At 35.8% G+C, this 1,153,433-nt stretch overlaps 7 protein-coding genes, 2 long non-coding RNA genes, 1 other non-coding gene and 1 pseudogene across 26 annotated transcripts; 4 read left to right on the top strand and 7 right to left on the bottom strand.

Moving 5' to 3' along the window:
- The first annotated feature begins 91,136 nt into the window (after positions 1-91,136).
- On the top strand, positions 91,137-97,500 carry LOC120891654 (uncharacterized). The gene is made up of 4 exons (XR_013430242.1): positions 91,137-91,415; positions 93,263-93,365; positions 94,970-95,071; positions 97,181-97,500. It is a non-coding gene; the product is annotated as an uncharacterized LOC120891654 (long non-coding RNA).
- A 57,112-nt stretch (positions 97,501-154,612) lies between these two features.
- On the top strand, positions 154,613-325,836 carry Ptprz1 (protein tyrosine phosphatase receptor type Z1). 6 transcript variants are annotated; one of them, XM_040291602.2, is made up of 30 exons: positions 154,627-155,033; positions 210,048-210,113; positions 241,508-241,687; positions 243,701-243,852; positions 246,809-246,904; positions 247,370-247,436; positions 255,769-255,926; positions 256,110-256,260; positions 266,811-266,995; positions 268,341-268,467; positions 275,347-275,393; positions 280,661-284,252; positions 288,866-289,010; positions 297,809-297,900; positions 300,728-300,813; positions 303,654-303,674; positions 303,855-303,951; positions 305,999-306,081; positions 307,273-307,407; positions 308,342-308,476; positions 310,438-310,601; positions 312,184-312,319; positions 313,683-313,829; positions 315,816-315,909; positions 316,244-316,317; positions 317,949-318,077; positions 318,891-319,037; positions 322,662-322,804; positions 323,523-323,658; positions 324,885-325,836. In XM_040291602.2, the coding sequence occupies exons 1-30, from the start codon at positions 154,976-154,978 to the stop codon at positions 325,023-325,025; spliced, it is 6,984 nt and encodes a 2,327-aa protein (XP_040147536.2). In that variant the 5' UTR covers positions 154,627-154,975; the 3' UTR covers positions 325,026-325,836. The 6 variants fall into 6 exon arrangements, with proteins under 6 accessions (XP_077896433.1, XP_040147538.2, XP_040147536.2 ...); XM_005333947.4 differs by having other exon boundaries at positions 154,637-155,033; positions 280,661-281,660; XM_040291603.2 differs by lacking the exon at positions 154,627-155,033 and adding an exon at positions 155,040-155,209.
- A 6,009-nt stretch (positions 325,837-331,845) lies between these two features.
- Aass (aminoadipate-semialdehyde synthase) lies at positions 331,846-387,829 on the bottom strand. 4 transcript variants are annotated; one of them, XM_005333945.5, is made up of 24 exons: positions 387,672-387,829; positions 378,761-378,985; positions 377,174-377,350; positions 374,700-374,784; positions 371,497-371,564; positions 371,240-371,386; positions 370,248-370,326; positions 370,003-370,130; positions 366,566-366,714; positions 364,230-364,352; positions 363,747-363,858; positions 355,956-356,015; positions 355,564-355,631; positions 352,207-352,328; positions 351,919-352,045; positions 349,241-349,351; positions 349,035-349,143; positions 348,098-348,238; positions 342,560-342,727; positions 338,878-338,973; positions 337,204-337,319; positions 336,469-336,557; positions 335,760-335,936; positions 331,846-334,335 (listed from the first exon to the last, which is right to left on the bottom strand). In XM_005333945.5, exons 2-24 carry the CDS (start codon positions 378,968-378,970, stop codon positions 334,217-334,219), a joined length of 2,781 nt encoding a protein of 926 aa, XP_005334002.1. In that variant the 5' UTR covers positions 378,971-378,985; positions 387,672-387,829; the 3' UTR covers positions 331,846-334,216. The 4 variants fall into 4 exon arrangements, with proteins under 4 accessions (XP_005334002.1, XP_040147539.1, XP_040147541.1 ...); XM_040291605.2 differs by having other exon boundaries at positions 378,761-379,061; positions 387,672-387,820; XM_040291607.2 differs by having other exon boundaries at positions 378,761-379,064; positions 387,672-387,814.
- Positions 387,830-492,334: 104,505 nt separating this feature from the next.
- Positions 492,335-501,922, bottom strand: Fezf1 (FEZ family zinc finger 1). Its single transcript, XM_005333943.4, has 5 exons — positions 500,843-501,922; positions 494,527-495,400; positions 494,163-494,297; positions 493,798-493,930; positions 492,335-493,372 (listed from the first exon to the last, which is right to left on the bottom strand). Exons 2-5 carry the CDS (start codon positions 495,325-495,327, stop codon positions 493,014-493,016), a joined length of 1,428 nt encoding a protein of 475 aa, XP_005334000.2. The 5' UTR covers positions 495,328-495,400; positions 500,843-501,922; the 3' UTR covers positions 492,335-493,013.
- On the top strand, positions 495,706-503,087 carry LOC120891869 (uncharacterized). The gene is made up of 2 exons (XR_013435261.1): positions 495,706-497,064; positions 500,263-503,087. It is a non-coding gene; the product is annotated as an uncharacterized LOC120891869 (long non-coding RNA).
- A 7,374-nt stretch (positions 503,088-510,461) lies between these two features.
- Positions 510,462-1,005,219, bottom strand: Cadps2 (calcium dependent secretion activator 2). Of its 9 annotated transcripts, XM_078040296.1 has the most exons (30): positions 1,004,486-1,005,217; positions 881,363-881,476; positions 820,824-821,156; positions 800,543-800,623; positions 793,302-793,538; positions 787,819-787,940; positions 745,466-745,577; positions 721,740-721,879; positions 683,579-683,645; positions 665,259-665,367; positions 663,702-663,902; positions 651,919-652,055; positions 649,561-649,748; positions 629,688-629,789; positions 623,694-623,757; positions 620,422-620,545; positions 618,168-618,188; positions 598,547-598,650; positions 588,435-588,591; positions 576,391-576,532; positions 576,147-576,266; positions 571,365-571,520; positions 569,814-569,961; positions 569,185-569,199; positions 563,154-563,228; positions 548,442-548,525; positions 548,301-548,333; positions 535,768-535,875; positions 516,727-516,831; positions 510,462-511,443 (listed from the first exon to the last, which is right to left on the bottom strand). In XM_078040296.1, exons 1-30 carry the CDS (start codon positions 1,004,822-1,004,824, stop codon positions 511,270-511,272), a joined length of 3,912 nt encoding a protein of 1,303 aa, XP_077896422.1. In that variant the 5' UTR covers positions 1,004,825-1,005,217; the 3' UTR covers positions 510,462-511,269. The 9 variants fall into 9 exon arrangements, with proteins under 9 accessions (XP_077896422.1, XP_077896426.1, XP_077896424.1 ...); XM_078040300.1 differs by lacking the exon at positions 516,727-516,831 and having other exon boundaries at positions 1,004,486-1,005,219; XM_078040298.1 differs by lacking the exon at positions 569,185-569,199.
- Positions 838,809-839,939, bottom strand: Rnf133 (ring finger protein 133). The gene has a single exon (XM_005333940.3). It carries the CDS (start codon positions 839,937-839,939, stop codon positions 838,809-838,811), a length of 1,131 nt encoding a protein of 376 aa, XP_005333997.1.
- On the bottom strand, positions 842,497-843,408 carry Rnf148 (ring finger protein 148). The gene has a single exon (XM_005333941.3). It carries the CDS (start codon positions 843,406-843,408, stop codon positions 842,497-842,499), a length of 912 nt encoding a protein of 303 aa, XP_005333998.1.
- Positions 1,005,220-1,066,672: 61,453 nt separating the features above from the next.
- LOC120892093 (small nucleolar RNA SNORD116) lies at positions 1,066,673-1,066,774 on the bottom strand (annotated as a pseudogene).
- Positions 1,066,775-1,104,747: 37,973 nt separating this feature from the next.
- On the bottom strand, positions 1,104,748-1,105,653 carry Tas2r16 (taste 2 receptor member 16). The gene has a single exon (XM_005333958.1). It carries the CDS (start codon positions 1,105,651-1,105,653, stop codon positions 1,104,748-1,104,750), a length of 906 nt encoding a protein of 301 aa, XP_005334015.1.
- Positions 1,105,654-1,106,827: 1,174 nt separating this feature from the next.
- Positions 1,106,828-1,106,900, top strand: Trnaa-ugc (transfer RNA alanine (anticodon UGC)). Its single transcript has one exon. It is a non-coding gene; the product is annotated as a tRNA-Ala (tRNA).
- Positions 1,106,901-1,153,433: the final 46,533 nt, after the last annotated feature.

The following is a 1,153,433-nucleotide window of genomic DNA, read 5'->3' as shown; positions in this document are numbered from 1 at the left end:
GTTTCAAGTGAGTTATGAACTCCCATTTTTACCCCAAATACAGATAGCAGAATCACATCGGTTACACATCCACATTTTTACATAATGCCATACTAGTAACTGTTGTATTCTGCTACCTTTCCTATCCTCTACTATACCCCCTCCCCTCCCCTCCCATCTTCTCTTTCTATCCCATCTACTGTAATTCATTTCTCTCCTTGTTTATTTTCCAATTCCCCTCACAACCTCTTATATGTAATTTTGTATAACAATGAGGGTCTCTCTCCATTTCCATGCAATTCCCCTTTTCTCTCCCTTTCCCTCCCACCTCATGTCTCTGTTTAATGTTAATCTTTTCTTCCTGCTCTTCCTCCCTGCTCTATTCTTAGTTGCTCTCATTATATCAAAGAAGACATTTGGTATTTGTTTTTTAGGGATTGGCTAGCTTCACTAAGCATAATCTGCTCTAGTGCCATCCATTTCCCTGCAAATTCCATGATTTTGTCATTTTTTAGTGCTGCGTAATAATCCATGGTGTATAGATGCCACATTTTTTTAATCCATTCATCCATTGAAGGGCATCTGGGTTGTTTCCACAGTCTAGCTATTGTGAATTGTGCTGCTGTGAACATCGAGGTGGCAGTATCCCTGTAGTACGCTCTTTTAAGGTCTTCAGGGAATAGTCCCAGAAGGGCAATAGCTGGGTCGAATGGTGATTCCATTCCCAGGTTTCCCAGGAATCTCCATACTGCTTTCCAAATTGGCCGAACCAATTTGCAGTCCCACCAGCAATGTACAAGAGTACCCTTTTCCCCACATCCTAGCCAGCACTTGTTGTTGTTTGACTTCATAATGGCTGCTATTCTTACTGGAGTGAGATGGTATCTTAGGGTGGTTTTGATTTGCATTTCTCTGACTGCTAGAGATGGTGAGCATTTTTTCATGTACTTGTTGATTGATTGTATGTCCTCCTCTGTGAAGTGTTTGTTCATATCCTTGTCCCATTTGTTGATTGGGTTATTTGTTGTCTTATTGTTTAATTTTTTGAGTTCTTTGTATACTCTGGTTATTAGGGCTCTATCTGAAGTGTGAGGAGTAAAGATTTGTTCCCAGGATGTAGGCTCCCGATTTACCTCTCATATTGTTTCTCTTGCTGTGAAAAAACTTATTTAAAGGATAATAGTTTTATAATAAGATTCTATGATAACTTAGAAGTCGTTGTGCTTTCCCTGTTATGTTTTGTTTATACATTTCTCACATTAAGAAAATGTCTCATTTCAATAAAGTCTCTTCGCTGCATGAATGATCACATAGTGGACTCAGAGAGAATGGAATACCAGTAGAAGTGCTGGACTTCAACCAGAGGTTGCGCCTTGACCCAGGGAATAGAGAACACTTAGAGTTTGCATGAATGGGTGCATGACTGGAAGGGAAGAGTTTTCAGAAAGTGGAACAGAAGAAGGGATAACATTGGTAATGGCATGTTGTCGGTCCTTCTATTTCAGAGTATTTGTGTTTGGGAAATGTTTATATACATACACATACATAAGTATATGATGTATATGTATATATATACATATGAATAAAATATTTTAGCAATTATAGAGCTGTATTTACAAATCTGGCAATATCCACTCCCATTATATCATGGTCTATCTGTTCTTTAGGCTGTTTATTTTATGCTTAATTTGTTAGTTTACATTATGTTTAATCCATAACTTCTAATTTCAGATTTTACTAGGTGGAAATGCTATTATAGTCAGAACTCTGAAAAAAAATTAGTGTTACTTAGACAAAGGGAAGGTATTTTATTATATAGGCAGCTGCTTCCACACCACTGTTTCCTAAACTATGGAAAGAAAAGCCCAAATTTGGGTAAACAGTTAGCTCTCTCCTCATATTTATGAGGTCTTAGCTTTCCATAGTTGTGTTTGAACTCCACTGTATTTACTACTGTGGCACAATCCCTGTATTGAGCATAAGTATGTGTTAAAGTACTGTGAAAAACAGAAGAGAATATTCAAGAATCTTAAGACTTTATTCGTCTTTTACAAAACATGCTTCAACATAAATAACCTTTGCAACTTTATATTTTTATTTTTCTACCATATATTCTTAAATTAGACACAATAGTTTAGCAACCAAACTCTGAGTTCTAAGATTAATTACTCTCTTATGATGTTTTTCATCTCAGCTAGAAGAGAATGTGTGTTTCTAACTCATTAACATTTTCTGGTCATTAGCATTTCCCATTAAACTTCCCCAATAGATTAAGTCTCCACTGATTTCAATGTAGTTGCCTGTGGATACCACACAGAATGACCACAGAGAAAATATATAGAATCTGAATTATTCTTCAGAGACCCTAATTAGGTTCCCCCATTCATAGAAATAGATCTTTCATCAGTAACAGCACAATGCAATTAGGGCTGGTCTCTTGTAACTGGCCATGTGTGCAGTCAGCTGATACTAATGTTTCTTTGGGAAATACTCGAATAAACAGTGTCCCATCGTTTTCATGTGAGAATTTGTTCTCATAAGAATTGCCTTTCATTTCAATGTTTAGGGTTGAAATTTAATCCCATGGCTTTACATTTCATTCCAATTTTCCTTTTTTTCTTAAGTTAAAATTTTACTTTGGGTCTCCCTGAAGCATATTTTATATACTTATTAAACACTTCCTGACAGACCACCTATAACACTTTAGGAAAGGTTATTCCACAGAAATAACATGAATAGCAACAATAGTACTGGCATTCCATTTGGCACTTATAAAAACAGCCTTTCATCATTTTCATTTAATATTTATAACAACTTTGTGAAGCTCAGGGAATGATTGTCAACAGAAACACAACTGGTCGATAGAAGAACTGATTTTATGTTCAAGTCGTATACTCCCCAAATTAAGTAGATTTTCTGCTACATCCTGATGCCCATATAAGTTTTTTTCATAATACATGAACCTAAAATAATTTGAGAGTAGTTAAAGTGAGTTATTGATAGGAAATGCATAGAAAAACTTTAACAAAAATGTAAACCTGTATTAAAAATAAGATTTGACATGTTATAAAGGGTGGAGATGATAGATGCATGGTTGGAAAAGATAGAAAAAGAGCTATTCAAGAACAGGTATCAGGAAGATCTTTGAAAAGAGATCAGGAGGAAAGAAATACATGGGGTATAGGCGTCAGAGGGCCAGAAGGCAGTAAGAAAAGAAGCTGCTTCCATTAAAATCCATTAAAGAAGGCTCAAGTCTGCAGAGCTTTGAAAGTCCAACAGATAATTTAGACTTCCTAACCAGGTAGTAACAAATCAATATGAGCTCTCAAGACATAAGTATTAGGGCAAAGTGATTTAAAGACAGAGGTACCTGGCTGTGGATATTGTATTTGCTTGAAAATGAAAAGGCCAAAGTCAGATAGTCTCTTATTTCCAGGTTGAGATGTGAAGAGGATTTAAATGCTTTAGCAATGCTCTGAAAGAAAAGAGAGGCCAGGGCTCAGGACTGTGTTGGACATAAGCTGTAAAAGAGAACGAACGGTCAAAGATAGAGCTGCAAAATTTTAGCCAAGGAGACTGAAGAATGAGAGACTGAAGGGCTAACTTGTTTTCAAAAATAATGTTGAGATAATCTAGGTCTGATTAAAAATAAATAACTTCTAACTGACACATACTGTTATCATTTGGTTATGGAATATCCCTCAAAGGCTGTTGTGTTAAAGGCCTGATTCCTTATGTAGCAATGTTCAGAGGTAGAGATTTGGGGCAGTGAGTGGATCATGGGGGCTCTGACCTCACCAATGGATTAATCAAGTGGTGGAAACTGTGGGAGATGGAGCCAAGTTGGAGAAGTGCAGGTCACCAGGGAAAGGCATAACTTGTTCCTGGCCCCTGGCTCTCTGGCCACTTTTTGCCGTCTACCATGAGATGAGCAGCCTCAAGTCCAAAGCGATGGAGCCAACCAACCGCAAACTGAGACCATTAAAACCATGAGCCAAAATAAATCTTCTCTCCATTAAATTGTTTTTCTCAGGCTTTTTGAGGAAAAGCTGACTAATGTATATACTAACTTTATGTGGTGTATTATTTCTAATGTAAGTAATTATCTATCAACTGACTTAATTTAACCAACTTTTACAAACAATTTTTATTTCTTAATACTAGCAACTGTGAAGAGCTTGTGTGTTTATTAGGTATCTATTCAATTTATGGAACTGTTTAATCCCTCAAGATTAAGATTCATTTTTGGTCCTCCCAGAAGTGCTTAAAAATAGGTAAAATACTAAGTGTCTTCATAAAACAAGCTTGTAGGTTTCTAATATTTTGAAGCTATTAATTCTGACCTTTAGGAAATGCTTTCTAATTTATACGCAAAGCAGCACTTTGGTCGTTAGGCTTTAAAGTAGACAAGTTTAAGATGTTGTCCCTCAAAACGGTTGGGTTCTCAGAATTAAATCGAGACAAACAATTTTAGAGATCATATTGCAGCCTCCCAATTTGTAGTCCGGAAACCAAAACTCAAAAATTTACACAAAGCATAGATATCAGGGATTGGAAGTCAAATTTAGTGACTATGGATTCAGTGTTCTAAAATCTTCTACATGGGCTATTATTAGAAATAGGTGTGCTATATAGGAATGATTTTTTAATGATTTTGACCTCTTACCTCATAAATATTTCCAATGAAGTGGGTACTATTATGCCACCTCCATTTTTAGAGAGAAACAAATAAGACATGTAAAGTTGTCAGAACTCATCCAGATAAAGTTTAAATAACTCACTTGAGATCACCTGCCAGACAGGATGAAGTTGGGATTTGAGCCCAGGAAATTCAGTACTGAAATCTGTACTGCTCTGCTGACACCCAAAGTCCTCACCCCAGTTCCTAAGTACTCTCTGTGCCACCTTCGACACAGAGAATACTGACCATAGGGAAATGAATAGTTTCCTGCCCGCCAAGAGTGATCTTCAGTGTTTTGCAAGATATTCTTGGACTATTAAAAACCAGAGACAGTCTTACAAACTCCAGCCAGTGTCATGGGTGATGGGGCATTTGACATGGAAAGACAATTGAAAGAAAATCTCATTCTTATCCTATTGTACCTGGGACTCAAGACAGAGTGAACACCAGGGAGGACAGCCTAGGCTTTAGAGGGATGAAAAGCCAGCAGCACTCCAGCAGATAGTGAAGTGCTAACAAAGAGGCAAGAGTTTTAGTAATGAAGGAGGTGACAGCAGCATCAAACCCTGCAAGGATTCAGATGAGAGGAGAGTCGAAAGTGGTTATTGGATTCGTGAATTAGAAGATCCACTGCGAGTTCTGAGAGTGGAACCCAGAATGTGGAGAGCCCAACAAATAAACATTAAAATGTAAATGTATGCTGCTCCACATCAGGCTTATAAATATGTACAAAACTAGGTTATATTTGAGAAAATTCAGTTTTTCAATATTGTGGCACACTGGGAGTATTTTTCTAGATTTTAAGAATCATTTTATTTAATAAACTGCTACTGTTTAATAAGCATGGAACAGATATCAAAGTGTGTAAAAGGTAAGTGGTGAAAAGCTTTCTTTCCTTCCGTATGTGCCGACTGTCCCTGTCTCTTTCCTGTGTGTAACTACCCTCACTAGTTTCTTATCTTTTCAGCAATTATTTTTTAAACAAAGAAAACACATGCACTACTATGCATGCTGGGAGAGCATTCTTCTGCTCTGGACTTGACCTTTTTACCCCATTAATGTCATCTTGAAGATCTTTCCTCATTAACACAGAAGTTTTCTCTTACAAAATGTTCAAATAATATTCAATTAGGAATATAATATTATTAATTTTACTAGCTCTGTACAGATAAATAATAGGTTGTCTACAAATGCTTCCTGTTACAAAGCTGCAGAGCTTTATATGTACATCCTTGTACATCTTCATTTGCACATATGCAATTACTCTCAGAAGTGGGATTGCTGGATTACAAATTATTGCAATGCTATCGTATACAGCCAAGGTTCCCCTCTTTGATATTGTACCCATCTGCCATCCTATGAGTCATATGTGTAAGGACCTGTTTCCTATATCCTTACCAATGCAGTGTTACCAAATTTTGAAACTTAGTTTTCAAAGCTGACAGGTAAACTGCATCTCGATATGTTTTTTAGTCTATTTCTGAGTGAAAAACATCTTTTTATATGTTCAAGAGCCATTTGTGGTTCATTTCCTATTTAATTAACATCTGTCTCTACAATCTTTGTTTTTCCTCTAGGTGGTTATTATTTTTCTTACTAATTAACAGAAACCCTTCCTATATGTGGGAACTTGGCCCATTGCTAATGAAATTAGTTAAAAGGATTTGTGCCCAGTTTGTTATTTCTTTTGATTTTGCCTCTGGTGTTTTCATGATATAGGATTTGCTATTGCATGTTTTACAGAGATGACCTTATTAGGCAACAAATAAATTCTTTTTTTAATGGTGTTTCTGTCTTTTAAAAAAATTTGCATTACAATCCTTAATACACCTTTATACCACAATTTATCATATCTCTGATTGTATATAAGGCATGTTGACACCAAATTCACATCTTCATACATGTATTTTGTATAATGATGAGAGTATCCTTTCAACATCCATGCTTACAGAATTATTCTTATAGTTTCAGAGGTCACTTACCATTTGAAGTTATAAAATACTCTTTTTTTTAAAGAGAGAGAGAAGGAGGGAAGGAGGGAGGGAGGGAGGGAGGGAGAGAGAGAGAGAGAGAGAGAGAGAGAGAGAACTTCTTTTGTAGATGGACACAACACAATGCCTTTATTTTTATGTGGTGCTGAGAATCGAACCTGGGTCGCACCCATGCTAGGCAAGTGCTCTACCGCTGAGCCATAATCCCAGTCCCTATAAGATACTCTTTTATGACTTTTTTTTAGTATTGAAATTTTTTTACATCAATGTTTTTTCCATTAGAAATTATCTTAGTGTGTAATATCAGATATGGACCCCATTTTGTTTATTTGGTTGTTATCCAATATCATTGATTTTGATAGTGCATGTTTCTCCCACTTACTTGAGACATCTCTTTATCTTATACAAACACACACACACCCACAAACACCAACACTCGTTTTTCCATTACTGAAATTTTTATTTTCGTCTATTGGTCTTATGTAAGTTTGTGTTTAATGCAGTGTTGTTTTAATGACAAGTCTTTATAGTATGCTTTAATATCTATCAGGACTTTGTTTCCTCATTGTTCTTCTCCCACAGAAGGTTCTATTGACCATTCTTATTTATTTTATTTTAATTTTTTAAAAAATTTTTGGGGGTGGGTACCAGGAATTGAATCTAGGGGCACTCGACCCAGCCCTATTTTGTATTTTATTTAGAGACAAGGTTTCACTGAGTTGCTCAGCACCTCACTTTTACTGAGGTTTGCTTTGAACTCAGGATTCTCCTGCCTCTGCCTTCAGAGCCTTTGGGATTATAGGTATGTACCACCACATCTGGTTCTTATTTAATTAGATATGAATTTTATTATCCTCTTATCCAGTTGTATAATAGTTATTTATTCATCATGTTGCATCAACACATTTTCATTAATAAAATTTAAGATAGTTTAATTAACTAAAATTTCTAAAGGCTGAGCTGTCTTATCTAAAAACATAGACTTCATAGTGCTCCAAATTTTTATTTTAATTATAACTTTATAGTTATACATAGGAGTTGGATTCATTCGGACAAACTCATACACGCACGGAAATCAATTTCAGCTCATGATTCTCCTCCTTTTCCCTCCTGCTTTTCCTTCTTGTCCTTTCTCCTCTCTTCTATTCTCCTTCCTCTGCTCTACTAGACTTCTTTTCCCTCATCTATTAATTTATATTTGATTGAGTTTTTATGATATCCTATTCTTCCCTCCTCATTTCATTTCCACATATGAGAGAAAATATTTGACCTTTGAGTTTCTGAGTTTGGCTAACTTCACTTAGTATAATATTCTCCATTTCCGTCTATTTAAAAAATGTGGCATTTATACACCATGGAATATTATGCAGCACTCAAAAATGACAAAATCATGGAATTTGCAGGGAAATGGATGGCACTGGAGCAGATTATGCTTAGTGAAGCTAGCCAATCTCTAAAAAACAAATACCAAATGTCTTCTTTGATATAACGAGAGTAACTATGAACAGAGCAGGGAGGAAGAGCAGGAAGAAAAGATTAACATTAAACAGAGACATGAGATGGGAGGGAAAGGGAGAGAAAAGGGAAATTGCATGGAAATGAAGGGAGACCCTCATTGCTATACAAAATTACATATAAGAGGTTGTGAGGGGGAATGGGAAAATAAACAAGGAGAGAAATGAATTACAGTAGATGGGGTAGAGAGAGAAGATGGGAGGGAAGGGGAGGGGGGATAGTAGGGGATAGGAAAGGTAGCAGAATACAACAATTACTAATAGGGCATTATGTAAAATTGTGGATGTGTAACTGATGTGATTCTGCAATCTGCATTTGGGGTAAAATTGGGAGTTCATAACCCACTTCAATCTAATGTATGAAATATGATATGTCAAGAGCTTTGTAATGTTGTGAACAACCAATTTAAAAAAAAGAGCAAATACCATAATTTTGTTCACTTTTATGGCTGAGTAGAACTCTGCTGTATAGTATATACCACAATTTCCTAATCCATTCGTCTACTGACAGGCATCTGGGTTGATTCCATAATTGAGCTATTGTGAACTGTGCTGCTATAAACATTGATGTGGCTGTGTCACTGTAAAAGTATGCCAATTTTAAATCTTTTGGATAAATACCAAGGAATGGGATGCCTGTTTCATACGGTGGTTCCATCTCTAGTTTTTGGAGGAATAACTAGTTTGGCTTCCCAGAGTGATTGTATCAGTCTGCAGCCCCACCAACCATATACAAGTGTAGCTTTCTCCCCACAACCTTACCAGCATTTATTGTTGTTTGTATTCCTGATTCCAATGGCAATAAGATGACATCTTAGTGAAGTCTTGATTTGCATTTCCCTGATTGCTAGAGATGTTGAACATTTTTTTCCTATATTTGTTGAGCATTTGTGTTTCTCCTTTTGAGAAGTTTCCATTTAGTTCACTGCCCATTTATTGATTGGGTTATTTGAATTTCTTTTTGCTGTTGTTGTTTTTGAGTTCTTTGTGTATTTTGGATATTAATTCCGCATCAGAAGAGTCAGTAGCTGAGATTTTTCTCCCATTCTTCATACTCTTAATCATTTCCCTTGCTGTGCAGAAGCTTTATGGTTTAATGGCCTCTCACTTACTGATTCTTGGTTTTATTTCTCGCACTTTTGGGGTCTCATTAAGGAAGTCTGTGCCAGCACCCATATGATGGAGTGTTGACCCTATGTTTTCTCCTAGCAGTTGTAAAGTTTATGGTCTATTTCTTAAATCTTTGATCCATTTTGGTTTGAGTTTTGTGCAGGGTGAAAGGTAGGGGTCTAGACTCATTTTTCTACATATTGCCATTCAATTTTCTCAGCACTACTTATTTAAAAGGCTATCTTTTCTCCAAGATATATTTTTTGACACCTTTGTCAAACATCGATGGCTTTAAGTATGTGGGTTTTCCCCTGTGTCTTCTAGTCTGTTTCATTGATCTTCATGTTTATTTTGATGCCAGTACCATGCTGTTTTTGTTACTATAGCTCTGTAGTGTAGCTTCAGATCAGGTATTATGATGCCTCCTGCTTTAATTTGCTTGCTTATTATTGCTTTGTCTTTTCTAGTTCTCAAGTTTTTACTGCTACCTTACAACAATATTTTAAATTTTTCTTAAGAGTTTTGTATCTTATTATAATGATTCCCAAGAATTTTCTTATTAGTTTTTATTGTAATGCATTTTTTTTCTTTTATTATATATGCTTTCTGACTGGCTCTCTATATGAAAATCAATGAGAGATTAAATATTAATTTTATGAACTATGATTTAGTGAATTGTCTTAATTTTGTTGCATTTTCAGTTGACTCTCTTGATTTCTCTAATATGCAATGATATCATCAATAAATTGTCCTAGTAGTATGCTTTCTCTAAGTTTTATCCTTCTGATGTCTTTTTTGTTCTTGTTCTAATTAGTTATACATGGAAGTAGAATGCATTTTGACACATGGTACACAAATGGAGCACAACTTTTCATTCCTATGGCTGTACATGGTGCAGAGTCCACACTGGTAGTGTAATCACACATGTATAAAGGGTAATAATGTCTGTCTTATTCTACCATCCTTTCTATCTCCACAGCCTCTCCCCTCCCCTCCCTCCCCTCTGCCCAATCCAAAGTTCCTTCATTCTTCCCTACACCACTCCCCCATTATGGATCAGCATCCGCTTATCAGACAGATATTTGGTCTTTGGTTTTTTGGGTTTGTTTGATTTAGCTTAGCATGATATTCTCCAGCTCCACCCATTTACCTGCAAATGCCACAATTTCATTCTTCTTTAAGGCTGAAAAACTGATGTCTTTTTACTTTTTGTAATTATATTGACCAGTATTTTTTTAATAATTATAATGATCAAAACAAGTGACAAGCCACACAATAATTTAAATGGGAAATTTAATATAAAGAATTATATGAATTCTGATAAGAGAGAACTATAAAGACATAAAAGAAAACTCTAAAAAGTAACTTGATATTGTGGCAAATATTCATGGAAGGGCAGACTTAGAAGGAATGTCTCCCCAACTCAACCAGACCCCTTTGGAGATGTGTAGTTGGAGACCCCTGGGTGGAGAACAAGTCCAGAGTTGATCCATAGCCCTTTGGAAAAGAAGGAAACATCTTTCCAGGATGCAGAGGGTTTGAGATCATCAGGTATGAGTGGGAACACAGTCAGGAAACAGTTCTCAGGTGTTAAGTGATCTGAGGCTCATGAGTAATTCCACCTAGGGAGTATACCACAGAGACAAGGCCTAAGGTGGTGTTTCTACAGTGGTAGGGCTGGGGAAGGAGGTCAGCTGGTATCAGCTGCCACGGTGAGTCTTCCACTTGGGGTTGTTTGGGAAAGAACAGCACACAAAGTTTTCCCTAGACTCGGGGAATTTCAAGGGCTTTTTGTGTACAAACAAAAAAGCCCCTTTCCTTCTGCAGTGCTTAGCTTCATATTCATAGTAATTGAGAAATGGTTTGGAAGTGCTGTACATTATTACAAAGCAAATACTGAAGAGTCAATTTGAACTGAGAGGCAATAAGTAACTGACTAGAATCTTCGATTACTTCCTGCTTTTAATGAAAACATGTCTACTATTTCTCCAATAATCTCAATACTTACTCTGTGTGTGTGTGTGTGTGTGTGTGTGTGTGTGTGTGTGTGAGAGAGAGAGAGAGAGAGAGAGAGAGAGAGAGAGAGAGAGAGAGAGAGAGAGATATGCTGGGAATTAAACCCAGTGCCTTGAGCATGCTGGGCAAGCACTCTACCCCTGAACTATATCCTTAGCCAATACTTGCTTTTGAGCTGAGGTGGATATATTTTATAATTTTAAGGATGTTACCATTTTATTGAGGCTTTTATTTTTTTTAATCATGAATAAATTTTGATTTTGTTAGCTCCTTTTATATAATTTGTGGAAACGATCATATGATTTTTTCTTATTAGTATGTTTAATTATTGCAGTACGTCTCTTGTTTTTAATACACTGTTGTATTCTTAGAATTAACTCCACCTAAAAAGGGATATTTTTAGATATGCTATTCAATTTTGTGGGGGTGGGGGTGGGGGGTACCAGGGACTGAACTCAGGGGTGCTTAACCACTGAACCACATCCCCAGCCCTTTGTTTTTGCTTTTTGTTGTTTATTTTGAGACGGGGTCTCACTGAGCTGATGAGAGCCTCACTAAATTGCTGAGGCTGGGCTTGGAACCCTTAACGCCTCTCGTTAAGCCTCCTAAACCACTGAGATTGCAGGCCTCTGCCACAGTGCCCAGCCTATTGAATTCTTTTAGTATTTTAACTTGAATTATTGCATTATCCCATAGATCTTTTCCTTTGTGTGTAATATTGGTTGAGTTTTTGTTTTTGTTTTTGATCTGACTTAGGAAAGTTTGGAAAACTTTGGAAAACTAAAATTCTTGCTCCTTTTTCTCTTCTTTCTTGCTCCCCTTTTAGTTGTTTTCTTGAGTATTTACAGTGATTTAACTATTATTTTAAAATACTCTGCTATTTCAGTTTGTGAAATTATCTCTTTTTAAGGACTAGGAAGAATTTTCCTCTTAAAAATTTTACGCCTCATATTTTTGAATAGTGTTCTTGGATAACTTCCTTTGTTTAACAAATGGAAATATCTCTTATATTTTCCTACCTATTTATGAGTCAATTTTAGATACTTTATTTTCCTAGAAAAATCTTCACTTTAAAACTCATTTTCATAGTAATAAGAAAAGTTCTTTTAACAAAAAGATTCTTTAAATTTTCTTTATCTCTAGTTATTTTTCTATTATTTCTAATTTTTTATACATTCTACTTTCTATATTTTCTTACTTGTAGGTAGTGGTTTGGTCAAATTTTAATGACTTTCTTAATTCTTACTTCTTTTTCTCTTCTTTCTTGCTCCCTTCTTGGTTGTTTTCCTGAGTATTTATAATGACTTAACTATTATTTTAAATATTCTGCTATTTCAGTTTGTGATTTCTTGTTTTGTGTTGTATTTTTAAAACTATTTATATTATTCTTGAACCTGGTGGATAGAAAATAAATGACAAATTGTATTTTTAATTGTTTCACAAAAAAAACAAATTGGCATGTTATCTTAAGGTTAAATCCATTCATCAGCATACTTACAAATATTTATGTCTAGAATTATAAAAGTTTGAAATGTCTTTAACAAATTTAAAATAATTATACAGAAACGTTTTCATGTATTTGTCTCTTCCAAAGATCCAAATGTACATAAACATAACTCATATATATTATGTTCATTATGACATTGAATCAGCCATTCATCATAACCAGAAGTCCCATAAGTTTTAAACACATAAAAAAAGACCAAGGTGAAGCCATTTTAATCTACTTAAATATGTTTGATAAACTATGACTTATGAATCTTGGATAATCAAGAAAGTGCTCTATGAACAACTCTTCACAATTTGAACACAAGAAAGCTCTTCAAGGGAAGTATCAGAGGTCCCTATAGCATCAAACTTTAATTCTAGTTTTTTAAGTTGACTCTTGGTGTCCACATCTTTTAAAGCACTAATATTCTCCATATCAACAGTGAACATCATTGCCTTAGGAATCAGAATAGGCAGCTTAGTCTAACACAAAATATATCTGTACTATCTGTATGGGCAAATGTGCATTTCCCCCCTGAACTTTTGATCTCTTCTGTAATTTCCTTTAGTATCCAATTTTGTGTTATCTATGTTAATGTCCAGCAACCTCAAAGACAAGATCCATCTTGATGCCAAATGTGACCACCTTGAAGCTTTTTTTCCCTAAGGGGTAGGCATTTTTTTGGTTTTGATTTTATGTTTAAGATCTAATTTTAGTACTCTGATATTGTATAATTACTACTTTTTGGAAATTATTATTGCTGTTTTATTGATGGTAAGTATTCCTTGGGCATTTGAATATAGGACATGATCGTTACTTTAAAAATAATGTTTAATATTTACCAATTAACTATATTTTTACGTATTCATACATGCATACATACTTACTATTTTTTTGTTTGTGTGCTTAACTGACCTGTTATGAACAAAGAGTGGTAAATTTGTTTCCTGTTAATAATATGTTTCTATTTCTCCCTGGAACAAAACAAAACAAAACAAAAAAAGCAAAATTTAAAACAGATGAAGGATACTTCAGGAAAAGAAAAGTGTTGACACAAAGCAAATAAAAAAGTATAACAAAAATTTTTCTCTGAATTAAAAAAAACAAGCAAATATCAACAAAATGTGATGAAGTAATTTCTTCTATGAAGGAAAATATAACAGCAAAACAAAATTGCAAAACTAAGGGAACACAATGAGAGAGTAGAAAGAGAGAGATGAAATTGTATTGGCTAAACTGAGGTAAAAATAGGAAAAATAAAATCAACAATGAAATTTTTTAAAAAGGTGTATATTGACAAATTGACACTAAAAACAGTATAAAACATAGAAATGTAAAAAGTAAATAAAATTAACAAAGATTAAAGAAAAGATTTAAAAAGATAAAAATGATGCAACATACATAAAGTTGGAGTTCTTGAAAAAATATGACTTACAGAATAAATATTTAGAGTTATAATTCAAGAAAATTCTCTTGAAATTAAAATATTGACAATTTTTTGAGACTGGAGAAAAGATATATATTTCATAATCATATGCCTGGAAAAATTAATCTAGAAAATATAATAGGTTATTGTTGATTGCATTTTTTTTGATTGTTGCCTTCTAACTGGAGTGAGATTAAATCTTAGAGTACTTTTGATTTGCATTTCTCTAATTGCTAGAGTTGAATTTTTTTCATATATTTGTTTATCAGTTGTATTTCTTCTTCTGTGAAGTGTCTATTTAGGTCCTGAGCCCTTTTATTGATTGTGTTATTTATTTATTTATTTATTTTTGGTGTTATGTTTTTTCAGTTCTTCATATATCCTGGAGATTAATGCTGTATCTGAGGTATATATGGTAAATTTACTCCCATTCTGTAGGCTCCCACATCACGTTATTTATTGATTGTTTCCTTTGCGGTGAAGAAGTTTTGTAGTTTGATTCCATCCCATTTATTGATTCTTGACTTTACTTCTTATGCTTTAGGAGTCCTGTCAAGGAAGTCAGTTCCTACAACATGGTGGAGATTTAGGCCTACTTTTTCTTCTATTAGGCACAGGCCAAATGCTTTCTTTGATATTCGGATGTCAATTCCAGTAAATGGGTTGGGGGAAGAATAGAGGTAGTTTGAATTGGACAGAGGGGAGTGAATGGAGGGAAGGTTTATGGGGGTAGGAATGATAGTAGAATTAATTGGACATTATTACGCTAGGTGCATATAAATTTACATGACCTGTGTAACTCCACATCAGGTACAATCCAGAAGAATGAGAAGTTATATTCCATTTATGTGTGATGTGTCAAAATGCAATCTATTGTCATGCATAACTAATTAGAACAAATTTAAAGTTTTTTAAAAAGAAAATATACTAGATATTAAAAATATAGGAAAGTTACTTTGCACAGTAAGGCAAAAAGATCACATTACTTAAAAAAGTGATCAAATTTGGCTTCCTCAACCTTCATATCACATTATATATCAGAAGGCAATGACTTTTCCTGAAAAGAAAAAAAAAAAAATGTGAGGCAAAGAATTTTTTTATCTGGCCAAATTCAATTCCAGGAATAAAGTCTAAAGACAGGTTTGTAAAAATGCAAGAAACCAGAAAATATTATCCCCATGAGTCCTTCTTGGGGCAACTGCTAGAGAGTAAATTTAATTGTCATGCCCACTGAATACATTTAACAATATAACTAAGCCTGAGTAAAAGGAGGGTATATAGTGACACACCAGTGTAAATATTACTCTAGAAGTTAGAAATATGACTGAAAGAAGGATGGAGACAGACTGCATATACCAATTGTCTCATATCTAATCACTGGAAGTCAAAAGATATTCAATACTGATAGAGTAATAGAAATAAATCCATCTGCACCTTGGACAACTTTTAATAGGCTAAATCCACTTATTGTAAGAAAACTCATTTCAGATTCCATCACAAAGCAAAACACAGCATAGTATGCACTGAATAACACTAGAAATATTCCAGTATGTGAATATTTATCTATGTGAATAAAAACCAAGGTAACGTAGTACACAGCCTTCATATATGTGAGATATGAGACACTGTATGTAGGGAAGGCAAAAAGATCACACTACCTGAAACAATAATTGAAAATAAAAAGGATGACCAAGGCTGTGTTTTACAAGTACATAACCAGGAGTCATGATCTTAATATCATCAAGATTGAATGCAGGACAAAAAGCACTAGATGAGTGAAGATATATGTGCTATAATGTTGAAGCATGCAGTTCAAAATGCAAAGAAAGCTGTGATGGATATCTACCAAACAATAGGACATCATCATTTGTCAAAAAAAACTCTTCCATAAGTAATCACAGAGATAAACTTCTTTATGCCCATGTAATTTTCTTGTAGATCTCCCTGCTTCTCTGAATGTAACTCCCCATGAAGGATTTCTGACTTCAGACTGCTCATTTCATTTCTCTCCCTTGTTTCCCTAAAGGGCACAGATTTTTGTCTAGTACTTTATGCTCATCACCTTCAGGAAATGCATTCCTTCTGGGAATTTCCGAAATTTGCAGTTACTGAAGTCTCTCCTTAGCTTCACTTTTTCATACTTAGTTTATACATTCAATTGGAAACTCTAAGATGTTCTTTAAACTATTTTGCAGTTTGTTTTCTAGTTTCACTAAGAAAGGCACTTCTTGGGGTTGGGGATGTGGCTCAAGAGATAGTGCGCTCGCCTGGCATGCGTACGGCCCAGGGGTTCCAGCCTCAGCACCACATACAAACAAAGATGTTGTGTCCTTCGAGAACTAAAAAATAAATATTAAAAAAATTCTCTCTCTCTCTCTCTCTCTCTCTCTCTCTCTCTCTCTCTCTCTCCCTCTCCCTCACTCTCTCTTAAAAAAAACAGAAAGAAAGGAACCTCTTCTTTAGTCTTCAACTCTACTGTATATTTCAGAGAGAAAGAATGTTTATACAGTCATGCTTGTCTTACAAGTCTTTCTCTCATGTATCCATCCCAATCGATAAAGGAAAATTATAGCATTAAAACATGTCTTCTCTTTTCCACTCTGAGTTATATGATTTCAGAATTGTGAAGAGCAATAAAAATGATCAAGAAAGTGTCCATTCATAGTTTCACATCACTGTTCTTGTTAATAATCGGGATAACGGTTTTCTTCTTTTTTATGGTTCCTGCTACAGTTGCACAAAGGGCACAAAAGCAAACTTCATTTCCTTTCACTTCCTGTGCTACTTTCAAGATCTTGGGTCCTTCCACTCTTATGTTCCTGAAGACTCTTTAAGGTTCTTTTTTTCTAGCTGTCACCAGTAGAACCATATTGAAACTGTGATTAGCAGTTTCAACGATTTGGCTATTTATCATTATAACCTAAACTTCTGAATTTATTCTTTAAAATGATGTAGGTTCTGATCCTCGAATCTGTTTGAAATTGGCTCTCATTCCTATTTCATTCAGGCAGGCAGGAACAGCTGAGGCACCTCTACTGACATCTCTAAGTTTGAATTGCCGGGTGGTGGAAGCCAAGTTATCCTTAGATATCTGGAACACATTTTCTCTTTGGATTTCTGACACAGCAGAGGACTGTTGACATTCAGGGCACAGTGCCTGCCGGACTTATCTAATCACATAGCCATACCCCTAGGAAGCCATCCAATACAGGTCTTTTTAAAGTCACAGTTTTATAACTAGTGGATGTCTTTAAATACTGATCCATGAAGCAGGCAAAGAAAACATTTCAAGTGAGCAAATAGAAAAATCCCCAAAATAGGGCTGTGTCTGTGGGGACATTTAAATATAACACATAGAAAAAAGCAGTAAGTACAAAAATGTCACAGTGTGGTTTCATAAGTTTTCATTTTAACGTTATTGGGCTTATAATTTTTTATTCTGATCTTATTTTAATAAAACATAAAAGCACAGCTATTATTCAATATTTGTCCAAACCTGGGAGTCTGTTTTATATAATTCCATCTTTGACTCTTGGAGCATTTTACAGAAAGAAAAGGAGAAGATAATACTTTGCTGTATTTATTCACATACATCATTCACTGCCAGATCTTAGCATCAGAAAACTTTATGTTCTCCCCCACACCCTCATCAGCACAGTCCTCTAGGTCATGGAATAGAGCTAGAAATGTGTCCATCTGGAATATATATTTCAAAACACCATGTCCATTTAATTAAATTTATTCACTATATATTCGGAGTTTGGGTCTTTATTTCATCATTTTCAAAACTCAATTGGATCAGAATGCTCTGGGTCATCCTCACTGCTGCTCTCTTTCCCTCTAGTGACATCACTCTGTTTTTTATGTGCATCACTTACTCACTCATCTGTCTCTCCTCTCTACCGTGCCAGTCCTCCTTCAGCATTGCCAGCTTATCCCAAAACACCTTTTCAAGGGAGCATTGTTTAATTTGTATACACAGTAGGCATATCATTTTTCCATCCTGGGGAATGCATCAATCAACTATTAGCAGTGTAATGTTTGGGCACTTGTTTAATTTTGACTTGTTTAAGAAGCTTTCCTTTGCCAGTCTGTTGTAAACAACAGCAGCTGATTTAGGCTGATAAAGCAGAGCTCTATTGAAATGATGTTGAGAGCTCACAGAACTGTTATCTTCACTGTTCTGACATCAAATTCCATGGGAGATACTTATCTTTTTTTTAAGAAGAATAACTGCTTCTCATGGTGTGTCTGAGGACCAGAAATATAGCATGATGCTAGTTTAAAACATTGCTTCAGAGCCAGACCCTGAGTTTGAATCTTGGATCTACCATGTGTTAGCCATGTGACCTTACCTGTGCCGCTATTTCTCTGTGTAAAAACTAAGAATAGTAGAAGAATCCATTTCATTGAGTTAAGATGAGGACTGAGTGAATTGGTATAGGCAAATCACACAGAATTTTTCCTTGCACATGGCAAAGGTTCTATAATTATTATTTCTCAACACTCTAAGTTTTCCAATCCTTGAAAGTTAGATTCTTTTGAAACAGTAGCCAACCATAGAATAGTTTTTCATTTTCAGTAACTCTAAGAATAACATGAAAGAATAAAACTAATGTGTAAATTGTGAAAACAAAAACTATTTCAAATAAAGGTGTCAAACTTCTTAATAAAATATATTAAGTCCTGTAAATATAAGTAGCTAAGGGAAATGTAAATAAAAGGACATCTTTTGTTTCATAATTATTTTATACTTCAGTGCAATTGATGTTTCTCTTGCTGTTTAAATTCTATTTTAGGCTTTATAGGGTACGGTTTGCACTAAATAAAATCTCTTCTATGTATGTGGGCTTTTGGGTCTAGAATCATATTGTTCTTATATCTAATTACCGTAAAACCAAATCAAAATTTCAGGTTGGATAAAAACAAATGTTTTCTTCTTTAATAAACTAGAAAGATAATGTGAATTAAGATATTAAAATGTCTCAGAAAGTATAATTAGCAACTTCATTGTCTTCTAATTTGTTATTTTTAATCTACAGCTCTGAATATGTTGTGTGATTATCTTCCTTATCCTTAAAATGCTACAATTTCTAGGGGAAGATAGTTGCCTTGTAGAATTTACTAGCAATCATGCATGGTATTTTTTGAACAGAATCAAATGTGTGTCATCCAATTGAAGTGGTGAAGGAAGGTGGGCAAGCTGAATGTAATTATCAAAGTTGGCGTGTTCCCAGCATCCTGTAGATGGCAGCCAGATGCTCTTGTGAATGATGAAGTTTCTAAGTCTGTTCCTAGATGAATTGCATGCCTTTGGCCTTGCCAAGTCATGCAATTATTTTCTCCTTTTCACCGTCCAAACTTGTAAAGATTACTCAGGCTTTTAAAAACGAAATTAGAGCATCTAGCGGTAGGTCATATCAAGGGTGTTAGAGCAATCTGACAGTGACATCTGTCACTCCACTTATGCCAGGTTTGATTCCAGGGATTTGACTGGCTGAAACAAGTCCAGTGATTCCCTCACTGGCCTATATTTGTCATTCTGCCATAGGCATTGGCTGCATCTTCAGGATGTCAGTCAAGTCAAAGAGAAATATTCCCAGATAGAGGAGGACGACACTGTGGTCCAAGCCATAAAATTAGCTGAACATTCCTACTAGGACCTCACAACAAAATTTTAAAGTTCATATGAAAATACCAATTTCAGTTCAAATTTCTGTTTATAAAAATGAAATGCATATTTAAAAATATATTTAAAATGTGATGGAGTTGTTTAGTCGAAAATAATAGATTCAAGGAATCTGCTTGTTGTGAGGTCTTCCATGTGCTGTATTCTAGGAAAATGTTATTTATTTAGTCCCTCATTCAACAAAAATTTACTGATCATTTCATGTGGAGCAAATGGTATTTTTAAAAGTCCAGAGAGGAGAGAGAACATGGCAGTTTTAAATGGGAATAGATGTCATTATGGCCAGATCACATAGGGATTAAGAATAAAAAGAAATTCAAGGTCATAAACAAGGACAGGGTGATCATTCTCCATTTTCTGATATTCTTTTGGCTCCACAATGTAGACAGCATACAAGAGAGGAAGGGTCAGAGAAGATATAAGGAGAACTACTAAGAGGTTATTGCAGAAATCGTGACAAGAAGTGGTGCCTTGATATCAGATAGTGGAAATGAGAAGTGAAAGTGGAAATGAGAAGTGAAATGATATAAGATATGTTTAGGAAGAAAAATGGGATTTTTGAGAAAAGTAGATATGACCATGTTAGAGAAGAAACAGGAATGCCTAGGTCTCTGAATACATAACAGGGTAAAAGGAGATTCTGTTTATTGAAACTGGGAATCCAGATGGAAGATCAAGGGAGATAAGAATTCAACTCATGCATGCCAAATTCAAAAAAGATGTGGGATATCTAATAGAAATATCCAGTAGGGAGCTGTAAATATAAGTAGAAGATCAGGAAGAAAGACAGCAAAGGTCTTCACTGGAACCTAAAATGAACTCACAGAGCTATTTTTGAATAAGTAAATGAAAAACATTCCAAAAAAGTACTCAACAGAGAAAAGTGTTGAGGTAAGTTTGGATAAAAATAATGAGGTGAATATCATAGTGAAAAGTTAGTTCTGCTTAGAGTATGTTGTCTATTTTTAGACCATCCATCAACCAAGCTCTTACAGGTTTTACATTAAAAGTGTAATAGGTATAAAGGATAGCCTCAACAAAAGCTCCATGGTGTCTTGAGATCAGAGCATGAGCAGCTTTGGTACCTGTTGAATAGATTGTGCTGAGAAATGGCAACCTTCTTGAGAAATTGCAGGCTTCAAGAGACAGAGATTTAGTCCCTGAGACATCAGGCATTAGCAGGTTTTGGCTCCCATATCCATAGGCACAGTAAAAGAGAGGTCTTTAAGAAAGCAACAGGGGTAACAGAGCCTAGGAAGATGTGGATGACCTTGACTGGAACCATCAGCAGGAAAACAGCAGGTACTATAGGGTCACCATGAGATGTGGCTGGTGGAGGACACGTGAAATCAGGACCAGTAGAATTAACTTAAAAAGTGAGTTGGCTTGCCCTTGAATGTGGTGGGGACAAAGCCAGAGACATTCTCTTTTGTGACTATTTTGTGACATTATTGTTAAGATTAGTCCGGATTAACCTGGGTGAGGGGAATCTATTTCTTGCATATTTGTTATGCACATTGAAAAAAAAATCATGTTTTTAATTTCTTTTTAAAGGTGATTTATTTCTTATATTTCTACTTTAAAAACCTAAAGTAAATGACTTTTTAAACAACATAGAGCCTAGTTCATTCTTCTCCAGTCAGTGATTTTAAATGTAAAAATAGTTTCTCTGCTTCTCTTTTAGAATCAAATGTAACAAATCTTGTTAATAATGATCATGCCATTATTTTTTAAATCAGAGATAATATTCAACTGAACCAAGTCTCCCCACCATAAGTGGAAAGTGGAAGATTTGCTTGCCTAATTTAGATTTTAATTTCACCTCACCATGAATTCATCTTCACACCTAAACTGTGTTTTGTCAAATTAATTAATTAGGGCAATTGCTTCTGGTCTCATGTGCCGAACATTCTATGTGATTGGAGAAGTACTATCAAATAATGTTTTAAATTTGATAAGTAGCAATAGTCGGTGATACAACTTGCAAAGGGAAATAAGAAGCTCTTAACTTTGAGTTACAATACTAAAATCTCAAATTGTATGGGGTTATTATTATGCTTTACCGCCAGGTTTTGAATTGAGGCTCTCTGCTATGTTGCCAGCAAGTTACTTTAACCTCTTTGAGCTTTAGATCTCTCATGGGTAAAATGAATTCAGTGTGTATAATACTTGGAAAATGTTAAATCAATGTGCTTTTATTCCTCTCTGTAAATCATGTTCCCTACCTGCCATCTCCAGGAAAAAATAAAAAAGAGGTGATGACACTACAGAAAGTTTCTTAGATACAATAGTGGAAAACCTTTTCTGGATCTAGAGTAGGAGAAGGAGGGACAGAGAAAAGGGAGTGAGAAAAGTGTCAGTGGGTGAACCAAATTTGAGCCCCACCACCACCCCCCAGGTTTCAAACATGAAGGGTGCATGGAAAAGTGGTTCATAGTTTTTAACAGGAGGGCTGAGGAGGATATGGGGAAAGACTTCAACCCAACTTGCTTGTAAGACTTTAGAAGGAACTTTAAAAATAATGGAAAATGGCTTTGTAGAAAACCAAAATGGAACAGGAACATTAAAATAAAAATGGTGGCTGGAGGCGGAGATGCCTGAAATGAATGTCCTGATAGGGAATTTCAGCCAAGCCACATGGAGATCTACAATACAGCTTGAGGCAGGTTGGGCTGAAGCAGCAGAGGTGGTCAAACAACGTGGGAGCTGTGCCAATGTTTCACAGCCTTGAACTCCAACATCAGAGCCTGTGGTACCCTAAAGTGCAACGTCACTGGCTGCTCATTGATATGAGGCCCCATCCTCATCACAAGAAGCCACATAAAGCATACTTCCTTCTTTACCTACAGGGCATCTGGGAAAGGAAGAGGTAGGAAAAAAATATGAAAAGTGATAGGTGTTCACCTTCTATAAAGAGGAATGGTCATATACAGGAAAAAAAATGGTATTTCTTTATTCTTATCTATTTACTTATTTATATTTACAGATAAAATTATGTGTGTTTTCCCTGTATCAGGTGATGTTTTCAATATACTGTGCAAAAATACTATACTATCTCACTCATATGCGGAATCCACCAAAGCTGATCTCTAGTGAATGGTGGTTCCCAGGGGCTGAGGGAGTTGGGGGCTGGGGTTTAGGATACGGTCAACAATTTCCATTAATAGGAATAATACATTCAAGAGATCTCTTGTATAGTAGAGTGGCTATAATTAATAATATATTGTATTTTTGAAAAATGCTGAGAATATAAAATGACCTCACCACAAAAATGATAAAATATGTTGGGTAATAAATTCCTAAGTGGTATCTATTCCCTCACCCTACTGTACAATAGCTTGAGGCCCATGAGGAAGTTCGAATAATCTATAAAACATTAAAATATATATATAAATTCTATTATGTATAACATAATATGTATAACATGTATATTATCTGCATGGCATGCATTAAATGTATATATTTTCAACTATAATTATAAATTTTTTTAAAGATGTAAAGAAGCATAATCAGAGCCCAGACAATATTTCAAATTTGTTAAATGCCTAATAAAAAGCATTTACTAAGTGCCCTGAGAAGACCCCAGAGCAGAACAGTCTAATTTCTGGAACTGTGGTTTCTTTTTAGAATGTTGGTTGGAAAGGGTAACAAATCTATACCTGTAAATCCTGCTTCCTTGTTGGCATTATTTTTGTAGTTTAATGTCTTTAACTTCCACCATTAAAAAAAGGATTTTCTTTCACATCTAATTAAATATTTGTTGAGTTATTGAGTAACATGCCTCTCTGCTAGGCATGGAGACACAGAGGCGGCCAAGGCACAGAGATATATATGGTCCCTGTCTTTGATGGATTTGTAATGTTGTAGCAAGAGATATTTAACCCAATTTCACCATCAGAGCAAATTAATGCCTCTGGCTTGACTGGCAGGTCAAAGGTGTATTAGTGGAGGAAAAAAGCTATAAGAAAGGAAGGAAAGTGGTGAGTCAAGGGTGGAAGTGGCAATACACTGCTCACAATTATTCCAACCATTATGGAGGGACATTTTGTACCTTGTACCATCAATGCTCATGCTTGACCTAGTTCTGAAAGGGAATTTAATGGGGACAACTATGAATGACAACAGCATGGCTCACCACCTTTTCAAGAGTTGTCAGTCTGTTCTAGGAAGGTTTGCTTTGCAGGTGAAATCAAATTCAGAGGTTTTGCTGCTTCAATTCTGGTTCCTAAAATCTGTTACTTGTTTGTGTATTTTGTTCCAGTAACATAAAAATTAATAGTACAGACTAGTGGGTTACACTGTGATATTCACACACATGCATTTGTGCATTGCTCATGTCCATCCTCCATTCTACCCTCTCTATCTCTTCCAGTCTCCAGTAGTCCTCTTTTACCTTTAGGTCATCTTTTATGAGTTTCCACATAAGAATGAAAACATGTGGTCATTGTCTTTCAGTGTCTGACTTATTTTACTTAATGTGATGTTCCATCTCTTTTCCTGAAAATTACAGGATTTAACTCTTCTTTATGCCTTAATAATATTTCATTATGTATACAGACCATATTTTCTGTATTCATTCATCTAGGTTGATCCATATCTTGGCTATGGAAACCAGTGACATAATAAACATGGATATGCAGGTCTCTTTTATATGCTGACTTTATTTCCTTTGGAAATATACTCAGGAGTGATGAAGCTGGATCAAATGGTAGTTCTAGTTTTAGTTTTCTGAGGAAGCTCCATATTGTCTTCTATACTGGCTGTACTAATTTATATTTGCACCAACCATGGATGAGAGTTTCTTTATTTCCAAATCTTTGCCAACTGTGGGAGACCACCCTCTGCATGTGACTGAGTTAACTCCCTGGCTGGGCAATGTGGCCTCAGGCACCCATGCTGCTAGATTGCCTCACTCTTTCCAGTGACTGTGTCTTCCTGCCCAGGCTTATCTTGCTACCGTCCCATGGGTGAAGCTATGCTCATCTGTTCCTTTGTAATATAACCCCTTGCCCTGTTTAGGATAGAATCTTCCATGGAAGTGCCTTGTGTGTGTCCCTTTCTCTTACTGTGCCCTTGAGTGTGGCCTACCCAGATGTCAGTTAACCTCCTGACAGTGGACATCATGACTCGTTGCCTCATTTGAATAGCTTCTCCTCAATAAAAGGGGTCTCCTGCGTACTCTTAAGGTTATAGGAGCCATCACAGCCACCCCAAAGAAAAAGGTATTTGTGTCTCTTGTGTGGTTATTTTGCAAAGCCCAGTTAGCCCAGTTTACCAGAGTGACCCCTGAGCCTTTTAGTCATGAACAGAAACCCGGTAGCCAACATTTCTTTTTATTATTAATTTGTTCTTTTTATATATACATGACAAAGAGTGTATTTTGACATAATATACATACATATATACCTTATTCTAATTAGGATCCCAATCTTGTAGTTTTACATGATGTGGAGTTACCCTAATAGTGTATTCATACATGATAATGGAAAAGTTATGTCGAATACTTTCTAATGTCTTTCCTTTTCCCATCAGCACTCCCTTCCCTTCATTTTTCTTTGTCTAATCCAATGAACCTCTATGTTTCCCTTCCATCACCTTATTGTGTGTTAGCATCCATGTATCAGAGAAAACATCCAGCTGCTGATTTTTTGGAATTTGCTTATTTTACTTGGCATGATATTCTTCAGTTCTATCCATTTACCAGCAAATGCTATAATTTCCTATTCTTTGTGGCTGAGTAATATTCCATTATGTATATACCACATTTTCTTCATCCATTCATCTGTTGAGGGGCATTCTTTATCCATTCATCTGTTTGGTTCTATAGCTTAGCTATTATGAATTGAGCTGCTATGAACATTAATGTGGCTGGTAGTACTGTATGCTGATTTTAAGTTTCTTGGGCATATTCCAAGAAATGGGATAACTAGATCAAATGGTGGTTCCATTCCAAGTTTTCTGAGAAATCTCTGTACTGTTTTCCATAATTGTTGCACCAATTTGTAGTCTCACCAGCAATGTATGATGGATCTTTTTCCTTATATCCTCACCAACATTTATCAATACTTGTATTCTTGATATTTGCCATTCTGACTGGAGTAAGATGAAACCTCAATATAGTTTTAATTTGCATTTCTCTCATTGCTAGAGAAGTTGAACTTGTTTATTTATTTATCTTTTATTTTTTTTAAAGACACCCACAGAGAGAGAGAGAGAGAGAGAGAGAGAGAGAGAGAAAGAGAGAGAGAGAGAGAGAATTTTTTGATATTTATTTTTTTGTTTTCGGCGGACACAACATCTTCGTTTGCATGTGGTGCTGAGGATCGAACCCGGGCCTCATGCATTACAGGCGAGCAAGCTACGGCTTGAGCCACATCCCCAGCCCTATCTGTTAATTTTAATTTTTTATTTGTTTTAATTAGTTACACATGACAGTGCAATGATCTTGACATATCATACATTTGAATCAGATGGGGTGGACTATATATATATACCATTTGTATTTCTTCTGAGGATTGCCTGTTCAATTCTTTTGCTCACTTATTGATTGAGTTTTTTAGTTTTTTTGGTGTTACATTTTTTTGAATTCATTATATATCTGGAGATTAATGGTCTATCTGAAGTTTAGGTGGCAAAGATTTTGTTCCCTTTGCTATAAAGAAGCTTTTTAGTTTGATACTGTTTCAGTAATCATTTTCACCATTGTGACTAAAGCCCCAGCCAGAACAACTGTAGAGGAGGAAAGGTTTATTTAGAAGCTCACAGTTTTGAAGGTCTCAATCCATAGACAGCAGGTTCCATTTCTCAGGACTCAAGGCAAGGCAGAACATCATGGAGGAGAAGTGTGGCAGAGGGTAATACCTCACATGATGATTAGAAAGCAGAGAGAGAGGTCTCCACTTGCCAGATACAAATATATATCCCAAATCCATACTCCTAATCCCCACCTCCTCCAACCACACTTAACCACTTCCTTTATCACTCAGTTAGACCCTATCAGGGGATTAATTCACTGACTGGGTTAAGACTCTCACAACCCAATCATTTATCCTCTGAATCTTCTTGCATTTTCTCACACATGAGTTTTAGGGGGACACCTCACATCCAAAACATAACATTCCATCCTTGGTCTCCAAAAGCTCACAATCATCTCAGAAAGCAAAATACATTTTGTCCATTTCCAAAAGTCCCCATAGTCTCAATGGTTCCAAGATTGCTCAAAATTTAAGTCCAAAGTCTTCTCTGAGGCTCAAGGCAAGCCCTAATTGTTAGCTCCTATAAAATTAAAAGCAATTTACAAGTATCCAATATGTAAAGGTATGGAGTGAACATTTTCATTCACAAAAATAGGGGCATAGAAATAAGGGATGAGACCAAAGAAAGATGGAAAGCAAACTGGGCAAATGTTCCTATAGTTCTGTGTTCAGCATCTGGAGCACAAGGCATGATGTCCTCTCTAAGGGGCTATGTAGCTCTGCCCCTGTGGACTTGTTGGTTGCAGCCCAAGTGGCCTTTCTGTTGGCTTCTCTCTGCTCAATTCCTGCAGCTTTCCTAGAATAATGCCTCACATTTCTGGCATTTCTTAATCTCCGAGGTCTTCACTGCAGCTTTGGCTTCCTCCTTAAATCTTCACACCTTGCCTTTTCAGACTGTTCCCACAGGGATTTCAACCCTGCTGCACCTTGCCTGGCTTCCAAGGCCTTCCTTTGAAATCTTCCCGAACTTCAGCGTCCTGCATTCCTGAAGAACCAGCACCACATGGTTGACACCAAGGTCTGCTGCCATGTTGAGCAGTAGCCAAGCCTCCAGGGACCATGGCTACAGCAACCTCTGAGTATCTGGGTACCTGAGCACATTGAAAAACCTTCCTAGACCCCCTTGCACAAGCAAGATTCCCGACTGGTCTTTTCTCAAGAGAATTTTCACTTTTATTCCCTTGAACTTGATGTAGGTATGGTCTTGCCAGCTCCTGAGATGCCTTCAAGCCATATTTCTCATTGTCTCTGGACAAAATCTTTAGCATTTCTTTAGTGGCAGTAATGTCTTTAACAACTGCAACTTCCTTAGCCCCAGTAGTATTCTTGCCTTTCAATTTCAAGTTTTTCAAATCTTTCTGCTATGCTTTCTGCTCCTATCACAATAAAATTGACTTAAAGCTTCCAGCAATACCCATGTTATTTTCTGAATGCTATGCTGCCTAGGCATTTCTTCCACAAGATTAAGAAGTTCATTGCTTTTGAAATCAGTCTCACAGAGTCTCAGGACATAGGCAAGATGCATAAAATTTGTCAGCAAGAACGTAACATGAATGGCTACTAATCCAATTGCCAACAGTGTCCTTCTTTTCCTCTAAACCCTCTTGAGCCCTCTTTTCACTGTCCATGGTCCTATTGGCATTCTGGTCTTCTGAGCTCCCACCAGAATCAGCCATCAAGCTCTGCTTACAGAACTCTAAAGCGTTTCCAGCTTATACTGCTAAACATCTCAAAATTCCTCCAAACAGTACCAAAAAGCTGCAAAAGCCTTGGAACCACATGGTCAGGCTAGTCAAAGCAATGGCCCCATTCTCAGTACCAATTTCTGTATCAATCAGCTTTTTCACCACTGTGACTAAAGACTCAACCAGAACAACTGTAGAGAAGAAAACCCTTATTTATGGGATTATGGTTTCAGAGGTCTCAATCCATAGACAGCAAAGTCCATCCCTCTGGACTTAAGGTAAAGCTGAATATCATGGTAGAAGATTGTGGCAGAGAGAAGCAGCTCAAATGACAACCAGAAAGCAGAGAGAAAGGTCTTGACTTGCCATATGACAAAATTATCATATCATTTCTGTTTATTGTGAAAACATTGAAGGCATCATAGCAGGAAATATTTGGTTTAATGCTTTAGATTGTTTGCCTTGGTTGTTGTTATTATTTTTCTCCTCTAAACTGTGAGGTACTGGAAACTTTCAGGGACACTATAAGTCCAAAAGGTAGAAACTCTACTGCCTCCAATCCTTACTGTCAGATGGATACACACGCAAACAATATGAAAAAGCAAGGGAACAAATCACCCCAAACAAACCAAAATATTTCAGTAATAGAATGCATTTATACCAGAGTGGAAAAAATGTCAAAGAAGTAGTTTAGAATGTTCATGGTTAAACTGATCTTCAATGTACAGGAAAATTTAAGGAGTAAAATCAGAGAGAAAATGAAAGATAACTTCAATAAAGAGAGAGATTCTGAAAAAAATCAAGCAGAAATCCTTAAAATGAAGCACTCAATAAACCAAATTAAAAATTCATTGGAAAGAATTACTAGAAGACTAGACCCCTTGGAAGCATTTTTTACTTTTAGTTTTATTAGTTTGTGTTTCATAATAGCTATTCTAACTGAAGTTAGATTAAATCTCTGTATAGTTTTTTATTTGTATCGCTGATAGATAAAGATGTTGAACATCTCTCTATAAATTTATTGTCCATTTGTACTTCTTCTTTCAAGAACTCTCTATTCAGATAATTTGTCCATTTTTTCAATTGGATTATTTGTTTGCCTTAACGTTTTTTAATTCTCTTTATATTCTGGGTATTAAATCTCTGTTAGATGAGTAACTGACAAATACTTTTGTCCATTCTACAGGTTGTCTCTTCATGCTGTTTACTGTTTTCTTTGTTCTACAGACGGTTTTTAATTTGATGGAATCCCATTTGTCAATTCTTGCTTTTGTTTCCTGAGCTATGGAGTTCTATCCAGGAAATCATTGCCTGTGCCAATATCTTGAAGTGTTTTCCTCAAATGTTATTGTTGTTTGTTTTGTTTTGTAGTTTCAAATTTCAGGTATTACACTAAGGTCTTTGATATGTTTTGAGTTGATTTTTGTACAGGTTGAGAAATAGGGATTCAGTTTCAATCTTCTACTTTTGGACATACAGTTTCTCCAGGAGTATTTGCAGTATTTTCTCCAATGTGTGTTTTTGGCTCTCATAGAAGACCTCCTAAACCACCAATTTTAAATTGAAGTACTTTCACCTTCTCTCTACATCACTCTGAGCTTCCCATCCCATTGCATTCTCAGTGGATTTATGTCCCCCAGGGTTCAAACTGTCTCACAAAGCAGAAGCTTCAGAGCCAGTGCAGAGAACAGTCTGCTGTCTCTATTTTCAGAAAAATAAAAATGCAAGAACTTTGGATTCTCAGAGCAGTAAGTGCCAACACAAGGGCCTTCAAGATGGCTTCTTGTAAGTACTCTGGGAAATGAAGAAAACTTCTCCACCTCCATCTCACTGCACAGATACCAGGGCTTTTGTTTTTTAAGACCATATGTTTGCAAGGTCTGGAATCTTGCTTTTATAGAGTCTATCTGGGATCTTGCACTAAGAGTCTCTCTCTTTGTTTATACCCCTACTAGGGTGTCTGTCACTCTCCTACCAAGCAGCCCAGAGCACTTGATGTTGGAGTGCTTTTTTTCTCTTTGTTTTTCTAATATCCCAAATATCTGAGCTTTACATGGGAACTGACTCCACATTGGAAATCCCATACTCTCCTATGATCAGCTATACCATATTGTTTTGGTTCTATATCATAGTGAAGCAGACAAGTGCTTGGTACCATCTTGAATCCTCTCCTGCGATGCTAGTTTTTAACTTCATAATTAAATACAATTTTTAATTTATTATGTCAATTTTTTTGTACTTCATAGCATTTTTCTCATGCATTTAATTACTTGGGTGCAACAGGAGAGAGTATGGCTTTGTCTATAGTGCAACAAAACTCATTCATAGGGGCTGTTTTTAATGCTTTGGAGTATTTCACACACTAACATTGCAAACCATATGTTACTTAGAGATAATGTGACAAGGAATCATTTTTAATTTAATGATTACAAAAAGCAAGCATTAGATATCCTAATTCCACAAATCATCTGTAGTGAAATTTCATGAAATTAATTCAAAATTCATGAAAGAATTGCTGAGTTTTAAGGCTCAAGCAAAATGTGGGGAGAGTGGTAATCTTTGAATCACACTTTGAGTGAAAGAATCAGTCAAGATAGTCTCCACAAATAAACACAAGATGCTGAGTAGGTGAAGGTGGTCTTTTAAATTGCATATTGTTCAGAACCCACTTGAATCAAAGTGTGAAATATGATATGTCAAGAACTATGTAATGTTTTGAACAACCAACAATAAAAATTAAAGAAAAAAAAATGAATGGACAAAATTTCCATGTTTACAGAAGGCTTTATATTGTCAAGATGGCAGTTCTCAAATTAATCTATAAATTCCAGTGCAATATCTATTAAAACCTCAAGGGGATGGGGGTATAGTTCAGTGGTAGACCATTTGCCTTCCATGTGTGAAGTCCTGGGTTTGATCCCCAGCACTGTAATAAACAAATATACAAAAAACTCAGAAAAGACTTTCTGTAGAAACTGACAAGCTGATCATAAAGTTTACATGGGAAATCAAAGTACCTAGAAAAGTCAAAATCATTTTGAAAAAGAACAAAGTTGAAAGCCTTCAGCTTTATGATTTAAAGCCAGAGTAATCAATATTACACAATTATGAACAGTCATATAGATCAATGAAAACAGAAATGAGAGTCAAAAAATAACCCTTATACTTAGGGTCAACTGACTTTTTAAAAAAATATTCTTTTAGTTGTAGTTGGACACAATACCTTTATTTTATGTGGTGCTGAGGATTGAACCCAGCATCTTGCATGTGCTAGGTGAGTGCTCTACCGCTGAGCCACAACCCCAATCTCTGGTCAACTGATTTTGACAAAGGTACCAAAGCAATTCAATGGAAAGTATAATCTTCACAACAAATGGAAATTCACACATAAAAAGATTAGAGAGCTTCCTTATACCATAAACAAAAAATAATTAAAAATAAATCATATATCTACAAAAAAAATAAATTGCATATTGTCCAGGTGCTTGAAAAGCATTCCATATCAGTGGAGTCATGAAGGGCTTCAGCTAAGAAGCTCATAGCTCAATGACAGAAAAACTCAGGAAAAGCATTTTAAGGCCAAGTTTTATATAAACAACAGCACAATGTAACAGTAATAATTCAATGCCAGTGGTCACCTAAACAGTGTTATGAATTTCTAATCCTAGCAAACAACGTGCTATTCTCAAGCCAAACTTTCTTATATGAACGTGTTGATCCTCTATTTGAAATTTCTCTTCATTCTGCCTGAAACACCTTCACTTCCTCTTGCCCCATGAAGAAAGCATCTATTCATCCTTGAATTTTGTCTGACGTATCTCCTCTCAGTAAGAGTCCTCCTGCCTTTCCTTATTCTGTTCTCCATTGGCAACTTCTAACAAATTCCACTAAAGTACTTGTATTCCAGTTGTTTGATGGCAAGTCTAACGTAAACTGTGAACAGCTGAACAACAGAGATCATGCTTTTTGTTTTTGTAACTGTAATGCCTAGGAAAATGGCACAGAGTAAAGGCTCAATAATATTTATTGAAATTATTTTTAAGATACTGAGAGGGTCAAATCAAGTCACTAGGTATCAAGTATAAGGAGAGCTGTATATTTGTGTTCTTCCTGTCCTTTCTCTTCTGGTTAGGTGCATAACCACCGCTGAGGAGACTCCACACCATAGGTAACATTCCAGGCAGTATTAATACTAGGTGCAAGCTAATCAGAGGATAAGAAGCAAAAAAGCACCCTATGAAAAGACCACCACATGCAAAGGTAATATAAAGCACAGAGCAGGAAACAGACCCTGCATTTCACTATAGGAATTTAGGCTTGATTGTGAGCACTGAAGGGCATTGAAAAGTTGAGTAGACTTGAACTTATCTTAAAAATAAAACAATAGAGAGAGCATCTGGTTAGCAAGAAACATGGTCTCATCTTTCTAAGAAGAATTGACCTTGAATAAATTATAGGAAGACTAACCCAGAGATGATTATCAGTGAACTTTGCCCAGCATGAGAATGTTTTATTTTGCTTATCCAATGTTTAAAGTAGGGTAAAATTAAAATTCAGAGGATTTTTTATAAAAATCTAGAGTTCTGAAACCTCTTTAAAAACTTGGAAATTTGGTGTTGCTTTGTCCACATGGCAACATCCTTGAGGAAGCAGTAGAGTGGAACAGTGGATCCTGTGGGGGCTGGGAGCAATCTGCTCCTGGGTGAAACCAGCTGTCTCCATGCATAGAACACTTCCTAAAATAACAAGACACACTCAATGGCACTGAAATAATAACAAATGCCACTTTAGGTACAGAAATATAGTTGTGAGCCATTTAAAATTTATTTAAAAATATTTTTAAAGTATCTTTTTAAATTTTTTATGTTTCATAAAATGATTTAATTAAAATATGTATCATATATACATATACCCACAAATATATATATATATATATATATATGGGAAATATATATAACACGAAACATGTAAGTAGTAAAAGTCCCCATTTTACTAGTTATGCATATTTCATGACTTTTTAAAGACTTTTCATTTACATTCATTTTAAATTTAAGAGAGTTTTATGGGTAAATATACTTTTACAGACACCTGGTAGTCTCTATACCTGTGGTAAAACTAACTTTTTATTTTATAAATTCTTAAACTTAGTACTAAATTCATACTAAAAGAAAGCTGCGGATTACTAAATGTATGCTTTAATTCCAGTGCGAAACAGCAAGTAAAAATTCTAGTCTTCTTGTCTCTTTCATGCAAGTTGTTTTTTAGATAGCTCTGGTTTAACCATCAGGCCCCAAATGTTTCCCTAAAGACATTATCAATCTCACCCTCTATTTATTTATTTATTTATTGGTATTGGGGATTGAACCCAGAGACACTTTACCAAAGCACCCTATCCCAGCCCTTTTTACTTTTTATTTTGAGACAGGGTCTCTCTAACTTGCTTAGGATCTTGCTACATGCCTGAGGTTGGCCTCAAACCTGCAATCCTCTACCTCAGCCTCCTCAATCACTGGAATTACAAGCATGTGCCACTGTGCCAGGCTCTCTATCCCTTTCTCCTTACCAAATTATTTCAAAGGTACCCATGGAAAATGAAATTCTCTTTGGAGGCAAAGGAGTGCACTTCCTCACATGATCTCTTGCCTACAACTACAAAACCATCCCACATATGAGCTAATGTCATGCTGTAACTTAGACTTGACTTATTCCTCTTATTGATTCCTAGCATCACTCCTAAGCACACATCCCCAAATGAAAGGGAGTGGGCATAAAAACGTCTACTGACATCTTAGAGAAAGTTTTCATGTAAATACAAGGAACTACTCATAAGTTATCAGACCTGCAATAACTTACACTTTTCAATAGAAAATAATATGAAGGACAGGCATGGTGGCACATGCCTGTAATCCCAGCGGCTCAGGAGGCTGAGGCAGAAGAATCTTGAGTTCAAATCCAGCCTCAGCAAAAGCGAGGTAGTAAGCAACTCAGTGAGACCCCGTTTCTAAATAAAATACAAAAATAGGACTGCGGATATGACTCAGTGGTCAAGTGCCTCTGAGTTCAATCCCCAGAACCAAAAAAAAAAGAAAAAGAAAAGAAGAAAGTAAGAAAGAAAGAAAGAAAGAAAGAAAGAAAGAAAGAAAGAAAGAAAGAAAGAAAGAAAGGAAGAAAGGAAGAAAGAAAGAAAGAAAGGAAGGAAGAAAGGAAGAAAAAGAAAGAAAGAAAGAAAGAAAGAAGGAAAGAAAGAAAGAAAGAAAGAAAGAAAGAAAGAAAGAAAGAAAGAAAGAAAGAATATAAAGTACAACACAACCCCAAAAGCTTGTGAGCTGCTTGAGTACCTGGTGACATCAATTACAGATATAAGGGTTTAACCTAGGTATTTGGCACCAATAGGGTGTTTGATCTTTCATTTACTGTTTATTCTGAATTTGACTTGTATTTAGTTAAAATATAAGTTTTGAGACTCTCTGCTTACTGTGAATTCTAATAGTATCAATGACAAACCTGAAGGGAGGAATAACCTCCCCCACCTGATGCCCTCCCCACTATCTACTGGAAAGCCAGCAGCATGCCCTATCCACTTCCTAAATTTGAAGCCTATACACTTCAGTTCCTTCTTGACTTCCAGATAGATCCTCATGTAAATTATGGCTTTGATCATTAAAAGTCATTATAATGGAATACACCTGTCAGACCAGCAAGGTTAAATGAGTGCATGGTGGAGCCAGGCTGTTTGATTTCACTACCAGCTCCATCTCTTAGTACCTGTCTAAACTTGGCAGATTGACTTAACTACTTTATGACGGTTTCCTCTTTTATAAAAGGAAAAGAGTGACATTTTTTAGCTCCTAGGATTGAGAAGGATGAATCAGACACTGTCATTAAAGGTCTTAGAACATACAAAGCTAAGTGTATATGTACTTGTGTGCTGGTTCTTCAAGAAAATGCAAGCATTCACAGCTTGGGATGAGTGCTCAGCACACAATGTGCATTCACTTAATATTTGTTAAAGGAACATCTGTTCTTTATCTGTAGTTTCTGTAGATTCAGAAAGTCATGTAAATAATGTTTATTACATGCTAAACACCATTTTAAACATTGTACAAATACACATTCATTTAATTGTGAAAAACAACCCTATGATGAAGGCAATAATATTATTCCATTTTGCAGAGGAGGAAACTGAAGCACAAATAGTATAAGTAATTTGCCTGCAACAGCTTTGCTCTTAAATGAGAATAAGACCCAGACATAATAGCTCCAGACTGCACTAAGCAGAACTTCTCAAATTCAGTGTGCATAAGAGGCTCCCAGACAGCTAGAGTAAAAGCATGGTCTAGAGCACAACCTTTGCTTCTTGCATATTGGCAGTAAACTTGGGTTCCCAGGAATCCATATTTCTATCAGTATCCAGGGGATTATGAAATGGGGCCCTTACCCTATACTTTGAAAAAACATTAGACTAAGATAATAATAAAACACTCATCTGATTAACTGATCACTACATAAAATAATGGCATGCTTAAGTCAAACTTTAGACCAACATAATACTTAAATGATAAAGTTGAGCCCCAAATAATATTTTTTCCCATGTTGGAATTATGCCTGGGTTTTGATACACCTCTAGATGAAATGAGAGATCATAAAAAATGTGCTATAGTCAAATGATGAATTGGCAGCAGAATACAAAAACTGAAATGCTTGGCCAAAAGGCGACATAACCTATACATGTGCAGAAAGAAAACCAATAAGACCATAACAGATGCCATTTGAAGTTTTGCCATTTCTTCATTGTGAAAAAATCAAACCTTTCATTTAGTCTTATTTAGAAACCAGATGAAATTCTCTGTGTCCATTCTACATATTTAAATGGAAAAATGTAGAATATACTTGTAGAGAAAGAACCACATAATCAGGCTTTATTCTGGCAGTAAGAAAAAAAATACATGCCATCTCTTTGATTTCAAAATGCTCATTTTTATGCATTTAATGTTCCCAAACTGCCAACAAGTTTTACAATCAGTATATTCATTAAATGGAGTGGTATTTTTTGCTCTCCATCCAAAATGCTGTCTTAGGATCAAAGAAATACAGTAATTTACTTTTGAATCAGTTTTTAGGTGGCACAGATTATAACAAATATACAGCATAATTTTAAGTTATAATCAAAAGAAAATGGTTTGTAACTACTAAATGTTTTTTTAAAGCCAAGCAATATGGCAGGATTTTTTTAACATATGGATCAAGATTCACATTTTAAAGTATAGAGTAGCTGGTTTAAAATGAGTTCATTCACCACAATTTAAACTTCTTAGTGGTGAACATTTGTAAACTCTGAATAGTCTGTTTAACAGACACTCTCCCTCCAACCCCCCACACCTCTCCCATAAGCTACATAGTTAATTCTCCTTAGGATATGCTTACCAGAGAAAATAAAAGAAGTGGGTAGATACACTTTTTATTTTCACTTTTTAAAATGTTTTTATATGTTAGATGAATATCAATATGGAATAACTTCAAATAATGAATGATAAGAAAGAAAAGGAAGGAATCATAAGGGCAATATGATTATATTATTATATATATCCAAATATAGCCCCAAAACTCAATACTGATTCATTGGACTAAGAACTTTATTAAAAATTGCTGTCAATGAATGCATTCTTTTTTTATTGGTTGCTCAAAAAATTACAATGCTCTTGACATATCATATTTCATACATTTGATTCAAGTGGGTTATGAACTCCCATTTTTACCACATATACAGATTGTGGGATCACATTGGTTACACATCCACATTTATACATATTGTCATACTAGTGTCTGTTGTAATGAATGCATTCTTAAAGCTTGTATTTAAATTGAGTTATATTTAATTCGTGGGGACTGAATATAAGACTATAATTTATAATTAAATGATATTTAGAGGGCAAAAAAATTATAAAAATGGATAAGAAAATTATTGGCACCTGAAACATGGACAGAAAGAATCAAATGTATGGAGTATGAGGGGATGAATAGAAATTGCATTTGTAATATCACAAAATATTTATGCCAATCTTTCATATTGATTAGAAGAATAATTATCACCTTAAAGTAGTACATGGTTCCACAAGAGATGACTATGATAACTCATTCTGTCAGAAATAAAGTTGCTATGTGAAAAAAAAGTTAATGAAGTGTTCATGTATCCTTTTTTGTATAGTTGTACATACTGATGGGATTTATTGTTACATATTCATATATGCACACAATAAAACAATGTAACTTGGCCAATATCACTCTCCAGCCCTTCCCCCTCCCTCTCCAGCCCTTTCCCCTCCTTCCCCTCCTCCTTTCCTTGTTCCCTTTCCTTTACTGATCTCTCTTTGATTTTTAGAAGATACACCCCACCTTTCTTTTTCTTTCTCCTATCTTCTGCTTATGAGAGAAAACACACAACCCTTAACCTTATGAGTTTGATTTATTTCACTTAACCTGGTGGTCTCTAGTTCCATCCATTTTCCTGAAAATGCCATAATTTTATTTTTCTTTATGGCTGAACTAAATTCCATTGTATATATATACCATAGTTTCTTTATCAATTCATCCATTGATGGACATCTAATTGGGTTCTATTGTGTATTGTGTTTCTATAACCATGGGTACGCATGTATCCCTGCAGTAAGATGACTTTAATTCTTCAGGCTAAATATTAAGAAGTGGTATAGCTGGGTCAGATGGTGGTTCTATGCCCATTCTTTTGAGAAGCCTCCCTTATTTATTACTTTATTCAAAAATATTTCTGGGGGATGGAGTCCACTTGTTTCAGTTCTGTGTGATCAGTGATAATACAAGGTTGGTAAAGTTCTGTAAGAGTTGAACAAAAAGTAACTTTTCAAGGCTGAAAGGAAGATGGTGTCATGAGGAACCAGGTAAACTAGGTGAAGGTACATCAGGTGCATGGACCAGAAAGGGAGAACAAGAGTGGCACACTTGTGAAACTACAGCTTTTCAATATGGCTTGAACTCAGACAGTGAGCAGGGCTGAAACACCTTAAAAAACGAAGCTGAAAAGCTAAGCAGTAGAAGCATCCTTGATTTTGCACCTCTTGAGTACCACTGAAAATTTTCCTGCAATGATATAATATACATTTTGAAGCATCTCACTGGCTCAATTTAAATTATAAAGAAAGCTGTCACTTTTAGTTTCTCTAGGAAATTATGAACTTTGGTTAATATTTTTAATTTTGTTATTAATATATAATTCCAGATATCTCTGGTTAGCCCCCAAAGAACTGAAATTATTACCAAAACCCAGATGTATCTAGAGCAAGCATAATGTTGATGAAGATGAAAGAGCATATTAAGACAAACCAAGCTACAAAAAAAAAAAAAACTAAAACAATAAAAGATTTGTCTTTTTTTAAACCATGGTTCTTTCTAGAAACAAAAAAAAAAGAACACAGTATCACAATGCATTTTGAAAATGAAGTCAAGTTATCAAGTAGGCTAAAGCTTCTAAAGAGAACAACATATTTCAAAGGATAAGCAAATAATCAGTATGATAGAATAAAACTGATTTCACAGAATATTTTAAATACATAATCTTCAAAAGTAGGTTACTTAAAGCTCTGGGATTTAACAAAACTATTTATCCTTCTTTTCTAATTAATTTTCAATGCTATTTCCTCTAATTTTTTTCACCCTTTTATCTCTTTCAGGATGTCTTGTTCATTAACACTGTGGGGTACTCTGTCGACTCCTTTTGAGAGGAAACAAAAAAGGACGCTTAGGGCTAGAGTACTGAGGAAGAGGGAAGATTTCTACTTGCAGGACAGGAAAAAGATCTTGGGAATCATTTTGTGCTGTTTTGGGATGCCCCAGATCCTTCCCTGTGATGCACTGGTTGATTCATAGGAAGCTGTTGGGTGTGATCCCTGCTCTCTGACAGAAAGGAAACTGAGTCAGGATGCCAAGTGAGGATTTAGTGTCAGGGCTCCAAGCCAAAGATGGCAATGTCAGATTACCTTTGTTATCTGAAGACTCTCCTGCCTTTTATTCTCTACTTTTTTTTCAAATTCATTCTAGAACCAATATGAGCATCTTATTACTCACTTACTAATTCAACTCCTATGTATTGATTCCTAGGCAAGTCACTATCCTGAATGCAATTCCTCTTTCTCCTAAAATTGCAATCCTAATATGACAAAGAATTTATGCCAATCTTTCATATTGATTAGAAGAATAATCACCCCTTTAAAGTGTGGTACATGGTGCCATAAGAGATGACTATGATAAGCCATTCTGTCAGAAATGAAGTTGCCATGTGAATATAAATAGATAAAATCTATATTAAAAAAACAGTTATGCCAAGTCGCTGGGTCCCAAGAACCATCAGACTTCACCTTAATGTTTATCTCTAAAGAGGAATTTTCTAAAAGGGAGGATCTTAGCTATGAAAACAGAAGAAGAAGACTTCCAAAGACAATGGTTGGCAGTGCCCACCCACACTCTATGGAAGTGGGACATGAGATAACCTGTCAGGTCTGCATGAGAAAATAGTCCCCTTGGCAGGTGTATACCTGTAATGGAGACCCATCCGCCCCACAGAACCTAATGGCATAAAACATATGTCATAACTAAGCTCCACCCATCAGTTTTAACTCTTTTTTCAGCTGGAACTTATCATTTCACACTGGGAGAAATTACAAGGGTCAAATTAATGCTAATATCAGGTTGCTTGGCAGTTCTGTTTTTCATTGTGAATTAATTACTTTTCTGGTCTATAAAATATATAATTTGTTCCTTAATTAACATTAATGGGTGTCCCCATACATAACCCATTCCATGACACTGGTCTCTGGACACAGTGAATTCAATAAGATAAATATTACCTGGTGTGATAGAGTACTGGGCATCTCTTGTGCTATCTTAATTCTATTACTAACTTTGCTTTTAAAACACCATTTAAAGAGAGGTATGTTCCATATTAATTTCAGTGCTATTCATAAAAGCTAAGATATGGAATCATCCCAGATGCCCATCAACAGATAAATCAATATATGTAAAATAGAAGAGTATGAAACTTAAAAAAGAATGAATCCTGTCACTCACAACAAAATTGATATCTGGAAGACATCGTGTTAAATGATGTATTAAAAAGCCAGACACAGAAAGACAAGTATCAGATGATCTTTCTTGTATGTGGAAATTAAAAATATATATATATTGACCTGAAAGAAGAGGGATTACTAGGGACTAGAGGGGGAGGTGTGAAGGAGGCATGAGAGGAGAAAAATGGATGGAATGATAATGCATAATGTATTCCTGTGTGGAAATATCACAGTGTAGCCCAGTAATTCATATAATTAATGTGTTAATAATAATAATGATAAAAGAAAGGGAAAAACGACAGATGCATCAAGGTATATGCCCGGTTCTCTTTCCCATTTGGCTAGTGGGACAGTGGGAACAACAGCAGATTAATTTACTGAGTGCAGTGGGGCAGGTACTGAGGGACATAAAGGAGCTGACTTCTCAGGATCAGTTCTATATTTGAAATATTTTAAAATAATAATTGGCTCTATGTGCAACTCCTCTTCAAAGTTATTATTAATTATTATTCTGTTTAAGTAAAAACCTGAGAGAAGATTTTAATGACTAAGAGGAAATGAGCATCTTGAAGGAACCAGGGGGCTAGAAGCTAAATTATCAGAATTACCTTAGATTAGGTAGAGGAGAGTGATGGGAGGGGTGAGGACGGAATGTGGGGATAGGAAAGATAGTAGAATTATTTCTGTATGTATATATGTGACTATACGACCAATAAGATTCTGCAACATGTACACTCAGAAAAATGAGAAATTATATCCCATCTATGTATGATATATCAAAGTGCATAAATGCATTCTACTATCATGTATAACTAATTAAAACAAATAAAAATTTGAAAAAGAAAATAACATGCAAAAAACTATACTATAATATTACAACCAGGATATTGCTATCATCTATCCACTTTTTAACTTGTAATTATTTGTATTTATGTCCCTGTTTATTTAGTTCTATGCAAATTTATCACATGTGAAGTTTCATTTATCCACTGACAATAGAGAACTATACTATCACAAGAATCCTTCCTGCTACCCTTTGTAACCATGTCCAATTTCTTATCTGCCTCATTGTCTAACTCCTGGAACCCACAAATGTGTCCCCTACATCTATTTTTTTTTCATTCTAAGAATTTTATATAAATAATCATACAGTATGTAATCTTTTAAGATTGGCTTTTTTCATGCAGCAAAATTCCTAGAGTATTCATTCACATATTGCATGAACAAATAATCCATTTTATGGCTGAGTAGTATTTTCTGGCATGACTGTATTGTAGTTCATTTAACCATTAATCTATTGAAGAATACCAGCAATGTATGTGTTTCCAATTTCTCTCTATTCTTTCCAGCATTTGGTACCGCTACTATTTTTTTTTCAGTCATTCTGATAGGCATGAAATGATATCTCATTGTGGCTGTGATTTGAATTTCCCTCATGGCTAATGATGTTAAAATCTTTTCATGTGTTGTTTGCCATCTGTATATCCTCTTTGATGAAATGTCTATGCATCTCTTTTTTCCATTTTCTAATTGGATTGTTTAGCCTTAATATTTCTTTATATGTTCTAGATATGAGTCCTTTGTCAGATACATGGGTTGCTAATATTTTCTTTCAGTCTGCAGCTTGGCTTTTCATCATCTTAATAGGTCCTTACATAGAGCAAAACTTTTTTTTAGTTTTGATGAACTCCAATTTAATGGATTTTTCCCTTTTATGGGTCTTGCTTTTGATACCAAACTTAAGAACACTTTGTTGGGCCCTAGATCATGAAAATTTTCTCCTATGTTTTATTTTCTTAAAACTTGGATAGTTTCATGCTTTATATTTAAGTTTGTGATCCATTTTGAGTTATTTTTGCATAAGGTGGGCAGTGGCAGTCAAAGTTTACTTTATTTTTTTTTTTTTTTTGCCTATGAATGTCAATTGTTCCCACTCTATTTGTTGAAAAGGTTACCTTCCTCCACTGAATTACTTTTACACCTTTGTCAAACATCAGTTGAGTTTGGACTGGGGTTGTAGCTCAGTGGTAGAGGGCTTGCTTCACACATGTGAAGCACTGGGTTTGATCCTCAGCACCACATAAAAATAAATACATAAACATTAAATTAAAAAAAAAGTTTTAAGCAATGTACATAAATTGACTTTATGTACACCCTAAAGATGAGGGCTGAGTTAGCAAATGTTTTAAGTATATATTCTAATCAGATAAACATGCCTTAAGGATGCTTTGTTAATACCTGAAAAACTCAAATTAGATTCCCCAGTTGACTTCTATAAATTTTAACACTCAATATCTGTCTTTATTAATTGCACAAAACATGTTATAAATCATTTTTAATTGGTAAGACAAATGGTACCTAAAATCTGTGAATTTGGTTGGAAATATTGTATGTGTATCTCCACCCTTGTTTAGGCTACATAAATCCCTGGGATTAAGAGTTTCAATTGACTGCTGAGTACCATCACTTCAGTATATGGCAGATCTTGCTCAAAGATTCTACCTAAATACTGATGAACAGGTTAACTGAATCTGGCTACTAGAATGGTTCAGCTCACATCTGTCTTGAATAAACATTTCACAAAAATTCCTGAATGTGCATGCAAAGACAGGGAACTGGAAATTTCTGAGAGGGGAAAGAATAGCACAGTTAACGATTTGGGGTCTTCTTGTTCATAATGGTTTGAATTATAGCAGAGTTTTTCTGACTTGCTTCGATTCCTTCTGCCTGTGAGGGTATGGAATAGGAGACCTTTAGTGTTAGTTTGCCTCTGTGATCTCACATTTGTGATTGGATAAACTGGTTTAGGTCAGTTCGTAATACTAGGGTCACAAATAATAATGTTCCTGTTTCTATTTTTTTTTTTGTGTGTGTGTGTGTGGAACCACATGTGTTCTTTAATTACTGAGAAGACATAAATTAATGAACAGGCAGCATTATAGGTAAAATGAATTATAATAATGTATTTTTTGTTAAGATACAGAAATTGAATAAAATATTAACTGCTAGAAAGTTCTTTCTTCTCTCTTTTTTAGTTATTGCTCAGACTCTTTTCAGGAGTCACTATTTTCAAGGAATGACAACAAAATGCTGAAAGCACACTGGCTTTGTGTTGCTAGGAAACCAACTCAAAAGATCTCCTTGCTGGTATTTCCATCTCAGCCTTCAGAACTTATTTCTCAATTTCTTTTCCCAAGAGCTTTCCCTCTCACTTTGGAGTGCCAGCTTTGTGGAGGGCATTGAGCATAGGGAGGGGGAGTTGAGCCCTATTTTTTTCTTTCCAGGAGGCTCTACATCCCTTTTATTGACAGACCTCAATTCTCCTCCCATGAAACACAGCTGGGTGCTCACTTGCTGGTTACTCAGTTTCTTCTTTCAGTGAACCCAAGAACTAGGCACTACCTCAGGAGAAGGAATTCATCATTTAGTATATTCACCCACTCATTTCAAGAAACAGTAAGAATGAAGCTTTTAGCTGAAGTCCCAGGGTACCACTTGCATTTTCATTTTCTATGTTTACTTACATTGGGTAAAACCTGCTCTCAGGAGAAGGGTCCTAGGACAGATTTCTAGGAAATGTTGGTCCTCTTTCAAACAATGATATTTTTAACCTACATTTTTTATTTCCAACCATAATAAAGACATTGCAAAACAGGAGGAGATTTTTTAGGGATTACTCGGTCGGGTAAAGACAGAGAAAAGAGGAAAAATAAGCGGGAATGGAAGTGAACAGGAAGCTTTGAGGAAGACAGTATCTGAACAATGTCCCATCTCTTTTCCCTCCAATGTCTAAAAGGTCCATATGTTGTGAACTACCCTGGAAGCCACCATGTATACCTGCTATAAAAAGTTTCTAGTTTTGATTAAGCTTATTTTTCAACACCAAGCTGCATGTACAGTACTTTATGTTTTTACATTTATCAGTACTTTGTCTGTGTTTGACATCATGAATTGATTAGTCCTTGTATTAATTCTCTAAGGGATGCCCTAACTAAGTACCACAAACGTGGTCAGCTTAAGAAATCCTGATTTATTCTTTCACAGTTCTAAAGGGTAGAGGCTTTAAATCACATTGTCAATACCAGGAAGGGATCTTTCCTTGCATCTCCCATCCTCAAGGTAGGTCCAGGAATTCTTTGATTTATGGCACCATGACTCCAAAGTTTTCTTCCATCATCATATAGGATTCTCCCTGTGTGCAAAAGTTTCTCTGTCTCTTCTCATAAGAATACTGGTTGTATTGGATTAGGACCCACCCTTATAACTTCATCTTAACTTGACTATATTTGCCAATGCCCTATTGCCAGATAATGTCACATGCGATAGTACTGGGGGTTAGTACTTGAAAATACATTTTTAGGGAATATGGTCCAACCAATAACAGTCTTCCAGACACAGACTTTAAAAAGTAAAAATTGAGATCCAGGATTGCAAAGTGTAATTTATTGGGGACTTACTTACATGACAGAAGCATGGTCCTCAGTGGCAACAAGACTAGTGGACCTCTAAGATTCAGGTCAGAAGAAGGGGCTTGTAAAATGGCCAGGACAAATGTGACCTCACCCAAGTTGGAATGTACCTGCTTTACCTTGAGCTAATATCAAAAACATCATGCATAATCCTTGTGCTCACAGTGTTAAAGTCCTAAATAGAAAGCTCCACATGGCTCATTAATGATTTTGTTTATTTATAGTATGCTATAAAATCTTGCAGAAAAAAACCCACCAGAGTTTGCCAGAAATAATTATAGCAGTTATGACAACATGGCTACAGTCATGTCAAACTGAATTCCTACAACAACCTATGATACTAATTGCAATATACAGCACTTATGACAACTTTATTACTTCTACTATTATTTTTCTCTTAAGGATTTATACATCTTATATTTCATTTGATTCCTACAACAAACCTATTAACCCTGTCATAAATGAGGAAGGCTAGTATGGTCACTTCTCCTGTGTTTTCTAATTAATGTTGTAAGATCCCAGCCTCTTCATTATCAGACATTTTACTTTTCAGAGTTGTGTTTTCCGCTTGAATTATCAAATGGCATACAGTTGATGAAGTTGAAGGAAGGGATATGTTCAGCTTTTACATCAATTGGAAGGAAAATAGAGACCTCGATCAAGGTGCTTTTACTTTTTACTGGCACATGGTATCACTCTTGAAAACTCCTCCTAATTTAGTGATGGTGGCCCATCCCAGGACATTGTCTTTGTAGACAGAAGATCCCTTTCTCTTAGACTGAGTTAGCCCAGAGAATCCCCAACTGAGCCCCCAAATTTGCAGCTCTTAACTCTCAATTTTAGCTGGCCTCAGGTAAGATCATCACCCTCAGGTTACCACCCAGCCTCAGGAAAGCTGGTGAGGCCAAAAAAACATCCACCAAGAATTTCTCCCTTGTCCCCTCCATAGGTATTCATACCAATGGCATTCAAGTGACCAGAGGTCTTTTAAAACACATCATATACTCTGTTCCATCTTCACAGGTCACTTTGTCCCCAAGGTTAAGATTGTTTAAACTTGTCTACTGCTATAAATACAAGGAGGAGTTCAGAGAGTATGTTATAAAGGAGCCTGGAAATCTAGACTTGCAATACCAAGAGGGAGGCTGAGTCCTCAACTGTACTCCTCCTCCCAGGCTGGTGTTGACAGGGTGACTGTGCCTCCTTGATGCTCAAAGCCATATCCTAAGGCCATCACTAGCCTTGTGAACATTGTGTCAAAATTGGTTCAGCAACCCTCCAATTTTAGAAACCTAAATTTCATTTTTATTTCCCAAAGAGATCTCTCTTTTCAAATATTTCAGTTTTTCCATTTTAAATCCTGAAGAACTACTCTCCTCTCCTTTCTAGATAAAGCCCATTTTCTGCAACTATGGGCATAAAGGGTCTTATTACAACTCAAGATTGTAGAAAAAAGAACCAATTGTTCTACCCCAGCCCTTCTCAGCACAACTATTTTCAGTGACACAGTTGCCCTCTGGTCTGTGTTCCAATGGGGTGAGTACGGCTTCTCTCAGTAACTCAGTAACTTCCTTTCTAAAGGAAAGTATGGCTTTCTCATACCTTCATTTAGAAAAAGAGGACAGAATGTTAATCTTTAGCAGCATCCTGTGTTATAAAGATAATAATAGTACCTATGTGGCAGGCTGCCTAAGACAATTTGTTCATCACAACTGTTAGGTTGAGAAATAAGATAGGTTGTCTATGTATCTCTTCCCCCACAACCTTATCACTATGCAACTGAAAGCAAGTCTTATGCTGTATCTTAACCCTCATAAACATTTATTTGCAAGCAGACACCAACCAACCAACAAACAAAAACAGTCATATAGCTTATTCCGTAAGCTCTGTGAGGTCTTGATTGTTTGTCTTTTCAGGAACTCTGAGAAAATCTGGCAAAGTCCCATCAATGAACAAAATACAACACTGTTCTGACTGTATTATGAGGCCAACTTTTGGTTGGGCATTGCTGGCTTCCATTAAGTAGAAGACAAGACAGGAAGCTGTTTTCACACATAAGGCTCACTTTGAGGCTGAAAGTTACCCTATTAGTTGGTTCACTACACATATACTGTTCATGCTTGTGGTCTTTTAACCATTTGTTGAACTGCACTCATTTTCATAATGAATAGTTATTTAACACCATTAGTAAGAAGACCTCTAAAGCATATTTACATAGCACTTTTTTACTTGCTTCCCTTAACCATCTCTGTGGCATGTACTCATTATAACAGTCCTTCAGATGCTAATTAATCACAAACAAATGTGTGTTTTTCACTAGACTACATCAAATAAAAATGAACTTCCCTTGTGTATGGATGAAAGTTAATTTTCACACATATCCTCATTTTAAATTGAAGTAGTTTAAAGAAAATTAAGAGTAATGAAAAACCTCATATCTACAATACACCTTTTAGCAGGACTTTGTTCTTCATAAAAGTTTTCACATGCATGATTTCATTTGAATTTCACAGAAATTGGGATAGAAATGATCATCTCCATTTTTCAGATAAGAAAACTGAAGTTGGAAGGATGAAGAACTTCTGCTGGAAAATATCAGTGTGGATTCAAACCCTCTTTTTAATTTCATCTCCAATTTTATCTTCATCAGGTTTAACGCTTAGAGTGAGTCCATGAACCAGAAGCAACAATAACAGCAGCTTTAATATTGTCCAGAATGTATCATACCAAGACCTGCCTCATAAATTAGGAATCAAAACTTCATGAGTTGATTGCTCAGTCAAGTTTGAGATATACTGGATTAAAGCAGGGATTACTGCTTGTTTTTAAAATAAAGTTTTATTGGAACATAGCCATGTATACATTTTCTACAGCTGTTTAAGTTCTATGAAAGCTGAGTTACTAGTTGTAGCTGAGACTCTGTGGCCCAGAAATCATAAAGAATTTAGTATCTGTGTTTGTGGGAAAGTTTATTGACAACTGGCCCAGAGCAGTGCTTCTCAGCCTGTGTCAAAGAGCCAGTGTTTTCTGTGTTTTTAATTTCTAATCCATCATGAAATAATACTTTTATTTAAATACAATAGAAATTAATTATTATAAAAGACATAAAATACAAGCACTGATTTTGGAAAATATTAGCTTTAGCAGATATTAAATTACTCTGTCCAATTGCTAATAAAGATTGCCCATAATTGCTCTCAATTTCCATAGCTACTGTGGACAAATAACATTTGCAAATCAGTACTGGCCTGTGGATGGCAACTGAGCAGCTCTAGGTTGAGAAGCACAGCTGAGAGTTTGCATGTTTCATAGCTGTTCTCCTAGCCTGGCTATTGATAGCTCCTTTAGTCACCTAAGAATGAAACCTAAGAATTACCAATATTTCCACAGTGTAGGATACCATTATGCTTTGGGGACTTATTTCTCTTAAGAAGTTCAGCTGATGTTCTATTTACCACTGCCTCGTTACAGCTTCTGCTTTCCACCTGCCTTGTTATTTTAGAAATGTATGCAGCCACCGCTGCTACTCTGCATTAAGTGGTGCTTGCTAGCTTACTCCAGAGTGTTCAATGTTAAATATAGCATCAGTAGTCACACTGCTGAAGTGGGAGCACCTCAAAAGATATCACTCTGCATCCAGGGAGAACTCAGTAAATTCTGTCATCTAATTGACATGCAAAGCAAATGTTAGACTTCAGGAAAAAAAAATACAAGGAATACTTTTCCCCTAGAAAAAATTACCTGCAGTCTGGGAAAATGAAAAGCCTCCAACTCCCATTTATTAGCTGGTCTCATGTTGCTAGGTGACAAGCTTTCAATAGCTCTTGGCCTGTATCTGTAGCCAGCCTGTTGGAAGTCAGGTTTGTCTCTTAAGTCCCTGTGAGTTCTCAACTCTGATTCCTTCTGTCTTCTCAGCCTTCTGCTCAGTTGTGGTTTGGAGACCCTTCCCATTTCTGGGACCCTGGAAAGATCCCTACCCTACAACTCAATAGATGTGACATATTTCCTTCAGGAATCACAGGTGGGAAAAAATACTCAACTTGACATTGCCTCTGTGAGAAACCCTGCAGACAAGCAGGCTGCACCACAGGCTGACCTAGTACGTTTATATGGGGCTACAGAAATCTTTAAGGTGTGCGTGAAACAGATTGGAAGTATACGTAGGAGGGGGATAGAAAGCACACTGGGTCACACAGTGACACCCGCTGCCAGCACACACTGTTCTCCATCTTTTACCCCTTAAGGGCTGTGTAAAATTTTCTGTCATTTTAGAGAACAAGCTCTTTTAAACCAGGAAGTGACATTTTTGCATTATCTGTGCTGCACGCACCACCAAGCAGGTATATAAATAAAAGTTAGATATTAATAAACATCACTTTCTAAGCGATAAAAGAATAGAATACGACCAGCTGCCAAGTAAAGTTGTCAACATTGTAGTCAGTGAATCTTCACCACATAATATGTTCCATTCATCAACACACATAGGAATGAGAAAAAGGCCCAGGTCCTTTCTTTAGCACATGACAGATTCAAGTACAAATTGGCCACAATGAGAACACCAGAGGAGACGAGGAACTGAAACCACACAGTCTTCCTGATGAAGGTGAAGTTGGAAACAAGATGAAGACACTGAAACAACCATGAATCAAATCCTGACAGTCGTTAAATTGCAAAGTAAGTAAAGCCACTGTCACTTTAAAACAAGGAATTAGGGCTCAATTAAGTGTCTTGTCCAAGCCTGGAAGTTTTTTCATTTATTTTTACTTCGTGTGCAGTACTGGGGCCTAATACAAGGCCTTACACATGCTAGGCAAGTGCTTTGCCACTGACCCACACCCCCAGCCTCGCCTGGGAATTTTTAAATGGCAGAAGCAAGACTTGAATGTCAATCTGTTTGGATACACTCAATTCCTACTCATTACAGAACTCTATCAGGGCCCCCTTGGTGGCGAATTCTAATGCTTGGGCAATTGTAGGGTCTTAAAAATATAGCTTGAGTTAAGAAACAAACAATAAAACTTTCTCAAGACATTATTATCTGAGACCAGGATGCAGAGCAAACACAGTGATCCAAGAATTCTCGATTGGTCTTTTAATGGCAATTGGAAGGTTGGAGGCGGCAGGGGAGAAAATGGGAGTGAAGCCACCAACAGAAAATCGGAACTTTCTTTTGCTAAGGAGAGGGGCCTGCTAGGAAACTAAAGCAGCACGAAGCTCCCCTTCAAACCCTGATTCTTGTAATCAAGTCAAAAAATTTCCAGACATGTTGCTTGAAATAACAGGCATGAGTTTACTAGAAGGAATAGGAAAGGGGAAAGGGGGACATTCTAAAGGGAGAGACGACCAACTGACAGCAGGATGACCTCAGAGTTTCAGGTCCCCACAGCCATGACAAATCTAGGTCCCTTTAGCCCATGCTGAGTAGTTCAATTTGGATTCTCAACCATAAAATCTGTAATAATTAAAAAGAATTATCCTTATCTTTCTAAATTCTAGGATCTGGTCTGTGTGTCACAAAAGTTTGCCCTACCTCTATGTAGCTTGTACTTCTCTTATCAGAATTATTTTGTGTCTGCATTTCTCCTGCAGGTAATAGGTAGTTTGCTGAAGAATGGGACATATCTGTCCACTTAAGCCAGGCAGAGCTCCAAGTAAATTGCTTCTTTGGAAAGAAGTATGTCAGCATCCTGGGCCTGGTTTATTTGTAGCTTTGTATAACCTGTTTTTCAGGGTCTCATCTGGCACTTAAAATGTTAAGTATGCTAAAACAATGGCTTGTGAGAATAGATTCAGCCCATAGTGTCATCTTGTTAGGTTGTACTTGCTCGTCAAAGGGTGAACATTTTGAACTAAATTATTCAATGAGAACTTAGTATTCATTCATTGCTACTGAATACTAATGAGAGAATGCAAACAAAGTCTATCATATTTTATTAAGACAGAAGAGAGAGCTACTGACAAGAGTCACTGCCAAATGTCTTTCCAAGGTTATAAGCATTAAAATGTTTTGATTCACCAAGTGAACTATGAACTATCAATTAAGTGCAGTAATCACAACAGAATTTATGTGCGTGACTTTAGTGTGTCTAGAATGGACTTATGTGGGAGATAGGTAGAGGATGAATTTGGGAGTTGAAAGCATTTATCCAAACAGGAAAATCACCTGTCACCAAAAGAACTTAAACTTAGTGGAAGAAATGACAGACAATCAAGCCATCCAACAAAGCAATAAAGGATGGTTTCTGAGGAATGCCATGATATTGATTATCCCTTGTCCCCTGGAATCTCATCCTTCTTTTATATTGCTTCCTTCCTATAAGTAATTAACTTTTCAAAATCAGTGCATTGAATAAAGCTTTCCTTCAGTCCTGGGGTACTATTCACCTGCCACCATGTGCCCCTCATTCCTCATACAGTGTTTCCCTCAGGATCTTTAGACCATCCAACCTTGTCACCTCCCTCATTGTTCTACCTAACTGCAGCCTCTGGAACTACCATTTACGGCAGGTCACAAAACCCAAAGAAAACTTTCCACTCCTAATTTGTCAACATCTCAACAGCTTTGCACCATTTGTTACAGAATTCCATTTCTTTTCTCTGCTTCCTTTCCTCATTACCAGTCTTTTGGCATCTCCTTCCTGCCACTTTTGCTGGCCTCTCCCTCCCTATTGCATTGTCGACTGTTGGCATTTGTGACAGGCTTCCCCCTTTTTGTTTATCCTTTCTGCCTCTCACTCATCATTCATGGGATTTAAATTACTACCCACCCCATATGACTTCTGTTTACATGCCAATTGTTCCCAAATCTGTGTCTGTAGTCCATGCCCATCCTGTGAATTCCAGGCGTAAAGACATCTACCTAATCATCACCTCTACTTATGTCTCACGGGTACCTCAAATATAACATATCCAAAGATGAATTTATAGTCCTTTTCTTGCCTTTTCCTACAAATGAAAATGAAAAACAAAACAACCCAAACTTATATAAGGCAGCAAAAGGAGTGCTCAGAAGGAAATTTATAACTGAAAATTTAAAAAGAAGAAAGATCACAAAGCAAAAATTGTATACGATAAGGAATCAGAAGAAGTGTCAAATTAATGCAAACATAGTCCAAAGAATAAAAAAATAAATATTGGAGCTAAGAAAAATGAAATTAAGAACAATTGGATATCCATATGTAAAAACCAAATGAAACTGTGTGCCTACTTAGCACCATATTAAAAAATTAAATGAAAATGCATCAATGATCTAAATATATGGACCAATACTATAAAACATACAGAAGACAATGGAGGGATGACTATGACTTTGGATGTAACAATGGATTCTTAGATAGGCAATAAATGTTGCTTTTGCAACTACAACTAAAAAAAAAATCAATTGGACTTTATCAAAATTAAAAACATTTGTGCATCAAAGGATATTAGCAAGAAATTAAAAGGACAATCTACCAAATGGAAGAAAATATTTTTACACAATATATCCAATAAGGGTCTAATGTTCAGAATATTTTGAAAACTTAACAACTCAACAAGAAAAAGATGAACATCTCAACTAAAAAATGATAAAGGACTTCAGACATTTCTCCAAAGATACAAAAGGACCAATAAACACATTCATCATTCATCATTCACTAAAGGCAAATCAAAACTACAATGAGGTTATTATTTCACATGTATTAGGATGGCTAAAAGAAAAAAACAAAAGGAAAATATCAGGTGTTGAGAACAGTGTAGAGAGATGTTAACCTTCGTTTTAGGAATGTGAACTGGTGCAGCAGCTATAAAACACTGGCAGTTCCTCAAAGGGTTAAGCATAAAACTACTATATAACCCAGCAATCCTACTTTTAATTATATACCCACCAGAATTGAATTGAAAAAAGGAGCTCAAACAAGTACTTATATGCACATATTGATGGAAACACTATTTACAACAATCCAAAAATGATAAGTCAGATTTTCATCAACAGATGAATGCTTCATCAAATAGTGAAATGTGTGTGTATTTATTTATTAATAAATAAATAGAGAGAGAGACAATGATAAATATATATTCACATAAACTGTGATAAACACACACACACACACACACACACACACACACACACACACATATACCATTTAACCATGCAAAGGAATGAAGTACTAATGGATACTACAACATAAATGAACTTGAAAAACATTATTATTAGTGGAAGAAGATAGGAAAAAAAGAATATATACTGTATGGTTCTGTTTATATGAAATATCCTGAATAGGTAAATCCTTAAAAAAAAAAGACAAATTATGATTGCCAGGGGCTAGGAGCAGAGCAATGGAAAGGGACTGTGAATGGATATGAGTATTCACTGGGTTAATGAAAATATTTTGGAAATAGGGATAGGTAATTGTACAACTTTCTGAATGTATTAAAGCCATTGAATGTAAGTTTAAAATGTCTAATTTTATGTTATATAAATTTTAACTCAATTTTTTAAAAAAAATTCAGGGTAAATGGAACCAAAAATTGACAAGGAACATCTCCCTTCTTTTCCAAACACCTATTAAAATTACAGACAGTATTATGCCTAAATATGATGATAAAATTTATAATTTTTCATCATCTTGAAATCAATGCATAATTAAAGAAACCAATTTAAATATTTAACTGGATATATATATGTATATATATATATATATTAGATAAAATGGCTCTGTACAAAATTATATTTCTCATAATCTACAGAACTAAGGCTTTTTTTTTTAGATGTACTTTAAATTAAGATCATAGAAAGTCTACTATTTTAAGTTTCTTGGCATGCAATATATCCTCCATTTAAGTTTAGGTTTCTTAGAACACTGAAGAAAAAGTAATTTTTCTTTTTGCTTTCCTTTTCCTAGGTTGAAAAGACAAATTAAATAAAATGATTCAAGGAAAACAAATGTAATGGCTCATAAACTTTGAACATATCCCACTTCTAATAAGAGTTATTAAACTATTTACAATAAGAATATATTTCATTATGAAAAACAAAGCAGGTATATGTTTGATGTCTTGTTTGGACAGTTTTAGATGGAAATATCTATAATGAATTTTGGGTTTTTTTAAAATCACCAATTTCAGTAAGTTCTCTAAGGATGAACTGATATCAGATGTAATAGAAACATTAGAATGGCATTCCTGCAACCCTTTGGAGTAGAGCTGTCTAAACACGTGCAGTCTTGTACTGTTCTATTTTCAGTGAAATATATTATTTATAATTCAAATTATTTAAACCACAAAATTGTGAGGTAGACAGTAACAATGTGTACAGTTAAAATGGGATGAATCAAAGACTGAATCCTCACATCTTATTTTATTCTGAACTCCCTAAGCAGACCCTGAAAAGAACTGAGTGCAATAAATTGAATTATGAGTGTAGGAAGGTAGTTAGAGGTTGGGGAGTTTGGGGTTTTTTTTTTTTTCAATCACTAATTTCGGTAAGTTCTCTAAGGATGAACTGATATCAGAAGTAATAGAACCATTAGAATGGCATTCCTGCAACCCTTTGGAGCAGAGCTGTCTGTTGGGGAGAGTAAGACAGGAAAATGGACCCAGTCACTACAGGGTATCAGAATGAGGAGTTCATCAGTCCAGGCAACTGAAGTTAAACCTGTCTGAGAACCCTCGGAGGGATGGAAGCACACATCTCCCAGTTTTTCCATTGGGGACTGAGGAATCTAGGATACTCATTGACCAGCTCCCCACCATTCCCATTCTTATTAATTGAGGAAGAGACCCAACTCCCTCCCAGGTTTTCTTTCTGAACCTGTGGGAACTGAGCATGCTTCTGGCAACTGGAGAGCACACTCAAGCAGGGATGCACCAGCTGCATTGTGGAGCAGAGCTGTCTAAACAGGTCGGCCAAAGGGATCTGTTGCAGGCTGGCCTCCGCAGGAAGCAGACTGACATGGAGCGTAACTGTGCAAGGTGTTAACTGATGAGTGGGCTGTGGATGGGAAGAGAAGGAAGATGCTCTGAGCAGAGAATAAAGCCAAGCTTCCAAGACACATAGCATTTCACTTAGAAGAGTAAAAAAATCTATCACAGGATAGTCCTAAAGGAATTTGGCCAAATGGCTGATTTTCCATCCTTTCATTAATAATAAGTTGCAGTCTGTGTGCGTGTTGCTATTTTATCAAGTGTGTTCAAATTATAAACATAAAATACTAAAATGCAGATCAATTTATAACATATTTTCCTAAATTACCAGTGATTGACTTGATTTTAAGCTTATAAAAGTAAAATGATGAACCTTTAAATGCAATTTATATCCCCCAAACATAAAATTAATGGTATATGTTCTCCACTACCCACCTCTACCAGTACTTTCCCAAATTGAGTGATCATGGAATAAACAGGCAGCACACATTTACACAGATTTACAAACTCGTGGGGTGATGTAAAAGCTAATCTGCTCAAGATGCATTCAGTATGCTAGTCTCTACTGCAGATACAGTTTACTCCGGAAACTCAGTAAATTGAGCAAGGTACATTTTAAAAAAATTCAATAGTCCACAAACCAGTCACAAAACACTGATATAATGAAATTTTCAGCAAGGATATTCATACTTACAGTTTAGAAAACTGGGCTAGTTAGGATATCTTTGTTTCCTTTTAATCCATTGTTAATTTTAGCCTAAATAAAGGCAGCTCAAAACTCAACTTTATTTTTCTTACTTGGATCTTTCAAATAATATCAGGGACCAATGAACCCAATGACCAAGAGGGGAAATAAACAAACCAAAAATGAGCATACAAATGAGCTTTTTTTAAAAGTCCTACTAAAGTTTTTTTCCACTTTTGTTTAGATTCCTTATGCCCCAAACTGGAAATGGGAATATGTGCAAATAATTTTATTTAGATTTAAAGACTTATTTAGATTCAGTAGTATTGTATATAATAAGTAATTTGGTGACATTCTCAAAAAAATGTTATTTTTACAGACAGAAACTCTCCTCTGAAATTTTGTCATTATGTTTATTTATTCCTCTTTTCCTTACCATTTTTTTACAGATAATGAGCAATTAACTGTAAGCTCCAAACCAAATTCCTATTCTGAATATAGTCTAAAGTATTCTTTTTAACTCATTGTTAATAATAACATTCATGTGATAGCTAAAAGCATTCATAGACATTATCTTTTGATCCACCCAACAATTCTGTGAAAAGTAGGAGAATAATCATTATAAATCTTACTTTAAAAACATAGATGGCTAACGTTCAGCAAGTTCAAAAGATGTTTTTATAGTAATACAAACAGCAAATGGAGTAGGTAGAACTGAAAACTGTTTCCTGGCTTTAAATTATATTCTCTCCAAATCTATCACTTCAGCTTTCTAATTAAAATTACTATTCAGTATAGTTCATATCAAAAACACCATCAAATTCAAGTTCAAAACAACCAGTGAATAACAGTTTGCCTATTAGTATATAGCAAGGTAGAAAGCAAACATAAAAGCATTTATAACCTAGAGAGTATCCTTGAGTCCATTCTCGAATTTCATAGCCAAGTAAGAATGAGTTGTTTTGGAGATGAGAAAGAAGTAAATGCCCATCTCTCTCTCTCTCTCTCTCTCTCTCTCTCTCTCTCTCTCTCTCTCTCTCTCTTTGGTAAGTTAAGTACAATGCAGTAACTTCACTGAAAGTAAGTACTAACAAGGTTTTCTAGTAGCAGAGGTTTGCACCCTGCTGTGAAAAGTAATTTTCTTTTCAAATATTATTTCACATCATATTTTGTGGTGCTCAGATTTTATGTATTTTAAGGGAAGTTACAAATTATTACAGTTTCACATAATTTTTTATTCTCCTTATTTTCTTTATGTCTATTTTCAAGTCAAGAAGGGTTTAAAAGGAAAACTAAAGAAAATAAAGACGACCTTTAATACAAAATTTATTTTAAAATGCAATATGTTAACCCTACTCATTTAAACTAGACTCCTCTCTTAACTTAGCATCCAGGAGCTACAGGAAAGAGACTATCAGGCAGAAAGGAGCCTTAAGGTGTACCAGGCAAAGTGAAAGGTCCAGAGCACTTCATTCACTCTGACAGGAATCCGTATCCAGCAACAACCTTTATTCCACCCAGAACTAGCCTCAGAACCAGCATGTCTTCTGGACCCACAAAAGTCCAAGAAAGGGAAAAATCCCTGGTTTGAACATTGCACATTGACCATGCTTTCCTGCACACCTTCTGTATTTCTAGTAAAGTTTTCAAAAGCACAGAAAAATCAGGACTTTTTTCTTTGTCTCAAATTCCAATATAATAATTTCTTTTGAAAGAAAGCAGGACATGTTCTGCTCAGCTTAATTTCTTAGCACCAGGAACACAGTCAGTCAGTATATAACAAATATTTGCTGAATATCTACTCTGTCAAAAGAGAAAAGTGAACTTTGTGTCTCCAGAAAGAGCAAAATCTTCTTAGTGTAAATTTGGTTGGAGTTGTAGATTGCAGGTTTGGGGAAGCATCTGTCAAAATAAATTAATAAATTTCCATATTTTCATAACTGATGTTCAGAACATTTTAGTGAACATTACAGGGTGTCATGGAGTAACAATCCAAAAATTAGAAATTTCTGATTGTATTAGAAGTCAAAGGTTCAGAAAGAACAAAGAAATCTAGTATGAAGGAATGAAGAAGAGAGAGAGAGAAGACAGAAGACAAAGAGAAGTTAAAAATCAAGAGCTACAATTGAAAATACATAAGAATAATGATCATAAAGCAGAAACTTAAAATGGCATGACTTACTTTAGGAATTAAGCCAATTTTCAAACTTGGTTTTTGATCTACAGTATAGGGTGCATTTATGGGTGGACTTCCATCCATTCATTCTCATAGCTGCAACATTACTAATCTGTGGATGACTCCTGAATCACCAAAGTCCAACCACTCCCCTGAATAACAGACCCAGGCTTTCCATTCTTCTTTAGACATATTCATCAGGAAATCCCACACACTTTTTACACTCAACATAGTTAACCAAACCCTGCACTACACCTTCATGGTCATTTCTTAGTTGTGGCATTATTATTATTTCAGGTATGTAAGGTTACAGCCACAGTCATTTTTGTCTCTTTCTCTGTGTTCTTTACATCTCATTCGTTATGAAGTCCTACTTCCACCTGTACAGAATTTTCATTAGCTGCCCCTACCTCTGCAGCCCATAGCTGCTGTGAGCATGTTGGTCCTTTTCCATTGGGACACAGTCAGTCTTCAGGTAGGTCACAAAACCTTCACGCACTTAGACCCTTCCAGCTCCATGCTTTCAATGTCAAACACTTAATATCTATTTCCTGAACATACCCTGCACATCTACATATAAGTGTCTTTGCTTTCCTAGTTCCTTGTGCATAAAATGTTCCTCATGAATAAAAATTCTCCTGATGTGCAAAAATTTTCCCTATTCTAATGATATAATGCCTGCTTCCTCTTCTCTCTTGACTGTTTTGATCTTTTGCTCTTAAAGTATTTCTCACTGTTATTTTATTGTAGTTGTTTATTAGTACACCTATTTCTACCATTAAATAATAAGCGGCTTAAGAAAAGTAATGATATTTTTTTATATTTAAATCTCCCAAAGAGTCTTGGAAAATTACTGACTGATAGCAGGCATGCTTTTGCATTGGTAGCCCTCAACACCAAAATGATTAAAACTGAAGACAATTGGAAACGTAGTTTCTAATTGAAAGTAGATTATATATGCCTAAAGCAAAATGTTCTAACACTGATTAGAATAATTCTAAAAATAGAATGATTTGCACTAACATTTATTTTTAGTCTTAAATACATAAAATCTTTTAAACAAAGGATGTGCAATGTCATGTAAAAGCCACCTGGTTTCAATAATCATAATGACTGGTATTTATAGAGAGCTTACCATGTACTCTGCACATGCATTAAATTATTTGATCTTGAAAACCACCCCATTTAGCAACTAAGGAAACTAAGATGTGCAGAATTAATAACTTTTCCAATGTTCTAAAGATAGTAAGAGCAGCATAGGCTCTGAGTAATAAAAAAAAGAGTAATAAATATATCATGGTGGGGGAAGATCACATCAGATTTTATAGATTTTCTTTCCACTGAATATATTAAAGGAACTAATGTTATTGCGGTAAGAAACTTACTACCGATTTCCATTATCAATTTTCTCAATAGATTCCTGCCTTCCTAAAAGTAATAACTTCTGAGACCCAAGCTACACTAAGTATGTATGTAAGGAATACCACTGCACAGACCATTTCAAAGTAAAATTAATTTTGAAAAAAAAAAATATATATATATATATATTTTAGGATAATATGGTTGCTTAAGGAAATGTTTGATCCTCAGAATAATTTCCCACTCTTAGATAAATTTCCTGGAGGTCAAAACTTCAAGGTGTTGTGGCATTTATTTGCATTTCTACTACTACTCCAGAGTAGTACTATTTTTGAGATAAAATTATTCTAAGGATTTAAACAAAATGAGAATATTATTAAGTGCTTCCTTATCTCATGTAGCACTAGCCCACATATAATCCTACCTAAGTGGTATATTTGACTCAAGGCAAAAAGCCTTGGCAGAACATTAGACCTGACATTTGTCTAAGAAGCTCCAAAGAGCATCATATCCTCCTCAGGTGATGGTAAAGGTACAAAGTACGTCCAAGGTTTTCAGCCAAGGGGACCAGAAAGAAAAGTTGATGACTTTACCCAGTCCTGAAATACTATAGCTTCATCATAATCTGATATGCAAACCCTGAGAAAGAAGAGAAAGGGCTGGAACTACATCTACCTGCCCAAGACTGATCCTGGTATAATGACTCTCACTAAGCTGATCATATTCCAGAAACATGATTCAGTTAAACAGAAGGTCAGATGGAGTCACAGTATCACCATGTCCAGATCTTGATTTTTTCTGGGCTTTCCACTTTTCATAAGACCCATTTTTTTTTTCAATTTTTTATTTTATTTTTGTTAGGTCAGTTTGAGGTAGCTAAGGAACAAAGCATCAGGCAACAATCCATCGGGCACCAACAGACAAGCAGTGATAACCACCTGTCAATCAGTGGGGTCTCCTGACAGATCCTGGAAGGACATGGAGCTCAGCAAGATCCTGCAACTAACCCCAGGAGGACAAGAGATCCTAAAAGCCTCCCTTTCCTGTCCCAAGCCCTCCTTTCCTACCCTAAGTCTGATAAAATTACAATGTGGCTGAGCGTGGGTGCGACAACCCTCTATTGGACTGGAGGGAGAGAATCTCAATGAAGCCTGGTTCAGCAGCTTTTAATCTGCCTCCTTTGGGTCATCAGTGCCTGATCTTACAATTTTATTTTTATTTTTAGTTGTAGATGGACACAATACCTTTGTTTTATTTTATTATTTACTTATTTATATGGTGCTGAGATTTGAACCCAGTGCCTTAAGTATGGACAAGTGCTATCAGAAAGTGCTCTACCACTGAGCCACAATCCCATCCCTCATAAGTCCCATTCTTTTGTTTCATTCCTCTTGATTCCACTAAAACAGCTCCTTGGTTGAAAGGAGGGCATTTTTTCCCAGATTTACATGGCTAAAAACTACCAAAATATAATAATTAGAAGCACTTGCACAGCCTTTGCTTTGAATCTTTATTGTCTGTCTTAGAAAGAGTTGGCAGGTCAACTTAACCTGGAGGCCTCCCTTGGTGCACAGCAATCTGAGCAGGAGAAATACACTTGCACACTTGCACACTTCTAACATTTGTACACTGTGCCATCATTTATCAAGTTATCTCACATATACTTAGCTTTAGCCTACTCTCTGAAAAAGGATACAGCATCATCATAACTTTATTTTAAAGAGAAAGAAAAATCCAGACTTAAGATATTATTCCTTACATCTCATACAGGTGGAAGGAAGATATAGGACAACCTGTTCTGCTTACCCAAGAAATAAATTTCTATGTTCTTTCAAATAAAAATAAACAAAAAGAAATTATTAGTGTGTGTGATCTAGACAGAACAGTTCAAGAAGTTGCCTGAGCATCAGGACCAAAAATAAGTGGAGGAAAGAGGTTAACAGCCAAGCTTGAGTGGCAAGACAGAATCTTCTCAGTGAAAACCATAGGAGGAGCTGATAGTTTAATAGATGGGTGCTACTGATGGCAATCTACTGATGTTTTCAGTTTCTTCTCCTACATCTTTCCTTTATGTTAAGGCTAATGAGCTTTCTTATCACTGAAAGATCTAGTTTCTAAAAGAAGACAACTGAATCCCTGACTCGACATGACAGAGCTTCTCCAAGGTCTGAGACTATGAAAGGGAAGAAAGGCTAGTTTAGGAATGGTTATAAAGGTCCAGTAAAATTGGGGGTCAAAAAAGGAATGAAAATATGTTGAGTCTGAAAAATCCTGACCATGGTAATAATCTGGGCCAAATAAAGAATATATCATGAGAATTTAGATTAGAATTTATATCAGTGGTGTAACTTAAACACAAAATTCTTCCCAGACTTGAGTCTTTGAAGTAGATCTCTGTATAGAGTGAGTTCTGTTCAAACTCCAGATTCTTGTCTCACAACACCGCAGGGCTTTGGTGAGAGTAACCGTGGTAAAGGGTTGAAGTGGAGAAGTGGTAAGTCACAATGAGTAGAACGGAGAGAACTCCCAGGGTAGTTCCCAGTGGCCATCAAATTTAATTGGAGCACATTTGAGACCTATGCATAAATAGAGAATTAATGGCGCTGAACCAGTCTGGTTAATAACCCTAACTGCCTTATATTTAGTAAAGATTGGTAGCACACATGGAGATACTACAATTGAACCATTCAATATACAATATGGTAGAAGAGGTATCATTGGAGGAATACCAGTAAGAAAGACCTTGATATCAAGGAAGTAGTCCTCAGTAGGGAAGCCCCACACACCCCTAGGATCCTGGTGTGATACGTGAGGACTTGGAAATTGAGATGAAATATAATCTCAGCAGAAAACTTGAGAAGGCCTAATTGCTTCCAAAGAATTATGGTATTTGCATCTTCTGAGAACTGGTCCCAGGAAAAATGAAGTCAGATGTTTGACAATTTCTGACTTCTAGCTCCACATCCAGGTCCCTCTCTTGGTGACCTTATACTTAATGACATGTGTAGCCTGAAAAGAGGACTAGAGAAAAGGGGTGCTTTGAATTCCTCAAATGATGGTGTTATTTACAATCTTACTAGGAAGAAGATGTTAGCATTAATTAAAACCTTGTGATTATTTTTCAAATGGCAATAACTAGTGGTCATAAGTGTCATGGTTTGGATCTATGGACTACATGATAAGTATCCACAATTTAATTATTGTTTCTTCATTAATTCATCAACCATATGGATCTTTAAAATGCTCCAGTCTGATGATGGCATCTCATGTCACCCTCAATGAAGAAGAAAATCCTTTTTTTTTCTCTCACGTTCTCACAGTCAGTTAGTAGAATCAACTTATCAACTTTAGTGCAAGATACCAAACTTCATACAACAAAATGTAGCAAGAAAGAACAGGGAAAAAAATGGCAAGTTTTAAAAAATTACTATTTTGGTGAAATCTCATCCCCTCCCATGGGTGTTACTATCTTGTGTCCTTTATCAGGAACTATTTAGGTGTTCACAGCAATATGTTGCAGAGTCGTCTTTAGTTTGCCCATCTCACCCCACACCTGTAAGGCCAGTTGTGGACATGTGTATAGTGTGTGGCTGTATATGATCATGCATATCACAGGTGACAGGACAATTATTTAAAATTACTAATGCTTCCACCTCTCCTAAAGACAGTAGTACTTAAGGACAAAGTTTGTTGAGTTTGGTGATGAGTATGAAATGAAATTTAAGAAAACCAAAAGAATGCCAAATTTTACTTCCTGTGTAAAGCTACATGTTAGGAGAAGAAATGTGAAAGGGAGGCTTAGGAAAGGAAAAAGATGGAGTGGATGTGGTTAGAGAAACACAGAAGTGGGTTAACATGACTAGCATTAGAGTAGAATTCTGAAGAAAAACAAGAGTTTTGGAAATTCCCCTTGGAGATCATGCCTTTACCCTAAGTCACTTATCAAATATTTCTTCCTACATTCAACACTCTCTCATTAATCAATGGGAAATAAGTACCAAAACCCTCAGTGCTTGCCAGAAATCAGGGATGGTACTGAACCTTAAAGGCACTATATACATACATATCTGTCATCAAGTTTAGCTTATAAATTAGGCACAGTAGGAGATTAACAACAATAATTTTTCATAGATTTCAGCAACTTCTGCAACTGATTTTTTTCTTTCCCTATACAGTTGAGAACTTCCACTATTTATCTTAAAGGAATCACTTTATGGCTTCTCTTTGGCATGCCCAAGTTTCTGACATCACTACTGTTTTCCTTTGGGGCCTTTATTAAGTAAAATAAGAGTTACTTGCCGATAAGCATTCTCATACCCTAACAGTTAATCTGGTAACTGAGATGACTATTAAAGGACTAGTGGTTGAGTTGCATTTACAGAGTAGATAACCTGGACAAAAGGGTGATTCATATCCTGGGCAGGGTAGAATGAAATGACTTGAGATTTCTTTACACCACTCAGAATAGCACACACTTGAAAACTTTGAATTGTTTTAAATTTCTGGAGTTTCCACTTAATTTCTTTATATCATGTTTGACAATAGATACCTGAAACCATGGGAAGTGAAATCATGGATAAGGGAGCATTACTGAATACAGAACTCTCCCTATGATGAGTTCCAACTAATGAGCCTTTAGGACCTGTGTTTAAGAAAAACTAACACAGACATAGATACACATCTTTGACTAAAAGGAGAATGGGAATAGGAGGTGTTAATATTTATTGAATCTTTACTATGTGCACTCTGCCAGATTGTAAGCAGGTCTTTGAGTTAAATAGTGTAAACTCTATTATGAAAATGAGAAACTGAAATAAATGAAATTTAACTAGTATACCCAACAATATATCACTAGTAAGTGTGGGAGGTAGAATTTGAATCCAGGTCTATCTGATTCCAAACTGATGTTATTAAGCACAACATTACACTATTTTTGCTAAACTGTATTGTATAAGTTGTGACTTCCTGTCTTTGAGTCTCTTACTCTGCTTACCTGAATTATACAAATTTCTGGCAAAATTAGAATTCTTATTCATTTGGATTTTGGCTAATTTTCCTTAGGGTGGGGTGAAGGGAAATCTTTGTATTTTATCAGAAGCTGAAAATAAATTATTTGTTTAATTTATATTATTTAGAGACTCTGTTCATGCTATCTCCCCTAAGACATTCAAAAGTATATGACAAACTGTAATATTTAGTCTTTCAATAGCATATAGATAGACATATATCTAAGTTTAGAGCAATTAAGAATTTCAGTATCTAAATGCCTAGTTCTATATGCTTGAAATAAAAATAATAATAACAAAATAACTCTTTGAAATCAAGGCTTCTGAAATAATGAAGGTTAAAACTAAGTAAATCACTGCAATGTGAGAATGGCAAAATTAATTCCATTAGGGAGTTCTAGTTCTAAAATCATAAAATCAACCTCTAATGCTCTGGGAATATGACAGAAAAAGTAATAGATTCTATATCCACAATTGAATCATCTTGCCATGTCAGTGGATTAAAGTGAAGGAGATTCATCTGCTTTTATTATAAATGTCAATCATTAAAATTATTACTAGCTTTACTATATCTAACCATTTTCACTTTCCTCCTATTTCAATGGTTTTCAAAATATTAAATCCCAGTATTTGCCTCCAGATACTCTGAAGGTCTGGCATGGAGCCTGATACCCATTTAAACTAAAAAGCTGATCTGAATCTCATATAGATTATTTCTTCCTTATATTTAGGGAGATCAGCCTCATATAATTTATTAGAATTGTTTTACTTATTTTTTTGTTTTGTGAATAAAAAAATGTTTCTATTCACAAAAAATTCAACATATATTTTGTGATCATCTGCTTGAATTGCAGAAAAATTCAACAATATAGAAAAATGAAAGAAAAGGAAAATGTGTCATTTATTGATAATCTCTGTTAACTCCTTGGTAAATCTACTTCTGGGATTTTCATTTATATGTGATATGACTTTGTATATTCTCATTTTACATTGCATTCTGTATTCTACCACTTGTATATTTATTAATGTTGCTTCCAGTTTTATATCAGCTGCTAAATTTTTTAAAAGTCTTCTATTTTTGCTTTTTAAATTGATGATTTCCACTGATTTGTTTCAAATTTATTTATAACATAATTATTTAAATAGAAGGCATTTTTCTGGTTTGGATATATTGTGTCCCCCAAAGACCTGGTTGAAGGTTTTGTCCCCAGTGCTGCTATGTTCAGAGGTGGGAATTTGGAGAAGTAATGTGATCATGAGGGCTCTGACCTCATTAATGATTAATCCATTGAAGTATTCATAACTGAATGAATTATTGGAAAATGACACAAACTGTAGGAGGTGCTACACAACTGAAAGTAATTGGTCCTTGGGCCTATAATCCCTGGTGACTATACCTTGTCCCCACCCTCTGCCTCTCCCTCTGCTTCCCAGCTATCATAAAGTGAGAAGCTTTTCTTTGTCACACCCTTCTGCCATGATGTTCTGCCTTGCTTCAGGCTCAAAGCGATGAAATCAGTAGACCATGGTCCATAAACTCTGAAATCATGAGCCAAATCTTCTCACCTTATTTTTTTTTTCTCCTCAGGTTTTTGTCACAGTGAAAAAAAAAAAAAAGCTGACTAGCACAAGCATATTATTCAGTTATTGGAAACAATTCTCTATACTTATCCCTTAATTTGTTTGCTAATTGTGTTATGTACATCAGTAGATTTAAACATCTTCTTTTCAACATTTCCTCTGAATGTTTTTAAATCATTGAAAAATTTATGCTAAAATATCCTATTATGATTATGGATTTGTCTCTTTCTCCTTATATCTTTCTTTATGGCTTCTATATTTTGAGGCTACTGCATTTAGGTGCATAATTTTAAATTGTGATATAGAAGCAAAATAAAACTTCAATCATTATTTGGGTCTCTTTGTCTCTGACAATGTTTTCCATTTTCCATTCTATTTCACTTGATATAGAGATAAATAAATCAACTTTATTTGGATTAGGGAGTACAAAGTATATTTAACCCATTTCTGTAATATCAATCCTTACTTTCTATGTGTCTCTTTCAAGTAACATCATAAGCTAGAGCCATATAAAATTCTTATGGCCAAAAATATGATCAACCAAGAGTAATATCATACTTCAACCTGATATTTATATTTTTTTCTATCTAAAAGATAATGTTTGTCTTTTCAGTGAGGTATCCAGTCATGGTGTCCATCATGTGGTTTTAAATTCAACTTAATTTACATGTTTCATTGGTCATACCCTTTCTATTTTATTTTCTCACCTTTGCTTCATTATTTAAATGAATTTTAAATTTTCAAAGTTTCTTATCTCTCTTTTTAGAAGTTATTTACACAATGCCCATTCTTTTAATTCATATTCTACAATTAATATATGTATTTAAAACATTAAATTTATTGCTAATCAGTTCTTTTACCTTACTCTTGAACATATTTTTTACACTTTCCTCTCAACTTATTGTTATTTTGACATATTTTAGACCTTTCAGAATATAATTATTTTATGTATATTTAATATCTATTTGTAGATACACCACCTTACTTACCATGTCTATTGTTTTCTTTTTCTTACATTTTTTAAAATTTCCATCTACAATGATTAACCTAAGTAAGTTTTTTAAGATCTTTTCTTGAAGTGATATATTTTGTCTCCATTTTTTAAGGTCTGAAACATAGAATTGGAAATTATTTTCTTTTAGCACTTTGACTCCACTGTCTTCTGGCTTTATTGGGAACAATACTGGAAATTGGTTCTTGCAATTCCTTACTATCTTTTTTAATGTTTCATACTTTTCAAAGTTTTTTAAAATTTTCTTTTAGTCCTCTTTGTAGATAGCAGGGGGGGATATGTGCTTGTTATTTAGAAAACCATTGCTGAAAATAGTAATCTGGAACGTTAACTTCATTTGCTACTTATATACCATTTGAAAACTTACATGGAAATTATGTATTATTAACAAACCTACCAAATTATAAATTACTTATAGTATGCTTTTTAGCAGCTGAATTCTACTATGTATTACATAGATATTTTGATATATTTATTAATCTATTTATTTGGTAATTTTCTCTTAAAAACAACAATTATAGAATATCTTATTGGTTAATCTCTTAGTACATGGACTCAGAATAAATTCTAGAGTTTAATTTGCTACACTAAATAATGTATAACATTTTAAGACTTTTGGTATAATTGTCCAGTTCCTTTAATTCTATATTTCCCAAAGTGTGTACATATTTCCCAACACTTTCTACAACATTGAATTTTATAAGGGTGCTATACTGTGAGGTTTTTGTAATTTTAGCAATTTTGATCTTTCACAGGAAAGAAAAATATATTCTGGAAAAAATAAATTTTTTAAAGAGTAGATACATACACAAGAGATTGTGCTTTAGGCATTGTTAATTAAAATCCTTGAATCTTCTTTCTTGTCTTTTTCAAAATTATACTTTGAAGTGCTTTTACACAAAAGAACTCAGTATCTTGCTCACACTATCTCGTTCCTTGTATCATTTCTTTTCTCATCACTAGAGCCTTTCACGAGGGCCCTCAACACATCACATTTCCTGCACCTACATACATAGTTGGGGAAAATACAATTCATCTTTCAAGAGAATGCTCTTGTACTCTTCTCTGTATGGATGACAAGAGAAGGAGAGATGATAACTGGCAAAACTAATATGCTCTATCCTAGATAGAAGAAAGAAAGGCTGGGAATTACTTCTCTTCAAAACGTGTGTGTGTGCACATACATACACACACTTGCACTTTTGCCTGGCCACATATGTAAAATGAGAAATTCCTCATCAATATCAAGGTTTTTCAAGATCCTAAACTTTAATGAATGTTTTAAGCAAAAAGCAATGTATAATAAATATGTATATATTCAAAAAATATATTGTATATATACACATATATATTCAAAATGGAATATTATTATTCATTTTATACAGAGGTGCTTTACATATTTTCTTCAAGTAAGAATTTCTCTTGGTATAAATACAATGTCATTCTGGATAGAAAACACATTTATGCATGATTTTAGAAACATTCATAATAATAAATTCAAATTGCAACTCCAAGAGGTTCACTTTTAAACCTACTTCTCATACAGCTGCATGGTATACTTGACTTATATAAATGGAGCCATAAAAGTTCCTGTGGCTAAAGGATTAACTTCCCTTCTGAAACTTATAAATTTTCAAACAGGGAAATTTCATCACACATTTGAAGGTAAATGAATATGGATGAATATAGATTGAATACAGAACACATATTTGAATACAGACCCACAGATGACAGTGGTTTTGATTTATATTTAAAGTTTTACCACAGAGGCTCAGTAATAATAATAATAAGTATTATTACTATTATTATTATTATCATTATTATTTCAGATCTTGCTGTATCACTGAGCTCATCAAGTAGGGATCCCTAGGTGGCTATGTAGAAACTGCCCTTCCTGTATATTTGCAAGGCAAAGCTGGATCGTAGATGAAATATCGGATAGAAAACAGGGCATCCTTCTCTGCAGTGTTAACTCTAAAGCATTATTTTAATGAGTTAATGACAATGATTGTACTTAGGTCAACATCTTTTCAAAGAAATAAGTATTTATTTATACCAGATATTGAAATTGTTCAGTAATATTAAAACTAATATTTTCTTTTCATCCCTAGAAAATGGACTATACATAGATTTTTTTTAAATATTTTTAAATTTTTTTAAATATTTTTTAAAGTGTAAATTTTCTCATTAAGACAAATTCTTAGAATTACTAATTCATAGCATTTATCTATTCTGCAATTCTATCACCTCTTCCTCAAGAGAAAAAAAAAGTGCTCTTTTGGCATTTTCATTATTTGTGTTTTATTCTTAGTCATAGAATTTATTTAGTTCTTACTGGCATTGACAACTAAACTCCTAAGTCACAAAAATCATGATTCTATCTTCTTCATTTCACTATCTAGCCACACACCTAGCACAGTACTTTCCACACTCTAGAAGTTTAACACATTTTGAAGTAAAATTTATTTAAAGATTAATTTAAATTTTTCCTTTTGAAATTTACTTTTGAATATTTAAAGTTTGTGAGACTCAACATAATTACTGTATTTTATTATTGATTGGCATTTTAAGAACATTCAACACTTAATTGTTATGTATTTATATTCTTTTTCCTTTCTTTTGTTCATATACAAAAGTAGCTTTGTGAAAATTTCATTTCTGAAGTTTGTATTGTTAAATTTAATTCCTAGAAGGTTTGAATTAGATACTTAAGGTGAAGTCAATGTTACAGCAAGAAAACCAAATGAAGGAAACTAGAATGATCTAGTTATTTTTTCTCCAGTCTGATTTTCCTGGTTCTACATGAAGAATATTTTCATGGCTGCAAGATATTTCTCATATATCAGATTGAGATTTAGTTAGCTTGTATTTACATAAAACTTAATGGTAAGAAGAACTTAGTACCCAGAATAAATTGCTGTTGAATGTAAGCTATGTCATACCTTTATGCTCCCTTCAATCTCATGTCAATTCCATGAAGTAGTCATGTATACACCACTCTGCAAGTTCATGTATTCCACATCTCAGACTTTAATCCAAGTTATCTTATTCTAAAATTTCTCTCTCTCTCTCTCTCTCTCTCTCTCTCTCTCTCTCTCTCTCTCTCTCTCTCTCTCTCCCTCTCTAGTACATTGCAATACATGGACTTTATAAAATATTATGTTGAAATCACATTTTTACCTTAACCTATTTGTAGTATGGTGTTTTAGAGGTTGCATTTGTCATTCATTACAGTCAGTTATGACAGGAAACACATGGCACATTCTAACAAGTTATTGAGATGAGTTTGAAAGAAAAGTGTACAGGGATGAGAACAGGGTGAAGAGAAGCCAGCAGGCGGTAACTATGGATTCTGCCAGCTAGCCACAGTGGGTGGGGAGCAATTGTCATCCCTTGCCTGAAGAGCAACAGCGAAAGGGAGTGATTTGGTGCTTTTAGCACTACTGCAAGTCAAGTCAAGAGAGTTCCTTTGAACTTGGGTTAACCTGACCAAAAGCAAAGATTACATTCAACTTCTCCCTAGGTGACAGAATTGGGGATCTACCTTCCGTGTTCCAATGATATAAAAACACACACACAATTGGAGAAAGACAGTAAGTAGAAAGGAGGCTTTATTAAACCTGTCTGCACTCCTATATTTATTTACCCAGGTGTAAACTGCTTTTGGTATCCATGCTTAAGTTGTCTGACTAATATCATGAATCAGAAGATCCCAGCAACTAGGTAATGTGAGATGTGCCCAGAGTCAAAACCTGAGTGGTACTCTCTAAAACTTCATACTCACATTCCAGGAAGAGTCAGCTTTGGAATGCAGGTGTGAACATCAGCCCTTTGTCATATTTCTCTTCTCAGACGATAGTGTGGAAGGCAAAAGGTAAACATAAAATGGGAAGGAACAGAATTTTAAAAAGGAACGAAATTAAACTATACCCCATTTGATTCAAATGTATGAATTGTCAAGATCATTGTACTGTCATGTGTAACTAATAAAAAAATTTAAAAAAATAAAATAAAATGTCCAAGACCTCTGGGGAAAAAAAAAAAGAACAGGACCCACACACTTATCTCCCCAGTGCCAACTCCTTAGACTACCAGGCAGGCACAAGATACAAAAATAAGAAAGGTGATGACTTGAATTGATAACTGAATAATAATAAAATAAAATAATAATAATAAAATAACTGAATTTATGTCATTCTAGAATGGAATTGGAATGCAAAGGTATGGAAACAACCTAAGATAATCTTAAGAAGACTGAAAAAGAGCAATGTCACAGAGCAGGATTGAAACTGAGAATACATAAAATCATTTCATTCTTTTATCCCACCAGGATGAAACTATTTAATAAACCAGTTATTTATGTGAACATTGATCACCATCATATACACGTTAGACAATGCTGCCACAAAGAGTTAACTGCAAATATTTTCCAGCCTTGTTAACCTTACATTAGTGAAAAACTTGAGTAAGAAAATGGTTGGATAATCATTATTTTAGTAGAAACCCATGTTTTACCATATAGTGCAAAAATGTATGTCAATGCAATTCACTATTTGACATCAAATAAATATGACTCTTTCTTTAAAAAAAACACAGAATTCTATTTTTGTTTTACCTCCTTTGTAAATATCAATGTCACAGAGCCAGGAATATGTCTCAATTTTCTCCCATCTTCAACATTAGACTTTCTTTCATATCTCGCCCCTATATTTTGAGTGAGCTTGGAAACAAGAATTTTTTTTCAGTCTTCCTCACCATTAAAATATATATATATATTTTGTATATATATATATATATATATATATATATATATATATCTCAATACCTTTGCATTGAAAGCACTGGAAATGAACAGAATATATATATATATATATATATATATATATATATATATATATATATAAATACCTTTGCATTGAAAGCACTGGAAATGAACAGAATATATATAAAACACTGGAAATGAACAGAATATAGATATATATATATATATATATATCTATATTCTGTTCATTTCCAGTGTTTTCAATACTAAGCTAGAGAACAGAACATTTCCTTCCAGTTCTGTATCAATAGACCAGCAAGCAAAAAACTCTTCTCTAAAAAATACTGTTGTCACACAAGTGTAAATGTATAACTTTGCCCTCCATTTGGGAGTTGGATTGGACTGTTTATCTTCAGCATCATTTTTTTTCATTGCATTGATTTCTGTGGCCACATTGAAAAGATCAAGTCTGTGTATCATTATATAGCCCCCTTATATTAAGAACTGTATTCATCTTTTTGATAACATTAATAGTGTCTACCCTATTTTTTCAGAAAGAAATATAAAAAAAATAGTTTTAAAAAGAAAGAAAATAATTTCTTCTCCCTTTGTTCCCTCAGATGAGTGAATGGTCCCTCTGTACTTTCACATTCCCAGCGTGGATTTCAGTTTTCTTGATTTCTTGACTGTGGCTGACCAAGTTGGTCACTGTTTCCCTGAGTTCTTCCTTCTCCTAAAACATGATATTCTCATTTCCTCAGCTACAGTTCCACTCTTTCCCGTCTCCTCCCCTCTTCTTGACCCAACCAAAGCTTACTTTAGATTTTGTTCTCCCTTTTTTATATTTTCTATTCTTACCATCCTCACTCTTTCAGCTACCTATACTTACACTGGTAATTGCCAAAATTACCACTTGTCTTAGCTTTTCATCCTTTCTCATCGCTTATGTCAGGGGGTATGTCCCTTTGTGTTTAGTGACAGCTGTGATGTAAGCAAGTCTTAAACCCAGCCAAATGCCCTAGTACTTAAATGCACACCCTCAGTCTGCTGTGTTCATTCTGTCCACCTATGCTGCACCTGTCCCATCAGCCCAACCACATACACTTGAACCTTCTTCATCTCCTTGAAAACCTCCCCAGAGCTGGCCAATCCCCAGCTATAGGTGAAGTCCCTATTCTCTGAACTGTCATTTTATCATGCACCCATCTTGCAAGGTTGTCTTCTTCAAACTCTGCTTTCATCAGGTCACTCTCTTAGAAACACTTTCTCTTTCCTGTGTCATCTAAACTCCTGGGCCTGGCATGGAAGGCCCTTCATCAGCAGGGTCCACAATCCCCATATTTTCTTACCAAATATCTCATTATTCTTCAGTATACCCTTGCTCTACCCAAATCAAGGAAAACTTTCCATCCCACATGTACCTTAATCATCCCCTTTATGTGTTGTTTTTTTTCCCTCCACAACCTTAAATTCTCTCCTTTGTCTTTTACACTGGCCTATGATAATCACTGGCCATGCTTCTTACTTCTATCTTTGGCCCTATAATGACTGCAAGGCTATCTATCCTGAGACAGCAAAATTTCTTCTACTTCTCATATAAACTGTTTTTGGATTTTCCTTGAGTATCTCATGCTTAGCAGTCATTAAAGGTAATTTCTATATATTGCTGGCAATCCCATATCATTAATCAAATAAATTGTGAACCTAGATGTAAATAAACTATGCATAACCTTAGAAGAATAAATGACCTCTTAAATTGCTCAGTTTATCCATGAATTCAACAAACACTCATTGAGCCTCTATCACATGACTGGTGTACTATGCCAGCAACTGAAAATAAAAAAGATATTTTAAAACCCTCCTCAAATAAAAATATGTTCAGTAGTTTGAAAGGCTGCTCTTAAAAATTATTTCCTCATCTCTAAACTGGCACCATCATTTTTTTTGAATCTTGACTATCATTGAGTCATTTGAATATCAACTTTTTATATCTAGGAAGTCTTATCTGGGTAGTTAAAAGAATCTCATTGATCAAGCATTTATTGAGTACCTACTATGTGCTGAGTAAATGAAGGAATGAGCTCCATAATGGGGGAATTTTTTAATCATACCACATCTTACTTTAGTGTATCCTCTGTCAGAGGAAATACATTTTATTTTATTTAAAATGTTGACAAAGCACTTATGGATATGGAATGCTTGCTTTTAGAACTAAAAATCACTCTGCTTAGTTGGTAATGTTGTACTTAGTTAAAATTCCAAGCACCATCCATATAATAACAGAGATCTAAATATCAACTGTTTCACCCTCAAAGGCAAAAAACCTTACCCACTTTCTACCTCAAAATCATAACACTCTCTAGAAATAAGTAAGTGTGGTTTTCTTAACTTCTAAAAGAAAAAAAAAACAAAACAAGAATGCAGTACTTGTTTGATACAGTTGAGCTGCTTACATAATTAAAATTCCAACTAAATATCATGGAAAGAAACCCTTTGGGTATAAAACATGTTCTTAAAAATGAAAATATTGCCATTCCTCGGTGTATCTTATTACAAATTAATTATTCTGGTAAGTTTCTGAACTCATTTCTTTGTAGTTTCTTGGTTCAAGTCTGTTGGTTTTCCTGACCTTAATTTCTTCATCTAATTTGCCATGTGGTCTCTCAGCAGCAATAAATGTGGAGAGCCAGTCATCTACGGACTCCCTGTCCACCCCACAGACTTAAGTCATACATTCAAGTGTTTTGGCCAGAAACGTCCCAGCTGCTGCCTATTAATATCACATTTCTCTTCTATAATACATGTATAATGGACAAATTCTTTTCATCTCTCAATAGCTATGTATTAATACTCCCTAGAGTGCTTATACTCCTTTAGAAGTTTTCTCCTATCTAGTCTTGCTTACTAATATGCCTCTGGACTCTTTTGAGTTTGTTATCATGTGATCTTTGTCTTTATTAAACAAGTTAATATTTAGGATGCAATGCATGGTGTCACGGAGCTATCAAATGTATGCCTATACATAGCTGTCACTGTTCCCTCTTATGCCTCATTGTACAAAAGAGCATAACAGCTGTGCAGCCCACATTTCACAGTTTCCCAGATTCTCCCTGTGTGTTTCAGACAAGCATCAATGTGTTTTATCTCTGTTCCACCTATTTTCTCGAGGTTCTCCATGTCCTTCATCAGCATGGCATGTAGGGCCACATCCCCACCAGGTGAGGCAAACTAAGGAAGCCAAAATATTGGAGATGTCCTCCTACTCCCAGAAACCTCTCTGGCAAAGCATCATGATTAGTAGAACATGTGTTGAAGCCAAAAAGAAGTATTTTCAAAAGATATTTTAGTAAGAAGAGACAAAATAAAATTTCCTATATCATCTGTCTAGGGAACTACACAGCATCATTTCTAATCCCCTGTTTCACACCCAGACACCTTGCCTTTCTCTAGTATCTACAATTTTACAGATTTCAGATCATAAAGAAATTCCCATTGATCAAGCATTTATTGAGTACCTACTACTAGTCCACTTATGTTTACGCTTCAATGGGAGGTCTTGAGTCCACTGGGTACCACAAACAGTAATTCTAGGCTACTATTGGAGATTATCTCATGGGGATAATGAAATATATTTTACTCTGTTGTGTCACATCAGATTTGGGGGAAAATACTTGGGACAGTCCCTGACACTAGAAGTTTGGCTCCTGTTTGTACTTCTGAAAGTATTTGGCAATTCAATTTAAACCATTTTACTGAAGCTCATGGAGAAATCTCTGGGTATTTGGTTGTGGTTTACTTAGAGGGTTTTTGAGCTGCTTATTCTTTTAAGAAAAATTTGGTTTGCTTCAATTTTAATAATTCTAAAGCATTTTTTAAAAAAATCATCTTTCTTTGTCAGAGACTAAGCTATAATGTTTGTAGCACTGTTAAGGAAACTGTTCATTAATTTCAAAAAAATGTATCTTATATAAACAAATTGCTATCCATTTGGCATAAAAACTTTGGAAAACTATTCATCTTTCCAAGAGAACAATGTCCACATTGAATAAACCACCTATAGCATAAAACTTGTGGATAGCAGTATACGTAATATAATTTTTTTACTCATTAAACAATTTCCTTAGCACTGTTGCAAACTTGGCCTTTCAAAAAGACACGTGGATTTTAAAAATTTGTTTTAGAGTTGTTAAAATTGAGGCAAACTAAAATCTTACTTAACAGAAAAACTAGCTCAACTACTCTTTAAATAAACTATAACCATAATATCCAGAGGTTTTTCAAACAACTTTGGTAGACTGGTCAAAAGTGAAAGGTTGATATAGTATAGTGTACATAGAACACAAATAGCTACTACCTTCTAAACATAGGTTGTTATAGAATAATTGAGGATATTTTCTGTTGAGAGCCACAGCCAAAGGGGCCCCAGCAAACTTCCTACTCATTTCTGCTTCTTTAGCTTCTTCTTGAGCCCTCCTTTTCCTTTTTTAAATTTGGATTCATCAGGACTTAGTGCTGCAGAAAGGCATATGTGTCCAAAAAATGTACATAAGCCCAAGGTACTTTGGAAAGATATTCTAACAGGACAATGGAAAGGTCCTGACCCAGTAATTGTCTGGAATCGGGGGTCTGTTTGTGTGTTTCCACAGGAAGAACAGCAGCCAATTTGGATTCCAGAGAGATTAACCAAGGTTCTGACCCAGAACAGCAGCCGATTTGGATTTCAGAGAGATTAACCAAGGTTCTGACCCAGTGATTGTCTGGAGTCGGGGGCCTGTTTGTGTGTTTCCACAGGGAGAACAGCAGCTGATTTGGATTCCGGAGAGATTAACTAAAATCCTGACCCAGTGATTGTCTGGAGTCGGGGGTCTGTTTTTGTGTTTCCACAGGGAGAACAGCAGCCGATTTGGATTCCAGAGAGATTAACTAAAGCGATTTCTACAGACCAAAAAGAAGATGATTTAGCTCAAATCCATAATAGCTGATATCCAAAACTCCAATTTGGCTATCCTTACATCTGCAACAGAACCAGGATGCTTTTTTCAATATCTATTTTATTATTGCCCTTTCCCATATCATGAAGTTCTATTTTATTTTTTTGAGCTCATACAGACCTAGGTTAATGTTTTGCTGATCAGTTCTATTTTTTTTTGACTATAGAGTTTTTAAACATTGCAATAGAGATTTTACCTGTAAAAAGTTATAAGGCCTTTACTATTATGTTATGTGTTGTATGTATTATATTATGTGTGCACACTTGTGTTTTGTGTTATATGTTTGAATGTACGTATGTCCAATGTACGTATTTCCATATATCATATATGATGAGCGCTCATGAAAAGATGGATCCAAATATTTTTTTTTTATTCACGTGATTTAAATGGTTTAATTTAAATTGGGTAAATAACTGTTAAGAATTGTTTTAATATGTAAACAAAAAAGGAGGTTAACAGATCTGTTTATTTACTCTCACCTTTCGTTTTCATTATATTTAATAATTCTCTTCACTATAATGTAAATTGTTAAGAAAATTGTTTTCTTTTAGTGCCTTCTGAAATGTTACCTAATTTTTTCTTTAGCCATTATTGCCAGAATTTCTATCTTCATCCCAGTGCCGATGAAGATAATATAAATTGTTAAGAAAATTGTTTTCTTTTAGTGTCTTCTGGAATGTTACCTAATTTTTTCTTTAGTCATTATTGCCAGAATTCCTATCTTCATCCCTGTGCCGGTGAAGACAAAGAAAAAACTAATCTACAGTTTCTGCAATAGCCATCACTGAACTGCTTACAGAACTTGCACTGAACTGCTTACAGAACTATGTGTCACTTGTATGCATTGTGAACTATCTGTTGGTGCAGCGACTTGTGGTAGTGTTGGGGTATTTTTGCTGATGATATCATCGGTGGTACAATTTTCCCAAAAGGAGCCGTCAATTGACTTGGTATATCTTCCTCCCTTCTGCTTGTCATGATCATTCAGCTAAAATTTGGGGGTCAACAGAGGTGAGGCAAAGAACCTCACACCCCCCCCCCCCCGAGACCTCTCCACAGGTGTGGCTGTATACTGGACCGGTAGTCAATGACGGGTAAGATCCAATTACAATGGTACCAACCTAAGACAGGAGGCTGACGCCCTGAGGTCAGCTCATCCGAAGACGGGTAAGGACCATATGTATTGGACAACCTAAGGCAGGCGCGGTCCCTAAGCCACATGCTTGTTGTTTAAACAGAGAGGGGGAGATGTTGAGAGCCACAGCCAAAGGGGCCCCAGCAAACTTCCAGCTGCCAGCAAGCTTCAGACTGCCCCAGCAACATCTAGCTGATTGGCTCCTCTGCGGTGATGTTCATTGGGCTGTTTCCCTGCCCTTCAGACTGCCAGCTGATGATTGGCTCACAGCGGCCCCAGCAACATCTAGCTGATTGGCTCCTCCACGGAGCTGCTCATTGGGTGACTTCTTTGGCTCTGCCCACGCAACCCAGCCAATCGGCCTCAAGAGAGGAGGATTGTGGGAGGTTGAGAGGCTGGTGTGGGGGAGAGAGGCTTGTGGAAGCCGGTGGTGGCAGTTGGGCTCTGAGGGTTTTTCCCTGGAGCTGTTTTGTTTGGCGTTTGTAGTTCTAAAAATAAAGTTAGTTTCTTTTTGACAAGTGGCTCCTGATTTGTGCCAAGCCAGACTTCGGCAATTTTCCATGTGAATAATTTTAGGATTCCACATTATTTGTACATAGCTATAGAAGACATGGTAATAAATCTACTGTTTGAGAAAATATCTGAGTGGTTTTCCTTTTGGAAGTCAACTCTTCCTTAGATCTTATCTTCCAAGTGTGACTCAATGACTGACAGAAAGGGATCCCTCACTATTTTCAGATCCATTAAGTAGGTCACTAAGTCTTATTAACATTTTCCATTCTTAAACCAAAAAATTACCCTGTTTGAAAAGCTTTCTAATGTGTTAGGGTCTGTAAACAAGTCAGGATGGCACCTGGCATTTTGCCAGAGGGAGTGGTTTGTGAAGTACTGCCAGCAAGCCATTAAGTGTGGAGATTCCTTATTGGTTGACTGCTGTATGGAGTTTATGTTAATTAAGATAAGCTGTGTGGAATGTATATATACCCCTCGTGTCCTACAATAAACAGCTCCCACTCCTGCTGTATCAATGTACACAAGTTGCTGGTCACCCCCCGGTTATTTTGCTGCAGCCGGACTGTGGCACTAATGGTCTTCATGCAGCATTCTGCCAAGAAACTCAGCTGCTGTACATTGCTTGTAAAGTCCTACCAGACACATCCCTTCAGATAGTTGAGGTTCTGGAAACTTTTTGGTAGACTTATATGCTAGTAATGCTTATAGCATTTATGAATTACAGCTTTTACTTACTGATGTTCTGTTTTCACTCTAATTCTATATTACTATTAATTTGCCTTATGATTATCATTTTTTGTAGCCTGCTTGGGGTTTCTCCCCTATATGTATTGATGACAGTTATTTCATAAGTATATAAAATGGCTCAACATTGATAATCATTAGAAAAGTCCAAATAAAAGTCATTATGGGATCACATACATCAATCAATATGGTTAAAACTAAAATGAAAGGTAATACCAAGAATTGACTTGAATATAGAACAACTAGAAATTGAATATATTGCTGGTAGGAGTATAAAATGGAACAATGATTTTGGAGACATTTTGGTCAGTGTTTGCAACACTTACTGCACCAGAGATGAGCACTTGTGTCCACCAAAATATAAACACAGAACTTCATAGAAGCTTTATTCACAATATCCCCAAATTGGGATCAGTTCAAATGTCCATTACCAAAAGAAAGGATAAACAAATTGTGCTAAATTCATATAGAAATATGTATCAGGAAATGCAATATAAAAGAAATACCATATTTATTTTATACAGCAGTGAAATAGTACAAACTATTGTTGAAAAAACTAACTAGGATGAACCTCACAGATATGTTGTGTGAAAGATGTTAAACACAAAACACTATATACTATGTGACTCCATTTGTATAAAGTTCAAAAACAGGTAAAACAAATCTATTTTGATAAGGAACATAATAATGATTATCTCTATGGAGTTGTCCAATTGTTGGAGGCCTGGGAAAACTGTCATAATGTACTAAAAATAGCCTTTATTTTGATCTGAACAGAGAATACCTGAAGTGTGTGCATGTGCGTGTGTGTGTGTGTGTGTGTGTGTGTGTGAATTCATTGCATTTAAGATGTGTGCATTTTACTGTTTATAACATATAGTTTGATTTTAAAAAAAAAACAAGAAGTGGAAAAAAATTGACTGCTGTGAAATTTGAAAAATCAGTGTTTTAGAGCATATGATCCTTAGGAGCTGCATTCTAGTTTCTTATTATTTGAAGTGAGAAGTGAGTCCAATACTAGCACTATTGACACCACCTGAGGGTGTGTTAGAAATTGGAATTTTCAGCACTCCATAAATAATGGATGCAATTGCATTTTAACAAAATTCCTAGATGCTTCATATGCACTTTAAGGCTTGAGAATCTTATTTAGCTAAATTCTATGATTCCTATACAATTGCAACTAATCTTTCAGAACTCATTTCTTATTTCATCTTCTCTGGGAAGATCTGGTCACCTCTCAAACTGGATAGAGATTTATTCTGTTTACTACAGCATCTATCAGAGCACTCTCCATGCTGCAAAAACTCTTCATTGCTGAGCTGTTTTTCTTCATGGAGTATAAACCAATTGAAGGTAGAAACCAAATTTTACTTGATTTGTGTTCACATTGTAGAACATTATCAGTGTACATGATAGTTGTTAAATAAATTAGTGACTTAAGAATAAAAAAAACAGAAAAAATCACTATAGTTATCAAAACATGCCTTTAAGGAATACAGGTAAATAAATGCAACATGTTCAGATGAAAATTAAAAATATATTATAATTGAACTCAGAAGTCACCAGCCTCTTCCCTCCCCCAAACTTTTGCAAATTGTCTAATTTTAAATATAATACACAAAGAGAAAAATTTGTAGCATATCTTATAAATAAATCCCAAGAAAAGGATATTCCTAATGTGGCCTTTATATTATATTTGGCTTTACAGATTTCACACATTCTTACCAGATGTAATGAGGACTTTATGTTTTTTAAGTATGCTTTTGTTCAGTTTTAAGTATGAAGTGAGTTACTAGAGATCCTAATTTAGAAATTCTTGTACAACTGAAAGATGGGCACAAGTCACAAGGGTCAACAATTTTGGGGGCTCAAAACTAAACTTTTTCAAATAATGGCTCTCCAATAATAAAGTTATTTGCATCTTTAACTTTTTTTAGAAAAGAGTTTCCTAGATTAGTAAATTCATGTTGATAAAAATAGTAAAGTCATGTTAATGAAGACAGCCAAATAATAAAGTGATGTTTATGTAGACCATAAGCCCTGTGGGCGGAGATGGGCTTAGCGTTACTCCTGTTATTATTCATGTAGTTACTCATCAGGCTGGTTTGCCAGGAGGTTCATTAATACCTGGGGATATAATCAATATAAATTTTCATTACTATTTGAGTTGTCATAATAATGTATCAAGTTCCCAAAGATGATCACTTTAACCTCCATGAGTGTTACATTTTCCTCTTTTTTTTTGTTAGATCATTTAATGATATGGTTGTTCAACATCTGACATACATAGCATTCCTATGTACACAGGAATCTCAGTATCTTGTACATCCACAAAAAATTAATTATAAAAATAACTAGAGTTAAATAGTAGAAAGATCAACAGAGATAAGGGAGCAGAGAATTGGGGAAGGGGAGGTACTGCGACTGAATTAGAACAAAATATATTCCATGCTATTATAATTATGTCAAAACATATTCTACTGTCATGTAGAATCAATAAAAAGAATTCAAAATTATCTCTAGAACTCAAAATACTAGAGATCACGCATCTGAACACTGCAACCCAAATCCTAAGAGAAGAACTATGATTTGAGGTTTTAGCTCACTCCTCAACCAAGAGAAACAAAGTAGACTAATAAAGTAGACACCATCCCCAAACACAAAGCCTCACACTGTTAGGAGCCAAATTGGAAATCTTATGTTGTTTTTTTCTTCCCAAATATTTTTTAAGTAATATTAAAGATACTGAAGATGTCTTCAGGAACATAGGCTTAATATTCCACCTGAAAAGGAACATATACTCCTACTCAAAAGGCCAATATTATAACTAAAAGAACTTAATTCTGAACAAGCACCTGTCCAATTTCATGAACTTGTCAAGTGGCACTCTCTTGGTGGCTCTTTTGGTAGTAAGTGAACCACACCATGGGCAATTCTCTGATTTCCAGAAACATCTTAAGGTGAACTTTTGCCAAAAGGGCAAACTGATGGGCCAAAATGGCCCCTGGGTGATGCAGAGAATATCCTGAAGATAGGAATCAAGTTACCAAAAATAGAAAGTGTCTACAGTTTACCAGTAGAAATCATTGCCTTTTGCACACAAATCAAATACCAGTGACTGGGAGTGAGTCAGTGGTCCAGTTTTGGCCACTCTTGAGCTAGAGAAAGTAAAATAGTGTTATTTTTCAGTACCACTTTTCAAAGAATGTTCCAGTGCCATGTGAAGTTAGTAGTATGGAAATCTGTAAGATGAACTAAGGCAAAGGAAAAGTAGCATATTTAGATGGAAGGCCCATTGTTGAGAGCCACAGCCAAAGGAGCCCCAGCAAACTTCCAACTGCCAGCAAACTTCCAGCTGCCGGCTGATGATGGGCTCACAGCGGCCCCAGCAACATCTAGCTGATTGGCTCCTCCATGGAGCTGCTCATTGGGCTATTTCCCTGCCCTTTCAGACCACGGAGCTGCTCATTGGGGGACTTCTTTGGCTCCGCCCATGCAACCCAGCCAATCAGCCTCAAGAGCAGGAGGATTGTGGGAGGCCGTGAGGGGGGTGTGGGTGAGAGGCTTGTGGAAGCCGGTGGTGGCAGTTGGGCTCTGAGGGTTTTTTTTCCTGAGGAGCTGTTTTGCTTGGCGTTTGTAGTTCTAAAAATAAAGTTAGTTTCTTTTGACAAGTGGCTCCTGAATTGTGCCCAGCCATACTGCGGCAGCCCATGAAAGTCACTTAACTTCCAAATTTGTACCTTCTGTATCTTATTCTGGCTTCTGAGTTCTATTTTTGTGTAAGCTCAGTTTCAAAAGCCATCTTAATGAAAGATCCCCACCTGTTATTTCCATGGAGACAGGAACTTCCTTTTCTAAGTACAATAAGTACAAGGTGATATAAAGTTTTAGATCTCTTGCAATCTGAACTATTGTATTGTTTCTTTTTTTTTTTCTTTTTGTTTGTTTTGTTTTGATTTGTTCTTGGTTTTTTTTTTTTTTTTTTTTTACTTTTTGGTCATGCCTTTAGGTTTTTAAAAAATCTGCCTAGGTATCAGGTAAATATAATTATTCAGGAAACCAACAAAATGTATTATGAAAGAGAGAGCTAAATTCATACCTGTTTCAGGCATTACTCGTGAATTAAGAAGATATCTAAATTTTTAAGAACCTGTCTCCAAAGTCGATGGGCTCATCCTTCCTTTGCTTGCAGGGATGGATTAGATCCCCTTCATTTTCCATGACAAAGCTTTGGGATAGCTTCCAAAATTTCTTTGTTTAACTGTGAAATAAGTCTGCCTTTACTGTCCAATGTCATCCATCTAGTGTTTTCCATCTCACAATTCTACCAAGAGAGGAACCAATGGCTAATGCATATGGATCTAGAACCTCTGAATTATACATTCTTATGACAATTCTAAATTTCTATGTAAATTTTTCTGTCCTATATGGACTGTAGAAAGCCTTTGATAATTGTTCTAAAATCAAAGGGATACAAGGACTTAAAACCAACATCAAGGGTTTTTCCCATTCTGTGAAATATTTAAGAAGTAATTGAATTTAAGGGGAGATGTTTTTTGGTGGACTAAGAAAGAGGAGAGCAAATCAGAGGGAGAAGAAGCATGAGGGGGAAGCTGAAATGCTTAGGGTAGGGGAAGAAAAGTAGTAGGACAAAGGCCTTGAGATAAGAGTTGTGATTTTAAAAGAAATAAAAGAGATAGTTTCAAGTTATTCACAGTTCTCTTTAACTTTGGGAAATTAGTTTCTTATAAAAGGAATTGAAATTTTTATTGAGTGATTACCAATCAAACATATAAACAATGAGATTATTTTGACAATGGGATATTTTGACTTTTGTTCCCTTCATGTTCTAAAATGCCTATATAAAATGCCATATAATATTTTTCTTTACATATATATGTAGACCATTTGTATGACTTCTTTGGAGAATCTATTCCAGTCCGTTGCCACTTTTTAATTAGGGTTTCTTGGAGTTTTTGCTTGTTTGTTTGCTATTCTTTGTTGGAGGATTTCCTCATACATTGGATATTTATTAGCTGTGCTAGTAATACTTGCATATGGTTTGCAATTACTTTTTTCAATTCCGTGGGTTGCCTTTTCAATTTGGGTTGTTTCATTTGCTGTGCAGAAGCTTTTTAGTTTTATGCAATTCTGTTTTCGTAATTTTGTTTTGTATTTTTCATTATTGGTGTCACATTCAAGAAATTTTCACCACAACCAATACGGCAAAGTTTCATCCATAGGTTTCCTCTAGAAGTTTTGTAGTCCTAAGACTTAGATTTAAGCTGTTTATATATTTTGATTAGAGTTATGTAGAGTGTACAAAATAAGGTCAAATTCATTATTTTTTGTATGGTATATCCAGTTTTCCTAATCTCATTTAAGAGACCTTCTCCATTGTGTGTTTTTGACATAATTGTCAAAGATAAGTTGACCCTAGAAGCATGGGTTTATTTCTGGACTCTGTTCTGTTCCATTGGTCTGTATGTCTATTAACAATACTGTATTATATATTTAAAGTTTTGTTAATAGGGTACATGTCAGGTGAAATATTCTTACCACAATTAAAAAATGCCAACTTCATAAGATCACCATAGAATTTAAAATGCAGTAAGAATACAATTCCTGGCATTTGTTATTTCTGCAATATTATCTGGATCTTAAAAATATCCTCAAAGTAGATTCTGGAGTTCTGAATTATGCTTGGTGAAATTATGCCATTTATGAAGGCAATTACCTGACTTTTGGTAATAACATAAATGTATGTAACAAGCAGGAGTCTGACTGAGAAAGGTACAGAGTGAAATTTAGACAAACACTAAAAATGTGGGAATAATCAGCTGTAAATAATGCTTGTGCATTTTGTGTCTTACGGACTAAACCTGAGAGCCAGACATCTTCAAGCCCAAATCTGACAAATTTAAAGTTTCTAGGAGGTGGAATGGTTTAGAAGAGACTTCACCCAGAGCCAGACAAAACAAGACTAAGGAAATTTCCCATGGGGTTTTGATAAGGTTTCTTTCACCCAAAGAACATTTTGTCCAAAGGAATCTAGCTTATATACAAACCTGAATTTCTCAGTCTGCAAAGCTACTTGAAGAACAGACTTATGAGACCCCTACCTGTCCTTTCTCTCATCACCTTTAGATTAACTGACATACACCAAGAAATGACAAGAACAGAGACAAATTGAGGGTTATTCATAAGGCAGATTGCCAGAAAGAATAAAATTTTCCACATTTTTTGATTATCAAATCATTCCTTAAAATGTTTTATTATCCCTACAAGACAAAATAAAATCAAAATTTGAGGTGCCAAAGAAAAGGAAATAGGAGGTCCCAGTGCAAGACTCCCTAACTGAAAGTTCAAGGTGATTCAGAGGAGTGTACTTCTACATGGAGGATTTGGGATTGCAGCAGTATGTGGTCTTCATCAGATCTCAATCAGGTGCCAAGATTAAAAAGACTGGCACATCACAAATATCACAAAAATACCTTGCTGATAAAACATAGCTGAGTTTATTCCTTGGAAGGCATACTAGTCTTTTTTTTTTTATTCCTATAACAAAATACTTGAGGTAGGCTAACTTTATAAAGAAAACAGCTCACAGTTCTAGAGATATGAGGGCATAGTGTTCAGCTCTGGTGAGGACCTTCTTGTCTGTATGGCATCAGGGAAAGAGTGCACATGTGAGGAAAAGAACGTATTGCCAAATAAGAAGTCTGAGAGGTTGGAGTCCAACAATCCTTTCAAGAGCATGCTCCCAATAACATAAGGATGTCTTACTAGACCCCCACTTCTTAAAGGCCCCACCATCTCTCCACCATCACCAAACCAAGGACTGACTCTCCAACACATTGATTTGGGGGGAGACAATTTAAATCTGTATCTAAACCATAGCACAAAGAAACGAGAATGACTTCTAGTATCCCTATAATATGAGGGAAATGATGGGAGATTTATGTGATTTTAAAATAGGGTTTAAGATAATCTTTGAATGCAGAATATCTGATGGGGACTGGGTAAGAATCATGATCATGATATAGTGTTGGAGATGTGGCTCAGTGACAGAGCACTTGCCTAGCATGTCCAAGATCCTAGGTTCAATCCCTAGCACCACAAAAAAAAAAAAAATAGAATTAGGATAGAATAGATTAAATTTGGTGGAGACTGCAAGGTGAGGTTTTCTAAAAAATGGTTTTAAAGAGTCTTAAAGAACATGTTGAACACTCTAACATTCATTAAAAATTAGTTTCAATCTGGAATTAATAAAACATAAGGCTAAAATTAAAATATTTTTGAATATAAAAATATTTCTCTAGGAATTTGTGAGCAAACAATAAAGTTATTTGCAACTTCTATCATTCTAGGAAAGAGTGTTCTGAAAAAATAAAGTCACATTGATAAACGTGATAGAATAGTAAAATTATGTTAGTGAGGATTATTAGTCAGACTTCCATTGTTGTGGAATATATATACCTGACACACACAACTTAAAATCAGGGAAAGTTTACTTCACTTATGATGTCAGAGGCTTTGGTCCATGATCACATTGCTTCTGCACCCATGATGAGGCAGCACCAGGGCAGGGAGCACATGTTGAAGCAAAGTGGCTCAACTCATGGTGGACAGGAGACAAAGGAGTGTGAGATTAAGAAAGACAGAGGCCGGGACATACTTTTTAATTACACACCACTGGTTACCTACTCCTCCAACCAGGCCCTGCCTCCTAAAATTTCTCCTACTTCACCTCACAAAATGTACCAGATGGGGACCTAGCCTTCAACACAGGAGGCTTTGAGGGACACTTTAGATCCAAACTGTAACATGCATAAGACTGACTAATAAAGCTGTGCTAATTTAGAGGGCAAGTTGTGTGGAAACAGGAGCTTTCAGTTCTCACTTTGTCCTCTTCCTATAGAAGACACTGTTTTCTAGAGTCTCCAAGACCTTTTAAGAAGGTGAGGGCATCTAATTCATCAGTAACTGATGGGTGTTCACAAGACCCCACGGAGATGATCATCTCTTGTTGATGACTCTATAACTGCCACTTAATTGGTTACCCTCCTTTCACTCTTGTTTTTTTTCCAGGTGACTCTCCAGATAGTAGCTAGAATGAGACTTTGAAAATGCAAATCTAAACACTTAAATGTCTTCCCATCTCTGCTACATAAAAAAGCCAAATACTTACTAAAGCCTACCAAACCAATTGGAACCATCCTTGAACCAAGTCTGAAAGATGTGCTGAGAGGGTTCTGTCTTGACCTCCCCTGAGTTGCACTACCAGTCTCCCACCCGCCATCCACCACAACATGGAAAGTCTGAAGACTGTAGTCAAGGAACCCACACAACTAGATCCACAGCCCACTTAGGGAAAATGTTGTGTTCTCCAAGGACCCAGCTGTCTGAAATGTTGTTTCTAGGGCCATAATCTTCCCCCCACCATTTGATTTGTCATTATCTATAGGGGTAGGTCTCACTATAGATGTACATATTCTACAGCCATGAGATAAGCCAGGGCCAGCTATTTGCAGGGATGCGAATGGAACTTGATTGTGGTAATCTGGGATGTCCACATATCTGTATAATCTACTAAACTATAGAGTGGAGCCAGAGGTGGAAAGATAAGGAAACAGACCAAGGTCCAAGGGCCAACTGAGAAGCAAAAAGCCTAGATTATTTTTTCCCCTAAATTGTGTTATGGGGGTAAGTATTATAATTTAGAGCTGTTTTATCCCAGCTTCTGCATCACTATTGTCTTCCATAGTTCATCCATTTTTTCGCTCTCTTTCATAACAAAAACACCCTTAAGCCAAGTCCCAACTTGCTTCAAGAGTGCAGAAAGATCTTTTATGTGCTGTAGTACATTGAGTACTGAGGTATGTGTCTTTAGGATTTATTTTCCAACTCCAGATAAGTTTAGACTTGTGTCAAGGATTCCAAAGTAGAAATCGCCCTTGTTTTACTGCAACAATTGGCACATTGATTGTATCTCATCTGAACTGTGACTCATCAGACACTGAAAAACAGAAACAGTTGCTCAGGAATTCTGGGCAAATAATTCAAAGGACTCATCCTTACCCATCACGATTTCTGTCCCAAAGTACAACAACAAAGTGTCAGCCTAATGCCTGTGGGAATGACTTCCCTGGGTCAGGAAAGTTTCAGGATGAATCTAATGCATTGATCTTTCAAAATGTTAATTTCTGTTCCAATTTCTTCTGAATATACAGAAGTCCATTTTGCAAAATGAATAATCCATTCTATGACTAAAAATTATAAAACACAGCTTTTCTCCTTTCTTCACCTTAACCAGTCAGTTCCAGAAGAGCAGACACCATATCTATCTTGTTATCTTGTACATTTGCACTCAATAAATAAATAGTCCTTTCTTGAAAGAACAAAAATAAGAATGAACAAAAGACTTTCCCGGAAGTACTCAGTTAATAACAAAAAGTAAATGATACTTAAAATATGGCAAAACTATTTTTACTGGTATCTGCAGTCAGTAGCCATGAATCGAGAAAGTTCAATAGGGTACCTGCTGCTAGGTTTCTGTATGCTTAAGCAGCCCTGGCTTGTCATTTAAATTCCACTGTGGCTCTTTCTGTAAGCCATGGAGCCTCTGAAATGAGAATCCTAAAACGAGTGTACACATAAGCCAACTAAGGTCTCCTAACGTTTCCTAACTGTAAAAAGATAACATTTTCTTGTGGAGGAGGGTTATAGCACTCTCTTATTCCGCATTGTAACTGATTTCTGAATGGCTAGTTTCAGACAGCTTTGGACTATAAATATTTTATATACACATATTAAAATAAACATACCTGAAATTACTCTTGGAAACTTCAACACTATCCAGAGTACTGGAGCTTCTGGTGCCTTCCGTTGTTAATCCCCATTGACCTTGCTCAGCATTTCCTCAAAGTGTGATCTTTGTAGGACAAATCCAAGCAGATGAATAAAAGGAATCCTTTAGAAAATTACTATGTACTTCAGTATATTATTAGTGTTCTGAGAAGGCCAGCCATTAAGTTTCATTTCCTTAAGACCTGCACTTCCTACCCAAATTTATTTCATCTAAAATTTTCTTTTAAATAAAGCATGCATAAACCTATCTTAGAACACTCTGAAGGAAATGGTATCATAGATTGCTCTATCCAATTCCATGTCTTCAAATTCTATCCTGTTAAAACTCAAAAGACAAAGAGGTCACATTTTTGATGTTTTTTAAAAAGTGCTTCCCTCTGGAGATTAGATCTATTTTATGTGTTCCAAATGTTTGCCATGTATTTTAGAAATCTTAAACCATGTCCCTGTGGCCCAACTGGGTATCTTATAGTGCCCTAGCTGTATTGTTCAATGAATGTTGAATACCTGGAGACACACTGTGAGATTATAGTTTAATGTAATCCCAAACACACTAAAACACCATCAAATGAAGGACAAGAATTCCTGAGAATTTCCCAGGAAACCCAGGGAAATGCAAATAAGCTTCACTTCCTCCTCAAGACAAAGGAAAATGTGCATGCCCAACCAAAGTGTGTTTGGAGCTCAAGGAAAATGTAGAGGAGGCCTTGGGTTGTCCATGTGAAGGCAGCCAATGAGCTGCCTTTATTATTAACTGCTTACCAGAGAATGAATCCGTATTTCAGCATCCTCAGGAAAATCACTATATAAACCAGTTTATGATTTTCTTTCTCTGATCTTCATTGCAGCTGGTGATTGCTAAAAACGATGATCTCAGAGGCGGCTGTCCCTGCCAGAGAGCTTGCACACAGAGAGATGCCTTTGTCAAGGCGGCCATAGAAACCTGCATAAAATTGGCCTTCTTTCCTTAATAGAACCACATGAACAAAGATGAGTTTGTTGCTGACTCAGAGCTGAAAGCTTTGTTTTGTAAAGCTCTCTGAATGTATTGCACTCTGCCAGAGAAGGGCTCCTTCTTAAAAAAAAAAAAAAAAAAAAAAAAAAGAGGAAGAACAGTAATCGGAAATCAGACAACAAAACAAAGAGCACACCCTTCGGGTGAATATTTGTGAGTAAAGTGGCCTGAAACTTTTTTTTTTTTTTTTCCTGGTGAATACTGGTCACATTTCACAAGCTGAATAAAAATGAAAGAAAGGAAAAGGAACTTTAATTAATGGGATGTCTTTTGATTTGCAGAGCAAAACTGCCACAGCAGATGTACCAGCAAAGAGGATTAGATTGTCCCCTCTATGAGGCACTGAAATTTCCTTTTTTCCCCTGTAGTAACCCCATTGAAGAGAGGCTGTCTTTAGTGTCTAAGATTCAGCACTGCAAAGAAACTGTTGTACTTGGGCACAATGGGCCATTCTCACAAGACCAGACAGAAGATGTGAGGGGAGAACTAATATCCCTTTAAATCTGGGCAAGACCGTCTGTTTCAGTCTTACTATTTTTAAAAAACTAAATTAAAAGAGAAATTTGTGATACATTCAAAGTTGATAAAATATGCATCAAAGTGAACCTTAAAACATTCATGAATAACGTTTTGTCATTTTGAAAATTCAAATTGAATCAAGAAGGAATCTCAACTAATTTCCCTTTGTTTTAATTTAATCTGCCCAGGGTGTTTGTTTGGTTTTGGAGGGGGAGCGTTGTTTAGTTTTTTGATCCATGTTTTTGATTATTGTTGAGATCTTCATCTAAACATAGGCCTGCTTCTATTTCAAGGGATTGACTGCCAGAATGTTAACTTCTGTTCCATCAACAAACCCAAAATGGTAGATGAATCACCCTGGGTTAGTAAATGCTTGTGTTTAGGGTTGGGAGGAAACACAGCATCCCGACTGTCCTTGGTAGGGTTGTGGAAGGAGAAAGAGAATTGAAGAAGTGTGTTTGTTGTTAATGTCTAGTTCCAGGTCATTTTGTATTACAGCAGTTCTGGGAAAAAAAGCACGAAGGGCAGAATGCTGCTCAGCTGGGGGCTGATTCCAGGGAAAATGGCTGTGGTTCTCTGTGTAGTTCAGGCTGTGGAAAACCATGAATGCTGGCACCGCCACAGGCTCGCTCATTCAAGGGAAGAGTGAGGTCAACATGCTGCGGAAGTGAAAGAAATAATCCTCTCTCCTCACTCCTCCCACTGCAGCTTCTTGGTGAGGAGTTGCAAATCTGCTCCCAGAAAGGGAAAAGTGTTCATGCAAATGATTTTCCTCTGCATTCAGCTAACTCTGGGGTCAATGTACCACCTATTTCGCTGCTGTGAAGCTTTGTCTTCCGACAACAAATAAAGATGTCGTTCACATACACGCGCATGCGTGTGCGTGAACATCCACATCTCTTGCAGCGTACACACACATGTGCGCACAGACACACACACACACACACACACACACAAATGAGCTTAAGCTTTCTCCCATAATAATAGCCAAATTGCATTTATTAACAGTTATCAATCCTTAAGACAAAAGCAATACTAAAATGTGAAAAATATCTTTCACATTATCGTCCTGTAAGTGATTTTTTAAAGTAACATCTATTTTGTGAGTGCAAGTGGAGACTACATGAAGAGTCCTTTAAGGGTGACCTTACCCACATCCCCACTCTTCCAAATCTCCAAGACATTGGCCAGCCTCCCCTTCTGATAGTGAAGTGTTCTCCGGGTGCCATTGTCACATCCAAGGTAAGTGTGCAGTGTTTCCTTGGTTTTCTTTTTTCTTCATATAGACCAATGTTGTCATCAAAAGGGAGCAGCGTCCCTTCAAGCCAAGTCTAGTCATGGTTATTAGACACATTTTTATATAAATCACACATTTTTATATAAATTCTGTCTGTAGAAAGCTTGCAATCCACTTGCAAATGAAGACAGGTAGAGGGCTTGCACATATAACAGACCAAGAAACAGCACTCTGGGATGTCATCAAAAAAAAATGTCTATATGTCTATACCAACTATTTTTTTTTTATTATTATTACTTTTAGTTGAGATGGACACAATATCATTATTTATTTGTTTGTTTATTTATTTTCTTGTCATGTGACACACTATGTTTTATTCCCAAGCTATGGGGGACATCTTCTTTATACTTTCCTTTCCATACTTTCAGTTGGACAAATTAGTACTTACTTCGAAACTACTGAGTGTACTGTGGAATATGCTTTGGGGGGAAATAGAGTCTTGAAAATAAAAATCCTGTCTGTAGAAAGCTTGCAATCCACTTGCAAATGAAGAAAATATACACCCAGGGAAAAATGAAAGGACTGTTTTAACAGAAGTTCAGAAAATAAGCAATGGAAGGCAAAAGAATGAGTGTTGTGATCAGACACAGGGACAGTGGAATAGAGGTCAAGGAAAACTGTCTATGGATAGGAAACATTTGAGATTGAAAAAAGGAGTAAGACATTAGATAAGGAGTGATGCACAAAGGAAGGTGTGGTAGGCAAAGGCCAACCTTCCGACACCACAAGGTACCATGTAACACCTTTTTGGGGGATTACAGATTCTCAACAGGATGATAGTGGAAGCTTATACTTTCACTTTTCTGTATCCCAGGAAAAATGAGCCTCTCACTGTCTCATACCACCCATGATGAAGACTGTCTTATTGATGGTCTCCTTTTCCTTCATTTCCTGTGTTTGCAAGGAGTTTTGGTAGATGAACCTGTTCAGAAATTTTGGCAAGGCAGCATAAAGATAAGTTGAATAGTCAAGCGTATCAGGTGGTCCATCATCAATAGGGTACAGTTGTTGAAGAACTGGACACAGTGGTTAAAATCATGCTCACTTCTTCTCAGGCGCACCATCCTTCTGTCACCTTTCTCAAGTGGGTATTAGGAAAGTCCATGTTTTCCACAATTCATTTCTCTCCAGTTTCCACATACCTGTGCCTTGAAAGCCCTCTACACACAAAACCTTCAACAGATGCTTCTTTCCTTTGACCTTCTGAACTTTTTAAGATTCAGCTGCAAATGACATGTTCTCCATGGTGTCTATCTCAAACCACAGGATTCTCGAAGTGTCTTTTCAAATTTATCTACTTTTCAAGTGTCTAAGGGCTCATTCTACTTCAAGAAAACTGTAATTACCCGTAAGTATACATACTGTCTTGTAGGTATGGTTTATGAAAGAAACAGAGCCCAAATCTTGGTAGATCCATACTCAAGGAAAAACTAAGATCAAAAAGTGACCAAAAAATATATGTTTGTATGAGTTAAGGTGAATGCATATATGTACACTCATATATTCTACTTAAAAGTGAACTTTGTTGGACAATCTTCCATCAGTGCTGCTCTTATGAGCTAATGAGTTTCTGTTGTATCTGCATTACAGTACTCGTTATGATGAGGAGCTATTGATTATTCCTCTGACTCTCTACCTGAGGGAAAGGACTATCTTATACCTTTTGTACCACCAATTCTCCACAAAATAACTAAAAACATCTTATTTCATCATTGTTTCTTAAATAAATATCCCAGTTGATTTTGATACCAGTTGACAAGTAGATAATATCAACACTATGCTCATTTTATAGGTAAGGAAACCCAGAATCATTAGAGGTTGAATAATTTGCCCAGATACAAGAGCTTTAGATGAGAAGAACCTATGTTAGCTGCATTGAAGAGCAAATGATATCGGTAAGTGTAATGAAAGGAGCTTGATGTGCTGATTTTCCAGAAGAAGCTGTATCTTGTTTCTCATAAGAAATGAGATGCCATGTAGTGGCCTATATAGAATTATTTTTTCCTCTTCTAATTACTCTGGGTGATTAGAACAGAAAGAATAAACTACACCTGCTCTTAAAGTTTATCAGATGTGTAGTGTCCTCCATACCCAAGACTTCTCTGATATTAATCATGTACATGTTAGGGTGAATAGTTTTCGAATTAGAAATGATAAGGCAAAAACCACCTCCGACTTCCTTTCAAGAGTTCTTGGGACTTCCAGGGCAATGTCTTTGGTTCTCTTTACAACTACATAGAATGCAAAGATCTTAAAGACCTTTTCCAGTCTGTTTTAGAAAATAATCACTTGCTCTAGCTGTTATTGTTCTCTAATTGTAAGGAGAGCAACTATTTTTTAGCACTTTCTACAATTCAAGTACTCTTCACACAATGCCTTATTTAAGTCTCATAATAAATAAATTGCCACTTTTCATTCACCTGTCAGATACTTGTGCTCTCCTGATTGAACAGAGATGGGATGAATTATTGATCAGTTAATCAGCCCCTGCTAATGTGTCTGTCAGCTAATTTGTAACCCTAGTGGTTAGGGAAAAAAACTTCTTTATTTATTTAGAAGATATGTATATCTAGAAGGTATCTATGACAAGAATTTCAGATCAAATAAATATGAATAAAATTTGTATTCAGACTAGCCTTTTGAGGGCCATCAAATTAGGAAAAATAGCTAACCCATCTGTCTCCATATAGAAACAATGCTGCTGAAAATATGCTCCAATGGTAGAGTGTTTCAGTAACCCTGGTAATGACATGTGAATACCCTGCCGATAGACTCTCCATGACTCATCAGGAAATGCCATTTGGACAATTTTAGTTTAGGAAAGCAGCCAGTCTCCAACCAAACTCTTGCACACTATTTTCTGTGTTAACAGAGGTAGAACTGAATTTAGAAAACATTTGCCTCTAAATATTATGTAACTGGATATAACAGCTCTTTATAAGTGGTGGTGGAAACCTCAATGACTAGGAGCAGCTGTAAAGGTGACACAGAAACTCAAGCAACCTCCCTTTCAAGTCTCCTCTGGCCCCATTTATAGCAAGAGGAAGAGGGAGAATCATTCAAATAAATGTTACATCTTCTGCCACAAAGTTGTAGTGGAGAATCAGTCCTAGAAATATGTTTGAGGAAGAAGCACAACTCATAGAAGATTTAAAAGCACTGAATTTTCAAGTCATTTTTTGATTTGTAGAATCAGAAACTTTTTAGGAGTTGACTTGAGTTGCATGGATAGACCAGAAATAACACAGAGTAATAATAAAAATTTTAAAAGAAACAGAAGGTAGACTTAAGGATTTAGAGTAATTGAGGTGCAGGTATGAATATTTCAATGAAACTCACCTGGGTGCATTAAAATAGGTTAGCAATCTTAACATGGAGTTTATATATATTATTATGTTAATTAATATCCATGAATATTACATTATAATTATCATGTAATAAAATCATTATATAATTATGTTATGTATTATAAAATTATATATTACATACTTTTTTATAGGTGTACTACACCTGGGATAACGGGACAAAAGGATTAAAGATGGTGGCCCAGGGAGTCCTCAAAGAGATGACCTGCTGACAAAGTCTGGAATAAAGCAAGAGAGTGAGTTTTCTTGAGCACCGCCCCCCTCCTCCCCTCTCACCAAAGCAGGGCCTCTTTCACATCAATGCAGCTACAGCGGGAAGTTACTGGAGGAACTGGAGTAAAATGCAGAATCAAGGGATGATGGTCACAGTAACAAAGCCAAAAAACAGTAGATGTTGGCGTGTGGTAGCCCTTCCCCAAGCCATCTCAGTCTGCCTTTCTCCCTGCATTCAGACATAGCCAAGGCTTGCATCCAGGTGTGTTTTTGTTTCATTCCAATCCATGACATCCTGTTTTGCAAATGCTTTCCCTAAAAGCTGATCTCTGTTATACATAAGTCGTTGTTCACCACTTCCACGATTAAGAGCTCCTGAGTAGGAGAAAGAGGGTGCCATTTTTTTTTTTCCTGTCTGTGGATTTAGGTAGACTGTCCGGACTTCAGTGCACCTGTCATATCTGCCTAAGGCTGGTTCCAATTAGAATCTGTCTTATGGAACCAAGCAAAAGTTAGTTAATGCTGTTGCTATTTTCCCATTTTGTGGCTCAGCAATTATTCATATGATGCTAAGCCCTTGAATGAGTATCCTCCCAAGCACTGCTCTGAGGTCATGGTATTTATGTTCAGAGATACTTTTTCCAAGATGTAACCTCTTAATTTGAAAGACATTGTATACTCTATTAGGAAGTACTGTTTTACTAGAATAAAAGGTAAGAGTCTCTTCTTATATGGAGGAAATTATTATTAAGAATAAATAGACTATTTTTTTTCTGAAACTGAAATGTTCAGAATAGTATTCAGGGTGGATTTAGGTGAATGGACAGTGAATGATTTATCAGTTCATTACCTCAAAGTTTAGCAAAAAAAATCTCAAAGGAAGAACCTATATTTATTTCTGTAGATGTTCAAGGTTCAAATAAGTCTAAAATATACTGGTCTGATTTTCTGCAGTTTTCAAAGGTTTACCAAAGCTGGGTGCAGATTTGTATTACCTCTTTATAAATGCACATCCTTATAAGATGTAAACTCTGATACTGACCCCTCATAGAACACATTTACCTCCTGCTCATTCAGTAATAGTGAGCATATCTATGATTCATTATAGTGCCTTTATTACTATAGCATGATGCATACTGTTGCAAGCCTTGTTGAGGCATAATTGACAAATAAAAATTACATATGTGTGTGGTACACATCATGATGTTTTGATGTACGGAAACATTGTGAACACTATAATCAAGTTAATTAACATATTCATCACCTAACGTAGTTATCATATCTCTTTGTGTGGTAAGAATATTTAAGATCTACTTTCTTAGATGCAGTGGTGCTCATCTATAATCTAGCAACTCAGAAGGCTGAAGCAGGAGAATAATAAGTTCAAGACCAGCTTGGACAACCTACCAAGACCCAGTCTTAAAAATTAAAATTAAAATAAATGGTTGGGTATGTATCTCAGTGCTAGAGTGCCTCTGGGTTTAACCTCCAGGACAATAATAATAATAATATATATTATTTTTTTCTTAGCAACTTTCAAGCATATAATAGATTATTATTAATCATAGTTAGCATGCTGTGCAATAAATTTCCAGGCTTGCACACTTTTTAACTGACACTTTGACCAATATTGCCCATTCCCTCTTCAGTTCTATAAGTTTGACTATTTTTAATTCCATGTATAAGTAAGATCATGCAGATTTGTCCTTCTGTGTCTGGCTTACTCCACTTAACATAATTTTCTCTGGATCACTTATTTTGCCACAAATAAGAAGCCCTTCTTTTTGAAGGCTGAGGAGGATTTCATTGCATACGTATAGCATATTTTATATATACATTTATCTGTTGATCAGTTGATTTCATATCATGTTTCTTATGACTAATATAGACAGCAAGTCAACATTTTGATTTCATTTCCTTTGTACATGCTACAATCTGAACATGTCCCCCAAGATGCATATGCTGAAACGTGACTGCTAATGTGGCAGAATTCATTGATGGGAACTTTAAGTGGGATTTCAGGACGGCAGAGAGAGCCCTCCCAAGTAGATTAATGTCCTTAGAAGAGAGCAAATGAGCCTCCTTCAGCTTCTTTTTAGCCTTTCTGCCTTCTGCCTTCTGCCTTCTTCTAGGTGAGGACACAATATTTTCCCTTCTTCCATGTGGAAATACAGCAAGAATACTCCCACAAGACATTAAGTACCACTGCCTTGATATTGGACTTCTCAAATTCCAGAACTGTGAGAAATAAATTTCTATCATTCATAAATTACTCAGGCTATGGTATTTTGTTATTCAGCATTAACAGGCTAAGACAGCTACAGACCCAGTATTAGGCTACCTGAATTATATGGTATCTGTGTTTAAATTTTTTGAGAAATCTCCATGTTTTATTCAATAATGGCTGCATTCATTCACACCAACGATATAGGAGAGTTCCTCTTTTCTGTATCCTCACAAATACTTGTAATATCTTGATTTTTTTCATAATAGCCATTCTAATAAGCATTAGATGTTGACCTTTGTTTACATATATTATAATCATTGACCATTTGTATGTCTTCTTTTTGGAAACATTTAATCAAGTCTTTTGTCCATTTTTTAAAAAGATTATTTGTTCTCTTGCTGTTGAATTCCTTATTTATTTTGGATATTAACCACTTATCAAATGTGTGCCTTATAGATATTTTCTTCTATCAGATAGGTTATCTCTTTATTGATGTTTTCTTTGCATGCACTAAATTTGATGGAATCCAATTTGTCTATTTTTTCTTTTGTTTCCTCTGTTTTGGGGGTCATATACCAAAAAAACCTCATTGCCTAACAAATGTCAAAATACTTTTCTCCTATTTTTTCTAATATTTTACCAATTACAGATCTATGTTGAAGTCTTCAATCATTTTGAGTTGAATTTTTGTATGCAGTGTGAGAGAAGGTCTGATTCATTTTTTTTTCTGCATGTGGATATTCAGTTTTCCTCCTACTACTACTAATTGCAGAGACTATCCTTTTCTCAATGTGTGTTCTTAACAACTTTGTTGAAGATTAATTTCCCATAAATGCATGGACTATTTCTGGGCTCTTTATTCTGTTACATTGGTCTATATGTGTTTCATGGCAGTGCTAGATGTTTTGATTTCTATAACATTGTGGTATATTTTGAAATCAATGCTATTTCTCCAGCTCTGTTCATTTGCTCAAAATTGCTGTAGCTACTTGAAGATTCTTTGTGGTTCTATCTGAATTTTAGGATTTTTTCTACTTTTGTGAAAAATATCATTGGGATTTTAAAAAGGATTGCACTAAATTTGAAGATCATTTTTAGTGATACTAATTCTTCTAATCTGTGATATTGTTGGATGGGAGAAAGTGAGAAGATAATGAAGAGACTAAATCAGAAAATATCCTAGAAATGTAATATGGAACTTGAAAACTGACCTGTTGAAAGAAGTGAACATTTCCTGATGGTGGAAAAGACAGAGGAAATTTTATTATTTGAAAAAGCTTGTGGAAGAAGGGTTTCACATAATACTAAGGCTTTCTACTACTGTGTCCTGTGATATAACTCCCCTTCTTGCTGGCCTATACCTTCAAGTAAAGTATGCCAACATTCACAGAATGAAGTTCGTGGTGTGTGTTGGAATGTAGGCACTTATAGAGTGTTGAACATTTAAAAGTTAAAACACATACTGGAACATTCAGCATTTAAAAGTAAAGACACATACAAGATCTGGAATAGAGACTCAAATCATGTATTGAGTGGAAATGTGACCCCAGAGCTAAAGGGTAAAGGAGAATAGTAGGTGTTGTGAATTGTTGCCAGAGATATTGACATTGTTATCTCTGACATGCAATAGACTTTGTAGCTAATTTTTATGTAAGTCTTAAAGGACAAAATGACTTCTAGACAATAAAAGAACTCCCCATACCAAGTGTGAGCCATCTGTGTTAGAAAAATATTTGGACTGTTTTGTGACAATGATTCAATGCCTTGCTTAAGAATACTGTAATTAAACATTCAGCATTTGACTAAATGTCTTTTTTTAACCAGAGGCTGAAATATTTTTTAAAGTAAAAAATTTCACATAATCCACGTATATACAATATATAAAAGTAGAATCTTCATATTTGGAGTAGAAGTAGAGGGACTGAAACCTTCTCTAACCTCTACTATCACCCCCAAGAAAGCACACAAGGCACCTTCTCAGATCCTCAGATTCTCTGCAACATAGTCTAAAAATCACTGTTTTAGTCACTGATTTCTGGTGTATCATTTATAGGCTATAGTCATCTGGAGTAGTTGGCATCATTTTGAATTGCAGCTGAGAATGTGTTGCAAAACCACTCATCTTTCTCCATGCTTCCAACATTTGAGTCTAATGACCAAGAAACCATATGTAGAGAAAAAGGTGTTATCAAAATTTAAACATGAAACAGCATATGACAAGTTCCCTAAGTCTTCACTGTAAGGATTGCCATTTTTTAATTCTGCAAAGTGCTCTAGTCAGAGGTCAAGTACTTTCCTCTTCATTCAGTAACACACAGCCTCTGAAAGTAAAACTTAGCGTTTATCAAGACCCCTAACTCATTGGAGAATACTTTCTAGATCACTGACCCAAAAATGTGTTCTGAGCTTGTGACCTACTCACCTTAGCAATTTTTCCATGACTTCTTAGAATTATAATGTTAAGGTTAGGTGTTATTCTTCTATGCACTCCTCCTGAGAATCCCAAAAGCTATGGAAGATGCACATCTCTCCATTTGGACTATCCTTCCCCTTAAAAACATCTTATCTGTATAAAAGCCTTTATATCTGACATTAATAGATATTAGCAAGGCATCATCACAATTTTTTTATATCCCTCTCTCACCACACACAAAACTCACATTCAGCTTTGATATTCTTCTACTTATGCCATTCGCTATCCAAAGGAAACTTCTGTCACGGTATTTTATTTTTGTATTTTGCTTGCACTTTGACCTCTACACAAATCATCAAAGTAGCATCTGTGTGTGTGTGTGTGTGTGTTTTGTGTTGAGGACAAGAAAACAACATAACCCTTATTTTATTTGCCACTTTTTCCTAGGGTATTAATTGAAAAGTTGTACAAACTGAATTTTCAAAAATTGTCATAAATTAAACATACCACATTTTGTCAGATAAACTCTAAACTCCTTAAAGGTACAAATCATGGCTTGCATTTGTTTGGAATTTCTGAGAATAACCCTTTATAGTACTTTTAGAATTGAATTAAATCAAGGTAGAGGATTAACCCATGAGTAGTTCCTACACTGGTCTTGTAAGAGTGCTTGCATAATCAGTGAGTCTAGTTTTGATGTTTGGCTTACTGTATGGTCTTACAATTGAATAACTAAAATGACATACAGAAAGATACCACTGCTTACATACTTTTACATTTATTTGTGGGCTAGTGGTTAAAGAGAATAAATTGGGGACCTTTGGAGAGAACATTTAGAATGCACCTAGGAAAAGAGTCGCAAATCTCAGTGTCTGAAGTGAGTTTTCTTGATAAGGATTGGCAATCTCTTGTTGATTTTGTCTCAAAAATAATTGCCCCTGTTTTACATGACTATCTGAAACCAAATTCTTTGCAATTATGTCAAACTGATATTGAAATATATTTCCTTTAAAAATGAAAATGCATATAATCCTTAGCCCACATACTGGAAAACAACAATTTTTATGATTGTTTCCTTTTGTGTTTATAAGTGTGATAAATGTTATAATTGTTATTGATGTCACAGAATGGATATTTTCCAGATGAATAATTTTTAGTAGTATGTTTCAGCAACAACTAAAAAGAAATAAATGTACCAAAGTAGCCTTTCAGCAGAGGCAAAGAGGCAGGAAAATGAAAGAAGTGTTTTGATTGAGGACCTCTTTTTCTTAACACGCCTCAAGCAGAAATAACCAAGCAGAAATAAGGTCATCACTAAAAAGGAAAATATATTGCAGTAATTCTAATAAAGTATTTTATCTGTTGATACACTATGACATCCACCACCAATGTCCTTTTTTTCTTTCTCAATCTCTTTCCTTTTCATCCCTCTCTTACACAAAATGTTTTCAGCTGGGTGAAGCCTCATGCTCTGGACACAAAATTCAAGGTAATATACTTCAACAGCAATTTAAAGAAATGATGGATATATTTATTAATCAATTGTAAAACCTGACTCCTGTTTATAAAAAATTGGGACAAAATGTCATATCTTAAAACATAATTATAGTTTGGAATGATAAAATTTTCCTTAAGATCTACAAAATTAAAGCATATTTATGTTTTTATGTCTTCTGGTCTGTAATTTGTATTTAATCACTTTCTATCTACAACTAAAGTTTGTGGTGATCTTAATCATTTCACACTACACTATAATTTCCTGTGTTCTGAGTACTTATTTGGAAATGTTCACTGTCATTAATATTAGGGTACATTGTAAGATCATTATAAAGTCCTAAGTATAGTAGTGCTAAACCTTCCTTTTGTGTTAATAATGTATAAACAAGCAGCTAACAAAGCAAAATGATAATTTTAGAAAACAAAGGAAAGAAATAGCAAGAAAAAGTAAGTTGCCAAAACTCACTGATTAGTTCTTAAATACACTAATCCAAAATGCTATTTGAAGTCTGGTTAACATGTGATTTCTGAATATTTTGACATTTATTTATTTATTTCACTAGGGATTGAATCCAGGGATGGTTAACTACTGAGTCACATCCCCAGCTCGTTTTATATATATATATTTAAATAGATACAGGATCTCACTGAATTACTTAGAGCTGCACTAAATTGCTGAAGCTGGCTTTGAACTCATGATCCTCCTGCCTCAGCCTCCTGAGCCACTGGGATTACAGGTGTGCACCACCATGCCCAGAAGCCATTTATTTTTTGAACTAAAAAATTTGAATCTTTTAAAAAGGAGTGGCAATTTCAATAAATTGATTGTTTTTGTTGGCATTTTTATTAATTAGGCCTGTATTCTACTACTTATTGTAGGAACCTGACCAACTTACTCAAACTGGTATGCATCAATTTTCTCATTTAGAAAATGTGGCCAATATGAATTGCCCAACCCAGATCACAGCCTCATATAAAGTACTGTACTGTATGTGTATATCCTATAAATATTTTATTTAAAACAATCATTTGAAGAAAATGAGACTAAAATGCACCAATCTCCAAATCTGTGAATAGGTTAGCCTAGTGTTAACATGTTACAAAGTCAGGAATTGCAAAACCTAGATATGAAATTGTACAGTACACAACTAGATTTGCAGTGAGTTAAGTGACATCTGTGATATTAAACAGAACCAAAAAAATTGTTTGTTGTTAGCAACCTTACCTGTGTGAGAAGGAGCACCATGGAGACAGTTCTATCAATATTCACCTTATAAGTTAACCAAGCACTGTCTCTTTGCACAAAGTAGCTATGGATTCTTCATCACTCATTTATGTAAATGCATATAAACATTTATATTTTAAATGTTAAATTTGGCTATGTTGAATATGGTTATCACTACTAATTTCTCTGCATCTCTCCTTGATGTATTAATGTTGTTGTTATTAAAAGATTTTCTATAAGGAAGAGAAACATTATTTCACGTTTAAAAGTGAAAAAACATGCAAAAGCTAATGCCCACCAGGATTTTATATATTGATTGCTGTGCAGTGATTGTTGCCTAGCAACACAGTGACCCTTCTCTTAGAGAAAGGGAAAATTGTATATCTGCATTTATATGTTAAATGTTTTTATATGAATACATTTAATAAACTACATTATAGTTTCTAAGCACAAAATACCTCTTAATACTGGTATTAGCAGTGCAGAATTTGATTTAGTAATATTTTATAAAAAGACTTTGGAGGAAATAATACATTAAAAGTTTCTAAAAAACAAAAATTTTTTGCAAAAAAAAAGATAAGAAACTTAAAATATAAAAATCGACACATGATCTTCATTTTAACTGTCAATCAGAACCTTAATAGGACTTGCTTTAAAGCTGTAAAGTGATTTTGGTAGTATGGCCGTTTTTACAATGTGAATTCTGCCTATGCAAGAACATGGGAGATTTTTCCATCTTCTAAAGACTTCTTCAATTTTTTTCTCTAAAGTTCTGTAGTTTTCATTGTAGAGGTTTTTTTTTTTCCATCTCTTTTGTTAGATTGATTCTCAATTACATTTTGAGGCTATTGTGAATGGTATTGTTTTCTTAGTTTCTCCTTCAGATGAGGTTCTTCATAGAAATAAAAGAAGCAGTCATGAAATTCATTTGAAAAAATAAGAGGCCCAGAATAGCCAAATAATTCCTCAGCAAGAAAGGTGAAGAAGGAGGCATCACAGTACCAGACCTTAAATTATACTACAGAACTATAGTAACAAAAACAGCATAGTATTGGCACAAAAACAGACATGAAGACTAATGTACAGAATAGAAGACACAGAGGCAAATACACATAAATTCAATTATCTCATACTAGAAAAAGGCACCATAAACATATATTGGAGAAAAGATCATCTCTTCAACAAGTGGTCCTGAGAAAACCAGAAATCCATATGTAACAAAATGAAATCAGACCTCTATCTCTTATCCTGCACAAAACTCAACTAAAAGTGGGTCAAGGACCTAGGCATTAGACCAGAGACCCTGAGACTACTAGAAGAAAAAGTAGGCCCACCTCTCCATCCTGTCAACTTAGGAACCAAATTCCTCAAAAAAACAAAAACAAAACAAAACAAAAAAACCTTCTAAAGAACAAAAGTAAAATCAAGAGTCAATGCATGGTTTGTGGCTCTGTGGTGGAAGGTTTGCATTGCACACATGAGGCACTAGGTGCAATCCTCAGCATAAGATAAATACAAATAAATTAAAAAATAAAGGTATTGCATCTACTACAACTAAAACAAAAATGTATTTTAAAAAGAAATCAATGAATGGGATGGTATCAAACTAAAAATCTTCTTCCCAGCAAAGGAAACAGGAACATGAAGAGAGAGAGCCTACAGAATGGGAGAAAATCTTTGCCACCTACAACGCAGAAAGAACATAAATCCTCAAGATATATAAAGAACTCAAGAAACTTAACACCAAAAAAAAAAGAAAGAAAGAAAAATAAGAAAGATCCACTCAATAAATGGGCAAAAGAACTTAAGAACACTTTACAGAAGAAATGTGATCCGTCAACAAATAAACAAATATATGAAAAAATGTTCAACATCGCTAGCAATTAGAGAAATGAAAATTAAAACTACACTGAGATTTCATCCCACTCTAGTTAGAATGGCAATTATCAAGAATACAAGTAAAAATAAATGTTTGTGAATATGTGGAAGGAAAAGTACACTCATACATTGCTGACGGAACCACAATTTGGTGCAACCACTCTGGAAAGCAGTATGGAGATTCCTCATAAAACTTAGAATGGAACCACCATTTGACCCAGCTATCCCACTCCTCAGTATATATGCAAAGTGCTTAAAAACAACATACTAAATTGATGTGGCCACATCAATGTTTATAGCAGCTCAATTTACAATAGCTAAGCTATGGATCTATTATAGGTGCCCTTCAACAGAGGAATGGATGAAGAAAATGTGGTACATATACACAATAGAATATTAGCCATAAAGGTGATGAAATGATGGCATTTTCTGGTAAATGGATGGAACTGAAGACTATCAGGCTAGGCAAAATAAGCCAATCCAAAAAAACCAAAGGCTGAATGATCTCTCTGATATGCAGATGCTGACTCATCATAATAGGCAGCAGAGGTGGGGAGAAGGAAAGTTCAACAGATTTAACAAGACTGAGTTGGGGGAAGGAAAGGGGAATGGAAGGGGAAAGATAGTAGAATAAATTGGACATAACTTTCCTATGTTCATTTATGAGTATACAAACACTGTTAACTCCATATCATATACAATCACAAAAATGGGAAGTTATATACTTCATGTATATATGATATGTCAAAACACATTCTACTGTCATGTGTAACTAAAAATAACAAATTTAAAAAATTGAAGAAAAACTACTTAGAAAAAACAGAGAGAGATAAAATTAAATTCAGTGACTAAGATATTTAGGAATGTTAAGGTCTGGGCTTTATTCTAAATAGCAGAAAAATGATGCAAGCTTTCTTTTCCAGTGAGAATATATCACACAAGCATCGTGTGTCAGAACAAAAGATCATTTGGAACCATAAATATTTGCCCCAAATAGTATGTCATTCTTGATGTCTCAGAAGATACTGTAGCTTATTTTAAGTACCTAAACATCTCATTATAAACAACAGTTCATATGGCACAATGTAAGAAAGGTTATCTTTATCTTAGTTTTCTCACTTTTCCAATTCTGAATTAAAGAGCTTATAACTACAGGCAATATTTGAATCACAGTTTATTTTTCACTATTTGCTTCTGAGGTAGTTGTTTCAAATCATGAATTCATTTTCTCTTTACAAAAAGTAACTTGCTTCCTTCCAAATGGAGTAAGAGGGAAAAGATTTATCCTCCCACCTGAAAGAACAAAAACTGATCATATAAAGGAAGCAATGGTTTTGCAAGATACTAATTTCACAGATATCCCTCAGAGATGAGAAACAATGAGGAAAGCTTTGTGAGTGATATGGGAGAATATGCAGACTGTAGTATCAAGAGAAACCAGGGGGAGACTGGCAGCGTCCCGAGTTCAAAAGATGAAGCTGAGATTCTGGGGCAGTAAAAGACTTGAGAAAGTCTGCCATCCAAGGGGAAGGTTCCAACATAGAAAACATAAAGAGATCATTGCAGCCTCTGAAGATCTGTATAAATTTCCATATTCACCTCTGTGCCACTTAGTAAATGCATTGAAGGGAATTACAGGAGGCTTGGGAAGAACCACCCAATGATTAAAAAGAATGCTGTGTGTTGCTAACACAATAATGCCTGTTCCTAACAACCAAACTGAAAAGACTCCAGAATTGATGGACATTGGTAGAGTATGCACTAGCGTTTTTTAATCTCACTAACAAAGAATTATTAGTGCAAGACTTAGCATTGCTCTAGACCTTAACAAATCTAATAAGTTAACACCTTAAAGAATTGAACTTTTTTCTTAAGAAACTTAATTACATCCTGAAAAAAGCTCAAAGATATTTATGAAAATGCAAATGTGTACAACATCCCCCCCCCAAAAAAAATTCACAATGCCTGGCATCTAATACACAATAACTAGTATTCAAAGAAGCAAAAAGAATATTACTCATAAAAATAAAATAAATCAATTGAGGAGAACAAACCCAGAACTTACACATAACTTAAAATCATCAAATAAGAACTCCAAAACTCCAAAATATTTGTATTCAAAAAGTTATTTAAAGAGCTGGAAAGATATAAAAGAGTCCATAGTCAAACTCCTAGAGGTAAAAGTACACTAGGAAAAAAATATGTGGCAAAAGAAAATAGCAGTATACTTGAAGATATGACAATAAAACAGTGAACCACCATAGAGAGGATCCAGGAAAAAGTGAATGAAACATTATTGAGCTATGGACAAATTTAAGCAACCAAAGGAATAATAATTGAATTTACTACAAGAAAAGAGAGAAATGATAGGACTGAAAAAAATTTAAAGAAATAGCAGAAAATATTCCAAATTAGAGGAAATTTATAATCCCATAGATTGAATAACCTAATGAGCCTGAAGTATGAAGGGAACTATATACCTGAGCAAGAGACACATGAAACCACCAAGGCGTGTTGTAATTAAATGGTTCCAAACCTGTGAGAAACAGACTATCTTAAAAACAGCCAGAGAAGAAAGTGACACATTAGGTACAAGGAACCAAGATAAGGATAACAGTAGTTTCTTATGAGAAACAGAAATAATACAAGGGAAACGTAATGGAGCAACATTTTTTATCACAATGAAAGGAAAACAAAGTAGAAAATATCCTTCAAAAATAAGAACAAATTTCAAATGAAAATGATGAAAGAACTTATCACATAGCACGCCTGCACTACAAGACATGTTAGAAAGACCTTAACAGATCAAGTGATACAAGAGTGAAGCCTGATCACAAGAGATATTATCTGAAAAAAGTGTGACAACAAAACACCATTGTTTTAACCAGCTTTTCATTATTGTAACCAAAATACCTGATAAGAAAAATCTAGAGAAAGAAAAGCTTATTTTGGCTCATGGTTTCAGAGGTTCTGTTCATGGTTAGCCAAATCCATAGCTCTGGGCCCAAGTGAGGCAGCACAATATGGTGGAAGGACCTGGCAGTGGAAGGTAGCTCAGGACATAGCAACCTGGAAGCAGAGAGAAAGCTCCAGTCACTAGAGACAAAATATAAACCACAAAAGCACACCCCCTGGAACCTATTTTCTCCAGTCACATCCTTTTTCTCTACAACTACTACCCAAGTAATCCACATCAGTGGATTAATCCACTGATTAGGTTATAGCTCTCATAATCTAATCATTCACCTGTGAGAATTCTTGCATTGTCTCACATACAAGCTTTGGGGGGAAAACTCCTATCTAAACCATGAACTATGAAGCCTCTACAATGGAGATGGGAGAGGCTTCATTTTCTGGCTGATAACCTTCAACTAGGAAAAGATGATTCAACCTTCTGCATGGGAGGAATTTAAGGATTTCAATTGCCAAAAGGAAAATGGCTTCCAGTTGATGGGTCTGTATGTTATCCCGTATCTCTCTTCTCTCCAGCCTTTCATAAACATGGAGTGCCTTCTGAATGAGAGATATTTTGGCAAGTTCTAGGAGTACAATGACAAACATAGCATCCCTTGAAAAAATTGAGTTCTAAACAGAGGCAAGCAGATATAATGTCATGTCTGGGAAATAAACACTTGTTAATGCAATGATTTAAAATAAAATTACATATAAGAGGATGTGAGGGGAAAGGGGAAAAAAACAAGAGAGAGAAATGAATTACAGTAGATGGGGTAGAGAGAGAAGATGGGAGGGGAGGGGAGGGGGGGATAGGAAGGGGATAGGAAAAGCAGCAGAATACAACAGACATTAGTATGGCAGTATGTATAAACGTGGATGTGTAACCAATGTGATCCTACAATCTGTACATGTGGTAAAAATGGGAGTTCATAACCCACTTGAATCAAATTATGAAATATGATATGTCAAGAGCATTGTAATGTTTTGATCAACCAATAAAATAAAATAAAATATCACAAGATATAACTACACTGAAAGAAAGAATAAAGCAGACTAGTGATTACATGGGGATTGAGCTGGGGGAGCAGGAAGAGAGGGATTACTAGTGAACATTAGGAAAATATGGGAGGTGATATATTCATTGCCTTGATTCTTGTGAAGATATATATATATACACACACACACACACACACACACACACACACACACACATCAGAGCTTATTGAAGTATGTATCTTAAATATGTAAATTTTATTGCATGCCAATTAAACCTCATTAAAATCTTTAAAAATATATTGCAGGTCACAATATGGACATATAGAAGAGGATGGTTCTTTTTTCTTATAGAAGTCAAGATGTGGGCTGGGAATGTGGCTCAAGCAGTTGTGTGCTCACCTGGCATGCACAGGGCACTAGGTTCGATCATCAGCACCACATAAAAAATAAAAAAATAAAGATGTTGTGGTCACCAAAAACTAAAAAATAAATATTAAAAAGTTCTCTCTCCTCTCTCTTTCTAAAAAGAAAAAAAAAGAAGATGAGATGTGTAGAGAAGACTCTTAAAAACATGCTATCAAACAAAATCACAACTGTCAATTTCAAAAGATCCTCACAGGAAACAGAGGGTTCATTAAAATTGTGTAATTTGAGAAGAGATTAATAGAAGAATGACATTCAAGGATTTGTGAAAGATAAGGAAAACTATGAAAGATAGTTTAGTAGCCCTTGGCTAGTTGTTCAGGAAATGCTCACTACATCTAGACAAAAAGTGGAAAGAGGAAGGGGCTCATGAAATCTGGGAAGGAGATGCCCTGCAAAAAGGGACCCCTGAACAGAACTTGAGATCTTAAAGCAAATGTCCAACCTGCAGGGATCTTCCAGATCAAGAAAAATCCTAACTGTACTCTCCTTTCTCCCTCCCATCCCATACTATTAGCCAAATTAATTTCTTTCTACAAGCTCAGTTTTCTCAAGATAAAGAATAGTAATAATGTTTACTACATGGAGTTTCTGTTGCAGCATCCATTCCAACAGCTCCTCAGCACCAAAGCAGCATGGAAAATGAATCCAGAAAAACAAAGAATGCTTTGTCAGATTCACTCTCTACCACATCTTTAAGGAATGGAGGAACTGATAATTTCCAGTCAGAGGGAAAACAAGGCCTTATATGGTGCATAAAAATTTATGAAATAATCATTGTTTTCCAGAGGAAAAAAAATTAACTTTGTGATAGTTGTTTTTAATTTTTGCATTCTTTGATCTTGAAACAGGAAGAAGAAAGCAGACTATAATAGAAATACACTGTATATTATCTATTTGTTTTTCTGGATTCATTTTTCATGCTGCTTTGATGTTTAGGGTGGTCCAATTTGTCTCACCACCTGTTTTTGTCTAGCTTACTAGCTGTATTAATCATTTTTTCCCCCTAACACTGTGAATTAAAGACCTCACACTAACAATGTAGAGAAGAAAAAGTTTATTTGGGAGTTCATGGTTTTACAGGTCTCGGTCTATAAGTGGCTGACTCCATTGCTCTGGGCCAGAGGTGAGGCAGAATATCATGGTGGAAGGACATTGAGGAGGAAAACAGTTCAAGACGTGCAAACAAGAAATCATAGAGAACTCTGTTCACCAGGGACAAAATATAAACCTCAAAGGCACATCCCCCAAAACCTACCTCCTTCAGCCATATCCTACCTGCCTACAGTTATCACTCAGTTAATCCATAGTGGTGTATTAATACACTGATTAGGTTAAGTCTCTCAAAACCCAATAATTTCACCTGTGAAAATACTGAATTGTCTCACAGGAGCTATTTGGAGACATCTCATATCTAAATCATAACATTCTGCCCCTACCTCCCAAAAAACTCGTGCCCATTTAATAAGTTTATGAATTCCCACAGTCCATTTTCAGGAGTTCCCATAGTCTTAACAGTTCCAGCATTGCCCAAAAATCTTAGTCCAAAGTTTCATCTGAAACTCAAGGCAAACTCTCAGTGTGATCCCTTGTAAAAATTAGAAGAATGTTCCATATATCTAATATGTAGTAGCACAAAGTAAATTCTCATTCCACAAGGGAGAAAGAGGGGCATAGAAAGAAAAAATGGGACCAAAGCAAGACTGAAATCCAGCTCGGAAAACAAATTCTGTAGCTCCATGTCCTTCTACTGGAGCACATGGCATTGTAAGTGTATCTCTGAAGGACTTGTGTAGTTCCACCTCTATGGCCTTGCTAATTGCACGCCACATGGCCACTTGGCTTATCTGCTTGATTTCTACAGCTTTTCTTGGTGTACCCTCCTAGTTACTGGCATCTCTTAATCTCAGGGGTTTCCACTGCGGCTTTAGCTTCCTTCTCACATCTACCTTTCAGGGACTACTGAACCTCTGGGCTTTGCCTGGCCTCCCTTTGAAATCTTAGTGGAAACCTCCAAGACCCCTTAACTTCACATCCTACTACCGTGTAGAACCAGCACACCATGTGGTTGATGCCAAGGCCTGCCACCATCTCAAGCATCTCCTGGGACCATAGGTAAAAAGTAACCTGGTGGCTGAGAATGGTGAAAAAACTTCCTGTACTCCTCCTCACTGTGCAAACAGGATGCATGGTCTCTTCTCAAAGGAATTTTTATTTTCACACTCTTTTTTTTTTTGGCAGGGGGGTGGTTTACTGGGGATCAAATTCAGAGCCACATCCCCAGCCCTATTTTATATTTTATTTATAGAGATTGAGTTGCTTAGTTCCCTGCTTTTGCTGAAGCTGGCTTTGAATTTGTGGTCCTCCTGCCTCAACCTCCCAAGCCACTGGGATTACAGGCATGTGCCACTGCACCTGGCTTATTTTTTTACTCTTAAGATTGAAATGGGTATTGGATTTCCAATTCCTGAGGTACCCTTAAGCCATCTTTCCTATTGTTTCTGGGCAAAGTACTTAACATTTCTTTATTGATTGTAATCTAACCATCACACCTTCCTTAGCCCCACTTTTACTCACACTTTTATGGGTAACTGCAAGTTTTTCAAATCTTTCCACTTTGCTTTTTGTTCTTGATTATCACAGTAAACTTGACTGAAAACTGCCAGTAATAGCCTTACCACCACCTGAATGCTATACTGCCTTGAAATTTCCTTCACCAGTTTAATTGGTTCACCATCTTTAAATTCAACCTCACAGAAAGTCTCAGAACATGAGCAGAAAGTAAACAACTTCTCAGACAGAATTAACACAAATGGCTTCTAGTGCAATTCCCAATTCTGTTCTCCTTCTTTGAAACCTTATTCGCCTAGTCTTTACTGTCCACAGTCCTACTGGCATTCTGGTCTTTTGAGCTTCCAGCAGAACTGCCCGTTAACCACCACTTACAACATTCTAAAGCATTTCCAAGCCTACATCTCTAAACTTTTCAAAATTTCTTCTCTCCAAAACCAGCTGCAAATCCAAAGGGTTCTGAATCACATGGTCAGGTTAGTCACAGAGACGACCTCATTTCTCTGTGACAAATTCTACAATTTCTATTTTAGCCAGCTTTTCTTTGCTGTCACCAAAAGACCCAACAATTTTTCCTGGAGAGGGAAAAGTTTATTTTGACTCATGGTTTCAGAGGCCTCAGTCCATAGACAGATGATTGTTCTGGATCCAAGGTGAGGCAGAATATCCTGGCCAAAAAAAAAACCTACAGAAGAAAGAAATTTAGGACATGGCAACAAGGAATCAGACAGAGCTTCACTCACTAAGGATAAAATATAAGCCCCAAAGGCATGCCTCCAGTGAACTATCTCCTCTAGTCATACTCTACCTTCCTACAGGTAGGTTAAGGCTGTCATAACCCAATCATTTAAACTCTGAAAATTTTTCATTGTCTAACTCGTGTATTATGGCGGGGAGATCATATTTAAACCATAACACCAGGTAATAATTTTTAAGTGGTTAGGAAAAAATATCAAAATAATAATGAAATCTTAGTAAAAGCCTCCAAGACCCCTTAACTTCAGCATCCTATAATCCTGCAGAACTAGCACACTGTATGGTTGATACCAAGGTCTACCACCTTCTAAAACAGTGTCCAAGCCTCCTGGAACCACAGGTAATTAGCATAGACCTTCCCAGTTCCTCAAATAATTAATAAAGTGACTACTATATGATCCGGTAGTCCTATTTCTGTATATATACACAAAAAGCAAATGAAATCAGTATATCAAAGAAATATTTACACTTCCATTAATCACAATACCCAAGACATGCAAATAATAGTGTCTGTCCATCAATGGATGAATGGACAAAGAAAACGTGGTATGTTTGTATATGGGCACACATACACACACTCACAGAGAAATATTATTCATCTCCCAAAAGGAGCACATTTTACCATTTGCTGCAACATGGATTAACCAGAAAGACATTATTCTAATTGAAATGTCAAACACAAAAAGACATATACTGTATGATCTCATTTCCATGTGAAATCTGAAACTATTGAACTCAGGGTAGAAGAGACTTGGAAGTAGGAAACAAGGGGAAATGTTGGTCAAATGTTGTAAAATTTTTGTTATAAAATGAGTAAGCTCTGGAGAGCTATTGTACAGCACAGTGACCATAGTTACTAATACTGTATTGAATACCTTAAATTTAGATTTTAAGTATTCTTATCTCAAAAAATGGTAACCAACATTTTCAAATTTAAGCCAATAAATTTCTATTTGGCTTTACCTATCTGAATGGGCCTTTCAGTTCTTATAATCCTAAGTGTTCTAATGACATCATGGTATGAACATTCAGCAAGGCTAGATTTCACATTAAGCTGAATATCAAGAATGCAGATGGGCTCTATCACCAGCCTCACATACCCCAGAGTCAGAGTTGAACTACAATCAAGTAGATGTTCTCTTTTAGGACTGAGTCAGAAATTTTGAGTTGACTCTAGAGTGCATGCCTCTAGTACCTGTCTTGTGAGTAGAGACCTGGAGGAAAGAAATATCCTTAGGTAAGAAAGATATCAGAGGAAAAACTCAAAGATTAGGAAAAATAATCTGACACCAGCTTTTTTTTTTTTAAAAAAAGAAGTAGTTGAAATAACTGAAATGTCAAGTCTAGAGAAGAGATTTCTGAATAGAGAGAAAAGTAGCTGCATCTAATACAATGTAAGTGCTTGCCTCACATTTGTGAATGATCAGTAATTAAATAAATGGCATCTCCCTAACTAGATTATAAACTTCTTATGAAAGGAAATTATACTTTCCTCCATCCCTTCAGAGCCTATTACCATGCTTTGCATAGATTCAAGTCTCAGTAAACTTTTAATGGTTGATAATATTTCATTCATAGTCCCACCATAGTTCTAGATACAGACATAGCAGCAGTAACTAGGATCTGGGAAACAAGTGAAGAACCCTCTCCCATCTACTATTCTGGCTCACCCTTGTTTTCCCAGACTGTTCTGGAATTAGACAACTTTTATACCTTCTAATCTCCAATGATTCTCACCTTCAGCCCATTTGACCTATCCACTGTTGCTTGTGTTAGCATTCCCCATACTTCTTGCATTGCACTACACTGAGATTTTAAACTTACAAATTCCAATTTCTAAGCTAATCATTCATCCTTGACTCTAAACTAGCATGATTAAATTCATTATCTTATCATCTAAATCTGTTCATTGTTTCATTTTACGTACTTTCAGCTACATACTATCACTAACCTGCTAACCAGTGTTTAAAACCTTCAAGTCATCACTCTCCCCAATTCCAATGCTTACTTAACAAAAGAATTTTATTTTTCCCTTTACATCATTTCTCTTATTTGAACTATTTTCTCCATTCATACCTCCATCATCATACTTTGTATTCTTTTTATCTATTCTTTACATTTTAATTTTTCATACCGATCCCAGATTAGTCTTTCTAATGCCTCTGCCTAATTATGTTACTTATTGGTCAAAAAGCCTGCTGAACTCCTATAGAACCAATTAAATCTAAACCTTCTTGTTTTTGACACAAAGGTTTTAACAAGTCGATCCCAATTTATTTTTACCAACATGATTTCCAACAACTGCCATATAGTAGCCCTCTACTTCTTCTATCCACTGGATCCTATACTTTTAGTCCCTCAATTTTTCCATTGTTCATGTAGCTTCAAGCCTTAGCTCAACAATCCCCTCTTGTTTTGCAGTCTGCTCTGACTTCGTCTCCTATGAATCAGATAGTAAATTTCTCCCCCACCAAACTTCATCAGTTTCTTTCTCTTGAGTTACTCTTACTACTCCCAAATATTTTGATCAGAAGGGAAAAATATGAATGATTTTGTTATTAAAGCATGTAATGTAATGAGACCTTACATTATATATCCTGTGTTGGCTCTTCATTCATTGATTATAAAACATTGAATACCTAATATGTTATTAGGGATGGGGATAATAATCAAGATGGATTTGTAATCCTCAGGGATTAATTATGCATATAAAAGTATATTGATAAAGTGATGGGAGGGGAGGGTAAGGGAGGATAGGAAGGGCAGCAGAATAAAATAGACATTATTATTTCTGTACATATATTCGTGACTGCATGACCAATGTGATTCTGCAACCTGTACACTCAGAAAAATGAGAAATTATACCCCATCTGATTCAAATGTATGATATGTCAAGATCGTTGTACTGTCATGTGTAACTAAAACAAATAAAAAAGGAAATGATTTTAAAAAGTATATTGATAAACAAATAACTAGCAAGTAATTTATTAATTAAAATTGTGATAAGTACTAAAAATGTATAAACTTCTATATGGTTTATAGATGGTAGACATATAAGGTAATCTTATTTTATTTTTGAAAATATTCTCTGTTAGGGTCTGTAAACAAGTCAGGATGGCACCTGACATTTTGCCAGAGGGAGTGGTTTGTGAAGTAACTCCAGCGAGCCATTAAGCGTGGAGATTCCTTATTGGTTGACTGCTGTATCTAGTTTATGTATCTAGTTTATTAAGATAAGCTGTGTGGAATGTATATATACCCCTCCTGTCCTACAATAAACGGCTCCCACTCCTGCTGTATCAATCTACACAAGTTCCTCATCACCCCCCGGTTATTTTGCTGCAGCCGGACTGCGGCATATCTGGTCAGTTTTTAAAATATTTGGTTACTTAGGAGAAACTATTTTCCTTGATTTATAGCATGATCCAGCTATTATGAGTAGAGATGATGATACCTGAGGTACAAAGTCAGAAACTAAATTTCTCTTCCTGAACTACCATAACTAACTAGTTGAGCTCAATCCTAAGAAGTATTGTCTTTTTCTTCCTTTTATTTTATTCTAAAGAAACTATTTTTTTTTGCAGTACCAATTATGAAGAGCCATCAACTGTGACCAGCAATTTCCAGCAAAATAAGAAGAGCAAAAACATAAAAAGGTAAGTAATTCATTACTACAGCCTGCTGCCAGCCATAAGGGGAAAAGCCCTTTCTGACATAAAGCTAGCAGGCACAATAGCACATTATTCCCAAAGGGGTTATGACTTGAGATTTCTGAATGGGCTTACCACCCAACCTACTATGCATGCACAGGCATGTAGACAGAAATTGAGACTGTTTCTAGTCTTCCCATATTCATCAAAAAACAAAATTAAATTCTCATTTTTGTTCTCTCTCATAGAACTGAAAGTTTAAATTGCAAGAGTATAACATTCTTTTCTTCTTTCTTAAATAGGAGTTCTCTTTTTCAATTGCAAGGTGCCATATATGTTTTGGCATCTATGATTATCAGCCAATGATGAATGAGAATTATAAATTACAGGCCATTAATGGTCATAGAAGTGGAAACAAGAAAGCCACCATCAAATGGGCTGGGGCTCTATCTCAGTGGTAAAGTGTTTGCCTAGCACATGTGAGGCCCAGGGTTCAATCCCAGCAACACATAAGAATAAATAAATAGAATAAGTGTGTTGTGAAAAAAAAATCTTCTAAAAATAATAAAAGAAAGCCACCAACAAGCCACTTTTATAATGTGGTATGTGGATGGAAAAAGGACCACAAGGACAGGCAGCATGCCAGTCAGAGACGGCCCCACTGGGAATGAGATCACCCAGCAGAATAATCTTTACAGAAGTTATTAGGAGGAACTAGTTTTTCTATGGTCTTGAACTGAAAGGAAAATGTAGTCAACTAACAAGAGCCATGGTTGTTGTGTCCCATAATTAAGTGTTGTTTACACATCCTTGAGGACTAACTATGAAGGACACATAAGGCATATAAGACATTTTCCACAGTGAGACATGAGCGTTGCCCCTGTGACAGTGGTAAAAAGAGGAGCGCAAAAATAAAATGTACTTCCCCCTGTATTTGTCCCTTTTTCATAGGGAAAAGAAGCATTATCGTGGCAAGCATATTGGAGTCATTGTTCAAGAACAGTTCTTCTGCACATAAGGGTTACCTCTGTGAAGCTGCCAAGGTCGGTGCCCTGGTCGGTTATCTGCCAAGGAAGTGCCAGTGGTGGAATCTGGGCTGTGGCACGCATGGAGGCAGGCTTTGCTCTCCCACCCTCCTTCTGAATCACCGTTCTTTGCTCCTTTGTACCAGAGTTGTCACTCTTCCCACTGTGCCCTCCCTTCTCCTTGGTGGGATCTCTTTCCTTACATATGAGCTGAATGTTCTGTTGTTTGCTAGGAAGCCAGGCCTGCTGAATGCTGATTTCATGGAAGTCACACAGAGAGGCAAACAGTAATTTTCCAAGTAGTCGACATAAAAAGTGACCTTGCAAAGCATAAAGTGCTCAACTTGGCCCATGATGTATTTGTGCTTGAAAGGGGTGGGGGTATATATTATACACACTGTATAGATACAGTTGATGTAGCAATAGCTATATAAATTAAGATATATACATATATGTGTGTGCATGTATGTATGCACTTATGCATATATACCTTAAACACACATATATAATATACTGTATATACACAAAAGCATATAAACATAAATCTTTCCCTTATACATATATACCTTAAACACACATATATAATATACTGTATATACACAAAAGCATATAAACATAGATCTTTCCCTTAACATACATATATATGCATGTAAGTATGTTTTTGTTTCCATTATTTTGGTGAGTAAATACTTTCTTTTTTTTATCTCATAGCTTATTTTTTGTCCCTTTGAAAGAACCTCAGAAAAAGTGCAACTGCAAATTATTTGTTCCATTTATTTAATCTCTTTTGTAGTCTGTTCAGACTACCTGATATCCACCCTCCAGGGTCTGATACAATGTAAAGGTGTATTTAAATTCTGTTATTTTGACATACAAGGTAAAAGGGACTATTCAAAAGAAGCAGGTCAGCTTGCATTCAAAGATATTCTTTTTGTGAACAGATACCCTTATAGTCATTTGGATATTTTATTACATTCTGTACATTCTACAGGCTTCTAAAGTAAAAAAAAAAAAGACATATGTCATATCTAACTGTGACCCTTTTGGCATCCATTCAAGCTATTTTTATGTTGCGGATTTACAGGAATTAAAGGGGGATTAGGTAATTGCTCAGAGTAAGCTATTTCTTTTTACTCTAAACAGCTCCATAAGGTGAACTGTCACTTACTTGTAGGTCATTTATCATTATATGTACATGACTTGATAAATGCTCAGGGTAGGCATTGTTTGATGCTAATGATTTTTTTTTTTTTTTGCAGAGGGAAGGATTTCAGGATTATATTATGAATAATGTGATAGTCATAGATACAATTATTCAAAATCTCAGAAAACACGGATTGCTCAAAAGGAAAAGTATCCTTTTATGAATTAGTCATCTATATTATAATAACATGTGAGCTATGTCTAATTTTTCTTTCCCTAATGACACATATCTTCTTACTAATGAAGAACCAAAATAAAACCACCAAAATTGCTTTATTTAACCTGTAATAGGCTTCCATACTTTGACAGTTCAAAAAATCAGAGTGAGTTAACTTCACAAAATAGACAAGCCTATTTGTTGAAAAACTCAATAACCAGCTGGCAATAAATTTCAAATTGTGACCAGCGTAAGTATTAAGAAATGAAATATCTATGTTAGTAATATGATTACACTGTAGACATTTTTCATATGTTGTTACTCATTTTCTTCCTACTGCTTTTGCTAATGAAACTAGTAGAAGTCATCAACATTTCAAATCTGATAGGAAGTCAGATAGCTCAGAATCTGTAATGGGAAATAAAGGCTCAGTGTATGTCCGTCTGCTCTGCTCAGCCCAGAAATACAAACAACTAAGGGCCATTTGGCACTCTGTCAGCAATCTTGGCAGGGATTTGAAAGATCGAATGGAGATGAATTCTTAATGACTTCCTAACATTTAGGAGGGGGTTCTTTCCAGGAGGAGATTGAGACACAAGAATTATTATTACAGAATAAAGAATTTGAGTACTCTGAGACTTCTCCCTGACAGAATGGAACTATAGGAAGTCAATTCTCAGCAAGACACGAGATTCTGTCATTAGACTTAAAGAAAAGCAAAGGAGTTCCTAATAGGAATTCTTCAGAATAAATTTAACACATCACTTTTCTTTCAACAAAGAGCATTCTTGTTGGTCATCTTCTGAGACGCCTAATATTTAAAGACAGCTGTGCTGTTTTCCTGAGTCTTCTCTGGTCAAGGATAAAATGTCCCTTTATGATCAATTTCAGTTGGAAATTACATTAATATTTGATGATATTTGCTCGTGTAAGTTTATTGGTCTCTCTGTGGTAACATTTTAAGAGGTGAAATATCACTTGCTAGATGAACTATCCTTTGCCTAGTTTTGTCTACTTTGGAAAGATTTTTTTTTTAAATAAGTCATCACCAATAATGAGTTCTTGGATTAGACTAACTTTCCCTGTGTGACCACATTGTTCTTTAAACTAAATAAGTAATATTCTTTATTTCCATTAAAATCCCCAAGCGAGATTGCTCCAGTGAGCTCTCTGGTTGCTTCTTCCAGATTTAGCTGCAGCCATCTATATCTGCACTGTCAAATATGGAAAGCACTAGCCACAGGAGGCCATTTAACACCTCAAATATGACCATTCTGAGATATAAATATAAAATACACACTGAACTTAGAGGATGCAATGTGAAAAAAAGAATGCAAAGAGCTCAATAAGATTTTCATATTTTGCATGTTAAATAGTAATGTTTTAGGACATGTTGTATAAAGCAAAATGTATTATTAATATTCATTTCACCTTTTTAATTTCATTTTTTAAATAATGTAAACTACTAGACAATTTGTCATATATGTAGCTCATATTATGTATCTATTAGATAGTGCCATTCTATAGCAAGCAGTCAATACAGCTAAAAATCTGAGCAATCACAGGGCATACCCAGCCCAGTTGGTATGTTTTATGTAGTCAATAGAGTATCTTTCACATGGGAGAGTATGAGAGGACCATGTTGGGCAGGGTTGCTTAACATCTGAAAGACAGCCCTCAATATTGGCAATATTGCCACAATCACAAGAAAAGAGTTCCACTTGTCCCTCTAATTATCACTATATGATACTGGCACCAATTCATTGAAGATTTTAGAGTAGGAAAAAAAAATTCTCTTTCCATTAAGACTGATTTTGATTAATGACTACATTTTATTTACACATATATATTGACCAATTGTCAATTTATGCTCAGTTCTACAAGATATATATAGTGATTGTAAGCTAACATCTTTCTCCATTTCTTTAATTTACATCACAATCCATAGATAAGTACTCTTATAGTCATTTTACAGGTGAGAAAACTGAGCTCAGACATGGTAAATTATTAGCCCCTCTTCACAGAGCCTGTGACAAAGGAAGGTTTATTTGACTCCAAAGTAGTTTTTTCATCATGTAACTGCAGTGTCTTTTAGTGCATAAATTATGTACACCAAAGACAGATGGCACATACATTCTAAATTTGCAAAACATTTCATCTGCCTGGTGAAAGGTGTGAACAAGAAGAGAAGGACATGATTAGTCACCCTTCAATATAAAAATGTAGAATTGTACTTCATGTGCCCTTTTCCCTAAACATAGAACAAGAACCCTGATGGAAATAAGTCGCTCAGATAAACAGTTTTTAAAACAGAATAACAAGCTTATGAACCAAAAGAATACAATGCTATTTAAAACCCAGAAATGTATATATTCATATCAATTTAAAAATTTGTCTTTCCCAACTATTCTCAAGGAAAGTTTGTATTTTTGCCTATGGACGTCTAAAATGTTTATATTTGACCCACAAAGTCTGAAGTGTAAATTTCATATGCTTGCCTTCTTATATGCCCTTAATGCTTCTTATTTTTCCCTTGAGAATTCCTACTAAAATTGACTTTAAAATGCATAAATTTTTCCTTTCAGCCATGGAGTCCATCTGTTATGTGCAAAGTCAGAGGCAATAAACTGGTAGGGACTATTTAGATGATTTGCATAATTTGCTCTTTTGAACAAACATACCTGTATTATAAAATAACAGGTGGTCAGCTCAGGACACAAAAAAATAATAACATGTTCTACACCAAATTAATAGATTTCATTTTAGGCACTGCAACAAGTCTGCCAAGCCTACTAATTAATTCCTTAATGTTAGAAAAAAAATGAGCTTATTTTGTAAAGAGTATATTAAATGTGCTTTTAAAATAAACAAAATTAAAATGGACATATATTCTAAAAATATTCATATTAATCTAAATTGAAGAGTAAGTTCTGTTTGGATTATAAAGTACTTTCAATAGTTTCATATATCTTATCTTCATTCTCTATCAATTCCATCCTTTCCAATTAAATTTTATGTGATTTCAATCACAAGCCATGTCTTCTTTATTAATAATTATAAAATATCTCTATGAGAAATAACATCTATACGAGAATTAAAACAGGAAGAGCTTTAAAAGACTTTCTACAAATATTTGAATGAATGCACACATGAAAATGACTGAAATGAATGACATAAAAATGAAGAAAATCAATGTAAATTCAACATATGGAAAAAAAGCTTAAATTAGGTTAAATAATTTTTAACTAGAAAAAGTGTTGGGGGGGGGCCGGGGATGTGGCTCAAGCGATAGTGCAGGTAGTGCAGCTCCCCTGGCATGCGCTGGGTTCGATCCTCAGCACCTCATACAAATAAATTAAGATGCTTTGTCCACCGAAAACTAAAAAATAAATATTAAATCTCTCTCTCTCTCTCTCTCTCTCTCTCTCTCTCTCTCTCTCTCTCTCTCTCTCTCTCTCCAAAAAAAAAAAAAGTGTTGGGGATGTAGCTAAGTAGCTAAGCAGTTAAGTACCTCTGTGTTCAATCCCAGGGGAGGAGAAGGAAGAGTGAAGGAGAAGGAGGAGGAAGAGGAGGAGGAGGAGAAGAAGAACAGAAGAAGGGGGAGGAGGAAGAGTAAGAGGAAGGAGAAGAGAGAGAAGGAAGAGGAGGAGGAAGAGGAGGAGGAAGAGGAGGAGAAAGAGGAAGAGAAAGAAGAAGGGGAGGAAAAAGTAAGAGGGAGGAGGAGGAGGAGCAAGAGGAGGGGGGAAGGAGAGGAGGAGGAGGAGGAGGAGGAGGAAGAGAAAAGGAGATGATTTTATTTTGACTTGCAGTTTGGGAGATTTGAGTCAATGGTCAGGCAGACTCACTGGTTTTGGGACCTGGGGCAAGGCAGCATATAATGGTGGGGAGTGCATACTTGAGCAAGCCATTCACCTTATAGCAGTCAGGAAGCAAAGAGAGAGTTCCACAATCCCCTTTACTGGCATGTTCCCAATGACTTCACTTCCTTCCAGTGGGCCCCACCTCCTAAAAGTCCCACTACCTCCCACTAGTGCTGTGGGTGAGTGCAAATTCTTTATTACGTGAGCCTTTGGGGATCACTTATCTAAACTATAAAACAAGACTTTGGTCTTACTGATTAAGGATCCATTTTCTCATGGCAGGGAAGAGAGTTGGCAAAAATCTTTTTATCTGTGATATGAATTGCAAATGTTGTTTTCTATTTCATTCTGTCTCTCTCTCTCTCTCTCTCTCTCTTCTTGGCTAATAGTCTTCTTTGGCATGGGAAAAAAGTATTCTTTCCTTGTATAGATATTTTTATTATGTGTTATATATAGGAAGGTAATTTTCAGTCCTCAATTATTTAATTTTTTTTCCAGGATCTTTTAGACAATGCTACTAGTTTTATTTTCTTAAATATTTAAATATCCATCCACTTGAAATTTACCCTAGTGTAAGATATAGACTCAAATCTTCTATTTTTCTTTAGATAGTTTTCCAAATGTCACAACACCTATTAAACAATAATTCGTCTCTTCAATTTACCATTTGAGATGTCATATGCATTAAATATTAAGTTTCCATTTCAAATTGGGTTTATTTGTAAACTTTTCCATTTTGTTCCCTTGATCTCTGCCAATTCATGCATTAGTACTGTGGATTTTAAATTATTGCAACTTCTCAGTGTTTTGGTATCTACTAAGATTAATTCTCCTTTCGTTGATTTTTTAAAATTACCTGGATATGTTTTCTTGGTTATGTTCCCATATAAAATTTAGAATTAGCTTGTATAACCTCAAAAAGTATGCTATTGGTACTTTTCATTGGCACTTTATTATTGAGATTATTAACACAGAGAGGATTTAAATCTTTATGGATGAGCTTTTTGTAGTTTAGAACTGTATCACATTTCTGTTTATGCAAATATTCTAGTCTTTCTAGTTTTATGTGTCTCTGGAGAATTTTTATAATTATCTTCTTACATAAATTATGCACATGTCAATTTAAATATCTTCCTAGTTATCTTTTTAGCTGTCATGGAAAATCTCTATTTTTACTTTGTTTGTCATTGACTAGATTTTCTTTACCAATCATTTCATTTTTAATAAAACAGTTAATCTTTTTATGTAGGTTTATGACCTATGAAATAATAAAAATGAAGTTATTTTATTTTAATAGATGAATTAAAATAATTTATTTATCAATATGATAGCTCTAAATGGTTTTAGTTGTTATATTATTGATATTATTTTCTGTTTAACTATCTTTATATTTTTATTCTTTTTGGTTTTGTAGCAGGAATTGAACCCAGGACACTTAAAATACTGAGCCACATCCCCAAACCCTTCTTTATATTTTATTTAGAAACATTGTCTCACTGATTTGCTTAGGGCCTTGCTAAATTGCTGAAGCTGGCTTTGAACTTGTAATCTTTCTACCTCAGCCTCTTGCAACACTACACCCAGCTGTTTACATATCTTTAAAAGATAATTCACAGTTTTTGTTTTTGGTATATTTTTCTTTTGAAAATTGAAAAATAATGCATTTTGTACTACTGGATATCTTTATAACTTTTTGTATTAAATTTATTTCATTTCTTTCTGAATAATATATTTCCAAATTCCTTTTGAAAAAAATGGATATACTTTATTCACACCCCACTCCATCTGATTTTAGTTAATTCTAATATCTCTATACCCTTTTTTAGCTTTTGCATTTGTGCTGATATATTTATTTTACTTAATTTTACAGATGTATCTTTTTGTCATCAGTTCCCATAACAAAGTAAAATCATGCATAATGGCACCTCCCATCTTTTTTTCTCCTTTACCTCCTGGGTTTTTGTTATTACCCTCCCCACCTCCTACTTTGTCATTCGGTTATGTTGTAGTTGTCAACACAGCCTGTCCATTGAAATCACCCAGGAAAATTTGAAAATTACCACTAGTTACATCCCAGCACAAAACTTTTAAAGAAAGATATGTGACCATGGCTTGGAGGGCACTGTTGTGACCTACAAGCTCCACAGGTGTTTGCACTAGTATGAGCCAAGCTTGAGAACCACTGAGTCCCATGATTTTTATGTGACTATTTTCATTTGTTCTGAAAATTCATATTCCATCATCTGATGTCTACTTCTTTCCAAAAACAAAAAAGTAAATGCTTCAGTAAGTTGTATAGTTGTGCTTTCTAAAATGTTTTGTATATTTTATGGTGAAAATTTGACTTATTTCCTAGTGTTTCAACACAACATTTTTTGGTGAGGGGTTTCCTTTTGTGACACCGCCCCCCACCTAATCTCCTTCATTTCTTTTTTTTTTTAATCTCATATTAAATCTTATTCTTGCTCATTTTACTCCAGTTTTTAAGGAGATGGGGTTTTAGCAGGAAAGAGAATTTCATTGAGACCAGGCTTCATGGACAAACAAACTGTATAGTACCTAAATTTATTTGTGCAAAAGGGTTCTATGATTGGTTTAGTGCCTGGTGTCTCCATTTTAAAATTTTTAATAAATTTTTTAAAAAGACCCCACATTTTCATTTTGCACCATTCCATGACAATATGTAGTAAATCTAGCATTGATGGAAAGCAAGGGGAACTGTAAGCCTTCAGAAATTTTTCTTCTAACCTAAATGAACATGAGCAATGTAAGATTTTAATAAAATTTTATTTCTTACTGTAGCTGAAGACACATACTTTCCTAGAAATGTTGCTTCTTCAAGGTGTGGTTCCTGGTTCAGACTTGCCTCATTTAATTCCTGGAAGGAAATCAGATCAAAGGAATGTCAGAAAAAGTTTGTGTATTGCATTTCAGTTGCTGCACACAAGGTATTTAGGACAAACATATCCTTCACTGTTTTTCAAGATTGGAAAATGAGAGGTATGTGTTTCCTACCTGTGTTAACTGTACTGCTTTGCCAATCCTCTCACTACTTTGGGGGCTTATGAGATTCTTTCTGCTTAATTAAAAAAGAAAAAAACCCTAATGTTATGATTTAGATATGAGGTGTTCCCCAAAAGCTCAAGTATGAAACAATGCAAGGATTTTCAGAGGTGAAATTATCAGGTTATGATAAATGTAATCTAATTGGTGAATTAATCCACTGATCTGGATTAACTGGAAATAACTATAGGCAGGTAGGGTATGACTGGAGGAAATAGGTCACTGGGGAGGGGTACCATTGGTTTTTATATTTTGCCCCTGGTGAGCAGAGCACTTTCTGCTTGCCATTGCCATGCCTTTCTACCCTGATGTTCTGCCTCTCTTTGGACCCAGAGTTATGGAGTCAGCTGACCATGGACTGAACCTCTGAAACTTTGGGGCAAAATGAACTTCTCCTCTTCATTGTTCTTGTCAGTTATATTGGTCATAGCACACAAAACTTAAACAACTGGCATTTGCAATTTTAGTTTTTATTGCCCTTGCATTTTTTTTTTGAATGGCTTAGAGGGGAAAGAAAAGAGGAACTCTGAATTTACAAGGCCATCTTTAAAAACCTATTCAATTTTCTGTGTCACTGTGTCTTGTGTATATCTCTTGTAGGCAATATAAAACTCAACAATTTCTATCTTTTAATTCTATGTGGACCAAGGGAAGGTTACTCCACCTACATTGATTGGGAATACTAGTTAATTTATTTCCTATCTTCTTGTCTTCTAGTGTAATACTTTTGATTGCAGTTTTATTCTTTTCTGAAGAGAGAATATTATAAATTCTATTTTTGTTAGCAATGAAATCTCTAAAAATATCATGCATATTTAATTTAACAAGGACAAAGCTAATCAATACTTACCTTTTTTTAAACATATACTTAATATATAGGACTTTCAAAACTGTAGCACAATTACTGTCTAAGATAATTGTTGTCCAGTAAGCAAGTTTTTCTAATTGTTTACTAACCTTAACAATCGGAAATAATTACTTGATGCTAACTTTCATTTTTCAACTTTATTGTTTATCATTCCTATTCGAATCTCAAACTATTTTTTTTCAGTCTGAGAGACAGTTTTTTCTTTTTGTAGTATTTCATTTTAAGAATGTGTACTTATAATAAACTCTGCTTTTGTTTGTTTAAAAAAGTCTACCCCAGTTTTGAGAGAGAATTTGCTTAACTAAACAATTCTAGGTTGTTAGTTCTTTTCTCTAAATTATATTGACATTATTATATTATGGCTTTTACTGCTGCGTTTGAGAGATCTGTTGTGAATCTAACTGAAATTGCATTGGTGATAAGCTTTCTTTCCTCTCAGTTGTTTTTAATGTCTTCTCTTTATTTTCAAAGTTTTGCAGTTTGTTAAACAAATCTAGAGTCAAATTCATTTTTATTTATCTTTATTGGATTTGAGATGCTCTCTAAATCTGAAAAAGTATATCTCTCCTCAATTCTTAGAAATTCTCAGCCATTTGCTGTTCAAATATTATTTCTTCTCATTCTTGCATTTCTATTCTTCCAAAACTCAGATTTCATGCATACACCCTTTACTTATTATAATTTCTGTATGTTCTGTTTTGTGCTGGGGAAATCAGCTCATGTCCTTAAGCATGGTAAGCAGACATTCTAGCACTGAGCTACACCCCAGTCCTTCTATTTTCCTTCTCTCTGTGTCTCCTTGCTGAAATTTAAATAATCTTTTTAAAATCTGTTTTACCATTCAGTTTTACTAATTATCCATATATTTACTTGTGAATGTTCTGGTTTATTTTTCGGGTTTTCTTGATTATTTTAAATATTATCATGTGCTTATTGTTGTGATTTTATGTTTTATAATTTTTAATTTACAAGATATTTCATAGTTCATTTCTGATCATTAGACTATCTGGGTCATTGAGTGTCTAATTTTGCTATATGTGTTTTCTACTGACTCTTGTTTCGGTACATATTTTCTTCTTGTGGGATGACATTTGAATTTTTAGATTAGTTTTTCTTTTGTCCTGCACCTAAGAAAAAAATATTGAATGCAGATCATAGTGAATTATTTCAATGTAAATCTGTTTTAAACTATATATTTATGTAGTTATGGGTTAAGAAAAGTATATTTTCCATTTCTTTCTATGTTATTTTCTTAGTAATTTCCCTATATTTATTTTCCAGTTTACTAATTCTTTTTTAACTGTTTAATCTGTTCTCTAAGTCATCTTATTTTAAATTAAATAACTGTTATTTCTCATTTATAAGAGTTCATTGACTATATTTCAAATATTTCTGTCCTGTTCTCACACTGTGCAGATCTTTTCATACTACACATTTTGTTTCTATACTGTTATTATTTATTTATGTTTCTAGAGATTAAACCTAGGGGCACTTTACCACCGACTACACCCCCCAATACTTTTTATTTTGAGACAGGGTCTCACTAAGTTGCTGAGGCTAGCCTTGAACTTGCAATCCTTCTGCCTCAACCTCCCAAGTCACTGGGATTACAGGTATGTGCCACCATGCTCAGCTTTCTATAATCATTTCTTTATTTCATTTTTAAAAATATTCACAACTTTTATGTATATATATAAATCCACAAATAAAAAGATTCCCCTGAAATGTTGCTGTATTTTTCAGTGTGGTGAATTCTACCCTGTGATTATTTAAGAAATCACGGGGAAAAAAGAATTTGATAGTAATTGAAGAGACGTCTCTTCTATTAGATATAGAAATGTTTTAATTATTTAGAGCTTCAACAAGAGTTAGAGAAGCCAACTAAATTACTTTAAAATTCTTTCATCAGTCAGATAATACCAAAAAATTTTTATCTGCCTTTCTTGGTCTGTTCCTCATTGTAAGACAGATATTTAATGTTTTATTAACCAAACTGAATATTATGTGGTAAGTAGTAATTCATGCTTGAATACAGTCTACCTTTGTTCCAGTGTTTCTAATACTTATTGTGTCAGTGTAAACTGCTTCAGATTCTAAGTACAGCCCTTAGTTATTCTTGTAGATAGGATTTTTTTTGCTATATGCATGACTTTACCTGTTGTTGCAAATATAGAAAATGTTTCTTCACCCAAGTGAAGAAATTTGCCTGAAATTTAAAAAATTACATCTACCTGGTCCAAGGAATTTGGATCATTTTTTATTATGGAATCTGAACGCTTTCTGCAGCAGGTCTATTTTGTTTTCTAGATGCTTGAGGCTCTTGAATTGTTTGTTCATTACATGTTATGGCTTTTCCTTCACTGCTGGGATAGTTGAATGGCCTCTATTAAATTTTTATTAGTATCCCTGGTAATTGAATATTGGGCTGTGTTACACATACTGCCTTATTGATGTCAGCTATTTTTAAATCCATGTCACCATTTTAATCTCCAATTCCCATTAATTCTGTCAACAAATGATAATCTCTTTTTATCTTTCTCAGAATTGTTTTAGGCAATCAGTGACATTGCCTCCCAGCAAGAGCAGGTGAAGTTTGAATTCCTGCATCCATTAATTCTAAACTTCCATTTGAGTCAATGCTGAAGGCTTGCATTGTCCAAAAGTGCAATATTTTATTCACTTGTGGTTATTTAAATAAATTTAAAAATCAGTAAATTAAGTGAAAAAATTTCAGTTTTTATGATATGCTAATCACATTTGGAGTGCTCAAGAGCAATGTGTGGCAGGTGTCTTTACTGTATAGAAAAATGCAGACATGGAACATTTTTACCACCACAGAGAGATCTATTGGGTAGGACTGCTTTTTACAATGACCAACTTTATTCAAGGTCCTCATCTATACTTCTCACAGAGAAAGTTAAGTATTGAAGAACGCTATATAATATTTTATCTGCCAGAGCACCATATCCAGGGTTTCTTCTATTTATACAAAGGACTTAAATGATTTCCTGTGTCATGTAAGTAAGAAACTCATAGGGCAATATAAAATAGTTATAGCTTAACCCATTCATCCCATATATCCCATTATATAAAATCAGAGATTATAGTGAATTATAATAAATTAAATGTGGTCATACAAAGTGGCGTTGGTTGTCCTCTTTAAAATAGAGCTGATGTATGAAAAGTCTGAAAGATATCAATCTTACTATATTCTAAGTGAAATTATATCTCAATCATCATACATTTTGTAGTAATTAAAAATATTACTTATGAAGTGCTTTTTAAAAGTAGAATTGAATGGTTATTTCATATCAAATAATGTCTAGATTTTTCTCATGTTCTGTTCAGCACCAAATATGATATTGTTATCTCTAGATATTTTGACATTCAAATTAAAACTAATAGTCTTTCCAAAGCCATTATATGACTACATTACACAATCTTTCATAAAGTAGAAAATAAGCCTAAGTGATCTACTTGGTACCATTGTTTCTTTTACCAATTACCACGTTGCCTAGATCTTTTTTGGGGGGTAGAACTTCACTGAATTTAGGCATTGTGGCAGGAATTCTGCTGCAATACAGCTTTTATAGACACTTCAGTGTTCTAGCATTTTTAATGTTTCAGCACCCATCAAGTTTAAGGTATGAAATTATTCTTTGCATGTATATTGTGCTAGCACATGCTCCATCAATCTTTCCTAATTGTATTGCCCCAACAATGATCATTCCAAAAACCGTCTCTCATTGAGAGGTCTACAGGAGCTCCATTGTTTGCTAGGACCTCAGGTTCATTAACACTGCAAAAAATTACAAAGGGAGCATGTATCTTAGAACTAATCCCTTTGAAAGAATTGCTTTAATTGAAAGGTCTGTTATTCACTTGTAACCATTTATCAGAAAAACCTCTATGAGAGTATGTGGGAATTCTACCTGCTGCTATAGTTTTCAATCTATTGTCAACTATCAAAGGTCTGAGCAGAGAGTGTGAAGATATTGTTTCCCTGATCACCATGACCTTCACTGCAGTGTCTTTTTTTAAACTTTTTAATTTATATATGTTTACTTATTTGAATTGCTTAAGTATTATTTTTCTAATCAGAAATAACAATAAAGCAAAACAAGCCAGACACACAAAGACAAATATCACGTTTTTCCTCATATTTGGAAACTGAAAAACCAAAGATGACCTGAAAGTAGAAGAGGTATTATTAGGGTCTGGAAAAGGAATTATGGGGAGAAGAAAGAAGGGAGATAAGAGTGGGGAGAAAGGAGAAGAGCAGGGGACAAGATCAATGTGACTGAAAATCATTGATTTGTACAGCTAATACATGATAATATTTATAATAACAAGAAATCACAATCAATATTTTTAAACCTTTTAAAATTTTTTTTATATATGACAGAGGAATGCATTACAATTCATGTTATATATATAGAGCACAATTTTTTATATCTCTGGTTGTATACAAAGTATATTCACATCAATTCGTGTCTTTTTACATGTACTTTGGATAATGATGTCCATCACTTACCACCATCATTTCTACCGCCATACTCCTCCCTTCCTCTCCCATCCCTCTGCCCTATCTAGAGTTCATCTATTCATCCTATGGTCTCCCACCCTACCCCACTATGAATCAGCCTTCTTATATCAGAGAAAACATTTGGCATTTGATTTTTGGGGATTGGCTAATTTCACTTAGCACTATCTTCTCCAACTTCATCCATTTATCTGCAAATGCATAATTTTATTCTCTTTTATTGCTGAATAATATTCATTGTGTATGTATGCCACATTTTTTTTATCCATTCATCTACTGAAGTGCATCTAGGGTGGTTCTACAGTTTAGCTATTGTGCTGCTATAAACATTGATGTGACTGTGTCCCTGTAGCATGCTATTTTTAAGTCCTTTGGGACTTAAAGACCAAGGACAGGGATAGCTGGGTCAAATGGTGGTTTCATTTCCAGTTTTTCAAGGAATCTCCATACTGCTTTCCATATTGGCTACACCAATTTGCAGTTCCACCAGCAAATGAGTGTACCTTTTCCCCCACATCCTTGCCAATGCATATTAATGTTTGTATGCATAAAAACTGTTATTCTGACTGGAGTGAGATGAAATCTTAGAGTAGTTTTGATTTGCATTCCTCTAATTTCTAGAGATGATGAACTTTTTTATATATTTGTTGATTGACTGTATATCATCTTCTGAGAAGCGTCTGTTCAGTTCCTTGGCCCACTTATTGATTGGTTAATTGAGCCATCCACAAAGCTGGTCAGTTGCCCTTAGCTTTTTTGGATTGACTCTAGATTTGTGAATCGTAATTTCCAAGATTACAAAATGATTACATTACAATTTCTTCTAATTCTTTTATGAGATCATTTGTTGCCTTCAGATATTAGTTAGTAGAGAACTAAATTTCTTAGGCCAGATAACCAGCCATTTTTACTAATACCATTTTGCTAAATAATCACTTTTTTAAACCACAAATGAGGAATGCCATTTTCATCATATGGTGAATTCCCATATATACTTAGGCTATTTCTGGACTTCTAATTCTGTTCTATTCGAATGTCTATCTAATCTTATGTGAGTACCAAAATTTTTAATTACCATAGCTTTATAGTACATAATGGTGGAGCTAATTACTATTTATTGTTCTTTCTCATACTTTATTTGATTATTCATAAATCTTAACTTTTTCCATATGACTACTAAAATTCAGCCTGTTTAGATTTTAAAATAGTCCTGTTATTTTATTGGTGTCATAATAATTTATGATCATCTGGGAAAATATGACACCTTTACAATATTGTTTTTCATTTATCCCCAGTGTCTGCCTTTCCACTAATTAAGTTGGCAATCAAAGACTTGTCAACCTCATGTAAAGCATAGAGACTTCCAGGAGAAACAACATCGAGCCAGGAACCACATTGTTAAGCTCTTTCAGATGTAGGTGGGAAGAAGTGACTAGATGTCACCATAGGAATGTCTATGAAAATGTGTATGACTTCTGGATAAGAATGCTTAAGACACTGTTGTATCTTCCTCCTGGTTTTTCTTTTATTTTCATCTAATGAAAGAAGAGTAAAATCTCTTATTATCTGTAAGATAGAAGATTCATAAGACAAAAGGAGCTTCCAACTATGGGTACATTTATAGAAGATCTCCTAACTCGGAATGCCACATAAGTCTATGTGAGAGGGATATTAACTTTGGATTAAGCCACTGAAGCTGTGGTTCCATGTGCTATAGATGCTTTCAGTAGCTTAATCTATCAGGAGAGACTGATCACACAGAGATAGAGGGAAAAGAGAAGAGAAGTAAAGCAATAACTGCAATATTTTATAATCAGATGGTAGAGGAAGAAAGTCTAAAAAAAATGTGGATTAACATTTCCAAAAAAATACAAGTGAAACCAAGAAAATGCAATATTACTGTAATCAAAGGAAAAAAAGAATTTCAAAAAAAGAGGGAATAATTAACTGTGCAAAAGTTAATAGTGTACAAGGAAGAATAATATGTCATTTGTTCATGCTAGCAACATGGACAACATTGGTAGTTTTAACAAAATCCAACAATGAGGAAAACAGATGAAGTGTGAATATGTGAGAAAAGTGGTGAAGAAAAACAAAGGTTTGAAAGATGTATCATTCAAGAATTTTCTTTAATTATTTTAAGCTTTGGGAAAATATTATCTCAGACTTGAAGAAAAAATTTTAATGTTGAAGGAAAAATATGAAAATAAGGAAGAGATGAAATAAGGGCCAGGTACTAACTGACAGGGTGAGGACCTAAAGCAAGAAACATAATCCAGGTGAACCTGGAGGTATTAATCTTTGATAGGACAGAGCAATGCATTTCTTTCACTAAAAGCAGAAAGATGGAAGGCCATGGGTGCAACCAGAATGGCACTGGAGAATATGGTGGAAGAGAAGAAAGTGGAGGCAACTCTAGTGACTTTCTCTGAACATCTCCCCACCCTGTGAATTAAGAGTATGAGGGTGGAAACTGGATCAGATTTTTAAGGGCAGTGGAAATGGAATGGCATAGTTGTAATGGATAGTGAAAGAAGCTGGCTTGAAAAATGAGATCAGGTTCCTGGCACAAGTAGAATACATTTGAGTTTAATGATTATAAATTTATGGTGAAACCAATTTACCCTGCCTTGGATTTCTCTTGTAGTATTCTGTCACATAAAGACATAAATAAATGAGATAATTGGTTCATCTTGATTTGGAGTTTTGCCAGACAAGCAGAAGTGAAGTGAGAATATTGGCGATAGGAAACTTAAGAGGATGGATCGCGGAAACAAAGAGCATAGGGAAGGAAGAAAGACAGGAATCTGACTGGAAGAAGTAATGGGGATAAATGAACTGGAAATAACAACAGTGTTGAAGCAAAGTCCTAATGCAATGAGTTTAAGAAGTTGGTAATATCAACTGTGATGAAAGAGTGAGTTGCTTAAAGTAGTGCTTTGTGAGGTGAAGTAAACTTAGAGAACAAAAGTTTTATAATCTAAACGGGGTGTATAATGGAGTAGGAAGGAAGTGAAAATCATCAGGGAAGAGGAAGTGTTGTAGTTGAAGTAGGAATGGTTCTCACACTCATGGAGTCAGACAATGCCCAGGGCTATGTTAAGGAAAATGCAAAATACTTTGAGAGACTGTGAGATAGTTTGGGGGATGCCTTGCCATAGCTTTAGTCATTGGAATGCCTGGTACTTGTGTGTCTCCAGGTATATTGTGTTTAATGTTGTATCTCCAGAATCTAGCACAGTTCCTGGCTCCTATCAAGGGCATAGTGAATGTTTTCAAAGGAATAAGCGAGTACATTAATAAATGAAGGAGGTTGTGGCAGCCACCCTATTCGAGAATCCACAGTAAGCTTTGCTCCTGGTATTCACATCCATGTGTAGTGTCTTCTCACATTGAACCCAGGTTTGTCTGTGGAACAAAAAGACTACAGTAAGTGAAGGTGAGACAATGCTAAGGACAGTTTTAAAAAATCCTATAGCACCATCTTGGATCCCTTGCACTAGGGGAAATCATATCATGAGTGGCAAGTGGTGAGAGATTGAAGGCTCCTACAAATGGCCATGTGAATGAACTTGGAAGCAAAACCTTCAGCCTTACTTAGACCTTCAAAGTTTAGAGCTCTGATCAATGTCTTTACTGCATTTTGTAAAAGACCCTGAGCCAACATCGCACAGCAAAGGCATGTCTGGATTCTAATCCTCAGAAACTCTAGGAGATAATAATGTTGGTTACTTTAGGTGACAAATTTGTGCTAATTTGTCATGCAGCAATAGATACCTAATAAAGATTGTAAGTTATTTTTTTTTTACTTAACATTTCAGAACTTGTTCTCTTTGCCATTTATTCCTAAATAATAAACAATGTGTCCTCTTTTCACTCTACATCATAGTAATTTTAAGACTCTGGCATTTCTACTTCAGTAATAAAAATATTGTATGCATGTGAATTTTGTGTTCAAAGGTATATCACTATGGCAAATTATGTTAACTGTAGCATAATCACATCTTTTCTCATTTTATGGAAATATTGTGTAAGTTGATTTGGGAGTCATAAAGAATTATTAAATTATAGAAATTGCCCCATCCACATGGAATTTTTGCCATATTTGGCATGTTCTTCAGTTTTTGTTTAAAAAAAAAAAGCAAGTCAGTATAATAATAAGTCGTAATTAACACAAGCCAGAAAAGACACTGTCAGCATGGATTGTGCTTCATTTTATTAATCTCATGTTTAATTCTATGTAATTAAAGACTTGATAATAACAAATCCAAAAATAAATTGGCAATTTAACTTTACAAAGAATAAATTCTTGCTGTAATGCAATTTCTGCTTAAATCATACATTATATTTGGTCATCACATTGCTTAAAAAGCAAACCTTATATGATAAAATTATTATTCTAAGTGATATTTAAAACTTTATTGTATTTTTCAGAAAACAAAATTAAATGCATTTAAGGAAGTGCCTGTTATTTTTCAAACAGAATATGAATGCCTCTTTTCAACAGATATTCCAGATGAAAAAATTTAGAATAAAATTTTAATGATCTAAATTAAGACTTACTTCATTGTGTTGAGAATTTCCCAAATCAGTGTTAACAAAATAATAGCTTCTTTATAGAAACATAATCTTACCGTATGGTAGTTTTCACCATTATCTGCATAAAGTATAGTGACATGGCAACCAAACCTGACGTATCACTATTGTTCTCTCTACACATACAAAGGAAGTTTGAGTTTCCCTGGTATAATGCTTAAGGGCAGTCTGTATTAAAACTATGGACCTATCCTATTCTATGAGATTTAATAAATACTGCAAGATTATTCCATAATTTTTGCCAAATTTCTGACATTCGTGCAAAAACAGTAGATAATCATGTTCATTTTATATACCTCTAACATATTCCTAATTATCAAGGATTTATACTTATTTTGTGTAGTATACCCTATATTGTAGTAATATATTGTAACCTAATTTGCATTTGCTTTAAATAATTTCTATATGATGTTCAATTCTTTGGTTAGACTTGACTCATAAGAGAGATTACTTTAAAGCATGATTAGCATTGTGAAATTTGTTTTAAAATCAACACACATATTAACTTTTTTTTGTTCACCTGCAATGTGAGCCTAACTCATTGTCCTTTGTAATTCACCTATCCTGAATGTTCACTCAAAAAAATTAGCACATCAGACAGGATAATAAAAAATCCATAATTCCTAATCAAAAATCTCATTCCATAATGAATAGAAAATATTATGATAATGTTATAGGTGATAATACATAAGGTCTTGATTACTCATGTGTGTGCATATTTATAGTTAATGATTCCAAATTTGAATGCTATATTTCTAGAGAATAAAAATCTTTTGAATGTGTGCATATATATAATGTTTCAAAAAGTGTTCAACTGCTTGATATCAATTAATATTCATGAAAGAGACCCCGAGGGTGAGATATCACACTTCTTGGTATATACATTCTCATTTTCATGGTGCATAGTACTATGCATAAAGCAAGTAATAAATATTTTTACTGGAGTTGACAATGGCTAAGTGAACATTCCTTTCTTAATTGGCTAGTTTTTTATTTGGTACTAGGCCTTTGGTGTTAACTCAATTTAGGATACACTATGATTCGATGTATTTATGTTTCCAATGCTAAATACTACTTTAGATATATTTGCTATGCCAAGAAATCTCATGGAGACATAATTCAAGTTAAAAATCTAGTCTTAAAGCAATAAAAATATTTTAATGGATTTAAAATCCTTGGGAATATAAAAATACTATTTACCTAGATTATGGGATTTGGCTGTTTATTTGAGAAGCTTTCAATCTCCAGATGTCCTTGATTGAGAAATAAGGTCCTGGGCTCAAACAGAGGAGAGGAGTCAGCTCATCTTACCAAGTGATCTGCCATTTTATTGTGCTCCTGGTCTCTGAAGAGTAACACGGTCCCTTGCTTCATTCTTTCCTCTGCTCTCACTCATGAACTCATCCCTATTAATTTTAATTGTTGTACTGAATATTTCTAAGGAAAGTTGGCAATACTTAATGATTGAAAAAAAGGGGGAAATTTCAAAATTTACATAATTCTAGAAAGGCCATACCTTCAGTAACATTATCTTCCTTTCTTAGAGGTTACATTAAAACCAGATTGAAATTCCATTTTCCATTTTAATCTACATAGAGGTGTTCCAAACTTAGACTATCTGTCCTGTCCCTTGTCTTGATTGGCTTCATCTCATAAAGAGAAATCTTCCTAGCCTTTAGGTCTGTGGAAGAAATTAGGACAAAAATAAGTGTTCCCTAAGATGGTTTACATTTCTACTAGTTTGCATATTCATCCATTTATCCCTCCTCCGAACAGATGGGGCCTTCTTTAGGTATCTCTTCATAATAAAATCCTATAAAAAATGAGCATACTTATCAATTTATACTTTTGTTTTGGTTGGTTTCTTCTTAAGTTATTCTAAGGAGAAAATTCAAAGATTGCCTTATTCATCTAGACCTCCACTGCAACCTTATTTATAATAGTAAAAATTGAAGCAATCAATTAGAAATTCTCAATAGGGAAGTGTTTATAAATTTATGACAGTCATTCAGTGGAATATCTTGCAAATATCCTGTTTGTTATGAACACTACATAGTAAAGTATAAAGGCCTATTTTTGTCTAAGATAAAAAGGAATAAGTGAATTTTTAAAAAAATTGAAGTGAATTTAAAAAGAAAATAAAATAGAATATTAAATTGTATTCTTACCATGATAGCAACTCTGCAAAATTATGAAAATGGTGATAAAAGGGAATACAATAATATATATATCACATGAGTGATATTTTGTTTTGTAGATTGGTGTTTAAATTGTTTATATTATTGCTTTGGGAATTTTAAAAAATAAAACATTGTTTTTTACAATAAAAAATGAACAGAAAGAAGGAAAAGTGTGTACTTTCCCCAGTTTAGTTTTGGGTTAAAATGGAAATTGCCCTTAATTGGTTGCAGTGATAGTTAAATCAGACACTCTCCTAAACCAGGACAATTAAGTTACACTGAGAAGTGGGTGGTGACTGCCCTGTACCAGTCTATCACAAATCCAAACCTGACAGGGATTTTTAAAATTAGGCTATAAGTAGATGCCACAATTCACAAAACTCTGCATCCTTCATGCAATAACAAATGTTTAAACATACCCCCCCCACACACACACACTAACACATACAATGTTGCTGTGTGGATATACAGACTAAAGACAGAAGAAAATGCACCAAAAATAAAACAATGTTTATTGCCAAATAATCTTTTCTAATTTTCTGTACATGCTTTATTCTGTAAAGAGCAAAATATTGTTCTTAATATATTTTAAATATAATAGACTAGAATACTGAATCGGTAAGGTTCATTTACAGAGAACAGAACCTACTGTATTTAGTTTTGTTTGGGGGAAAAGGAGAGACTGTTTGGCCATATATTCCATTTGAACATAGTCACTATTCTTTCTATGAAAATGCTTGACAAATTAAAATTGTATGAACTTTAAAATATTCTCTAGAATTTTCTCCTGGCCAAATATATATGTGTACACACACACACACACACACACACACACACACACACACGCACGCATATGTTGTCCTGGAATCTCTATGGTGTCTTACTCTCATTACTGAAGGAACATTTTTCTTCCTTGGGTAAGGAAAGTAGCTACTGTTCATTGACAACATGCTATATCAGGCACTTTATCAGATGACCCTGTAGGGTAGCCCAACCCACCATTTTCCTATGTAAAACAGTAAGCAGTCATACCATTTGCAACTCCATAGGGCTTCAACATTTGCAAATGATATTCCCAAACATTATCTCATTTAACACTTGAAAGACTCCTATAAAATAAATATTACTATTCTCATTTTACCAAGGATTAGATAAACTGCTCAAGTTCACAGAAAGCAAGTAACAGAGCCTGTGTTTTTATGAGTCTCTATGTCTCAAAGCCCACCTACAGCTTTAACTTCAACATTCCTGGCTATCAAACTCAAAGAAAAACCATTAATTTTTTGACACTGCTCAGCCAGAGTTCAATCTTCTTTTAATAGGAAAAAGAGTGGCTCAATTCCAGGCAAAACCAGTACTGGCTTCCATTATGATTATTTTTTTTCCTTGATTGATTGCCTACAATATTTAGGCATCATCACCTGAAATATTTTTTAAATAATTTTTTAGTTGTAGATGGACACAATATCTTTACTTTTTATTTATTTATTTTTATGTGGTGCTGAGGATTGAACCCAGTGCCTCACACATACAAGGTAGGCACTCTACAGCTGAGCTACAACCCCATCCCATCAACCCAAATATTGAAGCTTCACCTTGCTAAGTTAGAACCCTAGTATAAATGATCCATCTATGGCAGTACAGGACAGCAATTTTATTTCATTTGATGTTGTTGTGATTTTATTAGCTTCCACAAATTATAGTTACATCCAATGGTTTTTTTTGCAGTAAAATGATATTATAAAATACTGATAATAGGCCCACACAAGATATGTAAGGCAAAGTAACTTCTACCATCATATTTACAGTCAAGTTTGTAAGCCAAGAAGTGGTGATAAAAATTAGCTCTAAGAATTGGGTATAGAAGTGATGGAATTATCTTCTGGATAATCTTACTACTGAGGAAAATCTAACAGTATCATCCAGTCAGGAAAGAAAAGGTAGGAGAATTGAGAGAAAAAAAAAAAGGAGACCCTTATGTGCAAAAATTAATAGAGCAACAAGTCTATTTTCCATCATGGAAAAAATATACTTGTATTTGAATTTACTTCAAAAAATAATAATGATAAGGAGTAAAAATGGTTATTGCTAGAAATAGATGCAGTCCCAAGGCAAATTCTTTAAATAGAATCAGAGAGCATTAGAAAAGGAAATGATATTACAGAACTGTAAATTGTTGATTATATTGCCATTTAACCTTGTCCACTGAGAATTTATAATGTGCTCACGTGTGTGTGTGTGTTCAAGGGATTAGAACTAGTATTGAAATTGTTTTAAATTATTAAATATTAAAATGATTAGAAAAATGGAAGTGTATAAACATCTGTGAGCTATTGTGTTGATGGTCTTACACAAGCTTTGTTTTTTTTCCTTAAGTGCTAATTTAATGCTTCCATTATTTATTACACAAAAGCATGTAGTATGAAATATACTTGATGTATATACATTTGAAATGATATTCATCCTGCAGTTTGAATAATTAACATTTGAAGACTTGCATAAGCTCCTGAGGGTAAAAGAAAAGAAGCATCTATACTCTTATGTTTGAGTACAAGGTCATCAAAACTTAAAAGGCAGAAGTGAAAAAGATAAAACAACTATCATCAACCACATGGTTACTCAAAACAACTTTATAATTTAATGTGGAGAAAAAAAGTCTTTTCTTTAAATAATAAATAATAGAATGTTGGATAAAATTGTCCCATTATCTAGGAACTTAGGTGAAGTCTGATGTCAAAAATTAAATGCTTCTTTCTAAAGAATCACCTCCAATCAAAATTGGACCCTTTTGACATTTTCCAGAAAATTGTAGAATCAATTCTGAGACCACCAATTGAGGACAGGTGGACAGTGCTCAGTTCTCTAGATAGTGAAGTGTTTGTGCTGAGAGTTTTCCTTATGGGTGCCACGTCTTTCTTTTCCAAAGCAAAGTAAGTAGTGTGGAGAGAACAAGTGAATCATTCATGAAGACATGTGGCTAAAGATATAAAATATGAGAAACTGAATACATAAATGCTTTTCTACCCCTTATAGAGGCCCAACTGAACAATAGTTAATAGGTGTTTTTAAAGAAATGACACCACAAAGAAAAAATAAGAGAAAATTCATTACAAAAGTGGACAGATGAAGAAAAATCAGAATTTGAAAATCAGGATAATGTTAAATGACTTGCCAATCTTGAGAGAATTGAATCCTAAAGTGGCAGTGGTGAAAGCCAGTAAGCAACCCAATTTTCACCATAAATCCCTGAAAATACTCTAGTAATAAGTAACTCCAGGTGTTCTGGAGAAAGAAAGCTATTTAAAGCAAAAGATTATTTCTAGAACAAACAACTCAATTTTAAAATGTCCTGAAGACTTGAATAGACATTTATCCATTGAAGACCTACAAATGGCCAATAGGTAGATGAAAAAAAAAAAACTTAGTAATTCTCAGGAAAATGAAAATCAAAACCACAAAGAGATATCACCTAAGATCTGTCAGAACAGCTGTAAAAAGAGCAAAATTAAGAGGCATATGTTGGAGAGAATGTGGAGAAAAGTAATCCTTAAACATTGTGGGTGAGAGGGCAAAACGGTGTAATCACTATGAAAAACAGTATGGAGGCTCCTAAAAAATTTAGAAATAGTCCTTTAACATGGTTCAGCCATCCCATATCTGGGTATCTATCCCAAAGAATTGAAATCAGAATCTCCATAAGCTTTTTGCTCTCCCATGTTCACTGCAGCATTAGTCACAATAGTCAAGATGGAAAAACAAAGCAAAACAAAACAAAAACCCAAACAAACAAACAAACAAACAAAAAAACCCGAAATGTCCCTTGACAGATAAATGGATTTTAAAAATGTGGTGGGGCTGGGGATATAACCTAGTGGTAAAGCACATGCCCATCAAGACCCAGGGTTCAATCCCCAGAATAGGAAGGAAGGAAGGAAGGAAGGAAGGAAGGAAGGAAGGAAGGAAGGAAGGAAGGAAGGAAGGAGGGAGGGAGGGAGGGAGGGAGGGAGGGAGGGAGGGAGGAGGGAGGGAGGGAGGGAAAGATATACTTATAATCAAACAATATAAAATGCTTTTACCACAGTAAATTAAAATTAATAGACAACATATGTGCTCAAAGTTTGCTTAAGAAAAAACTAGAATACTAGATATTCTCCCTTACTTTACACATTCAAAGTACCACCTATTCCTCAACCTGGTTGAGATGTAAGGTTATAGACTCCTGGTGGGGTTGGGGTGGGGGGTGATAAAACAAATGGTAAAAATGCAGAGTTGATTGAATAAGAATAAGATGCTATCTTTAAAGAACATTTAGAGAACAGAAAGCTATCATGAAAATAAAATTAAAGGTAAGATAGACAGTACATTCAATAGATATGTTGCAAGAGTTAGGGAGAAACTAGGAAACAAAGAAAAAAAAAGAGATCACACAAAAGAAAAACTAGACAACCAGCCTTGGAAACCGACTATGCAAATAATAAGAATGCAGAGGGATGGAAAGAATAAAAACATACTGATTGAAGGACCTGAATGACAGAGAAGGAGACTGGGATAGCTTTGAAAGTTTCATCAGCTTCATGGACAGCTAGAATAAAACAGCAATGACTTTAAATTTCTGAGCAGAAATTATTTTCAATTTAGAATTCAACATCTGGCCCAAATTCATTCAAGACAAGGGCAGAGATATTTTAATAAAGGACTCAGAAAAATCAAGGTGTCAGTTGATCTCCCTTCCCTTCCAAAGGCTTTAGGAAATGATTTGTTTCTTTGCCTTTTTCTGATTTCAGGAGCCACCCATATTTCCTGGATGGTGACACTATTATTCCATGTTCAAAACTAGCAATAGCTGGTTAACTCTTCTTCCTATCATATCAACCTGACTCACTCTTCTACCTCCCTCTATGTCTCTTACTGGCCCTGTGATGAGCTGAACCATTCAGATAATCCGGGATAACCTACCTAATTTAAGGTCATTTGATTAGTACCCTTAATTTTCTCTACAACCTTAGCCTTTGTGTGTACCACAACATATTTATGCGTTTGAGAGATTAGGATGAGAAATCTTTGGGAGGGCATTTTTACAAATAAGATAATTAGGTTTGGAATGGGCAACTCAAAAGGTAGCTGGACTTCGCCAATCTTGTTAGAAGTTCACCCAGGAGAGAGGTCACCTGGCCCTAAGGCCAACCAGACACAGGGTCTCTGAAGTACACCAAGGGCTGTAAGTTTTCAGTGGGGAAGGTAGAGAAACTTGGAATCATGCACATAAGAAAACTTTATAATGGAGAGACTCTAAGGCATGCACATATTCACCCAACCCTCAAGAATTAGACTTTTGTTGCCTCCAAAAGGCACAACAGCCAAGCTGTGATAGTCAGAGAAGGGGCAAGCATCACCATGTGTATGATGATATCATCACACAGGAAAGTGAGGAGGTAATTACCACCTTCCTCTGAGCTGTCCCAAGCACGGGGGAGTCAGGGCTCTTAGGAGATTTAGAAAATACTGTTAGAATATTCCACAACCAAGACACTTGTATCCATCCTCAGAAGGGCTAGAGGAGAGGAGAAAGGCTATAATACATTTGGTATTGAATTTATAGACTTGATTGGATTAAAGTTTAATACATGAAGATGTCTGAAAAATGTGTTGACTCTGGTCAAAATACACAATGAATGAAAACAGGAGTATATAGCCTTTTGAGGAAACTTGTACTATATACCTCCAGGAGTGCATATTCTTCAATGACTTGTGATAAGTATATAAACATCTGGGATGCCAATTCAGTTTGTAATCTAACCTAGATTATGTTAGCTCTAAACACAAACAAAAGGAGCATAGTGACCCTCAGCTAAATTGCAGAACCATGTTCTTTCCTTGGACTTTATCTGCACTTGTTCTTGTTTCCAAAATAGTTATTTTCAAAACTATATTTTGACTGTAGAAAGAAGGAAATGTGGTTTTAGTTAAAAGTGATAGAATTGCTTGTTGTTTGTTTTTCATTTTTAAACAGTGGTACAATGACTAGTGCTGTTATGAATAAGAGCAGAGGAGAGCACATGTCTTGATGAACTTAAAGTATATAAATACATTCAATAGTTTTCTTTTCACAAATGAAGAAAGTAAGAAAGAATCAGAGCAAGGATTTAAATTTGTAACATATGCTATTTGCTTTGCTATTGTTTTTGATTCCTTCCTTTACCCTTATTCATCCACCTCTTCAACCTCCCACAGACGCCTTCAGGAGTGGAGCAACATCTTAAAGACTGATGGTGGATGTGGGTTAACATTTTGTGATCTGTTTCAGATCTGACAATGAAGATTGTACATATTTTTTCTGAAAGACATTAGAATAAATTTTAACTCTCTAAACCTAAGATAGCAAAACAATCATCAAACCATTGTGCAATCATAAAATAGTGTCTTCTATTGATTTCAGATTTCTTCATGTTATTTTACTTTGTACTGTCATATTCTACACATACACACACACACACACACACACACACACACACACACACACACACACCCCATACCACCCTACCCTGCCTGTAGGGGACACTTCTATGATGGTTATATTGTTTCTCACCAAAAAGTCAATTGTTGGAAAAAAAAGGTGATGTATGTTATATCTGTGTGGAGATATTTAGGTTCATAGTGCAAGACTAACCAGCACTGTCTCTACCTAAAATTGTGAAAATTCAAGTTGAGATACCCCAAAATCAAAGCATCCAGGATTGTTGACCAACCACATTCAAGGCAGTTACCTTAGAAAGTCAGTCACTTAGAGTCACTAAAATCTTCAAGTAAACAAGAAATAATTTAAGTCCAGTTTTCCTTGTTACTGCAATGCAAGCTAGCCCATCCTAACTGATGTATTCATTTTTCCTTTTTTTGTTATTTTAATTTGCCCTCATTCTGAGGCCTTCCTTCACATTATTTAAAGATAGAAGTCTGACTGATTTTCAAATTTCAATTTTCCAAATACACCTTGATGCAAGACATATAGGCATAAATGCTTCAAAGAACAAATTTCACTGGAATATAAAGCTAGCAGGAAACTTGTCAATTTTGTTTGAACTGCAGGTGCTCACTAAGTAGAGTGGTAAGTACTGAATACTGTTGCTTGGAAAAGATGAATTCCTATGGCTGATTAAATTCAAGATGTGTTTATGGAAATATGTTACACTATAGGATGAAAGAAAGTTTCATTTCCAAATGCCACCACCACAGTTTCTTGGCCCTCAGTAACATTCAACTCTCAGAGCCTTAGGAAATAGCTACAGAATGGGAAAACAATAGATCTCATTGGTGGGATTTGAGAGTGATTGACGTTAACAAGCATAGAGTTGGTAGATAATTAAATGATAAATATTACAATTATTATATGCTATTTTCCTGATAAGGTTTTGGAAACTAACTAGATGCTGAAAGCTGCAAAAAAGTATCCAAAAGTCCTAATACTGCCATTGAGTTCTTCATTTTGAGCACCTTGGTAAGGGAACCCAACTACATGGCTGTGAGGGAGCAGAGACCTATTACCACTCAGGTAGCTTGCCTGCCTTCAGACACTTAGAAGTTCATCTATAAAGTCTTACCAGTATTGTCTATGCAACTTTTAAAATTCTGTATGAAGATACATTATGTGTTTTTAAAGCTGCTCTCTTCGTCTTTTGCCACATCTGTGCCTGATGGCTTATGTAAGTTCCATAGCCTAGTCTGGAAAACAGAGTTTCAAATGAAGTACTAACTAAGTTAAAAGACAATTAAAACATTCCCTAACTTTTAAGGTCTCTGTGGACAGAGACTACATTTTCCCTCAGTGGGTACACAATGTCTGGCCCAAACAAGGGCTGGAAAAAAATGTCACTAGAAAGACTGAGCTGCAAGAATGAGTGGCATTAGGCTGGAAACTGAGGGGGGGGTCATGGAGTTGAATGCCCTGCCTGTAAAGCTACATGGAACATTCTGTGATGGCTGATGCCGTGTTTTATATTTTCCTTTCTGCAATGTGATTACCTCACAGTCTTTTAAAGTCTTTGGTGAATTTTATAATCATTACAGTCTAAGTATATGGTGACTTCCTGAAGCAACACAGGAAGGAACTCAGGGAGCCCATTTGAATTTTATTTATTTATTTTTTAATCTTTATTTTTCAGTTTTCGGTGGACACAACATCTTTGCTTGTATGTGGTGCTGAGGATTGAACTCGGGCCGCACGCATGCCAGGCCAGCGTGCTGCTGCTTGAATATTAAAGGAAGGAGTGGGTCTCATGAAGCTTATACCCTGAAAGGAACTGGGCTTCATGTGTCAATTATTTTGCTCACTCTGGGCCCCTAGAGTCAACCGTGAGACCACTTTGGAGACACCCTGTACCTTGCAACCTTTCCCTGGGGAAACCATATCTCTGCTGCTCAACTCTCCTATATTGATTTCCTAAATTCATTCATTGATTACATTTTAAAATATCTTTACTTGGGTAACTGAATATAAACACAAACTAGAAATCCTTCTTAGGGTCATAATAATCTTTTTTGGGGGGGAGGGGCGGGCAAACAGCACATTTGAATTTTGGGGATGGTGATTATTTCTCACATTACACACTGTTTTTGTAAGTGATATTTGACATCAAGTCAGCTTTGTAAAATGTACTGTGTTTTAGGAGGAAAAAAAGTAGACACAAGTTTTAACCATACAAGGCACTTGTTCTGAGTCTGGCAAGGAATTACTTGGTGTTGAATCTCCTAAGTGTCCTCAAGGAGAGACAGTGTAGTTAATAGTTATGTGGGAACTGGTTCACCATTTTCTGGGTTTACACCCAAGTCTGTCACTTACAATATATGTGACATTATTCTGCCTATTCTTCTGTGAGACTGGGAAGATGGTAATGGGAACAACTTCAAAGGTTTATTAGTAGGATTAAACAATTAAATGCAATGCCTTAAGAACAACATGTGATGCTTGGGGAAAATAGCAGGTAACAATTATTGAGGTTTGGCAAAATCTCTGAAATAGAAATGTTTCTCAGCTCTAGAAATTTAAAACAACTGAAGGTCAAATACAGTTACTGAAAACTTCAAGGAAAGTTTGAAGTCTTCAAGTCTTGCTGGTCCTCTGCATGAATGAAATCATGGGAGGAAAAATTAATTGTGAAGAAAAGAGTATAAAATCACAAAAGGCCAAGAATATACTGGAGGTGTTCTAGGATGCTTCCTGGCCCAAGCTGTCAGTTGATGAAACTGCAAACACAGAAACCACCAAATAAGCTCCAAGTCAAGGCAAATGGGTCATGAGCTAAGATTGTTATTAAAAAAAACTTGCTTGTTAAAGGAAAAGGATGACTCCATAGTTTTAGGATCTAAGCCTCTAGGAACTGGCAGAAGCATCAAAGATGTTAACCAGAACTTTGCTATTAGTAGGCAAGAGAAGTATCTGGTGTATTGTTTTGATAGCTGAACTTCTTCTGTGTATTAGTTCATATATTTGAATATGTGCTAAGCAATGAAATTAGGCCAGATCCATCAATTAAGTAAAGAAATGTAAGAAATACTGTAGAAATTAAGAATACTTTGTAGGATTTGGTGACTGACTTGTTGGGAAGGATGGGGAAAGATGTTCCAAGGAGATTTCAGGTTTTATGGATTAAAGAAAGCATCAGTTTGGGAGGAATTGTGAGATTTTAGTTTTGAGTACAATGCTTAATCACTGAGCCACAAACCCAGTCCATTTTTTTTTCTTTTTTCTTTTGAGACAGAGTCTTGCTAAGTTGCTTAGGGCCTTGCTAAATTGTTAAGGCTGGCTTTGAATTGGCCATCCTTCTGCCTCAGTCTACTGAGTCACTGGGGTTACAAGGTGTGCCACGGAGTCAGACAACAGGAAGTTTTAATGGAAAAAGATTGAGATAGTTAGATGAGAAAGATAAATAGAGAGTAAGAGATTTGGATAACTGATGAAACATGGGCTGCAAAACAGGGAATTCAGATCAAGGTTAGAAGAATTAACATATAACAAAAAAAATCTCATCATCAAGGGTTGGGAGAAAACAGAAGTTCTTTCATAAGTAGAGGGAAGCAATTTGTTCTGAGTTCCTAAATCAAATATTTTGGATAACTATAAAGGTGAATATAATGGTTTTCAATGTTTCCTAATAATCAAATAAGCAATGTGGTCAAAATATAATGGATCATCTACTAGGGTGCTTGTGAATTATTTTGGACTAGAGATAGGCAAAAAAATTATTTATTATGTTTATGTTTGTACTTTTGAAATAGAGCTCATTTCAATGATTCAATCCAATGCTGACACTCTTGATTTGCAAAACTTGTTTTATACATTTTCTGTTTTAAATATTCTGGACATTTTTTTTAAAGTCCCAGACAACAGGCAGATATTGATTTTTAAATTAAGCTCAGAGGAAGAGCATGATTCTTCCATCACGTCCCATGAGAAAGATGGTTTTGGGATAAAGAGAAAAAAAGCAGATGTGTAGATGTTGAAGTAATGATCACTGGCTTATGACCAACACTGTACACAAGAGGCATAACCTCCCCCCCTCCAGTAACACCATTCTCTTAGAACAGTTAGTTACCTTAGTACAACCAGCAATGAACACATCACTGCCTTATAGGCTCCTCAAATTAAAGCTCCCATTACAGGACCCAATTAAGGCTTTCTGCATATACTTTTGAATCTTCTGATACAACTACTCATGCAGGTTCCTGGGTAAAACGCATTAGAAATTTATTTTAGAAAGATTACTCTGAATTTGCACATCTATAAAGCATAAAGACTAATGGCATGATACATTAGTAAGAAGGCAGGTGCAATGTGCTAGAGGGGCAGTGCTTGAAAAGAGAGAATGGAAGATGGAAGAAAGGGAGTGATATCTGAGAACAGACATTTTCAAAATCATGAGCAAATTTTCTAAGGAAACAACATGGATCTAGCATGGATAACCCAAAATGTCTCCTAAGAATCAATAAGTTCTTGCATTAGTGATCATAAATCAGCCTCTTATGCAATATTTTAGGATCAACAAAAACTTATTTGGTAAGATCAAGATATCATCAAAGGGGCTTGGGATGTGGCTCAAGCGGTAGCGCACTCGCCTGGCATGCATGCATCCCGGGTTCGATCCTCAGCACCACATACAAACAAAGATGTTGTGTCTGCCGAAAACTAAAAAATAAATATTAAAAAAATTCTCTCTCTCTCTCTCTCTCTCTTAAAAAAAATCACCAAAGGAAAATTGCCTGTAGAGTAGTTGATGAAGTTAGATAGTTCAACAACTTTTCAAAGAAGGACTTTGTAGTTTGTAGATATAGATAAAGATAAAAATATGGGGATATATTTTTTCATATATATGAAAAAAAGCAAACAGAGAATAACAAAGGCAAACTGTTAACAATAGGAGACTATGAACAAAGAATATACAGAAATTCTCTGTACTATTCCTATAAAATTTCAGTTATTAATTATTTCAAAATGAAAAGTTAAAAAAAATCAAAATTGGAACAAAATCCAATTAAAAGAGTGGGCAAAGATCTGAACAGACACCTCACCAAAGAAAATATACAGATGACAAATAAACATATAAGAATATGCTCAGTTTCATGTCATTAACAAATTAAAAACTAAAACAATGATGAGATTTCATTGCATACCTATTAGAATGGTCCAAATCTAAAACACTGACAGTATCAAATGCTGATGAGGTTGTAGAGCAACAGGAACTTTAATTCATTGCTAGTGAGAATGCAGGGTGGTACAGTCATTTAGAAGCCAGTTTGGCAGAAATTCTCATCCATTTTATTTATGCAAATGAGTTGAAAATTGATGTCCACATGAAAACCCAAATACCGATTTTATAGCCACTTTATTCATAATTACTAAAATTAGAATCGATCAAGATGTCTTTCAGGAAGGAAATGGACAAACAAACTATGGTATCTCTAGACAATGGGATACTATGTGGTGATAAAAAGAAATGAGCTATCAAGCCATGAAATGATATAACAAATTTTAACTGCATGTTACTAACAGAAAGAAGGCCAATTTTAGGAGAGTAGTATCATGTTCAACTATATGATATTTTGAAAAAGGTAAAGGTATGAAACCAGTAAAAAGATCAGTGTTTTCCCAAAGCTAGTGGGGAGGGAGAGATGAACAGGTAAAGCACAGGGGATTTTCAAGACAGTGAAATTATTTTATGATACTATGATACTGGATGTGTATCCTCATACTTTTTTCCAAATCCATACCATTATACTATACCAAGAGTAAATCTGAATGTAAAATATGAATTTGGAGTAAAAAAATGTGTTCATGTATGTTCCTCAATTATACCAAATATACCACTCTGATATGGGAAGTTCTGAGAGTCAAATGGGACCAATGATTATTAACATAGTATAGGAGTCTCATAGTATAAGGGAAGTTGATAATGGGGGAAGCTGTGACCCTCTTCCAGCAGGGAGGACAAGAATGCTCTATACTTTACATTCAGTTTTGCTGTGAACTTAAAATTTCCAAAAATAATATAGTCTACTGAAAAACTTCAAAATCATTTTAGAATATGTTAATCAAATAAAAAGTTTAGTTCAAGAGTCTTAAAAAGACTCTTTTAAATAACATGTTAAATGGAGAAGTCCAGAAGAAAATGAAAAATTTCAAATTAGGATAACTTCATAACACATCAAATACGTAAGAGACCTGCTATAAACAGAATGTTTGTGTCCCCTCCCCACCCAAATTCATATATTGAAACCTGATCTCCAATGAAGTAGTTTTGGAGGTGGGAGCTATGGGAGGTAATTAGGTCAGGAGGACAGATTCTTAATGAATGGAAGTAGTGTCCTTATGACTTAGGTCACAGAGAGCTGCCTTATCTTTCCACCATGTGAGATAACATGAGGAAGACATCCATTTATAAACCAGAAATCGTGTCCTCACCAGACTCCTTCATCTTGGACTTCTAGCCTTCAGAACTGTGAGAATAGATTTCTGTAGATCATAAGGCAGCCTACCTAGACAACACCAAGGATCTTTGTTATGATGAAATGCTTTATTTTTAAGAGAGAAAAACTAAAAATTAAGTAACATTCATCCACAGATATTTTTCAGGTTATGGTTATTTTTTTCTAACTACATTTTAAGTTTGAATACACAAAGGAAGATCATTCTATTGATACTCAGAGGAAAAATTATCCTGACTCTCATACTATACCAAATATCCTGACATGGAAAAAAGTATTCCGATCTTCCTGTGCTCTCTAATAAAATTTCTCACTGAATTATGTAGTTTGAATATAATAAGTTTAAATTATCTTATAGTGAATCATGACAAGATACTAAAAGGTTAAGTATGTACCATGCTGTAGTTTTCCTCTCAAACATAATTACTCCTCTTTCAGATGGACTCAGGGTGCCACATTCTTCTCAACTCTGGAGATTTCAATGAGTCCCTCTGACCTGTTTTATGCCTGACACTGAAAAGGACAGTTAGGAATAAAGATGCAAAGCTCAGGGAGGTATGAATGAATTCCTTCTTAGTTGAAAAATACCTAGTAGGACAAATCCAAAGGAAATATTTGAATATTTCACTAAATACAAAAATTACTCTGTAGTCTTTTCCAAGAGTTTACACAAGAATTCTAAGTAGATGCCATTGTGTCAATCAGATGTGAATAAATTTGTAAGGTGCAAAATACAAGCTAAATCATACCTCACCATCTAATGTATGCATTGTCCTGTAAAAAATGAGATCTAGTTCTGACATACACCTTATAATAGCAAAAACTATTTTTTTTACTGCTAAGGAAATAACTATATTAAACTATAAATATTTAATTCAAATTAGTGACTTTTGCGCAAATGTGTATTTTTAGTAACCATTAAGATTATGTCAATGTTTTTTGAAAAATTTTATTGATGCATTATAATTATATATAATAGTGTTGTTTATTATGCTATATTCATACATGCACATAGCATAAATGAATGTTTTTCAGTAACAATAGGTAAAAAGAAGCAATTTCTTAGAGTCCTAAGAGTCAAATGGGACCAATGATTATTATCATAATATAAGAGGCTCAGATATTTTTCTTCCTCTTTAATTCCACATTTTATTCAGTCAGTATATAGCACTACCATTGACTTTAAGAGTCAGAGTAAACATGTGCATCTACCTCTAATCATGTTAGAGATGCTTTGAAAATAATTTGTGGAGTAAGGAAACGTATGAGAATATACAGACATTTAATAATCACAAATGACCAACTCTAATATCAGACATTTCACAGATAAACTATGTAGAATTGCCAGATTAAGCAAATAAAATAAAAATAGAATAGCCACTTAAATTTGAATTTCAGTAAACAATGGATTTTATTTAAATATAAGCATGTCCCAATTATTGCATGGGAGTACACCAAATATTGTTTTGCACTAAACAGTTTTCACTATAGTAAAACTTTTCCATTAAATTTAGTACTACATAGTGCACTAAAAATTATTTTTTCTTTAAAATTATTCATTGTTTATTTAAATTTAACTGAATATTTTCTATTTGATGTACCAATTCTATGCAAAGACCTTTTGTAGTAGTAATGTTCTTTCCTTCTATTACACTGTGTGTCCCTTTATGGTTGAGATAGTGTAATTCATACCTAAGCTATTCATGATACATAATGGACACACAACAGAAATGTGTTGGATGAACAAATGAATCTAAACAAATTTTAAAGAACCTCAAATCCATTCTATCTATGAAAATTTTGAGTTGTGAAATTTTTGTCAAATCCTCAGTTATACGTTATTTACTTCCAGAAATATTCCTTACCTTTGTGCATCTGATAGAATCACTTCTCTTTTTGCTTTAACTTTTCATTATTAAATGGCAGGTTATATACATCCTGAGAACAATAATACTCCTGAGTTTTGGTTTTTGCATGAGTTTACAAAATGCTCCAGGATGGTATATAGATGAGAAGCAAATGAATTTAATTCACCAAAGTAAGTTACTGCTGACTTACTCCCTCCCTCCCTCCCTCCCCCCCTCTATATACACATACACATATTCAAACTGTAGATGAAGGCATGTGGTTTTGCAAGTTTATACTTCTACTCACAGAGCTAATGTAAACTGATTGGGTAACACATCTCAGAAATGACCATGGCCTCAATAAAATTGTGAAATGTGAGATTAGGTACCTTTTTGATATTCCCTCCCTTCTTATGACTCTTGTTTTCCCACAGCTGGGCTGTTTCAGTGACCTATTTTCCAAGGACCTCAACCTCCCACAGCACTGTCAGGATTATCAGAACCACATCAACTGGTCCTCCAGGTCAGTTTTCCATCACTGTCACTGACTCTCATGACTACTACTTCAAGGTGACATTTGTGCTCTCCCAGGTGTATGATGATAATCTTAACTCTGAGAACCAAATTAGCAGAGACCATAGACCTCTTTACTAAGGAATCTTTTAACAGTGCCTTTGTTTGATGATCTAACTCTAAAGATTGACTAGTAATGTGACTTACTGCCTAAATGAGAGAGAAGGAATGGGTTTTTATTATTGCTAAATCATTCTCATAAGCTAGTGGAGAAGCCTCTAGATAATTGGGACCTGAAAAATCATACATTCCCCTGAGCAAACAGCTTCTTCTGAAGAGTTGAAGTTCTTTATAAAGTTTCTTTCATATTTCCATAGTATTATCACCCTATTGAAGCAACTTAGTAGTTCAGGTATAGGCTGCTCTACTAGGAAATCGGTGTTTGCCATTATATGAACCCTTTTGATCTGATCAAATTGAATTCATACTGTTTTGAAAATAATGTATGACCTCTGCTTCTTTCACTTTTGTCCCCATCCCCTATGACATCAATTTGTTCTGCTAGTCCTTTTTTTTTATATCTTCCCTGACTACTCCAGTCCACATTCAATAAACACTTTCTCTGAACTCAGTGATTTTATATGCAAACTTCTTGTTACCCCTGCAAAAATTGCTCAAAAATTTCTTCCTCTGTGGAAACTCGTCTGAGCAACCATCAATTTCCATTATATTTCTTGTAAAAGTTGTAGCATTTCCATTTCTATTCATCAGAAGAATAAGATTGAGAGTCAAGTTCTTGTTATTCACATGTGTTCCTGAACACACACTATAGATAGTTTCAAAATCTGTTATCACACTACTATAGTCAATTCCTGAAGCAATAGCAAGCTACATCATTACCTCTGCACATTTAGTCAAGTGTTCAGAGGCTGTGGGAATTCCTAAGAACTTGTAGTAGCGGCTGAAATACACTTGAAACCTAATTTTGTATGCAATAAGTATTCTTTCAACTTTGTAAAGCTGGAACACCATATTTTTGAGATGAGAACAGAACACTGGAGTACACACTATGCAGATACCTACATCAAACTGTTATGAAGAATACAAAGAATATTTCCAGAACTTGGTTTTCTGTGCCTTACATCAGACTCTTAAAGGGTTCTAAAATAGGTGTCTTATAAGTTGAAAATATACTAATAACTGAAGGGTATCAATAGGTGAAAATCTTACGAATTTTCAGTATTGATGTTCTTGGAGGATACCAACAGTTGTCTTATCATTATTCCTTTGGGCATGCAAGGTCATTCCACAAACACCTACTGACTTCTTTTCCCACTCTGCAGGAACTGTGGTTATCATACTAAAGGCAAACTCCCTAACATCCAGGCGCTTGCAGTCTACTTACAAACACAAACACCACCATAGAAACAAGCACATCTAGGGTGGCATTTCCAGCTCTGAGGCAGCAGAAGCAGTATTATATTTCTTTTGTATACTCTTCAATCAAGCAATTAAAAATCTTCCCTTACGCACCCGTGCAAGAAGGCACAGGGTCGTTCTGTCCAGCAAGACCACTACAGTGTTGAAACTTCCCCCAGCAGCTGTGCACAGCAGGACAGTTTGATTGGGGTCTAGGGAAAGGGCAGTCAGACTGGTCACAATCAGGGCTGGAGATTATTTGTAGTTAACGGCCCTGGAGGCAATGGGGTCTGGAACTACTTTAGCTATTTAGAAAATGGAAAAGGGGAGGAGAACCCAGTTTACCCCACCACTTTCTGATTGGGCCCACTTAGCATCTGCAGAGAGGACAACAATAAAATTAAAAATATTCCCAGGGGTGAAGCCCAAAGGTCAACCTCTGGCTGTGCGGGACAATGGGGGTCTGGCCTCCTCTTCTCTTCCAAAGGGATGAAGGAGTCTTAATGAAGAGACGTTTTCTCCGCCAAGATTCTAAACCCCAGCAGGTTCCACTAACTCCAGGGCAGCGAAACCACCGGCAGCAGACAGGGGGAGGGGCATCGGTATGTGAATCGCTACCCTGGGATCCAGACCTTGAGCCACAGCCGCGCCCCTCCGCCCCCCGCGCGCGACCGGGGTCCGCCGCACGCTCCCTCCGCGGTCCTGAGCCCCCGCCCCCGCCGGGCGCCGCGGCGCGCACAGCCGGCCCGAGCGCGCACCCGCACTCAGGAGCTGCTGCGCTCGGAGCGCTCAGACCTTGGCCGCAGCAGCCGGCGACGGAGGCAAACTCCCGCCCGCCAGCCCTCCCGGCGACATGCGCCTCGGCTAGCGGCTCGCTGGTCCCCCGCGCCACCACGCGTCTTTTTTTTTTTTTTTCCTCTCTGGATTCTCTTTCTTTTTCTCTCCCGCACACACGCACACACAGTCTCACACCAGTCTATACACTGGAGGATAAAAAAAAAAACCCAAAAAACATTGCCTTCGTGCCCCCTCCCTCTCCACCCCCAGCAGCAGAGAAACCGCGCGCTGAGGGGCGCCGGACCGTCTGGAAATGCTAATCCTCAAGCGCTTCCTCGCTTGCATTCAGCTCCTCTGTGTTTGCCGCCTTGGTGAGTGATCAAGACCGCGGTGGGGATTCATCTCCGGGCCCGGTGGGACGCGGTTGGGGGGATTTCAGAGTATTTCCTACTAGCTGCCGCCGCCATCGAGAGCAAGCAGAGAACAGGGACCATCACCTCGGATCCCGCGATGTTGGCGGTGGCAGGACGGATGTCAGCTGCGTGGGGTACGCGCCCTCTCCCCAGCTCCTGCCTCCCCACCTTCCCTTTGCCCACGGGGATGCGTGCTCAGGACCCTGGAAAAGAGGTTGCGTTGTTAGGGCCCCTGTCCCCGCCGCTCTCTTCCCTCTTTTGCAAAGTGTGGAAATAGCCTTTTAGATACACAGAAGAAGACAAATAAGTGAGCAGGAATACAACTGCGCCCAGGGGGCTGCGTACTGTGTGTTGCGTTTTGCCGTTCATTTTTATGCCACGGGTATTATGGACTTAAATGGAAGACACACGTGTCTGTCGTGCATTTCACACACACCTGAAAGGTAGTACTAACAGAACAAGCACCGACCTGACTGTTCAGTGTTTTTCAGTACTTTCAATTTAGTCACATTCAAGTCTGGGCAGCCACTTAAAAAAAAAGTTTCAATCAAAATATCAGCTTTCTGCCCTGCTGCCAATGTCAGAGGAGAGCTGCAGGTTGATGGATTTGTTCATGGATTCGACTTTTTTCCCACTGCCTTCCACTGCCATTGCTTTCCGAAAAAGCCAGTTTGAATGTTTGCTTGGGAAGCAGAATTCGATTTTACTGTCATTTTGCAGAAGAATTGTAAGATTGGATTTTTTTGCATGTTATTAATGTTCCCCTCCCTTTCGTGAGGCTATTTAGACAAGATGGAATGTAACATATGGTTTGAAGGCATTAACCTGAAAATTGCAAAATGTGCCTTGGTTTGTGGGTACACATTTAACCCCTTTTAGTCAGATAATCCCACTTTTTAAATTTCAGATTGTTCATAATAAAGAAGATATTAAACCTGCATTTCCATCGATTGAAACTGCTGCTCTTGGCACAGTGGCCTTTACAAACAGAAATTATTTTCAAGTTCTACCTAATGAGAAATGCTTTGCAAATATGATGATGACTGCCCAAACCCCACTATATTCACTGACATGATTTAAATTCCAAAAGCTTTATCAAAGTGCTCAGGGGTGATGTTATGCACACGGTTGACATATAAGATTTGCAGAGGATTCTTTGTTCCTGGTGATGCTAAAACCTTACAGTTGATTCTGGAGAGGGGAAGACGTTTTTAAAAAGTGCTGTGATCATTGAATACACACCTGTTGAATTTACATTCCTGCATTTCTGTTATGGATCTATTTTAACAAGAGAGCCAGATCCTCTTGAAACTTGAATTATTATTTAAATAAATCTCACAGTATTAAGGAAAGAAACGAGAACATTGCTTTGTACCTCACCAAAACAATAGGCTAAGAGTATATTGTGAATTTTTAAAAATTTGAGATAAAATTCACATCAATTTATCTTTTTAAAGCGTACAGTTCAGTGGTGTTTAATATATCCAGTTAGACAACTACCATTAACATCTAATTCTAGAGCATTTTATCACTTCCAAAAGAAACACCATGCTCATTAGCCATCATTTTCTGTTCCTTCTGACTCCAGCTCTTGCCAATCACCAATCTACTTCCTGTAGATTTTCCTACTAGACATTTCATATAAAAAGAATCATGCAAATGTGGCCTTTTCTATCCTGCTTCATCCACTTAGCATAATGTTTTCAAAATCCATTCATGGTATAGCATTTATTAGTCCTTCATTCTTCTTTATGCCTGAGTAATATTCCATTAGGTGAATATACCATATTTGCAAAGTATTTTTTTTCTCAGCAAAGCATTATTGTAGAGTGTTTTAATCATATAGACTTTGGTTTATTAGACATTTATCTTAGATCTTTGATGATATAAAATTTAAGGGTAAAGAATTCAATTCACTGTTTAAGATATTCATCTCAAACTTATGTAATGACATTGAACATAAGCTTCTATTAGAACTCAAAATGTGTTTTCTTTTTCTTTCTTTCTTTCTTTCTTTCTTTCTTTCTTTCTTTCCTACCTTCTTTCTTTCTTTCTTTCTTTCCTACCTTCTTTCTTTCTTTCTTTCTTTCTCTTTTAGACTAGAAGATGACTACTTTTGTATTCTTCACCACTTTAACAATGTTAGTTTTTTACACCATTGCCCGCAGACCTAGAGGCACTGGCAATCTAGATTGGATGAATATCTTGATCTTGGGGTACAGTGTTTCAGAAATGAAGTACATTATCTACAAATACAGTATCCATTTCAATTATTTTCCCTCAACACCTACTTTTGTGTTTTTATATGTATTTATTCTTCATCTTCATTGTCCATAGAGTCATCTAGCCTGGCACTTGTAATGGGTGCTCACTCAAAGTCTGAGGACTGTTAAGTGTTTGCTGGGCAGAGTGTTAGCTCTGATACAGTTTGAGCTTTAATCTGCCATTCTTATTATCCAGGAAGGAGCTGTAGGTGTTCCTTGTTGGCAATTAAGAATACCTGAGTGGCCAAGACAGCATCACTTTCTGTGTCCCAAGTATCCTGATGGTTTGAACTGGGCAGGTCATTGGCATTGCTTCTTTCAAAAGTGTCCCAAGTGTCCTGATGGTTTGAACTGGGCAGGTCGTTGGCATTGCTTCTTTCACACAACTCTCCAGGCAGACAAGTTATTGTTTGAGTGGATGACTGCAACAGATCTTTTCCTGACCCACTGAACAGGTGTATCTTATGGGAAAATCTGCAGTGGCTTTCCTGTAAGGAAGCTTAACTGTGAGTCATAGAGGAGAGCTAGGTGTTTTGACAGCTTTTAAGGAATCATTTCTTTCCATCAATGAGAACTCAGTATCTTTGACTTACGTAACTTATAGTACAACAAGGTACATCAAATTGAGATTTTAAAGAATTGTTATTAAATGTGTAATGAATCAGATCTCAGTATTTTAGTCATGCCTTACTGCTGTGGGAGCCACACCAAATACAAATTGTCTCTAATACTTCTGCAAGATTTAATTCCTTCATTTAGCCTTGGTATGGAGTCAGTGGAATTCAACATACTGTGACTCTCAGCTTGGTCAATTTTCCTCCCAAATTACCCCAAATATAAAGTGAATTTTCTCACCACCACCCCCAATAACGAGTCCCATTTAATTGTTTTTGATTATGACAGCAGCAATTTTCTTTATTTCATTTCTTCCTCCTTTAAGTTTGCCAGGATGAATCATTTCATCGATGAATTCACTTCTGTTCTCATATCTGGCTAGAGCTTAGGAATCTCACTTAAAATTTTATGTTGTGGGAATTTTGCTTCTGGCAAAAACTTTTTTTTTTTTTTTTTTTTTTGCTTCTGCAAGTATGAGCTGCATTTCCCCCAATACCCTTACTCCAAAAAGATGAATTATGTTTAACCTGAGAGTTTTGCTTGGTTCCCCTTTTCCAGCTCCTCAGACCAGAGCGTGGAAACAGAGCCCTCTCAGTCAGATGAAGAAAATGGGCTTGTGCTTTATTTCCTATGACCGTCTACTCCAGTATTTTTCTGGTGCAGTCCCAGTACTGAACGTTTTCTATCCATTTTGTCATCCATCATCCCCAAAGAGTACTTTGTGACAGGTGTTTTGAACTTGAGGAAACAGGCACAGAGAAGTGAAATGACTTACTTAACATCACACAGCTTGTGTCAATCTGAATATTCCTTCTGACCCCAGAACCTGAGGTGTTTTCTATTTTCACCTCCAGATCAGTTTTCTGTTAGGAATTTAGAAACTTGCTTACATAGGAGGTGATGCTGCTTTTCTTCACAGTCTGGATTGCTTTATTATGGAGCCCCTATGTGACTTTTCCCATATGAGTCCCATTTATTTATTTATTTTTCCTTTTTAAAAATTCAAGGCATAATTTCCCTTTTGTTCAGTGTATCAGCTGAAGGTCTTACAAATGCATATGTTCTTGTAAGAACCCCCACAGTCCAGACATGAACCAGTCCCATGGGTGCTACTTTACTCACCCGTGGCCTGTTTACTAAATGCTGACATCTGCCAAGCATCATGCAGCTAGGCACTAATAATTTAGCGGTGCTTGAACATACAGACTGCTGGTATTTGTGATGCCTGCAATCCAGCTAATCCGATTCAGTCCCCAAATTGAAGCTCTTCTTTAAATCTCACTTAAAATACTTTCTCAGTTCACAACTACTTGAAACTAACCATCTCTTCCAAGTATCTCTCAATGTGTTAAAAGTGTTAACTCTCAAATATTTTTAAATGCTTCCCACTCCATCAAGAGTGCCACTGGTAAAAGAGCCAATTTAAATCATATATATATATATATATATATATATATATATATATATATATATATATTTCGATTGTGCTTTAATTTTAAATGTCTTATTGGAAGTAATCCCTCAAAGGAACTTTAGGTTACAGAAGGAAACCAATTTCTGTCTCATAATCTTTCAGAGATATGTATAGTATGTCATAGTAGACATTAAGGGAAAAATTATTTTATTCTATTATACAATCCTTAAATGCTTCCCTTTTAAAACGATGCTCTCCAGTGTCATAGCCACTAGGTATGTGTGGCTGTTTAATTTAAAACCTACTAAAATAAAACCACACACTTCTTGTATCACCCCAGCCACACGTTCAGTACTCAGTAGGCCATGGATCTACGGTGGGTGCTACAAGAAGCAGGGCTAATATAGAGCATTTCCCTTGAACAGTGCTGTCTGCGGACAACAGCAGCAGCAGCAGCAGCAAGTGCTGGAGATATAGCTCAGTTGGTAGAGTGCTTGCCTTGAACAAAAAAGGCCCTGGGTTCAATCCCCAGGAAGAACAAAATGGTAACAAAAAAGAGCAAAACAGTAACAACAAAAAAAACTGACAAAGCAATGAAGGAGAGCACTCATGAGAAAACACAACTGGAAAAAAATTCTAAAGTCATTAAAATTATTTGAAACACTGTAGCAAGGTTATTTCTGTTTTATGTAGTCTCAGCCATAGAGACATTATGGTGGCCATTGATTAAGCAGCAATAGGTGAAGAAAGTTTAAGGGCCACTTGTATCCTTTATAGGCTGTGGTTCAACAGTTGGTGGTTGGGAGTGAGTCATTTTCCAGAGCACATTTTCCAAATTTGTTCTAGCACCCACTATATTGTTTTGCAATTCGTCTATATCTTCCCCTATCCCCTGACCAGCTCCATGAGGATGAAAACTGTATTTCATTCTTAGCTTTTTGGACCTAGAACCTGAGTAGGTGCTTAATAAATTCTTAAGGCGTAAAGTCTTAGAAAGATTGTACCATGAAGTTTCTTACACAGCATTAGCTTTTGGTTGTTGAGATTGACCAATTTCCATTTTTCTTTCTTTCTTTCTTTTGATATTGATCCCAATTTAAGAGTTTGGTTAGCATTTACTTTGACCTGTTTCTAATAATGCCACCTGAGGCACCAGTACTTCACTTTCATAGATTCTCTCAGAAATACATATAAACACTACCTGGATCCAGACACTACCTGTGCATAAAAAAACCAAAGCTCCCATGACTGATACTGCAGGTGTAGTGCCAGGAGCAATCTTGAGAGAGCATTGAACTCTAGATGAGTTGTCATCAGTGCTTCTTGGTCATGTCCCAGGGTGTCAGGGCATCAAGTCACTGTGTCCGCTTCTGTGCTGGAATAGTTTCGAGAATATGCTCAACAAAGACTCACTGAATTGCCAGCACTATTGAATATGAAGACATTGGAGTGGGAATTTGGACTGTCTAGAAAACTTTATTGTTATCTTTTAAGTCAAGTTCTTAGTGCTTTTTCAAATATAATGAAAACAAATAGCCAAGGGAGGAGAGGGAAATGGGAATGAAGGGTGGTCAGTAATGAGAAATGAAACATCTTGAACCGAACAAGACAGTATTGTCTGTCCAAGGCCATGTGATTGGATAAGTCCTCTCTAGTCAAGATGGCCCAAGACAGTTCTGAAACCAGGCAAATGCTGGAGAGTGTAGTTACATCATGTGGATGTAACTGCTGTTTTGGAGTTTGAATATCGTTTTATCTTAGGGATGATGGACAGCACCTACCTTAGCCCTGCACAGAGTGGATGTTCAGCATATATTTGAATGAGCTGAATTCAGTGGAATGGAGGCTGGGATGAGTTTGTCTCACAGGTGACAAAAGAAGGAGAAAGGAAAAATGCTCTTTTGTTAGGATCTTTGCTTGATTTTATTCTCATCAACCAATCTACCTTCCTTCCTTTTTATTTTTGTTGTTTTTCTGTTTCCTCTTCCTGTTTATCTTTACTTCCATTGAGCATAAATTTAAGCTATTTAAATAGTCTCAGGTTTCCTCAGCATCTTGATAAAGAATTTGACAGAGAGGAGATGAATGCTATTTGCTATCATTATAATAAAAGTACTTTTAATACATTAGTATAATTTGGAGGGCTTTGTAGTTAATATAATTTTTAAAATATTGGTTAACAGATGTTTCTCCAAAAAATCCAATGGGCTAAAATAGGCTGGTTGTCTTTTATTTTTTCTTTCTTTCTTCCTTCTGATATTTGCCCACAGGTATTAAAATAAACTCAATTATTCAGGTCCTGGTTGTTGTGAAATTTTAGGTTTTATTTAATAAGTATGAGTCAATTTATATCCACATTATAAAGAGAAATTTTTTAAAAGTTTCCTTGGAAATGTATTTCTTATATATTTAGGAAAAATAACATTAATTAATAAGGAAGAAGGATTTTTCTGTTAAAAATTTTCTGTTAAAATGACTAGGCTATAGGTTTCTTTCCATTCTTGGAGAGTCATTCTGTCCTTCTCTCTACCTTCCTTTTTAGCACTTTCTTCATACTTTTCTACTCTTTTAGCTATCACCACTGCAACTGCTTATTTCTTGAATCCTAAAGCTCTAATGTAAGTATTTACCTAAAGATGGGTCTTGAACTGTACTTGCACTTTTCTCAAAACCGATTAACTCAGCACCAATGAAAATGGTGCTTTTTTTGACATGATGTCTTTTAAGAGATTGTGATCACAACTAGAGTCCTGAATACATGCTCAGAAAATGCTGAGCAGATAGAAGGAACTTGCTAGCTTTTCTCATGGCTTTCAATCATATTGTTATCTGATTATAAATTATTTCTATAATGAAATCTTTACCTATCTGCATCCTGACACATTTTCTTGAATAGTCTATCTAAGTGTGTTAGCTGCCACCCAGGTGTGGATATCGTGAACATGTGGGATGCTGCATCATGTTTGTTTCAGCTCACAAAAAGGACGATGGCCATTGACTTAGGTCAGGAGTTCTAAGTCCTGGCTGCATTTGGGGCTTATCTGGTGTTATGGACTGAGTGGGTGCTTCTTTTCAAAAATCCATCTATTGAACTCCTAACTGCCAATTTGGTGATTTTGTGGGGGTGAACAGGTCTTCAGGATGGAGCTGTCATGAATAAGATTAGTGCTTTTAAAAGAAGAAAAAACCAGAGCTCTGTCTTTCTACCTCGTAAGGACATGGGCACGAAGGAAACCATCTGCAAATCAGGAGGAGGGCCCTCACCAAAAATCAAATCTGCTATCCTTTGGGTCTTGAACTTTCCAGCCTTTAGAACTGTGATAAACAAGTCCATTGTTCCAGCCAGCCAGTCTATGGTGTTTTGTTATAGCACCCTGAATGAACTAATGCCCTTGAGTAACTTCTAAAACATACCAATGCCCAGGCATCAAATCAAGATTTTTTTTTATAATTTGTGGGTCCTGAGCCCAGACATGGATATTTTCTTAAAATTTCCCAAGTGGTTACAGTATACAACCGGGGTTTAAAACCACAAATCTAGGCCAACCTCATGATACTATAAATCTTAGTTCATTTTTCTTAAGGTAGAGATATTGGCAAGTTTTATAACAAAGCCAGTGCCACAGGACAAAGGCCTTGGAAAACTTCCCATCCCTGTCTTTATAAGGCAGTTTCAGTTTCTGAGTAACCCTAGAAGGAGGAGTATGGACTACAGTAGTTGACCTTATAGTCTTTGCAAGCCAGACTTCAGGAGGCCAGACAGTCTGGGAGCTGGTCCAGAGACTCAAGTGTATCAGCAGGTGGGAGGACAGGTGAAGCAGCCTTGGAGATGAGCTTTCAAGTGTCATTTATCAGGACACAGGCTCATCAATATCTTTCATTTTGTCAATAATACATATTCGTGCTATTCCATTTTTTTCTTTCATGCAAAATTTGTCAGAATTATTTCTTATTTCCTATAAGAAATTTCTACTTCCTATAGGAAATAGAATCAAAATTTATCTATGTATTTTTTTTTCATTTAAGCAATTTTTTTTCTGTGTTGTTTCTCAAATAAAAGTTTCATTATTTATCATGTCTAGGCCATTTGTATTATTATATAGAGCTTTGAAAAGCACTAATAACTTGATTTCAAAGATAACAATGAAGTTTTCTCGGTGGTCCAAATATTCACTCTCATATTTTCATATTCAATAGAGATGGTGTAAGAGCAAAGTATTTCAGTGAATCTTTGTTGAACATTTCATGGCAACTATTCCCCAAGGGAGACTATTTCTCCACTTGTCTAGTAAATCTTTACAAGATGGAAAAATCCACACAAAAGTAGTTCTCAAAGAATTTGCAGGGTGTGAGAGTATGAGTTGTGTGGGCTTATATTTAGTCTTAAATTCAACTTTGGACAGATTTCTAGGAGGTGGTGGGTTGGGGCTTAGACCCTGCAAGGTAGATGGGTAAGGCCTCAGGGTCTTTATGGAACAAAGAACACCAGGGGCAAAAAGAACTGGATACAAGAAAGCATGGAATAAGAGGCAGAATGTGGTGCTTGGATGGGAGGGTACAATTAATTAGAAGGGTGTGTTGGAGCCACAGTCTTAAAGAATAGGTAAGGTTTCCAATGACTGATTGAAGAGTTTAGAATTTGACATTTCTTCATTACTCAGTGGAAAACAATTGAAGTGTTCTGAGCAGTGAAATGACTTTAGAGATGTCTTTATGTTAGGAGGAGAATGCAGGTATCCTAGGGCAGAGTGGATTGAATCAGAGGGAGAGAAAAGGAATCAGGGTGGTTGGCTGAAAGGCTGTTAGCTCATGGCACTCACAGTGGAAACTTGATAGATTGTTTGGAGTATGATATGTCCTCTTTATATACTACCTTTATGTCCAAGCACTTTCAAATACACTATCTCACTTGATACAAATATAGTTGGTGTAATTGATGAGACCTGATACCATTCTCTGAAGAATGAGACTAGACTAATCATCAAGGAAGTGTCTTTCCTTGTCAGATGAAAACTGTAGCAGGGAACATGGAGTCCAAACACCCATGAAGGAAGAGTAGAGGCAGCAACTATGTACAGTTCTATAGAAGCTGGTAATTTGGAGGAGAGAAGAGAAGAAGGAGAAGTACAGGTTGATGGTTTATTGTCTGCTTATTTCTGAAATGGTAGAATTCTCAATTTTTTAAGAATTAAATAATTCCTCTAATTCACTCAGTATCTTGAGTAGCAATAAGAGGGAATGATGTTCCTCAAAATGATTTATTATAGTAGAAACCACAGTCACAACTAAACTAAAATAAATTTTATTTTATGTTTTGTTTTGTTGGATTTGAACATACTCTTAATATCAGGACAGGATTGTCATGTGCCCATCTCACAACTGTTTGTTTCATTCACCTTTAAAGCCCTGGGTTTGTACTTCCTATAATGAACACATGTGCTGTTGTGGCATTTCAGCCAGCAGTCTGCCAATATAGATCCTCTCTTAAAAAACCATGTGTTCAGGTTGCTTAAAGCTGTCCTGTCCATACCTCATGAACTACAATTTTTGTAAATGACTTACAACTTGTATTTTATATAAAAATCAGTGCAATGGAAAATAATCCATAGACTAGACTTATTAGATTTAAAAAATTACTTTAAAAACTTTTCTATTAATTTATGAAAAATACTATGATATTTTGTCAACTACTGTTTATCTCTTAAGATAGATATATTAAGGACACATGAAAAGTGAATTAATGAATCTAATGGTACAAAACAAAATAGCAACCTTTGAAGACAGAAATGTCAGCACATTTTCCTTATTTAATGAAAAAAATATATTGTGTGATAAAGAGTTGGATGTAAGACCTTTGTCTAATTAAATGTATGGCTGACTGGGTTATTCTTTAGAAAGATTTGATTGCAGCGAAGTTTCATCTGATGGTTTTCAGAGTGGAGTAATGACATATAATGTTTAGGCATATAAACCCATTTATGTAAATATGTTATAAAAATTTATATATGTATATATGTATAAATAAGGATATATATATGCGCATGTTCATGTGAATTTGTATGATAAAAATGTATTTTTTCTGCAGCTTAAAACTGATATTGCTTTATAGGGAACATTAAAAGATTAAATTCTTTGTAAAAATTATTAAGTTTAATTGCAGCACATTCCTGGAAATTTTGAGTCAGATGTTCCTGCCTTTTACATAAATAAGGGTCAGAAAGAATACCTGCTTCTTCCTGTGACTTGAACAGTGTGTTGTCTCTGTCCAAAGGAGTTGGGTCCAGTTTAGGCCAATAAGACTCAGTTCAGCAGATGTTCATCGAGTAGCTACTGTGTGTGTAACAAGGTATATAGATTTTAAGAAATACTTTTTGTCTTTGAGGAGTTAATGTGGTTACAGATATAAAATATGCCCTGGTGGAAGCATACCAGAATAGAGAATAACATAATGAATACTAGAGTGTTTGGATCCAATTTTAAGTCTGTGGAAAGTCAGAAAAAGGAGACTCAAAATAAAGACATGAATTCATTTTTAAAAAGCTCCTTTTGGTATATGAGTAGCACTTCTTCCTTTTGAACATGAACATTTGCTGTTTCATTTAATTGATACAGGCCTTTTTATATCCCTCCCACCTTGTGCTATATTCAAAAACAAAAACAAAACATAAGCCTACATTACTTATTTCAGATTATTTACTTAAGAAACTTGAATGCAGAATTTGATTCGGTTTTGCATCTGTGTTCTGAAATGCTTTTTAGTTCTCAATATCTCACCCTATTACATTTAAAATAATTGTACAACTAGAAAAACCTATAAGCAACACATGCATGTTAAAACACTCATGAATTTTCTGTTCAACACCAGCTGCTAGGAAAATGTCACATAATGCCTGCAATGAAGCCTGTCCCAACTTGAGGCTTAATTTTTGAAGGTGGCAGCTGCTATTTTGTGATAAAGGTAAATTTTGGTGATAAAATTTCAAAGACTGATTTAGTATGCACATGATTCTTGGCTACAATGAAGAATTATGAACATAGATGGCAATACTATCTGCAGGATAGATTCCTGTGAAGAAGAGTAAAGAGTGAAATCGTTTTTAATTAGCCAAGAGTGGCTAGGGCACTTTGCCCTTAAGTTCTTTAACATACAGCACAGTCTGGGTACCATCCTGCCCACAAGAAAATATCCAGTGATGCCTCTGTCGTGCCTTTGATTCCAACTTATTCTTAACTTTTCATTATTTTTTAAAAACTATTCAGTATTCTTGGCAGAAGAAACCAAGAAAATACAAGATGCTTCTATATTCCCCAATAAATTCTTTAAAATTTCATAGCAACCTCTCTACCCATGGTAAAATGCCTATTAAAAAAAAAATTCTTTCAGTTCCCTATTGGAAGGAACTTTACAAGACATCCTCTTTTTCTTCTTTTTCCTTCACGGTTTTAAATTAGAATCCTACAACATCTGTCAATTTGAGGGGGAAAAAAACTTCTCATTTTTACAAATATGACAAGTGATTAAGTTGTATTAGACTCCATGGCATTCAGACAAGTGAATATAAAATATTCAGCCAGATAGTGTCTCTGCAATGATAATGGCATATAAACCTTTCTCCACAGGGTAGATTGGGTCTTCTGATGGTAAAGTACACCTCTATGCAGCAAGTTTTCACTTATAAATTGAAGAATGCTGGCTTTTTAGTGGGATTTTGTTTTTGTTTTTGTTTTTTTTAACTATAACACACAGCCTGCTGGAGATTTGTTTGGGTGATTGCGCTGCTAGAGAAAACTCACTGAAAATAGGTCATCAAGAAAAGATTAATATGGGCTTTTTGTGCGGAAGTAATTACACTTGATTATTGCATTCTGTTGCAATATAATATGCTGGACCATGCGGTTTCAATGAGAAAATATTAATATGTGCACTTCTAACCCTACTTAAGATTTTTCAACTAGAGTTTAAGTTCCCACTGATTAACCCTCATGGGTTCTTTAATAACAAAGGATGAGCAGCATTTTTGAATGTTATATGTGTTCTTTTTTTATTCACCTGAAAATTTCAGATACACATATTAGTTGATCAAAACACAGCTGAGAAGATCCACCGTATTAAATACCACACACACACACTTGGCCATGAAAACAGCAACAAACTTGTCTGCTATTAACCTAAGAAATCCTTACCAGCCTGCTGTACACAGTTCAGTAGACATCTTGTGGACATTAGTTGACATAAATTATTGCTTTTCCAAGGGCAATGTTAAAAGGCTTTGCCAGTTTAGAGCAATGGATATTGAAATACTTAAAGGGACTTATGTTCTAGGAGAAGAACTTTCCTTTAACATAGAACATTTTTCTAATTCTCAGAAATTCTTCTGCCACAGACTTCAGTAATGAAATATAATAGAGGTATGTAACGGTTTTCAACCATGGGGATATTTGAGGAAATAATGGATTGGATTTTGTGTTTATACTAATCATCATTGGGGAGGACCCATGGGCTCATGTGACTTTTGATATCATGTAAGTTCCCTTATTAGGTGATGAAAGGTGCTTCAAAACCTGATCTTGGGCTATCAAGCTTTCCTTGAACCTCCACACATGTGCTCCTTCACTCTGACTCCAAGTTTTCATACTTCTCTGGTGGATTGTCTTCCTTCCTCTGTGACACCTTCTCTTACACATCGCCACTCCTAGGTCCATTCCCACCCCACTCAGGATGGCAATACCAGTGCTACATTGCTGTTGTTTCCAAGGCTTGCTCTTTCTTGAGGAAGTCTGAGCTCAAGATACTCAACCACTGAGCTATAAAGACTTGAGCACCTAGTAGGTGCTCAGGAAATCCTTGTGTCATAAATGAGTGAAATTCTTTCCAAAGTAATCTCTTAAAAATCAGGAAATATAATAGGATCTCTCCAGTCAAATGTTAAGTGGTGCTACCACCTCGGCTCATTCAGCACACTAAGCAGACATTGAGCACAGTAAGAAACTTGGGATCACATTTGCACATTTGCAGCATTTGGAATTAGAATTCAATTCACCCTCAAATTTGCTCAATCCCTCTTATTTTTAAAAAGGTAAAGTTAAAAGTAGGTCAATCAAATCACATTCTCATTTTACCGGGTCCAAGAGTCTATATAGATTTTGGACTGAATTGGCACACAATCATGGACAACTTCCTCGGGGCTTTTACTCTTGGCATTCAAAGTTTTAAGAAAGAAAATTAAGTGATTGGAATAGAGTACAATAGTGAATGCAGAAGAAGGGAAGAAAGATGACTGTGGCCAGAAACACGAGAGAAAGGGAACTATAAGTTTCTTTATTCTACGTAGCGGTGGGAGAATCTACTTTTTGGCCTGCACAGCGGATGCACCATTTCTTCGGGTAAGTTTGCCCTATGTTTCCTGTCAAGCCAGGGTTTTAGTGAAACAAAACGATACCGGATCCCTCTCGCTAACACCTCTTCATCCCTCCAACACCCCAGCCAGTGCCAGCCAAGAGCATTTCTCTCAGTTCCTTTTATCCCTTTTTACCAAGAACAAGATCGGAGATATGTGAGATCCTGTCCGATTCAAGCTTGGAGAAAGCACCGTGTATTTCACAGCCACGGGTTACCTGATGCTGTCAGTAGCTGAATTGTCAGCATTTTATTGTGGATCTGATGCTTTAACAGTTTCGAGCAGCATAAGAGATTTGCAGAGGGAAAGTTATTTTCCTTAAAACAGAGAGCCCGTGTTCTTGATACTTCTAAGTCTTAAAACATGTGAGAATATAGCAGAGTTATGTTCTGCCCTACTTGGAAGGCTATGAGAAATGTTCTAAAACCAAACATTTTGTGTCAAGAAGCTGTTTCTCCTCTTTGGGCTGCTGACATTGTTTACAGTTAAGCAGGAGAGTCCTTAGAGACATGAGAAACACTAAGAGATCATGAAAAAAAAAAAAAAAAACAGATGGCTAAAAGTAAAAGTCTGTCAAGATGGGGCAAATGTCTAAATGAAAACTATAGATGTAAGTGTTCGGTCCAGTAAAGACAGCGTGGGTTGAAATGAGGCTAATAGAAATTATTTATAGACTTCTGCAAACAACAGGAGTCTGTGAACAATAAGAACAACAATAAGAAAATGAAATTCAGAAAAACAGAAACTTTTTGTTTCCTGATTACAATGGGACAAATCAGCCACTAAAATACACAATCACACTAAAAAAATAGTATTTTTTAACTTACTGTGAAGTGGACTAATATTGGATTATCAGTGGTTTTAGAAATTATTTTGAAATGTTCGTTTTAAACTGCCCAGAACAAAATGTAATCATCATGATTTAAGAAAAATAAGAGCAAATAATATATCATAGGAAAATAATTATAGTACTCAGATGCTTCATTAAGGAACATTGAAAAACAGACTTGACATACTGATGCTTGACAGAATATTAATTAGGTGATTAGGAGTTTAAAAGCTGTTATTTTACTATACAATAGCTAGAAGTAGCATCATTTGATCTAATGAGGAGCTGGCAAAGAGCTATGTAAGTAGGATCGAGGTTCCTGTGGGACTTAATTTGGGAAAATTGTTTCAAGACACAATTATACAAGAAATGAATTGAAGTTTTAAAATTATGAGCAGAGAGAGAAATTGGGTAGATTTAACATTAATTTTTAAGGGAGAGATATTTTCATGCTGCTTTTAAAACACTTTAATTTTTAAAAATTATTTAAAATGAGATGTGAGCCAAGCATTAAGTATAAGGAAGCTTTCAAAAAATACCTTTGTAGTTTTGGTCCTTTGGAGGCAATATTAGTCATAAAATTATGTGTAGTCTCTGTTTCTTGAAAAATTTACTATGGCTTCAGAAGTATTTGATAATAAATTATCCTCTATGCAAAAGCAGAGGGGGGCAATAAAATATTAGAGAATGTAGACTAAGGTGCTATGAATTTCTTTAGAGGCACTGTCTGTCATCCTGAAGCAAGACTGTGTGACTACTCACACCTGTCCGTCACATCTTAGCCATAGCATTATTCTTTTATTTTTTTGTTTGCATTATATCCATGCATAATTAAACCACTGATGTTTTTTTCAAATTAATAACTTAACATACAATAATGCAAATGCATCAGAAAATGTGGAGAAAATGTAAGTGCTCCTTAACATTTGTTTCTGTCATTAAAAAAACAAAACAAACAAACAAAAATACCCCACAAATTTTCTCTTCTCCATTTCTATTCTTCCATTTACCACTAAACTTTTGAAAGGAGTTTTCCATATTCAGTCTCCATTTGCTGCCCTCTACTTGCTCCCGAACCCTGTATCAACAGGATTCTGCTCCCACTACTCCAAAAAAAAAAACTGCCCTTATCAATTTTGCCAGTGCCCTCAAGAATTCTATATGCCATGGTCATGTTCTTGGTACTCATTTTATTGACCTACAGACAGCTTTTGACAGTTACCACTTTGTTGTTTGGGGACACTTTGTTCCCTTGACTTCCAGAACACCACACTTGCCTGGTTTTGCCTGGTTTTCCTGCTGTTTCACAGCCACCTGCTTCACTGGCTCTGTCGCTTGTACTGGTTGCTTCTCATCAACTTCCCAAACACTGGAGTCCCCTACACTCCTGCCTTGGGCTGTCTATAGCATGGATCTTAAATGTCCTTTAGAAGTCTGTATGTTAAAGGTGTGGTACCCCGCCCCTGTGATGCTATTGGGAGGTGGTAGAACTTCTAAGAGACATAATGGGAAGAAGTTAGGTCATTGGAGGCATGTCCTCAAAGAGAATATTGGGACTCCAGCCCCTTCCTCTTCCTCTTCTTCCCTTTTGCCTCCTAGTCATCATGAGGTCACATGCTGGATGCCATGAAGTACTGCTTTGCCACAGGCCAAAAACAATAGGACCAACCAACCATTGACTGTATCCTCCAAAATTGGGAGCCAAAATTAACCATTCCTCTTTACAAATTGATCATCTCAGATATTTTTTCCAGTAATGGAAAGTTGGCCAACATAGGCTGCTTCTATTTTCTGTGCAACAGAACTTACATGGCTATCTCATCATCCTATTCTCAACATTAGCAACTCTGAAATTTGTATCTCTAGGCCAGAATTCTTATCTGAACTTCAAAGTCATGTATTCAACTGCCCCTTTAGACACTTGATGCACTTTAACTTGATCTCCTGACCATCTTCCCACCCCAGCCCCTAACATCTGTCTTCTTCATCTCAAAACATGGAAACTTGATTCAATGGCTAAGATGAAGACCTTGGAGCTACCTTTAATTCTTCCCTCTCTCATCTCCCTGTGTTGAAACTGTCTGCAAACCTTAGTGTATCTCCTGGGCCATCTTTTGCTCTCCAGGTCTCCATTACCTCTCACTTGCGTTATGGCACCAGCTTCCCAACCAGTCTCCCTGCTTTGCTTCACAAAGAAACCAAGGTGATTTTGTTCAGATGTAAGTCAGATCATGTCATTCCAGTTTCCTTTTTCAACCAGAGTAAAAACCACCATCTCTATAGCTGAGACACCTCAGGGCCTTTGTTTTTCTGTTCCTTTTGCTTGAAATGCCTTTCTTTTATCTTTTAATTTATTTTTTATATTTGGTACTGCGGATTGAGTTGAACTAAGGGTGTTTAACTGAGCCACATCCCCAGTTCTTTTTATATTTTATTTTAAGACAGGGGCTTGTTAGGTTTCTTAGGGCTTCACTAAGTTGTTGAGGCTGGCTTTGAACTTGTGATCCTCCTGCCTCAGCCTCCCAAGCCGCTGGGATTCCAGCCACGTGCCACGACACCTGGCTCTTTTATCATTCTTTATGACTCACTTCCTTATCTCTGGGATTTTGCTCATTCTCATATTTTCATGGAAGACTCCCTAATTCCCCATAGTGCAAGTGTACTCCCCTAGATGCTCGTTCTGCAGCTCTTATTTCCCTCCTTAACTTGTATATGTTTTCCAAATTATTTTATTCTCTACTTTCCCTGTTAGAACATTAACCCTGTGTTCACAATATAGTGTCAATCCCCATCATGGAGGGCCTGGTACACAGTAGGTGCTCAGTAAGTATTCATTAAATGAATACATTTAAATAGCCTTCCAAGTATTCAAAATCTGAAATGCTCCAAAATCTAAAACTTTTTAAGCACCTACATGTCTGGCCATAATGGAAAATTCCACATCTTGAAACTTTTTGATCATAGGTTGTTAAAAATATTCTATGAAATTGTCTTTAGGCTATGTACATAAGATGTAAAAAAAAAAAAAAGAAAAGAAAAACTTTTTTCTTTTTCAGTTTGATTTTGGGTGAATCTTGATTTTGGTTGATATAACTGTTTCTTTGTGTAGTTACATTGTTATACATAATTCAAGCTTTTTCTTATAACTGTATTAAATGACCCTGAAAACCTCATTTTCAGTCCATTTTTAGCTTTATCTCAAATCTTCCTCTGTTTTTCAACCTCTTCATCTTACTTTATATCTGTGCATCCTCATTGTTTTACATACTGTTTTTTTGCATAAAGCAAAATGATTGTTTATTCTTCGTGTTTAACTTTTCTTTAACCATATTTTCAATTCTCCTAGACATTAAAAAATACACTGCTTCAATGTTTTTTTTTTTCTAGTTGTCAAGAGGGAAATTGCTTCTTCTTTTTTGAATCCTACTTCACAGCAAACCCAAAGTGCATTATCTGCCACCAGCAGCCTTCTTCCCACCCCCACCAATCAGCTTCCTCCAATGTCTCTGTCACAGTAACTTGATATTGAAAATACAGATTTTATTTTTTTTGAAAGACAGTTCTTAAATTACTTTTTACTTTTTCTGTGAACATACATGCAGCTGCCAACCTTATAAAATGTGTTTGGCTCGATCCTGATTGAATCACTCCTTGAAGTGATTGTTTAAAGGATACTTAGATAACCTATTTTCCATATTAAACATATATGTCATAGCTTTCTTCTCATATGAAAGGCCCCTTTATGCACATAAAATTATCTGCTTACAACCTGTTTTTTTCCAATAAATAGAAAGACCTACATGACCTCTGCTTTCTCATATTATGCCTTTTAGTGTTTAGTAAAGAATAGAAAGTTCCACCTCAAGGTTACTTTTTTTATGTCAGAGCTAGCATATTTAATGGTTGCAGAAGGAAGTCAGGATTGTCTCTTCAAAATTCAGTGCCTATCTATAAAAGGAAGAGACAGAATTCTGACCAGTTAAGACATTATAATGCATACAATATATCAAATTTCTCTCCATAGTCAAAATAATTAAATAATAATTAACTGTATTAAAAGCTATGTATTTGAAAAATGATTATTTTCACAAATATTTAATTTGGTTTTCCTAATTCCCTAAAAAGAAAAGCCATTCTGCCTGATATATTTAAAGTTCTGCAAGCATTTTGTGTATGAATGTTACATGGAGACTCTTAATACTCTAAACTCTCTGATAAAGCAGTTATGATTTACTCCAAAATAAATATCATAGTAATATATATCATAGAAGTTTAAGACTTTTTAAAAATGTGATAGCTGTTATATATAACATTTTCTGGTTTGTACTGGTTTTCTTATTCTTTTGGAAATTATTTTTCATGATTATAATCAGGGAAGCTGTTCAGAAATTGCATAAACTTCACCCATAAACCAAGAAAGATTAGTATTTTTAACAATTTAGTTTACCTTCTTCCTGACATTGTCTAATTACACACACACACACACATACACACACACACATTTTCTATTGTACACACACAGAGGGAAGGAAAGAGGCAGGGAGAAAGCAACTACTTTAAACAAAGATTGAACCATACAAATTGTTGGGTGATCTGCCTTTTGAATTTAAAATATAGTGAAAATTTTATCATGCCATAGACACCATCATTTTTATTTGCTGTATTAGTTAAAATATAGTTTCATTACATGTCAAAGAAACTGCAAATGTCTGTATTGTTCCTACAAGAATCAGTTTCTTCAATGTTTCCTTATCAGTCCAGATTGACGGGCCATTTTCCTACAGTGTCCACAGTGGAGATAGTTTACACACTACTGTGTAGAAATCTGCAGCCTTTCAATCTTGTTCCACTGTCCCTTGGGTCGTATCCTCTCCTGCACATCCTGAATGGTCCACAGCTATGTTGATATTCCATCAAGTGGAAGGGGAAATGGGGACCTGGCAGGGCCTGCACACTCACTTTAAATGTACAATGTAGAATAAAGGTTCAGTGTAGAAGTTGCACTCTTCACCACCCACGCAACTAAGACTGGGATGCTTAGTGTTGACTCTGGATGGCCAGCTGCTTCACTAAACATTTTGTTTCTGTGCAATTAGGGGAGAATGGTAAATCAAGGGAGCAATTGACAATCCTTGTCCAAATTGTATTCTATTAAACTGGTTCTGATCACTTTTTGTTGTTATTTACAAAGCATCGATGAACACCTCTGTACTTCCTGATTACTTTGCTTGTAACCGTAACTTCCTAATGATCTACAATATTTCCTGGGTATTTATCAAGTACCAGATAGTATGCTAATTATTTTATATATATATTCTCAACTGAACGTAAGGATGTTATTAGGCAGCAGCTCAATATCCTCTTTCAGGGATATGACTTAGGATATAAAGACTTAAAAGGGGTTAAAGGAGAAGATGTTAAATAACTTGATCATGATCACAGGGCTGGTAAGTGGGTGATGGACCTGAGACTCTAACTTCAAGTCAAGTCTTTGACTCTTACTGTCTAATCATTTTTGAAACTAAATTATTTTAAAAAATGTTCAACTAAAAGCCTCTGTGTATCTCTAAGACTATTGATACAGATTGTCAAAACATACTTTGGAAAACAGGTACCAGTTAATGCATATGTCAGAGGTGTACAGAAAAGTTCCTTTGCCAAACCCTATCTGACATTAGATACTTCATAGACCAAAAGAATATAAAACCTGTTATTGTTTTAGTTTACTTTTGTTTGAATAATAATATGGTTAAACAACATTTTTATTAGTTTTTGTTTGCATGTCTCTTGCAGATTGCCTTTTGTCCAAACGTTTAGTCTGTTACCCACTGAGTTGTCATTCTGCTATTTCTTATAGAATTAAAAGAACTCTTTATCTTAAGGATATATATTTCAGATCTCTCTCCACCATTACCTTGGATTTTGTTATACTTTTATCAGATTTAGAGGGGCATCTTATGTTTAATTGTTTTTGTCTTATGTTATAACTTCTAAATATTTTGTGATTTATTATTCTGAAAGCAGAGAGACCTCAAAAGTGAAATACACCCTAGAGCTCCTGTTAACTCTTAATTGAGGGTATTACCCTAATTTTTAAAATGATAATCCTTCCCCTAGAGTGTGAAGGACAAAGTAAAATATGCTCTTGGAAGGTTTTATTTACATAAATTGTTATCTTTTGTTTAAAAATCTTGCTATTTTTAGGTCCAAATGTTTTTTTAAAAGGTATGTTTTTTATTTTTCTTCTAAAACAGAAAATATACCCCTGGTTTTAGGGTCTATAAAAGTTGGCAGGGGCCTAATAAAAGCCTGGTTGTGACCTTCATGTGAAAAGTAAATCAGTTTGTTCTGTCTCTCCTATCTTCCCTCTACCCTGCCCTCTCATCAGGTAATGTGGGTTTGGGATGATCAAATTACATTTTTTGAATACAGATACTTGAACTCTACTCCTTTAAGAAAATGTGGATACTTAGGAAGTTGACAGTGGATTGATGCCTAACTAGTATTCCAGTAGACCACTTATTCCAAAAATAACAATGCTTTTTTTAAAAAAAATATGCTTATTGCAATGTACATAAGACAATACTTTTAAAGGAAATGTGAATTACAAGAGAGGGTAGATATTTTGTACATCACATGTTGTAAAAGCCTAGGGTATAAGATGTCTTAATATAACCATTGCTACATTTTTACGAATGGTTGTTATACATTATTAATCTCATAAAGATCTTTTTGTCTTAATAGATCATTGGAGAGTCTTTAGGGTGACTCAGATTGGCCTATGAGGAAAAGCTGTAGAAGGCATTGGCAATTACACGCCAAACTGTTGAAGAAAATAATTTTTTATAAAATTCAAAAGAGGGTTCTTCAGATACCCAAACAAAACTCAAAGAAAAGGGAGTTTGTCTTAGCCTCTTTACCCCCTGTTATGGTTTAGATATTAGGTGTCCCCCAAAACTCATGTGTGAGATAATGCATGAAAGCTTAGAGGTGAAATGATTGGGTCATGAGATCCTGACAGATAGGGATTAACTGGGTGGTCACTGTAGGCAGGTATCCTGTGGCTGAAGGAGGTGGGTCATTGGGGGCATGCCTTTGGAGTATTCTTTTGTCCCTAAAGTGTGGTGCTTTCTCCCCACCCAACCCCTGCTCCCACTTCTCTTTTCTTCCTCATGCCATGTTCTGAGCAGCTTTCCATCACATCCTTCCACCATGATATTCTGCCTCTCCTTGTGCCCAGAACAATGAAGTGAGCTGCCTATGGATTGAGACCTCTGAAACCATGAGCCTCAGAATAAACTTGTCCTCCTCTAATTGTTCTTGTCAGGACTTTTGGTGATAATGGTGAGAAAGCCTACTAAAACACCCTCTCTGATGTATCCTCTCCCACCCTCCCCAGGTAATAACACTTCAGGTTGCCTTCGGAAGGCCAATATCCTCGCTTTCTGCACCTTATCTAGTTCTTTGTTTTGGCCAAATGTTCTAGGCATAATCATTGGTCATGTGCCGACCTTTTTCTCCCAAACAAATCTCCATTTCTTTATTTTGATTTTGCAGTGCAGATGTCCTTACTGATTATCAGATCAATGTAATTCATGCTATGCTCAATGATCAGTAGTTAATTAAAGGACATACATACATTTTAAAAGAACACATTGTCATCAATGATTCTATAATTATTTAAAGTATAAAGTAGATACTTTAAATTATTAAAACACATAATATGAAATCTACCTTCTTAAAATTTTAATTGTGTAATACAGTATTACACAATTAAACACATTGCTATTCAGGATATATCTAGAAAATTTTCATCTTGCATCTGAAACTCTGCACTCATTGATTAACAATGTCCCATTCTCCCCTCCCCATTCTAAGAATTTGACTACTTTAGATACTGAATCATTTTTCACTATTGTCAAGAGCTGGAAGCAATGTAAATATCCATCAGTGGATGAATGAAAATGTAGTATATGCATATAATTGAATTTTTTAACCCTTAAAAAGAGGGAATTCATATCATATGCTGAAACATAGCTGAAGCTTAAGAACATTCTGCTCAATGAAATGAAATCAATTACAGAAGGCAAATACTACATGAATGCACTGATTGCACTGATTGTTAAGAGCTTGGGGCAACAGGCTTTCCAGAGTGAAATGTTTTCCATAGTTGATTTCAATCTGTTTTTTTTCCTCCATTAGTAATTCGCTTTAATCTCTAGGTTGGCTGTGGATTTATTTAATAATCAACTTTTCTTCAATAAAGAGAAAGACCAACTTAGTTAATATCGTTGCTAATAATAATCTCTTGAGACATTCATAGCAACAGATGCTTCTTATTTGTTGTATTTTCATGTAATCTTTATAGCTCTTATTGTCTTTCATGTTTTTGAAAATATCTTTTTAGTTGTAGATGGACACAATACCTCTATTTTTATGTGGTGCTGAGGATCGAACCCAGTGCCTCACATGTGCCAGGCACATGCTGTACCACTGAGCCACAACCCCAGCCCCTTGTCTTTCTTATTAATGTTCATCTTTTGGCTTCTGTACAGTCTGCTTCCTTCCAGAAACAGAGCCAGGATTTGAACCCACATTTGCTCATTTCAAAACCTTTGCCTTTAACCCCTCTACCCTTCAGAGATAATGGGCTTGACTCAAAATGGTAGTAGGAGTAAGGGTTGAAATAGGTTTGGCATAAGTTCATCTTTGCATACACATTTTTAAGAACTACTTTCTATAGAAAAAAAATGTAATGATTTCTTCAAAGGCCAGAATCTTACTTTCCACATGGACACTTTTGGTTTAGGCTTCCTGCTGCTGTAGTGCTTTCAGGGCTGTGGGCATTTGTCCTTGTTCTTCTCCATCCCTTTATCCACTCCTCTTCCCTCAGAGCTTTGGCACGCATTTCTGTTTGGTGGGTTTTAGTCTGCCCTCTCTGTCACTGTCCATCTTCATGCCCAGGATTCCTAGGTATGGTCTTCCTGCCTATCTTACATTATCTTACTCTTAACAAAGCAGCATACAATCAGTCTGCTTGCTGTTTTCTGGACAGAAGAGTAAGTGACCAAGAAACATAAAGTGATGGTGTTGGCCAGAAATACAGAGAAACATCATGACATAGAAGTCAGGCTTTTCCATTCATGACTTCATTATTCATTCAGTCATTCAACTAGAGTTGTTAGCACCCATTATTTTCCCTAAAGCCTTTTGATACTGTAAAGGTAAATTTCACAGAAATTGTAAAAAGAACTTTTTTTCTAGGGGGGAAAAATAACAATCTGCTAAACATAGGATATAGCACTTTGATGGCACATTTAAATGCTATAATGGCAGGAAAAGATGCCATATAAAGAAGTACAACCCTCAGCAGAACAATGAACCACAGAAGCACTAAGACACATCCAGGAATATGTGCATCTTGCATGGATCTGATGCTGCTGCTTGCTGATTTCCTTCAGAGATGTCTTTCAACCATGGAAGAATCTGATGTTTACTCATACTCTATGCATGGTGGTCCATATGAAAGAATTCAAAAGAAGCAGGACACATGTTTACCCAATCCAAAAATAACATCATTGCTCACATTTCAGATGCTCTCTCTGCTGTGAAAAGGAATTTCTTGGAAACTGCTGTTTGGGAGTAGATATCAAGTAAATATAACACATATAAACTCGGTTATATTCAAATTGTATTTTGTAGATCATGAGAAGCTGAAGTGTGCTGTCAAACTTTACTATTTTTTCTTTTATAAAAATAGTGGGGTTTTTTTCTTGCTATCAGAGTGCTAAGTTCATTTACATTACTACACTTCCCTGGGTAGGTGAGAGAATCCTCTTGAATGTGTTTCATTAGAGAAAACTGAGAAGTCTGCCCAAGAAGTGCTGCTGAATTCTTTTCTTTACAAATCTACATAAGATGGATGCTACCTTAACACCAAGTATGTCTTATTACACAGAGAAGTCTTTTCTGTTCTTGCTTATAATTTGTCAAAAAGTCCAGGAGAGATTTTAGTAGCTGGTTGAACTTTAAGGGAAAAAAAATAATAATTCAGATCATATATGTAAGAAATGAAGGAGGACATGGAACAAAATAGCTAATGGTGGAATCCATGAAGGAGTGGCCTGAGATGACACACAGAAAGAGCTCAGCAGGCCTCATCTAACATTCCTTTTATTCACTATCATAAAGCCTCAGACTATTGCTATCATTGAAATTCTTCCAGAAGAAACTATGCCACCACTACTTTCCTCCTCGCTTCCCCCATCAGCTTATTTTAATATTCAGTTCCCAGGATAGCAAAAATCTCTCATCTTCAAACACCTGTCAGCACTAATGGCTTTCATTGAAACAATAGTGATGACAGTATATCTTATTTCTTCCTCCTCTTTGCAATTCCTACTAGGCTTGAGGTCATGGCCCATTCACGTAAACCATATTTATTTCCTTATATTTAATATTTTTTTAGTTGTTGATAGACCCTTATTTTATTTATTTGTTTATATGCGATGCTGAGAGTTGGACCCAGTGTGTCACACAAGATAGGCAAGCATTTCACACTAAGCCACAATCTCAGCCCGTGACTACATTTATTTTCAATCACAACTCACACTATTTTTACTCCTAATGCTTGCAGATCTATTCAAATATTATTTATGGATCTCTCAGATATATATTTCATATCTTTCTTGCTGTATTACATTTGTAATATTTGACATGTAACACTGAAATATGGAAGATAAATTCTGCTGCCTATATAAGTTCACATCTTGTTTTTTGTTATCAGAAGTTTTTTGTTATCCTAAAAGTTTAGATTTCATTAGAATGGAATAATAATTAAGGGATCTCCTCCCCACAGCCCACACCCACACACTCACTCCCTCCTTCCTGAGGTCCTGAGAAATCTTCAATTCTGGAGCTCTTGGGAGTCAGAGCTGAGCATAGAGAGAGTGAGGAGCTGTAAACAGATCCTTGTCTTAGTTTGGGGAAATCTGACTGGTGCTCTACAGCTCTGTGCAAGCCAGCCAGCACTGTGGAGCAGCTCTCCACTGGAGCTTGCAGATCCTCAGACAGTATTACATGGAAGACATGGGTTAAAGGTGCTTTTATGGACTCTTGGAGATCAAGTTTGAGGCTTGGAACAAAAGAGTTTCTCAAGTACAGGCAAACTCTGGAAATACCATCTGTGTCTCAGGAACTAGTTCTATAGTGTGACCTCAGTGTTCTCCATGGGTAAACATTACGTGTGTGTGTTGCTCTTGGGACAGATCAAGATCTATTTTCTGAAGAAAGCCCTAGACTGTAAATAGGTACTCACCTGGTGGGAGTCTGAGCAGAGGTTAGATGATCATTCACTGAGTCAGACCAGAACACATGAACAGGCATTGAAACCTGAGAGACAGGTGTCAAGAACTCATATTTATTTTTCAGAGTGCAGAGGTCAAGTTTGGGAGCTGGAAGGAAGTAAGAAACATGAGCGGGGTGAAGGTAAATAGAAATTGTGCACTGAAACTAGATCCAAAGACAGAGTCATAAGCATACACAAAGGTCAGAGCCCTGGCAACTGAAGAAATCAATACAACCCAGGCAAGGCTTCTCACCCCTCACAGCAGAATGCTGACTACTTCTTGTCTCTGATGCCTTTCTCTTTCCCAAAAGGGCTGTTCCCCCTTTTGTGAAATCACCTTGTTTTGATGTACTTTCTTTCATTGATTTGCCTGGATCCCACCAATTGCCTGGATCCCACTGTGTGGTAATTGCTTATACATTTCTCTGTGAAGTCCTCAGTGCCAGACACAAGCTCACCACATGATACGAACGATGCTTCTTGAGAGTCCCTGTGTCTGTAGGGAAAACCAACAAACAGCTTTCATATACTGGTTCATTCTGAGACATAGATCAGATAAATCACACTGTCCTAATCCATTTAGATGCCTCTCCTGGCCTGGCTTTAAATCTTTACCTTGGTAGAAGAAGGGCAGAGGACTAAAAGGACCTGCCAGGAGGCAGAAGATGTCTTTAGGTATTTTTATAGGCAATATGGTCAGTTTTTGGGATACCAAAAACTGACAATGAAATTCCTGCATTCAAACTCCAATAATAAGTTTGATACCACCATTCTTTCTTGTACATGACTCATGTGCCAATCATTGCTCAGTATTTTCCATTTATCTTATAATTTGACTGAAACAATATATTTTTAAGATGTACTATGTGTGTTTTGCAATGGGTATGAGACATAGGGAGGTCAGAGAGCTTGCCCAATGAGAAGTGAGGTGTTCAGTGGAAGAGCTTGGATTGAAGGGTCTGAGAGCCAAGGAAAGGTCTATGTATGTTTCCCATTCTCTGTGTCTGTGAGCATGGAGGCCTTTAGGTTCTGAGTGTCTTGTTTCTTGAGAATGAAAACTAGTAACAAAGAGAAAATATGCTTTAAGAAATCTCCATAATTCAGGGAAAACTGTGCCAGTAATATCACCTTCATATCCACTACCTATGCAGATTGAGGAAAAAAAATAGGAAAGAGGCAATTTTATGTAAACTTAGAAGCAATGTAATAAAAGTTACATTTAGGTAAATATCATGGCAGAAAAGATGTATTTTGTTAAAATTGCTAGTAGTTGAGAAAACAAAACAATGTGACCTTAAAATCTTTCCTATATATGTGTTTCAGTATATGAAATATATGATCTGTTCACTTTAAAAAATAGTTCAGCAAATATTATAGAATTATATGGTTGCCAAAAAATGTCTTGACTAGTATATTCTAAAATTTTATGAAGGAAATACTGCACAAGTCAAATAGGAATTTAATTACAATTAATCTCTTGATATTTTCGTTCAGGTGAGTATTCTTAGAATATATCCAATACTTGGCATTTCAAATGCTGTTTATTGAAATGATCTTTCTAGGAGTCATTCTTAGGAAAGTGCATATATCATGGCAAGAAAAGTTCCTTTGACCCAGTAATTTGTTATCCTTAATTTCCTTTAACCTTTTATAACTCAGTGTCGTGAAGAAAGTTTAATTTATTTAGTTCATTTATCAATGATGTACATGCCCACAATGAGGCAAATACCTTACAATACCACTTTCTGTATTTCATAGCCACGCAGTTTTATGTTGATAAATTGACTGGTTTTCATTTTTAACGTGACAAAAAGGTCAGAGGTGGCAGCTATCTCACACAAATTTCTCTTGGAATGCTCTATGCATGTGTACCTTATAGAGCATTTATGTGTCTTGCACTGGGTTGACAACTGGGAATACAGAGGCAAACAAGACCTTCCAGTCCTTTGCCCTCATGGGATACTGGTGTTGTACTTGGTAGGAGTGCAGTGCCAGTTATAATAGCATCACTTAATTAAGGTTGAGCAGCTGTTTCTTTGTGATTAAGTATCATATATCATATTGTATGGTGATTTTTAAGATGAACTTATCAAATTAGAAAAAAAAATGCATATTCTTTTTTTCTGGTAGCCACGAGTTTGCTAAGAATTCTCTAGTGAGCTCTTACCAATTGCAATATCATTTATTTACTTAAAAAGCTGTTGTCATGTTCATTATTTGAACAGTGGAAAAAAAATGGTAAGTAGTACAGCTATTATGGAAAACCATATGGAGGTTCCCCAAAAATGAAAAAATAGAACTACCATAAAATATAACAATCCCATTTACTGAGCATTTATCCAAAGGAAATGAAATCAGCATGTCAGAGACACATCTGCACTCCCAGTTTCATTGTAGCACTGTTCATAGTACCAGGAAATGTAAATAACCTATGTGTCTATCAGCTAATGAATGAGTAAAGAAATGTGGTACACATGCACAGTGGGAATACTAGTCAGCATAGAAATAAAATCCCATAATTTGCAACAACATGGATAGAACTCGAGGTCATTATGTTAGGTTAAATAAGCCAGGTACAGAAAGACAAGTATTACATAATCTTATTCATATGTGAAATCTTGAAAAATAAAATGATCTTATGGAAGTTGAGAGTAGAATGGTAGTTACCAGAGACTGCAGAGTGTTGGAGGAACGAAGGGATAGGAAAAGGTCGATCAGTAGATACTTAGTTACAGCCAGATAGCAATAAAAATTTCTCGGTGCTGTCATGTTGTAGCGTGACTATAGATGACAACAGAGTGCTGTGTATATTAGAATGTTAGAAGAAAGAATTTTCAGTGTTTTCACCAAATGATACATTTTGGGGAAGAAAATATGTTTAAGGTGATTAAAACATTACACAATGTATACATGTATCAAAATATCACCTGGCTCTTCATTACTATGTGTGATCTTTGTGTTTTTATGCATCAGTCAAACTTGCTGTTGTTTTTTTGTTCATTTTGGGGGATGTCGCCCCCTGTAGGTGGGGTCCCAAGGCTGAATCTCTTAGGGATGTGATTGCATTCTTTGGACCAGCCCATGAGGGTCACAGTACATAGATCCCTGATGTGGGAGCCCTGGTCCCAGCTATGTTCCATCCTTCTCCATCTTCATCACCAGCGATGAACACCATAGTCTCTTCCTGCAGGAGTGTTATCGACTGTAAGCCCGCCTCTCAAGTGGGACACCCAGAAAATGATACAACTACCTTTTTCTCTCTGTGTCTCTTTTCTCTTCTGAAAGAACTGGAGATCAGCATGCCCTCTTGCTAATAAGCACACGTACAACCAGAAGAGGATATCATTTGGAGATTTATAAGTGAAGGCTTTAAGACATCCTCATTTAACAGAATAATACAGGGAAAGTAATTTATAATTAAAGGAGGTCTTACTCTGTGATTTGAGACTTTTTTCCTTTTTTCTTCAAGATTTCTTCTTAAAATCTGGACACCACATTTTTCTGGGCTTTAAAGACTGTAACAATCATGTATATCATATCACTTTCAGCAAATCCTTGAATTTAGTTTCTTCTGCTTCTTTCACTCCTTCCTTCGTTCTTTCTATGATATTTAGGGAATATTCGCCATGTGCTGTCTTTCTTCATGAACTGTTTCAGATTCTTAGATGATGGTAGTTAAAATTTTGAGTTCTAAATTTTGATTTTTTTTAAATTTTAACACAATAAGTAAACTCAGCATTTGGCAACATTCTCCTGAAGCAGGAAATGTAATTTAATTCCTCAATAATAAAATTTTAATAGATCTTATAGTCAGAAGATACATAGTTGCTTTTGTCCAGTAGCATTTGAAAGGATAGCGTCTAGAATTTCTAGAATTTTAATAACTTTAATTTCTAGAATTTATATTTGGTTTCTAAAAATAACGAGAAATTGATGCTGAGTAGGAAAAAAAAAAAAAACCTTGGCACAGTATTGTTTTAACAAATGCCAGCACTGTTTTGTCAATTACCTAAAAAAAATAATGACATTGAATAATCTGCAATATTTCAGTTTTTATAGAGATCTAAGAATTATGGCTGCATTCTTAGCTTGACTTTGATAGATTCAAAAGTAATTTTCATTTTTGCTCTCTATGCAGGTTATTTGGTTAAAGATCTTTTAAGTGAACTATAATTATGTAGATTTTATGTCTGCCTTTAAAATACTTCATGCTCTTTCACTGAATGGAGCCTTAGGATGTGCTTTTCATGTTGATTTAATCAAAGGAACTATGGATAATTTAATTGTGTAACCAGATATAGAGGAAGACCTTTTTCTCTTACCTTTGAATTACTGATAATGGTCCTTGGGTGAAACAAAGTGCCTAAGAGTTCCATGTTCCATGGAAAACCACCAATAAAAATGATATTACTTAGAAGCAGTATTTTACCCAGGACTTATCAAGAGAACAACTCCTGCAAAAGCCAGTTCTTACTACAGCATCCCTTATTGCACTCCCAAGCCTTTATGAGGAAGCACACCAGGGACCACTGCTGGCTATGATGCTTATGGAGAAGGGTGCTTCTCCCCACTTCCTGACTTCAGCCTACATCAGATTAATGCAGAAATGGTGTTGGGGCATAAGAATTGTTCAGAAATATCTGAAATTTCTGTAAGAAGTAGAAATTGACATATGTAACATGACTCAAATAGGAGATTTTCCTTAAAGTTAATCTGTAGTCAATGCAATCAATGACCTCTGTTTCTCATCTTTATACAAGTGCACCCATAAAATGGTGGCCAGCTGGGTTTTAAAAATAAAAAGGAGATTGGCAGGAGGATGGCAAGTTCAGGCCAGCCTCAGCAACTTAGCAAGGTCCTAAGCAATATGGTCCTGTCTCTAAATTAAAAAGAAAATATTAAAAGGGTCTAGGGTGTGGCTCAGTAGTAAAGCACCCCTGGGTTCAATTCCCAGTACCCTAGTACCAAAAGAAAACAAAAAGGAAATAAAAGGATCTGTGAAATGAATTTACATTTAGATTTGCTTTGAATATATACTGCCTCAACTGTATGGTTGTGCTACAAGAAACCCAAAAGCATTTCTGCTATAGAACACCTAATCATGTAACCTACTGCCTCTCTCTTTCACTCTTTGCTCTGTAACCTTGATTTGCCCCTTTCCTAGATTTTTTTGGCATAATTTACAAAAGACGCTGATTATAGTCAGTTTGAGGAGGCTTCTTTCCATTTCAGTTGCTTCCACTATACAAAAGGCTTTTAAAGGACTTTGACCAACCGCATGAGACTTTGCTTCTCAGAAGTGTGGCTGCCTGCACAGATGGTAATACTCTAATCCTCCCTGTAATGTTTCAGTGGTACTTTTTTCTAAGAAACAGGAGAACTCAATTCTATTCATGAATCTCTGATCTTAGAACTTAGCCTGGAGATAACAATTTAAAAAGGGCTCCATTTAAAGGAAACAATTATTCCAAAAGGACAAGGTCTATGGTTGACTAAAGACTACATTAGGGATGCAAAAGTATGTTAGGAATGTTTCCTGCCTTGTAAACCTTTGGATTCAAAATATAAATATCATATTTAGGGGAGCATGTAGGTGAGTATTAATTGCTTTCTGACATCCAACCTGGTTATTTTATTTTTATGTTCAAGTGGGTTTTTATATAAAAGTGTATGGTTGTCTTCTGATGAACTGGAAGCTTAACAAGAGAAATTTTATGAAATATTATCCATTTCTTCAACTGTACCAGATGTGGCTCAGTATTTCAGTAGGCTTCTGTACTTCAAATTAAGTTCCACTGTTCGTAAAGAATCATAATTAAGTTAAGGATTGTTGTTGTTTGTTAAATGCCTACTGATTCATTATTGAGTTTTTTTTAAATGAGGTTTATTTGAAGGTGATCCAGATGGTGGTTCCCCTCAGCTTCAGGGAGAGGCCTTGGATGGGGAAAAGGAAGGGCTGTAGGCTCTGACCACGTGTATGTCAAAGCATATTAAAGACATTCATTGGCTCTGTGCCATTTGGAGAGTGGTTTGCTTGAATTTTGTCTCCTGTATATCAGTGAAGAGTGAATTCTCAAGTTTCACTCATACTAGTTTTTAAAAATGAAGTTTATGATCCATGCTTTTGGAAGATAAGCTTGCATTGTATTCAGTGTTCGTATGGATTATGTTACTGCATTTTTAGATGAAAATTTGTTATAACAGAAAAATTTTACAGAGAGATTTACCCCCCCCCCCAAAAAAAATGTTTCTTGGTTTTAATTCTTTAGTGCAGATAATGGAATGGAAAACTTACGTCTCTTTTTGTGTGAATGTTTTATCTAAACATCTAAATATCTTATTATTCCAATAAACAGTATTCACAGGGTTCAGTTTATTGATAATTAGTAATATAACTGAAATACATAGTAAAGGAAGAGTAAGTTACATAATAAGATAAATGATTTTTACTTACAAATATCATATTAATAAAAAACTGTGGTTATATTATGTTACCATTATTAAATGTGTAATGACAATTCTAAAAAAGGGTTTTAAATTGATTGGCAGATTTTTAAAAATCCTTGTTAGCATTAATGAGGAATTATACACCATAATGAACAACTTGAATATGTTCATAACGAATTAATTGTGAAAAATAATGCTAAGTCATTTATTTTGCCTTATACCTGGATGAACTTTAAGAGCAAATATTTAACATATATTTTTATATGTAAAATCACAGGCTTCAAACTGCTATATTCGTACATTCCTATATACTGGATACTTGTTAATTATTCCTTGATGGGCCAGGAACCATGCATTAAAGTGTTATCTCAGCATCTGTCCAAATTTTCATATGGTTTAATTTAATTATAGGATTAGAATAATGCTTTAAATGATTAGAAAATAACCTTGGTTTATTTGTAGTTTATTTAAAAATTTTGTAGTTTATTTAATAAAATCTGAGGAAAAGCCCCAGTTCAAAGTTTCTCAAAATTATTTATATATTTATCATATTTTAGCAATCTAATTTATCTCATGTATGTATATTATATTTTAAGTTTATAAATTTTACAAATAAAATGAATAAATTTCGTGTATAAAAGTAATAAACACTAATTAAAATAAAACACTAATCAAAAAATTAAGGCATATTTTCTTCTCAAATGCGTATTTTCTTTTCAAATGATATTCTCAATTCTTCAGATAATTTTTAAGGTATTATTTTTCAAATGAAAATAAAACTAACTCACCATTTGATAACTCCACTCTCTTGGTTCAAACTGATTATTCCCAAATATATCTGTTCCATTGCAAAGTTTTAATCTGGTTTTGATATTCAGTCTTTGTGTTAGAAAAGGAAGAAGTTAAATAGTTGAAGAGAGAAGTGATCCAAAACTGGATACAGTAATGAATGCCTGTAATCTCAGTGGTTTATGAGGTTGAGGCAGGAAGATCATGAGTTCAAACCCAGCCTCAGCACTTTATCAAGGCCCTAAAGCAATTTAGTGAGACCCTAAAGCAATTTAGTTAGACTGTCTCAAAATAAAAAAATTTAAAGGGCTGGGGATGTGGTACAGTGGTTAAGTGATCCTGGGTTCAATTCCTGGTACCAAAGATGGGGAGGGAGAACCAAAGCTTTTGATCTTAGACATGTCAAGTGTGACAACTGTTCCCAAGTAAGTACAGAGGACTTCATGTTTTATATTTAAAATGGCTCACCATTTGCCTATAAAATAATTTCCAGTGCCTTCTTTTCAAGATTTTTGGGGAGGGTGAAGTCGTGATGGTTAGGTAGAAATGATCTGACCACATAGTCACAGTCTTGTTCAGCCACCTATTGCCAGCTACATTCCTGCCTGGTTCCACCACCACTGTGGTAGCTGAATGTGTGCCTTGTAAATATCAGATCTTATCATGTGTGTGGTCTGACCCACTGGATAAGAATATAAACCACATGTCCATCATCTGTACTTGTTAATTTTTATTTATTTATTTATCTCTTCCTTTTCAGAATGCTCTTGTATCCAGCATTGAGTTCCTTTTTGTCTTTAGTGTCTGTGTCAGATTCACTTTTTGCTCAGCTTTCCTGGCATGGCTTCAGATATTAGTACTTGCAGTCTTGTAGCTCCTGTCCTCTGAAATGTCATTTATTTGTTTATTTCTGCACCTCCTAAAAACAAGAAACTTGAATGAATTGAGATTTTAAAATGGGTAATTGAATAACCATTTAGAACCTAAAAATGTTCCTGGTAAGCACATTTCTGGCAAGAAGAGCATCACGTATGGCACTAGTAATGTTGCTACTCATGTTTTTCAAACAAATGTGAGATAATCTTGGATGAGGATTGAGAAAATGCACATATAAAACAAATTAGTTTGGAGCATGGAAAAAATCCATACTGTGGATTTCTCATGGAATATTCATTGATGCCTGAAGATTTATTTTATAGAAACTCACTTAAGATTGGCAGGATATTCAGCAGACATGTTTAGTCTCTATTATTGTGATACTTCATATCATGTCTTGGGATTCATGGGTAGCAGAGGGTAGGGGCTGTAGGAGGGGAATTAACTGAAAGTCAAGTGTCAGATTCTAGGACTTCGGTTCCATTCTTGCATGTTGGTCACAGAATGCCAAAAGCATATGCACAACAGATGTGGATATTTGGAACTTCACCATGAAAAAATGTATCTTATGTTGCAATCATGCTGTAATGAAGCCCATCATTCGACAAATCCCACTCAGTTTCACCCCAAACCAAATACATTCATTCTATATTTTGCTGCAATACTATTAATAAGAAAAGTCAGTCAAGGATGACAAGATATTTCGCCCAAGTTTCCAGAATGAAAGTTATCAAAGCAACCAAATAAATAGCACCAATTTAAAAAGGAACTCAGAAGAAAATTGAGACAATTCAGGAAGTGGACTGAAATTTCATAAAAGCTCTAAGTAACATATTTAGGGAGAAAAGTGAAGAATTTACCATAATAAGCACAATATATTTTTAAAATGGCATAAAAATAACAAGAAAGAGCACTTAGAAAGTTCTATTTTTTAAAATATATTTTTAGTTGTTGATAGACCTTTATTTTATTTATGCATATGTGGTGCTGAGAATCGAACCCAGTGCCTCACACTTGCCAGGCTAGTGTGCTATCACTGAGCCCCATCCCCAGCCCACAGAAAGTTTTATTTTTAAATAATGAAGAAATGATTGTTGAAATAAACTGAAAACATCTATTAAGTAGAAAATATTCCTGAAAGTATAAATGAAATCCAAAATGTAGACAATAAGAGTGAGAAGATAACTAAAAGTTGATGATCAATCATGAAACTTCAATATCCATCTAACACAGTTAAGAAAAAGGGAAAAAATAAACAAAGATAAGAAAATTACCAAAGAAATATCAGGTAGAGTTGGGGAAGGGGAGACAGGGAGAGGCTGGTAACCTGTACATACTACCTTAGGTGGGGTAGGTTCTATTGCACAGAAATGTGACTCCAATATATAATAATGTATTTTATATTCTAAAGTTGACAGAGAGAGGGTTTGAATGTTCTTACAGAAAGAAATGATGGATGTATGAGGTGATGGACATGCTAATTATCCTGATTTGATCATTACACAATGTACACAGGTAAGGAGACATCACAGTGTACCTCATAAATATCTTTAGTTATGTGTCAATTAAAAACAATTTAATGATGTCCTTCAGTGGTGGAGCACTTGCCTGGCATGTGTGAGGTACTGGGTTCAATCCTCAACACCACATAAAAATAGATAAAGTAAAGATAGTTTGTCCATCTACAACTTTAAAGATATTTAAAATAAAATAAAATAAAACTTAAATAATTTTAAATAATTATTTATAAAGAAATGCCAAGAAAATATCCCATTACTGGAAAACATGAGCCTCTAAATTAGAAAGCACAAACAGACCCAATATAGTCAGTGATAAAAGATTCAATCCAAAAGTATATCATTATGAAAATTCAGTATAGTAGCATCAGAGAGATGATTCTGAATATTTAAAGAGAAAAAGGAAACAGGCTCAATGTACAAAGGGCTGAAAATAAGGAAAGCATTCAATCCCTTAACATCAATACTCAAATTTAAGGGATGATGGAGCAATGCATACCTTGAAAATTTTGAGGACAAAATTATTTTCAAGTTAGAATTTTAAAGACAGAACAAGAGAATGCAAAACATTTGTCTTGTGCATTTTTTTTTTCTCAAAAGCTGTTGGAGGATGTGCTCCAGGGTCCACCTAAAATAGGGAAATAAACCAATAAAGGGGATTCATGGGATTCAGGAAGCCAGAGTTGCAACCACTGAAACTTCAGTCAGAATGAAGGGAAACTGCATATCCTAGGGAGGCAGGAGGCTGCATTGCCACCAGTCCAGACAGGAATAGGAGCATTTGAAGGTGGGGATTGTGACATTGACTGCAAAATCAGACAATACTGAGATCTGGATGCATTTCAGAATTTACAGATGATTTACAGATTTGAGGATAGTAGCAATTGGCAATGACAAAATCAATCCAATAAAAAAGCACTGATTAATTACAAGAAAAACAAAACGTTGATTAGAAAAGAATATAATACTTTTCTCAGTGATCATGAATAATAATAATAATGTTGAATGTTTCTAAAATATGATATCTCTACTGGTAGTTTGAAGAGGAAAGAAAGATATTATTCAAGTTAGAAGGTAAATGCATATTAAAAAGATAATATCTAAAATTCGTAACTCAATGAATCAATGTAAAATTGTTATGTGAATGCAGTCTTCTCTTTTTCAACCTCGTGTCCTGGAATCTCATTGCCCTCTCTCTGCTTCTGCCATTCTTGCTTCATTGCTTTTCTTCCCATACCAGGCATGACCTTGTCTGAGAGCTTTGCACCAGTGCCTGGACTGCTCTTCTCTCAGGTGTCTTCCAGTTACCCACTGGTCCTTTTTGAGTCTTAGAATGCCATCTATTCAGCAAGGCCTCCTGCGACCCCCGTGTGTAAAGTGGTACTCGCTGGATGGTCTGCTATAAAGCTTTTCTTCACAGCCTTCTCACCCTCTTACATGGCATGTGATGATATCTTTCTTGCTGAGTCTCTTTTCTCCTTTACCCCAAGATGAGCTATGCAAGGACAGAATGTTTGTCATTTGTTGGTTGGGTTTTCAACAGTGTGTCCTGAGGTTCTACATATGTAAAATGTGTAGATAGAAAACATCATTTTAATGAACTACTCAGTGTTTCAGTAAGCTGTTCAATAGTAAGCAGACAGTAAAAACTGTTGGAATGAATCAATTAAATGAAGGAAGGAATAAAGAAAGGAAGAGAATAAAAAATGGAGGTGTGGGTAAAGCAAAGCATACTGTTAGAAGGTATTTGCTTTGTCTCATCAAATATATGATGGTTTTAGTAAGAGTAGAGGCAAGATAAATGGAGAGACGTGAATGGGTTTGAAACAGGTTTTGAGCATAGACCTGACATAATGGTGAGAAAATATGATTATGTCTAAAAGCAATTTTTCATTAATTTTGTGAGCTAAAAATAAGGAATACTCAAATTCTGATGTATGTTGGAAGTGAATAGTACTCATAGCCATGAAGAAATGGAATTAAAAATATTTAAATTTCAGTTAAATTCATAGATGTTTGAATTTTTTAAAGGAAATAAAAAATGATATGACTAAGCTAACCACAATAAAAAAGTGGCAGAGCACTTGCCTAGCATGCCTGAGGCACTGGGTTGGATTCTTAGCACCACATAAAAATAAACAAATAAAATAAAGGCATTGTGTCCATCTACAACTACAAAATTTTTTTTTAAAAACAATAAAATATTTTTCAAACAAATTTATCATTTAGCTTGACTGTAGGTTGCAAAATGAGGATTTGTGTGTGTGTTTTAGAATTTAAAAGCTCATGTCTAACATTAATGAAAGGTTTGCTGTTGTGCTCATGCATTAATCTTTTTTTCAATTAAAAGAACATTTCATTCCATTCTTGTTGATAACAGTTTTATGGAAGTACAGTTCATTAACATGAATAAAGTTTTTATTTAAAAAGGGCATTACATTAATTAATTACTTTTTAATTAACAGATAAGTTGTATATTTTTATTATGAATAGTATGTTTTGAAGTGTTTCTTCATATATTTATCATTTTTGTATTGCATAGTTATGACTGGGTTTAAGCTTTTGGGTTAAAAATTCTATCTTTTCAAGTTGGGGGTGTGGCTCAGTGGTAAAACATTTGCCTAGTGTGTGTGAGGCACTAGGTTTAATTCTCAGCACTACATATAAATAAATAAATAAAGGTCCATTGAGGACTAAAAAAATGTAAAATTCCATATTTCACTCTGATTATATTTGAAAATGTTCATGATAGATTGATCTCATTGTATTGTAATTGGCCAGTTCAATAAAAATATTTTTTTCTTGCCCCAGGAGTAGTAATAGCTAATAAATAGACACTGTGGCTTTCTTTCATATTAACACATATGTTCTATACCAAATACATCTAACAACACTTCATTCATAAATTCTGATGCCCATCTTTAGCAGATAGGCACAGCAGCCTTCTAACTCAATATCTCTGACTCTTCTTTTCCTTGTCCTTTCATTTTCCTTTCCTTTTCTGAATCCTAGATGGGTGGCAGGGGTGGTAAAATGGTATGGTTGTGAAAGACCAAACTTTCCAAGATCTTTCCCCCTGCTGAAGACTACTGAGAGAGAGATTCAGAAGGAAGGGGAAAAGCTACAGAGGAAACCATTCTTTTGTCAGTTAGTCTGCAATGTAAACTCAACTCTACTCGAACAATCGTGGCTCTCATTCATATGCATCCTATAAGAAAAAGAATTATGTATTAAGAGATGCTTGATTTTTATGCTTATATATGAATATTTTTCATTTTATGAGCAATTTAGTATTTCAAAAAACTATCTGTTATTGTATGTACCTAGACCACTCTAAATAAGGTCCCTTCCAACACTTATTTCAGTGGCAAATCTGCCCAGGAAGAACGTAAAGAGGAAGAATTAATTAAAGTTCTGTTCATAAGCTACTAATCAAGAAACAGAGTTATTCTGAAGAGGGAAGTGGAAATTACTTTTGAAATAAAAAATCATGATGAAGTATATTCCAAAAGTATGAAAACAAATTCCTTTTTATCTGACAGGGTTAATGTATAATTGAAGATTTTAATAACTGAACAGAAGGAAGTATTAGATAAAGTCAAGAAAGCCTAGGAAATCCTGGAGGCAGTTTGAAGTTAATTTCATATATTGTTAACTGCAACTACTTTATATGAAAAAATGAAAAATCTGCACTTCATTATGAATACCATGTCCCTATCCACTGCTCCTTGATAGCAGCCAAGTATGGGAGACACTGAATGATGTTTACTAAGTCGACAATGTGTTTAGCAGGGCTTTACACTCATTCTGTATTCAGTCATCATTTTTATTCATTCTTATGTTAGATATTTATTGAATTCGTACTCTGTGCCTATTGAGATTGAAGGGTGTTTTAATGAGCTTTCTCATTGCTGTAACCAATACACCAACAAGAATAACTTAAGGATTAAAAGTTTAGTTGGGCTCCCAGTTTCAGAAGTCGCAGTCTATAGATGGTTGACTCCATTGCTGTGGAACAGGTGAGGCACCATATCATGGGGGAAGGGCCCAGTGGAATAAAGCTACTCCCCTCATGGTAGCAGACAGCAGATGAATGGAGGGAGGAAGTGAGAGAGAGTGGTGAAGGAGGTAGGGCCATAGGAAGAACACTCCTTCCAGGACTCACCTCCTCCAGCCACATCCACCTTCCTATAGTTATACTCAGTCCATTCAGACTAGGATGGACTGATTAGGTTACAGCTCTCACAGTCCAATCATTTTACCTCTGAATATTCCTGTATTAACAAGAGCTTTTGGAGGACAAATGAAATCCAAAACAAAACAAGTAGCTCATTGGCTTCTAAGCTCTTAAAGTGATCTCCAGACAGAAGGGAGACAGGCATACATACACAGAAGGAGGATGGCTTTTGCCACTGGAGGAGGGTATGGAAGTGCGTGTGCCTAGTGCGCATTTGGTTGAGGAAGGGAGAGGAAGGATGGTTTTAGAGTAGCAGGACTTGTGTGTGTTATAGGAGCCAAAGAGAAAAATCAGGGAATAGAGAAAAGTTGAAGAAATCCTAGAGTAGAGACGAGGATAGGAAAGAGTGGGGACACTTTCCTCTATGAGACACAATGAGAAAGAGGTCTGTCAGGGAATATAGAAGTTAGTTAAAGGGTGGAGAGGTGGGAACTTGCAATATATCCTTCGTAAATGCTTCCATTTTCTTGGTGATAACAAAATATTGAGTCAGTTCCTACCCCCATAAGAGGAGAGATTAAATGTAGTCACTACTCTGTAGAGAAACAGAGAGGATTAAATGGATTACAAGTGGCAGGAAATATGTCCCTGATAATGTAAATCCGAAATTCAGTGAATTTCTTCAGTGGATACTTTTTTTCCACTTAACATAATATTATTTATTTATTTAACATAATATTATTTTTAAAATTTATTTCTTACATACATGGCAATAGTGGAATGCAAAAACAAATGCCAAATGTTTTTTCTGATATAAGGTGGGTGACTCAAAGTGGGGTACGGAGGGAGAGCATGGGAGGAAGATTACCTCTAGAGAATGAATATTTTTTGAGCACCGACAGTGTGCCTGGTTAAGTGTCAAGTATATAGTGGGAAACAAGACAGAATGTTGATGCTCAAGGGATTCATAGTCTAGCACACTAAAGGAATAATTAAAACATTAAAATATGACTCAGTTGTAACTGTGAGAAAGACTGTGTATATCAAGAGAGTGTTATTAAGTTACCATGTGAAGGATGAGAAGGACTTGAGGTGGGGAGGGGTGTGAGGAGGCAGAGAAAGGAGGAAATAGAGATATCAGGTGTATAAACGGCTAAGCAAGGTCCCTGAGACAGGAAGGAGCTGGAGGGTGGCAAGGCCATGGTGTCCCTGATGGATTACACATATGGCTAATATCCTTTGTCCAGCTCTTGTGTGCTACCCAAGGCACTGCAAAAATTATCATTTTCTTACTGCACCATGATATGAACTAATTTGAGAAGGCCTTCATTAGAAGAACTGACCCAAGGAAGTTTTCCTCTTTAACACCAGCAAGGTGCATGGAAGAGATGAGACATCTGGATATTTTGATTGATTTGGCACCTCTCCTGTGTTTACAGCTTTTGAATTGATTGGTTTATTTAGCAATACATATTTTTTTAAAAAATGATGTTACATTTATCCTGTGCTAATTAAATAAATATTGTAAATTGTCACTGAGATGCCAGTAAAATGAAAGCTTCTCTTGGGATTGCTTATCAAGAGATTTGAACAATTCCCTTACCTTACACAATAGGGTATGGGAAGAATTTTCCATCATTTATTTTTCATGAATGTGTTTTTACTGCAATGGAATAAGAGTAAATGAAATTTCAGATTATTGAATATTTGACCAAAATTATTCTCAATTTATTTGCACAGACGGATTAAATAAATAGTTCAGTAAATCATAACGTTCTGGCAAAAATATTGTAGTTTAATTGTTGGGAAAAATAAGAACCGTTACCTGGAATTATCCAGCAGTCTATATTCAGGGTTGTGTGTGTGTGTGTATGTGTGTGTGTGCACGCGTGTCGTGCACACTAGGGATTGAATTTAGGGGCATTCAACCACTGAGTCACATCCCTAGCCCTATTTTTTTTTTTTTTTTGTATTTTATTTAGATAAAGGGTCTCACTGAGTTGCTTAGCACCTCACCATTACTGGTGTTGGCTTTGAACTTGTGATCCTCCTGTCTCAGCCTCTGGAGCCACTGGGATTTACAGGAGTGCACTACTGCACCCAGCTATATTCAGTTTTTAATCTGGTACTTTCTTTTTTGCCTCTTTATAAAGTGTGTACACAAGAGAAGCAAAAACCTGGTATTGCCTCTCTCACCTCTGTGAAATTGTGTGTTTACCACTGCCTTAAATGATTGGTTTATGGATGCTTGTTTGTTTTTTTCAGGATTTTTTTAAGCATTACTTTTTTGTTTGTGTGGAAACAATTATTAAACACACTATTAATTTCTGGTTGTAATCTGCTTCACAAAGGTATGTTGTCTAAAGTCCCAAGTAAGCATCATGCACAGAAAGGATACCAATGCTCTTTATTTTTGTCCCCAAATATAAACCTCTGGAGATGTGGTGAGAGAGAAAGGCATCCAAGTGTGTGTCCATGGCAATCTGCTGCCTGTGTGCAGGAAGTTGCAGCGGCATTAAGCCATGAAAAAGATCAATTGTTTTTGTGAAAAATCCCCAAGACATGCCTTGAATTCAGAGACTCAAGTTCATTAAAATCATAAACCATCTATTAATCTCTCTCTTTTAATTTTTATTTATTTATTTTGTTAAAATGTCTTTGGTGGTCAGTGGTATTTTAAAGAATATATTGTAAAATTTTTGATTAAAATAAGAGCATAATGGGATTGTTGAAGACCATAAAATAAAATCCTCAATGCTGTTTTCTTCCTGAAGAGTTTTTTCTACATACTTGCCTAACCTCTCTTACCTAGAACTGAACATGATGTGAGATCAGTGACTTTCATTACTTTACTCACTCATGTGCTGTGCACCATGCTGGTTTTACATATAACAGCTTTTCCAGGGTTTTGTTATTATGACCCAAACTACTGTTCAGTTTCCCATTTGATGTACTGGGCATCATGGGCATCATCATATGAAAGACTAATAAAATTACATTAGTTCTTGTTGGTTGTGTTGAAGAGATGGCAATCATCTTTCTTCCTGATAAGCAAGGCCCACTTAAACATGACAGTGTACTGGGCACACACTCCTTCAGATGACAAGGGAGCTCTGTGAGAGATGGGAAGGCTGTGTCAGGGCAACACCACTGGTTTCCTGACATGGACCACCATCCCAAACCACTAGACACCCTCTGATTCAGAGGATCAAAGCATCCTCTGGAAACTGTATCACCTAGAGATGTTCAGGGAGAAATAAAGGCACGCTCTCAAAAAGTCTGGCAGGGGTCTGCCTGGGAAATGCCAAACTACTAATGCTTCTTGGTCTGAAACTAGAGAAATTTTTGAGTGTTTAATCTTTATAAGAAATATTACTTTCATTTTATGTTGTATGAATCAAGACATTCTAGGTGGAGGTACATACATACCAATTAGAATGAAAGGGGTTGAGACTTTCTGTAAGCTATTTCTGAGGTTTGAAAAAAGGTAGCTTGAAATAATTTGTATTTTGGTAGCCAATATTTTCTTAGTTTGCCAATGAACTTGAATGACATGTTAAAGAACTTCAAGTATGATGCTGCTAGTTCATGACCTTCTTGAGCACAAAATGCATATTAATGAGATTTTATTTTGAAGGTTATATCAATTTATCTTTGGCTAGACATACAGTAGATTATCAATTAAACATTATTCATCAAAATTATTTGCCATTAGTGATATTAATGTCAGAAGTATAAAAACTTCAGAAATGTATGCTCACTTAGATGTTTAAAAATATATGGAAGGAAATATGTTTTATTTTAATATCTTGTGGCTTAATAGTATATCATACACAAATTTCAAGGCTTGAATCTTTGCTAAAAGCACTTTATGTTTTAGACTTAGAAACATTGACTTGCTCATAGAGCTAGCCCTCCTGAGGTGCAAAAATGCTACCCCATGCTCTTCTGGAAGATGCTCTTCTTTAACCATTGCCATTATCACATTAAACACTGCAGGAGTATGTTAATTATCTTGAGGTGTCCCAGTGGCCCAGTAACTTCAAGGCAAAATGCCAGTGATGTCCTGGTTGCAATCCCAGCCAAAACACTGCATTAACTTGTTGGGTCTCTTGACATCCTCACAAATTAAATGGTAAACCTGGAGAGAAAACACATTTGTTCCAACTGAGTTAACTATTTCAAAATAAATAATATCCAACCCCTGGCCAACCATTTGCAATTGTGTATAAAATATAACTAATGAAATGTATTCTCCAAGGCTATTAATTATGTACTGAACAAGAAGGCTTTATAAATATTGATCCTCAAAGTGCAAAAAACCTTTGTTATCCAAGCAACCTAGTGAACAACTTTGAGCATCTGCCACTGCAGAGAGCATTCAAGTTTTAGCCAAAACTTGCAACAGTGGGCCACTAACTCAGTGCTGTCATCAGTCAGGATAGATAACCAATCACAAGACTTGAAGATAAGAGTTGTGATTGGTGGTTGAATCCAATCATCTCTTCCTAAGGCCGACTTTGGTGGTTCACAGAATGAGGATCTTGGAGAAACCACACTCCAGGCATAACGCATTTATCTTAGAGAGAGAGAGAGAGAGAGAGAGAGAGAGAGAGAACAAGAGGGATGCTGGGAAGAGTCCAGCATGGGATGGAGAGTTTAAGTGTCAAGCAGAGGAAAGTGAAGCAAATGAAATGATTCTGCCGGCCTTATACACTATCAGTAGGATTTGAGCCGTTTCTACTCACTCCAAATAAACCTTACAATGGATAAAAATGAGATGATGAGTAATAATTATCACCTGTTAATCTATTGGCAAGGAAACACTTAAATCTACCAAGAAAGCTGATGTAATCTTTTTAAAATGTGCAGTTATGAAAAATTCAGTGACTATATAATGTAGTCAGGAGCTTGCTGACCAATTGAAAGTCAACTAATGAGTGATGTTATCAAGGCATTTAATTTCTTAAAATTGCTATTGGGGAAAATGGTTGAAATCAAAGAACTTCTTCAAAACGTAAATACTACAAACTTTGAAATAAATAATAATCTTCTGTTCTTTTCCAAAACAAGGAAAGTGTTAATGTTGTGAAAATTTTTTAAATGTGTTCATTTTAAAAATGCAATGAGGCAGCTGGATAAGAGTAATTCCTCTAAATTTAATTATAAATTTAAATAGTTTATTTTCAGTGTTCATGTCATTCTTGAGGGAAAAACAATTCAGCATTTGATTACTATAAGGATTCATATTTTCCATGCGGGTTGAGTGTTCGTACTTATCTTGATGACTAAGGAGTACTTCAGGCTGAGAACCAGATAAAAACAGTAAACAAGTGAATAATTTTGTGAGTGAGCAAGCATATACTATGCAGAGTGTATATATGTTGAAATTTTTTGATTTTGTATCATTATTGAAAATTTTAAAACAATGTATTCCTAAAAAGTATTTGAGAAATGATATGCATTGATATAAGTGCATTTTTCTAAAAAGCTTAAAATGGTTGCATAATGCTCTTTCTCTTATTACTGTATTGTTGTAAGTAAACAGGAGCTATATACCCCTACTTCACATTTGTAGAAACATAAGTTTCTACACGGATGAAGTGAAAAGAGGCACAAAATATTTGCATGTATTTAATAATTAAAATTAGGCAGATTTATCAGGCTCACCCTGATTTCTTTTTGAAATATTGCCCTGCTTAATTAGGCTTATTCAGCAATAAACAGTGTGTGGTGTTTCAATTTGTAAAAGATATTAACAAGCCAAAAAAATCTTAAAACTCTGTTGGAAAAAAAATATGTTTACTATTAAAGAATCCTTCCTGTGAATAAAGTTTCTTTTTCTAGTCTAATAAAAATAATCTAAATGGAATTCAAATCATATCAAAACGAATTCTCGATCAATAGGCTGAAAAAGGGTCCATAAAATATGCCTTGCCCAGACATCACTACATAACGAATCAGTCAACATACTGGCAGCAATTTTAACATATGGTCCACACCTATTTCAGAATAGGCTGCTAATACATAAAGCTGCCAGATTTTCCTGCTTAAAGTATTGACACTTATGTTTAATTTGTCTATGCAGGAGTGTTGATTTAGAAATAAGGCACCAAGGAAAATAGGGTGTTTCAAGGTTTACCCACAAATAGAGGACCCAGTTAATCTGAGCATCATGACCATTAAGATGACCTGAAAAATTGCAACATCACTTATTTTGCTATTGCACTTGTTTTTAATTATCTGTAGCCAAAGTACTTACATGCCTACCATGTGTTTGTGATTTCCTAAGCCTAACATCAAAATGCTGTTAATGTTACATCTATGCTGCAATTTCTTGTAAGGACAAGCTTTAATTGTGGTAATTGGGATCAAACCCAGGGCTTCCCTAATGTTAAGAAAGTGCACCACCACCAAGCTACATTCCAAGGCTCCAAAATATAATTGTAAATGTAGAGGCTTCATGTTTATTTCTTATTATGAACATTAACTAATTATTTAAATTTCTCCTATTTTTGTGCATCAACATATTTTCCAGTTGTTCACCTTATACTTTCAGTGCTCTAAATATCTTGAAACATAATCCTATGTCTTTGCCTCAGTTAACTTTTTAAAATCTATTCCTAATGTGTCAAAGAATATTAAACATTTTAAGGATGTTGGTAACTCTGGCCAACTGACTTCCCAGAAACTTTATACTAGTTATTTTTCCCATCTGTTTGTCAGAGAACATCTCGAGATTTTTTGAGCATCGTTGTATACTGTTTAAAATAATAATAAACATTGACAACCTATTAACTAGAAAAATGTCATCTCAAGTTTTATTTTACTTTGATACTCAAAGTCTAACAGTTCTTTGTAGATTTATTAATTATATTAGCATTTAAAAAAACTATGTTTAGAAAATACATAGTTATATTTGTTTAATGTATTTTAGAAGTCAGCAATAGCAGCATGTATAATTTGCATTTCATTAAACATTTCATATATAAGCTTTAAATGTTATGTAATCAAACTTTGAATATTTCTTTATATCTTTCCTGCATGCATAGAAAGTCAGTCTCCAGCGGCTGGGGCTGTAGCTCAGTGGCAGAGTTTCATCCTTAGCACCACATAAAAAATAAATAAACAAATAAATAAATAGACAAATAAAATAAAGGCATAGTTTCCATCTACAACTAAAAAAAAATAGAGTCATTCTCTATCTTATGATAAATTAAATAAATAATAATGTATTTTATAGCTTTTGTCCATTGGTTTTTAAAACACTATTAATCCACTTGTAATTTATTTTGATGTATGTACAAAGAAAGTGTGATTTGAATTCCTTTTCCAAATAGCAAGTGTTCCTTGTATATTGAACTTTCATTCTTGCCTCACGTTTGTGATATTTGCTTTATCATAGATTAAGCTTGCATCTACACTAAGTTCAATTTTAATGTGTTCTTTTTTTTCTTGATCTGCCTATTTATCATTTTAAAGATATTGGCTAACCAAGCACATATTATTTAACTTTTCCTAAATTTTTTATTTCTTTGCATTTATATTTGCATATAAACTTTAGAAAATTTTTTTTCAAATAAAAACATCACAGTGAGATTTGATCTATTTATTAATCTAGAAAGAGTTAATAGTTTCCCCAAATTCAATGTCCCTATTGAGGAATGTGGTAGGTCTCTTCATTTATTCACATTTTCTTTTATATTTATAATAAGTCTATCTTTTACTTATGCACTTTCTCTGTGTTTTATGCCATTCATGGTAAATCTGAGTGGAATTCCATTGTATCCTCTAATTGCTTACATCAGGGTGCCAATTGTCCAGAACATCCTGAGTGATCCCAATCATAGAATGGCACAGCAGATGTTCTTGCTCAACACCAGATCTTAGTGCAAACACATGGGCATAAGACTTCACACCAGCAATCTTATTTATGTTGCTAGATGATAATATACTGTTGTTATACAGATAATTAATAGCGTAGAATAATATTTAACACAAATATGATAACACATTGCCTTTGTAACTTAATAATTCCATGTTTTCTGACCACACTTATGCCTTTTCTTATACAGATTTGTTTTCTCTTCCCACTTGTAATATTGTTTTTAGCTCCTTCTTGCTTAAATTTTTTTTACACGTTATTTCCATGTTTGTTCCTATTATCACTATGTCATCAAAAATTTGGTTTTTCTCTTGTGGTCAAACAAATTCACTATTATGGATGTAGAATTACGGGGCTATAATGATAGCTCTGTGTGATAATAGGAATTCTGGCTGTCTTAGTGCTTTTCTGGTGTTGTGTAAGACTTTTGACAGGGAAAAAGTGCAAATTCCTGAAGACTTTATTTATTCATGAAGTTCAAGGAAGGCTAGCTGAATGGAAATTGTCATTACTCATATTACTTAATTCCAGGAAATAAATTTTCCAAAATTAAATCAACTGTTTAATCCCAGTATCCAAAATGTAGAGAATGCTTTAAGTGAACTCTTATGATTCTGTAAAACTATATTCATTAATTTGAAAAGATCAGTGATTTATTATTTTGTATAAAATGCACATTACCAAATGAATGGCGTAATTTAATTAATTAAAATTTACCAAATATGCTTATAACATTTATGAAAGCATACATATGCAAAATTATAAGCAATAGTTATCTATAGGAGATAGAATTATAAATGAGTTTTTAAATTATTTTTGCTTACCAGTATTTTTAAATTTGATTTCTTAGCAGGCATAAATTACAATTGGGTAATAAAGATAAAAGTTAACATTTATTTAACAGAAAAGAAAAACCTCAACTTTAGAAACATGGATAAATTATATTAGGTTAAAAACACATGCCTAATACAGAAAAAAACATATTAGCTACTTTCCAAGACAAGCCTGTGATTTGATCTTTCATTGAAGTGTTTGAATGGATTTGGTAAACATATGGCCAACATACAGATCCTCTCTAGGAAAGCATCCATAGCCATTGTCTAAAGAACAACAAAATTTAATTGCTCACCTCTGAACTCTTCCTTAGTCCTATGAGACAGGTATTTAATTGGATGTCTTACTGCTGAAGTAGCATATGGAAGAAATGGCTCCCTTTGTACTTTTACATTATCCTTTGTGTTCAATCTTTCCATCTCCTTTGATAATTTTACCATTGGGTTTTTTCATATCATGTCTCAAGCCTTTACTTTTTCATCTTTTTAATCTTATCCCTAAATAGGTTAATTGGACTCAAAACTTATATTTTTTCAGAATACTACAGATCAATGTGCCCCCTATTTGGCATTAAGTTGAAGCCTTTTCAGAGATGAGAAAACTAGTGGAATTCTTTCTAATGCTCGAAAGCAGCTGAAATTGGAGAACATATGGTCTAAGGGGGGAAATGACGTGTATATTTTGAAAAGCAGACTGTTTTTAGGGACTTGGATTACATCTGAAGTGATTAACAGTGAGAATAATCTTTGAACTATTGCTATTTCCTAAAGAAGCCATAGTGACTGAGTTACCACAATTAACTGCATCATAATTCACAAATGTCTTTGCATAGATACTGGAAGTTAACATTCCAGATGGGTAAGGACTGACTATTTGATAACTTAATTTGACTGAAAGTCAACTTTAACATTGAATGATGAAAATATCCACAGAGAAAAATCTACTATATATATTGCAAACTCTACTTATAGCTGAATTTAATTTTTTTGGAAGTTGCCTTATTTAGCTAGTAGACTTTTGGTCTGTATCACTTGGATGAGAAACTCAGGTTTTTTATTAATTGATTTTATTTATTTAATACACAATAGTGGAATGATTACAATTCTTATTACACATATAGAGCACAATTTTTCATATCTTTGTGTATAAAGTATGTTCATGCCAATTCATGTCTTTATACATGCACTTTGTAATTTTTTTGCATTACAATTCTTATTACACATGTATATCACAATTTTTCATATCTCTGTTTGTATGTAAAGTAGGTTGACACCCAATTTGTGCCTTCATATATGTACTTTGGATAATGATGTCCATCAGGTTTCTTGTCAGAGGGAGAAAGTTCCAACAAGACATCTGAACACATGAATGACTCCAATAGCCAGACAATGTGTTCAGAGGTGTGCTTTCATCCAAAACTGTTTCTCTTCTTGAAGGAACTCCTATTTCTGATTTTACTTTAGTTTTTTTCTACTAGAGAGGGTACTTATTTTATTTCCATTGATATTTAAGACTGCTGTCACTGTCAACTTTCATTTTACTACAACCACATCAGTCTTATGTATATCTGATGTCAAATTATTTAGCAGATGATAATTGCTCTGCGGACATTGGACTATCTTCAGAGATTTCCAGCCCCTTCAGGCTTTCAAAAATCACCCTCCTTTCTTTACAAACACACACTTAACTCCTTTCAGTTCATCTAAAATATTTATCTTATTATTCCTACTCTTCTTTGATATTTTCCTTCAGAATAAACTCAAACGTATGAAATATATTCAATACCTTTAAGTCAACTTAGTAAACTGCCTCCTCAATTTTTAAAAGAAATCCAGATAAAAAGAGAGTAGTATGAAAATTAAAATAATGAAGATTCTATGACCTTGTATCACAGTGAACTGTCACCAAGAAAAAGTTTTTAGTGACATATGCAGACCCTACACAAGAGCTCAGCTGACCCTTCTAACCTTGGGATCCACCCTGTGCCAGTCTGGGTGCTCAGCCCTTCTCTATCTGGGACATTCAGTCCCTCTTGCTCTCCCTTGACAGTCTCACCCAGGGCTTCAAAGGTCCATCTCTAACTTTTCCCATTCTTCAACACTTTTCCAGATTTCTGAATATCCTTAGTGATTTATCTAAAGAACATGAGAGAACATAGGAAGAATTATATAGTATGGACAAGTCCACTTCAAGAAATTCGTAATCCCAGACGTCAGGTGTAAATTTGTAGTTATAGTCTCCCTGAAATGTCTTTTTCAAGACTACTCTGTGCCTTCTCCCTTTCATATTTCAAGCATTTTATAATATCAGAATGTGTACATGGCTGTGTGCCTGTGTGTTTTGTCATAATACTGCAGTTAAAATTTGTAGTAAGATACAAATGATAAATTGTTGAGCAACACATAGCAAAGACTTTCTTTAGGGTGAGGGGACCCTCAGAAGCAATTTTGTACTTCAAAAATTTATAATGATACCTTAACAAATGAACACCCTCATTCTTATTTGGAAGGAGGTAATTTTGAAACTTGAAAAAATGCTAATTCTTAGCAATTAACACTTTCATTTCCTTTAAATGAGTGTAAAGAAAAATAAAGAAATATGTATGTGTTCATACATGTTAGTGCATGAACTATTTGCTTTTGTATAGATGCTGAAGGTCAATGCAAGTTGCAGTGGTTTGGAACAGGAACGTTTAAGGTTACCTAAATTAATATAACCAAAGTTCTCACAATTTTGTTTTTTTTAGCAAGTTCAAAATTCACTTCATGAATAATATTTTTTCCCAGACAAATTTTAGAGTAGGCTTTAAAAGTATTCATTAATGTACACATTCTTGTATGTTATGTGTTCAATCCCATCCTGAAATTTCTTTTCTACTTTTGTCACTGTGAGACAGACGAAAATAAAAATGGCAAGTACTTTTAATGGAAAGAAAAAAAAAAGTCTAAAAACTCAAGAAACTAAAATCCACAGAAACAGGAAAAAGTCATTCTATATATATATATATAAATTTTCATTTTCGTGGATTTAAAAATGTGTAAACACTTAGATAGATTCTATGTTATACAGGGTTTACTGGTTTTCAAAGTATATAATGCAACAAAAAAAAAGTGAAGTAGCTTCTTTTTTTCTTGTTCATTGGAGCTATCACATCTCATCTATCAGACCTCTAAGTAGAATTTTTAAAGTGGGGTACTCTCTCACGCCCAAGGACTATGTAATTAGCATATGAATGTGTAACGGATTGTTTGAAGTAACAATTAAGGGAACAATGCATAAAGGAACTGAAGAGAGCTACCAACACCTGGGAATCTTGTATTGAAAAAGCTTCCCTAATGTAAGTAATTAGAAACCAAGGACAAATGCTCATTGTGCAGCAATAAAGGCCTGCAAGGAAAGCTAGGAACTGGAACTGGCTGATATTTTCCTATCATCCTTTAGAATGAATCATTAAAGTAAGAGCTTACTGTTGTATTTATTTCAGTCAAATAATTGTTAAATGTAAGTTCTGTGTGGCATCCAATCTTCTGAAGCCATCAAATGCATTTAAATGATAAAAATACTTGTATCATTAAAATGTTTACATTTGAGAGGTATAAAAGATGGTAACAAATATTTTCTCTGTAGTTAATGCAGTTTTAGAGGAAAGTTCCAGTAGGTTGCCAGGTCCAATCAAGTATGCATTCAGTTCCCTGTAATTTACTGCCTAGATAATTTCTGTTAGTGAATCTCTGGCTTGTACTGTTTTTATTTTGTTTCTCTCTAAAGCAAACATGCCACAGGGGTTCTTACTAGGGAAAGCACTGTAGGAGAGTGACTAATAGCTGAGCAGTGTGAGAGTCCTCACTACTGTGGGGAGGGATCCTTGGAGCAGGGGATCAGAGCTAGGCATTGTAGTTTCCATTTTTATCAGTTGCTACCTTACTTCGGCATAATTACCTTATCTCTTAAATAAAATTCATTTTTTTCTAAACTGTTACAGTCTGAACCAAATTATCCCTAAAGACTCATTCTAACTTTTAGTCATATATATTCCTTTATCAAGGGGAAAAAAAAAACCCACTTGTTCCCAGAAGTTAATACCACTTTAAGAGACATTTATATATGAAAAATAAATTCTGAGCTCAATATTCCATCTTTTAAATAGAGACAAATATATGTATGACTATTCATAGCAGTCTTATTAATAATAGCCCACAGTAGAAACAACCCAGGCAACTACTGATTAATGAAAGGGTAAATAAAATATGGTATATCCATAGTCAAAACAAAAGTTGCACCAGGAAAATTTGAGCAGGCAAGGGCAACTTTATTCAAGACTATTGCAGTAGTGAGGAGAAGCCAGAACCCACTGTGAGCTCAACTCATGTGAAGCAGAGTGGCTAAGGATTTTCAAGACTGGGGATAAGCTAGTGGAAAAGTACCGCAGACAGGTCATCTAGGAGAAGTCATAGGCCATCTGTGTTTTGTAATTAACTTTATCCAAAGGAAAAATAAACATGTTTTTTCAACTTGGAGCAAGGTTCCTCACTGAAATTAGGCTCCTCTTCTCTTACTGAAACTAGGAGGCAAGGATGATATCTTCCAGGATTACATTTCAGAGACATGGCGCCTGCATCCTTAAGAAATAAATTTCAGGGGCTATAAAATGGTTGGTTGCCTATTAAAAATATCTACATTTCAACAAGCTAGAGAAAGAATTTACATTTACAACATTTATAAGGCAAAAGCTCTGGAAAGAGAGATTAGGAGCCTAGAATCAGGAAAAAGCCTATCTAAGGTTGATCAAGCTGAGAGGAACTTAACTTTCTTATTCACCTTACAATGGGATATTCTTGAGCAGTAAAAAGGAATGAAGGAAAAGGAATTGGTGCAAGTTATGACATGGATAAGCTTCAAACACTGTGCAGTGTGAACAAAACTATTCACAAAAGGCTATATATTATAAGATTCCATTTAAATGTCCAGAATACTCAAATCTGTGCAAACAAGGCAGATGAGTGTTTGCCTCAGGCCAGGTATGGTGTGGGGCCAGGTGAGGTGGCAGCTAAAAGGTAGAGTTTTTTGAGGGGTGATGAAGATGTCCTAAATTTATGGTTGCCGACTCTGTAAATATACTAAAAGCCATTAAATCGTACACTTTAATGGGTGAGAAGTGTGGTATATAAACTGTATTTCAATAAAATTATTGTTACAAGGACCCCTGTGTTGAAGTATGTGACACAGCCAGTAGAGTATTTGCCTAGGTATATGGGTGAACAAAAAAGTTTAAATGAAAATAAAACTTTTATTTCTCCAAGGTTGGTTTTGGCTTTTAATAATCAGCATATTCTGACTGAATTTCTAACAGTTGCCCTTCCTTTTGGCTTTTATAAAATGGGTTTTAAAGTTTGTTATTATTATTATTATTATTATTATTATTATACAAGTTGTGGTAATCAGAGAGTATATAACATGGAAGAAAGAAAAATAATTTTTGAAAAGTCCCTTATGATATTTGCACCCCATAAGTAATTGGGAACTGTCAATAAGGAAAAAAAATAACCATTCAGAGTGAATAAGAAATAATTTCTTTCCCCAACTAAAAGAAAAAATCAATACAATGTGTGTGTGCCTGTGTATAAATGTTTGTATTCAAATGAAATCTATATGACAGCCCCAGTTTATGAAGGAGTATCTTCCACAAGTTACTTAATAAACTTTTTGTAGCTTTTTCTACAGAAACAGTTCTGTCATCATTGGTTAGGTTGCACACAGAACCCATACTTTATCCACAGTATAGTTGAAATAGAGTCCTAATGTTAGTACAGTCTGGGATTAAGGGGTCTTTTGGGGGGCGTGTATGAATGGCTCCAAGAAAAATTTTGAATTAAGCAGTGAGACTTTGGCTTCCACCGGGTTTTCCCTCCTTTACTCCTTCTGCCAAGTTCTAGACCTGGAGCCTGTCTCTGTGGGTTTTGAAGTGTCCCCTGACCTTGTGATACACTAAGCTTCCACTGCCTTACTCTTTCAGGCATGTCTTTTCCTCCAGGGAAAAGTTCACTTACAATATCTAATATAACCTTTCTCTCAGCCAACACACACACATTTAAATCCCAATTTTCTCAAGACATCTGATTTCATTTTACATTAAAAGGGAAACAAATTTGAAACCATGATAACTTCTGGGGCTCTTAGAAACATTTGCAGATAAAACTTGGATTGGAAACCCAAAAGTATCTTTGTCAACAGAAATTTGGATGTTAAACTTAAGGGATGGTGAGAAAAATTCGCAGATATAACAAGCTGTCCTTTCTGACGTGGTCTCTTAGGGATCATACTCCTAAGTTATTCCTTATTTGCACAGAATATTTTATTGTGTCTGCCCAAACTTTAGCATTCCTTAAATGCTCAGTAGCTACCAGAACAGGGGCAATGATATCTGTAATGGTGGTGGTTTGGATTTAAAGGAGACACTGGAAAAAAAAATAATCATAAATGAAGCCATTTATTGCAAAATGATTTGGGTATCTTGTATTTTTTAATTTGAGGGCATGTATTTTTTTCTGCACATTGATCACTTGATTTTTCTTGATTGTAGATTGGACTTATGGATATTACAGACAACAGAGAAAACTTGTTGAGGAGATTGGCTGGTCCTATACAGGTAAACACATTATTTAAAATGAGATTCAGTAGGATCTCATAGTTTTATATCTGTTTTTATGTATAAAACATTTCTTTCTATCTGTCTCTCTGTCTCTGGTACTAAAGATTAAACCCAGGGTGCTCTACCACTGAACTACATTCCCATCCCTTTGTATTTTTTTTTTTTTTTTTGAGACAAGAAGTTCACTAAGTTGCAAAGGCAGGTCTTGAATTTGCTATCCTGCCTCAGCCTCCTGAGTTGCTGGGATTATAGGCAAGTACCACTGTGCCTGGTTTAAAAAGAAATTATATGCTTTAGCTCAACATATCAGTTTAGCTTAGCTACCCAATATTCCAGTTAATTAATAAAATGACTCAAATATGAAATGATTGCTGGTGGTATTTCCCTAAGCACACTTGGTAGTGTAGAATGTACTGGTATCAGAGAGAACTAAATTCCAGGCCCTCTGGCTACATCTCTTTGGAAGTATCCATAACCCACCTGAGGCTCAGTTGTTTTCTTCTGTGCAATGGAAAGCTATTTGTTCTGAGTATTAAAAGATAAATGAAGTGTAAAACACTTGGCACCAAACCTCCTTTTAAATGGAAAGCTATCAATAATGTTAGCTGCTTTTGTTATGATCAGGTTAGTGACTGTTTTACTCATTTAACAAATGTGGATGAGACTCTGACTGTCACAAAGAGCTTCCTTCTGAATTACTGGGGCTGAGTTTATTGAAGTCAGAGTCTAAAATGATTTTGTCAGTTCACCAGACTTGAATTAGAACATCATGAAGTTGGCTACATATGGTTATGGACAGAAGCCATGATCCAAAACCTTGGGAAGAGGAGAAGCCCTGGGCATGATAGAAAGGACATCAGTGGAATCTGGATGAACCAAAATATATTTAGTGACCCCCTGCCTTAGGATAGTGCTGAGCATTAGAGTTGGGTATTCATTGGAAATAAGAGTAGTTTGATAAAATAGATTCAAATTAGAAGGGCTTTACCACGAATCTGTCCAATTTGGACAGTATTTCATAGATGAAGCACAGTAGCATGATGACTTTTGTAGATAGGCATGCATTTTCTTTCTTTCTTTTTTTAATTCTTACTTTAAAGGCAGTAATTATTCATTGTAGAAAATTTAGAAAATATGTTCAAGCATAACAGCAAATATAAATATCACTTCCTTCAGGTTTATCCTCTTAAATAATTATAGATCTCTCTAGGAAGTTTCTATTATCTTAAGTTTATCATTTTATACATAAGGTTATGCACCCAATTTATTCTTGAAATTGTTTTTGAGTAATTCTTCATGTTAGTGATGACTCCTACTGATCAAGATACTTAATGTCTGCCTAATATCCGATTGAATGCATGCTTTATTATTTAACCACACAGCCTGGTTTATTTTTATTAACAAACTTCCTAGTTTTAGAGGTAGAACTAAAATCAGGTTTTCTCCAACCAATGAACCTATAAACAAAGAACCATTATATTTATCAGGAATATATGCTTAAAATAAAAATCAAGCTTTAATGTACCCTCTATTATCACTAAACCAAGAATCATAATATGGAGGAAGCATATCGTAGGGAGAGAAAGTCACATTTCTCAAAACTTTCAAATGTGATGGTGGATGTATGTTGACTAATAGAATTATGGTAGTGGTGTTTCCCAACAGCTTGAGGTCCTAGAACAGCTGGCTGTGCCTCATCCAGTCAGGAGAGATAGCAGTTTCACCAGGGATTTCAGTAGATGCAATGGAAGCGGTACATACCACTGTACAGTATCTTATTATGTGAAGACTCAACCACAGAGATCCTCCTTTGGATGGGCTGAGTATAGACATGGCATCTGTAAGTTGGCCAGGCTTTCTCAAATGGTTCTGGGCATACATAGTACTTTAGAATAAAGTTGCACCATCCTGCTCTTTTGGTCCTTTCAGAAACAATCTACTTACCACAAGGAGTAACTAAAAGTCGCATTTGCTCTGGGGAGGCGGATGAAAGGTCTCATAAGAAAATGTTTCATAGTTGGAGTGAGGGTAAAATCCTACCATTTTTTTAAAAATCATCATATATTAATGTCTCCCATTGGTTTGGAAATTACTCCTAGAATACTTGAGGATCCTAGGAAGAGACTAATGAGGAGGATATTTTACAACTGTTTAGCTCCAACTAAGTGTGACTTCCTTATTTTGTCTGAATTTCTAAAGTATCAAAAAGAAAATAAATAAAATCCTTTATCCAAATAAGTGTATCTATCTCAAGAAATCACTCCAAAGCCAAATGTATAGTGTATGAATTATTTACTATAAAATTTATTATTTCTTTTCATTTTTAATATAAACATTTAATGTTAGATAGTATTTTCAGTATTTGTGCTTATTATTCCACCTAGAAAATGAAAAACTATGTGGACTGTAAAAAAATTTCAAGACAAATAGTTTTAGGATTTTTAAATGTAATTAATTTTGTGAATGGCTCAAGTGCATTGATCTTGACCACATTTAGTCCTAGTTTCATTTGTAATGTCTTATCTTGGTGAGCTAAATATTTGTGTTACTTATTGCATTGTGTTATTATTTAAATTTATTTGATTAGCTACAAAAGAACTTGAGTATTTGTACATAGAGACTTCTGTTAATAAGAATTCTAAGTACATCATAACATCTTTTTGGAAGCAAGCTCATCATGCTACCACATGTCATTTTAAAATATTATGTGATGCATTAAGCATTATTTAAATGGAATCATTTCAGCTAAGTTTGCTTATGGAAGATTACACAATTATAATATGTGAAGTAACAATACAAATCCCTACTAGACGTGGTGAAATAGAGGGTGGAAAAGTATTAGTCGTTTAATTGTGCTTTTTATGTAGATTAAAACAACTTTTCTATTCAGGATGTATGCTGTAATTATGCCAAGAAATGACAGGGTTGGTCAACAGAGACGACCATCCCATTTTTAAAGTTCTTAAGGGAGGATAAGGCAGGCTTATTGTTGGTATGAACTAGAGTGAACTGTAAATCTGGAAAGGTCAGTACTCAAGTTTGACTCTTTTCATAATAACTTCATTCCTTTAAGGGGTTTCAGAAAGCAAATTTTATTCGTATTAATTTTCTACAACAATGCCTAAACAAATACAGTTCAGTTGGGGGAAAAACCTATGTATTTTTTCTTTTTAAAAAAATATCACAAACACATGCTCAAGATTATCATGGAAGATGTTAAAATCTTCTTTTTCCTTGACTTGTTAGATCTTTGATTAGAACCTCAAACAATAATAAAAACATCAGAAATGGATGTACTTTGCTCCATGCTTAGAAGCAATCCCTATTGAAATATAATCTTTATTTCCTGGAGTTATAAAATATGACATTGTTTCATTTTTTACCATTCTTTAAAGCAAATTGTAGTTTAAAATTTTATATTGATGGATTCTCAAGTGTTATAACATCTAAGCACCTTTTAGGTTTTAGTTGAAGAGTTCCATTGGGTATAACAAATTGTGTCTGCCCTGGCCACATATGACTCACCATTGCAATTGGCTGGAAGCCCTAGAATGAGGAGGCGTAAATATCAAACAGATTATTTCCCCAAATAAAATATCCTGTCTAAACAATCTTTCTATCTTGATAATGACTAGAAGATGCTACTCATGGAAAATGAATAATATAAGATTCTATAGAGTGTGATTTAGTGTTTGGCTGGCTTCCTTTCTCTCTCTCTTTCCTTTTTTTTTTTTTTTTTTTTTTTTTTTTGGATACAGTTAGTTCAATGTTTTTCTTCTCTTGACCTAGGATAAACTAGATCAAACTTAACTAAAAGAAAATTTGAATCCACTTAGAATAATGGCTGCTTTCTGGCATGCCCACCCCTTTCTTTACTTCTAGGATCTGCAATATCCTTTAAACATATTGCATTTTCTTCTTCAGTTCACTACTCTGTATATTAAACAGATTGTTCATTTTTCATTTCCAACTTGGGAGTAAAATAAAATCAAGCTCTAGAATGCTACTTATAGAATTATCCCATTTCTATTTAAATTTTGGTATTTTTATGGGCATAGAGGAAAGGCCTGGTAAGATATACACCAGCCTGTTGGGCAGGGCTAACCCTGCAAGTGAGGCTGTAGAAGTCTCTGAGAATATAGGGACAGGATCCTCACTTCATGCTGTGAACTGTTTATTTGGGGCAATTTTTTTTGACAAATTTGTTGATTAAGAATATTTTTATCTTATCTGGATTAGTTTTAGTTAAGAAAGGCAAGGTAGTTAGATAAGATCTATGGCTTCATGTCTTTACCTGTCAGGATAGGCTCTCTGCTTGGCTGAGTTCTTAGAGGACATCACAGACATCTAATCAGAGCATGGTGGCACTCAGGGTCCAGCTTCATGGTCATCATTGACCTGCAGACAGATCAGCCTGCTGATGGCTTGGCATTTCACTTTTCTCATCTGTAAAAACTTTTGAATTATGCTCTGCTTATTTGTGTATGAGTCAGATACATGCTTGCCATTGTTGCGGGAGAGTTCTTTGAGCAAGGGCTGATGTACAGATTCAAGTGAATAGTATTTTTCAGTGTCTTAATTTGAGCCCCAACAGATTGAACAAGCCTGGACACATCTAACAGTCTGTCAAGAGTTTCTAAAAGGAGTCGATCCACTCGAATGCTTATTATGGACAGGTATCTCCTATCACCTGCATGCTTTTAAAAGTTTACCTAAGATTTCTATTTTTTTTTTAATATTTCTATTCTTGGCTGACTTTTCCTATGTTAACTATGATGACTGTGTATTCCTTATTGTAGAAGCTGAATAGGGTTTAATAAATGATCAAAAGTCACTACTTGCTTAACTTACATTCTTGAAAACAAATCAGAGATATCAAGTGCTCTTAACTTCTAAAAATGGTAAAGAATTAAGTATAAGTATGCTTGATTTAGCCATTGCACAATGTATAAATAGTTTAGAACAACTTGATGTATAACACACACAGACAAACACACACACACTCACACACACACGTGTTTATTTGTTGATTAATATATTTAGGAATTTTTGTTTGCAACCATCACTTACAGAATATGATGTATGCCAAACTAGATTTCCTATAACCTGTGAATGGCTTTTGTAGCTTCTACATGTGTATTTCCCATATTTCAAAGCATCTCTAGAACATAAGACTTGTTGCGACACTCTTGTTTTTTTTCATAAATTATGTGTAGTTCTCCTTTTACAAAACTCCGAAAGTCTGTTCTTGAAAATAAGTTGTATTTATGCATGTAGTGCCTTCATATATCCTCCTGAGAAGATTTTTAGGTTCAAACTTCATCAGAATGAGAACTAGCTGATGGCACTTTCTTAATGACATTATATACTTGTGAATGAAGGAAAATTTATAAAGTGTTGAGATCATTAGTTGGATCATTACTCATTGGATGTATAGCATGAGGTAGACACTGTGCTAGACTCTGGGGTACAGTGATGAAAGGAAATAACCTCAAACTTGTAAACATTAATGATAACAAAATGTGATCTTCAGAGTGTGTGATATGTGCATTGTGGTAGATTGTGGTGACTTGAGGTTCAGGACCGCTGAATAACTTCTGGGTTTCTGTGAAGTTCCCCTGAGAAATGGAATTTAAAATGAGCTACAATATAAATGGTGTTAAGTCAACACAGTTGAAGATTTCCGGGGCAAACAAAGCAGCCATGCTGAGACGTGTAGGTGAAACACAAACAGCTGGGCTCCAGCATCTGCAGTGTTCTTCCTGCCTTTGCACGGAAAATCTGAACATGACAAGACAAGCTCCTTGGGGCCCCATGAATTCTTTCTGGTATCCTCATCCTAGCTAAAATTCTAGATAATACCATTTTTTTGATTGGCAGTGACTTAAACTTTTAGTTATTAACATTTGTATTTAAGGGATGTTTAGCATGATCTTACATGAACATTTTGAACAATAAACTAAAGAATAAGATCTAGTCAAAGAGTCTCAAACATAGGGGAATGGCAGTTTTTACTTACCCCCAAAGGGGGAGGATTTTATGTTGATAGGGCTAGTGGATGTTGCCGCACAAATTTAGGGAGTTCACCATGAGATAGGGATTACTGACAGGGACGTATTGTCATGAAGCTGGTTTAGTAGGAGTTATTTTGCTAGTTTGGTAAGAATAAATACAGGCTGTAGAGTCAGAAAGTCTAACTGCTTGGCTTCAAACCCGGGCTCCACCTTAGGCGTCACCTCTTTTGTCTCAGGTTTCCGGATCTGTAAAAAGAAATCATAATAGTTCTTACCTCAAAGGCTGCTGCCAAGATTCAATGAGTCAGTGTTTGCAAAGCACTTAGGATAGTGCCTGGTTCATATAAAGTGCTAAATGATGCTATTAGTTAACGCAAAGTAAGTCTTCTGCACTTTGAGGATTTATACCAGGTTCTTTCTAAAGTACAGATGGGCTATATGAGCCTTCATTCAAATCTCTCCAGTTGCTCCCTACCACTTACAGAATAAAAATATCAGACTCTTCAGTACGGCCTATAGTGTTGGTAATGATCTCTTTCTGTGTCAGCCTGGGGGTGTGGCTCAGTGGTAGAGGGCTTGCTTAGCATGCATCAGGCCCTGCGTTAAATCCCCAGCACTGCAAAATAAATAAATACATAAATAAAATGGTTAAGGAGGAGGAGGACAAGGATGAGGACAACAACTCTGTTATTTGGTCTTTATTATTTGGTCTTTCCTGAAGACCAAACCTATTCACTTCTTTTGCATGAATCTTCTTGTCCCTCAAGCTGAAGAAGAGCCCTTGCCTTAATGTCCTGTTCCTGTGTACTCATCTTTATTGCAACCCAGGATGTGCCTGGTTCCACAGTTTATTCCTCTTCCCTTTCTCAGAGTGTGGCCCTTTCCCAGAGTGTTTCTGGACTCAACAAGGTGTGTGCATGAATGAACAAAGCTGCAAAGCAGATTGTGTTCTTGTTTTATAAATAAAGAAGCAGAGAAATTAAGTCACTTGCCCAATCACAAAGTGAGCAGAGGATTAGAAATTGGGCATGGGTCTTGACTCTCAGGTCTCTATCCTGAAAATTGTATGACTGTATCTGCTACTTTTGTCTCAGTGAAGGGGGGGGGGACAACAAAAAGCATAAAGTTGTTAGGCTTTGAATTCTTGTTTGAATATTTTTTAAAATGCTGACTTCAAAGCCATTGTGTATAATATAGTCTCTTTTTACTTTATCATTATTTTTTGGCTTTGCAAGGGAGGTGGTGTGCTGGAGACTGAACCCAGGGGCACACTCCTACTGAGCCACATCCCCAACCTTTTGTATTTTTGAGAGAGGGTCTTGCTAAGTTGCCCAGGCTGGCCTTGAACTTGGCCATCTTTCTGTATCAACCTCCCAAGAAACTGGGATCATAGGCATGCACCACCACCCTGAGTTTCCATGTTTGTGGCTGGTGGTAGTAGTTGGGTTTAGGACCAAACCCAAGGGTGGTTTACCACTGAGCCACATCTGCAGCCTTTATTTATTTATTTATTTATTTTTTGGAAACAGGGTCCAAGTTGCTTAGGGTCTGGTTAAGTTGCTGGGTCTGGCTTCAAATTTGTGATCTTCCTACCTTAGACTTTAGAGTTACTGGGATTACAGGCATGTGCCACTGTGCCCAGTTTCAATGTATATTTTTAAGGAATGTGTTAAGAACAATCATTTCTGGAAAGTGGGAATGTGGCTCTGTGTTTTATTTTCACCTTTTTCCTTGCAGTATTTTCTAATTTTTTGTTTGTTTGTTTTTATTTTGTTTTGTCTTAACCCCCCCCCCCCCAAATGCTTTATAACTGAGTTTGGGAAAAGAAAACTTAAATGTCTAGTTAACATAATATAAACTTAACTAAATTAGTTCTGACTCTGGGGGCAATTTAAGAATTTGTATTTCATCATAGAAAGTCTTCTGCAAGTCTCATGGCTCCCCAGCCTGTACTGCTTTATGTAGCTGAGAATTCTGTGTCTGGTCCTATTTCTGCTTTACTGTACCAGGTGAATGACTTTAATGATCAATGAAGTTGGAAATGCTCTATTAATCATGTATGTCCTTAAGGAGTAGGTAATAAATTTTCATTAGTATAGGAATAGATAATATTCTTTTAGAGAAATGGCCATATTATTATACATTTGCATTTTACTCAGACTTGATCTAGCCAGGATTCCACCGAGGGCACTTAAAGTATCACACAACTTGATTTTCTTCTCTGCTGTGGTGCAATATTCTCACTTTGCATTAGTTTCACAATCCAGGATCATTACCCTAGCTCAGTGAGAATCAATTTTTCATAGTTGATTGTCTGAATCAGTGGCAGCTCAGTTACATTTTCTACATCATTTACCAGAAAGTATAGATTTTAAAGAAGTCAGAGCAATTATGCAGGTAACCCATAGCCAGGATTTGCTCTCAAAACATGCCCCTGAAAGTCAAAACCTTCTGCAAATTGGACAGGTTCTTCAAAAGAGTCCCCATTCAGGTTCACCATTTTCTACATGAGTGTCCATTGATAGAGCCCATTCTCTTTTACAAAGAGACGAGTTCATCTACAGAGACCAATGCCTGTTGTGCCCTTTTTAGGAGAATAAGTTCATCTTTAATTTCTGTGAAACAGTGAAGAAAGCTAGTTTGGGACCTGTTTATGAGATTTCAGAGCATGTTTAGTTCTATTATTTTAATTGTGATACTTTGCCCCCAAAGTATGCATATTTAGGTAAATTATAAAAGCTCTCCAGTTCTTTTCACTAATGGTGATTGCTGTTCATGCTTGAGCACAAGAGAGAAAGCTTGATTTAAAATCTACGTCCTGTTGATGTGTTTTTATGCCACCAACATTTTTTAAAGTAAATTGAGTAGAAAATTAAGTTCTGGCATATGATGCAAATTCCTCTAATGTATCTGGCCTTCGTTTAATCATTTGAGTTATCACTGCAAGATGTTTATATAGATTAGATACCACAGAGATCTAAGGAACTATATTTATTTGATCCTAATTAATATTTGGCCTTAAATAGATAATCACACCACTTTCCAATTTCCTAATATTAAGCAATTAAACAGCTAGCATCTGTTGGCCAGATAAATATTAAACTTTGCCAAGTAGCTATATGCAAGCTTTCACCATATGTGGACTCTGTTAGAATAGATTACAAGATATTTTAAAATCCATGTATTTTAGGATTGTAAAAGTTATCACTGAAAAATTATTTATTATCTGCTTATAGTGTTAAAATTTATGCTAAAGTATTAGATAGTTGTATAGTGCATATTTGCCCATAATATATGAAGACACATCAAGTCAATAGTTTTGTGTCTATCTCTATTAAAGCATTTTGTATTTACATATTAGAGTTTCCATTTTCTTGATTAGAATATTCCTAAACTTTTACAGTTTCTTTGTCTTTTCAAATTGAAATCTCAAATAAGCAATTATAATGTTAAGGAAAGAAGGAAACATTAAATATAGATAGTGCACAATCTAGACCAATAGTTCCCAAATTTCAGAAATCATCAGAATTACCTAAAGGGATTACTGAAAAGAAAAGATTACCTGTCCTGAATTCCAGGAGTTTTGATTCAGCAGTATGAGATGGAGATTGCAAATTTAATATCTAAGAAGTCCTCAGCTGATCTTTATGCTTCAATCTCAGGAGCCTCATATTTCTGTATCTCAAATCTAGATCAATCATAGCTTATGCAGCATTCATTTGAAAAATGAATGAGTGATAGAGAACAAATGAGGAAACATATGCATGCATGTATTTATACATATGAAAGCACTTTAGTTCACCCAGTGAGCTAAAGTGACATAAAATAGAGTGTATTGCTTTTATATAATATGTAATAACATGTGAAATGTTTTTCTCAGAGCCTTTTATCTGTTACTAACAGCCTTTTATCTGTTTATTAAGAGATCAGGTAAGTTTTTGAACAGTTGTTAATGAACTTGCATTAATTTTTCCCATTTGGATGGAGCTTCTTTGCCAATGTAGGGAAGTTCCTGGCCGAGGTGGATCCAGTAGGAGTCTCTCATTAGTGAGTCTGCCTGCAACCTCTTCACCCTGTATCGACGTATTTATCCTAACAATTTCCAAGGAAAGTTCTTTTTCATAAGCATTTAAAAAAGTCATTTTTATTTCCTTGGCTCCAAAAGATCCTGAGTCCTGATAATATTGAGTTTTTTTTCCATTCCTGTATTCCTTTGTTGTTTTTATTAAGTCTCTAAACCTCATTAAAATAGGTCTCATAAACTGTGTTTTATTAATATTCTTCTCCTAATACATTTGGCTTTTGGTAATGTAATTTAGTGGTTCCTTTTAAATTTTTTAAATGGAATTGAAGTATTTCTGGATTTTTAGTTTTGGTAAGTGTTGTTATTCATTCTTTTTTTGCAATAGCTGTTTGAAGTTCAGTAACTCATGTAATCATCACTTTTCAAGTCAATAATGTCAACTTTAGAAGACAAATGATTTCATTGCTACACATACAAATTACATTTTCCATCATTGGGCAGCATTTTTCTCAGAAATTAGTCTCTAAGCCTGGGGGTGGGTATACTTGAAAATATTGATAATGGTCCATAAAAAGTTATTTGTCATGTTCACTACTTTAGCAGAAGACTTGTTTGAAAATCTTGCAGTGGATATTAGAGCCTGAATTTGTTGAGAATTTTATTCTTTTTTTTTTTTATTCATTGAACACATCTTAATTGATACTCCTATCTGCTAGCACAAAAAGGAAAGAGAGGAAAGAGAACAGGAGAAATGGGAAAGGAGGGGACCTCATAGAGCTCTAATTCTAAAATATCTGGGGGAAAAGGAAATGATTCATGGTGACTTGTTAAGCTCTTTTGCATAGAGGTTTCATCCTATTTATAATTGTTGAGTACACTCATTTTAGACTACTCTTCTCTGGAGATATTCTAAAATTGTCGACATTAAAGTCATTACCATAAGTAAATGAACAACTATAAAAATTCTAAGGCCAAGAGGCTGGGGCTGTAACTCAGTGGTAGAGCACTTGCCTTGCACATGTGAGGCACTGAGTTTAATCCTCAGCACCATAAAATAATAAATAAAGATATCGTGTTCCTCTACAACTACAAATATATATTTAAAAAGATTCTAAATCCAAGCTGAGCATAGTGGCACAAGCCTGTAATCCTGGAGGCTGAGGAGGCAAAGGCAAGAGGATCACTAGTTCAAATCCAGCCTCAGCAAATGCAAGGCTCTAAGCAACTCAGTGAGATTCTGTCTTTAAATAAAAATACAAAATAGGCTGGGGATATGGCTCAGTGGTCAAGTGCCCCTGAGTTCTAAGGCCAACCATTTTCTCATTTTAAGTAAATTGATACATTTCAAAATTGAAAATTTTGTAAATATTTTTTTTGATAGTGGGGTTTGAATCCAAGGCCACTCTACTACTGAGTTGCACCTTCAACCCTTTTGTTGTTTATTTTGAGACATGGCCTCACTAAATTGCTGAACTCTAACTTGGAATCTTCTTGCCTTATCCTCCCAGGTTGCTAGGATTACAGGCATGTTCCTCACTATAAATTCATTAAAAAAAAAAAAAAAAAACTTCTTTGGACTCCATTTTTCCCATTGGTTTAGGAGAATTCACAGGATACCCCCAGGTTATTTGAAAAGCCCTAATTGAGTCATGCCTAGTAATGACTTGATCCTTGTGGGGAACTCCTAAAAACTACTGAACTCATCTGAGTTCTCCTACTATTTGCAATCAACCAAACCTACTCCCACATGTTTTATACCTTTTCCCATCGACACCCTCGAGGCAGCAAGGCAAGCATAATGTCTTAATCCTTGTCCAGTGCAGGCAGAGGATTTGTGTCTCTTTCCTTAGCCAGGAGATATCTCTTGCAGTTTAAAGACTTTTAAAGTCTTTTCTCCACCACCCTGGGAAGAATATTAGCATTTGTGACAGGAAATTTTTCTCAAAAGTTTGTAAGAAGCAGATTGTTATTTTGGTGAAATAATTATCATGAAGTACAGCCACAGACCCTCAGAGAATGATTCAGAAGGCACTGTGCCCTAATGATGACATCTCCTTTACTCACAGAAAGTTCTGCACCCCACCCACCCTTATGTACTATTAGATGTTGGTCTGGTTGCTAGTGACAGAGAAGCCTGAGAAATACTCATGTTCTAATCTCACATGAGTAGGGAAAAGTTAAGCCTCCTGGAATTGAAATGAGAATTTTCCTTTTAACTAGAGATAGGGGAGGAGAACCTAGTGATATTCTATAAAGATGTAGGAAACCATTCAACTAGGTAGAGCCACTGATTGGCCATAGCAAGGATCTCAGCACCTTCCCAGATGTTCCTATATGTAGTGATAGCCCCAGACAAGAAAACTTTTTCTGGACCACAAGAGTACCCCAGCAGAAATGATGAGATAGATTATAAGTCTGAGAGGAATTTCAAAGACTCATGGAAACCTGGAAGATAGGAACTATTTATCCTTGCACTAATATTAAAAACAAGTGTCATGGTCTTTATTCCATTTCATGGAAAAGAGACAGCTGATGACAATGAAAAGGTCCCATAGTGCACCAATAAATGACTGTAGTAATGAATTATATCCTATTAAATAAATTAAGAAACTTGAGTTCAAACCAATATAAATCAAGAATTTAAAATGTTGAGCTTGATGAGAATTGAGATAGTGACAAGTTTCAAAGTACCTCCCCACAAAATACTGAGACTGAATATTTGTCAGCCTGTGCATCTTAAATATAAGGATATTGTCCTATATAACCACAATATTCTCATCAAATTAGAGAAATTAACATAGATATATTAGTGCTTTCAAGCCTTGAATGCTTTGTTCAGATATTGGCAACATGTCTCAATAATATCCATTCTAATTTCCAAGGGAAAAAGAATAACAGTACAGCAGAAAATCATGATATCGTCTATCATGATGATCAAAGTGAATACCTATGGAAATGGTCCACATAGAAAGCCTATGCCACTAAATGAGGCACAGAGATAAAAAAAAAATGGCATCATTTTTGTGTCATTCCTAATAAAAATGCAGAACCTGAATCTAATAACAAGGAGACATCAGACAAACTCAAACTGAGGAGCATCCTATAAAATAACTGTAGACTTCAAAAGTGTCAACAGCATGAAGTGAAGAAAAGATAGGAACTGTTCCAGATTGAAAGATACTGAAGAGAAATGACAGTTAAAGGCAACCAGTTACTAAATGCAATCTTTTTGCCATAAAGGATATTATTGAGACATGTTGGCAATATCTGAACAAAGCATAAGACTTGAAAGCACTAATATATCTATGTTAATTTCCCTAATTTTATGAAGGTATTGTGGTTATATAGGACAATGTCCTTGTATTTAGTATGCGCAGTCTGACAAATATTTAGTATCAGTGAGATATTGGCACCATCCTTTCCAATTGTTCAATAAAATAAGTTTTCATTCTGTATTTGATCCTTTTCTGTAAGTTTAAAATTGTTTCAAAATAAAAGGTATAGAATAAGCAATTAATAGGACTTACCTTTTTAAAAAGGATAAGTTGAGGATGGCAAAAATCAGAGCTTCTCAACAGTTGCTCCATGGTCACCTGTGTTGATCTGTCATATTGACAGTGCAAGTGGATTTTAATTGCTTAATAAAAAAATGAGAAAGATAATATCACAGAACTCATGAATATGCACTCATCAAAGCAGGATTCAGATGACGCTAGTTTTAATTATTGAATTACTCTGGTGTTAATTGAAAAACAAGATAATTCAATTAGTAATTATACACATTCTACATTATTTGGATTAGAAAGTAATACATGTGTCTCAGAAAAATATCATTTAATTTGTGCTTCCTTTTATTTACATTTGCAGTTCTGATGAAGGTAAGTAGAAATGAGAGGTTGCAAGAAGGATTTGTGTGGTCACTCTGTAACATTTTGATCCTTATCCTCTGTTAGAATTTTTTTTGTGAAGCAAAATCCAGTCTGAATTAAATAGATGTCATGGTAATACTATCATTTTGGATTCTAACCATGAGTTTCCTTTTAATGTGCATGCTGAATTTTTCTAATACGACAAACTGGGGCACATGAAATGCAGTTTTATGCTCCATTGAGCTGAATTCTGTATAGCTATTGAGAAATGTTTGGAGAGCTGTAGTAGATATGTCCATTTTAGTGACCATGTTTCCTCTCATATTTGTGAAATATATTTTGATGTATGTTTCTGTTATTCTGAAAATGTGCATTCATTTGTCTGCCTGCTTCAGAGAACACTCCTGAGAACTAGGAGGAAGGATAAATAAATGTTAATAACAATGAGAACAGTAATTATAGATGGCACTCAGCTTGTTCATTCAGTACTAGTCCTTGTATCTGCAGCAGCTGAAAGGACGAATAAGGTGCCTGCTTTGATTCCACTTACATCCTGTGAGGGAGAGAAATACAAAAGCAAAAAAGCAAGTGGATAATTGCAGAACATGTTAATTGCCACAAAAAGAATAAACATAATGATGCGAGGCTATGGCGTAGTCGAGGTGAAGAAAGCCTTTCCAAAAGGGAGACATCTCACCTGAGATGTGAGAAAGAGAAAAGGAGTGAGCTGGTGAAAAGAGGGGTGGATATTTCACCTAAGAACCTGATGAGTTGCCAAGACTCTGAGATGGATCAAGGGTGGTGTGTTTGAGAAGAGAAAGGGTGGCATATGTCAAGCTATGAATGGCTTGCCCTATAGCTTTCCTCCTGTAGGCTGTAATGTATCAAGGTTAACTTTCCTATTTTGATGATGGCATTGTGATTTTGTAGAAAAATATCTTTGTATTTAAAAGCACAGGCTGATGTACTTGGTATCCTTGAGGTTGGTCCTAATACGATCTGTATGTTTAAGGTGGTAATAATTGATAAACAGAGAGGTACAGAGACTTTCCTAAGATTGTTCAGTTTGTAAGTTCTGAGAATAGGGTTTCCACCCAGGGAGTCTGAATTCAGAACCCACACTTTCAGCATAATACTGTGCTACTTCCCAAAGAGAGTACTATAAAAATATGAGTTATTTTTATTATAAAGTTACAGGCATCTTTTATGGCCTAGAAAACTCATCTGTATATCTCCCTGTTTCCTTCTGTTCCCAGCTCTGGGTGTCAAACTTTACCAAGAGTATAGACAAATTGGGGACTACTTGAAAAGAAGCCCACTTTTGGTGGGTCTTCATGCACAAGGAGTAGCCATGACTCCATCATTAAGATTAGTCTCAGGGGCTGGGGATGTGGCTCAAGTGGTAGCGCGCTCACCTGGCATATGTGCAGCCCGGGTTCGATCCTCAGCACCCCATACAAACAAAGATGTTGTGTCCGCCGAAAAACTAAATAATAAATGTTTAAAAATTCTCTCTCTCTCAAAAAAAAAAAAAAAAGATTAGTCTCAGGACATTACAGTGTCTGCACTTATATACATTTATTTTCATGTGGAAAAATAAATATTTTTGTGTGGTCCCAAGGAGTTATGATTTAGAGAGAAATGCAAAGGCTACAAGGAACTTACTTTGGTAGAGGAAATAACTAACGTCAGAAAATCCAAAATTAGAATAAGGTATGCTTAGGGAGATAAAAGGAACCTGACATCAAAGTTGTTTCAACAGGGACAGAAAAACCTGTTACTAAGCATGCGGTATAGAAAGGTCAAGCGATGATGGGAAATAGAACCAGCATGCTTTTTTTCCCAGTCCTGAGATTCTATTATGGATAAGCTAGATTCAGAAACCAGGAAAATCAGAATTAAACTTATTTGATTTGATAGAAAATGGACCAGAACTCAAATGTGAGACATAGATGTAGAGGCAAAGAAAGATCCCCCAAAAATCTCAAACAGGTGTCTTGCAATTAAACCTCTACACCCTATTGGTTTCTCTACTCAATCAAGGGGGCTGGTGAGCTGATGAAGGTAAGGTGCAGTAGTGGCTCTTTCCTACCTCAGGAACATGTACTAAACTTTCTACATTCAACATCTTTTCAAAATCAATCCTGAATAGCCAGGCCTGGTGGCCCACAGCTGTAACCCCAGGTACTTGAGAGGCTGAGGTGGGAGGGTCACTTGATTCCAGGAGTTCCACACTAACCTGGGCAACATAGCAAAATCTGGTCTCAAAAAAAAACCCATCCTGATACCCCAGGGAATTAATGATATGCTTATGTCTTTACTATAACTATCTGTAATTCTGTTGCATTAGTTTATTTATATGCCTTCTTCTTCTACACCCTAGATACAACAAGAGAAACTTGTGATGACTTTTATAGACCCAGAAATTATTTTAAAAAAATAGTAACTGAGACAAATAGCAGACCCCTGAGGATCCAGAGAATAGAATCAGATATTCTAATAAAATCGAATTTAGAAATACACCACATTTTTCATTTACATATCAAGGCCCTAGACATGAACTCCTGGAACATGGTTTCAGAATAATAGTTCATAAAGTATAGTTTGGGTTTAGAAGATTAAGGATCCAAATGAATCAGTACAAGGCATTGTGAATTATGATTGAATTGGATTTTAGATCCAGCAGGTTTCTTCCATTTTGTTTTCTAGAGTTTTGCCCAAACAGTAAATTAATTGAAAATAAATGTTTTATGCTAAGCCGGTTTTCCAATTTCTGTAGAGATATATCCTAGGGTCAACTTCTTTGAAACTCTCAAAATTTTAGTTAGATGTCTTAAAAGATAGCAGTGTATTTTTGGCGTTGAACTAGTTACAACCTCACGCTATCTAGCATCACACCATTGAAGAAAATAATTTTTGTTTGTAATACTTTTGTATATTACTAGTTTAACTTCTAAACATTTTATTTTAAGCAGTAAATTTAAAAAATGATATACTTGAGTAATTTTCCTCACAGGACTCAGTTTTGAACACCTTTTTAGCAGGTCCACACAAGCCAAGATACATTTGCATCTATGCAAGTGTTTCTTTTTTTATAATTTCTTCTCAGTGACTCTTAATATTTCAATTTTAAGTCTTTCTGTTCTTTGGCCTTTTTGTTTTGGTTTCTGTTTGTTTGTTTGTTTGTTTACTTTTGTATAGTCTTAAAAATTAGAGACACATTCTAGTTTAATGGACTATTGCAATAAATCTTTTGCAAAATAAATTGATTAGAAGCTTGTTTTATTTCATTTCTAAATTGCCATGTATGAGAAATACTTATATTAAAATACTTGTAAATGTCATCATTCAGAAATAACAGAAAAAAAGTGAAAAGGCCGGTATTTAGGCTTGTTTTGCTTGTAGGAGTTTCCTGACTGAAACTAATTGAGAAATAAGAAGAGATTTAGGAACATAGAAAGAATAGAAACATAGCAATAGACAAGATGTTTAATATCACATTTTAAAAACTAACTCAACTCATGATGTTAACTTTAAGTTTTTAAAAGCTAAATTACAAATTTACTATTTTTAAATAGAAGTATAGTTTAGTTATCACTTAAACATTTCTTTATTTTCTTGTTGCAGGTCTTTAATTTGTGTAGTAATTTTTTTATACTTCATGGGTTCCTTTAGCTTCCATTGCATGGTTTGTTACAAATTTCTCATGAGGAAATAAATTCTTAGTCATGATTTCTTCAAATGATATAAGCATCTGTTTATAGAACTTTTACTTGCTTTTAAAGGACCACAGTATAGTAGCCAGAGTGGGAGAAGACAGAAACAGCTCTTTATTTCTTTGGCAGTTTTTTTTTCCAATTCTTGCCTTTTCTATTATTATTTAAGAAGTATTTTATTCTGTCATAAAGAATCCATATGATTCTTGTTCTCACATGTATTGTTACTCAGCAATATGCACGTTTAAGGGGGATCAGTCATCACTCTATTATTATTTTTTTGACACATAAAAATTATACATATTAGCCAGGTGTGGTGGCACACACCTATAATCCCAGCAGCTGGGGAGACTGAGGCAGGAAAATCACATGTTCAAAGCCAGTTTCAGCAAAACTAAGATGCTAAGCAACTCAGTGAGACCCTGTCTCTAAATAAAATACAAAAGAAGGCTTGGGATGTGTCTCAGTGGCCAAGTGCCCCTGAGTTCAATCCCCGGTACCAGGAAAAAAATTGTACGTATTTATAGGATATTGTGTATTCATGTTCTGATGCATTTATACATTGTACAATATTTAAATTAGGGTGAACATATTTGTCTTCTCAAGCATTAGTCATAACTTTGTGGTGAAAACATTGAAAATTCTTTTTTTATGTTCTTTTAATACACGGCACATAACTAATATCTATAGTCACACTACTGTGCAAAAACCACCAGAACTTTTTTCTCCTATCTAGCTAAATATTGTCATTTGTAACAATATGAATGGATGTGTAAGAAATCCTGCTAATAGGAAGACAAGTACCACATAACCTTACCCATGTGGAATCTGAAAAAATGGATCTTATAGGAGTTGACAGCAGAATGGTGGCACTACTGTCCTCAGTCACCTATACCAGAGTCCACCAAGGTGTTTTTTCAAAGTGATTTTCACCACCTCTTCCTTCTCAAGGTTAGTTGACTCCCAGACCTGATTTTTTCCCCCATATTTTTCTCAGTCTACCTCTTCCTGTCTTATTCATCTGTGCTCTAGTTTAGATTCTTACTATTCTTCATGTAACCTATTCCTAATTGATTTACCTGCCCTCAGTTTTGTCTACCTTGACCTGTGTAACCATAGTTACCACCATAAAACTTAAATATGACCAGGAAACCTGCAATTTTAAATATCTTAAATACTGGAGAATTTTTCAAAGTCCTTGTCCTGGTATCCAGAAGGAACAATCTGCCCGTTTATCTCTATGCCTCTCACCTTGTTGCATTTTATTCCTGAGAGTGTAGATTGGATTTTCTGTCATTCTCTCCAAATATCCATGCCTTCTGTCTTCTGTGCCGGTGATTTTCTCTCTTCTTGAATACCTTTCCCCCTGAATTTCTTCCTTTCCTTCAGTTAGATACTTATCCATCATTTAAGACTTATTCCACGTATCTTGTTATCCAGAAAACCTTATTTGTTTTTTTGCCTTATTTGGATTGCATACTTTATAGTTACTGGCTCAATATGCATATTGCTATTATACTTACTATGTCATATTATAATTAAGAGTCTTTTGTCTTTACTAAAACTTGAGTTCCTATATATTGGACATTTTACCTTTGGATATTTTTAAATAAGATATATACTCTGTCTCACACTAGGCACTCCATAAATATTTGTTGAATGAGTAAATACATATATCAAGGCTGCATGCAGAAGCATTTGAACAGAACCTGTAGATAATACAAAATAATAGAATATCTGGTAGAGGCAATGGATTTATTGCTGCCATAATGGATTCACAGATTTTTCTTTGGTCCTTGTTTGTGACTCATAACACATATCTAGGAGGTCTTATATGAGAGAGAATTGTGTGATAAGTGTTTACAGAAGGGAGTAACCTGTGGCTCTAAGAATTAAGCAGAAGCTTTGGTCTTTTAGGCAACAAGCTCTTTAACTAAACCAATGAAGCCAGGCTGCAGGCAGGTTTCACAGAGGTCCTGTAATGAATGGAAGGATACCAAATTATAGCTGTGTCTCCAATTTCAACCTTAACTCTCTGGCTCTCCTGTAAAGGTAGGAGACAGAGTCATGCCCCACTTGGATGAGTATGCAAACAGTAAGCCTGGAGTGCAGACATGACAGTGTTGTCACTGTCAGAGACCTGCATTGTCACCTACTATGCTGCTTCCTTGCTCTGTGAACTTGGCTTATCAGTGGTTGGAAAAGGGGGGAAGCTGATGACTCTAGGGCAGGTTTCAAAACTATTCTACAAGAAGAATCAGTATTTCTCCAACCAAAGAGTAATTTCCAGGACCATGTCTTGGTTCTGTATTTGACATCTCTTTGGTAATCACCAGACTGTGGTAACAAAGAAATCTTTCCTGTTCTTTCTTATCTGTCTATATAGTTTACCTGCATTTTATTGAGGGAAGTTACCTAATAGAAAGTGCTACAGAAAAAAAAAATCCTACAGTGAATCAGCCTACATTGCCTTCTATCTAAATCCTAAATATTAAAACTGTGGACTCATTTAGACAGAACCAGGCAAATATAAAGTTCATAACGTGAATCATACAGTTCCTAATCTCTGGGCCTTCTCAGAATTGAATTGGCTTGCCAGTGGGGATGAGAGAAACAGGAGCTCTCTGTGGTTCCTGGAGCTTGTTCAATTTCATCTGTGATTTTCCCAGTATTGATTAAATACTTGAGATCAGGCTACAGGCAACAGAAACACTGCTGTCAGGATAGGACTTCATCACTCTCATTCTCTTGTTTCATAATTTAAAAGGAAAGATGACAAAAGAAGCCATGGTTGTAATTATTGAATAGTTTTCTAAAAATTTACCTTTTTCTCCATACCAGACATTCAAAGGGTGGCAGCCGGGGAGTTGGGGGGTGGTGGACTTCAACACCCTCTTGCCAGAAACCTCCAGTTCAGTGACCTTTTGTACTCCCACCAACCCAACCTCCTGACCTCTGCTTAGGACTGCAACTACCTGCCCTCTCTGTTTATCTCCAAGGACAGTTGACCTCTCTGAACACTTTTTAAATTAATAAATCAAAAATACACACTTTTGAGTGAAGCCTGTACCAGGTCATGATCTCTCCACATCACCAGAGACCTCAACAATTTCCATCAGTCCTAAAGGTTCACCTTTACATTCTTTGTTATTTTCTCTTTACTATTTTTTTCACCTGCCTCTCTTTCACAGTGACTGAAAAAAATAAAGAAAGAAATGGTTGAAAAAATTTTGCACCATCTGACAGCCCATCTACCTAAATTAACTCATTTAGTATGCAGAATACAAAAAGTAGAGATTATTATTCCTGTTATAACAGGGAGCTGAGTCTTAGGGGAGTGACGCTGGAGCTAGGCCTCAACTGACATCAGCTCAGCTCCCAAGCTTCTTCCTTCCGTGAGATGTGATTTTGCCTGAAACAGAAACCCAGGGGCATGAACCATCAGATTTCTCATTCTCATTTTCTAAATGTAGCTTGAGCCATATGAATCCATATTTCCATGACTTCCCTGTGTTTCTTTTCCTCTCTAGGATAATAATCTTCTATCCATGTATTTGGAGACTTCATCATTGACCTTTCATAATCTCAAATTCCGTCTTGTTTTAACACTTCTCTCCATACACTCCAACACATATTCATGGTTCCTGTGTTTTAAAGGAAATCGTATTCCTTATAGTTGCATCTGACTCTCATTTTCTTATTAATGCTGTAGTATGTTAAAGAATACCAGATAGCATGCAGTTTTCTCTTGATATATTTCATTTATGCACCTCTAAAAATTAAAAAAAAAACAGCAAAAAAGATAGTGCTACTACCTCTATGCTGATAATCCCCTGTCTTTACCTGTAATCCAGACCTCTCAATGGCTCCCACACCCATACTTTGAATGCCAAGTGAACATCCATGTAGGTTTCAAAGTCCAGAGATCCAAAACTATATTCAAAACATTTCTTTCTGTCCATGCTTCCTACCAGTGTGATTCGTACCATGATACACCCATGGATGCTCTGTTAGGCTTTAGAAAGTTGTCAATTGTCCTTCTTCCTTCCTCAGTCCCAAAGAAGACTCTTCCTAAATGTTCCTAATTCCTTTATGATGGTATTCTATTTTTTTGTCTTCAGTTCGTTGTACCCACATAATTTCTTGTCATTACAAAATTTTTTATTGTAGGATTTGTTTTATTTTATGATAAAGGTGATGGATTCATTATGAGCCATTAGGAGCCTCATCATATTTGTTCGGCTTATTGATTTTATTAATACTACAGAGGGTCAGTTTTTGATTACTAATCTCTTAAATAATTGCATTTTACTCTGGTAATGCCCTTAGATCTTTTTCCCTCTTGTGTTTTTGTTTTTCTCCCTGTGTTCTTTAACAAACAAATCTATTGCAGTACAGAGCAGTATTTTTTTCTGTTTTGTAGGTTTTTGTTTGTCTGAAATATGTTCAACTTGAAAAAGTCCTAGAATTTTAAACAGGAACGTTAGGAAAAGCTTTTGGTCTGTTTCTTTCCTTATTTGTGCCAAACACAAAGATTTTCTTAAATGTCATCATGTTCTAGGAACATTTATGGTGGAACTTTCCTAAATACATGGATAACTACCTTTTCTGACAAACCCCCTGTCGATTGGATCTTTCAACTAAGCGCATGAAGATTTTTTATTCTACTGATGGGAGTTTTGCATTAGAACAGATAATACAGGTGAATGCTGTTCTTGATTATATGGGCTCACATCTATATTTGCTTTTGATCTGCCTTTGGTGTAGCTCTAATAGCTATTATCAGCATTTAACACTGCTTGCTGGTTCTATCTCCCGAAGCCTCTCTCTGGCCTAAAACACAGACAGGTACTCTGGGCTGTGCATTCCTGTTTTCAACATGGGAAATTATCTTAGACCTCCTCCTTTCTTTGCTGCATTCACTTTGTGTCAGGCATTTACTAGTGTGATAGATAATTACTTCAAGTTTGTTATTCAGTAATTTTAGATTGTAGTTTCTTGTGAGAAATCCCCTTTCTCAAGCAGCTAAACTCCTGCATATGAAAAAGTTTTCTTGTGTCCATCATCCTTCCATCTTTCTGGAGCTCTAAATTCTGTGCTGTATTTTCATTGAAAATAAAACTGACTTTGATTTATGGGTGTTGATTTTGCATCCTGCTACTTTGCTGAATTTATTACTAGTTCTAGAAGTTTTCTGATGGAATTTTTGGGGTCTTCTAGGTATAGAATCATATTGTTGGCAAATAATGCTAATTTGACTTCTTCTTTTCTTATGTGTATCCCTTTAATTTCTTTCATCTGTCTAATTGCTTTGGCCAGTGTTTCAAGAACTATGTTAAATAGAAGTGATGAAAGAGGGCATCCCTATCTTGTTCCAATTTTTAGAGGGAATGCCTTCAATTTTTCTCCATTTAGTATGATGTTGGCCTGGGGCTTAGCATAGATAGCCTTTATGATGTTGAGATATGTTCCTGTTGTTCCTAGATTTTCTAGGGTTTTGAACATGGAGGGATGCTAGATTTTGTTGAATGTTTTTCTGCATCTATTGAGGTGATCATATGGTTCTTATCCTTAAGTATATTGATGCGATGAATTATATTTATTGATTTCCTTATGTTGAACCAACCTTGCATCCCTGGAATGAATCCCACTTGATCATGCTGTACTATCTTTTGATATGTTTTTGTATTAAATTTGCCAGAATTTTATTAAGAAATTTTACATCTATGTTCACTAGCGATATTGGTCTGAAGTTTTCTGTTTTTGATGTGTCTTTGCCTGGTTTTGGAATCAGGATGATATTGGCCTCATAGAATGAGTTTGGAAGTGTGCCCTCATTCTTAGATTTCTGGAAATAAATTGAAGAGTATTGGTATTCTTTAAAAGTCTTATAGAACTTAGTTGTGTATCCATTTAGTCCTCAGCTTGTATAGGTTGGTAGGCTTCTGATGGTGTCTTCTATTTCGTCACTTGAAATTGATCAGTTTAAATTGTGTATATCTTCCTGATTCAATTTGGAAAAATCATATGACTCTAAAAATTTGTGGATGCCTTCAATATTTTCTATTTTATTGGAGTACAAATTTTCAAAATAATTTGGAATTATCTTCTGTATTTCTGTGGTATCTGTTGTGATATTTCCTTTTATCACATATGTTAGTAATTTGAGCTTTCTCTCTCATTCTCTTCATTAGCAAGGCTAAGGGCCTGTCAATTTTATTTATTTTTTCAAAGAACCAACTTTTTGTTTTGTCAGTTTTTTTCAGTTGTTTCTTTTGTTTCGCTTTCATTGATTTCAGCTTTGATTTTAATTATTTCCTGTCTCCTACTGCTTTTGGTGTAGATTTGTTCTTCTTTTTCTAGGGCTTTGAGATGTAATGTTAAGTCATTTATTTGTTGACTTTTTCTTCTTTTAAGGAATGAACTCCATGTAATAACTTTCCTCTTAGAACTGCCTTCATAATGTCCCAGAGATTTTAATATGTTGTATCTGTGTTCTCATTCACCTCTTAAAATTCTTAATCTCCTCCTTGATGTCTTCTGCACTACATTGTTCATTCAGTAGCATATTATTTAGTCTCCAGGTGTTGGAGTAGCCTTTATTTTTTATTTTATCATTTATTTCTAATTTCATTTCATTATGATCTGATAAGGCATTTCTGTATATCAATGACAAATTCTCTGAAAGGGAAACAAGGAAAACTACCCCATTTATAATAGCATCAAAAAATATATGGGAATCAACTTAACGAAAGAAGTGAAAGACATCTACAATGAAAACTACGGAACACTAAAGAAAGAAATTGAAGAAGACCTTAGAAGATGGAAAGATCTACCTTGCTCTTAGATAGGCAGAATTAATATCATCAAATGACCATGCTACCTAAAGCACTAAATAGATTTAATGCAATTCTGATTAAAATCCCAGTGGCATTCCTCATAGAAATAGAAAAAGCAATCATGAAATTCATCTGGAAAAATAAGAGACCCAAAATAGCTAAAGCTATCCTTAGCAGGAAGAGTGAAGCAGGTGGCATTGCTATATCAGACCTTAAACTATACTACAGAGCAATGGTAACAAAAATAGCATGGTGTTGGCACCAAAATAGACTTGTAGACCAACTGTACAGAATAAAGGACACAGAGAATAACCCACATAATTACAGTTATCTTATATTAGACAAAGGTGCCAAAAATGTATATTGGAGAAAAGATGGCCTCTTCAACAAATGGTGCTGGAAATATTGGAAATCCATATGCAACAAAATGAAATTAAACCCCTATCTTTTACAATGCACAAAACTCAACTCAAAGTGGATCAAGGACTTAGGAATTAAACTAGATAACCTCAAATAGAAGAAAAATATAGGCCCTAATCTCCATCAAGTCAGATTAGGCCCCAACTTCCTTAATAAGACTCCTATAGTGCAAGAATTAAAATCAAGGATAAATAAATAGAATAGATTCAAACTAAAAAGTCTCTTCTCAGCAAAAGAAACAATCAGTGAGATGAACAGAGAACTTGCATCTTGGGAGCAAATTTTTACCCCTCACACATCAGGTAGAGCACTAATTTTTAGGGTATATAAAAACCTCAAAAAGCTAAACACCAAAAATAAATAAATAACCCAATCAATAAATGGGCCAAGGAACTGAACAGACACTTCTCAGAAGAAGATATACAATCAATCAATAAATATATTAAAAAATTTAACATCTCAAGCAATTTAAGAAATGCAAACCAAAACTACTCTAAGATTTCATCTCTCTCAGAAATTGCAGCTATTAAAAAATACAAAAAACAGTAAGTGTTGGTGAGGATGTGGGGGAAAAGGCACACTTATAAAATGCTGGTGAAACTGCAAACTGGTGCAGCCAATGGAAAGCAGTATGGAGATTTCTTGGAAAATTGGGAGTCGAACCACCATTTGACCCAGCTATCCCTCTCCTCAGTCTATATCCAAAGGATTTTAAAACAGCATATTACAGCCACATCAATGTTTATAGCAGCACAATTCAAAATAGCTAAACTGTGAAGCCAACCTAGATACCCTTCAGTAGATGAATGATAAAGAAAATGTGGTCTATACTTAACCTTCTGAGTCTTGGCCAAACATGTGTGGTTTCTGTCCTGCCTGTTATGGCAAGTTCTGAATAAATACCTTTTGTTTTTAATATATATATATATATATATATATATATATATATATAATGAAAATGTGGTATATATACACAATGGAATGTTATTCAGCATTGAAAGAGAATAAAATCATGGCATTTGCAGGTAAATGGATGGAGTTGGAGAATATAATGCTAAGTGAAATTAGCCAATCCCCCCAAACCAAATGCTGAATGATTTCTCTGATTTAAGGATGCTGATTCATGATATGCTTCGGGTAGGGTGGGGGATGGATGGCAGGATTAAATGAACTCTAGATAGGGCAACTGGGAAAAGGGGAGGGCAAAAAAATCAATATTTGAAGGGAGGGGGCAGAGGGGTAGGAAAGACGGTGGAATGCAATGGTCATCATTACCCAAGTACATGTACGCAAACACGAAGGATGTCACTCTACTTTGTGTACAACCAGAGAAATGAAAAATTGTGCTCTATTTGTGTAATATGAATTGTAATGCATTCTGTTGTCATATATAACAAATTAAAAATTTAAAAAAGAACACTGATTTCGTTTTTATATTTGCATACACCAAAATTTGGATCAAAGTGACTCATTACTGATAGCTTTATACTGTTTAAATGACTTTGTAATTTTGGCTATTTGGTGTATTTGTTAGCATATAGAAAGCTAGTCCACAGTGATTTATAAGGTGATGCTTTACAGAGTGAAGTTTATACAAGTCAAGAATAGATACTACAAATATTAATAGGTCTTTACATCAATATTACAGCTAAATTTTCCTCTTCAGAATGTTTATGAAACTGTGAAGATATAATCATTTTCTTACATCAAAACCTTACTACACACAAAAGTAATTAAGATTAAGAGCTATCTGAGTTTTTTTTTAAATACTGTCTTGTTCTTTAAAGAACAATTTGAAGTCCACAAATTCAAATCTTGTTAAATAATAGCAATTTGTGGTAACCTTGCAAAGAAATCAATATTTGAATCTGTTTTGTATTTTTGAGTTTTCAGTGAATCTCTGTCTTAGGTAATAACTAATATTACCTTATGTAATATTATTTTATTCATTTATCTGATATTTAAAGACAAGACTAAATAAGAAAGTAGAGAAAAGAAGGTAGGGGAAGAATAGTTTTTTTCTTTCTTTCATTTGTTATTATTTACTTTTTTCTTCAAATATTCAAAAACATGTATTGCTATATTATTTTAATCATTTTTCTTTATTTTACTCTTTAGTTTTCCTCACTTCATATTTTTGTGTTCGTAACTGGTGGGGAAATGTTTGCCCACCCAAAATGTTTTGTAAAATGTGTTCTGTTTAGAAAGCTAATTGGTTAATATATGTATCACATGAATTGATGGTTGGGTAACTTTATAGATATCTTCTCAAAGCTTTTATTCATTCAGCAAATGTTTATTTAATCCCTAGGTGCTGGGCTCTAAAAATGGTGCTAAAATTATAAGAATAAGAGACAGACATATTGTAGTTCAAATAGACACAAGGATGTATAAATACATAACAACGAGTCCCACTATTATGTGTACTTATAAAAAATTTTTTAAACAAATATAAGCATGGGGATGCTGAAAAAAAAAAAGCACAAGACAAGTCGAGATGTCCATGAAAAGGATCATTCATTATGCAGCCTTTCCTTCCTACCAACCTGTCTGACCAGGCAGCTCTGAGCCCCTTCCTCTGCCAAAGCCTCCATAGTTCCCACTGGTCTGTGCAGGTCCGTTTGGTCCTCATTTCGTCTTTCTGTAGAATCCCTTGGCATCCACTCCATTCTCTAGACTCCGCTGGCCTGCTCACTGCTCTCTGAGCACTGCCTGAAATTTTCTGCCCCCCTAATTTTACTCAGCTCATCACTCAGCAGGACATATTCCATGATCCCCTCTCTCTGTAAAAATTCCATCCATTAAGGCCTGCCTTAGTGTACTTTTGCTGTCCTTGTTTACTTTCCTTCATTATAGCTACTCCTGTGGCAATTGTGTATTTACTTAGTGTACCTCTCCCTTCTTGGATGTAATAAACAATCAAGCAAATGAACTTACTACAGAGTCTGGAATTGCTTTGCATTCCACTTGGAATAAAGGGTGCATAGTATGCAAATATTGAATACTTTCATTTTATGCACAAAGTTTATTTCACAAACGTTTAATTTCTGTGATATGCCAAACTCAGTTTGGCAGCAGCGTGTAGATGAAGTAGACAAGTTTATGGACAAAATACAGACTGTTGAATGCTTCAATAGACTAATTAGCACAGGAAATTTATAGGAATGGTACTAATCCAGGTGCATCCATGAATGAATAAGGAAATGGATGAATATGTAAATGAATAATTTATCTTAGTTCTCTAGAGCTCCCATTTAGTTCTCTGCAGTCCTCAGTAGAGATATATCACCCTGATCATCTGCCGACACTCATCAGTGTCCTAATTCTTTCTTCACAACATTCCCTAATAAAAAAAAAATGTACTTAGGTACAGTTTAATTCTAACAAAATTTCTACACTGGCTGTCTCAGATGCATAATCCTAAGCCTTAACTACTACATGCACTAAAGTCTCTAATTGTTCCATGAAAAATATTAATTTGAGAATTTATAAAATGATTCTTAAAAGTAAGATTAGTCTACTATTTCAATATTTTAAGACATATAAAATGTATATAATGCTTCTGTTACCTATGTTTTATTTCTGTGTGAAATTTTGGCACTCTATTAGCTAACTTCCATTGGTTTTCTACTCCTAGTGATTTTTTTAAACAATGTGCTTTTTAGAGTCTTTTGCATGAAGAAACTCTCAGGTTTTTATTTTTTCAAGACTTCTGTTTATTGGTCTTTCCAACAACAACAACAACAACAAAAAAAAACCTCTTTACTCCAGCTTTTTTCATTTTGCCTTTCAATCTCAAAACTTAAGGAAGCACAATGAACCTACACTATTCCAAGAATGGTGATCTAGAATTTTCTTGCCCTTAAAACACTATTAAGTTACTCACAGCCATTGTGCTATAAGATGTCAGATAACATGGAGTACAGAATTCAGATCTTCCTTGATATCCATCATCAAAAGAATGGTAGAAACTACTCAATTGCTACATAATAGTCAAATGAAACCTACATTTGACTTTTAATTTGTTTCCTTAATTGGCCATGTGGGTTTGTTTTTCTTTTTACTATTTCATATTTAATCTCTGTGACTAAGAAGATCACCATTTCTTGTTTGTTTGATTCAACAAGTGTTTATTGAACAACTACCTTGTATCAGTCTTTTTGTTAAAGGCACAGGTATGTGGAAAAAAAATAAATATTCATAATTAGCATATTGGGAGAAGGAAACTAAAGTAAACAGAGACTGTGAAGGATGACCAAGAGCTGAATGTATTTGCAGAAAGATTTTCTGGTGAGAAACACTTGAGCAGAGACCCACCTGAAGTTGGAAAATGAGCCATTACTTGCAGACCTTTGGAAGAGCATTTCAAAAAGCAGTGGCAGTGGGTGCTAAGCACTTGCATGCTCAAGGGAAACAGACTGGAGGCCACTGTGGCTATAACAGGGAGATCTAAGCAAAGTGATGGGAAATGAGAAACATGAGGACATGAGTGGTGGTGTGCAGGATCTCTTGCCCATGGTAATGAGGTTCTATTTTATTTAGAGTGAGACGGAACCATGACATGTAATTTGGCATATTTTAAAAGATTGCTTTAGTTACTTGAGTTGTATTGGTTTTATTTTACTGCAAAACTAAACACTTTGCATATACTGATAAAACAACACATACTTATTACCTCAGGTTCTGCGGGTTGGGGTTTGGAGAAGAGGGACTGCTAAGCTGGGTTCTCTGCTCATTGTCTTACAAACATCAAATCAAGGTGACTCATTTATGCTTGGGACCCTCTTTGCAGTTCATTCAGGTTGTTGGCAAGTTCACTTGATAGACTTGTAGGACTGAGGTTCTGCTTTTTTGTTTATTAGTCCTGTTTATGAGCCTGGGGCACTCTGAGCTCTTGGAATTGGCTTGGTCCCTAGCCACACCACTCTCATAACCTCCTAACTCACATCTGCAAGGCCAGCAGGAGAACCTGCCACACTTCCCCTCTCTCCATATGCTAAGGAGTTTTCTATAATGTAACATAATTACAGCATCAAGGTCCTCTTCACCTTTGCCATAGAATGTGATCTGATCAAAGGAATAACTCCCCATCATATTCCCAGGTCCTGCCCACACCGAAGTGGAAGTTTTTGTACAGGGTGTGAAGACCAGAGAGTGGGGTTTTGGAATCTTATGATTCTACTTACTACTGGATTTTGGAAAGGGCAAAAGATGAAGCTATAGGTAGGCCTTTTGAAAGCACTGGAGTTGTCTAAGCCTGTGCTTCTCAAAATTGCCTGTGTGTAGATCTCCTGGGGATTGTGTTAAAATATCCCATTAAGGGTATTGGGTGTATAATTGAAGGCAGACCATAAAGGCTTTACTGAAGGAGAAACAGGGGCATCTGGATGACTTCTAAGCTCAGAAGATGGCAAAGACTGCATGCAGGAGAAGCTTGTTTCAGAGCAGAAACCCAGAATTCCAGTTTGGATATGTGAAGTGTGAGATGCCATTTAGAATCCAAGTGGAAAATATCAGCAAATGCAATTAAATAGAATAGATCTATATATCACATTCAGTGTCATCAGAAATATAAGACTTCATGTTTCTGTGTATCACTACTATTTGACACTTCCAAAGTGTACTTGGAATTTATTGTACTATAATAGAAAATGTGAGCAATGAAAAGGACCATATTGAGCAGTGTTTTCTTGTCCCCATGTCAAAGTTCTTTACAAGCAAAATCAAAATATCCATTACTCAAATCATTAAAACTATTCCTAGAAACCAAAATATACATCGTTGTACATATTTAAAGTAACACTATATTCAAAACACTCTCTAGAAATAGAGCCAGATTTTAAATTTTTACCACTTACTAATTTTTGGCAAATACCCTACAATAAGATGCATCACCTGGTTTCTCCCTGACCATATAGGCAATTTCATGGTGTGACTAATTCTTATTTCTTTCCTGGGCTGTTATGCAAATTAGCTTCATTAAGTTATGAGAGGTGGCCCTTAGGTGGAGCTTGCATTAAAATTAGTCTTCTGATTCCCTTATCACAAAAAAAGGAAGACATGGGTTGTATAAAAGTTGTGTTTATTTATAAATTTCCCTAAATCTCAATCATGGAAAAATGACAGTGGGTCCATTGGGAGCCACTCCCATGGAGATGGCTAGGGATCTGAACTTTACTCTGGAGCTCTGGCCCGGTAATGACTACCATATGTGATCACTAGACTTCCTAGTTATCTGAAAGAATGTGTGGCTGAATCAAACCATTGTCAAACCACAAACTTGACATGGTTGTTCTATAGGCTATGGGATTTAACATGAAAAAAAAAAAAAGAGGTCATTAAAACTCAGAATCTAAATCCAGGTGTAATTGTTTTGTGAATTACTTCTGTGATATCCCAATTTTTCCTATATTGCACCTACATTTTTATATTAAATATTTTATAATATAAAATTTAGTTTTTGCATGGTGATTGAAGAAACTAACTTTCTTATTCTTTTCTTTCCCTAGGAGCACTGAATCAAAAAAATTGGGGGAAAAAATATCCGACATGTAATAGTCCAAAACAGTCTCCCATCAATATTGATGAAGATCTTACACAAGTGAATGTGAATCTTAAGAAACTGAAGTTTCAGGGTTGGGATAAAGCATCCTTGGACAGCACATTTATTCATAATACTGGGAAAACAGGTACAGAGTGTGCATTTTGTTTCTCTTGAATATGTGTTTCAGACTAGAATATGTTTGGATTTCTTTCTTGTCCCTTGAATGATGTACTATGAATTGAATGGATATCATCAGTAGAGGATGCCAGATGGAAAAGAGAAAATTAAGAGATGTGGATGACATTTTAAAACTATAAAAAAATAATAAAATGAACAGAGTCATAGTGTCATGCTTGTATCTTAACAAGAGTGATACTGTCACTTGGAGATGTGGAAAAGTTAATGTAATTATGTCTAATGTAATTTCAATCGCCTAGTCAATCAAGACCTCCATACGTGGGCAGTATAACTTGATATTGCTGCTCAGCTCTGTGCTGTATTTAATATTTGGATATGAAAAAGCAGCTGACTATAATTGAAACTTAAGAAATTATTAGCCCTTCTATATACAAAGTTTAAAAGTGTAAACCATCCTTAGACAGCACTTGTTAAGTGCCTATTTATGAGACTATGTTTTCTTTAAAAAGCACATAAAATACAACACCTTAAAATTTTAAAACAGTTTTCCAATCCAATTTACATGGACAAAATAATTTTCAGAATGTGACACTTTCCTCTTTTGATGGTATATTTTAAATGAAACCATATAACAGGAAGTTATTTTTTTAAAAAAAACTACACATTTGACATAAATTAGAAAAATGTTTAAATTATAATGGAAGACCTATTGGGGAAGTTTTATCATTAGCAAGTTTCTTCTTTGTTTTCCATATTTAAGTAGTACAATTATTTAAATGTAATAATTTAATTTAAAACCCCATGAGGGCAAAGACTTTTCTATATTAGTGCCTGATGCATCATACGCACTCAATATTTGTTTAATGAATAACTAAGACAATTTTTACATATTATATTATAAATTAAGTAACAAAAGTGTGTTATCCAAAATCTTGACATTTTTGATACCAGTTTTAAAGGGTGCTAAAAGGCTAAGGCAGGTGATCTCTACTTTATTTTTCTGAGGGCAGAGTGGTCAAGGACTTGACATACAGCCATACTGCTTGGGCTCACTACTTGGCCCTTCAAATGACAACATGGACAAGTTACTTCCATGTCTGCGACTCTCTCTCCTTATTGTGTGAGGATCAAATGATTGATATGCATAAAATGATGCAGTGCATGGTACTTCTAGGTGATAAATGTCAACTGTCATTGCTGTCATCGCAATTGTTGTACTTGTCTCCATCACCATTATTGCAATTCATAGAAGTTTGAATCTCCTAGCTGGCCAACAGTGACTTTTGCCTGACAGAGTGAAGGTTGTTAAAATCTGAGACTTCAAAATCCTGCATTAGGTTCTCAAGAGAATTATTATTCTCCAGATGACTCTTAAAGTATAGTCAGATAACTTCTGCTGCAGGACTCACTTACAGGGAAGTTGATCATTCGGATGGTTGACAGTCAGTTTCAAACATGGTATGGCTCAAACCGCTTAGAAGGAAAGGGCTTTTCACCCTCTTTGCCACAGCCAAAGACCCAGGTTCTGGAGCCTGATGAAGCCTGGGCTGGAGCCTGGAAGGATAGAGAGGGGACCCAGGCAACAGCCTGAGCAAGAGGAGGACAGGCTGACAGTGACAAGGAAGTGTCCCTCCAGGAGAGGGCTTTCCCTCTTTCAGCCTTGTTCCCTCTACCTTTACTTTGTCCCTTCATTACCATCAAATACCTTAGGGAAGCAGAGCTTTGGGTGAATGCCAGCCTCAGGACACCAAGCAGGGTGGTGAACTGCCATCCTCTGTGTTGGAGTCACACAGTACTTCTCTCTCCAGCTGTCTTTACCTCTTTAGAAGTAAGTACATGAAGTTTACTGTGCAGTACTACAGAGCTGAGCTTCCCAAACACTGAACAACTTTTAAAATCTATTGAATTAATGATTTTCTTAATACATCTTAAATAGAAGGAAATTTAGTCGAAAATCATCGTTTTGATTTTCAGAAACTTAGATGCAATTTCATTGATTTTTTTGGTTGGTTTATTTTAGTGGAAATTAATCTCACAAATGACTACCGACTCAGTGGAGGACTTTCAGAAATGGTATTCAAAGCCAGCAAAATAACTTTTCACTGGGGAAAATGCAATACATCATCTGATGGATCAGAACATAGTTTAGAAGGACAAAAATTTCCACTGGAGGTAAGTTGCTAGTTCCACTGATTATAATGTAATTTTCTAAATCATTTAGATTATATTTAGCATATAACTTGATTAATTTTTAATTTATAGTAATGTTTTGATCACCTGATGGATATCTGCCTTCCTCAGCAGACTAAGCTCAATGAGCATATGTTCCATCTTCAATTTTCCACTCCCATGTACCCAGAATGCCACCTAATAGGTGATCAATAATATTGATGAGTAAATAATGTAGGAAGGAAAAAAAAGGAGATTTTTATCAATATATTGGAGAATTCTTTGATTTAAATCCTTTGATTAAAATGAGAAGAAAATTTTAAGCTTTAAAAGTAGTCGAATAAATTCATAACTAAATACCCAGTAAATACTTTAGAGAGTTTACTCTGGTTGATTTCTGGAAAGTAGTTAATTTTTTATCAAGAACTTTACATGGTTGATTCTCAGTATTCACTGTTTCAATTTGTAGCAGTTAAAAATATAGATATTTTCAAAAATTTATGTGAAAAGAATTATTTAAATAGTAAAAACCTGAAGGAAAAAGAATGGTTAAATGCATTATGATAAATGGTTAAATACATACTATAGGTCTTGTAAAAAATCATGTTTTTGAATGATGTACAAAAAAGGTTATCTTATTAATGCTTTTTAAAAAAATATAAAGTAGCATATCTGATCTTCTGTTTCTAATTTTGTAAAACCTGAACAGGGACAGTGAATATTGTCTAAGTGAAAGAATTAGGTTTGAAAGTGATTCCATCTCTTCTCACATGACATTAAACAAATTATTCAACTTAACCTAAGCTTCCATTTTTCTTCTGCGAAATTGACATAGTTGTAGTATTACCTGTCTTAAAAATTGCCATGGGGATTAAATGAAAAAATGAATTCATTCCTCTTAAAAAAATAATGGAGGGAAACCAAAAAAAGTTAAAAATGATTTTTCCTAGGTGATGTCATTATAAATGCTCATATTTTCTCCTTTAAAAGCCTCATCTTTTTCTAAATTGCCCATAATGAAACTATATTACTCTTATAATTCAAAAGTTACTCTCAATAATAATAAAACTAGGGTGGATTCTCACTAAAGGGCTAAAAACCTTTTTACAATGTGAATAAACACATTCTCATTTATGGGTTAGATTTTGGAGAGCTTTATATATTAAATGTCCTTAAAGAAAAACATATTTATTAACTGTGACTTGTCAAAGAAATAAAAATAAACTCCTTAAATACATAACATCTTACTTTGGAGAGTTTAGCTTTCTCACAATATTGCTCATTTAAACAAAGATACAATAAAAAACTATTAACAAAATCCCTGGTTAATCAAAATAAATACTACAGAATTTTTGTAATAAGCCCCATTTTTTTTTAATTCAAAGGCCTCTCGACTTGGCCTCAGAAGTATGGTTTGTTTATTGGTGCATTATAGTCATACACATGGATGGGATTTACTGTTACATATTGGTATATACACACAATATAACGAAATAATTTAGCCAATATCACTTCTCAGCATTTCCCTCCTCCCTATTGTTTGTTTTTCAGAAAGTATTTTTCCATGTAACTGTAAATAGGCACCCCAAAGAGCATCTGGACTTACTTTTTTTTTTCTCCCACATCCCACAATCAAATCTTCTCAATTCTCACCACAAATGATGTGGGAGGTCAGAAAAGTGTTTAAACCACCGTTGTTTCTTACATGGACTTTTTAATGTTGCTGTCATTGGTCTCTCTCTCTCTCTCTCTCTCTCTCTCTCTCTCTCTCTCTCTCTCTCTCTCTCCAGTCCATTTCTTTCTGTCTATTCCTATCCCACCTGACCCCTCCTTGCTTCTATTAACTGAAGTGCCTCAGTGTCAGCTGGGATGCTGTCCCTGGCATGGCCCTGCCTACCTCTCCCATCTCATCTGTTCTCTAGCTATTAATCCTCATCCTTTAGGAGTCAGCTTTGAAACCCTTTCTCTCAAAAGATGTTGGTGACATACCCAGGGCCAGAGCCTTTGCCATCCTCTGCTTCACACACACTGTTTCTCCCATCAGAAAACCAACCACCCTTGAGTGTTCTACTTTTACCTAAATTATACCTCGGCGTAGCTAAGTTACCTGAATTCCAAGCCCACATCCTGAGGAGCACCAAATTATAACTGGGCATAGAGACTGTTACAGACAGGTGCATAGATTAACATAGAAATCAACAAGGATGACTGCAGAGTATGAGAGGAGAATTAAAAATAGGAAACCTAAAATGCATTGTATTTTTGAGGTAGAAACAGAATCCTTGAGAATTTTTACAATATGACATAATTTTACAATATGACAAAATTACTCGTTCCAAAGTGAAAAACAGTATGTTTTCAGGGAGGAACAGTCTCTTACTTCTCACACTTGATGATTTATATATTCTCACACTTGACAATTTATACATTTCTCAGTTCATAAAGGACAGTTTATCAGAAAATTTTGTCATATAAAATCATAAAGTTTTATAGTAAGTAGAAACTTGAAGTTTTCTAAATTTATTTTTTGAAATAATCTAATTATTAGCAGAAATCACAGTATGATAATATACAAAATGGTATCTCCGAGCCATTAAGAAAAATTTGTTTATTCAAGAAAAAATGAATCACATGTTTCAAAAAATTCCAGCAAAATAGTTAAAATAAACTTTGATAATTTATTATATTTGATAATTGCTCTGAATTATTACTGTAATGCCCACTGATAAAATCTCAAAATGATAATTGCTATTCTATATATGTCTACCTTCATATTTCTTTTGTAAATGTGATTGTGTCTACTCATAATTGATAAAAATACTTTGAGAATATACAGAATACAGAATTATATCATTTACAGACTTTTCAAATAGAATTTATTGGTCAGTTGTTTTATTAAATCTCTCCCCTGACTTTTGTGAAAAACTTTAATATAATGAAACTATTATTACTTTTATAGATGCAAATCTACTGCTTTGATGCAGATCGATTTTCAAGTTTTGATGAAGCAGTTAAAGGAAAAGGGAGGTTAAGAGCTATCTCCGTTTTATTTGAGGTAATCATCATATATAGATTCAGAACAAACAATTCCTTTTTAAATCATATGAAATACTGACATGAAATATCAAGGTACACTTTATTACAATCTTACAGTGGTAATTGGTAGTCATCTTTTTAAATGATAATAAGGAATATAAGGGGACTCTTATTTTTATTACTTGGGTGGGTTTCTTCCAACTGGAGTAGACTCTTCTTACAAGTACATAAATTTGCTTACTTGTTAATGTAAAGTGTCAAAATTAAATAGCAGTAACTGTGAATTGGGACATTTAAAATTTTACTTTCTAAATAGAAAATGTAAGCTACCTAGTTTTTGTTTGTTTTTACCTTGCTGTGAAAAAAAAAGTGTTTGGAACACAGTTTTAGATATTTAATATGGAATTCAATAATCTTTACATTTTTATTGAACAGTTAGTCAATCATTTTATTCTGTTTTTAGAATGCCATTCTTCTTTAACAGGTTGGAATAGAAGAAAATTTGGATTACAAAGCCATCATTGAGGGAGCCGAGAGTGTTAGTCGTTTTGGTAAGCTACTTAGAGAAATATCTTTCTTCAAGATTCTACTTTGGGTGTATGTGAATTTTTACAATATGACAAAATTACTAATTCCAAAGGTGAAAAACAGTATGTTTTCAAGGAGGAACAGTCTCTATTTCTCACACTTGATGATTTATACATTCTCACTTTTGACAGCTTATACATTTCTCAATTCATAAAGGACAATTTATCAGAAAATTTTGTCATATAAAATCATAAAGTATTATTGCAAGTAGAAACTTGAAGTTTTCTAAATTTACTTTTTGAAATAATCTAATTACATTATGCATTTAAATGAATTTATCTAATCTGCCTCTGCACTTATACATCTCCAAAGACTCTAAGTTATAAAACCAATTAATTTTACAAAAATTATATTTTAAAGTGAAAAAGGAATTGCAACTCAAGTTAAAATTTATTCCCTGTAGTTTTCTTGAGAAATCCTTTGATTCACCAGTGTGAGGAGATAAGATTTTTGCAAGAAGGCAAAGGCTCACATAGAAGAAGATGGAATATGCTTTGATCTTGTTCTGCCAAAATCTCATGGATATTATCATTTGTCAAAGAAAATGCTTTTGACAACATTGGCAATAGACTGCAAACTATTGTTATTGTTGTTCTATTTTTATTAAGTATCCATGCACTTAGTATTAATGCTGCCCTGAGTTATCAATAAAATGAGGATTATGCCTCTCTGGAAAGCTGCAAAATTTGAAATCAGAAACAAGGCTCATACAGATTCTTTTCTCAAATGCAGAAACCTGGCCAAAAATTGATTCATCTTTGTCCATTACATGTGCAGATCTGAATTGACCGAACTTTTCAGAAGTCAGGAATATGTGAACCCCTGTAGTGCGGGGGTTTCTTTTTTTAAAAGGTGTAATCAAATGCAGGATGAAGCTGACATCTCCCTCCATCCACCTAGATTGAAAATTCAATGCTGAATTCTATAAGCTACACTTAATTTCCTTCTCAGTGAGTCAGAGAGGGGATTCAATCCAAACTGAAAGAAGGCAGCTAGTTTGAATTCCAATACTTAAAAATACACAAAATATGAATTCTGAATGTTCCCATGCCTTGCTACCAGCCTGTGGGGATGATCAAAGTGACTTAATTCTGACTTGCATAACTGTGGGACCTTCACTTTCTTTCATAACCTTTTCAGTTATTTCTGAGAGATTCTGGGAGGGTGTGCCTTAGAATAAATTTACTTCTGTTCTTTTGACTAAGGTTTCTGTTTTAGTATCTGCTGTCTGCAAGCCTTCAAAGGAAGCACTTCATGAGAGCCACAGTTGCCACATAACCTCCCTGAGAATATGTATGCCCTAAGAGTATTATTCTGCCTGTATCCTGGCTCTTAATTTGAAAGCAGAATTACTAGTATCTCAGACTGACTGAGATACTAGTCAGGTCTCTATCTGTCTTTCATCTCTCTGCCCAGCTACTTGTGCACCAACTTCCAAGCTCCTCTTTTTCCCAAAACCCAGATCTTCTGTGCCTATAAGTTCCACCCTCCACCACATATTTAATATTTCAATAGACCCATCAAAGTTCCTTAGGCTAGGCAGTTGGTAGGTGTTAGTAACAGGTTTTATATCATTATCTGTTCACAAAATATGTGCCACTATATTGAGGAGATTTATATTAGTAGTGTATTTCAAAACACATATGAAATACTTGCCAGTTGCATTTGAATGCTTAGTAAGTATGATCTGTTCAAACTGAGTCCTTCTAAAGTTAAATATTTCTATTTTGATATTTATGGAATTAAATCTACTCCTGTTTTAAAAGTCTAGAATATCCACTAGGGCCCAATAAACTGAAGATGTCTCAATATTGGCTCTCAGCCATCACCAAAGGAATGAAGAATTGAAGGCAGTTCTTTAGAATTGAAGGCAGTTCTTAAGAATTGAAGGCAGTTCTTGTTTTTAGAAGAGTCTCTGGAAGCATTAACTTCCTGTTCTTCTCCATACAGTGTGAGTTATCTAAAAACAAAACAAAAACAACAAAAAAAACTTTACAACCATCATTTAGATTACACTATATATCTTATTATTATGTAGGATAGTTGTTCACTTCCTACATTCAGCCCTAAAAGACAAATTCCATTGATCTTTCCCTTTATCATCTCTCCCCTTTAAAGTTTTCCTTCTTTCTACTATACATACTCTGTGTTAGACATCAGTCTTCCCATGGAGTGGAGAGAGAAATAGTGATTTTATATGATAAAAATATAATAATATATTAATATTCCCCAAGCACAGATCTCAAAAATGAGAACTGTTAGTTAAACTCTTTCCTATTGCAAGACACACCCACTTAGCATCAATGACCATCAACTGGGAGATCTTGACAGAATGGCTTATGGTGCCTTTGTCACCACAAATGCAATCCAGGAATTTGTATATTGAAAAAAATCTTCATGAGCAGTTTTGATTTGGTTCTATTTTAAATAACATTGTCCTAATTAATAGGAGTTTTTTTTTAATTTTTAATTTTTTTATTTTTTATTTTTATTGGTTGTTCACAACATTACAAAGCTCTTGACATATCATATTTCATACATTAGATTGAAGTGGGTTATGAACTCCCAATTTTACCCCAAATGCAGATTGCAGAATCACGTCGGTTACACAGCCACAATTTTACATAATGCCCAATTAGTAATTGTTGTATTCTGCTACCTTTCCTATCCCCTACTATCCCCCCTCCCCTCCCCTCCCATCTTCTCTCTCTACCCCATCTACTGTAATTCATTACTCTCCTTGTTTATTTTCCCATTCCCCTCACAACCTCTTATATGTAATTTTGAATAGCAATGAGGGTCTCCCTTCATTTCCATGCAATTTCCCTTTACTCTTCCTTTCCCTCCCATCTCATGACTCTGTTTAATGTTAGTCTTTTCTTCCTGCTCTTCCTCCTTGCTCTGTTCATAGTTGCTCTCATTATATCAAAGAAGACATTTGGTATTTGTTTTTTAGGGATTGACTAGCTTCACTAAGCATAATCTGCTCTAGTGCCATCCATTTCCCTGCAAATTCTATGATTTTGTCATTTTTTATTGCTGCATAGTACTCCATTGTGTATAGATGCCACATTTTTTTTATCCATTCATCTATTGAAGGGCATCTGGGTTGGTTCCACAGTCTAGCTATTGTGAATTGTGCTGCTATGAACATCGATGTGGCAGCATCCCTGTAGCATGCTCTTTTAAGGTCTTCAGGGAATAGTCCGAGAAGGGCAATAGCAGGGTCAAATGGTGGTTCCATTCCCAGCTTTCCCAGGAATCTCCAAACTGCTTTCCAAATTGGCCGCACCAATTTGCAGTCCCACCAGCAATGTACAACAGTACCCTTTTCTCCACATCCTCGCCAGCACTTGTTGTTGTTTGACTTCATAGTGGCTGCCAATCTTACTGGAGTGAGATGGTATCTTAGGGTGGTTTTGATTTGCATTTCTCTGACTGCTAGAGATGGTGAGCATTTTTTCATGTACTTGTTGATTGATTGTATGTCCTCCTCTGAGAAGTGTCTGTTCAGATCCTTGGCCCATTTGTTGATTGGGTTATTTGTTATCTTATTGTCTAATTTTTTGAGTTCTTTGTATACTCTGGATATTAGGGCTCTATCTGAAGGGAGTTGATTTTAAGTCTTTGCTAACTCCTCTTCTTGGGTGCATGGCATGTTCTTGTCTTGTCTTTATCTCTCTGTTTCTGTCCTTCTCCATCTTTCTTCCTTCACTACCAACCTTCCCACAGAAGGATATGGTCAGTTGGGTGGTTAATCCTGAAATATACAGTTAGGCAAATGGTGATCACATGAATGTATGATTGGGCCCAAAGAGAGCAGCGTAGGCTCAGGTATGATTCTCTCTTGTGCACTTATTTAGATGAAGCTCATGATTTATTTTCCAAGCCCCCCAAACAGCACCATTGTCCAGTTTTCTCAGGTGATGATTCAGTAATTGAAAAGCACTTCTGTAATTGAAAAATCTTGTAATGGCTAGGATAGGAGCTTGGGACAAACATGTAAATACAGCAAACTGTATGAAATTGTTAACACGTACATAAGGGAGGCTAGATGGTGGCTACTGTGGTACAGAGACAGGAAAAATGGCTTCTATATTGGGAAGAGAGATGAAAAAATTAAAACTTCCTTTCTTATGATTTTTTTTTCCACTTAACTTTTTCCCCTTTAACCTCTTTCCCAATTTTAAGAAAATTCTCCACTTCACATTCCTGCCAAGGTCTCACCTTTGCTCTCCTTTCTCTGGCCGCTAGCAATTCTGGCATCAGTTCATTTCCTGCATCATTTAGCAGTGAGTCCATTTCTGCTTTTATTTAATTAGCATTTTCCACACTCACTTCCACAAGACATCTGTAAGATAAATTTTGTCTTCAGAGTAAGAATGAACAAATGCAGTCCACTGATAATCAAGAAAAGAGATTGCTAACTCACAAAAATGTTAAGATACTAAAAAATATGAATCATAAACTGGAAAATCCTCTCAGATTATAAAAAAGGGAGGAAGAGCAGGAAGAAAAGATTGACATTAAACAGAGGCATGAGATGGGAGGGAAAGAGAGAGAAAAGTGGAATTGCATGGAAATGGAAAGAGACCCTCATTGTTATAAAAAAAACTACATAAAAGAGGTTGTGAGGGGAATTGGAAGAAAAATAAGGAGAGAAATGAATTACAGTAGATGGGATAGAAAGAGAAGATGTGGGGGGAGGGGGATAGTAGAGGATAGGAAAGGTAGCAGAATACATCAGTCACTAGTATGGCATTATGTAAAAATGTGAATGTGTAACCTATGTGATTCTGCAATCTGTATTTGGGGTAAAAATGGGAGTTCATAACTCACTTGAAACTATTGTTTGAAGTATGATATGTCAAGAGCTTTGTAATGTTGTGAACAACCAATAAAAAAAATAAAAAATAATAAAAAAATAAAATAAAAATAAAAATTAAAAAAAAGTAATAAAATAAATGTTCTCCTCCATTTCCGTGAACTTAAATATGACTCTGAATTCTGATATTGGAAGAAAAAACGTATTTTAGAAGCTAACTTATTAATCCATTAAACCAAACATAAGTGTGAACTTTCCAGTGGATAAAACTAGATTTAAGTCATATCTGTACAATGCTGTCAATTTGGTCAAGTTTTTTAAGATTCAGTCTGTAATTCAGACTGGAGTCAGTAATCTTTAACTTCAGTTGTTAATAGTACCCACAAAAAGGGTTATTTGAAAGGCAAAACCTTGCAAAGACTTCATTTTACTTGGGGTTTTCAGCACTGGCTGCGTGTTTGCATCACCTAAAGAAGCTGTAAATGCTTAATTCCAGGCCCCACTGCTAGAGACTTACATTCAAGTGGTCTAGATTAAAGTCTTGAGTCACTGGCACTGTTTCAAAGCTCCCCAGGTGACTGAGACAACTGCCCTGCACCATACCACCTCAATTAAACTAGATTAAATTCGCTTCAGGAATTATTTTCTAATGACCTAAATCTCTTAGACAGGGCAGAGGACATGCACTGGGCTGGGTAGTTAGAAGGAGAAGAAAATGAGTGAGACAGATCTGGCTGGTAAACAAATTGTTCCCACAGGCATGAGGGCTGGTACACAAATGTCTAGGTGGCCAACACAGGACTGTTGACAAGCACTGTTGGAGAGACACAAAAATAAAAATGGGGCTATTTAATGAGACATATAAATTTAGATTGTTTCAAGTTCTAAGGCCAGGCAGCCTACTTAGGAAAGCTCTACCAATTTTTGCATAATAATTCTCTACTCTCAATATGTAAGAATAAATAAATACGTGTGTATATATACATATAAGAATAGTGTACATATATAAACATGTATGTGTATATTGTATACAGAATATATTTTCTACTCTTTGACTTATCTTTTTACTCTGTTAGAGATTATTAATAGATAGTGAGTCCATTTCTTCCACTTTATTTAATTAGCATTTTCCACATTCACTTCCACAAGACATCTGTAAGATAAACTTTGTCTTCATAAAAATGAACAAATGCAATCCACTGACAATTAAGAAAAGAGATTGCTAACTCACAAAAATGTTAAGATACTAAAAATGTGAATCAGAAAATGGAAAATATTCAGAGATTAAAAAAAATAAAATAAATGTTCTCCTCAATTCCTGTGAACTTGAATCTGACTCTGAATTCTGATATTGGAAGAAAGGACGTATTTTAGAAGTTATTAACCATTCAAGCAAACATAAATGTGAACCTTCCAGTGGATGAAAGTAAATTTAAGTCATATCTGTACAATGCTGTCAGTTTGGTCAAGTTTTTTTAAAAATCGATCTTTAATTCAGACTGGAGATTGTAATCTGATTAACAGGTACTAAAATGTATCATTTTGTCCTTTTATGAGTGATAGTTTTGTATGCCATTTCAGAAATCTCAGTGTGCTGTAAGGTTATCTTTCCCTCTAAAGGTGTTTTTATTTCTGTTCACTTATAAATCTATTTGGAATTGATTTGCATTTATAATTTGAAATAGGAAATTGATTCACTTTTTTCCATAAAGATAGTCAATCAACACAACACTGATTAATTAGTCCATCCATTCCATACTACCTAAGGATTTTTCTATCACACAAGTGACTGTGTATATACAAGTCTGTGCTCTCCATTCTATTCCATTGTTCCTTTGCCTGTTTCTACACAAATATCTCACTATCGTGATTTTCACTGATTTGTGTAATAGATTTTCCTACTTGGTATGAAAAGTTCTCTGGCATTTTTACTGTTCAAGGTAGTCTCATCTTTTCTTTGCATTTCTATTTTAATTTTAAAATCAGAATCTCATTTAACACAAACATGCACAGATGCACACCTTTCTGGGATTTTTATTTTTTAAGATTTTTTTTTCAATCCATAAGTCAGTTTGGGGAAAAGCAACACCTTCTGTAACACTGAAGCTTCAAACCGATGAACTTTTTAATGTATGTCCAACTTTTTAAGGTTTTATTTAATTCCCCCAATAATTTTTTCCAGTATAGATGTTTTACACCTCATTTATTGGGTTTTCTTGTAAGTATTTGATATTTTGTTGCCCTTTTAAGTCATATTGTTGTACATTTTATTTTCTGCTAGTGGATACTGGTACATAGTAATACAGTTGTTTTTTTATTAATTAATTTATTTTTTTAAAGTATATATGACAGCAGAATGCATTTTGATTCATTTTACACAATTGCAGCACAACTTTTCATTTATTTGATTGTACATGATATAGCGTTGCACCATATGTGCAGTCCTACATGTACCTAGGGTAATGTTGTCCATCTCGTTCTGCCATCTTTCTTGTCCCTATGCAACCTCCCCTACAATCCCTGCATCCACTTACAAGAGAGAACATTTGGCCTTTGGTTTTCTGGGATTGGCTTACTTCACTTAGCATAATATTCTCCAACTCTATCCATTTACCTGCAAATGCCATAATTTTATTCTCTTTCAATTCTGAGTCATATTCCATCGTGTATATATACCACAATTCTTTATTCATTCATCTATTGAAGGGCATCTAGTTTCCTTCCACAGTTTAGCTATTGTGATTGGATTGCTGTGAACATTGATGTGGCTGCATTACTATAGTATGCTGATTTTAAGTCCTTTGGATATAGACCGAGGACAGTAGTTGGTTTTTGTATATAGGTCTTAGGTACAGTGACTTTGCTAAATTCATTTATTCTGATGGCCTGTAAATTATGTTCTCTATTTTACATGCACAATTATGTTACTTTCAGAGTGTCCTGACATCATTTATTCCTTTACAATTCTTGTAAGTTTTATCTCTTTTATAAGCAATCTCTTACATGATTGCTCAGTGTTAAATAAAAGTGGTATAGCAAGACATCTTTGTCGCAGTCTTGATTTCTAGGGGAAAAGCTTTCAATAAGTTAACCTTAAATATGATGTTCATTATAGGCTTTTGAATAAAATAAGGTGCTTTTGTATTTCTATGAACAGAAATTACTGAGTTTTATCAAATGATATAACCATACCTATTGAGATGATCCTATGATTTCTGAATATTTTTGTATATAAAATATTCTCTTTGGCATCATATGGCAAAGATAAGACATAAAAACTTTACAGTGATATATTTGAGGCAATTTAGAGTATGCTAGATTTATCTCACAAATGTTCTTAAATTTCAGTTCTTAAAATTTCAGTTCTGATTATATGCATAGCCAAGCAGGTGTCTCTGTTTCCTAGAAGCTTTAACTAGCTAAGTTCCAGTGTTGGGATTCCATCTGAGATGTATATTATTGCTTTGTAGGGAAGCAAGCTGCCTTAGAACCATTCATTTTGCTGAACCTTCTACCAAACTCAACTGACAAGTATTATATTTACAATGGCTCCTTGACATCTCCTCCCTGCACGGACACTGTTGAATGGATTGTTCTTAAAGATACAGTTAGCATCTCTGAAAGCCAGGTAATCTTGGAAAGTCACATTAATGAAGTCATTTGAAGCAGTTTAAAAGGAGTTATTTTCTACAGAAAAATACAGAAGTTATTTTCTTCTAGGAGTTATTTCCTTTATTACAGAGTATCTGTTTTAAACAGCTTACTGATGCCTTTGAAGCAGGTATACTTAATTATCTGATCTTCTTTCTAGTTGGCTGTATTTTGTGAAGTTCTCACCATGCAGCAGTCTGGTTACGTCATGTTGATGGACTACTTACAGAATAATTTTCGGGAACAACAGTACAAGTTCTCTAGGCAGGTGTTTTCCTCATACACTGGAAAGGAAGAGATTCTTGAAGCCGGTATGTATTGAAATAGAAGTTTTCTACAACCCTCACAGATTCAGTATGGATAGTAATTTGAGTATAATAAACAACATACAGGTTTTAGAGTTTTGGAAATATTTTAATTAGCTTTATTACATTGGGTAAGATATTGAGCTCCAAATCCCAGTTACCACATCTCCAAAATGGCAATCAGAAAAATTCATTATTCCCCATATGAATAATCCCATTCTACAGATGAAAAAAAAAACTGAGCAGTATTTCCAAAGCACACAGAAATGAGTGACAGAGCCACATGAAGCCCTCCAGATTCACTTTACAGAATCTTCCTGGGCAAGAGCTGTAATAGAGAAGTTAATAAGAGATAGGGGTGTTCAGAGCTTGGGGAGATCCTTGTGCGTGGAGTAATCAGGGGACCTCCTTCACAGAACCACATTTGAAGTCAGACTCTTCACACACGATTTGAGTTTTAAAGTATTCCCTGTGTTGCTAGCTTCTGAGGAAGAACCTAGCACCTAACAGGTGTTGAAAATGAATGTGCTGAATTATTAATGAATTAAAAACAAGTCTTCCACCCAGTTTCCTTTATTGGAGAAAGGAAGTTTACTTTGGTCTGACCCAGCCAATGGAGTCAATGCCAGGGATGGTGGGGACGGAGGGGCAGTCCCAAGAGTGTTCTTTGTGTCTTTTGAAGCTGACACAGCAGTCAGAAACCTTCAGAAATGTCCAGAGGACACAATAAGATATATCTACTGACATGTCCTTTTCATTTATATTGAGGTTATATTCGTTCATGAAAGAAATAGTTGAAGAGGCCTTTGCTTTGGGGACTTAAAGTTTTTCCAAGTAGACCATCTTCTTTGATCTAAGCCCTATGCTGTATTTTTTGCCATGTATAATGTGAAATTAATAATTGACTTCTTTTGAAGATTGAGCATTAAAACAGTATACTTGTAATGTTTTAATGCAGTATTTGCAAGAATTATTTGTCCTTTAACAAAAATAAATAGAGATCAAGACAACAATGATGAATGGCTGCATTTAATGTGACATTAAATTTCAAATTAAATTGCCCTAAAGTGAGGAAATTTAATTATATTTCTTCCAGCAATACTAAATTCTATAATATCCTTTTGGGTAAATAACAGACAATTGTTACAAAAAGAAAATAGACTGGACCTCCTTCTTTTCCAAAATGCAATGACCAAATAACAAAATGAACAAATAATATTTCTTTTCTTTCCTATACTTTTTTCAATTATACTTGATTGAAACACTTCAGTAGCTTCACATTTCTTCTAGAATAAGATGCAAGCTGCTAATGCATGGTAGGTCCTGATTAGAGCTTTCTAGTTTTAGTGTTTACCCTCCCCAGCTGTCTTCCTGCAGATAGAAAAGTGCACTCTCCAAGTCCAGCTCTGGCCCAGGCACAGGACTTTACACTTGAGGATGCACCCTGCCCTTAGAGTATGAAGTGAACGATGCTCAGTTGCCCTTGTACAGTGTGCCCAAGTGTTCCCACATTCTGTGCATCCAGACATCATCCAAATCACCCCACAATGGCAGATATCTACCTGAGTGCTTGTTTACTTCCCCTACTGAGTTCTGAGCCCCAGGAAACAATAAGTAACTAAATCTTTTATCTTTTTACTTCCGTTGCTCAGCTAAGTAAAGCTCACATTCACTGAATATTCAGTGCATGCCCAAAAGAATCCATTTCCATGTAATAAAAACATCAGATTATGCTTGATGGGTTCTTTCTGCATTACTTAATGTGCACACTTATATGTAGTTCTGAGTTAATGTAGATCATCATTGTTTCACAGTTAAATGTTAAAAGCTTAAAATAATAATAGCAGAAACCATAATAGCTATCATGTATTATATGAATTTACCAGGCATTGAAGCATAGAATATTTGATTTAAGCCTCTTGTCATTCATTTAGTGACATGGGCCTCATTTTTCTCATTTTACAGTTTGGGAAGCTGAAGTTAAGTGGGTTGCCCAAGATAACACAAATCGAAAGGGATAGATTCAGTGTTTGAACCTGGGTGTCCTGATGTTTAAGTCTTCCAAAGCTTTCTCCACCTTTCTTGATACTTATAAAGGAGTGTAATTTCAGCATACTTGATTTTATAGTAAAAACTGATGACGTGAAAGACATAAATCTTAAAACATATAGTATTGGCTTTGGAGTGCTTTGTTAATCCTAGGGTCAAACACAGGAGCAACACTTTCTAAACTACTTGGGTCTTTCAAGTTACATAAATCTGTGATGGGACCTATAAAGGATGAAAGCAATTTCCTTGAGTGGAGCTTGTGGGAATCAATCTTATTTCCATAGGCCACACGTGTGTGTTGTCACAGAATTTCCTATCCCTGTGGCAACACTCTTATGGCTGTCAGAGGAAGAATAAATAAATGATTGATCACCTGTTTGTCTGTGACTTGGTTCCACAATAATTAAATAGTAGAGCTAACTACTCATAGCTATTCAAACTATACTCACTCATTTAAACTGAAGTGAGTCACAAAATGCAAACTTTTTAAAAAATAAATTTTATAATAAAAATGTACATTCATAGGCTGTTTCAACTGGGTACCTATTCCTAGAACAGCAATTGTCCAGTGTCCTCAGGAAGCTGTCAAAGCAAGCATTTTGGCATGTTTGTATTGTGACTAAAGATTTAGGCATCTCACCAAGAAATCTATACACAATTTGGAAAACATTATTTAGACAGTGTTATTTTTTTTATCATATATCTTTAGGATAAGCAAAAAATACTAGTTTTTATTAATATTTTATGTCTTTACCATCATCTGTTCTTATTCTAAAATTAGGTAACGAAAACCCATCTCTCCTGCAGTCTCTGTTGCTGAATCCCAGAGCACTGGCCCTCACCTCTTTCTGACCTTGCTCTTTGGTCAGTCTTCCTTGCATATTCTCAGCTTCTACCCAAATACTACTTCAGTTTTCATGTTGTTTTAAGGTTGAAGAATTAGCTTGACCCTAAATCCTCAAAACTTGCTTACCCATTCCAATCCTAGTGAGCTCAGCAATCAAAGGGCTGTATACTTAACAAGACATACCACCATAAGAGGGTCCAGAAGTTGTAAAGAATGCCTTTTAAAGAAATCTGGTACACAGGTTATATGCTCATTTATTATCTTAAAGCTCCATCTTTATAAAAATATGTGATTTTCGAGGTTGCAGTAACATCTGCCTATTAGAAAACTCAGGCTATGTCAGTTGGATGTGTCTTAGCTGTGCAGGTAAATATTCAATCAACTATCATTTTTATTTGATGTGAGCCACTGTCAAATATTAATTGACTCATATGCCATCACTCATCACAAGGCCATCCCTATTCTCCATCGCTGAAAGTTGTCCTTTCTGCTGAAACATCACATCTCCTTCCGGCAGTTATATGCCCACCCCATTCCTATTTTTTCTTACCTTGCTTCAGAAGTCTTTATTTCCCAGTCTAGGTTTCTGGATGGATCTCTGCCTGACAGATTTCAATATTTCCTGTAGCACCTGATAAAGTACTTGATTGGTAGTAAGATCCCTCTCAGACCCCTAGATGAAGGAAGAGCAAATGGGTGAATTAAAGAATTGGCAGAGACTTTCTTATTAGCCTTTGGGGATATGAAGAGTATATGAGTTGGTGACAGCAAGCACAGGAGGGATGAATGGCCTTAGATGTCCAGACAGTTCAGAACCAAGGTCTTTGTTGAGTGCATTTTAAATAATTAAAAAGTTTCAAAGCCTTCAAAAGAATATGGTACAGCTGTAATTCATATTCACAATTAAAGATGGTCCAGGGGAAAAAAATTGTAATTTTAAAGGCATAGCTTGTCTATCCCATAACAAAATTAAGAAGTAGTTTCCTAGTGACTGAGAAAAAAGAAATAGTTTCGTAATTCACTTTCTTCATTTTAAATTACTGAATATTCAGCTAAAATTATTATTGTATTTAACAATAATAAACATTCATCATATCAAGGTTATTATGTAGTAAGTTTTGCAGATTTTCATTGCAAAACATTCTGCATTTACTTAAATCACAATAAAAAGTGAGCTACTATTTATTTGCAGTAGAAAAGGAGGAGTTGTGAATCTGTAGAATTTTTGAGCTGTTGTTCACAAACTGGAACAAGTTTTGCTTTTCAAACTGTGAATATTTGCATTCAATAAACATTTATTATTTCTTGTTTTGTGCACAGTCCTGTGGTGGTCCTTTTATTAGTGAATACACCACCTACCTTCTGTTTTTAGAACTGAGTTTGATAATAAGAATTGAAGATAGAATTTATGTTCAGGATGTAATCTTTACTATATTTAATTGGAGAAAAATTTTCATTACATAAAGTGAAGGTAGAAAATATAGATAAGTGAACATTAGAAAATAAAAATTCCCTATTAATGTCACTACTCATATAGAGTCACCATGAGGATATTGGTGAATAATCTTCCAAATTTTTCTCTTAAATTAAAATTACATTATATCTCACAAAACAGGACTGTATTACATATCTGATTTTTGTTGTCTGTATTTTTTAATAGTATGATAATATAATAAACTTTTTTTATTGTTGGTTGTTCAAAACATTACACAGTTCTTGACATATCATATTTTACACTTTGATTCAAGTGGGTTATGAACTCCCATTTTTACCCCGTATACAGATTGCAGAATCACATCAGTTACACTTCCATTGATTTACATATTGCCATACTAGTGTCTGTTGTATTCTGTTGCCTTTCCTATCCTCTACTATCCCCCCTCCCCTCCCCTCCCCTCTTCTCTCTCTACCCCCTCCCTTCAATAGATGAATGGATTAAAAAAATGTGGCATTTATACACAATGGAGTATTACTCTGCATTAAAAAATGACAAAAATCATAGAATTTGGAGGGAAATGGATGGCATTAGAACAGATTATGCTAAGTGAAGCCAGCCAATCCCTAAAAAACAAATGCCAAATGTCTTCTTTGATATAAGGAGAATAACTAAGAACAGAGTAGGGACGAAGAGCATGAGAAGAAGATTAACATTAAACAGGGATGAGAGGTGGGAGGGAAAGCGAGAGAGAAGGGAAATTGCATGGAAATGGAAGGAGACCCTCAGGGTTATACAAAATTACATACAAGAGGAAGTGAGGGGAAAGGGAAAAATAATACAAGGGGGAGAAATGAATTTGTTGTCTGTATTGACGTCTGTTTATTTTACGTAGTGACAAATCTATTTTAATTTGGCATTTTAATTTTTATGTGCTATCCCACTGAATGGTTACAATTTATAAAACCAGTTCCTTAATTTTGGACATTCAAGTTATTATTTATATTTTTTTACAATTATAAATATCTAACATCCTCATTTTGACCAAGAGAGAAGATCCAGCATGAAAATTGTCAGAATCTTGCTCTTAATATACATATTTTGTTAAAATTGAATTTTGCAATATATGTTGCAAATCGTTGAAAAACCATGTGAGGTCTGTGCATGTATGTGCACCCTGTGAGGTCAGAGATGAGCCCTTCGTTCATTTTTGCTTTCACAGAGGACACTCAATAAATATTTGTGAATAAATACACATTTCACTAGAATTTTGAGCCTCTGATTTTTCATTTTTATGTAAAGCTACCAGTTATTAACAAGGCATTTTTTGGCATCATGGAATTAAATAGAACCATCTGGTGTAGAAGGAGTTATTAAAGCCATCCTTTAAATAATACGTACCGTGAACATGGTAAAAGTGTAAAAGAAGGTGAAGGACTTTATCTCTCACCCTGCAGCTACAGATTTCTACATGCTGCCCTCTTAATTCTCTCATTATAAAAGCAGGGTGAAATGTAGTGGGAAAAAAAGCTTGGGCTTTTAAAGCCCTGTCGACGTTGGCTTTCAAACCCCACCACCACAACTTATTGGTTGTATAAAAATTGTCAAGTTACTTAATCTCTCCAAGCCTGTTGCTTTACCTTTTATAAAGTGCAAAAGTTAAAGATGGTCTCCTCATAGGGATGCCATGAGGCTTGAGTGAGCTGGAGTTTGCAAAGCAGCCCCATGCCTTGGATTTGATGTGCACCTGACCGAGAACTAGTATTATTGTCATGTGGAGGCATGGATGAAGAGGCAAGAGATCAGAGCGACTATGCAGTGCTGTTCAAATTTCTCATGTTCAGGGCATTCTAAAATAATTTGTCGAACAAAATTATAGAGTACTTGAAATCTCGTTTGCTAGCACTTTAATATAGTTAATGTGAACTATTTTTTTAAGTGACAAAATATAAAATGCTTTTCAAGGCATAACAGCATGATGGGGATGTCTTGGCAGTGTAAGCATGTGAATTATGAGAAATTTTTGTACCATTTCCTGAAAAAAAGGTCATGATGAATTGTGTACTAGTAGATGAACCTTTTTGAAGGTCAGCAGTTGTGAATAGCTGTTGTTAAGGTCACATGTACCATAAACACTATAATTATAATGAGACAAGTAAAATGAAGATTATTTGTTCCTTAGATTATGTGTTACAAATTGAGCTGTTGAAGAAGTTACTCTGTGTCTCTGGAGAAGATTGTGAAATAGTAGAATTTGAAAGAATTTTTTTTTTTGTCTTTTATCTAAAGGGAATGATGTAACCATTCAGAGCAGGGATAGAACTTTTCTAATATATTTAACATTTGTATCAATGTTGACATTAGCTTTATTAAAAGCCAACACCTCCCCCTGCCCCCCACCCCCCAGACAAGAGATCTCAACCTTGTGTTTATGTTCTGGGTCTATAATCCTTAAGCTTCTCTCATAGTAATTGTCAATGTTCTTGTAAGGATATTTTTTAAATAAGGCTCATAAACTTCAAATAAGGATGTGGTAGATTTCCAAGTGTCCATTCATATAGTACTGTTGTCACGAAATATAATAAACTATACAGAATATTATATTAATGTGAAATAAGTGACCTGAACCTAGAGTAGTCTCAAGTAATTATGACATTTTTCTCTGCCATTCCCCAAGAATCATTGCCCTGTTTTTTCCTGTCCACCCACATTTTTAATCATAATACATGGAACTCATACTATACCTTCTCCTGTGTTTCTTCCAAGGCAGGCAGGAGATCAAGGGAGGCACATGTAACCCAGAATCCCCTTGCCCTCTGTATCAGCCTTCTTGATAAACAAAGAGATATGCCTCTTCACTACCAAGACATGCAGTTGTATTTCTCCTCTCTCTTTCTTTCTTTTTTCTTTTCTCTTCACTTTTTCCTTTTTCTCATGACATCAGTACTTTGCCTTTTAATCTTTTGGTACTTTTTCCACGAGTCACGTACATTCCTATGTACTAGGTGTTCTTTTTTTGATATAAGTAATAAGAGGATAAATGATAAGCCACAGCACTTTATGACAGCGAAAAGTTGGGGAAGCTTTACAACCTTGAGTGGAAAGCAAGTAGGATTTTGACAGACACAACCTAACTTTGTCTAAGTAACAGAGTAATTCTTTTAAAAGTTTATTGTGCATTCCCCTATGAATGCAATGGAGAATTTAGAAATTAAGGACACGCATTACATCTTAGCACTTACTAAATTTTAAGGATTGGAAATCTATTACAGGATTGAGTTTCTTGAAGAGAAGGATAGCACCTTCTGCATCTGTATATCAAGAGTTCTTGGCACCAAATAAATAGTGCCTGGAACCCAGCAGTAGAAAGTATAATTTAAAAATGTTCTTAAACCAGGACATTTATAACTTCTTGATAAATGAGACTTTTGGGGTAGGGTCCTGTGCATTTGTATGGTTCTGAAGTATTTCCTTGAACTCTGTACTTTACACGGGCCCTGGGATGTGCCAGAGACTATCTCACAATCAGAGCCCTACAGGAACCAGGCTCTCCTCCCTGACCAGTGTTCCCTAGATCACATGTAGCTAGTGACCCAGATCACATGTAGCTAGTGAAAGGAATCAGGATGCAAGATGTGTCCTGAAGAAGGTGTGAGACCTAAGCAGAGTTCCCAACATCCCTCTCTCAAGGAAAGCATATTCTGTTATTATTCTGTTCTGTGGATGTCTATCTCCATATTGATCTGGAAATTCCTTCTTTTGTTTTACAATCCAGACTATGTATGTATGTATGTATATATATATTATATAAAGTCTGTATCCCTTTAAAAAGATAAGTAGGTGGATTCCAATAGGAAATATAGGTAAAACCTGGAAATTTTGGTGCATATGACTCACTTCTCCCATGATCACTGCCCAGCTTGATGTGTGAAAGCCAAGTAGGGCATGGGATGAACCAGACTGTGATTTAAAAGATCTAGTCCTAACATGCAGAAGGGCAGTCATTTGCAAAGATCATAGACTACAGACAGAGAAGAGGTCTTTTATAACTTGAACACTTTCTAAAGTACATATAGTCTTTCCCCCATAAAATTCTGTGTTTAATCAACTAAACAAGAAGATGCAGATTTATAATACATTACTAAACTGCTGGAAAAAGGAATGCCTTTAAAATAAGTCTCTAATTAAAATACAAGTTTGGATTATTTTTAACAACTAATAAAGTCTTAAATATTTGCAATAAAGAAAGTAAAGGAATAAAAACCTGCTATCAAAAAAATAAACTTCTTTTTGGAGTCCTATTTTCTATTAATACTGTTCACACTCTTTGAAGTCATACTGTTTGATTGCTGCTGTTAAGGCAAGATAAACATAGACATTCCGGCCCAAGTAGTTTTTTCTGCTTGGGAAATAGTCTTTTGGGTATTTTATAACTAATATTTTTGTATTTTCCTTTAGAGTTTGTTTATGTTTTTGTGTGCATGCATGAAACTAATTACTTTTAAACTGGTTTCATCTTGAAGAGTATAATTCACTTTAAATCATTCCCACATTCTTTAAAAAAATGGGATAAATTTTAGGAGAGCAAAATCAACAATTTATATTGTGTAGAATCACTTTCCACATCCTGAAAATGGACTTGGCATTCATTAGAAGCAAGAGTCAAGCAATCCTGTGTTCCCAGTGCTAGTTTATGTGAATAGCTCACATTCATATTTTGATGGTCTTCTGCCATCTGGTGGACGTTTATGGAAGTGTCAGAAGATAGCATACATGATGCTCATTGTCTAAATCTAAATCAGAAGACATTTTCTTAGTCTCAGTTCATATTTTCGACAACAAAAGAATTGTCCTCTTATTCCCAAAGGAACATCTCTCTCTAAGCTCTTCTGAAACAACCTCAACAAAATAGTCTAAAGGTATCCAGTGAAAAATCAATTTCCTAACTCATAGTTACCCGTCTGTTTAAATTATATATTCATATTTTTATGAATCATTCATATTCTATTGCAGCCTTAGAGTACATATGCTGTAATTGGGAATACTAAATACTACATATAAAATGTTACAATGTAAATAGCCAATTGTTAGTTGTGGGTGCCCTCCTGTGTTCATGAGGCAAACTGCAGACTAAAAAAATACCACATTCAGATGCAGTTGCGGGCATCTTTTTATTGAAACCCTGTAGCTTTGGTATGCGTGATGATTGGTTGGTCTAAGTCAACCGAATGCTCCCATCTTGTGGCTTAATAACTTCAGGTATCATCTGATGACAAAGACTGGTTGTGAGCTTGTTAACTAATCTTCGTCCTAAGAGAGCTTTCTTCTTCTCTGTTTTGTAAATCTGTCTAACCCGTGAAGGGATTGCATTTATTACTTTGCTTCATTAGCAAAGTATGATGAAATTTTGTAATTCTTCTCCATGTTATTCCAGTCGCATTATAAATGCATTTTAGAAAGACAAGTCTTCTAATTCCTGGGAATTATTTGCTTAACCTTAAGCTAAGTTCATCAGAAAAGAAGCAGTATGAACATGTGCAAATAAAACAATAATCATGGTAAAACGAAACAGACAGTTGAGATGACAGAGAATCGCTTTTGCAGAGATAAAAGTGTGTATCTTAGAGGAGGTATTATTTGGTCAAGACCTTTCCTGAATGGAAAGGTAGAGTCAAACAGAGAGAGATAGCAGGGAAGGAAAGAGCATTTTTGCTCTGGTTCAGTTATTTTGAACCCATGCAGGAGTTCAATCCCTAGAGTCTTACTAAAAGGGTGAGTGATTATGGTATTTGAAAGTAGGGCCTTTGGGAAGTGATTGTATTTGGCCTTAGAGACCCATGATTGAATCCTGGTGCTTTATAAGAACAGTGAGGGGAACAACACAGACACAAAGATACACATGTATTCCTGCATGACGTGATATGGCCAAGGGGACCCTCAACAGACCCTGTGTCTTTCTCTTTGGACTTTCAGCCTCCAGAACCGGAAGCTAAAGCTTCCTCTCTTCATAAAACAGCCTTCCTCAGATATTTTTTTGCAATAATGAAAAAGTTACTGATACAATTTTAAGCATAAGCAAAAGTTTCATGATGCCAAAGCATTACCTTATGCCTTATATTGAAGTAATATACAACAAAAACCTTCACAGGATGTGTTTTACTTATTAAAGTCCTAGAAGTCAACTGTTATATCAATAACTATTACTTATTTTTTTTTCCTCTGAAGTTTGTAGTTCAGAACCAGAAAATGTGCAGGCTGACCCAGAAAATTATACCAGCCTTCTTGTCACATGGGAAAGACCTCGAGTTGTTTACGATACCATGATTGAGAAGTTTGCAGTCCTGTACCAGCAGTTAGAAGGAGAAGACCAAACCAAGCATGAATTTTTGACAGATGGCTATCAAGATTTGGTAACTATAAGATTGATTGTTTTCATGTGTGATATTATAGATTGATTTCCAAGGTAAGCACTTACAGATGCTTGTGTGTTGTTACCCTTGATTGCTTTTGACTTTGTGTGGAGGTCTCCCAGGGAAACAGCAGTACACTAAATTATCTCAAAATGACAGTGAATTACAGGAAGACCATGACTTTGCACACAACCTTAGGAGTGCAGCTACATTCGTGCAGAAATCTTACTGACTGAAGTCCATTTAGTGTAAGCTCTGTCTACAAGTAAAAGGACTTCGAGAACTGCTAAATACCCACCCTGAGACTTTACAGTTGCGGGTAGAATTGGGATCAGAATCTCAGTGCCCCAAATGTCATGAATAATTTCCTCCATCACACTGTCCCAGCACAGGAAAATTGGAGCAGGGACTCAAAAGTCCTTTTTTTACGTCACATTTCTAGGTAACATGTGAAGTGCTGATTGAGCCAGAACTTAGGGAGCTATCAAAATATGTAATTCTACCAGAAGATCCACCCTGCTACCTCCACCATGCACATAATTTTAAAAAAAGAAGAAGAAGAAAAAGTACAAATTCCTTATGTGCCTGAGCATCTCTGCATTAAGTTTTGCTTTCCTAGGGAAGAGTTGGCCACAGATTGGGACAGATTCACAAACCCTCCTCTGTATGTGATCAGGAAGCTGCCACTGCAGGACAAAGGACACTGGACTCCACATGCAGGCAACTGGAGCACTGCAAATTGTGGTAGTCTGAATTTACACACAGTTGTTACTATTATCTTGTTTAATAGCATATGGACAAAGTAGAGAGAATTTAACAATTTAGTTCAGTTATCAGGAATCCAGAGATACTCAGACATGGAAAATTGTGGAATTTATGAGTAAATATTTTTATTTCATGATTATATGAATAAGGTAAAGTTATTTCATTGCTTGTGTGTTTATATATGCACATATTATATATATATATATATATATTATATATATTCATTCAGGATAAAGAGAATTATTTTTCATTGTATTTTTCACATTTTCCTTATTTGCAAATATTACATGTTTTTCTCCAAAATATTAATTTTTAGTTTATGGTTCTCATTTGTGAATTTGATTTCATTTTATGAAGCTTTCTAATCTAAATCTTAAAATTTAAAAACCTAAATACCTGGCTTCCCAATATCTTCGTAATTCACACATATCACAAGGTCAACTTAATAGCAGTATTTCCTTCAAGTTGATAAAATATATTTTCCATTGAAAAATAAGAAAAAGTTTTCTGGGACAACTATCTAGTTTGTAAGTCATCTAAGAATAGCACACTTGGATACTTACTAACATTTTTCTTTTAGGGTGCTATTCTCAATAATTTACTACCCAACATGAGTTATGTCCTTCAAATAGTAGCCATATGCACTAATGGCTTATATGGAAAATACAGCGACCAACTGATAGTCGACATGCCCGACAATGATGCTGGTAAGTGCTTCCCTGATATACCTTTATATTTTCTAAATAAAAACGGGGCTGTTTTAATTACTGATACATTGGAGCTTTCTTCCAACTTTATATTCTTTTGGATCACCAGGTAATTTTCTGAAACATGAAACTGTTTATCATTCAGCAAATCTTGTGCAAGACACTCAGTAAATAGATTCTTAATATTGAACTTTTCCATTTATAAAATAAAAACAATAAGCCTACTTATAATGTTTGTAATTATCATCAAATTCAAATTGCTATGTGAATATTGAGACTTTTATTTTGGATAATTAGGAACTGGTTTCATTAGTGTTCATTTCCTTTTTCAGCTCCCAAAGTACTTTGTAGTAAGTATGTGCATGATCCTAAGATCATGTAAGGCATTTGAAACATCTGAATACAGCACCTCAATGGTTTATCTTAGATGTTTTTATCTATGTTTTATAATTTGGTCGAGGGGTGCTTTTCTCTTAGTTGATTTGCTCCTACTATTTCCCCAAAACAAAACAAATTTTTTCTGATTGTGTTTTATTTGCATGCCTCTTTTCTAAGTATTATGGGAAAATCTTTTGATCTCAAAACATATGCAATAACTGAACAAGCACTGGTTATCATAATTTGACTGTTTAAAAATTTACATAATTAGTTTTCCTTTTTTCAGTGTAAGTAGTTTTCATGTAGTAGAATTGAAGTGTGTATATATGTATATACGTATGTATGCATTCATATATATGCATACATAAGTGTAAATATCTCTGGTCATCTCTATCATAAAGCTATTCATTAAAATGTTTACAGGTTATTATGTAAATGAATAGTTACAAATTATACTAATGGTAGCATATTTCAGTTTTATGTACAGAAGGAAAACTGATGTGCACTGCTTTAACTTTGCTGCCTAAATGCTGTAGCAGGGACTATAATCCAACAAGAGCTTAAATAAAGGACATGATCAGAGGTCACGTTGTCAGAGTTGTTCTAACTCTTGGGTTTTCAAGTTGGAAAATATATCCAAGGGTATTAAATGTTATAATTGGTATTTTTCTAAACCACAGACTACAAAACTAGCCAACATATCTCTTGTTGATATCGATAGCTAATGATTATTTCTACAATCATGATGGCAATATAATATTTATTATGGCCTGCTCATGGCCTGCACATAACCATCTTTCCTATTGTCTTTATTTTGCATTGGTTTTCAAAATCAGGTTAGTTTTATAAGGAAGGTTAGCTCTAAATCTTATAAAAGGTGAGTTTCAAAGTACCTGACTATACTTTATCACATTGCCACCACAATGAATAGCAACAATACCAAAGTCCCCAGGTTGATCCACCCAGAAAACAATGTCATTAACATCACAACATTGATTATGTTAGCCAATACTACACACGAATAGATTAAACTATAGCATGTGAAAATCTCTTCTACACTTATTTGCACATTTTATTATGAATTCTATTGAAGGGATTCACCTCATTTTACTATCTTAGATTCATTATGCTGCTCTAGTTTCTGTACATAAAACAATTGCCCCCAAGATTTATAAAAATTAATTGCTTTAGTCTGTTTGCACTTATTTACTCTAGACACTATGCCAGAATTCTCAACTGTGTGAATATTTTTTATTCTTTGTTTTATTTTTGAAAAACATATTGCATATGAAAAAATAGATCAAATGTATATTTTCTATAGAAGTAATTTCTGAGTGATTTTTTTTTACTAAGTCTATTCACTTTGTACAAATAAAAAATGTTATAACTTAATTTCTATTTATTCAAAGGATTGAGACACTAATGAACATTGGTATAATGAAATGCTAGCTTGGACCACCATTTGATCTCCATGGATGCCTGATTTCACTTAAAGCACTTTTTACAGTAATTTTGTTTTAGTAAATGACATTATTTGATGTGATGTTTTGAAATGAAATGCCTCTTACAAGCCCAGGCTTACAAACCTGCATAGACTATTTGCTAACGACTCCTACAAAAAAAATTCTTCATTGTTTATTCCATTTTACCCAAAGTCTGGGATTTCTCTGTTCTTAATAAAGACTATATTAGTTCTCTTAGAATTTATTCCTTCAGATTTTTAAGCCTGCAATAACATCTCGATCCAGATATTTACAAATCACTATGAAACTAGATTACCTTAAATACTGTTTCTTCGGTTGGCATCACAATAAACAGTAGAATTCTCGGCAGCAAGCTTGGTGCGGTGGTGCACGCCTATAATCCCAGAGGCTCAGGAGTTTGAGGCAGGAGGATTGAGAGTTCAAAGCCAGCCTCAGCAAAAGCAAGGCGCTAAGCAACTCAGTGAGACCCAGTATCTAAATAAAAATACAAAATAAGGCTGAGGATATGGCTCAGTGGTCAAGTGCCCTTGAGTTCAATACCTGGTATCTCTCCTCCTAACCTCCCATAAAAAGTCTTGACAGCACTACTACCTTCTATTTGGGTAAAATAAATGTGGTGTCTACAAGATTAGTCAATTTTATAATATATGTGGCTAATATAGAAACTTGTGAGTGCTGGTTATTTTATAGTTTTTATTAGTATTGTTGTATTCTGTTAATCATTATGTTCCATTAGATTGGTAATATTATATCTTATTGAATTATTCTGTTATTTTTTGTTTGCTTTCTAAATCTATAGTGCTCATTGCTTTTGTTAAAAAGTAGTAGTGGAAATAATAAGTCCTCATTCTTTCATAGATTTCAGACATTTTAATCAGTAACTTTGAAGGAATACTCAGTTTTCAAAATTGTGCATTTAACTCACTAATATCATCAAATCATACACTTAAATTGTTGATTTAATTACTTTGTTGTTTGTACATGTTACATTTGTTACTGTGTACAACAGTATCACCATAAAATCACCCAGTAAGTATTATTTCAAATTACTATTCTAAAATAAATGTATAAATTCATGTTCAGAAACTAAATTTTTCAACAATCCCTTTTTAATATTATGAAAATATGTACATTCTTTTGAAATACTTTTTAGAAAATTACACTTATGAATGAGTAATTCACAAAATAGATATATCACTTTGTAACTAAGATAATCGTGTTCCTTTCTCTTCTATCATGTAGAATGTAGATTATTTACTTATACAGGACATTATTTAAATAGATGTTCTGGAGCCTTGATAACTATGTGAGTTCCATTTAAATGCATGATGAAATTAAAACCAACAGTTTTTCCCCATTACTGTGTGTTTTTCAGTTGTATACACTTGTCTTGTTAAATCACTCTACATCTGTCCTTACTCTACCTGCACCATCATATGCTACTGATGTTATTATATAATGATATTTAAAATCACAGTTTGAAGCAATTGCAGTCTGAATTGCTTTTACTTTTTTTTTCCCTGTGAACCTTGGCTTACCAACAAATAATTAAATAAGCATTGCTTGTCAACATATGTCAGTTGTGCTTTTTTGTGTCATGTCATATTAATGTTTCCTAGTGAACTACTTTTAAAAGAAAGTAGCATTATATGTGCCCTAAACAAACTCTGAATATTTCAACAGCTTTTGGTCAGTTATTGCCCAAATATGAATTTTAAGTGTTTACTGAAAACAATAACAAAAAGAAACAGACATGGATGGTCTTCACTCTCAGACTTTTTTTTTTTTTTTGCCTTCAGGGAGTCTATTTTGCTAAAGTGAAAATATTCTATAAAACAGCATAATTTTTAAACTCTTTTTGATATTCTGAGGCAGAACCATGGTTACTGAAATATCAGTTATCATTTGTGAGAAAACTACGGGAAAGGAGAAGCCCAACATGAGACCTGCTACCAATTGTCAGGGCTGGTCTAGTGTCTTGAACTCTCAGATCCAGAACTATGATTTCACTTCAGTCTTTCAAATTTATTTTATTTCAACATTGTTGAAGCTCAACAAAAGACTTCTGAATCTGGAGTGGAAGTACTGAAGAGTTCCTGGGAGGCCTCACTATTGTAGAATGTTCAAATGATGTTCAGTCCAGTTTGAAGCCAGAATGAAGATCCTTCCAAGTTAGGTTATACTTATCACTACAAAGTCACCTGCCATTGGGGTGGGTGATCACTCATGAGAGTGTTGTGGAACCAAGAGAGTCTCAGAGGGTTGTTTATGCCTAAATATGCAGACCTGTGTTGGTCAGCTTTTCATTGCTGTGACCAAAATATCTGACAAGAATAACTTATAGGATATGAGAAGGTTTCTTTTGGTTCACAGTTTCAGAGGTTCTAATTCACAGTCAGCTGGCTCCATTGCTTTGAGGCCTGAGGTGATGCACAACATCATGGCAGAAGGATGTGATGGAGGAGAGCTGCTCAGCTCATGGCAGCAAGAAGGCAGAAGAGAAAGAGTGGAAGAAGATAACCCTTCCAGGGCAGGCCTCCAGTGACCCACTTCCTACGAGTTATCAAGGGATTCATCCCCTGATAAAGTCAGCCCTCAAGATCTAATCATTGCCCAGAAGCTCCACCTCTGTATACAGGAGACTTTGCAAGACATTCCAGATCAAAACTATAACAAGTCCCAAAGCCTAAAAAGGTCCAATTTTTTTTCTTAATCCTTAATTGAAGTAATCAGCAAACTCAATGATAGCAGAAGTCATTGGGACTCATTAGGGGATATGAGTGGATTAAACTCCTGCATTTTAATTCATAGGAAACAAAATCCATATACTAATGCTGTAATACAAGGATAAAAATGGGTCAAATGCAATACATAGTGAGACTATTGAAAGAAAAGGAAATTAACCATCAGTGTGATAATTAAATATACCTCATTCTGATCCTGACAATGAAAGAAGAAAATTACCTTTGCCCATTGAAAATATGTAGTCAGGTGAAGTCAGACCATGTTTTTAAATTTTCAAATATTCTGTGCATGCTGAAAGGAATGGAAAATTATTGAGATTATTTTCTCCAGCCTGTTAAACAGAGAAAAGACTATAATATATGTATCAGTAACAAGTATTTAATTCCGATTTGTCCTTACTAGCATTATAATATTTCAAAGGTACATGAAAAGAGTGTCTCAAGTTGAAGTAGTTTTGATAAAATTAGGCATGTCTTGTGTGCTGAATTCGGACATCTTTCCATGCATGAACTTCTTTAGTTGTAGCTTTTTGAAAATCATATCTAAGATTATTTCTGTCACAGTTTAGTTGCATCTAATTGTTAAATTCACATCTGTTGATTTTCTTGCAGGTTACAAAGATACAGTACTTGAGACGATTGAAATCATTTCAGTTTGGGAGCACTGAGAATATAGATCATGAACCAATTAGATAAATTAAATAGAAGGGAGACCAACAGAGTCTAGAGGAAGGAGAATGGAGGAGGAGGAAAGGGAAAAAGGAGGCACTAGGGACTGAAATAGAGCAAATTAAATCCAGAGCATGTATGATTATGTCAAAATGAACCCAACTAATTAGGTGTAACTCTAACTCACAAATAAAACCATAAAAAAGAATGAAGAGTATAAAAAATATAGGGTGAGAAAAGGATTTTGTAGGGGCAAGTTTCCAAACTCTTTCTTGGTCAGTTTAACAAACAAAAAATGAGAATTATAATTGAATACACAATTATTGTCTCTAGCTAATATTTTCACTTTTATAGCACAGAAAGTTATTCATGGTAAGTAACATTAAAATAACTAAATTGTCAAGAACACTTACCGTACCTAAATCTAGGGCACTTACAGTGCCAATTTTACTTGAATTCTTTCCTAAATATAATTCATGCATAGAACTATATTTTACCTTTATTTTAATTACTATCTAGAAATTTTATGATAAAAAGAAACTCAGGAAACGTCCATATTAGAAAACAAGTCTGGGTATGAGAGATGTTTAATGTTAGTTCAATTTTGCTTTGCAGTTTCTGCAGAATATGCATTTCTTTTGAGGACAGGTAAAGACATAAATCAGAACATAAGTATTGAGAGAATGCAGAGCAAAGAGCATCATTATGATAATCCTCAATCCCTCATAGTTACTCTGGCTACTATCTTCCTAATAACCCAGGCAGCTCAGATGAAAACTTTAGAAATTTTCTCTGAATCCTGGTAATTTGGCCATGTGGCTAGACTCCTTATTGGAGGGAGAGAACTAGCTCTTAGTTGTTCCTAACATTTGCTGTCAGGTCTTCTTTTAGCTGAGAGATCTATGTGTTAGGAATATGTTGATTCTGGTTGGTTGGCAAAAACAGACTTTGAGTGGAACCAGTTATTGATATCTTTGCATATATAGTACTGAGTTTTCTGGAGAGAAGGTACTAGAAGCATTATGCTCAGTGCTTCCTGCTGCCAGCCTAGGCTAGAACCTGCTGGAAAACACTGTCCATTTTACCTGGTACAACACACTGTGTACAAAAAAGCATTAGTACAAATTGAGGAGTGAAAAAGAACTATTTGACCATCAGTCAGAAGAACTTAAAAGGAAGAAGAAATCAAATAAGAAAACAAATCCTGCCAACTCTCCAGAAAATCCCTGGCATTTTCCCAACTGCTTCTGTCAGCCCCGGGTAAAGACAAAAGTAGCTGCACTGATGAAAAGTTCTTTGAATTTCTTTGCACTTACTTATATCAATCTCATTGTCCTCTCTTTCCTTCTGTATTTCCCTAAGTCTTAGGGAATAGTTCAAGAGAAAGATCAAAGTTTTGAATCCAGTTACATATACGTTCATGTAGGACTATATTGTGTAGTGTTCAGTAATGTTGAAAACTGAAATTTGAAATTTGTATTCATTTTGAAAGGTTCTGTACTTTTAAGCTAACATAAGTTTTTCTTGTTTATTTCACCCTTTTCATCCACAGAAGGCTGAAAGAGTTTAATAAAAAATGAATGACTTTGTTTTTAATTTTGTAGAATTTGACCTTTTTCCTGAATTAATTGGAACTAAAGAAATAATCAAGGTATTGTAGCTTTCTATTTTATGTTCAAATTTTTTAAATTAAACTTGATTTTAAATTGTTATTTAGATATAGTGGTATTAATAAAATTTAATGTTACATTGTCCATTGTTTATTGAATTTGTGGCTAAGCTTTATAATCATGTAATTGGTATACATGATTTTCTATGAAAAAAATAGATACTTTGATTAATTTAATGCCAAAAAAGAGGTATGAAATTTTTGATAATAATGAAATAAAACAGTGAACTTTAAAAACAATTAGAACTATAAGATATAGCTATAAATTGGAAAATTTTAGTTCTCAAATTTGTCTCAAGTGCTAAAATAATATTTTATTAGTCCTTAATATTGATAATTTATTTTTGAATAACTTGATCAATGATTGATAAAATCATAATAAATATGAACCAAAATATAAATTGTATGTATATTTTGCCTGTTTAATTATTATTTGTATTCAAATTGTTCAATGTTTGTTTCTAGCACAATGTCCTCCAAGTAAATATAGTTATTTGAGAATATCTGCAAATTTTAACATTATCATAATTTAAAATGACAGAACATGATTGTTCAATAGATCTTATATTTCATGCGAAGCCCAAATGTGCTGTTCATAACTAAAACCATATGCTTAATCCACATGCTACTGTTGATAACATTATGAATGTGTGCAAATGTACATATTGTTTACAACATGATAAAGTGCAACAGCTAATGCTATTATATAGCAATAATTTTCAATTAGCTTGTGTTTTCACATGTGTAATTACTTCAATAATTTATGTATCTTATGGACATTCTCTCATACAAGAGATTGTTTTACCAAACAACCAGTCCACCTTCCAACAAATTTTTCCAAAACTCAGCTAAGGCGTCTCATGTGTGTGGTATAAGCCTGTGCTAAGGTATGTGGATATGAATGTGCCTAGAATGATCCACAGAATCAAACCAAACAAGGAAAAAGTAAATTGTTTTCTTATTGTGTTGTCAATTTAAATTGTTCCAATGCACTGAAGCAAACCCTTGTTCCAGTGATTGGTGACATTTAGTAAATTATATTCTGTTTATAGAGTTCCATGTCAGATGAAATGTACCACACTTCATGAACTTTTTAGACAGAATCAAGGGAATGATCAATTATTTTTCTTTGTAACTCCAATTACCACAATTCCATATTTATTTTCAATTGATATTACTACTATAGCTGCCTTTAGCATAACCTTACAAACATTTCTTCAAATTTTCCAATGTTAATTACTAGCAACTTTCTACATAAAACTATTTTCATTTCTAGTATAACATTTAGCTTTAAGAACAGGCTATAAATGTGACTTGGTTTGCCTTTATTTTTGCTATAATACTTGATAGAAGTAGTAGTGGCCATATATATCAAGGTGCTTCAGGTCTCACCAGCTGAGACCTGAATTTTGCATACATAAGCAGATCTTCCTGTTAGAAAGGAAAGTGAAGGTGTTTTCATATGGCTTCCTGCATACTCGCTTGTTATAATTTAAAAAAGATTCTTTTCTTTTAATATTTTTTAATTGTAGATGGACACAGTACCCCTTTATTTTTATTTATTTTTACGTGGTGCTGAGGATCAAACCCAGTGCCTCACGTGTGCTAGGCAAGTGCTCTACCACTGAGCTACAACCCCAGCCCCAAAGAAGGAGGAAAGGAAATAATTCCAGGTCCCAATAAGAAACACATGCCACACACAAATGGGCACTGAGGTTAGTTTAAAGTAAAAGCCTGTTCACAGACGTGAAGGAAATGTCAATGCAAGCTAACAAGGGATGATCTATCCATATGAGACTTCTAATATCAGGGACTTGTGACTGTACTAGGCCTGAAAAAGTGTGGAGAGAGTAGCCCAGCAGATGCTGGGACCTCTATAGTGGGACAGGGCTATCTGTGACAAGGCAGGAAAAGCCTCCTGGGAGATAGCCTCACTCTCCTTCCAGCTACCTCCTGGCAGAGTGGAATGTAGACATAGAGAATATGCAGCCTGCTGCAGAAGAAGACACCTCTAAGAGGGCAGAATAGAATCAAAAATCATCTTTTCTTGTGGGAGAAGGGCTATGACCTAGAAGAGAAGAGAAGTTATTTATGATATCTATGGACGTTTACGAGGCTCTACCAAGGGTGGTGCTGCCCAGAGAAACAACTCTCATTCTTTGAAAGACCAAGCCAAGTGCATTGGCACTGCTGAGGAGAGGGAGCCAGCTCACACTCCATAGATGAGGATCTAGCAAGAGGGGTACAGGAGCAGTCATTAGTAAACTTAGGAAATTAGTATGTTTCATGCTCTTGAAATAAGCTGTTGTAATAAAGGGTTGGATTGGAGCAGATCCATGTCATTATGTGTTTTCCTGGAGCATAATTCTGAGGTGGGATGAAAACATTGCTAAACCCATCTACTATTCATTTCCATTGCTTCAGCCAGGAATGATTGACAAAGATTGGCAAATACAAGGAATGTGTTTGCCAATGTACTTGTTTTTAGGCCCTAAATATGGAAATGAATAGTTTTAGGGAAATTCCTTAGATCCTCTACAAATAGAAATTTATGACTTTAAAGACAATAGTACCTCCAGCATGATCAAGACTTTACACTAAAATTTATTTTAAAAATCATGAATGATTGCAGGTGTGATGATACAGATCAAAACCACAACAGAAGAGAGATGTATAACTCCATAAGATCTTATAGTAAAGACTATTAATTGTAATAGTTGTGGTCATGTATATATAAGATAATCATAAAGCATGAATGATATATGTTTTTGAAATGCTAACACAAGGTACTATGATAAACTCAGAAATTAACAAGACTTGGTAAATAGTCCCTCACCTTCATCCGATTGCAAGAAGTCTATCTGACCATACCTTATAAAGTTTAAAATCTGCTAGAAAGGAAATCAATCATAGGATATGTGTGGGTTTGAATATAGTCTCCCCCTACCCCAAAAACATGTAACAGATGAAGGAGATGAATAGCTTTGCTTTAGTAAAAATTCTATGGAAATCTACAAAGCTTTGGTAGGATATGGGGTCCACAGAGATTACTGGATCATATAGTTAAAACAGTTGGCATGATTTTTAGAGAAATTTAGTTGAGAAGGGAAAGGGAAAGGTAAAACAATAAGCAGAATCCAAGGGTTTCCTTTATATTCCTTTCAAATGGGAGAGAACTGAATTCATTTAAACTGATAAGAATGATTGTTTTGATAATTTGAGAAAACTCAAAATAGTGGGAAATACTCAAGTGTTTTCAATTTTTAAAGCAACTGGGATAAATTTTAAGATCAGGTGTAGGAATTATCCTTGGGAAGTATGGGAAGCAATATATCAGCTGCAACAAGTTGACAAGGACAGGAAAGAGTTGGTGGTTCCATATTTTTAGTGTTAGGAGGAGGTGTGGTGTCTGTTGGCTTCCGGTTTTTTTTTTGTATAAACAGATAGTCCATCTGCTGAGACTGAGGGAAGGGCTAGGAAAAAGAAAGTTCAAGTACAGTTTTGGTAGAGGCTAATATTGTGGAGTGACCTTAGAGAACTAGGTAAATACTCAGATTTGAAAATACAGTGAGGAAGAGTTTGGAAACTCCACCCAGCTAAGCTTACCACAGGTCCTCAGCAAACTCTGGATCCAATTATAAAGCAAAAATTTGTGAGATCTTCTAGGTAAGGAAAGAAGAGATAACTTTCACCATCAGATTTTTACCAAAAGCAAGTCAAGGCAAAATGTTCTTATTTTCTTTGGCATTGATTATTTAGGCTTGTAGATAAGGGGAATGTTTTAATCTGGAAATTGATGAAATTCCACAGGTTGTCCTTGTGAACAAGGTATTAAACAGCGTGCAAAATTCCATGAAGAAATATCAACCACTAGTAAGGAAATTTCAGTTCACATATGACATCTAGACCTCAGAAAATACTATAGGACCAACTAAATAATGAAGCAGTCATTAAGCCTGGAAGCCTATTTCATATAGAGCAGCTTTGCACACATGTCAGACACATAACCATAAGCATGCATGGTTTAACATTCAAGTTCTTTCTGCTTATACTGGTCAAGTTCTCATTGAATGGTATGTATTTATTTTGTTTTGTTTTGTTTTTTTCTTCTTTTAATAAACATGGCCATAAAATCCTAATCAGTGATCTAATACGTAGCAATTTTAACAATTTTTTGAGTACAAAGATACTGACCAAATAGTATCCCACAAGAAGTAAAAAAAAATCCTCTCTGGCAATTTACTTTTTAAAACTATGACAAGTCATAACATTCCCAATTTTATACACACACACACACACACACACACACACACAGCATGAGTCTTGGTTGACTTCTAGCCAGAGCACTCCAGGGCCCTTACAGTTACAAGGTGTACAGAGAAGACTTGGCCTCCTGAAAAGTCACTGTCAATTTAAAGGAAACAGAAGATCAAGTAACTTGTACTAGAATTGTATTCTGACAAGTTGCCTTTAAAATATCTGCTTATACCAGGCACAGTTGTGCACGCCTATAATCCCAGTGGCTCTGGAGTCTGAGGCAGGAGGATTGCAAGTTAAAAGCCAGCCTCAGCAAAAGCAAAGCACTAAGCAACTCAGTGAGACTAAATAAAATAAAATTAGGGCTGGGGATGTGGCTCAGTGATTGAGTGCCCTTAAGTTCAATCCCTGATACCCAGTAAAATAAAATGAAATATCTGCTTACTTCTGAAGTGTAAAATATTGAAAAAAAAAGGAAAACAACATCTCTTCTTTTTGTCCTAAATTTTTCCCCAAGGTGATTTAAAAATTGATTTATTGTGAATATATACAATTAAATACTTTCAGTGACTAATTATTTCAATCTTTGAAATAGTGTCATTGCCATTTCATATTACAAGAAAGCTAATTGCTATTTTGCTTGCTGCCCAATTAACTGAACAACAAAAAAAAAAACAAGAAAATAAATATTATATGAAATGAAACTTTCCAGTATATAAATACAACTCCAAAGAGTCTTCCTTTTAAAGTTCTATTAATTAATAGCTCCCCATTCCGTACCATTATCAGTTGTAAATAATGGGTTTTCATTACTTCCCATAGAAAATGGATAGGAAATGGTGTAGTACAGAAATATGGTGAATAGAATAGAAGTGTTTTATAAGAGTAAAAAGTTCCCAAAATCCCATAAGTGGTGGTTAGCAATAAAATATATTATTAATATTTCATTTCTTTCTTCTTTTGTGCCTTGAAATCTTGTTTTCTTTTTAAAGGAGGAAGAAGAGGGAAAGGCCACTGAAGAAGACACTGTGGTGAATCCTGGTAGAGACAGTGCCACAAACCAAATAAGGAAAAAGGAACCCCAAACTTCCACCACGACACACTATAATCACATAGGGACCAAGTACAATGAGGCCAAGACCAACCGAGCTCCAATAAGAGGAAGCGAATTTTCTAGAAAGGGTGATATTCCCAAGATGTCTTTGTATTCCACTTCCCAACCAGTTGCTGAATTAGCCACAGAAAAAGATGTTTCCATGATTCCTCAAACTGTGACTGAACTGCCACTGCGTACTGTGGAAGGTACTTTGACCTCTTTCAATGATAGCTCTGAGACTGCCCTTAGATTTCCACAGATAAACTTGTCTGGGACTGCAGAATCTTTAAATGCAATTTCTATAACAGATTTTCAAGAGGTGTCTACTGATATCAGTGAAGAAGACAGTTTATTGACCAGTTTTAAGCTTGATACTGGAGCAGATGATTCTTCAGGCTCCAGTCCTGCAACCTCTGCTCTGCCCTTCGCCTCTGAGAGCATATCCCAGGGGGACATATTTTCTTCAGAAAGCCCAGAGGCAATCACATACGATGGCTTTAAGCCAGAAACTGCGAGAAATGTTTCAGAAGATCCAGCTTCATCAGGTTCAGAAGATTCACTAAAGGATCCTTCCATTGATGGAAGCGTGTGGTTTCCTAGCTCCACAGATGTGTCAGCACAGCCTGATGTTGGATCGGGTAGAGAGAGCTTCCTCCAGACTAATTACACTGAGGTACATATTGATGAAACTGAAAAGACAACTGAGTCCTTTTCTCCAGGCCCTGTGGTGTCACAGGGTCCCTCGGTCACAGATATAGAAATGCCACATTATTCTACCTTTGCCTACCTTCCGACTGAGGTAACCCCTCATGCTTTCACACCATCCTCTGGACAACAACATTCGGTCTCCACCATCAATGTTGTACACTCGCAGACAACTCAGCCGGTATACAATGGTGAGACACCTCTTCAACCTTCCTACAGTAGTGAAGTCTTTCCTCTAGTCACCCCTTTGTTGCTTGACAATCAGATCCTCAACACTACCCCTGCTGCTTCAAGTAGTGATTCGGCCTTGCATGCTACGCCTGTATTCCCCAGTGTTGATGTGTCATTTGAATCCATCCTGTCTTCCTATGACGGTGCACCTTTGCTTCCATTTTCCTCTGCTTCCTTCAGTAGTGAATTGTTTCGCCATCTGCATACAGTCTCTCAGATCCTTCCACAAGTTACTTCAGCTGCTGAGAGTGATAAGGTGCCCTTGCATGCTTCTGTGCCAGTGGCTGGTGGTGATGTGTTGTTAGAACCCAGCCTTGCTCAATATTCTGATGTGCTGTCACATCAGACCACTACTCTTGCTGCTTCGGAGACATTGGAATTTGGTAGTGAATCCGGTGTCCTTTATAAAACGCTTATGTTTTCTCAAGTTGAACCATCCAGCAGTGATGTCATGGTGCATGCACATTCTTCAGGGCCTGAACCTTCCTATGCCTTATCTAATAATGGGGGCTCCCAACACGTCTTCACTGTTTCTTACAGTTCTGCAATACCTGTGCATGATTCTGTTGATGTATCTTATCAGGGTTCCTTACTTAGGAGTCCTAGCAGTATATCAATGCCTAAGTCTTCATTAGTGACCCCAACTGTGTCATTACTGCAGTCCACTCATGTCCTCTCTGGTGATGGGGAATGGTCTGGAGCCTCTTCTGATAGTGAATTTCTTTTACCTGACACAGATGGGCTGACAGCCTTTAACATTTCTTCACCTGTTTCTGTAGCTCAATTTACATATACAACATCTGTGTTTGGTGATGATAATAAGCAGCTTTCTAAAAATGAAATAATGTATGGGAATGAGACTGAACTGCAAATTTCTTCTTTCAGTGAGATGGCTTACCATTCTGAAAGCACAGTCATGCCCAACATGTATGATAATGTCAATAAGTTGAATGTGCCTTTACAAGAAACCTCTGTTCCCATTTCTAGCACAAAAGGCATACTTCCAGGGTCTCTTGGTTATACTGCCACTAAGGTTTTTGATCATGAGATTAGTCAAGTTCCAGAAAATAACTTTCCAGTTCAACCTACACATACTGTATCTCCAGCATTTGGTGACACATCACTTAAACCTGTGTTTAGTGCAAACTCAGAGCCAGCATCCTCTGACCCTGCTTCTAGTGAAATGTTATCTCCTTCAACCCAGCTTTTATTCTCTGAGGCCTCATCTCCTTTTCATACTGAAGTATTGCTGCAACCTTCCTTTCAGGCTTCTGATGTTGACACCTTGCTTAAAACTGCTCTTCCAGCTGTGCCTAGTGATCCAATATTGGTTGAAACCTCCAAGGTTGATAAAGTTAGTTCTGCAATATTGCATCTCAAGGCAACAAATTCTGCTTCAAGTGAAAGCATGCTGCACTCTACATCTGTACCAGGTTTTGATGTATCACCACCGCCTTCTAGTATGCACTCTGCTTCACTTCAAGGTTTAACTATTTCTTATACAAATGAGAAATATTTTGAACCAGTTTTTCCTAAAAGCAAAAGTTCCCAGCAAGAGGTACCTTCTTTGCACAGTAATGATCAGTTATTCCAAACTGCTAATTTGGAGATTAACCAAGCCTTTCTTCCAAAAGGAAGGCATGCATTTGCAACCCCTGTTTTATCAATTGATGACCCACCACATACACTTATAAATAAGCTTATATTTTCTGATGAAGTCTTCACCTCCACCAAAAGTTCTATTACTGATGAGGTATTTGCTGGTACTCCAACACTTGTTTCTGATACACTTGTCTCTACTCATCATTCTGTTCCTTTAGGAAATGGGTACATTTCTGTTACAGCCGTTTCTCCCAACAGAGATGGTTCTATGACCACAGCGAAGCTGCTGCTTCCTTCTAAAGCTCCTTCTAAGCTGACCCATAATGCCAGATCTGATGCTGATTTAGTGGGTGGTGGTGAAGATGGTGATGTTGATTATGATGATGATGATTATGATGACAGAGATAGTGATGGCTTGTCCCTGAATAAGTGTATGTCATGCTTGTCCTATAGAGAATCCCAGGAAAAGGTAATGAATGACTCAGACTCCCAGGATAACAGTCTTGTGGATCAAAATAATCCAATCTCACATTCATTCTCTGAGAATTCTGAAGAAGAAAATAAAGTCACAGGTGTAACCTCAGACAGTCAAACAGGTGTGGACGGAAGTCCTGATAAATCACCACCAACCCATGAGCTAATCCACAAGCACAATGATGGAAAAGAGGATGTGGACATTCAGACTGGTAGTGCCCTGCTTCCTCTCAGCCCAGAATCTAAAGGATGGGCCGTTTTGACAAGTGATGAAGAGAGCGGCTCAGGGCAAGGGGCCTCAGATAGCCTTAATGATAATGAGACATCCACAGATTTCAGTTTTCCAGATGTTAATGAAAGAGATGCTGATGGGGTCCTGGAAGCAGGCGACTCAGAAATAACCCCTGGATCCCCATGGTCCTCAACACCATCTGCTACTAGTGGACACTCAGAAGTGTTCAACAGTTCAGAGGCAGGTTAGTTATGACCAAGAGGACAGACAAAGGTGTGGTGATTTTATTGCTCTAAAAGTAAAGTAGAAAAAGCATGGGAAAATAGATATTTGGTAAAACAGCAGATCAAAACCTCAACAAGTCAATTTATAGGTTTTAAATTATGGTTTTATTCATTATTTCAAATGAATATTCAACATAGTTTGATCCTTACTTTTCTTCAAAATACATAAAGCAGTTTTTCTGTATTGTCAATATTTAAGAAGAATGCTACAGATGCCTATTATGTGTGGGAGCAATTATGTGTGGATAATATATTTTTAGTATATTACTTTCAGAACAAGATCAAAATGTGCTATTTTGAGATATTTTAATTTTCATATTTGTGTTCTAAAATAATTTGTACACTAGGTCTACTGAATTATACTATTTAGTAATAGCATGATATAAACACCTTCCAGTGATGTACCCCATGTAAAGCAATTAGAGAAATTGCACATCAGTATCAACTTGGGGACCTTTAAGAAGAAATGCTCTTAAGTTTTGAAAGCTAACGGTGAAGATAAAAAATAATAATAATAATTCCTTTCAACTTGCCTTTGACTCCCTTAATGTTGCCTAAATGCCTAAAGAGGGCAGTGTAAACCAACAAAATGCATTTTACTTTGGGCTTGCTGCTATATAACTTTCAAAGTTAAATAATAGATATTAATATGCATAGTATGTATAGGTATTGTATGACAAGATATAAAACACTAGAACATTTTCTGAAGAGATGCATTTCATTTGCTAATGTATTTCATGCAAATTGGTTTATTGGCCAGATGTTCCTTAGAGCAGATGACTTGCTGCATAGATAATACAGATGTCTGCTTTAAATGCCAATGGGAAGGAAAGCAAGGTTCAGTTCCTTAAGTGCATTAAATACTAGATAATTTCATTGAATTGATGATAAGAATTTTATAATTTTCATTTATTGAATGATAAGGTATTTTTAAATTAACAGTGAAATATTTAAATCTCTAGTTAAAGGTAGGCTAATTTAATAGTCTGCATTCTTATTGCATCAAAGCAAATATTTATAATCCAGCATATGAATCAACCTCATTATGATATTTTTCCTCTTCATTATTTTTATCCTTTGAATTAGTGTACTTTTCTTTCAGTGCAGCACCAATTAAAAGTTTGTATGTTTTGATAGAAGTTTTTCTGTATTCTGACTTGATACCTATTTAATATTGCATTTCAGTTTAAACACTTAAACTAAAATGTGAGTATGAATAATGAGTCCACAGGTTACTATATTCATAAGTGTTGTCATATATGTGTGTGTGTGTGTATATATATATACACGTGTGTATATATATATGTATGTATATATATATATATGAATTGTTATTTGTTCTTAATTATAGTACTTGTTCTTTGAATTCTTATTAGATTTATTTTAAAGGGTAATATTAGGAATCTATCAACTTTTTATTACTAGGTATTGACATAGATGTGTTCTTACTATATTACACTATCATAAAAAGACTCTGTATGTGTATATATGTGTGTGTTACACCTAGAATTAGTGACTTAAGTAACAATTTGCTATTCAATCAATTAGTTAGATGTATTTAATTATTAAGAATATGGTCCCCCACTAATGAGGAATAAATATAAATATAACATCCAGGATCATCAAATAATGTAATTAATGAAAATATTTAAATCTCTAGTTAAAGATAGGCTAATTTAATATTCAAACAAGAAAAAAATATGATCAAACAAGACTAGGGGCAATTATTTCTTGTTTTTAAAGCTATATCTGTAAAAAAAGAAATCACCATCTACTTCATATGTCCCTTAATCTGAGACTTAAAATTCATGGTGTATTTCTAAGAAATAGAATAATTTTCAAGATCTATTGCTCAAAACAATATAAATAAGTTGAATATTATTATCTGGTATTTTATAAATGAGTAAACAGAGACCCAAATACTAGATTAGTTAATACAGTTTATACAAAGACTAAGTACAAAAGTTAGCCTAAAAATCTGTATTATTAGTTTCTATCTCTTAGAAACTGTATACTTCCATCATTGAGAGCAATAATTTATATATATGACACTTAACTTTTAATACCAAAATTATAATGCTGTATTCTCATAACATTTTGAAATATTAATCTTAGTTCTTTATTTCCTAATTGCCTACTAGTACATAATTATCATTTAGGGAATTCATATACACTACTTATCTTCATCAAAGTGTATATATGTATTAGTTTCAACTAAATGAAAATTAAATCAATACAAAAGGTTGTTCCTCATTTCAGTATATAAAGTAACTAGTTGATTTTCTGTATTTTCATGTGGTATGCCATCTTGCATAAAGCATCTAGATTGTGTAATATATAATTACAATAGCATTATCATGCTAACTCCTCAGTAAAAGAACTTAAGGTCAGTTTTCCCAGAGAATTTATGAGAAAAGTCTATATAAAAGACTACATATGTGTGCATGTGTGTATATAATGCTTGCATATAAATTTTATGTGTATTTGTTGTATATTAAATACTTTTTGTGTTATGTATATTCCATATATATCAAATATGGCAAGAAATATCTCATAGATATGTGTTCATATACATCTACTATAAACCAGACATGTATTTATATATATATATATATATATATATATATCCATATACATATTGTTATGCATATTTTTGGTAATCAAAGACCTGTGGGATTATATAAGCTCACATTGTACATACATGAGTCTACATTATTGGTTCTCAATTTTTATCATGGATAAAATTACCTTGAGGACTTGTCAAAACACAATTTTTTTTTAATCTTTACCCACAGAGTTTCTGATTCATAAGATTTGGTGTGGTTTGGGGAGAGCACAAAATTTTCATTTGTAACAAGTTACAGGTCACATTGATGCTGCTACTCTCAGGATCCTAAGTTAGGAATGACTGGTACAGATAATACAATTAACCACATATGTGATTACCAGGTACCAAGGACCTTGCTATGTAGATTATTTATTACCAAAAGACTTACTTTCCGTTTGGGTAAAAATAGTTACAATAGGAAAAAATGTAAAGATGACCATGTATGAAACAAGGTGCTGTTTTAATTTCATAAGGAAATTTTTACTGTACTCATTTGATAATTTAAATGTTCAGATGAGTCTCCACAGAATGCATAATGGCCAGAGTCTGTGGTTGGCCTAATAAAAACTGAGGCTTTGGCTTTTCTTATGAGAATTATGAGAACATTAACTATAGCACAGGGTTTGTTGGACTTACAGTATTTTTCCTTTTTGTACAGCTTTATGATATTTAGTCTCATTTTGGAATTCCACTTTTTTCCTAACAGATGCATTTATAATTATAAGAGCAGTCATTTTGGGAAATGCAGTTGTCATTTATGTTCCTCTGATGCATTTCCTGTCTGAGTGGATTATATTTAAGCCCTTTCTGCCATCATTCTTAATTACAGAAGAAAATCATTATGTCCAATCTTAAGTTCTCTGTAGTTAGAACATATTTTAATGCCACGTACGTGCATTTATATCAATCTAAAATTTCTTACTCTTAAATATTTGAGGTCAAATAAATTCCCTCGGTCTTGGGTAGATTTGGTATAAAACATCAATGTGCCAACTGTGTAGGAAGCCTTTAAATTTTGACAGGGAACATAGTTTTAGTTCTTCCAAAAGTAGAACAGATAAGGGCTCTTAATTTGTAGTAACATCAACACACCATGTTGGGACAACCCTCCCAGCTTCCCACACAGCAGAGAGGAAGGATTGCCACTAACACTCACAGTTCTGAAGTCTTTTAGGAACTTGGAAGGATATATCAGTTGCAATGATTTTTCAAAGTGATATTTCAGTAATGGTTCCTGACTGGTCACAAAACTAATCATTTGTCACATTTTGAAATTAACCCAAGGAATGTGTTCAGATTTTTTTCAGGATTTACACTTGTATATTTGAAATGAAATCTCTTAGATATATGTATCCATTCAATTCTCATGCAACAAATAGTATTTCATTTTGATAGATGAAAATTGCAGATAAGAAAGACATTAAAAATAGCATTTTTACAATTAATATAGTTTGCTGCATTGAAAGATGATCTCAGTGTATAAAGTATTCTATCCTAAGAAGTTTTTCTTCATGAAATATTAATTGCTCCAATTATTTGCATAATTACAGGGTTAAATAATTCCATTAAAATTAATTTTAGAAAATCATATATGAAGAGTCAGTAAATATCTTTGTTTTCTTGTTCATTTTTTTTAAACTGGGAGGTTTTCTCATTTCCATACTTATGCTTTCCTGAAGCAAGCTTTTCTAAGCAGCATTAGGTGTACTTCTTGCCATGGAATCCCCCCTCCCTGGTGCCAGTCGCTGCTGGGTTTTTGTCATTTTTCAGTTCTAATATCCCACCTTACTCTTTTTTCAACTTTGTTTTACTTAAATTGTCATTTAATTGTAGACACTCTTTACATCAAAGAGTCCCAATTTTAAGGTAAGTAACAGCAATGAAGGCTGCAGTTAATCCATTGAAAAGTGTTGTGACTGATCCTTCATCTTAAATGTCAACTCTCTTGATTTTCTCTGACTACAGAGGCCAGTAATAGTAGCCATGAGTCTCGTATTGGTCTAGCTGAGGGGTTGGAGTCTGAGAAGAAGGCGGTTATGCCCCTCGTGATCGTGTCTGCCCTGACTTTCATCTGTCTAGTGGCTCTTGTGGGTATTTTCATCTACTGGAGGTAAGTTGAGTGTCTTTTGTGGAAAATTTCATTCATAAAGCTGAGATTTTGCCTGTATTTCATCTGAAATGTCTTCAAAGCATATTCGAGAGAGCTGCCATTAATTTATTCAGGTAGCTATGAATAAGGGGAATTTGTGAATCCACAGACACAGTAATTAAAGGGTGGACAGTTCTATGTACTCAAACTTATAAAGGTAAAATGGAGGAACTTTGACTTCAGTTAATATTTATTACTACAGCATTTAACATAAACCTTTTTACCAGATGTTGTAATCTAAAAATTTTTATTTAAGAAAACATAATTTTGGGATGTGGTAAAATTATTTTTAATAACAGTTTGTACAAGATACACATCAACTGCATACTAATGAAAATGATAACCTGTGCACAAAAGTAAAAATCAAGCAATTAAAATACAAATACAAATAGGGAGTAAAGTTAATGAATTTATTTATGAATGGGGCTTTAAACTTATTCATAACTTGCTTTGAGGGTAAAATATAGCCTCACGCTTATCAATAACTCATTAAAATCTTTAAGAGACAGGGATAATTGCACCCATCATAAGTTTTCCATGCTGCAGCAAGCAGAACACAGAGCTCATTAGTGAATTTCTTAGGGACATGATGTAAGTCAGTAGAACTGTCTGTTGGAAGACAAGGACTTTTCAAGATACAAGCATTCATATATATCTATAAACCAGAAAAGGCCTAGCTTAGTAGTTTATATTCCTGTTTTAAAAGAGAACTGTGTTCAGAAAATCTATAATTAATTCCTTTTTGTTTAGCAGGATCATTTTATAAATTCGTATCACCACTTTTATGTGTTATCCCAAAACATATTCTCTCAGTTTTTCCAAAATATTCCTTGTACTTGACTATTTCCCATGCTGTACGAATTGTATTAACTATTATTGGAAAGTGTAAAAAATGAATGAGAGTCACCAACTTTTAAGAAAATTGTGCTTCTTGAGAAAAAGAACTCTCTATGAAAAATTTATAAAACATTACACAAAATTTCAACAAGTGAAACCCAATGCTGAGTGGTCAGAGAACAAGGGATCTTGAGAGGCCAGAATGGGCAGGATAAATGTAAAATAAAATGTAGAGCTGCAACCAGATAGGATTCGGGAAGTAGAGGAGAAGGGCATTCCAGGCAGGGGTACAGCAGTCTTGAGGACCAGGAAGTGGGGAAAAGCTGGATATGGCAAAATCAGTGAAGCTTAAAACATAGTTTTAAGTCATAGTTTAGTCATTGGTTGTCTAAAGCAGGATGCTTTCATGACCCGATGTATTTCCTATCTGACTTCTTTTACAGAACACATTAGAATTTGGACAATGGAAACCAGATCATATTTTGTTAACTCATGGGTTAGGAGTCCATTTAACCCATAGGAGACGCAAACAAAGATGGTTTCTTAAATCTGCCCCAGTGATTCCTAGAATTGAGTGTCTTATTTTACAGAATATTCTATACACCACAGAGAGCTTCAAAAATTGTACACAACCCATAAATGTTTGCTCAGCAAGCGTTCATCTGATTGTCTTCCCACTTTTCACTGGGCTTGTTGACCAAATTTCTTACCACATTTTGATAAGATGTTTATTCAGATTGCTGGGTTTTATCTAATCTGATTTTCTCTGCCAAATCTTTTTTTTTAATTAATGTAAAGTGATGTTAGATTACAAATAAGATGGAAAATAAACCAAATTTGTTTCATGGTAAATAGTGCTAATGTGAAGTTCCAAAAAAAGACGTCAGGTGATTTATAGTTAAAAGACTTCAGTAATTAGAATGAGTCTCTTGATCCACATTAATATTTAAAATATATTTTGTGTGATTTGAAAATCAGTGTCTTATTTGATATGATTTGGTATTTCATGGAAAATTAAAATCTGAAGTCGTTCTGATCTTCTTTTTGTAATGGGTCTACATTATGGTGAGGAAAAGATAAAATTGCTAGTTGAAAATATACAAACTTGAATCTCACCAAATAGTCGTTTCTCTTTTTCTCACTAATAGCACTTTACGTGCCTTAAGAAGAGAGTATAATAGTTTAAAAGGTGAGAACTTTTTATGGTTTAGGTGTATATTTTTCTCTATCAATTGCTCTGACAAATTTATCACTCTTTGCCTATCCATCTGAAAATTTGTTGAATATTGTTAAATATCTCTCTTACTCACATTTCTTAAAATTAATTCACTATAAAGTGTAATTTTTTTCAGTAATTATACACTAGAGCTAGTGTTGAATAACAATAGTTCATTCTCCAAGATTTGTTTGAATTACTCAAATTCTCGTGTAGATTCAGTTGTAAGTAATGCAAGATAGAAACATTTAGACCTTTGTGGAAACTGCATTCTGTGGAAAGGTTACAAATCCAATGACATATAAATAACAGTATGAGAGTAATAGTCCTTACAAATTTTTCCAATTCACATCTTCAAACACCTTTTAAAAACAGCTTCAGTGAGATAAAACTAATATATCACAAACACCATCTGTTTAAAATGTACAATTCAATGATTTTAATCCATTTTATTATTTCCTTAATGGTATTTCTGCATGTGCTTATTGGATATTTATATGCTTCCTTAAGAGATATTTGTTCAAATACTTTTCTATTTTTAATTGGGTTATTTGTCTTTTTATTATTGAATTGTGAATAATTTTATATATTTTAGATACAAGTCTTTTATAAGTTATGTGATTTGCAATTATTTTCTCATTGTGTAGATGGTTTTCTAACCTTCCTAATTATATCTTTTAAAGTACCAAAATTTTAATTTTGATGAAAGCCAATTCATCCTTTTTTCTGTCACTGCTCATATTTTTGGTATCATATCTAAGAAGGTATCACCTAAAATAAAGCCATAAAGATTTATTTCTATAATTTCTCCTAAGAATTCTTTTTTTTTTCTGATACTTGGGATTATTGAACCCAAAGGGTACTTTACTACTAAGCCATGTCCCCAGCTCTTTTTTATGTTTTATTTAGAGACAGGATCTTGCTGAGTTGCCTAGACCTCCTGCCTCGGTCTCCCAAACCACTGGGATTACAGGCATGTGCCACTACGCCCAACTCTCTTAAGAATTTTACAGAAGAAGAACTCACATTTCCTAATTTCAAGGCTTATTGCAAAATGACAGCATATCAGCAGAGCCTGGTACTGGAACAGGAATAGACAAATAGATCAATGGAGTAGGATTTAGAGTTCAGAAATAAACTCTTAAATTTGTGGTCAATGGATTTTAGACAAGGTTCCTAAGATCTTTTACCATTTGTTTAAAGGACAATTGGATATCCACATACAAAAATCAGGTTAGACCTTTGTCTTACGTCATACAAAAAAAAATTTGAACTGAAACACGATGGTATTCTTAAGAGTAAAAGCTAAAACTATAGGATTCTTAGAAAATATGTAAACATTTTCTAACCTGATTGTTTAGAAGAAAATTATCTCAAAATGGCAAAAGAAATCTTCTCTTTCTTCTAACTAATCTAACTTAAGGAGTTACCCTGTTTTTTTTTTATGAACTTTGAGAGGAAGCACATTATAGCAGAAAGACAGAACAAGTTATAGGTGATAAAATCTTCCTTGAATTTGCTATATGGCCTTGGGCAAGTCACTTACCCACCTATGATTTAGTTCCCTCTTTTTGCCATCTGGCCTCCCTAGGTCACCATTAAATTTGCAATAAGACCTTCTCTAAGGGTTCTGTGAATGAATGCAGCATCCTAAACATTGTTTCATATTTGTATAAGAATCCTGAGAAAAGGAATAATAATTACCCATTTCCAGCTATTAATTCTAAATACTGTGATGAAAAGGTGTAAATTAAATAATCGGATTCCCATTGATTGATAGGACCTGCATCTACAAGTTGAAAACAGTCATCACTTTTTCCATCATGGCTGAGTGATAATTAGCAGGAGACACAGTTATCAACACTTAGCACATAGACGTGAAGACATTCACTGCACATTCAGAACAGATGGACTATAGATACTGTCTTGTCATATGTTAAATAATATGCCTTCAAAGTACTTTCCAGATGTTTTAAGGTATAATTTACATGAGCCAAACCATAAGCTTCTAAGAGGCAAAATAACTTCAACAGGGAAGGTTTTCAAATAGTTCTTTTTAAATAAAAAAGAAAAGGGCAGATTTTGAGAGATTTTAAAGAGTTAGAACCTAGAAAATTCCAAAGTTGTATTTAGCAAAATGGCACATTATCAAAAACAGAAAAAAGAACTTTCCATGTATGCAGTTGTTTGGGCTGGGAGAGTGGAAAGAAAAGCAATATTAATTCACTCTTGATCTTAAATTAAATTTTGAATCCTTGAAGGCATCTACTCGCTCAAATGGAAATCTCCTGGTGCCATACTGACTTTTAAGTAGACTGTCATTTCCCATATAAGACTACACTGTATGTATTGCTTGGTAAGCAATATACAGATGACCTTCATCCATAAGTTAGCCTATATGATTTTAATTTTTTTCACTAATAAATATTTTTGGTGTAATATATAAAGTTCTTTGGAGAAATTAATGCCAAGTAATATTACTAGATTTACTTCTAAAACCACCAAAGATTTAATCCCATAGTTAAAACCAAATAGAGTTGGTATTTATCCAGTTACTAAGATGAGCATTAACAACATGTTAAGCCTCAATGCTAATATGTTAATTTACTTTTTTGTATTTTATCAGATGTTGCCTTTCTTCCTATTCTCTCAGAGTTATTGGCACATCCTCTGTTCGTTGGTCTTACTATCTCTCCATCCATCCATCCTTCTCTACCTATAAATTTTATCTTTCCATCTCAAATGTTTTGACATTTCAAGTTATTTCATCTGAGGCTCAGGTAGGCAAGAGATTCCAGGATGCAGTTGAACAACATATGGTTGATGAGACTTATTTGATACTAAAAATGCATAAAATTGAACTCTTGGCACAGTAGTAAGAAATGAGTTTGCATGGAATCAAGAGACAGCCCTATCTTTGAGAAAATTTTAGTAAGGATATAGATATAAAACAAGTATATTAGAAAATAACTATCCTAACTACCAATTAAGAAAAAAATATTTAAAATAATGTAGAATAATATCCTGGAAATTAAGATCACTTTTGGATTGATTTTGTATATTTTTCAGAACAGTCTTTATGTAGGTGAGGGTGAAGTTGGGCTGGGAGGAGTAGGGAGAACATTTGTATGAGGTAGGTTGGAAAGAGAATCTGCTTAATGAGAGACTGTTCCACATAGAAAATGTCTCTGAGCAGTCTTGAAAGATGATATTGTTTGCCTGGCATATTGGTGAGTAGCCATTTTGGTCAGGAAAATCATGTTTTAAGCAAGATAGACACTGAGTTAGAAGAAAACAAGACAGGTTCCATAATTTACCCTGCATCTGTGTTATTGGAGTACAAACTTCAAAGAGAAAAGCCAAAGATGGTGAGGATCACTGATAAATAGGATGTTAGTATTGAAAATCTTGAATTCTACAATCTAAAAATCTGTTAAATACAGATCTAGAGGCAGTGGATAAAAGTAGCAGGGACTCAGATATCAACAGAAAGAGACCTAGTAGGGGGAAAGAAGGCCTACTCTTTGTGTACGATTTGGAAGAGCTTAGAAAGGAATGAGTTTCAGTAAGTAGAAGAATATCTAGCAACTAATGGCTCATTTTAGAAAGTTAGCTCTTGTTATGGAAGCAATTCAAATTGGACCTTAACTGTAAATTAGGGAAGCTGTTGAAAAGATTTTCATATCAACTGTGAATTGCACTAAATATTTTAATGCATCTTATCACTTTAAGATTCTGGGTTTTTTTTGTTTGTTTGTTTTCTCACCTCCTGACTAACTATATTTAAGAGCTATCAAAGGGATTTTAATTCTCTGATCTTAAAATCATGCCCCAAGTTCAGTGTTTCCATGATGATGTGTCAGAACATGGTAACCCTGGTTGCACAGATAAGCCAAACTTCTTCTGTCGGTTCTGCTCCAGTCTGGTTTCATTTCTGCTCATTCGGGCTGTCATTGGAGAGTTTCTTCCTCATGAGACTTGTGGTTCATATCTCACCCCTTCCTCTTCAGTCTACCATACTCTCTGCTTTCCTTTTATACCACCTGCTCTCTTTGGAAGATATTCTTGTGTTCTCTCGATGTATGTCCTTCCCTCAGATTTGATTATCAAAGCCTTATACTATTCCAGCAGAGGACTGATTTTTTTTTGCTATGGAAATCATTGCTTTGGGACTTTTTTTTTTTTTTTTTGCTTGGGACATTAAGGTCACAAACTATATGATTTTACTGCTTATTTGCTACCTGTAGTGTTTCATTGAGTGAAGAAATACTTTTTGGCATCTATAACATGACAGCACTGAGGACTAACACAGCAACAATTAAGATAAACTATCACGTTTGTGGCTTACTTTCTAATATGAGAAACCAAATATAAATATGCAAAACAAATGAATACATTAATAATGGTACAAAGGGTTCCCCATTTATGACTGTGGACTTTTTTTTATCATGATGGTACAAAAGCAATTCACATTTAGTTAGAAACTGTACTTCAGAATTCAAATCTCATTTTTATTGCTTTGTTGTTGTTGTTCTTCTTCTTCTTCTTGTTGGCTAGTTATTCATAATGCAACACTCTCTTGAGAAGCTGGACAGTGCCACAACTGGGACAGCCACAGTGGCACAGCCACAGCTCCCAGTTAGCCATACACACATAAATAAGGTGCTCTACAGTGTACTATATGCTGCTAAACTATGATGTTTGGTGGTTAGGTGTGTTAAACACATTTTTGACTTATGATATTTTCAACTCACAATGAGTTTATCAGGACCTTACCCCAATGTAAGTAGAGGAACATCTGTATTTAAGATAAAATTAAGCAAACCAAAGGGCAAAAGATAGTGGCTTTGAGGGATGGGCTGACACCTTTAGCTAGCTTGACCAGGAGCTTCCAAAGGAAATAACATTTGGGCGAGTGCAAAAATGATGGGAAGGAGACAAGTAGGCAGAGGAGCAGCAAGAGCCAACACTCTTGAGTTGAAGCAGATGGGGCTTCTTTGAGGAAGAAAGAGAGGACCAGTGTGAGCTGTGTGAGGGAGTAATGGGAGGTGAAGCTACTGAGGTTGGTGAAGTCTAGGTTATAAAAAGCCATACATCCCTTGCTAAAATAATTGAACATTGTTCCAATTGCAATGGAAGCTATTCAATAATTTTATCCAGGGAACTAATTTACTGAAAAAAATATTGAGGTTCATGTGTGTCACCACATAAGAACAAATGTTTTCTTAAAGCTCATCAGGATATATTAGCTTAAAGATTTTCTTTTAAATAGAATGTTTTTAAAATACCTTTATTTTTTTTTATTTTTATGGGGTGCTGAGGATCAAACCCAGTACCTCACACAAGTGAGGCAAGCACTCTATCACTGAACTACAACCCCAACCCCATAGCTTAAAGATTTTAAAATGGAAAATGAACTTGTAATCTCAGATACTCTGGAGGCTGAGATAAAAGGATCTCAAATTCAAAGCCAGCCTGGATACTTAGTGAGACTCTGTCTCAAAATTTAATAGAAGATTGCAGATGTGACCCAGTGGTAGAGTGTTTTTATAGCATAATAGAGGCCTAGAATTTAATGCTCAATTCCATTAAATAAATAAACAAACAAGAAACTGAGCCAGGCATGGTGGCATACCCCTATACTCCCAGCTGCTTGGCATACTGAGTTCCAGGCTAGCCTGATAGCAAGACATCATTTAAAATTTAAAAAAAAAAAATCTGGCTTTATCTAAAATGGAAAGTGAGATTGACATTGCATTTATACTCAAACAGATAGTTGTTTAAAGTTAATCATTCATGAGTAACATTTCAAATAAATAAAAAAATCAGATTGGAGTGTCGTTGACATTTTAATTACCTAAATTTCTTAAATGAAGAATGGTTCATATTACTTTATACCAACTGCTGCTGCAGTTGGTTCTTTGCTTTTCTGAATAGTTCATACTGTGTTCTTACCAGATGTTACTCTTATTATCTGAATGAAAATAGATTTGGGTGATGTTGTAGGTCATCCTTATTATTGATTCCAAGTTTATTCATTCTCAAAACCCTCATCAAGAATAGCATCTAGCAGAAATAAAATCACCTTTGTTTTCAGCTTTGTGCTCATTCTTTCCTCACTTAAGTTCTGCCATTTCTGCATTCTCATACAGTATAGAGTTGCCTTCTTTTGTCATCAAACATCACCTTACCCTATGCAGTTTCATTTCTACATGATCATGGATTGCTATCTGTTGCTAGCAGCTGAATATCCTCAGAAGGACGTGGTCACTTTGTTGAAGAAGATAGATTTGGACATTCTTCTCCACTCTGGTCCTTTCCAGAGTGAGACACTTTGGGTTCTAGCAATAGTGAGATACGTAGTTTGTAGAGCATTGATGTTTCTTATATTAGCAAAGTACTATTTGGTTCCTGCTACCCTTCAAACGCCATTTCTGCTCTCAGCATGTCTGTTAGCTGCTTGCTCTTCTGAGTCTGATACAGATAAAACTAAGATAAATTTGGATATTTGTACTAAATTCTTTAATATTCTGTGTTTCTTTCTTTTTTTTTTTTTGAAAACATATGTAGACCCAGCGATTGCTCTTCTGGGCATATTTCTACTTTTGTTTTCATCTGGATATTTCCATAATAATTTTCAAGAAGCTCAGAAGTCATCTTGTTATCTGTGCAGCTAGTAGTATAAATTGCTTTCTTATCTTTTCAGAAAATGCTTCCAGACTGCACACTTTTATTTAGAGGACAGTACTTCCCCTCGAGTGATATCTACACCTCCAACACCTATCTTTCCAATTTCAGGTAATGGCTTTAGGTGTGACCATGAGTAGCCACTAGGTGCTGAATGAAAAGCACAGTGTTGGAAGATTTGCTTTTATTAGCGTGTTTTGCCAATAGCTTTAATGTAGATTAGTAATTACTTGTGTTCCCCAAAATATTTACTATATCATGTATCATGATTTATAACCTGTTTTTATTCATTTTAAACATTCTTAACCATACAGATAGAACAAAATAATTTTTAAGTATTGAAATGTGATATATTAAAAACAAGCATTTATAGCAATAAGATATTAGTTAAAAATAATGCTGTCACTCATTTTCATTACTTTCATGGAAACCTCAGTAAGAAAGGTCAGACTAAGTCAGTGCAGTAAATGTGGATAGGAGGAAATAACAAAAATAAGGCTGAAACGTAGCTCCTTTCTGATCACTTGTCTGTATGAGAAAATACTTGTTAACTACATAGAAAAAAATTATAAAATGGTGGTTTTAGTGGTAGAAAAAAAGCCAAAAACCCAAAAAATCACAATATATATTATATATACATATATATATATACATATATACTGATATATATATACATATACACATACAGATATATATACACACATATGTATACACACACACACACACACACACACACACACACACACATATATATATATATATTTGCTTGAGACACTTACATTTTTTTCTCAATGTTAAACAGTTGAATATTTGGGAAGTAACTAAATACCTTCACCAGAATTTACCTGGAAAACAGTATTCAAAATTACCCAGGTCCCTTTTGATTAAGATGTCCCTTAAACCCAGAGTTTACATGGTAAGAACTTGGCCACTTATTTAACACTTTATAACATCCCAGAATGAAATGGGGTAATTAAAAAAAAAACGAGTTCTGTGCAAGTATGTAACTATGAAGATGTACTGGAGAGTGAAGGATGAGATAGGGACAAAGAAGTCACCACACCAAGGATACAGAAGGAAAAATTTGTGAATGTGATCATTTTATAGGAGTCACTTTTTAAACAGTCTGATGCTCCCTGGATTATTGCTAAGGCCCAAATTCTTCCTTATATTATCTTTTGAAATCTTGTGACTAAAAAAAGCAGAAATATTTTCTACATATATATATATATATTTGTTATGTAGAGTATACACTATTTATGTTCTTATATGTTTTTGCTTTATAAGCATAGGTCTTAAAAGGGTTTCTGGTTTTCCTTTTTTTTTTTAACTCTGAGTCTTCAACCACCACTATTTTATTTCTGTTTTTCTAGTTTCATACTAAAATACTATATATTTATTTTAGAATAGCACAATTTTTCATTAATATTTTAGAACTCAGCTTTCAGTTAGACTGTCAGCTTTCAGTTATCAGTTATATTCACTTCCTTCACTATCAAATGTATCTCTTCTACATACCTCATCATCATGAGGTATGCAAATTAACTCTAATATTATCCAAAGTCCAACAGATTTCATTATTAACAAGTAAAATGCTACATTTTAAAATCAGGACCTTGTAGAGGAAATCCAAGATCTCCATTCTGAATGTCAGAAGAGGAGTGGTCAAGGGAGTGTCCTCATTTCACGTGCTCAGCTCTCAGGATTCGCTCTTTGTCACCTGAATATTCATTTTTCAGGTGAAATCAGAAAGCGAAAAGATATGTAGCTCTCACTTGCTTTCAGACCAATTAATAAAAAAAAATTACAAATATACCTGACTGATGATAAAAACTAGTTTGCTTGTAAAACGTGGGCTGTGCAGGAAATATCAATGGATTTAAAGGACATTCACTGGAACTAATGATTTAGGTGTGACAAATTATTTCTGTTTTCTTGTCTAATTATAAAAGCTACTTCCAGGCAAAATCCTTCTGTAGGTGTGAAGGTGGAATTGCACCTTTGTCTAGTGTTTCTTAAGCCTGATGGGATAATTCAGTTTTAGTATTCAAGTCCACTTATCTAACAGAGAGAACAGATGGATTCTAATTTTTTTAAAATCAACAAATTCTTGGTAACTGAAGCTTAAAAATATTAGATGGCCTAAATGCTGAACATCTGTTAATGTAAGTAACTGTTTCTTGTGAAATGTGTTTGATGTTTCCTTGTCAGAGAAATTATTTGTGATATTGCATACAGTGAACTAATAATGTTTAATCTCAGAAAGTCTGTCCATATAAAGAGAAAAGGAAAAAAAAAACGGACAGTTAAAATAATTTAGCCCCTTCGCAATTAATTAACAGATCCAATGACTTTGTTTACATAGCATAATTTCAACTTTCAGTTCTTGAAATTTTACAGATTAAAAGTCCCAAAGGTTTTTTACATTATCCTTAATGAATATTTTCTCACATAAATATTTTTTTATGGAGAGAAGGAAAAAAGTTTTCAAATGTAATCATCTGACTATATAATTGTATAGTTTTATGAAACTAAAATTGCATTATACTAAAATTGGAAATATAGTTATTTTGTGAATCTTTTTTCCCAGAATTTATATATAATCCCCACCCACGTTAAACATAATTTTCCATAAAGAGAGGGAGTGCACTGATAAGAAATGAAGCTTAGGTGCTATTTATATATTAACAATGAAAATAAATTGTTTTCTCTTTCAAGTATGTATAGAAGATATTTCTGATCAAATCAGATTTCTAAAATGCAAGTTATGATTGATGATAAATATACATAAAATTGGAAATTTTTGCTTTAGATTTATTTGTGATTATAAGAATAATTGAATTTTAAAGTTCTTTCAGAAGGCACTTCATTAATGAGAGACATATTCACTTCTGAATTATCCTAACATTGTTTTTTATTATTATTATTATTTATTTAGATGATGTTGGAGCAATTCCAATAAAGCACTTTCCAAAGCATGTTGCAGATTTACATGCAAGTAGTGGGTTTACTGAAGAATTTGAGGTATGATTTTAATATTTCTGTTTTGAGTAATATAGAAAATAGTAAATTTAAAAGATTCAGCAGTAAGCTATTTCTTGACCTGAAGACACTGAAACTATTTTCACTTCTGGGGAAAATATTAGTTCCATAGTTACTTACGTGTTTAGGAGATGTTTTGTAGTTACCATATAATTTAGAAAATTGATTTTCCATTTAAAAGCCAATTTGTACTAGTGGAAGAATCAAAAACATTGCTAATTCTCTCCCATTAAGTACAGATCGTTAGTATTCCTTTTAAAATCTGCATTAGTAATACTGATTCTTAGGGCTGGGATTGTGGCTCAGTGGTAGAGCGCTCTGCCTAGCATGCGCGGGGCCCTGGGTTTGATCCTCAGCACCACATAAAAAGTAAATGAATGGAATAAATGTATTGTGTCCAACTACAACTAAAAAAATAAAAAATATTTAAAAATATTGATTCTTTTTGATTTTCTAAATTATATAAATTATACTAAACTACTAAACTTCATGATTTTTCAGCTAAACTTCATATAAATCCCTAATTGTAAGCATTACACCAATGCAAATGTAACTCTTATTATAAAAAGTAAAATCACATCTTCTCAAGAAAATATGCATTTCTAAAATATATTTGAGCCTTATAATCAGTGAAAACTCTTTCAGTGACATTCTATTAAATACTCCTATATAGAGAGGGTAGAGAAATTTATTGCAAATTTATTATGACCAATTAAAATATCAATTTAGTAGATTTTCAAAATAGTGAGTCATTAGTACAAAGTTAACAATAACCACCACAAAAAAATTGAAAGCAACCCTAGGTAAGCATGCTGAATATGTCATTGACTGGGTGCCTCCATATTCAAGCTTCACTCAGTTCTGGGAGTTATTATTCTTTCTCTTCATGTTATAATGAAATCAAACTCCATAGAAATTAAATAACAACCAATATGTAGCAGAGCTGGGATTTCAAACCCAGGGCTGTAGTTTTAAATCTTATGCCCTTTCCAATACGCTTGTCATCAAGCAAGCAATCCTCAGCCTCCCCTGAGCCACGCCCCCTAGGAAACACTCTAGTAAAACTGCCTTTGTGTCTTTCCCATGCCCTGCCCCCAATGTGCTCTGTGGACCTTCCTCTTAGAAGGGCCTTGAGCTCTGATATTATCACAGGATCTACTCTCCTCTCATCTACTGCTCTCCTATTTGCTCTGTGGGACTGTTTCCCAGGAGTCACATCAATTAAGACATTGTTAGAAGAAGAAAATGCTCTAAGTTAGAAAGCTTTAAGAAATCAAATGAGCCTGGCCCGAGGTACAGACTTTTAATCACATTGACTCCAGAGGCAGAGGCAGGAGGATTGTAAATTCAAGATCAGCTTCAGCAGTTTAGCCGGGCCCTAAGCAACTTAGCAAGACCCTGTCTTAAAATAAGAAATAAAAAGTAATGGGGATGTATCTCAGTGGTTAAGTACCCCTGGGTTCAATTCCCCCCTCACCTCCACCAAATAAAAAAAACAAAAAAAACAAAAACAAAAACAAAAACAAACAAAGAAAGAAATAGAAATGAAGTGATATACTACAAAGAGTTACATATTTAAACCATCAAATTGTTTTCTTACCATAAACCAGAGATTATTGGTGGTACAGTGTTAACTCAGTGTTAACTAAGCTAACTGCACTGTTAACTGATAGAAATTATTGGGCTAACATTCAATAAAATTATTATAACAGCAGGAAAAATATGTGAAAGATAAGTCTAATCTTCCAAAGGTTTAAAAACAATCCTAACTAAATTACACAATTTATAATCTAAGTTGGTGACAGCATAAACAGAAAGGCAGATCAGTTTTTCACAACTATAAAGTCATTTTAAATATTATTAAGTGATTAATAATTAAATTAAGAAAATAACCTCATATTTTTACTTTAAAAGATTTGTTTTAATTTCATTGCTTTTAGCTTACAGTCTGATTTGACAAAACTTTTTAGTAACTTAAAAATTTGTTTAGTAACTAATGATTCTACACCTTTTAAGTGGCTTATATATTTAATTTTTTTAATCATTCAGGATAACTTGCTGCAAAAGAGATTTTAAAAACTAATTTGGAAAGATACTGGGCCATTTCCTAATGAATCAGATTCATTGTGGGGTCATATACTTTCTCAGAATTTATAAGGTTTTCATTTGTTATCTTAATACTAAATAACTATAAATTCTAAACAAATGTATTTAGATAGGAAACATCTCTGAAAAGCTCTTTAATTCATTAAATAAAAATTAGCAGAAATAGTTTTTATGTACCCAGCGAAGTTTAAATATAGAGGAGATATGCTAATTAAAAATATCAGAAATAATGATATATAAATTTTGTTTCAAAATGTCATAGCATTAAAAACCACCTAATAGGAAGTTATTTACTGTTTAAAACAACTCAAGCCACAAAAAGAAAAAAAAAAGTATCACAAATTCAGAGTTTCAAATAGAGCTATGGTAGTAATATAAATTTTATTTGTTTATTAGCAAATCCGATCACTATCACAAAATGGGTCATGGAGTATGTGATAGTTTTCATCTGCATTTAAAAAATTCATACTACACCAATGTTCCCTTTTAAAAATGCTATTTTTTTCCTTCACATAATTTTAAGGTTCCAAATTGTTAGACATTTTGATTTGCATGTTGCTGTTTAAAACATTTTGTTTTGTTACTATGTGACGAATGTATTTATTGCATGATCATAGTTTTCCATTGTAAACCTAATATGAACACTTTTTTTTCTCATTTGTCGTGTGCTGTGGAATTTGATTTCTTTACTTATTTGGCATTCATTCCCTCATTAGACACTGAAAGAGTTTTACCAGGTAAGGCATTATTTCACTGCATTTTCTTTTAGCCAAGAAATAGTTGTAACATGTAAATAAATAAATAAATAAATAAAATTTTTCGGATAGATTTTTTTTGTTTTGTGTCCCTTATTTTATTTTAAGACACTTTATTGGAAAGAATATGTGTTGAAATGGTTTACATACAATTTTTTACAGGAAGTGCAGAGCTGTACTGCTGACTTAGGTATCACAGCAGACAGTTCCAACCACCCAGACAACAAACACAAGAACCGCTACATCAATATCGTTGCCTGTAAGTACATCCTTGACTCGGCTGACCTCGCCAACAACACTGCTGTGCTCTCTGTGTGCCGAAGCCATCAGAGGGCAGATCAGTGTGGCTGCTTTGGGACCTTTGTTTTGGGGGAATAAGAGTTGTGTTTAATAATACATAGACTTCTTTCTATGCTTCAACTTAAATTCATCCTGCAATTAATGACATCTGCTTCTTTTATACTGAACACATTCAAATTTTAATTTGGTCCTTTCTTCAGATCCTGTGGGCTGTATGTCTCTTTCCTGTGGTTTCTGCCATTATTTATACTCCCTGGTCCTATTTTCATTTGGATACATTCACTTTTATGTGAACTTACTAAACAAATCACACTCTCTTTACACTTCTTTTTTTTTTTTTTTTTTTTACTCCTACCTTAATTTATTTCCTCCCTGTCTTCCTAGGGTCTTGTAAAGGATTGATTAGATTCCCCCCTTTTGACTCCTTCCTTCCTCTTTCTTAGTTGTTCTCTCTGCTTAGTAAGCAAGTCTGTGACGTTTTTTCATTAATGATTGTACTAATTTTTTCCTATGAAATTACCACTTTTTTCATCTTCTTATAAAATTTCTTTTCTACATTTGTTCATTCTTATTTTGCTCTATACCTCTCTCCTTCTTTTGAATTTCATATTTATGATCCCTCCTCCGTAGCTTCAATGAGCACTATATTCCCAGCTGGGCCATTTGAATTCTGTTTCCACTCTAGCTCTGGAATTCTTATAGGGCTTCACCCGCTTCCTCTTATTATTATGTTTTCTCTTAAATAGTGTGCATAGGCACTACCTTCATTTCCACAGGTTTACACCAACTTTTATTTTTAGTAGAGAACTCTCCTATATGTTTGTCTTCCTCAACTAAAACAACTCTCCTGACTGCACATAAAACTTGGTTGCTTCTCAGGGTAAAATTGTTAGACTTCCCTCTGTGAGCTATATAGAAAATACCCACCAGGTAACTAAGAGGGACAGAGATGAACATTGGTTGAACACCTATTGTTTGCTTGGCAATATAAATATATTATTTCATTTAATCCCTTAAACAACCTGGAAAGGTAAGTAATAACAATTCAGTTTTAGAGATGAAAAAAAAAAACTCAAAATTCTAAAAATATTGGAACCAATACCAAAGTATAGCTTGTCATCTAGATTCATCTTTCCATTGCTGAGCATCTATTTTCACATAAGCTCTCTACCACTGTGAACTGTTACTGTTGGTGCTGTACTTTCTGTATTAATGTACTTTGTTATAGTTTGATCTGTATTTACTTCTTCTTTCATGGACACTACTAAGTTTCCTTCTATAACATTTTCCTTTCCTAATAAATAACTCCTGCACACTCTACAGAACTGAAGTTAATCCCACACTCTACTTCAACATGTTTGTATTACCATAGTTATGCTGTGTTTCACTTCATGCTTTTTACCCCTTTTCAAATGGCAGAGTTGGATCCACTTCTTCTGTCCCTAGTCAACTGTTCTGTCTCCTTTCATAGAAGTCCTCTTTGCAACTCTTCCTTGTGGTCACCCTGGGATCCCTCCGCTTCCTTCACTACTGACCCTTCCTCCCTCAGCCTCCTGTTCCGAGACCTCTGCTGCCACCATTCCTTGGCTTTCTGAGGTTTCCATTACTCTTTCTTCTCCTCAAGTGGCCCTCTACTGTTCACAGCCCCCGTGTCATGTATCTTAGATGCCAACTTCAAGTTCCAACCTCTGTGACAACTTTTATTATCAATCCACAGCAAAGCAGTTTCTCCCTCAAATCCCCCTTGGTAGCGCCCCTCTTTCCCAACACCTGTTGGTTGCCTCCTGGTATGTCCTGGGCTTACTCCATTAGACATTTCTTAAAAGCAGAGATTTCTGTTTGTCTTTGTTATCTTTGTCATTTCAGTATCCTCCCAAAGCCTATTAAAATGAATTAATTTTTTTGTGCTGATTTTGTGTGAAATAAATTGTGACACATACGTAAATGGCCTTTATTCTGATGAGGAGTCCATACTTGAGTGAAATTATTCTCTTTTTTTATTCCAGATGATCATAGCAGGGTTAAGCTTGCACAGCTTGCTGAAAAAGATGGAAAACTGACTGATTACATCAATGCCAATTATGTTGATGTAAGCATGTATGATTTGAAATATTATGAAAATTTATACCTTAAATTTATTATACCATAATGTAACACATGTACCAGTGTGTAATACATGTTATTTGGTATATAATAAAAATTACAAATAATCTATAAATAACTTGAAGAGATCCTGTAACAAAGGATTTCAGATTGAAAAACTCTATTATAATTAACTTATCTTTGGGGAAAGGAGGGAATTCAGGCCAAGAATGTACATTCAAGGTAGACTGTGTATACTCAAGAGAGGTTTATAACTCAAGTGTGAGGGACAAGATTAGTGCTTATTTTGAATTTCCCATAACTCCTGGCATACTATAGTAGATGGTCAAGAAATCCAAGCTGAAAAAAAAATCCCATGGTAGTACTGACTAATAAGCAAACATATGATTATCAAACCAGTTATCAGCCTGTATTATTTTGGGTACTCTTCAGTTTCATTGAACTAACCAGTACTTTTCAGGGACTATAGACTATTCACTAGATAACTCAGTACCTCATCTCTAAATCAGGGATGGTGCTTTCATTTTGCACAGATAAAGGACTAGGTTAATGTTTGCTAAGTATTTTGCTCAATGATGGGTGCTTGGCCACAGATAGCTATTAATGATTAGCCCTGCTCAGCACTGCCAAGAAGAGGAAGGAGGTCACAGCTCAAGCTTTCTTAACTTTGTAGACAAATGAGGCCCATTTTGTGAAATACATCTCAAAGAGCACAATTTAAGACTAGCTTTTTTTTCTTCTGTACTGGAGATTGAACCCAGTTCCTCCTTCATGCTAGGTAAGCACTCTAACACGGAGCTATTTCCCCAACCCTATTTTATTTTATTTTCATACAAGGTATCACTAAATTGTCCAGAGTGGCCTCAACAGGCCCAGCTAAGAACCATATTCTAGTCATTATCAATAGACTTGGGTTAAGTGCCCCTGGAGTAAAGATGCACGGAATTAAGTTTGTGTTGAAGTAAAAAGGATTTATAGAAATTTAGAGTCCAGAAAGAATTACTATCCTTGGTAGTATTATCAACTTTCTCTAGTTTTGCAAATTTATTTATTTATTTTTTCATGGTTTTCTGTTAGAGAAAAAGGGTACTGACTGACCTTAATGGCTTAAGTGTTCTACAGTTTAAAATAGCATGCAATTCAGATAGTAAGAAATACTAATCCTTTGTTTCTTCAGGGCTACAACAGACCAAAGGCTTACATAGCTGCCCAAGGGCCACTGAAATCCACAGCTGAAGACTTCTGGAGAATGATATGGGAGCATAATGTAGAAGTGATTGTCATGATAACAAACCTTGTGGAGAAAGGAAGGGTAAGTGGATCATCTAGGATGTCATCTCCCAGAGATTTAAACTTGTTTTAGCAGATTCAGCATTAGAAAGCAGCAAAAGTTATGAAAGCTAATCAGGATTCCCTCTAACAAGTATAACAGCTAAAGGAAAACTTAGCATTATAGGTCAACACTGTGAACCAAGCCATCTGCTTCTTTTTAAAATGTTTACTGGTGCACATATTATATAGGATGTTGATTTTCTTTGTGATTTATTTATACATACATTAAAAATGTAATTTGATTAATTAGTTAATTATTTTTTAAAGAGAGAAAGAGAAAATTTTTAATATTTACTTTTTGATTCTCAGCAGACACAACATCTTTGTTTGTATGTGGTGCTGAGGATCGAACCCAGGCCGTACGCATGCCAGGCAATCTCGCTACCGCTTGAGCCACATCTCCAGCCCAAAATTTGATTAATTTAATTCCCATAATATATATAAAGAATTCAAAAACTCATCATTAAAATAACAAATAGCAAATAAAAAAAGAGACACATCTCAAAAGAAGAAGTACAAGTGCCTATCTGCTTCTTAAAAGCATTCTTCATACTGTGATAAATAGTAATGATGACCCATTGAAAAGCAACAAATAGTAAAATCGATTTTAATTCACAGGACCTGAACTTGAGTGAAGGTCCTGTAATAACTTAGTACCTCTGGCCTCACTCTCCTTATATGAAAGGGGTCAATTGGACTAGATCATCTGAACACTCTTTCCTTTCTATGAGTCTTTGCCTGTTCACTTGTACAACTAATTTGCAATCACTTAGAAAGGAAAGACAACATTTAGATGAATAAGAGAGCCATTCCTGTTGCTGTCTCCAACCTCTACTTATTTCAGGTGTGACTTTCATGTTGAACATTTGAAATGTAGAAATGTGAAGTAGCATCTTCATTTTTCTCCTTTGCAGAGAAAATGTGACCAGTACTGGCCTACTGAGGGTAGTGAGGAATATGGGAACTTTCTGGTTAATCAGAAGAATGTTCAAGTACTTGCTTATTACACTGTGAGGAATTTTACTCTAAGAAACACAAAGATAAAAAAGGTGAGTCAACAAACGATGGCCAAACCCTTTCAAAAGATGAATGGGTAAAGAAAATGTGGTGTGTATATGTATATAAGAACAATAAATTACTGTTCAGCTTCAAAAAAGAACGGAATCCTGTAATTTGTGACAACTTAGATGAAGTGACATAACCAGGCACAGAAAAACAAATAATACATGATCTTGGTTATATGTGGAGTCTAAGAAGTCAACTGGGGAGAAGTTGGTCCTAGGATAAGAATTTCAGTTAGTGTTAGTGAATTTCAGTTAGTCACCTTTTCGACACTGTGACCAAAATGCCTGAAAAGAGTAACTTAGGAAAGAAGGTTTATTTTGGACCACGGTTTCAGGGGTTCACTCCATTACTCAGTAAATTCCATTACTCTGGGCTCAAGGTGAGAAAGAACATCATGGCAGAAGGGCATGGTGGAGGAGCACAGCTCCACTGATGTTAGTCAGAAAGCAGAGAGAGAAGAAGGGGTCCACGGGGAAGATGAAACCTTCCAGGTCATGCCCCCAGTGACCTCCTCTAGCCATGCCCCACCTGCCTAAAGTTATCACCTAATTAGTCCATTCAAAGTAGGATGGACTGATTAGGTTACAGCTTTCAAAATCCAGTCATTCCCCCTGTGAATGTTCCTATGTTAACACAGTAGCTTTCAGGAGATGCCTGATATCCAAACCATAATAGGAGGAATAAGTTCAAAAGATCTGTTGAATAATATAGTGATTATAAGTAATGACGATGTATTATATACTTAAAAATTACTATAGAAGATTTAAAGTATTCTCACCAAAAAGCATATGTGGTTATGCTATGTTAATTAGCTTTTTAGCTATTTCACAATGTATATATAGTTCAAAACATGTTTACATTGTATAACATAAATTAATACAATTTTTATTCATCAATTGCAAATAATTTTAAAAACAAGACAAATGATAGTTATGTCATCCAATTATATAAATCATTCAGTTCTTCTTAAATAAATGAGTGATTAACCAAGAAAGGGTTAATACACACACATATACATACACACACATAAATATCTGTGTATGTGTATGTGTGTGTGTGTGTATATAAATATATATATATATATATAGCAATCAAAGTTCTTATCACAGCTACACTTCAATCCCAATGGCTTCTTTCAAGTACCTAAATGTCAGCTCTGGCTTTAAAGCCAGACTGGTTATGGTGCCTATGGTTGTAGGTGATATGATACATAAACCAAAATTCTTGACCTGTGTGCCTCTTCATAGGATAGCCCTGACAGAATCACAACATCTAGCTAAAAAGAGTGGCAATTGAAATAAACAAAGAGAAAAAATAGTGTATTTTGGGGGATTCTCAAGGGTATCAGGTCCAACAGGATGAATGGGCATACAGATGGATGGATAGATAGATCAATAGATCCCTGAATTTTTTTAACGATTGACTCAATTGTCTTGGAGACTTACCAATTCTGAAATCTGTAGGGAATGTTGGTAGCCTGTAAATTTAAGTAGGAGTTGATGTTGTGATTTAGGATTGAAATTCATCAAGGCATCAGGCTAAACATTTAGGCAGGATTTCTGTGTTGCAGTCTTTAGAGAGAATCCCTTCCTCTTCAGGAAACTTGTCTTTGCTCCTAAGGTATTAGTCTTTGGATAAGTCCCATCCACATTATAGAGGGTGATATACTATACTCGAGTTTACAGATTGAGATGTTAATCACACCTAAAAGGATACCTTCACAACATCATCTATTGTGATTAGTGTTTGACCCAGCAGCTGACTACCATAGCCTAGCCAAGTGGGCACATGCAATTGACCATCACAAATGGCAGTGCTCTCTTTTTTGCTTCATTATAAAAACCAGTGTCAGGCTATGACTCCTGAATTGATATTTAAGAATTGTGCATGTGTGCATGCATTTCTGTGTGCGTGTTACTGTCATTAGCTGTCCAAACTTTTCCAGGGCTCCCAGAAAGGAAGACCCAGTGGACGTGTGGTCACACAATATCACTACACTCAGTGGCCTGACATGGGGGTACCAGAGTACTCGTTGCCGGTGCTGACCTTCGTGAGAAAGGCAGCCCATGCCAAGCGCCATGCTGTGGGGCCTGTTGTGGTACACTGCAGGTGAGTCTCAGAGTGTGCTTCTGAAGTCACAGAATTGCTTATGATAACAAAAAGGAAATTGATGGGACAAAATTTTGCCAAAACCAGAATGATTTCATGAAATGAGAGGAATGAAATTATATGCCCATTTTCATAAGTACAGATCACTAAGAAATGCTAATGCTGAGACTTGGAATTTGATTGCTGAGCATTTCAGAACACCATGTATTTTTTAAGATGTCTATTATTTGATCTGATTGCCGGATTGGAATTTATTAACTGTGTGAGGCAGGCAGAACATTTTTGTTGTTAAATATTTCTTATAACACCACAGGATAAAAAATGATTAAGGTGCACCTCCTATTCCTAAGAGTGATTCTGTTGTAGAATTGTCATGCCAGGTTTATATTAGAGAATCCAATGCACTCAGACTCTGAGGAACTTGGCAAAATAACTTGAATATATTGGTCAACAATTTAGACCAAAATCCCTTTCTCTTTTTACTAAATTCTTTCTAACATATATCTAACATATGAATGTATTAACAATTTATCATTGTCCAAGAACTTGGGTTTCCAAGATTGGGTTGATAAATAGCAAGATTAACATTACAAAGGAAGAGAAAAAAAAGATAGATGCTTTCATTTAATATTTCTCAGTTAAAATAACAGCAGGTAATATTCTCAGAATGCTGACTGTACTGAGTTTTATGTTCACAAAAATCAAGCTCATTCCTACAAGCAGTATTTTGCCAAAACCAGTACCTGGGTTTTTGCAGCAGCAAGTGTTTCCTTTGGTATACAGTTTATCTGACACAGTCTAATTACCTATCTCAGGAGCTATTCTCAGACAAAGTTTCTGAGACTGATCTTGAGGATTTTTTTAAAATCTCTTCACCTGAGGATACTCTTAGGAAAACCAGAAAACATAGGAAAAATAGCTCTGAAGGTCAGGAATTGTTTCTTAACAAATGGAGAAGGCCCAGGCTATTGTGCAAAGCAGGTGCTAATTTTCCACTCCAGCACTTCCTACGTGTTGGAACATTTGAAAAGAATCCCTGTCTATGAATTCTGTCTCCCCGATAGAGGCTTTGAAGAAGTTGATGGATAATGGCCCTTTAGAAATGACTGGAGTTATGCTTTATCCTCACGATCTCACTGAAATGATATTTCAGCTGAAAGCTCCATCAAATTCTTTTTCCCATGAATGCAGAAACCTTTGTAAACATGGCTGCCTGACAATACAGACCCAAGGACCTTTGCTTTTCAGAATTTAGAAAAGTTAATGCTTTTCTCAGATTAAATGTCTGTTTGCTATGCTCTGATCCATGCTATTTTCAATGTATAATGTATAATGAATAATAAATAATACTGTTGATTTTTTAAAAGTCTGACACAGAAATAGGGTGTTTTGCAGTTTCATCTACAACTACAAATTTCAAAAGCGAACTTTTCAAATTTGTTGCTTAAATTACTGTGCTTAACCTTAAAATGTTTAAAAGATTAAGTTATTAAATTTATCATGTGGCTTATTTGCTTGGGGAAAGAAAGTATTCTAATCAATCTGTTTTCAATAATGTTTTACATTGAAATGTTTCTTTCAGTGCTGGTGTTGGAAGAACAGGCACATATATTGTGCTAGACAGTATGTTGCAACAGATTCAGCATGAGGGAACTGTCAACGTATTTGGCTTCTTAAAACACATTCGTTCACAAAGAAATTATTTGGTGCAAACTGAGGTATTGTTTAAAAATATATCTTTATTTGCTTAAGGTATGGAAAGGTCATTAAAACATAGATGTGTTCATCTCCTAAGGTGGTCATAGTGAACTACAGATTGGATGGCTTAAACAACAGAAATGTATTAGCTCACACTTCCAGAGACTTGAAGTATGGAAACAAGGTGTTGGCAGGGCCATGGTCCTTCAGAAGCGTGTGGGAGGATCCCTTCCTGCCTCTTCCAGCTTCTGATGGCCTTGGAACTTTCTTGATATCACTCCAATCCCTGCCTCAGACTTCACGTGGTATCATCCCTCTATGTCCAGAGTTCCTTCTTCTCATAATGAAAACCAGTCACCATGCTATTCCAGTCAACCTCATCTTAACTAATTACATCTGCAATGATCCTGTGCACAGAGAAGGCCACATTCTGAGGTACTGGGAGTTAGAGCATTAATGTATCTTTTGAGAGACACAGTTCAATCCACATTACCAGGTAACAACAGGTATGCTACAGATGGGGCATTTAAGTTTTGTCTGTTTTGTGACCAATTGAAGAATATCTTTAGGATGACACTAGTAACACAAAGGAAATCAGTGGAACAATCAATACCCATCCCGCTATCAAAATCCTCAAATTATTCATACATATATCAAGCAAATAGATTCATGTTCTGTTTAAAAAGCATGAATGACACTCAAGCTTTTTTTTTAGGTCCACATAATTTGATCATATATAACACAGGCCAGAGTCTGCATATCTGCATTTTATTCTCACAATTTCTAAATAAAAATAAATTTAAATTGAAACCCAGGGATGTGAACTTGAAAAACAAAATCAGAAAACGAATGTCTAAGTGGGCTTCAAAACCAAATCAGACTCCCCTCAAGGAATGACGTTTGGGTCACAAAAGACCAGGGAACTTTCATACATGAAATATGAGAGAACTATTAAAACTGTAGACAAAATCCAACTAAATTGTACATGGCGGGCTACAATGAGAGTTGGAGTGGTTAGAAAGGAAAAGGGCAAGTCCATCCAAAGTTTGTGAGTCAGGAAAGCCCTCCGGAAAGTATAGAAATGTCTAGTTCCAAGGAATCACAGAGGATATTGCTTTGCCTCTCCAAATCTTCCTCCTTTCTACTCACAAATGAAAATGTATGATATATAAAAAGCTAGGAACAGAATAGGTCATTTCTTCCTGAGTCACCTCCTCTCCTCTATCTGACTTCTTGCCATGTCCATCAACAATCTCTGTGGGATGTCCCCACTACCACCATTTTGTTAAACTCTTTTTGTCTGTCAATGGAGGATACCAGTTTCATACCTAGATACATATGAGAAAATCTGAAGTAATGTTTCTATTGTCATTGTTTTGCCAGGAACAGTATGTCTTCATTCATGATACCCTGGTGGAGGCCATACTCAGTAAAGAAACAGAGGTGCCAGATAGTCACATTCATGCCTATGTTAATGCACTCCTCATTCCAGGACCAACCGGCAAAACAAAACTGGAGAAGCAATTCCAGGTGAGTTCCCTGGATGCCTCTTGGTTGTCACCACAGAATTGAATGTCTCCATATCTTCTCATTTTACTTGACTAAGGCTATGAGGACAGGTTGAGGGTTTTGTTGGTGCAATAGCTTTGTGTTTGAATCATCTTGTTCTTTACAACAGATTATAGCACACACAGTAAATTTCATGGAGAAACTTAATTCTGAGTGGCGAGAGGAAAAGTTCTCGGAAACCCTAGACTAACTTTTATAAATGCACACTTGGTCTAGGGAATGAGGGTATAGAGCCTAACAGAATGAACAGATAGAATTCATAATACAAAGCATATAAGTGCTCTTTTTGACTTGAAGGGGAAAAAAACAGACCACTTTAACATGAGTGCTGGGTCTCAGGCTGTTCCTACTGCTCTTTGGAAAAGTCTGTGTCTCACTTCAAACCCTTGGAGTACAGAGCAGGCCACACTAGAACAATAGCTATTCAACCCCAGTTTCTCCCACTCCTGACTAGAGGCAGCTCACCAGAGAGAGGTCATGTTTTGTTTGATGCCATCCTCCCAGGACACTAGCTCCCTGGCTTTCAGAAATCAGTAAGCAGAGAAGTTGGAAAGCAGGTATTATCAGACCTGCAGCAGGGAACGGAGGATTTGCAGAATCATAATTTTTTGGAATGAAGGTTGTTACTTTGTTCCACGCTATTTCTATACTATCCTCTGACTTCTCGGGATTCCTGGAGAAACAGGGTCAATTTCTGAAGAAAGAGTATATAAAAAGAATTGGGAAGACACTGAAAAAAACCCAGGAGAGTCAACAAATGTTGAGATTCTACTTATTCTTCTCTCTTTTCCCCAGCCAGTAACAAAAAGTTACTGTTAGCCACTATGAACTCCCTCAGGCCCTTTGCCTTCTCATCAATACCTTCTGTGCTCCTGGGGGTGTAAGAGGAAGACTGGGTTAGATGATAAACTTAGAACATCTTGTCAGGAACACAAATGCTTTGCTTAGCCAGAACTGAGTCATAAAGAAATGCTTTTGTTGAAAAAACAAAACAACAATAACAAAAACACAAAACATGCAGTTTGGATTCCCGAAACAGACAATATAGAGATGTAAAACATTAAAATCAGCCTCTCGGGATGGCTTCTGCATAGATGAAGAGCCATCCTAACAGCCTAATTTTAATGTATGCCGCTTACTTTCAGCAGAATTCTCATTTAAATATGATTTAGCCCTACACAGCTACATAAAATAATTAATATGGTTTAAACAGAATAATCCAGTGTGAAAATTTAAAATGTAAGGCCCAAAGAAAATGAGAGATAAAATTTGACTTCCTTTCCTGTTAGCAAGATAAATAGGGAAATATAAGTATGTATGTGTACTGTCCTATAGAAAATATTCATTCAAGTTTATTCATAGAGAAATTTCCTTGAAACAATTATTATATCTATTTATTTGTTATGAGTATTAAAAATTAAACATCGTTGACTGCTAATTCACTATAGAAGCCCTTACATAAATGCACAATAAGAAACATGAAAGAGAGATTCATTGTTACAAAGCTTGAAATAACTAAACATTAGAAATATCTCAAATGCTCTCGATGGGGACTAGATGAGGAGAATGTAGAATATTTGTGTATCACAGTACTAAATAGCAGTAGAAACAATAAATAGAATTTAACTATATATGCATATATATGCATGCACACCCACACGATGTAATTTGCCTCCCAACATCTGGTTAGATTTAAGTAAAGGAAACAGGGTGCACATTGTAGAGGAAGCAACGAGGAAGATCCTCTTGAAGCTGAAAGGTGAACTAGTGAGGATTCTCTGCTTCTTTCTACCTCTCCTGGTGTAAAGTGCCAGGTTTAATTCAAGGAATAGTTGGGGAAAAAATTAATCCAGCACATTAAGTATCATGTTGTTCAGGTCATATGTTCATGCATGCTTGCTTATTGGTGACTTTAAATGAAATAACCTGTACTTTCCCCTTACTCAGCTCCTGAGCCAATCAAATATACAGCAGAGTGACTATTCTACAGCCCTGAAACAATGCAACAGGGAAAAGAACAGAACTTCTTCTATTATCCCTGGTAAGTTATATTGAATCTGGGAAAATCAACTTTTTCACAATAAAAGTCTTATAACTAATTTGCCAATATTTGTATTCCTTGGGACAAGTGTCATTCACTCTGATTATATGTTAGATCTATTACTATATTGTTGTAATTTTTACCTATTGTGTAACTGTTTTTTAAAAAGACTCACAAAATCTTCCTTTTATCTAAATGCAAAACATATTTTAATGTATAGCTTACGGATCACAGACACCCATCAGGGGAAATATATTTTGCACTTGGATGTTGAGGGAGGATGGTACAGTGCTGTGAGAATACTTTTTTTGTAATGAATTTTCTTCTGTTCCAGTGGAACGATCGAGGGTTGGCATTTCGTCCCTGAGTGGGGAAGGCACGGACTACATCAATGCCTCCTACATCATGGTAAGTCAGAGACATCCCTGGGGAGACTGTTAGCAGAATCAGCACCAGAGTGGGTTGACAGCAGAAGGGGCAGCACCATTAGTAGGCATAAGTCAAGTCGAAGACTGCAGGGACACAGGCTGCTGCAGCAAATAGGAGTACCAGTGTTCCACACCTTCGTGTGCTGGGACTGAAGAACCCCAAGCAGCCTAGATAGGGATATTCAGGAACCCAAACTCACAATTCAGGACTGATAAGTAGACATAAAACTCACACTTGCCCACCTAAGAGGCTCCATTTCATTCAGTGCAGAGCCCATTGGCAGACCCAGGATGCACCTGCTTCAGCAAAGCCCAAGTTTATTGAAATTATCGCTCCAGATATATAGCACCATTCTAGCCCTTCACACAGGGCTTGTTTGGGGACCTGAATTTCTAAAGATGAAACATTTTCCTTCTGCATTTAGATACTCTGTGTGAGCGACAGGTGCTTGAGTAGATTGTTTTAGTTAGCTTTTTTGCTGCTGCAATCAAAAGACCTGATAAAAACAATTTTAGAAGTGGAAAGTTTATTTGGGGGCTGATGGTTCAGAGGTCTCAGTCCATAGACAGTCAGCTCCATTCCTTGGGGATCCATGTGAAGCAGAGCATCATGGCTGAAGAGTGTGGTGGAGGAGAGCAGCTCAGGACATTACATCAGGAAGCAGAGAGAGAAACTCCACTCACCAGATACAACGTATTTACCCCAGAGGCACATGTCCCACCAAAATGACCTACCTCCTCTAGACACATCCTATCTGCCTTCACTTACCACTTAGTTAATTCTTATCAGGGGATTCATGTACTGATTTGGACAAGGCTCTTATAACCCAATTATTTCACCTCTAAACCTTCTAGTATTGTCTCATATATGAGCTTTTGGGGGGAACCTCATATCTAAGCCATATAGCATAGATGTTGTGTGACCTTCAAACGGAGTTTGGCTTTAGAATAAAGGCCCCTAACTACCATTCCAAACATCTGTTCTATTTATCCAACAAAAATGTTATTGAAGAATATCCATGCAGGAAATATTTAGATGTATGGTGAGGGGTCACCATCAGGGGGGTAGACATGGGATCTGAAGGTACTCAGAGCAGGAGCCAGAAGAGCCCTGATTTTAACAACTAACAGCATGGAAATTGTGATTAATCTAGGATACCAATTTCCAGGTTTCTGCAGCAAAAACTGATTCATGTTTTATAAAGGCAGCCAGGGTGAGTGGACACGGAAAGTGTCCTGTTGTAGGTGTACAATTTGGCATTCTTACACTGGAGTTTGTGGAAAATGATAATTATAAATTCTGCTATAGATTACTCTGTCTAATGTAGGAACACATTCCACATGCCATTTTTGGCAAGTCTGCTCCTAGAGGTGATAGGTAAACTAAACTACAGCTCTTAAACTTACCATGACACTTAACTTCTTATGTCTCCATTTAATCATCTATAAAATGGGGATCATAGTTCCTGTCTCATAATATTGTCCTAAAGAGTAAATTTCTTAAGAGGAAGAAAACTGTCTGTACTTGGCGTATAGGAAGCGCCCAGCAAGCATTGGCCATAATAACAACATATGCCAGGTCTCTTTTTACATTTTCTTTGGTTTTGTTAGGGTTATTACCAGAGCAATGAATTCATCATCACCCAGCACCCTCTTCTCCATACCATCAAGGATTTCTGGAGAATGATATGGGATCATAATGCCCAGTTGGTGGTTATGATCCCTGATGGTCAAAACATGGTAAGTCTTTGAGTTCATATTTAGTTCTTTCCTTACACGGAAAATAATAGTTCCCAATAGCCAGAAATCCACACCAACAAGCAAAGTAGTTTTATTTTTAACTAATAGACTAATATCATTGGAATCATACCTTCCCTTCTGTTGAACTTGCTTGGTTCTACATTCTCCTTTCTGTAAGGACATATTTAAATGAAAGTAGATAAAATTAACTTCAATATGTGTATTTGTGACACTACTTAAGAAAATTAGAATTGTAGCCATAAATGATGTCACTCTATATTCTTAGGAAATTCAGAGATTCCCTTAATTTAAGAAAGTCCTTAAAAAAATTTTTTAAAGATTCAATTGGAATAAAGTGATCTAGTATAGGTAGGACTTTTTAGTATCAGAAAATCAAAACACACCCATTCTTATTTTTATGTGTTTAGACAACCCAGAAACTAAAACTAAATTAATATTTCATTTAGGCTTGCATATATACTTATTTAGCTCTTATGTATAAAGTTATCAAATGAAGTTAGAAAATTGCTAAGCTCTTAAAATTTACTTAAATCTTCCTAACTCACTTGTCAGTAATATAAGACATTAATAAGCTATTGGCAAAAATAACAAAGCAAAAATTGTGGTTCTTGAGTGTAATATTTTATTTCACACATAAATCTGATTTAAGACATTGGAAAGATTTCAGTAGTGACTTTTGCAATTCAAAGTAAAATTTGAACTGATTCAACCAATTAATTTTATTTTAGAACCTGAATTTTGAGACCTTATTTTACTAAAATCTACACTCTTCTTTGGTTTTTACTTTTCCAGGCAGAAGATGAATTTGTTTACTGGCCAAATAAAGATGAGCCTATAAATTGTGACAGCTTTAAGGTCACTCTTATGGCTGAAGAACACAAATGTCTGTCTAATGAGGAAAAACTTGTAATTCAAGATTTTATTCTAGAAGCTACACAGGTATGGACACAGTTACATGACAAATGTTTTCATTTACCTATGTTTTATAAACATATGCTGACTCAAGGATCTTTCTCAGAAATTAAAAGGCTTCTGAATTCTTATGATTTGAGGTAATTTACTCAGATAATCAATATTTCATTTCTGAAAGCTTTCATTTTCAGAATCATTACAGAATCAAGCAATTAGTCATTACTAAACTATACAACTGTTGACTTTTATATGCATAAGAAACCAAACCCTCCATTTTACTCCACTCTGTTGCTGAAAGAAATTTTGTTGAAGGTAATACAGTAATAAATTTTATTTGTTCTCATTTTTGTGTTTTAAGACAGACTCTTATCTTATATTCTCCTAAAATGTTACCCATCCAAACTTAACTGTTCTGCCAGCGTACAGTGAATTGATAAGTTAAAAAAAAATGCTTTGAAAAAGTTCATTACAATAATCTAGGATTATTTTAATAAACTCTCAGTTATCTAGAAGACACTATTGCTATCAACAAGATAATATGTTGTTTTAATAAACTTTGCTTACATGGCATATATCTATTATTGGATTATTTGTCAATAATTACTTACATAGAGTTACAATGGAATACTAAAAGTTGATGAGACTTAGGCATGTGAGATTCAGAGTATCATCTCAGGAAAAAAAAATCAGTCATTTTCTAAACAGTTTAAATGTTTTGTTTTACTCTAATTCTGAAACTGGTAAACCATATATGCTGTATGAGAAATTTCCTGTTCTCTAAATATATGATGACCAAATGCATATAATTAATGATACAGATGGATTAATAATGTGAACAGTATATCGGTGGAATAGTATCCTACTTGATTAAGGAAAACAAGAAAAAGAATGTGTTGAGTCTAGGCCAGCTGATGAGCAATGGGGCTGTGGGAAAGTGACTTAAATTCCTTGATTGGAAAGTGAGAGGCAGCGACTCTTAATATCCTAAGCTAGTTTCTACCTAGGATTGTACCCTCACCATGTTAGCAGACCTTCAGGTCTGCCCTCTTTCATGCCTTCCTCACATTGTTCTCCCCAGTTAGTATAAAAGCTTATTGCAAGAATAAAAATCATGAGATACCTTTATCTTGCCATTCTCAATTCCTGATCACTGATCATGTCTAATGCCTAACTCAGCCTCAGGAAATCAGCAGCTTTTCTCCTAATATTATGTATAAAATAAACAAGAATACTCATGCATGAATGCCCCAATTTAGCACCCCATTGAACACCTCTCATCTGTAGAAGCCACCTGCTATCCACACCTTGATCACCCAGGAACCTGATCAAAGGATGGGCCACATTCTTAAAACAATGATTAAGAGAGAAGTAAAGACTGAGGTGGATAGTTACATGACCCTCAGACATTTATAAGTGCTATCCACCAAATATCACAGCATTTGAGGTCAGTAGAGAGGCAAAAGTCTACACTGAATAGACCAGGATTTATTTCATGGTGTCCAGAAAGCTTGGATTCAAATACTAAACTCAAAAGCTAGAGATGTTATTTGTCATGGTGGCTATTTTTCAAATGTGTTAGATATTGCATATTTAAAAGAACATTTTATGTATGCTCAAAGTATAAAAGTGAAACAGAAAATTAACTGTGTGCCTACCACTGAGTTAAAGAGAAAGTACATGTCCTTGACCTTGGACATTTCTCACAGGCTCACATTACATTCTATAACCTCCCTTCAGAAGTGGTCTCTTCCTGAATTAGTTAATTGCCCTCTTGATTTCATTTATGCTTTCACCCTTTTTTTGTTGTCTTCCTAGCACTATTTTGATTAGTTTTTTTATTTTTTAGCATTATGTAAGTTATATGTGTTTTTCAGAGATTTGTGACTTTTCCTCATTATAGCATTGCTGACATTTATCCGTGTATTTGGGTATGACTCAGATTCACTTACTTCTGTTGTTAATATTCCAGTTTATAAAATTTTATATTTTTTCTGTTCTACATTTGGGCTGTTTCTTGTCTGTTTGGAGTTGTTTTTGTTGTGTTTTGTTTTTTGCTATCATAAACAGGTCTAGTATGTGTATTTTTACACATATTTTATGCAACATTTTCTTTAGCCTATTCCTGGAAATTCTCTTTTCTGGGTCAATGGATATGAGTATCTTCAACTTGTATCAGCTTTACTAAGTAGTGGTTCTTCCCATCTGTCAGGAGTGTATGAATGATCTGATATTTCTCCATCCCCACCATTGCTTGTGGTGGGAATGAAATGGCATCGTAGGGTGGTGTGAGTTTGCATTTTGCTTGTTGCAAATGAAGTTGATTGTCTTTACACAAATTTATTAGCCATTGAGATGTCATCTTAATGTGCTGTTCATAATTTTTGCTCATTTTTCTACTAGATTCTTTATCATTCAGTTATTTATTTGTTGAAGGTCTCTTGATATACTGATATTCTGGACACTAAATTTTTTCAGATACATATGTTGCAAATACTGTATCCAAGTTTGCGATTAGATTTTTTTGGGGGGAGTGGGGGGCTTTTTCATGATCTTTTTTGGTAAATGAATTTTTAAGTTTAATCTACACAAATTTAATAATCCTTTTCTTTACTAAAGAAGCCATAATTTGTGTTTAAAATCCGCCCTTACCTAAAATCCTAAAGATAATCTTCTGCATCATTTTGAAATATTTTATATTTCCACCTGGAATTGATTTTTTACATTACATTTCATGAAATGAAACAAGGGTTCAGTTTCTTTATTTTGCATGTGGTAATTTTTGACCCTGGGTCACTTATGGATCAGCAATATCCATTCAGTCCTAAATTGAGTTTCTATCTATGTATGGTCTTATTTCTAGCATCTTTATTTCATTCCACTGGTCTCTTAGTTCCTCTGCCAAAATGGTAGTGTCTTCATCCAGATAGCACATAATAACTTACAATATCTGATGAGCTAATTCTCCATCCTCTTCTTCTTCCTTGGTAATATCTTGACTGTCTTGGCACTTTTTCACTTGCCATACAAAATTTAGGTTCTGGTACTTGACTTTAAATGTAGCATTTAATTCAGTACACTTGAGGAAACCTAGGGCAGGGGCTTAAGGGATTTAATCAAGTTACATGTCTGTTTAGACTCTTGAGCAAAAAATAGAACTGGGACTGGAATTGAACCTGTCTCTTGCCCTCCTCACAAGCCTTTTCCCACTGTCTTGCACAAGTCTCCTCATTTCCTTAGGGAAGTCTGAGTATTGCTGGTGTTTGAAGAGGTCTGTGGTATTTTCCAAACAAATTTTAGCACTGAAGATTTCTTTTTTTAACTTTAAATTGAGCAGCACAGATAACATCTTTGGTACATATTTCCATGGTTTGTCAACATTGGCATGACATCAATAGTCTTATTTTTTAAATTAAAAAAAAAAACTTACTAAATCTGTGCACAGTAAATGTGGCACAACAATTGTTTCTTCCTTCCTAGGTAAGGGATGTGCTGCAGCTGTTGCTGCTCACTCATGCATGCCATTGGATTTTATTGCCTGACTTATTCCTTAGTTCCCCCAGTTATTCCACCATGAATATGATGAACTGCCTATAACCAATATTGCTTTTTTAAAAAAATACATATATATTAATTTGTTCTTTCTTCTCACAGGATGATTATGTACTAGAAGTGAGGCATTTTCAGTGTCCCAAATGGCCAAATCCAGATAGCCCCATTAGTAAAACTTTTGAACTTATAAGTATTATCAAAGAAGAAGCTGCCAACAGGGATGGGCCCATGATTGTTCATGATGAGTAAGTGTCACACTTTCGATTGTTTTGCACCGGAGTTTCCTCTGGGTTTGTGAACGCATCTGCTGTCTTCCAGCCAACCTAATGCTTTGGGCTAACTTTGATGATTCAGTCAGGGTACATTGCCTGCTTCATTTCAGCAAGAGAACACAGGACACTTCTCACTTCACTTCAAGCTCCTGTTGAAGGCAGAAGTTGGGCGCACCATCCTGAGAATCTGATCTTGCATTTTATGCTGAGAACTCTATGTGATGAGACTGTTTCCACAGTGGGGATTTTACAGTAAATACCTAACCATAGGGATATTTTTCAGCCACCAATTTCCTGAGGCAGGAATAAAATTGATATTCTTTTTATTACCTGAAAGAGAAATCTTTATTCAATAGATTTTTCTGCATTTCTGTTACAAACAAGCAAAAATACTAGAATTATATGCAAATAGGTAAATATTATAATCTTGGCCAAGTCATTTTTAAAAATTTTTTGCCCATGCCTTTAAAGCATAAAATAACAAATGCACAAGCAAATATTAAACTTGTGTTAAGTATCTCATTGCTGATGTCATGAACATTTGGCAATGTTTCCAATTAAACCATAATTCTGTGCACCAAAAAGTAGAGACAAGTCACTAAATTTTTCTGTTTTTACTGCAAAATTTTCAAGGCTGTTTGCTCTGTGAATTCCAAATGTGAGTGTTTTTGTTCCTCCCCTTTCCTTCAAGGCATGGAGGAGTGACAGCAGGAACTTTCTGTGCTCTGACAACCCTTATGCACCAACTAGAAAAGGAAAATTCTGTGGACGTTTACCAGGTAGCCAAGATGATCAATTTGATGAGGCCAGGAGTCTTTGCTGACATTGTAAGTAATGGAGTAGTGAACCAAACTTTTGTTAGAAGGTACTACTTATTTCCTAGAGACTGTGGGAATCTTATTGTGCATAAGAAAGATCATATTGAGTGATAACATTAACATGTGGCTTTCAAGCTGAGTTACAAGGCTGTGTCTTCCAGAAACTTGATGGTTAAAAAAAAAATATGTCTTATATTTGTCTTTTTACCAGACTTATTATAATTTTCAAAAATGTCTGCATTTGAAGTACCCACAAATGCATTTATCCAGCAAAATAAATGGTTATTTTTCTGGAATTCAAGTTCTATTTATCCTCGAAGAACAGTTGATAGACCACAGAGACCTACATGTTGGAACCATTGGCTTTTTCCACAAGCCCAATTCAGTCTCTAAAGTTAACAAATGGGTGAACCTTTGTGCTAAAAAAAAAAAATATGAAGTGTGTGCATTCAAGGAGGAGACATAGCACATCTGATAACCACTCTCAACCAGTAATTTTGAAGTTTTTATTATTGTGGAAATGGAGTAGAAAGACAGTTGGCAACTTGGTGCAAATAACATTAAGGGAAAAGTTTAGGAGTGCAAAATAATAGGCTGACCTTCAGCTTGTTGGCCATTTATGATAAGAACCTTATACTAGATCACTGCAGAACACGCACACACCTTCTCTCAGAGCAGAGAGTAGGACCAGCTAGGCTAAGAGAGTGTGAAGAGTGCTTAGTAAATAGATATGGTGGAAAGACTGTGTTCTGCATGGGTTGCTTGGCTGACAGCATATTGCAGCTGAGAACTCCCATAAACAGAATCATTGGATTTCATTGCAACTGCAGAAGAGAGAATAAGCAATTCATTGCAACTGCAGAAGAGAGAATAAGCAATTCATTTGTGAATAAGTTACAGCAGCCTAGTGCGATAGCATTTCCCCACAAGTTGATGGAACTTCATTACATAACTTTCTGATTCAGGGAAGCAAGTGACTAGGAACAGAGTACTTACCATTTGCAAATGTTTGAGGATTGACTTTCTAAGTCAATGAGTATTCACTAAATGAAAAGCTACCTTAATATAATCATAAAGAGACATTAATAAACATTGTGTACCTTTGCTAAGTATAGCAAACCCTAAACAGAATGCCCTACTACAATCAGTGATGGTCTATCTGAAAATAGTCCTTCTTTTTACAAAAGTATTTTTCACTGAGCTTCCAGTTTACAACTTCCCTCTCTGTTTTCTAGGAGCAGTATCAGTTTCTCTACAAAGTGGTCCTCAGCCTTGTCAGCACAAGACAGGAAGAGAATCCATCCACCTCTCTGGACAGTAATGGCGCAGCTTTGGCTGATGGAAATATAGCTGAGAGCTTAGAATCTTTAGTTTAACACTAAAGAGTGGGGAAAGCCCACATCTGAGCATTATTTTCCTCTTTCTAAAATTTGGAAAATCAGTCCAGTTCTGTTATTTGTTTACTTCTCCTCACTTGACAGTAACTTTCATGACATAGGATTCTGCTGCCAAATTTACATAATTAACAATGTGTGCCTTTTAAAAAGACTTCTTGTCATTCACTTATTATGTTTGGACTAAAATGATTAAATTTTACAGTATTTCTAAGAATGGAATTGTTGTATTTTTTCCATATTGATTTTAACAGAAAATTTCAATTTATAGATATTAGGAATTCCCAACTACAGATAATGTTTGTTTTTAGTGTCAAATTTTTAGCTGTATTTGTAGCAATCATCAGGTTTGCTAGAAATATAACTTTTAATATAGTAGACTGTAAATAAACCACTCTGTTCCCTGTGATATTCAATATCTTACAACTGCAGTATTCACCTAAAGTAGGAATAATCTAATACTTACTGTAAATACTGCTCTAGTGTCTCCACAGACCAAATTTATATTTATAATTGTAGATTTTTATATTTTACTACTCAGTCAGTTTTCTAGTTAAGTGTAATTGTTTAGTTTAATGATGTGTAGTTCATTATCTATTCTTACTCTACAAGTCTTCTGATTTCGTAATGTGCTAAGTAATTAACTCTGTTTCAGCATGTAATTTTAACTTTTGTGAAAAATAGAAATACATTTGTTTCAAAAGATGTTTTTATGAGAATAACACCTTACCAAACATTGTTTAAAGGGTTTTTATCCAAGAAATTGCAAAAATAAATATAAATATTGCCATCAGTTGGTGTTTACTCTTGGAATGTTGTCTGAGGTATGTGTGCCAGGACACTGTAGATATGAGAACCAATGGAATGATGGAAGTGAAAATAAGACTGGAGGATGGGACAGGGTATATAGTGCTGTGATCTCCAGCTGTGTCTTACAAACTTTTGCACTTTTGAGGACAACCCATGTTCTTGATCTTGTACTTCCCAGTTTCCAGAACTGTGAGAAGAATTTGCTGTTTTTTATCAGCCGTCCAGTGAGTGATATTTTGTTAGAACAGCCTGAAAAGATTAGACATGGAATTATGAAAATGTTACTGAAAAACTAGGGGTACTGTGTTCCAACAAATGTTGGGAACCTTTGGTTTAGCTCCAAGCTGGGGATTAGAATCTGGCAGATTTGTCAGAGACTCCAATACAATCAAAGGTCAAGCCAGACAGGGGGTTGGAAACCAGGGATAGGAGGTTATAAATCCTAGGGTGGAAAAAGATTAAGGGGTCCTATGTCAAGGCAAATCATCATCTAAAAGCTGTGTGGAACTGAAGTGTAGGAAAAGAGAATCATTACTAATGAGTAATAAAGAGAATTTGATACTAGAAGCAATCTCCTGCCTCAGCCAGTACTGTCTTACAGTATCTTCTAATAAGGAAGACACTGACCACCATGCTCAAGGCTCAGAGCAGGAAACCAGAGAAGTTTTGTTTGAGCCAATGTTTCTCAAAGTACAGGTCCCAATCAGCACAAAATGGAATATTCTTCTGTTTCCTGTTGCTATGAGTTACCTGAACCCGAGTAGTTTATAATAAAAAGATGGTTATTTAGCTCACAGACTTAGAGGCTGAAAGTCCAAGATCAGGTGGTTTCATCGATTCACCTGCTGGTGAGAGCCCCCTTGGCTATATCACATCATGGATGACATGGAGAGACCATACTTGAGAAGGAGAGGTCACAGGTTGAGATAGGAAGAGAGAGTAAGGAAAGGCCACTCTTATAATTCATTCTCAAGAACTAGCCAGGGTTCCATGAGAACTGCATTAATTCCTTCTAAGGACATGACCCAATGGCCTAAATAACTTACACTAAGCCCCACATCACTACATTGGAGACCAAGCTTCCAACATATGGACCCTTGGAGGAACATACTGAAACCATACTCAAATAACAGTACTTGGGAACTTGTTAGAAATGCATGTCCTGTCTTCCCATCTAAGACATATTATGTCAGAAACTTTGCGGGGTGGGGGGGCAGCAATCTAAAATTGGAGAACAAAACTATTGCTCTATAGCAACAACACCTCTGAGGGCTTCCAACTGTCCTCAAGCAATATCAATAAATTTTCACCATGGGACCAAGCTTGAGTGTAAATTCTTCATCTTAGTGCTTTATATGCCTTTTTCTTACAATATCTAGAAAGATTTCTGCTCCTTGCTCCAAACACTGATTCAGCAGTCTGGAGAAGAAATGTCTAAATCTGCTGGGACCATCCACTCATTATTTTTAGTATTCTCTCTTTCTTCCTCTACTATAGTAGCCTTAGAGCATGGCTCCTTCTTCCCCTTCCCTGACTCATTCTCAAAGCTGCATCTAAATAAATCTTTTAGAAACACAAAGCTTATTACATCAGCCCTGTATATCATTGACCCTAAGGCAATTTCAACTTCTTTTGACACAATGGTTTCAATAGTTGGAGCTGATTCAGATGCCATAAACTGATGTTATTTGCCCACACTCATGCAATGAGAAAATGTCAACAAGATCTCTTAGAAGCAACAAATGATAGAGAAAATTGCCTTTTTAGCATTAGTACTTAATGCTAAAAAATAACTTAAATTTTTCTTACATACAAGCAAAAACCTATCTTTTTCCCCACTTATCTCCACTTCCACCTTTGCCACCCCAGCATGACTCAAATAATTTTCAATGTGACAATATTGAATACTCACAATGAAAAAATATATATAAATATTATTACTAAAGTAGGTATCATCATAGGTATTCAATTTATATTGGAGTATATAATAAACTCTAATTTGGGTTTCCAGAGAAGCAAAACCTGGGATAAGGTTTTAAGTACAAGTAGTTTATTTGGTAGAAAATACTTGACAGTAGGGACATGAGCCAAGGAAGGGAAAACAGTTCATGAAGTTGTGTTTTTACACTAGTTACTTAGATAGACCACTAGAACAATACCTCACTAATGAAATCTGGGAGACAATAAGAGGTATACACATCTTAGTTACGCCATCCAAAAAAACTCAGGAGAAATGTATAAATCTCCGTGAGTTGACTGAAGAGAATGGAAGGGGGAGTTCCCAATAGCTGTTATTTCTAGGCTGCTGTGCATATAGCCAAAGAAAGCCCTTTGGTAAAGACACTGTCAGAAGGACATCAGAAGGTGTGAATACAGCAGGTGCGCTGATAAGAGTCAATCTTGGTCATGGTCGAATATTTCCCAGTAAGGATTTACTATCTCAGGCCCTAACTCACAACATTCATGTGCACTCTGCTCACATTTCTGTGTCAACTAAAATTTCTTCACGTATTTTCAAGTGCTTCTAGTCAATTAGATCAGAGTGATTTGTTATTTTTTTTAAAAAAAAAATAGTACAAGTTTCTCTAGAATTTCTTAACTCAGGCTGGTAAAATCTCAAAGTGACTAAACTACTACCTGAAGCCCAATAAAGGGAAAGGGAGATCAACATCTCTGGTAAAAGAAGCATCATGAGAAAAGAGTGAAAGAGATGTTGAGGGAGGTGAACAGAATTATGGAGTTGGATGATATTTTTCAGGGAGATGGGAAGTCATGAGACATCATATTGGAGGAGAATTTCGGCAGATCCCTAGATATCTAATAGAGTCTGAGCTTTATCCTGAAAGAAATGTGGAGATACCTGCCGGGTTTTAGGAAAAGAAGAACATAACTGTATTTGTAGTTTTGAAAGACTAATGTGTTTGAAGTGCAGAGAATGGAGAGTGATTCTGAACACAAGAAAGCCAAGTAACAAGTTAACACAATGATCCACAAAAAAATACGGCAGCAGACTAAAGAAGACTAGTGTGCATGGGTAGAGAGAGATATGGATAGTCAAGGGATTTAATGGAGAAGTCCTGATTTGTTGAACATGGGAGTAGAGAAGGGAAAACATCAGGATTACTAGGTACAAGTAGTTAACTAGGAAGCATAATCAGGGAGATAGTGATTACCATTTCCTGAAATGGGAAATCAGGTGGAAGAACTGGTTTAGGGGGAAAATTCCTAGAATGGCCCCATTGTGAGAAACCCTAGTGATTAGTATAGAATCTGAAATATACCCTGATTTGAAGGAGTCCAGGAAAGCCAGATGACCAGGAGGTAGTTGCATCATAGTCTAAAACTTAGATGAGAAAGTTTGGGATTCATTAGAGACATAAATGATATTGAAGATGATATTCAAAGATAGGATACATGGAGAATGGGGAGATGTATGCAAAGAAAGAAAACAGAGGACAGGAAACATATGAAGAATACCAACATTTAACTTATGAACAGATGGGATAAGAAGCTGCATGGAACTACCATTTTCAGTAAGTATTTCATATATTGAACCCTTTGCACAATTTTAGTCAATATTAAATCTCAAATTTCATAGTCTGTAAACTAAATAGAAGTACTGTGACAGCCAAATAGCATTACTAAGCTATTTTGTCAATCCATGCCCTTGCAAATGGCTATTCTCTCATCTTTTCTCTTGTTCTTCTTCATGTTTCACAGCATCTACTCTAGTTTCTTGCCTCTACCAACTCCCATTTGACTCTTACTTCCTTTTAAGTATTTCTCTCAGCCAAGGAGAATGAATCTCTCTCTCTCTCTCTCTCTCTCTCTCTCTCTCTCTCTCTCTCTCTCTCTTCATCAATAATTTGCTACTCCATCAGTATTCTTTATTTATTGGAGCTATTGGGGTTCTGGAGGGCTTGTTTTTCCTCATGCCAGTTTCACCCTGGAAAAGGCTCAGAGGAAATGAATTAGGATCACTGGAGCTGAGTATGGCTAATTGTCTGGCAACTGCCCAGGATCATCTTCAATCAATCAAGGAATGACAGCAATATCAACACAGCTTCATGAGGCTCTCTGGTTGGAAGTGGGATTCCCCAGGGTTTTGAATTTGTTATCCAGTCACATGATATGCATTGTCGACCAACATAAAACTAGAAAACACTAGAAACCTATCTTACTAAACCATCAACGTAAGTTGGAGGGATGTAATCCCTTCATGTAACAATTTAGGGCTCATAATACTACATTTTATAATTCTTTCTCATTAATAAAAGTCAAGAATGAGTACTAACACTAAAACAAAACTAGAAAAAGGAAGCTATTAGATTAGCTATCAGTGACAAGCACATACTGCTTCAGAACAGTCAGTTATTCTCACTGGATCCTTTCCAGTGGAATGCAGGTCTGGTAAATAGAGCTGCCCTTCAAACAATCAACAAATGTGAGCCTTGTAAAGAGACAGTGTGCAAAAAAAAAAAAAAAAAGATGAGATTTTGCATTACTTTGCAAATTGTACATAACATCTAAGGAGGAAAAAACCCTGTCATAGCCATTGAAGCTGTCTATATTATCATGATTTTCCATCACAAAAGAGTAAATTGTTTTTATTCTAATTATTTATTTTTGGATAATTCTTTTGACAGAAAAGTGTCTTGTAGAAAGAATGCGTTTATCTAATTTTCAAAAAGGTGCCCTAGTAGTGGCCATGATAAATCGTTCACTCTAAGAGACATTATATAAATTCAGGTAGCTTCCAAATTATATTAAGTATTTTGGGTGTCTTCAAATGATGATGGAGTTTCAACACTAAGTCTTGTCCTGTTAGTTTCAATATTAAGTCTTAGTCTCAATATTAAGTCTGCTTAGTTTTAATATTGTCAATATAAAGCCCTCTTAGTTTCAATATTAAATCTTGTCCTTCTCACTTTGTGAGACAAATTTTCGCTACTGTAAAGTTAGAGGTTTAACCAAATGACTGGAGTGGTTCTTTCTCTATACAACCACTTTAAGCTCTTCATTATGGATCAGATACATCTATGGCTTGTTTGAACAGCATGGGTTTTTGAAGAAACTTCCAAAGGTATTCTAAACATTGGGAAAAAAATCTCAAGTCAAAATCTCATTAACCTTAACATAAACATCACGAAAAAATGTCATTGTAAAAAAGGGAAGAACATCAACACTTTTGAACATGTATCAGGTGGCAGGCATTTCTCTTACATGATCTCATTAATGTCTATAACCATCTTGTGAGTTGTTATTGTTCAAATTTTTTGGAGAAGGAAAGACTGATGTAGGACCAGTCACATTGTATCTAGTGAGATCTAGTGCTTAACAAGTCTAGAACAAGGAAAACTGGACAATACAAATGCTTTATTGGTATTATCTGTAAGAAACCAAAAGAGGCAGAAAGATCTGGAAGGTGCAAGCACTAGAGCCAGTTCAGTGTTCAATTGTATCTAGCTTTATCCAAGCTTACTGACATTTCCTCTACTGACTACTACCACCAACACTGACATTAGATGATCTTGTCAGTCATACCCTCTTTATCACTGATGGTTATCAAAAAGCCCAAAGTAGTTAGTTATATTGAGAACTCACAGATTCCCCCACTCCATCCGAAATGTTAGTTCCCCAGTTCTCAATCAATCTTGGCACTGTCCCAGATTGAGGGTGGAATCAATGTGACAGAAGTTTAATTTTCTAAATCATTGTGTCGAACATGGTATTGTTGTTTTTTAAAATCCTTAATAAAAAGGTCTTACTAATGGAATAGAGATCTTCACATATTATTTAAGACAGATGGTACCAGACCTTAATCAATTTTGATTCTCACATAGCTCAGGAGACATTTGGTTGTCATATGTCCCCTCCCTGTATAGAACCTGCTTACTCTAAAGGCAGAATCAGTTTGTTCTATATACGGGGATGTGAGCACAGTCAATAATGGTGGAACAGTGATTGATTTATGTCTCTAAAGGCAAGAGAATTTCCCGAAAGGAGCAAATAAATTTATTTGATATGTAGTCTTATAACAATTTAAGATATAATTCACATATCATACAGCTCACACAAAGTGTACAGTTCAGTGGGTTTACCACAATCAACTCTCCAGCATTTTCATTACCCCAAAAGAAAACCCTATACTTGTTAGCATCCCCTCCATTTTTCTCCCAATCCCCCAGCAATAGGTAAGCACTACTCTACTTTCTCTATATATAGATTCGCATATTCTGATCATTTCATATAAATGAAACCACACCATATATGGCTCTTTTTTCTGCCTTCCTTCACTTTGCATGTTTTCAATGTTCATTCAGGCTGTATCATGTATCAGTACTTGATTACTTCATTCAAATACTGGGTAATTTTTCCATTGTATAGACATACCACATTTTGTTTATTTGTTTACTTTGTTGAACTTTAGACTTGCTCCAATTTGGGGCCATTATGAATAATGCTGCTGTGCACATTTGCCTACAAGATTTTGTGTGGACATATGTTTTCACTTCTCTTGGTTATCCACCAGCAGAGTTGAGTGCTCCAATGTCTTGGTGTCCATGCCAACGCTTGTTCTTTTTTTTTTTTTTTTTTTTTTTTGGTATAGCTATTCTAGTGGCTTCAACATGGTATCTCATTGTGGATTCCAGTGGTATCTCCTGATAACTCAGGATGTTAATCATATTTAATGTAACTATTGCTCCTTTATATTTCTTTGAAGAACCATCAATTCAATTCTTTTGTTCATTTTTTAAATTAGTTTGTTTGTCTTTTTGTTATTGAGTCATAACAGTTCTTTATAGTCTGGCTACATGTTCCTCCCTTGGCTGATAAGTGATTTACAGTTTTTTTCTCTTGTTCTGAGTGTTGTCTTTTTGCTTTCTTGATAGTGTCCTTGGAGGCAAAAGAGTTTTAAATAACTTTCATTCTGTCCAATTTATCTTTTTTTTTTTTTTGCTTCTGTTTTGGTGTTATTAAGAAGCCATTGCTAACTAAAATCATGAAGATTTATGCCTGTTTTCTTCTAAGACTTTTATTGAGGTAGCTCTTAATACATAGGTCTTAAGTCCATGTTTACTCAGTTTGTGTGTGTGTGTGTGTGTGTGTGTGTGTGTGTGTGTGTGTGTGGTAGGAGGAAGAGATCTAACTTCATCATTAGCAAGTAGAAATCCATGTTTCTAATCACCATTTGATGAAAAAGAATATCTTTTCCCTATTGAATAATCTTAGCACCTTTTTCAAAAATTAAAATGTAGGCATCATTTCTGGACTCTCAACTCTATTGATACTTTATTCTTTTTGATGCTGTTGAAAGTGGTTTCCTTACCATCATTTTTAGTTCATTCATTGATACTTTATAGAAACCAATCAATTTGTGCATTTTATTCTTGTATCCTGCAGCTCTGCCGAACTCATTTATTAATGCTAATGTTTTGTTTTGTTGTAAGTCAGTCTTTGGATTTTCTCTGAATTACTTTTAGATTTCTATGCCTGGGATTATATTATCTGCAAATAGAGCTTGCTTCTTCTTTTACCATGTAGATGTCTTTTATTTATTGTCTTGTCTAAATTGCCCTGGCTCGACCCTCCAGTATAGGTTGAGTAAACATTCTTGTCTGATTTCTGATTTTAGGGAGAAATCATTCAGTTTTTCATCATTAAGCATGATACAAACCGTTTTCATAAATGTATTTTATCAGGTAGTGCTCTACTATTACTAGTATGTGTGTGTGTTTATTATTAAAGGATACTGGATTTTGTTAAACAATTTTTCTGTGCCTAATGAAGGTATCAATGTGGATTGTGATTAAATCTCATCTGTTTCCTTTTCCAAACACTCCAGAGAAAGCAATTAAAAATGGCATTCACTGAACAAATGATAACTTTACAAAAAAAGGCACAAAAATAACATTTTAAAAGGTTTGTAGATAAGTAATCTAAAGATATCTAACAATCACTTTAAAATATAAAAATATAAGTATATGAGAAATTTTCCTGATTAAAATAGTAAAACTTCATTTGCTGATTATAGGAAAATATGTTCTTATAAGAAAAATGAAGCATAATAAATTAACATATGATAATTATCACTTTTACATACATATATATATATATATATATATATATATATGAAAAAGTACATGGTAGAATTACTAAATTTCTCTGGTAATGACAAACCTTCTCCTATTCTAAAAAATTTCATTTTAAAATAGAGATTTGCATTTCAAAAGTCATTGTATTAACTTAATCAAAATACATCATGCTTTATACTTTATAAAATAGCATATTAACAATCATATTTATCACACAAATGTTGAGAGTTGTGTTGTTTGGGAAGATAAAAACAATAAAATTCCCAATTATAGCTTGATTGTGCTCTGTGTAGTATATATAATGCCTTCTGCTTTAATCTGCTCCAAAATGGGCCCATAGATCTCCTTTGAGAAGGGCCCCATCAGGCCTTTGGCTTCAATTTCACCTGGAAGAAAATAAAAGTGTGATTATCATTTCAAAGATGGTGCTAAAAGTTAATTTCCCCAGCAAAAGGGAAGGTATCACCCCAGCAATAATCTCAGCATAACAGATGGTCAGAAGCCTGACATTAAAACAGCTGCTTATATGTTCCCTGCTAGACCATTACATTGTCAAGTCACTGTAAGAAAAAGAGATGAATTTTGAATTGAAAACATAGCTGAACTCAGTGTCATTAACTGCATTAATTCCTGCCAGAATGAACAGAAACCAATCTGATTATTTGACCACTAGTACCTGTTAGGATGGCTGAAACAGTAAGTCTGGGCACTTTTAATAACTTCCATGATGACCCTAGCCTTTATGGCTTCTTCACTGTGGTTCCTCAAAGACCAAGTGAGAAGTTTAATTTGACATTATCTGATACGCTTTGTAGATATGTTTGCTCATTATTTCACATTTACACATATTGATGATTTTCACTCCCTTCCTTCTTTCAGACAGGCCAAATGGAGTATCATATTCAGAGGTAATGCTTAATCATATTCAGAGGTAATGCTTATTGAATGTATATGTGATCATAAGGGGAAAGTGGAGAGTTAAAATTTGAATTCATTTATAGAGGGTTCCAGATTTCAGATGGTTTGACATATTGGGATTTTCAACGTTATCATGGTGTGTTCAATATAAATCAATGCATTTATGGAATAGACACATGTTATATAAATCATACTTAGAATCTTTATCTTTTCTCAGGCTAGTGATATGCCATATGATACTCTCATGCAATGCTGGGCAGCAGCAGTCAGCCACAACTCCCAGTCAGCCATGAGATCTCCAGAGTGAATACCTGATACTCTACAGTAAACTGAGTTGCTAAGTTGATGTTCATTAGGTTAGGTGTAGTCGATGCATTTTCAACTTAAGACAATTTCAACATACAATGAGTGCACCAGGATGAAAGCCTGTGGTAAATCAAGACGCATCCATAATCTTAAATACTAAGTACAGACAACATGCTGAAATACAAAGTTAATAAACTATGGTTCATAATGGAAGGAAATTAACATTCCTTTGTGGGTCCCTGTATGTTGCAGGAATTGATATGTTATTTCACTCAAACATGACGACAGCCTTATAAATTAGGGATAGCAATACCCACTTTCAAGCTGAAGGAAGTACTCAGAGGTGCTGAGTAAATGATAACCCATCACAACTATCTTATAACTGGGCTGGGTGGAAATTAGGTCTTACTCCAAAGCCTATACTCTTCCCTCTCCACATGGTGACCTCCCAGTAAGGGATCTTCTCAGATAGCTCACTTTCAGTCAATGCCAGTGTTATGCTCAAGAGTAATTATCTGATGTCCAGCACTGAATGACTTGAAGGTGATATGAAGACAGAATCATCCCTTAAGTGTACAGAACTTACCATTCAGCAACATTTTGGCTGCCATGGCAGTGGGTAACCCCACAGTTTTAGCCATTGCTGAAAAGCCATTGAAGTCTCCATAAACCACAAGATCAATAGTTTTATTTTCTAAATGTCCAGAAGGATGTCTGATTCCAAAGCTGTCTCTCATCACAATCATGTCTTTTTCCTCAGGGCCTTAAAATAAACACAGACATTGAAAAATGCCACTATAACTCAAATAACTCATTATAACTCAAATATTATGTCTCATTTCCTGCTTGACTCCTTCTCCTCTCACAAACTTTCCTTCCCATTGCATATGGTCCTTAGACCATTATCCTACTGTTTTTCAGACCCAAAACCAAGGGGAAAAAAAAAACTCAAGGAAATTAAAACTCTGATCATGTTCTTTTGTTGAGGTCATGAACACTGGCTATGCAGTCACAAGGACAGTACCGTAGAGGTCACACACACGATTCCAAAAATGCTCCTTAAGTATTTCCTAATAAGTTATAGTAAAGCTATTTCTGTTTCCTTTCCCACAGTATTTAAGTTCATTCTTACCTAAAAATCCTCACACTCTGGAAAAACAGCTCAAGTATCCTTTCCCTCACATCCCTTCTCCCTATTTCTACTGCTTGGTTCCAGCCTGGAACTAATTCTACTCCTCTAATTCTACTGTATGACTTGTCCTTAGGGATACTTCTCTATGACCCCCACATCGTACCATAGGAGAGCTTCAAGGCCAAATGCTTGGAGAGGGCATCCACGATGGAGTCAGCCTGGGGGACTTGATCTTCCCCAAGTAAGCCCAACCTGAAAAGTACAAGAAGTGGCTGCTTTAATTCAAGCCCTATACATGTTCTTATTTGGGAAGCAGAATAGAGAGTCACAAATTTTATCTCAAAAGGACAGAATTGCAAGGTAACTGCCCAAGTTCTAGATCTCTCCTAAATTATAAAATGATGATGTTTTAACCTTTTAGAGTCCTCCCCAGACTACCCCAGAGATTGCTCCTTGCAGCAGAGCAGAAATAATGCATTGTAAATCCACATTGTAAAAAAGCTTTTTGTGAGATTACAGATTAGCTGCTCCACTTTAAGTATACCTGCATAACACACAGCAATTATGTGAATAAACATTTTAAAGTATTGGGGGAATACTCAGAAAATCTCCCACAGGAAAGCGAAATCATACCACTTTATTCAGGAATGAATGAGAAGTTTTTCAAAATGAGCATTTTCCAAATTTTAAGTGTCATTTAGTTCCTCTTTTTGCCTACTTTTTATCCCCATATGAACATGCAGTAATCTCTCCACAGCGGACCAACATTAGAGCAGTTAGTTAACCCAAGGCAGATGCAAAATGCTTGGTTGTATCTTTATCTTTCATTGACTAGAAAGGACCAAATATAATCATTGGTCCAATATATTTTGCTCTAACTTGAATGGAGAGTGCTTACCATTCAGCAGCTTCCAGCTGGCTTTTGTCCCCTCCCAGTTTCTTGAGGACAGCTTCCTTAAGCATATCACACGTGGAGGAGCGTGAAATCCCAACTAGGTCACAGAGGAGTTGTTTCTGATTAGAAAAATAAAGATGATGAATCTGACAATATTATCCTATGTGTATACATGACTACACAACCAGTGTGATTCTACATCATGCACAACCAGAAGAATGAGAAGTTTTACTCCATTAATATATGATGTGTCAAAGTGCATTCTATTGTCATGCATAATTAGAAAAAAAATTTTAAATAAGGAAAAAAGATAAAAATACTTCAAAATTTTAAGTTAGAAACAGCAATGTGCATGCATCTGCACCCCTACACATCTATGCATGGTATTCCAGAATGATATTTCAGTGGTAAACACTCAATACTAAGTAAAGGAAATGTCAGCATATTTCTAGCTTTCATATAACCTCTCCATCACATTTTTCGCCCACTCTTCCCCACTCTCCAGCAGTCAATTTTGGCCAGGATAAAGTGGAAGGGACTTGGCTCTGTGGTTGCCAATAGCAACCAGAGTGCCTTGGTAGGTTCAAGAGATGAGAAAGAACTGGCAGGTATAAAAAAAAATCTCAGTGGCCACAGCCTTTTCTACTTTCTAAACAAAACTTTTACCAGGCTCCCAAAGGGAAAGTCATGTTTTAAATCAGGGGTCAAAAAGTTGGTTCACAAGCCAAATGTGGCTCATCACATGTTTCATAAATACAAATTTTATTAGAACAGTCATGCCCATTGATTTATGTATTGTCCATGGCAGAACTGAATGGTTCCACAGAGACTATCTAGCACATAAAGTCAAAAATTTTTACAGTCTAATCCTTTACCAAAAAAATTTAAAAAGTGTATAAACCACTGTTCTAGACTACAGTGATCAACATACTGGATCCACCCTAAGAATGCCTGCACCACCCTCTGCAACCTAGCTGCCTCAAACCCAGGTTGTCTTTAAAGGTATTTACTCATTACCATCCAACAGGTAAATTTATGATGGGTAAAACTTTAATTGAAAAGGTTTACAGATGCACAAAATTACTACATTGAAAACATTGGTCCTCTTCCCCTGTGGTACATTTCTGTTGGCATCTCTTCTGAAATATGGGCACATTCGTGTAAATTGAATGATCAGCTGGTAATAAGCTAACACTTTATATTCAGTTCTACGCCTCCAAAGTCCCTTCCAACTCTAAGATCAAAGATATGGACATAAACTGAGTAACTAAAACTCAAATTAGTCATGGTTATGAATGGCCAAGTGAGAGGATTGGCGGGATTAGGGGTTAGGAGTCAAACTCTGTGATACAATAGCATCTCTTCTGGATTATCATCTTCAAGGGCCCAAGTGACTCCTGCTACCATTATACAGTTGGAGGATCTTAGAGCCCAAAGCAGAGAACAAGCAGGTCTATTTTCAGAGCTCGGAGGAGTGATCCAATGGTACAAGCTAACATGGAAAATAGGATTGGTGTGTCAATCCCTGGCCTTTTCCATCCTTCAGTAGTGGTGAATAGAAGGAGACCTTTAAGGCAAGGATTTGTCTTCCTACTTCAGCTGCCAACTGCACATCTGATCATTTCAGAAGGCTTTTCTGAAGAGCAGCAGACAGGACAAAATTCCCAAGTGGCTTACCCAGGTGAGAGGGTTGGCCTCAGGTCGAAGAGCAGGATATTCCTCTCTGTTGATCAGACCCAGTTTTACAAATCCATTCAGAGCTTTGGAATATCCCTGAAACAAGAATTACTAATCAGCATATGAAATTTTTCTCTTATAAGAAAACAACTTTCAAGATTTTTTGAAAAGAGGATCTATCTTTGTAACTAAATTAGAAAACAGACTGAAAATAGTCATTTGTATTGCTGATATGGATACAATCACCTCCAAGTTCAAACCAATCAGTAGTGTCATAAAAATTCTACTTGTTTATATAAAATACCTTGCAAAACTTGGGCCTTTATTCCTGTTTCCATGACTATGTGAGTGGTATTTTCGGACAGCATAAGGGCAAATTTCCATGTGCAATATATAGATAGAGTCAGTTCAGCAGACTGTCATTTAATATAACAGTCAGTTTTGCTCTTTCTTATCATGGAAGAAGGAACTTATGGAAATATTCTCCAAAGCACATAATCCATTCTACTGATTAAGAACTGCTACCCTAAAGCATATAGGGCAAAGGAAGAAAGGTTGAGAATCGAAGTTTCTAAAATGTGGATATGATCATGCAACCACTCACATTAAAGTTCTGTATATGTCCTTCATGTTACACTGAAGTCCTTGGTATATTATATAAAACTCATCACAATATGTCCCTCCAGCCTGACTCTCCATCTCTAACCATCCCTAAACATCTGGGCTCTTCTGCACCTGCAGCTCCTGTGTCTGCAACATGTTAACCACCTCTCTTCCCCTGTGGAATGCCTGCCCCTCCCTTGGATCCAACTCTGAAACCCCAAGTGAGTGGACATTCTCTTTCCTGAATTCCATAGCCTTTGTACAACCTCCACTGGCAATTAATACATTATTCTGTGTCTGTTCATCTGGACCATAGGCATAGAAAGCAGGAAATTATATTTAATTATATTATATTTATTATATCATCACAATATATTACTAAGTGTATATCCTTTACTCTCACACCCTCATGTCATTTTCCTACATTCCAGCATTTCATTCTGCTAAAGGAGAGCAAATTACAGAATAAAATTTTTGATTGACATATTAGGTCAAACAAACAAACAACAACAACAAAAACAGCCTTTGTTCTGTGTGCAAATCAGGGGGAGAATGTGAATCCTGAAACAGGGAACTCAGTGGCTGCTACAATAACAGCTCAAGGATAAAGAGAGAGGAAAGTAATGTTGGAAAGCAACATAGTTTTTAATATAAATAATAGTTCCTGGTAGCCATCAGAGATTTCATCATTAAAAGTGCAGTCAACTGGTAATTTTCATATTTCTGCAAGGTTGTAATATTCTAGCTATTCAAAGAGGAAAAACAAAACAAAACAAAAAAAGGAACATGCAAGTTTGCTTCAATGATCTGACAGGTACTAAAGGTTTCTTAATCTCAGAAATATAGGTTTTGTTTTGTTTTGTTTTTTATTTTTGCAGTGCTGGGATTGAACCCAGGGCTTCATGCATGCTGGACAAGAGTTCTACCATTGAACCACATCCCCAGCCCCAGGAATAGTTTTATGAAGACCTCCAGAAATGAAGCTACTTTATAGACTGTCTTCAATAAACACTGAGCAAAACTGCTGGCACATTACCGGGGCTGAAGCCTCAGAGATGAAAAACTTAATTCCTACCCATGAAGAAACTGCGGACCAGAAGAGGGTCAGATAAGACAGAAAAAAAAAAAATGATGCCTGGCAAACAAATAGTGATTATAAGTGACCACTGATGACCAAGCTACCATAGAATATTATTGGTGCTATGACAGAGGTGGACACAGTTATGGGAGCACAAAGGAGCAGAAACTGGCATAAACAAGAAAGGGGTGACTCAAGGGCAAGGAGTTAGGAAGATCCCAGAGAAAGGTGTTACCACACAGGATCTGGAAGGACAGCATGTGACAGGCAGGCAGAGGATGTCACCAAGGCCTCCCTGTCATATTTGAATGATAGTGTCTTATCTCCAGCCCTAGAGAGTATGTTTGGGTTGCTGAAGGTTGCCATAGCTTGCTCAGGGCAGTCCTCAAGACAAACACTGCAACGTCTTTCATGGTCAGGGGTTCCATGGACTTAGCTCTCATTCATACACATTGAGGGTTTTAGTGAATACTTAAATCTACTAAGATCCTTTACTCCTAAGTCTGCATGTTTAGCAAAAGACTATACTGAAAACTCTCCAGAAATTCTAACTCCTGGACTCCACCTCCAAAAATGTTACTACTCACATAGAACTAATTGAAGAAAAACAGATCAAGAAATGTTCCAGAGCAGGGCATGGCATGACTAGTTCACACAAGAATTTCTGCTGTGCCTACAGGCTTGTTGGGGAGCCAGGGCTTTTAGGTCTCTTAGGACATTATCACTGACATCTTGTTTAACTTTGGACAATGAGCACATCACACTCATAAGAGTACGACTGCCAACCTGCCCTCTGGGAGCTTATAATCTTTTGGGGGAGACAACAAAAATACACATATAAATAATACCAAAATGCTAGGAAGTAAATATTGGGATACATAAAACCAATAGATGTTTCAACAAGTAAGAAATAAAACGGTTGTCTTTTCTTTAAATAAATAAATAGAGTCTGTGGATGTAGCTCAAGTGGTAAGGTGCTCACCTAGTATGCACAAGGCCCTCAGTTCAATCCTGAGACCACGAAAAATAATAATTATTATTATATAGGAGTATGAACCTGGCAGACATTATGCTAAGTGAATGAGTCAAACAAAAGACAAAAATACTGTATGATCTCACTTATATGTGAAATCTTTTTTTAAAAAATGTCAAATATCATATATGCACAGAAAAAGAATAACAATGGTCACCAGGATCCTGAGGCAGCAGAGTGGTCAGGAGAGTTTTGGAAGGGGACAGAATGGGGGAGAAGTTGAACTATGGATGCAATGCAGCAGATAAAAAGGATGAAGCTCCCAAGTTCATGGCCACACAGAACTCTGAATATCAGTTTATTGTGGATACCAGCAGATGTAATAAGTTATGGATCTCAATATGAAATCAACCACTGATTTCCATTGACAACTAAAAAAATATTTTAAAAACTTCCAGGTGTACTTTGGGGAAGTCCCTCTCACCCTGTCCCTTTCCCTAGCTCCAAACCAGATGTTTCGAATGAGACTGACTCCACCTTCATCAATATGGAATATCATAGATCAAACTATACTTTTACTCTACCAACCTCGGAGATAAATCCCAGCTAAAGAGACAAAAATTACATTTTTAATGATTAGAAAGATGAGGTTTTATATTTCCACTGGATTTGACAGAGTGCAAGAAGTAAAGCCCCTGCCACCTGCCTGCCACTGTGTGGAAATCTGGACTGCAGGGAATCCTGGCCAAAAGGGCTCGGGAACAAAGAGAAATTGAGTCCTGGTGAGGCCCTTTGGCCCCCAAATCTCACAAACCTGAACCTGCTCACCCCTGACTGCTAATAAGGCATTACATTCTCCTTTGTGATTTTTGAGTTGACATCTGACATTCTAAAACTGTTAATCAAAAAAGAAAAGAGGCTGTGGGTTGGTTTATCATCTCAATTACTTTGATCAATAAGGGAAATTAAGTATTCACACACTCACATCAAAACTGGCAAGGTGTTTAATCTACAATACAGTTGCTGACCTTATACCTCAGTGTCCCCCGCAGCAGCGTGTGGGCAGACGGAATGCCGTAGATCTCAGCATATCTGGTACTGTCTCTATTGGGATACCCTTCCAGATTCAGTCCCGGGAAGTAATCCATGGAAGTGACTGCATCCAAAAAGGACACCCCTCCTGTGACGTTCACGACCTGAGAACATTGAAGAGATGCAGGTGGGATTGCAGCAGAGCTTGATCCCCTTTGGGTTCGTCTGCATAAACTACCCCAAGGAAACAGAAGTTTAAGTAATTAAATTTTAATGAAACCACCGTAATCAGCATCCCAGAGTCAAACTGTTTCACTGTTACCATAATTTATAAATTTTTCAATAAACTTATGAATTATGGTAACACAAAGGCAAAAATAACAGATACTTATTTAAATGGCTTCTATGTTCAAATCAGCATGGCAATATTCTTTTTTTTTTTTTTCACTCTCACACCCTCTTGAATGCCATGTCAGGCATGAGTCATACATTCCATTCACACAGCTAGCATTTATTGAGCAGCACTATGTATGTCCAGGGATCACACAAATTGTGGAGAGAATAAGGTCAGTGATGAGTAAGATGTAATCTCTGTCTTCCATCTACTCTTTTTCTCATTGAAAATTAACTAGATGTCTATCCAGTACCTGGAACCATGAAGTAGCAACTATAAAGAGCTCACAGCCAGACCAGTACATAAAACTTTGTGTACATGTTAGACGGCAGGTGAGGTTGTGAGGAGATCTCCCTTCGCAACAAAGACAATGCTGAGAGCATACATTGAAACTCAAATAAGTACTACCCATAATCTTATGGCTGATAAGTTAATCATGGATTCCCAAGCTCTTTGATATCTCACGACATCTTTTACCTGTATCTCCTCCTACACGCACATTCAAAATGCAGTAAAGCTGCATGACCAATGTAATTCTACGATCTGTACACTCAGAAAAATGAGAAATTATATCCCATCTTACTTAAATGTATATGTCAAGATCATTGTACTGTCATGTGTAGCTAATTAAATCAAATTAAGAAAATAAATAAAAGGCAAGTAAAAAAAAACAAAATGCAGTAAAGCTTTTTATTTTTATTTTTTTTTGCTTGGTTTTGTCTTTATTTTAATTGGAGATTTACATTTTCTTTTAGTTTGTGAGCTTTGTGGTTATCTGAGAGATAATGGCAAGAATTCTGAAGTGATAAAATCAGGGCTGAGACTTTGGGTCAGGGATCCTAGTGAGCTGGATTTTGTCCTGGCTGCACAGCGAGCCACCATCTCTGACCACATCTCTAAAACTGTACACTGGACAAGGCACAAAGAGCTTTCCAGGGGGCCTCAGGACGAACTCAAAGGAATTTTCCCAAAGGCAATGCTTTGGCTACACTTAATTATTCCCATAGTTATTTGCAGATGGGCTCCACATGTGCCTTAACATGAGCAATCAACACCTCATCTCAATATGGCGGAAGACCAGGAGGAAAAGGCCTGCCCAGACTGCAGTGTCAGGATTGGCAGAATCTCTCTGGTTAAAACGCTGTGCTGCTGTGAGGAATGCCTTCCATTTAATTTTCTTGTAACCCCTTCTGCGATGCACCACTAACATTTCCAGAGAGACCATTTCTGTACTATTTGTTTAAAATAAATCTTCTGATATGATTCTAAAGTTTTTTTGAAAATCAAATAAAGAAGGTAAATGTTGACGTTTAGGGTCTCCGCATCCATTTCCCTTCTATAACCTATGGCAATTCCAAAGTTCTGTTTACTGATTTAAAGGTTAGGAAATTTTTAAAAAAGAAAAACTGAATAAAAATGATGAAAGATGAAAGTCCAGCATCTTACCAATGAGAAATAAATCAGCTAGTTCATAAGTCCATCATGAATTCTGGGGACGAAAATCGGGAACTGTAAACTGAATGGTATTGATTCATTTAGAGAGACTGACAGTTGGCTAAGCAACCAGATCCAGAAAATTACAGGGTAATCATTACCACTTGTATCAATTCAGAGTTGTATTTCTAGCGACATACCATGGGTTCAATAAACCCTGTCATGTTTAATATTTAAGTAATGACTTGAATGAAGACAGAAAGACGTATCTACTTCACAGAGAGTATGCATTTCATTTCTTTATTCTCTGATGATACTAACATCCAAGACCTACTCTCAGCAGAATCTGGCTCATCTCTCATTGATGTTGCAGGCCACTCTAAGTCCAAATGTTTTTTACACACACACACACACACACACACACACACACACACACACACACACACAAATACATCTCCTAGTCATTAAGAATCATTGGCAAATGTTTTATATCAAACTTCAAATAACCACAATCTGCTTCATCACTAAGCAGCAAGAAAATTTTTTCCCTATGTAATTAGTTTTTAGTTATTTATTTTTATTTGATCTTTTTAGAAATACATGACAGTAGAGTATGTTTTGACATGTTTATAACCACAGAGAGTATATCTTATCCTTATAGGTTTTCAGAAAGTCACCTACTTCTACTCTAAAATCCTGGAAATCCTGACTGACAACTGATGTGATATGAAAATTGCTCAAGTGATACAACGAGGAATTTAACACAGGAAACATAGAGTCATTTATTCCAGGACCACAGTATTTCAAGTGCCTTGGGTACCTTCTCTTTCATCTAGGCAATAACATATTTGACAGAGGTAGAAACTGAGGCTCAGAGAGTCATTCAGGAGCAAACTTGAAGCCAGGTCTAACCAACTCTGATGCCCATGTGCTTTCTACTTTGTCACACGTCCCTCTTAATTGTTCTTATTTATGAATGAGTATTTTGAAAAGATATTGACACAGTATACCGCCTCTGATTGTGCCACCAGTGGAGCATCTGAAAAGTATGGATTGCTGTGGGCAGTGGGAGAGCCATAATTGTCCTGACTTCCTAAAGGCTGTTGAAGTCAGGTGCTGGCAGGCAGAGGAAAAGTGCACTCCTAGAAAACTTAACCTTGAAGCTACGGTTGCAGAGGAAGCAGTTTTTACTTGAAATATGTGTTTATCTGGGGTAGACTGAGAGAGGAAGCTGAAAGAGACCATGGCAAAGCTCTGCCATGTCCTGCCCAAACGTAAGACAGTCTTCCTCCCCAAGGCAGGAAAGCAAAGCACCACCTGAGGAGGAAAAGGAACTAGAAGAAGATGAATCACTGTCTCCAAATAGGTGGAAGGCAATCAGACTTGTTAGAATCCTGATTAGAATTTAGAAATAGTACCAGTGGCTGGAACTTACCACAAGGACGTGAGATAATATGTCCTAACTCATTTTCCAGTTGCTGGAAAAGTTTGACACTTCAATTTTAAATAGAAGCCAGAGAGGTCACTTGGCTCCCTCGGTAAGATTCTGCATGTCATTTAAGGCTGGCTCTGTGGTGGAGGTGATGGGAGCAGAGTGGGTGGACAGACAAGAATACAAGAGAGGTTTTAAGAAGTTTAACAGTCTGGCTCGGGAGACAGACTGGATACACTTGAGTTACTGAGTGACTAATACAATGCCCAGGAAAATACAGACAATGGAGTGTTAAGCATCTGACATGTGATTGAATTCAGATAAAAGAGTGAATGGAAGACAGAGTGTTAGGCAAAGCTGTCGGCAAGAAACTTAAGCAGGACCTTGAAAAAAATGCAAAGAAAGAAAAGCATCATGTTTTCTTTTTCAAATTCCCCACAGTGTCAGGAAAATGTGAAAAAGCACTCCTTTCAAATTCAACAAATATGACTTCTGCTGCCCGAGAATAACCTCTTGCTTTTCCTGTTTCTCATGACCATTAATTTCTTTATTTTGCTGATATCTGCTAAAGATTGATGACATGCCTGTCAACCAGTTGTTAAGCAGATTGCAATCTCTAGGATTTCACTGAGTCTTATTGTGGAAACCCTGTGAAGCTGATATTATTGTCCTTTTTAGACAAGAAGCCCCAAGTCCACCCAGCTCATGGCAGAACAAAACCAGGTCCGTGGGCGTCCAATCCCTTGCTCCTTCCACTAGGCATTTTGCTGAGCCTTTCCTTGGATCTTCCCTAGCATTTAGATAGCCTCCTGAAAATAAGCATTTGCATAATTGAAGCAAAAATTTTTCCAGCCAGCCTTACCATTTGTAAGAAACACAGGCCAATGTCCTTCCAGAATGCAAGAGGTGGAAGGAGCTGCTGAAATGAAACAGGAGGCAGACAGTAAGCAGCACATGAAAGGATGTGCACTTAGGAGAACATCGGTCTGAGGTTCTGGCCCAAACCGTAATGATTCATGGAACTGGAGAATTGGATGAAATTTCAGTGTTTATATAACACATGCAGAGACTGATATGCAATGGACTTAACTATTACCTAGCCTTTGGTGACACTGTGAAGGAAGCCAGCACTTGGTTTCTTATTCTGAAGCATTCAGTATCTTTCCCACATTCGCCTAAAGTGCCCTGCTTGTTTAGTAGGGTTCTAAATGAAGCTATAGTCTGCTGATCACACTAGAATGTAGATGGACACTAGAATCAGTTGGGAAGATTTTTTTAAATCCCAAAACTCTGGTGAATCAGAACTTTAAGGATAGGACCCAGGTATCTGATATGCAGCCAAGCTTATGACCAAGATTTACATCATAGGCATGAAAGACCTGGCTGATGTGCAATGGAAACAATCAAGTAGGCCAAACAAGTGGGAGCCAGCTCCCGAGTCATGTGATTTAATACTGGCTCAGCCACTTGAGCCTAACTGTCTACAATTGACTTCTCTTTCATAGGTCTTCTTCCTTCCAGGCTGAGCTCAGCCTTCTCTCCATTGCTTTTCCTTCTCTCTCCACTGACCACTTCACCTAGGTCAGATCAGCTGCCCTCTGTGTATTTCTGTGGCATGTTAGTATACTTTGGAAATTCTTCTTCTTATATTATAGTTATTTATTCCAGTGTCTATTGTTTCACTAATAGGAAGCAATCTAGGAAAATGGGAAAGGAAAGGTTTTGGAGTCATTTAGAACTGAATTTGAGTCCCTGATGATGACCTTGAACATCCTCTCTGAGCCAGTTTCCTTACATAAATTGGTAAAAATAATACTAAATATGGAGAGTTCTTATGTTCTGTTACACAGTGGCTAGGGATGAAATTGTACCGGTAGCCACCCCCATCCAATGGTGAGCTCTCTGAGGATGGGCACTGCTTTCAGTGTGGCAGCCTTTGGTGCCTCATTCCACAGCCAACAACAGCAGCTACTTAGTAAATGCTGAAATAAATGCAAAGACGACTGGAATGTATGAGTGTAGAGATGAGATGTGAATTTCCAAAAGCAATTTGCAAGAAGGCAAAGAGAGAAGAATGCACACAGGCTTTGCTGGAAGGTAAGACCACACTAAATGGTACAGGAGATGTATGCTGGGAAGGAGTGACAATTGGGGGGGGAGGCAGCAGAGCCATTGTTAGAGGACCTCAGAAACAACTCAGGGAGAGAGAGTTTGGACTTTGTTAGGCAGTTATTGCAGGTTTGTATCTCTAAAGCTTTGAAGGTATTTCTTTACCTTTCCATTGAGCAGATAGGTGGCAGGCTGCATGATATTCATCAAAACGCCCACTGGACTCCAGCTAAATTTGTATCTCAAAGGGTTGTCTGAATGTTCAGGGGCTGGGATCCCACCACAGTAGGAAATGTAAGATTCAATCTGTAAATAAAAACATTAATGGATGAGGGAGAATAAAAAATAAGTTAGGGAGAATAATGAATTTAAATCATCAGTTGAGGGCAATGATACTCATGGGGTAAATCTGCTGTAACGTTTTTCTTCTTTTGAAGTATTAAAGCTTTTAAATATATGTCCTTAACATCAGACACTACTTGATTAACTCAGTTGTATTTGATAAACATTAAAAATAAAAGGGATGTCTAGAGAGAGTAACTAACATTTTGTTCATTTAAAAATGAACTTCATATCAATTCCAGTTCATATTAAAATTTACATGTATTTGTATATTCCAAAAATTGAAACAGTTAACATATTCAATAGTACTTTGTTATGTGCAAATATCTCATACTCCAACATAATGATGATATTCCAAAGACCCTTTTCTCACTTTCAAAAGTCAGACTATATTACAGAACCTCCAAAGCAGTCTAAATTCTTTATGAAGCTAAAATATTGTAGTAATGTCCATTTTTTCTAAAAATTATTTGCTACCCAAGACTCAGACATTGTTTGATATTTTTGACTGACGGCACAAAATTTTATTTGAAATTCCCCAGCAAAGAATGAGCTATAATGCAGCAGCATCATTCGTGAAAATTATAGAAAGATTGTGTACACGAGAAACGACCTCTTAATGTCTTTCTTTTTTTTTTTATTTTAAGTCTTCCAACAGTTTATTAGAAAGAATGTAGACATTTTAAAAAATCCCCACTGTCATGAACATAAATTGAGGTTTTGTCTTTCTAAATGGACTTTGGGATTAAACGAGGCTCACCGTGGCTCCCACTTCTTTGGCCTTATCGATTGTTTCCATTGCCAACATGTGATCCAGCCCAGGGTCCAATCCCAATTCACCAATGACAGTGATTCCAGCATCCTCCACACTGCAAACAGGTGGAAAGAGGAACAACAAAAAGTTGGATATAAAGTGAAAACAAAGCCACAGAGCCACTTAATTTGTTGGAAATGGTTGGAACGCACCTCTTTTCCAGTTCTTTTAAGGCTGGTGTGATGTAGCTTGCAGTGATCATGTTAACTTTGCTTGCGACACATGCCTTGGCCACGATAGGATGCAACACATAAGGCAACAGGCTTAAAAACAGAGGCAAAAACGAATAAGAAACTCTCTTTTCATTATGGATTGGATCTGGAATGTCCCCCCTAATCAGCAATGTACAGAGGAGGGGCTTTGGGGAAGTAATTGGATGGACTCTGACCTCATCAGTGGATTAGTCCATTGATAGCTGAATAGACTGCTGGGAAGTAGTGAAAACTGTAGGCAAGTGGGGCACAGTTGGAGGAAGTGGGTACCTGAGAGCATGCCCTGGGGACTATGTCTTGTCCCTGCCCCTACCATCTCTCTGTTTCCTGGCTGTCATGAACTTCCTCTGTCCTGCCCTTTCACCATGATTTTCTGCCTCATCTCAGAGCCAAAGCAATGGACCCAGTCTATTATGGACCAAAATCTCCTGAACCCTGAGCCGAAACAAATTTTTCCCAAAGTTACTTTCCTCAGGTGTTTGTCACTGTTGCAAAAAGCTGACTAACACACCCCCTTCCCCTTCGGACACACCTTTATCTGTACTAACATTCAGTCCCAAGGCACTTCTCTCAGAAATGACCAAGGACTCCCTGAGGTTCATAGAATAAATTCATCCTGTTGGCATATCTAAAAGCCTCCTTAGTGACCCTCACTTAACCTCCATCTCTTCCCTCAGTCTGTGTTATATGGAAACAAAGGAGCAATTGTCATTCTTCACTCAAGGTCTAGATGGAAGGACTTCAGTTGATGTTGTTTTGATTTTTGGAAAATGGGATTAGAGCTGACCCCTCTTTTTGAAGGTGATATAATGGGCACTCAGTGGGACATAACTTGAGTCATTTGACTTCAACCCAATTAATCCAAAAGGATTAAAAGTATCAGTTGTAAAAAACACACTCAAAATGCAAATGGATTTTCAAAGAAACTAACCAAATTGGATTACTATTTTATATTAAATCATTAAAAACTAAAATTTTAAAAATTAAAATCATTAAAATTTAATATATTATTATATTTATTTGTAAAACATTTTTGCCCATTTTAGTTCTTAAACACCTAACACTGTATTTATATCAAAATAACTTTTCCAACTTAAAAAATAATAAAGTTATTTAAGGAATAATACAGAATAATAATGTCTAATAAAATCACCACTATTCAGCACATAAAATTCACCATGTACAAAAAAGTTAAACACAAAACAGATTTTACTAAGGCTAACTGCTATTGAAGGCTACTAGTTTGCTTAATTTTGAATTTTGAACATTAATAAATTGCTTTTATCCATTATCTTGTCATATTTTGCTTCAGATTTCCTTCAAAGTGTGTTTTATTATGTTATTTCCTTTTTGTTTTATCAGAAAAATGGCATATTTAAGTATCCATGTGTGATAAGATAAATTATTTTTGCTTTACTAAGGTTAGACTACTCAAGTTTGAATCAGAATTATTTATCATAGTCATATCATTACCAGACAAGATCTATTTATCTTTAGCCAATTTTTGCCAAATAAAAATTAATTTATATAAAATATGTCTAATATGAGTAAACTTTTAAGTGCCCAAGGTGAGCCTATATTCAAAGATATCAAGAGGTAATGCATGACTTCCCACCTATAATTAGACTCACCTTTCAATCAATCTGTTTTCCAAGTCTACTTTTTTAAATGGACATTACAAAACTTCCTCCAAAGATACAATTTGAATCTGATCTAACTATGGACATTAAGCAATCACTATCAGTAAGCAGGTAGTTTTTTTTTCTCCTACTTTGGAAAAATTGTATTCTAAGAATAAATCACTATTCTCATGACTTTGACATTCAAATCTAACACTGACCTCATGTATATCTATCAATCAATGTTAGATCTATAAAGTTCGATCTGCTTTTTTAAGCAGCAATAATCACTATATTGGAAGATATGTTCCCATGTAAGATTTAAAATGTTTATAGGAGAATCTCCTTTCCATTTAAGCCTTACAAGTCCAGAAGAAAAAATAGACAAAAACATGAAATATGAATACCTAATGATCCAAGAATTCTACTTCAGGTTTAAAATCATCAGAACGTAGTCTATATGGTCACCAAGAAACAAACACTAAAATGTTTATAGCAGCATAATTCATAAATTCAAAATCCAGAAACAACCTAAATATCTACCAACAGTCAAATAAATAGCAATTGTATATTCATACAAAAGAATTCTACAGAGTCATGAAAATAAATAAACTACAATTCCAGACAATAACAAACATTTCTCACAATCACAATGTTGAATGAAGGAAGGATTACTGGTTGAACCCAAGTACATCAAGGTTGGAAACAGACAAAACCTAATCTGTATGTTAGAAGCCAGAAGAGCATTTACACTAGAGGACAAAGTTGATGAATGGGAAGTGACACAAAGAGTTCCTGGGGTACCACTCCCATTTGTTTCTTGATGTGGATATGTTCATTCTAAAAATTCACTGAGCTACAAGTTTTAAGCACCTTCCTGGATGCATATTTCAATTGAAAAGAGAACAGAGGAGCAGAGGAGAGGAAAAAGAACAAGAGAAAATAAGGGAAGAGAAATAACAACCAAAAAGAAATATAGAACTCATTCTTTCCAAATACCTGATGACAAGATCCTGTGTTGCCACCAAGGAGCCCAACTTTTCTTCTTGTGTACAAATGTTCAAGCTAACAGGATTGATATTATATTTCTTGCTTAACTGTTTAATTTGATTCATCATGTCAGAGCCTATTTCAAGAATTAAAAAGTCCAATTTTTAGATTTCTTGTCACTGGACAAAGAGTAACATACAACATCTCCAAAAAATAATTTTAGAAAGAAAATTGTTATCTAAAATTTACATCAGTTTTTCTTTCTCCTAAAAAAAAAAAAAACAAGGGCTTATTTACCTACTGTTATTTCTATGTTTCTGTCTCTTGACAGGTATTCTAACACAGGTTCAGACACGTAGCCAGATCCAAGAACCAAGACCTTTTTCTTGGTACTCATTGAAATTGATTGAACACGTTCTCTGTAGGGGGAAAAAATAGGTGGAGGGTATCATTTAAAATCTTATGCATTATATATAGCAGAATCTTGCTGTCCCCAAAACAAAGCAAAACCTAGACTATGAGGAAATAATTTCTTGCACACTACTTAAATAAGAACCTGAACAGAAATTCCCTATACCAAGATCTTTCATTTCCATTTTAGATTTTGTAGGATGAAGACAGAAGCCTCACATCACTGAGATGTCCTGTGTGTGTAGACCTCCCATGCAGACACTGGACCATTCTTGGCTTACTCATAACTCTAAATTGGCTTTACAGTTTTTCCTTCCAGGGGATGTGATTCAGTCATGCTAAGGGCTTTCCTTTGGGACTTGATTTGAATTCTCACAACAGTGCAAAGAGACAATAATCTGAGATCACTATTATACACATTAGAAGTTGTTTTGCTATGTATCTTTAGCGTCATATGAGAACAGTCAAAATCATAGCTCTAAAATTACAAATGCAATGGCTTTACTGTAGAAACATGAGGCTAATTCCAGGATGGAGTTTCATTTTCGAACAGTTTGTTCTGTTAGAATTCAAACCTTATTCTGGGAAAAAGCCTTTCTTTCCTACAAACAGTGATGAAGACATCGTTATAAACCCATTAATGCTTTCAATATGGAAGGTACTCATAAAGTGTCTTTTTTTTAAGAGAGAGAGAGAGAGAAAAATTTTTAATATTTATTTTTTAGGGTTTTTTTTTTTTTTTGGTGGACACAACATCTTTTATTTGTATGTGGTGCTGAGGATCGAAACCAGCGTTGCACGCATGCCAGGTGAGCACGCTATCGCTTGAGCCACATCCCCAGCCCTCATTAAGTGTCTTTTGAATCAAATTCCCAAATATCAACATGAAACCATAGAGCTGGCCTAGTGCCAGAAGCTGTTTTAATCTTTAGGCCAGGATGTCTCTCAAATTATAAACCATGAATCTTTTCACTATTAACAAATGATAAATATAAATATAACATGTCCCTGCCTCTCTTCACTCACAACATATGCATATCACTAATGAGAAAATATCTCCCTAACTGCTATTCCCATCCCATTTCACCTTCCAAAGAATCACCATTAATTGGTTACTGTATAATCTTTCTATAACATTTTCTAAATTTTGAGTAATTAAAACTTTTTGATGTATAAATATAAAATGTTCAAAATCTGTTTTAAAGCACTCATTCCTAGATTTCTAACCCTGTTCACTTCGTCAGGATCCCCAAGCCCCTGGTTCCAGGTGAACGATCACTGGGCCAAGTGATGAAAAGAACACAAGAATCAGACAGGATTCAAACTAAGGTAAATTTTCCTTTCAAAATGCAATCTTCGTTCCTGAGAGAGGAGTGGGGTTTCTGCAGGGAGAGAGGTCAACAGAGCACCTCTTTTGTTTGTGTATTTTGCAACATATTACAGTTTCCATTTGCTTGGTTAAGAGGATTTTTGAGTTGTATTACCTACTTTAAACTAAATTTACTTTCACAAATGGAAAGTGACTAAAAGATTACTGCAAAGAAATCAAGGATTGAAGATCATTCTTTTACTCTTAGTACAAACTTCTTCTTGCTTGCATTAGGAGCTTATGAATAATAACAATATAATCAGGTGAGACTTTGGTCCCCAAAAGTTAAAATTACCAATATTTAAAAGGAAGATCTACATCTATTTTCTTTATCAGTAAATGCTCTAAATGCATACTGGGTCTCAAAATGTTATCTAATGATAGCATCTAGTTGTTCTGATTAGCAATACTGTTAAAAAACTGTTTACCATAAATTCCAACTTCAAAGTATTCTATGTGTATTTTATAATGTCTGCATAATACACTGGCATATGTAATTTTAACAAATGATTTGTTTAGGAGTTGCTGCTCATAAAAAATAATTGAAATTAGAATATGACCAAATATTCTAAATTCATATGAACCTGTTTCACAACCCTGTGGTACCTCTTACTGTGTGGCTTGGAGCAAGCTAAGTAACCCCACCCCATACCCGACACCCACCAAGATTCAGTTTTCATACTTTAAACTAGAGTCATGAGGATTAAAGGAACTAATGTTAGTGAGACACTGAACATAGAAAAAAACAAACAAAAAAAATGCAATCTTCGTTATCAGTCTCCTAGCACAAGAATTCACTGGAGAAGGTAGAAGGGGAAGTCCTAATAGTTGGAACCAAGGACACCTGCTACTACATGAAATATGGTACATTGTGAAGATATTATTATCATTGGTCATATTAGCTATGTGACTGGTATAAGTAGTGAAAGAGATAATCAGAATAATGAGAATAAAAAGACAGAGGAAGCTGTAGGATACACCAAGTGCAGTTGCCCCTCTAGGAAATTCTCTGATGGCATTATAGAGCTAGCTTCTTTAAAAAAAAAAATAATTAAACACTCTTTTGCCAGAATGCTTCATTGCCTCATTAAATAAAGCAAACCCATGTGGGAAAGACATAATTTTGAAATACTTGATCTGGGCAGATCTTTTTACTCACTTCTTATAGGGAGAACCACTGAGCAAGACATATTTTAGTTTTCTCACTCTAGTTTCTCCTGAGAATTCAGTCACAAGCTATGTTTTTAAATGTGAAGAGACCAGTGGAGCAGATATAAATACATACTAAGTGTAATCAGCTGGAGCAAATCAGAATATTCCAAAGAAGTGTCAAGGTTTTCAGAATCCAAGAAGAAAGAAACAGGAGTCTCAGCTGAGTACCTAAGAGAACTGTTATCTTAGGTAGATTTGCTAAAACATTATGTGGTGCCTTATTTCAAATGAGAATCCCTAGGGAAAATTACCTGTCACTATTTTCTTTGTTCACTATTTCCCTTAATGTCTTTCTAAGAGCCCATTTTCCAGAACCACACACTAGACAAAAGAAGAGTCCCAACCTTCATCTAAAATCCAAATGGAAAACACCACAGTGTAGTTAATATTCTCAGTTTCTTTTGAAAAAATGACTGAGGAATCAAAACACATGAAATTCTAGAGGAAGAACAAGGGGCTACTCAAATGACAGCCCTTTTGGACTTTTGCTTATTTAAGTCCAGTCACTTCGCTTGGATGTTCTACATTTACAGAGACGACAGGATCAAAATTAGCAGGCTATAAAAGCCTAAAATTAAGAACTCCCATTGAAGTTTTTAAAAAATACTCATCAAATCCAAGAACAAATGTATATAAAACAGGAGAATCTAAACAGTACTTACCTACTCTCTCGAAGTTTCTGGATATATTTGTATTTATCAGTCAATGTACCGTTGGATGTGATCACTGCCTAAATGTATATGACACAAGAAATTTCTTTTAGCATCCACCTAATTCAGTCCTACAAACATGGGCTGGTGACCAATAGAAAAGAGGCAGAGAGGCAGAAGTCAAAAGTCACCCACACTCTCCTCCTGCTGTCTCCCAAAATTGAGTCAGACAATGACAAAAGTCACATCTCTCATATTAAAATCACAGCATCCTTCTAGCCTTCCTCCCTTCTTCCTAAATTTCCAGAGAGAAAGAAAGAGGGAGAGTGAACGAACAAAGGACAGAGGAGAGTGAGGATGGTATTCAGAAAATACATTCATGTAAAGAAATTCTTATAACTTACGTCTCGCACCACAGGAGAAAAATTCTGACTTTCAAGAGGCTGTGATGCATCCGATAATAACTGAAAGAAAAGAGATTCAGGAGAGATAAGTGATATTGAGAAGGTGACTTCTTGGTGTTTGTATCCATACTAAAATATTAGTCAAAAAACTGAAAAAAAAATTAGAATTTATTGAAGATCATTAAATATAAATACTCGGCAATAGAAATCTTCTACAAGTAATCAAGTCTGCTCCTAAGAGTGTGTGGTATTTTCATCCAATTTTAAAACTAAATTTTGACGGCAATCATTGCTTGCTAAGAACACACACAAAAGCTGATCTTTCCCACCTACTTAGATGCATCATATTGAGTAGATTATAAATAACCACAAGCTTTAGACCTCTGTTACAGAGATCCTCCATTCCAAAGGTTTAAGCTGATCCTTTGGAAGTAGAGAATGGGGTTTGAACTCAGCAAGCCCCCCCCCCCACAGGATTAGCTCTATGTGTAGGCATATCAGCAACTTGAAAGTGGTGGAGAGAGTGACTTGAAGAAATAGAACACAAAAGTCACACACACTCTCCTCCCACGGTCTCCCAATATTGAGTCACACAATGACAAAAGTCACATCTCTCATATTAACATCTAAGCGTTCTTCTAGTCCTCCTCCCTTCTTCCTAGATATCCAGCCTTATATATACTGCCAAGCAATAGAGGGTATATAAGTCAGTGTTATATCTGATTGGCAGGGAAGGCAATTTCTAGAGCCCTTACCCAAGTGAAAAGGAGAAAATGTACCTGACAGCAACAGAGGGTTTACTTACTGTACTAAGACAAATAGAAATTATTTTCATGTACCATATCATAAGACGTACAGGCTATCTATTGGAATACAGACACTTTTCTAAAAGACAAAAGATGTGTATCTGTAAGCCAAGAGATACTGTGAGAAGCTCACAGAGTCAACAAAACTGAGGTCCTCCCAGTGATTCCCTCTCAGTCACCTCTGCAGGATTTCCTTCTTGGAAAGATTTCTAAGAAGATTCCTCCCAACGTGACCTCAGACCGGAAGATGCTAATAAATATTAATGTGAGGTTCTAATGTCATTTGGCATGTGGTCAATGACTCAACTTGTGCAATTCCCTCTGTTTGCTCTTTTTGTCTCTAATTCCACAGCCTTATCTGGGCCTCACTGTTACCAAGAGAACTGCCTCCTACCTCAACCTCTTCCATCTCTCCCCAGTCTAAAATGACAGTTTGATTGTTCTATGTCTGTTTAAAATAACCAAGTAGCTGGCTCTCTGCTGCCTTTAATATGAATTCTCTAGCTTCCTATATGGGTACTAGACTCTCTACACCCTCAGATCTTTTGGGTCTTCTACCAAACACTCATTCCTATTAAACAGCTTGCCCTTGCCTACCTGGAACTAACTCCCTCTCTTCTTCCTCCAAGATATAACTGAAGAACCATCTCTTCTCTGAATCCTTTACCAAAATCTGCCTCCAAGTACATCTTCAAGGTAAGAACTGCACATAGCATCTTACCATGTGTCTGCCACATGATACGATGGCAAATATTCAACAAATAAATCATTGGATACATGAAATAATAAATTATTTAAAACTAAATAGGTTTTTTTTTTCCAAACAGAGAACCAAATAGTTGGCAAGAAAGATGAACATAGAAGACAACAAAAATCTGCTCAATTACTGCATTTAACTGACTCCCTTTCTAGAATGTGATCATAACAAAATTCAAGCACAAGGGTCCTAAATCATAGGGTTTGTCTTGTCACTTTTACATATAAGACCTTTGATAGCCCATCAGTGTTTCCTAAATTAATAGCAAGCTATTCATCTTAGTGTTTAAAAAGTCTTACAAAAACAAAATTAAAAATAAACATGACTCTTTACAATATAAAAGTAACACATTTATCTTTACTGAGTCAGACTTGACAACTCCACTCACAGAACCCATCCCTTAAGAAAATTCCTACCTTTGTTTCATCTCCTTCACATTAAATGTCTCCCACTCAAGCCAACTGAAGTGTCATCTCTTTCCTAAGTTGGTTCAACAAGAAGCTCCCTCTCCCTCTACAACTCCACTAGCATCTTTTTGATGGTGATCACATCCCAGCTTATGGCAGGGTTGTACAGTTGCCCCATTCTCTTTCTGAATCTCATGCTTCTACAGGTCAGAAGCCATATTTTAATCTCTCTCTACAGACAAGCCTTGTTCCAACAAAAATCTACCAAATGTAACTGAAACAAAATTGCCAAATTACTTGCAAAGTGATAGCCTGTATCCTGCAATACAACAGAGCTTGGGTGGACCTTGAGTCAAAAAAAAAAAAAAAAAAACGGAGAAAGGAAAGAAAAAAGAAAGAAAGGTAACCTAGAGGGAAAGAGGAAAGTGCATATACTCTAAATCTAGTTTCAATGAAGGTATCAGAAAGACTACATAGACAATATAGTGATTTTTTTTAGTGGCAAGCAGACATACATATAGCAAGACTATGAAATAAAGACATTCACTGTTTTTCACAGAAGGCCAGTGCGCTTAAAGATAATGCTGAGACAGATGGCCCTAAGATGATACCTCTGCTTCTATTTGGAGAACTATAGGTACATATAATATGAAGAAGCTGGTTTAATCATCAGATACCCAAGTAATATCACCTGCCTCAATGTAACCCAAAATCTGACATTTTTAAGATTGCTGTACTGCCTAAAATTCTATCAACCACTGGATTTACACAGGTGCAAATATATCAACTTCTTAAATGTATATTTTCTATCCAGCAATGGTCATTATCTAGTTTCAGACCAATCTCTACTGAGAAAAAAAAACTGGCTAAAACATAAAAAGCCTCAAATTTTAGGCTCAAAAAGTATTGAAGACTTGATGTACCTTAACTTGGAAAAGAAAGCCCAAAGAGATGAGTCCAACATTTGACATCTTTTGTCTCCTTCAGGCAGTTGCCAATAGAAAAGTAGTGTCTGAAATGCTGAGAGGTTGAGCAGAAGACAGCAGAAAGGCTGAAAAGCTGGGAAGAGATTTTGTATGACTTTTAACAGCAGAGTAACAAAAACTGGAATTTGAGGTCAGTTGAAGAGAAATCCTAATGAACACAAGATTTTCATTTAGGATACTAAAAGACTCTATTCTAAAATAAGTAGTAAATTGAAGAACATTAGTTCTCAAAGGACTGGAGTACAGCTTTGAGTTACTTACACCCCTAACTGAATTGAGGTGATTTTCTCCTAATGTAGATATTTGTTCCCTGTCAAAAACAAAGGAAATCTCTAGAGGAAAAATCACACCATATCCAGAGCCTCAAATCATCTCTAAAACTTCATATATGTAGTATCTGTCATTCAATCAAAAATAAACAGGCATATGAAATGATAAGAACTGACTTTGAAAACCTAAGAAGAGAGCATAACATAAACAGACACAAGAAGTTAATTGAAATTATCAAAAAATAAATTTAAAAACTGTGATTAGTACCTTCAAAAAACAAAAGTACAAGATAGCTAACTTAAATAGAGAATGGATAAATTTTTAAATAATCAAATATAAATTCCCATTAGATTATAAAATAAAATAATTAAAGTTAATAATTCAGTCAGCTAAAGGGAAGATTAATGAATTGGTACACAAGACATCTATATAACTTTCAAAAGTCACCAAAATTTTCTACTGTTAGAAGTCAGGACAGTGGGTACCTTTAGGAAGAAGAGTCCCCCCCTTCTTCCCATAGTGCTGGGAGAAGAAGAAGGGGGTTTCTGGGATGCTAATAGTGTTCCACTTTTGACTTATGTAGTATTCCCAGGTGTCTCTGTGATAAGTTATCATGCTGTACTCTTATGTATCACTTATCAGGGATGCTTTACTATTTTATAAGTATTTACTTAATATAAAATTTTGTATTTATATTTTGTCTTTAATAAAAATTGTATTTATTAATATATTTACTGTTATAATAAGTTACATGGGCTAACTCTCAATCATACTTTAGTGCAAATTCATTGAACTGGTTTGTTTTTCTCCTAACATCCATTTGAGGTGAACTGTACTGAGTGAATGACAATTTTTACTAAGGACAAACAAGAATAAAATTTTGTGTTCTAAAATTAACACAAAATAAATAAACATATTTAGAATGTTGAGACATAATTTGTAAATTGACAATGACTTATAACAACTTCTTTGAATGGAAGACAATGTTAGAGCAACTCAAATGAAATGGGATAATTCAAGAATTAATAGTCAAAGCCATCCACAAGACACATTGATATTTAATATTTTCCATAACTTAGCCTAATTAAGTAAGAATTGTGCTGAAATCCATAATTTTAGCATCCAAAATTATGACTTATAGCTAAGATTCTCCAGTAGCACTTCTGGCTGCTCTAAAACTCTGCTAGAGCCAAGTTGATTGAATATACTTCTCAGGACCAGAGGGTTTCATTTTAGGGAAAGACTAAGCTCTTGCAAACCACCACTCCTACAGATAACAAAATGAGCTCCAGGCAAAACACAAGCAACAACAAACTACATTGGGGACTTCAGAGAATGAAGAACAGCCAGCAGTCTGTGGAGAAGTATGAAAACAGGGAGGAAGACCAGAGCAACCGTGGAGTTGCCCTTTCTATGGGCATTGCTTTAAGGAAAAGTCATGCAGCATGAGTGGGTGAAAACATGTTGAAAATGCACCAACTTTCTGACTTAAAGACACAGTGATGGGACCCATAGCAAGCCTCCAGTGTGAGAGGATAAATGCCAAGAAAGGTAGATTCGGAAAAAGGACCGCCCAATTTCTAGGTAAACTACTCTGCGTCTCTAAGGACTCCCACACTGAGCCAGAAAAGGCCAGATTATAGGCTTGCCAGGTAAAAATAAAAGAGCTGAAGGTTTATTCGACCTACTCCTTTCCACAGGTGAGAGAATTTTTAGCTAGCCTCTAACCAAGATAATTGTCTACTTTAGAAAATTAATACTTTTCATAAAATTATAACAATCCAGAATCTTCACAGCAAAACATTCATGTCATTCAGGACACAAGCCCAAATCACTCAATATAGGACAAGTAGAAAACCATGATCCATTCTCAAAGGAAGAACAATCAACAAAGTTCAATCCCAAGTTCACTCTGAATGTTGCAAGGTTATATACATTAGTGCCTCCTTAGCCATGGTTTTACTTTCCACAGTTTCAATGACCCTTAGTCAATTACAGCCCAAAAATACTAAATAGAAAATTCCTGAAATAAAAAATGCATACATTTTAAATTGTATACCATTCTGGGTACCATGATGTAATTTTACATAGTCCTTCTTCCTTCCACCAGGCATGGGAATCATCCCATTTTCTACTGTATCCACTGTGAATGTTACCCACTCCAAAGTCACTTTGTCTTGGTTATCAGATCATTTGAGGTGGTATTGCATTGCTTATGTTCAAGTAATCATTATTATATATTAATCCATTGCTATGTATCTGTACCTAGGCAATTTACCTCATGTCATCTCATCCCATGGGCATTGTATCATCTCACATCACGACAAGAAGAAGGCTATATACAGTGTAATAAGAAATTTTGAGAGACAGCACACTGACATAACTTTATTACAGTATATTTTTATAATTATTCTATTACATTATTAGTTATTATTATTAATTTCTTACTGTGTCTGATTTAGAAATTAAACTTTATCAGAGTTGGATGTGATAGTGCACACCAACTATAATGCCAGTTACTCAGGAGGCTAAGGCAAGTCTAGCCTAGAAAAAATAGCAAGTACCAATCTCAAAACAACAACAACAAAAACCCCTTTATCATAGGAACACATCTATAGCTAAATTCATAGAACATAACAGAAATATCAGTGGTTTCAGGTATCCACTCAGGGTCTTAGAATATTTCTCCTGCAGCTAAGGAAAATAAAAATAAAGACTATAAATTGACTTTTATAACTATGCTCCACATAATAAACAAAAATGCACTCACGAAATATTAAAAGAAATTCTTAACAAGGAAATCAAAAACTGCCAAAACATGGCAATTCTAGAACTGAAAATACAATATTCAAATTTTCTTTTAAATCACAGGAGGGGCTTGTTAGCAGAATACAGAATACGAAGACATTTTCAGATAAAAGATAAAAGAACCTGTTACCAGCAAGTCTGTACTTTAAAAAGTGCTAAATTAAGAAGTTTAGGCTGCAAGAAAATAGGGCTAAAAGGAAATGAATGGAAAGCATCAAAAATAGTAAGTATCTGGGGAAATTTACTATTTTTTTTCTATACACATACTATACAGGCACTGAGACATTTATAATTTCAGAATTTTAGGACTGCAGAGACACTAAGGTGATATATTTCCAGCACCTCATATTTTCAGAGGAAATGTCTGAGGCTCAGAAAGGTAGTGCTTAAGGCCATAAAAGCAAGCAGATGTCTCCAAGACAACCTGGCATATGGACTCTCCTTATGCTACTTTAATCCCTCAACACCAGCTCCAAGATACATTGCAGGTCCAGCACCCATCAGGAACTCTTCAGAGTCTCAACTTCTCTTTGCTTCTATTTCTTAATCTGTAAATGGGCTTTACAATGGCACCTTCCTGACAAGGTTCTCATGAGCGTTTAAAGTCAAAACAGAACCAGTTCTTTGAACACTGCCTTGAACACAGAAGATGCAATATTGCACCAGTGTTAACCATGTTAACACTGCCTGTCTGCATTTTCCAAAGCCTGCTACTTCTTCCTGCTGGCTTGTTTCAAGAAAAGAAACAAAGGGTCAAAGTAGAATACTGTTTATCTGTGCTCCATGAAGTTTAAATATGCTGTGTTTAAATTTTTTTTCAACTAAAAGTGTTTGTAAATTTTCCTGTGATTTCTTCTTAACCCATGAGTTGTTCAAAGATGGCAATGATAGACTGGAGGTTTGACTTGCTCTGGCTCCACTGACTATGGCCCCATCTTGGCCTGAGAACACCTGAGTGAGAATGTGAGAACAGCAAGAGCCACCATTTCCAGCTCTGGAATCCTTACCACAGGCAGGCAGCCATTAGCAAGAAAAGTAAAGTGCAGCTTTACTTTTGTCCAAGCCCAAGATAAATGCCAAAGTAAAAAAGAAAAAAAAATGGAATTTAGAAAACACATTATTTCAGTAGTCCATCACTGATCACATAAGAAAGTTCAAGATTGCCACAAAAGCTGTCACTTTACTAAGCATTATTGTCTAAGGATCCATAAAATTTTCTGTATTCTTTATTTTTCAAGTCTGTTAATCATAGCACAATTCAAGCCCCAATGTGAATTGACCTAGACAGCAAGAATTTTAAAATAAAGCAAGGCTTGCTGGGGATGGTGGTGCATGCAGTAATTCCAGCTACTCTGGAAGACGAGGCAGGAGGATCACAAACTTGAGACCAGTCTGAGCAACTTAGCAAGACTCTGTCTCAAAATAAAAAAGTAAAAAGGACTGGAGATACTGTCCAGTGGTAGAGCCCTGGATTTAACCCCCAATACTGAAAAAATAATAATAACAAATCAAGTTTTATAACAAACTGTATAATGAGAGACTAATGTAATTTGTAATTAAGCTTGAAGGCAATGATATACTTACATTCCCTGTGAACCAAGTAAGCAGAATATGTAAAATAAAAGTGTATCAGGGGGATGGGCTGGCATTTCATTTTACAACAGATTTCTTAGACACAGAAGACCAGAACATTCATGAGATTGCTCCATAATTTTATTTAAAGTCAGAGTTGTTGCTGAAGAAACCAGTCTGCTTACCATTTCTTCAACATAAGGGTAAAGCATGTCTCCAAAGTATTCTGTAGCTTCAATTGGAAGTTGTGCTGGCAAATTGTCAATAGAACACATCAGAATCCCAGAGCCTTCAACACTAGGAAAAGAAATATGCTTTATTCAGAGTACAAAACGTTATTACTAAGCTCTAACTTCTCCTGATGTCTCCTCCACTATATTTGCTTCATTAGTTTTCATAATTCTGTACAAAATTATATAAGAATATAAACAAAAATTTTTCCTTCTTTAGCAACCCATCTCCCACTTAAATATAGTACATGTGTATTGAAGTATTCAAATTTGCATGTGGTTTTTCTATCAAAAATTTTAACATGATTAAGCATCTCTTTCCAAATACACATGCGTTTATAAAGAAGTAAAACTGAGTTCTTCAGACTCATATATCAAGGTAAGAAAGAGATGTATTATTGTGCATCTTTCACCATCTAACTGCTTTAACAAACTTACCTATCATGAATAATATGCTGGTCAGCGTCATACATGCAAAAAGGATGCTCTATTGTAGTACACTCCGTCATGAAATCTATAGATCCCCCTGTGTCTGCTGAAATGTCACATATTGCCACAAGTCTGAAATCAATATCAGTACTTAGATAAGAGGATGGAATTCTGAAGCTTCCAATTATTAATAATGAATAACAATGAAAGATGCTTAGAACAATGTTCAATGTGGGTGCCAAATATTTTCCAGGCTCTTGGGTTCTTTTCCTTATAGTTCAGTCTTTAAGACACTGTGAGGATCTGAGATATAAGAATCATCCCAGTATACAGTTTAGTCTTTACAAGAAAAAAAATAAAGGAATGGAAGGAGAGAAGAAGAAAGGGAAGGAGTGAAAACCAAAATAAAATTGGAAAATACCTTCCCTAGAAAAATCATTGACAGCAGACTGGTTATAGTTAAACCAGTTAACCATCTCTAAATAACTGGTAAAGTTTCAATTATACTATTTCCACTTACTTAGTGCAATGGGCCTTCTACATCATGAATTCCACATCTGTAAATCCAAACAAGACTCAAAAAAATAATTGAAAAGAAAATTATACCTCTGCTCATCATGTACAAATATCTTTTTTTGTCATTATTCACCAAACAATTCAGTAAGCGATGATATGGTTCAGTCTTTAAGACACTGTGCTATTACATAGCAATTTAATTGTATTAGGTAGTATAAGTGATCTAGAGATGATTTAAGTGTACAGGAGATCTGCATAGGTTATATACAAGCATTCACTATTTATATAAGAGACTCAAGTGTCGGCAAATAGTGGTATTCTCAGAGTTCTAGAAAAACATTCTCTCTAGATACAAATGACTATACTATGTAATTTTACATGTAATTACATGGAAATCTAGGATTGTGAACAAAAGTTTCAATCCAATATTTGAAAGCCTTCAGAGATTGGTTGTAATTTTCCTATACAATCTCCAATTACCACATGCCTACATAAATATTATGGATAGACTGCTCCACTCAGCGTCTTAAATTATACATTAGCTCCATATTTACCAAGCTTCAATTGGAAGTTGTGCTGGCAAATTGTCAATAGAACACATTATTACTTGAAATTCTCCTTTTTCTCATTTCTCCCCAGTAAGGCTTTGCCAGGCCCAGTGTGTTAGCCACAAAACAGGTACTGTTAAGGACACTATGCTTACAAGGGCCTGGAGGGCTGCTGACCCTTTAAATGACTGTTAACACGACTTCAAAGTTGTTTTTTATTTCTTTGTTAGCTTCAGATAAGATCCGACTTCAAAGTTGTTTTTTATTTCTTTGTTAGCTTCAGATAAGATCCTTCAGACAAAATTCCAAGGAACCAGCCAAAATTGCCAAATCATGCTGACCCATGCATTTTAGGTGACCTAAACTTTGTTTGTTTTAATATTAGCTTCTCTGCCCAGAGGCATTCCCATTCTATCTTTTGAGCATGCGATGTAGGAAGAAAGCATGGCTTCAAACTGAGCTTGCCTCTAAATATGATGATGATAACTCTTTCCTATATGAATATGCATGAATTTCCAAAAAAAAAAAGTCTCTTGCTTTCTTTGCTCAGAGAATTATTCCCAATGTTCTCCTTACTAACTGCAGGTAAGAAATTTTTCTTCACTCTCTATCTCCTGGTTGTGCTTGTGGGCTTTGCACCCATCAAAGGGAGAACTCTTGTGTTTGGTTACTAGTGCTCCCACTTTCTTTAAACACCCCTGATATTGTTGCTCCTACCATTCCCTAGCCATTTATTTGCCTGATATCAGCTGCATGCCTGAGAGCAGCAAATGTTGTTTTCCTCTTATCTATCCCTTAGTTTAGCAGAGTGCTAACAGACAAGTTGTTTGACAAATATTGGCTGATTGACTCATTCATTCAACATTTAATAATTATTTGAATGCCTATTCTATATCAGACGATGTACCCAGTGCTTGTGGCCATGATAAATGATACCTATCTTTAAGGAAATGAAGTTCTAATAGGAAAAAGAAAATTTTAAACACAAGAAAATAAATAATCATGAATTTAAGAGGGAAAAGGAAGGGGAAAAAATGAGAGAGATGGGAATGGGGACGCAAGAGAAGACTTCTGAGGAGGTTCCTCAAGATCCCTATGGAATTGCAGGAGTCAGAAGAAAGGTTTAAGGAGAGAGGGTTAACTGTGCCATATGTTGCTAAGAGGGCAAGTCAGTCATAAACAACCAGGTTCTCTGATATGTAGGAACATTATAAGTTTGACTTCCCTAACAATGTATGCTGCTACTAAAAACTTCCATTAGTGCTGAAGTAAAATTCTTACCTGTGAGGTAATGCAGGGCAGCCTTCAACAGCAGCAACTGAGGACTTGACTGGAGCCAAGAGACTTTGAGCATCGTGGCGGGTTAATAGGCGAGGAGTGTTTTGTTCCCAGTAGATTCCATTAATTAAACAAGTTGTATAAGGTGCAATCTGTAAAGTGAGTTCACATTCAACAAAACAGGAGATAGCCTATTTCAATACCGTGTGCTACCTATCAATAAAATCCCACAGAAATAATATTACTTCTAATGAATATAGCTACCTTTTGAAGCAAAAATAAAAATACCCTCACAGATTTCAAAATATAATTACCCTCATTATGGAAGAAAATATGAACATAATAAATACCCTAATAGGGTTGGGGTTGTGGCTCAGTGGTAGAGCCTGGTATGCATGAGGCACTGGGTTCAAACCCAGCACCACATAAAAAAACTAAATAAACAAAATAAAGGTATTGTGTTCATCTACAACTAAAAATATTTTTAAATAAATAAAAATAAATATACTAATGTTTTTGTCTATTGCATAGCAAAGAAAAGAAGAGAGAATCAAGTAACCTAGGATACCAGTAAGGTATGACCTAAATCATACTACTTCAACTTTACTGAGCTGTTTTTCTTAGATGGGGATAATGTACACACTATTCGTCAAAAGAATGCTATATGATCAAATCAGATAACTTCTGTAAGCTCCATGGAGAAATGTACTGCATAAACATAGTAACCAGGTCACTACCAGTCTCAGGAGACATCCAATCACCATATCTCCATGACAGGGCATATGAGTGGGGGGAAATTTACTAGATTCAAATTTTTTCAGCTCAAAATTAGTTTCATACATTTTTGCATGAAACTTAAGCCTCTCATTCTGAGGGTAAACAAATATAACATCAGTCCATGCTGTACTACTTAAATTTCATACCAGAATCAAACATTTTAAATTATGTAGAGCATTCCTTTTCACAATGTACATATACATTTTTAGTGTGCTTAATTTTTCATTTGTTAGTTTATTTTGAAGAGGATTTTGAATGACTAATAACTATAAAACACACAAATAAATTTTGTTTTTTAAGCTGGGTGTGGTAGTGCATGCCTTTAATTCCAGCAACTCAGGAGGCTGAGGCAGTAAGATTGCAAGTTCAAGGCCAATCTCAGCAACTTAGTGAGGCTCTGTCTCAAAATTTAAAAAAAGGGTTTGGGATGTGACTCAGTGGTTAAGCACTTCTGGGTTCAATCCCCATACCAAAAATGAATAGATAAATAAATAAATAGTGTTTTTTAGAAGATGAGACCAGTGTGTTCCTATAAGAAGTACTTGTTGCATAAATAGCTCTCTTGTACAAGATTATATAGCCACACTATCTCCCCCTGACCCCTTGTAAGCATCACATGCATTTTAAGATGACTGGCTACTATGGTTTGGATGTAGAATGTCCCTGAAGTTAAAAGTTTATTCTCAGCCCATGGCACTAGTTGGAGGGGAACAGAACTTTTTAGAGGTAGAGCCTGGTCTTCAGGTCCCTGGGACTGTGCCCTCAAAGGGAATATGAAGACTTTGGTGTCTTCTGCCTTCTCTCTCTCTCTCTTTCTTTTCCAATTCGAGATGTTAGTGCTCACTCTGACATGTGTTTCTACCATTGTCTCCTGTCATTTGTCCTCACCTGAAGCCAAAGCAATTAGGGTTACCCTATCTTGGGCTTAAACCATTAAAATTGTGAGCCAAATAAATCTTTCCTCTTTTAAAGTAAGTCGACTCAAGTATTTTTTGTAGTAATATAAAGCTAACTAATACCAAGAAAAAGAAGGAGGAGGAGGAGGGGGGAGGAGGAGGAGGAGAGAGAAAGAAAAGAAAGAAAAAAGGATACTGTGAGTAGCAAATGTTGTTATAACTATACCTAGATACGTTTAGGAAGCTCTGGGACTGATTGACTGACAGTGATTGAAAGAGCTTGGAAGAGCAGGCTAGAAAAAGTCTAGAATACTCCAATTGGAGCATTATGGGGCCATGGTGGCTTCCACTGAGATTTCAAAGGAAAGCCTGGGAAAACAGACAAAAGTTTCATGTAGGGCTGAAGTCTCTGTGGGGACTTTTGATAAGATGATGCTTACTGGAATTGTGGTAATGGAGCCAAAGAGAGGACCCCAGAATAATAGAGCAACCCAAAATGTGCAACAGCTGCTAGGGAAAGTTATGAGCAGCATGCCACCTAAGCCATGGAGAGCTGCACACATCAGTGTGCAGTCCATGAATGCAGCCATGTGGGCCAACAAAGCCGGCTGGGTAGAGCTGCCCAAGGCCTCAGGGGCCCAACTCAGGCCCCAGTGTGCCTGCCATGGTGGACTTTGGAGCTTTAGGATTTAATGTCTGCCTGCTGGATTTCACTTACTTTGGGTCAATTATCTCTTTTCACTTGCCTGTTGCCTGCTTTTGGAATAGAAGTTATACTCTGTGCCTATCCTGCCATTTTATCTTGGAAATATGTAACTGGAGGAGTTTGCCTTTTCTCCCAGATGAGACTCAGGATCTTTGAATTAATGCTGGCTGAGTTAAGCCTCTGGAACCACTGGGGATGGAATGCTTTATGTTGAATGTGAGGACATGAGTTTGAGCAGACCAGAGATAAAATGCTATGGTTTAAACATGGTTTGTTCCTCTGAACTCATGCAGAAATGTGACCCCCCAGTGTTTTATATTAATGCTTTTTAGAGAGTGGAAACTGAATCCATCCATGGTGTTTATAGGTGGAGCTTTTAGCAATTGAGTAAATTGGATTAGGCCAACAGGGTGAAGCCCCCCAAATTAAATCCTGGTGGTATTATAGGAGAGGGAAAGTGGCTGCATGGAGAGTGGGACACATGCCCTCCCACCACAACATGATATAGTCAAGGGGGGACCACCACCAGAGTATAATCCATGCTGATTGGTCTGCCAGACTACAAATCTGTGCTAAATAAACCACTTTTCTTTATAAAATTACTCTGTCCTTGGTGTTTTTTAAATAGCAATGGAAAGCTAATACACCAGCTGAGTTTATGATTGCAATTTGTGGCCAGAGAAAGGATAAACCCATGTTAGATCAAACCTCATAGACATTGTACTTTGCCAAAAGCACTAACTAATTCAGTATTATACAGAATCAACAATCCATAGAAAATGGTTTAGAGCTTTTGGGCACAGGCAGATCCAATGTAGAAACAGATATCAAAGCAAAGAACATACCCACAGAAACCCCAAAACCACTAAGGAAGGGCCACTCCAAATACCAGTAAAAGCAAGCAACTCCTATGACCAACTCATGATTCACAAAGGACTCCAAGCAAGAGATATGAAGAAGTGAAAACCCATGTACACACTTATAATTTCTCTCCTTGAAGAGAGACTAACTACAGTGCTCTCTCCATAAGCAGTGACTCCCAAGCTGAATGTGATACTCACATCAGTATTAAAACGACTTATGTACCGCTCAGGATGTTTGTCATACTCTACAGGGTCATACACACCATCTGTTTTCCTGACAAGATGATGATGTCGACTTAACACCGTCCCATACACTTTCCTGAGGTCTTGCAGAGGAAAAAGAAATTAACAAACTGGGTGACACATGATAACGATGCATGGTGACAAAACACTATAACACAGATACTGTAAAATGGTACAGACAGTCTTCCCCCTCCCCTTACCTCCAGTTTGGGAAACTTCTTTTAATTCATGGGGCTCCACATATTCACAGGGCAGTTCATTAAAGACTTCTTGGGCTCCCTGTAAAAAAAAATGTTTCAAGTAAACATCTAAAAATCAATTTTAAAAAAGAGCCAAAGCAGTTTCCGGTAAAGATTCCAATTGTTTTCCCCACAATTTTATAACTGAACTTTCCTGGCCCTGCAACCAGAGCTGCAGCATCGAAGTGCAGATGAGCTTCTTGCACACAGCCTGAAAACCAGCTTTATTCCAGTTTTTAAAAGCATGCATTAGAAGGGGCTTTAGACTTTTTTTTTTTTACTAAAGTTACTCAGAAAAGCAACAATAGTGTTTAGAAATATAGATACAATACAATAAATCTATTTCTTTTTTTATTCATTGCAGAAGAAAAAATCAAATGGCTACCTCACAATATAATAGTAGCAGAGATGTCCTCTTTGTAAGATATTTTCATTAAAGGTCTATTTTTCAATTATAAGTTTCTGAGGGAGATTACAAATGTATTCTAAAACCACCTCAAGAGGAAGTATTAAATACTTTCTTGAATTACTCTAATATCTTACTGGCAAAACTCCAAGTAGTCTTGAAAAATGTATATTCTGGAGTTACTTCCAAACTTTTGGACACGTCAGCAATGAAGGAAAAATAAATCACCCTAAGAACAATGTTACATACTTCACAATTAGTATCTCAAGAAAGACAGAAACAGAGAAAGGAAGAAAGGGAGGGGGAAATGAAGGAGGAGAAAGAAAGGAGAGAAAGAGAAAGAAAGAGGATTTCAAACCTCTGATAGCGCAGAATTCACTAAAAGCAAAGAAAATGTTTGGACCATTATTGTTCTTTGCTATTAGAAAAATTTGTAGGTAATTAAAATACTGAAGATAGAATGTCCATTCTCTATTGGAAATAGGCACAGAATGGCCCAACATCATGTCTCCAATTGCTTTACAGAAGGAAGACACGTGAAATTTACCTTGGATACATTACCAGTCCCTGTGAATACAAATGTTAAGGGCCCTATCGACTTTGGCATTAAACCCAGAGATATTTCATAGCCAGCATCACGGACAGCTTGCACAGCCTGGCTGCTATTCCTGTAGTTATGAGCCATGCCAAGATGCTGAAAGCAAGCACACACGATTCAAGTTAGTCTAGTAGCTGACATATTTTTCTATTCTTAAAGTGTTATGTATGCTTTCAAAAAAAATAAACAAAAGAAATATCTCTCACCATAAAAGGTGTGTGATGTCCCAAAGCAAGGAGCCTTAAACCCATTCCATGTAAAATGTTGATCATCCCTATTGCAGAGTCAGACCAACAGAAAGACAATTAATTGAGTGACGCTGAATATAAATGTTCAAAATAAATTCTACTCATAGCATTAATCAAGAGAAAGGACACATTTTTCTCTGTGCCCATTTGTCCATGTGCTCAGTGCCTGGGGAAGCATAAACATAGTAGCTCAGATTCAGAAGGGGCCTCAGTAGATCTTATCCATTTCTTCTGCTTTCTGCCATCCAATGTCCTAACCCAGCTGCATCATTTATCCCTTCTACTGTTGATCCTGATAAAGTGGAGTATCCTCTTCTCACCTAGAGTTAATCTCTCCTTGACGAAAGATCCCATCCCTTCCCTTCTTCCCAAGGAATTTACTCTAGAACCACTCCCTTATCTTGAACCACTACCTATTCCTCTCTACCAGTCCATTCATTTTTAAAAATTTATGCTTTTATTTATATATAACACCAAGATATGCCCTGAAATAATCACAAAAGCATGAAACCCAACCCACTCCAGTTTAGTCCCCAGTGTTCTCCCCCACCTCCACTTATCCTTAAGCACCCTCCCTCCACTCCATCCATCCTTCTTCAAACCATTTACAGTTTACTTTTTTGTTGTTGTTATCAAATTCATGTCCTGTGGACACACTCAATGCCAGGACCCACCACGCTGTGTCCTTGCATACTCATAAGATAGTTTGATCATATTCAATCTACTCTTCTTCCCTTTTCCTGACCCTTCTTCCTCCTCCTCAATCCCCTTTGTCTACTCCACTAATCTTTCCTCTATTTTGATGAATTCCCTCTCTACTGGTTCACTCTTATCAACATGTAAACATGCTCCCATCTCTCCCATACCAAAATCAAAGTCACCATTGACCCTAGGGCTCCCACCAGCTGTTTAAATCACTAAATCACTAAATTTGGTAGGCACTTTTCAGATCTCTCCACTTCCTTGCCAGAAGTATTTGGCATTGTAGACCTCCTCTTCAGTCAAAAACTAACTCTCTCTCTCTCTCTCTCTCTCTCTCTCTCTCTCTCTCTCTCTCTCTCTCTCTCTTTCTTTTCAGCATTCCTACTTGAAATGCTTCAGCCTGCTATTTTGTGGACGCTTCTTTCTATGCCCATCTTGTCACCCTCAGGATTACATCCTGGGCTCCTCAATAACTATGTTTTCTTCATAAATCTTCTCATCCAGTCCTAAACTTCAAGTACTATCTACTTATCTTATCCAAGTGGATGACCCCAAGTCTGTAACCTCCAACGAGAATTTTTCTTTTTAATTTCTCACCTAGCCAGACATATTTTGTATGTCTCCATTTGGAAATCCTTCAGACACCTAAAATTCAGCAGGCTTGTAGCAAAGATCTTAGCATCCATTCCCCCTTCTTTTTAGGGCTAGAACTTTCCCTGCACCACTCCCCAACACACACATATGCACTCACATTCCTACCAAGTTTTCTTCCACCTTTTTTTCTGAAGTCAACTTTTAAAGAAGTAATCTCTACACAATAAAATGCACCAAGTGTATAGTTTAATAATTATTAACAAATATGCTCAACTGTGTTATCACCATAATCAAGGCCCTATTGCTCTTTCTGACTGTATGCATTAGGTTTTTCTACTGCTTCATATCAATGAAAAAATAAGCACATACTCTTGTTGGGTGTCTGCTTTCTCTTGGCATAATAGTTTGAGATCTGTAACAGTATTTTGTTTCTCGCTGAAGTTTTATGTATTATATAATTATTAATGTATTAATCCATTGTCTCTTGACAGACATTTCTGTTATTTTTAGCCTATTCTGGATGGTATCCATATGTAAAAATTATTTGTATTAAATGCTGCATTTCTCTTCATAAACACCTACATGTAGAATTTACTTTGTACACTGATATTCAAGTTTGTTTGTTTTTTTTTTTTAGTTTTAGTCATGTTTTGTTTTCTTTTGGTGGTTTTAGTAATCTTGTTGTTGTTGTTACAATTTGGGGAATCAAAGCCAAGACCAAGTCCTTGCACATGCAGATAGCTCCCACTAATCTGTATCTTTCAAGGATAGATACAGATTATCATCTGTAATCTGTATCTCAAATTTGAGATGAGTAATCAACGGAGGTCTCCCCATAACACCTACAACTCCTTCTATATTATCAAATTTAATTTTATGTTACTTTAATAGAACTTATTTGTGTGTTGGGTAAGGGAAGAAAAGAAGAGGAAGTTAAAATTGAATACAAATGAATTGGTTTTTAAGTGAAAAGAATGTTATAATTTCAAAATTTGCTTTTTTTTCTTTTTTCTTTTTTTCTTTTACCATTTCAAAAGCATATGAATTAGGGTATACTAATAGATTAAAAAATGAATTTTCTGAAATCATTACTTTTTTAAAGTATATAATCTTCAGAAGTTTTCCAGCATATTTGAGTGAGAATCATTTGAATGAATGACAGAGAATATAATTTATAGAAGCATATCAGGATTCCAATTTACACAATTAAATAGTGTACTATTAGACATATTTTTTGAGAAATGCAGTTTAAAAAGAGTTTGACCTCAAGGAGCAAAGACAGACCTGTCCAGATGAAACAGCAGTGACATAAACCACAACGAGAAGTCTTCCATTTTATATAACAAGATCAAACAAATATCCAGGTCATGACTTTCCCATAGATCTTGGAGTAGTCTACTCTGATGGAGTCAGAATATCATGGTGTTTCTCAGCTAAACCTAGTTCAAAGTACTAGCCGGGATAAAAGTCAAGCAGAAGATTCTCCCAGACTCCAGCTCTCATCCTTTCAAGGAAGCTCCTCTGTTGGTTCGTGCCCCTGTACCTTTTTTTCCCCCTTATCCTTTTCCCCTATTTTCTACTTCCCAATGTCCCATCACCAAACTGAGCTCTCCAAACCGGTCTAAAATGTCCCAGTCTGTTCACAGGTGTTATCCTTCCCGTGCTTTCTTTTCCAACATTTATACTAAAATATTTTAATAATTTATCTTCTTCCCAATTCCTCCAATATTCACCAGCCTTCAGCATACTCCCATTTTAATTTTATCAGTGAAAATAAACACTCGTATTCCCTTTTCACAGAAAAGAGAAAACACAGTTACTCCTCAGGCAATTTAGAAAGTGACATAAAAGCCTGGCATACCTACCTGCCACACCGGCCCATTGTCCAAATGCCACTATTCGTACCCCTCTATGATCCACCATTTTTTCATAATCAATAAGTCGGATTTCCTGAAGAAAGGGTAAAAAATTTCTCAACCAGACCTATTAAGTTCAATTGCAATGAGTAAAGTACATATATGAACAAGTATTCTCCATGTTTTCTTCTTTCAAAATATGTCTTGACTTGCTAACCTAAATTTCCATGAAGTGCACCATGAAATATTTAGAAAAGGTTAGATCAAAAAGCTAACTGCAGGTTTACAATTGGAGATGAAAGAATAGTCCTAGAGGTTGCTAAATGGCCTTGTTGCTGGACAATGAGATGACCAAAACAGGATTTTCTGTTTTTGACAAACATACAGCCCAACCCAACCAGCACCATCTATAAATACATTTACAGCCTCTATTCATCCTCCCATTCTTCCTTTTGGTCCTAAAGAAAATTAATCCCTCCTGAGACTCATTACTGTGAACCAATCTCAAGTTTTTTCTAAGTCTTCAAAGACCACACTTCTTAAATTATTATTCCCTCTTTCCAGCATCATTCCTTTTTATTAGAATGACTGCTCCTCAGTTATTCTAAATACTCCCAGGTCTCTTCTACCTGAAAAGTAATAAGAATGGCCCCTCCCAAGTTCATACACAACTGTGTCTCTCTTCCTTCCTCCTTTTTCCTCCTCTCCTCATTCTTTCTTTTTCTACCCTTTTACAGGTAAGCTTTCTTTAAGAAGTTGAGCATTGTCTCAAAATAAAGTTGTTTTCTTGGGGGTGTGGGGCTGAAGGCATGCTGGGGATGGAGTTAAGTGATAGAGCATTTGCCTAGCATGTGCAAAGCCCTAGGTTCAATTTCTGCACCACAATAATGAATTAATTATTAATTAAATAGTGCATACTGCCTGTGTATCTTTTCTCACCTTTTCTAAAAAGCTATTCCTCCGCTTTCCTTGGGATCTTCCATCTCTGTGGGAAAGACTTATTAATTTATGCTTAAAAGCTATTGATCCATTCTAATCATAGAATGTTTTGAACACTTATTTTCTCAAACATCAAATGATTTAATAGCTGGGGTTAAGCTCGGTGGCCAAACACAGAGACAAAGCACACTTATCTAGAATGCATAGGCCCTGAGTTCCACTCATATCACTGAAAAAAAACATGTAATTTTAATTATGTCTATATATTTAAGAACATTTTACATGCATCCAACTCTAACTGGTTACAAAGGACTGCCAAAAAGTAGCCCCGCTGGTTCTGTTTTTATTAATTTTTTTTGTAATGAACAAAAGTCTTTAAAGTATTTTCTAAAGGTTGATTTGTTTGAAATGGAATATTCATTTTCTAATATGATTTCCATTAATTACTTTTGAATCTGTTCTTCAGAAACATTGCAAATTAACTACAACCTAGGTCTAGTGTATTTGAAAGTAATAGGAAATAATGCAATTCTCTTGTATAAAATACATTATCCCTATTGCTTTTCCTAGTTGTGAGCTCTCCCATCCTCAGAAGTTAGTCTATTTCTAATTCTCTAACATCCTTCCTTTAGCACAGGGACTTTGGATGACTCATTTATTTCCATTCACTCATTATACTCTCCCAACTCCATGATTATAGATACTTTCTGACAACTTCCCAATCTATGTCGGGAGGAACTGACCACCTGAGCTCTGGACTGGTGTCCCCAGTCCACTTAACTTGAGGTCCCAAACTCAACTGTTGACTTCTCCATCCGTGCCTGCTCTTCTTACAGTAGCACCATCTCCCTCTGTAGGGCCCCTACAAGTTGCACATGCCAAAACCTTAGTCATTCCTGACTCCTCTCCTTTCTCATAGTCCACCTTCATTTCACCAGTGAATTTTGTAGGACTCAGCTTTAAAACGCAGGATTGTCCATGTGACAGGACTCTCCATATGTCACAACTCCACTTCCACCACCCAGGTGAAAGGCACCATCATTTGCAGTCTAGTCTAGACTATCACTGACTAACAAGCTTCTAATCACTTTGGCTCTCCTCCTCTCACCTGCAACTACTATCACAGAGTAGACAAAAAAAAGCATTTTATTACATGACCCATTCTGTCCACTCAAATAGACCCTGGAGCCTTTGCATTACTATTACCACTTGGAAGACTCTTTCCAGAAGGGTATGGCTTAGTCCTTTGCTGCCTTCAAATGTCACCTTCATAATGAGGCCCCCCCCCCACGACTGTCCTGTGTGATCCAGTAGTGTCACCTCCGCCAGGGCCCACATTCCTATTGTCCTTCAGCATTGTTTCTCTCAACACATGTTGACAAGTGACATATAAGGTGTCATTTTTCCTATGTCTCCTTTCATTAGAATGTAAGTATGTAAAGCAGCAAGACAGATTCACTAGATGCTAAAGAAAACCAACTTTGAAGTTAAATTAAAATATTATTTTCCTGTGTTAACACTTATGCATATCGGTCACTAGTTACCTGTTTTAGAATCTCATCCAACAAGTTCATATTGGCCTCTTGAGCTTTTATTGTGTGGGAGAAGAATGCATAAGTTTTCTTGGGCATTAGTTTATCCTCTGGAGGTCTTTTAACTCCCAAAATTAGACAAGCTTCGGAAATGTCCTCCTGAAGAATGCCACCAGCTTTGACGTATTCCTGGAAATGCGATTTGGTTAAAGATTATTCCTCTGACTTGTGGTTGTCATATTTTCTCTAATAAAAAGTAGAGCAAATAAAAGCACAACTTTTTTGAAGCAGTAAAAACTTGTATGGATTAGAACTAATAGGACAGCAACTTTTAATACTTGAACTCTCCAGCTAAAGATAGACCTATTATGTTTAACTGTTATAACAAAAAACAATTTAAAAATTCAGCACACACTAATATTTAAGAACAGTTTAGCCAGGTGTGTGACAGTGACTTGGAAGCTGAAGTGGGAGGATGACAAGTTCAAAATCAGCCTCAGCATCTTAGCAAGACTGGTCTTAAAATAAAAACCAAAAAAAGGGCTGGGGATGTGTCTTAGTGGCTAAGCACCTCTGGGTGCTTTCTAAAAATTAAATTTGTTTATTTATTTATTGCAGTACTGGATATCAATCCCAGGCAGGGCCTCAGACATGCTGGGCAAGTGCTTTTCCACTGAGTCACATTCCCTGCCCATGATCATGCATTCCTAGGAGATAATCTGATATTTTATACCTTTAATGTGTTACAATGTGTAAAACATACATTGCTTATATGTATGACACAAGAGGTTAGCCTTAATAGAATCATTAGAAACAACCAAACTAGTTCTACCCAGAAGCAGAACATTCTACAAGTCAACTAGCCTGGATTCCTCCAGAAAACAGAAATAAAGGTGCTGTTATAGATCAAAAGAACTAAAGAAACATAGCCATGACTTGCAATGACCCTCAATTAATCCTTGAATTAAACTAAAATATATTTGAAATAGGGAATCTGAACATCAACCATATGAGATGTTCTCACAGAATTATTAATTTCTTAGGTATGAAAATTATATACTGGTTGTGTAGCAAAACTATTTACTCCTTAGAGGTGCATGCTAAAGCATCATTCAGTACTTGCAAATGATTTAGGAAAGGAATATATATATTGCATATTCCTAAAGTGGGAATAAGAATCTAACCCATATCATAATATTATTGTGAAATGTTTATGTCCAGCAGAATTCTGAACATAAAGGGCTTCTCAAAGTGCCTGACAGGACACACTCTAGGGCTGGGGACACACTCTTGTGATAAAACTCTCCTCAAAGAAGCATTCCCTGGCTTCAAGGATGGTGTCTTAATCAACCTTGGGCTCTCTACTGCAAACTAGGGTTGTACATGAAGGACAGAAAGAATGAAAACCATCAACACCTAAAAGCAGACACTTTAACCTTTAGCTGAAGAAAGTATGGAGTAGAGTAAAAATAACACTTTTAAGCAAAAAGAAAAGGAATTAAAGTGACACTAGCACATTTATTTTTCCTCGGATGCTTCTTATTTTTCATACACAGGTTCATTTCATTTGCACACATTTTAAAAATTGAAAACAGTCACCTTATCATGAATGGCCCGCCGATTGGAAGGCTGTATCAAGACCTTGTAGCCCAGACTGGTGATCCCTTTGATGTGCTTGGGAGCCAGAGGCGCTCTTCTCTCCCAGGCGTTGACATCCTCCCGTCTGAGAGCCATGACAGCTTTGTGGTGAAGGGCTCTGGAGAGGCTGACCCTTAGTGGGGTCAGGTTGCTCCTGTGTATTTGAAGCATCTTGAAACCTGATGACTGTGAAGGCAATGTGAGAAAACAGAGCAACAAAGGACAGGAGGGCTTGTAGGTCAGTTCTGGTCTCCTTAGAAATCTGCTGAAAAACACAGCCAACCCAAATGAGGATAAAATGTGACCAGAAGAGATAGGGACAAGAAGATACACAAGAAGGGAGGGGCAACCTCCATGTGAAGTGTACCTTTACCCAAACAGACCCAAATTCCCAAACATGAAGTTACTTAATTCCAAAGTAAGTGTAGAGCTACTTAGGTGACAGTAATCAGTAGCCAAGTCAACATACCTTTCTAAATATGTTTTACCAAACATATACTCAACACAAAAGTTGAGTACTACCATGTAAAGCCAGGAAGATGACGGAAAGCATCTCTTAATAGAGTGGTCCAAATTTTGATGACATAAAGCTTCAAACTCTGATAATGATATAAGATTCTTGACAACTTAATGCCAATGTGCCTTCAGCTTCATCTCAGGCCATTTCCTGGACATGCACTACTTGGTATGTTCTGCTAACTTGTGTCAGTCAGTGGACTATTCTTACTGGTCAGAAATGAGATGCAAGAAGAACTAGAAAGCAAGCATTTTATAAGCTGCAATATCACATGATCATTTTCCTAGTTATTCCCTGTTACTGAATTTTACAAAAGCATCATCCTGAACAGGTTGTAAATGCAAGGAAAGCAACAGCTAACCAAACCAGTTCCTCCATTACCAGGTTAGACTGTCACCCTGCTCCCATCCACCCCTACCTTGGGCTTCCTGCTTCAACCTCACTGTTCCCTCTTGTTGCCCTCAACATAATCCCCTTTCCTGGCTTTTCTCTCCATACCATGTTGTCCAGCCTTTGAATTTAAGCCCAGCCCACCTCACCTTTCCAACTGTCTCCCAGATGGCATAATTCCACTGACTGATAAACCAAAAACATCCTATATTTGTGGGCTGGGGATGTGGCTCAAGCAGTAACGTGCTCGCCTGGCATGCTCGAGGCGATGGGTTCAAACCTCAGCACCACATAAAAATAAAATAAAGATGTTGTGTCCACCGAAAACTGAAAAATATTTTTAAAATTCTCTCTCTCTCTCTCTGTCTCTCTCTCTCTCAAAAAAAAATCCTATAGATGTGGGCAGAAAGATTTTCCCACTGCTGGTGGGACTGTAAATTGGTTCAACCATTCTGGAAAGCTGTATGATTTTCCTCAGAAAACTTGAAATGGAACCACCATTTAACCCAGTTATCCCATTCCTTGGCATATACCCAAAGGACTTAAAATCAGTGTACTATAGTGACACAGCCACATCAATGTTTATAGCAGCTCATTTCACAATAGCTAAGCTATGGAATCAACCTTCAACGGATGAATAGATAAAGAAAATGTGGTACATACACAATGGAATATTACTGAGCTGTAAAGACGTATGAAATTATGGCATTTGCTGGTAATTGGTTGGAACTGGAAACTATCATGCTAAGTGAAATAAGCCAATAAAAAATCAAAGGCCTAATGAAGTTCTCTTTGATAAGCTAACTCATAATAAGCTGGGGAGGCGATAGAAGTTCACTAGGATAGACAAAGGGAATGAAGGGAATAGAGGGAGATTGGGAATAGGAAAGACAGCAGAAATTAATAGGACATAACTTTTCTGTGTTCATATATGAATACACACCCAGTGTAACTCCATAACATGTACAACCACAAGAATGACAAGTTATACTCCATGTATGCATGATGTGTCAAAATACATTCTACTGTCATGTATAACTAAAAAGAACAAATAAAAAAATTTTAAAACATCCCATCCATAGTAAATCTGCATCCTATACAGAGTAAATTTTTTATAAGATTTTACACATACATATTTAGATCTAGTAGTGTTTATTCTCTCTGTCCTCAAAGTGTTTCATATATTCTATAGTCAAACGTCATTGCAGATGGTGGTTTTCTGGATCATTTAAAGTTTAAAACTGTCTTCTTTGTAAGGTGAGCAGAAAAATGTAAATGGCATATTCTCTAGAAATTCTATACCCATAATTTTACATCTTTTAGAAATGTCCTACCCATTATCGTCATCACATAGCAAAACTTTTATGAAATATTTTTCCAATACATCAGATTTCAATCTCTAAAAGCACCCATATAGATGAGGAAATTCTGACCAAACATTTAAGCATAGAAGTGCATTCCCTGGGGACAAACAACTGCCTGCTCCCTATAATGGTCAATTTATAGAATATTTCACAACAGAATCAGAGAATAGAGCAAAACAGTAAGGAATTCAGCTGAAAAGGCTTTAGAAAGAAAAGGTCAAAATCAGAGAAAGCTGCTGACAGAAGGAAAAATTGTTAATGATTAGTTCAGGCTTCAACTGGACTAAAATGGAGATACCAAAATAGATGATTAACATTTTAACCAAAAACTGTTGCAGACTACATCTAATTTTTGGTTAATTCACATGGTTTTGTTCTTAGGAGAGATGATTATACTCAAACCCAAGCCCATAATATATAGTGTCCCCCAAGTTAAAGGAGAACCTGCAATGTCTCATGGAATCTGAATGCCTTTGTTCCCAAATAAAACCAATTCCAAAGACTGTGAATCTTTTAAACACACACACACACACACACACACACACACACACACACACATACACACACACCTTCCCAGCAGGGACTGTATTTCCTGAACCGACCCTGTATCTTCTATTCTGAGTAGCAATTCTTGGCCCTAAATTGACCCCTCCCCCAACACACACACACACACACACACACACACACACACACACACACGCGCGCACACACACACACACAGCCCAGTCTTGATTTATAACCAGAGCCACACCTCATTCCCTTGACAGCCCCTCCTGCTCCTTTGTCTGGGGTCAGGTTGGAGGCAGCAGGAAGCAGACCACACAGAGAGACAGACACACACATACAGTGTATGTGTGTTTGCAAAGTCACACTTTCTAAGGGAACTAAAAAAAGAAATGGCAGGGACTGAGCTTCTGGGATTCATTTAGGAAAGTACTTTCACTTTCATTTTTTGTAAGGAATTGTAAAATGATCATTTCTGTGACTTTCACTTCTAAAACAAATACAGCAATAGTTTGCATTAATTATGCTAGGCACTTTAAGTACTGTCACATTTCCCTCTTGCAAATATCTTACTAGGTAGATACTATTATTATCCCCATTTTACAGATGAAGAAACTGAAAAGGAGCCCTTCTGGATCAGTTGCTTTTCAACAGAAGCAGGATTTCTAGGTTAATGCTTAACACCTGGGACACTCTGTTTGCTGAAGCTTACGGAAGCTTACCATGTAGATCTAACACATGCTGTTACTCTGGCCAGCTCTTGCTAAAAAAAGGGGGAAAAATCAGATCCATATGGTATGGACTTCACAGTCATCGTAAATTATCAGTTTTCCTCCCAAGCACGCAGTGCTTCTCTTGATATCTTTTTTCTCTGTTGCATTGAAGTTCTTTCCTGAGTCTCTGCCAAGGTAAATTCCAGATTTCTGGGTGCTTAGAGAAAAGGTTTGATTGTAGCAGGTATTACTGTTCATGACCTCTTGAACCTTGAAACTTGGTCTCAGCAATGAACTTTCCAGTTACCCACGGTCATCAAGAAGTGGGTCACAGGTAACAGTGAGAATCTTGCAGTTGCACAGCAGGTGCCTAGCATTTTGTGGAAATATCCTTGTGGGCTATTCTAGCTTTTCCTGTCCTGTATTTTGTGGTCTTTTACAAGAATATCAGGAAATAAGTTCCACAGAGCTCTCAAGGAAGCAAGTCAGAAAGATTCTGGCTCACCCACTGGCTCTAGTGAGGTTAACTGATAGTGCTAAGTCCTAATTTCAATGTACAGTATGTGTAAGGAGGGTGTAGAAAAGCAAGAGGGAGATAGTGTCACATATACAGGGATAGGGGGGAATCCCTTTTCCTGCAAACTCTGTCTTCCCTTACACATAAAGGCCAAATTTTCAAATATAAAAATAAATCTAAAATATTTCTTCTCTATGTTTTTGTAAAATGGGAACAGCACTGTTTCTTATCTAGTACATTTCTTATCAAGAACTGATCAAGAGTTTGAGATCTCTCTAAAGTCATAGGAATATTACAGAAAATTACACAGAGACACATACTGAGTCAGGAAGACAATCAGAGGGCAGGTTCTCCCAGCAGGAACAGGACAACTTTCTATATTATACCGCCATAGTGGTCTTTACAATTCTCAAGGAGGAAAGGCTTAGGGGTTCCATTTAATACAGGGCTTAGCCTAACTTTGCACACATGGGTATGGGAAGACACACTTAAATGTTCTTAGTTCTTAGTATTTTCTTTTCAAGAAAAACAAGGAGGAAAATAATCATTACTGATATAGATACATGACAGATGATAGATAGGAGAGACAGAGGTTAGTACTCCATATATAGCCCATCATTTGCTTTCAGTGACCATTCCCTATTTCCTGGTCCTTGAGTGCATCATTATCCCAAATCATATGGAGAAATCAAAGCACAGTATGTAAAGTGCATTTATAAAAGTGCATATCTCAAGAAAAACCACTCTCAGAACAGAGGTGGCTAACAAGGTCCTTTCAGATAGTGAGCAGGTTGGGGCTTTTTGTTTGTTTTGTTTTGCAGTACTGGAGATGGAACCCAGGGGCATTTTATCACCGAGCTATATCCTGAGCCCGTTTTATTTATTTATTTGTTTGTTTGTTTGTTTGTTTGTTTGTTTGTTTAATTTTTAGATAGCAATTTGCTAAGTTTCTGAGGTTGGCCTCAAATTTGTGATACTTCTGCCTCAGCCTCCTGAATCTCTGGGGTTACCGGCCCTGGCCAGCCTACTGTTTTTAACAATCCATATAATAATATGAAGTAGGTAGTCATTGATTTTTAGCATGCATATTATCTAATATTTAAATAAAATATAATAAAACCCAGAACATTTTCTTGACAGTGTTAACAAAATGTAATATTTTAGCCATTGATCACAGAAGGAATGCTTTTAGCTTTCCATGACTCACAACATATTCTGGAGGTCCTTATAGGGTATGTAGTAATGATGATAAGTACTTGGTAAAGACATAAAGCAGCAGCAATCCAGGCCCTGCCCATTTTCATAGGGTCTTACAGGAACAGGACGGGGTCATTTTATTAATTTAAATAATGCAAATCAAAACCTGATGATGAATTATCAGCTAATAAATATAACTAAACCTTAAATATTTGAGTGCAAACATACCCAAAAGAAGACAATCTATATTTTCTCAAGCCCATCAGCTGCTCAGTGTCAGACCAAGACAAAAGACCCATGATTCTCTTGAACTTTCACCCACAAAGTTAGCTTCACTGAGATGGAATACAAAGTTAGCTCTGAATTAGAATCAATCCAAACTACTTACTTACTGCTTGCTTGGCCATCTCTTTGCTAAACTGAAAGGGGGTAGGAATTGATATTTATTCACTTCTGTATTCCCAGTAACTAGCACATAGGAAAACATCAAACATTTTTAAAAAGGATGAATAAATATATTGCACAATAGATAATGCACTATATATTTCCAAAAACTAGAAAAAAAAGGAGTTTGAATGCTTTCATCATAAAGAAATGATAAATGTTTAAGAAGGTAAATATGATTAAACTGACTTAAACATTGTATAATGTATTCATATAATGAAATAACACATAATATCCCATTAATATATGTTCTATGACCTTCTGTATTTAAAAATAGAAGATCTTATGTAATTAAAAAATAAATAATGAAATTTAAATAAATATCATGAAGACCTAGGCAAGAGAGAAAATAAAATAAACACATGAAATTGGGATCCACAACCTCCTTCTCCTACCAAAAACAACAACTGCTTCGCCCCTCCCCTGACTCAGGCGCCCCTCCCCTGACTCAGGCAATGGCAAGGCCCTACTGAGATGGATGGCGCAAGGCGTCCATCCTCTGGAGGAGCGCAGTATGTTTCTGGGAATGGGCTGATTTGTTTTTGTATTCCTTTAATAAGTATAGTTGTGACTTCTCATATGACCATTAAGTATGAAGGAGAGTCCAATTCTAGGAGTTCAGACATGTAATTAGCTATCTGTCCCTCCTCTTGACTTCAGTCTCCTCACCTAGTCTAGAACACAATAGTTGAGTCCCTTTCCTCTTTAACATTTTTATTCTATTAAGCTTAGTATTAACTCAGCACTGTGGATTGCAAACATTAGAATTATGAATACATTAGAATTTTAGAACATATATAAGTTTTCTGTCTATGAACATACACTAAATAGGAAAACAAAACACTAAAAACATTATGGAAGAAAAAATAGACATTTGCCTAAACAACCTGCACTGTCTACAGCAGCAGCCAGGAGCCAGAGGAACTGGATATCTCAAAGGAATACCAATGACCTGGTTCTGCAGTACCTAAACTTGTTCTGGGAACTCATTCCAAAACAACCTGTCTGAGCCTCATCTGCAAATGGAAGTCACATTAGCATCTACCTCTCAAGACTGCTGTTAAGTTTAGTTGAGCTAATGTGCATAAAGTGCTGAGCATGACTTTACATGCCATAAACACTCAAAAAAAAAAAAAAAAGTTAAGAAAACCAAAAGACTCCAAGCCTGCTCATTGCTCAGATGTGAGCACAACCTCACCCCCAGCAGAAGATATTATCTTCTCCTATTCTGTCACCTGTGGTAATTAATTTACTCACTCCCTTAAGTTTTTCTGGGAGAGGGGGGAAAAAAAAGAAAAAACAGGAGCTAGATAAGCCTACTCTTCAACTTCACCCTTTAGGCTTGGATATTCAAGATAAAATAATTACCTTGTAATATTGTATTTAATAAAATGTTTAAGACCCATGTTTTCATATTATAGCATCTTTGAAACAGGAATGCATCTTACAATTGATGGCATTTTAGGTTCAATGAATACAGTAAACTATGTTCTTGGTTAGTTCCCATGCCAAATATATAGTGTTTCTAGATTATATGAATCACAAAGAATTTTTTGGTGGCTTCACCTAGGAAATATTACTGTTTGTGATGTTGTGTCTATGAGATATTTAATAAAAGAAATTTGGGAAAAATAAAATCTTTTTTGTTAAGTGAAAACGAAAGTTCAAAATTACTTTGATAATCCTGACCCAAGGTCTTTTAACACTTAAAAGACACCAGAAAAATAATTCAATTGTGAATAGATCAAATTAAAGTGAAGTTCTGAATAACAAATGAGATTGATAAGAAATTTGACTTTCTAGAAGAGTGGGGAAATAACCCCATAAATCACCTGCAACCTTTGTCCTCCTAAGTCACTTTGCAAAATGGTAAGCACATTACATAGCCCTAAACTCATTTAGTCCTAAAATCATTTAGGATGGCTCATCTTCATGGGAAAAAGGAGGATGTTAGTGTAGGTAACAAAATAGGCAAGCCAAGACATATTTAAGTGCCACCTGTGTTTTATATTCTTTTTCTTTGTTAACAAAGTACTGAAAAGTCACTGCTCAAATCAATAGCTTACATGAGGCATAATCACAGATACATCTTCCTTACATTCCAGTAACTAATGACCCACAATATCAAAAAATGTTGCTCCTTGCTGGACTCAGGGGCTCACGTTGGTAATCCCAGGTACTCTGAAGTAAAAGGCCAGGAAATCCTAAATTCGAGACCAGCCTAAGTGTGAGATTCTCCCTCAAAGTAAAAAATAAAAAGGTCTGGGGATGTAGCTCAGTAGTAGAACGCCCCCGGGCTCAATCCCCAGTACCCTAACAGAAAGAGGGGAAAATAAAGTTAATCTTTGTTTTGTTACTGAATTAATTAATTTTTTTCCTTCTCTCCCTCCCCACCCCTCTTCTTTCTCTCCCTCCTCCTTTCCCTCCCTCCCTATTCCCTACCCCGCTCCCTGCCCCTGAAATCAATGCCTGAAAAGCACATCTCTGTTTTGAGAAGTAGTCAGAACCATCAAACCCAATCAAGGTCCTTCTGGATCCCCCTCCCTGGGCAGGCGATCACACACTGGCCTGCACAGTGTCTCAAGCGCTCAGGAGATCTAACATCCCGAGTGCCTCGCTGCCTCACCCCGGTTATCTCTCCTAGTGTAAGGACAAGGCTCTGAAGCACAGCGGGATCTGGGTCTGGGAGAGAAAGACCAGCCCTAGTCCTAGGGCGTGAGAAGTTCACCATCCCAGTGGGTAAACAGACTGCAGTGGTGACGACTCCGCGGTCATCCCCAAAGAAGCGTTGAGTGCAAGAAGTAACAAGGTGTTCGTTTCGCAACTTCAACATCAACCAATTCTTTATTCCCCAGCAATAGCACCATCACCACTTGCAAAAAGAAAAAAAAAAAAATGCGAATCGCCCTCCTTCCCGCTTCCTATTTAGAAATTCCGGAGCCGTGGGTACGGACCTCCCTCTGGAGCAGGGAAATGGTCCAGGACAAGGCTTGGCAGGGAGTCCTCAAATGCTCCCTACCCGCTCTCTCTGGCTTCCCCGGGCCACCGCTGAGCCCTCCAGGTCGCCCCTGGGCTCTGGGACCAGGAGGTCCAGCTCCCAGGAGACTCCGGCAAACAGCTGGAATCGCTCCGGCGATCTCAAAACGCATCTGGCCGACTGACCTCCCTCTCCCCACACACGCACGGTCCACCCATCAGCTTGTCCTTCCCCCGGTCCCCTCCTCACCCTGTCCGCTCTGGGACGCCAACCGGTCCCCTGCAGTCCTGGGCTCCCAAGTCGGGACAGAATCGGCGGCGAGTTCCCAGCAGAAATTGGGCTGGGGGGCTGGGAAGGAGGAGGTGTTTGCTTAACTTTGGAAGACGTCACGCCTCTTCTTCCTGCAGCCAATCAGAGGCCGCCCTGAGGGAACAACCTCCTCCTCCACCAATCGGCGACGCTGCCAGGTACTAGGTCATGCCCTGCCCCTACTCCTCCCCAAAAGTCCGTCAGCCTTTCAGATCTCTGACCCGCGTGCGTAGCTGCAGGGATCCCACCATCCCTGGGCGGTCACCGACCAGGTTTGTGAAAAGGAGGCAAGCGGGTACAGAGAAGGACGAAAATAGTCTGGGCGTTACCCGCGAAATAGATGTGCACAGCTCCTGGAAAAAAGTGGCCCGCGCGTGTGCCTTCCGATACACACTCTTCAGAGGATTTTTCCGGCCTGCAACAAGTCTATAGAGCCAGATGACAGTTCTTAGAACAATTTTGGAATCCAAATAGCAGAAATTCAATGTGGTGAACCCCCACTCAATATGGTGAAACCCCGCTCAATGAATAGAAATTTGTGAATGGAAAAGTTCAGTGCTCTTGAAAATACTGGCAGGTTTATTATTATTATTATTATTATTATTATTATTATTATTATTAATGTATTTCCCAAGATTAGTCCCAGCACTAGGGAAAAACCACCTGAATTCCAGTCGTTGTTCCCCAAGGAGAAAATAGCCATCATCCCTCTTGTTTTTACAACTTTCTCCACGACTTACTCTTCTATGCCTGCAACAGATGAGTTTAGCTACATCTATCCTAGAACATTCTTGGAACGCCACTGCTATCTTCCATTCGCTTCTCTTCCAAAGACATGAGGTTGGAATGTTCCTCTGTGTCTTTAGTTTCACACATCCAAAATCAAATTCCTAATCCATCTCCTGAAGTTTTCCCACTTTTGTGGGTACAGAGAGAATTCAGGCAGGTCCTAAGCACACAGAGTTACCAGGTAGGGTGGCATTACCTGCCCACCCTCAAATGCCTCCAGTTGACCCTCCACTGCCTGTGAATCATTGCACCTAATAAAGTTATTGTCAAGTCCCTTTTTGGTTACTTTGTATCTCAGAAATTTTCTTTTAAAAATATGTGCATGAGAAATACCATTCTTTAAAATAGGAGATTTTGAGTATTTTCCTCAGTGATATTTGCTATAACAGGTGATGGTCTCAGAAATTTCTTTGCAATGTAAAGGAACAATGGATGAGAGGGGGAAAAAAAACAGACCTTGAATATATCCCAACTCAGCTTGTATTGTCAACTCCTCAAACTCCTTCAATATGAAACGCCTGCTGCCCAAATGGGGGCTGACTCCATGTTCCTGGAATTGGAAGGTTGATTCTAGGCCATTCAAACTACTTTTCTTTCTCTTTAACCACTTTGCTTTCCCTCTTCTTTTATTGTTCCTTGCTTTTCTTCTCTCTGAGAGGTCTTGAAGGTACTTAAGCATGGAGTAAATGGAACCTAGACTTAATCCCCTCCTTTGTCACTCACTAGTAAGTCACTTAGCCTCTTTAAACCTCATTTTCCGTCATCAGTACAGTGCAGAACATCACAGGGTTGTCAAGATTAAATGATGCATGATCTCAGTACATGAAAGCTAATGTTGAGGCATTTGTTTAGTCAACTTTTCTTCACTGAGAAAAACAATTGAGAGAAAGAAAAATTTATTTTGGCTCACAGTTTCGGGGGAGTCAGTTCATGGCTGACTGGTTCCTTTGCTTTGGGCCTCACTTAAAGCAGGGCATGGGAAGGAAAGCTGCTCAGCTTGTGGCAACTAGGAAGCAGAGTGAGAGGAGGAAGTGTCCAAGGACAAAATACATTATTCCAGGGCATGCCCCCAATGAACAACTTTCTTCATCCTTGCTCCCTGACCCACAGTTTCCAACACCTCCCAGTAGTCCATTCAGCTATCAATGGATTAATCCACTAATAAGGTTGGAGACCTCATGATCCAATCACTTCCCAAAAGCCCCACCTCTGAACATTGTTGCACTGTGGAATAAGTCTTTGTCACATGATTCTTTGGAGGAGCACTTCATATCCAAACCATAGCAGGTTTAGTATTTTTTCCTGTCTCATCTTCCCCTCACCTTTCATTGCACTCACAACCCAGTCTCCTTCTTAAACAACTTTGGCATAAAGAGAAAAGACATGGGCATTTAGGAGAATGAGAAAATAGACAGGAATTTGATATTTCCTAGATATTTCTATTTATTTCTCAAAACTTTTTACTTCTTATATGAACAGCAATTTTTATAACATCATCTCTTGTCCATACATAATAGAAAATTATTCCACTTTTTATAAAGAAAACTTTCTCTGGACTACAGGTGCAAATTCAAATGATTTTTTTTCAAAAATAAGTAGTTTAGGTTAGAGTAGTTTTTAAAAGACAACTACTATTGTTGCTTTAATTCCCAAGTTCTGTTGGGAATGAAGCCTACCTTTTCACCTTTCAAGGAATTTGAAACTCCATTTAAGTGAGGCAAGAGCAGAACTACCCTCTGTTAAATCTAAATTAGAACTCCTGTACCAAGGTTGTGGGTGGAGATACTGATATCCTGAGAGATTATTCTACCACCACCACCACTTCACTACCCAATACCTTCAGATGAAAGAAACATTGAATATTAATTTCTAGTTCACCTTCTTTGCCTGGAAAATAATGCAAGAAATTTCCAACTTAATTTGAATTTACAGGGTCAATTTTTATTGTCTCCAGGACTCATGGCTTCAGTTGAGAGTTCCTTGTGCAGGGCAAATAACTCAACGAACCTGCTGCTCATCAACATTTGCTTAGTAACTGCTTTTATAAGTCTACAAGGACACATAAATTTTCAGCTACATGTCACTATACTTAATGGGTTACATAAAAATTATATGCTGTAGTAATATAAGCCAATTTTTGTTATAATCTCAGTAACACATGATGGGTCTAATGTCTCAAATCAAGGAAGAAAACCAGTGTTCCTCCCCCAGTCTCTCCTGACAGAAGAGAAGATGTGTAAACTTATGTAAACCTTTGGAGATTAAGGTGAGAATAGCTAAACTGCCAGGTTGAAGAGATAAGAAGAGTCAGAACTTTGTCCTTCTAGCCCAAGTCTGGATAAACTAAATGAAATCAACTCCTTATAATAGTTTATCTCTCTGTTGAGATGGGAAGAAAAAACAAATTTTTAAAAAAATTTTCAGTGTAAGAAGTAGCAGGTTAGGAAGATAATCACAACTAAGGCAAGTTCATAACAGAAAGCTTAAGGTAGAGAGAGTACTCAAGACATTAAACTGACTATTATGGTACTTGCAATCTGTATAGATCCTCAGAAACAGACGTAATTGAATTTGAAAGGGACAGAAAAAGAACAGCAAGTGAGGATGCTCCTGCCAGATGGTATTATGTTGGCACTCCCGGGGCAGGCATAGGCATTTCTGTGCTGTAATTTACACATATATCTAATAAGGAAAGGTCTTGTATTTATAATATATACAGAAATTTTGTATATCAATCATAAAAAATGAGATAGGCAAAAGGTTTGAATTGACCATTCTCTAAAGAAGAAATGCAAGTGGTCATTAAGAACATGAAAATGAATGTAATATTATTTTCCATTAGAGAATTGCAAATCAAAACTACAATGAGATATCATCTTATACTCACTAGAATGGTAATAATAATAATAATAATACAACTATTGGTGAAGATATTGAGAATTTGGAACCCTCATATGTTGCAGGTAGAAAAGTAAAATGCAGTCCCTTTGGAAAAAAAGACTGGCATTCCTCAGATGCTTAGACAGAATTATCATATAATTCAATAGTTCAGCTCCTACCTAGGTACCCAAGAGAAATGCAAAATGCATGTCTGCCAACAAAGAAACATTGCACACAAACGTTCATAACAAAATATCCTAATACCCAAAATATCCTAATTCCAAAAGTGGAAACAATGTCAATGTCTGTCAACTTATAAGCAGGCAAACAAAATGTTCATAAAAATGGAATATTTTTCAACAATATAAATAAATGAAGTACTGACACATGCTACAACATGAATGAACATGAAAATATTATACTAAGTGAAATGAAGCATACAAAAAACATATGATATATTGTATTGTTTAGCTTATATAAATGCACAGAATGAGTGAATCTATACATAAAAAAGTAGAGCAATTAAGGAATTTGGAGCCCAACCCCACAATATGTAGATCGGAGCCAACTTTTTCTTCTGTCAGACGCAGAGTCTCTGATTTGATATCAAGCTCTTTGATCCATTTTGAGTTAACTTTTGTGCATGGCTAGAGAAAGGGATTCAGTTTCATTTTGTTGCATATCTAGCCAATCCTTAAAAAACAAATGCCAAATGTCTTCTTTGATATAAGGAGAGCAACTAAGAACAGAGCAAGGAGGAAGAGCATAATAAGAAGATTAACAATAAACAGGGATGAGAGGTGGGAGGGAAAGAGAGAGAGAAGGGAAATTGCATGGAAATGGAAGGAGACCCTCATCGTTATACAAAATTACATATAAGAGGAGGTGAAGGGAAAGGGGAAAAAAACAAGGGAGAGAAATGAAGTACAGTAGATGGGGTAGAGAGAGAAGATGGGAGGGGAGGGGAGGGGAGGGGGGATAGTAGAGGATAGGAAAGACAGCAGAATACAACAAACACTAGTATGGCAGTATGTAAAAATGTGGATGTGTAACAGATGTGATTCTGCAATCTGTATACGGGGGAAAAATGGGAGTTCATAACCCACTTGAATCAAATTATGAAATATGATATGTCAAGAGCTATGTAATGTTTTGAACAACTAATAAAAAAGTGATAAAAAAGTAGAGCAAAATTTGTCAAATGATGGGAGAAATGAGGGAATTGACAGATGATAGCAAAGAGGTACAGAGTTTCTTTTTGTGTTGATGAAAATATTCTAAAGTTTGTTGTGGTGATGATTAGACAAATCTGTGAATGTAATAGAAGCTGTTAAAATGTATACTTTAAATAAACTCATTGCATAGTGTATGAATGAGGTCTCATTTTAGCTGTTTAAAAACTAACAGACAAAACAATGATCCAGATTTAATTCCAGCAATAGCTAGAACTTGGCATGTACTGCCTGAGTGTGCAGCAGAATCTCTAAGAGGTAGATCTAGGGGAGGGCACAAGAATTTACATTTCTAACATTTTCCCCAGGTAAAGCTATGCTACCAGTAAGGCCTCATAGCCTGAGAATCAATAATCTAGAAGTATAGCAGAGTGATTGAATTAATAAAGTGTAACAAAATTGCTGGAAAACTTTATGGGAGCTGGCAGTTCAGCACACCACATCTATAATCCCACACTTACAATACTCTGGAGGCTAAGGCAGGAGAATTGCAAGTTTAAGGCAAGCCTCAGCAACTTAGTGAGACCTTATCTCAAAATATAAAGGACTGAGTGTAGCTCAGTACTAAAGGACTCCTGGGTTAAGTGTGCAATGAGAGAGAGAGAGAGAGAGAGAGAGAGAGAGAGAGAGAGAGAGAGAGAGAAATCAAGGAAGCAAGCAAGTTTTCTGAGGCCCAGTGTAGGTACTGGTAAGATATTAAAGTTAGACCAGTCATGACAGTGTGCTTTTTTCCAGTCATATAAGCATCTCAGGTGTAAGAACAGAATAGGTGAATATGAAAGTCAACTAGGGTTGTTTATATCAACTAAAAGCAGAACACAAGTATATGCATGCAAGGGGAAGATTTTAATGGCTGACTGTGTAATTGAAATCAGACACAGAAGGAAATACGGACCTGAGGATAAAAGTTAATAAAATCAATGGCCTTCCCCCACCCCGAAATTGTTGGGGCTAAAGTATTGAGAGAAAAGTAGACTATAGCATTGGAGAATGAGGTATTTAAGGAACATAATGGAGGAGTTGCAATTTGGGGCAAGGACAAGATCATGGATGTGAGTGGCTGTGTTAGATGGAGGAAAGGTCAAGGAAGTGAGCGGTGAGGATGATAGGAGAATCATCTGCATGGATATTAAAACAGTCAATAATTATGAAAATAATATTATTGTAAAGAATAATGGTGAAACAGGAGCTAAAATCTTCAGACTCAGGAGAGTGACTTGGATTAAGTAAATGCTAAGATCCAATGTTATGTGATTAAAAGCTGAGTATTTTTTAGGAAGAGGATGATTTGGATTTGGTAGCATCAAGCAGAGAAAATAAGACATGCCTCTGGCCCATTAATTCCTTGTGGTGTAAGGGATGTGACTGAGAAAATAGCCATCGTTTTGATGTATTGAGATGGAGTCTTGTATCCAGGGAGAGATACAAGGAGAATGAGCTGCCACAGAGAAAATAAAGTCTTTCAAAATAAATAAAGAAGTCAAACACCCAAATCTTTGAATATTTCTGTTCTATTTTAAGAATAGAGTTAAGTTCAGGAGATTGTTCCCAGCTAAAAACAACCTTCCTGTTTCTTCTGATTCTCTTGGGCACAGGCTGCCCTTGCTGCTCAAATCCTCTGCTTCTTCTCTGCTTTTGGAATCTGTGGCCCCTGAGGGTCTGGCTGTGCTCTCTGCTGAGCCCACAACACTCAACACTGAAATATCAGTTCCCGAGATGGGAAGAGGGCTGGGTCCCTAGGATCTATAGAATTTCAACAGCTTTGTAACTGCTTAATAGTGTTCCTCCAAAATACATGCCCACCCAGAGCTTTTGGAATGTATTTGGAAATAGGGTCTTAGCAGATATAATTAAGAATTGAGATGAGGTTACACTGAATTTGAATGAGTTCTAAATCCATTGAAAGTGTTCTTATAAGAGAGGTAAGGACACACAGAGATATGAAGGAAAAGGCCATGTAAAGACAGGCATAGGGATTGAAGGTACGCTGCCACTAGCCAAGGGATTCCAGGAGCACCAGGAACTAGAAGAGGCAAAGAAAGATTCTTCCTTGTTGTCTTTGGAAGGAGCATAGCCCTGTCAACATCTTGATTTTAGATTTCTGGTGTCCAGAATTATGATACAATACATTTCTGTTATTTCAAGCCACCCAAATTGTGGTACTTTTCTATAGCAGCACTGGAAAACTAATGTGGCCTCAAGATACCCAGGGTCCAGTTTGTCTGTTAATCTGGGGTCATAGTTCATGTATTACTATCTGAGGACACACAACTAAATAACTTACGGAATGAACAAAGAAGTGGAAACGTAAAGTAAATACACAGGTTGGAATTTAAAATCAAGATCACGTTACTAGGTTAACCTTCAAACAATTATTCATTCCTAATGCCTAGAGAAATCAAAGCCAAGCTAGCTTCACTGTGAGCTCTTAAATCAATTTGAAATACAGATAGACCATAGCCATTAGATTTTACTTTTACAGGATCTATGCTCTGAATAGTGGCTTCTCATAACTTCAGGATTTGCTTATGGGTTTTGGAGAAGCAGCCTGCAATTTCTACAAGACCTATTTGACAAGAATATCTCACTCACAAAAAATAAAGAGAGAAAGAAAGGGAAAAAAGAAGGAAGGAAGGAAGGATGGAAGGAAGGAAGGAAGGAAGGAAGGAAGGAAGGAAGGAAGGAAGGAAGGAAGGAAGGAAGGAGAGAAAAGAAAAGAACGGGTGGAGACATGTTTGTTTTTAACTGCCTGATCCCTGGCAAGTCTGTAATTCATGCTCCCTCATTTGGTAAGCTTACAAAATTTCATAGAGAATTGCTGGATCCTACCTCAGAAAAGGCATCAATGTTATTATTATACAAGATACAATGGGTACAGTAACTTCCAGAATGTACGAAAAAGTCAGAAAATATCACTATCAAATGAAACAGATGGACAGCAGCAAAATAAAGGGCAAGTGTTAACTTTAGACATTGTTTTTAAATGAGTCCTTCCAGATACTGAAGAATTTTCTAGGTCTCCATTAAAAGAAACTGTAACTTGGTTGCTTATTTTCTGCCAAAAGCAATGATACAGTAACAGAAGACTAGTGACATTCCTGGAATTTATAAAAAAGTGAAAAGAGTCCTGCTGAGGAGAGAGGATCACTATCCAGGATAGCAGAATATGCATAACCCTGTGTCAGACACTAATGCAGATCCAATTTAGGGGGCCTGAAATACTCTCTAGGTTATCTCTTTAACAAAATGTGAAAAAAATGTGAATTCAAAATTTTATAGAAAAATAAATATCAATTGCTTGTTTGAGATATTAAAGATCATGCCCTATTCTTCTGATGTTTCTTTAGGGCATTTACCCAAATGCTTACATTGAAATGCTTCCTGGTTATAATTCTGGCTTTCCTTCTCCACTAGAATATTCTGATTCCCAGACACACTCTCACTTGCAAAAGATGGGCCAAAATTGAAGCTTTTTTATTTCATCTACATCTGCAAAGAGGTGCATGACCAACAGAGACGTATCCTGCACAGATTAGAATACATTGCAAACTGGGCATGTACTTCTTATCGATAATTTATAACAAAGTGACATTTGGCGTCCTCCCCCCTTGTTCAGTCTGCATAAGTCAGCCCCCTAAGAAACAAAAGTGTTACTAACAGTGGGGGAGTATCCTTAGATACCTCATTGAACAGCCAGTCACACTATAAATTTGACATCTCCAACAAGGACCACATCGCTCCACACATCCACTTAGCAAAAAAAAAAAAAAAAATCACACACACCCAATACAGTTCACTTCATTCTCTAAGGACAAACTATGACCTCGAATTAGGATGAATTTTTATCTAATACAGTACGTCCCAGCCTTGGCTAAATATCAGAATTACAAATAAGAGAAATGCTTTAATAAGGATGAACTTTAAAAATAGGTGGAAAGAGGGATGATCTACTCCATTGGGTTAAGGAACAACCCAGTGCCATTAGTTAAAAGAAGTCATATCACTTTTCCCTGAGAAAAGATCATCGCCATGCTACTCATGAGGTGAAAAGTAGAAAAGAGATGCTTTCTAGAAGAAATAATGAGTTTAGTTTATACATATTTGGTCTGAGGTATCTGCAAATTGTGTCCAGAAAAAGATGTCAAGTCACAATGGATTGCCATTACATCCAAACTTGTCTTCGCCTGTTGGTAGGTTGTGAGCCATGTGAAATCAGAGAATACATTTTATGCACCTTTTTAATCCCTGGTGCTTAGACCAGGACTCAAAATACAGAAAGGGCTCATTAAACATTTGATAAATGAATGGATAAACAAATATATGAAGTAGATGAACCAGTGTTTATTAATTCATTTAGAAACTGAATCACGTAGACTGAAGCTTTTCCATGGACTGAATTATTTGTTCTACCTCCCTAGCTGTATCTGCACAGATACAGATCCATTTGCAGCTGAATCTCAATGTCATTGGCCACCCTCAGCTGGTCCCTTCCATTTTCTCCTTTCTTCCTTCCTTGCAGTACCAGTCAGCAGAAATGACAAGCATAAAGCCTGTAACTGAGTTCAATGAAAGCATTGTCCAAAGACTGTGCGGACCAGGTTAAGGATGCAAAATGTTTTGATATAACACCCAAAGACCAGCAATAGCAGGCAATCATTGTGGCACCAGGATCAAGGAAGGAGGCAAGAATGGTGAATAGTGTTTCCACAACCTGGAAAAAGTTTGGAGCTACAGAAGAGGCATTGCTGGACAGATCTGTGACCATATAATGCAGGCACTGCCAAAAACTGTCACCAAGCAAAGATAGGGAGAGGTGGAAATGTCCAGCATCTTCTTCCTCCCACCTCTGTGTCCCTTGTGGCTGACTCCCTTTGATCAAACCCAGCTAGAAGCCAAAGGACAAGAGAACCCTGGTAAAGGAATTCCTAGAGGTTAGTCTTCTGGAGCACTCAAGATAAAGGGCCTACTATAGATCAAAGCATGGGTAAGAGAGCAAACAGAATATCCAGCACAATCTACCACTTTGCCACTCAGCAGCACTCTTGACCTTTGCCTGGGTAAGGAACTTTCCATCTCAACACAGGAGAAACATGGAGTCTCATCATCCACAGTAGTATTGCTGAGTGATATTGGCTCCTTTGTACTTCCTACTAGCACCTAAGTGATGTCAGCCACCATTAATCCTCATTATAAAACACAAGATGGAAAGAGAAGAATTAATTAACTTAAAACTAGGTGCTCTGCAACTGGTCACAAGGCCTAAACTGAAAACAATAGTTTCCCTTCCACATCCATGTCCTTACCCTCTCTACCAGCACAGTGGCTGAACAGAATTTTTATCTTGTGGAGCTATTCAGAGCTTCTTTCCTAAATATAGTCTAAGTCCTTGGCATTACTGACTTTATTCAACTATTAACATTTTTCCATTAACTAGTGCTTTGAATTTATCCTCTTCTTTAAATTTATTTTTTCCTGTGATGGGGCTGTAGCTCAGTGGCAGAGCACTTGTCTACCACATGTGAGGCACTGGATTCGATTCTCAGCACCACATAAAAATAAATAAAGTAAAGGTATTGTGTCGATCTACAACTAAAAGAAAATTAATTCATCCTTTCCTTTATGTACACTCCCCAGAATAGCCAGAAGTGTCCAGTCCACCCCCACAATCTGCCTCACTGTTGCCATGACAACTGATGACACAGCTGTTTTTGCTCTCACCACTGTCTCTTCCCCTTGCACTCCATTGCATGACATCTTCAAGGGTAATGTGGTAAGGTGAAGATATTGTATAACACAGTGCACCCTAACTCTCAGCAAGGGGGTTATCCATGTACCCAAAGTGAGCTCCCCAAGACTAGAATCCCAGCTAAGGCCACTTGGAGAACCATTATCACCCAGGATCTCAGCAGGAAAAAGATGGTTCATTCAAAGGGTCCATTCACACTTTTTATTCCTCTATTTGGAACTTTGGTCACTGATACTCATCAGGAACTCCTTTAGATCCACTGATTTCCCAACTCAACAGGAAATCCTATCGATCCATTGATTTCTTAATCCTAGGGGAAATTCTGAGTCTGTAATCCATGGAGGTCAGCTCCCAGGAAAAAAAAAAAAGAAAAAAAAAACAAAGCAAACAAACTTGAGAGAAGAAACTTCATGGAACACTCAGATAATAGCCAGCACACACTTTGATTTTTAAAAAATTTGTGGTGGTTAGTTTATAATTCCTGAATTATACATACTTTCAGGTTGAGAAGACATAAATCTTCTTTACAGAATAAAAACAACACTATTTACCCCTCTAAATTAATTAATATGAAAAACTATATAAAAACATGTATAGGTAAGATTCTGCATTGTGTAGGCCTAAGACTCCACTAACTGGGTCCTCTTCTAAAGGTAAGATTCCTCAGCAAAGCCCAACCTGCCTTATAATTATTTTACTTTGATTATATTTTCCCATTGAGATTTAATGAGTTCAAATAATTTGCTTATGCAAATCTCGTAAAGTGAATATTATCAATTTTAGAATACACTTTATTATAAATTATGTGTAATATAATTATAAGTAGAAATCATCTTTGGTAATAATGTATAGGTTTGCTAATATCATTGGGAGCAAACAAAATTGCCAGATCGTATGTAGACTTTTTATTTCCTGACACTGTTGAGTACTTATTTTTTTTCCTTTTATCAGTAACATGCCTTGAGATTTACATTGTTCCTTTGTTTATGTTTCTTTCCAATCTTTATGCTTTTTATTTTTTTTTTTGCCTTCTTGCATTAGTCAGAACCATCTTTTTACTTTGTAAGAATATGTAACATGAGATCTATCCTCTTAATATTTTTATATATACAATACATATACAACACAACATATATTATATATTAATATAAAACACAATACATGATGTACATTATATATGATGTTTTATATATTATATTAGTAATCTTTCACTTCCCCCTCCCTAAAACCCTTGAATGTTGTTCTTTTGTGTAAATTTTTTGGGGACCTATAATGACGGTGAACAATATTGGGAACCACTGGGTAGGTTATTGATGTAAATAACACAGACCCTGGAACAAAAATACACTGTGTTGGTAACATGAAAGAATATTTATGGATGCTAATAAGTTCTATCTGGACAGCTTATAGAGCTCTGCTACTCATGGTTGGAGATCAAGTTTAACAACATGATTCTATTTAGCACAAAAATGGAGTGAGGAGGGTATTGTATCTCAGTGGTAGAGTGTTTGCCTAGCATGTGTGAGGCACAGGATTTGGTTCTCAGCACCACATACAAATAAATAAAATAAAGGTCCGTTGACAATTTAAATTTTTTTTTAAATGGAGTGTGGGGAGTGAGGGAAGAAAAGGCATGGAAGGGGGAATGTTGAGAAAGCAAAAGATTATGTGAGCTATGTGAGCACCAAGGTAGGATTGTAGTGAGCTCAGCATCCTGCTAGAAATCACTTTTCAATTGAAAGGCTTTACCTGGATAAGCACAGGTAGACTTTCATCTTTCATCAGTTTCAAAATATGCTTTTAGGGATTCAAACATGATGGGGCATATGTAAACTTGTAGAAATGCCTCCATAAAAACAGAATTTGCATTATTTTACTTTAATTCTTAACATAGTATTCCTAATAATATTTTGCCAGTAGTTTATGTTATCTTCATCCCATGGGGAAGATTAATTTATGTGTTGGAGTTTCTAAAGCAGAGATGTATTATTTTTACATTTTACAAATTACATCTATATTGTTTTCTTGCAGTACTAGGACTTGAAGCCAGGATCAATCTCATGTACACAAGGCAAGCATTCTACCACTAAGCTACACTGTTTTTAATATAAGAATTATATATGCATATATATGCATATGTGTGAATATATATGGATTTACAGACATGTATATGTATGTATATATGTGCATGTAATATGAATATATGCATATGTGAGCATACATATAGATATACAGACATGTATATGTACATATGTGTACATATATGGATATCCATATATATGTATATGCAAAAATTTTATAGAAAATAAATGAGTTCCTAAGTGTTTTCATAAAACATCAGTGGAAAATATGCTGCAAATAGTCATAAAGTAACCTAAAATTCAAATTCTAACAGTTGCTATGAAGAAAAAAGAAACATGACTAACAAAGAATGGTTAAAAATGGGGGGGGGGTGGTAAAAATATACGTCAGAATCTAAGAATATTATGTGAATGTGAGTGTGTATGTGTGTGTGTCCACACATATGTAATATTTGTAGTATTTGAGGACTGAACCCAAACCCTCACACATACTGGATAAATACTCTACCACTGAGCTACATCCCCAGCCATTTTTATTTTATTTTCAGACAAGACCTTGCTCAGTTGCCTACACTGACCTCAAATTTGAGGTCCTCCTTCCTCAGTAATTGGGATTCTAGGAATAGGCCAACATGCCCAACATAATGAATATTTTTGAAAATTCTAAGAAATAAATTTAAAAGTATAAGTGAGTGAAGTAATATGATGACAAAAATACAAACAAAATGTATTGCATACTAATAAAATAAGAAGAAAAAACATTTAAATGCCTATGTGTGAAATTTGAATGTTAATTCTACAAAATCTCATGAAGTCCATACAACCAAATGAGTGGATAAATATAATTCCATTTATAAGAGGAAATGAAGCTTAAAAGAGATTCAGTAATAACAATCACTGCCCTGCTAAGAAGGTACCCTGGGGTCCAGTCCCTGGGGTCCACTCCCTGGGGCACTCCAGAGCTCATGTTCTTGATCATTAAAAAGTAACTCATAGATTAGATTAGTCTGTTATTTTGATTTAGTGAGACAATTGCTTTTCTACAAAATTTCTTATCCATTTGTAGAAGCTGCCTGATACAAAGGGTCCTGACCCTTGAAAGCTTTTATCTTGTACAGGCAACAGCCCTTCTGATATGAGTCCCAACACAAAAGATAGAGGGGATGGAAGTGTATTATCATAAGGTACTCGTATTTACATTATTGTGAAATGGTATAACATTATTTGAAGAAAAACCGATTAGTTGGAGATACATATGGTAAACTCTAGAGCAATCACTAAAATAAAATAATGAATAATAAAATCAACAAATAGACCAATAGATGGGAAAAATTATAAAAAAGAATTCAAAAGAAGCAGAAAAATTGAGAAAAATGAAAGAAAAATCAAACTGGATAAATAGAAAATAAACACCAAACTGGTAAATTCTAACAGTAATCTGTTAATAATTATATGAAATGTTAATGTTTGAAGCTTCCAATGAAACGTCAGTGATTGTCAGATTTGACTACAGAGCAAAACCTAACTCCATGCTATATAAAAAGAAATCTACTTTAAATGTAAGAACTCAGGTTACAATAATGGATGGGAAAAAAATATGCTATGCAAACACTAATAAAAATAACTCTGACATAAAATTACTAATGTCAGAAAATGTAGATTTCAGAGGCAGGAATATTAGCAATATCAGAGATAAAGTGGGGCCTTTCCTAACATTAAGGGATAAGGTACAAAATGGCAAAATATATGAACTAAAGCTATGAAACCAGAAGAAACATAAGAGAAAATTTTGTGATCTTCAGTCAAGTAAAGTTTTTATAGAATAAAAATAAAATAAAAATCATCAAAGAAAAATTGATAAACTGGATATCATCAAATTTAAAGCATTTTCTCTTTGAGAGACTTAAAGAAAATGAAAAGGCAAGCCATAGATGGCGAGAAAATGTTTGTGGATCACACATGTCTGACAAAGGAATGGTATCTAGAATATATAAAGGACTCCTACAATTCAACAATGAAAACTGGACTTTTTAAAATTAGTTAATTTTATTTACTTTGTGTACCAGGGATTAAAACTGGGGTTGTTTTACCCTGAGTTACATCTTGAGCCATTTTTATTTTTCGGTATTGGTAAAGAGATGAAACAATTGTTACTCACAAATATTTCTAAAGACACTGTCAAAATGGTACAACCATTTTAGAAAGCAACGTGGTAATTTCTTATAACATTAAACATATTCCATCTTACAAGCCAGAAATCCCACACCTAAATGTTTACCCAAGAAACATAAAAATCTATGTTCCTAAAAAGGCTTTAAGACTTTTAGGAGATTTATTCATAAGAGGCAAAACCAAAGCCAGACAGAGAGGACTGCCCCTGTAATCCCAACTACTTGGGAGGTTGAGGCAGGAGGATTTCAAATTTGAGGCCAGACTGGGCAACTTTGCAAGACCGTATCTCAAAATAAAATAAAAGCTCAGTGGTAGAGTGTTTGCCTAGAATGTGCAAGGTCTATAGTTAAAAAAAAAAAAGAAAGAAATCACTCAAATATCCATAAATTAGAATCCACTCAAATATCCATAAATTAGTGCATGGATCAACAAACTGTGGTATAAGAACCAAAACATGCAGGGGTGGAGGAGCAGGAAGGGAAATATTTAACTATATAACAATATCAGGAATTGTTATATTTCAAGTGAAAGAAGTCAAACATTAAAAAAAGAAGAGAGAGAGAGAGAGAGAGAGAGAGAGAAAGAGAGAGAGAGAGAGAGAGAGAGAGCTATCAGTATGAGACTCTAAAAATGGAAAAACTATAGTCGACAGAGAGCAAATCAGTTTTTGCCAGGAGCCCAGGGTTGGGGAAAAGTGATTGACTACAAAGGACTTCAGGAAACTTTTGAGTTGAAGGAGCTATTTCATATCCTAAGTTTGGTTGAGGTTCCTTGACTGGATTCATTTGTAAAATTCATTCAGTTTTATACTTTCAATCATTTGTAAATTACATGCCAATAAAAATGATTTCCATTCAAATAAACAGAGGCTATTTCCAAGTTGTGGTTCCAATGTTCCAAGGAACATTGGGATTATGTACTTTATGTTTGTGTTACCCCCAAGTTCATACATTGAAGTCCTAGCTCCCAGTGTGGTGGTATTTCCCTGCAGGGCCTTTGTTTTAGATGAGATTAGGGCCCTTGTAAGAAGAGGAAGAGGAAGAGTCCAAGAGCACCCATGGGGAAAAGGCCATGAATATGGGTTCACTGGGAGGTAACTATAGAAAGGCGGGTGTGGGTGGAAGAAGTAGTTCACTGGGGGCATGGCTTGGGGGTGTATAACTTGTCTTTGGTGCACAGAGCTCTCTTTCTTTTTGCTTCCTGTCTGTAACATCCTGAGCTGCTTTTCTCCACCATGAGGAGAGGATGCTCACTACAAAGGTCATGGGGAGAGGATGCTGACTACAAGCCAGGAAAAGAAGAATCCTCACGAGAACCCAAATCTGCAGTACCTGGACCATCCTTGCAGAGCTGTTCAGAAATAAACTTCTGTCATTTAAGCCACAAAGCTTGTGGTATTTTGTTATAATGGCCAGAGCTGATGTCTGGCACCTCAAGGAGGTATTAATCAATAATCCAAGAATAGAAGGTGATTTGGTTATAAAATGTTGGGTAATGTGGTATAGTAGATTACTCTCTTGGAGTTAACAATAAACAAAAACATATTAAAGAATCTGGTTGAAACAAAAAGGAAAACTAAACTGAAAAGGCTTTTTCTCATCACAACTATTAATTCCTCTTGGAATCCATTCCCTGAATAAACCAGTTTGGGAAGTTCTGGTCCTACATTCTTTTGAGAAGTCAATGAATCTGCCATCTGGTTGTGTAAGAAATTTTTCTTATAATCAGACTTTTATTTTTTAAAACAAACATATGAAAATTTTACCTTCTTTCTATTTCTACTAATTTTAACATGCATAAGGGTTCATATAACCACCACTACAAAGAAACAGAAAACTTACATCTTTCCTAAATTTTCCTCAGGCTAGTAACACCCTGCTCACATCCCTAATGCCTGGCTACCACTGATCTCCTCTCTATTGCTGCATTAATCAGTCTCCTGTAAGTGTGACAAAATACCTGAGATAATCAACTTAAAAAGAGGGAAGTTTTATTTTGGCTGATAGTCTCAGATGTTTCAGTTCATAGTATCTTGACTCTGTTGCTTTGCCCCTGCAGCAGCACAGTACACAATGGCAGAGGCACATGGTAAAAGAATCCTGTTCAACTCATGGCTACAAAGAAGCAAAAACAGACAGGAAAGGCCTGGGATCCCCAAATCCTCTCCAAGGACATGTCCCCTATTATGGTAGATATGTGGTGTCCCCATTAGCTCAAGTGTGAGACAATGCAAGAAGGTTCATGAAATGATCAGATCATAAGAGTTTTGATCTAATCAGTGGATTAATTCATGAGTATGGATTAACTGGGAGGTAACTATAGAAAGGCATGGTGTGGGTGGAAGAAGTAGTTCACTGGGGGCATGGCTTGGGGGTGTATAATTTATCTTTGGTGCACAGAGCTCTTTTTCTCTTCTCTTCTTGGCTATAACATCCTGAGCTGCTTTCTTCTGCCATGATGTTCTTCCTCATTTGGGCCCCGAGCTATAGAGATGGCTAACCATGAACTGAACCTCTGAACAGTAAGCCAAAATAAACTTTTCCTCCTCTATGTCTTTTTTTTTGTCAGGTCTTTTCAGTCACAGCAATGCAAAGCTGACTAAAACACCCCCAATGTAACTTTATTCCACTAGACCCCACCTCCTAAAGTTTCTACCACCACCCAATAGCACCAGGGGCTGGGGACAAAGCCTTCAACACAAAGGTCTTTAGGAAGCTTTTCAGATCCAAACTATAGCAGTTGCTATGGTCTTGCGTCCTCAAGAATGACACACAAATGTACTCATAGTGTTTGTAATTTTTCACTGAACATAATTAATGGCTTTGAAATTCATCCAGTTTGTTGCACATATTGATAGTTCATTCCTTTTTATTATTGAGTAATAGTCCATAGTGTGGCTGTTACACAATTTGTTTATCCATTCATTTGCAAAAAGGCATTTGGGAGGTGCTGAAGAGCTCAGTGGTAGAGTACTTACCTACCACCTGAAGGTCCTTGGTTTGATCCCTAACACCACAAAAAAAAACAGAGAGATGGATAGATAGATAAGTAGATAGATAGATAGATAAGAGGTTTAGATTATCTTCAGTCTTTGCCTATTAGGGACAGAGCTTACTGCAAACATGTATATACATTGTTGTATTTTCAAAATTCTACCTAGAAGTGGAATTTCTGGGTCAGACGGGAAGTTTAACTTTATAAGCAACTATTTTCTTATAAAGAAAATCTATTTTCCAGAGTGATTTCACCACATTTCATTCCTGTTGACAGTATAGAAGAGTTCCAGTACTTGAATACTCATTCATTTTCATTTTAGATATTCTAGTAGATATTTATAGAGTATCACTGTAGTATTAGTTTGTGTTTTCCAAGGGCCAATGACTTAGAACACACTTCCATGTGCTTATTTGCCTTCCATATAGCCTCTTCAGTGAGACGTCTTTTTCAAGTATTTTATGCATTTTAATTGTTAATTTTTCTCTTGAGTTTCAAGAGATCCTACACACCCAGATACAAGACATTTGAAGGATCTGAATTGCAAATACTTTTTTCAGTCTCTAATTTGTCTTTTTATTCTCTGAACAATATCTTCCATAGAATACAATTTTAATTTTGATGAATTAGGATTTATTATTTTTCTTTCTTTTGTTGACTATGCTCTTAGTATCTTGTCCAAGAACTCTTTGCTTTTTTCCCCCAGATATATTTCTAAAAATTCTTATTTAAGTTTTGCATTTAAGCTTACAATTTGTTTTAAGTTATTGCATAACATGCATGATTTGTGTCAGTGTTTTTCTTTTTCTTTTTTTTTTTTTTTTTTTACTCCATATGTGGTGTGGTTGTCTAATTATTCCAGTATGGTTTGTTAAAAATATCATCCTTTAACTATTGAATTGCCTTTGCAACTTTGTCAAAAATAAATTGATAGCATTTATGTGGAGCTATTCTGGTTTACTTGGTTCCATTCATTTAGAGTTCTCTTTCTTTAATGATACCCTATCAGTTTTATTGCTGTAGCTTTAAAATAAGTTTTAATATTGTGATTCTTCTAGCTTTATTCTTATTTCAAAATTTTTTTCTATTATACTTCTTTAGGCTTTATACATAAATATTTATGTCTCAAAAAGCCTGTTGTGATTTGGAGTGGAATTTGGGGATAACTGAATGCTTACCATTTTAAGTACTCTACTTTAAGAACATAGTATCTCGCTATTTATTTAGGTCATTTTTTATTTTCTTCATCAGCAATTACAGCTCTTAGTGATCCTGTAGAGTTTCTGTTAGCTTCATTCTCAAGTATAAAGTTTGGAAGTTACTAAAAATGCAATGTCAATTTTTAAATGTCAATTTTCAAGATTTTATTACTAATCCATAGAAACATGAGCAATTTTGTGTGTTGTTCTTATATCTTACTTTCAACTATCAAACATACTTTACAGAACTCAAAAAGAGGTGAACTTTCTGTTATGTTTCTATATCTCTACCAATTCTGTTGCCTTTCCTTCATTTCCAATATCCCATGTTTTTTTCTGCTGTAATTTTTCTTTTATCTGAAAAGTCTATTTTAGAGCAGTTTTGCTAGCAACAAACCCTCTTGATGTCTCTTCCTGTGAAAATGTCTTTATTTCACCTTCATTTTAAGGCATGTACTGTGTAGATGCATACATGATGGGGACCAAACCAAGGGCCTTGGGCATGTTAAAATTTACACTAAGTTGTATCCTCTAGTCTCTGCAGGATAATTTTACAGGAGATAAAATTATGGGTTGACAAGTCTTTTCTTTCAGTAGTTCAAGTGTGTTTTGCCATTTCTTTCTTCCTTCTATAGATTCTGATTCAGTTATTGGAATCACTGTTCCTTGAAAATAATATATGATAATTTCAAGATCTTGACTTTAGTTTTCGGCAGTTTAATTAGATGTTGGAGTATGAATTTGAGTTTATCCTCTGAGTTAACTGAAGAACTATCTTGAATCTGCACACTTTTGTGTCTTTTGCCAAGTTTGGAAAGCTTTCAGCCATCAACTGTTTCTTTCTTCATCCACACTTTCTCTTCCTGCTACTCCAATGACATAACGATAGTTATTTTTGATATTGTTCCATGGGTCCCTACTGCTTTGCTCATTTTTCTTCAATCTTATTTTTTCCTGTTGCTCAGGAAGGATTATTTCTATTGATTTGGCTTTAGGTTCACATACTCTCTTCCGTCATCGCCACTCTGTTATTGATCTTCTCTATCAAGGACTTTCTTTTAAGTTATTGTATTTTTCATTCTAGAATTTCTATTTGGTTCTTCTTTATATCATATTCTTTGGTGAGATTCTGCATATTCATATTCTCTCTCTCTCTCTCTCCAATGCTGGATATCAAACCCAGGCACTCACACATGATAGACAAGCTTTCTATCACTGAGATAGACTCCCAGTCTTTTCTAAAATTTTCTTTTGAGACAGGTTCTTTCTAAATTGCCAAGACTGGCCTTAACCTTGCAATAGCCTGCCTTAGCTACCCAGATAGCTAGAATAACAGGCGTGAGCACTACACCTGGCTCCTGTTCTTTTAGAGAGAGTTCCCTCATTATCTCTCTGAGCACCTTTTATAATAACTACTTTAACTTCAAGTCAGATAATTCCAACATCTGTGTCATCTCAGCTTTGGCATCTATTGATTTTCTTTTATGGTGCCATCAGATTTTTCTAATTCTTTGTAGGACAAGTGATTTTGGATTGAAATCTAGATATTTGAATACTAAGCTTTCATAGTCTGGGTCTGGTTTAAATGTTGGGGAGAATGTTCACACTTTTGTTTTATCTGGCAAAGGATCCAGATAAAACAAGTTCAGGTTAGTCTTTCCATGTGTCATGGTTTCAATGTCAGTTCTATTTTTTCCAAAGTCACATGTGTGCCACCCAGTGGCCAGTCTGGGACATACTTAGACCAGTTCTTAAAAGTCTGGCATGCTCTCTGGAATCCTGTTTATTCGCCTGCAATTCAGGTCTGAGCTCAGCAGTTCACAAACAACTTTATGGGGATCTTCCCAGTATTTTCTACTTCCCTAGGTCCCCATTGTTTTAGCCCTCAAGTCAGAAATCTGGAGTTGTAGTCACCCCTCTCTGCCACACATCTCCTGTAACTATAGAAAAAAATAAGTGTTAGCCCATGCTCCTGGTAGCACCACTGCTCTAATCAAAGAAGTTTCCTCCCCCTCAGAGTGAGTCACTTAGGAGGAGAGGCAACAAAAAGATCCTTACTCCTGTTCCTCATGCCTGAACTAGAGGGCTTCCCCTAGAGAGGTCCCTCTCACCATTTCTTTGCTCATTTCTAGGTTTCAGGTGGCCTGGATTACAGGCCAGGAGTAGAAGAGATTAGAAAAAAAGAACTATTGGTGATCCCATCATACTTCAAATTCGATTTCTCCTCAAGCCACCTTCTACTATTTACCATTCAGAATCTGCAAATGGCCGTCTTTGCATTCTGTCCAGACTGAAAGCTATGTGCAGTGAGAGTGGAGTGCAGGCTGGAATTGAGCTGCTATAAACATTGATGTGGCTGTGTCACTGCAGTGTGCTGGCTTTGGTATATTATGGAAGTACCTCTTAATATTTTATATATAATGTATGTTATTATTGACTATAAATCATAAATTAAAAAATTAATCATAAATATGACTTATAGCATCTTTTGGTATAGACCAAGGAGTGGGATAGCTGAGTCAAATAGTGGCTCCATTTCAAGTTTTCTAAGGAATCTCTGTCAGGCTGGAACTTGAGCAGAACTCTGACTCTGCACCGGAGAATATTTATAAGTTCAGGAGAAACATGATTAAGAGGAAGTGAATGAAGTTTTTACAAAAGTAGAAAATTGGCTTAGTAGAGTCCAAGAGTAAATTCAAAGTGACAGGACTGAGAATTGGAGAAGAAACTTAGAATGGAAGAGGAAACGCCTACTGAGGAGAAATAAATTACATAGTTAAAACATACAGGAATATACTGACATGGCTCCTAGTCAATCTCTTTATGGAGGAAAGAGACAATTTAGTGGCAGGAAGGGAGAGAACAGTTTGGTTAGAAAACTCCAGGGAATAAAAACAGGAATTATTGCTATAATGAGAGCAATGAGGGGTTACTTAGAAATGCAGAACAAGTGTAGCAGCAATGCAAGCCCAAGAAGGCATATTGACATCATCAGTATGATCAGAAGATTCACTGGAGCCTAAAAACTTGCATAAGGCTTACAAATGGATAGGTTTTACAAGAGTTAACTCTTGTCAATGGCACAATGATGGATGGTAAAAAAAAAAAAAAAAAAAAAAACAAGAACTAAATGTCATTTTATTTCTTTAAGAGTTTACTCTGATATTACTCTGGTTAAGGAGACAAATGAAACCAGAAGAGATTTTTTTTGAAGACTTGAAATAAGAATGTCAAAAATAGAAAACATTAAAAAGGGACATTAAAATTGGAGATTCCTTAGAAAACTTGAAATGGAGCCACTATTTGACCCAGCTATCCCACTCCTTGGTTTATACCAAAAGATACTATAAGTCATATTTAAGATCAATTTTTTAATTTATGATTTATAGTCAATAATAACATACATTATATATAAAAATATTAAGAGGTACTTCCATAATATACCAAAGTCAGCATACTGCAGTGACACAGCCACATCAATGTTTATAGCAGCTCAATTCACAATAGCTAAATGGTGGAACCAACAACCTACATGCCCTTCAATAGATGAATGAATAAAGAAACTGTGGTATATATACACAATGGAATATTACTCAGCCTTAAAGGAGAAACAGTTATGGCATTTGCAGGTAAATGGATGGAGTTGGAGAATATCCTGCTAAGTGAAGATAGCCGATCCCTAAAAACAAACACCAAATGTTTTCTCTAATAAGTAGATGTTAATCCATAATGGGGGTGGGGAGAGTAAGGGAAGAATGGCAGAGATTTGGACTAGGCAGAGAGGCGTGAGGGGAAGGGAGGGGGTACTGGGGGAAATATGGTAGAATGAGATGGCCATCATTAACCTATATACATGTATGATTGCATGAATGGCGTGACTCTGCGTCATGTACAACCTGAGAAATAAAAAGTTGTGCTTCATTTGTGTATAATGAGTCAAAATGCATTCTGCTGTCATGTATAACTAACTAGAACAAATTAGAAAAAAATTCTTTGCACTGATAAATTGCAAAAAAAAAAAAACTAGTCCATCCATAAAAAGGGACATTAAAAATTAGTTCATCAATAAAATGGCTTTGGAAGATGTTGAAAGTTTACTGGTCAAATTAAGGGTTCCTCTCCATGAAATGGGCTGGCTGCGGAATAAAGGCTAAGAAAAATAGAGTGATTAAAAAACCCACAGAACACAGGATATATATTTTTTAAAGAGCAGGGGCAAGACAGGCCAGCCAATTACAGGGATCAAGCTTCCACACTAAAAAGAGCAAAACGGAGCCCATGCTTGCTTTATTTATATCAGGGAACATCAAAGGTTTTCCATGGAATATTCTTTGCCAAAAAAGGTAGAAGGTGGGCTGTTCATTTCCCAGTGGGTTATGCCCATCTCCAGAGCTACTGTGAGGGATCTCCCTAGTAGAGTGGAGATGAAGATCATGTGCCTGGAGGAGCCACAAATAGCTCCCAAAGTTAAACCTAAACCTCCCTGGCTTCCATACCTAGTGAAGACCCTCAAGTAATTCACAGGTGGCTTCTCACAATTATTGATAAAATGGATGTGAGAGAGACCTACAGAACAGGTGTCAGCCACAGCTGGGTGCACATCCTCCTCAAGCACAGGAGAGCTTCTCCAGGACAGTCACCTACTCTTCACAGTGAAAGTCTCAATACATCTCAGAAAGTGAGATCATCCCAAGAATCTTTCCCAAACAAATTATAATGGAACTATAAATTAATAGCAAAAGGGAAAAGGGAAAATTCACAAATACCTGGAAATTAAACCATATACTCTTGAATAAGACCTGAATCAGAGGAGAAACAGAAAGAGACATTAGAAAATATCTTGAGACAAACGAAAGCAAAAACACAACATATCAAAACTCATGACATGCAGCAAGTGGGTACTAAGAAAGAAGTGTGCAGTGATAAATGACTACACTAAAAAAGAACATTCTGAAACACACAACTGAACTTTATACCTTGAGGAGCTATAAAAAGAATAAACTTAAAGTTAGCAAAAGAAAAGAAGTAAAAGATTAGGGAAAAACTAAGCCACAAAGAAAAATGATCTTCAAAAAATCAAACTAAGAATTCATTCTCTGAAGAGATTAACAAAATCAACAAACAGACAAGAAAAGTGAAGTGACTAAAATAAATAAAATATCAGAAATGAAAGGTGACATATTATAACTAATCTCATAAATATGAAAAAGGTCGTAAAGGATTATCATGAACAATTGCAGTCCAACAAGTTGGACACTCTGGAAATGGATAAATTTCAGGAAAATATAACCTACAAAGACTGAAACCATAATAGATATAAATTCTGAACTGATCAGTAACAAGTAAGGACACCAAATCAACATTCAGAAAAACTTAGGACCAACTGGTTTTACATGCAAATTACATGAGTTAAAGAAGAATTAATGCCAACCCTTCTTAAGCTCTTTCAAAAAATAAAAAAATTAGACATCTCCAAACTCATCCTATGAGGATGACATCCCCCAACACCAAAGGTAGACAATGACACCACAAAACTCACTATAGATTAATATCCTTGATAAACATGAATGCAAACATCCTCAACCCATCACCTGCAAACCAAATTCAACAGAACCATAAAAGGATCATACACCACAGTCAGTGGGGGTTTGTCACCAGGATGCAAGCATAGTTCAACATAACTCAATCAATGTGATATGCCACATTAACAGAATGAAGGGGGCAAAATCACGTGATTATTTCAACAGATGCAGAGAAAGCAGTTGACAAATTTTAATATCATTTCATGACAAAAACAAACAAAAACAGAAAAAAAAAACATAATAAAGGCTGTATATGAAAAGTCCAAGCTAACATCATTACTAATAGCTCCTCTACCCTTCTGGGGCCTCTTGATAAGAAAATATATTATAAAATTTATTGTAGCTAAACAAAAAATGTTAATCTTATTAACATCAAATCATGCACCTGATATTTCAATGGAGAAAGGTGATTAGAAAATACAATTTAGATTCAAAATAGAAGTCAGTTCTTCTGCTCTCTTAGAGTATTGGAATGGAGGGGAAATGGTTAGAAGGAGGGTTGGTGTGCAAAGCAAACATCCAACCCACTAACCCAACCAAACACAGGCATTAGAAGATAGATTCACCTCACCTGCCCAGTGCTCTGCTTTGGTGTATTGGGATTGCAGTTCTTCCTCCTATGAAGAGAAATGACTACACGGGTGAAGAAAGAGAGCAGTTAAGAAGATTTGCTTCAAAATTCCTCTGAAGTAGGGTTGCAGCGTCAAACTCTCTTGCCTATGAGCAGAGTCAGAAGCAGGGGACAAGGGCAAATGCTTTTTCCAGTAGCTAGCCAACCCCGGGATTTCAACAGGAGTGCTGGAATAGCAGCAGCACTCCACAGGAGTTGATTCCTAGGTTCATTTTAAACACCAAGAAATAAGGTTAATTATGAGGTAGTTGTCTTTTTGTTTTGTTTTGTTTTTTCAGTGCTGGGGATTGAACTCAGTAGGCAGATTTTCATCACTGGGCCCAAATGTCTGAGAAAAACAACTTGCAGGAGAAATGAATTATTTTGATTCACAGTTTCAGAGATTTCATTCCACGGTTGATGGACTTCATTGCTTTGGGCCTGAGAGGAGGCAGGGCATCATAGCTAAAGAGTACGGTGGAGCAAACTTACTTCAGGGCAGCAAAGAAGCAGAGAGCTAGAGAGGAAGGCGTCAGAGACAAGATATAGGTCTCCCAAGGATCCACTCCAACTCGTCACCTCCTTTACTTTACATGGCCTCCCAAAATGCCATCACATGATTAATCCACCCAAGAGGCCAGAGCCCTCATGATCCAATTGCTTCTCAAATGCCCCACCTCGGAATATTGCTCTATTAGGGACCAAGTATTCAACACATGAGTCTTTGGGGGGACATTCTAGATCTAAACCATAGCATTAGATGAGTATTCCACCACCAAGTTACATCCCCAGCCTTTTTTATTTTGTTTTGAGACAGGGTCTCACTAAGTTGCCCAGTCTCCGCCTCCCGAGTAGCTGGGATTAGAGGCATGTGCCACTACGTCCAGCTAGTAGTACTTTTTTTTTTTCTTTTGGTACTGAGAGTTGAACCTAAGGACACTTTATCACTGAGCTATATCCCCGGTTCTTTTTACTTTTTAAATTTTGAGACAGGGTCTCCCTAGGTTGCTAAAGCTCTTGCTGTCACTGAGGCTATCCTCAAATCTCAATCCTCTTACTTTAGCCTCCCAAGTTGCTGGAATGACAGGCATGTGTTATATGCTCAGCCAACTAGTAAGATTTTTAAGGTGAAAACAAAATCACCAGATGAAGGTTTCAAGATAAATCACAAAAACAGTAATCAGATGTTCATTGCAATGTATTTTTGAATATTACCAATGAATGTTTCCACATTCCACATCATGGCTGGTATAAACTTCCCAGGTCTTCATTTGTTCCTGTATTCTGCATTCCAAATTTTAAGCAACTTCTTCAACGGAGAGAATGTGTGATACATTCCTGGTGGACCAGATCCTATTAATTAAACTTTTCATTCTGATAAATATACAGCATGATGGGTTACACATAGTAGATACTCAATAAGTGCTTTTTAATTAATTAGAGGTAGAAATGAATAGTGATGTTCAACAGCCGAATGGAACTGTCTGTTGCTGGCTCTGATTGTTAAATATTTAGGATTTTGAGAGGCAGTTATTGTTAGCTTGAAATTTACTGTGATGATCACACATCAGGGAAATTGGCAAGCACTACGAAATCAGAACTTGTTTTCTTTCTTCTTTTCTTTTCCTTCAATCTTTCCTCCCTCACTCACTCTTTCCCATTCCTCTTTCCTTCTTTCTTTCTTTCTTTCTTTCTTTCTTTCTTTCTTTCTTTCTTTCTTTCTTTCTTTCTTTCTTTCTTTCTTTCTTCTTTTTTAAGAAATTTGTGAAGTAAATAACCCAGGATAGCTGAACATGGTGGCACATACCTATAGACCCACTACTTAGGAGGCTAAAGCAAGATAATTTTGGGGGCTCAGGAGTTGGAGACCAGCTTGGGCAATACAGCAAAACCCCATATCAAAAACCAAATGGAAAAAAAATAGGATAAATACATAGGTCTGCAAAACATGTATAATCCACAATTGTAAAACAGTTCTAAATGATCTTGTCTACCATTCCCTCTCATTCTCTGTGCCCTCTCCAGGTACAGATTCAACTCAAATGAGTACAGTTTAAGCCTAAGGGACCCTCAGTTATATGGACCACTTTCCAAGATTGAGAACATCCCTATGATACTAAGCTTTATTTGTCAATTGAGCTAGGCTATGGTCTCCAGGAAGAATTTAATCAAAAACTAATCTAGATGTGGCTGTAAAGGTATTTTTGTAGATATGATTAAAGTTCATAATCGATTGACTTAAAATAAGGGAGACTATTCTAAATAACTTTTTTGTCACTGCAGCTTAAGAAAAACTGAAAGAACAATGTAGAGAAGGAAAAGTTTATTTGGGCTCATGATTTCGGAGGTTCAGCATCTTATGGTTGGCCAACTCCATAGTTCTGAGCCTAAGGAGAGGCAGAACATCGTGGCAGAAGGGCATGAAGGAGAAAAGCAGTTTAAGACATAACAACCAGGAAGCAGAGAGCTCTCCTCACCAGGGACAAAATATAAACCCCAAAGGCACACCTCCCAGTGACCCACTTCTCCAACCACACCCTACCTCTCCAGACTTACTACCCAGTTAATAAATACCAATGGATTAACCCACTGATTAGTTTACACCTCTCATAATCCATTTCACCTTTGAAAAATCTTGCATTGTCTCACACATGAGCTTTTGGGGGACACCCACATCTAAACGATAACACTTGTGTAGATCTGATCAATCAATTGAAAGGCTTTCAGAGCAGACTTGAGGCCTCTGTCATGAAGATATTCTACCTGGGTGCAGCATATTTTGCTGTTTCTGCCTACCAGCTTGCCCTTGACATTTCAAACTCACTACATTTGTACAATAAATTCAATATACATATATCTTTCTGATCCTGTTTCTCTTCCTGAATGCTACCTGATATAGACCCTAGTAATGTGTGTGTGCATGTGTGTGCATGTGTGTTTTCTTAATTCAAACAGGTAGATATTTTAATTTCAGTGAATCCAGACAGCTTTCTCTTTCCAGCCTGACTTGCCCCCTCGCCACACTGCAGCATTGCAATAGCCACAGGCATTTGGGGGATATTGCTAAGGGAAAGTGGAATTAGAGATATATTTAGTTTGAGTTTAATGTGTCTGTGTTTCACAAGTATTTTCATAAATAATTATTTTTTAGCTACACCTTCCAGAAATATTCCTTTTACCACTGTGAAAACATCTGAGTTCTGACAGACAAATACAGGGCTGGGAACTGTATCCACACATGAACATGTCCTTCAGCTTCTAAGACCAGATGTGGGTAGTAGACTTTGTTTTAAGTTTGAAGTGTTTGGGGGCAGAGACAGTCAGTGTAAAATACTTCCCGTTGTAACACAAGTAAAATTTAAGAATTGTGTTTTGCATCGACATAGAGATGGAAGCTCTTCTCTGACAATATATTGACTGTACAATCATAAATGCATAGTACATTTTTTGTATTTTTTGATGGAAATCTCTTAAATAGAAAGTCTTGCAATCTCTATGATTATATAGTATAAACTTATAGTAACACCAAAACATTATTAAGTTACATATGTTATGCCTATCAATGGTTAATAAAAAATAAGTTTTAATGAATCATTTTAGGGGAAAATACAGAATCATCTTTCTATTCTTTGTATATCAAATGTCATTTACATGAAGACATGATCACAAGATTGAAAGTACAGGCAAAGAAGTATTTGAGAAAAATGTCTGATAATTAATATTAACATTATTTTCTTTTTTTAATTTTTATTTTATTTTATTTTTATTAGTTACACATGAAAGTACAATGATCTTGACATTTCATACATTTGAATCAAATGGGGTATAATTTCTCATTTTTCTGATTGTACAGGTTGCAGAATCACATTGGTCATACAGTCATGTATATACATACAGCAATAATAGTGTCTATTTTATTCTGCTGGGTTTAAAAATATACCTGGAATTTTTGTTACAATTTTATTTAATTTGTAGACTAACTTGGAGAGAATCCATATCTTTATATGTCATCCCACAACAGAGCAAGGAATGTCACTAGACTAAATGTCCATTTAGTAATAAAGTCTTCCATGACTGTTAGTAAAATAGAACAATCTTCACCATACTGTATTTATCCAGTGTTATATATTATAAGCATTTTCATGTATACAGGAAAGTTTAAAAATTTTATAGTGAATATCTCAGTTACCTCCACCTAGATTCTACCATTTACATATTACTCTCCTTTTCTTATGTATCTATTCATATTTCAAAATAATTTGTAGACATCAGCACACTAAATGTCTTCTTTGATATAAGGAAGAAGATTAACATTATTTTCTTGGTATATTAAATTTTGGTATTTATCATCTTTTATATTTGCAACTTGTGATTTCTTTTCTCATTCATAAAAATATTCACTTTGGTGAATATATATTTATGCACTAATAATTTTGTATTCTTCTTTTAAGGAAGGTCCTTCAAATTATATACCAATCTTCAGTTCTCATAGTCAAGATCTTCTCAAACCACTTTGGTGAGTGTTTTTTGTTGTTGTTGTTGTTGTTTTTAAGAGAGAGAGAGAGAGAGAATTTTAATATTTATTTTTTAGTTTTTGGCAGACACAACATCTTTGTTTGCATGTGGTGCTGAGGATCGAACCTGGGCCGCATGCATGCCAGGCGAATGCGCTACCGCTTGTGCCACATCCCCAGCCCCGTGAGTGTGCTTTTTGTTTGTGTGTGTGTATATGTGTATCTCACCCTTTTCTCTGCTGTGTCACATTGAGCATGTCCCAGAGCTTCTCACAGAGAACATGCCCTCACCTCCTTTGTTCTGTTTATGCCACTGTCACAAACCTCTTGGTAACAAAATTCCATGGCTATAACTCAAATAAGAGTTACAAAGGAAAGCCAAGCAATCAAGGGATCCAGCATTGACTGAGGTGCTTTGGTTGGGGTCACATGAAAGGATTTTCCAACCTTGATATTTCCACAATTAGAAAGAGCCTGTTCTTTATTTCAGTATGCATTAATTTCAGGTTACTTTCTCTGCTAGAGATTATTAAGTAATTTGAGCTTAGGGTTTAAAATTAAATATACCTTAGTGTTTGCTATGTTCACATAACATTGCAAACAGTTCACCTTGGATGGATATGACTCTCTGCCCTTATTTTAGAATTATGAGATTCTTCTAAGAATAAACTTGCTTTGAGTAAGTGGCATCTTTAGAGAAGGACATAAAAGCATTAAAATGGATAGCTGCTGAGTTCTACTCAAAAAAAAAAAAAAAGAAAGAAAACTTTCTACTACACATAAAAATCCGAAATGATATATTCTCTATTTTTGTTCTTTGTTTTTTGTTTTTTAAAGTGTGATCCTAAAGGTGGAAAAAGTGAAGTAGTTAACAGATTACAAAACTGAAAATGTTTAATTTGTACTAATATTATGGGATAGGTCCAATGCCATAGTTCAGTATCTCATTGTAAATAATGCTCGTGCAATGTAGTCTCACTGCTAAGGTTTATTGAAAGGAATGACCGATCTGAGTGTGGCACTATGTGGTCATTGAATGGTTTCTCTGAGAAGAAGTAAACCAGAGTCAGAGTGACAGTAGTGGGAATAAAGCTCATGATGAGTGTTAGTAGGAGAGAAAGGAAAAGGTCAGAAGGAGATTCAGACCTTGGAGGCAGACCTGTTTCAGAAGCACTGGCTGACAATTCTTACAGATGTGCTGTGAGCAGGCCTTTCTATGAAGCACACCAGGAGGTTCAAAGGAAGCAGAACATTCCCTGAGAAGGAAGGAATAAAATGACCTGTAAGCAGAAATTGCTAAGCTTCAGCCTGTGCCTGGTTTGAGGACTGGCAGTATGTCAAGGGGTTCCAACACACTATGCACCCAGCCTTCAGGTTAAAATGCTGTGCTTTTCAGAATGAGTTGTAGCTCCCTCTCATGAGTTCCCATAATTATTATGAACACAAACTCTTGTTGTCTGCTAAGTGTTATGTGACGTGTCTATACAAGTCACCTTTGCTTCTAAAGAAACAGCGTGTGCTTTGCACTTTCCTGCACACTGTGACATGCACAGAGCCTGTGCAGAAGTGGATAGGAACACTATTTCCCACCCACTTGCACATGGCCATGAGACTAGATCTCATCTATGAAATGTGAGTGGAAAAGTCCTCCTCTGGAGTCAAGGCTCCTAAGAAACACCTATACCTTCTTAGTAAAAATATCAGGAAAAGTACCCTTGTCCTTGGAGGCCTGTTGTTTTCTGTGCTTCTACCCTTACTTAGGATACTGGGGACTCTATCTCACGAGTGCCTTTTTCCAGTCTCAGTATTGCAGTTAGGGAGAGAAAAACTCAAGTCCATCCCCCTTGTCCATACTCTCCCCCTGCTAACCACGGGTGTTTTCTGACCTAATAATTTTATCTTTTTCATAAATGGGTTTCATGTAAATAAGACCATTCAGTATGTAACAAAAGACAGAAGGAAAAAAGAAAGAAAAGGAAATGAAAAACAAAAGACACGTGCCTTCTCAATCTCTTCTTTCCTTTCTAACAGCTACAGTCACGTGGCCACAAGTCCCTGGGATGGTGACATCACAAAATGGAAGGAGACTGGCTTCCCAATGTATTATATGGGTGAGAGTCAACAAGGAGCAGCTTCCTCAAAATTTTATGTTACCAAGAGAATAATTCCATTGTCTGTTAAAAAAAAGAGGCATTTCTGGATAGTATTGTCTAATAATGCCGTACTTAAGGGCATTGAGTACACGTTTACCAAGTCTTAATGACAGGTAAAGACTAATGTTCAAGACTACACATTCAACACCATATACACACTATTTCATGCATCATAGCTATTTAGAAGGATAGGGAAACAACAGAAAACATGACTTATAAACTGAGACCAAGGTGGAAGTGTAAGGTAGGAAAAATTCAGCATAGGAGTTTCTTTGAGTCCTAGGAGGTGACAGTTGCTGTTTTGCCATCAAAACTCATTCCCCATTCTTCACCTCAATTACACCTGATGAGCCCAGATTCTACCACCGTGGGAAAGAATCATCCCTGGACTCTTCAGGAGAAGTGAAGCTGGGACCACAGTCATCTCACTTCTGCAGTGATGGTCTGTGTAAAAGTTACATTAACCTGTGGAATGCAGAGATGTCATAGGACAGGGATAGAGCTCACCCAGCCCTTCAAGTCAAGTGAGTCTGAAGCTAAGACTGCTCCATTATATTTGTCCTGTAGTAGATATTTTCCTCCTCTCTTATGCCAACTTGGTTTTGGCTTTCTTTCACCCATAACTATAAGAGCTCTAACTCACACATCACAGGTTTTGTGGCATAGGTAACATACCCTACCATTTCCAGTGCAGCTAGTAGGTCTAAGCATCATATTATCTGACGGTGTTTTAGTTTTTGCACTGCTGTGACCAAAGGATCTGACCAGTATAATTGTAGAGGAGGAAATTTTATTTGAGGGCTCATGGTTTCAGAGGTCTCAGTCCATAAAAGGCCAGCTCCATTCCTTGGGGCTCAAGGTAATGATAGACCCAACCTGATCTTTTCTTAAAATTGGGAGCCATCTTGCCACAAAGCCATGAAAAGATAATTTTGGCTTTACTATAAATTACTGCAAATTCTGAACCTGCTTGGAATGCTTGCGCATGCCTTGAACTCAACCATGCCTGGCTCTCTGACCAGATAGCAGCCCTCTCTGAAACTTTAGTGACACCCCATAAATATTGGCCTTCCCTGGCCAGACAACGACCCTCTCTGAGGCTCTAATGGTCCTCATAAATTCTGATGTTGGGGCCAGCAAAAAAAAATGTAAACTACCATTAGTGTGATGCTTGTCAGAGTTCTGTTATCTGTAACCCCCCTTTGTGTAACTTTCTGGGCTATAAAGCTGGGCTGCAGGAAAGCTGGGGTTGCTGTCTTGTTCCCACCGTTTTGGGAAGGAGAGGCAGACCCGCCAGTGGAAATAATAATCTTGCTTTAATTTGATTTCAATTGGAGTCAATAGTCTTTTCTTGCGTCCTGGTCTAACAGTAAGGCTGAACATCATGGCAGGAGAGGGTGCCAGAGGGAAGACCCTCACAAAATGATCAGAAAGCAGAGAGAGAGAGGTCTCCACTTGCCAGATACAAATATATACCCCAAAGCCACGCCCCTAATTCACACCTCCTTCAGCCACAACCTACCATTTTAGTTAATCCCTATCAGGGTATTAATTCACTGATTGGGTTAAGACTCTTACAACCTGACAGGATGCAGTGGCCCATGATTGTATTCCCAGTGACTCAGATAAAGTAGGAAGATTGCAAGTTCAAATCCAGTCTCAGCAATTTAGTGAGGCCCTAAGCAACTCAATGAAACTCTGTCTCTAATAAAATATAAAAAGGAGCTGGGGATGTGACTCAGTGGTTAAGCACCCCTGGGTTTAATCCCTGGTATGAAAAAAAAAAAAACAGACTCTCGAAACCCAATCATTTCTCTCTGAACTTTCTTGCATTATCTCACACATGAGCTTTTGGGGGACACCTCACATACAAACAAATAAAATTCTGCCCTTGGCCCCCAAAAGCACACACTCATTTGACGATGCAAAATATATTTTGTCCATTTTCAAGAGTCTTCATAGTCTCAACAGTTCCAAGAATTGCTCAAAGTTCAAGTCTAATGCCTTCTCTGAGGCTCAAGGCAATCTCCCAATGTGAGTTTCCAAAAAATTAAAAGCAATTTACAAGTATCCAATATATAAAGGTAAAGAGTAAACATTGCCAGTCACAAAAATAGGGGCACAGAAAAAAAGTGATGGGACCAAAGCAAGATGGATATCCAGCTGGGCATACAGGTCTTGTAGTTTGTATCTGGCATTTGGAACACAGGGTATGATGTCCTCTCCAAAGGGCTTCTGTAGCTCCACCCTGTGGCCACGTTGGTTGCAGCCCAAGTGGCCTCTCTGTTGGCTTGCCTCTGCTCAATTCCTGCAGCTTTCTAGGACAATGCCCCCACATTACTGGCATGTTTTAATCTCAGGGGTCTCCACTGCAGCTTTGGCTTCCTCCTCAAATCTCCACACTTTGCCTTCTCAGAGAGTGCCCACAGGGACTCTGACCCTGCTGCATGTTGCCTGGCTTCCAAGGCCTTTCTCTGAAACTTTGGTAGAAACCCCTGTAGCCACCCCCCCACACACCTCCAGCATCCTGCATTTCTGCAGAACCAGCACCACTGGGTTGACATCAAACTCTGCTGCTATGTTGAGCAGTAGCCAAGCCTCCAGGGACCCTGGTTGCAGCAGACACTGAGTGTCTGGGCAGCTGAACACATTGAAAAAACTTCCTAAGCCTCTTTGTGCAAAAAGGATTCTCTGTCTGTCTCTTCTCAAGAGAAATTTCACTTTTACTCCCTTGAGCTTGAGATGGGTGCGGTCTTGGCAGCTCCTGAAATGTCCTTAAGCCATCTTTCTTAATGTTTTTGTGCCAAGTCTTTAGCATTTCTTTAGTGGTGGTAATGTCTTTAACAAGTACAACTTCCTTAGGCCTAGTTTTATTCTGGTCTTTCAGGTCCAGGTTTTCCAAATAATTTTGCTCTGCTCTGCTTTCTCCTTCTGATTATTACAATAAATTTGTCTAAAAACCACCAGCAATATCTATGCCACTGCCTGAATGTTATGCTGCTTAGAAATCACTTCCACCAGATTAAGAAGTCTTGTCGATTTTAAAATCAGCCTCACAGAAAGCCTCAGGACATGGGCAAAATGCAGATCACTTCTTAGCCAGAACATAACACAAAATGGCCTCTACTCCAAATTCCAATAAAGTTCTCCTTCTCTAAACCCTATTGGCATTCTGGTCTTCTGAGCTTCCACCAGAATTGACCCTAAGCTCTGTTTACACCAATCTAAAGCATTTCCAGTTGGCAATGATACATATCTCAAAATTTCTCCAACAAACTCCAAAAAGCTCCAATAAGGACCTGGGATTGTGGCTCAGAAGTAGAGTGCTCACCTAGCATGTGTGAGACACTGGCTTCAATCCTCAGAACGACATAAAAGTAAAATGGAGATATTGTGTTCTCCTATAACTAAAAAATAAGTATTAAAAAAAAAAAAAGCTCCAATAGCTTTTTAACCCATAGTCAGGTTGGTCACACCAATGACCCCACTCCTCAGTACAATTTTCTGTTTTAGTCAGCTTTTTTTGCTGCTGTGACTAAAGGACCCCACCAACACAATTATAAAGACGGGAAAATTTATTTGAGGGCTCAGAGTTTCAGAGGTTTCCATTTCTCAGGGCTTGAGGTGAGGCAGAACATCATGGCAGAGGGAAGTAACTCACATGATAATCAGAAAGCAGAGAGAAGTCCCTACTTGCCAGATACAAATATATATCTCAAAGCCACACCCCCAATTTCCACCTCCACCAGCCATACCCTACTACTTCAGTTACCACTCAGTTAATCTTTTTTGTGTGAATTTTTAATATTTATTTTTTAGTTCTCGGCGGACATAACATCTTTGTATGTGGTGCTGAGGATCCAACCCGGGCCGCACACATGCCAGGCAAGCACGCTACTGCTTGAGCCACATCCCCAGCCCCTCAGTTAATTTTTATCAGGGGATTAATTCACTGATTGGAATAAGACTCTCACAACCCAATCATTTCTCCTCTGAACTTTATTGTGTTGTCTCACACATGAGCTTTTGGGGAACATTTCACATCCCAACCATAACAGATGGTCAATTAAGGATATCAGGCTGGAGAAAAAGTTACTAGAAGTTGTGGTGGTTAAAAATGGAGGTTTGGGGCAATGCCAAGACTTTATTCTTCACCTCCACCGCATATAATCCTCATTAACTCTTACTTCCTAAGTCCTCATAAATATAAAGAAAGGCAAATAAAATTCTTTGGCTAGGGTAACTTCTCAACTTTATTTTCGCTTTGATTAAATCATGTTTCTAAAACTTTATGGTTTAATTACCCTACAACAAACAAGCTGATTACAAACATTGCATTTACCTGGGCATGCAACTTCTTCACAGGTGTAACAAGACAAACTGCTTACCTGTTATTTGCAGGGAAGCCTGGGAAAGCCCTGCTTGCCCAACCCACTTTCTACTCGTATTCTTTCTTATATAGAAATTCTGGAGCTGCATTGGCTAAACATTGAATTCCAAAATTTTGATCAACAGAGAGACCCAAAAACATGACCAAAATGGCTCCTCAAAATCAGGAAGTAAGACCTAAGATTTGTAGTGAGATAGGTATCTGCAGCCAGTGACCAGGAGTCAGGTAGGATGATAGTGTGGACGTGGTTAGTAGAAGTGAAGGGATGTTGTCTGAAGCATTTCACAGGCAGCTGCTAATGATAGCAATCAAAGCTTTCATGGAATCATTATGACATGTCTCATTTGTTGCCTAGATTCGACTCAAGGACCAAGAAAATGAGGAAAACTGGGGCAGGGACATTTCACCTGAAGTTCCTGAAGACTGGAAGGCTAACCCCTGTTCATGTAGATTTTAATAATCCAAACATTTAAACTTTTCACTGTTTTTGTCTGCCTTCCCCACTGTCTAGACTGAAAACCTGTGTGAGCATGGTTTGAAGTAGTCGAATCCTGGCTTAGCTCCCTCCAGGCTATGCTGACAGACATCCTATATCCTCACAGAGCAGTTTTGGACCGTCTATTAGGAAAAGCAAAGGAGAGGACTCATTTTAGCAGCAGTGAAGGGGGTCACAAGTTCATATTCCATTTATGCTTCCACTAATTCTATTTGTTTCCTTTGTATTAGATGTTCCAAGATAATGAATACTTCCATAGCAACAAAAGTCTGACAATAAACCGTTACCGTGATTTTCACATTTTCAAAGGAAAAAAATCGCTTAGTGGCAACCAAACCAGCAATCTCAGTACTGAATATGCAATAATGGCTACAAGGTGAACAGTTTTTCTATTCTATTTTCTTGCTCTTGAAAGGAATTTAGGTTGCATTTGATGACCTTTTTTCAGTTGTATCATTTGTCAGCAATTAAAATATGCAGTTGCTTTTGAAACAATGCAAATAAAAAATGACTTTGGTGGAGATTTCTTATGTTCTGATACAAATGATTTATAAACGCAATTTTATTTTAGAACTTCCATTCTTTCTGTCTCTCTAATTATAATTGTCAAATTATTCTGAAAGCAGAAGGTATGTGCATAACTGGAAAACGAGTACAAAATATTTTAGATACAGTCAATGCTTTATAGGATGAATGCAAAAGACTGCTCTTGCTGTGCCTTTTTTCCCTCCTCAATCACTTCCTTCTCTGCACAACATACTTTGTGACAACCTTACTTATGTTATATGAAACAAGAAAACACTTTATAAACAATTAAAATTAGCCGTGTAATATCCAGTAATATTACTCAGCATTAAAAGAGAATAAAATCATGGCATTTACAGGTAAATGGATGGAGTTGGAGAATATTATGCTAAGTGAACTAAGCCAATCCCCCCAAAAAAAATGCTGAATGTTTTTTTTTCTGATATGAGGATCCTGATTCATAATGGAGATGGAGGGTGGGGGCATGGGAGCAATGGAGGAAATTTAGATAGAAGAAAGGAGGGGTAAGGAAGAGAGGGGACAGAGATTAAGTAAATTGGAGGAGTGAGATGGACATCATTACCCCAAGTACATGTATGAAGACACAAAAGATGTGACTCTACTTTGTATACAATCAGAGACATGAAAAATTGTGTTCTACATGTGTCCTATGAATTGAAATGCATTCTGCTGTCATATATAACAAATTAGAATAAACAAATTTTTTTTAAAAAAAATGATAGGGGCATCCAGTAATGAACCTGGATTTACAAGTCTACAGGTGAAGGGCCTAACTGAAAAAACATCTGGATGTCATCCCAAATAGTCCATAAGCCATAAGAAAGGATGAGGTCACTTAGGGAGTGAATGTGGGAGAAGTGGTTAGGAATAGAAGAATAGAAAAGAACTGCAAAGATGAATAAGATCCACCAAAGGAAGTTGAGAAGGCCCAACCAATAAGACAAAGAATATGATGCTTCCATAAGGAAGGCTAAATTTTAATACGGTTGCAATTTACCTATATCAAAATTACTATTTAATCCAATAGAATAGCTATATAAATTCAAGAATAAGTATCAATACATAGAGTAACCAAAAAAAATTAATGGGAGAAATTCTTTGTCTCATGTGCCAGATGCTTCTGATAGATCAAGATCAATGAAGACTTAGAAGCAGAGCGTAGAAAGGTACCAGGAACTAAGGAGGAAGGACAGAGGTGGGAAAAGAGAAGATCTTGATTACAAGAGTAAAAGTTTCAGTTCATCTGGAGGAGTAAGCTGTAATAAACTATTGCACGGCATGGTGGCCACAGTTATTAATATACTGTATATTACTAAATGGCTAAAATAGATTGATAGTGTGTTACCACACACACACACACACACACACACACACAAAAGATAAATTAATGTGATGATGGATGTGTTAACTATCTTGGTTGAAACTTTCCATAACGTGGGCATAGATAAAACATCAAATTGTACCCCATAAACATATACAATTATTATCTGTCAGTTAAAAATAAATATTAAAAACAATTTTATAGATAAGGAAGACTTGAAATAGACCATTAAATATAATGGTGGAGAGGACATTTCTAACTTTGACTGAAAAAAATTAAGTGATGGAGGCAAAAAACTTACAAAGCAGATTCAATACAGAATGGAAAGAGAGGGAAAGTGAAGACATACAGCAGTCCACTTCTCTAAGAAATTTAGCCATCAAGAGGAGCAGAAGAATGGAGAAAGCTGGTTGAAGATATGGTATAGTCCGAGAAGGGGAATAGCTAGGTCAAATGGTGGTTCCATTCCCAGCTTTCCAAGGAATCTCCATACTGCTTTCCAAATTGGCTGCACCAATTTGCATTCCCACCAGCAATGTACGAGTGTACCCTTTTCCCCACATCCTCTCCAGCACTTGTTGTTGTTTGACTTCATAATGGCTGCCAATCTTACTGGAGTGAGATGATAGTTTAGGGTGGTTTTAATTTGCATTTCTCTGACTGCTAGAGATGGTGAGCATTTTTTTCATGTACTTGTTGATTGATTGTATGTCTTCCTCTGAGAAGTGTCTGTTCAGGTCCTTGGCCCATTTGTTGATTGGGTTATTTCAATTCACAATAGCTAGATTGCGGAACCAACCTAGATACTCTTCGATAGAAGAATGGATTTAAAAAATGTGGCATTTATACTCAATGGAGTATTACTCAGCACTAGGAAACGACAAAATCATGGCATTTGCAGGGAAACGGATGGCATTAGAGCAGATTATGCTAAGTGAAGCTAGCCAATTCCTAAAAAACAAATGCCAAATGTCTTATTTGGTATAAGGAGAGCAACTAAGAACAGAGCAAGGAGGAAGAGCATGAGAAGAAGAGCACCATTAAACAGGCATGAGAGGTGGGAGGGAAAGGGAGAGAGAAGGGAAATTGCATGGAAATGGAAGGAGATCCTCATTGTTATACAAAATTACATATAAGAGGAAGTGGGGAAAAGGGAAAAAATAAGAGAGAGAAATGAATTACAGTATATGGGGTAGAGAGAGAAGATGGGAGGGGATGGGAGGGGAGGGGGGATAGTAGAGGATAGGAAAGTCATCAGAATACAACAGACACTAGTATGGCAGTATGTAAAAACGTGGATGTGTAACTGATGTGATTCTGCAATCTGTATATGGGGTAAAAATGGGAGTTCATAACCCACTTGAATCAAATGTATGAAATATGATATGTCAAGAGCTTTGTAATGTTTTGAACAACTAATAATAAAAAAGAAGATATGGTATAAAGACAGACTTTTTGAGTTTAGATGAGAAATATTATAGCAAGATGTAAAGGATCAAATAGATCAATAAAAAATGATTTTAGAGCAGGAGATCAATACAGTATTGCTCTTGGAAGGGATCCAGAGCACAGAGCAGAGGGTGGTCTTGTACAGGATCATAAGCTGTTCATCTTCAAGCAGATGATGGCAGTTGTGTGTGTTTAGATGTAGTGTTAGTTACAGATTTTAATAGATATTTTCTAAAGATATTTCTGAATCGCTGCTTTGTTTTACTCAGTTGAAGTAACATGACTTGAAGATCATGTGCAGGACCTTCCCTTGGTGGAGCTCCACCCTCAGATGTTTTGTCAGCCATGCTCTCACATATGGAGTTAGCACATAGAGCTGTAGCTAGAGTTAAAGGAGGCTTGGACCAACAGGTCTGTGATTCAGTCTCCAAATTAAAAGTGTTCCAGGTAATCCATGAGTCAGTCTGCATGTATGATTGGGAAGCACAACCCTGTAAGGAAATCCCATACGGGGTAGACAGATGACACCAACTAATGGCTTCTTGGCTAAACTTCTAATTGGATCACATTTCTTCTGAGGTTCCCAGTACACCTGGCTTTGCAAAAATCAGATAACACTCTCTGGACTATCTGGTACGTAAGACTATGGAAAGAGGAAATGTGAGGGGTAAAAAAGTTTCTTTGGAAGAATATTGAACTCCTAGCTCAACCTAGAATATTCAAAGTGTACTGAAGGTTATGATTTCCAAAGAGTGCTTCCAGCAATAAAATGGTCAGTCTAGGAGATTTTCAAATGATGAAGAAACATTTTTGCCATGTAAAAGTAACCAAGATGTTTTAAGATACCTAACAGGGCTGGGGATGTGGCTCAAGCGGTAGCACACTTGCCTGGCATGCGTGCGGCCCAGGTTCGATCCTCAGCACCACATGCAAACAAAGATGTTGTTTCCGCCAAATATTAAAAAATAAATATTAAAATTCTCTATCTCACTCTCTCTTTAAAAAAAAGATACCTAACAATCAAGAATGTTAGGAAATAATATCTAAACACAGCCGTGTAGAATGATAATTTTATTTTTGACACTACATTCTAGTTAAATTTGGGGGAAGTTTGAGATTTGAATTGATGCTCCCATAAGGAGGGCTAAATTTTAATATGGTTGCAATTTTCCTGTGTCAAAAATTACCATTTAATCCAACAGAACAGCTATATAAATTCAAGAATAAGGCCAATACATAGAGTAACCAAAAAAAAAAAAATTCATGAGAGAAATTCTTTGTCTTAATGTAATAGAGGTTCTCACCCGCCAACATATAATTAGAATTATTTGGGGGAATTTTAAAAAAATATATACAGAAGCCTGTACTCCAGCCCAGATTAATTGTGGTGTAATGAATTGAGGAAGAAGGTGGTAAGAGAGTACAGATGTGCTTTTGGAAGTTCCTCAGGGGATCCTGATGTCTACAAGTGTCTAGGACAATGACTCGCAACCTCACATGAAGAGGTGTATATTAAGGTCCAAACCACACCACGGTCCACCCTAGAATCTTGGATTACTAGATCCAAGCACCTGTTTTTTTTTTTAAAACTTCCTGAAGAGACAGCAATGTACAGCCAAGGTTGAGAACCACTACCTTCAGCCATGGGCTTCGTGGGCGTAATCATGTTAGTTCACTTTCCTTCTTACCATGAGTTTAAGTAAATTAGATAATGTATCAATTAATGTTTTCCTAATAAAAGCCTTTATTGGTATTGTTTTGTATCAGACATTTCATCAGGGACAGAACTTTTCATAGAATAGTGGCACAAATATGAGGCACAGTAAGATGACTCCTAGCAACCAACTCCGAGCACCCTCCTCTATTCATTCTCCTCATGTTGTATTGGAGAGTGGTTAAGTGCAGAGAGAGCTGTAGATGAGTAGAGCAACAGAGCAGCCATCACGGGGCATGAAATGGAAGCTGCATGTTCAAAGTCACAGGGAGAAGGAGCCTAGGTCCCAGGCAGTGTCGGAGCTACAGTACCACAAACCTGAATTGCCTGCCCAGGTAGTAACATGAGAGGGAACTGGGCTTCTATTTTGTTTAAAGCATAACGACCCGTAACCTAATTGATACAAATCCTAACCAGGTAGTCTTGTTAAAGGTTGTCTCTTCATCAAAAAGTTTCTAATATGTATATTTCTTATTCTACATGGGCAGTCAAGAGCTTCGTGGTAAAATTGTGGATGTGTAACCGACGTGATTCTGCAATCCGCATTTGGGGTAAAATTGGGAGTTCATAACCCACTTCGATCTAATGTGTGAAATATGATATGTCAAGAGCTTTGTAATGTTGTGAACAACCAATAAAAAAAATTAAAAAAAAAAGAGCTTCGTGGTATTTCAATAAAATGTTTCTCTGTGCAGACTAAGAGTTTCTACCTAGGGAAGATCTTCACCCCTAATTTTAGCACCTAAGGAGACATGTCCCATATTTTGCCCTTTGACTTTCAAAAAAATCAGGCTTTTCAAGGCTCTGCAAGATGAACTACACACTAAAAAAAAATTTTACAAATATACACAAAAAGATGGTACTTAACATAGTGTGATATGAAAATATTATTTGTCTATTATAGTACTATTAAATGTTACATGCACTTGGTATTTAGTAAAAAGTGAAAGATTTATACAATCTGAAGAGAATCCAGATTATTGGTATTTAGATCTTTAAAACATTTAATTTTCCAGCTTTTGCCATCAGGTAGGTAACACATTAACATTTTATAAATGAAGGACTCCAGAATGTGTCAACATTCTCTTAATTTCTTGCTTTTTCAGTTGTATTACCTATGTTTTAATTAAATGTAATTCCAAATTTATACTTTTTTATAATTATTGACATTGCTGTGAATTTCAGTTCCAATCTCAAGTCATTTGTTCACAGAGGGGTTTATGCTGCAATTTACAATGCTACCACTTGATGGCGCCAAATTTTATCTTTTTGGTTTTTGTAGCCTGATACCTGTTCACAGGAGTAAATTTTTAAGTTATATGAATGAGTCAAGAACTAAATACTTGGAGTAAAACTCATTCTAATCCCCCAATCAATGCTAAAAACCAAAATTTTTCCCCATATGTTTGTAACTGTAGAAACAAGTTATGTGCACAAATAAATATTACAATTCAAAAGTGCTCACTAAAAGTGAAACTCTATGGAGCATCAACAAATAGTTAAGCTCAAAATCTAATTGATGCAAAGGAAAGTTACTGAAATACACGAGTCACAACAAAAGCTAAGAAACTCACAGTGCCCAGATACAAAAAAAAAAAAATAAGTTCCAATTATACACATTCAGGTTGGTGAAATATCTAAAGCTTATGATAACCACCTGTTTTCTTGGTTAATCTTCTCTGAGTATTCACATGAATGTTTCATGCCCTTTGTGGGTTTTCTCAGTCTTGCTGAGGCCTATGAAGTTATCCTTTGATTTTCATATCAAAGGTAGTAAACCTTTAAGATGTGGTTGTTCTTGGCTCAGACTTCCTCTTTCCTCTTCCCTCTGATGGCAATTTACACATTCGATCCAATAATGTATTTTATATGCTGATTGGCTGTGCATCATAGTCAGTTTTGTCAAATACTAAAAAATGTGCTCAGGAGAAGGAGGAAAACCAGGAGAATATAGTGCATGGAAGGCAGAAGAGTCTTATGGGAAAATTGCTTCCTTCCAGTTTCTCAAACCAAAAAATACTTGCAATTATCCCTGATGCCTCTCTTTTTCTCACATTAAAGATAACAGTTCATTGCTGGACCCAGTTGACTCTACCTCCAAAACACAGGTCATCTAGTCAGTGTGATGTATGTCCATCCCTCTTTTGTAACTCTAGTCTAAGCAACTAGCATTTCCTCTCTCAATTTTTTTCAATAACCCCATAACTGGTCTCACTGCTACCACTTTTCCTCCCTCAGTCTTCTCTCAACACAGCAGCCACAGAGATTTTGTTAAATGTGCTATGTCACTGCCATGCAATGTCCTCCACTAGCTTTTTCTTCTTTACTGATCGGAAAATTTAAATCTTTACATATCCTTTCAGCAAAATGTATACATACCCATAGTAATGAATTCCATCATTCCTAAAATGGATAATACTGTGAAATTTCCAAGGAACTTCCTCTTCCTAGGGAAAAAAGAAAAACTATTGTTGACAGTTTGATATGGATGTATTTTTTACAGTGTCATAATATAACATTCATAATATAATATTCTTCTACAAATTACTTTACTAGTATAACTTTGTATCCTTGGACATTTTTCCATGCTGCTACATATAGGCTTACCTCATTCTTTTCATTGGCTGTAGCACGACAATTCATTGAACGATTTTGCTGTGATTTGTTTAACCAATACCCAACATAAAGACATTGGAGTTGTTTCAGAATTTTTAAAATAAGAATACATTAACCATCATCCTTGCATAAGTATTTCTGTATGCATGTGAGTCAAAACTATATAGGCAAAAGCCAGAGCGATTGCTAGGCCATAAGATATAAGACACATAAATTGAGCAGATACCTTGATTCTCCTAGTTGCCATGTCTGCACTCCACCCCTTCCTGCAAGGAAAATCTTACCCCACTTCTCCCTGATTTCTACATGGAAATCGCAGTGCTTTGACATGACCCACATGTTCCCCAGCCAAAGCAGAGACCATCTCTATCTTGAAAAGGAGACAAATGAGTGTCAAAAGATATGGTAACCTGACAGATTTCATATATGAAAGTCAAATCTAAGCTTATATTCAAAAGCCACATTTATTTTGCTATGCTGTGCTTCTATGTGTATACAAATTATACACACATGAATATGGTCTATCTTGAAAACCACCTGAATATGGAAACTAACGGTCTTCTGGGAAACTCAGGGTCTGACTCTGGTAGTATTTGTGCTATTTTCTAAATAAGAGCAAAGGGAGAAATCCCCACTATGCCTTCTAAACATTCTGGGTTTGTAATAACACAAGTCAGTGCTTCCAAATATCTGGACATTTGGATTTCTGTAACAAGCCATGAACTGAATAGTTTACACTTCATCTGGACGTATGGAAACTGTGGAGACCAAAAGAATGAGATTCAGCACATAGTGTTCTCACAGTGAGAGGCTTCTGTTAACTGTGGCACTTGTAATTCAAACAGGAGACAAACTGCTAGCAACCAAAATGTATGTTTCCTTGAGCCAGAAAACAAAGGCAGATATTGTTGATACTTATCATGTATTATGTTCTCATAGAAACAAGGGTGGGGGGAAGGCTATGAATATCCTTAGACCACATGGAACTTGCTTCCAGAGCAGAAGCTTGTTCAAAGAGCTGTAGTTTCTGTTGTAATAAATCCAACATCAACAAGAATTATGATGGTGGTGATGATGACAATGATAACATTAGCTGACATATTCTGAGCATCTGTATTTGTACCTAGGAGCTCTGGTTCTGTGGCCATCACCTTATTAAATGTTCTTAACATCATGTGACATAGTTATTATTAAGCTCCCATTTTACAAAAGAGAATACTGAGTTCCTAATAACTTCCAATCTAAGCATGAGCTCATGACTTGAGTCTTAATGCCCTCTTATATTGCCCAAGAGAGGCCAGAGGCCACAGTGGTTTATCCTTCTCTGTTTCAGACCCTTTTGTCCCTTTTACCTCACCTGATTAATAACTTGGCTTAGATCTGGCCTGGGAAGTTTTATTAATGGATTTCACAGACCAAAAAAAAAAAAAAATCTATTTGGCTAGGGGATTCTACTGTCCATTTTAAACACAATTACACATGTCTGATATCATTGTCTCCACGTAAAGTCTCATAGTGACATGAAAAAGTGATCTGACACTGAGATTTCAACTCTATGGCAGGGAACTATGTTGGGCAGGAAGAGATTTTTCAGCACCCAAGAGATATTCCCAGGGAGATGATAGGAAGCCTTGGTGGTTAGGAGACAGAAGCCCTCTCTGCAGGTCACTCTTCTGCAGTGTTCTACAACTGCCTCACCGTTCCTGTCGCTGGTGTCTTCAATTACTCACTAGGCTACCTCAGTTGTGGAAGGTAGAGACACGGAAATCAACACACAGACTCTGGGAGCTGGTGAGAACTGGCTGGTGGCGACCTAGCTGAGGTCCAGTAGCTCAGTTTATTTTTGGAATGCACACAACTGTTACAGGGTTGGAGTGGGGCATGCCCATCAATCATACAGAAGCAAGATAATATCCATAAGCCAATCATCTTCTGCCTAATGTAACTGCACTGTGAGGAAACTCTAAATATTGCTGTCATGGTGGAAAGCAATCCGGAAGGGTCTTTGTCTCTAAGGGAGGAGATTTACTGAGTGTCAGGGATTTCATGCCCTGAAGTCCCTGACTCTCAGTTTTCTGGCCCAGTCGTTTGGCAACCCTGACCACAAGTGCTGAGGATGTGGTTTCACTGACGGCTCCCTAGAGCGGAGCATCCATCCTGCAGGTGTTCCTGTCAGGCCTGAACTAAGGTGGATTCTTCAAGCAATCCAAGCTGCTTGTAGCTGCTAGCTGTGACTGAAAGTTATTCCAACACCCCACACAATCTTAATCCTTGCACCAAAATTGTCCTACTCCAATTTTTGTTCAATTTTGTTTCTGTTTCTTTCCCCCAAGGAAATAAGCTGAAAGTGTTCAGGAAATAAGCTGAAACTGCAGGGTGCAGAATACAGGCTGGTTATAAGTCAAACATTCCCTATATTAAATCTTGGTTCCATTATCTTTGAGGGTTAATGGAACTGCAATCTCTAAGGATATTTTTAAATGACACCAATGCTTATCGTCTTGAAATGTGTGTGAACCAGATTTGGAACAGTCCTGCCTCGAAAGATCATGGAACCCCAGATTCCTCAAGGATGGAATGTTTGTGCAGCTTTGTGAGCTTCCTCGCAGGCTTTTTTATATCTGTATTGAATTGCTATATTGGTTAGGACTCTTAGTTGAAAGTAACTGAAATACAGCACAAATTAACTTAGACCAGAAAGGTAAATGGGAAGTTCAAATGATGAACATGGGCACAGATGAATGTGGAAGTTCCAGTGATGGCAGCAGCTTTGGTCTCCCCAGCCCTCCAACTCTGCACCTTCCATGTTAGTCTTCCTTCTCACACTTTATTTATTGACTTTACTTACTTTTTGGACTGATGGGAAGCTTTAGGTTTAAATTGTGTTGGCATAACAATTCACAGAAAGGTTTTCTTTCTTAATAGCTCTGGCAAGAGTCTCAGAACCCATGCAGTTGATTTGGGTCCTGGACCCAGATTGGGAACAATTACAAAAGCTAGAAATTGGATGTGTCCAAAAGCCAAGCTTATAACATATATGCCTTCCTTCAGGTGAAACTCAGCCCAATAAATAAATTGAGAGTTGGGTGGGCAAGTCCTCCAAAGGTGTTATGGTTTGCATAATGACGTCCCCCAAAAGTTCATTGTGAGACAATGCAAGAACATTCACAGATGAAATGATTAGAGTTGTAACCTGGTCATTGGATTAATACATTGATATGGATTAATGGAGTGATAACCATAGGCAAGTAGGATGCATCTGGAGTAGGCAGGTCAGTAGGAGTATGCCTTTGGGGTATATATTTTGTCCCTGGTGAGTGGAGCTCTCTCTGCTTTCTGGATGCCATGCTCAGAGCTGCTTTCCTCCACCATGCACTTCTGCCATGGTGTTCTGCCTCACCTCAGGCCCAGAGCTATGGAGTTGGCTGGGACTTAAGACCTCTGAAACTGTGAGCATGGAAATAAACTTTTCCTCCTCTAATTGTTCTTGTCAGGTCTTTTCGTCACAATGATGAAAGAGCTGACTAAAACAAAAGGTAAGCAAGCAAAAGGTATCCCCTACTGTATAATATCTGGGTCTTCATCAGACTACAGACTAACAAGAGTTACATATAATGGTCATTTGCATTCCCCACATAGTACTCCAAACAGTGCTACACTGGAAAACTCAAAAATTTGTACTTAACAAATTACCTAGCTGCCTGGATTTAACATGTCAAAAGCAGCCTTATCTAGATCAAAAGACATGTTTCTCTCCTTAATAAATCATTGCTTAAAATCCACTAGCATCCAGTAAATGAAAATCATGCACAAGGCACTATACACAGTATTTGTATGTGCACAATTTCATGTGATAATTAGTCCAAACCAGTGGGTAAGTATTATTTATTTTTTAGAACGAGGAAACCAGTTCAGAAAGGTTAAGTAATTTTCCTCAAGGTCTCACAGTTAATAAACTGATAAAGCTTGAGGAGGTTTTTGGTTCAAATACAAAACATTCAATGGGAGTACTTTTAAGAAAGACATCCATTTGCCCTTTGATGGTATAAACCAATCTCTATGTACTTATCACTGACCTTATTACATTTCCAACACTTGCCTGGTCTCCAGAAGCACTTAAGTTGGGCCCCTGTGCAGGAGTGTGCTGAACTTAAAGAAAAAAAGAAGCTCTTTCTTCTCCATAGCCCCTATAAGTGTTATTTCCATGTTAAAAGTGAAATATTTATACATTTTTGAAAATCACATCTAAATTTCACAGTCTTGTTGTAGTACTAGACTAAGAGAAAAATATAACAAAATAATGAGTATAAAAACAAATGAATGTATATAACACAAGTGGCACTTGAATTAGTAGGCAAGAGCTCGCTCTTAATGAATGGCATTATCGTGAATACCTGAACATTTGGTATTCATGATAATCATAGATAATATATGTATACATTATATATGATAATATAATTCACAATATATTATATGAATTATATGATAATAATATAATTATATATATATTACATGATAATAATATAATTCATAATAACACAAGTGGCACTTGAATTAGTAGGCAAGAGCTGGCTCTTAATGAATAGCATTATCATGAATACCTGAACAATTGGGGGAAAACCTAAATGAAGTTCTGCCTCATACCATACACCAAAGTAAATTCTAAAAAATAAACAACTAACAGAATACTAAAAGGTATTTTGATAAAATGAGGGTGGGAAAAGTCTGTGTGTATGACTCATAAAAGTCAGAATAATAGGAAAAAAGAGAGAGAATGAAAGAGAGAGCAAAATATTTGTCAAAATAAACAAGGAATTCCTATTTGTTGGAAGGTATTACCAAACTATCACAAACCATGCCACACAAAGAGTTCTTATAAAACTGGTGAAATTAAATATATATATATGTGAAAATGTACAAATGTCAATTTCTTCATTTTGTGAGGAGGCCTTAGTTATGCAAGATGTTTTTATTGGAGGCTGGTGAAGCGTACACAATGCCTTCTTATGAATTTTACAACAGCAATTTTCTGTGTATCTAAAATTGTCTCAGAATAAAGGTTCAAAATAAAAGCCATGAGTGTATATACATGAAAATTGGGGAAAATGTGTTTAGCTGTGGAAAGTGATAAATATGTGGAGTGACAAATATGTAGACAAAAAATAAATAAACTTAATATTTTCATTGACCAGCATCATCAGGAGACCGGTTTCTGAGCTAGACTGGAACTCTGGCTCCTGGGCTGCACAAATCACAACCTCTATTGCCTCAGTTTGTCATCTATAAAATGGAACTCACAATATCCTCTGTAGTTGGACTATTATATGAAAGGAAGAAGCTAACTCCTATAATGCACTCACCCCTGGACCTGGCCAACAGTAAATATTATAACACATATTAGTTGTGATTAAAATTAATTCACTCATATTTAAATGTATTATGTCAGTGGCAACACCATTATAATTTTGGTGTTTTTTTCTTCCTAACTCTAAACCTGGTACCAGTATTTTATTTTTAAATGTCATGAAGGCTATTTTCAACTTCAGTTTTGCACTAGAAAATTATTTATTAAATCTTTCATAGAAAGCCAGGAGAATTTTAATTTTCTTCACTCACTAGTTCTCAGTGTGCTGGAAAATATATTATGGCGTTAGCTATTAAGTCATGGAATTTCGTTCACACTGTTCTCAGGATGTGTTGCCAGGGAGAACAGATGAAAATCCGAATTGTGGATCTTTTTTTTGTCCAGATCTCACTGCTAACTCTATCTCGGATGACAAGTCATATTAAATACTAAGGTGAGTGGTTATAGTGTGACCTTTGAATTATACAATCTTTTTATTTAAAATGCATTATTTACTTAAATGGCAGCAGGGAGCTCAGATCCTACTGCTACTTACAGCATTTGCTAACACAGACAATTTTCTGTCTTGGAGAAAAAAATATAAATGGACTAGATTATTAGATTGACCAATGAAACCACATGGGTGTGACTAAAACAGAAAACTAAAGGGTAAAATTCCAATTATTAAATGTCACTGACCAGTCTCATTACCATCCATTCACCAGGTTTTCTGGAAACACTACTTTTAGAATCAAGTCCTGAATGCTAAGATTGGATGAAGGTGGTCAACTGTGGGTAAAAATGGACACAGGAAAATTTCAAGAGGTTTAATTTTTTTCATGTAAGTCAATAAGTTCATCAGTCCAAACTTTTTTACCACCAAATAAAAAGATTGGAATTAGAAATTTTATTTTTATTTAAAACTTCAGATAAAAAAAATGAATAAGATGTAAAATTTAGGAAACTTCAAAAAATACATTCTAGTCAATTGTGGAACAGAATTTTAAAAACTCCTTTCAGGAACATTGAAGAAGTCTAACTCAAATTTGGAATTCCATAAGGAATCAGAAAGAACACTTGTCCACCTATCTGTAGCCAACAGCAAGAGCAGAGGTGGGAAAGCAGCGTATTTCCATTAAAAAGGAAAAGTTACAAGATTCTGCATCTTCTATTGGTTATCATTAGCTTCCTGGCATTTGAGATTTGCTACAACTGATTTATGAAAATTATTAAAATTACAAAAAAAGCCACTGTTGATTCCAAAATGAGTTGTCCAAAATTATGAGCATTTTATGCTTTTATCAAGGACCCAAATGTGTCCCTCAGTTTATTTCACCCAGTTCTTATTTCTTCATACTGGTCAGGACTCTTCTGACTGTGAGTGACAGATCTCTTACTTAAGCCAGCTTAAGGACAAAAACACAAGGGCATATTTGGGCTTGTGAATTCATTAGTTTCTTGAGAGACTAATGTTCCCTTGATACCAGGCTTATTTTCTCATTCTCGCTCACTTTAACCTATAAAATGTAATAAATTAGTTCATTATTATTTACCAGAACTTTCTATAAACATATAGGTTAAAAATTCATAAATAAATCATGGTTTAAGAAATTTTAATAATAAAACCTGTATTAAGCAACTATATTGATTAAGGCAGGGAAATGATCTAGTGACTGACCCAGCTTAGTCACCTGTCCAGCTTAACAACTTGGATGGGAGAGGAGACCAAAAACTTTAAAAAAGGCTGGAACAGACTGTCCCTTAAGCAGAGAGCCACATGAAGTTCACAAGGATGTGAAGGGAGTGAGGCAGGAGGACTCCCAACAACATGAGTCCCAGCTGGGGTGGAAAGCCAATGGTAAATTCCCACAGTGACTTTCATTCCCTGATTGAATTATTTGCTCAGCACATCCATTTGGAAGCTAAGCAAAGAATACTTATACCCATACCCTCGTTCCTGCTGACATCAGTAATATTGCTCAGATTCTGCGAGGCAAATCAGCATTAGTCTTCTTTTTAAGTTATCTGAGTTCCTCAAATTCATGACTGCTGAAAATGAAGCATACTGATAACAGCATGCTTTTTGTGAATCAAAGAGAAGCTCAGGACATCACAAGTAACACAAGGAGAAGATAAAATATAGCGGAAGATTCCTTGTTCTCAAACTTTGAACTTAACACTGATGAAATGGTCCTTACAATGATATGTGGACTGGTTATATTAAATTCTTATTCATTTTTTTCTTCAGTTGTTTCCCATATTAACTGATTCTGAATTCATATCCCAGAGGTAGTAGCATATTTTGCAAAAAGCTTCTAGAGATGCATAAATATTGTCCAAGGTATAGGCATAGTAAGGTGATAAATGACTTCTCCGGAAGCTCATGCAAATTAAATTAACATTGAGAGTGAAGTTCTTCTTTGTCAAAAGCATCCCACACAATCTATTGCTTTCCCCCTGCTGAGAGTGCTAATTTATTTTTTCTTAACTAGAAAACCATGAGAGGATTTCTCCTAAGACTGGGTTTTCGGCTTATTAATTTCTTTCATTGATTCTAAGATACTTTAACAACAACCGTTCATCAATGGTTACAGTATTTTCAAGCTACTTAATGTAATGTCAGACAATATGTTTCATAGTAGAAAGAGAATCCTTTTAGAGTGTGAGGCAGTTTGCTTCCCTGTATAAGGCATCAAAAGACAAACAGTAGCAAGTATTTATCACAGCCTCGGAAGCCCAGCTCCTGGGTGAAATTCTGTTGTCCACAGCAAAGGTATACAGAATAATGTTCATTTCCTAAATCTTTTATTCAGCAAGTAATTCAAGAGATTGCATTCAAATAAAATATTTAGTATTATCAGTAGTTGTTGGACTTTTTCCTCATCCACTGAAATTCAAAAACTCAAGGGGAGAAAAATGGCAGAACTCTGCTTGTCAGGGGTAATTTATATCATAGCTAAGAAGTACTAACTCCAGGGCAAAAAGCTTTAGCAGTGTCTCTAAGCCCATCAAATTGCCACTGGCGATCAGCATTCTCTTCCTTCCCTTTCTTCCCAAATGGCACAAAGGAAGACTTCAATCTGAAAACTGCTTCACTTCTAAAAATTAATCTAGAGCTTTAAACATGGTCAGGGCAGGAGAGCACAGCTGTACCATTAATTGCATGATCTTGGACAAATAATTTGGTTTATCTGAATTTAATTCTTAATAAACAAAAGGAACTTAATTTCTCACTTATAGATTATTGTCAATATCTAACAAGATAGCAAACAAACATATTTAATACACTACCCAACAAACAAACAATAAATGTTAGATGTATCCTGCAAAGGCCAATTTAAGCCCTATTTAAAACCAAAAACAAATTTAAATGTGTTCATTTCAAATTCTAAAATAAAAAATATAAGGGTATTTTTTTTCACATAAGCTTCTTGTTGAAGTGTATATACATACAATAAAGTATACAAGTAATTAAAATAAATTTCTCAGTAAATTTTTAAAATATAAATGTACCCATGTAACCAAATCAAGAAATAAAACATTACCAGAGTCACAGAAAACCACTCCATTGTTCTTTCTCCAAGTCATTACCCTCTTTCATTGCTCTAATTTTAAAATCATTGATTAGTATTACCCATTGTTCAACTTTATATAAATTAATATTCAGCTGGATGTGGTGGTGCATGCCTATATTTTCAGTGACCTGGAAGGCTGTGGCAGGAGGAGAGCAAGTTTGAGGCCAGCCTGGAGGACCCAGCATGAGCCTCCCTCAAAAAATAAAATAAAAGGGTTAGGGATGTAGCTCAGTGGTAGAGTGCCCCAGGTCTAATCCCCAGCAAACACACACACACACACAAACACACACACACAGAGAAAGAGGAATATTCAGTATGATGTTCTTGTAGCTGGTTTCTTTTCCCTGTCTTGAGAATAATCCAGTGTCTCAGAGTACTTTTTTCATTTTTCTTGCTCTATTAATGAATATGCCAGAATTTATTTTTCATGGTAATGCAGATGGATTCTTGGAACTACTACTGGAAAATGCTACCATGAAGATTCCTAGCATAGCGATTATGGAATAATGCTGCTATGAAGATTCTCTGTACATTTCTTAGTGTATATAAGTATATATTTCTATTGGGAGTAAAATTGCAGGGTCATAGAGTAGGCACATGTTCGGTTAAAGGGGATTTGGCCAAACTGTTTTCCAAAGAGATTGTACCAGTTTACACTCCCAACAAAAATGTGTGGAATTCCACATGCTTGCTAGTACTTAGTATTGCCAGTCATTTATTTTAGCCATTCTGGAAGGGGTGAATGATATCTAATTATTTTAATTTAAATTAAACTTAAAAGTTCCTGAATTGTAATGAGGTTGAACATCTTAATACAGGTTTTTTGACCATTTAGATACCCTCTTTTGTAAAGTATATATTCAAGTTCTTCATCCAATTACCTATCAATTTGTCATTATTGATTTGTACATTTTTATAAATACAGGATACATCTCTATCATAAATATAGTGTAACTTTTTTCTTTTATTCCAAATTCTTTCATTTTCCTAATAACTTTAGGGAAATGAAAGAATTTCCTAATGACTTTTTTGGTAAATAGAATTTCTTGATTTTAATGTAGTCCACCTTGTCAATATTTTTACCTTTACTGTTACAAGCCACACAAAGAACAAATATTTTAAAACAAACAACAGATTCAGACAATTAATTAGTTGAAATTAGAATCCACAATACAAAACTACTAGGAGGGTATAATAGTTTGAATATGACGTATCCCCTCAATTCCTGTGCTAATGATTAGATTATGAGAGCCATAATGTAATCAGTCCATTCTAGTTTGAATGGACTAACTGGGTGGTAACTATAGGCAGGTGGGGCATGCTGGAGCAGGTGGGTCACTGGGGATGTTCCTTGGAAGGGTTCATCTTCCCTACAGTCCCTTCTTCTTTGTTTCTCTGCTTCTCAGCCACCAAGAATGGAACAGCATTCCTCTGCCACGCCCTTCCACCAGGATGCGCTGGCTCACCTTAAATCCAGAGTAATGAACTTGGCCAACAGTGCACTGAACTTCTGAAACTCTGAACTAAAATAAAGTTTTCCTCCTCAAAGTTGCTCTTGTGCATATTTTTTCACAATGACAAAAAGCTCACTAACACAGAAAAAAAACATTTTTAAGTAGATCTTTTAAATGTGAAAAACAACTATTTAAAATGTCTGAGATGTCACTAGTCCCAGAATTGCCTTTGTTATCTCACTTTATTTTAAAAATAAAATGAACCACTTGAAATTGATTGCTAAACCCAAGTATTAGAATATTAACAGTTTATGTACATTTACCAATTTATCTATGAGTTGACAATATATTGAACACATTTGGCAGAGAATTAAAGAATAAAAAGAAAGCTGAAAAATAAATAGAATGTAACACAAATAAACAAGAATATGAAAAATATAAAAGGAAATGTAAGAGATAAGAAACTTCTGATAATATTTTAATTAGAGTCTAAGAAAGAGATAATAAAAAAATTACAAGATCTGAAGAAGTAATGACTAACAATTTTCAAAATTGGATAAAAGATCCATGAAATTGGAAAACAAATTATTTCAAAATATTTTTATTGTAGAACAAACCAATAACAGCCAGGCAAGCTGGAATACAGGGCTAACACAGCCAGAGCGGGGAGGGAATTATGCACTGAACTAGAAACCTAGAATCCTAGAGCATCAAAGCTCTCTTTTAAGAACACACCTGGGTCAGTGTTGTCTTTGTAGCAAGGGTTTAAAAAGAAAGAAAATAAGAATACCTAGTGAAAATCTTTTAAAAATAAAGAACACTAAGTGGGAGATCTCCACTAAGAAAATTATCAAGAAAGTCCTCCAGGAAGAAAAACAAGTCTAGAAAGAAGTGAAGGCAAGAAGGAATGAAAACCGAAAAGAGTTCCAGTTGCAGACAAATCTATAGAAGTACTGACTGGAGTTAAGATGTGCTAAGATGCTTGCTCAGAATGGGGGTTAGGAATTATGGGGGTTTTCATTAAATGTAAATGACACAATTTCAAGTATAGCCACCAATAAAATTTCCAAATTAGTAGAGAAAAAAATATGTGATGAGTAAAAAACAAATCTAAAAACAAAAAAGAAAAAAGGAAAGTAAATGATACATGTATAAAGCCTGAAGTTAAAGATATAAACTGCTAAAAATCCAGTGCTATATGAGGTTAAAAAAAATAAGCAAAAGACAATTTAAATACCTACTTTTATTTTTTATTTTTTTAGTTATAGATAGACATAATATCTTTACTTATTTATTTTTATGTGGTGCTGAGATTTGAACCCAGTGCCTTATGCATGCAAGGCATGTGCTGGACTACTGAGCTACAGCCCCAGCCCTAAATAACTATTTTAAAATCAGATTTTAAAACAAAAAACCTTATGATTTGTTTTACAAAAATACCACTATATAATGACTTAGAATTTAAATTAACCTAGGTTCTTTACATTTTTAAATTTTTACATACCTAGTAAAATTACTTCAAAATCAATGAGCAAAACCATAATAAGGAGAGGAATGGACAAATAACCATTAGACAGGGAGATTTCAACACAGAGATTTCAACTTCTATTATTGAGGGGCCAGAACACAGAAGAGATTTGAACAACAAAATAATCTGGATACATGAATAACCCTCCACTTTAAAAAAATAGAGGATTCAAACTCCTCTCAAACACAAACAACATAAGCAAAATATGGATTATAAGCTTTAATAAAGCAAGGGTCAAGAAGCTTTCATTCCAAACCCATTTTCTGACAATGCAGTTATGTTTGAAATTAATAGCAATAAGTTTAAAAATCACAAAGTGATATTTATTAAAAACCACAATTGTTAAATAACTTGTGGGGTCAAATATTTGCTATGAGCACTGAATCTACTATATCACTAAGACAAATAACTATGGGAAGTATGATTATACAAAATGAATGCTTTAGACTTTGGCACTAATAAAAATAACAATTTTTCAAGAAAAATTTTAGGAGGAAAATGGGAATAAATTCTAAAATTTCAGCATTTTTGTATTGAATAAATATTACACTATTTTAATAAATTGAGATTTAACTATGTAAAAATGTCAAAGGAATTAAAAAAGATTCAAAATAATAATGTGGCTAACAGAAGGCAAAAGAAAAAAGAGCTAAGCAATAAAGCTAAGCTGTGATTGCTGGTTTTCTAATTCAACAAGGAAGAGTTCTCTTTAACACTGCTAAATATAAAAATGGAAGATTAAGTATAATATTTAAAGTTAAAAAGCTACGTAGAAGTTCTAAAATAGACAATAACTGTTCAAATTAAAAAAGAAAGAGATGCAGGCATTAAAAAAAAACAAGTTCATGTAGCAAAAGAAAGAATATAGGAAAAGCATTAGCAATTTTACTTAAGAAAGAAAGAAATCTAGCCTAATATATTTGTTATATCACTAAATATAAATGGCATGAATTAACCTGATCAAAGAAAATTTTTCATATGAAGCAAATATTTAAAATTATATATTCTGGCGAGATGAGGTGGTACACAACTGTAATTCCAGAGACTGTGGTAGGAGGATCACTAGTTCTTGGTTAGTGTCAGCAATTTAGAAAGACTCTGTCTCAAATAAAAAACTATTAAGAGTTGAGGATATAGCTCAATGGGATAGATCACCCCTGAGTTCAGTCCCCAGAATCACAAAAAGAAAAAAAATAAGAGACAACTAAAACCATATTATTCAGAAAAAATTAAAAATGAGACTATAAAGTGTTATGCAAAGCCAACTAAAATAAAGCAAGAATTGAGATATCACTTTTTCATTAATAAAATTTATAGTTCACATTTACTAAGTTCTATATACCAGGAGTGTGCCTTATATAAACAACATTCAATCTTAAAGAGAATCCTCTGATTCTTATTAGTCCCATTGCACATATTTAGGAACTACAGTCAAGAGAGGCTGAAAAGCTGAAGTTGTGTAACTGAAGAGACAGAATAACGACCCAGATTTCTACCTCTAGAGCCTCATTGTCTAGCAGCCCTCTACTGTCTTTTTAGTTTTTAAAAACTTAAGGAAAAAAATATTTAAAATGTGTGCTTTTATTTTCATAGAATATTTTCCAGGGAGGATAAACTAAATGTTATCAGAATAGTAGCTACCACTAAGAGCATGTTTAGGAATGAGAAGAGTCTCTTGTGTTTCATTTCCATATCTTTTTCCTTATTTTCATTTGTTTTGTATGAGAAAATATAAGGATTGTCACCATGTAACATTGTATGTACAACAAAGAATGTATTAATACTGATTGCATTTAGACATTTAACCATACAATTAATCCCTGTGAATCTTTCAGCTGACTGACATATTCTTCATAAGTACTATTTCATCTGGGGCCATATGGTAACTTTCTAACCACGTGAATGTAATATTTAATTTATTTAATTAAACTTTTTAATTGGATGTTACATTCATATCATTTTTGTCTTCTTTGTACACTTTAAATATTTGTAAAAGAACCAGAAAATAAAATAGAGATGTGAATCAGAATGTTACTTTCCCAAAAATGCCATGGCTATGGGTCCCAGTCACAAGCAGGAATGTGACAACACAGGTTTAACAATGCCCTTCATTAGGCCCCTGTGAGGAAAGGTGAATCTGTTGAAATGTCTATTGTTAAGTTTATATAACAGGCTATTTTGTCATTTCTAGAAGAGTATATAAATTCCAAGAGGAAGAAAGCAATTTTATGAAAGTGCTTTGCTTAAAAATAATGTGAATTAAAAAAAAATCACCCATAGCTAAAAATTTTTATCTCTATTAATGATAACAGGAGAACTTATCTCCTCAGGTACCTTCTGCTTTTATCACTCAACTCTTTGTCTTTCCCAACATCATTGTTAGTTTAAAAAAGAGAAAAAGCACCTGAAAACCTTGACACCCAACCATCTTTCCTACTTGATTCTCAGAGGAACAAGCAAGTATTGTTCAACTGCTCCATAATAAGGTTAAGGACCTTTAATAACAATGTCAGCACATTGACAAGATTGTCAAAAGCTTTATTCTAACTCTGAGCGCACAGCAGAATAAGCTGTGTCATTGGTGCTTTTAGGTATTCTTTCAAAAGCCTTTTTCAATAATTTGGTACCATGAGAAATCTTTTAGCACTTAATGGAGAACTTTCCATTCCTGAGACAGCTACTTACATGAAATAATGTTTTTTTGCTAGTAAATTGAGTGCTAACAGAATTTTTAAATAAATTCACATTTCTTAGAAATACATTTTTATATAACACATTCTTTTCAAGTGATAGTTTACTTCTTTGATGGCAAACAGTTGAAATGACAATTCAGGAAATTGGATGTGAAGATGCTATTTGAAACACTAGAAAAACAAAAATACTTTGGTCCTTCAGCACAATCCTGGCACTGCTGGTACAGATCTGACTTCATCTGAAGGATCTTGAAAGTATAAGCCACAGTATGCTTCTAGAATAATCTATACATTGTTACAGCCATACATTGGAATACATTTTAAACACACATAATAGCTGCTCAAAACAAGTTATTACTGTACTTCTAGAAAAAGTAGTTATTGTTTATTTGATTATTATTATGATGATTTAGTAGCATGTGACAAGACTGCTATATGCCCTATACATACCCACTTTAATCCACACAGTAGACCTACAGTTCTCTAAGGAGGAAATAAAAGGTCAAAAAAATTAAGGACATTGTCCAAGTTCCCAACCCTTCTCACCTCAAAATGTCCCTTTAATGACCCAGACATCCTCCCATGTGTAGATCTTAGTTTTTTTTTTTTTTAATCTGGGTAGTAAGTTAACCTAAAATGTAATTTTTATATAATTTAAAGAGGAAATGATGATTTCATTACACCAGTGTCACTTTTTTAAAAGAAGCAGCTAATGGATTTTTAACACTTTGGCATTTTTATTCCTAACCACTATACTCTCTACAGTCTACATTTCCCCTCCTCATACGGTGTCTTTAATGAACTACCCACTTACCATTATGACGCAGCTAAATGCTATAAAGCACATTAAGGATAACTCACATAGCAGGATAGGAGACTAACATAGTCAGCAAATTGCAGTGTAAGATAATAGGAAAGGTGGTAGAAAAAATTATCTGTGACCCATGCAGTTGTTATGCTTATGCCTCATGCAATCACCCAGAGAGCTCTGGAGCTGGCATCAGTCATTTGAGCTGTACCAAGTTAGGATAATGGGGTGGGAAACTTATATCCACTGTTTGGTATAGCTATAGAAGGAGCCCAGATCTTGAGCAAAGCAATTTTCTTTACCCAAAAATCCCAAAGAATTTTTACTGCAGTATACCATCTTCCAGAACTATTTAGAATATCACATCTCATCACATGTTATGAGTTGAATTATGCCCTCCCTTGTCCACAGATTCATGCTAAAACCCTTACTCCTGGTACCTTGAAATATGACCTCATTTGTAAATAGCATCATTGGAAATGTAATTAAGATGAAGTCATGTTGGAGTAAGGTGGGGCTTTAGTTCAGTATGATTGGCAGTCTTATAAAAAGGGAAAAGTTGGTGGCTGATGCATACAGGAATAACCCCATGTAATGATGTAAAATGTCTTTCTTATTTTTTAAATCTACATATGGAAAAAGGTGGCATGGAATAATGATGGGAAAATATATGATTGCACCACAACTTTGAGCTTAAATGTGAAATCCTGAAAGATAGCATATGGATTAGCATACAGCGTAAAGAAACAAGTTTACCACTTTAGGAGAAATGCATAGAATTCTTAATCAATCGGAGTTGAAATTTAGACAAATAATAAAAATGAAGCTAAACTATAGAACAAAACTGTGCCATCCAGTATGGTAGCTCCTAGCCACCTGTAGCTAATGAGCACTTGAAATGTGGCTGATCTGAATTGAGATCCAGCATAAGTATAAAATACATTCCAGGGGGCTGGGGATGTGGCTCAAGCGGTAGCGCGCTCGCCTCGCATGTGTGCGGCCCAGGTTCGATCCTCAGCACCACATACCAACAAAGATGTTGTGTCCGCCAAGAACTAAAAAATAAATATTAAAAAAAATAAAATAAAATACATTCCAAATTTTGAAGACTTAATATTTTAAAAATCATGTAAAGTGTCTTAATAATTTTTGTAGTGATTACATGTTGAAATAAAACACTATGGGTATTTGGAATACATAAAATATATTATTTAAATTAAGTTTATTACATTCACTTCTTGAAATGTGCCTAATATAAAATTTTAAGTTGTTGACATGTCTTACATTTATAACTCACATCATTTTTCTGTTGGAATGTACTCATCTAAAAGTTTTTTATAAATTCTGGAAAGGCAGAAATCTCTAAACTTGACAGTGTGTGAAGTTCTGAAAAAAATTATATATATATATAATTTATAAATTATAAATACATTTATAAAATTATAAATTCATAAAGAAATTTATATATGTGTGTGTATGTGCGTGTGTGTGTGTGTTTGTGTGTATCTCCTGATTTGCTTGGAGTGAAAATTTCCTGCAACAAATAACTTGAACTCATGGAACACTGGAATCCTGAGAGCGGCTGATGAGTGTAATGTTTCAGGGCAGTTTGTGAAAACCATATTGCATTAAGGTCCACTGGAAACTCTTGAAAGGTAGGGGGAACCTCTGTGGAGTGCAAAAATTCCAAAAGGAAATTTGGAGGGGGTAGCGTGGTGGGCTATGCTTCATATTACCAAGGCCCAAACAGAATTTCCTCTTCCCCCAGTCCTGTCAGCCATGCTGGGGAGGAAAAGAAAAGCTGGATGTAAAAATATAAAGCCACTATTGACATTGTCACTATTGCTGAGGGATGGTCTCCTAATGGACACCCAAAGAAGATCATGGGAAGCAGACACCACAGTGAAGCAGGCAGAGAAATTCCTGGGCACTGCAGTCAGGAGTGCCAATGCCCACAGACACTGGGGCTGAGAAGGGTCTGAAGGAAACTCAGTGTCCTGAAGCATCAAAGTGCAGGGCTCTGGGACAGGCCAAGGGGAGAGGGCAATTGAAAGAGAATTGCCTGTGGGCTGCCTTCCAAATAGCCCTAGAGAACTAACCAAGAGTCAAGAAAAGGAAGGGCCCACATCCCACCAGCTTGGCAGGTTGGGACTGTTAGTCCAGAGGCCCAAAGAAACAAACTGTTCACTCTTTTTTCCCAGGTCCCAAAACACACTTAGAGCTCAGAACTCATCTCAGAGTCATACCTACACTCGGGTGCAGAAGGAAGATGGAGAAGCCATCATGTGTCTCTCCCAGACACCTGCCAGGACTCTTTTTAGCTAAAATTCAGGACAACTATTTGTCTTGACTTGTATAGAGTTTTATCTTTCAAAAGAGAAAAGGAAACCTGCTTCTGATTAAAGGCCCCTAAGCTCATACCTCAAGCTCTGACCTGCCTCTCACTGTTGGTTTTAGCAAAATAGATGAGGGCAGTGATGTCCACTTGACTAGATTTGTCTAAAGCCATGCTTGGAGAGCTGATCATTGGTGTGTGGTGGAATTAATACCCAAAACAAATCAAACAGTGGGTCAACCCTAAATGATGAAACATGTCACATAAAATATAATGCCATGCCCTTGTTTTAAAAGATGTTTACCTATAGATGAGAACTAAGGAGATAAAAATGGCTCATGGATTTTTACTGATCACAATCTTACTTCAAGTCCACTGTATAAAGAGGTTGCCCAGGAGTTAGCGAGAACTCAGGCTCCATGAATGAAGTCTAAATGGGAAAAGGTGGTCATCTTGCCCCCTTCACGCTGGTCAAACCATGTGGAATGTGCTGAGTTCAGTTCAGATACCGCATTTCCAGGGAAAGTGTCAATGTTTTCTTTCTACTCAGAAGAAAATTACCAGAATGATGGAAGAACTTACGTCATTTTCTATGGGGAAGAAAACCAAAGAAACTAGCAAGAATTCCCCAGAAGAAAGAGAACAGAAAGGTGGAAAGGCCAGGGTATAGAAAATGAATTTGACATGTTCTGAATGAGCCCGAGCAATGGAGCCAAAACCAGCACGAAAAGGTGGCAGAGAGACGAGGCACTGCTAAAATCAGAGGGGATCTCTGTAACCATTAGAGCTCTGGAACGAAAAAGGAACAGAGAGTTCACTGTGAAGTTGGCAGTGTCAGCAGGGTCTCTTCACCCCTGGCCAGGGTGGGTAGAAACAAGATCATACACAGACAGAAAAACTGCCTTCAAAAAATCTAAACTCTGTGATTCACTCATTCCTGGTGGGAACCTGCCTGACGCCTTCAAGACAGTTCCCACCCACTTCAAAAGTCCCCGTTCACTTTGTATTGCATACTTCTACCTTCTAGTCCCTTTTAAGGACACAGAATCTGGGACTTAGAAAGCAACTTGGGGTGAGGGACCCTGATGCAATTTATCTCACAGGTAAGAATTCTGTATGTGACACCCTGAGAGATGGTAGCACAGCACACCCTTCTGGGCTTTTCTGTGACACATCTCCCTTACTTTCTTTCTACGATAGACCCACTGTCCTGGCCCTTCCACTCACTTCTATACCTGCTGCTTCATAGCAGGGTAGTGTAGTGACTAACAATTTGGACTGTAGAACAAGATTTCTTGGCACTTACTAGATATGTGACCTTGAGCAAGTTGCTTAACTTCTCTGTGCTTCTTCTGGTTATGGAAAATGAAGAGCATCCAATTTGGGCTCACTGTATTTTACTGCATATTTCTGCTGCTATAAAGTTGAAATGTGGTAAAACAGAACAGGCCCCTATCATCCTGCTATTGTTATAGTCACAAGTTTACTAGCAACAAAAGAATTTTCTCTAAGAAAGAAAAAATACGAATAAAATGAACTAAGTTATTGACATCAGAAATGAAAATTCCCCATGCTGCCCATTTCTCCAACTCCTGGTTATTTTTCCTGTGGGTACTGGATACAATGGCTCAGCCCTTCCAGCACTTTCTAGAGCCCACCACCACCTCCTCCAGGCTACCACACACCATGTCTTACAAGCCCTCATCTGAGTGCTTGGGTTTGGGGATAAACTTATTCTTCAGGGCCTTCATAGAGATGAATGGAGAAAAAAAAATTAAGACTCTGTGTTAGATATGATGATATAGGCCTAATCCTACGGCCACCCACCATCCCCCTGGGATGTGGGAGCAGGAGAGGAATATGTTGCTGGGTGGTCAATTTTTGTGTTCACAAATCCCACACCACCACCACCACCATCATGCTAGACAGTTCTGCCCAGTTCATTCCATGTCCATCACTAGTAGCACAAAATCGGCTGAACCTTATTGATCATAGCCTGTTAATTGCAACTCAGCCCAAATACTACTTCAAACTCGTGCCTGGCCTTGATCACCAGGTGACTCTCCTCCACGCCCTCAGCAGAGCCTGACTCAAAGAGAGAAGCCAAAATGTCTTTTGTTCTAATTTACCATGGTTCATTAAGACAACTTTAAGAGAGGCGGACCTAGCCCCTCTGACAAATCCTGAGCCTGTACACAATTAGACAAAACTGATCTCAATGGTGCCTAAAGCCATAAAGCATGGACAAGTTCTCTTCTGAACCTGACCCTATCTGAATTTAGCCAGAAGTATTTTTTCTTATGCTTATTATAGATCACCTTGAAATAATTTAAATAAATGTTTCCTGTAAAAGTCCAAAAACGCTATACCAAATTTTAGTTGACATTTCTAGCTATTTAGATCCTGACTAGTTGATTAATTCAAACCATAAAAATTTTAAGAGAAAAACCTAGAACATTACAAATATCCCCCCAATCAAGAAGTGTGGTATGGGGGTAGAAATCAGATTCATGTGTACAAAATTATAAGTGTGTATTCATATAAAGTCATATAATAACATAAATTTAAATTTTTAAATAGGTAATCCCATGGAAGTTAGCTTTGTTTATTGATAAATAAGTGCAAAATCAGGAATAGAATTTAAGTGTAAGCCCCAAACATTATGTTCTTACCACCTTCCAGCAATGCTTCCTGAAATCTAGCATACAGCCGTCACTCTTATTTTTCATAATTCCTGTTAAACAGGAAAAGTGATGAAAGGGGAAACTTTTAAATGTGTGACAATACCTTGGGTTGTTACAAATATGCATTTTCTTTATAGCCGAGAGGGAAAAGTGAAGTCAAAATAATACATATTGTTAAAAAGACTGAGTCCTTTTAAATTATCAAATACAAATATCAGAGCACCTTAGTTATAAGTCTCTATGACAATACAAGGACAAATAACTGATTTGGCTGAGTATTTCCTTAATGGATTTGTTTGATCAAATAAACAGACTGGTTTGCTGCAATAAAAAATATTTTAAGCTTTCTGAATTTTCTTTTTTTAAGCTGGAACTTCTTTCTAACACCTTTTGAATTGTCTTTTTGTTTCTTCTGACAACAGGATAAACAACACAAAGAGGCAATATAATGTCTAGATTTTAGCTACTATTTTTCAGGCCGTGTAAAAACTGCTATCTAAAACAAGTACTTGCTTGCTGTCTTGAATAGAGCGGCAGTCTCACCTCTCCTGAATATGACAGCTTTATGTCTGTAGTCCAATTAGGTAAGTCTCAGTGCCTCATCCAAGTTCTCCTTTGGCTAGATCTAATTGGTAACAATTAAATTGTACCAGTAGGTCCATTCCATATTAGTTTTAAATGTTCCATCCCAATTTATCCACAGGTAATAGATGTTGTTCTGTAAAGGACTCTCAGGTGTAAGGCTCCTTTGCAATTATAGGACAGCATGGAACTTCCATCTGTCTGCCCTTCTGTATTCAACAGCACAATCCTTGGGTTTCAGCCAGCTAACAAAAGAGAATACACTGCCATCCTTATTAGATTATGCTGTTGACAGTATGATAATCCATGTGCGTGGGCAAAGCTGAAAAGAAGGTGAGTGAGCAGACTTCTATTTCACTCAGCAAGCCTGTGAAGAATGTCATTTGGATTTTGGCAAAAGACACTATCCTAAGAGCATCCCTGGTTGTATTTCTGTGCCGGCACTGTTTGGATGACATCTTCAAAGTATTTGCTTTCCTTGCTTGTGCCTCACCCTACCCCCATTCCACGTTGTCAGGTTTGTAGAGGCAGGAAATCCTGTGTGTATTCTTTTGATCCCTAGGGGACCAGTGATCTTCTCTGAGCAGTAGGTAATCAATAAGGACATGTTAAGCTAATTTGTTTGCCACTCCTGTTTGCCAACAGTTCACAGCTACACCACATCACTTGATACAGTGCTTCAGTGAATCCCTTATGAGTCCTTGTAACAGTGTCACATAATGGAAGAAGCATGAGTCAGGGGATCCTAGTACCTGGATTTTGGTTGCAGTTTGCTATTTAGCTATTAATGGGGGTGTTTGGAAGAATTCCCTTCAAGGGGACTTTAGACTTCTTAAGACTGTCCTTCAGAGACTCTTCAGTGTCACTTTTTGAGCCATGTTAACTACCTCCTACCTATCTTACATAATATTCTAACCACCATCCCCTACAATCCAGAAATCCCTCTGCCCCATTCTTGTCATTATCTCACATATACACTTATTTATTGACTGTCTCTGCAGAATTTATGATTCATGTCAGCCAAGACTTTGGTCTGTTTGGACCAAAGCATCCCCAACACTTAGGGCAACTGCGGACTTTCAGTCAGTGTTTGTTAATGAGTAAACACCTTCTGGTAGTCATAGAATTATTATTCCACTGGTAAGAAGGAGAAGGAATCAATAGAATGAACTGGGACTAAGGTCTATTGCTTTAAGATTTGTGGGTTTCTTTCCCAAAAGATAGTCTACATAATGCAAAAAAAAGGAAGAGAATGTATAATATTTGCAACATTCCTATTATAAGTCCCTCTTTGTATAGAAATTATGCAAATCTATTCTTTGGTAGGCAGTTTCCCCCCCAGGAAAACAGGGACAAACTTTCCCCTTAGAGTCCTATTTAACAGAAAATTTTCCAAGAAAATGAGTAAATTCCAGGTTGCATAAAGCAGTTGCTGGAGTTGGGCACCCCAAGAAAAACTAACAAAATGGGTCATAAATTTCCATGCTTAGGAGGTAGCACTTCAATGCAACAGAGACTTAGTTGGGAGTTCAAGAACCTCAGTTGTGGTCCATCCCCGTCCTTAGAAGGTAATGTCACCTCTCAGCACAGAATCCAACAACTGAAGAATCTTACCCTAGACAAAGGATCAGAAGCCATATCTCAATGGCACTTATTCTGTTTCACAAGGAATAAATGGGTTGAAAAAATCTTTAGCATGTCTCAGAGTCCTACAATTTCCCATTTATTATAACTTTAAACAAAGAATAATATAGAAAGTGTGGTATTTCAAGAGAAAACCTTGCAAATTCTGATGAGGATACATAACAATAGCTCTCCTAATCTTTCCTGCAAAGGATTCTAAGGATACTCACTTAAGAAACTGTACACTGGAAAAAAAGGAATGAATAATTTTATTTTTCCATGTTTCATTTTTGTTTCAGGATTCTTGAGCAAATAACCTGGGTAAATAGATGCCCAGGGACTTGAAATGCCATTAGAGTCCCATGTTAAAGTCAGAGCATATGGAAACCAAGTAATAAATGGGGTCCTGACCTCAATTGACTCCTAGCAGGTCCACTGGGCCCAACTGGTTCACAAGCCTACCCATTGGTTATTTCTCTGGTCTCTGAATGTACACACATGTACTTGGAAAAATTAATACATTGATCCCTTTTCATGTGGGATAAAAGCTGTTGTGGCAAAGAAGACTAGATAGAACTCCTGAATCTCTTCTCACTAAACTGAGATAGTGGGACTTCTCTTTCCACCAAGTTGTCAAAAGTAACCACAGACCATCCTTCCAACACTATGGCCACAAACAAACTAGAAATGGCTAAAAAGATCATGGCTATATTCAACTAGCAAGAGAGCTAAGGACTCATATAAACTTGTATAGAGATTAAAAATTTAAAAAAAAAAATTAAAAAGTGATGAGCTGCTTCTATCCCAGAAAGGGAAGTGAGAAGGGAAGTGGCCTCTTGACAATGGGGAGGGAAAAGCAGCTGAAACTTGAGTAGGACTCCAGTAGCAACACATATGAACTGGAGTCCTGAGGAGCCTCAGCCAAGAGTAAGTGTGCACTTACCCAAATCTACCACCTTTCCACAGGCTTCTACTAAATGCATAGGAAGATATGTCAAGATATACCAATGGAAAGGTTGGTGACAGTACAAGAGAACCAAGAAAAATCCCCTCACAAGGTGATTTCCAAAAACCCCAAAACCTGGCAATAAGGCCATGAAGCAAGAGATGTGGAGAACATTGGCACTGTCCAATACTGTTATGGTTTAGATCTGGAATGCCCCCCCACACACACACAGCAAAAAAAAAAAAAAAAAAAAAAAAAAAAAAAAAAAAAAAAACCTCATGTGTTAAAAGCATGATCACCATTGCAGCAAGATTCAAAGATGGGAGTTTTATGCAATGATTAGGGCTCTGATTTATGGGTGGATTAACACATTGATAGCTAAATTGGGTGGCAACTGTAAACCAGTAGGTCATGGCTTAAGAAAGTAGGTAACTGGGAACATGGCCTTGGACTATTTCTGTCCCTGGCTCCTTCTTCTCACTTTTTCTATTCCTGTCTGCTGTGAGCTATGCAACTTTCCACCATGTTCTGTCTCATCTCAATCCCAGAGCAAAGGAGTAAGCAGGACTATGAACTTAGAGCTCTGAAATTGTGAGCCAAGATAAACTTTTCCTTCTCTGAGTAATCAGGTATTTTTGGCCACAGAGGCAAAAATCCGACTAACACAGAAACCAAACACTGCTAAAAGAAAACTTGTGATGATAATGCTAAAATATTAGAAGATAGAAAATGAACAGAATTTAGCTAAAGCTGCAATAAAACCCAGATATAATTTAACTATTAAATATAGTTCTTAGTGACCCATACCAAGGATTTGACATAAAAAGGATCATTATATTACTTACCTCAGTTTCTACCATTCTCTTACACATAAAGTTAGATCAGATAATCAAACAGTGTAAGGTAAGACAAAATGAAGGAGAAAATGTGATCCCTGGTGAAGATTAAAAGATATCTCAGATTATAAAATATCACATAATTATAAGATAGAGATTTTAAAGTAACTATGATAAATATATTAAAACAGAATCTTTTTCTTCCATATCTTTTTATACACAAAATGTGTAAATAGATAGAGACTCATAGAAGAGACTGTACATAATGATGTTCTCCTGCATATTCTAAAAGCTAGAAGGATTTTGAATGTTTTCACCATAAAGAAATAATAAATATTTTGATAGATATGTTTAACCTGATTTAAACAGTATATAATGTATACATATATCAAAGCATCACATTCTACCCCATAAATATGTACAATCTTTGTTTCTGTGCATCATTTAAAATAAATTTAATTTAAAAATTTAAAGTTACATAATATATCAAAATTTGTATAAGTTAATTATGTAGTACTTAGAAGGAGATGTAATGCCCATATTATGCAAATAAGTACAAAATCAATGATTTGCTTCCACTTTAAAAAGTTGTTTTTAGGCAGAGAAAATTAAACCCAAAGTAATCAAAAACAGCAATAAGAATGAAAAAAAATAAATATAATAGCCACTAAACACAATAGAGAAAGGTAAACAAAATTATCAAAATATTGAAATGTCTAGTTAAATTGATAAATTCCATATGGTTGGTTGGGCATGTAACTAAGTGGTAGAGCACTTTCCTAGCACAAAGTCAATAAATAAATAGATAATCCCCTAGTAGTAATAATCAAACAACAGAAGACATACAAATTCCCAGTGTCATGGTGAAAGGAGACATTACTACAGATGCTACAAATATTTAAATGACAGAAAGTAGTTATTATGAATAACTTCATGTGAATAAACTTGACAACATAAATAAAATAAACAAATTACTTGAAAAAATACAACTTACCAAAATGTAAACAAAAAATTAGAAAATCAAACCACTTTCTAGTTATCAAAAACTGTGAATGTATAACCAACACTACAACAAATATAACTACATAACTGCATGCTCTGAAGCATTCACCAGTGAATTCTATTAAACATTTAGGATTAAATAAATTGTGATGGTTTCTCTGTATGTCATTTTGATTGAGTTAATAGCTGCTCAGATAGCTGGTAAAATGTTATTTCTGGGTGTGTCTGTGAGGGCATTGTTGGAAAAGAATAGCATTTGAATTAGAAGACTGAGTATAGTATGTAACCCTCATCAATATAGGTGGGCATCTAGTCAGAGGACCCAAAATAGAACAAAACAGATGAGAAATAAGAGCTCTTCTCACCCTCTTCTAAAGCTAATACATCCGTTTTCTCCTGTCCTTATATACTGTAGTTCCTGGTTCTTGGGGTTCCTGAGACAGACTGAATTACACCACTTGCGTTTATTGTTCTCGAACTTGCAGATAACATATGTGGGAATCCTCAGCCTCCATAATCATATGAGCCAATTCTCCCAATAAATCTCCTCTTTCTCTATGTGTTTGTCATCTCTATTTATATCTATAGAAGATAGATAGATAGATAGATAGATGATAGATAGATAGAAGATATCTTATTGGTTCTATTTCTCTGGAGAAATCTGACATAATTCCAATCTCATACAAACTATTTTTATAAAATACAAGGAGTGGAACACTTTACAAATCAATTCAAGAGGCTGTATCATAATAAATAAATACTATAGAATGATATCTTTGGGAATAGAGGCACAAAAAATTTAATAAAATATTAGCAAATCAAATTTATCAGTATGTATTAAATACAATACATCATAAGCAAATGGGATTTAATCCAAAAATTCAATATTGGTTTAACATTTTTTCATGAAAATATACATAGGAAACCCTTTGGATAAACAAAAAAAGCAATAAAATATACATAGGAAACCCTTTGGGTAAACAAAAAAAGCAATAAAAATTAAAAAGCAATTATATATATATTTATTTATATTTATAAATATATATAAATATATATATATATATTCCTAGTCTCTTCAACATAAGTCGAAATTCTACTTTTATAAAAATTTATAAGCTTATTCTAAAATTTATTTAAAAATGCAAAGAACCTAGGGTATCCAAAGCAATATGGAGAAAGGACAAAGTATAAGATCTATACTTAATGATTTTTCAGCTTCAATAATTAAGACACAATTTCAGTGGCATAAATGAATAGTTCAATGCAAAGAAGAGAGAGTCCAGAAATAGACCACACATATGGTTAATTCAATGGGAAATTAAGTTTTAAAACAATGATCCTGGAGTAGGGTAAACATATGGAAAAAATGGGCCTGTATATATATATATATATATATACAAAAAAAATAGTTTGAAATAGATCACAAACCTAACTGTAAAAGCTAGATCCGTAAAGTTTTTAGGAAAAAAGATTATATATATATATTTGTGACTTTGAGGTAGCAAAAGTTCTCTTAGATCATGAAAAACACTGTGAAAGAAAAAATAACAGATTTTTCTTAAAAGAAGAATTTTTGCTCATCAAAAGTACACTAAAAATGAATAATCAATCCACAATTGAGGAAAATATTCAGAAAATATTCTTAACAAAAACTCTTAGCCATAAGCCACAATGTATTTTTTTTAACTACTGCAACAATCATAATTTTTTGGGGTGTCTGTGGTGCTGGGGATTGAACCCAGAGCCTTGGGCATGAAAGGCAACCATTCTACCAACTGAACTATATCCCCAGCCCAAAATGATGATGTTTTTTAGCAGGCAAAAGACTTGAACACTTAACAAGAGAGACATAGATATAGCCAGTTGTTTCAGTGAGCTTTTTTTCATTGCTGTGACCAAAAGACCTAACAAGAACAATTTTAGAGAAATAAAAGTGTATTTGTTACCAGTTTCAAAAGTCTTAGTTCATAGCTCACATAGTATGGTGGAGGAAAGCAACTCAGAACACGACCATCAGGAAGCAGAGAGAGTTCTTGTTCCCCAGGAACAAAATATAAATCCCAAACATCCCAAAGACCTACCTCCTCCAACTGCACCCCATTTGCCTACTGTTACCACCCAGTTAGTCCATTCAAGTATAATAATGCACGATTAGGTTAAGGCTCTCATAAACTAATAATTTCACCTCTGAACCTTCTTGTATTGTCTCACACATGTGCCTTTGGGGGACACCTAGTATCTAAACCATAATATCAGTATAACATAAAAAGGTGTTCAAAATCACCAACCATGAGGACACTGCATATTAAATTCACAATGAGATATAATTTCCACCTCATATAGTGACTAAAGTGAAAAATCTTGATAATACCAAATGTTGGTGAAAATGTGGAGTAAATGTGACTAACAAACATTGCCAGTACTAGTGAAAAAATTAATGTAACCCATTTGGAAAATTCTTTGCAGAGTTGCCTAAAAAGTTCAACATCTACTCTATGATCCAGCAATTCTACTCCTAAATATTAATCCAAGACAGATGAAAACATGTCCATAAAATGCTTGTACTTGAAAGTTAATAGCATATTTACTTACAATAGCCAACACTTGGACAAAATTCAAGTGTCCATCAACAGGAGAATGAATAAACAAGTTATACTATATTTATGAATTGGAGTACTATCAAGTAGCAAATGAGGCAAACAACTGATACTAACAACAATATGGATGAATCTCAAAACATTATATTGACAGAAAAATGCCAGCTACAAAAGTTATATAACATATGATGGCATTTATATGAAAGTCTAGAAAAAACAAATGCAGTATATGGGCAGAAAATAGACCATTGGTTGCCTGAGATGGAGGAGGCATGGCAGTGGGAATAGTTTGAAAAAGGTACATTAGAACTTTCACAGGTATTGAAGCATTTCATGCCCTGATTGGTTACACAGTTGTTACCAATTATTAAAATTCACTGAACTTAAGATCTGTGCATTTTATTGTATGTGAATTATACATAAATAAAAAACAAACATATTAAATATATACATACATATATATGTATGTATTGGAGAAATTGCAGAGATTTGTACACCCTGAAAACTTAATTTTGCAAGCATGGTAGTTTCCAATGTAGACATTTTTCTTTAATTCACTATCATGGCTCCTAGAACACAGATTGATCTTGAAGGATAATAGTAGATGCCTTCAAACTCAGTCCAGAAGTAGCTCCAATTGCAGTGTGGCACCAGATAAGAAATATTTGCTGAAACCGATTAACATGATTATAGATGCATGCTATGTAGCCATTGGTCTAGCGAATGCATTCTTTTCCATACCTGTCATGGAGGACACGAAAAAATTCAAATCTATGTGACAGGCAACACCATACACTTACTATCTTTCTCTCAGGCTATGTGAACACTCTGTCAAAACACAGCCCAAAGATGCCTGGGCCATCTGGACATTCTGGATAAAATAACTTTGCTAGTCAGCCTTTTGTCACTACAACAAATATCTGAGATAATCCACTTACAAAGAGAAAAGGTTTATTTTGGCCCTGTTGCTTTGGGGCTTGTAGCAAGGCAGAGAGCATGAGGAGCAAAACCACCCACCTCATGACCAGGAAGTAAAAGAAATAGGAAGAGCATGAGGTCCTGTTATCCCCTCTAAGGACATGCCCCCTTTGACCTAAGACCTCCAACATGGCTTTACTTCTTAAATATTCCTCCACCTCCCAAAAGCTTCAAGGTGAGAGCAAGCCGTTTAACATATGAGCTTTTGGGAGACATTTAGATCCAAAAAATTTTCATAACACACATCTGATACATCGGTGATATTATGATAATTAGATCTGTGGGGAGGCCATCCTTGCACGTGATTGAGTTACCTCCCCATCTGGGTGTGAGGCACTCAGACAATTTTTTATGTGTTAGAGCTTTCCCCACCCTTCTTGGGTTCAAGGGCTTGTCCGTGTGGAGGCGTGCATGCCTCAACACTGCCCTGGAAGATCCAATCATTTCACCTGTCCTTGGAACATTGCCCCCTTAACCTTCATTGGATGAGATTTTCCCCAGAATTTTTTGTTCCCAATAAAAGCCCTATCCCTGGTGTGTTCTCTCTCTCTCTCTCTCTCTCTCTCTCTCTCTCTCTCTCTCTCTCTCTCTCTCTCTCTCTCTCTCTCTCTTTCTCTCTCTCACCTCTTCTGTACACCTCACTACTTCCCTGGATAACTTGAGGCTGGAGGTTCTAAGAGCCATCCTGGAGCTGGTTTAAAGGTAATTGGAGTCTTGTTTCTTTAATTTAAACTCCCTTAGGATTTTCCCATGTGGCCAAAACATTCATACTATATGCACTGGCCGGACTAAAAGATCAGATGAGCAAAAATAGCTAGTATGTTGGAAACTTGGATAAAACAAATGTGTTCCAAGGATTTGAGATAAACCTTATAAAGACTCATAGTCCATCACATCAGTAGAGATTTTTGGATTTCTGTGGTCTGGCATATACCAGGATTATCAGTTATCAAGTCTAGAGACAGCATATTTTACACTTGCAAATATCGCTCCAACCCTTTTACTGAGTGATGTTAAAGCCTGGCAGCTTTTAATGAGATCCAGATAAGGAATTAATGTAATGAGTCTGTGTTAAAAGTTTAGAAAGTTTGTGAAGAGGCAGGGAGAAATGTTAGTTCTTCTTAGAAATGCAAGTTATCTATTTTAATATTTGCATATTTAGTTCTTTCTAAAAGAGTAGGCATACACCTTAAGTTCTAGTGGACTCTGTGATGTTTTCTGGGGAACTGCCGCTCCACCACCTAAAAGCAGGGGGCGCTTTTATCTGGAACATGTTAGGAACACACTATCTTCATCACTATTTTTTCTATAGCAAAGAGGATAGTTCCCAAATGGCCAAAGGCTTGCTGGTGAAATTTTCTCTTTCTCTTTCTTTCTCTATCTTTCCCTTGCTTCCTTCCTTCCTTTCTTCCTTCCTTCCTTCCTTCCTTCCTTCCTTCCTTCCTTCTGCACACACACACACACGTACCAGGTACGTGTGTGTGTGCTTGTGTGTGTGTATTAAGTCAGGGAAGGTAATTAACATACAATATTTGGGGCAAAGACACAAACAGTATAGGAACACCTATACTTGCAGGATGCTACTCAAAGGGTAAATATTTCTTTCCTTTCCCAGATTTTTTTTAGTGGATCTCAGAGGCACAGAACTACATTAATAATAATCCTAAATTCAGAACAGACTTTCACCATTTGTGCAGAAAAGGCTCTCTTTTATTTGTTTGTTGTGTACTTCCTGGTTTTAATAATAAAATAAACAATTGTGAAAATCACCACCCAACATAGAACTGAAACAATGACAATGACTTACATCCGCATGGGATCCTGTTCATCCTATTTCCCAGTATCCCAGTTGAAACTTGTGTTCATTGTTGACTTGCTTTCCTTTTAATATAGTTTTATTATACTTGTACATATTTATTATAGCATTGTATTTGTGGTTGCTTTTAAGTATATAAAAAGGGTATCTTTACTCACTTTTTGTGTGTTGTATTTTATAATTTTTAAAAAAAGAGTTACTGTAAGGTATCATACAGTCTGTCATCACTGGGGACCTTTTCATTTAAAATTATGTTCCTAAAATTCACCAATATTGTTTTATGTAGCAATGGGAGTTCATTTTGTTTATCCATTTATCTATTTATTTATGCTAATTTAAAGAGCACGTGGTAACTCTGAGCAATAAAAAGCCAGGCATTTCTACAAGTTTATCTATAGACATCACTATGTTTTCCTTAAATTTAATTTTTCCCCTCATTTCCTCTCTAGTCTTGAACAAAATCCTCATTTGCTTTGCTCAGTGTCTTTTATATGCCTCACTTTTTCTTTTTTCAACACAGTTTCAAGGAACCCTTAAAATCACTTGTTTAGTCTCACAAGGAGAGGTGCTTGTTTTCTAGAACAGAGAAATTCAAAATGCCTTTAATATAATGCCATATTTGAATACCTCTGTGCCTACACATAAACCTTGTTCTTGTGGGTCCCTTAAGCCCACCTGAGGCCTTACACCAGTTGAGCTGTTTGTAAAGATTCATTTGGTTAGGTACAAAGAAATCTCCTGTGGTATTGAAAACACATCCCTCAGAGAATAAAGGACCAAGCTGTTGGGTATAATGAAAAGCAAGTATTAAACCTAAGCCATAGAGGCACTTCACACACCTGGAACAACAGCCTAATGCTTTGGAAAGACAATGGTTTAAAATGAATCTCATGTGTATTCCAGATGGTTCAGAAGGATCACAGACAAAAAGCCTTGGTCCCCACCCCCTTCTCACAGCAACTCTGATTAAAATTTCCTGTGACTTTCAACTAAATACTAAAAGTTAAGTGGTTTAATAAACCACAGAGATGTGACAGGTTACCCTTATCCTTCCTTAGCCTCCCACCTGCATGCGAAAGAGAAGTCATCTTTCAGGAAGAAATTAAAAACAGCCAGAGTGTTGAGATAACACTGACTTCTTAGTGGAGGTAATGAGCAGGACACACATATCTGTATACTGAGATGAATACAGATGGACGTTTAAACCAAAGAGCTGAGGTTCCACAGTAGTGGAGAGACTGAGAGGAAGAAAGAAATCCCCTGCCATGAGCAACAGCAGTAGAGGATGGTGCAGCCGCATTTCTGCAGATACAGAAAAAACACCATTCACAACAGCATTTAAAAGAGCAAATATTTTCTATTCATTTTAAAGAAAATTATGTTTGTGAGACTAGAAAATTGTGTGGATGCAAATTCCCCAACCTGGTAATTATCTCTGATCCATTTCAATAAGCAAAGGTTTGGGGGAATTATTCACGTATGAATCATTTTCGCTGCTTTTTATTTGCAGAATAGATTGGAGCTGTATGAATAAGAGACCTTCAACTCCTATTAACATTTTGCATGCAATAAAGGCTCTCCAGAAATTAAAAGACAAACATTGGTAAATCAATAAAAGAAAACATTATTTCATTTCACCTTGGGCACAGCCACCCTCTGCCTATCTTCTTCCATCTTTGGAAGTTTTTTCTTGAGCTGACCCAGTCAGAATGTAGACAGTGGATGAGGAGGTGGGGTGGGCATTGCAGCTGAAATGAGTTGCTTGAGAAAGGGGAAGATTTTATGGAGAGGTAGGGAAAATGAATTGATTGTTTTGCTGGATTAAAGGATTTGTGTGGGAACATGATTGTGGGGGTATTTGAATGTCATTGCTGAAGTATTTGAATGTCAGGAGTCACTGGAGTGAGTGGGAGGCTGAGTGTGTATGTGTTTGTGTGTGTGTGTGTGTGTGTGTGTGTGTGTGTGTAGGGGATGGGTGTTGTCTAAGGATCTACGATAATCAAGGGTAGAAGGAAAGATGTAGTAAGTCATGGGAGCACTGTGACAAACACTGAAAAACTAGCATCACACTGTAGCTGGGATGTTGGCTCTGCTACCTACCAACCACGCAGCCCTGGTCAAGTTACCATGCTGAAGGCAATGTTACTTCTCTCCAAAATGGGGACAAAACTAATAATCCTTGGAGTGGCTGAGAAAATTAAATAAAATTAAATTATATGTATATATAAAATTATATGTATATATAAAGGACTAGACATATTAAAGAGTAAATATAATAATTAGCCCTTATTATTGTTTTCATCTTCATTATTATAATCATTATGTCTGAAAAATTGATTTTTTATATGCAATCAATGAATTATCCATATCCTGTTGCATTTTGTGCTGATATAAAGGGCCCAATTATCAGCAATAATATAAAGCAAGTAGAACACATGCTGTTTGCATTTTAAACAACCTTAAAAATTGAACACTTGCCACTGCAAATCCCTTATTTAAAATGTCCTTAAGGTAAAATGAACTTTACTTCTTGAAATTGCCAAGAACAAACACAGATGAACTTCAACTTAAGTTTCTCTGTAAATTTTCTGTAGAAAAAAAGAAATTGGCCCAAGTCTAGATAAAAGAGTTAACTCACAGGCAAAAGGCAAGTTGGTGCAGAGAACATAGAGTAATGGATGCGTCAACAGGGAATTGCCTCCCTCGGGGAGAAGCAGGGTACCTACAGATTGTAGCAGATGGGGATTATGTTTTCTTTGTTTGGCTTTATGGGGCTGAGGCACAAGAACACGATGAAGTTACTCAATTGCCAGAATTAGGCAATTCCATACCTACTTTGTGCTTCAGTTTTCTTTTATTGAAGGAATGAGGAAATTCAATGAAAAAGGCATGCTCATTTTCTGAATAAGTATCTTAAAAGTCAAGTAAACCAGATTCATGTTACCTATTTAAGTGGGTGACTGTGGGAGGCAGAGTAAATCTTATCAATATGGGGATGATGTATCCAAGATCAAACCCCAGCCCTTTACTTGTGAAGAGGTAAACAGCATGCTCTTTCATTTATAAGAAATGAAAAGGCTTTGAATTAGATGACACAACATTTTCTAAGTCTCAAGTTCTAATTCTACTTTAGCAGCATTTTATCTAACTCCTTAAAACCAGACTTGATCTTTCCTGACATTGAAAACTTATGAGGGTTTCCCCTCTTCTAGAATATTTGCTATGCTCTGGCTTGTAGTTCACTGTGGATCTTTTTATTCTCTTTAATTAACTATAACATCTTTTTAGGTAGTGGATGGCTTTTGTTTATATTTGTATCCCTTGCCAATCATTTAACAATACATTATGATCCAACTATGTATAAAAATTATACACCAAAGCTAAGTGAGATTTATTCTAAGTATCCAAGACTTGTTCAGTATTTTAAAATTAATTAATATAACCCACCATGGTAATATGCTAAAAGAAAAATCACATGATTGTGTTAAGTATTGCAGAAGAAGTATTTGATGATATCTGACACCCATTCATGAAAAAAATTTCTCAAAAATCTGGGAACAACAACAACAAAAAAAGCCTTCTTCACCTTCATAATAATCAGTATAAAAAAAATAACAGCTTACAGAGTTAATGGTGAGAGATTGGATGTTTTTCTCTAACAATCAGGAAAAAGGCAAGAATAATCTCTCTTTCCACTCCTAACACTGTACTAGAATTCTAGCTACTGCAATAAGAGAAGAAAAAGAAACAAAAAGATAAATTGGAAAAGGAGAATTAAAACTCTGAAGTCACAGATGACTTGGTTAATCCACTGAGAAAACTCTAAAGAATCTCTGATACTAAAAATTCTCTGAATCTAATAAATTACTGTAGCAAGGTCACAAAACACAAGGTCCATGCACAAGAGAAAAATCGTTTTTTAATATATCAACATTGAACAATTATAACCTAATTTTTAAAAATATATAATATCACCAAACAAAACTAAATACTGTTAGAGATTAATATGTACATAATCTACACATGAAAAACTATACAACACTGATGAAAGAAATTAAGGAAGCCAAATTAATGGAAAAATAATTTGTGTCCATTGATTGGAAATTGATCCTTGATTTCCAAGGATTCAAGGGAAAGAAGAATAGAATCAATGAGGTGCAAGAGATTTGGGGATGGTGAATGATTGTGTCCAGTACTAACATGATGGATTCATGATAATATGCATTTCTCAAAACCCATGGAACTATACAACACAAGAAGAAAGTTTTAATGTGTACATTTTTTATAAAAACACTTAGGAGATTTTGGAATTCTAGGAAAGCAGAGAGACTGACACAAGAGATTCCAACTCTAAAACAAACATACAAAACTACCTCACTGAATGGGATGGGGGGGAAAGCTGATCTAAGTAACATTGGGAATAAACGGATGCTGAAAGACAAAAAGCAACAGGGACTTTTCACAAACATTTTATTCCTGTTTATAAAGCATTTTGTCACTGGTGTATGGGTTACCAATTCAGAAATCTCTATAGATGAACAAATAAGCAAATGGAAATAAGTTCCTCATTCTTGGACTGGGAGACTACAGTGTGAAAAGAGGGAAGTCTTGGAATAATCTACATTGTACTTACCTCAATTTTGAGACATCAGTATGATTTCATGTTTAGCTTGATAGAGATGTGTATGGATATATATGGGAGTATTTACTGTTATTTGTATCTATTCCAGTTAATATGAACACATATATTATCTTTTGTTCTGTCTGCTTAGAGGACGAAAAGCAGTGATAGCCCAATAGCAAGGAGCATACCTACTGCCCAAATCTGGACTTTAAATACAATTCTCCAACAAAAGGAAGAATAAAAGGGCTCCTTGAAAAAACAAATGGTTGAATCTAGTGTTAGGGTAAGAAACATGCAAGATGAGCCTGGAATTCCTATAGTGCCAGTATATAGGGAAATACTCAAACACAGGCACACATGCACACTCATATATACACAAACATGCAATTATGAGCATAGGGATATAGGAGCTAACTGAAAGATCGCTCAGTGGTAAAAACTGGACTCATTTGAGTAAAATAAATAAAGTAGCATTGGATTATAATCCAAAGTACAAAATAAACATCCATAGTCTGTAAGTCTGAATCTTCACTCTCGGGAGTGAAGAACATCCATCTCCAAAGAAGTCACATCTTGAAAAAGTAAATACAGGAAATTTCACTTCCTTAAAAAATGAGCAGAGCCCAGGTAAACACAATTCAAGCTACATATTTAGAAATATTCTGTTTACTCCACAGCAGATCTGGTTCCTTGGTAATCTGGATTTCATCTGTGGGAACTTCACATTGGGCTGCTTATTAAATGGATAGATGGATGGATGCATACATAGATGGAGGGACAATAAGGTTTTTCAAACTCTGCCTCAAGCTAACTTCTTAGTTTTTCCTCTCACCTACCTCTTCTTTTCTCTAAACTCAAAAACAAATGCAAATCCATTAACATTTTTGTGAATACTCCCAGCCTGTCCAATCTGCATACCCATTTGTATTCCTTTTACCTGAAATATCTCTCACCTCTGCATGGATAAATATTACTTATTCTTTAAGAATCCTTTAAAATATATCTCTTCAATGAAGGCTTACCTAATTTCTGAAAATACAATGCAATCTCTCCCTTATCCTTCTCCCTTACCCTTATTTGTGGAGATAACTTTTGTAATATTTACTCACAGCAACAGCTACATCTTCTTCTATGCATTCAATATTTACTGAATGAATGAATGAAGCCTTTGTACTTCTACCACAGAATAGATCATAGTCTATATTCTATTAGAAGAGTTTTTCCTATAAATATTAAGCTGTGATTTCCATGAAGGTAAAACACATATTTTGTCCTCATTTTTTTTAAAGAGAGAGAGAGAGAGAGAGAGAGAGAGAGAGAGAGAATTTTTAATATTTACTTTTTAGTTTTTGGCAGACACAACATCTTTGTTTGTATGTGGTGCTGAGGATCGAACCCGGGCCGCATGCATGCCAGGCCAGCGGGCTACCGCTTGAGCCACATCCCCAGCCCTGTCCTAATTTTTATTTACTTCAGTTTTTACCATAATTATACGTGTTCACCAAGAACATATTGAATAAAGAAATTGAGAATGACACACTTGTCTGACTTCTCCAAAGAACCAGAAGTTGCACATCAGTGTGCTATAACATTGTTCTAGAATTTAATGTTGCCTCTTAGGGGTTTGATCCCTGTCAAATTTGGAAGGAGTATCGCTGACAACACAGAAGAGATCACAGTTAAGAGAGAACTAAGTATATCTGAGTGTTTATCATTAAGAGGGTTGTGTGTTAAAAGAGGGTGTGAGGTCATTGCTAATCATAAAGAATAGTAGTTAAGGATCATAGTCCAAATGGAACTCAAAATTTGGGAGCCTAGGATCACTAATACAATCACATCCACTAATTCAAAATGCCAACTTCATGAGGTAAATGAAGGATTGAAAGAGAGCCTGGTACTCAGAATTCTCCTCCACTCTCATTTTAGTAATTTCTGACCCCTAATCTATGGGGGAGAATTTCAATTGAATTGATATTGATTAGACAGCAAGAGTAATGTTAAGCAAAATATTACTCTTTGCATAGTTCCTCAAGAGCTCTGTATTTTATTACCTGCCCTTTTTGTACAAATAAGGCCAAATGCAACCAGATGATTCTAAATGTCATCTAAGAGGGCTCTTGGAAGCAGCCAAACAAGGAAAAGGAAATGAGAAGTTTGGAGAAAAGCAGAACTCATGAAAAGACAACTTAAAGAAAGAGAGGTAGAAGCTACAGATGGCAACAGAAACCAAGAAAAGGGCAAACTCTAAAGTTATGCAAATATTCAGAAAGAAAGGAACTTATCAGGAATTGAAATTTGCAGGAAACTCAGTAGAGAGAGGTAGAGGGAGAGGGGCAGCAGAAAAAAATGAACAAACAAAGTTCCTTGACAGGGCAAAGATGCTACCTGTGACTTGACACCTCATTAACCTAGGAGAGCATCAACCTTAAACAGGACTGATAAGGTGGCTGTGGCACATCGAAGCTGACTAGAGAGGGAGATCATAAGCAAGAGTCCCATTCTCTCGTGGAGAATTCTACCCAGCAAGAGGTAGCAGCACCAAAAATGGACAAAGAACATGAAGAGGTAATACATGCATGGCAAGAAAACATAATGGCCAATGAATGTGTAAATGCCTATTCAAACACTAGTCAAAAAAGTACACTAAAACAGTTTACATATCATTTCTGATGGTTATTAAATGATACTTATACTGGATAGGATCCAGGCAGATATACAGTCACATAGTGCTGATCAGAGCAAAAATAGAAATATCTTTGAAAAGCAGTGTGTGCGTATGTGTGCACATGCATACACATGCATACAATCAATCAGACAGTCCACGGGTTTTTATTTTGCCCAGTGATAGGTGTTACAATAGACCTTGTGATCAGAAGCTTACCATTTAGCAGGAAGGAGAAAGGCCAAGCACTCACAGAACTTATTATACTTTGTAATGAGAGAGCACCCTGAAGGAAAATTATGAGGAGCTAAACACCATAAATGAGTAGCTAATGTAATTTCAGTGAGTCAAGGAAAAAAATTGATATTTAATCTGAGATGCAAAAACAGGGCTTAAGGAGGTAAGGGTTGATAATCCCTACAGGGAAGAGTGAGAGTTCCAACCAGAACAAATGGCACAGCAAACACCCGGAGGAGGGAAAGGGCTTGGTGTACTACCATGTTTGTCTTTTATGTTTAAGGAGCAAAGGGAATGCCAGTGTGAGGGTAGTGAAATAAAGGACAGAGGATGTGGTCAAAGATTTAACCCTGATTATTCCACCCTTAACCTGGGGGAGAAGTCTCTTAAGAATGACAAAACGCTGATTACTTCAGAATGAGAGTAAGAAATTAAGAGTCCCCACCCAACAAAACCCAACACTTTAACTAGTTAAAATTATATATAGCTGGGCTTAGTGGAGCATACCTACAATCCCTGTGACTTGGGAGGCAGCAGCAGAGGATATAAGTTCAAGGCCAGCCTCAACAACTTAGTGAGACTTTATCTCAGAACAAAAAATAAAAAGTGCTGGGGATATAGTTATAGTAATAGTATTTCCCTGGGTTCAATCCCCTGTGGCCCCCGCTCCCCAAATTATACTATGCATCCACATAATTATATGTAATTTTAATATGTAAGTATATACATGTGTAAAGGTACACATATTAATATGTGTATATATTTGCATATTACAACTATATATGATTTTGTGTAGAAATACATATATACATATATATGTATCAATCTTATATACATATCAATCATATATGGGTATATATCTACATATATATATATATACACATATGTATAATATGCTGATACATATATAGAGATATCTCCAGAAAATATATAAAGTCTCTGGAAATTGTCCTTAAGGGCAGGCATATGGAGTTGACTTTCAATAAAGTCTACCAGATCCTGCTAATAACACTGGTAGTCTGTGTCATTTGAATCATGATGCAGTCCCTTATCTCTCACTCTTGGCTCAATGTTATGGAAGACCTAACCTGGGTGCTATACTACAGGCAGGTGCATCCAAGAAAAAGAGTATCTCTTTCCTTCCTGCTCCCAGTCTAAGGCTCCAGTTTCCCCTAGAAGGCACAAACTTCCTTCATTGTTCCTGCCTTCCCCCAACTCCATTTTGTAGCAGTTCTATTCCAGGACAAGGAGGATCCTGTCTTTCCTCTCAGACCCAGCCCAGACTCTGGAGAAAATCTAGTTAGAAGCAGCAAGGCTGAGAATATTGTGGCTTGGAGAGAAGGGAAAAGGAAATGTGGGGTTGATTTCTATAGGGATAACAATTTTCTAAACTTAGATTTGGGTTATGGCTGCACAATGCTACAAATTTACTTTTTAAAAAATTATGCCTGTGCAGGGTGGCATAAACCAGCTACTCTGGAGGCTGGGGCAAGAAGATCAAAAGTTAAAGGCCAGTTTCAGCAACTTAGTGAGACCCTATCTCAAAATTAAAAAATAAAAAGGGACGAACTCAGTGGCAGAATGCCTCTGAGTTCAATCCCTAGTATCACAAAAAATAAATAAAAAATTGTGGTACACATGTGTATTAAGAATTGTAATACAAAAACGTACGTGTATTAATGGCATAAATTGACATGAACATACTTTATATAGAGATATGAAAAATGTGTAATAAGGATTGTAATGCATTCCACTGTTGCCATGTATTTAAAAAATTATAAAATCAATTAAAAAATAATAATTAAAAATAAATTTTTAAATACATACCTTAAATGGGTCAAGTGTATAATTTGTAAACTATTCTTCAATAAACTGATTTCAAAAATGAGTCTTTGGCGGGGCAGGGTGGTGCACACCTGTAATCCCAGATGCTCTGGAGGCTAAGGCAGGAAGATTGTAAGTTCAAAGCCAGCCTCTGCAATTTAGCAAGGCCCTCAGCAACTCAGTGAGACCCTGTATCTAAATAAAATATATAAAAGGGCTGGAGATATGGCTCAATGGTTGAGCATCCCTGGGTTGCCCCTGGGTCCAATCTCAATCCCAGGTACAAAAAAAAAAAAAAAGGAAGAAAGGAAGAAAGGAAGGAAGGAAGGAAGGAAGGAAGGAAGGAAGAAAAGAAGAGAAGAGAAGAGAAGAGAAGAGAAGAGAAAAGAAAAGAAAAGAAAAGAAAAAGAAAAAGGAAAGGAAAGAAAAAAACATGGGTCTTTAGCTAGGAACAGTGGCATATGTCTGTAATCCCAGCAACTCAGGAAGCTGGGACAGGAGGATTGCAAGTTTGAGGGCAAACTTAGCAATTTAGCAAGACCCTTAGCAACTCGTGAGACTCCATCTCAAAAAAACAGGCGGGGCGGGGGCAGGGGATTGGGGGTGTAACTCAGTGATAAAGTATCCCTGGGTTCATTCTCCAGTGCCACAAAAATAAATAAGTAAACAAATAAATAAATGAATAACTGGGTCTTTCACAAATCTTTCTTCATGTTTTAAATTTATAGAAAGTTATCATATATACGACAAGCTACATGGACTTTCAAACCTACTAGTTCGGATCCAAACTCCAGGATCAGCCTAGATGATATCAGATAAAAACTTGCAGGGTGGTAGGTAAGTACCTGTGCAAAATAAGAATATTTTTCTTGCCCTTATACTATAATGGTTTGATACAATTTGAAGATGAGCAGTACCTCAAATAAACAGCTGTATAAAACAAATCACCTTACTGTTCTATTTGGCTATTTATTGACAAGTGTAGTTTGGAAGTGCTCAATATTGTGAATTTGTTCTTTCTCATGAACTTGATCTACAGATTCAATACAATCCTAATCACAATTCCAGCAGGATTTTGAGTATGGATGGACAAGATCATTCTCAAATAGATGTGGAAATCTAAAGATTCTAGAATGTGCATAGTAATTTTTAAAAAGAACAAAGTAATAGTAAAATTTTACTATAAAGCTACTGTAATAAGGACAATATACTTTTAGAATAAATGTAGCACACATGTCAACAGAATGGCACACCAAGCCTACATGTAGACCCACAATTATAGGGTTATTTGATTCTCAACAAAGGCATCAAAACAATCCAATGAAAAAAAGAAAAGTTTTTCAACAGATGGTGCTGGAAAAACTGGATATGCATATGGTAAAAAAATGAGCCTCAACCCTTATTTCATGTCTTACTCCAAAATTAAATGAAAATGGATTGTAGATCTAAATATATAGCTAAAACATAACTCATTTAAAGGAAAATAGAATATCTCAGTGATGGGGGAGTAAAAATGAGGTTCTTAGAAGAATGAATAAGAGAAAATAAAGTTAAAAATTAAACTTATCAGTATTAAAAACTTCTCAACAAAAGACACCTTTAAGAAAATGAATTGACAAGTCACACAACTTGGAGAAAATACTTAGCAAGACATATCTTTGATAAAAGACTATATAACTCTTACAACCCGCTACAAAGATGAATTGCCCAGTAAAAAAAGAGCTTAAATATTTGTATAAATACTTTTTTAAAAAGATAGAGAAAGAGGAGAGAGAGAGAGAGAAAGAGAGAATTTTTTAATTTTAATTTTTCAGTTTTCGATGGACATAACATCTTTATTTTATTTTTATGTGGGGTGAGGATCGAACCCAGTGTCCCACACATGCCAGGCGAGTGTGTTACCGCTTGAGCCACATCCTCAGCCCCTTGTATAAATACTTCATTTTAAAAAAGAATATATGAGCAGCCAACAATCACAATATAAAGAGCTCAACATTTATTAGTCACCAAAAGAATGAGATTCCACAATATACCCATTATAATGAGTAAAAGTGACTTACCACATCAATTATGGGCCCAAAGCAGAACAACTGAGATTCTTAAATATTTTTTGGTGAGTGTTAAATCACTCTGGAGAACACTTTCTTAAAAAATAAATATATATCTTTTTTATGACCCAATAATACCACTTATAGGTGGTTACTAAAGAGAAACAAAAATGTTTTCACAAAAAGATTTGTGCAAAATATTTATAGTAGCTTTGTTTGACATAGCCAAAATTGGGGAGGTGGATATCCCAGATGTACGTCGTGGTAGAATGCATGAACAAGCAGTAGGATGGTCATACAATGAAATACCACTCTGCAATTTAAAAAGTAATGATTACCACATACAATTATGGGACATAATGGTCTCACATGACCATGTGGATGGCCTCAAAAATTGTATGCTGAGTAAAAAGTGTCTTACAAAAAGTGCATATTGTATGGTTCTATTTAAATGACATTCATGGGCAAAATTTATGTTAGAAAAAAACAGGAGAGTTGTCTCTTGAGTGGGAATATGGAATTAATTTAGAAGGGTTTGGGTTACACAAGTGTATGCACTTGTCACTTAGGATTTTCACATTTCTTTTATAAATTTTACATCAAAAGAAGAAAGCTATAAAATGCAGTGAACTCCAGTTAGTATTATAGGCACTGAAGTATCTTTGGAGAAGGGTATTAATGTCTGAAATTCTCTCTGAAATGCATTATGAAATAAGATGAACTGTTGGATTAATAGGTGGATAGATATGTGATACACCTAGTAAAATAATAATGATACAAGGTGGGAGATGAGTACATGTGTTATTGTAAAATGCTTTTCAAATTTGCTGCACATGTTTTCACAATAAAAAAAAAAACAGTTAGAAAAATACCCAGGAGAAGGACTAGTTTATTCTTGTGAATCTCTTTTGGTGAGTAATAAGACCTATCTCTCAACTAATTCCCTAAAGACTATCTTCATTTCTTGTTGGCAGGACCCAGACAGATGTCCACCTTCAAGGATGTATGGGAGCTGGTTAATACTGGCTGGCAAAAGCCAATTGCTAAATTCCCAGGAATTTTGTAAGCCAGTTGATGTCACTTCGGTATCTTGAATTGGTCACACTGGGATTATTTACACCAGGGATTTTGCTAAATGTTACAAATCAGGGCATTTTGGTTTTTGTTTTTTGAGAGCCTTGTAAACATTTACAAACACTCTGCTGCCCACTCTCAACAAAACCCTGGCAAGAAAAGTGAAACATGATAATACAAATTAAGCAAAATTAAGTTACAAGTTGGAATGTGAACACCTGAGCCAAGTCATGTTTTTGTGTACAGAAGGGGAAAAAGACAAATGATAGGGAAGCAACATTGTCTGTTGCACACATATTTTAATAGCAAATTACAGGCATTTGATTGAGCCACTCAAAATTCATAATCAAATTATCATGTCAGATATTTATGCATATCATGAAAGGTGCATCATATAAACTTTTAGAATTTAGTGTTTTAATTTCACGTTTGCAATTTGTTTGTTTGTTTAGATATGAACCATAATAGCCATTAGCCTTTTTGGTGAATAGACTCCGGACACATAATGCCCTCATATACTTAGTAAACTTCTGATCAGTTTGTTCCAGAAAATTGTAGCATTATCCTGAAAATTTTTTTCTATATAAAACTTTTACATTTGACTGAATGATTTGCATTTTTGTTCCACAAATTCCCCTCTCTCAATTTACTGATGCCACCTGAAACAACCACCTCAGTTGGAAATATAGAGGCCCCTAAACCTGTTCTTTAGGGTTTACTTACCTTCTGGTGGTGACCCAAACTTAGGGTCTCTGTATTCTCTTTATCTTGCGTTCATCTCTTTCTTCTAATACCTTCTCAAAGCAGCAGGTAAAATCCAACATATACTACTACTCTGATTCTGTAGGTAAGTCATTTGCCTTCAAATATGTTACAGTGTAAGTTCTACCAAATTTTTTGTCACTTCATTAAAAAAAATATATGCTTCCAACTCTAACAGCTGCAATGTCTCTTGTCTTGCTGCATACCATCTAAATCAACAGCATATGTTTTACAGTTTTGTCACAATACCCTACTCCTGTGATAGTTCCAATTTCTTTATAAGTTAAAATAGTGAAGCTAATAATATGACTCAAAAATCTCTAATAGCTCCACAAAATAAGTTGTATGTCAGTCCAAATAAGGTAGGTCGCCTACATGGCGATTCAAGAATCTGTGCTCTTTTCAGGCTGAGAGAATGCACTAGTTGTCATCATCTTTCCTCAGTGACCATACAGTTGCCTGATAGCACAGTTGCTTATTAAAATTATTTGCCAAGAATCAACACCATTTTCCATTTAATTTTTTTCTTCTTTATTTCTTGGGTTTTTTTAACAGTTTTGCTGGATGTATTTTTAATTTTTTAAATCAAGATTAATACAGTGTGAATTCTTCAAAGACCTTCATTTTATTCAAATTGTGTTCCTAAGTTTTGCAATTTTTTTTTGCATGTGGCAATAATCTATTTATTTTCACTATTGACTACTATTAGACTGTATAAGCACACTGAGGCTTATTTATTATTTTCCTTTAAATAGAAGTTTGTGTTGTTCCTAGTTTTTTGTGATTATAACTATGCTGCTATGAATGGTTATATAAATCTCTAGGAACTTACTTTCCCAGTTAATAGGGAAAATGCCTGGATGAAAAGGAAAGTGTGCAAAAAAAATTATTAGATGAATGCCAAAATGTATTAAAAGCAAACAAACAAACAAACAAAAATTTACTTTCCCATCAGGAGGTTACAGTGATGTGGATAATCTCAGCATCCTTGATATTGCAAAACTTTGAATTTTTTTCAGCTGATTAGGTTTGAAAATGGGTTGCTTTATAGTGAGCATTTGGATATCAATATTTGCTAAGGTCAAACATATTTTCACATATATGTAGATATTTTTTATTTCCTACTCTGGATAATTCCTTTTCAAGATTTTACCCACATTTTATCATTTCTTTTTATTTATTTTTCTTATTATATGTTGGTTACTATTAGCCAATTGTATGTGTTTAATGTTTTAGTTATTATATGTGCTATAAATGCCTTTTGCTAGTTTATAATGTTTTTGCTGTCTATAGTGTCTCCTAACTTCAATATGGTGGAATTTCCATGAATTCTTTTTCCAATTTCTTAAAGAAAAAAAAGTGAAAGATACATCAAACATATTAATGTTGCTCTCACACTTTGGTCTTTGGTTCATCAGGAAATGATTCCAATATATGGTATAATGTAGGGATCTAATTTTATTTTTCCACATGTTAACCCTTTGATATAACACTATTATTGAATGGTTTTCTTTTCTTCATTAGTATGCTGCAGTGCCAATAAATCTTTTTATATCTGAGATACTGTTTCCAGAACCTCTTTTCTGTTTCAGTTTTTTTATTTGTCTATTACAACTCCAGCATTATCCTGCATTCGATGTGGAGAAAACACTTTCAGTATTTCTAGTTGGCAGCAATTAAAGCAGAAAGATGCTTTTCATGCTCTGAAAAGAACAGGCAGAGCAGAAGACCTGGGACAGCACTAGGCTTAAAGTCACAATACAGTCAGTTCTATGAGGTCAGAACTGCAGGCAGCTTTAAACCACCCTTACTCACATTGACAGGGACTAGCCAATTGATGTGTGAAGTCAATCTGATACAAAAATTCACATCTACAGAGCCTGCCTGTCGGCCACAGTCACCTCATGAAGAATGACTTCCATTCTTCTCTGTCTTCCAAATATCACTGAAACATGCCTCTTTGGCAGAATCTAAATCTCATATGTACTCTAGTGGTAAGCAATTCTCGGAAATGTCTTCAACTTCCATCTCCTGCACTACAGTGAGAAAGAGGGTGGAAAAAAAGATGCAAGATAGCTGTAGGCAACATCCTACAGGGTCCACCTCATGCTGTAGCATCCACACACAATCTTCTAACACAATCTATGTTAGGTCCAAGCAACTGCAACATTCTCCTGACTAACACAAGACAACTAACACTCAGATAAACTAAATAAATTTATCTTCTTGAAAATACAATAGCCCAAATACCATCATTCCCTATACCTAACTCTTCTAATTCAGTTACCTTCATGTCCTGGCACAAATACAAACTTAACCAACAACAGCATATATAAAGGAGTGTGTGAGAAAAAGAAATGACGGCATTGATTAAATATGGAATTATGTATGTAACAAAACAAGGATGAAAATGCATAGCTGCTATTGTCCTAATTTCTCCAAATGGTCTTGTGGATATAGTTGGTATTTCTAAACCCCCTCTTCCATTGTGGATTCCATTCTCATTTATTTTCAGTAAGTACCTCAGTTGGTCCATTGCACTTGTTATTGTGAAGCAATCACTATTCCTTAAGAATATGAGTTTTATTGATACTACCACTTATATTTGTTGTAATTCTTCATTAAATTCTACCACCAAATATAAAAGTATTAGGAGAGGCTTCTTGGGTTTTATATATTATTCTCCAATCTGTATTACTTAACAGCATCCTATTTACTCTTTTTTTTTGACCAATTCATTTTATTGTCTTTACTATTCCCACCTGCCTCCCTTAAATATTATTTTTTTAAATTTTTTTTATTAGTTGCTCAAAACATTACAATTGATAATAATAATTTAAAAACAGCCTTCCTGCCCAGCTAAATAGCCAAGTCTTTGTCTGATGATTGAATAACATAAGCCCTAAACTGATAAGTCAATCATCTTCCATTTTAGTGGAATCATGACAGTGACCATTGATGACAGCATCACTACCTTGAAACTAAGCACTCTCAACTTTAAAATTCATTGCAGAAATAGAAAAAAAATCTTGCAGTGAAATTCTGGGAGTAATAATGAGAAGAACCACTCAAAACTTTTTAACAGTTACATGGAACATAGCATGGAGAAGCAGCATCAATTATTGCTTGTTTGGTTGGAATATACAATGTCTTTTGTAGGACTTCTACACCATTTTTAGCAGGGTTGTCTCTCAGTTGGCATGTAATTGAGTCTACAACCAGAACACCTTTCATAGATTGGTATCTTTCAAATAATAGTTACAGGAAACCAGAAAACCCCACATATTTGTATGCCCTGGTTCCCTTTTATTGCTGTAAAATAAAATTTCTTGGTCAAAGAAAGTCATGTGTTATGATAGTAAATGAGCAACTTAGAAAAATCATGAATGAAAATGCCAGCAAAAAATACTGTGTACAGGAAAGACAAATCTGTGTACAGAATAGAAGTTCATTGCACCAAAGTAGCATGCTGTCCTTCATGAGAAAAGAATCCAATGTAATCAGTGTAATGCCAGTTAGCTGTCTGGCCCTACAACATAATACCAGAGGCTCTGCACTAGATTCTAGTATTGGCATGAAAGGCATTTAGCCATGAAATCCAGATCAGTCTCAGTGTAAGTGAAGTCCACTGAGCCTGTGTGTAACTTTTAGCACTGTCACCAAGATCACTTTGTTTATCAATCCATTGGGCAAGTACTGGGATGACTTGGGAGAGGGATTGATTGATATCTCCAACACAGGTTATCTTGTCTATATGGTAATCAGGATATTTCATCATGGAAATTTCCATTAGTAGCCTATGATAAGGAACATGATGTTCTCATTTGCTGAGTCCATTCAGCAAGGTGTGTATACCTCTTTGCTTTTTTTATCTTCTCTTCATAAATTTTCCAATCATGTTCTTTCTCCATCCTTAGCCACATTGGCAAATGATTAGCTGTTGTTTAAAAGTAAATATATGTCTATGCTTCTTCATGGCTCCTTCAAGTGAACAATCAGATATATTTCTCAAAAATTCTTTCTAAAGAGAGGATTTTTCTTAATCACTGACTTTGAAGGTTTCCCATTTGGGATTCTAATGCTTCGGTAATTCACTTCTGACTGGCATCAGTGTAAAATGGGTCCACCAAGCAATGACTACTTCAGTACACTGCATCTTACACTGCAATTTCTACTACTTACAAGAGTTCAGGGAGGCAGGACACTCACACAGATTGAGTGAATAAAAAAGCTTCATTCCTCAAAAATAGGCAAGAAGGACAGTAGCAGCCTATGACTCATGGAAAGACAGCCCCACAAGACTCAGGAAAGCCACCTAGGGCAGATGTGCCCCACATCACAATACAGTTGGGGAGCCTCAGAAAGCTGTCTGACTTGGGTTTACCTCCTAGGAATCACTAGATGAAAGCACTGTAGATCTCCTTTCCCAGGAAGGAAAAGAACAGAGTGAGATTGTTCCAGCCAATTCCTCCTTATCTCAGGGTGTATTATTCCTGGCACATTCTATAGTTATTCTTGAAAACTGCAAGCAAGCAAGAAAGAGAAACTGGGTTGATTGTCCATGGCCACCCTGAAAACTGTCAGGGTATAGTGAAGAAGGATTTTTAAATTAGGGTCATTTTTTTTCCTTCCCTCCATCACTTGTTATGAATAATACCTACCAGAAGTTAAAAAAATGTGTACTAAAATACAGGTGGCATGAAGCTTGGGACATATACTCTTTCACATGTGCTCTAGAATTTAATCATGCCCAATTTCAAGTCCACTTTTCTTTTGAGAATGGGATCTTGCTTCATACACTCAACTCTGTAGCTTGCTACATCAGAGATGTCCACTTCATTCCAGCCAGAATCAAGTAAAATAAGAGATATTTGAATACAATACTTCATTCAGTCTGCTAACTGAGTGGGTTACTAAGCTGCTAATGGGTGGGTAGCGTGTGCTCAGGGCAAAAGGATGATACATGTCCCAGGTGGAATGGAATGGGATGGTGAAATATTTCATCATGCCACTCAAAATGCTGTGCAATTTAAAACTTACGAATTATCTGGTTCTTGGAATTGTCCTTTTAATGTACGTGGACTATGGTTAGCCATGTATGTTTATCACTGTAGAAAGTAAAACTACAGATAAGGAGGACTAATATACATAAATGACAATATTAAATTATTTCAAAAGTGAAGAGTGTCCAACCAACTAAATTATATACTATTCCATCTTCTACCATAAGTAGTAGAGACTCTGTAACTTTTCTGATTGTGTTAATGATATAGAATCATATTTTTACAATATGGAAGTTACTTTACATGTTTAATTAAATTTTGGATTTAAGAGTATACTTTTATCTCTAATTATGGGGTCATTGAAAAAAGGGTCAGTTTTCATTGATAAATGGTTATTATAAAGTTGAGTTATTTCTGGTAGTGGTTCTAATTCTGTCTCTAACTATTCCATGACATTCATTATCAATACTGCTAATTTCAACATATTTAACTTTATTAAAGTTACCTGTTCTTTGGTCAGAGGACAAGTCAGGCTCAAATCTTCTGTTGGCTCTGCATTTTGCTACAAGAGTGACCTTGAGCAATTAAGTCAGTCTTCACCTCTGAAGTCCTCACATTGCTCATCTGTAAGATGGTGCCATTAAACTTGGTTTTCCTTCTTAAAAATTTTTAAATAAATAATCAAATGAGTTGGTCTTGGTTGCACATGACTGTAATCCCACAGTGACTAAGGAGGCTGAGGCAAGAGGATCCTGAGTTCAAAGCCAGCCTTGGCAACTTAGCAAGGCTCTAAGCAACTCAGTGAGAACCTGTGTCTAAACAAAAATACAAAAAGACTAGGAATTGGTTCAGTGGTCAAGTGCCCCTGGGGTTCAATTCCTAGTACCAAAAAAAAAAAAAATTTTTTTTTGAGGTAAATTAGTGAGATTGTCTCAAAACACAAAAATATATAAAGAATTACAGCACAACTTTTCATTTCTCTGGTGGTATGTTATGTAACATCACACCATATGAGCAGTCATACATGTACCTAGGATAATTATGTCCATCTCATTCCACCATCTTTCTTGCCCTCATGCACCCTCCCCGCCCCTCCCTCCCCTTTGCCCCATCAAAGCTCTTTCATTTTTCCCATGACCCTCCCATTATGCAACAGCATCCACTTATCAGAGAGAACATTCAGCCTTTGTTTTTGGGGAATTGGCTTACTTTGCTTAGCATAATATTCTCCAACTCCATCCATTTACCTGCAAATGCCGTGATTTTATTCTCCTTTAGTGCTGAGTTATATCCCATTGTGTATATATGCCACAATATGTATGTATGTATGTATGTATGTGTGTGTGTGTGTGTGTGCATATATATAAAAACTCAAGGCCTCACAAGTGCTAGACAATGGCTTTACCACTGAGCCACAATCCCAACTACAGTTTCTTTATCCATATCTATTGAAGGGCATTGCTTCTACAGTTTAGCTGTTGTGCTATAAACATTGATATGGCTGTATTACTATAGTATGCTGATTTTAAATCCTTTGGGTATATACCGAGGAGTTGGATAGCTGGGTCAAATAGTGGTTCCATTCCAAGTTTGCTAAGGAATATCCATACTGCTTTCCAGATTGGTTGCCTCAACTTGTAGTCCCATCAGCAATGTACGAGTGTGCTTTCCCCCCCACATCCTTGCCAACATTTATTGTTATCTGTATTCTTAGTAACTGTTATTCTGACTGGTGTGAGATGAAATCTTAGAGTAGTTTTGATTTGCATTTCTCTAATTACTAGAGATTCTGCTGTCACATATACCTAATTAAAATAAATTAATTAATTGTAAAAAATAAAATAAAAAGGGCTGGGAATGTGGCTCAGTGGTTAAGCACCCCTAGATTCAACCCCTGGTACCAAAATAATAATAATAATAATAAATTATTATTATTATTATTATTGCTGAAAAAATATAAAGAGCTGGGGATGTAGCTCAGCTCAGTGGTAAAGCACCTCTGGGGTCCATCCCCAATACAAAAAAAAAATTCAAATGGTATCATACACATGAAAACTTCATAAAACTGCATATTAACATCATATTATCATTAAATTTGTTTTGTTTGGTGCTGGGATGGAACCCAGATCCTACTTGCACATCCCAGACAAGTTCTTTACCACTAAGCCATATACCCAGCCCTTAAATGTATTAAAATGTATTAAATGTATTAAAATGTTTTCCTTCCCAGATCTACTTGGTTTTATACCCTCCTATCAACAGCTGTAATCATATCAATGATTTGGTAAAAGTTCAGCAAGACTTAATCACTTGCTATATGGTGAATACTGCTCCAAACATTGATCAGTCATCTGTCAAGATAGACAAGGTCAAAAATGAAGATTTAAAGCACACATTAAAAGTGGTTTACTTTTTCACAGGTACATATGTCCCAGCCATCTAGTCACCTGTCTTGTCACAGATCTTCTGAGAACAATCCTCATGGTGCTTTTAGCATCTGCTTCTTGTGGCTTGAAGCAAGTAAACTAGAAGAAACCTGCTAAACTTTTAGTGCCTGCAATAATGGATTAATGAGCATCAGAGATACTTTCCTACTATAAAAAAATGATAAAATGAAGCAAAATATATGAAGGAACTCTTTGAACAACAGACTGTGCAGAATTGTCATAAAAATTTAGAATCTGTGGCTGGGGATGTGGTTTAAGCGGTAGCGAGCTCACCTGGCATATCTATCTCCACCATAATGTGCTGCTTCATCACAGACCCAAAAGTAGTAGGCTCAGTTGACCATGGACTGAAACCTTTGAAACCATGACCCAAAATAAACTCTTCCTACTTATAGGTTGTTTATTTTGTTACAGTGACAGAACACTAACTAACACACGTAACTGACAATTAAGTAGGCACTTGCACTTCAAGTCAATAAATCAATGAATGATTACTGAGTTTTAGCTCTGACTTTCTGGATCACCTCCTGTCCATTCCAGATCTGGGACTCAAAGGGATTACACAAATGCTGAGACAGTTTCTCTTTTATGTGCAGAATTGCCTTTCAATAACCCCCACCTATATTTCTTCCATGTATATTCTAACCAATATAAATTTTTCTATTGCTGTATATTCTTAACTTTTGTTTCCTATCAATAGAGAAACAGATCTGTAGGTTCCCTTCCTTTGTAGTATTTACTGACAATTATTGAAAGACATAAAAATAAAAAACCATCTCTGTTCCTATTTCAAATCCTTCTACATACTTTATTTCACCTTAATTTTCAAACATGTCCACAAATGTTTAAAGTTCTACATTGCAATGTTAATAATCCTGCAATCAGATCAAAGAGGATAATGTAAAAAATGCAATTAATACTCATTGCAATAGCATTATGAATGTTCAGGGGAAAAAAAATGTTTTGTGGCATAGAAACTCACCATAAGAAATCTTTAAAATTTTTTGTTATGTGAAATTTTAAATTTAAAAGTATTCAGTGTGGCTAATATATCTTTCATTCCACCATCCAACTTCAACACTTACCAATTCATAGCCAATATTATGTCACCTGCTCAATATTCATTTTCCCTCTCCCATGTAACTTTTAAGCAAATCTAATACATATATCATTTCATCCTTAAGTAATTGACTACATAACTCTGAAAATCCTATTTTTAACAAAATTATGTTTTTTCATATCTGAAAAGTAAACATTCAATGTTTAAATTTCCAGTAGTCTCAGATACCATAGGTCACTTAAAATTTTTACAATTTAAACTTGAAATAAGAATTATCATAATAAGAATTACCCTTGCAATAAGATTCACACATAGCAATCTGTTATTCTGTTTTAAAATATTCTTTGAACTAATAAGTTTTCTTTCTCTCCCTTTCTCTCTCTCTCTCTCTCTCTCTCTCTCTCTCTCTCTCTCTCTATCTATCTCTATCTCTCTCTCTCTCCTTCTCACTTTCCCTTATTTGTTGAACAAAATGGGTTGTTGAGTTGTTTATCCTGTAGAAATTCTCCCCAATTTTTGTTTTTGATTTTTTAAAAATCTAAGTGCATCTTAATTCAGAGCTCTGTGTAAACAAATATACCTTTAGAATGTTTCACTCACTACTTGTGATTGTGTCCCCTAAAAATTCATATGTTGAAGTCCTGACCGAGAATTTGATGGTCTTCGGAGCCTTTAGAGGTAAGCAGGATTACATGAGATCATGAGGATGGAGCACTGATATGATTGGATTAGTGCACTTATGAGGAGAGATACATAGAGCTTGCTTTCTTTTTCCCACCCCACTCATACATCCAACAGACACAAAAAAAGTGCGGCAAGAAGGCAGTACTGTGTAAGCCAGAAAGAGAGACTTCATCAGGTCAAGGTCATGCTATCACCCTGATCAGGAACTTTCAGCTTCCAGAACTGTAAGAAAATAAATTTCAGCTATTTAAGCCAAAAATCTGTCATGTTTTGTTATGGTTGCTCACTCTGACAAAGCCACATACTACAGATTTTGTTCACATTTAATTGATAAATTACATTTCTATTGCAGGTTATCAAAAGATATCACCTTCTTTGTTACTGTAACTAGAGGGCCATGAATTTGGGCTGAAATTCCAGATTTCTCCACACTAAAGACTTTAAGATCTGCATCAAGAAGAACAAACAGTTGAATCAAGTTGGAGAGTTCTTTATCATTTTGTGATAATTTCTAGCTCTAGATAGGAACTGATACTTGATCCTTTCTCTACCCATTCCCACATTTTTATACCCATGAACAACATTTGTTTGATAGCGAAATTTTAACCCTGGAGATTTATATTGGCAGGATTTTCTTCTATCTTTACTTAGTAACTTAAGCTCCCTAAGACCAATAACAACATGATTTCATGGGACACCAATAAAACAGCAGTCTTGAACAGAAAATGCACTTGGTTCTTTGTGATAATTTTGTTCCTATTTTACTGTGTGATGAATTTTAACTTTTCCTCAAAGCTCATTATGGGTAACATGTCACAATACACACACACACACAAAAATATAGCAACAAAGAGATATTTTTCTATTAAGGCCATTTAGATGTCCCTTTCTCTATTGCATGGGGTGAGCTTAGCCAGGCTGGTATGTAAACTGGAAATCAATCGCTTTAAACCAAGAGCACACAAATGACCAGTGTGTTGATTAGTGTGTTGTTATTTGTTTGTACTTTGCCCTGGAGCTGGAATGACACACACATTAATCCTCAGAAGCAATGAATTCAAAATAACTTATCTTCTACTTATAAATGAAGTACAATTTTCAGTTTTTTAATGAAACTAATGGAAACATAACTTTTCATAAGAAAGTCATTGAGTTTCAGCAAAACATAGCAAAAAGGCAATGTTTAATTTGATTCAAAATTTCTTTTTTGCTTAGGACCCAGCAACTTCATATCCTCACAGGTTGGGATTTAGTTGGTTTTAATTTTCATGCTGAGTTTGGTGAAAGGGAGGGTTCAGGGGATTAGCAAGGATGGTGGAATGTGATGGACATCATTATACAAAGTACATGTATGAAGACTTGAATTGGGTGTCAACATACTTTATATATAAACAGAGATACAAAAAATTGTGGTATATATGTGTATTAAGAATTGTAATGCAAACAACAACAACAATAAAGTGCATGTATAAAGATATAAATTGGCATGAACATACTTTACATACAGAGATATGAAAAATTGTGCCCTATATGTGTAACAAGACTTGTAATGCTTTCCACTGTTGTCATGTATTTAAAAAAATAAATTTAAAAAATATGCTGTGGTGGGTAATAGAATAACTCGTGATCCTTTAATGTAAACTTCATGAATAACATAGATTAACCCAATGCACTGCTTACAAAGCTACGAGGAAAACATTTTTGGTTTGTCCTGATTTTGAAACTGAGATCATTGATATTTTATAATTGCATATTTTGGATAAATAGTTTTACAAAGATAAGACACTCATTGCAGTTATCTGCTAGTAAATTCTTTGTCACTAGTTCTAGCAAAATAATTTTCTGACATTAATAGCTCCCAGCAAAATAAGGAGTAAGTCTATTAAACAGGATGCACAGATTCTGGGAATTATGACTCCATTGCATCATGTAGATTAATTTCTTCCATGTTTGGAAAGTTCCATAAGAAACTCACTAAGCTTCCAACCTCTCTAACACGTAATTGCTCTGATGAGACCCCTAAGACATGTTTTTATTTGCTACTGAAATTTGACAACTTAGTCCTAATCTTAAATAATAACTTGTTCTTAAACTAAAATTTGAGAAGTTTGAACAAATTGTAACTTTCATGAAGAGATTATTAGAAATCAGGGTTTGGATTTGGTTCTGTGCTAAAATAGGAATTAACTACTTACATTGTTAATTTCATTCTAAAATATTCTAATTTCCCCAAACTGAACAAAATGTAAATCACCATTAAGATATTGCTGTTTATAAAATTGGTTCTCACAGCCCTAGAAGCTATCCTCTTCTACACTAAAAGTTAGCCCCAATGGAGGAAGTTGAAGATAAAGCATTTCTTTGAGTAGATAATAGGAATACTGTCCTCTCATTCTAACAAAACATATAAGAATTTGCTGCCTGATATCTGGCCAAAAGAAGAGGAACTAGAACAAAGACAAGTTGCCATTGCTACTTATACAGCACCTGCTTTATGAATAAGCATAAAAATCTATGCAACCTTTCACTTTCAGTCTGTGTATGTCTTTTTCCTATCAGATGACTCTCCTAATGATGCTGGGAAAACTGAAAATCTATATGCAACAAAATGAAAGTAAACCCCTATCTCTCACCATGTACAAAACTCAAAGTGGATCAGGGACCTATGAATTAAACCAGAAACCCTGCATCTAATAGAAGAAAAAGTAGGCCCTAATCTCCATTATGTTAGATTAGGCCCTTAACTTCCTTAAGAAGATTCCTATAGTGCAAGAATTAAAATCAAGGATCAATAAATGGGATGGATTCAAACTAAAAAGTTTCTTCTCAGCAAAATAAAAAAATCAATGAGGTGAACAGAGAGCCTATGTCTTGGGAGCAAGTTTTTACATCAGATAGAACACTAATATTTAGGGTATATAAAAAACTCAAAAAGCTAAACACCAAAAATAAATAAATAAATAACCCAATCAATAATAAGTGGGCCAAGGACCTGAACATATACTTCTCAGCAGATGATATACAATCAATCAACAAATATGTGAAAAAAAATCTTCATTGTCTCTGGCAATTAGAGAAATGCAAGTCAAAACTATTCTAAGGTTTCACCTCACTCCAGTTAGAATGACAGCTATTAAGAATACAAACAACAATAAGTGTTGGCAAGGATGTGGTAGAAAAGGTCCACTCATATACTGGTGGTAGGACTGCAAACTAGTGCAGCTAATATAAAAAGCAGTATGCAATTCCTTGGAAAACTGGGAATGGAACCACAATTCGACCCAGCTATCCCACTCCTCAGTCTATACCCAAAGTACTTAAAAACAGCATACTACAGGGACACAGCCACATCAATGTTTACAGCAGCATAATTCACAATAGCTAAACTGTGGAACCAAACTAGTTGACCTTCAGAGTAGATGAATGGATAAATAAAATGTGTTATTATTCACAATGGAATATTACTCAGCAATAAAAGAGAATAAAATCATGACATTTGCAGGTAAATGGAGTTGGAGAAGATAATGCTAAGTGAAGTTAGCCAATCCCCCCAAACCAAATGCCAAATGTTTTCTCTGATATAAGGATGTTGATTCATAGAGGGTTTGGGAGGGGGAGCATGGGAAGATTAGACAAACTTTAGATGGGGCAAAGAGGTGGGAGGGGAAGGGTGAAGGGAGAGGGCATGGGGGTAGAAATGAGGATGGAATGAGATGGACATGATTACCCTAAGAACAGGTACGAAGACACGAATGGTGTGAATATACTTTGTATACAACCAGAAATATGAAAAATTGTGCTTTATATGTGTAATATGAATTGTAATGCAGTCTGCTATCATATATAACAAATTAGAATAAAGTTTTTTTAAAAATCAATGTTAAAAATAAAATGCAGCAAGTATTAAAAGCCAGCTTGGCTTTTAATTCGATGGAAATAAGGACCTTTCATATCTAAATGTAATTTTGAGACATGCTTATAAATAACAGCCCGAGACTTTCTCTCCTATTAGATAATTAAGGGAGGGAAACAAACTTAGTTTTAAATTAACAAGTTAATTTATATAGTTCAAATATTAAGAATCTGGGCATCAAACTTTAAAAGAAAAATTTGAGTATTTTCATTCATGTCAATGTACCTTTTTTAAATGTTTTCTTTTTAACTAAAAGATGTTACTTTCTAAATACTTCTTATAGTCTTACATGAAATAAAATATATTAAATTTCAAAAAAAAAATCTATGCAAGCTCACAAAGACATGCACACACAGGCATACATACACACATAGGTTAGGAGTTGAGGGAAAAATTCACCTTTCAGTGTTTGCCAGAGCGGAGAGAATTTTAGGGACTTCTGTGGACTAACAGCTAAGTGTCCCACCTTATCAATCCTCCCCCCACCCATAAACTTAATCTCTAAACTCACACTCTCTTTAAGGAGATCCTCCTTGATGTTTAGTAAGCTCTGAGAGCTGTGTCAAATCAGAGTTCACTAAGAATTCTTCTCCTGACAAGTAGTTCTCCTGAGTGCTTAGTTTTAGAGAATTTCCTCTGGCCTCCTCTATCTGATCACAACACTTCAGGCTGCTCCAACCTATGAGCCCACAGACAACAACTTCCTTTTGCCTACCTTCCGTGGGACTATTGAACTATCCCAAGTCAGACCTTACACCTAGCTATTCCATTTTACAAAAGAACCATTTTTTTGGTTTTTTGGGGTTTTGTTTTGTTTTGTTTTGTTTTAGCTTTTCTTTTCTTCTCTAGTTTTTTTTTTCTCTCCTACCCCTTGCCCATCTCTTTCTTCATTCTTCTTCCTACATTGTCACAGCCATATTCTTCTGTGAAAAACTTTTTTTTTCATTGTCAAAGCACATTGGCATGGATTAACAAACTCCACACAGAACTATTCCCTAACTGGAGGAATTTTTTTTTTAAATAAACATTTCTTAACAATGCTTATTTTGTTTTCCACCAATACAATCATGACACCTTGAATGTTCAGGGGAATTACATGCTGGGTTTTGAAAATAAGTTCAAATGCTTATTGGGAATAAGTTCAAGAACCAAAAGCCATTTTCTGCTATTTACCTTGAATTTATACATTGCAGATTATAATGATCCCTGATCTCATTCTTCTTACTCAAAGAAGTGCTTCCGAGATCCAACTTAGCCACCTGGAAAAGGTGGTTAACCTCTGAGGCAGTGCCTAAACTCCCTTTGCTGCTCTGGCATTTGTGAGGGAATGTTGGCCAGGGCTTGGGACAAGATAATCAAGTTGGCTGCCTTTTAAGAGAGAAAAGGTACTTATGAGGGACGTGGGGAATCCGAATTTACCCAACTATGGAATTCCCAAACTCTCCATCGCTTTCAGAAGTCAAATTGGACCTAGACCTGGCCTCAAGAGAGGACAAAATCGGGCTGTAAGGAGATCAGGAAAAGACAAATGTCGGGATTAGAGCTAGTGAATCCTGGGCTGGGACCTGTCACCATACACACAGAACTTGCGCTCTGGGGCCAGCACTGGGCATCAAAACCTCGCTGTTCACCAGAATCTTGACGGTTCACCTCTCCTCTGGCCAGTACTTTCCAGCTCCCCAAACCTTGTCTTCCCAATCCGGAAGGTGCAGGGGCCAAAAGCTGCTTGGACGTCCCCAAGGGACTGGCTCACCCCCACGTCCTAGATCACCCAGTGGGGGGTCTTTGTCACTTTCCAGCCTAGTAGGCCACTGTTGCCATCCAGAGCCATCAATCCTTCCCGGCCTTGAAATGTGAGTCCGGATTGCCAAGGAAACTATTTCCGCGCCCTGGCACTGCCTTCTGCCCATCTCCCGCTTTAGGTCTGACCTTTTGCCCCACGCGCCACCTTTCTCTGGGCACCTTATGACGCACAAAAGAGAGGCACCGCTGCAACCCCACACCGCAATGGTCGGAGGTCCTAGAGCTGGCAAAGCTGCCTGGAACCAAGCAAGAAAAGAAACTTCTTGGGCGCTCTGTAGCCCGCGCAGGATACGCGGTGAATTACCGCTGCCCAAAGCCCAGGCAGGAGCGCGTGAGCAGAGGGAGGAGCCCAAACACACCCAAGGGGCTGACCTGGGCGACCCGGGGCTGGGAGGGGCGGCGGGGACCGCAGCGGCAAGGCGGGAACCCCCTATGCTCGCTCCTCTAAGCTTCACTCCCAGGATGTGGCCCCGCTGCTGCGGGCTACTGTGCTGGGCTGTGAGTTTGTCTGGCAGCTTCTACTGAGCAGCTAATAGTATAACAACCGGGCTTTGATAAATCTGAACTAATTACCCCTCTTAATTAAAGTCTTTAGCAGTTGTTTCACTGTTTTGGCAAGAAAACAGGAGAGACTTGCAGTTAGAAAACACCAGAGCCCGAGCTCACAGCGGAGCTGCTGATTAACACTTGAAGCGTTTCAAGGACCTGGCACCCGCCACAGTTTGGTTTTCATCCATGTTTCCTCCTTGAATGGGCGTATATTCGTCTATAAACATATACACATGAAAAACATGGAGCTCTCTTCGCCAGCAGTGTAAAAATCAGTATATGCTTCAGGAAGCAAACAATAGATACCTTTCAAAATGATATTATGGTGCTTTGGTGGAAATGTGTCACACGACTCCTAGATACGTTGTTCTCACTTTACTGTGCACTACCAGTGTCAGAAGACCCAAACCAAAGTCATGTTTCTGATAGAAAACTACGCATTTTCTCTGACCTTTACTAAATTTCATAACCTTACCCAAAGCTGTAACCACATGCAGAGACGAATTGCATTTGGTGAATATTCAGATGTTAGCATTTGATAGTAATCAAAAGTTGAACTTTTTCAAAAGGAGGAGAGAGGGTCAGAACCAGAGATCTTTAGTTGAATAATACAAACAGACCTCTAAAGTTTGTTGATTAAATAATCATGTTCCAAGTATTTATTTCCAACAGTCAATGAATCAACTTTCACGTGCAAAAATCAAAACCGAAATTCAAATTCATTCATAATGAACCACCCTTATCTATTGTGTATGGGTGTTTGTGTACCTATGTGCTCACGAATGCATAGTGCACCTTTTCAGGCACACACATATGTGTGTGTGTGTAACATACACACAGTGTTGTTACTTCCAAGGAGGACATAGTGATAAACAATCAGCAGGCATCTTGAGACAGCCAAATTGACACAATGGAAATATATACAATAATAAAATTAAAATGGTGCAGCATTCCCGGGTAGATAATACAGATCTCAATAAATACAGCAGAAATTTGTTTAAAAACAAAACAAACACCATCTCTCCACCCGAGATGAAGTCTTTCCAAATTAAAAAGAAAATCATAAAACCCTCCAAATTTCTCATAATTGTTAGTGCCTATATAGAATATAATACACAAAACCATTTAGCAGGTGCATGCAAGAGGCAAAAGGCCAAGAAATGCAGAGGTTTCTGGTGCGCCTCAAAGTGTGGGGCCCAACATGCCCCGGGTTCTGCAGACGAGCTAGGACCTGGAGGTTGGCTCTAGTCTGCCTCTGCCCCTGCAGTAGGGGCCCCAGCTGGGGGTGAGAAGAAACTTGGCCTCAATCACTGGTGGCCCTGGTGGAGCCCAGGCTGCAGAGGCCCTGGGGGCGGCAGAGGAGGCTGCAGAGGTGGCAGAGTGGTAGGGGGCTGCTGCTGTAGCGGAGGCGGCACGTCGCTGCCTGGCTCCCCAGCCGGCGTGCGGGCCAACCCCAGACTGCTGTCGTGCAACTTGCGGACGTGCTTCTTGAGGTCAAAGTTCCTGCAAAAGCCCTTGCCACACGTGGGGCAGGTGAAAGGCTTCTTATCGTTGTGGGTGTGCATATGGAAGGTGAGGTTGTAAACCTGGTGGAAAGCCTTGTTACAGATATTGCACTTGAACTGCTTCTCCCCGCTGTGGGTCAACTTGTGGTTTTTGTAATTCCCTGAAAGAGACAAATGACAGGGAGGTGATTCTGAAAGGAGCTTGAAATGCAGGGGAGGGAGAAGACATCGAAGATTAGCGAGCAAGCTCCACAGAGCTGCCTGAGCTGTAACTGCCAGTTCAGGGCACTGGATTCCCTCAGTTTATTTTTAAACATCAACCTGGAGGGCCTTTCCTCTTCATTCTAATATACACTCATTAATTCAGTTATATAAATAGAGAAACAGCGGTTCATATATCCCCTTGGTATATGAACCATACCTTTCTCTAACACTAATCAGACTCGGGGGTAGGGTCTTAGAATTGGCAACCTACACCTCACATAACTATTTGCACTTTAAATATCGTTTTCTAAAATATCCCAAAAGATTAAGTATGGCTTTGGCTAAAACAGCCATGAGAGACAACATCTCCTGGGTTCAATACCTTTTTGATGAAATCCTTTGCCACAGAATTCACACACAAACGGTTTGTAGCCTGCGTGTATTCGCGTATGTGTGTTTAGAGTGGAACTTCTATTAAATGCTTTACCACACTGGTTGCATTTGTGAGGTTTTTCCTAGGCAGGAGGGAGGAAAAACAGAGGAATTAAGGTGTTTTGTTATTATTATGTGCAGTCCTGCAAGCAAAACAGTGATGCTCTAACACTTTTAAGCATAACAAAGGCAAATGATATGTTGCAACTCCCCCAGATAGCACATTTAAACACATCTTATGCTAAAGAATAAGGTTTTATCGGTCATTTCAGCGTTCCTAAGTATACCAGGTGAATCTGAGACAGATGAACACACCTGCGTGTGAATGATCTTGTGCCTGCACAAGGTGCTGGCTTGTCGGAAGCCCTTTCCACACACTTTGCATACGAAGGGTCTGGCTCCTGTGTGCACCGGCATGTGACGGGTTAAGTTGTAGTGCGCGTTAAAGACCTTAAAATTAAAGACACGTAGAACAGGTTAGCCAAACAAGCACACTGAAATTAAGCACTCTGAAACTAGGGAGGAGGGGGGGAGGAAGTATAGCAATTGTATACAAATAATTATCCCCCAAAAAATAAGGAAGGAAGGGAAAGGGGAGAGAGAGAGAGAGAGAGAGAGAGAGAGAGAGAGAGAGAGAGAGAGAGAGAGAGAGAGAGAGAGACTTCTTCAGAGTACTTGCCTTTCCGCACACTTCGCAAGTGAAAACTTTGGGCTTGGCATTAGGAGATCCTCGGCTGAAATCCGAGGTTTTGAACGCAATTTTTTCTGACAGAAGCTGGGCGCTTTCTTTCATGTAATGCTGCAACTGAGCCTGAGACAGGTCCTTGAAAGCTACTCCGGAAGGATACTTCTCCACCGCCGGGACCACCAGTTTATTCCTTTCGGCTAAATATGTTTTTGGCTGCGGGTGCAAAGGGGAACTGAGAAAGTAGGAGGCCACCGGGTGGATGTTCACGCCGGCTGCCGGGTGGCACGGGCCATCACCTCTGTTCAGGTAGCACAGGGCGCCCATGGCGTGGAAAGAAGAGTGGTTGACCACACGCGGCCTTACCAGCTTGTACTGCTGCAGCGGCAGTGCATCACGGGCCAAGTCGCCCTTCAGACTCAGAGCGCAGTTGAGCAGGTCGCTGCAGCTGAACGCTGGCGCGGAGGGCGCTACCGCGGGCGCCGCCGGGGCCTCCAGACTCGCCTTCCTCGGCTCTGAGCCGGTCACTCCTGCCTTGGAGCTCGTGTCGTAAGCCACAGGCACAAAGGGGATCATGCAGGGAATCGACGAGTTGAGATGCAGAGAGTGCTTGGGGTCCCCTTTGGGCACGGTTCCCTGCAGGAAGTGAGGGACAGGCAGGGCCTTGGGCTCTGGGGTGCGCGCCATAATTCGTTCGATGGAGAAAGCCAAGGGTTTGGATGTGCTCATCACGTTGCCCCGGGCTGAAGCAGTCGCTAACATTTTGGTGGTCGCGTTGTGGCAGCTACTGTCCATGTCTGAGTCGCCAGCGTCCGTCAGCCGGGGCTGGGCTGCGCAGTCGTTGCCTTGTTCCCTGCTTGTCACAGACCTGCGGAGAGGAGGACGGGCACCATCACCACCAGCAGCCTCCTCCTCCTCCTCCCCAGCATCACCAGCCGAACCTGCCTGCCCAGCCCAATGGACTCCTGCCAGCCCATCGCAGAGTTCTTGGCGCACCAATGACTCGGGGACAATCACTACTTATTTCTATCAATAGAAAGTGTTGTGTCAATAACGCAGCCAAGATCTCGCCAATCGTTAACTTCCAAGAGGAGAAGGTAAACTAGATAATTGCTCAATTCGCTTCCAACAGTCAACAGGAAAACTTTTTTTTTTCTCTGCAGTCAGTGACTACTTTTCATTGGTGAGCGAAGTTCCTCCGCCCAGAAGAGGCGGGGGCGCTCTCTGCATTGCGCCGCGCCCTCCCCTTCGCTCGCGCACTCGCTGGTGCACACTTTGCTACCCTCCAGCCACCCCCTCCCCCTTACTTCCTCCGTCTTTTTAATTCTCAATCTGCTTAACCAGGCTTTAGAGGCCAAGCAAATCTGAGATCAATTTTCTCGTTTAGCTCTAAGTGACATCATCTAAAATCATTGTGCAAGGGCTAAATAAGGAAACAGTCTAATTTCAGGGGCAAATGCCAGGCTATATTTATCAAACGCCAGGCTTCAGAAAGCCTTGGCCAGGAAGTCTTTGGCAGAGAAATCTGACGTTTCCTTGCTTGGTTCCGCTGGACCGTGATCGGGGCCGTGTCGCCTCTTCCACAGTCCTCTTTCTTCCTCCAGGTCTGGGGGTGGCACTCTCTCGGCATCCCAGAGTCTCCAAGGCCCGAACCGAGTCTGGACCATTTGGAAGAAGCCAGCAGGTAACTGGCCTCCCAAAATGCCCCTGAGAATTAAAGGCCTTGGGGAGGCTTGTTATGTGTTTGTGGTTTTGTAAAAGCGATGCCGGTGGCAATAGCCTGAGAGAGATGCACTCCTGTCCACAAAGTAGAGGAGTTGCAAGGAATAAGCGGGTGTCACACCGCAGGAAACTCTGACTTGGATCGGACCCCACCCCGGATACATACAAATACACGCGAGCGCGCGCTTCCATGAGTTTCAGTTGAGAATCCGGAAAGAGCATTTCTTTACAGAACCTGCGCTCAGCTAGAGCTCTTTCCCAGCAGAGCATTTTAAGCACTCAATGTCGAACAGAGAAGGGGAACAGAACTTATTGATCCCCATCCCGGCTACCAGTGTCTACATGCCTCTCCCCAAGCAGTGCCAGCCGCAGCCAGGGTGTCTGTGCTCAGCTGTGCAGCGAGCAGGGCGAACTGCTGTAGCCAGGAGTCGCGGCCACGCCAGTACCTCCCTAAGAGAGCCTGGAGAGCACCATGCCCCAGCAACGTCCCCAAACCAGGCGTCTGCCTGTTGTGGCGCTTGGGCTCAAATTCCTGGGACTGAGCGGTAGAGCGTTTGGAGGGTTTCGGGAAGACTCCAGTAGTTGAGGCTCTGACTGTGCGGGTTCCCGCGGCTCAGGCGGAGCGCGCGGGAGAGCAACTGCGCGCACACTCCTCGGTGCAACCGGTTGAGAGTCAGCGATTGTGTGTAGCTGAGCCCCGAGGTTAGGCGCGCAACCGAGGCTGCAGGGAGCTGGAAGACCCGACCGCTTTGAGTCAGAGCCAGAAAGCACTAAACTGCAAGCACGGGAAGGTACTGCTTGGAAGCCGAGGTAAGTAGCCTCCTGCAGTACTTCAAGGTGCCATCTGCCTGTTGAGTTAATCGTGCCTGGGTGGGTGTGGAGTGGGTGACGGGTACCTGACCAAGCGTGATGTGTTGGCCTACTGGAAAAACCCTGGAAAGGGTCAGCAGTGGGAGTTGGATGAAGGCAGAGTACAAACCATTGCATTGTTAAGCTCTTAACCAGTTTCACCCAAAGATGCTCAGCTGGACCTCAAACGGAGGGAAATGACCTCCAATTATTCCCTCCTCTGTACCCCATTCCCAGCACGGGCCAGGTCAGGATCCCGGGCCCCTCATCCCTACTCTGGGAACCGAGAAAGGTGAAAAAGAAAGAGAGATTGAACTGGGAACCCGCTTGAGGCCCAACTGCGAGGCAGGGCACTTGGGTTTGTGGTGGGGGAAACACTCAAGAAATGGGGGAGGGGAGTTAGTCCTATTTGTAGTTGCAGGCGGCCAAGAGGCCAGGTGGGGGAAAGGTCTGACGCCATCGACCCGCCTTAGCACTAGGTCTGGGCTCTTTCCAGTCTCAGGGTAGCTTCTAGTTGGGAAGACTGATGCAGGGGTGAAGAAGGGTAGAAGGATAGAAGGACGCAATCGTGGGACACTTGGGCAGAGCTGGGACAGAGACGCCATACAAACCAGGAGGAGCTTCGGAGCCCTCTTTCGCTGGGGCACAACCACTTAGGGTTCTGCCAAAATGGAAGTTTTCTTTCCTTTGCTCTTGGGGCAATAGAATCTCTCTTCCTTTCCCCTGCTCAGACAAAAGGACGGGCTTTGCTTGAGGAAGGGGGATAGAGTGGGCGGAGGTCCCTGTCCCACGACAGATGGGTCGCGGTTAAGACTTTAATTGCTGCCTTTTGGGGCGGATCAGATTCCCTTTCCTACCTGCCGCCTTCCAACAGCAAAGAATCCCCCTCCTGCTGCACTCCTTCGTCACAGGGCCAGGTTTAAAGAAAAAAGCAAAGAAACACGAAACAGCTAGGCTAGGGGAAGCTTTGAAGCGCCCAGCTGATTTGCACAACTCACCGGCCCCGGAGCCTTACCGGCCTTCTTGACTGAATGCCACCAGTTTGTTTTACGTTTGTCGCGTGTCCCTCCCTCTTCCTTTCTCCTCCTCCCCCTCCCCTTTCCTTAACGGCAAAAAAGCTTTCATTTGACCTGGGTTAATTTCTTCTTCAGTGGACACTAAATTAAAAAAAGGAAAAATATTGGCTAAGGAGTATACATGTTTTGTATAGTTAATATTTTAACAGTTTGCTTTTCACTGTTCTTTTTGGGATTTGCCTATTTGACAAGTGTTTGAAAGTGTCATTTGAGTAACAAATATGCCAAAGCATCAATTTCTTTTAAAAAAGATAACCCTGCTTTTGTTGATCCTAAAGACTGGAGAAGGACTTTACAAATCCAAATACTGACAGATATTATGACATTTGTTAATATTTTCTATCAAAACTTCACCAAACGTGTTAACTCATAATAATATCTCTATAAAGTCAGGATTGCCTTTAAGTTCAAAATGAATTTAAGAAGTGTTTCTGTCTTATTGTCCAATTTATTTAGTTTTTTTGTTTTATTTCCAAATGTTTGAAAAGGACAAAACAGTAAATGTACCACGTATTTGGCAAATTTTGAAGCTTCTAAAATAGTTCAACACTTTTAAATTGTTTAATTTACTAAAAAGACAATGAGGGAGCCTTGTTGGTTTTGTTAATGGTAAAATAAAAACTCTGTTATAGATTCTTTGGGTTTTCTTGGAGAATCCTATAATTCTCCTTTTTTTTTTTTTTGGTTCTGAGCTTATGATTAAGTGTTCCTCTTCTTTCCAAACACGAAAAGGCAATATTTATTTGCCCTACCCATCTACCTAAATCCCAATGCAAGTCGAATTTTAAGTGTTTGGTTTGTTCTGAATGAAATAAATACCCTGAGGGAGCCAGAACAATCCTTGTTATAAGAGGCCATATAACAAACTTGTATTGGAAACTTCTGGGGGGGAAAAAAGTTCTCCTCCAAAATGACTAAAAGTTATCTCTTCCTAGGAATCTAGCTTTGATTTCAATGTTTTAAACTGTGTTCTTGATATTACTCAAGAACTTGCACAATTTTCCCAGGTTTTCTACTTAAGTCCCGGTCACAAGCAAATGTAGTTTTTGATCAATGCTACTGTGATCTGAGATAAAAAGTGAAATAATAGAACCATAAATCACCAAATAATCTATAATCTTTACATCTTCCTTAATAAGTCACAAAATACTGTTGTATTTTTAAAAATGCATTGGAAAATATTGTCACACAGCCAACATTTTGCCCAATGCATTGATTTGTCCCTGTTTTTATTTTTAAGGGTTTTCAGGCCTGTCAAACATTCATGACCCCCACCCTTTACCAGAAACAACAGTTAGCTTTCTCTTTGCCTCTTATTAGCTGCTTTAAGCTGAAAGGGGGGCGTGTTATTGTTATGATGATGATGATGATGATGATGATGATGATGATAACCCCAGGCATTCAGGAGCATCCACACTTTTTCCTGTTTAATATATAGCACCAAAGACAACACTTTACTTCTAGAAGAGAAAAACATTACCTAAATTCCTCCACAGCCTTTATCGCTGACTGATCTTTTGTTATTTCTTCTGGTGTATAATGGAGGCAGGGTGATGGAATAAGACACAAATAGAAAGGGTTTGCATAGTTCAAGGAAAGTTTTTTGTTTTATTTTTTTCTTTTTGGGTATCTCAGCGTACACAATGGTATCTATGTATCTTTCATATATTTCATTATGAAACTTGGACAAGAAGTTCAAATTTGAGGCTACTAGTGTACCTTTACTTAGTTTGGTAGTAAATTTTGAAAAATCTTGCTTATTTCATATAATCTGTGAGGGACAATATCACAGATTAGGAATATGAGTCTTGCTCTCTCTTGGGGGAGGAGGAGTGGGAGGGCGGTCTGTTGTCTCTAGATCTCTGTTGTTACTATTTCTTTTATATTAGGATTTCGGTTAAATCCAGTGAAATTATTCCTCTCAAAACAACATTTACATATTAAATCAGTTTGTAAAAGAAAGCATAGAGCCCCAAAGTGAGAGCTGTTAATGAGGCGACACACATTACAAACAGCGATCACCTGGGCTGGTTGGTTTTTGTCCCTACACTAATGCTGGGATTTTTCTCGCCCGTTCCCACAGGCCTATGAGGCGCGTCCCTCCGGACTGGGAGGCTACAAGTCAGGGCCGGACTTGATGGAAAAAAGAACTTTATAAACAAGGAATCCAATCTCTCCAACATGTTCGTAGGAGCTGCTTAAAAGTCAAGCAACAAAAACCAGCAAAGTTTTGACTGTAATTTACAACGGCGTTATTGGAAACTGGGAGGTGAACAATTAGAAGATAACCCACCTACCCCCAATTGGGTAGTTTGCTCCACACATGATAACTTTCCTACAACGATAGGAAAAGCTGGTCAGTGCGACTGGCAGATTAAGGTTTCGAAGCAGTCCCGGACAATTTTTAAAACTTACCTAGTGGTCACAAATAAAAACCATATTCAACACACAGTGCGATTCTTTCCTTGATACTACGCACGAGGTTTAAAAGTTTCGTGTTATTTTCAAACTTTCTTAAACGATCCCATGAAATAAAAGTCGAAAATAGAAATTCAAACAATATGGAGCAAAGAATGAACTTACAGGAAGAGGGAAGCAAATAGAGGTAAATCGAAAATCCTTGAGCCAGAAATCTCCAAAGAGCTATTTGTAAATTCAGTTACCTCCTGAACTCCAGCCAATAGTCTCTTCGGCTCTGGAGCGCCCCGCGCGTACCGGTTGTCCTCCGCCGCCTCCGCTTCCATCATCGCTCGGCCTCGGCGGCCCCAAGTCCTGCCTGCCCGGGGGACTGCTTGCGTGCTGCCGGCGGAGGAGCAGAGGCGCCCCGCCTCATTCAGGATTTGGTTGCCGGAGCCGAGCCATTTAATAGAAGCCTGCCGTGAAACAAAAAAGTCGAAAAATCTCCCCGGTCGAGCTCTCCATCTCTTGGTTCTGGCTTGCCGGTCCCAAGCAGTTAAAATGATGTTGGCCAGGCTGAGGGCGATCAAGCTCTGTGCGACTGCTGGGTGGAGTAGCTGGAGAGAGGCTTGGAAGGGACTGGGAAGCTAGGGCGCAACTCCTGGGTAGTCGCCTGCTGGACTTCTCCGCCCGCCTGTTGCACTGCGCGCTTCAGGTCCAGCTAGTCAGCCTGGCCGAGACTTCCAGTTGCCCGGCAGCCGAGGTCAGTCACCGTGGCACTGGGGGCGCATCAGCTCCGGAAGCCCCAAGCCTTCCGGCCTGTCACTGCCCTACGGCCTTTCCCCGGCGTGATTGCGCTCCTCCCTCCTCCCTCTGCAACCCCGCGGGTCCTGGGGCCGCTCCATACCCCCAGTCTGGGAAAAGGCCCGGCACTCCAAAGTTTCGGGAGGGGGCGCCGATCTGGTTTAAGAGACCAAGTAACAGATGGAGGAGAACTCGTGTTTGAAAAGTTTTTGAACAGAACATTCATTCGCTCGATTGGACGTCTCCGGATGTAACCGAAGGGTCATTTAATCTGGATGTCAGGTGAAAGCAAGGCCTGGCAGTGTGGCGCACCTCAAAAGCAATGAGAACATCTTTTTATCGTATCTGTTTGCCATATTCTAAAACTAATTTCAAAGAAGGGGTTGAACTGAGTATGCCCTCCAAAAACATTTCACGTCCATTGTGTTATGTGTCTTGTGTCCCGCCCACCTTGTGTCCCTGCAAATCTTTTCTCAGAAACCCTTTGACCATGGCTTAGTAGTTGGTGTCTCCTATGGTCCTTGGGAGAGAGTTTCCTAATTACATTATTCCATAGAAGACCCGTCTCCATAAGGAAACCTTAGGGTCTTGGTCCCACCCTCCAATTTGTCCTGGCGTTCCCATTCCCGAGTTCTGTGGGTCAATTCCTGCCCTCTCCGGAAGAGGAGATGAGACTGAGGTCCACCGAGGGCAAAAACCCGAAGCCACATCCGACCTACTTCCAGTAGCCCCTGAGGCGAAGGAAGCAACCAGGATGGCCAGCGCCTGGTGGGTGAATGTCCTTCTGCTGTCCCCACTTGGGGCATTTAGGCCTCTCCCTGACCCCATCCTATACTCGCAGTGTGTAGGCTTCAAGGGTTCAACATCCACGCTAAGAAAATCCCAATAAGACCGAGGCTTGGTCCATCATTAAGAAATCTTACTAATGTTTCAAATACTGTTTTTGCCTGCTTAGTTTGAATCACTTTGGAAGTTATTTTTTTCTTTTCTCTTCCCACCATCTCCTTTTTATTCTAGTTCAGTTGATTCTTTGAATTTACTAACACTGAGTCTGTCCTCACAATTAGACTTCTAGAGGAAGAGAGCCTGGTAAACGCCGAGAAGCATGGAGCGCCCCGCGTCGGCGTTGACGCTGGCAACCAGAGAACAGCCTCAACGGCCAGCGGTGACCTCGAGGGGCCCCAGGCTGACGTCACGAACCTGGCCTACCGCGGTGCCCAGGCTTGGGCAGCCGCCTCTAGTCGTGGAAGGCTCCAAGGGTCGAGGGTGGGAAGGGAAGTTGAGTCTAGGGTAAAAAGCTGGAAGAAGAAAGGAACACGGGCTGTGAATCATTCAAAGATTGAATGGGGTCGGCTCCTGTTGCGTGTGAAGGCGGGCGGGGAGAGGGGGGACTCCTCTACCTAACCCTGTGATTCACAGCTTCTCATAAATTTACATAATACAAGGGCGTAGATGTAAACCTAAAGGACAAAAATAATAATTCAACAGCACATATTCCATTTTCGCACCATGAACCTGGATATGTTCCCGGTGTTGGCACATTAGCTGCTTTTCAGAGCTTTTTACTCACTATGGAGAATATCTGAACTTTCACACCACTGTTGAAAAGAGAGGAAACGAGGGAGAAAAAAGAGAAAGTGAAGTTGGCTTTAATGACGCCGATTAAGATTTCTGAGTAAAGGCAAAACTTTTTTTTTTTTCTTTTAAGTAAGCGCATACGCTGTGTATGAAAGGCGGCTGGCATGGTAATAAACGGGGTACCTCGATTTCCAAAGGATCCATTCCCCTTTTATTTGTTTGGCCATATTTTATTCTAAGCAAAATCATTACCTTTCAATATTAATGGGAAATCCAATTTATTATTTTCCTTTAAAAGTGAAGTCTCAACATCTACTGAGAGGAGACACCACTGTCAAGAGGTCTCTTGAAAATTCAGATATAGGATGGAAAAATGAAATGTACCAAATACACGTGATTGCTGTGATGCCTTTTGAATATGCACCCCCCCCTCCCCCAATTTGGCTTAGATGCCACCAGTAATTCAAATTCCAGAGCCCTACCTACAGCTTTTTCTTAAAGATTCCCTGTGGGAATGCCAGGTATGGGGGAAACTAGGGGCAGAGATTGTGGGATTCCAGTAACCACTATTTCCTTATTTTAGCCAGGAGGGTCCTGCACAGTGCCTTCGCCAAGTGCGTCTAGCGGCGCCTGCAGTCACTTAGAAAGCTCAGGGGCACCGTGGTGGATAAGCAGTTGAGCCTTCCTCTCTTTTTTGTTCAATCGCGGGAGTCGTGGTCGTTGGACTTCGGAAATGGGAAAGGAAATGGGAAAGGCTTTTCTTCTTTCTCTGTCTTTCGCATGTTACTGTTGTTTTTTTTTCAAATTTTTTATATTTTTGTTTTTGTTTCTCTCTCTGCAAAATCCGTGCGCAAAATTGCCCATAACTCTTAACAGTTAGCTTGCAGTTGTTATTTCGTATTAATTTCTAGAGGTTTTAGTTTAAAACTCTGTTAGCAGGAATTTAAGAAAACACCCACTTTTTCAAATGAGGGTTACCTATTTTGCCTTCACTTCACCCCCAACTGCCGCTTCGTTAAAGGGTAAAATAGTCCCTCTTTCCCCTCCCTGTTTCTCACTATCCTTTAAATGCTGGATCCTTCAATTATCCCTTGAAATTGAGAATGACCTTTCTTTTTGAAGAAAGATCTTCACAAGTACTCACATGACCAATTTGTCCTGGACAGTTTGAGCATTTAGAATAAATGATGTCAGTTCCCTGCCCTGAGTTGGCCTCCTAGCCCAGGTCTGCCCAGCTCCAGGAAGGCCACACAGCTAGTGGACTCCTTGTTTTTAGGAACCATTACTGACGGTTCCCTTTTGTTTTGAATTGTTTTTCTGTAAAATGGGACTAAATCAAAACCTCCTAATTCCTTGATTACATTGAGATTGAAAAGAGATTTTAAAATAAACCACTTAACATATGAAAAACTATCACTTTGTTTAAAAGTTTGACAAACTTTTCCAAAATTTTTAGACAACTGGATTTAAAAACAATCTCTCTGTTCAATGATAGATTTTAGGTCAAATATGTAGAAATGTTAAAGTACACACAGGATTCAGATTTGCTAAAGATTTTTTTTTTTTCCCTCAGCCTCAAGGACTTCCCTTGTCCTTGGAGGGCCTGTTCACCCACATTCAGTCCTGTTTTCCCCAGGGAACACTTTCTTCTGTAGATCCAGGAATTACCTGTCACAAAAAGCTTTTTTTTTTTTTTTTTTAACCCAGTTTGATTGATTTTATTTCTTAAGAAGCAGTTATTTCTAAAATTAATCAACTTTCCATAGACTATTCTAATTTTATGAAAGAATATTTCTAGTAATCACACAATGTAACAAAAACCTATAGCATTTGAATGAATGACAATGAATGAGCTTCTTCAATTGGTAACTTCAAAGTGTATTTTTTTTTTAATTATTATCAGGCTATACAGCCAGGAGGACCTAACAAAAGCCCTGCCTTCCTTACAATCTGCTCCCTCACCTGGTCTTTTCCTGTTTCACTTTCCACTTTTTTGAGACCTGATCCTGCTGAGTTCTGACCTTTTACTATAAGACCCTCTTTAATGAAATTTTTCTACTTCCCTACCAAAATCTCCTTCCAAAGATACAATTAGCTTCGCTTGCTTGGCATGTTAAGGAAATGCCCTAAAGAATTACCTTTATCATTTAATCAAGTTTTCTTTCATCCAGTTTGTACTCTATAGGGGTGTTACTTGTATGGGAAGGGGAGGGAGGCAGTGCTAAAAAGCAAACCAGAATTGTAGTGAGGCAGAAAATAAAGTAATTTGATACATCATTTTTAATTTTTGCAGGGACTATTGATGTTATCTATGTACAAGTGCACTATAAACAAACCCAGGCCAGGTTGGGAAGATTAACTATTTACTACAGTATCCAATGATTTTTTTTTTTTTAAATTAGCTTCTCATTTGAAATCAACTCTTTACTTCCTGTTGGAAGTGAGAATCACCTAGGGGGAGACAATGTGGATGAAGATTGGGGACAAGTGTAGAATGTTTATTTGTTGTCCCTACTCCCCCACCGTTACTCACAAATAAGCACACAAATATAACCTACCCTCAATGTAAAGTTGAAAAGTTCAGAAAGATGGAAAATATTTTAGTGCTGAATCCCTGGGTTTGGGATTCAGAAGCCGCAGATCGGCTACTTTAAAGGAAACTGGAATGGGGAATAGCCTTCAGGTAAAAATTTAGCCCCATTCCCAGCCAAACCCCAGGGACCCTATCTTCCTCTTTAGAGAGTGTTCAGTTTCTGCCTCCCAAGACCACCATGTGCCTTGCCCCAGCACTGTCAGAGCATGCAACTTCCAGCCACAGATGTGCTGAGTGGTGACCCAGGGGCAGGGCCTCTGTCCCATGCTGATCCTCTGCAGTGTTCTAGTCTTCTTGGCATCCACGAAGTTCTGCCAGTTTAACAACTTGGACAGGGCCAGATGATGGCTCACTCAAAGCTACCTTTTTATGCTTTTCTGCTATGACTGGTACCACCCTGGGTTGCACTCAGGTAGCTGCAACCCTCTGTCTCTGTCTCAGATCTATTTCACAATTTGCAAGTGCCTCCTTATGTTGCATCTCTGTTCTAGGACAGAGCTCACCTGCTCTATTTCCCTTTACTGCTCAGAAAACATTAATGAATACCATCTTCCCTGATATTCTTTTAAACTCTACGTACTGGCCACAGGTCGAAGTCTGGGTTTCCTTATTTGTGGTCTGGCACTTTCCAGATCATTCTTGTCCCATTTCAGAGTCTTGACTACCATCATCCCCAAGCTAACTCATCTCCAGTTGCCTCCCTGCCCAACTGCAGCTTCAGGAGCTGCTGTCAGAAAGGGCAATGCAGTCTATTCAGAGGACCAGCTTAAACTTGCCCCTCCCCTTCTCCTCCTCTTCTCCCAGCAAGCTGGCAGTCTATAAAAGCCAGGAACTGGACAATTCTATCCAGTTCACACACACGCCAGGATACAAGGAGCCGAGGCATCCAAAAGAACTTTGTGTCATACTCAGGAAGAATCGTGGGTGATACTGTTGGTGTGTGTTGGTCCAGGCAGGCCTCCCAATTTTTCTTTGGAATCTATCACTATACTAAGAAATAGTTAATGATGGCCACAACTTATTTCTTGCCCTTAAACCTTATAGGAATCTTTCTTATTGAGTGTCCATTTTAAAGAGAAGTTAGGTAACTTGTTCAAGGCCCCAGTGCTCAAACATGTGGAATAAGTGTGGCTGTTGTTATTTAAACCCATACTGTTCTATCTCTAAGTTCTAGCCTCTTTGCTGCACCCCATGCTGCTGTCAGAGGCACCCCCACCTCTCCACTCCCCTCTATTCATCTGTGATCTTCATTTAGGAACAGATCATGTTATCTCACCTCCTCTTCTGGTTGCTACAAGAGCACACTCCCATGCCTACTGCTCCTATTCTTCATGGATAAAGTCCATGCTTGACTGTCTCTAATGACTTCAGAAACCAAGGCTTGGGGTTTTGCACTCATCTTGCTCTGCTCTGATAAATATGGTAACTAATGTCACAGGGGAGAACAGCTTCCAGGCAGCTCTACACCCCATATTCATCTGATAGTGGGATAGTCCAGGGAAAGTTACTTCCAGAGTTCCCTTTGGTGGTGGTGGTGTGGTAATGGTGGGCTTGGGGCTGCCCCAGCTTCATGTTTCTTGGGTGTGGATGTCACTACTCCCAGTCCGTCTTTGCTGCCCAGGCCCGTGGACACAACTCAATTTGCAGCAAAGTACCAACAGCTAGCCAATGTCTTCCCTGAGGGTTCCCTCCCGCGGGACTTGGAAGCAAAAGAAGGCCACTACCACCGGGTTCTCCTTTATAGGCTTTGTGATGGGAACTCAGTCTAAAGACTTGGTGAGCACTGAAATTCCACAGAGGAGTGGGGCGGGCTGCGGGCTGTCAAGAGGAGACTGGGGTTGCTGCAAACAGAGCCGAGAGCGCGAGGAGGCCAGCTTGGCTGCTATCCCGGCTCACAGAGGCACCGCCGCCAGCGGCGCGTGAACATCTCTCAGGAACATCGATCTATCACCTCCCTTTAGGGACCCAGACCGGGAAATTTCCATTTTCTGTTTTGGGAATTAGAAATAAAAAGAGATCGAGCTCTTGCTCTAATGTCCTCCCTCCTTTCTACCAAATGCTGGACTGGCGGGGCTCAGAAGACCAGGGTCAGGCTCTGGGGCGCCAGAGTAGGGTGAACCTTTGGCGCGCTGGGCTCCCTGCGGCCAGTGGCCCCTGCCTGCGATCCCCGCAGGGTTTTGCAGCCGCGTCGCTCTCGGGAGGCAAACTTTGGCACCGGAAAAGAGCTTCCCGGCTCTGTGAGCAGCGGCATCGGGGGTGACCTCTTTCCCATTCGAGCACGCCCGTAAGAAGGTTTCGGACCCTCTGACTGCCAGTCGCCCCCAGGCAACAGAGGGCGGTGCCAGGCCAGGCCGTGACCCTGGGGGCGGGGTGGGAGCCCCAAGACACTTTGCACGGACGTTTCTTGCAAAAGTATCAGGAAATCCCTTCTCCTGAGCGAGGGACAATGAGCAAGGACTCAAGGGAATTCAAGTGGAAAAACACATGAATGCAAGAACGAGCTACAGCTGGCGCAAAGAGGTTTACACTGAGCTGTGTGCTGCTTTTTCTTTCTGGGAAAAGGCATTATTATTTTTTTTCAACAAATGTTTGGGGAAACTTTCATTCTAGATGGGTTATTTAAGAAGTCTACTCGAATTGGACATTATTGGCGGTATTATATTCTCCTGCAACAATCACCAGACTGTCCAAAGAATGTACACTTTTTGCCCTTTTCCAAAATTATTTAGGAGGATAGAGCGATTTATTTTTGAACTAAAAATTAGGTCACTTAAAAATTCTGCAAGACTTGATAGGTTGTCAATTAAACTTCCTTTTCTTAAGTATTTTTAAAAGAATAACATCATATGAAACTTGGCTTCCTTTAATAGACAGATGCTTGGGCGTTCATCCTAATCATTATACACACCAATGAACAATTATTAAAGTCATTTCAAGCAATTTGCAGTTAGGTTGAAGAGAATTTCTGGGCAAAAACCCAAAAAACACTTTTACTTTTTTTTCAGAGTTACCTTATAAATTTTTCTTCACCCCGTTTTGTGACTTGGTAGTCAGCAGAAAAATGTGGGCAGTTCCTTGACCTACCTTGGATTGCAATTGACCTTGCTAGGAAAACAGGTGGAAGGCGGGAATGGAGTTTTTAGAAATCCTGTGTTGAAAAATAAAGGAGCAAAGATGATCACAATCTGGACAGAACTTCCAAAGTCTTAACAGCCTAGGGAAGTTAGCAGAAAGACCCTCTGAGCCCCAAACACTTTCCTATGTACCACCTACCCCCACCCCCACTTTTTAAAGAGCCTTAAGAAAAAAAAATATATGTGTGTGTGTGTATGTGTGTGTGTGTGTGTGTGTGTGTGTATATATATATATATATATATATATATATATATATACACACACATCACAGCATCTTTATTTTTATGTGGTGCTGAGGATCAAAACCAGTGCCTCACATGTGTGAGGCAAGCGCTCTGCCTCTGAGCCACAACCCCAGTCCTCCCCCTTTTATTTTTGAATCTTATCAACTGGATCATTGCTTTGAGTACTTTATTAAAAAAAAAATTCCAGTAGAGTCGGGGGAGTGGTGTCAGCAGTTATTGCTCACACTTTAGGACAATGTAGGGTCAAATATATTGAGATGAGCAATATCAAGAAAATGCACGTTTTATTTAAACAAAAAGAAGGGTAACTGGGGTGTAGCTCAGTGGTACAGTGTACTCTGAGTGTGCTGGAGGACTTGGGTTCCATCTCCAGCACATAGGTAATTTCCAGGCCTAGAACAATTTGAGCTCAGAGAAGAAAGCCTGAAGAGAGGACCACAAAGGAGTTGAGGGTAGTATGACTTGATACTTGAGGACTTGAAGTAAAGGGTCTCCAGGTAAAGATGGAGGGAGGGCATTCCAAGACAAACTGCCTTTTGAAAACACTGCCTTGGTAAAGTTAGTCTCTCACTAAGCCAAGGGGAAGACACTGCCTTCCTGCATGTTTATCTCACCCCTAGGACTTAACAGTTGAGCTCAACCAATACTATATAGTAACCTTCAAAAGATTTTTGTGAACTAGTTTAGCTACATAATCACCATTTATAACACTTCAGAGAATACATTTGGAGGTTCAAGTTAATTAATTTCTAAAGTTTTAAAACATAACTTTGCATGGGTTCAGGGCTATTTCCACTCATTTTGTGTTAACTGACTTCACTGAAAAATTACTTAGAAGCTGGGCTAGTGGCACCCAGCTGTAATACCAGCCACTCAGGAGGCTATTTCGGGAGAATCCCAAGTGTGAGGCTAGCCTGGGTAACTTAGCAAGACCCTCTCAAAAAAAAAAAAAAAATTAAAAGGGCTGTTTTTTTAGCTTAGTAGTAGACCTGGGTTGTTACTAGTATTACAAAAAACAATTTCTTACAAATATAGCTGGGGGGAGATATGTTCTTATAGTCTTGGCTACTTAGGAGGCTAAGGCAGGAGGATTACTTGAACCCAGTAGTTAGAGGCAAGCTTGGAAAATGCTTTAATACTCATTCTCAAAAAATTACTTATGAATGAATGCAGCAGCACAATATTCTAGTATATTTTAGGCAAAATTACAAAAATAAAAATTCACATAAAAATTAGCAAGCATACTACTACTACCTTTCCAATTCCTCACAAGAAATTATTATGAGAGAATTATCACTAAGAGTGCCAATTGCTAGTGAACATTACAAGCATTACTAATTATTAGTTAACATTAATTACTAATATATACTATTTGAATATGTAGTGTCTCCTTTGCTATGGCTATAAACTGTCATAATAATCATTTTATCAAATCTGTGCACCTACTAGGTACAAAATAAAGTGCTTATTTAATTTAAAACAAACAAAACGAAACAAATACCACAAAAACCAAAGATACAAAGCCAGAGATTTGGGAGGTTTGAAATACTGCAAACATATTTTACTGCATTTAATCTATACAAGTCTAATAAATACAGAAGTTGTTATGACCAAATGAATTTTTATTGCCTGCAAGCTGTTATATTTCGAAGTAGGGGAGTATGGTATGTTGATGGAAGCACACCTTGAAATTTCTTACACTTCAAAGAAATTGTTCAGAATGGAACAAGACACAAGCCATTGTGTATAATCTAGTCTATGTTTGGAGCTGGCAGTCCTTTAAGCCCAGGACAACACTTGCAGACCAATTTAGAGTAATGAAAACCAAAGTCAAAGCTTTTATACACACCACAACACTGGTAAATTAACTACAAAACAATCTTTGTGCATAAATTATAAATTGTAAGGTATACATCATTTTAACAAAGGTACAATAGGGTTGGTGCAGTGATCAGAAGTAGCTTCTCACAATGTTGTATCATGGGAAATACATATCTCTTTACACACAGGAGATTACTTTGATGGGAAAAAAAAGAGGTCGAATTTGCTAATTAAAAAAAAAAGTTTATGTTCCAATCACAAACAAATAATTCTAGGTCAAGCTATACCACCACGAAGGATTTTCTTCAAAAATATACTTGGCATTTTCCCCTTTAACTCAACTCCAGGTTTACTTCTTACAGAAATACAAGAAGTTTTATTTGGTCAAGACATTAAATGTAATTACAAGGACAAGTTTTTTTAAAAAAACACTAATAACTAATAAACAAACAAACAAAAAAGCCCCAGAACAAAAACCGAGTAGTACAGGTCTTCCTTTCTCCAGAGCTGTGTGTCTTCAGCCCTCTTCTTCTTCATCACTGTCTTTCATGGTAATGCCCTGAAGTCCTCCACCTTCTGAAACAGAGGCGGTGGCCTCCTCAACTGTTAGCCTTCTGTGCAGGGTCTCATATGTCTTACTGTTCAGTGTTCCTTCCAACACACCCTGTAGTCGGAAGTCCCTGTAAGTTTTCTGGAGGAAGAAGAGAGAATTTTCTTAGATAAGTTACATTTACACATTTGTATGTATGTCTGTATGTATAGGTATATACACTCAGGTGGCATTTCAAAAATCATGTTGGAAAATCCACTAATGAATTCAGATTGTAACTGCCTGCTGTCAGTCATCTTGTTGGTGTATTTCTGGGAAGAAAGACGGAATAAGAGATTCTGAATAGTGCTACCCAAACTACAATCACTATGAATAGTTCAAAATGTTGTGATTATCAAATGACAGATTAGAACTCTTCCCCAAAATGTTCCTAATGACTCGGAATTTACTATTTGAATAATCTATAAAAAAGATAAAATGGTACATACTTATTTTTTTCATAAAGATAATTTCTTGGTTTTTAAATTAAGAAGACTTTCCTTTAATACTGAAAGATACATTTCATTTTATAAAATGCATAAGTTTGAGAGGATAGGTGTATTATTAGTAAAAGAAGCTCACAGTTTTAGCATTTGTGAATTATAAAATTTTATTTATATATAGTATCTTTATACTTTATAAAAATTTGTGTTCACCTAAATGCTGTAAGAATTTTGTCCTTTCTCTTTGAAATAGCCTTAGAATGAGAAGTGCTAACTTCTGGCAAAAAGTTGCCATAGATAGGATGTAAAACAAGTATTTACATTTTTGTAAGACAATAAATTATAATTTATAACTTATATGTTCTACATAAAATAGAACAGAAATTATGTTATTATTTCTATACTGATTCTTAAAACTCCTTCTGTGGCACTTAAAATATGTGACTTATAAAGCTCTCCTTATGGGCTAGGGATATAGCTCAGTGGGTGGAGTGCTTGTCTTGAATGCATAAGACCCTGGGTTTGATCCCAGCACCACAAAAAAAAAAAAAATAAAAAAATAAAAAAGCAAATTTCTCTCTTTTTTTTTTTTTTTGGTGGTGCTGAGGATCAAACCTAGGGCCTTGTATATGCAAGGCAAACACTCTACCAGCTCAGCTATATTCCTAGTCCTTATGTTCACTTTTATTTTTAAAAACATTTTTTAAAGTTGTAGATGGACACAATGCCTTTATTTGTTTTTATTCGGTGCTGAGGATGGAACCCAGTGTCTCACACGTGGTAGGCAAGTGCTCTACCACCGAGCCACAACCCCAGCTCCTTTATGTTCACTTTTTATAAAGTATGATTATCTTCACATATTTTTCATGACTAAACAGGGTGGTATATTATCATTATTATTTTTTTCTTGAATGTAGAAACAAAGAGAAAATGAAGATGCTTCATCCAGTGGAGTCACTTCAAAGGCCATTTTGAATGCTAAATATCCTTTATAATTCTTTTACTGTCCTGTGTGAGATTTTTAGTATTAAGTAGCCAGACTTGGACTGGTCAAAGTATCAGTATATATCAATATGTCATGCTCTGTTCTAAATGATTGCTGGTAGTCACTTTGTTTTTGGTCATTATTTATACTTAATATATGAAAAAAGTTAAATAAGAAGGAGAGACACTGTCTTTCATGGTCACAAATCATAACTCCAGCAGCTGGAGTAAGAGAGATGCTTGATTTTACTTAACAGATATATTCAGAATACTTCTATCACGACATCCAGAAAATACCAGTACATTCAGACAGGTGAACTGATGGCACATTCACATGAGTTAGAAAGTGGAACTTAGGCTCCTCCATTAACACACCTGGCCTAAACAATTTAGACAAAATTTTCTTAAAATTTCATAATTTTCTTAAGAGATCAATTCTATTTTCACTGAAATTTGAAAGTTTTTGAAGACATACAATTTACCATCCTTCTCTTTCTCACCTGAATGATTTTATTGTGAGAAAGTTACAAATTTATTCTAAATCATAAGTTGTTATGAATAAAGTGGTATGGTCTTATACTAAAACTCATGGTAACACTCATCAGGAGACAGCAAAGTAATTCTGAAATGCCAATTTTTGTCTAGAGAATCTGGTGACTTAATATACATGGCATGAGTACCCCAGAGATTTGTGTTCCAGTCTATCATTACTTTGTAGTCAGACTAAAAGCACACTGAGCACATAAAATATTCAGATGATGCATTTGACAACAATTACTATTACAATTACTATTGTCACATTGAGTGACAATTGTATATTGAGCTTTGGGGTCTAACTTTCTTACTTTACTGGAATAAGTTTCCTTAAGACTTAGCTTAATTATCAACAAATTGGCCAGGACATACTTGAATTGTGGCTTTCTCCTCCCGAGGGCTTTCTGATTTACATACAATTAAGGCCACTTCCTTATTCTATTAGCAAGTAATAAGCAGTTAGGCAGGTACAAGGTAGACATCCTGCAATCTCTGTTTCTCTAGGACTTGCACACCTACCCTGGCTGCTGTAATGGCCTTGGTGGCTCTTTTTTAAGACAAGTGCCTGCCTCAGTGTGCTGCTCACTTGTTTTCTTTTCTCTTAACAACAACAAAAAAAAGGCAATGGATTTATGTTATCTACTTTTAAATACCCTCTGACTAGAAAGAACACAAATTCAACAGCCACTTTTATTATTTGGCAATTCTTCTTTTTTCCTTCCCCAATAAATCATTTTGATGTCAAAACTTCAGAAGTAATTTCAGACTTTCGTGGAATCTTCCTGGGGTATATTTTGTTTCATTTTCTTAGCAATATGAGTAAACCACTATGTGTAAGTGTCTTTGTAGGGCAGAGTTGGGTATCATATAAATTTTGATGACTTCTGGGTTTCTATGGGCACAGAAGAATGGCAAGGCCTGTGAGGAGTAAGAGAGACTTGTAGTCAAAGGGCTTGACTCCTAGGTTAAATGCACAACTCTTCTGTAATAAGCAGGCCAAGTCCAAGTGACTTGGGTGGAAGCTCACTTAGAGGCCTTCACAATTCTATACAAGTGTTATTGAATAGCTTCATAAAAATTCACAGGAGAATGACCATTATAAACAAAACCATACAGGTTCTAAATAATAATGAAACTATATATGAAATTGTTTATATTCAAAGTAAAGAAAAAATAATTAGGACACTAATTTATTAATTAACTTGACTGTAATTATGAATAAAGTCATTTTTAATTATTAAAAAGAACTCTATGACTTGTTTAAATGTATTAGCCCAAGAAAGCAGTGGCTGAGCCTTGGAAATTGCTTATGAAAAGCAAAACATGGGAAGTCAAACATTATATATGAAATCTAATTTTATATTTATCAATTTTGACTATTGATAACCATAATGAAAAATATATTAAAATAAGATGAATTTAATGAACTAGTGTACAATAAAAATATCACTGTATAATTTATAAAATTACTAATTGTCCTTTTCTGACAAAATATTCACTGGTGAGAGTACTTAAAATCTACTCTTAGCAAATTTTATATATACAATACACTGTTATTAACTGTTGTCACATTGTACCCTTGAATATAAATAATTTTTATTTATCAATTATACCTCAGTAAAGCTGAAAATAATTTCACTGATGCTTGATGGTTACTTATTTAGACATGTTAATGTGAGAAAAGGATTAACTTTGAAGAAACGAATGATAGGCAAATAAAAAATGGAGATTTTAATTCTCAAAACAAAGATCTTAACAATCTGCAAGCTAACACCAGTTGGCTGACTATGTAACTTCTGACATCCTGAACACAGGAGACACTGATTTGAAAATATGGCTGCTGGCCAAGATAACCAGCTAATCCTAGTATGAATCACAACATGATCAGATAGATATTTTTGGAAGGTAAATACATTATGGTGATTCTCTTTTATGAAAAACAAACTTCATGTAAAAGCTCTCCAAGTCATATTTACAGAAACAAGGAAGAAACAATGGAGAATTAAGCTGAATGTGAATGAATCAAAGTGCTTATAGTTTTGTAAAAAAATAAATTATAACGCCTGGTAAGAGGTGTGTTGGATCAAATAGATTTTGTCCACTGAATGTAGTGTGTAGGCAGAATATTAATATGCTGCGAGTGCCAGTTACTTTACTAATTATTTATGATTGATCACCATTAATATTATTGTAGTTTTTCAGGTTTGTTTCTACCTCTTTGTAGATTGGCCAGTTTGACTTTGGAACAGAATTTTCCTGTTTGTGATTCTTTCTAACCTGTGATAATCTATGTCTTCATGGCACAAAAATTTCATATTTGAATTAGATTGCAAAACCAACACAGTGACAGAAACCATTTAAATTTGGAAACTTTCAAAAAATAATGTAAAAGAGTGATTCTTCACAAACCTTAGCAATTATTAGACTCCTCTGAAGGGTTTGTTAATATATAGATTGCTAGGTTTACCCTCCGGTTTTGACTCCAAAGGTCTGTGGTAGGTCCCAAGAACTTGTAGTTCCAAGTTCCCAGGTGATGCTGCTAATGCTATGTCAGGAATATCACTTTGAGAACCAGTGTGCATGGGTGTACATATACATACATATGCAAATGTTTACATTATGTGTATGAGCACCCACACCTGTGTACCATCAATATAAATAAAATGAAAGTAAAGACCTTCCATTTAAAGAAACATTTGGTCAGTAGCATAGAGTTACATTTTTAGCCATAAGTGGAGTTCTATCTCAACGTTAAGAAAAGTTAAACTTGGGATGAATCTTTTGCTTTTACTAGAATTTAAAAATTGCAAAATATCATGTTGAAGAAATATTTTATAGCCTTTACTCACTTGATATAACATATAAGTTATTACCTTTTCTCTTTAAGAGCAAGAGAAAATGCAAGGTTGAAATGGCCTGTTGAACTTACATGACATCTGCATTAGTAATTCTGGATGGTCTCCAACACTCAAACTGGTCACCTTTTCCATCTAAGAAGGGACATGCTTACAAAAGAATTTAGGCAGTGACAATGTAATACTTTCATGCCAATATATAATAAAATAACCTAGATTCTCCTTATTCTATTGACAAATACAGTTTAAAGCTCTCATAATGATACATGATCCTAATGAATGAATTATGGAAGAACATTTTTATTCTTAAGAAACATGCTAGTGGATTTATGTGTATTATCTTAAAAGTGATTACTCACTAACTGATATTCTTTTATTAGTTCAAAAAAAGAGCGTTATTTAGTAATCTAGGTAAAGATGGAAATAAATGGCAGCACATTGCTGTTAATGTTATGCTTTTTAAGTACTTACATTTAATCTGTTATATCAAACCTTAGTTTGGTATGACAATATCTGCATTATTCTTTATAGTTTCATGGGCAATTGACATCTACACACATATCATTTACCTTCACAATCTTGATGAGCGTCTTCAGTTGGTAAATATGAAGCTGTAGGTCTAATCTATCAGCCAACCAGACGCAAATAACTTTCATGGAATTGCTGTACCATTGCTGGAAAGAAGGATGGGGGCAGAGGGAGGAGAACAAAAAAGAAAACAACCTCTACAGTATTCATTTAACAGATCTGGTAATGAGGGGGTAATGAAACACTCTGAAATGACCACAGATCAGCACTTGAAGTCAATAATGCTATAATTTCCTGTTAACAGAATTGTATGTTTTGCTAGAAAATCTGCTAAGTTGACCTAGGCTGTGCTTTACATGAATTAACATTACAGTCTTTCAGCTGTAACATATTCATGGGAAATAGTGTTTTTGCACTTTGCAGCCTAGTGGCCTGCTTTGTAATTTGTGAGTAACAATGGGTACAAAATACATATTATGGAGCTGAATGGAGAGCCAAGCAGCAGAGAATAACTGGTAAATTATTTTCAAAAGGAAAATTTCCTATTAGCCTGCATGTTATGTAAAACTCAAATGGTAAATGTGCTCTGGCATAAGCCATGTTGTCAATACCTAGAAATAACATTTTGAATGATTGGTGGCAAAAAAAAAAAAAACCATCAAAAATAACATCAATCCTCAACCATATCTTTTACCTACTATCAGTTAGGTATTTGCCAAGATTTTTTGAGATAACAGAAAGGAACAGTAGCAAGATGGAACTCTGGTGTCTTATAAGAATTACAAAAAAGACATGATTGACCAGATTATGGAAGAATCTGTTTCATTTTGCAAGTGTTTTTAGGGAGTTCTGACTTTTTCTCTATTGACTACAACTCCCTTGAGGGGAAAACTGAAATTCTTCTCTAAATGTAATATCTTGCTTCTATTTAATGTATATGAGAAGAAAAAGAAATTTTGTTTCCTATTTTCAAAAAAAGTCCAGCATGGATGGTGACTATTTAAGGGAGTAAGTGACAAAGCTAGTTTAGATAATAATGCTACTCATTCAGGTAACAGAAATATCAATGTCCATTCAGCACTTTGCAAAAGACAAAAGAGTTTTTTAAAAGAGAAGTGATTTTGTGCTTTGCTTGTATACACAAACAGAATTCCAGGACAGATCATGTGTGAGCAGATACATGGTTTTAGGTACTCAAACACAGGAAAAAGTCTTAAATATTTTTTTCTCCACAATAATAAAACAGTACATTTAACATCTAAGAGAAATATTAAGGGAGACATGCATGAAGTTCATCTAGACTTGTATTTATTAACACTGTTCTGATACATTTCAATATAATAGAAAATGGCATTTTATGCATAAATTAAAAATGGATATGTTTTATATTTTACCATTGATTTCTACTAATTTGTTATTTTGCTGAACATATATGCATAAAATGAGGTAAGCAAATTAAAACGAGTAACTGACTTCCTAAATACTATCAATCAAGGGGATAACTAAAAATGTCAAAGTTTCTAAATTGTAGGATAGATTGTGTTTTTTTAAAAAAAATGTTATAAATACACTTAGTTTCATTCCTTCCTAATGGATACTTTATTTTTCAGGACATGTAAAAATATTAGAAACAATTTTATAACATGAGATACCTATACTTCTAAATTCTTAAAAAAAATAAACTGCTAGTAAATTTAGTACCATAGTGATATGGATCTCAAAATATTTTATAGGCACATACTCACTTTACTTTCTGATTTTATTTAGTTTCTATACTTCCTTATTGCAAATTATTTACAGTCTCAACTTCTTGAATTCTGTTTTATGCAGGTAAACACAGGTATGGACTGCAATATTGAATGAGTATGCCGAATTAAGATCCTTACCCCACACCATTCTCCAAATAATCTGAAAGCTAAAATGTTGTCAAAGTGGATTAGACTCTTAAAATTAGAGTCTTTTTGGAGTGGATAGTAAAATTTTTGATTTTATTGGAGGAGAGAAAATACTACATATTATATGAAATCTTGTAAAACCTATAAGTTTATCTGTCAAGATTGTGCAGCTACATGGTAAGCTGCATAAGTATGAGGGAAATGAAAACAGTTAAAATTACTCCATGTGCATCTTTATATTCTTAAAAAAACTGTTTCCATAATTTAACTGCATTTCTCATTGTATGTAATGTTACTTATGATTACATAACAATTGAAAGGGCCTTTAATGTAACACAGAAAGTTATTGATAACCCTTCCTTAAAAATACGACACCAAAATATTAACTAATAGAAGGGATTTAGGAATAAAATGACCCACAGTTAACTATAAAGATAGTAAAAAGAGAACCGTTTAAGCATTCTCTTACTTGGAAGGCAATATGTTATTCTACAAGGAAAAGTCTCTAAGAATAATTATCCTATCTGATGAGACTGTATATTTTTGGCTCCCAGGTCAGTCTCTTAAAGAAGAATTGCAGCTTAACTGAGCAGATGATTAAGGGAAAGCAGTAGTTTAGCTCAGAGCTTAATCTATGCTGCCACTGAGAATAGGCGACCAAGGACAAAATTGCCACTACATTGCTGCTTTCTTGTATATGGTGAAACTGGAGGCAACCTTCCACCCCACAAAGAAACAAAGCCACCAACACAGAAAGGTCCAGCATTTTCCTAATTCTGGTGCTGAAATTAATGTGTCCTTCTTTTGAGAGCTGAAAATATAGCCGATCCCATTTTTTTTCATCTTGAGAAAAAGAGTCAAAATTAGGTGAGCTTCATTTCTCTCCACAGAACCAAATTGAACCAACCTCCAGCATCAAACAAAGAAAAGAAAAAAAAAAAAAACTTGAAAAGGGCGAATGTGTGGTAAAGTCCAAACATTAGGGAATGCCTTTTCATTTTGGAGAAGTTAATTTTATCAAATAACTTGGTTGACTATTCACTCTTCCCTTCAGGGGATGACAGGGAAGGGGCTCCACACCCACACTGAAGCCAAAGGCATGGCATTACTGTTTTATTCTTTGCTTTGGTCTACACAGGAATAAAGCAGTAACTGTATATTTTACATTTTTTTTCCTACATCAATCCATGACAGCAGCCTACCACTTTAACAAAAAATATGTTTTTTTTTTTCTTTTTGTGGTTCATTCAACTCCTGTAAGGGCATGCATTACTCACTTCATTTTCTTGAGATATCTCTTTTAAAGCGAAAATAAAAGAAAAGGAAAGGCTAGGGTTGACTCTGTGAGACCCTTGTATTTATTCACACTTATTGTGCATGACTGTAGACTGGTAAATCATATTAGCAGCCCGTCTCCCCATCAAGCTGCTACTTGCTTTCCAGCCCTGGGAAGGTTCAACAAATCAACAGGAGCACGGAAAACAGAACATCAGTCTAATCTAGTGTTTAAGGTGAAGTTTTCAAACCCAATCTAAGAAGATCTTTAGAGCAAGCAACAAGCTGAAGGGCTCAGAAGGTGGTATTGACGATGAAAGAGTGTTGAAATATTGAGAAGCGCAGCACTTGTGCATTTTTAATAACAAGAGGGTCAACAAGGACACAGCTCCCTCAGTGCCAGGAGTTGCCACTGACTATGGAAATTGCCACACCAGGGCTATAAACGCTTGCAGTTCATCAGCTTTCTTAAACAGTTCATCAGCTTTCTTAAACACCCTGAACCCCCTCAGTGGACCTTTAGTCTTGAATTAACAAACCAAAGCAATGAAAGAGGGTGCAGTCTGAATGGCTGGCATTGATCCCCAACTGTGTCAGCACTGCTACAGGCCCTGAAAAACTCTCTCCATTGTCAATAGAAATTGACAAACCTCCTCTCCTAAATAGTGCAGCTGAGCCGGGCGGGATCCACGCAGCTGTAAAGGGCTCTGCTCTTGGGGCCCGGGAGCACTAACAATAGAACAAGCATGAGCTCTTTGTCAGTCCCAGACTCGGCAATTTTCTAACAAGGATTAAAGTTGTTTCTCCGCAGAGCTGGTGAAAAGAGATTTAGCAACATACCGTGCTTTCTTCATGCAAGTTAAAGAGAAGTAGTTAAGGAATTTCATTATTCTGTTGACCAGTGGAAATACAAAACAAATATATTAAATATGCACAACTCCCTTTTTGCCTGGTTTATAACATTTTGAGGATGATTCCATTAACTACAACACTTATCACCTGGGAACAAGCGCTTCACATTTATTTTGGAAGTTTTATTTTTCAAAAATCCAGCTGCTTGCCACCTGGAATGAGGTCTCAATACATACTAATGCACAATGCCTTTAGACCCTCTGCGGCTGATATTCCTAAATCTGAATCACAAGACCCCATAGGGTTTATATATCATGGCTGCTTCAACCAAATGATTTCTGTCAGAATGCGGCTTCTGATGATGATGGAAAGGTAAAAATAGCTGCTTTGCTAGGGCACAAATCTGTGATATATTTTCTGCTTAAGTGTTTAGCTTTTTATTGATTATGAATTGGTACAACTAGTTTATTTATTTTCATTCTTCTCCAGCTATGCTTGTCTCAATAGGTGAACAACAGAAAAAAAGAAAGAAAAAAGAACCGATACTTTTTACTGCAATAAAATGTGGAATGGCTAAATTTCCACAGTATGTACACATATTATCTTCATTTATTTCCAGAGAAGCTATTTTATAAGAGTTCAGTCACTGTGCTGAAATGAAATAACATCTAGAAAATCTCACCTTAGGAAATATGTTATTTTTAAATGTAGAATTGAATTGAGTGAAAGAATAAGCACTATTTTTTAACTGCTGCAGGCTTTGAGATGATTGAGAAATATAAGCCATCCCTTTATCATTTAGCTGCTTCAGAGATCAATAAAATTTTAGAAAAATTAATGCCTTATGGGTCTACCAGTGTACTAAAAAATATAAATGCATCATTATTCATCGAGTGTTCCTTTTGTCAACAATCTGCTTAATATGACTCTATTTGTGGTTCTATTTCTGTCACTTCCTATTTCTTAATACTCAAGTGCAAATTTTATATTATTGGGAAATTTGATACAGTAATGGCATTATTTCCCCCACCCCCATTCCAGGAATCCCACTGAAACTATCATAACTAGACCCACAAAACAGATGCCCAAAGCATAAGCATTTTGCAAGTTTTAAGTGTGAGTTTTTTTGGTTGGTTTAGAATAGGAGGAAGGGCTATACTTAAGGAAAACTGAAACCAGCCCATTATAGGTAAAAATACAGGAAGCTTTCACTCCACCCGACACCCACCAAAATTGACAACTAGGCCCAGAGACATTCATGGGAGGGAACAGATACAGAGCTGCATCTGGACATGGCAGCTCAGGGCTGTCATCATGAGAGCTAAAAACCATGAATGAAGAATCAGGGAGGGTGAGGAGTAGCCCCCTCTTAGACTACTTAGCCTGTCACTTGTCTTGTCTATACCTCAGTTTACCTCTAATAGTAGGGAGAGGTTTTTGTGCCCCTACTTTTAACATCATGAATTTCGTATGCTCTATACAACTGCTGTAAGTTTGGATTTGACTGATAGAGGACAGGGCAGGATGAATTTGTAGTTCTTGTAAAAATTAACTGAGAGGAAAAGCCAAATTGCTATTCTTTTGGTTTTTATGTGCTGCTTCAATACAGCTTTATTCTTCCAGATTAAAGAAAAATGCAAGTCTAGAATTCCTGAACTCTACTGTTTGTTATTTTGTTTGTAACTTATTCATTTTGGCCTCTTAACATAGAGACAGATACATTATAAAAATGAAATAATGAAATTTAATGAGGAATGAATGAAATTTATGAAAAAAGTATGATTTTCTGTTGATTTTATCACTGATATTGTTAGTATAAATTCTGATTTTAAAAACATCTGATATTTTCCTTATCTCCCATGGGAGGTTCAAGCAAATTATTCAAATTTTATTTAATTCTGACAAGAATCTTGTTGAGCCCCTCATGGTGGTGCATGGTTTGGGAGATTGAGGCAGGAGGATTTCGAGTTCAAAGCTAGCTTCAGCAATGGGGAGGTACTAAGCAACTCAGTAAGCCCCTGTCTCTAAATAAAATACAAAATAGGGCTGGGAATGTGGCTCAGTAGTTGAGTGCCCCTGAGTTCAAACCCGGGTACCCAAAAAAAAGGAACCTTGATGAAGTGGATGTTACTATTCCCATTTTGCAAATCTGAAAACTAAGTTTACATAGGTAGAAAATTGTGCTTGAAGAAGGCAATTCACTTATTCAAGTTTCTACAACAAGTATAATAGATGGCAGGTAAAGATTATTATATATGCTCCAGAGTCTGTGTAAAATACTATGTTATTCCATTTCCCCCTAGGAAAGAGCCTGGATTTCTGTTCCATCAATATGATCTGATGCTTCTAGCAGAAAACCAAGAAAACAACTTCTCTCATTCCTGGTGGTTACTGACAGTTATCATGACACAGGATTGTACACAAATGCAGGAGCTGCCTCTGCATTGTTTCAGACCAGGTCATCAGTTTCCTTTCAGGTTGGCGCAATCCACATTTCCATTTCCAAAGGACAGATATATTCATGAGTCCAATAATGTAACAGGTAAATAAGTTCCTTGAAGAACTGCACTCCCTATTAGGATAGCTAAATGGCTATTATGCTATTCATCTCTTGCATGTTCTCTTGTTAAAGTTGTTTGAAGTGCCATGCCCCCTTCATGGCACTTCAAAAAACACAAAAAAATTATTTTTTCCCTGGTAAAAAGAACAGTGTACTGGGTGCAGTGGAACACATCTGTAATCCCAGCAACTTGGGAGGCTGAGGCAGGACAATTGCAACTTAGATCCTGTCTCAAAATAAAACATAAAATAGGCTGGGGATGTGGCTCAGTGGTTAAGTGCCCCCAGGTTCAATTCCCCACACCAAACAACAAAAACAACAACAACAACAACAGCAACAACAACAACAACAGTGCACTGTGAAAGAAAAATCCTCAGTTCACACAATGGGGAACTCTATATATGTGACTTTCTTCATTTTTTTTTTAAAACACAGATCAGAGAAATATTTGATTTACATCTTTTTCTTTGATGTGAAATAAAGGCATAAACTGTGTTTTTCAGTTTTTAAGCTTTACCACTAAATTTTGCAAATTCTGAGCATTATATCTATTAAGAAATAGAAACTGTAAAAAGTGCTAACATGGGAGGGTTGGCATATAGTAGGTGTCCAATAAATGTGTGTTGAATGCTGCATACACTTTTCTATCTTGTGATCTCTATACTTTCTCTACTCAAAAGTCCATGAATATAATAAAAGAGAGAGTTCTAGACAAATTAAATCTTCTTTAGTTACACAGCAGCATAAGTTATACAACAAGACAAGTTACACAAACTAGGAACTACATAAGCTCTGTTCAGTTCACTATTCCTTCATTATTCCAAAATTTCCTTCATTCAAAATGCCCTGATTAACACTGACATTAAACCAGCTTCCCTCTCTATCCTATGTACAGGGCATTAAAATCCATACTGTGTCATATTATGTGTCATCAAGTATTCAAGTGCCTCTGTAAGATTCTTCTGTGGCTCCTTTCCTGGTGCTAAAGAGAACAGTGACATAAAGTAAAAATTTCAGATGATCAGTTGTTCCATCCTCCCCTACTTGGTGACCAGTGACGGCACGCATACTGATTTGGTTAAACTTTTAAGTGAAATGATTAATTAATGGTTTGGCTGAACTCAGAAATCAATCCAGTTATGAGGGGATCTGTACCAGTTTGGGGCAAAGATATTTTCTAAGAATGACTCAGTCAGCCACTATGACTTTTTCATCTGGTTAAATAACTCACTTTGAATAGTATATGTAAATTTGTGGTCAACATTCCACTTTAAATTAGTAATACAGGATCCTGACAGAGACTGTGGAGTCTTAGAGCTTAAATTAAATAGTACAATTTATTGGAGATAAAACTTAGTTCTCAGAATTAGCTGTTAGAAGGGTTTTCTACTTCAGAATTTTTTTTTTTAAATGGGAAACATTCCAAATTTTGCTTTTGGTTGGAGTAAATATCTGTCTTTCTGCCTGCGGTTCATGGCCCACTCCTGTAGGAGCCATCTGCAGCAAAACCTGATAACCTGCAGCTCTACTGCATGTTGGATTTTTGTATACCTTTGGTTTCTTGGCCTGCCAGTCCCTTGATTTGGACTTTTATTATCAACTTGATCTCCCTGACCAGATTCCTGTTAGCCTTTAAGACTCAGCTCATTCATCATCTCTGCTATGAAACTAATATTATTGCTTACAGAGAGAATTAGGTGCTTCCATATTTTCTGCTCCTAGCTCTCTATCCAGGTGTCTATAAGAATACTGCATGGTGTGGTATGCGTCTGCCTCAATCTGCTGTTGGTACCAACAGGCATTAACTGAACCTTATTTGTATTAATATCTCCAGCCCTTAGCAGGACTACTTATTTTTAACTATTTAGAAATATAAAATGCTATATATGTGTGTATATCTATGTATGTATTTGTAGATATATCGATACACACAAAATAGCAGGATAGCATTTCAAAAGGGAAAAAAAGATTTATATCAGATTCACTACTGGCTTGAATCAAACTTCATTAATAAAAAATAATTTAATAGATGCTAAAGTTACAGAAACTTATTAAAAAGAAAGCAACATTTGGCTAGAAATTTTTAACACAAGATTAAAATGGAACTTAAAATGTGATAGTCTAATTTCATTTTAGGTGGCAGGTTAAAAAAAAAAGAAAGAAGTACTGCAAATTAGTAAATGTCCATATCTATGTACATATATTAGTTTCCATACGTATACACAGATAGGCTAACATACAAGTTTGAGATGTTGATGTCCTCAACTCTAGACTGGTCCTTCAGAGACCTTCAGCATGTGCTTAGGGTGCTGATACCTACTCCTGGGGGTTATCTGGTCTGTGGGGCGTACGTGTCGGTATGGTGGCTTTCTTTGCTCAGGGTGTTTTCACCAGTGATTGTCCTGGACACCTTCTCTACTTTTTGGCGTTGTGAGTGGTTTTTCAAGGACACCAGAAAAATATTGTTGCTGTGGGAACATTGACCTCTAAGGCGATATGAGAGCTCTCTTGGCTTTTGAGCAAAGAACATATGAAAATAGAAAGGGAGAGTATGGTCATATTTTGAAGTCCTGGCATTTGATGTTGCGAGCTCTGGAACTAGGTCCAAAATGTTGGCACTAAACTTTTGAAAAATTTCCACTTATCCTCTTGAAACAGAAAACACAAAAATGTATAACATGGATAATCACTATTATCTATTTTGAAAGGGCACTGAATTATAGTTCTCTGTTGTATTTCCATTTGAAAAATTATCTGTGAATATATCATCTATTCTGCAGATGAAAAAGAAAATATTCTATGTGGAAATTTGCCATTTCTCAAGAACACCTGTTTTGGATATAAATATGTAAGTTCCTTTAGGGCAGGAACCTCTCTATCTTGTTTAATACTGTGCTCCAAGCTGCTAGGACAGTGTGTGATTTTTAAACATTTTCAATTACCAAGTGTGATGGCATGCCCCTGTAATTCTAACTGCTAGGGAAGCTGAGGCAGGAGGATTACAAGTTTGAGGCCAACCTGGGCAATTTAGCAAGACCCTCTCTCTAAATGAACAAACAAAACAAAACAAAACAAAAATAACAACAACAACAACAAAAAAATAGGGCTGGATATGTAGCTCAGTGATAAAGTACTCTTCAGTTGTTCCTCAGTGCCAAAAATCAAATAAAATCAATAAATACAGGTGAGATGGGAAAAATGAGAAATAAGAGGGACAGAATTTCCTATTATATAGAATCCTATTTAGTCATTGTGGCAGAGATATCTAACTACCTGGGGCAAAACCACTGTCAAACACCTGAATCCCAACAAGCACTACCATTCCTTACCCATGGTAATAGAGTGGTGAAATAGATTTGGTTTTCAGACTTTATGCATGCAAAACATCGGTTGAATGAATATTCTCCATCAATAAACATATACAGACAGGAGTAACTAAGGAAAGTCGATAAAAAGAAATATTAGGCAAATAGAGAGCCAAATTTAGGGAGATAAGTAGAGCAAAAGTATGGGAAAGTTATGTATTAGAATGCATAAGTAGAATAAGGCTTGAAAGAATCCTGTTCAGCCACATTCAAACGCTATATCCTATCCCTGGCTCTAAACCCGGAGCATGACCGAGGATACTTTGAGAAGTTTCAAAGGACAGCCACAAAGATGATTAAAGGGCTACAAAAGGGACCTAAGAAGAAAAGTTAAACAAATGGGGATTATTTATCCTGGAATAGACAAGTATGACAGGTACTTTAATAACAGTCTTCATATATAGGAAGGATTAGTACTTAGAGGATGCTGGCTACCTGCTTTTTGTTCTTCAGTGAGAGGAAAAGGGGAAATGGGTTTAAAATGCAGCATGAAGAATTTAAGTGAGATAGGGGTTAGGATTTTCCATCAAAATATTTTGCCTACATGAAAACAACAAAGTTTAGATGTTCTCTTATCTAAAGCTGTTTGTCAGGAAATAAAGGGCTCTCTTTAGAGTTTAGGTGTTTATAAGTCTCCTTAAAAATTATTCTTTTAAATAGTTTCCTGTAAATGCATTCAATAAACACATTTAATGATGGTTTTGTCACAAAAGCTACTTCTGCACACAGAGTTTTCTTTTGGTTGGATTTAGTCAATAGTGGCAACCTGGCTGCTACTGCTATGTCTACTTGTGAGTGGTGCCAATCCTGCAGAGGGGGCTGCAGAAAGGACCTGTAAATGAGGTGGCTCCCAGAGGGGGAGTAAAGAAAGTCACATAGAAAATGGCCTTGCAGCTGTGTGTTATTTGCCTATGAAGTTAGGATTGAAGGAAAGGAGAGTAGTAGTTATCAGTTCTGTGAAGAGGCTGTACTGGTCAACTGCAGGAGATGCTGATTTCTGGAAGCCTGCTCATTTTCTTTCACAAAACCATTAGTGGCCAGTTGAAGTACAGGCATTCAAAGTCCACCAAGCCAAAACCAGGCTCTACAGACAAGAGGCAGAATTTCCAGACCATCTCTAGGTAAAAGGGACATGAAACAATATGAAATAAGGTTGGAAATGCTCAACATGTTGCTTATAATCCATTTAACACTTTCATAAAATCAGTAGAGAGAATGTTCTAATTTCTTCGGTGACTATTAAGTCATTGTTCCTGGCTTGGGTGGATGAATACAAAGTGCAGTTCTGCAACTGGTGTTTAGAAATATTTCTTGATGAACATGAAAGTTCTGTTGCCTTCCATTCATCAAAGATAATTTTATCATTGCTAAAAGAACTTAGGTGATCAGCAACAATTTTATTTTTTCCTTAGTCAGGAAAAATCTCCAGTTTGTTTTTTTTCTTTTCTCTTTTTCTTCTCTTCCTTTCTTTTCTTTCTTTCTTTCTTTCTCTCTTTCTTTTTTTTTTTAAATTCTGAGCACAATTAAAGGTGAGTTAGGGCTCTGGTGAAAATCTAAAGAGCATCAGCAAATCTGAGCACTGCTCAGCTTTTGAATTGCTTTTCTACTTCTCAGTTCTTTTAAATGGTTTTCTATGGCAGGAACATTTTTCTTAATTAGTCACAGCTAATTAGTGTTCTGGCATAGACAAGTAATCAGAAATGTCAGAGCTGCAAGGCTACATCTCCCTAATCCTTTGATAATAATTTAGCCTCCTGGGAGGGCCCCAAGCTGCGGTAAGTAGTGACTGACAATAAGGCAAAATTAGGTGGGCAGCAGACCATTAGGATAGAAAAATAAAAAGCACTACCGAATCCTGCTGAGCACCATCAGGCAACTAACTGCACTGCCAGATGAGGTGCCTGTTTAAGCCTGTGTTGTTAATTAGCTGATTCTACCAGACCTGCCACATATGTCCAGGTGCCTCATGCAAAGATGCGTACTTCTGGGCATGTGCCAAATGACAATTGTGTTCCGTGATCACATTTCAAGAATCTATATAAGAAGTCCACATATTTCTTGAAGATCCTTTTGAATTATCAAAGAAATAAGATCAACAAGCTACAATACATTTTCTTGTTTTTTTTAGGCAATTAGGCACGCTTATCTCAAGTTTCTCAGGTTTTAATTTACCAACAGCTTAGATTCAAATGAGGGCCTTTGGCCTCTCTGAACAGCGTCTGGACTTGCCAAAGCTATTTTGGCATACACCATACATCAAAAGTAGATCCTTTTATAAATCCTTACACTTACAAATAATAACTTAACATTAAAATGAGGATTATTAACTCAAATGAACCAGACAGCTGTAATTCTGTAATTGGAGAGCAGAGGTTTTAAAGAGAAACAAACTTTGATGGTGGAAAAGCTAAGGCTCAATCTCCAAATGCCACTTATGAGGCAAATGAGACAACAGAGAGAACAGGTTTGACCATGAGTAGCTTTAAAAGAGGTCAAACAACTTCAATGTGAGTCAGAATACTGCAGGTAAAAGCAGGAGTATACACAATTAAAACCCCAAAACAGCATCTGGAAGACAATGTGTTAAAGCAGTTAATGGCAGAGCTAAAAGATATGCAACGAGATATGAATAACATGCTGCTCCTAGAAAACATTTAACAGGCAAATAGTCAAACTTTTGATCTACCTTTAGAACACAATAAGGTACCAGGTACACAGCATAACAATATTTACAAATCAATTATTTCAGATAGCCTCAAGCACATCACTGAACTTACATTATCCATTCCTTTCTATTCAGGGAGAACAGTGATTATGACGTGGGAATAATATTAGTGTGTGAATTTTAACAGAAAAAGCATGATTGGGAATAATAGGCCAATAATTAGTATTTTACATTTTTACAATTTTTATTATCAAAATAAAAACAAAAAGAAAACACACTTTCATGGGAATCTGTATTAATTTGGGTAGTCTATGTAACAACTGTCTAGTAATTTGAAAGTGAAAATTCATTGAAAAGAGAAAAACTGCTATTTTTAAATCAATTATAAGAGAATATATATATTCTTATAAGAGAATATATCTGTAATGTTTTAAAATGATAAGAAATGCAAGAATGCAAAGACGGTCTTACATCTTAATGGGTTCTAGTCTGCATTCCTAATGAAGAGGCTGATGACATACCTACAAAAATTCACTCAAAGAATATGACTGTAAAAGTATACCATCAGCTCTAAATACTAATGACCAAGTGTTTTACAGAAAGAAAGTTTTATCTAGCTGGGTGCAGTGGCACACACCTTTAATCCCAGTGACTCAGGAGGCTTAGGCAGGAGGATCCAAAGTTCTAGGCCAGCCTCAGCAATTTAGTGAGATTCTGTCTCAAAATAAAGAATAAAATGGGGAAGAGGGGTAAAAGTTTAATGGTAAGAGCACCCCTGGGTTCACAGCCCAGTATTGCCAAAAAAAAAAAAAAAAAGTTTTACATAATAAATTTTCTTAACCATGTATCTTATCCATGTTTTGTTGGTTTCAGCTATTCTTAGGAATTTAAAGTGGTAATAAATTGCTACCAAGGCCGAATAAACTCCTGCATTAAAAAGCTTGGACATTTCACGCTAAATTAAAAAAGAAAATCCCCTTCTTTCTTATTTGGGATTGTAGAGACAAATAAGAGTACATAAGTGCAAAATTAGCTTTGCATTCATTTGAAATACTTTCATTTTTTTTTCTTTTATCATAGCATAAATGGGCTACTAAACCTATTTATATAGCTTAGGTCAATTTGGCTCCAAATGTTCAATTTAGTTTCTTCACTAGAAAGTAAGAATTCTTTTCATGGAAAGTCCTTAGAAATTAATTCTTTATGAAACACTGTTTGGATGAATATAACTGATTAACTATCATTTAAAGAATTACTTTTAATTTCACAAGATATCATAACAATATTTTTAAAAAATCTCATTGAGATGAAACTCCTCAACAATTAAATATTTAATCAGTTTATAACACAAGAGAATGTGTAGTCTGCATGATTTGCCAATTAGATCCTGCACCCTGGTGTGCCTTCAGCAACAGGAAAGCTGAAGTGAGATTGTTCCAAGGGACTCAAGATGGGCAACGCCCACCCAGCTTACAAAGGCGGAGTTAGGCAGGCTTAGATGCGCTTCAGTCAGCTCCCAGTTGCCTTCACATGTAATGTTCCTGGAGCTTAGGAAATGAAAGCAGAGGGCGATGTTGTGGTAATTACAGTAGATGTCAGTTCTGACTTCTGACTCATCACCATTTTCTAGCCCAGAGAACCAGAGCTCTCCAGGAACTCCCCAGCATCTCTTCTGATACATGGACACCTGTGGCTTATTCTACTTGTCCTGATTTCTGAGGGAGGGAGCAGTCACCCTACCTGGGAAGAAACATCATTGAAAATGAAATTGGAGAATTAAACGATCTTTGTGATAGTTTTGTTTGCAGATTTGACAAGTTGAAGACAGATTTTAAGGTCTGCAGGCAATGATTTTTTTTTATATGTTAGAAAAGGGATATGGAGTAAAAGAGATTACCTGTACAACAACCCCCCCCCGGATTTTGGGGGGCAAATACATGATCTTTCCTACTGTAAGAGAGATTCCTTTAGATGTATCTTAACCAAATAAAGCACAATTTTTAATTGAAAAAGTAAATGGAACATGTAGATATTATACTTAGCGTGTGTCTCAATGCTAAGGGACAGAGATAATGTCTAAGATATCCTGCTTATCTGGAAATATTTGGTGTGCACACAGAGAATATGAGGACCCACTATGCTGTTCTGAAATTTGGAACCATGAAGGCAGATACACAATATGTCTTATGGCACAACTATTCTTTTATATAGACTCTCTTTCCAACTTAGGTGGGACACTGCTTTTACTTGGCTATCACAAAGAAACTTAGGAATTGCTACCCGGGCATGCAAAACTCTTTAAGCAACCAACTCAGTCATTTCTGTCACAAATTGTTAAAATTAAAAAAAAAAATCATTGATCTAAAATCTTTAAGGGTTTCAGAAACCACCTGGAGCTCTAGATCAACATTTTCAGTTTATCTATACGAACTAAACTGAGTCTTAAACAGATGATACCACTTGCCACCATCCAATTAATGAAAGAACTGTGGTTGGAACTGAGGTTTCTGGATTCCCAATCCAGTGCTCTTCCTACCACACTATTTTATTATTTCAAAATTTCTAAGTCTAAGGTGTGGTTGAGAGCTCACGGACCCTGAAGAGGGACCAGTTACAAAGTTTGGCAATACCAAACAAGTCACATGTCTTCTCTAGAGGAAGATTCTTAAACCTAAACATAATAGAGATGATAACACCAAGATTATAAGGTTGGAAATAATATGGGTGAAGCACTCAGCATATTTCTTGGGACATGGAATTGCCCAGGAAAGAGTGGTGGCAACAGCTAAAACCATTATTATTTCAATAGCTTAAAAAGATTAGGGATGCCCCTCTATTAACAGAATGAGCCTGACATAATTTATTTATACTTGTTTGAAGTTCTTTCTGTTTTAAATAGAAAGCATTTCATATGTTTAACCACTTAGAGGTAAAAGAGAATGTCTTCATACTTGTCCTCATGTTGAATTATTTTATCACCTTCAGAGGGTGATTTTAATTGTAATATTGTAAGATTTGATGTCACAATCTAAGTTTATCCTATTTTTGACTTTTAAGATAAGGCAGCTTTTAATCATTTCCTTCTTAAATACTTGGAGGTTAAGAAACAAAAGAGCATTGGGCACAGTGGTGTATGTTTGTAATCTCAGCTACTCAAGAGGCTGAGGCAAGAGGATTGCAAATTTAAGACCATCTTGGGCAATTTAGCAAGACCCTATCTAAAAATAAAATACAAAGTGCTGGGGATATAGTGCAGTACTTGACTAGCACATGTGAGGTCCTGGGTTGAACTCCTAGAACTTATCTATGGATCTGCAGAGGCTGGTAAAATAGCAGTGTAAGATGCTCAAGCAGATTTCATTATGGCATATGACTGTGTAGGTTCTTCATAGAAAACTTTACCATTCTAATTTTTAAGCATGCAAAAACAATGGGCACAAATGTAGGGCAATGGTCATTGTGTGGCCTTAGGCAGTAGTGCCATTATTTAAACTGAGCTCTGGAGTTTTTAACCACAAAAATCATGGACACTTAAGATGTATAATTGATCAAAACATTTTAGAGGCCAAGGTTACCATAAGTAGTTAGGGAAAGTTCCAGACTTTTCAGTGATCTTTTCCATGGGTACAACATCATCTAGAAATATTATTTAGTAGATAGAATACATCAGTTCTTAAGTATTAGGGCAGGATAAATATCTGTCTTGCAGAATAATTTTTCTATATAAGAATAACATTAGGTGTGGTATTTCCAAAATTAAGTGAATTTCATCTAAGTAAAGAGAGCATCACTCTTGAGATGTAAGGCCTCCTATTGTATGGTTAGAAACTGCAGCCTTTCCTCTGAGCTGGTTAGAATCACCATGTGTTGGGGCTGGGGCTGTGGCTCAAGTGGTAGCTCGCTCACCTGGCATGTGTGTGGCCTGGGTTGGATCCTCAGCACCATATACAAACAAAGATGTTGTGTCCGCCAAAAATTAAATTCTAAAAATTCTCCCTCCCTCCCTCCCTCCCTCCCTCTCCCTCTCTCTCTCTCTCTCTCTCTCTCTCTCTCTCTCTCTCTCTCTTTAAAAAAAAAAAAAGAATCACCATGTGTTAACTCACTGTATTAGGGGTGTGTGTGTGTGTGTGTGTGTGTGTGTGTGTGTGTATGTATATGTGTGTGTATGTGTATATGTGTGTGTGTGTATATGTGTGTGTGTGTGTGTGTGTGTGTGTGTGTGTTTTCTTCTGCATCTGAACTTAGGAGGATCCATTTACTTATTCACATAGGAAGTACTCTAATTGCAACAGCAAAAGTTTGTCATGATGTTTGAGTACAATTGTTCTCTTCAATCTTTTTTTTATCCGTAATAGCTAAGGTTGCTAACAGTATATTTAGGGTCATTATTTTCAACTGTTTGACACCTAACAATATTATTTTAAGCTGAAGCCAAGTGGATTTCCAATAATTATACAATGTCTCTCAGTAATGATCTGTTGCTGGAGATACACATTCTACTGTACCTTTCAACACATACTTGATAACCTCTCATTTACTAACTGTAATTGAGGCAAATTCAGTCTTGGCTAATTAGGGGCTCTTAGTACCCCCTTACACATGTTATTCTTGATGACATATCAATAGAATTAGGGTCTATTTTTACTTTTAATTAAAGTAACAAAAATGTGCAACTTAAAATGCTAGATGTTTAAGGACATTACAATTACTTTACGAATAACAGTCCAATGTTCTACTGGGGATTTATTTCGAAAATGAAAAAAAAAAAAACTTTTACAACTAGAACAGAATAGTTTGGAAGCAAACTCAGAGCCAGATGCTTAGGTGGAGAAAGGGAAGTATACATGACCAAGACAATTCAATAATAGTTCATTATTTGAATGTTGGCCTCTTTCCTCCACTTTAGTTAGTTTCATTTGTTAGTGCTGCCACATAAATGGTCTTCTAGACAAGTAGAGTAAATGAAGGGCAGGTTAAGTGAAAAATAAGTTTGAGGAGAAAAAAAAAATCTACCTTTGTTATGAACCAATGGCAAGAATAGTTAAGCTTTGCAGTAAATAGGTCACCAAGACAAAAATTGACTATGTTAAGAAAACATCTTCCTGGCCCCAACAAATCTAAGGTAGATGGATCTACCTTATTTTTCCCTTAGTGTATGCACTTGAGCTAGATTAGGAAGACATATAATAGAAATAACATCAACCCAACTTTTTTTTGTGTGTGTTCAACATTTTAAAAAATGACTACATAAGCAAAAAAGTCAAACAGAACTTGGAAACGAAACATATGCTAGTAAATTTAGAGCAAAACCAAATGGAAGCAGAAGTTGCTAATATGGTTTCAGTATTTTGTAAAAGAGCCAGCTGGATGGATGATAATTTTTCTACCCCTGCAGGGCATCAAAGCTTTTAGGAAATCATTCTTTTCACACATATTAACACTTAGCTTATTAAAACAGATGATACTTTTATTGTAAAATGGCCTGGGTAGAGGCTGGGAACATAAAGTCAGAAAGCTAAGATTCATTTTGACCACCCAATCTGACAAACAGTGAACAGGGCAGACCATGGCGGAGATGATGAGGTAGAGGAACCTACTGTAACTGCCACAGCTGAAGTGTCACCAAGAAGCCCGTGAATTGCTGTTATGAAAACATTTGCAGTAACTCGCATAATTAAATGAAACTGCCAGAAAAGCATTTCTAAAATGCGGAGAAAATGTACATAAATAAATGCACTTCAAAGCACTACTACAGTTCACAATCAGCACTGTGGTAAGTTATAGAGTGTTCCAGCCACTGGAGTACCATTTCCTTTGAACATGGTTAATAATTACAAGTGAATGACAACATTGTTATTTAAATTGACTGCTCTCTTAGTTACCTGTATAGATACTCAGTGAGTGAAAGTTGGTGATTATGGTATTGAAAACCACAATCCCCCATATCTAGTTGTCCTGCCTAAATGAAGACCTCAAAACTGATAAAACTGTAATGTTATATCTTTTAGCAAACATCAGTACTCTAAACCAAGATAAAAATGTTCAATGACAGCACAGTGGCAGATATTTGGCTTTCCTGCTGCTTATTTCCTTGTTTAACTGAACGATATAGTGACTTACAAAAAACTTTTAAAGTCGGAACCAAATCTGTTACCACATGGTTTTGTCTATGGCATGCTGCTCAGGCAAGTGAGATCAAGCTGCACATGTATGGATTGTCATCTTGCTTGTTAAAACTCACTTCAGAAGGTTTCTGAGACTCTCCTTCTAATGGTGACAGTTTTCATGTAGAAAAGGAGGCTTCCCTTAAGGCTTCCCTCAGCAGTCAAGGAAATAAAAAATTATCAACTATATTAGCTGAATCGAAGAAAAAAGACCAAAAAGGACTTTGCAATCTTACCATCAAGATACAACTTTTCTCTTGCCGTGTGTATTTACCACCAGCATACCTTGTGGGGGTAACTACTTACATCAAATAACTTTTCTATATACATTTCTTCATTGACCTTTTCTCGAAGAATATCCTGGTTTTGCCGAACAAACATAATATAGGTGTCTGCCAGATCCATTCCTGGTTTCTGTGGTGAGGGAAAAGCGAGGGGAATAAGACAACATCATTACTCAACCACATCCTAGAAATTAATTTTGAGAATTAACTGAGTACAATATGCTCAAGACCAAATCAACAATGAGCACCTACAATAAATTCCACAACTGAAGTAAACAAAATGGTTTAGTATTGATGGTCACTACTTGAAGTCATAGTTATTATTAAAATGATTAAGCTAGTCTGGGGTTGTAGCTCCATGACAGAGCACTTGCCTTGCATGTGTGAGGCACTGGGTTCGATCCTCAGCACCACATAGAAATAAATTTAAAGAATTTTTTTCATTGTTCATCTATAACTTAAAAAACATTAAAAGAGATTAAGCATATGGTTGTAAGCCTATACGTATGTGTTTGTGTGTGTGTGTGTGTGTGTGTGTGTGTGTGTGTGTGTGTGTGTGTGTATACAGGCTCTCTTGAAAGGTGAACAAGCCAAGCAGGATATATATGAAAGGATGTTTTTTAAAACATTTTTTTAGTTGTAGGTGGACATGATACCTTTATTATTTATCTATTTTTATGTGGTGCCAAGAATTGAACCCAGTGCCTTACACATTCAAGGCAAATGCTCTATCACTGAGCCACAATCCCAGCCCTGTGAAGGGATATTTTTTTTCCAAATTTTCTCACATACAGCTATTATTTCTTAATTGTAAGTACAATCCACTTTTAATCATCTCTTGCTGATTTATCTATAATATTAAAAATATTAGCTTCCCTTTGGCTTTCTCTATTGACTGTTATTGATGTTCAAGGAGTACAAATGATATTTTCTCATCAAGCTGGGTAAAATATTATTACAAATGTATTAGACAAGAATGATTCAGTATGTTATTAAGTGAAACAAAACATTTGGTGGATTATCCAGTGCTTCTATTCAGTATTCATCAATACTGTCTTAAGAATTTATTTTAATTTAGAAATGCTGTGAGAATATCAATGAATTGGATTCCTATATAAAGGCAAAGAGTTGAAATAGTTAACTTACCAAGGGCAGCTAACATTTGGTCTGTGTATGTGTGTGTGTGTGTGTGTGTGTGTACTAAGATTTCACCTAGGGTGATTTACCAGGAGCTACTCCCTAGTCCTCTTTTCATTTTGAGATGCGGTGTTGTGAGTTGCTGAAGGTCTTGGTAAGGCTGACCTTGATCTTGAACTTATGATCCTCCTGCCTCAGCCTCCAGAGTCACAGGAAGTACAGGTGTGTACCATCATACCCAGCTTAGCATGTAATGTTTTCAAATGTTAGAGGAGGTAGGGTGTCAACATTACTCCTCCTTATAGACTACAAAATCAGTACTAGGAAAGGACAAAAGCCTGCATGGCTGCTAAAGAGTTTTCCTTTTTTACCTTATCATTAGTTTTTTTTTTATTCAGTTTCCTATAGCTTCACTGGCTAATGCAAATAATTATTTGTATCATTTACGTCTGGGGTTGATTCATAATCTATATTGGCTTATTTGATTAGAGTACAATGTAAGAAAGAATAAAATAGTAGAAATTATGCCCAAATAAGCCAGTCTTGCACTAATTCCACGACCACAGGATGCACTGATAACCTCACTGACTCATCTGCAAAGTAAATGCTGCAAGAACATTAGGTGGAAGATGATATGGATCATTTAACTATTACTATTTCTGGAAAAAAACAACTCAAGTCATATATCAGAGGGATGCACAGCACAACATCTTCTCCTTAAGCGAAGGACAAAAAGTTCTTGCCACTCTTTTTTGTGTGGGGGAGGAGTCAGTAATATCTTAATACCATAATAAAATTGCTTGCCTCTTAACTAATGCATTGAGGAGGCAATAAACTATCTCATTTATCCCCCTTATGAATTTTTAAATTTAAATTATTTTTGTGCAGCAAGGATCACTGCAATTTCTTACTCTTATATTCAGCCTAAAGGGAATTATATACCACATAAATTCAAGGATCTTTATAATATAACCCTGATATAATAAAATTAGTAAACAAACAAAAGAAACCTGGGTATTGGGAATTCAACCCATTGGTGCTTTACCACTGAGCCACAAAGTTTTTTTTAACTTTATTTTGAGACAGGTCTTGCTAAATGAAGAGGCCGGCCTCAAATTTGCAATTTTCCTGCCTCAGCCTACTGAGTTGTTGGGATTACAGGCATGTGCCACCACTGCACTGCACCAGCTGATATAATAAAATTAGTCACAATTTGAAATAAGTATTTACATAAATGTCATCCGTGGTATCTCCTTCAAGATCATCCATATATAATGTAGGTAAAACAGAGCATATCTAACAAAGGCAGCTTAACAAATTCACTTCTTCACTATTTTTCTGCCTAATTCTCAGAACCAGTATTTGAAAGGTCAAGGGATATAAAAACAATGAAATAAATATAAATATATAAATAAATATAAATATATAAATATATATATATATTTTTTTTTTTTTTGAGCGAAGAAGCTGGGGAACCTGTACAAAGATTACTACTATCGATTCTCGAGAGGCAACTAACCCATCAGTATTTCATTCTGTGCCTCTAAAGTTTTGTCAAAACACTGAAAATGAGAACATTCAGGTAACATGCTGTCCCTGAATGAAAATGACATGAGGACAATTTTCTATACTTAATAGCAAGTTAGCTCAGCATCTGAGTTTCAGTCAGGTGCCTGGCAAGAAAGAATAATGGTAGACAACATACCGAGGCTTTGAGTACAGCCCCCTGAGCCTGGAGTTGAAGAACAGACAGATGAGAGACTTGCCTTCCCATAATTTCTCCACTCCCAACCCCATTTTTATTTCTGGTTTTCAAAGGAAAACTATGCTTGGAAGTCTCAGTTACTCCGCCACTTGATCCATCACACTGGAAGCTAAGCTATGGCTGGGAAGAACAAGGAATGATGACTTTATACACTGGCCATATTCATGGGGGCAGTTTCTGTTTCATTAGTCACTTCCAAGACAACATTAGACTTCACGAAACACTGTCCAGGAAGAGTTTATCTTTCACCATCTAAAACCAACAAATACTTTAGAGTTTACGTCTAAAAGAAAACTCAATGCCATTCCTTACTGGCAGACTCAAGGGGTATAATGCTAAATCTGTAAGTGAGACAGACAGTCCTAGAACTTTCTAAGAACCTAATCATCTCTGGTGGAGGGTATAAGGTAAACCTCATTTTAAATAAGTTTGAACAAATTGTTTCTCTCTTCTTTATGAAATTGCTTTTTCTTCCCTTTTGGCAAATTAAGATCCACTTGCCTAGAAAACAAAACCTAGAATTCTTACATTCCTCATTAGCATTATTTCTTCCTTTATCTTTGAGCTGTTTACCTATTCTTCAAACTGTGACATATGGGAATTTCACACCTAGTGAATATATTTTCATGTAGCTTGTGGCATGAGACTATAATCATTAAAAGAATATACACAAGTAAGAGTCGCTGCAACAGCTGGTGACATTTACCAATTAGAATTAGAGTTCTTTAAAACACTTTATCCTTCATTTGGTGCATGGAGGGTAATTATCTCTGATAAATTGCTGAAAAAGATGTAATTTTCCTTTTAAACAGTTTCTACGTACAGTACAAATGTGTTTGGATAGAAGACATTACTGCTGGTTCAGTGCTCCTTTGTGCTAAGACTTGTTTCATGGCAGTAAAATTTACACACTTTGAAAGTCACTGCATCTAATTCCATTATGAAATGTTATCTTATTAGGGTACCAAGCACAGTTAAAAAAAAAAAAAAGCTAAGCATACTGTTAATTTTTTTGGGTATTTTTTTTATGTGCAAATGAAAAGAAAGCATGTGATTGCACTAGAGAGATGAAAAACAGCTAGAAATTCTGGTACAAGGGCCTAACAACTCTTTCATAGGAGCGGCCTGTTCAACTTCATCATTGGTGAGTTCAAATGAGTATTTTAAAATCAAGAATATTGCATTTTAGAAAGCTGTATTTAGAGATCTTTTCTAAATTGATAATTAAATTATAGTTTCCTTAATGATTAAGAGAAAATAACAATTAAGAGCTATGTAGCAAGCACTCCATGTATTAAATAGCATTTAGGGAGAGTAAATGATTTTTCACATTCCCATGTAAACACCAGGATTCTTAGCTCACTAAGCACCAACTTCTCCATCTTGTTCATGATGGTAGTTATCCCTAAGTCAAAAGAAGAAATTACTTTCAATCTGGTTAGAAAAGAGCAGATTTTGGCTAACAAAGTTATAGTAAAAGGAAACAAAGATCTAAAGAATTCCCCCATGAGTATAAAGAGATCAATAACTATGGAAGAAAATAAAAGTATTTTCAGGTGAGTTGCTTTGACACTGGCTTCGAAAGTAACCGAATACATCAGCGAGTGAATGAGTTTAAGTAAGAGTGCAGACTCCAGCAATTTTTTTTCAAGACTTTAATTACTAGTTAACCTACCAAGATGAACATGCTGCTTAAAAAGAGAGAAAAAAAAATTCCTTGTTAATTATATGCTGCAAACGCTCGTACTTCCTGCTGCTACACCTAATCCCACAGGTGCAAATCTTTGCTTTTCCCATTCATGGGTAGGTGGGTGCAACACTGCAGTCATTTTTCACAGCAACAGATTTAGATACAGAAGAAGCCGCTTAACCTTCCACTGGAGGTTAACAATACACTACACAAACACTGTCATGGTGTCTGTTTAACAAGGAGACAAATTTTTAAATACACTATTCTAGTCTCAAAGATTAACTAGAAGCTATGGCATAATTGACTTAATTTAAAAATGCACTTCTCATAACCTAGAAAAAAACTTGTCTTGGAAACAATGAGGAATGAAACTGTGATATCCTCATTTATGATGATCTGCATGCTTCACCAATGAAATACACACAATTATTTCTTGCTATTTTAAAATGCATCATGTGCAATATAAGAACCTATCTTATAAATTTGAAAATGTAGTGGGAACATTTTGTAGCACAGCTCTGGCATCTAACATTCAGTAGTACTTTTTATCTGATCTTCAGGGAACATAGGACATAATTCTATAAACATAATCTGTCTCGGATATTGTTAAAAAGGGGAATTTGTTTCCATTGATATCCTTTGTTACTTGGGCATTTATTTTTACACTTGAGTTAAAATGTTCTGAGACTTTCAAAAGCATTTGGGATAAATAAATTGCATGTTCTCAAACACTTACAAACTAGAAGGTTTTATATATTCCCATGATGATTATACTGTAAAAAAGCCAAATAGGGGGCTGGGCTTGTGGCTCAGTGGTAGAGTGCTTGCCTAACATGTGGGAGGCACTGGATTTGATCCTCAGCACCACATAAATAAAATAAAGGTATTATGTCCATTTACAACTAAAAAAAAGAGAAAAAGCTACAGAGATTTATCAAGTTTCTATGTTGTAGAATTATTATATTGTATTCATGCAGAAAGCCAAAAGGAAATAGAGTTGTAGCCTTCAAACCAGATTGATGCCAATTTAAATATGTCTTTGCTAGGACAAGGAATAATTCATTAAATGGACTGAAAGGAAGAAATTAAAATAATGTAGTTTACAGGGATATGAGTTTTTCAACATTTTCTTGTAACATTTTTATGATTTTTTTTTTAAAATAGTGAGAGAGGAAATCTCATTTTGGAAAATTACAAACCATTATTTTGAAAATGAAGGGTTCAAAAGTCATCATTTTGTATATTTAGCAGCAATTTGATATTTTACTAACATTGTATATTTGACTCCAAATTGAGAAGTAGAAAATTCCAAATTAAAGATGATGGCACTCAAATCCTTTTGAAAACATCTTTTAGACTGGGAGCATGAAATATGTATGTTTTAAGCATGTACATTTCACTCAGTCCTGCATTTTTAAGGAGAGCATTCTCTATGACTTCAGAGTTCTTGCTCTGGATAAGACAGAGTTCTTACTTTGGATAAGAGTCTGCTCCTTGAGCAGTCTGTAAAAGGCAGAATATTTTCATATTGTCACTAGTATCTGATCGCAGAATTGCTCTCATTAATGCTTCTGTAACTTAGGTGGTTTTATTGTTTTCACATGCATGTAATAAGAATGGAACGGCTTTACACTATTTCCTCTAAGTTGTGACATCATTTATATATTTATGGGTTTTGAAACAGTTGATAGAAGTATTTGTATGTTCAAACATTTTTTGTTCTATCACTGAGGAAAATTCTTCCAAAGAGAAAGTTATTTTAAAAATTAAAAAAAATACTGAATGATAGCTTAAGATATTAGCCTGAAATCCTCAAGGAAAGACAGGTTTTTCAACTGAGATCCATAGACTAACTATGCCTTCTTCATTTGAAATTATGAAATCTAGTATCTTTCTTGCTATTTCTGATCTATAATAAGGATCACTACCATCTCGATTAAGAGAACTGGCTACTGATACAGTAGCATCCAACAGGGAAAGTGGTACATGTAAATCACACACATGGGCAATGATCATAATGATGACAAAGGCATTTAATGTTTCAGTTTATGATACTGTCTTTTAGTTTTCCCTCATCTACTTAGAGTTGTTATGGTGTCAATTATAAAAACTGTACGAGGAGCTGGGGTTGTAGCTCAGTGGTAGAGCTAGCATGTGTGAGGCACTGGGTTTGATTCTCAGTACCACATATAAATAAATAAAATAAAGGTACATCAATAACTAAAAAATAGTTTAAAAAACTGCACGAGGATTTAAAGAAGTGAAATTAAAATGCTGTGGACAGTATTTCATCATTAGCTTTGAAAGTTCTGATGGACTGGGATTGGTTTACTCAGCCCCATTTAGAACCTCTCCTATTTTGAATTAAGGGAAGCCTGAAGGTGCTAGAATGCCAACAGCCAGAGGCAGACTCTGAGTTGACCTCACACAGGAAAGAAGAGCTAGATGGGCAAGAAACAAGGAAATAAAGGTGAGAGAAGCAAAACCCTCATTGGGGAGCACAATGCACAGCTCCCGGGCTGGCTCCTATAATAGGGAGACTCTGAATATGGTCCTGATGTGCAGGTGAATATTCCCACTGGGCAGGAGATCCATTCCCCAAGTTCTGCCTGGCTCTCATTGTGACGCAAAGCTCTGAGTATTCAGGTGACCTTATCTAAGCAATAAACAATATCAGGAGCAAGAAAGCAAAAGAAAGAACGAAAGCATCAGAATCACGGCCGTGACCAATTATACCTTCAAAAGTCATCACTGGTATATGCAAGCTGCTTTCTATTCTAAAATTAGAGGAAAATAAATGAAATCTAATATTTTTCACTTGTGAAAGGCATCTGGATTTTCTTTTGGAAAGCAGTCACATTCTGAAGTGGGAGTGAAACCTGCAGAGGATGCAGAGGAGCACGAAGCTTCACTTGGACAGAAGCACCAATGATCCCGTTTATTGTAAAGTGCTTTATATTTACAAAGCACATTCACACTAATATGCTCATTGACTCTCCATAAGAACCTAGTGAGGGAAACAACACAGGGATTATACCATTATTTTTATTGCTCAGGTGGGAAAAAGGAATAGAGGAGGCAGCCAAGGGGCAAAGGGAGAACTTTTGACTTGGATTCTGTACAGTGCAGGGCTAGGTTTGAGCCACATTTTAAGGAGTTCAAAGATTATAAATCTTTGGCAAGTATCATAAAGAAGAGTATTTAAAAGAGTTACAAGGAAGATAGGAAAACACCCATATGGAACTTGCCCATCTTGCCTCTTAGATTTTTTTCCTTCCTCCAGGTCACAATTCCCTTTTCTTTTTTCCCTTTATGAGCCATTATTTCCAGATAAGGGGCCCAGATTTTATGATGGTACCCTTAAGTATTCTGGTTGTTTTTGACAGGGGAAAGTAAAAAGGTTGTATTGCTCATTAAAGAATCGTAATTGGTTTGTAAAAATACAGATAGGGCCCATGAATGTTTATTTTCTAAAATCTAGACACTAGATTTATTATAATCAACAGTAATAATGTATGATAACTGCTAATATTTATTGAGCACTAATTCCACTCTAGGAATTCTGAAAAGTGCTTATTCATGGTTAACTGTAAGAGGTGTAATTATATCTCCATTTAACAGATATAGAAAGTCGTGCCTAAAGACACACTGATATTAAGCAAAGTGACAGAGCAAGGATTCAAAGATAGCAGTCTGGTTCCCCAGCCTGTTTGCAATGCCTCTGTTGTGCAGCCTCTATAGATCTGCCTCTACCTGCTGTTTTAATTTTTTTTTAAAGGAACTACTCTACATTATTGTCTCATATGATTTTTTACACAACTTTTAAACACACTTTCTTTAAACTTCAACCTACCTGTAAGTAGGGAATTTTTTTTTTGTCATTAGTTTTAGTGTAATTCTTAAACCCTACCGAATCTTTCGTTTTGACCTGGTGTACCTGTCTGCAAAACCAAAATGAACACTCACTGTGCTCCTATATTTAACATACCAACTTTCTCTGTAGGTCTGTGTTCCCTTCTCCTAAGTCACATTTAGATCAGAGTTACACTGAACAGGTCTTGCTTTCAAAAATGTTTCTAGAGTCTTCTTCAACATGAACATTTCAAGGCTCTATGATGGGACCATGACCTCCACAACTCCAATAGAATTGCTCTCCAGGATGTAGCTGTTTAATCAAGAACGACTCTACCAAAATCTCCTGGAGGTCACAGCTCATTACCTGACCAGAAAGAGCATGAAGGATTCCACCAATTCCTTTGGAGGAAATGTGAGACCCTGGAATTTATTTCTTCATTTGTTTTTGCCTCTTAGGTGTGCTTAATTTTTTTTTAATAAAAAAAGTATCATGAAAGTATATAATGCACAGATACATCAGACTATGTTCACAACTATATTTAAAAGACTTGATTTGAGTCATTCATCTGCTGTTAACACTTATGCATCTTCAGTTGTGCTATAAATATTCCACATGAGTATGTTTTAACATGAATTCCTTCTTCTTTACTACAGTATGAACATCACTAAATTTCATGTCACTTAATTTTCACTTTACAGAATCAATGTTTTTATTTGTTTCTTTGTTTACTCTTGAAACAATTTCCAACAAGTGACTATATAGTAAACAGCTTTGTCCCTCTCCACAAAAGGTTTTTTTTTTTTTTTCCCCTATCTCTTTGTTTTCTCATCATCTTCTGGAGACATTTTTTTTTGGTTCTGTTGTTTCTTGTATGGACACAAATCCACGTCAAGAACTCACACAGTGATAGATGGTCATAGAAGGACTAATGTGGATTACAGAACTCATTTATAGTCATCTATAAAATGGGTGAAATTTCACTTATGTGAAATAATTCCCAAGGCCATACAGTTAATTCTGTGGCATAAAGCTGCATAAAAGGAATGAAAAGTCAGCTGCCAATGGCTACCAATAACTCATAAGCCAGTGGTTTTTTTTTTTTTTTCTTTTTAGATGGGGTCTTACTATGTTGCCAATGCCAGCCTGGAACTTGGGATCTTGAGGAGTTAGGATCGCAGGTATGCGTCACTGTACTAACCAGTGCTCCTTTTGAAAATAAACTTCTCAATTTTAGAATCATTTTAGAGGATAATTATGAATATAGTACATAGAATTCCTATATTCTGCATCTCCAATTTCCCCTCTAATTACTGCATTTTATTAATTAGTATGGCACATTTGTTATAAATAATGAACATATACTGATACAGAATTAACTAAAGTCTCCATTTTGTTCAGATTTCCTTAGTTTTTACTAAATATCCATTTCCTGTTCCAATCTCATCTCTATACCATTAGTTGTTACATCTCCATAGACTCCTCTTGACTGGGCCACTTTCTACTCTCCTTAATAAATGACCTTCACAGTTTTGAGGCGTACTCTCAGATATTTTGCAACATCTTCTCTATTGAGATGAGTTTCATGTTTTTCTCTAGTCTCAACTAGATTTGCAAGTTTTTGTGGAGGAAGGCTATAAAGTACCATTTTTATCACATCACATCAAGGCTAAATATCAATATGATTTATCACTGTTGATGTTGACCTTGATCCAGTGGCTAAGGTAATATTGGCTAGATTTCTCCACTGTGAATCTACTCTCTCCATGGATCTCTTCATACTGTACTCTTTGGAAGGAAGTTGCTATGTGGAGCCCACACTTAAGGAATTGGGAGATTTGTTGATGTATACCTTCTTCAGGAAGAAGTGTCTACATTATTTGGGGTCTTCTGCACAGGAGATTTGTTTGTTTTTCTCCCATTTGTCTTGTCAATCATTTATATCAATTTGGAACTAATGATTATACTCTGGGTTATAACTCAAATTACATTTTAATTATTTGATTGCTCAAATTTCCTAGCTTAGGCCACTGAGAATTCTTTACATTGTGTCCCTCTGATGTAACCTCCATCATTGCAGTGTTTGTGAACGTTTCCTTACTTTCTGTCAGGACATGATGTTTCAGATTCCTTTTGCTACAGCTGTTTTTGAACATTAGCTATTTTTTCAAGGACCTCTTGTTCATTTTACTGGACTCTGGAGTCCAAGTTCTGGGTGCTATGTGTGCTTGTTGCCCCTGGGGGTCATCACTTCTAGATTCAACAAACAAACAAAAAAGAAAGTGAGTACACAATCCAAGCATACCCAGGGCCTTTCACCTACAATATTGTTATATGTAAACAGTTCTATTCCTATTAAGCGAAAGAGAAGTCCACAGTGATGTCTAAACTCTAATTATTACAGGATTATTTTAGCCTTCTTCCTTCCCTTGTCTCTTACTCTAACAATGAGAACTTGGCTCCTATCACCCATCACCCATTTATTTAATTTCAATATACATGTATAGTAATTGTGAATTGCTAACCTGTAGAGAAAAGCTTTACCAACTAGAGTACAATACTAATTTGTAGTTCTGTTTTTTCTTTATTTTTATCAATCCTGCTCATTTCTGAAGTTAGTTAGATTGGTATTTCCCCCTTCTCCTTTCAGTAATGTTTTTTTTTTTTTATTTACAGTGATGATTTTATAAGTTTCCTTTCTATTTTGTAAGGTTATGATGAGCTAAACGATTTTTTTTAAAAAATCTTATTTTCAGGTTCACTTTTTGTTTTTGCTGTAAAGTTAGGTTTTGATTTATATACACACAGTTATGCATGTACCATTAAAGTATTATACAGAACAGTTTTGTTGCTTCTCAGAAAACATGCTTTATTTCACCAATTCAATTTCCATGATCTTGAATCATGACAATCACTAATGTTTATAATCTTTATAGTTTTATATTTTGCAGAACATGATATAAATGGAATCACACACATGTAGTCCTTTCAAACAGGCTTCTTTTAGCAATATGCATTTAAGATTTACTCACGCTCCCAGTATCCTTTGAGTTCATTTTTTTCTTTCCTTTTTTTCCTGAATAGTTATTCATTCTATGAATCTAATACTGCCTGCTTTTCCATTCACCCAGTGAAGGGCATTTTTGATTGCTTCTAGTTTTGTTGAAAAGCAAAGCTGCTCTTAACATTTGCACATAGGATTTGGTATAGAAATATATTTTAAAATCAATTGATAAATATATGGATCATGACTTATGATTTTTAAAAATGAAAAACCCCACTCCAAGGATCTAGAGGTTTGATGTGCCTCAAGTATGAAGATGTGAGTCATATTCCATCCAGTTTTAAATTTTAAGTTTTTTTTTTACTGTGTTCTAATTCTTTGAAAATCAATACATATGCTGAAATATATGATTAAAAGGGACACCTTCAGCCTTGATCATATACATTGTGATAACAGAATTTAAAGCAAAAGCTAATTTGTTATGATGATCAACTTAAAATTGCTGACTACCTGGTTATATTTACCCCACAAATTGTTTCATTATGGTTGAGTAAGTTTTGTGATTTCTGCTCATGGCATCTTAATTTCTGGACAAATTTATAAGTCATGAATTATTGCCCAAGAATTCTGTGAAAAGCCAAATGTTAAAATAAGTGACTACTAATTTGTAACACTTTTGTATTTAGAAAATTAGTTCTTTGGTTTAACTTATTCTTTTTTATGGTTATTTTTAACTCTAATCAAGAATCTGTTGAAATTTTCATATAGGATAAAGAATGGCATTCATTTTTTTCCCTCTCAATAACAGTAGGAGGCATTTTCCACCCCAGCTTGGAGCAATCTAGCTTCCTCCTGCCACTCCAGTTTTATGCTCTCATGGTGAGCTAACCTCCAACTTACAACAGAAAAAGTGTGCTGAAATAACCTTGCCAAGCTTTGTTATGAAGTTTAGTGCTTAAGAAAAATAAACTACTCCCTAAGGGATTGGTGCTGTTTTAAAGATTTGAAATAAACCTGTGGTGAACCATAATTATTAAATTAAAAAAGTGTATATATGAGAGAGAATTATATATAGTTTGGAAAGGCATATGAAAACAAATACTTACAGGCACATCAACATATTTTGCAGCTGCTTTTACCTTAAATGGGGGGGAAAAAGAGATATTTATGAGAATTATATTCTTAACTACTATATAAGTATGATAAGAGTTGAGAGACAACAGAAGAGAACTCATTCCAATACTTACAGTGAAAGACAGAATGGATGAAAAGAAAGTGCCTTCATCATACCTTGACAGCTTAGACAACACTCCTTCCAACACTGAAACAAACTGTAATACAGAATACAGAGAGTAGTTAGAATGTTTCTGAGCATGCAATCTAATAGCAGTGCAAACAATTCCTGAATCAACTTCTCCCCAGCTACAAAAATCTACAAAGACTCAGCTGACAGCTGAGGTCAAGCTAGCTTGCATTACTTACTCTTCATTTCTGAACATGAACTTTAAGGTCCTTTCCCATGGCTGTAAATAATACATCATTTAAAAAAATAATGTGGAATAGGAGTATAGTCTCAATACATATACGATCATTTAAGTTACTGATAAATAAGATTAGGTTCATGAAATTATTCCTTAAAACATTTTTCAAGTGGAACACAGGAGCTCACAAACAGTGAAGGCCAAGATTAATCAAATTCCTTTCCTTTATGTATTATTTGACCATTTCTCTACTTTTTCTTACATACGCACAGAAGATTGAATAAAATAAGAACAGAAAGTGAAAGAGAGGTGTGATGTTCAAGGCTCTCATAATGACACAAGTCATTAATGGGCATTTGTCAAGCAGCTCTAACTGGGATACTTAAGAATGATTCCTGCTTCTAGAAGATTATTCAGCAGTCTTTGAGCTAAAACAGATACACTGAAAGGCAAAGTGGAAAGAGCATTAGACTGAAAATATATAACCCAATTCTATCTCTAATCTCTATGTGGGCTCAGTCTGATCACCATACATTCCAGGCCTCAGTTCTTTCAAATCAATTAAATGTGTATGTTGGAGGGAGGAAGGGAAAGAGTCAGGAATTCAAATTATTCTCAAAAGCATCTTGCATTTCTAAAATTTTTTATTCCTTTTCTCTCTCTCTTTATTTATTTATTCATTTGGTTGCAGTGCTGGGTATTGAACCCAGGGCCTCCCACATGCTAGGCAAGCATTCTACCACAGAGCTACACCTTCCACTCTTTTCATTTTGAGACAGGGTCTGCCTAAATTGCTCAGTGTAGCCTTAAATGTGAGTTATTCTGGTCTCATCCTTCTGGCTAGAATTACAGGTATAAGCAAACATGCCTGAAGTTAAAATTTTATATTTGTATGAAATGAAAAAAGCTTACTCTATTGGAAAAATGTGGGAAATTTTACTTTATTAAAGAAGATCAATGAATAGGTGAAACTAATAAGATACACTGTCCTACATATTTCCTCTTTTGAACTAAAATAATATGCACTATTGACAAATTACATACACTCCCAAAGGGAAAATGCTGACAAGGTTTTTTAAATACGAAAAGGGAAATTAACAAAGGCTGGTTTTTGTTCACATAGCAGCTTCTTCAACAAAGTGATAATAGTTCTAGGGACACAGCTTATTGGTCTCTAGTGACCGAAGAGCTCATTGTGAGTGCACAGGAGATAATCTTTTCTCTATGGCTGATCAATTACTGCAAAATAGTTTATGCAAAAGAAACAAAAACTTCCCTATAGGTTTCTCCATCACATCATTTGCGACATGATGTAAGAACACAGAAACAAAATCATGCAAATAGCTGACTAAAGTTTTAAAGTCTTATTTTTAAAAGAAGGAGAATTGTATTCATTTGAATAGTTATCCTATGGGATGTCAACAGCAAAAAACACAAAATTATAAATTGCTCATATCTGAAAGTCAAATTAGCACTTTCTTCCTGCCCATTAGGATTTCTCACCAATCATGACTGCCTAACTCAACTTGATGTGGTTTGCAAGGACCCAGAAGACCAATACTCCAGGGCTATGTCAGACCAGGGGAAGGGAATTCCAAACTTAATGGCCCTCTGTGGAAAATGCCTCATCTCTTGTAACTCAAATCTTGAGAGCAAGTGTGTGCTGGGTGATGTCACTTGGAGGAGAGCGACAATTGCTATGGTTACTAGACAACCTTATGCATCAGAGGCTCTGGGTGCCTTCTAGTGAACCTGGATGCACATCTGTGAAAGATGCTGAGGGACAAGGCAGTGAAGAGGCAAGAATCCTGTGAATACCTTTTGAAGGTGTGGGTTCAAGTTGGAGCTCTGCTACCATCTGGTTATAAGATGGAATCAAGTCATTTCATTTCTCCTGCTTTCTTGCACTCGTCAGTAAAATGGGGAAAAGATAGCTATCCTGCTCACCAGGATAAACCATCTTATAAAAATAGTGTGAAGCTCAGGGGTGGTGTTTTAAGATAAATAAAATGCCAAATATTAAAGAAATTTAAAGAATTATTGTTATTGATGTGATAATAATAACTATCCATTATTTGTCTGAAAATGTAACTATATTAAATCATAATTATGATGGCTTAGTGACAACATGTAAAAATGAGTTTGATTCTTACCTAATGCATCTAATTCAATGAAATATGTGGAGATATCTAGGGTGATAGGACTGAATTGAGGCTGTTAGAAGGTCATTGGAATCCCACCTGTTTGAAGGTCATTGGTGGACAATAGGGAAGAAAGCCTTTGAATGCAGGTGATCATGATCCCACATTATCTACCATTACACTACAGAATTGTAAGGAATAAATGAGGTGATCTATGTTAAGTGCTCAGTGAATGTCACTGGGTTATAATTATTATGGAGTACCTAAGATAGGAAATAAAAACAGAGGACTCTTAGATCTTTTCCTTCAGGAACATACAAACTAGTGGAAGAGACAGATATGAGCACAACTGGGTATTACACAAGGCAGAAGTTCTATGGGCCACAGCAGAAAGGTGCACAGTGTGACTGAATTGTAGGAGGGAAAGAGGGGCTTTGACCAGAGGATCTGGAGTGAACTTTCTTTATAAGGTGGCACAGGAATTAAGCTGCAGGATATCAGAAATGGAGCTGATAAAATGACAGGAAGCCTACTGGCAGATGCATTTAGGGCAGAAGTGTCTCCATAGAGGCATCTGGCAGCCTGTCTAGCTGGACTTCTCTTTACAGTACGAGTGTCATTAGGTTACATCTCTACAAGTCCTGTGTGTGGGATTGTGGTCTGCTGCAACCAAACCACAATAATCTTTGTTTCCATTTCAAAAATAGCAGAAGCTTCTTTTTGAGTTCTTCCCTATCCCAAATGGTCTCCTGGGAGGTAAAATACTGTAGGGACTCTCAGTGCTTACATGGCCGTGAACAGCCACTGCACCTCTGGGATCAACCAGGTGAGCCATACAGTTCTTACAGAAGGTTTTCTTTGTAAGATATTTGTTGAGGCCCAGGTGGTGGAAAAGCTACTTTCAAAACCAAACTCTATTAACAACAAGATTAATAATGACATATTTTTCATTTGGGTTTTAATTGCACAAAACAGCAAGATTCCAACGAAATCAAGGTAAATGCTGGGTTTCGTTGCTGAATCTTTAACTGCTTCCTGTGAACTTTCTCTGAACAGCTCAGGGAGTATATAAATACTTATGGGTTTGCCTTGTGCTCTCTGTTCTCCTGAGGGTGTTGGGTTGGAATGAAACATTGCAATCTCTTTGTTTCCCTACTCTTTATTGTGTATGCTATGTACTGGGTTTGTTTGAATAATATTTAACACCTAGAGTCTGTTTGGGCAATTACCAACTTTGCCTCATGATACATACTCTCAAGGAAATTAAAGATGAAAGCACTTTAAAATGACTGTAGGTAGAATGAATCATGATGAGGGCCACAAGGCATGTTGTTTTAAATTTCTTGTTGAATTTTAAGATGACATAAGAATGATTTTAATAGAATATAAGGTTTGGGTAGAAGATAGAAGATAAATTCTAAGAAGCAATGGGTAGAAGTCCAGCTATAGACTGCTGGGTTTAAAACCAAGTTATTGCTATTTTAGCCATGACATTTCATGAAGTAAACAAGGGATAAATGCACTGGAAGTTATACAGACTTTCACAGAAAAGACAGTTTTCCATGATACAACCTATCATGAAAAACTAGGTATTTGTTTGACAGGGGGAGAGGATAAGATTGACGATACCTATTAGCTGATGTTTTGATTTTGTTTATTAAGATGAGGGCTAACTAATATTATTAAAATTCCACATGGATCCTGAATATCACAGACTGGAAGTAAACAGGGTTTCTTTCATGAATAAGATTTTTTTTTTTTTTAAAATACTAGGGATTGAACCTAGGACCTCATTTGTGCTGGCCAGGTAAAACAGCACACCTAGTCCAGATGTTGGTAAATTCTCCACAATGTCTACTCTCATTGTTCCTTTCCCTCTGTTTTCCCCAATGCAGTGATCTATCTTACTTTCTATTTCCTGTCTATGAATGGCTCTGAATAGCGTGTGTCTTTCCTTTTAAGCACATACTTGGATTTGAACAGGTGTTTTCTGAATATGCAGCCTTGACCTAAACAAGTAAATTTAATCAAATTAATTTACCTAGGCTGAGTTGGCAAGATATTTTCATTAAGTCATCTGGGAAATCAGGTCAAATTTGTTCTCTGTTGTTATTTTTAAGAGGAATTCGGGGGAAAATATTCTACGTTATGAGAAAGAATATGTATGTGTAAGTATATATATATATACTTACATATATATATATATATATATATCAAAGTATCTGAAGTACCTGTAGGTATATGCTCAGTGAAAAGTGTTTATTTCTTCCTAATCCTTTTTTTTATTTTTGCAGTAAATGAGGATTTAGGAAGTTTATCATTATTGAGATCTTACCATTCAAGTTCAGAATTGATAGTTACGTATTACAGGAATACATTATGAGAATTGTCATGTTTTGTCTTGGCTCTGCTAATAATTTGCACTGACCATTTCTTTTTTTTTTTTTTTAAAGAGAGAGTGAGAGAGGGGAGAGAGAGAGAGAATTTTTTTAATATTTATTTCTTAGTTCTCGGCGGACACAACATCTTTGTTGGTATGTGGTGCTGAGGATCGAACCCGGACCGCACGCATGCCAGGCGAGCACGCTACCGCTTGAGCCACATCCCCAGCCCTGCACTGACCATTTCTAACTCTCAGTCCTCCAGTGTTTTTCCAGGATCCTCATCACTACACACAATGAATTCCATTCTCATCTTCCTACCTTACAGTTGGCGTTCAGCTACCTGTCCACGCTGGTCACACACAGGCATCAAAAGAAGGCCACAAAGGCTGGCTAATACAAACAGGAGACAATGAGGACACGACTGGAGGTGAAGCTTCTGCCCTTTCTCTCTCTGGTCTTGTTGAGTTCTGTACAGAGTTGTGGTAAGCTTACTTGGTAACATCAAGGTCAAGTCCGTGCTCTGTGGTATCTATCTTGAGACCTTGGGTCTCTATTTCCTCATCTGGACTGGGGGGGGGGGGAGGGGCTGCTGGATGAGAGGAGGCCAGATAGTCAGGGCTCTTAGGGCTCCTTTCCTTTCACAAAGTAGCTTCACTTTGAATGGTGTTGAATTTTGCTCTTCTGACTATGCCACACTCTGGCCAATTTAATTTTAATATAAGATAGAAATAAATATAACATTTCCTGTACCCCTTCATGATAAGATTTTATCTTCCTCCTATTTTTCCTGGCAAACATGGTCTAAGACCCTTTCTGGTGGTAAGTAACTCTGTTTTTTCCATTTTCTTTTTCGGTTATTTTTCATTTCTTCTGGGCGGGGTGGTGCTCCAGTTAAAGCATCTTAGCTTGAGAATAATAGCTACTGACTGACACAGAATCATTTCAACTTGTTAAAATCTTAAAATTATATAGATACTTTGAGCTCATATGACTCCTCTGAACTCCAAGACCAATATCTTATTTGACATCACCTCCCTCTGATGTCTCAAAGGCAGCTCAGTCTCAACATGTCCAATAAGGACATCATAGTCTTTCCCTCCAAATCTGTTTCTCTTCCAGGGCACCTGCATCAGTAAATGACACTAGAATCCATTCTGCATTTCAAGCCAAAGACCTAAGATTAATTGTTAATGTTTTCCTTTCTCTTCTCATTCCTAAACCCTGTCCATGTTATAGCTTTAATTCCTTTGATTAATTTATCAGAAACCAAAGTGAAGACCTCTGACTACTCCTTTTCCAATCTGTTTGGTATGAGTAGTCAGATGAATCTTCTAATTTAAGGCTGATTAATTCCTTACTCCACTTTCCACCTCCCCAGCCCTTCAGTGCCTTTCCACTGCTCTTAGGATAAAGAATTCAAGCTCTTTGGCACATTCTACAAGGTTCTCCCCACCTCTGCAGCTTCGTTTTGCACCAAGCCTTAATGTCTGAGGTTTCTCCCACCTAATTGCTACTTTTATTCCTTTTTTCCTGGTTGACTAATCCTTTGGAACTCAGCTTCAGCTTCAGCAAACTTTTGCTGTATTCCAACTAGATGACCCACCCTGTCTTAGGCATTTGAGACACATGAAATATGTGTCTGGTTATAATTTTATGATTGTTAGTGTTTTTCTCTCAAGTGTCAAAGTGCTTTATTCCATGTCAAGCATGCAAAGTCCTTTACTACATGCACTGGGTTAAAGAGAATAGAACCTGAGTATTGATGCCACATCAAGGTTTTTTAGTATTTTTCATATTTGCTTTCATCTTCTTTTAATGCCACTCATGCAACAAACACTCACTGAATGTTTGGCACCTGAGAAAGAGGGTACAAAGAGAGAACAAGATTCCTGTTCTCAAGAGATTCAGAGACACAAATAATCAAAAGGTAAATGCCAAAGGAAAGAGATTGGGTGGGGAACTAAATTTACCTATGAAATGAAATAAGTTCTAGAAAGAGTACAGAAGACTTTTCCAGTTAAGGAAAGGAAGAAAAGATATCTCCAAGCAGGGGATAGGCTTGGGAAAAGACATGGAGGTCTGTGTACCTTTTATTCAGTAGGATGCTGGAAATACTAGAGCTGAAGATGTGGGTGAGAGTGTTGCAGGGGCAAGAGCAATTAGACTGTGAAGGACCTTATAGGTGATGCTACAAAGTTTGTCTTGTGGGTCAGCTTGGCACAAATTCTATTTAAAGGAAAATTAATATCCTGTAAGATGTTTTGGGGAATTCTATGGCAAAGAGGATTGGTGCAGGTTAAGGGTAGAAATGTTGCACACTCAAACACTGCATCATCTTGAACCTTAATGAACTCAGAGTTCTTCAAATGGATCAGCGACCTCTTCTGATGGGACATTAACAAAACTCAAGTGCAAGGTGCCCTACACAAATAAATTCCAGATAGAGTTAAGTAGTTAAGTAGTATGATAACCATGTCTAGGACAGGACTCAGGACTTGATGGGGTAATGTAATGTAATGTAGAAATTTCATATTTTATTTTTCACAGACTTATTTCTCTTTACTGTTTTTCTGGAGATTTAGAAGTGGTAAGTGCACTAGCCTAGAGGTCTGAAGTTCAGAAGTTTGGTTACACTCTCTCACTTTTTAGGTCAGTTTACTAAACTAATTTTAGAATTATGTTTCAATCTATGACATGAAATAAGATGGCCCATTTCATAGCTATTAATAGGTCTATGGGGATATAGCTCAGTTGGTAGAGTGCTTGCCTCACATGTACAGGTCCTGGGTTCAATCCCCATGCACCAAAAAAAAAAAAGGTCTAAATGAAATCATACATAAGCAATGGCTATTTCATAGTAGGTACTTCATAACTCTTTTAAAAAAATTACTTTTTATAAAGAGAGCCACTAAGAATAGAACAGGAAGGAAGAGCATGAGGAAAAGACTAACAGTAAACTAAGACGAATGGGGGGAGAGAAAGGAAGAGAGAAGGGAAAACATATGGAAATGGTAGGAGACCTTCAGTGATACACAAAATTATAAGAGGTTATGAGGGGCAAGGGGGTGGGGGGAAAAAAAGGGGAGAGAATTGAACAACAGCAGAGGAGGTAGAGAGAGAAGATGTGAGGGGAGGGGAGGGGAGGGGGGATAGTAGGGGATAGGAAAGGTAGCAGAATACAACAGTCACTAATATGCCATTATGTAAAAATGTGAGTATGTAACAGAAGTGAGTCTGTATTATGTATTTGGGGAGTTCAAAACCCAATTGAGTCGAATGTATGAAAGATGATATGTCTTAAGCTCTGTAATGTTTTGAACAATCAATAAAAAAAAATAAATAAAAAAATTACTTTTTAGTGGAAACAAATGTGAATACCCTATCTTATAGGCTAGTTTGTTTCTGAATATATTATACCTCAAAAGCAATTTGCATGTCAATCTAGAAAGAGATTCATCAGAGTAGTGTTTCTCAAAGTGTGATTCAGAACAGGTCCATCAAAATCACCATTTTGGCTAGCTAAATATACAAATTTCTTTCCCTCTTCCAAACTTCTGACTCAGAACAACTGAAGAATAAGGCATGGAAATCTGCATTTCACTAGTTTACAGGTAATTTTTTTGGCTTTGTAAAATTTAGGAATTATTATATTAAAAGTGTTTTATATTTTCTTAATGAAACCCACAATTTACCCAGCACATGGAACTTGCACACAAAGCCAGCCACATAGAATTTTTAGCCACGCAGATTGGACCTACTAAAGCCAAACTGTAAAGTCTAGAAAAAGTGATGAAGTGACTACTTCTTCAAATTTACGGACTGTAATACAAGGCCTAAAGGATGCTGAATAATCTGGGAAGCATGACAATACCAAAGGAATCAGAGTAATTTCAGTAACTACATCTAAAGAACTGTAGATCCATGAATTTCCTGAGAAAAAGTACAAAATAATTATCTTAAAGAAGCTCTGTGAGCAACAGGAGGACGCAGCAATTTAATGGAATCAGGAAAATAATACATGAACAAATGAGAAGTTTAACAAGGAGATAGAAACAATAGAAAGGAATAAAAGAGAAATTCTAAAGTGGAAGAACACAAAACTGAATTTAAAAATTCAATAGAGTGCTTTTATAGCAACCCTGATAAAGTAGGAAAAAAATAATAAAACTCTAAGACACGCCAGTTGAAATTATCAAGTCAGAAGAACAAGAAGAAACAAGAGTAGAAAAGGATAAAGACAATCCAAAGGATTTATGGCACATCATTCAGGAAACAAATACACATATTAAAATAGGTATCCCCAGAAGGAGAAGAAAAAGAGAAAAAGGTAAAAGCTAACATAAAGAAATAATAGTCAGAAACTTCCCAAATATGTAGAGGAACATGGACATCCAGATTCATGAAGTCCAAAGAACTCTTAATTGGTTAAATCAAAAGAAATATATGAACTTATCAAATACCAATGTTAAGGACTTGTCCAACATATGCCATGGTCTGGAGTTGATCCCCATCACTGGGAAAAAAAAATGACAATGAAAGTGTTTTTAAAGCAAAAAGAGAAAAGCAACTTGTTATGTGCAAGTTAATAAATTACTTATAAGATAATCAACAAATTTCTTAGGAGATGCCTTTGAGTATAGGAGAGAATGGAATGGCATACTTAAACTGTGAAATAAAAAACTGTCAATCAAGAAGACTGTATCTAGAAAAACTGTTCTTAAAAAATGAAGGAGGGAGAGGGCTTTACCAGATTAAAGTCAGGAGGTTTGTCACTATTCAACATGGCTTATAAGAAATGCTGAAGGAAGTTCTTTTGAGTTAAAATGAATGGATGCTAAGCAACAAAATAAAGCATATGGAAGTATATATCTCATTGATAAAGGTAGAAGGTACATATATAAACAATGCAGAATAATGCAATACTGTAATGATGGTATGTAAAATCATTTTTAACCCTAACATAAAAGTTAAAAGTATAACTACAAAAATTTGTTAATGGATACACAATATTAGAAATAAAGCAACAATGACATAATTGTGTATGTGTATATGTGTGTGTGTGTGTGTGTGTGTAATAAGAGTACAAAGATTTTGTTTGTAACTGATGTTATTATCAGCTTGAAACAGTCTGTTATAACTATATGAAGTTTTAAATAAGTCTCATGGTAACCAAGGTGGGGGGGGGGAAATTTTAAAGAATAGGAAAAAAGATAGACAAATGTATCAAATATATCACCACAATCAATCTTCAAATCACAAAGGAAGACAACTGAGAGGAAGAGAAGAGGAAAAGAACTACATAACACTCTGAAAACAATGAATAAGCTAACAATAGGAATGTCTTGCAATACATAATGGCAAAACGTAATTCTTAACTTAGCAAGAATTACATTTAATGTAAAACAGAGTGGCTGAATCCACAGAGTGGCTAGATCCAGGGGCTGGGGATGTAGCTCAGTTACACAAAATTATAAGAGGTTATGAGGGGCAAGGGGGAAGGGAAAAAAAAAGGGAGAGAATTGAACAACAGCAGAGGAGGTAGAGAGGGAAGATGGGGGGGGAGGGATAGTAGGGGATAGGAAAGGTAGCAGAATACAACAGTCACTAATAGGCCATTATGTAAAAATGTGAGTATGTAACAGATGTGATTCTGCAATTTGTATTTGGGGTAAAAATGGGAGTTCAAAACCCAATTGAGTCAAATGTATAAAAGATGATATATCATGAGCTCTGTAATGTTTTGAACAATCAATAAAAAATGAAAATATGAAAAAAAAAGAACACGTGTTTAGTATGTAGAAGACCCTGGGTTCAATTCCTAGCACAATAAAACAAAACAGAAACTGAAAAAATATGAAAAGACAACAAGAGTTGTTGAGGATGTAGAGAAAAAAGAATAATTTAACATTGTTGATGGGAATGTAAATTGGTGTAGTCATTATGTAAAACAGTATGGAAAATCCCTAAAACAATTAAAAAGAATGAATAGAATCACCATACGAATTAGTAATCCCACTAATGGGTATATATCCAAAGGAACTGAAATGAGGATCTCAAAGAGATATCTATACCCCTATGTTCACCGAAGTATTATTCTCAATTGCCAAGACTTGGAAGCAACTTAAATGCCCAGTGACAGAAAAATAGAAAGTAAAAATGTGATATACACATAATATGTAATATTATTTAGCTTTATAAGACGAAAATCTTTTTGAGAAAACAGAGATGAATCTAGAGTACTATGTTAAGTGAAATAAGTCAGGCATAGAAGGACAAATACTACTTGACATCAGTTATATGAAGAATCTAAAATAGTTAAAACTCATGGAAGCATAGAATGATAGCAGCCAGGGTCTATAGGGATGTGAGATGGAGCAGCATTTGTCAAAGGGTAAAGTTTCAGTTATGAAAGATGAATGCATCCTAGAGATCTACTGTACAGCATAGTCTCTATAGTTAGCAATACTATTTGCTAAGAGGATAGAGCTCATGTTGAGTACTGTTATCCCCTACTGAAGCCAGGTTTAAAGTTAGGTAGTCAGTGTAGTTAGGTAAATCGGGTCTAATACCGAGTGAAATCTAAAATGGAGGCCATGCTGGGAATGACTCAGGGAAAACGCAGGACAATTCATGGAATGTTAATGAAGTCCCAAAGAGGCCCTAGGCCAAAGTCCACCTGGAAGAAGTATTAATGAATAGCCCCCAGCAGATTTGAAGATAGCCCATCACAAAGAAGTGATAATGAAGTCCTTCCTGCTCAGACTACTTCTTTGGCCCACCTGTGTCCCACCCCTCGGGCCTTCCAACCTACATTCCATCATTGAAAGAACTATAAAAAGGGGAAACAACTGCACTTCCATGGATTCCACCTCTGGGTCCCCTTCTTCCTCCGGGAGAAGTCTTTTCTGCTGTCTTTTAATAAACTTCTAATTTCTACTCTGACCTTGCCTCAGCAGTGCTTTTCTGGTGTTATTCTTCAACATCAGGGAGCAAGAACTCGTCACCCGTCAACAGTGGTAACACTACCACCCAAATAATGAATTAAGAAGGCTAGAAGAAATTTTTGAAGGTGATGCATAGCTTTATGGCATAGGTTATAGTGATGCTTTCATGATAGTATACTTATCTCCAAACTCATTATATATATATGTACACATTTCTGTATGTCAATCATATCTTAATAAGATGATTTAAAAATATGCGTAATGTTTTGGATTAATGAAAAAAACTATTTTCATCTGTTATGGAAGCTCGTTTGAGTCAACTGACCAAGTTAATTTATACTTTTCAACTAAGGAATTAAAGATAATTAATAAATACTGTTTGACAGATAAATAATTCATAGAGAAAACTATAATTTTGACCTGATTCCCAAATATATTAGCCACTAAATACATGAGGCTATTTTAACTGAAATTAAATTAAAAGTTAAGTTACACTAGCCACACTGCAAGTGCTCCATAGACATGTGTGATTAGAACCTGCTGTACTGGGCCATGAGAAGTTTTTTATTGGATAGTGCTGACTCTTATAATATCTTTTTCTTACTTAATTAAAATATAACATTTTTTTTTCTGTTAACAGATGCATTTGATATAGAAACATTTAAATTTCTTAATTTCCCAGAATTGAATGTAGAGATGAGGTGCAACCCTGTCTGCTTTCTCTGCAACCAACCTTCTGGCTTCCCCCAGCAACAAAAACAAAAACAACTAGTTGGACTTTTTCTATGCTGCCTAACTAAGCTGAAATCATCTACAAGCTAGCATGCATTTAAATCACTGTTGTTAAGATTGCAAACCCTTTAAAAGGCAACTTTCTAGGAGGACTGTGCTGATGGATAGATTATATCTGAATGAAATTGTCCTGGATGTGTCAGGAAGGGGCAAGCTTAGCTTTACTTCACTCTAGTGGGTCAACTATGCAGGGTTGCAGGCTGCTGCACTGGACTCCTTATAGGGTAGAATTCTGATTTTCTGTTGATCCACCTCTCCACCTACCTACAGGGTAGTTTTCCTTTAATTCCTTTCCACTGGATGGTGAATGTGTGATGAATGTGAAAGTGTAGGTATTTGGTGACATGGTACTATTCTAAAGTCATCTTTCCTCATGGCTCTTTTCCACTTTAAGACCTGCTACCAGAGAAACTGGAAAACACACACACACACACACACACTCTCACACACACACACTCTCTCACACACACACACACACACACACTCACACACACACACACACACACACACACACACACACACACACACGGAAAAAAAAAAGCCACACACACAAAGGAAAAAAACAAAACCCAACTAGAATCCCACCACCCAGAGAAAAGCTGTGTTAACATTGTGGCTGCTTATCCTAATAGTCTTTTTTTCTATGCAATGAAAAAATTCAAGTCATATTTATGCTTTTAAGTATTCAGCATTTCTCTAACAACTACTACATTATAAAACCTTCTCTTCATCAGTGATAGCATCTGAAGGCATAGTTTCTTAACACAGAAGTTCTGTAATGTACTTTGTCATTTCCCTTAAGAGATTAAAATGTTTCCAAATTTTAAGTAGCTAGCATGACAAATATTAACTTACATATTTTGTTTCTGTCTAGTAGGAAAACTGTTAGAAGGTGAAAGCATATTAATGTATTTGATATTTCCAAACTATCTTCCAGGAAGGTTAAAAAAATCTAGCATCTTGTATGCAGGAGATGTTAAGTGTCTCACCTTACATTTTTAAATACTAAGTATTAGCTTAATAAAACTATACTAATGTATGAGAAAATATCATATTATTGTCATTTTAATTTACATTCTTAAACTATTTGAGAGGCTTAACATTTTTCATGCTAATGGGACATCTGTTTTTTGTTTTCTAGAAACTATATCTTTTATATATTAGACTGAAGGTGGTTTCCCTTTGCTTCTTATACATTCTTACAATTGTTTGATGAAGCCTATTTGAGGTTCTTTGACAAAGACTTTCCTGATTTCTTTATTAGTAAATTCACTAGTAGTATACAGAAAAGCTCTTGATTTTTGTATATTGATTTTTATATCATGCTATTTCCTAAATTTATATGTCAGTTCAAATAGTCTTTTAGTAGAATCCTTAGGTTTTCCTATGTATGGATTCACATCATCTGCAAACAGAGATAACCTGACTTGTCCTTTTCTATTTATTCGTCTTTTATGTTATTCCTATCTGGCTGTGAACTTGTACCCATTAACCAATAACTCCTCACCCTCTTTAAGTTCCTGGTGTCCTCAGGTTCTCCCTCCCTCCCTCCCATCCCTCCATCTAAAATGACACCCATAGCAGTCTGTTACATCTTAGTGGGATTCTAATTCCTTTAACCACTAACTGGCATACCCATTTATACTTCATCTCTACATATATAGTTAAAGGACATAGTTTTTGTCAAAGAATTTTTAAGTATCAAACAGGAAGTCTTTGGATTGAAGAACCAGAACCATCCTTCCAGCTTTGCCTGTCTGTCTCTGAGTCTGACTTGATGTTATCCTCACAACAAATGGGCCAACTAGGAGGCCTGAGGATTATTTAATCCGCTCAGGAATTAAGACAAATGGTCAGTGGTATTACTGGGGAAAGAAGTTATTTTTAAAAGAGTAACACTTTTGCCAAAAAAGTAAAAATTCATTATGAACAAAAATATCAGAAGTTCTTGATGAACTGCTCAAAATCATTTTTTTGTTCATAATTTTTCTCTCCTCTCTTTTGCGCACACTCTTTCTTTTTGCTAGAGATTGAACCCTAGGCCTTGTTCATTATTTACAACTTTTCTTAAAATTACAATTTCAGTAGCATGTAATTTTCAAACTACAGTTACCCAGTTGGATAATTAGATACTTAGAAATATCAGATATTTCTGAAATTATCAGTTGAAGATTATTTTAAAATTTGATTTTAAAAGGTGAAGAAATAATACATTACCTTTGAAACTAGCAGTGATATGATTTCTTTTACAGTGTTGTCAATCAAATCATCTATTTTTGAATGGTACTGTTGCTGGATATTGAAAGACAAAAGATACATTAGTTGATATGGACACAAAACTTCTATCATAACTCATAAGTGCTCTAAAGCTACTAGTTATGACATATCAGACTTACTTAAAATGATCATTTTGTACATTAAAAGAACAAAACCTTGAAAACGATCCGCCCAATCAACACTTTTTTTTACATTGCAGTTTGAAAATTTTCCCATGTGCACTGTTGAGTTAAGCAGCTAATGGGGTTATTATTTAGATGAATTGAGTTCTTATTCTTATTCAGGCGTAGGAATGTGAAGGATACTTTTTGTCTCCTCCTCCATAATTAAGGTGGCCTGGCCGTGTATTTTTCTAAATGGTTGGTTTAGCTGGAGAAGCAAAAAAAATCTTTTTCTAAAGATTTAATTAATACAGCATTTCATGTCTGACAACTCTCATTCATAAGTTATTTTAAATGTGCTCTAGAAATAAAATGAGCTCCCAATTGTTCTCTCTAAAAGGACCTTTTTGTCAGCCGGGGAGCAGCAGTTTATACAATTCTTACAATATGCTCAAGCAAGGGCAAACTTAAAATTTCATCAACAAAGGTGAATAGATGGTAACAAATTAATAGGCCATAAAAGGTGGAATGAAACAGGCACTCACTCCCCATAGTTTTATTGCAGCTTCCTCATGAAAAAGACGCCTTGGAATAAATAGAAAAAAAAAAAAAGGTGTATTTTAAATAAACCTGAAAGACTTTTTTTTTTTTTCTTTAGAGAATAGTAGTGGGCTACCTTCTTAAATTGGCAGGAACTTGGGCTTCCACAGCATGCGAAGGCACATCCATTTAAACAGTAATTCTTCCTTTGGAAGCATTATCTGACAGCAGATTGTCCCCAATAGCCACTTCACAGAAAATGTGACTTGTAAAGACTAACCCTATCTTGATGGTTCAAGGCTTCTTGGAACAGCTAACATAATGCACGGAGTAAAAGTACTCAGGTCAGTATAAACATTAGACCAACTTAACAGCTGCTGGTTGAATGGCTTCCTAAGATGTAAGTTTTTGAAAGCTATTTTTTTTTCTTCTGAAAACATGTCTCAAAGTTTCCACACAGAACAAAACATCAACTTAGGCCTGCTTTGGAATACTTAGGACTGATCCCTGCTTGCTCAAGGGCTCTGGCAGTTCTAAGTGGTCATCATCCACCTGCATAAATAGGAAGCATAATTTTGGAGCTACTAAATTATTTTCTTTTTTTCTGAGCATGAGTGTGCATGTATAATGACAGTGGTCTGAAATCAGCTACATATATGGACATGGAACTTTTCCATCATTGTTCCAGTGATGCTTGTCTTGCTCACCTAAAGCCTCAGAGGTGCCCACATTCATGCTCCCCAGAGGACAAATGGAATAGAAACAGAAGGAGAATTTCTGTTGTAGTAGTGCTTTGGCTTTTGGAAAAGCTTGAAAAGCAAACAGTATAAAGAAAAAGGCAGAAGAAAAAGCCTCAGCAAGCTGACTAGAAGTTAAGTTCTGCTCTGGCCTCAGTTATCCATAATGTTCTGAGTCACGCAGGATATATCACGGGAACACATCTGACACCAGCTGAACAACGCCAGTGTCTAGAATGATTGGTAGGATAAGCTCCGACAGTCACACTTACATAAAGGGCCTCCAGCTCCAGCTGAATCTGTACAGCAGACTGGGTGGCAAGGAGCTTATGTAAATGAGCTCTGTCAACTCTCCTTTCTTATCCTTCTGGCTACAGATCTGGTTTGTCTGTGTACCAAGAGGAAATGAAATACCAGCCCAGGCTCCTCTTTGGGGTAGAATAGGAAAGGGACCCAGGAGATGGTCTTCAAGCTCCCCACTTCCCTCTGACATGGAAATTGGCCCCAAAACAAAGGGATTGAGACTCTCAGATCTCCAAATGGGTTCTTAAATAGGCTTGGCCTCAATGTCAGCTTGACTTGTGCTTTTTAATTTTTAACTCAAAAGTAATAAAATATCAAGCTATTGATATAAAACAACAGTGCTTCCACATGTTAAATTTTGGTTGGATTAATTCTGGCAATTTTTAAAATCAAGTGATAAGTTACTAAAGAATTAATTTATACCCATTCTGTTGAAAAGTAGGGAAAGTCAATGGCCCCTAGGAGCCAGGAAATTCTCCAATAATATATATTCTTGGGTTGTTGCTTTCTTGGCTATCTGATCTAGCCATAAACAGAAAGGTGGAGGGAGGGTTTAGTATCTACAGCCCTAATTTGAAGAATCTCTTTTAATAGTTCTGCCAAGGTTCTAATCATATATGATCCTCAAGTTTCAACAAAGACTTGAGTATAAATGATTCTCAGTTTTTTCACAGGTATTTAAATAGGCAAAAGATATCTAAGGTGAGTACAGAATTAGAAGGTAAATGACTTAGACCCTCAGAAATTGAGCTAATATTTTCACACTTCTCTTTACATAAACATAGCATCGAAATAAGCTGTTGTTGAGAATTGACTTTAAGTATTGTCTGCTTTCTAGATTGTAGAGTCTGTTGGCAATATGTTTCAAAGTAAAAATAAAATAATATATTAATATTAAAAAAAGAAAGGGGGAGGGAGGAAGGAGGAGGACACATGGGAAGAATGAGAATAAACACACACTAATATAAAAGGAAAAAGAAAGAACAAGGAAATAGAGATATTAAATATATTACCCAAAGGGTAAACCCAAATAGAATGAGGTTTGATAGGTTTTTATAATATGGGGATCTGCTATTGTAAATTTATCTGATTAGATCTGACTTTACTAATATTAAAACTGTTGGGAACTTCCAGAATATACTCTATCTGCACAGTTGAGAGAGGTGGCCAGGGGCATGGGTCAGGATAGGGCCTAATTAGTCCTATTGTATATTTGTGTATTCTGCAAAGATAACAGCCATGGATGTCATATGTAGTTAAAAAAAAAAAAAAGGTAAGTTAGAAAGTTGTTCATCAGAAGAGCTGGATAGCTTTCAAAGACAAGATATTACAAATAACTAAAACCAGAATTTATCAGCAAAGATATTTATATTGCCTAAACTAAAAGTGACAAATTTTTTTCATTTATATGAACACATAGTAATGATCAATAAAAATTTGGCAGGTTTTTCCCCCAGCAATAAAAACCTATAAAATTCTTAGAATATTCCAAATTGGATTGCCAATTCTATCTATCATAGCTTTGGTAGACTGCAACTCATTCTTAAACTCTCTCCACATCCACCTTCAAAAGTAAACTGTTACAACTCTACTTCTTTAACGAATGACTCTGAATTATATTAAAATAACCAAGAAGGATTCCTCACTTAATGAAGTCCAGATGCATCTGAAATCCTGACTGCCCCCCCCTCACACCCCATACTCAGGTGAATATCATTGCTTCTCCTGATTGTTGTCATACAAACACACAAAGAATGAAACTAATTAATGCCAGTGGAACCTAGCCTTCTTACAAAAAGATTTTGGTTCTTCTCTTGGGAAGCATTTTTGAAAGCCCTGAATTGTTAGTTCTAGAAATGGAAGTATTTACTTGAGAACAAACACTGTAAAAGCAAGGATCCCCCTGTTCCCCTGAATTGCCTCATGAATGTGTTCTCATTCTTATCCTCAGCCAACTGCACCATGGGATGAAGTGACTCGGAGAGCAGGTGAATGCCTGAAGCCCATGCAGTCATCTGCTTCTCTGCAGCTATGGATAACAAGGATTCTAAACACGGTGGTGGTTTGTGATCTCAACATCTGTCCCTGAGGGATTGGCCTGAGACTGCTGACTCATTACCCATAGCTGTCACATGAGCAGATCATTCACTCACTAATCACTCCATTAAACCCTGTTCTGAGTCTGGCAGAGCATGTTTGCATCCTCCCATGGCATGTAAGGAAACAGAATTGTAATTTAGGAGCAGAGAAGGGGCTGCATTGTGGCAAGGTGTAGGAAAGGCTTTTACGTCAGCAATGGCAATAGAACAAATTTACTAGATACTTCAGAGAGGTAATTTCTTTTTAATTTAGAAATGATCTCTGCTAGGTTCAACTATGTAGTATATATTTTTACCAGGTCCCAAATTGGCTAAGTTTCTCTTGCCACGATTTCAAAACTTAGCACATATAGAGAGGGAAAGCCTGTGCAATTAGGTGAGTATATTTACTGAAGATAAAAAAATAAATAAATTATATAATCCTTTTTTCATTTTTTTTTTTTGCACTGAAATTCTTGTTTACCACTTTTCAGGGTTGCTAATGGGTTTTACACCTGCACATTTTGAACTATATTAATTGTGTGAAAGTTGTGGGGAACTAATTGTCTCTGGTGAGAAGGTACAGGTGCAGACATAATAAACAGTAGATTACTCCTCAAAACCATCTACCTATTAATGTAAAGAATCATTTGACCAGAGAACAGTGCTTGTCACGTGTGTGCCTGTTTTTCTTATTAAGTTTGAGAGTGAGTTGTTTCTTACAGGGGTGGATTTTCAAAGCAGTGACAACAATGCAGTCTGTTCATACATTCAATAAATATTTACTAAGTGCCTATTATGTACCAGGTACTGTAGTGTGTATGGAAATAAGAACCAATGAATAAACCCAGTGTTCATGGGAAGAAGCAAGATGATTCTATAATCAGGATGAGAAAAGAATGGGCTTTGAGACTTAAGACAATATACTCAGGTAGACAAAAGCTCACATTTAGGTACTGAAAAATATGAAGGGTGATGAGAGCCATAGGTATCTAAGCCAGCTGCCTACTCATTCAGATAATTAGAGATAATAAATCGTTTGTAAATGATCAGAGAATGATAATTACTAAACATTCTACAACACTTGTGTGCCAGTCACTTATATTCATAAGGCTGTACAAAATGGTATTAGAAATCCATTTTCATTACCAAATTGCTCAAAGAATGAACTATGAGTATGTACATGCAAATATAAACTATGGGCAAATAGCTAATGTCAATATCGGAGTTAGTAAGTTTGAAACTTACAAATAATGTGCTTTCTTATCTACTTTCACAATTAGCTAAAACATTTTTCTTGGATGAAAACTGTCAGCTTAGTAAAGATGGCCCTGCCTTTGACATCCAGGTGTCAGCTGTAAGACTTACAAGACATTATAAGTTCATAGGACATTAAAACATCTTGACTAACAACAACAACAACAAAATAAAGAATGCAATTTAATGAATTCAGTATGCATGAAGGTTTTGAAACCATGTAGTGTGTGTGGAAATAAGAACCTGGGTGATACTTGCAGAAGACCTTTCATCAAGGGAAAAAGTCTCTCCACTACCTTTGTTGATTATAAGAATCATTTAACCAGAGAACAGTGCTTGTCACCTGTGTGCCTGTATTTCTTATTGAGTTTGAGAGTGAATTGTTACTCGTGGACTTGAACCTGACATCCACAATTGGGTTCAGCAGTAATGAAACGACTTTGGGTGTATCTTCCTGATAGTAGTATTTAGGGGTTCTCCTGAAATATGCTATATATCATATAAAGTTCCAAACTGTAAATTCTTCTGTTATTTATGAAAATATATACTGTAAATATATGCATGAAACTGTTAATAGTCACTCTGCATCTAAATTTATTTAGATTTTCATTGAAAGAAAGGCAAGTTCATTTTGCTTTAAATATTTTATCTTTAAAAACTCTAAGCGTAATTTTTAGATTCTGCAGCCCTAATAGGCAAGAAACATTTTCCTTGGTATTATTTAAGGTGTTAAGTATTTACATGTATTTTAATTTGTCTTTGGGCTATTTCTAGGTTACAGTAAGCTGTTAACCTTGTATACACACACAGAAGTAAAAACCCTGAAAATGTAATTAATTATATTATTTTAATTTTAAAATATAAACATAAAAATTTACAATTCTAAAAAAATAACAATTAAAATGAAAATGAATGTGCTTTTCCTAAAAAAAAAAAAAAAGTGAGAGAGACTTACCCATTGACTACCAACCTGGATCATGCCATGGGTGAAAAAAAATGATGAAGAAAGAGAACATATGGGAAGAATAAAGAAATGATGAAAAAGTAATTATAATGGGAAAAAAAGCAACAAAATGTCAACTTAAACAGATAATATAAGAAAAATAAATAATTTTAACCCATTCACCACTCACAACCAAAACAAATCATGGCGTAAGATGAAATTGTATTTGTGAATTAAAAACCAAACAAATTATAAATCAAACTAAAATAAATAGAACATATGTGCATAAGAACTAGGCCTACTTTTTAAGTGGATTTCTACTTGATCTTTAAAAAATGGAAACTTGTGTAAATAAAGTGTTTCATATGCTATTTTTTGTGGCTTGCTTGTATGGATGCAAACTCTGGATAGTCTACATTTGTTTAAACAAAGCAGGTAGCTTTTTAGCTCTCTCATTTGCTTGTAAAAAGCAAGGTTTATGTAAATACAAAACACCTAAAACTGCATATCTGAAATCCAATGGCCACTTGTAAAATTTTAGGCAACATTTATATAAAGCAGGAGGAGGTGACCTGAGCCAAGGACCCTCCTGCCAGGACTCCCTGTGCTGCAGTCTCATGTGAATCACACACTCTGCTTACCTCTTGTCCTCCATCCAGGGCACAGAGTTTGGTGCTTTGTTTTTTGGCATCGACTAATACATTGAACATTGTGCACACAGACGCTGGAATGCGCAAGTCAGTTGTTTTGCTTGCCTTTTGTAGCTTGAGTTCAAATGCAGTTCTTGTTCTAGTTATTAAAACATGAATTCAGAGTAAGAAATTCTGACATATGTCCCACCTATTTTGTTAATGTGAAATCAACACTATAAGATGATAATTTAAAACATGCAAATAAGGAGGGAGCAGTGTGACAGAGCTTGGGACCTGGTGGAGGAGGTGGGATGTGCTTTTCAGGTGTCTCAAATAAAAGGTCAGACTGCAATGTTACATGTAAGAACAACCTTTTAAAATGTGCTTTACCAAGTGGTATTTGGCTGCCAACTTTACGGGGTCAATATTGCTACTCAAATGAAGCTCTTTGTTATATCTAATGTATCCCACTTAATGGGAAATAATCTCATACATTCACTTAACTGCCTGAATTAATTTCCAAGTAGAAAAATAATTTACTTCTCTGCCTTCAAGTATAATAAATCCTCTATGTGAGGGCTCACCAAATTAAAAAATGTGCAAGTCTGGACTATAAGATGTAAAATAGAGAACATATAATTCTTTTATGTCACTTAAATTCCTTTTTAAACACTTGAAGTTGCAGGTGGGTTTGGGGAATAAAGTGAATAATAGAAAATTTTGATTTTGCTAAAGTATCCAAAGACTATCCACAGATTTGAGGCATCAGAATCACAGATGATTTAAAAATATGAAATAATTTAATCCATGGCATGTCCTTAATTTAATCCATAGCCATTAAACAAGACAAGATTTTTCTTGATTTAATGAATTCAGGAATATTCAATTGCTCCAACCAGTGTTTGACTGTTATTCCAATATGCTGCCCTACAGCATTCTTGAACATATCTTGAACATATCCTAAACAAGGGCAATGGAAAAAATATTTACCCAATTAGAATGCAATGCTGATTTTGCAGAAACTTCTAAAAAAAATGAAAGCAGATTTGGAAGAATCCAAAGTCCAATGACTTGTTTCTGGTTAAGTGCTAAAGAATGTAAGCAGATACATGACATTCATCTGGTGTGGACAGAGAATACCCGAAAACATTGAGCAATCCCAGAAAAAATGCTGATCATATTTTGAGTTTGCCATGCCATTTCACAGTACACAGACACAGTACATAATGCATTAAGAACTCAACAGACCTTTTCCATATGTCTCATAAGATATTACCTTGGGAATTTAAAGTACAGTATTCCCAGACTGATAATAAGTACAACAAAAATGATTCATGTGTTATGGGTGCTACTGATTAGGACAATGGATGGGAGACCTGAAAAAAAAAAGTGTCAGGTCAATTTAGTCAATTACATGGGTTTCCAGAATTTAGGTGAGGGAAACTACGGCCCATGAAATTTTGGAAATAGCATTATATGTTGAATTCTTTCATATGATAATCATATAACAGGTACTTGGGTGCTAGCACATTAAGCAGCAACTTGAAAATACATGTCTACCTTTTGACACAGGCCTCTATCATATCACTGGCCATTAGTTTAAGTCTTTGCTCTAAATGGTGGGCAAATTCTTGTTCTGGCCAGTGTAGATCAAAGACAAACATTTGCAGTGCATCAAGTTTCCAAAAAAGGTCTTCTGATGTTGCTGAGCCATTGCTAGGAAAAAAAAAAAAAAGGGAGAAATGAAGAACATCATGCACTTCCAACATTAACTATGTGGACCAACAATTTGTTGTTTTCCATTCTGTATCTATTGCTGTTAGCAAAAAAGTACCGCATAAAATATCCAGTGACCCTATATTTCTTTGTCCAGCCTTCTAATTCTTCCTTTCTAATTTTAATAAGGAGAATAAAATATAAATAAATACAGTAGTAAGATTTAAAAAAAGGATAGGAGGATAAGGATAGCTAACTAGGGAAAGGAAATAAATTGTGTATATATAAGAACAACATTTTTAAGATTCTTTACCAATCTGTAGGATAAATACACAAATATTTTTTTCCCAGAAATTCTAAAATGTATATTTTATGCAAGAAATTCATATGACAGCATCTTTGGCTTTATTCTTTTGTCCTGCACATGTGCCTATCTTATGATGGCTTCTGTCTATAGGTATATAGCACACACCTTAGACTATCACTCCATTATAGGTAGAAATGAACTGAAAACAAAATGACAGGCCAGGTAAGGAAGCAAACCTTTATTTTCATTTTGAAGTGCTTTGTGACTATTCTAGCTCATAATTAGAATCTACCTTAGTCAAGGTGGTTTAACAGAGAAAAGACATTCAGGGTGCTCTGAAGTCAGAGCAGATTCATGCATTTCAAGTCCTTATGTCCAACTGTGGAGCCAAAATATGCTCTACATTCACTACTATGGTAAAATTACTCTAAGGGACTGTATTTTCACACCACTCATGAAGGTAATTTTAGAGGAGTTCATATAATATTTGGGCAAATGATAATGCTGGCACTTTCCATTATGTAAGTATATAGGTTAATAGGGAGAGAGATGTTTTGGAAGTAAAATACTCCTACATTAAAACATAATGAAACTGAACTGTAAAGAGAACAAAGAGAAAAAAAAAAAAGCTGCTGTCTGATTCATTTGTCCTTAGCTTTCTAACCATTGCTTCATAGATACTAAACTAAAATTTATATTTTCACTTTGCAAAAGAAAACAGAAGAAATAAACTCATTTATTATAAGGGCACAGTGGAAAACTTTTATGAAAATAAAGCGATTTTAAATAATCATATTATTTAGCTAAACATATCTTAATTAGCAAGTTTAGAGAAATCACCTCTTGCTCTGGCTAATTAAAAGCTATGTTTCTGCCCTGTACCCTGGCAGTGTCTCAGCTCCGTTGCTTTCCCCCTCCCATGCTGATGGCAATTTCTGTGATCTCCTGGTCTAGCCAAGCTGTCCTCAGAGTTAAGTTCTCAAGGGACTAATCACAGCAAAACAGTGCACAGAACTTTACTCACCTAAAGTCTCCTCACCTGAATATGGACCAAGTGGACCATTAAATAAAAGAACCAGATAATACATGACGATGCTGGTGTGAAAATGTTTGAATAGACATGACGTTTACTTTTCCTTTTAGCATATGCACAATAAATATAAGAGAAAAAAATGGCCAGGCAAAATCCCTATGTGTCTATAGTGTACAGTTTGGTAGATTAAAAAAGCTCTGTTTTAATTGGATATAATCAGTGAAGCAACAAATCTGCTTCTTATATTTTCTTACTTTGGAGAAACGAAACTTGAAATATGTATATTATTTGACAACATAAATCACCACCAAAGCAAAATCTTGAGCAGTAAAAGCAGATTGCTATTAAAAATTTATTCATGACAATTAAATCTTTGAAGAAAATATGGATATTTTTCTTCTGTTTATGCTACGGCAAGATTTTGGACATGTGCTTAATTGGGAATGTAATTAAGATAACAAGTGTTTGTTATAATTAAATAGATAGATGAAGAAATGTAAATAGGCTTTCTTTGGAGTTGGTACCTGTAACCTGCAATTTATTCAGAGCTTTTCTATTTTAAATTATTTCTAATCAGTGACCTATTCCTAAAGGTATTATTAACAGATTAAAGTAATTCAAATATGAATAATGGACTCCAAGAGATCTCCTAAATATGCCTGCAGGAAATTTACCTTACTGGTATTCATTTCAAAAGCAAAAATACTGAAAATAAAGATTTTATATATAAAAAGATGTGGAAGAACATCAATTTTTTTCTTTAAAGGAGATCCTCAGCATGAGTCATGTGCTACTAGGTAGGTCTGTCTCTTCAAACCCATATTTGCTTTTGTTTCTTTATTTATTTTTGTGGTGTTGGAGAGCAAACTTTGGGCCTTGCATGTGTTAGGTTGGCTCTATCACTGAACTACATCTCCAGGCTGGGGATGAAGATTTTATAAAATATAAAAAAGATAAATAAATGCTTATATATTATATACATTTATACATTATATAAATATGTAAATAAATTTATCTAAATACGGAGTTATATCTTTAATATTTTATGTGAAATGGAAATATTTCTTCTTATTTAAAATTTTACAATAAAACAACAAAAAGCCAACTGCAATGACATCATAACATTATGTGAATTCTGGACATCATGATAAAGAACCTAACGTTGATAATCTTGGTAGGTAAAAATAATAGTGATTGATTTGTAGAACATATTTTTTTTTAAATTTGCCTAGAACAGGGAGAGAAAAAGTATTTATAAAGCCTCAATTTGTCATAATTCCTCTCCTGAGATTCTCAGCATTTTAAAACGGGGTCTTTACTAATAAGGGATTCGTGGTTCACATAAACTTCAAAGCTAAAAAAAAAAAAAATGGCAATAAGAAAAAACTAAATTTTACAGATTACCCTCCACAATTGTGTTCTTGGTCAAAATCAAGGTGTGAAATTGATGAAGAATGAGGAAGAAGAATTAAATTATACAACAGCATAAAGAAGTACCAAATCTCATACACTTAGAGAGGTTCATTACACTTTGCAGTTAATTCCTGAGTGCATGCACACATACTGCTCTACATACTACAATGGCCCAAAGCATTTGCCTATAAGAGAAAGATTCACATGTAAAATAATATCCTGGCAATATAAGTCCAGTGGTGATGTTTAACTTGGAGAAATATTGCCAAGCTGTTTTGCAAGCTGTTCTCTTTCTTGGTCTTTCCCTGTGCTTTCTTGTCTGTGTTTACTAGTTTGGGTATAGAGTTGACAGTTGGTGGTGGGATAGAGAGAAAGCTAGTAACTTTTTAAACAATCTGTTTTCTGAAAGCAGAAAAATATTGAATAAAAATAAGGGCTTTGTAATCAAGCAAACTGACTTCAAATTTTGCCTGTCATTTGCTTATGTGAGACATTGGGCAAGTTTTCTTTCTTAATGTCTTTGTAACTAGCATTTCTTAACGGTAAAATGGAGATAATGGCACTTACCTTATAGAGTTGTAGGTAAAGAACATGGCACTATCCCAAGAACACAGTAAGCTCTCAATAAATGGAAATTATTTTTCTTCTTCTAATATTTATTCTTTCTGACTTCATGTGATATCTTGGGCAAAAGATGTTATTGCCTACTTGAGATTTTTATATTTGTGAACTAGTTACTTAGTTCATTTGCTTGCTGTAAGGCTCATAGTTTTTAAACCTTTACAGTTATAATTGAAAATGAGAAGGACTGGTGATAGTTATAATAATAATAATAATATGTAGTAGTAGTAATTATTTACTAGGTACTTAGGATGTGCCTATTGTAGTCATCATTTATTGAAAGCCTAGGACATGCAGGAATTTCCCTACAGTTTTTTTTTCCAGTCTCTACAAAAATATCTTTGAATTAGGTGCCATGACCATTTTAGAGTTGAGAAAGTGAGGCTAAGAAAGATTTATGATTAAGAACCTAAGATCTAAATTCAGACCTGATCAATTTCAAAGCCAATAACTTTACTTTAATGACTCTTAGTTTCTGAATTGCAACAGGTAGGCTTATCCCCATGTGGAATTAAAAATATGGCTTTTTAATGGTATAAAGAATATTTTAAAATAACAATGTGTGCCAATTAATACATTAAAGGAACAAAAGGAGAACTTCCCACTGCTTGGAAATAAAGGAATTTCCTGCAAGGTGCAATACTGTTATTTTAACATTCAGACTAAGATAAACAGAAAAGATTATATTCTTTTTAAAATATTTTTTAGTTGTAGATAAACACAATAACTTTAATTTATTTGTGTTTATGTGGTGCTGAGAATTGAACCCAATGCCTCACACATGCTAGGCAAGTGCTCTACCACAGAGCCAAATCCAAGCCCAAAAATATATTCTTGAAAACATTTTTATAATGGCTTTCTACATGCACAAGATAAATATGTGGGCAATAAGAAAGCTAAACCTAAGTACCCTTAAAATATACTTATCACACTGTCTGTACAAGGAGGATTTGGTTCTATCACTTAGGGAAGAGTTGACAAAACTGGATCACAAAATGACCCCTGTTCTGTAGATCACATGTGAATTACATCAAACCAGTGTGGTTTTGCATTTTTCAACTTGCATCATTTATCATCGATATGCTAAGCTTAGCTTAATAGCTTAAAAGACTCAAACAAATAAAACCAAAACTGTAGTATTCTTCAACTAACGATGATAAATGCCATGCAATCTAAACACATCTGCACAAACACAGCCCAGGCCATGCAGTAGCTAACACACACCACCAGGAAATAAGTGAGGGATACACACGTGGACTCATATAAAGAAGCCATCCACGAAGGAGTAGAAAGGCTAGGAATCTGTGGAAGATTAAGAGGCAGACTTGGAACTTTTGGAAGAGCTACATTGGGAAGACTGTTGGCGATATTCCTGTAAAGAAACAAACAACGTGGGAAGGGACCACCATAAGCAATAACTACAGATGGCCATGTGTAAAGTCATAAGGTCAGGCTTGAGAGGCAGAGGCTCTGTGGACACTAGGTAAGATACCTACTTGACAGGCTGCCATGTCTCTTGCTCAAAACCTCTGTGAATTGATTGGGCGATGGAGGACTCCATGAGATCCACGTAGCGGACAACCAAAGGCACAAAGATCTCTTGCAAGTGTTTGTGAAATTTTCCATTACATAAAAGTGCTGAAATAGCCAAACAGAAACAGTGCTTTTCAGAGGAAGAGTATTAGCCATTTGGAAAATAGGGATAAAACAACTTTTTTTTTTTTTTCTAAGAGTCTGATCCAGGAGAACTGATAGATAACATAGTAATAATAATTTCTCTCCCAATATTGAATATCATATCATGGAAATTGACCCCAAAGTATTCTTAGCCTTTCATACATGGCTGTCAAAACAAAAAACAGATTACAGTTCTATAAAAATGTCCCTGGCAGGTGGTATGTTTGTACTTTCTAAGAGTTTTAACACATAGGCACATGACCGCTTACTGGATATTCCAGGGCGCTGCTGGCTCCCCAGAAGGTCCTGACACGTTGTAAGTGCAGCAATTAAGCAGAGGGAATCCATGTGCTAGGCTGCATATCACAGAAGTGCTAAATCTGTCCAATTCTTTGAAGCCAATTTCATTATTTCTAAGAGCTACACTTGCTTCATTCACGAGGAAGGTGACTGTGGCCTTGGAGTTATCTGTTCTGATCCATGAACTTTTTAATGATTTGTGGATTTTCATTTTTATTCATCCAATTTTGCACATATGCATTTTTTTAAACAATGAAGTTTTGGCAGTGCTAAGCATCGAACTCAGGTCCTCTCCCATGCTAGGCAAGAGTTATCTCTGAGACACATGCCCAGCCCCAGCACACATATATTTATTTATTTATTAAAATTTGGGGGTGCATTATAATAATACATGATGCAGAGATTCATATTCATACATGCACACAATATAACAAATAATTTTATTAATTTCATTTCCCAGTACCTCCTCTTTCCCTACACATCTGGATTTAAAAACAGCACATCAGACACACTGTTTTCAAATTTTCATTAGCCTTTAATGAACTGTAGTTTGGGACTTTCTACATAGAGCAAATGGAGAAGTCTTAAGATTTGTGCTGCAGAAGACTACTGGACCAAGTGCACCCACCTCCTTCAGGAGATGGATTCTTTCTATGCATAGGATACAATTTCATTGAAACTTAGGCCAGTATGAGCCTACGTTACACATGGGAAGAGTGGAGGTTCTGTAGGAAAATATTAAGTCATGCTAAATAACAGGAAAAAAAGAATTTGTTATTTTTTTGGTCAGTAGTGCTAGATATTGCAAATATTTCTCAAAGTGAAAATGTGTCCATTTGAAAAAAAAAATATACCCCATGGGCAGGAAAGATATTTCTGAAGAGAGAACATTTTTCATTGAACTTAAGTAATAGAAGAGTTTCCATGAACAATTTGGAGGGGAGATTTCCAAGAAGAGGAAAAAGCTAGCACAAAACTTTAGGAAGGAATAAGCCAGTATTCTTCTAGAAGGATGAGTAAGGGAGGGAGGAGAATGTTCATAGAAGTATCTAAATCCTATGGCTTGGTGAGGAGTTTGGGCTTTATTGAGTGCAATGGGAAGATTTATTTTGTTATTATTAAGCAGAGAAGTGGCATGATATATCCTCTCTGGCTGCTGTGCGGAAAATGAAGTTACATGCCCAAGACTAGGGCAGAGAAGCTTCAATTTTTTACTGCAATAGACAAGATATAGGGTGATGGTGCCTCTGCTGAGGTGGCTAGAGGTGGAAGAGGGGAAAATGTTTCTCAGCAGCCTCATTCACTTTTAGGGATTCGGATAGCTACACATACTGATAGTTACTAAATTTAATTACTAGCAACCTCAATAGTCCTGTCTTATAAAATATTGGACCAATTATGTAAGTTTTCCACAGTATCTTCTTTAAGGCAAAGCTATACTAAAAGCCTACTATTTTAAAACTTTGGAAAAGAACATGACATTTACCACCATGGCATGCATATGAAAATGACTGCAATGTATTTATGTGATTCTGAAATTTGTCAGAGGCTGCACAACTACAAACAAGTGAAAGCAGTATTGGAAATAATTATAAATCCAGAGGACATGCAATACAATTTTCTTCTCTTTCTTTGATGGGTAAAACATCTCTTCTGTTTCATCTAGATGTTAAGAAATTTCCAGTTAAAATGGGAATAATCATATTTAATGATAAATGTGTTATTTAGATGACTAATGCTGTTTTAATGATGTTTCCACACTGAAAAGGGCTTTATTTATTCCTGGAGATTCAATCAGAAATAGAAGGTACTTTATATCATGTAATTCACTTACTTTTACCAAATGCCACCTAAATGAGGATGGTAAACTGTAAGGATAAAAATTCTTATTCAAAATTTCTACATCCTTGTGATAGGCAAATTTAAAAATAGACATAAATCTAATTTATTGAATATTTACTTAAACCTTTTATCTCTCTCCTCTTCCTTAGCATTTTTGGGCTGCTAAGCACAGTGTTAGGATGTACTGTAAATTCTCTCATTTAATTATCACAAAAACTCTCCGAGGAAAAAAATATTACTTAAAAAATTTTATCAATAAAAAACTGAGGCATGGAGAGTTTAGGATATCTTCTTAAGGTTATTTAGTCACTGGCCAGTAGAAAAAGGATTTGATATGAAAGCCTCATGTTAAACTCTACAGATTCTAATACAATTATTACTTTACTTAGGTTATCCTAAACTATTATTTGTCTGTTTATTAGCCTAAGATCAGCACATCAAGATGCCTTAAAATGTCTTTTAAGACCTAAAAATGTAGTAAATTATTTTAGGTAACAAAAAATCTTGCAAATGATGAATACATGACACTGTATCTTAGATGCATTAAATGTTTTTGGGATTAGAATTCTGAAAAAAATTCAGATACAACAGAAAAAAGAAGTTCAGAAAACTATTGCATTCAATGATTGGAAAAAATAAGTTAACAGTGTGGAAATACTCAATGTGCTGATAATAAAATCTTCACAAAAAGCTGGGAATTTTTATGTTGGCACACTGCAAGACTATATACTTAAACCTTGACTTACAATTACTAAAAAAAAAAAATAAATAAAGAACCTTTGGCTCTCCATCTTGATAGGTATTACATTACTTTTAACTACACCAAGACCAAAGCCCATGTCTACATACCAAATTATTATATTGACAAATGAGCATTGCTTCTCATGAATTCAAAAGCCACTATATTACACCTTTAAGAAGTTTGGTGGATTGGTAGTGAAGTTATATTTTTTCTTAAAATGAATAAGTATATAAAAAGAATTACACTCCATGTTGTTTTCAGATGTTATAATGGTTCTAAGACTAATCAGGAGTTGACACGAAGATATTTCCAGCAAGAGTGCTTTTTTGATACATTTGGATAAATACTGGATTCATTGTCTTATTAAAAAAAATCAACTTCTCTTCTTGTATTCCCATCCTCAGAGTAAAAATAAAGATTTTTTACCTGAGCAATATAGAAGAACATGACGGTTGGTACCACAAGCCTTTCCCTTGCGTCCTATATTCAATTCCAATCAAGACCTGAGCATCTTGTGGCTTTGTAACTCCACCATGTTTTTTCCCCTCTCTTTGTCACCACCACTACTGCACTACTCTAGTCCTCTTGTCTCCTGTCTTGACTCATGCAATGATCTTCTAACTGGTCTTTAGGCTTCAAACTTTTCCTCTACCAATCCAACTTCTCAAAATCTCAAGCAGAGGGTTTTGCTAAAATATAAAACTGATAATGGCACTTGTAAAGACTATAACCTTTCAGTGGGTCATCATAAAAGACTCCAAGAGCCTTGACATGGTAAGAAAGCCTTCCAAGATCTATCTTAGGATTTTCTCTCTCACTCATTTCTGTAGCCTGACTCCCCTATTTCCTGTGGTACAGAAATAAAAATGTTCATGATTCAGTTCAAATCCTTAGATTTAAGGATTTGCCCATATCTCAGAAATGCTTCAATCTCTCATCCCCCCTGCCCAGTTACTGGTTTCCTTGATTTGTTTCCTACCCTGCACAGGCTTCCACTGTAGTCCTTGTTATTCAAGTGGCCTCTGTATTTGTTGACATCTTTTTCTCCTCCTAGAGGATACAAGGTCCTTGAGGCAGGGATCCTGTCTATATTCTCAGAATCTAGCCAAGCTCCTGGCTCAGAGCAAGTGTTTAAATGATTGTTGGGTGAATGACTATTTGAGTACAACATGAAGCTAACTCTAACTCAGAAGATCGTATTAAATGGCAACTATAGAACCTACTGAGATCTGAATAGGCCCTTAGATTTAATAAAAATACACCGAGTAATACTGTTGTGAGAAATTCTATGATTTCTCAGACTGCTAAAAACTCTATTGGATACAAAGATTGCTTATTTTAGGTCTCTTAATGAATGTGGCAAAAGGAGGTTCTCTGATCACTCATGTACTGTCAATGACAATGTTTATTTCTTGTACAATACGGAGAAAATGGAGATTATTTCTTATGAACTACAACTAATATTTAATTCTGGTCAAAAGTTGACTCATATTTCAGCTGAGAGTTCCTTTTTATTTTTTAACAAATTAACTCATGAACCCACATTTGAAAGTTTTAGAAAGTTGACAGCATTATTTCTTTGATAATCAGAGAGAAAGAAAGGAGGAGACAGAGAGATGGAGAGAGAAAGGAAAGAGGGGAGGGGTAAGGGGGAAATAAATGAAAAATACACATGGGTGGGAGAAAGAAAGGAAAGAGACCATTTGGCTTCAAAAGGCAAGGCTACAGAAACACACACTGTGCTATGCCTGTCTGTGTAAATGCATGCTCTTTTTCTTAGCTGCCCATATGTCAGTTTGCACCCTACTCCTACCAGACACTGACAAAAAACCCTCTTAATATGTAGCCTGAGGCACCAGAATGAGTGCTTCCATCTTCTCCAGCTGGTTTAATAACGACGGGTTAGGATTTGGAACTGTCACTTGTCTAAATTAAGCCTTTACAAGGCCCCCATTGCAATAATGCATTGGAAGAGGCAAATTCCCAATGTGGCCTCAACCAAGAACACTTCTGACACTATACCTGACGTGTGGGAGTAAAATTGCTCTGGAGCCTCAAAAAGTAGTTACAACAATATAGGTGGAAGATCAGCACCTACTTTGCTAATCAAAATAACCATTTCTTTCTCCCCAAAGATTCTGCGTTTCCAATGCCTCCTCAGAAAATAATGAAGCATCAGTGTCATCAGACCTTATGATACAATCAGAAATAACAGAAAGAAAAGGCTTAAATAAAGCTAAATTTTGGATGCAGATGGGCCCAATTATTTTGGACAGTACCAATAATTAAGAAATCAGTATTGATTATTTAGATTTACAAAAGTACTTGTCATGGGTTTTTAATAGTGAGGTTTTTAATTATGATCTAATTAATAACTATTACTTAAGACAACAATCACTGATTAAAATGAATAATCAAAAGAATTCATGCATTCTTTTAAGGATAAAAGTATACTATTGACTCTTGAACCCATACGACCCAGTTTTATGTTACTCTTCTCTTTTCCAATTCGTTAGCATTTGTGGATTACTAGTAAGAATGGCTTTTTCCTCCTAGAATTCTAATTAGATATTTTAGAAGGAAATGAGTAATTCATGACCAGAAAAACAGAACAAATAAAAACAAACAATAAAATCAATTGACTTTGCCATAAACAAGGATTATTCAAAGGATTATGAATTGTATCAACCCCCAAGCAAGGCAAGTATAGTGTGTAAGTTCCCTTCCACATTGGAAAAATGCATATAATAAAGACAGATACCTGTCATAGGAAATGTAAATATGGGTTTCAGGAGGAAGGAGAACAGTAGTTAGAAAAGCAGTATGAAAAAGGAAACACTCATAAAACCAAACAAAACCTCCTGAGATCCAGGAATAGCACCTAGTCAAGAATCTGGCACATTAGATAGGCACTCAATAAATGTGTGTTTGTTGCATATATCAATAAAAATCCACCTCATAAGGAAACTGAAAGCAACACATTAATTTTAAGCAGAATAGAAAACACACGGTATTTTATATTTCCTTTAATGAAAAATTTGATAGGTAATTTTATATAGTTTAGTACCATTTAATGTATACTTTAACTACCAGAGTAACCTTCTAAAATCTCATCCAGCTCTCCTTTTTCCTTTAGGGGCCTTGTTTAAAATGCATAGATTCATATATATATATATATATATATATATATATATATATATATATATATATATACATATACACACACACACACACACACACACATACACACACATATATGAATATCTAGGGAGAATAAATGATAAGGAATGAGAGAGCAGATAGTATAGTTTCTTATAAATTCAAATGCAACAAAGCCATGCTTAAAACTCTGATGAAAAACTTCATAGGATGCTATACACATTGACTTACACACTACATGTAAAACCAAATGCACTATAGTTAGGGGCATATATATGTTTGTATCGTCCATAGATTTTATGACTTGCAAGGGCAGATGATTTCTTATTTGTGCCTGGGATTTGTAAATTGTTGGCATTCAGCACCTGTTTCTTGTGGGACTGATTTAGGAAAAAGTCAATATAAATTTTAACCAATGTTTAGGGTGAAGATAAAGAAATCTCATAGTACAGAAGTTCTCATATTGTCTTTTACAATATTATTTAATTTTAAAGCTGGATGCAAAAATCAGTAATTTCACTACATCTATACATCGTCTTCTGATTTTCGGGGTTATGCCCTGCAATACCTAACTCCTTTAATGGGAACAACTGAGCATAGTTGTATAAAATATCAACAGCTTTCAAGTGTGGGGTTCTTGATACCCATGGTCTTCAGAAGTTGTAAATGTGCTGTGAAAGACACAGAGGCATTTCAGCAATTATTATCTTTCAGCCACTAAACCCTAAGAAAATATAAAAAGCAGATTTAAATTGAATCAAATGTCTATAAGTAGTAAAGAAATGAGAGTTGTATTATGGAATTCAATTGAGGAGAAAAGGCTAGTGCTTTGTGGCTTTTCTGTCTTATTCTGATCAGTAAAACAAATTCAGATATACAATTTTGAATTCAATCATGTTTGATGATGAAAGTTAAACACATTTTCACATTTTGCTGGTCATACCATGATTTGTAAAAGTTCCTATCTATAGCATTCTGCTGGTGTGCAGTCTTGCCATTATCTGAAAGCTACGCCTTTCTACACTGTCCCCAGTATATGTATACACAGAGGTATCTATAAACACCCATCCGTGAGTTTCAGATGCACAGCTCATTTAAGCACTGGAGGTGGGATAACGTGTAGGTGTCAGCCCTCCATATTTCAGAGCTTGAAGATTAACCTAATATACAATACGGTGACCTAACAGTTCTTCATTTGAAAGAAATCTGAAAAATAATCTCTGATACAGCCTAAGTGTGAGAATAACCCAGCGGGATTTCCACCTCTTCATTTCTTAATGAGTTTTTTGATAATGAGAGGTGACTTTGCCAGTCACTCTGGGCTCTATTATGGCTAATTTGACTCCACTTCACTCTCCTTGTTAATTATTAACACTAGCCTTTTTATCCTCATGAGACCACATTCCAATTTTTTTTCCTTTTTAGATTTTTATAAGCCCATCTTTATGAAGGTGAAAGTCTTGGAGAACAGGTTTTCACTTAGTGTAGAGCCTGAACATTTATTATTCGTTTAGGCAGAGACGCTGTGACATTGATTATATACGCACGGGTGTTCTTCGGGATGGCTTTAATGTGCTAGCAATGTGAAAAGGCTGTTAATTAAAGAAGAAGCACTGTGGTATTTTTCACTTGGGAATCAGTTCCCAATAGAATGGTCATTTGCCACTTGCTAGCATATCCACAGATTAAAAGGTGACTAGCTCCAAGGGTTTGCCTTTCAGTAGTGCTGAAAGAAATCATTTGTGCCATTTGCAGATGGCTTTCATTTGTCAGAAGCGGTCACTTGCCATTTCTATTCTCAGGACAATTGTGGAAAAATAGCATGCCAGGGTAGACTCTATTTGTGCTCGATTTCTAGCCGTTTAGTATAATTTAACTATCATGCTAATTGCTTCATTATGAAAACATTTATTTTTCCTTGATTTTAATACACCTCTCTTTCAAAATTGTTTCCTTACCATTTAAAGTGATTGCCCATCTAATTATCTCTTTAGCTGGCCGGGTAGGACCAAAGGAAGCAGGGTGGAAGGCAAGCTGGAGCTCAGTGAGTTCTGGCCAGAAACAAGGGAGCCTGAGTTTGTTTTCATCATCGGTCTTGCTTTGGGAATCAGTGAGTGAGGCTGTGAGGGGTGGGAGGTTGGGGACAGTTGCTAAAAGTGTGGTGCAGCTGGCACTCTTCCCTTGAGGAAAACCATCGTTCATCTCCAAGGGTTCTTAGAGCTACGACTTTCTCTAATCACCACTAACTGTAAGGAAAGACACACGCCCCAGATATAATGTGTTTTTTTTTTTTCCTTTTTAAAATAGTAAACCAAATTTGAGGGCTTGAGTTCCTCTCCCTCCTAATTGATTCAATCTTATCACAGATGTTGCCTAACATGTATGCTGAGGAGTGCATACCTTTATCTGATCCTTTCAGCACTCTTTAACTCTATGCCCTATAAATATTTCCTGAGTTAAAAATATAAGTTCACAGAGAATTTCCTGTTCCTTAGAAATGCTCTATCATTTTATAAATTTCCCTAGAATCTGCTTTTGTTACTGTGGGATGAAACTGAGCTAGAGGCCAAGTGATCAGACTCCAATCTATGTCCCCAATTCCCTGTTGTTGAACCCCTGCCCAGGCTCAGGGCCACTTAGAAACTTAAGTTTCCTCAGTTGAAAAATGAAGAGGCTTAAGATCTCCTCCACACCGTAAAAGAAAACGTCTATTTTAAAATATCAAAGCATAAAGATTTTAATAGAAGAAAAATGGTAAATAACCTGTGGCAGCATCTGAATTATTCATTTAAAAAATCCTCAGCTACAAAGTTTTCAAGCAACAAATAAAGCACAAATTCTAATTAATATCTCCATTAATTTAAGGGGTCTTAGTAATTTTAAATTTTGGAAAAGCAAACATAAGACTAATTATTTAATACTATAATAACATTAATTGCTAATTATTTATTAATAATAAGTCATAATCATTTAAGATCTATATATAATTAGCAGCATACCTTGCTTGAGACTCTCTATCAGGCTTACATCTATGTAACTAAACACTGTTATTCAGCAAATTATCTCCCTTTCCAAGACTGGACATTCAAATCTCTCTCTCTAGTACCCCTGGCTAGTTTAAGCTATATTTAAGCAGGATTTGGACTATAACTTTAATTAGGTCAATATGGCAAAAATTGTGATACCCTGGCTTTCATACAAAGATATTTTCTCAAGGCACATGGTGGGGGAGGGGGTGTGTGGCTAAAAAAAAAAATAGACACTCAGTGTTTTCCCATAGATTTCTAAAAAGATGATTTGGAGATAGCCGAGGAGATTGACACTGAACATTTGAACTCAATCTCCATCTGACTATTAAGGAATGTAATAAAACATATAGTTATTAACAATATTCTTCATTTCATCAAGGGTGATAGTAACAGCTAGAAAAATTATGTTTACCAACTACTGAGATAGTGCTTAGTGGTCTTGGTTTTGGAAAGGAACTTGTGAGTTTGGGATAAAAGTTACTACATCCTATTTCAATTCCCCAGATCACACTGTGTTCCCAGTACCAAAAGGAAATTATGGCACTGGGGAACATTTCTATTTATCTCACTACACGGAGGAGCTGTTTTCTTCAGAAATAATTGATGTTTTTAAAAATCTGTTAATCACTACAGAATCAAAGCCAAGATCTAGCCTTCTCCTTCCAAATGGACAGGTCTCAAAAGAGAGCAGTAATAAGTGTGTCTTATTCTGAATGAGAATTATACAACATAATAGCACAGAATGATACTTTATGCATTCAGTAGTTAATGATGTGGAAATGTTTAAAACAGGAGCAGAAAAAGAAGCTCTTATGAGGGCTGGGGTTGTGGCTCAGTGGTAGAGCACTTGCCTAGTATGCATAAGGCTCTGGGCTCCATCACCAGCACCACATAAAAAAACAAACAAACCAAAAAAAACCTTAATAAACAAAATAAAGGTATGTGTCCATCTGCAACTTGAAATATTTTTTTTAAAAAGAAGCTCTTGTAAATGAACTATTTTTAAAACTAGCAGAAAATTAAAATTTTGTGGTTCAGTGTTGCTATCTCCTAAAATTTGCACTTATAATTCAAGAATTCTTCTTAAAAATACACAAAAAGTTAATACATTGGAGCTCTAGTAGTGAATCCCCAAGAAAATTTCTAAGAAATCTACAAAAAGTTTTGCTTTCTCTATAAAACAAATTCTAATATTTTGAGTAAGTTAAATGATCAATCATCTTTACTAACTACTTAACTGTGAACCTTAAAAAATTCTCCTGTTTTAATAACTCTGTGTAAGATGACTAAAAGTCTCAAGACAAAATTTAGACCAAAAACTCATGATATCTACAATGTTTATTTAGCATCTATTATGTATGAATTATCGTTTTATTTAATCCTCACCACCAATGACCCTGTAGATGCTGTCACTTTCCTTCTTTTACAAATGAAGAGCCTAAAGCTTACAGAGGTTAAACTATTGTCAAAGGTCAAGTAGTAAGTGGCAAAGAAATGTCAATCTGTTTGGCGCCAAAGCCCATGTTATTAATTACTATAACATGATGCCTCTCCTACCAAGATGAAGGTTCTTAACCTGGTCAAAGTCCTGGGATGTCCATGGGGAGTACACCATTGTCCACAATTTCACCTCTCAAAGGGACAAGCAACCAAAGAAAGGTAAGAAACACTGTATGAGAGTGAACAAAACCAATATAGTTACATATATGTGTGTGTGTTTATTTATTTATTTATTTATTTAAAAGACAACTGTAAAAATATAGATTTAGGTTTAAAATATAGTAGTGACCTTTTGGGAAGAAAATAAGAAAAAATTTGGATTTTTAGCACATATAAGAATGTAAAAGTATAAATGGTGTGATCCTAGGAGACCAAGAAAAGACTTAGGTTAAAAAAAAAGATGGGAAGAAGAACTAGCCCTTTCAATGGGGTATGGGTGGTTCAGGTGACCTGGTGAGCACTGTGCTCTTCATAGTGCCAAGTTCTAGAGCTACACAGATAAAGGGAGTGAGGACTATCCCAATGGTGATAAGAATGGTAGCCAACAAGAATTGGAATGGATAAGAAAACCTGATAAGTGAGGATGATTTACAAGGTATGGGACATGTGGACTAGAGAAGAAAATCCACAACAGAAGACCACTGTATTGATCAAGGAGAATAAGCTAGAACCAGAGGTTAGGAGTAGATGGAATTCAACTTGGTCTATAATGTACTGGCTGCTAGACTACCTGTCAGAGTATCTGTAAAAGTATTTATTGCTTTGGGATAAAGGTCTGAATAGAGAACCTTTAAATTTTCTTTATTTTAAATGAGCAAGTTGCATCACATAGGAGAATTTTATTATCATCTGAGGAGTCTGAGGAGATAAATTCACTGCCAGCCAGAAGCAATACCATAGTGCATGTTTGTATATGCCTCAACAGAATAATTTTTAGGATGTTGACAAATTTCAAAGGTGTCTGCAAGAGATATAAGTATGTTCAAGAACTCTAGAAGTGCCAACATTATTGTAGATTTCTAGTTCACATACTGCAATGCAAAGGGCGCCTAGTTAAGTCCTTAATGAATGCTGGAGGGTGGGAATAGGAGGAACCTAAGAGCTCAGGAACAATGTGGCAGAATCCCTGTCTCCCCCAGACCATGATATAACCAAAGAGTCTGAGCCTACATTAATGCTACCCATCTCAACTCTTCCTGGGCCCGTGTAAGGGCTCTGTAAATACACATACACATTCATGATACTCCCCAACCCTTCCCACTTCACATACAAAAGAAAATCAAGTGCTCACTGTCATTTCTGAGGAAATTATTAAGCAGTTGAAAAAGAGGAAAACTATCCCAGGAATCTTGTGGTTGAGCCTCCAGTGCCGTATCCATATCCACTGTGAATAAAGCCCAAAATTTCTCTGCATGCTCAGCCAATAAATCAGGCCACCAGGCAAATGCCTATAAAAGGATAAAGAAATAAAGCAGAAACAGATAATTTGTTAGGAACACGTGCAAACTCCTTAGCACTTGAACAAAAACGATGACAAAGAAAACGTAATAGTTTTAAAGGGTGAGAAAAAATTTTATAGATTCACATATTTAAACATTTAACACTGATGAATAAAATATGAAGTCTAAAAAAATTAAAATGTACAATGACAATGTTTATTGTTTTATAAAACAACTACATGTATAAGAGAATAAATGCAATTTATTGAATTATAAATTTATAATGTAAAACAAAACAAAATTCCTTTTATAATTTAAACATAACTATTATGAGTGTTTTGGCTTATTTGTTTCTAATAATTTCTTTTAGATATAAACATTAACACATTTATCATCATAATCTTATAATAATTTGCTTTTATTTTACTTTTAATAACAGCAAAATATTCTGCTGTAGGGATATATTGTTATTTATTTAATCATTTTCCTAGCAAGACTGCTTTTTCCAAAGATTTGCAACTTTCAATGATACTGCTATAAATATCTTTAACTCTTTATGTTTAATAATAATTATTTCCTTATGATAAACTTCTAAAAATTACTGGATTAAAGGGCATTGTAGAGACTTACACATTGCAAAAGCTCTCCACGAAAAATGTTTACTCCCATTATTTTTCCATACAGCAGCTGGTCATCATTTTATGAATCATTTAAAAATATAAACAGGATCACACCATTTCTCTGCTTAAAACCCATTTTTAGCTTCCCAGTGCACTTATTATAATAAAATTTAAAACCCTTATATACCTTCCCAAAAGTACCATCTCCCTGCTCCAGGTCTAAAATATACTTTTATAGTGAGGATTTCCCCACCCTCCAGATAACTACTATCTTTATTTCACAGGAGTGACTACATATGTGAATGTTTTATGTCTGTCTCTTAGACTATAAGAACAGTGTGTATATATATAATCTATGTCACTTTCTATTCTGTTAGGAACTTTATTGTGCATTTTAGGTAATAGAAATAATCACTTTTAAAAATGTCTGCTGTTTTGATGGGGGAAAATAATATTTAGCTTTTAGACAGTTCTTTAAAATAATGGGGACTTCTCTGGTTTCTGTTTTGCTTCACTTTGTGTCCCTCTAATTACAAAAGAATTTAACAATTCTTCATACACTTAAGTACCATTGCTAATACTGTTCTTGCTGAATCGTTTTTCAGATCTTTCCCCATTTTTCTCTTGAGCAGTCATAATCTTTTAACAATGTCATAATCATTTTAGGTGATGATCAATGTCATTTTAGGCAATGTCATAATCTTTTAACCAAATTACTATAAAACATACGTACTTCTATGATACAGATATTTTCATTATTCTCCCAGTTAATTTTTTCATTGAAAAAAGATTTAAAATGTTGGAAGAGCCCACATGAATTTTCAAGCTTCATTTAATTTAAATAAATTAAATAGAATAAATTAAATTATACAAGAAATGACAAACAATAGAACAGTGGATTACAAAAATTTGATACACCGTTTTAAAAAATACTTTTATAATAAACATGGTCTTAAAGGCCATAATAATAATATATTAATAAAAATTGCCCCTTAACTAATTAGGAAATGGAAATAGAAGCAAAGGCTGACTTGAAGAAGAAAAATGTAGTATAAATAAATAATAGACTTGAGAGTTATGGTCATTTTAACTCAGTGACAAGTATGTAAATATAAAAACTTGTTGGGAATGGTATGCCCTATGTACACTGAGCCTATTGTTATTTGCAAGTATTATTTTTGGATATTTTTTGGTTAAATATTTACTAGGATAGATATCTGACAAAAATAAAATGACATACATGATTTCATTAGTATATCTTGTTTCTGCCTTTGGGAGCTCTAGGGGTGACCAAGAAAAGAACTTGAGATTCCTCATTGAATACAGCAGTATAGAAACCCTAGTAAAAAATGCAGTATTGCAGAGAGACCTTTTCAAAATCTCACTTTCGGTTCACAGCCAATACTTTTGTAGAAGGTTAAAGTGAAGAAAATAACAGTCATGTTAGGTCAGGATTGTTTTAAGACTCTAAGAAAAATTTCCAAAGCTCATTTTAAAGTTAATTTGGAAATCAGAGCATGGGAGGGGAATAAAATATAACTTAAAAAAAAGACTCAAGGTTTAGCTATCAACTAAAAAATTTCATTATGTTTTGCAGAAGTACATACTTATATCTCCAATTACACTCCTAATGAAGCTGTTCCTGATGAACATAAGCCAATCTATGATGAATGTCACTTGTTCAGATGATGCCTGGAGGAAGCTATTATCAATACTATTTCTTAAAATCAAAGCAAGAGTTGCAGTGACCCTGAGAACACCAGACCAGTTCTAAACCCATCCCTTCTGCCTGGTTGCCATCCCATTTGGTGGCAGTGATCCCACCCTAGGTTAGTAGCAAGAAGAGAGGCTGTATGATTTCCTTCTTAGGGTACCACTTCTTGGGAGATGGCAGAGGTTCAACAGCATCAGGGCTTCTTCAAGTAGGAGAAAACACTTCTGAGAAATGCATCTGTCAGTAGGGCACCAATCAAAAGTTGTGATTATCCAGTTTAAAGCTACTGGCTCTAATGCTAGGTCACTAAACAGCGTAATGTGATCACAGATGCAGTAGGCAATGCTTAATTTACTTAAGGCAATACAAGAGATAAATCTTGTATAATGAAAATAACATGTGGCAGGCTAATAATACTTTGAAAGCCTGGTATGTTTATGAAATATAGTAAAAAATAACTGGTAGGTAAGAATGAACCCTTAACCTAGAAGTAAAGTACAAGCTTTTGAACAAATGGTGAGACTTGAGTAATTGGAGGTAGGGTCATCAGTTCTCTTAGTGGATTTCCAAAAATTTTCTCATTTTCAAATTGGCAACAACAATACTTACCCTCACCTCCCGCAGAGTTTTTGTTGTGAAAATCAAATCAACATGAAAATTCCTTGATGTACAAATGTAGACAAATATTGCTATCAGTTATTACAAAAATGTGTTGAAATTCATACATAGATCTTATAACATGAGTTTATGTGTTTTAAAAAATAATGTTCAATATCATGTAAATAGTTTCTATGTGCCAGGTGCTGTTCTAAAAGTTTTATGAACACTGTCTGGTTTTATTCTTCAAACAACCCTTTCAGGTAGCTGATATAATTATCCTTATTTTATATATTAGCAACTTGCCAACATCTTATGATTGGTAGGTAAGAGGACAATGATTGAATCCAGATCAGCTGGAGTCTAGATAGTAAGATTTCTCAAATATATAACTTCTTCTTAAGTAACTACAGATGGCACACTGGCTATATCCATCCATCAATCATCCATGTTTAGCAGATCAGAACACTGATAACGTCCTTTGATTTCTTATAAGAAATATCTATTATGGTCTTATTTTTAAAAAAATATTTTTTCAGTTGTAGATGGACAAAATATCTTTATTTTGTTTATTTTTACGTGGTGCTGGGATAGAACCCAGTGCCTCAGTAAGTGCTCCATCACTGAGCCACAACCCCAGCCCATCTGTTATGGTCTGATTTTTTTTTAAATATTTTTTACTTGTAGGTTGACACAATACCTTTATTTCATTTTTTTAATGTGTTGCTGAGGATCAAACCCAGTGCCACACACATGCTAGGCAAAGGCTCTACCTCTGAGCCACAACCCCAGCCCTGATGGTCTGATTTTGAAAGAATAATTTTCTAGTTTCTCTGAAGTCTTAGGCTTTGGATTTCTTTTACCCTCAGATATAGTAAAAATATAGCGACTCAGGAGGCTGAAACAAGAGGATTGCAAATTTGAGGTCAGCCTTAGCAACTTAATGAGGCCCTACCTCAAATTTTAAAAATATTTTTAAAAAGGGTTTGGAATATGGGTCAGTGATTAAGTGCCTCTGGGTTCAATCCCCAATAATTCTCCCCCCCCCCGTAAAAATAAAACATGAAAGGAGAGGTAGCTGTATGAATGAGCAAAAACAATGAACCTAATTTTGAAACATATTTCATGCTACTTTTCCCTTCAAAATGAGATGAGTTTGAAATCCTTGAATTTGTAGATGATCCTAAAACTCTGGAAATAAGCAAATGTCTAGGGTATATTCTGGCCCTGCCACATAGACATACTAATACTCAGATGCAGTACAATGTGATGCTGGAAGGCCACATTCTAGGACTATTTAAAGTCTTTGAAGAGGTCAGTAGGATGGACTAAGACATTTTGGGTGAAAAACTACTATCAACCTAATTACTAGTTCCATATATTTTTACAAGAGTTTTGATTTGTTGTATATTGATTATCTCCCTGAAAATTAGGTTCACATAAAACATAAAGAACTGAAAATGTTTCAGAACATATGTAAGTATTTCTCTCACTCTTACATACTTAAAAATGAAATGCCAGGAATAAATTTGACCAAAGAAGTGAAAAATCTACACAAGGAAAACTATAAAACATTGATAACAGAAATTAAAGAAGACATAAAGAAATGGTAAGGCATCCTGTGTTCGTGGATTGGGGAAACCAATATTGTTAAAATTCCATAGTACCAAAGCCATCTATGGATTCAGTGCAATTCCTATTGGAATGCCAATGGCTTTCTTCATGAAAAAAAAATCCTAAAATTCATATGGAACTACAAAATACCCCAAATTGATAAAGCAATCTTGAGCAAAAAGAAAGTAGGAGTCATTGCACTGTTTGACTTTAAAAATACATTATAAAGCAATAGTAATTGTTATAACATGGTACTGGCATGAGAGAGAGAGAGAGAGAGAGAGAGAGAGAGAGAGAGAGAGAGAGAGAGAGAGAGAGAGAGAGAGAGAAGGAATAGAATGAGAGCTTAGAACTAAATCACACACCTACAGTTAACTCATCTTCAACAAAGGTGCTGAGAACACATTGAAGAAAGGGAAAGTTTTATTTTCCAATAAATAGTACTGGGAAAATTGGATATCCACATGCAGAATAATGAAACTAGACCCATGTTTCTTATCAATTTTTTTTAAAAAACTCAAAATGTATTAATGATATAAATGTAAGATACAAAACTATTAGATAAAGCTATGAAGCTACAAGAAGAAAACATAGAGGAAACATTTTAGGACACTGGAATGGGCAAAGGTTTTTTTTTTTTTTTTTTTTTTTTTTTTCGATAATCCTTTAAAAAATCACAGGAAAAAAAGGCCCAAACTGACAAATGAGATTTTAACAAACTAAAAAGCTTTTGCACGGCAAAAGCAACAATTGAGGGAGTGAAGAGACAACTGACAGAATGGGAAAAAATAATTCAAACAGTGCAACTGACAAGTGATTAATATACAGAATATACAAGGAAGTCAAACAGCTTTGTATTAAAAATAAATAATCTGATGGCAATAGACCTCAATAGGTATTCCTCACAGAAGACAAATGGATACCAGGTATATGAACAAATGCTCAACACCATTAATCACCAGGGGAATTCAAATCAAAACCAGATTTAAAACAAAAACCCCACTCCCAGTTAGAATGGCTCTTAACACCAAGATGCAAATATTGGTAAAGATGTGGAGAAATGGGAACATTTGTACACTGTTAATGAGAAAATAAACTTGAGCAGCTATTATGGAAAACAGTATAAAGGTTCCTCAAAAACTGAAAACATAACTATTATGAAATGTAGCAGTCCCACTACTGGATATTTTCCAAAGGAAATGACATTAGTCTGTCAAAAAGACATCTGCACCCCCATGTTCACTGCAGCACTATACACAAAGCAAAGATAGGGAAACAACCAAAGTGTCCATCAACTGATGGATGGATCAAGGGAATGGAACATACACACAATAGGATACAAATCAGCTACAAAAAGGATGGAATCCTTTCATTTATGACAAGGATGGAGTGGAAGTCATTGTTAAGTGAAATAAGCCAGACACAGAGAAGGAAACCCTGCATGAGCTCACTCATATGTGGAATCCAGAAGTGGATCTCATTGCAGTCAAGAGGTCGATCCATGGGCACTAAGGTATAGTTAGATAACAGAAAAGAGCTCTGGTGTGCTATTGCATAGTAGGGTGACTATACATAATGATAATGTAGTAAACATTTTTCAAAGAAGCTAGAATAAAGAATTTGGATGTTTTCACCACAAAGCAATGACAAACGTTTCAGGAGATAGATGTATTTACCCTGATTTTACATTACACAATGTGTTCATATATTGAGCTATCCCATGATACACAATAAATATATCTAATGCTTATGTATCAGTTAAAAATAAAATAAATAATAAAAACACATAATAATTACTAAATTTTTAACAAACACCTTTAATAGGGCAAATTATACCCTTGTAATTTCTTTGGAGAATCCTGCAAATGGAGTTCTACTGTGTACCCTCTCATTAGAAGTAGATAGTAAGGAGATTTCATTCATGGCCAATCTTTTGTATAATGGTTAGTTTGAACATATTTCCTAGACATGCATGCCAGCGGAGAGAAATAAGGACACAAATAAGCAAAAACAAATGGGAAAAAAATAAAATACCTTTTCTCTTTATGTTTGAATTCATTCAGAAGCTAAATTTGGTTCAAATACAGATGTGTCTGTTTTTGAGTATATAAGCACAAATATGTGTGCTCATGCTTAAGTCTTCTCCCTGTCCCAGCTCTGCTGCTAGAGCAGCTTGGGACAGAGCAGGTTGAAGTATAGGATCAATCAAGGCTGGGGCTGTAGCTCAGTGGTAGAGTGCTTATCTAGTATGGGTGAGGCACTGGGTTTGAATCTTAACACCACATAAAAACAAATAAATAAAAAATAAAAATTAAATTCCTTAAAAAAAAATTACCCATCTGCAGAGAACTGAGAGAAGTCTACACTGTAGCTACCAAATTACTCCCAAACCACCTTGACTATGGTGCTTTCAGATAGTGGATGACATTATATTTAAAATATTTTAGGATTCCTAAATCAAAATTTTGCTATAACAATAAATACCCAAAGCAGGAATTTGAGCTGTGTTCATACTCATCTTGTTCCTCTTCTTGTCTACTACTTAACCTCTCAACACTCCGAGAATCCTGACATTTGCCAGAGAACAAGGGAGAAATGACAGAATGGAAGAGGATGGCTCCATCTCTGCTATGATGCTGTGTGTCAAATCTGTCAGCAGAACCAGGCAGGATGACCACTCGAGCCATTCTACTTAAATGGGAAAAGCACAATGAGGTTTATTTGAAAATACCTGTGTCTAAAGTCTGGCCTAGGGTTTCTCCCAGTTACTAATCACCTGTGCATACCTGGCAAGTTGCTCAACCTTTCTGGATCTATTTTCTTGTTGGATAAATGATGTGTGTGGAGGGGGCAGGCTGGTGAGAGCCCACAGCTTCCCTAGTGGGCACTGGGACTCCCCAGCATTGTCAGAGTGAGTGGCTTTTAGATGCAGAGCTGTCAGATCAGTTTGCCTGAAGTTTCTGGTCAGACACGGTCTCGTCACTGAAACGTAGAGACAGTCTGGAAGATTTTCTGGAAAGGAGCTTAAACCAACTAAGAAGGAAACATGAGAATTCTAAAGAAAACACCTGAGAGGAGAGGTCGAGAGGCTTTCAGAGAGAAGGGAAAACTGCCTTCTAAGTAAGTTACTGTCAAAGATCCGAAGGACAGGAAGCCAGCCTAACAGAGAAATTGTTGAAGGACACAAACAACCTCTTAGCCCTGTCAAGTAAACTGCCACTGTGCAGAGAAGGAGAATGAAAAGAATGGAGCGACACACAGCCACTTGAAGTTCTCCTCAAAGGCAGACACGTTAACCTCCCCCAAGGGAGGGGGGTCAGGTGCTCTTTCATGGAGGAAAGAAACTAGCTCAGTGTGGAGTGCAGTCCACCAGTTCACTTTGGAAATGACTCTGGGGTTACACCAATTCACTCTCCAGTAGTGCTCAGAGAAAAAGTTAGATCTGGTTTAAAGGATTGAAAAAAAAAAAAAAAAAAAAAAGACAGAAATCAATGTCACAAACCCAAGCCAAAATATCAAAATCTGTTTTGTTGTGCTTTACTTAGATGGTCAGCAGTAATTATGCCCATGATTGTGACTAAGGTCCATTTACCAAGAATGTAACAAAAATTAGATTATGGCTGTTTAAAGGAAAAAAAAAACCAGCTTTTAGTTCTAAGGAAAGGATAAGTTGGCTAAAATTAGTAGCATCGAGTGGGTCCTCTGTTAAATTCACATGAAAGAGTTATACCATGCTAGAAGAACAGTGGAACCAATTTTACTCACCTCTCTTCCCTGAGGGATCCCAAGAATTTGGAAGCATAGTGGAATAGAAAAATGCCAGCGTTACAAAGCATTTTAAAAAGGAGACATAACAACAGTTCTGTATTTAAGCATTAAATACGATGATATCATGTTATAATTGTTTCTTTCAATAAAGTCAATTATATTTTTTTGGATTAAAAAATAAATAACATTTTAATTGTGTTTGATAGGTTATACTGCAGCATGCAGTCTCAGTGATTGCACGGAGTATATTAAATAACATTTAATTTTTAATTTCTATAAATGGTATTTGAGGGACCTGTTTAGCTGACATATATACTGCATTTGGAATTTTTTTTTTAATTTAGAAAGGCCTAGTACTCTGATGATAATGCCTTTTAACAAAAGACAAAGACAAAACATACATATATTTTATCACATAATCATTTTCATTGTAACATAGCAATGGTACTAGCTTAGAAAAGATCCTCCTGGGAATTCATTTCAAATTATTGAAGCAGCTGTTTCTTCAGTTTAAAATAAAATATCCATAACAAGTTCACACATGACAGATGCAAGCTAAAAACTAGATTCCACAGTGTGAGCTAAAAGCAGATGTTTTGAATGATCATATTTATAACCAGATACAATAAATCTTAGTTACCTATGGTAAGTTTTCATGAATCCTCTTTTCCAAGAATTTGCTTAAAATATAGATCCTGTAGTTTCTTGAATTTTTGGAACTAGGTTTCATTAGATATAAATATTCTGTAGATTCATATATATCTGGTCTTTTTCCCTCTTGTTCATTCTTGTGCTTCTTCCAGAATAAAGCACTATTAGGGCACTAAAGTTTATTACATTTATTAGGTCCTATTCATTCCCCCCACCAGAAGCAAAAGTCAGGAAATAATTTTGTTTTTGTAAATAAATGCACAATCATTAGAAAGGCTTAGAATATAAGCTGTTTGCATGGAGAAAAACCACTCCAGAACTGTAATGAATATTAATATGGAATTAGAACTTTAGAATCATAAACAATGAAGTTTAATGAAAATTTAAAGTTTGATGATCAGAGGAGAATAATCAACTATAATTATGAATGTTTGCTATTTGATTTTCCCTTAAAACTTATCACAGATTATCCTTTTTAATTTTGATTAACTTACACTTCTAAACTAAAATGATCACAGCATGGGGTCAAAGCAAACAATTTGGCCTCACAAGATGGGATTGTGTTCCAGCTTTGCTTCATAATTTTTCTTTTTGGTGATACTGGGGGATGGAACCCAGAGGCACTGAGTTTTTTTTTTTTTAAAAAAGTCTTTTGAGACAGTTCTCATTAAGTTGCTGAGGCTGGCCTCAAACTCACAATCCTTCTGCCTTAACCTACTGAGTCACTCTTCCATCCAGTTTCATTATATTCTTTTAGGCATTCTGAGACAGATTCTGTAAGTTCTTCTAAGACTGTTTTCAGAAATAGATATGAAATTGTATACATATACAACTATAGTATATGTATGCTTTATGATGTATAGAAATTATATTTGTGGGAAATTCACATATGCTCTCAGTTTTCTCAAGGTGAATGGCTAGCTGTGTATCAGTGGGCTACTTTCTCAGTACTTCTGCCACTATGAGAGAGCCTTCCTTATAGCTTTAAACCAGTCATCACCTCCGCATGATGCTCTTCATTCTGCTGTAAGACTTCTATGCAGAGCTCTGCTAGATGAAGAACCTCTTCCAGCTTCCTAGCAGGAGTTGCCTGGTTCATGGTCTCTATATAAAAAAGAAAAAACAAAAACATAATGTTACCTTGAAAAATACAAAGGGAAACATATTCTAAGATGTAATGATGAGGCTGCAGTATTGAAATAGAATGAGAAAGCATACTTTTGAGAAATAAGGGATGCAAGAAACACAATTGAATACATTATATTTTAAAAACCCAGTTCACCAGATTGTAGAAAATATTTCACCCACAAAGCAATCACAGGGATCTGTAAGTGCTTTGCCATTTAGTACATAAGAACTAACAGGTGCAACAGCACATTAGATGCTCAACTTCTGCAACAAACAAGTTATAATTCTCCTCAAGGTCAGAAACACAAAGAGAGCAGATACCACAGTCTTTTCCTCTCTCTGTATTGTATTATCAATTCAATACCATTCTCACCAGATGAGTCATTCCTGGCATTAGCAAAACCCAGGCTTTTTTGTTGCTATTTAAATTCCCAGCTTGAATGTCTATAGTTCACGTTGATCTTAAATTCAAGAAGTACAAAGTCACCTAAAACAACTCTGACAGCCTGCAATTAACTGATTTCCTCTCCTGCTTCCCTGACACCATCCCACCCCACCTTCCAACTGTCAGGGGCAGGGGGATGGGGAAGGGCAGAAACATTCTTTGAAGTTGAAAGTTCTTTCAGCATTAAGCCAAATTGGTGTAAAAAAGGACAGGCCACAATAAGATTAAGTATATGTACCTGAAATTCAGCAAAAGAGAAGGCAAAGTAAATGATTTCAAAGTACAACAAACTAGCAGAAATTAGATGTGCCCAGTGTAATGAAACTGTTTCAAGATTGAATACAAAGAACAGAGTATTCAGTTAATGAAGATGACCCCTTGTCTTATCCATTTTGTGTCCCTATAATAGAATACCTGATACTGGGTACTATAAAGAAAAGAGGTATATTCAGTTCATAGTTTTGAAGGCTTAAAGTCCAAGATTGGGTAGCCCTATCTGTTTGGCCTATAGTGAAAGCCTTTCTGGGTACATTATGATGTGGTAGGGAAATAGAAAGAGAAAAGATTACATGCAGAAAGAAACCAGTGTGTAGGGTTACCTTGCTTTATAACAACCCACTCTTTTGAGAACTGATTCCAAGAACTGAGAGATCAGCATTAATTCCTTCTGAGGCTGCTGTCACCGTGATCCAATCACTGCACACTCATCTCTTAAAGATCTCACCATCTCAATGCTGCCATACTAGAGCCCAAGCTCCCTGCACATGAAACTTAGGGGGACATCTTCAGACTGTATCTAAACCAAGCCATACCCACTCTGTCTTAGACTCATGGGCTCCATGAATCCTCTCTGTCCCATTAAAAAAACTGTGTGGAGGGGAAATGAATTTTTCAGAAAAAGAATTTATTATTTGGACCTTAGGAATGACATTTCTCTTTTCTTGTTTTTTTTCTTCCTGCAACAGATCTTTCCCCTCAATTTATTTCTCCTTTAAATTTCAGCCTTAAATTTTGAAGATTCTTGCATTTGCTCTGACCTAATTTGTTCTCAAAGGACACACTGTGATTCAGTGAAACACTACTTATGGTTGACGTTGGTCAGACAGTGTGGTGCATCTGGGATTTGTATTCCTGAATCCCCAAACCATGTACACATCCTACTAAATTCTCCTGCAAGATGGAGAGCCACGGCTCTTCTATGACAGGGATCAGAGAACATAATGGTTCTTTAGGAGAATCAGCCTGTCAGACACCAAATAGTTGAGTGTGCCTATAATTCTCTTAGCTGTGAGGATTAGAAAGAAATATCACCAAGACCACAGCTTTCTAGGGCAGGGTGGGGAAACTGCAGAGGACTGCACTCACACTTGCTAAAGGAATACTCCAATCGACCTGGATTAAACAACTGAAGGCAGTATGCTCTGGCCTTCAACTTTTCTCACTTTGGAATACCATAATTAACTAACAAATCAGAATGGATTCATAATTCAGTATTTCTGCCCAGCCATAAATTGCCTCTGAAAACACCTTTTTGTGGAAATCTCTTATGAAAAATCTGGGTTACAGTTGCCTTAGAGGACACTATGTAGAGCTGCCTTGTTTCAGTGTAGCAGAATTGCAATTCTTTATTTCCCCCCCAAAATGCTATGTCTTCCTACTTCCAGGTCAATTTACTTTATTTTTTAGTTGACAGTAGTATAAGCTGTGCCCTGATCTCAAAGCAAAACCCAGAAGCCAACTTTAAGTATCCTTAGACATCAACTATAAAATTCTCCATCTCTTCCAAGGACATATCAACATCTTCAAACAAGGGGGAGGTCAAGGGGGCTCATGACTTAGCACCACCACCTGTTCCACTTGGGGGAGGCTCCGGCTGTTTAATCAAGAAAACAAGGTCCTCAAGAAAAGTTAGAAGCAAACATATGGGTGATGAGAGAGATGGAAGATGACGGCAGAAAGCAAGTAGGCTTGGGGTGACATCAGAGGGAAGATAAGTCACAAAGGAGTAACAGATGACTTGGTAAGAAGAGGGAGGGTTTCTAGAGAAGAGGAACTGTATGACAGATGAGGTGCATTGTAGAGGACGGAGAAGACGATGACAGGTACAAATGTTACAGTTCCTTGAAAGCCACTGTCAGGCATCACCTGCCACTTCCCATGTGTTATCCCACTGCTTTTCCTAATATCTTTTTTAAATCAATATAAATCACAGATAAGGACATATGTATAACAGAGGTGAAATGTAACAGCTAAAAAGTAGTGAAGGGAAGACATGAATTTCTGTGGCTTCTAATTGCTGTGTCTTGTATTTACCTGGCTAGAGCAAGGATGTGCTGGGGAATAATGGGTGACCATGGTAGGCTTTAAGTAAAATACTCAGCAGCCTGGATAATTCTATTGATATATAGCTTAGTACAAATGTTTCTTAGCAGGGCCTCAGAATAAATAAAATTTTAGAAAAACAAACTTGGTGTTGTGTGCGACAAGGCTCAGTGAGGTTATGTAGTAAGGACCCTGGATGGGAACCCAACCTGTAGAGTGACAGGGATGGAGGAGAAGGTAAAGGTGCAAGAGACACTTTGAGGGAAGGATCAAAGTCATCCACAGATAGTCTTAAAGATTTCTTCAAGCTTAGAGAATCTATGCTGCTTATAAATTCTGGACTGTATCTATTGACTTATTATTTAACATATTTACATGTGTACACAATTTGTTTTTCACAAGGAAGGGTAAAGATGAAAGAATTAAAGAAAATTTTTATTTCATAGAAAAGGATCTTGTTTTTCATATACTTTAGCATGTTGTTGACCAAATCCTCACACCCAATTTGAAAGTTAAAGAATCAAGACTCTCATTTACAGAGTCTCAGAGAGGCTGAAGCAGGTGATCAAGGTCATGCAGCAGCTGCCTGGGATGAGATTAAAATCTTACCTCTCAATGACTTGAGTTCTTTTTCATTTTCAATGCTCTAACAGGAATAACACACACATACCATCTCCTTAGCCACAACTAGGCAAAAATGGGAAAAAATCACAGAAACAATCTCAAAACTTATTTCTGTTTATGTATGAATGTTTCAAAGCCAGCTTTTTACATTTGATGTTATCTTAAATAAAAACTCTGGTGCATACTCTGTGTCCTAGGTGAAACTTAACTATAGTCTAAAACATTTTATTCCTCCTAGATTAGGTTTGCTGAGAGGATTAAAACTTTGTACTTGAATGTAATGCTCACTCTAGTACTTTAAATAAATAATATTTTTATCACCCCTGGTGCTCATCATTTGACTACAGCCAAGAAGTCTAAAGCATTCCATAGTCGGAACTCTATTAGATAACAAGGTTATGGATAGCTCCATCCAAGAACTGATGCTATGAATATTTGAGAATTTCTTCTTAAGGTATTTTCTTTCACTCTTTTAGTAACATTTCCACAGCATTACAGATGTTCTCTATATTCTTCAGGTTTCACACCAAGTTGCTGATTGTTGTAATACATTTCAAATAGTGACATTTAAAACAAATATGCCCAAAGCAGCAAGGTTTCATGATGAATTTCAATGCATTGCTCTTGGCTATGATCTTTTTTCATTATAAAACATTTTTAGCTTTCTATGATAACACTCCTTGGCTTCCTAAAGCAATTCCTTTTAATTATACCTCTGTACATTTAAGAAGAGATCCCACTGGGGAAAAGGGAGAGAGGTGAGAATATGTAGAGGACAGATTGACTGCTTTGCTTTGGTAGGCTTTAGTTCTGCTCCAAGGCTTCAGAGAGGTGCAGGCTCCCAGCACATTCTCCTTGGCTGCCTCCCTTGCTGTCATTTCCTGTCAAGGTCCTCAGTGATGGACACAAGATGATGCTCCTTGTGAAGACTACAAGGGGGCGTGGGAAGATGACCACTGAGATCACTTTAGTTCTTTTTTCTTCATGTTATAACGTGTAGAAATTTGTAATGCTTTTGACCTTAACTAAAAATATTTAGTTGACAAAGTTTGCATACCTTCAAAGTATGCATTATGATTTGATGTACTTTGTATTATGTAATAATTATCACAAATTAATTTTGATGAGAGATTTTAAGTGTTCTCAACACATATATGCACAATGATATTAACTTTTTATAGACTGCATCTGTACTTGTACTAAATAAGAAACAACATCTCAAGATGGCACTGACTGAAGGATTATACAATAATCCCACCCTAACGTGGTCCTGTCTTCTTTCCTTTCTTGCACGTAGGATATGATGATTTTCATGGGGAATATAAAAAAGTAATTCCTGCATTTTTATTCAGATTTCTAGTTTGGTTTTTCAACTGCCCAGATTTTGTGCCTTTGAATTTAATCAATGAATATTTATTTCATTTAAGGGGCTGTACTAGCAACTGAGTGGATACAATGATGAACAAGATTATATTTCTGACTTAAATGAATCTATATATCTCTCTCCATAATCAGACTTTAAAGTTGAATATGGCAACATACCACCCATTTTTGGCCCATATAAGGAAATTCTGTAATGAAGTCTGAACAGAGGGCCAATTAAATGTACTCAGCGTGCAATCACAGGGATTTTAGCTTGTAAGAAGTAAGACCAAAGATGAATCAACAGGAAGGCTTTAAATTGCTCATGCATATCCTGTGGAGTTCTTCAGAAAGAAATTATTTTAGTGGGTGAGTGTTTGAGTTTAGAAAGCGATCAGCAGTCCAACACAAAAGTCTTTCCCTTTTTCATTCCTCACATGCAAAGAAAAACTTACTCCCTGTTGTTTCTTCCTCCCAACAGAAATCATATAGATGAGGAGAAAGTCCTGGCATGATATAGCTGAGATGAGAGACATGAAAGATTTAAGGGGGACTGAAGGTTAGCTGGGCAGGGTGATGTACACCTGTAGTTTCAGCAATCCAAGAGGCTGAGGCAGAAGGATCACAAGTACGAGGCTAGCCTCAGCAACTTAGCGAGGCCCCTTCTCAAAATAAAAAGGAGTGGGGATATAGCTGTATGATAAAACACCCCTGGGTTCAATCTCAAATATTATAGATAGATAGATAGATAGATAGATAGATAGATAAGAACTCTAGGAATAACTTTGGAAGAAGTGTGAAAGAGGAGAAGGACATAAGGAAAATGATCACTATATAGTTAGGGGGTTAAAAGCAGGACTTCCTTTTGGAAAGAGATATTGCAATATGGAAGCATTAACCTGGGACACACTCTGAGCCCTAAGCAGTCAGGTTTCTCCTTGACAGGTCAAAAAGAAGAAGAAAGTTGGGCCAAGGATGTGGCATCTGATTTCTTCTACCTGACATCCTCAAGATCATCCAGTGGCAAAGACTGTCAGCTGCTTGTCTGTGGACTGCTTATCTACCCTCAGATAACAGCTAAGAAAAGGAGGAATCAATCCCCTCCTCTTCCTCCAGTCTTCAGTGAACTGCACATGCTGCTTAGGGCACATAAGCAATTTGCTCAAACTAGAGATAACAGAAAAGACAGGGTCTTAGCTATCTCCTCTGTGTAAACTGCCTTCTGTCTATTCAGAAGCCATAGTTCCTTTAGGCCTAGTTTGCTGGCTCAGGCAATATTTTCTGGCTCCCTAGTCTGGATCCTAACTCTTTTCTAGGACCACTGCTTATCCGTTTGTGTGATCCACACAGATGGCTCAGTTGGAAAGTCTAAATTCTCATTTAGGTTTTCTTATCCATCCTCCAGTTCCAGACAAAGCAACCTGGGGTAAGTGATATGGTGCCAGAGCCAAGGGCAGCCAGCCTCCCAGGAGTCTTAATCCTGGCCAGATCTCAATACTCATGAGCCTTCTTATCCCAAGAGGGAAGGAGGGCAGGTAATCAGACACTTTCTTCCCATTAAACCAAACTATTCCCTCCCCCACCACCTGTCTATGATTTCTTTACAACTTGTGACTATGTTAGATGATTTGGGGGGAACTTCCTGTATTTATTGACCTAGAGGGAACAGTATATAGCTTGCTAAGAAGACTGCTCCAAAAATATGGGAGAGAGGCAATTCCTAAAACTCATCAGGGCATATATACACTTGCTACGTTAACTGTGACTGATGGAAGAGAAGCAGGCCTCACTGATACTTTCTCTAACTGCACCCTAAATGATAGTATGGTTCTATGAGTGCTGGGATCTATATTGCTTTCATCAATGAATGGGGTATCTTCAGTATAGATTTGCGGTTCTCAACTTCAGCATGAATCAGAACCACCTGGAGGACTTGCTAAAGCACAAATTGCCTGGCATCACCTCCAGAGTTTCTGATTCAGCCTTCTTGGGTGAGACCCAAGAATTCTCATTTCAAATAAGTTGCCAGGTGATGTTCATGATGCTGGCCTAGAAAATGCACTTTGAGAAATATTAATGCTTTATGAAAAACAGAAGTAAAAACAAAGGTGACCTATGAAAACTTTATTCTTTAATGGAAATCAAGTTACATCTTCATAAAAACCTTATTTTAGGTATAAGATGACTGCAGATTCTGAATGAATTTTACATTTCTGAAGGGTTATCTAGATAGGACGTTGTTCCTACTTGGGCAATCCTATATGTAAGAATGAACATAATTAATCTAAGATGGCAAGGCCTCCTGCAGTTTTTCAGATCCAAGAGAATACTAATGTCACAGTTGTTTGAAAACAATAATTCTGTGGCTTTACTTCCACAGAGCCCTTTGGGACCAACTCATTTAATGACCCTGTCATTTAAAGCAACAGTTTCACTTAATATCTCCTTGGAATTAGCCATGCTAATGACACAGTGCTTTGCAATAATTGTTCTGTGGTCACAGTCACATTAACTACTTCACCAGGATTATCTTTCACATCAATAAATTCATTTTTAACTCAATGGCCAACTGTGGAATACAGGAGAATTTGCCACTGCAGTGGAGGCCTTTGGCAGCTAGACTGGGTCTAAACTGAGCAATCTCCATAAGACAAAAGTAAGTAGTGACCCATGACTGACATGTGTCAACATATCTGTGAGGTGAAAGTCAGTGACTGTGTGAAACTTTCTTTGGCAGGGAATCAGAGGCACATTTCCCTCTTAAGACTATAAAATAAGGGATGATGGTGATAGAATTACACAGAAAAGATTACATGTGCCTACATATACAGAAATTAATATCCGTTTTATCTTTTGTTACAGACTTTTACAGTTACCTGATTTACAAGATATCCTGATTTGAGTTTTATTAAAGTTGTCTGTTTATTCGAGATCCTACTTCTCTCCAAGTCTGCAAAGCAGAAAATCTAAGTCTCATGTGGAAAATGTATCTCCTCAGTGTTGCTGGCTGCAAAGACTAAGAGGCCTGAAGGAGAAGAAAAAATTCTACCTGTATACTTAGTTTTCTCTAGTTAGTTTTGGAAAAAAAAAAAACAGGTTGAATGATTCTAATGATAGCACACAATTTTCTACTGTGACTGCTAACTAATTCCATGAACAAAGTTTTTAAAAACTGGTCTTAGACATGTGTGTGTACTCACACATTCCATAGCTGAAACTGATAAGTGGTCCCTTCCCTTGTATGTTGCTCTTTGTTGCCATTTCTCCCAAACATAACTCAAATTCAGGCAATGAAAATTACCAGAGTCATCTCAATGCCTCCCGTACCAATACCACTCATTACGTTCTTAAGATCCATAGCATTTTCATCTCATGCCTATTTTTTTCTTGCTTTCTAATTGTGTTTACCTAAGATATCTTTTCTATTTCATCTGTCATATTCTGCATACAAGGAGCACTTCCACACTCACATCTTCCCCTACCCCTAACCCTCTTTAATTCACATTCTCATATTCAAGTAGAACCATGGAGAATACAGTCTCAGAAATGTGAGAGAGGCTATGGGGAAGATGGTCAGTTAAGGAGTGGGCACTGGGAAAGTTAAAAGCAACTCCAGAGGGCTGCTTGCCAATTGGGAAGCCAGCTGAAGGAGAAGTAAAGAGAACCTTTCTAGAAACAGCAACCAGAGGATGAAAGACACCCTTTGAAAATATCTGAAGCTTTGGATGGTACAAAATTGGACAAAAGATCTTGATGTCTGTATATATGTCTTTGTTTCCTCTGATATATGATCAAAGTTACCAAGGGCATCCAAGTCATGATTTAGATAACACATTTCATTCTAACATTTGGGTCAAAGCTCCCAGTTTGATAAGCATATAGACCAAGTATAGAGAATAGGGTTGGACTTAGTGTCATTTAGAGTATTTCTATAACTTTAATGTCCTGGGTCTGACAACCACTGTGCATATATGTGTATGCTTTGTTGCTTTATGGATATTTAAGAAGTTTCCTCTTTGGAGTTAAAAAATACATATATATGCATTTATATTAAAATATATATTCAATCAGGCCTTTTAATTTGGTGCTTGAATCTTATCTTTAGCCTATAAATAATGAATCCTTCTTCCTTAATATCCAAAATATAATTCAAATTCAGGCACTGGATTTAAAACTATGTTTTCATCTGTGCAGACTTTGAGCACTTACAAACTCTGTTAAGAAAGTGGTAGAAACCTGTCAGTTTGCATTACTCTGATTTCATACAATTGGAAAAGACTTTTTAATACATCTAAACTACTCAGATTAACAAGGTGCTACAGGAGCCATGCTGCTATATGTCACTTGGTTTACCTGTTGACACATGTTAGTAAATAAACGAGGGGTCACCAATCAGTTGTTTTCAAGCTCTGGCTCTAGAGAATGATAAATTCTACAAAATTGCTTGTGAAAGTAAGGAGGCTTGTTATGTCAAGACCACATTTATCTGTGAGTCACATTCCGTATTAAAGTAGAAAATAAAAATAAAAAAAAACACATGATACACTGTCAAGTGAGCTGAGCAAACTGACATCCTTTTTGAGACCTTTTAGGAAGCAGGTGTTGAACACTTGTAATGAGATTTCCATGCATTTTCAAAGAAAGGAGCAAGGATTCTAGCAAGAGCTGTTCAGGGTGTCACAGATCATGGCTGAGGGAATAATTCCTGGCAGGGAGTACAGTGAAGGAGACATTATACAAATGTTTTCTTTTCTCAGGGGTGCTTATGTTCTCGTGCAGAATTTTTACAGAAGACCACTATTCATCAGAGATGACTTTTTTTGAAGAATATAATTTTTCTAGATCTCGGAGAAACAGCAACATATTCATTTAAGTATTTTCAACTTATTATCTGTACTAAGTAAGTAAGTTAAAACAATTCTGTTTTTTGACTCAGATATAAGACAAAATTGAAGTGAAAAGGTGAAAATAACACTTGGGGGTATTCAAGGAAAAATGCTAGATTTATAGTGTTAGGTATTTCTTTCATTATACTAAGATCTAATTGGAGATCAAGATTTCATAAGAGAGGAAGCCAGATTCTTTTTTACCCATTACACAGGCCCACCTTTCAAACAGCACCTCCAAAGCAGCCTACCAATCCCCACCCTGATCTGAGTCTCTCCTTTACACGGATGAATCCCACCAGTCTTCAGAGACACAGAGGTCTGACTCTACATTCCTGTTCTGCCTGATCATAGGCTTTATAACTTGTTCTTAGTATCTTGTAAGACAGGACTCCAAAACTTTTAGTTAACTTACTCTTTCCATCTTATGATTCATGTATTTTTTATTCCTTTTATGTTATTCAAGATTCTCAGAGCTAGGGTAGTGTATGTACTTGTTCCTAATCCTAGAGGGAATGTCTCCAAATGTTCTCCTTTATGTAAAATATTCATGTTTGATCTTTCTCTGTAAATTTTATAAAGTTATGGAAGTCTCCTTTTTATGTTGATAACAGTAAAAGTTTTAACCAGATGTAAGGGTTTGGACTGTTTCACATATTTTATTTGAATCTGTTGAACTAATTTTGGTTTTCATTTGAATTTGTTTGTTTTCTGATGTAAAACAACTTTTACATTCCTAGGATGAATTCCATTGACTCATTTTTCCAATGCAGTGTTGGATATTGTGAGTTAATATTATATTTAGGAATTTTGCATATTTGCTCATAATAAAATAGATGCATGATAATCTTCTTGTTCTATTGTCTTGACAGGTTTGGAACAGGGTGATATTACTTGTTGCAATGAACTAGGCAGCTTTCATTCTTTTCCCATTTTATGGAACTTATTTTGAATAGGAATGATTTGTTTCTTAGGTTGGGTAGAACTCACCTCCAAAAGTAACATGCCTTAGAGATTTAGGGAGGGCAGGTCTTTCACAACTATTTCAATTTTTTAAAAGCTTATTGGCCTGTTTGAGTTTTGTTTCTTGTGATTTTTAGAGAAATGCTTTTTCAAGAAATGTTTCAATTTCAACCAGACTTTCAATTTTTGCACTTGCTCACAATATTCCTCCATGGTTGCCTGCCTCCTGTATCGAGTTGTTTCCCTTGTATACTGCATTTGTATCTCTTTCCTCCTGAGTCTGCTGGAAGTTGAACTTACTCTACTTCTACTCTGTGTACCACTTAGCTTTCCTTTTATGTTTTATACCACGTTCTCCTTTCCTGCTGTCCTCACTCTGATTTCCCAGGTTGCTAACAAAGTCTTCAGCTATATTCATCCTTATCTTTCTTACAACCATATTATTTTTATACCCAATATTTCACGACTTCTTGTTCCTGTATCAAATTGCTCGTACCATCCTGTGTCCCCTTGAGATACCACACTCACTGTAAATATTAGCTTCATCGATTCCAATGGTACACACCATTTCATTTATTGTCTTTTGGAGGAGTTGTACTCCTCAGGAATCTAATTATTGTGACATGAGAGCTCAGCTCTCTTGAAGGGATTGAGAAAGAGAAGACAGGTGGTGCTTGACCATGTCCCTTGCAGGGAGTCTGAGGTGAGAGTTTGGGAGCCCCAAGCAATACAAAACTAAGTACAGATTATTTCCTCTTTTACCAATCCATTAGGCAAATCCACTGGACAGGGATTCACCTTTAATCTGTTATATTCAAAGCAGGAGCCATCGGTCAACGGTCTCTTTGGGCTGCAATCCTTTAAGCTTGGGGTCTGAATGGCAGAGGAGAAGAAGGGAAACTCACTCAGCCCACTCTAGCTTTCATTGACATCTCACTCTATTAATATTACTCTCAGGTACTAGTGACCTGGCTTACTGCTTCCAATTCTAATGGCAAGAGGTAAGGGGCACTGCTTGTCTCAAGCCAATGCAAGGGAGAGGTAGGAATGGAACTTAAATGCTTCCCTCCCTCCCTGTCACCCTCTAGGCTTGCGTAACTCTCCCACCAGGCAGATCAGCAAGATTGGAAGCCACACTTCTGTGACACAAGAAATCAAGTGAGTGAAATAAAGGTGAGAGTACATACTGCTCTTTGGATAGCAGCTAGAAGATGGCGTAGAGCCCAAAGCAAGCATATTTTAGGGTGATACCATGGTTATGGATGAAAAAGAAAAATCTAGAAAAAAGAACCATAGCCACTGGAGAAAGAAGAGACGCATAATGAAGTAAAATCTTCAGAAGAAGTAGGTGGAATTGAGATCAACACCACAGGAGACTGCATTGGTTTTGAAGAGGAAGAAACCTCACTCTCTGGATTCAGGGAACAGGAGACATGGGTAGGTGTGGAGGCTGATATGTTTGTAGGGAAACAGCTAGAAAGCTGAAGCCTACCTTCAGGAGGTGTCCTTCCTCAAATATCCTAACATTTGTGTCATTAAAACTTAAAATCAAATTCCTGTGACAGTGTGACCTGAAAGAGGACATCATTCAAGATTAATCAAGTTTTTTATTTTTATCCATGGGATTATCCATGACCAGCAGTGACTGAGGGTGCCCTTATCTATTAAAATTCACACTGGATGATAAATAATTTTTTAAAAAGAAATAGAATTCTGTTAGAAAAGAAAGGACAGGATGGATGACTCATGGACAGCAACTGTGGATCAAGGAAAAGTGTCATTGTTGAGGTCACAGAACACCTCCGCAGAGGCATGACAAATCAGTCAGTGCTGGTGAGATTCATTCCAATTTAAGGGGTGGAAAGCCTAAAGCAGAGGGCAGTGTGAAGGGTTGTCAGCAGTTTTAAACAGAGTAACACATATTATTGCTTTCCTAGAATCACACTCAGATGAAGCAGGAAGGATGTTTAAGGAAGGCATCTCAGAACCCACTGGAGAGGAGAGAGGCACTTGTCCTTAAGCATCTCCTTGGTTTGTGTGAGGTTGACAGAGCCCTCTTCTTTCCTTTAGTCCTTTCATTTGGGTAATTGGTGAGTGCAGAGGTCCTGATCGTGGTGCCTTCAGTGTGCAAGGGTGCTTCTCAGGTCCTCGCCTGACTTTTCACTTGGCTGGCTACCTGAATATGCACACAGAAGCTGTACGCTTCCCAGCAGACTTTCCCCTATATGACACGAACTGAGGGTGCACACAGAGCTTTAGCCTTGTCAGACTGAGCAAATAATGTCTTCGTTCGCCCCTTTAGTCAATAATCCTTGCAGTCCTGCTTATTATTCCCCTCAAACATCGTTGGATGCATAGGAATTAATCTGTCAACATTGTGATGAGCTAATTAATTAGTGTGAACACAAATTACATAGTGTGGGATTATTTTCCTGTGTGGTTAGTGAGTAGGGGGAGAAATGTTGAGGCAAACACACATGGTAGGAGTCCTCATTCATTGCAGATCAGATGAGGAAAAGACCAAAGTGAATACTTTTGTACTACTTAAAGGGGATTATGTTCTCGACATTTTCTTATCTGTATGTTAAACAGAAAAAGAACAATCATGTCATCAGGGAGGAGTATAAAAGACATTCAATTCAATATATTGATTAAAAAACCATATTGTTAAATGTAGTTTAAAATTAACATTTCCATTATATCATATTAGAGGATGGAATCAAAGTAACTTATGACTATCAGAAAAAATTCATCTTCTTAGGTTATTTAAATATTCCACTGACCTTATGAACAATACCTACATCTTATATATAATACAAAAATAAATTTCAGTTGGTCTTTTATCAGATGATCACAGAAATTTAAATCAGTATAGCTCAATGAACTTTTATAATAAATACACATATGCAGTACTTACTAACTAAAAACTCTGACTGAAAGGATTTTCTCAAATATGCTAAAGAACAAAAAAAATCAGTAATTGTCTTCATTGTCTTAAAGTCAATTTGTATCTACTGTTCTGTCCCTAATCAGCAGGTGATTTGGAAATAGTCATTTTACTTTGTGAGCAAGGTCCCATTATCCATACCACACTACCAAAAACGTTGGGTAGGAATTCTTTGACAGCCTGTTGCTTTCTTTTGGATGAGAATTCAATTTCCTTCAATATGCCAAGTATTTTCTGGAAGGAGTTGTCCATGTTTATGGGAACTATACAATTTGGGTCTATCATTTAGAAACCATAGTTCGAAACCATAGTTCATGGTGACATATAATACTCAAACAATTTAAAACAAATTCATAAGCAAACACATAAAACTTCTTTGAGAGAAAACTATTATGTTATCTTTGAAATATTAGCAAGAGGCTGGGGCTATGGCTCAGTGGCAGAGTGCTTGCCTAGCATGTGTGAGGTACTGGGTTCAATTCTCAGCACTGCATATAAATAAATAAGGTCCATTGACAACTAAAAAAAAATAATTAAAACAACAACAACAAAAAAGAATATTAGCAAGAAATTAGTCACTGCTAACCAGATATTTTCATCAACTGGATCGTTTTGTCTACACACACAGCTTCTAGGCACACAAGTTCTCAAGCATGAAAGCTTTTATTTATTTATTATTTATCACTATTGCCTGACAATGCAGTGCTAAATTAAAATGCTACCTGGATGGCACATGCATTCTAATGACGTAAGGACTGCCACAGTGCAACTTCTCTTTTCAAACAAAGTCAGCACTGTGCCTCTGGGGAAGCCTCCCCATCCATTCAACTGAGACTCTGAAAATGAGCTCACTGGGGCTTGGACCTGGGAACCTGGCAACCAGAGGGCCGAAAAAGATCCTCCCCATACAAAGACTTCATCTATTCTATCCACAGCACCTTTTCTTCAGGGCACCTCCACATTCCTAGATTCACAAGAAGCCTATGTGAAAGATATGTCAAGGCCAGCTCTAAGTAATAGCAACCGTAAGTCACAATATGATACCAGGAAAATGTAGAACTGTTATGAGAGGATTATTGCTGTTCTTGTCTACAAGAAATTCTTTGAACTAAAGAACACATGGATGTTTCTTGAAAAATAATACTGCCAGGTTTGGTGGCACAAGCCTATAATCTCAGCAATTTGGGAGGCTGGGGCAGGAGAATTGCAAGTTCAAAGCCAGCCTCAGCAACTTAGTGAGGCCCTAGGTAAATTAGTGAGACTCTGTCTCAAAATAAAAAATAAAAAGGGCTAGGGATGTGGCTCAGTGATTAAACACTCCTGGGTTCAACCCCAGTATTATATAAAAAAATCTAATTTACATCAACAAGGTATATGATCTAAAACAAAAAATAAAATAAAATAAAACAGAGTTTCAGTGTTATTTTGAATTCTAGATTATAAATAATCTCACTACTATATAACTAGGATAGTTAGTAGCACAATTAAATCAAAGAAGAAAGCTAGTTGTAAATGTAAATCAAATTTCTTAATTATTACTATAAAAAACAATTCAAACAAATAGCATTTTATAGCTCCCAAATTAAAAAAAGAATTGCTTTTTAGAAATTTCAGTTCTCAAAACAAACTATCAGTTCTCATGAAATGTGCCAACAATATCCTAGAAGGAAAGAAGACATCTAGAGAGAGGCTTTATTTAATCCATTACCAAATTTTAGAATCTCTTTATTATGCACATTCATGCTGCCAATGGACAACTGAAGAATTTCCAAGAATGGAAGTGAATTTGAGTCACAACTGAGGAGCATGCTGGATTATAAAACAATGGAAGAAGGTTAGATACTCAGCACCATAAATACAACTGCTATCCAGAACATCTACCTCTCTGACCCATCTACCTCCCTGCTTCTCCCTCTTATAATAACAGCATAAAACTCGGGTTTGTTTTTCTGTTCTTACTATTTTTTAAATGGTTAGTTTTTGCCCTATATTTTAATTATTCAGTAACTGGTTCGAATAACCTTTTGCAAGGCAGCCCACCAGCTTATAGATGTTATTTCTGTAAGTTGCCTGATAATAGTCTGTGCCATAAACCCATCTGTATATTTGATAAATATTTATGGAGTACTAAATATGTGCTGTGTACTTTACTCATCACTGTGGATATAGCAGTTATGAAACACAAAATATCCTCCCCTCTTGTAGCTAACATCATAGCTGAAAGGTGAATGAACTATGTACATTGTGTTGTCTGGGTTGGGAGGGGATTTTTAAATTTTAATCCCTTTCAATACGTGACATCATAAGATCTATGAGAAAAAAGTAAAACAATTTTTAACTGAGTACAAATTTAACTATAGTTTTTCAGGAGAGAGAAAGATGGAGAAAGGTAAGAAGAAAGATCAACAGTGAGTTCTTATGTTCCACTTGGTAACTATATGACTGTAGACAAGTTGTATAACTTCTCTCATTCAGTTTTCTTTAAAAAAAGAAAATAATAATAATAATAATTTTTATTTGCAAAGGATTGTTGTAACTTTATATATAAAAAGAGTTTAGAATAGTGCCAGGCAGAGAAGTGTTTGCTCTTATTACCAAATAACAATTATTAACAAATATTAAGCCTTGGCTTTTGGGATATGCCTAAGTGTTTATATAAGATGTCATTACTTTGATTCAGATAAATTGGAGTGGCAGCAGCAGCAGGAAGACTATGAAGGGGCTCTGGGGTCTGAGACACAGGGTGTGAATCCCAAGTCTGCAGAGTTTCAGTGATAATGGCATGACCTCCTTTAAGTTACTAGTCTTTTCTGAAGTCTCAGTGATCTCTTCTGTAAAATTTCCATTTTGTAAAGTTGCTTAAGAAACTTATGAAACAATGTAAACAGAAAACCTCTGGGAGACACTGGCGGTCAAATTGACAAAATTACAACACATCTTGGGCAGAATTTTGCTCTTTTTAGATAGTATAAGTGCTCAAGAGACTACCATTTGAAAGAGTCATCAAGCTTTTGAACTCTTAGACATGTAGTTGATATTCCCATTTTTACCTACTTTTAAAAGTACTCTCTCTACTAGTTAACTCTGTAGGTCTAACCTGCTACTAAATGCAACTAAAGGAGGGTAAATTCATTTCTTAGAAACTCCTGTTACTTCAGAACATTCTCCAATTGATATTAGCTTTCCACTGCATTCATTGAAATCAGAGATCACACCAATTTTTCTCTGTTCTAAATAAGCATTTCATTTTAATAAATGTACTTTAGAGTTGCTGACCTGCATGGTTGAGCAGTGGTATGGATGCCAAATAGGAGTGCAGGGAAAACCTCCATTGAGGGTCAGTTGAGTATGTGGCATCTCTTCTCCTATTCCCACCTCCATTTTATAGAGCAAGGCAACTCTACAGGGCACCCCTGCCCACACTTCATGGAGGTCCACTGTGACCCCTTTCTATTTGTCAGGAGAAGTAGTGTACCCCATAGATTAGGGATCAGGACACCTGAGTCTATTCCCAGTTGGCTGGCTTATTTACCCTGTAGCAGAGGGAAAGCCACAGATACACCTGGACTTTCTTTGTAAAATAGAATAAAAACTTATTTTTCATAATAGCATTGTGGTGGAGTTTAACATCATAAAATGTTTTGAAAAGCTTGTTAAAGAGCACAAGACTGCTACTATTGCAATGGGTTGCCATAAGTGGGGATCATAATAACCTTATCTTTTTTATTCTATTTTTTCTCCTAAAGAGCACTTATTAAACATTTTAAGGTCTCTTATTTTCCCCTTAGAAGGGATGGATCTGATTTTTTTTCTTCCTGTCACTTTCTAGGGTCAAATAATGAAAATAATTTTAAAAGCTTCCCTCACTAAAAGAGAGGGAGAGAGGGAGGGAGAGAGAGAAGGAGGGAGAACAGGAGGGAGAGAGAGAAAGAGGGACAGAGAGAGGGAATAAGAGAGGGAGGGAGGGAAAGGGGGAAGGGAGAGTTGTTAACAGAAGACTTCAGTGAAAAACAATCCAATCAACTTGTCTGTAACATTGCATGTAAATAAGACCAAAATGAGGAAACTAGGCCGAGAAAGGTACATTGTTTGTCTCTTCCTTGTTTCTGAATGAAACTAACTAATAATATCTTGCCTCTTTCCAAAGTTCTGAGAGCCTCCTCTGTGTCACCAGATACAGTGATAGGATCCTAGTGCTGGGGCACTAGGAACAAGTCAGAAAGGACTGTGCCTTTAGGGGCTAAAGAGCAGGAAGATAGGATGGATATAAAGTTCAATTATTTATAATTATAATAAGAGATACAAGAAACGAAGTATACAATCTTTGAAATTTCAGAGAAAATTTGCAGAGAAAAATTCTTTCCAAGCATTTTCCTGAGAAAGGGATTTCATAACCTCTGCTTTTTCTGATTAACAACTTTCAGAGTTAAGAACCGCTTGCTTTTATGTAATAGAATTTATGCTTTTTATTTTCATGTTATTTTTCAAGAGTGATAAAGGAAGATGGTACTCTCTTCTAGTTCTAAGAGCCCTTCAAATATTGGCAACTGCTTCCAAATAAGATGAGTATCCAAGCTTTAAACACAATGCATAACATTAACATGGTTACAGGTTCTTTGCTTTGAATTCATTATCAAAAAATATTGTCGAACTTTTACAGAGATAAAGGCATGTTTTCCCAACAAAGCATCAGCAATAGTTCTAAAAAAGTTCAAGCCTTTTCCGTATCCTAATCAAAATGATCTCTGAAAATAGAGAGCTATTCATCAATCTCAAAACACCAGACTATCAGAGGCAATGGAAATGATGAGATAAAAAAGCAAACTACAGAAGGCAAGAAAATATTTGCAAACTATATATCCAACAGAGGGGTTAATACCTGGAATACATAAGAACTTACTCAACTTAATAACACAAATCAAACAACACCATAAAAAACAACCAATTTAATATGGGCAAAGGAACAGAGCTCTCAAAAGACTTACAAATGGTTAACAGGTATATGAAAAATGCTCAATACAACTGATCTTCAGGGAAATGGAAATCAAAACCAGAATGTGGCAGGTATCACCTCACTCCTGTTAGGATGACTATTATCAAAACCAAAAACTGCCTACCACCCCACTAAGGGTTGGTGAGGACAAGGGGAAATAAGAATCCTTAGGAACTGTTGATGGGAATGTGATCTGGCGTAGTTCTTGGGGGCGGAAAAATAAAGAAGTACCCATAGGATTTAGTGATCCCACTTCTGGTATATAAGGCAGATACATAAGGACAAACAGTGCAGAACCCCATATATGAGAAATCTATTTTTTATTATTATGATTATATTTGTTTTGCTTAGTTGTACATGACAGCAGAATGCATTTTAATTCATCATATACAAACGGAGCACAATATTTAAATTCTCTGGTTGTACACAGTGTGGAGACGCACCATTTGTGCAATCATATATGTACTTAGGAGAAGTCTAAACTAGTTGAACCCATTTAAGTGGAGTGTAGAACAGTGATTGCTAGGGGTTAGGAAAAAAGGAAAATAGGGCAGATATTAATCCTGGGGTTCCAAGTTTCAGATGTGCAAGTTGAGTAAACCCTATGGACCTACTGCACAGCAGAATGCCTACAGTTAACTATATTATACACTTAAAAATTGCTAGGAGGGTAGATCTCATGGTAAGTGTTTTTATCACAAATAATAGTAATAATGATGGGGAGGATAGGAAGAAACTTTTGGAAATAACGGATGGGTTTATAGCATAGATTTTGGTGATGGCTTCATAGCTGTATACTTATCTCAAATTTATCAAGCTGTATACAGTAAGAATATGCAGCTTTTTGTGTGTCAGTATTCTTCAAAAAAATAGTTTAATGACGACAACAACAACAACAAAAAAGACACCACATTAAAAATACTGGCACACGCATGCAGAGACATTAATTACCTGTTTCCTTTTCTGCCAGGCCTAAAACATAAGAAAAGAGAATTTAGGAGAAAAGCAAAGCCTACTCATGTTGTTCATGTAACACTAAAGGTCAATCAAACAAGAAAAAGTAAGTTCTCCTTACTATTTCCAACTTAAATTTGTTTTGTTCTTGGCCTGTTCCTAGACACAAAACAAAAGCATATTTTACAAAGATAAAAAGGAGGGAGAACGTAGATAATTAAAAAGCTAACAAGCAAGAGATTGTGTGTGTGTGTGTGTGTGTGTGTGTGTGTGTGTGTGTGTGGTGCTGGGGATCACAAACCAGGCAAGCACTTACCACTGAGCTACAACCCAGCCCCACATCATTTTGTTTGTTTGTGTTTTTTTGTTTTTTGTTTTTTTGTATGTGTGTGTTTGTTTTTAGAGGAGATTACTTGGTAGTTCCACCAGAGTTCCACTAGACTGGAGATATGAGGTGAGGCAGGTGTGGTCTCTGCTCATTCTCCATTTGGTCCAGCATAGGCTTTCACTAATACAGAGTTATCTTTACATGCATGAGTAAAAGAAGTTTCTTTATTCATTTTAACTTGGCTCCATGACTATAATAAAATACATGGGTTCATAGAAAAATACATTGTGTATCTTTTCAGTATTTTTGAATAGGGTAATGGTCAAAAATTGTTATCTAACAATGAAGATCAAAAGGAACCACATAGGGGGCTGGGGATGTGGCTCAAGTGGTAGCGCGCTCGCCTGGCATGCGTGCGGCCTGGGTTCAATTCTCAGCACCACATACCAACAAAGATGTTGTGTCTGCCGAAAACTAAAAAAAAAAATAAATATTAAAAATTCTCTCTCTCTATCACTCTCTCTCCTCTCTCACTCTCTCTTTAAAAAAAAAAAAGGAACCACAAAGTGTTTTGGATAAGGTTGATGAGATTTATACGAAATAATGTTGTGCTTATTGAAGGTATGCACAAACTTTTTTCTCTTTGACATATCTGAAAGGTTTTAATATGTCCATTTTTATGTTAATTCTTTGAATCTCTGTTCAGAACACTTAATACTCCTGAACATGAAAATTATTTGAATGAGTATTCAAAACTGAAAACCAATGTGTTTATCTTCCACTTTCTGCAAATGATCTAATATTCACTGCTTTTGCTTTAACACGACATGATATCATAATTAATGATGTTAAACTGGTAACTAAGGAGGTGTCATGTTGTTACTCTCGTGATATAATATTGGTTGCTATAGTGATGAGATGGCTTTTTTGTTAATCACTCAGGAGGTTGGTTATCACATGCTTGTTAGAGAGCTTGACCAGATTTAGAGAGAAAAAAGGAGTGATAGTACAACCAATTATAATCAGATGTTTTCCATTGCCTGAATTTTGATAATACTATCCTAATATTAACTAATTCATAAATTTATAATTCACTAAGAAAAATTTTCCATTGTTACTACAATTTTTCTAAAGGATGACTTGCTTTTCATTTTCAGATATAAGTATTTGATATTAACTTCAAACTTCTTTCTCCCTCAGGTAATGCTATGTATTTACATAGGTCAGTTTTATGGTAATTTGAGCAAAGAATCAGAGGTCTTTTTTGGTTCTTTTAAATAAATCTTTCAAAGGATCAATGAATAGATGCTGATTTTGTCACAAATTCCAATCTGTTTATCTCTAAACATTTTAAATATGTTAAAAAATGAATAAAACCCAAAGAAAGAGAAAAAAAAAAGCACAGTCCCCTTGAGAGATCTAATCTTTTAAATGCATCAATATATCGCAAGCAATTAAAAGCTGCAGGAAGTTCTATTGGTTTATTTCAGCCCTCACAATAATCAACAAGTTTCTTCCTTCTCTGAGTGACACTGCAGAATAGAAAATAAAATTACATAATACTACACTGAGACTGATCAGGAAAGAGTGCACAGCCCAACATTGAAATGTTAGACATACTTACAGTAATGTCAAAAAATACAGCCCGTGAAAACACCTTTTGGTTTCTCGAAAACTCAAAATAAGAACAAAGGACAACTTAGGCACGAATCCTGGGTCTTTCATTCAAGCAGAGTCCCAGGAGGCATATTAAAGCAATGAATAGGAAAAAGCTCTTCAGTTCACCAGCTGAGATTTTAATGAGACATTTCCCTTTGCCATGGTCCAGGACCGTTCAGGAAAGGAAAGACTTCTCATAGAAAACTCAGTTAATAGGCATTGTTGGCTCTCCCTGCCACTTGGGCAATTGCTCACTGCACTGACCTTCTATTTTGGCATATTCTGTGAGTCTAGTGTAATTGATCAAGGCAGCTTTCTCGAGGCATTTTCTGACCACTTTCTTCACCTCTTCTGCTGGTATGGGAGTGGCAATATCTTTCATTAAAACCTACCAAGAAAGAGGTGAGGGAGGGGGGAGAGACAGATAGAAGATAGATGTTGCATAAAATAAATACTTAAATGAGACAAATTGTCCTAGACACGCCTATTCCTGGGGAGGGGGAAGGGGTCCTCTGTAACTTGGGGGTAAGTAACCGGGGTCGGCACTTCACAACTGGGAACCTAATCCTCAGATCTTGGTTCCTCCTGTCTAAGCCTCATTTATGCACATCCAAACCTCCCATAGGCCAGGCCACCATTCAGTGTGACTGTCACTTTTCCTCAAGGGACCCAAGACACCATTAGAGGAGCTGTTTCAGGTCAGGATTACAGTTCCTGGGACAAATAATAAACAAAGTTTGTCTTGTACTTCTCTAATTTAAATGCCCTAGCTCTTCTGAGCAATATATTTGAAAATATTAAGAGAAATTCCACTAAGAATTGGCATACTGCTCCATCTCTATAAAAATCAAAAGTACTTCTTTCACTTATTAAACTTTAATGACTGTGATCTACTGAACATTACTATCACAAACTATAAAAATAAGGGAAAGGAAACTTCTTTGTCTTAGTGAAATGTATCAAAGGCTAAACTATATGGAAACTTCCTGCAGTTTTGAACAAAATAACTAATTATTCTCTGTTGGGTTCCAAAAATGTGTTTTTGGAGTTTTCCTTAAAACCTTTTATTATTGGCAAGGAGCAAATACAATTATATCCAAAATTCAAAATGTCATATGAATGTAAATACTTTTATAATGACTCGATCATTTTCTCTGAAACTTTCTTAGTGATGCAATTGATCAAATAACTTTTGATTATACTATTAGTCAAACTCCAATATAGTGAGCAGTTTTTCTTGTTGTGCTTATATTTAAAGGACAAAATAAATGACAAAATATAAAGAAGTTGATGCTTTTGTAAGTGCTCTAATTATTTTATTAGTGTGCTGTCTTGAAAGAAATATTGAAAGAACATGAAAAAAGCTATTTAATCATTATTTCATTCTTTTTTTTTAAATCAGCCTCATCACTAAGGATATTGCCATCTCTAATTTATTCAGTCATCCAAGAGTCTGATAACCATTTTAACATTTTATTATGTAAGATAGCCTTTTTTTGTAAACAATAAACTTTATCATTTACAAAATGTCTTCCTTTATCAAATTCAACTATTCTTCATGCTATTCTGACACTTTAATTAGAACTATACTTTAGATTCTCTGTAGCCAGAAAAATCTGGTTGTGCATAATAAAATACATGTAAACATTAAACATGCATCATTCTATTAAATATGATTATTGCTGAAGTTTAACATTAAGATCAATTTTGTTAGGAAGAATTATTAATTTTATCATTAGGCTTCCTATGGCAATAAACTTTAAATAGCTAAAATAGCTACTAGAAATTACAATGTATGACTGCCACAGAGATTAGGCAATATTTCATATATTGTAAGATCTGGGCACTTAATTTGGAATGGGGTAAACTTGAATCCTCTTTTCTGGTGAAGCAAGAGAACCAACTTCTGTTTTCATACTTCCTTCCTGTGTTCTTCCCAGGTTTCATAGGTATTAAGGATGCACATGTAGATTTAATTTTATTTTTCTAAGTTGTCAGTAAGAGACATTAAAAAAAAAAAGAAAGAAGTGGTCCTTAACATTTCTCTCTCAATTCACCAAAAAGTGTGATTGTGACTAAAACTGGAATAAAGGTCACTGTTCATCCTGTCACCTCTCAAATGCATGGCATGAGGGCATCTCTGCTATTACTAACTATTCCCTGCTGCGAGGAGGAGGGCAGCTCTGCCATGGAAACCAGGATCTAGAGAGGCTGCCCTAGGTACAACGTGATGGGATGCAGTTCCAAAAACTAAAGCAGTCTTTATGGATTTCAGTTTATGCACGATAGCTTAATGAGCTGAATGAAATGAATATTCTGAAAAGCTTGGGTTGCATGCAACATTTATTACAAAAATTCTAGCACAACATAATTTTATCATAATATTTCTATCACACAGTGCTCAACAATCAGGGATAAGACAGGGATATATAAATGAAATCAGTCCATAATCCGAAGATTTCATTTTAATCATCAGTTCTAGTCCTCATATCCCTTGTTCTTAAGTCACTGTAATGGGGCTGTAATATCTGAGCAATGTCCTCCCTTTCTGTTTTTACTGGAGTTGCTAATAAACAATGAAAATCTCTAAAGTTAATTTGGCAGAAAAATACACAAGAACCAGTCGATAAATCAGGACCAGGATAATTGAATCATGAGCTATAGATGATACCCAGAAATTCTTTTAAATTCTGATATTGACCAGGAGCTGACTACTTTACTCAACATGTTTAACCATTAGCATCCAACTAGCATATGAGATCTATAGAGGAATGAAAAAGATACCTCTCAAACCTCAACTGCCACATAAAAAGAAGTGTATACTTTCTTTTAAAATTGATTTTTAGCATGAATTTAAACTCTTATTTGCTATTTTATCTTGTAGAGCAAAACTCTTTCTAAAACTTGTGAATTCATTTAAAGAAACACATAAATTGAAGTGAAATAAATTCCAAGACCTATTTTGAATGAAATGAATGACAGGAGTGATGTGTTTGTACATATTAAATGATATACTGTGATAGTCACCGAGGATAGTGGCAAGCAGAAGTACAATAAAGTTGAAGAGATAATAAAAGACCTTGAAAAACAGAGATAATTAACTGAAACAAGAGAAGATTAATCCATGAAAGGAAAAAAAAAAAAGAAGTGGAAATATGGATATTATCATGGGCTAAGGTTATAGCTCAGTGGTAGAGCACTTGCCTCAAACGTGTGAGGCTCTGGGTTTGATCCCTCAGCACCACATAAAAATAAGTAAAATAAATAAAGATACTGTGTCCATCTTTTAAAAATCTTTTTAAAAAAAGAAATATGGATATTATCAAAAAAAACAGGATGGCAGTGGAAAATCTTCCAGGAGGGAGAAACTGGTAGCGGGAGAACTTGAATGTAGTAAGAAAAGGTAATAAATTCAGGAAATGCAACAAACTCCTGTAGTAGACTATGAGGGATGAGACTGTATGCCTAGTTCAATAACCAATATACACAGAAATTCAGAATGCAAATAGACTTTACAAAGTAATGTTCAAACATACCCTTTCAAGTAATGAGAGTGTAGCTTTTAGAGCACCTTCAGGTCGTCCAAAGGGAAAGCAATATCTTTAAAGACAAAAAGAAGGAACAAAAAAAATCAAACATTTAATACCCAAGAGGTAAATGATTCCCACTTATATTACTTGGCATTATTAGAAAACCACAGAAACAGCTTAAAATAGCATCATCTCATCCAGGAAAACTTTTAACTGCTAAAATTTACCTAGCCCTATGATTTAAAAGCTTTAAATAATAAAGGTATCAACTGTGATGAAAAAGTTGAGTTTTGATGAAGCATGTATTCAAAGAGGACACTCAATTAAAAAGAGCCTCAAGGGTCATTCACAAAGAGATAATTAATATGCACTACCTAATAATTTCTTGTTTTAAGGTTTGTTATTATTAAAGCTCTAGGAGAAAATGAAATGATTTCTCCCATTTCTTCCCATAATTAGTGTGTTTGGAGATGGAAACATTTGCACAAGTTCCCCATCCCCTTTGCTGATACTCTGCCTTGCTACCATGGTGTCTAATTCTTCTTTCTCCCTACACCACACAAACCCTCTGCACTTCATGGGTCAGCACAGTTATCTGTCCCAAGTATTTCTAGTCCCATGTATTCCAACTAAATAGCAACAACTGGAGTGCGGGCAGGTAATGGGGATGTTCTGAAATCAGGGTTAGAGGGGGCTAGGAGAAGGAGTGGACTTCTTTTAAAGTCAGTTGCCACCAGATGTTAACAGGTTCATTGCTCTTGACAAGGGAGTCCTTCTTCAGGTCAATTTCCACTTAAAGAGTTACTGAGTATCAGAGCTATTTCATCTGGCTGCAGCTCTTTGCTTGTTGAGCCAGATCCAGCAAAGCACCCTCTTTCCAGGACTGCCATGTCCCTCCTCAAGATCAAGGGCTACAGGCAGCTGGCTTTCCTTAGGCTGCCACCTTGTTCTGGCTTAGAAAGCTGCAAACTCATGACTTAGAAAAAAGTTTACTCATCTTCATGTCCTTTTCCATTATTTAGGGGCTTGGTGGACTTGTTTTCTCAGATGCAATAATGAAATAAATTTTTGCATACTATGATTCAAACAGGTTACCCCCCCCTGTTATTAACAAATTATTTAAGTATAATTTGTTTTATGCATATTTTTAAAGAAAAAGACTGATTCCTCTCTTTCTTTCTTTTAAAACAAAGCAGTAATTAAATTTATCTCAGGATTAGGTCTTAGGTTCATAAAACTTTCACTAGTCACAGATACATGCAAACTAATACTATATAAATTTAGTCACTTAACTTTTTTCCTTCAGAATACTGTTTATCATTATATTTACTGTTAAAATTTTCCTTAACCTTGCTTCTACTCACCCTTTTATTCTCCCCGCCTAAAATAAAGCCACAACTAATTTATTTTAATAGTTTTCTCTGTGCTGTGGTGCTTTTTTTTTTTTAAGAGCATTAGCAAATTAGCAAAGTAGCTTTAATCATTTTCTATACTATAAACTGTAATCCATGTTGAAATAAAACACAAATTGGGTTCTTGTAGTTCCCTCCCCCTGCTTAATCTTTTCAGTGCATTTGCATAATCCATCCATTGTCTTTCCTATTGTTTATTTCCACTAACCTGTGGGTGACACATTTTATGAATGGAATGTTACTGATCCCCAGATTACATTTAGCATTTCAGGACTCTGAGGTCCCACTGGGTATGTTCTGAATTAGCATTAGCTGCCCATGATGTGTAAGTAATTCAACACATTTACAGAGTACAAGTAATCCCGAATCAATAAAGTACAGAAAATAACTACACAGAAGCTTAATTAATCTTCACAAAACACATTTTAAAAGAAGGTAATCGTTTTGTTCTGCTTTTCAGGATAAATATTTGGGGTTTTTACTACTCTATCAGCTCTGTAATGGCAAGGCAAAGTGGAAAACACTCAATTACCAAATAAAATACAGCCATATTTAATAACTAATCTGAGTAAATTGAAGTCAACCTCATTCGAACTTTGGTAAATTAATCACAGATAAATGAGACTGTATAGACCTGCTCTATGATTAATCATATTCTTGTTTATTTTTAAAATTTTCAAAAATATATTTTTAGATATTGATGGACTTTTATTTTATTCATTTACTTATGTGGTGCTGAGAATGGAACCCCGTGCCTCACACATGATAGGCAAGCCCTCTGCCACTGAGCCACAACCCCAGCCCTTCATTTTCTTGTTTATTTTTAAAGTATACTATTTATTTTTATCAAATTTATGTATGCATGTAATCTAAAGAGAAAACTTCTTCTGACAGTCTTTTATTATGAAAAATAGAAGTCTTTTATGTTTGTTGCACACACCCTAAATAATTTGTGCATTTCTAGAGGAAAACATCTCAGTCTTTAAGTTGACATCCCTAAGTTGCACACTAATATTTTTACTTCTTGATTTTTAGTTTTATATATTATCCTAGCTTCCCACTGCAGTAGAGAAGCCCTTAGTATTTATTTTTCTTCCTTCTTTCCTTCCTTCCTTTCTTTCCTCCTCCTCCTTCTTCTTTTTCTTCAGTGTTGGAGATGAAACCAGGGCTTTGCAACACTAGGCAGGTGCTCTACTACTGAGTCACATTCCTCAGCACTGCATCTATTTTTTAAAATAGCTTTATTTATAGGTGTGTCATACAATGAACTGCACACATTTAAAGTACATAATTTGGTTAAGTTTTGTCATACTCATACACACATACACATGAACATGCATGCATGAGGGTGCGACACACACACACACACACACCCCCTTGTGAAACCATCACTGAAAGCAAGGTGATTTCTGGCCCCTGAATATTTCCTCACAGCCCCAGAAAAACCACTGATTGACTTTCTGTTATTTGGTTGGTTTGGATGTAAGGAGAAATATACAGTATGTGCTTTTTGGGAGAGAAGACCATATTGGACCCCAAACTATACTTCTTAGGGCCTGGTTTCTTTCCCTCAGCATAATTTTAATATTAATGCACTCTGTTATATGTTTCTATAGTTCATTCCCTTATACTGCTGAGTGGTATTCCAAAGCATGGAACATACTGTTTATCCATTTCTTGTTGATAGGTATTTGGCTTGTTTATATACTTTGTTTATTATGAATAATGCTGAACTGAGCATTCATATCAAAGTCTCTGTGTAGACATAGGCTTTCATTTCTCTTGGAGTGAAATGAACAGGTTCTATGATAGGTGTTTAAAGTTCTAACAATCCGCTGGACTAGTTTCCAAAGAAGGTTGTACTATGACGTTTCTATAGCTAGCGTTTCAGAGTTCCACACTGGCGATTCCAAAACATTTGGTGGTTAAAAAATTTCACATTGCTCATTTATGCTTCTTTTTTTCTTGGATTAGATACCATTAGATACCATTCATCCATCTGACCTCCAAAACATTTTTCACAACTCTTTTGTTTGCCATTTCCTCCTCTCTTACTCTTGCTGTTCTTGTGGGTTTATGCCTTCTTGAGAAATACTGTTCTGTTGTTTCAGTCAGATTGTGTCAGGACACTAAGCCAGACCTGTGTTTAATGTGTCATCTTTTGTTTCTGTCAGTCTGCCATCTTTGACCAGAAATTCTTCATTTCTGTTTATTTGGCCTTATTATGTTTTCTGAAATTCATTTCTAGAATATCATTGGGTTAAACAGACAAATTCCTATAGAAGAGCTGTGAAGTTACCATGCTTCTTTATCATGAGTTCACAAGCAGTTCTTATTTTTTTTTTTTTAATTTTAACATAAGTAACTAAGAAAGAGAATTTGGTAGAATTATAACAATAGTCCTAATAGATAATTTTAGTAATTATTTCTCTAAATTTGCTTACACGATCACCTAAAACTTCTTCCATTTCATTTCAGTATCCTTTCTTCTTATCTGGTCTTCCATAAACTCAAGAAAGACAAAAACTGGTAAAATTTATACAAACATTATAAACACCCCTCCCCCAAAAAAACCTCTACAAAATTAACCCCAAATGTCTAGAGCAACTAATTTCAATTCTGTCCTCTGTACACCAAACAAACAAATGTAAAAGGGATAGCAGACTACATCTTTAGAGATATTAGCAAAGAGGATGTACCAATAAAAGTAGTAGGGAAACTGTAGGGAGCTGTAAAAGAGAAAACAAATACAATAAATGATGTGGACACTACTGTCCCTTGCCTCTTACTACATAGATCCTTGGCAGCAGTGTGAGGGACTTGAACTTTCCTGGTGCAAGGTTCCAATTAATCCAAGTCAGCCATATTGACCTACTTGAGTATCAGCAAGTGATTGAAGCATCCAGTGCATGAATGAGCTTTCTTAGGCTACTGGTTTTGGTTCAGCACTAGGTCTGTATCTATTTAGGACAAATGATACCTAAAATAGGGTTTGTTAGGATATTCTAAGGAACCTTTCATGATCTTGAGAACCACAGACTATACCAGCTTTTGCTACTTTCTTTCAAATGCAGTGGAATGTATGAATATGAGGCTGAGAAATGCTGTAGTATTCTTGCTGGCAGTCTGGGGATGAAGTTAGTTGCTCCACAAAGGAGGATAATAAACAAGCTTATCTGAAAGCCTACCCTGCCCGACCTATATGCAAGTGAGCATATATGTTTGTTTTTTTTTTTTTTAAACCAGTTTGCAGGAAGGACTGTAGTAACTTGCAATTGTAACTTGAGGTATAGACTATTACTGATAAAGTATATAATCCATTGACTGGTGAGCTCCATCCTAATAAAGGCAAAAAAGGAAAAAGTTACATTTCTTTTCACTAAAAGAAATGTAACATCCATTTACAGAATTCTTCCCTGCCTAAGAAATAACCCTTTCAGTAACAGTGAATGAAGAAACAGATCCTTGCCTATATAAAAATCTTTCTAACTGCATTTAAAAAAAGTAAACTCAAGAAGAATTTTATGCAGAGAATTAACTCTCAAGCCCACAACTTGAATTCAGCTATGCTACTGAGAACAGTGTTTTCTGATCTAAGTATGCTGGCCTCTGGGATGGAATAACTCTCCAGTGGAGGACTGTTCCATGAATTACATATCTAAATCCAGAACTAAATAACTGACTCTAACAAACCTTCCTTTATCCATGTACCCTAAGATACCGGCTCCAGCTGAAAATCACTAATGTAAGAGAATATATATATATATATATATATATATATATATATATATATGGCAGTTTTTTCAATAAATTAACATGAAATGATTCCATATCACAAAAAGGTATCACAGCAAACATGTTATAAGACCCAGCACATTGACATGGCAACATTTTACAGGATCAAATAATAAGAGTGGTAGAAAAAAAAATATATTGGCATATTTGTGTTTCTAACTGTCAAGTTCTTTTGACAGTTAACTAAAGTAAAGGAGAAAAATATTATCAAAATATTTATCTTTCACTCTGTAAATGTTTCTTAGTATTAAAGTTAATATTTTTATTTTCTTTTTAATTTTGAGTAAGAAATTGTGATAGGCACAGGGACTCATGTTCTCACAATCTAAATACAAATATCATTAATGACTGAAGCACTAATTACAGAGTATGTCATTACTCTGTGATAAGTGACAAGTGAAGATTCAGACAATAACTGCTGAGAGACTCAGGAACATTCTTTGCTGGAACAATTGAGAAAGGCTCACTATGGAGGCAGAACTTGGGACACAGAGAGGAGGAGGGATGGTCACCAGAGCTGGAGGAAAAAGCCTACGCAGGATGAAAAATACCAAGGTGAGCAAGAGTACAGTGGGTTAGTGCTGGGGATGGACTTACCTGAGAGTGGTTGAAATTGAATGGCAGGCTGGGAAGCCAACCATAGACTAAAAAATGCAACTCATACCCTGTAGGCCATAGGGATTAATGATTTTTCTTGAGCAATGGCAGAAAGATAAAATAAACAATTTAGAGGGGAATGTAGGGTTGAACAAAATTCAAAAATAAAACTTGTATTGATGAATAGGATATATACCTGAAATGGCTTATCTGATTTTCTAAAAGGGAAGAGAGTCTGTCTTTTATTTCCTCAAATTTTTCCTTTTCTTCTACTGAAACTGTTCCAATTCCATCCGGCCTGGAAAAAAAAATCAGAGTCAGTAATTTGTATTGGTAAGTTACTTTTATGTAGTACACACACGCACACACACACACACATACCCTACAAATCTAAATGATTAAGAAAAGGTATATTGGTCCACAGAATACATATTAGTTTCAATCAGAGTAGAAATTTATTGGAGGTATTTGTAGCCATTTGCTTAATGTTTTGACCCAAAATGAATGGAATGAAATTATTTTCTTTTAGACAGACTTCAAGGTAAAGATGACAATAAATATTTTCCATATCTTCAGAAAACAATAGCTAGTCCTTGAAAATGCCGCAAAACGTGTTTGATAGTGATACCAAACATTTGACCAATTAAATGAATGTCCCCTGAATGGAAATATAAAAAATAACGAATATAAGGCAAAATACCTTAACTGTTCTCTTCTGAAAAGAAAGTAACCCAACATGATATATATTAGAGATTTAATTTTAATTGTTTCAAGAAACAAAATTTTTATAAGAAATTTTGGATACATATGTAAGTTTACTGCTTTATTTTTCTTATTTAAATATATGGGCATATAAATATTGGAATAAGAATATATACAGAGAAAAAGACTTTCTTTTCAAGATTTTTTGTTTAACTAAATAACCTTATAATATCAGTATGAGTTTTCATTAAGATTTTCAAAAGTAAGTATGAAGACTGAAATATTTTAAAATATAATGGGAAGCAGTATGGAGATTCCTTGGAAAACTTGGAATGGAACCACCATTTGACCCAGCTATCCTCGTCCATCTATACCCAAAAGACTTAAAAACAGCACACTACAGGGACACAGCCACATCAATATTTATAACAGCACAATTCACAATAGCTAAACTGTGGAACCAATCTAGATGCCTGCCCTTCAGTAGATGAATGGATTAAAAAATGTGGCAAATATATATAATGGAATATTACTCAGCAACAAAAGAGAACAAAATCATGGCATTTGCAGGTAAATGGAAGCAGTTGGAGAAGATAATGCTAAGTGAAGTTAGCCAATTCCCCAAAAAACAAATGTTGAATGTTTTCTCTGATATAAGGTAACAACTCATAGTGGGGTAGTGAAAAGGAGCATGGGAGGAATAGATGAACTCTAGATAGGACAGAGGGGTGGGAGGGGAAGCGGGGGGGGGGGGGCAAGGGGTTAGCAATGATGGTGGAATGTGATGGACATCATTGTCCAAAGTACATGTATGAAGACATGCATTGGTGTGAACATACTTTATATACAGAGATATGAAAAATTTTGTTCTATATGTATAATAAGAATTGTGATACATTCCACTGTCATGTATTTAAAAATAAAAGCAATTAAAAAAGAATTAAAAATATAAAACACAGCTAAGGGGGGTATGGGGACAGGAAGGATAGTAGAATGAATTGGACATTATAATCTATATGCATATATGATTAGATGACCTATTAACTCTACATCATGTACAACCAGAAGAATGAGAAGTTATACTCATTTTTGTATGATGCGTCAAAATGCATTGTACTGTCATGTATAACTAATTAAAACAATACAAAAAAAATCTAATAGCAGGGACTTAAATTTATTCTGTATCAATTTAAGGTTTTGGTTGTATAGCTAGTACCCCAAATTTTGAACCTGTAATTAACTATCTCTGTTGGCACAGAAGAAGTAAACATATTATCGTGTATTCATTTCAAACTGTTTATTTATTGTACAACAAAATGAATCTTTTGCATTTGACAACTAACAACAGATATCTTCTCTCATTAGTTTAAAAACAAAGAAAAAGCTTAAAATAATGAGATTTTAAATTCTATATTCCCATTGTGTATGTATACATACACACATATGTGTATGTATACACATACATACACACATTATATATGTATGTATACTCACACAGTTTTATATACCTAAGTGTTTATGTACATATATTTGTGTATATTAAATATCCAATTAGTATAAAGCAATTAATTTTTAAAGTTGTATCTGAATCCCACTAACATGATGACTTGTATTCTTATCAAAGCATCATTTCAGTATGAGGATTTTTTTTCCTAACACAAAGCAAAAATGCTGTCAGAATTTATGCTCTGAAAACATTTCTTTCAATTATATTTCATTTCTAATATAGGGAAATATCAGTTACATTATTTTACATTCACAATAATACACCAATCACAATAACTCCTTCAAAATGCATCTAGAATATTAACTATGGAAAAACTAAAAACTGGTCTTTCAAAAATTTTTAGGAAGGAGAAAAAAAATCCAACATTTAAATTATGAAGTTAATGAACTGTGGGCTAATTTCAGTGTTTTATGTTAATTTAGAAATGGATTTTTTTGAAATCAACTCCCATCTAACAAATCTTAGCATAAAACTAATGCCAACTTATGAATAAGCACTGATAATGATCAGTGATCACAAATAGATGCCTCAGAGTTCTATGTAATCATCAATCAGGGAATTTAGGCATTCAGATAAAGACTGGACCTAAATGACATTATTACATAGCAATAAAAACTAATAAACTTATAGGAGGTTATTTTACTAAACATGACTATTCAAACTTGATAAGAAAGAGCAAATAACTTATCCCTGCTATTCTGATGATTGACACTATCCCTTAGCTTAGCTCTCTGGTAGGTGCCATAAGGTTAGAGTTGAGTGAATTTTCCTGTTTGGTTGAAATGTCAAATGAAATCATGATCTACCATGATGGAGTAAGTTTTCCTGTCATATTGAACTTCACTGGGGCACACTGTCTAACCAATGGAAGGGAGCCGGGATGCCGATGATGATAGGTCTAGGAGATAAGTCAGGGGATGCTCATTTTTGTCAAGCTTCACTAAGACAAATACTCCTGCATATAAGGAAGGCCCATCATTTTACTGAGTTAATTACTGATCTAGCTACAAATCTGACAGGTTAAATACCACATTTAACAACTTGGACTTGCCTTTACTGACATATCCATATTTTGGCATACTGCCTTTAGGAGCCTAAGTACTAAATATAAAGTTGTTGAAGTGGCCTTGTGATATAAAAGATTGGGTACAAATAGCAACTTTGTTGCAATCAAGGCTAAAGGAAACAATTTCTCCTACAATTCTTGCCAATAAATGTGAACACTTATGTCATCAACATTTTTCTTATCACTGGCATTAGTAAAACCAAACAGCAATTATCAATTACAGAATTCTAAATGTGCATCTGGCACTGTGCTGTTTCATATGCAGAATAGTATAGAATGTTCATAGAAATCTTTTTCCAGTTTCCAGGAGAGGAAGGCTGAGGCTCAGAGGGGTTCAAATATATTCCTAAGGTTACATAGCTGGAAAGTGCAGAACATGGACTGGAACCTAAGTCTTTGCATTCCAAAGTCAGAACTCTTAGTGTTTACTAAGTTATCTTAGAGCTTGCTATAAGCTCTTAGGGTTTACTCTCTTTCCCCATATTTTCATGGAAAATAATGAAAAGCAAAAATAATTTTAAAAATCCTGTTAAGCCATGGAAAGTATGTATGAGAAACAATATGGTAGAAGTATTTTAAATATTCTTTTTTACATCAGACCTTTTCTGTATTTCTTGCATAAGGTGGAATACAAGTAAATTTTAAACTAAGATTCGCCCATTGAGTCAATGATTCAGCAGTGTGAGAACACTGCTGAACATAGTGTGGTTTGTGGCTAAGATTGATATTTAGGCTAAGGTTAAATGGATGGAAATTCACCCAAGGGAGCCTGGGTATTGTGCATAAGATAATAATCAGTGTTGGTTTCTGAGATGGGCAAAGTCACAATGGAGTTAAGTTGACAGATTATCCATAATAGGCACTCTATGGTGAGTGGATCTGTGAGATGAGTCAGCTAAAGAAGACCAAGTACCAAGGAGTGGCTGCAGAAATGTGGTGAATACAATACAGATTTGGATTATAGTATTAATACCTGTATGATTTAGCATGAAGGAGCAAGTGCACATCAATTTAGGAGAAAAAAAATGACTTTTTTCTTATTATTTAAAAATATTCCAGAGTCATTCACTGGATATATCTTACAATAAGTTATAGTTCCCTAGCCTTTAAAAAATAACCATATCAAAATGGAAAATAAATCGTATGTTTATTAAACACTGAAGAGTCAAAGAATGTCAGTGAAATACATGAAATTGACTCAACTCAGCTGGCTGTGTCTCGTGTGTTTTCTCATATAGTACTGCAGGGTTACACACGAAAAGAACTTGCCATTGCTAAAGGAATATAGGGTTCTAGTATTATGAGTGAATGCCTGTCCCACATGTAAAGAAAATTTTGTGTATATTATCAACTACAGAACAGATTCAATAAACTGTAGTTGTATTTATATAAAGAAGACCTTAACAATGGAAATCCTAAAATTTGTTCTTTTATATGTACTTGCAGAAGCCTTGAGAGAAACTTCAGGTAGTTATATTTTATGAGTAGTTTTATTATATGCAAAGTAAAAGAGATTTTAAAAGGATAGTTTATATGATCTTAGTTTAGAAATTAATTTCTGTCATGTCTACTTCTAAAACATCAGAACCTGATCACCCCTATCACTTCTACTGCTGCTTCTCCGGTTCCCTACCCATCAGCTTTCCCCTAAGTACTTCTGTGGCCTCCTTGGTCTTTCACTCAGCACTTTTCTTTGCCAAGTACTGGTAATGCACCACAGTAAGATTCCTGGAGCGCATATCCAATCACAGTCCTTCTTGGCTCAAAGGTCTGTAATGGTGGCGCTCCACGTAAAAGTCAAAACCTTGACACAGGTCCATAAGACCTTATATGAGTTTTGCTCTTCACACCAACCCGGCTGACCTCATCTAACCCCTCACTTGCTCCGTTCATTCACCCTTGCCTCCTACCTGGTCCCCCCATAAGCAGCATGGCCTAGCCTTGGGGCTTTTGCAAATGCTGGTTCTCTGCTTGAGAGCTCTTCCCTTGGTGTATCCACGCTACTTGCCTGACTAATGATAACAAGGTTCTCTCTAACCATCATAAGAAGGTGTCATTTCCTACTTCCATACCCCTTCTTTCCTTGGCTCTGCTTTTTTGCTGGCTATTGTGTATACAGTCACTATCCAAAGTAATATATTTACTTATTGTCTGCCTCTTTTGTGCTGTATCCCTAGCATCTAGAATAGGGGCTGGCATATTGTTGATGCTCAATGCAAATAAGCGGAGGGAACAAATGAGTAGTATTTAGCATATAAAAATATCAGTTATATAAGATTATAGTAACTTATGAATTATTTACATGCCTAATTGTGATTACTGCTTACTAACACAATGTAAGTTATTTGGAACATTTTTTAACATATAACTTCATGTAGAATGGGAAATTTGGTCAAAACCAAACACAAGCAGGAATTGTAGTTTAGTATTCTGGACAAAAAAGTCACTGACAAAAGACAGGGTGTCTTTACACTTAGCAAAACATTTCTATTATTTAGTTGCCACTGTAGTTAGTAACAAAATAATTTACTTTAAATCTCAAGAATACCATTTTTCTTCTGAGATAATACAAAAATAATGCCTCTTGGACATTAATAAAAAGACCATGTTAAAATTAGTTCTTTAAAATCCTAACTTAAAAGACCAATTTTTCTGATGCAAATATTTTTTTTTTAAAGAGAGAGTGGGGGGGGGAGAGAGAGAGAGAGAGAGAATTTTTTTTTTAATATTTATTTTTCAGTTCTCGGCGGACACAACATCTTTGTTGGTATGTGGTGCTGAGGATCGAACCCGGGCCGCACGCATGCCAGGCGAGCGCGCTACCGCTTGAGCCACATCCCCAGCCCCTGATGCAAATATTAATTGAGGTAACTCTTTGACTGATAATGAAATATTAAAGTGGTTCTAATGAGAAGGAAGGGTATTCTTACAGATCAAGATTTAATATTTTCATTTTTTCCTACAATTATCGAAATTGCAAGATTCCAATAAAAGTAGAGTGCTCTCTGTGAGAAATTTAACAAGTGAACAAATAATAAAATATGAATTACAAGTAGATAAACTTCTTTTAGCTACAGATAAAGAAGTTATGGCTTGGAACTTGCTTCTGGTGTTAAATAATAAGCAACTGAACAGTACATGCAGTTGTCTTTGTTAATTGTACTTCAAGAATCTGTACAATAGAACCTTCTGTCACTCATGCTTAATAGCCTGACCTTGCATCTGCCTATGGGTCATGTTCTGATTTTAGAGCGGCCATCACATATACACGTACCCATGTGCGTGCGTGCATGCGTGCATGCATACACACACACAGTACTTTTATTGAAAGGCAAATGCATTAAAAATAGCTCATGAAGACGCTATTTATTAATTTAAAAAAATATCTCCAAGAGCCAAAGTATAATTTGTTATTCATTGATATTGTATATTAAGGCATATTAAAACAAGTGAACAAAATCTGTTACATATAATGTGTCTTTCATCTCAATTGCCAATTCTTCCTGCCACAGTGTAACATAAACTCTAAACTGAGAAAAATGCTTTAAAAAGCTAACTCAGGAACAAATGGATATACATTATGAATCCTTTTTCAATTATCTCTGGTGGCTTCTGGGGTTGAACAGATAAATTATTTTCTACAAAGGTAAAGGACAATTGCATTATAGTTCAACATAGGAGAATAAAGGGTAAAAAAAAAACTGGGTTGAGAAATTAGGCATTTGAATTTATAAGAGAAAATATCAATGAGGAATCTGCTTAAATACTCAAATATGAGCTAACTTGGTTGCTTCACTCAACACACTTGAATAGTTTGCAGTTCATATAGTTTTATAATTCCTTTTTATAGTACAATAAAAGTTTCAGAGGGCTATGACATCAGTAAAAATCAATTTTGGCATGTTTAATATTCATTAATTTTGAATAAATTTGGGTAAAGACAACTTATTGGCTGTTGGCATCTTCTAAAACACGTTGTAAGGAAAAAGGACCCTATGATATGCTTTAAGAAAATGGGCTGAATGGCACAATATATTTTAAATTTCTTTTTTTATTAGTGCATTATAGTTATACATGATGCTGGGGTTCATTTTTGACACAATTATAAAGTATGGCATTTAATTTGCTCCAGTCAGTCCCCAGTACTTCCTCTTTCCCTTCTCTCCTCCCTCTCCCTGTTCCTTTTTTTTAATATTTATTTTTTTAGTTTTTGGTGGACACATCTTAATTTTATTTTATGTGGTGCTGAGGATCGAAACCCAGCGCCCTGCGCATGCCAGGAGAGTGCGTTACCGTTTGAGCCACATCCCCAGCCCTCCCTGTTCCTTTTCCCCCTATTCTATGGGTCTTTATCTACTTTAATTTCTTTTTTTAAATTATTGCATTAGAGACACACATAAGAGGATTGAACCCAGGGATGCTTCACCACTAAGCTATACCCCCTCCTCTTCTTATGTTTTATTCTGACAGGGTCTCACTAAATTGCCCAGGCTGTCCTCAAATTTGCTATCTTCTAGCTTTAACCTCTTGAATAGCTGGGATTGTGGGCAGGCACCACTATGTCCAACCCTAAATAGCTTTTTTTTTTTTTTGGTACCAGGGATTGAACCCAGGGGAGTTTAACCACTGAGCTACATCCCCGATCCATTTTTATATTTTACTCATCACAGTGCCAATGAACATTTTTTCTACCATGGAAAATGATGACATCTTTTGTGGGGATTTTCTTACTCACTTTAAGCTGGATGGCTTTTACACACTTGAGGGATACATACATGTATCCTTAGTTTTAAAATCTCGAGGAGTCTGAATCGCAGCAGGTACAGAGTGCTCAGGAAGCTTGTGGGTTGAATGAATACACCAGAGCTTAATACTCTATAGAACATTCTGGTTAAGCTAATGAGACAGACTTTATTTCTAACTCCCTCTTTCCTCTCACAACTCAGTAGGTAAGTTTGTTTGACCTGGAAGTGCAGCGATTAGTGGTAAAAGATTAATTTGCAAACAATGAGTAGACAAATGCCAAAGTTCATGGTACTTTTGACTTTCTTACACGCTTCTTTTTACCTGCCTTCTGCTCTGAGGAATGTACGACATCTTGGCCTCCTCCAGAGAGTGAGAAGGGGAGAGACACCTAGAGGGTGGTATTTCTGAATTGTCAATTCTGCCTGCAGCACAGCAGGTAAAAGTCACTTTGCACTTCGTGTATTTCCCACCAATATCCATTTGTGAACAGAATGGAAAGGAGAGGAAGTCACAGCACGAGAATAAGAAATGGTGGAAGATGATGAGGGAGCAAACAATCATCTCTTCTCTTTTGTTTCCTAATCTCTAACACCTCCTATTGTTTTAATCAGAATGACCTATCATTTGGATGGTCATATATGGTCATGCGATCATGATTAGTGTCCTGCTACTTCCCCTGAAGTTTATAATATCCACAAGATATTAATTCTATTCTTATTTGTTCATGAGATAGAAGAAACAGATTTTCTATAAGAATATATTTTAGAAGATGAACATTTGAAATTATATTCTCTATTTTTTACAAGTAATTCTCCTCTGAACTCCTATCCTTATTTGTATTTTATATTGCATTTTTATTCCATTGTAGAGTTTATAACAGAGTAGATACTTCTAATATGAGAGTGATAATCTGACTTGAAGACACAAGATCTTTGACTCCATCTTTGTGCTGTGCTAAGGGTAGCAAGACATGGATAGCCAGCCTCTTCTAGGACAGAATGGACAAATGTTCTTGGCCTAACCCAAACTAAGGTCACTACTCTACACGGCTCTAGAACTCAAGAGAAACAAAATACTGAGAGGAATTTAAAATAAAAATGAAAAGAATTAAGGTTGGTTCTCTTATATAAATATCACTGTCTGTCCAATATCTAACATTATATCTTTTAAAAAAGAACATGTGATGTTAATTAAAGGACTTCTACACATGTAAATTTGAAAGAAGAAACTTGGAAAAATAATGATAAAGATAAAAATTTCCTATAAATGTCCTATATATTGAGAAAGGACTGGTAAGACCATTTTATAAATATCATTCTGGTCTTAATTCTGTATATCTATAGACATATTGTGTATTCTGATGCATAATCTGAATTCTCAACTTTTTTTGCATCATTTAAATATTCCAATGTGCCTTCTAATGGAAAAATATTTTATTATATGGATGTGCCATAATTTGTTAATTCAGTTCTCTATTAGCAGTAGCACAGACTCTTTCCCCTCTTTTTTCTATCATAAATAGTGTTTTAACAATTTCATACCTGGTTATTTCCTTAAGATAAATTCCTGGAAGTGTAATACCAAGTTGAATGCATGATATTTTCAGGTATTTGATAGATATTAGAAAGTTGCTTTTTCAAAGAGCTCTTAGTCTACACTCTGACCTTCAGTGCATGAAATTATTAATTTCCCTGTGACCTCATCAACTGTGGTCTTTACCATGTGGTACAGTTTTTAATTTTATAAACTGAAATGGGTGAAAGTAAGTGAAAAAGAAGATGTCATAGCTGAAGAGAGCTGAGATAGAGTAAAGGTTGGCTCACTGTGGCCCACATTTGCGTCTGTAGCAAAACTTCTCTTCCACAAGCTACACTCTTATTCCTACACAATCCATGATGCCTTCCTCCTGACAATGGAAGAGTTGAGGAGTTGTAACAGAAAGCCCAAGACTTGCAAAGTCCAAAATATTTACTATGGTCACTATGTGGCTCCTTACAGGAAAAAAAAAAAAATGTGTCAACTCCTGACCCCAAAGGCAAACTGCAAACATTAAACATTGTCCAGAAGGTAGCTAGAGAAATAAGCATATGGAACATATGTCAGTCACATTAAGACACACAGGAGAAAACATGCTTAAGATATGGGTGATTGTAGTTTCAGAGGAGAAGAAAAAGCTGGAGAAGTGAAGCTATTTAAAAAGATAACAATATCCCAGAACTGATGATGAATATGAACCATAACTCAATCAAATCTCAATCAGCGTAAATAAACAGAAATATACACTTACTCATGTAGATTAAAAAACCACACATATCCTTATTAGAATGAATGAAAAGAAATATGCACAAAGATGCATTATAATGAACCCACAAAACACAAAACAAAATAATTTCTGGAGAGAAAAAAGACAAATTACCCTCAAAAGAATGGCAGGCAAATAGTCTTCCAAACTGCAACACAGGGAGTCAGAAGAAAATGCAGCAAGATCTTCAAAGTTCTAAGTAGTCATCAATTTAGAAGTGTATAACCAGCAAAAATGAGGAGACAAAGGCCATCCAAAGAAAAAAAAATCCCTATCTATGGGAGCACCCTTTGGAAATGTCAAAGAATGTGCTTTAGGACCAAGAAAGCCAATTACTAAACCTAGGCAATAAAACCCGTATCTAATTTGTAGGATTGGAATAAACAGAAATGATGCAGGTGAAATATGAAACCCTGTAAGTATGTGAGCCAGGAAGAGAGATGGAAATGAAATGTTCCACAGTCCTGTACTATTTAGAAGGAGAAAAAATTTTCTGATCAGTATATGATTTTAAAATTTCAGCAATGTGCCTGTATGTAACTGTAGGAAAGTATAAACTGTTAAGAGAAAAAAAATACACTAAATAACCTTAATAAAATAAAAAGGAAGAAGAAAACACAAAGTTTATAAAACATAAGTCAAAAAAGAAAACCTAAATTAAAATTGTAGAAATGAATTAGCGTTTATCAACATATGTGATAAGAAATTGACTGAACTAAGAAATTGTCTTCTTGAACAATTAAATCAAAATTTAATTTACTCTAATAAAAAATTTAGTTTATTTATAAATATCTAATTTATAAAATACAAGCACACAGAAAGTCTGTAAAATATCAGACAAATACCATCTAGATTGGGCGTGGTGGTGCATGCCTATAATTCCAGCCACTTGGGAGGCTGATGCAGGAGAATTGAGAGTTCAAAGCCAGCCTCAGCAACTCAGTGAAACCCTGTCTCTAAATAAAACATGAACTAGGGCTGGGGATGTGGCTCGGGGATTCAGTGTCCTGAGTTTAATCCCCAGTATCAAAAAAAAAAAAAAAAAAAAGGGTGGGGGGGAATATACAAATAACCATCTAAATAACTTTACTGCAAAAATCATTATTTATTATTATAAAGGTCATTATATAGTGATAATAATTTCCATTCTTCAGAAAGATTTAATAATTTCAAGCTTGAATGTGCCTAATGAAACCGCCTCAAAATATACAAAAGCTGATAGAAATAGAAGGAAGAAACCACCTGAGCTATGGCTAATCTCCTCTCACCCTGGTTATGACTCCTACAAGTCAAGATAGACAAAAAAATTAGGGTTTAGATTTGAGCCACATAAATCCTACTTGCAATGCACCAAGGAAAAAAATATGTAAATATTTTCAAGCAATATTAAACAGTCACAATATTTGACACATACTTGGCCATAAAGAAAATCCTGGAATAACTAGTATCACACAGACCACACATTCTCTGAACACAAAATATTAGGTCAGAAATCAATCCTCAAGAAAAAAAGCCATAAATGTGTTATATTCTTAGACAATTTAAAATTTACTTATAAATAATTCCATATTGAAAAAGAAAATTGTACATATAAGGTGTATGTATATAGTAAAAGCCATATTTAGGAGAAATTCTAGTGTTAAATGCTTATATCAGAATAGAAGACATAGGGTAGGAAAAACATAACTCAAGAAGGTAGAAGCAGAGAATAAGATGAAGTTTAATGAAGTGTTGGGCCACACAATGGGAGCTTAGGGGAACTTTTTCGGATGGTGAAACTGTTCTGTCTGGCCACGAGGTGGTGGATGGGTGATGGGGCCTTCCTCAAAACCAATAGAACTGAAAGAATTACACAGCACTGGAAATGAGCTTTATGGTATACAAACCTAAAAAAAGAGAAAGGTCAAAAAATACATAAAAAATGTTCAACATACTTTATATACGGAGATGTGAAAAATTGTGCTCTGTATATATAATAAGGATTGTAATGCATTCTGCTGTTGTTGTGTATTAAAAAATAATAAAAAATCAATAAAAAATGTTCAACATCTCTAGCAATTAGAGAAATGCAAATCAAAAGTACTCTTAAGATATCATCTTACTCCAGTCAGAATGGCAATTATCAAGAATACAAGCAAAATTAAGTGTTGGTGAGGATGTGGGGGAAAAGGCAGAATCATACAATGCTGACGGGACTGCAAATTGGTGTGAATACTACGGAAAGCAGTATGGAGATTCCTTGGAAAATTGGAAATGGAACCACCATTTGACCCAGCTATCCCTCTCCTCGGTCTATACCCAAAGGACTTAAAAACAGCATACTACAGGGACAAAGCCACATCAATGTTTATAGCAGCACAATTCACAATAGCTAAACTGTGGAACAACCTAGATGTCCTTCAACGGATGAATGAATAAAGAAAATGTGGTTTATGTTCACAATGGAATATTATTCAACATCAAAAGAGAATAAAATTATGGCATTTGCAGGTAAATAGAGTTGGAGAATATCATAGCTATGTGAAGTAAGTCAATCCCAAGAAACCAAAGGCCAAGTGTTCTCTCTGATAAGTGAATGTTGATCCATAATGGGGAAAGGGTAGTTTGTGGGGAGAATGGAGGAACTTTGATTGGACAAAAGGGAGGGAGGAAAGGGGAGGGGGCATGGGAGCAGGAAAGATGGTGGAATGAGACAAACATCATTACTGTAGGTACATGTATGACTGCACAGAGAAATTAAAAGTTGTGCTCCATTTGTGTAAAATGAATCAAAATGCATTTTGCTCGCATGTATAACTAATTAGAACAACAACAACAAAAAGACATTAACAAAAAAAAAAAAAAGAAAGAAAAAGAAAGCAAACCAACAGTATATAAACCAGGACATCGTGAGATCCCAGGATGGAATTCATATTGTAATAAATGTATGATAGAACCTCAATAAAGAGGAGGGAAGAAGACTGCTGCCTTATTCAACTTTGAAAAATAGCATTTCAACTGCAAACAGGAAGGCTAATGACTAAAGAACTGTATTCAAGTGCTAAACTCCAGGTGGCAAATTCTGAACTGCTTTGATGCATACTGGAGCTAAACATATGAATAAGCAGATGGTGGGTTTTTCACTGTTGAGAAGTTACAGATAGTAAAGAAAGGTAGGCTGAAAGGAATGTTGTGGTCCTGGATGAGGTCTAGCTCTTATTTCTGTTCATTGGTAACCCGATATGTCTAACATGCACTGAAAAGTTCCTTGTGTGCTGTCTCTTCCTCTGTGATTTATTTTCAATGGGTTCTTGTATCCAGTGTTTCAGAAAAACAAAACAAAACAAAACAAACAAACAAACAAAAAACAGGAATTGCTTGGCATAAATAGAAAACAAAGGAAATTGATCAAGCAGCCTTGTTAAATAAGATGCATTCTATCTACTTTCCTTTGATAATGAAATTCCTGGCTCTTGCTTTTAGCTGTCTTTGTTACTCCTCCACTAGGCCTATAATGCTCCCCCAATAACACTGGTGGGAGAAAGAGGCCTCAGAAAATCACAGTGCCTGAAATTCATCTATCATAAATTGCTCTTTGACACTCTCAAAGTCTGCTTGATCACTATGAGTCTAAGAACAATTCCCAGATGTTATTTTAACTAACAGTAAGAATCTCCAATCTGAAGTCTGAAATCCAAAATGCTCTGAAATCCAAAACTTTTATAGCACCATGACTCAACCAGTAAAGTTTATTCAAATACTCCAAAATCTGATAAACTTCAAGATCTGAAATGCTTCTGGTTCCAAGCATTTTGAAAAACAGATGTTCAATGTTTACACTGTACAGAAAATATTACCACTTCCCATTTAAGCAATGATTTATCATCAACAGAGTATTTATATCATCTAATATCACCTATTTAGGAACCATAGCGGGTAGGTGCCTTTGACATTATTACAATTAACAGATGAGAAACTGAGGCTCAAACAGATTAGCACCAATTTTTTTAAGGTCAAATAGCTCTTAAGTAGAAGAGCTGGAACAAGAACACAGATGATTGGATCCCTAGCTCAGTGCTATTTCCAACATGCCAAATCTCTTCTCTTCCCTACTTTCTTTCTGCTTTTGTTGTAGAAGCCATAATTATTTTGCTTCAGTATTGAAACTGAGGTTATCAAAGAATAAAAAAAATCCCTTTGTGGCACTGCTTGTGTATACTTAGCGTATAGAATGGAATCTATCAGATCTGCCACATTGCATGAGGATACATTGCTTAAGCCTACCTTCCCCAGAGTGAGCCTCTATATTTACGATTAGTGTGGCATTTGTATTGAAGTCACATATCTAAGACCAGAATTAAGAAGTAGTAGTGAAAACTTTTGGTGATCCTATTTGATGCAAGGTCTATGATTTTACTCAAAAATGTACCACTGTTTCTCGAGTTAGGGGCAGGAAGTTGACACACTGTGAACTGATAGTCAAGAGGAGACACCTGTACCTGGGAAGTTGTAGGTATCCTGATGTGAGGATTTGCCCAATGCCCTTTAAGACTGCCACCACTCTGTAGTATAACCTGGAATCCACCGAAAATAGAGATCATTTTATGTGTACTCCAAACATGTTGTATTCCTTATTCTCCACTCGAAAGCTGGCACATCTGAGCAGGCCTTTGTCAGGCAGGCGGCAGCTCTAAGATGGCCTGACTTACTGGGAGAAGAGCGGGTAAATATCCTGTGCGTCTTACATTAAACCAGGACATAAAAGCCATTTTGTGTTGCTGCTTTAGTTTCTCCGCCCTCAGCCTGACTTAGAAAACCAAGACGTATAGCCATACACATCAACCTAGAACTTTGCCCTCTCATGCATTGTCTCTCAAAGTCTCTTTTCTCCTTCCTGTCAGTCTTCGAAGCGCTATGGCTGAGTGAGTGGCTGTGTTTCTGTGGGTGGTGTGGCTATCATCCTGCAGGAGTGTGTCTGCTTCTGTCCTTGACTCATTTTTCCTTTCTTCCTTTCTTTTTCCCTCTCTTCTTTGGTCTTGGTACCAGCCAGGCCTCTTCTGTGTAACTCTGTTCTTTTATTTCTGAGTGCTATTCAGAGATGTACCGCACAGAAAGCACACACCTAAGGAGCTCAACACTGTGTAATAGGATGTGCTCCCTGAAATATTTCACATCCAGACAGCACTGCTGTCCTTCACTTCAGTCAATAACAAAAGGCAATCTTTCTTCCTTTTGAATTTTTGACAGAGGTGGTTCAGGTAACAAGCAAAACGGCTCTCTGAAAGCGCGTCTTGACAGATGTAAAAATGATCATAAAAAAGATGATGGCAAACACTGTAGAAAGACTTGACATTGACAGTATTTTTAACAAAAGTCTGTATCAACATCAGATGCTACAGACGTGGATAAGAGAAGCAGGCGTTCACAGGGGAGGTTGCTAAGACCTGAATATTCTATTAGCAAAGAAATTAAGAGTATAATCATATACGCATTGAAACATTTCTACTTAGCACAAGGCAGAAAAACCCTATGCTTATTTTTCACATTTTCTCCTCTCCTTGAGGACTGTGACACAAAGGGAAGTATGTTAGAATAACAGTAATCATTGCAGATATAGTCTTTATATCCATCCAGGACCTTTGTATTGATATTTACCCCTATAATATATGACAACTCTAATTATCAGAAAAGTTGAGTGATTTGCCCAAATCTGGGTCAGTTTACAAATTTCAGAGCCAGGATGCCAGCAGACATTTTTGCTTCTTTTTATTCTTTCATTGCAGCAGCATGGTATTTCTGAGTGACATCCACTAGGCCATAAGAACTATAGGAAACACCCTATAGAATTAACTTAGATAATTTGTATACTAAAGTGGGATTCCAATTTTCCCCAAACCTGCACTTCTTTCTTTCTTCTTCTTAAGCTACATGTCACCTTAATGGCTCATTTCTATTCTAAACACTGTCAGGGATACCTGCATATGTGCACATTTTAACTTTTTAGAGGATAGATTTAATGGGTAATATTAAGGATAAAATATGCATGAACATATAAACATACTTTAAACTATAAATTATCTTTATAAAGCAAACAATAGTTTTATAGAATACAGGTAACTATAGCAACCTCTGATTCAAATCAGTCTGCCTCTCAGGTGGTGGCAGCAGCTCTAAGCCTCAATAACTTAACTACTGAAATGTGTCTTAAACATACATGTTTTGGAGGCCCATTTGATGAAATTTTCCACTTAATGTTCACAATTAATTATACTTTTCTGTATTGGAAATGAAAATAATCTGATGATACAATCTTTGGTCTTATCTGTTCCCTGTCTCTTCTGTCCCCTTACATGTCAGAGTGCTGCCTCACATTGGGGCACCTCTATTGATATCCATTGGTCAGGAGGAATTGCAACAGAGCCAGAAACACAAAAGACAATAGTTTTAGTTAAATAGCTCCTGACATTAGCTATCAAACATTAATAATTTTCACTGGCCCTATAATACAAATATGTGAAATACAGAGGGTTTAATTTGGGATAATGGGAAAAATGACTGTAATTGGCAATATTTTCCTAATTTTCAAACAAGGCTTCATAATGAAGCAAAAGCCTGAACAGATTCTATGATTCAGATTAGTCTTATTTTCTATTGAACTGAGAAATGGCAGCAGCAGGGGCTAGAACAAAAGTCTTCACTGTGTACCCACAGTATGCAAAGCACCATATGAAGGTATGCAGAGAACACTAGGTGAGGAGAACTTGTCTTGGCTCTCACAACATGGTCTGGTAGAGCACAAGCAGAGGTGTGAAGCATGTGCATATGAGTGTTTGTGTAGGTGGCACTTCACACTTGACAGAGATCCCAAACAAAAGGTTTTGTTGTTTGAATCAGTTAACGGAAGTCACAGAGGAGCTTTGTGATATTTTATTGTTGAAAGACCAGGACAAAGAGAGAGATTCCATGTGGTAAACAGGTCCTGTAGGTAAGACTAGGTGTATGTAAGATTTGGTAGAGAGAATTGAACAATAGTGGAAGGAGACTGATACTATGGCTCAGAATCTATTTCTAACTTACTGATAAAATGGAAATCACCAAAATATTTATTAAACATTTATATATATATATTTTTCAGCTTTGGGGGTTGAACTCAGGACTTTGCACACATTAGACTATAACTGAGCTACCTCCTGGCCCACCAAAGTCTTGAAAAATACTATGGCAAAAGTTAATCTGTAATTTTAGGGTAATTGATAAGCCAGGAAAAAAAAGGGGGGGGGGAAGAGATACAAACTAGAATGCATAGACAAGAAAAAAATGAAGATAAGAATTAGGACAGATATCATACAAATGGGAAAAAAGAGAATTTTGAAGGGTATTATGGAGATAGATTTACGTTGGCAGGAAATTGGTTGTAGGGGTTAAAAGTCAGAATGGCAGCTATTATGAAGACAAACAACAATAAGTGTTGGTGAGGATGTGGGGAAAAAGGTACATTCATACATTGCTAGTGGGACTGCAACTTGGTGCAGCCAATATGGAAAGCAGTAGGGAGATTTCTTGGAAAATTGGGAATGGAACCACCATTTGACCCAGCTATCCCTCTCCTTGGTATATACCCCAAAGACTTAAAAACAGCATACTACAGGGACACAGCCACATCAATGTTTATAGCAGCACAATTCACTATAGCTAAACTGTGGAACCAACCTGGATGCCCTTCAGTGGATGAATGGATTAAAAAAATGTAGCATATATACATAATAGAATTTTACTCAGCAATAAAAGAGGACAAAATCATGGCATTGCAGGTAAATGTATGGCACTGGAGAATATAATGCTACATAAAATTAGCCAATCCCCCCCAAAAAATGCCAAATGTTTTCTCTGATATAAGGAGGCCAACTCATAGTGGGGTAGGGAGGCAGAACATGGGAGGAATAGATGAATTCTAGATATGGCAGAGGAGTGGAAAGGAAAGGAAGCTGGCAGGAGATTAGCAAGGATGGTGGAATGTGATAGACATCATTATCCAAAGTACATGTATGAAGACACGAATTGGTGTCAACATACTTTTTATACAACCAGAGATACGAAAAATTGTGCTTTATACGTGTAATAAGAATTGTAATGCATTCCGCTGTCATTTATTTATTTAAAAAAATCAATAAAAAAGATAAATAAGAAATTAATTGCCTGTTAATGGAGGACATTAACACAAAAAATGAAGTCATTCATTCATTTATCAAGTAATTATTAAATACTTAAATACTTATTTTATGCCAGGTACTTTGTGAGGAGCTACAAGAGGTATAGGACCTGGTTTAGTGAGATGATGCATTTTATACATGGAGAGACGAAAGTATCAGCGGAATATTCAAGCTGTGAATTGTCAATAGAGATCCATAGCTTAGGTGAATAAGTGGGCTGGAATCATCTGCAAACGGTGAAGCCATGGTTGAAGCCATGGAAGGGGGTGGGATCACTGAAGAAGAACAATTCTCTGAAAGAAGAAATCAGGTTTGAAAACACATGTGAGAAAAGTCCTGTATTGCACTTAAGAATCTGGAGGAACAGAAACTGTTAGCAAAGGGGTGGTCAAAAAAAATTAAAATAGAATAAGAAGAAAATTAAGAAAGTGAAGCCTAAGAAGAGACAACTGGATTAGGTCCTTGGGCAATCCATTTCAATAAGTATGATTAGTGAATAAGAGGCTGGAAACAAGATAAGGGAAAGAGAGAAGTTTGGGAAGAAAAAGAGAACAAAGGACTGGCACTTGTCATGACAATACAAGCTACTAGTGAACACTTTTTGAGCGTGCATGTGCCAGGCACTGTTTTAAGTGTCTGATATTGATTAACGTATTTAATCCCTATTACAGTTTATGACTTACAAGAGAGATGTCATTGTTACATCTTTCTTAGGTGATCTGAGACACAAATAGATGATGAAACCTACCAAGTGTCGATTCTGAAATGCTTGGTCACTTTGTTGTGTGAAGCTTAGACAGGTTTGTGAGAAGAAGGAAAAGGAAGTGCAAAGAGGGCACAATGGAGTAAGTGGTTAAAACAAGGTCAGAAGGGGAAGGAATGTGGGCACAACGTTTATAGGGGGAACCTGAGCAAAGATGCTCTGCAGATAAGATGAAGAGATGAGCAGATGTGGATGAAGTTTTAAGCTCAGAGGTTTGGGGCTTAAAAATTAAAAATAGGTTTTTTTTTTTTCTTCCTTTCAACTTGGTAAAGCCAGAGTTAAGGTTACTGGCTCAGACTGCTATACAGGAATACTTGTTCCAAATGTAAAAATTAGGGAAGGGGTTGGGAAGACTCTGCATTGCTTCATAATTTATCTTGTTTTATCAATAAAACTTTATTACACAGAAGAAAAGCAAAGATCATTAGCTTTTGCACAAACCCATCAATGAATCCTCCCCAGGCACATATATGCATTCCAATAGGAATCATCTGGACACTTTGTACAGATCCCACTAGTAGGTAATACATAAAAACTAAAAGGCAACATTTACTCTGTAGATACTCCCTTCCTCTCCTTTTCAAGTGGCTTTACAACAAAAAAAGAATCATAAAGTGTAGCCCACAGAAATCAAGAGCATATTGATGTACATTTTTCCTTTGTGGTATTTTTTTTTCTTTATAAGAAGTGTTTGCTATTTTAAATTGGTTACTAGGTGATAATGGCAAAGCACATTTTTCTCTTTTTTCTAGTCAACCCTATACATTTCACTGTGAATTTGCAAGTCAAAATACCTGTTGCCGTGCACATGAGAGGCACAGAATGCAAAGCTGTAATGGAGCAGGGTTGGGTCAATGACAGCACCGTTTTCTGAATGTTCCATCAGTTCTGTAAGGTAGCAGAGATGTCTGTGACAGCCTCTCACACCATAACGGGCACAGTACTCATCTAACACAAAGACCTGGCCAGGGCTAAACCAACCCTGCAAAAGAAAAAAAAAAAAACATTTTTTTTTCATTCTATAGTAAGATTTGTTTTAGTCATTATAAGAAGAAGCTTTTTGAAAGTGTCTTCAGATTTTTATTGTATTAGTGGTATGTTTCTTATTATTTTCAGAAGACCTAGTGTCATCAATTTGGAACTGATCTGGGACACTGACAACCTAATATTATCTATTGCTGCAGCAATGCATGGGCAACTTCTTCTTCTCCACTTGCATTCAAAATTATTCAAATTTTTTCATGGAATTTAAATTTGTCAGTCATAAAAAAGAATGATACTCCATAAACATCAATCTCCTTAGGACTCATTTAAAAATAGGATGGCAAAGCAGACACTATCACTGAAAGCAGTTTATAAAGTGAACTAAAAGAACAGCAGCTGTGTACATGTATTACCTGGGTACTTAAATATTCGGAATATTTTCCCCATTGAGTCATTCTGTGAGTAGTACCACAGAGTTCATGTTTTAGAGTAGCAGCACCTGGTCCTCCTGGGAGGTGATGCGACCTGTGGGTGAGCATGCCAATGGAAACAGTAGGCAGCCTGCTAGCGCACGGGAGGATGAGATTAACCAGAGTTGGTTTATGCAATGTCTGATGGACTAGACTATGTGTATGCATTATTTTAAAAATAACAAAGAGAAAGAAGAGAGAGTTTTAAAAGGAAGCAGGATAAGCATAAAAGAGGAGAAAAAGAATGGTAAGAAAGAGAAGGCAGGGAGAGGAGATGAAAGATCCCTGAGTACTTATTGTGCTGGTGGGAGAGGTACTGTATGAGACAGAATATATAAATTATATCTGTGATATTTAGAAGCCTCATGTATGGTGGGTATTATGATTTCCACGTTATAGATAAATAAGCAGCAGTTGAGAGACGTTAAGTAAATTGTCCAAGATCATGGTGCAAATCAGGGGGTGAGCCAGGATTCACACCTAGGGTCATCCTGCCTCCAGACACTCTTTCTTAACTATATCACTCTCTCCCCCTTCTATGTTCTGGAAGTCACACTGCAGCATGCGTCTCAGACTTCATATAATCTGTGGGATCATCAACAAAGGCAAAACAACTTTTGATAATTCAGTAACCAAACCCTGGAGGAGAATCCAAGAGGCCCTTGTCCCTTACTGACATTCTCAGTGTGATAGTCCCTGGGAAGATACAGAGTGCCATGGGAAGATTTGCTTAATTTTCCTTGTAATTTCATAATTTCAGTTGGATCAGGTTTACATTGTTCAATTACATGTAGAATAAGACTTACTTAATAAGTAATCTATGAAAGAATGAATAAACCATCATTAATGGTAAACTATGATAAACTAAGTTTTTCCCTGTCTATTTAAGCATCTTAATGAGCTGACAGCATATCTTATACAAAATCCTACTTCAAAACTATTGTAACTTATTGTATGAAGTTCCTAAGAGTCCAAGAGATTCAGGTAGTAATAGAAATGGACATATTTTGAGGAAAAATTTCAAAGGAATCGCCATTTCCAATATAAGCTTTTAGAAGGGCACATATGATTCTTAGTCCCCACATTCTGAGGTAGTGAGCATTCCTTCCAATTATAAATTATCCAAAATTTCAGCTACACTTTTAACAAACATCAGGTAGAAGTTTAGCTACTTAATTACCCCTGCATTTATATTGTAAAGGAATTCAAATTCTCTTTGGAAGGCTACATGAAACTCAACTTTCCTCTGACATGTATGGGCCTCATCATATTGTTTACCCCACTGTTTCTCTCCCTTGTCCTTCTAAGAATGAGATAAATGTAAGACATCAGCATCTGGTGAACAGAATTTAAACCTTAAAATGTCAGCACATGTGTCAACAAATCTTGTAATAAAGGTTTTTTAAAAAAATCTTTATTTAAAGTCTGTTTTCATTCAGCCTTCTCTGGAGAGACTGATAAAACACAGTTCAGCGTCAATTTGAGTCTATTCTCCTGTCTATTGAGTGGCACAGCAGTGGTCTTCAAGTGTATAATTTTCAAATCGAGAAGCAATTGATTGGAATGCTTTATCCCTAACCCCAACTACAGTTATTAAATGAGTCAGGAATAAAATGCTGCTTTATAACAAGCATTTCTCACTTTCTCAAATCTTTCCTTCTAACCTATAGGTGACCATATATAGAGATTTGTACTCACCAAGCAAGAATAGGAATCATTCAGTCTGTGATCCAAGGTCTGTCTCTGGAGTATTCTAAAAAGGAAGGCGTGGTCAAGCTTGCATGGATTAGCAGAAATAAACTCATCCATACCATGTTTCTGAAAACGGTCTGCATCTGTAAATTCAGGAAAGCATGTGCAGTGCATTTGTTTTTTCTGGTTAAATAATGAACAAGTAGTTTTGCAGAATCCAAAATTCATATCTCATGATAACAGATTACCTTTTGTCACATAAAATATGATGGAAAGCATTCAGTATCTTAATATAAATTGTAAATTTTTGAAGTCTAAGTGAAAATGACATGGAAAAAAATCCACAAATCAAAAGAATGAAGAAATTCTACTTCCATTCAAAGCTATTTCTAATCTCTATCAGAGGAATGCTCTTTGATTTTTCTAACTTTAAGAAAAGTTGATGTATTTTAAGTGTGTATTTACTGAAGGAAGTGACTGGAAAAGAACCCGGGTCTGTTCAGAAAAAACAGCAATGATGGCCAGAAGCCTGTTTTCCAAATGGCAAACTAGAGCAGAAATGAACACACAAGCTTCAGCTGGATCACTTCCAGTCTTCTTTTTGTATGGAGCTTTTAATGGGACCAGCTCTAATATAGAAATGGCAATGAACGCTCTCAAGCTTCAAGTTTAAGAGACATGAAAAGGGAGCATCATGTTTGTGCAAATATGCAGACAAAGCATAACGTCCCAAATGGCACTTCAATCAAAGGTCCAAATTTATTGTTCTTTACAGATTGCATCTTTCAACGCCTGTAGACCCTGCGGGTTTATCAAAAGGCCAGCTTTTATGATTGCTTTCATTAATGGTATGTTTTGTCAAAGTCTTCAATGTGATTTACTAAGTATAGGAAGAAAGAGCCACATACTACCCCAAAGGAGTGCTGGGGTGTTACTACATTAGCTCTGTTAGAAACTCAGTGCATACTGAGGAAGCAATCAGTTATCAAGATAGAAATGGACTCTTCTCACAATGGTAAAACTGAAGCTCCATTGTTCCTTTAAATTCACAGATAGATCTTTTTCTGGTCATCACAAGAAAAGCAGAGTTCTAAATGTAAGCTAAGTGTAGTTTCTAAAACCTACATGGTACAATCCTAAAACTGTAAAGGAAAAGAGACAAAAGTTTATTGATTAAACCCAATTATAGAGTCAGACTCATAATAAAACTCAATATTGATCTGTGGACATGATGCTAACATAATCAGTCACATTTAGATATTTAGCCCAGATCATATTGATCCATGTCAAGTTCAACTTTCAGCCATATTTGTGGATGGAAGAACTATATAATTCAAGCTGAAGGCTCCTCAGAAGCACATTTTTAAAAAAGACACAAAAAACAAACATATATCCCATGTCAATGACAGACATAAAAAGGTGGATGTAGCAAGAAAGCAATGAATGACAGTTTATTGATGATGCAAGTTATGAGATTAGGACCCAAGGAGAAAGTAGCAATGTATTCCTTTACATTGAATAATTAACTATCTGAACAATTAAACAGATGCATTTGATAAATCAGTATTAATTGGATAAACACCAAACTAAACAGTTTCTTGAATTTGCAAATGAGAAAATTCAATTTCTTTTGAATTTTGTTTTTCTGAGAGTTTTTTAATAAATGTATGTGCAATGTAAAAGGTAATATAATATAAAATAATATGAAAGTTAAATGTATGTAATTGAGATAATATGAAGGGACTAGGCAGAGTATTGGAAAATGCAACCCATAAACATTAAAATACTGTAAGATTATCTTGTGTTTCAAGGAATTTATCTTAGAATCTTCATTTTTCTATTTATCTAAGTAAAAATTATTTTAGTATCACGTTTATGAAATAATTATTATTCTTATAAAACATCTGCTGAATTCTGTTCATTATTTCTTTCACCAGAGAAGGTCATAACAAGCAGTTAAATATAACGCCCATTAATGGCTTATCTGTTGAGAACAGGATATGTAGCAAATCTTAGAGGAAAAAAAATCCATAATTCTTCTTTACTGTAAAGGTTTATAGCAGCAATTTTTCTTTCATTTCAAACTATGGTCTTTAAAGAAAATATACAAGTTTCTGAAAAAAATGTCTATAGTTCACTGCTGAACTAAATCATTTTTTTAAATTTACAGAATGAGTTCTTCATGAAATACCATTCCAAATCATACATTTACTAATGTATGTGCACTGAAGAACAAGACAAATAAGTCCACTAAGATTTTTATTTAGAAAAACAAAACAGCAACCTGCAATGCCTCTAGAGCTATAATTTTATAAAGCAAAATGAGTTCTTAGGAATTATTCCATCTTTGAAACACAGGCTGTAAAGATCTAGCATCTCAACTCTATGTCAGACAAACACTATTCAAAACATTTTGTGAAGAGATACTTTGCTATGTGTCAGTAAACCATTAGTTCCTATGAATTCATGAAGAAATAAAGATAAATCAAAAAGACAACAGTTTTGATCTTCCAGCGTGGGAATTATTATTATTTTTTTAGCTGTGCTTCAGTAAAATTATTTTTGAAAAAACAGGCAGTTTGTTTAGTTTGGTGACCCTTGTTTCAAACAAAAATAATGGCGATGCAAACTAGTGTTTGTGATATTTTGAAAAGTAAAATACATGACATCATTAGTATATAAGCCAGGAAGGAAGAGAAAGAAGTACACTACTGAAACTTTCTTTTTAAAAAATAAATCTTATTTTGCATATTTGAGGTTTACAATGATATGAGATATATAAAAAACAGTAAAATGGTTACTAAAGTAAAGCACATTAACATATCACCTCACATATCTACTTCCTTGTGATAAGAGCAGCTAAATTCTACCACTTAAAAAAACTGGCTAATATAAAACAATTCTAATAACTTTAGCTCTGATATTGTACAACAGAATTCTAAACTTGATTATCCTACAAATCTGCTTTGTATCCTTTGAAATATGTCTTCCCATTTCTTCCTGCCCCATACTTCATTTTGAAGTGCAATGGGAAATCAGCTATCATTAAAATAGTACCTAGTTTCTTATTTTTAAAAAAGTGTATTTTCATATCATTTTCCTGTCACATAACATACGTATGTTTAACTCTTAAAGACACAGAGGAGCATGCATGAGGCTCTGGGTTTGATCCCTAGCACTACCAAAATAAAAATAAAAAAGACACAGGGACATCACTGGAATCAATTGTAAACTATGCTTTCGATCAATTAGCATAACCAAATCCAGGATTTTAAAATTGGGTTACATCAGCTTGACTTCAATTAATGTTTATCATAACATGAAATTATGATGACTATTTTTAAATTGAAAATTATGGTACAATTAAAATGTTCTCTGATAATGGCAAATTTTAGTTCAGTTTGTCTTCTGAAATGATGTAGAAAAATTATCAAAACAAGTCAACAAGAAATGAGCTTAACCAATGTACTGTAATACTGTCAGAAATTGTGATGATTAACCTATGGACTAACTACAGATGTGGGACATGGTAATTGAGGGTACTGGTAGAGTTTCTATGGTAACAGTGGATGCATATGCTCCAACAACTTCAGGTGGTATTGTCACCAGGTGTGCTATCAGGGGATGAAATAAAACCCAATTTGAGAAAGATTACTATTTGCTAGAGATTTAAGAAGTTCAGAGGCTTTGCTCAAGTGGAACCTGAAAATTTAAATTTTTCATTAGGATAATAGCTGTGGGAGTCAAGAGAAAAGAAAAAGTAGGTTGACCAAATCAATTTAAAGAGTTAACACTGACTTGAAAATAGCTAGTATAGAAAATAATGCATGAGGGAGGCTATTTGGTGGGTACTGACCACAACCAGCTCTGTGTAATCAAGGATCCAAATCCTGGGGAGGGATTCTAAGCCAGAGTACAGTATGTGAAGTGGAAAGAGTTTAACTCAACTGTTTCTCTTTGCAACAAATACTAAAGATCCTGCATTTTTTTGGCTGTTCCTGATGTTGTGGAATATTTTGGACACAGAAGGAAAGGGGAACATTGAAGGAGAAGGGGGACCTTTCTTCAGCATTCTGAGTCAGAGGTGTCCAGAGCTGGGACTCTAGTACCAAAAGGACTAAGGGGGTGCTACTAGCCAAGAGTGGGTCTCCTTGCAAAAACGCAGCTATAACTAAGCAGAAAATTAGCCTTCTGAAATGTAATTTATTGTCCTATGTTTAAAATTGTGCTGGTTTTAGGAGTTTGCCTATAACTGCATTTACCACTGTTCATACCTAATTATGTGTTTCTTTTAGCTCGGAATCAGAGAGCTTGAAAGCTTATATAAATTTAAAAGTGGCACAGAAAAGCAGACCCCACTTCGGTTTCTATGTCACTCATGAAGCTTTTAATAGGAAGAATTTAATGTTTTAAAATTTTACGTAGGTTAGTATGCTCCTGTTTTATGTGTACAGGTTTCTTGTACACATAAAGACCGAATAGTAATGGTTGGTAAGTACATTGTTATTCACACTTCTTATTGACCCAAATGCTGTGTTAGCTTCTTTTGGCTAAATTGGTTAAACTGATCTATAAATGGATATATCTTTATTTCTTCAGTAAATAATAAACATAAGTTATATTTTTACATGGTAATTGTAATCAGTAAAGATCTGTAATTGCAAATAGGCAATGTAAAGCAACATAGAACATTTGTTGGAAGTAATATGTTCAAGATATAGTAAGACTAATGCTTCCCTATGAAACATGAAATGTAATATATTAAATAGAACAGGAAAATAAGCTCATAAAATTAAATGTAAGTTTATAATCAAATTTAAGTATTTAAAAAGCATTTAGTTGGTTGTGGCTCAGTGGTAGAGAATTTGCCTAGCATAGTTGGATTTTCAGCACCGCATATAAATAAATAAAATAAAGACTCAACAACAACTAAAAAATAAAAAATAAAAAAACCCCCACATTTAGTCCAGAAATCAAATAAATGGGAGCTATTCTGGTTCACTAATTTATTATTAGGAAGCCAAATACTATGTTATATTGTATTATGGAACATAAACACTGTAGTATATTACATACACAACTAAGAAATACATGGGGTATTTGGGATTGGAGTCAGGAAGGACAGTTTTTAAAAATCCTCTCATCTGGCAAAAGCAGTGTGCTATGTTTGAAGTGGAAAAATGGTTCAGCAGCATAATCCCCCATCTTATCTCCTTAGAATTTCTACTCATCCTGTGAGTCAAGAAAAAGGGAATAGAGTCACTGACCACAGACATCTAGAAACATATATTGTCATCAGGATCCTAAAAAAGATAATGTTGTCTTCTAATAAGTTAGATCTGATAAGTCTATTGTTTTGTTTTGATTAGACTTAAACATTCAATAGACTTAGTTTTAAAAACCAGCTTTTTAGGGCTGGGGTTGTAGTGCAGTGGTAGAGCGCTTGCCTAGCGCATGCAAGGCACTGGGTTCAATCCTCAGCACCACATAGAAATAAATGAGTAAAATAAAGGTATTGTGTCTATCTACAACTAAAACCAAATGTTTAAAAAAAAACCCAGCTTTTTAAAAGTTGTAAAATATAGACTTCAAAGAAAATTCAGGAAACAGAAGAAATAAGTAGCAACTGTGCCTCCAATTAAACTCAACTGTGAATATTGTAGGTATAAACTACCTATTCTTTTTTTTAATATAGGCTTTTTTTTTACGTAGTGAAAATAATTTCATACATATAATTTAGCATTTTTCTGCTTAACATATACTGACCATTTTTCACATGTAATTACAACTCCTGCATAACTTACCTTTATGTCTGTAGTACGTTATTTCTATTTTTCTTTTGTTTTAAATAGACATTTTTATTATATAAGTGGTAAAGCTAACCGAGGCATTTTGGGTTTGGCTAGAAAGTAGAAGACTGATACTATAAACAAGATCATGATCATCTTCAAACATTACATTATTAAAGAAACTGTGATACATTTAAGGAAAAAAAAGAAAAATATGAAAATTCTTACCTTTACCAGCTATAGGTCAGCAAAGAAATAAGAGAGCACATTTAAATGGGTTAGAAGAAAAAATACATATTTGTGTAATTAGTCATTTTAGTTTTATGTTACCTGCTTCTCTCTCTCTCTCTCTCTCTCTCTCTCTCTCTCTCTCTCTCTCTCTCTCTTTTTCCTTACTTTTATTAAGAATGATAAAACAGCAGGAGTCTGCTTTAACAGAAAGCTTTACTTTAGCAGCCTATAGATAGATAGAACTGTTGTTAATAGAACTGAAACTGACAATTTAGTTAGAACCAGCAAAATCCAGCTCCATGTAATCTGATCAACATTGTCTTGATAATAAATTCATATCAAATAGAAAAAAAAATTGTTAGAAATAGGTTGCAAGTCTATTTGCACCGATTGATGATTTAGATCTTTTAAATAATTCTGTGTTGGCTAGCCATGGCCCTAAGGTTCTGTGCCGGTGGTTCTTAGTCACTTTTCTTGCCAGTTTGTGCAAGGTGGATGACCCCTGTGAGCTCAGCACATTTCTTGGCATTCCTTTCCCTCAGTGTGTTAAGAAAAAAATTCTTGAACACAAGTGAATGAGGGTGAAACTTTTACAAAAGTAACTATCAAGTCATAGTAACTCAGTGGTTCTCAACTTGGAGTGGTTCTTATGAAACCTAGCCCCACCCCATGGAATATTTGGTAATGTCTAGAGATATTTTTACTTGTCAGACCTTTGGGGAGGGAGGATTCTACTGGCAAGTGGTGGGCAAAGGATGCTGCTAAATGTCCTACAATGTGCAAGACAGTGTTCATTCCACCCCATCCTCCCAATTATCTGGCCCAAAGTGTTAACAATGTTGAGGTTGAAAAATTGCTTTAACTTGGAAAAACCCAATCTTTTTGTTTCTGTTCAAGGTAGTATATTTGAAAACATGTATATTCTCTGACCTGAAATGATTAAAAATTCAGGAATATATGTATATATATATATTTTTTTTTTCTTTTTTTTCCCTCAAAACAGTATACATTGGGCACAGCAGGCAACCCAGCGGGGAGACTCCTGAGAGATGTCCAACAAATAAGGTGAGTCTTACAGTCAGGCCAGGTTGTAAGAACTTTTAGGGAGAGAACTTGTAGGCTGTGGCACAGGGCACAAAAACCCAGAAAGCTCAGTGGAATCCTGAGTTGAAAGATGAAGCTGACAATGAAAGAAAGACACTGCAGAGGAGGGAGCTGCCCCGTGGGAGGCCTCTGAAGGCCTGCAAGGATGCCTCCCAAGCATTCAGCCGAGTACTCATCAGCTCTATGTAGAAGCTGTTTGAGGCCAAGGAATGAATTCTTCTGAAGGATTAGAGAAGACAGTTCCTAAACCACACAAAGATCCTGGAATACTGTCTGTTCCCAGTAGTAAAATTAAAAGTCTCACTATTCATAGGGTGTCTATTAGAATATTAAGAAGGATCTTGGTCCAGAAGTGGGCAAAAGTAATTCTAGATGGAAACAGCTTGATTCTCCCTAACAAAACAGCCTGAAAGGATGGAACTGTTTCCCTGTGTGTCTCAGAGCAAAGTTTCAGGACATTTGCATGAAGAAAATGACACCAAAGCACATCATCTACATCATAATCAAATTGCAAATAGGAAACCTTTAAAGCAGCTTGAGGAAAAAAGATATATGTACAGAGGAGCAAACCAGACAGTACATTTTCTTAGGTAAAGAAAATGCCAGCTAGAAGAAAATTGAGCAAATCTTTAAAGTAAATATAAATGACTTTTGACATGAAGGTAAAAATAAAGACTTTTTTCATGTATAAACAGGTTGAAAGAGTTAATTGCAAAATGAACTGCACTGTAAGGAAAATCAAAGGAAGTCCTTCACAAAGTAAAATATCTATACAAGAGAGAAATGTAAAGGACATAAAGAAGCCAAAATATCTTTGGAAAAAAAGAAAAAAGAAAAAAAGAACATGGTCTAGCTTATATTATCTGACTGCAAGATTTACAAAATTAAAATAATCAAGAGAGTGCAATAATAGTATCAAGATAGACAAAATGACCAAAGAACAGGAAAGGAAAATCCTAAAATAAATTCTTATGTAGTCAGTTGAATTTTGACAAATGTGTAATAAGAGCAATTTAAAAAGTGGTAGGTAGACTTTTCAACTCATTATGCTAGAACAACTGGGTATCTAAATAATATTTACGAACACTGACACACACCTCTCACCACACATAAAAATTAACTCAAATAGGTGTAAAACATAAAATTAAAAGAACTTTAACAGAAAGAACAATAAAATATCTTTGTGATATTAGATTAGGAAAAGATTCTTGGTTATAACACCCAAGGCACATTTATTTAAAGAAATGACAAAATGGGACTTTATCAAAATTAAGAAGTTCTTCTGTTTGAAAAATACTATTTAAAAAATACAAAAAGACAAATCATGGAAGAGGAGAAAATGTTTTCCAATATCTGATAATATCTTGTATCCAGAAATAAAACTTCTCAAAATTCTAAGAAAATAACCCAACTACAGAATAGGTTAAATATTTGAAAAGACATCTAACCAAAGAGACAAATGAACAGTAAGTAAGCACTTGAAAACAGCATTCCTCCAAATGGATAAGACTCAACTGTAATAAAAAGTAAGATGCAACAGCAGTAGATGTCTGAGGTCTTTAGAAATTAGCTTAACCAAAAATAAAAAAAGAGCTCTAGGGAGAAAATATTACAATAAAAGGATTTAGAAAGTTTCAATAGATGAAGAGAGATTTCATACTTGTAGTTAGACAAAATAAATATTACTTTGGTAAGAATCTGGAGGGAGTCTAGGTTTCTATCTCAGGGAGTGAGTAGGCAAAAAATTAAAAAGATGTACACAGCAGTGTGCTTGAACAATGAACACACCAATGAAGCCAGAATTAGACAGGCAGTCAGTATAGAAAGGTAAATTGAGTCAGGTAGGATCAAGGAGGCCAATTTAAGTCAGGAGAAGTTGGAGACTACCCCTGGGGGATTGAAATGCCTTCAGAGCCCTTCCTCCACTCTTACCAAGATAACCTGCCCTTGCTCCAACCTGTTGCTAAGGTAACCTGTCCCAGGGATTGTCCCTCACTACAGAGAGTTATAAAAGTTTTTAATTATGCCCTCGTCCTGTCCAGATCACTTCACCTTGGCCCCTCCAGCCCATCTGCTTCTCACCTTTGGGCCATCCCATCTAAGCATCTCCTGGGTCTAGCCATGTATGCAGGAAGGAGAGAGATAAGGGAAAGAGAGCAAGAGAACAAAGGAAGCCTAAGACAGGAAAGGAAAATTCTAAAATAAATTCTTATGTAGTCAGTTGAATTTTGACAAATGTGTAAGAGCACATTTGTCAAAATTTGTCAAAAAAAAAAAAAAAAGGCAGAATACTCACACTTATTGGGATACTAGGATACCAGCTATGGCTCCCTTCTCCTTCCTGGGAGAAGTCTGTTACCCCTTTTAAAATAAATCCTGCTTTATATGCTTGCCTCGGTGTGTTTCTAGAAATTTTGCTTTTGCTTCAGTGAAATATATTATATTTCTACATAAGAGGTAACCAGTAGTATCACCATTATTACAGAGTATGAAGTAATGACATCATTGACATTATATGCATTCATGGAAACATGGGTGAAATTTTTAAATGTAAAGCTGAATGGGAAAAGTAAAACAGAGTAAGAGAAATAATGCAATCCCGTTTATGTGCCACTGAATATCCACATTAAAATACAACTTCTCAAGAAGACAAAGAAGGTTCACACAAAGTGCCGAAGACCTGCAGCTCGTGGGGGAAAAGGACAGAGACTGCACCAACACGTGGAAAACAATGAAGTTCTAAATACTCAGTTTTGTAGCTCAAGAATCAAAACCAGGAGGAATGAAGGTAGAGATCAGTCAGAGGGAGAAAAATGGTTTGGGGAAGAGATCTGACTAGAGTTTATGCTGTGATAGGTGTGAACAATTAAAAGAAAGAAAAGACATAGAGGTGAAAATAAAGTTCAGGCTGAGTCCCCAAGGAGTCTCAAACCTTGATGCCCCATGCAGGCACAGCTCCAGAGACACCTCAACCTGCCACTTTCAGTAGGGATAAGCAAATGCCTGAGTGAGTCTCCCAAGGTGTTTTTCATGCTAGAGTATTGCTAAAGAATACTCAACAAGTTACTCTGCATAACTGTGGCAAGAGCCCGATACCATGAAGTAAGTGAGTCAGAGGGGTCTGAAGTTGTGAATGGAGGACACAGACTGTGTCTTCATTACCAGATGTCATGGCAGGCCCATGGTTATGAGCAACACACAGCTACACACAATGGAATCTTGTCCTTTTGGCCCTTGTGGACTAAGAACAGTCTTGAACTAGATTCCACATTCATTGATATCACAGTGTTTTAAAATTCCTCTGGAACTCAATATGCTCTGCATGAAATGAAAGGAGAAGAGGGAAGGCAGAGATTTGCACTGATGGAATTTAAATCTGTGACTGAGTTACTCTGCATTGATGAGCATAAGTGCTTTGGCAACACGAGCACAAAAATTCATGGTATCTTCACTTGTGTAGAAATATAATACCTCCGCACGTCTTAGTTCTAATGGAAATTCTTACTGTTTCCCAAACTCTATATGTAGAATTGGGGGAATTGGGAGGTTGAGAGAAAGGCAGAAGTGAAAATATATACTATAATATGTTCCTTTTATGTTACTTTTAAAGATGACAATGCTGCAATTTTAAAGTTGGGATGAGAAAATTTTAAACCAATTTTAAAATCTCACCATTTAATGTTCCTAAATAGCCTTGACTATGATTTAAAACATGTGCCTCAAAGTAAGATAAATTATTAATACAATATAAGATTTATTTTTAAAAATAAGGGGAAAGAACTCATATTACTCTTTTAATTATTTGGTCTAAAACGCCTTTAAGATGTTGAGATGTAATACTGAAGGATGTATAAGAAGAAAACAGAGTTGTTATTTGATGCATGGAAAGTAAAAGAAGAAAGTAAAGTAGTGCACATCAGGATATTAGTACCCTGGAAAGGAGGCTTGACGACAAAATGCTACAACTTGAGCTTAAACATAAACTGATTTATTATAGAAAAAACCTGACAAGTTTTGTAAAGGAGTAAAAAATTAAAACACTTGGTTGAGTGATTATCACAATGCCATGTTCGAAACTGCTTAAACCACCATTATGCAACTTGCTATTAATCACTAGTAAATTAAAATGAAAAACACAGGTCCTAATGATTGAAATTAGCATAAAAATGACATCATAATGAGGCATTTGGAAAAGGAAACTTGGGTTTTATGACTTTTTTTTATCATTTTACAATAGAAAAAACTTATTATTTTGTGAGTTACTAAGAATAATTCTAGAAAGTGATTATTCCTCATTCAATGGAATCACTGAATGGAATCATCATCAATGGAATCTGATCAATGAAAATTTCATTTTGCAACACATTTCCCTTTATTATGGGACACCTAAGTTAAAATACTTAATATGCTCTTGAGATTCCCAGAAACATTCCCAATGCTTGGTAAATCCATGATTGAAAAACACATGCATCATTTACTCTAGAATGACATGAAATTTTATGTGAAAAATTAGACATCTGACTCCATGACTACTAATATGAACTATTTTTATTTAATTAGGAATCAGTTAATGGTGTAAACTATAATACTGAACAAATTTGCCTTAATTTTATATCTTATTAAGGTTATTAATTGATAATCAAATTATTTTTTAACAAAACTTACAAAGCTGAGCATCTGCATGGAGAGTTCCTCCTTTAGGATTCAGCTTCTGGGTCTGGATTGCAGGAACAGGTTTATATGATTGACCTGTGGCCCTATACATGGCTTGAACCCATAATATTCTGTCTTGTTCATCATCACTGGCAAATATTACAGTATCTCCTTCTTTAACAGCATTGAAAAACATCCGACCACCCTGTAGGCCTGTGGAGGAAGAATAATATCATTAAAAATTTATTTCACTGGCAAATTTTAATGTATTGCACTGACTAGCCTCATGGATATGATTGAATTTGATATTAGCATCTCCATGCTTTAAATGATTTTTAATTGAGGATCAAATTCACAATCAAAGACTTAAAGGAAATATCAAAAAAGATTTTAGTTTCCATATCATCTCAGTAGTTAAAAATAGCTCTATCAAACAAATAGTCCATGACAGTGTAGCATTCTGGAAGACATACAAGCATAACCTGCAGAAATGAAAATGTAATGTGATATGCCAGAGAAAGCAGTTCTTCATGTTGGCATATTCACCTGTATATATGCATGAGATTTATGAGTTTAGCAGAAAAAAATGTCAAAATTTTTACTTTATGTTGTATGGTATTTTATGCTTTTTTTTCCCCAAAAAACTCATGGAGAGGAAGACATTGGAGAGGATGACATTTCCAATGAACAACTTAGTAAATATGGCCACAGATTTCTGCTTCTTAATTTCTAATGAATTAATTTCTTAACTTTTCTCTATATTAATATTGATATATCAAGCATGCTATATTAATTTTTATAACAGCCTATTCATTCATGCACTATTTTTAAATATCAGGTATTCAGTACTAGGTCCAGTAAAGTTTAAAGGTTGGAATTAATAATGCCTTGGATTTTGGACCTTTTTGGGTTTTGGAATATTTGCATATACATAATGGGTTATCTTAGCACTACATATCCCTGAGGGATGAGGTACAAGTCTAAACACAAATATCATTCAGGTTTCATACACACTTGATACACACAACCTGAAGGTAATTTTATTTATTGACAATGCCTCTGCATTTTGACTATGATCGGCCACATAAAGTCAGGTATGGAATTTTCCACTTGTGATATTATGTTAGCAACTCAAAAATGTTTCAGATTTTGGAGCATTTTAGATTTCAGACTTTTACAATTAAGAGATGTTCAACTACATTAATGTGGAGGGAGGAATATAAGTATAAGAACCTGCTTTGGGGGAGGAAATTTGCCATTTTGTTACCTACTTCTATTGTAAGTTTTACTTTCCAGAAGTTTCCATACACATTACTGATACTTTTCATGTGATTCTTCCATCACAGAAATTTTTACAAATTTCATCCTTGTACTAATACAACAGAGATGATGAATTACATTGACTAGCCCAAAAGACATCATTTACATTTCAAAGTCTGGTCCAGTTACATAAATGAAATATGCAGCCTGTTCATCAAGTGGAGTTTGAAATGCAGAACAGACATAGGATAGTTGCAAAGATTCCGTGCATTCGGGCATGGCAGGGAAAGCAGTCCTACCTAGACTTACCTGGATGAGGATCTGTGTAATCCACAGTGTATCCTTCAAGCTGCATCAGTTCTTGTGGTTCAGACTTCTTTTCTCTGTAACTGCACATTGCAAAGGTATACTGGCTAACCTGCTCGAGGAAAATGGAGTGTAGATTGGTCACAGGAAATGTACCAAACTTAAATCTTGGATTTTTCTTTATCAAAAACCTCTTTTCCACATAAAACCATAACATGCTTAGAATTATCATATTTTACATTTTTTAAAACTCAGCTCAGAGATTAACATGTTTTTCATTTGTCAGCTTGCTGTTAGGTCTTCTGTTTGCTGTGATCAAGCATGTCCGTGGTCAATGATCCTCTGGCCAAGCTTGCTATTAACAGAAGCACCATAGAGAAATATTAATGTTAAACTTCAGACTGGAATTACTAGGCTACATAAAGGTAAAAAAAGATTTCCTTACTTCAGGGTTTCTTATGGCTTTTAATATGCTAAAATAAATTGTGAAGATCTAAGAGTGAGATATATTAGGAGTATTCCCAAAATTATATAATCATAGAATTACATTTTCAAGCATGTCTATTACAAGTTTTACTGAAGTGAAAAAAACAAAACAAAGAAAAAAAAAGCAAGACAAAAAGATCTCAATAAAAGTTGGAAATGTGGTTCCCATGTAACCAGACCCTCAGGAAGGGCAAGGGAGCCTGTTTTAGGCAGCCAGCCTCAACACTGTGAAGACCTGCTCTGCCTCTCTATTCCTCTCTTCTGGGGCTGGCTTCATTTCACCTCTGTGTCCCAGTTCATGTCATAAGGATGTATCTGACCAAATTCTGTGGCCAAAGGCAGAAACTACCATCAGTTAGGTTTGGGTCAAGAGCTCACATATGTGGGCAAAGAATGTTGACTGCTATACAGTCAGGCTCTTGGAAGTTTTCTCAAGACAGGAAGAGGAGGTGCTCTTCTCAGAAGGATACCAAGATGTTCTATGGAGTGAGAAGTACGTCAAGAGCAAAGTAACAACACACACAGGATTGCATGGAAAACGGTGGTTAGTGTGTGATATTCCCTTTTTCCATATTTAAAAATAAAATGAAATTAAAAAAACATAAGAACATCTTTTCAATCCATGATGACATATTTGAGAGGATCTCAAAAGAAGCTTATTATGAAAAAAAATAACATGGACTACATTAAGAAATTCTACATTAAGAAGGATACTATAGGAAAACAGAAAACACAAAGCTACAGGCTGAGAAGATGCACACAAACTATAGATTCAAGAAAAAATTGCTATTGGAGATATAAAGAAGTGTAAACCCACAAAGAAAATACAGAGCACAGGATACAACCCTCAGCCAAAGATTACTTCTTTCTCTTTTATTTTCACTTCTGTTTTTTACATTCACTCTCTTTACCCTGGGTTAGTATGAGAGGTTGAAGTGGTGACATGGTATAATGGGGAGATTAAGTTTGTTTGTTTCTTTTTTTTTTTTTTTTGTGGAGCTGGTGATTGAACCCAGGACCTTGTGCATGCTAGACAAGCACTCTACCAACTGAGCTACATCTCCAGCCTCCCTCAGCATGGTTACTTTTTTATTTTGTTTTCTGTACTGGGGATTGAACTCAGGGGCACTTCACCACTGTACCTTACATCCTCAGCCTTTTTTTTTTTTTTTTTTTTTTTTGAGACACTTCTCATTGCCAAGGCTGGCCTGGAAGTTTCAATTCTCCTGCCTCACCCTCCTGGGGTGTTGGGATTTATAGGAATGAGCTACTGTGCACAGCAACTGTGATAATTTTAAAAGGATGACATATAATTTCTTGTTCCAAGAAGGGAAGAGCTGACCCTACTCTTTTACAAAGTAAAAGATGTAGATTTTTGTGAAAATTTCTATGTGACAGATTGCTAAACTGCACAACAGAATTTGGATTTAAAACTTTAAGTTAACTTGACTATATTAGAGATATTGATGGGTTTGGCCAAAAATGAAAATGGTTGCTAATACATTTGGATGACCACACAGAGAAATGCACATTCTCATAAATGTTGTGGGAATGGAAATTGGTGTAGACTTTCAGGAAATACATCTGGAAATAGGAAATGCTTCATATATGAGTGTGGCTGGGCGACAGAACCCAGGGATTTAATCAAACAGCAACCTAAGTGCTGCTGTGAAAGTGTTGTGTACAGCTGACTTTAAGTAAAGGAGATTTAGATAAAGGACATTCTTGATATGTGGGTAAAGCTCACACAATCAGTTAAAAGCCTTAAAACAAAAACAGGTTTCCTGAAAACAGAAATTTTGCCTCAAGACTGCAGCATCAACTTTTGCCTCAGTTTCCAGCCTGCTGCCCTCTCTGGAGAACTCTGATACAGTAAGCAAAGCCTCACACTTACTAGGCATTCCTGTAATTCAGAAAATCTTCTTTGAATGTATCTAAAGGAAACAAATGAACAAATATATCCAAAGTAGTAAAAGATATATGTGCTGTGTATTTACTGCAGTGTCACAGGTAAGGAAAAAACCAGAAAACCAACAGAAAGCCTGGTTAAAATACAATATGGTATGACTGCACAGTATAATACAATGAGCTGTTAAAAGACATGTGACAGGGCTGTGGGTATAGCTCCGTTGGTAGAGTGCTTGCCTTGCATGCACAAGGATCTGGGTTCAATCCCTAGCACCACAAATACATAAATAAATAAATGGATAAATAAATAAATAAAACATGTGACAGATATAGATGTTTCCTAACAGAACTATTACTAAGGTACATTATAACACATAAAGATCATGTTAAAAACAAAAATGTAGAGTGTGCTTTTATGGGTAAACATACACACAGAATTATGCATATTAAATATTTACATCGATTATTATTGGGTGGTGTAATTTTTTAAAAAATTGTTAATCCCATTTAAAAATGTTTAGATTCTTTTTTTTAAAATCCCAGTGTTCTTTGAAATTTTTTCAAAAATTTTGTATGGCTTTTGTGCGTGTGTGTGTATATGTGTGTGTGTGTGAAAAATAGAACAAAGTTACCACCATTGTGCAAATAAAAGCAACATTAAATTCTATTGGAAAAGAAGGAGGCCAATGTCTGTGCACTTGTGGTTCTTGCTACACTTGAGTTTTCCTTTTCTTCCTCTTCATTCATCTTACATACTGTCAATGGACATACTCTTTTTGCAGTTTAGATCTGAATGTGCCCCCAAAGCTCCTGTGTGGAAGGCTTGGCCCCCAATGCGGCAATGTTCAGAGGTAGGGCCTTTGGGAGACGATTGGATCATGAGGGCTCTGACCTCATCAGTAGATCAATCCATTTATGGATTCATGGCCTACTGCGCTACTAGGAGGAGGTGGGAACTCTAGGAGATGGGGCCTTCATGGAGGAACTAGGTCCTCGGGGGAGGGACCTCAGGGTGTATTTTGACTCTAGCCCCTTCCTCTCTCTCTCTGGCTGTCATGAGGTGAGCAGCTCTGGTTCACCAAGTGCTCCTCGTCATAATATTTTGCTTCATCAGAGGACCAGAAGCAATAGTTAAGTGACCATGGACTAAATTCTTTGAAACCATGAGCCAGAATTAATCCTGTCTTCTTTCAAGTTATTTTTCTCAGGTATTTTGTCACAGTGACAAAAAGCTGACTAACACAACTGCTGCTTACCTCTAAGGTGGTAAGTAGGTAAGAATAGTAGTAAACTTCTATTATTGATTCTAAAATGAAGCCCATTCTCTTATTTAAAAACACTAAGTTAAACCTGAGTCGCACTATTCTTTCATATCTATTTAACAGAGTATTACTTTACAAATATTATGAAGTGTTTCAAATACAAAGAATAGTACTCACCACCCAGTTTTGTTGAATGATACATATACACATGTAAGATACATATATCATATATATGCATCATATACATATTCAAGATTATAGATACGCTTTTAAAAAAGGACACATAAAAATTTGATACCTACATGTGCCCACCCAAATATACTTCCTTCCCTCTTTCCACAGAAGTAACAATCATACTGACTTTATTTATTATTTCTATAAATGTTTAAAACTTTTATTATATATAGATGAATTGTTACATAAAATGCTTTTCACATCTTTTAAAGCTTTATATGAACAGATTGTACATATTTTTTCTGCAACTTATTCCTGCAAAGCTCCACATGTTTGTGACATTCAACCTCCTTGAAATATATCCATATGTCTCCAATATCCCAGTTCTAAAATTGCCATGCTTTATCCTATATCTTGTTGATGGCCTCCTTGTGTGGGTCTTATTTCTGGCATGCATGAATCTGCCACAGGACTGCAATGACAAGTTTCCCCCACTAGCTACAGCATATCCTCATCTCTACTGGATATTGCTTTCAAACTTAGACATACATTTGTGGTGTATGAGATCTTTGGGTGTACCACATTTACCAATATGGCATTTAGAATTCTTTTATTTCATGTACCCATTTGATAGGTAGGAATGGTTTACTGCTGTTATATGAGTTTACAATTTCCATAACTAATAAGGCTGAGAATTTCCTTTTATGATTTGAAATTTTCTTTTCTGTGACTTTCCTGATCATTTTGCTCATTTAAAAATATATAGTCTTGTCTACCATTTTTCATAATCAATTTTGCTAGAGTTTTATTCATTTTTTTAGTGCTTTCAAAGAACATCTTTGCTCTTTATTAACCCTTTATTAATCTTCATTTTGAAGAGTTACCTCTGACTTGATAGGTTTTTAAAAATTCACCTAGTTGCAAGTTTTTTGTATTTCTTCATTTTAAATATATCCATGTAAATTCATTTTAAGTTCATATTAACATTATTTCACAAGTCATGTGCAGCATTTTATTAGTTCAGTTCTAAATATTTCTCATGTTCATCATTTATTATATGTAAGCTATTTAAAAGTATGATTTTAGGTTTAAATTTGTGTTTATGTATTTGTCATGCGGTTTGAATTCTCTTGGGATCACAGTGATGCTGATTCTTGTATTTGTTGTGACCTGTTCCACTGCCTAGTACCTAGACTTAGAAAATTTTAAATTAATGTTCTATGTTTCTTAGAAAGATCTGGAACAGAATAATGTTGCCTACCACTTTCACTTAATATATTACTAAAAGTCTTGGCCTGAGCAATTCAATAACAGAAAGAAAAGGGGTTTAGTCAGCTTTTTTGTCACTGTGACCAAAAGACATGACAAGAACAACATAGAGGAGGAAAAGTTTGTGTTTGGCACATGGTTTCCAAGGTCTCAGTCCATAGATGGCTGATTACATTGCTCTGGGCTGGAGGTGAGGCAGAATATCAAGACTGAAGGATGTGGAAGAGAAAAGCAGCTCAGTACATGGCAATCAGGAAGCCAAGAGTTCCATTCATCAGGGACAAAACATAGCCCCAGAGGCAGGCCCCCTGTGACATACCTCCTCTAGCCACACCCTCCCTGTCTACAGTTACCACCCAGTTAATCCCTGTGAGTGGATTAACCCACCAATTAGGTTATAGCTCTCAATTCGAATCATTTCACTTCTGAATAGTCTTCATTGTTTCACACATGAACTTTTGGGGGGATAACTCATATCTAAATCATAATACAAATGGGAAATGAAGGAGTTAAATTATTCCTGCTTATTGATGACATATTATATGCAGAAAACCCCAAGCAGCCTACCAAAACACAGTTAAAACTAATAAAATAATTTATTAACCTATAGGATACAAAATCAACATACAAAAAATCAGTACAATTTCTATATGCTACTAATGACCTTGCTGAACATAAAATTAAGAAAATAATCTTGCTTACAATAGTTACACTGCTTTTCTAACTGCATTACCTTGCTGTTGTTTCCTTGTTTTTGACTCAGTCTTTCATATATACACATATGTGTGTGTATGTGTGTGTATAAATAAACTGGCTTCTCCAGTTGAGTTTTGGGGCTGTCAAAGGATTAGTGGTTTTATTCTTGAATGAGAAAGTACTAAGAAGCAATAATGGGCAAGAAAATGAGTAAAAACAGGGCAAATATAAATAAATATTGATGATAAATAAGATACATTTTAACAACTCAACTTTATTCTTAAATGCACGTGTTTGCACTTGCCATAAGTGACATTTCATTTCCAATGTAAAAACAGTACAAATATACGGGAAACAATATACAAGGGGCCAAATTTGTTCCCTTATTGAAGCAGTTGCTCTTGGGCTCCACTATGTGAGGTATGATTGTGACAGCCAAACGTAGGAATAACCCTTTCAAGATGCAGACACCAATGATATTACTGCTCTCAGAAAAAGGAACCAAAATACTATGGAAATTTAGGAAAGGCAAAAATAAACAAAGAACCAACAATAACATGGAAAACTTTAATTAGATAGTGAATACTCCTATTACAAAGGCATTTTTAAAAACATGCATTGTAAGTGGGCAGCTCTTTATTTATTTCACGTTACTATTTAGAGGAAAAGGGAAAATGAAATTCAAAAGAACTGAAAATTGATCAGAAAAAAATGGCAAGCAGTTTTGGAAAACAAATGGAACATAATAAAATGTGTAATTTCATTATGAATCTAATTTACATATATAAGATATATATTATATAATAGTATATTTGGGACTGGGTTATGACATTTCAGATTGACTTTCTGATAATATTGTCTCAGCATTCTACATGGTCTTTATTTATTCATCAAAAATTTACCAGTTGAGGGCTAGGGTTGTGGCTCAGGGGTAGAGCACTTGCCTAGCATGTGTGAGGCCCTGGGTTCAATCTTCAACACCACATTAAGAAAATGAAATAAAATAAAGTTATAAAAATGCATCTTTAAAAAATTATCGATTGAATAAAGGATTATTGTTAAATTTGATAGAGTTACAGGTTTCAGTTATGAGGTGAGGATTTAAAGGATATACATTTGGAAATTAGAAACTATAACATCTAGAGGAAACTAAAAACTGTGACACATAGAGGACTTAAATTTCACTAAATATTAAGGAATTAAACCAAGAATCAATCTTCATTGATTGTGACTGTGATTTTTAGCATTTAAATTGTTACTTTAAGCATTCACAGAGGAGGGATCTGACTTCCCAAGGTCCTACGGATGGACATCATTCTCTTGAGTCTAGAACACAAGTGTCCTCACTCCAGTTGGAATATAACACATTATTTTATAATTCTCATTCTGAAATTTCAAAATAGTATTTTAATATTTCTTCATTTTAAATATATCCATGTAAATTCATTTTAAGTTCATATTAACATTATTTTACAAGTATGTATAGCATTTTATTAGTTCAGTTCTAAATAATTCTCATGTTCATTATTATTAATTGTAAGCTATTTAAATAAAAAAGCCAATTACCTCTTTATTTTTTTGCAAAATTATTATTTAAGATGGCACCAAGTCTATAATTTAAAAAAAACTATCAAGGCTGTTGGAGAGAAAAATTATTTGAATAGTAAATGTATCAACGCATTTTTCCTTTATCGTTTCTCTTCTGTGAAGTATATATTCAATACATTTTAAAATAAAACTATTCTATAAATTTTAAATATTTTTAGAAATGCCAATTGTATATTTTCTGAATCCTCACCCACATGAGGATATCATATCCTTCCAGTCTTTATTCATGAAAAACTTCTTAGATAAAAAATAAATTCTTTGGTCACATAATATGACATACACATACACACACACAAGGGCATTTAGATTCTATTGAGCATGTTCGTGAGTGGTTCAATTGTTTTGTTTCAGAAATTGCATCCATCACAATTATTAAACTTATGATGAAAAGTTTAGGAATACCTGTAAATTGTATGAAATTATTTTGAGGGACAGATTAGCAACAGCTCAAAGACTAATGTTCTTTTAATTGGACATATTTGATCTTTTTCCTTAATGTTTCTTAGACATCTGAGAATGAGTCCTCTGTTGTTTACTAATCAGATTGTTAAACTACTGAGCTTAGTTTCATGTGCAGCCTTTCTATAGTTCTCTGTGTTCTTATGGGTACTTTTCCTCTTTTTCACTTGTTTAGTCATTTGTGCATTTATTCATTCAATAAGTACTCACTGTGCATCTACAGAGAACTTTTTTTTTTTTGGCTTTGAGGTCTCATCAATGCTGAGACAGAACAAGAAAGTTAATTTCACAAATTGAGAATGAATTGAAATGAATCACAAATAAAGAGAGAATTTCAAGTAGCAAATTGTTTTGCAGAAAATAAACCAGAGTAAAGGGGACAGATGCTGACAGGCTACAAATGAGCTGAGGACTGTGGACTCTCCATGTCTCTGTCTTCTGTCTCTTTGCCTTATTTGGCTCTCTCCTCTCTCTTTACACTACTCTATGGGCTGCTTCTTTTTATGTCCTTATTGGTAAACTAAAAATATAGTGTTGAAGATGTTTGCTTGGATGAATATGTAAAAGAATGAGAAACTACGGCAGAGGAAAATGTGACAAATACATCTATGTGTAGTTTTAGACATTACATTTGTCTAACAGATATTGCAATAAAATTATAAAAATCCTTATTCCTTTAAAAACAAAAAAGCTGATGACTCTCTAAAGTTATTCATATCAATTACTGATATCTTTATGCTGTCATGTGTTAAAGAATCCAGACTTGATATATATAAACTCCTAAAATGCAAAAATTTATTTCCCACTTGAGATGTAGACTTAAAAATAAGCTGTCAAGGGCCGGGGATGTGGCTCAGGCGGTAGCGCGCTTGCCTGACATGCGTGCGGCCCGGGTTCGATCCTCAGCACCACATACTAACAAAGATGTTGTGTCCGCCGAGAACTAAACAATAAAACATTAAAAATTCTCTCTCTCTCTCTCTCCTCTCTTACTCTCTCTTTAAAAAATAAATAAATAAGCTGTCAAATATATGTGATGTAAGATGCTTAATGATGCCTTTTTCTTTATATAGCTTTAACTGGAAATTCAGCTGAAGTTTTTATGCTTTATGCTAAACATTATATGTCCTGCTAACTTTGAGTAATAGCATTATATTTTAACATGATGAATATACAAAATTTTCAAATATCAAGTTACAAAGTATTTAAAGGAGCTAAAACATAAAAAAAAAAAAAATTCCAGGTCTAGAGGAATCCCCTCATGGCGATTTAAATGATTAAAACACTGTTAGTACTCCTTTTAATATCTTGTTTATTCTAATATCTCAAAAATTATAGAACAGACCCAGAATCTGTCAAAGGTAATTGGGCTGAGTCATACATAGGAGGAGTACAGATGGAAGAGTAACAAAATACCAACGACCAACAAAGCTGTCAGCAATAATTAGGAAATGTGACCCGTGAAACAACTAAAAAAGTGCAGTTTGGCTTTTGGTATACACTGGTTCCAGAGCAACTGATCATTAATACTACCCTTTGACTCACTGATTTCTGACTTTCTTTCCATAAAATGATGCCACATTCCTTACTTCTTTGGATTCTGCTAGCACCCCAAGAAAATTCTCATTTGTTACCCTTTTCTTTTACAGGGTCATGCTAAATCACATTCCCAAGGCTAATTATACAAGTGGACCCATAATGCAAATTCAGGAGAATCCTTTTGAATGATGACATCTTGTAGTAACTGCTAGTTAACAGCTATACCCAGGGTGACCTGGAGAATCAGGACTCTGAAAGAACTGTCAGAGTCTGTGGGCACTAACATTTAAAATATGCTGTTGAAAGATGAGCTGCAGGCCCCTGCTCCCTGTGCTCCCATCTGAGGCAGCCTTGTAGCCTCCATTCTGCCCCGTCACCACATGCCAGGGAATTACACAGAAACAGGTGGTCTGACCCATTCCCATCTCATATTTGTTTTCACTTACAATCTTCCTTGTGTATTACTGAACAAAGCTTGTATAATTTACTATATTGAAATTGAAAATCCCTTCAACAGAAGTGCAGCAATGATAAACATTCAATATCCTTAACCCAATCCATTCTTAATAACATCATAAGGAATGGGCTTTTTGAGAATTGGGGGCTATGAATAGACTTTAATCTCAGTACAGCATTAAGTTGGGCTTCAGCATCACTACTTTTGGTAGGGCAACTTAAGATGAGGGGGGCCCACGAGGGATCAACATCCGGTATAGGAAACCTCCCATTTTGTTCTCAGTTGTCAACCTGCTCAACACCACATCCACACGTGCGAGGGCTAACTATGAGATTTTAGAGACCACAGCATTCATGTTTGTATGTTATAGTGCTTCTGTTGGGATCATGGTAACAGCTGGCAGCTTAGCAACTGCCACCATCTAATTTCAGTACAGATTAAGGTTTTAGAAATCCTGCACTGGAAATGTTCTTGGCAGAGGCCAAAGGTGCTGTTAGAGATTTTTTTTTTTAAATCTCAGAGCTTAATTTAATCAAATTAAATTGATTAAAATGAACATATATTCAAGATCTTGCTAGATTTGAGGGGAATGTATATTTATCATTAACTGTCTTGACCAAGTGGCATAAAAAAAGATTTAGCAATCCTTACACAAATTAAATAAAGGTATTTTTTTAAAAAAACAATGTTCAGATGATTTGCATTTATTTTATTTAATACATATTTAGCTAGTTTCTACTCATATGCCAGACAGTACTCTTACAGACTAAAAGAAAGATAAAGTCCTTATATTCGTGGAGGATATTCTGAAGAAAGGATAAAGAGATTTTTTTAAAAAGTATAACTAAAAAGACAATTCTAATATGAGATAAATGTTCTGGGAAATATAATACAGGTCAGTGTGACAGGGAAGGAATTGGAAGGTATTTTATCTAAAACATAGGCTATACCCACGGATAATGTACCATAATGAATCCAGCTTATATACATAACTATAATGCACTAATTGAAATAATAATAATAATAACAACAATAACAACAACAACAAAAACAGGGACATCAGTGGAGTAGAGCAAGCAGATCTAGCGGAGGCAGGAAGGGAGAGAAAATGAAATGTACTTGGGAATGAGGAATGAGATTGATCAAATAATGTGCATATTAGGCAAATACTTTCTCAACAGGACCTCTAAAGCTCAGGAAATAATGCCAAGAATTAATAAATGAGACAGCATCAAATTAAAAGCTTCTGTACAACAAAGGAAAAAATTAGGAATATGAAGAAAGAATCCACAGAATGGGAGAAAATCTTTGCTTCTGACAGAAGATTAATATGCAGAGTATAGAAAGAGATCAAAAACACCCCCAAATCAAATAACCCAATTAATAAATGGGCAAATGAATTCAACAGACACTTCTCAAAAGAATGCAACAAACAGATTTAAAAAATGCTCAACATCGTTAATAATTAGGGAAATGCAAATCAAAATGGTACTGAGACTTTGTCTCATACCAGTCAAATGATAGCCATCAAGAATATAAATAATAATGAATGCTGGAGAAGATGTGGAGAAAAAGGAACACTTTCATACTGTTGGTGAGACTTTAAATTAGTATCACTGCTATGAAAATCAGTATAGAGGTTCCTCAAAAGACTAGGCATAGAACCACTGTATGACACAACTATAACACTTCTCAGTGTTTACTCTGAAGAATTAAAGGCATCTCACTACAGGGATACATGCATACCCATGTTTACAGGAGCACAATTTATAAGATCCAAACTGTGGAAACAGCCTAGGTGTTCATCAGTGGATGAACAGAAAAATAAAATTATGGCATTTGCAGGAAAATGGATGGAATTAGAGACTATCATGTTACGTGATATAAGTCAAACTCAGAAAGTTAAGGGTCCTTAAATACCTTAAGTTAAGGTATTTTCTCTCATATGTGGAAGCTAGATAGGAAAAAGGGAAAAAAAAGGTGGGGTGTATCTCCTAAAAATCAAAGAAAGATCACCATAGCCAAGGGACAAAAGGGCGGTAGGAATGGGGGGAGGAGAAATGCTGGGGTGTGTTACTGGTGAAATTATATTGCTATATTTTGTGCATGTGTGAATATGTAACAATAAATCCCATTAATATGTACAACTATAATACACCAATAAAATGTGGGAAATAATTATGTGCATGTATGAATATGGCATAACGAATCACATTATTAGGTATAATTATAATCTATCACTAGATAAAATAAATTGGGTGAATGGGAAAGGCACATATAAAAAGTTAACATTTGAACTGATATCAGAATGGGAAGGCAGAATGAGCCAGTCATGGGGAAAAAGTCAGTATAAATTTCTAAATATAAGTTTAGGGAGAGTCAAACAATTTGGGTGGAAAGTACGGGGACTTAACTCAAAGGCTTGTTTGCACAGAAATGACACAAACCCCACATTATATATGTATTTGCTGTACCTCTGTAGGGTAGGCTGGTAACTTGAAGATGTTCAACTCCTATCTTTGACACTGCAATTAATCTGGGGAAAAAACTTTAGAAGTCAAATGCTGCTCACTGACATGGAAGCTTGGGGCCAGAATATAGTGTCTTAAGGTTATGGTTATGGGTTATTGTAAGTGCATATAGGAAGTCACTGGGAAGATTTAGGTGGTCAATTGCCATAATTTGAGTAATGATTCAACAAGATTATTCTGGCAACATCAAAAAGAGATTGTAAGGAGAGCAGTAGAAGAGGAAGCAGAGAGAACAGCTAAGAAGCCACTTGTAGGGTCCATGTGAAGACGATGGCAGTTTTAGCTAATGGTGGCAGAGAAGAGGAAGATGAATAGGAACACTATTTTGGCTATAGAATAAATTATATTTTTGGATTCATATGAGGGTAAGAAAAAGAGAGGGTTCAAAGACAACATGTGGGTTTTAGTTTAAGTATAGTCAAGTATAAATCAGCTATATGTTTCATACCAGGAGACAGGAATACTCTATGTGGAAACGGTAATAAAGATGTCCACACATATGAATGCATGCATATTCATAATGGTACATATACACACTCACACAGCATTTTAAAATGGAGTCTTGTAAAACAATTTTCAAAAATAAGTAAGTCCAGAAATATTGAATTCTGACTTTACAATATTATACAATTTTCACTCACAGGTACTCTGCTTGTTCATGTGGATGTGAGATATACAAACAAGAGGGATCAGACACTGCCCTAGGAGCTAATCATGAAAATATCAATGAACAATTTTTAAGATACACAGGGAATATGTAAAAGAGAGAAACTGCATATTGCTATCACTGCATGGTCCATATGAGATTGTCCTTCACCATTTCTAGCCCTTTTCTCATTCCACCTTGCCTGACCCCTTCTACAGTTTTTGCTTTTGAGACAGGAAAATGCCCATTTACTGTTTTAGAGTAATTTTAAGAGTAAGTGTAAGTGTATTGTGTGTTGATATCCAAGGGTCAGTCACATAAATTAATATGACCATCATCATCATGATTTTTTTTTTTTGCTAGGGAAAACCCAATTATTACAAAGCAAAAGTTATCTTAAAAATGAAACCTAAATTTAAAAGTTATTCTCTTCTGACATTTTGTTCCAAATTAACCCCACAACCAAGATAATTTTCAATTTTCTTTTCTATTTAAGATGAGCATTTTGAAAGATAAAAGAACATACAATGAAACAAAATTACTAATAAAGATGACTTAACTGTAAAAAAAAACAGCAGCCAAAGTTTTGGTCAATATTCAAATATTCATGAGTCATCAAAATATTCATACTCTGCCTTAAAGTATCTGTGCCCTCTAACTTAGTGATTTCTTTACTATAGGAGTACTTCCACATATATACAAAGATGAATATTTAGTAATTGTACATATAATGATGATAGCACTGTGGACAAAAAGAGAAATAAATGTCTAAAGAAGGGCAATTATTACAAAGATTATATAAATCTATATTATAAAATATAATCATTCACTTGATGTTCACAAGGTGGATTTTTATATGTTGACATGGCAACTTCACTCCAATATGTTTTTAAAGGGGAGCAAAGCAATTCACAGAGCAGAAGTACATGGAATGATTCTGTTACGAATATCTGTGTGTTTGCATCTATACACACACACACACACACACACAGTTGTGCACACACAATACAAGTGTCGAAGGCCACACTATTAACCATGGTTAATTAGTTACTTTTCAGAATGAGAAAAGGATAAGATGGCAGTCCTAGGGTGCTGATGGCCTTTCCAGTTTCTACCTATATGGTTCAGTTTTATCCTACACTAAGCATGTCCAATTTAAAGCACACAGCTAGACAACCACCATCCTATGACTCTCTCCATCTGACAGCAGTTCATTTGCTCACTTCACATTATCTGACTACCAGAAACAAACATCAGCTGATGTCCTAGACTAAACCTAGACCACATAACTGAACTTCACCATCTGTACTTAGTAGCACTATTTTCAAATATGTGAGAGGCATCTCCTGCAGCTGATGCCCGGGTGTGTTGACTCTTTTAGAAATCAATAGTCTGGGGCATCCACTTCTTTGTGTTTAAAGTACTTTTTGACGGCATCTTCTTAACAGTGCTTCTCATATGTGTGCAGCATGTCCTGATCACTCAGTGGCATGGTTGACTGTTTACATCCTGCGCCAATTCAGCTGATACGTAATTAACATTATGTCTTGAGAGCCTGCTGTTGTTTGCAGCAACTTCAAGTCCTTATTCTGACACATCAACAACAAGCAGTGAACACTTGATACAGGGCCAAGACAACATCGATGTTGCCTTCAGTTTCCAGTGATGTCACACAGAAAGTGGCCTTCACAAACACAGGGCTGTTTCCACTAGCACTCCTGATTCTTTACTGTAGGAATGCTGTTTTGCACCTCACAATACTAATGATCCACAGTGATTATTATATATATATCTGTTTGTCATCAGATCAGTTGTAGTTGTATACATTAATTTAATTGTGGCTATATGGCAGAAGAAATAAGACTCTCTACAGTCTCACAGAACTGAATTTGCTTGAATCCCAAACTAAACTAACCTGTGTAAATGACGTAATCCCTCTGCATACTGGTTTTCTTTACTGTACAATGAGGGTAATTATAATGCCAAATCAACCCTTGGATTTAATCTGAGAGGTAAATAAGATAATGCATTAAAAGTGCTTTAAATAAGTACCTGCCACAAAGTAATTGCCTACTAAATATCAGATTTAATATAAAAATTATATTCATATGTGTTTCAGGAATTTTAAAATTGATTATAGAATATGCAATATGGGGCATATGGTTATTTGAATAAGTGTTAATAGAATATAGAAGAAATAATTCCACTTGGTTAAATATTAGAGTTTTAAAGCTGTTAAATGTTTTATTATAATGAACTACTATATAGTATAGTATCATAAGTATTTTACAGTAAAGATATTTTCTAAATATAATATAAAAGCATTGGACAAGAATAAGAAAAATGAATAAGAAATATATAAATTTAATTTTAATAAGATTTCAAGTATATATATCAAAATTGCTTTCTTTCAGTTTGGCTTGAATCAAAATTTACCTTTGTTTAAAAAAAATGCAGCCTCTTAGAAAACTTCAGAATCCACTTATTTATCAGGGTCAGAATCTAAACAGGAACTCCAACTCATCTTACTAAGAAGCTAAACAAACACCCAAATTAATGAGTAATCTATTTTCCCATTTTCTTGACTCTGATTTAAATCGACATTTTTGCTTCCGATTTTACTGTTTATTTGAAAGCCTTTGATAAGTCTTTTCAGCTCAGTGGCTCCTCGAGTGTTCACTTTGAACAATGACTTTGCAGCTGGCCAAACCTGACTCTCAATCAATTTTTATGAGCACAAATTCTTGGGCTGATGGCTAGGTCTCCAGCTACATCACTCATGTAACACACACTCACGAGTGGTGATGAGATTCGCATTATCACCAGAGCACCATTCTGCCCATGGCAGCAGCAGACACAGCAGGGGGATACTGTCCTCCCTACGAAAAACGACTCCTTCACCTTTCAATAATGCTGCCTGCAGGTACCCACCGACAAGCTGTGTGCAGATAGAATGAGAGCTGTCTTTAAAAATACTCATAGAAACTACCCAGTTCCTCTCAATGGGTCATTCTCACTGAATCTCCATACATATCCATCTTGATTTTGAAGCGAGTGCATTCAATTTGTCTTCCCATTACATTTGGAATTGAAAGGAAGATTCAATTGTTTAAAACTTCCAAGAGTTCTCAGACAACTGGCATGTATATTTTAATACATTCAGGAATGAGATTCTATGAGTGAGTGTGTATATATGTACATATGTGCACGTACACACATGGTATTTAAATATGACTTCAATTTTAAGTTGTTACTACAGGTAGAATAAATCCATGTGCATTATGGTTTGGGGGGGTATATTCCCTTACATTTTTATTCTGAAGCATATGCATTAACCATCTACTTTGATTTACACAAGATTTGCTTTTTAAAATGTAAAATATATACTTTAGCTATTGGGAGGACTTTTTATCTCCACAGGTAATTTTCTCCAAATACCTACCAATTAACAATCTCAAGGTATTACGATGCCTTCTTTCATTTCTAAACTGTCTAATGGGTGATAATCAAAGTGTTCATGTCTATAACTTTTGATTCCTGTGATCACATGCAAGAAAATAAGAGAAGGGGAAAAAGATGATCTCCCCTGCCCCAAACTTTCTCTGGTCAAAAGCAGAAGGAGATCATTTGACATCCTAAAACGGGTCTACAAAAGACTAACTTTTACATTAGAACAATCAGTACATTAGAAACTCTTTGGGCCTACAGTTTTTAAACCAGATCTCTAGACTAACAAGTGTTCTCTGCTCATTGATGAGCCATTGGACATTTTGGTTACTGGGTCACAGTCTCACTTCTTTCCTACATATTTCTACCAGTTAAACTCTATGCTTACTAAGAGGTAGCTTGGTTTGCTCCCAAACTGTTTAAGCTAGTAACACTAATGAAATTTTGGAATTAAATAAAATTCTACATGAAGAAGATTCATGCTTTTCAAAAACTCAACAAAGACCCATAACTGGGACAAACTTGTTGAATTTGATGTAGGTGAAACATTTTTGAGATAGGAATAAAATTAAAATCTCCAGAAAGATCTACACTCAAATTGCTTTGTAAATATATTTAAATTATTGTACCAATGTAAAGTAATGAAACCAGAAAGATCACCCAGAACTTTAAACAGGGAACCCTTGAGCTCTCTAACCATAGATTAACTCTGTGTAATCTTTTATTAGATTAGTTCTAACCACATTTTAATTGGGAATAAAATGGGTCATGTGGCTGCCATATAGGTAAATCTACTTTTGACTGAATTTTTAAACTTTCAAGAAGAAATTATGACATAATGGGACATTAATAGAGGCGATTTTATTCAACAACTGATGCATGGTGGTATTCTGGAAGATAGAAAATGTTAATTTTCCTTCCTTGGCATTTTACCATGTCAAGCTTGCCTCATGTGTTGTGGGAATAGTTGAGATTTTAGACTGTTCTAAGAATTCCAAGAGTGATTCTCTTTTCAGATATTTCCTTTGAAAATGACATCACATGAATTTATCATGAAATCAAATGACTTTTACTTGGAAAGTTATGATTTAATCTAAATTTAATTTAATATGTATGTTCTATGAGCAAAGGTTATCCATGATTTAAAAAAGCTAGCCAAACCATCTATACCAACAATCTTTAGTGAAATGAGTGGCATTGTTTGGTGAGTTTGTCAACATTCAGAACCTAGTCATCAATAATCAGCAGTCAACTTGATTTCAAAACATGCATGTGGATTAGTAACCTATATGGCATAGTTGCACAAAAATGAGTGATTTCATGAATTATTATTTATCTTTAAAATATCAGCTGTTTTCAAGGGATGCTCTGGGAATCTTGTAGATCCTAAAATCCTTTCAGAGGGTCTGTAAGGTTAAAAAGATTTTTAATAACAATATTCAGAAGTTTCTTGCCTTTTTCATATTTATTTGCTCACAAGTATACAGTAGTGCTTTCCAGAGACCACGCTCTATCCAATATTGCAACAAACTGCATGCAGAAACTGCTATGAGAATATAGCTGCATTCTCTGATGCCAGACAACAGAGGGATGTGCAAACGCACCAAATAATGCCACTCATTTCACTTAATTGCTTGGCCTGGGAAATAGTTCTTTCATTTAAGAATGTAATTTAAGTTGGCATATAATGAATTTACTACTTTTATTTTTAAAGGAATTAAGTATTTCTTAAGCTTTTTTTGAATACAGTAAATAGTGATAGATATAACTCACATAAATAAGTTTTAGAACCATGTCTTAGATTGATTATGTAACAGGAGGAAAAAATAAAAAAGACTAACCTGAACAAGGACAAAGTAACGTTTTTTCCATCTTTTCCAAACCTTCTGTCCAAGGGCATACAGATATCTGGTATGAAAAACAAACAAGAAAAAGAACATTTCACATGAATAATGTTGTGGTTCCTTGTAATCACATTTCTTCCATAGGTGTTTATCCTTGAGAGCAGCCAGCTAAAGGCTGTTTTCATTTGGAATCTGAGACAACACGCAGATACTGTGTTACAAAATGACTGAGCTTGTTCTAGGTTCTTGAAAGGAAATTGATTTATGTGGCTTATCAATTTGTCAGTCCTTACCACAAATTGAGCGAAGTAGGAGTTAGAAAGGATAATCAAAGAACCAGTTGGAATTTTATTCTTGCACATACTTCTTAGGAGAGACAAAGGCTGCAAACTGAGGACATGGTACTAAAAGCTTCAGATCTCAAATGACCAGACCTGGATAGTGCAGCCAGGGAAGGAGCTAGCTATAGAGTCAAGAACCCAGGGTGAAAGGTCACTGTCTAGCTGGGTGACCCTGAGATGTGCCTATACTGATGTGTTTCCATTTCTTCATGTATCAAACCACAGGCCTGGATCTCCTGATTTCCAACATTTGTCAGTTCTATCATCTTAGGATTTCCCTGACTTAATGGAAGTATCTCATTTCACTTTTTTTTAATATGAAATTCAGATTAATTGTAATCTTCATCATCTTCATTGGAAGATGATGTTGTATAGTTTAGTATCATTTCACCCATGGCTTTTAACTGTCAGCTGTTATGTAATGATTAATGTAGTCAATCATTTGAGACTAAATTTTGGTTCTGAATGAATATATAGAGATATGCCGAGGTATCCAGGAAGGTAAAAGAAGAGATTAAAATGTAACCCAGGGTGAGCTCATCAAGGAAATAACTATTTTAAAATTATGTCATGAAACCACATACACATCCCTCCTACAAAAGCAAAAATAGAGACTTGATTTTAAAATTAAAGAAATATGGTAAAAAAAAAAAAAAAAGAGTATCATGGGGCTGGGGTATAGCTCAGTGGGGGAGCACTTGCTGAGCATGCCTGAAATGCTGGATTACATTCCATGGGCCAAAACTAAAACAAAACAACCAACACTGTGGCTAACTCAGTTTATTTAGGGGCTTAAAGTCTTCAGACCACCTCTCACAATTTTCATGGCTGAAATTTTAGCTTCTTATTTAAATAATCATCTTTTGCCACAAGCCAAGCATACTTCTTGTCCTCTTTGAATAGAGTAAAATGGAGTGGAACGTTGGCTAATGTGTGGTGAAATGAATAGACACTCTAACTTGCTACCAGTGGGGAGGGTAACATAAGAATATTTTCCTGTAGCACAGCACCACAATAAGAATAGTCCTACTGTTTTAGTTTTTGATAAAATTAATAACATAGTGAATATCTCATTATATAATATCTAAAAAGAACAGAATGCAATACTACACCATCCTTAGTGATCTGAAATTTTTAAGAAATATAGATGCAAAATGAATATTACAAAAATAGTAATAACAGTATCTGTGAGTAACATAATTATGGTAGATTTAAGTTTGCTGTATTTTCTAACTTATCAGAATCAGGGAAAAAAAATGAGTTACTAAAAATCAAAACAGAAACAATTGGGTTGTTGCATTGCAAACATCATCTAAATTGCTCAAATCAATTACACATTTTCTTTTACCCACATAAGCTAGCTGAAGCATCTGGTGAGCTTCTTTCTGCCACTCATGTTACCCTTCATAGCATTGTTTGTGCTTTTAGATGTCATGTGAATTCATTTAATGACTGGCAGAAATATCTACTCCTCTTCTCACCTGCTTCACTGTTTCTTCTCAAGGTCCCCTTAAAACCCTTTGCATACCTTTACTCTAGCCTCTAATTTCTCTTCTCTGGTTCTAGTGATAGGTGTTTAGCTGTTCTCTTTCTTTTTCCTACATAATTTCCCTCTCTTGAAATGCACACACCTAAGTTCCTATTACGGGGTTAACAGCAATGACCTCAGGAACTAGATGCTGTGGAGATGACAGCTGTCCTCTATAAAAGCATACCAACAAGATGTGTGCCCAGTAGCTGCCCAGCAGCCACAGAGGGCTTCTGAAAGAACCTTTGCCTGTGACCACAGTCTGCTTCTCAGCTTTTTTCAAGTGTCTCACTTGGCAGACTGCTGGGTAACCAGTTCATACACAAGTGAATGTGAATAGTGACACAAACCATCAACACCACAAGCAAGTTAATGTGAGTTTATTGACAGGGAAGATCCTGCGTGAAGAATACCAGTCAGCAGCAACATCATTCAAAACCATGGATTAATAAATTTGGAATGTATGGTTTCTCTGAAGACAGAAAGCATAGGGGTTGGTGGACACATACACATTGTATTTGGGAATGTTGTATTTGTATCATAGGAACATGTTATGACAAACAGAGCAAGAAGGAATTGGGGATGAGAACCAAGGTATACATGTGGGTTCTCTAAAGCAGTTTAGGCTGTTGCATTTTAAGGAAAAATTCAGCTGAACATGTACAAAAGTGACAAAGGATCAAACATATCCAGAAACTAATTTGTTATATAAATTTTGCCAGCTCCCAATGCAAGAAAATAATAACATTTAACAAAAGATTACCTGCAAAATAATGTTATAAATATTATACAGGAAATAATATAATGTTTTTTCTTCTTAATGTTTTCATATTAGATAAAATTCTAGTGCAAAAAATGAACCTGGATGAAATACAACAGCAAAATAACCATACTAAGTAAGAATATATTAAATTTCTCTTCAACACATTTAATTTTTTCACCATAAGCATGAATTCTTGGATCAGATACCAAGTCCCATTGTCTACATGCTTTTTCATGAGTATGAAAGCAGATTCTTGGCCTAAGGGACATATTTAAAAACTAGAGAGGAAAGAAGAGGAAGAAAAAAAAGAGTTCACCAATATTGGTGAAGAGTAAAAACCCTAAAAGCAATCTAAGGATCAAATGATTAGATTGTCATTAAAAGTGATGAAAAATATTACTTATGTACAGAAAATTCTTACTAAATAAAACAAGCAGCCACACAAGCTCATATTTTATTCATGGGAAAAATCCAGAAAATTCAATGACAAGTTAAACCTATAGTCAATATCTGGCAAGCTTAAAGATGGATTTTATATCCTTCTTTATGGCTTTTTTGCCTTTTAAAAATGTGTTTACTGACTAAGTCTTTCTTCCTCTGTGTTCTGTAAGGATTATTAGCAGTTTACATAAAGTAAAATTTACCTGCTTTGGGTGTACAATTTGACAAATGTTTCAACAGTCATGTAACCATGACCAATTTCTTATGGAACATTCCTATCTCCTCCAAGTTCCCTCATCCTCTTTATGGTTAATCCCTTCCTCACAATCCCAGCTTTGGCAACTACTGATTTGATTCCTGACTTTGTTTTTCATTTCCAAAATACCATATAGTTGGAATTTTACAGTACATATATTTATTTGAATGAATTCACCTCAATGTGTTTATCCATTCACCAGCTGGTGGACATTTGAATTGTTTCCACACATCTGGATATCAAAATTGAAGCTACTATAAACATTTGTGTCTTGGTGTCAGCAAATGTTTTCATTTCTATTGGACAAGTATCCAGGAGGATTGTTGTATCATATGGAAAGTGTATGATGGATTTTACAAGAAACTGCCGAACTATTTTCTAGAGTGACTGTACCACTTTGTACTACAACTAGCAATATGAGAGGACATCTTACCTTCTTAATCAGAAAAAATTTATTATTATTTGACATTATGACTCTAAATATTTCTGATGTGACTAAGGTAAAATCTAGAGACAAGATCCTTTTCTTTTTGTCTTGAGGACAGTGGAGAGCTCTATAGGCTTTCATGGTGAAATAGGCTTCCAGCTTTCAAAGCTATCCTCACATTGTGGAATTTGGAGCAGTCTAAATTCTGTAGACAAATGGGTGTTATTATCATTTGGGAGGGTTAGAGTGAGAGTGAGTGAGGAAAAAGAGTCAAAATCATTTGAATATTTGGTAATCATTAGGTAATCAGTTTATTATATAACACCTGTAAAAATCAAAATGTATCCTCTCCTAACCCATCTTTATGCCTAGCATCACTACTGAATCACTGTTTTTTTTTTTAAATGTTCAGTGCTACATTATAAATTATTTCTTTTATGGTATCTAATAGGTTTTTGAAATTTCAGGAAAACATGCAAAAGTTACATTTAGCTTGACATTATAATTTACCAGACAATAAATGCTGTTCCTTACGCTTACTAAAAAGTGAGTTATTCTATATAGACTGTATTTATATCTATAACTAATATTTAGAGAATTTGTGCATAATAAGTTGAATTGACTTCAAACAATCATAAATATAATTTGATCTTTCTTTTATGATTTAGAAAGACCCTATAGTAATCTCAGAGTCATTATAACAAACATCAATTTTAACTGAATACTGTGGGGGAAAAAATGCAGCTGATAGGACTAAATCCACCTACCTGATATATGATGGAAATAGCACTAATTAAGCAGATCCTTTATGGCTATTTATTTGTCATTTACTTTGTGTTTCATGAAAATAGTCCAATATTTTTTAAAGCCTAGTTTTCAAATATTTTTGTCCTCCACGTTTAGGACAAATTAGTATCTTAGTGCTTTATGAAATAAAAATCTACCAGGGGCTGAAGTTATAGCTCAGCGGTAGAGTGCTTGCCTTGTACATGTAAGGCACTGTGTTTGATTCCCAGCACCACAAATAAATAATCAAAATAAAATAAAGGACCATCAATAACTAAAATAAATACTTTAAAAAAAGAATCTACCAGGTAAAGATGTGGGAGAACATCATCCAAGAAAAGTGTTTCCAGGCCTACAAGGGGACAGAACCTTGGCTGGTGGGTCTGCTTTTCCTCAACATTTTGTCATCTGCTGGGTCATTACTATATGATTGATTCATATCAAAATGTCTTTTTTAAGAATATGTAAATCAGACCTGCCAAAATATCTGCAAAGTGGGTACACACGCTTAACTGGGATTGGCGAGACAATCTATAATATCATCCAATAAAATGAACATTTATCAAGCAACATAAGAGTAACAGCTTATAATGAGTACTGTGAATTTCTCTCACCTTAAACAAAAAAGCAGATTTGTTTTTTGGTGTGGTGGGGCTTTCACCGTTATTCATTTTCCTTAACCTATAGGATTTGGTTTTAAATAAGACATTTTTCCCTCTCATCTTTTAAAAATTCTTTTGGTGAAGTTAGAAATGGATGGAAAATGAGATAACAAATAGTAGCAGTTTTTAAGATCATGACCCATTCTCTGGTACTCTATTAGAATGTTGCCCTAGGGAAAAACTCCTAACTGAAGTTAAATTTGATCCAATAATTATTTAAGAGGGGATACGAAAGAGTTTCTTGGATACAAAAGAGATTCTAATGCACAGCTTTCACAAGCACATATTTCTGATGCTCATTTGCACAAAGTATAACATGTTTTTTCCATTGAAATATTTATACTGCATCACAATACTCATGTAACTAAAGTATTTTGGATTATTTAAAAAGAATTGCTCAGATACAATGTGAAAGTGTTTACTTCCATCAATACATCCAACTTAAGTATTAAGTTGTTCCTCTGAACCAAAAATTGCCTGCTTAACTTTAAAATCTTCTCTTCTTACACAGGATTAGGTAACAAAGCAATTAGCAGCACTGACACAATGCTTGGATTTAACACAAGAGTAAAGCCTTAAAGCATTTGGTTTCATAAGTGAGTATAAACACAGAGTAATCTTCAGGTATTAATGCCTTTTATAGGGTTATTTCTAATGAAGAGCACTACTTGTTCCAGGAAATATGAATCATTGCCAGGGAACCAAGGCATAAAACCAAGGAAATATGTCTCTATGTTTCATTCGCCTAAACTATTTTTGTATTTGTAACCAGTCTAAGGTCATATTGCATCACTGAATATCAGAGATATAAGAAAATGAACTTTAACATTTTTATTGTATATTTAAAATATACTGGTAGGGGAAAGCTCCAGAGAAGAAAAAAGAATTTTGGTGTTCACCTACTTGATTTTTCTTTAAGAAAATAGCTAACAAGTCAAAATAATTACTACGAACAAGGTAAGTAGTATATTTTTTATCTTCTGCATATTAATAGTTATGTAAGGCTATTATAATACCTTTTTAAAGTCATACAACATTTCTGGTATCAACATGATCCTTAAAAGCTAACTTAATAAGCCAGCTGGGTAATATACATACCACAGCTGCTTCTAAAAGTTTTGCTTGTGGACAAAACTGGTCTTTATAAAATTGTCTGGACAGCAAAGATAAAAACTTTTCTTTAGATAAACACTGATCATTAAACAATATATATTCTAGTACCAATAAAATGGCTTTCAACAACATATTTACTGAATAAAATAAAATTTGGTAAAAATAAACATCAAGTAAAACAAAAATCAGCATAACTACTAGGCATCTCTTTTGCAAAATCTTAGGCAACTTACATTTCATCATGTGTTAACACTGCCAAGCTTATAAAACTATTTAAAATGCTTGTTTTTGCACAGTACATCTTTGAAAATATATTTTTTAAAAATAGACACACATGTAATATCTGTGATTTCTCTTCCTTTATGCCAAAACCCTCAGAAATGAGTATTACTAACAAAGTGATTTTCTATAAATACTGTATATTCTCTGCTGATAAGCATAGTCAAAAATGTTAGTGTAAATTTAAGAACTCATTTTATGATTAGTTTTAAAAACTGAGATTTAACTCATCTTCATATCATGGTATGCATGTAATATAATCTGTATTAATTATATGGGTATAGCTGACACACTCTGCATCATGTTTGAAATAGAAACAGGTAACATAAAATAACAAATTTAACAAAACTTCAAAAACACTTCATAAAACCTTTCTAATTTGAAGAATGTTCAAAGAATACTTCAACACACAAAAATTCTCCAAACACATTACTAAATATTGTAGTTTAGCTTCAATTAGAGTGGTGGCATACAGTTCTAATAGAAAGGAGAATATGACAATTTATTTGCTCTGAGACCATGCTGTGAGAGTTCATGGTTTTACTTTACGATGAAAAATCATCACTAATGAATATTTGAAAAACATAATTGTATACATAAGATGGGAATTATTCAGTGCTTGGGGGAAAAAAAGGACTATTGCTTTTGGCAGATCACTTATGAGTCTAGCTTTTTATTCAACGGAACAATCCATCTACATGTTGAATGATAAAGCCTTTTCTTCTACAAGGCTTCATTTTTCAAGGAAAAAATAGAGAAAGAGAAAAAAAAATCAATATATAGAGTAGTTGAGTCCTGGAAAGGGCTTTCTTAAAGAGAAACCTCAGTCAAGGTTGAAAGAGCAATTAATGCAGGCTCAAAAAGCTAGGCCATTCTGATAGAGTTCGGTTAACATGTGGCAGAAGTAATCATCCACTTGTGAAAATGATTTTCGGTTCATTCTCAAACACCTTTCAGACACTCATGATCCCATTTAACTGACAACAATACAGGCTATCTGTGGGCACCATTGCATTTGATGTGAAAACCAATAGGGACCAAATGCCCTCAGGCACTTGCAGTCATCCCTGCACGTTCTATGCTGCTTGCATAAAAAGGAACCTTCTTTTCACTACATTCTTTTATTTAACTCCACAAGATTAAGTCTTTTTCTTTCTCTCTTCTTCTTTTCTTTTTTAGTTTTGGTTTTGTTTTCAGCTCAGTTATGAGAAAAGACACTGATTCGAGACAACACCGTGACCTGCACATTATGAAATCTAGAAGTAAATACTTTCCAGTTGGTCTTTATACTCCTTGAATTCTTATGGGAAAGAGGACAAGAGGTGGGAGTGCAAGCAAAGGATCTTTGCCAAACAAAATTGTGTGGCAGTCTGAGAGAAATCAGGACTGAAGAAAAACCCCAAACTCTTGCTGTCATGCAAGAAGTTAAATGTTTGTGCTGTGTACAAAGGTGACTTATAACAGCAAACTTGAATGAAATGAGAATCCTTCACTTATTGGACATCACATTTTATGGAACTAGTAATGTAAAAACCATCATTTTTCTTTTTTAAAAGTTTCATCTTCTGTTACTTAAATGTCAGATAAATTTCAGCGGATATGAGCATTATCAGATAAGTATAATAGTTAAGGTATAAAAACTATATTAAAAATTGGTTTGCTGAAGAATGATCTAGAATATGAATAGAGGCAATTGTCAAGATAAGACCACAAGCCCCATTCCACCTTTAGATATTAAGGACTGTAGCTGATCATTCTTGAAGGGAACATTCTAATACTCAATATGAAGTGAATGCCCTGACATCTAGACACAAAGCTAACTGGGAACACTAGGTAAATGTTCTAAGGAAGTAATTTTAAATAGCTAAACACAACCCAAATAATACAACCAAGTCACAATGAATGGCCAAATCTTACAAGACATTTTCCTGATACTTCTCTTTGACAATTGGCCTTTGGCATTCTTTTATAATTCAATTATCAGAAAAAAAAGTGTCCTAATACCTATTTTTAAGGGCCCATGATCTCTCCAATGATTATATTTATAAAACTATGTAAAAATCACATTTTTAAGAATTTATTTTTAAGTGGACAAAACATATATTTATGGTGTACAGCATGCTTTGAAATGCATGTACCCTGTAGAAGGGCTAAATGAAATTAATATATGCATTGGCTTGATAAACTCTACCCCAGAAAGTGTAATATGCAAAAGCATGGTTTCATGTTTTACCTCAATTTATATGCTCTTAAAGTTTTTTTTTTCTTTCATCTGTAGGAGCTTTACTACTTTGTTAAAAATTAAAGAAAATTAATGGGTTTTCCAAACAAATTACAAAATGTCTCAAAAGTGGATAAAAGAAAACATGCAAAGAGGATACCAAGCAGCTTCCTTTACCCCCATCAGGCAAACCTGCATAGTTGGGTCTATGCCCTATCCCTTCAATAGAGGACAGAACATTCGAAAAGTGGAATGTCCCCGAGGGTCTAGTTTGACACATTCCAAAGGGAAGAAGGGAAGGATATTCTAAACCACTTGGCAAAAAGACTCTGGGCACCTGATAATTAGATGGAAATGATTCACTTATAGAATCTTTTTTTTTTTAAGGATCTCCATTGTATTCTCCTTTCCCTGAAAATGCAAATGGTCTGGCAAGAAACAAAAGTTTTGGCAAAGTATAAATATGTTCAAGAATATGATGATGAAAAATTTCTTCTGTTTTAGGAATAATATTACCAAAGTAAAGAAAAATGATCAAATATTTTTTTAACATTATATAAAATATATGTAATACCAAATCAGCACAAACATTTTAGGGCTCAGTTTCTTTTTTCTGTAAATGGAAATATCTACTCCAGTTTCTTCAAAGTGAGGATTGAAAAAAGAAATAGGCACGTGAAATGCTTATTTTAAAAACTATATTCTAAAATGATAGTCATGAAAACAGTTTGGGATTCAGTGTTTTCTATAGCATAGTCTTGGAACATCTGGGTATAAGGAGGCACTATGAGGAAAAGGAATGGGTTTGGTGGGCAAATGAATGTGGAAACAATGAGTAAAACAAAGCTAATGAGGTTCTTATATGCCAGGACTTCTAAGTGCCTATAGCAGACAAGTGCACGAAGACACACAAGGGCAGGAAAGGTGGGACAGAAGAGTAAATTTTTTTTTTTTTTGTCTACAAAATGCAGTGTCTCTTTCTTTCTTTTTAGAACAGCTTTTGGAATCATGCTAACACACACTTTGGTAATTAACTGGACTAGATTACTGCTAATATCTTTAAGCAATAAATTTATATGAGAGGTTTTACATTCTGTTTGGAATGAACTAATATCTCAGTTATAACTAAATTATCATTTTCACTTCTACCACAATTTTGCTAGGAATGTGTGAAGATTTACATTCAAAGAGAAGAGACTTTTCTTTAAAACTTGTATTCTAAGCTCCATGGATTATGTTTAATTCCTAAACGGTAATGTTGCTCTGTGATCTCAGCTAATGAGGGAAGACCTGAAAAGCTCTGAGATTTAGGAAACAAATTGCCTGTGTCCATCTTCTGGAGTGACACCTTCATGTCACTTAGTTACAAAGATATTTGAACTCCTCCTGACACTCAGCATGTTTCAGAATTGCCTTCCCAACCGCTTTGTTCCACCTAAGCTATGTCACTTGAACTTCAACTTTATGCTGTAACCAATCATAATTGTAGCTAAGGATGGTGAAGTTCAGGTTTAGGACTTGGGGATTGAGCAGTGAGATATTCTTGCTATAATTCCAGCTCAGACATTGTACTGCAGTTTCCGTGTGCCCATCCCTGCCTGGCTCCCTTGTGCTTACACGTTTGTTTTGATAAGCTGCCCCACAACCCAGGCTAAGCACCCAGCTTTGCTGGGATTCTTGTTAATCTTTCTCTGGAACTCTGCTCTTGCATTGTGGGCATGTTAATTGGTCGTAGACAGTTCTGTGATTGCTCACATCTACAAACTGCCTGTGCAGAGCGTCTTGGATACTTTTCCTGGCTCACGCTGACATCAAGCACTCTGCTGTACAAACACTCTCTGGGCTCTTGCTGCTCCTCCAGGTGCTTGAGTGCTGTTCCTCCTACCCTTTCAGTCTGGCACATCTTAGCTTCATCCTTTCCAACACTTCCTTTCAATGGATTTTGCTTGAGTCTCACATTTCCCATTTGTTTACCTGCCTTTCTTGGAGCAGCCTTTCCTGACTCTTCACAGAGTCACACTCCTCCTGTCTTACATGCAGAAGGTGACGTGGGGACATTTCTTCCATATCCATGGCCTGAGCCATGCCCTCCATGAGGGCCACAATCATGTCAGTTCCTCACCACTCCATCCTCATTGCCCGATACTGAGCTTCTCCATGACATAGTCCATAAACTCTATGGCTAATCCTAGCTTGGTTATTAAGAACAAAACATAATGAAGCAAGAAAATTTTAAGCAAAAAATTATATGTCTCAAAAGAAGAGAAAAAGACTTGGGTAGTCTGGATGTTTCATAAAATTGCTTTTTTATATACTTATTTGTATCAAGAAAAATCAAATAATTTTAGCAGCAGAATGTTACCCTAAATGTTAACTTAATGCAGAAGATCAAAACAAAAAGGCAGTATGGAGCTGCTGACATGAAAGTCGGCATGGAGCCTCAGAGATCCAGCACACATCACACCTGACCCCAATGAGAAGTTCCTAGGGCTTCTGCACCTTGGACAAAGTAGAATATGTCTAAAGATCCCCAAACAATTCCTGTTAGTATGCTTTTCAAAATGATCTGATGTGTGAGCTTTGTTAGAACCCATTGTTGGAATTGTTGAAGGACCCATGATTCAGTACCTCATTTCTCTGCTGGCATTCTGAACAATTTCACTAGAGACAAATGAGTTGACAGAGAACAAAATAGCATCAGCTACCTTCGATACTGATGGAGACAATACGGTAGAGCATGATTTACTTCTGTAAGTAGTGGGCTTCCTTATAAGGTTCAGTATCATTTCTAGACATGCTTTTGCATAGCCCAGTCACAGGCAGTGCTGGAAAAGACAGGCCTATGCCTAGGGAGATCCTGTCCACAACACACATGTGGGGAGATGCAGAGAACAGGGACTTCCTCTAGACAACTTACTTTTAAAGGACAAATAGAATATAAAGAGCTTATCTATTCATGTCCAGTTTCTGCTCTCAAGTTAACCAATTAGGTAAGTAAAGGAAAAGGGAAAAGGCAAGAGAGAAGAGAGGTCAGGAGTATTACAGCAATGGGTATCCCATCATATGGAAGTAAATGGTGAGGATGTAGAATAATTTTTTTTTCCAAAATAGAGATGAAAGAATGAAAATAACCTGTGGGGTATCGGAGGCAGAGATAAAAGACACAAAGAAAACACAAATGATTCTCTTAGGTCTAACATCCCTTTAAGCTGCTATGTACCCAGAATGAACTTTACTTTCCTCATCTATAAAACAGAAATAGCAATACTTGCCTTTACCACAGTAGGCAAATATAATTACATATATCTAGCAGAATGATGCACCTGAAGGGGCCTTTCAGATTATAGAGTACAATGAAAATCAAGGCATCATTATTAGTAGTAGAACATCCCAAAACATATTTCAATCTATTTTTTTGAAGGACTAAAAAATTTGGGTGTGGAGGGTTGGTGATGACTTTTTCTTTTCTTTTTTTTCAGAGAGAGAGAGTAAGAAAGAGAATTTTTTAAAATATTTATTTATTTTTTTTAGTTCTCAGCGGACACAACATCTTTGTTTGTATGTGGTGCTGAGGATTGAACCCGGGCCAGACGCATGCCAGGTGAGCGCACTACCGCTTGAGCCACATCCCCAGCCCCGGTGATGACTTTTTAAATTTTGTCCCTCATTAACAAAAAAGTTTTGAGCTACTGGGAAGAGAAACTTGAGTATACCTTTTCCTAAAATGAACCATATCTATGACTCTATGATGTCAAACAAATCATAACAACAAAAACTACCTCTTCTTACTTATTAGGCAAAAGCAATATTTCCATAGAGGACCTGCATTAAGTATGCAAGCTACTGAATTTTTTGGTCTTTTTTTTTTTTTTTTTTTTGTACTGGGGATTGAACCCAAGGGTGCTTTATCACTGAGTTACATCCCTAGTTGTTTCTATTTTTTTTTTTTTTTGAGACAAGGTTTCCTATTGCTTAGAGCCTTGATAAGTTACTGTGGCTGGTTGGAACTTGTGATCCTTTAGTCTCAGACTCCTGAATTGCTGGGATTACAGGTGTGCACCAATGTGTCTATCTTCTTAGGTTCTTAAGAATATGCTATTTAACCAACCAAACTTTCTAGACTATTACAGAAAAGTATCCATTGATGTTCAGTTTTTCTTTCACACATATTTACTTATTTAGAGGCAAATGAATAACAAAGCCAGTAGTAAAAAGGAGTCATGTCTGATAAGGTTAGGATTCAAGTTGTACTAGGTTTTTATGACGTTTATTTTTATCCTGTAACTTTAATCTTAAGAAGTACATTTTGAAATGTATTTGCTTAAAATCTATATCTACAGTATTTTTGTCTGTGAATGCAGGATAGGATGAAAAATGAAATCCAGATAGTTAATATAAAAAGAAAACCTTTGACATTTACACACATACTCAGAATTTCAAGTCTCAGATATTTTTGGTAAAAACTGACCTCATGATATCTGTGATTATCCATATACTATTATACATTAAAGTTTTTGTATATTAATTTGATAAAGTGTCTTGACAAGTTTGATATGTCCAAAATGAACTACCACTAACCTTCTTCTAACCTTTTCGTTTTTACATTTTTAAAGAGAAAATGTCTTGGAGGTTATTTAATTCTACTTAAATAGTGCTGCTTTCATTACCAAGTTCTCTACTTTTCAATAGACAGTATTTTCTGTTATGGGGGAATGCTTGCGCCATCTATTGAACAAATATATATTGCTACTTTTGTCAAAATAAGTCTATACCACCACTTCCAAAGATGCTTGTGAAGTTGTTTCCTTTAAAGAGCAACTTTGGAACAAAATCTGCTCCTTTTCTTTTAAGGCACATGTCATCATAAGGAAGCTGTAACTTGTCCCCAAATAATTCTAATATACATGAGTTCAAATAACACAATATTTTTTTTCTTAATGGAATCATTTTACAGTTACACATTCATAGGCTGACATGGATATATATAAAAAAAAGCAGGAAACACATAATTCAGAGGCTGGGGGTGCAGCTGCTTAACATGTGTGAGGCCCTGATTCAATCCCCAGCACCAAGCATTAACAATAACTAAAATACAGTTGAGAAAAGAAGTAAAGCATAGCATTATTCTATCATATATATATCCATTTATATATCTATATATGTGTATATATAATGTGTATGTGTATATATATCTCTGTGTGTGAATATATACACAATAGAAAATAATTAAAGTCTAATGGTGATTCTAGATTTTTCTCACAACAACAAAATACAGTGGGAAAAATCAGTCTTGAGAAGATCATGGACCCTAAATATCTTTTGCCTCTCCTCCCTCTTTTTTTTTTTGTGGTACTGGAAATCAAACCTAGGTTTGATCATACTAGGCAAGCACTCTGCCACTGAGCTACATCCCCAGCCCTCTTTCCTCCACCTCTTTATGGTAGCACAATCTAACCAGTAGAACTGAAAAGAAATGCAGTATGTCCAGTTTCCATCAATTACGTATGTTATTCTTCCCTAGGAAAACAAAATAAAAACTTCTGTCAAAATCCTTGTCAAAATTTCATACATAAGTAGAGAGTCTGATTAAGCTGTTAGCACATTTCTATCTGCTTTTCAATATGATGCATGAATTATTAGAAAGTTAACAATAATTACACTGAAATAGCAATTAACTAGAAACCAAATAATTTTCATCTCACCAAAGGTTTCTCATTTCTTTCCCCTTTGCCCTATGCTTGGAGAAAAATAACCAAGAAAACAAACTTACTTCAGATAATGCAAGACCTAGCTCGGAGTTAGTGCTATTTAGTGATAATTGATTAACTTACTATTTACACTATGCAATGGAGAACAGAAGATAAGCTCCTCATAAACAATCAATATAAGGTAGGAGACAATTATGAAAAGTAAAGATAAATTATCATGGGAGTTTTAGGAGGGAGAGAGTTTTAGACAGATGAATATAGGTGAGTAAATTATCCTTCTTAGTCCATATACTTATGAACTTTATTTTGAAAAGCAATAAAAATTCTAGTAAATTAAAAAAATTAACACTCAAGTTAGAAATAAAAAAGCTTCCGGCTCCACTTAAGGTAACCTTATTGCACTAGCATTCAAGGAAATTAAGCTTTACTCTACCTGAAAGCAGAAACAAGTAGCAAAGGGGGGGATTATAGACTATGTTAATTAATATCTGTCATGATATATACATACTGCACCAATAGTCTTAACCATTCCCAGTGCATTTCATTGTCAATGTTCTCCTTACAACAATTGGAAAAAATGAATTTACAAAATTCCAAGCATTGTGTTTTGTTCTTTACATGCCTTATTGAAGTTACTGTAATAATATTATCAGAGTGGTACCATTTAATGCTACAGACAACAATAAATGCATATTATAACTACCTCTGATATTTTAATATTATAAATCAAAGAATCTGTAAGTATTAATTAGCAATATTCATTGGATAGCTATAGTTTTTGACTTTGCTATAAGACTCACTTTATCATTATAGTTAATTATAAAGGGTCGGTCTTTTGCTACTACTTACATATGAACCTTTCTCTTCAGGTGGCTTCCTGTATCAATGGTGAAGGTAGTTTTGAGCCGAGATCCAAACCATTCCTTGCATACTGGGGCCAGTCACATTCTGTGCTAGATAGATAGGTTGTGAATGAAAAAGCATTGGCATAGGCAAAAGGTAGTTCCCTGGTGGTGAGAGTTAAGGACCTTTATTTGGAAAAAAGTTTAAGAGTACTGCAGTAGAGAAACTTCATGAGGTGTCACCTCAGGTCTTGAAAGGAGGAGGCAGTATCACACAGTGTAGACAAACAGCTCAGAATCCACCAGTAAGACAGCAAGCTTAACTGGTAGTTTCTTCTATTCTCTGTGATTATTTTCTCATTTTACTCTCCCTCAGCATAAAGATTTTTAGAAGTTCTACACTACTTAAAGTACCCCAAAAGAATCGAGGGTCCACACAGAAAAGAAAGACAACAAGGAGGAAGTAAGGCTGTCTGAGGCCTGGCAGAGTGTTAAGAAGGGTGTGAGAGAATCCCTGGTGTGGAAGGAAGCTCAGAATTCAAAATTCAGCCTCACAGTCCAGTCATCTAGATTTCTAGAAGGTTCTCCTTCTAAAACCAGTGGTCTGGACTTTTCTAAAGATAAGGGGCACTTTCTTCTGGTAGATTCAACTAATTCTTAAGAACAGAGCAACCAAATTGATGATTTATTAAGAAAAAGAATGAGTGTAGTCACTACACTAATATTATACTTAGAGATTAAAAAGTCCTAAATCTGGTCTCAGTTGAGTTTCAGTTTTTCCTAATGGTTAAAGGAGGCAATTATTGGTTTCCTAATTGTTTGAAAGGATTATCCAAAGGATTATATTACCCGGTGCACCATTTTCATAATTATAGAGATGTTAAAAATATTGCTAGCAACATTATCATGCAATCTAGACCATGTCTCTGGTATTATCACAATGGTTAAAGTTAAGAAATTATAGGAACTGGCTGATTTATCTACCTAATATAAAACAAATAATTTATCCCATTTTTTTTATCTGATTAGATTTTTTTGGAAGGTGAGGGAGATGGGAATAAAAGTGACTAATCAATTAATAGTTCTAACTCATAAGCCCAGTTGTATGATCATGAACAACAACAAAAAAATAGCTTAAGTCTTCAATTAACTTATTTTTTGTTAACATAGAGCTTCTCCTAAGAAATGGATTTTCACAAAATCGCAAACATATTTTATAAGCTAACCCCCAATAAATTTCTCAACAGTTGAAAACAAAAGAATACTTTTGCTCATTTAGTTTTTCTTAAATGTCAATAAGCAACAAAATCTTACATGGAAAGCTTGTAAAAATGCAGATTGCTGGGTCCTACTCCCAGAGTCTCTGGTTCAGCAACCAGACCTGAGACCTTGCATGACCAATTGGTTCTCAAGTGAGGCTTCTGATCCAGTGGTTACACTTTGAGAACTATTATTTTACTCTCTGCTTATACTTAAACAAAAATGAAAAAAACCTGAGCCATCTTTATGCATTTCAAAAGTATTTTATCTAAAAGTATGTAATTAGATTTCCCGATAGGATATGAATAATTTTTCTCACTGAAATAAATCAAGAAAAAAAAATTTTTTTTTCCTCTTAGGTTCTTAAATTTGCTCCTAGTGCCCCCAAGTGGATGAAAACATTACTAACAAGAAGGAAAATAATTCTCAGAGGACTGGGACATGTAAATGTATCTCTGCATTTGTTAAAATGTTCAATCTGAATATTTTCAGCAAAGGTTAAATAATTAAATGTCCTTTGCCCTCCATAAATATTTTTATAAAGGCCCATAAGTCTTTCACTTAATGTTTTATTTGTAAAACATAAACATTGGGTCAAGAAATCCCCAAATCTCTTTGAACTCATAAATTCTACACTGATATAAAGAAACAACAAATCTTATTTATAATAAAGTGGAATGTAAAGACTAGCAAAGAAACCACTGTTATTGTACGTTCTTCATCATATAGTTCCTCAAATTTTTGATAATATTACAATAATTCACTTAGGGTTCAAGAAATGATTTGTACTTAAGTAATTGAAAATAAGGCCGAGGGGCTAAATTTGCCATGGCTAACTACCCCCTCCCCAATACAGGATGCTGACCGTAGTCTATTTGTATCAGATCCTAAAGAAAGTTTTTGGAAGAAGATAAAATGTTCTTTCTAGGTATAATCAATAATATCTTTATTGATATATAAGAAACAATTTATAATATAAAACACTGGTAAAGAAGCTTGGAGTTCAGAGGCTTGATATTGATTGAATCTTTTTTTTTAAATTAATTATCTTACCTGCATGGATGTATCTATCGCCCTTCCACAATTAGCATTTGTATGTCTGTTTCTTAACTTTTCATCATTCTTTTAATTTCAGAAAAGGCTTTTCTATTTTAAATTTATTCCCATGGACTCAAATTTTTGCAGCCACTCATGTGGACAGTTCATTCTGCATAATAGGAGGATGGAACTTTAAAGGGGCAGAAACACAGAATTTGGTGGCACTAATCAGTGGCACTGGCAAATGCTGTAAGGGGGCTAATGAATCCATTTACCTTTTCTGTGTTTCCTTTATCTTGCTTATGCACATGTATTTCTCATACGAAATACCCAGTAAAGTCTCATGTTATTTTATGCCAATTAACAAATTGCTAACATGTCATGTTAATAAAAAAAGCAATTGACCTAAGTAGAAGGGCTAATTAAATGGAGTAAGATAATTAAACGATTCTCAATATGTAATCAAAAATTATGGCTGGAAGTGTTTCACAATGTTGTCTTTTTGTTTTCAAGTATCTGCCTATCTGCAAAATTCTAATCAGTGTATCCATATGCATAAAAGACAGATCCAGTACAGATGTTAATTTGTTGCATGATAGAAATCAGGTGTTCAATTACAAATAATGGGGTGTATGAGAGAACGTCCAAGATTTCCATTTAGCGGACTGCATGTATCTGAGCCGACAAATGATTGGAAAGTATTCATATTGGAATTAGCTACTAACATGCACCCAAGGCACATTACATTCAACTCCTTTATTATCCTCATTATATAATATTCACATCTCCAGCCCAGGGTGTTACCTAATTTGCCACTGATTTAAGAATTTGAGCATTTGCTGATCTAAATTCTATTTATTCTTTTAAAGGGATGATTTTGATTCTTATCTAATCAGGAGGGATTTTGTTTCTGAATCTTACATTTAAGCAATCAAAATCATTTGCTTTTATATTAAGGTAAATGCTCTGTACTGGTTACCTCAAAATATTCTAAGCTTTTAAACTAAGTCTACTTTTCAACAATGACTTACACAGCATCTCAATGATATTTTGGCAAAGTAAGACCACAGAGGGGATCAGCTTTATTCACTTGTCTGAAAGACATTACGCATGCACATTTGCTTTTTATATAATTCACACAAAGCCCTAAGATTAAGATGTATTCATGAATTAAAATATTCATCATACTAGAGATTGACAGAATTCTGAGATGAGGAATAAATGTCAGACTAATGCCAAATTTTTATCTTAAATCAATATCCTACTATTTAGAGTTTGAAAAGTAGTTATTGAATAACTAATAGGATCATGCCTCAAAAACCTCAGTGTCAGATAACCATAGATGAGACCACAGAAAGATCATTTGATTAGGTGGCAGAGTATTAATAGTGTACAGTGATGGGGACTTCATTACTTTAATAAAGAGCACAAAGAAGGTTTTTAAAAAGTTCATTACTTTTTCATTCCTCTCATTTTCTTATTTTAGTAAAATTAGTTTCAATTTTAATGTGACTAAGTTCCCTACTCATTAAAAAACAAATACTATTTCTCAGTACATGGCAACTAGTAGAGTCTCCAAAATTATGCAAAGATAATTATAGGGAGAGGTAGTTTCTGTCAATCAAGAGATGAAAAATGATGACCTTATGGACCAAATTTGGCTGCAAATATGTTTTGAAAGCAAAGCATTTAAAAATACATTTTGGAATCACATAATCCTATTTCACTTCTCATGGATTTATACCAAACCACTTCACAAGGTATTTGGTGTGGTTGGCCATTGGCAGCCCTGGATTACTGTTAATTCCTACTGTGATCAAGGGGGGAGGGGTAGTGGCTTAGAGAACAAACTCTGGAATCAGACAAACTTAAATTCTAATCATGGTCACTTACTAGCTAGATTACTTTGGGAAAATTCCTTAACCTATTTACACATTAATAATTTATTCTGTAAATTTATATCATAGTACCTATAAAAATGATTGTAAGATTTAAAGTTCTAGGTACTTCAAATATATTTTAAGCAATTACTTTGCTTTATTTTGATGTATAGATATAAGAAGTTGTATGTTGCATGAGATTGCTAAATAGTAGTACTCTAAAAAAGTAATCATCCAACAGGTAATGAATATCTGTTTTATTTTAAAAAGTAAAAGCAGCTTTCTGGTATATTCATATGACTTTTACAGAAATGGCAAAAATGTTAGAAATATCTTATTGATACCTACCCACAGGTATAATTGAGGAAATTATCATTGTACTACTGATGAAAACAACTTAAATGCACTTAAAACTTTTTAGTAAGCTTTTAAGCAATGGGCTGGGGTTGTGGCTCAGTGGTAGAGTGCTTGCCTCCTATGCACAAGCCACTAGGTTTGATCCTCAGCACCACATAAAAAAAAATAAAAATAAATATATTGTGTCCAACTACAACTAAAATTTTTTTTAAAGTTTTTAAGCAAATTAAAGATCTTGTTTTATAGGCAGGTTGAGCCTAATATCAGTGCAAGTAACTTATGCTCCCTGGGGACTTTTGCAACTTGAAATGATTGGGTTATAGTCTTAATAAAAATTCTATTGTAAAAGTCTTACTCTCATTTTCTCAACCTTTATTTGAGAGCAAAGGAGAATAACAAGACCTTAGAGGAAATCCTAGATTATTAGCACCAGAAACAAAATTAAGTAATTGAGTTTCTATAGCAAAATATATTTATTTAAATTAGAAATTCCAAATATTTTATCAGAACATATGACATTCAAAGGTACATTACACAGTTCAGAGTGGACATTTATGTAGGCAGGAGTGGAACAAAAGATGAGACCAGGAATGAAATGGTTAAAGAGGAAAGCAAAGGTGAGGCTCATACTAGTGTGAGATGAAATGAGGATGTGAACATTTGATTTTCTGTGCCCCAAACCTAGAGAAACAAATAAGGCAACAAGGCAAACTTATCAATAGCCTCCTAAAAAATACAGCTGTGCAACAAGTTATATGGGAGAAAAACTGGGGTGTTTTAAAGTTTGAAACATTTAAATGTAAATCTTAAAACCATGGGCCAGTTATGAGGCATGACATCAATTTCATGCAATGATTGCACAATGGAAAAGTTTTTTCTTTTTTTCAATTTTCATGCTTTCACTTTTATCAATATGTCCTTAATTTTGAGGAAACATGGAATAATGGTTTTAGTTAACTGTATATTCAAAACATTTCAAACATTGCAATTGATTTATTTACTTTTTTTCATAAGTTTAAAGTCTTTCAAGTAGATGTCTTTTTCATTAATTTTAGTAAATATTTGATATTAACCTAGAATTTTAAGATCTCCTAAATCATGACTATATTTACAAAAGTTGTCATGTAGTATTAACAAAACTCGTAATTTATACATTACATTGTAATCATATGTTGACATTTTTATTTGCAAAAGACTTTCCCAAATTGTGATAAATGCAGAAACAAAATAATGGGAAAAAACTACCCCAGAAATCTGAAAGCAGTTTAGGAATATAACTTAGTATTATAGCAATTTTAAAACAACTAAGTTTTAAAATGTTGTGAACTCATTCTTTCAAGTTTAATAATCCAATAAAAATTCAATTGTATCAAATTAAAGAAACATTTAAAATTTTATGATTGTTAACCTTTTTTAACCATAAATCATTTTAACAAACTCTGTTATGGGTATGTTCCTGAATTTGGAACTAAATTTATATCTCAGCTCTTACAAATATTCAAACTAATTATTTCAGAATGAATATAGAATGACACTTTAATTAGTGATGTGTCTCCTGGCAATTAAGATTCTCTTGCTTCTCTTAGCAATTAAAATGGCAAGGCATATTATTAAGGTCCCACGATTCTTCATACCTCTTCCTGACAATTACCATGGGAAACATTAAAGGCAAGATTGTAGTTATAATCAATTCACTGAATATTTGGTATCAGGGTAAACACTTTCTCCTTCCTATCTAGTAAATTTTTCATTCTACTCATATTACCTATCCATCATTAAAGCAATTTGTGCTCTGTATCACAAAGTTCAATTTTTCATATTACTTGACTTATTATAACCAATTGAGTTTGTATAAGTGCAAGTTGTAGGGATAATTTTAATTAGGAAATAATTTTTAACCCATTTATTCATGATATGACTTTAATGATCAGAACAATAAATAGAGGGTGCTTAATGCTGGCAGAAAAATCAGTGCTAAAAATATGAATCATCTAAAATTACTGTAAAGTGAATATATTAATATAACAAAGACGTATGCAGAGAAACAAAGATATACGGACAAATTGTTGATACTGCAGGTGAGGATGGAGGAAAAGAAGAGATGCATTTTTAACTTTCTGTATTCTCTGTTGATATATAATCACAAAAGTTAACTCATGTATCTAAGTATATTTTTAAAGTGGTATTATCAGATGACTTTTTTGATGCTTCTCTGATGATTCTAGTTTTAATGAAATATGTATTACTACTTTACTAAGAAAACATCTCAATGTTACATGGAAAATACATGAATAATATAAAATTGAAACATGGTGTTCATTTATAAATCAGTTTATTTTAAATTGATGTAAAAGTCATAAATTTATCAGTAATCTTATAGTAGTATGTATTTTGTATCTATAGCTAGCAAGGTTTTAGGCACTTCAGTGATATTGACTCACTTCACTCTTACAGCATCTTTTGAAACAGGTGATTAGCATATTTCATTTTTCAGATGAAGAAGTAAGGCACAGGAAAGTTTTAGGAACTTGCCTTAGAATCACCCAGCTAGATAAAGCTAACATTAGGCACTCAGGTTGCACATTCCAGGCACTTCAATGAAGCTATACTACTAAGTACTTTAGTAAGTTTTAATTATTTTCCAATTCATTTAAAGAATTATTCACATATTTCAGCACAAGCATACCTCTTTTCTCTCAGATACACTATTTAGTAAGTCTAAGGGTTAGATTTTGGGGGGAATAACACATGGTTAGTTATAACTAAGTGCAAAACTGGAAGGTGTAAACAGATTCTGTAAGATGTTCATGATTGTCTGGCTAAAGTATTGTAAGAATCATAAATTTATTCATATTCTTTCAGTAGTCTCAATCTTATCATTGGCTTTCCTGTTTTATTGTGTTATGGTGTGGATGTGAGGTGTCCCCCAAAAGCTCACGTGTGACACAATGCAAGAAAGTTTGGGGGAGAAATGATTGGGTTATAGTCTTAACCTAAACAGTGAATTGATCCTTGATGGGATTGAGTAGGCGGTGACTGGAGGCAAGTGGGGTGTGGCTAGAGGAAGTGGTTCATGGTGGGCATGGCTATGGGATATATATTTTGTATCTGGAGAGTGGAGTCTCTTTCTCTCCGCTTTCTGATCACCATGTGAGCTGCTTCCCTCTGCCACACTCTTCCTTCATGATGTTCAGCTTCACTTCAAGTCCGAGGAATGGAAACACCTGCCTATGAATTGAAACCTCTGAAATCACGAGACCTTAAATACATTTTTCCTCCTCTATACTTGTGCTAGTTGCTATTTAGTAAGTCTAAGGGTTAGATTTTTAAGGGAATAACACATAGTCACAGTGTTGAAAAAGCTGACTAAAAACATCCTGGCTGTCTCACTTCCATGTTGTGCTCCCATTCACTCTGTTCAATGAGTGCATCTGTGCATGCATCATGGTCTACAGGCCAGGAATCTATCTCATCATCAGGTTCCACCAGCCTTCTTTCTACAGTATTTCACATAAGAGTGGCTGAGTTCTTTTTATCTTTCTTACATATGTCCCATATTTGCTTATTTTAATGAACACTGATAAACATAAATGGTTCTCAAAGTGACAACCAATAGAGACATTATTTTTCAGTTCCTGTTTTCAAATACTCATTGTATCCTTGCTCTTTTACTTCCTAGAATGACGAATGAAAATTACACCCAAATGACTTGGGCAACATTCTTGCACCTGGACATCTTAACACTCTTAAGAAAATTAAAGTTAGTGAAAACAAGTTTTCTAACTTTTTTTGGGGGGGTTGCAAATACAGCTATCATACTTTCTTGGCAACACTCTCTAATTACCAGTTAAAATGGATTATATGTGCTACTTATATTTTTTCTCTATATGTATGCCAAATGCATGAAAGAAACAGTTGATACCTGTCATATACCATACTCTGGATTATGTTGCTTTTCCAATTTAAGTGTTTTCCATTTTACAGCTTTCTTCATCTTATAAACAATGTTATTAAGTCAGCAGCAGCTGTTCTGTTTCAGTGGGGGAAACAATTCTTTACTGGAATGCATGTCTCTTCTGACTGACGTCTCCTTTTAAGTATCACCACCTTTATAATAAAGTTCAATTATTTATTCATTCAAAGTTATCAATAGTCATTGACAAATACTGGTGATTATTTGATGAAACCAAATATTCATTTACTACTTGGTTTGATGATGGTGAGCAATAAGCTTCAGCCAACAAGGGGTTAATTTTACCCAGAGAAACAAGAGTGTGGATGGCCATTATTCTATAACAGAGTGCATTTCCAGTTTCTGGGAGCACAGACTTGGGATGCCTGAGTCAGCCTGAGATGGAAACATGGTGGGTAGCAAGGAATTTTCATTTTGTCTCTTAATTTAAAAGTATGTAAGAAGCAACCATCAATCAATAACTTGTATCTACCAATGTTCGAAAGCCTGTGAACAAAGTAATGTGATATAAACAGTAGGATTATTGGCTTCAGGGGAAAGTACTGTAACTGGCCAAGATGGGTTCAAGACATGCTACCCCCAAATACAACAAACACCTTGGCACTGAATAAATAACAGAGGCAGGAATGTCACTCTCTCCTCCCCTCCAACTTCTCTTCTGAAGCAAGCCATAAAAGAATTCACTGAACTTCCTCCAAAGTAGGTCATAAAAACCTATAATCCAAAGTATCTTCTTTATACTTGAAGTAAGAACCCCCGATCTCTAAAGACACACAGAAGAATATGAACAAATAGGCTTTGCTAAGTTTCACTCCAGCTTATTGCCTTTAGGTCACACTCTTTTCTCCTCCAATCATAATTTGTATGACTGTCCATAAAAAACTTCCAGTTTCTTTGGTCTCCGCTCCTGATGGCTTGTCATGTAAAACATATTTAATAAACCTGTATGCTTTTCTCTTATTAATCTCTTTTGTTACAAGGGTGTTAGCCACAAATTTTACAATGTGTGATAAAAGAAATCTTCTCCTCTGTAGAAATATGTACATGAAAATTTAAGTATCAAGGTGATATAAGGAAAAAGCAAAAAAGAGGATAAAAGGAATTGACAGAAGGAAGCATATATTGTATAACAATTGGTAAACTTGGAAAGCTGCAGTATCATAAACATTCACATTCTCAACTCAGAAATTATCCTAGATACATATTCAAGAGAAATTTAGTGACTTGGAAAAATGATCATTTAGTGGGTCTCATTAGCCTACAGCAGGCTGCACAGTTTTGTGACCTGAGCTGAGTCTCGGGTCAGGACAACAGGGCTGATATACTTCTGCTTCTCTAGGGAGGCAGCCTGTCGCCTTGTGATGAAGAAATTCAACAAGAGGTATGTGAGGCACACAAATGCTTTCTCAAGTCTATGCTTCTGCCAAGTATGGCACCGTCCCAGGGGCCAAAGTAGGTCACATAGCCAAGCCGTGGAGGGGATAACACAGGTACAGGGCAAAATGCATGGATTTACAGAGCTCATTTATTGGGTCCATTTAGAAGTTTGGACTAACACTTGTATAAAGAAAATAACTTTCTAAACCAGTAATTTTGATAGCAAAATTTTGACTTAATCAAAATTTTATATATGGGAAGTTCAAGGCAGCCAGGAAGGGAAAAAACCAGGGGCCTGGGTACTGGAGATGATAGAGGTGGAGATGAGAAGGCCAGCTGCTAGAATTGAGGAGAGTGCCTAGTAGAGGGCTTCTGCCCCACTGTGCAATTCAAATCTATCTTGTACATTGTGCTCTAGCAAAGCTGATGGTGTCCTTGAGGCAGAGACTATTGTATAAAATGGACTCAAACCAGGGTAATGGGCAGGAAGTGGCTTGCAGTTAACTCATGAAGGAAGATTAGATTAATCCTCAAGAAATAAACTAGTTTCTTGGCACATCTATGCTAATGTGAGAAAGCATGTAACCTGGTGCCAGATTGTTTTTTTTTTTTTTTTAAGCCCAAAGAGTAGAAGAAACAGGCATGTGTTAGTAAAAGCATTTTCTGGATATATGAGTTTATCAATTTGGCTGATATCTTGGATTTAATGTTGGGTATGGAAGGCAGAAAAGGCTGGAAAGATGAAATGGGACCAGATTTTTGAAGAATTTCAATGTTAGTTTAAGAAATTTGAATCCAATTCCATATTCAATGGGGAAACACACACAGTTTTTGGAAGAGATATAAATAGTGTTCCTAAATTTCTGAATGGAAGTTACTGAAACAGGCTTTCAGCTGTTGTTAAAATAGAGATTGAATTAGGACTGGCAGTAGAAACAAAAAGAAATTTCTTTGTGGAATACACGAGAGAAAGAAACAGAGAGGTATATTACTAATGGGTGAAGAGGAACATTAAAGATAAACCTGAACATCTCTATAACTGGCAGAAATGCTAAGGCTGCCAGTTTCACAAAGGTGAAAATAGCTGATAATCAAGTTCTCTCTTTTTGAGACCTGATAATTCCTTTTAATCCACTGTCAAATAAATAAAAACTTGTTTTTGGAAGTATTATATAAAAAAATGAAGACCTTAGGGCTGGGGTTGTGGCTCAGTGGTAGAGCACTTGCCTTGCACGTGTGAGTCCCTGGGTTCAATCCTCAGCACCACATAAAATAAATAAATAAAATAAAGATATTGTGTCCAATTATAACTAAAAAATAAATATTTAAAAAAATTAAAAAGATATTTTTTATATAAATTAACAAACTGATATTTTTCTGAGAATAAGGCATACTTATTTAATTATGTGCTATCCTTAAGTTTATAAATAATTCTAAAATGATTGAGATTTTAATACTTGTGAATTCTTTGCTTTCTCTGTTCATGCTATGTACACTGGCATTCAATCATGTGATTTTGTTTTTTTAATAATCAGAACTCATCCATCCAGCTCAAAAAGTTATCTTCACTATTTTTCCCAGTATCATTCACTTGGAATGTTTTTCAGGTATTTCAAATACAGTCTGCTAAGGAGCTGTGGCCGTGAGATTCCTGCTATCAATGCTTCATTCAGCTAGACTTCCATTCTGGTCAACTGGAAAGGAGTAAATATCCCTTTTGACACTTAAGATTATATGCTATTTTTTTTTTTACAGAAAGAATATCAGAATTAATATACTAATAGACAAGTTGTGACTACTTCTAAAATAGATTCTTTGTTATATTTTCTGTATTTTCAGACACTATCCTATGCTGATTACTTTTTTCCTGAGATTCTTTTTCTTCTTCTTGGACCTCTGCCATTGCCTCCTAAGCTATTGTACATGTGCTCTCTTGGTCAGAGTTCAAGTCTGCTGCCAAGATGTCCATCAAGTTCTTTTACTTCTACTGATGTCCTTCTTTCAGTTTTCTAGTTTATGTAACTCTCAGGCTCCTGCATCTCTTCTTGATGTTGGCTTTCTGCTATGCTCTGAACTTGTGAAGTCTCTGCCTGCTCTTTGGGGTGTCTCTTCCATTCCTCCTCGCCCACACTAGGTCCAGTCTCTGGTGATGACAGTGCTGATTCCTTTCCTATTCCTCATCCTCCTTCTTGTCCATTGTTATGGAAACTATGTGCATCAAGTTTGTTTGTTTGTCTACTTAAGTGGAGTAAAAGCATTCACTAAATAGAATTGGCAGAAAAAATTTTTGAAATATGACTATTTCAAAAACTCAGGGGTCACTGCAGTAGAAAGAATGCAAATGACTTTTATAGATTCCATAATGACAGTGTGAACAAAGCTCAAATCTAGAGTATTTTATTTTTGCCTTAAATATTTAATAAGTATTGATTATATATTATTCTTACAAATAAAAAATAGTAACCCTGGAGTATACTCCCTTCTATAAGAAATGTTACTAAAACTTCCAACTAAAGTCTAATAACGAAGCATAGAAATGGTCTAAATAATAGATAATAAACACTATTAGAAATTTAGATTCTCCAACATAGGCAAACAAGTCTTTAAAAATTTTTTTTAAAGTTAGCCTCACTGTAGAGAATGATGATTTTCAATTTAATATTCATAAAATATTTTTTATGACAAAGTCCTTAGATTTATAGATATATAAAACTTATAGACTGGTGAAACTTACTGCAATTCTTCTGGGGCAGTAAATATTTTGAAACACACTCCAAAATTTTTGTATTATAGTAGACCAATTAGATAGTACCATAATTTGAAGCTTATATCTGAGCAGTCCAATACTTACTTTGTCTTATTCTTTAGAAAACATTCATTCATTCACTCAACAAATACTTATTTAGCTCCTATTAAGTGATAGGCAATGATCTAAATATTGGGTTTAAAAGTAGCTGTAAGACAAGGTTCCAACCCTATGAGAATTACATTTATTTGAGAAACTAATCACTAAAAGATCATGCCATGGAGATTACATTCTAGTTGTGGAGTTAGTGCAAAATCAATAGTCAGTGACTAAAACATCAAGTAATGACGAGTTTTAAAAAAGTAATGAAGCCAGTTAAAAACAGAGAGAATTGGCAGCAGGGACAGAAGGGGACTTTGTAGTGCAAAGGGCTTTTCTATAGAGATGGCCTCTAATGGAGAACTGGCTCATGAGAGGGAACACTGGGGGCAATGACTCATGAGAGGGGATACTGTGGGGGAAGGAGGCAGCACATTGTATAGCAGAGTCAGCTATGGTCAATGATTTCAGAATCCTAATTTCAACAACACTAACCTCTCCCAGGGACTGTTTGCACTAGCACATATAGTCAGACAAATATTCAAGTATGTCAATGTCTTCGGTGCTATAATAACTGCAAAATAAAAGTCAGTCATTAAATATTGAGTGATTTTCTCAGGCTTATTGATATCTCCTTATATGAAGTGCGCGCGCGCACACACACACACACACACACACACACACAAATATACAACAAACACCTGAAATGAAAATAAAACTAACATACTTGGTATGCTGCTTAGGGGTATATAGATCAAGTCAGACATAATGATTTAAGCCAAAAAAAAAAAGTTAAACTAGCAATTGCACTAAAGCATACAAAAAGTACCACTAGTTTTTTAAAATATGCATTGAAAGCATCGTGATTAAAAATCAAGTTAGACTGTATGAGTCTGAAATTAAGGGTACATTTCTACCTTATTTATCTTACTTGCTATGAAATAGTCTCCAGATATTTTTTTAGAAACTGAGCTTATTCCTTAGACACATCATGAAAGTCAGCTACTCAAAGTTCAAAGCTTATATATAATATGCTCATTTTTCTCCATTGGACATAGGAGCCGAAATAACATTTGTACAAAAATAAATACCAAGAGAAGCAAACTTCCCCACCTCCAACCAAAAGAGCTGCCAAATAAAAGTTTAAATTTTAACAATTAAGCAAAGGGGCCTGATGGAGATGATAACTTTTATACTTTCAAGGAATTATGATTTGTCCCCTTCTATTTTCTCATCTGTCTTTAAGTATTGTTTTTTTCAGGATAAAGTCAAATGATGTATTAAAACCAGAAGAACATTATCATTGAATATCTTCATCATGAAGAAATAATAAATGTTTGAAGAAATAGATCCACTTGGCCTGATTTAAACATTTCACAAATGCATACATGTACTGAAGCATGATGGGACCCCACTAATGTATGCAATTTTTGTACATTAAAAATCAATTTTATTTAAATAAAAATTTCCAAAAAACAATTGGTGATTTAATAATGCTTATTACTAGCTAACTGAGCACTTACTGTGTGGCAAATATACTGTGTCAAGTGCTTTATGAATATATATCTCATTTGCTACTCAAGACTCCAAAACTACGGTGAGAAAAGTGAAGATCTGAGAAAACTGATGCAATTTTCAAATAAACCAAAGGGACATTTCACAATCAAGTCCAGCCTCAAAGCCTATGTACTTTACCATTACGGACCCTGCTTCTTGTTGACAGAAATGATCTTAAACAATTTGGCTTGAAAATCATTTAACTATTTCCATCTTGCACAAGAGTATGAACATTTCTATCTCAGTTTCCTTAAGTCCAATTTTAGGTTTAAAATAAAGAATAAAAGAAAGATGTTCATGTAAAACGTGGTAATTATAGTTAATAGCAAAAAATGTGAGTACGCATTAAATGTTCGTACCACAAGAAACAAGTACATGTGCATATATAAATTAGCTGGATTTGCCATTCTGTAATGTATACATGTTTCAAAATAAGTTGTAAGGATAAATAAAATTTTTGTCAACTTAAATGAATGAAGGAATGATGGAAGGAAGGTTTTTTTTAAAGGAAACAGGTTTCATAGCTAGAAGGAACCTAAAGATGAGTTAGGGAGTCCATATTGTTTAAATATAAGTAAACTAGGGAGGTGGAGGATGAAAGCCACAGAAGCTGGCTGGAGCTCAGGTCTCCCAGGAAGCCTCCTCCTATGCTCAGCAGCAGCCTTCCTGGGGGCTTGAAAAGGAGCAGGGGGTGTTGAGAGCCTCAGCCAAAGAGGCCCCAGCAAACTTCAGACTGCCAGCTGATGATTGGCTCACAGCGGCCCCAGCAACATCTAGCTGATTGGCTCCTCTGCGGTGATGTTCATTGGGCTGTTTCCCCACCTTTCAGACTGGCAGCTGGAAGTTTGCTGGGGCTCCTTTGGCTGTGGCTCTCAACATTTGGTAATGCCGCAGTCTGGCTGGGCACAATTCAGGAGCCACTTGTCAAAAGAAACTAACTTTATTTTTAGAACTACAAACGCCAAACAAAACAGCTCCTCAGGAAAAAAACCCTCAGAGCCCAACTGCCACCACCAGCTTCCCACAAGCCTCTCACCCCCACCCCAGCCTCTCCACCTCCCACAATCCTCCTGCTCTTGAGGCCGATTGGCTGGGTTGCGTCGGCGGAGCCAAAGAAGTCCCCCAATGAGCAGCTCCGTGGACTGAAAGGGCAGGGAAACAGCCCAATGAGCATCATCACAGAGGAGCCAATCAGCTAGATGTTGCTGGAGCCGCTGTGAGCCAATCATCAGCTGGCAGTCTGAAGTTTCCTGGGGCCCCTTTGGCTGTGGCTCTCAACAAGGGGGTGTGTCAAAGGCTGGGGGTTTTAAAGATACTTTTATGCCATTTCTTACTTTCAATTTAAATTTTTATCTTTCCTCCTTTTTTTAAGTATTTCAAAATGCCTTCTTCAAAGTTTTATCAATAGCTACAACATATTACTATGTACTAGCCAGCCACTCTCCTAACAAGCACAGCATGTGTATTAAGGTATTACTCTTTCAAACAAGTCTATGAGGATGGTTCTGCTAACATTTTCATTTTGCATTTGAGAAAACTAAGGTATAGAGAGGCTTTATAACTTTCCCAAGATCTCATAGCTACTATATGATGAAGGCCAGATTAGAATCCATGGAATCTGGACCCAGTGTTACATTCCTAAAGTCTTGATAACCCTTTAAAGATCAATTACCAAGAGTCCTCTAGAGCATATACAAAGGGATTCAATCAAATGAATTTCCTTAAAAATCATATTTTAAGGGGCTGGGGATGTGGCTCAAGCTGGAGCACATTTGCCTGGCATGCGCAGGGCACTGGGTTCAATCCTCAGCACCACATAAAAATAAAATAAAGATGTTGTGTCCACCAAAAACTAAAAAATAAATATTAAAAAATTCTATCTTTGAAAAAAAATCATATTTAAGTGAAATAAATTTAACTACTCTTAACTAAAATAAAATATTTTCCTTAGATTGATAACTTTAATCTTTCACTGTTGAAATAATATGCCCACATCACAGAAGATATGGAAAAGAGAAAAAAGAATATTTAAATCATTGTTTTATTGAATATTTTTAGTGTATTTCCTTTATGATATATCCTTTCTGAATATCCTATGCATCTGTTTTTAATACTATTAGACTATACTGAATTCTACAGTGTATACTTTTCAAATTAATCTTACATAATAGAAGCCTTTTTAGCCTGATATGTCAGTCCTTATGCATTCTTTCTTTGCCTTGAGAGGATTCAAATAAATTCTCATTTTTTTTCATATGTCTCCATGCTGCTCTCCCATAGTCCACTTTTCCCCAAACACTGTGCATCCTCCATACATATAGTACAGCAATGGAATGAGAGGCATGTGAACATGCAGAGGTGGGGGAGCAAAGGAGGTACTTAATCATAAGGTTCCAGGCCCTAAGGAGTTTTCAAACTTTCTAGGCCATGGTCTCTGTTAGGAACTGATAAAACTGAGGTCAAGGTAGATGTACGATTTATTCAAGTTAGGGAAAGAATTGAGGTCAAAGCTACAAGTCTTGGCTCTTGAGCTAGACAGAACTCACTCTGCCTATTATTGCCTATCTATCTTTATCTGGCCACTATTCAGTCACATATACCACAAATGAACAAAATTTTAATAATTAAATAAAGTCCAAAGTTTTTCTTCATCTCTCATAATGATCTGTCATTAAACAAGCCCACAAGTTTTGCTTTATTAAACTCAGGATTACTATATCTGTACACAGTGCAAAGTAAGGCCTTGATTTACAAAATGAAAACTCTATTATAATTCTGCACATGAACTGTTTATAAAATTTTAATATACACTATCTTCTATACTATTTCTAAATAATTTTCACTATGACTTAAAAAAAGTGTCCCAAATTAAAATGATCTATGATTATACATGGTCTGATTTGAAAGATATCAGAGACAGGGGTAATTTGGTGCATAAAAAAAATGAAAAGAAGTGCTTGTAAATATGTTTCTCTCCTAAAAAAGAATGCTAAAAGGCTGAATAAAGAGATTCAGTTTGAGCTTAAAGTTTAAGGCTGGCATTTATTATAGTACCAACCAGAGGGAGTATAACAAGTTTAAATTCTCATTTAATGACTATTGAGCTGTTTGAAAACATTTCTACCATTATTACCTATTTGTTAATAAGCACTAATAAGTAAAAATAAAAATATGGGTCTTAATGATTTAACATCTTAGAAAGTGCCTTGAATGTAAAGGCGTATGGAAAAAGAAAGTGACTTTCTAACTTACTCTTTTCATCATTCTAAATGTGATGACTACCTTAACTGTTTACAGAGGAGCACAGTCAGTCATATTTTTTGGGAGCTGTATTTGGAAATAGAATTTATCGTGACTTAAGAAACTAGCAAACATGTGGCCAGAAGTTTTGGCAAGACTACAAGCCACAGGATTTCTGTGACAGCAGGATATCAGGAGAAGGTCAGATGGAAAATATAGTTATTTTAGATAAAATCAGGTAGAAAGTCATTCTAAAGGTAGGTTTATAATGAGAAATCAGGGCTAGGTGATTGAGTACTTGCATGGCATGTTCTAAGCCTTGGGTTTGATCTTCAATACGGGGGGGGGTGGTGGAGTGGATGGTGAGAGGGAGAAAGAAATCAATTTTCTCTAGAAAAGAACACATTTGTCTTTTTTGTAAGGCTGAGACCTTCCAAACAATTTCCACCAAGACACAATTAAGATTTTCTTCCCTTTGTTCATTATATTGTCCCTTAAATAAGTTAAAAATCATAAGTCTTTTTTTTTTTTTTTGGTATTGGGAATTGATCCCAGGGGACACTTAACCACTGAACCACATCCCTCCCCAGCCTTCTTTTGTATTTTGAGACGAGTCACCCTGAGTTGCTTAGGTCCTTAGTAAGTTGCTGAGGCTGGCTTTGAACCCTGGATCCTCCTGCCTCAGCCTACCATGTGGCTGGGATTACAGATGTATGCCATCATGCCCAGCCAGATCATCAATCTTAAACCAGAAACAAAATAATGTAATTTTATTATGATAGTCATTTCACTTTATGCGCCAATGTGATGTCTGAAAAGTTAAGCGTGTGAAGTTTGTGTAAGTGTGGCATTCTAGTCCAAATACCCAGCTTCCCTTCTTCCTGGCCAAGCAAGGGTCATGGGCAAGTATGGGGTAATGGCCTGCTTATTCTCTTTTTCTGCCAGAAGATGAATTGCTTTCCTTCCCTTACAGAAAGAGATGAGCCTTTTATACTTTTATGATGTAAATTAAAAAGGAGAGTTTTATTAGTGACAATTTAAAAACACATCTATCCATTGAAAAGTATAAAGTGCCCAGGATAACTGCAACACAAAGAAAAATGTGTATTGATGATAGCGATTTTGCTAAGATTTTACCTTACCAATTCTTAAGTGTGAAAAAATGCTTCTATAGCTACCTATTAATACAATTTTTATTCTTTTTTTTCCCTATAAAACCAATTAGTTGTGTGTAGACCTCTGATAGATTGTGGTCATAAAGCTGCCACATATGTGACAGCCAATTTAGTTTTCTTCTTTCTCCTTTTCAGTTGTAGCCTTGTCACAATAGTCATTTATTTCATTACTGCTGTCTTGTTTTGCCTTTCTTTTGGCTGAGAAAATAACCTTTGAATTAGGAAAATAATTTTATTTAATAAGAAGGGGGACAGCATTTCTATTTTAAGTTAATGCTGCTACTTAGCCACTAGGCTATGCTAAAGTACAGTCCATTTGTTAAGAACACTATCTCTCAGCTATGCACAAAAGCAGGAAATAAATCTGAAAGGCGGATGTGAATCATATAATCATTCAAAATCTAGCTGGTAATTCATTTAACAGATTTATCTAACAGTTTCAATAATCAGTTTTATATGCAACACTCCAAATGAATAAATGAATCTAATATATGTCTTGTGGCAATGCTCAGTTTGGTTTTAAAAGGATGGGATCATCATTAGGCTTCTTTTGCCCAAATTAAATATCCATTTTCATTTGCATGAAGTTAGCCAAACTTAAAAAAAAAGCCATAAGGTATACTTATGAACTGATTAGTTTTCAGAAATATGAGCTTTAGATCAGATATATTTTGCTTTCTGCTTCAAAAAATAGATCATCTAAAAAATGCAGTTGAAAACCACACACCATTTAATTTATTTAAGATTATTTAACACTAAAATTATGCTCCTTTACCTGTAAATTGTGTTTAAAATCTTTTAAGTTTAAAGTTAACCAGTGCAGCTTATTCTAATATTTACACCTTTTCCCTTTAAAGGAGCACATGGTTAATCATTTTCATTGCTGTTATTCATATTAATAATATCCATCCTCAATTACATACTGTGGGAGACACTAGGGCTTCAAACAGGCCTAACAAGCTCACAGTGCAGTTGGAAACCCATGAAAGTTAAATAATACTTATAAAAATATTAGGAGCAATGCAGGGATCATAGGTAAGTGACACACAAAACATAATGCATGCTAAGAATCTGCATATGAGAGAAATGTTCACTGTCCATTTTATTAGAAAAGAATATTTTACTACTAAAGTCCCAGAGGATTTCCAAAAAGTCTGATGTGCTGTCAAGATAAAACTCCATAACATTCTAAGTTATTGTTTAATCCACTGAACAACTCACCTCTAAGAGGAGTGTGCCATATTTTAAATATGTATACATCTTTTTAAAAAATTCAGCTTCTTTTTCAATTATTAATTATTCATCTATTAATTATTAATTATAGGATGTATTATTTACAGAACATAATCCAGCTCCAATGTAAAATGTTATTAATCTGGTATTCCTAATATATTTATACCTTGGTAGTTGAATGCATACTGATAAGAAAAAGGTTAGTTGACTTTCTTTCTCAAATGTAGTTCAGTTAAAACCCATTTAAGAAGCATTGCAGAAAATATGAATAGTTATGCTGTGGGTGAAATCCAAACAGGACAAGAAGAATTACTCATTAACTGTCTGCTGCATAAATTAATGGTAAACGGGTAGATGGATCAATGAAAGAGCTCTAAATATTAAATGCCAGGATCTCCATGTTTTCCCATGTATAGTTATGTTCAGAAGTCATATACAAAATATTTAAAAGTGTTACCACACAGGCATGGAAAAGCCAGAGTAGATGCTGCGGTAAAGCACCTCCAACTCTCCCTGCCTAAAAGGATCAACTGCCATTACTGCATCATTGAAAACATTCAATTCTGGTATTATCACTTCTATCACTTCTAATGTACTAATGTATTAAGATAGTTTTTATTGAACTGCAATTGTGGATATTCTTAATTTACTTTTGCTATGCAATACATTGACTTAACAGAATTTTTATTTCTAGACTTCTTTCACTTTGTGTGCCACAAACTGTCTAGAATACTGGTTAGAATCTCTTAGCAATGGAAGGTAAAAGCCCATGTGGCTGGAATATGAGGCATTCCTAGTCTGAGTCCTTTGGTGAGCTCTTGAGCTTTAGGTTAAGATTAAATTGAGAGACTATGACATATCTTCTTCCATGTCTCTTCTGTAGATCTGTAGTCTTGAGCAGAAGTCAATTGCAAAGCCATTATGAAGGCCATTAGTTAGTCAAAGAAATGTGATAAAAACAAAATCTCTTTTGGTGTAATGGAGTGACACCCCACTCTACCCCTGCAAAAAAAAAAATCAAGATCATTTAAAAAATGATCCATAAGGGGTCTGTACTGACCCACCTGCTCTGAAGCATTATAAACTTAGGAACTACTAGATTAGAGCAGGGTTTTCTTCCCTTAATATTAAAAGCTACAGAACTTACCCATGCTTTGTTTCATGTTCTGTTTTCCTTCCTGGGACAATCTGAAAGCCCCAGAAGTATTCAACATGGTACTGGTCATGGGCAGATTAAGGGCCATCTTAGCATTATGATAGACTCCCGTTTCTTATTGTGCCATTCAGCAAAAGAAAAAGAGACTGAGCAAAAAAAATGATAGAGAAATAACTAGTTCCTGGAACATGCCATGTCTTTTTTATGTCTAACTCAAAACTCTACTAGTCCCTAAGTCCTTTAGAGAGCTTGTGGCTTCTCTAGTCTCAAAGCCCTCCATGCCAACTGTATAAAACTTGTCATTAGCTCACAGTTCCCCCAGGACTCCTGCCTTTTTTATGGGCTGTGTCAGGTGATTGGAATGCCCTTCCTCCCCACTGCCAACCTCCTTCAAATTCCATCTCAAAAGTTCCAAACAGGACAAAAAGAATTGCTCATTAACTGTCTGCTGCATAAATTAATGGTGAGCAGGTAGATGGATGAATGAAAGAACTCTAAATATTAAATGCCAGGATCTCCATTTGCATTATGGGCTGAGTCACAGACTTGACTTTATTGATAAATTAAAGATTCCATAATGTAGGCAACCTAAATTACTGTTCCCTTTCTAAGAGGTGATGGTCCAAGGTATTTTTCCCTTACTTGAGAGCTGTTATGAAACTGCACATGCTGCACCCCAAACCAAGGAACTAAAACTGTCTCATCCCAGTGTAGCAATATTCTCACCCAGATGGTAGTATGTACATTTGGACTACCCCTTGCACAACACCCAATTTTGTTTTCTCTAAGAGTTATCCAAAGAATTCTCCTTAGCTTTTGAACCATGAGCCTGGTCCTAACGTTTGTGATCTGGCTTCAAAGCCAGCAGACCTGTCTTGACAGGAATGTACTTTCTGAGACTCCTAAGTCTGTGCTAAACTCAGGTGAGCCCTTTCTGCAACTGCTTCTCTCCATAAAAAGAAAAGCTGTAGCATTCTTTCCTACTGGCTAACACCTCTATGCTAGAATTTGGCTGTAGTAAATCCTGAAGTGTTAATCTATGAAAGATCTGAATTTTTGAAAACTCATTTTATTTTATTCAAGAATTCAGATCTGTTCCTTCACCAGCTACAAGAGAAAAAGGACCTCGGTAGAGATGCAGGTTGATTCAGACCATGGCACTCTCCAGGTCACAGTCCCTGTCCAGCTTGCTTATCCATTGGCAGCAGTCTTTCCAGGATTGATTTAGTTTTCACTCACACATCAGGCAAATGCTCATATCTCTCCTGTCAAAACTTGAACAACCTCCTGGGTTATGTCAGAACCACCTTCTAGTTTTTATGTATTCTCTGAAAGTTTAACCATTTCTGGGAACTCAAACACCAGGCTTGTTTCAACTATTACTGTATCTACATTGTGAAGAATACTTGTCAGCAGTTATCCCTGTACATCAGTGTTTTTTTATGACTAGTGTGTAACACCAACATAACTGAGCATCAACATTATGCCAGTATACAGAAAAACAGTTACATTAACAACATAGTACATAATATTTCCATAAATCTAAAAATTTAAAGATAAATTACCTATACATCAGCAGTTTTGAAAAAACTCCATGTAGAAATCCGATACACTGGTTCTCTCACTAAAGTGACAAAAGTGATACAGTGAAATGAATAAAACAATTCACAGACGGGAAATATTTTCAAACACACACTTACCCACTATGCTTCATGTGTGGTGGTTTTTCCATTCGCACAGCCAGTTTGATTTTTAAGTCATAGTCCTGACTATTTTTTGGAACTATCATGCGGTGCAGTTCAGCTGACTTGGAGCTATTAGAAGTTGGGTATAATATCACCTGTAAAGGACGAAAAAAAATTAAAGTGTGTGGAGTTTATAATACAGAGCATCTATGAACTGAAACTGGAATCTATTCTATACATTTTCCTACTTGTGAAGAGGGTGTCAATGCCCAAACATATCTAATAAATTATTTGACTGTCTCCTACCACAGCAGATTGGTTTTTCATATAGACTTTTATTTTTGACAAGTATGTGTGTTCATATTATTTCATAATGCATTTTCTTCTAGTGCCACTTTATAATAAATTAATAGTACAACAAGCTACAGTTGAACTGGCAATTGAAAAATACTTAATGGACACCTATAATTTCAACACTATTTAAAACTTCTTAGGGCCAAGAAGTTCAGAAAGATTCTTCAAAACTGCAGATAACATGCTTATAAAGCAAAACCAATTATTGAAGCTATACAAACATGTTCATGTTTCAATATTTTGTTTATAAAATAACACTAAAGGAAATCAATGAGAGATGGACAAGAATGATCATAGCATATTTTCTGCTCTAGATCAATACAAAGAAAAGATCTTCCTGACTAAGGTTTTCCAGAAACATACAGATGAACTATAATTAGTGAAACAACATAATTATTTTAAATACACTGCCAAGTTACCAAGTGATTTTTTTGACTTTAATTTTTTTAATTAGTTATACTTGACAGAAGTATGCATTTCATTTCATTGTACACAAATGGAGTACAACTTTTTTTCATTTCTCTGGTTGTATAGGATGCCGAGTTGTACCATTTGTGAAGTCAAACATGTACCTAAGGTAATGATGTCCATCTCATTCCATCACTTTCCTATCCCCATGCTCCATCTCCTCCATCCCTTCCTTTTGCCCAATACAAAGTTCCTCCATTCTTCTCATGCCCCCTCCCCCCATTATGGATAAGCATCCACTTATCAGAGAGAATATTCGACCTTTGGGTTTTTGGGAAAGGCTTACTTTGCTTAGCATGATATTCTTTGCTTAACATGATATTCTCCAACTCCATCCATTTATCTGCAAATGCCATAATTTTATTCTCTTTCAGTCAGAATGACTATTATCAAGAATATAAGCAACAATAAGTGTTGGTGAAGATGTGGGAGAAAAAGCATACTCATACACTGCTGGTGGCACTGCAAATTGGTGCAATCACTCTGGAAAGCAGTACAGAGATTTCTTAGAAAACTTGGAATGGAACCACCATTCAACCCAGCTATCCCATTCCTTGGTCTATATCCAAAGGAGTTAAAATCCAGCATACTATAGTGACATAGCCACACCAATGCTTATAGCAGCTGAATTCACAATAGCTAAATTATAGAATCAATCTACATGTCTTTCAATAAATGAATAAATAAACTGTGCTATATATACACAATGGAATATTACCCAGTGATTATTTTTTAACGTTTAGAAAAATCAACCCAAGAAAGGAAAGTCTGTTCTTCATACATTAGGTGCCACCCAGACAAGCCATCTTTTCACTCAGACTTAACCCTGCTTAAACAGAGCCCATGTCTAAGCCTTACTGGGGCATTTAAAACAAAAGCACTAGCCAAGTGCAGTGACATACACCCACTGTTGAGGCAGGAAGATTTAAAGCTCAAAGACAGCTTCAGCAACTTAACAAGTCCCTAAGCAACTTAGCAAGACCCCATCTCAAAATATAAACAAACAAACAAACAAATAAATAAATAGAGCTGGGATGTGGTTCATGGGTCATGTTCCCCTGGGTTCAATCTCCAGTACCCCTCCAAAGCAAACAAACAAACAAACAAGGACCAGATAAAATGGAAGTACTACAGCCTGAAAGATAAACCAAGGCATAAAGTGCAACATAACTATAATTTAAGTCATTCTTAGCTTAAATCAACAGGAAAAGCAAATAAACCTCAAGTGCAGGTATGAATGGAGAACTACTAACATGCACAGGTATGTGAAGGTGTTTTTAAAGCATACATGGCAGCTGAAGTTTTTCTTCCTTCCCCTTCAACAAAACCTTCATTTCCATGTATAAGTGAAAGTAGTTACTGAGAATCTTCAAACAACGCACTCTTTTTCTTTAGGAAAGACAACACCATCACAAAACCTTCTCAAACCATCCTCAACTTGTGAGTTGTTAAATGTAGCCACTATTTTTAGACTTTTCTCAAGCCTTTCCTAAAAGTCATTGCTCTGATGAGTCTGGCACATCCACAGTCTGACGCACACAAAGGACATTTAAGAACAGACAGAATGGCATGTGCCTTGTTTACAAAATTGTGATCATACTCTAATACTGATTTGTTTGTATTGCTAAAATACCCAGTAGAACATTTTACAGGTTCTTAAATGATGGTAAAAAAAAAATAAGTTGACAGCTTTTGGCTTATACCAGTAGACCAAGGAATAGCTTTATCGACTTACAAGCTAATTCCAGAAGAACAATAACAAAAACAAAATCAAAGACTAAGAGCTACACATTCTCTCTAGCTATGATATTCCTAGCAAGTCTGAGAGGCTTTTCTCTCCTCCTCCCTATACATTCTTTAAAATATATATACACATATATATATTTCGGCAAGAGCCACCTACAAACAGACTTTATCCTTTTAAAACTCTTCCTTCTATGTTTATTTAAAATTGGTATTATTCCAATTATAAAAGTCTTATACAGGAAATGAATACATAATTTTTTTAAACAATTTCTCCTTCTCTAAATGCTAACAATAAGTTACTAAATGAGGACCCCAAATAACTGGTTATAGCTGATCTGCAAATTAAGAATCATCCCAATATTTCATACAATTATTTCTCTCTCATTTTTCTGATAGACATTTCTGACCGAAGTCAGTGAAAGGGGTTATGATTCAGCTCTCTTCAATTAAATAACATAGGAGTGCTCACTATGTGGATATATACTCAGGTGAAAGAATATGAACCCCCTCAAGGAGCCCACAGTCTTTTATTACCAGACTCTCAGCTCTGATAACATCACATCTGCCTATTATCATTCTGTCTCTAGAATATGCAGCAGTTACTTGTTGTTGCTAATCTTGGGGTTTCTTTGACATGTCTGTTTAGTTTCTCTGTCCTACCATAGGTAGAATTAATTTTCTGTGTTAAGGTCTCTCCATTTGAAAAGCCTGGCATGGTTTCTGTTTTTCTGGAGAGACTGATAAAGTTGTGAACAATGGCACATGTAACAGACAGGCCCACAGATAATGAAATCTGTGTTTCTAAGAGAATTGCACTGGAAAATCCACCCTGAACTTATTCTCCCTTAGACTTCCAAATTGCACACATAGAAAGTAGTCTCAACTTTTTATGTGATTTAGCTGTAAATGCTAATAGGCAAGGAAGAATCTCCCAAGGCTCAGAGCTCCAAGGGCCATGGATAATACAAGACAAAGGAGTTCAATATACAATACAGGTCTAATCAAGAGGTCTTGAACACCTCCAGGAAAGGGGTCTTAACAGGATTTCATTGTTGGTATTGAATAATTACTGCTATGTTTCTCATTTTTCCACTTTCCAAATGGGAAACTTAACTGTAGCTCTTCTGTCCCTGCTGTACTGTTGTACACTGGATTTGTGTTAGGGAAGGATGGGAAGTAGAGAGGAACAGTAGGCAGGTAGCATGAACTTTCGTTTACAGGTTGTCATGATGCAAAGAGCAATAGCTAAACCTGGTATAGATGCTAGACTGCATGTAAGAATGGGTTAGGACTTGGGGCTGTTTCCCCTGAATGTGTTCTATATACAGAAGAAAGGATAACAAAGCTATCTGGTAACTAGTGGGATGAACTACAGCAGATCAAGTAACTCTTCACCAGGATTCATGCTTTCATAGTACACAACTGGTGCTAGTAAGCAACTGGTCAGTCAAGGACTGTATTTTCTGGCTCCTCTTGCATCTGAGTAGGAACATGCAAAAGTTCTAGGTAATGAAGTGTGAAAGAGAAGTGATACATGTGTCACTTTGGGGAATATGATTAATACACAGGTTCACCTTCTTCATCCCTCTCACCTCTGTCAGCTGAATGCAGAGAACACCAAAGCCATAGGAAGTGAAAGAAACAGAAGAAACCAGAGCCCCCAATCACCATGTGGAAGAAAGTCACCCTTCTCTCTGGAACACCCATGGTAAACACTCATTTTAGTAATATTGTTTTGAATACTTGAAATATTGTCATTTGCTTGTTATAGCATTTAGTGGTATCCTTTTTGTTAAAGAGAGAGAGAAGAGAGAGAGAGAATTTTTTAATATTTATCTTTCAGTTTTTGGTGAACACAACATCTTTATTTTATTTTTATGTGGTGCTGAGGATCGAACCCAGCGCCCCGCACATGCCAGGCGAGTGTGTTACCGCTTGAGCCACATCCCCAGCCCAGCATTTAGTAGTATCTAACTAGAAATATTAAGACTGTTTGCTTCATAAATCTTTAATTTGTACCTAAGTGTTTAAAGAATTTGTTTTTCATGATAAGCAATTCCACTTTAATAGGACGTAATTTGTGTACAGGCTGAAGTGTCTGTTGTTGATTGTCTGAATAATTAAAATATTTAACACATTAAAAAATTTACTAGAGTTTTTTTGTATCATAAGTTCACAGCTAAATTACATTATAACTCTGTACAAAATAGTTAACTTCTTATTATTGAGCAAACTATTTTGTTCTTTGCTATTTTTTCTCTTAACCTTTATACATTTCTGCTTCAAGCTTATTTTTGTTACCAACACATTAAATGTCTTGTCAGTTAGCATGACATTTTTTTTAAATGATTTCTTATCTGAAATATAAAGCCAGTGCATCTTCTTCATGGTAAAATGTCAACATGACTTGCAATCTTTGCTAAGGTATGGTTAAAAACAAATAAAAAATAGTTTTTTAGGCTTAGTTTAAAGTTCTGTCAATTTAATGTACACATGCAAATGTGTTTAGAGTTGAATGGAGGTTCTGAAGGATTTTTCTCTTAAGATGCTTAAGATGCACCTCTATCATCTAGTAATTCTAAATTGCTTCTTTTCTATTGAGATACCTTGATTAATGTTGACCCATGTGAATATGGGTGTATTTCACATGAACTAAACTATGTGATCTATGGACACTAGAAATTTTTCAATTTTTTTTACATAAAACATATGAAAATTTAAAAAATAATGTTAGAAGGAAAAGGCTAGCAAAGAAGAAGGGCTAGATAAATCATTACTCCCCTTTCCCATGATTCCTTCATAGGGGAATTACTGCTTCCTCTAAAAGTCTAAGAATGTAAGATTTACAAGACAAACACAGGGAGAGGGATGAGAAATAAAGACACAGGGCAATTGCAATTGAATTCTTACACAATGGTCCCTAGGGCAAGGCATACAATCCCAATGCTGACATTGTTCCCAGCACTCAAAGTTCTCAAGCTCTGCCCACACTTGGCTATTCAGCTGTTTCCTTGTTCCCTGAACCTATCTGCCCTAGGTTTCTATGGCTTGACAGAAAAAGAACCTCAATCAATGTATTCATACCATTTTCTGCTCTTTACATCCTCTTATGTTACTGAGAAGACTCTGTGGGATGCCAATTTTAAAAAATTAGGAAAAGGAAGAGGATTCTATAAGTGAGACCAGAGGCCAAGGAGGTAGAAGAAAACCAGGAGTGTAATGTGCCATATTCAAGAGGGAGAGAATGGAAAGTGGCCATCAGCACCAAATGATCATCAAGGTCAAGCATGGTGGAGTCCAAAATGCCATTGCTTTGTTGAGAAACAGAAGTCACCGGAAAGCTCAACAAGAAAGTTTGAGAGGCTGGATGCCAATGGCTTCAGGGAGAAATTCTGTTTGAGGAATGGAGGAAGATGTCACTTGAGTGAGCAACAGACACTATGTGCAACAGCAGAGAGGAAGAAAAAATTGGAAGGTTGTGCCTATGGATGGGACCAGAAAGTATTACAGATACACTTGTTTTTTTTTAAATAAGAGTCTTTTGCTAAAGAGTTTATACAACATCATACATTCACAGTCAAAAGATGATTTTAAGCCAGGAAATGACATAATATGAAAGAGAATTTTAAGCCAGGAAATGACATAATAAAATTTTCATACCCTTGAGTAAAGAATACCCCTCTCTCCAGCTGTATATACCCTAGAGAGAAGTCCTGTGCTCAGCATGATCAAGTGATCTCAAATCCAAATAAGTGGTGGATTGGTCTTGAAAATGCATCTTTAAAACAGAGTACGAAGGGACTGGGGGACTAAAAAATGCTATTAGCTAAAATCATGTCTTAGTTTATAATTAAAAGTCATTTTTACTCACAAACAAATGTCCTTGAAACAAAGAATATTCTAAGCAAATCTGCGAGAAAACATCTCTTCAGATAAGCAGAGCCTCTTTCAGAAACCTTGACTTTCTAGGTTCAATTGATATTTCTCTATCTTTTATATTCAAATGACAGAGATTATAATATAGCAAAGATTCCTGACTTACTCCTTGTGAACCTTTCCAGTACCTTTTCTGAGAGCTTAGGATCTTGAGATCATATGTATAGGCAAAGGTCTACCAGAACTTACTTCATTTCACAAACACATTTATCAGATGTTAAGTACCATGTATTTTTTTCTGATATCAGAGCTCACTTAGGGGAAAAAGATGAATTGGACTTTTTTTTTTTTTCAGAGATCTACATCCTTGGTAACATTTCCCAGTGATTTAATACACTTAAGGATGCTTCATCTAAATTGCTACTCCTTTGATGTAATGTCACTGCTTCCTGTCCTGTTTAGCTGAAACAAGGTGCACCTGCTCACCCTCACTCACACAAGGCTCTTTTGTGTACCAAGAGATTAACGTTAAGTCTTTGGTCAACCCTCCTGCCCCTGGGCTAAATCCAGTTCCCTTTACTTTCAAACTTGAAAAGAATCCTGGAATTTACAATATGGGGTTGATCAAACTACCAACCCCTCATAAATGTGTACTTGGCATAACAGAGAACTACATGTCTCCTTCCTTCTGTGTAATACATTTTTTTTTAATGAAAGGTTGTTTGGGGGGGGATGAAACAATAAAAGAAAAGGGAAGTATTCTCTCAATTACATATATTTTCTTGCAATTATCTTGATAAAAAAAAAGATGAAGAGTTTTGTTATTTGTATAATGGGAGGCTGAGGAGATGGCAAGGAAAGAAAAGTAAGGAAGGCATACTATTTCTCAATTTTGTTTTTGATGCCTCTACTTAATACTAAGCTGTCATTTGAAGGAGAATTTGAAATGCATCTAGCAGAGAATGCTCCTGAGCAGCTCCTGGGTGGTAGAGAGGGAAAGTTCTCTGTATTTCACATAACAATCAAACCAGCATCTTGAAATTATTTTCCTCCATTGTTACCCCTGAAACTGTATCTTTAAAGTGTACAGTAACATGTTTTGATACACATAGTAAATGTTAACATGTTCATTTGTAGTTGACAAATAATATGTTTATAGAATATACAATAGAATATTATGTGGACTTAAAAATGAACTATCATTTGCAACAACATAGATGGAATTGGAGGGCATTATACTAAGTGAAACAAATGAGGCACAGAAAGACCAATACTACAAGATCTCAGTCATATGTACAATCTAAAAAAGTTGATCTCATGGAAACAGACTAGAAAGGTGGCTACCGGAGGTGGGAAAGGAGGAGGTGGAATGGGAAAGGGAGGATGTTAACCAAAGGGGACAACATTTGAGTTTGCCTGAAAAAAAATCCTCTAAGTCATTTTAAACCATGGTTCCCTTCACATCCTATGGTAGATATTACCAAGGGTTTATTGGTTGGGTTTTTGGCTGCATGGTCGAAAAGATGGATGCTTAGAAAATTTAGAAACAAAAATTCAAACTTCAAAGGGATACTTCACTGAAGTAAAGAAAAATGTTTGCCAACTAAAGTACTGCCAAAATTTGATAACAGGAAATGAGAGTGGTAAATTTTAGAATCTGCGTGTCATTTACCATAGTCTCTAAAAGTCTATGACACTCTCATACTTCCATTTATGGAATGCAATAGGTTGAAGACTGACTGGACTCCCCCAAGTGCCCAGGTCCCAGTCTGCAGAACCTGTGAATGACAAAGTGGAGTTAAGATAGCAAATGGAAACAAGGTTGCTAATTAGATGATCTTGCATTATCTAGGGGGCCCAATGTACTCACAAAGGACATTAAGAGAGAAAAGGAAGGCAGACAAGTCAGTGCTGGAATGATGTGACATGAAGAGACTTGATCAGCCATTGCTGACTTAGAAAATATAAGAGTCCTGAGCCAAAGAATATGGTAGCCTCTAGAAGGCGGACAAGAAAAAAAAAACAGGAAAAAAAAAAAAAAGAGTGTCATGTAGCATATTTAGAAAGGAACACAACCTTGCTGACACCCCAGTTTTAGCTCATAGAAATCCATTTTGGATTTTTTGATCTTCAGAATTTAAGGTAATAAATGTGTATTCTTTTAAGCCACTAAATTTTTGTTGATTGGTTACAGCATAACAACAAACTAATACATGAACAATAAAAGCTGAGATTTGATCATAAAATACTCTTAAAGTTACCTTTTAAATTTTTTATTCTAAGGGTGTGATTCAAAGATTATCTTTAAATGAAAATTTCTATCATTAATTTTGTCTACTTTGTGTGTGTGCACATAAGTGTTTATTTCTCTCACATTCTTAAAGGATTCTGCTTGTACAAGATCTATAAAACTATATAGTTTTCTGTCATTTTGTATAAATGTAGTTAAAAGAAAGTTTAAACTTTTCCTATAATAAATCAAAAGAGTCTCAAAGAAAGAATTAACAATGAGGCTAATTTCAAGTTCCATAATACCCAAGTGAACAAGGATTATTTTTTCCATTTTCAAAGCCTTTTTTTGTAGATTTTGAAAGACATACTCAAGCTCATCAGTTATTATATTTTTCATGGCTCAATTAAGGATACTATCCTTTTTTCATCTTTTTACCATTTCATTGCTTCTGAGTTACTGATTTCAGATTTCTCCTTAGGTGGAACAGTAAGTTTCATCATTGCTATGGCTACATTTGTGTTTTTTAGACTCATATAGACAGGAAAGCATCATTATTCATGATCCTTTCTCCTTAGACATAAATTATAAATAGCACTAACCTTTGCATTTACTTATCAATACAGTTTCTATTACAGGACACTGCATGAGCAGCTTTATTATGTTTCTTTTTACTTGCCTGGTTATAATACCTGCCATTGATGGAGAACCTTTCAACTGAGTGTCTCAGAGGGCTTTGTGAAATTTAAATTAATTCTCACATTGCCTTTAAAAAGCAGGTATTATCTTGTTATGTAAATAATCTGGGACTGAAGCTAAATGAATAACTAAGGAAAATCACTTTCAGATAACAATGCATGCTTTGAATTTTACATCTCCCTCTCAATCTAACACATTATTCCTTGAATTATTTCACAAACATTATATTAATGAATTTAGCTTACTCCTCTTTGGCTCTTAAGTACGACAAGAATTATGCAGTCAAGTCAATTTCTGCCAATCCACTACATATAGTGGCAGTATGGAAAGAAAGGAGAAATCGATAATATCTAAACTTGAGTAATTTAGCTATAGCCTTGAAGGGCATAAAACATACAATTAGAAAGAAACCTTTTGGGCTTGACTAGTTAATCTCTATACTATAAGATGACTGTTAGTACTTTTATTAAAAACTAATTATGACTGTTAGTAGTTTTATTAAAAACTAATCACGAAGAGTATAGAATTCACAAATTTCATTTGAATATGGAATCAATGCAAGGCCTAACATTTTATAATTTGCCAAAATGACAAAAGAAAAAAAAACTTTGCAATTTATAATTTTATATGTATACAAATGAATCATTAGTCATTTTAAACAAGGTGAAAGGAAGATAGACAAGAGACTATGGGGTTGCGAAATTTCTCTATATTTTCATTTGCTACAAAAAATAGAATGAATTCAGGAAGGTATGTGCAAGGATGGAAAGGTAGTAGAGAATAAAAACCAGGTGAGAAAAACTGTGGGTAGAGAAAAAGAGGTAAACTTAATTTGTGGATTCATGGCTACTATGGTACAGTCAGTATCAGAATCAATGTTTTATATGAGCAGGTTTCAAACTTTTCATTTTGTCATGAGAAGCAAAAACTAATTTGAAACTTGCACTTTTGATTTAAGGACTTTATTTCTGACTCATGCAATTTATATAACATGAACTAGCAGGAAATAAAAGCACATAGGTTTTGTTACCAGGCAATCATTGTGAACATTCTCTTCCATCTCTACCTTTACTGAGGTAGCATTGATAAATGAAAATTGCATGTTTATAATATAATGTGATGTTTTGATATTAACCTAATATAGTTATTTTTATATGTGTATAGTAAAAGCATTTAAGATCTATTTAGAAAATTTCAAAAACATAGTACATCATTATTAACGAAAATTATTAGGCTGCACAGTAGATAGCTGGAATTTATTCATCCTGCCTAATGTAAATTATGTATTTTTGACCAACTTTTCCCCATTCCATCAGCCCCTGGGAACCATCATTCTCTTCTGTTTCTCTAAGTTTGACATTTTTGGTTCCACATAAGTGACATCAGGCAGTATTGTCTTTTTTGTCTGGCTTTTTTCACTTAGCATATCTTCCATATTCATCCATGTTGTTAAATGTGACAAGATTTCCTTCTCTTTCAAGATTGGACAATATTTCATTGAATATATGGGGAAATGTTCAACTTCACTAACAATCAGGTAAAATCAAATTAAAACTAAATGATTTATCATGTCACACCTCTTAAAATTGCTATTATCAGAAAGTAAAAACAAATGTTAGTGAGGGTGTTGAAAAAGGGAACTCTTATACCTCATGAATAGGAATATAACTATTATAGAATTATGAAAAAAATCAAAGTTCCTCAAATTAATAATAGGACTAGCAGGTGGGTGACAATAGACTAGATACCATTATAAATTTAAGAATTTATTTTGCTTATTTGTGTCATAATTTATTCATCCAAAACATGAAGAGGTTGAACTAAACAGGGCTATAGTATCCTTTTTAATGCTGAACTCCATTAACCAATGAAACACAAATGACCTAAAGCAGTGATTGGTCTTGTTTCTTAATTAGTTATAGATAAAATATCATATCCATCATACAAAAACTAAGATAAGCCATTTAGTAATTTTTGCTAAAATTGAGCTGAATATAAAATCTGTTTCATTAACATAGAATATATTTTCTAGCTAAATTAGTTCCATCAGAACCTCAAGAAGTAAATAATCTCAGATTATCTACCTGATGCCAATCCTAGCTCCATGGCTTCAATTTATCTGTGAAAAAAGCCATGGATTATTTTGGCTAGGTTATTTATTTTTGTGGTACTATGGGTTACAAAAGGGTTAAGTTTGTATGTATATATGCAAGACATTTCTACCTGCTTACTCAATATCCTCTTTTTCCTTGCTGAAACAATCCCAGTTGTGTTCAAAGCAACCATAAGACAAAGACATAATCTTCTAAGACTCTCATGTATCTAAAGAGATTAAGAAGATGCAAAATATATATAAAATAATCAGTGATAAATCTGATAAAAGGTAAGCTAATTAATTTCCATGTATTAAAATCTGGAAGATATTGCTATAACAATTTTAAGGAGGCCTCAACAAATGGAGAGATACTATGTACATGAGTCAGGAGCCTCAATTTTGTTAAGTTGTTCATTGTTTCAAATTCAATTCAATGCAACAACAATAAAAAATCACCCTCTCTTTTAAAACAAAAACAAAACAGAAATCCACAATCTGATTAAAAAATTCACAAGGCAAAGCAAAGAATCTAAAATTGCCACAACTCTGGAAAAAAAACCCCACAACAACAAAGAATAAAACATAAGAGACCCAAAGCTAGAAGACTAGCACCATCTGATTTCCGAACATATTATAACACTTCAGTAATTCAGCAGAATGGAGTTGTCATCAAGACAGGAAAATAGATCAATGGAACAGAATCCGAGACCAGAAAGAGGCCCACAGACATAAACAATTGACTTTTCAACAAATGTGCTAAGTAAATTCAGTGGAGAAAGTCTCAAGAACTTGTGCTATAATAAATTTGTTACTTATGTACAAAAAATGAAATCTGCATAAATCTAGATGCAAAAATTAACTAAAAATGGAACAAAGCCCTAAACATAAAAAAATAAACTTTATAAAGAAAATGTGAAATATGATCCTGAATCTAGCAAAGATTTATTGGATATGGCATCAAGAGCATAAAACATAAATTAAAAAACTCATAAATTAGATTTCATTAAGATCAAAAATTTCTTCTCTTTTGAAATACAGTTAAGAGAATTAAAAGACACGCCAATATGTGGAGGAAAATATTTATATCATATAATCTAATAAAGGAGGTATAAACATCACATTATGATCTTTCAAAACTAAAAATAAGAAAATGAACAATCCAATTAAAATTGAGGAAAATATTTGAATAAATTTTTCATCAAAGAATATGTACATGGCAGGAAAGCATATGAAATGATGCTCAAAATCATTAGTGTAAGTTTTAGGGAATTGCACATTTAAACCACAATGAAATGAAAATGCACATCTCTTAGAAGTAAGGGATTACTTTAGTGTATGTGCCTGACATTTTTCTATACAGGAGAGAGGAAAGCCTCTATTATTCTGAGGAAGTAGGGAAATGTCAACTTCTGCTGCAATCATCACCTACAGGGATCCACCGTAGAGGATGCCTATTAATAACTTGTTCGGGGGCCTTTTAGTATTGAGAAGGTAAGGGATGCTTTCCTCGGTTCTACAGCTCAGCTCCTGGCCAACTCCTCAGACAATGAAGAACAACTAGCTGGTACATGTCATAGAGTTCTGTAAGCCACACATAATTAACTGCTACTAGAAAAAAACGTTTAGAAAGAATTTACTCCATATGTGAATCTCTGGTCCTTCACCTGTCTGTGGTCCTGACATAACTATTGATATTAACCTATAAATTCATGGAAGGAATTGCTATGCAGAAAGATTTAAGGAGGAAAGAGATCTTTTCTGAGATTTGCAGTTCCAGAAAAGTTGTGCCACTTTCTAGAACAACAAAAATAAAAGTCTTGTGTATATAACAGAATTTCCATTCCAATTGGAAGCTAATTATATGAATTTCCTAGCAAAAGCAGCAGTTGGCTATTTCAGTAAAATGGGATATTAAATTCTGCTTTAAAACTGAAGAAATACCTATGATTATGATTTCATTATCAGCTTCTTTAATTCTTTATTCATTCATATATAGATAAATAATGCTGCAAATTGTTTTTAAAACCTCAAATACAGTTTTTGTTTGAGTTTTTGAGAAGGCCTGAAATGAATTTCATCAATTTAACTGTGCACTTATTTGTAAAATGTTCAAATGGTTAATTCTTCAATAAAACATTTAAAATCTATTCCTGACCTATCACTTCTTATGTTAAAATTATGAATTCTACAATATCTACCTATAAGCTAGGCAATTAGGGACATATTTTTCAACTCTATGGTCTAGTTAGATGTATGGCCTATCAGCTAAACACATCATATTGGCTTAAGGAATTAATGTAGCTCCTAAAATTAGAATACAAATGAGAAACTTATAGAGAATTTGACTTAACCAGAACTATACAAATGAGAGCAAGAGAGAAAGCAAAAATTATATATGCAGAAAAATCAAGAAGGACAAGAAAGGGGAATTTAGACCAATAGCAAATCAGAGACCCCAAGAAAGTGTTTTTCTTAGTGCACAGCTATTTGAATATACTACTAAAGAGCTCTCTTGTAAAGTTTTGAAAACCAACAAAAATTATGCATATTCTGATAACTCCTCAGTGAGGTCTCCTTTGAAGCTCAATAAAACAAACTAAAGAAAGCAACTTGGGGAAAAAGACAAATATACAAGTTAATTTTTACTTGCTATATTAAGATATTATAAACTTCTTGTAAGATAATAGTTCATTTCAATGGAATAATTAGAAAAATCTAAACTTATTATTTAGATTTTTATTAGCAAGGCTAATTTATCTTAATCTTTAAAATGTACTCGAAATTAACCACTACCTACTGTTTCCACACAGGACTTACATTTATAAAACAAGCAAACAACTGTCAATTTGACATATTAGGCATGAACATCTCCATTTTAAGAAATGTTGCACAGAAGTACAGAAAAAAAGATGAGACAAATATGCAAAATGAAAATCTTAATTTCAAGAATATTGCTATTCTCAAAATGTATATCCAAGAGGTGAGTAAACTCTTAGTCTTTTTGCTATTAACATCATTTAATAAAATTAGAAAAAAGATGATGTTCTGACTCTAAAACAGAAAGTAGATGCTACCAATGTGTGTGCTTCCCTATCCTCATGGAGATAGAGGAATCGGCATCCCCAATGATATAATGGTGAGGAGACACCAAAGCCATCACTCAGTTGTGCACAACAGATTGTTTTTCTAAGCTGTCAGAAAGGTCTAAAAGGCTCAATGGAAAGACTATTGCTTACCAACAAATGTTGCATTGTAGTGGTTTAGATGTGGTGTCCCCCAAAAGGTCACATGTGAGAATGCAAGAAAGTTTGGAGAAGAAATGATTGGGTTATAGCATTAATCTAATTAGTAAATTAATCCCTGATGGGGTAAACTGAGTGGTAACTGGAGGAGGGTTGGGTGTGGTTCCTTCATTGGGGGTGTGGCTATAAGATATATATTTTGTATCTGGAGAGTGGAGAAAGCTCTCTGCTTTCTGATCATGAAGGGAGCTGCTTCTTCTCCCACACTCTTCCTCCATGATGTTCTGCCTCACCTTTAACCCCAAGGAATGGACCAGCCTTGTATGGACTAAGACCTATGAAACTTTGGGCACTCAAGTAAACTTTGCCTTCTCTACAGTTGTTCCAGTAGGGTGCCTTAGTCATAGCAGTGAAAGAGCTGACTAAAATATGCATAAGACTTATTATTTAGATTTTGACACCGTTATGTTAAGTAAACCTTGCTTTAAAAGCTTTTCAGGCAGAGGCTGGGGTTGTGACTCAGTGGCAGACAACTTGCCTCCCACATGTGAGGTCTGGGTTCAATCCTCAGCACCACATAAAAATAAACAAACAAAATAAAGATATTGTGTCCACCTATAACTAAAAATTTTAAAAAATAATAATAATAAAAAAAAGCTTTTAAGGATAAAATCATCTTAAGAGGAACTAAAGGGTGAGAGGAAGATGGCAGAATAGAGAGCTCACTTCCAGGGCAGATCCGTGGTGTGACACCAAGAAAAGCAGACTGGCAGCTTTTCAGCAAGGTGGGTAAATAAACAAAAATTAGGGGGGGGGGAATTTACTGGAATTTAATACTGGACACTCAAAACAGACAGGGGACACAAGAGATTGAATAATGAAATAAGGAAGAAATCCCCAGGTTCACAGCTTCAGCAGTGGCTGGAGGCACAAACAGAACAGTTCATCCACAAACACAGTAAAGCAATAAGGAAATTAAAGGAATCCCCGTTCTCAGGAGGACTGAGGCATGTTGGGATATGGAGACAGCCAACCTCTATTATTGCCTCTCTCACTCTTTCTTTAATTATTTAATTTGATCTTCTCTCCTTCTGCCTCAAAACATCATATCTTAACGGCTTGTGTTCTTTGTCCACCATTTGAAATTGTAAACCCTTTTGCAAACTTACTGTTTTTTATTGTAGACAATAACTAAACATATCACTTCTGTTTACTGTGACAAAACTGTAGATGTCTTAGTAGGAGCTATTTGGTTTAAGGCTGTATATTGTTTGCAATAGTTGCTGTTATTATTTTTCTCTCTCTTAAGGCGAGGTACTGGAAACAATAAGTTTTGGTAACATTGCTGGTGAGACCACAAATTTGTGCAACCACTCTGGAAAGCAGTATGGAGATTCCTCAGAAAACATGGAATGGCCACCATTTGACCTAGTTATCCTATTCCTTGGCAAACCCCTAAATAAAAATTATGCATAAAATCAGCATATTACAGTTATGCAGCCACATCAATGTTTATGGCAGCTAAATTCACAACAGCTAAACTATGGGACCAACCTCCATGTCCTTCAATAGATGAATAGATAAAGAAAATATCACACACACACACACACACACACACACACACAATGGAATATTAGTCAGGTATGAAGAAGAATGAGATTGTGGCATTTGCCGTAATGGATGGAACTGCAGACAATCATGCTAAATGAAATAAGCCAATCCCAAAAAGAACAAAGGCCAAATATTCTGATATGCAATGCCAACTCACAATAAGGAGAGTGGGTGGGGAGGTGATAATAGAAGTACTTTGGATTAGAGAAAGGAGAATGAAGGAAGGGAAGAGCTATAGAAATAGGAAAATAGAATGAATCGGACATTATTTTCCCATGTGCATATGTGATTACATGACCAATGTAATTGTACATCATGTACAACCAGAGGAATGAGAAGTTACACTCCTTATATGTATAATATATCAAAATACATTCTACTATCATGTATAACCAATAAGAACAAATAAATAAAAGAGAACTACATGTTTTGGGGTGCTTGACTGGTCAGCTATTCACCTGTTAAAGCATACTCATAGTTGTTTTCTTAGAAAAATCACTCTTCTGTCTCTAGATATTCTTTCAACACCTAGTGGAAGATTGGCCCTAGTTTAATTGAAAAATTTCCATATGCCACCACATTTCCATAAATAGGCATTGGCATCTGCCACCCACAAACAAAATCTGCATTCCAAGCATTTGCAAGAGAATTCAACCTTCCACTGACCAATGTCTATTTGAGCCATCATTTCACAATTCTACATGCTGTGGTAGTTATTAGTTTTTCTTCTTCTCCTTCGCCTTCTTAGTCACTTAGCTCTCAACCTTGGCTGCATATTAGTATGAGTAATGCTATTTGTATCAGTTTTTCTCAATCCAATATTCAAACTACTATGCTCTGGGAATTGCTTTTATAGTCCTTCCTGGGTCTATCCCAAATGAATGAAAAATGTGGGCTCCAGAACTTGAGTCTTTTAAATATTTCCCCTGATCAGTTCTTAGTGTTTTTTTTTTTAATAACAACATTCCTAAAACTAAGAAAATAATTGTGAGAAAACCTCCAAAATATATTTTGTACTCAAAAATATCACTCAATAAGTTAAATAGTTACCCAGGAACTTTTTATATAATAATTCATTCACAAATAAAAGTATGCTGGCAGCCAGACTGTTTCAGTGTTTCCCAAAAGTCCTCTGAGACTCAAGTCTTGACTTTGAGCCTCTGTAATGATCAAAAACAAGTTATATATATACACACACATATATACATATACACACATATTTATAAAAAAATATACAATGATAAAGAGCAAACATTCCTACTTCAAAAAGGAGAAACAGAGGTATAGAAAGGGGACAGGACCAAAGCAAGACGGAAACCCAGTTGTGTAAACAATTCCTGTAGCTTCATGTCCACCGTATGTAGTACATTCATCAACTCGCTTGGGAAGCCCCACCTCTAGGCCCTTCCTGGATGCAGCCCTCATAACCTCTTTTACACTGGCTTTGTCTGTAGCCAGCAGTTTTCCTCAGGAGATATTCTACCTTACTGGTATCTCTTAATACAAGGAATCTCTGCTGAGCTGTGATTTCCTTCTTACAGTTTCATGGATACCCTCTCAGGGCCTTCCCCAAGGAATCTGACCCTGCTACATTTTGCTTGACCTCCAATGCTTTCCTTCAGAATTCTGGTGAAAGCTTCCATGACCCCTTAACTCCAGCAGCCTTCCCTCCTGCAGAAGCAGCACCACATGGATGATGGCAAGGTTTGTAGCCAGCTCTAGCAGCAGCTATGCCTTCTTTGACTAGAGCTGCAGCAAATTTGGAATGCGTGGGTGATTGAGCATAGTAGACCAAATACTGAGGAAACAACTTTGTAGACCTTCATTGTACAAGCAGAGTGTCCCCATAGTCTCTTCTCAAATGAATTTTCACTTTTACATCCTTGCGCCTGCAATGGGTATGGTATTTCTGATTCCTGAGGTGCCCTCAAGGCATCTTTCCTATTTTCTCTGTGTAAAGTATTTAGTTTCTCTTTAGTAGCCATAATCTCTTCAACAACCATGCTTTTCTTAGCCCCAATTTTACAAGCATGTCTCGGGCCAAACAGCAAGTTTTTCAAATCCTTCCACCCTGCTTTCTCCTTCCAATTCTTACAGAAAATCTGGCTAAAAGCCACCAGCAATTCCCATGCAATTCACTGCCTGAGTTCTATGCTGCCTTGAAACTTCTTTCATCAGGTTAATTAGCGGTAGATCATCTTTAAATTCAGACTCACAGAAAATGTTAGGACATGGACAAAATATAGACAAGTTATTTGGCAGAATGTAACATGAATGCCTTCTAATCCAATTTCCAGTAGAATCTTCATTCCCTTCAGAAACCTTATAAACACTGTCTTTAATGTCCACATTTTTATCAGCATTATGATCTTCTGAGCTCCCATCAAAATTACCGTTTAAGTTCTGTTTACAATATTCTAAGGCTTCCCTAGCCTGCATCTCCAAACTTTTCTAAACACCTCCCAAAAAAGGAATTCCACCCCCCAAAGGCTTCTGAATCATGTGGTCAGGTTAGTCACAGCAACAACCCTACTACTGTTAGCAATTTCTGTGTTACTCTACTTTAGAACACTGAAGGTGCTGGAGTCCTTTGTCCTCACCTGATCATAGCAGCCACTGATGCACACACTCAAGAAGAATTAAGCTTGTGTGTACATCGGCTTTCACCTTCTTCTAACTTTTGTTCCACTGGTGCTCCCAGCAATATAGGACTGTGCTGCTCTCATTTGGGGGCTCCCCCCTCAGTGTGTTGTCCCACATATCAATGATTTCTGGAAATACCCTCATCAACACATATGTCTCTTAATCTTACGTTTCTATTTTTCTCTCTCTCTCTTTTGATACCAGGGATATACTTAAATACTGAACCACATCCCCACTTCACCCCCAACACCTTTTTTTTTTTTTTTGAGATAGGGCCTCACTAAATTGCTTAGGACTTTGCCAAATTGCTTAAGCTGGCTTTGAACTTGCAAAATGTCCTCCTTCCTCATCATCCTGAGCCACTGGGATTACAGGTATGTGTCACCATTTCAGCTCTTAGGTTTTTATTATTCCACGTTGAAAATCCAGATTAACCCATCACAGCTTCATATTTGAGAATAATTTAAGATATTCAGATAGTAGAGAGAGTTCCTTCATACATCTCACTCAGCTTTCTCCACTATAAACAGCATACATTACCATGGAACATTCGTTAAAACCAAGAAACTTCCATTGGAACAGTTCTATTCATTAAACCACAGATGTTATATGGATTTCACTCACCAGTTCTCCTATTAACATCCTCTTCCTGTTCCAAGATCTAATCTAGAACACCACATTGCATTTAGCATTCATATTTCTTTAGTCTCTTCTTATCTGTGACAGTTAATCAGTCTTGTTTTTCATAGCTTGAAATTCCTGAAGAGTACTGAACAATGGTCCCTTACCTTGTTCCCAGCCTGCGTTGGTCTGCTGTTTTCTCATGCTTAGACTATTTTTTTAATTGAGGTTTTGGAAAAGAATATAACAAATATTCAGTAAGCTGATCTCATAAGATCATATTGGGGGTACATGAAAATCACTGGTAGTGTCAATCTTCATTATCTGTTGATTGAGGTACATTTTGCAGATTATTGTTGTTACTTTAGGTTACTTAGGTAATATTCTTTTTTTTCATTACACCTTTTAGTGAAGTTACATTCTACCTTTACAATATAAGTATTTTTATTTGCCTCAGTTAACATGCCAGGTAGAATTTCCTTGTTAATACTGCTGTGTGTGTGTGTGTGTGTGTGTGTGTGTGTTTGCATGCATTAAGGTATGCTATTCATAATGTAAAGTTTTATGTATCTAATCTACAGTACCATACAGAGTAGTTCCTTCAGTCTAAAAGCGTCCTATGGGCACCTTTGTAGCAAGTCATTCCTCACTTGGAAAATCACTGATAAACACTCATTGTTTTTCATCTATAATTTTTCTTTTGGTAGAATGAGTGGAATCATACACTGTGTAGTTTTTTGGGTCTGACTTCTTTCCTTTACATTTGAATTTTATCTATATCACTGTATGAATCAATGTTCTAAGTGTTTGTCATTTGTCTTTGAAATTCAGATGTTCAAAATTTTAAATAAAAAGGTTTCATGTAAAAAACAAAACAAAACAAACAAACAAACAAAAAAACAAGCTCCCAGGTATATATCTATAAAAAAGATAAAAGATTTCAGACCTTTGCTTTTTCCCTTAAAATTAAAATAAGTTATTCTTGTTTCTAATCATAAAACTAGATAGAGAGAACACATTGCCAACAGCCCTAGCATCCAGAGATGATCATCAATTTCTCCTAATTGTGTGTGTATATACTCATGTGCTCAGACCATAACACATTTGGAGCTTCAAAGTCTAAAGCAGGAATGAGTCATGTTTGAGAAACAGAAGGAAAGTCTGGTTTGAGGAAAGGATGATATTAAGAAAGAGGTGGGTATAATACAAAATGCACTTGGAGATAGAGGTCAGCCCTGTAGAGCATGGGTTCTTTAGATTTGGGGTGTGTCAAAATCACTAAGAGCACTAGTTAAAATACACTGCAGTCCTGCACCCCCACCTCTACCCCCACAGAGTTTCCAATTGAGCAGACCTAGAGTGGGGCTTGAGAATCTGCATGTTTAGCAACTGTCTTGTTCCCATTGATGCTGCTGGTCCAGCGTCACGCCCTGAGAACTCCTACTGGGCCTGCTACACTAAGATGAGGAGTCTTCTTTTTATTGCAAATATATGAGAATACACTGGTTAATTTTAAGGACAGAATATTTGTTTTGAATTTTAAATAAATCACAATGGCTGCAAAGACTGGATAAGACGGGACAAGATGGCAAATGGGAAAGTGGAAGCAGACTATCAATACATGTGAGAAATGATAATGCCTTGAATTAGGGGAATAGAGACTGAGATGGGGATGGATTTAGGAAAATTTAGGAAAAGCAGACAGAAGTTGAAACAGGATGGGTATTATGGCAAGAGAAGGAAAAACAAAAGGAACATCTAGATAACTGACGTGATAGCCTCTATGAAAGACTTGACAGGAACGTGAGTTACACATTCTATTTCATATACAATTGGAAATACCAAGTATTCAGGTTAATTATACAAAAATCTGAAAATCCAAGAAAGAAAAATAATATTGAAATCACTGATGCACAAATGGTAATTTTAATCTTAGGGCCTACATAGGTCATTAGTATAGATCAGTGGTTCTCAAACAAGGGTGATTTTGCATACACCACATAGGACATCTGGCAATATCTAGAGACATTTTTCATTCTTGATTGGTAGGTGGGAGTTCAGGAAAACTACTGGCATCTATTGACTAGTGGTTAGGGATGTTGACAAATAACATAAACAGGCTAGAATGCTGTATATATATTTTTGATATCCCAAACAAGATAATTTATTGATATCAAAAATACTAAGGTTGAAATAGTACCAGATAAAACACAATTAGGTGGCATAGATAGAAAAGTCGTCTTGTATGAAGGGAGTAAAGGAGCATAAGCTCTTCCTTTGATATGCAATTGTGTAGAAAATACACATTGGATACACTTACAATCCAATTTATAAAGTGCTTCAGTTAATATCTTAAGAATTACTTATAATGTAATATTTAAGGTGGCTGTGGTGAAATACTGAAAAGTAGTTACAATAAGGAAATAAGGTGAATTAATGTAATAATAGTTTAAATAAAAAACTGATTCCCCAATCCATAGGGAAGATAGGTAATCTCTTGTGGGTGGTCAGTCCACTGGTGTGGTCAACTCGTCACTCAGCTACCTCTGTCTCAGGAGGTAGAGATGCACGGTCAACAACAGACACTGGGAACTGGTAAGAGTGCTGGCAGGTAATAACCTCGACCTCCAGGCAAGCTCCTTTAATGTGGAAGTGATTACAATTGATATAGAATGCATTTTCCAATCATACATAAGCAAGCAGGTTATACAACATCTAGAAATCAATCAACTTATGATTAATGTTACCACACTATAAGGCAGCTCTAAATATTGCTTCGTGGTGGAAAGCAGTCTGGAAAGATCTTTGTCCCTAGGGGAGGGGGCCTTACGAGTTGGAGGTTTCATGCCCTGAAGCACCTAACTCTCAGTTTCCCGGCCTTGTAGCCTGGCAACGCTGACCTCAAGCACTGAAGATGTGGTTTCACTGACTGCTCGCTAGAGCAGAGCGCCCCATCCTGCAGGTGTTCCTGTCAGGCCCCTATGAGTGTAGGTTTTCCTAGCACTCTGTTCTGCTCATAGCTGCTAGCTGCAAACTGAAAGTTATTCCAACAATCTCTGATGCTTCTCTGTTAGATTATGCTACATATATGGCTTACTGAATGACTAAATATATGAACATGTCAGCATATCAGTGACTGAAGAGTAGAGCATAACTCCTAGGTATTAACAAATATAAGATCAAGGAAATGGAAGAGGAAATCTGACACTGGAAGTAGAATAATTCTAAGAGTGTAAGAGAGGTAGAAGAGCAAAAGAAATTGAAATGAATAGAAATTCTGACTTCAAGGATAACATTTTCTAATATTTGGAATGCTCCTAGGATCTTTCAACATCTGCCATCGTGAAAACTATCTAGCGCAACCAGAAATTTTCAATTAAGATTTCAGAAGGGTTTGTTCTCTGAAAATTATCTATAAAAACAGTCTTTAGATTTGGATATGTTAGATTCACACTGCAGAAGACAGCCCGACAGCCCACTGCTTGGAATACATCTACTTTGTAAAAAAACAGATCACCTTGCACAGAGAGACATCATGTATCCACCTAAAAGCAATATTTAATGCTAGCAGATACTGAGTAGAGTGGGAGTACACAGGGCCTATTAAATATATTCTAGATATGAAAAAGTGATTATAGGGAAAAAAATAAACTTCATGTTAAAAGATATGGAGGAAGATCTTCCCACAGGGAAAAGAGAAGAGGTAAGAGAAATGAATATACTTCAGAGACCTCTGTAATTAGGCTAGTCACAATGAACATAAAGAGCAGATAATGTCACATATAAAGATGATCCTTTTAATCCATGAGCAGACAATGTGTCAATGAGAATTACCTTTCACCAGGAAGGACAAGTTGGACAGCACCACTCGCCTTCAGTGGCCAAGGTACATGTGTGTGAGAATGACTGAGTTGGTGACTGTGAGCTTGCATGTCCCCAATATGCACTCAAAGCCTCTCAGGATACCTCCTGTGTTATAGACCACTATGCTTAATTGCTTAGATCTATGAAGTAGGATTGCATAAAATTACAAATATATAATGTATGTAATTTATGGACAGAAAGTTCACACCCTGCTTATGTGTGAACCTTACCTCAGAATCAAATTAAGTTCACATAGGGCCACCCTGAATGCACAGGGCTGACCATCACTTACCCTGCCCAGTTCCTTATCTTCAAGGGCTAGGACCCCAGTGCTTTCTGTGAAGAGTTTTACTTTGACCACAGGCCGAGGATGGGTAGTGGTGAAATCTCCTTGAGTTCCCCATCTGCAAAGCAGTAAAAGAGATTTTCTTTAAAACATAGCATTAATTTTTCCCAGATAGATGTGCCTCCATAAAAGGCGCACTAAGCAATAGAGAATCTTTTGCAGCTCAATGAGATTTTTTTTATCTTTGCTTTTGTTTCTGACAGATGGTGCCATCAAGAAGGAAAATGACAATAAGCTTTAGAGCTTGTAATAGTTATTTCAGCTATTTAAAAAATTAGCATGTTGCACTAAAAATCATGGTGTGCCTATAAGCATTTAGGTAAAAGCAAAGCATTATAGATGTAACTAGGGAAATACATCATTTTATTAATTCAAATGTAAATTATAACCCCCTTTTTATGGATGTCTGGAGGAAATTGCTAAGGGTGTTTCATATAAAAGGTGGTTGTTCAAAAAACTATTCTTACATACTGAGGACTTTGCTCCTCCTACTTTTGGGAAATCTTCCCTAAACATTATATATTTTTAAGTGGGGTAATTATCTAAAGCCTATTACTTTATATGTCTTTTTATAGCTCCTGTCAAAAAGAAATATGCATCATAACGAACGTAAGTGGTTTTCAGTTAATTTCCCAGTACATTCTCTTAGGAATGGAATAAGTCTGTCGACATCTGGCTTTTCAAATCATCATAACAAAATAACATGTTTTCTTGGCTTATCTTTTAATTAATAGCATCTTGTCTTTATCACACACCAATTCATTCTAGCTTATTGACAAACCTAACTGGCACATGCTTGATATTAAAAAAATCTTATCAATATTTCTCATAATTCTGAGATATCACAGGCAATGAGGCTTGACAGAGCACAAAGAAAAAAAATACCACAGAAGAGGAAAAAGAAAATGGAGACTTAACAAAATAAAGATTTATGGTAAAAATAAAATACATTTTTTTTAAAAAAGTAATTTATCACTATCATGGAGCTGTCTATAATTTATTTTATAAGCATTATTTGGAAAGTTTGTGAAATCTAGAAAGTTGGGGGGAAGCATGATAATAAGTGAATTATTATCATTATGTGCTTGTCTCCTACAATAACATTTATAATGCTGTAATATGTGTACAGTAAAGGAAAGGCCATTTCAAGGACTAAAGAAATTAGCATCTATATGTGGTCAGTTGAAACCAAAATCAAATGCCAGAGGGAAGAGAGAGATTCAGTTAGAATGAAGCAGCACTTTAATTTCCATTTTAGACTTCTAGAAAGGGGTTAGCAAAGAAATCTTTTTTGCCATTTCATTGAATTAAGGTGGGCTGAAATAGAGGAGAGGTAAAATAGAAATAAAAATAGACTTAGAATGAAAATAAAGAAGCAGAAAATATTCTCTCTTTTCTATGTTGAAGCTTAAACCTTAAATACAATCAGCTCTGGTAAAGATTCCCATGACACCCCCTACTTTATTTGTCATTCTTTATTACATGGTTAAATTTGCAAGGCTACCCTTGGAGACAGTTCCCTATAATTGGAATCAAAGGTTCCTGATAGTCTTGTAGGCATCTATTAGTCTTCCACAGAATTTGCTGATCTTAAAAAATTCTATTTATAAACATATATGAAATTGATTTTTCTCCTTTAATTTCAAAAACCTTTATAAGTATGTATATTGCTTTCCATGATCGTTTGAAATTCTGAACATGCTCCACTATGCAATTCTCCAAAGAGAAAAATATTGATTGACCCCATCATGAAGGGACCTTGTGAGTTTTCTTTTAACCTTGTTCTCCTGTCGTTCTACATGAAAGGAAATATGTGGCTAATTCACACTTGCTAAACAGCACAAAACAAATAATGCACATGCAAAAATCTGTGCTCGCTTATGATCCCATGAATGTCTAGAAAATCAGCTTTTACCTTTAATCCTTCACAGACAAGCAACTTTTAAAAACTAATCCATAAAATACCACAGTAGAACACTGCTCATTTATTCATTAAAAATATTATATTGAAAATGATATCATAATAAATAAATAAATAATATCTACTTTAAAAGTGCCTACAAAATAAGATATAGTTAAAAAATAATAATAAATACAACAACTCCACCACTCAAGTTATGATGGGGAATGTACCAGACTATTAGAAGAGCCCTTTATGTGCTGTGTTGGTCACATGTTCTCTTCTATTTCCCTTACACTACTCTGAAGTAGCTGGGATTCTGAATTTTTATTAGTCATTCTGCTGAAAGGAAATATTTTTTTAGCATTTCACCTCTAAGTGTGATCACTGCTGCAGGTTTTTGGTAGATGATCTTTAATAGGTTAAAAAAAACCCTTCTTTATTACACATACACATATAAATTAATCAGAATAAACAGATGTATGTCTATAGAAGTCATATATATATCATATATTCTATATGATACACAAACAATATGAATACTATATTTAATAGGTACATCATATAATGTTACGAATGATACATAGAGTAGATATATAATGTGTGTGTGTGCATATATGCAATCAAGGGCTATATAACTTTTAGGTCAACAACAGACATCATATAGGATGCTGGTCCCATATAGCTGAGGCAGGCAATGCCATCTAGGTTTGTGTATGTAACTTTATAATGAAACTGTCTAATAGTAGATTTCTCAGAATATATCCCACAACTCAGCAACATGGTACTGTACATACACACACAAACACATACATTGGGGGGTGCAGTTTGTGGTCTAAAACAGTGATTACTTTTCAACTATTAGATGTGTGTAAAATTAGAGAAATAACACTATCCTAGGGATGGTAATAAGGGACAGACATGCTTGGCAAAGTAGACTAGGTGCTGAATTAATACATTTTAGGATAAGTGAGCATTCACTGGAAAACAAAGAGTTAGTTGAAATATGTAAGAAGGTGATTGTAATCTAGACCCTGGAAATGAATTTGAGATATCCATTCCCAAAACCAGTATGTCAATTAAGGCATAGTCTGATTGGTAATCCAGGAGAATATTAGGGGCCCTGTAGATAATCTGTGAGAATTAACTGACCCAGGAAGCCCTGGGCTGCTGAGTCATGGACAGGGAGTACTAGCAGCCAGCTTCCGTCAGGTGAGGAAGGCAAAAATAAGGTGCTTGCAGGCAGTGAGAAGCTGAGGTTAGGATATCCACAGATCCAGATTATAACAAGCCAGGGAACTGGAAGTCACTAACTTTTAACAAAATGTGCAAATAAAGGGGTCCATGAATATGAATATGGTAGCACTCAACAGACAGAAGTATTTTGATAATTTGATAATTTCTTCTATGAAAAATAAGCTAAAAATATGTGCAACTAGAAAATACTTATGAATTCTCAAATGAATTAAAAACTCAAGTCCCTCCATCCCCCTCAAAAAGGAAGGACAAAAGATAACAGGCCTACTTTTAATATTCACTGAGATATTTTCTTGATTCCTACCTAATTGGCATGTTTAAATACTTTCAGAAATCAATACCAGTTATTATCTTCCTACTATTTCCTCAGTATTAAGTGATGAAAGAATGCATTACCCCTGCTGTCAACTGCTTTACTCAAAATACATTGCCTTTCTCTACTTGTATGAATGTATTATTTATGAGGATTCAGACTTCCAATGTAAATCTTCAAATGAAAAAAATATCTACAAAGCACCTTTGCAAAGACAGCAGGACTTCCTAACTATGAAAATACAGAGTAGTTCGTATACCAATTGAAATAACTGACATTAATTATGAATTTCCTTTTAAATAAAGCATACTGAAAATTTGTTACCAGAAGCAAAAATATACATGCTTGCCTTTTCATCCATTTCTAGGAATGTACCCTAACCAAATATTTGTAAGTACTGAAAAGAGTATAAGCAGAAACATATTCATTATAACATAACAGGAAAACAATTAAGCAAACTAAATTTCTACTATGAGAAAAATGATTATGTAAATTATGGGCAGATGATGGAATAGTCTGCTGCCATTTATAATGGTGGTTACAGAGATGATATAAAATCACTCAGGATATGAAGTTTAGACAACAAAAGAATACAATACTTACTATTCACTATTTATTAATTTTAAAAAATCTGGGGGGGCTTGTATGTGGAGGACAATACCCTAGTGCCAGAAACTGAAATCCCTATTCTCTTGGAATTTATTTTCTAACAGATGGCAGATAATACATAATTTCATTATTATATACTAAACTTCCTAACCCTGGCCTTCACTCTTAATGGCAGGATACCTCACGTGGTCTCCTAGTAGCTACAGAACAAGACGTATAACTGGGACCTACAGGAGTTTCAAAAACGACTAGCATTAGTTTAAAATACGTTGAAAATCATAAACAGTAAGACAGTTATGTTCAAACAACTCAAAATTCCTTAACTCAAAATTTATATTATGAATATATAATACACTCATGATTAGAGAAGCTAAGTATTTAAGGCAGGTTCAATCTACATTAGTATTCCTGATCTATGATCAGCACTACAGAATTAAATAAGTATCTACAGCTCCAAAAGTTATCTGATCTGAAATTTTTTAGTTAACCCCTGTTTTTGAATTTTTAAATGTATAGATTAAAAATATTAGGTGGTCAACATAGTCAATATGATTTTTAAAAGTCTGATTTTGATATCCTATTAAGATTGTCTATCCTTAACCAGAGACTATACGAATAATAACCCAGATTTTTTTTAAATTTTCTATTCAAATTTTCAAGCTGTTGAAAATTTAATCATGTTATAAAGTGGTAGTTTTAATTAATTTTTAATTTGGTCTAATCTCATTTCTCTAAAATGTCAAACATATTTATAAAATTATGCAAGAACTTTGATTTGGCTTTGAACTTTATGTCCTACAGATCTATCTTCTGAGTTATGCTATATTGCTTTATTAATTGTAGTTTTATACGTTATGATATTCATCAGAACAAAATGTAAACATACGTTTTACAACTTTTATTTCTAATTAGGATAAAGGAAATTCCTGTAAAAATATTACAAAATATTTCTTGTTGAAGTCTTAACTTTTAATTATTCTATGTAGCTTCCATGCATTCCTTATTAAATCATTTCATGGTATTTTATAATTTGGAGTCCAAGGAATTTATTTATTTTATGTAATCTGACTATTGCTGTATAAGAAAGTTATAGCTAAATTTTCTTCTTTTTTAAACTAATTTTTTCTTTTATTTCCAACCTAATGAGGACTTTTAAAAATCCATTTTTTCACCAAATGTCTTTTTTTTTTAACCATTAATCTATTACAAAGAGTGAATTATTAAAATAATGAAGGAATAATGGCATATGATTCCAAATGCATTGCTATGTCATAACAGATAATTTTGAAAATTCAATTATCAGTGTATAAATGAGTCTTTAAGGAAATACAAATAAATTTTAAGCTTTTTCATCCTATAATTTTTAAACACTCCAATTATGGGTAAATTATCATTTTTGTAATTCATAACAGATAATATTGAAAATCCAATTATCAGTGTATAAATGAGTTTTTAAGGAAATACAAATAAATTTTAAGCTTTTTCATCCTATAATTTTTAAACACTCCAATTATGGGTAAATTATCATTTTTGTAATTCATAACAGACAATATTGAAAATCCAATTTATCAGTGTATAAATGAGTCTTTAAGGAAATACAAATAAATTTTAAGCTTTTTCATCCTATAAGTTTTAAACACTCCAATTATGGGTAAATTATCATTTTTGTAATTTAGATATTTTAAGATTAAAATGATATTCATCCAAGAATATTGGCATAAGTGGAACTTTTGATTCATGACCCACACATGTAAACACAAGATATGCATAGCACTGATGTAAATATTCTCTTTGGAAGTAGAAAATATTGTCAAAAGTTTCCAGTACTAGATTTAAGTAGGTTGAGATCTCTTTTTGTAGTCCTGTGGGGAATCTGCTGGAGAAATTGAATTTGAATTCACTTAATTCATGAAAAACAGTAATGATTGTGTTATTTTCAGTGATATGTGTTCTGTGAGAAGGAAGATGGTTATTCAGAGTTCCTTAAGAGGAAGCAAGAGAGAATAAAGATACTTGAAACTGAGCTACTGATCAGAAAAATGAGCTGAGGAAAACCTGATGGTATCATTAAAGGTACCAAACAATGCCATTTGCAACTGTTTACATACAACAGTGCCCCTGCTCTATGCAGTGACTGTTATGCAGGTTTCCTTTACTTAAATATTAATAGAACCTGAATTCCTTTCCTGTATTTGTTGGTATTTTTCTTTTAGTCAGTGTCCTGCCCATGATGGCCATGAATAAATTCATTCTGAAGCCACTGGAAATGTGTGTCTGTAAAACAGGCACATTATTAGGACTTGTAAAACATGCCATCTAAGTATAATACTCATACAATTAAACAATGTTATCTCTTTTTAATTAAAAAACATGAACGTCTAAAAATTGGGCATCAAGTTAAATAGTTATTACATCTATTATGTAAATAATTATTACATTTATTGATGATATAAACAGAAATTAAATAACACTCAAAGTAATAAAAAATGTTAAGCATAATGCTCTTATATAATGTTAAATAAAAATGCTTTTATATTTTTTTCATATTATTTTATTGACGCATTGTAGTTGTACATAATGGTGGGATTTGTTTTTGGATATTTGTACATGCACACAATATCATTTGGCAAACATCATTCCCCAGTATATCCCCTTTCCTCCTTCCCTCTCCCTGGTTCCTTTCCTCATTTCTACTGCTCTCTCTTAGTACAAACATTCTTAAAAATAGCATCTCTGACTAATATGAGCAATTAAGACAGTTTCATGGAAAGCTCTCAGCAGAAGCAGACAATTGTGGAAGACAGTTTGGATAGCTGCAAGAGGTAAAGAAACTCATTTTGGGAAATTCAGCTTTCTGATTTCAATGGGTTTCTGCAAATGAAGATACATATTCCAGAGTGAGTAATGTGAAAATGGTAGCAGAAGCAATGAAAAGGAATGAACTTACAAAGGTTGCCCACTTACACATCATAGGGTGAGGACTACTACAAGCCCAAATATATGCATTTTTCTATAGGCTTGTATACGTACCTAGATGCACATTTACTCTTCATCTAAAGATAAGTGCAGATTCCCAAGTGTTCTATACCTTATATTTAAATGCATTACTATATATTGAGCCTCTTTATGTAGGACATGGAGTCATGCCATTCTTCTTAAGACTATAAAAGGTTTCCTTCATATGGCTGTGTCATAATTTATTCAACCACTTTTCTAATGATGGAACTGGTGGTTGTTTCCAATCTTAATATTACAAGCAATGCTGCAACAGATACCCTTACACATATGTAACTGTTTTCATATAAATATTAAAAAGAACAAAAGACCATGACAGAATTCTTTGGCACACCAAGGTTTTAAATAAATCTTAAGTATAAAAGGTTTTCCAAAGAAAACAGGACATTTCATAAAAAGTTCAGCTATGTAAAGTCTATGTAAATAGACTTTCTTATCTAGAGTAGAGGTCAGTGGCTGTGACATAGGTCTAAATAAGACAGAAGTTTCTGGGGTCAGATACCAACTCTACCACGCAAAAAGACCTGGGAAAGCACATTATCATAACTTTCTTCATATTACTGGTGAGGTAAAAATGAAAATGAGTCATGCTAACATCACTAAGAGGACAGCACCTTTCATATAGAAAGTGTATGCAGAAGGTTAACTATTCCTGTCAGCATCCATAGCAGTAGTATTACTTCAGCTTTACAGCCTGCACAAAATTATGCCTCCATAGAAAAAAATGATAGTTATAAACATTAAAATTTTAATCAGTTTCACAAAATGGCAATACTAAAATCCAAACAAAATTGGAAATTATGAAGAGAGAAAGAGACATTTACTAACAGCAAAATTTAGCAAAGGAAAGAAAAGTTAAGAGAAAGAAAGAAGGAAGGAAGGAGTAGGTGAAAGAGGAGAGGAGAAAAGATAGGAGGATTAATAAAAGACCAACTTGGAATAGGTGAGAACTACAATCTGAGAATTACTTTTAATCGCAATATCCTTGTGCATTCAATTTTTAAGAACTTTTTAGAAATAATTTACAAGAGTCAAATGCCCAAATAATACAAATTTTAATACAAGGACTAGCAAATATATTTTTAAATAATTAAATTTGATCTTTCTAGGCTTTTGGGAGGATTTTTTAAAAACCCTGATTAAAACTTTTTTTTTTAATATGATGGACAGACAGTACAAAGTTATTCCTTTCTTCCAACATGACAAGGAGAGAATAATTCCTAGGATGACATCTCACATTTCAGCATAAAAGTTTTGGGGGAGGGCTCAGAGTGGGAAATAAATTTCAAAATAGGAGAAAAATTTTCTGGGTCTCACCTTCCTTCTCCCTTATTGTCTCCTCGACATTCTCTTTTCCTTTCAAAGTCAGAGCTTCCATTTTGTTGCTCTAAAGATTGCTAAAGCCTCAAGAATAATGGGATAAAATTGTCTTCTAACATCTGTGTTTCTTTTTTGAAGTATTCCTGCCATTAAGCCTCCATATCCAGAGCTGAGAAATCATGTAATACTTGTATCATTTTCTTCAGAGGAAGTGCAGCAAGCATGTGACCACAAAGTCAGGTCTTAGAAAAGGTGGAAGACATAATCTCTCAAAAAGCACTTTCTTTTCTCTTCCTCATAGTAGGGTAGCTGAGAAATATTAGCTTGAAGCATCTTTGAAAAGAACAATTTGTCGCATCCTGCATTACAATTTTACTTGTCCAATGCAGCACCAAAAAGGTAGAATTTTTTTTGATAATATGAGATCCAAGATTGTTAAGGGCTTAAGTATAAGAAGATTTGTTAAAGAGTTGATATATAAAAGTTAACCGTATAAGATAAAGTTTATTCTCCATGTACAAATTCCCAAAATGAGGCTTAAATAAAATGTAATAGTATAGAAATGAGTACAACTGTACTGCATATCCTATAGTCATCTACAGAAATGTACCAATATGTTATACTAATATGTACCAATATGTCATACTAACCCCATATCTTGAACTCTGAAGTTTATTTGAGAATATCAGCTTACTTACTCCTACTTTTTACACCAAAGTCACAGTTGGACATGTTAGATCCAAGTGGAAACTGGAAAAAAACTCATATCAAATGTAATGGAATATAAAATCTTCTGTAGATTAAATACTATAAAAACTGAAAATATAAGGTTCTGGACTATTATGTCCATAAGTAATCAGCACAGCATATCACTGCTAGCATGCTGCAGTGTCCACCAATCACAGGTACTTGCTTTGCTGGATATCCACCAACAATTCATGTCTATCTGATAGAATTTTAAGAGGGCTAATTTCTTTGGGGCCAGTCATATGAGGGCGTGAAGATAATTTGGTTTATATTTCCTTAATTTGAACGCCTTGGCTATGGCAATTCTATAATGTCAGTGCATTTAATTCTCAGTGGCTTACACTGAGAATGAGCACATGATCCTCAGCTATCACAGAGGCTCCATGGATAAAAGATTCTTTAAGGAAAGCTTTAAATGGTGAACACCAGACTAAACTGTGTGCATATGTTTACTCCATTTCCCCTTGGAATAGTCCTCCTGAGGTCTCCCTGCAGATAAAACAACTTCTTTCTTTCTTAAATGATAGTTTCTTTCCTTGAAATAAAGAGAATTGCAATTGTACCAAAGTAGTATGGAATCAGGAGAAGTTTGAGAATTCCACAAATATCCTGGATGCCAAAGAGGGTAGAGCCTCTTGAAACTATTTCTAAGGGGGTTGAGAAGACAGACCAGAAGTACCAGATGTTCAGCAAGAGCACAGACAAGGAACAGAGGAAAGCAGGTACCCAGCACGCAGGGGGCCCCCAAATCAGCCCTGAGAAGGCCCAGTGCAAGAATCAGCTTTGCTCAGTGGGACATTGCAGGGATCTGATAAGTCACAAACAGCCTCAGGAGGAATCTCTATGATCCTGGAAGTGTGTCCTCACCAAGTCTGAATTCAAAGATGCCTTGATGCTAGAATTCCCAGCCTCTAGAATAGTGAGAAAAAATTTCAATTGTTTGTAAGCATTAGTCTAGGGTTATTTGTTACAGTAGCTCAAACAAAGATATTCCTGCATCGATTTATCAGTGGAAGGTCAAGAGATGCATCTAGCTTTCTTGAGATTCAAGATTCAGGTGTTTCTCCTTCTTTTGGTTGCAACAGCCAGAGGGATGTCTTTTGATTTTTTTTTCTTCTTTTTCATTTTGCCCCTGGGCTACTATGGTTACCAAAAAAAAAAAATCAACAATAACAACAACAGCAAAACATTATTTTAACAAGGTAGAGACAATGTCAAAATGCAAAGAATTGGTATAGGTTTGAGCCAGTTAAAACAACCAGAGTCAAACCAAAAGGGCATCTCAATAGTTGAGATGTGATGGTACAGTGCTGGAAGGAACAGGCAGACAATGCAGGCTGTTTACAAGCCAAGAAAATCAGCTAAGGATGGCATGACCACAAACTGATGATCCAAGTAAAGAAAATACAGAAAAAGAGGGCTAAGGCAACTTCAGAAGAGTAGAACATCCATGATGGGCTTTATCCAGCTGCAAAATGGAATAACAGGTCCTCTAAAAGTAATTAGCCTCAGCATTCTGCAAGGAGGATGAGAAGAGCTGTTTTGTTTTTGTTTTTGTTGTGGGGGGGAGGGAAGTTGGTTATTGTGAACTGTATTTACAAACGGCTCTTTCTGTTCAAACTCCAGAATGTGAAACACTTCCCTTTCTATCCTACAGAAAGAATTTACAGCTCTGAGAAGATCTAAGAAAGTCTATGTCCACAAATAAAAGAAAAAAACTCTTAAGTATGCTGAGGTTGTACCAGGGAAAAAGGTAAAGGGAAAAATAAAAGGAAACAAGATGATCACATGAAACGAAGATCCTTAACATGGTTCTGAAGGCTGTTGTACTCCTACCATTAAGCCTCATCTACCTGCAAGCTGGCCTCGTCCAGAAGCCTTCTGCTCTAGAGCATTTACACCTTCCTGCTCCTTTCACAAGGAGTGCTCACTCCCACTTTTCCAGTACCCTGTGCCAAAGCCTGGGTAACTACTATTTGTCTTTCTATTCATAGCTCTAGGGTTGCTTTCTAAGACTTCTCTGTTTATACCTGCACCACTGGATGATGTTCTAAAGAAGTTACTTTATCACATCTTTGCTTAGGAAAATATTCTTTCTTCAAAGAAGTTACTAAGTTTGTAATCATCTACTGCTGGTACTTAGTTGTCAATGGCTCTCTCCCCCTTTAGATTACCAAGTACCATCTACCACAGTCATGTCTGTCTTTAGTTATCATTTCAACCCCAAAACCTGGAGAGTGACTGGCACAGAAGAGAATTCAATAATTATTTGTTAAAAGAATAAATTAAGGAATGACAACACATTCTTTATTCTAACTCATGGTTCCAGGACTATGGAGAGGGCCACATTTAGATGTGTAGGTATTCTTGATAGTGTTTTACTGTGTTGGACTCAGGCCAGGATCTGTTCCCATTAAATACTACCACACTGGACAGTTTCACAGATTGGATGTACAACAGTTCTAGATTAGGTTACTATCATTAAACACAAAAATACGAAAAACAGTTCATGCTTTTAGACTTACAGATTTTATGGGTACTGCAACCAATCCAAGGAAGAAAGAGTATTAGATAAAAGTGACTATCTGACTCTGAGGACTATCATATTTTAAAATAGGACATTACATTAACAAAAATAGTATCAATGATTTTGGCAAATATATAGTGTTTCATAAAGATTTTATGACCTAAGTGAATACCTGCATATCAGGACTGTCACAGATGATAAATGCAACACAAGGACATATTTTTAATGTGTGTACTTGAGAGTGTTGACCTAATTTCTGTGTCTCAGATAACTATAAAGAAGGGTAACTTTAGGCAAATTTTATCTATAAGTAACAACTACTATTCAACAGTGATTTTATTAGTTTTAGAGCGTAAATTCATTTTTAAGAATTTTTTTATCCTTAGTCAAAACTTTTGATACTTTGTTCCCCAGTTGTCTTTTAGGTTCATTTTTCTTATCTTATCATCACTGTGTCTCTGCCTGTTTCGGAAGAGAGTCACTATAGAATTCTTTGCAAAAATTAAATGCTGCATGTCTGCTTAGGCAGTAGACATACTTTTCTAAGACGAATTTCTGATAGTTATTTTATTCACAAGAAATTCTTCCCTGAAATAAAAAATGACATGCTGGGGCAAGTTCACTGCTATATACTATAAAACCAAATGCTATTTAAAGGTTAGAAAATAATTCACCTCCAATTTTCCTTTTAATATCTCATGAAGGTTGGTATTCAATCAAATAATGTTTGATATGTTTTCTACCTTTGGATAAATCAGAAAATAAAACCAGATTTGTATTCTAATTTAATAGGGAAAATATATTTGGCATATTTTTCTAGGGAAGCTTACTAAACTCATGGCAAAGACAGAAGTGGCACTTTTTTTTAAAGAGAATGACATGTAGATTAAGCATTATTCTAATGAAACATTATCTGGGTCCTCTGACAACAAAAATCATGTGTTTACAAAATATGGAATTTAGTGGCCTGGTTAGATAGTTAACTATTTTTTAATTAAAATATCCTTTTTCTTAAATTTACTACTATATACGAGTATTTTTAGTTATTGCTTTGTTAGTCCTTATTTACAAAAGCAAAAGTTAAAAGTAAGCAATGTGGGTGGAGAATTTTTAAGTGAAAACAAGCACAGTTGTGTATTTGGTTAAATAAAATATTCTACCTTTGCCATAAAGATGTCTCTTTGAAAAATACATCTGATACTTTTAAAATTAGAACATTACAATAGCTTTAAGAATATCTGAAGGCTAGCTTACATTTTAAGGTATTTTTTTTCCCCAAGACACTCCATGTGATTTGTAGCAGGGATTTTAATAATGTATTACTGTTTTTATATACTGCAAAAATGTTCTGAATGTGTAAGACATAGGTATGTTAATGTATTATTTGCATTTGTGTAGGAAAATCTGGGTCAGAAAGAGATTTGTATAATGTCACTTAGCAGATTGTATTTACTTGTGAAGTGGGTGGAATAGGGTGAAAACTGGTTCCTAGTCTTTATTAAGTCCATTCAGGTTTAACTTTCTCAAGCTGAATACTAGAATGCTAGTCAGTGCACACTACACTTTGATGTGCATATCCAATTTTATTAATCAGTAGCCTTGCTACAGATGAATTACTCTGCAATTCTTCTCTAATAGACTCAAGAAAATAGTGATGACTCTTGCTAGCCCAAATGCTTCCAACATTGCAGGTCACTGACTGGCCCAGATAACTGACGATCTAATGTTGAACAAGAATTAGCATCTATCCTCAGGGAGCTCCCAATTTTTCAACAGCAGAAAGAGACAAGACACAGAGTGAGGACTCCAGAGTCCTAGAACCTACAGGTGTTACAGAAAGCGGGGCTGGGTAAGTCAGGGGCACAGGGAGGGAGTAGCACACCTTGAACTGAGTCTTCAAGGAAAATGTAGAGTAGGTTGTTAGGTGCAGAATGAAATGAAGGCAGGCCAGATAAAAAGACAGATGATTCTCCCCAGAGATGGAAACTCATACTGTTAGAGGCACTGGGAAATGCACATGGGCCAGTGGCGGGGGAAGCTAAATTGGCTGTGAGGAGGGTACAATGCCTTTGATAAAAAAAATACTCCTATCAAAACATACCAGCATTCCTAAAAGGAAACCCATAAGGTAGGATCTAAGCTGGAAACAGGGATGCCCTCTCTCACCACTTCTATTTAATTTAGTTCTCGAAATACTAGCCAGAGCAATTAGACAGACAAAAGAAATTAAAGGCATAAAAATAGGAAAAGAAGAACTTAAATTATCACTATTTGCAGATGATATGATACTATATCTAACAGACCCAAAAGGGTCTACAAAGAAACTAGTTGAGCTAATAAATAAATTCAGCAAAGTGGCAGGATATAAAATCAGCATGCATAAATCAAAGGCATTGCTGTATATCAGCGACAAATCCTCTGAAATGGAAATGAGGAAAAAATAAAATACTTGCAAATCAACCTAACAAAACAGGTGAAAGATTTATATAATGAAACTACAGAACCCTAAAGATATAAATAGAAGAAGACCTTAGAAGATGGAAAAATATACCCTATTCATGGATAGGCAAAACCAACATCATCAAAATGGCAATATTACCCAAAGTTCTCTATAGGTTTAAGGCAATGCCAATCAAAATCCCAACGTCATTTCTTGTAGAAATAGATAAAGCAATCATGAAATTCATATGGAAAAACAAAAGATCCAGAATAGCAAAAACAATTCTAAGCAGGAAGTGTGAATCAGGCGGTATAGCGATACCAGATTTCAAACTACATTACAGATCAATAGTAACAAAAACAGCATGGTACTGGTGGTACCAAAACAGGTGGGTGGACCAATGGTAAAGAATAGAGGACACAGAGACTAATCCACAAAGTTACAACTATCTTATATTTGATAAAGGGGCTAAAAGCATGCAATGGAGGAAGGATAGCATCTTCAACAAATGGTGCTGGGAAAACTGGAAATCCATATGCAACAAAATGAAACTGAATCCTTTTCTCTCGCAATGCACAAAAGTTAACTCAATATGGATCAAAGAGCTTGATATAAAATCAGAGACTCTGTGCCTGATAGAAGAAAAAGTTGGCTCCGATCTACATATTGTGGGGTCGGGCTCCAAATTCCTTAATAGGACGCCTATAGCACAAGAGTTAATAATTAGAATCAACAAATGGGACTTACTTAAACTAAAAAGTTTTTTTCTCAGCAAGAGAAACAATAAGAGAGGTAAATAGGGAGCCTACATCCTGGGAACAAATTTTTACTCCTCATACTTCAGATAGAGCCCTAGTATCCAGAGTATACAAAGAACTCAAAAAATTAAACAATAAGATAACAAATAACCCAATCAACAAATGGGCCAAAGACCTGAACAGACACTTCTCAGAGGAGGACATACAATCAATCAACAAGTACATGAAAAAAATGCTCACCATCTCTAGCAGTCAGAGAAATGCAAATCAAAACCATCCTAAGATACCATCTCACTCCAGTAAGATTAGCAGCCATTATGAAGTCAAACAACAACAAGTGCTGGCGAGGATGTGGGGAAAGGGGTACTCTTGTACATTGCTGGTGGGACTGAAAATTGGTGTGGCCAATTTGGAAAGCAGTATGGAGATCCCTGGGAAAGCTGGGAATGGAACCACCATTTGACCCAGCTACTGGCCTTCAGGGACTATTCCTTGAAGACCTTAAAAGAGCATACTATAGGGATACTGCCACATCGATGTTCATAGCAGCACAATTCACAATAGCTAGACTGTGGAACCAACCCAGATGCCCTTCAATAGATGAATGGTTAAAAATATGTGGCATTTATACACAATGGAGTATTATGCAGCACTAAAAATGACAAAATCATGCAATTTTGCAGGGAAATGAATGGCATTAGAGCAGATTATGCTAAGTGAAGCTAGCCAATCCCTAAAAAACAAATGCCAAATGTCTTCTTTGGTATAATGAGAGCAACTAAGAACAGAGCAGGGAGGAAGAGCAAGAGGAAAAAATTAACATTAAACAGAGACATGAGGTGGGAAGGAAAAGGAGAGAAAAGGGAAATTGCATGGAAATGGAAGGAGACCCTCATTGTTATACAAAACTACATATAAGAGGTTGTGAGGGGAAAAGAAAAAAAGAAGGGAGAGAATTAAATTACAGCAGATGGGACAGAGAGAGAAGATGGAAGGGTAGGGGAGGGGGTATAGTAGAGGATAGGAAAGGTAGCAGAATACAACAGTTACTAGTATGGCATTATGTAAAAATGTGGATGTGTAACCCATGTGATTCTGCAATCTGTATTTGGGGTAAAAATGGGAGTTCATAACCCACTTGAATCTAAAGTATAAAATATGATATGTCAAGAGCTTTGTAATGTTTTGACCAACCAATTAAAAAAAAAAGAAAAATGAAAGAGGAAGTCAGGTCATGCTGAGTCTTTTAGCCAGACTTCATTCTGAAGCCAAAGGGAAGTCACTTTCAACAAGGGAAATGACATAATCAGATCTGTGTGATGGACTGAACTGGGCGCAAGAATAGAAGTAGGGAGTCCAAAAGGAAGCTCATAAAATCAGACTTGCAGGGTCCAAACCCAACAAAATTGCAGTATGGGAGATAGATTTTGGGGGATTAAGGAGGCAGGATCTACAGGCTTTAAGATGTGAGGATCAGGAAGCAGTAGAAATTGTAAATGCCCAAGTTTCTGTCTAGGGCACCTCTATACATAAGGTGGTGAATGGAAAAGGAGGAAGGTACTTAAAGGGTTTTTATTTTATTTTGCTTTAAGTGTTTCTACTTTGAATGTGTTGAATTTAAAGAGTTTGGAAGATATTCAGACAGAAGAAAGACACTCTACCCAGGATTAATACGGACAATTAAAAAGATTCTATGCATTATAAAATTTCTTTCAGTAATAGCTTTCTTTTTGAATTTGAAAGCGATTTCTTAGTATTCATTCACAGGTACTGATCCTTTGTAAAAAATTATTTGAGAAGGGATAATACATATAATAAGAATTACCTATTAAAATAGCAAAGAAGAAACTGTATCTGTCTCCTATGTAACAGAAGAGAATGATAACATTTTATTGTGAAATTCTTGCTCTTCCATGCCATATGGATGCATATGCCTATATCAGATTAATTATCCTCCTTGTAATAAAGCTTAATTTTCAAAAGTGGTGCTATAATACTGTGAGTTATTTGATCAATTTATAAGAACATGCTGTTTGATTATTAAATCTTCAGATTAGTTTTAAGAAAATAATGATTATAAGACGACGGACACATTTTGTCCAGGCCACCAGAAGCTACATGTTGTGGTGGTGGTGGGAGGGGCAAAGCAAAACAACATACCCAGTAACTAAGTAAAGGAATTAGCTTCTTCATGAGCAGAAAGAGCAGCCCCATGGAGTCAAAGCAACAGAACCAAGCTCAGCTTGGTGCGCACAAGCTTTCTCTTTCTAAGGATCTCACCAACTGCAGGAAAACAGCAAAGGTCACTAGCTAGGTTGGGGACCTTCTGTGAAAAACTACGCCATGTAACATTCAGAGATATGCCCAAGGAAATATTAATGATGAAATTTTAATGTAGTCACCAATCTGTTCATTTATGGGGGAAACAAGGCCATCTGTTAGTTAAGTCTCATCACAAAATAACTCATCACATGAAGTCCACAGACTTGCCTCAGGCATTCCAGAAAGATGGTTACCTCTGGAATTTCAATAATGAGTTTGCAGCAGCAGAAATCTGGACCTTTACTCTAGATTATAAATTACAGCTACACTATCAGTAGGAGATGTGCTTAGCAAGGAGCCTAATCAAGTAGCAAAGTCTAGCAAAATCTTACTATGACATTAGTTTGTTCAGAGTTGAAATTGGAATAAGTTCTGTTTTGGTCTTATTTGCTGAAAGTCTCCTTCACTAGAGATCCAAAGAGCCATTGTCTCTAAGGTAGTTCAACGGGTTTGTCTTTTGTCTGTATTTGCAGAGAGGCTGTTAGAATAAGTCAACTCTAAACACTGCCCACATGTAAAACAACTGGATATAATCACTGAGTTTTCAGAGGGAACCTTCAGGAAGCTTCCTATGTTGATGTAGATGTTGACTTTTAGCTACTGATATTATTTTAACAAAAAATGCAGAGCACTAGTTTCAGATCAAAATTTTTAAATGTGGAAGATGACAGGGTAAATTTTATACCTTTAAAATTACATTTGTGGTGAATAAATATTGTTTCACATTCTTTTCCTAGACATATACCTTGTTTGAAATTGAAGCAATTCAAAGCTTAAAAATAAGAAAAAAAATGCGGAATACTTCATTTCTACCACTTTGGCAGAAATACGTAAAATTTGTGATCTTTTTCACATGCAAATATTAAAATTTTTGAAGATTCTTATGAGAATTTGCCAAATTCAATATGATCCAAATGTTGCCATCTGCCAGCAAAGCTATATTATGGCAAAAAGAGGAAAATTAAACATTAGAACACAGTGAGAATTTCACAGACTTGCTTCAGGTAAAATTTTGCTATTTTATAAGCCAAAAGATTTAAAATTGTTGCCAACCCAAATCCATCTTGCATTTATGTAATAAGGAAATGTGAGCCAGAAATGCAAAAGTGTTACTTGTCTAAGAATTGACTAATTCTTCATTTTTATTTCTTTTGCCACACTAACCACTTCTGTGTTTTTTTTTTTTTTTTGGTGGTCTCAAATATTTCAGAGGACAAAAATAAGTGAAAAACAGCCCTGTTTTCCCAATTCTTCCATATTATGCCAATATCTTTGCATCTATGTTTCTGTAGCCTATTGTCTTAATTTGAAAGATGTGTAAATAGAAAAAAAAAGTCTTGCAGTTTACAAAAACATATGCCTTCTATAAACCAAACACTTTGGGAAATATACTGCTATATCTTCCTTGTAACATGGCTCCTATATTTAAAAATAAATTTTTCAGATTTCACAGGGAGTGAGAAACTATGAAAAATGGGTCCTAGTCTATAAAAAGCTACCCTAAAAGGTGACATGTATGGTAAGGCTCCCTTCCAAACAGAAAAGCTTACACTTTATGATTTTTTTCCAATAGGCATTAATTTAAAAATGATTAGCCTGTCATTAACCTTACTAAATGAGAAAAACCTCAAATATAATATGGAGAAGAAAACAACACTCATAGATATATTAATAAAAATGCCTTAGTAAGGGAAATGTGTCACTTAGGTGGTTTAAGTTAAAAGTCTCTTCATGTATATGAATTACCACAGATGTATATATAAAACAATTATATAATTCACAGATCAAAATCACATAGTGAGGAAAACAAAAAAAGTACATTTTATCTTTAAAAGAGAATTACTCCATTTGAATGTATGAGATAGGAGGTGTACAGCATACATTTAAAATAAATTTCACTTGGAAAGAGCATCAATCTGTCTTATTACAACCAATGGAACTACATTGCATATAATTATCTAACTGAAAAACATGTATATAATAATGTGTATATAAAGAAATACTCTCTCTCTCTCTCTCTATATATATATATATAAATATATATACACACACACATATATATATATATATTAATACATTTTTTTTAAAGTTGTTTCTTTTTATATACCAGCATATATCCTGACATGAACACAAAAGCACACATAGAACACAACTTGCTCCAATTCAGTCCCCAGTATCCCCCCTCTATCCGACTCCCCTCCCTCAACTCTACCTATTCTTCAATTCATTCACAGTTGACTTTTTTTCCCTCTTAAATCAGTGTCCTGTGGATACATCCAAAGCCAAGACCCATCATGCCACATCTATGAATGCACGTTGTAAAGTTCAGTCAGATTCATTTCACCATTCTTTCCTTTTCCCATGCCCTCTTTCTCCTTCTCAATCCCCTTCATCTACTCTTCTCATCTTTTTTCCATCTTGATGAAATTCCTTCTCCCCCTCTTCCCCCACTCTTTCTGGTGGTTCCATTTCTAGTTTTTTGAGAAATATCCACACTGCTTTCCACAGCAGTTGCACTAACTTTCAGTCCTACCAACAATGGTACAAGTATACATTCCCCCTATCCTCACCAACAATTATTGTTTACTTCATAACTGCCATTCTGACTGGATGGAGATCAGAAATATCAATGTAGTTTTCATTTGCATTTCCCTAATTGTTAAAGATGTTGAACATTTTTTCATATATTTGTTGACCATTCGTGTTTCTTCTTTTGAGAAGTATATATTTAATTTCTTTGCCCATTTATTGACTGAGTTATTTGATTTTTAGGTGTTGAAGGTTTTTGATTTCTTTGTATATTCTACATATTAATGCCCTGAGGATAAGATGGCAAAGATCTTTTCCCATTCTGTAGGTTCTCTTTTTCCTTTTAATTTGATGATATCCCATTTTTTGATTTTTATTTTGTTTCTTGTACTTTAGGATTCTTGTTAACAAGTCAGTTCCTATGCTGACATGTTGGAGAGTTGGGCCTACAGTTTCTTTTAAGAGTTGCAGGGTTTCTGCTCAACTTCCAAGGTCTTTGATTCACTTTGAATTGACTTTTGTGCAGGGTAAGAAATAGGGGTTTAATTTCATTTTTACAAATGGATTTCCAATTTTCCCAGCAGCATCTGTTAAAAAAGGCTATCTTTTCTCCAATGTAGATTTTTGGCACATTTACCTAGGATCAGGTAAGTGAATTTATGTGTGTTTGTCTTTGTGTCTTCTATTCCATTGGGCTTCATGCCTTTTTGGTGCAGTTCCATGCTTTTGTTGTTGCTGTTGTTGTTTTATAGCTCTGTAGTATAATTTAAGATCCAGTATTGAGATGTCTGTTGCTTTACTTTTCCTAAGAATCACTTTGACTATTTTGAGTCTATTTTTCCAAACGGATTTCATAACTTTTTTCTAGTTCTGTGAAGAATATTACTGGAATTTCGATGGGGATCTTGTTGAATCTGTATAGCACTTTTGGTAGTATGACCATTTTGAAAATTCGAATTCTGAGGCTGGGGATGTGGCTGAAGTGGTAGTGCACGAGGCACTGGGTTCTATCTTCAACACCACATAAAGATAAAATAAATGTATTATATCTACCTAAAACTAAAAAAATATTTAAAAAAATAAAAAAATAAAATTCAAATTCTGCTTATCCAGGAACATGGGAGGTATTCACATCTTCTAAAGTTTTCTTGAATTTCTTTTTTAGCATTATATAGTTTTCAGTGTAGAGGATTTTCACCTCTTTTTGTTAGATTGATTACCAACTAGTTTATTCTGAGAGAACTATTGGGAATGAGATAGTTTTCCTAATTTTTTTTTTTTTTTAGCAGATTCATCATCTGACTATAGGCATGCGATTGATTTATGAGTGCTGATATTATATCCTGCTACTTTGCTGAATTCATTTATGAATTCTATAAATATTCTGGTCAAGTTATTTGGTTGTTTTAAGTATAGGATCAGTTGTCAGCAAACAGATAATTTGAGCTTTTCTATTCCTACTCATATCCCTTTTCTGGCCTGATAACTCTGGCTAGAGTTTCAAGGATTATGTTGAATAGGAGTGGTAAAAGGGGGTATCCTTGTCTTGTTTCTATTTTTAGAGGAAATGCTTTCTGTTTTTCTCCATTCAGGATAAGGGTGGCCCTGGGTTTATCATATATAGCCTTTACAATGTTAAGGTAAATTCCTTCTATTCCTAGTGTTTGTGGCCTAAACATGAATGGGTGCTGTCCTTTTTCTAATGCTTTTTCTGTATCTATTGAGATAATTATATGATTCTTGATCTTGGTACTATTTATGTGGTGAATTACAGTTATTGATTTCTATATGTGGAACCAATCTTTGCATCCTTGGGATAATAGCTGCTTGATCATGGTGAATTGTCTTTTTAATGTGTTTTTATATGCAGTTTGCCAGTATCTTAGGAAGAATTTTTGCATTTATATTCATCAAGGATTTTGGGTCTGAAGTTTTCTTTCCTTGATATGTCTTGATCTGTTTTTAGTATCAGGGTGATACTGGTTCATTCGAGTTTGGCAGTGTTTCCTCCTTTTCTAGTTCATAAAATACTTTGAGGACAACTGGATTATTTCTTCTTGAAAGATTCTGGTAGAATTCCAAAATAGTTTCTAATGATCCTCTAGATTTTAGTAGTGTATGTGGTTATATTTCCTTTATATCTTGAATTTTGTCAATTTGAGTGTTTTCTTCTTTCTTTGGTTAGTTTGGCTAAGGAATTATCAATCTTGCTTACTCTTTAAAAAAATCCAACACTTAATTTTCTTGATCTTTTATATTATTTTTTAGTCTCAATTTCATTGATTTCAGCTCTGATTTTAACTATTAACTGTCTTCTACTGATCCGGGGGTTGGTTCTTTTTCTAAGGCCTTGAAATGTAATGTTAGATTATTTGGTGTCTTTCTGAATTTTTGATGAATGAACTCAATGTTATAAACTTCCCTCTTAGAACTGCCTTCATACTGTCCCAGAGACTTTGATGTTGTATCACTATTCTCATTTACTTCTATGATTTTTTTTATTTCTCTCTTGATTTCTTTGCTATCCATTCGTCACTCAAAGAGTATTATTTATCTCCAGGTGTTAGAGTGGCTTTTGTCTTTTATCCTATCATTGATTTCTAATGTCTTTCCATTATGATCTAATAGGATATAAAGTATTATTATCTCTATTTTTTGAATCTGCTAAGATTTACTCTGACTTAAAATAGGGTCTTTTTAGAAAATGTTCCATGTGCTGCTGAGAAGAAAGTGAATTTAGTTGTTGATGAAAAAAGTATTCTATAGATGTCTGTTAGGTCCATATTATTAATTGTATTTTTCAGTTCCATAGAATCTTTATGTTTGTTTAATTTAAGCAGTAGTAAGGGAGGTGTGTTAAATTCACCCAGTATTATTATACTGAGGTCCATTTGATTTTTTAATAATTTTTATTTGTTTTAATTAATATTGAGAAGGGTTTGTTTTATGTATGTAGATATACCATTGTTTGGGGTAGAAATATTTCCAATCCTTATTTCTTGTTGTTGTATGATTCCCTTAAGTAATATGTAGTGACCTTCTTTCTCTCTTCTGATTAGTTTTGGCTTGAAGTTTACTTTATCTGACATGAGAATAACTACCCTGCTTGCTTACAAATACCATTTGAACAGTGTTTTTTCCCAGGCTTTCAATTTTAGTCTGTGGCTGTCTATGCCAGTGAGGTCAGACTTTTGCAGACAGCATAATTGTTGTATCTTGTCTTTTAATCAAATCTGCCATATTTTAAGAGTTTAGACCTTTTCTATTCAATGTTATTATAGAGAGATGTTTATTTCTTGCCATTCTGACTTATTTCTAATATATAATTTGAACTTGATTTTCCTTTGACTATTCTTCTAGTGTAATTTCTCTCTATACTGGTTTTCATGTTTTGTTTCTTGACTTCATGAAATATTTTATTGAGTATGTTTTATAGTGTGGGCTTTCTAGTGATGAATTCTTTTAGCTTCTGTTCATCATGAAATATTTTTATTTATCTTAAAAGCTGAAGTTTAATTTTTCCAGGTATAGTATTTTTTTAAAAGAGCTTGATATATATCATTCCAAGCCCTCCTGGCTTTTAGGGTCTGAGTTTAGAAATCAGTTGAAATCTGAATTGGTTTACCTCTAATGTGACCAGCTGTTTTTCTCTTGCAGCTTTTAAAATTCTAACCATATTCTGTATGTTAGACATTTCCATTATAATGTGTCTTCAAGTGGCTTTATTGTGATTTTGTATATTTGGAGTCCTATACACCATTTGTATTTGATTTCCATTTAATTTTTAATATTTCAAAAGTTCTCTGTTATTATTTCATTGAAAAGATTGTGCATCTATCCATCTCAATGATTCTTCATCTATCCCAATGAGCTTTTATTTCAATGACTCTTAAATTTGGCCTGTTAATGTTATCTCAGGTTTCTTGAATATTCTGTTCCACTGCAGGGGACTTCCTATGGTTTGATTTGCAGCAGGCATGAGAGGATGCTATGTTGATTTTAGGGGGTGACTAGACTGCTAACAGTTCCACAAGATGGCAGTGGACCCCCCAGCTCAGCTTTCTTTTCACAATTTGGTTTGAAGTTTGATCTGTCTTAATTATCCTGCTGAGATCATCATGCTTTAAATGTTGCCTCCCTTTCTAAATGTTTTAAAGTGGGTGAGATTATGAGAATTTATGCCTCCCCTGTTGCCCCTTTCCTGTATCCCTCACTCTGGTTCAGGTTTGGGGTTAGGGAACTCTGCTTATTTTCTGCTCTGGTAACAGATATTCAAGTCTCTCCAGGTCTCAGACTTTGTAATATTGAGCCACCTAATCTGCTTTTCTTTCATTTTATGTGCTGTGAATAGAATAGGAATCACTGTCTAGCTCCCTTCTGCCATCTTCCAAATCCATTATTTGAAATAAACTTTTTCTATGAAGCTATACTCATCATTAGAATGAATATCAAAACTGAAATACAATACATTGTACTCACATTGTACTATGTTTAAGTAAAAATACTATTAAAGTAAAAGGGTATACTGAGACCAACTTAGGTACAAAACTTACATGAAGTTGAAATGGTCTTAAAATAAATCAGAGTTCCTGGATATAGAAAGCACTCTGTGCAGAAAAGTACAGACACACGAGATAGTGTGCCACTTATGGCTACAACTTTGATTGGTCTCTAGTTCACCAACCATTTGAATGCTCTCATTTTTAAAATTTATTTATTTAGTTATAGTAGTTGCATTTTTACATATGGTACAGACATGGAACACAATTTCTCATTCCTCTGGCTGAGGTTCATAGTCACTCCAGCATTATAATCACACATGTATATGGGGCAATAATGTCTGTCTCATTTATAGAAAAAGCTTTCTGTATTCCCTTCTCACTGCTGATGACCTGTAAAGAGTTTCATATGGTTTGTATATGGTTTATTCCCCAAACAGTTTGCAGAGTTCATGTGTTAAGAGCCTCCTCCCTGGTGTGATGAGGAGGTACTGTGGAACCTTTAAGAGGAGCCGGTTAGTTGGAGGTAATTAGGTCAATGAATGTGCTGCTCTCAAGAGAATTGATGCAGTTCTCATGGGACCCTTATTAGTTTTACAATTTTAGGAAGGAAAAGTTTATTTTAGGCTCATGGGTTCAAGGGGTTGTAGTCAAAAATAAGCCTGGCCCCTCCCAAGTCCCTGATTTCCTGTCTCACCATGTTACCTCTCCTTGTAGCACATGCTCCCACCATGATGTGATCCACCAGAATATGATGCGGTGTATGGGTGTGTGCGCACACATAGGGCAGGGGTGGGGGCAGGAAGCATCTCTAGAACCAGCATCACACTGTTTTCACATCCCCAAAATTGAGCTACATAAAAGTTTTTCCTTTATACTTTATTCAGCCTCATGTCTTTCATTGTGGCAACAGAAAATGAATTCGTAACAGATACCAGGATATTTTTACAAACTCATTCAGATTTCCTTATATTTCAAAGAATCCCAATAACATAAGGGTACATTCAACTTAGTATTATCCTTTCTTCTGCTAATCCACATGTCCCCAGTGGGAGTCCCCAGCTGCATATCCACTCCACAGCTCCAGAATAAGTAACAGTTGAGTGCCCTAAACATAATGTATTAACATGGTGCCAACATGGAAGACATGGCTGTGAAGTTAGCATCAACAATTGTAGAATGCTCTGCTGCACAGGGCTAGAGCTCCTTTGACAGCTGTGTTTTACCACAGCAGATATAAATCTTCTATGACATCAACTGAGAAACAAAACCAATGCTGACAGAGAATATATGACAACCAAAGAATGTTTTTCCTTCAATAACTGACAGTAGGACATTATTCATTTTGAAAACCACCTCCATTTGATTGAAACTCTCAAATCTTTTTAAAAAAATGCTTGCCAAATAAATATTATATGACAATATAAACATCCATGCCAAAAATCTCAGGCAAGGCTCAGGAGACAAAAGCACATTTCACTTTGTAAAATAATGCTATTTGATGTTGTCAAGAGCACTCAATCCTCCATCACAAGGGCACATCCCTCTCCCCAGAAATTCCCTGGATTTAAAAATAAAATGCCAAAATGAAAGATTTAAGGAAAGGAGAAAAAAAGACAACAGGAGTAGAGAAATATGAGTAAGCACACAAGCAAAGGCCAAAAGAAAAGAAAGCAAGTAAATGGAGAGGAGTAAAAGCAGAAGAATGAGACTGAATGTTCCTATGTACGTGACCTCACTACATTAAAAAATAATCCTTGAGATAGGTACTACTGTCCTTATTTTACCAGGAAGAAAACGGACTCAATGCGATTTAAGTAACTCGCCACGACACACAGGTAATCTGTGTCATTGTTTGGATTTGTATTCCAGCATGCCTCATCATTTCCCATAAAACCAGGCACCATAATCATCCTGAAATGAATGTTTTCAAACTCTAAAATTCTGAATTCTTGAACCATTCTATTACTCTGTGATCTCACTTATATGTGGAAACTAAAGAAATCAAACTCATAGCAGCAGAGTACACAATAGCTGCCAGACGCTGGGGGATGTTGGAAAAGGAGAAACAAACAAAGGGTACAGAATTTTAGACCTAAGATGAGCAAGCTCTGGAGAACTGATTGCCCTGAGAATTCTGGCAAAAGCTTTGGAGGAGCTGGCCCACTGTCTCTTCACAGCAATACTTAAGGCTTCATTGCCGCCATGTCCCCAGATGACATTGGTGCCTCATTGATTCCACAGGGCTGATATGATCAGGGCAAAGGTCTGCATGAGCAGGATGGAAGGGGCCTCAGGCCTCTACTAGCTGGATCCAGGACTATGCCATCAGTCAAATGTAAGGGCAGTAACAGCTGAGAATAAAAACATTTCTTCTGAATGTATAGGTGTTTTAGTCAGCTTTTTCACTTCTGTGACTACATGTACTGACAAAAAAAAAATAGGAAGGAAAAGTTTATTTTAGGTTCATGGTTTCAGAGGTCTCAGTTCATGGACAACAGGCTCCATTCCTTGAGGCTCAAAGTGAGGCAGAATACCATGAAAGAAGAATGTGATGGTGGGAAGCAACTCATATGACCAGGAAGCAGAGAGAGAATCCTTCCTCCCCAGATACAAAATATATACCCCAAAGGCATGCCCCCAATGACATACCTCCTCCAGCCACACCCTACCTGCCTATAGTTACCACTCAGTTAATAACATCAGGGGATTAATTTGCTCATTGGGTTAAGGCCCTCATAACCCAGTCATTTTCCCCCTGAGCCTTCTTCAAATGATCTTTTGGGGCATATTTCACATTCAAACCATAACAATAGGTTAAGCAGTTTGCATGTGATACTTGATATCAGTAAAGTATCCTGACCTCAGGATTCAGTTCTGGCTCCAAAACATTGCAGGTCCTAAAAAAACAGTCTTCAAAACTCATGCACTTTCTCAAGTAATTCTGGAAAACTACTTGACATTTTTACACATTCTTAAGTGGGCATGTAGAAATTTTTAGCAGAAATTTAGTAAGATGCAAAGAGTATAATTTCTAGTGCGTTACGAACACTGATATTTATCATGATGTCACTCTTAAGTAGATTCAATGCTAACTAACTATTGTAACAGTATGATCCCTCACCATCCTAAAAAAGTACCGGAACAATCTATTATAACAAAAATTTGCATTATTCCTTTTTTCCTTGAACTTTTATTTTAATTCCACTCTCCAAGGAACTTTTATCTGTTAACACATTTATTGATTACATTATCATAATCATCTACACCAAATTTATATATATAAATTATTTTTATATATAAATTATTTTTATATATAAATAATTTTCTGATTATAAGATCTAGAACTAAAATTACTGAATTTAATTTTTATTTGAATTACTTGTAGACTCAAGTGATCCAAAATAAATATATCACAAATAAACATTCATAATTAATACAAAAAGTAAATTAGTTTTTTAGATATTCATCTCAGTGAAATGGATAGTTCTGTTTTCTAATTAGTTCATATACCCACAGGTGTCTAGTATTTAATTATAGACTGAGGCAGAGTTTGGAATCAATTTTAATCCATATTTTTGTTTTTCAGTTGTTAATCTCTAAGAAAATAAGTATTGGGGAGCATTATGATAAAAATATCTATCAATTTCTTTCTATCCTCTGTAAGTGTCCCCAAGCCATAGAGTGACCAATAAGAAAAAACTATTTTTTAATTGGTTAATAGTTGAAGACTTGAATAAATCCTTCACCAACTTTGCTGAAAGCAAAGAAGTGGGTCAATAAAATGATTAGTGGAACCAGAAGCAAATTTCAATTCCTCTATAGCTAGAATTGAAGCAGAAAGAGAACAGCTGATTAGAGAGGTGTATAACAGAGAGAATGCACTAAGACACAATACTGGATAGTCAGTGACTTGGAAGGACTCAGAAATTCCAGTTACTGAACAGAAAACAGAAAGGAATTCGTTAATCCCAAATCTTGACCAAGGCAGGTCAGTATGGAGAGGTTACAAAGCAAAAGAGGGAGAGGCAAAACTGAGAAGCTTACTTTGAAAACAATGCTAGAAAAGAAAGTAAGACTGAGTTAAGCCAGGAAAGAAGCTGCAAAAACACTAGGGAAACAAGAATTGCACAGTTGATCTCAAATTGCTGGCAGAAAACTGTGGTGGTCAAGCATTTTGCAGAGACCATGCCTAAGCCTGATCTGCTGGAAGGAATTAAATCTGCATAGCTTTACCCCAGCTAGAAATAACAGCAAATATTATCATAGGTAACACCTCTGAAATGAGTAACCCATGTGGTGGGATCCCAGCTAGCTGCAGGTTGCCTAGCCTCCTACACTTACTGCTGACAAGGAGAATGGAATAGAGCAGACAGAGAACAAGTTATCTCAGAGAACAAGTTATCTTGCAGCCCATGGGAAGCAGCAAGTGCCTCAGTTGCCAGCAGATGCAGCTACAGGAGTCCCAGATGCTGGCTGCAACCATGTATGCCCCAGAAGCATCCTGTAGAAGTACATTACCAAAGGGTAGTCTCTACTGAGCATACCCAGCAGCACCAAACAATGTGTGTGTCTTGGCTGCCAGCTGAAGCCCATATGCTTCACCATGTGTATGCCCAAGATGCAGACCACCAAATGTACTCTGGCTGGGTCATGCCAACTGAGCCTCTACCCTGGGCTGCCCAGTGCCCCTGCTGCTAGGCTGCTGCCTTCTGCCATGGGCTGCTACCTTCTGCCATGGGCTGCAATGCCCTATGTACCCTGATATCTACAAGAGTGAGCACACACACCTGTTTGGACAGGTGGAGCAGATCTGACTGGTAGGATACAGAAAATTAGGGAATGTTTCCTCTGATCCTCCCTAGAGCTATTAGGGTCCAAAGGATGGAGAAAGCCTCTTAGATTCATGTCAGAGGTGAACAGAATGACATAAGCTCTTTGCAGTTTTGGAAAACAATGATAACAACAAAAACAACAAAAGGTAAACCAGATGGAGAGACAAACTTAATATATAGCTCTCCAACCCAACAGAAGTTTGGCTGGTATGGCTGCAACCTCTATGTTCAGAAAAACATAAAGGTCAACCTGAGGTGCTATGAACATTTATTTAACCTCCCCAAACCTGATGGAATCCAAGTCGGGGAGGCCCAATAAGAAATCCTTCTGTCTCAAATAGCTCAGAAAGAAATAATTTAAGATTCTTTAATGCTAGCTTTTATATTATCTTCTGTATTGATTTGATAGAATCTCCTTAATACAATTTTATGTATTTATTTTCATGTTTTAATGAATTAATTGGATTTAACCTTTTTCCTCCTTATTCATTTTTATACTCTTGCCTCTCTACTTGCATTATATCCTTCTACCCCTATCAAATTTTCTTTCCTTTTCATCCCCTTTTATAGTTGAAGAGAAGTTTTACTTCAATACCTAATCATTCAGCTGATTCTAAAGCACTACTCCCCTTTTCCACTTTTGGATTAACGAGGCTGTGAGAACATTTTCAATAAACTTTGAAGGTTATTAGTTTATAGTTTTGCTCTAAAGTGGTCACAGTTACTAGTGATTATTATCTCTTCTCAAAGCTGTGCTTGGGACTGATTATAATCCATGATTATGTTGAGTGATTTTTTTTTTTTAACATTTAGATGTATCCCCTGCTTGGAGCACATAAGTAAAGAAAAAGCAGTTCCATAAAAAATTCTTCATATAACAGTGGAAGAGATATCCATTATATAAAATGCAACAATATCAACAGAGAAATACAGGAAACATGAGAAAACTAGGTAACAAGATGCTTCTAATAGTTCATAACACTCTGACAACCGATTCTGGAGATGATGAAGTAGAAGAAATGCCACAGAAAGAATTCAGAATTTATTGTTAAAATTATCAATGAACTAAAAGAAGATCCAAGGAATGAACAAAGGGATAAATGCAGGAAATAAAACAACGTTTCAATAAAGAAAGAGAAACTCTTAAAAGGACCAAACTGAAGTCCTATTGGTAAAGAGAACAATCCAACAAGAAGAAATAATGACTGCACATATTTATCTCCCACAAGTTGGTGCACCTAGTTTCATAAAACAAACACTACTACACATAAAGGGTCAGACAGAACCCAATACATTAATAATGAGTAATTTCAATACAACCCTGTCAAAAATAGTCATGTCATCCATACATAAAATCAACAAAGATATTATGTAGTTAAAACTTACTATAGAACAAATGAACTTAACAGATCTATAGAATATATGATCCAATGACAACTGAATATACTTTTCAGCAGCCCATAGAACTTTCTCCCAGATCACATTTTAAGTCATAAAGAAGTCTTAGCAATTGTAAAAATTCTGAAATAACTCCTTTCATTTTATCTGATCATAGTGGAGTGAAACAAGAAATCAACAACAAGAAAAACTACACAACACCTGGATGATGAGTGGGTCAGTGACTAAACCAGAAAAATAACTTAAAAATTCTTAAGATTTATAATGAGAATTGAAATATAGCCTACAAGGACCCGTGGAGAACAATAAGGCAGCTTAAGTGGAAAGTTTATAGCAATGAGTAGCTACATTAAAAAATCAGAAGTATCTCAAATAACTTAATGATATACCTTAAGGTCTTAGAAAAACAAGTACAAATAAATCCCAAAACCCATAATAAAGATTAAAGTCAAAATAAATAGAGAACAAAAAAATACAAAGGATCAATAAAGCAACCAGTCAATTCTATAAAAAGATAAGCAAGACTAATAAACCATTAGCCAAATTAACTAAAAGAATAGGAGAAAAGATTAAAATTAATAAAATCACAGGTGAAAAGGGGGACATCATAACACATACAACTAAAATCCAAAAGAATCATTAGGGACTATTTTGAAAATCTATATTACAGCAAATGGGATGAATTTCTAGCCATACACAACCATCCAAAACTGAACCAAGAGAATACAGAAAACCTAGAAAGACAAATAGCATGTATGAAATTGAGGCAGCAATAAAAACAAAACAAAACAAACAAACAAAAAACCAAAAACTACAACACCAACAACAAAAACAACAAAATATTTCCCAAGAAAGAAGAGCCCTGGGCCAGGTGAATTCATATCTGAATTTTACCAGATCTTTAAACAGAAAAGAACACAAATAGTCCTCCAATTATTCAATGAAATAGAATGGGAGGAAACACTTCCAAACTTGTCCTATAAAGCCAAAATCACACTAATATCAAAACCACATACACACACACACACACACACACACACACACACACACACACACACACACACTGAACCTACTAAGAAAGAAATCAAGAAAAAAAACTCCATTTACAATAGCCTGAAATGTGTTTAGAAATAAATTTAACCAAAGACATTAAATTACAGAACATTGAAAAAAGAAAGATGAAAATTACAGAACACTGGAAAAAGAAAGAAGATGGAAAATGGAAAGACCTCCCATGTTTGTGGACAGGCAGAATTAATATTGTCAGAATGGTGATATTACCAAAAGATTTAATGCAATCTCCAGCAAGACCCAATGAATTTCTTCAGAGTATTAGAAAAGAGCCCTAAGTTGTATGTGAAAGAATAAAAGACTAGGAATTGCCAAACCAATTCTGAGTGATGGAAGAAATTCTACTGTCATCACAGTATCTGATTATAAATTACACTACAGAGTGATAGTAACAAAAATTGCATAGTACTGGTGTAAAGACACATAGACACGTGGAATAGAACAGAGACACATAGACAAACCCATACAGATACAGTCATCTTATTCATTCCCCCTTTTCTTATTGATTCTTTTTAGTTATACATATCATTAGGATTCATTTTGACATAATTATAAAAACAGGGAATATAATTTGTTCTAATTTTTAGTCCCTAGTACTTCACCATGCTCTCGTCCCTCCCCCATTCCTTTCCCTCTACTCTACTGATTTTTCTTCTGTTTTATTACAGTTTCATCTTTAAAAATCAGTGTCTTGTGGATATTTACAAAGTTACCAAAAAATATATTGGACAACAAATGGTGATGGGAAAACTGGATATCCATTTGTGGAAGAATGAAACTAAATCTGTATTGCACTCAAAACAGATCAAAGACCTAGGAATTATACCAGAAACTTGGCTATTGCTAGAATATAACATAGTATCAATACTCTAACATATAGACATAGGCAATGAACTCCTCAGTAGGATACCTGTAGCTAAGGAAATAATACTAAGAATCTATAAATGGGATCACATCAAATTAGAAAGCTTCTACAGAGCAAAGGAACCAAAAGTAGAATAGAGAGCCTATAGAACAGGAGAATACCTTTGTCAGCTACTCTCCTGACATAGTATTACATCCAGAATATATAAAGAAAAACAAAAAGCAAAAAATCCAATCCAATCAATAAATGGACAAATTAACTAAACAGATATTTCTCCATAGAAAAGCAAATTGAAAACAATTATATGAAAAAATGCTTGACATCTTTATACACTGGGAAAAGGTAAATCAAAACCACATTGAGATGTCATCTCCCTATAGTGATTGATTCCATTTCTCTTCAATCAGCATGGAAATGATGAAGCACACAAATAATAAAATGTTAACAAGGATGCAAGGAAAAAGTTAACCCTTATGCACTGATTGGTGAAAATGGGAATCAGTGTGGAGTTTCCACAAAAGACTAGGAATGGAACCACCATATGATTCAGCTATGCAACTCCTGGGTATTTACCATAAAGAATTAAAGTTAGCATATTATATAGATGCAGGCATACCCACATTTATAGCAACACGACTCACAATAGTCAAGTCATGGAACCAGCTTACCTGTCCACCAACAAATGAATGAATAAAGAAAATATTGTGTATGTATGTGTGTGTATATACAGATAGACACACACACACACACACACACACACACACAACAATGGGGTTTTATTCAGCCATAAAGAAGAATAAAATTATTTCATTGGCAAGAAAAATGGATGGAACTGAAGAATATAATATTAAGTAAAACAAGCCAGAACTTAAAGAAAAAAGAAAGAAAGAAAATGGAAAGGAGACAAATAAAATAGAGAAAAGGGTTGGAGGAGAGAAGAGGGTAAATTTGGGGGGAGGCACTTAGGAATGTACTTGGGAATGTAATTGATCAATCAATGTGTTAGATGCAGGAATTAATATGCCAAAGGAAACCCATTGTTCCTGTATAATTGTTATGCATCAATAAAAACTTTCTAAAAAGCCAAGTAGTGTCTGTCAACAGATGACTAGAGCAAGACAACGTGGCAAGTATACACAATAGAGATTTACTCAGCCATGAAGAAATTATGTCATTTGCTGGTAAATGGATGGAGACGGAGAACATCATACTAAGTGAAATAAGTCAGACTCAGAAAGTCAAAGGTAGAATGTTTTTTCTCACATGAGAAAGCCAGAGAGATTAAAAAATAAAGGGGGGGGATATCATCAAAATAGAAGAGAATCAATAGAGAAATGGGGATTGAAAGGGAGGTAGGAGAGGAGGGCAAGGGGAGACACTAGGGAACAAAATGAACCAAATTATGCTTTATGCATATGTGAATATATCACAATGCGTTAGAGTCTGTAAACAAGTCAGGATGGCACCTAGCATTTTGCCAGAGGGAGTGGTTTGTGAGGTAGCACCAGCGAGCCATTAAGTGTGGAGACTTCTTATTGGTTGACTGCTGTTTCTAGTTTATGTTAATTAAGATAAGCTGTGTGGAATGTATATATACCCCTCCTGTCCTACAATAAACGGCTCCCACTCCTGCTGTATCAATCTACACAAGTTGTTGGTCACTCCCCGGTTATTTTGCCCAGCCAGTCGGGCTGTGGCAACAATGAACTTCACTTTTATGTATAATTACAATGCACTAATTTAAAAAAAAGGAGGGAGACAACTAGGGTAGAAGAGTAGGATTGGAGGAGTGAGGAGGGCAGCTTCTTGGGAATGAGACTGATTAAATAAAGTTATGTACATGCATGAATATAGCACAATGAATACCATTAGCAATATAATAGATCAAAAATCATAAAAAGTATTAGAAGCTAATTTTTTTAAAAAATTATTATATCATCTGTCATTAACTTTCTCAAAATTAACAATAATGTTTTTCCTTTTGAATGGCTCTTAAGGGTTTTCCACACTGGAACAAGGTACCATAGGAAAGTCTGGGTGAGAAGTATACCTTTTTTTTTTTTTTTTTAAGTGGAAGTAGGGTCACTTTGAAAAGGAGGCTGAGGAACAGAAGGCCATTCCTTATACAAAAGAGCTTTTGGTAATAATACCTAAGTAACAAGAGGAGTCATGTGAGTTCTCTTAAAAGGACACTTGTGCCTATGTAGCCCATGGGAAGATGTCTTATTTATCCAGGTGGTCTCACATATCAATTTAACAAACACTGGCTTAGCCAGAACAGCTCAGGTCCAGATGTGATTGTAAGAACCCCAGACTAAAGTGAGCACATCCAAGAAACAGAACTACCGCATTTTTAAAAGTAACACGTTTTCCATGGAATTTCTAGGGAAATTAGAGCTTGCAATGGGGAAAAGACCATACCACTCACCCCCGCCCCCCCCCAAACACACATGCTGTGTTACCATAAATGGTAGATAAAGCATTTTAACTAGATTATTAAGCAGCTATACAGTCACATGACTGGCTAGTGCTCATGGGAAAACAGGAGATACCATATACAAACCTTGTCTTCAAGGAGCTTATAGGTTATGGGCCATCTACTAAGGAAATGAAACACAAGCAGGAAGAAGATATGTGGGTTATATTATTAAAGCAGTAATTCAGAGGGAGAGCAAAGAGGACAGCCACAGGGTGCATCATTCTGTGAGGGAAGGTGTATTATCAGAAGTGCTTGGGTGTGGAGTAGGGGATTTATTCTAAGAACTGCACCAGAGAAGATTTTTATGTGTGCGTTTGCCATAACAGACATCAATGGTTAATGAGAAGGACGATATACAAAGACATTTTCTCCTTCACTTCTTCCAAACCAGACCTATAGAAACCAGCATGAATGAGCAGGCAAAACAAAAATGGTGAGAAAAATGAACTCAGCACTGTTTCCCCACCGCAGGTTTTTGGGTGGGCTGGAGGGGCAAGATAAATCTTAAGAAATGTGTAAGTTCAATTGAAGATAGCCTGAAACTGTTAATACCTACACATATTATTTAATACTTCAAAGTGACAAAGAAAAGCTTGGTGTCTGTTAAGATGTCTTAAAGGGGGGTTGGAAATGAAATCCTGAAGTCCTAGAAGATAGCGCAAAAGGATAAAAATGAAGTTTGCTACTTATGCCCTGCCAAACTCAATTACTGGTTCAGTAACTGGTTACATAAATCAAATGAAGCAATAACAACTATAAGAGACTGATCTTAACAAAAAATGTGTCATAGTATAAGGAGAAGTTATGGGCAAGCTATAAATCCACCACAAGAATGATAGTAATCATAATTATTTAAATGTCTTTCCAATCTGCCTCACTGCTGTTTCTCACTGGAGCTGAAGAGTACTTTCAGACAGCATCTGGAACCTTAATCCACCATATTTTTGTGTTTCATTATGAGGACCCACAGATTAGAACTTCCTTTACTCATGAATAAATTCTCAATAAATTTCTGTGTTGGGCCAATGTTTGTCTCTTCAGGCTTCATCTTCTTCTGCACCACCAGTATCAGTCTTAGAGAAATGTGACTTCTAGTGAATTTAATAAGGGGAAGCAATCTGTCATAATTTTAAAGAAGGAAATGAGAAAAGACAAAACTTGTGTGCAGTCTGAGTGTTTTCACTTTACTTCATTAAAAACAGACACACTTTTCGGTGTATCATGTAAAAATTGATTCTATCTCTAATCTATAAAGATAGTTGACCAAAGAATCATACTTCAAAAATAATTCTGATATTATTAAATTAAAGTGAAAACGAATATGCTTTTTAGAAGCATCATTAGCTTCTTTCAGTTACATGTAGAATGTACTTAACCTCTTTCAAACACTTATCTCAGTATCTTGTCATTCTGATAAGTTTTCCATTTTTAGCTGCAACATTCTTTCAATAGTCAGGTAGAAGGACGATATACAAAGACATTTTCTCCTTCACTTCTTCCAAACCAGATTACAATTCTGGCTAAGAATTTAAGTTTCCAGAAATATGTACTGGAGACTGTATTTCCCATCATTTTCATGAGGTGTAAGAATATTCTGTATTCATATCCATAAATATACTTCTCTAATGATGCAACTCATCAGTTTTTCTTGCCTTTTTATATTAATAGTTTCAGAGAGTGGAAAGCAGATCCAATAAACTTCTAATAAAACAGCTCTATGGGACAAAGAAGAGAGTTCAAAACTATGACAAAATCACAACAAATTCCCCTCCCCTACTAATGGTTCCTCTTACATTCTTCATTTCCTTTTAGGTGGTATCATTAAGGGTACTGGCTAAAGCTGAAATTAATGAAATGTCTGGCAATGATCAAATGCTATTAAGGAGTGGCAACAGCACTTCCGTACTTCATTCACAGAGAATGGAAATTCCTTGGTTCACTGACACTATAAAATGACAACTTAAAAATCCACATATAATATAGTTTTATCCATAACTGAAAAATACAATCTATCTGCATTCTCTCTCCTATATTAAAAAAATGAAAATGAAACCTTTCCAACTTAGATTGCCTTACCACCACTTTTCATAAATCAAACTTGTCCATCAACCCCAGTTTTACTGGATCCCAGGTCCTACATTCTAAGTTATTCACCAGCCTCACATACAGTTTCCACCTAATTGCTGGCAGGAAATCTGAACTACAGGAATGAAAGGCAATGGTTAGAAATCTTGATTAAGTTTATTGGAAATATGGACTAAATAAGGCACTTTAATTAGTATCAGACAGAAGGACGAATTGATCTCCAACAAAGCACAAACTGTTGAAGCAATAAAATTTAGGAAACGTGTCTGAAGCATAATTCCTGATGATGATGAATCTTTTTCCTGCTGTGTAAGATGATTTAGGGATGAAAATACCCACACTACTGAGAAGCTGCAGTTGGTCAGCAGTCAGGACATAACATTTCTAAGGTAAAATCGCCCCTGGGAAACAACTATCAATGCAAATCTTGTAATTCATTTTAAAAGTTGACTCTGTTCATGGAAAAACACAAAAGCTATTTTTGTCAAATTTCCTTATTGAAAGAGTAATCAAAAAAAGACTACTGGGACCTTACTGTAATATTTTCTTTCTTGATAGCCAAGTATTTTAATACATTGTTTATGTAACATATTCCCTATTATCAGAATCTCTTTATGAATACATTATAAGTATTGTAAAAATTTAATGAAGAACAGCCTATAAAAACTTTTATCATTTTTGAAAAATCAGTGTCAAAGTAGCTACTCAGATAAAAGCCAATTTATTTAATTGCACAAATATTTAAGTATAAATTAAATACAAGATTTTGTAGCAATTATGCTAAGCAAAAAAAAAATAAGCCACATACAGGCTAAATATTGCATGATTCCATGTTTATAAAATATCTAGGAAAAGTACAATTATAGAGCTCAAAACTGGATGAGTGGTTTTCAAACTGTGAGTGGGTGCAGGAATAGACTGTCAATGGGCATGACAAATCTTCAAACTGTGTCTTAAACCCGAATTTGTAATGAGAGTTGCACAAGTGGAAGGTTTTATTTTATTTAACTTGCAAGGGATGAATTTTGTTAGATATATATTATATCTAAATAAAATGATTTAAAAAGATTCTGTAGAATGAAATATGGTGTCATTCTACACCATGTTTCTTAGAGCTATTCCACTTCCTCAAAGTCTCATAGACAAGTAGGGTACATTTGATCAATTAATGTAAGTGCCACTGAAGAGCTTCACAAGTACATTAGTGTGCTTCCAGGAGTGACAAGGCCTCAACTCCCTCCTTCACTGGGGTGCTGTGGTGAGACTTGGAGCATCATTTCCTTCAGCTAAGAAGCTTCTTCCATTGATTTCTTTTACTATATACATAGCATGTTTTGCTGATCAAAGGCTCCTTCCTGAATGAAAATGAAGTAGACTATCAACACATATGGGGGAGCTAAAGCAGAGCAGAGAAGGACTTTTATAGACATTTATAGCTGTAATTACAACATAAGAAAGAAGAGAGCAAATGAAAAGCCAAATTTTCCACCTGAAGACAGTTTAAACAAAATAAATAAATGAATAAATAAACTAGACCTAAAGGAAAAGGATGTGAATAATGTAAAGTGAAAATTATTTAAAAAGATAATATGGACATGAGAACCAATGAAATGAATGTTTACAAAATATCAAGAAAAATGAGCAAAACTTTAGCTTGATTGAGAAAAAAGAAAAAAATAAACCATGCTCAGAAATTAAAGAAAAAGTATTATGGCCAACTTAAAAACAAACAGAAAAGTTATAAATAAATACTGTAAAGAACTGTATGGCAATAAATTAGCTAACCTAGGTAAATTGACAAATTCCAAGAAAGATGTAAAATACTGAAACTAACTGAAGAAGAAAGAAGACCTGAAAAATAAAGATAAAAAGACTGAATTAGTAATTTGAGAATTATTCACAAAGAAAAGCTCAGGCGCAGATAAAGTCATTGGTGAAGTCTATCAAATATTGAAAAAAAGAATAGAATTTCTTCATATTCTTCCAAAAAATAAAATAGAAAAAGAAGAGGGACTATATCCAAACTCATTCAACAAGGACACTAATATCCTGATACAAAATAATAAATTTTTTAGATATATATTATATCTAAAGAGGATAATATGAACAATATATCTTATGACCACAGAAGCAAAAATCCTCAACAAAGTTCCAGCAAACCAAATCAGTAATGAAAATAATCATACGTTATAGCCAAGCAGAAATTACGCAAGGGATACAAAGTTGTTCTAATAACTGAAAATCATCTAATGTTATATGCCATTGTTAGAATAAAAACCAAAAGTCATATGATTATCTCAACAGATGCAGAAAAAGAATTTGACAAAATCAAACACTCTTCATGACTGAGAGCATTCAACAAACCTAGAAGAGAAAATAAATTCCTCAGAATGATAAGGGTTTCTCTGAAAAACCTAAAGCTAGCATCATACTTAATTCTGAAAAATTATACCCTTCCTTCCTATGATCGGGAAGAAGACCTGGATGTCTTTCCTTTCTATATTTAACTGATTTCGCACTAGAGGACAATTAGGCAAGAAAATGAAATAACAAGCATCCATACTGGACAGAAGAAATGAAATATCTCTATATTCAGATGACATCCTCTTATATATAAAAAGGTCTGAAAAAATCCATTAAAGTTAAAATTAATAAACAAGCACAGCAAGACAACAGTATGCAATATCAATATATGAGCATCAATTGTACTTCTATATGTTTGTAATGAATGATATAAAAATAAGATTAAGGAAACAATTCCAATTAACATAAATTTAAAAAGATCAAACTAGAAATACACATAACAAAAAAATACAAAATTTATAATTTAAAAATTATAAAACACTGTTAAAAAATTTTAATGTCTAAATGCATAGATAGACACCCATGCTCATGAGTCAAAGACTTATTACTAAGATGGCAATAATGCCCAAACTGTCCTATAGATTCAGTGCAATTTGTATCAGAATCTCAGTTGCGAAGCTTTGCAGTCTCTTTGCAAAAATTGATACACTTATCCTCAAAATTTATATAAAATTTCAGAACAGACAAAAACATCTGGAAAAAGAACATAATCAAATGATTTGTACTCCTGATTTCCAAACTTACTGTAAAGCAATAGTATTCAAAACAGTGTGATAATGGCATAAAAGTAGACATATAAATCAACAGAATAACATTCAGAGTCCAGAATAAATTCATGTATCACGAGTCAATTAATTTTCAAAAGGGGTAAAATAAAATTTAATGAGAAAGGAAAAGTTTCTTCAATAAATAAAAGTTTCTGAGACAATTGAATAGTCACATGCAAAAGAAACAAGTTGGACCTTTATACTATATGCACTTATACACAAAAAACAAACTTAAAATGGGTCAGTTGCCTAAATGTAAGGGTCAAAATTATAAAAATCTTAGGAAAAAGTCTAGAATCTAGAATATATAAGAACTCTTAGAACTTGACAACCAGAAGACAAGCAGCTTAATTTAAATAAGCGTCAAAGGACTTGAATAGACATTTCTCCAAAGACCATATACAAATGACTAATAAAGCACATGAAAAGACATTCTACATCATTAGTTACTAAACAAATGAAAATAACACAAATACCATTTTACATCTACTAGCAAGGGTATAATAGAGAGGGAAGAAGGGAGTGGGAAGGAGAGAGAGACATAAGAACTGCCGAAAATGTAGAGAAACTAAAACCCTAATACACTGCTGGCAAGAATGTAAATCATGTCACCATTGTGAAAAACAATCTGGCAGTACCTCAAAAACATAGAATTCAACATAGAATCACCATATGTCCCAGCAATTCTGCACCCAGGTATGTAAACCAAATATTAAAAATGGGGACTTGGTTACTTGAATATCCATGTTAATTATAGCATTTTTTTTTCACAGTAGCCAAAAAGTAGAAATGGTCCAAGCATCCATCAGCCAAAATGAACTGATAAGCAAGGTGTGAGTGAGGGGATGTATACAAACAACAGAACATTGTTCAGTTATCAAAATGATTGAAGTCCCTACACCTGCTACAACAGGTACACTATGCTACATGAAAGAAGCCAGTCAGCTCAAACATTAAAAAGTGATGAGCCAGAGATGATCTATTTCTTACTGGGTCATCTAAAGGGAAGTGGTGTATACTCAGGAATTGGTTTTTCAGTTGAGCTTCTTAATGTCACAGATCCAGCTCTGCGAAGAAGGGAGGAGACTGCAGGCAGAGGAGGAGCAAGTACTGTGACAGGAAGGGGCTGGCAGGTGTTTGAGGGGTTGTATGAAATCCAGGGCACACCAAGGGCAGTGGACCATGGGAACAGAGGGAGAAGAAAGGTGCCAGAGGTAATAAGAGACAGAGGCAGACATGTAGGGCTTTGTATGGCTGGGTAAGAAGTGTCAACCTGCTTCTTCTCAACACCATAATGCTCTGTGCACATCTCTCCCGCTAGGCTCTATTCTGCTACACTGCCCTCTCTAAAGAAATGCACATTTCTGGTTCATTGGTTCATTCTTCATCTTCAGTGACTAACCAATGCTAGTTAGGACCTCAGCAAAGGATTTCTGGAAACACAGCCTACATACCAATGTCAAGAAAAGAGAAAACCCTCTCTGAAAATGTAAGCTATTTTAAATAAAGATCAAATGGAAATAAAACAATGTTTTCGAGAAAGGCAATGTTCAAAGGAGGGACAAGCTAGGGTCAACTGGATCCCTCAAGCTATACTGGTTGTTTCTCACAGAGACTATGGTGTTTCCCAAGTTTGAATCCGTTGAAGAGAACATTTTCCATATTTAATTAAACTCATGCCCAGAATTTGAAACATTAAACTGTCAGCAAAAACAGCTTTATTGTCTCTGATTATTGTATAGCAGTCATTAATTAGTTCTCTAACTCAAGTTTACTCACAGAAATATTCTAAGTCATTGTGCAGCACTCCAGTATCAGAATCTACATTTATCTCACCACAAAACCATTAACATAAAAAGAGTGAAGTTATAGAGTGCATCCCAGTAATTCAAACAGGCTTATGCACTACCTTTTAAGGAACACGTGGCAACACTCATGCTTTATTTATAAATGACTTACAAACATTTTACTGCATAATGATTAGCTTCACACCTGCATGTTGAACTCTGTTTGTACTACACAGGGATTCTGCCACAGTCCTAATTAGAGCATCATTATCCAGAAAAGCGCACAGCAATTTCTAACACAGGTGAGACAAAGCTAGTCAAATAGCAGTTTCGAAGTGAAATACCCTACAGTTTTGCAGATAAATAAAGCACGTTTCTTTGGAAGAAAAAAAATTTTTTTTGACTAGCTTACTGTGGCCTTGAGGCTTCTGCCTGGTCTGTCTGCAGTTTTTCTCCTCCTTCCACCTCCATTGTGCAGTAAACAATTCGATTTGGAGCAACTGATTTCAAACCTTGCACTTCCATTATGACAATCTAAAGAAAAAAATGATTTTAAAATAATATGTCAAGTTGATAGTATTCAGCAACTCACAAAAATAGCAACATAAACTGCAATTATGAAGACCCATTGAAAAATTTGATAACATTGCTAGGATTTTGCCTTCTTTATAATTTACCTCTATTTATCCAAGGTATAGTAAATGACTATTTTGAGGCAGTTTGGTTTCTGAAGAAATAACTCATTATTGCTCTTAAATAAAAGTAAGGTTAAAGATCCTAAGAATTAGTCTCAGCAAAGTAAGTGAACTTTCAACTCAGATCTTAACAAATTAGAGCAAGTTTGAATGAAGTAGGGCAAGCACAAATAAAATTCAATGAAAATAAGAGGAGTACATGCTGTGCTCCACAGAGAGTGCCATGGTGCATTTATTATCAGAGACATGGTCAGGTGATACCAATTAATTGATATCAACACATGACTAAACTTTTATATACTCACATATTTTAAGTGACTATTATGATTCATAAAAGAATTTTATCTATGGCTGCTGTATTTCACATTATCAAAATATAATAGAAACTATAATTTGCCACTGAACTTTTTAATATTAGCCTGATGAAGAAAAAAAATTTTTCAATCCATTAAAGGGATGTAATAATTTAATGCAGAACACTGGAAAATCATGGGAAAACTAATATCCCTTTTATATCTATAACTCTTGGGTGAAAGGAAAACATTTTTTAAATTGAGCTTTTTGTTTGCTTAAAAGGCTATCAATCCTAAAATACCATAACTCAACATTCTTATTGGTTGTAGACATAAAATGTGAATGTTATTTTCTACAGTTTTTTCAATCAAAATTTGCATTATGAACTTTTATAAATTCTTAAAACAATTTATAAAATCAATTCAAAGGCATTTTATGTATATGAATGAATTTCATTATTGATTGCATGTTATGATTATACAAATAACAGTATTCACACTACATAGCAATCAAAATATATACCCAAAACATCATTGCTATCACTTATTAATCATTTAACATATAAATACAGAACTAATTTCATAGAACTGTGATGTGAACCTTTATACAAACAATTTCAAAGAAATTGTATAAATAAACTGCTAACTTTCTAGCTCTAGAAAAAGAAGGGTTATGTTTGTAAATACAAATGCATATTTTGTTTTGTTTTTATTAAAACCTGGAAAACTGATCACTAAAATAAGAAAGATCAAACTCAGAAAGGCCTCCTTCCTCAATCAGGGTTCTGTAATTTTGTCACACTGAAATGTATAGTAATATATTAATAAAAATAAGGACTGAGTGAAAATAGACTAAGAATTATTGAAGAATTGATGGAGAATAATATCATCTTTCACAGATGCTATAATATTCATGGAAATTGGGATAAAGTACTAAATCCTGATTTAAAAAAATAGTTTTTTTTTTTTTCCTTTTGTGAGGGATACCGGGAATCAAATTCATGGCCTCATGCAAGGCACTCTACTACTGAGCTACACTCCAATCCCCCCAAGTTAGGTATTTCTAATAATTCAAGTGTCTAATTAGTAACACTGAAATTGGGTACTTTTAGTAAAACTAATCAGATATTGAGAAAAACGAAACATATAACAATGCTGATTAAAAACCAACTACATTTGGACTTAACCACCATGACTCCACTTTTTAAAATCAATGACAAATTTTTTCATGGTCACTTAATATGCGTCACTTAATACTTGTGTCCCACAAGTCTAGAAATGCTAACAGCATTGGTTCATGTTTTGGATTACTGTTCACACACTGCAACTTCTTCTGTATTTTATTTAATAGAGTGTGGGTAAGAAGAAAGGAGACATCTGCTTGGTGTTATTTCTATCCCCTCTAATACAAGATACTGTAAAAAACATCCAAAACCACAAAACAAACAGCATTCCAGCCCTCAAAACAATACCCCATCTATGCCAGGAAGGTTTTATCCTGCAAAATTGCCACTTTCTAAAGATGTAAGTTCTGTGATGAATTTATACATTTAAATACAACAACACAACTTAGATCTTCCAAGAGCAGGGAAACAAAGCTAGTCTCTCAATCACTAGTGATAAAGACAGCCAAGAATACCATGGACCATCAACTAACACAATTTTCTATTTCAACCAATTTCCGAAAAAACTTGATAATGGAACTTCAGAAAATAAAATTGATCTATGGTGCATCTTCTCTTCTCAATCTCTCTGTGGCTGATGTAATAAGGATATAACAGACAAAGCTACCGGTCTTAGAAGCAAAAAGAAGGAAGGCACTAGTTAACAGGCTTCTGAGCAATATATCGACCAAGGAGTTATGTGACAATAAATTAAGCATGTGTATTTCGTGAGATAGTGATGCTGGCAGTATGGCAAAATCAGGGACCATATATCACACATACAGAGGAAGGGCTGCTAGTCTAATGTCAATGAAGAAACTCAATGTGAAAATCCAACACTATCCATGCTATATATATATATCTCCAATACAACTTATGGACTCATAACTTCATAGATGAATGTTTGCTTCTCTAGTTTTACTTCAGTATTTAATTTTAACATATCAATGCATGGTTTAGTTTTCTGAGAATTAGCTTCTGCTTTGCTGTATTATTCTTTCTAAAGACTTCATGAATGGAAACATAAATCTGTATGTTAGATGCTTTTTGAATACCATAAAAATCTTAATTCAATAAATATTTATTGACTGAAATGTATGCCCAGTACTGGTTAGGTGCTTTTGATAGCTCAGAAAAAAAACAACAAAGAAAAATGTGTATTTTTCTTGAAGGTCATACTGGAGAAGGGAAAACCAGATAATAAGCTTAGTATATAAGTGAACTATGTGTTAGGCAATAAATGCTGTGGCAAAAATTGAGCTTGGTGAGAGAATGGAGAGATGGGAAGTAATTCTACAGAGAAGGTGAAATGTGAGCAAAGTTTTTCAAATGTTCACTTTAATTCCTTATACATTATTCCTAGGATCATTATTCAATTCTTTAAAAAGACTCCTCCACTGAAGCAGTTTGAAGCCTGACTAATGAAATGTGAGAGCTTTAAATTGGATTAAATACTTGCCTCTCTGAGTTTTCATTGCTGAAATCTGGGGTCTGAGGAACAAGGCACCGTGGGCTTGCCTTATGTCTTAGGCTCTTCAAACTAGAAGACCAGCCAGTTATTCTCTCAGGTATTGTAGGGATATGTACTGGAGAGTTGTCACTTAACATAATTTCATTTTGTTCGTAGACATGAAACTCCTAGATAAAATACTATGAATACCTGAGAATGGATTTCTTTATGCTAAGGTAGCAAAATATCTGCCTAAGACAGACACAATAATAGAGGCTGTCAAAACACTTTTATAAATATGCAAGTTTCTCAGACCACACAGATGCAAGTTTTAGCTTTATTCTTCTAACATCATTATATTATAAACTGAGCTGCTCCCTTTAACATACTGACAATAAGCTACAGAATAACAACTCATAGTTGCATTTACACACTAATTCATAGTCTAATTTTATTTTCATGAGAGAAAAGAGAATGCCTAAGTTAATTATTTATAATTGTTGAAGACTTTTAAACAATGAGAAAATGTGCTGAATTGGTTTGTTGTGTTGTGAATGCTTAAATATGTAGATAATAGATTTATACATCATAAAATTTGCTCTACAAATTAATTTTTCCATTAATTTGTATGCTGAATTCTTATTAAAATGTAACATTGTAATTAAGTTATTGATTTTTTGGTGTAAAATTAAAAAAAATAAAGCATTAGCACCTTTTGAGTAAGCAAGATTTGTGACAGGAAATGATGAGAGAATTCTTCTTGTAATATACTATGTAGTTTCAAATTAAACACCCTTACATTATGAGAGGAAAGAGACTGAGAAGAAATTCAGTAGGAAGGCCACTTGGCAGAGTCATTAAGTGAACCAGAATGAAGTTTTGAGTTCAAAGAAAGCCACACATTTCTACTCTGACACTAGGCTTAATTCATTAATACACAAAGTCTGGAAGTTAAAAAAGTGAGTAGGCAATTGTTTTTTTCCTCAAGCTTGAAGTTGGAAAAAATGGAAGAAAAAGAGCAACTGTAGACATTTGCTTTTTCTGCCATTGACTAAGCAGATTTAATATCAACTAGAAATCGAAGACACTACCTCCTAAGACTGTGTGTACTTTTTCAATCAGCAAATGCAAATAATAGTATTGGGGACCAGTGGAGAGAGAATGTGACAATATAAAGAAGGAGCTTAGGAGCTTTATAAGCATCAATAAGAATTTTGAAAGAGCTACAAATTTAAGCTAGACATTGCTAGTATTTACTTATTGAACAGAAATTATGGGGAGAAAAAAAGCTGGGGTTTAAGACAAATGATTTAATACGACTCATTAGTATGATATAAAGTTTTACTTTGTACTTCATGTAAGTTCTTTCTTTTAGGTATTAAGGATTCTTGTATTATGTGTGTATGTTGAGGTATATAAACCCATATTCATATACCTAGTCATATATATAATCATATACCTAGATTAGCAAGAAGAAATGTAATCATGAAAGGTATCAATAGGCAGCTGTATCAAGAATTATCAGTGTCTTTCGTTTTCAGGGATTTGTTTAAAAAGGATGAAACTAATGTTTTAGGGAACACAATTTTAAATACATGTCATTTGTTCTTGTTCTCCATAATATTTACTGTGCCTATAATGAAACTGGAAATCCTAGAAATGAATTTTGTATTTCTTATCATATATAATACTGAATATTGTATTGTGTTTTACTTGATTTGATTCTAGAAAGATGATTCCATAAGTGAAGTACATTAAAAACAAAGTTAATCTCAACTTGACTTTTAAATCAGATTTCCACCCAAGTGTGTTTTGGTACATACTACATCAATGAACTGACACTACTTTAACTGGCAAAAAATTGTGCCTCAAAAATTTTGATTATTTAAATCCTAATACTGCTGTTAAACTTTTGTTGTTGTTGTTGTTTGTTTGGTATGGGGGATTAAACCCAGTGGGGCTTAACCACTGAGCCACTTCTCCAGCCCTTTTAATTTTTTTCTTTTGAGACAGGGCCTTGCTAGTCGCTGAGGCTGGCTTTGAACTTGCAATCCCCCTGCCTCAGCCTCTTGAACTGCTGGGATTACATGAACAGGCCAGTGCACTCAGCTGCTGTTATGTTCAAAGGATAATTTCCATTCATTTGTGTTCATAACCTGTTTTTCAAGCTAATGAGGAGTGATTTAACATCTCAAAACATACAACACTGCTTTAAATTCTAAACATTACCGCACAGGTCTCAGAATTTGCTGTGCAGCCTCATTTATGCAACTAGCTGTGACAAAGCCACTTACCTCTAAGGTGAATGACAGTACCACATCGGACTTTGACAACTGAATCTCATTTTCATCTCCTAGGTCCAAAAATGCAGAATTCTGTGAACGTTTTAATTTCTGTAATTTGAATTCTGGGCCACCTTTTGAAACTGGAAGGCTTTCCAAATTGGCCATTAGCAAATTCACTGAAGATCGTAACTCTTCTATGTACATATTCTCCATTTCTTTTGCTATAAATTTGGGGAATCTTCTTTCCTTAAAAATAATTTAAAAATAAAATTGTTAAAAGAGTCATATTTCAATTTTATTATAAAAAATTATATGATGCCTGCAATCCACTCTCTTAGAATTATAACACTCTTCTTAAAATGTTTCTACCCTATATTATCTGCCCTATAATATCTGTAGATATTAGTCTACAGATTTTAAAAATCTCAGGCTTTGGTAATTTTGATTATATTTCAGGATACTTTACATATCTTGTTGCTGTTCACAGTAGTACAAAATGAAAAACATTTGTGTGTGTCTGTGTGAATACACACATATATACTTTTCTGTTAAATTTATTTTTGATAAAATTTGTATATGGGACTAACAAACTCTGGAAACAGGCTTGTAATATGTCTTAGTGTATAGATGAATCTTAATGAACTATGTCTATTTTTGAAATGCTTGTAGTAATGAGTCTATAAGAAAATATTAAAAATACACTGCTTTGCTAGTTAGAAAACAAACATTTTAGCAATTACTATACATGTGCATTTTTATACATAATCATTCAAATTAAAACTCCTATTGTTAATGGATAATATGCACATATTTCTTAATTGATTAATTTTCACATTGCACATATGTGCCAAGATTCCTTATGGCCATGCTTCAGTTTTTTTTTATGTATAGACAAATTTAAAGCAAAATGCCAACTTATGAAAAAAATCCATCAAGTGAAAAAGAGGTTGACGGTATCCACTTGGAAAATTCTGTTTTAGCTGAAGTACATAGGCATCATCATACAATTCTGTTATCTCTGCAATCAGATTTGTTTCTTTTACTTGATTAAAAGAACATTCCAAATATTGATATTTAGGTAGTGCCAAATTGACCTTAGAGAACACCATACTGGTTTATATTCCCCCAAACAGCAAATAAGAGCACATTTCCCCTCAGACTTCTACCTCTCCTTTCATCTTTGCCAACCTGACACTTGGCTTCCCTCTGTTAAAAGTAAGGGGGACAGAGTTTTACCATGCCAAGTTCAGTGTGATGTGCTCTTCACTGCCCTAAACTGCCTTAGGGATAAGAGCTCAAAGACTGCCTAATGCTCCAGAAAATCACCACCTTCATTGCAGTTTCCCTCAGCACCATCAAAACCTAAGAAACCTGTATTTCCAGCATGACTGGAACAGGTCCAGAGGGCTCTCATCCACCTGTGCCTAGTCCCTGACTGGCTTGCACCAGGTCCTTCCAGAGATGGAAAGGGACATCTGGCACCACTTTTGGAATTAGTCCCAGAGCCTCAGGCCACCTGTTTTCCTTTCCCCCAATATAACCTTCATATATTCCTTTAAAAATAATTTACACACAGTCCATACTAAAATTTCATACTTTCACAGAGAGATTAAATATCTTCATTAGTAATTAACTTTCCCAAAGAAGATTTTTAAATATCTTTTTAATACTCCTCTGGAGTTGGAAGCAACATCCCTACACAGTAAGTTTGCATCCTCAGGAAAAAAAAAAACAAAACACATAATTACCCAGTACCTCTGTTTCCTTTGGAATGCAAAGTTGTTGTGGAATGGTTTTTCAATAGAGACAAAGAAGAAAAATAAAATAAGCCATAAACACAGACTTTTAATTTTTGAACTAATATCAAAAGTTGTCTGGAAAAGCATCCAAAACTCAGAAATAAAACAGGAAAATGAAAGGGCATTTCCCTTTAATGTCACACTGGGCAAAGCCTTTCCAATGGTCACAGCATGAAATGTATTTAATTTAACTTGCTGTTTATTGCTGATTAAAGTTCCAGACAGAGAAGTTACATATTATCTTGTAGAATTTTGTCTAGGAAAGAAGCAAATGTTTGTCTGGTGAGTAAAATAACCCAATAGTTACAATTTAAATCTGTGTAAGAAATTTAAAACTTTTGTGTCTAATCTATGGGTCTTAAGAATGGGCCCTGCTTCCACAAATACCTAGTTTCTCAAATGCTCTTTGGACTAGTTTTAATATGTAGCTGGCTTACTCATTGATTATACATGAAATTTTTTTGTTCATTTTATATTTGAATGAAAGTCATAACTTTCCATTGAAAATCATAACAAAATAAAAGGCAAATATATCACATATTTTAAAGTCCTGAGAATGCACTAATTTTTTTTTTCAATTTCCATGGTGTTATTTTAAGGAAAATCTCGCATTAGCACATGAAAAACAAACAAACAAAAAAAGATGTCTCTTTAGCGTTAGCTAAAAACACCTCATTCAGTCTGTGAAAGAGGAGACTGGCAGGCATCAACCAAATTGACAGCTCTATCAGTATTTTTAAGCTTTGGGGGGAAACAGACTACAGTAGAATTTTATTTTTTCTCTCAAAATACTCTCTCAACTCTCAAAGCTTTCAGGTTTATTGACAACATTTTATTAACTTTAGCTTGCTTATGTTGCCCCCTATTTGGAAACAACAAAATCAATTGTACTTTAAGGCTTCAGTCTGTGGATGGATAGAGTCGGAGAATATTATGTTAAGTGAAATAAGGCAATTCCAAAAAACCAAAGGCTGAATGCTTTCTCTGATATGTGGATGCTAATTCACAGTAAGGGGGGATGGCACTAGGGAAGAAGAGAGTGACTTTAGATTAGTAGAGGGGAGTGAAGGAGGGGATGGGGTATGAGAATACGGAGTAGAATGAAACAGATATTATTAGCTTGTATACATATATGACTTGTGTACATATATGCATTACCAATGTGATTCTTCATGTACAATCAGAAAAATGAGAAAGTATACCCCATTAATGCATGTCAAAGTGCTTAAATGCATTCCACTGTCACGTATAACTAATTAGAACAATTTTTTTTAATTACTAAAAATATCAACTTCAGACCAATATACATGTTAAATTTGATCTTTTCAAATTAGAATGAAAGTGTATTATGAATTAAAATGCATTCTGGGGTCATATATAACAAATTAGAATAAAATGAAAAGAAAAAAATTAGAATAGAAAAAGACACAGGGTTAATTTCTAATTGTTCTATCCTGTATACCATGGTTTAAATATTTGAATTTAGTTCCCTATACAGCATGACACCCTAGTGGCCCTAGAACATGGTATACATTAAAATAACAATAGTTGCTTCAATAAAAAAAATTTCCTATTATTCAATCTTAGTCACTTTTCCTTAAATGTGCTTTGCCTTCCACCAGATGATGTCTGGGGTTGGTACCACTAGAATAGTCTCTCCAAGCTGATCTCAGCTCTGTTTTCCATGCCTATGCAGGTTGTATATCCCAAATCCAAAAACATGAACTCTAAAATGCCCCAACATCTGAAACATTTGAGCCCTGACAAGATGCCACGAGTGGAAAATACCACACCTGACCTCGTGTGATGAGCCCCAGTCACAACATAGGTGCAGTAGAGTACTGTATAAAAATTACTTTCAGACAATGTGCTTAAGGTTTATATGAGCATAAATAAATTTCATGCTTAAACTTGAGTCCCATCCCCAAAACTTCTTATTACACATTTGCAAATATTCCAAAATCTTGAAAAAATCCAATATATGAAACTTTTGGTATTGAGAATTTTGTACAAGGGATACTCAATGTATCTTAACTTTAGGCTTTAAACTAGGTGGCATCAAGTAAACTACTGGTTATAGAGTTGATCTAGTCACAACTAAAACACTTTTTTGGCGGGGGGAGTGTGTGTGTGTGTGCGCGCACGCGTTGTTGTTGTTGTTGTCTTTTTTTTTTTTTAACAAATTAGAGCAGATTCCCAGTTATTCTTACCATACTGTTATACTCTCTTCCTTTCAACTCAACTATTTAGTGGGAGAAAAGGGGGAGAGTACTAAAAATAATTCAGGGATTCTGCATACCCCTGGCTTTCTATTGACAATATCCAACCCCTTGCAGATTCAGTCATTTCAGTCAGTCAATAGATATTCACAGGGTGACTGCTATGTGTTCTGCTCGAGGCCTTTGAGATGTAACCATGAAGGTAAAGGAAAAATAATTCCTACCACAGAGACCGTATTTTCTGTGAGTAGACAGATATAATAAGAAATCATTTTATGTTGTAGAAAGTGGCATGGGAAAGTCAGGAAGGGGATAGGGGTGAGTGATGAGAAGGGACTGCAACTCTAAGGACAGTGGTCAGGGAAGGTTTCAAAGAGGTCATGACCTCTGAGCATAAAGGCAGATGAGGAAGTGACCATTAACTTTATGAATCAGCTTTGGCTATGGTACCCAGTTCTCTTGTCAAATATTGATCTAAATGTTTCTGTACAGCTTTGTATGTACGTATGTATGTGTATGTATGTATGTATTTAATTGTGACTGACACAGTGTACTCTGAGTATATCCGATTGTCCTCCAACATGTGTGTGGGCCTCAATCCATTGATGATCTCAAGAGCAATGACTAAACATTCCTGAAAAAAGCAGCAATTCTTCCCCAGGACTGCAATGTGGAAACCCTGCCTGGATTTCCCTTCTGCTGGCTGGTCCTTCAGATTTTAGATTCAAGACTGCAGTATCAAATGTTACCTAACTTTCTGACCCGTCAGTATACTCTGTGGATTATGGACTAGCCAGTTCCTACATCCACATGGGAAGATTCCTTGAAATCAGTCCATCTCTCTCTCTCTCTCTCTCTCTCTCTCTCTCTCTCTCTAAATATGTGTGTATATATGTGATAGATATCTATTGTATCACACTATATCTTATTTATTCCTATCAATCTATCTACCTGATCCCATCTTGGTTGTTTTTCCAAGGAATAAGCCATGTGAATGCCAGTAATGACAGATATAAGGAGGGGGCACAGTGCCAGCAAAGACCTGTAGCTGGAGTGTATTGAGCACGTAGGAGCAACTTAGTGGGGATAAGGTAACTAACCAATCATATTGAACTTCGCAGACCCTTATAGGAACTTTTTATTTTACTCTCAGTGACATGGGAACATCACAAGGTTTTATGCAGAGTTAATGCTGCTATGTTTTGGGGGCAAGGGGGTAGAAGCTGAGAGACTAAGTTAAAGGACAGAACAATTATCCAGGTGACAGGCAATGATGATGATATGATACCACAGTGGAAGTGTGGGGGTGGATAATGACAATGGTCCTATTCTGGAAATACTTCAAAGGGAGGCAAAATAATTTCTGGGTAAATTTTGCATGAGTATGAGAGGAAGAAAGAATTCAAATACGATTCTAGTGTTGTTGCTCAGGTAACTGGAAAGATAGTAGTACCAAGACCTGACCTGCCCTGACCATACTAAAAATTTTGACTACTCAGTCCCCTCCCTACACCTCTCATCCCACCAATCAATTTTCTAAGTAGCAATGACCACCTGCCACAATTTAGTGACATGGCATGCCTATTGCTCATCCTGCAGCTTTCCCAAATAAAATGCAAGATCCAGCTGGACATGCAATAATATTTTTGTCTTGTTTTATCCCAAGTCAACTATATTTGTCTGGATGTGTCCTAAGCACCTAAGACAGTCTCTGCCTATACTAGTTAATGATCAATAAATATTATTCAATGAACTTACTGATAGAAAAAATGAGGTTCAAAATTACTAAATAGTTTGCCCAGGGTTACTTATCTATGATGTAGTAAGCATGGGGTTAGCCATGCTTCTTTCCAGGCATGTCTATATTTTTCAAACTTCTTCCTAATTATCCCTTTGCTGAAAAACTAAAGTCTACATTGATACCCCTTGAAAAAGATTTAGGTCATGAGGTTCTACTGCTGTTACACTGTGTTGTTTTGTGAAGTGTGGAGGGGGGTGTTGCTGACTGCCACTGTTAACTATTAATAAACCATGCTCTGGACTCACCAGACTGAAGAGACAGCTGGAGTGGGTAATGGAGTGTGCCCAGTCTTTGGAGTCAGGGCCAGGGTTCAAGGCCTACTTCTGTCTCTTGTTAGTTGTGTAATCTTGGTGAAATGAGTAATATTCCCTAAGCCTCCATCTCCTCCTGTCTATAAAACTCATGATATCATCTGTCCTTGTGAATTCACAGGATTATCAAAGAGATATAATGCAACCAGGTTAGTAAATTGTAACTCACCTTATAAATATTTTATTAAAACAGCTTCAATTTGGTAAAACTGAAATAGAGAGCAATTAAATTTGCTCAGTTTGATATTTCAGTATCTCCACTGAAAGACATCTAAGGATACCTAAAATACTTCATTTAGATAATATACATTTCAGGTAATTGGAATCAAGGAGTATGTGTGTAGGACGGAAAATTAATCCACTGATTCATAATAAAAATTGTTTAGATTATTAAGGTTGATTTTTTCTAAAAACCCTAAGTATTAAAAAAGAAACTCTTGTTTTTCTTTTTAAAATTTCTTTTCTCAGAAACACAGTGATTACACAAATAAAATAGAATATCATATAGAAAACATTTAGGGCTGGGGATGTGGCTCAAGCGGTAGCGCGCTCGCCTGGCATGCATGCGGCCCGGGTTTGATCCTCAGCACCACATACAGATAAAGATGTTGTGTCCGCCAACTAAAAAAAATAAATATTAAAAAAAAGAAAACATTTAATCTGTCAGATTCTGTGTCAGATATTTCAAATTACATTTTTACTCATTTATTTATTCCATCTTAATATTAGTTGGCATCATTATCTCCTAAGCACTGTGCTAGATATTTCAGAATATATAATTTTACAAGAGAATTTTTCCTCCTGATAATATTCTGTATAGTACAATATTAGAAGTTTCTTAGATCTAGCAGTTAGTGAAATTCAGGCTTTAATTCTAGGAAAATTTACACAAGTTACCACTGAATTTAAACATTTGACTATTAAACAAGGATCTAAAATGAAGAGTATGCTTCATTTAGATAATATACATTCAGGTAGTTGGAATTAAGGAGTATGCATGTAGAAGAGAAAATGATTCATTATTCTGGATATCTTTACTCATATGCAGTATACTTTCAGGTCACAGAAATCTAGATAAGGAAAAAAAATGTGGTGCAATATGTCAACATGAATAATCTACCTTTGCCATTTTCTCTGCCAATTGCAGTCGACCATCGAGTTCCCTTCTGATCTGGGCTGCTTGTTCATCTGCATTATCCAGCTTAAAAATAAAACAGAAATTATACATTTGTGATTATTTAATGACAGTGACATAGGACTAAAGCAAAGATTAAGTGACTCAACAATGTTTGATAAATTCTCTTGGCTACTTATTGAGAATACAGAATATTGTTCAATTGCATTGGTAATTCAGTTAAGTTATCTTTTCATTGGGTTTTGTTAACAAAAAAGGTACCTCTAGGACTCAGTAGGTCAGTTTACTAAGAAATCTAATTACAATAATTCTTTGGTCAATGTGTTTACAACTCTAAGCCAAGAAGCCCCTTTTCCCTTGAGGTTATATTAAGTTATCATTAAGTTTATTCAGGCCATTCTTTTGTCTTCATGTTAAGACAGTCCTAAATAAATTAGAAACAAAATAGAACTAAATAAATGAATCTCTTTTTTCTATTTCAAATTCCCATGAGGCATTTCTAGATGATGATATATGGAATAATGACTCACTTCTTTGTGCTTTTAAAACTATCCCTCGTTTTTATAATAGATGTGTATTAAGGCTCAACTATTAAAGTAGTATTCTCTTGATTGACATAATTTTCTACCATTTAAGTCTTCAGAGACTCTTCATTCTAGTACCAATAGATTTGCAGTGCCAAGAAATGTTTCTATTTTTACAGATGGGGGCTACATTAGAATTCCATTTTCTTGTTCTAAATCTGATTGTAAACAAGAAAAGCATATTATCATTTTCCAGAAATTCTCATTTATATAAAAAATTATTTTTATTTCTCCAGTAAAATAATCTTTACAATTTCTATAACTTTTAACTTTCCTCATGATTCTTTTTCTGCCACTTATTCAATCTTCCTTTCACTATAAAAATGATAATTAAGGCTATTGAACATTAAATTTCTTTTGACTTTAATTCATTCCCCTTTCATCCTCAAAAAGCCTGGACCACATAACTGGAGAGTTTCATCAGAAGACTGAATTAGTACTGAGTGCAGTAGAGCTAATCCTTTTGTCCCTTTTCTGAAGAACTACAAATTGACCTTGTTGCCTTAAGAAACAAAAAAAAAAAAAAAGAAAGAAAAAAACAACCTGGAAAAAGATGCATAGAATAGAACCAAATTAATAAAATGGTGGTTTTAGAAATTAAATGAAGAATCAAGAAAAGAAGAAAAGGGGAAGACACTGCAGTATGACACTAAAAGTCTAGAGGCAACTGGACATATGTGGGGGGGGAGGGGGGTTGGAAACGGCTTCTTAGAACAGGCTGGGGAGAAGATGAGGCTGGGGAGAGGTCAGGAGATGGAGCTTCACACACCAATCCGGGACCCTGGAGTTGGTTCCAATGGCGACGGGGCTTCACTGAGAGGTTTCACACAGGGGAATGACATAATCAGATCCAAGTTTTGGAAAGGAAAAATCATTCTGTTTCCAGCAGTAACTACACGTCAGAGAGACCTTGACTGATAGACAAAAATCAATCAAGGTTTTCAAGTATTTCTTACTTTTATACAGAAGAAAAGGTCTTGGGAGCATTTATTTTCATTTTGATGTATTTCTTGTTTTTATAAAGAAAAGCTCTAAGGTATCCTTTCTTAAAAAATATGTTTCCAACTTAAATTTGAATAATAAAATTTATTTTAAAATAAGTTAAAAAACAGAAAAGATTTTTTTTTTAAAGTAAGTCCTTGCTATAAAGGAATTTCTACATCATCTTGAAAAATACACTTTAAATTGTTTTTAAATATTCTTTAGTTGTTGATGGACCTTTATTTTATTCATTTATTTATATGTGGTGCTGAAAACCGAACCCAGTGTCTCACACGTGAGGCAAGCGCTCTACCACTGAGCCACAACCCCAGAGATACACGTTTAATTTCGATTGATATGATTCAAAATTGAACAGAAATAAGTTTTTCTTCACTATCTTAAACCAAAGTGAAGAAAGTTTAATACCAATGTAATTACAAAAGAAAACAAAGTGTGATGAGTGCCTGTTCCAGATCACCTAAATCTCTTAGTACAGCTTCTAAAACAAAAATGATGTATCAGAACATTCTAACTATCGTGATATTTAAATGCACTAAATGTAATATGGAATATTCTGATCTCTGCTAAATGTAAATACATATATTATTTTTTCCATAGAAAAATAATAAAAAGTTACTTTGCCTCTAGTTATATAGTTCCCCTCCCAGCTCTACAAAAAATTTAAAAAGCAAAAACCAGTTTTTAATACCTTAAAGAGCTAAAATTTTTCAAATTTCACCAAAACTACTATTTAACATCATTAAGTATTTATATCTTCAGATTAACAGCTCTTACTTATTTTTAAATGAAATTGCTTGAGTCTTTCTGGGTTTCACTAGTGTTTTCTTTGTAAGAGACAGTTTTTAACTACTTTAAAAAATATTAATGTCTTCCAAGATGTGATTGTCAGTGTGGAAAACTTAGCAGGACTCATGTTTCAAAGTTAAAAGAAGGGCTTATGTAATAGTTCAGTGGTAGAGCACTTGACTAGTTGGGCAAGGTCATAGGTTTGATCCTCAGTGCTGCCAAAAACAAATGCATGTATATATTAAGGCCTTAATTGCATTTGTTTAGAAAAAGATATAGCTTTAAAAATATATCATATTAACTGCCTTCTCTTTCTAAGCCTAAATTTTCAGAGATATAAAGGGTGTTGGTGACCATGTCATTTTTCTTAAAGGGGGGGAGAATATTTTTTATTTATTTATTTATTTTTATGCAGATGGACACAACACAATGCCTTTATTTTTATGTGGTGCTGAGAATCGAACTGGGTCTCGCCCATGCTAGGTGAGCCCTCTACTGCTGAGCCACAATCCCAGTCCGTGACCATGTCATTTTGTGAAAACCAAAAACCAATCATGTTTACTGTAACAACAACAACAAAACAGAGGTGAGAGAACCAATGCAATAAAAACAAATGAAATTTTAATTGTTTATCGTTCCTTTATGTAATGCTAGACAAAATTAAAAGGGTAAATCATTTGAGTAACTTATTTTTAACATGTAAGAATCTTAGCTTAGTGTTTTCTTTTCTTTTTAAAAAAATATTTATTTTTTAGTTTTAGGTGGACACAAATATCTTTATTTTCTTTTATGTGGTCCTGAGGATTGAACCCAGTGCCTCACACATGCCAGGCCAGCGTGCTCCCACTTGAGCCACATCCCGAGCCCTAGTGTTTTATTTTCTTTTGAGTACTTGTTTATAACAAACTAATTAAATGTTTACGTAATATAAGTTCATGAACATTTTCTTAAAATTGACTTTTTAAATTGAAATAACTGTAGATTCACATGTGCACTGTTAAGAAATAAACAGATACTCATTATACACTATTCCTAGTTTTCCCAATGATAATGTCTTACAAAATTATACTGTTACATCATAACCAGGACACTGACTTTGATAAAAATCACCCATCTCATTCAGATTTCCTCTATCTTAACTTCTCCACAACTTATAACCTGTATGTCTGTGGATCTACCAACATAGTCAAGACACTGAACAGTCCTAAAACCACAATGAAACTTCATGACACCTTTTATAACCACACCCTCCTCCCTCTAGCTAATTCCCAGTTTTAGTAAGTTAGGCCAGTTTTTGAGTTTTAATAATGATGAGCCTCGTTAATATATGCTTAAAAATAAATTTTACTAAGGCCAACAGGATTTTCTTTGAATTTCTATTCAAAGAAAGCAGAGATTAACATTAACACGTTAACATTCATAAAGACTGGAATGCATCAGGTCTGGTGCTTCTAATCTCAATCTGAATGTTCACCACCTAAGTGTCATTCACAGTGCCCACAGTCATAAACAGCAGGTGCTCACTGAAAACTCTCAGTTGGGTATTCACAGCTCTAACCTCACCGTGTTCAGGCTTACGTTTCCAACTACATACTTACCAATTCAACTTACATAAAGAAAAGCACACTAAACTTCATTAGCATAGATGGGATCTTGATTTCTAGCTCCTTAATCCCATCACCCTGTGAGTAACACCATGTCATAGACCCCACCCACCTACTCAGCTGCTCAAGCCCCAAACCCAGTGTCATCTTAGACTTCTTCCTTTCCCTAACAATCCAAATCCAACCTATCCACAGTCATGTAGAATAAAATCTAGAACCAAGTAGTTGACCAGAATTCAGGTATTTGAGCACTTAGCTAGGGTATGTATAAGGGTGTTAAGAGAGCTTCTGTAATCCTATCAAGCCCTTCTCATTTTTTTTAGTATGGCTGGAAAGCACTATTAAAGTGAAATAATTCTCTTTTGTTTCTGAATCCTATAGAGAACTTAAACAAATGGTTTTATACGTATTAAAAAAAGAAAGAAAGTGGGAGTGGGAGGATAAAAAGAGAAGCTTGAGCAGATTAATTATAGAAGTATAGCATTAGAATTTAAGATGCTGTTGACACACCAGATCCTAGTTCTGGATTTGGGCTGGAAGGCAAATGCAGCAGAACATGTGGGCTCTCCCATCTGCAGTATGGGTCATGGCAAGTCATCATCCCACCAAGGCCATTCATGATTTTATCTCATTTGCTTTTAATTCCTGATTACAATATTTTATGTGACAATAGATTACTTACCTCACAGATGTCTTTTCCTGGCACAGGAAATCTTACAGGTCTTTTAAAAAGAGGGTCATTCAACCTTGACTATAACAGATGCCCCAAAGTATATTTAATCCTTGAATGCCTCTAGTTTCTACTATACAGAGCATTTTACCACTTTAATTATCAAAATATTTCCCCAATGTGACAAATTTTTAGTACCAAAAAAGGTACTTTTATTTTTCTTCCCACTTATTATGCAGGGCTTAACTATTTCCACATTCAGAATTCTTCAGGATAGGGAATTCTCAACATGGATCTTTAGGAATCTCTGTTCCTGTTAAAGTGGTAAGCATGATTTTGTACAGAGATGCATTTAGTTTTTTTCCCCTCAGAGAATTACTTGATTTTTACAGCTTACTAGCTATTCTCAAAGGTGTAGTTAATGCAAAAGAAATAAAGAAACATTACTCTAGGAGAATCTTCTGTGTACAGAAGCTTCTATTCTCTCACTCTGAAAGACTGTGTGGTTTCTGGAACTTAACCCATGGAAAATGTCCTCCCTGCCCCTGTCATAGACCTCAGTACCGTCTTTCTAACAGCAAGACACAGGCTCTCACCCATGAGACCTAAATGGTCCTTTATCACTTTATTCAGTTTATTTACATTTTTCTGTACTTACGTTAAGGCATGTCTGCTATAGATGATTAAATAGCAACAAAAGTTGTAGCCCTCCCAGAAACTTAAAGATTTGAGACAGTAAAAATAATATACAAAACAGTATAATTGCCACTGGGAATATTTTACTTTGCCAGTGATATCAGGATGGATTAGCAAAGGCAGATATGTTAAAAATGGAATCTCTTGACTTGGGAATCTCACATGCTATTTTCACCTTGCCCAATTTCTCTCCTGTTCTATAGAAGCAGCAATGGGGAAGGGGACAGTCTTAGAGATCAGTAGACCTTCCATTACAGAGGTCCTAGGCAGGACCAGAAGCCTGTGTCATGGCCCATTATCTTACATTTTAAGAAAAATCTTAAAAATATAATGTAAAAATTACTAAGTTTCATTTAACAGATTTTTTATAACTTCTGATTTTGCCTTTATAAAGCTCAAAAACCTATCAATATTTAACATTTTGAATTCATTAAAATTTACTCATATATTAATGAAAAACAGATTTTTAAAAAGGCATTCAGAGCACTATTTAGAATCATTTCCCCTTGTAGTCAATCTATTTTCTAGAACCAGAATAATTGTCCTTACATAAATAAATCCCTACTATAAAGGAAGATTCCTATCTCTGTTTTTCTATGATGACGCCTTTGTATAGGCTAACCCTAGTCAATCATGCCTTTCTTTCTTCCATTAAAAAGAAAATCAATTCCCACTCCAATTATAAAATACTTTTTAAATGAATTAGATTTTTGTCTTTTTCTGATAATATTTATCTTTACCCATTAGTATAAAAAAATGCAAGTAGACTTGTGTTTACACTGTTATTTAAATTTTGTGATTTCTTTGAGAGTAATTCCTAGCTGGTCCATTTTGTTAATATTATCCATAAATCTGATGACTCACAGGTAACTCATTACAAGAAAGAATTGGCAAAAAACTAATTGTCATCCCAAAAGAATACTCATTTTACTGTTTATCATAGTTTACTAACAGCCCAATCTTTGAACCATGTAACATGGCTTCAAAAATACTGATCAAAACCTTTATTGTTGGCACATTAATTTACCCCATGAATAATTCTGCTAATTTCTCACCATCCCTTGAATTACAAATTATTTACCAAAAAGATAGAGCATTGCTCTACCCAGCAGACTCTGCTTGTTCTACTTTCTTCACTGGCTGCCCATTCTCTCAATCCACAAGAGAATGGGGGCTGGGCTAGGGGCATCTGCTGTCATTTATTGATGCAGTGTCCTAAGTCAGCACAGGGCTCTGGCTCATTGCCTGAGTTCCAGCTCTTCATTTCCAGCTGAAGGCAAGGCCTTGTCTCTCACAGTGACCTCAACCTAAAACTGATCTGATACTACCCATTCCTCAACACCATTCCCCTATTTCTACGTATGATCCTTACTACCCTGGATTGGACTAAAATCTCAGTAGTGGGAGGGAAAGGAGAGAGAGGGAAGGAATAAATGAATCAAAATAAATGGCTATAAATAAGAGAGAATGATGCCCAACATGGTGGCGTATTTTTCAGGCCCTGTCATGTTTTGTACCAATCCACTTTTCTAACCTCTTGGGTAACTGCAACTTTCTACACAAACTGAATCACTCATTGTTTATTGAACAAGTTCCATTTTCCAAATCATATATTTTCCTTCTGTTTTTCCAGCGTGGAATGCTCTTCTTCACTACCTTCACTGTCCAGATCAATCTCTCAGTCATATAGGAGAAAACTATCAAAACCAATCATTTACCAATAAAGGAAAGGCTATCTGGTGACAAACCATTCAAAGTTGTCTTGCTGTTGAACTTCTTTTGTATTTATGATCTCTCCCACAAACTGCAATGTGCATGTCATCACTTTTTTTTAACTTTACCTAATCCTAATAACAGGAATAAAACAAATCCATCTCAAATGCTGAGATTTAAAAAAAAAATAGTCTCAATTTTTTTGCAAATAAAAAGAATAATTTGATATATATTAGGAAGATTCTTGGATGCTAACACCATTTATTCCCATAAGGCATTTCTCATGAGGCAATGCCCCCTCTTTTTTGATCATTGAGGATTAGCTAACAACTACAAGGTAACTTGTATTGTTTTTCCATGAAGTTAAAAAAAAAAAAAAAGGAAATGAAGCTACCCTCAGACTCCTGAGAGTAACACATTTCTCTGGATGCTATTATGTATGAAAAAAATTAGGTAGCATTCTATCTGCTAGATGCAAACCCTTTAAAGCATTCCTTTATATCTACCTTCTAAATTATGCATAAAAATCTGACTCAGAAATAGCAGTTCTGCCATGGATTCTTGTAAAACAGTTCTAAGAGTCTTAAAAATTCATTTCCCAAACCACAATTTCCTTTGAATACTTAAAACAGAGAAAAGATGAATGAGTTAATTAGATATAAAATTACCCTATGTGAACTGAACTAAACTATATTAAATAATGGATCAAAGTGTTCAAAGGCAAGAACATAAGAAATTTAACCTCAAACATAAAACCATGGGACTTCTTTTAACCTGGAGAATATGCATATATATTCTCTAGGTATACATACACATATGTATTCATATCCATATCTATAGATGCACATACACACCCTTCAAATGATAGTATGACTTGGCAAATTTTCACACATCTTAAAATATTCTTTAGCATTCCATTTGGTATTAACATTTAATCTTCTGGACAAAAGTAATGAGCTAATATTTTTGAGCAACTATTTACTTACTATATTTACCCGAATAAAATAGCTGAATCTACGTTCACATTAATAATGAAATAATACTGGGATAGAAAGGTTTTACCTCTAAATAATATAACACAGGCAGTCTCACTTTCCCAGAACAAATTAGAATTCTAGTTCATCAGGATTAAAACAAAGGGTTAAACTTATCCAGCACTTCTGATGTATCAGAAACTTTTCTGACTTTTCATAAACATTCTCTCTCTGAAGCTTCAGAGCAATTCTGGAAAAGTCTTATTTTTGTCTTATTTTAGAGACACAAAATCTGAAGTACAGATTTAAGCAACTTTCCCACAATCACACATTTGAGAAATAATACGATTGAGGTGTGAATCTTGCAGTTTGACTCCAGGGTTCACCATGAACCCCTTAGCTATATGTCACACATAGCTATTGTTCTTTTGGCTGCTCTCTATATAGGAGTGCCCACAATAGGAAACACCTTAAATATTAATATACAATTAATGATTCAAAAATTAATTGAATTCTTATCCCATGCTCAGGTTATTAATATATGGTAATAGAAGCACATATCAATATCTATAACACAAAGTGGAATATGACTGACTATAGGTTATGATGGGAAATTATAATTCCTCATATTTTTTTTCTCTCCCAATATTTACAGAAATGCATATGGCAGAAGGAAGGCTTTGTGGAGAAACTGACATTTCTCTTGGGTGTTGGAAGAATGGAAAGATAAAAATTCCAAACAAAGAGAATAATATTAGTTAAAATTAAAATTCAAGAAAACACAGGGGATATGGATAAAAAACACAGAGCAACTTGGTTTACCTAAACCATGAGGTGTATAAAGAATTGTAGAGGAGAAAGAACATTAGAAAAGCCAGTGAGGACCAGATGGAATGCCAAGGCTGCTGAAAATTCAGCCAAGGAGAGTGAAATTCATACTGTTGACCAAGGGGAGCCATTCGTCTTCCTCTATTCATGAAGAAGGTCATGGCAGGTAGGGTCATAACAAGGTCAAAATGGTATTTCAATAGTGTTAATCAGGCAACAAATAGAAAACTAAAAGGAAGAGGCAGGTAAGAGGTTACTGCCATGATTCATTTGAGAGGTAATGAAGTCTCCAATTATGGGGACTGCTGTGTAAAGCAGTCAATAAGACACTAGTATAAAGAAAGAGACAGTATCAGGCAACTCCCCAAGGTGGGAAGGGCACAGAAAGGAAAGTGAGCGTGATTATGAGTCAAAGGGATGAATAGGACATTAATAGAAAAACCACCATATTATGGAAAAGAAAATTAAAATGACATTTGAGTCTACTGAGTTTGAGAAACTTCAGATTCATCAGTTTATCATGGGCTTATGCAACAGAGAGTGGAATGAGGAGCTAATCTTCCTCAAAAGGGGAGGGGGAGGATGCTCAAAATAAGCATAATATAGTTTTTCATTACTGCAATATTTTTCAGAGGATCTAACATCACAACAATTCCAAATCCATATAATTTCTTAAACTGAATAGGGAAGCAAATCTATGTTTTCTCAAATCCCATTACTCTCAGACCCTGTATACAGATGGCCCTTCCTATCCAAATTTGGCATCAATTTGTATATTCAATCATAATTTAAAAATATATGAAAAATACTGAAATGTGTTGAACATGTACAGAATTTTTGCTTTGTAATTATTTCCTAAGCAATACAGTCTAACAACTCTAATAACTATTTATATAACATTTATATTCTATTAGGTATTATAAGTAACTTAGTGATGAGCCAAAATGTATGAGAGATTATGTATAAGTTATATGCAAATATTATACAATTTTATATAAGACACCTGAGCTTCTGCACATTTGGGTATCTAAAGGGATTCCTAGAATCCCTCAGTGATGATTGTATGGTTATTTTTAAAAAAATAAATGAAAAGCAACTCTGATAATGATTCATAGATTGAGCTGTAAGCCTTGTTCATCTGAAGGTCTTCAAATGAGACCCATGAAGACACTCTTCATATAGGCAATTACATGGTTTTGAATGTTCAACAAAAATAGAGGCCTTTCTACGACTTTATAGATAATAGCTAGAAGGAATTCCAACCACTATACAAATAAGATATTACTAAGATAATGATCAGTTTGCTATCTTCTAAGACGATTAAGAATAACAGAAACACTTCATTTTTTTTGCATCTAAAGCAAAAAGAATTTGAATATGTGGCTTAAAAGAGTTTCTAAATGATTCCCAAATCTATATCTCCAGCCCTTATTTCTCATTAAAATACCAGACTTGTATATCTAATCATCACTTGCTATATCAACATGGACTTTTAATATTTTGAATTCAGCATGTACAAAAAATATTTCTTGATCCACATCACTCCATTGAAAAATCGTTGTTTCTTGACAAAAAGGACAACTGTTCAATAAGAGCCTGAAACACAGCCTGATCAGACTAAGCCGTGTGCTAAAGAACACCTGGAGTTGTCCCATCATATCATGGTTAACATTAAGGCTCCATCAGAACATAGGGACCATCTCCAGGTCTTGCTACAACTACTAGACTGTCACCTTGTCCTTTCCCCAGAGACAGCAGATACTCCAGTGTTTGCCCCATGACCAAGTCCCAAAGTGTGGGAGCAGAATGGAATTCTGAAACATACTACAGGGTATGGAACCAAGAGAATGTGAGAACAGACTTGGAGGAGGAGTCCAGATGCTCAAGAACCTCATAGGCAAGAGAGAAATAAAAAGAGGTATGAAACTGAAAGATTTAGAGCTGAGCAATGTACAGTCTGCAAAGATTACTTGAAGGAGGAACACATAGTCCCAGATCCTTGTCTCTTTGCTTAGAGAAACATAACACTGGTCCATGACTATAAGGAGAGACAGGCAGGGTGCGAAAAGTCCTTAGACCAGAGAAGGATCTTCTCAGAATCCTAATTGTGCCTGCCATGCCTTTGTTGTGACCTCAGCAGTGTTACCTAGAATAAGATAAATCCCAAGCTCTCTCATCTTCTATAAAAGGCCTTTAATACTCATGTACTTTCCTAATTCTTGAGCTTCATTTCCCACTACTCTAGCAGCACGCACAACATACTCCCTAACAGATTCCAAGCCATTCACTCTCCTTGTGCCTTTGTCAATCTTAGTTTTCTGTTAAATTTCCATTTATTTTCCAAAGTCAGAAATTATACAATTTTAAAACTTTCATTAAACTCTGACTAAAGCGTCACTAGAGGAGATGTTTTCCACTCTGCCAAATAATCTCCTCCTTCTGGGCACACAGCTGGACTTTTTCTAGCATCCCATTCAGTTTGATATGATCATGGGATAAAATCCTCACAAAGAACATCAGGGCAGGGGTCCTTGACCCTCACTGTGCATCAGCACCACCCAGGAAGGTATTAGCCAGCAGACCTTGGTCCCACCATTAAAAAATGTTTTCACTTAGTCCGATGTGGGGCCCAAGCATCTGGTGGTATTTAAAGCTCATTGATTCATTCTCACATGTATCCAGGGTTGAAAAACATTAGAGAAATCCATACAAATGTCCACTGTTAAAATACTGCCACAGCACACATACCTGTCTTTGTACATTAATCAACTGTTCTTTGGTTAATATGTGTCTGTTGACTGCACATAAATATGGTGAGGGGATGAAACCAAATCTTGAGTATATCTCACACATGAGTCATTTTACTTTTGATAGAATATTTTCATTAACAACTTTATGGTTTAGATATGAGGTCCCCAAAAGTTCATGTGTGGGATAATGAATGTTTAGAGGTAAAGTGATAGCCTTATGAGAACCTTAATCTTATCAATGCATTTATCCATTGACAGGGATGATCTGGATGGTACTTGTAGGTAGGTGGATTGTGGCTGGAGGAAGTGGGTCCTCGGGGCCTTTGGGGTTTATATTTCTGCCCGGGTGAGCTTCCTGAGCTACTTTCTGCCTCCACATCCTTCTGCCCTGATGTTCTGTGCCCAGAGCAATGAAGTAGGCTGGCCATGGACCCTTGAGCCCCAAATAGACTTTTCATCCTCTAAAATTGTTTAATCAAATCTTTTGATCCCATGGACAAAAAATCTGATTAAAACAACAACAAACTATAGAAAATATATTATACTTGAAACATTACCCTCACATCATCCTGTTTTATTCATATATAGAGAATAGGCCATGAAGTAGATTAACAAAAACATTTCTTTTCTACTATCATCAGTTATATAAAATATGTTTATATTTTGGTATCTGACATGGTTCCCAGAACCAACCCCTCTAAGAACAATTATACAATGAGTCAAGTCTTGTTCATCTGAACAACTTTATACTAGATTTATAAAGACACATTGTACTTTACCTAATTTTTTTTAGACCTGTATTCTCTCATATTAAAAAGAAAAGTTGGGATAAAATTCTATTTTCACAGACTAGATCTGGATAAAGAAAATGGTCTAAAAATAAAGCAAGATGTATCTGAAGGTATCTTATATTCACATCTGGTGAGATATTGAAGAGAGAAAAACAAACCCAATGAAGGGTTTAGGAGAAATATTATTTAGGAATATTCTTGTAGTGCCTCCTCATGTAGGCCAAATTGGACAACAAAATAGCATAGTCAAATGAAGCAACAACAATAAAAGATTATTTGATTTGCTAGAAATATGTTAACATTATACTGACAATTTTTAAAAATCTAATTTTTAGAGAGGAAAATTACTCTGTATAATTAACCAGAGCTAATTCATTGAACTTAAAATCAAATTCAAATTTATACTATAATACTACTTTATTAAAAAAGTAAACACCGATATAAATATTATGGCCATTCCTACTATCAATCTTAGAAATTCAAAAATAAAAAATAATTAGTCTTTCTAAAGTTTTAAGTTCCTCCTTTGCTAAATTTCAAAGCACAAAACCTGCCATTTAATAACATTCACTTGGATATTTTTTCAAGAATTTTGAGATTTTAATTACACATATGTGAAAACCAATACCATCTCCCTTTCATTTATACATTTTTCTATTTTTGAAAGTTGTTTTTAAAGTTATCATATATAATTCTGTAGAATACACTTTTATTTTTGCTAAAAAAAACTATGTTAAACAAAACATATTACCAATGACATGATATTAGATGAAAAACAATGAGTTAACAGTGGTTACCGGTGGAAGGTGGACCCAGTCTCCTTGGAAGAGTCCTGTTTCTCCCCATTGCTATTTTCCTTCTATGGATCTTGAATGGGGGTTTTCATTGAGGTTTAATGCCTCACAGTTCCTGCCTGAGCTTCCAGGAAAGAGAGATGAGAAACATAGCAGCTGCCTGTTCATTGATTTATCTACATTTCTAGACCCACAGCCCAAGCTGAAATCTCAATTCATCTCCAAGCTTAATCTTCAAAGCTAAAGCATCTAGGGAAATGGAATCACAAAGTACAATACTACACTGTAACCATTCACAAATAGTAATGCTTATCCCTTATAAACATGACAACAATTCTGTGATCCTATGTAGCACTTCTGTAGTCTTCAGATCATAAGGAATTTGGGTTGGGGGTCTGTTGAGAGCAAGATTTCAGTTAACTTTGCTTTTGTGTTTGAGTAAATCTGGGTGAGTCACTTTCTTCAGTTAATGGAATGAGATTATAAAACATTGATGAAGGTGGCTTTTTGGCAGAAAAGATCAGGATCTAGATAGCTATAAAATTGAGTAAGCTAATCCTCTTAAAATCTAAATATAGAAGTAAAAGAATTACAGGAGTACAAATGGTACTATGTAATCTTCAGGCTCTGGTCATTTTGGATTGTATATCTCTTTACAGTTTATAAGACCCTTGGCTACCTTTGCGAATGTCATCTTAAACCACAGCCCACCTCTTCCCTATACTCCAATAGCATCAAAGTCTTTAAGTTCCCCCAAAGCCATGCTGTTCCTAGTCTGCACATGTTGGTACTTCTGCCTAGAAAACATTACCAAGTGAGCAAAACGCTCATTTTGGTGAATTTCTTCATGACACAACATTTTGGTGAATTTCTTCATGACACAACCAAAGATTACATTGCCTTTCCCAACCTCAAAAAAGTAGAAACAGGGATTTGCCATATCACTGTGGCATTTATGACACCATAATCTCTTTTAAAAAATGAACTAAGCAAATATTTAGCCCTTATCTATCTCTGCATTCCTATCATTTAACAAGATGTATGGAGCATCTGTCTGTATTGCCTACATGATTATGGATAATGAATTTACTAATTAATTTAAACATGTTATATTACCTTATGTCATATTTTAAAATGATCTTTAATAAACACATTTAATTTCTGTTTAAGAAAAAGCAACTGGGCTGGGGATGTGGCTCAAGTGGTAGCGCGCTCGCCTGGCATGCCTGTGGCCCGGGTTCGATCCCAGCACCACATATAAAGAAAGATGTTGTGTCCACCAATAACTAAAAAATAAATATTAAAAAATTCTCTCTCTCTCTCTAAAAAAAAATAGAAAAAGTAACTGATTAACTGGTACCATTTAGAAATAACACAATTTTCATTAAAAATGTGAAATAAAATTATTTTTTTGACTATGAGATATACAGTGTCAATATTATCTAACACTGTTCCTCAAAAAAATAGCTAGCTATATTTACTTGAAATTCTCTGCATATTCTTAAAAATTATTCTGAAAATAGACTTTTCACTAATAGATTATTCTTCTATTTATTGCATTTGTACTATATGGGTCTGATTAAATCATGGCTAATCATTTCAGATTCTTATTTTGCTGTGTTGCTCACTTTAAATTGTCCCTTGGAGCTTCTTGTCCTTTTCTCCTAACAACATGTCCTATGAATGTGCACATTATTCTTACACCAAAGATTCCAAAATATGAGACAGTTTTAAAAGCCTGATATCTAATGATATGCAAGGGTTATCTTTTTTAAAATCATTTTTATGTTTTTTTGATAACAAGTAAATATTTTTTCTCTTGATGATATCTGATTTTCATATCTTAATTGCGGTATGTGCTACCTTTTACCTTAGTGTTTTAGGAGTTTCTTTTATGCCTTAATTTCGATCATTAAGAAGTTACTGGCTCTGAGCAGAACTAATGTAAACACCTGTTTTAGTCAGCTATTTTGCTGCTGTGACTAAAGGATCCCACCAGAACAACTGTAGAGAAGGAAAGCTTTATTTAGGGGTTCATGGTTTCAGAGGTCTCAATCCATAACAGGCTGGTTCCATTCCTCAGACTGAAGGTGGCAGAATAGTGTGGCAGAGGGAAGCAGTACACATGGTGATAAAAAAGAAGCAGGATGGGGTGGGTGGGGTGGGGGTATGGGGGGGGAAGGGACAGAGAGAGGGACAGAGAGATGAGACAAGGGAGAGAGGGAGAGGGAGGGAGAGAGAGGGAGGGAAGGAGAGAGAGGGAGGAGAGAGAGAGAGGGAGGGAGGGAGGGAGGAAGGGAGAGAAGGAGAGAGGGAGAAGAGAGATACTGAGACTGACTTCACTTTCCAGATACAAAATATGTATCCCATAGCTACACTCCCAATGAACTACTTCCTCCAACCACACCCCCAACCTGTCCCAGTCACCATCCAGTTAATCCAATAGGAGATCAGTTCACTGATTAGGTTAAGGCTATAATCCATCATCACTCCTCCAAACCTTCTTGCATTGTCTCACATGTGAGCTTTGGGGGGACACCATGTCTAAACCATGACAATGCCTATGCTCTTTCAGAAGGCAGCTTCCTGTTTTTCCATCCAAGATGCTAATCCCACCGCTCTGGGACAAGGAAAACCACCAAATGATCCTACTGTCAGCATCACATGGCAGCCCTGGCATAGCTCCACCCTCACTCATGTCTCCTCTCTCTGCAGCCCCCAGGGGTTACATGGCTGCTCCAGTCCTGCACATCTCCCCAGGGGAGCTCTCCATTCTGAGCTTCTGACCCTGAAGCAAGGAACACATCCTTGAGACTTTATAGGGGATAACTGCTGCAAGAACAAGTGACCAGGCACAGGTAACCAATTACAGAAACAAGACTATTGTAGGTAGAAGGAGTCTCAGAACCTTTCCTGACACAACAGGGAAGGTGAAGTAAATCTCTGGGATATAATCCTGGAGCTGAGCTCCAGCAGCTCTCTGCCACGTGTAGATTTTCTTTCTGCTTCTTAATTCCTGCTATTTCTCTTCCCAAATTACTCCTTTTATATAGAGGATGGGCTATTTTATATGATTTTTATCACTTCTCCTTACCTTTTTTCTTAACCTTTGTTAGAAGAAAACAAAAGAACAGATATAATCAGATATCTATATATACCCTTTAGGAAAAAATTAAAATCTCACTTGTTCTCTTATTTTAAGAATGTCTGTAAAATCATTGTAATTCCAAAGGAAAGCTCTCCCCTTCCTTATAGGAGTACTTTGTCATTTGGGGTTTAAAATTTATCTAAAAATAATTCTGAAGCTTTTCTTTCAAATCTCAGGATTAAAGGAAATTCCAGTTTCAACTAAGACATATAATGAGCTTAGAAGTCATCACTCTTAGGCTCATAATAAAATGCTGGACAAGCTAGAAGCCAATTATTTTTCTTAGGCTTATCAGAGAACTGATGATGCAGGGCAAACCATTAAGCCCAAATCTAGTAACAAAGGCAAATCCAGAAAGACACAGAAGTTGCTGCATGCCATATGTGGCAGGAAGCCCTGAGCTTTTGGGGGACACCATGTCTAAATTAGGAAGCCCTGCTTACCTAATGATCTTGAAAAATTCCTATAAGCTGAGTACGGAAAATGAGAAACTCCAAGGTCCCAGTCATAGGGGACATGCATTCAAGTAAACTTTCCTTCCCATTAGCCAACCAAGCTCTCATAGTGACAATCCAAGAAAGAGATCCACATGATCATGGCAGGAAGAGGAAAAGAAAAGCCTTTTTAAAATATTTCAGATCCTTCTCCCTAACAAAGAGGGAAAGATTTTGCCAGAGGAAACATTGAGAAAACTAAACTACTGTAGCCTGTCTCAGCTACTGGAAAAACCAAAACCCACAGGAATCCACAGTGAATTGTGGTACCAGAACTTCAAGAAAACAGACTGAGAATGCTACAACAAAGCAAGCAGCTGAAACAGATTCATGTGTGACATAGATGGTGTAATTACCAAGTAAGAAATTAAATTACTATTATTAATATATTAACAGCCTCAATGGGAAAAGTTGGAAACAAGCAAAAACAAATGAATAATAAAGTAGGAATTAAACCTCCAAGGAAGAATCAAAAGGAAATGCTAGGGGGAAAAAAAAAACCAACATTCTAACAAATGAATAATGTCTTTGATGATGTCATCAGTAGATCTGATGTGCTGATCAGAGAATCAGTGTACTTGAAGAAAGGTCAAAAGAAACTTCCCAATCTGAGATACAATTAGAATGAGAGAAATAAGGAAGCAAGGAGTGAATGAATGAACCATAATCACACATCCCAGAACTCGGGACTGTAGGGCAATACTAAAGGTGGTAATCCAAACATAATTAGAACACTATGAAGAAAAGAGAAGGTGGGACAGAAGGAATACTGGATATAGTAGTGGAGAAGTTTCCAAAATTGACTATACATACTAATACATAGATATAGGAGCTCATAAAAATCCAACTAAGACCAAATTAAAACAAAACAAAACCCATCAACAACAACAAAACCCCACACCATTCAAACTTCAGAAAGCTAAGGAAGGTAAAAATCTTGAAGGACAGCACAGGGTGGAGTGGGGGAGCACCTCTCCTACAGAGGTTCAAGCATGAACACTACCCCTAGACAACTCCTCAGAATCCATGCAAATAAGAAGAGAATGTACTAAGATTTTTAGCATGTTGAAAAAGAAAGAAAAGCTAACAAATATTTCTATAACCAGTGAAATTATCCTCAAATGTGAAGGATAAAAAGGACTTTTTCTGATAAATAAAAACTGAAGGAGTACATCCCCAGTAGTCTAGCCCTCACAGAAATATTAAAAAAGTAATGCATATATAAGGGAAATGACATAGGTTAAAAAAATTGTATCTACATAAAGAAAAAATATCAGAGAAGGAATGACTGAAGAAAGACAGAATCTTTTGTTTCTTTATTCTTAATTGATCTAAAAGACAACTACTTAAACACCAATATTCATAATGTATTGGGTGATTATAGCTTACTATAACTGAAATTAACACTTGGGGGTATGGGAGAGCTATGCTACATATAAAGCCTGCTAGTGCTATTTGAAAGTGGACTTAGATTCTTTAAAAATGTGCATTGTAAACTGAATTTAAAAAAAAAAACAAGCCCAAGTGAAGCACCAAAAGAAGATGTAAAATAAAATCATAAAAAATATTCACTCAAAATCAGAGAAGACAGATAAAAAGAAAAGAGAATAAAGAGCAACTGTAGGGAAGAGGCAATAAAGATTGGAGGACTTAATCTAATTGCATACAAAATTACTTTAAATATAAATGATCTGAACATACCCATTAAACTTCAAAAAACATCAGAGTGGACAAAAAACAAAACACTGAAGACACTATCCTATACTATCTACAAGAACCCCACTTTAAAAATAGAAATGCAATTTAAAAGTAACTTCATGCAAACCCAAATCAAAAGAATGATGATTTAGTTCTACTAGTTAAAGACAAAGTAGACTTTAGAGGAAAGATTGTCAAGGATAAAGAGGAATATTATATCCTGATAAAGGAGTCAACTCTAGAAGAAGCTCAAAGAATCCTAATACAAATGTGTGTATCTAGCACAGTATCAATAAGTGAGGTAAACACTAATGGAACTGAAAGGAAAAATAAACAAACCCAAAGTGGTGATTTGAATTTGAAGTATTGTTAGTTGCAAACCACAGAAAACAGATATTAGGTAGGGCAGACCTTGGTTGCAGCAGGAATCTTTAAAGAAGTCAAAGGATTAATTAAAAGCATTTTTAGTTATTAAACATATACCCAAAGGTACACAGGGATATATGTTATAACCGTATAACAGCCAATATAAATTCTAATGTATAGTAATTCACTTAGAGGCCTGGGTACTCTATTAGACTTTGGAATAGGGAGAACAAATTTTGCTCAGCTTGTTTTCCCTAATACCTAGTGAGGTATTTAACTTGAATACATTCTCAATAAATATCTACTGAATGTCTGAATTTGAATTTTTTGATATTACCTTTATCAACATTAAAATGGACAAGTGAGCTAAAAAATGCAAAGTCCTAGTTGTATTTATCCTTTAAAATAGAGGAGGTAGCTTTACAGTCATGCTCAACTATTACCAAGCCCCACCAGACTTAATGACATAGTGAAAACAATATGGTGAGTGCATAAATTGTTCCCAGGGTTGAGCTACCCTGATTTACTACTAATTAACTCTGTTAATTTAGTCATCTGAAATTATCCACAAATTAGGAATGCAAAGTAAGGGGTATGCACAGAATGCAGGTAGATCTATACAAGATTAAAAATAAACATGTACATTATAGAAGTGTAACTCTTAATGAACAAATGCATTTTAAAATGATAGAATTTTGTCAATTTAAATTGCATATTAAGGCAAAGTAAATGATTTAAATATCCAAAATAAGCAAACAAAATTCAAATAGAGGAGGGATGCATTATTAGACAAATCATAGGATCTAAAAATGAAAAATGCAGAACATGAGGTTTTATTCAATTTTTCAAATGCATGACTAGAATAACAACTTAAGAGAAAATATATTATTAACTCTGTCATCTCTTTAAATTACATAGTTGAACAATCATCCTCAATTCATTTGTATCTGGCTGTGTTTAAAAAATGAAATTTCAATTACTTTCATAAAAATCAGAAGTCGAGCATTGTATCTTCATAAAAAATATTTTTCTTTGAGGTAAACCTACTTATTATGAACTGCCAAAGTTCTTCAGGCAACAGATGATTCTCACTTTACTATTCAGGGTATGCCACATATACCCAATAGGCACAAATCTAATGTTATAAAATAGGGCAAAGGGAATAATCATTCACTGGATAAAGACACTGATGTTCTTCTCCATAAATACTGTTTTTAAAATTCCACTATTTGATTTATTAAAATTCAATTTCATTCTACTTTTCAAGCAAAATGGCTACATAAAGTACAGAACATCTCCATAGGCTGTAAACACTCAACATTCATCCTCTTGAGTAAGAGGGAATGGGAAATATCATAATGCACGTACCTGACAAGCATTATAAAGAAGCTGGTGTTCTAGCTTTTTAATACCTAGAATCTGCTGGAACATTTCGTAGAGTTGTTCTTTGCTCAGAATAAGTTCAGACACGGTGCTGAGGGTCATACGGTTTGGCTGTTTGCAGGAGTCCTCTTCTCCCCTGTAGATGGCATCATATTTGGCTATCCAGGAGCTCAGCACTGTCTCTTTGCTCAAACCGTCTATTTCTGGTAAACTGCGCACACGTTTTTCTATGTTTTTCTTAAACACCTCTCTGAAGTCATTAGCAGAACACCCTCCACTCTGAACCATTCTGGCCACTCGGTCACTCTTTAGAAAAACCTGAAAAACAAAACCAAATCCATTTTTAATGAGGCATGCACACTGCTAAGCTTCCATGCACACCAATGCCACTTGCTTTCAACAATCCAGACAGGGTAGACACTAATCTATAAGTATTCAATGTGTTTTATAATATATAGTAACTCATTATAAAATGGAGACCACAAAATTCTCTCTAATGTTGGAATGCTTAAGAGAGGCGAGATATAGTGCTGAGGCAACTATGAGACAATCCCATCTTACCTACGTGTCCACCACCAGAAAGTCATAGGAAGGCCTGCAACAGAATCCTACAGGGTGGAGAGCTCATGCATGCAATCAGCCCTCTTGTAAAGAGATCCCAGAGAGTTCCCCAACCCCTTCTGCCATGTGAGAACACAGCTGGAAGATTCTGATTGCAAATCAGGAGGGGAGCCCTAACCAGATACAGAATCTGCCTGTGTTTTGATCTTGAACTCCCCATCCTCCAAAACAGGGAGAAATGAATTCATTTTTACTAAACAATAATAACAACATTATGATTAAGAAAGTAACTGGAGGCTGGGCATGGTGGCACACACCTGTAATCCCAGAGGCTCCTGAGGCTGAGACAGGAGGATTGTGAGTTCAAAACCAGCCTCAGAAAAATTGAGGCACTAAGCAACCCTGTCTCTAAATAAAATACAAAATAAGGCTGGGGATTTGGCTCAGAGGCTCAGAGGTTCTTGAGTTTATTTCCTAGAACCATCCCCCCCAAAAAAGAAAGTAGCTGGAGATATGAACCCAATTTATCTACCTATATTTGAGATTTCTGGCATATTTCTGCACAAGAGGGTCACCTATCATTTGAGGGAGGATTTGAAGGACAATTTTATATAAATCTAGTCTCTAAGTCAATAACCACCTTACATAATTGCTAATTTAAATTGCTCCATAACCAAGAGATTAGGAACATTTGCCCCAGTCTCAGATTTCATTAACTCTTTTTCCCAACTTCTCATACTTAACCAGGCAGGATAAATGCTAGTAAAACAAAAACCTTTACAGTACTTCTAACTGTCCACTAATACCAGTTAAGAAATTGGTAGTTGTTAATACCAGCTAACAAATTAAACAAATACAATGGATAATAATGAGAGAGAGAGAGAGAGAGAGAGAGAGAGAGAGAGAGAGACTGATTCTCATTAAACAAGTAGAAAAAAACAGATAATAATCAATAATAAGGTTTTGATTATTTTGATATTATTTTGATCAACATATTTTGATATGTTGGAAGAGACACAAGACCAGGCCTTAAATCTCTCTTTTCTTCTAAGTCAGGAATCTAAGTAGTAGTACAGTTTCATTAAATGCTTATTTTGTCATTTATATTCCTAAGAATCCTATATGGGTCACATGACACTAACTTTACTCCTGCTTTCATCTTTCTACAATGAGAAAAGATCCTTCCAGAAGAGCCTACAAGACTGTTACAAGAGCCTCCACAAGTTATCTGTAGTTACTAAGTTTACAGAAAAAAAAATCCATGTTAATTTTACCCTAAGAATGGACTTGTAACACTGAAGTCGTCTCTGGCTATAACTACATCACCTGCACCACCCCACCATGCCTGTCTGTGTGAGAGCAAGCAGCCCAAGAGTTCCACCGTCAAGGAGGACTCACTTGTCACACAATCTTCCACACTCCACCACCCGACCACAAATCTTCCCCCAGCACTTGAGTTCTTCCCTTTGAAGGTCATTCTCCTTCTTTCCTCTCCTCACTCAATGGAAAGAAGATTCCTGGCACTTATCTATTTTGGTTGACTTATTTACTGCAGCCATAATAAATTCCACAGATATGTATGATACACCCACACTCTGCATCCTCTTTACCAGCTCTGGCTAAATGACTTATTGTTGGAAAGCCTGTATTATTTTTTGTCTCTAAGACAAAACAATTCTTAAGTGATAGAAGACTAGTGCTTTTAATATTTTTATGTTAAGGAAAATGAAATCAAGATAGTCAACAATAAGTTTTATCTAAGAATGACATTAACTACTATGGAATTCATAGGGGTGTCTCTGTCTCCCTTCTCATCTTCCTCTAAAACTACTAGTCTTCTTGGGCAGTGACAGCCAATATATATATATATAAATGATACACTTATAAATTTAAAATAATTGTATATACTCATTAAATTATATACCTAAGTTTATATGAATATATAACTTTTGCTGTAGCTGGTACTTAAGTTGAATATATGGAAGCCTAGCAGTCAAAGAGGTGAGCTGTGCCACTTGCCAATCTGCTCTTTATCAGCTCCAAATCCACTTTCCCATTGCCGTGCCTGTGCCAATTAGTACCATCTCAGTAGTGGGTGCTAGGGAAAGCTCTTCTTCTTGGAATGTGCTCTTCTTCTTGGTTCTCTTTTAACTGAAGTAAGTTGCACTAATCCCTGGGCAGCTGTTTTCTGGGCCCCCAAGGGTGGAATCCCAGGTACCATGCCCCATTGAGCTCTGAAGTGCAGCACCTCCCAGAGTACAAATTCTCTCCAGAATCCTAGAAACCTAAGCTGCCTGAGTCCCAACAGAACAGCATTTCAAGGGAATCTTCTGCCATGCTGAAAGACACACCATCTTCAGTGAGGTCTGGATTCTAGCCCTGAGAATAGGTATGGAAATGCAAGTGGCACCCTCACCTAGGTTTCTGGTTTCCCGGGGTGCTATGCTCCTATGTCAGCTTTTCCTATTTTTTCTGCTTTTTCCCATTGTTTATATGGTAAACTTTTCCTGTTCAGTTATTGTGTGGTTTTTCTCCTGATTAAAAAATGCTGAGGTGCTATATGCAACATTTTTTAAATGGGGAAATATTTGATTCTGAAATAAACAACTTTTAGAAATTTAGTAATGCATATAAGGCAAGACCAATAAAACTATTTTAAAAGTATACTACAAATATCTTAAAACTGACTACAGAAAAACTTTATTTCTAATAATCTAAGTTTATAGACATATTATTTTTCTAACTTTTGCCTAACATAGTCTAAGCTAGATGCTACCAAGTAACCAAACTATAATTTTGAAGCAAGGACACCAATGAACTTGATTTTCCTTACAAAAGTACACCTAAGACCATATTAACTCAGTTTTATTATAAGTGTGTTTCTAAGTGGTAACAACATGCCAAGGATTCTGCAAAGTGTCCAGGGTACAAAATGAGTGAGCAAAGTCCCTTTCCGCAAACAGCTCACACTTGTTTATCCTGAAGGAAACAGACTGAGCCATAAAATAAAATAGGGTAAGTGCAGTACTAGAAACCCACACAAAGGGATGAGTGTGGTGGTGCACACCTGTAATCATACTGGAGCATGGTGAAATCTCAGTGTGGTTTTAATTTGCATTTTTCCAATTGCTGGGGATGTTGAATATTTTTTCATATGTTTTTTGGCCATTTGCACTTCTTCTGTGAAGTACCTGATCAGTTTGGGAAACCATTCTTGACCAACATGCAACTTATCACTATGCCCTACTCATTCTAACCCCTAAGTTCTTCACAAATCCTTCTTCACCTCTTTATATCCCATAAGAGTTCTTTGTGTCCCTCACTAGAACTGAATTGAATGAGGGCAACAGACTCTTCGCTGCATCTTCACTACAAGTTTTTCTGGCAGCCACCTAAGTCCTAACATCAATTTTCTCCATTTTTTTTCTTCACTGGCATCAAGTTAACATTTTTAGTAAAAATCTGGTTATTTTAGTCCACTGGTTTTCCAACAAAATCATCACCAAGTGTCTGATGCCCTACTCCAAAAATGTCCCAAACTATCTCTCTTGCTGCATCCCTGAGCTCCAGTTCCACTGGCCCATCAGGAACTTCACATTGCCCATCTCACCATCACCTAACTACATCAACCTTAGAGCCTTATCTTGCTTTTATATTAAAATATAAAATATTTTATATTATATATAAATATATATGGTGGCACATAGCACCACCATATATATTACCGATATATAAGTATATCTGCCCCAAATAGAAGGTAAGGACCGGCAGAGCACTTTATAATCTTTGCTACTGAATCCAGTGCCTCATTCAGAGCCAATGCTCAGAAACCCACCCAGGAGACCTTCCTCACAGATTTCTTCTCTAGTCACTGGGTAAGCCAGATCCTGTGTTGCATATGATCACAGAAACTTTTCTTTTCCTTTTACTTTGTATTTTGTAAGAATAATATTTAAGTAAAAAAAAATTGTTTTCTTTTCCACTCATTACACAGGAAATTCCATGAAGCCAAGAAAACATTTCATTAACTACACCGTGTATCATCTAAGCACAAGGCCAAGCACTCTTGAAATATCTCTTGAATGGGCAACAAACGAGTGGTTTGGGTGTCTAAACTAATGGTTCAATTCCTCTATCTATGTCCTTACATAATTTAAATAATAAACCAGTAAGGCTTACCAATTTACTATTATGTACTTATAGAAGAAGGAAGTATGAATTCAGACCTTGTCCATGCCAGTGGGAGAGAGAACACTATTGTAGAAGAAAGGAATCATAATGAATGATATTACAGAGAGAAGGGAACCTAGTTTTGAGAGGAGACAACACTGACTACCAGCTGAGAAGGCAGGTCTCACAATGGGGAACGGTGAGAAGTAACTGTTGGACCAACTGGTGGACCTACCCAAGGAGGGATGGTAGGTATAGGAACATCATCTGATGCCAGAGGCAATGGGAATGTACTAGAATAATTTATTTGATCAATGACCCAGTAAGTCTTATCCATTTTCTATAATACACTTACAAGAAAGCACTATAAATACAGAGCTTGTCCATTTGCATGGGAGTTGAAAAGACATCTCAAAGGAAAAGAAGCACTGGGAGTGATGTCACAAGGAAAGAGTGACACCAGTTTTGTGAGGAATATAAAATGTATATTCTCTAATAAATATTATAATGTCTAATAATTACCATAATCTGTGCTGTTCGTACAGATTATTATTGTCTTTATTTATTTATTTATTTTTTAGTTGTAGTTAGACACAATACTTTTATTTTATTTATTTATTTTCATGTGGTGCTGAAGATCAAACCCAGGGCCTCCCACATGCTAGGTGAGCAGTCTACCACTAAGCCACAACCCCAGCCCCTCATATTGTCTTTTAAATTTTTCAGGTAGTATCAGTTATGAGATTATGTAATAATAATGAGTTTAGTTTCACTAAATATCAAATATATTAATCCTGTATCCTTTCACAGCAGTTACCAAGTTATAGGAAGAGAAAGTGTGGGTATACATAGAGCCTGGTCCCAGACTGGTCTTCAGTCCTCGGGTGGCCATATACCAGTGTTCTGCCCTGAACCCCAGGATCCTTTATAAAATTCTGTCTGGTAGACCTGAAAGGTACCATATTGGTTTAGCAGCAGCCAAGGAACCAAGTATATCATTACAATCACTGATGGAAAAATATTCCATCTCCCTAGAAGGACTCATACATACCCCCCTTTAAATCATACAATCATAGCATGCTTTCTTAGTTATCATAGTCTTATGATAGTTACAGATTACCCGGTTTAAACTGAAGAGATATGTGACTGATTCAAGGTAACTGAGGTTTAGAGATAAATTTTGGCCTTGGAAATCCAACACCACCTCTTTACTTATTTCTTCTACTTACCCCACCATGTATTCACTTCTGGCATTCAGATGTTCAGGTGGGTGATGGCCAACACCTATGGAATCATCAATCAGTGACCTTCTTGTGAAAATGTTACTGAACACAGAATCAATTCAGTGTGAGGATAAGGAACATAACCAGAAAACTGCAACATACTATATAGGTTACATTTCTCCAGTGAATTTTAACTCGTATGTGGCCTTCTCTTGGAGCACCACCAGCTACCCATTCATCTGCTCAGCTTATATACCAAGAAGATAAATGAATATACTGACAGAGTCATGGTGAACTCATAACAAAACTGAAATTTGATGACCATAACAAGAAACTCTATCTGCAATGGGTTAAGTCTGCTCAGCTGTCCAAATAAGACTTCAACTATGTTTTCCACAGAGACACTTATTCTTCACATGTTATGTTGATCTGAATCAAGCATCGCTTCTTTGATTCAAAAGGATTTTATAACGACAAGAAGAACATTATCTGCTTGCCAAATCATTGTGGTTATCTATGAGATGGTTTTTGGGAAGGCTGCCAGCATGTGTTCAGCCAGGAAAATGTTGAGAAAATACAAGAGCCCACTTACAAGAGATGCCTTCTCCTTAATAATGCCAAATAAAATACTGTCTCATAATTTCCATAATCTGTACTGTCCTTGGAGACATGATGATACAAGTTTTTTTTAACTATTTTTCAGGTATTATCAACTAATTAAGCTTTATTGTGGTGATAAGTTTAGTCTCACTAGAAATCAAATAATTTTTAGTGTTCAGTGTGCCAACACCCATATTTTTTATCGGGTCACTTTGAATACCAAAAGCCAGTTGGTGGATTCTCTGTTGGTGCTTAGTGTTGCCAATCTGTTCACACATCCAAGTCTCCCCAACCTACCTTCTGAACCTTGTCTTCCATTGCTCCCCAAAATATTATTTCCTGTTCCAAGAAAGGGGTTTGCTTGCTTAGATCTCAAATTTTCCATATGTTCCTTTCCACCTCTTCCAGTTGTTCAACAAATATTTATCAAGACAAACTAAGGGCTGGACAAAATGTGATCAGTGCTGGGAATATACTGTTATGCAAAATAACATAGTCTTGCTGTTTTCCCATAGCTTATTTAGAGTGGTATAAATAAATGGTCATATAAGTGAACATACCTGTGGATTGATAAATACTACTGAGAAGAGTTCATAATAAGATTTTGATGCTAGTAGTAGAGGTCAAAGAGTCTTACCTGAGCTGGTGAATAGAGATCTAAAGTCTGAATTATCTTAGATATGAGAAGAGACCATGCAAGAGAGGATGAAAGGAGACAGCCAGTCTAAGTGGGCCTGAAATTTCTTTGGGTTGGAGTGAGGATACCAAGGGCACAGTGGTATGAAAGTAAGCTAGAGAGAGGAATGGGCTTAGTAAGGCCTAGAAAGAAAGGCCTCTGGAATACCACCAAAACATTTATGTCAGGGATAAAAGATAAAAAGATAAAATCTATATTTTGAAAATTGATAAAATCCATCCTAGGGCTTTCATATGTATGGCAATGGAATTTTACCCTCAAACCATATAAAAGAGATACTAGAAGGGTTTTGTTGTTGTTGTTCATTTTTATTTATTTTTTAAGTAAAGTCAAAAAACAGAGAAGACGCAAAAGACACATGGCTATGGTCACAGTCACCGCATGAAAGAGTCAAGATTAAGACTAGTCTCACTCCAGAGGTCCACTCTTTACTTGTGGATTTTTGAATTTATGGTTCAGGAAGCTGAGCTGAGCTGAGGAGGGCGGGAAAGGAATGGATGGTGCAGATTGGGAGAAAGAATATGCTCCTGTCATTCTCTACTTTCTTGGCCAAGCAGCCCACTGCTTTATAGTATTCCTTTATTCTGAACTATCCTGGCATTCCCTGTCCTCTCCGAAGTATTCGATGCACCTGGTTTGCATTCCCTTCTGCCTCAACTGTGAACTGAGCTGCACCTTGTAAGCCTCAGTAGTGTCTGAAGCATTAGATTTCAAATTTTAAAGGAAATCATTAGAACCTGGTAGTGGTAATGATACCGCCAGTTATCAGTGACAAGTCCTACTTCCTCACATGTTGAAGTATGACACCAAAAAAGCAAGCAGAGGCATGAATATAAAGCGGGGTTTATTTAAGAAGGGGCAATACAGACTTCTCTCAGGAGGGAGAAGGGAGCCATAGCTGGTATCCTGGTAGGCCAAGAAGTTAGAGCCTTCTGCCCTTTTTATATGTGCTCAGCTTCCTGTGTCCTCCTGCTCTCTGCCCAGAAGATGCTGGGTGGGATGGCCAAAAGGTGAGAAGTCAATGGTGTAGGTGAGCAAATGGAGTAATCCAGGCAAGAAGGGGGCCCAGAGCACCTTAATTAACAACTTTTACAACTCCAGGTAGGGAGGGACAATTCCTGGGTCAGGTTACCTTAGCAACAGGTTGGAGCAGGGGCAAGTTGTCTTGATAAGGGTGGAAAAAGGGCTCTGAAGACATTAACATTTCAATTTCTCAGCAGTGGTCTCCAACTTCCCAAGACCCAATCTGGTCTTCATTCTCTGGATCTGACCCAGATCACCTATTAATACTAACTGCTTGCCTTTAATTCTAGCTTCAGTAATGGATTTTGAAGAGTTATTGAACCCAAAGTTGGTGTTTGACGAGAGTGAAATGGGTTTCCATGGATTAAAATAAATAAAATAAATACAAGGATTAAAATATATCTTAATAAAGCTAAATTTATTTAATATCCTAAGAGTTGCAACTCTGGATGCAATGAGTCACTTCTTTGTTATACTGTTATTAAAAGTGAATTTTATGGTTTTTGTTGTCATAATGGTTAATGATTTTTCTTACTGGAACAAAGTAAGATAAAAAAGAAAAAGTTTTTTTTCCTGGCCTATTTTTACTGATCTGTGAATTCCAAAGCTTTGGGAACCACTGATTTAACCAACCCTTATCAAATGTGAAGAAATCACACTTAAAACTCAAAATAATATCTTTTGCTTAAAAAAAAATTAGGTAAGATATATATCCAGACCTTTATCTAAAACCTAGGAAACAGCTTATCTCAAAAGACCCTTCCTTAGAACTAATCCAAATTAGGTAAATCCTCATATTAAATCCAAGGCTCTTAGATTACATCTAAAGGCCCAAACTACCAAAGTCTTCTTGAATTATCATAGGGACTGAGTCCACACCCAAGTGAACAGAAATGTGATTTGAAAAGTATAACACATTTCTTTTTGGAAAAATAAATTACACTATATTCCCATTGTCTTATCAATATTGTAAAGTTGTTCCACACACTTTTTCTTTTAATACCAGTTTATAGCAGATCCCTTGGTTTTTCCTTTGCAGTTGTTTTGAGACTCTGATCAGCTTAAATCTCCTTGAACCAATGGTAAATTCTCCTTAAGTTTGTAACCACAGAGACTAAAAAGGAAGTTCTTAACCAAGAAACTCATTATGCATACAAATATGTCAAGAGAAGTAGATCACTGGATGCTTTCCTGGGCTTCTAAAACATGTGACATTGTGCAATAAGGAAACACCAGTGTTTAGCAAAAAAGGGGAGCAATGAATGGCAAGCTAAATACAAATCTCTAAAGAAAAGCGCCCCTATGTAGATACAGGTGAGAAAAGGCACCATCTCTCTCAAGTCATCCTTTACTCTCCTCAGATTTCATTTAATACATCATGGTGTGATGAAAAGCCTAAAAGTTCCCAGGCTGAGCTACCTTCCATTTTTGTGAAGAAAAGTGGTTGGGTTTCTCCCTTCACTGTAATGCTATAGAAAATAATTTTAGCATGTTACTTTGGGAGCCATGGAAATGCTTTAAAATTATTTTATTAAGACAACAAACAAAATGGGTCTCCCCTCTCACGTATTTTTGCTATACATTTCAGAGCAAGTCAAACACATGATTTGTATCTTATAAACACCTCATAATGGATTGGATATCAATCAATACTAGTGTTTTTGCAGCTGATTCAATGTCTCAAGAAACTTTTCTTTGAAAAAACAGTAATGTACCAATGTTGGCCAAGAAGTTTTGGGGGAGAAGACATTTCTGAAAACCAAATCATATTTTCCACAGTGTTGCCAGGACACCAGAGAATGAGTTACTACCCTCTCAAATCCTAGGTTTATAAAACATGAATTTTGAGGATGACATGTTATTTACTCTTGATAACCCAAGATCTTTAGCTGAGAAATGAATGAAAAAAGAAAATTTCTGGAAAGTATATAAATCTTAAAAGCAAACATTCTGTTAAGTTAAAGAAAAATGATCCCAAAACTTGTGATTAAATTTCCCTGGCATATAGTCCTCTGGATCAATATTTGTTGAATGGATTTTATAATTTTTATCTTGTAGTTATTTATTTTTCCACCAGATGGCAACTATGCATGGAATAATAATGTTATTGTTTATAAATCCCAGAATCTAATTTTCAGGATGGTGAAGGACCTCTCAGGTATAAATCCCATCACCCTCCCACAGCTCAAATTCCCTTACCACCACCTCCACTGAAATGACATCCAAATAATTATCAAGCTCCTTTAAGGAAGAGAAACTCCATACTCTGAATAGGCTGTCCACGGGCAGGAATAACTTCTGAAAAGTTCTTTGTTTTCAGGTGGCAACGGTCTCCCAGTAGCTGTCATTCTCTTGCCTCGTTCTAACTCCCTTAATAACAAAGAAAATCTAAATTTGTCCCACGGCTATTCTTCAAGTGTTTAATGGAAGCTAAACACTGTCCTTTGCCTTCCTGGCTAAATATGGCTCAGATATTACTCAGATGACAAGAGCTCCCTGCCATCCTGGCATTACCACATGCTTCACTTTGTATGGGATCATTCATTTCTTTCATGCCTTTGTTCAAACATTTATCTTCTTGGTGACACCTTTTCAACTTAAATCTTCAACTCTTCTGTTCTCTCCTTTGTTTTTCTACGTGGCACTAACAATTATCTAACATAATACATATGTTATATTTTTATCCCACTTAAAAACTAAGGTCCATCAGGGCAAGGAGTTCTGTATGGTTTACCACTATATTCTCAGGGAAATAAGTATTCACTGAATGAATCAATGAATCTGCTATTTGCATGAGATGTCATAATCAAAAAGAAAAGTAACCCTATTTATAGAAGCAATGCTGCTACCAATGCCACGGTAGACAAAAAACACACCATCAGGGGCCCACTGACAGCCCAATAACACCTCTTGCACTTATTTTCAGCTACATTTTCAAGGAAGGTAAATGGAGTCTCCCTCCAATAATTGTGAAGCTTGTTTTATGGGCCACTTAGGAATTTACATGCTTCCCTTCTGAATTTCATCTTTTGCCCACAGTTATAGTATGTTCATCTGCTAGTCAGCTTTCCACCCCTGTAAATAAAATACCTGAGACAATCAACTTATAAGGAAAGACTTAGTTTGGCTCACGGTTCCAGAGATTTCAGTCCATGGTCAATTAGGCCCACTACTTTGGGCCTGCAGCAAAAATGAACATCATGGTGGGGAGCACAGGGTGTAGGAGGCTGTTCACCTCATGGTGGCCAGGAAGCAAAATGAAAGGAAAAGGGGCTAGGTTCCTGAAATCCCTTGCAAGAGACCTCATTCTTGACCCAGCACTGTCAGGTGGGGACAAGCCTTCCACACATGAAGCTCTGGAAGGCATTTAAGATCCAAGCAGTAACAACATCTTATCAGCTGTTGAACTGTCTCTCTGATATGAGAATCTTAAACTTGAATGGACATTAGAATCAGGTGAAGTACTTGCTGGAACAGATTTCTGGGCCCCCCAAGATTCTGACTCTGCTGGGATAGAGTGAGTTAAGGAAAATTTCCAAGTAATGCTACTGCTAGCTACTGCACTGAGATGCTTTGCTCTGGGGCCAGGAAATAAATGCAGGCCATTTGATGTCAAATATATACATTCTTCAAGAGTCAATTGCTTTTTATGCATAAACTTTCAAAAAGAACTGCTATCAATAAAGAAACTAAAATATTTTTATACTTTAAATTTCAGGAGAAAGGCAGCCTACATAAAAACTTCCCTGAGTAAATGACCACTTTTACACAAAAGTTTCCAAGTCCCTGGGTCAGTGTTTACTTCTCCCTGACTTGGATGCTCCTGGCACATCACTTCACCTTTACACACCCATACTGCTTTATTTTCCCTAATTCTGTTGAGATCTCACAAAGTTCAACCACCCCATGGCTGACACTCCAATGTCTTTAGCTGGGATTTTTCTTCCATGGGCCACTCCTTTAAGCAATCAAAACTAGACTCATCTCAATGCTTTCTCCTTTACCTAAAAATTGTGTATCAAGTTAACTGTACTTTAGTGGTTGAAAACAATAAGCTATGAAACCACACTAAGTTCAAGGACAGATTCTTTCACATACTGGCTGTTTAATAGGGACAACTTACTCAATGTCTCCAGAGAGGCTTAGTTCTTTGTCAAATGAATGGGAAGACTATCATTGCCTGTCTTAGAGTAATTGCTATTACTGAATTAGTTTCTACCTGTTAAGTATGTAAGTAAGTGCACCCTAGAATATTATAACTATCCTTATTATTACAACTCATACCATTCCTATCAAAATTGCTAACATCAGCCAGCTGCTAAACATCCCTGAGAGAAAAAAGTCACATGAGCATTGCAAATTGGGATATTATCAAGTTTAGGGGGTCACAAAATAGTAATATAAGAATCTGCATGAAAGTAAAATCAACATTACTATAAATGAAATTGGTAAATGAGGTTTTCTTGTTTGTAAATCACAATTTAGTACTTGTCATGTTGGCAACAATTTTACACTTATTTGATTTGTATAGGTGTATATTTTCAGCTATTTATTGAATACCACACAGAAATTCTATGATTTCCTCAAATTTGGCATACAGACTTTTTTTTTTTACCCCAAACTTGCTTCAATTGTTTACCAAATAATATCATTATCGTCTACCAAACCAGAAACTAAGGGATCATTCTCAATTTTTTGTTCTTCCTCAACTCTTCCTGACCCATTATCTCTTCTTCTATATCCATTATGTGATGCTAAACTGGAGATGAAGGGAAGATAAAGCTATGGGTATAGATAAGCTTCAGAATTGGTGTTGCCCTAGTCATCAAAACAATAAAGTACAAAATTCGTATCAGCCAATGAAATAATCAAGGACCATATTAACTTGTTGGTCATCTACCTGATTTGTCTACGACTGCCTTAGTTTGCATTTTCACCTCATCACTTATTCCAACAGTCTCTTGAGTTTCCTTTCCTCCTTTTCAAGTTCCTAAACCAAAACTGCACAGGACACTCAAAGCTTCTTTATAAAACAGTCATTTATGTTGCTACCTCTACTAGAATGACCTTCTTCCGAACCCAGCAGTCGTCTCATTTCAAATGCTATTTCCTTAAATATTCCTTGTTTTTCCAGCTCAAATCTATTTGTTCATACTTCCATGTGCCTTTATTTTACTCCACAAAATTTAACTCTTTCTACCTTTGGTATTTTGATTTCAAGATAACCACTTTAAGTAACATAAAAACAAGTCATACTAAAGGAAACAGGGTAAAATTGCAGACTTGACTAGTATAAAGGCTTGTTTCAAGAGATCTCTGGCAGTGATTCTCAATCTTGTATGCTCACTGAAACACCTGGACAACTTTATAAACATCGATGACTGGGTCCCAGCCCAGAGGTCTCCGGATGATTCTAATATATATTCTAATATGATTCTAATATTTCCCATAGAGCTTAGAAGTATTGCTCGATGGGAAATACTAAGAGGAATTAAGACACTAAGACAGAATTTTTAAACAGAATAAAACATCATGTTGTAATCATCTAATAAATAGGTCCCACATATTAATTAAGTGGCTGATCGGGAATGCAATTATTGAAAGCAAACTGTAGAAATGCTTAAGAGGAGGCAAAAAGATTCTGTAGAAACAGTTCTAGAGGTAAAAAATTCAGTGGCACTTGATAAACATCTTGCAATTGGTTCTCTAGGGAAGCTGAAGAAGAAAAGAGCTCAGAAAAGATGAATGGTTAAGGGAAACTGCTTGGAATGAGAGCCAAGAACAAGCCTAAATATGTGGTAGAGGTGAGGATCAAGCAAATTTAAAGAGGAACTTCTGAGAAATGTGCTCTAAGTTGGCAAGTTTTCAAAGATGACAGAACCTAATGTGTGGCAGTGTTATGTTCTGGATATGAGGTATCCTCTCCTCCAAAAGCTCCCGTTAATGCAGAAATGTTTAGAGGTGAAGTAATTAGACTGTGAGAGCTGTGAGCTCATCAGTTCATCATACTTTGAAAGGACTGACTGGGGAGTAACTGTAGGCAGGAGGGGCAAGCTAGGGGAGGTGGGTCACTGGGAGCATGCCCTGAATGTATGCATCCCTCTTGTGGCTCTTTATCCCTTCTCTCTTTACATCATGGCACCAAAAGCCAAGCAGCTTCCTTTGCTGGGCCCTTCCTTCATGACATGCAATGCAAAATCTGACTAAAATGGACAATAATATGTTGGTGAATTGGAGGTGAAAGTTATAAGTGGAAAGAAATTTTGAAATCAGAGTGAACCTGTTCATTGACAACTTTGATGAATACTCATGACAGCACCTAAAATTATCAAGAGAGTGCGCCATGGTGATGTTAAGCACACATAATGTGAATACATGTATGATAAGCTGGGATGTAGCTATGAAAAGATGAGGATTGGGTGGACACATTTTTGGGGAAAATGCTGTCACTTGTGAGGGGGTCAGATCACCTTTATATTACCACCTTCCCCCTTCCCCTATTAATGTTCTTACTTTATAGAAAACTGGGGATGGATTTTAAGATAATTCATGTGCTGGTAAATGTTGTAACCTATAATCTTTAATTTTTTCATCACCAAAAACATTACAGGAAAATTCAGTAAATACAAAACCAAATAAACTCGCTCATTTTTAAAATGCAACAACAGATGGTTATGGCAAAGTGTACTATGGGAAGACAGAAGTATCATTAAAGTGACCTGACTCATGGTATCCACAGGTGGAGACTTACCCTTTTGGCTCAACATTTTCTCAAACTCTCATTTTCCTCCCACTTGATTCCTGTCTGCTGTTTCAAAACCCACTAAGTCAGGAGGAGAGACCATTTTATACATACACTAAGCCTAAATCCCAGCAGAGAGCCAGATCCTTGGCTCATAGAAATCATTTGAAGGGCTCATAGTAATGCAAGAAATACTTGATAGATATTTTTTTCCACAGGAAAATTACATTATACCAACTCTGAAGCAAGAAACAAGGACATTATCACTGCTGTGTCATATAATAATAAGTAATCAATAGGCAAAATACATAATTTCATCCACAGCATCACTTGGTCACATAAAGTCCCCTAGACAATTTCTTTAATAAAAAATTAAACCCAATTTAGTCTAGTGATGATGAAAATGAAAGCTTAATTTTTATAAGGAACATCAACCCCCTACTGATCAGGAGAAAAAGCATCAACCTTTCATTTCCAGAGATTGCAAAAACTACATAGCACTAAGGAGAAAGTACCAGGAAAACTCATATTATGACACTGGTATTGGCGGCAAAATAATTCATATTACAGTCCCATGTCATTACAGCAAATTATATTTGTATCACTAGGTATAAGAGAAAATGACACACCCTCAGAATAGGTAAAAATCTACCACAATGAGTAATATCTAACATTTGACATGGCAGAGCTATTTCCAGGTCCTGATTATTAAACCCAGAGCAAAAAGTAGTTTATTGATCTGTTTACAACATTCTGAAGACAAGGATTAAAACTGCTGTTTTGTTCTGACATATAAGAAACAGCTACAAAGAGCCTATAGTCCACCACTTGGTATATGGGAGGTTCTCAGGAATACAGTTCCCAAATTCACTGACTTGACCATCCCTTTCCCACCTCCACTAGGTTCCCTTTAATTAACATTCACTGAAACTTCTCAGATCAAGACAAGCAAACTGTGTTAAACATTCAGTGTTGACATTAACAGGCATCTTATGAAGAAGTGAATATGTGGTAAATTCTTACCCAAGAGGGTAAGTTGAGTTTACGTTTGACAGTGATACAGAGGAAAGGAGAAATCATAGGGGTGCTGAGGAAGAATGGAAAGAGAACACAATGGCACTCAGAGGGGAAAAAACAAATTCCTCAGGTGCTAAGTTATCACAGAATAAATACCCCACACAAACTTGCTAGTGGCTATGACAATCCTAGAACTCTAGGTTTGGAGACTGCATGCACATTTTTTCCACAGCTCCCATAAATCTCTGGGGCAACTAGAGGAAATCACTGGAGCCACCTCTATCAGTTACTTGCCTCTAGTGGCAGACACACCTATGGTGGTCAGTCTAAAAATGATACTTATCCTGGTTTAGGAGCTGATCTTCCCAGAGGTGGCTCTCATAGGGCCCTTAGGGTCTTCTCTCTTCAATGTGGACTTGGCCATTCAAGGAAGAATTAATTCAAAATGGCACTCAAAAGAGTGGTCCGGCTACATCATCAGGAGCCTTAATGCTATATAGTTCTCTCGAAGAGTAGCTCTTGAGATTAACAGGTAAAATCTTTCCAGGGTGAGTATAAAAATTCTGTGTACCAAGCAAGACATCAACCCCACCTCATCATCTGTCCAGGTCTCACTAAGTTCTGACTCTTGATGGCCTTAGATACATGCTTCACCATCCTTTTACATGGTCTCCCTTGGGGCTGCAGTTGAAACCAACTACTTCCCTTTTGCCTGTCTCTGAAGTCCAGGATTATTAACATGAAGTGATCCACAAAATTCCTCTTCACTAGATCTCTCAAACTGTCCAATAATTCAGTCCCCAGTGTTAGCCTGAGAGACTTCAAAGCTTCTCATTAAAATTATGCTGACCTGCTATGCAAATCATGCTAAACTGTGATAATGAATTCTGGACTATTATAATATTTTGTCATGGTGATTTTTGATGAAAATTTTAGGCATTAATTTTCCATTATGCTGTCTTATTGGGATAAATTGCCCAGTTTAACAGATTAACACATGATACATTATGAAAAATATTTATCCTTATTCATTTTTTCACTCAATAATTAAAAAATATTTGAGTGCCAACCACAGTGATAGATCTTGGGAATACAGTGAACAAAACTAATATGATCCCAAGATGTCAAAATAAGCATGTCTACATTGTGCAACTTATCTCCAAAATAATATGGCATTTTAAAAACATTTAATGGCAAAAAAAAAAGTTGAGGAGGGGGTAAAACAGTGGAACACAGGGAAGACAAGATTAAGGAACATATGAATTCTATATCTTTTCACTCTTTCTATGCATTGAGGTCATGTAACAATTATGGCCAGTAATACCAGGTACTGGTGTTGTTCAGTTAAAAAGTACTAGTATTTTATTTTAAAAATTGCCCTTACTATGCAGATTACATAAAATCGAATTGCTTGAACAAAACTGTTGATCAAGTAATAAAATTTTTTACAGGAAAATTTCTGTGCCAAAAATGTAAAAGCCCAGCACATCAAAAGTAATATACTGTACTATAAGTATTTTGCAAAGATAATTTTTACTTTTCCTAGAACATAAAGCTTGTTTTCCAAACTTAATTGATGATTCCTGTGGGAACATATAACTATATTAATAATTTTCTTACCAAAATAAAGTCAAGAATATATACAAAAAAAATTTTCAAAGAAAAAAAATTGCCCTTGATTTTTAACATTCATGTACACATAGAAATATATATATATATACACACACACACACTCACAGGAATAAGTTACAAAAATTAAACCTAAAAATCCTGGTAAGCTTTTTTTTCCTTCCTGTGAGGCTTCACAAAGATTGTAGAAAATTACCCAAGTAATAGAAAAGGACACAAAAACCACACTTCAAACAGACAAACTGCTTGTCAGTATTAGCACCTGATTTGACAAACAGGTTTAATCCACTTCCTCAAAGGTCATGCTGTCAAGGCGAGGGATGTACAGTTTCTAGTACTAAATTAGGCTGGCTGGCATTATTTGGAGAAGCAGGGTACTCCTCCACATGGGTCACTTTTTCTGATGTTCTTGCAGGAGGAGGCTCATGATTTGTCTCCTCGTCCCTAGGTGATAGGGTTTCTGGTATTTCGTTTGACATTAGAACTTGCAAAGATTCTGTTCCATCTTCAATATCCACATGAATTCCCAAAGCTTTAAGAATGTCACATTTGCACATGGGGCACGTGCCATGGGCTAGAATCCAGGGGTCAATGCAATTCTTGTGGAAAAAGTGTTTACAAGTCAGAATACGAATCGTATCATTAGGCTTATAGGGTTCAAAACAAACTACACAGCTATCTCCATTTGGATTTAATTCCTCATCCCCCTCTTTTAATACCCTAAGTTGGAGTTGGCCAAAAGCTTTCTTGAGGTCTGTTGTTAATCGCTGCCATCTCCTGTGCTGAATCCTTGCTACCCAAAGTCTTCTTATGTGATAAAAGATGAAATATGCTAAAGTCGCGGTTGTGACGATCATAAAGGAGACAAAGTAGTGATTCATCCAGATGATGTGTTTTCTCCCCACCGCAACCATGGCTGTAACATGAAATCCCTTCTGAATTAAATGCAAAATTTCTGTGCCTTTTAAGTTACCAATCATCACTACAATGGTGTCTTCAAATGCCTGATGAGACATGGGGAAAACCTGATTGCCAGTTCCCGGAAAGTTATAGATGATCACTCCACTGGCTCCCTTCTCAGTTGCCACCTTAATTTTCTGTGTGAAGGTACAACCGCCCCGTTCAATGAGTGCCAGCCACGGCTCCGAGTTCTGTGATCTGCTAAAACTGGTATTGGGATTGCATGCATTTTGAGTTTTTCCCTCTGGTGGCACTATAACTCCTGTCACTCTCTTCAAAGCGGAACTTCTTCCAAATACTCCAGTCTCCCCCAACTCTGACAACACGCGATTCCCAACATGAAATGATATGTTCATAAAAGCGGTCCACACTGCACTTGCTCCGCAGCAGTTCTGACTAAACAGCCAAAAAAAACTGAATTTCACAAGCCAGGAAGATGCAGTGTTGTTGTGCCAAGGGCCAATCTTGAGGAGAGTCATCTCTCTCTTCGCCTAACGACTTAAGAACCAACCCAACAGAAAGATGTGGCTTGCACATCTGTTGACCATCAATTTAAAACAAGGAAGAAAATAAAATCTTCTGGGTGAAAACAAGACCCACCGTCTCCCAGCATGGTTTTGTAAGAAATTCTTAAAGATGTCTTGAGTTTCAGATGTTTTATTAGAGAGAGAAAGAGAAAAACTTTAGATTGAAAAAAAAAAATCCCAGTCTCACCACTGTAACTTTAGATACTGCTTACTGTTGCATGATGTGATTATGACATAAAAGACCAAGCAGCCAATTGGATAAGAGCTTAGAGCATTCTGTGACTTTATTGGCTTATACATTTCCAATGTTGTTATGGACGGTTTCTATGTTGTTATAAGATGGATTCAATCACTGAGCTACAAATAATGGTTACAGGTAGCAAATTGGACTGAAAAAATAGATATGAAGTTAATGCAACCTATGCTCTTTAAAAACATGAAATACTGTACAGTTGAAATTTTTTTATCACAAGTGAAGAAAATATGTCCAACAGAGTGACATGTTTTTTTTTTTTATGAATTATAATTACAGATTAGAACTGTGACTAAGAGAGAGGTGAAAGTGGTGAGCCTGGCAACTCTAGCTTTACAAATGTGAATTTGGTCAGTGTTAATTATTTATTAATCATGTAAATCACTGTACTAACTTTGACAAAATACAAGCTTTCTCAGAAGTTTGTCAGTTTCGTCCTTTTTTGATTTTTAAAAGTAGGGTATCCTGCTCAATCCACTTCTGCCTCACTTTCTCACACATCAACTATATGTATAAATTACAGGAGTAAACACAGAAAAGGCTAATATCTAGGCAAGTTCATTTCTTTGTAGACCCTGTTACTAATCTAACCCTATTTTAGGGGATGAGGAGAAAGGATGTAAGTAAAAAGCTTACGTATAACTATATTAGTTTAGCACAATTCATTTCTTAAATGTAGCTATTGGTTTTAAAAAGAAAAACTTCAAGGTCCTCATTTAGCTACTGAAAGCAGCAATCCTTAAAAGTTGTAAATAGATGATTTTAACACAACGTTTGGTCAAACTCAACAAATCTCTCTGGTGGAAGACCCCACATCCACTGTCAGTTCTGCCTACCTTTTTGCCGTTCGCATATCAGTGGACACAATATGACTTTAAAACTAAGCAATGACATGAAAATTGACAAACTCCAGCAGCCAAGTTCCTTCCAACACACATTTTTGGGAGTGGTGTACCTTGGTGGTTCTTTTTCAGCAGCTAGGAAACCAGACCCGAGGATTTTTACCTTGAAGATAAATGTTTCTGGTCTCTAGATAGTCAGGCTTCACCAGGACTGAAAGTGTTATAGCTTCTTGTGAAATATGAGTCGACAACATGGTAACTTGAGGCAGGAAAGAAGAACAAAGGGCTCTATGGGCCTGACAAAAGGTGGCATGAATAGGAAATAACACTGATGGGAAATCTTCAGTTCACAGAGGTTCACTTTCTCTGAGGCCATTAATCTGATTTAGTTTCCACACAAATCCCTTAAAAAAATAAAAAATAAAAGTGTGGCACAGGGCCGTGTCCAAATCTTGTGTAGACTCACAAAACGTCATCTAAGTCAGACATCAAAGGTTTAGCACATGATCCAAACAGATTTTCACGAAAACAAAACCCAATCTTCCAACTTCACACCATCGCATAGATGCTCACGTGATTAGAAAAGAGGAAGAGGCAAAATGAGGCAAAAGATACATTATGGAAAGGCAACGGAACAAAATTTTTGGCTTTTCTCTGTGAACAAAATACTCAGAGGGAGATTTACTACCATTGAGAGAAGAACAAGCACCCACAAGAGATACTTTCATAAGGCAATCTACTACCATAGATGATTGACTATGCTAGGATTCAAAGAGCTCCAGCAAACAGAGGTGAATTTTTGCAATGCTTCACTAAATGGGGCTTGTAACAATTTAAAACTTTTAGTTACATAACCCTAAGTACTATCATCTAAAATAATCATTTTGAATATATTACCCACACAGTCAGTAGCTTTGGAAACCACATTTCCTAAGTATTAATAAACTTAATTAACCATGGCAAATTAAAGCAAGATCTAATCCTCTATTGTAGTTTACTAAGCAGAGATTATAAATTATTACAGACCAAAATGAAACAAAATATAGAAACAAAACACACAAAAAATTAACTTTAAAAAGGGAAACTACAAAATGGTAGAGCTAATTCCCCATTGCTCCAAAGTCACAGTAATTTGAAAATAAAGGTTAATATTGTTTTCAACATATACTAATGTCCTTATCTGGATAAGGACAAAAATGTATACCAATTAGAACTGATTAGAAAGACAGCAGTTCAAATAGGTGGGCATGATATGGAGTTTTATTTTTAAAACACATGAATTTCACCCTCTTTAGTATTTGAGAAGAGAAGATGAAGTTGAAATTTTCTCTATAAATAAGGTGCAGTAAGAGAATCCATCTAATCATAATGTTTGAAAAGATCTGGCTATATCTTCAGAAGAGGCTCTAGGTTTCTAAGTTTTCAGAATGTCACATTTGCACATGGGGCATGTCCTATGGGCTAAAAGCCAGGGGTCAATGCATGTCTTATGGAAAAAATGCTTGCAAGTTAAAATACGTACTACATCTTGAGGTTTGTATATGTCAAAACAAACAACGCAGTTGTCCTCATTTGGATCTAGCTCCTTATCCCCTTCTTTGAGCACTCGAAGTTGAAGCTGACCAATAGCTTTCTTCACATCAGCCTTTATCTGTCTTCGTCTTATGGTGGAAGAATTGGGTGCTCTAGGTCTCCAGGCACAGTACAAGAAAAGGTAGGCAACTGTGGCTGCCAGGAAGGTAAACAGAGACATGACATAGTGGCTTAGCCATGGCATGTGCATTCTCCCCACTTCAATGATGATGGTCACATAGACTCCTTTCTGAATCAAGTGCAAAAGTTCCATGCCTTTTAGGTTGCCTATCATCACTGCAACTATGTTTTCTGTTCCCTGGTGAGACATAGGAAACACTTTGTTGCCCGTACCTGGATAGTTATAGATGATCACCCCATTTGCTCCCTTTTCTGCTGCCACGTTGATTTTATGTGTAAAAGTACAGCCTCCCCGTTCAATGAGGGCCAGCCAAGAGTCTGCCTGTTCTGGCCTGCTGAAGTTGGTCAATGGATTACAAGCATTCTGATTCCATCCTTCAGGAAGTACCACTACACCAGACACCCTTTCCAGAGGAGAATGATTCCCAAACACTCCACTCTCTCCTAGTTCTGATATAATCTGATTTCCCACCTGAAATGTTATGTTCAGATGAGCTGTCCATATTGCTTTTCCTTTTGAGTCAGGAAGGCTAAGTAGTAGAAAGATGCTAAGCCTCCACAGTCGAGATGAAACAGACCTATGAGTTGAAGGAGTAATTCTAACTGGGCTCATTCCTCCATTTGCCTACTAACTGACAAACGCAGAAAACAAAATAACATCAGTTGTAAAAGAAAGTAAAGAAGCTAGCTTCAAGTGTTGGCAGATTACTAAAGCACAAAAATGGAAAAGGTCTGTGAGGAACAGAGATATCTTGCTCCTTCCAGCATTTTTATTTCTGGTAGATTATCTTTCTTATAATGTAACAACATAACAAGAGGTGTTATTAGTACAATGTGATTTCAAGAAAATTATGACTTCTTAATGGGGTAATTATGACATCAGAGACAGTTAGCCAATCCAGGGGTTTATATTAGAGCACTGCATACTCAACTCCTATTGGCCAGAAAGCTGCTAAGCAATGAGTCAAGATATATATACACATATAGATCCTAGATACACGCACGCGCGCGCACACACACACACACACACACACACACACACCAATGTGAGTAAACTAGAAAGCAATAAATAGATAAGAGCTATTTGGTTTTTTCTTTTTATAAAAAAAAACACCTTGAGTTTTTCCTATGTATGAGTAGAATGAAAAAGTACCTAATTACTTTGTATTATTTTTCTTTCTGTAAGGCAAAAATAGATATCATTCATGTATTAGCACACATGCCTAACCAGGCACCATTTCTCATATATGGTCTGCATGCCACTTGACCTGCCATTCTGTGGGAAGTAGGAGAAAATAATTTCCATCGCCAACATAAAAAGCCCGCACCAGGCCTAAAGATTCAACACAAGGGGGATGGGGTACAAATGTACATTATTTGCCTGATACAATCCCATCTTGCCAATTCATCTTTATTTACTGAAGCAGTTTCTGAGTATGTGCTAGGTAAATACTCCGAATAGAGAATATATTGGATAAGAAAACAGACATGATCATACCCTTGTGGCCTTTATTATCTACTGAGGACAGAACTGAAACTAAGCAACATACACATATATAACTGCAAAGTATGGGAAGGGCTCTAAATGCAAAGGATAGAGTATCAAGAGAAAGAATACATGGAAAGAGGGCCAAACTTAGATTAGGGATCAGAGCATAGCTCTTGAAAATGAGACTTGCAAGATGAATTGGATTTACCAATGCAACGAGTGGGAAAGAAGATTTCAGGTAGCTTTAAAACCCCATGACAGGAAGGAACATGGCAAGAGAAGAGAGGTAAGGAAAGAAAGGCAATGGCTAAGAGCTTAGAGTCATAAATGTTAAACTGAGGACTTTATCCCCTAGTAAAGAAAAACACATTGTAGGGTTCTAAACCTAGGAGATAACTTAAATGCCTTTTGAAATATTTGTTTTATTTTAATTTCTTACCTAAAGTCTGTTTCGGAGAGTCAATAAATTGCCAAAGGTTGCTGAAGTGTTTATCTAATACCTAGAGGAAATCTTTGTACCAGGCATGCTGAAAAGCTCTCAGGGATACAAAAGGAAAAGAAAGGCCCTATTTGCTCATGTGCAAAACAGACTCCAATGTTTTGAAAACATAGGTACTTTGGGAGATTTTGTCATTTTGACAAAAGCATTTATTGTACTCCCTGGTTCATAATATTTTAGTTAATATATGCTCTTAAAAATAAAATGTGAATTGGTAAAATTACCCCATTCCTACAATTTTATTTAGGTATGAGTCAGTTCAAATCTGAGCTGTCAATATGGGTGGACTTTTCCTAAGTTTAAATGGGGTGTGAATTCCTGGCTGATTGGTTAAAAGTGACAAAGTAAAGACTAAGACAGTTTAACACTATTATCTTAGGGGCTATTTGTTAAATTGATAATTTAACCTTTGGGGATAAGGTTTAAAAATAATGTTTTTCTAATGTTGTTTTATTGATTTTGATGATTTTTTGAAGGGGGGGAAATTTAAGTAGCAGCTCTATTTCAGCTCAAATATATCACAATCAATAGTTTCCTTGATAAAAGGAACAATTTGTAAACACTCATACATGTTTCTCACAATCTAATGGAGTAACTAAGGCATTGGTATTCAGAACCTCCCACCCTTCTCTTCGGCTCAACTCTTGAGACAAAATGCTTCATGAAAAACAATCTTCTACCTCTTACACAGTGGTTCTGAACAAGGGTAATTTTGCCTTCCAGGGGATATTTGGCAATTTCTGGAGACGTTTTTGATTATTACAACTGGGGAGCACTACTGGCAACAGTGGCTAGAAGCCAAGGATTCAGCTAAATGTAGAGAATAGACCCCACACAACAAAGATATTGATATCTGACTCAAAATATCAATTATAACATTAAGAAAGTCTGTGCTAATGGAATAGCCTTGGGAGAGGGGAACCAGTCCAAACTCATTCATCCCTGATATACTATAAGGTCTGGGCTCTCATCATGCAATGAGTTTTATAACTACCAACTCATCCACCAAGGATGAGTGTCTCAATATGACTCTAGGTCTACAGTTCTCCTTGGAATAGAAATAGTAGAGATCTGCTCAAGCAACCTATTAGTCCCTCAAGTATGATTACCGATTGCTTCCACTTTATCAGCACTAGATCCAAAAGTCTTCTATTCTGTGGCCAGAATGGTTGAATGGCAGAGAAAGAAAGAATGGTTGGCTAATGATAATGAATGTGTATTTTTTTTAGAACATTTATTCAATACATGATTTTTTTTGTAAACACTCAACTATTAAAAGCTTTTCATTGTGTTGAACCTTGCTGGTATGCTAAAGAGTGCTAAAATAACAACATTTATAAAAATAAAAAGAACTGAAACACACTACTAGGATTGGTTGGTCCAATAGTTTTTAAAAATCCCTATTTCCATTCTGCTTCTTGAAGTATATTGGTTTTCCTCTTAAATTGGCTCCTTCATGATTCCCCACGGTGGCTACTGCACCAATCACCTATAGACAGATGGCATCCAGAAGCACAATGTGTTGTTCCTTCTTTCACATTTCACTTTAAGAGCAGGGGGAAACTTTCCAGAAACTAAGCGGACTTTTCTTAGTGTCTCTTTGACTAAAATTATTTCACAAACACATGTTTAAAGGAAACCCTGGAAATCAGATACAATCATTATGATTGGTTTAGGTTAATCACACTTGATCCTTTTTGGAGAAACCTTTCCCTGGCTGAGTACAGGGCCAGAGGGAAGGTAAAGCCATCAGAGCTCTGTAACCAAGGGGGAAGACATGAACTGGAAGGTGAGAAGGTGAACAAACTGGCAGCTGCAAGCTCTAAATTTCTGCATACTCCCAAAAGAATAACATGTAACTAATCATTAACCACAACAAAAACGTTATATGCATTATACAAAAGGTACTGGCATGAGCCAGAGCTTGCATTAAAGGGGAAAAGACACAAAATAGCCTTGTCCTTAAGCAGGGATTTATCTATGTGAGAGAAAGAGTTATATACCAGCTGAGAGAGAGAGAGAGAGAGAGAGAGAGAGAGAGAGAGAGAGAGTTCTATAACTTACAGATTGCAATTAAAATCTTAAGAACCTTACAAGATCATTAAATAAGGTGAAGAAAATTCAACTAACCTCTATCCTTTCTGTTTTTTGATTTCTACTGTAAAATTACTCATACTTCTGGGAAGCTCTACATTGATAAAGAAAGACGACTAAATACATTGATACAGTACTTAGGCACTATCTTTTAAGATGTAGGAAAAACTGAAGGGGCTTCATCAAAATGCCCCCAAAGTCACAGAATCCAGAACTATAATATTATGAGAGATCTCTAGGAATCCACAAAACACAGTTGTTTTACACTTAACTCCAACATGACAACCATATGTGTTTTCTGCACAGAATTAAATGAATCATAACGGGATTTGAGAGGAAGAGAATAGGGATGCAAAGTGGTTTACTGGGAGCAACGAAAAGCAAATAATGCTAATAATAAATGTTTTCTGAAAGAAGAAACTCATTTTTATAAGAAAATTTTACTTTCAAATTTTACTATATTTGATTGTAAATTGGTAAACCCTCATGAACATTTTTACCCCCAAGTAGTCTCTCAGGAATATATGCAATAATTAGAGAAAAAGTTTCTTTTAAATACAAATGCATTTTTCCTCTTAACTTTCCAAATCCGGGAAGGAGAGTTCTGAATATGCTAAACACATAATAGATTTAGTTAAAAATATTATATATGAGCTTCTGAATTACCTCTAAATTCATTCACTGGAACACCACAGGTACAAATGCATGCAAAAGCTGAGTAACACTGTAGGAATATGGGGGCAGAAGGAGAGTCTTTTCTTGGCAACAAATACACATGAATCTGAGTATTAAAAGTAGATTTGAACGAGATGTGTGTGGTGGAGCTAGGTGAGGTGGGTGGGAGGAGGGAGAAAGCACACGCGGGACACATGCCATCAGAAAGCTCTTAACTGAACGCAGGGTCCAGGAAGTTCAGCAGCAGGAGGCACATGGATTTTAGGTCATGCAGGCCAAGAGTAAGCACAAAGAAAGGTAGGCAGCAAGTGGTGCGTGCTCTCATGAAGCCACTACTGCTGGGCTGACCTTGAACAGAGCAGAAGCAAAGGGCAGGGACATTGAGAAACCAGGTCAAGGGGAGACCAGAGTCAAGTCTCACTGACAACTGAAAACAGAAGCTTCAAAAGAGATATTTCCTGAATACGTCTCCTGCCTAGATCTGGGCTCTGTTACCAGGCTAAGGTCGGGCTGAATTTAGGAAAAGAAAGTACAGGTACCTAAGATAGAAGAAAGACTGGAAATGGGGCCCAGGGAGGCCATTACATAGGTAGAAAATCACAAAAGTTCATGCAAAATCTTCACTATTTATGTGAACCAATATAATAACATTATTATTAAAAGCCATGATGATTAAATACATCAGAGGGAAAACTGCAGCCCAAACCAACACAGTTCATTGTAAATCGCCACATGGCCACGATTTCTTAGCTATGTAAGCCAGGAATTATTCTTGCGAACTATTTACCTGCATGATTAATGGCAGGATGCCTGAGAAAAGATAGACTTATATTAGACCTCCTAAGCTCTGGAAGGGCTTTGTGACACTAAAGAAAGGAAATGTTCATTGATGTTTCTCAAGTCCGTAACAGTGCTTGGCTCAAGAGGGTCTGTTTGAGTAATTCCGATTGCCAGGTTTATCCCGCTTGGATGAACACCTCCCTTGGCTTTGTTCAGGCCTTCATAATCATTATCCTAGTCTAGAATTTGGCAACAGAACCTTATCTGACCTCCCCACCACATGTTAGCTCACTTTAAACTCATACCATTGACAGAAAACAAGTAACGGAACTCACAAAGGTATTCCCATTCACTTAGACAGTTCCATCTACCCAAACAACACTTTCTAAATTTCTCCGAATGGCATCTCCAACCTAGTCTTCCTCCCTTCAATCCCTCATTTTCTACCAGCATCAGTCCTGAAATTTATCATTCTTCAATTCCAATAGCTTACAATTCCCTCTACTCTTATTACAACAACAGCACATAGACTTATGCAGACTTTGACCCTCTAAAAATCTTTGTTCTTTCCTGTGGCACACATTGCCCCAATTACTTCCCTCTCTATATTGGTATCCTCTTGGACTGTGATTCAGAAAGTCCATTAGGAGGCAAAACTTATTTCCATGCCCCTCATACCTTTGTTTTATTTTATTTTATTTTACATGGTGCTGAGGATCCAACCCAGTGCCTCACACATGCAAGGCAAGCATTCAACTACTGAGCTACAAACCCAGCCCCTCCATGCCCCTATATCTGCACAGCCTGGTGAAAGGCTGGCCAATAGACTGCCCTGGAAAAGACAGTGTATCAGCTATAAGCCTCTGGAAGCCTTGTGCTCTTCACCTCTGTTTCTTGGTATCCTGCTATCCTGAAGCAGATAAGCCTGGCCTGACAAAGGAGAAGATATGATTTGGAGGAAAGCCTGGCTGTCCTAGCTGAGGCCACTCTAGACCAATCTATACCTGGGCAAATGTGTGAGAGCTTCAATAAGCAGAGCTGCCATCGTGGTCCTAAGGGGACTAGAGACACGTGAGTAGATCTAGTCAAGACTTGAAGAAGCTCCTAGCCAATCCAAGACTCCTGAGAAATAAAAGGTTTTCTTTTAAAAATCCTCTGAGTTCTGAGGTAGTTCATTATGCAGCATAGTAGCTGATATAGGGCCCTTTATGAAACTTCCTTAAATTAATTTTTAAGTACTGAGATCAAAGCTTATTTTTATCTTAATACCTACATTCTAGCACAGTATCTAGCATAGCATAGGTTCTCAAGGAAGGTTGAAATGTCATTAAATTTTGTATTCTACCTGTAATATTCCCCATACAATCAGTGGATCTACTTAGTGATCATTTTAGTAAGAGTGCAGAATAGTTAGAATATGCATGAGTTCAACTTTTAATTCCTCTACAGGTATAATACTCACAAACTTGATTTTTATAGACATATCTGAGTGAAAACGGAACATATTTATAATATTACCAAATCCGTTTAAGTTTTAATGAATATATATCAAAGTACGTTCTGAATTGAAGTCAAGGTCTACAGAATTTTAACGTTAAACTGAGAGCAATAAATTCTACCGCTCAATCTATCATAGAGAATATAAAATGTTAATCAACAGAATAGAAACTCATTATTACCTCTAAGTGATAATGGGGGGGGAACTTCACACCTATAAACTTTGCATGAAGGGCATAAGAGGAGCTGAATATCTATAAAGAATTGGTGGTATTGCTCTGAGACTAGATCAAAATATATCTTCATACTAAACCTTTTAGACTTCATTAATTTTGTTGGAGGGGGTGGAGAATAGGCAACATACTCAAAAAACGGGGAAAAAATAAACACAATCATAATCTTCTGAATTAAAAGAACTTCTTCCAATCTCTTAAAATGCTGTTCTACTCCTCTTCTTGATTCAAGGGTGAGGACCAAATGAATGTGGAAGCTGCTTAAGGGATCTACCATTTCTAAGTTGTTCTAAAACCTGAAGTAGATTCCAGAACTTCCTAAGCCACCATCAGTCACTGGAGAGTTTACATGAACTTTGCCTTCCTACAGTGAATTCAGTGAGCTGTCAGCAGTCTGAAAAGACAGGGCAGAGGCAAGGAGGTTTTCCCATTTAGATCCCTTACATTTTTCTAATTCACAGTTCACAAGCTCCTATCTTATTTATTAGGTAATTTAATTCCTTCTGGAAAGCATCAGGGAAGAAAAGAGCATGACTCATCACGCCTGCAGAAATAGTGCGCTGAAACACAGGCTACATGACAGAGTCAGAGGAAATACAGTCTCTACTACATGATAGTTGTGTGAAGATGAGCCACACTGAGCCTCAGTTTCCTCATCTGTAGGATGGAGAAGTAATGCCGGCCTCTAGAAGTCACTGAGAATATTAATGACATATTCTCACATCTATTTACAAATCAACAAGCACACCACTAGCTCAGTAGATACTCAATAAATGGGTTTGCTTCCTTCCCAGTCCCAGAAAGTCATTCATTTTTGGTTTTCTTTCTTTCTTTTCCTATTTTTTTTTTTTTGGTTTGTTTCCAATTGCCATGTTAAAAAAAAAAATCCTCAACATTTTTCAAGACCCATCTATCTCTCTCTCTTACCAAAACAACTTGTGCCTATGACATGGTATTTCTGTACCAATTTTGCCTCATATATTTATGTATCTGTTAACTTTCACTTGGTCTAGAATATCTTGTGATATTATTTATTTTTAAAATCCTTTTTTCCCCTCCTGTCCAAATACTAGCACAATAAAATATGTTCAAGGCCCCTGACAAATGTTTGACTTGCTAAGCACTTACCCTTCAAAATATTAAGATATATCAACAGCTTCTGCAAACTTTGCTTTACACAACCACCAATAAAAAAAAAAAAGGAACAGGCAATGATTTGACAAGTTCTCCCTCTGTTAAGAATGGCATTGACAACAGTTGTCCAGATAAAGGCTTATTTAATATCACAGGATCAGAGGCCATCTGCCTTAGATTCTCTCTCCAAAAGTCAAGAATAAATTTCATCCATATTTTTTCCTGAGAAAAATGTATGAAATATGGAATAATATGTAACCATAAAGTAACAAATATTTCTGATATATGAGCAAGCAACCTTTATTGGGTTAAAATCCTCCTTTAGTTGTCTTTTATATGAATGAATCTGTGTCTATTTAACTCAAGATATATAGAAATAGACTATAGATGTCCATATAGACATCTATATAGACTTCTCTCTATATATCAATTCATAAGCCCCCAATGGTCATCTTAAGGAGAAAACTGCATTAGATTGATTATATACATGTTGGTCCATCAGAGAAACTCCATCACAAAGCAGTAATACTTAAAGCAAAAATTTCTTAACTTCAGGAAACTTTCCAACCCAGAATGCTTTCCATTCCCACCCCAATATGCAGTTGAATCCTGCAAGTCCGCAAAAGCATCCCTGGGTAACTCGGTCCAAACTGAGATCTTTCTACTATGAGTCATCACAATATGATTTTTTAAAATTTTGAATTTGTGTACATAGAGTATCTGTATATTTTTAAAATAAAAATGAGAGATGGGCGCGGTGCCACAAGCCTGTAATCCTAGTGACTCAGGAGGCTGAAGCAGGAAGATTGAGAGTTCAAAGCCAGCTCAGCAACAGCAAGGCACTAAGCAATTTTGTGAGACCCTGTCTCTAAATAAAATACAAAATAGGGCTTTGGATATGGCTCAGTGGTTGAGTGTCCCTGAGTTCAATCCCTGTTATTCACCCCACTGAAAATAATAATAATAATAAAATTGAGCACAAAAAATAAACATTTTCTTCATTTTGCTCTATAGTTTCTTAGTAAAATTTCTGGATATTGCCTTGAGATATTTTTTGGCAGTTGTTAAAAAACAATGTAGATTAGTTTTTTCCCCTTTACGAGGATTGTGTTTATCTCTCAATACAAATTTAGAACAATAATTAACACATATAAAATTAATAGGATTCACATATATCCAGATACACATAAAACTGTGCAATGATCTTGTCCATTCACCCCTCTTCTACTCTCTCTTACACACCTTCCCAGTCTAATGTTCTTTGGTTCCATCCATTTTCCTGCAAATGACAGAATTTTCATTCTTCTTTATACCTCAAAATTAACACTCCATTGGGAGATACGTGTGTGTGTTTGTGTGTATGTATATATATATTTTTAAATATATGTGTGTGTGTATATATGCGTGTGTATGTGTGTGTGTTTGTGTGTGTGTTTGTGTGTATAGATAGATAGATATCTCTATTCATCTGTTGATGGCACCTTAGGTGGGTTTCATGTTGGCTACCATAGATTATGCCATAACAAACATGGGCACATAGATATCCCTTTTACATGTTGACATCATTTTCTTTGCATATATACCCAGGAATGGAATAGCTATATAAATCCTATGATAATTTTATTTTCAGTTTTTCGAGTAACCTCCATACTGTTTCACATAGTGGTTCCTTTCCACATCCTTTCTAGCATTTATTATTATTATTATTATTAATAGTAGTAGTAGTAATAGTAGTAGTAATAGCCATTCTGTGTTAAGATGGAATCACATTGCAGTTTTGATTTGCATTTTTCTAATGTCTAATGATATTGATCACTTTTCATATATATATAATATATATATATGAAAAAATTATATATATATGTGTGTGTGTGTATATATATAAATGGCCTTCTGTATTTTTTTCTGTTGAAAAGTGTCAATTTAGACCATTTGTGTTTTTTAACAGTATTACTTTCCATATTAAGTTTTTTAAGTTCTTCATACATTCTGGATATTAATCTTCTGTTGGATTAATAGCTAGCAAAAGTTTTCTCCCATTCTGTAAGTTGTCTCTTCAGTTTGTTGTTTCCTTTGCTGTGCTGTTTTTAACTTGATGGAATCTCATTTATCAATTCTGCTTTTATTTCCTTTATTGGGTTACTTCTTCTTTAAAACTTTGGAGTCCTATCCAGGAAACCTTTGCCTGTGCCAATCTACTGAAGTGTTTCCCATGTTTTCCTCTAGTTGTTACAAAGTTTCAAGACTATATCATAGTCTTTGATCTATTTTGAGGTGATTTTTCTACAAGGTGAGAAGGGTCAAGTTTCAATCTTCTATAGGTGGATATAAAGCTTCCCAGACCATTTGTTGAAGAAGCTGTCCTTTCTCAAACTTTGCTTTTGACCCCCCCACTCCGCCTTTTTTTTTTTTTTTTTTGAGAACTGGTTGGGTGATAATGCAAATTTCTGGGTTCTCTATTTTGCTCCACTTATCAGCCTGTCTGTTTTAATGTCAATACCATGATGTGTTTGTTACTGTGGCTCTGCTGTATGCTTTGAAATTAGGGATTGTGATGCCATCACATTTGCTCATTTTGCTTAAGGTTGCTTTAGCTATTTGAGATCTTTTGTTTGTGAATTTTAGGGTTGTTTTTGTAGTTTGATGAAGAATGTCACAGGTATTTTGATGGGTATTGCACTAAATCTGTAGATTAGTTTCAGTAATATATAAACATTTTAACAATTTTTTTCCCCAAAACATGAACATAGGAGATCCTTCCACTATTTAGTGTCTTCTTCAGTGGTTGTAATTTTCCTGGAATCTTTCATATCCTTAGTTAGGTTTATTCTTAGAATATTTTTGTTGCTATTGAGAATAGTACTGCATTTCTAACTTCTTCTTCATTATTGGTATATAGGAGAGTCATTGATTTTTTTTCCTGGTATCATCCTACAAATTTACTAAATTTGATTTTTAGTTCTAATACTCTATTGGTAGAAACTATAGGTTTTTCATTGCATAGAATCATATCATCTGCAAACAGATAATTTGACCTTCTTCTTTCCTGTATGTATGCTTTTAATTTCTTTCTGTTGCCCAGTTACCCTGGCTAAAATGTCTGCATCTATATTGAATAAAAGCAGTAAGAGTAGACACACTTGCCATACTCTTAGAGGAAATGCTTTCAGTTTTTCCTCATTCACTATGATGTTGGATATGGGTTTGGCATATGTAGACCTTATTATGTTGAGATATGATCCTTCTATACTTTATTCAGGACACATACCTGGAATGTCTATTGAATTTTATCATAGGCTTTTTCTGTCTCTATTAATATAATCATGTAATTCTGATCCCTGATTCCATTTGTGAGATGTATTACATTTATTATTTGTGTGTGCTGAAACATCCTTGAATCCTTGGAATAAAACCAGCTTGATCATGATGCATGATGATTTTAATGTACTATTGAATTCAATTTGTCAGTATTTTGTTGAGGATTTTTGCATTTATGTCCATGAGGGATATTGGGCTACAGTTTTCTTTTTTATTGTGTCCTTGTCAGGGTATTACTGGTCTCAGTAAGTCTGGAAGGGTTCCCTCTACTTCTGTTTTATGAAATATTTTGAGTAGCATGGGTGCGACCTCTTCTTTAAAAGTTTGGTAAAATTCAGTAGTGACCCCATCTAATCTTGAGCTTGCCTTTGTTAAAAGACTTTCTTTTTCTTTTAAATCACGTTTCAATACCATTAGTTGCTACTGATCAATTTTTTAAATATGTTCTTGTCTCAATTTTTGAAGATCATGTGTGTTCAGAAACCTCTTCCTTTCTTCTAAATTTTCCTATTTATTATCTGATAATTTTTCAAAATATTTCCTGATGATCCTTTGAATTTCTATGGTCAGTTTTAATGCCTCTTTTTTCACCTCTAATTTTGAGTCTTCTCTCTCTACTTTTTAAATAATACTTTTTAAATAATTTGTCTTTTTTTTTTAAATTGTCTTTTCGAAGACCCAAGATTTTCTTCATTAATTCTTGCATTGTTCTTTAAGTATCTATTTCATTTACTACTATTACATCTACTTTGAGGTGATTTTTCTACAAGGTGAGAGGGGTCAGGTTTCAATCTTCTATAGGTGGGTATGAAGCTATTATTTATTATTTCTTTCTATCTACAGATTTTGAGATTGGTTTGTCCTTTTCTAAAGACACTCAGATGAACCATTATGTTGTTTGAGGTCTGTTGTTTGGATGTATACACTCATATTCTCTTCTTAGTACTGATTTTTCTATATCCCACATTTTTGTTTGTTGTTTCGATTTTCATTTGTTCAAGAACTTTTAAATTTCCCTCTGTCTTCATCAATGCTCCACTATTCATTCAAAAGTATGTTGTTTTAGCTCTATAATTATACAGTTTCTCTTGCTATTCATTTCTAGTTCATCCCATTGTGATGAAACAGGATGCAGGATATTATTTCAATTTTTTTTGAATTCCTGAAGATTCATTTTGTGTCTATTCTAGAAGTTCCATGCACTTAAGAAATGCATGTGTATTCTACAACAGCTGGATGGAACATTCTAAAAATGTTAAGTCCATTTGATCTACAATGTAATTAGAGGTTTTTTTTCCTGATTTGTTTTGTTTGTTTTTTGGCCCAGATGATACAACTATTGTTGAGACTGGCTATTGAAGTAAGCACTATTATTGTATCAGGGCCTATCTACCCCCTCTAGGTCTAATAGTGTTGGTTTATAAAAGTGGGTGCTGTCATATTCAGTGCATTTAGATTTATAATCATTACATTCTCTTTATAACTTCATCCCATGATCATTATATAGTGACCTTCTTTGTCCCTTTTTCATGTTTTTGTATTAAAGTCTATTGTGTTAAGTACATCTGCTCCTGCTTGCTTTTAAATTCCATTTATTTGAAATACCATGTTCCATCTTTTCATATTCAGTTTCCTGTCTTTACAAGTTAGGTGAGTTTCTTGTAGGCAACATATTGATAGGTCTTATTTTTAAATCCACTGAGATAGTCCATATGTTTTAATAGGAAAATTAATACCACTTTCATTAAGAATTATTATTAAAAGGTATGAACCTATTACTGTTATCTTGATTTTTAGTTGTTTTCAATATTCTTCATTTATTGTTTTCATTCATCTTTGTGGTTTGATGGTATATTATATTGATAAAGTTTTATTCTTTGTTCTTTTTAGATATTCATTACAGTAGAATGTGTTTTGATATATTACATACACACAGAGTATAACTTATTCTAATTAGGATCTTATTCTTGTGGTTGTACATGATAGGGAGTTACCCTGGTCCTGTATTCACAGATAAGAGTAGGAAAGTTATATCTACTTTATTCTACTGTCTTTCCTATTCCTCTCCCCACTCCTTTCTCTTCATATTGTCCAATGGATTTCTATTCTTTGCCTTCCGCTCCCTTGTTGTGGGTTAGCATTCACATATCAGAGAGAACATTCAGTCTTTGGTTTTTGGGGACTGGCTCATTTCACTTTGCATGATATTCTCTAGTTCCATCTATTTACTAGAAAATGTCATAATTCCATTCTTCTTTATGGATGACTAATATTACATTGTTTGATTCTTTTCTGTTTCTCATTTGCATACCTACTCTTCTATTGGGATTTATTTTTTCATGTTTTCTCATGATGGTATTCAGCTCTCTTCCATTCTGGGTGTAGAATGCCATTTTTGTAAGGCTGGATTAGTAGTAATGAATTCCCTTAGTGTATAATTAACTTGAAAGGGCTTTATTCCTTTTTCTGATTTTGAAGTATAGCTTTGCTGGATATAGTGATCTTGGGTGGTAGTTATTTGCTTCCAGGACTTGAAATCATTAATCAAGGCCATCTCAGACTTTAGGATTTCTGGTGAGAAATTTGTTAGTCTAGTGAGTTTGCCTTTGAATATGATTTGGCACTTGTTTTGATAGATTTTTACTTTATTAGCCATAATCTTTGAAATTTTGACTATGTCATGGATAGGCTGCTTTCTCTATTTGAGATTCAAAAAGTCTTCCATATTTGGATGTCCCTGTATTTCCCCAAATCTGGGAAATTTTTCCACTATTATTTTATAGAGTAGGTTTTCATGTTCTCTTAACCTTTAGTTCTCATTTGAGTATGAAAATTTTATGGACTTTGATTTCTAAAAATTTTTTTAGGTGTGGATGGACACAATACTTTTATTTTATATGTTTATTTTTATGTGATACTGAGATTCGAACCTAGTGCCTCACATGTGCTAGGCAAATGCTCTACCACTGAACTACAACTCCAGCCCTGGCATTTGATTTTTAAATGGTTTGTTTCAGAGATCTTGAATGCTTTCTTCATTCTTTGTTTATTTTTTAAATTTTATTAGTTGTTGATGGGCCTTTATTTATTTATATGTGGTGCTAAGAATCAAACCCAGTGCCTCATACATGCTAGGTAAGCACTGTACCACTGAGCCACAACCCCAGGACCTCTTTCTTGTTTCTTTGTAGGAATATAATATTTCAAAAGATCTGTCTTCAAGTTCTAATAACTTTTTTTTTCAGCTATCTAGTCTATTGTTAAGGCTTTCAACTGAATTTTATGTGATTTATTGAGTTTACTTTTCCAAGATTTCTGTTTGGTTCTTTTTTTTTTCTAATATTTCTACTTCTGTGCTGAATTTCTCAATCATATCCTTCCTTATTTCAGTCAATTGTTTATTCTCTTGAATTCATTGAGCTGCTCTAAAATCATTCTTTCAATTTCTTTATTAGTGTTTCATTCACTTTCATACCCTGGTAAATGTTACTAGAGCAATAAACTTTAAGAAGTGTCATTTTACCTTTTTTCATATTTCTTGGATTTTAATTTCACAAGTTTAAATAATCCCTAAGCTTGACTCTCTGGGTTTAAACTTGAGATCTACATCTACTGGGATAGATATCTCTTACACTTTTATGTGATGACCTTCTTAGAACTAGTTTTCTCCTAATGATGTGCTTTGAGGTATTGATTCATTTTGTAATGTTTAGCTTTTCAGGGGGACACCATAGTGTAATCTCTCTATACCAGATTTGGCTGTGATTAATGGGTACCATATCCGATTTGGAGACACCCTTCAATCTCTGCAGTTCTGGCAAGACAACTGAGGATACTCTGGTCTCAGATTATAAGATTTTTTTAAAGTAGACTTTTGCTATATACCTATTATATTACTTTGGAGACTAGTATACTAATTTGTATAAAATTATTTATTTGGTTTGTCAGAATAAAGGCAATTCTCTGGCATAATTAAGGACCTTCTTATATTCTATTGTTTTTCATATTCCCTCTGAGTACAATCTAAAACACAAGGTCTATACTATTGAATCTCTCTCACTCATTCCAGATATTTATCAAGAATACGTGTACTATTCTAGGTGCAGGGTCTAGAGCAGTGATCAAGAAAACAATTATCCTCATGAATGTTTCATCCTGTGTACCAGAGATGTATACATGATGAGGTCATGGTTGTATCTTATTCAATATTATAACATTCTTATGTGATAAATATGCCAACTGAGTTTTGAAGTGAATGACAGAAAAGCACAATGTATTAGTCTCTTTGGGCTGCTACAACAAAACACCATAAATTGGGTGACTCAAAACTCAAAAGATACTTATTTCACAGAATTCTGGACACTGGCAAGCCCAAGATTGAGGCAGATTTGATGTTTGGAGAGGGCCTTCTTTCTGTCTGTCTCATAGATGGTGTCATTTTGCTGTGTCCTCATGTTGTATAATGGGCGAGGAAGGTCTCTGAGTTCTCTTTGATAAGAGCACTAATCCCATTTAAGTGGTTCTACCCTATGACCTACTTACTTTCCAAAGTTTCCACTTCCTAATTTTCCTACCTTGAGGGTTAGGATTTTAGGATGCCAAGCCTTCAGACCCCACCATTCTGAAAGATCGAAAGTTCCCCAAAATGGTACAGTTTATTCACCATACAGTTTATACATCAAGGTACAACTTTTCCTGATGTATCTCATGTAACTGAAACTAAAGCAGCTGATGTAGTGCATTTGTTCATAGTCGAAGTTCCTTGTTTCATACCTCAGGAGCTTTTAAGTGCCATACTTAAAGACAATCTTTGTTATACACACTTTTTTCAAAGTTAGTTTCCTATATTTTACCATGAATAGAAATTCCTGAATTTCACAAGTTTAAATAATCCCTAAGCTTGACTCTCTGGGTTTAAATTTGGTAAATACACTAGTTCTATGTCCTTGGACAGGTTACCTAAAATTATATAACTTAGTTTTCTTTCATGAATCAGAGATAATAACAGTAACAAATTTTTAGGATTCTTATGGGGATTAATTGAAACAATACACAATAATTAAACCACTTAGCCCACTGGCTGGGTCCTATATAGGCAGACGTGCTAAACGCCACTAGACCAGCCATCATTATCTATACTTCATAGTGTTAATCATTTGCTTATTAACAGAAAAGAATGATGTCAAAGTATTTAAGGGATGCTCTCAATCCTATAATTCTAAAGGAGCCTTTATGCTAATATACCAATTATTGATTGGGTTATTTATTTTTTCAATGTTAAGTTTTTTGAGTTCTTTATATATCCTGGAGATTAATGCTGTATCAGAGGTGTAGGTGGCAATATTGTTATTGCTTTTTCACACATAACATTCATTCTGCTCACCAGTGATCTGTTATATAAATGCTTGTTAACTTCTACAGGTAAACAACTGATAGTTTATTGCCTATTGGGGGAAAAATATTTCATGATTATCTTAAAGAATGCAGGAAAATAGAGCTCACTATAAAGGTACAGGCCAACTTCAAACAAAAGATCTTTTTTTTTTTTTTTTGTTCCTGCACGCCCACAGACCTCCCATTAAAACAAACAACTAGAAAAATGAAGAAAAGCTTTCGGTTGGGTCTTCTGGCACAAGATTCTTCAATATGTTGACAAAGAGCCCTGTTTTACCAACTAATTGTTACAATACTAATTCATGTCACATCGCAAGCAGAACTTTCATGTCACCAATGACTCAAAATTTAATCTGAGATTTAGAGAAAAGAGGAGGCAACTGACATGTAAAAAAGTAAAAGTGTATAATTGACTAAAAAAAAAAAAAAACTGTTCTAGGCAAGACCTAGAAGTGAATTACTACTGTTCTAGTTGGTATCTATTTAACTGAGGTTATACTGAAGATATAACAGGTTAGGAAAGCTAAAGGGTTGATGTTCCAAGTTATATATTTAATTTGAAAATACAGGAGTTGCAGTTTCTGCCTAAAAGTGTATAAAGCAAGCATAGTAATTGCTGCTTCCATACTCTTTATTGCTTTGGATTTTTTTTTTCTAATGTCTTAAGCTTTTGGCTGGATTTTCTATGTCTCACTTTACTTACATTTGCATTTTAAGTTCTTTGGTAAATTTCTTTAATATATTACTCTCATCAACCATTTAATGAAACTTAAACATTGAGTATTAGGGCCACTGAAAAAAGTTATATAAAGAATCCATGATAAAAGGAAGAGACTGAGTTACACAAATTTTGCTTATTCATGTTTGTGGTTCAAAATGTATACAAGTTATGTTACTAGAGGCAAGGAAGAAAATCCACTGACATTCACAAGACTATTAATTCTCAAGGGGATTAGTATAGTGTTTTTATAAACTGAACTAGCTAATGTTTTAGTTATAGTACTCTTAAAATTGGTTGGATAAAAATAACACATGATGCAAATGGTACCAATAATAATAATGAAAGCTTTATTCTTCTGTTTTTAGTTATATATGGCAGTAAAATGTATTTTGATATATCCTACATATATGGAGTATAACTTCCCACTCTTGTGGCTGTACATGATGTGGAGTTATACTGGTTGTGTGTTCATATATGAACATAGGAAAGTTGTATCTGATTCACTCCGTCTTTCCCTTTCCTATCCCTCCTACCCTACCCCAGACCCCCTTGCCCAAGCCCGTGAACTCAACTACTCCCTCCCTACTGCCAATTGTGAGTCAGCATCCGCATATCAGAGAGAACATTGGGCCTTTGGGTTTTGGGGACTGTCTTATTTCACTTAGCATGATAGTCTCCAGTTCCAACCATTTACCAGCAAATGCCATAATTCCATTCTTCTTTATGGCTGAGTAATATTCCATTGTGCAGATGTGACACAGTTTCTTTATTCATTCATCTGTTGAAGGGCATCTAGGTTTGTTCCATGGCCTGGCTGTTATTAATTGAACTGCTATAAAAACTGTTGTGGCTGTGCCATCATATGCTCATTTTAAGTCCATTGGGTGTATGCCAAGCAGTGGGATAATTAGGTCAATTGGTGGTTCCATTGCAAGTTTTCTAAGGAATCCCCATACTGCTTTCCAGAGTGGTGCACCAATTTGCAGTTCCACAGCAGTGTATAGAGTGCATCTCCCCTCCCCCACCATACTCACCAACATTTATTGTTACTTGAATTCTTGATAATTGCCCTTCTGACTGGAGTGAAATCTCAGTGAAGTTTTAATTTGAATTTCTGTAGTTGCCAGTGATGTTGAACATTTTTTCATATACTTGTTGATGCATCGTATTTCTTCTGGGAAGTGTCTGTTCAGTTTCCATGTCCATTTATTGATTGGGTTATTTATTTTTTCATTGTTAAGTTTTTTGAGTTCCTTATATATCCTGGAGATTAATGCTGTATCAGAGGTGTAGGTGGCAAAGATTTTCTCCCATTCTGTAGGTTCTCTTTTCATGTTTTTGATTGTTTCCTTTGCTGGAAATCAAACTAATAATATCAAGCTTATTAGTTTGATACTGTCCTATTTATTGATATAAAATTTAACACTGATAAATCAATTGCATTCCTATATGTCAGTGATAAATTAACGAAAGAGAAGTTAGGAAAACTGTCCCATTCACATCAGCCTCAAAAAAAAAAAAAAAGCCTGGGGAAAAATCTAATAAACAAAGTGAAAGACTGTACAATGAAAACTATAGAACACTAAAGAAAGAAATTGAAGAAGACTATTTTAGAAGATGGAAAGATCTCCCATGCTCCTGGAAAGGCAGAATTAATATTGTTAAAGTGCCAATACTACTAAAAGCACTATACAGATTTAATGCAATTTATATTAAGTTTCCAACAAAGTTCTTCATAGAAAGAAAAAGCAGTCAAGAAATTAATTTGGAAAAATGAGGCCCAGAATAGCCAAAGCAATCCTCAGTGAGAAAAGGGAAGCAGGAGGCATTACAATTCAAGAACTTAAAATTATCCCACAGAACTATAGAAACAAAAATGGCATAATATTAGCACCAAAAATAAAAATGAAGACCAATGGTACAGAATAGAAGACACAGAGGCAAACCCACACACATACAATTATCTCATACTAGACAAAGGTGTCTTAAACATACATTGGAGAAAAGATAGTCTCTTCATGGTGCTAGGAAAACTGAAAATCCATATGTAACAAAATGAAATTAGACTCATATATCTCACTCTGCACAAAATTCAACTCAAAGTGGACCAGAACCTCAGCATTAGGTACAGAGAACCTGAACCTACTACAAGAAAAAGTAGGTCCAAATCTCTATGATGTCAGCTTAGGAACTGATTCCTCAACAAAACTCCTAAAGCACAAGAAGTAAAATTAAGAATCAATAAATGAAATGGTATCAAAAATTTAAATTTAAGTCATTACTAAATCCTTGGTATTTAGCACTTTATGTCTTATCTACTTTAAAATTCACCATAATGCCATGACACAGATACAATTAGAATCTCACTCAATAAACTGAAAAAAACAAAATGGAACCAAGTAATGCTAGATAATCATACAACTAGTTAAGTGGATAAACCATGATTTGACCCAAATGTTTATTTGAATGGCTCAAAGCCCAAGTACCTTTGTTTTTCTATGAGTAGGTACAGATATATAATTATTTTCCACATTGAATACTGGCCAATAAAATATTTTCCATAGTGAGTGAATTCCCCAACTTTTAAAAATTATTTAAACTCTTGACCTATTAGGGAAATGTACTTTTGGGGTTTATCAACAAGCACCAGCTATGATTCCATTTATAAATTTTGGAACTCTGTTTTTGCCAATTATGCATACACCTATTTATTCCTAAAATCCACTACAAAGGTTAATTATATAAGAGTCAAAAATAGTGGTTTGCTTTTAAATATTTTTAAGATGTAATATTTGTAAAAAGAAAAATGAAATGAAACAATTGTATATTTGTCACCCAACTTTAACAAAACATGTTGGAAGTATGTTCATTTCCTACAGCGGCTGTAACAAAGTACCACAAAATGGATGGCTTGATGCAACAGGAATTTAATCTCTCTCAGATTTGGAGACTACAAGTCCAAAATCAAGGTTCTGGTAGTGTTGGCTCTTACTGCAGGCTCTAGGGGAGAATCTTCTCATAGCTTCTCTCCCAGCTTCAGAGGCTGCCAATTTTTGGTGTCCCTTGGTTTACAGATACATCACTATAGTTTCTAGCACAAGCCAAGGAAGTGAAAGAGTATCAACAGCCACAGGAGCTCAGAAGAAGTCTGTCAGGCTTCTCCTCTGGAAAATTCTCAAAGGAGTGAAGTCCTCCTGACACTCTGATTTCAGACTTCTCCAGAACTGTAGAAAAATGCCTTTCTGTTACTTTAAGTAACTCAGTTGGTGACAATTTATTATAGTAGTATGGAAAACAGCTTACTGGTCATTCAGGTTTTCTATTGTTGGAATTGTTATTCATATTCTTTATTCATTTGTTGAGGGATCAGTTGCCTTTTCATATTGACATACAGGAACTCTGCATACATCTTAGATTTTCATCCTAAACTGATCATAAACATTGTAATATCCTTCCAGTCTTCGACAGCCAGGCTCTACTTCAGTTGGTCAAGCCTCATGATCTTATATCCTCAATAAGGTTTCTCCCTCCAGAACCTAGTTGGTAGAACTGTGATGATGGTGTTTGGTTTCTTGATAACCCACTTGGAATTTGTGTCTTGCTATTCAAAAGCAACAAATAAACACAAAAAGACACTATCTTTCACACATAGTCCAAACTAATGTCACAGTCCTTTGGATAAGATACTAAGTATATAACTCGCCTTTGAAACAGACCTCCTTTCCCTTGGACACAAATGGCTGCAACTGTCTGCCGCAGTCAAGATTTTACATGGTATAAAGCTCAATCCATAGCTCAAAAAACAAAACAACAGAAAAAAAGAAGCAAAGAGTACAATTTAAAGCCAAGCACATACTTTGGTACAATGTTCCAAAGTAAAAACCCAAATGGTTGGTTTTCAATAAGCTATAACTAAAGCTTAAGGTTGTCGACCCAGACCCTAACAGAAGCAATAGGGACATAGTTTTCTCTTCAAATTTTACTAAAGGCCATAATCTACAATTCAATATGAAAAACTCATTTTTTTTGTCATAAGTTTTCAGCACATTGAGATCAGAAACAAAACTTGGCTATGTCAAAATTGCTGAAGCGTAAATTTCAAATATTCTCAAAGCATTCACAAAAAATAAGTATGCAAGGTGAAAGATATGTTAACATGTTAATTAGTTTGATTTAGTCATTCCACTCTGCATGCATATTTTGTTATACTGTACCCCAGAAACATTTGTAATAAATTTTTAAAACTACTTAAAAGATTTGAAGTAATATATATGTTTACAGCCTATCCATTCAGTCTGACTATTCATAAACGTTGATACAGAAATATTTCTTTTATGTAAAGAGCCTGCTGCAGACCCCATTCAGGTATTACCAATGGTATACATACTGTGCTACCATTCAGGTCACCCCAGATGGGTGGTTCACCCTCCACAAGGCAGGTCACCACCCTTCTACTCCGGTCATTACCAGAAAGCAGGTGAGTACCACCCCAACCCTACTCCCATAGTGAGCCTACTGTAAGCTAACAGAATGTAAACCAGAGGGCACTGAGGCTCCCAGTAGCAGAAAGCACTAAATGTAAGGAAGGCATGCCTGATTTTCCCTTCTAATCTCATCCAACAGGCAATCAAAAGTGAACAGGAACCAAGGGCATTAATTATTCTAATACTGTGCTTCTTAGGAGAGGTAGGAAGTGAGGGAAGTCCCAGAAAGAGGAAAACTCATTTAGAAACCAAAAAAAGAAAATACAGAATCCCAAGGTAATAAGAGAGGATTTTACTCTCTAATTGGAATATGAACTTGTGTTCAATTCTATTAGAATACACAATAATATTTCCAATGATGATAATCTCTGTAACACACACATATCTGATTTTCAATATCCTGATAAAATTTTCCACTTAAAGGAACTTTATAATGAATTAAATGGCAAAACAAAACTCTTTTTATAGTGTGATAAGACTTCCTAATATATCTATTATCTACATTCATATTTGAAATTCAGGATATGACAGATCCTACAGCTATTTCAACATATTTGACATTATCACTTTTTATCATTTCAAATTAATTTCTCAAATAGGCTGTCAGAACCCAATTAAGAAGTTATCTCTGCTTCTCTATGTAGTCCCACCTTGCCAATAAGGATGACAGATATTTAGTTGCAATGCCTCAGTAGTCTGGCAACTTTAAAAATGTGTAAATTGAGGATACAAACACACAAAAAGCAGACTATAAATAAATAACTCTTAAGTTTTTTAAAAATTTTGAACAAATAAGAACACTAAATGAATAAAACCATGTAAAAACTTTGACAAACATTATAAAATGCACCAGCATTAAAATAAATATATGCAGGACTTTTTTCTCCAAATAAACACCACAAATTACCTATACGTCATATCACTTGGATTTTTCTATCTGAAAGTTACCTTGGAAATAAAAGTATAACAACTAACTTTCATTCCAAAGGTAAAAATGAAGTCAGCTCAAGAGAGAGAGAGAGCAAAGGACTCCTCAACATAGAAAACCCTTGTATATATAATATTTAATATCTGAAATATTCGTATCCCTTCCATCTTTCAGATAACGGCCTTAAATTTAAGAATGCATCCTACAGAGAGCATAATAATTTTCTTCATTTAGTAAAACTCTAGGAGAAAACACTGAAATCATACTTAAGTCTTACAGAGCAATATATTCCACATTGTTTACTCTAGGCCACATGTGCATGCATGCACACGTATGCACACACACATACATTTATAGTTCAATTCAGTGGAAACTTTAAACATTATATGCTCAAAAAATTTTCATTATGCAATTCAAACATTACACCTTAAGCTTTCTAAAGACCTTGGTGTGGGCATTCTCCATTGTATTTCTATAGATCTGAAAGTCTTTTTGACATAGAAAAATCATGGAAAAGAAGTGGGAGGGCAGAAAGCATGCAGACAGAGGTGAGGGAAAAGAGGAGGAATGTAGAGTTCTCCAGGCAAATAAGGGTAGCAGAGCTAGAATAGGAAAAGTTGTATATGGCATTCTCAGATAACCATGGGATTTTTTTCCCCATGGCTAAAAAATTAAGGAAGTTTAGTGAAACGAGGGTATAAAAATCAGCAGGGAACTGATCAGAAAAAGCCAGGATGAGGACTTTACAACTCCAACATTACAACATGACACTTAAAGAACCACATAACTTGGAGCAGAGAAGTTGAAGTCCTGACCACTGACCTCTTAGAGGACACTGAACACAAAAACCTGGCCATCAGCTGCTTCAGGATAAAATTGAAAAGAAGCAATGAATGAACCTGTTTCTCAGTCAAAGATAATTTCTCTAAAATCAATGGCCAGAGAAGACTCTATCCTACCTTCCTTCCTACCTGGCTGCTCTGGTTTAGTGATGGTTTGAGTGTGCACTCCAAGGGCTCATGTATTGGAAGCTTAGTTGCCAGTGTGGCAGTGTTGGGAGGTGGTGGAGTTTTAAGAGGTGGAGCCTAGTGGGTGGTCACTAGGTCTCAGGGACACTGACCTTGGAAAGGATCAAGGTAGTTTCACAGGGCCCTGAGTTATTTCTCAAGAAGGGCCGTTATGAGAAGAGCGAGCCTGGTCCCTCCATTGCCATGCCTTACTGTCAGTGATATGCTCTCTCCATTCAGCATGTTCCTGCCATGATACCACCTGCCAGCAGAGCCCATACTGGTGCCATACCCTTAAATCTCCAGAACTTTGAACTAAATAAACCTCTTTTCTTTACAGATTACCCAGCTTCAGGTACTTCATTTCATTTATGGAAAAATGGGTTAACATGCCAACCTTTTGTAGGACTTGCTGCATTGATGATAACCATTTGCTAATTACAGTTTTGATAATAAAACTTTCCAAGACTACCATCCTATACCATCATAAGTACAGACCATTTTGAAGAAATACATAAAGGAAAAGCTGAAATGTAAATCCCTCCACATTTTATGAACTCTGCCCTCTTTGAATATTTGCTCACAGGCAGGGGAAAGTCAGGGTCTCCTGGTGTGGAAGAAGGCAACCACCGCCACTAGTCACTGCAGAGGATCCCGAGGGATCAGCCTGACTGATGCAAACAAACAGCTCAGCAAAGAGGAGAGGAGGAGGAAGAGAAAGGATATGGGAAAGAGAGGGGGCCAGCTGGCCTGGAGCAGGAGCTCTGAGTGTGAGGAAAGCAAGCTGGAAATCCCCACACACAACCCTTCCTCTATGTTGGGAGCTTGCTGAAATCATCCACTTCCTCTGTCTGTCCTTCTGTTAGAGAAAGTAGGGGGCCAAGTTCACACCAGGGCTGCCACCTGCAAGTGCACTAGAGCATGCAATGAAGCCAATTTAAAAAACACAGGCATACTGGGTGGGGGTGGAGAGGAGACAGGGCTCCTTTATTCTTTACAACCAAGGAACAGAGGTTAAGTACATTTAATACTTTTCCCCTTGAAGGGTTCTTCACATCCATCTACATAATCGTTGCTGCTTTAGCACCTTCTGTCCATGCTACACCATGAGATGTGCATACAATTTTATAAGTAAAGTAGAAGATTAGCTAGGAGGGGAATTAAATTCCTCTATGTAACAAAGAAATTCTTGGAGCTGAGAATTCAGCAGTCAAGCTAAAATCTCAGCAGTATATAAAGGATTAAATATATTCCAAAAGTGACTGAAAAAAAAATCACAAAAGTAGATCATCATCACATAATGCTTCATCAAAATCTTACACAGATTAAAAGGCCATTAGGGAAAGAAAAATTACATCTTTGCAAATATTTGCTATAATTTAAAAAATGCAAGTTCAAACAAAACATATCTCAAAGAGGAAAGAATTCATTCAAAAAGGACAGTTCTTGCAATATAAAACTAGAATTATTAAAGTAATATTTCCTAAACACTATGATTGAATTAAACACTTTGTGGATGTCTTCTACTTCTGGTACATGGAACTATTCCAATTCTCCATAATAAGCAAACATTTGAATATTGGCTGAGTAGAAATAGAATAATTATGACTATCATACTAAAGGTGTCAATCAATCCTATGAGTCATTTTAGAGTCAACTGCTTCAAACACAATAAAGGCATACCATAGTGAAAACATGTCATTAAATAGCAGTGTTAATTTCTAAATGTGATTTGAGAAGACATACCATGTATTTGGAAACAAAATTAAAAACACAAGAAAAAAATATTAATACTGTTATAAATGTATATTCTTAAATATACTTCAACAATAAAGTTTAAAAAATAAAAAATGTATGGTGGTGGGCTGGGGACGTGGCTCAAGTGGTAGCACGCTTGTCTGGCACGCGTGTGACCCAGGTTCTATCCTCAGCACCACATGCAAACAAAGATGTTGTGTCCTCCGAAAACTAAAAACTAAATATTAAAAAGCTCTCTCTTTCTCTCTCTCTCTCTCTCTCTCTCTCTCTCACACACACACACACACACTCTCTCTCTCTCTCTCTCTCTCTCTCTCTCTCTCTCTCTTTGAAAAAAAATGTATAGTGGAGTGTGATGGTCATCATAATCCAAAGTACATGTATGAAGATATAAATTGGTGTGAATATACTTTGCATATAACCAGAGACATGAAAAAAGTGCTCTATATGTTAATATGAATTGTAATGCATTCTTCTGTCATATATAAAATTTTTAAAAAATTTTAAAGAAATAAGTGTAAAAGATGACCTCACAGAGGCATATATAGGGGCTTCTTAAGGATCTTTTAATACATCTCTAAAAAGTAATATACCTCCTTTAATGTTCATGAAAATGAATCATCTAGACATTGACTGAAACTGGTTCAGATCACTGCCACACAAAAAATCACCTCAAGAGATGTCAAGTAGAATTCAGTGTTGCTGTTTTGAACACTATTAGATTTATTGACATGAAGCTTACATTTTTGGTACATCAAAAATGGTCAATATTAACACTTCCATACCATTCAAACTAAAACTTGAACAAAATATGTATGAGGTATAGTGCTAAGTATGTTACCATGATTAATTTTACTTAAGTTTCATAGCTTCATGAAAAATTCTGTGTCAATTTCTATGTATATAATATTTTTATTTTGAGATAGACACCAGCAAACATATGCAAATCCTCTGTCCAACTAAAGAAGAAAATTTTTTAAAGAGGGCTATGGGCTTAGTCATTACTACTCTCTAAGCTGGCAAAGTTGGCCAGGCAATTTTTTCTTTTTTTTTTTTTTTTTAGTTTATATATGATGGTAGAATGTATTTTGACATATCATACATACATGGAGTATAACTTCCCATTCTTGCAGTGGTAAAGGATATGGAGTTACACTAGTCATGTGGTCATATATGAACATATGAAAGTTATGTTCAATTCATTCTACTGTCTTTCCCATTTTCCCCATCACCTACTCCCCCATCCAATTCACCTATTGTGAGTCAGTATCCACATATCAGAGACAACTTTTGGACTTTAGTTTTTAGGGACTGCCCTATTTCATTTATCATGAGAGTCTCCAGTTCCATCCACTTACTGGCAAATGCCATATTTTCATTCTTCTTTATACCTAAGTAATATTTCATTGTGTAGATGTAGCACAGTTTCTTTATCCATTCATCTGTTGAAGGGCACCAAGTTTGGTTCCATAGCCTAGCTATTGTGAATTGAGCTGCTCTGAACATTGATGTGGCAGTGTCACTAGAGTATGCTGAATTTAAGTCCTTTTGTTATATGCCAAGGATGCGATAACTAGGTCAAATGATGGTTCCATTCCAAGTTTTCTGAGGAATCTCCATACTGCTTTCCAGAGTGGTTCCAATGATTTATAGTCCCATCAGCAATGTATGAGTTTACCTTTTCCCCCACATCCTCACCAACATTTGTTGGTACTTGTATTCTTGATAATTGCCATTCTGACTGGAGTGAGATAGAATCTCAGTTAAGTTTTGGTTTGTATTTCTCTAATAGCTAGTGATGTTGAACATTTTTTCATATATTTGTCGACCTATCATATTTCTTCTTCTGTGAACTGTCTGTTCAGTTCCTTTGCCTATTTATTGATTGGATTATTTGTTTTTTTGGTGTTAAGTTTTTTTGTATTCTTTATATAGGGCCAGGACAATTTTAATAATTAAATGCTTATACACAATGTCTCTTTAAAACTTGCCTGTTTATCTTCATAGTTGAGCACTTTTTTCATTAGTCCTTAAATAAATGATTATATAATAACATGAACTCTTTAACTTGAACTGACAGACTATTTTAGCATTCACTATATATTCAGTAGCATATAAAACAAGATTGCACTGAAAGAGCCAAGGTTATGAGAAAGCAGTACATACTATATAAATGAAATGCTAACTTGCACAAATCCCTATGGAAAAGCAAAACTCCAAGTAATAATAATAGCCAATCCCATTTAGCTCAAGCATTGCACTTAGCAATTAAAGTTTATTAATTGGTATAATCATCAACTACCTTGGGAGGCAGGTATATTATCCCTATTTTACAGATGAAGAAACCAAAGTACAGGGAGCTTAAGTAAGTTCCAGAAGTCTGTAATGTAAACCCAAATAGAAATAAAATCAATCTTGATTTTTCACCTTCTCCCCCTGCCCCCCCCCACTCAAACACACCACATTTAAACCATTTCTTTTGCAAATGAAGCCTTTGTGATGCTCTAAGTCAGAAATTGTCAACTTTCTTTTATAGTATGAACCTTTTGGTACCCTGGTGAAGTCTGGGGAAACCTTCTCAGGATAATGCTTTTAAATACACAAATGAAGTCTAGAGGATTACAGAGGAAAGCAATTAAAATGAAATGTTTATAAAAATATTTTTATTTTTATTTTTATTTTTTTATTATTAGTTGTTCAACACATTACAAAGCTCTTGACATATCATGTTTCATACATTTGATTCAAGTGGATTATGAACTCCCATTTTTATCCTATATACATATTGCAGATTCACATCGGTTACACATCCACTTTTTTACCTACTACCATACTAGTGTATGTTGTATTCTGCTGCCTTTCTTATCCTCTACTATTTCCCTCCCCTCCCCTTCCCTCCCCTCCCCTCCCCTCTCCTCCCCTCCTTTGTTACACAAAATTACATATAATAGGAAGTGAGGGGAAAGGGGAAAAAAACAAGAGAGAGAAATGAATTACAGTAGATGGGGTATAAAAATATTTTTAAAAACAAGTTTGTGCTATGGTAACATTCATAACAAAATATAAGAAGGGGCCTGCCCAATCAAGAGTACATTATAGTTTTATTTCAACAACATCAGTGGTGTTTTGAGATATCTAAACTGAAATGTAATGTGATATGAAATAGATATGTGTTTCTCTTGGTGCTAAAGACACAGGAACTACTAATAGAGCTGTGGTTTATTGCTTACCTTCATAACTAAGAGAATACTAACTTTAGTGAAAATAAAGAACTTTTTTATTAATTTTTTACTTATATATGATAGTGGAATGCATTACAATTCATATTACTCATATAGAGCACAATTTTTCATATCTTTAGTTGTATATGAAGTACATTCACACCAATTTGTGTCTTCACACATGTACTTTAAATATTAATGTCCATCACATTTTACCATCATTCCTAACCCCAAGCTCCCTCCCTTCCCCTTCTACTCCTCTTCCCTATCTAGATGTCATCTATTCTTCCCATGCTTCCTCTCCCTATCCCACTATGAATCAGCCTCCTTATATCAGAAAAAAAAAATTACTTGGGAATCAACAAAAGAGGTGAAAGATCTATATAATGAAAATTATAGAACCCTAAAGAAAGAAATCAAAGTAGACCTTAGAAGATGGAAAGATCTCCCTTGCTCTTGGACAGGCAGAATTAATATTATCAAAATGACCATTAAATCAAAAGCACTATACTGATTCAATGCAATTCTGATCAAAATCCCAATGACATTCCTCATAGAAATAGAAAAAGCAGTCATGAACCTCATCTGGAAAAATAAGAGACCCAGAATAGCCAAAGCAGTCCTTAGCAGGAATGGTGAAGCAGGTGGCATCACTATACCAGAACTTAAACAATTCTACAGAGCAACAGTAACAAAAATAGCTTGGTTTTGGCACCAAAACAGACTGGTAGACCAGTGGTAGAGAATAGAGGACACAGAGACTAACCTACAAAATTATAATTATCTTATATTAGACAAAGGTGCCAAAAACATGCATTGGAGAAAAGATAGCCACTTCAACAAATGGTGCTGGGAAAACTGGAAATCCATATGCAACAAGACGAAATTAAACCCCTCCTATCTTTCACCATGCACAAAACTCAACTCAAAATGGATCAAGGGCCTAGAAATAAAACCAGAGATCCTGTGTCAATAGAAGAAAAAGTAGGCCCTAATCTCCAACATGTAGGATTAGGCCCCAACTTCCTTAAGAAGACTACTTTGGCATAAAAATTAAAACAAAGAATCAATAAAAAGTTTCTTCTCAGCAAAAGAAACAATCTGTGAGGTGAATAGAGAGCCTACATCCTGGGAGCAAATCTTTACCCCTCACACATCAGATAAAGCACTAATCTCTAGGGTATATAAAGAACTCAAAAAGCTAAGCACCAAAAACAAATAACCCAATCAATAAATGGGCCAAGGACCTGAACAGACACTTCTCAAAAGATGATATACAATCAATCAACAAATATATGAAAAAATGTTCATTATCACAAGCAATTAGAGAAATAAAGATCTAAAGCTCTCCTACTTGAAATTATGACCCCCTGAATTCCATCCCAAATTTAAAACTCAGATGCAAATTGCAGCTTAGCAGCTGCTCTTGGAAGCCACCTCTTCTCTTCCAATACTTACTATGGTCCTCCCTTGCATCATTTTTTTTTTTTTTTAGTTGTGGTTGAACACAATACCTTTATTTTATTTATTTATTGGCTGGGAACTCTGGCAATATCTCTTAAACCTTACTGTAGTACACACTATTATGAGCAAGCTAGAACACCAACCTGGCGGGCACCTGGAGAATACCTCACGTGTAATGTGTGCCTATGTATGGCACAAATGTATACAAAATTCATATTATCCCCAAGTCTGTTCAAATAGTGGGCATCTCCTAAACAACTATCAACAAATCTGGAGTCACCAGCTCATCACTCTAAATAAAGCTCCTATCACAAACCTGCATTTCTATGCAAAAGAATGTTTTTCCCACTGATCATATGAAAATGATATGTAGGACCCCTATGGCAACAAAAATGAATATTCCTTAAAACAGCAAAGAGACTATGTCTTAATACGTTTTATGTTGTGCTGGATGAAAACAGGTCTTTTGGGTAAACATTTTGATGACAATCAATATAAAAGTAATTAAATTTTATAAGCTAAACCAATAACGTAATAGGAAAGAGATGATCGATGACAATCTTAGCTAGCCAGAGTGTGGCATGCTGCACTTCGTGCTCTGCAGGAGCTTATTCCCTCCATCTTTATGGCTAAAGGAATGAAAAGCTTTAAATCCACCATGTTGAAACTGGCACCCCTTGTGCCTGTGCTCAGGATACACAGGTTTTCTTTCGAGATCTCTCTACTGAAACCAAAGAAACATCTAAATACTTTAAAAATAGAAGCCTAATGAGCAAAAGGCCAGTTGATTAAATGTGATCGAAAATAAGCAGAGGAAATGCATTTAACTAACTGAAGAGTGACTTCTGAGCAAGCAGAAAACTTCACGACACTTCCAGGAGCTCAGAGTCAAGAGAATAGATCATTGGCCCCTGAAACCTAGAAAAAGAAACAATGACTAGAGCAATGATGGAAAATATTAACTCTAAAATAAGGAAGAACTTTCTGATACAGGAAAATAAAACTACATCAGGAAGCATTTGCTTAGTGAGGTAGATAACCAAGTTTAGATATTCAAAGAATATCTAAGCTTAACCTTAAGCTTATATGATTATTAAAGTAAAATAAATAAGACTAAACAACTTCCAGAAGAAAGACGCTTACAATCAAAAGGCGTTTCCCTGATGATTGAAGGACTAATCTTATATAATAGAATCTGTGACCAAATGGATTTCTCTATCAGAAAGCCCTAGCAGGGACACTACTCAGATAGTCCTCCAAGCATCTACCTGTAGTTTTCTTTCAAGAAGGATGTGATTCTGCAGAGGCAGATTTTAAAGAACCAGGAGTGTATGACAGCCCGATAGTTACACTTGCACAAAAGGGTTGTTTAAGCAAAATGTGTGTGAACTCTTTCTGAATTTAAACAGGCCAAAGTATGAGAAGACTATGGCATAGTTGGGAAAAAAGATAAGCATCTCAGATCTTCCAATGTGTTAACCCTAAACCAAGCATTCCCTCCCTCCTTGGTTCTGGGAATAGGGAATGTTACTCTGAAGTCCGCAGCATGTACCTCTTTTCTTTTGTGGCTACTTGGCTTGGTTGAATTTCAAAATCACTAACTAAACTGGGGGTGTGCACAACCTACCTGTAAATAAGGAGCATTCCCTGTGATAAGAATGCAGAAGCACAAGAAAAAAGGAGATAAAAAGGTGGGTAGAGATCTAACCCTGCCCCTAAGCCACAAATATTCTAGGTAGGGCAGGAAAACTTCAAGGTCTTAGTTTCGTTTTTCTAAAAATACATTAAGAAATAAGAGGAAAATGCTAAAAAAATATGATTTACTATTGTCAAGCAACAAATTCACATATATATATGATACACATATCACATATATATATATATATATGATACACATATCATATATATATACATACACATATCATATATATATACATACACATATCATATATATATACACATATCATATATATACATATATATATGTATATATGTATATATCTCACCCAGACTTCATCACGAAATGAAGGCCATCAAGAACACTCAGACAGGCAACATCAATCCAGAAATCCTAAATAAAAATAGGAATCTGAGATATGAAAATACATTTTCCAGATTCTTACAGAGCACTTAATTTCAAATGCCACCGTTAGACTACAAAAAAATGTGATTTGAGCTAAAACCGCTAATATCAAAAATAACAAACACAATGTGACCTGCAGAGCTCAATGCAAATTTAAAACCTCACTTCTCATTACTGGTTACTGGATTTCACTTATGAATGTGTTGACCTTTTTTTATCCCCTCCTGCCACAGGCTGCCAATCTTGGTTTACTTAGGGATCATCAATTCACTGTGAAAAAAAATCAGGCTTTTTCCGTGGCATTATTTCAAAGTTTAAAAAGAGATTTTGACAGGCCAAACGTCCACTGAAATATGAAAAGTAAATCTTTCTATTTCAAAGAAAAATGATAACAAGAAATTTTCATCAAAATATTTTAATGCTGATCTTCCCAGCCACTCTTCCCTTTAGTTTGCACACAGAAGACTAACACATTGTACTTATAAAATCTAAAAAAGCGAGGTAGTTATATAATCAGACCAACAACAATAACAAAAAAATGCCTTTTAAAAAGGCTCTTGGTTTTCATAAGCCCAAAACAACTGTATTTGATTTTTAAGTAAATACTGGATTGGGGTGTAATGTTAGGGAAAGAGTTATATGCATGAAAAGGAATGATATAAAGTGATTGCTGGTCCTGGGAAGTTGAAGCCATATTCCCAGTTTCCTTAGGAAGGAGCTGACAGCTGAGGTTAGGGTTAGGATCAAAAAATATGAATAAAGATCCAAATATGAATAAAGATCCAAAAATCATAAGATTTATGCTGAAAGTATAGAATCAAGCTGTGGTCCCTTTTTAATTTTTTTTTTGGAGATGCAAGAGCATTTCAGACAAGGCAAAGGAGAATAACCCAGAAACAAATTTTAACAATCACAGACTTGTGCAATTGGGGAGAGCTTTACAGGTCATCCCCTCCTTCTGCAGATGGGGAGAAAGACCTACAGCAGTGGCTCTGTCACACCAACACATGACTCTTGGTGGAGCCCAAGTTATAGAGAGCACTACTAATTCAAGAGAGGAGGTGGCTGGAATAAGGAGGGAGGGGAAAATGTGATTTAAACAAATGTCAGCAATGATTTATGAACAAGAAAATAGAATCCAAAGAAAATCAAACGGAGAATAATCTCTACCTAGAATATGAACGTCCTTTCATTCTTACTGAACCAAAAAAAAATAATATCAGAGGAAAGAAAATTTATAACAAATGAATGCAAAGGGCAAAAGATAAATTGAAGAAAATAACCATAGCCTAACTTAGGGTTGTCTATTTAGTGTGTAAACACCACCTATAAATCAGTATTTAAAAGATGAATACTCAAATGGAAAAAACAAATGATATGAACAAGTAATTCATAAAAAAAGAAATATAAATGAACAACGTGGAAATGTGAAACATCACTAATAGTAAAGTAGAAATGAGTGAATCCAATGGTTGGCATTTACTTTTTGATAATACCAAACACACAGGAAAACAACCAGCACACTTTTGCTATAGTAGCATAAATTTTTAGTGCTTTTCTCCAGGCAATTTGTAATCTGCATGAAGAGCTTAAGCAATGCTCATCACCCATTACCCAGTTATACAGTTTGTAGAAATTCTTCAACATCAATTTAAGAATAGGAATGATCCTTTCATCATTTTAATACACAAAAAAGAAGAAAATTTAAGTGTCTAGTGATGAGAAAATTAGAAATGAGCACCTAAAGAAGTTACGTAAAACCACATGATATTAATTTGATATTTAAAACATTTGATATTAATTCTTTAATACATAACATTATGTAAAAAGCTTAAAACAAGTTCAGTTTCATAATCACACAAGAGAAACACTTAAAATAAGTTGTCTGTAGGTCTTGGAATTATGTAGAAAATATTTGTCTTCTTTTCCTCTTTTTTTCATAATGGATTATTTTCAGAGCAGCTTTACAATTATATAAACTTTTCTTCTTTTTAATATTTCTTAGATTCTCTAATTTAAATATTACTTCTTTTTTAAAGTGTTCTTAATGTTCAAGCAGAAAACTTCTGAGTTCTAGAATCTGACTACATTTTGCATAACAATATGCAATAAAAGGGCCAAAATTGAAGTTTCATTTTTAGATGAAAATAATTAATTATAAATTTCATAATAAAATAAGAACCACTCAAAATAATTTTTTTTAATTTATTGAAAGCCTTCTCATTTGTTTCATTCAACAGCAGGAGATCTGAATAGCAAATGGAATAATGGTATTGTTGTATCAAGACTTATTTTAATGTTACTTTGATAATTTTTTTTTCCTTTGTGGTGCTGTGGATCAAACCCAGGGCCTCATCTATGCCCGGCAAGCTTTCTACCACTGAGCAACATGCTGTGTCCTACTTTGTTAATTTGTTTTTTTAAGAATTTAACCTTTACTTTATTTATTTGTTCCTATCGAACCCAGTGCCTCACACATGCTAAGCAAGCACTCTACCACTGAAGTACAACTCCAGCACTAATTAGTTAATTTTTAGAAGATTAAAAACTATGGAATTCTTATTTACTCTCTAAAACCTGAAGAGAACAAACATAAGGAAGTAATAATAAAAGTACACATCTGATCTAAAAACTTGTAAACAAAGCCAAGTACCCCCTTCCAAAACACATACACACACACACACACACACACACACACACACACACACACACGAGAAAGAGGAAAAAAGGTCTAATATCCATTTTTTTGTATGATAACTTGAAAGTTTCTCTTATGCTGAAAACCATTGGCAAGCAACTATATACTGTCTTTTGGAAATCTTCAAGAGAAAATCCATTTACTTTTCCACATATCCATTATAAATCACACTGTCATTTGCTGTAGTTGGATGAAGTCCACCTGAATTTCAGGAAACATACGTAGCTATCTGATGGGAAGAAAACTTGGAAAATAACAAATTGCAATAAAGCTATGTTTACCCATCCTCAAAGTCAGCTGAAGTTTTCTAAAATGAAAAGCAAAACAAAAACAATAAGAGATATGACCAGAAAGAAAAAAAACTTATAGAATCAGTGGTCATTTTAGCTCTTCTCCTAGACAGTGAGATGCCTGAAGAAGGAGAAAAACACTAATATTAAAATAAATGAATATATAGTAGGATCTATCAAGAATTTGCAACCATAAAATTGTAAATGCTAACTTTTATGCATGCTTTCAATAAATAATTATGCATGTTATATGCTTCCCCCCCCTCTTCTTTTCCTGTTCAGATCCTTCTCTACCATCATGTCTGCCTAATTAGGTGGTTTAGAAGTTTGGGTACATTGTTTTCTAACTATGTGTAAAACTATGATAAAAAACATTGATGAGCCAGGAACAGTGGAGTACACCTGTAATCCCAGTGACTTGGGAGGCTGAGACAGGAGAATTGTAAGTTCAAAGTCAGACTCAGCAATGTTGAGGCTCTAAGTAACTCAGTGAGACCCTGTCTCTAAATAAAATACAAAATAGGGCTGGGGATGTGGCTCAGTGGTTGAGTACTCCTGTGTTCGATCCCTGATTACTCCCCCCCACAAAAATCGATAGAATTTTAAAAAATTCTTTATTATTCTCTTTACTTCATAATATGTAAGACATTTTAAAAGGTTGTAATATAAATTATATGGTCATATAAAAATCATTTTTAACTTTATACTATATACTTTGAATAGTATCCATGGTGAATATATATTAAAATTGATAAATGTCATGCACACACACACCTCTAAGAAAATTTTGCCTAGAAACAGCATGAAAAATCTAATTCTAGCATGACCTAACTAAAAGAAATTATTTACCATGAAGAAAGGTTTTTGATCATCTAACGTGGATAAAAAGAAATATATGTTGGGGTTCATACTAAGATTCCAGGTATTAAAGAGGAGTAAAGTAGATCAAATATCTGAAGGTACCACAAAACATAAAGAACAGACAGATGACTTTTTCTTTCTCTTCCCCAGTGCTGGGTATTAAACAAAGGGCCTTTCATATCACTAAGGTACATTTCTAGACCCAGATAACTCTAAAGGGTCTTTAGAATATAAAGACCTACAATATCAAAATGCAAAAAGGCTTTTCATAGACTCACTCAAAAAACATCATTTGTATAACAGAAAGGAAATCTTACTGGCCTAAGTTTCCATCTTAGTCCTCATTTTGCTTTTGAACCATGTTCAACAGAAAGCCTATCTGTGACGGGGGTAAATAGCTCTAGTTCTTTCCAGTAACCAAATATTATATGCTACACACCTGATCACCTTGTACTTGTCTCTATCAATCACTTGATAATGCCCAGAAGAGAACATGATCAGCAGGTATAATACATTGGGGATACAATCTCTTATCATTAGAGTCACAATATTATATAAGCACAGCTTCTCTATGCCTTTTATTACACTATGTTCAGATTGTACTATACTTACTTTAAAAGAAAAAAAACTTATTTTGGAAAAATTTTAGATTTACAAAAAGATACCAGGATAGTGGAGAGTACTCTCTCATTTCCTTCACCCAATTTCAGTTTCCCTAATATTATCATCTTACAGTGCCATGATGCACTTACCAAAACCCAAAATGAGCTGTTTTGTTAAAATATTTACATGTATTTATACAAATTACTTTTTTGAGTTTCATTTTCTTTATCTTGAATACAGACTTTTTTGACTTTTATCACATGATGCAAGTGTAGGATCTTACATCTCATCTTTTAAGATTCAGGGCAAGATTTCATCAAGCAAGACTCAGACTTTGAATCTTGATATGAAATGGAAGATCGTACATTTGATAAGATATTCCAGGTCAAGGTCTACTTAGACAGTGTATCCACTTTTTCCACAGATATGCGTCAGATGCACACTTGGTAAGCCAGACTTCATCTTGAGATCAAGGCATAGGCCAACAGAAGTCTCTCTGGAGGGGCATTAGGTAAACTCTAGTGCATGCCATTCTTGGATTACAAACCCCTCCAAGCATCTGTAACATCCAGTTACTTCATTTTTCACATAAAAAAAATCCCTGCCTCAGGAAAGCTCAAACCATTTTTTTGTACCCATTTTCCTTTTTTAAAATAGTCTAATATATGTTTGCATGTTAACATGTTTCTTTAGCAGAATGGTCTAGAGTGTCTATAGAACGGAAGTAGCCTATTCTCCTAAGGCCTCTGAAATGCTTAGAACAAAAGAGAACTCTTTAAACTTAACATCTATTGGCAACTCAATAAAGTAGTTAATGACCATGTGTGAAAACTGGTGCTCATATGGAAATCCATAGAGAATCCCCAATGAGTCACAAGCTAAAAGCAGAAGAGCAAGACTGTATTAGTAGTATTATTCCTTCAAGAAGAAAATAAAGTTCCATTTATCCTCTTAAAATTAGTTACTGGCCTTAATTATTATAACGCTTAGGGGACAAAATGGTATAAGATAGCAACTTACTATTGAAATCCTGATTAAAAAGGATAATTTAGACATGTGGACCTAAAGATAGCTATACTCAGCTGTATCAATCACCACCAGAAGACTTTTCTAAATAGCCTACTTTTCAAAAGATGTGAATAATTTCCAATTCTGTTTATCTCTCAAAACCAGGCTGTGGAATTAGAGTTTTTTAAATTGCAAAATAGAATTGACAATGCTTTTGAGAAGATTGCAAACTCAGACTTCCTATCATTAAATTTCTTAAAATGAGAAAACCATGAAAAAAATGTTTAAAAAGCAGCAAAGTGCCAAAAACAAAGCTCCTCAAACTTACCTCATAGTAACTCCGAACTGCATTGCAAAATGCTTCATCAGCTACAATTTGGGTTTCCCCATTGAGGAAGGCCTGGAACCGTTCTTTCAGTAACTGTAGTTGTTGTTTGTTAAGCTACAAGAAAAAAATGAACATAAATTGATAAATGAACCAATGTATGACATACACAATGATTATTCAAAGTTAAATTACATATTAGATTTGGCACCTGGAATTAGCTTTATGGTAAAAACAAATAGAACTAAAATATCCTCTTACTTGTAACTATGGCTCAAGTTTAAAATGTTTCCAAGGTACATCCCCACATACCCCAGAATCCTGATATGGAACTGGAATCGAAATTTCTACCAAGACAGAATGCCTGCAATTAGTATCCCAGCCTCTTTGCAAAAAGTCAGGGAAAAATCTAAACTTTGGGTGGGAAATTAACTACTGTACAGAATCACTAGCTGTCCTAAACAAATAGAATAGAGGAGGCAAGAATTCTTGGAAATAAGTGGACAATACACTGGAGAAGAGGTAATAAGTGGGAAGCCTATAAAGGATAAAAGATCCTTGCAGAATCTCTGGAAGAAACTACTGAGTACCAGAAATTTGGATTCTATAAACAAATATACCTCAGTGCCAGAGTGGAGATAATGGAGCAATGAGAAGGAGACAAATCCAAAGGAAAACAGAGACAACAGGTGGGCAGTGAGTGCATCTCTAAGCACAGTGGGGGAGGAGGTGTGAACCAGGAAAGGAAATGTAAATTTGTGACCACACTGCCTCACCTGGGGTCTAGCTCCTATAGTTATTACTGAGGGTGGTGGGTTAGAAATGGCTTATGATTACCAACCATGTCCTCTAGTCATCAACAACAAGCAGGGTCAACTACTTGATTTGTAGGATTCAATGAAAAATGAAAGGAAGGAACCACTTATTTAAATAAAGACAGCAGGAACACAGCATCAAACCAAGTACAGAATGTTTTTCAGCACAGATCTCTGTGTAGCTACACAGGCTCATGCATAATGCTCATCCTATGGGGACATACATGTCACCAGGAGTGTATGGGGCCATGCAGAAGCATTGTACTGTTGCTTAACTATTTCATTTTGGAAATAATACACCTCAAAATACATAACAGCAAAGGAGCGATCCTTCCATTTCATTCGATCCTGATCAGGCTTTATTAAAGAACTCAGACCAGTTCTGGAATCTATGGAAATGTGAAGCATTTGGAAACATGCTGAGGATAAAATGATTAAAGGATTAGAAAAGCTAAACAAAACTGGTATGACTTGGCTTCAGAAAAGAAAGCTGATGTGAAATAAGTTTAAATCTGTTCAAAAGGCTTATTAAAATGCCATTCTGATATAAGGGAGAAAAGCTCTTTCAAAACACGGATTTTATTTTGGAGTCTAACAAACAAGATAGTTTGTAAAGAAATGGTTGCTGGTAGTAACAAACTGATAAAGAAGTGTCCCATTTTACCCAGGTGTTTTTTTTTTGGGGGGGGAACCCCTCTTGCTCTGGGTAGTGAAGAGAGAAGACCATTCCATTTATTTACCAAGGTTATTTGAGGGGAAGCTAAACCAAGCCGAAATGCAGGAACATCACCATTATGTTACAATATCTATTTCTACAGTAAGAAGAAAATGAAAGCAGGGACCCTTTGTATGTGTACTTTACAAGGAAAACTAAGCCCATGTCTTTAGCAATGGAAGCATAGTTCACAAAAGGGACCAGATGGACTGGGACAGCAACTGCTGAGAATGAGGCAGCTGAGAGCATTTTGTTTCCAAGCCCTGGGAATCACTGAGAAGGGCTTCACCTGGCAAGGCAAGTGTCTGGGTAAAATAATGGAACTTAAATAATTATCAGCATTTAAGTTCAGTTGTTGTAACTGTGTTACATTTTAGTAAGTATGATGTGAAAAATTCATGGATATGAATTTTAAAAAGGAGATTTGAGCAAATCCACCTTCTTGAAAAGTCCAACAAAACTGGTATATTTCACAAACATGCCAGAGGCACCTGGCTGAATATTAGGCTTCAGCTTTTATAAATAACAGATATTAGAGTTACATTTAAGACATAAAATGGCATCAAATATTATGTAATATAGAGTCAATAAATGGGTACTTTATTTGTATAGAGAAGAAATCCATATATCCACATATGCAAGATAGGGACAGAGAAGGGACATTAAATTAAAATATAGTACTGAGCATAATAGTCAGAAAGCAATTCCTAAAAGCTATTTGCATTGTCAAAACAAACTTTATAATACACCAAAAGACAGAGACTGATAGAGGAGACTCAAGAAATAGACCCAAAGATAATAAAAATGTTCTATAAAATGCCTATAGAATATCTCAAAATAGTAAATGATGGTCCATTCAAAGAATGGCATTAGAATGACCAGGCAGTTGACCAGAAGGAAAAATAAATTGCACTATAACTCAAGTATGGATTGATTAAAACTTAACTTATAAAAATAGAATAAAGGAACTAAAAGAAAACATGAGTGTTTCTCTACTAATAACTGCAAATCTATAAGTCCATAAGCAAAGAAAGCTGCAGAAAGTATATCACCTGAATACAGATATAAAACCCCTCAATAGAATATTAGAAAACTGAATCAAATAGTGTATAAAATTAACTACATATCATAACCATTTATGATTGATCCTAAGTATGCAAGAGTGGTTCAATATTCAAAAATTCATTTACATAAGCCAGCATTCATTAACAAGCTAAAGGGGGGGGAAATCACATGATCATATCAATAGATATAGAAAAAGCATTTGGTAAAGTCCAGCATTCATTCATGATAAAAACTACCAGCAAAGTAGGAAGGGAAAGTAACTTCCTCAACTTGATTGACGGACAACATGTATAAAACCCTACATCATACATAATGTGAGAAATGTGAAGCTTTCCCATTCAGATCAGGAATGAGGCATGGATATCCTCTCTTATCACTGATTTTCAAAAAAAAAAATAATAAAAGTCCTCACTAGTGCAATAAGATCAGAAAAGTAAATGAAATATATATTATATATGTTAGAAGGGAGGAAATAAAGCTTCCTTTATAGATGACATGAAATCTTTGTAGAAAGTCCAAAAATATCCACAAAAGGTTCCTAAAACTAAAGAGCAATACACAAAGTTAATAATAAAAATGTCTATCTGATATGTGAGGGGTAAAGATTTGCTCCCAAGATGTAGGCTATCTATTCACCTCACAGATTGTTTCTTTTGCTGAGAAGAAACTTTTTATGAGTCCATCCCATTTATTGACTCTTGGTTTTTAATTCTTGCACCAAAGGAGTCTTATTAAGGAAGTTGGGGCCTAATGCCACATGATGGAGATCAGGACCTACTTTTTCTTCTATTATACACAGGGTCTATGGTTTTATTCCTAGGCCCTTGATCCATTTTGAGTTGAGTTTTGTGCATGGTGAAAGATAGGAGGGACTTAATTTCATTTTGTTGCATATGGATTTCCAGTTTTCCCAGCACTATTTGTTGAAGAGGCTATCTTTTCTCCAATGCATGTTTTTGGCACCTTTGTCTAATATAAGATAATTGTAATTTTGTGGGTTAGTCTCTACGTCCTCTATTCTGTACCACTGGTTTACCAGTCCGTTTTGGTGCCAAAACCATGCTGTTTTTGTTACTGTTGCTCTTTAGTATAGTTTAAGGTCTGGTATAGTGATGCCACCTGCTTCACCATTCCTGCTAAGGACTGCTTTGGCTATTCTGGGTCTCTTATTTTTCCAGATAAAGTTCATGACTGCTTTTTCTATTTCTATGAGGAATGTCATTGGGATTTTGATCAGAATTGCATTGACTCAGTATAGTGCTTTTGGTAGTATGGTAATTTTGATAATATTAATTCTGCCTGTCCAAGAGCAAGGTAGATCTTTCCATCTTCTAAGGTCTTCTTTGATTTCTTTCTTTAGGGTTCTATAATTTTCATTATATAGATCTTTCACCTCTTTCATTAAGTTGATTCCCAAGTTTTTTGTTTGTTTACTTTGTTTTTGTTTTTGAGGCTATTGTAAATGGGGTAGTTTTCCCCTGTTTCCCTTTTGAAGGATTTGTCACTGATACACAGAAATGCATTTTATTTATGGGTGTTGATTTTATACCTGCTACTTTGCTGAATTCATTTACTAGTTCTAGAAATTTTCTGGTGGAACTTTTAGGGTCTTCTCGGTGTAGAATCATATCAACAGCAAATACTTTCCTATGCAACAGCAAAGAACAACTGGGATTTAAAATTAACTGGGATTTAAAATTCAGTAAGATTTCCATCAACACCCCCAAATATAAAATACCTTAGTATAAATCTAACAAAACATGCATAAAATCTATATAAGGAAAAATACAAAATTGATAAAAATCAAAGCACTAATTAAATGACAAGATGCTTCATGTTCATACACAGGCAAACTCAATATTATCAAGTTGTCAAATTCTCCCACATTTGATCTACAGACTCAATGCAATCTTAATAAAAATTTCAGAAAATTATTTTCTGAATATTTACAAGCTGACTCTAAGTTTAATACAAAAAGGTAAAAAAAAAAAAAAAAACCACTGTAATGTTGAAGAAAAAGAACTTGGCAACTGACAGTACCCTACTTCGATATTTAAGGCTACACTGACCCAGACAGTGAGGAATGGGTGAAAGAATTAAAAAAATGACAAAATCATAGAATTTGGAGGGAAATGTATGGCATTAGAGCAGATTATGCTAAGTGAAGCCAGCCAATCCCTAAAAAACAAATGCCAAATGTCTTCTTTGATATAAGGAGAGTAACTAAGAACAGAGTAGGGAGGAAGAGCATGAGAAGAAGATTAACATTAAACAGGGATGAGAGGTGGGAGGGAAAGCGAGAGAGAAGGGAAATTGCATGGAAATGGAAGGAGACCCTCAGGGTTATACAAAATTACATACAAGAGGAAGTGAGGGGAAAGGGAAAAATAATACAAGGGGGAGAAATGAATTACAGTAGAGGGGGTAGAGAGAGAAGAGGGGAGGGGAGGGAGGGGAAGGGGGATAGTAGAGGACAGGAAAGGCAGCAGAATACAACAGACACTAGTATGGCAATATGTAAATTAATGGAAGTGTAACTGATGAGATTCTGCAATCTGTATACAGGGTAAAAATGGGAGTTCATAACCCACTTGAATTAAAGTGTGAAATATGATATATCAAGAACTATGTAATGTTTTGAACAACCAACAATTAAAAAAAAAGAATAAGCCAACAGGTCAATGGAACAAATAGAGAGTCCAGAAATAGAGCCATGTAAATACAATCAACTGATCTATCACAAAAGATAAAAGACAACAAATGGAGAGAAGAGTTTTTTCAACAACTGAACATTTATGTGCAAAAACAAAGAAATAAATTTAGACACACATTCCCTATAGAAATTAACTCAAAATGGATCATTGTCCCAAATGCAAAATGCAAAATTATAAAAATCATAGAAGATAACAAAAAACAAAATCTAGATAGCCTTTGGTTTGGTGATGATGACTTTCTAGATACAACACCAAAGGCAAGATTCTTGAAGAAAATAATATCTTGTTTTAAAAATAACTAAAGTTAAAGTTAAAACTTTCTAAAGTTAAAATTTTTCTGCTCTGTGAAATGCACTGTCAAAAGAATGAGAAGACAAACAACAGACTGTGAGAAAATACTTTTAAAAGATTAATCTGAAGCTGGGTGTAGTGGTATATGCCTGTAATCCAAGAGACTTAGAAGGCTGAAGCAGGAAAATATCAAATTTGAGGTCAGCCTCAGCAACTTAGTGAGACTGCCTCAATGTAAGAAATAAAAAAGACTGGGCTATAGCTCAGTGGCAAAGTACCCCTGGGTTCGATCCCCAGTACCAAAAATAAAATGGATCTGATAAGAACTGTTCAAATTATACAAAGAACTGTGAAAACTCAACAATAAGAAAATGAAAAAAAAAACAGATTTAAAAATGAGCCAAAGTCCTAACAACACACCTCAACAAAGATGATACAGAGATGGGCAAACAAACATATGAAAAGATGCTCTGCATCATAAGCCATTTGGGAAATGCAAATTAAAAAAATGAGATGCCACTGCACACCTATTAGAATGTATAAAATCCAGAACACTGACAACAGCTAATGCTGGCCAGGGATATGGAACAATAGGAACCCTCCTTCATTGCTACTGGGAAGGCAAAATGGCAAAGCTACTTTATAAACAATTTATCATATGATCCAGAAATTGCTATCCTTGGTAAATACACAAAAGAACTGAAAACTTTTGTCCACACAAATGTGAATGTTTACAAAAGCTTTATGAAGTCATTCAGTAGGTGGGTAGATAAACAAAGTATGGTACAACCAGACAATGAAAATTATTCAGCACTAAAAAGAAATGAGCTACTAAGCCGTGGAAAGACATGAAGGAAAGTTAAACGCATGTTACTAAGTTGGAGAAGTCATTCTGAAAAGACCATCTACTGTATGATTCCAACTATGTAACATTCTGGAAAAGGCAAAATGGTAGAGACAGTGACAAGCTTAGTGGTTGCCTGGGGATTAGGGAGGGAGGGAGGGATGAACTGGAAAAACAAAGAGGATTCTTAGGGCAGTGAAACTACTCTAGTGACATGATAATGATGGATACATGTCATGAGAAATTTTTCCAAACCTACAGAAGGTATAACATCAAGAGTGAACCCTATAAGCTATGGACTCTGTGTGATAATGATGTTTCAACATATCATCTGGGGTTTTATTTCATTGCTATTCATTTATTTGTTTGCTATTGGGACTTGAACCCCAGGGCAATTCACCATCCCCCCACTACCTGTTTTAACAAGTGTGCCACTCTGGTGGGGGATGTTGAAAATAGGATAAGCTTTGCAAGTGTGAGAGCAAGAAATACATGCAAAATTTACCTTCCACTCTTGGTCAATGTCATTGTGAATCCCCAAATGCTCTAAAATAAACTTTATTAAAGGCTCCAAAGGTCATTAATTTGGTTACATGAAGAATACTTCATAATGGTCTTTGATAGCCAAAAATGTAAACTAATATTTATAAATCAGGAACAAATTGTGCTATCTATACAAGATATACTATTACTTGCATGAAAGGATGTGAAAGCTCTCTATATACAGATATGAAAATATTTTCAAAATATCCTGGGAAGAAAGCAATTTAAAGAACAATGAGTACAATAATGTAGCACTCAGATATAAAATGGGTACAATGAGAATACTTATGTGAATTTGCATCCAAATGCAGTCAGAAACTATGAAAGGAAGGCTTCAGGAAATGAATAGTTCAAAAATAAGGGAAAAGATTTTTCAACCTACACTGCTTTATTTATTTTGGGTTTTAAATCACAATCTACTCAAGTGTTTGTTTAGATTTAGAATAAACTATAATAGCAACTTGCATATCTTTAAACTGAAAACAGTTATGTCAAAGTTGTTTAAAAATAATTTAAGTCAGCAGGGTGCGGTGATGTACACCTGTATTCCCAGTGCTTGGGAGGCTAAGGCAGAAGGATCACAAGTTCAAAGTCAACCTCAGCAACTTAGCAAGGCCCTAAGCAACTTAGCGAGACCCTATCTCAAAATAAAATATAAAAAGGGCTGGGACGTAGCTCAGTGATTAATCGCCTCTGGGTTTAATCCCCTGCAAAATAATAATAATAATTATAATAATAATTATAATTATAATTATTATTATAATTATTATTATTGTATTATTAATATTTATTAATGTTATTTAAGTCTATACTGCATGGAAAGTAGACAACAGACTGGTTAACTTTTCATTTCTTCTTTCAGGTAGAAGACTTCAAATTTTCTGTATTCTTTAACATTTCAAGCATGAGGATTTCAAAGAAACTTAAACCAAGAGAGTCATAAAAAAGAACCAAAGTAATCACTCTGTTCAACATCCTATTCAATACGCTAATCTTTATAAAATCTATTCCAACTGATCTCTCAAACCCCATTTAAGCCTACCCCTCACACATAAACATTCACATACTTCACCTGTATTACCTCAAAGAAACTGTCAAATTTGGACAGTTATAAAAAGTTGAAGTTGTCTAATACTAGCTATCCCTAGCTCTGTACTATCTAAGATAAAACAGAATAAATGTCACTTATTTTCTTTAGCATAGCAGTTCAAGAATCTGAATTTGAGTACTGGCTTATCTACAGGTCTTCTCCTTTGTAGAATAAATTCACCTATTTTCCCCTAATATCCTGAGTACACTCCTAAGGATACACTCTGGGCTGTCCATAAAATGAGCATGTTAAATAAAATGAAGCACATGAAAACACTTTGAAGGCTCTAAGGAAATGAAACTCACAATGGTAGTGTCCCCTTTAAAGGTACTGGTAGAGTGATCACAATTCCCTAGGATAGTGCGGCCAACACAGAAATAAGGGGGAGGATGACTTCCCACACCGTAAGCACTCTATTAATCCAAACTAAAAACCAATTAACTCTTCTTGGCAGTCACATCAACTGACTCACACGGTGCTTATAATCAACAAAAACTTCTAAAACATTCTTACATGTTTTTCATTAAGCCATGCTTCATCTTGCTATATTTATTTGGTTCTGTGTTCCAGTTGATTATTTTTTTTTTTTGTCTTAGAATTCTGATTCTTTCATTCCATGAATGCAAAGCTCTGTTAGCTTTGTTACATCCACTAATATAATAAAGTATTATCCACAGAATTTATCCAAATCATTATAAAAATATTTATCAGATGAGGAATAATTCAGGAATCCGGAGTCCTGCCATCACATGCACTATTCCAGTTGTTATTGCAACTAACAATTTTAGGGGCAGTTCATTTTGTTCTTATTCACCCTAAGTTTTTAGTTTAGCTCATATTTGTGTTAGACTACTGTATTTAACAAGGAATGTATATTTTTCAAATATGAAGAAATAAATTGACCAACAGAAATTGTGTAATGAGAATTTTAGAAAAACCTTTTCTATAAACTAAACTGTAGAAATTTAACTAGAACATAAATACCCTGGAAACTATCTAAATACAACCAAGAGATCAGCCTTAAAACAAGAATATTTCAAGTCCTGATATAACAAAATTTTATAAAGCCAAAATAACCTATAAATCCATATAACTTTTCTATAATAACGACCACAAGAAAAACACTTAGGTTTCAGAATACAGAGGTGTTTTACATTTCCTCGGTTTTTTTCCCCCACGTTCAAATTACATTCTAGCTTTTGCATTCTAAATTGTGGATCAACTGAAGAAGTAGGCCAGGACTTCTGCTCCAGCAGAAGCAGAAGTGGACTGGCTGGTCCACAGAGCCAATGCTGTGTGGAACCTGCTCTGCCTGCATCTCCATCTGTGGCTCCACACTGGCCACAGCAGCTGCCAGGCATCCTGGTGAGCGAACATAGTCACTTCGAGATTCCACAGCCAAGTAGCAAATGACTTGGGGAAGGCATATGTCCAGGAATGGAACTTGGGTGCGTATTTTCCTCAGACCCATCAAATAGAGGTAGAATGAGATTTTTCAGGGAGGTAAGAAACTTTACTCTAGACACAGACACTCACTTGTTCAAATGCACAAAGCCATCGCTGCAGAGCTGCTAATTAGATACAGTGAAATGTATTGGCAGAAAAAGACCAAAGGGTAGGTGTTATTTTCTTTCCCCCTTCCCATCAACACTCTGTCAAAACATCTACATCAAACTACTGGAGTAAAATTATCAGCACCTTCCATGTTTCTAAATCAATAGAGTACCTCAAACAGTGACAGAACAATGACAGAGAGGCAGAAACCTCTCCTCATGACAAGCACTGTGAGTAGCACTAGTATTATTCATGCCTTTTTTTTGAGAGAGAGAGAAAGAGAGAATTTTTTAATATTTATTTTTAGTTTTTTTTCCCGGTGGACACATCATCTTTATTTTTTTATTTTTATGTGGTGCTGAGGATCGAACCCAGCACCCTACACATTCGAGTGTGCTACTGCTTGAGCCACATCCCCAGCCCCTCTTGCCTTCTTTCATAAGCACAGACACAGGGTGTGCATCCCTAATCTGAAAATCCCAAACCCCAAATCCTTCAGATTTGGAAGGATTGGGGATTCATATTAGGGATGCTCAACCTATAAAGTCTAAACAAGTATTCCAAAATCTTGTCCCTCCCCCAAATCTGACATTTGAAACACTTCTGATCTCAAGCATATCAGATCAGGATACTCCATCTATACTTGGGCAGTGAATAAGACTACAAGTATCAGGCTCCTTTGACCATATATAACCAAGTAGCTAAGTTATGGTGAATGAGATGAGAGGAAACGTATACAGGTTCTCTGGGAAATCCTAAGAGGTGGGTGAGGTCCATTTTTTTGTGTGTCCTCCTCTTTTCTCTTTTCCTGCTGGCTAGAATTGGATATGCCAGCTGGAGCTGTCACCTTGACCATCAAGATGGTGGGGTAGCAAGACAAAAACAGCCAGAGACCACATGATGTGGAGCAGCATAGCCACCCTGGAACACCCACCTCCTAACTTTGCATTATGTGAGCAATAACCTCCACAGGTACAGACTACTCTTATTTGAGCTTTACTGGTTATGTGTAATAACTGGTAATAAGGTACTAAATCCTTACCCATCAAAAACACAGTGAGGTACCCAAACAGAGAGAAAATGCCATAGTACTATGCCAGCCTCGTAGTTGTTGGTGAAGTTTATCTTAATTTATTCTAAAATAAAATATTCTTCCCATTTGTTTTTTTTTCATCTGAAAAGCTCCTTATTTAATAAACCTGCCCCAATGAGCAGTGAGCACCTGAGCCTAAGTGCCTGCGGTAGACAGAAAATAACATTATTTTGGCAGACTGAATTCTATTATCCCACAATATTGAGAGGAAGATTAAAAATCCCCAAATGTGCAATACTGCTTTAACATATTTTATAATAAAATGTATGCTAAGCGACGAGTACATAACAGCAAAATCCTATTGCATGGTGGACAAGCGAGCCCCCAGGCTAGGCTCATTCAGCTGCCAAGTGAACCTTTTCCATCCACATTCTTATTGTTCTCCCTGTCGAATTCAAACCTTAGCAAAATTGCATCTATTATGGTGCTGTCTTGTGGGGAGCAGCCGTGAATTCTAAACTGTTAATGTTAAATCCGTGAATGCTCCCAGTTTCTCTACCATGCTTTACTTGGCACATTCCATACATCTCAGTATTCTTTTTCTTCTTGCTGAATTATAACCAATAAAAATACACATTTGACACCAATTTATAGATACTGTAAAATGATTACCAGAATTAAGATAGTAAACATGTCTATCAACTCAGTTATGTTGTGCATTGAGAACACTTAAGATCTACTTAACAAATTTCAAGTGTAAAAAATAGCAACCATACTGTTCATCTGATCTTCAGAACTTTTTTATTCTGTTTAATGAAAATTTGGTACTTTTTGTTTTTTGTTGCCAGAGATTGAACCCAAAGAGGTTAAATCACTGAGCTCACATGGCACATCCCCTGCCCTTTTTATTTTGAGACAAGGCTTCACTAAGTTGCTTAAGACCTTGCTAAGTTGCTGAGGCTGGCCTCATACTTGCTATCCTCCTGCCTCAGCATCCCAAGTACCTGGGTTAACAGATGCGCTCCACTGCTCCCAGCCTTGAAATCTGGTAATCGTGGACATTAGGCCTCATTAATGTTTCTAAAACTCCTAAAGATCATTGTTACAAATAATGAAATTAAGCTAAAACATCTTGCCTCAACTTGCAAGAATAGGGTATGAACCAGTATCCTAAAGCTTACATGCCTTCCAATTGCCATATTATTCTCTGTTTAGCTCACAGCCACTGACTTTTCCTGGAAAAAAGTGTCTATTACCATTCAATGAATTGTATAGGGCAATGTGTATTTATTTAATATTTAAGGACCCTCTCCATTGAAAGCTGCTTTAGGATAAGAACTTGGTTTTAACTTGCTGCTTTAACCCTGCACCAGAACAATGCTTAGCATACAGAATATTCAATGTGTGTGAACAAATATCAGTTGGCTACTCTGAAACTAGTCCTATTTCCTACTAGAATGGCCAGGCCACATCCTCTATTCTTAAAGTGACCACCCCCACAGAAAAGCCAGTGTGTATTGTGCAATTACAAGAATTCTAGATGGCCTTAATCTCAACAATGGATCAGAAAGCAACCTATCAAATATAGCTTATTTCATTAATTAGTAGAGTCATTTATTACTAATGGGACAGTGGCGTCCTTAAGGGGTCTCTATAGTCAGTCCGCTAATGTTTGTATACAGGATCCCCACAAGTTTTGTATGGTCTTACGTGGATCCCTTAACCTCAATGCCTCAAATCTTTCTATATAATAAGACAGTAATAATGCACATCTAACAGGGTATTCTATGAAATGAGATGCTAAAATGTTTTAACATATATGAAATGTTTCATAAACTGTTATTTTAGAAATGCATGGTTATTTTACTTCAGCAATTGTAAAACCAGACAAAAATTAATATTAAAATGGATGCTAAGGAACAATTAACAATGGATGGGTTCCCGGCCACAATGTCCAGGAGTCATGAGCTACACCTGGCCACTCAGCACTTGAAATGTGGCTAGTCCAAGTTGATGTGCTCTAAGCCTAAAATACATTTTAGATTCAAATACTCAGTCCAACAAAAAACATGAAATACATTGCTAATATCTTCATATTAGCTATACTTTGAGAAACATTTTCATGTATGGAGCAAAATAAATTATTAAAAAATATTCACCTCTTTCATGTCTTAATATGACTACTAGATATTTTTTTTAAAATTAATATGACATGATATTTCCAGTTGTCAGCACAAATATTGAGAAATGCATATGATATTCATGTGGCCCTAAAGACACAGATGACCCAGCCATGCTGCACCATGCAAAACAGTAAGGCCTCATTCACAGAGGCAAGCGTGGCCATACATAAGTTTGGGGCAAAGTGCTGAAGAGAAACTGAATAAGGGCCAAAATTCAATGCCTCATGATAGTCAACCTTCCATATCTACACCCACAATCAACCAACTACAGACAGAAAATATTCAGGAAAAAAATGTTTCTGCACTGAACACAGCTTTTTGTGTCATTATTCTCTAAATAACACAGTACAACTATTTCCATAGCATTTATATTACATTAGTTATTATAAGAAACCTAGAGATGATTTAAAGTATACAGGAGGATGTGCATAGGTTATATGCAAACACTAAGCCATTTTATATAAAAGATTTGGAGCACTGGTAGATTTTGGTACCCACATGGGTATCTTGGAGCCAACACCAGAAATAAAAGACAACTGTATTTGTTGATACTGATTCACTATCAAAGAGTAAAATAGGTATTATTACCCACCATCCTTTCCCCAAATGTTATGGACTAGAAAACAGACTGGAGGTTAAGATACAAAACCAATTTGATCACAGACCTAATACTCTTATGTAGGCCTCTACAAACCAAGTCCACAACTATTATTCTATCACTAAATTCCCCTGACCCCACTCACTGGCTATTTTTATTTGACCCGATGTCTTCAGTCAACTTCATTTTAGAAAAGATAATCTAGTTAAGTGCTGAAGAGTTACTCAACAGGACTCTCCAGGTCCCTGAACACAGTGATAAGTAAACAAAGAGAGAAAACTGGCAAGTCTCATTGGTCATTATCTTCCAAATATCTGCTTTCAGACCCTCTTGTTCACTGACAGCATGCATTTCACTCACCACTCTGAGAAGGAAAAGGATCATGAAAATAACCTTCCATGGTCCACACCAGTAATAAAAAAGCTCATTGAAAGTAAATGCAAACCTATTACCATAAATGGCAACCTGAGCAATTCTCCTGCAACTAGTAATTCAGAGATAACTGTGAAGATAGAAAGTTGAAAGAGAAACAGAAGCCTCCTGAGCCATGCTAAGAAGTTCTTATTGCAATCGAGTCATGTCCACTCCCCACCCAGTCAGCATTAAGGTCTGAAAAAAAATCAATGAGGTTACACAAACAAGCTTTCTTGAAGGTCTACTATGGAAGAAAACAGAAAATGGTATGACCACCGGCACATGCTGGGCCAAGTTACTGACCTGCAAAAGCAAACCTGAGTCTGTCATGAGCCATCAAAGTTTCTAGCCAATGCTTTCCTACAATTCATTCTAATGGTTTATGTCAAGGTATGCAATGAGAGGAATAACTTTTTACAACAGTAGGATTTCCTCTTAACCACCCCTAATATAATTGAACTACCAGTAATAATAGGTAACACTTTTTGAGCATTTATTACATACTCAGCACACTTCTAAGCTCTTTACATGGATTATTTCAATGTCTACAGCTCCCTGTGAGGTGGAGTTTCATTTTCCAAACGAGAAAGCTAACTTCACAAAATCTAGGAGCAGGGCTAGGTGCCAAGCTTTACCCAATGGCTACCCTTGGAGCTTCTTCTTGAATTCAAATCACATTCTCCACACAAAGGTCAATACACAGGACTCCCAAAGTCCAGCAAGTTGATCACATGATAAAGTCAGGATGAAGAAGTGAATAAACATCCCCTTCTTCCTCGTTTGCCTTCAAAACACAATCCCATCATGATGGTTCTTGCCTTTGTGCCTTTGTACACACTGTTCCCTCTTCCTGGAACCCTTTTCTTTAGAGTCTAACTCAAAACAAAACTGCAAACACTTTCCTTCCTCCGAATGCCCCCAAGATTAAATCATCTTATCCTTTGTGCCACTTTTGTACCTTGTACATACGTCTACCATTTGCTTTTGTGGCTTTCTCCTGACTAGGGTACAGATTCCTTAAACACGGATGCCAGTCATCTTTACACTCCCACACTAAGTACGATGTTTGCTAATATAAATTCCTCTATAGTAGAAGAAATTCCACCATTCACGATTACTTTCCTGGGTAGTATCTTGTCACAACCATTGAGCAAAGACTATTTCAGTATATTAGTGAGTGGGGAGGAGGGAGCAGACACAGTCTTAGAAAAGAATTCCAAGATAGCTTGTGTGTTGTCCAAATAATATGTTCATGACCAGACTCAGTGAGGTCTAAGGAGACAGCAAAGGATTTCTTGATTGAGCTGCAGCATGAGTAGCTCTGTTTTGCAGATGATGTTGTTCTCAGGCAGGAAGAACTTTGTGCCTCAGTACCATCTGGTATTTCATGGCAACCTTCCCTATGCTGAAGCCATATTTGCAAGAAACAGTGATTTTTATGTTCATCACAAAGTATTCTGAAAGACTCAGCAGCAGACAAATGCATGCCCATCCAAAAACTCAAACATGCTGACCAGCTCCATGCCACACAAGGGCCTTTTCCAGTAGGCAATACATGTTTTGAGAGTGACTATCAGAAGGAAAAAAAAAAACTATGCCACAAATTGGCTCTCCTTAGAAATGTTTGAAATTCTTGCTTTCTTTCTAAACTAGATATGTCACAGATGAGAAATAGCTGTCTGCAAAGGGAGAGAGGGAAGAAGAAGGGAAGAGGTTTTTAGCTCACCCTCTCAGTTGACCAACCTAGCAGCACTAGAATATCAATGAGGTGCATTTATTTATTTAATCACCCTGCTTTTGACTAGAAGTAACAGAAGTCGAAACCCAAAATACCTGTTAAACCAATTACATGGGTAAAGAGGTTACTATCACATATCTCAAGAAGTCCCAAAGGAAAGGAGTTCCAGAGTCAGTTAATTAAGCTGCTCGATGAAGTCATCAAGGAGCCAGGCCTTCTCTGTCTACATCCTCTCTGAGCTTGCTTTTGTCCTCACATTTACCACCTCTCCAAAAATCCACATCAACTTTGTGCAAAGCATCCTTGCACAACAAAGACTGAAGACAATCCTTTTCCTCTAAAAAAGAAAAAAAAAGACAACAACAATGATGAAAGAAAAGAGGTGAAAACTTTCCCAGAATCAACACATCCTCTATCTATGAGACTTGCCCTCACACATCAAGGGCCAGAACCATTCACATGTTCATCCCTAAAGAAACCAGAGGGGGTAAAAGAAATGGAATCCCATGACTGACTAAGCAATTGACCTGGGAACTTTAGAGGAATCCAGCCACTTCTGATAGAAGGGGCTTGATATTAGATAACTAATGGGATACTAAGGAGGCAGAGAAACTAGACAACAGCTTCTAAGTTAGCACTGCTGCTGCGTCCTAGCCTTTCTTGCAAGGAGGCTGAACTTGTAAACTGCATACCACGACCAAGAGTTTCAAATGCCCAACCAGATGTTTCCCTAACAAATAATGAAACTCTGGTTGGTACCTAAATCAGAAATATTATTGCAACAACTTTATTCATTTCAAATAAATGAAATCATATTGTCTAATTTTTGCATTTATATCCATGTATATAAAGACAGAAATGTAAGGATCACATTACTCCCTTAAAATAAAAACCATTTCATATTTATTTCCTGCTTCAGCCTTACAAGATCTAGCTGGCAAACATAGTAAGTATACTACCTCCAAGATTTCATTGCAAACATATTTATATTAGCAAACTCAAGGATTTATGAAGATTTAAAAAGATAAAAGCCCTTTTGTGATTAACATTAAATAGAACACCAAGATCAGGCTGACATAAATATTTGCATTCAATTTTATGATTCTAAAAGCAATTCTGAGTTCATATATGGGATGCTGGTGATAAGAAAAGTCAAATTCTTAGCACATTTTTTTAAATAAGTGAGGTCAAAAACAGGAGACTAAATAATGATATACCCAGGAAGGAGGGCAAGCAAATGGGAGTTTATTCTGCCACCTTCAACGCTAGTGTTTAAAGAATTAACAAAGAAATAATATAAAAGGCATACCAAAAGGTATTAGACTACTTGTATAGCTAGTTTAATTAAATGGCTATTCTATGCAAAGGACTGAGTCTAAGCAATAAGCTTTGACCTCTTTCACATCAGGCAGGGCTGCCAAATTCAATACAGAATTCCCAGAGGAATCTGAATTTCAGGTAAGCAAGAGGTTATTTTTAGTACACTGTTTTTACAATTGTCTTAAATAAATTCTAAGTGTAAATATGACTCATGCAATATTTGGAATATACACTAAAAGTATTATTTATCTAAAATTCAAATGTAACTGGGCATCCTGTGTTTGTATTTGTATTATTCCTTCTGATCTTCATTCTCTCTATGCCTTTTTGACAACATCTTCCATTTGTTCTTTGAATTGTCTTGTGTATCTCTGCCCAGTAACCATTGTCTCTTAAGACTTAATGTCTCATGGTTCCAGACCCCTCCAACTCCTTAATCTTTTCAGTGCTGTCTGAAGAGGAAGCTCAAAGGAAATTTCCACAGCTGAACTCAACAAGCTGTGCAAAATTAAAGCCAGAGAAATAGAGGAGATGCCACGAAGAGGCACATGTGATCATTTTTTAAAAAAAATCAAGAACAAGTATGTAAATCCCAAACCAGGCTAATTATAATTCAAGGATCTTTGTTATAAAAGAATTCAGATACTGAAGGCCTACCCTATTCTTATTATTTTGAAATTTTAATACAGTGGTGATAAAGCTACATAGTTTAAAAGTACCTAAAAAAAAAAACAACTCTGATGTTTGGCTATACTTGGGATTTGCTGGTGATGATAATCATGAGAAATCTACCGACTACATCATCGGTAGAGTGGTATCAATGCATAGGCTTAGACTAATTTACACGGCAGAATGCTTTGCTGTAACTCCTAAAGATTTTTAGCAATCTAACATGAATAGACAGATACACATGATACAGAGGATAGAACTAAAACAAATTTTAAAGCAGGATTTCTCTCATCTTCTAATTTGTATAATTTTAAGACACAAACACTTCTAGTCTTAATTTTTTGTCTGCTTAGAAAACACATAACCTGAACAAATTTCATTAGAAGTAATGATATCCTTATCCTTGGAATATCATTTCCAGGGTGGGGAATTGAAATAAGGAGCCCCTAAGGCTCACCTACCTATTCCAGAGGGGAGAAATAAACACAGGAAGGTGGAAACTAAAAGCTTGTCCCTCTTATCCCTTGTATAGGGAACTCATTCTCACATACAACCTAACCTCAACCTGCCTGAATGTTACAGGAACAAAAAAAAGTGCAAGGAAAGCTTTTTGTAACAGAATATCGTCCATGCCATAAGAAATTAAAATGATTCAAATGAATATGGAAAGATTCTCAGCACAGACACAGACAAACAAGTCTCTAAAGACAAACAAAAATCCCAGGGAGGGAAAAGGATCACTGCACTCTGTCACTCAAGGCTATCAGATGTCCCATACACTGCCACCTACACTGGTCTAAAGAGAAGGCCTACATTATATTAAACACATAGAAATGAGGCCATGGAGCAGTGAAATGCTATGACTCAGGCTACAACATATGCACTTTGGCCCTAACCCACTGTTTGTCTGCCTCTGGATCCATCTCCTTGGCAGCCCACCTACTGACAGAAACAGGGCCAGGTCAATCTGAGAAGGGAGAGTCCTCAGTCACCCGCCATTAGCATTTAGAGGTATTATCGGCTCCATTTCATAAGAGAAAACTTGAATTCACAAAACAGATGTCCAAGAAGACTCAAAAGGGATTCAGGAAGCTAAAAACTGAAAGATAATCTAGGATGTGAATAAATAGAACAGAAAAACTTAAATATTTTGTTCTAAAGTGGATCTGAATTTTTTTTATACTGAAAGACATTATTCTAGCATTAGTTTCTTAAATTCTTTTGCACAAAATTCTATTAACAAACCCCATTTGCCCTACAAAAAATATCCATTTATGTTGCTAAATTATAGAATTGCTCAATTATTTTTGTATTAAGAAATAAATAAATAATTCATTCTTATACTTCCTGGAACTGCTTTATAAAACTCCTAAGTATTATAAATCCCTGAAACATTCCTGAACATCACTGTGAAATACGGTTATAAAGTCGGGTAGAGAAATAATTATAATATCAATAGACAAAGAAATTCAAGTAATATATCAATAATTACAAATACATTTTAGCACCAAAAAGTGTTCGTACAATGTAAGGAATTATATAAAGTAGATAAAATGTCAAAACATCAGCAAATCTTACACAATCCAAAGACTTCTATGTGAGTTTTGTGACACATCACATCTGCCCAAACATGAGTCACATACCCAGCTTTGCCTCCCAACATGGCTGGTATCCTACAATGACATTGGGCCTTGCAAAAATTCCTGCAGTAGGTTAATATATGAACCCATCAGTCCCTTAACACATAGATAGCCTAGCAAACTTATGTTAAGCTGCTCTAACAACCTACTCCTGCAAATATAGGGCATAACACATAATAATTTCTTCTTTGAGTTGGGAATGGAGTAGTGTACATAAAAAGGCAGAGAAAGGAGAGAAGGTGGCCAGATGAGTACGGAAAGCAAAAAAGAAGTGGAGAGGTGAATGGGACTGCACAATACAATGTTGAGTCTGGACCATTCATTCTCCAAAGGGAAATATGCCAAGAAAGTGACCAAAAGATGTTCCAGCTGTGGATCAACTTTCTAAACAGTCAAAACTACTAATTACTAAAAGCAACTGATATTTATAAATTAGCTCCTTGAATGCATATTTTAAATGAAAATCTAATATGGTAAAAATAAGTCAAATTTAACTTTTCTAGGAAAATTATGCTTTTTGTACAACATGCATAAGAAACACAGAAATTCATTCTCATATTATTCATTGTTGAAGCCTCAAGATTTAAACAGCAACTTCTCTTGTTACTATGTTACCCTACAGCTTTCTAAATGTGTACACAGGGAAACTTTAAAGCAATAACTGCCTCAATTTTGTTTGGGAAAGTTATATTACAATTTAATGTTTATTCAAGTTATTCAACAGATCAGCAAATATTTATTGAAAACCTACTACTATACCAAGTACTCTGACAGGGATAAGGAAGACCAAAAATAAGTCTAATCTTAAGTAACAATTTAGAGATGTTTGGAGGAAAATAAATCTTTGTTCTCCAACACAGTGTAAAATAATCTGAGATATTTTAAAAGGAGTGTTCAAGTACAGTTATGATTGGGAAAAGCAGATTTTCTTTTCCTATAATCTTAGTTTGTATAAAGTATGCTTTAGCCAATAGCCACAGCTGCCTCAAATTAGATGACTAATTTAAAGCAAGCTCAGTTGTGTTTGTGTGCATGTATACATGTGTCTGTGTATGTATAAACACAAATGCCTGCATTCACTTGGGGATCAGGGGACACACACTTCCCTACCCAGACACTGTGGGGAGGGGGTGGGGGTGGGGGTGGGGGGGTCATTATTTCACAGAACACAGCATCCCAACCAAAGTGCTGTAGGTCACAAAAGAACATCTTTTAACAGTTTTAAAGAACATTCCCCAAATTAAAACAGCTGAATCACACTTGAAAGACATTTTCTAAATGTCTTTCTCCATGAACTTTAAGAAATTGTCATTCTAACAAGAGACTGGATGTGGAGCACTCTCCCACCCACCACCCCAGAAAGTAGCTGTGCAGTTCTACACACAATCACCTCTTTCCTTGGCCTCCCACTAATGCATCCATTCAATAAGATGAGCTTAGTCACAATTTGTTTATCATCAAAAATTTTTCTGTTTTGCATACACATGTATTTGTTTGTTGCAATTAATTTGCTTTTGTTTCCTCCCATTAATATAGAAAGTAATGCTAATTATAATTACTGCTACTATTATGTTTATTGATATTGCTATTACTAGATTATTAAAATAGTATTCCTGAATTGAAGGAATTGTGTACATTTTATCAATTGGTATTTTTCCTTCACCTACTTTTGTTTTATTAGTCAACCAAAGTCTGACTTTCTAAGGAATGTGACTAATAAGTCATAAAAATGTTTGCTTCTAAAATAAATAAGGATGCCATTTAATTAAGATAATTTATTAAAAGGCTTTGAGAACTGCAGAATACATACTTTTCAAACTTTTTATAGTTGTAATATTTATATAATGTGAATTTCTAGACATTATCCAATACATGAAATTTCAAACCTCAGTCTCCAAATATTACTATTTTTAAAAAATCTCAGCCTGTTTTGAAATACATTCTTAAGAATACAAATAACCTTAATTTTCTTAAGCCAAGTTCTCAGTCCATAATTACTCATCATACTATTCAGAAACTTATACCTAAACAGGTTTAATTTTTACAGATTTTTTCCACTAAATCAAGCATTATTTCTTTTCATCTAGAATATATTCAGATACTAAGTAAAAATATTTGTCATTAATCAGGCATTGTGTTGAGGATTATATCAAATACAAACTTGTATACTACAATTTTTTCCCCACAGCCTAAGCGTCTTACTTGCATATAACAATATCAAATTAGTTAAAGCTACCAAGGCAGACATACTGATACCTTCCCATAATCAAACCATAGTAAGCTCACAAAGCTATAAAGGTTAAGTTCAAATTTTTATGAACTAGGTTAGAGTATTCCACTGAACTCAACTCAAGGTCACACAAAAAATAGCTACAAAATTTCACATGTGTTGTAAAATCACTTATTTTATCAGCTACATGATATTTATCAATATTTTATTGTATGTGGGAGGAATGAAGCAAAGAAAACTGAAAAATTATCAGTTGGCACAATTTATAGTAAAGAAAAAGCTGTCAGATGACAGAAAAACTAATTTAAAAGATTATTAAACCAAAGAAATTTCTGTTACATAGGAATGAGTCCCCAGATGTTAAAAATTATATCCTATTATAAATGAAATCCCTGAAAAGTTATATTTTCTATCATATCTGTGTATATATATATGTATACAAATAGATACACATATACACATCTATACATATATATATATACACACATATATGCAGAGAAGCAAACTACTATAGATAAATTCATTGTTTTCATTGTTCAAAGAAAATGAAAAACATCAATAACACATTATATAAACATGTTTATACTTGGCCTGATTGGAACATGTAAACACTTTGACATCAATAGTCTATTCTGAAAACACTGCAATTCATAGCTCTCTTTGAAAGATGTCTTCATATGTAGAAGTTTGCCTGGATCCCATATTAAATTATGTTAAAATCATGAATATAATAAAAATCCAAGCTGCTGCTGCCCCATCTGTTTTCAGCTTTTATGTGAAGAAATGGGATCACAGCATTATTTTGTGTTGTTTCACAGCATAATGATGGTGCAGAAAACAAATTACATATAACCAAGAATTTAGGACCAAAAAGGTCAATTCTTTTTATTTTTTAAATTTTAATTTGTTATATATGACAACAGAATGCATTACACACATAGACCACAATTTTTCATATCTATAGTTGTACACAAAGTAGAGTCACATCCTTCGTGTCTTCATACATGTACTCAGGATAATGATGACCCTTGCATTCCACCATCTTTCCTACCCCTATGCCCCCTCCCTCCCCTGTGCTCTAGCTAGAGTTCATTTAATCCTCCCATCCCCTCCCCACCCTACAGCATATTATGAATCAGCATCCATAAATCAGAGAAATCATTCCACATTTGGTTTTGGAGGATTGGCTAATTTCACTTAGCATTATCTTCTCCAGCTCCATCTATTTATCTGCAAATGAGATAAGATAGTTTTGCTGAGTAATATTCATTGTATGTGTGTGTGTGTGTATATATATATATATAATACACACACACATATCACATTTTCTTTATTTATTAATTGTAATACAGAATGTATTTCCATTCTTATTACACATATAGAGCACAATTTTTTATATCTATGGTTGTATACACAGTCTATTCACACCAATTCATGTCTTCATACATGAACTTTGGATAATAATCATCATTACATTCCACCATCATTTCTAACCCCATGCCCCCTCCATTCCCCTCCAACCCCTCTGCCCTATCTAGAGTTCATCTATTCTTCCCATGCTCCCTCTCCCTAACTAACTATGAATTAGCCTCTTCATATCAAAGGAAACATTTAGCATTTGTTTTTTGGGGATTGACTAATTTCACATGGCATTATCTTCTCTAACTCCATCCATTTACCTATAAATTCCATGATTTTATTCTCTTTTATTGCTGAGTAATATTCCATTGTGTATATACATGCCACATTTTTTTAATCCATTCATCTATTGAAGGCCACCTAGGTTGGTTCCACAGTTTAGCTATTGTGAATTGTACTGCTATAAACATTGATGTGGCCGTATCCCTGTAGTATGCTGTTTAAAGTCCTTTGGGTATAGACCAAGGAGCGGGATAGCTGGTGGTTCCATTCCCAATTTTCCAAGAATTCTCCCTACTGCTTTACATATTGGCTGCACCAGTTTGCAGTCCTACCAGCAATGTATGAGTGTACTTTTTCCCCCACATCCTCGACAACACTTATTGTTGTTTGCATGCATAATAGCTGCCATTCTGACTGGAGTGAGATGAAATCTTAGAGTGGTATTGAAGATAGCCTCTCAACAAATGGTGCTGGGAAAACTGGAAATCCATATGCAACAAAATAAAATTAAAACCCTATCTCTCACCATGCACAAAACTCAACTCAAAATGGATCAAGGACTTAGGAATGAAACCAGAGACCCTGCATCTAACAGAAGAAAAAATAGGCCCTAATCTTCATCATGTGGGATTAGGCCCCAACTTCCTTAATAAGACTACTTTCAAGCAAGATTTAAAATCAAGAATTAATAAATGGTATGGACTCAAACTAAAAAGGTTCTTCTCAGCAAAAGAAACAATCTGTGAGGTGAATACAGAGCCTACATCTTTTTTTATTAGTTGTTCAAAACATTACTATGCTCTTGACATATCATGTTTCATATATTTGATTCAAGTGGGTTATGAACTCCCATTTTTACCCCATATACAGACTGCAGAATCACAGTATACATCCACGTTGTTTACATACTGCAATACTAGTGTATGTTGTATTCTGCTGCCTTTCCTATCCTCTACTATCCCCCCTCCCGTCCTCTGCCCTCCCATCTTCTCTCTCTACTGTAATTCATTTCTCTCCCTTGTTTTTTCCCTTTCCCCTCATTTCCTCTTATATGTAATTTTGTATAACAATGAGGGTCTCCTTCTATTTCCATGTAATTTCCCTTCTCTCTCCCTTTCCCTCCCACCTCTAGTCCCTGTTTAATGTTAATCTTCTCATGGAGAGCCTACATCTTGGGAGCAAATTTTTAACCCTTGAACATCAGAGAAAGCACTAATCTCTAGGGTATGTAAAAAAGTCAAAAAGTTAAACACCAAAAAAACAAATAACCCAATCAATAACTAATGGCCCAATGACTAAAAAGACACTTGTCAGAAGATGATATACAATCAATCAACAAATATTTGAAAAACTGTTCATCATTGCTAGCATTAGAGAAATGCAAATCAATACTACATTTTCTTTATCCATTCATCTACTGAAGGGCATTTAGGCTGATTCCACAATTTAGCTATTGTGAATTGTGCTGTTATAAACATTGATGTCGCTATGTCCCTGTAGTATGCTGTTTTTAAGTCCTTTGGGTATAGACTGAGGAATGGGATAGCTGGGTCAAATGGTGGTTCCATTCCCATTTTTCCAAGGATTCTCCTTACTGCTTTCCATATTGGCTGCACCAATTTGCAGTCCCACAAAAAGGTCAATTTTTTAAAGTATTAAGAATACTTTATTATTACATGTCAGATTCATTGGTTCGTTACTGGCTTCAAAAGGTGACTAATTTGACACAGAATGAACTGACTGAACATTCGAAGGACTGCCGGAATATACTTTTAACACATACAGACAAGTTTATAGATTCAAAAGAAACTTTCAGGAAAAATGAGGTTACAACAAGACCTTTACTGTTGCTATTTAGTATCCCAATACTGTAGAACATTTAAATATGCTTACACAATAGTTATTATTTGCTCATTCTTGATATGAGAAATTTCAATCCCACTTAAATCCATTTTATTATCAAAGAAATACAGACACATTTGTTGAAAAGAACAACAAGCTACTAGATGTAATGACAAATATTAAGTTAGATTTAAAGAAAAGGAAGAGATGTTTGATTTAAGGAATATTTGTGTCCTTTCTATATGATTAAATTTCTAAGTATTTTGAAGTTTACCATGTTACAATCATATGATATTATAAAGAAAATGGCACAAATTCTTTCCTCAAACTCCCTACAGATCCTAAGCCTGTCAAGTTTATGCCTCAAGAATACTGTAAGAGGTACTACCACCCTGCTCAACTTCAGGGACACTTTTATACTAAGGAAACCTGAGTGATATTTCTTGGACAGGGCTCTGTACATACACAGGTGGGAGAGTTCTGAAACACAGCCAGAAGGCAGAATTTTGATCAGCTTCTGATAACATAATTTAGGCATATTTTTCAAAATGCTCTGTATGATAATTCTTTTTAATTTTTAAATGTTTATCTGACATGAAAATTGTACATATTAATGGGATATGATGTCTGTTTTGATACATGCCATTAGTTGTGTAATGTTTAAAATCAGGTTAGACAGACATTTATCTCCTCAAACATTTATTATTTATGGTGAAAATTTTTAAAATTCTCCTCTAGCTTCTTGAAATTGATAGTGCATTGCTGTAATCTATAGTCACCCTACTGTGCAATAGAACACCAAGACTTCTTAATTTTATATAACAACTCAATATTCACTCACTGAGCCATATTTCCCCATCCTAGCACACAGTCTCTGGTAGCCACTTTTCTATTTTCAACCTTTCTGGGATCAGCTTTTTTAGATATCAAGATCCTATGCTATTTGTTTTTCCATGCTTGATGTTCTTCATTTAACATAATAGTCTCCAATTCCAACAATGTTGCTATGAATGACAGGATTCGTTTCTATTTTTTATTGCTGAATTGTATTCCACTGTGGGTATGTGTTGCGGGAAACAGTTTGGTCAAGCATCAGCAATCAGCACTTGGGGTGGAGGAGAACCCAAAACTTTGTGCCGGCATGCCCACAAGAAAACAAAACTCCAAATTCTGAGCCCAGATCAACAGTTGCTCAACATTTACAGGTTATTTGGCATCATCTTAGAACCATCCTATCACTGGGGCTTTTTCCTTTATTAAAAAAAGTTCCTCATCTACGTGGCTAAAGGACTTGTCCAGGGTCTCTAATATAAAGCACACTCACAGAAACAGATGAGAAAGGGCTCTTTTCACAGGCATCTGTTACATTTCATAAGAGAGTAGTCAGACTTCTAGGACAGTTATTTACAATCCAAAAGGTAGGGACCCATAGCTATTAGGCTTCCTGGAGAAAGGCTGAGAGAGGGGAGGAAAACTGACCTATTCCCCAGATATCGGTTTCTTGCCATGATCTCTTTATGATTTCATTTCACAACCAGGTCCGGTTTTGCCATCACATATGTACCACATTTTCTTTATTTGTTCATCAACTGATGCTCACTTAAGTCCACTCCATCATTCGGCCTTTGAGAGTAGGGGTGCTAAAATGATATCAGCCTTTCTAAATAAATAAAACAGAATGGGAATATCACTTGCTGAGATGCACTAAGCCAAAGTCAGAACTATAGTTTTGGTCTGGATGCTTTGTAGTCACTTTTGTTAAAATTTGAAGCAACTCTGACAACTATTGAATAGTCCTCTGTGGTAATAATCTAATTTAGACATTCAATCTCCAGTTAGTTTTTAAAGATCTGACAAATATGTAGCAACTACTACATAATTGCAGATTAGGAGACAGGAAAATTTGTAATTGTATTAATTGAAGGGAATAAAGCACATGTTATTACCCACATGATACTGCCTGTATAGGACAGAGTCCATTTTAAAATAAAGAGAAAATCATTCAAGACTTATCTAGGGAGACCCATTGAGCCTAGAAGTCCTTCTAAGTGTATTCACATAATGCAGAGAACACCACTGAGATTAGCAGACACAAGATATAACCATATGTGCATAACTATAATATCCCCCAAATGATCCTAGATTTCATGCCCAAAGTGCTAAACTTAAGTTTAAAAAACTAATATCATTTAACAAATGCCTTCACTATCTAATATTTCCTAAATAAAAAAGCATTAAATCTATTATTAGAAGTAAACTGAATTAAGAAAAATTAAGCTTGCTCCCCTTTATATGTTGCTAAGAACTTCCTTGTAAGTTTTGGATAATAGCTCAAATAAAAATTTCATTTATTCATACACATGCATTACCATCCCATGTCCATGAAATTGTAAGTTTCTTTTGTTTTTGAAAACTGCCAAATCTTATTCCTTTTCCCATCGCCTGAAGGTTCTCAAATGAATTTCTCACTCCTTTTGGAGTGATGTACCCAACTTAACCAAGAAAGGGTCAGGCTGAAAATAAACTTTTGAGAAACTGAAGTAAAAGTTAAAAAGTCTGCAGCAATTATTCACATTAAGACTCTAATAAACATTTTTATAGATGTTCCAATGACCAAAAAGGTAAAGTAAGGCAAAAACAACTTCAGATATAATTTTGAAAGTCTCCTTTATTTGATGTAAAGCACATGATTGGGTGAAATAATAATATTTTTTAGAAGTATTCCAAATCCTAAAATTAAAAGCTTGATATAGGTATAAACCACATGAACTACAGTACCTAAGCCTCCTAAAAAATAAACCTGTTGGCACTTCTTAAACAGATGCATCCTATCAAATCAGCTCTAGCGTTTTTAGAAGAGTATATGGAATCAGACATACAGGGATACAAATCCAAAAGCTTTTTTTTGTCAAACCCAGAGGAAGAAGTGATTTGCATATGTCTACTGACCTTTCCATAAGCAATTTTCAGAGTAGATGCTAAGTCACTTTCAGAACAAGAACGAACTGGGATCACTCAATTATTTCTTTTTCTACCACAAAAGCCTTTAGGATTAAGAACAAAAGTATTAGCTACAAACCACCAATATTTCTTAAACCAATCTTCATCATCAGAGTTGGGGGTCAGGTATAGGCCACCATAAATAACAGCACCAAGGTTAACATTTTTTTAAGTGCATTTATTTATTTAGAACATATTTTCTTTTACTTAGCACAAACTAAAAGGTGTCTAAAGATTTTCTCATTTGAATGGGAAAAAGAGTAAAAGAATCTAAAAGTCCTTACAGGAAAATCAGGATAGTTTTAGAGCAAAAAACCTGACTAAAGACACTCTTTCCCAGAGAAGAGCTCATTAAGCTCCTTAAGCTCCTTATTCTTTAGGTAGTTTCAGAGCAGGAAACTTTTTTTGTACCAGGGATTAAACTCAGAGGGGCTAACCCAACTGTACCACATCCTCCACCCTTGTGGGTTTTTAAAAAAATTTAATTTTATTTTTTATTTATATACGACAGTAGAATGCATTTTTTTTTTACAGTGCTGCCTCTGTCACATTTTATTCACCAAAGCAGCCTCAAAGGCCAGCCCACTTTCCAAAGGACTACTCTCCACTTCTTTATGAGAATGGGAAAGGTTCTAGAAGAGTGTGTGTGGCATCCAGAATACTTCATATCTTTTACAATCTTTGAGATTGAGGTTTTTCATTTTTTGTAAGTGTAGCAATATCTAATAATAATTATAGATAACTTAGAGGGTGATTATTAAAGTAAAATGTGGAAGTTAGTGGCCACCAAAGTAAAAAATAAAAGGTACTAAATAAATTTATGCTGTCGATGTTGGCATACCCAAAATATTCCTACAGCCTATCACTCTGAATACAAGTAATGTTACATATAAAAAGTGTTTAGTAAACTTTTTTTGTTGCCAAAAGACCTGGCAAGAATAATGTAGAAAAGGAAAAGTTTATTTGGGGCTCACAGTTTCAGAGGTCTCAGTCCATTGATAGCTGACTCCATTGCTTTGGGGCCAAGGAGAAAGAACATCAAGGCAGGGAAGGAGCTCAGATCAAGGCACCAGGAAGCAGAGAAAGAGAGTGAGTGAGTGAGCTCTTTTATCTGGTACAAAATGTAACCCCCAAAGGCATGTTCCCAGTAGCCCACCTCTTCCAGCCACACCCTAATCACCTACAGTTACTGCCCAATTAATCCATTCAAGTGGCTTAATACACTGATTATGTTAATGCTCTAACAACCCAATCTTTTCACCTCTCAACTTTCTTACATGTCTCTCATGAGCTTTTGGTAGACACCTCACGCCATAACAAGAACCTATACCCATGCGCTGGGGTTCTGCTCAGTGGTAGAGCGCTTGCCTAGCATGTGTGAGGCACTGGGTTTGATTCTCAGCACTGCATATAACTAAATAAAGGAAATAAAGTTCTATCAACAACTAAAAAATATACATAAAAAAAAGAAATTTTACCCAAATAATTTTGGCATTAACCTCTGATAAATGGGGTACCTTTCTCTGAAATTCCCAACTTCCTCCCTCAGGCACTTCTGGAATTCCCCAAAGATGCTTTCCCATGTTTATTCTACAGTATGAATTCATTATGGCCAACAGGGTGCTAAACACCTGAAGCACCTCCTCTGAGGGCGGGTCTGTGTGTTATACTTCCTTATAAGGATCTTAAAGGATTTTCTAGATACATCCTCTGATTCTTTTTTTTTCTTTTTAATGTAATTTTTTTTATTTATAGATAACAGCCGAATGCATTACAATTCTTATTACGTATATAGAGCACATTTTTTCATATCTCTGGTTGTATACAAAGTATATTCACACCAATTCATGTCTTCATACATGTACTTTGGATAGTAATGATCATCACATTCCACCATCATTAATTACTCCATGCCTCCTCCCTTACCCTCCAACCACTCTGCCCTATCTAGAGTTCATCTGTTCCTCTCATGCTCCCTCTCTGTATCCCACTATGAATCAGCCTTTGGTTTTGGGGGATTGTCTATCTTAGCATTATCTTCTCAAACTCTATCCATTTACCTACAAATGCCATGATTTTATTCTCTTTTATTGCTGAGTAATATTTCATTGTGTATATATGCCACATTTTTTTTTTATCCATTCACCTATTGAAGGGCACCTAGGTTGGTTCCACAGTTTAGCTATTGTGAATTGTACTGCTATAAACATTGATGTGGCTATCTCCCTGTAGTATATTGTTTTTAAGTCCTTTGGGTATAGACCAAGGAGAGGGATAACTGGGTCAAATGGTGGTTCCATTCCCAATTTTCCAAGAAATCTCCCTACTGCTTTCCATATTGGCTGCACTAGTTTGCTGTTCCACCAGCAATGTATGAGTGTACCTTTCTCCCCACATCCTCACCAACACTTATTATTGTTTATATGCATAATAGCTGCCATTCTGACTGGAATAAGATGATATCTTAGAGTGGTTTTGATTTGCATTTCTCTAATTGCTAGTGATGATGAACATTTTTTTCATGTATTTGTTGACTGATTGTATATCATCTTCTGAGAAGTGTCTGTTCAGATCCTTTGCCCATTTATTGATTGGGTTTTGTTTTGTTTTGGGGGGGTGTTTAGCTTTTTGAGTTCTTTATATACACTAGAGATTAGTGCTCTGATGTGTGGGGGTAAAGATTTTTTTACAAGATGTAGGCTCTCTGTTCACCTCAAAGATTGTTTCTTTTTCTAAGAAACTTTTTACTTTGAGTCCATCTCATTTATTAATTTTTTATTTTAATTCTTGCGCCACAGTAGTCTTATTAAAGAAGTTCCTCCACTCTGGTATTTTTTTTTTTTTTGAGACAGGGTCTCACTAAGTTACTTAGGGCCTTGCTAAGTTGCTGAGGCTGGCTCTGAACTTGCAGATCCTACTGTCTCAGCCTCCCTAGCTGCTGCAATTATAGTCATGCACCACCATGCCCAGCAGGAAACCACTTGTTTATGAAGAGCAGATGAAAAATCTGATCTTTTATTCCCTTGTATATGGAGACTTATAGTTATACTCTTATGAGCCTTTGACAAAACTACTGCAGAGATTGTCCTGTTTGTTTACCTGACAGATGTCTTTAGATAGTTGCCTGAAAATCTGAATCCAGTGATATACTGAAATTACTATGGCCCTGAATAATAATTTTATTGAAAAAGCATGCACTGGAGAGCAACTATGGAGATGTCAGCAGATAAAAGGCAGAAGAAAAACAAGACAAAGGATGGACTGAATTGCAAAGGTCAAAGATGAAAGTGAAATACTATTTTAATACTGATACATATCTTCTCTAATAAAACTACAAATAGAAAAATGCGCCCATCTTACTATGTTTTATCATGTAAATAACCTTTACATTAAAGTATATGGTAAGGTAAATGTACCTGAATTTTCAGAAAGCATTTGAGGTTTCACTGAAAAAAATGTTTTTGAAACTTCTGAAAATTATGTACAAGAGTTTAATTTCATTTGACTACATACTGATTGCATTGATTTATAAAGGAATTTGGTGATTTTAATGGATTAATCAAGTAGATTCAGAAATGAGTCTGTGGTAATGCAGAACTCCTTCCTGCCCAGACCTCTATTAATCCAATTGTCACCATCTCTGAAGAAAGCCACTTATCATCATAATTTGATTCTAATATTACATTACCTAATTCTGTTCAAATTATCTGGCAAATGTTTAAGGCTACCTAGCAAAGGAAGAACCAAAATCTACATAGGATTAATTAATTTAGTGTGCATATAAAATAGAGGCCAACTACAGCTTATATGGATCTTCATTAAATTAGTCATAATTTGTGCATTTATGTCAGTGTGTCAGTATGTCAGTGTATATATATATACATACACACACATCATACATATTTGAGTTGGCATACATACAATGAATAACAAGTCTATAACAGAATCAATACATATGTATATAAGGTATACATAGTAATACATACACAATTACTAAAGAAACTATAATTATCCATAATCAACTGTGTATGCAAAATGTATTATTAAGCACTGTATATTTATTTAGCTAGGTAAACAAATAAGTCATTATCAGCTTTAGGAAAAACAAAAGAAAAAATAAAGTCATTGCACAACAATCTGCAGATGTCAGTATTTGCATATAATCATTTACATATAATATATAATTATGAATACAGTCAATGAATAATTTGTCATATTCAATAGATACATACTGGACATTAAATGGTATCCACTTTAAAACATCTGGCTAAAGGTATTCTTAAGACATAAGGAAGAGAGTACTAAGAATCCACAGCAACAAAATTTTGAAAAACTTTAAAGCAGATGGACAACTATTAACTATCAAAATCAGAAGTGCCAAATCCTAACCTAATAATGATAAGAGTTAAGTACCAACCCCCTAACTAATACCAAAGTATCCTTGAAATCTCAGTATAGGTTAGGACCAAACACCTCTGGTGCTGTGTCAGGTAGAAAGTGGTTAAAACAAGGTCATACTGCTGGACGCCATTCATGCAACATACCCTTACATCTCCTGCCCAGATCCACACTGCTGGCCATGGCCTCTTACCACTCTGGCAAATGGATGAGAAGCTCTTCTCTGGAAAGAGGGTCTCTAGTCTGGGAGACCCAGATATAACTGAAAGTGGGATGCAATACCTAAAAATAAGAAATGAAGGGAATATTTACATAATTAACACTAAGCCCCAAGCATCTTCTCCACTCACACCTGGCACACTGGCAGCCAGACCAATGCCCGTCTTGGAGGAATCTGATCATGCCAAGGTGAAAAAACTAAATACAGCTGATGATAGAGGCTCCCCCCAAAATGATTCAGTCAGATTACACATCAATGAGCCTCACCTGTATGCTGAGAGCTTCCATATAGTTTTCAATCCTATTACTCTTGAAAAATGTGCAGGCAACCCAGAATTGCCTGAGAGGTAAGGAAAACTAATACAAAGCTAAAAATCAAAACTAATAGAAAAAGGCAATTTATAAGAAACAGACTAGCAGACAGACAAAAACAAGTACACCTTAAACACCCTGTCCTTAATCCTTTCTGAAGAATAAAACATACAACATGACCCAAGAAAATGAAGCTATTAAAAGTATTCAGAGAAAAAAAAAGTGAAATGAAAATATATTCAGAGAACAAAAAAATGAAAATGTAACAACAGTAATGAGGGATTCAATAAAGGGGTTGGAAGATAAATTTCAAAAACAAATAAATAAATAAATAAAACAACCCAAAAGTAGAGAAACAAAGTAAGACAAAATGTGGAAAATAAAAGTGAAAAGATGAATGAATTAACATCAAGCTCAGTGGAATTCCAGAAAGCAGGAAAATAAGCCACTAGCCAGTAATTCAAAACAGTCTCACAGAAAGGAAGCATATACATGTCCAAATTAAGAAGGTTAAATTCCCAGCACAAAAGATGAAAATTAGCATAAACTACAGCACATGACTGTAATAAAAAGATGAGTAATTTAGAAGGTCTTGAATTTCTTTGTCAGAAACTAAGAGCATCAGCTTCAAAAATTGGAAGGAAACAGATTTCCACTTAAAATTCTTTACCGAAACTATCAATTGTATAAGGAAAAATACATTTTGAAATCAAGAATTTAAAATATATTTCTTCCATGCACCATCTTTCAGGAAGCTACTGAAGGATGTGCTTCATCAAAATGAGAAATGCACCTAAGAGAAAGGAAGGTCACAGAAAACAGAAGCATCAACCACAAAGAGGAGGAAAGGGATTTCCCAAGAGGATGATGGAGATCTTGGGATGACAGATAAGCACAGCTAGAGAGGACAACCAGTCCAGACTGGAGCAGCGTGACTCAAAGCCCAGATTTGTTAAACGCTGGCAACACAGGGCATTGTGCTGTCATGTTTTACCCAATCATGGGAAAGATCAAGAAAGTGAAGGGTTGGAGGAAGTTGGTAAGATGAAACTACCCAGGATAAAAGCAAAGAGAAGTTCCAGGAAGATCTTAAAGGTGTCCTACAGAGCAACCAGTCCAGAGAGTAGATGGAGATCTCTGGAGAGACAAAAACAAAAATACACACACACAGACACACACACACACACACACACACACACACACACACACACACACACACACACACACACCAGAAAAGATATGATCCTGACCTAGACTAACCTTGCAGTAGGCTATGGTCAGAAGCCTTTGGACAGTATGTGAAATCTAATAATTGGCATGAAATAAAACTAAGGAAATAAACAAGTTATCAGTTTCAGGAAAAACAAAATATAAGCAAACCATACAACAACTGGGCCCAGTGGTGCATGCCAGTAATCTCAGTCACTCAGGAGGTTGAGACAGAAGGATCACAAGTTTAAGGCCATCCTCAATTACTTAGTTATATTGGAAGCAACTTAGTGAAACCCTGCCCCAAAATTAAAAAAAAATAAATAAAAAGAGCTGGAGATGTACCTAAGTGTCCCTGGGTTTAAGCCCCAGTATCCCCCTCCAACATCCCCCCCCAAAAAAAACTAAACTAAAAATCCCACACAACTCCTAGTTTCAAATATTTGCTTATGCATAACAACATAAAGAATGAATAGTGATCCGAGTAAAAAAAAATAATAATAATACAATTCCACAAGGGTACTGAGGGAAGAGAAGTCAGTACATGACAGCTACAAGAACAAATGCAGTTAAAGCAGTATCTAAACAATATTTAGAAATTTGGACCACGTGTACCCACCAGAAGAAACAAAAGAAAGAGCAACAATGGTTTTCTTAAGGCTGTGCAAATTGATAAATGTGAGGATAACACTCACCAACATTACCATGTCCATATTCAGAGGGTGTTGTATCAGGAACATTCAAAATTGAAACTCTGCCCTAGAGTATAAGACATTTTGTCCAATTTAATTCACTGTGCCTAGCACAAAGAACACATTTTGTAATGCTTATTATGGAATGAAGCAAGAATTGACCCCATGCTAAGCTCTGGAGAACTTTTGTTAGACACCTCAAAAGGGGCTTCTGTTTATGACAGGACTGACCTGGAAGACAGACAGGAAATGTTCAAGATATTTCAAAATTATGAAAGCAGTTAAAGCAGTATTTTCAATGTACTATTTTATATGAAATTTCAGTTGTAGCCAAATAAACACTGAGCACATATTTATTTCATCAATTATTCTTGTCAGTCAGGTGCATAGTCATAACTCCTAAAATGCTCCAAGCTCTCTGGTTTCTCTAGCACCCCCAGTGGAGGTCCCCTCTGCCTGTTGGCCTCCTGCCCAACCCTCCATACGTCGTCTGCTTCATTAGAGGTGCTTCTAACACTAAGCTCAAACATCACTTTCCCTAGATGCATCCTCTGATCCCTAAGGCAGAGGATCCTCCTGAGTGTTTCCACATCACCCTATTCACATCCTGATCATAGGAGATAACACACTGTATTCCTGTTTTACTTGTATTTCTTCCACTTGAAAATAAGATCTTCATTAGAGAGACTGCATCCTATTTATAACTGTTTCCTTGGAAACCAGCATAACACAGTAATTGTTGGCAATAAATATCTAATAAATGAATTTGCTCATTAATTTAAGTAATATTTATTTAGAACTTTGAGTAAAACCAGGCATTTTTCTATGTATTGAGAACAAAATCATAAAGAGACAAAGAGACTGCCCTTGTGCAGCTTACAGTCTGGCAGGAGAGACATAAAGATGCAAACAAATCAGCCTTTAACACAAGATGCTGCTGCATGTTAAAAGCAAAATAAACCAGGGAAAAGGGGTGGTAGGGGAGGGGACAGAGTGCTCTTTCAGATGGGATGCTGAGGCAGGGATGAACTCATTTAAGGATATACAGCTAAATGAGAGAATAAATCATGCAAATAACATCAGTGGGAAGAATGGTCCAAGAAGAGGAATAGCCACGGCCCAGAGACATGAGCATACTGGTGCATTCAAGGCAGGCATGCCATTAGCTGGTTATATCATTTTGCCTCTCTCTCGTCTTTTTTTCCCCATTTACAAAATGCAGTCAACACTTGCGGTCTAGCCATCTTACCCCAACTTTCCTGCTTCTGTACTCCTACCACAGCCCAGCTTGGTACAATAAGAGCACTGACTTCTGAGACACAAAGGCACTCCTTAACTCCCCGCTGATGAATTTCATCCACCCTTAGGGAATCATCTGCAATGGTGGTGGATTATATCAAGTAGGCTGTACTTGATATAAGTAACTGCATGTTCTGGCAGGCAGCAGAGTGCAGGCGCTCCAAACACTGTGACCCAGATCTGTCTTTAGAAGGTTTACAGTTGTATGTTACTGAAGACAGAAGTCAGTGCTTAAGTTAACCATTACATGGAGCATGGCCTCAGTGTCTCCATCTCAAGCATTTGTAAGTTCAAGCCTAAAAGCACATGTAGCTCTATGTAGTTCCCTCCTTCTTGAAGACAACTGATTAAAATGGCCATGGAGAATCAAAGTCAGCTTATATTACTTATTTTACTTTATTACTTTATTCTTTAAAAAATGATGAATTAATAAACACGTTCTGGAGGCTAAGGGTAGACAAAGACCAACTACAATGATGCCTAGAACATGAAGGGAATCTGAAAAAAAGACCTGCATGTTGAATGGCTGGAAGACGGCTGAACTGGTTAGAAACTCATGAGTCACACACACCCAGGCTCTGCATCTGAAGGACCATGGCATCAACTTTTTCTGAGCTCCAAGTCTCCTTATAGCTTCATTTTACTAATAACATCAGGAGGTCTAAAGAAAATATTATGGACATTTTTATTTTCATAATTAAAGTATACCCCATTTTTTAGTTTCATATCATGTCCTCTATGTGTAGGAATATATTAAATAATAAAAAGTATACCAGCTGAAATAGCATTTATTGGTAATGGACAGCCTCAGATACACTATGCCTGCTGAAATGTAAACTCATTTCATCAACAAAACAAACCTATGTGGTTATCTTTTATCATCTCTACCTCGTGATTGAGGAACCATAACTCCAGACAGGTGACATTCCCAAGGTCACTCAGAGCTAGCTGGATAGGGAGCTAGTTGGCAAACCCCTGGACTGTTCCATTTCTGGGCTCAGTTTATCTATCTCTTGTGAAAGTAAATAGAAAATATGTAGAAGGCTTAAATTATTAAATCATGATCATAATAAATACAATATAGAGTCCCTTCTAGCCAGCTATAATCTAAAAATATTTTATATTGATTTAAGAACATTCCTACATGTCTGGTCATTTTGCCAATACCATTGGTTTACTTCCCTCGAAAGGGGCTAAGGAGATGGCAGGGGGCCCTGGGTCAGATCCTCAGTACCACAATTAACTAATCAATCAATCAATCAATCAGAATAAATTTCACTCTCCTTAACCTAACCTAATGACACTGTTACCCAGTCTTAAAGCCCATTATCATTGAATGGCTAGTCCTTAATTAACTACTTTATAAAAAAAAATTACTCCCTAAAAATTTCAAGAAAAGATTCAGGAGGAAGCTACCCTCCAAAGTAGGTCTCAGCGCAATCAAATGTAGAATGTTCTGAAACAGATACTTTTAGAAATTTTACTTAATGAGTTTTAAAATACACATTTAATGCCATTTAAAATTTTTCCCCTAGATAGTTGGGAGATCTTCATTTACTAAATGCTTCCTGGGTTTTAGACACTAAACTGAGAAACATTTTTCTTATCTAATCCTCACAAGGCTGTGAAGCCAAAGTTATTATCCCCATTTCATTAGCAACAAAATGTGAATGCTGAAGGTAAGGTAACTGCCCATGCAGATAAGTGATAGAGCTGGGATTCAAAACCCAGATCTGTTTGATTCCAAAGTCTATGCTTAGAAATATTATGAAACCCTAACCCCTTATTTCCTTGGAGACCACGGTTGTGCCAGCCACAGTGCTTTTCAGGAAAGTTAAGCCTCCCAGTTGGAGAGGGATTACCGTATGATTATTTCTAAAAGGAAAAGTCAATAGTTGAGAGAAGCATTCAAAAGCATGCAGTTATACCAACAAAGGCTTTAATTCTAAACAGCTGGCGCACTCACTATGCCTTTCTCTTATTCCCCGTGACCTGCCCCTAGATGGTATGTAAATAAATATAGTAACTATAATTAGTTATTGATAATTTAAATAATGTAACTTCAGTACCTTTGGTAAAATCGGCTTTTGCTGATTTGAAGAATACCCTGATTTTTAGTCTGTTCATCAGATTCGAGTTTAAAAGGTTGAAGAAAACATTTCATAGAACTTAGATAATCTATAATGAAAAGTTAAGCTTCTGGGTTTCTGGGATCCTTACTGTGACTGATCTGCTGCCTCTTATTTGTTATTCCACTGGGGACACAATAAGCCTGCATTCCTCTTTGTGCACAATTCTAAATAAATAAATAAGATCAGACGGCAGAGATGGCAAAAATAAGTTTCTGGTCTTAGGTATAGCTTTTGTTATCTGCAGCCAACTGTCAATCACAAATTAACAAAGCAGAATGTGGTCATTAAAATCAAGCCTCTCCCCCAATAAAGTAGGGTTTAAAACAGGAACCTTCAAGTTTCTGCAATTGCCAACTTGGCTAAGTGAGATAAGCACCTGACATATATTAGTCATAGATAAACATTTGTCATTGGCAAGTCCAAAGCCAGGGGTATGACCTTCATTTCCCAGCTACTGCTCTCAAGTCAGAAAGTGTGAAATAATGTAAAGATTTAGTCATTCACATCAGAAATATACAACAAAGCCATATGTAAATCTAAGTAAAATCATCCCAGTAGAAAAATGGAAATTTTAATTTTAAAAAATTCCTACTTTGTTTCATAATAGATTTTTAAAAAATGCAGGAGAAAAAAAAACAAACACAGAAGATAAAGAGATGACCACTTACTCTTTTGTTGTTGTTTTGACATGGTGGGGACTGAACCACTTTGCCACTTAGCTAAAGTCCAGCCCTTTTGGCTAGGGCTGGCCTTGAACCTGTCATCCTCCTGCTTCAGCCTCCCAAGTCTCTGGGACTACAGACATGAACCACCACACCCAGCAATACTGCATACTCTCAAGGTCAAGTAAAAGAGAATCCTGAAAGGTTTGTAGAAATGCCACACTACCTTCCCCACTGTTCAATCCACAGTTATCCTTAAGATGGTGCCAGAGAAGATTATGATTTTTTAAAAAATCAAAAACAAAATTTCTAAAGTGGATAAAAAGAAATGTTTCAATTTTGCACAGTGAAATAAAATGTATGCTATTTTTAAAGTTTCTTATATGTGAAGAAAATCATATTGTAGATAATTATATAAGTAATAACAGTTGCTCTGGAAGCCATATGTTTAGGCTTATAAGCAAATATTTTCCTTTTTATGTTTTGTATTTCAGTACTGACAAACCCCCAAATCTCATGCATATAAAGTCACAAGAGAACACAGAAGCTACATTTTATTCTAAAAAGAAAACCCAAATGAAGAATGACAAGTTGCAAAGCACAGAGCTTAGGATAGAAAATGCAGATAACCTGAAAGGCAGCATATGCTGCTAAGTGCCACTATCAAAAGAAGTCACAGCTGTCATAAGCATATATTTCTAGATCCCAGCAAGGCTGCCACTCAAACTGCACTGTCACATTGGGTCTATGTTTAATGTAAGATGCACACTGCAGGAGTTTCAGGAGTCAAGTAACTGAACAAGACAACCATAGCTAGTGTGCCTCTGTTCTTTCAGTAGCACTGCCCTTCAGCTTCGTTTTATGATTACTGGATAAGGAAACACTTAGGTCCTATTCTGCCGACACAGAAGAACAAGTTTCAAAATCCATTAACAAAAAATTAGAAATCAAATCTCATCCTCACTCTTTGAGTAGAGCTTTGACAATATTTCTTTTCACTCCAAATCCATAACAGAGCACAGCTACCCCTACATTGGGAAAGCAGCACTTGGATTCATGACTCATGCTGCCACAAGTCAGAGGACTCCTTGTGACATCCAGGCCACAGCATCTGGGCAATTTTATTTTCTTCATTCAAAACCCATCACCATCAGCTCCAACTTTTTATCTCTACAGTCCTGATCCCCAAAATTATTCTATGCACAGAACATAATTTTCTTGAGATTCACCCATTTGCCCAAAGTCAGTATTTTCAATAGTCCCACCAGATCAAATAAAAACTAAAACCTTCCTAACTACAGACTTCAAAATATTAGTGGTTTAAATACCTTCCTCTTTTTTTTTTTTTTTTCAGAAGCAATGAAAGATGGTGAGATGGCACGAAAGACACAGGATTCAGGATCAGACAGACATAAATTTGAATCTGCCAATTGTCAACTATGTGACCTCCGGACAAGTAACTGAAATTCTGAGGCTCCTTCCCCCTATGAAATGGGATTGTAATAGGGAACTCAAATAGCTGCTGTGAGGGTTAAATTAGTTTAACTGTCATGAATATAATTATAGCTCACATTAACTGAGCACATTCTATGTGTCAAGTATTATCCTAAGGACTTTAAATGCATTGACTCCTTTAATCCACCCAACCACCAGTGAGATGGGAACTAGCATCTCTGCTTTACAAATGAAGAAACTGAGGGATACAGACAGGTTCAGAAACAGAAACTACCAGCTATATTTGAAGGAAGCAGAACCAGACACTGACCTCCTGATATGAGAACACTGTAAGATCTGTTCATACACAGCCAGGCACACATGTTCTTCCTTTTCCTGTCTTTCCCACCCTTTTGTCACCCTACCCTACACAATGCAGATCATGAAATCAATTTAAAAACATCAGTAAGGAAAGAATACAATACTGTTTACACACACACACACATATACATAACATACACACACATAAATACAATACTGTTTATATATATATGTATATGAATGTGTGTGTGTATATATATATATATTGTGTGTATATATGTGTATGTGTGTATATATATAAAACACCTGTAAAAATGTGAGGAACTAGTAGAATCCCCTAAATTTAAAAAACTTGCTCTGAAAAAATAGCCTAGAGGACCCCTCTCCACCTTATCCAGATACCAAAAACCTACTCAGAGGGGAATCTGCATAGAACACAGCCTCTGCAGCTCATGAGCATCACTGGCCCTGATCCCTCAGACTCAATACATATTGGGACATAATGTACTTCATTTTATTTGATGTCCATTTAATAAGGCATAACACAAATAGACAAAAATGACTCTTCCCTCTTCAACCCACTGCCCAGTATGGCTTAGGTAAATATAAAGATCACATATCCAGAAGGCTCTAAAGAACATGGCCCAGCTTCTGCAGGCTGATTATCTCAGCATGCCCACAGTGTGGACTGTGGCACCCACTGAACAGTCCTGAACACCCATACCATGCTCCATACTCCAGGAGGCAGACAGATGCACCAGCAATTGCAGCACAAGCTGCTGCAGGGACCTGGAGCAGATTTGCACACATCTAGGGCAGCAGGGCCCCGAGGACCCAACCTCAGAGCCAGGAAGCTGGTCTCAGCAGAAAGTTGGGAAGCCAGGCACTTCTCCATAAGCCCTTGGGCACTTGCCTACAGAGAGAGTAGCTGGAGGCTGCTGTAAAATGTGAAGCTGTGGACTCAGGCAAGTCTTGTCATGTTGCCTATTAGAATCCAGGAACATGCTGAGGCCACAGAGATTGATATGCAGCAGGGCCTGGATATCTTGGAATTTTCAAGGCTCCCCAGGTGATCCTAACTACAATTGGAGCTAAGAGCCACAGCCTGGGGCGGTTGAAGAAACACTGCTGAAAGTATTTTATCAGGAGGTTGTTGAAAGTCATTAAAGGATTTAGGATACTGTTGTAAAAGGATTAGTTTAATCTTGTAGAAAGAACACTCTGGTAGCAGCACAGAAGACTAGGGTCTACTAGAAGGCAGGGTATAGGCAGCCAGTTCACCCATGCTTCATCCACTCACCCAGTAAATATTTGATTTTTTATTATTTAGGAGACACAGGAAATAAAATGAATAAGGTACATAACTCTTGTTCCCAAGAAGTTCCCTGTGGAGAAAGAAGAAAAGTAATTAGAAAAGAGACACCCAAACTTGTATGAATGGCAAGTTGTAAAACATTTCCAAGGTGAATACAATCAGTGGATTCTGAGCCAAGGAGGGAAACTACAGGAGTAGCCAAGCCAACCAGAAGATAATTCTAGGCTCTGAGAACCTCATATCAAGTTTCTATAAAACTAAGTGACACAATGAGGCTGAAACAAGGGCAACTGTGGCGACCTGAAGGCAGTCAAAGCCAGAAATGACTTGGCAAAAGAGTTTCAATTTCACAGTGAAGACAAAGGAACACCACAAACTGGCTTTAAAAATCGAAATGACATGATCGGATTTGTGCTTTAGGAAGAAAATCATCCTGACAGAAGAGGAAGGATGAGAAAGAAGCAGGTGGCGAGACCTCTTAGAAAGCCATTCCAACCAACCAGTGGGAACAGGGAGGAACAGTGGGCAGGTAGGCAGGGAAGACAGTCCACATATCTGTCCAACTGGGTTTGAGCTGATCCACTTGATTTGGAGGAGGGAACAAAAGGAAAAAGGTTAGAATGAAGTTCTAGCCACAAAGTGAACCCCCTTGGACATGAAGAACAGTGGCAGAATGTAAGGTGTGAGTAGCCCACGGAAACTGAAGAAAATGTGATTATGCTAAATATTCAGGGAAAAAAGGATCCGTTTCAATGGCAAATTAAAATAATTATCCTTTGACAGGAGGTCATAAAAACATTCTCCAGGAATATTTATAATAAAAATGTAATATATGACTTTAATAGGTTAAACTTTGGAAAACCATAAAATCATCTTAATGAGTACCAAGAAGATATTTGTCAAATTCAATATTCATTTCAGGTTTTTAATTAAATAAATAAATCTTGGGACTACCATTACAAGATAAATCTCAAAACAATAAAAAGTAACATTCCTAATGGGTAAAAAAAATTGATGAGTCCCATTAAAAGCCAGAACAGAATAAAAATGCCACTTTACTTTTATATATTGCTGTCTATCTAGAAAACAAAAATTAATTAACTGAGCAGCTATTGATAAATATGAGAGTCTGGTAAATTTAATGAATACAAGTAAATTTGCAAAAAAAAAATGGAGACCTTTCCTGTGTACTTAAAAAAATAATGTAATATAAAATTCCACTGTCAAAAGCAATCCAAAATTGATGTTTTAAAAAACAGACTCAAATATCTCAAATATTCCATATAAAGAAAAAAAAATCTTTATTGAGACTTGGAAAGGAAAGTTTAAAAAATGAGGAAAAAAATACCCTCTTTCTAGATGAATAATCTAGACCACAGATGGCTCTTCCCAAATGAACATGCCTAGTTTTGCAGAAGCAAATACAGTAACTACAATGTACTCTTCGACATCTAGACAAGACACCTTAGAAGGCCAAAAAAATACAAAGGTAAAAATCTAGACTTTTGACTGGGAAGGAATTTCCAGGCAAAGGAAATGACAACAAATCAATGATCTTTAAAAGCACAAAAATTTTACATGTCAAAATGGAAAATCAAACAAACTAGAAGAAAACCACACCATACAAAGCGGGCAAGAGTTAGAACTTACTCAAGAAGGACAAAAGACAAGAACAATTTATATGTGACAGCAAACTCTCTTAAATGGACAATTGCTCTAGAATTGACAAAAAAGGGCACACTACAGCAATAAGAATATTGTGTTGATTAAAATGAAAGACTTTAGAACTATCATGCATAAACCCGTAAAGGACACAGTGACATGGACACTTCCTCACCTTACTGGTGAACATGGATACTGGGATAGTGTTCCTGAAAGGTTATTTGGCCTAAAACCTAAAGCTTGTTTACTCTACTTAAACAAGCAATGCCTCTTCTATAATAAATCAATCCTAATAAAATAAATGATTCAGAAAAATCAATGTTCATTTACTCAGTGCTATTAATTACAGCACTAAATGATCAGCACTAAGTTGCTGACATATATAAATAAATGAAGATGTCTAGACCATATCCAGGCTACGGAGAAGGATAAACATAGATAACTTTAACACCTAGCACTGGACACTCTAAGAGAAGAATCAAGAGGTAGCCTCAGCACCAAAGGAAGTCTCAGCACCCAGGCTACTAGTTCAGAAAGGGCCTCGTATGATTATTTTTATGTTTACACAATCCTGCATGTCGTACAAAGGGCAAGTATTACCTTTCCCAGCATTGATTTAATAGCAAAGAAAGGTGCATGAAAAATGCTTTCTTAAAAACCTTCTTCAGTACTGGTAGCAAACTACTTTCCCATAACTGCACTTGAGATTCTCATCCCACTTTTTGCAACATGTTCCTTAAATGTCCTTCCCCATTTTAAAAGGAATGAAAAAAGCTAGAAAATTTTCTATCTTACCAGTTTTGCTGTCTGATGTTTGGCTGTCACATTTTCCTTCACTCTGTTTGTTTTGATGCTAGATAGATTATAAATCTGCCTTCTGCAAAGCTTTCTACCTTCTGCAAACTTTATATATTATAGGTCAAAGTTTTTACTAATAGGCTGTAAAAAAAATGAGAAATAGCTAGAAAAATCAATGTAGTTCACAGACAGTGAAGTAAAGTCTTATAAGCATTTTAGATTTTAAAAATAAAGAAAATAACTTTTCAATTTTCATTTTTCTTTCAACCATAGACTACTAATCTTTAAAAGCAAGACTAAATTATTGAAAGTTTATTTTTGAAGTGCAGAAATTATTTTGCTGAAGTTTATTCTAATCTTTGCTACAAAAACAAAAATATATGTACTCTGGAAACATACTGACAAAAAAAGTCCTTTTAAGCCAATTTATTTCCTTTAAAGTGTAAAGAGTTATATTTTTTTCTTTTCTAAAAATGGAATGATGTGTTAACACAAGCTTATATTTAGCAATACGAACCAGAATCATTCCAAGAAAAATTTAGTTAAGCCTCTCTAGTTTCATTCCTTGAATTCTTTGTTCATTTGTTTTGAGATCATCTTGTTTAATAAAAGCATAGTTATAAATTTTCTATCAATTATGATTCATCCATTTAACATAACCTTTTACTACAGAGTTTTGGAGTGCATTTTATGTTTATCAATCCTACAGTCTAATTTACTTTTGATATCATGTTTGATCACTAAATTATTTGGGAAAATGTTTAATTTCTATTAGGCTATAATTTTTGGTTGTCCCAAATTTCTAGTTAAAATGGATTTATGCTTGGAAATAAAGGCAATCATTTATACTCCTGATTATTCACTGAATTTTCCTTTGACACTTACAATATACATTCAATGTTTTTAACTATTTCATGGGAACTTAATAATTTATATTACCTTTTTTAAATAAAATGTTTTAGGTCTGTGCATACTCCTACATCCAGTTATTCAGTATATACTCAAGTGTTTTGAGGACCATAGTCAAATCTTCTAAATTCTTACATTTGCCTACTTGATATGTTACATTCTAAAAACTGTATTAATCTCTAAACTGTGATTTTTTTTTTAAATACAAAAACCCTGATACTAGAAGTTTGCATTTTACATATTCAATTTCTGTTGTTTTTCATTATAAATTTTTGTAACAATTATTCTCTCTGTGGGTATACTGTAGCTTTCATTCAAGAGTGATACTAAAAACATTTAGCAACCATTACAGCACAAAATCTATGAAGAGAATTGATATTTTACTCTATCTGAAAGCTAATAAATTAGCTTGCCATGATTTCATAGACAAAGGCACAAGACATGAGACTGCGGGGTCAAAGATAACCAATATTAGTATTCACAACACAGAGGGCAGCATTTGCTTCATGTTCACATGGGCTCTGTGCCTCCAAATCCTATAGGAGTGATCTGAGGTTGCCCAAGGGGTGATGTAAACACAGTGGGTTTGTGTCACAGCTGAGAAACCCTTGAGTCAGGAAATGCCAATCTTTTTTATAGGGGCCACAGCAATTATTCAAACTCAGAGGGGAGGAAATATATTAATCACCCTGGTTAGGAAACAAATCTACCCTCAGTCTCAGAGGGAGAAACTCTATTTTTTAACATTGCATTGTTGTTTTGTTTTTAACTAGTGGTTAACTTTAAATTAGCATATTTTAACTTCTCATTTGCCTACTACAATCTAGAATTAACACTAATTATGATCTTTTCCCCTAATAAAATATGACTACGAACATGGTTTTAAATTCTCTTCCTTGTCAAATATCTGAAATTTACTGGAATTAGAGTTTCAATTTTCTTGAGCAGCACAGATCTTGAATTTGGAATCCTTTCCTAACAATTGTACCAAGCTTCAAGCTTTCCTATGAACATTAAATTTAATCATGTTTTATTAGTTTCAGTGTTTTCTGCTATTTCTTCCATTCTACTTCTTTCTTTCTTATGTTCCTTATTATGATTCTATTTCATTTGTTACAGTATTTTTCTAAGTTTGATTTTTTTTTTCTGGAAAAGTTAGAGGAGTATGTAATTTTTAGAGCTATAAAACAACAAAAAGGTATTTTTTCTGTGTTAATTATATCATTCAATTATCATTATCATTACATAACAACCAACCACAGGATCTCAATGCACACAAGCCTCTGTTCTCATACACACTAGTCCTCCAGTAGGATGCCTCTGCTTCAGGCTGCAGATCAACCAGGGTCACTGCTCCACTGTGGGACAGGCACAAGAAGAAACGTTACCAAGACACGTTCTTTTCATGGTGGGAAATCTACATTGCTTAGGGACCATGTTAATCCTACAACACATTCTAAGCCTCCACCCGTATCATACTAACATTCCACTGGATAAAACAAATCAAAAAGACAAGCCCTAAGCCAGAAGGCAGGAAAGTAAATCCTGCACAGAGGGGGTAAGGAAAAAAAAAGAATTTGCAAAAAAATAATCTGATAGATAGGAACCTTTTGGGTCCTTATTGCATCTTTTCATAAGTTTGTTGCTTAGTTTGTTCTCAACTTTTTTATCATTTCCTTTCCCATTCTCCTTTTTTTTTCTTTTTTTTGGTCTATTAGTAAGAGGTTTCACCATATAATGACTATAAAAAGACTTGTCATTTATACCACATCTACAGGGGTTGTGTTATCTTCTTCTCTACCTACTTGACAGTCTCTGCCATCTGAAGATTTATTTATTTCACAAAGTCAAATATTTTAATTTCTAGTTTCTGTGTTTGGGGCCCCTATATACAGGCAATTTTTATTTATTTTTTGCTTTTCTGTCTTGACCCATTTGTACTTTTTTCCCTAATACATAAGAAAATTCACATGCATTTCCTTCAACTGTGTCAACATTATTCATGAAGAATCTATCCTTTCCTAATCCATTATCACCTACATAATGTTATATTCTCTTCTACACAAAATCATTTTCATTTTTTTGCCTTCCTGACCTATATAGCTTTTCTTATGTTGTTTGTAATAAATTTACAATATTTTATTTAGAGATGGCTCTGATTTGAGCAGGTGATCCTCCTGCATCCAGTAAATTTTCTCCTCTCAAGCATTTATTCTTCCAAAAAACAAATAGCTAAACTATGGAACCAAACTAGATGCTCTTCAACAGATGAATGGATAAAGAAAATATGGTATACATATATGCAATGGAATATTACTCAGCCTTAAATAAGAATGAAATTGTGGTATTTGCAGATAAATGGATGTAGCTGGAGAATATTGTGCCTATCCCCCCAAAATAATAAGCCTATCCCCCCAAAATAACCAAAGGGCAAATATTTTCTCTGAGAAGTGGATGCTAATTCACAAATTCAGGGGAATGGCTATGGAAGATTAGAGGTACTTTGGATTTGGCAGCAGGGAAGGAAAGGAGGAGAGGTGGTATGGGGGGTAGGAAGGATTATAGAATGAATCGAGAATTATTATCCTGTGTGTGTGTGTGTGTGTGTGTGTGTATATATATATATATATATATATATATATATATATAAACTATATAACTGGTGTGATTCTACATCATGTACAACCAGAAGAATGAGAAGTTATACTCCATTTATGTATGATGTGTCAAAATGCATTCTACTGTAACGTGTACCTAATTAGAACAAATAAAAAGTACAGGCTGAAATTAAAAAGTTTTAAATCTGTAAATATATTGTAGATAACTTCATATTTTCAGGCTACAGAATCTAAGGACAAGAATCTACTTTTTAGTTCTGATTATATGTCAAGGAAGTTTTAGTTTTCTTCACATAGTTCTTCTGCTTATCTTGTTGAACTTATCTCTAAGTATATTTGTGTGACTATTCTATTCCTTTTTTTGAGGGGTGGCAGCATTGGGGATTGAACCTAGAGCCTTGTGCATGCTATACAAACACTCTACTACTGAGCTACACCCCAACCCCTGCATTTCATTTCTGAAGCTTAATATCTAAGAAAAGTTATTTGTGTTTTTATCTTCTATCTAGAAACTTAAAATCTCACAATTCTACTGTCTTTTTTTTACTAGACTCCTTTGCTTTTTCAAAATACAAAATGACATCAATTGGTAAAAAGAATAACCTCCTCTTGCAATCCTTTGCTATTTTACTATTCTATTTTATTTGTAAAACCTTCAAAAAGATGTTAAATATAATGCAGTTGGATATCTTGGATACTGAAACAATACTCTGAAGATTGGCTTTAAGTTTCCTTGTAGTCTTATTTTACTTAGCTTTCATTAGAAATGATCAATAAAATTATAGCACACGTCCATGGATCCTAAAAATGTACTTGATTGTACCAAATGTACTGATGTAAAGGAGGGGTGCATGGATCTTGTTACAGTCATATTTAACATTTAAAACAAATATTTTAGATGATATGTTGTTTGAGATGCCTATATTTTCAACTCATCTTCTAAATAAATTCTTTTTTCATCGCTCTTTATTCTACTTCTCATTTTCTATGATTAATATTGCTCTACTTATTTTCCATTTCCCAGGATAATATTTATATATATTTAAACATTCTTATACTACCAAAACAATTAGCACTGTTAGGTTTGTTTCTTTAACAGTCCAACACCTGAATTTCAATTTTGTAATTCAGCCTGTTATATTTAAAATAATGCTATTGCATCTGGTTTTATTCATTTCATCTTGCTCTGTGTTTAGCAGTCAGTTTATATTGCTCTTGCTCCCCCTCCTTTTTTTTTTCCCCCCAGGGGCTGATCAAGTAATCCTCACCCATTAGGTTGGAAATTCTGCTTTACTCTTCTCTTTATTAGTAGTTATCCCCCTTTCATTGATCATAGCTAGACAATTTATTTGTTTAAAAACAAGATTGCAGTTTCCATTAAAATAGTTTTTCCCATAATCACCCTTCATTTATCCCCTCTTCCCCCTAATAAGCTTAGTCTTTTATAATATTTTTATTTCGCCCTCTCATTCTTCTAAGACCTTTTTAGATTACTTCTAATTTTTGGTCACCACTTCCAACTTTTTGGTTGCATATTATGTGTTACTTTTGGACTTCCTGGGGAAGGTTAATATGTCCTTATTTTACACTTAAATTACAAACCCTATATAGCTACCTCCATTCATCCAAGGTAATTTCTAAACATCTAGGCACTAAGAGTTACTGTGTTACTTCCTCTTCATCTTTTCCCACCTTCACGTCTCTGTTCTGGTTCCTTTGTAGTTTGGTCAGCATCAACCCCTAGGTGGCACATATGGGTAACACTCCTTGAATTATTACATGTAAGCAACCCCTTCCCCAATTTTTTTCTTGCCTAGGCAGGTATTTTAGTCAGCTTTTCGCTGCTATGACTCAAAGGACAATTTTAGGAGAGGAAAAGCTTATTTGAGGGCTCATGGTTTTGGGGTCCCAATCCATAGACAGCAGGCTCCATTCCTCAGGGGCTTGAGGCAGAACATCCTGACGGAAGAGTGTGGCAGAGGGAAGCAGCTCACATGGTGATAAAAAAAAAAAAAACAGAGACTCATTCACTCTCCAAGTACAAAATATATACCCCAAAGCCAGGCTCCCAATGAACCACCTCCTCCAGTGCTGAGGACCATTGCCAAGTAGGAATGACGCATCGAAATTTCCTTGCCAGCGTACCCCATGTTGCTTAGAGGAAGGACTCGTGGAAATGGATTTGCCTTGGACATTCACTGTGACATTGCATGTATGTTTGAGAAAGGTGACTCTGCTCAAGGACAAGGGTGGATCCAGGTTTAGGGTGTATCCTGCAGGTTTTAGGAAGTATCCCGCTCCTTGGGTTTAGGGCGTTCCCGCTTTAAGACAATCTGGGTTTAGGGCAGTTCCAGGTTTAAGGTTATTTCTGCTGGGAATAGGATAAAAAGCCTGGTGGAGTACGTGTATTTGGCGGGCAGAACTTGGATTTCCCCAGAACGTGTTTGTACAGGGCCAGTGTGAGTTCGGGAATAAAGAATTGCTGTTTGAATCTACAAGGTGTGAGTGGCTCGTGATCTTGTGCCCAGCCAGACTGCGGCACTCCAGCCACACCCCACCTGCCTCTAGTTACCCCCCAGTTAATCCCATCAGGAACTGATTTATTGATTATATTAAGTCTATAACTCAATCATTTCTCCTCCAAACCTTCTTGCATTGTCTCCCATGTGAGTTTTTGGGGGATATCACATCTAAACCCTAACAGCAGGTAAATGACCTAAGTTGGAAAAGTCCAGGTCATTAGAAAACTTGAGAATTTTACAAGAGTATATCTAGCCATGGTCTTTTCTCATCGTGTAAGCCCAGACCTAAGTCCTTCTGGTTTGCAGGCCCAGATCTTTCTTTAATATTGTTTTTCATGTAATTATCACCTTTCCTATTTATGCTTTTTGTACCTTGTTTAATTATTTTCATTTCATTTCAGTTCTCTGAGATCTACTCTCAAAGGCTCTTACTCCTCCATCAGGATTTCTCTTTTAATCATCTTTCATACTTTTGCTCTGTGATTTGAGATATATTTGTACTTGATCATCCAGATAGTAAATCAGGAATCAGCAGTAACCACCCCCTTTTCCTTTTATTCATTAACTATATAATTAAGGGAAAAATTATGCCTAAGATTCTTTTAGGGGCTACAAGTGAACCTCTCTAGGTGTTTTGTTTTATTTTTTATTTTTCTTTCTTTCTTTCAAATGAATGCCCGGCATCTCCTCAGCACTCCTACCTCACATTTCTCTGTCTTTTTCTTTGCCTGGTCTTATTATGTAGATGGCCGTCACATTAGCTTCACTTGGACAGCTTTTTTGTTTGATTTCAAATTTATTATAATGTCCAGGACCGATTCAATGAGAACCTAGGCATTAGTTCTTCTGTCACTAAGCCAGATCAATGACCAACTTGATAATCAGAACCCTGAAGGATGTGAATCTCACTGGACATGTTGTATAAAAAACTGAGACATTCATTAATGATCTAGGTTGCTTTTCCCCCGGTAACAGTTTTGTCAGAGGATATTACATTTGACTTCCCAATCTGGCTGATGATTTACTGATGTGATTCATTACCTTTGCGTTGTTGTGATATTTTGAGGTATTTAGGAGGCCCCTGTAAGAAGACAGCAGGGGAAAGTACATTTATTTCCAGGCCCCCTTACTTCTCAGAATCCTGGGTGTAGATGACCCAGTCCACCCATTCAGCTCCCTTTTGGTTTTGATTTTGTTTGTTTGGTTGGTTTTTGGAGGTGGGAGTGGGTCAGGGAGACACAGCCCACTTGCCTCCCTCTACCTTCAGATCTTTGGAGATCAGTTTCTCTCTAGAATCTACCACTTTGAGGCTCTTCTGGGGTTTCAACACTCATCTCTCAGTGAGGCTCAGAGCATTTAGAAGAAGCCTCACACCTTTTCCCTGAAATCCCACAGAGCCCCCAGAGCTCCTTGAAATCAGTTGCCTACGGGTCCTTCTGAATCAGAAGAGCCGGGTAGCATGGCTCTGGGAGGAGAAATAAATCACATCCCGACATTCCAAGTATAATTTCTTTGAAGGGATCATGTGGGCCGATTTTGGCTTAAAATTCTCCAATATTGATAGCCAATACCTAACATAGCTTTTGTTCATGTGAGTGGGAAATTACCATCATTGAGGAAGTGCTTGAGAGGCCAGGGAGAATGGCAGATCTGCTAATAATATGCATTAGAATGTCAACAGCAGAGGAGGGGAGATTAAGCCATCAAGACACTGAGAGCAGAGTGATCAGATAGTCTGAAGCAAAGTCAAAATGATTTACAGACACAGACAAACAGATAAGCACTATACTTGGGTACTGGTCGATTTATACAGCAACAATTTTCAGCTAGAAGACAGGGAGTGACGTTTCGTTTCTCTCTTCTAACTAGTTTTTGTCAACCTCAGGAAAACTTGCTTGTGAGAATTCACCAAGAATTCTGATATTTATGGATTTAACAGTATCTGATACCCACCAGTGAGATAAATAATATGGCACAAATTTTGTGGATAATTTTGTCTTCTAATTTTGAGATGTAAATGTTTTTACTGATATTACAAATTTGGGTATTTAATACAGGACTGCAAGCGCTACTTTCCAAGCTCTCTTCATTCATAAGAACTCAATAAAGGGCAATGAAGCACCAACTGACGGATGTTGCTTTATATTTGATAAGCACAATTTTTAACCTTGTTTTGGCCACCCCTAGTTCCAAGGAGAGTTGAACGATAAAAGGTTACATTTCAAAATAGATGAACATGGAGCCAAGCCTGCTTATGATACCAACCTCCAAGCCCTGAGCATTCTCCCCACTAGAAATCAGGTTCCATTTTAACAAGGTCTTTGCATTTCTCACAGCTGCTTCCCCACTGCTAGAACACATCAAGCACACATTAGGCCTTGCTAAATAGGTAAGAAATGTATACCCAAGAGAATGCAGGGATGTTTGGAAACCACCACAGGAGGCCTTTTTGTCTCAGTTTTCTTTGGGGAGACCAATCAAGAATGAAATCTGAGCTTCAATAACACATGCTGCCCCACCACACCAGCTGAATGACTCAAGGTGAGTCATCCAAATATCTCATCTCTCATGAGGGTCCTGAAAGATGCCTCCCCACCTCAAAACAAAGCGGGCGGAGGTAAAAACATAATGACTTGTGCCTAATGCCATTCAACAGCAGCACAGAAATATCACAGACTTTTGCATGACTTTTTTTGGGGGGTCACAGAAGCCATGGCCCTACCAATCTGTTATCAATTACAGCCTTTCTGGATAATGCTCTCATTCTGTGCCTCTTTCCCTGTGAATTACAACTTCATTCTCAAGTTTTCAATGACTTGTCCAGACAAGTCTTCCAGTGCAAGACTCAAATTCCAGAATACTACAGAATTACTGAAATTCTAAGAATTTCAAATTCTAAGAAAGGTTAGGAACAGGCAATTGGGAATGGCTTTGGGTCCTAAGCACATTTTATTTACCGTAACTACAATATGGAACTACATCATACTGCAATGATGCTCCATTTCCCCACAGAGGCAGCGGGCTCCTGGATGAGAACCACATTGTATTCACCTTAGTGATTAACCTAACTGTACAGTACATGAGGTGCCATAGTGTCTCAATTCTACGGCTGGGGCCAAGACAAGGGTATAAATTCAAACTTAAGATAGTAACTGCATTCCAGAATACTTGGCATTAGCAGGTCTGGCAGCTCTAGAACATTGTTGCTCACTCAGGGAGTGAATCAAAGCAGCTCTCAAACATCTGGTCCCTCATCCTCACGAGATACCTTCCAAGGTCCAGCCACCAGCTTAAAACAACTGGAAAGATATGTATATTTATGCTCCCAAAGTCCAACTAGAGAGAAAAAAGTCCCAACATATAGTATTGAAGGACTAGATGGTATGCATGTCCCCCTGTGAGACCAAGAGCAAGCTATGGGAGATTGAGAAGTAAAAATTAACCCAAAGAGCAAAACACCATGGGGCCACTCATCAGGCTGGAACTGCAGACACCATGAGGCCAACTGTAAAGGTAGTAAGAAATGACACTTTCCTCAAAGCTAATCTGCTACTGTACAGTGTCAGAGTAAACTCCCTTCTTTGACTCTTCTGTTCTCTTACTGAGAAACTTTTTATCAGAAACTTGCCTGTTTGAAAGTACAGTAGTCAGAATGAACTGCTCCACTTTTTTTTTTTTCCTGGAGGATCTACATCCCTTTGACATGGAGAACTAGCCTTGATTTAAAGTCCAGGTGCTAACATCAGAAAAGGGAACTCTGGACACAACATTGTACTTTCTTCTTAATTTCATATTTTACAAAGGAACAGGACCCTGGCCCACTTCCCAGAGACACACACCCCTTTACTCAAAGCCTGCTTTGCTCTGAACCTATAAAAAAAAGTTGCTTCATATGTATTTCACCTTCTCAACAAATCCTATCATAATTCTCTTTTCCTTTGTTTTGTGAGACTCCTCATAAGTGGTTAATCTGATGTTTTCTCCCTCACTGTCACAATAACCTTTTTGGACTGCAGCTTTGTCCATCATGGTTTTAAACTGATTGAGATATGGCAAGACTCATAAGAAGTGTTTCAGAAACCACCTTTCCATGATTAAGTTTAGATTCAAGCAAAGCTTTATATAATAAAACTGGCCTCCTGGAGGTCAGAGGACTCTGCTTTGCCTTTTGGGTTTGTTTGGGCTTCAGTGACTTGTCCTTATAGGGCTTAGTCCTCAACCAGTCTCCAGAATGGAAGAAAAGCCTGCTTCAGCAGTAGAAACCATTCCTCACTGCCAACCCTTGCTTTCAATACTTAGAACTGCTTGGTTCTGATGGATGCTGACTTCAAAGGGGCAAGCAGGACTCGCCCATTTTTCTCTAATTCTTGGTCCTAGGGTTTAGCATGCTATGCTCTATATGCCCTTGGTGATGGGACGTGTCAGACTACAGAGGCAATGGTAATGTTTCTTCTTGGTCCTCACATTAGCTGCATGGGAGGTAGGAGGATAAGGAAGTGAAGAAAATGTCAGCGGAAGAGATCTTGGTTATCAAGAAATCATTTAGACTGGAAGAATACAGAATGCCTACTAGGGTGACCCAGAGTAGTATAATTAGGGCAGAGTGCCTTTGTAACCCCTTTATCATCTGCAGAAAGGCAGGGTAGGTTGTACGAACCCATCCCTTCAGGGCAAGGACATTTCAAGGAAGGGTTAGCCCCTAATTGGTTCATTCCTCCAAAGGCCCAGTCATTAGTAGTGAGAGTTCCTATTTAATTGCCTCACTTTGTCTTGCTTTAGAAAGCTCTCAAAAGGAAAGGGGCTTTACAGGGAATAACTGCTAAGGAATACAAAACACTCACCCTATTACCACCAACGTCACAGCCTAACCCTAAGATATCTTTAATTCCCAAGCCTAGAGGGCATCAATACAAATCTTACCCCAACCATGGCAATAATCACAATAACATGCCATATGAAACTAACTTAACAGCTAAAGGTATCTGCATTCTGCACATATTTAAATATGAAATGTATATGCAGCAAATACTTTCAAAAATTATTTGTGACTAAGTCCAACAGTCAAAAAGAAAACAGATAATTGGACAAATAATTTCAAAAATTTGTTTATAAAAAACAAACCACAAATTAAAAACCAAAATAACATGTGGGGAATGCCCTGCAGAGAGACAGTCAGCTTCCTACCCATGGAACAGTACAAACCATGGACATGAATAAGCAGTGCACAGAAAATGAAATCAAAACAATACTTACTCCTTTTCTTAGAAAAACAAATTAGAAAGGTAGAGTGACGGAAAGAAATATAAGACATTCTAAATGTTCACAGAAGAAAAAGAAACACTGGGCAATTTTGAGGTGAGAAACAGAGGGCACTATATCAAAGCATGCAAAGATAAGATTGTAGATTAAAAATAGAAAAAAAAAACAAGAAACTGTTTCTGAGTGGATGTGTTTTGCCTCACGTGGGACTTTATTAACGTTATTATAACCCAAGAATAAGCTAACCGTCCTCTCTCTCACCAATTGAATCTCTACAGTAATAAGTGGAAAAACACAGGAACTACAGGACTTAAAATAGCAAGGCATATAAAGATCAAACTAGCTCTTCTTATGAATAAAACATCCAGCTTGATCCACATGAAACTATTTAGTTAAGTGCCTAAATCTAGTACTCATGTCCCTCATTCTTCCAATTATAGCTCATTAACACCATTGGGGTCTGAAACTCATTTCAAGACAGCACTTCAAGATACCATGATGCACAACTGGTTGTACCTGATTGATCGACCACCTGAAGATGCAAAATAATAAAATCCAAGCCTTCTGCAGAGCCATGCTTTCCCAAGAGTCCATCTGTATCCTTTTCCTAGCCACCAATTCACAACACTATATGATTCAACCACAAGCAGGTACATATAGAAATGGTACCATCCAAAATAAGAAAAACAAGGAAAAAGATACAAATCATTTTAAATTCTGTTCAGTATACGGTTGGTCCAAAGCATATGTATGGGCCCATAAATTGCAGTCACTCAACCCTTTGAATATCCATTTAAATACAAACTGACCACAGGGGTAAAATCTATGAGAGACTTTGCCAATAGAGTGAGAGAATACAATAGACCAATTTGTAATGTATGAGGCTCAGATGCTGACGTTCTTGTTTTGACATCACAGTCTTATATAAGAAATGATTCTTCCTCTTTTGTATGAAAAATATTGTTTGCCATTCAGATTCAATATTACAGAATTTATGTCTCAGATTTTATATTTCATAGAAATTTATATTTCAGATTTTATATTACAGAAACACTGAAACCACTGTTAGGATGAGACGATTTTTTCAGAGACATACACACACACACACACACACACACACAAATTCTTAAACCCTGCTATTCTTGGTTCTTTTCTCAAACACTGTAATCTTTCCTGGGTCATTTTGATTCTCAGTGTGAATTAAATCTTGAATTTACCCTCAAACTGAGCAAAGGATCAGAGAGTCAAGCAAACTGTGAGATATACCAGCACAAGAATATAGCAGCTACCAGATTAACAACCACTTTTCAAACACATCTGGAGAAAGACTACACAGAATGTCATCAATAAGTACATTAGAATTAAAAGACTATTTTAATACATTTATTTTGTTGAGATTTAATAATTCTAGGCAAAGCACCACAGGATGAAGTAATTTTTTACAAAACAACCATATAAGTTTCACAATTTCAGGGCAAATTTTTAAATTAAAAAAAGAACTCCATCTAATTTCAAACCACCACCTAAATATTTATTCAAAACTAAAAGCCTAAGCATCAGAAATTACCAAAAAGTTTGATTAATCATAAATAAATGTATTTTATCTTGATTACATCATTTACATAACCATTTAAAATGATTTGAATTATATGTATCTATTTTTTTGCAAAAATAATCACTGGTAAAGAAAATATAATTTATATTAAGGTCTGATGCTTTAAAAGAACTAAATAAAGTGATTAATAAACCAGCAAACAACAAACCAATTCCTACATACCACTTTTCCTTCTTGTGCTGAACATGAAAAAGAAATCTCAAAACAAAAGGCAAACTCAATGTTTTCCAGTTAAGCCATAAACTTGTACCAAGTAAAGTATTGTGAAGCACACCCATTAATGAGGAGATCAGAAATTCCCTGGTAATAATCTGTTTGGAAAAAAAAAAAACACCCAGAAAACGTTCCATTTTAAAGTACCTGTTATGACCTGAAGGTTTGTGTTCATCCCCCTCATATCTTGAAGATTCAAATCTTGAATCTCTCGCCCTCCAAGTGATATTTGGAGGTGAGTTTTGGGAAGTGATTTGGTGATGAGGCTCTGCTCTTAGGAATGAGACTGATGGCCTTTTAAAAGAGGCCCTAGAGAGACATCTTGCCCCTTTAATCATGTGAGGTCATAACAAAAAGACAGCTATCTATGAAACAGAAATTGAAACCTCACCACATGCCAAATCTGCTAAATTTCACCTTGAACTTCTCAGGCTCTAGAGCTGTTAGAAATAAATTTTTGTTGTCAATGAGCTAATTAGTGTACGGAATTTTTTTCATTACATCCTGAATGAACTAAGAAACTAACACTAAAAAAAAGAAAGAAAGAAAGAAAGAAAGAAGAAATGGCAAGAGAACTTAGAGAAGCAACCACAAGATTACAAAAAGTATTTCCAAGTATGGCATGATGAGTTCCAACTAAATTAGACTTAGTGGACTTTCAAACAGTATGATTTCTGTTTTCTTCATAAAGAAAACAGGCTGATATGATTTCCCAAGCTTTCTCTCATCTTTCTTTCAAATTTCATTGGTTAATGGTACATGCCTCCAACCCCTATATGAACATTATTTACTCATTCATTCATTTATTTATTGGTACTGGGGATTGAACATAGGAGCACTTTAACATTGAGCTTCATCCTCAGCCCTTTTTATTTTGAGACAGGGTCTTACTAAGTTTCTCAGGGCCTCAGTAAGTTACTGAGACTGGACTAGAACTTGTGATCCTCGTGCCTCAATCACTCGAGGCTCTGGGATTACAGGCGTTTGCATCACACCTAGCATGAACATTATTCTCTTTCCGAAGCTCTGATGTGAGTATTCACACGTATAATATTTTTTAAAAGTCTCTAAAAGCACTAACACCATGGAAAAGCTCTAATCAATGGGATTCCTCTTTCATTCCCTAAATCTTTGGAATAACTGTATTTTAACTATTAAGAGCAAGAAATAGTAGAGAAAAAGACATCAAGAACCTCCCAAGCACACCATCCTCCTTGACATACAACTATCAGTTCTCATGCAGGTCAGCAGCTCACCTACCCTTGGCTCCCAGATAAATGCTTCTATTCCTGAAGAAGAGTCCAAATAGCATACAGACTTCTTTACAGACTAGCTCAGTCATCATTAGTACAAAGTATTAGCTGAAATAATGTTCTCTCTCTATTAAAACCAGAAAGACACTCCCCAAAGGAGATCTGTTACATACAGCACCTGTGTCTGCATCACTGTAGGTAGATACCCTGTGCCAGCTCAAACACAGCAAAGCCAACCTGAGGTTAGTTCATAAAGCTCATTTTAATTTTGCTCTTACTATATACTAAATATTGCAGCAGAATCTTTTTGACAAATGATTTAATGGGGGTCTCTGAATTGCCTGCAATGGTAGATTCAATTGTTCTGGAACTCTAGAGAGAACTCTGTTTTATTATAAACTCTGCTTTAAAAGGTATTTGTTCTGGGAAGAAAATATAGGGGCTACTCTATGAAAAGAATATTGGTTTGAAGTTTCCTGAGCTCACAGAAGGTATCTGAGCAATTTTGCCTGAACTCCTGCTCCATTTTTCCAAGCTCTGGAGTAGAGAGGGGAAGAAATCTCCCCATATGGGAGGCAATTCTCACACAGCTACCTTGGACAGTGAGGTGCCCCCCATGAAGTTGCCTCATCTTCATGACAAGGACAAGAAGTCCAACCATCTGTTCAGCCATGGCTCACACTTGGAGAAATGCACTCCTTGTGATAATACTGTCACACTCTCACCCAGTCACAGGAAACCAGAAATTGCTTTACAAACAAAACTCTGAATAGATTCAAGAGTGCAATCTTTCTACCATTCAAGGACGTTACCATTTCCTTTCATTGCCAGCTCTGAGATGTTGCTAATTTACATGAAAATATGACCTAAAAATATGGTGACCAGATAATGCAAGAAATAGAATACAAATGAAGTATTATTCTTTTTTATATATATTAAGGAGGAAGTATACTCTGTTAAGTATAACAAATATATAATATGGAATTAACTTGAATAATTTAAATGGAATCATATATGACCACTCCATGTAAGTGTCAAAAACACTCTGAATAGACCAAAAAGCTACTAACCCTAGTGCTCAAATTAGCTAATACATACTTACTAATTAAAACCTTTAAGAATGTTCAACTATTGGTCTTTTCTCAGGATTTCTTCAATGCCTTGTGCGTGTACCTCTTTAAGTCAACACATTGGTCTAGGGAAAACATCACTGGATGATGTTCAGGGATGTGAATTTGCATCCTGGTTCTGCCACTGAACAAGTTCTGTGACTTATGAAAGAATGACCTCCAGCTACTCAGAAAAGTGCATCTCCTACCACTCAGTCATCCTGGGAAGTAAACAATATCATATGCAAATAGTACTCAAAAATGCCATTCACCAAGTGATATTTACAGGCATGAGATTATTTCAATACTTACTAATTCAGTGTCTGGAATACATTATGCCTTTAAAATAAGGAAAACGTAAAATTCAGAGCCACAATCATACTAGTTATATTTCTGCCTACACCTATATTGGTCCACAATACCAGTATTCTTTATAAGAAGAACACTGAAAAATTTAGAGTTGTGTTGGAAAACTAACACACCTCTCAGAATTCTCAAAACAAAAGCACAGAGTGTTCAATACAATTTGTCAAATTATTGAAATTTTTACTTTACCAACAGATGATATGCATCAAGGAAAAAACTCATATAACCTTTATCAAACCTAATTAAATTCCAGAGCAGAGATTATAGGTTTAACTTTATGTTAATAACCTTAGAGTCCTTCTAATGCAGATTTTCATATAGTCAGTAAAATATGTGGTCAGAGAGACTATACCCATAGTAAGTTCACAAATGACAATGATTCTGCCTATCTATAGACCACATTTTGAATACTGGGGTTCACTCAAATGAAAATACATGGGCATACACAGAGGAAACTGAAAAGAGAATGAATATTCAACTGTGAGACTAATATAACCCAGTAACCAAAGCCAGACAAGGACAACGCTGTATGCCAAAGTTACTTACAAGGAATGCCTCAAAAATCCCACTGGAGTTTATACCATGATGATGTCCCACATAGAAAAGATACCATAAAGAAACTTGTTACATTAACAGATCAAAGGACAAAAGCAAAGTTATCAGGAAATGGTTTGAAAAGATTTAATCTATGTAATTTGTCAGGTTTTTTTTTTTAAATATATTTTTTAGTTGTTGGTGGATCTCACCCATGACCCATGCAAACAAGACAAAGTGGGTTTAAAAGAGCTAGCAACATTAAGCTAGGAAAGCAGCAAAAAATCAGGCAAGACAGTAGTTTTTAAAATGAGGGCAGGATGGCTCTTGGACCTTAAGGGTCAGCTTGAACACTGGAAAAGAGAGCCTAGCCCTTCGCATTTCCTTAATTTTATAGCGGGAATATCAGAGGCAGGGATAAGGTTTCAAGATGTCCTCTACGCTGTGAAAATGACAAAAATGCCTAAAATTACCCATGGGTGAAAAGAAAAAAAAAAAAAGACTAGCATTTTAAAACTGACACACATCTAGTTTATTTTCATTAAGGGAAAAGAAACACCATCAGTGATCCAGGACTGAAAGGATCTTTCCTCTTTCTGAACCACGTTGAACCTTTCTTGCATCAGGGCCTTTGAACTTCCTGTTCCCTCTGCCACAAATGTTCTGAGCCCCGACTCACTGGATCTCAACACGTAACGTAGACATGCACACACAGCCCTATGTACTCCATGTGTAGGTGCATCCCATTACAATCTCAACCTATAGCCATCTTGTCTTTTCCACGCCCACCTGCTTATTCACCAGCACTTTGATCAGGACATGCTCCACCTGCCTCAGTATCATGCCTCTTGTCATCTCCAGGGACCTGGAGTAAAGACCAGGAAATGTCTTGTACTTCTTAAAACTTATTAAGTATGTGTTGAACTTTTCCCTATTATCCACAGTCCAAAAGACTGCATGGTTAAATAGTTACACATGAAATAAAGTGGAGCAGTATGCAGGGATTAAAATGCTGCTGCTGAATAACTACAGGCAACTGTTAAAGCATAAAAAATAGAATGTGGAGCACAATGTCATTTTTACAGGCACATTTTCTTGCCCAAAAGACCTATTAAGGATGTGTATGACACACAGTAACTATCTCTAATCATTCCAATAATTGGTTTTTAAGTGATTTTTGTTTATTATATTTAATATTTACTATTATATTTAGATCATTTTATGTTTACATTTTCTAAAAATAACCGTGAATTATTTTTAAGGAAAAACAACACTTTTGTTGTAATTGTGTGCCTGTGTGGGTGCATTAAGAAAATGGGCCTTACTTCTATTCAACATAGTCCTTGAAACTCTAGCCAGAGCAATTAGATGAAAGAAATTAAAGGGATTTGACTAGGAAAAGAAAAACTCAAACTATCATTATTTGCCAATGATATGATTCTATACTTAGAGGAGCCAAAAATTCCACCAGAAAACTTCTAGAATTAATAAATGAATTCAGCAAAGTAGCAGGATATAAAATCAATACCCATAAATCAAATGCATTTCTATACATCAGTGATGAATCTTCTGAAAGAGAAATTAGGAAAACTGTCCCATTCACAATACCTCAAAAAAATAAAATAAAATACTTGGGAATAAATCTAACAAGAGAGGTGAAATACCACTGCAATGAAAACTACAGAACACTAAAGAAAGAAATTGAAGAAGACCTTAGAAGATGGAAAGATCTCCCATGCTCTTGGATAGGCAAAATTAATATTGTCAAAATGGCCATATTACCCAAAGGTGCCAAAAACATACATTGGAGAAAAGAGCTTCTTCAACAAATGGTGCTGAGACAACTGGAAATCCATATGAAGTAAAATGAAACTAAACCCCTATCTCTTACCATGCACAAAACTCAACTCAAAGTGGATCAAGGACCTAGGAATTAGACCAAAGACCCTCAAAAAAAAAAAATAGAAGAAAAAGTAGGCCCAAATATTCATCATGTCAGATTAGACCCCAACTTCCTTAACAAGACTCCTAAAGTGCAAGAAATAATCAAGAATCAGTGAATGGGAGGAATTCAAACTAAAAAGCTTATTCTCAGCAAAAGAAACAATCAATGAGGTGAAGAGAAAGCCTACATTTTGGAAGCAAATTTTTGCCACATGAATGTCAGATAGAGTACTAATCTCCAGGATATATGAAGAACTCAAAAATCTTATCAAAAAAACAAACAGCCCAGTCAATAAATGGGCTAAGAAGCTGAACAGACTCTTCTCAGAAGAAGAAATACAGTCTATCAAGATCAACAAATAGATGAAAAAAAAAATGTTCAACATCTCTAGTATTAGAGAAATGCAAATTGAAACTACTCTAAGATTTCATCTCACTCTAGTCAGAATAGCAGTTATCAAGAATACAAGAAACAAGAAGTGTTGGCCAGGATGTGAGGGAAAAGGCACACTCATACGTTGCTGGTGGGAGTGCAAATTGGTGCAACTGATCTGGAAAGCAGTATGGAGATTCCTTAGAAAACTTGCACAATTCACAATTGCTAAATTGTGGAAGCAACATGTAATGCCCTTCAATAGATGAACGGATGAAGAAACTGTGGTATATATACACAATGGAATATTACTTAGCATTAAAAGAGAATAAAATTATGGCATTTGCAGGTAAATGGATGGAGTTGATTTATTATAAGTGAAATAAGCCAATCTCAAAAAAGCAGGGGTGGAATGTTTTCTCTGATAAGTAGATGCTAATTCACATGAGGAAGGTGCATGGGATAAGTGGAGGAACCATGGATGAGGCAAAGAGGAGATGGCAGGGGGCTAAGGGGTAAGAATAATGGTGGAATGAGATGGACATCATTACCCTAGGTACATGTATGATTGCACAAATGTTGTGACTCTACTTCATGCACAACCAGAGAAGTGAAAAATTCTGCTCCATTTGTACAATGAATGAAAGAGCTTTCTACTGTCATGTATAACTGATTAGAATAAATAAATATTTTTGTAAAAACAGAAAATGGGCTTTTTTGCTGCTTCCTACTCCCCCTTGTTAACATTGTTCCAATGTATATAACCTCAAAATAAATAAATAAAGACCACCAAATACTATACTACTGAACTCAACAAGTACACTCCAGAAATACAGTTAATAATTATCACAGAAATCCACCTGGTACTTTAAAAAAAATGCAAAATTTTTATTGGGGAAAAAAAAAGGTAAGTGTGGTCATTATTTGGTTTTCAAAGGGCAAATACAGTTCAGGAAGACTCATTTCTTCCCTTTCAAGAAGAAAACCTTCCTAAAGTCTTACCTTGGTGTTGTAAGAGGAAGAACAAGGGAGAGAGAGTAGTCTATTATCATGGAATCTCACTTTAGGGACTGAGAAATGTCACGCTGCAGCCACAGGGACATACAGTTTGTCATTTTCTATGGTGTTTTCTATCAGAATCACGCGTGGAAATGTAACACAAAACATAAATCACAGTCACCTTTCACCACTAGATGGTGAGCTTGTGGCTTGGCAGTTCTTGCCTCTGAGGTCACAGGTCTTTTCAGCTGAATACTTCTTGAGAAATCAGACTCTCCACATTTGGACGGAAATTTTAATGATTTAATTAAGAAAATGAGTGTTTTTCAAGTAAGAATTATGCTGCTCAACCTACTATCAGAACATTATTCAAAAAATAGCCAAAGTGACACCTTAAAGTCTGAGGTTTGCTAATAGGTATTTTAGACTCAAACTTTGCCTGAGGTCTGATAGGGAGTAGTTAATAAAGTGAGAATTCCTATACTTAGGATCTCTAGTTTTGACCTCCCACTCATCTGTCTTTTTAAATGGGTCTTCAAAAGAAAGAAGCACTACTGGGATCACACTAAGACTTTTGCTTAAAAGAACAGCTACACTTGGGCAATCCACTATGGTCACTCCCAGGCACCTTCAGTGCACTGCTGTCTTCTTAATCCCAAAGGATGATCCTGGACCTGAACCCTAATTTGTTTGTGAAAATCAACATTTCTCTAAAGAGATATAATCCTCCCATAGTTTCCCTTTCCCACATCACGGCCACAGTATCAGCAAAACAGATATTTCTCTACGAGTGCAAACTGGTGGATTTGTATTAACATGACTTCTTATGAAATGAAACTAGGCATATTTTTAAACCATGATTTGAAGTACATACTCACAATGGCTGAAAACCATCACATGGCATTTTATAACCATGGGTATAAACTGCATTATGGTTATCTTCTTGCTTTCAGGAATAATATTCTTAATTAAACATCTGTTCTCAAAAGTCCTGTGCAAATGAATGACTGATAATTTTTGAATTGCTGATAGTCTGATTTAAAGAAGGAAAGCTCATTTAACTTATCATTTTTATAGAATATTTCTTAAATGGCTTTTTAAGAAAATGCCAAGGATTTTGGCAGAACTAGAGCATGTGATATTAAGAGAATGAAGCATATATATATGTGTGTATATACATATCTATGTATATACACACATATATTTAAACCTTTCTTAAACTGCTGAATTATCATTGCAAAAGGTAATAATTACTATAGATTATAATACAGAGATACCTTCAGGACACAAAGGGCCAGTTTCCCTATATTAAATGACTGTAGATTGTCAGGCTTTTCAATTTTTCAATAAAATTTCCTAGATCCTGCCTTGAATTTAACCATCATTTTTTCATTCTAATTCACTATGCTGCCTTTAAAAACTCTTATCCATATAATTTGCTATCTTTTATATCATATACTTGAAATTACACAATTTACCTTATTAAAAATATACAAAAGAATGAATCAACTCTGGATATCGGCAAGGAGTATTCTTAACAAAAGCTTTTGCACTTCAGTGGGAGGACTCTGTTAAACCTATTTCGAGATATGTTGTCTCTTTTACATTACTTGTGTATGTGTCTTGTCTTCTTTTATTAAATTCAAGTTTCTTAAGGACAAAAGCCTGGAAATCTTCTCTGTATTCTCATAACTGAGCCACAGGAGAGGACCTGGAGCAATGTAAAAAAAAAAAACTAATATAATTTCACTATTTACTTCCTTTAATTATGTTTCAGATAGTATAGGTCCAGATGAGAAAAGCTTTACTAATCTTAACATCAGAACCAAAGATCAAAACCCTCCATACTTACTAGCTTCCAACCTAACTTACAGTCCTTCCAGAATTATCTGTTTTACACTGACATATAACCATCTTTCCTTGGTATGATATGAGCACCTACATTGCTAACCAGGCAGGTATCAGGAGAAGCCACAATCTCTGAACTGGAGGCCAGAACTGACAGTGATACCATTATGCACACACCAGCTACCAAGAAGCCTGTGCCCCCCACCTTACAAGAGACTCCTGCTCCAACAAAAAGAGAAATGCACATATAACTAATCTGCAACAGCCTTCCATGTGCTTAAAACTTGAATAGGATAGTAAAATGAAGCACAGTGATCTATAAAGCGTTCATAGATGTTTCACATTTTTAAAGTTTGAATCCTCTGCCAAAATAGTACTTGCCTCTTTTAAGTAGACATCATGCCCTCTTATCTGTATTTATATTCAGCACTAGATACACAAACCTTTGTTGTATTATTATTTCTGAAAGTAGAAATAAAAACTTACTAAAACTATTTACTTCAAGATTTTGGATATTCTTTCTGTGGCAGTCATGATGGGATAAGAATTGAGCTGCTAGGAGATATTCATAAGGTAAGTACAAAATTATGAATTACAGTTCCAAGAATTCACTCTACATAAACATTTTCTCATTTCTGAGGATACTGATCTATTCTATTATGAAAGAATAAATCAGTTTTGTGATGATCTCAGTTCTATGCTGAAATATAAGCACTCAGAATTAGTATTAAGGAATAACTTGACTTCCGAATACTGTGCCCAAAGAATAAAAATAAAACATATCTAACAAATGTTCTGATTTGAGAAATAAAGGCCAGAATCTAGAATTTATTACCCAATTAATTCTTCCCTAGTAACTGCACTATATTATCAAGGACAGTAATGGATTTACAGCAAAAATGCTACTTTAACTATGACTTAAATACCTTACGATATCTAGATAAACAAATCAATCACTCCAAGTCCTGTCATCTATTAGCAGCAACCCTAATGATTTTTCCTTTCTCTTGCTGCTCACTATGAATGTAGCCTGTGAAATATTCTATTACAGTAATCTCATGCATATTATTTAAACCATGAGAGACTTAAGTTAGTGCTAAGAATTTCTGCAGGATTACCACTTGTGAAATCCATTCCTCTATGATTACCTTTTTGTATTTGAGTCAAGAAATCCATTAGTTTAGCCTCTTGTCTAAGGATGAATGGTTTTAAAACTAAAATAAGTTGACTGGAAAGTTTTAAAGACCTTGTTAATTTATGGAAAAGTTGAAGAATATACTCAACAGCTACTAATCTATTGCCCCTTGGCTGGAAATCCATCCTCCCTTGCTTGCTTTTGTCTAGGAGAGTTGAACACTGAAGGCAAACATTCCCTCTTTGTAGTTATGTGTTAAACTTTGCCAACAGAAAATACTGGAGGTATACTGCAAGAAGAAGGGCCTTTTTCCAGGCTTAAATGGACCCACATTTGCTTCTGTTTGATCCTGCCACCCAGCTACAAAGCAAAGCATTTCAGGTGACATACAGTAGTGCTCCACCAAAGTACATGCTATAAACCACAGACTTTCAGTGAGCTGAGTCCTGCCCTGGCCCAGTGAACATTCCAGCATGGCTCTCAAACATGGACACTGCACACTCCAGAATTCACATTGCTTAGCTAGTTTGTGCCCATTGCCCAAATCCCTCTGTTCATCCACACACAAGCCTGGGCTCACCTGAACACCCAAGAGGCATTCTCTGTCTTCTACTCTCGAGTTGCCCGTCATCTGTAATGAGTTTTCTACCTGCCTGGCAACTGTTGACCAGCTCTAGCCTGATTCACTCAGCAAACTTCTCCAATAACCAATAAGCTGCATCTACAACTTGTGCAATCAGGTCTGACCTCCAGCCTTGGGAGGGGCTCCTTTCAATATTTATTCATTTGCTGGTGATTAGTTTTCTGGGTTTGCTATTTTTAAAAAGTACCACAGACTGGGTAGCTTAAACAATAGAGTTATTTCCTCATAGTTCTAGAGGTTGGGAGTTCAAGACCAAGGTGTTGGTAGGTTCAGTTCTTCTGCTGATGGCCACCCTCTTGCTGAATCCTCTTATGTTCTTCCTGTGTATGTGTATCATTGTAGATCTCTCTGTTTCCAATTTTCTCCTCTTGTAAGGACATCAATCTAAACTGACCTCAGTCTAATAGCTTTATTTTAATTTAGTCACCTTGTTAAAGACTATTTCCTCCAAATATTTACTTACATCTGAAATGCTGAAGATTACAACTTCAACACATGAACTTGGAGGAGGGGGACAATTCAGCCCAAAATATTCTGATATTCTCCACCTATTAAGAACTTGTCTAAAGTTATTGTTTTTTTTTTTACTTTTCATTATTAATCCCTGTTACAGTTAATAATGCTTTTATTCAACTTTTCTTTATCAAATTACTATGTGGTTTCTGCCTCCTGATTGGACCCTTTCCCATATATATTAATGGTACCATCAACTTCCCATGTCCTGTGTTCATGTTTTAATAGCTTCAGCATTCTTATAGTGTTGTACACTTCTAGTTTAAAACAGCCCTGTTGAATTCTTTGCCAGTTTTTATTCTTAACTACCAAGATACCTTCACTGATCAAGCATGTGAAGTTCTATGATGTAAACATTAAGAAAGTTGTAACAGTGACTTTACTTACTGCTGAAATGACAATGCATATATAACCACCTGCTTATTTTAAGAGAAGACCCATGCAGACATTTACAAGTGTTACTTTGAGGCATATGTAGATTAGATAGCAAACCATCTACTTCTTAGATCTAAGTTTTTTTAATTGTAAATGTAAAACAAACCAAATTCAGATAGCTCTAAGCAAAGGCAGAGTATCCCTCTGACATTTCCTAAAATCCTAATAACATACGCCACAATAATGTTCTGCTTCAATAAAACCTAAGATATTGGATGAATGTCTAGAAAGTAGTATTTTTGGACATCAGTATATGTACTGGGAATGCTATTACTAGATTGGTCATTGTTTTGATGTATTTTCAGCAGAAAGAAGAAAAAAATCTAGGGAGACCTTATTTATATTTAATTATATCTATGTATGAGACATATGAGATCTATGTATGGTACATGTGTATGTGTGATATACATATGTGTATATATATGTATGATGTACACATGTATGTTATACATGCATGGTGTGTGTATATGACATTTTATACTGTCATAATGATAACTCAATTTAAATTTAGGACTATGGTTTGCTTGCCTTCAAGAGCTTCTGGGGTACTTGGCAAGTCACTAAATCACTTTGTCAAAAGAACAAGGGAGTTTGCCTTTAATAAACCATCAAGCCATATATTTGTTTCATGTGGTATTATATATGCATTTAAATTGTTTCATATAATTTTAAAAGTTTAAAAATAAACTTTAAAATTGAAAAGTTAAAAATAAGGGTCTGAGATAAAAATAGGCTCCCACACATCCTAGCATGAAGCAGCAGCTTTGTGATATGATATTTTTAAAATCTACAGTCATAAAATTAAAAGACTGTCTCATCTAGGAGTTCAAAATGATGTTTCTCAATTAAATATCTGAGTTTAATTTGGAAATTTTAAAATGGCCCAAGAATTTTCTGTAATTTTAAAAATTAACCTTTTTTTGATGCACACTAGATAAAATTATTGTGGAGTTCTCCTATGTCATGTTTACTTAAGCATATCAACATATTTTTCTCTATATCTTCACCAGATAAAGTGGCTTTTATATATGAAAATAAAAGAATGAGTATTTTCAAGAACATTTTCTTATATAACACTATGCCAAGCAGGACTACTGATTAGACAGATAATTTGGTCTACTGAGGAAAAACATTTCATTTCGTTATCTACTCAATCACTCAAATCATCTATGGATTCTTTTTCCTCTTCTAATTTTAGAATTTCAGTATTCTCAATCCTAAATGAATCTGATTCCACTCCTTTTTTCCCCTCCTGTATGTTTCCTTTCATGAAACTTAGTGAACCGAAGTCCCAAAGGACTAAAGTTTCAACTTGCCCCTGCTAAGTGACTTCTGAAGCAAATCAATTTCTTCAACTATGAGACTTGGTATATCCATGGAGATTATATATGTTGATAAAGAATTATTCTAAAAGATTTTCATGGCACTGATAGAAAAACTAATATACAAAGCATTTAGTTCTTCTAATTAGTTATGGTCTTGAAAACTTTTGAATAAAAAAAAATGCTTAAAGTTAATGTCATCTTCAAGATGATAAATGCAGAAAACGAAACTAGAAGTTTTAGAGTTTCTTTTTAAGGTACAATTCATAAAATGAGTAACAGGGGAAAAAAGAGTTTTTTCTTTATGATATGACTAATATCTTATTTAACTTCAGACTTCCTCCACAGTGTCCAGCATAGTATTTATTCATTCAACAAATATTTCACTCCCTGATATCTTCCAGGTATTATGATAGACTAGATGCTAAACATAAAACTTCATTCTCTTACTTTCATTTTTAAAGTAACATTAGTGACTTGCTACAATTTACTCTATAAAACCAACACTACCTTTGTTTCATGCACACTGAACACCAACTGGGCATTGGCTCTCTGTGTTGCTTCTCAGTTATCCCTGTGGCCCCGCAAAGCTAGGAAGCAGATTGCTTTGGTGTCATAGCCAATATGGAAGCAGTAAAAAAAACTTGCAATAAAAGAAATTGGGTACAACCTACCACTTCCCAGTGTTGTTCTTCTACTCAATCAGACTTCAAAGTAGCATGGGCAGGGAAAACAAAGTTTTAAAAAGTTAACATATTCTCCCAGAGGAAAGTGCAAGCTAATTATGCCTGCATCAGTCCCAAGCCTCTTTTGACCCTCCTGGAGGATTAAGTCAATACCTGCACTCATGTATTTTTCTTTTCTTGTCACTCTCAATTAAAACACATATTTGAAGCAAAATCATAAAAAGAAACAAATATTTTAATTTTCTCTACAAGTCCAATTTTTAGGTTTAATTACATGAACAACTTACAGTAATTATACTGCTTAATTATGCTAATTTGTAATAATTACATTTAAACCTCTTTTTTCGAAAATGTTATTGTGAAATTGTATAACTGATCATTTCAAACTGTTTATTACCATACATGGAGTGTTTATCATTCCCTAGCCAAAAAACACTTAAAACCACTGTCACTTGTAAATTACTTTGCTGATTTATGCTAAGACCACTCAAGTATAGAAATGTTCTTAAAAACTGAACTTTATTATCATCAAATTGAATTTAAGTAAATTACTGGAAACAGATGAAGACTGATAGAGGCTGACCTCCATTTCACTGAATAAAAACTGTACTTCTGAAGAATACGTTCATTTTCACAATATTTTTTTGGGGGGGTACCAAAGATTGAACTTGGGGGCACTCGACCACTGAGCCACGTCCCAGTCTGTTTTTGTATTTTATTTAGAGACAAGGGTCTCACTGAATTACTTAGCACCATGCTAATTGCTGAGGCTAGCTTTGAACTCGAGAGCCTCCTGCTTCAGCCTCCCAGGCATCTGGGATTACAGGCCTGGCCACTGTGCCCAGCTGTCACAATACTTTTTAAGGTGTTATTTTGTAACACCATTTCTTAGTGCAATGCATGCATGCACACACACACACACACACACACACACACAAACAAACAAGTGGATATTGGAAAATACTTCTTAATGAACAGATGGTGCTTCTTTAAAATGATATGTGTATTGACTTGCCATTTTTTCAGATAATTTCTCTTAAATTAATGTTGAACAAATGAGTGTGTCTCATAAAATTGCCAGACAGAGGGAATAGAGCTTTGAATGAAGTTTAAAAACTAACATCCCCACAAGCTTTTATTTTTTGCCTTGAAAATTACCTTAATGTTTATGCACACTCTGTGTGTGTATGTGTGCGCGCCTGTGCGCACACACTAAGGGAAAAGCTGATCACCGCACACCTGTTTTACAGCTGAATCAACTTAGGCTGAAGAAAAGTTAAGTCACACAAAGCTGGTATGTGGATTATAATTCAAAGTCCTTACCTACACCGACCTGTTTTGCTTCCCAATTGACATCTTGAAAAATTTAAAAAAATATTTTGATGCTACAATTATGACTAGCAAAATCCTAAAGAAATAGAGACTTACACCAAGCGCTTGAGGTAAGCAAAATTAGAACATGATATCTTCTCCTCAATTTAGTGAAGCAAAAACTCATAGATTTTTGAAACATAAATGAATTACTGTAGGAAGCATTGCAATCACACCACACTGAAACTGTAAGAGTATTGGTAAAAACTATAAACTCTATAACAAAGGAGTTGGCAACTGTTTTTGTGTGTCCTACAGTCTAGTCTAAGAAGATCTTCAAATGCTTAAATGGTTGAAAAGAATATTCATGACACATCAGAATTGTATGAAATTAGCATTTCAGTGTCTATAAACAGAGTTTTATTGGAACATGGCAGTACCTATTCATTTGTGTAATATCTTTATTGGCACTTTTGCCCTACAAGTTCAGAGTTGAGCTGTTGAGAAAAAGATGGTATAGACCACAAAGTGTAAAATATTTGCTATGGGCCTTGAATAGAAAAAGATGGCTGACCCATACTCTCACACATATTAAATTGAATCTGTTATATTTTCACAACTTGGATTTGAAAAGAGCACTTCAATATTACTTTTATTATAAATGACATCACTATGGATCAACAAACTGACACCAACCATTAAATGGAGCTCAAGTTGCTTCGCTTCATTTGTTGTATTTTGGGTTACAAATCACTTTAAGTGTCTGTCTACTGGGCTATGTGGAATGATTCCTAGGTTAGTCTCAAAACTACTGGACAATGTTTAGAATCCAAGTCAGAAAGCATAAAGGAAAAAATAAGTAGGCATTTTTTCAGGCAGAAGACAAAAGGGAGTTAAGATATAAAGGAGACTAAAAAACAAACTGAAAAACCGACTTCACATAGACTTTGCAACACAGTTACAACAAAGTGGTCTGAGAATGTTACTCTTGCAAATCATTAAATCACCATTCTACACATAGCTTGTTTTCTTTAGTCAAAATTGTTAATTGAGTCAATCTGCAAAATTCATCTGCTTTACTTAAGATGCACTTCTGAATCAACCAAAAATGTTAGCTGATTTGCTTCTGGCAAGAAATGTGGTCCCCACTAATGCTCTAGAGCTTTAACACTGTTTACGTGATCATGCCTTTACCTCACATCTGAAGCACAGGCAAACAGATAATTGCACAGAGTCATTATCAGAAAAGTTCATCCATAATTTGCAACAAAAGATCAACACATTAACCCTCATTTAGAAGTCAATGAAAGGAAGGAATTCTAAAAAGTTTTCTACCTCTCCCACAAGATGTGCTCTGAGAAGAAGAAACATGAAGAAACTTAACAGAAACCAACCCAAAGGAAAATGAACCTGTGGCCAGGAATAAAATCTAACAAAGAACTGTAGCATATCCCAGAGACTCTCTTAGACTTTGACAAAACTAATGCAGAATAAATTCATATGAATTTCCACATAATTACAAAAAAAAATCAATTGTTACTTCTAACCTAGCAGTCATTGGAAAATAAATCATTTCCTTTTTAATCTCATAATGCAACTCCAATTGGAATAATTTTGCTAAAGAATTAACAAACTGAATTACCAGAAAAGATGAAGTCTTTCTCAAAGGTTAAGTTTTATTTAATTTTTAAAGGCATTGTTTTATATCAAAAGGCATGCTCCAAAAAAATTCAATCTGTATCATAAAAGAAACATTTGATGATAATCTCATAATTTCTTAATTATATAATGCCATTCTATTTTAGGGAGACGGAAAACCCTTCCTTGGCCTCTGTTTCCTTCTCTGTAAAAAATGTGTATATTAGAACTTATCTCCTAAATTTAATGTTTAATTTAATATATGTATTAAGTGACATAATGCATACACAGGATTTAGTACATATCTATCCCTACCTCACCCCTCACACCCAGATAACTTTATTACAAGAGTTCTGACCATTATTTGAATGTACATGGGAATCACCTGAAGATCATTTTATATATGCAAATTCTAGTTAAATAGGCTTGGAGTGGGGCTATAAATTTCTAACAAGCTTTGGTGAAGCTGATCTTGCCTGCCCACAGACTAACAGCAGGTCTCTATAGTTAACTAGGATGAGAATCAGCTACAACTAGAAGGAATATTTTAGTTGTGAAGAACAGAAAATGCTACTGAGAGTTCACTCAGAAAACAGGAAAATATATGACCTGTAATAGATATAAACTGAAGCTGCTTCTCTGAGAAAGGCTCTGGTCCCTACTTTGTAGCTATTCTATCCTCCTCTTCTTCTGTCCAATTCCGATTACCTATTCCAGCAATTATTAGACTGGGTATTGCAATGGGGCGCATTTATATTTTTTAAGAAAAGCTCTCTGGGGATCCTACTACAAGCACCTCAGTAGACAGCCACAATTTTGAGCTCTGACTTCACCAAGTCCAACAACTTACACATGCAAAAGGCACTGATTTACAAATGTCCAGTTTCACACACATACTGCAGCTGAATGGCTGACTCCAAAGTTTCCCAACCCCTACAAAATTACATCTTTTGACAGGAAAAAAAATTTTAAAGTAATAAAGATGATACAATGAACTGTCACAGTAATCACTCAAGAGAAATTTTTCTGATCCCCATTTTACAATGAAAAGACTAAAATTTAGAGAAGACAAAGAGCTTGTTCAAGGTCACATGGCTACTAGGAGCTAAGACCTGGCTAGCCATAATGCCCGTGCTCCCAAATATGACACCCTGAAACAACTTCTATGCAGCCACTAGAGAATCTGAAATCATAATCAATGTCTAAGAGGAGAGCTATCCCTCAGTATTCATGGGGAACTGGTTCTAGGACCACTACAAATACCAAAATCCTCAGATGACCAAGCTCTTTATATAAAACGGTGTAGCATTTCCATGTAACATACACACATATTCCAGTGTTCTTTATGTCATCTCTAGATTACTTATTTAACCTAATACTTAATGCAATCACGATGTAAATAGTGTTGTACTTCATTCTTTAGGGAACAGTGACAAGTACAAAGTCTGTACATGTTTAATACAGATGTAATTTTTCCCCCAATATTTCTGATCCACGGTTGGTTGAATCCTAAAGATACGGAATAGCTGAGTGTGCCTCTTGTCTCAAATCTTTACCAGCAAAGAATATATTAAACTTCTGGAATTTTGACATCCAGATACCTCATTGTAGTTCAATTTTATTGATAATTGAATATATTTTCATTTGTTTAAGGTCCATTGGTATTTAGTTTTCTTTGAACACTCTGTTGATATCTTTTTCTATCTTGCTATTAATCTTTGTATTTTATATTTTGGGGGATTCTTTACAAATCAGTATTTACTAATCCTTTATCTGTGATAGTTGCAAAAATCCTTCCCCATTTTTCTGGGTATTTTGACATTGAATCTGATGTTTTTTCCATGTAATGTATTACTATCTTCTTTTAATTGCTTTTGGGTTTTAGATCATATAAAGGATAGTTTTCACCACTCCCAAGTGCTTCTACTACTCCATTTTTTTATATTTAGAATTTATTCTGATCTGGAGTTTGTTTGTTTTATATAATATGTGAGAAACAAATCTAATTTTACCTTTTTTCCATATGTCTGTCTAGTTGTTTCAACACTATTTATTAAAATGTCCTTCTTTTTCTCACTGATTAGAGATACTGTCTTTTTCACACACTCACTTTTTGGTCAATGAAATAATAGCTGTTAAACACATGAGAGAGAGGGGCACAGTAGCACAAGCCTATAATCCCAATGACTGGGGTGGCTGAGGCAGGAGGATGGCAAGCACAAATCCAGGCTCAGCAACATAGTAAGGCCCTAAGCAATTTGGCGAGACCCTATCTGTAAATAAAACAACTTAAAAGGCTAGTGATATAGTTCAATCCCTGGGTTCAATTCTGGGAGGAAAAAAATCTCTCTCTCTCTCTCTCTCTCTCTATATATATATATATATATATATATATATATATATATATATATATGAACAACTTGATGCTCAGAAACTTAACGTCTTACCAAAAAAATACATCAATTACTGAAAAGAAGAAGAAAAAACTACCACAAGGCACCCCATATGAAATCGATGCTTTGAATAGCCCTCTTAACTAGTATAGAAATTGAATTTTTAATTTTAAAACATACAAAAAACAAATCCCCAGACCCAGATGGTTTCACTATATTGGTATATTTCTAGTAAACATTTAAAGAATTAAACACGATTCTACATAATCTTTTCCAGAAAGAAAAAGTCTGGGGGGAATAGTTCCTAATTCAGTTTATGAACCTGGTGTTACCATGATAGCTATGTCAGACCATAAAAAGAAAGCAGGCAGGGGAAGGAAGGAAAGAAAAGAAAGAAATCTATAGATCAGAATCCCTCATGACTATAGATGCAAAAAAATTATAAATAAAATATCGACCAAATGAATTTATCAATACCTAAATATTTCTACACTCTGATCAAGCAGGATTTATTCCAGTAAGGCTAAATCAATATTCAATGGAGGCTTGTGCTATTTGTATCTTCAATAACCCTACTAATATTTTAGGTTGTAGTTCTAACCGTGGGTAAGGTTGGGAGCTGGTAATAACCCCAAAGGTAAACGTGAATGTGTCTTTTTTGTTTCAGTTCTATAAACTTTTTACTTCACTTTTTGAGATGCTGTTGCTTGGTACATACATATTTAGGATCTCTCTCTCTCTCTCTCTCTCTCTCTCTCTCTCTCTCTCTCTCTGGAGGATATATCTGTCATCTCTATGAAATGTCTCTCATTTCGAATCATTTTCTTTACTCTGACTCTAAATGACCAAATATTGACATAGCCATTCCTACCATTTTTGGACAAGGTCTGCATGGTATAATTATTTCCAACCTTTTACTTTGAACTTACCTATGTCATTAATGAAATGAATTTCCTGTAAACAGCTATAACTGTTTTTTTTTTCAAATCTACTCTGCCAATCTCTGTATTTTGGTTAGTATTTGGAACTTTCATTTTTAGGTAATTATTCCTATGTTCACATTTAAGGGATCATGTTATTATTTGTTGTCTACTAGTTAACCTCTGGCTCTCACTCCTATTTGTTTTTCACTGCTGTATTTCCTTTGATTATTGAACATTTTTATTTTGGAATTCTATCTTGGTTTCTTCAATGTTTGAAAGTATCATTCTGAGCAGCAAAATATAACATTAACACCCATAAATCAATTACATTCCTATACTTCAGTGATGAATCCACTGAAAGATAAATTAAGAAAATTGTCCCATTCAAAGAAAAAAAGTATTTGGGAGTCAATCTACCAAAAGAAGTGAAAGATCTGTACAATGAAAACTACAGGACACTAAAGAAAGAAATTGAAGAAGACCTTAGAAGATGGAAAGCTCTCCCATGTTCTTGGATAAGTAGAATTAATATTATCAAAAAGGCCATACTAGCAAAAGTACTATGAAGATTTAATGCAAGTCCTATTAAAATTCCAATGAAATTCTTCATAGAAATAGAAAGAGCAGTCATGCAATTCATTTGGAAAAATAAGAAGCCCAGAATAGCCAAAGCAATTCTCAGTGAGAAAAGTGAAGCAGGGGGCATCACAATACCAGATCTCAAATTATACCACAGAGCTACAGTAATAAAAATGGCATGGAAGTGACACCAAAAATGACAAGACCAATGGTACAGAAGACACAGAGACAAACCAACATGAATACAGTTATCTCATTCTAGACAAAGGTGCCATGAATATACATTGGAGAAGAAAGAGATACCCTCTTCCATAAATGGTGCTGGGAAAACTGGAAATCCATATGTAACAGCATGAAATTAAACCCCTATCTTTCACTCTGCACAAAACTCAAGTAGGGACTTAGGCATTAGACCAGAGATACTGTGCCAAGTAGAAGAAAAAGTAGTTCCAACTCTTCATCATGTAGGCTTAGGAACCAAATTCCTCATCAAGACTCCTAAAGCACAAAAAATAAAATCAAGAATCAATAAATGGGAAGGTATCAAACTAAAAAGTTTCTTCAGAGCAAAGGAAACAATCAAGAACATGAAGAGAGAGACTATAGAATGGAATAAAATCTTTGTCACCTGCACTTCAGATAGAAAATTAATTGCCAGGATATATAAAGAACTCAGAAAACTTAACACACACAAACACACAAAATAATAATAATAATAATAATAATAATAATAATAATAATAATAATAATAATAAAATAATAACCCAATCAATAAATGGGCAAAAGAGCTGAACAGAATTTGGTCAACAAATATATGAAAAAATGTTCACTATCTCTAGCAATTACAGAAATGCAAAATAAAACTACATCGAGATTCCTCTTACTCTAGTCAGAATGGCAATTGCTGAAAATACAAGCAGCAATATATGTTGTTGAGGATGTGGGGAAAATGGTTCACTCATACACTGCTGGTGGAACTGCAAATTGGTACAACCACTCTGGAAAGCAGTATGGAGATTCCTCAGAAGGAATTTGACCTAGTTATCCCAGTCTTTGGTTTATACCCAAAGGACTTAAAATCAGCCAGATCAATGTTTATAGCAGCACAATTCACAATAGCTAAGTTATGGAATCAACCTAGATGCCTTTCAACAGATGATATATGGTACATATACACAATGGAATACTGATCAGCCATAAAAAAGAATTAAATGATGGCATTTGCCCGTAAATTGATGGAACTGAAGTCTACCATGCTAAGTGAAATAAGCCAGTCCCCCAAAACCAAAGGCCAAATGTTCTCTCTGACACATGGATGCTAACACACAATAAGCAGGGGATAAATGTTCTTTGGATTAGCCAAATAACAAAGAAGGGAAGGGAGGATGGATGGGAATAGGAAAGAGAGTAGAATGAACTGGACATAACTTTCCTATGTTTGTATGTGAATATAGGACTAGTGTAACTCCACATCATGTACAACCACAAAAATCGGAAGTTATACTCCATGTATGTATAATGTCAAAATTCATTCTACTGTCATGTATGTCTAAGAAAAAAAGTTAATAAAAAAGTATCTTTATAATTTTTTAATATTTTAGTTGCTCTGAGTATCTTATGTGTCCATATGACTTATAACAGTCTTCAGACCAACATTTTATTACCTCAAATGAAGTATGGAAATTTCACTTTCACTTAATTCCCTTCATAGTCCCAACTTTTAAATATCCTTATTTCAAATACTGTATGGTGTTATATATTTTGTCTCAATCATCAAATATCATTTACAAAAGTCATGAAGTTTATTCTACTGTATGTAATCATTCTTCCTTGAGCTCTTTGTTCTTTTACTCTTCCTAATTCTCCAAATTTCTTGTTTTATCATTTCCATTCTACTGGAACAATTTTAGCCAGACCAAAGTTCTTTGTTCCCCTCCAATTCTATGTTTTTATTTCTTTTTTTCCTGAATGACAATTTCAGTGGAAATAAATCTTGCAGTTGATAGTTCTGTTCTTTAAGCAGGTGAAAATATTCTAGGCTGTGCATCAGGAAACACTAGATCGAGGCAGTTTTTCATTGAATGAGGAGACACAAGTTGCCCTGCTACCATCCTGTCCCAAACTACCTTGCCACCTTCTTATCACATTGTAGGGGTCTCCTTTGATAGCCTAAGCCATCTTTCCTAGATCTAAATTATGCATATATTTTAAATAATTTTAAAAGAACGTTTTAAAAAGTCTCTTCATCTCTAAAGTGGCATTTTAAAAACTGAAGTTAGACACCAAAAAATGCGATGTCACTGCTAATCTGTTCTTTCTCAAAAAGGAACTGGTCCATTATTACCTAGGTGTGCTCAGCCTGAGGTCAGTAATAGTACCTACATATTCTTTCATCAAGAGCACCGTTCCTATTCTCCAAACTGATCAGTCTTGCTCATATGTTAAGGTGATATATAAAATTTTTACTACTAGCTTTAATCAATCCCAATGTGCTATATTTTTCCTTCAACACAAGGGTGAAGCAGAGCATTCAAATTTTCTCCCCTTCACAACTTAAAAAGATAATCAATTTTGGTTTACAAATGTGTGTTATAAAGAGGAAGAAATCTTGTAAACAGTAATAGGAGATCACCTTTCAGATCTTTACTCTTTTGCAGAAGCCAGATGCAAAGACATCAACTGTTTAACTATCCTGTGAAATTAAAAAAAGATGAATGTTAGACTGATAACGGATTCAGTTGTCTTTTAGATCATACCATGTGAAACAGACTTTACATAAAATTTTCATAGAAAAGACATGCAATATAGTTCAATAGTTATGTAAATAGTCTACATTCTTATATAGCTTTAAAACATCAGCCTCTATTATCTAATGTATTAAATGCATTTTTAGAACAATGTTAAAATATAACTTACAAGGAGTCTTTTAAGAAAACAATGAGGGGCTGGGATTGTGGTTCAGAGGTAAAGTGCTAGCCTAGCACATGTGAGGCACTGGGTTTGATACTCAGCAACACATAAAAATAAATAAATAAATAAAGATATGTTTCCACCTCTAAGTAAAAAAATAAATATTTTTTAAAAAGAAAACAATGAGACCAAAAGCAAAGATGAAATCCATACATTTTAAAGGTTGTTTTTAAAGATCTTCAATAACAACAATTTTCTTTATAGGGACTCAAAGATGGCTTTATAACTCAAAGATCATCAATTAAATTATTATAATTTATTTTATCACAGGTCACTCAAAATAGCACAAGAGCAGTCACCTTTCCAAACAAACATTGAGGCATGCAAGTAAGAAGAGCAGGAGGAACAAAAAGACTGTTGTATTTGTGAAATGAGATATACTATAAAACTATTCTTTATATTTCATACCAGTACACCTAGTATTAAAAAGACAGCATAGGCAGGGACCAACATCCCCATCTCAAGGTAAGAAAAATCTAGACATATAAATAAGCATGTTGATGTACATGGATATATTTCATTCACTTCAAAAATATTAAAAAATATTTAGTAATCAGTGCCAAACATTAAGACACATAGATGAAAAAATCAGTTCTGTGCTTAATAAAATTCTAATCTCATGGTGGAGAATAGCTTGTGAACAAAAATTGCTGTCTTCTTTAAACCATAAGCAAATTAATGTCTCAAAAATACTTTGATTTTCAAAGTTACAGTTTTGGAGGTCAGAGTCTTAAGTAAAACAGGAAAATACTGGATGAAGGCAAATATCAAAAGTGTATATAACATATACATACATATATATGCACATCAAAGGCAGTAAATAAAACTGATGAGTGGTGTAAGCTTACAACAGTCCTGAGGCATCAGCATTTAGATGTATGGTCTTCTAAGGTAGCCCTCTGCCTGAACCAAATGTTCAAGAAAAATGTAGTAGCATACATACTGTCAAAACCTATTTATCTGCGAATTAATTGTATGCAACCATCCCTGTCCAGAAGTCATTTGGAGACATAGGGCATATTTCCCAAGGTCTAGTCTTCCATCATCATTAAATGGAAATGGAACATAAATAGACCTCTTCTGCCTGTGCAACTAGAGACGGTGCAGCATGTCTTGAGGAGTGGACAGCAGTACTGCTGTCTGGTTCTACCATTTAAAGTAAACATCACATATGTAAAAACAAGAACAGATGCTAAAATGCTACTATACAAATATAAACTAAAGTAATACAAACTGTGGCTGGCAAAATTGTGAAAACCAAGAAATCCCAGTGCAATATGGAACCTGCCCTTAAGACAGTGAGATCCACACAGAAAACCTTCAAGTTCCCCTTTACCATGACATCAAGAAATTTTGATACTGAAAAAGAGATTGCTGGCTTTTTAAAAATATATTTGAGGAGCTGGAGTTGTAGCTCAGTGGTACAACACTTGCCTCATACATGTGAGGCACTGGGTTAAATTCCTAGGACATATAAATAAGCCAATAAAATAAAGATCCATCAAAAACTTAAAAAAAAGATAGTTGAAAATAATGCAATATACATTTCTTTTGACTTCTGTCCCCCCTCCCAAATTACATGTGTGAATTCCCATCTTTAATTCCAGAATGGTTTAATGGTTTAATTCAATATTCTGACACCAATTTCCAATTTGAAAATATGGGAAACAATCTAGGGAAGGAAAAAGACAGGCTTACTATCTATGCACAACTGCAATTCATATTTTCATACTTCATTCCAGTATCTATTTTGTCCATAATATTTTTGTTTTACTGACAATCACGAGATTACATTTTAAGGGCCACATACCAGACAAGGTTAAAAATTTTTGTTGATGTTATAGATGAAAATGATATCTAGTTATCTGCATTATTTTAAGCATTACAAAAATTGACCATTTTCTACCATATTAACATTAAAATATTATGGTCAATTTGAGGATGAATTAAGGAATTGATATTGTACCATGTTTTATATGTAAATACTAGAAAAAATTTGTAAAAGGAAATGATTAAATAACAAAATATTTTTAAAAGAGAAAATTTCATTTCCAATTCTCAAAGTTCAGCTTGTACCCAAATACAGTTTCATAAAAAGAATTAACTTCAACAGCAATAAGAGGTTCTTGAATCATAGTTTAACAATAAAAGTCCTTGATTAATTTATTCATGAATTTCTTTATGTAAATTATTATAAGAATTCAAAAAAATTATCATCATATTGGAGCTGTCTGGAAAGATTTCAGGTTCAAAACAAATTTGAGCTGGATCTTTAACAAAGATGCAGTTAGTGTGGGGAAAAAAAGAATATCTAGGAACCAGAGGGAAAAAATTAATAAGCAGGCTTGGTATGGTAAACTTATAAGCTACTCAGGAATGTATGCTCTTAAAGATAACATCCAGGACAGGCCTGGAGCAGAGCTGACAGCTCAAATGATGGCAGCAGGTAAGACAGTTAAGGTAGGAATGCTAAGCAGAAAATAAATAAAAATCAAAGCCTAACCCTTGGCAAAGTATCTTATGAAAGGAACTAAATACCAGCCAAGCGTGGAGGCACACACCTATAATCCCAGCAACTTGGGAGGCTGAGACAAGAGGACCACAAGTCCAAGGCAAGCCTTAGCAAGTTAGCAAGACCCAGTCTCAAAATTAAAAAAAAAAAAAAGGTCAGGAACTTAAATTCAGTGGTAAAGCATCCCTTGGGTTCAATCCACAGTACCAAAAAAAAAAAAAAAAAAAAAAAAGAAAAAAAAAAGAAAAGGAAAGAAAGAAAGAAAGAAAGAAAGAAAAAGGAATTGACCAAATGTGAAGCCCTACCTAAGAAAGCAAACAGGGAACAACAAAATAGTTAGAAAAGAACTTGGAACTTGGGATAGACAGATTAACAAATTTAGCAAGGAAAACAGTTACAAGAATCAAGGGGGCATGCCATGCTTCAAGGGGAAGGAAAATGCCAAATTTTTATTTATTTTTTTCCAAAAATGATCTGCATAAACCTGAGTTCTCTTGATGGATAATTTACAAATGCACTGGCAAAGTGAAAATCAACCCATCTAATTTTCTAAGATTGGTGTCACAGAGAACTCACATGGAAGCTGGACTTTGTAAAGGAGAGCCAGGCACCTGTCTGGGGAAGAGCATCCTGGCAGAGGGAACATCATGAGCACTAAGAAGAGCAGGCCTGGAAAGTATGTACAAGTGCAGAGGCAAGTGGGGAGTAGAAAAGAGTAAAGTGGACATGACAGTTAAGACTTGAAGGTCAGAGGCCAACAGATGCTGGAGGCACTGTAAGGAATCTCTTTTTTTCTGGTCAATGGACAGGGAATCACTTGGGTATATGAGTGAAAGAGACACAGTCCCTTCCATGGAGCACAATTAAATGACTGATGCTGCTCCAACATGGCTTTCCTGTGTTTAGCAGTAACAATGTGGATTAACTTGCATTACTTGTATTGGCTAGATCTGTAATGAACTCTATAGCAGAGCCATGAACCAGCAGGGCTGGGCATGGGCAGCACAGCAGGACTCACCTGGTCTATCAGCTCCAAAAGAGCACAGCCTTCCCATATACCTGATGTTGCTACACAAATATCATTTCTCTAAGAGTACTCTGACATGGAAAAGATGAGGAAGTACTTTCTACAGGTAGTCAAGTTTGGATTATCCATATAATCATTTTACTGTAACAGCAAAACTACTGTAAACAAATTTTCATAAATCTTAGATTATTGTAGAAATACAAATTCCTTAAGGTATTAGAATACAAGTTACCTTTGGTTTTATTTTTTGACAAAACAGGAAATCAAGATGAAGAGAACCTGTTGAAAACTTAGATGCTTTACTGTTTTATGGATAATTATACAAAATGATAGTTTCTTGGTTCCTCTATTTCCTCATCTGTTCAACAACTGTAACTTACACTATTTATCATATGTAGGTATTAAATAATGCATATAAAATGAATCTCACTTATTCACATAATGAATTTACTTTCTATTAAATAATATAAGCCATTTCATTTTACAGCTGTAGGTTAAAATGATTAAAAACATCCAACAGTTCATAAAAACACCAATATGATTTTAATTTGCAAACACTCATTTTCACACCTGTAATCCTGCAATTCAGGAAAGGAAAAGGCAGGAGAATTGAAAGTTCAAGGCCAGCCCCAGCCAACTTAGTGAGGCCTTATGCAACTTAGCAAGACCCCATCTCAAAATAAAAAGTAAAAAGGGCTTGGGATGTAACTCAGGGGTTAAGTGCCTCTAGGTTCAACGCATGGTACCAAAGAAAACAAAAACAACAACAAAAAGAAAGGGTCAAGGATGTAGCTCAGTGGTGGAGCACCCCTGGGTCCCATCCCCAATACTGAAAAATAAAAGCCATATTTGGTCTTCTAGCCTACTTACAGTAAAAATCACTTCAGTTTGTCAGCCAAGTGGTGAAACATATTTATCACAGGTGTATGTAGGTGTCTTGTGTATAAATATACCATAACTGCAGAGCTACTTTTCAATTATATTATTGGCCATCTCCAAACATCATTAAATAAAGAAATACAGTTTAAGGTAACATCAGAGCAAGTGTTAAAAGGAATTTCTTCTTGAATAAAAGTCAAATGATCTCAGACCACTGCACATAACCTCCACCATGGCACTCAACAAGTCAGAATTTAAAAGAATGAAGGTGATTAAAGAAAATGAGAAGAAATCCACCATCAACAACTCCAGAGACCTTCTGATTTTCTTGCTCCACCTCTTCTGTGCTTCTGTACCCAGAGCAGAGAATGAGTGGGCTCAGAGGCACCTGTGTCATACCAAGCCTCCCCCAGGGAAACACTGGTAAATAGTACAGATACTATAAAAATAGCAATTCTCTTGTGTTTTTCTTTTTAATCTTCACAAAGTAATTTTAATACTTTGTGCCTGGGCTAGCAGCATTTTGCACTGTGACATTCCTATACATGCGTAGGTATTTTAGCCAAGTACAAATGTTAAAAGCGGAGTAAAATAAGCAAATGCTTATAGAAAGGTGAATAAACACTGTAATATTTTGTTCTTGAATCATTTTTGCTGCATTGTAAATTACAATTACACATCAGTATGTTACTGATCTATAGAATACACTTTGAACAGTGGGGTATGGCAACTCCCTATGAGAGGGAGCTAACATGTAAACCTGAAATTTTCGAATGCTTTTTTTCTTTTAATAGCTGCCATGAATAGGAAAGACAAAATCCAGCATTTAAAAACCATAGAAACGTGTTTTTCTAATCAATAAAAAATAAACTAAAATACTTTAGTAATTTTTAGTTACTTTGTATTATTTTCTTATGGATAAATGGACAAAGGTAAATACTGAAATTAAGCTTTGTTATGACATTATTGATTAAACCAATTATTTAAAGAGAAATCTGCCATATAACTGCTCATTTACTTTACATTAAGTTGAGACCTGATAGATAGATCTCAACTTTATGATTCAAGATTGCAGTTAAATACTTCTAATTCACTTGAATTACCATGGTACTAAGACAAGTAGAAACCTTACTTTTTCTTAAAAGCAATTCTCTTTTAATTTCTTTATTTTCCATAAAATTAGTCCATCAATAGAAATTCACTAACAAAACAAACAATAAATAAAATGTTGACAAGTACCCTATTGTACAAACATGAAAACTAAGGCTTTTTAGCCTTACTTAGTACAATAATTACAAAGTAACAATCACTAAAACCCTGGTGAAATGTCATAAAATTAGAAAATCAGATTGATATTAGAAGATCTAGAAAAGACCTAATTACATGATATTTAATATAGATAAATTAGATATCACCAAGCCAAACTGAGAAGCATTACATGAAAAATAACCATTTCACATACCACCATAGAACACTTTCAATTTAAATCTACATGTGATAGCATAAAAATATGATACCAATAAAAATCGTTTAAAGACAAATTATCAAAGCAGCAGTAAAAATAAAACTGAGTATCTCTTAGGTTTCTGTAGTGATTTTTAATTTCCCTCAAGCTCTGTTTCAAGAGTAGGAGTCATCACAAAACAGAGAAGACCCAAGGATCTGAATATGGGAGGGAGGAGTAAGAAACATCATTCCATAATCCAATAAAGAAAAAAGGAAAAGTTGACTTTTAGATTATCAGATGTCCAGAACAATTCTAAGAAGGAATAACTGATGGACTGACTTCTACCAGAGTCAAAATATCAAAATACAAATTTAATACACTTTCAGAATCCAATTCCTCCTGGGGTGGTTTCCAGAACATCCCACTCCAAGCCAAACATCCACAGGAACAGCCAAGGTCCCAACAGAAAAGAGATACGGGACTGGAAATGGGGTGGTGCAGAGGATTTAAGGCGCAACCGCCCCTGAAGGGTTTCCACTCTGGGCTGGTAAAGGAGGACGTGAGGAGCAGTTCCTGAAACACCTAGGACAGTCACAGGGCTGGCTGCCTCATCAGGAGCACAGCCTACCAATGCCCTCCAAAGGGGAGACCCAGAGGAGGACATGGATGCCTTTCTTTCTTCCCTCCCTCTAGCTTCTACCATGTACCCCATGGGTTAAAAAATCAACCTGGTAAAGAGAGTAGGAAACCCCACAGGTCAGCTTCTGGCGTGGAAGACAGAATGGACGAGGGAAGATAAGTGGAGAGAAGCAAATGATACAACAGGCAAAGACTACTGTGTGTTTATCCTTATAACCTCTTGAGCTTCAAGTGATGGTATACAGCTTTGTTCTTGCTAGTTTCATCCCTGCCAGAAAATCCAGTGAAGGAGCCTTGTCAATCTGAAGCTTCCACACCCACATCCACCCCACACCCACCCCCATTTCCTCTTTAATCACCACAAAGACATTCACACTTAATATCAAAATGCAAATATTCAAACTAGTCCAAACGACCAACTATATGACTATACAGAAATGATCATGAAGCTCATTATTATGAAATCCACTGTAGAAAGAGCTTCTAGTATTATATATGGAAAACAAAAGGCACAGTCTTTAGTATGTTAAAAGTTTCTGAGGTACATATGAATTAAAAGAGAAAGCTGATAGGTTAAAACATTGCATTTTAATGTATTCTTGAAATTTAAAAATGATTATGCCAAAAAATACGGCTTGAACTTGTAAAGGGGGAGGAAGAAAATGAGAAGGAAAAGGAAACATTTACCTACACTATCCAAAAAGAGCCCAGACAATGCTCAAGCTGAGAACAATCATGATTTTGCTCTACAGAAAATTAAAGGAAATAAGCCAGAGAGCATGCTATGACTTTTACCAACCATAATACTAAGGAAATGTTTTTAAATTGGAACTATAATCAGGGGCAGAAATCAAAACACAACTATCGTATTTGCATGTAAAGAAGGCACAAGGGAAAATGTGTTTTAATCTCCTATGATTAAGGTACTTAAGAGACTGATTTTCAGAATTAACAGGATATCTAAGTTGGAAAAACAAAAGACTTCATTAAAAGAGCAACAATTTCTGTGAATACTAGATAACCCTCATTTTCAAATGAATGCAGACAAAAGCCTGTGTTCATTTACTACATGGGATATTTTTCTTTCCAACTGTATACAAAGAAGTCTCTGCTTAACAATATACAATGATGAAGATACAAAGTTAGAGAATTAATTGCATGTGTATCTGTCAAAATGTAAAAAGAAAGAAAAGAAGAAAAATCTACCAATATGGTGAAGGATTGTACCACTGCTTTGAGCTATGATGTATCACTGCCTAGTGCCAAACACCACGACCAAACTTTGGAATGAGGGGATGCTTGACATAATTAGTGAGATCATGACCTGAGATGTATTATTAATTAATGCCAATGTCTTATGGCCACAGGTGAAGGTCTCATAAGGCATCTGGCTGCCAGGCAAGCTCAGGTCTATTGAATTGTCTCTTCCAACTGGATAGGAAACTGTTCCAAAAGAAATAAATTCAACAAATCACTTTCGATACCTGACCAAAATCTCTACCTGGGACAGTCTGACCATTTCTGGAACTCAACCTGCATTAGATCAAAACCTCAAAGGAGGCTCACAGGGTATCTCAAACCTAACAATGCTGCTTCTTCTGCTTTTCCAAACCTTGGGGAAATCCATCATCATCCAACCACTCACTCAAACCTAAAAGTTGGGAGGCGTCATAAATCCCTACCTTTCCCTCATGCTCATTCAACTCACCATCAGATCCTGCTGATCCTCCCAACCCAGCATGTCTGTATCCACCATCTACCTACACAGCAACCACCTTGGTTCAGACTTGCCAAGACACTCAACTTACACTTCTCCTGTAGCCGTTGTGATGGTCCAGACTAGCCTTCCAAAAGCACTCATCGGCTTTTGTTATTTCCCTCCTCCAAACCCTCCGCCAGGTCTCATTCAACTGAGTAAAGCTCAAGCTCTTTGGCAAGCTGCAAAAGGCTCTGCACACCAGGTCCTATCTACCTACTGAGTTTCATGGGTTTTGCTACATGCCCCTCCTCAAAGCCCATCTTCAAATTTGCCATTTCATGCCTCAGTGCCTTAACACAAATGTTCTGCTTTTCAATCAACCCATCACTTATTTCCCACCATTTATCCATATGTTGATCATATACACTGTTGCAGTTTCACTCTCTTCATGGAGCCTATCTTGATGAACTCAGGTCCTATGTAAACAGTATTTGTTTAACACATGAATAAAATCTTCTTATTCATAAGTACCACATTTTAGATACATAGATTAGCTAAAAATCTTACCAAAACATGGTAACTGTAGTCTGAACAATGGGCCAGCCTAGTAACTAAGTTACACAATAGAATTATCTGCAGATTTAAAAAAAAAAAAATCCAGGCCACATACCCAGAGATTTGATTCACTTGGTCTAGGATGGAGTTTTCTTGGTTCCCTAAGTGATTATAATATATAACCATGGTTCAAAATTATGAGGATTAAAAAAAAAGCCCTTCCCTCATTTTCCATTCCTGTCCTTGAGACAAATCAGAGCATTTGAATTATGACTGCCAATTTTATTTCAGACCCCATTCTTCCTGAAGCAGCTTCCAGAACTATTGTCTTACCACCCTCAGTTCTAGCTGCTCTGTATAGAGGACCAAGAAGTTGAAATTGTAGTTATCTAGCCAATAGTTTCATTATATACTGTAGATATATATAAGCAATATAGAGGGAAGATACTGAGAAACAATCTCTTCTCACCCACAATGTCTATAGATTCCATTGCTAACTTGGGCTTTATAAATTAAGAGAAAAGAGAAAAAATAAGGCTATGCAGAAAAACTTACAATGATCATGGGATGTCTGCCTTACCCACAACAGCTCCTTCTGTGAACTTCTCTGTTCCATTTAAAGACAACCCGACTGCTCCTACCTCTCAGCACACTTTACCTGAGCAAGGTCATTCAGAATGTCTTTCTCATAGAAACTGGGGATGACTGATTTTAGGTAGTCTATTGGTAGCTAAAGCAATAACATGCCAGTCAATTCTTCATCATTTCTCTATCCCAGGATCCCTAAATCTGAAAAAGCACACTAGACCAGTGCCATATAAAATGCCTTTGCAGTCGCAGACAGGAAAATGGAAGTCTGGCCACCTTTGTTTCTAAGAATTTCTAGTTCCTGAGTCAAGTTCTCTCAAGACCAGGCTGCTTACCCTGCCCTTGATGACTGTGAGACACTTCAGTATAAGAAATCCCTGATTCCTCTCTAGCTCCCTCAAGTAGGTTTTATTAAGTTAAAAGAATCATGACTAGGACAAGCTTAGTCCAACTTTATCTGCTGAGTGCAGTACTGAGCAAAATGAATGAGAGATTAAGAGTGGTCACAGGCCAAGGTAGATAAGGAAGGACTCTACTCTAAAAACACAAATTACATCCATGAATCTCAGATTCAAAGTTAAAGAGAGACAAACCCAAAATTCATGGGTTTTTAAATGCAGTAGCAGCACGTTACCAACAAATAAAGACAAAAACTAAAAGAGCAAATGAGTTCAAACATGAAGAGCTGAAGAAACATTTTGGAGAAGACCTTTCCCTAAGATCTCACAGCTAATAATTAGCATAAACAGAATTTTTACTACAGTATTCTAGCTTCATATTTAATATTAACCCCACATGCTATGTCTGCCTCATAGTAAGAGCCCACTGTGAAGTTATGAGTGCAATTTCAGAGGTCACAGAGCTAGCTGCAACAGTCTCTAGGGTACAGTTGTTATTATTTTTTTATTTAGGCCTACAAATGAATACTTCAAATTTAACACCATAATAACTACCTAGATTATACAGATTTTGATGCAAATGTGAAAGGTGAAAGGTCAACTTTTAAGTCTCTACAAGAAAACTATTTGAGAAAGAAACTGTACCACTTCAAAGAATACAAAGCTTATGTTACAAAAGAGGATGTGCACAAACGACAGACCCTTGGAGTCATCTAGTTTCAGAGGTCTTCTCATGGTGGGAATCATGACTATTAGCACCAAACAATCAAGACTTACCAGTGAGTGATGGTGTTGAAGGTGTGGTCCCTCTTTCCTGCCCCAGGATGGGTCAAACAAGTGAGCACTGCTAGCCACGTGGCTAGAGTAGGCCTTTCAGAGAAGAGCATTCTGCAGATCTGTATAGTTTCTGATAGCCATCTCACTGATAGAGGGTATAGTTAGCATTAACTGAGCAAAAACCAATGATGCTAAATGAACCTGAGGTTTTAAATGTCCTACAGGACATCCACACTAATGGAAAACCACTTAGGATTATTTGAGTCTAATGCTAACTCCCGTTTACATAACTACAAGTTTTTTTGCTTGGTTTTTACACGGTTTTTCAGAAATGTAATTACTGCATAGATCAAGGGAAGATTGTTTTACAAGGAAATTTACCAATGGTTATTTGCCAACCTAGAAAAGCATAGGGCCAGGCAAGGTATTCAAACAAACATTAGAAGACCCTTATACGACTCTGCATTAGTGACTAATACACTCTGATTTTATATAAATATGTACAAATGCTTCTTAAATTTTATCTTCTAAGGTGACTGTAAGTACTTACTGATATACATGGCACCTTATTAAAGTCATTTTTACTTCCTAATAAGATAGGTCATTATATTGATTCATTTAAATTATAAATAATTATATTATCAACGAGTTCTATTTTAGAACAGAAAGGTGGTATTATAAATTATTTCTTATTTAAAATCAATCACTGGTCCCAATGAAATTGGGACTCTGATTTTAAATGCATATGTTTAAAAAATAGTGAAGTTTGCAAACTAGCTCTACAATATTAAGTTTTGGGTTACTCTTCTAGGTGATGTAGGTAGGATATAATCATTCATATAGTTGAAAGTTGTTTCCTTCTACTCTCATGGTATAACAAATTCCTCATCATTTCTCTCTCCCAGGGTCCCTAAATCTGAAAAAAAAGAAAAAACCACACTAGACCACTGCCATATAAAAATGCCTTCGCAGCCACAGAAAGAAGAAACCTAGATAATCAAGTCATAGCATATGTAGATCTAGTGGCAGCTTCCTAAGATAAAGAGGTGAGAAGACAAAGAATCAAGCTTAACCACTGCCCCATGCCCATTAATGCATGTGCTAGTCAGCGTTTTGTCACTGTGACAAATACCTGAGTAAATGAGCTTAGAGAACAAGAGATTTAAATCCAGGATCAGTTGGCTCCACCACAGAAACATATTGGTGGAACAAAGCTGCTCACCTCACGGCAGCCAGGAAGCAGAGAGAGAAAGGGGAAGGAAGGGGCCAGGGACAAGATAAGTCCTTTCAGGGCAAGCTTCTAGGGACCTACTTTCTCCATAAGGCATGACTTTCTATGGTTTCTACTGCCCCCCACCCCCCAAATAATGCCATCAAATTGTTAATGCATTGATAGGTTACTCCACTGATGAGGTCAGAGACCTTATGATTCAATTACTTTTCAAGAGCCCCCTCCTCTGAACACTGCTGCATTGGGCACCAAGCCTGCAAGACATGAGACTTTGGATGATGTTCCATAACAATGCATTAGCATAAAATTACAAAAAAACAATGAATATTTCACCAAAAGTTTGGTTGCTTAAACATTCCTCCTAGAGAAGGCTCTATGAATCAAAAGATGACCAGAAGAGAAGACTTAACAGGCTGTTTCATCCCTGGATTTCTGACACATCCTTGAACTATAAAAAACATATTAAGAGCTTTTAAATTCTTCAGTTGTAGATCTGCCATATGTAGACCTGAAATCACATCACAACTTCTATGAGGATAATAAAAATTTACACTCCCTAGAAAGGGAAACAAATAGGGACAGAATACTGGTACTTTAACAGACAGGATAATATTTTTAAATGTACAGCAAAAAACAAAAAAATGCATGTGACTTCTCTACTGAGCAGTCTGGTCCCTTAGGAAGTTATGATGGCATCGTGACAAATTAGAGCATTTGACAAAGAAAATTGAGCAGCTTGACAAGACAGACTAGGGAAAGACTGACATGAAATTCCACACTGATCAGAACACAGGAGCAAGAAAAAGAGAACATGAGTTAATGAAGAGGTGGTAAGGAGGCCATGCACCTAAGAGCAGATGTGAAGTGGCAGGTGAGTCTATAAGATGAAAAGGCAGGAAGGGGGTTGTCAGGAGGCAAAAGTTCAAAGGGAAAACAAGATCTAGGTGGAGGCCAGCAAGCCTGGAAGGCCTGACAAAAAGGGCACCAAAGAATTCAAGATGAGTATGCTGAGTCTGAAAGGAAAATGGGATGCCCAGCAGAGAAGGACTCAGGGATGAGTAAGGCAGGAAACCAGTTTCCTGGCAACTAGGCACAAAGACAAACGCAGGCCCCATGATAACAAGCCCAGCTCCAACCTGCCAGCTCCTTCTACAGCCCCACTGGGACAGCACTAGCCCTGCTTGGAGTTGAGGCTTGGATCCAGGCTGGGGTTCAGTGTCACAAAGGCAAGAACAAGTGAACTAGCAGAGCAGGATCAAAACCCAGGTGCAGCTGGGCTACATTTCACATTCGAGTGAAAATTCATCTCTTAAAATTCGTGGTAAACATTTCCTTTTATAGCATTAAAATAAATACCTTGCATGCTCTTTACTCCCAACAGGATACTCAATGATAACATGCTAAAAATCAGGATTCTTTATAACAAACTCCTTCTTTCCAGTAGATTAATTATTGAAACAGCATCCAATTTCAATCACTTTATTTCTAAGAGTTTCTTTCTCAAACAACATCTACAATAATGCAGATATGGTCAAAATCATGTTCAACATTGTAGGAGGGATTAAAAGTAACACTGGATATTCTACATTATCACATAATGCACTGGAAACATTTTAGGAAAAGTGGAACTCAAATTGAGTGTAGAAAGTAAATATTAACAAGATGCTACAGATATAAAAGAGATTTTTTTTCAATTTAAAATATCCTAAGTAAAACAGTTTGAGGCCAAGGATGCAAGTACCATGTATGCAATCAAGAGTTTAACTAAAGTCACATTAGCTAAAGGATTGGATATCCAGGAAGCCTGATGTGATTACAAAGGTCAGACAGATATTTAAGTTTAAAAGACAAAATGAGAGGAGGGATTCACCTAGGGCTTAAGAGACAGAGCAAATCTCAGAGGTAAAGACAGATGTGAGGTGGAACGCAACAACATCAAAATGAAAAGTGGTTAAAAACAATCATTTTATTCTAAGGCTTTTATGTTACATTTTTTTTCTCCAGTTTTTCCTATCAGCCCATAACTCATGGTAGGGGCAAGATCAAAGTGCTTTTGAGAGTGTAAAAATGTCAAATGAGGCTTCCCAGTTACTGTTTTCCACTGATAAAATCTGAACCAGATAAATATCCTATATTCTCTACCACAAATCCCAGGAATGAAGAAGAGGGATTATCACTAGAGGTTAAAATCAGGATAACAACAACAACAAAAAGGCTTGAAGTAATAAATATTTTTCTCACACATCCTTGGATCAGTCCTTGCAACATCACAATGGACCCCATATCACCTTCAAAGACCAGTGCACTGGAGCTCAGCCCCCTAGATAGTGTGCTGCCCCAGGACTCAAGTGTTGCTTTTGTAAAGGCCACACCACTTGGGGTCATTCACAGTATGGCCTTTCCAATTTTAATTTATGTCCCCAACAATGCACATGTTACTTCAAATCTCACGAGATTACATAAAGCCCTCCCGACCTACCTACCACTCTCCTACACCCACGTCCTGGCTCTTGATGTCATTTCACTTGTCTCCATTGAACCCAGCTCTTTTGATAATATCTTTCTTACTCAAGATTGTGTTAAAATGCCATCATCTCCTTTGTGCCTCCCTCCCTTCCTTCCTTCCTTCCTTCCCTCCCTCCCAGCACTGGAGACTGAATCCAGGGTCTTGTGTAAGGTAGGCAAGTACTCTTCCACTAAGCCACATACCCAACCCCGTTGATGCTTTTTTTTCACCACCCCAATGAAAACCCTCTTGCAAGATGTCACATCTTTCTCATTCAATTTTTATACAATATTTGAATTATAAATTGTTTATAAATGACATAAATATATGTCATGATATTATAAATTCAGCTAATTCAAATCAACCAAAGGTGGTTGCCTATAATGTCCTCAAGGTTCAGAAAATGCCGACCAAAGTCAGATTTACTGATAGCTGTTACACAGTAGGTACTCACTTGCTTTTTTGCAGTTTTAATTTTGCTAGTTTTAATACAATGTAACACAAGAGGACACAAAAACAGTGCTTCTTTGATACTGACTTTAGTCAAGGCATTAAAAGACCAACAGCAACCAACCTAAGCCACCAAATAGGGCTGCAAAGATTGTGTCCTGCACCCTGTATTCAAGAGAAGGAGCAGAAGCAGGTGAACTCTAGCAAGGTGTAGCTACCCAAGGGCATGGTCTATCTGGGGGTTCTGGCCTAGGAGAAAGGGAGCCAGGTCAAACCTCTGGTAGTTATTCTTTGATCTAGAATGGAGGGAAGAGAGGGAATGAAAACTACAGGTGAAATACTTCAGGATTTAAAGGAAGTAGCAAGCATTTTTGTAAAAAAAAAAAAAAAAAAAAATTGAAGGCCTTAGTCAAATCTCCAGCTTGAAGGTATAAAATGGGTTGAGCTGAAGAAGCCAAGAAATCCTCTGAGATTTCCATCTGAGAGAGTTGAAATGCAATGGCTGTTCCCCCTCTTCCCACCCTCAATTCTCTAGGAAAGTTAGGAGAGACTTAAGAGGAAAGTCTTTAAAGGAAAGCCCGACATTTCCCCCTGGGTCACAGGGAACGTCATCAGGCACAGCAGTTAGATCCACTCTAAGAACTTGCAAGGTGAAGAAGTGACTCAGCAGGTGCCTGCCTTGTGGTGCAGCACAGAGACATGCAGATTGCTTTCCCAGGCCACTTCTGGGCCAAAGTGCACCTGTGCTAGGTACAGCTATGGCCCCTGAAGTGGGAAATGGTCCTGGGACCCATTTTATCTTGTGTGATTTCACACAAGGCATCCTCCTGCCTGGTACGAGATGATCTCAAAAATAAAATATATGATGTCATACACCCAAGAGGAAATCTTCAAAAAACAATGGTAATGAAAATCGGGAGCACATCCACTAGGAAGTTAACTGTAAACTCTTGCAGAGTATGCCAATTGCCACACAGTAGCAGTCTTTCCTATCACTGTACCTTCCCACTCTTACCACATCCCCCACTGAGAGGGACACCATGCCAACAAGCTGGACCAAACAGCAAACCTCTGCACCAGCTCTCCCACCAATGGCTTCAGCCTAGAGCAGTCTTACCTGGGGAGCAAGAATCCTCAACTTTAAATGCAATTTGAGGTTCTGAGTATGATACAGGACTGCAATTAATTACTGAGTGAAGACTTTACAAAAATATAACAACAGGAGAACTTGATATATTATCCATGTTATCATCCAGGAAAGTTATGATACCTACCATATTGCATCCAAGAACAAAGGCTGAAATACTATTAAAAAGTATTTAAAGGGTAAAAAACAACACACATAATCACATTATTACTGCATCAAGATCATACATTCCCTCCTTCAATGCAGTGGCTACACAGCATCCAAGTAAAAAACTGGAATAATTCTAAAAATTCAGGAGTAAGGAAATAAGATGGGTTCCAGCTGTTTATAAATTTCAGTTAAATTTTTCACAGTTAAATTTTTGAAACATTTATTGTAATGCAAGGTGCTAAACAGAAAGTGTTGCATCTTGCAAATTCCATTTAACCATATTAAAATTAAAGTAGTACTGAGGCTGTTCAAATATTAAGTGATAAAGGTACTATCAAATCTAGCAAGCAAAGTTATTCATCTTTACTCCAAGGAATAGAAAGACATAAAACTGATTTAACAACCCTGTGCTAGAAGAATTGCTTCATATGCTGGAAAGATTGTATACTAAATTGTAGCCTAAAGCAAAAGGTATAAATCTCTAAAATACCAAGAAACTGTAACTGTTTTACAAATGTTGAGAATCTCAATGGGTGTGCTTTGTAAACCTCAAAAGTAAACTTTAGGTTGAGTTTGATTAGATGCAAGAGTGGTCAAAGGCCAGAAATCTGAAACCAAGAATGACGTGTTTAAAATGCCACCTTGGAATATATAAATGAACAATATATATCCACATTCAGCATGAAAACATAAAAATAAAGGAATTGTGGTATAAGCTATGAAATTGAAGACTACATTGACACCTCTCCAAATATAGGGGCCAATTATTTTAAGAAAGAGGTAGACCAGTTATTAACATCTTGATGAGAACAAGTCAGAGGGAACAGGCTTATGCACCATCAAAGATGCAGTGCTAATAAAATGCAGATGCTCATGTGACCTCTGCTGACCCAGTCTGCCTGGTAGCTGGTGAAGCAGTGTGTACTATAAAGGACTCCTCAGGTGACTGTAAGGCATGCTAGAGTTGGATGGTCACTTCTCTTATAACCTCAATGAAGTCACTCTTCTCAACACTCCTAGTTTCATCCTCAAATCCTATCAGTAGACTTGTAAGATAAATTCCTTTCAACTTCAGTGGGGCTTTTACATTCTTCAATAATTATGTGTCTAGTTCTGCATGCTTTCCATTTCATTAGCATTATTGTTCTTCTATTACTCATTGTTGAATTAAAATGGCCAAAACAAACTAAGCCTCTGTTATACCTACTTCCAATATTTTTCTTTCATTTGATCATAAGCAACACCCTATGGAAAAGATGACTTTTATACACACTTAACACGTGGGAAAACCCAGTTTTCAAAAGGAAGTTTGCTTTAGCTCACACTACTAGAAAAAGATAAAGTTACAATGCAAATCCAGATACCTTCATTACTGTTACTTATTTAAACTTTGAAGCAAATTTTATTTTGCAATATGGAAAGAAAAAAAATGTGCTTGGCACCAAACAGATGTAGGGTTAGAGCAGAGAAAGGTAGTAAAGGTCTCAGTAATGACTTAAGGCACTTGAGCAAAGCTGATAAAGAAAACATCATGACCAGGTGCAGGCAGCTGCAGTGGGTGACACCGAAGTAAACTGTTATTCTGGAGCAACTACAGGGTCATTTTTCTGAACAGAACCTTCATGCAATCTCATTAGAATACTTTGCCTATAGCTAAGTTGCATTAGAATACTTCACACTTTGTTCATAGCCAACGTCTTGTAGTTTATAAATGTCCCAGACAGTAGCACTGCCCTTCCTCAAGTCCAGTAACCATTGTGATCAAGAGAAAAGGACCCATGAAGCAGTATTCTGGGAAGACCAGCCTTTCCTCAGAGACACAGACAGGCCCTGGAGACCACTGCCCAGAGCCACAGCCTGAGACACCCACACTTTGCTCCCCACTAAGCTACTTCATTTTCTTATTTAGAGTCCACCAGAGGTTAAAATAAATACTTCCAAGTTCGTAGACTATATTAATATTTTACAGCTCTATGTAAAATGCAATGATCTGACTTTTCCCTCCCAGAGTTTCACACACCAAAGCAGCTGGCAGCTTCAAGCAACTCCCAGGAGATAACCATAGTAAAAAAAGAAAACCTGGAGATTTACACACAAAAGTTATCTTTCTGAAGACTTCACAAAGGGAGAAAAATGCTTCTGAAATATCTTGCAACAGCTTTTCATGTTGTACTAAGAATTTTGATGTGTGAGCATGGAACATATTTTCCAAAGTCCCAGGAAGGTTAACAAATAATTATTAAATATTTTAATCTTCTGCATCTACAGTTTTCATTTGAAGGCTAAGAAAGACATTCAGGCTAAACTTAGTCTCCTGACTAAGCTATCTAGAGATGATTCAGAAATTTGCATTTCTATCAGTGATTAACTTAATAAGCATGATAGTCACCCACTATTTTTCAAAAGCACAAATCTAATTGATTCGTGTTTATCAAATTTTTAAAGCTTTCTTTACAAATAATACTAGAGTATTCTATAAAATATCTGAGGAAACACATTTTTTTCACTATATTTAGTCTACTTCATCAAAAATCATCAATAAGATTTTTTGCTTACATTGTACCAAGGCTTGGAAAATATACTCATATCATACAAGAATTCTGAAGGCTTAAACTCAGGACATCAGAAATACCATTGCAATAGATTTCTGGGGATGCTTCCCTAACAAAGTTGCAAAGTGCATGATTTCTGACTTTGTCGGTCCTTGCCCTTCCCAGTGGCCAGCAATGTCTTTATCATTCATTTGCACTTCCCAAGTGAAGTGAAAATACAGTCCATCATTTAGAAAATTTTAATTTAATCACAGACTTTTAAGTTTTATAAACCATAGTAGGTTGCTTCCGTGGATAACAGAGAAACAACACTTGATCGAGTCTGCCTTCCATTTCACAAAGCCAACAATCTCTCTCAGGAGATATGGAGCCAACAATGGCCAGTGAAGATACTCACAATTTTAATAAATGTTCTCTGTGAGCTCTTCATGGGCCAGCCACACACTTGTGCTCTCACCTGGACCAGTTAAATTATACACCTACGCTGAGACAGTTGTCTCTTTCTCAACTCATTCATGCCCATTTCACCCACAATTGATGATAATTGCAATCATTCATTGCAATTATCTCACATTCTATGCATTAGATTGGATCACCAGGAAGCAACACTAAGATCAGACTGCAAAAAACACACTGGAGTATGAAGCAGGAGAAAGAGGGATCGCTCCCTCAGAATCATATGAAGGTCTGATGCCTCTGAAAGGAAAGAGGGAAGGAGGGGGAACTGGACAACAGCACAGTCCCAAGAGAGGTGCAGACAGGCCAACGGGGAGCCTAGGAGCTAAAGCCGCCCAACAGAGGAGTGCCATATCACATAGAGATGGGCCTGCCTTAGTGTCCCTTCTGTGCCCACTCAACAGCTATGAATCCCCACAGATAGCATCACCCCATAGGCATCACCTCAGAATGAAGGTGGACAGAGGGATAGCAGCTGAACTATCAGCAAATGCTTCTTATGACAGTAGGAGACCCGAGAGTGCATTACACTGGTTGTTGTAGCATAAACCAACACTAATCATAGCCAAGATACAGTAAACACTATCTGTTCAGACTATTCAAGGTATTAAGGTGTCAATATGAAAACACCATCCACGCTTTGTGCTTTCCATAGAATACCACCTATCGGCACAGCAAGCAGCGCAAACCCAGCTATGCTAGAACAGTGTGCCATGCACATGCAAGGACAAGAGAGACAACCATGAGCATCCTCGAGGCTAATGCTTATTACTGCTGCAGATAAACAGTGTGCATAAACAGTGACAGATGTCCAGCCTCAAGTATGTGCACAGAACAAAAGGTTCTATAGAAAAACACTTAAGGTTATATTGTGCTGCCTAAGTGTTTGGTGCACATGGAACGGTGAAGTGACCCTGGGGAACATGGATACTCTCTTGCTCTCCAACAGGAAAACACTGCTTCAACACTGCAGCTGTCAGACACCACTTAGTCTAATTCAAAAAGGACTCATGTCCTTGAAACTCCCAGAACAAAGGGACACCATTATATCTGTGTAGGACTCAAAAGAATTAGACAATGTTTACTGACTTGATATATATGAAAATATAACCCATACAAATATAACCTATAAAAGGCTTCAAATTACTTAAAAGCCTTTCTGCCTGGGGAGGAAGCAGTTTGTAGTCGAGTTTGAAAGCTTTTTAGGTGTGACTTTGATCCCCATCTGCTGTGGGCAGGGCAGGAGGGGGACACTGATGGAAAAGAAAGCAAGACCCTAGAGAAAGAGGCTGCCAATTTCCAGGAGGGATCATTTCCTCAGGGGTGGTGGTAGTACTCCTTGGCAATAATTTGCCTGAATGTCAGTGCTTTCCTATGTCAATATCATGAAGAAGGAGGGAGGGGAGCAGCCATAGAAAGTGAGAGATAATAATCACACATTAATTTATTCAGTCCTGGCCAATTCATTCCTTCATAGGTAAAAATATGTGTTAGAGAAAAAGATTAAAAATTTTGGCTATTTACCTCCAATGAATGGCAGATTGGAATCCAATTTCAAAACACAGATCAAGGACCCTCCCTGAATACTATAATCACATCCAAAAGAATGCATCCAAGAATTTAATTTTTCTAAAAAGTGCCAAATTGGACCTGAATGATGGCATGCCATGGGAAGTCTGCCCTTGTGGTTGGAGGTGGAGGCTGTGGTCCTGATACAAGAAAGTAGCACGAGAGCCAATGAGTGAAATTTAGAGAACAAGAGAAGTCATGGAAATAGGAGGAAAACCCTATAATTTTGAAATTCTTCAAATATAAGACTGAATATGAAGTAAATCTGCACTTCATATCTCTCTCTCTCTCTCTCTCTCTCTCTCTCTCTCTCTCTCTCTCTCTCTCCCTCCCTCCCTCCCTGACAACTTCTGAATTGAAGGCATAATTTTTCATTGCATAACAGTCTCCTTCACAAACATGGCCAAAATTAAATTATCTTTGTCCTTGTGGGCACACTTGGTGGCTTAACTGCCATTTCAAAGCCTTTCTCTCTTTCCCTCCAGGACAGAGCCAGGTAGGAAAAATACTAACAGCCCAGCCTTCCCTAATAGCTGTGGTTCAACTGTAAGATACAGACAGAACTGGAGTGGAGAGGTGCTCCTTTCCAGAATAAGCGTCTTCAGGAGAATCCTTGGCCTCTTCCCCTGTCCTTCAGCCTGGTACACACACTTCACCTGCAGGGACTCGCAAGCAGATAGGTGAACACCTCCTGCCAGGGATGAAGACCAGGAAAACACAGGGGCTGCTGCATGATGGTACAATGGGCCACCAACCCAGTCTTGGAAACAAAGTCCAGAGGCTTAAACTACTACCAACCCTGCTTTTGTTCAGAGCCCACATAACCCTCGCAGGGATATCCCCCAAACCTTTTCTTCCCCTCTATTTACCATCTTGGCGATGGTGTCCCCATCCTATGGTGGCACTAGCAAGATCCTAAGAATAATCTCTACATTCTCCTTATTCAGTCCCTATGCGTTTGCTTCTCCACCTGTTTCTTAAACCTCCTTAATGGGCCTTCTTTCTTCTCCCTCTTAGCCCCTTTATTCTCTCATTCCCTTCACTACTGAATTATCACCGAACTCTGCTAGCCATCTGCCAGTCTTCCTGGACCCATTAATCTCTACTTCCAGGCTTCTCACACACCCCAACCATGAAATCTAGACTCCCACAGGCCACATAAGAGCCCTCACGATAATGGGTCCCACTTATAAGCTTAAAAATGTGAAAAGCAGGCATTTGTCCTGCATTTTAACATAAAAAGTAAAAGTAAAGTAAAATAAGATATCACTTGTATTAGTCAAATATAGAAAGATGTCAAACAATTTCTTTATAGGGCACAGGAGGCACTACATAAGATTTGTTAAAATAAATAAATGAAACTGACTTTATAAAAGATTTACCAAAGATTTACAAGGCTACAGTGAGATGAGTATTCTTACAACTATTTACAGGATTATATATATATATATATGTATTGTTGTTCATCTAATGATGATTCAATATGTGCTAGAACTCTCAGAGTGTGTGCACTCTTTAACTGGCTAATACCAATCTAAAAATATGAAATCTGCCCCTCATCTCCCCATAAGACACATGAAGATGGTCATCACAGTACAAATGTTAAGTACATTATGGTATATGTATGTGTGTATGTGTGTGTGTGTGTGTGTGTGTGTGTGTGTGTGTGTGTATGAAGAATATAGAACCATTAAAAAAAGAAAGCATTGCAAGAGTTTTCTGAGTGGTAAAATATTTGGTGTATTACACTAAATGGTAGAAAAGAAAACAAGACAGGAAACTGTGTTCATGGCATGATCAATGAAGAAAAACCTTGGAAACAACAGTGATAAAGACCCGATTGCTCGGCACTCACCGTTACCACTGCTCAGCTTACAACTGTCTCCCCCTCTATTTTTCTCTGTTTCTGAGCTTTCCAAGTACTTTACTGCAGGCATATGTTATTTCTATGTTCACAAACATAAAAGACAACTCTGGAGATATACAAGGAATAAAGAAACAAAAGAGAGTAAAAACTGAAAAAGTAAAATACTTTCAGGCTGAGTTATTTGTTAAATAGAGATAACTCTCCCAAACCAGAGTCCAGGACAGGATCTTACAACAAGATCAATAATCTCCTTAGCTTTGAGACCGGCTGTAGTATAGTTTATGAGAATTCACAAGTCCAATCACATTTTAAGGTTTCCTATTCAAACAGCTTTTCAAACAATCGTAAATAGCCCCCTTCATAAAACCACTGTTGAAGATGACACTCAAGATAGAAAATATCCAAGGCGCCTACATCAGATTTAGACTGTAAGCAGTACTGCTGTGGGGGTTACAAGATTTGTCCCATGATATGCCCACACACTACCAAATTAGTGTACTCTAATAAAAAAATTTAAGCAAGAGCTCTTTCCCCCCAAGACAAACTAGTTCTTAATTAGCAAAAAAGAAAACCCTTGAGGCAAAGAACCAGGGATGTGGTGACAGGAGCCAGAGTTCAAATTCAGACACCATCATGAGCAAATGTTTGACCTTTTTCAGGCTGTGAAGAGTCTCTGAGAAAATGCAGAAATGGAAATAAGATGGGACTGAACTCCTACAACCTAAAAGCACCACTGAGTCCTACTCATTTCTTTCAAAAGCCACATGTGCTTTATCACTTACTTTTCAACCTTCCTCCTCTGAAGAACGACATCTTAGAAACTGAAAAGCATTAATATTTCAGGCACATTATGTATGCTTGACATTTTCAACTATATATTTTCCTGATGATACTGAGACTATTCCTCTGTGAAGTCTCTGGACAGCAATATGTAATTCTGAAATGAACGAAAATAGTCGGGGCCTGGTAAGGAAAAAATAAAAAGTAAAAAGTATAGTATTTTTTTAAAAAAATATGCTAAAGAGAACTGTTTTAATGAGAATAAAAGAAGCCGCTTCATAAAAAGTTAAAATGTTCTCATTGTCATGCATTTGGCTCTTGTGGGAAAAAAACACAGATGGTACTACCTACTAAGGCCATTACAAATTGATATGGTCAGGGAGCAGGGCCTGAGGGCCGTGCACATAAAAAGAACTGGACAACTTCTGCCCACAAGTTTCTCATGGAATTCAGGCTTCTCTCTGACCTTAGCACACACCTCAAAAGTTGTTTTTCACAATATACTCCCAATTCCCTTACTCCTTCATTATTGTTTTGTTCTTAAAACTGCTTAAGATTTTCAGTTTGACTGGGCTTAACTAAATGTTTTACTACTTTAAAGAATAATATACCAAAGAATTCTTACAAAGATTTTTAAATGATTGATTAAACATGGGATTTGTATATTTATTAAAAAACTGGATAATCATATGAAAACCTTTCCATTTTTCTTCTTATTCTAATATATGCAATATTTGATTAATGCCTCTAGGCAAAAACATATTGCTAGGATGAGCAACAAGTTTTGTTGTTTTTGTTTTTGTTTTAATTCCTTTCTCCAGCCAGCTGTTTACATTCTGATCACATCAAGGTCATTTTAGAATCTATGGGTCTTATTCCAGTCGATGGCTTCATTATTACACAGGGGAATAAAAAATAAAACTACTAAGTCAAAAAGAAAGCCAAAACATTAAATAAGGAATATTTTAATTACCTACATAATATGAATATACTGCTGCAATGATCTTTGATTCTCCAATGCCAACTATATTAGTCCATGTGCCTAAAGTCAAATCAAGAAGAGGTGAAAATACTTGTTTGTTAACAACAATCTTAACAGTGTCATTGAAGAATTCATCCAAGCAGATCATTGCAGGATTTATAATGTGTTCCAATAAAAATAGTATGATGATTTCAAGGAGGTGTCTCACCCTAAAGAACAATAAATAGATCCTTTCCCTTCAAACTGCCCCTCATCCCAAGATCCCAAAGAATAAAAGGACATCCCAGGGTTGAAGGACATGGTCCTATCTTCAGATATAACCAACAAAATCTTCTACATATTAAAAAAAAAGCTAAAAAATTGTTTTACATTTTAGAATACCCAAGGAGAAAGACAAAAATATTAAAAGTGCTTGAGAAAAGAAGAAATGGGTCATTTAAAAATGAATGAACCCAGACTTCAAACTTTTCATCAGCAACACTGGATGCTGGAAGACGGGGCTGTACCATGCCTTCAAGCTTCGGAGGAGGATAAGTCCCACTCAGAATTCTATGCCTTGCCAATTTCTCTAGCAAGACAAAGAAAAGTTCAGACCTGCATGGAATCAGAAAATTTATCACATACTCCTTCTTACAAAGGTACATGGGGAAAGGTTCAAACAGAATGAGAGAATCAGAAAGCAGTGACTCCAATTCAAAAGAATTATGGAGAGAGAATGATGACTCTTAGCATCTGTCCAAACACGGGTTCAGATTAGAGCAAGACAAAAGGCAGCCACAGGAAGGTCATATCTGGGGAAAAAGACAAAAGCAGAGAGATTAATGCTGTCCTCTGGAACAGTGATCCTCCAACCCACTAAAACATGACATCCCATGTCTTGAGGATTCTCTCTGTCCTTCAGATCCACTCTGCCCTGCTCTGTGCCTTGGGAGACCAGTGAATAACAGTCTATGCTTGTCAGGTTCTTTTTGACTTTCCCTTTTGGTGAGGTACCAGCACAAAATCAGAGGCAGAGAAAACAAAGATGGAAGATCTATTCCTTTGGCTCCTTCCCTGACCACAGGGTTTGACAGTAACTGGATTCCTCATGTGCCAGAGCTCTGTCACTCAGAGGCTTCCACAGTGGAAACTCCCACCCAGTTCTGGCTGCAGGTCCTTCCTTGTGCCCATTGAGGCTGCAGGCAGTAAGGGTTTATCTCCATGTCTAATCTCTGTCTGCTTCCCCATCCTTCACAGGTTCCCCAAGTCCTGTCCAATTCTGTAATGTATTGTCACTTGGAGTGGGACAGCTATTTCCTGCTGAATTCTAACAGTTAACTACCCCTTTAAAAATAGATGAATAATAACCCTTTTGGCCAACCAGAAATGAACTGTATAGCAAGGCTTTATTATCTGCACAGATATTCTCAAGAACAAAGAAATATTCATAACTGGAATAGAAAGCAATAAAATGAAATAATTGAAAAAGCATGTTGCAGTATGTAAACGCTTAGACATAACCAGTCTAGAAGACAAACTAGGTGTGCATACCCACAATATAATGAATACATCTGGGTTTAGGGAAGTCAGGCAATATTTTACTGAATACTGTCAACACCATTCTTTATTTCTGACATTTTGAAATAAGGGCTAAATAGTTTTTGTATATATCCATAAAATCAAGGAGTATGTGACAACTGAAAATGAAGTCTTGACACAGCATCCTGTACTGGGAAAACAAATATCACAAGCATTCTTGCTGTTGGTGACATTATTTTCCAAAATGGTAAGCAATTCAAGAAAGTTCCTAACAAAATAAAGTTGAGTATCCCTCAATTGGCCCAGTTGTCAAAAAAAAATTCTGTTTATTAAACAACACGAAAGATACTCTGTATTTCAGAAAGCATCATTCATTAGGCTCAAATAATCATAAGGTATTTATCTATATAAAAGATTAGCAGGAGGGCTGGGGATGTGGCTCAAGTGGTAGCGCGCTCGCCTGGCATGCGTGCAGCCCGGGTTCGATCCTCAGCACCACATACCAACAAAGATGTTGTGTCCGCCGAGAACTAAAAAATAAATATTAAAAATTCTCTCTCTGTCTCTCTCTCTCTCTCTCTCTCTCTCTCTCTCTCTCTCTCTCTCCTCTCTCTCTCTTAAAAAAAATTAAAAAAAAAAGAAAAAGATTAGCAGGATATTGAGTATCATATAGGATGAAACACCATTCTTCTTTGAGTATCATATAGGATGAAGCACCATTCTTCTAGAAATCTCCTTAAGATTTCTAGAATCCTGACTCTATCCACTAAATACCAATACCAAGCTCCAATCACTGGGAAAACCAAAAACACTCTCAAATTTTTTTCTTCAGTGTCTACAAGGGAGTATTACCATCCCCACTGAGAACTGTTGATTTATAATTTGGCAATGAAGGAATATAGGTGGGTAAGGGAAAAAAAAGAATACATGAAAAGAAACTCCATCAAAGCATGCCATGTAATTGTGCAGAGAAAAGTGGTCAGTCTGGATCATGGAAACTCCATTAAGTAGTTTTCAATTTGTAGAATCAACTACTTAAAGTGAAGACATCATAATAATGGTTACAGGACAGACAATGTGAATCATCAACCTTGGAAGATTATTTTCCTCCCAGAAAAATGTCTGCATGCAGGTTCTGTTGGCAATAGTTTGACTCGTGTGTCTAAGCTATTGTCTCAGAAATTCCCTGAGTATTTTCCTCATAGTCACAAGATGGTTGCTACAGCTCCAACAAGACTGTGCTGGCTCTGAACATCAAAGGATGATGGAAAAAGCAAAGCTAACAATGTCTGTCTCCTGTCCGTACACCAAACGTATACCACAAGGTCACCAGCAGCTGCAAGGGAAGCTAGAACATCAAGTACCTTACCTAGGACTGGAAATGGAGCAAGATGAAAGGAGGGAAAAAGACAACAGGCAATTAACACTCAGGTAATTATCACTCAGCAGAAAAAGTATGGACCCCATGTCTACAGATGGAGGAAAATTAACTTAAATAAATTAGCTTAAACATGAAATATATGATAGACATGAAAAACATGATAGACATTCACTTTCTCTCACACAGAAGTCTGAAATGGGTGGCAGCACTCCTCTGCAAAGCTGTCGAATCCCAGGCTCCTTCTAACTTGTTGCTCTGCCATCCTCAACAAGTAGCAACCCTTGCCCTATCTAAATGGCTATTCTAACTCCTGCCACAGATACTCCAGCCAATGGAAAGAGAAAGAGAGCAGGGAGGATCTGTTCCCTCACCTCCTTCAGGGATGACTCATAGGTTTGCACACATCCCTTTCATTCATACCCACTGGGCTGAATTTAGTCTCCTGGATACATCTAGCTGCAAGAAAAGCTGGGACAAATCAGGATCCTTCTGACCTCAAGTCAGCGACTGACGAGTCTTTGGGACAGTCATGTAAGCCACATACTTGATCCTATTCTGGAAAGACTCACTTTCACTCTAAGACACATCTCAGCAGTCGCTGGCCCATCTTCTGAATTCTGTAAGAACAAAGACATTGCCTCTACAAATTTCTTAAGACTGATGATCTCAAGGGATCTGGTGTGGAGAAATAACAAAGCTGGACTGAACCACATTACTCCATGGACAATTATGTTCAGTCCCACTGTTGGTGAAAAGGAGAGACAGGGAAGGTGAGAAATGTCAATTATCATGTACCAACTGAAATTTCAGCCGCTTTTAAAAAAGGGAAAGCGAAAATCACCATACTCCAAGTAGAAGAAAGGAGATCCAGATACTTGTGGGAGTAAGCCAACCTCCGCTTCCAGACACACCTTGTAGGAATGATGGTTAAAATCTTAAAAATGGAGAAAGGTAGCATAGGCCTCTTATTTCAATTTCTGAATTATTAGCTAGAACCATGAAAAACAATAATATTTAAAACGGAGTGAAACTAACAGTTAAGAGTTTAAATGGGTAGGAATGGGGCTGGGAACTGTTGCTTTTTGATGTAAATTCTATATGGCCCAGACTTTTCACCACACAGATATATTTATTATTTTTTTTAAAAAAAAACACTTAAATATATTCAGCTATTCTATCATCTCAAAATAGCACATTTTTTTTGTCCTAAGGTTCACTACAAGGTACTTATGAACTTACTAAAAATACTGAGTGAATACTCTGCCTATATTCTATACCACCTGCAGCTGTCACCCTATTCAAACCTGTACTGTTGGGTGAAGCCCAACAGGTCCTCCTGCTTCCACTCTTGTCCACTAGAGGGGGTGACTTAAATTCCAAGTAAACAGCATCCCCCAAAGTAACTCTACGTAGTGGCACTATATACTCTCAGATCAGACTTAAAAGGTCTTTTAAAATCTTAATCAGATCATTTCCCTCACCTGTTGAAAATTTCCAACAGCTTATCACCACACTTAAATTCTGAGCATTTTACTGTGGCCTGAAGAACTTCCATAAGCTAGCCACTGTCATCCTGCCAGACATTTTTGTCCACCTCCCCCTGTGCACTCTACTCTAGTCATCCTGGACCTCTTTGCTATTCTTTATGAGAAAACCATATTTATTCCACCTCAAGGCATTTTATACCTTCTGTTAAAGTCAGCTTGAATACTTTCCTCACCCCCTCCCATCTCCAAGTAGCTCATTAAGTCCTGCTCAACAGCTATTTGCTCCTCTGTGTACCCAGGTACCCTATCTGAAATAGCTACTGATAGCAGGTCCTTCCACCATCTTCCTTAATAATAATGTATACACATGTATCTGTTGATCACTCATCTCCTCTACTGGAGGATCAGCTTCAAAGGGGCTTCCAGTCTACACCTATACTTCAATATCTAAAATAATGCTGTTCAAACAGCTGTTCAAATGTTGCTCAGTATTTGTTGACTAAATTAAAAATGCTTTATAGAGTGAATTTTTTTTTCCTGTTAATTATTAGAAGATTTAAAGAGGAAATTCTGTGAGCTTCTACATCATGCCAGGCACTGTACCAGGTGCTTTTCAGGAATGTGTTATATAATAGATTATGTAAAAATGTACAGCATTTGCTAAAGCAAGTACTGTTTCACAAGTATTGCATTCCATAGATGAGCAGCAGCAATTCAGAAAGGACAAGAAATGGCACAGCCCTACTGTCCAATAGATAGGGTTCCCACAACAACATAAGAAATTGAAAATGGGAAAGTCAGAAAGGAAATGATGCAGGACGGGAGAGATATATAACTACTGAGCTAAAATATATATTACAACCTGGTTTCATTTCTCTTTTAAGTTATGTATGCCATCATTTGCATAAGTACTTTAAGTTTCCTTTTTTTCATTCGCAATTGAAATGAAAACAACCAAACTTAGTAAGTACCCCATTGATGTTGAAGACTCACTGTGGGCAGCATACTTCATGGTCTTTGTCTCTACACCACATTTGAAAGGTATGCTTGTCATTTTTCAATTCACTTTAATAAAAAACAAAAGCATAACAAATACACATGGAAGTTTTATATATATATATACACACACACACACGCACACACACTTATGTGTATATGTGTGTGTGTATATATATATTACATATATATGTATATATAAACATAGTTATGTGAATAAATATAGTTCCCCTGCCCCCCCCCCAAAAAAAGTCTATACAAAGAGCAACACACTGCTGAAGCTTAATTGTTGGGTGGGAAAGCTATGAAGTAAAAACTCAAGCTGTTCAACAGCTAAACTAAGAAAGGCTGAATTCAGCACACAAAATACATACAGTTTAAGAATGTCAATATGTGGAAAAGTGGGTTGTGTGAAATTAAACCTAAAACGGGTTCCTAGCGTCTCTACGTTGGGGTCAACACCATCCTGTTAGGTCCACCTTAGCTAGCCTCTCTGGGGCACCTGGCTAAGAAGCTCTTTCCACAGTTTCTGTGACCCAGACCATCCCAGTTCTCTTATGTCTGTCTGGTTGTTCTTTCTCCATTTCCTTTGTCATTTCAACCTTCTCCCCTGTCTTACTTCCTGAAGTTCTCCATGTTCAAATCTTCTGGGGACATTTCTCTTCTCTTAGGTCACCTCATCCAAGGCCATGGTTGATAATTACTATCCATAACATTAGACAATCCTCAATTTTAATTCTGGTGCCCGTTCATCCCCTCAGCACCAAACAATTGGCTTTTTCACCTCTAATTATTTGAAGGATCATAAATTCAACCCACCTATTACATTTGAGGCTCTTATAGTAAGATCTATGGTGGATTAAACTGTATTTCTCCCAAATCACTTATCTCTTCAATAGTTGTAAGGAGATAAAAATGAAGGAGGAAAAGTCAAGTTCAAAGTATAGGATTCGAGATCTGGTGATCAAACTTCCATGGGCATTTCTTATGGTATGATATACCTAAGTCATATGACTAATTTTTCAAAATTACTGGGACATTTTAGACTTCTCCTCTGTCACAGGTATATTTTTCTGAAACAATGAACTTCATTATAAATAACTAGGAAGTTTTATCTCTTTGGAGAAAGCCTTAAATACAAGTTCATTATATAAAACATGTAAAAATAGACTGTGCCTAGTTGAAGCAGGGATATACGGATAAGAATGGTCTTCTTCTCAATCTCCTGCTTACTACTGATTAGGAATACAGACAACCCTTCTAATTTAAAAAAAATGAAAGCTTCATGCTTGGAGCCTTGAGTTGTCTTGTTACATTTCAGAATTCTTTGATGATATTCAGCACTTCTTAAACACTTAGCTAAAACAGTATTTTGAGTTTTAGATTTTTTTTTTTTGGTAGAGAACCAAATTAAGACTCATCTCCTTAAATAGAATTTGGAATATATTTCCCTTAATTTGAAGTAGTAAGAATGCAAGTTTCATGGTAGCAGAATTTCTGTTTTCCACTTTCCAATAAAGAAAATTCATGTAGATCCAGAAATTTATATATTTTTCAAAAGGGCAACAACACTGTAGACTAAAGATAAAACTATAACCCAGTTTCCAAAGTAATGTCTACTAACTTTGTAAACCAGGAATAAAATTGGAAATGTAGCCTCTTAAAACACATGTGCTCTGCCCTTTAAGTCATAACAGTAAGCATACCCTAGAGTCCAGCAGGCGAAGGCTAGTACAGTGTCATTCCTCAGGTCCCTAGGTCCAGGAAGAGACAGCCAAGTGCCCTGAAACACAGGCAGCCAGAGCCCCTGAGAGTGATCTTAGGAGAAGGTAACACACACACACACACACACACACACACACACACACACACACACACACTGTTCCTGGCACACCCTATATATTAAAAAGGTACAAAGAGTGTCCATGCAGCAAATGAAAGAAAACAAAATCCAAAAGAAGCAGAAAATAGTAAACAAAAGGGAAAGCAATAATATTAGACATTAGTGATGACTAAGAAAATGTTTCAAATCCCTTTACTAAGCAAAGATCAGGCAAAAAATGTATAAAATAATCTTATGCAATATAGAATACCTATATATACACACATGTAGATGCATATGTAGATATGTATATATACATGCTTAAATGTGCATATGTAGGTGAATATGGGTGTGTATGTAATATGGATATTTATGTCTTTGAGAAACATGCCTAAACAAAAGAAGTTTCAGTCTTAAATCTCAACCAAATAGAGTCCTTGTTTTAACATAGGCATAAAATGAATCAAAGGGAGTTACTTTTTAGTAAGTTTATACTTATGAATCTGGACACTGATCAGGCTGGCATCAAAATTCATGAGTTAGATATGACTAGAAATGCAAAATAAATTAATACACTATATAGAATAGCTTATGACAGAAAAGACAAAAATATAGGAATGATTACTCTAATAATTGCTATTTATTGAACGTATAGCAAACTTTAATCCCTATGACAGAATACACATTGAATGTGCTAGAAAACTTAAAACTAATTATATACTACAACACTAAGAATAGTCAGTAAACCACTTTCTCTGCCAACACAAAATTTAAAATATATTAATATAAAAGGAAACAAAAATTCTCAAATACTTGAAATTTTAAAAGTACTCTTTTGATTAACTATCTTGTTCAAGGAAAAAGAAAAAAACTGAAAGAGGATTGAATATTTCATTGAAAATAAGTTTCATAATAAAACATATGAGCTAATGCCAAACTGTACTGAGATAAATTTATAGCTTTGTCTATTTTCATTATCTTACAACAAAGCAGAGTATAATAATCCTAACCAAGAAGTCAGATGAAAGAAATATACTCTTATGATTTCTCTTCCCTAAGCCTCCTTAAAAAGGAAAAAGAATTCAGTCCAAGACTATTGATTATTGAAAGAACGGATTTCATAAACAGGTATATTTCTATAGACAAGATGATCTGACAAATCTAATGAAGATTTTCAAAAGGGAAAATATACTCTAAAGACTTGTAATCAATGTAAAAGATAGAGAAAATAAATTCAATTCTTTGTTAATAAACTTGAAAATATGACTGCTTTTCTGAAAGCATTCAATTATCATTTTTTTTACTTGAAATAAGAAGGAATTCTAATCGACAAAGAAAAAATAAAAGAAAAAAATCTAAACTAAGTTCTAGATGTAGATAATTTAATAAATAAATTCTTCCCAAAGTACAAGTAGTTATACACTCTTCAAGAGCAAAGATAAAAGTAAACTGTTTCTCAATTCACATCATTGTTCCATAAAACCAAACCTGTGATGACAACAGGTTAAACCAGAAAGTAATAAATCTTTCTCTTATGACTATCAGTGTAAAAAAGAAGAAATAAAACCATGGGGAACTAAAATATCAAAGGTGTGTTAAAAAACTCATAATCAGAAATTATCTTGAAAATGCAAATATGGCTTAATAACAGGAAACCCAATAATCCAATATGGAAACACTAACAAAACTAAGCAATCAATCACCTCAATTGATGAAGAAAGGAAATTTGATAATATTCAACATCAACTCCTGATTTTTTATCCTATTAATGCAATAAAAATAAAAATATAACTATTTAATAATGAAAATACCCATCCTAAATCCTAACCAACAATATGTAATCTGGAAATGTATCAAATGTACCAAAATACATACATAATATGGTAAAGTACCCAAAACATTCCTCAATAAAGATTAGACAAGGCTGTTGGTAACAAGTACAGATATTGTCCTGGACATTCTAACGAGTAGTGACATAAAACACAAGGAAGGTATGAATACTAGAGAGGACCAGATAAAGTCACCCCTGTCAGCACATGACTCGACTCCCTATCAGAAAACCTAGAAGGATCAATGCTAAACAACACAGTTTACTGTGTACAATCAAGATGAAAAGTTATCACAACAACAACAAAAAAATCAGAATTTTAACATCATGCTAAGTGAAATAAGTCGGATTCAGAAAAATCAAGGACCAAATGTTTTCTCTCATATGTGGAAGTTGGGAGGGGGGGAGACAAAAAAAGAAAAAAAAACACCCATAAACAGAGGGGGGAGGGGGACCTCATGAAAATAAAAGACCAATAAAGAAGAAAGGGATGTAGGTAAGGAAGGGAGGGCACAGGGAAGTACTAGGGAATGAAATCTTCAAAATTCTGCTACATATAGTATGAATGTACACAATGAATCCTGCAGATTACATAAAATATATATAATGTACCAATTAAAATAACCGATATGTATATTTTTATACATAATGAGCCAATTAAAATAATAATAATAGGAAAGAGATCAGTAGAGTAGAACAAGTGGATCTAGGTGGAATGGAAAGGAATGTACTAGGGAATGGGACTGATCAAATTATGTCCATGTACAAAAATGGCATAATAAACCCCACTATGATGTATAATTATAATGCAACAAAAAAGTTTACCACTTATCCAAAATTGAATAAACAAAACAGGAAATGATAGGTCACAATAGGAACAAAATATATTTTTAAATAATCTACATTATAAATGCAAGGGGTCAACATAATGAAAACTATAAAACATTACCCAAAAATAAGAGGCTTGACTAAATAAAGAGATATGCTCTGCTCCTGGAAGACTGGATATAATAAAAATACCATTGTTTTTCAAACAGGCATTTAAATTGGCAACTAAAAGTGAGAGCATTTAAAGTGAAGTATATGCATGCAGTGGGCACAACATCAAGAAAATTATACACATCATCTCCTGCAATCATAATAGGAATTCTGTGGTGTGACTATCCCCACTTAACAAATGAAGTACCAGGGCCCAGAGAGATGAAATGTGTTCATACAATGAAAGAGTGCAAGAGAAGAAAAAGGCTGAGCAAATATTTTGTCCAGGTGTGCTATTTTTAAAAAAGGGATAAGAAAGAGAATAATAATGAAAGGAAGGAATTTTTTATATAGGAGAGTGAATTAATCCCATCAGAATAGTATAATATAGTTATCATAAGTCAAAATTATAGAACAAAATTACATGATGTGGTCCATAGGAAAAAAATAGATTAAGGTATTCAATTAGGTAACTCAGAAAGGCATGTAAGGAAAAACATTCACATACAAACCACATATAAATTACTGAACATGAGCCCATGAAAGAATTTGTTTTTACTCCCTATGCTATATCCTCAGATATATGTGGTTAGTGTAAAACTCACACATTATTGGCTCAATAAATAATTGACAAGTGAATTTATGAAGGAAACAACATAATTAATTTGGTCTTAAAGCTCAATAAAAATTAGACTGCAACAACTGCATAGCTATTTGTGAGAAAAAATAAATTCAACACCTCACCTCAAACTTTCATTCCAGATGGGTAACTGATTATTGTCTAAGAGCATAAATGAGAAATAAAAAGTTATTAAGACCAATTAAAGTGAATCTAAAAACCAAATGAAAGGCAGATTACAGAAATACCCTCCGAAAAGGAACACTATCCTTCCTATATTAGCGATTAATAAGCAAAACCAAAATGTCAATAGAAATATGGGAAAAGGACATTTGAACACACACAGACACACACATTCATCCTCACAAGCAATCACAAAGGATCAAATTACATATCATCTCAGCTATTAGACAGTTTTAAAGCACCCAGACCCTTTGCCCCAGTAACACTTCTATTGTAAAAATTCATCACCAACTTCAAGGTTATAAAAATGAAAATATTCAAGCCATAACACTTACAAACTGAAGTCATAAAGTTTCTAGGAGCAAAGCAGAGAACAATGATGCTTTCCAAAGTAGAAAGCTCCCAAGTGCAAATCAGTGATTAATCCAATAATGCAATTTGAGGAAATCAAAGACTATCCTGTACTTCTCCTGTACTGTCCACTTGATGAGTGCTAGAATTTTGAAGATGGCAGAAAAATATCAAAATGTTCATAAATAAATCTTTATTTAAATAATTCTAAGAACTTTACTGAATAAGACAATTACTTGGGAATACCTTCCAATGTTAGTGAAAGAGACTCTTCAGTTGGGTATTAGTGTCATTGCCAACTTTGAGATTTCACTGTGTCCTCCCTCCCAGTTCAGTTTGGAATGGAAAGCACCATTCATGCTCAGCATCTAATATTTACTTTCTGTCGTTGCTAATGTAGTAATCTAACCATGGTCTTATAATGAATAAATTACAAGTGCTAATGTAATTTAACAGCCTCCAGCTTATCACCTAATTAAGACACCTTTTAAAAGTACAAATACATATGCACGGGCTTCCCTCTGTCCTAACTCAAGGAACTCTAGATTATTACTTAGATGTCCTTTTTTGTTCCTTGCTTAGAATATCACTATTGCCTTTTCCTTAGTATGGAACAACCATTTAATTGCTCAGTAGCCGCACTCATTATTGCAAACACTTTCCCCTTTCCTAGATGAAAATAAGCCATTTTTCCTGTAGCTTCTCTTTAAAACAGTGGTTTTCAACCTTAGCTGTACATTGAAATCACCTGGGAAACTAAGATTATACCCCCATAGACTGATTTAATTAGTTGGTGGTATAACCTGGATAATGGGATTTTTAAAAGCTCTCCAGGTGGTTCTAACATGCAGCCAAAGATAAGAATCATAATTTTTCTTAAGAAAGGAAATCATATAAAAACCTTTAGGCAGTCTGAATACAGTGATCATAAAATGTTAGATATTTGGGACAATAATTCCATAATGTAATGCTAACCTACGCTTCAAATTCTAGGGAATATGTCCTTTGTCCCAAGGATATGTCTACTTTTTACCGTCATTAGTTCTTTTCCTACCTAAAAACTGAAATAGCATCATGGGTATGTAATCCACCTCTTACTTCCTAATCAAATAAGGTCTCATTAATTTGAAATGCATTTAAGTAGCACCACAATTCAAAAGTAGCCTGCTTCATAGGTTACGATATCTGGTAGGATTTTTCCACTCCAAATTCCCATACTTTATCACCTGGCCATCAGTTTAATCACTTTTGTTTTGAATGTCTTTAATGACCTACAAACTGTGTTGTTTATCTCAGGAGACTACAAATGAAGCTGTTTCCATTTGAAACAAAACAAAAAGAAAGAGAACACACAATTTTAATATTTTATTTCACTTTAAAAGTAGTCATCATATATCAAAACAACAGCTAACTTCATTTTTGAACTAAAGAAGCAAACAGCAATATTAATTAATCCATTTGAGTTCTCATTAGCACAACTCATTTCGCCAAACTAGGTGCTGAGGTGTTGGAACACTTGTGGAGGGTTAGACGAACCAGGTGAAGTAACAAGCATCTCTCTCTCTCTCTCAGATTTTATTTATTTATTTATTTATTTATTTGTTTGTTTATTTATTTATTTATTTATTTATTTATTTTGCATTACAATTCTGAATACACCATTATACAATAATTCATCATATCTCTGATTATATATAAGGTATGTTGACACCAAATTCACATCTTCATACATGAATTTAAGTCCTGCCTGAGGTCTTTCTTTAATGCCTCACTTCAGACTCATTCCCCAGAGGACAAGGTATTCCCTTATCAGAGAATAAATGATCCTATCTCCCTCAGAGTGTAGCTTTTTAGACTACTACCAAGTTAGTTGGAAACCTGCAGGCAAAAAAGGCATAGTGTGGGGTTTTCAATGCTATTTTCTTGCCTCTGAGGTCTGGTACTGACAGTAGGAAGATTTATTTGAAGTCATCAGTTCCATACCAATAGGTATGTCCATTTTTATGGTTTTCTTTAGAAGGATAGTGTGAGCCCTGGAGTTCTCAGAATATGTTTTAGGAACACTGGTTTCCAAAGAGTGAGAGACATTTTTATTTTGCCTTTATATTATCTTTCCTCTACACTAATTCTTTGAGACATTAACTAAATCTAGGCTTGTATGTATCCTAACATGTAGTAAGTTCTTATATGACGTGCACTATGCTAAGAACATTCAGCACCAGGCCACAGATGTGTTTTAAGCTTCAAAGGTAAGGCAACGTACCACTCAGTACAATGGCTGTAAGAAAAGTGATCCCAGCCTTTGCAAATCTGTAGCTCATTTATTATAAAGTTGGCTCTTTCCCTGAGCTCCTGAGTGTGGGAATAACCTAAGCAGTCAGAAGACTTGGGAGTAGGGGGAGTGGGGACTACTATTTCCAAAGTGAGAGAAAGGGGTGACTTTACTGAACAGGTTGAATAACTCTTATCTGAAATGCTTGATGGGACCAGACATGTTTCAAGGTTTTTTGTTTGTTTGTTTGTTTGTTTTGGTAGTACTTATATATATAACAAGATATACTCAAGAGTCAGGTATAGTGGCATATGCCAATAATCCCAGCAGCTGGGGCAGCTGATACAGGAGGATCGCAACAACGCCAACCTCAGCAACTTAGCCAGGCCCTAAGGAAGTTGGCAAAACACTGTCTCAAACTAAAAATAAGATAAAAATGGCTGGGGAATGTGGCGCAGGGTTTAAGGGCCCCTGGGTTCTACCCTGGTACCAAAAGAAAAGTATCTTGGAGATGGGACCCAAGTCTAGATATCAAATTCATTTGTTTTATATATACTTTATACACGTAGACAAAAGGTAATTTTATACAATATTTTTAGTGTGCCTGTGTTTTGACTGTGACTGGTCAGATGACGTCAGGCCTGAAATCTTCCACTTGTCAACATTCAGATAATTTCAGACTTTGAAAGATTTTGGATTTTCAGATTATTGATGATCAACCTTTATAATATTCAGATGAGAGAATTGGAGGCAAAAAGGAAATCACTGAATATTATTTTATTCAATACTATTTTTCCTAATGCTCTCCTGCAGATCAGTTTTACCTAAGAAAATTTTATGCAGCTTCACAGTATTATTTGTATATACTTCTCAAACTCAAAATTATGAAGGAAAATTATGCAAAGTGGTAGGAGTCATTATATAAAATGGTTTACTTAATAAGGCACATTTCCTGTGCCTTAATAAGGCGGCACAGGAAATAATAAGACACAATTGCAACATACATAAATGCAAACAACATGAGCATGTGGACCATATGAAAAGTTATTAGGAGACATGTTAATCTTTTTAATGCCCTCTTCATTTTTTTTCTAGTTAAAAAATTAATAGTTGGCTCCTTTCCAACATTACTTTTACTAATATAAACAAAAATAATGAAAAGAGAAATCAGTGACTAGAAACTTATAGACCTGTTTAACCCAAATTATGATCACTTTAAGTAAGATGCACCATAAATGTGGTTTTGAATTCAGACTGGCAACCGGCAAATATACCTCCGTAAGAGAATATTCTTAACCCCTTCAATGTTGACCATTTTGCTTATCATAGTGTCCCTACCTTTTAACCTCCAAGGACCCTTTTATTATTTTTCCCCAGGTTCTTAATGATTTCAGTAATTGCCTTTGTTAAGTATACATGATAAGCTTGGCTGTGATATTGTTGTTCTTGTTTCAACACTAATCCCACCTTTACCAATGATCTAAAGTCTTGCAAACTTCATAACTGTTGGCACTCTGATGGCATAAAGTTAATCAAGAAAAATAAATAAGCACTGGGGCTTATAAGCACTATTCACCATTGAAAACAGTTTGTGATGGCTGTGACTTCATACTCCTAACATGCATGCAGCCCTGGATATGTTCACTTGGGCAGTGTCACCACAGTATGGTGCTCTCACATTATCTAGCCCATATTCACCCCAGATTGGAGAGAATCAGAGGGCATGACCAGCATAAACTGACAATTTTTACTCTTCCGAGTTGAAATAGCCTGGCCAAAAGCAAAGAAATACATATTTTTAGTTAACTTTGTGTTTAATGATATTAAGCTCTCAAAAACAGTTTCTGGACACAATTCTTACTAGTTTTGTAGGCCATTTTAGACAAGTGAAAAAATAAAATAAAATTGTGGCTTAGCTCTTGTTCATAAAGCTATCCAGCCCTACAATAAAAGGGCTTTGATGAGAATCCTGAGTCCTGGTCTTCAGGGTAAAACTCTTCTTCTCTGTGATTAATTTTCTTCACTTACAAAATGAGGACACTTTCAGATCTCAGTTTCTGAGTCTCCAAATTCTCAAAGTTGGGAGAAGTGAGTAAGCAGCAATATGCATTTCAATGACAACAATTTAAGCTATTAAATCTTTTTACTGGATGTCTGATGACTTCTAGATACAGAATAAAAATATACAATGGATTAGTGATTTTGCAATTATCCTGTTATGTCTTTTATGTAACCCAACTGTATAATTCCAGATTTAAAGTAAGTTTTTGGCATTAATTATTGGCTTGTGCGTCAAATTCACATGAACATAGTTAAATTCCCATTTCATTTTGTCCTAGGAGGAAACTTGACTGCCAAGAATTGCTACAGCTCCCTTTAGCAAGCAGCATGCTTTGTAAAAGGAAAAAAAGAAAGTGGAGGGGCCTTTTGAATAAGTCTTGAATACAATCCTTGCATTGATATACAGCCTTCCCCTTAATAAAAATTTAAAAATTCATTAAAATTCATCTGATTATGCTTGATAGTCTCAACATTTAGAAAACAAACATTTTTAAGCATTAAAATATTTTTGCACAGAATATATGTGGAGCCTTGTTTCTTTTTTGAAGTTTGGAGTTATTTTTGGTAATCTCTAGATAAGGTTATATCAATAGTCTCCTCTGTAGTACTGTGAATGCACCTGGTTACCAATTCAAATAATTTCTGGAGAAACAAACATTCTATTTGAACAGAAGTCAGAGAGATCTACACTATTTGAACAACTAAGGGAGACTCTCCAATTACAAAAAGCAACAAGTACTCACAGTACAAGTCAACTACTAGTAAGCAACTTTTTGCAAAAGCATATTCAAGCATAATGTTCCAAATAGAAACAGATTCGATTCTACTGAACATTGATTTTGGACTTAAACACACTAAAAACAATCTTAAGTATAATACAAAGGGTAAAAGTGAAGACTGGTTGACTCTCCAAAACTATGTATGGGCTGATACTAAAACATAAATGTGAAAACTATACTTAAGAATAACTACTAAAGTAGGCAGCTGTTTGACCTAGAGTTGAGAAGATGCAATGGGTGAGTACCTGGGAACAGACTCAGCTCAAGCAACAAAAAAGGACATATGGTCTCATCTAGGAGTGGAGTAGCAGGCTTACAAAAACAAACAAACAAACAAACAAACAGGCATTTAACCCTGACTTGAGGAATGGTGGCTTCTGTTGTGCCAAATGGTTTGGTCTGGGAAATGCTACTCTGATTTATTTCTCTGCTGCAACATGAGATGTAGGCCTACAGGATTTCAAGATCTCTAAAGCTCTGTCTGTGAACTCCCTAAAGGGTTGGGTTACCTGAAGGATCTATGTGATTAGCCTTCTTCTGTTGAGAAGCACCCATAAAACACTTCAAGAGAATAAAGAAATCCAAAAGAGCTGTTCACTTTGTGCCTTCCCCACTTGGTACTGGGGAATGAACCCAGGGTACTTGACCACTATACTATGTCCCCAGCCTTTTTTTTTATATTTCTTTATTTTGACATAGTCTCACTAAATTTCTCAGGTTGGCCTTGAACTTGCAATCTTCCTGCCTTAGACTCCTGAGTTGCTGAGATTGCAGGTGTGTACCCAGCAGTCTGTGCCTGTTCGTAAAAGTTTCAAAGAACAGTTAATATAAAATCTATCATCTTAGAAAATTCTATGTAGTACAGTATTGTTAATTACAGGTAGTTTCATAGGTGTGTACTTATCACCAAACTCAACGAGTTGTATTCACTAAACATATACAGCATTTTCCATTTATCATACCTCAATAAAAAACATGTTGGGTAAATGGAGTTCAGAAGGTTTTGGGAGGAGGTGGGGACCGTTAGAAAGGGGTGGGGAGACTACATTTACTCCCACCTACAGTTATATTTCCAAAGTTAATTCAAAGGATATCCAAAACCTCAGAGAAATGCTTCACATTCTGAATTTACTACTACAGAAAAATTTTAATAAAGGACTGTGCATCTAGGTATGCCTTAAGCAAACTACAATCTCTCTGGTTCTCCTGCTATTGCCACAAACTAAAGGGACTGTTACCGAATTTTACAAAACCTTCCAGGTTCAGCATTCTATTAAAAAGATTTCCTAGACAGTTTCTATTGTAAACATTTACCCAATTATGGCAATTGGAGTCATTACCTTTGTCTACATAGAGCATCAGACCCCTGGGGTCTTGTTTCAAAACTCAAGTTGGCAAACATTTCTCCTGATACAAACTCCTTCTCTTTGTGTGGAAAGAGCCCAAAACAAAGCAATTGCACCAATCCATTATTTTTCATCAATAGTGGGTTTCAGCAGGCCTGTCCAGGCCAGGAATTACTTACCCACAGCCTCTCTACAAAGCTGTACCTTCTACAGTGTTTGCATTTGATGTCCTGGCTATATGACAACACAGGTAACTTATAAATTTAACTTTGTTTTTTTTTTTTTATTCACCAAGGAAAATTCTACCCTTTCCCCCTAGTGAAGATCTCTCTACCTAACAGAAGAGTGCTCAGACTCCACCTGTTTCACCTAGCTACGCACTCATTCTGACCCACAGCAAAGCCCAGTTCCAGCAACACCACACCAGGCTGGGTGAGCAGGAATGCACCACTGCAGGTAGAAATTGAAGTTGATGGGAGTTGCATTCTAATCCGACCATAGCCCAGCCAGCTCAGGTGCAACTACTGCAGGGTGGCCACTGTAGGTCCGTCTGTCTGGGTTACAAGGGTGGTGAAGCTGTCAGCGCGGGTCAGAGGGATATGTATCCGTTGCAGCCTCATACCCGGCAGACGAAAGCACTGTCTTGCCCCAAAGATTCCCTTGTCCCCAAAGACTAACAAAAATATAGTATATCCTGCCGTTTGCAGAGGACGGAGGCAGGTGCCCTGGAGCTCTCCCAAGAGAAACCCCGGGAAGAAGTGGCAGTAGGAGGCACCCGGTCCTGCAACTCACCTTCTGCTGCCTCCGGGCCATGTCAGTGGGCTGCTTGGCGTTGAAGGGGTAAGCGATGCACCTCACCACGAAGACATAGAGCTGCAGGCGGATCCTGCGCTCCTGCTCTTCGTCCAACTGTCTTTCGGGCTCGTCTCGCCCCTCGCTGAGCACAGAGGGGCTCGGGCTTACGGGTCTGGCTGCGCCGCCGCTGCCCGAGCGCCCCAGCGCGTCCCGCCGCCCTTCCCGAGCCGGGGCCGGCGGCGCTCGCTGAGAGCCGCCGGCCGCCACCAGCACATCGCGGCTCTCCTCTTCCAGCCCCTCGTCCGACTCCTCTTCGCTGGAAGACGGGTCCAGCATGGTTCTAGGGGAGCCCCGCCGCTTGGATCGTCGCCCCCAGGCGTCTCACCCGCGGCAGCTGCACCCGCGGGTTCGAAGGGAGCCGCGGTGCTGGCAGCAGCGGCCGCAGAGCGAAAGGGAAACTGGCCAGGGCTTTCCGGACACGTCGAGTTAGATACAGGAGTGTTTCCTACCACCAGGGCGAAAGGGGCGGGCAGGAGCCGGAGGAGGACCGGGAGGGGGGAGAAGGGGAGCCGCCGGGATTGAATAGGCGGAGTTAGCGTTGGGGGTGAGCCTTAGCTCCTCGGGAATTGCTTGGCCATCCCGGAACCCGCCGGCCCTGTGGTCCCTCAGAGCCCGAAGGCAGAGCGGCCGCTCGCCCCGGCGCAGGTGGGGAACCTGTGGCGCCTACAACAAGCAACACGTGGAATGGAATGTTGAGGAGCGGGCACGGGGCCGTGGAGTGCGCGTGCGCGTGCCGCTACCGCGGCCGGGGCCCAGGTGCCTGGGCTCCTGGGAGCACAGTTTGCAAAGGCAGGGAGTGGCTGCGTGGCGGGGCTAGGTGAGCGCCCACCTTCGGCTGCTAGGACTGCGGTGACCCCACCACCCTTCACCTTTCTATACGCATTGCCACACGCTTTCTGAGGAGATTGGAGTGGGGTTGGGGGCGGGGAGGGCAACTCTCCGACCTGAACCTAATGCCCAGAGTTGAACCCGAGCGCCAAAAAAGTGAGACCAGGACCGTTCACTTCAAAATATAGTTTCGACGAGATTGAAAAGTCTCTCTCCGTTCTCTGTCGCAGTTCGATGCTCAGTTGAAGTGCCAATTATAAAAGTCAAGGGCATGTACGTAAAAAGAAGAGAGGAGAAAGAGGCTTTTTGAAGTGTTTAATTTCTGCAGACGAATGAGCAAGACAGATTTTATAGTTGCGAAATGACACCGATTCAGCTCAAACACAGCTCGATTATTTTCTGGGTTGGGATACGATTGACTCAATACAGTTTGTATAGTGTGGACATTCAACAAATATTTGAGCGCCTGCCGGCTGTTCAGCGCTGTTAGCCTTTGGCCAAGCTGGAGGTGGATTGGGGCACACAATACACAGTCGCTGTCATTTCTGGCCTCAAGTGGGCGTCTTGTAGCTGCACCTGAAGCCTGCCTTTTCTGCGAAGATTTCTCAGTGCCAGAACCACCTAGCAGTTTCTTTGTGAGATTCTGTTACTTGTGTCCTTAGTCCTGACAAGAGGGGGAAACAAGCAAAGCGCATTCACCACGCAGCAGAGCGAGTGTGCAGAGGGCCAGACTAGAAGAGAGGTGATGAAGCTCAGTGAAAGTAACACAGGACAGCTCTGAGCTGCTCTGACACATGGCCAAGTAACAGTTTTAGCTTTTTCAGACCACTTCAGTAGTTAGGTACACAGAGAAAGGCTTTTCTTCCACTTTTGCTAACGTTCTCTCTAGATGGGGAAAGATGAGAAATTTACTCTTGGAGAGCCTTACTTACATGTCAGTGCTTAACTGGTCCCATAGTGACAAAAGGTCTTCACTAAGGCCTGGCACCAAGGTGATGGCCACCTGCCAAGGAAGGGAAATCTCAAAAACCCATGTATTTAAAGAGGAGTGTTTTATTTATGGCAAGGTAAACAATAAATGGCAATCTTACTTATTTAGGTCCAAATATCTAATACTTATTAGTTCACAAAACTCTATAATGTCACCAAAGTAATCGTCCAAATCAGGTGATACTATTATTATGAGTGCCCTTTATGCCAGATTTTGCACTAAGCTCTTTACACACATTATCTGTTATTTATTTTTAGTTCCATTGTACAGATAAGGAACCTGAGGTTACGAACTCTGAACTAGTGGAACAGGGATTCAGCACAGTTCCTTAGTTCAAATAGTAGCCTTTTCTACTGCCTTGGTAACAGTCAGTGTATTAAATATGTTTATTATAGTGATAATTAAAATAAGAATTCAATTTCTAGGGACATAAGACTACAACTTAAATATATTTTATTTACCTCATTGCCCTTCGTTTTCTTTCCATTTGAAAGTATATTTTCAGTATCTTATTAAATAATCACTACTACTTGATTGTTAGCTTATTTTTTTCTTCCTATCAAAAATGGTTACAGGGCTGGGGGTTGTAGAGCACTTTCTTCACATGTGGGAGGCCCTGAGTTTGATCCTCAGCACCACATAAAAAAACAAATAAATAAAAATAAAGATATTGTGTCCATCTACAACTAAAACAAATTTAAAAATAAAAAAGATAAGAGCATATTTTTTTAAAAAAGATTATAAATCAAAAATCTTCAAAGCCTTGAGAACACCATGGAAAATCATATAATAATTTTTAAAATAACATATAGAGCTGGGCACAGTGATGCATACCTATAATCCCAGTGGCTCGGGAGGCTGAAACAGGAGGATCATGAGTTCCAAGTCGACCTCAGCAATAGCAAGGTGCTAAGCAACTCAGTGAGACCCTGTCTCTAAACAAAATACAAAATAGGGCCAGGGATGTGGTTCAGTGGCTGAGTTCCCCTAGGTTCAATCCCTGGTAACTCTTCCCCCTGCAAAAAAATAATAAATAAATAAATAAATAAATAGAGTTTTCTCCAGGAACTTTAAGTAGTATAATTTGAGGGGTTGGGGTTGTGGTTCAGTGGAAGATAGAACCACATAATAAATAAATAAATAAATAAAAGTATTATGTCCATTTATAACTAAAAACAAAATTAAAAAGAGGTATAATTTAAATACTCAAAAGATAATAAAGAGAATGTTCAAGAGTTTTCATTAATTAAACATATTGCTTAAGAAACTAACATACATTGAAGCCATACTAATATAGCTTGCAGAACAAGATACAGTTCTTAAGAAGTTTACAGGTTAAGGAATGACAAATGATGGCTGGTGTTGTGGCTCAGTGACAGAGTGCTTGCCTAATGCTTGTAAAGCACTGGGTTTGATCCTTAGCACCACATAAAAAATAATTAAAAATAGTATGTCCATCTACAACTAAAAATATTTTAAAGAGGAATGACAAATGAGAAAAATATTTATTTTAAATAATCAGTAGATTGCAATGCAATGCTTGTTTTAATAACTGGGGAGATAATGGTAATATGTTGAAGAAATAGCTCCTTCAGGAGACAGTAAGGGAAAACTTTCAGGATTCTTGACATGTCTTAAGGAGCAATTCCAAACTGTTGAGGTGAAGGCACTATAGACAGGAGACAGCATTCGCAAGGGAGGAAATTATTTACCACATTTTGAGAACTACAAGTACACTGGCCTGAAGTGATGGATCCACATAAAAATGTGGGAGATGAGACCAGTAAAGAGGCAAGAATGGACCTTATAAGTCAACCCTTGGAATTTAAACCATATCCTGAAGAAAATGGGAGTCTATATAAGGGATCCAAGTAAAGTAAGACTACTATCCTGTGTAAATGTTAAAGACTCAGTCTGAAGCAATTTGAGGGCAGTGAAGCCAGGGACAAGTTACCAAGAGAAGATTAGTAGAGAAATATGGGGCGAAAGTAATGAGGGCTTTTATTCAGAACAGGGAACAAGAGGAGGAGGAATGCTTAAGAGATGGAAAGAGAAATTAACAGTTTATTTATGAGGAGCTGGGAAATACTGAAGGTTACATAGAATATACCCCCTAGGATATAGTAACTTGATTAATATTAGATAAAATATGGACTTTTAGAAGACAAGTAGGTTTGGAGAAGCATCAAATCTTTGAGGAGCTAATGCACCATGTCAGAGAAATTCTACACATAGTTGGAAATGCAAACCTGTCATGCAAATCTGTATTAAAAAAAAAAAAATTCATCACCAGGCCTGGGGTTGTGGCTCTGTAGTGAAGTGCTCGCCCTAGCATGTGTGAGGCCCTGGGTTCAATCCTCAGCACCACATACAAATAAATAAAGATATTGTGTCCAGCTACAACTAAAAAATAAATATTAAAAAAAAAATCAACTACTGGCTGGTGGGTAAAGTTACAGGTGTGAATGATAAGTACAGAAATTATGTGTTCAGAATGAGAATGGGGCCCAAAGATGGGACTCTGGGGAATTATTCTTTCCTTTCTTCCAATTAAGGAATGGTTTGAAGCAAAGGAACCTGAAATGAAGACCTATTAATAGAAATCAGTTCTATCCTAATAATTTTAAATAAAGTTTTCAATTTTGTACTGTGTTCTTGCAAAAGGTATACCTTATATAGTTACTTTTCACATCATTATTTCCAACAATATTAATTGATTGGTGCTCTGGAGTAATTGATTAAATAATGACTAACATAAGATTTTGATTTGTACCATTTAAAAAACACACAATATACTTGAACTTATTCAGTGATTCATTTTTACTTTTGTAAAGGTGAGTATAAAAACAAATTGAGGTTATACTGATTTTAATGAAACACCTTGAATGCTAAGGAAAGATGAAGGCACAGTACTAAAATAAAATATAAAATGTGTTTTAGCAATGGTTTTTAAGGAAACAGGTGTGGGGCCTGAATACCTTATGTGGGCTATCTTCTGGTTGAGAATTGATTTGCACATTTGACCTTAAAGGGAAGTACTAATTCTTTCAAGTCAGAGATGAAGTAATTCTTTCACTAAGACATTTTGGTGCATCTGCTATAAGCTATTCACTATTCTAAAGATTAAAAACAATAAAATATAGCTCATAAGAAAATAAACACAAACTAATAATTGTGCTGTAGTAGAACAATATATGATCTGTGGTGTTAGAGAAAAAAAATTCTCAAAATACCCCTTACGTGTTTTGGAAATGGCCAGTCTCTTTTATAGTATAATCATAACTGAAATTATTTTACAATAGAGAGAAATGTTTTCACATCAAGTGAGAGGATCAGAGATCAGTTTTGCAATACATATGTGGTGCTAAAAACTAAAAACAGAAATATGTGTTTACAGATATAAGATAAAGATTTTGAAATGCAAAGGTGAGTATTTATATCTTATGAGGAAATATTTTCATTTTATGATCATCTTGAAAGCCTCTTTTAAACCCCCCTTTTCCCTTTACTTTTTTTCTTTTCTCCACCAGTTAGAACATTTTACAACATTTTACAAGTAATGGGTGAAAATTTATGCAGAAAATTTGTACAAATTGACCAGTAAATGAGCAGTATACACACACACATATGTGCGCACACACACACACACACACACACACACAAATACATCAAAGAAATGTTGAGAAGATAATGCAAACACTTAAAAGACTAACTTGTATATAAATAGCTAATGCCAAGAATTTTACTTTTATTATAATTGCGTTATCACTGAACTCACTTTTAGTCATAGAACTATGGAAACATAGTGTAGATAAAGTTGCAAATGATTCTATTCCTTTGTTTGTTGGGTTTTATACAGTTCAGATTTTGTATTTCTATATTATTAGCCTTAAACTATCAGACTAAACTAACGCCTTGTTATGGTTTCCATAAGTAGTGTGCCCCAGAGTCTCCTGTGTTGAAGGCTTATTCCCCACTGCAGTATTGTTCAGAGTTAGGGCTTTAAGGAAAAAGTTGGCTAAATCATAAGGGCTCTGATCATACATGGGTTAGTCCACTGATGGATTAATGATTTGATGGCATCATGGAGAGGTAGTGGAACCTTTATGAGTTTGGGTCTAATTGGAGGAAGTAGGTCACTGGGAGAGCATCCTTGAAGGATATTTCTTTTTCCTGGCCCATTCCTTTGTCTTTCCCTGCTTCCTGTCTGTCATGAGCTGAGCAGCTTTCCTCTTCCACACCCTTCTGCCATGTTGTTCTGCCTCCCCTCAGTCTCAAAGTAATGAACCTAATTGACCATAGACTGAAACTTCTGGAACGATAAACCAAAAAAAAAAAAAAAAAATCCTCCTCTGTTTGTTTGTTTGTGTTTAGGTGTTTGTCACAGCAATGAACAAATATGTGCTGTAATATTTTATTAATATTTCAGAAATTTCCTAATTTTTATAAGAATGTTTGACTTCAGATAAGAAGCTGCCATCCTTCTGATCCTATTAAATCAGTGTGCATTCATTAGTTATTGATTACAGTTCTGCTGTTTTTAATTTTCCATGTCATTAGAATTTGAAGGAAGTAAATGTGAGTTGGACAGCACAGCAAAAGGTAGAAGCATATTGTAACCCATGTGTTCCAAGTGTCAGGAGGGAAGTCTTGCTATGATTCAAGATATGTGTATGTATGTGACTATTATAGTCTATACAGAAATGGATATTTAGCATAGGATAGGATGTTTGTGTTTCAAATGTTAGTAGAGCCACAAACTCTATGGGATTTTTGTGACACTGGATAAAATAAGAATTATGCACATAAATGGATAAAGCAAAAAATAACTAGAGTCTTTTTCTCTCCAGCTTTTATAGTTTTCTGAACTTATATTGAATTTGTTGTTAAACACATTTTTTTTTGCCAGTCAATAACATATATTGAGTGCCTATTTTATATTAAGAACTGCACTACAGCATTGTACATAGAAAATTGCATTGATTGACTAGGAATTCAAACAAAGTCTCACTCAAGAGATGAGAATTCTACTACAGTTTAAAATAAAACTTATACTACTTCAAGGATAATACTAAAGAAAATAAAACTAAAGTGAAGCATACTTTTAAGGAGAAAAAATATTTTTGTTTTTATTATTTACTATTTTTCTGGTCTACATCAGTTGTTATCAAACTTTTTGTTCTCAAGACCCATTTGGACCCTTGAAAATTAGTTCTGACCCCAAAGAACTTTCTTTTGGTGTGAATTATATTTATATTTTTAAATATTTCTCATATTAGAAACATGAAACTTCTAAGAAAATTTAGAAATAGCTATTTATTCATCTTAAAAAAAGCAAACCTGTTACATGCCATATATTATACATTTTTATATTAAACATACTGTATTTCCAAAATAAAATGTTGAGTGATAAGTGTGGTACTATTTTACACTCTCTAAATCTATTTAATGTCTGACTTAATAGATTTATCTGAAATGTCATATCAGCTTCCACATTTAACTTAGTTCAAGTAGGTGAAAAAAAACTAGACTTCACATAGATATGTAACTGGAAAAGGAATATTTTAATAGCCTTTTTATATAATTACACATATTCTTTTTTATATATTACACAAAAATTCAACAGTGGTAGCTTCTGAAAGGTTAGGTACAATGTAAAATGGAAACCATATCAGTAAACTTTTCTTGTTAGGTAGTATTTTAAAATCCATTATTGTATGTTGTGCTTTGAATCGATCTTTTCCTATGCATGGTTTTGTAATATCAGTTATTGGTCATTTGGAAAACATTGGTTCTCTAAATTATGTATTTTCAAAATGTGGACACATTGTATTACACAGTATAAAAAAACCACTTTTATCAATAGCCACCAATCTCATGAGAAAAGTCTTTTAGTACTGGGAAACTATTGAGCTCACAGTTGCAAATGCAAGTTTTACAAAACTATAATTTTCACTTGAAAACTTGAATTTTATCACTGGCAACAGTGCTGTCAGTTGTTTTCATTCAAATGACAAGCTTGCTTTATTCGGTTTTGAGAAAATGTCTGCAGATTATCCAGGTCTGAATAATTACAATTTGTCTGTCAGATCTTCCCTCAAGTAAAAATGGGGTCCCATGAAACCACAGCTAGTTCAACCTGCAACTCAAACAGTTGCTTCTCCTTGAGAGACCCATTATGCTTCATTTTGCAGAAGCACTTTATGTAATACTTTCCATTTTGCCCACAGAATATTTTTTAAAATAACCCAAGGGTCAAGGTTTAGCAAAATTAACAAATTTTACTGCTTAACCAGGATCATTTCTCTCTCCCTTTCCCCTCCTTCCTTCTGCTGTCTCTTCTCTCTCTCTCTCTCTCTCTCTCTCTCTCTCTCTCTCTCTCTCTCTCTCTCTCTCTCTCGTGTGCACGAGTAAAGAACTCATGATTACTAGCACCTTTGGGTCTACTGTCTTCCCTCTTGATAAGGCCACAGCAATTTTACCATCACAGCTTCTGTGACATCAGGGCCAGACCATGACACTGAAAATGACTAGCAAAATCTTAGCATTCTTTGGAAAATAAGCTTTCCAGAAAGGGTCTCAGCGTTCCCAAGGGTTTGAAGGACCATTTTTGAGAACCCCTTGTCTTCAAGGTTATAGCTTCAATTTTACTATTGCACAACAACAAACACACTGAAATTACTCACCAATTATTCACCTCAAATACTATTCTCTCAGCCTGATTTAAAGTAAAGGTAGATATTAAACTATGTTAAACAAATTAATCCAGTGAATCCTGTTACACTTATATATATAGATCCCCAAAATGTTTTCTTTCCTACTTCAGATGATCAGATATCTAATTTTTCATGAACTTTTATGCAATCTTCCCTTCAAAATGCATTGTACTGGACTGGGGATGTGGCTCAAGTGGTAGCGCGCACGCCTGGCATGCATGCCGCCCAGGTTCGATCCTCAGCACCACATACAAACAAAGATGTGTCCACCGAAAACTAAAATAATAAATATTAAGAAATTCTCTCTATCTCTCTCTCTCTTTTAAAAAAAACGCATTGTACTAAATTAACTAGATTGTTCTATAATATTAATGAACAACATTTATTTTGACAAAGATAATTTTACATTTGGTAATCTGAAAACCTTCATTAAACTTATGTCTTGGATCTGAATTTAAACATTATAAATCACTATTATAAAAATCTGAAATTTCCCTGAATTTCTTATTAAGCTAAAAAATACTGTCCCCATATGATAACTAACTATAAAAATATTCTTATGGTATAGTTAGAATTTTTAACTTGATGTTGTTTTTCTGTTAATGTGGACATCTAGGAATAACTTAATTTTACTAAAATGGTAGTGAATTTATGTTTGAAACAAAATTTAGAAATTTATAATTGAGAGTTTGCATTATATAAAGCATAATTTCTAATTAGGCATTATTAGAATATGAACTGTTCTGTAAAATATCTGTATTGTTTGTAGCCAACATCATATTTTTACATCTTACTCTAAAGTAAATAACATAATAATAATCTACATAAAAAATAAACCTGTAAGAATAATTTTATCCATACTGTTCTTTTTATATAATTTCTTTGAGGGGAAAATGACTCAAACCCAAATAGAAGCAGATGTGTGTGTGTATGTTGTGTATGTGTGTGTGTGTTCCTGAGGGAGTGTGTGTATGTGATATGTGTGTGAGAGAAGGAGAAAAAAGGAGTTGAGAGGGCTGGGGATGTAGCTCAAGCGGTAGCGTGCTCCCCTGGCTTGCATGCAGCCCGGGTTCGATCCTCAGCACCACATACAAACAAAGATGTTGTGTTCGCCAAGAACTGAAAAATAAATATTAAAAAATTCTCTCTCTCTCTCTCTCTCTCTCTCTCTCTCTCTCTCTCTCTCTCTCTCTCTCCTCTCTCTCTCTCTCTCTCTCTCTCTCTCTCCCTAAAAAAATGGGGGGGGGGTTGAGAGAGAGAGAGACCATATGTGGAAAATTAGATTCTCTCCATTACAAGAAGACAGTTCATATCTTTATAAATTATGTCTCTTATTTCACTTATCAAAACTATGAACAAAAAGAAATGCATGTTAAAATAAAGAGAATACTATTTAAAAATAATAGAGAACAAATGAGCTCTAGGGAAACTAGAAACTCTTAAAATTATACACAGAATGAATTGTACCCTTGGAATTTTTTTTTAAGGAGAGGACCCTAAATTTTTATCATAGGTAATAAACTTCCCCCAAACTAAGAACCAATAGGTCTGTGTTTTGGTTAGGGTGGATAAATCACATAATGCCTCAAGTTTGTATCTAGTAACTAAGGTGAAGAAAAGATTGAGGATGTGAGCCATATGTTAAGTAACTGAGCTTAATAACTCATTAGGGAGTCATATCAATCAATTTTTCTCCAATGTTCTTATACTGGCTATATACTGTACATTAAAATAATCAGTAAAATTGTTAGACAGATTGGTTGGACACAATTAATTAATTAATTAATTTATTTATTTTAATGTGGTCCTGAAGATCGAACCCAGAGCTTTGCCTGTGCTAGAAAGCGCAATACCTCTGAGCCACAACAGGGAAGATTTTATTTAAAAATTTATGCCTGAAATCTGAAAAATGATAATGGGCATAAGTCACCTCTGAAAATAATTAAAAGCTAAATAAACATAAGGAGACTTTTTTTACTATCTGTACCGCTTTAGCAAAGATGCGTTTCTGAACATTTGTAAATTTCTCTGCACTCTTCAGGAAGTAGGGCTAACAGCTGGTGAGAACAATTCTATTTCTCCATAGTTCTGTAGTTGCATAGCATCATTGCCAGATAATACTCAGTGATGTTCCAGTATCCTTTAGAGATTGAACAGTATTTGAGGCCAAATGTTTTTACCACCTATAAATCTGTATCGTAATAACAATTGCTTATTTTGCTTCTTAGTAGACTTCTTAATTTCAAAAGGAAAAAAAATCTCTGTTGTGCCTTTTTATTCAACACCATCACAATCACACATGTCCACACACATCCCCTTGCATGTATGTGTACACACAGGAATTCCTCACTATTGCATCGCTTTTCTCAGCCACATAACAACATTTTCTTCTCATAATCACATAATGCCTCAAGTTTGTATCTAGCTTTTCCATTCCAAGACTCAAGAAGATTTTTTGCATTTCCTAATTTTACAAATATAGAAATATCCATAAGATGGTGCTGTATCTTTAATTTAATTTGATCAGATTCTTGAATGCTAAAATGCATCTATTATAAATGTAGATAGGAGACTGAGTTGGAGTTTCATATTTAATAAGTCTTATGCTGTGCGGCTGAGAGGCAATTGTAAGCAAAATTTTTTAAATAACTTTATTTTCCCAAATCATACAATTAATGCTAAAGTGTCTTTGTTAGAGATCTAGTTGCCAGCTATAGGTTAAAAAAAATGAAATTCTCATTTCAGCCATTTTCTGAAGAATAGCCACTTTGCACATACCATATTAGACAAATGAAGTACTTGAATTATATGCAGTATCAGTGTCTACCAAGGTCAGCAGTAGTCTTCAAAATTGCTTTGAAATACCTAATTTGATGGAAATTAGAAATGACTTAGCAAAAAAGCACTTCCTTTCACATGTTGAAGAACTATGGAGGAATTATCTAAGAAATTTTCAATACCTAGTAAGATTATTTACTTAGTGAGGGCAAGGTAATTTAAAATATGCTAACTGTGTAATCTATTTCTGACTTAGGAAAATGTAGCCCTCAAAAAGTAATATTTCATTCCCCATTTAATTATTACTTGTAAACAGAATTAATAAGTAGAAGGCTTAGAAACTGGTTATATAGTGCTTTATTTTTAAGATGAATTATCTCATGTCAAAGTGACAGAAAGCATTTGTGGTGAAGGTGACTAGGTGACAAGGGACAAAGGAAAGCATGTTTATGAAAGAAAATATTAGGAGACATGAGGGCAATAATATCTATTTAAGTACATCCAAGGCAGACAACAAATCACCCTCACATAACCATATGGAATTCTCAGATGAAATATTTATCACTATGATTTGGGAATATATTCAATTTCATAAATTTGCTTCTCTTTCAATTGCTCTGAAAATTTTCTCTCTTTGAACAGTTCCACTGAATGAAGCTTCATTATACCTCTTAATCCAAAATGATATTATAATTTTGCACAAAAATTTTGAATAGATTCATAGGCATGATAAAATGATGGTAAACAGATTCCTATATAGCATTATATTGCAAAATTTAAAAACCTAATGAATATGTATTATAATAAACTTTTATATATAACAAGCTACCTTTTCTGTTGGCCAGGTACAGTGGTACATGCCCGAAGCCAGATAGCTTGGGAGGCTGAGGCAGGAGCATTATGAGTTCAAAGCCAGCCTTATCAAAAGTGAGGTGCTAAACAACTAAGGGAGACCCTGACTCTAAATAAAATACAAAATAGGTGTAGGGGTATGGCTCAGTGGCTGAGTGACCCTGAGTTCAATATACTGATCTTCTAAAAAATTATAAAATCATTCTAAGAAACATTAGATACCATATTTGTGAGAGCATTTTTACCTTTTCAAAAATTTCCCAGAACTTTTAAATTTTTTCTTCATTATATATTTTTCCTGTTCAAACTTTTCAAATAATATCGGGATTTATATAAATAAAATGACAACAGCAAAATTGAGATTACTTTGATTTAGAATAAAAGTTAAAACTAAGAATGTAAAATCAACTAATATTCTCAACAACCATTTTCATATTAAGATAGCCCACCAACATTTTGACTAGTAATCTTTCCACTCCCTTTATCAGAATGTTTGTTATACCACAATAAAAAAATAGACATTTACATCAATGGAACCTTCCCATAGACCGTTTTTCACGACAGAGTTGTTCTGTTCATTAGGGGAAATAGTTTTATGATGTATAAAAAACATGTCCTATGAGCATTAAAAGGATTAACAAGATCTACTTTACTCACAATTTTTGTTTGTGCATTCGTTTAAAAAATAAACCAACAGGATCTGCTAAAAAAATATAACACCTTTTGAGACACTTCAGAAGAGATCAAAAAGAAGATAAATATCTCCATATAAAAGACTAAAGGAGTCCAGGGAAAAGGCTATCTACAGGAAACCTTCTGATGTCAATCAGAAGACCATGAGAAATGCCAGGCAAGAAGCCACAAACAGGGGGTTTTATTATGGAAATCCCTAGAACTTAATTAATCCAATGGATATTTATTAATAATTCACTTTGAGCTAGGCACTCGGTGAATGGAGAAAATAGAATGATGAGCAATATCAATATAATTTCTCCTTATGAAACCGTTTATGGGCAAAGACACATATTATTTCAAAAATTGCACAAAAATGTAATGCATGCTGAAATAACTGTTAAAATGACAAACTTGCCAGGGGAAAGGAGTTTGTATAACATTACCTAGTAAGTATGGCAGAAGAATGAGGGAAGCAAAGCAGCCCCTGAGCTGACATCTTCAAGATAAGTGTGAACTGGAGAATGCTTCATGGTATTTCTGGGATTTGCTTCAAAATTATGGGATGGGGTTGGGTGGGTTCTTTGGATGAAATAAGATTAGACACATTGTTTATATGAATGTTTGATAATTTCAATAATAAAAACTGTGTGTGTGTGTGTGTGTGTGTGTGTGTGTGTGTGTTTAGGCAGAAGGTAGGACATGCATGAAGGCCCTGAGGCAAGAAGGACTAGTTTGTTCTCAGATCTCCAAAGGAAAACAGAGTAGGTGGAGCGTAAAGAACTAGAGGCAGACAGTCCAGGCCCTTGAGGACTATAGGAAAAGTTTTGGACTTTATTCTAAGAGCAATTATTGCTGTTAGGCATGAGCATAATATTCATGTTTTTTTTATTTTTTTATGGTAAAAAAACACCCCAGTTGTACTGTAGAGGTTAAAAGAAGGCAAGAATGGATGAAGGTAATGAAAATAAAGGAAATGAAATGATTGGAAAGGAATAAAAGATATATAATTGAAACACCTTGATGAGGAAGTGAATATTAGTCAAAAATTAGAGAACAATGATAAGATAGTCTCCCCATAATTTTTTAAAATTTAATTCTCTTCTACTTTACACATACATGTGATAATTGTGACTAAAATATAACATATTTCACCACCCAAACTTCAAGTCAATCATTTCTTTCAGTGGCATTTTACATAAATCAAATTATTATAACTGACCCAGAAAGATATAAAATGCACAAATATGAAAAAAACACATCTACCAAATTTTTGTTTGTGCAAGTTTGAGCTTAAAAAATTGTTTTAGTTAATTTTGTTTCTTTTTTTCAACAATATTTCAACAATAACACTTTAGTCTTAGTTTCTGCTTCATACTATGGAAATTTGAGCATTTTTTTTACCACTTTTTCTCTTTCAAAAGACATAAGTCCCTACTATAGTGCGTTATAACTTCTTCCCATTTAGCTTTGGTTTCCTCTGTTGTCTAAGGACCATAAAATTAGGTAATTTTTGTTAAGTAGGGTAAGATGCTGGATCCTGCTAAGGAATACAGGGTAAAAATTATACTTGTATTCTTGCTATTTAATTCCTTCTGCAGTTCTATAATTTTGCATATCAAGAACTATAAGCATATGGTCTTTGGACAGATACAATAGATATTCAAGAATTAAAATGAATAAATCATGATGAAACTCCACATACAGCAAAAGTAATTAGAAGATTGATCTTTTCCTTCCTTTCTTTCAATACTGTGTTTGGTCTATAACTTGTAACACATTAATGACCCTGATGTATTAAATTACATTGCTAGCACATATTAATTAGGTGCCAGAAATGGTCCAGGATTAGGAACAGCTATTAAAAGATCTTAACTGAGACAGAAGGAGTTTCACTCAAAACTCTCATGAGACTATCTGTCACAAGATGAGGCACTCACTACAATGAAGGATATTTAAGTAAAATTTATTGCTTCCAGATTGTTAGTAGGTTTCACGTTGCTGATGTAATATTGTTCAAAGATTCCAGTTTAATATTTTAACAGGAAAGGGTTGGATCTGAAGTCACTCTTTAATTATACTATCAAAAACTTTCTCAGTAAATCATCAGAGAAGTTTTGAGATAAAAAGGCAGACTAGGTTATAATAGAAAGTAGAACAAGTTAAATAGCATCTCTAGTTTGAATTTCTCTATGATTTGATGTGAGGAACCAACTGTCTACATGCAAACTCTTACCATAGTCTTGACCTGAATCCTAAATCAACTGTATGCAAATGTCTTAAAAGTGAGGAATATCATCAGGCTATCTTATTTATGGCAAATAGTGAAAGAAAAGAATGAATGAACGTTTTCTTCCTAATGCAGTGAACTAATTTTTAAACTAGAATTCATTTGGTTGTTTTCTGAACTATTCATATTTTATAAATAAAGCTCTTATTAAAACTGCAGAATAAATACTAATTAAAATAGCTGCCTACTAATAAAACACTCTTAGGACCAAAGAGCAACCTTATGTAAGACTGCAATGACACTTTCACATTAATATCAGGATTTATAGAACATTAGTTTGGGTACCATTTGTGGGGTCTGGGGGTAGGAAATGAAATGAACACCTTCTATATATTGAATACAAATCAACTGTTATAAGAATAGTGACCTCTTTGGCTGTTTTCCTCTATTCTTGTCAAGAATAGAAATTAATTGCACCCTAATTATAAACTTATTTTGTGTACTTGCAATTTATGAACCAAAGGAACTGTTTTAAAAGAATTTATTCAATTCAATTTAACAAGTATTTACTGAGCATGTACTACACATTGGGCACTGTTCTAGACACTAAGGATCCAACAAGAAGCAAAACAGGTTTTTAAAAAACCTGCATTTCTATCACACTTTAAACATTTTCAAAGAACTTTGGTGACTATTATTTTATTACTTACACGAGACTATAAGGAAATCACAGATTACAAGATATACCAAGTTTTAGATCTCTGAATTCCAGACCCATAACTCTCTCCTGAGTTATAGATCTTTAGTTAATCTGTCAACTGTTTAGGTTTACCTGCATATCTAAAAATAGCTATTTATTTCTTCAAAGAAGGACAGTGTGGTATGGACCCTGTGCCTATCCTTTTAAGGGTTCAAATCTCTTTTCCACTCGGGTGGCTGAATAATAAATCTCTTAAAATTGGTGGAATAACTGTGTACCAATCTCTCTTGCCTGTAGGTTACCCGATCCATGCCAGCCAGTGCTCTAAGTAAAAGGTTGGTTCCAGATCTGCTCTACTGACCTTTCATCTTCTCTGTAGCTATTTAAGGAATACTCATCTCATGGTGATGCAGAGGCAAAAGAAGAGAACCCACCTCTGCATGTATATTTTTAATCCTCTGTTTGTGTCATACTGGCTAACATTCCATTGGGATTTGCTTCAAAGGTAGATAGCAGTCTTTAAAAGTCCTTTGAAATATCCAATTTGTTGGAAATTAGAAATGACATTGCATGCCAGCACTTCTTTCAAAATGTGAAAATGTTTACCTGGGTTAGAAACAGAGGAAGAGACGGATTGCAAGGGGCCACAAGAAGTATTCTGAGCATACATTTGGCAAAACTCAATCAATTATATAACTTATATGGATGCAGTTTACCACTTGCAAATTATACAACAATAAAGATGATTATAAAAATTAAAAGCTTTCAAAAACACATTGAATGAAGGAAATAGCCTATGGAGAATTAACATTTTATTGGCAGCTAATGTTTAAAACAAAATAGAAGAACAGTAATATTGCCAAATGCTTGTAAAAATGTACTTTTTAAAAAATCAACATTGTATAGAAGGAGATAGAGAACATTATAATCAAATATAAATTTTTCATTAATTTTTACTCACAGGTTCTATGAAATTCTTACTCCTGTCTCACCTCTCCTTTTTGCCTTCCTTGGGTGGACAGATAATCATTGCTTTCTCTTTATTCTTTTACCTCTGTCCTTATTCTCACAACAGCCCACATTGGAAAAAGATCCATTACACAAAAGGGTTGATGTTTTCTTTTTAATTTGAGAAAGAAATTTCATGTATGAAATAAAAATACTAGAGGTAGTATATGTACTTCCATTAAAACAATTGGAAATACTTACAAAGAAAAAAATTAAACATTTTACACATAATCTCCAGAATTCAGAGAAAGTGCTCCTAAGGTTATGATATTAGTGCTTCCCACAGCTCATGAAATTCAGGCCTAACTTAGTGCATCTCTGAGAAGACCCTTGTTGGTTTGTAGCTGCTTTCTCTCACAATTGGCATACTTGAATCTGCAAGTTGATCTTACATTTGTTTTTTTTTCTTTCTAACTTAGAAAGTTTACAGAGAATAAAGTGGCGTTTATAGGTCCCATTTCCAAAATAAGCTCATTTTTTTTCTTTAGTCCAGTCAAAGTCACTGTAAAGCCTTTAACAGAACAGCCTCTATTAGTTCCAGCTAATTTAATGTTTTCAACTTCAATAGTTCAAAGGACTGCTATTAAAGAATTACTGTAAATACAGTTGTTTTAGTCAGTTTTTTTTCACTGTGTAACTAAAAGACCCAACCAGCACAAAAGTAGAGGAGGAAAAGTTTATTTGGGGGCTCATGGTTTCAGAGGTCTCAGTCCATAGACCAGCTCCATTCCTTGGGGCTTGAGGTGAGGCATAACTTTATGGCAGAAGACTGTGTCAGAGGGGAAGCAGCTCATATGATGATCAGAAAGCAGAGACAGACAGTCCACTTGCCAGAAACAAAATATATACCCCAAAGGCACACCCCCAATACCCACCTCCTCCAGCATAACTATCCAAGTTCAGTCACCACTCAGTTAATCCTCATCAGAGGATCAAGTCACCGATTAGGTGAAGACTCTCACAACCCAATCATTTCTCCTGGGAACCTTCTTGCATTGTCTCACATGTGAGCTTTTGGGGGACAACTCACATCCAAACAGTGACAACAGTTACAGGAGATTCTTTAGAAGTATAATCGAATCTGCATATTTGGAGACTTTTAGAAGCATTGGCATATTATGTAAATAAGATTTTCTTTGGTACACATATAACTACATGTATGCCTACCAAACCCACAATAGCTGAAATTGGGAAGAAAAAAAAGAGAATGATTTTGGTGAATAGAATTAAAAAATTAGCATTTTAGTAGATGACTTTAATGGTCCATTATTAAAATCTTTCAAAATCCATTTGTATCCACAGTGATTTATCATGCAGGGAATGTGGGGAAGTTTGCAGCATTTTGAATATACAGCAAAACATTATTAATAGTCTTTCCTGTCACTCTCAATAGTTTATTCGAATTCCAGAGTTTGCGTAATAAGATAGGCTAACACCCTGAAGACAGACACCAATGAATTCAAATAATGAGTAGATGACTACCTGAAAATATCAAACTTGCTTTCCTATAAGACAGTAACCAATGAACAATAAAAGTACAATCCTGGCATGACAGCCTCTTGTTGATGCTATTAATTTTCATCAGTAAAATTACCTGTAATTTTCCCAAAGCTACCCTAAGTTTGCAGCCTTCATTCCCATAGTATGATTTCATTATTATTTGAAATTTAACATCTAATCACACTGAGAGTAAATATTTCAGTAGCTAATACTTTTATTCAGTAAGAGTAACAGCTGCTGTTAAATCCAAAAACCATTGCTTCAACAACAGGATGAAAACGTCTAAACGTGCCAGGCACTCTTCTAGAGCTTTACATAATTTTTTTTTCACTTGAATCTCACAAACCTCCCATAAAATAGATTTTTATTAATGAACCCATTTTACAGCTGAAGAAACTGAAACTTGAGGAAATGATAAGTAATTTCTTCAAACTTGTTCATCCAATAAGTAGTAGATATGAAATTTGCAGATAGTCTATAATTCTAGAGTGCAGTCTCTTAACCTTTGCAAATTAAATATTTGCAATATAAAGAGGAGATGGAAGGTTACTTTTTCTAAGTTTTAGTTAAAATAGTGGTAGAAACTAAGCACATCCTTTGAAGACCTTGACTTAATTAGGGTTATAAGAAACTTGCTTTAATGGCCCCTTTGTTCGGTCTTGTGCTAGGCACTAATGCCTCTACTCTGTAACACTGGGACCTACTACTGAGATTATCATAGACTTCGAAGAAGACAGTTACATAAAGATATAAAAGAAAATGAGGTAAATGCTGCCTGTAGAGATCCAAAGACACTACTAGGGAAGCAGAGGGGGAGAGAATTGAGAGGATTTGCAGAATCCATACAGCCTACTCAGAGAAGGCATTATCTGAATTCATCAATTAATTATTTTCTTAGAATGTGACTTTTAAAATATGAGGAGGCATCTGTGAAGCAAGAAATAAAATACAAAAGATTACTAGCAGCAAGACCTGTGATACTATCAAGCCCATGGACCAGTGGCAAAATAACTGAATAAATTTTTAGTATCCTGAAAGTTGTCAATAATTTCCCCTGAAGCTTATTTCTGGAGAGTAACTTATCTTAGTATTGGTGAAACAATTATAAGAGAAAAAAACACTAAAATATCATTTACATGGATTGGAAATCAAAAGTATTTTGAAATGATAGTGATTTAAGATCAAAGTAAAAAAATCAACTCTTGAAAAGAGAGATACAAATTCTCAATTATCTAGTGTAGATTTCTTTAATTCAAAATATTCTGAATTATTAATGTGGCAATAATTCCAAAATACTTAATGCAACATACAGAGAATACTTTTCTATTTACTATAAGACACACTAAAAATTTCATAATCTAATAATGATGTCAAATTAATTAAATTTAAATAATATTTAAAATGATTAACATTTATTATTCCACTTGTTTTACTTAATTTAGACAAAGTTGTAGATTATTATTGTTGTGTTTCTTTTTCTCTCCCAGAAGCTTGCTTTCTTTTTTTTTTATTGTTGGTTGTTCAAAACATTACATAGTTCTTGATATATCATATTTTACACTTTGATTCAAATGGGTTATGAACTCCCATTTTTACCCCATATACAGCTTGCAGAATCACATCAGTTACACTTCCATTGATTTACATATTGACATACTCATGTCTGTTGTATTCTGCTGCCTTTCCTATCCTCTACTATCCCCCCTCCCCTCCCCTCCCCTCCCCTCTTCTCTCTCTACCCCCTCTACTGTAATTCATTCCTCCCCCTTGTATTATTTTTCCCTTTCCTCTCACTTCTCTTGTATGTAATTTTGTATAACCCTGAGGGTCTCCTTCCATTTCCATGCAATTTCCCTTCTCTCTCCCTTTCCCTCCCATCTCTCATCCTTGTTTAATGTTGGTCTTCTTCTCATGCTCTTCTTCCCTAGTCTGTTCTTAGTTACTCTCCTTATATCAAAGACATTTGGCATTTGTTTTTTAGGGCTTGGCTAGCTTCACTTAGCATAATCTGCTCTAATGCCATTCATTTCCCTCCAAATTCTATGATTTTGTCATTTTTTAATGCAGAGTAATACTCCATTGTGTATAAATGCCACATTTTTTTTATCCATTCGTCTATTGAAGGGCATCTAGTTTGCTTCCACAGTCTTGCTATTGTGAATTGTGCTGCTATGAACATCGATGTAGCAGTGTCCCTGTAGCATGCTCTTTTTAGGTCTTTAGGGAATAGACCAAGAAGGGGAATACCTGGGTCAAATGGTGGTTCCATTCCGAGCTTTCCAAGAAATCTGCATACTGCTTTCCAAATTGGCTGCACCAATTTGCAGTCCCACCAGCAATGTACAAGTGTACCCTTTTCCCCACATCCTCGCCAGCACTTGTTGTTGTTTGACTTCATAATGGCTGCCAATCTTACTGGAGTGAGATGGTATCTTAGGGTGGTTTTGATTTGCATTTCTCTGACTGCTAGAGATGGTGAGCATTTTTCCATGTACTTGTTGATTGATTGTATGTCCTCCTCTGAGAAGTGTCTGTTCAGGTCCTTGGCCCATTTGTTGATTGGGTTATTTGTTGTCTTATTGTCTAATTTTTTGAGTTCTTTATATACTCAGGATATTAGGGCTTGCTTTCTATGAACTATTGTTCTGAATTAGAAAGTATATGCATGTTCTGAGTCTAAAGACCCTACATATAAGTCATACATGAATCTACAAGACAAAGAACTGGAGGAAAGTAAAGCCAAATCTTTTGTGTACTACATTCAAGTTGTGCTTACATTAGCAAAAGAAAACATGAGAAATAAATACATAATTCTGTTAATTTGGAACAAAAGGACACATAAGCAGAGACCAGTGAAAGATTTTTCTGAAAGAATGGCTTCTAAACATGTTTTTAATCCTTTGGCCTATTCTTTAATCTACCATTATTATAAAGTGACTGAACTGAGAGTTCCCTGAATACTTGATGACCAATAAGGCCTCTGGAGAAAGTGCACTCTTATGAGGTCAACCAAAATGGATCAATGGCCTTCCCATCAGAGAAGGAACCAAAGCTGTTGTTGTTGTTGTTGTAAATATGTAAATCCAAATGACATACGAGTACCTCTCCAATTCAAATAGACTTAATCAGTAAAAACATTTATTGGCTTTTGTGGCTGAAGTCCAGAAGCCAGACAGACTTTAGGTGCATTGAATTCAATCATTTTGGGTATTTCTTCAGTGTACTAGCTTGTGTCTTCCTGTGTGTTGGATTCCTCCTTCATGGCAGTCAAAATGCTATAGCACATCACCCATGTCCACACCAGTGTCTATCATCCTGTTTCTTCTGCATCTTCAAATCTGCAGGCTCTGGTTTTCACAATTTTTTTTCTCTTTCACTGGAGTTTGCTATAATGACGTGCACTAGGTCCATCCATTCTAATCCCTAATGAAAAGCGGATCCTCAAGAATTAATGTACTTTTATTGAACACTTTCATATTTTCAAGAACTACTTTGTCAGGCAAGAGAGAGATTGTCAAAAGGCAGATGTGTAACAAATAAGTATTCCAGACAGATCGATTTAATGCTGTAGACTAGTTGATAGTACATAGAATTGATCTGGAGAAATTTAACTAGGAGATGATCAATCAGTGTTTTTTCTTGTTCATACTAAAACCTACATTAGAAATGAACTACAAAGCAGAAATTTCCCTGACACATGTGGATATCAAACAAAAATTAGATTTTAAATGATATTTTAATTTAGACGTGTTAAACTAATTTAATTTTTATCTCTAATTCTTTATTATAAATAAATAAGGTATATTGATTAACCAATATTGTATGTGTTCTCCCTGATAGTAATAAAGAAACATTGGTGTATGGGATTCTGCCCTTTCATGCATGTCTTTCACACATCACATCACTCTGATGTTCACTATTCTACTTCCTCCTTCCATGTTTCAAGACTGTTTTGATTGTACTGAGCCCTACCCAGACAATCTGGTTTAATCTCCTCATTTTAAGGTTGTCTGATTAGCAATCTTAATTTCCTTCTGCTACCTTAATTTAATGCCTCTTTGCCATGTAACATAACATATGCAGATTTCAGGGGTTGGGATGCAGATATCATTAGGAGGCCTCATTCTGGCTCCCAAACAGTTAATTATGTATGTATCAGAACTAGGATGCAAACTCATGCCATCAGGCTTTGAAAGCTGTGCTTTTATTCTAATCTATACCTTACTGACTCATGAACTATTTTTCTCCTCATTTTAGGAGCTATTGTTTTCTGCTTTCTGCCCACTTTCTTTTTTCTTCTTAGTTCCATCTTCCTTATTCTTCATCATTGTAATGAGTTCCCCCAAAATGTCTTGACAACAGAACAATTTTCTACTGGTTTTCTGTTATTCAAGTTTTTTTCCATACCTATATTATTCTACCTATTTTAAGCATGTATAACTGTCCTTTCATCTAGAACTAGTCTTCTCCTGTTTTGGGGAGTTTAAAACAAGCAAATTACCTTTCCTAAATCTTTTGAGTCAGATAATAAGTGTTTTGTTTTTTTTTTCGTTGTTGTTGTTGGGTTTTTGTTTGTTTTGTTTTGGTACTGGGCATTGAACCAAGGGGAACTTAACCACTGAGCTACTCCCCCAATTCTTTTTAGCATTTTATTTAGAGACAGGGTCTCACTGAGTTGCGTAGGGCCTCGATAAGTTGCTGAGGCTGGCTTTGAACTCACAATCCTCCTGCCTCTGCCTCCTGAGCCACTGAGATTACAGGTGTGTACCACCATGCCTGGCTTTTATTGTTAGTTTTGTTTTCACTTTCTTACATTATTGTATTTTCTGTAACCATATCCCATTTACTATCATGATGTTTAAAAGTTCCTGGTCATAATTTGATTAAAGAAACAAGAATTGTAGACCCTACTAGGAAAAAACCAAATCAGTTCATTTGATTTATATTTAAATTTTTACTGTGAAAACTGCACATAATTTTTATTATTTAATTTAAAAATATGGTATCCTCATTGAAGTCACCAGTTTTCTGGAGGAAATATTACATTTGATTTCCACATATTTTATAAGGGATATAAGTTTAGGTGAAGCTGTAATTTAATAAGATGGAGATTTTAGCTTTTTGTATTACTAGATTTCAGCATGTATCTAGAGTAAGAACCCATCCCTGCTGTATTCCCATGGTGCTTTTATGAGGAGAGAACCGTCTTTTCTTCAAGAAAGGTACAGCTGTGTACCTATGTGTACATAGGTACCTTTGTACCTATGACAAAGATATAATACATATACAAGTCCAGGGTGACTGGATATGAATTACATCCCCTGGAGCTGACAGTAACCTACACATATCCAGGCTCTGAAAAAGACCCCTTCACTTTATTTCCATGAACTTTTTCTAACTTTACTCAACCAGCACAGAAATAAATTGCAGTAATCAGACCTGAATAGTTGAATTCTTGCAATTGAGTCTCAGGTTTACTAAGATAAAATAATAATTTGGTCTTTTAGGTTTTTATGCCAACTTCATTACCACTCAATGCCACTGCATTTTAGTATATAGTGGAATTCAATCTATTCCCAAGTTTTCCCTACTATCTTGATGATTGAATGTAATATTCCAACACTTCGTAGAACAATATGAGATGAAATGACATATTAATAGAAAAATAGAATTTCTTCAAATCACAATATTTTATTAGTTTTTTGAAGAAATCACATTATATGATATAATAATGTGAAGATCCTATTTTAATTATAGGAGCCACATTCTTGATTAGTACTGAAAAGGGCAAGACAAAATAGATGATCAAGTATATTCGTGAAAGTTATTACAATTGAACTGTAACTAGAAATTAGGTGGATTTGTTTGGACATGGAGACAGGCATACATTTTTTTAATGCTAAATGAAATCTATGACCTCTTATCGTGAAGCCAAAGGCCACCTCAGTAACCAATTCTGTACAATATATGATGAAATGGACCATTTTTTTTAACAAGTTAACAAAAAAAGATTGGTATTTAGAAAAAAACTATGGGAAGGAAATTTCAAATATGTATCTCAATCATAAGAAATGTACAAAATACTATATGGAATTCAGGGAAGAGAAAATAAAACTTATTTATGTGTAGTGTGTGTGTGTGTGTGTGTGTGTGTGTGTGTGTGTGTGTAGTGGGTATATATGTGATATAGTACTGATTAAGTTGGATCTTAAAATGTATGTGATTTTTAAAATATTTACATTCTCTCCTCAACCTGCCTAATTTCTATTTTAAAAACATATGAAAGACTTTGAAGAAAGACTATAGAATATTCTTCCCATTGTCAAATGTTCATTTTTTAAAAAAATTGATGAGTATGATGAACAATGATTATATATTTTTTGCATTTGAGGACTGAGGTTAGGGTAAGCCTTTGAGATTATTAGCCTATTCATCTATTATGTTTTTTTTCTTACAAAGTATAAAAACTAGGAGTGAGACTAAAATGAAACTTAGAAATCACTATATTCATAAATATTCATAAACAAAAAAAGATTGGTACATATTCATAAACATGTTCAGTTTCTATTTTATTCTTAAATGAATACTAATTTTGAAAAGTAAAATTTAGTCCAGGACATATTACGAAGATGTTTAATAAACAAATTTCAACCTAATATCAAAACCAGGAAGTCACAAACTAAATTATTGTTAATAAAGAAACAATAATTTAAAAGTAGGAGAAAATGATACTCTTGAATCTAAATCAAGTACCCTAAAGTTCAAATGAATATAAATCTCAGTGGCTTTGTATCTTAAGTAATATATAGGCGAGGTAGCTGGTAAGGTTATATCCATGACATGATTTTACATGGAGACAAAATAATGTACTGAAGATGAACCGTTCTGGAAAAAGCCATGCTGGAATATTAAAAGGATGGATGAGAAATGTACACAGATTAATCTGAAGTGAGATTTTTCTTTTTCTAAGAGCTTCAAGTGAAGAAACAGTGATGAAGGAATGTTACAGAGACAAAAGTTCAGCTCCAGGTAATCAATGATATCTTAAAATTTCACAGAATATTGAGTCCCTTTCTCTTTCAAAGCCACCTAAGAATCTGGATACCCAATAATAATTTTCAGGAAGTAAGATTTCCAGAGATATGTATAATATAACTTTATAAATGATAAAGTACTGCATTCTGCCAATGGTGTGATTATTGATTTAAAGAAAAAGAACAAAAACACTGTACTGTAGTACCTGGGGAACAGTGAAGACTAATGTGAAGGTCAAAATAAAGTGATATCATCCACCTGCTGTCTAACCAGCCTTTGTTTTAGAGATGTTAGCAAGGGGACACCACAATAAATGGTTTTCATTGTTTCTTAGTAGAATATAGCTTCTTTCTACCTTGATAAATTAGTTGGATATTCCAGATCAAATTTGGAGACTCCCTAATACCATTCTTCAGTCAAAAACCAAGAATATCATCTGAGCAGACAACATTTGTTTTAACAATGAACAACTCTTGATAGGAAGAGAGTTTTTTTTTCTTTTGGTCTAATATCTTCTTGTTGAAGAAATCTTGCATGAAAATGTGCATACTTATAGGAATTTACTAGAGAAGGCATGTCACCTCTTTATTAAGATTTCTCACAGAATAGCATTAATTTTGGAAGTTCTTCAGAGACTAAGAATTAGTTCTCAGACTTACAAACTTAGAAATTTGATATTAAGAATATCAAGTTCAGGGGCTGGGGTTGTGTCTGGTTGTGGGGTTGTGGCTTGCCTAGCACATGTGAGGCACTGGGTTCAATCCTCAGCACCACATAAATATAAAATAAAGATATTGTGTCCACCTATAATTAGAAAAAAACTAAAAATAAGAATATCAAGTTCATATTGATATTAATAATATCAATGTCATATTGAGAATAAACTCTTCTTTTGGAATGTTCTAACAATAACCAGATAACCAAACTCATAGAAAATACAATCAAATGTTTATTATTCCCCAAAAGGAATAATCATGCAAATCAAAATTTTTTATGAAATTAATGCATTGGACACAACCTTTTTAAAAAAATCATTTTTTATCAGGAATTGGAATGAGCATAAAATGAGGGCAAAGGAAGTTCATTGGGAAACAGAACCAAAATCTCCTTTCAACCCAGAAAACTTCACTATTAAGGTAGAAAGGACAGAAAGCAATTTTGTTATTGAAAAAGCATTAGATGATGAACAGCCCATCAAAGGAAGTCCACTGAAGAGACTACACAAAGAATTTACCCTTTTAAAAGACAAGTAGATACAATCTACTTCATACCTGTTCTCAAGGTGAAAACCTACTGTTCAAGTAAGAGAACTTAACACCATTTTTCATCTATTTCATCTTCCCTTTTTTTTTTAAATAAGAAATTTATTTATTGGAATAACATAAAAGTGGTAAAAATGTTGAAAAGTATTCTGTTGATAGAGATTTGATTTTGAGCTTGATTTGTGGCAATGTATAAATGTGCATCTTTCTCCCACAGGAGCCTTCCCTTGCTAATTGGGGTATGTGTTAGCTAATTAGCTTTACAGTTGTATGACAGGAGCTTCCAATGAAGTCAGGCTCTATCCTACCATGAAAACTAGGAGACAATGGCACCATCTTCCGTGTTAGTTTCTTTGCAAAGAAATGGTTGCTAGATCCTTGAGAAAGTCATTCTTGGGCCATTAAACTCTCAAGAGCCTTATTTAACTTTTCAAAGATTTACATTTCAAAAAGAAGATTAAGAATTTACAGCTTTCTAAAGTGAGTGCTCTAAGAAAAGGGAAGGGTATAAGTCTCTTATTTTCAACCAGGAGAATTCAGTCTCTTTTTTAAATTTGTATTTGCTTTTAGGGTTGAGATATTCCAGTGTTTAATTTGCATGAGGCTTGCCTTAGCTGGATTCCTCCCTAGATTCTTGTTCACTTCCTACCTTAGTTTTTCAATACCCCCCAAACACCCCCATACTCATTTCTCCATTCATTAACACATTCAATCAGGTTCAATTAGCCAGGGGAGCCATTCAATCTCTTTGAGGCAAATTTGCTTACTGCTGCTTTATGCATTGATTTCAAAGTTTGTCACTTAAGGCAAACTCATTTCCCCATTTTCTGAGTTCTTGAGAGGCACTTCTTATAGATCAACATAAAAGAATCTAACAACAGAGTTTACCTGAAGTAGCGCACCCCTCAACCAGGCACTCAGCAACTACTGCTGATTGATTGAGAAACCTCATTAACTTTAAGAAAGCTGGGCATAGCCTTCCTCCCAGTTCAACTGGTTTCTGTGTAAAGCTGTATATTGGCAATTAGAGGAATGGTTTCCATTTCCCTTTGCTGTTAAAGAAACTAGCAGAATTAAACAATCAATGACATTACCAAAATAATGACTACATCTAAAATGGAAACATTCCAATTGGCTTGTGAGTCATTATTCAACCCCTTGAGATTTCCTTGAGCTTATATAATCACTTTACTGTGAAAATTTAGAATAGAAAGAAATTTGGTGGTTGAACCTAGGCTAGTGACCTATTCAGCTTATCTTCCCCGTTTTTACATCCAACTACTTTATTGGCATGCTCATTGCTGTGGGTTCTGTTACTGCCTTTGGCACTGTGAGACAGACAAATTAACATGCCCATAGGAAACCTTTGCCTTGATTCCCTGAGGGCTTAATTCATCCAAAATTACCTTTAGAGGCAGCTCTGCTGCTCTATGTCCACTGACTTAAATAAAGAACAATCAACAATCACATTCTCAGGAGTAATAAACTTTCAGTTCTTAAGTTTTTTTGTGTATCTGCCTCCAGATAAGATTGTTCCTGGAATTAACATGAAAAAACAAGATAAATTAATACTTCTATTTTAAAAGAGTTCCTAAATTAATGAACAAATATGTTTATGCAAGACATTCTAGGAACATAGTTTTTACAAGACCTCTCCCACCTGCATTGATAAATCTAGAATTAGAACCAGTTTGTTCTTTTTTGATGTCAAGAATTTTTACTCTCCACCAGATAGTACATAACAGCTTATAAAAGTCATGACCCCTTAATATTATTCCTGCATGTCTACAGACTTGTCCTCATTTGCTATAAATGTGCCTAAGATTCAAACATGGCAAAGGTGTTTCAAAGGAAACAATTTTCCAGACACTAGGCAAGAATGCACAGTGCTCCCTCTGTGGAGATTACAAGAAGGCATGGTCTTAAAGTTGGAAAGACAAGGGACTCAGAATGATCCAAGCGAGACACCTGAGAACAAGTTTTTCCCTACCAAAATTTGTTATTTTCCCTACCAGACCTGTAAGTGAAGGTAAATTATTGATTTCCTTGAGCTCTAATTTCCTAATTTTTCTTGATAGTTACTACATATAACACTGTTATATAGCTTATAAGAGTGTATAAGAACTCATGAAAGAGCTGACGCATAGCAGAGTTCAATAAAAGGTGGCTATCATCATTTTCTTATCAAAGATTCCATAGCATTCTGTTTAGAGACCACTGAAAAATTACAATTATAATTTGCTTGGCACTGTTCTCCTGGACTCTGATGACATAATTCTGTACCTGCTATTAGTGCAACATGTTTTCATAATGAGCTCTAATTTGTTCTTAACACATTATTGTTCCCTGCAAAAGCATTCAAATCATGAGTTAGTCAGTCAAATTTGAAAAACAATCTCATCAAAATACGTATCCATGATTCTATTAAAAATATTTCTTACATATCTGTCTTCCAATAGCAAAGCTTTCTTTTTACTCAAACATCTAATACCAGTCAAGATTATTTCCATGCACATATCTGAATAATAACCCTGAAGCATGATACAGTGAAAATAATTTCTTAAAGAGAAATAGCAAATGGATGTTTTGCCTAATCAAGAATCTTAAAAGATCAAGAAGTATAAAATTTTAGTACTGATAGAAACCTGAAGCTTTCATTTTACTTGATCTCTCACTCCTTTCCTTCCATCTCACATTTTTAAAATGAGAAAATTGATGTTCAGAGATATTAAATAATTTTGACTTGATACAGCTAAGAAAGGAGCTCAGGTTTGCTTACATTCTGTTATATTATGTTGTCATTTTCTTCATTATTTATTTGTACACAGAAATTCAAGGAAAAAATATAAGAACTGGCAAGTTTCAGAAGATCAAATCCTCATTCTCATCTTCCAGACTTGTATAGATTTTGGAAAAATTAAACAGAGTGACTGTTGTGATGGCAAAAGGTGAGACTTATGCAGTTGAGGGGGAGAAATAAAGAATGTCCCCTGTGCTTCTGTCTTTGTCAATGCTTTATTCACTCAAGTCGCTCAAAACAATTTTACTCTATAGGTTCTTAATCAAGAAAATGACAATCCTTAATGCTAGGCACTGCAATAGACATAATCAATTCACAGCAAACAATTCTACATTAATTCTAAGCACTGCAAAAACACTTAATCATGACAGGTTCATGACAGACATTCCCTTTGCATGCTAAGTTCAGGTGTCAGATCAAAAGTCTCCAGCCTTAGGCTTAAGTCCAGTAGATGCACACTCACTCAGGCCGCAGTGATCAGGTCAGGAACCGAGGCAGGCTTCTCCTGGAATGGAGCTGATGGCCAGTTGTAGGGAGAAGTTGTGACTCTCTCCAGGGTCAAGATGTGGCTGTGGAGAGTTTGAGAGCAGTGAGGAAAATGCAGAGGATCAGGCAAACGATGAAAAATGTTGGGATGTCAGTCCAGGTCCTCAACCGGCTCTCAGTGTGAGGGTATCATTGTCAACTGGATGAATGTCTGTTCATTTGCTCCATTATTTATACCAAATTTGGGGGCTTTTGATCCCCCCTTTAATCCTTATCAGTTGCTACTGTGTCTCTCAGTGATATCATTTACCCTGGGGTTAAACATCTGATCTGGTGGTTCCCACCCTGATCTTTTTGCCTTTCCCTCTTAAGGAGTGAGGACAGCCTGTCAGAGACTTCACTCTGAGTGTATCATGGTGGGAAGAAGTGACTTGTTTGTGTCTGAGGGCCATACTGGAGGGCTCCCTTAGGCTGCCTGGTGAGACTGCAGGTTTCAAACTGGAGTTTTTAAAATAGAGTTGCTTAGGCTCAGGCCTAAGGCCATCCTCACACTCAGGACCTGAGTTTTGCCTGTTTAGAATGGATTGCCCTTCTTGTGGTTACAGAACTGATGATTTCTTTGAGCATTTGTTTCTCTTCAACTCTTTGTTCACGTGATGGGATGGATGGACTATCTCCCCTTCTGGCACCAGGGGTGGGTGACCCTGGCCTAGCCAATCAGAAGACCTTCGTAACAGTGATCAGTTCATCAATGGAAAGGTGACCCATTGTCCAGTATGATTCAGTTTGGGACTTTGAAATTGTTGAAAACAAAAATATCCTTTGTGTTCTACTTCATCAGAAAAGATAAAGATTTGGAGCTTTTGGGAACATCCCTAAGGAACCTTTGTGACGAGGGAGCTGACACAGGAAAATGAAGCAATAGAGGGAGATCAAGTCCTAAAGACATCATTTGCTTAAAGTCCAATCCTATCCTTGAACTTTTCTATTGCAAGAGTCTATAAACCTCCCCCCACTTTTTGGCTTAAGGAGATTTGAATTGGGTTCATCACAAGTTTTTGTGAAAGGGCCCTTAATTAAAAAAAAAATGAGAGAGAAGAAATAAGACTTGAAGAAATAGAAAGGATTCAGGGGGCAATGGTGAGGAATTAAATTAAATCACCCTCTTATCGTAGACCTGGGTAAGTCACAAAAACTCAAGTATGCTGACTGGATCAACTTCTTTTTCTGTGTTGAAGCATTAGGTCTTATTTGGGTAAAACTCACCTATTCTTTTCCTTGGTTCTTGAATTTATTTAATCTTATCCATTAGTTTTGAATAAGTAGTTGAAATTTAAAGTCAAGGCCTGATTTGAGAGTTTTATCCTTCCAAAGTGTATTTGTTTCTGCTTGACCAGGAAAGGCATTGGCATTATAAAGATTTTGGAAAATAAGAATTAGCAAAGGGAAAAGAATGAAGATTATTAACACCATATCCTAGTAAAGTAATTGTTTTAATATATACATTTATTAAAATTTCTATATAATAATTTTGACATAAGTGTTTTATATAGAATATATATCACATGGTTTTAATATGTTGAACATATCACATGGTTTTGCAAGCTACTTTTTTTTTTTCCACTGAATAATTTGTTGCAAATCTTTGTCCATGTTAAAAAAATGTTCTAAAATAAAATTTAATCACTTAGGGCTTTTGTTAACAAGTAACAGAAACTGACTCTAGTTATCCTAAACCAAAAAAGGAATTTATGTGAACAGTATAGTAAAACTCATATAAAATTTAGAAAATACAAAGAATAGTCTTAAGAACTCAAGAAGTCAACATTTTGCTTCATGAATTGAGGAAGAAGAATATAATAAAATGATTTTTTCAAGTTTGGATAAATAAATTCCACTATAAGAACTTTCACCTTTCAGATTACATGCTCTGAAGATCTCATATGCTCATATATTTTTCATTTGGCCAATAAAAGCTGGATTATATCAAGATTATATCCAGTGTTGGCAGGGATATTACTCCAAAGAAGAATTGGGATGCAACTATTTAAAAAAAAAGGAAAAATAAATGCTGGGTATTGTATTTTATGGTATGTGATAACACAGGAAAACATACAAAACAGACCCACTATTATTAGACACATAGGTTGCCTCTGATATTTTATTATTATAAGCAATTATGTGATGAAACTCCTTATAATTGTAAATAATTTTCTGGGAAAATGCAGATAATAGTAATAGGGGTAAGTAGAAATACAGAGAATGACATAATTTGGAGGAAAAACCAATCTCCATATTTTAGAATATTTTTATGTCATAATGCTGATAAACTTAACAGTTTTATCTAATTATTTTTTCTACAAACAGGTTTTTAGTATCTTATCATGGGCCAGATACTATTAGTAGAGCTGTATTGGAGGCCAAAAGGAAAAACTTATTTCCTATTTTCAAAAAGTACATAAAATAGCCAGGCACAGTGAGGCACACCAGCAATCCCAATGACCGAGGAGGGTGAGACAGGAAGATACCTGTCTCAAAATAAAAACTGAAAAAGGGCTGGGGATATGGCTCAGTGGTAGATCATCCCTGAATTCAATCCCTAGTGTGGCAAAACAAAACAAAACAAAACAAAATCCCATTCAATATATGCATAGATAGATAGTAGATATATAGATTAGCTTCAAAAAAGACTCAGAAAGTATCATTTAGAAATGTAGAAAATATGCTGAATATTGGGATAAACTGTTTCTTTAGTCACTCATTCCTGAAATTGTACTGGGACATTTATCAGTTTTACTTGTTTTTCAACTTCTTATAATTCCCTTCCTCATTCTGATAATTTCACCTCCTATCATTCGTGTTTTCCAAGTATAAAGCAGAATATCCATCATCTTACACTCCTGTGCAAAAGGTTTTGACTTAGAGCTGCAGATATAGCTCACTTGGTAGAGTGCTTGCCTCCTGTGCACACAGCCCTGGGTTTGATCCCCAGCACCACGGAACAACAAAAAGCACAAAAGGTTTTGACTTAGATGAGATTCTTCAATTAGATGTATCCATGTGGCTGCATTTGCACAAACCTATGAATGTCTTCTTAAATTTTGTTCTCTAGGCACCTTGCTTGCCCCACCATAGTCCCAGATCTGGTATCTCAGCTGATTACTATATTTGATATAGTTCAGACTTAACACATTTCATAGATGTGAAACAATCCAACTGAAGAGGAGGCAGTAACATTATGAAAATATACCATAAAATTTTCCCTGTGTTTTCCAAAGGAATCAATGACCACTTCTGAGTATAAACTATGCATTGGGAAAAATAAATATCTAAACTTTGTGAGGAGAGATCATTAGCCATATCTAATTCATGGGGATTAGCCCAAGTCTATCTCACAGTGAGTCCAGAGGTTTTTCCAAAAAAATAATGTGATTATTTTCCTAAGTGCTTATATGGGTAATTCAGACATATTTAACAAATGGTAGGCTTCTGATGTGAAGTCATTAGTCTCATAAGAAAAAATAAATAGAAGCCTCTAGAACTCCCTCAACTTAGTAAAATTCAAATCCAAATTCCAGGAGTATAATTCCCCTAGACCTAGACAAATAGAAGCCCTGCTCTGGGCCCTAAACACAGAGGCCACATATTGGGATGCCCTACTTGAAATTTTCATGGTGTTCTTCTGGTGTCAGTATTTAGCTAGGGCTTATAAATGCTGTATGGATAGCTAGCCCCACGTCTGAACAAGGTCATTTTGTGGACTCCATTTTCTATTTCTCTGTTTTGGTGTGTGCTCCAACCCTCTGCCTGCTACCAGATGCTCTGAGGAGATCCAGATTCACGGTCTGGTCCTTAGACAAGCCCTGATCAGAGAAAGATGGCATTGTGAGTCTACTCGTTCCTACTTGCTGGTGTGATATTTCTTTCCTGGCATCCTTTTAGATTAGGTGGAGAGACTAGGGCTGACCTGTTGATTTTAGGTGAATGGTCTGATGGTTCTTGAGCTGTGTATCTGTGTATCTGGCTTTCACCTCTTTGTGATGTGGTGGTAGTGCTGCCCTCAGGTGCAGTGAGAGCCGTGGTAGGAATCCCTTGTTCCATGGGCACTTGGACAGTCACTCTGACCCCACCATGTGTTCTGTACCATGCACTGGGAAGTCAAGTCATCTGCACAGGTGCCTGCACCTGTTTCCTTTGAGTTTTTCCAAGATACCCTTTCAGTTGATGTCCTTTTTGACCCTAACCAATGTGGTAGGGTCATGTTCTGTGGGGTTAGTCTTAATCCATGCAACATGAAAGAGAAGCAGTCATAGTGAAGATAGGAATATTCTTCTCCCTCTGCCCAAGGACTCTTCACCTATTTCCCCCATTGTGGGTGGTTTAAGACAAGTAGGAGTGAATCAACATTGAAAGACAAAGTATTCCAGGAATGCTGCTTATAGCCAGACTTCAAGAGAAGAAATTGTTGCTAAGATGTGTTGCTCTATGTTTAAGCTCTAAAATACTGCATAGTAAATTTAGCATGATCAGAAAGCAAATTGTTGTTTGCCTTTTCTCATGAACTCTGTTTAATTTTTGCCTTTGTGGTCATTATCAATGAAACACAATAATAGCAATCTTTGAGAAAATTATTGGGAGCCTGTATTCAGGGGTAGCAAAATAAATAATGCAATATCATATGTAGACATCACAATAAGAGATATTAGGGCATTGCAGAAACATGAAGATCTGTATCATTTTAATGTAATAAATTCTAAAGAGCTGTGACCTTGTGAATAATAAAGCATTGCTACTGTTACTTCATGGCAGGAGATATGAAATCAGACAAGAATAGGACATTTGACAATGAACATGAAAAGGGCCCTTTGGGAAAGGTTCCTAGGCTACAACAGGAACAAGAAATCATCTGAACACTACTGGTTGAATAATAAGAAAGTAAGAACATCTTTTTTTGTTGTTGTGTTACTACACAGCCCATGGATCCATAAATTTTCTAATAGATTTTTAATCAAATTGTTTATATAAATGGGGCCCCTGCCAAAAAAGTATTTTCCAAGGGCCCCAGACATTCTCAATGCCAGAATATCACGTCTCCTCTAGTTCCCACTTTGAATCGCTTGGTAATTTTTGCACCAAGTCATTCATCTATCATATCCAGCAATGTGACTGGGCTAAAGCTAGTCGTGAAAGCCCAAGGAAAGTTGGTGAAGACAAGCATTCCCAGTGTGCCCATGCTTATGTCACCATTGTTCCTTCAATTCATATAGCTAGTTGCATTGTGTCATGCATACAAGGCAAAGCCAGGCCAAGACAGAAAGATTTGGCTAGTATAGTAATAATGAGTCCTTTTTAGCTTTCCATAGATTGTTTCTTTCATAGACAGAAAAGGGAAGAGCAGTCAGAGGTACCAGCTACTTATACTCCTTATTCCATATAATCAAAAGGATGATTGATGACTTCAATATGAGGTGTGGTACTCTATTCCTGAGGAACTTATTATAGATTACAGCAAAGGGGTTTTATATCTAGAAGCTAAACCCAGAGGGACAGGATAGAAAATTATATTCTTCATTGGAAAATAGAAGTGATAAGAAACTGTCTCATGACAGTCTCCTTGGTAGATAGAAAAACAAGTGAGAAAAAGAATTAGCAGCTCCTCATTTAGCAGCTCCACACAAGCTTCCCAAACTCTCCTATTTCAGGAGGATTTTAGGCATTCTGCCCAGACTCAGACTAGATGTGGTTCTTGCCTGGCTCACATGACCTCTGTCGATGACTGCAAGGTTGTTAAATGCCAACCAAGAGCCAATCTCTTCTTGGGGCGCCACCTTGTGGCAAGATCCTTCCTTTGTTTCCTTTCCATCATTTTGGGAGAATTCCTTTGTCCTCAATGGATAGATGTCTATTATGAAATTAGATTTGCCTGTCTTGCCCACAATGCTGTCAGCAAAGTTATACAGAGATTACATAATTAATTACATTGTAAGTATAATATCTATGATGGTAAATAAAAAACAAGAGAAGTATCCACTCATATTCTTTGAAAATTGCCTAAGATTGGCATTATGTCTTCCCTAAATATTTGAAAAATTTCACTACTGATGATTTTGCGGTTTTGGTTTTCTTTTTTGTTAAATAATTGATTGAATTTCTTCAGATTTAGGATTTAGGATTCTTATTTATTTATATTTTCTTTCTTGCATTAATTTTGGTATATTGTATTTCCCAAATAAGTTGCCAATTGCTTTTAGTAGTCAAATCCACCAATTTAAAGTTGTTTCTATTGTTCTTTTACATTTTATATGCTGGTAGAATGCTTTTACTTTTGAGGTTGAAATTTTTATAATTACATATACATCTTGAATATAAATAATTAAAATTAAAATATTCTGTTGTACCCATGTGTCCAGTGAGTTCTTCAGGACAGCTATTATGTTTTATTGTCATAAGATGTTATTTTACTTCTTTTTATAGATTTTAATTGTCTTTTGAAAAATTTCCAAGTCTTTGTCCATTATTCCAAAACTTCAATGTATATGAATGTTTTGAAACGTTGAATCTGACTCTATTTTCTTCAGTGTCCTTGTTATTATTATCATGCTGTTCCAAATCTTTGCATCTCTCATAATACTTTATTTTATGTTGGATATTGCATATAAAATAAGTATAGAGGTTGAATTTGATGTTGTTTTTTCCTAGTCAGGTTTTGTTCTTTTGTTAGGGAGAAATAGTAAGGGGATGACAACCTCGATCTAATCAGAGATTAATTTGAGTTGCTCTTCATTTTGACTCAGTTAACTTCTGAATTGCCTGTTTTCTTGATCCTTTTCTGAGTTTTGTCTGAGAGCCTGGGAGTTCTCTGTGACCTCAGACACAGAACATGAAGATACAACTTGGCACCTCAGAAGTTCAATCTTAGATTTGTCTTTGTACTTGATGCAGATTCAAACTATGAACGTTTTCTCAAGTCTGAGACTGGACATGTGTTTGATACAAACTCCTTTCCGTTGGCAAGACTTTGTTTCCTAAGCACTGCAAGATGAGGAGAATTTCCTTACTGCTTCATAGAAGTTTCTGGCTTAGCCACACCCCATCCTCCTGTTTTTCACTAGCCCTCAGAAAATTTTCATAAAGAAAATTAAAAATGTATTTTGGGATCTTCTGAATTCTGATCCATCGTGCCAGCCCATGCAGACATTAAAAGCTACACTTGTGGGCTGGGGATGTAGTTCAATGGTAAAGCACTTGCCTGTTATGCACTAGGCCCTGAGTTCAACGCCAGCACCCCCACCCCCCAACACTCACAATGCTACTGTTGCTTTATCTTCTAGTAGAGTCCCATTCCCCAGGCCATGTACAATTATATCAGTTATCTCTTAATATGTAACAATCCATTCAAAATTTAGTGTCTCAAAAAGCAACCAACAACCATTTATTTGACCATAATTCTCTGTGCCAGTCATTTGTTGACTTACTGGCTAGGATTCTCATGCCACGGTAGTCATCTCTTAGCTTGGGATTCTCATACCTCTGTAAACATCTCTCAGCTCCACTGGGGCTGGATGATCTTAGAGGGCCTCGTATACATGTTTGGTGCATGGTACTAGCTATGAAATTGAGCATCTCCATTATCCTCTACCTGTCCTATCATCATCTAGTAGGTTAGGCTGGACATCTTTACATGGCGGTCTCAGATCACTGTTGTAAGAAAAGGCTTCTTGGGTCATAGGTTCCAGAACTCACAACTTCAGTTCTGAGACAACTTGTTGGTCAGAGTTAAGTCACAAAGCCAGTATATATCCAGGTATGTGGAAATAGACTCTACCTCTTGATGAGAAGGGGTGTCGCTGTCACATTGCAAAAGGCATGCACACATGAACGGGTGAATTATCACAGTCATCTGTGCAAACAATCTTTGGCTCCTTCTCAGATTGGCAAATGCCTCCAGGGAAGAAAATGTCTGGTGTCCGTCTTCCAAGGAAGAGAACTTCTTTTTTCATATTCTGACTCTTCTGGTCTCGTTTGTTGATTCCACAGTGTTTTTTTTAAAAAATATACTTTTTTATTCAATCTTTTTAGATATACAAGAAAGTAGAGTGTGTTTTGACATATTATACATAATGGAGTATGACTTATTCTAATTAGGATCCCGTTCTTGTGGTTGTACATGATATGGATTTCACTGGTTATGTATTCATATATAAACATAGCAAAGTTATGTCTGATTCATTATACAAAGTCTTTTATATTCATAGGAAAACCTTCCCTCATTCCCTTTTGTCTAATCCAATGAACTTCTATTCTCTAACCTCCCCAACATTATGGGTTAGCATTTGCATATCAGAGAAAACATTCAGCCTTTGGTTTTGGGGGACTAACTTAGCATAATAGTCTCCAGCTCTATGCATTTACTGGCAAATGTCATAACTTCATTCTTTTTTATGGATGAGCAATATTCTACTAGGTATATACACTACCTTTTATTTATCCATTCATCTGCTGAAGGGACCTAGGTTGGTTCCATAGCTTAGCTATTGTGAATTGAGCTGCTATAAATACTGATGTGGTTGCATCCCTGTAGTATGTTGATTTTAAGTCCTTTGGGTATATACCAAGGAGTGGGATAACTGGGTCAAATGGTGGTTCCATTTCAAGTTTTCTGAGGAATCTCCATACTGCTTTTCAGAGTGGTTGCACCAATTTGTAGTTCTACCAGCAATGTACGAGTGAACTGTTTTCCCCACATCCTCATTTATTGCTACTTGTATCCTTGATAATAGCCACTCTGACTGGAGTGAAATGGCATATGAGTGTAGTTTTAAGTTACATTTCTCTAATTGCTAGAGATGTTGAACCTTTTTTAATTTGCTTTTTTGTTGTGCTGGGGATTGGACCTAAGGCTTTGTGCATGCAAGGCAAACACTCTACCAACTGAGCTATATCCCCAGCCCCATTTTTCCATATATTTGTGGACCATTCACATTTGTCCTGTGACATGCTCATGGTGTTCTTAAAAGGATGTTCTTAAAGGCATTTTCTTGGTCTTTTCTTTTAGTTTTAGTGGCTGTTTGGCCCGCAGCCATCTACAGTAGCCAGAACTGTTATTATAGCAAGAGCTGCTTGCAGAACTGCAAATCTGAAATATTGCTTAATTGTTATTGTAAATTTATTTTTTAAATTTAATAAAAGAAATAAAATTTCTTAATTGATATAAGTCTCAGTGGACAGAAGATGTTAACATGCAAACACTGTCAAAATTCAATATGTTTAAATAAAAAGTACACTAACAATTTCTTCATTTTTGTTCAACTAAAACAAAAAATTACTTCTAAATTCACAAACTTAATTATATTTAGGACTAAACAAAACTCATTAAAAGACTTTTTAAAATCTTTGGCAACACAGGCTGCCAAAATAGCAAATTTCCTCCAAATTAGTTAAGTAATGTAATGAGTGGTTCCCATGGTTTTTCCTACAGTGTTATTCATTCACTTTTGCAACTATTTTTTATACTGTGTATTTCACATAGAACATGGAATTAAGAAGTAAAATAAAATTACTTTTATCATGCTTGGTCATTATTAAGCCATTTTTCTTTCAGTTTCAAACATACTCTTTTGTATTCTGCTTTGCCTTCAGAGGGGATGGGATTCTGAAAACCACATTTCTGCTTTGCCAGCTGCCTCTCTGGTAAACTTTGACAATAGAGCACTCTAAAGGAAGACTGGAGGCCCAGGAGAGGTAAAATGTATATGCTTTTTCCTGTTTTTCTTCCTGTGAATGACAACATTAACTGAGCAATGATTTTCCATCCTGGAAATGGCAGTGGGTAACAATAGCAAATGGTTCCAGCTTTTAGTTGTTCTCCCCCAATCCCTACAACTAGCCTCATTTTGCCTATTCAGGGGGACCAGCACTAGTTGAGTGACGTCATATCTTCAGATATCTTGAGTCCTAACACGCTGAGTCCTTTCCTCTAGGATCATGAGTTCCAATCACAAGCCAGGAAATCCTTCCTTCAACTACTAGTTTCTAGTTTTTACATGTTCCTTCCCTCATTGTCTCAGCCCTGGGGCGATAGTTGCTTGCTGTAGTTACCACCTTTAGAAACTAGCATCCTTCTATGACTTTTTGATCCTTCCGTACTTATTAAACCTACTAAACTAAATTCCTCCTATGATGTGATTTCTGCTTTCTGGACTAATAGAGCATTTTATAATTTATGTTTCTTCTTTGCAAATATCTTAACAGAAACTTAAGGTAAATCAAGAAAACAGTAATAATAATGTGTCTTAAGACTGTTCTGTGCTGCTAGAACTGAATACCTAAGGCTGGATAATTTATGATTAACAGAAATGTCTTTGGTCCACAGTTCAAGAGAAGTCCATGATTGAGGGACTGCATCTAGAGAGGGCCCTGTTGCTGCATGATAACAGGAGGAGAAGACAGGAGGCTTTACTTTTATGACAAATTGTTCCTGTAATAATTAATCAATCCATTTATGAAGGTGGATCCCCCCAAGTCCTAATCACTTCTTAAAAGTTCCATCTCTCTGAAACAGGAAATATCACAACAGACACTACAGAAATACAAGAAGATAATTAGAAAACTTGTACTCCAATAAAATAGAAAATATTGAAGGCATCGACAAATTTCTAGAGTCATATGATTTGCCCAAATTGAATCAGGATGATATACGCAATTTAAACAGATCAATTACAAGTGAGGAAATACAAGATGCCATCAGAAGCCTACCAACCAAGAAAAGCCCAGGACCAGATGGATACACAGCCAAATTCTGTAAGAACTTTAAAGAAGAACTAATACCAATACCCTTGAATATATTTTCAGGAAATAAAAATAGAGTGAGAACTTCCAAACTCATTCTATGAGGCCAATGTCACCCTGATTCCAAAACCAGGCAAAGACACATCCAAGAAAGAAAACTTCAGACCAATATCTCTAATGAATATAGATGCAAAAATTTTTAATAAATTTTTGGCAAATTGAATACAAAAACATATCAAAAAGACAGCTCACAACAATCAAGTGGGGTTCATCCCAGGAATGCAAGGTTGGTTCAACATACAGAAACCAATAAATGTAATTCATCACATTTTTTAAAGAACCATACGATCATCTCAATAGATGCAGAAAAAGCACTCGACAAATTCCAGCATCCCTTCATGGTCAAAACACTAGAAAAACTAGGGATAATGAGAACATATCTCAACATTGTAAAAGCTATCTATGTTAAGGCCCAGGTCAACATCAATTCTAAATGGAGAAAAATTGAAAGCATTTTCTCTAAAAACTGGAACAAGACAGGAATGGCCTCTTTCACCACTGCTATTTAGCATAGTTCTTGAAACACTGGCCAGAGGAATTAGATGAAAGAAATTAAAGTGATACAGATAGGAAAAGAAGAACTCAAATCAGCACTATTTGATGATGATATGATTCAATACCTAGAAGACCCAAAAATTTCCACCAGAAAACTTCTAGAACTAGTAAATGATTTCAGCAAAGTAGCAAGATACAAAATCAACACCCATGAATCAAAGGCATTTCTGTATATCAGTGACAAATCATCTGGAAGGAAAACAAGAAAAACTAGCCTAAAAAAAAAAAACCAGAATACTTGGTAATCAACCTAACAAAAGAGATAAAACCCCTACAATGAAAATTATAGAACCCTAAAGAAAGAAGTCAAAAAAGACCTTAGACGATAAAAAGATCTTCCTTGTTCTTGGATAGGCAGAATTAATATTGTCAAAATGACCATACTACGAAAAGCACTATACAGATTTAACAAAAGTCCAATCAAAATCCCAATGATGGGGGCTGGGGCTATGATTCAGCAGTAGAGCACTTGCCTGGCATGTGTGAGGCACTGGGTTTGATTCTCATGGTGCTGAGAAGGTCATTAATAACTAAAAAAAATAATATTTTTTTAAAAATCCCAATGACATTCCTCATAGAAATAGAAAAAGCAATCATGAAATTCTTCTGGAAAAATAAGAGATCCAGAATAACTAAAGCAATCCTTTGCAAGAAGAGTAAGCAGGTGGCATCACTATAACAGACCTTAAACTATACTACAGAGCAATAGTAACAAAAAAAGCATGGTATTGGCACCAAAATAGTATGGGTAGATGAATGGTACAGAATAGAGGACACAGAGACTAACACACATAATTACAGTTACTTTATATTTGACAAAGGCACCAAAAACGTACATTGGAGAAAAGATAGCCTTTCAACAGTTGATGCTGGGAGAACTGGAAATTTACATACAACAAAATGAAATTAAACCTCTATCTCTCACCATGCACAAATCTCAACCCAAAGTAGATCCAAAACCTAGGAATTAAACCAGAGACCCCGTGTCTAATAGAAGAAAAAATAGGCCCCAGTCTCCATCATATCATATTAGGCCCCTACTTCCTTAATAAGACTCCTATAGCGCAAGAATTAAAATCAAGAATTAATAAATAGGATGGATTCAAGCTAAAAAGCTTTTTTTCAGCAAAAGAAACAATCAGTGAGGTGGACAGAGAGCCTACATCTTGGGAGGAAATTTTTACCACTTGTGCATCAGATAGAACACTAATCTCTAGGGTATATAAAGAACTCAAAAAGCTAAATACCAAAATACCAAATAACCCAATCAATAAATGGGCCAAGGAACTGAACGGACCCTTCTCAGAAGATGATATACTATCAATCAACAAATATATGAAAAAATGTTCAACATCTCTAGTTATTAGAGAAGTATAAATCAAAACTATTCTAAGACTTCATCTCATTCCACTCAGAATGGCAGCTATTAAGAACACAAACAACAATAAGTGTTGGTGAGGATGTGGGGGAAAAGGCACAGTCATACATTGCTGGTGGGACTGCAAATTGGTGCAGCCAATCTGGAAAGCAGTATAGAGATTCCTTGGAAAACTGGGACCACCATTTGACCCAGCTATCCCACTCCTCAGTCTATACCCAAAGGACTTAAAAACAGCATACTATAGGGACACAGCCACATCAATGTTTATAGCAGCACAATTCACAATAGCTGAACTGTGGAAACAGCCTAGATGCCCTTCAGTAGATGAATGAATAAAGAAACTGGTATATATACAGAATGGAATATTACTCAGCAATAAAAAAGAATAAAATCATGGCATTATCAGGTAAATGGAGGGGGTTGGAGAATATAATGCTAAGTGAAGTTAGTCAATCCCCCCAAAACAAATGTGAAATATTTTCTCTGATATAAGGATGCTGATTCATAGTGGGATTGGGAGGGGAGAGCATGGGAGGATTAGATGAACTCTAGATAGGGCACAGGGGTGGGAGGGGAAAGGAGGGGGCATTGGGATAAGAAAGATGGTGGAATGAGATGGATATCATTACCCTAAGTACATGTATGAAGACACAAATAGTGTAAATATACTTTACCAGAGATATGAAAAATTGTGCTCTATACGTGTAATGTTCATTATAATGCATTCTGCTCTCATATGTAAAAAATTAGAATTTAAAAAAGTTCCATCTTTCAACACAACAGTGTTGAGATTAAGTTGTGGATAAAGTTTCCAACACACAAACTTTGGCGACACATTCAAAACATAGTTTATGGATTTCTCCTGGAATCCTGAGAGACGATCGCAGAGATTGGATTTATTAGTGGTGAAAACACCCCATGACTAAGGTTATGCCTTTTTGACTCTCTGGTACTACAGGGTCTCACATCTTTTCTGTCCTTTCCTCACCTCCTTTTTATTTCACTAGAACAAATTTCTCTGCCTTTCCATTGAAACACCCCCTAGCTCTGAGGTTGTTTTTATTTCAAATGAAGTTCACAAGTCAAACAGAGTTCTAGTTCCAGATAAGAGGAAAGACAGCATGTTTTATTTGTACACGCCTGCTTCAGCCATTGCACATGCTATTGTGGGACTGTACCGCTCAGAAAAAGGACAACAGTCAGATGTGGAGGTTTGTGCTGAATATATGGATGGCAGGATTTCTAATACAATTTTCAATTTCCTCTCATTTAAAAGGGATCAAAACTTATGAAGATGATTTGGAGGCTCTATTTAAGGCATATTTATTTGGGCATAATAATAATAGATTATTTAACAAACTTTGTTTACTACATGTTCACTGCACAAAAATTATAGATAAAAAATAAGAAATGAGATAAATGTCACACAAACACCCACCACGTGGCATATATCTCAAAGTCATATATATATATATATATTTATACTTAAATAGTCAAAATTCTTTACAAACTCAGGTTTTTCCCCTTAACAATAATTTTGAATAACTTTACATCCCAACAGATTTTTCAATAATATCACTTTAAAAGACTACTCAATAGCTCATGAAACACATTTACGTATTTAACCAAATCTGAATTATTGGCCATTGTTGAATTATCTGAATTAGCAGCCATATTTAGCTTTTAATTTGAAACTAAATTTTTGCACATACCATCACTAGTTCCTTCCTCAAAATATTTTTAGGACATGAGTTTTTAAGTAAATAAATGTATATTTCAAGTTATTTGGTACATAATTTTTAATCGCCAAAAAATTGGATACATATTGCTCAATTGCTAGAAAGTCTATATCAATACATATGCCCTCTCATAATATAAGGGGTTACAATTTTGTTTGTTGGTTGGTTTCTACACAGTGGTTGTTATCGAATTTTAACATATGACACTTTGGGAAGTAAACAACCTCAACATCATAAAGTCATTTTAATGTATATTTTATTTTTAAATATTTAGTCAGGCATTTAAAATTTTTGTTGGACATATTTTTTTTTTCTTTTTCAAATTGTCCCATTCCTATAGAGTTGTTCTTTACCTGAGGGATTTTTAACAGCTGAAGAGAAAGTATTCAATTTGAATTTTTAGTTGTACTGTTTGATCCTTAAACCCATTAACTTTTAAAGTTATCATTATATTTACTTTGTAAATACCATTGAGGTTTGAGCTAATTGCTTTAGCATTCGCAATCTCCTATTTTACTTTAAAATTCTTTTATCTCTGAAATAAATGTTCATTAACTTATCAGGAATCCTATTTAACCTTCTGTGACTCTGATCCAAAGCTAAAACACAGTTCCTTTGATAAACAGCATTTAAAATAACAAATCTGTGAACAGAGGATTTGAATTAGTTATAAGGCTTATCTATGTGAGTCTCAGTGAACTATATATTGATTAATTTGATTGCAAGATGTGTTAGTGACAAATAGACTTAAAATATTATTTATTTAAAAGCATCACAGCTGAATTTTAACAGGAAATTACTAGAGACTAAATATATAAAGAGTAGAAAGATTATGCAAGTATGAAACATTTGGGGGCACTTATACATCTTTACAGTTTAAATGTCACTGGCCTTCTCACCTAGAGCTGCAAATTCAGTAAATATGTTGTCAAACTTTTTAACCTAGAGGATTAAAAAATGAGTAAAATCAAATCTAAAAAAATATTTAAAATAAACACTTAAATTTTTGAGAGTCAAGAAAACATTTTAAATCTATCTGATTACTGAAAGATGACTGCAAAGATGTAACTTAAATGATTGTAGCGATTGGATTCTAAACTTTAGCATCACATTGCATGATCTTAAATAATTTGAAACTCTTTTCCCACTTCTCAAGGACATATGGCTGAGATGTTATAAGTGATACAAAGAGCTGGAAAATAACTGTAGGCTTCTTTGGAAAATACCACTTTAAAACATTCTGATTCTTTTTTATTATATATTTTGAAATTCTGTCTTGTGAAAACAAAAGAATCACCCATGTTAATGTTTAAGATATAAAACATATTTTGACACTCCTTGACAGAGAGAATTCTGGGTTTGTATAGTCAAAGACTCTGATTTCTTTCTAACAGGAATGGAAGAGTCTAAAGAAACAACCTTAGTACTTAATAAGAAAGAAAACCAGTCCCAAGAACTCCTGAGGATGTGTTGGTTTAACAGAGACAAGTAGAGGTAAAACTCAGTGAACAAAGTACATTTCTCAGGGAGGAATCTATATTAGTTAGAAATGTGGCCAATTGGCTAACATGTTATCAATAACCAAAGGTCTTTCTATCTTTAGATTAGGTGTTGGTTTTCTTTCTTAGGTTTCCTACCTCGTGTCACAAATCACTACTACAGCTCAAGGTATTTCATCTGGCTTCTAGCAAGGAAGTGGAGGGATGGACACCACGAGATCTATCTGTCTTTTCTCAGAAAAGCATGAACTTCCTAGAGCACCCCTCTTCTTCTTCACTCAGATTTCTGCTTTCATCTATTGTTTAGGACCAAGTCAGGTGAATACAATTTGGTTCAAGGGTGTATGGGAAGTGGGTTTCTACTTGAAAACCTTGACATCATCAATAAAATTAGGTATTCATTGGCAAAGAAGAAGGAAGGGGGATAAGCAGTTGGATAGCATTTCATACTCTGAGGCATTTAAAAAAATTAAGTCCTCAGCAGAGGCCTTCAGATGACTGCTTAACAGAGAATTTTTTCTCCATTTAGTTTTCACTAGTAAATATATAACTACTGAAACAAAAATTTTACAAAAATTGTAATATACTATGATCTTAAAGCAAAACTATTTTCAGAAGACAGTAAGTTAACATTTTTAATAGGTGATAGGCTCAAAATGAAAGTAAAAATTGAAGCAAGCTCAAAATGCAAAACTATAATTATCAGGATTTTAAGGACATGTTTTAATGATACATAGATTGATAGGAAGATGGGGTCTTTGAAACAGATACAGTAAACATGAGAATTATAAAAGATTTTTAAAGAAAACATTTATGTTTTCAAAGCTTCCTTAGTATTTAATTTAAGTATAAAACTTTGAACATAATGACTTTAAATTTTTTTTATGTTTTAGTAATGAAACATAGTTTTATGATTTTTTTTAAATTTGCAAACTAAAGAGTATTTTCAGGTATGGTACAAATGGAAGTTTTCAGCTGAGGAAATTTGCAAATTATTTAATATATCACTTCTTTAATTGTTAAAGATCACTTACCAAAAACCATACCACAACTCCTGTACACAGTCATCCAAATCTAATATCTGAGCTTATCATATTTTATTTTTTTTAATGTATTAGAGAAATTTTGGAAAATATGAACAGGCAGAGAGAAAACAAAAATCATCCTAATCCATTACATTGTATTTATTTTTTTCTGTTGTTTTATTTATTTTTTAAAAATGATAATTATATAGATACACGATTAGTTGAATACCATGTCCTAGGTCCTGTGTTAAACGCTAAACATTATTACTTCATATATACTTATGTAAGTATTATTCTCATTTATAGATAAGGAACTAAAAAGCAGACAAGTTAATACTATCTTAGCTTGAGTTTCTGAGATTGGATTAGACATATGATAAATTTTTTTGTGAAAGATAAAGAGGAGAGGAATGGAAGGAGGCACACAGTTGTGAACAGGGAGGGGTGGCAATTACTATTATTTTTAATAAACACACTCAGAAATTAAGAAGTTAGTTTCCAGATTTTTTTAATTGACCATTTGGATTCAGGGAGCACTAATGTTCCATGAATACCTATAATGGGTAAAATTTCTGTTGTTTTGGGTAAATCTAAATATATATGTGTGGGACCCCTCAGCCTTCAAGTTACTTTTAAAAGTTAAAGCAAGATATACCAAATGTGTTATAAACATTAATGTTAAAAGTAAATACTTCGATTCCCTAATGTAGAAATAGAACCTACATCATCCTGATTTAATAGATTAGACCCTTCCCTAACCTTTGATTTTATCCATAGTAAGGAGTATAGATGAATGAAACTGTTTCTTCACATCTTTTGGACGTCAGTGATTCTCCATGCTGCTGGCCTAAAGACGGATTAAAAGACTTTCTCTAAAGTGCTTTGATTTGGAGTTAGTTTGGAGTAACATTGATTGTTTCTTTCCTGACACTACTTTGTGAAATTAGATTGGGACACACTTCTCCCTGAAGAGCTCTACATCCACAAATGTTTCCGATTATATGAAATCATTCAGAGTGTGAAGGGTCATCATGCACAGAGGAGCATCCGACTATTCCCCATTGCCATGAATGACAGAATAACAACATATGAGTTTAAATTGAAGAAGAAGAAGGGATTTGGCTTACCTATGGGGAAGGTTTTATTATTTAAACCCATCTGTCTTAGAGTAGCATGAGCCTCCTGTAGTTAATAAAAAGAGCTAAAAGCTGCTCAGAAGTTACTGTGTGTCAGGCAGTCTTAAGCCCTTTACCTGTGCTAACTCACTGACTCTTTGCCACAGACCTATAAAATGGATTTTATTATCCTTACTTTACAGATAGAGGAGCTGAGGCACTGAAGATTTTTCTAAAATATAATAACACATAATAATGAAAGCTTAGATGGGATTAATTAACTGAACTTCATTTTTCATTGGTTAGTTAAAGATTATGCTTTTCCTTCCCAATAAGCATCCTCATTTCCTGTGTCATTTAGTCCTGCCTTGCTTTATTTTTCCAGCTACCATCTGCCACTGGGCTATGATCTCATTAGGTTCCCAAGCCCAGCTGAGTTGGGCCTTTTAATGGCTTCCATTCTGTTAGCATCTGACGGTGTGGAAGTGATGAAGGTAGTGAATTACAGTTGCTTTGTGTAGTGTCATCTCTGATAATATGTTTTCTTAATTTGATATGATACGTAACATCTAAAACTGCCTTTTTCTCCCTATTTAATTCTCCTCTCATTCTGTAGGTTTCTTGGTTCTAAACTGACACTGATACTAAAGCAAAATATGGCTAGGTATGGTTCTAAATAGCTTCAAGTGAATCTGGACAACACAGACCACAAAAAAAGAACAATTTCTTAATTTTTTCTATACCAAATTTCTCAAGCATGATCCTCTACCACTTTCGTTAGAACACAAAATGTAGTTTTTAAAAAAAGAGGTACTGGCCTTCCTTTTGATTTACACAAAGTTATCTATGCACTGTGGATTGAAACCTGCATTTTAAATAAGCATTGCAGCTTAATTTTACTCACATTTGAGAAATGATGTGTTCTTTAGATAGCACATATTTTACCAGAAGGAATTGTGAACAAGCACATCCTTCAGAAACTTTCTTTGGAAATGAGCATATATTTTAGGATAACACAGCTTATTCTAGGTGCAGAAAATTTACCAATATGGCTACCTGTGGATCCGGCCGTGGATAGGTACCCTGTATGAAATAAACATAAGATATGCCATCTGCTCCTGAGATGAGTTTGTGCAAAATTCAGCCTAATTTAGATATTTCATATTAGATTGTCTCATCAATGTGAGATTCCCAATAAGAGATGTATTCCTATGCCACAGTTTGAAACATTCTAGCTGAAAACTGGCTGATTTTTTGATTCTTTGTGGAGCTTGATGCCGTCCCTACCATGGAGGTGATGTACCTCTGAATAAGAGTATGGCTTCTAAGATGGGTTCCCAAGCTTTTTTACTTTCCAGGGCATCCTTAGAATACGCTAATGTCATCTCATTGGGTTTGTTGTTTCCTTGCAACTGCAAAAAGGTTAGCAAGAAATACATTTAATTATTGCTATTCAGTTCCAGCAAATGGTGAGAGGTCATCAGTAATAGAAACAAAGAAATTTTCATTTTGTAAAAAATATCCAATTTACCATTATATTTATTTCTATCTATCTAATTATGTTTATTTCTATCTTTTATAATAGTAAAAGAGGAAATACTGCAAAACCAGAAAACTAATTTATACAGAAAAACATCTTGAAATACTTGGCCATCTTACACTGAGCATTTTTATGGAATATTTGTTTGAAATTTTATTTTATTTTATTTTATTTTTTTAGGATGATGCACATAGGTGTGGGGTTTGGGTACTGATTAGTTGAATGTGAATCAGTAAATGCAATATTCATGTAGAAGAAACTTGAGGAGTATTCCTCCCCTCCTCCCCTCTCTTAGAATTCATAAACAAAATGAGGGAAATTAATAAGCAAATTCCAAGTACGTTAAGGTTATACTGAGTGTTTAGATTGCAAATAAGAATAATGGAGTGGAAGGAAAATGTTCAAGAACTGTATGATTCACTTCAGCTGGAAGTCTCTAAAACTTTATTTAATTTCATAGTCCTCAAAGAGAAAGAGAAAATAGCACTTATTAATTCTTTCTATATTTTTCCAAACCTAAGCCTGAATTTTATATTTAAATGTGAGATTTATATGTATATGCCTTTGAAGATTCTGCTAATATGCATATACCTTGCTATTGAGCTAGATTCTTGAAAATTATGTTTCATAATTGAGGTTACTGAGTACATAGAATAATTTAGTGCCAAAGTCATGAAAAAAATGTATTGTTCAATCTTCACTAATCCAAAATGCATGACTATGCTCAAGTGCAGTAGGGCGTGCTTGGAATACAATTAAACTGAAAGCTGATGAAATTCACAAGGCAAATCAAGGTGAAGCAATCTGTATTTTCCTGAAATCTTCAGTTTTGTTTTTATTCCTCCTTTCTTTAACACTAAGCACAGTTTTAAAGATCTATTATTCTCATCAATCATTTCTTTCCAGGCACTCTGTGCTGGCCTGATGGGGAAACATCCCTGATTATGGTTTCTCATCTTTCTTCACTGCCTCCTGTCTCCCAACACCATAATCATAAGCCATCTGTTCTCCACAGAGGAACCTGCTCTTCACCCATCCACCTGCCCTCAGCCTCGTCCCCATGTCTGTATTTTCTGCTCATTTTTCACTGCTCTGTCTTTCCTCCATTACTTCCAGGCCTGCTGTATTCAAACGCATAGAGGTACATCCTCTGCCTTGTGAGCACCCATCCTTTATGTCTTTCTTCTTCTGTTTCATCTAGTCAAAATATTTATATCTGCCATCTTTCCTGCCTTCTTCAAGTATTATGGTTCTCCACTGTGGTTTCCATTATTTCCATTTTACTGAAATAATTCAAATTCAAAATTGACCAATGTACTGGGCTGGGGATGTGGCTCAAGCAGTAGCGCGCTCGCCTGGCATGTATGCGGCCGGGTTTCGAACCTCAGCACCACATACAAACAAAGATGTTGTGTCCGCAAAAAAAAAAAAAAAAAAAAAAACCTAAAAAATAAATTTAAAAAAAATTGACCAATGTAATCTAAATCAAAGGATCTTTTCCCATCCCCCTTCCTCTGTTTGGTAGTGCTGTACACCTGCCCACCTTGTCACAACCACATGATTCCCGTTCCTCCATTTGTCAATTTGTGTGCTCTGAAGGGACTTTAAAAAAAAATTCTTTTAAGGCAATTGTGATAGTTTCTGGAGGTCTGACTGTTTCCTTGGAATACTGATGATTTGTCATAGTTTCTCCTGTCTTATGTCCAGATACTCCCTAATATATTGCATCCATCTGATCTCTCTATTTCTGAAATTTCTATTTATGTTTGGAGCATACCACCTTGAAAGCACCCAACCTCCTGTGAAATTCTCCTTTATATCCTCCAGTAAAAATTCATTTTCCACCCTAAATTCAATTCAAATACCTAAATCTCATCCATGTAGTCCATGCTGCTCACTTTTTCTCCAGTTCTATATGAAAGAAAACAGGATCCTTGCCTTCTAGGTTTGGTTTGTTTCACTTACCATAAGTGAAGAAAAATGAGAAACCATAATCAGGGATGTTTCCCCATCAGGCCATGGACTGTTTTCAGTTCTTAACTCCCCTCCCCCACAATGTTTTCCTGCTAGTTTAATTTAATGTATTATTTTCTTTGTGCTCGATTTCCATATTATTTGTGTCAATTAAAAAAAAAAAACAGTTGACAAAACAGCAAGATAAAATCACCGCAACAAAAATCTTGCCAGCTACTTCTCAGTTTAGGGAGAGATTATAAGTTTACTTGGTACAGCTTTTATTTGCCCTGGGAAGAATGGTTTCAGAAACTTGCATTGGTTGTAGTGATGTAATATAAGTAGGTATTCATTGCTCGGGGGAAAAAGTAATAATAACAGTTGAAAGTAGTCACCATTCCTATTATTCGTAATTTCAGAGAATAGGCCATTGGACAAGAAGAGGAAAAATATGATTAGAAGCCCATGTACCACTTGGGGTAAAGAGATCAAGATGCCAAGCCTATATTTTGTGTTCTCAACATTATTACAACATCTCTGATTGATTAATTTGATTAATGTGATGCTGATTTAGGTTTTCTCTCAGAAAAGGACATAGAGAGTCTAGCCACTTGGGTTTCCCTAGGACTGAAGACTTTCCAGGATGCAGGATGTTTAATGCTAAAACAAACAAACAAAAATCTGAGGCAAACTAAAATCAGTTGGTAACAATGTCATGGGATACTTATCAGGGGGAAGAGCAAATCTGGCCTATATTTTCCCCACTTTTTTTTTCTTGGTGCAGTATAGTTGTATATAATGGTGGGGTTTGTTGTTACATATTTGTACATGAATGTAATACAGTAATAGAGTTTGGCCAATTTCACTCCATTGCAATTCCCCCTCCCTCTCCTATTCTTGCCCTCTGGATCCTTTCCTGTACTGATCTTTCTTTGATTTTCATGAGATCCCCTAAACCTTTCTTTTTGTTTTTCCTCTCCAGTTTCCACATATGAAAGAAAACAGGATCCTTGCCTTCTAGGTTTGGTTTGTTTCACTTACCATAATGCTCTTAAGTTCCAGTCATTTTCCTGAAAATGAATAATTTCATTTTTCTTTATGGCTGAGTAGAAGTCCATTGTATATATAGACTACATTTTCTTCATCCACTCATCCATTGATGGACATCTGGGCTGGTTCCATGTTTGGCTATTGAGAACTGTGCTGCTGTAAACATGGGTATGCATGTACCACTATAGTATGATGAGTTTGATACTTTAGAATAAATACTGAGGAGTGGTATAATTGGGTCATAAGATGGTTCCATGTCTAGCTTTTTGAGATACCTTATTACTTATTTCCATAGTGATTGTACTAGGGGTCCTGTTGTTTTCTTTTAGTATTTAGAATTAATTAATGAGCATATATAGGTCTGGAAACCAAGGAATGAAAGAAGGATGACTGTATTACTACCGCTCACAAAGAAGGATGAGGGACTTTTTGTCTTCTGTCCCTATATTCCTGGACTCTACAAAGTTAGAGATCCTGGTCTCTGAAGAATACCTTCTCTTTCTAGAATCAACAACAAATTTTCCATCAAACTTTGATCTTGCTGACTGCCCTCATATTTGGATTACTTATATCTATGGACAAGTAGGAGACAAGGACAGTCAGCATCTTCGTGGGGATAATTTTTACCAGTCAGAAGGCGGAACTAGAACTGTAGTTAAACAATACAGGCAAGTAGGAATAATTGTGGAACTCAGGTGATGGACTTGGATGTCTCTTGCCTAATTGTGTCATGAATGGACAGCAGAACAATCTGTGCCTGAAAAGTATATGATGACTACTGGATCAGATCACTTAGGAATGAGGTTATAGATCACATTACCAGGTAAGTTAGGAAGAACTAACAAAATGATGGCTAATGATGAAAGGAAGTTATAACACATAGTGGGGAAGAAGACAATGTGTACCAGTTGCAGAACTAAGACCAATTTCATAAATGGAGGCCAGAGCTCATCTCACTAGTAAGTATCCAGTCAGGGTGAGAGAGGTAAGAGAACCATGGAGGAGCTTCTCTTGAAGGTATTTGAAAAAATAGATCGGCACAGTGTAAGGGTAGACTACTGTGGTCATAGGGTGGACCACTGATCTCCAAGAGACAACCTGCCCAAAGGAGTGCAGTTAACTGACAACCTTCAGGATCCATCAGTCATATTGGAACCATGATCTTCCAGGGAATTCCCATTCAGCAAGTGAGCATTCTGTGAATACTAGGGAATGACTATCTTGGCCCACTGTGAAACTTCTTTATGGGCTATCTTTGGCTCAAGATTCTTATTGGGTTAACATAGGCTTTTTCAAGTTGCCCAATAGTCACCAATCTTCCTTCCTTGCCTCTCTTTTCAGACGTGTTAGGTCTGCATTGTGGTCTGAAAGCTTTTCCTAACTAATCTTGCTTTCCTCTAATCTTAATTTTTTCTCAAGCAATACCTTTATTCATTCTTTTTGTATTTCTAACCCTGTATTGGCATCTGCTTTCTTGATGATCAAAATTGACCAGTATCCCCCAAATTTTCTAAATCTACACCTGTTCTATTATATAACAAAAGCTCAAATTCTCCTGAACAGGATTAATAATCCATGTTAATGTCATAATCATATTATTATTATTATTATTATTATTATTATTATTATTATTGCCTGCTGGTTCAGTTGTGTAACTGAAATATGTGAGTGAAAATGCAAAGTGGCCTGCCACAGTTCAATGAGACAAGTGTGTACCCTTCTGACTCCATTTACTTCTTGGGAAATAAAACCACTAACCTACTGATTCCAAAGTTGTAGTGACAAAATGATGAGAACTTTTACTACAGAGTAATATTTTGGGTTAGTGAGAGGAACTACTCTTATTTTTATCCAATGACTTCTGAACCCAGGATATTAGACATCTCATTGTGTTGGCACTGTAACTGAATCTTCAGAAGGCTATTACACCCTAGTGTCAGGTCAGCTCAATGAATTTTATTAGTATATGCCCATTGATAAAGTTTGTGCTGAAATGAGTTCCTTGGGAAGAAACAGTGCTGTGTAGAATAACCTAATGATGAATAGGATTTTTTTAAAATAAAGCAAAAATGGTATTTTTCTTGGAAGTGTAGAAAGAAAATGCATATACAGAATAGTGGGGTTTTTTGCTAGAACAAAATGCTTTTCATTCCATAGAGGAATGTTGGTTTCTTATGTAGGCAGGCTGGAAACTCAGAAACGTGAAGCCTTGGTAAGTGGAAGTACACAAAAGTTGGTGAAAATAAAATCTCAATCCTTACTGCTCATTACCCATGAGCACCCTGCCAAGTATGGAGTGTCTGTGGACAGAGGGTGACTGGCATCCACAGAATTGTTATATGGTCTATTTGCCTATTTAGTTCTTTTTTTGTTGATGTTACTTATTAGTGAGTGTTTATTTATTTATAAATATATTTTAGTTGTTGATGAATCTTTATTTTTTATTTATTTATATGTGGTGCTAAGATTCGAACCCAGTGCCTCACATGTTAGGCAAGTGCTCTACCACTGAGCTACAACTCTAGCCCATTATTGAGTATTTATATGTCATAAATATGCTTAAAATCTGTGTCATTCACAGTGGCAACATATCTTATTCCCAAAATTTCTTGGCATAAATATTCTAATTTGTGTTCCTTCCAAATTTTGACATCTAGCCAAAGCATTACCATTGCCCTTGAATCAATTTAGGTTTAAACATTAGAAAATTTTTTTCAGGCAAAATTAAAAATCAGAAGCCCTATTCCTCGTCTGCCTATTTAAAAAAAAAAAAAAAAAAAAACAGGGATTGAACCCAGGAGTGATTAACCACTGAGCCATATTCCTAGCCTTTTTATTATATTTTATGTAGAGACAGGGACTTGCTGAGTAGCTCAAGGCCTTGCTAAGTTGCTAAGGCTGGTTTTGAACTCAAAATGCCTCTGGAGGACTGGGATTACAGGCTTGTGCCACCATGCCTGGTTTATTTATGTCCTGCCTATTGAGTGCATTTCATTTGCCAGTGTCTTTCACGGTTACCCCTGACATGGGGTTGTAGTATTACACATCTTTACTTTCAGGTGGGGCAGGAGGTTGTGCAGAAATATCTTCATAATTTTTTTTCTTCATCATTCAACTGGTCATAGTGAATTTCTCACAAGATGATTTGTAGATTGAAAAAAGAGGAGAAGTAGCTCTAGTAGGAGTTATGAGTCTGAATCATTTGCTTTTTTTTTTCTGCCTGAGGACCTGCTCAATCTTAATGTCATTTATAGTACTTTTTCCTAATGAGGGATTATTGCTTTGCCCACACAACTTCACATCTTGGGGACAACTCTCAGTTCATCATAATAATCTCAGACAGTATAGGCTAATGGTCACACATTCAACCTACATGGTTTCCACTGACAATATGAAAAGGACACTTCTGCTGTGGTTGACCTGTAAGAGCTGGCCTAAGATTCCATACACCATCCTTATCTGACACAGGCACTTTGAACACTGCTGGATTTACTGAGTCATATTACCCAAGAGGTAGAGCAACATGCACAGAAGCCTGGATCTGTTGCAGAGCTATCTTTTACTTTGGGTCCTCTCAAAAATGACAGCTTTACATGCTTCTCAGGAAATGGTCTTGAGATAAACTATGTGATGCCTCTAGATGACAAAGAAGCCACAGGGCCTCTCTCACAAGGGTAAAGAAGCTTTTCATTGTAGGGGCTATTTATACAACATACCCCAGAACACTAGATGCCTAGAAATGTCACTGAGGTTTCCAATCTCTGAATTTTAGTGGGAGTCCCTTCCCACCTTCTGACTCACATGTGCCATCATCAAGGTTTCTATTTCTGCTTACCAGCTCATCAGGAAGGTACGATCGGTGTAACATCATTGTAATAGCCGAGCCTCATATCTGTGGGATGGAGAGGTCATCATAGTGACTGAAAACTAAAATATGACCATGTATATTGTTTTAGTCAGCTTTTTCGTCCGTCACTGTGACTTGAAGACCTAACTAGAACAACTGTAGAGGAGAAAAAGTTTATTTGAGGGCTCACGGTTTCAGAGGTCTTAGTCCATAGAAATACCAGCTCCATTTCTTGGGGCTTGAGATGAGGCAGAATATCAAGCAGAGAGGGAGGCTGCGCTCTCCAGATACAAAATATATACCCCATAGCCATGCCCCCAATTAACCACTTCCTCCAGCCACACCCCACCTGCCTCCAATTACCAACAGTTAATTCCATCAGGGATTAATTCACTGGTTAGGTGAAGGCTAAGACCCAATCATTTCTCCTCTGAACCTTCTTGCATTGTCTCACATGTGAGCTTTTGGGGGGACAACTTATATCCAAACCTAAGTGTAAAACCTAAGGTAACCAATTTAACAAAGTAAAAGGTTCATTTTGGCTCACAGTTTTTGAGGTTCTGGTCCAGGATTGGATGGACTTAGTGCTTTTAGGTCTTTGATGGGGGAAGCACATAACATAGCAAAATTCTTTACCTCATGACTGGGAAGTGAGAGAAAGAGGAAGGGAGTGGGTTCCATTATCCACTTTAAGGACACACCCCCCAGTGACCTAAAAACCTCTGAGTAGACCTCTTAAAGGTTCTTCTACTTTCCAAGAGTGCTACAATGGGGACCAAGCCTTGACCACATGGACCTTTGAGAGATACTTTAGATCCAAATTATAGTAATGACAGAAGAATACAGAGTTGAAAGTAAACCATTCCTGGTGATCTTTGCCAGCAAATAAGGGAAAAACTGTTTGCCCACTCCATAGCCCTTCTCTAGAATAGTCACTGAAATTAGAGTCACAATCCATTTAGATTTATCATAATTCAGAGCCATTCCACTTCTAGAGGATTCTAATTGGCCTTTCTTAATCTAATAGCCCTCACTTCATGGAATGGGGATTCTGCCAATTGTTAAATATGTCTATTTCAAATCTACTTTCTGGACTGGAGAAATTACTATAGGATAGGTAGAAGACATAATAGAGCCACTATCAGACACACATGAACCAAAACTTTATCCCTTGACTTCCATAAGCCTTCCATAGTGTGAAGTTTTGCCCCCCAAACTAGATTTGGTTTAGAGCCAGAGTCCAATAATTCCTTAAAAACCTGGATCTTTCTATTCCCCCGCCCAGGGCATATTAACTTTGCTCAGTATCCATAGCCCTTCCGAGGAAAGCTAGGAAGAAGTATTATGAGATGTATTTTGGCAATGTAGGAAGATTCCTCCCCAAGAAAATCTAGCCCTTCTTGCATTCAGGGGATTTGTGTCTGTAAACTGGCTCAAGTCTTGGAATTTGAGGAGCCAGGACTCTACTGAGGTGGCCTAGGTTAAATTTCTGTTCATTGTTCTGAGAGCTGTTCTGATTATTCAAATAAAATACTACTTTTATAGGCTGTTCATATATTTCAGACCTAAAATCACCATAATCAATAAAATTATGCTGTTCACACTAATCTGTTTTCCATTATGATAACTTAGACTTTGGGAAAAGACCTGAAAATTGGCTTTTAGTACAATGAGATTGTATCATCCCACATTGAATTCAAGTAACAAATTATAACAGTAGCATTTTCCATTGTTATTCCTGGCCTCTAAAGAATAGTTATTAGAGGTCTGCAGAGATGTTGGCATGTTCCTCATTAGTGTACTTCTCAAAGTCTTGAAAAAGGAGATGTACTCTGGACCTTCCTTGAGTGCATAATTCGAAGATGGGTAAAGAGATCATACATACTGAAGTCATAACAGTCCCATTTTCCTAAACACTTGATAACTTTTGCCACAGAATTTCAAGGTAACTTTCTGAGTTTCTAGAGTCATAGACCATCTTTGGTTCCAAATTCAGTCAAGCAGTCAAAACCACAGAACCACTTCAAGCTACTTCAGTTACCATATTAAATAAAGAACTTATGGTTACTTTCACCATATCACCAGATTTGTCCTTATATCTAACTGATTTGTCCTTCTCTTCTGATACTAAAACCTTAGAATCCATTACAATGGACATCCTTAGGTTTTAGTTGATTTGTAGTGGCATAACCTTGTAATTAGCATGTGTACTACTTGCTCCCAAGTCATATTTAGTGCCCAATTCCCTAGATTCTTAGATAGTTATAGGTCAGGAGTAAAATTTCCCTGCAAGGCAGTTATTGTGGAAAGGTCATTACGGTTTCTTTAGGCAAGAGAAGTCTGATCTCCTTAGTTCTATGGCAAAGGCAGCACAGTAGAATTGGGTGGTTCAAGGCCTCTGGCTTCTCTGGAACATGCTCAGATTCTCTCATTATGATTAACATGGGTCTCATTTTTTCCCCCAAATCAATTCTGTACCTTAACATAAGAGAATATGTGACTCTAAATTCTATGTAAATTATAATTTAGCTACCTGCAGGGTTGGTTTTAGGGCATCTTTAAAAAAGTCTGAACCCTTCAGCTATAGGACATAAGGATTTTTTGTTTGTTTGTTTGTTTTTACCAAGAAATGCAGGGATTCATTCCCTAGGCTTAAGCTGGGAATTTAAAGCTATAAACTGAAATTATTTTTTCAGGTTTAATAGTGTACAACTAATCACTGTCTAAAGATAGTTTACTTTTGATTTGTCAACCTTAATATGGTGTGAAAGAATATCCATGTAATTATTCCATTTTTGCTTTTAGTAATATCAAATAAATTACATGAGATTTTTAACAAGTTATATAATCAGCATTGTGTTAGATTACTTAGCCTAACTCTAGACTAGTGTATGTGTTATAGCTTAGTTGAGGTGGGCCAAGCTAAACATCAAGTTAGGTTAGGTATGTCACATACATTTTTGACTTAAACATATCTTCCAGTTATTGGAAAATAGATTTAGTGTATGATTTACTATATGTCCAGAAACAGTAATTAACTTAGAAACACGAACCAGCCCCCACATTGATTTTAAGAAAGATTTCCATTAAACCCTGGCTTCCCATAGACACTTGACTCCAGATGATAAAAGTGAACCTTTTTTTCACCGCAATCAAAATTACATGACCAAGTATGAGTATGAAATGAACTCTGTCAGAAAACAAAGGTAGTGTTGATGGGAGAGGGTAGGAATAAAAAATAATCTAGCCCTCCCCATTGAATATAAGATCCAAAGTTGAATATAAGATCCTTATTTATAAGATTCTTCCATGAGAAGAATACGACTAATATGAGGTAGGCTAGACTCTAGGAGAGAGGGAAAAGATAGAAGAACAGGGGAGAAGAGAATATAAGGAAGCAATGTGCTTGAATGATTGAGAAAAAAGAGAACAACAAGAAGACAAAATTGCCAAGTAACTAGTCTGGAAGCAAAGACATATGCTCTGTCTAGTGTCTCCCCTCCAATGCCTCAGATTTAATTATCAGAAGCAAACTAAATGGAAAGCTTCCACTAGAGAAGAATTACATTTCAGCACCTCCCTCTGTTTTGTTTAGAGCTGTACTTGATAACAATTAAGCTGACAACCTCATGTCCACTAATGTTTAGGTACAGACAGAAAGAATTATTCACGTTTAAAAGATGTTCTAAGATTTGAAAGAGAAATAGTGTTAGGTCATATATGTTTGGATAAAAACTTATTCTGTCCTGAAATAAAACTGAATTTTTATATTCTGCTACCATTTGAGCAATCAGAAATCATATTACTTTATTTTGTTAATCATTGTTTTCCCTCTATTTTCACTTTTATATTGGAATGGCATCTATGTTAATTTCTGGGAGGGATCCCACTAAACAGTCTGTCACATGTCACAAGATTTCTAAATGCCAAAAGTCACGAAGTTGTTTTCTCATTGACAATCTGATGAATATCACTTAAGAATTATATCTAGGACAGATTTCAGGGATTTATCATAACTCTAATTATAAGACACTGGGGACCTCCTACAAAATATCCCAGGATTGACAAATGCTAATCAAGCCTCCTGCCACTCCCAAAACTTTGAGCAGTTGCTATGGAATCTTAGACTAGAGCTTTCTCAAATATTGAGTAGACTTAAATTGGATGAGCTGAGTAACAGAAGCATCTGGCTTTAACTTTTGTTTTTCTGAAGTGTTACCAGAGGGATTTTTATAATGACTCCGTTTAACCTCATTTTCATTTGTCAGTGTCAGTCTCTTCTGTAGGAGTCTGAAGTTTACCTTCTGTGACCTGCTGGTTGTTAGGCAAAGCTAAAAATATAAGAATACCTTTCAGATTTTCAAGAAATAAACCCTAAATACATGCTCTTAAAAATGCTGAAATTCTCATCTTACTCAACACACTCACCCAGATCAATTCAGTGCCATTATAAAGTTTTTTTAAGCTTTAATATGTTGCCACTTCAAACGTTCTTTGCCATACTTTTATATTGTGGACAACTGTAAAGGGACTTGAATATCACAAACCCAAAGGGTTTGTGTTTAATTTGGTAGGCAATGGAACAGTAATGTGTCATAATGTACTGTAATGATAAAATTATATGAAAGATAATTTCATCTTTTCTGTGGATTGAAAAATTCCTTGGAGCTTTAAAAAGACTCTAATTTGCCCATCAACATCCATTCTTTTCTTGTATAGCACTGGAATTTTCAATGAACCACATGACGACGAGTTTCTATTATGCTTAAATGTGGCCATATAAATTAATCATTATGAAGATATATCACTTAAAAGAAAAGAGATGTATGTCCTTTGGCCTCTTCCTTTATTCTGTTGCCTAGGATGCAGACAGGGTGCTGAGGTATCTTTGAACCTGTAGCTGCTCCAGAAATGCAAGAAGAGCAACGAGAAAAATTGGAACTTCTTGCACCACTTGTAACATGACCACTACTATCATACAGTTATAGTTTGGATCTGAATGATCTTCCAAAGGCCTGTGTATTAAAGGCTTAGTCCACAGGTTGTTGCTATTGAAATGTGGTGAAAACTCTGAGGTTGAAGCCTTGTGGGTCATCTTCAGGTCACTGGGGACACTCTCTTTGAGAGGATGGTAGAACTCCAGAACCTCCTGCTTCTCTCTTTGACTCTCTTTCTGTTTTTTTTGTTTTGTTTTGTTTTGTTTTGTTGTTGTTTTGTTTGGTTTTTTTTTTTGTTTGTTTTTTGTTTTGTTTTTGCTTCTTGGCCATAGAGCAAAGGTTTTGTTCTGTCACACTCTCCTCACCATGATGGGATGCCTCACCATAGGCTGCTTCACCACAGGCCCAAGGGCAATGGGGCCAATTGACCATGGACTTATATCCCCCAAACTGTGAGCTCACATAAACATTTCCTCTTTGTAATTTGGTTTATCTCAGGGTTTTTATTATTGGTATTATTATTTATTTTTTATTCTTTATCTTACGTACTTGCTATAATAGAAAACTAACACTGATATCTGAGCCATTTTTCAATTTTATTACAAGGAATAGCAGCTGAATTTATATCATAACTAATTATATCTGGCTTTAAACATGTAAATTACTTTTCTTTAGCATAGAAGGTCCCCTGAGAAGAATAATATAATATAGAAATATGATATCTTTAATACAAAAAAAGATCTCTGATGGTATTTCCTTTCTCTATTTTAACTTAGTGGACCTCAGTTTGATGAATATGACAATGTAGAGTGTTCACTCATTTTGTTCAGTTTTCGAAGTTTTCTGTGTGTTACTCCTGATAACAATAATCACAGATATGATAAACAGACCTGCTGTGCATAATTTCCTCATATACTGTTTCCCCAAATTCTTCAGTATCATTCTACATTCATACTTGCTATAATCCATGTCTACTTTAAATATTATTTTTCCAATATTTTCTTTAAATTGACTTCACATGGCTCATTTAAATAGACACTGGTATGACTCGGAGTAGATAGTACTTTCCAAAATAAATGCATGAAACACACACACACACACACACACACACACACACACACACACACACTCACATACAAAATTAAACCACAACAAAATGTTTATTGTCTGGAAAAGACCCCAAGCCTAAGACCTTATCTTTACTTATTTAAAGAGATCAGTTAAATTAGAGGTTTGTTTAAAACACCACTAGCAAAAATAAAGACTTTATTTTTGGCATAAAGTTGAGAAGGAAAATATTTCTATGTGATTAAACATCATGTACTGCTGCATGAACCCTAAATTAATTTAGGAATGCCTAGAAAATGCTTCTCTTTGATTTTTTTTCAATATATAAGAGAGTAAGGGCCAGAAAAATTGTTGGTGGTAGGGTAGAGTGTCAGCTATATTCCAGCTCCAGTAGGGAGCATAGTTTTTCTGTTCCTATATAGTCCATCTTCCTGAAATTAGATGGGAAGAGAGCCAAATACCTCAGTGAGCAGTTCTTGCTAGGTGTTAACAATTTCTAAAGTTTTTGCTTTTGAATAGATATTAAATAATTTTAAAAAGTAACTTCAGCCAACTGATTTGTGATCCTGAGTGTTAAAAACACATCATCATAGCATAAGGCTGAAATGAATATCATGAGCAAACTAATTAAGCTTGAATGGACATTTAACCTTGGACATGCAAATAATAAGAATCATTAAAGAACAAGATGAAAAGAGAGTGGGTCATTTTACAAGCAAATCCCTATTTCTTTAATTTGAATTGTTTCTGATTACAGAGCACTTTGCAAACCTTTGAGTATTTCCTGTTTGGAAACTGTAAGAACAAAATGATGTGTTTCTGTTGAAAGGGTGTGTAAATGCACTGCCTACAACAGTGAAGGCACAAGAGGGCTGTCCATATAAAAGAACATAGTGTGGGCAGATGTTATTGGAGCTTCCCAACAGGGCTTCTTTTATACACTAGGTCATGAAGAAAAGGCTGATAATTTATTGATGTACATTTGTCATTAACAAAAACCTCTGAGTGGTTTAAGATATATAGTACATCATGTAAATGTTTCTACTTATAATTGAAACTCCTGCATATTTTCTCTCTCTCTCTCTCTCTCTCTCTCTCTCTCTCTCTCTCTCACACACACACACACACACACACACACACACACACACACCAAAAAACAAAACAAAACAAAAGAAAACCCACCACCACCATCACAAAAACCCTAGTATTTTTTCCTATAGTGCTTTCCAAAGAAGTTTAATTTGTTCAGGTTCTCTGTTAAGCACTTGATATTATGCAGTCTCTACACAAGAAACTTAAGAACTTTTCTTCTCTGTTTTCATTCTAAAATTCATCTGGATTTGCAGAACACCATGATGCACTCCTGCTTTAAAGATTATTCTCTGTGCCAGACAGCTGCATATTCATCATAAAATATTTCTTTTGCTCTTAACTCACAGGTATACCTCATTGCCCATCCATAAGGGTTGCCAAGTCATTAAGCTCTTACCAATGAAATGTAGGAGAAGTGGGTTATCCACCTTTTTCAGTTCTTCCCTAAGAGTCAACTGAGTGATCCTCCCTGCTTTCCTTCTTTCCCTGCCAGTCAAGTGGGTTCAGAAAACTCAGTCTGATGACTAGAAGATTACAGAACTACAGAATGTCTGTCTAGAACTACAGAATGTCTGTCGAGATTTGTGGAGCAAATCTTCCCTTTTCTTCCACTGACTAGATTTACATTATGCTAATCCACTGATATTTTGAGGCTATCCCTAAAGTAATGCAGTGTGATATGATGAAAGGTATTAGTGGCATGATAATTTTAAGCTGAAACAGAACTAGAGACTACCTAAGCCAGGCAGGTACCTGACAGATCTTCATACAGCCCCTGCAATACATAACCACCTTCTTGCTGCACACAAAAAGAACATCAGAGAGCAGTACCCTCTTTCTCCATTGTCTGCTTCAGCACTTTAGGACCAACATATTCTCCCCAGGATAAATTCTCAAGACTTCAAGAAAAAAGGCAAAAGTCTTAATAAAAGAAACTAAAATCTATTTTACAAATGAAAAACAATCAAGACAGAGAGTTTAATGATTTGCTTAAAAGCACTTATCAACTTAATCACTAAATCAGGACTCAAAATCCTCTAACACATGGTCCAAGTGATTTGTGTTCACAGTTATTAGAAGCAGCTCTCTTCTGAAGTATATTAAGGTGATTATGAGTTACAGAGTTGAAGGAACTATTTTTTGACTATAGGCAAGTGAATACTATGGTTGATTAAAACTGGTTTGAAATCCTAAAATACTTCTCCATTGAGAAGGAAAGAGCCTCTTCTTGAAATGGGTTATCCCTTTGTTAGTTGCTTGACCAACAGACTGTAGCCAAGGAGACTTCTAAGATTAGGTCTTAAAAATCCTCAAAGCTGCCCCTACCTTCTTCTTTTGGAATGCTCTGTCTGGGAACTCTGGTTCTCTATAAGCAGTTTGACTGCCCTGGGACTGTCAACTGACATGGCCTTGTATAGACTCTCTAGTCAATCATGCCTTCAATGTCAGCTTTCCAGCTGTCCCTGTTGTGTAACAGACATTTGACTGAAGCCGTTTTGGACTCCCCACTTCAGCTGAAAGCTACAAGTTTACCTCAGTTGGAATTACATAGAGTTGAATTCTCCAGTGGATCCTCGCTTGAACTTTTGAACCAGGAAATCATGTGATAGGATAAGACTGGTGGTTATATGAAGCAACGAAGTTTTGTGTAATTGTTTCACAGTATGACAGATAAATATTCTCTATTGTATGGTGTCGTGGTTAAAGCATGCAAAGGAGTCAGGCTGCATAGTTTCAAATCTTAGTCCACCATTTATTAGTTGTATGATCTTAAACAAATTTCTTAACTATTGTGTGTCTCAGTTGCCAGCTTGTAAAATTTGGATAAAAATAATATCTACCCAATAGGATAGCTATGGTTGACAAGAATTAATTGATATTGAATGTTTCCAACACAAAGAAAAAAATGATTAATGTCTGAGGTGCAATACAATGATCACACATTGTAGGCATATTTTGAAATGTCACACCATGACCCATAAATATGTGCAATTACTATGTCAATTATATTTTTTGAGATTCCAATTTTATAGAGGGGATTAAGGGAACTGACTTATTCTTAGAACGCTGTCTGACATAGTAAATAATATATAATAATTAAATAATATTAAATAATTAACTTAATTCTTTATTCATTAGTTGCTCACCATAATCCTTCCTTCCTCTGGTTGCTTCAGTAGGCTGCAAATGGATTAGTTTACCAACTATAACAACTTGGTTAAGTTAGAACTTCTTTTCCCAGAATCTCTTTTTGTATGGTTTTAGATTGAAGCTGGACAGAAGTAGAACTTCTGTAGTGTTGGAAAGGCAAGAGGGAAGCAGCAGGCATTTCTTTATGTGTCAGTTTTCCTCAGGTAAAGATTTCCACAAACTTAATGACTCAAAAATGTTTTTTTTTTTCACATTCTGGAGGTCAGAAATTCAAAATCAGTTTGAGCAAAATTGGTGTATCAACAGGACCATGTGCCCTCTGGAGGCTCTTCGCCTTATCTCTTCTAGCTGCAGAACACAGCAGTCCTTCCTCTCTGAAGTCCTCATGCTGCTGTGGTGTCAGAGAGCTTGTGGTTGGCAGGTAGACATCTCTCACTCTCTAGTGTTAGCTTAAATTACAGTAACAATTTGGCCAGGCAACCTCAGAATCTTAGGTCCTCCACATTATGAGAAGTATAGGGCCAAGAGTGATGTAGGGGATAATTATGATCATGTTCTGTAGATCAGATATTGGGTGATATCAATGTTTGTTTGAAGAGGTATGTTGATTTAAAACTACTTCAGTAATACAGAGAACAAAGGAAAAAGCATAAAGATTACCTTGCCCCCACAACTCAGAAAAAAATAATTTTAACCTCAGGTGCATGTCACTCAAAATAATGAATAGGTAACTAGAAAAAAGATGAATAAACAAAAGGATAAATTCATAAATGTGCAAAAGTAATTTTATTTACCTGAAGGGCAAGTAGGCTTGGAATAAAATTTGTGTTTATATATTTTTAAGTTCAGAACTTTTTAGAATTTCACTGACTTCTGGCTATGAATATTTTCTCCCATTTTTAGTGACTTTTTCCCTGTGGAATAACAGAAGAACTTTCTCTTGATATTTGAAATAACAAAGTTTAGCTAGAATACGTTTACACAGATAATTCTACATTTATTTTGCTTGTTTTGCAGGGTGCCTATTTGGGTTTTTTCTTAAGGAAATTCTTTTTTAGACCTCATGGTATACCTAGATTGGTTTGCCATTGCTCTTCATTGTGTTTTAGTTAATTATTTTAATCCCCTTTTCGACTTGTGCATTTGTTGACATTATATTATCTCTTTCTCTACTTATTAATAGACTTTTAACCATATCAATTCTGTTCACTGCTGATTCTATAATTTGGCTAGCTCTAAAATTTTATGCTATTTCTTTAACCATTTATATAGTTGTCTTGTCATCTTCCCCTTGAGTTCATGGCTTAGTTGGATTCTTATTCATAGTCTACTCTTCCATGACTGAATGCACTTTGGGAAAATTTTCTTTATCTTCAATGATATCTTCCTCTACATAGAGTTCTTTATTTGTCATTTCATGCTTTGTTCTTTTCTTCTCTTCTTCCTTCTCTCCCTCTAATATGTTTATCTATTCTTTCTTGGTTGATTTTTGTGTCCCCTTTCATCCCCAGCTTGCTCATGTTTAAATGGGCAGCTTTATCAGACAGTCTCAATACTTTGGTGGTTGAATTCTTTTTGGCAGACTTAGCATTTGATATATGACTGGTTTAACTTCAAACACCAGAAACTGTGTTTTATCCCCCTTTCTGAAGTTTGAAGTATGTGTGAGAACTGGAGCTTTAGTAGCCTTCTTCATAGAAGAAGCCTTCTTCATAGAATGGAATGTCAAACTCTTGTTAATATTGTGTTAATGTTTCTCTCCATCCTTCATGAGATCTGTATTATCTTGTCCAAGGCATGTTGCATTTTTAAGAGGCAATGAGTTCAGGCTTTAGATTGTTCCCCTACTTAGTAATAAAACCCTGAATAAAGGTAATGTATAATAATATTTTCTGCCTCTGTGGAGCTTCTAATAGCCTTAAGAAAATCCCATGAGCTTCTACTCTCAATGATTTTTCCTCTTCTCCTCCCTTGCTGCCTACTCACCTTATATAATATGTTTCTCTCAACATTGACAGTATCAGTGAGGATTATTAAAATTTAGTCAATTTACTTTTTTCCTTCAATAACACTTCTTGGGAGTTTGAAGTGAGATGGAAAACCCCAGAATTTTCAACTTTTCTCTTTGGTTGCAACAGATGTATCATTTTTAAATTTTTTTTTATCAAATTTATATCTGGAAACAGGAGACCCTATGATCCAGTTTTGTGTTTACATCTTTAAAAAGGCTTTAAAAAACACTTTTGAATAGTGTGATAAATCCGATTTAGAAGAAAACAATCAAGATGATAAAGTGACTGAAAATCTTGACAGTTAAGAAACACTTAAAATTGTAATTAAGGAATAGAGATCCGTAGTTACAGAAGGCTCAGAGTTATAATCAGCAATTATTAAAAATTTCCTTTTAAAGCAATGAATAGTTTTAGTATGTGTGATCCCAGAGAGAGAAGAAATATCCATGGATTGTGGGTTCAAATCACAGGGGAACAGATTTCATATGGATACAGTGAAGAAACTTCAGAATTAAGAGCAGATCTGCTTACAGATTTTTGCTCATATTTTTCATCTCCTCAAGACCTTCTTTCCCTGTGAGATCTGTTCAAGACACTGCATTCATTCCCCAAGGGGATTCTCCAAATCTTTATATTATCATTTTGATATGTCCCACATCTATTCTCCCATTACACTGTTGAACTATCACAGCATACACAAAGGCAAGAGTTTGTAATCAATTGCATTTTTCTCACCTATTATATTTGATTCACTTTAAGTACTTGATACAGAGTCTTGAACAAAGAGTAGATATTCAACGATTTTGACTGAGAGAATATATTTTTTTTAAAATAAATCTACTCTTTATAAAGCATTGAGTCAGTTTACCTTACCACAGTTGGTTCTATTAATAGAAATTAAGATTACTGATAGCTTCATTCTATACCTTATGTGTTTTAGTTCATAAAGAGAAGACTTGAATATATTCTCTCTTACCTAAAATTTTATGCTTGAGAAATTTCTCAGACAGTGGTGTACATAACAATCAAAATCTGTGGGATATAATCCTTAAATTAAAAAAATAAGCTGTAGAGTATAATATTGAATTCCAATAAATGTTTGGCAGTATCATAACCCTTAGTTTTTGGTATTCCAAAATATTGCAAATCTCATATTTCCTTAAATTTAGAGGGTTTTAACATCCACTATAAAAAACATATTTAAAAAAAAACATAACTGCCTTTCTGACTCACTTCCAATAATGAAAACTTGTATAATTAATGAAGTTTTCATTATTTAAATAAATCATTATGCTGAAACCATTTATCTGAACTAGTAACTACATATTAAAATTGAATTATTTAAAGTTGTAAGTGGGAAACATTTGAGAATTTATATATGTGATAAGTTTAATTCTTACAGATATATTTCTAAAACAATGCACTTAGCTCTGATTTTACTTCCTAACTGGTATACCATTTGATAATATTGGGAAAAAAAATCTTTATAATGGATTCTCATACTTTTGATATCAATACTAAAATCACTGAATATATATTTTAATGATCCAGTCTAGACATTTTTCTGTTGGTTTTCTCTTCACTGGAAATACTATTACCTACCTTGAAAAAGTATGATTAATCTCGTATTTCTCTGTTCATCCCCAACCTTTTGGCTTGGTCACTCCTTTGTGCTTCAAGCTCAGGTCTGATTGCCCACAAGGATCATTGGCTATTATTTGTATAAATTCCTCTCCTTCTCCTCTCCCTTCCCCTTCCTCTCCTCCTCCTTTTCTCCTTTTTTCCCCCCTTTTCTTATCCAACTCTTTTCTCCTCCTCTTCTTCCTTCTCCTTTCCATTTGGTCCTGTTTTTGCAAAGGAAAGGAGGAACAGAATTGAAAAAAATACCCTAAATGTTCTGATTTATTTCTGTGAAGTTTTTCATCTTATTTAAAAACTTATTCTTCCATTGTGTTCTATGGTCCTGAAGATCTCTTGCTATTAGGGAAATACAATAGGAGCTAAAGAAAGTAAAAGAATTGAACGGAGTTAAGAAGAGTAGAAGGATAAATATTACAAGTTTGAAGAAGGAGAAGTAAAATTTGGATTGGGATTACAAGGACAATAGTTTTGTTCTAAATGAGATCCATGTGCTCTGATAAAATATAGGTGGAAGAATCAGAATGATTCTTCTCCATCTCATCCCTGGTTTTTGCAGATTTTGTTTAGTATGTTCATTTCTTATTATGTTCAGATTTCTCTCTCTCTTTTCCTCTATCTTCCTTCCCTTCTTCTTTCTTTTCTTCTTTTTTTCTTTCTTGCCCCCTCCCTCCCTCCTTTCCTCTCTCTCCTCTTCTCTCCTCCCCTCCCTATGCTGCCCCTCCTCATTGCTGGGAATTAAACCCATGTAACACATGTTAGCTAAGCATTCGACCACTAAGCTAACCCAGCCCATTATTTCTTTTTTTTCTTTATTTTATAAAATTGATAAATTATAATGACCTATCATGAAATAAATATGAAGGAAAATAAATCATAAAGAAAAAAGAAAAACACCTACCCCCGAATACTAAAACCAGATCATCTTCCTCCAAATGTTCTGTAAATCCAAGTTTGCTGTAAGCAAATCTTCCATGCTGGCATCACGCCATAGCCCGCCCCCTCCTACATCATGCCCATTGGTTATGTCTACAGACCAGGGTAATCTAATATAAACCTATTTTTTGTTGTTCTTTTTATTTGCTTTCATACCTTAAAAATAAATCTTGACTACGGATTTTTATTATTCTCTGCTTTACAAGATAGAATTTAATATTCTTTTTTTTAATGTAACAGATATCTAATATTTGCATTTCCCTCCTCTGAATAGTGAGTAAAGTGTTAGTAAGTTAAAAGTGTTTTTCTTAATTTAAGTTAGTGTTTTTCAAAATTTCTTTGTGTTCCAAAGTTGGCTAATCCAGTTTAAATTAGTAGCTGCCTGTCCCTCTGTCCCTTCCTCCTTCCTGCTCCCCACTCCTTCCCCTTCACTTTCCCTTCCTATCCTGGGTTAATTTTTCCTTGGCCCTATAGAGACTTTCCCAATCTCTCAGTATGAAGAAAGCAGGCAGGCGTTATTTCCTGAGGGAGAGATTGCATTACTTCTAGTGTTTACACATGAAGACCTTATACTGCATAAAAACAGAAGCTGTGCTCTGTTTCAGTACAAGAAAATTCTCATGTGCTTAGGGTAGTTTAACCAAACAATTGACTGAAATATATTTTTCAGCTGGGAATGAACACTTTCCTCATGACCCTGACCTAAGCTTATACTTATTTCTTCCCTCCTACCTATCCTACCACCATGTAGATGAGGAAAGGGGACTATGGAATCTTTTATTCTGCTAAGCATTCAAATATGAAAAATATAAAAAATATAAAGCATAGGCCTGAAATGTTAATAATGACTTATATATGTAACTGAAGCAAAACTTAAAGTGGTGAACTGTGACAGTTGAGTGAGGCATGGAGCAAGATTAGGAAATGCTGTTGTATTAATAGTATTCCTGCTACAATTTGAGAAAGCAAATTCTAGCTGGAGAATAAAATCCAAACACCAGAGCAGAAGCCAATCTCAGCTTTCACATATAAATTATTTATGTTTAAGTGAAAAGTAAATCTTTACCTGCCCTTTCCTCCTTGCTTTCCCTGTCTCTTCAGGGTTTCAGCATTAAATGACCCTTTCTTCTAAGAATGAAAGGACTAACAGTCTACAAAAATCTTGTACTTCTCATATGTTTTTTTTTTTTAAATGACTGGCTGTGCAGGACCCTTAAATTCCTAGGATTATGTTTCAAGTAAATCAGCCTGTCACCTGGGCAACAGTGTAGAGGGCCTGAGCTGTGATCTTGCAGGGTGAACAATGGCATTCAATGTCACACCTGGTCTTGACCAAAGACAATGAAGCTTCTGTCCCTCCCCTGGAGGACATTAGCTCAGAATGTGACAAAAACAACCTGGGAAAGTGCATTTCACTGATATATTGAGTCACTATTTAAAATAATGAGCAATGAGGATCTGAACATTGTATCTCTTGGTTGGGGAGTGGGAGGATAGAACAGGTAGACAGAACTGGGCAGACTTAGGAGTTAGCATAAGAAAGGGGCAAAAACTTAATCAGATATACGGAGGATTTTTAGAAATCAAGGAAAGCTGAAATATACAGGGCAGTTTATTTTTCAGAGAATACTTGTGTTCAGGAAGAATCAAGAACTCAGAATGAATTGAACTGTTGTAGAGGAGCTAATTGTTTTGTCTCATTATGGGAGCAGAAGAAAAATGAAAATATTCAGAGGACTGGAAATGAGCAGAAGGGAATGCAGAGCTCACGAGAGCCTGGGAATAAAGCCTGGTCAAGGGAGCTTTCTTTCTTTTCTTACATTTTTTTGTCTCTTTAAAAAATTTCTTTTGATTATGTAAGCAATATGTATTCATTCTTGACCATTGGAAAATAGAGATATGTATAGCAACAAAAATGAAAATTGCTTGCAGCCTACCATTAGGATGACATAATACTGTGAACTTTTGGTGCAAATTTTTCTTAACCATTTTTCTTCGGCTTTTATATCTGGAAATGTGGTTTTAGTTTTTATTCAAGCCATATATTTATACACACGTGTGTGTGTGTGTGTGTGTGTATGTATGTGTGTGTGTGTAAAATAAGAGAAAAAGTTCTGCAAAGTTTGTTAGGAAATAATGATACTTTTGAAACTTATTGGATTATTTTGACATTTACACCCATAATTCTAAGTAACATGCTTATTTTGTATTTTAAGAAAGTTTCAGTTTGGGGCTGGGATTGTAGCTCAGTGATAGAGTGCTTACCTTGCACACATGAGGCACTGGGTTTGGTCCTTAGCACCACATAAAAATGAGTGAATGAATGAATGAATAAATAAATAAATAAATAAAATAAAGATATTGTGTTCATCTACAACTAAAAAAATACTTTAAAAGGTATCAGTTTTAGGCATAGTTTTTTTCTTAGAAAGATGAAGATTTAGCTGTTACTATAGTTTTTAAAAAGTTAATATCATGACTTTTGTGAAATTTTACAATGAACATGTCAAACTTGTTGGTTTAAAACAAAATTCAGTTTATTATTTTTAATGATTCCATAGTTGACTGGAAAGCTTCTGGGTTCTCACAGAACAAGAATAAGGCTACCTGGTCTCTTAGACATACTCTTACCCCACTGTTGGTATATGGGTCAAAGCACTTCATAAGTCAGCTTAGATTGTAGGGTCTGAAAAATGGACTTACAGCTTCAGAGACTAGTAATATACTCTTGCAAAGGTTGCATAGGGTGTGAGCACAAAGAACTGTGTCAACTCTGGAATTCTTTAAAGTCTTTTTTTTCTATAAAGTTACTATTTCCTGTGTTCTTATTTCTTTGTTCTTCCTGTTAGGAACTTTGCTCAAATATCTGGAGTTCCTTCAACTATCTAGAGATGTTTGAAAGTATTAAAGGATAAAACACTAGAAGGTTGATCAGAAGCTCTGTGCACAGTTTGGGGCTTCTCAAATATGGACTTCACTGCAGGGAGATCTGGCTGGGCCATTTGTTTCGGAAATGCATAATGATCAAATTCTCCGGGAAACGTTTTTTACTCTCCTGCCTAGAAGATATAAACTTATCTGCTGGGGTTCTTTATGCTGGGTCCTGATAGAAGGCAGTTTTTCGTACTCCATCTAGCATAGCTGAGATGATACTCCTTCTGAGCTGTGTTAGCATCTCCCGTTTCATAAACCCTTCAGATTTAGCAAAGGCAGGAAGACTGTGGATTCCATTGCTTAAGCATACTTTAGCAAAATCTCTTTTGGTGTAATTGGTTAGTTTCTTGGTTTTTCACATTGCCAGTTTAAAATTCAGCTTTCTCAGTAATGCTGTGTCAGTTATTAAACATCTTTCCAGCTTTCAAAATCTTGTTTTTTACTGTCTCCTTTCCCTTTGTCTTTATTTTCATGGTTTTATGCTCCTCACCCTTATCCCTACTCTTTTATCAGTATTTTATTGTGGTTTCAGGAGGAAGTGATGATTACTAAGGTCATTCCATTTCAACCAGAATTCTTTCCTTTATGAATACTACAGTTATATACTAGATATTTATTCACTATGCTTGTTCTCCCCTGGTGATTTCTGCATAGACTTGGCCATGTGAAGTGCTAGCTATTACAATGACCCTTCTGTGAATCATCATGCCATCATATTGGTAACATCAACTAAGCAAACTATAGGCAACATGATGCCATATTTTGTGCCACTGTCCTGATTCCATTTGATTGAAATTGTCATGAACATCTGACTTAAAGGAATCAAGTGTATGGGCTAAGTCATGGCCTTTGAAATGGCCACACATGAGAGTTCTGTCTTGTATGGCTGTTTCAAATTGAATAGTAACTGCTGTTTTCTGAAGTGAGTTGATATTAGACAAGCACATATAGAAAGACCAAAGAATCTGTTATTCATGGACACAGGAGTATTAAATTTAGAGATTAGCCCAGTTAACATCATTTTCAGAGCAAAGGAGCAGGGACAAAGGCATGACTGCTGATGAATGGGAGCAAAAAAAAAGTGGGGTCACTGGAATTTTCTATGTATATTCCAGTGCTCTGTGAGGTACTGTGGGATAGTTAATACTGTTTACTTTTTTCTTTCTTTCTAAACACTTCCTCCAAATACTGGTTCTACATATGCAGTTCATGGTCAAGAAATAAAAATAAGTTTCACACTATATACCTGTGAACTTGAACAATCATAATGCATATTTGAAACAGATGAAGTCCAATTAGAAAGATGTCTATTTTTGACATTGGCAAAATATTTTTCTAGGAAAGTGAGTAAATGAGTGTGTTAGTTAGCTTTTTTGTTTTTGTTTTTGTTTTGTGCTGACCCAAATACTTGTCAGGAACAACTTAGAGTAGGAAGGGGTTTATTTTAGTTCAGAGGTCTTTGTTTATGGTTGGCCAGCTTCAAGGCAGAAACATCATAGTGGAAGGGGAGGGGAGGCAGAGGAGCCAGGGACAAGACAACCCTTCAAGGGCATCCCCTCAGTTAACTCCTCTAACTAGTTTCTACCTTCTACTTCCCAGTAATTCGTTCAGTTGTCAGTGGAGTAATCTGGCAAATAAATTAATACACTGATGAGGTCAGAGCCCTCATGGGCCAATCATTGTCTAAAAGCCCCACCTCTGAACCTTGATGCTTTGGAAACTATGGTTTTAACATAGAAGCCTTTGAGTGATGTTCCAAATCCATGCCATAAAAATGAGGTAAGATATCTTGTCCACTTATTCTTTTTCCTCAAAGGCTATGTTTGATTTTTCCATTAGTTATATACATACATAAAATGATAACTTTCAAACAAAGGTATATATCCCCTTCCAAAAATCCTTTAAGATATCAGACATGTCAAATTAAAAATAATTGGTCAGGAATCAGTGAGAAACTGTGAAGTTCTTAAAGGAATAATAAAAAATTACATCTTTGACTAAAAATTAAATTAACTGGGAATATATTTACCAGAGATGATAGAAAAATGTTTAAAATTCTTATTATACAAAGAATTCTTCAAAATCAATAAAGAACACTAATAGCCAAATAAAATAATAGAGTAATAAAAAGGCTATTTGAACTTGTATGTATAATTAGCAAGCAAACATTTTTTAAAAACAGTATTCATTTCATTTTAGAAAGAAAAAATGCTGATTAAACATTAATAGGATATCATATTTCATATATCAGATTAGCAAACACATTAAAAAAGATGGTATTCAATTGGGGAAGAATTGGTGAAACAGGCCATTTGTACACTATTTATGAAACTGTGAATACGTATAATCATTCTGGAAGGCAAATTGGTAGTAGGTATAAAGAACTTTAATGAAATTGTTGCCTTTTGACTTTATAACTATAATTTCTATTAATTTACCTTCTTGACTAATCAGAAATACATACAAAGGTTTATGTAAAAAATCTGTTTCTTTTTAACATTATTAATTAAATAAAAAATAAAAGGTAACCCAAATACCAACAATTAGGCAATATGATCTTTATACCATATTTATGTCAAATTTATGATAGATTACTATGCATTTGTAGTATAATGAGTAAGACTGCTGAAAATGGTCTTAGAAAGTTACTTTGGTTTGTCCAAACTAACCAGTGTGTAGCTAGGATTTCCATTCTCCTAGTAGGAGTGGCTGCAGCCAACTGCATGTTTCTCCAGACTCGATGGTGGCTTTTTCCACTGTCAGCCAGAACTGCAATTTCCCATGCTTTTCAGGTGACAAGGTACCCGGCCCCATCCTCCTCAGACAAGCCTGTGAATGGCTGGCAAGCATCATGTTGAGTAAGTCTGCTTTCTCAGGCTTATACTATGAAAAGGACTTCAGATAGGAACAGATTTCATTGAAATGCAAACCTACTCTAGGTATAGGACTCTGCAGGACTCTTTGAGGAACCCTGGAGGATCAAGTGCCCTGTTCCTTTTCTCTGCTTGCTGACTTATAGTCTATGCAACTTTCTACCTTACCAGTAGCCTATTTCTTTGCCCATATTCTGTGACTTTGTGAAACTTGTCCAGAAACTTGGTTCACAGTGAGGACAAGGGAGGGTACAAGAAGTCCACATAGTGTAATAGTAATCATAAAATATAATCACCGTTAGCATTTTAATGACATTAAAAAGTGTTTACAATGCTATGAAAGATAAAAACACATACAAAACTCTAAAACTTTGTATTTGATATGAAATAATATTTTTTAAAACCTAAAAGTACGTTCATCCTTTTCCCATTAACAAGAATAAAGGAATAAGTGAAGCATTAGGCCCCAAAGGGTAAGGTGAAAGTTTTAATGGAGAATATTATAATTTAGCTACAGAACAACAAGAGTCATAGCCATTTTCTAAATAAAAACTAAAAGTAAAATAAGCACTTAATTATAATTAGAGTTTCTAAGTGAATTTTCTTATTAAAAATGTAATTAGAGTAATTAAGTTTTTAAAAGGTATGTAAAACAAAAAAATGTTCTGGATAAAAGTACTGTTTTGTTTATCCCTCTAGCTAAATGCATTCTAAAAGTATATGTTTTTTTTTTCTAGCTGTAAAAGGAAGCAAAAAATAAAATACTGAAACTATTTCTCACTAGCTCTCTCCAACGTTGAGTAGAGTCCAAAGCTACCAGGAGACAAAACAGTTAAGACAGGGAAACTTGTGCTCAGCATTCTCTGAGAGATTGAGTGACCCTTTTGAGGTAGATGGAGTGGGAAATTAGTTATCATGACAATAAGAGGGAGAAGGCAAAGGAGATGAAGTGCAAAGGAGATGAATCCTAGAGGATCCTGAGCCACATTTGTGTCTTGCACTTCCATTCTTACCCTAAGGCGTTTTACTGGATGTATAGACCTGTAAATGTCCAGGAGCCCAGAGTGATTGAACTGAGTTGTGGTTTGCTGACTGGAGGAGGTGAAGAGCAAGCATTCAGAATGGCACATTGACTGCTTCTTTTTGCACTGAGGATAAGGGCTAGTTCTATGCTTTTCTCTGAGAACAGACATTTCCCTAGTGGTCAGTATAGGTCCAGTCAGGGTTTCATCTCACTGTGATGTCATAAATTATTTTTAATTGTGGCTATAAATAATTATAAGGTAATTTTTTCAATATTTATTTTTTAGTTATAACAGGACATAATATCTTTATTTTATTTATTTGTTTTTATGTGGTGCTGAGGATCAAACCCAGGGCTTCACACATGCTAGATGAGCGCTCTACCGCTGAGCTACAATCCCAGCCCCATAAGGTAATATTTAAGAAACTAGGGGTTGGGGTTATGGCTCAGCAGTAGAGCGCTCGCCTCGCACATGCAGGGCCCTGGGTTCCATCCTCAGCACCACATAAAAATAAATAAATAAATAAAGTTATAAAAAAAAGAAAGAAACTAAAACTTTATATAAATATTTACCAAGTAAGAGATTGCTATGTGTAAATGTAACAGGAGTCCTTTTTGTGGAACAGGGGTCCACTTTATGATCTGAATATAAAACTTGCTTGACCGCTGGTGGTTTATTTTAAAACTGACATTTTTCTTTTTTTCCTTTTCTTTCTTCTTTATGAGAAATAGAAAGTCTGGTGGCTCATTTTCAGGTACAATATTTAGCTTTAGATGTAAAATTACTTGAAATGTAAGAAAAACAGAGGGAAAGCAGAGTGGAAAGTTACAAGCAGTTAACTCACAGCATAGCACAATAGCCTGTGGATATGGCAGATTCAAAGTCCATGTGCTCAAACTGGCCCTTGAAAAACAGGAAGTGAGGAAATGGTCTGTCTGACCAACAGAGATAGAAATCTCTCTATTAAGAAAACAGTAACTTAGGTAAACAAGTAAGAACTATGTATGTGCCAGAAGGCACTGGATTCAAAAAGACTTTCCCACCACAAGAGAACAAAGGGAAGTGGGAACAACTAAAAGTATGTTTCTTTATATAACCCAATAGGAGACAGTAAAACCCAGGAGATATTTGGGAAATATTGTGCTCCCCACAGTACTCAGCCAAGGACGAACATGGGGAAGGACCTTGTGTGCTAGCAGATAAAATGCTGATTGTGTTGCTCTGGGTGTGCCTGCTCACCCAGATACCCAATTTGTGAGACCATCATTAAAATCTTGCTTTCTCTATACTATTGTCTCTCAGTTCGTTCTTTAGATTTGGAGGTGTATTTCTCACATTCTTTTCCTTCTTTCCTTTCCTGTGAAAAACAGGAAAGGAAAGCCAAAGTAAGCCAAAGTATCTGTCCTTCCATTTACTGCCCACATGAACAAAGAAACTTCAAAGCTGGAAATGAGAAAACATTTCTCTTAAGGATAAAGTCGAACATTAATTACATCTGCTGACAATACCTGAAAAACAGCCCTTGTGTTCTGTTATGGTTTGGATGTGGTGTCCTGCAAAAGCTCCATGTAAGAAGGTTCAGAGAAGAAATGATTGGGTTAGAAGAGCCTTAACCCAAAGACTGAATTCATCACCAGATGGGTAACTGAATTGGTAGGGTGTGGCTGGAGGAGGTGGGAATTGAGGTGTGGCTTTGGTGTATATATTTGCATCTGTGGAGTGGAGTCTCTCTCTCTCTCTCTCTCTCTCTCTCTCTCTCTCTCTCTCTCTCTCTCTCTCTCCCTCCTTTCTGATCACCATGATGTGAGCTGTTTCCCTCGGCCACACTCTCCTGCCATGACCTTCCTCACCTTAAGTCCCTAGGAATGGAGCTGGCCTTCTCGGGACTAAAACCTCTGAAACCATGAGCCCTCAAATAAACTTTTCCTCCTTTAGTGTTGCTCTGGTCAGATCCTTTAGTCACAGAGGCAAAATAGCTGACTAAAACAAAGGCTCCGTATGGTTCAATCTCCATCGGAAGCCAGATTCTTTGTTTTGTTTTTGTGTGGTAACAGGGATTGAACCCAGGGATGCTTAACCACTGAGCCACATCCCTAGCCCCTTTTTATATTTCATTTAGGGACAGGGTCTGGCTGAGTTACTTAGAGCCTTGCTAAGTTGCTGAGGCTGGCTTTGAACTCATGAACCTCCTGCCTCAGCCTCCTGAGCCTCACCGATTACAAGCATGGGCCACCATGTCCAGCAGAAAGTCAGTTTCAAAGAATAGTGGCCTAAGAAGATTAAACCTGTTAAAAACGCATCCCTAATCTTTGCCATATTTCTTGAAGGGTGTAAAATGGGTCTAACAGGTAACCAACAACAGTCATAAATTCCTTCATTTCCTTCTGATTTCCTGTATATTTGAACCAGGATTGAATGAAGAAATAGGTAAAAAGGAGATATAAAGGAGGACAGAAAGTACGATTTTAATTTTAATAAAAATTTTGCATATATTTTCAGGCTTGTCATTCTCCCAGCCAGTCTTTCTTCTAGGCCTGTTATTCCAAAATTCCTAAGGAATCTCTAAATCTACCTGTGTATTCCTTCGTATCTTTCTATACTCACTCTTCACCAAGGTTTCTTTAAATGATAACAATAATGATGATTATTATGTTGGAGATCAAACCCAGGGCCTCATGCATGATTGGCAAGTATTCTACCACTGACATACATCCCTAGACTACCAAATTTCCTTTAAATATGGAGCTGGGAATCCCAAAATATGTCTCTCACTCTCACCATGGTCCACATTCTCCCGTGAGTCTGTATTTCTTGCTTTTCCCCCAAAGTCATCTCTCTCTGAAATTGTCCTCTGTCTCCATTGAAACGTATCTATTTCCTTAAATAAACCTCTGCTTAGGCTTATAACTGGTGCACACTGAAATTCTTTTCTGTCACATATGCAAAGAACCCTACTGGCCCTCAGTGGAGTTTCCCCTTCTGTCTGGGAACTCCTGGGCCCTTTCTTAGAAGACACCTCATCTCCTGTGGCACTCTGAAGTCTCACATGTGCCACACCTTCCCATTTCTCCTCAAGCCCCAACAAGAGCCGCTTTTCCTCCTCCCTCTCCTTCTCCCTGTTTCCTAGCTGCTCATCATATGGAGATGAATGTTCTCAATGCTTTTCTCCTTCTGCCTTTGTGTCACACTCATGTATAATAACTATCACTTCTATTAAATACACGTAGTCAAAATAGTAAAGAGAAACAAATGAAAATCTTCACAGTGGCTAACTTTTGGCTTTAATTTTTAAGCTATCTTAAATTTTCATATTTTTTTCTAAAATAACCATGTATAATTTTACTTTTTTATAACTTAAGTGTCAAAATAATCAATGTGTGGGTCATAGCACAAACTTAAAAAGAAACAAGAAATAGAGTGAGGAGTAAATTTTCTCACTCTTGCTTCAATCCTTTACCTTTCATTTCTTTTAGAGAGCAACCTCTGCTCTCTTCCAGAGATAGTTTCTTCATAATCTATGATAAACTTATAAAGCCTTAATTAAACACATGAGAAAACATTCTAAACACTCATTCAACTAGATTTTTTTTTTCATTTAGATGATCTTGGAGATCATTCCTATCATATATTCATGCATCAAAACCACATACTTTTTCTTACTATAGACTTAAAATAGTTGCATTTTCCCCCTTCACTGCAGCGGATTGACCCTAGGGCCTTACCCAAGCCAGGCAAGTGCTTGTTGACTGAGCTATTCCCTGAGCTCTGTCATGAGTTTCCTTATCTGGAGGGCTTCTTTTATTAATCTTCCCAATCTCAGAATTTTTTAAACTTATATTTACATATTAATTTTAGAAAATGATTTTTCTAGTTTAAAAATGTTGAGCCAGACATGGCGGTGCACACCTGCAATCCCAGCAATTTGGGAGTCTGAGGCAGGAGGATCACAAGTTCAAAGCCAACTTGAGCTACTTAGTGAGCCCTAAGCAACTTAGTGAGACCCTGTCTTAAAATAAAAAAAAAAAATGAAAAAGGAATGTGCTTCATTGGTTAATCCATTGTATGAGTAATTTTTAAAATGCTACTGAAGCATTTTACTAATTGGTTAATTGGGGTTCAATCCATGGTATTGAAAACAAAACAAAACATTAAAGAGCAGTTTTAAGGACAGATTATTACTGTTAGGTAAGAGTCAGTCATGAGCAGGTGGGTAGAGGGAGAATAATAAAGGGCATTAACTTTTAGACAATATAAATTTAAGAGTCCAAGTCACAGGACTGGGAATAGCAGAAAACTTTATCAAAGCAGATAAGCATTGGAAAAATGGGAACTGATACGTCAAATCTTTGCCAGACATGGCTAATAATACCCCTTTCAGGAAACTATTGTTTCAAGACCATGTCTCAGCTATCTCCTGTGACCAGTTCATCACAAACCCCCTTATGAAAAGGTGATCATGGAAACCATATCACAGCTGCCCCTTGTGATCAGGCCATTGTGACCCTCATACACACACACACAAAAAAAAAAAAAAAAAAAAAAAAAAAAACCTTGCTGAGAGCTACACAATGGGCAAAAAGCCAAACAGGGGTGTATGAGAAACTAAGGTAAAAACAAAGGAACCTAAAGCCCTTAAAAAACAAGGAGTCTGTGAGAGCTTTGCCGAGTACCTGGGTTGGGTGCTTTTCTCAGTCATCTCACTTTCTCTAATAAATCTCCTACTTGTTATTCTGTGCAACTTGCTTGAAATCCTTCCTACAGGATGGCAAGAACTGTACGCTGCAGAGCCCCATGGTTGCTTTGGCTCCAGGAGGCTCCTCTACAACAATTACATTTATTGATTCAAGGAGAATTGTATGACTCACTTTGTCCAAGACTAAAAAGTGCCATTTTTTTTCAAGTCTTCTTTTGTGTGCTTCAGTAGCATTTTAAAAATTACTCATACTTATATTGTCCATTTCCTGTCAGATTATTCCTAGAACTATTAAATATTGTTGTTATTACTATATGTATGTTATTTTCTTTCATTAAATTCCAATTTTTCTAACTGTTGCTAGTTTGTATAAAGGTTGTTTATTAGTATGCTTTTTTTTAACCCATTGACTGGACTTTATTCAATCATCATGATATATTTTTAGTTGACATCCAATTTTATAATATTATCTGCAAATAATAATGACTTTGACCTTTCTCCTAATGTCTATATTTCTGGTTTATGTACTTAAAGATTTTGGTAGAATTTCCTCATGTAAATGTTTTGTTATGAGAAATAGCAAAACAAATATTTTTTTATATCTTCTATGGAGTTGGATCCATGTGCATTTTCTCTCTCTCTCCTCATGTTTGGGTAAACATAAGTCAGTGCCTAAAAGGCTTATTGTTTCGGAGGATGAACCAAGAAGGACTCCCGTTAGGTGGGGGTAGGAGGAGGGAAACTGGTAACTTTCCTTATGTCCCCTCTTTCAGTGGAGATCAAAGCAGAAATACCTTGGTTACAAAGAAAAGTTATGTAATTATAAAACATCTGAAGAAACCCATATGAGCAGTTGCCATGCAATCAATCTTGTTTATATTTTCCCTTGCCTGTAGGCACAGAGAAGCCCTCCATTTTCCCTGGCCTGTTGCCACTGAGGGAACCCATCAGTAATAATATGTCCAAACTCTCTCCATCAATTTCTACAAGTTCTTTCATTGGGATTGGAAAACAGTATGCTGGGGCCTTGCAGTCCTAGGTTGAACACCTTATATTAGCATTACCAATGTAAATTTTCACACACACACACACACACACACACAAAATTATCTTTCATTAAATTTCAAATGCTTCTCCAAAGACTAGGAGCTGGTTGTATTTTAATATTTTTCTCTGAATCTATAATGATTTTTAAATTTTTATTGAAAATTTATGTATGCCTTTTACCATTTCTCTTGATTTACTTTCTTCACTATGCTGGTATTTTATTTAATTATTTTTGATGCAAACTTTTTAAACACTTTAATTATTTTTTTAAATTTCAGGCTATTAATACATGGATTTTGCTTTTATTTTATTGATCTTCCCACTGTAATTTCCTCAAGAGTTTGTTCTCTTTTTAACCTCATTAGTTAGATAATTTTATATGCTGATATTATTTTTTATTAATGTGACTATTTACATTTTTAATCCTTCTTGTGCACTTCAGTTATATCCCTGGTGTTATGACTCAGACCTGAGATGTCTCCCAAAAGCTCATGTATGAGACAATGCAAGAATGTTCAGAGGTGAACTGATCAGATTATAAGATCCAATCAGCAGTGGAATTCACTGATATTTATTAATTGGATGCTAACCACAGTCAGGCAGGGTGTAGCTTGAGGAGGTAGGTCACTGGGGGTGTGCCTTTGGGGTTTATATTTTCCCCTAGTGAGTGGAGCTCTCTCAGTTTCCTCGGGTTTTTCATGTCCTGATCTGCTTTCTTCCACAGTGCCCTTCTGCCATGATGTTCTGCCTTACCTCATGCTAGAGGAATTAAGTCATTTGACCATAGACTGAACCTCTGAAACCATGAGCCAACATAAACTTTTTCTCTAAATTGTTCTTGTCAGATATTTGGGTTGCAGTAATGAAGAGCTAACTGAAACACCTGGCTTCTGTTGTTTAGCACTTTATTACTATTTTCTCCATTGTTGTGGGATTTTTGTTTTCTTTTTTTACTTAAAAATTGTTGAAGACATTAATAAAATTTGCCATTTTCTTTTCCGGTTTTGATATTAGTTCCTTGTGTTAACTAGATAAGAGTATGCTGTATATGCTATTTTTTTTCTTGAAATTTGCAAAAGATTTATTTTGATTTCCTAATGGTCATTTTTTTTTTTTTACAAATGATACATGGAAACTTGAAAAGAAGGTTTGTTTTATTTTCTGGGTACAGATTTAGACACAAAGTGATCAGATCTATTTTATATTATCTAGTTGTCTTTAATATTTTTTAGCACCTGTACTATTTTTTAATCTATTGAATTAATCATTAAAGTAGGTAAATTACAGACTTCTGCAAAAATGCCTCTCGTTTTAACTTTAGCGAGTTAAATTTACATGTTTAACTTTTATGAGTTAAATTTACATGTTTTTTATTGTAGCATATAAATATGTATTATTTTATTGCCCAATCTGAGAAACATTTTTCTTTTAGTAGGTATTTATTTAAATTTATCAATGCAACTAGCATGTCACTTGATTTCTGATATGTTTTGCTCAAACAATACATTTTAGTATTTCTTTTGTTTTTCATTACTCTATTTGCTTATAAATGTATTTATAGTTTGGTCATTGGAAAAGTGTTTTAGTCAGCTTTTTTGCTTCTGTGACAAAAAGACCTGACAAGAACAATTAGAGGAGAGGAAGCTTATTTGGGGCTCACAATGTCCAAGGTCTCAATTTGTTGACGGCTGACTCCACAGCTCTGGATCCTATTGAGGCAGAACACACAGCAGAAGTGGGTGATGAAGGAAAGCAGCTCAGAACATGGCAATCAGTAGGGACAAAATATAAACCCAAATGGTATACCCCAATAACCCACCTCCTCCAGTCACATCCTATCTGCCTACAGTTACTACCAGTTAAACAGTACCAGTGAATTAATCCACTGATTAGGTTAAGGCTGTCATAACCCAATCATTTTACCTCTAAAAATTCTTGCATCATCTAATGTATAAATCTTTCGGGGACACCTCATATCTAAACCATAGCAGAAAGCTTGTAATCTACACATAGTTATGCTAGTGATTACATTTGTGACTAACTATATAATTCCATTTTCTTGCTACACCATTAGCTCTGGAAAAATGTTAATTATGCTCTTGTTTCTATATTATCGTAGTTTAAAACATGTATTCATTGTTTAGTTATTAGTCTCTGGTTGTTTTAGTTTCAGACTTACATTTTAGGAGATTCAATTGTTCTATTTTCCAATTACTTTCTTTTTTTGCATGAAATTTGCTGAAATGTGACTCAGTGTTCAGAGTTTTCTGTTTATTTTCACATATATCTGAGTATTTTTTTATTCTGTGATTTCAGATTTCTCTGATTTCAGAATTGGTTTCTTAATTATGTCTTTGAGTATTATGATAATATCAACATATAAACTACGGTCTACTTCAAGAAATGGAATGTTGCCAATATGCCAAAGGTGTCCTACTTCTCCAAAAGTACCCACTATCCTTGTTTAAATTATCCTTTTTCATTTCACTTTGCTCTTATCTCAATTTTATTTGCCATATTTTTTTTGTTTGTATTCAGCATTTTCTTTCATTGACTTATTGTTTTATAGAGAGGATATTTTCATAGTTTTCTTTGAAATTTGGAAGTATCATTGGTCATGAGTTTAATATACATTGAGACATTTGCTATAATATAATCTTTATTGGCATTCATTCTTTTCTGTCTTTATGTGCTTTTCATATGCTACCTATTGATTTTAAATCAATCAATATTCATTATTGAATATGATGGGTTCCACCTGGATGAACTATTTATACAGTGAATTGGTTATGAGAAAAGCCAGTGTAACTCTCATTTAGCAAAAGTTCTACCTAACTTGTACAATAGGATAGAGGAAGAAGACCTGGGCAGGGAGAAGTAAAGGGTAAGGGAGGCATTGAGGAAGGAAACTGAGCAAATTATATTTATCTATTTTTGTGCACATATGGAAATGTAACAGTGAATCCCACTATTATGTATAATTACAATTCACTAAAAAGAAGAAAAGAGAAAAAAGCATAAATTACATGTTATTGATTTTGTGACTCTGTGTATGAGCTTATTTAGTCTTTTCTTTTAGTTAAATTGAAAGAGATCAGATATTTAGTGATATTCATTGGGGAGGCTTCTACCAGTAGCTCATGAACTCCAATTTCATTGCCTTAAGGATTATTTTTGAAGCACACTATAATTTGAACTCTGTGGCATATAGGTGGTATTTCTTGATATTCAGTCTCAGCTTACTTGAATTCTCATTGCACTTTTCAAACTTTATTTAACTGTATATTTTCAAGTTATAGCTGTATTCTGCTTTCATCCATTATGGGGAGGCTCAATGTCAACTTGTCAATTTCTTGATGTTCTCGAATAGTTTAATAGCATGGAAGTAGTAGTTTTAGTCAGTCTTCTAAACAAATGGATATTTGAAAAATTTTTTCCTCCCCTCAGTAAAATAAACAGGAAAAACTTTAATTGCTTGTTACTCTTTTGACCTTTACTTACATTACAGATTTCTTTGTTGAGGGGGAAATTGTAGTTTATATCAAGTCCCGTTGTCTCCTTTTGTTATTTGCTGCTTGGCAGACAAAGAATATATTGATACAAATGCTGATAATGATTGATTTTTGATTAGAAAGAGAATTAAATTATAGCTGGTTGTATCCATGATCAAGATCTCTTCCACGAAATAACCATACCAGAGATGGAATTTATTCTGAGTATTAAGAAAGGAAGAGGAGGAGACTGCCACTCCCCAACGCTTCAGCAACTGGTCTGTATCTGTCCTTGTTTCCTTTTTTAGTAGACTTGGTGTGAGAAAGAGCCAAACAAGATTCATGCTTACTGGTAAGGGTTAAAAATCTGTGGTTACTAAGCCAAATCTCATTGCTCACTTTATTTTGTGAAGTTTTAGTAGAACACAGCCATTTTTATGAGTTTTTGTGTTGCCAATTGCCGCAGTCTGGCTGGGCACATTTCAGGAGCCACTTGTCAAAAGAAACTAACTTTATTTTTAGAACTACAAACGCCAAACAAAACAGCTCCTCAGGAAAAAACCCTCAGAGCCCAACTGCCACCACCAGCTTCCCACAAACCTCTCACCCCCACACCAGCCTCTCCACCTCCCACAATCCTCCTGCTCTTGAGGCCGATTGGCTGGGTTGCGTGGGCGGAGCCAAAGAAGTCTCCCAATGAGTAGCTCCGCAGAGGAGCCAATCAGCTAGATGTTATTGGGGCCGCTGTGAGCCAATCATCAGCTGGCAGTCTGAAGGGCAAGGAAACAGCCCAATGAACATCACTGCAGAGGAGCCAATCAGCTAGATGTTGCTGGGGCCGCTGTGAGCCAATCATCAGCTGGCAGCTGGAAGTTTGCTGGGGTCCCTTTGGCTGTGACTCTCAACAGCCAATGACTGCTTTTGTGTCACAGCAGTAGATTCCACTAGTTGTGACAGACTGTGTGATTCAGAAAGAGTACAGTAATTTGTATTTGGCTTTTTCCAGAAGAAGTTCACTAATTCCTGTTTTACGATGCTATTTTCCAACTTCAATGTTCATATGAACATGGAATACTTGTAAAAATACAGCTATCTGGGTGGCACCCTTGAAATATTAATTTTAGTAAGAGGCTAAGAAATTATCGTTTTGAATACTTCAAGAATCCTGACTTAGGTAATCTTGAGTTACACATTGAGAAACACTATGTAAAAGCCATTGATAAAAGCTCAAGAGGTAGTTTGTAAGCAAATTTAAAAAGATCTATGCAGTATTTCATTCCTTTCTCCCCAATTAAAATCAAAAGTGCCTTTTGTTTTTCCCCATAAAATACAAAGTTCTCACTAAAAACTCTTCATTTTATCTAAGACAAATATATTTCCACTGAAGTATAGCCCTGAAAATTTCACAAAGAGGTTCTCAAATTAGATTCAGTTTGAACAATATCTCAAGAGGTTTGGAGCAATGATTCCACTATGCCTCAGTCATGTGCTCAAGGATAAATTTTTGATTGTTCCTGCTCATATAATTTTCTAGGCACTAAACTGATTTCTGAAAGATATCTCTTGTCCTGGAATAATTTTCTAAGGGAAACTATTCTACCCAAATTAAATACTTGCTTAGTTTGCTAACATTTAGCAATTTTAATTTAATTGCTAAATTAAAATTGAATCTTTACCATCACTTCAGTTCTTTGGCTGTTTGCTGCTTGACACATTTGACTTAGGTGCCCTGAGTCCCTATAGGGGCCAAATTTACTAAAATTTGCTTACTGTAAGATGAATTCAGTGTTGAGTGTCTTCTGTTTATACCACAGAAAGGCAATTATAGTTTAACACAAACAAAAGTAGCTCTCGATATTTAATATTTGAGTGTTAATCCTCAGGATTATCATGACTTGATCATCATAAATGATTAGCTAGTAAAATGAAAATGCTTCATAGGCCAAGAAATTGTGAAAAGACAGTTCTAAGGCTTTCCCACAGGCTGAGAAACCCATAGACCTTGCTTAAAAATGCATTCTGGGCTGTGAGTATTGCTCAGTTGTGGAGTGCTTCTCTAGAAAAGAGAAGGCCCTATGTTTGATACCCAGCACTGCAAAACAGAACAAAACAATACAACTGTGCATTCTAAGAAAATTCTCCTGGATATTCTGATTTGCTGGGCTGGAACAGATCCCAGGGATCTGCATTTTTAATAAAAAGTCAGATGATTCTTGTGTTAAAGGAAGTCTAGGGAACACTATTACAAGGTTGGATCTTACTAGCAATGATGATAATGGTAGGCTTTTAGTCTGGCATTTAAGAATTACAGAAAAGCAAGGTGTGTTGTGCTCTTCTGGCATAATTTTGTAGATGCTCCTTATTTCTTGTTCACAAAGATTTTTGCCTCTGGTAAGGAAATAGAAATGTTTGGCTTGAATCTTTGCCATCACTTCAGTTCTTTGGTTGTTTGCTGCTTGACACATTTGACTTAGGTGCCCTGAGTCCCTATAGGGGCCAGTTCTGCTTTATAATACCCATCTTTTAACCTTCTTGCAAAAAAACATTTAGGTCTAACCTCCTCCACTCTTTGCATTTATTCATTTCCTTCTTTGTGACTACTATGCAATATCTCTAAGAATCTGCAAATTCTATAAATAATTTTATGTATAATAAACTTCTATCAGCACATATACAAAGCAAAAAAAAAGTTTCATGAATGTTTAGGGTAGAATGAATACCTTAAAACTAAGGAGGAAGAAGATTCCATATGGTGGGTTTTGTTTTGGTGAACCCAGAGGCGCTTAACTGCTGAGCCACATCCTCAGATCTTTTTATTTTTTATTTTGAGATAGAAACTCACTGAGTTGCTTAGGGCCTCTCTAAGTTGCTGAGGCTGGCTTTGAACTTGTAATCCTCCTGCTTCAGCCTCCCAGTTGCTGGGATTACTGCTATGCACCACCATGCCCAGCTCCATATGGTGTTTTCAACCAGGATCAGGAAATCAATGTGTTATTTGAAAGCATTCTGAATATCAGAATATAATTTTTGTTTGTTCAAAGAAAAACATATTTCTAAGTCTTCCATGATTTCATCAAAAAATAAGAGTAAAAAAAAAAAGTTAAAAGGTAAAAGTACAAAAGACATTCCTTGATTGGTGGGGATATGCAGAGACATACTGATTTTTAACTAGAAACGATCTCTTCCTGGAGGGAATATTAAATTTTAACCAGAGAGGACTGGGCTTAAAGATTTTAAGACTAAGATAGATGTCTTCTAATATTCCCTTCAACATTAAGATTCTGTGAGTTTTCAAACATTCAGAATTTTTTGTTCTAAATGTATTATTCTAATCACTTTTCTCTATTTTTCCTTCTCCCACATGTATTTCAGATGGTTGTATATACAGCGTTAAGAGGGTGGGGATCCCTTGGGGGTGCTGTTTGCTCCTAGGATGTAGAAAACTGGAAAAAAAATGCTCCCTCTCCACAAGAAAGAGCTGGATAATAGATGACAAGAATCATACCTTTTCTTGAACTCATCAGAGGGCTAAGAACATACAGCAACCAAGAAGTCTGAAACCAGAAATGATCAAACTCCTACAAGGAGTGAAGAATTGCATGAAATTGATAACCTACGTTAGAGCAAGGGGAGAAGAGGAGCCAGCTACCACTTACACCCTGAAAGAGGAATGGCATGGCCGTCTTTAGGCAGGAATATTGTTGATCTCAGCCTCTGCTATTCTACTTAAAATGTCTGGCATTCAACCAGTTTCTTACTTCAGACACAAAAAAAGAAGACTTACAATAGACAAAAAAAAATCCCCATATATTGGAAATATTAGGGCATGTTTAAAATAAGCTTTCATTTTAGAATAGTTTTGGATTTATGGAAGAGTTGCAAAGATAACACCAAAAGTTTCTAATGTTTATTTCCCCCTACTTTAATTAGGCTACTACAGTATATATGTTAGATTTGTTACAACTAAGGATGCAACATTGCTATGATACTATTACCCTCTGATATTTATTCAGATGTCACTAATTTTTCCCTAGGATCCCTTTTCTGTTCTGGGATCCTCTCCAACGTGTCACATTACATTTGGTCAGCATACTTTTTATGCTCCCCTGGACTGTGATGTCTTCTCATATTTTCTCTTACACAGGACAGTTTTGAGAAGTAGTAGTCAGATGTTTTGTAATGTATCCCTCAAATTTTAGTTTGTCTTACATTTTTTTTTCATGGCTAGACTGTGTGTTTTGGGAAGGAAGATGGCAGAAGTAAAGTGTCATCTTATTATGTTTGGATTAGAATAAATTCTTTCAAATTAAAGAGGGAAAAGTTGCACAAGAAGCTGCATCTCAACTGCCCCAGGAGTGTCAAATGCCTCTATTTCAAAATTAAATATCTCTTACACAGCCAGCATCCCACATTGTTCACCTCTTCCATCTGTGACTACAGGGGTACCTCTATTTGTTTGACCCTGGATCACCACCTACAGACGTAGCTGCTCAGGCAGCTCTATGCCTAGAAAATGTCATGATTCACTTTGCAATCTCCACTGGAGGCTCACAGGAATACAGCAAAATAGGGAGCAGAGCCTGGCATCCCATATGAGGTTAATCTTGATGTTGTGGTTTAGATATGAGGTGTCCCCCAAAAGCTCATGTGTGAGACAAAGCAAGAAAGTTTAGAGAGGAAATGATTGGGTTCTGAGAGCCTGAGCCTAATCAGTGCATTAATGCACTTAAATGAATTAACTGGGTGGTAGCTGTAGTCAGGTAGGTTGTGGCTGGAGGAGGTGGGTCATTGGGATTGTGCTTTGGGGGTTTATACTTTGTCCTTGAGCCCAGCTGTATTTCTCTGCTTCCTGGTGTCATATCCTGAGAGGTTTTCTTCTGCCAGGATGCTCTGCTTCACCTTGGGTACAGATGGAGTCAGCCATCTATGTCCTGCGACCTCTGAAACCTTTAGCATCAAATACATTTTTCCACCTATAAAATTGTTCTTGTCAGGTCTTTTGGTCACAACAACAAAAAAGGAGACTAAAACACTTGATCACTTGCCCATGTAATATTTGCCAGGATTCTCCACTGAAAAGCATTTTTTTCCCTCCCTTTTCACATTCAGCTTTCTGGAATAAAGTCACAAGGTACTTCCATAATGAAAAGCTGGAGAGCTAAGTTCCATCTTTAAAACAGGGGAATACCTATGTAATTTTTTTCTTCACTGTTTTATACTGTGACACTGTTGAAATTAGCTAGTTTCTTAGTCCATATTCTCTTGAAACAAACATGAGGAGATTCTTGCTCAAGTGATGTATTGTGGAGATGTTCTCTGGAGGAAATGAGAGAGGGATGCTGGATGGGGCAAGGGGACAAAAAGCTAGACAAGAAAGTGTCTTAACAGGAGAACAGTCTCAGAGTGAAATCAGGGAGTATTCTGAGCATAAATTGCACTCTAGTGTTAGTCTTTCTCAAAGGGGTTGGACTTTTATATGCACCCATATCATCTAGACATTAGCTGCAGACTGCAGTACTGTGGGCTTGGAATAATCTCCCAGTTGTGGCTGTTCCTGCTGGCAGAACTCTAAAGAAAGGGGCACCTGTGAGCTGTTCGCAGGAAACACTGACTATAGCCAGGAAATAAATGCATTTATTTGGTAAAGTAGATCAAGGAAGGAAATGAGGTCCATCAACTGTAGTTAGTAGTCTCTTCTTCACCATTATATTTAATTTTTTCCCTCCATTGAAATACAATTCAAACAGCATGACAGGGTTGTAGTACAGCCTGTACTGTCAAGCTTACGAGGGTCTTACAGCCGAAATTAGTATGGTTCAGGATCCTTGAATTTTAAAAATGCCAAGGTAGCCATGGTAAATATTCTTGTTTCTTTTAGATTTTGGAAGGATTACTAATTATTTGTGCATTTTCATGATTTATTTTCATATCTATTTTTGGTTAAAAAATAACTTTTTTTGTGATACCCATTTTTTTAAAATTATTGACCAATGGTGATAGACACATGAGGTATAGTAGAATCTGTCGGGTATAGATTCTCTGTATTTGTGTAAGAAAGTTGGGAGAGATTGCTCTTTTTCCCATTCATTCCTCTAAGCCTCTAGTGGAAGTGGGAAAGTGAATCATGACCTTCTCCAGACACATAGAGAAGCCCTGAGCAGCTAAGTCTGCAGGTGTGATCCTGTGTTGGCCAACCAGAGGTACCTCTGGAGTCACAGAAGAGGAGTTGATCAGTATGGGATGCTGACTGTGTAAGGGATATTTGGTTTTGAGACAGAGGCATTTGATGCTCCTGAGGCAGCTGTGATGCCAATTCTGTTGCCTGTTCCCTAAGGTCAAGGAATTCAAGTGGCAGGTGGTGTTGAGGGAGCAACCCTGTGGTGTGGTTAGGCATTCCTTCTGGTTGGCTTTCTTCTGCCTAGTTTCCTAGTATTCCCTGAAATGTTATATGCTTTCTAGAAACTTGTAAACCTTCTGTCCTCCAACCAACTAGACTGGATTTCATTGCCTACACCTAAGAATGGTGACCTAAACGGTGATAATAATAATTCTAATTATTGGTAGAATTATTTTCAAAATAGTATCTCGATGAAGTGACCACATTCTAGGTTCTGCTCCTGAGTTTCATGGGCCTGAAAACCCCTTCCCATCAAGTTCTCCAAGGTGATCATCTTGAGAAATAGCACTTATACCCCTGAAACTGAAGCTGAGAAAAAATGAGCCTGAGGATGGTATGGATTCATTACATGATTCCAATGTTAGGGTAGTTTCCACTGAAACGTGAGTTACAGGATCTCAAGTCTGGGTCAAGAAAACTGGGTCTGAGGATGCAAATGGTAGAAATGAACTTCCTAGACACCGATATGTCAATATATATCATGGATCAAAACATGATAAGGATAGAGATACAGAGTGAATGTAGCTTTGTGGTGTTGCTTTTCTGTTTTTCACAGGATGCTTTCGGGGTGGAAGCAAAGGTGGTAGGACAGACTGTGTGAGGTTCTAGTGATCAGACCTTATATCTGGGACCTGGGCCCTGAAAGTTTTGCTTTGCTATCTTCATGTATATGTTTTGACAGGCATCTTGCACTTTCCTGTACCCATATTTTAGGACATAGAAATTTTTCCAGAGGCATGAATAATCAGCTCATGATCAGATGAGTGAGTAAACATAAAGGCTGAAAGAATTCATGCAACCTGGTGACATATCTGTTTGGTAACAGCTTGGAGAACATGTCAATAGGACTAGAAGCTTCAAAGTCAATTGACCAAACAGCCTTCTAACTTGGATGAATACAAGCAAGTTCAAATTTATTATCTCTTTGTTGTGAAAGTTTTCCTTTTTGAGTCCTGTCTTACTTCTTTTTCTATGTGATATATTACAATTTGGATTCTCCTTGGCTCAGATCCTGAAATTCAGTTTGATTACCTTTTCTAGTCACCCACTTTCTGGTTAATTCTTAGATTGTTTTATTTAGGGCAGAAGTAGAGAGGGAATTTGATTTTTTTTGATTTATGTTTCAGAAGACAATCTTATTTCCAAGTTCTTGGAGTGAGCTTCATTCAAACCCTCAAGTACTGACATCCCCCATCTGCCAATATCCTCAAGAAATAGCTACCTACACAGTCTATCTTTAGGGCTGAAGAAAGAAACTTGTGAAATTTATCTTTGCTCTAATTTTAAACTTAAATTTGAAGAAATACTTTCCCCTGCAAATATGAATGATTATTCTCAGCCATTTTGAGTGCACTTTGTCTGTGTGTCAGTGATTTTACATCCAGCATATTTAAAAAATAAAAGTTCATTTATTTATTAAAAATCAATCATTTAGATTAAAACTTAAAGAAAAATTCAGAATAAATAATGTAGCCTATCATTTTATATGAATTTTGTCTTAAAAAATTTGAAGAAACTTAGCATTGAAATTATGTTTAATCCAAGTATTGCTTTGTCATCAAAACTAGCATGAAGTCAATTCACACTTAAGATACATTTTATTAAAACAGAAGAAATCATCTCAAAGGGATTTTGTTTTAGGAGTACGAGAACATGGCAAATGGATAGTTACATGTATTGCCCCAATTCTTTCCTTTAATTTGCATTTCTGGAACAAAAGTAAATCTTAATGAATTTTAAAGATTGGTTTACAGTTGTAGATACATTGCAAATGTTGTCCTTTGTAGACTTTTTCCTCTCTCTTTTTCTCTTTTGTTGTCTCTTTTAAAATCAATAGGACCAATTTTGAAAACAACTTTCCATAATTTATAATAGAAATACAAGAGCAATAAGAAAAAACATCATTAATAAAGTCTAAAAACAAATACCAGAATGGAAGGAGAATGGAACCCTAAGTGAAAGGCTTTCCTCTAACATAGAGAGGGTTTTTTTAAAAAAAAAAAATTCAGTTTTTAGTTTTAGGTGTACACAATATCTTTATTTTACATTTATGTGATGCTGAGGATTGAACCCAGTGCCTCGTTCATGCTAGGCAAGCACTCTACCACTGAGCCACAACCCCAGCCCCATAGCATGGAGAGTTTTCATGTTCACACCCAATATTTCCTGTTGCACAATCACAATTCAGGTGGAGGAGTTATGATGGCCACTATGGAAAAACTAAAGGTCATCTGAGGTAAGCCTTTCCCTTGGCTTTTGGTTTAGATCAGTTTTAGTCAGCTTTTTCATGACTGTGACCAAAATTCCTGACAAGAAGAATTTAGAGAAGGGGAAGTCTATTTGCAGTTCAGGGTTTCAGAGGTCTCAGTCCATAGATGGCTGACTCCATTGCTTTGGATCCAAGATGAGCCAGCACATCATGGGGAAAGGGCTAAGCAAAGGAGAGCTGGTTAACTTATGGTGGAATCAGGAAGCAGAAAGAGAAGGGGAATGGGTCACAGGAAAAATATAGCTTTCCATGGCATGCCCCCTTGACCCACCTCCTCCAACCATGTCCCATCCGCCTACAGTTACCACCCAGTCTATTCAAACTAGAATGAACTGATTAGGTTACAGCTTTCATAGTTTAAGCATTTCACCTCTGGAGATTCCTGCATTAACAGAAGCTCTAGGGAACATACATTGTATGCAAACCTGTTAACAAACTCCTTATGAAAAAGGAAATTATCTTGGGATCCTGTTATAACTACTTATGTAATACACAATACCTGACAAGCAAACTCAGAGAAAACATAAAGGCCTTTCACATCTTACTGACTTTTATGTCTCTTGTAATAAATTTATTGAACAGACCGGGTTTAGAAGAAACATTTTTTTTCCCTCCAGCCTCTGCCTTTAAACATATTATTATTCCTAAGACCATCCTTTCTCAACCCTTCATGGTATTATAGATCCCATGGGTTTCTAAGAAAGTCCTCCTTTGCATATTTAAAGACTTTAATCAAAACGTTAATCTCAAATCCAATTAAAAACTTCTTTTTTCCTGTCTTTGACCTGTTATAGAGGCTGAGAACAAGGAGAGAAGGAGATTATTTCACTTCCCCACCATATCCTCCTCTTCTCCTTCTTTATGGGATCACAATTTGAAGAGGGTAGGAGATATTAAAAGTAAAAAGTCTAACATCTTATTTGGTGTGATTGTACTATGGCATCTGTGCCCTCTGTCAGGGAAGGGATCCAAACACAGATTGTTTCCTGTACTTTAGAACCCTGGAAAGATTTCTTCACATCATTACTCCTTGGTAAATGAGAGGCATTCATCTGTAAATGCCTCTCAGCTCTGGCTCACTATGGAACCCCCATTGCCTCTTTGTACCCAGGTCTTCTCAAAATCAGAAGAACTGATCTTACTGGACTGACCATGGATAATATAACTGTCATTGGAAGCCCTTATTTCTCAGAAGGAGCAGCACATATTGTTCAAGCTGCCGTGATGTTCTAGGTAGTACACATTAGGGCAAGAGTAAACCTTTATGGGATAAATAAAACCTTTGGTAATCTCAAACTCCAGATTTCAGAATTATTATTCATCATTCCATTGTCATCACTGAACAGTAATTGAACTTTTTGTGTCTAGAAAACTGTATTATAAGGCAGAGGTGGGGCTGGGGATGTGGCTCAAGTGGTAGTGCGCTCACCTAGCACACTACCATTAGCACTGAGTTCGATTCTCAGTACCACATATATGTAAAATAAAGATATTGTGTCCACCTAAAAAAAAACCCTAAAAAATAAATATTAAAAAAAGGCAGAGGTAAAAGAAGGAGAAGTTTAATAATGAGGGAGAGTTTATATTTGGTGCCAAGTAAGCAAAAGGAGGCAGCAAATGTAACAGAAAGGGGAGCAACTTTGGGGAGCAAAAGTCCATGGCAAGTTTAGCATCTGTGCATGCAGCTGGAGGGGCGCTAGGTCTTAGAAGGATGATACTAAGGCAAAGTCCTTAACAAGGGAATACAGAAAAAAGAAAGGCAAATGACACTAGCAAATATGAGGGACATTTTTCCCAGGCCTGAATACCTCCTATGCAAATGCTTGTATCTTATGCATGAGCATTCAGGAAGTAGTGAGGAAATTTCATATAAATACTTGGAAAGTCATTCAGAGGTAGGCCTTAAAAAATCTTGAATACTAGGCTCAGAAAGATGCAAAAAGGTACAGTTGACGTTTTTTTTGTTGTTGTTTTATTTGGTTTTTTTGTTGTTTTTTTTAAAGAGAGAGTGAGAGAGGAGAGAGAGAGATAGAATTTTTAATATTTATTTATTTTTTTTAGTTCTCGGCTGACACAACATCTTTGTTGGTATGTGGTGCTGAGGATCGAACCCGGGCCGCACACATGCCAGGCGAGCGTGCTACCGCTTGAGCCACATCCCCAGTCCACAGTTGACGTTTTTGACCTCCTGTGTGTTGCATAGTAGGAACAGGGGTGGGGAAGAGAGAATATCAAGCATTGAATAAAATCTGTATTGTGTCTAATTGGGAAAAAACTGTATTCCAGACACTATTAGAAATTCACAGGTGGTGCCAGTCTCCTCGGTGTCACGGGCATTCATTAGGATCTTGGGCATTGTGCGAAAGGTAGAGTATTTACTTTCCAGTTGCTAATGATCTGGTGTGAATTGGTATACACATTCAGGTACCAGGCTGCTGCACTCAATGTGTTCCTCTTAAATTCACTGCTACTACCCCTGGGCTTCTATTTATTTGTTCCCCAAATCCAGAAACATAACTTTTTAAATCTTCTCTCTATTTGTTGTGAGTTATCATTCAGCACGCTGTATGTGAATAATGAACACTATATAGGGAAGAATATTTATAAGTTGGACAATACAGGTGCATTAGCCTCTTAGTGCCTCTATCATGTATCTAACTTAAGATCTCTCTTAAGATCCAAAAATTTCCTTGTTTTTAGTCACAACTTCTCAATTATTCTTTCTAATGTATCTTCTTTTTATATTCCAACTTTTGTTTTTTCCAAATTAAAACTCTTCTCCTTTAAAGTTTATCTCTTGGTCTCCTTTCTTTTCTGCTGGTTTTTGGTTTGGTGCTCATCAGCAGTATGAATTTAGGTAAATCATTTGATCTTCTTAGGTCTGTTTTTCAGTGAGGTTGGATTGAGTAATCTTGACCTGTCTTTAGTTTAAAATGAAATAATGTATGTAAAGTCTTTTCATGAACCAGTGGGTACCACAGATATGTAGGGTAGCTTTTATTTGTTTCTATTCTATTTTCTCTGATTTCTGGATCCCTTTGATTACTTCCAATACCCCAAACTCATGTATGTCAAGGGTAAGTTTTCCATTACACTTTATTCAAAAGAAGATAGCGAGAGTATGAAAAGTATGTAACAGCTTCTGGAATAGTATCTGGGTAGGTGACGGGAGTGGGGTCGGGTGGGGGAAGGTATTCTTTTCTTGCCTGTTCTCTATTTATATACATATGGACATAACAGTTTCTATTTTTTCCTGCTGAGATTTGAGAGGATTCAAGAATTCTCTGGACATGGTACAAATGACACATTTCAATAGTTATTGCCCTACCCATTCCAACAGGATTCTGAGTCCTTGGAACGCACCTCTATCAGCCTCCAAAGCATTTCTGGGAGTCCCTGGTCAGCTATTATAATGTCAATAACTACCTCCCCTGCCATTTTCCACTCAGTCTCACTTCAGGTAGTTATGAGTTTACTCCGCAAACATCACAGCATCCACCAGTCTCCATCTCACCTTTGGCTGCAGTTGAACCACTGAAGCCCAGGTGATGCCAGGGGTGTGTAGACTACTGCTACAAGTGGGGCAGTATGCTTATTTGCCATGCTGTGCAGGAATGCTGTGGAGAGATGCTAAATGGCACAAAAGTCTTGGGTGAATGTGGTCTTTCAGTTTTTTTTTTAATCATACTCACATTTTCATATGAGCTTAGTATAGAGAGAAATCAGAGTGATAAACCCAAAGTTGAATCAGAATATCCATTCCCTTTTCAGGGACCTTTCTTTCACAGTCAAACTTGAGATACTTGCTTTCTTTTTCTTGCAGGATGATTTGCTTTGTGAAAGTGTTTCTTTAGTCTTCTAACAGTAAAGCAATAAGTTCAGTTCATTACTCATATCCCGCCTGCCTTAAACGTGGAAAATTTATATTCTCCATCCCTGGCACCAGAATGTTGTAAGAAATATAATTGTCTTAGGAAAAATACCTTGATGAGTACCTGGAGTAGATAGAAGTTGAGATTTAAAGGCTGGGGGTTGAGCGTGACCAAGATACTTCATTGCTTATGGGTGAGGGAGAAAAGCAGAGAAATGATGTAGAAAGTGAGATGGGGAGGTTAGATTAGACCCTGCAGAGGAAAGGAGTATCAGAGAAACCTGTTGGGTCATGGAGGTAGAAATGACTTTTAAACAACAGTAATTTCTTATAAGTATTGTATAATGGATTACTGTGAAATTCTTTTTTTTTCCATTTGGGGAGGACATTGGACTGTTATGTAGCACAGAATAAAAGAGTATAGGAAATCTAAGTCAACATCAGAAGTAAGAGAATCAAGAGTGGTTCCCAGCCATCTGGATTATGTGTGTTAAATAATATAGTTATGTTTCAATATGGGAATCTTCCAAAAAGTTTATTCCTACTTATAGTATGATGGAGAGACAAGAATCAAGCCAATGCAAAACCACGTTATTGACAAAATTAAATCATCAACATTTATTGATGTATTAAGGATGAGCTAGATTGGCTAAGTAGCCTGCAGTTCTGGGGGAACAGTGAAATGAATGTCTTGACAAATGAAATGAATTAAATTTTGACTGAAAGTTTTAAAGGATCGAAGGTACGGCATTTGGAAGAAAAGAAGATAAGGAAGGTGATTTGTATTAGTGGATAAAGGTTCAGAAACAAAGGAGGGAGAGGGAAAGGAGAGGAAGGGGAGAGAGAGAAGAGAGAAGAGACAGAGCAGGTGCACAAGGGCAATGGCTAGACTTTTCCTTGACTGAAATTAGAAAATGAATTAAAGGCTTATTTGGGAAGCATTCAGGGTATGGGAAATATATTCTTGGGGTGAAAATATTCCTGTTAGTTTGTGAAGAAATTGGCAATTATGAGAAGGATAAAATGATGGGTGCACAACATGGTTGGGACTGGTATGCATAGAATTTACTGGGTTTAAGATTCCAGAGATGACATAGACTAAAAAGAGATGGAGCAATCATGAGGAAGTTGGGGTCAACCTGGGGATTGTGGAAGGAAAAAGAAAGGAGTGGAACAGAACAGAGAAAGAATTGGTTATTTAGAGACAAATGGCTGGGAATGACAGAGAATGAGAGAAAGGCTTACACTCATGGTGGACCGCAATCACACAGGAGATTATCAAGAACAATGTGGGCTACCAATATTGACTGGATCAAGGCAAACTCCCATTTTCCCTGGGGTCAGTACCTGGCTTCTCAGGTAGCCTCTGGGCCCCAGCACTTCATCTTTAGGACCCTTTTCAATGTAGGGCTGCTCAGCATCAGTGAAGTAGAATGAAGAGAAATTAGAGCATAGATGATGGCTTCCCAGAGCCAGTACAAAGATCCGTTACCAAATATTTTACTTACAAGTTGGATTACTAAGATCAGAAAATAAGAGGTGAATACTATGAAGAATGTAGCAAGAGACTTCAGGGCAGTATGGTGAGCTTGCATGCTCGAGTTGCAGTGGCCAGAGTTATGTTGTTGCATCTGCTCCCTGTGCCGGATCAGTGAGGCCATAACTAAGACCGTTGAGGCCAGGAACAGGAGGAAGGGAACAAGCAGCACACCCATTGTTTGAACTTTAAAAAAATACTGCTCAAACAGGTGAAATCTCTCAGTCCAAGTGCTGTTTCCGGGTAAATGCTTCATGGTGATTGATTGCATCAATTTTCGATTCCTAATAACTGAAGGGATGACTGCTACACAGGAAAGTATCAGAGTACCCAGCAACAACCAGGGAACCAATCTCAAAATTCTCCACCTTAGCCAGAGGAAGATTGGATGGGTGAAGGAAGAAATCTTGACACAGTAGAAGACAGCAAGCAAGCTGGTTAACCAGAATATAAGAATATTAGTGAACTCCCAGATGATTGCTATGTTCCAAAATGTGTAATTATTGTTAAAATAGGAGCCAAAATTGTACAACACTGATGCCCACTGCAGACAGAAATGGCAGATGCCCAGGCTGATGAGGATCATTTCCACTGATGACAATCTTTTGACCTGCATCCACTTTCTGCCCAGCACTGCAACCATGAAGCTGCTTTGTGCAATTATGGTCAAGGACTCAAGCACATAGATGATGATGAAGAAGATAGTCAGTTGGATGAGAACCATGCTTCTTTTTTGAAGTATCTTTCTGGACAAAAACTCAAAAGCTTTGTGCGAGTTTCTAGGTAGTAAACAGGTTTCACTCCAGTACTGCCTGGTATAAAAAAACACATCCCTCTGGATGCAAATTCACCCCAGATCATTTTTAAGTTTGTCATTTTCCTACCTACAGGATTTGTTTATGCTTTGCTTGCTGGTTTGTTCCTACATCTGGAGGCAGGGAAATGTTTTTTGAATGTGGATTCCTGCTCCTAAGATGATTTGATTATTTCCATGAAGGCATATCTATTTCATAACCATGCTGTTTATTTCCTCTTTATCTGTCTGAGGTGCCCTTAGATGATTTCCCCAGATTCTTTAAATGGTATCTTCATGAGTTTAGCCTACAATTTAAGCCACAGGAAAGAGAAATACTTCACTGTTCATTCATGGCCTGGATGATGCTTCTGTTCTACTGAATGCTGTACCAGTGCTAACTTCAGAAGCCCTATCTACCAACTTACTCAACTGTAAGAGTAAATAAAAATTATAATGAAGTCTTTCCTCCGAGATTCCACCCACAAAATTGCTGGAATCCAGTGCAGACCAATCTTGCAATTGTCTGCTGAATTTCATAACTCGGAGAAATCAAACCACAGAGACATCACTGCACATTTTCTTGAACTCCCTCCAATCAAAATGCAGTATCCTTAGCTATTGTTCTTCTGCCAATTCCAGTGCCTTGAGCATAAGCTTGCTATATTTTTGGAAATGGTTCTTCTCCCACTAACATCACTCTTTCTTCCCACTCCTTTCATGGCTGGGTTCTTTTTGGCACTCCTCCTAGATGAAAGAGAGCACTTTTGCCACGAGTAAAGCACATTACTCCTAAATATGTGAGCATTATTTAATAGCTATAGAAGTAGGCAAGAGAAGGGATGTCTTTTCCCTGGTTATGGATAACTGTGTCAGGTAGGCACCAAATATGTAATTAGTATCTTCAGAAATGAGAGGTTACTTCCAAAAATTATTGGTTGGTGAGTGAAGTCATAGACCCTATGTATGATACTCCAAGTCTGTGTGGATATTTCATCATTCAAGAAACAGAAAACAAAAGTAATCCAACATGAAGCTTAGAATTTTTTAACCTAAAGCCAAAAAGACCCCTGAACTCATGATACAAAAGACAATAGTTAAGGCTGGGGATGTAGCTCAGTTGGTAGAGTGTTTGCCTTGCATGTAAAAGGCCCTGGGTTCAATCCCCAGCACCACCAAAATTAAAATAAAAAAGACAATAGCTTAAAGAATTATTCCAGAGAATCAATTGAAATTAGATAGCATCTGCTTTACATTCTCAGTAAAATACTAAATAAATAAATAAATAGACAAAGCAGTCTGCGATTAAAAGATGAATTGGTTGAGTTGCATCCAGAAATAAGGAAGGAGAGATGAGATGTTCAGTGTTGATTAGTACAAATGCAGTGGCAGCATTAGCATCTGCCTTGTGTCCTCTGCACACCAAGCACATTGCTTCTTAGTTACACAGTCTCATTCTGAGTAACCTTAGCATGATTGTGATGCTCCAAGCCTCTGTCTGAATCATGATCACCAGGCATGCTACAGCCCTCAGGGCTGGGTATCAGCCATAACAGTTTGACTAAGAGTAAGTCTCTGCTGAAAGCAGCCCTCATAGTGTGGCCTGTAGGTGGAGAGATGGCCTGGCACTACTGTCCTTTGCAGGGGCACTTGATAGTGGCCAACTATTTAACCCAGATACTCTTTTGGTAGAGTTTGAATGTGAGACACAGAAAGTGAGTTCACAGACTGGTGTTTCATAGGGGAGGAGTTCAAATACTGGATTTTGTGTTGTGTATGCATCTTAATACTCTAGAATGATCTTTGGAATCTCTGCCCTGCAATGTTCCCAACTCTGGCTTGCCCTCTTCCACTCTCCTTTAGCTCCTATCCTTGTTTCTTTTTCTTATCAGGTTGGGCATGGTTGCTCATGAACCAGTGTTTGGTCAGGCACTGTTCTGGTGACTGGTGTCCAAATACAATCTGCAGTCAGACTGAAACTGTGGGAACTCAAGGCATTTTTGCCAAAAGGATGGAAAGGCAGGCTGTGTGCTCTCTCCATTCTGTCATTTCTCCAGTTCTTTTTCTTTCTTTAAAAAAAAAAACTGAGTGGTTTTATTTTTATTTTTTTAATTGTTTCTTACATACATCACAATAGAGGAGTGTATTACATTCATAATTTGTTGATGCACCTTTATTTTATTTATTTATATGCGGTGCTGAGAATTGAACCCAGTGCCTCACACATACTCGGCAAGTGCCCTACCACTGAGTCACAACCCCAGCCCCTCCAGTTCTATTTTTCAGACTTAAGCAAAAGTCCAGCAGTTTGTTTGATAATTTAATGTTCAACTGGAAAAATAATGCCAGTATCTCCTGAGAGGCATTATAATTGTCACTGTTAGAAGTTTTGCCTTTCCTCCCAATATTCCCTGGGCATATTGCTAACCTGCTTTAATATTTTATTCCCCTTGAGGGAAGCTTAGTGATTTTTTATTTGCAAATTTTGATAAGAATAATTTACCTAAATCTGTATTTCACTACTAGTAAGCAAATATTACACATATAAACATGCATACCCAAAAACACACACAGTAGTTCTTGGAACTAATCATTATATGAGTGTCTCTTTCTCTCTCTCTCTCTCTCTCCCTCTCTCTCTCTTTCTCTCTCTACACACACACACACACACACACACACACACACACACATTTCATCGAAATCAAGGGAAATTAGCCAAAGTGTAAGAAATAATAGCAATAATTTCACAAAGAGATGGTTAACCTTACTAGCAATCAGAAAAACACAAACAGTCCATCACAATGCAAAAGCAAAATAAAACATGGAGAATGTCAATTCTAAAAGAAGACATCAGGAAAACAGAAGGCTTTATGCACTGCTAGAGGGAATATAAATTAGTAAAGTTCCATTGATAAACAGCGTAGTCATTTTAACAAAAAATTTATAGATCATATTCCACAGTCATTACTTTTAGGTATACATTGTATGTTATAGGAAGACTTTTACACTGTTACACATATCCACAAAGGAGAAGTTTATGATTCTATTTGTTTCAGAATTGTTCCTAAGACCAAAGGCCTATAAACTACATAAAGGGACAAAAGTTGAGTAATGAGCTGTGATGTAGTCATATAGTAGCATACAACAGACATTTGTTTGCTTTTGCAAAAGTTAATTTACTACATGTTCTCCACTGGCAGAACATGCCTCTTACCAAAGAGGTTTAAATGCCAGATTCTTAGTTTAATGCTTCCCTTGAATATTTGTTTTGGGCATGAAGATCAATTCTGGGTACTGGGAACAGAGGAGAAGCCTGTGAAAAATATTCCTCTCTGATAATCACAGAAGAGAAATTTCACAAGGAGAAATCCTTTTCTCTTTTCATCCTGTATTGCATGTTATCCAGTGGTGTGTATGATGTTGGGAGCCGTGGCAGCCTTTCTGTGACCCTGCGAGGAAGTGAGGAGACATGCAAGGAATACAGAGTCTCAAATTGTTGTGTGTTTAATAATACTAGACCAAACTACCTCTAAAATACTTTTTTTTTTGGGGGGGTGAGCAAAACATACTCTAACAGTTTAAGCTACTTAGAGACTTTGGGATTGAGCATGGGGGACAGGAGGAGAAAGTGTCTTATGCTGTAGTATTTTTTTTTCTTGATGAGAATATTCCCCACCAGAATTTACAAGAAGTCAAACTAGTCTGGGGGGAATCCACATCACCATGGTTTGGTTGCTCCCAGCAAGTTAAAACCCCAGAACAAGAAACAGAACATTAAACAGCTGCCCTTGGAGAAAAGAGATCTTAGAGGAGCCCTGGCTTTTGGGCAGAGAGAGGTCAGAGTATGTTTTGCCAGCAAGAAATAGAACAATTACTTTTTCATGTGATTTTTTTTTTTTTGGTTCAACTTATGGAATTTTCAGGAAAAGATGCCAACTCTGGCAAATGCAAGGGCATCTGAATTTCTCATCAAACTGTAAAATGAAGCACCTCTGGGTCTGGTTCTTGTAAGAGGAGCAATTGAGAAACAGTCTCAGGAGCCGACTTGAAAAGAAGAGAAAATCAGGTGTGGCTCTTGTGGGGAAGCTCAAACCATCCTAAGTCTAGAATATATAAAAGAACATATATTTGCAACTCTTGAACATAGGGCAAAAAGTTCTCTTTTACATGTGTTAACCTGTTTTAGAGCTTGAAAAAAAATTCCACAAGTTGTTATGGTATAGATTTTTCAAAGGTTAATACTAGTTCAAGTAAGTCATAAGGAGAATAATTTCTAGCAAAACTGTACTTGAAAATATTACCTTCACTAGAGACATGAGCTTTATCAACCGGCACACACACATACTACCAAAATCTAGTTTTAATGGGGGGATAGAACTAGAGAAAATAGAAGATAGAAATGCAAGCAAGAGGAACAGAATTAAGAGGAAGCATCAGTTCAGATGTAGAGGGACTAAAGGCAACACATTATCTCAGCCTCCATAACTGAAACCTTAAGTGAAATCTAGGATACAGGATAGGTAGTCTTTGCCTTTAGGCAGAAGAGTCTTTCAGGAGCTCCTGGGAGGAGGGACTGAATGAGTTACCTGTTTTCCTAAAAAAGCTATGTCCTTGTGGGTAGGCATAGGATTCCTGGGGGGAAAAAACACTGATTCAGAAATGGAGAATGTCTTAGAAGAAAACTGAAGCTGGAAATTTCACACATCTTCTCAATTATGTTTTGTATTCCTAATGCTACATAATCCTTTGTCTTCAGGTTTTGTATTGACCTGGCTGGCACCCAGAAACATACCTGACTACACTAGGAAAAATGAGGCCCAATATGGAAAACTGTAACTGTAAGGGAAAGTGAGAGGCTTTCCCCCATATTTAAGTCCATGTTTTCATTTTACATATATGAAAGTGAAAAAAAATCCCCTGAAGAGATTTTTGACCCTTGATTAGTTCTTAGCCCAGAAAAATTCACCCTTATCACTCATATAGCAATTAAAATATTTGCTTAAGCTTAGTGGATGATAACAGTAATGGCTTTCTTTCACTGGTGACATTGACAATTAGGCCTATTTTGTGGTTTGAAAGTTCTTTAAATGCTACATAAATGGTGGATTTGTAGGTCCCTTGATTCAGCAAGAACAGCAATATAGCAGGTAGAAGGTACCTGCAAAATGCCTGTTGAATGAATGAGTATAGGAGAACAGACTAGAGAACTATGTGTATTACCATTTTATGAGTGCAAAGGCCTGGAAAGTCATGACATCAATATCCTAACATAACAGAGAAATATACATTGCTATTTTACGTGATTATATTCCTTTATCATCTCAGCAACTGAAATTGGCAACAGTGCCAAAATATAAGTGTGCCCAAATCAGCACTCACTTTTTTAGGGAAAAACTTGCTTCCTGGGCCATTTCATTTGAACAGATGCATTGAAGGTCAATGAGAGAAATAGTGTCTCATTCTTATGAATCACATATGATATTGAGGGAGGAGCGTCACCCTGACAAGCACTGCTGTCAGTATGCATTGCCAAATAGCGCTCAGAACTATGGGACTGACAAAGTTGATACAATCTGGATTCAGTCATGCTCAGTCACGCCCCCATCTCATGCTTACTTACACTCTTGTTGTGAAATAATGGTCCCTCAAAATTTCCACATCCTACTCCCCGGGGAGGATGTTGTTTTATGTGACAAAGGGACTTTGCAGATGTGAACTCTTAAGAGTTCATACTTTTGTGTGAAACACACGTTTCATACATGTGTGTTGTTTTAAGCTATTAAGTTGAGGTTAATGGTTTATTAATGCAGCAATAGGAAAACAATACAAATATCCAAATTACAAGAGCCAACTATCCAAACTTGTAGTATTACTTGATTTGTAGTTTATGTGTATCTATACTTGGTTACTATGGAAAAAAAGAGTGTATATGTAGGAAAATGTCAACAGGCAGAAGAGAGAAAGGCTACATAAAGATAGGCAGGCTATTTAGGAACTACTTGTTACACACATGAATGTCACATAAGAGAACTGCAATCACTGGAGCTGAACTCAGGAGTCAACTGGGAGTTTAAAAACATCAGAGGTCTCAGTTTCATCTCTACCATTTTGGTTTGTCTGCGGTGCAGCTGGGAGTTTGGATTTAAAAAATTGGCTCATCTGATTCTAAAGGGCAGCTCTGTTTGTGACTCCATTGCTTCAGGTCACTTCTATGGAGAAAATAACTTCCACAGGCAGTGAGAAAAACAAAACTATAAAATATGTTATTTTTACCTTACAAATGAGCTATAGAATAAAATGAGTTCTTAATTTTATAAATCTTTAGCAGCTGCAAGATTTAAAGGAATGTCTAATTCTCCAGAGAAAATTATATATGTATGTAAAATTTACAAAATTTATATATATTTTATAAATTTTGTGTGCATATATATATATATTTCATCCACACTATGAAGATGCTCCTCTTTAAATCAGTTTTGTCCCTATGGTTTTGTGTGATTTTCCATTCATACAATGAAAAAAAATGAAAATTTTACTGGAGCTTTCTTAATCTCCAATTTCGTGCATATGAATCAGGTTCTTTTGCTATCACCCAAAATTCTGTTGCATTGATTATGATGGCAAAGCTACAGCACTGCTGTGATTACAAATGAATTGTTTAGTGTTTTGTGCTTCTATCATTTCAAATCTTTCACCACTCCACGTGTGTTTTTGTTATCTATAAGCATTAGAGCCCACATATTATACAAATATAGAGCCGTGACTTTTAACTAAAGACTTCTCTGATGGTCTTATGAAAATTTTCACTCCCTGTATCTCTTTTAGCTCCCCTGTGTTATATAAATCCAGAGATAATTCATCTTTGGAGGTAACTTAAACTTCACCTGCTCCTACATATAGTAGGCCAAGCTGCTCTTCAGTCTGACTCAGTCTCATTTTTCCTGGTATATATTTTTGTTCTGTGGGAGAAGATCATATCTATCCTGTGAGACTATAGGAAAAACTATTTCATCCTCACCACAGAATGAACAGCACATGCTGTTTACCTGCCTTTCCCTTCATAAATCCCCTTCTCCCATAGGCCTCTCATGAACTTTTGTGCTTTTGACCCTTTTAAAAGCAAACCCAGATTGATAAGAAATGAAGGAAGGAGGGAAGGAAGGAAGGAAGGAAGGAAGGAAGGAAGGAAGGAAGGAAAGAGGGAAGGAAGGAAGGAAGGAAGGAAGGAAGGAAGGAAGGAAGGAAGGAAGGAAGGAAGGAAGGAAGGAAGGAAGGAAGAGCAAAACAAGAAACAAAACAGTGGATTCAGACGTTTCCCAATCAGCCAAACATATTGTCTTCCCTGAGTTACTAGCATTCAATAACCGTCAGAACTGATCTTTTTCATGTGGAAACAAATCCCAAAGGGTCTTCCTCTTAAAAGAATATCTACTAGTAGCTAGAAGGAAAGGTGGTTCAAGCATTCTCTCTCCTACTTCTGATTCTGCCACCAACCTGTTTGGCCTGAAGGAAGCATTTTTCTCCTGGCTCTTTATCTCATTCATCATAGCACTAATTTGTTTTGTCACCACTTTATTGAATGCACACATTACTGAAACCCTGGAAGCTTGTACCCAATCAACTAGCAAATTGCCAATTATAAAAATACAAGAACCAGAATTTAATACTAAAATGAAGTTACTCAAAGGCCTCAGCATATGACCAAAAGTAGTCAAAGAGTACCACAACCATCAACAACCAAACAGCAGTATTCAGGTGACATATATAACTTCTTAGAAACTACCTGTATTTTCACCATTCTTACCAGGCACTATTGCTGATGCCTGGAAACCTCTGGACACACAAGGTGCAGGACTTTTGGTGATCTGTGATATGGTGGCATAGAAAGACTCTTCATTTCCCGTTGTAGTCAGTGGTAAAATATCAAAGCTAAACATGCACTCTATTGCCTTAGAGATCCTTTGTTTAATTGCTTCCCTCTCCCTAGGACACATTTAAAGTCCATGAGGGGGCTGGGGTGTGGCTCAGCAATAGAGGGCTTGCCTAGCACTTGTGAGGCCCTGAATTCAATCCTCGGCACTACATATGAATAAAATAAAATAAAGGTATTAAAAAAAAAGTCCATAAGGCTGGGAGGAGTTCAGGCACAATCCCTACCCTTAGACATACTCCTCTTGTGTCACTTCTAAAGTAGGGGTATTATGGATTGACAGTTTAATATCACCTGGAAAATGGTTAAAAATGTACTTTGGGCCCTATCCCAGAATTTCTGATTCAGAAAGTCTGGGGATAGGATCCAATAATCTGAATCTTAACAAGCCTTCTTGAACATTTTGATGCTTGATAAAGTTTGAAAACCATCATTTCTGGTTCCTTGTACCTTTGGGGATGCACCACCACTCCTTCCACATTGAAGCTACTCATCGCCACTGCTCAAGACGCTCCTGCTATAAATAGATTGGTGGACTCCAATGAAAGGCATAAATTTGACCCAGGCTGAGACTCCCTCAAACATGCAAAAAAAAAAAAGTGAGTGCTTAAAAAATATGTGGTGATGACCCACTATGAAAAAATTCCTTCTTATTTTGACAGTTTTGAAGATTGACGACATAGTTTTGAGAGAGGTTTTAGAATAAAACCTTACTTAATAATATGTGGTAAATGAGAATTAGAGGTATCTGTGTTATAAAAGAGTTGTGAGGAACCTCTACTTGGTTATCTTCTGTATCTTCTCAGCTATCAGATAAATGACTATTCAGCTCTGGGTGTGAAGTGTAATGGATGCCTTGCATACCTCTGTGCCACCTGAAGGATTTGTATGGAAAACAGAAAAAGGAGGAATAAAAATGACAAGAAGCATATACAAGAAGATGAAGAAAAGGGAATAAGAGAAATAGAGAGTTTCTACGCCTCCTATGACCCTCTCCCTCCCCGCCACCACCATCCCAACATACAGAGCTGTTCAGAAGCTGCCTCTGTGCTTTTTGCAGAGGCAAACAATGTTGCTACACTTTGGATATGAAATTCCCCCCAAAGCACCTGTGTTAATTCAGGACCATTCAGAGATACAATGATTACCTTATAAGATCTACAAATGTAATCCCAGTCCATCCTAGTTTGAACGGAGCAACTGGGTGGGAACTCTAGAAAGGTGGGGTGTGACTAGAGGATATACGTCTCTTCGTGCATGCCCTGGAAGGATTCATCTTTCCTGTGGCCCCTTATCTTTCTCTTTACTTCCTAGCCATCATAAGTGGAACAGCACTCTTCCTCCAGGACCTTTTGCCATGATGTTCTGCCTTATCTTGGATCCAACATGAACTGAACCTCTGAAACTGTGAGCACAAATAAACTTTCCCTCCTCTAACTTGTTCTTATCATGTGTTTTGGTCATAGCAATGAAAAGCTGACTAATACAAATGTCATTCTGGAATTAATCCCCAGAAATAATGGAGCTTGGAAATAGTTTTCAAGGATAAAGATACAAAGCACATGCCACTCCCAACACTCTGAACTTAATACCTAAATACAAAAAAAAGAGGATTGTGTTAATAACTTCTCAGAAGGAAAAAAAATAAATATCAGTAGGATAACAGTCAAAGGTGGAAACTGCCTTTAACCAAGTCATAGCTGATAAATGGTTGCCACTTCTTTTTTAAAAAATTCTAAGGTTGATAATTTTGAGGTGAGTGTCCAATTTGATACAATATCTTTATATGAATTAAAGAAAGTAGAAAGCAGTACTCCAATGCTTTGGCCAGGGAATGTGCATTAGATGAAAGCTTGTCAGTAGGTTTAGAAATTCCTTATATTCGTTTTTCCACGAAAATAATGATAAGAAAATTATAAAATGCAAGTTCAAGAGACAAAATTTTTTTTAAAAAAATTTGTTCTTATGTAAAGACTAAATTTTCGGTTTAAACAGAGGACTCATACAAACAACCTTACTGGATGCAAAGAGGATCGTGTACCTATTATTCCAACTGCACAAACATGTAAAGGAAACAAATACAATTTAGAAGGCCACTGTTTAATTATTAAGAGAAAGAGTTTCCTCCAGAAAGATAAAAAACCATGCTAGTTGTAAATGTGTTCATTCAATTATTCAGCAAATATTTATTAAGTATCCATGATTAGATTATGAGAGCTGTAACCTAATTCGTCCATCCTAGTTTGAATGGACTAACTGGGTGGTAACTGTAGGAAGGTGGGTGGCTGGAGGTGGGTCACTATTATGAGTCAAGCTCTCTTCTGGCCTTAGGAAAAAGGAAGGAGGAATTTATATGTATTAAGTTAGAGATTCCTGTATTAGGCATATCATTTTGAAGAAAATGTGTAGGTAGTTGAGCATATTATCTAGAGATGAAGGGCAAGGGCTGAAATGAAGGTACATTTTAGGACTCCTTAGCATCTGTAGATGTTAACATTATGGGATTACATTAACTAGTGAATGAGTATAGATAAGAGCTTTGAGGACTGAGCCCCGGGTACTCCAGGCTTTATCTATCACATTGATGAGGAAGCAGCAAAGGAGACCAATAAGGCAGAATTCAAGCAGGTAAAGAAGAAAGTGTCTCAAAGACGTCTGAGGCATCAACTCTATGAACTATGATTGATTGATAAAGTCAGGTGACCATTTAGAATTGACCACCAAATTTTAGTAACATTGGAGTTATTGGTAATCATGTGTTATGAACCAAATTGTGTCCCCCAAAATTTGCGTTGAGTTCCTAACTTCCCAGTATCTTAGAATGTTACTGTATTTGTAGCTAAGGTCTTGGAAGAGGTAATTAAATTTAAAATGTGTCCATTAATGTAGACCCTAATCCATTATAACTAGTGTCCTTATAAGTAGAACAGTTTGGAAAACAGGTATGTGCTCATACAGAAAAAAGATGTCATCAGGAGATAGCCATTTACAAAACATGAGAAAATAATCTATGTAATCTTGTTAAGGTAGTCATATTAAAATAATGCACCATGTTAAAAGGTATTTTGGAAGAATTCTGGTGAATTCTGATAGGAATAATAGTTTAATTGACCCAAGAGAGAATTTAAGAAGAGGAGCTAGACAGCAAGTACAGAAACCAAGATGTATTGATGATTTTCAAAAAGGAAATGGGAAGCATACATTTTTAAAAGATAAATAACAGCATATTCATGTGTCTTGGGATTGATCTAGATCTAGTGAGCGTGGGTGAAGGATTGATGATATAATGGGAGATGGGGAGAAAGATTGACTTTAACATTGAGTAGACAAGAGAAGGTGGAATTCTGTCAGCTGGAGGCGTTGATATTGTATGAATGTTTTTTTCCTAGTAGTGAGGGGAAGACGTGTACATACACCTGATGCCTGTGGAAGTTTCTTTCCTATTGCTTCTATTTAATCAGTAAAGTAGAAAGCAAGATCCCATTAACTGAGAACAAGGAAGGGACAGAAATGTTGGTGTTTTGAAGAGAGAGAAGAATTTGTGCAGGGGGTGTTTAGGAGTCAGGGACATCTGGGGTTGAGCTTGTGGTACTCTAGAGGGCAGCCTTTACATAGACTAGTCAGCAAGGGAGCTGTGGTGGATTTGCCTATGCAAACATGCTGCTCCGATTTCCTGCTACAGAAAAGGTACCTGAGTGAGCTCCACCTTCTGCTTTTGTGGATCCACAGCCATATTTGTGCCAAGAGCCACATTTCCTATGGATTGCTGTCACTCAGTGACTAGGCACAGATGGTATAAAGAGGAGGAGTGATGCTTGCTCATTCCAGAGATGGGGGACTCTTCAAATGTGACTTTGGCTCCAGGAGATTATTGTTAGCCTGACCAACCATTCTCAGAACTGTACTTGGTTTAAGAATCTTTCTACATAATCCTCTTTCTTCCCTCTTCACTTTATAGAGGGCAGGTCTGCATTTTAGTCTGGATTGTATCTCTGCCTTCTCTACTTTCTGCTTTGCATACATTTTCAGTCTGAACAACATAAGTGGTACCAGGATTAGTTTGAGAAACAGATGAAAAGACGGAGTTTGTGACTGTTTTCTCATATCCCAGGAGGCAAGAAGGACATCAACCTGAGTGTTATTTGATGCATCAGTCATACCTGACACAATATGGTGGCCTCTTTGCCAAGATTTCACTGGGAACAAACTGTCCTTGCAGTTGCAGTGATTCAGTCATTTGAAAAATATGGAGGAAGAAATACCAGGACATTGGAGTTGGCTGGTTACTACGAAGTCATACTGACATCTGAGAGAAATAAGAAGAAATTGAGGACCCCTGGCAGTCAAGGTCAAGTGTAAGAGACAGAAGAACATTTGTTAGCTTATAATGAGGCCCTTATCTCATATAGTAGAAAAGCAAAGAGAAGATACAACCAAACAGTAAAATGAGGATATGAATGAGTATGGCACAGACCCTGAGTTATCTAAATGTCTAACCAATGTGGGGCTGTTAGGGTGAAGTCAGGGTCCTGAGTGGAAAACTTGGAACATGGAATGGGGAGATCTGGATGTTTGTTCCTAAGGTTTTGGGTTATGTAGACACCACTGAACTTTCAGAACTTTTGGAGGTATCCCGCCATTCTCGGCGAGAGGTAGATACCTCCCATCCTGGAAGACACAAAGGAGTACTGTCCCTGAAAAGCAAGAGATGCAACCCTCAGGACCTGCCTTATCTCCTCCCATGGAGGACAAGCTGATAACAAAGATTAAGTCCTAGCAGGAGCGAGATGGAGACAAAGTGAACTTGATCAAAGAGGAAAAAGGTCAAACATAAAAAGAAGTGCAAGAATTGATTAGATGGATTTATAGCAGATGAGATCTGTGAATGAAATATTAATGAACTTGAGTAAATAACAATAAAACTATCTGAAACATAACTAAGTAAATAAAATCTGGGGGAGAAAAGAGCATGGAGACGCAGAACAACTTTAAATAGGCTAATATATGTGTACTTGGAGTCCCTGAATGAGAAAAAAATGAGGGAAGAGGAAGAGAGAAAAGATTTGAAGATACTGAAAAAAGAAAGGTAGATTAGTAGGCACACAGATAAATAAACTACACTACATCCATACAATGGAATATTATTTAGCACTAAAAAAAGAGTTAATATATTGAGACATGAAAAGACATGGAAGAACCCTAAATGCATATTTCTAAGTAAAAGAAGCCAATCTGAAAGACTATGTATGGTATGATTCCAACTGTGTCACATTCTGAGAAGAAGGAAAAAGAAAAAAGGACTATGGGAACAGTAAAAATGTTGGTGGTTATCAGTGGCTGAGGAAGCACAGAGGATTTGGGGGGCAGTGGAACTGTTCTATATGATACTATGTTGGTGGATAGATGTCATTAAGCATTTGTCAAAACCCATAATATGTGCAACACTCAGAGTAAACCAAAGGTAACCTATGGCTTTGGGGTGATAAGAAAGTGAGAATGTAAATTAATCACCCATAACAAATTCCAGTGTAGGATGCTGATGGGGGTGGGGGTGGGGTATGCATGTGTAAAGATAGGGTTTATCAGAACTCAAAGTACTCACTGTTCCATTTTTCCATAAACCTAAAACAACTCTTTAAAAAAGTTAAAAAATAATGGTAGGAAAAATTTCCAAATTTCATGCAAATTATAAATTCATGAATCTGAAGAGCCCAATGAACACAAGAAGCATAATAAAACTGAATAGAATTATATCAAAGCCTATTATAATCAAATTGCTTGAAGGCAGTGATAAAGAGAAAATCTGAAAAATAACCAAAGAGAAAAATTTTGCTCTATATGTGTAATAAGAATTGCAACACATTCTTCTGTCAATAAAAGAAAAAGGAAAAAAATAGCCAGAGAAAAAAGATGCATTAATACTGAGGAAGAAAAATATAAGAATGGCAGTGGACTTCTTGTAGAAAATAATGTACTGCCTGACCCATATATATAAAATCCTACCCAGCACAGCATTTATCCAGGTGACTCATTTCACAGAAAAGGATGCACAAAAATGGACTATGACCATGGTATATACTGATCATCTATCACAACTTTCAGAAGGAATAGGCTTCTAAAATCACTGCTTCTGTTTTAGCTCAGAGGCAAGAATTTGAAAGGATGGAATGCTATTCCTCAAGATGTAGCATATACACTCAGCTAGATATTTCTCTATGGCACTGTTGCACAAATAGGGAAAATCACACGGGTCTGGAAGCCAGTAATTGAAGAAGTAGTCTTATCAGTGTTGTTCTCAGAAAACTTCAGGGGATGTGTTTCATATGCCTGTAGCTCTAGGTTCTTTAGGGTGTGAGTCCTGGTCCCAATAGAAGCAAGTTCTTGCAAGGGAAATTAATATGAGTTCCATTGAACTGTAATATGTGGCTACCACCAAGGCTCTTTGGACTCCATGTCCCAAGAACCAACAGCTGTTGGATCATCTCATGGCCACAGTAATTGGCCATGATTAAGGCTAAGTTTATACAGTGTGACTGGAAGAAATATGAAGAGAAGCCCAGTTGCAGATTAGAACTCCTTACAGAAGTTCAAAGACTATAATGAGCATAGATAGTAAAATTAAGACTATAAATAACCTTCAAATACTTATTGTGATTGCACAAATTTTTTGTGGAGGGGGAGGGAATAAAACGTTACTTATTTCTTAGGGAAGACATTGAATCAAAGAGAAATTGTTTGATTACCCAGAGTCTTAAGGCATCTATCAACCAAAGGAACAATAAAGGAAAAACTTTGTATTAATTAATACTAAGCTTAACTTGTTTAGAGAATGTTTATTTGTTGAGACACCACTAAAAACTGGTGCATGAAGCAAGATTTATTTGTAACAATTGAGCTTTCTTTTTGGTTTGGTACTTGTTAGGCATATAATTTTTTTCCTCTTGTTTTAGCCTGGAGTTGAATAAGCTTAAGAGATGGATAGCTTTCACGTTTTTCCTTGGATCCTCTACATATTTAAAAACCATTTATTATGAGAAAAGTCATACTTGGTCAGATGATGCAACTGAGTGGTAGAACACTTGCTTAGCATACAGGAGGCCTTAAATTCAATCCCCAGCAACACACACACACAATAAATACACACACACACACACACACACACACTCATATTAAGAGATCTCATATGTTTTAATATTTTTCCACCTAGAGGAAAAAAAAGTATTTCCTTCATTTTCTGTTCTAGGACAAGCTTATGATGAGTTTAAGTGTTTCCTATACCATGTGAAAATCTGGCTATACTCAGTGTTCTTTATGATGGCCCCTTCCAGACTGTTTGTACAGAAGTGGTTGCCTACTTATCAATACAACCCAAAGATTTATAAAAAGAATACGTATTTAATATTTTATACAGTTGATTCAGAACCATTCCTCCGCACACTCAACCACAATTAGTCTTGGTCTGACTTGTCTGGAAGAAACAGAAGAAATCTGTATTACTCTGTGTGAATAAAAGAAAATATCAACAATAATAAAATCTAACAGATAAAATGCTTGCTATGTGTCAGGCACATGGCATTTTTCAATATTGTCAGTATCTCCATATCATCAGTGAAGAAGCTGAGAGGTGGAGCTGGGGTTCTGGCTTTAGAGCCTCTGCCTTTCCTGTTACACCCCGTGACCTGCATACATTCAGAACAGAACAGAATGGTATTGATTCATTGGAATACACATTCTGCCCAAAACACCTTCTTAAAAACAAGGAAGTGATGTAACAAAAAGGAACATTAAAAATAATCAAATCTTAGCAATGTAAATTCTTTCTGTTGTTGTTTTGGACTCTAAACAAAAAAAATGCTTCTTTTCTGTGCAAAGTTTTATTAGGAAATGTACGTGGTAAAAACAACAAGAAATGTGCTATTTTATCAAATTAATAGAAGCAAAGACTTCATAAAACTTTTAATACAATTTTGACCACAAAAATTTTATAACTGCAACTTGCAACCTTTGGTTTACTAGTAAATACAATATTTAACAAGTATGCTAACAAAGAGAAAACAAGTAGAACACATAGTCTTTGGTAATAGCATATTTTGACTATCAGTCTGGTTGCATAAATCTTTGCTTATTTTGTATTCTTTCTTGTTTTCATATATATGTATATTTGCAACATAATCTCATACCTTCGTTTAATCTCTTTATGGAGAAACAAGTAAGTGATATAACAAAAGGGAATATTAAAAATAGTTCTCTATTCTCCTCTCACTCCAGACCCAGGCAACCACTATTTTATTTTCTATCTCTATGATTTTGACTCAATTAACTATCTCCTTATAAGTGGAATCATAAATTGTGTTTTTGTGATGCTTATTTCATTTGGCATAAAGTTCTCAAAATTTATTCATTAATCTATTTCTGGAGAAAGAGATTTGGTTTAAAAAGACTCAGAATTACTTAGATTTTATCATATATGTGGAAACTTTATGTTAATACATACTGTCTGCTAGTTTCAATATCCTTCAATTTTTCGTGATGAAATCTGTTATTTTGGGAATGATTCGTCAGCTTATTTATCTCCTTTGGCATGTAGGTAAACAGGGAAATGTTTTACAGCCTAAATAAAGAAGAATAAGGAAACATGACTTAGATGAATTATCAGACTTTTAGTTTTTAATGAAATCTTTATTTCTATGTTAGCATATGCAAGGTTTCTGAAGATTCACTATCCAGGGTCTTCCTGGTCTGGTTTGGCCTGTAGCATCTTCTTTTATAATACTGCACAACTCAAGTAAAGGAGAAGGGGAAGGGAAACAGAAAGAGTGAGCACAAAGGCCTCAGTTAATGGATTTTCAATGGAATATTATAAAATTTTACTTGTCTTGAAAAAGGGGAAATCAGGAACAGGAGACAGCTGAAGTTATTTAGGTTAGTAATATGGTATATAGGATAAAAAAAGAGTATACACATTTTATGCAGCAGCAAATGTTTTGTTTTATAATCACTTAACTTTCCTTCCTTAGAGTCCCTTGTATCAGTAAGAAAAGGATTTACATTTGTATTCAACTTTGTAAACAAATTTTTTGTTTTTTTGTTTTATTTGTGGCATGATATATATACCTTAAAACTTAATGTACTACTCATTTTTTGAGGTATAATTTAGTGGTATCAAGTACATTCAGAATGTGCAACCATCTTCACCATCAGTTTCCATAACTCTTTCCACTTGTAAAACTGGAACTCTAAACCTATTAAACAATAGCTCCTCATTCTCCTCTCACTCTAGACCCAGGCAACTACTATTTTATTTTCTATCTGTATGATTTTGACTCCTTTAACTATCTCCATATAAGTGGAATCATAAATTGTGTTTTTATGATGCTTATTTCATTTGGCATAAAGTTCTCAAAATATATTTATGTTGTAACATGTTAGAATTTACTTCCTTTTTAAGGATAAATAGCATTCCATTGTGCATGTGTTTATATATGCATACACAGACATTTCTCACATTGTGCTTATCAGTTGATCATTTAATTGACGCACATAACTTCCAAGTTTTAGCTATGATAAATAATGCTGCTATAGACATGGGTGTTCAAATATCTCTTTGGGACCCTTGCTTTCAATTGTTTGGCTATACACCCATAATTGGCAGTACTATATCTTAGGGTAACCCAATTTTTAATTTCCTGATGGGCTAACATACCATTTTTTCCATAATGGCTGTAATATTTTACATTCCTATCAACAGAGCACAAAGGCTCCAATTCATATTCTTGTCAACATTTATTATTTAATATTTTATAGTAGCCATACTAATGGATACAATGTGCTACATTATTGTAGTTTGGTGTGCATTTCCCTAAAGCTTAGTGGAACAAATATTTTCATGTGTTTATTAGCCATTTATATATTATTGCAGAAATATCTAAATCCTTTGCCTGCTTTTTTCTTTAGGTTGTAATTTTTTATTGAGTTAGGAGTTCTCTGTGTATTTTGGATGTTAATCCTCTATCAGATATATAATTTGCAAATATGTCCCCCCATTCTATGGGTTGTCTTTTTACTGTTAATATTGTCTTTGACATTTTTAAAATTTTTATGAACTCCAATTTATTTAATTTTTCTTTTCTTAATGTGTTTTTTGTGTCATACTCAAAAGTAATTTCCAAATGAATGTCATGAAGCCTTTGTCCTAGGTTTCCTTTCAAGAGTTTTATAGCTTTAGGTCTTACATTTAATTTTTTGATCCACTTTGGATTGAAGTATGGTGTTTGACAAGGGTCCAACTTCATTCTTTTGCATATTCATGTCTAGTTTTTGCAGCACCACTTGTTGAAAAGGCTGCCCTTTCCCCATTGCATAATCTTAGCACTCTTGTCAAAATCACTTGACCACACAGGAGAGGGTTATTTCTAGTCTCTCTATTCTATTCCTTTTGTTTATATTTCTTATTATCTTTATGCCAGTTCCATAGTGTTTTGATTACTGTAGGTTCGTATCAATTTTTTAAATCAGGAAGTGTGAGTCCTCCAATTTTGTTCTTCAAGGTTGTTTTAGCGATTTGGGGCATCCCTTGAAGATTTCATATGAATTTTAGGGTGGGTTATCTATGTCTGCAAAAAAAAAAAATTGGTGGATTTGATAAGATTTGCATTGACTCTATAGGTCATTATGGGTCGTATTGACAAGTTAACAATATTAAGTCTTCTGATCTATGAACAAGAGTTGCTTTCATTTACTTGGGTATGTTTTAAGTTTCTTTCAGCAATATTGCCATTTCCATTGTACAAATCTTTACCTCCTTGGTTAAATTAAATATTTTACTTTTTAAAAAACACAATAACTTTATTTCATCTTTACTGGTGCTGAGGATTGAACCTAGTGCCTCACACATGCCAGGCAAGCTCTTTACCTCTGAGCCACCACCCCAGCCCCTTTACTTTTTGGTGTCATTGTAAATGGAATTATTTTCATTTTCTTTTCAAATTGTTTATTATTAATATAGTATAGAAGTACAAATGATTTTTGTTTGTTAACTTTGTTTCTTGATGCTTTGCTAAAGTTGCTAGTGTTAGTGATACTTCTTAACATATATGATCATAATGTTTGTCAACAGAGGTAAGTATAACTTGTCCTTTCCAATTGGACACCTTTTATGTCTTTTTCTATTCTAATTGCTCTGGTTAGAGCTTCCCAGCCCTCTGTTGATTTAAAGTGGTTAACGTGAGCATCTTCACCTTACTCCTGAACTTACAGGAAAACTAAGTTTGATTTGTGAGTATTTTTGTTGAGAATTTTTGCATTGGTATTCACAAAGGACATTGACCTGAAGTTTTCTTCTCTTACAGTGTCTTTTTTTTCTGGCTTTGGTCTCATGGAATCAGGCTGTGTTTCCTTATCTTCAGATTTTTAGGAAAATTTGAAAATAACTGGTCTTAATACTTGTAATGTTTAATGTGAATTATCAACTTGATTGGATTAAGATATGCTAATGATTAAGAGGCTTCTTGGGTGTGCCAATGAGGGTGTGTCTAGGAATGATTGACATGTGGGATAGCTAACTGAAGTGAAGACCCTCCCTAAGTGTGGGCAGCAGTATCCAACAGGATGATGGCTTGGATGGAATAAAATTGGGAATAACAAGGAAGTAGCAGCAGATACAACCTTGTTTCTTCTTGAACAGGTTCTTGATTGCTGCTGTGATTGAGGATTTCAGACTCTCACTTCTTCATTCTTCCAAAGAGGATTCTGCCAGTGATTCTTATGGAGTTTCCCGAATACTTCAATCTTGCACTAGGGTAGCACCACTGATCCCTCTTATTCTGGGATTTCAGCCTCTTAGACTGTGCAGCTACTGATTTTTCTAGCTCTGCAGCCAATGGACTACCATTGGGGACTATTCAGCTTCTGGTCACATAAGCCAACCTAATAAACTCCCTTTTTATAATTTTACTTCCTGATGATTCTGTTCCTCTAGAGAATCCTGACTAATATAGTACTTTAAATATAGACATCACCCATGAAGTTTTTCTTTACCAGGTGATTTAAAAACAAAATAAAACAAAACCTTATGATTTATAGCTGTATTTAGATTTTTGTTTTCTTTGTAATTCAACCTTGGTTTGTTTTATGTTTCTAGAACTTGATCCATTTTATCTAGATTGTCAAATGTGTTGGCATACGTTCACAGAATTCTGTTTTAATCCTCATATCTGTAAATGATAATAATGCCCCCATTTTCATTTCTAATTTTAGCAATTTGAGTCCTCTCTCTCTCTCTCTCTCTTTAAGTTCATATAGGAAAAGTTCTGTCAATTTTGTTCATTCTTTCAAAGAACCAATTTTTGGCTGATTTTCTTTATTATCTTTCTTTTCACTCTTTTATCTTTTCTCTGATCTTCATTATTTTCTTTCTCCTAACTTTGATTTAGTTTATTCTTCATTTTCTAGTTCCCTAAGTTGTAAAGTTAATTATTGATTTGAGATCTTCTTGCTTTTAATATGCATTTAGTACATTTGGTGTGTTGTATTTTCATTTTCTTTTATCTCTTAAGTATTTTCCAGTTTCTCTTGTCATGTTGTCTTTGATAAAAAAGGCAAAAGTCTGTTGTTGAATATCCCAATTTTTTGAATTTTCCCTCTTTACTTCTGTTACTGATTTCTGACTTCATACAGTTCTGGTCAGAACAGCTGCTTTGTGTGATATCTTTTAAAGCTCATTAGGACTTATATCATGTCCTAACATTCTCTGTTCTGGAAAATACCACATGCATTTGAAAAGAATGTCTGTGGGGTGGTTATTGGTGGGTGGAACACTCTGCATATGTCTATTAGACCTAATTAGTTAATTGTATTTAAATTCTCTGTTTCTTTAGTTACTTCTAGTATTCCATGCATTATTGGTACTGGAGCACAGAATTCTCTGGCTATTATTATGGAACTTTATGTCCTTTCAGTTCTGTCACTTTCTGCTTCATATATTTTGATGATGAGTCACTAAGTAGGTTAAAGCTTATAATTGCATTTTATTTCTATATTGAAACTTGTATTAATATTTATATATTTTTATAAACTCTTGACTTATAGTCTATATTGTCTAGTATTTGTCTGTCTCTCGCTTTCTCTCCCTCTTTTACTATTTGCTTGGAATAGTTTTTCCCTATCTTCTCACATTCAATCTATTTGTGTCCTTGAGTCTGAAGCAATCTCTTGTAGATGGCATATAGTTGAAGAATGTGTTTTTATCTATTCTACTAGTATTATGGTTTAGATCTGAGATGTCTCCCAAAAGTTCATGTGTTGAAGGCTTGGTTCCAATGCAGCAATGTTCAGAGATGAATTTTCTGGACAATGAGTTCTCTGACCTCTTCGGGGGATTATCCCACTGATGGATTCATGACTTAATGGAGTATTGGGAGGTGATGGAAGCTTTTAAGGAGGAGGAATGTAGTTAAAGGATGTAGGTCACTAGGGGCATTCCCTTAAAGGGTATATTTTGTCCCTAGGTCCTTCCTGTCTCCCTCTTTGTTCTTCTTGGATGCCAAGAAATAAGCAAGCGTGTTCCACCACATGTCCCCAGTATAATGTCCTGCCCTACCACATACCCAAAGTCAGTGACCATGGACTGAAAACTCTGAAACCATGAGCAAAATAGATCTTTTCTCCTTTGAGTTGAATTTTTCAGGCATTTTGTCATATTAATAGAATACTAACACATTCTCTTGATTGGAGAGTTTAATCCAAGATTTCATATTTTAAGTAACTACTGGTAAAGGTGGGTTTTTGTCATTTTACTGTTTCTTTTCTACATGCCTCATTGCATTTTTGTGTCTCATTTCCTTCATTATTATAATTTTTGTATGTGTTTAGCTGATTTTTTGTAGTAAAATATTAAAATTCCTTTAAGATTTCCTTAGGTTTAGATTTCCACCTCCCAATACTCTATTCTGTGCATGGTTACGAGAATTGCATTTATCACCTGTAGTTATATCACTTTGATTTGAATTTATACCAGCTTAACTTAAACAACACTAAAAAGCTCTGTTTCTCTGCAGCTCTGCCTCCACCCATATTGGTTGTTGATGTCACAAAATTACAACTTTTGTATTATGTGCTCAAAAATATAAATTCATAATATTTAAATAGTTGTAAGATTATGTAGAATACAAAATATGGAATTACTAGCTAACATTAGAATAATACTAGGTTTTAGAGAAGTAATTTAAAAATTTCATTAGTCTCTTTAATAATGTTGAAAAAATAAAAAAGTAAAGCTACAAAGCACTATTACAATAATACTAGATTTTGTAATTGCTCACTTATTTACCTTTATTGAGATTTTAATTTCTTCATAGAGTTTTGAGTTACTATCTAGGTTCCTTTCATTTCACCCTGTCGGACTCCCATAAGCATTTTAGGGAAATGGTGAAAAACAACTACAACACAACAAGAAAACAAAAAAAACAAACCCTTAGTTTTTATCTTGTAATGTCTTTATTTCTCCCTATTTTGAGAGGAAGTTCTACAGATGTAAGATTTTTTTTTTTTTTTAGAGAGAGAGAGAGAGAGAGAGAGAGAGAGAGAGAGAGAGAGAGAGAGAGAAATTTTTAACATTTATTTTTCGGTGGACACAAATCTTATTTTATTTTATGTGATGCTGAGGATCGAACCCAGTGCTGGGCACATGCCAGGCAAGCACGTTACCGTTTGAGACATATCCCCAGCCCAGATGTAAGATTCTTAGTTGAGAAATTCTGTTTTGGTTTGTTTTCTTCTTCAGGTACTTGGAACATATTGTCACTGCTTTCTGGCCTCTATAATTCCTGATTAGAAGTCTGCTGATAAGGCCATTGAGGATCCCTAGATGTGATGAGTTGCTCGGCTTTGAGTTTACCAGACGTAGGATTGTTGAGCTTCTTAGATGGTTTATGCTCACATCTTTCATGAAATTCAGGGAGTTTGGGGCAATTATTTCCTCAATATTATCTCTGCTCTTCTCTTATTCTTTTCCTTCTGGAAGTTCCACAAAATGAATTGATCCCCAATGGTGACCCCAAGTTCCACAAGGCTCTTTATAATTTTCTTCATTTTTTTTCTTATATTTCTTCACCTAATAGTTTTCATATCTTCTCTAAAAGTTCACTAGTTCTTTCTCTCACCTGCTTAAATCTGCCTTTGAATATTTCTAGTGATTTTAAAATTTCAATTATAATTCTTTTCAGCTCTAGAATCCTTTGGGGTTCATTTTGGGTTTTCTATCTCTTTCCTGTTTTTGTTATGTTTATACTTTGTTTTCTTGAATTTCTTCACATCTTCCTCTGGTTCTTTGAGTATTTTCAATTTAGTTGTTTTAAAGTCTTTGTATAATATATCTGAATACATCACATCTTTGTTAGGGGCTGTTTAGTTTTCTCCCCTTTGATATAGATGTATTTTGAGATTTTGTTGTACACTTTTTTATTGAAAACTGGACAGTTAACATATTAATGTGATAGCTCTGGTAATCAGATTTAAGACTTTTCCAGGGTTTCCCAGGTTTCATTATTATTTTTGTTTATTTATTTATTTTATTTGTTTTAATTGTTGTAGGCTATTTCAATGCTAAGGATCAACCTGAGGTGTAAACTTAAGATCTTATTAGGTCTTTTCTTTGTCTTTTCTTGAGCATTCACAGTTATTTTCTTTCTTTCTTTTTCTTTTCTTCTTCCTTCCTTCCTTCCTTCCTTCCTTCCTTCCTTCCTTCCTTCCTTCCTTCCTTCCTTCCTTCCTTCCTTCCTTCCTTCCTTCCTTTCTTTCTTTCTTTCTTTCTTCCTTTCTTTCTTTCTTTTGTGTGTTTGTTTGGTACCTGGGACTGAACCTAGGGGTGCTTCACCACTGAGCCACATCCCCAGCCCTTTTTTTATTTTTTATTTTAGACAGGGAATCACTAAGTTGTCTAGGGCCTTGCTTAGTTTCTGAGGTTGGCTTTGAACTTGCAATCCTCCTGCCTCAGACTCCTGAGCTGCTGGGATTATAAAGCATGTGCTACCATGCCAGGCTGCAGAGTTGATTTTTTAATATTCTCCTCTTTTTCTGGCTGCCTAAAGGGACAAAAATGAAGGAATAAGTTGGAAAAAGTGCATTGGTCTTTTAAGGTCTTCCCTCACCCCCAGTCATTCAGCAGGAATGGGAAGGGCTTGGAGGGAGGTGCAACAGCATTGGCTATCTGGGCCTCTTTGGCTGCACCTCTGCATTCAGAAGCAGAAATCAGTAATTAGAGCACATCTCATGAATATTTGGATGACAGGTTCCTCCCCGCCCCTCCCAACCTGGCTCCTGCAAGATATTTGCAAGCAGTTCCAGGAACAGGTGCACAGTGCCTGCCATGTGGCTGAGTGGTGGTGGGGGTGAGTAGCTGCTACTGTGCTGAGAGCTGAAATAGTCAGAAACTAGCCACAGTTTATCATGCAAGACTTCTCTTGGAAGTTGCAAGCCTTTGATAGACTCTATCATTTCCAAATATTTACACCAGGCAGATTCTGCCAATGCAATTGTTGTCTATGTTGAAGGACACATACCTGGTATTTCCTATGCTCCCATCTGCCCAGAATCCTCTGTCAGAATTGGATTTTCCTCAGGAACTGATAAGCAAATTACAAGTGAGCCCCTCGTATTGATGGATGACATTGGATGTGGGTTAATGGTAGATGGGAATAACAGGGTAGAGATACTAATGATGCTAATGCAGGAGGGGAAAAAAGATTATTAAAATCTCTGAGTCTTACCTGAAGACACGTATAACACATCCTTGGTTCAATAAAAATTTGAGATCCAATTTCAATCGGTTTTTCTTTGTTCACCATCCACTCTTGCTATAAAAATCTTACTGGACCCCTCCCATAATTAAACCCCAGTGCAAGAGGAACATTTAGTGTTATAACCACTACTCCACCCCCATTCTAAGGGAGGATACCCTGGCTAAGGACAGGAAACTTTCATAAAACCAGAAGTGACAGACAGGAGGAAATGGAAGCTGGGGTTTCTCCCTCCCACTTTGTTCTTTGGAACAAAATGAATTCATTTTTCTCTCAAAAATCTGAGTTTAATGCATATTCAATTTTGTGGTGAATATTCAACTGGACTGAGTGAAATAAACTGTTTCAACTGCATGTTCCTCCAACTATCTCATCTGAAAGCACTACATAGTGTTTTTTTTATAATATTCCAATTTCTTATATTTGAGCCTCCCAGATGTATTAGCACCTTATTCTACAATAGAAAGGCACCAGTCTTGCTCCTCCTGCAGTCATCCTGGAGCAAGTGTCCACCATCCTCATTTCAAGAGAAGTGCAGTAGCCTTTCTACTGTCTCTCTGGTTTTTTGTTTGTTTGTTTGTTTGTTTGTTTGTTTTTTTAACTTCCCATCTTCTAAAGGCCGACAAGGTCTGATAAAATCTTTTTCCCGGGAGGCTGGGGATATAGCTCAGTTGGTAGAGTGCCTGCCTAGCATTCATAAGGCTCTGGGTTCAGTCCTAAGTACTGTCAAAAAACAACAACAACAAAAAAAAACCAACTTTATTTCCTAAACCTTAGGGTCTCCTATAGTCTTTAAATTTACTCTTCCCAGTCTCTCTTAACCCCCGTCCATCCAATATTTATTTATTGCATCAATTCCCACTATTTGCTCAAATATCACTTTCACAGAAGGCTTTATATTTTCACCTTATTTAGGACTGCATTTTGTACCTATTCATGTCCACCTCAACTGATTTATTTTTTCCTCTTTCCTTTTTGTTCATGGCTGTTATTGCCACTCGCTAATACACTTATTAACACTAAATTATTCATTTAGTGCCTCCTCTTGGCACCAGAATATATGAGTCACATGGGCAGGAATTTTGTTGTGTGCACTACTGTGTTTACTGTGCCCACAGAGTATCTGGATAATAAGAAGAGCTTGGCAAATATTTTATTGAATAATTTATTGAATTTTGCAACTGGTATTCTAAGTTTTTTTTTTTTAAGGCCAAAGTTCTTGAAAATATTTGCTCATTAAAACCAAAGAAACCAGACCAGAAAGTGTGGATAGATGATTAAAAATCTATCTGTTTTGAGTAAATGATTCAATGTGAATATTATAACAAAACAGAAAACAGGGGGATCTTTTCATGGAAAAATCCAGTGTCTGTGTGAACACAGCTAACAGTTGCCCCGGGTGGCTGTTTGACCTTGTGTCTGGGGAACACACTCCTTCATCACTTCTTGGAGTGATAGTTTAAGGTTTAATTTAACCACAAAGATAAGTCTGTAAAAAGTGTCTGGAGGGTAACATGTAGTGATGGTGAGGAAAATAGAATACTTGAGAAAAATGTCAGTTGGGAATAATGACTCTGTGATTATGAAATATGATAATAAACAATATGCTGTTACTTTGAATATCCTCAAAGATTAAACTTGTACAGGATGTTCTTCTTTTCTTTTTCTGTTGTCATGTGCTAAAGTAGCATATTTTTCTGTGTTACCTTGGAAAACCATGTCCTGACTGCAGAATGAGTTTCAGGGACGGCTACTCACTTCCCTGTTTCCTCACTCATCTCATCCCCCCTCCCAGGTTCCCTAACCCTGCCTTCAGTAATCCTCCAGCTTCACCCATCTTCCTTGTTCCTTTCCATGTAAGGAGCCTCCCTTTCCTCTTGGGACTTCTTTATTTCGTCCTTCAGTGGAAATCTTGACCTGCCCCATTCACCACTATATTCTTGGAGCTCTCTTTCTGTGCCTTACCTCCCATGTCTGGTTCAGGATCACTCGCCTCTTTGGGGCTGGATACCAAACTTTTCCCCTCTTTCATTGCATTTCACTTATATTTCTTTTTCTACTCTCAATTCCTCAGCCAACAGGAGTGCCTTACCTGAACCTCTGTGAAGGAGGAGAGTCATGATTCCTAGGACTCCCTTTCAGCTCAGGCAGGTTGAAGAGACTCTCCTTATTGAGGCTGTGCCCTTCATCTGCCCCCTCGTCTCGTCTGACTCGACTTACTTTGGATTACTTTTTACATTTTGTCGTCTTCCCTATAAACATTATTTCTCTTCATCTCCTTAGGCTTTTAATATCCTCATATGTTCCTACATTCCCAGATAATAAAATCAAAGCAAAATAAACAGAAGCGGAACCAAAATCGCATCACACACTGTTAATTTTTGTGGTTTTTATTTACCCTCTAACCTTTAATGCAAGACTCCTGGGTCTAAACTCATCCAACATTTATGGTTTCTATTGATGTTTGCACTTTGTAAGCTATGTGTTCCTTCACCTTTTGCTTAAAGCTACTCACTGGAACCACTGAGCAGCAACCTTCTTCTAGTCTCCTTTTCTTCTTCTCCTCATTATTTAGTGAGCACTTATTTTATGTAAGAGACTATATCAGGCAGTGTAGAGGAAGGATAAATACTGAACATACAAACCCTACATGGCTTCTAAGTAGGAATGATAGTTACTAGTATTGATTGGAAACAGGTAGGAAAAAAAAATTCTTGGAAGTAAAAATATATGGTAAGTAGGATAAGTATTATATATAAAAGAGCATGAAAGACAAAGGATAAGAATATTAAGTGAAGAATGATGTTCTACAGTGAGAACAGAAACTCTCTGTTGGGATGAATTGGGTTAGAATCCTGGCTTTACCTATCTCCACAATTTGGGTCAAGATGTGTAAAGTTCCATTTTCTGTTACTATCATGAAGTACCCAAGGCTAAGTAACATAAAGAAAAGAGATTTGTTTAGCTCAAAGTATTGGAGGCCAGAAGCCCAAACAGCATGGCATGCACTGGTCCTAGTGAGGGTCAGTTGGCTGCATCCTATGGCAGATGTGCATGCAAGAGGCAGTAGTCACATGGAACAAGGGTGTGAGGAGGGTTCTTTCCCAAAACGGGCTCTTACAAAAACTAACTCAGGATCCCACAGACCTACCTGAATACTTCTGAAAACAGTGTCCTCAGTGACTCAACCAACTGCCACTAGGCCCCACTTCTTAAAGGACCCACCACCTCTCACACTGCCACAATGGGAAACGAGGTTTCAAGAAGCCACACACAAACATGCCCAGTGCTTACCTTGCCCAGTTTTCTACGTTTGGGGATATAATCACCACAAAAATTTAGCTTGAGGATTAAAAAAACTGTCCATTTAAAAAAATCCCATTGCCTAATACTTAATAAATTCTTAATAAATATCAACAGTGATCAAATTTTTCACAGAAAATGCAAGTGATTCTATGAGAGTGAGAAGGGAGGAGGATTAACTGATAATTTTGCAAATATCCCTTGAAAGAAAAGAATATCAGAAAAAGGATTTTTTTTTGATGTTGTAGTACTTTTTTTGTTCTATAGAGCCTACTCTATTACTTTTCTTATTCTTTTTGAAATTTGTGATAGATTCTGCTAGTTGCTCATAATATTTTTCCCCCATCTTCTTCAGAAACAAAACTTTGATTTTTAGTTGATCGTCTCATAGCCAATGTATGACTACAATTTCCAGACTCCTTTGCAACTCTATGTGATCTTATAACCAAATTCTGGTCAATGAGATGAAAGCAGACATAATGAACGGAACTACTAGGAATACTCCTTTCTCTTCACTTCTGTTGCCTGGAATGTGGATATGAGAGCTGGAGCCTTAGCAACCATATTAGATCATGAGTCAGAGTGCCAAGAATTTGGTCACAGAAAGGCACAAAGAGCCTGAGGACAATGGGTCTGCCATCATTACCATGGGCTGCCTACTTTTAGATTCTTTTTATGAGGAAAAGGATTTATTTTACTTAAGGCTATGATTTTTTATTGTTGTTGTCTGTTGTTGTCATTGCTTCATGCAGCTGTTCTAATGCTATCTGACACAGAATACTTTTCAATTACCTGTTTTTGATATTTAACTTCAGTTTTCTCTACTTTACTTATATATTTCCCAAGTAGCACTCATAAACAGAAACCAGCACTCCAAAAGAGTTGAATTACATTTTTCATTTTCAAAATATTTTCTATTGGTTAGTGATGTAATACTTTATTCACTTGGCAGCATAGCTTGTTACTTTATTATATTTGTTCGTTCACTATCCTGGTAGTGATAAAAAAGCAAAGAAAGAATGGTTTTGGTAGATGGGAAGGCAGAAAAGTAGATAACTCATCACACACTGGAGAGGAAGAAAAAGAAAAAGGCTTGATAAGAGTTTAAACTGTTTCTTTCCTCCAGGAGTAACTTAGTTGTGCTAAGGTGGCCTTGATATCATGAAAGGTAAAGAGTTATTGGGAAAGTGGGGTTTGTGTTCAGAGGGTTCAGTTACAATGTGGGAAGAATGTGATGGTAGTGGGTAAGTAAGAGGCCAGTGTAGATGAGGCACAGCAATCAAGGTTTAATAAGCCTGGGTCACAAAGGCAGAGAAGTCATTGAGGCTGAATTAAGAAGATGAACAACACAGACCTGTCACCATGGAAACACAATAAACCAAAGATAATTCTAAGCTTCTGATCAGTTTGTGTTTAGCATTAAATTCCATTTGGAAAAGTAAGAAAACAAAGAGCCCAAAGTAGCCAGTGTATACTTCACAAAACTTCTTTAAGCCAAATAAGCAGAGAGAGAGGTGGAATGTCTTCCACAACTTGTCTATTAGACACGGGAATGGCTCCTCATAGAAGAAGCAATAAGAGGAGCAAAAGTTTTCATTCTTCTAAGATACGATAGAAAATTAAAATTACTAAAGGCACATGACCATATGCGTGAAACAATTATAGAAATGGACTAATACGGGCATTGATAGAGCATTTAGTCCATCTTACACTGAAAGGGGAGGAGCCATGATGTTACCTCAGCTCTCAGCTTATTTCTGTTTCACCAATTAACAACCATTGGTTGGCATCTCCTAGTGCATGAGACTGTAGTTAGCAACTGCCACCCAGCTGAGATTCAGCTCTTTGGAGAGAAAATGTTACAGGCAGAAAGCAGGTGAAGACACCCTTGGGAACAGAATGCATGTCCTTGAAGTTTGATCCTGGAGCTCATCCATCTGCATAAGGAAAAATTTTCAAACTCTCACTCACAAAACATTTATGTTTATGTTATATATGACATAGTTAAATAGTTAAATTTGAATTTCTGGTTACTAAGCACCTACCAGATTAGAAGCAAAAATCTAACAAGAGAGGAATGAAGCCACTATAAAAGGACATTGGCTGATGTGGATGTTAAGTGTGACTATCAAGCACATGAGTGACAAGTAATAAGAGACAGAATGACATATGTTAAAAAATGATCATGGAAACTTTGTGGAAAATAGTTTATGGATATTTACATTAGGAATAGATGGCCCCGTTTAATTCTTCAGCCATGAAAGTTTCATATTATATAATTGATGATAACTAATACTTATTGAGTGCTTACTATCATCTAAACACAGGGCATACATTTTAAACTCACATGTCTCATTTAACTCTTGAAATGACGAAGTGTTATACATATTATTGCTGTCATTTTATACACGAGAAAAACATCAGACGATTTAATCAATTTGCTGTATGTCAGTAAGCTTCAGGGAACTGAAGTATGGAAACTGATCTCTAGAATTGCTTTTTCAAATATCTTTATATCATCTGTCATTACCTTACTCTATACTGCATCTCAAAGAAAAATAATTGTCTTTCAACCGATTTTTTGAACTAGAAGGGAGGTGAGCTAATCCAGTTATATTTACAATCTCTCAATATATTGAGAAGTAAGTACATGCAGACCTTAGCTAGACTTATGTGCATAATTTCATTTTCTAGTCCAGTTTTAGTAGTGGAATCCCATTAGTTACTCCATTCAGCTTCCAAAGAAATCAAGTCTTAACTCAAAACATCATTATTTGCTGACGCCATGATTCTATACTTAAGAGGATCCAAAAAATTTCACCAGGAGGCTGGGGTTGGGGGCTAGGGTTGTGGCTCAGGGGTGCAGTGCTCACCTGGTATGTGGGAGGCCCTTGATTTGATCCTCAGCACCATATATAAATAAATAAAACACAGGTATTGTGTCCACCTACAACTAAAAAAAAAGTTTAAATAATTCCACCAGAAAACTTGTAGAATGAATAAATGAATTCAGCAAAGTAGAAGGATATAAAATCAATACCCATAAATCAAATGCATTTCTATGCATCAGTGATGAATCCTCTGAAAGAGATATTAGGAAAACTAACCCATTCACAGTAGCTTCAAAAAGAAAAAAAAAAAAAGAAAACTTGGGAATCAATTTAACAAAAGAGGTGAGAGATCTCTAAAATGAAAACTAAAGAACACTAAAAAAAGAAATCAAAGACCTTAGAAGATGGAAAGATCCCCCATGCTCTTGGATAGGGAGAATCAATATTGTAAAAATGGCCATACTAACCAAAGCGCTATACCCATTCAATATGATTCTAATCAAAATCCCAATGTCATTCCTTATAGACATAGAAAAAGCAATTATGAAATTCATCTGGAAAAATAAGAGACCCTAAAAAGTCAAAGCAGTCCTTAGCAAGAAGAGTGAAACAGGTGGCATCACTAAACCAGACCTTAAACCATACTACAAAGCATGATATTGGCACCAAAATATACATGTAGACCAATGGTATAGAATAGAAGACACAGAGGCAAACCCACATAAATACAATTATCTCATATTAGACAAAGGCACCAAAAACATACATTAAAAAAAAGATATCCTTTTCAACAAAAGGTGCTCGGAAAACTGGAGATCAATATGCAGCAAAATGAAACTACACCCCTATCTCTCATGCACAAAACTCAACTTAAAGTAGATCAAGGACTTAGGAATTAGACCAGAGACCCTATGCCTAATTGAAGAAAAAGTAGGCCCAAATCATCATCATGTCAGATTAGGCCCCGACCTTCTTAACAAGACTCCTGAAGTGCAAGAAATAAAATTAAGAATGAATAAATGGGATGGATTAAAACTAAAATGTTTCTTATCAGCAAAAGAAACAGTCAGTGAGGTGAAGAGATAGCCTACATTTTGAGAGTGAATTTTTGCCACATGCACATGAGAGCACTAATCTCCAGGATATATAAAGAACTCAAAAACTTAACACTAAAAAACCAAACAACCCAATTAATAAATGGGCTAAGGAGATGATCAGACACTTCTCAGAAGAAGATATACAATCGATCAACAAACATATGAAAAAATTTTCAGCATCTGTAGTAATTAGACAGATGTAAACCAAAACTACTCTAAGATTTCATCTTACTCCAGTCAGAATGGCAGTCAAGAATACAAGAATCAATAAGTATTGGTGAGAATATGGGGGAAAAGGCACACTCATACATTGCTGGTGGGACTGCAAATTGGTGAAACCAATCTAGAAAGCAGTATGAAGATTACTTAGAAAACTTGGATTGGAACCACCATTTGACCCAGCTATCCCACTCCTCAGTCTATACCCTAAAGAATTAAAAACAGCATACTAGAGTGACCCAGCCATTTCAATGTTTATAGCAGCACAATTCACAATTACTAAACTGTGTATGCAACCTAGATGTCCAGTAGATGAATGGATAAAGAAACTGTGGTACAGATAAACAATGGAATATTACTCAGGATTAAGAGAGAAAATTATGGCATTTTCAGGTAAATGGATAGAGTTGGAGATTATCGTGCTAAGTGAAATAAGCCAATCTCAAAAACAGGGGCTGAATGTTCTCTCTGATGAGTGGATGCTAGTCCATATGGGGGGGTGCTGATATGGGATGAGTGGAGGCAATTTGAGTGGGGCAAACAGGTCGGGGGAGGGGGCAAAGGGGAAGGAAAGATGATGGAATGAGATGGACATCATTACCCTAGGTACATGTAGGATTGCACAAATGGTGTGAGTCTACCTCATGCACAACCAGAGAAGTGAACAATTCTTCTCCATTTATGTACAATGAATTGAAGATCTTTCTGTGTCATGTAAAACTGATTAGAACTAATAAAAGTAGAAATCTCTATTCCATGGAGTCTTTTTGTAAAGGGCAAGAGGGAAATAAAGAAGTGGATAAGACATTAAAAAAAAAACGAAAATAAAAGAAATCAAATCTTATGTAAGTTTCACTTTTCACAGTCCCAGAACTTTAAATTGTGGAGTGGAGTTGGAATTTCAAGCTATTTATAGCGCATGGTGTCTCAGGCAGGATAGAGGAACATGGTCTATGAGATTGTTTGTGTTCTTGAAGATCTTTGGAAGAATTCCCCTTATTAGATTTTGAAAAAGACCCGATTAATATTTCTCCTCCCAGAAATATGAAGTTAACAAAAAATATGTTAATTAAATCAGTTATGTCAAAATTTATGCATGCTTCTGAGAGTGATAAATTGCAACATATTGCAAAAAGAGTCAAGATAATGTTTTCTACATTTGTTTGAGAATCCTCACCTTTTCTAGAAATTGTCATCACTTACTTCCTAATGTCACAATTCAAGGAGACAATGGGACAAAGTAAATGGCTTATAGAAACTGCCCCTCTGTGTATCAAAAAAGGAAATGGAGTTCTGATTAGCTGTTGTGACTGCCTGTCACTTCTCTCTCAGTGGAAATTCCATTTCCCATTTGAATAGTCACGTGATTGTATCTACAGATGTTGACTGTATTGGCCTCTATAGAGCACACAAGAATAGCTTTACAGATATCCTACCACAGGAAGTGTCATTGGCCCAGTGTCCCAGATGCTACTGCACATTAAAATCTATCATTGTACTTGCACCAAAGCCAGTGTCCCATAGACAGGTCCATGCCACTGATAGTGAGGTTCAGTTACTAAGGCATACCTTTTTTTTTTCTTTTTAAATGCTTTTTTAGTTGTAGATGGACACACTCTATTTATTTATTTATTTATTTTTATGTGGTGCTGAGTTTTGAACCCAGGGCCTCACACATGCAAGGCCAGTGATCTACCACTGAGCTGCAACCCCAGTGCCTAAGGCATACCTTTTTAAGGGTACATGTGACTCCTTTACTGGTCAAGTTTGACCTGACAGATTTGCAAATGTGCCCAAAATGTAGCTTCCTCTCCCTCTGTTTTACTCTTATGGTGAGGTTTGCATCATGTTCCAGTGCTCTGCCACTCCTCTCCTCTTTCCCTGGTTCCTGTCACATAACATGTTCCTTAAATATCCCTTGCTTGTCTAATCTCGCTTTTGTGTCTTTCTTAGGAAAGCCTGACTAGAAAAGAATAGAAGTGCAGTAGGATTTGACAATGGAAAATGTAAGGGAAGTGAGGTGTGGGATAAGCAAAAGAAAGACAGTGGAATGAATCTGACATAATTTTCAGATTCATATTATATATGAACATATATGAAAATAACACAGTGAATCCCATCACCAAGTACATCCATAAGAATGGGACTCTAACTAGAATAAGATATATCCCATGCTTGTATAATAATATCAAAATGGATTCTGCTTTCATATATAACTAAAAAAACAAACTCCAAAAAAGAAAAAAAGAGAAAGTAGAATCACGAACAGACTGAAAAAAACAAAACAAAACAAAACAAAAAACCAAAAGCTAGAAACTGGAGGTTTGGAATTGCACCCACCATCCAGCAGATGAAAAGATGTCTTGTTGGTAGATAGAACATACATAGTCCTTGTACGGGGTGGTGGCTGAGTTCCTAAATTTTCACTGGTAATAACCCATATAAAGGTATTGGTGGACTGCTTTGGCACATATGACGATGCAAACATTGAAACATGGGGATAATAATGCCTATATAGACAGCAGAATTGGATGATTACTGCCAAGCTGTATTAACACCTGGGGCTGAGAGCTGTTAACAAGCAACTAAGTAGCCAAGCGGCAGTTTTTAAAGAGTCACTCATTCTTTGTGGTGGAAGATCAGACAAAATCAAATGGCAGGTAAAGACCTAATTGTGAGTAGCAGAGCCTGGTCAAGATGTTTGTTTAAACTGTCAACCAAGGCACTTTTGTTATGTGAAACTCTGATAGAAAAATCCTGAGACTGCAAACCAGGAGAAAGACCAGTTGGATGCCGCTGAGGACCCTGACTCTATAAACCTCTCCATAGTCTCTACATTTGCAGAGGTAGCTCACCATTCCCCAGGAAGGGTTAGGACTTCTGCTCTTCTGGAAAATACTGTAGAATCCTTCTGTTTGCTCTGGACACGAGGCAATAGTTGCCCCCTAGAAGCTTTACTCATCTTATTTCCTGGTTGCCAGGTGGATGATTAGGGTTAAGTCCCAGCACAACCTGGCTGGAGAACATTAGACTGAAAAAGGAAGGAAGCAGGTTAAACACTTAAATCAGAGTTTCTCATGCCTGGCACTATTGAGATTTTAGAGTGGATGGGTGTGTGTGTGCATGTGCATATGCAATGCAAGCTGTTCTGTGTATTTCAGGAGGTTTAGTGTCATCCTTGGCCTCTCCTCACCAGATAACAGTAATATTCCCCTTGCTTGTGACAACAAAAATATTTTTATATGTTGCCAACTGTTCTTTGGGGGGAATACCTGCAGTTGATAATTACTAACTATAGAACAAGAACTAGTGGATGTCTTTCCTATTCGTGTTCTAAAGTTTTCATAGCAACAAGAGACAAGAAACATACTCTTAAGATTAGATTGGGGTGGTACCTGATCAGGGAGCTAGTTTGTAAAGCTTGGGACATGAACTTATGTGCTACCTGGAAGATGAGAGAAGAAGGGATTAAAAGACAGAGCTGAAGGGCATGGGCATGATAAAATGAATATATTCTGAATACTCCCAAAGAGTATTATCACCTCCAAAAGAGCCCAGAGAAGACATCGTTTACTAAGGTTACCAGGAATATGTGGGTGAAACAGGCACCAGCATCACTGGAAAGTGGTATGGGGCCAGGGATGACAGTGGGGGAAGCCACCACAGAGTCAGGCTTATGGCCATCTGTGTGAATGATGGGGCCCCCAGCAACAAAGGACGTGTTGTGTTGCTTAACAATCAGAAGGCAGGAGGCTGCAGTAATCACTATGACCCCCCCAAATACCACCAAGTGTAGATGGTCAATAAGATCTAGTACTCCTAAAGGCAAATAAATGAAAACCCAACAAGAGTGCTACAGAAACCCTTCATTCTATACTTAGGAATATTGCCCTGGCCCATTTACTTGGTGACATGGAAGATTGCTGAGTGTGGTGGACAGCAGGAACAGATTTTAGTAAATGGATATAGCAACCTGTTTTAAACATGGCCAATGCCTGAACATCTGGAAGGGGAAAATGACAGGAAAATAGGAGATAAGAAGTCCAGGATACAGACATGTGTAGCAACATGTGAGTTTACAAAATGTAAAGATTTTCATATACATATTAATGCCCACCAGAAATCATCCATCATGGGAAAAGTACTAAATGACCAAGTATACAAAAATAACTTGACCAATTGAGGTTAGCTAGTCTTTACTGTTAGTCAATGTTACGGTTTGGATCTGAGGGTTATCCCAAAGCTCTAGTGTTAATGCAGGAATGTTCCTATATGAAATGATTGGATTTTGAGAGCCATAAACTAATCAGTCCATCTTTTTTTGAATAAAGTAACTGAGTGGTGACTCTAGGAGGGTGGGGTGTGGCTGTAGGAGGTAGGTCACTGGGGGCATGCAGTGGAAGGATTTATCATTCCTGTGGCTTCTTCTCCTTTCTCTCTCTGCTTCCTGATCCTGCCCTAAGCTGAGCAGCTTTCCTCTGCTGCGTCCTTTGGCCATGATGCTCTTTCTCACTTTGGGCCCAAAGGAATGGAACTGGCTGAGCCTGAACTGAACCTCTAAAATCACGAGCCAAAATAAACTTTCTCTCCTCTAAGTTGTTCTTGTCAGGTATGTTGGTAACAGCAACAGAAAGTTGATTAACACAGCCAGCCTAGGATGTTTATGATGGGAAGATGAATAGAATAGTCATGGAGGCAGAGAGAGACAAGAACCCAGCCCAAGTCAATGCTGATTTAGTTATTGCTGTTTTTGAACGTCCAGTTAATCAGCAACAAACACTGAGACATTAATAAAGCAATATTCTTTGAGAAGACTAACTACAAAACTCGTGGTAGGTGGACCTAATTGGCCCTTTTCCATCCTGGAAGGACAGCTGGTCATCCTCACAGAGATGATAGCTATTCCTTGATTAAGGTTTGTCTTTCCTGCCTGAAGCACTTCAGCCAGCATGATTATTTAGAAGCCTGTGGAGTGCCAGATCCAGCAATTCTCCCAAGGAGGGACATCCTAGAGACTTTTCAGCATTTCATATTTGCAGGTTTAAGAAGAACAGTTCATTAGTATAAGGAAAATAATAGAATAATACTTGCTAGAAGCAATCTGCGGGTCCTCTGCTATCACTTGAGTTCCTTAGACAAGTCATTTACCCCTCTGGCCTTTAGTTGAGTTTTTCTATCCTTTGATGAAAGGCAGGAGAGAAATAGTGAGACTTCAAATATCTAAGTGAATCTTCATGTGTTTTAGAGAAAAGAGAGCTGGTATTTCAGTCTGACGCTCTTTTGGCAATTAGGGAATAAGTGATGCCAATGCTAGACATGGCCAGGTACAGTCTCTTCTGAAGATTTGGAGAAATTTATCTAAGAGAAGATAGAAATCAAAGGAAAACAGACTTTAAAATACATGCAGAGCCATCACTGAGTTGGGATCTGGAGAACATAACCAAACATCAGGGATGATGCCACCCACAGAGAGGGCAAATGCTTTGAAGTAAAGGGAAGAAATTATTGGTTCCATAGTTGTAAGGACAACCTAAACTAATAGTGGAATAGGCTGTCATATGTAGGGTAGGATGCTACCTGACATCAGTGTTCCAGAGAAATCCGGGAACCCTTTGGCTGATGTGTTATAGGAAAGATTTTTGGAAGGAATGAGAGTCTGTGCTACGAGACTTTTCTAATTTCAGTTTCGAATAGTCTATCAATAGTCAGAACAATAATATTTCATAAGTGAAAATAAACAGTTAAAGTTTATTTTATTATCAATTTATAGAATGACAGTTTGGAGAGTATAGTCAGTTGATACCTCCTAAGTGTGTTATTTTGATTAACTCACCTAGAGTCTAAAAGTTTCTTTGACTATAGCTATTAGTTATCTCATTCTTGAGTTTATTGTGATGTCAAATTAGAAAATAAACATGCAAAGTCTGCATATTAAACCCATTAGCATCATTTAAAGTCTTGGACAATCATGCATTTGCTATTATTATTCTTATCATAGCCTCTTTTATTGATCATGTCATAGGGACTTTCTCCATTCTCATTTCTATTCTAAAAGGATTATTCATCCCTGTTTTAAAATTTAAAAATGAGACTAGCTGCAGATTAGATTATTCCACATAACTAAACACAGAATAGAACGCAGAATTTCTTCTCAGCCTAGAAATGAAGATGATCTTTTCAGGTAGAGGAGACATTGCTGTGAGCTTCTTTGCTTCAACTTACTGTGCTTGAAATTGGTGTTCAAGGTTACTGATATCTGATGTGTAATTTGATAGCAAATGGGTGAAAGCTGAGAAATGACAGAAAGAAGTAATGAGGCTGAAACTAAGGTGTAATTCACAGGGACAAGGCAGGGAGTATTTGTAAATTGCACAAAATGGGCTGGCTCCTGAGTAATCCTGACTGAGTGCACTAACTTACTTGATGAGCAATTATACAGTGGGGGAATCACCTAATTTGACATAGATTTTATCAGACTAAGCTGTCTCTTAATATGTCTCTTGGAAAGGTCATATTTTCAATTTCCCCAGTGGGTGAAGGAAAAATTGCCTTTCATTAACTTTAGACATTTTTCTCTTTACTTTGTGTGAAAGACTGAAAGTTTGAGAATAAAAGTAAAAGACACAGTGTATATTTCCCAGCTGTCAGAAGTAGGAGAAGAAAATATAAGATAGAAAGAACAGATGAAACCAAGAATGATAATCCAGTGATAATCCAGATCCTGCCAAAATGACATATTTTATATATATATATATGTGTGTGTGTGTGTGTGTGTATGTGTGTGTGTGTGTGTGTGTGTGTGTATTCAGATATCTATCTATCTATCTACCTATCAATCGAGTCTGAGTTACCTGAGCTGCCAAGAATATTTGCTACTTGGAAGAATGCAATAATCATTATCAAAGAACTATAGAGACCATAGAATGTGACTTACCCAATCAATCACTGAGATGTGGTCAGCTCAGAGATGTCTGGGCTATGTTATCTCTGAGTTGAGGGAACACACACGAATAAATGAAACAGCTCTGTTTCCTAAGCTGTTCTGATTCTTGATAGATAAAATTGCCTTTCTTAAACAAAAATAACTCTTACTAGGGAGGTTAATGGAAAATAAAATTCTTGAAGGTTTTGTGTGGGATTATTTTCATAACATTGTCATAGCACTTACATTTTCCACTAAGTATTAATTTAAAAGGTAAATAGAATGGTAATTGCAAAGGAAACGCATGAATCACAGAAGGAGAAAACTTGAAAGGAGTCAGGTGATTGGTGGGAATGATGTTTTTAAAGCAGGACTGTCAAAAGTTGATCCGTTTATATAATAATCATGATCATAATAAATTGCTTTTACATAATGGGTGTTTTCTTAGGCAAAGAATATAAAAAGGTTTTCTGGAATAGAATGCAATAGTTAGCAAATTTTGTCATTGCACTAACATTTGGTGTGAGAATGTCAAAGTATGAATGAAATTTACTTACAAAGAATGTTTATTGGCTAATGAACACACACACACACACAGACACACGAGAGAGAGAGAGAGAGAGAGAGAGAGAGAGAGATAGAGAGAGAGAGAGAGAGAGAGAGAGAGAGAGAGAGAGAGAGAGAGAGAGAGAGAGAGAGAAAGGAAAGAAAGAGGATCACTTAGGAAAGATGTTGCATCTATAAAGGGTGTTTTTCCCCTAAAATCAAAAGGCTGCAAGCAACAGTTCTCTAATTCTATTTCTCTTAACTCTCTCTTGTTTTCTTCCATGTGTACAGACAAGCTTCTGAAAAAAAAAATGGGGAAAATATTGTAGCTCTAGTCTAAACCAGACAATGGAGAATGCCCTAGTTTTGTTTCTCATTTTCTTTCTTCTTCTTTTTTTTAAGATCTTTATAGTTATACATTGTACTTGGGTTCATCCTGACAAACTCATACGTGTATGAAATTCCATTTCAGCTCATGATCCCCCTCCTTTTCTCTGCTGTCCTCCCTCCTCTCTTCCGTTCTGGCTCCTTTACTATACTAGTCTTATTTTTGCTTGTCTATTATTTTATATTTAGTTGCTTCTTTCTACCTACACATGAAGGTGAAGTTTCCTGTTGTATCTTTATATGTGCATATAACATGATTTTTGAAAGAATTCATTCTGCATTCCCTCCCCTTTCCCATATCTCCATTCTGTGTCTCTTAATCTCCTTCTTCTACCCTACTGATCTTCCCTTTATGTTGTCTTTCCTTCCCACCCACTTTCCTTTATTTTACTGTAGCTTCTGTGTTTGAGAAAAAAAAATTCAACCTTTTAATTCCTGAATTTGGCTTATTTTGCCTAGCATGATAGTCTCCACTTATCAGAAAATGTTATAATTTCATTCTTCTTTATGACTGAGTACAACTCCATTGTGTATATATAACACAATTTCTTAATCATTTCATCTATTGACGTCCATCTGGGTTGAGTCCATAATTTAACTATTATGAATTATGCTGCTATAAATATTGAAATGGCTGTATCAGTGTAGTATGGTGATTTTAGATCTTTTAGGAAAATACCAAGGAGTGGGACAGCTGGGTCATATGATGGCTCCATTCCTAGTGTTTTGAGGAATCACCATACTGCTTTCCAGAGTGGTTGTACTAGTCTGTAGTCACACTAACAGTGTATAAATGAACCTATCCCTCCAGGCCCTAGCCAGTATTTATTTAAGTTTGTATTCTTGATCATTACCATTCTGGCTGTAGAGAAATGAAATCATAGTGTAGTTTTGATTTGCATTTCCCCAATTGCTAGATATGTTGAACATTTTTTTTCATATATTTGATGGACTTTTGTGTTTCTTCTTTTGAGAAGTTTCTGTTTAGTTCTTTTGCCCCTTTGTTGATTGATCTTTTTTTGTGTGTGTGTGTGTGTGTGTTTGTGTGTCTGGGTGTGTTAAGTTTTTTGACTTCTCGGATATTAATTCCCTATTAGAGGAGTAACTGGCCAAGATTTTCTCCCATTCTGTAGGCTCTCTCTTCATGCTCATAATTGTTCCCTTTGCTCTACAGAAGCTTTTTAGTTTGATGGCATTCCACTTATTGATTCTTGGTTTTATTTACTGTATTTTGAGAGTCTTGTTAAGGAAGTTGGTGCCAGCTCCTAAATGATGGAATGTTGACTTTTAGCAGTTGTAAAGTTTCTAGTCTAAATCTTTGAATCATTTCAATTTGAGTTCTGTTTTTCATTTTCTTAATCCTTATAAATATTATGACTTCAAGCTTTGATTTGTTTAAAGATCATTTCTGGCTATACCAAGATATTTATGTCATTAGCTAGAAAGGAGCTCTAATCTCAGAGGTAGCCCATCAATGTGGTTGTTACCATACACCTAAAGGTTAATACTACTTATATGTGACAAATCAAAAAGAAACCAGGTCCTGGGGCTGTGAAGAGGATGAAACAATATAACATTTTCATTTCTCCTTTTATTTCTCCTTCACAAGAAATTTATACTTATAAAACACTATGTCTCTCTGAATCAATCTCTTTATCATCTATCAGCTATATACATATACACATTTTGTTACATTGATACTTATACTTCCCTGAAACGTACAGAAGTATAAAAAGGAGACATTAATAAATGAGGATAACCTATTGTCCAAAATTTACGACTTGGATCATTGGAAATTTTAAAAAATATTATTTTATTTTGATCAATGGATTTATTCTTGACCACATCTAGAAATGAATTTAGGTTTATTATGAGAAATAAAAAAATTCAAAAATAATGAATTTAGAAGCAAACGGAGCCACATGGGTGGTTGAAATTTTAGTTTGTACATCAACTTGCCCTTCAGCTAAGTACAGAGGCAGCCTCCTATGGGACACCTCATTTCTCTACTCTCCTGCCTTTCTCTTCCTACAGATTCTCTTTGGTCTTCTCTAGCCTTCTGCCACCATCATAGGGTCCAATTCAGTACTGGAGACAAGTTTCAAGGTTCCTGAGATTAACAGGAATTGACAGTCCCATGACCAGATGAGTCCTCACCATCCCATTCTCCTTGCTGTCCCTTTCTTTGAATCAGTGAAAAATGGGCCATCTAACACATGTGCTTAGTGGCATCTCAGGAGAAGATGTTATGAAACCTATAAAGTCTCTGTCTTACCAAAGGCCCCTCCTTATCATGAGATAAAGAATATACAGAAATAAAGGAGGGAGAAAGAATGGAGAAGCTATCTAATCACCCTTTCTCCTGTCATCCTCTCATCCCTAACCTATTTGATTAGCTTCTGTTTGTAGGGATTTTGTGCTGTTGTCCTAATATTGGCTTTTGCATGATTGTCTTTGGAGTGTAGACTTTTTTGATATCAACATGGACATTAACTGTTGTAATTTCCTGTACTTCCTAAAGGGTGAAGGAACCGGGCCTATGTATTATTAAACATATCCTGTCAATTCATCCAAAATCAATCAGTCTTGTTCCTTATTATCATGACAAAAGCCTTGATCTTGTAAGATCTGGCTTCTAGTTTTATTTTCACTGCATACCTTTCTTGGTATTTCTGTTGCATTTTCCACTGATCTCACAAGGATGTTGTGAAGATCAAATGAGATAATGTAGGAAAAAATGCTTTGAAAAGTGCATAAAAATTATGTAATTGTAGAGTAGCATGTCCTCAAAATAAGCCTTCAAATGATGTTTCCTCTTTTTAATCTATGTAGGTTGAGCACCAGGGACTACTGGTAATGTAACCAGTATTTAGTACCTCCTTTTCTATTTTGAACAAAACTTTGATAGCAGTATGCTTAACCAAAAAAAAAAAAAATCACATCTTAACCTCCTTTGAAGGTAAAGGAGGCCATCAATCACATTTTTAACTAATGAGAAATGGTTAAAAAATATTGGGTAAGATCTCTGGAAATTCTTGAAGGAAGGACTAAACTCAATTAACAAATGACTGTTGTCTTGCTCTTCCTCCTTCTTCTTCACGGAATGTGGATGTTTTGGCTAAAGGCCACAAGGTGACCTTGTGGTGACCTTAAGTTTAGAAACTGTCAGAAAGAATAGTCTAGTAGAAAGGTTTGAGATGCCTGAGTTATTGATCACATCTGGAGTTTATGGATTAAGCCCTGGAATATCTAACTCCAAATCTGTTATATCACATAGGAGGGAAAATCCCTATTTTATTTAATCTACTTTTTCACATCTTTGATATTTACAGTCAGGGCAGTTGTTAACTAAACCAAGATAACTATAATATCTACAATTTCTACTGCTTGATTTTGTGTGTGTGAGTGTGTGTGTGTGTGTGTGTATGTGTGTTCGTGTGTGAATAAACCACAGTGAATTTCACCTTTATGTATACCTATAAAACACTAGTTAAAGAAAGAAGGAAGACCAGTAAAGTAGGGGAAAGGCACCAATAAAAGGAGGAGTATAGGTAGGGAAAGAAGAAGTACTGGGGAGTACTGTATTCCATATTTATATGAATATGGCAGAATAAACCCGAATATTATGTATAGCTATAGTGCCCTACTAAAAACAAATAAAGTACTCTTCTATCCACTAGGAATATTTGTTATTTATACTGTAAGTATATGTACAGTATAGGTCATATGTACATATAGGTCTTACTGACATGTCTATACAGGGACTCTAACAAATGGACATGGAAAGACTACTAAGAGTGGCATATAGTAAATAATACAGGCACAAAAAAGTATATATACTATGTTGCCAAAAGTATATATACTATGTTGAAAATGCATTTATGGTAAAAGTACAATATTTATCTAAAAAATATAAGAAACTGGTAAATGTATTGACTTCAAGAAAGGGTCTGCTAACCTGGGAAGAGAAAGAGGATTTAAATTTACCTTTCACTGTTTATACATTTATACTTTTGAATAATCTATCAAGTGCATACGTACCTTGTTTACTAAACAAATTAGCAAGAGAAATAAATTTTAAGGAGATCCTGATCTTATTTCAAAAGAAATGAAGTTGATATGTCAATAACAAGGATGCAGCAAGTCAGTTTTGCTAAGCTACCCAAAATTTTTATGGAAAAGAATAAGTCTTACAAAATTGAAATCTGAACAGCTACTAGTTGGGGACAATGGTCTTATGTAAGCAGGATGTACATATGATCAGTTTCTTTTGGTCAGTATGTTTTTTTGTTTTGTTTTGTTTTGTTTTAGTGCATCAAAATACCCACCATAGTTTCTTAGATAGGGCAAGAAGTCAAAGTATATATATTGTTTGTGTAGGGAAAACATTAGTAAAGGAGTTTAGCACTTTTATTAATTCCTATGTCTAGCTTTATGGAATCAAAGTGTAGTAATTTATTTCAGCACCTGCAAATAAAAACTTAGCATGTGCCATCTTCTTTAGCAATGGAGGGATTGTAGAGAGTTATTAGCCATTAACTGGATTTATTGAGTGTACTCCTCAAATAGGCCTCAAGATATATTCATAAAACTGTGAAATAAAGATGGAATTGTTGATGTTAAGGTTTATAATGAAAGTTATCTAGAGGCAATTCATATAGCATGTCTTCAATATAATTACACCTGTACACCTTACTGCTACTCATCTAGTTTAGGAAGAGAAATGGTCTTTTTACCTTACCATGCTTATCTTCCTTAATATCCTGTCATTACTCTTCATCCTGTATAGCTATTTATAATGATACAGTGGAAAAATTGAAAGGTCTTAACATAAATACTAAAGGAATGAATGTGTAGGGGCTGCCCTTCTAGGTACTAAGGCTCAAATAAACCCTTTGGAGTACACTGGAGGGCATAGATTTGCATGAGTGGTTTTCTTAGTGGCTTTTCTTTTCTAACTATAGGTAAAGAAGAAATAAATGCCAAAAGAGCTGAAGTAGGGAGGAGAACAAAAGGAGGTAGTGGAGGGAGTGGTGTGATGTATCTCCTATCAAACCTTCTATAGGAAAAATGAATATGCGCAACAGAAGGGTAATCCATTTTCGGGAAGGTCTTGTGAAGTGATGCAGCTATAGCCCTGTGAAAACATTAGAGTCCCAGAGTCCCAGGAAGACCCCAAAGGGAAGAGAATATTACAGTGGTGATTTAGTGCAGGATCGGAATTGTGGGAGAATGTAAGGGAGATTTGTGTGACTCCTTCTCCCTCCCCAAACCATTGATAGAACTCTATACAGACTGAAGGTTTGGTTGATGGATGGGACAAGAAATGATATGAGCTTATTGGCATTACCCTGTCCCTACTAAAATCATAGGTGGAGTGTTCATAAATAAGTGAGGATAAGACATACTCAAAATTACATGAATGAATTCAGTAAGGAAATAAAATCATGTATATATATTGGTGTCATATTAACTTTTTCTGAATTAAATATTAGCTTGATATTTGGCATGAAATCAGGATGGGCCTTGTATTATTTGATCAAATGTTAAAGTTCACAATGAATAAATATCATCTCTGCAACTAAACTTCCTGGTATTTTCCTACTAAGAGTGTTCTTATGCTTACAAGAACAGATGTAGTGATAAGAAAATCTTGGATTTTTTTCTACACCCTCCTATTAAAGAACTCTACACCTAGAATGTACTTATGCACTTCTATCTGTGTGTATATGTGTGTGTCTATGCCTTCATCTTCAAAATGGGAATATATATTATTTATGATAAGTGCTGAGGTCTTGGGTAAAATCCTCTTCACAATGTGAAAGGACTTACTTTCAAAGCAACCCTGTATTGTTTTTATTTTTCTTATTTAACCATCAGGAATTCAATGTTTGCTTTTGAATCATCAAAAAATTTATTTCAGAACGCAACTGACATTTTCTCATATTAAAAAAATAAATCCTTGAGTTGATAGACATCCAACTGTAGGAGGTAAGGCTTGAGCTGACAGTTGCTTCCTTGCACAGGCTTTTAATTACAGAGTCAGCATGCAAGCTTCAGAAGCCCCCAGGAGTCAGTAGCTAACATTGATTGGTGTGCAATCCATTACTAGAACTCTAACAGGAAGAAGTGTGGCAATTAAGTGTGGGTTTCAGTGGGAACACAGATTGTATATCTGCTTGAGGATCATGAGTCTTTGTTTTATATAAGAAAAAAAGAGACTATAATTTCTTCTATTTAACTTTATCAGAAAATGCAGTTTCCCATAATTTAAATTTCATAATAATTGAGAGTTAGAATATATTAACTAAAATATTTAAGTGATTTAGTTATCTAGGCTGCAACTCTTAAATGAATATTAGATCTTTTCCTGTATTTTAAGCACAGTATTCTGAATGAAATACAAACATCTCTCATTTAGCCTGGTACTAGTGGTCAGTTTCAATTCTTACAGGTTGACTATGAACAGACAAGTCCATTTTCCCTATCTTTGCATCCTTTGGGTCTCTGAAAGGCTCTTTTATGTAGTCCAGGTTACATAAAAGACCAATTTTATTAAACCAAAAAAATACTTCCTCATCATTTTAAGTCAGTGAATTTTAATCTGAGACTCAAAAGAAGGTTTCTTCCTCTATGAACTCAAGCATTTTATTATTGCCATTTTTCTAATCTCCAAAATATGTGCAGAACATCTGCAGTTTGAGAGAAATGTGTCCTTTACATGACCAAAGTGCTACTGAACTCAAATACTTTGGGAAGGAGGTAGCATGGGTTCCTATGTTTTCCCTCAGACTTTCCCTGTCCCCAGAAATAGTCGAGAACTCTTGCTTTTTAAGGCATCCTACATTAGCAGAGAACTGTACATAATCTCTCCAGACTTACACTTCTAGAATCAGAAGCATAGAGTTTTCTGTGTATGTCACCATTTTCAAGCCTTAGACTCTCCTGGGAAAATTCCTGAACTAGCTAAAGAATTTATTCATATCTACATCTAAATAAGTTCTCTGGGAACTTCCCCTCTAAAGTAAATTTCTGTTTGCGTGTTTCATATGCTGGCTCAAAAGCAAAGGTCCCATGAATTTGTGTACATCCAATTTAAGAAAAATAGGAATTACAAACATAGGAGATAAAGGACTTTTACACCATCGGTTAGTCCTAAATCATGCCTACAAATTAATTCCTTTGTCTTGCAGTTTCCTCAACTCTTCAATTTTCCCTTTTGGGAAGAATAATTTGGTTCAAATCTTGACTCTTTTTAGAAGCCTTACTACAGCTCAGTTAAATTAAAATTCTAGACTCCTCCTCTTTTAATATTAAAATAGCAAATAAGCCTTCCCCGATGACAGTAATGTATAGCTGGGGTGAACATCACTGAATTAGATTGATTTAAAGTCACAATAAATTGGCACTGCTTTTTTGAAGGTCCACCCAAACCACCATCTGATATCTTACTTTATCTAATTTCTGAGATTATTTCACTGAAATAGAAAGTTGGAATCTATCTGATTGCAAATCATCTTTGGGAAATTGGTAAACCAAAGGAAACTTATCAGAGATGCATTTTTCCTCCAAATCATGCAAACATAGACTGCAGAATGTGAAAAGGGTTCATAATATGACTTTTCAATAATGTCTATTAATTTTAGCCTTATATTTTACTATCAAAATTTGTCATTTAAATTC

Source organism: Ictidomys tridecemlineatus, chromosome 2 (assembly GCF_052094955.1).
Source record: "Ictidomys tridecemlineatus isolate mIctTri1 chromosome 2, mIctTri1.hap1, whole genome shotgun sequence".
NCBI lineage: Eukaryota > Metazoa > Chordata > Mammalia > Rodentia > Sciuridae > Ictidomys > Ictidomys tridecemlineatus.
Note: the sequence above shows the minus strand (reverse complement) of the source record. Positions and strands in the feature narration are given on the sequence as shown.

Bases quoted from the DNA above. Each gene is read 5' to 3' on its own strand.
- Rnf148 (XM_005333941.3), bottom strand. From the start codon at position 843,408: ATGAGCCCAGTTAGAATTACTCCTTCAACTCATAGGTCTGTTTCATCT.
- Cadps2 (XM_078040296.1), bottom strand. From the start codon at position 1,004,824: ATGCTGGACCCGTCTTCCAGCGAAGAGGAGTCGGACGAGGGGCTGGAA. The intron at 745,578-787,818 runs GTAAGCTAGTCA...ACTGCTTTGCAG, and splicing joins GCAGAAGCCTCAAGGCCACA to ATGGGGAACTCAAGGAGATT. The intron at 516,832-535,767 runs GTAAGTAGTTAC...CCTTCTTTCCAG, and splicing joins ATATAGAAAAGTTATTTGAT to CAATGGTACAGCAATTCCAT.
- Aass (XM_005333945.5), bottom strand. From the start codon at position 378,970: ATGCTTCAAATACACAGGAGCAACCTGACCCCACTAAGGGTCAGCCTC. The intron at 374,785-377,173 runs GTAACTAGTGAC...CCCTTTCTTCAG, and splicing joins TGGATGAGATTCTAAAACAG to GAAATCCGACTTATTGATTA. The intron at 356,016-363,746 runs GTAAGCAGACTG...CTTTTCTTTCAG, and splicing joins ACCCTTATGTTGAAGAAATG to TTATTATCGGATGCATCACA.
- Rnf133 (XM_005333940.3), bottom strand. From the start codon at position 839,939: ATGACTCTCCTCAAGATTGGCCCTTGGCACAACAACACTGCATCTTCC.
- Fezf1 (XM_005333943.4), bottom strand. From the start codon at position 495,327: ATGGACAGTAGCTGCCACAACGCGACCACCAAAATGTTAGCGACTGCT. The intron at 494,298-494,526 runs GCAAGTACTCTG...TTTAATTTTAAG, and splicing joins CTTGCGAAGTGTGCGGAAAG to GTCTTTAACGCGCACTACAA. The intron at 493,373-493,797 runs GTATTGAACCCA...TGTCTCTTTCAG, and splicing joins CAAAGGATTTCATCAAAAAG to GGAATTACAAAAACCACAAG.
- Tas2r16 (XM_005333958.1), bottom strand. From the start codon at position 1,105,653: ATGGTTCTCATCCAACTGACTATCTTCTTCATCATCATCTATGTGCTT.
- Ptprz1 (XM_040291602.2), top strand. From the start codon at position 154,976: ATGCTAATCCTCAAGCGCTTCCTCGCTTGCATTCAGCTCCTCTGTGTT. The intron at 300,814-303,653 runs GTATGATTTTAA...TTCCCTCATTAG, and splicing joins GGTTTACTGAAGAATTTGAG to ACACTGAAAGAGTTTTACCA. The intron at 316,318-317,948 runs GTAAGTCAGAGA...TGGTTTTGTTAG, and splicing joins TCAATGCCTCCTACATCATG to GGTTATTACCAGAGCAATGA.